General features: G+C 40.1%; 6 protein-coding genes and 3 long non-coding RNA genes across 19 annotated transcripts; 6 read left to right on the top strand and 3 right to left on the bottom strand.

Moving 5' to 3' along the window:
• The first annotated feature begins 89,026 nt into the window (after positions 1 to 89,026).
• Positions 89,027 to 316,774, top strand: PTK2 (protein tyrosine kinase 2). Of its 10 annotated transcripts, none has more exons than XM_052787688.1 (36): positions 89,027 to 89,124; positions 104,786 to 104,844; positions 131,876 to 131,902; positions 181,807 to 182,033; positions 195,569 to 195,735; positions 205,061 to 205,148; positions 221,602 to 221,681; positions 223,207 to 223,269; positions 227,304 to 227,358; positions 231,706 to 231,846; positions 232,573 to 232,650; positions 233,659 to 233,766; positions 235,015 to 235,132; positions 243,122 to 243,152; positions 245,696 to 245,748; positions 254,721 to 254,804; positions 256,015 to 256,032; positions 259,942 to 259,998; positions 261,451 to 261,471; positions 262,509 to 262,606; positions 266,193 to 266,277; positions 272,763 to 272,863; positions 274,155 to 274,270; positions 275,839 to 275,939; positions 277,212 to 277,301; positions 278,647 to 278,851; positions 285,398 to 285,509; positions 288,423 to 288,509; positions 289,736 to 289,873; positions 291,445 to 291,576; positions 300,697 to 300,759; positions 308,863 to 308,902; positions 309,657 to 309,763; positions 313,816 to 313,971; positions 314,439 to 314,519; positions 315,529 to 316,774. In XM_052787688.1, the coding sequence occupies exons 4-36, from the start codon at positions 181,839 to 181,841 to the stop codon at positions 315,739 to 315,741; spliced, it is 3,282 nt and encodes a 1,093-aa protein (XP_052643648.1). In that variant the 5' UTR covers positions 89,027 to 89,124; positions 104,786 to 104,844; positions 131,876 to 131,902; positions 181,807 to 181,838; the 3' UTR covers positions 315,742 to 316,774. The 10 variants fall into 10 exon arrangements, 9 of the variants coding, with proteins under 9 accessions (XP_052643648.1, XP_052643649.1, XP_052643641.1 ...); XM_052787689.1 differs by lacking the exon at positions 89,027 to 89,124 and adding an exon at positions 90,020 to 90,037; XM_052787681.1 differs by lacking the exons at positions 89,027 to 89,124; positions 104,786 to 104,844; positions 131,876 to 131,902 and adding an exon at positions 152,231 to 152,435.
• Positions 316,775 to 318,153: 1,379 nt separating this feature from the next.
• On the bottom strand, positions 318,154 to 320,284 carry RPLP1 (ribosomal protein lateral stalk subunit P1). The gene is made up of 4 exons (XM_052787696.1): positions 320,031 to 320,284; positions 319,836 to 319,910; positions 319,357 to 319,474; positions 318,154 to 318,274 (listed from the first exon to the last, which is right to left on the bottom strand). The coding sequence occupies exons 1-4, from the start codon at positions 320,100 to 320,102 to the stop codon at positions 318,195 to 318,197; spliced, it is 345 nt and encodes a 114-aa protein (XP_052643656.1). The 5' UTR covers positions 320,103 to 320,284; the 3' UTR covers positions 318,154 to 318,194.
• Positions 320,285 to 320,758: 474 nt separating this feature from the next.
• On the top strand, positions 320,759 to 331,495 carry LOC128142065 (uncharacterized). The gene is made up of 3 exons (XR_008235254.1): positions 320,759 to 321,423; positions 329,993 to 330,092; positions 330,799 to 331,495. It is a non-coding gene; the product is annotated as an uncharacterized LOC128142065 (long non-coding RNA).
• Positions 331,496 to 332,543: 1,048 nt separating this feature from the next.
• On the top strand, positions 332,544 to 401,336 carry AGO2 (argonaute RISC catalytic component 2). The gene is made up of 19 exons (XM_052787697.1): positions 332,544 to 332,651; positions 353,604 to 353,799; positions 357,162 to 357,282; positions 363,259 to 363,440; positions 364,788 to 364,924; positions 365,060 to 365,194; positions 367,829 to 367,916; positions 368,988 to 369,135; positions 369,332 to 369,451; positions 369,809 to 369,931; positions 371,693 to 371,826; positions 374,713 to 374,897; positions 376,592 to 376,751; positions 379,066 to 379,156; positions 380,329 to 380,523; positions 381,635 to 381,769; positions 383,184 to 383,285; positions 384,115 to 384,314; positions 401,216 to 401,336. Exons 1-19 carry the CDS (start codon positions 332,621 to 332,623, stop codon positions 401,334 to 401,336), a joined length of 2,604 nt encoding a protein of 867 aa, XP_052643657.1. The 5' UTR covers positions 332,544 to 332,620.
• A 4,722-nt stretch (positions 401,337 to 406,058) lies between these two features.
• Positions 406,059 to 409,254, bottom strand: CHRAC1 (chromatin accessibility complex subunit 1). Its single transcript, XM_052788371.1, has 3 exons — positions 409,041 to 409,254; positions 408,097 to 408,223; positions 406,059 to 407,129 (listed from the first exon to the last, which is right to left on the bottom strand). The coding sequence occupies exons 1-3, from the start codon at positions 409,173 to 409,175 to the stop codon at positions 406,984 to 406,986; spliced, it is 408 nt and encodes a 135-aa protein (XP_052644331.1). The 5' UTR covers positions 409,176 to 409,254; the 3' UTR covers positions 406,059 to 406,983.
• Positions 409,255 to 409,351: 97 nt separating this feature from the next.
• Positions 409,352 to 410,107, top strand: LOC128142360 (uncharacterized). Its single transcript, XR_008235364.1, has 2 exons — positions 409,352 to 409,776; positions 409,884 to 410,107. It is a non-coding gene; the product is annotated as an uncharacterized LOC128142360 (long non-coding RNA).
• An 11,836-nt stretch (positions 410,108 to 421,943) lies between these two features.
• On the top strand, positions 421,944 to 943,020 carry TRAPPC9 (trafficking protein particle complex subunit 9). 2 transcript variants are annotated; one of them, XM_052787670.1, is made up of 22 exons: positions 421,944 to 422,562; positions 434,322 to 434,467; positions 437,037 to 437,165; positions 441,737 to 441,763; positions 443,190 to 443,311; positions 445,317 to 445,442; positions 451,471 to 451,687; positions 454,279 to 454,422; positions 471,617 to 471,743; positions 477,868 to 478,013; positions 484,114 to 484,199; positions 493,635 to 493,761; positions 495,379 to 495,511; positions 502,479 to 502,642; positions 512,198 to 512,350; positions 526,436 to 526,560; positions 605,656 to 605,798; positions 618,666 to 618,776; positions 672,688 to 672,841; positions 683,997 to 684,087; positions 932,168 to 932,391; positions 939,797 to 943,020. In XM_052787670.1, the coding sequence occupies exons 1-22, from the start codon at positions 421,979 to 421,981 to the stop codon at positions 939,974 to 939,976; spliced, it is 3,459 nt and encodes a 1,152-aa protein (XP_052643630.1). In that variant the 5' UTR covers positions 421,944 to 421,978; the 3' UTR covers positions 939,977 to 943,020. The 2 variants fall into 2 exon arrangements, with proteins under 2 accessions (XP_052643630.1, XP_052643631.1); XM_052787671.1 differs by lacking the exon at positions 441,737 to 441,763.
• A 53,025-nt stretch (positions 943,021 to 996,045) lies between these two features.
• LOC128142443 (uncharacterized) lies at positions 996,046 to 1,001,747 on the bottom strand. The gene is made up of 3 exons (XR_008235401.1): positions 999,536 to 1,001,747; positions 998,660 to 998,804; positions 996,046 to 996,892 (listed from the first exon to the last, which is right to left on the bottom strand). It is a non-coding gene; the product is annotated as an uncharacterized LOC128142443 (long non-coding RNA).
• A 2,751-nt stretch (positions 1,001,748 to 1,004,498) lies between these two features.
• On the top strand, positions 1,004,499 to 1,093,751 carry KCNK9 (potassium two pore domain channel subfamily K member 9). The gene is made up of 2 exons (XM_052788528.1): positions 1,004,499 to 1,005,096; positions 1,092,460 to 1,093,751. The coding sequence occupies exons 1-2, from the start codon at positions 1,004,508 to 1,004,510 to the stop codon at positions 1,093,299 to 1,093,301; spliced, it is 1,431 nt and encodes a 476-aa protein (XP_052644488.1). The 5' UTR covers positions 1,004,499 to 1,004,507; the 3' UTR covers positions 1,093,302 to 1,093,751.
• Positions 1,093,752 to 1,094,152: the final 401 nt, after the last annotated feature.

The following is a 1,094,152-nucleotide window of genomic DNA, read 5'->3' as shown; positions in this document are numbered from 1 at the left end:
AGCGTGGCCAGCAGGTTGAGGGAGGTGATTCTCCCCCTCTACTCCACTCTCATGAGACCCCGCCTGGAGTACTGCATCCAGCTTTGGGAATCCCAGCACAAGAAAGACATGGACCTGCTAGAGCAGGTCCAGACAAGGGCCACAGAAATGGTCAGAGGGCTGGAACACCTCTGCTGTGGAGAAAGGCTGAGAGAGTTGGGGTTGTTCAGCCTGGAGAAGAGAAGGCTTTGGGGAGACCTTATTGTGGCCTTTCAATATAGAAAGGGGGCTTATAAGAAAGACAGGAGAGTCTTTTTAGCAGGGCCTGTAGTGACAGGAAAAGGGGCAACAGTTTTAAATGGAAAGAGGGTAGGTTTAGATTAGACATAAGGAGGAGGTTTTTTACGATGAGGGTGGTGAGACGCTGGAACAGATTTTCCAGAGAAGTTGTGGATGCCCCATCCCTGGAAGTGTTCAAGGACAGGCTGGTTAGATCTTTGAGCAACATGATCTGATGAAAGATGTGTCTGCCCAGGGCAGGGAGGTTCGGCTAGATGACCTTTAAAGGTCCCTTCCAACCCAAACTATTCTGTGATTCTATTTAGTGAAATGAATCCTGGCCCGTGTCATAGTAAAGCCATTCAATTTATCTTCATCATAGCATCTTCTCTCACATGCATGTCTTCTTTTATCTTTGGTACCCATAATATAGGACTGAGTCCTCCATCCTTATGTGTTCCCTCCCAATGGATACGATAAAACCACCTGATAACAACAGCTCCGCGGTAAAGCTGGGAAAGGAATTTGCTCTCCAGAAGCTCTAGGACTGTAAGCTGTAAAGTGCCTAAGTGACTTAAGGAGTTTCAAATTATTATTATTATTATTATTATTATTAGGCATGTTCTTTTAGTGCTGATTTTTATTCATGCTTGTGCATCTTTTCAAATAGTGCTGAGAACTATACATAGGCTAATTCAGGACTTTTTGTACATGAACTCTGGCAGAGTTTCACCATGATGTGTATAAGGACTACGAATTCAGTTCAACATCCTCTCTTTGTCTTATGATTAAGGTTGTTGCACAGCAGTATCTTAGGTGAAAACTGAAAGTTGGACCACTGCTTCCTTCCATTACCTGGCTCACAGGAATATACATGTCTGTGTCTATGTTAAGCAAGGTTGCATAGATTAGAAGTCTTTATTCTGTCTGGTAAGAACTGTGTGCTTTAGCCAAAGAGAAGACAGGAAGTACAGCGTGAAGTATGCTGCTCTAATATGTATCAGTCAACTCTTTGCAATCTAGAAGTCCATGAAAAATGTCGCATCTCAGGATTTTAAACCCTTTGTCTCCAAAATCAGTTCTTATTAACAAGATCATTTACAGGGGAAGGATTTGTTTTGAACAAAACTCAGGGAGGTCAGCTTGATGTATTCTCTCCAACTGCAGCATTTCTCATTTTATATTCTGTCCTCCAGAATAATGAAGCAGGAGAATCCCATGAATCTGCAGAAAAAGATCTATATTGGCAGATACAATATTTCTTTCATTGCAGGACAATACGCTCTCTAAATTTACACTGATATTAGCAACCAAGCAACCACTTGGTAACTGACTATGGAAATTGAATCATTATTTTCAAACTAGACCCCTGCACAGCCTTAAAATTCCTCTCTCTCGGACATTTATTCCCATTCTTAATAATGCTACAAAAACCTACTATGAGAATTGTTTATTGTCCCAGGTATTGTCCAACTGAGTGCAGTGACTTTGACCCCGATATTATTCTGTAAAAGGTCACCAAGTTCAGCGTAAATGTATCAGAGGGAAAGGAGGACAGTTCAGGGATCTCTGCGTCTATTAATAGTTCCATTTGCATCTTCTTTCTTTTTTACTTGGCTTGTCTGGTTTGTGCTGCCACCATTTATGGTATAACAGAATACAAATTTTCTGCAACATTAACTGTCATTTAGCATGCATCTCTTTAATAATACATAGATATGTTTCACTGACATTATGGAAAAACGCTAGCACGAGACCAGTTTTTACAACATATCACCAGATGGGATTTGTATTTTCCACAGCTTGTACCTGCCTGTGTGCTGGAGAAGTCAGCCACTGTCTGCTATTTCTTCAGTTCTCAAGCTATGGAAAGTTACCCCCAGTTCAAACTTTTGTAGGGAAACACACCCCTTAAAGCTCACATCCTTGTTGTTTGTCCACATATGCTGAAGGGCTTTGTCGTGTTTCTCTGCCACCTCTGAATAAGGTAGTTGCAAGTACTAAAACCAGGTAGCCGTGGAGTCTGCCATTTCACCCCGGGAATGCTCTTAAAGTACCTGAGCTAGTACCTCTACCCTGCACTACAGTGTGCAGTATAGGCATATCCTAGAACTGTCAATAGCAGTCTTTTTAACCTGCAAAAATATCAGATTGATAGACTGTATGCAGAATACTCTTTGGTTTATATTATGGCTGTAATTAATTACCTTAATGTCTGCCATCTTTTAAACATAAAGATAGATCAAGCCACACTGTGAATGCGGGTAGGATATGGGAGGGAGAGAAGAGTGCCATAACCAACCACACAGGTGCAGCTATGTTGTGTGACTTGGTGTTTGTGCCCCACCAGGGAGGGATAGAGTGCTAATGGGGAGAATAAAGTCTCTTTAGCCCCACTGTCATCCCATAACCTAATAAAAGCTTCTGCGAAGGACTGTAGGACAACCATATGCAAGACTGGGATAAGGACATTGATAAACTGCAACAAATTCAGTGGAGAGCTGCCAAGATGGTCAGGGCTGAAGCACTTGCCCTGTGAGAAGAGTCTGAGGCAACAAGGCTGGAAAAGAGATGGCTTCAGGGGAACCAATAGCAGCCCCGGTACCTACAGGGAGATCATCAAGAAGACAGAGCCAGGCTCTTTACCAAGGTGCACAGCCAGAGCTGGAGAAACAACAGTCATAAACCGAAACGGGAAGGACTGACTGCATCTGAGGAAAATAGTTTTTATTCTGAGAGTAGCTAAGCACTGGAGCAAAGGCCTAGAAATGTGCCATCTCTGTCTTCAGAGGTTTCAGGAAGAGACTGAATAAAGCTGTGAGCAAACTGGTCTGACCTGACAGCTGACCCAGCTTTGGGCAGGAGGTTGGACTAGCGATCTCCTGAGGTCCCTTCTGACCTGGATGATTCTGTCATTCTCAGGGACTCTGTGTACAAATACAGCAAGAGGGTTAAAAAGTTTTATATGAAGGAAACAAAATGTTAGAATTCCAGTCAACCAAGTAGGGAAGATCCTCAGCCAGTTGTACCATCAATGACCTTTCAAATTAACACAAATAATTTTTTTGTGATGGGATAACTGAGGCCCAAGGAAATAGCTTTGGATGTCAATACAACGCTTATTCCTCATCGTCTCTATATTTCTGATAAGGAGGCTGGCTGTAGTTTTATTTTTCTGAGAAAAAAAAGTATCTGTTGAACGTCATGGGGGGCGGTGGGGAGAGCTGAGCTTTGTCAAAGCCCCTGCGTCTAGAGAAGTGTAGCAACACTAAGCTGTCAGGTCTTGGCAAAGAACCAGACTGATGTGAGTGCTCTGACTATTAGAAACACTTTGCATTGTAGATATTGTGGGATATTCCTGAGACTACAGAAGAGCTTATTCCTGAACCTAATCACTCTAGGGTCAGTTTAGCAGTGTTTTATTTATGTGGGATGTATAACGTGTCCCTCAAATCTGACTTGCTTAACATGACATTTATCATACTTCCAGTTCTTTACCATCTGGCACAATCTCAGGCAGCCAAAGAGATTTTGCAGCTGCTTTTATAGTAGCATTAAGACTTCATAACATTCGTCCTTTTACTGCAGTGCTGTAAAAGAAGTCCAGATTCAGAATTACTGGAGTAGTGGAACAAGAGAGAGGAGAGGTCAATTAGTGCACAAAGATAGACAGGCAGATACAGAAAATAAAATTTCAGGTAGAACAGCTTTTGTGTAATAGATTCTTGTATACATCAATGTAAGAAACCCTAATATACGTAAGCACAGATATCACAATTCATAACTATGAACTGCTTTTTTGTTTTTTTTTAATAAAGTAAACTTGGGTTTGTCCCTGGAATCTGAAGAATCTCTTGGGATGCTCCACTGTGTTCAGAAAAGATTTATCCTCAGTTCATAGCTTGACAAAAGCACAATATAGTAAACTTCACTGGTAATTAATGTTAGCTTAGTGAAACACATATTAAAAGCCAAACACTTTCCCTGTTGAACTTTTTGTAGCTGCCCCTACCTCACTCTCTTTATGAAAAAACAGCATAAGTAAAATGAACTTTCTTTATATAAAAACCAATTTTCTCTAAGCTTGGGAACTGTTTAAATATGATAAGTTGTTCATTTTTAAATATTCACATTACAAGGTTGTTGAAGAAGATTAATCCAGGTTTGGATCCAACCAGAATACCAAACAGTTGTATTTTCCATATAAAATAACTAGATTCCAAGTGACCCTTAGTTTACCCTCAGATATAAAATGCATCAGGAAGATCAGTGATAAGGCAGCATACAGCAAGTATCCTTTATAGCAGTCTAATGTAAACACACAAAGAAGAGAATCCATGAGCATTAGCCAGTATGGTTATGTATAACGTGAGACCATTGTAATTTGACAGCATTTCATGCTGATGCTCCTCGTTCTCTAGTAGGCAGGGCAACATTGTGGAGCAAGACCTCATGAAAACCATTTCTAAGCACAGAAAGGACAGAAGGTGCCTAGAAGTGGTGAGCATGGGTTTACCAAGGGCAATCATGCCTTACCTACCTGTGTGCCTTTCCTTGATGACTAACTCTGTGGAGGAGAGGGGAGAAATGGATGTCATTTACCTTCTCACAAGACATGACACAGTCTCCCATCCTTGTAGCCAAGCTGGGAAGATACAGAGCACATAGGTGGAGCACAAGGTGGTTGAAAACTGGCTGGACCATCCTTTTCAAAGGTTTGGGGTGAACAGTTTGAAATCTAACAGCTGGCATTCCTCAATGTTTGATACTGGGGCTAATAGTACTTAGCATCTTCATCATTAATGTGGACCATGGGGTGAAAGGCGTCCTCAGCAAGTTCTGTGAATGCCACTATGGGGGAAGGCTGAAGGGCAGAGCTGCTATAATAGAAGGCTAAGGAGAGATCTAATTGCCATCTACCTGAAGAGAGGTTATAAAGAAGAGCAACACAAACTCTTCTCAGAGACACACAGTGGGAGGACAAGAGGCAACAGTTGAAAGTTGCAGCAAGGGATATTCTGTTTGAATATAAGGAAAAAGGTTTTCACCATGAGAGTGATTAAGCACTTGAGCAGGTTCCCCAGGGAGGCAGTGTAATCTTCTTTAGAGGTTTTCGAAATGGCTGGATGAGGAGCAGGGCAACCAGATCTAACTTTGAAGTTAGAGCAAAGAGCAAAGAGCAAAGAGTTGGACTAGAGACCTCCAAAGGTCCCTTCTAAACAACATTTGTCTTTGGTTCTATAATTGATTAAGCCCATGTTGTTTTATTTGCATTGAAGGGTCCTTAGAGATTTAAAAGTGCAACAGACAGAGAACAAAGTTCAACCATTTGCATAGCTAAACATATCATACACTTTTAGGTGTACTTCTGTATCACTATAGAAGGAGTATATTTAAATATTGCCTGACACATCAAATATAGCAAGTAGACACATGTTGCTGTATCACATATGACTGAAACTGGACAGAACATAACTTCTTGTAAATAACTCCTGTTTACTGCTTCAAAATCCCTGATTTGCATGAGGGCATCATGGGGCAACTTCTACTGTGAGAGCGGGCTTGCTGTGCTACCAGAAAGTGCTGGTTTTGGCTGGGGTAGAATTAATTTTCTTCACAGTAGTTAATATAGGGCTATGTTTTGGATTTGTGCTGGAAACAGTGTTGATAATACAGGGATGCTTTAGTTATTGCTGAGCAGTGCTTACACAGAGTCAAGGCCTTTTCTGTTCCTCACACCACCCCACCAGCAAGTAGGCTGGGGATGCATAAGGAGCTGGGAGGGAACACAGCTGGGACAGCTGACCCCAACTGACCAAAGGGATATTCCAGACCATATGACATCGCGCTCAGTAATAAAACTAGGGGGAAGGTTGGTGGTGGGTCCACTGCTTGGGGAGTGGTGGTAAGCAATTGTTTTCATTTGCATCACTTGTCTTTCTTGGGTTTTATTTCTCTCTCTTTGTTATTTTCCTTTTCATTACTATTATTATTATTTTTATATTTTATTTCAATTATTAAACTGTTCTTATCTCATCCCACGAGTTTTCTCACTTTTACCCTTCCAATTCTCTTTCCCCCATCCCACCAGCGGGGAGTGAGCGAGCGGCTGTGTGGTGCTTAGTTGCCGGTTGGTGTTAAACCACAACACAAGGCCACGGTGGATTCTGCATAGCTGACTATATAAAGAAAAATTGCAGTAGTACAAACACCACCCAATAGTCTGTGCTTGTTTTCCATGTTGCACTTCTTCTAATATTTAAAAAAAGAATTGCCAAATTTGGAGTTGGAAAACTTAATTGGCAGTGTATCCCCACTGTCTTGTTGTCTATGGTTCTTGTTTATTCCTCCATAGTAGCTATTTCAGTTTTCTGTTGGGTATCTATCTGGTTTGATGAAGAGCAGAGAGAATATATCTCATCTACAAAGGTGAATTATTGATCGAAGGTATCTTAAGAAATCATTTTTAGAGCAATTCAGGCTTTCTTTTCTGGCACAGCTGAATCTAATGCTATCTTTCCTTATTTCAGTCTATCTTTCTTTGGTGTTTGGAGAATTTTTCAGAGTTGATTTACCTCAAATCTTCAAATCTTCTAGTAGGAGAAAACCACCAAAATATAACATTTCAACTTGGTGAAGTAACATAACCTGACATAAATGGAAATAACTGAAAATTATAAAAGTAGGTTCATATTCCACAAACATTAACCTTATGTCCAATTTTCAAGTGTCAGAAGGAGCAAACCATTTATGACAAGTGTGGCCTTCCTAGCGTAAGATGATCCTTCTGAAGGGTGGCTATTAGTTTTCTGTGTTTGTGCACACACAACACCAGGAACCCAGTTTGGTCAGCTGCCAAGTACTATTACAATACGTTACAGGAGTGCTTGTGGTGATTGTGAAAAAAGAGAGCTTTTTATTTTATCAAGAGTTGTTGTGAATGCAAAGGCAATTATTAAATTCTAGAGTGGAAAAAGAGTTTGACATGTGATTTGGGAAAGCTTCCTCTTAAGAGCAGCAGTGACTCAGAAAACAGTGCTCATAGCTTCTGTAATATTGTCACCAAAGCTGTTCACCTACTGAGGGTAAATTATGTAATATAAAAATATATAGAATTTTCAGAGCTTGTATTAAGTACATTTGTATGAAAAACTAAAAATAAATATAGCCCAAGCTAGAGTTGGAAACAAAGTTATTAGTACTTCCACAGAGGACAGTATTTATTTTTAAGTCCTGGCTAAAAGAGACAGACTTCTTTTGAGTTCTCATGCTATGCAGACCGAAGGCTTAAACAACAATGTTTTCTTTCTAGTTCTGTTCTCATCCACATTTTATGTATTGGCAAGTTCACTTGCTGCATCTTTTCTAAAATTAAGCCTTCAGCCCTCAGTTTGTTCTTCAGGATCAAGCCCACAACTCATTATTGCATAGTAACCTTAGATTGTAAATGCCTCCGGGTAGGAGGCATTTCTCTCAGTGTAGTACCTTTATCCTACAGAGCAGGGCACTGATCCAAGGCATGCGAATAACAGCATGACAACAATAACTAATTGATTTCTGGTATTTCTTTGTTAAAGTTCTGCCATTGTTTTAAAGGAAAACTGGTTTACGTCTTTCAGCAGATTGCATTTTGGCCCCTTCACCAAACATGGCAGGAAGTGACATTAATATAAATTGTGAAATATATCATTCTGCACTGTCCCGTATTGCACCAAAAAAGAGGTAATTTTTAAAGCATGCTAGGAATGTGTAGTTTGGCACAACCATGTGAGGCATTCCTTTTCAGGCCTTTCTTCAGGCAGTGCAAGTTGCTTATAGGTCAAAAAGTTGATCGTACACTGATAGAATCCATGTGTCTGTAATGACCAGCGTACATGCTTCCAGTTAAAGCTGGTTCAACAAAATTTGTTGTGTCTTTCCTGTCTTTCCTTGGCTATACTTACAAGAAAGCAGCATTGTTTAATTAAGAAAGCACATTAGTGGAGTTTATAAATGAATCTATGAACAGATTTACCTGCCAAGTCTATTCTTTAATTCATATTTCCCCGGGTTTTCTACCAAATTTAACAAGATTTTTCACGGAAGCTTTCGTACAGCAATTTGCTGCCAATATATTGCAGCACCAGTAGAGACCTGACTGACTTAAACAAGATACGATCACCTCCTCATAATGCCATGCATGATTACCCCTGCAAATCATGTAATTATGATAAAGATTTCAAAGGAAAGAAGGTAATTTATTTACGTACTGTCCAGAAACATTCAGTCTCTTGATGTGGAGCAAAACCTGAATCTCAATATGGACGATTTTAGAGTTACTGCAACGAGACTGATCTGAGTTAACCAGAAAGGAATCAAAGAGGCTATTAATAAAGCAGTGCTGAGAAAAGTGGCACTGTGCTGCAGTATATATTTACAGTATATACGGTTATAAAAGCTGCATTTATTTCAAAATTAACATCTGTAGAAAGCAGCAAATTTTGTTTGGGAGAAAGCAACCCTCAAATTGAGTTTCTGAGTGATCTGGACCTTCCAAATCTTGTGAAATAACAAGAGCCAAGCCTTCTGTTTTTCAGCTCAGCCAAAAAGCAAACCTTAAATGTAAACAGCACAAAAGGTTTAGCACTAAGCAGAATCTGTAATTCAGCACTAAGCCAGCTATTGAATCCCCCATACAATATTTTTGTACTCTTATTTATTTTTCCTAACACCTAGATACCACATGGGGGCTTGAAACACTATTGATGCTTGGTGCCCTGCAGAACCATGGCATAGTCTTTTCTCCGAAGAGCTTACAGAACCAACAGCCAAGCAACATGGGCTTGTTTTGTCTTTATTCTCTGAGTACAGATGGTGTTCAGCTCTGCTAAGTTAAAATAAATATCAGAACTTAAATATAACAGCTACATCCTCCAGACAAGTGATTGCATAAATATGCAGATTTTGCAGCCTTGCTTTCGTATTAATTCTAACCGCATCTCACTTACATCATCAGGCAATGTTTTCTCCTTATTGTCTTTCACTACCAGTCTCATTTCAGACAGCAAAGCCAGCTCCAGACACATGCCAACTCTATGATAACAAAACATCCACGGCTACCTCTGTAGTCTATGACAGAGCTCTGAAAAGCTGTGCTTACCCCTCCAGCTGCCAGCAAGGAAGAGGGAAAAGGAGTGTGAGATGGATTCAGAGGTTGCCAGCGCATAAGCAACAGCTACTGACTTCTACTTTCCCATTCTGTTCAAGGCAGAAAGCGGAAGCCCAGCTCTTCACAGCTTTCCCATGAGTTTTCTAGCCCAGGTCTTCTCTTTCACCTATTCATCCTGTTTCCCATGGCAGAAAGCACTTAGTCTCAGACAGACATCTGTCCTTACTCCTTACGATGACAGTATTCAGATTGCCTGTAATGACAGTAACCTTGAACTATCTGTATCTGAAAACCAGGGAGGTTTATAGGTATCCTCAGGTTTCAGTGCTTAACATTTGTTAATGTTGCTTTCACCCTGCAGCTATAGTGCCACTCAAAAGCATCATGGAAATACCCAATGAATCATTTTTTCCTTTTGTTATGTTACAGGACATTTTCTGATTTGCAGCAGGGGAGCATGCAAGGTTTCTATGAAAGAAAAGGGTCAGGAAGGAGGCTGAGGTCATCGTTTTTTTCAGTTACATGTAGTTTTCTCTACAGACTGCATGACCCTTACCTTTGGCAATGGAGCTCAAAATGGTTCCTACAGAAGTCAGTAGTACTTGTGCTCCAGTGGTACCTAAAGCCATCAGGATCCAGACTTTGCTAAATGCAGTATAAACTTGTAGTCTTTGCCCTAGGGAACATTCACTCTCTGTCTTTCCTCACCCTTATTGCATATTCTGCCCCAAGGCAGAATGGAAGCAGTTAATGGTAGCTCTAACAATGACTGCTGTTATGTGAACACTTTCCACTGCAAACTGTGTGGATGCCAATACTGATTTCTCTTCAAACACAGTACTAATTTCATGGCATTCAGCTGTCCTCAGTAATGGCTAAGTCTGAATCGCAAATTAGGCTCTAGTCTCCACTCTTGCAGTCATCTGCTCATCCAGTTTTTCTTCCTTTTAATTGACAAGGAGAGGTGGTGAAATTCCCATTCCTGGGCAACCTAATTTAATTTCCATGTTAGCCCTGCTTTGAGCAGGGGATTAGGTTATAGACCACCAGACATCCCTTCCAACTTGAATTTGTCTTTGATTCTACATTTTATAAAAGCAGGTGTATTGGCTGTCCATGTCCAGGTGTTGACAGCAGGCGGGCTGCAGGGGTGGTCTCTGTGAGAACAGGCCGGGGGATGCTCCTGCATCAGACAGAGCCAGCTTCAGTCAGCTCCAAAATGGACCCACCACACAACACAGCTGAGACAATCAGCTACACCGGTGGCACCTCTGGGAAAACATAGTTAAGAAAGCACAAAAAAGCTGTGCAGCAGCTGAGAGGAGTGAGAAAAATGTGAGAGAAGCAACACTGTAGACACCACAGACAGTGAAGAAGGAGGGGGAGGAGGTGGTCCAGGTGCCAGAGCAGAGATTGCCCAGCAGCCCATGGAGAAGACCATGGTGATCCAGGTTGTCCCCCTGTAGCTGATGGAGGACACCACTGGAGCAGGTGGATGTGCCCTGAAGGAAGCTGTGGCCCGTGGAGAGTCCACACCAGAGCAGGCTCCAGGCAGGAGCTGTGGCCTGTGGAGAGGAGCCCATTCAGGAGCAGATTTTCTGGCAGGACCTGTGGCCCGTGGGGGACCCATGCTGGAACAGTCTGTTCCTGAAGGACTATACCCTGTGAAAAGGACCCACGCAGGAGCAGTTCTTGAAGAACTACAGCCTGCGGGAAGGACCCACCCTGGAGAAGTTCATGAAGGACTGTATCTTGTGGGAGGGACCCCACGCTGGAGCAGGGGAAGAGCACGAGGAGGCGGGAGCAGCAGAGATAAAGTGTTACGGACTGACCGCAACCCTGATTCCCCATCCCCCTGCACTGAACGGCGAGGGGAGAGGTAGAAGAGTTGGGAAGGAAGGAGTGAAGTTGAGCCTGGGAAATAGGGGAGAGTGGGAGAAAGGTGGTTTTAGTTTTAGCTGTTTCTCATCATCCTGCTCTATTTTTAATTGGCAATAAATTAAATTAGTTTTCCCCAAGTCGAGTCTGGTTTGCCCATGATGGTAATTGGTTAGCGATCTCCCTGTCTTTATCTTTTTCATCTTATTCTTCCCCCCCCATCCTGTTGAGGAGGGGTAGTGAGAGAGCAGCTGGGTGGTGGTCTCACAGCCAGCCAAGGTCAAACCCACTGCAGCAGGTATTGAACTTTGGAAGCAATTGCAGCCATGCCCTGATCACTTTAAGCACATGAACAACACTACAGAATTCATAGTGGGATTTATTCAAGTGCTTAAAAGCATCAGGATATGCCCTTTAATAATTGTACTAGATCTCCACCACTACCTGTGAGGGACTGAAAGAGTTAATGTCTCAAACATTGCACTGGGGCAAGTTCTGTTTAAAGACAAACTGCTTAACAACAAATCCTGCCCAGCAATGAACCACAGGTGAAAAGCCCATCAGCTCAGACTTCAGCAACAGGGCCGGGAGGGTGTGCTGGAAGGTGCACAGCTCCCTGTTCTGATACAAAGATCAAACAACGGCAATGTCTGCAGGGAAAGAGAAGTTACTCCCCAAACGACCCCCAAGCCCACCAACCCATTTCCCAAAGGCTCACAAACCGCTCATGACACCTAATTAGCCTAATGAGTTTGAATGCCCACCCGAAGGAGGGGCAAGGATGATAAAAGGACACGAACTGAAGCCCCAGGGGTGCAAGCCCACTGGAACTGGACCCCTTGGCTGACTGGACCAACACTGGACCCAGGACTGGTGAAATCTTTCTCTCTTACTTTTTCTCTCTCAGTCTTCTCTCTTTCCTTTTCCACAATCCCTACACCTCATCCCTTTAAGACATAAAACTGTTGACCAAGTCTGGGACTAGGAGTGGATCCAGCCGCCCCTGGGCCCTTCTCTGAGAAGGAGTCTAGAAAGCAAGGGGGTCTGCTCTGAACCTCGTGACCCAACGGGAGGGATCTCCTTATTCCCTGAATTGATGTAATGGTTACCCTGGGTTACACGGTTTACAGAAGTAGTCTCATGCCAATTCCTGTTGTGAGAAACCCCCGCCACCTACTATCATGCCTCCCCAGTTCAGTTTCCTTCTGTCATGAGTAAAATCTTTAAATGATCATTTGGTGTCATTTCACCTTAATTTAGCCCAAGGGAATTCCGAATTAAACATGACTCCCTGGTCTGTCCAGCCTGGGTCATGACACTACCAAATCCCTTGAGCCTGTGCACAGCAGAGTTCAAAAAGTGTTGCACTCTGCCACTCACAGTATAAAATGCTGACACATAAAAATACACGTGTCTCATATGCTACAACTGTAAACCTATACCTCTTTATGAAACCATTGAAATGATGCTAACAGATTTCAATGTCAGTATTTTTTGTATACAATGTTGAGGAAAATATGAGTGAAAGAAAATCTTGCAGCAAGGCTTTTCTATTTACAGTTAGACAGGCTACTTAAATCATTTAATATCACTCCAACCATGTAATAGTTTCCTAATTTAATTAGGAAACAATAAAACTTTCAATTATCAATTTAAGTTCTTTGCTTTCATAGCTGATCTTTTGGGTAAAGAAATACAAGCATGATACATAAATGTAACACAGACTATTTCTTAACAGGGTTAAGAAAAACAAGAAGACCCAGTAGTAAGGCAATACTAAGTGATGGCAAACCAGAGTTACTTCAAACTGAAGGACTGATTGGCTTCACACAAAAAGGTGAGGAGGAGTCATTGTTATCTCCCTTCCTCCACTGCAGCTATTTTCTTTGTAATTTTTAATCCTCTGCTCTCACTGGTGTCTACTTTTTTCCAGAAGGAGAAAAAAAAATACTTCTGGTAGCACCGAGGGTGGAAGGAATAAGGAAAGTACCAGCTTGGGAAAAGGCTGCACACATTTACTAGTGAGTACTCTGTAGCGTTTATCCTGCATGTGTTGATAAAACCTGCTTTGAATGTTTCAAAACTAGGCATTTGCAGATCAAACAAAAGCAAAGCTCCAAAAACTTAGCAGCTGCAGAAGAGTTACAGGCCCAGATGACAGCTAAGGAATTAGCAATGCCAAATGAAGTGTGTCACATTAGAATCGCAACATCAAATCTAGCCACCACTGCTTGCAACGTATACCAGCACTAGCTGCACATAAAGAATAGGAAAAATCAGGAGGTGAGGTGGTAAAAAAAACTTGGATGGAAAAATGACTTTTCCTGGGGAAGAGAGGGGAAATGCTATATTATTATTGATGTATTTAATATGAAAGATATGACAGCTGTTTGTGACACAGCATAGACATGCAAGGTCCTACTGGAAGGAACCTGTCTTTGTAAGTGTGTGCAAACATCCTGGATGCAGACCATGAAACTGTAAACAGAGGCGGAAAGGTGTGCTTTTGACTAGTAGTGGTGTTGGCAAACATGACATGAGAAAATAATTGTAGCTCTGTAACCAGAAGTTCCCTGTCTCCCAAGACTACCCACAAGTAACCAACTCTGCAAAAGCTGGTGACAGTTAAGGTCGTTCCACAAGCATTTGAGTTTCTGAGCTTCACTGCCATTAATTTTATATGTTAGCAGACCAGAGCAAGTCTTTTCCCTCCAGCCTGTCGTGCCTCAGGCTTGTAGATACTGCTTATACACAGCAGTATATAAAGATAATCAGTTGGTTTTGAAAGTGTACCTCTTGTGCATAACAACTGTCGAGCAACTTAGACCAGGATTCAAACTGAGAGTGGGATGAAGACACCACTGAGAACAGAAGCATCTTAGAGTGGATTTCAGCTTAGGTACTTCAGTTAGTACCTAAAGACCCATGTGATAAACCTCAGCTTAATTGTTCTAACAAGAGTACAGAGACACAAGAATAACTAATAAATAAATATAGGAAGTTGCAAATTTCTCAAGAAGCATTTGCACATCTGCATCTTTCCAGTTACAACTGAGGAGGAAAAAATCCCACGCTTGATGTCATCTGTGCATTCAGTGCTTAAACTCTTATTGGAATGGTTTAAAAGATGCTAGATTATATAGGGTTTTTTCACCTGTTTTTGACTGCTAACAACAAGTTATTAAGACTAGCAAATGACTCTGCCTGAAAGATTAGTACAAAGTTTATAGTTCAGATGAACAAAAAATAACAAGCTGGATTTATTTCCCTTCCCTGCCAGCCCATTTGAGTTGAATAGTACTGGCAGCATTTTCCATATGATGCATAGTAATGCTGTTATTTGGTTCCTCTAGTTTATAAACAAAATACTTGCATCCACACCTCTCTTCACCATGACTCACTTCTGTAAGTTCACATGGGAAAAATCAGTGCACTGGTTTCTTCTCTATCAGGCAGTGTTAGCTGCCATCATGCCTTGACACTGAGGATCTGAGCTCTCTGCTGCTTTGTTTCACCTTCTGTGCAGGAAAAGCAGGTACAATAGCTCTGCAGGATTTATTTTTAACCAGCTTATTTACCTTGCTCCATCTGTTCAAAGCAAACATTTTGAACAGGACAGGTAAGAGGCTGGGCTAGATGTATGGAGGCAGTTACCTCTGTTCTATTCTGTGCAACTCCTGATCTTCAAATGTAATAAACAAGGACTTCTTTCAAGCTCTGTGCAAGCATTAACTCATAAACATACCATGAAAGAACAGGTAAGAAGCAACCATTTCACAAATAAGATAACTCAAAATATGTCAGTTCTTGCGGGGGAGGGAGGGGAAGTGTATTCGTAACTTGGGCTGGACAATTTGAGCTAAAACTGCTATGAGCATGGCAACTGAGGTTTTTAACCTGGGTCAGTGGTAAAAGAATACTTAAAAGGGAAACTTGAGGATAAAACCAATCCTCTTCCCGCTATTAAAACCCCGGCTGACTTATCTTTATCTTAGCAGAAATGAAGAGCATAGTTTCTTCTTTCATTTTTTCTTTGGAATGTAAGCACATCCTAAATGGAGGCAAGGAATTTCAGAAGTAGCTACTGATTTTGCCTATGTTTTTATATGCTAAGTTTGAAGTAGCTTAAGAGAAATTTTCAAAAATGCTGTCTCTCTGACTGTAGTTGTTTTCAATATAAACTGGAAGTGTATGGCCATCACGGCTTCTTGGCAGCCAAAGAGATCTCTGAGGAAGCTTGGGGGGAAAATTACTTACCCTTTTTCTGAAAAACAGAAGTCAGGTAAAACGCTGGTGAACTGTGGACTTCCCTTCCCTAGTACTGCTCATAACAGAGGAGAAAAAGCTATAATTATTTGTTCCTTGCCAGCATGTGTACAGACTGAAATCAAAAGTCCTGTCTTCTCCAAAGGGCCTACTTGGAGTAAACTGTTTCCTACAACTGAGATCGGGGTTTCCCACCACAAAGTACTCCTTTTATCTTCCTTTTTATGTGCAGTATCTTCCAGCTGAGAAAACCCCAGCTCCTTTTGTCCACCGCCACTTAACTCTTAGTAGGCCTATTTCCAGATTTGCTGGAAAAACTTTCTATTTGATTTTCACTGAGACTCAACAATCCTGCTTTAGGTTTCACAGAGACTGAAAAAATTTGGACTTGATAAAATACCCCAACACATGTGTCCACAGCCACAGAGTGAGCTCATGTCTGAGATATAGCCTGAAACTAGAGCTTAGGACTTGTTACATTAGTTCCCTAGGACATCTACACAGATCATCTAACCCACCACCTCTCTTTAAGAACAAGGAAATATTTCCCATGTCATAAACTTCCTTTTTGGTATAGGGCGATCAGACTTAACAATTGTCTGAAAGAGGAAGAACACTGTTCTTCTACGGGGCTCCAGCTCTGAAGGTCATGAGGAGAAGGCAGGAGTTATTTCAATTGGTAATGACAGAAAATATTCATTCCAATACATTCAGCATGTCAAGTGGCATTTTAAAAATCCTTTGAGGGCAAGATGGACACAGCTGCAGGCGACTGCTTTTGTCTCGTCAGGAATAGGGCACAGAGGGGTCACATTTGCTCAGGCCTGAATCATCTTGCACAAATTGCACTAGAAAGATCTTTCTGAAGGCTTCTTGAAAAAGATGAGATTTTACAACCTCAAATTCAACTCTTATAACTAGGACACAGAAAATCTCCTAAGTTTAAAAAATAATAATAAAAAAATCTTTGCAGTAATTCAAAAGGATACAAAACCAAAGGATCTGCATTTCAGGAAATAGATTTTAGCTGCTGTTGAATGTCACGAATAACTGTAACCTCATACAAAATCTTTGTCACAGTGGTCCTCCCAGTTGTCTTTACTGCAGAGAGCAGACCAAGATTATTCAGCCTCTGTGGGCTGTGTGAGGAGATGACTCGGAGGAGCTTTGTGAGATTAAAGTTGGAGTCCTTTAAAAGTTATTTCTGTTTCAAATAATAGTTAGAAAATCAAATTTTATGTGGCATTGAGACATGCTTAAGAGAAATGTTGGTTTTAGATACGACGCTTCCTTCATTATAGTTACGTCACTTGTGCTGAGATAGGCTAACTGCTTTGACAGTAATGGGCTGGCTCTAAGTCTTGCTGTGTATTTTAGTTCTTTTATGGCAACACACAGGTAAGTAGCTCTCTCGCCCTCAGTGAAATATCTTTTACTTCCTGAAATCAACACACACACTAGTACTGAAGTCAGAGCAGCCACAACCAGTATTTTAGCCACTGCAAATGAAAATAAAACCCAATCTGATACGGCAGAGTCTGCAATTGCTAAAAAATCCCTTTGGCAATTTTCATGTTAATGACCTCCTCTGCTCATATCAGAAGGTTATGGCCTAGCGGCTTCCAATTTCTTCACTCATTGCCTGTTTAAAATCATGCTGCCTTTCTTTAAAATGATTCTAAGACTTTTCCCTGGAATGATTAATTTAACAATACTCTACTCTTCAATGGTATTTAAACACACTTAGACATGCTCATGAATTAACCTTCATAACCTCCATTATGAATTCATGGGTATCATACTTACTACACAAATTAGTTACTGTTAGATGTTCAAACAATCAATTTCATGCTTTCTCTCATGCTTTGGGCTTGCAAAAATATTTACAGAGCTTTCTCATTAGCTTTTCTCAAATCCGTCATTAGAATTTTTTTGCCACAATACAGAAGCCTTGGCAAAAGCTTATACCCTGTGCTGGCTGCCTATCACACTGATCAGTATTGCTTTACTGTTGCCTCAAATTCCCCTCCGTGACTGTATCCATCTGTTGTTTCTTGTCTTACACCTCAAATGCAATTTGTGGCAGGATTACCTTTTCATTTCAGATTTTTATTGCTTCAGTCACAATGGGATTGTCTTCTGTGACTGAAATTCCGACATGCAACATGCACAGTAGTGAAAAAATGGGGAGACAGGTAAGAAAAGGCTAAATGACATCCCTAAATTATCCTGTGGTGGCTGAGTCAGGGTGCTATCCATCTTTCTGTGTTTGCATCTTTTTTCTCACGGTTTTCATCCTTCTCATTACAGAGGAAGTCCAAGCATTCTAGCAAGGATGAAAAATCAAATTTAAAAAAAAGGAAGGAAGATTACAATGTGTGATTCTAGGGACAGGGAAGAGTTACTCATCCAATTTTCCAAGAGCTTCAAAACACTAGCGAACTCTCGTAAAACATGTCATGGGTGCTTTTAACCACTAGGAGCCGTATTCAGACCATCTCCCGCCTGGCAAATTTTAGCATTTAGGTCAAGGGAACAGTCAAGATCTTCTGTCATCCAGGGCTGCCAGATGCTGCAATAACCTACACCTCATCCATCCTTGTGTTTGGGATTGCCAAGCTCCCAAGATGCCTGGGAATGCTCGACATGTCCCAGCCTGAGCTGGGAAACATAAGCTCCATAACACAAACTCATAAAGAGGTACCTATCTCCAGTCTAGATTTCGTCACTGTCCCAGTGCAATCCCATCACACTCAGCACAGACAGCCAGTATTGACAGAGCTAGAGGGAGGGGAAGTGGTTCTACTGAATCTTACACAAAAACTTTCAGCAAAATTTGCAAAGAGAGGGTTGTAGGTCTTTCTGATTCTGGAGGGGTTTGTAGCTCTATTTCCTACTTCTCAGGAAGTCACTTCAGCTAAAGGGCCCATTCTCATTAACGACCCATCCACTTTTCACAAAGCTCTGGACTCCACAAAGGTCTGGAAAGGGGGCAAACATGGCTTGGCTAGGATTGTTAATTGCTATGGGTTAATACACTTTTTTGCCGTCAGTTTGCCTGAAAACCTGATGACATTGGGCGTTTGGTTGTTTTAAATATTAATTCTTGCAAAGCTTGAAATGTCTCTTTTGGGGATTTTGCACTCCCGTGATAAGCACCATTTTAAAGCTCAGATATGACAAATGCCTTTAGAAAAGTGTGCTTGTCAGCTGCAGAAAGACTGAAATCTCTCTATCCACTGCCTGTTTTACCAAACAGGCTTCAAAATATGGGGAGCTTAATGCAAAAAATCCAGATCTTTGCCACTTTTCTCAATCAAATTCTGTCCAGTCTAACCAGTTCGCGCACACACATTTGTAGGACAAATTCACAAGCTTATACAGAATTCAAAAGCTCAGAAAATTATTTAGAAAGCAAACCTTTTGTTCACTTTTTCATTATGCAAGGAAGTAAATAATAAACAAATCTGCATTTAAAAATGCATATGCAATTTTTTAGATATTATGTCCATGATTTATTATAGAAAATTCCACAGCCTCACTTCATTGGCCACCTCCCTGGAGGCTGAAACACATAATCTTGTATTTCCCAGCCTACTACAGATGTGAGAGGGGAGGATTAACTGGTTGATGCCTTAAGGGGTACTTAACTTCTGTGTGATGCAACAGGATTTCAGTGCTGTGTGGTTGTCGTATGAAGAACAAGCACTTAGTAAACACCTAAATAATCTACAGATGAAATTTGGTCCCATGAGGTTTACAGTTCAACAGGTATAAGCCAAACACCGCATGTTACAATTGCACGTATGAGAAGAAGCAGCACAGAAGGCATTTTTAATGAAGTGTGTAGCATCAGAGTGACCAGTGTGTTACAGTTTGGACATAGGTTTGAATCTTGCTTGGCAAAAAAGTTGAAAGTCAGCCGGCTCAGCTGCCAGCTGTATCCATTTATACCTGATTGTTCAGGCTAAAGACTCATAGTTGGCTGTATATGCTGCTAGCTACGTCTCTCTCTTGTGTGCTAGTGGCTACTGAAATCGTCATGCCTTAACCCTGCTGCCTTTGGCATACCACAAGCCTTCATGTATTTTACTGAGGTGTAACAGCTACATAAAACAAGCTGGTTCTACATGACTTAACAGTTCTCTGCTCTTCATCTGCAAAGACTACAGAGCTAGAGCTTGAAAACTGTTGTGTTGGGCAATCAAACCATGAGAACTGAATAGGTGGACCAGGCCACAGTGCGTGGCAGCAATGCGATGGATGCACACTAGCCAAACAACTCTGTGTCTGCTGCATGATCCTCATGCTTCTTCAGGGCTGGACCTCCTTTCCTAGCCTGTCATGGAACCCTAAACAAACCATTCTACCTGCCTGCCACACATTTCTCCTAGGTAAAATGAGAATGAGAAGGCTTCCATGGGGATCACTTCCTAATATATGCAAAGTGCTTAGAGAACCTCTGATTAAAGGGGTAAATTTGGATTTTTTTATTAAGTAGTACATGAATTATTTCAAAGATCAGACTGCATCTGTAGCGTGTGATGTTGACACGCTGACAGCCTTTTCTAAAAGGAAGCAGTGTCATGGCTGTGGGCAAGGTTTTTTTAAACTAGCTACAGAGAGATGTCTTTCTAGCAACCTGCAAAGCTTGCACAAGTAATTTTTTGAGCACCAGCACCAGTAAATCCTGTTTTCCTGGAGACTTCTGCCCTGATTGACTGACTTCCATACCTAAAGAGGCAAAATCACCAAGTGAAGCTTTTCTCACAATAGCACCACCTAGAAGGTGTCCCTCCCACCTGGATTCTCTAATGATGCGTGAGTTTCTAGCCTTTACTTCAGTAAGTATGCTTACAGGTGCTTTATTTTCTACACATCTGCCTATTTTTACAAAGGTGGCATGAACTTCTGTTCAACATTTTGCCTTTCTGTCATATTTGACTGAGAACAGATTTAAACATTATTAGCAAGAGAAGGAAGGATGGGGGAAATCCATCAGGTGCCATGGTTCTGCAAGTCTCCCTAGGAAACCAAACAGAAAATAAGCAATTAAACTCCAGCCAGCATCAGAGAAAGATGGGAAGACACAGCCCTCATCAGACAGAATGAAGATGCTCTGACAGTAAAAAACAACTGTTTCACTCTCTGTGAAGGTCTCTTTCCAGGCAGCACCAAACATACAAACAACCTTTTCCTCTGGAATCCAGTGCTGACTGGATTTTTTGCTCAGCTTGCGTATGTTGTTGCTGTACTCGGGAAGCACCTAGGTCTTTATCTGATCTCCATGACAAAAAGCAAGAATAGATAGGTAAATTTGCAAAACCTGCTCTTTATTACCCTGTTTAGGGAAAATAAATTCTTTCTAGGGGGCACAGAGAAAAGGGCTGACAGCTTTCTGGAGACAGCAAGAAACCTCCTCTACATTCCCAGTAGAAAAACATTCATTGTCGTAATGCTAATTATGTCACACATCTGTACCTTTTTGTGCTTTTCAAGGAGTTAATAGTTGCTGCCACAGATCCAGCTCTTGTGGAACTAGCCTCCCTACTCTGCAGGGTCAACGTTTGCAAAGAAATGCACAATCATTTGTTTATGCTCAGCTGCACGGACAATACAGACACAGTTACATGCAAACACCACCTCGCCTTGTAGGCAGCAAGTCACATGCCTAACATTAAGCGTAAGTCATGTGCAAACTGGCAATCTCTGGCCCTTGTCCAAATCCCTGCTTACCCTCCCATATACAAATATACAACATTAGATGGCACTGAATACCTAAATCAAAACTCTCCTTAGTTTTATTGAGGTAACAGACTGCAGCTCCTTTTGGTCTTTGCCAGCACTCAGGTGGGAACAGCCATCTTGGTCCCAAATTACATGCAGAAGGCAGCACACTTAAGCATCTTACTATATTACTACAGCATCTTAAATGACTTCTAACAACAGTTCAGAGACCTACCCAGGCTTGGCAGAGCCTGGCCCCCATGGCCTAGTAGTCGTGGGTAGCAGGTGGCCTGAATTGCTCTCATGAACTCAGTATGCCATGTTATTCCATCTGTCACAGGCACCATAAGGTATGTCCACCCTATATATTAAGCCTGCCATGCAGGGTAAGCTGCCCAGCTGAGGCTGATGTCTGCTTGAGCTCCTCCAGCCTTCTCATTTCTCTGTCTCCTGAATCATTGAGCAGAGCTGAGCTCAGGGATCAGCTCAACCAGAGGAAGTAGCAGCTGAACAGCAATCAGGAGCAGCTCAGTGCCATCCCAGCAAGTTCTGACCCTGGGGTCTCCTAAAACCTTCGACCCTTGGCTAAAGGGCAGTGTGGCCTGGGGATAGAGGTTTTACAGTGTGATCAGCAGGCCCAGGTTTAATACATGATGTGAACACAGCCATAGTAAGCAGGTGGGTGAAGTCTTTAAAGTTATATAGTACAATAAAATTATAATTAAATATATGTAATTACATATATTTAGACCCATTTTAGGATATAGCCCCCCACCCCCAAAAGGTAGGTGTGATTCAGTGTGTTTTCCAAACTGTACATACAATTACCAGCACTCTGGGATTCAGGGAGGGGAAGGCCACTGTATGCCTCACTGATAAAACTGCTTGCTGAGTCGGGCTTTGAAATGTTTTGTGCTTCATAGTCAAAGTGCTGTTTGTGCACAGCCTAAATAGTGCGAGGGGCCAGCACACCAAACAGCACTCCACCCAGGAAGAATTGCCTCCATGCTCCCATGGGAGCAGAGATTGCTTGTACCCATCACTCAGCAGAGCATGAGGCTATGTGAGTACCATCCCCTCACTTGACAGGCTTTGAGATGTGGTTTCAGTGGATACTCACTAATTTAAATATTCTGGATAGAGAGAGGTTGTAGCACTTCAGATATGCTTTTTAACTTCAAAAAAGGCACACCTGACAGCACAAATTAGTCACAGCTAAGGAAAACCTAAGAAAATGCATTAAAATTAGAGCAAAGATTTGGCTCCCAGGGGAGACTAGTGTTTTCATTAGCTGCAAAATACAGATAAGGTTTTGTGACTGTTTCCTATTTACATTTTGAGAGCCAAAGTTGCTGGATATTCCCTTCAGCCAGGAGCTCTTGAGTGCTTCACACCCCAGTTGTTCTCCATGATTCTGCACTAATCACTTCTCTTTTGGAAAACTCAATTCAAGCCCATGTCTACCTCTAATGTAGGGAAGTTTCAAGAATCTGAGGTATGTTCTTTTTGCATCAGTCTATTTTTGTTTCGCTACAAACGTTTTCCTGCTGTGTGGGTCTGCAGTAAAGTCCTTGCCATGAAACTCTTTACCTTGTGAGGTACAATAGAAAAGGGAACCCGAAGGGAAACGTCCCTTTTGCAGGTTGTGAGGAGCCGTTGAGAGCCAAGGCACAGCCAAGACAAAATGCAGATGAGGTCGAAAGGATGCACACAAGTGCCAGACGTGTCCACCTCTCACTGCTCGTGCTGCAGCTGGATCAGGATATTTTGCCAGGAAGGAAGTCACCTCCTCACCCCCGGTGAGATTTCCCCTAGTATGCAGATGGCTCAGGTGTGATGCGAAAGTCCCACCGCTTCCTAAGCAATTCCTCATCCCCCTCCTGTACCATCAGCAGCTGCTACCTCGCTGCTGAGGCTGCTCTCAGATTTTACAGGGAGATAGTCACAGCAAAGTGTGCTGGGCAACTGTATCAGCCTTGCCCAGGCAGCAGCATCTGTGGGATGAGCAAGGATCTGGCTACACTAAGAAGATTGTAGGACCTTTGGTTTAAGTTCCAGCTCTAGTACTCTGCCAAGGAAGGATTTCACCAAGTTATGTTCAGGACCAGTAATTAGACTCTGTTTCCAGACGTTTTCCAGAGAGGGACTCTGAAGGAGGAAAGGAAGTGGTGGATTTTTTATTTTTTTTATTTATAAAAGGTAGAAGTTTGTTTTCTGAGAGCTGGACTGCATTTAAACAGCCTGGCAAAACCTTGCATCAGTTTTAAAGACATGCTTTACTACAAAGTGATTTCTGCTACAAAAAAAAACCCACTGGGGAAGTAGACTGGTTCTTATAAAAATATTTCAGATAATCATTCTAGCAGAGGAAGTGAGAGAAAAGGCAAGCTCAGAGTTTCATATTGTCTTTCCCATGGAGAATAATCCATTCCTGTCTATCACATGCAGTGCAGGTGGATGGGAAAGGAGGAGGTGAGCTTCTGCTGGACCAGGACATGGGAGTTCAGACTCAGAAGGAAGATGGTACATTCTTTGGTGTTATGGTATACAGAGGCAATACTTCACCAGCAGTAATGTCCCAACAGCACGAAATACCGCAAGATTTTCATAGTAAAGACAGAGCTGATTAGCCATGAAGAAACAATTAGTTTAAAGGACAGATAAATGAAAGTTTGGTCATTTACCTGAAGCCTCATATCAACACATTAGGAGGAGAGCAAGGGACGGATCCGAGAGTGGAGGAAACGGACAGTGCCAAAACCAGTTCTATGAAGATAAATCACTACAGAGGAAGAGCATGAATATTAATTTATGCGTGTGTGCTCTTTAGGAGGTTGAGATAAATCCCATTTGGGGTGCATCTACCTGAGTCTTGTGCAGTGCTGGGGAATTTGCTTCTGAAATTCAGGGCTGAAATCAGAAACTCTGTGGTCATACATACAAGAACCTACAGCTATATATATACGTAAAGTTTTACACTTTGGGGAGGTGGCAAGCATTGTCTGTAATAGCTTTTAAGTTCCTTAAACTTAATAGTGAAGTAGACTGAAAATATGAGGTGAGGGAAATGGGCTGGACAAGGATGAATGACTCTGGACCAAAGGGTCTGAGTAAGATGACTGAAAGTAAGGATTTCAGCTAGAGATCCTGAGAAGACACTGGAACAGGACAAGACCTGGGAGATTTCCTTCCTCCAGATATGACTGTCAGATATGACTAAGCATGGTTATCCTTTCCACTGCAGCTGAGACGGCAGTCTCCTACCTGAGCTGTTGCTGTAAGCACGGTGGCTCGTTCCTATTTTGCAAATGTGTTTCTTTCCATCCACCATGAACAATTCCCTGCCGGCAGCACCCTGCATCACCTCTCACATGGCTTTTGGCCAGGCCCTGGAAGATGCAGCACTTGATGCTTCTGGTTGTGAACTGATGCACGATGTGCAGAAGCACCCTGTATGGACTATGCCGAGCTACCCTCCAGATCACCTGCCCCCGCCTGCCATCCTTCTCCAGGCAGCACCAGACCTCTTGCCTTTTTTGTGGTGGCCTTTTGACACGCGGCCTCTGCCTGCTTCCCACACTGAGGCAGAGGGGGATTTTTTCCTTTCCTTGGGTCCCTTCCTCCCTCTGCATGGGCGTCGCTGCCCGTTCGCTGCAGCAGTACTGGATACCAGCACCATGAGTAAAAGCTGGGAGACTACCAGCAGAGGAAATGCTTTGAAAATGAGATCTCCTACTTCTGTGCAGAGGAACAGGCTATTTTAGGACCAGATTGTGTTGGAGATATGGGCTGGGACAGGATTACCACAGCTGCTAAAGGAAATGCTGTTGTATCCAAGGCTTCCCAATAAGCAAGGCCATAGACATTGCACAGAGAAACCCTCCAGGCTCATCGGTTCCTCTCTTCCCTCTTTGGCATGGCCTCCGGACTCAGAAACAGTAGGCAGGAGTTTCCCCAACCACTGAGACCACCACTGGTATACAGCAACGTAAGGCAGCAACCCTGACATTTGCACCTTCTTAGAAGAATAACGATTTCCACACAGGCTCCTAATTAGAACAGAAAGAAAGGGTTGTCCTGCTGTCAGTCTGAGGGCAGGACAAAGGAGCGTGGTAACAGTCAAAATTCCAGCAGTCCTGGGCATGTTTAGCAACACTGCTAAGAAAAATTAAGTCCTGAGCAGCTCCCAAGGAAATCACACCCCCTTGTCTGCCTGAGATTCACTGATTCACCCTCCAGCTGAAGCTCCCCAGCCATTTAAATTATGTCAGATAATTAAATATATTATGAAAGCAGCTACAGTGCGTGTAAAAGCTCTTTTGGGCTTCACCAGGGATGCTTCAGCTGAAACCTTCTGTTCTTAAATTTTCTTGTAAGCAGTCTGTTGGGACTGGCAGGCCACATACATTTGTCATCACCTTTATCTTCAGTACATAGGTCCCATCTGACGAGGCAGCAGCCTCTAACATGCAGCCTCTAACATGCAGTGCCCAAAAGCATCCCAGTAGCCTTACTCGGTGTATACTCCTCCAAGCTACATCTCTGTGCTACAAGCAGGAGAAGCTGCAAGCCATGCTGCAGAGCCCTGCAGACCTTTGTCCATCATCATGCTGAACGGTTGCTCTGAGAATTACCTGCAGATTTATTACCCTTCAACATAACTTGAGAAGAACGTTGCTGTCTCTATTCTTACAGAGATTTACAGCTCATTCTACCTAGAAATTGGGCTTTTTTCTTTTTTAATTGAGTGATCTGTCTTTTGCGGAAATATTTTATCTTGTGCTATATGTTTCAAGGTCTTTGACTGTGTCACTTCCACTTTATTTAGCTACCCTGTCATACCAGCCTTGGGTACTCCCTGTTCCACTATCCATGGCAACGTTCAAGGCTCGTACAGTTATTTTTCCTTTTATGCATCTCCATGATTCTTCCCAAACTGACTCTCAAGACTGGAATGTGGCCCTAAATTAGGACTTATCTACATGGGAGACTTTTCTAGAGATTTGGGGATAACTCATCTCTGTGGAAAGACTTGCTGCAGCATACATGTGCACAGCTGGGAGTTATACCACTGAGCTGTCGTAGTTCACTGTGCCTTTGTGCCGCACAAACTCAGAAAGCACTAACTCAGAAAAAGTCCTTGGCTATTACTGGAGAAGGGTCAGTTAAGAACTGTGTTCACTGTGTGGCTGCATCCAAAAAGCAAACATATATGAGGCTACATAAAGGATGGGATGAAGGGTTATATAATTCAGTTACACAATGTATGTGATTGCTGTCTGGGGAAGACAGTCTTCAGTGCTTGTTACTCTTCTTTCAAAAATAAATAACAGGACTGGGGAGTTTAGGGACAAGCAGGGTTCTTACAGTGATGAATGAAAAAACTAAAGAAGGATTGGAGCTATTTATCTGGGAAGGATAAGATGTGATAAATAATGAACAGTCTAGGGCATGTGGATTAAGAATGCCTGTTTTCCCTTTCATATAATAAAACGGCAAAGTGTCATCTGAAGACATGAGAAATAGCAAATTACAATTTTACAGCAGAAGCACTTGCTCGACATAATTACACACCATGGAGCTCTGGAATTTACTTAAAACTCAAAACGTAAGAAATCTTGATGTGGTAACAGGAACATATACAGTTGCAACACTGAAAGCTAAAAAAACCAGAAGGGAGATAAGTGCTTTGGTATCTATTATATATAGGGGATTGATATTACACCATCAGGAAAAAAGGGATATCAGGACTTGTTTCCACCCTCTACTGATGTCCCCATTACTAAACCCTCTCAGAAACAAGCTATCCCACCAAATGGCCATGCATCCAACAGTATAGTGATGTCTGTGTTCCTAAGGAACAATAACAGCACTGAAGGCAAAGGAGCTGCCTCTTATTTCCAGAAATGTGTAACGTCTGCCTTTTGTGCCCTTGCTGATACTTAGCATGGCTGTGCACACTAGAGCCATTGTTCAGAAACAACTTTCGAAGATGCCAGTTCAGCCAGTGAAAAATATTATGTCTGAAAGAGCTCAGATTTGGTGAACTTTCATCAGATCTGAATTCCAGCTCTGGTTGCCCTGGAAACACTGGGATGCTGAAGACACCTCATCTCAGGGCAGCTTTGTCTGAGGGGTTTGCTCGATGCCAGGAGCCTCAGCCACTGCAGCACTTGTTGAGACACCGACAAGAGCATCAATTTCACTCAGCAACTGTAGGGTGGGTCAAATTGCTCCTTCCTGGAATTAATATTGGTTCACATCCAGCCCAGACCTTTTGAGATGAGTTTTCTTAGTTCAAATGCACATCTGTGCCATATGGCAGCTGCTCCTGGCTTTGAGTTACTCGCTTCCTCATGCGGGTGCAGACATGATATCTTTTATTTGCCCTGACAAAGCGGCAGAGGGAGCTCAGACAGTTCAAACATATCCTAGAAGAAAGTGAACAGTGAATAGATTTCTGGCCACTGTATCACGGTTTGCTTCCAAACACACAGCTGTTCTGCAGTTGCATTGCGAGATGGAGCCAGACCGACTATTCTTCTCGGCTCTGTTACCAGTTTTCCACTGATCTTCTCGGCTGCCTGCCCTCTGTGCAACATGAAGCTGAGAAACTGCAGCATTTATAGATTTCATTAGGAGTTACGTGTGCTCAGTGCCTCTTGGATCAGGACCCTATTTTATTCTGCTCTAAAGGATGATATTTTGTGGCCAAGTTTCCCCCTCAATCCCAAGGTTTTACAAAACTCTAATAAAAAAGTTATGCAGCCAGGATCTAAATCCCTAGACTATGGGGCATTCTAGGAGTTGATCATAGAATCACTTAGGTTGGAAAAGACCCTTAAGAACATTGAGTCCAACAATAAACCTAACACCGCCAAGTCCACTACTAAATCATGTCCCTAAGCACCACAAGTATGCATCTTTTAAATACCTCCAGGGATGGTCACTCAACCACTTCCCTGGGCAGCCTGTTCCAATGCTTGACAACCCTTTTGGTGAAGAAATTTTTCTTAATATCCAATCTAAGCCTCCCCTGGTGCAACTTGAGTCCATTTCCTCTCATCCTATCACTTGTTACTTGGGAGGAGAGACTGACACCCACCTCACTACAACCTCCTTTCAGGTAGTTGTAGAGAGCAATAAGGTCTCCCCTCAGTCTCCTTTTCTCCAGACTAAACCACCCTCAGCCACTCTTCACAGGACTTGTTCTCTAGACCCTTCACCAGCTTCATTGCTCTTCTTTGGATGCACTCCAGCACCTTAATGTCTTTCTTGTAGAAAGCATTAAGTACCTCAGCCTTTTCTTCAGCCTTTGTCACTGTGTTTCCCCCTGCATCCAGTAAAGGATGGAGATTCTCCTTAGCCCTCCTTTTGTTGTGAATGTATTTATAGAAACACTTTTTATTGTCTTTTACTGCAATAGCCAGATTAAGTTCTAGTTGGGCTTTGGCCTTTCTAATTTTTTTCCTGCATAGCCTCACAACATCTTTGTAGTCCTCCTGAGTTGCCTGCCCCTTCTTCCATAGGTCATAAACTCTTTTTTTTTTTTTCCCCTGAGTTCCAGCCAAAGCTCTCTGTCCAGCCACGCCAGTCTTCTTCCCCACCATCTTTTCTTTTGGCACATAGGGACAGCCTGCTCCTGCACCTTTAAGATTGTCGTCTTGAAGAATGTCCAGCCTTCTGGACTCCTTTGCCCTTCAGGACTGCCTCCCAAGGGACTCTGTCTACCAGGCCCCTAAACAGGCCAAAGTCTGCCGTCCAGAAGTCCAAGGTAGCAGCTCTGCTAACCCCTCTCCTTACTTCTCCAATTGAAAACTCTCTCATTTCATGATTGCTGTTCCCAAGATGGCCTCCAACCATCACATCACCCACAAGTCCTTCTCTGTTCACAAACAACAGGTCCAGGAAGGTGCCTTCCCTAGTCGGCTCACTCACCAGCTGTGTCAGGAAGTCATCTTCCACACACTCCGGGAACCTCCTAGACTGTTTCCTCTCTGCTGAGGAGACATGTCTATTTGCAGCAGACATCTGGTAGGTTGAAGTCCCCCATGAGAACAAGGGCTAGTGATCGTAAGACTTCTCCCAGCTGCTTGTATAATATTTCATCTGCCTTTTCATCCTGGTTGGGTGGTCTATAGCAGACTCCAACCACGATATCTGCCTTGTTGGCCTTTCCACTGATTCTTACCCAAGAATCAAGCTCTAGTCAAGCTCTAGACAGTCAAAACACTCCCTAACATACAGGGTTACCTCACCACCTCTTCTTTCTTGCCTATCTATCCCTTCTGAGGAGCTTATAGCCATCCATTGCAGCACTCCAGTTGTGTGAGTCCTCCCACCATGTTTCTGTGATTGCAGCTACATCATAGTTTTCCATCTGCACAATGGCTTCCAACTCCTCCTGTTTATTGCCCATGCTGCGTGCATTGGTGTAGATGCACTTCAGTTGCACTATTGACCCTGCCACCTTTGTTGGGGTAGAAGCCCTAATTGCTATGGGACTCTTTTGGGGTGCTTTCATGGTTTCTAACACACCAACAAGCCTTACGTCTTTGCTGTTGCCTGGATCTCTATCCCCTGCCTCCACTGAGATAGCTAAGGTGCTGCACGCATTAGTACAGAGATATTTCAAATGTGCTCCAGTGTACTCAGCACATTGTGGAGCAGACTGAAGGACCTCACTAGCATACCATCCCTCAAACACTGGCGTGTCGCCCCCAGGCTTATCTCTAGTGAGCCTGGTTTTATCCCTTTCCTCTTCAGATCGAGTTTAAAGCTCTTTCAACGAGCCCTGCTAACTTCTGTGCAAAGGTCCTTTCCCCCTTTGCGACAGGCTTCCCCCGTCTGTCGCCAGCAGTCCTGGTGTTGTGTAGGCCAATCCATGATAAAAAAACCCCAAAATTCTTCCAGTGACACCAGTCATGGAGACAGGTATTGATCTGTTGGGTCTTCCTGTTTCTTCCCTCATCATTCCCCAAAACTGGAAGAACAGAAGAAAACACTACTTGTGCTCCTGATCCCTTAACCAGTGGTCCCAAGGCCCTGAAGACTCTCTTGATTGCCCTTGGATGTCTTATTGCAACTTCATCACTGCCTACATGAAAAAGCAATAATGGATAATAATCCAAAGGCCATACCAGGGCAGGACGTTTTCTCATCACATCTTTAACCCAGTCCCCAGGGAGGCAGCAGACTTCCCTAAGAAGTGGGTCTGGTTGGCATGTTGGGTCTTCTCTTTCCCTCAGAAGAGAGTCTCCTATGACAATAACCCATCCTTTTTTCTTTATGGAAGCAGTTTTGACACAGGGCATAGGCCGACTTAACCTTGGCGACACCTCCAACCTAGAGGAACCATCGTCCTTGCCATTGTTCGGTTCCACTTGCAGAGCCTCATACTTATTATGCAAGGGCACCTGGAAAGGTGGGGGAGTCATGGAGGAGGCATGCCTGCTGCGGCAGGCAGGAACTTGTTACCATGTTCTGCCGGGTGGGGAGAGGATAGGGAATCCTCCATATCTAGTGTCCTGTCTGCCTGACAGGTCTGTCCCAGGGAAGGCAGGGTGCAGTTCCAGTAGTCTGTCTCCCTCCCCGACTCCCTGACACTCCTCACCCTCCTCACCCCCTCCCCGAGCTCTGTCACTGAGCGGAGGAGTTCCTCTCCCTGGGCACACCTCCCACAGGTGGGCTCACTGCTGCCGTCCTGCACTGGTGTAAGAGCAGGGCACGGCCTGCAGACGGACACCCGGACGGCAGCATGTTCCATCGGAGCTCTGCCTGGGAAGCTGCTGTCAGTGGCGGCGGGTGCAGAGTTTAGAAAGGCCATGGCCTTCTGCCAGGTGGATACCATTGCTCCCTGGTAGAGTTACAGCACCCTGCAGTGCCATGCCCTATTTGCAGCGCTCCCTAGAGGTTTCTTTTATAGGTGTGGATCGTGCCAGCACCAGAGCTGATCACCTCAGTGACTGAGTGCTAGTTTCCGTTACACTGCGTTTAAATCTCCCACCGTTGCTCCTGGCCCTGCCCAAGTCTCAGCCGCTGTGACGTGGGCCGCCGGCTCCTGCCGGGTCTTTCTGCTCCCCTCAGGTTTCCCCGTTTCAGGAAACCCCTCTGTTCCTTGTGGAGTGCCTTTCACTTGAGAATCTCCACAAGCTTCTTCTGCACTGGTTTAATTGATGGCCATGTTCTGTGAGGTACGTGGTATCTATGACTATAGGGAAGTCACTTAGCAGCCCTTTAACTTCCATATTCATAGAATGAGATTAATAAGAACATCCTGTTTCACCGGCAGGAAGATACTATTCAAGATCATGGAATGTTCAACTTAGAAGAAGTTGGAGACCATATAAGTATCTAAGACATCCATAGAGGAAACAGAGGTAGAGGAGAGCACCAGAGCTAGAAGCTTAACTGTCCTCCACACTTGCTGTCAGACCACAGTGGTGGCATACCAACTTGAGGCAACCCAGAATCAAAGTAGATTTTGAGGTTGGCTGTGGGCAAGGTCTCCACAGATATGTTTCTGGTAAATGCATTCAGGCTAAGTAGCCATTAGGACTAAACACAAGCTTGGGTTTAGATTTTTGTTTTCTCAAGCTATCCAACCCAAAATGGGCTTCCCAGTTGTTTCCTTAGTAACCAGTCCATATGTCAGGAACATACTTAAGATTATTATGTATGAGGTAAACAACTCAAGATTAAAACAGGTTCAAACAGTAGCCCATATCTACCTGATTTAGGGAAGAAAGCCACACATTTTTCCTCCATTTCTATTAATTCTTTTACATACATGGAAGGAAGTGTCTGTGGACTAGAAATCATGAAACTATCATCAGCTCTGCTGTGGATTTATTGTCTGGGTAGAGAAAGAAGCAATTACAGTTAAGGGAAAAGTATGAAAAATAACTGCTTCTGAATATTTTTTTCCAATTTTAATCAATGTTAGATATAACAGTGGAAAAGTTAGTGTTTATATTTAATGTCTAAGTTCATAAGTCTGCAAATTTTAAAGTTCTTTTCAGGTAAAAGCATTGATAGGGAGCACATTTCACATTCAGAGTGAATGGCTAAGAAGAGTTTCACTTGCAGACAAATATCCATGCCTGTTCTTTCATGCCCTTGAATATGGAGGGAATGGAAACAGCATCACGTTACTTCTCCAACTAGGTGGAAATAACACAGCCCTAATGTTGAATCAATTCACAGAATAAACCCTGTGAATAGCTGCTGAGGAAATCAATATGAGGAAATAGTGAACTGAACATCTATTCTGCAAATAGTCATGACAAGAAAAAACAGACTGTGACAGTCCTGTTTTTTGGTATCCCTGAAAAGTCTGGGCCTAAAAGCCAGTTGGGTGCCCAGTTCCCACCTAGATTAACAAATTCATTGAGAACCAAGTAGGGAGGTTGTGGAGAAAGAAACAAAGGAAAGAAATTGAAATGAAAGAAGAAGGGTAATGGAGGGAAGCTGGGCAGTTACAGATAAGCAGTAGCATGGATAGGTGGGGGGAGAAGAGTATCAAATGAAGGAACTGTTCAAAAGAGGAAGGAGTAGAAAGAGGAAGTGGGATGGGGTTAAAGGCAGCAGGTAGAGAAAAAGTTCAATGGTTTTCTTTCTGATACAAGATGGGAGTACCAGCAGGGAGCACCCTGTAAGAGAAAAACTGCCAGATGAAGAGGTCGAGACCTCTGAGAAGGTGGAGAAAGATACCAGAAATAGAGCCAGATGTGACCATTGGATTTGACATCCTGTATAGCACAGCCCTTAAATTTCATTCTGCTGCCCTCTCCCTTTTTGACAAATGGCAGATTTCCCTGAAGCGATGCGGTCTTAAAGACTCGAAGAGTGGGCAGATGATCTTGGATAGCTGTGATCTTGTCCGTAATAGAAGAAGGATTCCAGGGACAGCACAACCAAAGGAGAAGGACAGGAGGAAAATGGTTGCAAAGAGTGAGAGTACACAGAGGTTATGGGAGGGGAGGGTCAGAAAAGAGAGAAATGTTAAAGAAGAGGAAGAAAAATGGAGTGTAAATAAAGCTTTAAGGTGGTGAGAGGAGGGGAGGAATGGCGTGGAGAAGGAGAGAAGGAAGAGATGACTGTTCTAATGTGGATGAGGATGACATCAGAAAAACTGTCTGTGCATTGATGCTGACACAGCAACCAGTTTGCCCAGGCTAGAAATAGATAATTGACACCATCCTTTGGGAGCTGCAGTTCATCAAAGCCCTTTAGTATAACCCTAGAAACCACCAGTCTCTCCTTGCCCTTAATTTGTTTTAATGGAACGCTTTTCCTGCCTCTTCCTGTATTTTTTAGCAACTCCTTGCAACCTTTCTTTATCCTCAGCACTTTAAGCAAGTGATAAGCTGCTGGTAACCTTGTTTGCAATTTGCAGTTCATTAGAAGTTCAGTCAGAGGCAAGGGCAGCACTTGTGTGAGGGATAAGTTGTTGAGCAGATGTGTTTGGTCTGAGCCTTGTCTCTGCCAGCCACTTACGGGTGTCCCCTAATCCTGCTCAGTCAGAGCTCACTGGGGTTTCTTGCTCTGCAACTCTGGTGTCAGTGGTGATAACCATCAAAACAGGGAAAAAACCCAAGTATTAGCTGCACAAAAAGCACAAAGTTAAACACAATGTCACTGAGAAAAACAAGGGGCAGGATAAGATGAGGCAGGAACAAGACAAGTAAGCATTGAGGATGTATTTACCGTACCCACAAGTTGCTACCAAATTGCAGGTTGCCAGACTGAGTCCCAACTCCCTTGTTTCACACTCACCAAAATGCCACTGATTGGTGATGATTTTTGGTGCTCCACTTCTCTCTGACCCACAAACTGTTCAATGCCAGGAAGCCTGCAGACCCAGGACTGTTCCCCTCTTCCCTAGAGCATGGACCACACATCCAATCCTGCAACTGGGCTGGGAAAGTAAAATGGAGATGGATGAGCAATAAGGTTAAGAGATTTATATTTGAAAACACAGGGAAGCCCATCTCCACTGGGTACAGTGCCCTAATCCTATATACAGTGCAAGGCGACTCCAGGCAGAAACCTAGCACCCTTCTCAGCCTTTCTGGTTTCCACTCTTGTTCCCCAAGCAGTACCTTTAAGCACTGCAAGGAGGCTCAAAAGGGTGCCAGAAGGAACAGGGGCAGCTCCCACATACTCTGAAAGAGATGCAGGATTTGAGCCTGTCACATGAGAAATGTCTTCCAACACAGAATTTCTAGAAAAGCCGTGGCTTGGCAGTACAACTCCTTATCGGTAACATCTGCTCTCACCTGGCAAAGGAGAAAGTTGACTCCCCAGTCCATATGGTCAGAGTTCTTCTGCATTTTATTTGCTTGTGTCTTTTTCCCCTCTTAGAGTATTTCAAGGATCTCCAAGGTTCTTGCCCAGATCTTAGCCAAGATAATTTCTGATGACGTTTCACAATGTAATTTCTGTTTTACAGTCCAAGACTGGTCCCTTAAGATGGCACTTTCTGAAGTGTTTGTGCTCTTGTTCATCTTTGTGCAGGTCCAGAGTTTTACGCTGACACAGGGGCTTCCTGTCCTTATACATAGAATAGTGCTGGGGACTGCATCTTTTTACACTGAAATGATAAGATCCAAAATAAAGTTAATAATCTGGTGTCCTGGTTTCAGCTGGGATAGAGTTAACTGTCTTCCTAGTAGCTGGTACAGTGCTATGTTTTGAGTTCAGAGCGAAGAATGTTGATAACACTGATGTTTTCAGTTGTTGCTCAGTAGTGTTTAGACTAATGTCAAGGATTTTTCAGCTTCTCATGCCCAGCCAGTGAGAAAGCTGGAGGGGCACAAGAAGTTGGCACAGGACACAGCCAGGGCACCTGACCCAAACTGGCCAACGGTGTATTCCATACCATGGGACGTCCCATCCAGTACAGAAACGGGGAAGTGGGGGGCAGGGATTCGCCGCTCGAGGGACTGGCTGGGTGTCGGTCGGCGGGTGGTGAGCAATTGCACTGCGTATCATTTGTACATTCCAATCCTTTCATTATTGCTGTTGTCATTTTATTAGTGTTATCATTATCATTATTAGTTTCTTCTTTTCTGTTCTATTAAACCGTTCTTATCTCAACCCACGGGTTTTGCTTCTTTTCCCGATTTTCTCCCCCATCCCACTGGGTGGGGGGGAGTGAGTGAGCGGCTGCGTGGTGTTTAGTTGCTGGCTGGGGTTAAACCACGACATCTGGGAAGTGACTCCTTTTTCTCCCACTGCTGCTCAGTATGTTCATGCAACAGATATACCAAACAAACATAAGCATCTCCTGTATTGTCAGCTGTTGGGTGCTTTAAAGTCTTGTATCTCCACAATTTGCTCTTCTTTTTTCTTTAATCTGCTGGACAGAGGTAATGAAGATTTAAGTACTAGATGTAAACCCATCTGTCCTGGCAGAGTGGCTGGAGTTCACAGAGCCGCAGAGCTGAGGATCATTCTAATCAGCTCGGTGGGTGGTTCTCCCTGTGGCCAAATGGATTCCATATGTGAGATTGTCTGTCATGCAGAAGGCATGGTCATTAGCTCCCTTTCTAAGAAGTCCTTCTACTCTCCTAGATGACATACACTGTTGCTTACCCCAGCACATTGACTTGCCATGATGGTGTTAGTATGGAGCAAACTCTTCTTTGGTAACTTTCAAAATTACAATGCCCCTGTTCATTTCTTTGGACTGCAGACAGATGTTGCTATTTTATTAATTTTATTCTTGACGCAATTTTAAGCCTCTGCATGAAGATGATTTCATTGTCCAGATACCTTTGAGAAACATCATCTTGGGTGAGGAGACTAGTCTGGATTGAAGATATGCCACACCTGTGCTTTTAATTTTAGGCTTACACCATTAACCAAAGAGTAACAAGCTGCCACTCTGTATATCTGTGTAACGTGCTTGACAATCAATCTATTGCAGCCAACATCTTCATCCCCCTTTCTCTTTTTATAGGGAAGGCAGGTTCTCATGCCCAGAGTTCCTCAGAGAATCTTATATGACAGTGGGCAAGGTAGCTGCAGAAAGGGAGAATGTAAACTGCTCTCCATGTCCCCTGCGGGTGGGTCAGGTGTAACAAGTTTAAACTGAAACAGAAGAGTTAATTTAGAGATGACAGAAACCTCTTTGACAGAGGAGAGGACAGTGGATAGATGCCTAGGAAGACTGTGAAGCCTCTGGCACTGGCAGTTTGTCCAATCTGTTTCTCATCTCCCAGGAATTAGTTGGGGACTAGTTCATCTGGATTTTTTACCAGCCAGTTTTTCAACTCTGCTTTCTGCTGTTATGTAGCAGCAGATGTTCAGATTCTGAATATTTTCCAAAGCTACCCAATTTTTATTAGGTATAATTAACACCAGAATCATTAATCCATAAGCCTCCTTTAGGTTGGCCACAGTCCTATTCTGTGTTTACAAAACAAAACCTCAATGTGAAGTCACCTCTCTGAAAAGCAAGAAGCAGTCCTAGCTCCCAGTCTCTCCTTGTGAGGAAGAGAAATACTTGTAGAATATAGAAAGCAAGGAATATTACTAGAACACGTAGCTGTTTGCCATAACAGTAGCACAATTTAACACTTACAAACTCTCCGAATTTATTAGTGCTGAATTAATTACCTAGCCATGTACCTAAACTCAAATGTTCAGGAAGGTGATTAATATTACTCAGAACTACCAGTTTATGGATCATTGTCTGTAATCAGGTTGTGGTAGTTCAACGAGATCCACATTTCCTGTGGTTGACAATGGATTATTCACATAGGATATGCGGCATAATTGAGTTAAGGTTATGGAAGCAAACATACCTTCTGGAATTTGCCCAATCTGAGTCACATAGTTTGGTAAAGTTGCACAATTCAGGGGTATTTTCATGCACTTGCACTAAACAAACACTACGGGCATGGGTTGTGAAGAACAACAACAATGTGATAGGAACAGTCTTGGTTCATACTAGGATCTGGCTAAATAAATTAGAAGTACAGTGCAGTGTTTGGGAGATTTCAGTTATAAAGCTATTTCAAGAAACCCATGAGGATTTCACTAAACTGCAGCTGCAATGTGTGCAGGCAAACAGGATGCTGTTCTATCACCAAAGGAATAACAAACAATTCCAAAAGAGGGGGTAATTTAGTTAAATATAGCACTTGAAATAATATACTAAGAATTCATGTCTTTTGTGGTAATTCTACCTTTTTTATGCGTGGATAGTAGCAAAACCCTTAAACTGCTAATGACTGCAAATGGTGTTCCCATAAGAGGAGAAAGGAAAATTTGGAGATAACAGGCCAAAGGACAGTGAGGCGAGCACAGGCTCTAGGAATTAAGATAAAAAAAGAAAAAAGCACCCGAATGTCTGATATCATTGCTTTGTCTGCTCCCTAGGCCAGATCCTTGAGGTCTTAAATGCTCAGCAACGCTGAGAAAAATGTGCAATACTCAAACCACTGTGAAGGTGTTGATGGTCAGTGCATGAGTTTATTCCCTGATTTAGTGCAGCCCGAGGACCAGTCTCTGTTGTCTCTAAGAATTCTTCTCTGACATCAGCCAAAGTAGATGCTTCAGGAAGAGAGTAAGAATTGGACAAAGCAGATTCCCAGTTTGCAATCATTTGCAGTTCGGGGACTTCCTGAAAAGGTGGGCTCGGTATAATAATAACCCTCAATCTCTCTCTCTTCCTTGAAGAGGCTGCTTGAAGGGATGCTTTTGAAGCCACATCAGCTTTTAGTTCCCACAACACACTGTGGCAGGAAGTTCCAAAGTTTAACTACAGGCATGAAGAGTCACTTCCTTCCCTTTGCTTTGAGCTTGTCCTCTCCTACTTAAAATTGCTGCTTCCTTATTTTTTTATTGGAAAATGCAATGAAAAATCAATCTCTTCACCTTCTCCATGATGTTCATGATGTTATAGATTTATCCTGGTCATCTCTTAGATTGAAGAGATGAACCTATTTAGTTCTTCCTTATATCAAGTAGTTCTGTACTCCTATCATCCTTGTTACTCTCATCTGAATCTTTTTTGTTCTATTGTTTCCTTTTTAAGTGAGAGCAGAGCTGCACACAGGCTTCAAGCTAGAAGAGCCATAGATTTATACAGTTGGGTAACAACGCTCTCTGTTTTGTTCTCTGTCCCTTTCCTGGTGATTCCTAACATTTTTTTTGCTTTATTGACTGCTACTAAATGCTTAGCTGACATTTTCATGGAACTGTCTATTATAGACCCAAGTTTTCACTCCTGGCCAGTAATGGCCAGCTCAGGGCCACATGTGAGGGCTGCTTTTCCCCTTGTGCATCATTTCACCGTCCAGTCACTGAGACTCTGCAATTCTTCACAGTCTATTCTCATCTTTAATATCCAGAGCAGTTTTGTGTCATGACTAAACCTTGTCACTTCACTGTTTGTTTACTCCTTTCCAGCTCATGTGTGAGTTTGCTGAGCAAACAGCACATATCTCCAGGGGACACCACTGCTGATCAACCTCTATCACAAGACCTGACCATGAGCGCCCACTCTCTGTTTCCTAGGTTTTTTATTCATTCCTTTTTTATTCATCCAGGGACCTTCCCATTTACTCCTTGACTTTCCTTAAAAGCCTTTAGTGAGAGATGCTGTCTGCAGGTCTCAGGAAATAAAAGCTGGTTATATCAACAGGATATCCTTTATCCAAAGGCTCATTGACACCTTCAGAGAACTCCAGTGGGACCATATGGCAGGACTTCCCTTTATAAAAGCCATGCTGACTTTTCCACAGCACATCACCATTTACCCATGTGCCCACTAATTCAATATTTTTCACTAGTTTCTACAAAGCAGCAGTACAATACCAATCTGCACTTAGCTTCTTGTGCTGCTGGAAGAGATAAGACCTCATGTTAATATGAAAGGCTGGGACAAAGGCACTCCCACTGGATCTATATTTTCCAGACTGCAACTTTCAGGTGCCGGAAGAGCAGGAGTTGGGATATTTTTTCCAGAATTTCCTCTTAGTGTTTATTGTTGTTTGCAGTCAGATATACAAGTGAACGCACGATACTCAGAGAGCAGCATCATTTCCCCATGTCAGGATTCCTCTAGCTACCCGAAAATGTTACAAGCAAAATTCCCTGCTGCAGTCAGTCCTCTCCACATTGTTAGAACTGCAAGATGAGCACTGGTCTCCCTTTGGTTACATCTCCAAGGGGCAGGAAATGCCTCTTTCTCACCGCATCCCCTAAAAACCTGGGGGTGGGAGTCCTGCCAAACGAGGGGAGGAAGCACCAGACAATTCAGTTGCTGCCAGCTGCCAGTTACAGTCAGTCCCCAAGGGAAAGCGGTTATTTAGTGTGTGCTGAAATGATTCTGTGCAGTGAATCAGGAACACGTTTATAGCTCCTAGACAGCCAAACCTCCCCCTCCCTTTTAAGAGGGAAGTTCATGCAGGTGATAATTTGGTTTCATCGAATAAGCCAACGTGAATTATTTCCTGATCATTTCAATGATGGTTTTTGGTTTTGAGGGTGCAGATTCATCAATCAATTTATCTGCACTGATTGCCTGGGAAAGCAGAGGACTGGCTAAATCATCTAACCAGTCTCACATTGCTCTTCTTCTTGGGGTGGTGGGGTTATGACTTCTTCTTTAAATTTTGGAAAATATTGAAAGCAAAATAAATGATGGAAAAAGAGCAGCTGCTAAACAGCTCAAGAAGGGCCTTGTGGTCATTTCCTCAAAAATAAACCACTGAAGGGTAAACAAGCATGCTTCCCTCTCATGAGGAGTACATTTCATCCCTTTCTAGGTTTTAAGAACTTTTGAATGAAGTGAAACACTAGCACTTTTGAGACTTGCATTGACTGCAGAGATCTTTCTGGAGCCCTGAGCTACCCCAAGGAATGTATTGCTTTGACTTTTTTCACAAAACCCATTCCCATATATTGCACTGGGCTCACAGCACAAAGCTGACATCTCCGGGAAGGTTGAAGAGGTGTAAAGGTTTTAGCAGACACCGGTAGGAACCAGCTGTCACAGTGCAGAGTGACTCACATTACAGAGTACTGCTGGCAGGAACACAGATGTGCAGGAAGCAAACCTTCATCAGACTGAGTAATTCAGGTGAGCACAAACGCGACACCTGAAGGCATGTACATGCTGGGTGTGATGCACAAGGTTGTGTAACCGAATGTGTCCTTAAATAGATGACCTCAGGAGTCTATATTATGGCTTCCCAGTACTTTAAATGTGAACCACACTGTCCCCTGTCATGGAGAAGAGCTTCTACCTGCCTGCACCAAGGGAAGCATGGCATGCTTGCCTGCCATGCCTCCTGCCTCTCTCCCAGCAGCCCTGGGATGCTCTCAGATTACCAAATCAAGAAGCCTCTGGTTTTGTTCAGAAGGTTCCTGAGATCACCTGCTGTGAAGGAAGATGGGATCTGTAGGCTGGCAGACCTCAGGATTCACTTTGCTGCTTATCTCATTCCCTTAAGAAGGGCAGAGGTAGTCTAAATGCTGTCTGATTCACCAGGACTTTGGACACCTCATTCCTATTAACTTCAGTAAGGAGTATGCATATCCCGTAGGAAGTTTTGAACACAAGGCTCCGATGAGTTTTGATTCAACCCCTTCCCAATATATCAAGAAGTGACCATGAAGGGAAAATAAAGGACTTCTTAGGAAAATCTTAAACAAAACGCCAAGCCTTATGAATTCAGAAGACCAAGATCCACCTACAACTTTGACTGTAGGTGAATGATGATGAGAATAAAATAAGTAATTTCCATGCATTGTTTGGAATAAATGGAAAAGCCATTAAAATAACACAGACCACAGTCTAAAATACCAGCACAGGCACAGAATAGCTGCCATGAAAATGCCACAATAAATGGTCATGGAATCTGAAATGTGAGTTGTCAGCAAAATTGCACCTTCATTGAAAACAATGATACAAAATCTCCTTTTGCTAATTTATTTGTACTCTGCCTCCAGAGAAACAGGAGCAATGCAAAGTCTTTAGTCTCTTCTAGGCACTCTTCTCAAGCAATCGTCCCAAAGTTAGTATGAAGGTACCAGTTATAAAGTGACACCTAAGAGAAATTGGTGCCTTGCCCATTTATTCTGGAAGAAGATGCCCATGCAGGACAACTTCCTCCAAAATGTCCTAGAAGAACTTTCCAGTAGGTAAAAACTTAGGTAGTTTTGATAAGGAGCTTGATAAATGAACGAACTACCTTGTAAATCATGACTGTCCTACTTAGGAGAATATTAGATTAATTTGGTTTCCAATTTTAGACTTTTCTACTCCTGTGTTACTCAGTTTATGCTGGACCTGTACAAAGCATACATTGTATGCACCAGCATATTGACAGCAAAGGAGAAAGGAGAATTTGAAATATAGCTGCTGTGATGATCTCCTGTGCCCAGCCTGCTCTGTTCTTCTGGATATCTATTGAGATAAATTCCAATATGCAGAACAGTCTCTCCTCTTTGCAGTGCAAAGAGCTGTCCTTGTTCACTCATGCATGGAAATCTACCCTGAAAGCCAGAGGCAGCAAAGGAAGTTCTCCTGTGGAAAACTCACAGTGTTGTCTTAAGATCCCAGCTTCTGTCCAGCTGTAGGGATGGTTGCACATCTATGGGAGCAATGCAGAGATGAAAATAAGTGGCCATATGAAAACAAGCAGCAGTAGCAGGGGATGGATGGAAAATGCTGGAGCTGCCACTTACATCCCTGTATCATCAAGCTGTGATTCATCTCAGTTACACAGGGTTTGCTGTAGGAAAATCTGGAATATACTGAGCTTCACTGACTTTTCTCGCAAACCTTGTACAGCTGTACACAATGAAGAATACCTGAACTGCAGTCACTCGGTCTCTGCTTGCTTCCAGCTCATGTTTGCTACTTTTTGCCTTTTGCTCAGTTCACAGTGAGGAATGTTCATATAAACACAAATTTGACGGAAATGCCTAGGGAGTAGCTGCCTGCTATGGAAACGCATGTGGAGGTCATTTGTGAATATCTGCAAAGGAGAGCTAGTTCTGGAATAACTTCTCCAGCCAGAGAAGATAAATTTGACTTGTGATTCATGTGTCCAGTCAAAACTGACAGCACAGTTCAGTTTAACCCATCTGCCATGAGCTGCTAATAGAAATTGGTAAGCCATGACTTACTGAAAAAAAAAAAGTGAGAAATACAAAATAAATGTGACAATAATAATAACCTGCTCTGTTAGCTTCTGAAGAAGGAAAGAGATTGCATTTGTTGAACAAATTTCAATACATCACTTCTCACACTGGTACTGAAGGGCAGCCGTTACAGGATACACAGCTCTGTAGGGGTCTAGGTAACTGTGATTTTATTATACAGTGGAGCCAACCTACTTTTAACCACTGCCAAGAAGGATGTCCGGCTCCCTGATGCTGTCCCTGACCCTGGCATGCATCCTGCAACTTCATTTCACCGCACCGCTATGTCCGTGACCCACACTGTGCCAGTCCAGGGAGCTAAACCAGCACGGAGCCCTCCAGTTTTATGCCACAGAAGGTTTTTTGCTGGTGTAGTTCCCAGTGCCAGCATGCAGCAGGATCAGCACAACGGATGTAGTGGAAATGTGCAGCCTGGTGAGCCTGACCATCCTTTCCAAAAACAGCTACCCATTAATTAGAATCAAAAATACAATAAAATCTCATTCTCAGCCTCCTAATACCACTATGCCATGCAGAGCACAACAGTGGATGCCAGGGAAGAAGCAAAGGGCTGTAAGGGGAAGAAACATGCAGTCATGAATGACTGTGAGAATTAATTTCTGCCATAAAATATGGCTCATAATATGAAATGTCTGAGAACCATCTCGAAACCTTGTCCTCTAGCAGTTAACTTTAAAAGTATTAGTTATGGCTTAACATCACCTGAAAGTATGCGAATGCCTCACAGCACAGACTGAGAGGCAGGACTGCAGACCTGGGGAACTTGCAATCTAATTAGTGCTTGACAGCACGAGGGCCACCATCGGTAAAAGAGAAATGGAAGGGCACCAAGTGAAGCTCTTGATTGCAACAAGTACCAGCATGTGGCTTAGTCACGGGCACAATGTAGTGGTTTGCTAGACAGGGAGGAGGGAGAGCCTCCAATGTCTGGCAGTGAAGGGACATGGGGAATATCTGGCCGATGCTGTTCTAATGTTTTCCGGAGGTTTTTCCTATTGATTCATTGCTTGGAGATATATGGGGAAAGGGCAGTTTTTAAGGAGGAATCTGAAGGAAAAGGGGCCGCAGTGCTCTCCCCGCTCTCAGCATGGCCTTGCACTGCTGCAGGCGTTGATGCAGAAAGCAAGCGTACCAAATCAGTGTGCAGAAGTAGCGGGTGACAGGGACACATCTGCTGCCTGAAAAACTGACCTGGAGGGACAGGGAGGGATGTGAGCAGCTGGATATGTGAGCATGTATCATATTGATTAGCGAATGGGTTTCTGTAACTATCAGAGTTACACGCAGTGTCAATACAAGTTACTGAGATGCACTTCAATTAAGAGAAAAACTAATAACAAAAAGACCTTCCTGTTCTTTAGAAACACTGGCAGAAGAGGGTTTTTTCTAAATTGCTGCCCACACTGAATTGTATTGTTCACATAAATTACTTTGGCCTGAAACAGAAAGTTCAGGAGCTGCCAACGGCAAAGCCAGCCACGGGTATGAGCTTATGAGAGGCTGCCAGTCCCGCGGAGTTAGGCTGGTCCCATCACGGATGGGAAAGGTCTAAAGAAAAGCTGGGGTCTGGGAAGAAGGTGCGTTGGGTGACCTGCTTCCATCAAACATAGTGCTGTTCCAGGGGCTTTGCGTGGTGATAAAGAACACCTGTGGGGGAGCAATGTGGCCTAATGATATATAAAACAGACATTGTGCATCCTTTAAATGCTGCATCTCTCTCCACAGCCTGCTTGATCAATGGTGTTTTTCTGCTCCAAGCGATACAGCAGGAGACCACTCAATGCAGATCCACTTTTACATTCAAGTCATCCCACAAAATAGGAGGCTTGCTGTCATTTCCAGAGATGACACTGAAATTCCATTAAACCCCCTAACCCATGCTTGAAGAGAAACTATTCAGGTTTCTCCTGTCTACTGTTAGGGATTAGTGTTAGGAATAATCATTGCTTCACACTTGCATGTCTCCACTCATACAGCATTCCCAAGGTGTATCTGTTTTTCATAGTCACCCAGTCTATGTTCATCCATTTTGGCTCTTAAATAAGCTGTTACATACTGACATCCTCTAAACTGAACCCAGAAGTGTTTACTGGACTGAAAAAGGCATCACCAGATGGCTCCAAAATCAGCCTAGAATGATTTCAGTTCTTCAACAGGCACTAAATGTGGCTGAAAAATCAGCAGGCTGTAGAGTGTCTGCATAGTCAAATCACCTCTAAGAGGCTTTGTAATTGTGTTCAGTTCTGCTGTGCTGGAAAATGAGGATAATAAGCTCAATGTATTACACTTAAACTGGGGCTAGACTCCATATATAGTGGTAATAAGAAACACAGGCTGAGGTTTTACAGGCAGCTAGTGGGGCTCAGCACTTTGTTCAGTGGAAAAGGAGATGCCAAGCTACCTTAGTTCACTTGAGAGTCACAGCCATGAACTCCTAAGTTTCCAGAAGTCCCCAGTGACGGGGGATCACCTATTTCAGATGGTGTGAAAGGGCTTAGCTCTGAGAAGTCAAGTCTTACGCTATCTCTAAAAATCAGGCTCACATAGTGATCTTAGGGTGAGAATCTAACAAAGTACACATATGAAATCTGTAGGCATTTTTTGGACATTCAGATCAAAAGTTGTTATTTTATTAGTCACTAGATTTAAGGCTGCGATACTCTTTCTGATACTGAAGCTTTACTAATCATTAAGGTATTTAGTTTTGTCCTGCTTTGCCTCACTTTCATTTCTAGCTTTCATTTTCTGGCTCTGTGCACATGAATTACACTGAGGAGTTTCCTAACAGTTGGCCATACTATCTACCAAAAAGTCTTGAACACATTTCCATGAACATCTCTATGTATCAAGTACTTTTCAACAAAAGCTAGAAAAGACCTGGCCTTCTACTATCTTTTGTCTTTTTTTACTGCACTGGGGATGGTGTGCTGGGTGGATAAGTCAGTAGTAGATAAGTCAGTGAGTAGATAAGTCACTCCACTGGGTTTCACTTTAAAGGAGTACTGTCCCTTTATGCCGTAGGCTGGCAAACAGTTTTTCTAGCTGCTATGCCAGTTTGAGCAATCCCAACATCTCCTCGTGCTGCCCACTTAGTTGTGCCAGTACAACTTTCCGTGGGCTGCCCAATAAATCCTACAGGGATTGATCTGGGATAATAACAACCTGACCAAACATGACTCCCTTTTTTTCTTAAAGCCCTTTTAACCCTTGTTGAGTCTACTTAGCTCAGTGCTACCACTGAAAAATTGCACACCAGACTGCACCGAAAGCAAAAGGGAATAAATTTGAAAGTTGGTTTCAAATTACTTTTGCGAGTCAACCAGCTGCATTGTTGTATGGAAATTCAGTGCAAAGTCTAATGTACTCATTTATCATCAAGCTCAGATCAGAGAATGTGCAGCCCCACAAACTCTCACTCTGTAGTTGTAGCTATGTTCCAGGCACTAAACAATCTATTCTTATGTGTCAGAGCAAAGACTCACAAAGCCTTCAGAAAAATTGGTCCCACCATTGATTCAAAAGGCCAGTGAGGGATGTTGAAGTGTTTCTGCATTCCCTGGGGATGGCAAGGCATTTTGTATGGACAACATGACACCACAAACACCAGCCAGGGGGTTGGATGGAATGAACCAACAGGAAACACAAAGCACATGGCTGTGCCAGAACATCTCCCCTCTGTGCAGCCCACGAGTTGCAAAATGGGCCCCTTCTGTCAGCCTGGCTTTCAAAAGCTTCTGGGACTCAGCACTGTGGGGAGAAGTGCAGTATTCGCTAAACCCATCCTTAGCTGGTTTGTCACCCTAAGTGCCCTCTCTGATCCTCAGTTAGGGACATTCGGAGGAATTTTGAAGAAGATTATTTCAGGTCAGACAATGACACTTAGGATATGATTCATATCACCTTAGTCCACAAAATGCAGGGTTGGGATTCAATTGCCTATCTAGGTACTAGATACCTAGTGCCATATGGGATATTCTGTGTCTCCCAAGACCTCTATACAGGGCTGGCAGATGTGGCACTGAACATACAGGAGACCTGCACATTCTGCAATGGCAGCCAGTATCATTCTTGTCACCTGTGTTAAGGCAACTGAATGTCACCCAAGAAGTCTAGATCTGAACTAATGGTCTGGGTACTTATCATGGTTAGAAGAGGTCTAATCATTGACATTAAGTCTAGGGTGTCATTCACCCAAACAAATGCAGGTGACTTCTTCGGGAGATTAATTACACCCTGTGTTCAACTGACTGGTGCCTCTTACTCTACTGATTACAAAGGTGACCTGAATGAGTTCTCAGGACCCACACTGTAGATCCACATATAGTCAAATGAATCCCATGCCCAGTTTTCAGGATGCGGTAACTGCTTAGCCAGGGTTGGCTGGACTGCAATTGTACCAGAATTATTTCTTTAACCAAAAAGAATTTGTTGGCTCTATCCTTTGGACCTCTCAGGTCACAGGCTATCACCAGCTGCGAAGCCAATAAAAATTGATGTTTCTTGTAATTGTCTTCAAAGCACCTGACAAAGATCACTAAAAAGTGCCTTGTTCTAACATAGTTGATTGAACTGGTTTGCAAGTTACTGGGCCCAGCATAGGATACTTGAGGCCTTTGCTCCTTGGATGTCAGTGGAGAGGGTCATCTTGGTCCTTTGTGACTGTTGGTGGCTGTTACCTGACTGCTGCCAGCCCAGTCCCCCTGAAGAAACTATGATGTGGGCCACAGGAGGTCAGGGTTCCTTCTCACAACCTTGTCTGTGAGCTTCAATGAAGCCTGCAGAGAAAGCCAGCTTGTGGTACAGGAGCAACTTGTGACTCATGTCAGTCAAACTTTGGCAGTGGTGCTTTCTGTGGTTTTCACCTTTTCACATCTCCTTATGTACTCATTTTCTCATCTGTAGCATGTTAAACACTACGGGATCTCCCAATGCTCAGAAACCATCTTTCCATTACAATTACCTGGGGTTGCACTCCAACCACTAGTTCTTAACTGAAAAGTTTCCATCCACTCAGCTTTCTGTTGCCCAACACTTCCTTCAAGCTAGTTGGACATTTCTGTATAAACCAGACTGTAAGTCCCTGCCCAGAACAAGTTGACTATTATTACACAGCTGCATCATTCGTTTGCTTGGCTCATTCAAGACAAATCAAATAACTGGGTACTGCCTCATGCTGCCTGCAACTTAAATTAGAAAGAATAGACCACAAGAACAACTGCAGCGGTAGGAGAAGTGACTATAAATAAGGAAAGGAAAATGTTTCTCTTCTTAGAAACCTTTGTTCCACAGAGGGAAATTGTAAAAGTGGTCATGGTCCAGGATATTTTTGTTGCTGCTTTTTAATTTGAAATTTCATCTCTGGAAGCATTTACAGACATAGAGTGTTGTGCAATGTTTTTGCTGCAGTATGGTGATTGCTAAGATTAGCACAGTAACAGATCTTTTTAGAGTAAATTGCATATAATTAATAGGAAGCAGGAGGAAAAAGGAATAATTGTACTTTAATCTAAATGCAAGTTCAGTTCTCCCAGAAGGTGGAACTGGCACTAAGGCCATGCTAAAGAGGGGCCCTTTCTGTTCCTTTCAGCTGGGTAATGAACAACAATTATGTGCCCATATTGCGAATTCTCATTTCCAATTTGACAAGAGTTTTACCAAAGCGCAGGGATGTTCAGAGCTGGAATTTGTTTCAGGTTCTTCCTCGCAACGTTGGAGATTATTGCTCTGTGCTTCTGGCTTGTCTCCCATCCAATGTCAAAACATATTACAGACATTAAAACAGTGTTTCCTTGTGAAGGAGCTATATAAAACCTATGCAACACAACTTACATTTTGGCCTCTAAGGCAGGACTTCATTGGTAATTGAAACATGGCTTCAGTTCACCATTTCTGAAGTGAGGCCTCAATGTCCTGTGGAAGGAAAGAGCAATTCCTCTCCAGGTGGACAAACAGAGATTAAGCACCAGGACAAAAGCTCCTACACTCCAGACAAGGTTTCTATGTGTTATGAACCCTGTGACACCTCACAAGAGAGGATCCCATCTCTCATTCCAACATGAGTAATTACAGCCTTCTCCCCAAACCCTTCTGGAGCTCATGGTCAGTAGGGGACCTGTGCTGAAGCTGCATGGCGCATTGCACGACGAGCTCCTGTCTTTCATCCCACTGAAGCAACCAAATTTCCCGGTGGGTCATTGTGTGCAGCAATAACAAGGGACAAGTCCACACACTTGCTTCACTCAAAGCATTTCTCAGCTCTTCACTTCCCCAGACAGACATTCCTCTCTGAAGACGTTAGACCATCACAATATTGCCAGATGCACAGCTCAATAAAAGTAATGAAATAAATCATTACATCCAAGGTTTCACTTAGCTGCTGTTATTAATCATTAGCAATAGCTATTGCTAATTAATGTCATTACACATCATGACTATTAATCATAATCTGCTGATGCAAGACATATTGTCTCTCATAGATAAGAAAGAGGAAAAAAGCAAGCAAGCAATAACCAAACTTGAAAATTGTCATGGGCAGCATCTGCAAATTCACATTGCAAACTTTATGCTAAAAGTAAGCCAACGTCTCTGCCTCGGTGGCTGCATCTCAACTGTGTTTAAGCAATGCCACTTGTCACAAAACCACACACTACCAAACTGGGCATACAGCTTTAAAATATAATTTAGTGTATGACATCTTTTGATGATACAAGCTCTTAACCATGTGGGAATGAGATTTCAATTAAACTAGTTGTCTCTCCCGTAGCACTACACTGCTCCCCCTCTCCCCCAAGAACACGCCCATGCTGCTATCTTTACATCAAGGTCTTTCAAAAAGAGTTAAACTGTTCTGTTCAAATACAAGCTGTTAGGCTGTATGCAAAAATCACCAAGAAAATGCCCATGACCTTTGTTAGGTAGAAAGTGTGATTAGTTGACCCTAAAGATCCTTTGGTCCATGAAGTCTACAAAATGCCATGGTGCAGCAAATTATTTGACATCAGAAGTGCTGGGTCATTAGGATTTGTTTGTCACTAGGATTTAAACCCTCATTAATCACTTTTTTTCCTCATAAGGAAGGAAAGGGAGTTTTCCTTCATTTTGTATTTTAATCTCAAGTGGAAATTTAAATGCAGGTGTCTGAAGGTGAAATGCAAGAGTGGAATCAATTCTGTAGCTCACAAAATTGATTTGCCCCAGACCTGAATTTGTAATATATCCCCTTAAGCAGGCAGTCGGGAGCTGCAAGCACTCCAGCACGCCTCCTTTCCCTGCGGCACAGGAGCGAGCTCACATACAGCCTTCGGCTACCTGCCTTCATACTGATGAACGTGGATATTGCCTGCTTAGAAATGAAATCTCTAAGCAGGACATTATTGGCAGCGGTTTAAACAGAAATTCACTGCAATAGCAATTTCACAAAGGCATGGTGCAAAGAACAGGACATATCCGTTGGCTTTGGGTCTGCAGAGTCAGGGGTAATGGGGTGCCAAGGACAGTCATTCAGAGGAGAAGGTGTCAGTCCTCTGAAACAAAAGTATTTCTGCCGCGCATTCAGATGGCCACATCTCCATCTGCTACGGGAGAAAGGGCTGTTGGTCACAGTGGTGAGCTCATTAAAATGAGATCAATAGAGATTTAATCTAATGCTGAGGATTATTCGAAGTGGAATGCTCAATTAAGTGTGGAGAAAAAAATGTAACACATCAAATGAATTGCCAGCTGATTCCCCTGCTTTATTTGGAATTTAGCCCAATATTGAGGAGCGCTGATAAACTAAGACAGAACTGTGAAAAACAGCTGATGCTGGGGAGTAGTGGTCAGCAAACACAAGTTAAATGTGCCACATCATTACTCAAAAATTTTGCAGCAAGCTCTGCAGGTACATAGCATTTGGCTAGGATTATATACCTGCCAATTTCCACTTCTATTCACACCAGTGGCTCTAAGAATATTCAAAAGCTGCTAAGGTGAGGATTTGTGTACATAGGATTTAGCATGGCTCTTGGAAAATTGGAAGAGTTAAGTGCAATGAGTGCTACAAAACTTGCCTTTTCTTTGCAGATCTTCTGTAATCCTGGCCATTTCTCCCTCCCTCCTCCTCCACCCCCAAAATTGAAACTGCTGCTGCCTCCCCAGCTCCCTCACCTCTCCAAGCAGTGGCCACACACAGGGACAAAGAGGATTCTGTTTTGAATGAAACATTTTATTCTGGAGGCATGAAAACGCAGTACCAGGCAGTAAGCCAAGAAGCAAGAAAAGAGAAACATATTCATTAATTAAAACAAGCATTGCTTGCTTTGAACTAATAAAATCATGTTAAAAAAATTGGAGCAATGAGTTCTCGGCCTCTTGAAGAGAACATGCTCCAGCCCAATCAGAGGCAGTGGCACAGCAAGCGCCTGCATTGCTGCAGGAGAGGAGAGGCAGCACAAGATGCATTCCCCAAACTTGCTAATTGGCAGGCACAGGGCCCCATGCCGCTTACAGAGAGAAGAATTAATCTTAACATGAACAGCTATGTGGCCTGTTGGCACAGTATCACAGCATTTTTTTTTTCCAGCAAGTAGCATTTAATCTTTGCCCAGACATTTCAAGGCAGAGCTGTCTTATTTCTCCCATTATGGCAGGACACCTTCCCACGCCATTCCCTAAAGTCAGAATTTTTGGGAGCCCAGCAAGATGAGGTCCAGCCAATCACGACCTCCCTCATGCGTCGTCTTCTCTTCCTCTAAGAGCCTCACTATCCCTAAGGCTTACCATTGCCTCTAAGAAGTTCAGCAATTTGCCATCCTGAATATTTTGCCCGAGCTCCTACACTCTGCCGCTCTTTGACTACAGAGGTTAAAAACATCCCGAGGCTGCACATTATTAATGGTGTATGAAAAAATGCTGCCTCTGAGGCTCTCCACGTTGCTTGTGTCCTGGACTGAGAAAGGCCAAGCACAGAGTTATCTTCTGCTGCCTATTACCACCTACCCATGGCCCTGTTTCTTTGCTATTTATCCCTATTGTTACTGCTATTTATCACTATTATTATTATCTCCATTTATCTGTGGTCCAGGGTACGCAGCAGGAGTCTTCCTCCCACTCCCTCCATGTGGTTCAACACACTAAAGAGGGGGTATGTTTTATACAGTGGTTCAAGATGGGCTATGGAGGGTGGGAAACCATGAGCGAAGGGAGTTAAAAGGCCGAGTGGCACCTATGGCTATGGATTTCTCAAAACAATTGACTTCTTTGGTATGTTTTGTGGCAATAACCCACCAAGTGGGAACAGTGGTTTTGCAGTGCCCACAGCAGCAATCCCTCTGCTGTCTGTTCTTCTGCTTCTGCAAAGTTTTTCCAGGGCTTTTTGCAAAGCTTTTTGAACTCAGAGGGACAAGAACCGCACTGGCACTGGGAGTTTGCATTACCCCATCTGGCCCCAAACTGGGGCAAATGCCTGTAGTATTTATAGCCTCTCCTGTCATTGCCCTCAGGAGCCTCCCAACTGATCCCACAGACACCAAACTGTATTGTTCTGTGCTTATAATGCAGAAGACCACTCTGACGGTCACTCCTCATCCATGCCTCTGTAGCAAACTGGCAGAACAGCACAAAAAAAGCGCTGCTCTAGGATGGATGAAACAGAGAGATTTGATGGAAATTTCCTCCAAAGTCTTCTCATATGTTTACACGGAGGAAAAGCATCCTGCAGAACATACAGTGGGATGTGGGGTACAGGATCCTGGCTTGTCCCAGCACTGCCTATGTCTGTGGGACATCCCTGCTGAGCCTTGAAGGGAGCCAGCATGGACCATGCATCTACCAGAAGAGCCTCCTGGCACCCCAACAGAGGCAAAACATCTCCCTGCCAATGCTTCTGGTGTCAGCACATTGTCAATAGCTTGTAAAGTCTTGGCTAAAAGCTCCAAATAAGAGTGGCATTTGAAATGCAAAAAGCTCCTATATAGTGGAGTCTAAGCTCCTTGACCGCACGACAAACACACTCCAGATGCTAACAGGTGTGATACTTTCTGTGGCATGAATAGACATGCAGAGGGAGTTTGGCAGGAGCTACCACGGGGTGCAAAGCAGAAATGTTTGCGGGACTCGCTATTTTAGAGTGATGGTGAGTACAAAACCCAGAAGTGCTTTAACTTTGTACAAATACAGCAGTTAAATACAAAGCAAAGAGCACTCACTGGAGAAAAGGGTAAATGATGAGGAAAAAAACCTAACGTGATTTATGTATAGCACAGATCTGTATGCTTGGCGTTTTTACAGTCATAAATTCTACAAGACTTTGTATAATGTTCTGGCAATGTTTTGTCTCGGGGTTATTTTGAGGCTATTAGAAGAGCCAGAGTGTGCCCAAATTCAGTGAAATTTGAAGCGGAAGATGTAGAGTTGCTGGTGCAATTCCACCCTGACCACGCCGTCACCTTGCGGCAACCAAAGGGAAACGGCACCAGCCTCCATGCCTGCGTGCAGTCTGTCAAGTGCCAGGATCGATATCTTCATAAAGAAATACCATTGTGACTGAACACTCCTGTCGAGCAGCCGAGCTGCAGCTAATGCTTCCGCTCACTGTGTCCTTGCTATAGCCAGCACCAGGAGAAGCTTTAGAAGATGAAGATAAATGCTCAGGCCAGACGTTTTCAAGGAGAAGAGTAAGAAGCAGAAATCAGTCTGGAATTGGTGCAGAATCTGGCACCTCTGTGCAGCCCTGAGCACCCTGCATTGTCCCTAGTCATGCAATTCTTTAAAAACAAGCAACTTTTTGCAGTCATTTGCTGGCACTCCATGAAAAGCAATGCCCCCTTCAATTCTTTCTTTCTGGACTTTTTATTGAAACCAGGCAGTCAAAAAAATGTAGTTCTATTGGAAACAGGACATGAGGACAGTTTTCGCCTGTGTGGCAATTTTCTCCTTGCAATCTGTTCCCAGCGACAGCCTATTCTTCTCCAGGACTTGAACAATAAAGTTCTCAAACAAAGGCGGGTCACACAGCTGGAGAAAGGATGCTCAAGGTCAGGGCTCCTTCCTTAACCTCCGGTAAGGTCAGTAAGATGGGTTGTGCCCATCTGGCTTTCCTGGGTGAAGCTCATCACAGCCTGTGGGAGCTGCTTTGCCAAGCCCAGGAGGTGAAGGAAATACAAACTCTCTTGCAAAATGGGGTTCACGGTGCTCTTAGACCTTTGGGGTTTGGCCCCTTGTGCTGCAGAAAGGCTGTCTCCACCGAGGTCCATGCCAATCCTGGGCTGAGGGGCTCCCTCCATCATTCTAATCTGACTCCTGTACTTAAAAGGGTAATTTTGTCAGCTGCAGTAATTTTTAAGCCACAATTTTAGACTTCCTGGCTGTGGGGTTTTTTTAACATTTTTTAAGCCCGCTCCATCCATTTAGGAAAACCCACACATACAGTAATACACAAATATAGATTTTGCATGCAGTTCTGTACCACTTAATAACACTTCCTCCCACCCCGGACTCCATGCCCCTCTGTAACATGGAAAACCCATTTGTCTACCTTGCTGGATACTGAGTGGATAAATACATTAAATACTTTGAAGCACATTGGCCTGTTTTTTTCCCAGTCAGGGCATCAACATATCTGCACCACAGGAAAACAGGGTGAACCATGTAAACCTGAACACTGTGGGGAGACTGAAATGACCTAGTGCTCAGTTCATACAAAACACGTGGTTATTCAAAACTCAGGATGGAAAAGACATTGATGACAGAGCCAGGTAAAATTGGCACAATCTAGTGTATTCGTGTAGTTAAACTCCCATTTTCCCTGGCAAGGCAAGACATAAATGGCAGGGACTATCTTTGCTCACTCTGTGTTTATTCCCTCTCTGGCACTCAGTGCCAAAATGCCTTTTTTGTTGGAAATTTTGTCTTGTCTGTCCCAGAGGCAGTGCTTGGCGCTTTCCTGCTGCCTCCTCTAGCTGCTCTGGAGCCTTTCTGCCTCCATTTCACAGGCACAGACATTTTCATAAAATAGTAGCAAGCAAAACTCCCAAACCAGCCACCAAAAGCAGAGACAATTTCTTTCTGCCGTGTAACTTGTACGTGTGAAGTTTCCCTTCTACAAACCTTACCACCCAAGGCTGATTTGCTCTGACCACAGCTTCCCATCCTGTGTGCTTTACCTATGCTTTCAGCAGTGATATGCATTCACAAAGCCAAGAGAGATGCTTTCGCTTGGACATAAGTTTGAATTAATTATAAAGGATCTTTTCTTTTAATTCCAGCACAGGCCTTACTGTACAATTGACATGGTGGGACTCTGACTTGCAGATCTAATTTGCTCTGAGCATTAAATCACAGAATGCTTTGGGTTGGAAGGGACCTTTAAAGATCATCTAGTACAACCCCCCTGCCGTGAGCAGGGACATCTTCCACTAGATCAGGTTGCTCAAAGCCCTGTCCAACCTGACCTTGAACACTTTGAATGTTCAAACACTTCCGAATCAAAGGTATTTCTCTTCCCTGTGAGTGATGTAAACACAGCCTGAAATCTAAGGGATCCAGCTGTTCCTTGTGCTTCTCACATCATCACCAGCAGCAAAACCTCTGCAAATGGCCGGCCTTGCGGCCCAGCTGGCAGCTGAGAGCCTGGCAATATTTGCTTGTAGGGTGAAACACGCTTTTACTCAGTAAAGCCACCAGTCCTGGCATGAAAGCAGACACACCAAGCAAGAAGATGCACTTTTGCATAGCCACTGTTCTGTCTACACCAGCACTTTAAGGCACTAATGGCAGAAACCTGATATAGTAGAAAAGGTGTGAATTTACAAACTTTTACACTTTCAGGACTACCATTTCAGCCCCTGGAATCTTACGTGGTGGGAGTTTGGCAACAGCTGAAGGCATTTCTCTTTGCAAAGAGCATTGCAAGGCATTTCTCTTTGCCCCCACATTTACAGTAGAGCTCCCACTTTCTTTTCCTTACCACATTCTTTTTACACCCCTTTTGCATGTCTCCAGCCCTTGCAAGAAAAACTGCCCTTGCACTTGCACCACGCAGCATCTGGTTGTTGACACCCAAACACTATTAGCAGCTTATCCATGGTGCAGCCTTGCTTGAAGGTTTGTCAAGGACACTTCCAGATCTAAGACCTGTTATTGGTAAAATTGTCCTTTTGAACTCATGTGGCAACACGCATCTTCCCCAATGGCAGTTTATTAATTAATTCGGCTTTTTGTTTTTGATGTTTTGGGTTTGTTGAGATAAAATACACAGTGTTTTCACTTCCCTGTGCATATTCTTTTACAACCAATTTGTACCTTTAAAACCACAACATAAGAGGGTTTGTTTAGGAGTTGAGAGATATTTGGTTACTTCAATGTGTCATTTTGTTAAGATCACATGGTTCGGATATGCATTGGAGCAGAATCTTGTGGATTCATTTGGCATCAGCTTGCTCTGAAATCTAGATGTTGATGATGACCTACAGAGGAGTTTTTGGCTAAAGGAATGGCCCTACATTAGGCATCACCTTAGGTGGGGGTGTCTATGCCATTATTTGTAGAGAAAACCCTGGATGCTTTCAGCTTGCACTCAAAGGGAGTCATGTCAGATAACAGAAGTCCAAAATGGTAGAAAAATTAAGGATTTTAAGACTTTAATATGAGAAGAATTTTTACCCCAGTCTCCATGTGTGCAAGCATGCGGGTATGCTTTATGCTATTGAAGTCTAGTGGAAAATCCCCCAGTGATGGTGTTATCAATTAATACATATAATATGATTGAAATAACCAGGGAGCTGCTAAATCCTGTGTACAGCCCCCCATCAGTTAATATTTAAAATAGGGAAACAATAACTAGACATGATTTAGTGTTTAGGAACTAACTACTAGACAATGGGGCTTTATGTTTATGTCATAAAAAGTAATGGATTGTGGTCTGGTCAATAAACCTTGAAGAACTGCTTGGAACTGCCAAGATTAGGGAAGAAGTAGGTAAAAGGTAATTCCTACAGAGGGAGATCACGACCACCGACTTATTGACCCCCTACTCAAATGATACCTCCTACTCAAAAGAAGACAATGAAGGAAGAAGACAGTCTGTGCACTAATTTATATGAGGGGCGGAGAAGAAAGAACCAATCATTAAGGAAAATAACAATGAATATGTATTAGTTAAGTGTATAAATGTGAGGATTTTTGAGACAAGGGTGTGCTGTCTTGAGGCAGGCACCCATTCATGTGCATCAATGAAATTAATTTGAAAATACCTTGACTCTGTGTGTTATTGGCTTGCACACCAGATAAATGAACCCCGTTTGTGGGACAACAATGGTAGTAATAAAGACTCCTTCATACACCAAAAAATCTCAGTGCACTTACTAAAAAGAACATCTCTGGAGCATCATCCTGCAGTTCAGGCTGGGAGAGATATGGAGATGCCCGCATCTTTGACCTTGGCAAAGAGGCAGGTTGGGCTCTTCACCTGCAGCACTATTTGATATAAATATTCATTCTGTGGCAGCAGAAGCCATCTACAAGCGCAGAAGTGGCTTCATCCCAGCTTGGGACTCCCTTGTCTCCTCTTACACTTGTATACAGCTGGAGACCAAACTGTATGTATCCCGTTACCGGTGAATTGCTACCACAAAACCACGTTTATTTTTCTTCCACTGTGTTTGCAAGTGGGATGTTTTGGTTCCTTTCTAATTCAGAATATTTAACATATTTTCACCCTGATGACAGAAAGGAGTTAGCTATTACTGTTACATCAAAAAGCAAGTCAGCACCTGGTGCTTTTGGCCCACATTAGTACATAGTGGTAACTTGACTGTGTGAAGAGTGGAAGAGAAATACTGAGTCATTGAGCAAAAAAATCATCCTTGCCTGCAAGGATGGCTTCCCCAATGCCTCTTTTTGATTGCCATAGTCCCAAAGCAGGTGGCAGCTGAGAGGGCAAGCACAGGGCTTCATTTCCTTTTACAAAACAATGTAAAATGTAGTCACTTACACTGGTTGGGGGCCGTCTGGTACTGTTAAATTTTTTAATAACCTTCTCGGCTGGAGCCAGCTTCCCCTTTGATGTGGTGCTGGTTTCATTAGTACTTATTCAAGGTGAATACCTGATTAGCTACGGGGAGCTGAAGGGTTTTTTCTTTCCCTTTTTCTTTTGACTTTCGTAATACTACAGACAAAGAGCACCCCTGCCCTTCCCATGTTAGAAATATAACAAGTGGTGTTAGGCCAGAGTAAGTGAGTTTGGGTATGTTTGGCAGTTCAAATGAACTGATTCACGCAGCCGCAGCCGCAGCCACAGCCACAGCCAAGCTTTTTGTGCAAGCTATTTCCATGCTGCACTTTGTGGTGTTTTCAGTCTTCTGGGTCTCCTCTCTCTCTCAAATCCAGGGCAGCTGCAGAATGGCTTGTAACAAATATTTCACTACCCCTCATCACAGTGACTCTTCTGCATGATGACCATGAGGGAGTTGTGAGCATACAAGTTCTTATTGCGCTCTCATTTCTACACCTGTAGAAACAGATCTATGCAGATGGATGAGTTTCAGCAAGGTCAGGGCTCTTTCTTCCAGTTTTCTGCTGAAATAGACCTATTGACTCACTTGGAAATGGTCCTTCTGAAATGCTAGATAGATCCTAAATGTTTTTTTATCCTTTCTTTCCCTGGGAAAGCACTGTAATAAAAGACAGATTATCCAGTATTATATGTGAGATCAAGAAAAGGGCTGCAATTTGGGGGAAAAAAAAGATAAGAAAACTTTGGTTACCTGAGAACTCCTAAGAAATAAATTCATCTGACCACTTGCAAAAACTTCACAGATTTCTCTCTTAAATCAAAGAGATTCATGATTTTGAAGACAGAAGACACAGTAATAAGTACTCAGAAAGCTTCCTAGAGATGCTACAAGCTGTTGACTGAATTTCAGTCCAGTTTAGACGTCACTCCTGCTCCCTTTCCAGAGCCCATCAATGTGTCATTCTTGGATAAGTTCAATTATTGGTGCGAAGGGAAAGAAACTACTTTCTCCTGCTTTGGAATAATAATATAATCATAACAGCAAGCACTTAAAAAGCTGTTCTCCACAGGAGATGCCAACGTGCTGTGTAAGATTGTTTTACAGCCAGGGCAATGGAGACACGGGATGGTAGTGACTTGCCTGTTGCCATTCAGCAGAACTGAGACGAGGATACAGGTCCCCTGAGGGGGATGTAGCGGCATAGCTAAAGTCAGCTTCACATAAAACCTCCAGACTTTTCTGCAATATTTTGCCATTTGACAGTATTTCTGATTTTGAACTTATTTTTCCCATTCTCCTAGTCTTCTCCTCCTATCTTCCTCCCATGTCACTCATTCGACAAGCAGTTGCTTCAACTTATGTCCCCACAGAGAACAAGACATTTACTCCTGCTTCATGCCATATGTTGGGGTAGATCTAAATGTGCTCCGCTTTGTCCTCAGGTGTCTGGGGGACTTTGGCAGAACTGGCCATTTTTTCGCTTCCTGCCAGCATGTTTCTGTGCTCTCTAGGCAGAGCAGGAATGCAAGGACCACACAGCTGCCAGGGCCAGTCAACATGTGGTCCCCATCTATCTAGAAAATGGCAATCAGGAAACAACAGGAACCAAAGCAATGCTCTCTCTGCCCAACATCCTCATTACATCTTTTCTCTTTCCCTAGTAGCATGACAGGACTCCTGGACCCCAAATTCCCATTTACTGGCTCCAACCCAGGTTTTGATAGATCATGAAGCTCAATACAAAAGCAGAGAGCCTTTGAATAATGTTCCTCAAGCGTATCTTGCTGGAACCAGTCTCTCCCAGCACCCTACCGAGTCTGCCGCCTGTGAAAGACAATGCTGCGTCATTCCAGAAAGCTGCACGGAACATTGAATAGACTTTGTATAATAAAATATCACCAGTGTCCTTACCAGCTTCTCACAGATTCAGTTTTTTTAAAGGCAGGAAGAACCAGCAGCTCACTTCCCAAGAGCACACAGCACAGTGTCCATCTCTAGCCCTGTTTTCAGCCCAGGAACCTACTCTTTAATTCACCACACTGTGCAGAACACTGCTGCATGTTAATCCAAAGCTATCAAGAGGTGGAGAGTCCATCACTGGCCTGCTATCATGTTCCCATGTTTAATGAAACTCTTATTTCTCTTTTCAATTTGTCCAGCTTTAACCTCTCAGCACTGGCTGCCGTCATGCCTTTCTGCCCAAGATTAAAGAACCTCCAATTACCTGGTGCTTCCCCCACAAAGTACATAAGCACAGATACCAAGTCATCCCTTGGTCTTCTTTTGGATAAACTAAACAGAGGGAGCTCCTAAATCTGGCCATGAAGCATTATCGGTGGACCTCAGGCTGTCTCTAGCTTCTCCCTCCCACCAACACCAGCTCAGCCCAGTCTTCAACATTTTCCAAATCTGAACATGCAAACTGGATGCAGTGTTTCAGCCACCAAAGGCAAAAGCTCACCTCTGCACTGCCCTCCAGCCTGCCCTGGCAGCGTGGCTGCTGTCCTGTCTAACTTTGCGTCTGTCTGCTTTACGGTAGATTTTGTTTGTCCCAATCAGCTTATTAAGTCATTTATCTCATAGTATTTGACATTCTCCCTTTTTAGCTGGATGGGGTTTTAATCAAAATTGCCCTCTCGCATCACTGTGAAATCAAGGTGGTTGGTCAGCTGCTAAAATCCTCTTATAGAAAGCCCAACTTTCATTCTTTCATATTCTGCTTCAGTACTGGGAAATTATCCCTTTTGAACTACCCAATATATTCATTACTGCGTCGGTCCATCCTCTGCCTCTATTGAAACGGAGTCCCAGCCGTATGTTCCTAAGATACCGTCAGCTTCCAATGCACAGACCAATCTGTCAGAATGAAATCTGAAATACTGTTATCTTGTGTTGGGTGTAATATCTTCTGGGCTAGAAAATGATCACACATCATTTGAGAAACTTCAAAGAGATTTATTTCTGGTTATATGAGACTTCCAGCATACATCTTTATGATTGAAATCTCCCATTACCCAGTATTTCTTTCCATTTATTACAGATAAAAGCTCCAGGAGCAACTCACCTCTTAATGTGAACTCATGGTCTATAATCCCCTTTACAGGCACACCCCTCACTACACCCCCTAACTTAATTAGTTAGAGCTTTAATATCTCTGTATTTAACAGCTAAACAGGTCATGGTCTCCTTCCCACTCAGCCTTTTCTCTTGGGCACACACTACTGTTCATACACAGGTTGTAGTCGGTAGTTTTAATGCTCTAGTCATATAAGGCAGCTGCCTCTCACTCCATCTTGGCAATTATATCAAATTTCTTTAACAAGCATTTGCAATTCCTGTCATTGCCCACATTCCTCAGAAACATGAAGATTGAAGGAGGAAAGTGTTCATACAGCCACCGAATTTCAAGCCCTGATAATGGAAATTAGACAATTTGCTTGGGCACATGATCTGGCTTGATGGATAAAACAAAGCTGCCAGTCACATTTTGGTAGGTACTTTTAGGCAAATAACTGCCCCTGCCTTGCTACGCCAGGCAGCATGATTGAGGAATGCTATTAAGCATTGTCAGTCATCTGGGGAATAATAAATAAAATTCATAGAAGATATAGGATAAAGGTAGAGAGCTGCAGGGGACTCTATAGCATCTGCAGAAGACGTTCAAAGTCAACCTTACAGCATCCTGCTTGGAGGAAGGCCCTTTGCCTTTGTTTGGACCTTAGCAGGAAAGGATGTTTATAGGTTGTGCCTTTTAAAGTACACCATGACTGAGTCAGAGGGTATGTTTACATTTGGTTGTTGGGTGTTTTTAATATCAGCACAAAGCCCAAAGTATAAATTACTATAACGGGAAAATAAGTTAATGTCACTTTTTACTGATGCGACAAATTTTAGTGCTGCAAAGCTAATAGGTAACAGAGCAAGTCTGTCTCTGTTGATATACCTGGTGCAGTGTATCTATCTGCAGTGGTATTTGCTCACAAAGCTGAGCACTGGCAGGTTCATGGGATTTAGAGATGGAAAGACACACATGGTGGTACAAAACAGCACCTTACCAGTGGCAGCTTTTTGGTCCAGGCATACGTAAACAGGCCAGGGAGGAGGTGTAGCAGTAATTACTCCAGGAGTAGGAGGCAACCATTCCTGAAATAATCAAAACTTCCTCAAAGTCTCCGAAAACACCCTTCATACCCACAGCAAGAAGAAAACAGGACCAATTCAAACCAGCACTGCACTGTGTACTGGGATTCCTCTCCCTGGTGGGGAGCAGTTCCCCCTTGGCAGAGCAAAACATCTTAGAGACCCTCAACCAGCCCAGGAAGAGTTAAAAACTCACTGCAATTATTTAGCCCAGACCTAAAGAAAACAAATTCTTTCATATCTAGCCATGAAACTCAGCACAATCAGATGCTGACAGGGACACAGAACACTCTCCAACCATCACAGCGCGGTGTTATTCTAGAGTAGATGGTTCCAGGACATTTTGGACTGTGGAGACTGACTAACTCCCCAAAGCGAATCTCAATGCAAGCAGGAAGAATATCTCCATTTTTTACCAACCAGCTGCTAAAAGCCTGGGCCCAGCTCAAAAGAAATTGGTCTCAACTTAGCGAAAAAGCTTGCACATGTGTAAAACCCAAACAAATGGGCAGCAGAAACAGGTAAGAGGATTGGAGGTGAGATCTTTAAACAAGCTGTCCCAGTGTTTTCATCGGGAGGGGCTCGTGTTCTGTTCATAATTATTTCCTTCTGTTATGTTTATTTTATTCTGTATTTTTATACACCGCTGATACGGTGGAGTCCTGCCAAAATTGGATGTTAAAATGCCAAAAGGAGGAGAGGCTCTGCCGGAGCCTTTCTGAGTCAGTAGGAGCCAGGAAGCAGGGAAGCCACAGGCACTTCTGTTCGTGCACAAGTTCCAGCCCCAAAGTGCTGGCTCTGGAAGCTGGATTTTAGCTAATCATCTGAATTAAACCCATAATGGTCCGTCACGGCTTGTAAGCAGGTGCACTTTTACCAAGGATACTAATTGCCCTGGAAATAACGCTGAGAGCACTGCAGCCCAAAAGCCCAAGAGAGTCCAAATCCCTATGCGAGGCACTAACACTCAGTATTAATTTCACACAGAAGACCTTTTTTTGTTTGTTTTTAACATGAATACTGTCCTTGGCCTGCTATAAGACATGCTACATTCCTGTGGGCATAAATGGAGGTCTGCTGCAGCTTTGACTAGTCTCTTGTCAGACACACAACATCTAATTCACAATGGTATTTCCACTTGTTCCACTCTGGTTGGACATACATACTCCCACCATTACACTACTACTTTTAGCTGGGAGGGTTCATATCTTCTTTGATTGCTTTATCTCTTCTAAAGCAAAGGAAAAAGGGATGGTCTTGGAGATCGGTGTGTGGCTCAGCCCCAAGGTCGAGGCAACATAGCTCGAGGGACCTTTCCATTTCTACAGAATGATATAGTGGGGTTTGCCCACAAGTAGCACCCAGTCTCTCCCTCAGTGCTCCTCTCGTCCCAACCTGCAACGGCCAAATTCAACTCACCTGTAAGTATCTACATCTAGATTTGTTTTATGATTTGCTCTTTTAATCAGTGGAGAGAAGCAGGTTCACAAAGGATGTGGTTCATTTCATCTTAAATTCGGTGTCTGAACCAGCTCAGGTGAACTGCCCCCAGGATGACTCTTTGCCCTTGCCAGTGAAAAGGGGAGTCCAGATGCTTTGATGGGGCTGTTCTCATTGTAGGGCCCCGCTTTTAGATCAGGTCTGAGGAAAAATGTAAAGACCTTCTGCCCTCCAATCATCCTTGCTGAGCTGGGAAAGAAAGAATCTCAGACACAGTGTATAAAACATTTCCCTTCCCACAGCCTTTTCCTCTCTTGTCATTGAGAAGATGACATTTATATCCACATAGCGTTTAGCACAAGGGACCCCCACTCTCATTTCATCCTTGGGCGCCACTGTAGTAAAAATAATAAACAGTTGAATGTGGTGGGGGGGTTTGGGAATGATGCCAGCTAACATTTAAAGGACAGGCCCGGTTATTTCTTGATGAATAACAGCATTTACAGAAGGCCTTTCACCCCGAGGTGCTTCACAAATTATAAACATACATCACCACATCACAGAATGGGCAAACCAGCCAACTTCAAAGTTTCAGCTGGGAAAATCCCACACACAGCCCACTGCAGGGAGCGATTCACCTGCCAGATACCAAAAGGCAAGGCAGTCCTATGCACAAGGGAGGGTTTGCTGCTAGACTCAAGGCATGTCCAAGCTGCAAAGTAGACCATAGGGATCATTTCTCCTCTCCGGAGATTATTTGGATGGTCTTTGAGTGCCTGCATTTAAACAACATTACTCCCTCACTGCCAAAGTTGAAACCATCTACGTTTTATTGTGTTTCAACATGTTTGGAAGGTCCGTGCGATTGTTCACCTTTATTTCCTCTCCAAAAAAGTGTTCTCTCCATTTCCTTCACACATGCTTATGCCAGCCACACCTTCCTCGCAACCAGCAGTTCTGCGACATCACACCAGTGCAAAGACCCAAAGGAGAAACTCAAAAGATGCATGTCTGTATAAAAATGACAGCTAAAGAAACCTTAAAAAAGATGATTCAGGAGTTTTAGCTGAGAGTGTGTCAGGAAAATTCAGCTGCTGGTATTTGCTTTTACACCTTCTGAAAACCTCAAAGAGTGAAAGAGCCTGAAACTGAGCGTGGAGGCGAGGCGCGTGCCCTGATGGTGGGTCTGGAAGGACTTCCAGCCACCTGCCCTGAGTTTGCAGCCACCTTCCCTCTAACAGCAAATGTGGGATTGAAATAGGACCATGAGGTACGCAAGCTGCATCGTGGCCATTTCCCAGCATCACTGACCACCCGGGCATTTTTCCATCCATCTTCAGGAGCCTAGATAGGGATCAGCAAATGGAACCTCATGCTCCAATTCAGTGACACTTTTACAGAGGAATCACAGGATACAAAGTATGTAAAAAGCCAACAGTCCAGACAGAAACTTCAACGTCTAACTGGCATCCTTTAATTTGCATTCACCTGTTTATACTGGGACCTCCTGGTTTCTACAGTGCTCTTTGCCTGTCCCAGTGAAGGTCAAGAAGCTTTGGTGCTGGTGATGAGTGCGGAGGTTTTACAACCAGGATTTTTCACCTGTGATAGGTAGCACAATGCAGGTTCATTCATTCTCAGCGGGAGTAGACTGAATCAGCAGATAGATGGGACAGTAATTGGACACCATTACAATCAGAAGTGAGCAGGGAATAATAAATTGAAGTATTCGGATGTAATTGTCCAAAGGAAAATGCAGATTGTGCAAAAAGAAAAGCTTCTCAACAGTGTAATTTATGAGACTACAAAATAATCACACAAGCGAAATATGGGAAACCCCAAATTAGAGACATCTGAGCATCTAGAAACCATCTGAACACTTTCTTCCTCTCCCTAATTTCCCCAGTGCTCTGATTGCACAGTTAGTTCTGCAAGGCCAGGTTTGTTTTTAGAGTGATTAACGATTAGCAGCAGCAACAATTTTTTTCAATCCCTTCTGCAGATCAAGGGAGGAAAAAAATGCAGCTCAGACAGAATTTCTGCCTCACGCTTCCTGCTCTCGGCAGGGCCGAACTCTCCGAACAGCAAAGGCAGCTACAGGTGGTTGCAGCGAGAGTGTTACCAGGAGAGGAATTGCTCCATCTTATAACTGACCCACCCACTCATCCTTTCAGAGCTGATGTTCCTTTTCTTTTATTTATATTAATGAACTCCACCCCAAATAGTTTGCTGCGTGATAAGAACGCAGATAATCTATTAACCACCTCGGGTGGCTGCCCCTGTTGAAATGAGATTTGCATATCGTCGGGCATGCATTCCTGCAATTCAGAGCCTCCCCTAATTGCATTCTCGTGCATATTAGCATGAATTAAAGCCTGGTTGCAGACATCTTGCCTTCCTATTTTGCTCCTGTAATGGTTTTTGTTCTGGCTGTTGCTGCTGAATAATCCCCTCTTTGGCAATCAAACTGAACCTGAAAGCATTATTGGACTTCACAGCAAACGAGTCCATTTTAGGCAGCAGATAAAGTTTCCAGTGGAACAGCATTGCCCTTGATGTGTTAACCTCCCTCTGCTCCAGTGTTTCCTGTTTTCTCATTGCCCTTTAAGCTTTATATTCAAGTTATTTATAAGCATTAAATTGGAATTTATGTACACTAAGAAATGTTGAAATTATAAATAATCTAATCCTAATAAATGTATAGAAATAAATAGGTACGGAATACTGAAAAGATATCATTAGCGTTTGTCCTTTTAAGTAGACAATGTAGAAGACATTATTATGCATTCTTGTGCCAAGAAGTGAGACCATATCATGCCTAGACATTATCTCATTAACATCCTGTTCATTCCCAAATCTAAATCCAGATTACAATAGTTTAATTTTGTGTGTATATATAATTTGTGGGTTGTCCACCTTTTGGAGAAGTCAAGAGATCCAAGGCTACTGCAAATATGTGAATTTCCATTCCGACGTTCCACGGGTCCCTTCTCTAAGTTCAAAAGGCATCTTTGAAAAGGACAACTCTTTGAGTTGCCCTCTTTGCAGCCAAGGAAATGACTAAATTTATACTGACCATACCACTTAAAGGTAACTAAAGATATGTACCATGACCTAAACCCTATTCCATTAATCTCTAGCAGGGCAAATACACTAGAAGTGTATCATGCAAGATGCTGCTATAGCTGGAAAAAAGAAAGACAGTCTGATCAACCTTGTTCCCTGATAAAAATCACACCAAACACTCTGGGAGAAGGGGATAAACATCCTGCTTCAGTTTCATTCCGCCCGTGTTGCCCTCCAAGTGCTTGAGAAACCAGAGAGGTGCTGCACTTTGTTGATAGCCGAACGGAAGACTGAGGTTACCTTCAACATGCCAGAAATTTTTTTCAACACCTTCATCTTACAAATCCTTTATGGAATTATAAACAAGAGAGTCTTTGGTTACAAAGGGTGGCATTAGTCCTGGGAAAACAGACTCTCCTCCAGGACATCGCTCAGTGGATCGTGTAACCGGCTTCCGAAGAGAGAGCCTGAAACACCAGCACCGTCTGCAGCAGCTTTTCACCTTGCCAAGAGCAAGGCTGCAGGGGAGAGCAGGGGGCAAAGATAATTTATATAGCACCATTCTTGCGTGCCCTCCTTGCTACTGATACCCAAACAAGGCAGTTTAACGCTGTTATGGGTCTTCCTGCACTACGCTGCTGTGTAGTGGGGCAGGTATCTCCCGCTACCACATCTTTTTAATGCAGCACAGGGGAAGTTTGCATTAGATTACAAGCTTAGCTGATGAGGGAATTGATGTTAGGCTTCTGTAAGAAATGTGCCTTGTAACAGTACAGCATGTTGATGAAGTAACTAAAACAATACAAAACCACTGTAAAACACATTAAATGGATTGAGAATTGGCTAACCTCAGGTCTCAAATAAAATTATAACCAGAGAAATTTTCTTTGAGTGGGTGTGTGTTTGGAGAGATCCCATAGGGACTGGTTCTTGGCTCTATGCTATTGTATTTCATCAACTTACAAAAAAAACCCCTTAAAATCATTATCAACAAATTTTTCAGATGAAAAAGGCTGGGAAAATGTTAAAAAGAAGGAATACAGGTCACTGATACAAATGGGTAATTGGTAATCTAAGGGTAAGCAAGGACAACTAAGTTAAGTCACAAGATCGGAGAAAGAAGATATTTGCCTGGTGGGGGCTGCAGCAGTTCTACACTGGAAAGCCATGACCAAAAAAGGGTTGCAAGTCATACTGAGTAATCAACTGTTCATGGACTGACCCAATCTGTATATGTATAAGCAGAGGAAATCCAGGGAGAAGAGGAGGATTATGTTGTCGGAGTATTCCCCCTCTCCCGAAACTGCTGCTGAGGCATTGTGCCCTACTTTTGGGTCCACAAAGCAAGCAGGAGGTTGAAAAGCTGGAGACATTTCAAGAAAGAGACGGAAGAATGTACACAAGTCTGAGAAAGATGACTTGCAGGGAGAGATTTAAGGATCTTAGTCTATTTAGCTAGTCAAAGAAGGCTAAGTGGTGGCTGGATGCTGATCCAAGAACCTCCAGGGAGAAATCCAATATCAGAAGTTGTCTTCAGTCTAGCCAACAGAAATATCCCATGCCACCAGACTTGGTCCGAGTTCCCATACCAGGTGCATGCCTTGGCCATGTCCTGCCACCATAGGTGGGACACACCGACCTTCCTCTCAAAGAGAAATCCAGGTGCCTGGTACAACCAAGAGCTACACCATGCTCCGACAGGTCCTCCTATCTAGTCAAGCCAGAGGCTGGGAGCCTGTTGTGTACCAGATTTTAAGTGTGAATGTGACCAAAGAATTTGGGTCCGGGATCCTCCAGCTCTGTTTTCATTCTGTGGTTTTTGTCTCTGTTCTGATCCTGGTGCCAAAGAAATGTTGCATTGTTTGAGAGATTTGAATCTGGTGGTGTAGCCTGTCTCAGAACAAGCACTTTCAAAGCTCTCATCTAATCTCTCAAGAGAGAAGCTAAACCAAGAGACAAAGATAGCAGGCTCAAGCAAGACAACTGCTGTGTCTTCTCCCCCAAAACGAAGGAAGGATTATGCATTGACCAGTTTGAACAAGAGAAAAATGGAAAGGCTGGAGAGCAGCAATGCTTTGGAATGCTGTACATGAGAAAGACATTAAAAATAACAGTTATTTACTGGGCCCATATCTCAGCAGCGTTTATTTCCACCGTCCTACCTGCCCCTTTTGGAGACCTCTTATCCCATTACGTTAAAGGCCAGTAGCCAAACATGACAGTTAAACAAAGTTCAGAAAAGGGTGGCTAACATCAGACTGACTCCATCTGGCTGCAGATACTGCCTTGAGTGCAGTCCCTCCCGTTTCACGTGTGTGGGTTTTCTTCTTCAGCTCTACTGGGAGACAGCTGGAAGCACAAAGAGGGGAAAAATAACCAGTGAATACGTAACAGGAACAATTTGTTCTTGGATTTAGAGCTGTCTATGAACAATATGTAAGCTGGTGTTTTGAGTGAAATATTTGACTAATGATCCCTACAAGGAGTATGGAATAATTAATGCCTGGAAGTGATATACAGGGATATGGGGAAGTTGAAAGTGGGTGTAACAGACTGGGATCATGGCAGTATTTGAGAAAAGCCCACACCGTTGGAGGTAGCTTTTCATGGGGGAACAAACTGTGAAGAAAGTACATGATGAAGAACAAGATGGATGCTTTAGCACACTTTTAAAGCATCTTTAACACATTATAAGAATGTGTTAAAAACAATGTTCCTGTATTTTGCAAGCAATCACAATGCTAGCTGCATATTTTTAATGGCAGCAAATTATTGACTTGCACAAGCTTTACAAAACACCACTGAAACTCAGGCCATTATACTTAAGAATAATTGCATGAACTACTTAAATATTCAAACACTGGTGAATAAACAAGTATTGTTCTGTATTAAGTTCTCAGCAAATTGTTGCTTCTTCTGGTTGAACCTTGTGTTCACCGTAAAGACTACTTTCTTATGGCACTTCTAAAAGCTTATGTGCAAGTGCAAGTGCAACATATAATTTGAGGTCCTTTTAGTTAATTGCCCACACAGCTGAATTCTACATAACTGCTAAATTCCAAAAAGGCAAAATCGGAGCTGTTTGTTTATTTTCTCTTCAGTGGGAACGAAGCTTTCTACTAATCAGTGACTGCAGCTGAAATGAATTCATCATCACAATAGTAAAACAAGAAGTGCATTCATTTAACAGCACGTTAAACTGTGCATGCATTTTAGCCCCTTTGCAATGTGGTTGCTATGGCATTTGTGGGTGGTGGTGAAGATGACAGGAGATTCTCAACATAAATGCCAAACCACGCTCTAATATATGTCATACTGACCTGCTATTAATTCAGTGGCTGCTCTTTTATCATAAAAAAAGATCAGCTCAACTTTCACTTCAAGAATGGATGTGAAATTCAAAACAGCAGTGGCTGTAAGAGTGTAAATCACATGACAAAAACTTTAAAGGTTGTTTTTTTGTGTTGCTGGGGCTTTCTGAAACCATAGAAGGATTATAAGGAAATGGGAATAAGGTGACAGTCACACTAAAAAGTTGGGTGGTGTTCTAGCAATTTCATCTTGCCATGAAATGTAATGATTATCAGGAGCATATATTAACTTAAATATGAGGTTTTAATTCCCTGGGAGTTTTTTCTAGGCGGATGTGAAACCTGTAGCAGAGCTGGGCATTTCTTTGGTCCCATGCTCTTCTTTTACAAAGAATTTGGAAGTTTGTTTTCCTTAACCTTGAGAAGAAGCAAATAATGAAAAATCTCTTTCATGGTCCTTTTCCTTGGGACTGTGCTTATCATCTTTGTGCCAGGGTCTGGGGCTTCTTTTCAGCTGTGTGGAAGCCATTGTCCACCCACGTGTCCTGCACATGCCTTTCTTTGTGCAGGGACAGATAACTGTTTTGTGTAATTGCCACTATTGTTTCAATTATCTGTGTCTTTAATGAAGACTACGGGCTACTTACAGTTATATTAACTCTAATATGGCTCTAAGACAGTCCTGTGAAATAAAACATAATTATATAGGGAGCAGAAGGTATGGTTTTCTGTTTTCTACTCTAGATTAGCAACCCTATGAGCATCCTGTCTGGACCATACCAGTGGCTGGTAGCTTCTTGCTCATAGGAAGGTGACACCCTTCCTGCAGGAACACATACTGAAACCACTCTGGAGGCTGGGTATCAACGGGCATTTAGAGTATGCTGGCACTGGACTCTTCCCAGGAAAGCAGCCTGCCTTAAACCTGAGCTTTTCTGATGGTTGCGACAGGCTGTCGTACGGTGAGAAAGGTGGTGATTAAGACATTGCCCGCTGCTTGCATTGGCAAGTAAAATACTGCCAGAAATAAGTTCAGCAGAGGATGCGAAACCGGCTTGTAGGTGCCAAGGCTTGTCCTCTTGTCTTTCCCTGCATTGTTTTCTGCCCTGCAGATCCTGACCAAGGTCACAGCCGGCGATATGCCCATTTCCGTCAGCCCCCAACTGTAGAGCGAGCCTGAGCAGTGAATACAAGGGCTATTCACGGAGAGCACTTGGCTCTCTGCACAGAGGCAGCCAGAGTTTCTCTTGTTCTGTATAAGCATTTCAGCTCATCTGGCATTTTTCATTCAGGAGCATTAACCTACAGTCCAATATAATTATGTACTATATGCTCTTAAATTTTTAATTAGTTATATGCACTCGAGAGCAAATGTCTCTTTTTTCCCCTGATATACACATACAACTCCTCTCAGTGTTAATGGGATTTACATGGGTTTATCAAGTGATAATAAAAGCCTAAACGTCAGCTTCTACTAACATTTACTATGTAATTTCCTGCTCTCTCAACACACAGGGAGTATAACTATACACTATTAAGTGCAACGTAACAAGCAGAAAAAACATTTAAGGTTAATGCTCGGCTTTACCCATGTCATTGTTGGAAATCTGTTACATACGCAGTTCTTTTTGAAGTGTTACGACAAATCACACAGAACGAAGCAAATCAAAGGGAAAACTGATTTAAAAGTCATGGATGGGTCTTTTCTCCCCTGCAAAAGGGCACGTCTGTACTTTGAAACATCTGGGTGAGCAGAAGTCTTTGTAGGAGTTTGCGTGTTGGAGGTTGCAGCAGCAGCAGGATGGGAGGGTCTGTGCAGCACCTTGCTCTTGCTCTGAGGGGAATATATAAAGAAGATAACACCAGCTGGGCTGATTTAATCTATTCTTAAGTGCCTCCAGTCTCCCGTTGGGCAGGCATGAAAGAACAAGTCCTTCAATGCTACCTCGGCATTCTTTGGGCCTGGAAACAAGATTTAGTCCCAACGGGTGGGACTCATCTCTCCCAACTTCAGCTCTCTGCAGCGTAGGTGCCTCCCATTCCCTTCTTGTCCCTAAAGTGCCTACGTCTTTCCCCCAAACACTAAGGAATAAAATTAGCACACCTGAAGTTCGGTGACAGCAATGCCACCTGAACTGTGCATGAATGGCCCTGGCTTCTCCATGATTTCTAGCTACAAAGCTGTGGCCTGTTTCTTCCCCTGGATGTACCCTGGTCTTTAACGATGAGAAGAAACTGCTACGAACGGGTGTGCACAAGGCTTGTCTCACCCCTGCTCCATCCAGGCAGCTTTAGGGTAGAAAGGGCTACAGTATAAACTGGATTATTGAGTCACAGCCATTTCTGTAGTTGCTCAAAACAAACCATTTTAAAATCTCTTCATAATGACAGTATTTTTTAGTGCTTTGAGGGCTGAATTTTGCATTAAGAACAAACTTTCTGTGAAGGCTTCTCATGCAACACGGAGAAACACACAGCCTGCATACATTTTATATGCAGTTTCAGTGTAGAGTCTCAATATTGTTCTTCCAGCCATTTCTTACGTGCCACAGCAGAGGTGACTTGTAAAAAGGAAGCTGAATGGGAAGGGAGTATGGAAACACAAGCAATTTTAGTAACCGCTAATACAAACTCTAGCCACATGTTTAACCACCTCCCAGAGAAAATCAGATTAGCATTAGCAATAACACCGTGCAGATCTGTTTTTTGGAAAAATCAAAAAGGAAAACCTCTGTAGAGGGTGACTGCTCCAGGCTGAATTTCTGTTAGACAGATGCTGAAAACTGATCTCCCCTAGCACCCGACAGCCAGAAGGAGCGACATGCATTTATTGTGCCACCGTAATACGGCTTTATGGGATAGCCATGCGATTTGCTGCCTTTTATCTAGTGACGGAAATAAAATAGGAGAGAGGGTTGGTTTTTTTAAACTTTCGTATCGGAAAACTTGCCTGTTCTAAGGGGAATGTCATGCAGGCTCAGCTGCAGGCAAATATGGCCAGAGGCAACCCACACACATACCAACACGTACATAGGGAGCCATACACAATATGCAAACACCCTGAAATCCCAAATAAATATCTTGAAAATCAGTTGTGCTCCCAGGGAAACATGGGGCCTGCCCACACACAGAATTAAGAAGTTAATTAGTGTTTAAATATTTCCTTGCAAGCTTTGGCACTATTACTGCTTCAATGAGTATAAAACTAGCAAGAACAAGTGACTATATGTGGGAGAAGAATGACTGTTTTTCAGTATGCAAAGATGAATGATAAACAAAAATCATGCAAGTAAACTGTGCATGTTTTTTATTACAGCTTTAACATAGCATGACTGGGAACTGAGGGAAATACTTTTTTTAAAAAGCATATTCATTTTGATCTAGCAGTGACCTTTTAATATGTTCAGGTCCCTGCAGGGGAGACGAAGCTACTTGTGCTCTTCTGTAAGAAAGGATGAAGAAAAAAGACACTTCAAGATCACATAAAATCAAGGATCAGCCATGGGGAAATACATTTTCACCCTCTTAAGTATTTCAGCAGACTTGATGATCTAATAATTTTGATACATTCTCCTGTATGACCTCAAGGTGGGATGGGTTTTGTCTTTGAGAAGACTCATCTGTCACCTATAGTTAGAGAAGACTGGGGTATCTCTACTATAGCTGGCAGCGGACAGATGAAATACTGCTTATCCATTCCTGTAGTCCTTTTTATATTTACCCATCTGGGATGGAAGCTATGATTTTGTTTTGCTATCTCTTTTGAGTGCCACCAGCAGATAGCTAATGTAGTGCTGGGGGAATCAAAGATGTCTAAGGCACCTTGCTGAAGCTTTTACTCTCCCTTTACTGTTACTGTACAACTCCAATGGAAATAGATGGATGGTGGAAAAGAGTATGGATTTATACTTTGCTATCCACACCTTGGGCTTTTGGATTTTCCTTTTTTGAGAATAGAATAGAATAGAATAGAATAGAATAGAATAGAATAGAATATTTCAGTTGGAAGGGACCTACAACGATCATCTAGTCCAACTGCCTGACCGCTTAAGGGCTGTCCAAAAGTTAAAGCATATATTAAGGGCATTGTCCAAAGTTTTTTAACTCATTGGTTTTTTAATTTACCTATAGGCCACGTTTGCACGTTGCCTCTAATGGCACAGCAATTTCACTGCAGGTATTGAAGCTATGCATTTCTCTTTTCAGGCCTCTAGGGACTTAGTTATAAGGTAGGTGCTTCTGCTTCCAGAAACATGACTAGCATGTCAAAATGGAAAGATCCTTGAATACTAAACTGTAAAAAAGCATGAGTGGTGGAAGGGTTTTCAGGCTGAAGTACTCCAGGATCAGAATATGCACTTACCAAGCTAAGAGTCTAGCAAATAGTTTTACATAGGAACAAAGCTTTATGGAAAGATGCATCAAGGATGGAGAGGAAAAGCATCACCACTTTAGTGCCTACTAATTGCTGCCTGCATTACAGTTGTGACAGCCTAATATTTTACAGTTTGCTTCTCTTAACAGCTGATAAATGGTTTGGTTTTATGTGCGATTCTTTGTCTAGAGAAGTTCGCTCCTATCAACAAGAATAAGATCAATGTTCCCCGAGCACAGCTGCAGCAAGGCAGCTGGCTGCCATCAGTACGTATTAAACTCACCTCTCAAAGTTCTCTTCTAGCTTTGCCACCGACTCATTTTTCTGACCCTGAGCGGGATGTTTTATCTGTTGAGGTACCACCTGGAGCGCCTGCAGATGGGAATCCTTCTTACCTTGCAGAGACCACTATCAATTTAGCTAAACCTGTACCTATAATGTGCTTTGAGTTCTTCAGATGAAACATCACAGAAGTGCAGGTATTGTTGAAACACACTGATAGAAGCTGTGGATAAAACAGTCTTCTGGAAATGACTCTGATGGTCTCGATTGCCTGTATGCAGTATTTGCCCTCTGCACATTCTGGACTCAAAGGTCTGAATGTGTTTTTTCATTTAGACATAAAGAGGTGGATCAGCAATGAGAATATTCCTTTATTTTATTAGAAACTGGTGCTTCTATTTAACTCTGAGTGAGAGGAAAAGTAAATAAATGGAAGTAAATCTCAAGGGTTTTGCCTCCCTTCTGGCTTCCACAAGTGATATGCATGTTTATGTGCATTTATCTTACAACTTTTCATTATATTTAAGAAAAGTGTATAATGGTTGAGAATCCAACATGTTTTTTTAAGCCAGACAAGCTCCACAGTCCTGTTCCCAACCCAGCCCCTCAAGCATCTTTACTGATACAATATGGGGCTGGAGTAAAAAGCAAGGAATGAGAATACTTTAATTGAGTATTAATGTTGAGGACTCAGCATCTTAAAACCCCGGCCCAAAGGACTCCCTTTCATCAGGGAAACTGCAAGCCTGAGAATACTAAGGATGTTAAATGTATCTGCCACAGCGAATGATCCCTGGCCCCTACGCAAGGAAGTGCAAAGCTATGATATCCTTTGCCCCACCATTGGAAGTGTTCAAGGTCAGGTTGGATGGGGCTTGGAGCAACCTGATGTAGTGAAAGATAGAATCATAGAACAGTTTGGGTTGGAAGGGACCTTTAAAGGTCATCTAGTCCAACCCCCCTGCCATGAGCAGGGACATCTTCAACTAGATCAGGTTGCTCAGAGCCCCATCCAACCTGACCTTGAATGTTTCCAGGGATGAGGCATCTACCACCTCTCTGGGCAACCCGTTCCAGTGTTTCACCACCCTCATCATAAAAAATGTCTTCCTTGTATCTAGTCTAAATCCACCCTCTTTTGGTTTAAAACCATTACCCATTGTCCTGTTGCAACAGGCCCTACTAAAAAGACTGTCCCCATCTTTCCTATAAGCCCCCTTCCTGTATTGAAAGGTGGCAATAAGGTCTTCCTGGAGCCTTCTCTTCTCCAGGCTGAACAACCCCAACTCTCTCAGCCTTTCTCCACAGCAGATGTGTTCCAGCCCTCTGACCACTTCTGCGGCCCTCCTCTGGACCTGCTCTAACAGGTCCATGGGTCTTTCTTGTGCTGGGATTCCCAGAGCTGGACTCAGTACTGCAGGTGGGGTCTCACCAGAGCGGAGTAGAGGGAGAGAATCACCTCCCTTGACCTGCTGGCCATGCTTCTTTTGATGCAGCTCTGGATACAGTTGGCTTTCTGATGTCCCTGCCTATGGGAGGGGGGTTGGACTAGATGATCTTTAAAGGTCCCTTCCCACCCAAACCATTCTACGGTTCTATGACATGCATGGTTTTCAGGGCTAAACCCTCTCTAGAGCAGACTGACGCATCTACTGGGTGCTCTTGGGGCTCTTCCCTGTTGCCATGAGGCCTAACTGAATTTTTTTTGAGGGTGTAAAGGGTGTTGGAGGACTGTATAGGACAAAGGGAGATAAACCTATAGAACTGCTTGTACGATCCCCTGTGAGTGGTCTTTGAAGTGCACAAACCCAAACACTACAGCTAGTTTTTATTTCAGAAAGAAGTATTTGAGTGAATCCCAAAGACAGTTGGGCCTGAACTAATATTTTTGCATTGCGGATGCTCAAGGGAGAGGACCCGACAGTGAATGGTGAACTAAGCTATTTAAGAGGGTGGAGGCATCTTAAAGGGAGAGAGGGGAACTGGCTGCTGCCTGTAGATACAGAACAGGAGAAAAGAAGGGAAGGGAAGAAAAGGAACTGTTTAACCTAAAGTACAACCTGGGGAAAAAGGCAAACACAACATCACAGACAAACGTGGGGTGGAGACTGAAAGAAGGTTTCTCACCCATGACTAGTTTACTACACACCCTTGAGTAGGACTGGGAAATTAACTGTTTTGTGGTTGAATTTGACCAATTCAGGATCAGCCTCATGCCACGAGGCAGTTGGTGATAGCAGGGCACTGCACTGATGACTCACGAGCTTCCTTTCAGTCCAAACCTCACTCTTTGCAGGATGGTACCAATCTATGTGTTGCCATACTTTTCTCAGGACAGGTCCCCACGCCTGAGTATTTCCTTTCATAAAAATAATAATGAATGTTAAATAGTAGCATTTATTTTAAAATAAATAATAAAGATGAATAAAAGCATAAGATAAAGGGCTTGCTCCTCAGTTGGGATGAATAGGGGCAGTTCTGCTCACTTCTGTGGCCACATTATGGCAACGAAGGATTTGGTTCAGATAAAATTAATCACCAAAAAAGGACTTGATCTTCTTTTGGACTACGAGTATCATTAGCTCCTTCCTTAGTCTGCTCTTCCAAAATTCTGCTGAACAAGAGAGGAAAAAGGATGAATCATTGCAAAGCTGCAAATATTTGGCCAGTTTAACAGTAGTAAAGGCCATTCTCCTATAGTAATCTCTTCCTCTGTGAGCTCACTTTGGTTTATTTTAGCTCATGAATGAATGTATCAAGTATGTCTCTTGAAATTCAAGACAAATACTTTAATTTAGAATGAAAAAGCAAAATAATGAAAGATTGTTGATCTATGTGCCTAAAAATAAACATCACCAAGCCTGTATTTAAGGACATCAAATACTTCACAGGTGACTTTCCAGTAATTTTAATACTTGACACTACAGCTGCAGTGTAAGAAAGAGAACAGAAGCATAATGGACTCTAAAACAGTCTTCATTTATTGTGGTCAATTGTCTAGTATTTGTATTATTTTTACTGAGGGGACATTGTTCAGCACAGTAGGTTAAAAATAACACTACTATTGCTATTGAATTTGTTCTTTTTATTTTTTGTTTCCTGTGGAGTACTTCTCAGGCAGAGACTGACTGAAGTGGTCCAAGGACTGGATCTATCCATGCAAAAATGAGGGCTGCAAACTTTCTTGTAATTTCTGCTAGATGTAAATAAAACTGCTCCAACTGTTCACCAGCCCTAGAGAAAGGGTGTTCTCTCCACTGCAGGGAAATTACAGATAAACTTGAAATTCCAGAAGCTCTATTGCCAAACTTCATGTAATAATTTATCTAAATGTAACATTTCTATCTTTTCTACATGCACAGTGACACTGCTTTCAAACAGTTCAGTGGTTAAATCTCTCGGGTACCATATTAAGGCAAGCTTTGTAAGGTAGTAATTCTGTGCACAAAACATTGGAAGTTAGTTTTTTTGTAATAGAGTATATTTAGAAAAAGTTAAATAATTATTTTGAAACTTTTCAACTCAAAAAGAGAAATCCAACTCTAAGACTGAACACATGCATTTGAGATCAAAATAGCAACAACTGTAAAATAAATAACTAATTTTATTAAAAGATAAAGTTTTGTAAAAGAAGAGTACTAATTTATACCATGATCCAGTGGTACTTAAAAGACACTAGCACGTTGTACTGTATTATGGTTAAAAAAGTTAGCTGCAATTTGTCTTCAACAAAACAAAAACTTCAGAATTAATTAAAAAAATTTATAAGGTCAGTCTCAGCTTTATAACATGGCTAAGTAAAGCTGTGCATGGCTTGTGTCGTGGTTTAACCCCAGCCAGCAACTAAGCACCACACAGCCACTTGCTCACTTCCCCCCCACCCAGTGGGATGGGAGAGGGAATTGGGAAAAAAAAAGTAAAACTCATGAGTTGAGATAAAGACAGTTTAATAGGACAGAAAGGAAGAAAACAATAATGATGATAATAAAATGACAATAATAATAATAATAATAATAATAATAATAAAAGAATTGGAATATACAAAACAAGTGATGCACAATGCAATTACTCACCACTCACAAACCGATGCCCAGTTAGTTCCTGTGCAGCGATCCCCCCCGGCCAACTCCCCCCAGTTTATATACTGGGCATGACACAACATGGTCTGGAATACCCCTTTGGCCAGTTTGGGTCAGCTGCCCTGGCTGTGTCCCCTCCCAACTTCTTGTGCCCCTCCAGCCTTCTTGCTGGCTGGGCATGAGAAGCTGAAAAATCCTTGACTTGGTATAAACACTACTGAGCAACAACTGAAAACATCAGTTCTTCTGGTACTAAATCCAAAACATAACAGTATACCAGCTACTAGAAAGGAAATTATCCCAGCTGAAACCAGGACAGCTTGGCAAACTGAAAATGGAACCAGAGGCCAGGTTCTCTGAAGGGATTTGCAGTAAATTGTTTCTCTTTTTCTATTGAAAAATGTTGGAAGTCTTTAAAAATCTATTTAGTGTATAACTAGCCATCTAAACCCATGCTAAATTCAAAACTTCTCTAAAATGTACTGTTGTTTTAATTTAGAGTTAATAACACTACAGTGAAATCCTACTTTCTGCACTAGTTACATATACTCTTTGCATTTACCATATGCATTTTTCCCCTCCTGGTAGCATGCTATAGTCATGTGCACATGCATGTAAGAACATTATTGCAATGCACACATTATATGCGTGCACAAACCATATTATATTATGGCTGTTGGCAGAATTGGTCCTTAACAAAGACAATTGCTTTTCAATGTACTAGAAAGCTTCTAATAATTCTGGAATTCTCACTTCTAAAACATTATAAAGATTAACAGAGCTTGACACTCCTTAACATGTACAGATAACCATATAAAACTAAAGCCTACAAGTGGTCTTTTGCTATAGGAAGGGTAGGAGAAGTATACGTGCCAAGTGGATGCTAATATCTGGAAGAAACGCTGCAAACAGCATTCGGCTCTTTGTTTGCCTGCCTAGGCATTTCAAGTGGTGGCTCTGCAGCTGCTTCCGAGTTTCTGAGCTAGTCACTGGAATACCTTGATATCCTCACGGAGCTTTTTTCCCTTACTAAATCATAACAATGACAAAATATATAAATATTTCCAAAATATCACGTTTCCCAGAATATTTACATATGATTTCAATGTGAACTTAAGGAAAACAATATCCTTTGCAGATACTAAGATTTTCCTTGGCATCTGGTTAGAAGCGATGGACTTTTTATTTCTATTCTTGACATCAACATCTGTGAGTTTCTGTTTTCAGAAAAATTGCAGGGCTCCTCTCCTTACAGCAAAGGGCAACCAATATGTACCTCACAGAAAAGAATCTGCTTTTTAAGCATGAAATCTCTCAAATGTCTTAATGGTCTTTTAATTATATATTTATTACATATTTTGTTACATATTTATCACTTATTTTTATTACATTTTGGTTGCATTAATCTGATTTAAATCATAGTGAAAGACAGCATTGGGGTAACTAACAGGAGCTTGAAAAATCTCTACACTTGTTGCACCTGCTTGGTACATAAACAAAGCAGCTCAGACTGTAACTAGCTTAACATAAACAGATAAAAAAAAAAAGTCTGACGCAGGAGCTGATCTAGCAACATCAAAACAAAACAGTAAGGAAATCTTTGCTTCTCCATTACGCACAACTCCAGCCCTTCACTGAAACTGTAGGAGTTTTTTTTTAAGATACAGATAAGAGGGTTGGGAAAACAACAGCTGTATGAAGAAAGAGAAAAAACCTTGGCTTATACACTTTGTCTTCAATATTCAGGCAGCTTCAACCTCTTTTCTGAACCTCCCGCAATTGTAACTCTCAATATCTTCCCATAGCTGTCAAATCACTATGCCTGTTTTACAGGCTAGAACCGGAAGCATCAAAACAAGAAATAACACTAAACCCCACATGAAGTTCAGAGCAGAAAAAAAGACCTAACTCTGCACTGCTTCTTCTAACTTGTAAATACTTTGCCAGTTAAATATCCTGTATATGTATTATGCTGATACGTAATATTCTTACAAAGTTAATATCGTGATGTGCAAAAAATGTTTCTAAATAAATAACAAGAAATAATCCAGATCTGATTTACAAGCCTCTTTCCCTTCCTGCATACCAATGCAGCCAGATAATTTTCTAGAGAGGCGGACATCCATAAGAAAGAAATTTTGACTCTTTTAGAAAGAGACGTCCATAATGTGGTACACTCCTCTCTTGCTGTTCCCGAAGCAGCCTTTATTCAATGCAGTAATTCTTTTATAAAGCTAAGTAATACCTTTTAAACTGGTTCAATAAAAATTAAAACTATTACAGTTTTTTCTTTTTGGGCGGCAAGTAACATTTTCAAGAACAAATTCGGATTAAAAGCTGTGTTAGAGATGATTCAGCTGCTGTCAATTCACTTTTCTATAACTAATAGTGACTTTGATACAAGAGTGTTAGATTGCCACAAAGAACAAAAATCTTTGTGCAAAATGAAATGCATCTGGCTGCAATCTTTCTGTTATAGCAATTGTTTTCAGAATACAGGAACCAAGAGAAATATTTGTGTTTTTCAGTGCTTGTTACATCAAACTGAAATGTCAGACAACATGAGGATATATAAGAACCCAATTGTTAAGGAATGTGGTCTGTTCTTCAGAGGTTATTGTAAAGTATGAACTCACTCCCACGTGTGCCGCAATCAACTCATTTAGTCCTCCAGAGCAAAACACACTGATTTAAGTCAAACCACAGGTCTTCTCTCTTATCTTTTTTTTTTTTTATGTGTGTGCAATATTATTCCTACAAAGTAAATAAACTCAGGTGTGGTATTGAGGTAGTCAGCTATAAAGACACTTCACAGAACACCTTCAAAAGACACAAAGCTGTTGTGCCTGTACTGAGAAAACCAGTAGGCAGAACTGTGTATGTATGTGTATGTAACATGGAAAAGAAGACAATACAGAAAAATCTCTTTTTCTATACTTCAAATGCATACACACCAATGAATGTCAGCCAGTGTACTGAAGGGATAAAGAACAGGATATTCACAAGTTCAACAATCCTGCAAAGAAAGTATTTTCCAGTGCATCACTGTCTTCTAAACATATCTGCTATAATAATTAGCTCCATATTTTGTCCATTGCAGAGTGTCTCTTCAAAAAACTTTGTGCAACAGCAGTATCCTTTCTCTGCAGAATGAGAATAAATGATCAATTTTTAATCAGGCAACTGAAGAGCAAGGACCTGAACTCAAGAAAATTACAATCCTCTTTTATTCCATTTTTATTCCAGCTTTCGAAGCAGCACAGGATGAACAAATTAGCGGAATGACAGAAGCCTTCTACCTCCTGGCTGACTTAAATTTATGAGGTCACTCATTCAGTGGTTCCCAAGTAATGACTTCATGTAGACAGCAGGGACTCTCTATGCAGCGATCGTAAAATGAATTCATCCAGGTTAGCAGTATCTTGCCTATAACTTAAAGTAACTCTTTTTAACAAGAGGAAAATGTAATGCAAGGGGATTGCCCCTGAAACAGGATACAGGATAGGAAGATTCACCCCACCCCAGAAGTAAGTACTCGTCATGGTTTAAATCCAACCGGTAACAAAGCACCACGAAGCTGCTCGCTCAATCCTCCGCCCCAGCCACGGTGGGATGAGGAGAAAATATAAAGAAAGGCTCGTGGGTGGAGACAAGGACAGGGAGGGATCACTCCCCACTTATGGTCACGGGCAAAAGACAGGCTCAACTTGGGGAAGAAACAAAACCAATTTAATTTACTACCAATCAAATTGAAACAAGGATAATGAGAAGTAAAACCCAGATCTTAAAACACCTTCCCTCCACCCCTCCCTCTTTCCCAGGTCAACTCCACTCCCAGTTCTCTCTACGGGGAATGGGGGTTGGGGTCAGTTCCTCACACCTTGTCTCTGCCGCTCCTTCCTCCTCAGGGGGAGGACTCCTCACTCGTCCCCTGCTCCGCCGTGGGGTCCCTCCCATGGGAGACAGTCCTCCACAAACTTCTCCAACATGGGTCCTTCCCACAGGCTGCAGTTCCTCACAAACTTCCCTGGTGTGGGTCCTTTCCGCGGGCTGATCTTCAATCACAGACTGCTCCAGCATGGGCTTTCCCATGGAGTCATGGCCATCTTGGGGGGCATCTGACTGCTCCGGTGTGGGCTTCTCCACAGCCTGCAAGTGGGCATCTGTTCCACTGCTCACCTCCATCGGCTCGGTATCTGCAGAGGGGTTCCTCTCACATTCCAATCCCCTCACTCACTGCAGGTTCCCCTTCTTAAATATGTTCTCCCAGAGGTGCTACCACCATCGCTGACTGGGTCGGCCTTGGCCAGAGGCAGGTCCAGACTTGGAGCCGGGGAAGCTTCTAGCAGCTTCTCACAGGAGCCACCCCTGCAGCCCCTTCCCCGCTACCAAAACCCCCTGCCACACAAACCCATAACAGTGCTAGAACATGTCTTCTTCACCATGTCCCACAGCGCAACACAGCTATCAAAGCCAATGACACCTGGTCCAATGGAGCAACTAGAGCCCCTATCCCCCACTCTTTCGTTAGAGAGGAGAGAAAGAGTAAATTTCCAGGGCCACAACTTTAGGGAAGATGAGGAGAACCCTATAACCCAGATGAAAGGCATATGGAACAAGTCCAAGTCCTATATCCCACTCCTAAAATCCAAATCAAAGTAGTATCAAAGTCTTCATGATTCTGGGACAGGTTCCAGGATGACTGGTCACATTGTCTCGTCAGAACTCCTTCCACCTAGGATTAAAAATTAGGTTGATAACAAATTTGTAGATACTACAGTTCAATAAACAGAGACTGGAAAATAAAGAAAACATTAGAAGAATCAATATTCACATATGTTCAAAATCATTCACTGAATATGAGGCTGGTCAGCAATGACCATTAATACCCACAGAAAATAGTTTCCTTACTTGATTTATTTGGTTCTGTGTTTGAAGATAAATCTACAGAAAATTTTTCTCTGATGTCTAAAATGCCATTTAAAGTGTCCAAGAGGATTTTAGAAAGGAGATTTTTTTTTTCTTTTGCCATTTGCTCAGATGTTGAAAAAAATGTGGAAGAAAAAAAGACATGTTTTCCCAAATGTGGTCATTGTAACCTTTTAGACAATAGGCATTCAGAACATTAGTTAATCTTATCACAAATGGATAAGGCTCAACACGGTCTTAAAATAAAATAAAGAAGTTAAAATATTCCTTGCCAATCATCCCTGCCCTCCTTGCTAGCTGGACTGATGTCCCATGGGCCCAGTGGAGATCAGGAGGATTAGATCTATACATTCACATCTGACTGCTGTAAGTGTGTTGAAATTTGCATTAAGTACAAGAACTTCTTTGATCAAAACATCGCATACATTTTACACATCAAGGGGCTCTACAGAAAAAGTGTAAGCTTACCAAAGCAGCTGAAGGGATTTTGGGAGCGATTTGACAGAGAACAGAGTGATGACGCTACTGTCACAGTTGCTGCAGAAAGCTGACTTGATCTGATTAATGACAAAGAACCAGAACTGTGTAAGGACAAAATAAAAAAAAAAAAAAAGAGAGATTTTTCAATACCAGTTTGACTAAATGAAAATATAAGGACCGTGGGTTGGCTCACAACTGGAAGAGATGAAAGGCTGCATCTCTACGGGGAAAGCCACCAAGTGCACTCCTGGAAGGTAAGCACTGTGGCTCCAACCCTGCCTGTCCCACAAGCTAGCCCCGCCGATAGTGCATACTCCTGAACACCCTCCTTCTCTCTTGAGCCTTTCTGAGAAAAGCGTGCAACACAGCTCAAGGCATAAAAATGGTAGAAAACTACAGAAGGTAAGTCAAAGAATTCAAGCGTTTCTACATGTCCATAAGAAGTCCATCCCTTTATGCTGCTTGGTCTCAACAGAATGCAGTTTTAAAACATAGGCTTTGGCTCAGCTACAAGTTTGTCTGTGGTTTGGTTGGCAAAAAAAAAAAAAAAAAGTTGATTTCTATCATGGAAGCCAAAATAAAATGAGAAGAAAATAATCTCTGATGGGAAGAACAGCCCTTTAGGATAGATCATGAATTTTACTTCCCATGCCATCACACTATGGCTCCATCTGAGAGTCTCCTGACTCTCTTGTCCTTTTGTATCAACAGGACAGAAAATTAATCTCTCCTCTTTCCTTTTAATTTCCACTTCTTACTTGGAACCAGTCTAACTAAGCCAGTGTGGGACCTTTCCTTTCTTTCTAGAGATCAAAGCTACCAGTCAGGACAGAGATTTTGTTTTATTTTCTAGAAAGATAAATAAACTTCTGTATCCCATTCTCCCACCTAGTCACCATGGGTAAGGGGGTCTGTGTCACCATTAGGGTAGCAATGCTGCAAAAACACATCAGAAAATGAAGCAGCAGTATTGGGAGTGTTCCCTTGCTGCCATGTTTGTTTTTAGCCAGTTATACCCAGAAAAAAATTGCCTTGTTTTTGTTTTGTTTTGGGTTTTTTGTTTCCCACTGGGAAATCTAGGAGGTTATTACCCTGCCTCTAATTAACACATTAACATTTGCTTTGGAGGTCTTAGTTAATAACAGCAACTCATCAAGTGGGTCCCCCAGCTGCTAATTAGTTTTTTTCCACATCAAATCTTCTACCTGAAATTTCCTTCCTGATCCTGTGTAATTTTGCCAATTTCCCTTGGAGTTTTTCTTAAGAATTTGTGTTTTGTTTTGTTTTGTTTTAATAAATAAGAAAAACCTCCACTAGTGATTTTCTGTTCAGCTTCTACTCTAGACACTGCCCAGAAGTGCTAATATAATTGCCTTTTTTTTTTAAATCCAGAGAGAAGCAGAGATGTGCATATTAACATTATTAACATTTTGGTGCTTTTAATAGTTCAAGTCTGTACCTTCTAACCATGAGGCTGCACTACCACTGTGCCCCTAATTGCCGTAACATTCATCCTCCATCTGTGTGGCATTATTCACTGTTAAATGTAGGACCTGATCCCTCAAGGTAACCCGTGCCGCTGACCCTAGTGACTAAATATGACGACTCCCACTTGAGGAAAAACTTGCAGCATCGGGTTTGCAGCAGATTGTAACTCTGATAAGATGGGCATTGTCATTTTATTTCTATCTACTTATAAAATAGGTATTTACTATATACTTTTCCCTCACCAGTGTCAGAGTACTATGTAGACTCCTTATGTATGCAGTTGAAGACTTCATCTGAGGTTGATTTGATGATTTAAAAAAAAAAAATTTCCTCTTACGATGAAGAATGTTACTGTGTATCTTGTGAAATATTAAACATCTTGCTGTTTTCTCCTTTTTCCCAAATCCCCCTGCATTTCATTGTCTTGTCACAGCTTGAAGTAGCCCTGCAGTTCAGAGCTACCTGTGTCTCCTAAGCCTGATTACTCTGGTTGCTTTAATGAATATTTACCATCCTGCAGAAAAACTGAAGATGCCTGTCTGCAGCTGTGCTCCAAAACACCAGAAAGAAACAGTTCTCTTCAGAGCCATTACCTCCGGCTCCATCACTTAATAAAAAAAGACAATACATGCAACACTATAATGAAGTTTCGTACCTTTTTGTTTATACCAACACAACACAGGTTTAATAACCACTGTAAATTGAATGAGATAATGGCATGGACTGGACAAATACTACCATTAGTATTAAACTGAATGTCTTACCTCTCTATTAATCATTTGATAATAAATTATAGGGGATAGCCTTTTTTCCACCCACCAACAACCTCTGCGTACACAGAGCAGGCAAGAAAATTATTTTACTTTTCTGTTCTCAGGAATCAGAAGAAAACAAGAATCTTAGAAGACAAAGGTGCAAGTCACAACTTATAAAAGTTTAGCTATGTAAAGATTTAGGCTAATTACCTAGGCTTTCCCGCAGTCAATTGAGAAAAACCGGGGTAATTAGAGAGCGATTCATTGTATTCTCAATAGGCAGGATGAATGAGCTTCTGGAAGTGCCTTTCTCATAGGCCATTAGTTTGGATGAGACCCTGAAGTTGGAGGGGAAAAGAATGCACCTACAGACAGAGCAAAGATTTGAATCTGGATGCCTTATAGTTCCCACAGAAGCCATGACTATCATCCTACTCGTGTCTCATGAGTTTCTGCTGAAACTATCATTTTTGGATAATCATGCAACTTTTCATTGGACATCAACACAGGTACCCTCTCCTACCTGAGAGGCTGAATCACCAGCTTTTTTGGAACATCCTCTACATTTGACTAAAAATTGCATTCTATAATGTGAGAAAGATTTCCCAGCAAGTGTTTTATCAAAATCAGTATGTTGCTGAAGGCTTCTGTTTTTACAAGCATTTTGCTGATGAAAGAAACAAACAAGAAACCAACATGAAAAATTCTCACCAGGACCTGAAACAGAGACTTTTCAGGAATTGCTACAAACCATCAATTTGGTATATTATTTTGGGCTTGCCTTCATCCCGTTAAAACCAATGGGAAAGCTCCCAAGGACTTCAGACAGCATATTTCTTTTCCATACGAAAAAGTGTAACTATTAAAAGATTGAGCAGAAATACAAGAATCAGATTTACAGTTCTACCATTGCTCTGGCTTTCCTCTGTCTCTTCCATAAATCACCCACATATCTCTTAATAATTTTTCAATCGGTAAAATGGAGAGAATTGGTACATTGATGTTGCCCAGGGAACCTGCAGAGGATAAAGTTATAAAAACACAGGAATAGTAATTATTTATTAAAGTGAGGACATTTTAAAAGATACCTAAATGAAGAATGTTTATTAAACCTGTATATAAAATCAATAGGATATACTACACATGACAGAAAGTAGGTATTGCTGTTATGTTGTATGCATAGGATATAGCCCTGGAGAGGAGCTATTTGCTTTTAGGCCTGTTCATCCAGTGAATAAGGTGTGAATTTGGCAACTCAAATACTATCTCAGCTTTCCAGTGTAAAAAATGGGGATAACTCTCTTCTTCACAAGTTTGCTCAGAGGCTAGAGCACTTTGACATCTTTGGATGAAGGCTGAGATAAAGGAGAAATGGCTAATAATTGGGATCAAATGCTTGGAAGGGTCATTTAGTGCAATTCCCTGCTATTGCTAACAACCATATCATAAAAATTTATGAAGCTCCATTTTCCCTTTCATTTTCTCTTTCCAGTATTTATACCACCTCTTCCCTGTATATTTATCAGAAAAAATACTCCTCATGCATTTCCGTCCATTTTTACTATCCCAGTCCTCAAGAGCATTCAATTTTTCCTGTGTGTTACTGTGAACATCCTCTTTATTGATGTCTCCCAACTTTCTGTCATCAGTAATTTTAATTAGCACATTTCTGCCTTTTCTGGCAAGAGCATCAATAGTGATCCCCAGACCAATAATTATAAAATAACTGAAATCATTCTTCCTTCCTTCCTTCCTTCATTTCTGCATAGTGGTCCAGGTTTAGTAGAAAGGATAGAGTGTATTTGTTATCCTGTCTAGCCTACAGCCTGCTGGTTAAAGGACTCTCTCCTCTAATGGCCAAGCATTTCCATAAAAGATGAATAGGAATACTGTACTGCTGTTTAAAAGTGTTTAAAAGAGTGTTTCTAGGACTTATTTTGATATGGTGCTCAATGCATTTGTATCATGTTCAGAGCTTACCTGATGGATTGGCTCCTGTAGGGGCTTGGGACATTTTAGGTGGGATTGACCTGAAAAAGTGTATTTACAATCTAGCTGCCTACTTGGTTATCATGTCTCCCATGTGTTTCCTTATAGTGCTCAGAAAACTAATAAACATAGATAATAAGTTCAAGGGTGTGACTTGTCTTACCCTAAAGTAAACTACCCATGTTTGATCAGATGAATCACATTCCAAATGCCATTGACTACACTGATTAGTCCTCCATCAACTGCATTGCACCTAAACCAAAGCGAAACGCATCCTACTTTCAGTTTCCAGAGACACTGCCAACTTCCAGAGGTGGAGGTTCGTGAGTTGCTCAAGCTCAGGGTGCCTGGAGCACGCAGAAGAGCAAAAACTGAGTTCAACTGCCACTAGAGGTTAAGTGATAGATTAACAGGGACTTTTAAAATGACTATTTCAGACTTACGTTATTAACTATACTCAGTGACTGACAAGCACACAAGCACTATGGTCATATATAAGTAAACACGCAAGGATTTCCTTGAAAGAGAATATCCCAGTCTTGAAACAAGAGAACAATCGTGCCAACCGGTGCCACCGTGGAAATGAAGCAAGGCCAGAGGTCCCAGAAAAGGCCACAGAGCGAGTTTGTCTGAGGCGTTTTCACGCCTCCAGGCAGCTGGGACGCCCGGTCACAGACGGACAGGGAGACACCGAGGACGCGAGCTGGAGAGCCACTTCTGAAAAGCGGAGCGAAGACAAGGGGTTAAACATCCTCTCTTCCCGATCTACCACCCCCCCCCCCCCCCTTTTCCACCGGCCCTTCAAGATCTGCCTTGCCTCGGGGAAGGAGGGAGGGAGGGAAGAGCCCTTCAGGCCGACGAAAACACGGGACGCTGCCCGCCGCCATCGCCGCGGCCGCCCCTGACAGGATTGCGAGGCGGCGGCGGGCACTAACGGCTCGCGCCACCTGAGGCCCGCACGCCGCGCCTGCGCAGGCGGGACGAGGCGGCTCCCCCCCCCCCCCTCCACTCCCCGGTTTGAGGGGCGGCAGCCTGACCCCCCCTTCCATCCCCCGCAGCCATGTTAGTGTGGGGAGCGAACCAGACGGGGAGGGAGGGAGAGGGCAGCCCCGCATCCCATGGTGCAGCGCGCCGGGAGGGCGGGGGAGCGGCCTGGAGTGGCCGGGGCGGGTAGGCAGGCAGGCAGGCAGCTGCCCGCGCCGCCGCGCAGATCCACCTACAGCGGGGCGGGCGCTCGCGGGACAAGTCCGCTGCCATCTCCTCTCCTCGCCTCAGCTCGCCGCGGCCCCTCCGCCCGCCGGGGACTGGCCGGCCGGAGGCGGCTGCCCCGCAGCGCGGTGAGTGCTGGCGGCGAGGGGCTGTCTGAGGAGAGGAGGAGGGGACGGAAGGGGCTTGGGGGGGGGGACGGACAGGCGGAGTGAGGTGCAGCGGCCCCAACGGCACTAACTTACGTAATGGGGGGGGGGGGGGGAACAGAGGGGGGTGATGGAAAGGTGTGTGTGGGGGCAGCGGCTTCTCCTTCCGTGTGTGGTGTGCCCCCCCCGGCTCGGGGCGCGACGGCGGCCCCGTCTCCTCAGGGGAAGAAGCCGCCCGTTTCTTCTGTATCCCTCGGGAGGGGCTGCCTCGGACACTGAGGAGGGGGCACAGGAGACCCACCGCACCACCCCCCCGCACGGGGCACGCGTGTGTTCACACGTACACGCACCGCACGCCGTGGGTGCCCGCGCCCGGGGGTGGGGGGGAAAGCCTGCCGCGGCTGAGGGCAGCCCGCGGCCGGGGTGCGAGCGAAGGGCTCCGGCCGGCCGAGGGAGAAGGCGGGTACGGGGGCTGGGGGTCCGGGCAAGAGCCGCTTCCCTCCGAGCGTCGTTGCGGGGGACGGGCGGGATGGGAAGGGAATGGGAGAAGAGAAGGCTGCGGGGAGAGGTCATCTGGTGCACCGCCTGCCCCTTCCCCCTCCGCCTTCCCGGGGAGAAGCCGGCCGCCCCCTCCGTCCTGCCTGCCCGCCCGCCCGGGAGGCTCAGGCCGGCGGCCGGCCCCCCTCTGCTCCCTGGGGCCGGGGCGGCCGCGCCGGTCCGGTCCCACCGGATGTGGCGGGAGGCGGTGAGGTGCTGGCGGCTCGGCGAGGCGGAGCGGGACGGTCCGTAAAGTAAACAAAGGGAAAGGGAAGGGAGGAGGAGGAGGAGGAGGTGTCCCCCTCGCTGCCGGAGCCGGGCTGCCTGGCTTTGCCCCTTCCTCTTTCCAGGCGTGCGGGTAAATCGGTGGTTTGCCTCTTAGAGCCTGGGTGGGAGGGCAGGGGAAGTGACTGAGGTTTCTTCTTTCTGTGCGTGTTGGGGTTTTGGGGGGTTTGGTTTTGGGGTTTGGGGGTGGTTTTTTTGTTGTCGCTGTTGGTTCTGTTACTGCGCTCGCTGGAGAGTGGGTTTGTGTGATCGTGTAATCCAGAGGGAAGCAGGGGCAGCTCTTTGGTCACATACACGCTTTAACCCGGGGATAGCCTCCTAAATCTGTAGCGGGGAAGCGGGAGCAAGTGTTCCTCAGGGTGGCTTTTGATCGACCCGGCTGGTGCCACAGAAGTTGGATTAGATAGAGGAGCCTTTGCACTTCTTGAAGAAATTTGATATTCTTTTTTCGGTTGTAACCCCGATTTTGGAGTATGGTGAGAATTGTACTTCTGCAGCTGTAACAGAGTATCTTTCTCCTCAAATCCCTGGGACTAATTTTGAAGCGTATGCTGTATATTGCCAATTTTCACATCCATTCTCTTTTCAAACCTCTTGTACTCGGATGATGCTTTTTTGGAACAAGGGGTAGTCTTTCTCTTTCATTTCCGTGGTGTGGTGGTGGTTGTTTTTTTCTGGCTGAAAGACTGTTCACTATATTGTTTCTATGTTAGTTGACTTGCAGTCAGTCTTACTGAAGTGCTCTGAAAGCAGAGTGTATCCTGTAGGCCCTAGCACTCTTGCAGCGTCAGCCTGCAGCTCAGTTTTTGGCAGTTTGAGTAGGATAATAGCAGTGCTGTAGTAAATGTGTTGAACAAAAAGTTCATTTGAGAGGAGAAACACTTGGGGATTCATATTGAAGTATTTAATATAAATGTTAGCTTAAAAGTGAAGTGGTATTGCAGTGTCCCTTAAAAATTCAGACTCCTTTTGGCCTTTGGTTGTTTAGTATCTTTTTTTTTTCCTGTGTTAATTGGAAAAGTCCCACATTCCTCAAAGCTAATCTGCCTTTATCATCTCTGATTTTATTAAATCTGAGTAAGGTCAAGAGCATAACTGGATCGGGGCCAGAAAATATTAAATGTTACATAGTTATTTGGAACAGCTTGTTATCTTACTGATGTTGTCCATGTCTAAAATTCCACCACTTCCTTTCACCACCTGGCTCCGTTTTTGTTACCTCTGAAATCAGGCTGTTATCCTACCTTGTATCTTTGTTGGAACACCTTTGCCCGAATGGTGTGATTTGCGGATGGGGGCCACAGCCTTTGGATTTCTTAAAGCAAGCTTTATGGCTGAGATTCTGTAAAGAATGCGTATGTGTACCTTTGAGATTGGAGCCTATGCAATAAATTTAACGGACCTAAAATCTGAGGTACTGTTAACAAAAGAAACAAAAAAAACAACCCCAGAAGAGGGAGGAGGCACTAGTTGCTGGGAAACATTTTCTCTCACAGGACTGTAAACTCTACAGGCTATTCAACAAGAGAAAAACTGTTCTGAAATTAGTCTTTTGTGCGATTATGTCTTAAATCCAGTTTTTCTAGAACATGGCTTGGATTGATGTTTGTGTTGGTTGACCTTTTATTTTGCGGGAAGGTTAAAATGTACACACAAAAGGAAGATGGCATAGTACTTATTTGTCAAAAGCTTTAAGCTTTATTTGGCCTCAGCCTTAGGTATTATTAAAAGCACTAAACGTGTAGTTGACATAGCAATCAACTAGCAGTGTATCGGAGTACTTAATCCAGAAATGACTATTCTTAGAATATCACTCTTGTCTTGAATGTGTAATTTGCTGAAATAGCTTTAAAAATTCTTTCAACATCTAGATATCTAGTGATCTAACTGTGCTTCAAAGTATGTTACATATTGTAGAAAGGTTTGGGTTTTTTTTTTTTTTGAATATAATGGTTTACCACATGATGACTAATAGTTGAATGGGGGAATCTTGGTTTTGTAAATTCCACCAAGCTAATAGATATTTGGGGGGATGATAGGAGGAGAGAAAAGCAGGAGTGCTTTTTGGAGATTAAGTAGTAAACCAGGTGGCTTTGGTGGTTTAGGAGATTGTCTTCTATATTTTAATGCATCTATAAATGTGGTGGGTTTTTTTCAGTGAGAGGGTAACTCAAGAAACAAGAAGTTATTTCTTGCCATTTGTATAACAAAATGATCGTTTTTTTCATTCCCCTTGTAAGCATTGCCATGTGTAGCAATACGGTCTTTTGGATGATATAACATTAATAGTAACAATACAGGCTATTCCCATTCCTTTTGTATCTCTCTAAGATTTGTGGAAGAACCTTCTTCAGTCTGACAGAGAACTTTCTGTGTTCTCAAAGCACAGTTTTGAAGTACATTGTGTTGCTGGTGGTTCTTGAATATTTGTATGTGTGTTCACCTACAGGTTTTTGACAGCTACATGCACTGGTGTTTAAACAATAGTCATGTTTTGCAGAATATTGGTAACTGTAAGTAAGTTGTAATTTTGCTGTAAAATCTGTACATTCAAATCTTGTATGTTTTTAGTCTTGCATGATTTTTTTTGTCTTAAATTGAACATTTGTAGCTTTACATTTGATGTAAATTACTGCATATAGTGCCTCTGTATTCTCACGTTCTGGACAAATTTCAATAAATTGGTAGAAGGTATTTAAAAAGGATACTCTTACGCTAGAATTCATACCCAAGATCTTTTTTTCTTGTGTTACAACTACCACTCTGGGATGCTAGCAGTGAAGACATGGGTTTTAGCTGTTTCTTACCAGTAAGCTTTTGAGTCCTCATTTCAGACAGCTGTCAATGAAAACTCAGGTGTGTGACTGATATTTAGTTCCATCAGATGTGGTTTCCAGACTAAATCTGTTTTTCCTTTCATCTTGTGTTTCAAGTACTGTTGCTGAGTAATATGAAAACATGGATATATTGACTTAATTTCTTGAAAAGGTTTTAATTAGAGGTCAGGATTTTTAAAAATGCAACAAACAAATCCTTACTGTATCACTTTGAGCTCTTGTATGGAATGATAGCAGAAATGGTTTAGGAACACTCTAAAACTCTAATTTTGAATGTACTTATTTAGCACCTGAACTACAGTGATTCTTGTCTCCCTGAATGGTAACTTCTACAGGATAGTTATTTTGTACTAGAAGTTGTCTCTCATTCTTTTAAGTGTTTGAAAAAACCCCTAGAACTTAATGCATTTTAATGCAAGATTAGAGTTTGTAAATTGTTAGTAATTTCCAGTGAGTCTCTTCATTTGTATATGACTGCCCCTTAGGAACCTTGGAAGTCCTGTGTGTTGTACCACCGTGTTCAATGAATGTGGTTTATTGTGTCTGTTAGAAAGACATGAAATTGAAAGAATGGGAAATTAAATGGAAAACATGATATCCAGATAGATATCTGGTTTTAAATAGTCTTTTTGGTGTAGGAGAGGAAGAAGTTCTGTGGACATGATCAAGTAGATCTTTCTAAAAGCTCTTGTTTTTCGAGTCCTGCTCTCCATGTTCAGGCAGTGGTTGATGGCTAATCAGATGAACTGTTGAAGGAAGTGGCTATTTAGGGATTGAACAGTTTAAAAACCTGCAGATTTTGTGTCGTAGGCTTAAATTTTTATTTTCCCTTTCCCATTCCTTTGTAACTTTGTGTTCTTTCTACCACATCAGCTTACTAAGGTAGGAGTTTGTTGCTGGCTCAGCATTTAGTGTTCTGACACTGGGATGCAAGTCTTGCAGCTGAGGGGACTTTGAGTGTTAGGTCTTCATGAATAGAAAAAGATTTAAAAAACCCAAACCCAACTGCACCCCCCCCTCCCCCCCCAAATAAATCAAACCAGCAAAAGCACAAAAAACTTCAGATGGCTTGATCTGATTTTCTCTATTTGTATTAATGCAGACACAAGAGAGACAGTTGTGATTCCCCAGGTGTGTTGTGCTGAAAGGTGTATGAAATACTAAAATTTGCAACGGAATGTTTTGAAAGCTACATCAGAAGGATGTGTTGTTGGAGGGTGTTGACACAGGGAATCATGTATATGAAAAAAAAAATAGTTTCAGAGATGGGAGGAGAACCACAGAAACTGAATGCTCTTTGCTCTGACAGTACTTGAAATCTGGAGATGCAGATCACTAGTGGTGTCAGTGATTCGTAGATTAGGAAGAAGTTGGAGAATAGTTTCTGAAATCCAGTTTACAAGGTTTGAATGCAATTTTTGTCAAGTAAAAATCAGAATGGAAGAGGTAAATAACAGAAGCTGAAGGCAACAGGCTTTGTTAGAGAACATCTGATGATTCGCTTGCATCAGTGTTAATTGTGGGTACATCTAAATTTTCTTCAGATCTGCAGCAGTCCACGGCTGAACTGGTAGAACTCTCCTGTATTGGATTTCCTTTGTCCCCTGTGACTTCAAGACTTTTTTTCTGCCTTCTAACTCTCTGCATTAGTCCTCTGCCTGGTTTTTATCGTGTTCAGTGTGGAAAGGGCATACAGAAAAAGTTCAAGCAGTTTCTGTTAGCTTCCTATTGCATTGAAGAATTACTTGAATTACTACTTTTTCTCTCCTCTCTCTTCCCCCTCTCCTCTCTCTTCCCCCTCTCCTCTCTCTTCCCCCTCTCCTCTCTCTTCCCCCTCTCCTCTCTCTTCCCCCTCTCCTCTCTCTTCCCCCTCTCCTCTCTCTTCCCCCTCTCCTCTCTCTTCCCCCTCTCCTCTCTCTTCCCCCTCTCCTCTCTCTTCCCCCTCTCCTCTCTCTTCCCCCTCTCCTCCCTCTTCCCCCTCTCCTCCCTCTTCCCCCTCTCCTCCCTCTTCCCCCTCTCCTCCCTCTTCCCCCTCTCCTCTCTCTTCCCCCTCTCCTCCTTTCTTTTTTCTTTCCTTTCTGGGAAGGGGACCTGACAAGCACTCAAGTTGGTTTCACTTTGCTGCAGGGTTCCAACTTTATCATAGAGTATAATGTAGGTCAGTTTAGAGCTTAATCTTTAAGATTAATCTTGACCCTTTCCCTGCCCATGGCACTGTAATTTAACTGATTTTAAGACCCTGGACTAATTTCCTTCCTTTTGACAAAAAGTGTATAAGCAAAACTTGTGTATCAGTTGTCCTGGAGACAGTAATGGGAGATTGCATATTCTTTGCCACTGCTGTCTTTCTAGGTATGTTGATGAACAACAGATTTAGAAGCATTTAGACAGTGTAGGACTCTAAGGACAAGAGTCCTTAAATGAGGCACTTCTCATTGCCTTTGCAGAGATTGTAGTGGTAGAGCTGAAACTGTTCTTACTGTTCGGGACAGTAAGAAAGAGGTCAGAGGGCTCTACTGACTGCTAACTACTCCTGTTTCCTGCTGCCATGCTTCGGGTTTTTCATTTTTACCCACACATGAAAATGTGCAATTCCTGCTTTTGTTTTATTTTGTTTTGGGGGAGGGGAGAGGGAGCAGACCATCTGAGGCTATAAAGTATCTTTGGAAGGCAAAGATAATTTTTCCTTCAGTCCCATTGAAGTTCCTAGGAAGGATTCGAAGCAGCAGCTGATTTTTTATTTTTTTTTTTTTTTAATATGGGAAGGAGGAGCTGCTACTCTTTCCTGTTTTCTTGCTGCTGGGATAGCAAATAATTTGATTGCAAGGGGGTAGCAGAAGTCTAGTTTAGCAGAAGCTCAGAATGAGCTAAATGATATATTTTGCAGGTCTGAATGCACCTCTTTAACCATGTACCTAGCTGTTTTCCCATGCCTTTCTTAACGCTGCAAGGAGTGTTTGCTGATATAATCTATGGGATGTACAATAGCAAGTAAGGTCTCTTGTCCATCAACATTTGATACTTAATTTCCTAGCATTGCCTTCAAGATTACTGCTACTGAAGGTACTAGTAAGAGACTTACAAATCCCAGTGTCTGAGTTATACCCCGTGGTGGTGGAGATTTATATCAGTCAACACCTGTTTCATCCTTCTGTTGTAGGTTTTATGTTCAGTGTGAATGCTGAGGCAAGTTTGTCCTCAGTAATACTCTGTAGCATTGAGATTCAGAAATTCTGTGATCTTTAAAAGAGAATTTCCTCTTACTGATTTTAGGCACTCTTAAGTTCTTTGTCTATGAAGATCGCGTGAAAGCATAACATCTACTGCCATTTTCTTACTTTCACATAGGTATCTGTTCTTGATTTCCTTTTTTTGGACTAGGTAGTTGCAATCTTTGTCCGTTGAGGGAAAAATTGTCTATGTTCTGGTTTAGAATACTGGAGTTTTTGTTGCCCACTTTTTTCAAGTAAAGGTTGAAAGAAAGGAGAAAAATAAAGTTAGTGTTTAAAAGAGTACAGTTCCTTTTTATTTTTAGTTAGTTAACTGAGCTGTTTACCATTCCCCCCCCCTATTTCTAATACACTTTTCTTCAAGCAGAAATTCCTTTTGCTGGTGGCTGAATGGTCTTGTAGTTCTTTTATGCCTGCTTATACTTCAGGTTTTAGCAGTCTCCTACTTCATCCCCTTTGCTGCTTTACTGATGCTCTTCTGTAGTGGAAGCTGTTTAAAGGTAGAGATACTTCTTCGTAATTGATTTTCCAGTCTAGGCAGCAGCACACAAAAGTAACGTGTAACAGGTACCTTCATAGTTCAGTTGTTTGAACTAACTCTTTGTAAAGAGTTAAACTTCATACTTTAGTTCTGTATTGGTCCTTATCTCCCTTTCTTCACCCTTTCCCCAGCAAGTTCCAGAACTTGATGGAGGTATTCTTGTATTTTTGCCAGTGCCTAGGACCTCTCGTGTCTGATACCACTGCTTTTGTTAACCAGTGGTGGAAAGAGATAGGAAACACTGATGCAACCGCAGAATTGAAAGTCGAGAGGCAAGAATTTTTTCTACCTCTTCTGTGGCTTATTTTTTTCCTTTTGATGGCTGAACTAATTTAACTGCTGGGCTGTTGTTTATTCCCCTTTAAAATAAGGACAGTGCTTTGCTCAGGCTTTGTCCACTGGCACATAAACACATGGCAATTCTGAAGTGCTTTCTGTAGAGGGGTTTGAAGTACCCCTCAAGAAAAGTAGAAACTATGATGTTGGATCAAAGTTATTCATTTAAGGTGCCATTTGACTGCTTGGAATGAACCTTGGTATGGCCATTGCAATTAGTTCATGTTTGTCAGTGTACTTGTTAACCTTTCATGATGCCTGACTCAGAACTGCATTTGCATTTACTAAATAAAATGCACTTGCATTTTATTTTATGAGTAGGGGAAAAAAAGCTGGTTGATAATATGTGTGTAAAAATGCACATCCCAAGTGATGAGCCACAAGTTGGAGGGTTTTAATCTCTTAAGTCCCATTTTTAATTGTATTGAAGACTGTTTAATTTTGTTACATTTTTAAGTAGTTTTCCATTGCCAGCCTTCATCCAGGAGACCTTTACACACTTCTGACGTGTAAGGGTCTCGCTTGCAGTGAAGCTCTTTGCAAATGTTACAAATTACAGTTCCTGTTCTTACTCTTGTGTTAACAGTACCATTATGGGAACACTATTAATTAATGGCTAAAGAAGTAATTTTGAATTTTTATCAGTTCTCACTTTCTATTTCAAGCTTAAGCACTATATTCTAAAGGCTTCTAGATTCCAGTTGGTTTATTAATTATCTTGTCATTTTACTTTAGTTTATATAAATCACAAAGCTGGCTGTTTTCTGTACTTGTTCTGGTGCCTCTCAAATCTACAGCCTCTCTTCCTACTCTGTGTTTAATGCATTTTGGATTTTGTTGTTGAAATGCCTGCTCAAAACATACTTTGCAAGTTCTACAAGAGCTGAGTAAGCTGGGATGTGCAGGTTATGGATTGATTGGTGCTCACTTTGTGTTTAATCTTGTTCTGCAGGTGCAGAAAAAGAAATGCTCTACTGTGGTGTAGCAAGGGGGGAAAAACTTGGAGCAATTTTTTTGCTGAATTCAGTACTGGTAAGATTTAGTTAGAATGCTCTGTTCAGTTTTGGGCACTGTACATTGAGAAAGGGTTTTCCCCTCTTTTGGATGCTTTCAGTAGCAGAAGATACCTGAAGGCTATGACACACAAGAATTGAACAAATTCAGATGTTAACTTTTTATCTCCTTGTAGCCTTAAGTTAGTCACGTGCATTAGGCTAGTACAAGAATGAAGAAGATAAAGGCATACAGGGACTAAAGCAAGAAATAGTTGACTTAAATAGTAGGTCTGAAGACTTGGGTTGGTTACTTGGGGAGGAAGACTTGTCATTCTAAGAATAACAAACCATTGGAATAGATTAGGGAGGGATTCTTGTCACTGACCATCTTTAAGAGCAAGTTAGGCATCTGTCAGAAAGGAAGTGCTGTTTATCCCTACCTCAGGAGTGGCAGATTGACAAGATGACCTCTTGAGTTCTATCCAGCACTGATTTTAGTGATGCTAACAGGTAAAGAATGTGGGGTTATTATTTTCAGGTTTATGCCAATAGTCAAAAGGTAGTTGACAGCAACCCCCGCAACTGATAATTTTCTCTGAGCTCTTGTAAGCAAGTCCTCTCTGTTACCTTTTTAGCTATTGCCTGAGACTGTGGAGCTTTGATGTAAATCTGTTGCAGGCAAAGCATCTTGTATTTTCATTGTGGAATGCTGTTCTCAGTTATGGCTGTAAAGGTCATGGAGAGAAGATCTTTTTCATAAGTGAAACTGTCATGCTTTTCTATAGGTGCAGATGTTACCTAGATATGGCTTGAAAAACAGAATTATAAACTGGTTAGTGATATTAAAACAATTAGCTTAGTTGCCATTTTGTCATGTACTTACAAATTTCATGGAAGAAAACATGCAAGACTTCTAAACTGTGCAAGCACGTTAATAAGGTGGCCTTAGAGGATGACTTTTTTTAATTCCTTTTGGTATTGCCCTTTAATTAATGACTATATCTTATTATGTATTAATAAACTGAGCTTTGCTTTCAGATTAATAGGAACTTCTGGTGAATCTATACTTTATGTCTATCTTTCACTCTTTAATGTGATAGCTTGTATTTTGATGTTGCATCAATAGGCTTCCTCTTAATTGTAACTCAAATTAATCTGTTTTAAAGCAAGTCAAAATGTTTCTCAGCATTTTGTCATGGAAGGAGTAAGTCACTACTGAGATTGGGAAACAGAATTAGGTAATCTTTAGTGAAAATGTGTATGGAGACAAAATGTGGTATGCATGGCTGTCTGTACTCAGTACAGCCTCTGCTGGAAACTAGTATTAATGACGCACCCTGCATTTGAGACATTCCTTATGAAAGTAAAGAATAAATTCATTGATCTGATAGCTTTTTAAACACTATGTTAAAATTTAGAGGCAGAAGCTGCTGGAATTAGCACTTTAGTGCTACATCTGAGTTCAGGGAGCCTTTAAACTGAAAGGTGAAGCTAAGAGTGTACATCTGTGCAATGTGTATAAACTTGTAAGCTGTTTGTTATGGTTTGGGGAAGTAAAAGTAATTTAAAAAAAAAAACCAACCCTATGTGGTATGGAGGCAAGAGGAAGCCTCTTTCTTGTCATTTGTATTAAGTTCTGTTTAATCAGTTATAAAAGCACCTAGTCAGACTAGATACTGAATCTTTATTATCAGGACAATCTAATAATTTCAGATTTATGTGGATTTCTTGTTTAGCGTTGTCTTTGTAAATGATGTGATTTTGGCCGGTGGGAGGTGGGGTGGTGGATCTCCTTCAAGGAGGAGGATAGCATTGTTATTCTGACTCTTATCTCTTCTTGAATGCTTTGTGAATATTAGATTATTACTTGTATTTCTTGGGTTGTGGACGGAAACAAAAATACCATAGTCAGAGCCCCTGTAAAACTTAGACGAAGAATATAGTAAAAAAAAAACCCAAACAGGATCAGAATATAATGCCAAATACACTTCTGTTCCATCTTCTGCCTAGAGCTCGTGTCAGTGTTTCATTTTTGTAAGAACACAAGCTTTAGTACTCTGGATATCATCCCCTTGTGGATGGAAATTTGTTACCTACATGAAATCAATAAACAACCAGGTGGGTTTCTTTAGGAGACTAGGCACCTTTAGAAGAAGATGGTGTGCAGCATAGATGATTAATTCTCAGATGGGGATTTAAATGAAGCGAAAGTTTAGTTGTGTCATGGGTTACAAGCCCCTGCTTATTCAGCCTTAGTAGAAGGGGGAGAGTTTCTTTGTGTGATGGCAGTACTGCTTGTCTTGTGCTGTTTCAGTGCTTTCAAAAGCTAGTTTTATGCCTTGCTCTCTTCTCATCAAAAGAGGAGAGGGAATTCTTAAAGACAGGAGTGTGTATCATTGGCTTCGTTTTACAACTGAATCAGCTTTTTCTTCTCTTAAAGGCAAACAAAACCTTTAAACTGTTTCATAATCTGAGTATTGAACACAGGAGCTTCCCTTCCTGGGAAACAAGTTTTGGAGTTCTATAATGTATTTATGTGGCTTTTTGGAGATAAATGGGGATTGCATTCAAGTTCTTTGTTTAAAAAGCCTTTGTTATTTCTGTTGAAATAGATCTTGAACTACGGTATTCTCAAGTGGAAGTAGCAACATTAGTCATATTATACCAAGCAAGAGATCATAGAGTGGAAGTACGGGAAGGGTGAGGACTGCAGCAAGTTGTGAAAATAAAGCACACTTGTTTTAATACCTTAGTCTTGAAGTTGATAGAAGTGGTAAAATAAGGCAAGACCTTGTGGGTTGCTGAGTCGAGATCAGTTTTAGAAAGGCAAGATTAAAGCAGTGAGTCTTGAGAGAGGATTTGAAGCATAGTCAAAATGAAATGGGGAGGGGGGAACTGGTGCCCATGTGCATATAATGCGAGTACTTAATGCACAGCTGTCACTTGAAATACGATAGTTTTTTGGACTGAGTCTGTGTTACAGCAGTTTTAAGTGTTATGTTGAACTTGTGTTCTATGTTGTTAAACCTTTGTCTTTATAGCAGATTTTGTGTGATGGTGCTTATGAATGGGTGGTGGTAGCAAGTATGGACTCCTTTATTTTTTGGGTGTTTTTAATATGATATGGAATTGAGATCTTGCTGAAGTTTGCCCTTCTTCCCCCAATTAAGTTAAAACAATCTGGTTAAAAGTCCTGTAGAACTACTGGTGGTGGGGCTGACTGTGGCCATATGGGTATGTTTTGTGGTGACATGCTTATGGTCTATGTTTGGGTCCAATGAGTCTGTTCCCAATTCTGCTTTATGGAATACATTCTTCTGGTGTCCAAGCCCCTAAGCAATGTTAAGATCAAGTTAGTGCTTGTATGCCAATTATCCCAAAACACTAAGGGTTTCAAGACTAGTAAATCTTTACAGTATTGTGTCCGTGCAAATAGTGCTTTTGAATCAGTCTAGAATTCAGTAACTGCCTTGACTGTTCTGGGACTTTCCTGAAGGCCATAGGTCATTTGTTAGTAGACTGTGCTTGGGGCTGTGTTGTACTATTCTTCTGCATAGGTTTCTTCTTGGTGCTACTGCTGAAAGTGCTCCAGGCACGTCCATTACCCTCATTGCTTGAGATGTAGAGGAGCTCTGTATATACAGTTGTTTACGCAAGATATAGGAGAGTATCTAAAAACCTATGTGTACAACTAGCAGGAACGATAACATTGCAGATAACTTTGTTATAATTATGTCTCATCTCTGCTAAAGAAAATATTACTTGTGTCCAGAAATTTCTGTTACTGTTCTTGCCCTACACTGACAGAGCTCTTGAAGTCTTTCCTGTTTACCGTGATCTTTAGTGCAGTTTTACTGTGACTTACTGTAGTGCCAAAGGGGCATCATTAGAGACCAGATCTGATGACGTTAAATGCTTTCTAAGGATAAAAATGCTGCATTGCACTGAATTGTTTATTTGCTTTGCTGCTGCGCATCAGAGGTGGAAGAAGGAAGTGAAGCGAGTAACATTGATCTTTAGTGGTCCATCTTTAGCTTTGTAAGGCTTGAGATGATGAATCGCTGTACTGAAATGGAGTTGAAGATCTGGGAGAGGGTTAGGAAGAGAGGAATTTGTGAAGAGTAAATTAAAGGAGTGATAAGAGCAAAGAGGACAGATTTGAAGAACTTGATCAAAGAGCTTTAAAGGTAGCTGAAGACATAAGGTAGCTGAGGAACAAGCTCTATGCCTAGAAGATATTTTAAGATTTTTATTCTTGGTTACTAGTAATTGGCTTATGTCTTCAGTGGTATGCTTGGTGAAGAAGAGGGAATGGAATGATACTGGAAGACAAAACTTAAAATTTCAGACAGTGTATATGGAGGTTTAGATCTACAAGTAAAATGTTCTGTTTTAATTGAAAAACAGGTAGGATTATGTGTGATTTTTTTAAAAGAGGAAAATAAGGTAAGACCATGATAGATAAAACTGAATTAAAAAAAAAAAAAGATAGGAAACAAATAAAACTGGACCAAATGGGTGACTTACAGCCAGTTGGAAAAAAGTCTAGAAAGTAATAGTTTTCCACCACAAAAAATGTTAAACTTAACATTTAAATATTGTCAGTTTACTGAAAACCCTACCCTTGCGGAGAAAGGTAGAGAAATTTCAAAAGCTGTGAAAAATTCCTTTATTTTTTTTTAGCACATATATTTGGTTTTTTTTTTTTACTTTAAAGAAACCATTCTGTAAGAGATATACTTTTTTTTTTAAAAAAGTTGAAATAAAAGCACAATACTTTGTTTAACCCAAACCAAATTTTTATGTTTAATCTCCTTTTGACCACTTTAGAAGCTTTCAGCATTTATCCCTATTAGAACAAGACTAATTGATGTTTTAAGAAGTGTTACAACTGGTCAAACTTGAGTTGAGCATAGGAGAGTTCTTGTCACCGCTTGCTTCCTAAGTAATTGACAAATGAAGTCAATCAGTAAGTAACCTGCAAAAACAAATCTTGGGAAGGTATGCCTGGAAATGGCTGTTAGTGTAAGGGAGATGAAATGATCCTATGTTTGCATCGTCTCTGACTGCATTACTCTCTTAGCAGCTAATGACGAAAACAGGCCCTTTATTTGTGCTCGAGGGTTGCCATCCAACATCAAATCACACTAGCATGCATTTGTACACTGAATTTTACACACATGGGTAGTTCTATTGAAAATCAGTGGGGTAACTTGTGTGGAAAATTTAACATGCTTGTAAGTGTTTGGATTATTGATGCCTAAGCAATTAAAATAATATTTTTCTAGTGTTTCTCTTTGGTGCATATTTGATGTTGCATGTAAGTCCTATGGTATTACACAGACCATTATTTTAACAAAATGCTTTAAGGGTGCTATTGACGTAACTTCCCAGAGTGGGGAAAGGTCATTACGGTTTGCCTTGGAAATTAAAAGTAGCTTTTGCCATATCAGAAAACATCTTTAATTAAAATCAATAACTGCATGGGTTTTTCAATCTGAGAAGCAGTCTCATGAGCAATTTCCCTTTTCCTGAAGGACTTATGATGTCATTCACATTGTCTTAATTGTTGGTATGTTCACGAATTGTCCCAAATCATGACTAACTCCATAAAAATATTCAGAGCAGACATGATTCTGGGGAAAGCTGTTTGCCACTCAGTCTGGTAGAGTTAATGGGACAGCCGGCTGACTTAACAGATTCTGTATTAACTTTAAAACTAGTATTTCAAGGCAGTGCTGGTCCTTTTACATGCCACCATAAAAGCAGTTCAAGTACTCAAGTGATATTTTTCCTCACGGTATGGATGTGTGTTTCAGGTGAGTGTCTGTGGCTCATTTCTGTGGCTTTCATCTACAAATTTAAGTATTTTGGTTTCCTCATTTTTTAGTTTATTATAGCTTAGATGAACACTTAAAAAATTTTACAGTTTCTTCTTTAACTTTTTTGTGTTACTTTATCTCATCAGGTTCTCTTCTCTTGTGGAAATCTTTTGGTGGCCTTTTTGTGTGAGAAACTTAAGTAGCTAAGGTGAATAAAGGTTCAGAAACAGTTCTGAAAAACTGTGCTAAGTGCTTAATGTGTAAGCTTAGGCTTTCTACTGGTACTGCCTTTGTCCCTATAGTATATATTTGTTCGAGAGGCAAAATAGCAAAAACAACTAGCAAAGTAGCAAAACCAGCTTTGTAGATTACTCAACTCTGGGATTCTTTCGGATCGATCATTTCCTTTAAAGAAAAACCCCACAACTCTTTCTGGACAGTGTACTACGTGTATGTGTTGAGCTATATCTGTATGTATTTGTTACTTCAGCTAAAAACTGGCTTGGCTGTCCTATGATGTGCATACCCTGAGGAAATAAATGCTTTTTGCTAGTTCCTCCCCCACACTTTTTTTTTTTTTTTTTCCCCCCAGGAAAGCACTCTTTCTAATTCTAGATCTGGATGCTGCTAACGTTTTGAATCACTCCTGAGGGTTTTCAGTACTCACTGAATTGTTGTTGCTATCAAATATATGTTAGCTGTATTAAAGGTTCACTTCAGAATCCTTCTTTAACCCTCCTCCTTCTTCAAAATACCAAACTCATGCAAGTTGTGAAATTTGTAGTTTACCTTCATGGGACCTACAAGATTTTTGGCAACTTGCTTTATAAGGTATCTCTTTTGAGTTCTGTTTGTTCCCCCCTACTGCCCCGCTCCAAGGACTTCCAGCTAAATAATCTGCACTTGTAAAGTCGGGTATGTACTGCAGCTCATTCCTTTGGAAGGTTGTCTTGTCTTCATAATAAGAGTATAAGTTATTTACTTTAAGTTTGTTGGATATTTGACTACTTTGATGTTAAGTCAAGAAAATATCCTAATAAATTCTAAATGTTCATTTCAGATTTCATGTTTCATCCTGTATTGAGCACCTGCTGCTGAGAGCTGGAAAGTCTACTTAAGGTATGTGGAACAGCTAATGATTTCACTTATACACAGGGTTTTATTCTGGGTAAAAAGGTTCAAGTTGAGATTTTTTTGTGCTGTTTTTTTGTTGTTGTTGTTGTTTCCTTGTAATTATTGTTGAAAATCCTGTTTTTTAAACAATGGGTGTTAAAACAGAATTTCTTGGTTTGTCTTTTTCCCTGAGCCTCCTAGAACTGGCCTTTCTCTGACATCCCATTTATGGCCCTTCCATTCAGCCTGAGAGGTACAGAGGTGGGTAGACCTGTGCAAGTAACTTAGCACGCATGGGAGGAATTTGTAAGGTGTTTTCTGACCTACCAAAACTACTTAGCTGGAAGTTCTCTGACCAGACCAATGTGCTGGCTTTGGAGCGAAATGTTAATGATTCTCTATTCTCACATTCTGCTTTTCTGTGGTACATAAAAATTTGTCTTAAGCAAAATCTTCACTGTAGGGGCACTTGGCCTCATCTTAAGTAGTTTAGCTGTAAGCAGGAGTAGAGAAGTTGGGTAACCACAGTATTCTTTGTATTACAAAAATCTATTTCTGGTCTCCTATTTTTTGGATTCTTTGTGACCCTCCTTCTCCCAGGGTGAATGGTTATATTTGCAAATTTCAGTTTTATTTCTCAGCATACTTGGTATTCCTGACTTCTGCTTTTATTGCTGCTGACATATATGGATGTTTGGAATATTCTTACATTTGAGTGTGGCTAGAATAACTTGTTGGATCCTTTTTTTTTTTTTTTTTTTTTTTTTCTGGTTTGTGTGTTTTTTCTTTCTACAGCCTTCCCTGTGGTTGGTGGTTTGGGAGCCTGTATTACATTATTTCTTTTTTCTATTGCTCAGGCTTTGGCAGGTAACAAAATGCATCTCCTGCTACTTCAAGAGCACTCTTGCATTTAACTTGCTGATGTGGAAACCCTTATTTAAAAACTTTTATATCACCTGTTTTAGATTACGTTGATGTTCTCCTTGCCTGGGCTGTAATGCATTTGAGAACAGAAGAGATGTGTCTGCTAGCATTTCACATGGACTAGGCCCCTAATGGATCTTAAAACTGTTATCTTGCAGTTCAACTTCAGAGCATTGCCTCTCCGGGATCTCTCCATATTTTCACCTTCATGAAACAGCAGATGGTCACTTAGCGTCTCCTGACTATTTAAATTTGCAGGGGTAGATGTCTTTATTCTTAAGTAGCTTTTTTGCTTAACTTCTTTCTTACTTTATGAATGGTCTGGATGTTAGTCAGCCTTTCTTAAACTTCAGTTTTCAAGTTTATGGTGACTAATTGCTTCTCCTTTCTAATTTCTCCCTTCCCTTTTCTGGTATGGGATGATGTTTGTATTATGCAATTAGTTTTCTCCAAGGAATTCCATCTGCTTTCACCACTTCAAGGAATAATTTCAGTGGTTTAAAAAATAGTAGTCTTCAGTTTTGTCACCCAAACTGGAAAAAACCCAAAGTACTTCAGTTTGAACAAAAAGCACCAGTACTGGTATTTTTATCAATTAAGACTAAAATTTGTTGCCTTATGTATCATGTTAATTCTGAATTATGATTCAGATGGAAACCCAGACATTTTAAAAATATTTTTTGAACATGGAAAACTAATAATGTGGGAAATCCAGAAGGGGGGGGTGGGGGCTGGCAAAACAGGTCCTTCCCCCCTGCCACCCTTCAGTTTATCATATAGCAAGGCCTACAAATCAGACCTATGATTTCAGGGTTTTTTAATGCTTTCTTTCTTTTTGTTTGACCTTTTAAAAGGAACAGCTATGACTGTCGTGATGTCATAGGCAAAAAAGCACACTTGTATGTTTTGTGAACTGAAGCCATTTGTTCTTTGGAATACATGGTTTGTAAAAGGCTGAAGTGAGTCATATCCTGGTAAAACCATGACAACTAAGTATTTATTAGTTTCTTAGGTAAATAACTTGCAGTACCTTCCTAGATAAGACTTCACAGAAAACCAGCCCTGTGAATAACAAGGCTGTGAAATATAATCGCAAGTAAGAAGCAGCAGCATAAGATCTTAAATGTAAATTGCAAGTACTTTTGACTTGTCAGGTTTACATTGAAGTATGTGTATTTTGTCTGGCTGGGGATTTGGTAGGAGGAAGAGATTAGTGCTACTTACTCTCTGAAATTGGTATTATATATGCAAATACTGGAATGACAGTTCCAGTTGCAATGACAGAAAAATGTTCTGAATCTCTTGCTTACCCAGCTGCTTTATAAACTGTTACTGTAAGTCTTGTATTCATATTGCAAAAATTTAAGCTCTTATGTGTATCATGATAGTCGTCTTATTATGCAGTCATGTACTTTCTTCCACAGAACCGCTACCTTGTTTGGTACCAAAAATACACTTGCCTGTTCACTGCACTCTTCAAGCCCTTCTCTTACAGGATGCATTTCTTCCTGTGAAGTTTGCCATGGTAGTGCTGGCTTTACCCATTCATCTTATGGTATTATTAGCATCTGTATTGGATGGAGTAATAGAACTTAGGATCAAAGGTTTCAATTTTAGGTCCCTGCTCAGACATGCCATTTTTTTTGCTGTAACACTTAAAATTTGCTCTCAAAACAGATTATCTCACTGATTTGAATAGCACCTGAAAGTACTTGGCAGTTCTGTATTTAACCCCCCAGATATCAAGGTATGTGTCCATGAAAGAGAAAAGCATGGCGATCGTGGAAAACTTGACTGAATGACGCTGCTAACCTTATCCAGAAACCCTGAATGCATAGATGACACTTATTTGCTTCAGCTCATAAAGTATTCTTTGTCTTCTTCCTGATGCTGTTTATTTACTCTGTTTATTAGCAAATGCAGAAGACATATATCAGTAGGGAGGGATTATGAGCAACAGTTCTATTTAGCTTTATAATTCTGACTTATTCCTCAGGCCAGTCTTTATGCACTGAATTGGTGCAGGGGTTTGTAGGTAAAAGTACATGTAATTGTACGGGTATTTATTGCGTATATTTTCAAAGATGTTGGACAGTCATTGACAGTAGGTGGTGCTAGCACTTCCACCTAAGCAGCAGCTTCCAAAAGATGTTCTTCTGATTATACCCCTACTGCAAGTGACATCAGATGCTTTCCAACTTCATGGTTTTATTTCAGTTGAAATTAACTAGTATTTGATGAGCAACCTTGTTGTATCCAGCATAGCATTCACTTAAAAACAGTATGGTGGATCGATAAATTAATGTTCCTTTATCTCTTACAGTAAGAAACGCTTCCCTAACGAAATCTGTAGAGATCTATGACTTCTGTATGTTTTGGATGTTATGCTTGTAATCTTGTTTTAATACATTCAGGGCTTTTCCCTTCTTGATACAAAATCTGTTTCAAAAGATTTCAGTTCGCACTTAAAACTGTAAAGAGTAACCATTCTATTCTCGAGTGTCAAGATAATTAATGTATATTGCTTCTTGCCAATAACACCTATGTGCTTATAGCTCCTCCTGGCTTCTGAAAGTGGAATTTTGCTGGGCTGCTATCTAGTTTATTATTCTGGACTTTGGGGGCATTGGAGAAAGATTGACTTTTCCACCAAGGTTATGTTAAACTTCAACTTCTTCCAAGCAGGCTGGGTTCACAAGGGTGTGCAAGTTCACCAGTGGTTTAGTGCAGAACACGCTCTTCTCTCTGGCTGGGGTCTTACTGTGAAGGGCTCTGTGCTCTACCTGAATTGCCAGCCATCACAAGAGTTATAAAACCAACGAACTTGAATGTAACGAACACAAACCATGCCATGTAGTGCCTAATGCCTTTCTGAACTCTGTCCTGGCCTTTGCTCAGCATAGCTGTTGTTCCTCAGCCTGTCCCCAGAGCAACTGTTGTCTTTTTACATAGAAAGTGGGCTGGGGGAAGTAAATTTCAGTGCTTGTGATATTCTCAATTGTCTCATCCCTCAGAGGAGTTTAATAAAACTTCAGCCTGTCTAGATTATCTCCGAATATGTTACTGAGGTAGAATGAAGTAGTGTTTTAGTCTTCTCTCTGGAGGTGCCAAAGGTCGTCTTTATACCAAAACAAGTTATTTGTTTTGGTTGTGAGCCCTTCTGGTAAATGTGAATAGGGAAATATAAAGCAGAAAACAAAGTTTGACTCTGTAAATAGTATTCCTTTGTAATAAGACTTGGATGGATCTGTAGTAGTACACTCTGATGATGCCAGGAATAGCCATGTAATGCTGCTGCTACCTTCCAGACTGTTTAAATTGCAGATTTGTGAATGGTTGACTTGGTTAAATATCCATGAAGCTTTTGCCCATACATCAGGGCTTTCGCCTGCACATTGCAGCATTGTTTCAGCTTGGAAATGTTGAGACCTTTTCACGGAATGCATTCTTCTTGTCTTGGGGCAACTAATTTTTTTCTTCATCCCAGCCCTGCAAACACATACCTGTTCAAATTTGTGCAACCATGTTGACATGTTCAAATCAGTAAGAGTAGTTCTTGTACCTGAAGTCAAGCATGCCTATACATGTTTTTTAGCTCTTATGGTGGTAGGCTCTTATTTATAGTTGTAATGAAGGTGGATGCAACTCATTTTATTGGTCTAAAAAGCAAAACTAACTCTGTTCCACTATGGCTATTCCATTCCATCCCACTAATGTATTTATCGCTTCTCTAAAAATAGACTTACAGCATTTGGGAATGCAGGGCTATATTTGCAGTGAAGTTTGCTGTAGCTCGTATTTCTATGAGAAAACTTCACTTGCTCACTGGTAATGTGTAATTGTTCTTTGATCCTGTATTTTGCTTAATGGGTTAATCTGTACTGGCTGTTATTTGCTGCAGGAAATGCACAAGACTGTTTTAACGCTGGCCTAGGAAAGTTTCTAAAAGAGCAGGATATTCTGAATCATTCACCAAGACCATTCTCACACAAAATAATCAATGACAATGTGCTTCTTACTGCTAGGTGGTCAACTTTTTAACTTTCCAGTATGTCGAGATTTCAGACACTTAGTGGATCAACTCCACATCAGCCTTGCATCTTAAAGTGTGTTATCTTCCTGCTCTTAAAAAGAAAACTTGAAGATGATTTTCTGGGAGCATCGGAAAGACCAAAATTCAAACCAGACCATAACCATTTCAAGGCTTGTAAAGTTCAATATTTAGCTGTAAACTGAGTTAGGCTTGCCAGGCTTCCTGTTATTCTTTGTGATAGTGTTTGTTATTGGTGTAGCATCTTGAGTTGTAGTTGTAGACCAGGTTGTAATGAGTGTCCTTATAAGAAAAGGAAAATTGGTGGATACAAACGGACTGACAAGTCATAAAATACTGTGGAAAAAATATTGGCCAGCTTGATAGGCAGCAGGACCAGCAAGTAACAACCCAGGGGTTGCCAAGGTTAGTTTGTCTGTGCTGTAGTAAAGGAAGGATCTGGGTTATTTCCTGGCAGACGTTTATGGAGAACTTCCTCTGAAGAGAAGCAGTCTTGAGCGCACTTCCTGAAATGTGTTTTAACTAGCAGTGCCTGAGATGCAGGGAATTTCATTCCCCAGGAAATTCAGGGCTTATAAATATTGTGCTGTGCTCAAAACGGGACCTGATATTCTAGCTTAACCCTTATCAGGATTGTATAAAGTGAAAAGAGTACTTGTCTCCCTTACATTTGGCATCCCTTGTTCACAAGTTCCAACATAATAGTTTTTTATTTCTTTTTCCTCTTCTCTCAGTAGTCTCAATAGTTCTTGCTCACTTTCGGTTAACTAAAACCTCCAGATTTTCTGTGGTTTTGTTGCCTTGTTAGTAATCTCATTTTATATATGCAAGGTTGGTTATTCTTACCTAGTTGTAAAGCTGGTGGAAAACTATGCAATACAGCATTAGAAGCCTCTGATGTGATGCCTTTCCTTCTCATGTATTTATAAGACACATTACCAGTTATATGTGAACAGTCAATATAAATCCTTTCAAATCAGCCTGACTACCCTTTATGTCTAGATGCTTGTAGAAATTTGGTTTGCTTATTCTCTTCTTTGGGACCTTAAGTTGCGTAAGTCTTCCCAATATATCACAATTCTTTAGACGGCAATTTCTTTTGAAACTATTAAGTTCTGGAAATAATGCTGTGTTTTCATGTGCTTGAATTTCATTAAATCCATTTACAGAAGCAGGAGTTGGCAGAGATAGTGATTTGGTTTTGATTGTATTGTGTACTGTCCACATACACTGCTATCTTCGTTACAGAGTAGATTACTATCAGAAGTGATGTGATTTCTTTTGTCTGTTTCTCACTGGTAGCTATGAATCAGTACTTTTTTTTTCTTTTTTCTGTGGCAAGAAGTAAAGCAGGCAACTTGAATTCCCTGGGCAAGTTTGCGGACAAATGCAGCTTGGACAGTGTTTCCTTATTAAGGAGGATGAAGAGGATATGTGAAGGCAATAATGGCCTATAACTGTACCCATAAATGAATGCATTAAGTGAGATACAATGCTCTGTACCAAGAGGCAGCCTTTATCACCTCACAGAAGTTAATAGTAGCTGTTCCAGGTACCACAGAAATACTGCCCTTAAACAACATGTGGAAGATATATTGTAACACAGTCCACGCTCCCAGCTGTATTGTGGAAGGTGTGTCTTTAAATTGCTGACCAAGATGCTCATTAAAAAAAAAAAGTTCAGCTCTTATTTTAGTAAAATAGTATTTAGAATGTGGAAAGGAAAAAGGCACTTAAAAAGTCATAGTTGTCAACAGGACTGCAAGTTTGGCATTCCAGGTTATTTTTGTATCTATTGTAAGCAGGTGGTTGTGTTGTCATTTCCCTCTTTCAGGATCAGTCTACTCGGTTTAACTTTAAGGATAGGATGATAAAAGCTTGGCAGAATCATAATAGGTCCAAAGGAATTGAGGCAGCTGTGATCATGGAGTTCTTCCTTTCAGCCTATTCCTTTAATCTAAATTTCTACAAGAAAAATGTCCAAAAGGAATGGTAGGCTTTTTCTCATAGTATAATACTCAATGTATTTTAACTTTCTCCTGTTTCTGGAAGTCTTGTTGTGTTGTTTTGCTAGTAGTAATATTCCTGGGAGTCTGAAGTATATAGCATCATAGTTATTTTAAGGAGAAGAATACAGGTTGTACTCCTCTGCCTTTAATGTATGCTAACTCTTAACAAATCACCTTATATATAAATTTGACTTGGACTCTTATTAGGGTGAATAATTTACCTTAGAAGCCTTTGCATAATAATTTTTGTTTTTGAAAAACAGACAAGCAAACAGGATGTTAACTTGCATCTCCTTTTTACATGGTGTTAGGGGCTATATATTAATCCTTCTTTGATACCATAAAAAAATTCCTGAGCACAGGATATATTCATATCCAGCCTGAGTCCTTCTGCTTCTAGCTTTATGCTAAATCCTAAACAGATGCGACCCTAAATGAAGGTGGTCATTAAACAATGACCTCTACATCTTTTTGGGGGGAGGCTTTTTTGGGTGGCTTTTTCTTTTTTTATTTGAAGAGGCCCGCTCTCTCCAGGAAATTTTGTGTAGATGTAGGTAGTCAATGAAGAATAGAACATCTGGTGGTGGTGGTAAATTCTGGGCTTCAGTTCAGAGGTTTCCTGTTAATAAGGTTTGAAGAAAAGCCAAGCCAAAGCTACCTGGAAGACTTGCTTTGGGGTGTGTATAAGCATATGTATATGGTGTGAGACTTTAATGAGTTACTCTTCTACTCCTTGAAGGAACAGGATAAGAATTAGACCTCTATACTAAATCTAGAGTTCCAGTGACATAAAAATTACGGAATCTTGGTAGTAATACAAGGAATTAATATTTTTGATGTTGCTTTTGGTAACAAACACTTAGCTTTGGAGACATAACACAAATGCAGCTTTCCCGCTGGAAAGGAGAAAGAATGATGTAAGGAAAACAGTAAGTTACATTGCTTAATATAGTTCTGGTCTCTGTATCCATAGTGATGACAGCAGAACCTGCACAGAACGCTGCTACCATTACTGCAATAACTATATACAAACAGTATGACTAATATGGGTCAGAAGATGCTGTTTTAGCTTTTTTAACTAAAACTTCCACTTGAAGGTATCATCATAAAAAGAAAATTTGTGATGGCTATATTCAGGGGAGCATCACAGATTTAAAAATTGGCTGAAATGCACAAATACAGAGTTAATTATTCTTTTAGCATTTAGTGCTTTTCTAATGCAAGTTGTGCATTTCTGTAATTTAGTGGGCAAAGTGTGGAAATATTAAGGTTGGAGGGAGGGTTGTGATCAGTCAGAAGGCTCATCTGTTTTTAAGTATAAGACTACGTAATCCCTTCTTCCAGTTCCTCACCTGGTTTGTATTTTTAAAGGAAATATTTTATCCCTAAATTTTCATCTGAACTGTAAAATACTTTTGTCAGGAAAAAATAATTTCTATGTTATTTGGGTGAGTTGGGTTGAGTTTACTTTGAATTTATTACTTTAGCATGAACTTATTTTTCCCCCCTTTCTTCAAAATAATTTTTCAAGAGAAATTAGCAGGAACCTGTGAACATTTGAAAAGCAGTTTGTAGGAAAGGCCCAAAGCTTGACCTCGGGTCTAGAATTTCTGCTCTCATAGAATTTATAGTTAATTATAGAAACTGAACAAAAGACTTATTGCTTTTGGGGATGGTAGAACTATTATTTTTCTCAGTCCTTTTAAGTGGCAGCAATGCTGAATTTCTGCAAATTGGCACATTTTAGTCAATATTGGTTTTAATCTCTTTAAGCATCCATATTTTCTCTATAGCTGGTCTGATGACTAATTGAGGTCATAGGCAGTCTGTTCAGGAAATTCTGGTAACTTTGCATTTTCTTATTTTTACTGCTCTCTTCTAGCGTTAAAATTGCCTAAAATGTATTTTGAAGCAAGGACATGTCTTGATTTGTCCACCACATCTCAAATTTCTGAAGAATGCAGAAATTTGAAGGAGGGAAGCAGTCAGGGATGTGAGCAGCCTAAGGACAAGGAAACCTCTCCAAGCCTACCGTATTCCCTGCGGTAGAAAGAGAAATATGTGGAAAAAAAATTGGGTTTGGATCCTTGGATTGTGCAAATAATGGCACATATGTGCCATTTGTAGCTTAAATGGCGTGGTTGTTCCCAAATTTTTGTTAAAAGCAGGAGATATTAAAAAAAATTACGTTGAAATATTCATAGTATGTAATTGCTGAGGCTGTTGGTAGTGCACATTGGTATTTATTTCATTTTGTGGTTTATAATATATACACTTTGTAGATAACTTCTCTTACATTTTTAACTCCTACACTGCAAATTAAATGTTGATTTGTGCATTGCTGGTTTTTAGGCTTCAAGGCACTTCTGAATTGTGGTTAATTGATCTCCAACTCCATACTTTAACACACAGTGGTCCTGAAAGCAAGGCATCTGAATTACAAATTACTGTATGTTTTACACAGGCAGTTCACATATTTAACCGATTTCGTGAACCTGAGACTAGCTAGTTTTGCTGTGCAAGTTACTCTTTGAAATGCTTGTGAATATGAAGGGAAAATAAGGACCGAACAAAATAAGAAATAAGCTACTCCTAACAAGTTTTCTAATGTGAAAGTAATGTTATTTGCATGTAAAATATTTGGAAATTCCACACTCTTATCATCCATACTGTCCATATCCATGGCATTCAGTTTCCTAAAAACTTTAAAGTCAGACTTCAATTTTCTGGAGCTTTCAGTCACAAACATCAGTATTCAGCCAGTCATCAGGCCTGTAATCCAGTCCATGAATGTTCCCAACATAGGTTTCTGCTAGCTTATTCTCACAGTTTATACGTGTGAATTAAATAAATTTCATCATCTGTTACAGTTTTCTTGAATGAGAGGATTTTGTCCCTAAAAATAAACTTTTGTGGCTGTTGTATGAGGCCATATGAGTTATTTTTAATATTTTATGCTACTTAAAAGCATTTGGATCCATGTTCGTTTGGCTCCTAATCAATGTTACAATTGATTGCCTTTCATTTGAATGATGTACCTATCTTTAACGGGTCTTGGGGTGGAGGTTGACCAGGTCTGTAGTCTTGGTCACAATGTAAAATTTAAAAGCCCACCAGGAACTGTGTTTCATAGAGGACAGCTGTTGAGTTCAGCAATTGAAACAAGCTGCTTACTACCTGGAAGTCTTCTCTCTGATAATGATGAGTTGATAAAAGTTAACACAGTGAGACTGTCTTAACTCTTCAGCAGGTAGAGTGAGAGTTCCTTGTTTGTTCTTTTGTCTTTGAGATGTCATTGAAAAAGGTGGTGTCAGGAGGGAGAGCCATGTTGGCCTTAGGGCATGGGATGTAGTAGGTTGACTCCATCAACCAGCAATTTAAGGTTTGAAGAGAAGCCAAGCTGAAGCTACCTGGAAGACCTGATTTGGGGTGCGTATAAGCATATGTATGTGGTGTGAGACTTTCACCAGTTAATCTTCTACTTCTTGAAGGAATAGGGTAAGAGTTAGAGTTCTAAACTAAATCCAGAGTTCCAGTCACATAAAAATTATGGAATCCGTACATCGTTGGGATAAGCCTTTTTGTGTATGTTCTCTGTAAGAGGTAGTTTGGACCAGATGATCCTCTTCTTCCCTGCACAGAAACTCCCTTGGACAGGATGAAACCATTACAAGTCACCACCCCCTGATATCACACTTCCCCTCTCTCTATGGTCATGTTCTTAATGACAGGATTGCCTGTTGTTACCTTGCTTTCCTAAATAATTAGACTTGTGCTGCATACCATCTCTCTGTTATCCTCTCTCCCACACTTTTTTGGCTGTAAGCTGATTCCTGCCAAACTCAGCACAGAGGCAGAAACTTCAAAACACAACTGAATGGAGCTGCTGACTTCAGGCTGCTGACATCAGCATGCACACATGGTGTCCCCCAAACTGGTACACTTGGAACTTCGAACCATCCAGAGCACTAGGATGCTTCTTCCCATCTGGTAGCAAGGAGGTGGGGTTGGGGCTTGGGGGTTAGCCAGAATGGTTGTCAGGAGGCAGGTAATGGCAGGTTGGATGAGTTTCATGAATGATTTGCTAGTGTACGGGTGCATTGGGATAAAGGGGCCACACTGATGGTTGTTGTGCTTTCTTGTTACTCAAGGGTGTTCTGAACACTGATGGTGTTGAGTATATGGGTGTGTGGTAAATAAAGCTTTATTAATCTATTCAGAAAAGTTTCTTGATTTTTTTTTTTTTTTTTAGATTTCTTAATTTGGTATTTCAAAACAGTGTATTTAAGTATTTTCATATTTTAAGACGGTAGAGTTGTGTTGGAAGTGTGTAAGGCAGTCTTGTGATCTTGGATATCCTGTTAAGCACCATGCTGTGCCCTTCATTTGCATCTTAGTGTTGCTTTTTAAATTTGGAAGCTTTCTGGCGTTGCTTTCGGTTTTCCTTTGCACTGTAAAAAGTGAAATGCTCTTTACAGCTGCTCAGGTAAGAATAAGTCTGAAAATTTATAAAAACATCCACTAAGGGGATGGGATTCGTATGGCTAAATGGGATAGCAGAAAAATTAATCTTTTTCTAGAGTTTCAGTTTTGGAAGAACTCTCAGGACAGGAAAGCCTTCGGAAGTGTACTTGAAGACCAGTACCAGATAGAGGTTTCCAGCTAATTCTCCAGCTATGGAGAATATGTTGTAGTTTTTTTTTGTTTGTTTATTTTTTTAACCTGTAGATTGATCAGGGAGACATGTCATTGTACTATGGAAAAAAAATGTGAGTCCACTCTAAAAAATTATGCATTTGCACAATGTGTGCTTGCAGACCAGAAAGACAATCATATCCCGGGCTGCATCCAAAGAAGCATGGCCAGCAGGTTGAGAGAGGTGATTCTCCTGCTCTACTCCGCTCTGGTGAGATCCCAGCTGGAGTACTGCATCCAGCTCTGGGGTCCCCAGCACAAGAAAGACTCATGGACCTGTTAGAGCTGGTCCAGAGGAGGGCTGCAAAAATGGTCAGAGGGCTGGAACACCTCTGCTGTGAAGAAAGGCTGAGAGAGTTGGGGTGGTTCAGCCTGGAGAAGAGAAGGGAGAGAAGGGGAGACCTTATTGTAGCCTTTTGATATAGAAAGGGGCCTTATGAGCAAGGCAGAGAGACACTTTTTACTGGGGCCTGTAGTGACAGGACAGGGGGCAATGGTTTTAAACTCAAAGAGGGTATATTTAGATTGGATATAAAAAAGAAATTTTTTATGGTGACGGTGGTGAGACTGGAACAAGTTGTCCGGAGAAGTTGTAGATGCCCCATTGCTGGAAGCGTTCAAGGTCAGGCTGGTCAGAGCTTTGAGCAACCTGATCTGGTGGAAGATGTCCCTGCCTGCAGCAGGGGGGTTGGACTTAGAAGATCTTTAAAGGTCCCTTCCCACCCAAACTATTCTCTGATTCACTGATTCCAGCCTTGCTGGGTTACTGGGGAATGCTTTAGGCCACTGACAGACCTAATCCAGCCAGATCTGCTACAGTGACATGAAAAGTTACTGCTCCACTTTCCGGAGGTCAGAGCTGCCCAGTTCACCCCAAATTCCTCTAGAGGATTTCTGTGGATTTTCTCTTAGCTATAGAAATAGAGACACACTCCATATGTTTCCTTCTGGCCTCGTGACTTTTGTCACTGCTCTGTGATTCAGGAATTGGGAGAAAGGAGATAAATGGACTTACTTAAATTGCATTCATGTGGCAGCAGGGTTAACATCCCTGTTGATTTAGGCTGAAAATAATTATTTCGTTCTTTGAGCTTCCTCTAGTTTGCTCTGAGCTTTCAGTATTCTGTTGTTAAGAACTTGTGCATTTCTTCTTATGTGGGGCTGCGGCAGACAAATACAAAGTAGAAATTATTTCAGCTCCAATTCCGTGACATGCTGTTAGCATATGCAGCCCGAAATTCCTTTGTACTGTCACGAATGCTTAGTTTGCAGAATGATGAAATAAATATTAACTGTACCAGAGCTGACACTGGAATAAGTGCACACTACAATTCTTTAATTTGATCTCTTTCTGCATATCAGCAAAGATGTATGTGCTCAGAAGTTCCTGAAATACTGGCATCCTTGTGCAGTAGCTGGATGATTTTGTGCCAGAATTATTTTAATGTTTTTGAGCAAATTTAAGTTCATGTCCACTCTGAACCTGATTAGATCTTGAACAGCTTGCACTGCAAATTAATCTCTTTGTAATAATTATTGGCAATTTGAATAAGGTTTTTTAATTTGGACCTTAAGCCATTTTCTTTCTCATTTATGCTTCAAGCTTGAACTCAAATGATTTTTTTGAGAGTGAGTTTTAGGATACCTTCATAAGCAATTCAGAGAGGGAAGATGGGGGAAAAGAGATCTTGATGAGCTCAGTGTTGTTTCAATATTTTGATTAATTTTTTTATAAGCATTGCATATGTATTCTGCATTTTATGGGGATAGAAGATGTTGTTACAAAGTATTCTAAATAACTTAGTGTGCTAGGAGTACCTGACACTTCATACATGATGAATTGAAAACTAGATCATAGTGTAATTAAAAAATGTTCACTACCTTCATGTTACTGAGGTGGAAAGTGCATGAAACAACTGTCAGTTCAGTTCTAGATAATCGCTGTGACCAAGTTTAATTCTTTGTTCTCACTCTTACGGGATTTGGTGGCATCTGAATTCGTCCAAGTTGGATAAGGAGCAGAGAAAGCTGGATAGCTTTTTTTTGCTGGTCTTTCCTTCTTCCATGCCTAATGAATGATCAGAAAAGGAAAAGCTTTTTAGAGAATAGTCCTGAAATAATTTATGTTTGTTTGAAATAACAAAGGACGTGAGCTGGTGTTGGATTTTCAGGCAGATGGAATGGTGGGGTAATGAATAAACTACAATATCAGTGAAGAATTTAAAAAGCTTAACAATGTTTTTTCTTGGTTTAGGCTTTATTATTGTTGCAGTAATTTCCTACAGATTATGTTGTGGTACAAAAGATTTAAGTTTTACAGTCTCCTAGCACTCATTGCTGAGGCAGAAGCACGCTTTTCTTCTGTATGCTTCTTTGTGGTCTTGAATTCTTATTTTTGTTCACTAAGTCCAACGTACACAGGGCTCTACCAAATACGCTTATATAGTTACGATTTTTGTAGCTCTTTTCTGTTTATTCTTAAAGGACTACATGATTTTCTTTATTTCTGCCAATGCATGTTACAGCTAACTTGGCTTGCTGATAAGGAATCATTATACATCAGCAGGATATGTATTCACCATTAGTACTGCATTTTATATATCAACAAAGCAAGTTCAATTAAGATGTAATTGTCCAAGTGTACACACTATATGATCCCTTTGCATAAATGGAAAAAGCTGTTACTGAAATATGTCACTGTGTACGTTTCAAGTGAAACAGCACTGTTTCTTAACATCACCAGCAGAAATAGTAAATTTCAGACTTTTTTTTTAATAGTAGATGCATTTTGTATTGGAAAAGTATTTTTTTCCTAAGAAGTCATGATAGACTTAAAATTCATTTTAAATAGATGTGTAATACTCTGCAGTACTTAAATACTTATCAATATAAGGTAAGTCAGACTTATTAAGGGACTTGGTGATTTTTAGCTAAGAAAGTAATGAGCATGTCTTGTGAACAGCACTCCGTCAGGATTCCTTTCCCTGCTGCTGCCCTTAAAATTAGCTTGTTAGTTATTTGTGAGGAAAATTGGTTTGACAGCCCTGAAGGCAGAAGTGTTCATTTCACAGTACAAATAGTGCCGTCATGCCACAGCCTTGGCCCTGGGATGACAAGAGCTGCTTCTTGGAGAACCAGCTCCAGTCTCGCCCCAGGACCGTTTGGGTACTTCCAGCTGTGGGGCTGCCAGAGAGGGCTGGCTAGTAGATGTGTCTCCTGTAACGTGTTAACTTCTAGCTTCAAACTGTTGTGTGGACTCCCAAATGTTTTTATACAGCAGCTTTCTGTCGTTGTCTTCTGATATTCTCTGGATAATCTAATCAGTTTAAATTGAACCTTGATAAATTTTGGGTAAGGTTGTAAGCTGCTTGTTATCTCATCTGAGACAGCAGGGACCTGGACCTAGAACTTGTTCTGTTTGGACCCATGTATTTAGCCAACCTGGTTTTGGCGAGGAACCTGCATAGGAGATGTAAAGTGCATATAAATTGAGAGTTGTCTTTGCTGTCCTTGCTCTTTCTCCCTAGTGTCTGTGGAGTTTGTCAGTATTGTATGAAATAATATTTTATGAGATTTGACTTTAAAAATCGCAGTCGTGGTTTGTGTAGGAAGCGCAGCTTGGGTTAGCTGCTGGGGAGGTAATGGCAGTGTTAACTAAAACCCACAGCTCTTAGACACAGTGTTGAGTCTACAGAATATAGAGTTTATAGCATATCTAGTGTTTGTCTGCCACCTAACATGTAATGAATCTTAAATCTTTCTGCAAGTATTTCTGGTGGTCTTAATCTGTTTCATGCCAGAGGCAGAGAGAAATAACACTTTCGATTTTGTCAAATTAAGTTTTTACTGTGCATTAAATTGATTAAATAGAGCAGCAGATTAAGGCAAAAAATACTATTTTAAATTGTAATTCAGGACTGATAGAATCTTAATGATGCCAAGCTGGAGTTTTTCAGTGGGTTTGTGGATATGAGAATCCATTAATCATATACGCTAGACTTCGTGTGCTACTGTATTAGAAACAAACTAAATGATGTGCTCACTTTGCTGATATGAGTAATGGCCGTGTTTGGAAGTCACAGCAAATAGAATATGGAAGTTGCATGTGTGTTGTGTTCTGTCAAGCCAACTGGGTCTCTTGTTTGATCATGTTCTTGCACAGAACAGACATGTTGGGGATTTTCCTTTTACACGAACGACACTGTCTTTTGAGAGTTGCTCTCCGACGGCTACATGACAGAACCAATTAGGAGAAGAAAGCCCGTCTCATGTTGTGTACTGAAATTCTTCTGTCTGCAGTTTTGTTCCCCCACTACCTCCTTTTTTCCTTTGTAATGTAGTTTTCACCAGTCATTTCTTTTGGTTTCTTTGTCCTGGTGTGTGTGTGTGTGTGTGTCTGTCTTTTGCTGTTTTTTCTGCCTGTGGTTCGTCCCTACCTTGCTTGTCATCTTTTTTTGCTGTCTTAATTCGTCCTCTGTCTCCTTATCATCTGGAAAAGTGTATGAAAGGGGACAGAGAAACAGAGGAGAAGCTAAGGAAAAGATTTTTCTCTATTTCTGCTGGTGCATCTGCTGTGTATTGGGGGGGGGGGAGGGAACCAACTTAACACAAGTACTGCTATCATGAAGCATAGCAAGAACAATTAATAATGTCAGTTCAGATGAATGCATAATATAGAGCTCTATAAGGACTCTTTTGCCTTTTCCTGATTTGTTGTCTTTATTTCTGTTGCCCCTAAATTCCTATTTAAGACCCTGAGGTAGGCTCTGTGTCTTTTTTGGCTTAAAAATGATTACGTATGCTTGTGCCACAACAGAAATAATAATGTTTGGTTTTGTCTCTGTGCTAATTCTTGTTGCCCTGTGTCTGTTCTGTTCTTTGAATAAATTATTAGTCAGTCTAGATGGTTCTTGAAACAATATTCCTTTGTGACCTAGGTTTTGGAAAGCTTTTTTGACTTTTTCTTCCAAAAAGAAAAAACCCACCAGAATTACACTTTGCAGCATGTTGTTATTCCAAACAGTACAGTAGTTAGAAGCGTTGTAATCTGTCTTATACACCCTAAGATGTGTAAGACTTGCTGAAACAAGATTACATTAAAGGGGTTATCCTTCTGCCTGTGGTGGTAAATTTACTGGAAGTTTATCTAGGACACTGAGCATGCTGTCCTCAGTTCTCTGAGATCCAAAACTCATGTCTCACCGGAGAACTGATTTCAGACTCTCTGTAGCTCTGGCTGCAAATGCCCCTTATAAGCCATATGCTTGTGGAAATGCCCATTCGTTGTAAAGGGATGTTATGCTTCACTTTGGGAACAAGCTCAAACTGCAGCAAAATTTTTCTCCATCCATAGTATTGCTATTAGACTAAGGAAACACCAATATTCTTGTTAAAAACAGATTTCATCTTGTTTATTTGGGCAGATTCCTGTACAGAACAAAACTTCTGCAGCTGCTGTCAAGCTGGCTTTGAATGCCTTGCAGTAATCCCATTGAGATCAATAAAACATTTTATTTTTTAGGCACTAAGTTAGTTAATCTTTTCATGCATGCAATTGTTAACTAGTAACGGCCCTTTTTTCTTAGGTAAGTACTATGTATGTGCAAAGGTGATAATCTTCTGTTAAACTTTTGACAAACTACTTTGTGTGTGTGTTCTTTACTGAAAAGCTGTCCTTTAAACTTTTTCCCTCTCCCTCCCTTCTGGCTGCATTGATTATCTTCAACCTCCTTTCACTCATCTTGAATGTTCTATAACTTCAAATGAAAAAACTTAGAACTTTTACTTCTAGCTTCTGAAAAACTGCTCTAACAATGGAATCCATGTGTGGGCTATAACCATGGAAACAGCATAATTTTACAGTGGTGGAACATGAAGGGAAATGACTCTCCCAACTTTCTAAGAATTTGTCTTTAAAAAAAAAAACAAACCAAAAACAAACCAACCAAACAAAAAAACCTTACCAAATACTGTTTTAGTATTCCAAAAAGAAACTTCGGGAGGGTTTTTTTTTGTTTTTTGTTTTTTTGGGGGGGGGGGGTGTTACATTGAGTCTGTTACTCTAAATCTTTTTAACTAGTTATCCTTTTAAAAACAAACCAAGCCCGCCATGCCCCCCTAAAAAAACACCCAAGAAAGCAGCTTTCTCTTACATTGTAGTCTGGGATGTGTAGCTCCATTTGAGTAATTTTTCAGTATTTTGCCTTAAATACTTTTTTCCCTAATTCTTTCCTGTTCTTGGTTGTGTTCTTTGTGTTCATTTCTGTACCTGGAAAAACATTTATTTTACGTTCTGAAACATCTACATGCTCTTGCTGAGTTCCTGTCATATGTAGAGTGCAAAACAGCTTTACTGGCATGCAGTGCTTTGTATTTGAGTGCAGGAACTATAAAATCCTGTCACCTTTTGAAAACGTGGGTGACTTGTGGTGGCACACTGCATGTCATGAGTCCATCATGGAAAATGACAAGGGAAATTCAATGACAGCCAGCAATGTCAAGACAATGTTTTTTGAGAAAAAAATTCCACTAAACTTGCCACTTTTAAGAACAAGCACTCTGTAGTACAAATAGGGGATCACTAGACACATATAGAGTGCATGTCTACAGCTTTCCCTAAGCTTGCCTGAGGGCCTGAATTGTTAGGTTCATAAAATGTCACAGTATTTCCATCAGGATCACATGATCTTGGGTCATAGTGCTGCAGATATTCCTGATAGATCTGAACCAGATGTCCCTCCTTAAACACCTTAAGCTGTTTTAAAGCTTCCTGGGCTTGTTCAGAGTTAAACAGTTTTCTTTTTGCAGTAAGCCATTAAAGGATAAGAACATTCCTACAATGTCGCTGACATATTCTTAAAACAGCCCTTCTGATTGAGTAGGTATTCTTACAGGTTACGTCTAAAGCTTGTGGCTGCCCTGCGTCTTCACAGAGCTGTGACGGGGAGTTTAAGAACACAAGAATCATAGAATCATTTAGGTTGGAAAAGACCCTTAAGATCATCGAGTCCAACTGTAAACCAAACACTGCCAAGTCCACTACTAAAACCCTGTCCCTAAGCACCACATCTACACGTCTTTTAAATACCTCCAGGGATGGTCACTCAACCACTTCCCTGGGCAGCCTGTTCCAATGCTTGACAACCCTTTTGGTGAAGAAATTTTTCTTAATATCCAATCTAAACCTCCCCTGGCACAACTTGAGTCCATTTCCTCTTGTCCTATCCTTGTTACTTGGGAGAAGAGACTGACACCCACCTTGCTACAACCTCCTTTCAGGTAGTTGTAGAGAGCAATAAGGTCTCCCCTCAGCCTCCTTCTCTCTGGGCTAAACCACCCCAGTTCCCTCAGCCGCTCCTCACAGGACTTGTTGTCTAGACCCTTCACCAACTTCGTTGCCCTTCTTTGGACATGCTCCAGCATCTCAATGTCTTTCTTGTAGTGAGGGGTCCAAAACTGAACACAGTATTAAAGGTGCTGAGTACAGGGGGATGATCACTTCCCTAGTCCTGCTGGCCACACTATTTCTGATAAAGAGATGCTGCTGGATGAGACCAGTGACCCTCCAGCCCAGCAGTGTGGCTCTGTGGCAGCAGAAGGCGTTGTTCACATAAGAGTTTGCACGCCTGGCCCTGTATTTCCTTGGCATCCCCATTGTGTCAGGGATGCCAGCTGGTACCTCCCTTACTAGTCCTTGTCATCTTTCCTTGTCAACCTCCTGTGAAGCAAAGTATCTTTGAGCTTGCTGATGGTACCTGCCTCCACACCCTTCCCTAGCAGGAACCTCAGGAAGCTCACTGCTAGCTGTGAAGAGAGGCACTGTTACTGGTTTGAAGCTAATTCCCGGCAGTTTCTTAAAATGTCTCCTACTACTCATACTGGCAAGATTTGATGAACAGTTGTGCTGCATTGATTTGCTTTTCCTTTTTCTCCGCCCCCCCCCCCCCCCCCCATCCCGCCTTTGCAAGCTGTGGTTGTATTCACTGTGAGCCTCATGTCCTCCCAGGTTTTGCAGTCTGGCCTCACATGGCAGCTGCTCCATCCCTTGATCACTTCAGCTGCCCTGCTCTAGACATTCTCTAACTCCCCTTTGTATTCCTTCTGGTGCAGAGACCAGAACTGAACACAAGATGTGGATGCTTTATTGTTTTATACAGTAATATGCTTAAGTATCACATTTTCAGTACACTTCCTAATGACACACAATGTTTTACTGCCTTTTTTTGGTCAGCTACTACACTTGGAGCTGATGATTTCAGAGAAAACAGTGACTCAGCCTTCCTCCTGCAGTTGGAACTGGAGAAAGTGCAAGTGTTAAGTGGTTAAGGAGGTATTGCTCAGAATATTTTCCCCCTAGATGCATTATACCACATCTACATGTTGAAGTGTATCTGCTGTATTTTAGCAATTTACTGCATTTTGTGAGATCCTTCTGGATTCTTTTTTCCAATTGGCATGGCTTTTGCCTACCTGTAAGAGTTTATCACCTGCAGACTTGAAGATTTCACCTACCCATTTTGTGATGCTGAGTAAAACCAACTCTTGGGGACCCTGCTCTAGTCTATTCTCTATCCATACGTCTCCTCTCCATAGGCAAAAGGTGTATATAGTACTTGTGTTGATATTGAGAATAAACTTGTATCTGAGTTGCTCAGATACTGCATGTTCTGTAACTTGGTGTGTAATGAGATTGATCCCACCTGCCCTGAGTAATGATTGAGTAATTTCTCTTGTTCTTCTTAACCTCCTTGAATGTAGCTTCCACCAGAACTCTTTTGTTTAATATCTTACTGTTGAGTATGCCTGGTCTAAAATTTGGCTACTGGTGGCTGGGTAGATAACTTTGTGGACATGCTCAATGGTGTGGTGTAAATGAATTTGAAGCTTCCAGGTGCATGCTCTTCTAGTTCAGGGCAGAGCTCAGCTGAGATGAGGGAAAATGCATGTGGATTACTCTCAGCATCTTAATCAGAATTTGGATTTTTTCAATTTCAAACCCTAGTATTTAAGAACCATAAGCAGAGTGATTTACAAGGAACTTCTCTCAGTGGGAGAGGGGAAATTGTGATTGGAAAGTGTTGAAAGATTTTTTTTTTTTTTGTAGATCCTGTAAACTAAGGAGACTAAATATTGCTGTTGTTTTTAAATCACAGTGGGTGGGAAGCAGAAGGCAGGTATAAGCAGAAGATTGGGGGCAGTGAGAAGAATGCAACAGTTAATTAGCTACTGATTTGTCAATTTGTTGTCAGTTATGGAAGCAGATGTAAACTGAACATGTTCCTGAGGTACAGGACAAGTTAGCTGACACTGACACTTGTACTGCTGTAATAACATTATGCTCATGTGTGTTTAAAGCTATTTGAGGTATGTCACATATGGTGGTGATCATACTGTAAATGTGCCTAGTACCTATTTTGTCAACCAAACTTTATCTGAAAAAAACCTTTGTGTTGGAACTTCAGTTGGTCCTCTAACTTCTCATTGCGTTAGTTTTGTGTTGCTTTTGTGTTTCAGATGCAGCTGGTTGCATTAAAACTAGTAACTGGTTAAACAAAACTTCTCAAAAATATGACATAGGCTGTGCATGTTTCCCAAGGAGGGTCTCATAGTGGTTCATTCTTGGCTGCTTGCTAGTTAACCTTTTCAATAGACATAAATGAAAGCATTAAATCGTTACTGCTGATATTCGCAGTTGAAGCACAGATTTGAACAAAGGTAATAAAGGACTACAGTGTAACATGGATCTCCTGTGAAGTAGAGTTGTAAACAAAAGATGTGTGGTTTTTGTACACTGTATTTCTGATCTGGCCAAAGCACAAAAAAATGCTGGCAAGTTTTGTGAATGGAGGTGTCTGTCCTATAACTGTCCCACTTCATGTCTTCGTGTGGTAACAGATAAAAATTTGCAGTTAATGCTGGATATTCAGCTGCTGCTGTGCCTAAGGCAAATGCAGTAAATATGTCAATAGGTGAAAAAACTCCATCTAAGTAAGCAAATAGTATTTTTAGTGCTGTTATGATTGACATATGAATACTGTGTCAGGTATTGGTGTTTGCAAATTGGGGAAGCTACTAAAAGCAAGAACAGTTTGAGCATTTAAAGAGTTGTAAGGATGATCAAAGGTTTAGAAAAATGGGCCTTTATAGTGATCCACTTGTACCTCCCATTTTACATAGCTAATATAAGATTTTGAGTTGCTCTTTAAAATTGCCCTGAAGTAGCCTTAATGGGAAATGATATAATAAAGGGCTGTTAACATTCAGCTCTGCAGATTGCTAAAATAGAAGTAGGTTAGATTTAGGTTAGAATTAAAGGATGCACTTTTAATGATGAAGGAAAAAAATACATATATGAAACAATCTAATTGGTGGTTTATGCAGTCTTTTAATCATGTTATAAAACTTTTTAACAGCTTTTCCTTAGTGGGTGTGTTGTCAGAATGAACTCATCATATGTCCAAGGTCTTCTCTTGATAGATGGGTGATCATGGATAAATCCTTCAGTTTCTCAACAAATGTAATTTTACAAAGCAGTTTTTTTGAAAGGTGACTTGTGTTTTCTACTTAGTTATTTGCTCTTTAAAAAAAGAAAAATATTTTTACATAGATTATGAGATCTCAGCATCATTAAAGATTAGAGGAACATCCAGCTGCCTTTTTAGCCTGCCAGAGAATAATAGGAAGGGAGACTTCCAGGCTGTTGAATCCAGTCTGCAAGACAACATTCTTCAGCATCAGTCACACAGGCTAAAAGCTGAATATGTGCATGTATTCCTAAATGGTTTTCGTATCGGTAGATAAATGGGAAAATAGCATCTTATGTTGTGTCTGTGATGATATTCCTCGTTCAGTTGGAAGGATCATTGTCAAATGATACGTGCTACTCAGCTTCCTGGAGACTGTGGTCTGTGGTTCTTTGTGTGCTGCAAGCCTTTACTCTTCATTGGAATGAGAGATTTGTTCATGAACTGAGTGTCTAAATTCATTTCAAGGGAATACTGTTAGGCTAGAGTCAGTCAGTTACTGCTACAGGAGACCAGGATTAAATTTCTTGTGGTCTGCTGCTTACCACAGCTCTGGAAAGGGATCAGTGCTGCAGATGGGGTGAGAGTCTAAGCCTCTGTAGTTGTCCATGAGGCCATATTCTCATTTTACCTTGAGGTAGGAACATGAAGCTCACAAAATATTCCTGCTTTTAATGATTAGATGTTACTCTTGGAAAGAAGATTTAAAGTTGCGGCTCCATTTCCAAGAAAACATTTGAGGAGACTGCAATGCAAAATGCATAGTTTCATAAAAACAAATACAGTGTTAGAACTATCTGGTACTCAAGGCATCCATAAATCATAGGAAAAGCTATTTGTGACAGGGTCCACAAAGCCTGTTTGAGGACTATACTGCCCGAAATTATCTCAATGGGTAGAGAAGTAATAGTAGTATTCTTTCTTTAAAATATAGTCTTTTTTTTGTTCCTCAGTGAATTCGTATAGATAATTGGTTTACTTGGTAAGTTTTCTTTGGCTGAGGAACCTTCTTATTTTGTAGCACCTCTAATGTCATTATAGCTCCTTTCCTGTTCTGTTATTGTCATCTGTGTATGGTATTACAGACACCTTGGTTGGAAAGGACCTCTTGAGGCTATCTGCTCCATCCTCCCAATATCTATTTGGGGTAAAAACAGTTTTCCTTGAGAACTGGTAACCTTTACAAGGTATGTAAGAGTTTGTAAAGAATATGGTCCGAAAATTATTTTTCTTTCTGCCTAGTCAAACTGACAGTTTGCTCCCTATCTAGCAGTATGGTAAGACATGTAATAAATGCAGAACATGTCTGATCCCTTGAAAGTATCAGTAGGACCAGAAGCGCAAGAAATCTTATTAATTCTTAATTTCACTTTGAAGAACTACTTTGGAGCAGATAGGAAATGTAAGGTTGGTTCATGTTGTACAGCTGTAAATGTGGTTTGTGTGACAGTGTTCACATGCATTCAGGAAATGAGCTGTGGGAGAAAAGTCAGTCCAGACCTCCATTGCGTGAGGGAATCCTCACCAACAGGACAGCTCCCCCAAATGCTTTCAAGTCTCTCCTTATAGTCACAAACCAGATTAGGACCCTAAGTTTTGTTTTTTCCCTTCAAATCTCAGCATTGAATGACTTTTTCCTGTATAGAGATCTGAATGCTATAATGCCCTTCAAAAAGGGAAAGGTTTTGCACAGCAAAGGCGGCAAGTTTGTAAACGTGATCTGAAATGAGTACCTGCCTAAATGCATAGTCTTAATTTACTTCTCAGTGGATTAAGCTTTTAAAATGTTGCCAGAATCCACTAATCTTTTTTCAGTGTTAGATCTTCAATGAAAAACCATATTTGGAGAATAAAGCTAGGAAGTTTCAAGCCAGAAAAGATGAGAGTGAGCTGGGGGGACAGCGTAAACCCAAGGGTAAGAAATACCAGAGTTCCTGATGTGACTCTGCAGCTAACAGAAACACATGAAGGTAATGAACGTTTCACTTACTGTTGTGCTGTCTGGGCACACACACACATACACACAAAAGTGGAATTGTTACTTTTTATCTTTGGAATCATGACAGTGTTTGCTTCGTTTATGCTATAAAGAGTTGATATTTCTGTAGTGGCTGGTGTTTGCCAGAATTAAGATGCATTAGCCTATAGAGGACCTTCTGTTTAAGGGAAATCTTTGAAAAATATGATACAAATAACTTGCGAAGTGCATTTATCAGTCTACTCAAAATTGCATATGACCTTCAGGCTTCAATTTCTTTTGTCCTGCTTGTTTTTAAATCTAGTGTGTGTCAGTTAATCGTAGAAAATGGTCTCTCTTACACTAAATTGTATTAGAAGAATGTGTACTTGCAGGAAGTTGTTCAGTATACTTGTCCCAGAGGTGTAGTATCTCGTCAGTTAATGCACTTATGGAACTAATTTGCAGTGGAACATGGAAGTAAGAAATCATTACAGTGTTTGACTTAAATACAGTAATGGTGCTGTTCGTGTAGGTACCCCATTTGGGTAGGTCCCAGTGCAGTAATGGGATCTATGTGACTGTTGGTGCATGTGTGGGGAGAGATCACAGCGGAAACAGCGGCCCAGGTGTTAGGGACAAACACTAGAATATGATCAAGTCTTTTGTAAGATAAAAAATATGTATGTGTCTTAGCTGCAGAGCTTTCCCTGGAGGTGTTTGAAATTGCATGGCTAAGTTCCTGGAATGTAAATTAATGTTTTTTGCCTATCTCTGTGTACATGATAATGTATTTTTCTGGTGGTTATGTTTACCGTTATTTTCTTGAAATCTATTGTGTAGGCACACTTAACCAAATAGTCTGCTTCAAGAATAATAAATGCTGTGATAACATATTTCCAATACATCAAGAATTAGAAGAAAATTTTAACACTGCTCCTAATTTTTTGTAGTAACTTAAAATTTTCAATGTTCTTTAATTTTAATTATAAAAGGAATTTAGAAGTTAGTTTCTATCACTGTAGGAAAATTAAAATCAAATATGGTATTTTCTACTCTGCAATTTTAGTTGTTTTGGTCAGGTGGGTGGCTACAGTTGTTCGTATTGTGTATTCTAGTGACAAGCAGGAATTTTTTTGCGACATAAAAAAGTGCACGGAAACTATCAAACATATAAACAGACAAAAAGATGTAACCTTTCTCTTTATTTAACTTTCCAAATAATTGTCACTGCAACATATTTTCCTGCTGGAAGAAGGCTCCATATGCGCTGATCTGGATTCTGTGCAGGAGCTGTTGCAGGAGGCGACTTGAGGTTTTTCCTTCCTGCAGTTTATGCATCTTCTTCCCGTCTCGGTTTCTCCTATGTCAAGGCATTTCTTATTACATAAGATGGTTTTGTTCATAAGCAGACAGCATGATGAGCATCTTTTAAATGTACCCTATTATCTTTTTAAACTTTATATATTCTACCAGAATAAAGCATGCAATATTTTCTCTATTTTTTGTGGTGTCCTATTGCTATTTTCATTTTCTGTTTTAACTGTGTTTCAGCTTTGTGTGTTGCCATTTCCTTGTCACCTCAGAGTACTACAGTTCATTTTTGAAAATTTTAGTAGGCTGCCTTTGAATTTCAGGTGTAATTCTCTCTGGTATTCAAATTTTATCATGTTTTGCAGCCACAAACATGGATTGTAAATGAAAGCAAGCATGATGTTAAGAATCTGTTGGTGGGAGCGGGGCTAATAAGTTTATGAAGCCTTGTTATTTCTTCTAATACGTAGCAAAGCAGTGACCATCTGCCCTGATAATCTCTGAATCTGTTCCAGTTGCTACTTCTGTGGGTAAAGTTCAATTTGCATGTGGATTTTTGTACCCAGTACAACAATTTTATTACTCAACATTGCTGTCTCCTTGTAACCAAACAACTGTGCAGACGTTTTTCTTAGGTTCAGTTCAGTTTCTTACTCATTTGTTTTACTAGTTCCCCTTTCTCATCACCCCATACTCGTATTTATTTCAGCTTTTGTTAACCCCTTGATGTGTGTCCCTAGTCCTCGTCCTTACAGGCTTTGAGTAAGTCTTGCTTTCTAGTTCTTTGTGGGTTCTAGTTTCTCTTCTGAACTCTGATCAGCACCTCAAGTCCCAGTTACGATCACGTGTACTGAGATGACAAGTAGATGTATGAAAAGCAGGCAGAAGGAATATAATGAATTATAGTTTATATAATTACCTATTTAGGAAAATCTAATGTATATGCATTTATACCTTAAAGAAACATAGGTATAATTTTTAATATCTATTTAGACTGAGACAGTGGTTCTTGTAAGTTGATTGCAGCTCAAGACAGCCTTGGCATTCAATATAAAAATCTTCAGCAACCATGGCTCATGTGCCTCGGTGACAAAAATCAGTCTCCTTTATTTCTTCTGTTTCATACTTGCCCATTTGTAAGCTTGGCTACCTTTTCTCTAAAGGTTTAAGAATAAAGAAAACATACAATAATGTCCTCTTCATATGCAAAGACTCACCCTGACACTTTCAGCTCTGAAATTATGTAGGTGATAATGTTGAAATCCGTATGTAACACTTTAATTTGTACTTAGTGACCTGTATTCTGCTGTAGTAATTACACTCATTGCCTAGCAGTATAATCTTTGTCCTTCAGTTAGGTGGGCAAAACATAATCTTGTTAATGAACAGGGTGAGACAAGGAAAATGCATTTGATTTGCATGTGGCATGCCTAGCAGCTAGTAAATTGTTTCAGATAATGTGCTTTATTAAATAAGTACAGACTTGCAGAAAAAATGATTAGGCCAATGCAATTTTAGAGCTATTTTTCCTTCTGTTTCTAAATGTATTTCTTCATCATTACAGATATTTCAAGACTTCCCTTGCCAGCAGGTAAGTTCTCTTCTTTCACTTGTGTCTTGATGTGACAGCAGGCAGCTTTTTCAGGGCTTGCTTGCAATATAGTCATGCTTTTATATAATCGGAATATTGGTTCTTATTGGCACTGTCATGGTACTTAGTCATGTGGGGATCTGAGGTCAAAACAAAACCTGTTGAGGTACAGATTTTTTTTACATTTAAATAGTGTATTTTGACAAGGGGAGGAGGTAACTGAGATATATTTATATGCAGTTGTTAAATATGCATGGGATATAATTAATGCTTAAAATGACTCAGCACAGTGTGTGATGCAGCTGTCAGAAGAACAGATTAGGAGCAGACGCAAATAGTATTAATGGTGAATCAGAGGGACAATGTGCAAGGAAATGTGGATGGGTGGTTTATGGGGGAAGGAGTCTCCCCAGGTGGTAGCGGGGAAGGTGACATACATTTTCACTTGGCTGGGGCCACAGGTGGCTTGTGCTGGAGCTGGAAATATCCCTCTGCTCTGTTGGACGTTGTGTCTTCTATCAGTGGTGTTTAAAAATGAAAAAAAAATTAAAAAAAAAACAAACCCCCAAAAACCACAAAAAAACAACCCAACCAAAAAACCCACAGAAAAATGACAACAAAACAACAAAACCCAACCCCATTGACCTGATTTTTAAAAATAGCAGGTTTTGTTTTTTGATACATTTGATCTTTAACCACGTATTAAGCTTTATAAATTCACTTGTGCTGTGGGCTCAAGTTGTGATGTAGAGCTCAGAATGAAGATATCTTCTGTTCTGTAGTGTTTTGTGCGTCCATTCACCATTTGTAATGTGAATTCTGGAATCATAACTGTAGTATGTGTAGTATATTCCTGGCTGAGCAAGGGATTGTATGTTCATTATCAGGCCTGCTGCCTTTTGCCCTTACTCTGCGTTGGTGATTTTGCTTATGTATCCATTTTTTTATTTCTTCTTACTGAGATGTACTTCATATCTGTCCACAAAATACCTTTTTACAAGTGTATATCTAAAGTATATCGGTACTTAGTCAATACGAATCTGCTCTGGAGGTAGTTGCTCTTTCCTGTTTGAATCAAATGGCAATTTCAGTTAAAAGCTTGATAGCTGATGTGCTCTCATCTTTCCACACTAACTTTAGAGTGGCTGTTCTGGAAAAAATCATGTTTGCTTGAAGCGAACTCTAAATGTCGAAGAAGTTCTCTTTTAAGGAAAACAACTTTAAAATGATTTTGAGTGCTGAGAGCGTTTGTCAGGAAGGCAAGTACTTGTGGAGAATATTGGAAAAATAAATGCCTGGTGGTTGGGTCAGGCTGATGGGAAGATAAGGGTGGCTGTGGTTTTTTTTTCTGCGGCTTCTAAAACAATGATGTGTGATGAAACTTCTTCTGAGTTTCCATTTGGGACTTGAAGAGTTTGGTACTGTGAATCTGAGTCACAATGAGACTATTATTTTCAATTTGGGCATGTGTGTGGGAGTGTCCTAATTGTACTTTTTAGCTGTGTCATTGAAGTACTGATAGAAGGCAAAAATTTGCCCAGGGTTTTGAAAAGGTAACCTTTTTCCATGGTATGGCAAGAGGCCTTTATAGAGGGTAGAAAAGCTGTATACCACGGCTTGCCTATAGCAGGGATTTGACAGTATTCACTGATAAGCAAACTAAGGAAACCTGTTTTAAAAAATGCTTAAAATATTATCAAAAGAGAAGGATGTGTCAAATGGAGTCCCACAGAGGTCTGACTTGCCCTGTGGTATTACGCTATTTCCATTAATGACCATGATGACAGACTTTATGTGCCTATTTAATCTGCCAGTAGCACCAATACAAAAAGAATTACAAGCACATTGGATGAGGGGATTAAGATTTAAAAGAAATTTGACAAATTGGAGAAATAGCCAGGATAAAAGATATAATACATTTGAATAAAGATGAAGTTCTACATTCAAATGGGAAGTTTTAATCATCAGAACTCGATTTTGCAATAAATAACGGTATTTTCTTATTTCAAGTTTTGAAGAACTTTTATCTTTTTTCTGGGTGCCACTTTTAGCAATGGAGAACAGATGTCACTAAAAATGCTCTCGCTTTTGCCACCTGGTTTTAGTACTCTTAAATTTGCATCATAATGTGGGGGCTCTTGCGATGTTTGAAGATTTTGCAGTAGGGAGGAGACTACTTGGAATGGTCTTTATTGTAGTGTCTTGTTTGAGGTTATATTACATGTAAATTTGTTAGTCAGTGGTATACCACAGTCATCCAGAACATTGCCTTTTCGCTTTGATTTCATAGCAAAATCTTCATGTAAAGAAGGATTGTTTGCGTGCTGTTGAAAGCATTAGTTGATTAGGTTGTTAGTTAAATCATTACTCAGGACAGTTATCCTATATTAACCTGTATCACTGCTTTGAAGTCTATGGGTAACTTGGTTTTTTACTACCTTGTAATTAAGGCCATGGATATGAGCATAGAGAGTTTTTGGAATGTGAACCAGTAGGGGCTTGGTGGGCAACCTGCTAAAATACTGTAATTTGAAAGCCAGATAGAGAGCACAGTACGCCTGTCTATATATGAAGTTATCTTTGAACATGAGTGTGTTCACAGTATGCCCGGAGGAATGAAAGACTGGTTTCCTTTGGTAAATACAGTTAAACTTTATCTGTTGGCACTGTTGGGATTAAAAACAATGCTTCCTGCATTTTGTCACCCTCTGAATTTAAAACAGGTATAGCATCTGTGTGATGTAGGTGACTCTTCTTTAGACTTGGTCCTTCGTTCTTGATCCTGTAGTGCAAATAAGTATTCGTTACCAGAATCAAGAAATAGTAAGGAAGCAAAAAGCTATACCAAAGAACTATACCAGTGTTATGGGTTTGTGTGGTGTGGTTTTTTTGGTAGTGGGGGAGGATGCCGCAGGGGTGGCTCCTGTGAGAAGCTGCTAGAAGCTTCCCCGGCTCCAAGTCGGACCCACCTCTGGCCCAGGCTGAGCCCATCAGTGATGGTGGTAGCGCCTGTGGGAGAACGGATTTAAGAAGGGGAACCTGCAGTGAGTGAGGGGATTGGAATGTGAGAGGAACTCTTCTGCGGATACCGAGGTCAGTGAGGAAGGCAGGGAGGAGGGGATGCCCCTGCAGCCTGTGGGGATACGGCAGGCTGTCCCCCCCCCAGCCCATGGAGGGGAGCGGGGGAGCAGATGCCCACCTGCAGCCCGGGGAGAGAGGAGTCCACGCCGGAGCAGGGGGATGGATGCCCCCCAAGATGGCCGCCGCTTCCTGGGGAAGCCCGCCCTGGAGCAGGCTGTGACTGAAGATCAGCCCATGGAAAGGACCCATGCCAGGGAAGTTTGTGAGGAACTGCAGCCTGCAGGAAGGACTCATGTTGGAGAAGTTCATGGAGGACTGTCTCCCATGGGAGGGACCCCAGGGTGGAGCAGGAAGGTGTGAGGTGTGATGAACTGACCCCAACCCCCATTCCCTGTCCCCCTGCGCCACTGGGGGGAGGAGGTGGAGAGAACTGGGAGTGGAGTTGAGCTGGGAAGGAGGGAGGGGTGGGGGGAAGGTGTTCTAAGATCTGGGATTTACTTCTCATTATCCTTGTTTTGATTTGGTTGGTAGTAATTTACACTGATTTTGTTTTTTCCCCAAGTTGAGCCTGTCTTTTGCCCGTGACCATAAGTGGTGAGTGATCCTTCCCAGTCTTTGTCTTGACCCACGAGCCTGCCTTTTATATTTTCTCCTCATCCCACTGTGGCCAGGGCAGAGGAGTGAGCGAGTAGCTTCGTGGTGCTTTGTTACTGGCTGGGCTGAAACCACGGACAACCAGATAGGTAGAGAATAAAGACAAATATAAGAAATGAGCATATACTGGGGTTTTGGTTAAAAATGGAACTAAACGTTCTCCCAAAATGGAATCTTAGGTGCAGATGTTTGTTCTTGATGACTCTCTCCTTCAGAGAACATCTGGCGAGTCAAGTAAAATCTTCCTGTCTCCTAGCATAAGGTATCGAAAAATTAATAGGAAATGAGTATCCTTTGTGCAGCTTAATTCCAGATATGCAGTATATTTGACGTCTGTCTGGTTTTGTGTACATTTTTTTGATGTATATCATACAATTTAGGTAAGCACCATCCACATAAAGTCATTGTTACATTGAAATACTAAATGGTTTTTGAACTAGTTTTAGTTTCAATTGCTCAGTTAGGACCAAAAAAAAAGTTGTTACACAATTTCAGCTCAACCTAAAGCAGTTGTTCTTCCTGAATTAAAAACATGTCCTCATTCAGTCTTCCGTTAGTGTGTATGGCCTTGCTTCTTACATAAGGCCTGCTAGTGATCCATTTAATAAAACCAGATTCATCTCCTGGCACCTTCCACAGAAGCACACAACCTGCCTCAAAACAACCTGCTGCTTCTTTTTTCTCTTACCTACCACATATGAGGTGAGGTGTTCAATGCTGTGCTGTGTAATTAGATCTTCTATATCCTAAATCTACACTTGCCTGTGTGATGAACCTAAATATAGCAACTTGAAATGCAACATAGCTTTTCAGACTAGAATTAAAAAAACCAAAAACACAACAAACAAAAAACCCCAACAAAAAACCAACGAGGGCATGGGTACTTCTATGATGTTAAAAGATGGAAAATTAAAAATCAGTTGAGAGATTGCCAGATGAAGTTGCAGTAGCAGGAACTGACAGAATTGAGGATGTGCAGAATTCTTAAAATAAATATTCACATGTATTAAAGGAGGTAATAACTTATGCAGTGATTATTCATGCAGCTGAGAACAAACTCAATAACATGAGCAGAGAACTGTTGTTAATGTCCCTGCTTAATGGGGAAAAAAATGTAACTGTGTAGTCAAAAGTAAAAAAGTACAAAATAGTGGCTTTTTGATTTGTCACTTCAGTTTTAAATAAGAACTAAATACAAGCTGCAGTAAGACTGTAAATGGTTCCTCTCTTGTCAGAATGCGTAACATGGTGCTTAAGGGATTACACAAGGAAACCTGCACTGTCTCTTTCACTAGAAGTAGGATTTTCAGTAATCCCTTTCAAAATGAGGAATTTTTTTCTTCTAGAAATCTTTCAAATTTTATTAAGAATTATGATTTTATCCAACAGTAAACTTAATTTTCATATATTTGTAATGGTTTTGGTTGTAATTTTTTTATTTGCACTTAAATTATGAGGTACTCCTACAAATGAAAGAGTATAGAACTAAAAACATCTCAATTTATGAAATGTTAGTGCTATCAAGTTAGAATAGCTGTCTGCACGCCCCTTGTGGTTCAGAAGATGTGAGAAAGCTTTTCTTCTTTTGAACACAAATGTGCCTTATAGTTTTAATTCTTTTCGCTGACAGGGAGGTAAGTGCTATTTTTAGATTTCCAAATACCATATCACAAAAATTCCATTACTACTGGATGAGATTATTGCTGACAAAACTGAAATGTAACTTTGAGGAAGTTTCCCTTGCTATTTGTGTGTTAAATCTTCCTATTTTAAATTTTTGTTGAGTAGTTTTAATAATCTAATCACCTGTACCTCATAAAATGCATTTTCCCATTGTTATATACCTCTGATACTTAGAAAAGCGATATATTTATCCTTTGTAAGCTATCACTGTTAGGTATCTGTCTTTTTGCATTGAACTCTTTGGAGAGGTGGGGAGATGACAACTACAATCTTGACTTTATTTATTTGCAAGCTTTTCTAGTGAAACTCCATGCTTAGTTTGGCTGTGCTTTTGACACTGCCATCTACCCTGCACTCCCATCCGTATTTTATAGCTAATGTCCTCACAGGTCAATAGCAACAGCATAGTTTGGTAAGAAAAAGGTAACATTTTTATCAGTGAGCTATGTAGTAGTGTTGAGATGATGAGACATATTAAACACCTCACTAAAATTTAGGTAACTTAGAATTTCTTCTTTTTCCTTTAGAAATTGGTGTTCTTACTAATCTTTTATTTGTTGTAGCTTATTTGCAGTGGATGGCTTTCAGCTGGACTTTAAGCGGCTGATCACAACCCTTTGAGCCTGACAGTCCAGACGGTGTCCAGGTCATCTCACTGTCCATTTATTTAGTCCATACTTTATCAATTTGTCTGTTAGGATGCTGTCATGGGAGACAGTTTTGAAAGCCTTGCTGAAGAGAAACGACATCCCGTTGTCCACCATGCTAGTACTTTCATCATAGAAGTCTATTAGGATGATCAGGCGTGATTTCCCCTTCATACATCCATGATGTCTTCTGATCACCTTCTCGTCCTCATATGTTTAGAAATGGCTTCCAGGGTTATTTGCTCCATCACCTTGTCAGGAATGGAGGTAAGGCTAACCAGCCTGTAGTTATCTAGACGTGCCCTTCTTGAGGACAGGAGTTCCATTTGCCTTCTTCGAGCTGTCAGGAACCTCCCTCATTTGCTATGACAGTCTATCAAATGGTTTATAGTTAAGAAACTTGCCCTGGCTGCAGACCATTGTTTTTCTGGGAGTATGTATAGGTATAAAGGAAAAAGGAGGAGATGGGGTAGAAAGAAAGAAGTTTCAATAGGTAGTATTGAGAGTAGGATTAAAAAAAAAAATCAGGATGTAAATCAGGAGTATTGGGAATGATGTGGCACCCCTAATAACTGCTTTAGTCTGTTTTGATGATCAAAGAAGGTGAAATTGGATATATTACTTAATGGGACTATGACATGATTGCATGAGGAAGTAGGGAGTAAGAGTTGATGACGTGAAAGGTCCTTCGAGTTCTGTGCCCAATGTTCCTGTAAATGTTAACAAGCTGGGTTAATAGTCTGAGAGTTTAAAACAAACAAACAAACAAAAAAATGCAGCAGTTCAGCACATTGCTCTATCATTTCCTGTCTGTAGTTCTGGCTCCCAAGGTTTTGGGGACGTACATACTGCCGTGAGGATTGTTCTTGCTTACTCCTATACAGTTATCTCAAAGTGGAAGAATTCTAGTAGTCAAGGGTGCATCATATACAAATTGTATCACTTGAATATATAGCATGTAAGATTTTTTTCTCCTTTGTTCTAATTCATTGCTATTTTAGGACAAATTGGAAATTTTTTTCTGCTTTGTTAGAAATTAATTTTACAAATAATGTCTTTAGAATAGAAATTTTGCAGTTTGGAGGGATAATGATATTCTTCCTAGGGAAAATTGAATTGAACAACTTCTTTTTGTGAGTGACAGAAAAACATGTGGGTGAGAACCAGTGCTGCTCCACTCTGGATGACTTGAAATATCCTAATTCCAGTTATGCAGTCCAGCTTTGAATTAAGTCATCTGCACATTTTCTCCCTTCTTTTAGATGGTGTGCTTAATTTTACTCCTAGTTTGGAAAGTTTGTTTTAGAAATAACTAAGATTGTATGTATTCTTTCACTGAGGATCATGGACAAGAAACTTGAGCTTCAATGTCATATGGGCACCTGTTGACACTCCTCAGCCAGGTTTTCCAGGAAGAGGTTTGTTAGTCTTCCATTTGAGAGGTGGGTAATTTATATCTTGCATAGTTAGGGGTGCAGGGAAGGGGGATTGTCCAACGCTTTATTTTAAACATATGAAGAGTTGGCATTCTTCTTATAAAAAAAAAAAAAAAAGAAGAAGAAAAAAAGAAAAAAGGCAAGCTTTTGACAAAGCTTTTGGACAAAATAGAAAAGAAAACAACCCTGGAAATTCTTTGGGTATTTTTTTGGGGGGGGGGGAACTACCTAGGACAGAAGCTATTGAATTTTATGGATTTTTATCAGTAGTAATATCAGAGGAGTTGCAGCAGGATTTAGAACTCTGTACTACATGCTGTCAAAAAATAAATAACTTGTGGTAATGTTTTGCTTAGAACAGGATGCTTATTTGCTACGAGAAGATGTTTACCTGGTTTGGAGTTGAAGGAATACAGACTGAAAATGGTTATTTGTGGGTTCTGTGCCATTAAATATTCTCTTTCATTCTGTTGAAACAAAATGGGTGTCTACAAACAGCTCAAATTCAGTTGAGGCAGTCCATAAGTGATGTGAAGAAAGTTCATTGCACAGCATACACCCACATGTATGTTCTTGCTGGCAAACTGGCTGGCAATGGTGGTGCAGAAAAAGCTGAAGGGACCATTGATAAGGGTTATTCAAGCGATGTACTTGATCTAGATCTAAAGTAGAATTTTGTCTGGACTCCACCAAGGTTACAGAAATGTGATGTTTCTCATGTTTCTTCAAGAGAAACTAATTCTTGGCCTTGGAGAGTAGCTGTGTAGTGAATGCTGTTGCACTTCTCACAAGTGGAGGTTGCCACTGGCTTGCAGTAGAGAGGTGGAACTGGTGCACTCATTTCAATGGGTACTTTTGTAAAGACATGACTGAGTGTCCCTGTTCTAGCTCAATATAGCAAACCCTGCTGGAATGAGACATCCTGACAGCAGCAGAGTATGTATAAACTGTTGTCTGTTTTGTACTTAGTGTGTGCAAACAGTGAACTAACTTCCAGTGCTGTAGTCGAGCATTAGCTTGCCTTTACAAGCATCAGCTTGCTTTTACATTGCAAGACTGGCTGTACTTGCTTTAAGAAGTGTGCCCCTGCTTAGTTACCATGGGACATTGTATGGTTCCAAATTTTAGAAGAACTTTTAAAGGGTATTTGGTAAGAGGTTAGGAACTTACAGGATTTATTTTTTTGTAGTGTGGGGGTTTTTTTGAGTTTATAAAAGTTTTTGTATAGGCAAGGGAGGGGCGGTATCTGCTAAGAGGATGGGAGAATTCATCTAATTTCTCTTACAGGAGAGAAAAAAAAAAAATCCAGGAGCAGAGCCAGCCTTTCAAATGGAGGATAGTGAGCTGTAATTGGGGCATCAGGATATTAAGGAGAGATTCTGTTGCTTCTTTACAACACACATAGTCACTGAAAGTATCTTGTTCTGGTGCAGTATTACTTAAGAAAAACATGAAATTTTGAAAACTGAAGAAATGAATAACTATGGTACATAAACATGTGGTTTTTCCTCTGTTCTGTGAGCAATATCCTGCTTATGCCCATGATGCGTTCACTCTGGTTTTTTAAGACTACTCCACAGAAAGTACGGCTTCAGTGAATTTCTGTAACCCCTTCAACTCTTGCAGTTCTTTCAACTTAGATGTATAATACACTTAACAGTTTTCTGTATGAGTTTGTTAAACCCACACATCACATTGGTCTCCTATCCAGTTATATTCGCATCACATATTGTAGTGTCCTAATGCAGAACCAACCTAAATGACTGAGCAATGACTGAGCCTTGATAGGTTTTTTTTTTTAAGATGTTATGTATTTTTTTTAGTTTTTAGTTTTGGGGGTTTTATTTTTTTGTTTCTTCCTGCTGATAAAACACGAAGTTATTGGAAAGGAAAATTTTCCCCATCCCTCCATCTTGTCAGTAAGTTAATTCTAGTGGAATTGGGCACAATTAGCAGTAGGTTTTGATGAGACCTGAAGCTTTCTTGGGTGAGTGCATTGGAGATGGTTGCTGTAGTGTCAGAGTATGTTAGTACCTAAGGTTTTCATGGCAGCAACGATGAAGTAAAGGAAGGGTGGGGATGACAGTGCTACTGAAAGAAAGATTCTGAAAATCGAGCTGGATCTTGTGTAGTTGGTTTATATAAAATGTTAGTTGTTTGAGTGTGTTTTTTGTTCTGCGAGACCTGGGTTGGGAGTGGCTTGGGATCTTCTCCCAAAATACACATAAGCTTGTTTGAAGTAGAACATCATGGGCTACAGTGAACCAAGAGGAACAACATTGCATGGCTGAGCGTTTATCAACTACTTTGTTATAAGTTACGCCTAAAATGACCATAAATAATTATATGAGCTTCATTTAGTTTATTTTGACATCCTTGACAGCTCTTAATGTATAGGTCCACTGCTCTGCTTGTGTACTTAGCTAAAAACTTATTTGTGCAAGGTTTTTTTTGCTCAGCAGCAGACTGGAAAAAGGAAGTAGTAAGAAAAATGGTAGATATTGTACCTATGACTTCTTCCCCCCACCCTCCTTCCCTTTCTTATTTTCAGAAGGTGAAGAACATATTTAAGAATATATCCAAACAGCTTATGATAGCTGTGATGTTTCCTGCAGGCCTTTTCCCCTGGGATCAATAATTTGAATATGAAAAACTGCAGAAGTTACTTTGTCAGGCATAAAGCTGATGTTCTTCAGGTTTTCATATGGAAGGGTCAAACTTAAAGAAAAAAAAACAAAACAAAAAAGTCCGTTCTCATAGCAAGCACATTTTTCCTCAGGACTTTATTCTGACAAGGGGTCAGAATAACAGAAGTGGAGTGTTAAATGCCTGTGCTTCCATTAGTGGGCTGGAATTACTCTTGAGATGGATGTGAAACTTCTTAAGAAATTCTAAGTAATTGTTTAACTGTGGCACAAAGATGTTTTCCAGATTATATTTTTATTCACTAATTATCCCTTTAAAAAAATGTTTAAAGTTTCTAGTCAGTCTCCATTCAGATTACATGCTGGAATGGTTTCACATGGTTTGATTTTTTTTTTTTTTTAGTTTTTTTTTTTTTCACAGCAATATGTGATAACTCTTTCTGTGAAAGGCTTAATGTAGAGAAATATTGGAACTGTATTTCCAGGATTAATAGCCTTTATGTTGTGATTCAGATTTACTTGCTTTTTAACTAAATCTGTAAAGGCTGGCTGGACCAGGTTGTAAGCACACATGGTTGTGATTGTTTTTCTGCTTGTCCTGCAGACACTTTACAAACAGCTCCAGCAAAATGGTTCTATGTCGTAGTAGAGCAAACTTCCATGTACTTGAAGAGCAGCTGAACTGCTAGTGAAAACAGAATGCAACTAAGGCTTTTAGTCCAAGTAACACATTATTGATTAGCATTGAAATTGCTACCGACTGTTCCTGGTCGACTATGCATCCTCCAAGAGGAGGAGTAAAAGGTGTTACTGAAACTTGAGGCCTTACGATAAGAGAAAGGTGGGGGAGCCAAATGATACAGTGAGATGTTAGAGGTAGTCATGATCATGGAGGTTCTGGAAACACCAGTAACTGAATTATTCAGATTTTGATATAGAATTTCTTTAAGAAGGGTTTTAAGTAGAAATTTGAAGGACAGTGATCAGGCTTTGTTTCATGACTGGCATCCTTCAAAATTTGAGGGTTAAAAGGAAGCCTGTCCTACCCCAAGGTAGAATTGACTAGGTTTAAGTCATTCCTTGGAGATATTTAACCTATTCAGAAGGAGCTGTGAAACTGCCATCTTCAATTTAAAAATTCTTACTATGCTTTCATTTCAGGGTACTTGAACTTCTCTACTACCGCTTTAAGTTTACTACACTTTGTTTTCCATGTCTTGGTGACAGGACAAGGTTTATAGTCTTCCTCTGTTTATGCATTCACTGATTTTTGTCCCAGTCTCTTGTTCTCTTAAAAACTTTAGTACTGTGTCTTGGTTGAAATACATCAGTTGAGATTGTGGAGACCAATACCACAGGTTTTTTGGAAGTGGTGCTTGACAGCTCAGTACTACACAAGAGATGAGCTTGGCGCTGTCAGATGCTGTTATGTGCTGACAGTGTTGTTGCTGTGGTGTTTGGTAATGTAGGTCATTCAGGCTGCCATCAGAAAGGTGGTTTTTTTGATGTTTTGTCTACTATTTGAAGACATAGGATACTTTTTTAATATCCCTTCCCCTAAATCTGAAGAAGGGCTGTGCCCCAAAAGTTAGCTCTTTTCCAGCTGTATCAGTTGGTCTTGCAGATCTTTGCCTGGTTTAATTTTTATAACAGAGTTCTTGAATGTGTTTTCAGCTTCACCAAAACATTTCCTTCTGTGCTGAAGTTGTCCTCAAGTCAATGGTTAATGTTTTGTACGCTTAAAGTTCAGTTGAATTTGGAGCTACAGAGTTGGTTGTATTGGTCTGCTTATAAATTTATGTATTATAAAAGGATGAAGGCCAGGAATATTTGCTGTCTTTGAAATACTGAGTGCTGTTTCATCTAGTGTCACAGCTGGTTAGCTAAACTAACTTGAGCTTTTGGTGGTGAGCTCCTGGAAGCCTTTTCAAAACTAAGCAACATATTCTTGTGTTTTCTGAGCACTTTCATACCACTCTGCAGGCATTTTTGCAGGTAAACATGACTTGTTCAACAGAACTGTGCTGACTACAAGCTGTCTTGTGTAATTGGAGCAACAAATGAGGCTATTTAAGGTGGTGGATTTTGCATCGAATAACAGGTTTTGTGTTAGCTGAAGATGACCTTTGATTTCCCATAACAGAGCATAAAATGACTGCCTGAGAAAATGCTCCTTGAAAGTTTATTGCTGTTCTCATGAAGCAGAGATATAGGTGAAAGCTCTTGTAAAGTGAATGTCCCTTCTTGGTATAAAATTGGGAGAGGGATTGATTAAAGTGAATAGGAATTAATTTTTCTGTGGTTTAGAGGCTCAGCTACACCTGGGCTCTACTAGAGGTTCTCCTAAACAAAACATCAAACTCTATTTTTGGAATTTCTCATGCAACAGTTTTGAATCCAAATTATGCTAATTGGAGAGGGAAAGGGGGATTTGTGTCTAACAGCATTTTCTTGGTATTTAAATACACTAGTCTTTGCTTGATAAGTCAGACACAGAATTTGCTTGGTTAATAGAGCAGACTTAACGCTTGTATTATAAAACTTTAAAAAGTTGTTATGGAAAAATTAAAAATTAATTTTCTGTTTTCTTAGACTTGAAGGGTGTCAACACTGGCTTGTTGATTTGTTCTGTAACACTGGAACTTTAAAGTTAGATAGCTATTTGTCTTAGCCTGTAAGTGTTTATTTATACATAGGGGATTTATGCTATGCTCATCCTTCACTAAGAAATACAATGTTAACTGTTCCACCAGTGTGTTTTTACATATAAATGGAATAATGTTGCATTATTGTGAGCTCATGGATTATTTTTTATTCAGTTTGTAATTGCATTTAATGGTTTGGAAGTCTGCGGAATTGCTAACGTTATATTGTGTTTTATGTAACACTGGGAGTCTTTGAAAATTATGTACTTCTGAGGTGCAGTGAGACATAAATCAGGTACAACTCTTAGTTGTAAACATCTTTTTAGCACAAAGTTTTTTGGTAAGCTGTTGTTCTAACTTTGTATTAAGCATATGGAGGAGAAGCAGGACAAGGGAGACATGTTCAGACTATACCATTTCTGGTAAATTAATTGGACCCTCTGTGGCTGCACAGCTTTCTTACTTTCTTTTGTGTAACCAGTTATTAGATAGATGAGAGAGAGAGAAAGCAGCCCAGATATGAACAGACACTGAAGAGACTTGCTGACTCATAAGCAACTTCATTTTCCTATATCCCTCTTAGAAGATGTGAGTAATTATTTCTAGGTTACCCTTGATTTAATGAAGAGGGGTTTTAAGAAGCATCTGTAAGGTCAATTGATGCACTCATGGATCCCTTCTACAGAACAAAAGTAATCCTTGCAGAATGTGTTTCCTTTAAACTGCATCAAAGGGGTGGGGTCCTCCCTCTTCAGATACCTTCTACTATGTTCACCTCATAAATAGAAGGTTTTCCCCATAGAGAGAGGAAGCTTTATAAGGTCAAGAAAGGTTCTGGTGACCATTCTGGATAGCTTTGTCTCATTCCTTCTCCTGTCACCCCTCCTCTTTCTCCCTATCTGAGAAGATTGAAGAGAAGCAGTGCAAACTGGTAAGTACAGTGAGGCTGTCACAAAGCAAAATTATCAGACTTTACTTTGCAGTAAAACAAGGAGCAGGATGTGTAGGGTTCACTTTTTCTCCTCTTAGTTTTCCAGGTCTCCATGAAGCAGACTTTTGCTTTAAGCACGGGAATTGTGAAGGAACTTCTCAAAGATGTCTTGAGGATAGCAACAGTTTTGTTGTTTGGGTTTTTTTGTAAATAGCCTAGGACATGAAGAGGCAGAAGATTGGAATCAGTGCCCTAAGGAGGGAGTAATTTTAAACCATTCTCAGCTTTCATGGCACTGACTTTATACTTCTCTACAGTAAGCCTTCAAGAAGTAAATGGAAGGAAGTGGGAGAATATGAGCAGGTTAGTCCACCCACAGGAAAATCTGCTACAACTTTCATGCCTGAAAATTAATACAACCCATATGGGTTTAAAAAATGGCTAGTCTTTATTTATGAAATAATAAAAATAAAGTTAACTTAGTGGTCCTTCTAACATCTGTTGTCTTAACAGCATGGGCTAGGAGGCTGCATGCTGTCTGCTCTGCTGCTCAACATCAGAGGATCCTTTGGGAAGGGGAAGTATGGGAAACTTCATTAACACTACGTTCCTCCTGCCCTCTCCCAACATCCTGCTGTTTCCCTTTGCCACCTTACTACTATCAATAGGTTGAGACTTGAAAATAAAAGCAGCGAATTCTGTCAACTGCCATTTTAAAATCTAGTTCAGAGGCTAGTAAGGCTAATTAGCTGACTGTGGCCCAGAAGGTGATAGTGTTGCTTTAAAATTGCATTTTTCAGGAATACCCTAGATGTATTCTACTGTAAAGCTCACCAAATGGAGGAAGATAACAATAAATTCAGTATTAGATTGAATTTATGCCAGAAGAATGTCCTAAGCAGAGATCCAAAGCAGTTTATGCTTAAACTCTAGAATGAGTTTATGTTGGGATATTGGTATCTTCTCCTGGTCAGCAGAAGCACTGTAGTGTGAATCTTGCAGTGTATTTTCTTCTCTTCCTGGCTATTGACTGCCCCCGGTTGAAGTTAGGAAGTGTGAGCTTCAGTCTGTCATACTCGTTCAAATCCCAAGCATTCTCTGAGCAAGAAATCTTGAAGCAGGTAGCACTAGAAGTTCAGAATGAAGACTAAAATCGCAAATCTAAATTTTTCATTTGATTGATGGGAACCTCACAAAGAGCACTTAGCATTACAGGCAATGGATGTTACTAGTAGTTTGCTTTGGGGTGTTTTTTTGTTGTTGTTGTTCTGGTTTTTTTTTTTTTATTGATTCTCTAAGGTTTGTTTTGTAAGTCCTCCTTACCTTTTTCCTTCAGGAGAAAAATGGCCTAATCTAATCTGGAGCATGGAATTGAATTTGTCCAATTGCAGAGTAAAATGAATTCAGGCAGTCAGTATGGCTTCTCAGTTGTGCTGAATTATTTCTGTTGGAGGACTGGGCTTGAATTTTGACACTCAAAGTAAAATGTCATTTGTCTTTCAGTTTTATCTGTCAGAATGCTCATAGTTAAATAAGAAAGAACATCTCTGCTGGTGGCAGTATAATGATGACTGAGTTTCTAAGTCTTAAGAGATCCTTTGAGTTCATGAAACCTGTCATCCTCGTTCTCTGTTGTGCCCTTTGGCAAAGGGTGTTCAGGAGAAGACTGTATGCTAGAGAAGATGTGGGTGGAGGGGCAAGGGGTTGCTAGTGGGCAAGGATGATGATTCAGAGACCAGGTAATCCAAGGTAAATTTCCAAGACAGCCTTAGCAAACTTGAACTTAGTGTAAGGTAGACTTCAAGAGCTGTAATTCCAGATCTGATATAATGGCGATGCACCATTTTTTCAATAGTTCCTGTGAACAAAGGAGAAGATGTTTGTTTGACTCTGGCTAAAGGGAAACTTAGGGCAGATAATATTTTCCACTCTTATAATATTACGCACACACACAAAATAATTATAGTAATTAAAAAAACCCCATAAGGAACAAGCTTGAGACAGTGAAGATTAATGAAGATTATGGTGCACTTTTAATGTTTGGAGAGCATGTTTGCAGAATTTTGGATACAAACATGGAAAAGCAAATTAATTAGGATGCAGAAGATTGTCACGTGAGCAATAAACATGTTTTAATTTTTAGAATGGTCATCAGGCACTCTTAGATTTACAGGCTGTTCTGCAATTGTCTCAGTAAAAGCATTTGTGGCTTTACAGAAAAAATCCTCCAGTTTTCCTGAGGGCAAACTTGGTTTGGGAGCTCTCATTTTTTATTAGCAAAATGAATGCGATGAAGAAATGTTGTTCTTCCATCTCTTATATCAATATGCAGATCATCTTAAAATAAATGCATTTGTTCTTCAGCTTCTAGTAACTACTAGAGGAATAAACAGTAGCCCATGAAGTGGCTAAGGCTATGAATGATCAAGTCCAAAATAATAATGATGATGATGATGTGATTGCTATGCTCTAGTCTGTAGCTGTTCATTTTTGTCTTAACGAGCAAATGGGCTGCTCTCTTCTCTCTCTTGGAAGGAGATCTCTGTTGCTGGTATGTTCATCTGGTAGCTGAGATGTCGCAGAAAAGGAACTGAAAAACATCTTTATTCTGCTGTCAAATGCTGCTTTGATACAGATCTGTCTGCTTTCTTCACAAAGTTTTTGAATACTGAGTTTAGTTTGGTTTCTCAGGGCAAAATCATGCAAAGTGTTCTGTTTGGCTCTGCCCTGTTAGCTTTTCCAACAGTACTTGAACTTGCCAGCCAGTTTGATCAAAATTTGATGAATAGAGATATTAACTGATGTGAAAATAATTGGTTGAATAGCAGAGAGATCCTAATGATGCCATTCGCTGAGGGAGAAACTGTAGTTAGCTCTCTGCTGATTAGATATCCCAGACACCCCACAGGAGCTCAGCCTCTAGACAGAACCCTAGAGAAAGCCAAGCTTTGCCAGTTCATCTGATAGGCATTTTAGATCTTTATTTTTGTTTGGGTAAGCTTGAGTGGAAAAAATTATACAATCTTTTATGTGCCTCCCAGTCGTACAAAACTGTTTAACACTTTATTCCACAAGGCTTTGTGATTTTTGCAGTCGACTTCACTAGGAGACAGGATCAGCCCTGCAGGCAAAATTAAAACAAAACTAAATGCCTTGATACAATTCAAAAGCTTCTGACTTTTTTCCCCCTTGCTTTCAAAAAGCTGATGCTGATATTTAGTAGTCTTTAAAACCAAGCTGAAATTGAGCAACCAAAGTCATAGTCACAGTAGAAAAGTCTTGACTTGAATTTCCTTGGAGGCAAAATGCCATTTCTTAGCTGAGGACCTTGGCCTGTCTGTTACTGTTGGGGTAGTCTGAGTTTTTTCTGTTTAGAATGTATATTTTAGGGAAATGGCCAGTACTTATACGTGTTCTTAGTATAAACGGATGCATTTTTTGAAAATTTTTTTTTATAATTTTCTTTTATAGCTGTTAGCATCATTGCTTACACAGTGAGTACTATGCAGATACTATCAGTGTATGTCAGCATAAGAATCTTGCACAAGAGCAAATGTTCCTGTTGCACAGTCCTAATTTCTGACAGATGTTCCTTACCTCAGTAAATGTTATAATCTGATTGGCATTACTTAAAACAGATTATTTTACATAAATGGTACTCAGATACCTACTTGATGAGCAGATTTATAAAATGTTGCAAATACTGGTATTGAGTATGCTAGAGACATTTAACTTTTCCAGTTTTGGGTATTTTGTTTTTTTGGTTTGGTTTTGTTTGTGTTTTTTTTGTTTTTTGTTTTTTTTTTCTGCTGTTGGGTTTGGTTGGTTTTTTTTTCTTCTTTTAACTTTGTGCCTTGTCTTCTGCTCTATCCCTGCTTCCCCTTCCTTCCCGCAACTGAAAGTTTGGGGTTTCTGACTTTCTCCAGAACACAAATGTTATGCTTTTGGCTTTTTTGTGCAGAAAAACTGATCATGTTATTTGAAAGAAGAGAATGAGCATTTGCCTACTGGTTACTTCTTACAATAACAAATAGAAATTAAGTGATTTAAAAAAAATCTTAGCATCAAGGAAGCACTTGGCTTATTTTGAAAAATATATACTCAGAGTGTAAAATACTGGATAACTTCTAAAATTGAATAAAAAAAAATTCTCATGCGATGTAGTACTTTGGTTTTTGCCTTCATTTTGTAGCCTAATATTACAACAAGAAAGTATGTCCTTGAGGAGAGTGATTATAATACTTGTATCATCAATAAAGATAGCTGTAATGAGCAGACAGTATCTCTTGACACTTGGATAGATAATCTATTTTAGTCTCATCAGTTAAAAGTATAAAGAAAAATGCAGGTCCACTCATTCAGTTTATTAAAATTCTCCTTGGTAATGCACTTACCAGTTGATATTTAAAGGGTTTTGTTTTCATGAATAAAACTTAATTTAGGCCCTACCATTTTTTTTTTTTTAGCTAGTTTTCTGCAAAACACTTTATTTTTATGGAAGAAACACAGGCTCTTTATATTTTACACCTCAAAGCACAGACCAGACCAATTTGGAGAAAACTAAAGAAGTATCTGGAGCTTTCTGTTTTGTAACGAAACGAGGCTGACTGGCTCAAGGTCCTCAAGGAAGCCCGTGGCAGAGCTGGATGTGTAAAAGCATCTTTCCTGTGCTGTGAGCTGCAGCTTGAACCAGAAAGGCACCTATCTTGTGTCTGTGGTAGACACACAAATACAGTAATTTGTGTTTGAAATATTACTAGAACATGTTTTGCTTTATTATTGAAGGTAAATAGAATCGACCTTGTTGCTGGAAGTATTTGGCTGTCTGTGTAGCACTTAGGGGCTTTGAAAACTTTATGGTGGGGGGGAGGAAGGCATCCAGGCATGTCTTCAGTTCCCTTTGGCTTTCTTCAGTCCCAGAAAGAGCTTTGTGCCTGAGCAGTGATGCAGAACATCTGATGGGCCTGGTTGTGGCCTAATCTCTCTCTCTTTTTTTTTTTCTTTTTTCTTTTTTTTTTTGTGTGTGAATATTTTTCTCCTTTAAATAGAGAAGAAAGCAATACTTGAAAAAAAGCAGCAACTGTATTTATCAAGAGTTTTGACACACAGCACTGTAGTTCTGCATAGCCAGTGTATTGAGAAATGAAGATGGCAGTATTATAGGTAAAGAATGGTAATTAAACATATGCTGTAGATGAGTGTGTGCTGTAACAAGCAGGCAGAGAGGTTAAGTTGAAGGCTGCTAGCTTTAGATTAATTCCCTCTTGGTTATAGTCTTGGATAAGCCTTACGCCTTCCCTACTGCTGAGGGCTGGGAGTGAGAAAAGATTACCATGAAATATATAAAGAGCTTTAATGATCAGTGTGAGTCTTGTTCCTGTTAATTTTTTTTTAAATACATATTTTAGCTGAATCAGTTCTTTAGAATTTTTGTGAAATCCATTTTACTCCTAGCAAAAGATACTTTATTTCCATATACATATGCTGCCTGAATGTATGTTTATAAACGTATGCTTTTGCAATGTTTATACTCACATTTTTAAAAGAAAAAAATAGTTGTAAGCAGTTTTGATGTTATGTGCTGCAATGTTAAGAAGAAACAAATGCCAGGCAGCATGTGGTGTGTACGTTTGTCGTGACCTTTGCCTTCTGATTACAAGTGTGTAAAAAAGCCCTGGGTTTAGAGGAGGGCTAGACGTGGTACTGAGTAATTACTGGCACGGGCTGTGATATTTGCCCATTATTCAAGGCAAAGGAACGCTACCAGGGTTCTTCCATCAATAATCCTGTAGTTGTGAAGTCGAGCAGGTGGTGCTGTAGGTCTAACCCCAATTCCTGCTGAAGTTTATGGAAGTTCTCGTGCGCTTTTAGGGTGTCGGCTTCTTTTTTTCGGTACGGCCGTATCCAAGCCTAGATACAAAATCCACAGAGGCGATGCCCGGCTCCGAGCGCTTGGTGGGAAGGTGCGATTCGGCGGAGCAGCCGCGGGCGCTGGGCCCCGGCCGGGCATTGTGCGGGGCTTCATTGTGCCGAGCTGGGGCGGGCGCCGGGCGGCCGGGGCCGGCGGAGAGATGCCCAGGGCGTGAGTTTGAAACAACAGCGACGGAAAATGGTCGGGGGAAGCACATCGCCAGGCACGACCCGGGTCAGGCTTGATTTGCGGCTTAGTCGCTTTCAGGAGCGGCTGTCAGTTCGGTAAACAGGAGGCTGCCGGGTGAATTGAACAGAAGGGGGAGATTAGCATATTAATGCGGCGCTTGCTAATCGCCTCCCCTCCTTCCTCCCCGCCTCCCTCCTGAATGAAGGCAGGAGTACGGGCATCCACGCTCACTCCGCTGCCTGCTTTCGCTCTCCTCGGCGGCTCACCCCCGGGAAAGGATGGTCCGGGCTTTCAATCGCCGAGGCGTGAGAAGATGAAGCCGCGGCGCGGCCTGCCCCCCCCCCCCGCCGCCGCCGGAGCGCGCTGCCCGGGGCGCGCTGCGGGGCCGCGCTCCCGCCGCCCCCGCCGCCAGGTGAAGCCAGCCCAGCACGCCCGGGGAAGGTTAGCGGTTCTCCTCCTTGCTTCTGGATCGAGTACGTTCAAGCGGCTCGCAGCCTCCCCCCCCCCCCCCGCCCACCCCAGCCCGCCGCGGGACCGCATACTGCTGGAGCGCTGAATTGGGACATTGTATGCCGAAGCCTGGCTTGAATCTCTATACGGTCGTGTGTATGTGGTTGCTGGAAGTGGCAGGCCAGCAGGCCCCGAAGCGAGCAGGTGCTATCTATATGGAGAAAAGCGGCTGTAGCCCATTCCCGATATGCTGGGCTAAAGGTACACGTACCTTTTTTTTATATTTATTTTTTCCTCCCCTGTTAATTTAATGTTTTACCACCTGTGGGTCTATAGGTTTTTTCCTATCAAAGGAAAAAGCAAAGCTGGCAAATAAAATGTTTTTATTCTGGTCATGCGCTTGTAATGTGAAGCAGTCCGCAGGATTTTCTTTCACCTGACAGCTGTAATGCTTTTTTTTTCTCCTTTGCTTTTCAGAATTATTTGAAATGAAAGAGCGCTTGAGCTGTTTGGTTTTTACTTCCACTGATGTGAGGATCTGACGGCTTTGTTTTTTATCTTTGTATGTTTGAAAGCACTGGGAGTGTAATTCTGCTTTCACTTACCTTTTGGAAGAAGTAAAGTGCCTGATCGTAGGTAGCGTTTACAGTGGAAGACTAACATCTTTCTACTTGATGTCTTAGAAGTTGCCACCTCTGTTCTTCACTCTCCCAAAAGAGACAATAACTAGCCACAAAGCATGCATTTATTACAATGAGAGGGTTTGACTTGAGATTGAGGCTTAACAATAATTAGATGGACATGTGAAACTCACTCACATGATTACCTTAACTTGCATCCCAAGACATTAATATTTAGCTTATTATAATCTAGAAGGTGTTTGTATGTTGGTGTTGTGGGTGAGAGTGTGTATATGAAGATACAGAATTCCGAGCTTAATCCCTGTACTGTTAGTAGCCAAAGAATCAAATCTTCCTTAGATGGAAAACAACTGCAAAAGGTTGAGTGTTGCTGATTGTAAGCATAACTTTCCTCGTGTTCACTTTCATTTCAATATACTTTCTTTTTTGGAAGAGAAACTGGCAGTGAAGTATTGCATCACCGTAATCTTGGATCACAGACAGAGGCAGTTACTTCAGAAGTTCAGGGGAAAGGTATCTGAACTAAGGATTTGGTAGGCGTAGCTGATGATTAGTTGTCTTGGAAAAAATAACAGTAAATTTATTTAGAATTTTTATTGTCTCGTTATTTGGAGGACATATGAAGGAACATTTAACACTGTCTTTGTCTTGCATGCTTTCTGCACCGTGCTGAACTGCTCAGGCTAAACCAACATTTGCCACACACTGACATATTACAGTAGCACATATAGTAGAAATAACTTAAAAAGAAGAAATTGCAGAACTTGAACGCCACATCCTGGTAACATCTCATGAAGTACAGAATCGGTCAGCTCGCTGGGGAATAACAGTTAATAAAACAGTGAGTAACAGTAGCTGGAAACAAAGCTAAAACAAAGCTGTGCTTTGCTTTTAGTAAAACTTGTTTACCATGAAGGGAGTAATAGCGATGGCTACTGCTGTGTGTCATAAATTGTATAACGGAAGTGTTAGATGAAATTGGGATTTATCTCCTTGGACTACTGTGAGGGTCAGAATGAAGGTGCTTCCCAGAGAGTAACTTTCAAAAGTAGGGAAGAAAAATCTTTTCAAAGAAAAAGCAAGTTGTTACCATCTGTTGTTAAGGCTGGTTAGCATGGGGGATATCAGTTTTCTCCCTTCTGCTCTAGCACCAGAGGATGACTACAGCAGGGCTAGCTGGTTCTTGCAGAAGATGGCTGCATTGGGCCATGATAAAAGGTATCGATTCCCCCCAACCCACTCCAGCAACTAAAATGAATGAAAAATGATCCCTCCCCCTTCCCCTGGTTGCCTGTGAAGTGTTCTCAGAACATAACTTCAGGGAAGATTGGTTATCCAGCTTCCTCTGCCCCGAAATGGAGAACAGCCATGTAATCTCTTTTTATTCCTGTTGGGGGGAGAAGGGGGACACCAGGAATTGCATAAGAGGACAAAGGCACCAGCATCTTCGAGGCTGCCAATTGTGATTTCTAGAAAAAGCTACATCTCAGCCTCCAAGAAAAAAAAAAAAAAAGGACAGATGAAAAATAGCTTGTGCTATATTTGTCATTGAATGGTGGCCATTCCTTAGTTGATGAATACTCTGTATACTGTTCACCAGCTTAACCTTAGGGAAATGAAACGGATCTGGCCTACTTTGATAAGGGCTGTGAGATATCTACAGTCAAAGAAAGGTAATATATTAATGAGAGAAACATTTAGTTTGGATAGCTCTATTCTGGCTCTTTGGCTTTTCTGTTAGAGCTGCAGGTTACCTGCAGCAAAAATTGATAAAACTTTTAGAAGTATTTTATAATGTCTTAAAATGTGATCTTGATGTATATGTTTTATTATCCATAATTTCTTTCTAAATGGTCTGTTCTCTTTTTGATTGTGACAGATTGAGCTTTTAGTGTATTAGGTGTGATCTCAGCAAAGGTTTGTTCTTTGAAAATGCTTTGAAATATTTGAGTCTGTGTTCATATGGAGTGTGCTTCTACCTTTTTTTTTTTTAGCGTTCTTAAATCTAAAATCTTCACTCTTCTTAGTGATACTGCATGATGACCTAATTGCAGCCAATTCTGTGTGCTCTGCCTGTAGGACTGCATCAGAGAATAAGATGCTTGCTTTCTTTATAAAGTATTTGTGTAATCTGTGTTGCCAGGTTTTGCCTCCTCTTTAAGATAAAGTCCAATCTTAGTAGTGTTACTGAATTCGATAATTTAGTCTGGATCTGCATACTCCAGATTTGAGAGTATTTTGATTGGCAAACGAAGACAAAGTGTGTATTTTGTTTACTGGCATTTTTCTTCTCGGCAAGCAAGTCTGTGTTACTTTAGTAGTGATAGGAGCAAGACATTTTTGGCTGCCCCCCCCCCCCCCCCCCTAAGTAATGTGAAACTTAAAATCTCTGGTCTTGTGGAATAAACAGCCTCAAGCGTGGTTACAGTTTTGGGGGATGCTGAAGTGGGTGTCTTGGTCCCTGAGAAGGCAGTACTTGTGTTCCAGCTAAGTACTGAAAATTTGTGCCAGTATCATACAGGGATGTTTTCTTTTTGACTGTAACAGTAGACTGGAAAGTAGTCATGGATCATTAAAAACTTCTCACTAACATTTCTAATCTTTGGTAAGATTATTAATGGTGTAATGTATTGTACTATGGTTTAGATACCTTTGCTAGTGACCTTTTTTCCTGACTTTTATGTGGCATGCCATTTTAAGCTTACAAAATAACTCCGTGAAAGAAGTGTAAATATAACAGTTAAGGGTAGTTGGATAGCTCTGCTTATAGCTGTAAATTACCCACCCCAAGAAGGAGGAAGCTTCATGAATATCTTCCATGAGAAGAGCTCTGTTTAATAATTTATGAACAATAAATTGACGTGACGTTGTTAAGTGTATGTCATGTGAGTAGTTACTGAAGGGTGATCATGATTCTTGAATTCAGCCGTTCAGACTAACATGAAAAGGTCTATACTGTCTTAAGATAAGCAAGCCCAATTCAGTCAAAAACCTTGTCTTGATTTAAAAAAAAAAATTAAAAAATTTAAGCTAGCTATGTTGTGAAATGTATTTCATCAACTGGGAAAGAGTTTCACCCTATTTACTGCAATCTATTAATCTTGCAATCTTTTTTAAAGTGATAAGCAATTCCAAAATTTTTTTTGTTGTTGGGTTTTTTTTTCTGATGAACCCTGCTGTTTCAGGAGGTGTGTTCAGATGGAACCTGCTGGTGATCTGTTGAGTATAAGCAGGATAATTGGATATACAACAGAAAAGTTCAATGCTGTTTCTCCTTCATCTCATTCTCATAAGTCTACTGTTTTGCTAAAAGAAGAATACTCCAGTGATAATTTTCAGTCCAACAGATCCTTAGATTTTTAGGTGATAGGTAGTCACTAAAAGGGATGTGGTGGTAGAAACAGAGTAGGGAAAGTTGTTGATACCATGAAGGTAGGCAGGTAAATAGTCCCTAAACCAAGATTTCTTACTTTTTTGACACAGACACTGTATATATAATATAGAAATATAATAGCTATTGTGTATTAGGAAAGAAAAAACCCCTGTCTGTTAGTATGAGTGTTCTGCTGCATTTTCGTAGTGAGTTTCCATTGAGGTGACTGGAGGGAAGCACCCACTCTTGCACTTTTTGTGCATCTATAGGTGTAGTTCAGGAATGCTGTGAAGTGCTTTTCCCTTGGCTTCTGAGGGCATAACAACTGGGAAAAGAATCTAGTCTGTCATTTGACAGTCTGCTCTTGATTTACTACATTGGCTACATCAACTGACGTGACATATCAGCCATTGCCTTCCAAACCATAAATTTGCCTAAACTTTTGTTAAACTTTAACTTAGCGGCTTCTTAAGGTGTGAGATTTGCAAACTGTTAAAGCATCTGTTATTTCAATTCACGTGTGCCTGTGTTTCTGTTGGAAATCTTTGTAGAAAAAAGAAAAATAGCATTAGTCTCATCAAACCACTAATTTTCAAAGGCAGGTTGAAAACAATTCCCGAAATTGCCTGCGTATATTTAAAAGTGGAAAATCCTATGGAAAAGCAGGGGGCTTTCTTCCCTTCAGTGTTACAGTACAGCATGCAGTAGTGTTGGTATTTGTCAAAATGTATAGGAAGTATGCAGCTATGAGAGTACTGATGCATTTCCATTAGGGTGATTTGTTTGTTATTCAAAGACTACTAGAATAGAAGATGGAGCTTGAGATATTTTTACAAAACAGGAAAGTGATTGTTTCAAGCGCTGGGGGAGCATTTGGTGTTCCTTGTGTAATGGAGATGTGTGATCTTATCAATTGTAGCACCTAGTAATGTAATGAACCAGTGAACCAGCCTGGAATTAAATTTTGAGCTGCCTGGGAAAAAAACTAAAACTTATGCAAGGAAAATGAAATGTTTTAAATATCTTTTTGAAGATGCATTAGAAAAAGGCTAAAGAGCAAAGTCTGGAATTCAGCATGTAAGAGAACGGTGCATTGATTGAAATGATACTTTTTTGCTGAAAAGTTAAACGAGTTTCTGGCCTTCGTAGCTTTCTTAGATTATGTTTGAATTTTTTTATCACAAGTTACATTCTATGTGTGTATATATATATGTTTATTTTCTGTATGGCATGCATAAATACATACACACACACTCTCAGGATCATTTTCATTACCCGGTTAGCCTGGAAACAGTTTCAGTATTTAGAAATCAGCATTCTTAGATACTGAAAATGATCTCTTACCTGTTTTTGCGGTTTTTAGCAAATGCAATTCATTGGGTAGCTGATTTTCATGCACAGATTTTATTGGAAGGATTATTGTAACGAAATAAGCTTTTCTGACTGGTGTTACATCTGTAAGAAATACATCAGCTTCTTTCAATCCTTCCACTTGCTGAAGTGTTGCTTAAATGGAATGGTTGCAAATTCATGTCTTGTAAAAATTTCAGTATGTCAACAAAGAGTATGTAGCTTTCATTAATTATTAGTCTGAAAAAAACCTCACTAGTACCCTTGAATTCATGACCTGATACGGATTTGTTCATGGGTAATCTACTAAAAACTGGAGACATCTTAAATTAATATACACCTATCATGTTACAGTAGGCAAGCATGTACAAGCTACTGAGTTCTATAAACTAGCACAGCAAACAAAAGACATAAGGAAATGTCTTTGTAAATGTTATATGAAAACAAACTTAAGTACTGCACATCATAAATGTATTTGATTATAGCAGTTATAAAAATATTGCAGCATTCATGAAGATTTCATCATCTTGCAAAATAAATGAGATCACTGCAATATCTGCTGTTGAATCCATGTTGAGAATTAATGATGCCAGTTTTTTTCTGACAGGTTATAAAGGATAGGGATTGCTGAGATTGTGGAGTTAACTAGTGGTTGCCCAGCACTTACATGATGCTTCATTTAGTGGTATACAGGAAGAGGGTTGGATTTTCCTCTTCTGATGTTGAATGTATCTTAGCAAAGATGTTATGAAAAGTATTTCTGGGTGGAATTCAATCCTGCTGAGTCATCTAATTGAAAATAACCTGTAAAGAAGCTCCTTTTTTTTTGTTCTTTTTTTTTTTTATTTGATAACCAACACTTTTTTCTTTGCCAGAAGTGAGATTGCTTATTACTTTTCCCAAGCACCATCACTACTTTCCAAAATAGTGTTTCCCTTGCCAATTATTTCAGATCCATAAAAGTAAGTACTAGGGGTTTGGTTTGTCTTTTTTATTTAAATTAGACTCACTCTGCAAATTAAGTATTGTCCCTTGCTTTATTGAGAAAATTTCTAGGGAAAAACAGATCTTTCTGTGGCCTAAGTCTCCTCATCTTAAGTACAGGAAAAAAATCAGTGTGACCTTCAATTCTGCCATTACTTGGTACAACTGCTCACAGCAAGTGAAAACACTTCAGTGAAGAGCTGTAGAGGGTGTCATATCAACAGATGAAGAGCATAAACTGAAATGCTAAAGACTGAAAGCTAAACTTTGACTTCAGTTTGACATGCTGTAGAACTAAAAGTCTCGTTTTGTCAGAGGAAGTTGAATAGTCTTAACTTCACCTCTGCATCCAGTGTTTGATGGTTCACCTTGAGTTAGCTGAAGGGGCCCTCAGGGATGTGGCAGTTTCCCTTCAGAACTGGAAGAGGTACAGATACAATAATTTTAAACATGTCCAAAACAATGATGGAAAGCTTTTGCTTCTCAACCTTGTAGAAGATGCAGATCATCTTCACTGTTGGGTTCATGTAGTATGTGACACCCTGGGGTTGTCTGACTAACGAGTGAGGAATGGTAGTGCCTTCCTCCCATTGCATGCTTTTTTTTTAATTCCTGTGAGAATTTGGCCTAAGCCAATTCTACTTAAAATTGTCAGTAAAACCAGACTTTACTGCATGTACATAGTACTACTTCTTGATGAAGCTAGACTACTTTATTGCCAGTATTTGGTCAAGGACTCCCATATTGGTTCAGTTTTCTCCTTTAATAAGCATATGAAGGTTGTTGTAGCAAAAAACTTTTTCATCACAAATAGTTGCAGGGTGAGTAATGGCCTGCAGTCCTGTTCAATCTTTATTTCTAGGGAGGAGGATGGGAAGGAGCTGGATGTATTCCTGAAGCTTCTCAACTGGCTTCTGAAGATAAGGGGAAATAAGATTTAAGCTCTTCTCATAGGCTTTCTGCTATTATGCTTGCAACGCAGCAATGATCTGTTGTCCTTGCTGTTACGGGGAGATACTAGTAGGAATTGTATTCCTGAAATCCTGGTGTGTTCAACTCAAAGGGGCTTTTGTCTAGTCTGTGACATGATGGTTGGTCAAGATAAACTGAAGAATTGCAACAAAGGTACTTTAAGAGTAGAGCAGCCTTTTCAATGTGATCATAACTGCTGATTCCCATACAACCTGCACTGCCAGTTGACTTGAACAGCAGCTTTTTGTCCATTGAGGTGTTTGATTGCAATGGTCTTGAATTATACTGGCAGAATTAAAAGGCTGGCTTAACAGGTCTCTGATTTATGGTTGTATATAGCTGTACCTGTCAAAATGGAAGCATACATGTGCTGTAGATATCCATCCCACCCCTTTACCAGAGGATAAAGGTACTGCTCAGACAGCAGGGAGTTGTATATCTGTTCTTCACCCAACAGTGTTGGCGGTGCAGTGCTAATTGGTATGCCACTTTTATCACGCAAGTGGCAAAGAAATTGATGATTTGCACCCTAACCTGTTCAGCTGTTACGAGCGCTGTGCCTTCTGGCATAGAGGTGGGATGGGCAGATAGCAGGGTTGCCTGTCAGCTCAATGTGTTAATGTTTTATCAACTAACTGTAGGTTTTAGCAGAAGGTAGGCTTTTCTGTATGTGTTGTAAATCCATGCTCTCTAATGTTAAGGTTTTTTTGCTCTAGTTATAATGGGAGGACTTAATGCCAGGGGTTTTCTTATACAGAGGTAGGAGAATGTCATTGCAGTGTTCCTGTTCTGCCCTTGAATGGAGGGATTTGCACCTTCGTACTGTTGCTACTAAGTTCCGTCAGCCACGTTGCTTTTACTTTTCTATTTTTTTATATATATATATATATATATACACACACACGCGCGTGCACGCGCTATTTTATAGAGTATATAATATAAAATAAACTAAGTAAATGGATACAAGGCATAATCAGTGCTCGGATAGGAAAATGTCCATTACTTGTTCTTTCTTCCAAAATAATTTTGGGAGTTGTATAGGTTCTAGTTTGATCTGATACTGAACAAACTTCTTGCTGGTTTTGCGTGCATTTATCTAGTCTTACTGAAATGAGCTGTGACCTGCATTGGCCAGTAGTGTTGGGCACTATGCTTAAAGTACCAAGTTTGCACATCTAAACGTAATTTTAAGTATCTTTTGTCAGTCTGGAGGTGCAGTAAGAATTCATTCGGAATATCGCTCTCATCTGTCACATCTTGCTTCTTATCAGAACTCTGGATGTGATATGTTTGTACAGTTGAAGTACGCTATACCTCAGTGATGAAACCCAAAGTATTACAGTCAGAACAGCAGCACTTGCTATGGCTGTGGCTACCTAATAATTTCTGTGATAAACCCTCCTTCAGGTTGTTTTCTGAGCTGGGAATTTTCAAAGTTCTTGTTGTTCGTGCTGAAATTAAACTCTGGAATCTCTCTGTTCCAAAATGGCTCATTTCCTGAAATTGGAAGGGAAAGTAGTTAATGCTGTTTCTGTGTCCAGTCTATTCTGCAAGGGAGCAGTGACTGTTAGTGGTATGAGTGGGGATCAGCTGGTTATAAGAATAATCTGAATTCAGAAACAAGCACACCCTGTTTGTGTCCACGACCTTATGCACTAGTTAAAACACTTTACACAAAAAGGTCATGTTTGTTATTCCCATTTCATACTGTAGGAAAAGTGGGGCAGTTACGTGGTTTTGCCAGAGGTGTGACTAAACTGCATGGCAGCTTGGGTCTTGTGGGAAGCAGAGGGCCAGACTGTATATTGATCAGTGATGCCACTGTTCCTTCCTCTGAGCAGTGTTATATTGGGCCATTTCTAGCAAAATTTCCTACAAGAGAGGGAAGGTGGGGCAGGGGAGAGTAATGTATATTGAGTGTTTCTGTAAATACAGTGGATCTAATTAGAATGTTTTACTCTTTAATACTACTTTTTGGGTTTAGTGTATCTGATTTTTTTTTTTTCCTCCCAAGAGTTCATCTAACTACATCTCTGTTGTTTCTCTACTCTAGTTAACAACTGTGTTGTTCACTGAGAATATATACTAAGGAGGACTACTATATAAGAGAAATTCTTTTCTAACTTAACATTTTATTTTTATGTTTCCTGGTTAGATGCTAAGTAGAAAATAGTTTTAGTTGCTGAACATTGACTGGAAAGTAGCAGTAGATTTGAGGAAATTGATATTATAGTGCAGAACAATGATGAAAATGGCTGTAAGCATCTGCGCAGTACTTCTTGCAGGGCATTAGTTCAACAGTTTAAAGAAAAGCATAGCAGGTTCCTTAAGGAAGAGTGAGGAGAGAGAAGAAAGTATAGTTAAGCGCTTCTGTAATGCTGTGTTACTAGACACCGGCATCATTTAAGTGATGAATGTCATATACTGGCATAAGCCAGTGATGGTCACAGCCTATACTTCAAGTCATGCATATCCTTAACCTGATGTGTGATACCCAGCTCACTTCTATTTAGAGAAAATACTGAAGTAGAGAATTGCTTTTCTGAAATGTTCATTCATGGTTTAGCAATTGAAGACAAAGCAAAAATAATGAGTATGTGTTGATCACCAGCCCAGTGTGAAGTTTTTTAAAATCTGATGGCTGCTTATTAAGCTAATAGAAATGAATTTGAGGACTTGTTGCATAGAAAGTTCGCGGCAAGTCAAATAAGTGATTTATTTTTTTAAAGCTAATGTTTACCCAGCATAGAAAAGCAATGGCAGATACTTATTTCTCTTCAATTTAGCTTTATCTCCACTTTGGTTTTTTATGTTAAAATCACAGTTCAGCCAAAATAAAATGAAACAGGATGGGCTTAAGAGACTCCAGAACAAGTAAAGTTCATCACAAAAGGGGAAAACCCCTCATATTGGAAGCTGCGTATTTGAAACTGGTTATAAGATGGGATCATACTTGGGTGTATATTTATGAATACAGAAGTTGCTTACCATTCAGAGGTTCCCAAAATACTAACTTAAGGATGTTTACATTCAGTATCTCAAGTTTCTGTACACGTTTGCATAGCCATGATGGCTTGTGCATCTTCAGGAGAATGAGAAATTAAACCAGCTTTGAAACTTGCACTCATATCTCTTCTATCTTTCTTCGGTAAGACTTCTTTAGACTCAATGATCATAAAGGTCTTTTCCAACCTAAATGATTCTATGAGTATGATATTAGGCAATTCAGAGAAGTTTAGTATGAACACGCTGTATTTGGAGACATAAAAGCAAGAGGGCAGACTGGAGGTACAAAACCAAACCTCAACTTAAAATGATTTTACTTGTCTGTTAAGTGTCCTTGCCTGTAGCGTTTGTTTGTGGATCTATAGCTGTTGATATGCTATAATGATTTATTGTAATGCTTTTTTTTAAAAGAATCAGTCACTGATGCCTTAAGCCAGTCAGTATTTTCCTGCTCAGTGATACGAACATAAACAAGAAGTTGAGTAAACTTCATTTCTTTAGAATAACACTACATTTGGAGTGGGAGCCATTCCCTTTCACTAGTGTGCATGGTACCTGGACCAAGGATGTGACAATTACAATGAATTTTAGTTTTGTTTCCTTCTGTGGTATACATGATGCTTCAGCCCTGGAATAATCCTGTGAAGCAGGAGTTACTCTATAGCTTTTTGTAACTTACTACCATAAAATTCTTGGAGGGAATATTTTCCCTTTTTATTAGACTTTCCTTGCTCTTTGTATCCAATTTACACTCAGATTATTAAAATTGCTCTAGTTTTGCTGGAAATAAAAATGCTTTCTTGTTCCTTTCCTCCAATGGGAAAACTATTTCTTGGAGCTGGCAGTAGAGAGGATGTAAGCTTCTGTTCTTGCAAGGACAGTCAACCTACTGTAATGCAATAAAGTTGCTCATAGAATGTGTCCTTTGTGACCGACTGCAGTTTTTTACAGGTTGGTAGGGCCAGGTCTTTTCAGGTGTTGAATGATTCCTCTTTCCTTATCTGTGTGCACAATACATATTCCAGTGCTTATCACCTGAACATAAATATACTTGTATATTCAAAACTGCTGTTCTGCTGGAAATGCATAGGTATGGTCATTGCTTTGCAAAATTAAGGCCATACTGAAGAAGGGTGGATCCTGAATACTTTAGGTTGTTGATTTGTTAATTATGGCGTATGTTTTCTTTGACAGGGATGCTATGGTGTAATTTGGCACTGAATTTTTAGATGGACTGTTATTTCTGGCTTTGATTACTACTTCTTTGTGTTCTTTCCCTTTTCCTCTCACTCCTTTCAGGCCACAGAGATGATGTTTGTTTTATCGCCATGAACTGTTTTGTTTAGCGTGTAAGAGTAGATCGTATAAATGTTATAATAACTTGATTTATAAGTTCAGAGCTTTCTGTCAAAACAACATGTTCTTAGGAATATTCCTAAAGTAATTTCTTATATCTCTCTTCAATCTTAATTTCATTGCATTAAAACAAACAAACAAGGAATTTAAGCCTCTCCTGCAAGATATCCTGGAAGAATTGACAAAACCCTATCCAAAATAATTTCTTTGTAAATAGATTATATTGGTATATTCTTTCTGTTAAATGCCTTATAAAGCAAAATAAAACATCAAAGTAAATCTGTACGTTTAACATGGAATACATGCTGTGCAGCAATGTATTCTCTTTTTTCAAATTAAACCCTGAAAGAACAAATCCAGTTCTAAAATTACATATTACATCTGGAAAATAAGCAATAAAAGATTTGGTCTTTATTCTGTACGTTTATCTGATTTATAAAAACAACTCTAATTTAAGATATTTTTTTTTATATCAAGTATTTTGCAGGTGATGGAAAACAAAACAATGGAAGGCAGATGCACCAGTGAACTAGTTTAAAAAAAAAAGAAAAAAAAGGTTTTTTTAAGTCCTTTCCTTTTAAATACTGGTGAAACGACTGAATTACTGTGTGCAAGGGAAAATGGGTAAGAGATGTTTTTAAAAAGTGACCTAGTACATCATAAATGTGAAATAAAGAGAAACTGAAACCAGTTTTTGTTTAGTTTTGGTATCGGTTGTCTTAATCTCTGAAATCTTTGAGCTGCAAGTTTATTTTGATTAATTAAAAAAATTAAGAATCTTCAGTTGTTTTAGTTTAAAAAAATATATCAATCTCAGGTTGGGAGTGAGGTAAGTCTTCCACAGTTCGAGTTGGGCATAGAAACCTGAACTCCAATGAAGAGATCTTAAATGCAGCTTTCTGACCTTCAGCAAGTACGTGGTAGGGGGTAGTTAAAATAAGTGAGTAAATGGGGGAAGGCTGTGCTGCCACTTTTGCAGAAAAACCTGAAGTTTTTTTTGTTTCTTGCACCAACACCCTTTTCATGTGTATCTCACTTGCTATGAAGTACAGCAGTAAAACAGTGTGTGCAGCAGAAGTTCTTGCTGTGAAAAATACATTTTCACAAGAGTGGGACAGGGACTTTTCAGTTCATTTATTAACTGACATCTTCAGTGAGGAGTTAGTGTTGAATTAATGAATCAGAATTTGCTCTTTCTTCTTAAAACTTCATAAATACATAGTCTGCAGTAAGTCAAAGATGATGGCTTGGGGGTGTTTGTTTAGGGGATTGGTCTTTTCTTTACCTTGAAGGGGTAGTGTAAACCAGTTTCATCAAGTATGCTGCTCTTTGCTCCTCTTTATATTAGGAAAATATTCTATTCACTCTTTGAAGTGGGAAAACTCATTTCCTTCTGGAGTGTGAAAATAATCTGCAGCTTACTTCTTCGAAGCAAATCTTATTAACTCTTAATGTCTCATTTTACATTTGTGTAGAAGGAACATTGGCACTACATCTACCAAAACCCGGCAGCAGAGCAGTGTGGACAGTCCCACAAGGCTACCTGAGGTGTAATGTCCTACCACCGTGTTTTCCAGGTGGAACAAAAGTGTTCTTGAAGCCTGACAAGCTCTGTTTTGGCCCTTTGCTTCTCTGATCACCTCTTTTGGTGTCCATCATTCTTGTGAATAGAGTTGTCTGTGACAGAAGAATATAGCTGCGTTTTAAATGCATTTTTCCTCTTTGAATGCCTGTCATCTATGAAACTCACTTCACTTGCTCAGTGAAATATTCTGCAGCTGATTAAAATGCAATAGAATCATGTTTCAGGCAAATGCTGAACATCTTTAAAAAGCATACTTTGACATTTACAAAATATTGGGAAATAATTAGAGGTTAGGTGTGCTTAAGCTGCCATTGACTGTGCAAGGCATATTTCAAATTAACCTTTTTCCTTTACACTTCATTGTAGTTACTTGTTCTATCCTGTTCAAATGGTCTCTGGCCAAAAAGTTACTTTTAACAGGTAATGTGGTGCTTCTACCACCTCTTTAAATTCTGATCCCTGGCTGAAGATCTGTAGATGGTGCCACGATAGTTAACTATCAAATGCTTTGTTGATTTTGGTGCAGATTACAGGTGCTCATCACTGTCTGCCTTGTATCAGATACAAACAAGCCTTACTTGTTTATCCTGTTCCCCAGGAATTTCATCAACTTCTGCCCCTATACAAATTATTGGAATTAAGAATTTCTTTGGTAAGAATGGATCAAATGATAAAACCTGCTCTAGTACCAGAACTACTGTTTAATCTGTTAGTAAATACTCTGCTCCTAAAAGAAGGAAAATTGTAATTGGAGTAAACGAGGCTTCCCCCCCCCCCCCTTAAGATTGTGCCTCAAGGCCTGCAGCTTATGCACTATCTAATCTGAACCCAAAGTCAGGAGATGCCTCAACTTTTAATAATAAAAGTTTCTAGAGATACGAAGTCCTGATACACTTTTGCAGATGTGTTCAGTATTTCACAAATACACTTCCCATACCTTGTTATTCTTTGTTCACATGCATTTTACAATACCGTCAAAGTGCATGTTGCATAACATAGCATCAGATTGATTTTATATTTTTTTAAGATAGTTGTATATCAGAAGAACACTGGACACTTAGAGCAGTTGTAATTGTCCAGTTTACAAACACTTCAAATGGAGAAGTCACTACAAAATAAATTTCTTGTGTTATTCCAGTATCAGGAGATAAAAGAATAATCTTAAATGAATGGTAAGCAACTAGTGTATGTCTGAGGCCTTACATTTAGTCTATTATAAACAACCTTTTAAGTGTTATAGAAACAAATGTTTTAAGTTCAGCAAAGCCATTACTGTAAAAATGTTATTTTTCATGATTAAGACGTAACATCTGCAGTTGCCATTCTTTTTTTGTTTAGTATGCAGGGTAAGGAGTAGAGATGACATAGGTCTGTAGGTGACCTAAAGAACCGCTCATCCTTTTTATTAAGGAGATGTACATAGGAGCTTCGTAGGTCAGCAAGAGCCTCCGTGGTGAGGTAGGTGAGGCACTGGAAAGGTGAGCATTACTTCAACCAGGAAGCTGTACTCTCATTTTTGAACCTGCTGCTGAACACCATAAAAGTTCGTTACTGCCTTGAGGGTGTTGTTTTTCTCAGCAGCTCCTCCCTATTCTGTCTTCATGTTTGTTCCTTCTTCTGTCCACTCTGCCACTTACTGGATATTTCTCTGTGCCATTTCAATATGTTACTATTAAAGATTCTTTGTCTCTTTTTCAAATGTGTCCATTTAGTTGTCAAACTTACCTGGGTACTAGCTAATAGTTGATAAATGGCTTTAAAGGAAGAGGGAGGAAAAAAAAGTTGAAGTTGAAAATGACACTTGGATTTTTAATATTGGTATTTTAACCAAATTATTTTTGCCTTCTTTAATCATTACAGTGGAAGAGTTCTTCTTCCTTTCCTACCAGTGCTCTGCCCTCCCTCATTCTCCCCTCTTCACTCCCTTCTTGCCCAGATATTGATAATCAGTAAATGCTATTTAATAGTTTAGCATCAGGAGCTCAGAGCTGTTAGATTTGGACCACAAATGATTCATGCAGCTGTACTTTTTCAGCAATTTCATCAAAACACAACACTTGCATTTCTCCACCTTTTGTGAGTGTGGAGGAAGATGGTTTCTATCTCCCACTCATGTTGGTTTGGGGTTTTTTGTGGTGTTGTGTTCCCACCGCCTTCCCCCTACAAGGTGTAGTCCAAGAAGAACAGTGAGCCGACATACCAGCCTGCAGCTGCCAAAAATGGGAAGCCTCCTCCTCCCTACTACTGGCCATGTGCTTTTGCCGTTTACTTTGTGCTGGCTCCAGAGCTTTTTAGAGCTTTTCTGAGCCACTTCACCCCATTTAAATGGATGCACCCCCACCCTGCCACACACACCTCCCAAACCCCAAAGAAACCAAAACCAAACGCCCACCAAAAACAGAAAAAAGAAGCCTGGACTGATTTCTTCTGTCTTAATAAGTAGCTCAAAAACTGTTTAAGAAGCAGCAGGAGGCCGCAGAAGGGAAGAGAGGGCTGCATAGTCAGGAAGAGTGGATGAGGAAATGCTTGGCAGGGAGGAAAGGGGTAGCAAGCCTCCACAGCTTTGGCAGCAGCAAGGACAAATTGGTTATATTAAGTTGGTTCAGCAGCCTGTGGTGACAACTTGCCTTTGAAAAATTAACTCAAACCTCTGTACAAATACATTTTTCAGAAATAATCATGTATCAATTTGGTAGCTTCTTACAGAGGCAGATTTGAGGAACCAGACTTAAATTCCTTTAATGATATTTGAACATTAAACTATACATGAGAACTTGAACTGTGTGCAAGAAAATATCTGACATTTTAAAAAAAAAAATCTCTGAAAATATTGCATGAGTGATGGGCCTTTTTTTTTTTTTAAACATGCTTATATGAGTCCTTATAAGGATCAGAATATACAGTGTAGGCTTTTGATGCATTCATAGATGTGCTTTTTCTAGGATTGTTTAATTTTCTGATTTGTTCTATGCAAGAAAATTGTCAAAATGTTGCCTGACTTCTGTTTGTTTTCTGGCTTGATGTCAGTCTTTTCTAAGCCTGGATATCATCATCTTGAACTGGCAACTATTGACTTGATAAATGTAGTCTATAAAACATAAGGCTTGAGAAAGCTCACAAAGATGGTATATCTATTTTCATCTGAACTTTCTGGAAGCACTAAGGGTCATATTTCAGCTTCAACAGTAGAAGGAGAAGGTTCAGCTTTTATGGAAGTTCATAATGTAAAAAAAAAAAAATTATCACATCAGTGGTCCACTCTCTTTGACAGCATCTCCTATTTGTGACTCTTTCAGGAGACCACGTGAGCATGGCTGTTTGTCTGCAGTCAATCCTCCTTGTGTTTTTTTCAGCATCCACTGCATTGGAGACTTTTAGAGAGTCTTTTAATATCTATTCAGGCACCTGTTGTCCATACCTTTCTGAATTTGCTGCTACCATCTGCCTCCACAGTCTGCTGTCCACTACCTCCTCTTTAGAAAAGATCTTTTGACTGAAACTAATCAGGGGATTAGTTTAGGGTTCAGTTTATCCATCGCCATGGAATTGTAAATATCAATCAAGTTCTCTGCTGGAGTCTCAGCTTTTTTAGGTTCCCCTCACATGGCTGCTGTTCTGCCCCTTCATCATTTTAGTTGCACTTCTCTGGACTTTCTGGACAGTACTCAAGATGTGGTGGAAATTCCGTTGACTTTTCTACTCTGCTGCACCTTGGGGTTCTCTGCTGGGAAGGGATTGTATGATGCTGAAGATACTAGACACTCACCCCTTGCCCTTAGTAAGCACTGACAGAACCTCTTCCAAGTTACAAAGTTCCTAAAGACCCAGTTTCAGGCTAAATTTAACAGTGTAATTAAATACTGTATCCTTTGGTTGGAGTACTTAATATTTTATCCCTTTGTGTCACTTTTCCTCAAGCTAGCTACTGTACCACTTTGCATAGGGGTTTGAGTGACAGTAGGTGCCTCCGACCTGTGAAATAACTGCTGCATGGAAAAAATTGTTTGTAGTGTGGCGGGTGTGTGACCACAAGTGAACAGTACTCTGGTTTTGTGCAGAAATGTATGTATTTTCATACATATTAAAGGACATGTACTCCTTGTTGAAAGAGATTGTTTTTCTATTTTCTCTCTAGCTACTATGAAGTACATATTTTTAGAGAAGCTTAAACATACTAAGAGCAGAGATTGCAAATATCTAAAAACTCTTTACTTCCTGAAGCTCATGAGCAAAGGTGTTTTAATTACCAGGTCCTCTTGTATGAGACTGTATTTTCAGGCCAAGTAAAACTCAGGCTTTAAAAAAATTGCACGTTTAAGTAGCCCCCCCCAACTAATATTTCTGTATGTTTTAACAGGGATTGAAGGAAGATTGGATTGATAGCTCTGTGTGAATTGTTGGCTTGTGGAGGTGTCTTGTTTGTGTAACACCAACTTAATTTAGTACCACCTGCTGTTTCTGCAAATGGTCAGATTGTTGTACACAAATTGCATATTTCATCACTATGGTGTGGTGGGGAATTGATTTATTGTTTCCAGAGAAATAATCTAACAGAATAAAAAGGCCCAATAAAGTAACAGTTTCATCTTTATGAATCATCTTAATACCGTGATCAAATATATTATTAAAAGATGCAGTCAATTCATGTGGAGGTAGTGAAACCTGCTTACTTGATTTCTTCAGGTTTGCCCTAGTTTATTGACCGTGAAGATGTTACACCAATCATCCCTTGTGTCCTTTGATACCCTCACGTGATGAGGGACAGCACACACTGGTGGTTTTGGACCTATGTTTGTCATGTTTGTGCACATTAGCTAGCTGATGGGCTGTCAAACAATGTGTGAAGACTGAATTTTACTATTGATCTTTTTCAAAATGTGCAGCAATTGAATTACCTGATTATTTCTGACCCCATTCCAAGTTGTTCGAAATTAGATAACTGTCAGTAACTAATAAATACCTGGATTTGTTCAGGTGGGAAGAGGTGGACTAGATGAAAGACAAACAATTGCTTTAATGGAACAGGCTAAAGCTTGGTGTGGCAAAGGCTGTGTTGTATTTATTGCCTGTGCATTGCAAAGCATGGTGTAGTTTTGACCCAGGATGCCCCCTGTCATGGGAGGGTGGAGGGGAGGGGAAAACAGTGCCACACATACCGTGATTGAGAATTCTTGAGATGTTCCTGCATGACTTCTTCCACAATTTGAAGTGACAAAAACAATGAAGCTTAATTGTTAACAAAACTTGTCTTGCTGTAGGGGATTGAACCCAGCTCTTCTGGGTTCCAATTAATTTTTCTGTCCTTTGAAGTATTAAGTTTCTCTTTCAGAGAGCTTTGTCGAAGGAAGCCCTGAAGTAAACATATTTCAACTGGTTAATACCTAGTTTAGGAATGGCCTTTTTTTTTCCTTGTTTAAAAACTTAAGGACCTAGCAACTCAGTTGGAAATTGAATGGTCTAATTGCACCTGTTAGAGTCTTCAACTCAGAAGTCTTAACCTTTTTGATGGCTTGTTATCTCATGCAAAGCTAAATCTTTGGCTGATCCAACATATATATTGGAGATGGCTATAGAAAAAAAAGCTGAAATAGTTTTTCTAAAATCAGTTGTTTGGTAAGCAGTTGCCTGTCTTATGTCCCCATTTACTGCACATTCAGGAAACCCCTATTCTGAACCCACTTTATATCCTAATTCAATTAATTAATGACAGCTTTCCCTTAAAATTGTAAATTCTTTATTTCTCAGTACAATGCAAATATTGAACATCAGGACCTGTAGTATATTAAACATGCTTCTTTAATTCATCTAAACTGAAGGAAGGTTTGGTAGGCCTGTGTTAGTAGATTGGAGGTAAGAGACTGAAAAATGCCTTTGGTGGGGGCCAAGGGTGTTTTCTTGGATGGTACCTGTCTTCAGAGCTTTCCAGTGTTGATGGTTCTTTTCAGAGACATAATGGAGCATTCACTGGAAAACCCCAGAAGAATCAGTAGCAGAAACCTCATAGGTATTAAAAAGAACAAAGATAGTGAATGCCCCTCCTAGTAGATGTGCAATGCACAGTACAGAAGTCCCTAGTTTTGTGGGGAGAGTGTGGGGACAGGGACTATGTCCAAGGGAGAATTCCAGCTGCAGTGAGACGGTGAGTGAAAGGGCAGAGGTCCTGGGTTTAGGTTCAGCCCTACACAGCATGTTAGGAGGATCCACATAGGATGAAAACGCTGGTGGAGAGCCCATAAGTCTTATTCTGCCACAAAGCAATATGGAATCATTGGTATTGACTCTAGAAGTCTGGAGCAGGCTCTGATGCACTGTTTTGAGTGGATTAAGTGTTTTAAATTGCCTTTTTAAGGCTATGTCAGGTTTTGGGTTTGGTTTTTTAAAAATAAAAATCTTGAAATGGGCCATACAGTGTGTATCTATCTGCTCCTAGCTTGACTTAACTGGAATACTGAGAGTTAGTAGTCATCATAGTGGAGGCTTGGACTTGTGCCTGTTTCATGATTGTGTCAGTACATCAATCATGGAGGCCACCAACTGATTTCTTACCAGGTATTATGCCTTTGACTTGACTGTTAAATCAGATGCCACATTTGAGAAGGTATTGCTTCTCTTCTTTGACTGAATAAGCTAATTCTGCTTACTATTCTATCTTTGGGTGCAGTAGGTGGAGACTTTAGGAGAAACGAATGCCTAGCTAAAGAATGATGGGGCTGGTTGTCGTGGTTTAACCACAGCCAGCAACTAAGCACCACACAGCCGCTCACTCACCCCACCCCCAGTGGTATGGTGGAGAGAATCAGGAAAAAAAGTAAAACTCTTGTGTTGAGATAAAGACAGCTTAATAGGACAGAAAGGAAGAAAATAATAATGATAATAAAATAATAATAAAAGAATTGGAATATGCAAAACAAGTGACGCACAATGCCGTTGCTCACCAGTCAACGACCAATGCCTGGTTAGTTCCTGAGCAGCGATTCCCCCCTGGCTAACTCCCCGCATTTTATATACAAGACATGACGTCATATTGTCTGGAATACCCCTTTTGGCCGCTTTGGGTCAGCTGCCCTGGCTGTGTCCCTTCCCAACTTGTTGCGCCCCTCCAGCCTTCTTGCTGGCTGGGCATGAGGCGCTGGAAAATCCCTGACTTGGTATAAGCACTGCTTAGCAACAAGTGAAAACATCAGTGTGTTATCAACATTTTTCTGGTACTAAATCTAAAAAAATAACACTGTACCAGCTACTAGAAAGGAAATTAACTCTATCCCGCCCAAAACCAGGACGCTGGTGTTTAGGTCCTCAAACACAGTCTTGAGTTCTTGAGGAGCCAAGAGCTTTGGTTCCTAAGGGGATCCAAGGGAGTTTCACAACTTACTCTGCTCTACAAGATCTTATGTGAGGATGCAAGGAGACAGACACATGGTACGTGCCCAGTTCCAACAACCGTAACTGTGAACATCACTGATTTTTGTGTGTGTGTGGAGATACACAGAAGCATAATCTTAAAAAGCTTGTACTTGTTATGGTCAGCCTACACTGAATTTCCATTCAATCACTTGAATAAGAATCTTCATTTCCAACTATATACCAGAGGCTGTAATTACTGGCTTTGGAAAACACTTGAGCCAGAATAGGTTTAAGTAAAACTTCTTGCAGGTCATTGAATTTTGTAATAGGCCATTGTCGTGCAATGCAACAACATGGCTGTTGTCATGCTCTGTTCCTTTTGAGCACTTAAGTGCTTTTTATCTGATGTGTGCTTCTGGTTAGAACTGTGTTAAGAGGGATTCAAAATTACAAGCCTGTCCAGTTGAATGTTTTGAAATACAGGACTGGGATGGTATCATTCAGTACCGTAAAACTAGGAAAGGCAGGTTTAAAGTAAAATGGTAGTCAAACCCTAATGTGTTGAGCTGTGATAGTGCGTGGCCAGAATACCTTACTACTTCCCTTAGCTGCCTCTAGTTTCAAGCACATCTAGTTTTTAATTTCTGAGAACTATGCTTGCATTATCTCTAATACTAATTAGTTTTTACTATTCTAGAATAGATGGTAAATGCTCACTGCTTCTATTTACATCTAAAGCTGTTTAGAAGAAAAGCTTGTGCTATGTAGAGCCTCCATAGAGCAGTATTTCAGTAAGTAGTATTAGAAAAGATTACTTGAGTTCATATGGCTTGCTTCACTCTTGTTTTGATGTTCATAGAAGGGCTGCTGCCAACTGGTAGTGCAACTTCAAAATAGATAGAATTTTATTTAAAAAATATAGAATTCTTACTTGCTCATTTCTGTGGTGCCTTTTGTAAGAAAACTGCACCACTATAATTCTCTATAACTTGCTAGAGAAATTCAAAAGATCAGCAACAGAAGGTGTAAGGGGAGATTAGTGTTTACTTGGATTTCAGTGGTGCCAAGGGACTACAGTGAAGGTTCAGAGTGCTGTTAAGAAACTAGGCAAGTATCTATCTGGATACCTTGTTCTAATTAAAGCATATACAGAGATTGATTTTCTTGTATTCCCAACACAACTGATGTTTCCTCATTATTAAATTTTTTAATATTAAAAATAGAAATTGGTGCCAACTCCAAAGGGAATTGCTGGTAGCGCAGATTATGTAACGTTACAACAAAATTGGGTTAAGCTGAGTGTTTAAGGTATTTCAGGACTTAATCCTGTGGGATTCTTAATGAGAAGGATGGGTACCATTTTGAATGTTGCAGGATGGACAGAGTACAAGACATCTTGGTAAATTTGAATTGCTGCTTGACAGTACAAATAGTTCAGCTGATTGTCAGTACCCTGAAACTTTATCTGTCTCTTCATCCCAAGGTGCAGTGCTACCCAAGTGACAGGCTACCACTTCTGTAGCACTTTGCAAAAGTGACTTACAAGTCCTTATGACAGCCTGCGTCAATAGCAGCTGTGCATGGAATATGCCCTTGTTTCAATTAGTTTAGGTGATACATATATTTATTTGATTTTTGCTGAGATGTGCTTGCCTTGTATTTAACAGGCCCAAGGTTGTCATATTGCTTTGGTTCATCTGGGTTTCATAGTTCATGCTTTCTCTGAATTCCTCCTTCATGGTCCCCTGAATGTTTCATCTCCTAAAACATTGATATAATTGAAATAAATTTTCCCATGTTGGCAACTTTTATTGCTAAACTTGTTTTGACTTTGTTCTGTATTATCTTTTCATGTTGTTTTTCTAGCGTGTTTCTAAAATACTTAACTCTGCAAAGAAAGAAGAACTATGCGTTCCTGCTTTTAACTGTATTGAGACATAGAGTTAGTAACTAGGCAATATTCTTCAGGGAAAAAAAGTGTTCAGAGGAATTGTCAGTACCAGGCTGTTTTTCCATTTCATATTGATATAGTGTGAAATGGAAATTTCAGTAAATTGAAATATTTAGTGTGTCCATTTGGACTAAAATAGATACTAAGAATTCAGTTTTTAAATTGTTTTAATGTGGCTGACCAGGCTGCTTTATACTTTCATCTGAGGGCCTTGATAAATACTTTTCACTGCAAATAATGTACTTAAAAATACATATATATCTGGAGGAGCAGTGACCAGGAGGGGATCAGAGAAGAGGCAGCAAGAGAAATAAATGCATTCTGGGATGTAGTCATAGCAAATATTACCAAGAAGAGTGAATATAGCTGAAAGGTGTCTAAGGTGGAACAAAGGGTTGCTGCTTTTTTCTTTTGCTTTTGAACATCAGTATTAGCTGGAAGAGGGAGAATACCCTTTCTCCTGTCTTTCTATGTTTGTCCCTAATTTGAAATCACAAACCTAATGGTCTTCTCAAAGTTTCATCCTTAAATCTGCATCCTTAAATGTGTAACGAGGTGTTAACATCAGGTGAATGCAAAAAACCTTGTTGCACACTTAGCATGCTTGCTGCTTCTTTCCTGTGGCATGTATGTGTTCTGGGGGTGCTGCTTTGGCCACTTTGTTTTTTCCACTGTTCCATCTGGTTGCCCTGTTCGTACAACCATGCCATGTGACCATCAACGTGTAGTTGAATACACTATGACTGTTTTCTAAGAAGAAATGTGTCTTTTCAGTGCTTCTAAGAAGGATTTTAGCGAGTCGTGCACTTCATGTCCCAATAGCAAGCATTGGGACCAGATCTTATTTTAATATATCAGGAGATGGCATACCAACGGTCAGCAATGTGGTGTGCTGACTCTTAACACAGACTCCTGAAAATACAAGCTTTGTCATGGGGAACATAGTTAAAATTGAACTTAACATCCTTACTTTCTGTAAGGTTGAGATAGTCAAGTTAATACCTTAAAGGTGAGCTACAGCAGGATTTAATACAAGCTGTGAAAATGGATTGAGCTTGAAATTCATGATATGTTTACTGTCTGACGTGAGATGTATTATGGATAATTTTAAGGAATTTAGAGTGTGAAATAAATTCTTAATTTAGTCTTAATCAGCAAATCACGAAATCGCTGAGGTTGGAAGGGACCTGTGGAGATCGTTTGGTCCAACCCCCCTGCTCAGAGCAGGGTCAACTACAGGAGGTTGTTAAGGGCTGTGTCCAGTTGTGATTTGAGTATCTCCATGGATGGAGACTCTACAGCCTCTCTGGGCAACCTGTTGCAGTGTTCGCCCACCCATGTAGTGCAAAAGCTTTCTCTTACATCTAAATGGGAAGTCCTGTTTGTCACTGTACACCCATTGCCTCGTGTCGTCACTGGGCATCACTGGGAACAGTCTGGCCCTGTCTTTACTGGTATTTATACACACTGGTAAGGTCCCCCTGAGACTTCTCTTCTCCAGGCCAAACCATCCCAGCTCTCTTAGCCTCTCCTTGTATGACAGATGCTCAAATCACTGAATTGTGTTTGTGGTCCTTCATTGGACTGTCTCCATTATGTCCATGTCTCTCCTGCACTGGAGAGCCCAGCACTGGGCACAGCGCTCCCAATGCCCGTCATCAGTGCTGAATCAAGGGAAGGATCACCTCCCTTGACCTGCTGGCAATGCTCTGCCTAACACAGCCCATGAGGCTGGCGGCCTCCTTTGCTGCAAGGCCATGTTGCTGGCTCATGGTTGGTTTGTTGTCCACCAAGATCTCCAGGCCCTTCTCTGCAAAGCTGCTTTCCAGGCAGTCTGGTAAGGCAGTATTGTTTATCGACAGCGCAAGTAACCTAAAGGCTTGTATTTCTTTTAATAACTTTAATATTTTAAAGTATTTTAAGTCTTGTAGAATTATTACACCAGGACCAGAAAAAGAAATGAACTCTGAATTTTTATTGTATCTTTTATAGGTTCTTGTGTTTTTAAAAAGATTTATAGATTCTCACAGATTTTTATAGGTTTGAATTGAGATGGACCAAGTTATTTTGCAGAAATGTGACCTGGAAGGGGCTTTAGCTCATAGATGTTGATGCTTTCAAGCCTGAGATGGGGATCAGAATATGGAGGTTGAGCAACATTATAAAATTTCATGGTATCTGCAAAGGACAAAATGAAGTCACAGTGTGAATAATTACAGCTTGGTTCCTTGTACCATGAACTTGTTAATGCTGTGGTTTTGGCCATCTGCCAATGCTAGTATGAGGGACAGTTTTGTTTATTTTTTTATTTTTGAATGTATTATCAAACTGGTAATGTTGAAGACATTATTGGCATTGAAACGATTTCCCTTATGAGACTACTTTAACTTTTCTATCAGTTTATTAATCAATTTTTAGTTAATTGTTGTAGATATTTTTAATGATTTTTGACTGTCTCATTAGTCGAAATGATTTAGTTTCTAAGTACTCAGATCTGGTAGTGAAATGTGACTTTGAACTTTGATTGTGCTACTGGAAGTCATAATACTGACTTTGTTCCTGATATAGTTAGCAAATGTGCAGAATATGCAGTGCTCTTAAGATGTGTCAGCAGGAGTCACACTGAGCAGCAAATGAATTCTAGAAGGATTCAATTAGTTATCATTTTGTGGTTTTTTAGAAAATAAAACCCACTTTTATTATACTTTCCTAATGTAACTGGTACCTAAATAGTGAAAATAGCAGGTATTCAAAACTGAATTGTATAAAAACAGAAAGGAGCACAAAAAAGGTAAACAGTGCTTTCTTGTAGTTGATTTGAGAAGCTGTGAAGTGCAGTGTTGTTGGTTTTGTTTTGTTGTTTTTTTGTTTTTTCTGAAAAGCTTTATCTTCTAATCTCGTTTAACTGTCTCCCATACACTTTCCTAAACCTCAGGTACTCCACCACGGTAGAGCAAATCATCTGAACGATAACATGCATCATAGTCTGGTAACAACTGCAGCATCTTAGCAGACCCACTAAATATCACCTGGGCAGGATTGGTTTGCTTCACTCCTCCCCTGAAGCTTGGAATAAGTCTTTACAGTACTGAGAAATATAGGTGTTTTTTCTACAAGGCGAGCATTGGGAGAACAGTAGTATTTGCTCTTGGAAGCTCAAAGGGATAGTTGGCACACAACTTCATATACAAACAAGTTTGACAACACTTGATTTTAGACCATTAGTCTGGATGTGCCCCAGCTCTTTATTCACCACAATATCCAATAAAATACAGCAGAATTAAGTCTCCATACACAATGTAGAGTCGTACAATGGTTCAGGTTGGGAGGGACCTTTAAAGGTCATCTGGTCCAAGCCCCCTGCCATGGGCAGGGACATCTTTCACTAGATCAGGTTGCTCTGTCCTACCTTGAATGCTTCCAATGATGGGGCATCCACAGATGCAACCTGTTCCAGTGTCTTACCACCCTCATTGTACAAAACTTCTTACTTGCATCTAATTTAAACCTACCTTCTTTTCATTGACTGTAGCTTGTTTCTGCTCCTTAATAACATACTACTTATCTATTTAATACCAAGAGGACTAAAGCTGCTCTTTTAAACTGAGATCTGTAATGGCAGGATTACAAACCAGTCTGGTTTGAATTTAGAAGAGCCCAAATAAGCATCCTAGTCTTGTAATCTTAGCTTTCCTTGTATCATAAAACAACCAAGCAGATCTTGTAAAATAGTTGTTTAACTATCCTTGCATCAAGAGCAGCTATGTTTTACAAAGTTTTGGCCTGGGGCAGAATTTTACAGTCACATTACAAACTCAAACCCAGGGGCTGGTTTTAATGGAAATGTTAATAGGTCCATAACCAGAGATATGGCATGTGTTTCTAGACCTTGAGCTATCAAATTTATTGCTCTTTTGGTACCTCATAAAGTAAGTATTGGGATTTTTTAAAGAAGTTGTAAGGAACCCAATGATGATCAAATTCTGAAGGAAAAATGCTTTTCTAATTTTGCATAGGAGGTTGTTTTACCTTTAAAAACCTTTGTGCCACAAAGAAAACTGACAATACCCTGTACCCAGTATGGTCAGTCTGATGTTTGATTCCACATTTTCTCCTCAATGTGATGAATATTAAAAAAAAAAAAAAGTAATAGTGATTTGCCTGTCCATTGAAATTATGCTGCCTAAGAGCACTTCTGTATGTAGAAACTGTTGTCTTTCATTGCTTTTCTGTTTGTGCTCCCAAGGGATGTAGATTGTCCATGTTAAGTCTGTGGTCAGACATCTTCTAAATGCTTGTTTTGGTATTTTCCTGTAGCTTTTCTCCGTGTTCTTTTTCTGCCAAATAAAACCTGATGAATGTGTATGTTAAGGGAATGGAATATGGTGAATTAATATTAATTTAATTAAAAGAAAGCAGGCTTTCTTTTAGTTCTCCTTTACTAAAAAAACTACTCATCTTGCTTTGGTTTGTAGCAAATTTTCCTGCTGTTTGTGTACGTAAGCTTGAAATAAAGCTTAGCATTTTTTACTAGTGACTTTGAGGTAGGGTGGGTTGTTCTGAAGGAGGCAGAACATAATGCAGAAGTTAAGTGGCCCACATCTGAGCCTGAAAACTGCCATTTCATTCCTAGCAGTTGCGCTATTGAAGGGCTTAATCTGCAAATTTGTCCTGATGAAACTCCCCACTCTGTGGACATTTGGAATTTCACGATGGCTATTTTAACCTTACAGGAGAGGAGCCCTGCAGTTAGGAGCACATACGGTCCTGTGGTCTTGGAATTTGTCTGCCACAGGGGAGTTTTTTGTACCTTCTTCAGCTTTCAAGTCGAGGTTTATACAAAAACAGCTCACAAGCTCCTTTGATGAGGATAAGTCAAGAGTAGCGTTGCTGAGGGGTTCCCAGCATTTTCAGATCTGTATCTGTTGGTGTAGGCTGGAAAGGAGGAAAGGTTTTAACGTGGGCATAAGGTTGGCTTAATACATTTGTATTGATTGCCAGAAAAGAGTACAATAAAGCAAAGTACAAAAGCTATAATGGTTTCTTGAGTTTTCAGACAGAGGCAACAGGGATACGAAGCTAAGCCAGTGCTTGGCAGGTGGGGGAAGTCCCTCAAGGGTCAGGCACTGGGGGAATGTTTGGGAGAAGTGTCTCTTTGGCTTGCTCTTACCATCTTCCCTGAGGGCAGGACATTAGAGGCCTTTTGTCTGACCCAGTACTGCCAATTTTAAGTTCTTACAGTTCTGTTGGATGAAAGCAGTTCAACCATTTAGTCAAGAGGTAAAGACATACTTTGCAGATGGGCTGTTTGTTTCCTCTTTATCTTGTGGGTCTGAATTAGGTAGACACTTAACATCTTCCTGTTAGACTTCAAGTCTGGTTTTAACCTCTAGCAAATGTTATCTACAGTCTGAAGATTTCAAGCCTTGATGCTGCCGGTGCTAGATTCCTGTTAGCTGAGCTCATGGTGAGGTTTGACAGTATTGGTGAACTGGTGTAATGGCTAGCTGCTGCTGGAGGGGAGACGGTCTCCCCTCCTGCCCCTGACCACCGGCTGCTTCTGCTTCTCTTCCTCTGTGCTTGTTTAACACCTATGGCAACTTCAGGCAGCTGTGGTATAAAACTAAGCCAACCCTGTGTCGTGGTTTAACCCCAGCCAGCAACTAAACCCCACACAGCCCCACACACTCGGTGGGATGGGGGACAGAATCAGAAGAGTAAAAGTGAGAAAACTCGTGGGTTGAGATAAAGACAGTTTAATAGGTAAAGCAAAAGGCAAATCACCTTTTCTTTTTTTTTTTTTTGTGATAGTTTCCTGAACCGGTTGTCAGGGAGGTCAGCAGAGAGCACCATGGCGGGTGGCTGGTTGGTGGCTGAAGCTCTGTTGAGGGGCAGCCAGGCATTACGGGAACTCAGCTGGAAGCGTGGGTCTCTCTTCTGCCTCGCAGTGAAATAAACTAAGGCTCAGGCGTTCAGTAGCAGTACTGAAGCAGTTTCACTCTCTTCCAGCCCCCTTTCGCAGGCCAGCTTTACTACCAGAAAGGCGTTCGGACTACTATGCCAAAAAGATCAAGTTTATTTTATTTTTAACATCTCCAGATTTCCAAAACTGCCTCCCCACTGGCTGCTCGCTGTGAGGAGGAGGAGGTACAGAAAGCTCAGTGCGCTTGTCCAAGGCCTGGTGCAAAGCCCTGCAGTTCTTTGCGCTTTCCAGCCAGCAGACTGGAATGATGCTTGAGACTGTCAGGCGAGGGAGGAGGTATTGTTTGCTCTTTTTCTCTTGTACTGCATTGATTTCTCAGACACCATCTGCTTGTGGCTGACTAATTTGTAGCAGTAGCCAAGAGGCAATTTTTTTCTTTTTTCTTTGAGATGCAGACTCATACAATGGTCCATGCCTTTTGCCACCAGACTTGGAAATCGCTTGGAAACCAGGCTAGTTGATGATAAAACTCAGCCAGTTATTTAGTAGTTGATGAGAGGAGGTACAGTGATCTTAATGGTTCCTCAGTGAATAATGAATTTAGCTCTGGATGATTTTGAGTCGCACTGGTTCCCCCAAATAGTACAAAACAAGTGAAGTGACAATGTATTAGCCTTAAACAGGAGAGCATGGTGTTGGTGTGCGGCTTCTTAGTGGAAAGCCTCCAGTTCCTTATGCTCATCTTTGGAGGGTTGTTGCAAGACCAGACTTGGCAGATTTTAGGGATGGGAACTCCAGTTAAAACTGAAAGGTGCCATTTGGTCTTGAAGTCTTTGGCAGGGGCCTGTGTTAAGTCATTGAGAAACTAAAGGAAGAAGTCTTGCTAAAGATACCACTTTTGTTAATAATTTTGTTGTCCAAATTCAGATTACTTGCTCCAAGGGGCTTGCGGTTTCTCTCGTAGTCTTCTGGGTAGGTTTTTTAATGTTTGTAGATGTATAACTGTTTTAGGAGGGGACTCTGAAAAAGGCAACTACATGTCCTTTAAAAAATGAGTCTTTATGGATTTCCAGTAAATGCTTTGTATGAATCGGTGTAAGATTCAGGTATAACTAAAATGAATTTATTTTTTGTTTCCCTTTCCTAGAATATGACAGATACCTAGCATCTAGCAAAACCATGGCAGCAGCTTACCTTGATCCAAACTTGAATCATACACCAAGTTCAAGTGCAAAGACACACCTCAGTACTGGGATGGAGCGTTCCCCAGGGGCCATGGAACGAGTCTTAAAGGTTTTTCACTACTTTGAAAATAGCAGTGAACCGACAACGTGGGCCAGTATTATCCGGCATGGAGATGCTACTGATGTCCGAGTAAGTCTGTCTTTAGGTTAAGTGTTAACTTCATGCTCAAAAAATGGGAGGTAAAAGTCTGGAAGCAAACAAACAGAGAAGTTTTGTGGTTTATTGTAAAAGATTCTTTACCTGTTGTATATTGTAAGTAACCAGAAAAAGCTTTAAGTGCTACTAACTTTCCTTGAGAACAAAAAAACCTGATGTACGACTGTGTATTATCTTAAAGAAATGACAACTCTTCCCATTTTTGCAGAACAGAAACTTGAAATTTCCAACAGTGGTTATCAGTCTAGCAACTGCTACTGATGTATGTCAGTTGACTTTTACCACTTTATACTCCCCAAAAGCCTGTGTGACACCTCATGGCAGGATGGCAGGGATGAGAGCTGACATGAAGGTGACATTAAATGACACTTTTCATGTTAAAAAAAACCAGACATTTTTTCACATGTTTAAATGTAAGATGTGTGTATTTACACGTTTAAAATGTTTAAATGTAATGTGTACATGACTTTTAAAAAGAACAAAAAGTCTTGTTTGGAAACTCATTCCCCTACGGTGTGGGGAAATTGAGCCTAAAGAGTCCTTTCTCCCCTCAGTAAGTCCCTTTGTTCCCCCCACCCCAGTCACCTGCTGCTTGTATTTGTACAATGTTGTCCTTCAGTTAGTCTACACCAAAAACCCAAAGGTTGGGATTTTTTTAAGAATAACTCTTAAGTATCTGTAGTCTCGGAGGTATGGGGAAATGTTATGTATGCATGAAAAAACAGTGTTTATTCTGAAGCATACGTTCTCTCTAATGCTGAGACCTTTACTTACCATTTACTACACTTACTCTTTCAGTTTTTGAGGTGTTGCGGTATTTACACTGAAATGAAGCTCAATTTAACATGTCAAATGCTTTTAAAACTTCATGGTTTGCTTCTTTTTTTACTTATTCTCCAAGAGCAGAGTCTTGCATGGTGGTAGGTGGTATGTGGGGTTGTTTTCTTCTCTGAGTTTCTTACTGTAGAAGCAGGTTCCCATCTGGTCATTCCTTCCAAAATTTGTATTCTCTGCACAGTACTTCAAATTTCACTACAAAGACACGGTTCCAATCTGCAGAGAGTTGTCAGAGTTAAGGAGACCTGTTGTCTCCTTCTGCCTGATATTAAGTTTCCTTTGTGCAAGAGAAAACCAAGTAAAAAAGACTAAAGAGTTTTGAATGTTTTCTTTTTCTTTCCTACTGTTTATTTTCTGGCATGGCTGCATTTGAAAAGACCTAACAGCATTCCTAAGTGGAATAGATCTTGTGACAGTGATCATAGACCTGTGAAATTCAAGGATTTTCATTGGTGATGATCAGAAAATCTGTCTCTTGTCAATTTAATAAACTCATCTCTGTGTTTAGGGTTAACTTGGTGAGCAGACAGATTAGAGGTACAAGGGGAATCATTATCCTCAGTAGCATACTCTTATTTTACATGGAATAGGGTTTTTTGGGTGCCACTTGAAATGTCTTTGCTCCCTGGCTTCACTATAGTGGTTTGATATATCTAATGTGATTGATTCGTTTCTTAAAGTGTATTACTTGGTACAAGGGAAGAAAAACTGTCTCGGTATGTTGTTAACCTTGCGAGCCTCTACTGTGGACAAAGTCTAGGGTTCTTTATATGGTACTTGAAGTAGAGGTTATCTTTCTGAAGAAGTATGTAGAAACTTGCAAAACAAAAGCAGAGATTACATCTCTGGTTTCTCCAGCTCAGAAATACCTGTGGTTATGGGCTTTAAGGATCCAAAACTTACACTCCCTGTAAGAAATGCAGTGGTGATTTCAATTTGCAGAGTTACATATCCGTGTTTTAAGCAAAAATGTGTCATATTTTTTGTAAAAGCAGGATCAAAAGAACAGGCAAGTAGCAGTTACTTGAGGCATGCCTTAATTTTTAGTTTTAAATGCACATTTAATGGGCAGTTGTTTCTAAAAGTAACGGGATTTTTGTATTGTTTTCCTTTCCTGAAAAAGAAGAATGTGATGGGTTGCTGTTAAACTTTCTTCTTTTAACAAATCTGATTCTTTTTTTATTTTGTTAATCTGGGACAATGACTGTTGAATGTGCAGGTACTCCGTCGTAAAGATCTAGCACTGATATATTACCATGTCCTGACATTTATTTTAGAAACAGTAAACCGTTGTTGGAGTACAAGCTTACATTCCATTGGAATGACTGCTGTTCGACCAAGCCGAATAATTTAAGATTAAAATAGTCTTCAAGGTTTTTATGCCTTAGTTTTATCCCCCCCCCTCATTTTGTGGAGTAGACAGTCTGCAATAGAGCTTCCATTTCTTCTGAATTACAAACTTGAGAAGGAGGCTGGTGCTGGGTTTGGCCTTTGGCTTGTTTCCAAGGAGCTCTGTAAGAATATGCAGAGGTGAATGTCTTTGAGACAGCTCTGCAATTAAAAAAGGAAAAGAAAAAAAGGTTTTTCAGAACTACTCCCCAGTTAGCACAGATTCTGGGATGATAGCAGAGGAACCTTTCCAGTATTCAAAGGAAGTCAGACTTGGTCTGAAATCTCCAGAAGAGCCAATTAAAGGTATTTCTGCTGGTAAAGCAGAGGACTTTGTAGAATGTACTAATACCAAAGGAAAGTAAGGGTGGATTTTTTTTTTCCTAATTTCTAATTTCTAACACCATCTGTTTCTAACAAAGTCAAGTTTGCCTCTGTTAATGGAAAGGATGTGTTTGATAGTCAAAGAAGTGGAGAAAGGCCCTTTTCCCTTTAATAATAATAATAAAAAAATCTTCTATGACTTCCTCAGAGTAGAGTGGAAACAGTGCTTTAGCTGTACATCTTATACACAAATCCTTGACCATGAGGGGAAACCCTTTTCATTAAAAACCTCATATTTTTAAACTCAGATGAACAGAACTTAGCTTTCTGCTCTAAAGGTACTAAAGGTATGATTTCCTTGCTATTTGACTTGAAATATCTTTACCGAGACAACAGCATAGCTGTACATAGGCTTTGCTTTGAGGAGAACTGGCAGTGAACCTCTGCTTGTTCTGGGTGGATTTAGTCCCTCAAAGACAGTGTTTCCTCTGAGGGATGAGTCTGTATTCTGCAATGGATTCAAGGGCAGCTTTTCAATTCTTGGAAATGCTTTTTTGGATTTCAGAGAACTGGCATGCTCTCTTTACCCTTTTTTCTTTGGTATTAGACTGAAGACATGTTTTGTTTCCAAAAGAAAAAAAAAAAGGCTTTTATGAATTTGCAAACAGTAGTCTCCTACTTTGAGTCCGTATATAGATAGCCATACATTTGCCAGAGAAAGAAAGGTTGTTTATGTTCCCTATTTATCTTGGTATGGCTTCATTTGGATGTGTTGTCTACGTGCATATTCACGAAGAGGGATTTCCAGGCTTTGGGGTTGGAGAGGATGCAGGGCATGCTCTGCCCTGTTCACAGCCTCAGGTGTGGCATGCAAGTAGGTGGGTGTTGCTGAAATGGAATTTCTTTGGTCTCAAGTGCACCCTGAAAGTAAACACTGCCACCCCATCTTGATCAGCAGTTGCAAGTAAATCACCTGTTTCCAGAACATGTGGTTGAAACAGAATTGTATCCATATTTAATCAAGAAATGAGTGTACTGCATTTAGCAGATTGGGGGGGTATGGAAGGGTTGGGTCTTTTAGAAAACAGACATTTGGAAACCTTATGTGAGCTCCTTACAGATGGCTTTCGCTGAAGTGCAGTTCTGCTCCATGGTCTGCATTCCCACGCCAGAGGTGCCCAGCTTGCATCCATTACACGTTCTTTTAAACTTCTAGCCCTTAAAGCTTATCCTTGATTCATGAATAGTAGTTGTGAGAAGTAAAGATGGCATTATTTATGTGGAAATAAGAAACAGAAATCTAAAACCAGGTTATTGCCAGACATGCGTCATGCCTTGATTCTCATACAGGTTTGTTTTCTTCCAGTTTTGTAAGACTTAACTGTCTAAAACATAAACTGGATAGAGATAGCATTAAAACTTCTAGCTGTCAGCTTTGTTGTTATTTCTGGAGTTAGAGAGAAGCAAGGTTAGAAGTCTTTGAGAAATAAAGATACAGCATCCAGGGCGCTCTCAACCTGTTCATCATTCAGATGCCCTTTTCTCAGTTTTCTTTGCAGTACCAGCCCAAAACATCAGCTGCTTTGATGTTGACAAAATGAGAAGCCAAAAAGCTGAATAAAAAAAAGAACAACATCCTTAGCTGAGCATAAGGATATATTGAACTTCAAAAATGTTGAAGTCAAGGGGCATGCCTTGGCTGTCTCCCATCCCTACATCACAGAAAAGGACCAGAGCAAATTCATCAGCTTCCCTACCCACCTGCAGAATCTTATTTTTCACAGGTAGAAGCCATGGGCGCAGGGTTGGAAGACTGTGTATTCCAGTCAGTTCCCTAATTTGAACTTTTTAGGAGGAGAAGGGCTGAAGCCCATTCAGCCGAGACATCACTAAAGCAGTTTATTAAGCTGCATTACTGTGTTAGTATTTGTTGCTTGCTTTTTTCTGGTTTGCCTCTCCCATGCAATCCATATCATGTTGCTGTACTTTCACCCAGTAATACAGGAGACCTGAGTATTTGATTGGACATCCAGTTTGCAGTGGAGGAATGGAAAGAGCCTCTGCTGCAAAGGTCTACAATTCAAATGATATCCTAGTTAGACAAGCTTTTCTTCTGGTAGCTGTGCCAGCTTCCTTCTTGCTGTTTGTTTTCTCATGCTGCCACCTTAGTTGTGCTGGCATAGGTGTTGTGACTGTTTGGCAAACTCAGTCCAAGTTAGAATGAATGATTGTCTTAGTGTTGTTTTTAATCCAGATCAGTTCTGCAATCTTGTTAGCTGCATCATCGTGCAGACTGACAAAATTGAGAAGACTGGGGGAAGAAAGGAAATGCCTGTTTGTTGGCACTGCAGTGTTACTGCACCACCAGGGAATAGGGTATTAAGCGTTATTTATGAGCATCCCTCATCATCCGCTGCAGCATTCCTGTTTTCCAAACACTTCCCAAGAAAGATACTGCCTATCTTGAAAAAGGGCAAGAGGCTTCTCAGTCTAACCTCAGTCACTGAGAAGACTAACTTCTAGCCGTGTGTTGTGGTTTAACGCCAGTTGGCAACTAAGCACCATGCAGCCGCTCACTCACCTCCCCCACAGCGGGATGGGGGAGAGAAAATAGAATGAAAGGCTCGTGTGTTGAGATAAGGACAGGGGGAGATCACTCACCAATTACTGTCACAGGCAAACCAGACCAGATTTGGGGAAATTAGTTTAATTTATTACCAATCAAATCAGAGTAGGATAATTAGAAATAAAAACTAAATCTTAAAAAACACCTTCCCCCCCATCCCTCCCTTCATCCTGGGCTTAACTTTACTCCTGATTTCTCTACCTCCTCCCCCCGAGCAGCACAGGGGGACAGGGGTTGCAGTCAGTTCATCACACCTTGTCTCTGCTGCTCCTTCCTCCTCAGGGGCAGGACTCCTCACTCATCCCCTGCTCCGGTGTGGGGTCCCTCCCACAGGAGACAGTCCTCCATGAACTTCTCCAACATGAGTGCTTTCCACAGGCTGCAGTTTTTCACAAACTTCCACGGGGTGCAGTCCTTCAGGAGCACACTGTGCCATTGTGGGTCCCCTGTGGGGTCACAAGTCCTGCCAGCATACCTGCTGCAACGTGGGCTCCTCTCTCCAGGGGTTCAGAGGTCTTGCCAGGACCCTGCTCCAGCACGGGCTCTCCCATGGGGTCACAGCCTCCTTTGGGCACCCACCTGCTCCGGCGTGGGGTCCTCCCCGGGCTGCAGGTGGAGATCTGCTCCACCGTGGTCCTCCCTGGGCTGCAGGGGGACAGCCTGCCTCACCATGGTCTTCCCCACGGACTGCAGGGGAATCTCTGCTCCGGTGCCTGGAGCACCTTCTCCCCCTCCTTCTGCACTGACCTGGGGGTCTGCAGGGCTGTTTCTGTCACATGTTCTCACTCCTCTCTTCTGACTGCAATTGCAGTTTGTTTGGGTTCCCCCACACACTTAAATCTGTTGTCCCAGAGGAGGCACTACCACCGTCGCTGATGGGCTTGGCCTTGGCCAGTGGCAGGTCCATCTTGGAGCCGGCTGGCATTGGCTCTGTTGGACATAGGGGAAGCTTCTAGCAGCTTCTCACAGGAGCCACCCCTCTAAGCCCCCTCCCCCGCTACCAAAAAAAACGTGCCACACAAACCCATAACACCTTGGATGAGACACACATGGAAAATAACATTTTAAGAACAATATAAGTAGCCCTTTGACATTTTTCTGAAAACACCTACATCTACAGGTGGCTTCAAGTCGTAGAATCATAGAATACCTCAAGTTGGAAGGGACCCATAAGCATCATTGAGTCCAACTCCCTGCTCCTTGCAGGTGTGCTGGTTTTGGCTGGGATAGAGTGAATTTTCTTCACAGTAGCTAGTATGGTGCTATTTTTTTTGATTTGGTCAGTTGGGGTCAGCTGTGCTGGCTGTGTCCCCTCTTGTCACGACCCAGGTTGGACAGACCAGGGAGTCATGTTGAATTCAGAATTCCCTTGGGCTAAGTTAAGGTGAAATGACACCAAACTATCAGTTAAAGATTTTATTCATGGTAGAAGTAAACTGAACTGGGGAGGCATGATAGTAGGTGGCGGGGGTTTCTCACAACAGGAATTGGCATGAGACTACTTCTGTAAACCGTGTAACCCAGGGTAACCATATACATCAATTCAGGGAATAAAGAGATCCCTCCCGTTGGGTCACGAGGTTCAGAGCAGACCCCCTTACTTTCTGGACTCCTTTTCAGAGAAGGGCCCAGGGCGGCTGGATCCACTCCTAGTCCCAGACTTGGTCAACGGTTTTATGTCTTAAAGGGATGAGGTGTAGGGATTGTGGAAAAGGAGAGAGAGGGACAGAGAAAAAGAGAAGAGAAAGATTTCACTGGTCCTGGGTCTAGCGTTGGTCTAAAGGTCCAGTTCGGGTGGGTGTGTGCCCGTGGGGCTTCAGTTTGTGTGTCCTTTTATCATCCTTGCCCCTCCTTCGGATGGGCACTTGAGCTCATTAGGCTACTTAAGTGTCACGCAGGGTTTGTGCTTTCAGAACCTTCGGGAAATGGGTCGATGGGCTTGGGGGTCGCTTGGGGAGTAACTTCTCGTTCCCTGCAGGCATGACCATTGTTTGATCTTTGGCTATACATGATGAGCTGCCCTGCTTAGCGTATCAGAACAGCACATCAGAACAGGGAGCTGTGCACCTTCCAGCAAGCCCTCCCCATCCTGTTGCTGATGTCCTGTGCTGATCTGTGCCCATCTGCTGCTTTTCACCTGTGGTTCCTTGCTGTGCAGGGTTCGTTGTTACGCAGATCTTGCCCCACCACAATGTTTGAGACATTAACTCTTTCAGTTTCACCCTCCCAACTTCTTGTGCACCTCCAGCCTACTTGCTGGTGGGGTGGTGTGAGGAGCAGAAAAGGGCTTGACTGTGTAAGCACTGCACAGCAGTAACAAAAACATCCCTGTATTATCAACACTGTTTCTAGCACAAACCCAAAACATAGCCCCATGCCAGCTACTATGAAGAAAACTAACTCTATCCCAGCCAAAACCAGCACAGCAGGACTACCTAAAACTAAACAATGTGACTAAGAGCGTTGTCCAGATGCTCCTTGAACTCTGACAGGCTTGGTGCTGTGACCACTTCCCCGGGGAGCCTGTTCCAGTGACCAACCACCCTCTCAGTGAAGAACCTTCTCCTAATGTCCAACCTGAACTTCCTCTGTCTGACAGCTTAATTCCATTTCCTTGTGTCCTATCACTGGTCACCAGAGAGAGGAAATCAGCACCTGCCCCTCAAGTCAAGAGCACAGCCTGGTTTAGGGTTTAGCCATACAGGACTGGATCCAAGGAAGCTCGTAAGCTTTGCAAGTGCAATTGAGGGTAGGGGATAGTGAGTTCTATATGTTAAGCATCTGGAAAACTAAACTTATTGTCAACATTTAAAATACTGTTATGTTTATTTAGGAAGCTATACCAGTGTGCGGTAGGATCAGAGGAGTGCTGATTCAGCCAAGGAGACTGGAAAGCACAGCTGTACCAGCTCTGTGTTTGTCAGCGCTGTCAGCGTGTGCTTGGAGGTTCCCTGTGGAATGACGTGTGGATGTGGGGAGGCACTTTGACTGATCTGTGTATGGCTTAAGTGTGCAAGATGCTGAGGCACTTAACGTGGATGTGTTGCTTGAGTCAGTGGTGTCTCTGGGCTTGCATGGTGACAAAATCATAGGCATCAGAATAATGTGTTTTCAGGCTATAGTTTCAATATATGTTGCTGGGCTTCAGTGACAGAGTTCTTGTTCAGCTGGATCAGTTCCCCAATCTAGTTTATCATGTGATGTACAAATGTGTTGGCTGGATCAGTGCAGGGGAGAGGAAGTAGCATGATGATGATAAAAAGAGGGATGCGGGCTTTTCTCTTTGAATGTCAGACATAGTGTCATCAGAGGACAATCTGCATTTTGTTGTTGTGAGGGCATGGATTTTTCTTTTATAGAAATTTTAAATTAATTTGCGTCAGAGCTTTGTAGTTTGCTGTTGTCCAACTCTTCATTTAAGGTCCCCATATAAATCTCTCATCGGGATTTATAATACTTGATATATAAATAGCATTTGACATATTTGGAGTGCTTCACAAACATGAACACTGTGTCCCTATGTCAGAGGTGCTACTTAAAGACTTTCTCTAGTGCAAGACACTTTCTCCTTCCTACTAAATAGGGAAATTAGGTTTGTAGTCACACTGGGAGTATATTATTCCAACTTCAATTTATCCATAGTAGCACATCAGCTTTAGTAATTTACAAGCAGGCAATTCATTTTCACTCATTTACAGAAGCACAAGGTGTTATTGATACGTACGGGGAGAGCCTAGGGTATCCTGCACCTTTTGGCCTTTCTCTGGTCTGTCTTGATTTTTTAACAGCCTCCTAAATACACTGTACTGTAAATTCTCTTTTTGGATGTATTCTCCTAATATAGGGAGAATATTAATCTATTTTTCAAATTAGCTGTGTTGAATATCTGTGGATTCTTTAGATAAATGAGTAAAAATGAGTGCTATCTAGTTTTCTAGCTATTGAAAAAGCTTTTTTTTCTTCCCTCTCGGTTAAAGGGAGAGAAAGGTGACCTATTACTTACCTGTTATTGTTAGGAAATTTCTCCAAGGGCTTCCCATTCTCTTTTGCTCAGCCGTACTAGCCTATTTTATGTTCAGGGTGTAAATGTTAGCTCTGGAAACCTAATTAAAGTAAACATGATTACAGTAAACAGCATTCAACTGGCATATGATTGTGTGACTTGCTTACAATTGTAGGGTATTTATGAGAATGACAACAGACACATGAAAACTCTTCATAGAAATTTATATTCATGTAGGTATTCTGTGTAAACCCAAAGTGAAATCTCATTTTGGAGTAGGTTTCTGCTGGAGTCAAGCTTTCCTATGAGTATTTCTAGCTGTGTTAATCCGATGTCATAAATTTGTAATCGAGATTGAAACTTTGGTGTTCCTTACCTCTTTTTTTCCCACTTAAGAATGCATCTGAGGAGCTTCCTGAGCTAAAAGGCTGGTTGTTGTCACGTCTGGAGAGATTTCAGATTTCTTTGGCTATGCTTTCAGTTAAAAGATTGTCATGACATATCTCAGCAGGATGTTTTAGTCGCTGTTGTGCAGTGGTTAAGCTGTTAAATTGTTTGTCTGGAAACTTCTGATTAAGCATTCTGATCACCACCATGAAGAACATCAGGCATGCTTCTGGCACGGCTCCTCACATTGTGACCATGAAAGACAGAGAAGCTGTCAGCTGTCCTGGAGTGATGGCGGTGGCTTTGACACTCCAAGCATCTCCACTTGGCCTGTGGAGGCTGCCCAGAACCCAAGGAGGCTCTGTGTGTTGTTTACTACCCGATTGGAGTTAAATGCACTGACCTGGTTATGGCTGTGGTGCCAGTGCAAGTTTTTGAGATTAATCTTGTACTGTTTGGAAATAGCAGCCAGATAAAACAAACCTTGTCCTGCTGCATGGGAACTTACTATACTGTTTATATGCTGCACTTCCCATGGTGAGAGCTCGTGTTGCTGAATGAACCGCCCTGTTGTGGTGCTGGTTTATGTTGATTGAAGGTGTGGCTCTAAATGTTTTAAAATTCAACTTCTCTGGTTTATTAATAAAAAAGTAAATAAGCAAATAGATGTTTTTACTTGAGAGGCTTCCCCTGCAGACCAGCCATTTTGAGTGTCTTAATCACCACATTTCCTTGTTTCTCCATGTTTTGATTCTGGCTATGGTTTGTTAGCATCTGGAATGAACTCTGTGGCATTCCTGAGCAAAAACAGAGAGAAGCCACTTAACGTGTTTGTTTCACATAAAGCATTGCTTCTTCCTTTCTGGGCATGTGTAAGTTTTAAGAATGTATTTTCAAACACTTGCACTTGAATTCCTTTGTACTACTGCTGCTATCTCCTTAATGTTTACGTTTAGTTGACTTTTTCCCGAGTTGCAGTATGTACTAATTGTTGCTAATTATTTTCTTGGGGTAATACCAACTACCTGGCCAGAAGGGATGGGGTACCCTTCTTACATAATTTAGAAAATACATTTACTTTTTTATTATTATTTATTTTTGGTTCTATTATAGGGTTAGAATTGATTGATGATATAAAAAGGAAAGAGGCTTAAAAATCTCACTTGCTTTTGGTGGGAATTAAGACATCTGACTTCTTCAGTCCTTTCGAAATCCCAACCTGAAAATTAGAGAGGTTCTGAGATGTCTGACTTGATTCTTTCCTGAGTAAATACTAATGGTTTCAGCTGAGCCTTATGCATCAGTGTTCTTGGTGGTTCATGGTCATAGATAATTTTGCCTTAATTTTTTTTCTTTCCAAAGCCATTTCTTATCACAGCTGGCATTACTAACATTTAAGAACATGTACCCCCATTTTCATTATCAACTGACAATGTCAGAGACAGGGGAAGGGGGGGATTTCCAAAAACAAACACTGCATGTTATATACTCTATGCAGGGTGCAGAAAGAGATGAAAATGAATGAATTTCTTCTGTTTGCATGCATATAGAAAAGCTGGCAGTGTTCCCTTTAGAGGAGAGCACGCCTGCCAAAATGTTAGGCTTTACTAACTAAGCAGAGATTGTCCTTTGGGTGAAGAAGAGGGTAAATGTGCCTCTGTCACTTCTGAGAGTACTTGGTGGTTGTTATGTGTTTCCTGGGACACGGGCAAAAGTTCTCTTGCAGTATGTGATACAAAGACCCTGAAATACAGGCAAGAAATAAACTTAACCAAATTTTTATACACTGTGCTCAATACCTTTAATTCAGATTTAAAACCATTCACTGACCTGATAATAGAGCTTTGGAACTTGCTGGGGAAGGTTGCAAAAAGTTAACTGCTTTAAGAAGGAGACAGGATGAGTAACTGGAGTGTTTCATTGAAGGTTGATGGATGGCGGAAACAATGCTTGGCTCAGGAAATCCACTCAGATAAAAACAGTCAGAGGCTGGGAGAGCATTTAGGGGAAGTGTCATATGTGCTTGCCTGGTGTCGCCTCTTCCCCTGGCATCCATCTGTGGCCACTATGGTTCCTCCTTCAGTTGTTTTACTAATGTACTGCAGGGAGGTTACTTTTGTTTGCATCAGACACTTGTCCCAGCAACTTGGGCACCTTCTGGCTGCCAGCTCTCAGCTGTTGCTGGTTAGTCTGTGTGGTGCTGCCAGCTGGTAGGGCAGCTTGAAAACTTTGACTTGCCAGCGTGTTTTGAAGTTTGCCTCCCACATCATACAGTCCTCCACAAGCATCCTGCATGGAAGAAGACAAGGGTGTTGGGAGGCACTACTGGTACTGAAGTGAATGATGCTTCTGAGGATGCTCATACCACTGCTGTTGGAGACAGGGTGCTGGGCTTGATGGAGCCTCTTCTGACTCAGACTCCCATGAACTTACTAAACACGGCTTGTGCTTCCTTCTTGTAGGCTTGAAAAGTATGTATTTTTTTTTTTTTACATTTTACTATGCACTGTGTTGCTTCTGGAAGATTATTTAAAAGTTGCAGTTTGATAAGATGCGTGAGCTGATCTAACAGCTCACTATCACCTCACCAAAAGCATGATTCCACTCCTACATGTGTTGTCTTCCCCCTCTATTCAGACCTAGTGCTTCTTTAATTCCCTCTTTGCAGTTAGTTTTCTGCTTGCTTAATTTGCAGAATCAGGGTCTTAAACAATTTCTTTGGGATATAAAATAATAAATTTTGGGAAACAATGTTATCCTGTAAAAAACCCTTTTGCTTAGCTCACTCCAGTAGCCCACCTCTGGCTCCTGTAGTACTTAACACTGGCTATGTGTTGATGTTTTCTGAAATTCTGAGCAAGAATCAGCAGCTTGTGCATCTGTGTGCATATATATGTGCATGTATATACACACTTGCACATGAGCATTTTCAGTAGGAAATTTTCAGACCATTACAGGGTCAGAAACGAAGGTCTATGAATTCTGAAAGAAGTGTCTGGGAGCAGTGATAGCCTGTGCTCCTGCTGAGCTCTAAACTCTGTACTGGCGGGGATCTGCCGCCTTGCAGAGAGACAAGCCTTACCTTCTACTGGGTTGTGAGGGAGCAGCTCTGATCTCCTGCTGACTTTCTAATCTGGATAAGAGCAGGACAGCCTGGCATGCTGCACCTGAAAGGTTGCTAATCCATGCTCTACTAACACATTTGAATTTCAGTTACAGTGTATTAGACCTTTCTGAGGTTTTTAAGGTCTAACATGGAAGGGAAATGGCAATCTGTTATGATTATTATTTTTTTTTTTTAAAGGTTCCTTTCTTGGGCAAGAGAACCTCAAACTCTGAAATTTACCTCAGGACAAACAAGGAGGACATTTGTTTTGTTTGAGAATCTTCCCAAATAACTGTGTCTTGCTCCATTTTATAAGGGATCTGTGCTGAATCTCAGGAGAAAATGGGGGGGGGGGGGGAGAGTGGAAAGGAAACCAAGGGGCTGTGTTGTGACTATCAAATCCTGGCTGTTGGGGCATTAAATAGGATGAAAGTCTAAGGTGATTTTCCAGTTGTAGATGGAGAGTGACTTTTAAAGGCTGCTGGTGGTCTTTTTTGAGCAAATACATCTTGCTTTCATCAACAAATCTGCTTTTTATATTTTTGCTTTTATGTTATTCTGCTTTACGTAGAGGAAATAGTGGCTTAATTCTGATAAGAAGCATGGAAACGTATTTACTGATGTTTTGTGAAGCCATGCTGGTGAAACTTCAGAAATTGTAAATGATTGTCTGAAATAGTAGCTTATAGTTGAACATCTTCAGTATTCTTAATAAAGGTGATACCTGATTTATTGCTTAGTATTTTGTATAGGGTATTACATGGTAATATTTTAAATATTAAAAAATATATATTGCATTTTACGGCTTGTAAGGAGTGTATGTTTCTCTGTTTTAGGGCATAATTCAGAAGATTGTGGACAGTCACAAAGTGAAAAATGTGGCCTGCTATGGGTTACGACTCAGCCATCTGCAGTCTGAGGAGGTTCACTGGCTACACCTGGACATGGGGGTGTCCAATGTGAGAGAGAAATTTGAACTAGCCCACCCTCCAGAAGAATGGAAGTAAGAGTATAAATCTGTTCAGTGTCAAAATCGAGTCATATAAGTCTCTTTGCCTTGTCTTAAAAAACTACTCTATAATTTGCTTTACTAAGGAAGATCTGCTTGTGGTGGAATAGAGGTGGTGGAATGAAGGGGGGGAAAAAACCCGAACCACCAAAGTCTTCGGAAAGAGCTGTAAGCGGTGTTTTGTTTGCGGGTTTCTTTTGTTGTAAGGGGTTTCCTGCAGACTGAAGAGAACAGATAAGTGTAAGCTGGGATTTCAAGAAGGCATAAAATAGGAACAGAAATCTCCTAGTCCTTTGTCCTGAAAATCTGCAAAACATGATACATCTAGTGAACCAGCCCCATCTCAGGTTTTGTCAGCCTTAAAAGTTTTAGGACAGGAATGCTATTCCTATTTGTGTTATAAGCACACTGCTGCAATTTTAAAAGGATAAGTCTTATTATTTAAATAAAAACAAAAATATATTGTTAAGTACTCGTATTTATAGAGAGACTGAGTAAGAGAAATGTGATTTGAAAACAGTGAAATGCAGTGAATAGAGCAGTTTATCCCTCTGCTGTTATAAAATTTTTCAGTTGTAAAACTATTTATTTGGTAATGAATTGAGGCCCAGAGCGATGAGTGACATCTGCCTTTCTTCTAACTGGGATCTTCTCCAGTTATTCCAGGAGCAATGAACAACAGAAAGGTAACTGCAGAATTTTGGATTTTTTTCATAGCCTAGGTACATTTGCTGTGATATTTTCATGATACAAGTTAGCTGGATAAAAGAAGTGGTATGACCTGTGTTCTGTTGAAGGCTGAGTTTTCTTCAGCTTTTTAGCAGAGTAAGCTGATGGTGCATGCTCAGGAGAGGTTGTGGGCTGGAGAGGAAGGAGGGAAAGGTTGTCCACTTTGTTGGCAGAAAGACAAGAGGAAACTAAAATTTATTTGCAGAAAGACACAATAGTCTGCTAGAGAGGATGGGGAGCTCAGAGTTTTAAAATACCGTTAAACCGAGTATAGCACTAAACTCATGTGGGAACACCAAAAAGTAGATTACTATAATTACTAGTTCACTGCAGGAGTTTTGTGCATGTTTTTTCTGTGGTTTATATTCATAATGACAATTTGTGCAGAGATTGCTAGTTATTTTAAAGGCTACACATATCTTCTGCAAAATTATTGTAAATAGTCTATACTTAATTTCTTTCAAATGGAGTTGTTATATACTAGCAGATGTCACAGTTGGCAATCTTCAGTTTATAAATTCTCTTTTCGGGCCCGATTTTAACAAATGCAACAAATTCAAACAAATTAGGAATGTTTAAAATTTGGGTTTCAGGAAAGTTGCACATGCCCTTCTGTGCATGTTACATTTTATTGTTTCTGGGACATGCATCACTGTTTTCCCTTCCATACCTCACAAGAAATTTTTCACTGATAATACTGTGAAATCACAGCTTAGGAAGTAGGGGATTCCTGAATCCTTTCCATGATAGTAGTGCTGTGTATAAGATGTGAATAATTTATGCTGTGGAAATTTGTTACATAGTGTACAAGTGTCAGTTCCATTTTTATTAGGCAGTGCAACTTGCATTGTACACAATGCAGAGCAAAGTTAATTAGTTTCAAAAGCAAAAATTAGATGTTGTTTTGAAGTTTGTGGAAAGGAATTTTATAAAATACTCATGAAAGAGCTATGGCAAGATGTAAATTATTCAATACCTTTCCAGAGTGTCATTTAAAGTTTTATCGAATGCATGCAGCCTGACATACCTTTTAAACCCATGGAGATTTGCTGTGCATAATCAAAATGCTGCTGTCATATTTGTAATACCATAACACAGAGTGTTTAAGATCATATGACAGTACTTGTAAAAATATTTAGATTAGTAAAGGGAGAGGTGTCTTGGAATGTTCTTAAATTAAAAGCTTCCTATAGTGTTAATAAACCAGTAACTGCCTCTTCTGTGGTTTTTTTGTGGTTTTTTTTTTTAATCATCTAAATTAAAAGGGCTGTATATTCACACTGTTCAGAAATTAGATCTCAGACGTTCTCATGGACTAATCCAGATACTAGAAGTTACACTGATTGTCAGTAGGTTGTACACAAAAATTACCAGGATAAAATCTGTCTCCCGTATACTCAGCTTTTGTTTGATGCTGTGCTGTTTATAATCCTGCAGAGGATGGGCTAATGAAGGGGAGTAATAGGGATACAGCTCTGCTTCAGATGATATAGCTGTAGTTAGAGCTTAGAAAGAGTAAATAATAGCGGACTTTAGGGCAAGGTCACCCAAAATTCTGTCACTTCAAATTTTCTTCCCTCTTCCTATGGCAGACAGTTCAGTTGCAGGAGCACACACAATTTAGCTTTGCCAAACTGCCAGTGGATAACCTCAATTATGTCACAAAAGATGAACAGGAAATCATTGCTTACTGGAAGTCTTTTTTTCCCCATCCTCACGTTTGCTTTTATATAGTACTCTAACCTTCTTCTTGCTGTAAAAAGGTTTGTATTTTGCATGAGACAGCAAATGTTTGAACTATCTTGTGATGGGTTGGTTTGTTTTAAATAAAAATCAGTAAAGACCTAATACTTTGTTTTTTCCTACAAAGAAGAAAGATTGGCACTAAAGGTCAGATAGAAGCCTTTTGTTGACTGTGCCTGCATCTTCACTGTACGTTTACTTGAAGAATGTTAGTGCTAGTTAACTGTATCAAATTAAATATCCTTTTTCCATTTTATTTTATTCTCGGGCAATGAAGATAATTCCGTCCAGCATCAGAAAATTCCGAATGTGTCTAAATCATGGTGCCAAAAATGATCAGTTATAATTATTGGAACTGCTTGCTTATTTATTTGTAGTAGTTTGTTCAGGAAATAAGTATTCTGGAGCATGCTGTGTTTTATGTCACATCAGGTAATACTGTCTTACTTCTTTGAGTTATGCAAGGTTTAGCACTACAGAAGCATTGTATAATTTCAGTGTACTTACATGCAGTTGCTTCAGAAAAACTGTAGTCTTCCAACTGCAGTCTGAGAGTTTTGTTCATTACTGAATTCCAGTAACACTGTTGCTGTTAGGTTTCTTTTACAGTAGCATAAATTGTTAATTGTTCCTTAAGCATTTGCTTGTATGAAGGCCTGTATACCTGTGCATGTGAGATGATCCTAGATGGCAAGTGAAATACAAACAAACAAACAAACAGGGCTTTTTAATGGGAAGGCAATAATACTGGAGTGGATTTGTTTGCTTCAGGTTTCCTCTTAGTGTTTCCACTAGCAAGGCATGTGTTAAACTCAGTTTTTAATGAACAAATTCCTCTTCATTTGTCATTATTTTAATGACCGGATGTTTCTAAGGGCATGAGGGAGAAAGGTGAAAGAGCCTTCCTCCCTTAACCTTCATTTTTATCTCTGTGTGGGACTCTTAAATCATAGATAGCATCAACCCTCACTATTTCTTATAATGTTGTGCCTTTAACAGTCACAGCAGCTATCCTCTCTGTCTCTAAAAATGGTATGTGCCAAAGCAGTGTTCCGTTTGCTGGTCTTTTTTGCCCCACAAGGGAAATACGAAGAGGTTCAAGTGACAAATTGTATGTCATGGAACACACTGTGTTCCCCACAGGGTAGACACCTTCTGGTTCTCTAGTTAAGGTTTGTAGGTAAAGTAGGTCCTTGTAACCAGGTGACATTCATGCTTTGGTTCTAACAGGTAGCAGATGCCCCAAAGGAAGCCCCTATGCTTAGCAGTCCTGTACTATAAGTTTCGATAGCTGCAATACAAATGCTTTGGTGCTGACACAAAGGGCAGACCACCTGCAGAATGACTTAATGAGTTGACTAAGTTGATCTAACAGCTCTGTACCTCTCCTCTCCACAGTCTGTCTTACCTCCTCTCTTGCTTCCAGTTATCCAGTCCTTTTCCTTTTCTCCTATGAGCCTTAATGCTTGTCTAATCCTTCAGCGAGCTGATTCAGTTCATTAAACTCACTCAAGTCTCCTCCTTTGTCTGCCCTTTTTGTTCCCATCTTCTCCTTTCCGGTTACTTTTCCGCTGATGTGAACTGAATTGGAACCTGCTGGAAGTAACCTACATGCCTGGGACTGGTGAGATTATTTCCTTCAGTGCCACAAAATATTAAGAGTTGGATCATCCTTTCTTTTTTGGCTCTACCAACTGCCCAGGTAGTGCTTATTACTCAAAGGGAAGCTCCTAGAACTGCTCAGTAGTGTATGCTATGCTGTGGACAGGTCACTTCACCATATAATTTGTTAATTCTACTGATCCCCACCTTTCTGCTGGTCTGAGTGGAGGTCCATAGTATATGTCAGTGTGCTTCTGTACCCCAGTATAGATGCAGAGCAGTAAGTAAAATAGTGGTCTTCCAGTAATAGTTCTATCAAACAAAAGGGAGGTGATAATCAGCTGGGATGCTTGCTCAGAAAGCAGACCTGGTTTGTGGGAAATGGACTTGTCATCCTCATCAGTTGTCTGTGTTTCAAAGACAGTGGATTTAGAGGATATTGAAAATCAAGCCCATCCTTGAGTTGGCCTTTGGAAATCAGCTTCTTCATTCCCATAGGCGTAGTCAGAGATTAGGTTATAAATAGGTAATGAAGGTTGCTGTCAGTGTCTGTCCCAGCCAAGCTGTTTTGCCTTACCTGATTTTCTCATGAGATCCTGTTGCAAAAACCAGTGCTTCTCATAGCTCCTCAGTTAAGAAGACAAGTCCCTGTAAAGGAGAAAAATTGCTTTTCCTATATTTTTTTTTTAGTCCCAGAAAGTAAAGGTGTTCTACATTCTGGTCTAGATCAGGGTGACTTGAGACAATATGTATGCTGCTGAAGAAGTGGAGTGACTACTGGTCAATATTTGTTCTTAGTCCATTGGGAGACCAAATAAAGGATTCTTTTCATTTGCATAGTGTCAAAAGCTGCCCAGCAGAAAAGGACCTGTGGGTGCTGGTTGACAGCCGACTGAATATGAGCCAGCAGTGTGCCCAGGTGGCCGAGAAGGCCAATGGCATCCTGGCCTGTATCAGAAATAGTGTGGCCAGCAGGAGCAGGGAAGTGATCGTCCCCCTGTACTCGGCACTGGTGAGGCCACACCTTGAATACTGTGTTCAGTTTTGGGCCCCTCACTACAGGAAAGACATTGAGGTGCTGGAGCGTGTCCAGAGAAGGGCAACGAAGCTGGTGAAGGGCCTGGAGCACAAGTCTTATGAGGAGCAGCTGAGGGAGCTGGGGCTGTTTAGTCTGGAGAAAAGGAGGCTGAGGGGAGACCTTATCGCTCTCTATATACAGCTATCTGAAGGGGGGTTGTAGTGAGGTGGGTACTGGTCTCTTCTGTCAGGTGGCTGGAGATAGGACAAGAGGAAATGGCCTCAAGTTGCGGCAGAGGAGGTTTAGATTGGATATTAGAAAAAAATTTATTTCTCAGGCATTGGAACAGGCTTCCCAGGGAAGTGGTGGAGTCACCATCCTTGGAAGTGTTCAAAAAACACGTAGATGAGGCACTTCAGGACATGGTTTAGTGGGCATGGTGGTGTTGGGTTGATGGTTGGACTCAATGATCTTAAAGGTCTTTTTCAACCTAAATGATTCTATGATTCTATAATTCAACCCCATCTTCAGTATCTGTTATTAAATAAGATGTCTGAAACACATGCATTGAATCATAACACTTCCTTTCCAGGATTTTGAAGGTCCCCTTGGTCAGGCACTTGATACCCTGTAGTGGGTTAACCTTGGCTGGCTGCCAGACCCCCACCCACCCCTCTCACCCCCTCTGCTCAACAGGACAGGGAGAAAATAGGATGAGAAAATTTGTGTGTCAAGAATGAAGACAGATCACTTACCAAGTGTGGTCACAGGCAAAACAGACTCAAATTCAGGAAAATTAATTTAATTTATTGCCAATTAAAATAGATTTAGGTAGTGAGAAACAAAGACAACCATTAAAACAGCCCCTTCCTCCTCATTCCCCCTTTCCCAATCCCACCTTCACCGCTTCCCTCCCAACTCCTCTCCCCCCCCAAGGGGCGGCGCAGGGGCTGGGGCCAGGGGTTGCGGTCCGTCCCCCCCAGCCCCTCTGGGCCGCTCCTCCCTCCTCACACGTCTCCCTGCTCCAGCGCGGGCCCTTCCCCAGGCTGCAGTCCTTCAGGGACAACCTGCTCCCGCCCGGGCTCTCCACGGCCGCAGCTCCTGCAGGAAATATCCCCCTGCTGCGGCGTGGGGCCCTCCCCGGGCTGCAGGGTGGGTCTCTGCTCCAGCGGGGTCTCTCCGGGGCTGCAGGGGATCCCTGCTGCGGGCCTGCACCACCTCCCGCCCTCCTCCTCCTCCTCCTCCTCCTGCTGCTCCCTCCTCAGCTTCCTCCTCCTCCTCCTCCTCTGCCTGTGCCGCCTTCGGCCCTTTCTGGAACCTGTTTTCCCCCAGCTTGGCTGAGGGGCTCAGCTGTGTCCTGCGGTGGGGCCGTTGGAGCCGGCTGGGACCGGCTGGAACCGGCTGTGTCCGGCACGGGGCAGTCCCGGCCTCTCCTCACAGAGGCTGCCCTGCAGCCCTGCTGCTGGCACCTGGGCACCCAATACAACTCCTTAGGGCAGGTACACTTATTAACTTATTTTTCTTTGCTTTGAAATCACTGAAAATCTGTTGTCCCTTAACTGTCCCCTAGAAGCACTGTGTGCTGGTATTCTGTCTTGTACACAAGCCAAGTATGTAGACATCCATTCGGGTGAAGCCGTAGCTTTGTGCCCAGGAGAAGTGGCCAGTGTTAAGTTTGCAAGATCCTGAATTGTCCTTAGCTGACTTCACTGTCTGATTTATAAATTCTCTTGTGTCATGGTAATACCCTTGAGTTGCATGTCAACCTTTGCTATGTATTTGCCAGTCCCTCATAAAGATTTATCAAAGCGGTAATAAAATAGGTACCAGATTTTATATTAACATCCAGTGATCTGACAAAGTGCAGCTCCAGTGGGAAAGGATGAAACCGTTTTAATTAACTGGGAGGTACTGCAATATGGATAACCAGTTCGCCAGTCACCTTCAAGTATCTGGTCAGTCAACTTTTCTTTGTTCAGAGGTTGGGTCTTCACTTTTGAATACTGTTTTTCCTGCTTGCTGTTTCATGCAGTGAGGCTTGGAAGGTGTTGTGGAAACCTTCTGCCAGGGAGAGGAATTTGAATAGAAACAGATAAAGGACAAGGAGAGAATAGCAGGAGAAAATGAACTGGGGAAACGATGAGAAATTGATAAGGACAGTTTTCAGAGACTAGTGTTGGTTTTAATCTCAAAATGTAGAAAGACAACTAAAATGCAGCAGGTTATAGAGCTAAAAAAAATGCAAACAAGTAATTTTTTACATAGATTTGTTTTATTTCATATCGGTCTCTGCAGTGGTGTTCAGCAGTAGATTTGAGGGATATGGCAGAAGCTGGGTGGTAGGGGAGGCTCTACTTTCCTGCTTCTGGACAGTGTGCTCACACTGCTTTCTCTTCCTAGCACTTAAAATGCCTGCAAGTACAATTTGGCTAATATCTAAAATTTTAGTGAATAACTAGATATCTGCTATGTATCATGAAATGTAAAAGCTGATCAGCTATAGAAGATGATTCTGTGTGCCTTCTCAATTAGAGTAATTTTTGAGAGTTTGTCTTAACTGTGACTTTGAATCTTTTTGTTTATACCTGTCTGTGTCGTCGTATCAGAGAATGGTTTGAGTTGGGAAGGACCTTTAAGTATCATGTAGTCCAAACCCCCTGCCACAGGCAGGGACATCTTTCGCTAGACCAGGTTGCTCAAAGCCCCATCCAACCTGACCTTGAACACTTCCAGGGATGGGGCATCCACAACTTCTCTGGGCAACCTGTTCCATTGTTTCACCACCCTCATCGTAACAAATTTTTTCCTTACCTCCAATCTAAATCTACCCTCTTTCAGGTGTTCTCCACCTCTCTTGTATGTCCTGCAGTGTGAAGACTGTTTTTTAGTGTAACAACATGTTTTCTGTGCACAAGATGACTGAGCGTGCATTTTCCTTTATGAAATAAACTTGCCATACTATGAAAAAACGTCTAAGTATTCATAGTTCATATACAGTGTGTGTGCATGTGGTTACAGTTTCTAAATGTTTGCCTTATTTTAATGATTTCTAACGGGACAATGTATTTTCAATGATTTCAAAGCAAAGAATACTGCAACTTCTGTTTGCAGTGGAATCCTAAGCAGCAGTAACTCTTAGTAACTTTTTACCAAATACCCATATAAATCTTGATTACAGACAGCCAAATCACTTGCTGAAAAGAAGTTTTTGTTCTGCTGAAACCAACAGATTGAAACAGTGCAATATTTGCTCTTTCCATCATGAGTAGATTGTTAAATATACTTATTTTGGAGAAGGGCTGTAAAGAGTTTTATACTTAGGTTAAGCTGTATTGGCATACCCAAAGGGATGAGGACATTTATTATCAGAATTTTGTTGCAGGAATGTGTTAGAGGAGGAAGCATGCAGTGTATGTCAAACATTGTGGGCTGTTACTGCAGAGCAAGCAGGGATACTAAATTTAGGGATTGTAATAAGTTTAGGGTTTGAGAAAGGATACAAATTCGGCATAGGTCGTGGACCAAGGCTAATTCTGAATCTCCCTTACTCTGTGGTGTACTATTAACTCAAAAAAATGACTGTCACATTGAAAACTGGTTCATTTGGCTTTTGCATGCATCTTGATGATGAATAAGGAAGTAGGAAGCCTTTTTACAGAGAAATCCCTTCAAAACCGTTGGAACATTCAGATTTGAATATTACAGCACTTGATCAGAGAAGGAACGGAGTCATGTTCCTTGAGTAAGCCCTTGTTTTGTGTGTAGGATGTTGCTCCCTGGTGAGTAACATTGGTTGCTGCTCTTACTTGGAGCAGTGGGATCTAAGTACCGTGCTTTGTGATAACCAAAGATAAAAGCTGTTGCCAGGGGGTCACATCAGTGGTTGTGGCAGCTCATCTGCTGTTGTCGGCTAATTGGGGCCTCCCTTCCCATGGATCTGGCCCTGATAGCTTATCTGCTCGAAGTCTTGATGCTTCAGTCCTCACTGAAGCTTTAAGAAGGCAGCAGGGTTTTGTTTGCTTTGTAAACATCTTTATGAAATCTTAGGTACTACATTCCAGTTTAGTTCTGTGAGTAGTCAAAAGAGGAGGTTTTCCTGTAGTTTTCTGAATTTGTTTTGATTTTATCCTTATTTTTAAGAAAGTTTGAAGACGTCTTTTATTTGTGAGGAAATCTCAATTATTATTTTTGTCTCACCACTATAATTCTCTTTTGCTTGCTTTTCAGATACGAATTGAGAATTAGATATTTGCCAAAAGGATTTCTAAACCAGTTCACTGAGGACAAACCAACTCTAAATTTTTTCTATCAGCAGGTATGTTCAGTTCTGCCACTTTCTCTTTTGCTGAATTTTTGCTGCTTTAGCTGAATTTGGAAAATTCTGGATTTGTTTATGTGGATAACATATTACTGCAGAAACAGAAATTGGTGAAATTTAAGGTTGCATATATAAAGCAGAAAGGGCGTGAAGTCCATGGCATCTTTCTCCTTGAGAAGTGGTGAGGAATATTTTCCAAAGACAGGGTAATTCTGCAGTTGTCTTCTTAACTCTGATAAAATTTACTGTTGTTCATCTGGCTTCTTATAGTTATTTCACACTTTATTAAATTGCTGAATTTCTTTATTTTTGGAAGCGCAAATAAGTGGGCAATTTCACTACAACCATGGAATGTTTTTTCCACTCATATTGTTACGTTATTTTCTTGATTTGAGTATCTCTTACTGATTAGTAAAACTGCATAGTAGTGAAAGTTTCTATAAATTAAGCACCTAAGTCTTCATTTTGTTGACTTAAATAATTTTAATCTGCTTTTAGACTGGCAAGCTCAAAGTAAAACTTCATGGGGCTATCTTTTAGACGAGTCTGGACTAGAATGGTTGTAGTGTCCCCTAACTTTAAGAATCCATGCATCTGTGAAAATTCAAACCTTAAGTTACTTATTTGCTACATGTTAGGTGGCTCTTTTCCCGTGCCTGTATGGTGCATTGTCTATCTTCATACACTGAAATATTGTTAGTGCTTAACAAACAGTTTGTGTTAGTAATGGTGACAAGTTGGTGAAGGAGATATGTTTTTATATCATAGTTTTAAGCAATAATTTATAGTACTATATGGAGGATTAGTTTTAATCTAGATTATTTAAAGGAGTAATTTTATGGGTTATTGTCATGATAGAGATGGAGTAAGGTGGGAATGAGAGGCAGCAGGGAGGGCTTGTGAAGTCAGCTGAAATGGCAGAGCTCAGGAACTACACCATGAAAGCTCTGGAGTTTTGCTTTGAAACAGGAATTTTGTTTTACCTGATGCATGTTGTTGTGCCGAAGGAACAACAATATGAAGTGCTGATAATGTTACTTGAACCCCAAAGGCTTCTACCAAGGAAAACTATTCCCATGAACTACTGTTCTTTTTGTTGTGTCTCTGCCGCATTCAAAAATATCCTGATCTTAGGTTACTTGCTTGGGGCATACCATAATTCTTGATCCATGTCCCCTAAAATTAGGATATAACTGGAGCTGGTCCAAAGTGTGGCACTCTTGTGCCCTTGTGAACAGACATGTTTGCAGATGAGGAACCAGGAAACAGTAATTCTGATAAAAATTTCATCTTAAGTTTCTAAAAAGAGGAAAACATAATCCTCTCCTCTGTCCAATACTTATCTGAAAGTAGAGTATAGAATCAACATGCTCATACTCATTTCTTAAATGTTTTCTGTACTTTATTGTACACACACACACATTCTGCCTTAGGTAAATGACTTCTAATTTTTTTTAATGCGTGATGAAATTTTTGTATTGATACATGACGGAGTTGACTTCCGAGAAGACAACTCTAGTGCAGTGCTTACCTGGACTTAGCATTCTAGTTTAACTGATCTGTGTGATATGCTTGTTTCAGCCGAAAAATGTCTGGATTTTGGTGACTCTTTAGTACTGCCAGGAGTTCTTGTAGAAGTAATAAAATCATGTTCATTTTTACTCTAGCAGCAAATGACTTTCTTCATACTGGTTTTAAACACAGGAGTTTTGTCTTTCCCGTGATGCAAAAGTAGGTAGTGAGGTCCAAAGTAATTTCCTGAACTCCATCATTTACCTATTCAACAGCTGGGAAGCCTGCAGCATCCTCTCATTTGTGTCTAAGAGAACTATTTCTTTCAAGCGAGGACTTTAAGATGCCAGAGGAATATTTTTTTACCATTTTCCGAGAAACACATTTTTACTAAATTTGGGGAAATCATTAGAAACAGATACAAATGGCTCAGAATAGCAAGAAGGTTTATGAAGGTCGTCAGGAACTGATACGCAAAAACGACAGCTGTGTGTATCTGACAGTGCCCTGAATCCTAGTTCTATTATAAAATGAAAATCAGAGGTTCTTGTCTCCTTGCTCTGCACACCGTATAATTTTTTTTCTTTTCCTATTTCTTTTCCACCTTATCATGAGGTATTTCTAAATCCAGTTCTTCAAAAGTCACTGTTCTTTTTTCTGGGGTGCTGCAAGGTATTTGGGTCTCCATTGTCATGGAAATCAGGTGCACAACTTTCCACAGCTGTCATTCTCTGTCCATGATTCTGTTTTGCTCCATAAGTCTCACTTGCCCTCTTGAATAAATTAGGACAATTACTTTTATCTGGTAGAGTGTTAAGGCGACACCACTGACTTATGAAAAGAAGGCAGGAAAAGAATTTGAGCAGTAACACTGCATCATGAAACAGGGGAATGTGGAAAAACAAGGAAAGACGATTTTTCGCATTCTGTTCCTTTCTCACTGTCATTACTGCAACATTTTAACATCCTCTTTTGCTAACCACAGCTCTCAATCAGACACATCATGCTGTATTTAGGCAAGAACAACAGAATGTACATAAATCATACATGCATACATATCTTGAGCTTTCTGCACAGAAATAACGTATGTTAGAGATGATGAACATAGGACCTAGTTATGGAATTTTACAAACAGAATAACACTTCTGTAATCACATTGGCTTTTGTAGCTGTAAAAGTCAAATACATTGCTGCCTCGTGTTATAAATGAGAAAAAAAGATTTGGGGGACCAGATGCTGCCCGTGACTAAATCTTTCTTTTCAAGATCAGGCTGAGAACCTGTTACTAACTTGATAACATCCAAACACGTTGCCTGACTTAACTAGAAATGTACAACATCAAATAAGAAGTTCATGGAGAAGCAAAAGAAATATGGTGACCTCTGTGACCCATGAATTGTCCATGGGTTTTAGAAAACGTGATTTTTTTTTCTTGAATTTGAGTTGCAGAGCAGCAGTACTGTTGAAAAAGAAGCTGAAAGTTTGATCACTGAATCCTCAAGTGATCTTCATCTTCCAGAAGAGCACAGAACATTTGTAAAGATAACAAAACGTTACTTTAATCGCTGTCAACAGACACGGTTTATTCATACAGTTTAACCCAAACCACAATTATCAGGCTGTTAAACTGAAAACTGGCACACGGTTGAAACTTCACATGCATGACTACTCCCATTCACTTCAGTGAGTGCATTGCCCTGTATAAATTGGTGCAAGCATTTAAGTCTTCTCAGCTTGGACTTAGTATGTGAATTTTTTTTTTATTTTTATTTTTCCTTAATTTTGACTATTTTAAGGATGCTGTGACCTTTCTTTGTTTTGGGTATTCTTTGTTTTCAAGAGTCTTGAACACATCAAGAACCTATGACCAGAACTGTTTGTAGCTTGACATACAGCCGTTTGTAATCGGTGGCGGTCATTCTGCCATCTGCAGTGGGCGTAAGCTGTTCTAATTGGAAGTATAAAAGCAGGGCACTTAACGAGACTTTTCCTAAGAGTGCCCCTGGCTTGCAATCTGTACAGCAAAGGATTAAAATCAGCGTGTGTGAGGGGGGGAACCATGCAACTTGTTTGTAACATCAGAATTAGTCATACTAATATTAATACCACGCGGTTTGTCGAAGCATCTTGTGTACTTCAGCTTTGAGACTTGAGATGGGGTAGAGGCTGATGCTTAGGCCATTCCTCTTGACTGGAGGAGTCGTGTGTTCAAGATATGTCATTTTACATCCCAGTTGAGAGCTCTGACCAACAGGCTAATGCTAGAATTGTTTGGGGTTTTTTGTTTTTTGGGTTTTTTCTTTTTCTGTTTGGAAGGTGTCAAAGGTAGTGCGTGACAGGTCTTCAGCAGTGTCTTCTCTTTTTTTCAGTAAGTGGAGCATTTAGGTGGTGATACTCCATTGACTGCATTATTCCCTTGGGCCCAACTGCTTACAATTTCAACCAAATTAAGCAAATTGGATCCCACCCAGTGCTGTTTGAATTGTGAGGTTAAAGTATTCAAAAATCAGGAAATGCCAGATTTATGGTTGTCTGCACAGTTGGCAGATGCTTGCTGCATAGGTTTTATGTGCCAGCCTTCAATTGTGTCCCATTGTATTGTATACCCCAAAGTCAACTCTAATCCCGCCCCCAAAACCTTAAACATGAAGTACACAGGATTGCTGAGTAAAAACACACTAAGTTAATTTTTATCAACAAGTAACCTCCTTTTTTTTTTCGTTTTGTTGACTGTTTTGTAAATCTCAAAAGAATAAAGATACCTGTCTTTTGTATGAATTTTTACCTTTTTTCAAGAAAACTTCAGAGGAAACAAGCATAAAAGTACAAAAGGAAAATTAAAAATTGGAGTTTTTCAAGTAATGAAAATTAGACTTCACGTTTTTCCTGTACTTTTTGGGAGCATTTCCAATTGCTTTAAATAAGTGTTGGTGAAATTCATTGCGAGTGTCTTCCTTTCCTTCTGTTCCAGTGACATTGCTGTTGGGAGGTGGAAATAAAGGGGACAGGCTTCTCTCTTTTGCCTTAATAGTTGAGTGAGGAATGAAAGCCATATCTCACATCAAGATAGAATACAGCTTTTAAAAACATTCATATAATGAGAATCAGACGTAAGCTACTTGAATTGCCTTCCTTTTATTGTGGGACAAGAGCCTGCACACATTTATCCTTGAATAACATGTTAGCCTCCAGTAATTGGAGATGGTTTATCCCTTGATGAAAAGGGAGTAAGCATCTGTATTGGGGGGGGGGGGGGGCGACGACGACCCAGCTCTTAGGCATCAGCTGTTTCATTGTTGCTGTCCTTGTGCTTCAAACAGAAGACTTTAAAAGTAACTTTTGGGGTTTTTTTAGACCCCAAAGAACAAGAAAAGGTTGGTTTTATCAGCATAGAATTTTCCTCCGTCCTGCCTTATTTAGCCTGCAGCATAGAGCTGACCTGAAGGTGTACATACATATAATAAAGGAAACCATAGGACTGGACCGTGCTTTGGGTTTGCTTTTTAAAATGAGCCAAAGTTTGTGTAATGCACCAGAGAAGGAATTGGAAGCAGAGAGAGGATGATCTCAAAGTTAGGGCAGATAAATGATGTTCTGCAAAAATTGGGCTGAATTCTGTGCCACAGAGATTCTGTGTCATCAGACAAGTACAATGCAGGTTCATTTTCATAAGAAAACTTTAAAAAAAAAAACAAAGAGGAAACAGTGTACTTGTTTTCTTAAAAAAAAAGAAAAAATTCTCTAAAAGAGGAGGCATAGTTTGTTGTAGACAAATGGCACTTTCTTGCTCTGTCTCTGTAGTGTCTGTAAAGATAATGTTAACACTTAAAATGTATTTCCTTAAATGAAAATTCTCTTTTATATTGTGGCAGATAAATGCATCATGCAAATTAAATTATTTTTGTAACACTGTCCCCCAACATGTAGGAAATTTTAAGTCCAGGCAATTACTGCAGTAACTTAATGATTAAAGTTTTATAAGGCTTAGGTGCATGAGATATAATTTGAAGTGCAGACTGGGAATTAGACTCTTTAACCTAATTAAATAACAACATCTCTTATACCCTAACAAAAAATAGGAGACCTAAAGCAAATGACTTTGACAGGAAAAGCTTTGAAGAAAATCAAGGACACAGGGAGAAAAGCTGGCATTGTTCCTGATAATTGGCAACCTGTTTAAAACAAAAAAAAGATCTTTCAGGAAGAGTTAATGGTTGACACACAATCTGTGCCCTACAGGGAAGTGGTAATAAATGTTAGGATTGCAGCTGCTTAAAAATATACAAATTTTTTTTTTTTTTTAAATAAACTGAACATCACCTGTCTGCTCCTTGCAGCTTGCAAAAGTAATTATAAGTGAGATATCCTTTACAAGGGGTTGGTTTCTTGAAATTGCTGAAATTCACAATACCTCATGAAGTACTCATTTTTTAACTATAAAAGTTGATTTACACTCTCAAAACTATGCTGACATTCTTCTTGTAGATCTTGCTGTTTGTATAGTTGTGTAGCTACTTTGGTATCTTCTAAATGTTCTGTGTCAAATGTCTGCTTTCTGTTAGCAGTGCTGTATGATAGGAATGCAAAACATACTCGTATTCCTAAATACCTCTTAAATAGTCAGCCAAGCTCAGTCCAAAGAAAAATGGGTGCTTTGATTTAAAATTTCCACCTGTCAACCAGAGTGGTGAAAATAGTGCTTGTGGGCTTTCTTGCAGTCATATGCGAATTACTCTTAATTTGATACAATACATGTAAAATGCTCAAGACAGGTTTTCATGTACTGATGCATGGATATGTCTGTGTTAGTAATCTTGAACAAAATGTTATTCAGATTAGTGTATCACTAGTGTATTAGGTTGCATATAACATGCATCAGACAAAAAAAAAAAAACCACGACAAGTTGACTAATGTTGATTCTTGGACTCATTTCTTCTGGAAAAGCAAAATTCTGTGTCAGAGAAGAACTATAAAATTAGGTGTTAGCAAGGCATGCTTAGTAGGTTGAGTACTATATGGCTCCCAAGAGTATAGTCCTACTTTATCAAAGAGCTGAGAGGCAGCAGTGTATATTGCAGTGACATCTGGAGATCAGCCCACTCGGACAGAAGGGATCATTTTTAGCCATTCTGTCCCTAACAATGCCTTGTCAGAAGTTGATTACCTCCCTCACCCTATCTCTAATGCCCTTATTATTAACAGAGGAGCTTCCAAAATTAGTTAGAGATGTCAAAGATCACCTCTAGATAATGTAGAGACTGTGACCTTGGAAGACGAAAAGGAGGAGCAGCTGAGGGCAGATGGCAAATGAATGTTATCCTGATACTGAATCTGTGCTTTTAACTCCACTAGAAGGGGCCAAAGCCTTAATTTTCCCTAATGTAGACTTATCTTCTATAAGTCTAATATTATTAGATGGGTAAATAGGGGTGGAAACGCATATGTGTTTCCCTCCTGTGCATATTTAAAAACTACCATTATGATCATTAATGGCTCCTAAAAATAGTGATGACATTAAAAGTATGTTTTGGGCTTTTGTGCATATGGTACTTCATTCAAAGCAGATGAGGCACAAATCTTTGAGGGTTAATTTTGCGTAAGATTTCTGAAGCTGTAGTAATGTGGCTTGAGACCCTATTCTTTCAAGCTGATTATTCTGATTCTGTAGTGAAGAAAATTCAGTGTCCTACAGGAACCTGCTGTTGGTAAATGAGGGTGGGCTCCGCTGTGAAAAGATGGAGGAGCCATCTCCTTTTGCAGTTTGGTGATTACAGATGTAAGCAATTATATTGGGTGGCTGTTCCACATTCATCTAATGATGTATTTGTCCCAGGCTATGCTACAGCATTTCTGTGGTGTATTTAACGCTACTAGAAAGATTGCAGTGGAAACCACAGAATATTTGAGATAAATATGTCTGATAGGGTACCACAGAAGAGCTGTGTCGTGGATTGTCGTGGACTTAACGTGTGGTACCTGCTGCAGAATGCAGTCTGAACAGGAATATTCTGAACACAGAGCAACTTGTTTGTTTTGAATGTGAAATTGTGGGGAAAAGAAATGTGGTATATACTTCAGTCGTTGTCTTGGTCCCATAAGTAGTTGCTGAAGATCAGCTTTTCCAGTGGATATATTGAGGCGTTCTGGACTTTCATGTTACAGAAGTTGGTAAATTGTAGGAAAAATTTCACTGGACTTTCGTAGGACCAATGTCACCAGAGTGCTGTGTGTTAGTGTAAAATGAAGATCCTTATGAGCAGTTGCTGTGGTGGCTGAGGGTGAGCTATTACATACAAAAACCAAATACCAAAATACCTTCGGGTATTTGAAACTTGAATGTTTAAAAGCAGGTGCTGGAACACACCTGACCTGCTGAAAAGGAGAATGAATAAATAATTATTGCAGATACAAGAAGGTTAAGAGGAAACTGGTATTTGTTAATATAAATGCCACTAGCTAAGCACAAGTACATCATTTCTGAATAAAAAAACACCAACTAAAAATATCTGGATAGAACAAATAGATAAGGAGAAAATGGTGTAATGTGAATCTTTGTTTTCCATGCTTCGTTAAACTATTATAATTACGATTCTTATGCTATTTACTAAATGGAGTACAGAAGACATTTTGTTTCTTTGTTTGCTGATCTAAATATCTTACACAGTTGTGGTTTTTTTTGGTTATGCGCTTAACTCTTTAGGGGGTACTTAATCACTGAAGTGCTTTTTAAATGCAGTTTTCAAAGCAATGCCAATTTGGGGGAAAAAAAAAAGACTAAGTTGTTTAAGTAGGTCATAGACATTGAAAGTAAAGCAAGAGAAATAGCTTGCTCATTTTTAAACTGTCCTCCTGAAAAATTGGAGATTATCCTGTGGGAAATGTCTTGGTAACTTTAAATGAGCTGGGAAAGCCAGTGTAGTGGCTAATAATTATTGGTATTCGCCCTTATTGAAACACCATTTGATAGTACTGTTGCTAAAGAATTTCCACAGTAGTTATGCTTGAAAAGAAAACTCAACAGAAAGTTTGATAATTTTATTTAATAATTTCTAAGGATATAAAAAAATTTAAACCTAAAGTACATTTTTAAGACACAGCAAGTAGTTTTTTTAAAATCCCTAAACTCCTGGAAAGTGTTCAGTATTAAGTTCAGAGTGATTTTATTCTTGTTCTTAATAAAAAAAATTAAATCCAGCGTGGTGTTTTTATGAACTGCACTGGCAAGATAGCTTGTCAGCCTGAGTGAATGTTTTTCTGAAATACTGCAGCTGCATAAAAAAATCATGTGCAGAAAAATGAAGCAGATGGCTTTTGAAAGTAGCAGCTGGTATATAAAATACGAGGCCTGTGATAGATTTCTTCTTAAATCATGTGTGCTAGCATAGCTATTCTCTAGTTTTGCCATCTTCACAAACATGGGCTTTCCTCTGTCTTTTTTTTTTTTTTTTAATGATACTAGCTGGAATTTGCTAGCCATCTATATAGCTGGGAAAGTGCCCATTATTTCCTAGTAAATTTTGAGAAGTTAGACCATCAGTAATTTGCCCATTCAAGTAAAAGAACAAATATTTTAGAAGTCTGACATCAGAAATGAAACTGCTCTTTTGTTTATGTGCCAGTTTTCCTTGCGGAAAAAGCTTATTAGTTCATGGTTCAGTGTTCACCTGCTTTCTTTGTTATGATTTAAGAATATCTTTGAACTTCTAATGCTCAAAAGACTAGAGACATAAGAGAGATTTTTGTTCTGGCTAATCAATGAAAAATAGTGACAAAAATATTTAAAAATATTGGTGAGACTAGAAGGTAAATAAACAAAGTAGATTCTCACTGAATATCAGGACATTAATATGTCAGGAAATATGTTATGGCATAGGATTATATTGGACTTCTAAATTCTTGTTTATTTTAAATACGACTGCCCTTTCAAAGCGTGTACTCATTGAACACAGGTAGTGTATGTTGGGAGGGGGGAGTGACAGTTTTCTTTCACTTTATCAGAACATGTAAAAGACTTCTTTTCCTACCTCAGAGAGGTGCATTTATGCTTGGTGTTAATGTTTTCCACGTATTGCATCCATTCTTTGTAGTAGACTGTTTAAGCTGTCGTGACCAAGAAGTTAACTACAAATGTGAAGCACAGGTCACACTTTAATTCTTACTCGCCAGCCTGTGAGAGAGCAAATGCAAGTACAGTTACTACTTCTAATACTGACATTGTAGTAGTAGTCATCTAGAAGCCTGAAGTAGTTTGCATTTCCATTATACCATGTTTAATGTAACTTGAATAGATTAATCCCCTCCCCCGCCATGTGTACACCTGCTTGACTGTAAATCTGATTTAAACTTGTTAAAACATTTGCAAGGAAGAAATCTGAGGGGAAAGGTGCTTGAAATCAATGCCACAGTTTGCAGTGAGGAATTATTTTTGTCTCTATCCTCCTTTAAACTATTTTCCAATGTGTTTTTCTCTGCAAGTTCAGATAAGCACATTCTGCTAGAATGCAAAATGGGTGAGTGGAAGCAAGTGTGTTGCAAGCAACATAAACCAAACTGATTCACTTAAGACATAGTATTTCGGGGTTTTGATTGTTACCAAATGAAAATTATATAGGCTTTTAGCAGTATAGCACTTGAATTCATAATCCTAGTGTAAATCTGAGTGTTTGCCTTGTTAATCTTTATGCATTTTTATTGCTAAAACATTGTGACAATGAAGTATTTGAGATGACTACAGGCTTCATGTAGTCTCATCATTGCCAGAGCATCTGATCTCTAGTATGTGGTGTAACTGAAGTAGTGCCACACAGGTTTAGCAGGAGTACTTTAAAGGCTTCGCTGGGTTGGTGGAAATCAGCATGAGTTGCTGCTTTGCTGTTTCTTGTTTGGCCGGTTGGTTTTTTGGGGGTGGCTTTTTCAAAACCAGTTTTGTATGACAAGTTTATATAAATTAGTGTTCTCTTACAAACTAGGTAAAATTAAGGTATATTAAATAGCATCCTACAATTTTTTTCTGGTTTAGCCTTTGGAGAGATCCCATTCTGAACAATTAAAATGGGGAGCAGAACAACAGCAGTGGTACTTGATCTGCTTGAAGAGTATATCTATCTTGATGACGTACTCTTCAGCCTTCCTCCAGGCATTGCATACTGTTAACTGAACATCCAAGCCGTAAGTAAAGGTCTGCACATACCACCAAGGAGGGCAGTTCTGCAGGTGTAACATGAGCTCACAGATAACAGTATCTCGCAAACCCACAGATCAGGATTCATCCTCCTTCCTAACATACTTCTTCTGAATTTGTAGTAAACAGAAAAAAATGGTAGAATTCTTTAGATTTGCCAGAGTTTCATTTTTGTGTCTTTGTACGTATATAGGCTTTATGCTTTTAAAGATTGGGCCTTTTTTCTCTGAAACAGACAAAAACTATTCTCATTTCTCTCATTTAACTATATTAACAACAATAATAATAAAAGTAATAATTGAGCAAACACAAGAGACTTCTAGGAAAACTATTCCATTTCCTTGTGGCAGTGTGCTTAATTACCATTAAATTATCTCTTGCGTCTCTTCCATTTAAAATTTGTTCAGGGTTTTTCCTTAGGAGGTTATGCAGCTTGTGCTGAACCTCTTGCAAAATTCTTATCTAATCTTTGCACGAGCATTAGTTCATGCATTGATCTAATGCGATCTCAAACAAAATAGTCAAGAAAAATTAAAGGTGATAAGAGAAGTTCTCATTAGTATTCTGGGAGTAGAAATTGAATCCACTTTTTTTTTGTATTTGGTTTTTTTTGTTTCCTTAGACTTACTGATATTTCAAGAAGAATGTGTATGGACAGGTTTCTGAAAAAAGCAAGATAAAATTAATTCCTTCTATCAATTTCTTACCTTTGCTATCCATAATAGGACACTGCTCAGTCTAATTAGACCACAAGATTATGGCCATAGGCCTTCTGAAGCTTATAATCTCTTTGTATACCTTCCAAAGCTTAAACACAAAAATAAATAGGTGTATATAATGTATATGTAGTGCTTTATGATAATCGAGTGCAAGTATTAATTTTGATGAGAGGATGTCATGGGTGATTTTGTGAACACTGTTATTAGTCACTTGGGGACGCTGATGGAGGCTGTTTTTTCTATGTTTTCACCTTATTTTTTAGGCGCATAAAGGCATTTTTATCTCACTCTTCACGTTGAATACTGCCGTGAATTTGAAAGACTTGAAACTCCATGTTACTGTACCAAGGAACTTCAGAAACAACACCCACCCACATACACACCCACACACCCACCCCCCGCAATAAATCAGCAAGGGAGAATCTCTGTTGGCTGAAACGTGAGGTGGAAGGAACACAATGTAATTTACACCAGCTTTATGAAATATCTCTGTTTGTCCATCTCTTCTGGACTGGGATGTGCAAAAAAAATACCCCCTTTTTTCTGCTTGTCACCCTAACAAAATTATGCACCCAAGTAGGCAACTGTGCTTGCAGCATTATGGTGAAAATGTCTCACTTTTGTCTTGGAAATAAGCTGAGAATTTTCACAATACTTATTTTTTCTTCCAAATTGTTGGAATGGGAAGGGTTTTTTAAATTTTTGTAGTCAAGTTCTGGTGCTTGTAGTTGCAGAGTCAAACTGGGAAGACATGACTAGAATTTGCGAAAGCTCACAAGCCGGAGGGCAAGAGGAATGAAACCCTAAACTTTAAATGTTTGGGTAATGTTGCTTATTTATTTATGGAAGAGTGGTTACTTGAGGCTAGCAGCATTTTAAAATATGTTTGCATGAAACTGAAGATGTTCTTAAGCTGTTTAGTTTAACAAATGAAGTCCTTCAGTACTGGTATCTACGAGGCAATGAGCTATGAAGATAAATGAATACATATTTGATCATGATATACTAGTAGGCTCAAATTAGCATAGTTTCTGCAAGGGGAAGTTTTATATGTCAGGATCGACAACTGAATACCTCAAGGAATGGGTAGATAACAGCTTTGAAATTTCCTGGTGATGCAAAATTGTTGAAATGGTTCAAAAAATTGAATGCATAGTTAAAAAAAAGTTTAAATATAAGTGAACTAGCCAATGGATATTTGATTTGGGCAGACGTAAGGTGGGCTAGCTAATGGATTTTTGTGAACAGCTATGTTAGCTTTTTAGGTGAAGTAACTTGCTGTATACATGAAGGTGAATTCTCAGAAAAAGGGTAGGAGAATAAAATGAAAGCTTGTATTTAAAGTATGATTAAAGTTCATTAAACCTCACTATGGATAATATAAACAAGAAATAAGCTGATGATAATTTCTTTTAACTTGATACATTTATGGAATATGGGAATCCATATAAGAACTGAACTCACGTAGAATTTGCATCTTCAATTTGTTTATTTGTCAAATATCCCCATGTAGACCTGCAGACAAGGAGGACTGTTCTGTTGTTTGCCACCTATGTGTACTCTAGGGGTCATTTACAGTAATAACATGGGAACCTGAAAAATATTTTCCTGATTTAAGTGCTCTGAGCTTGGGTCTGACAGTTTTAATGCAGCACAGGTTTCATATACTTACTGATGAACAGAAGTTCTTGTTCATTTTTCTGTTGAAGTTACTACGTTGTGCCATTTGTGAAGGTATCTAGACGGTAGTTCTGATTTAAAGTCAAACAAAATCTTGGTTATAGAAGACTTTCTCTTGGAGAAATACTATACCATTACTGACAGGTGCAGTTCTGCAGTAGAATGAAGAGTAATTGTAAATGGACAGTAGTTGAGATAAGATACTACTCAAAATTTCTGCATTTTTTGTCTTGTTTCCAGAAGTGCCCTTTCCAGGGAGACTTCTTCCCATTTTGGCACTTGATACTGAGCAGTACAGGCTGGTCAGAAATGCCCGATTTTCTGGATTGCCAAATTTCTTGAAAATGCCTCCAGGTGTTGTAATGACTTTGAGTGCAAGGGAGATTGAGCTTCTGCAGAGAGTTCAGTGAAGGGCCATGAAAATGATGAAGGCCCTGGAGCATCTCTCCTCTGAGGAAAGGCTGAGAGAGCTGGGACTGTTCAGCCTGGAGAGGAGGGATGGTGCAAAGAGGATGGAGCCAGGGTCTTTTCAGTGGTGCCCAGTGCCAGGACCAGAGAAAATGGGCACAAACTGAAACACAGGAGGTTCCCTCTGAACATCAGGAAACTTTTTTTTTTTTTACTGTGAGGGTGACTGAACATTGGCATAGGTTGCCCAGGGAGGTTGTAGAGTCTCCATCCTTGGAGATATTCAAAAGCTGTCTGAACACGGTCCTGGGCAACTGGCTCTAGGTGGCCCTGCTTGAGCAGTGGGGTTGGACCAGAGGACCTCCAGAGGTTCCTTCCCTATGCGATTGGGGTGATTCAGATGGGAGAACTCTTCAGTCACTTTGTATCATCAGGCAGTCTTTAAACCTGATGCTGAAGAACAGGACCTTAAATTCCCCCTGCAGAAAATATTTCTGCAATGCCTTCTTTGCCGAGTCTTTCAGATGAATGGAATGTGTCTGCCGTATCTTATAAATAAATAGATAACATGATCATTTAATTTCATTTAGGTTGGAGAAGACCTTTAAGATCATCGAGTCCAACCGTTAACCTAACACTGCCAAGTCCACCACTAAACCATGTCCCTAAGCACCACGTTTACATGTCTCTTAAATACCTCCAGGGATGGTCACTCAACCACTTCCCTGGGCAGCCTGTTCCAATGCTTAATAACCCTTTCAGTGAAGAAATTTTTCCTAATATCCAATCGAAACCTCCCCTGGCACAACTTAAGGCCATTTCCTCTCGTCCTGACAGTTCTCTCTAATTTATACAGGGTTGCTTGTAAAGGATTTCATAAATTAGAAGACGTTTCATCCATTAGAGCAATGACTGTTTACTTGGCTAATGCATAGGACTCTTTGCACTTAGGGACCTTCATGGTTCTGAACAAAAATACAGAATCAAAACATCTTGACTTCCTGGAAGATGCATCTTTCTCTCAGTTTATATCACTTACAACCATTGTAATTACCTGATATATAGAGTCTGTGGTTTTGGGGGGGGGCTTTTTTTAACCTTTAATGAGACAAATCTTTGTAAATGTTGCCAAACTCAAATAGAATGCTGTTTCACATGAGAAGGTGTTTGTTTTTTTCAATTGTAAGCATAATGAAGAAAAAGACAATTCTTAATTCTACATATTTTGTGTATTACTGCCACGGGAATACAGAATGACTATTTCCATGTGTGTATACAAATAGCAAACTGTATGATGCTGAAGGACAATTTTTTATTCTCCTGTCTTCATTAGTATTTGTAGGCATTGACTTGAGAAGGGTTAAAAGCTTATTGTTTTGTCATGTGGAGTACCTGTATGAGTTCAAATGCAAGAAGCTTTCTCCTGATGTTGCAGCTATTGCAATAATTCATATTCTCACTCTTGCGCGTATTTCTTCTTTCACATCTTTCAATAACAAAAATTTTTCATGCCCTTCATAACTAGGAAGGTCTTATGTATTTGTTGCTTTGTAGTCTAGGGCTGGATCCAGCTGTCACATTGGTGGTGAGAGAATGCATGCTCATGTGTTACTGGGAGGGTGCTGACTGGAGAGGACCTCCAGCTGTTGAATCTGTTGCTGTACTTATCTTTTGAATTATGAATTTTATAGCAGTAGCAGTTTGAAATAGTTTTTCTTACAACTTGTCATCACTCAAAAAAAGCATTTTGTAAAGTGTATTGCTTTCATAATGTATAATCTTCTCTTTCGTCTGCAAGTCAGTTGTGGATTTTTGTGATACTTCAGGACTTTCTGCAACTTTAGGATCTTAGACTTTAGGATCTCTATAGCAAGTTTATGATTTCATAAGACAGAGGATAACATGAGGCATTAAAGAAAAGTTGTACTTCTGTAGAGATACGTTACTGGTAAAAAACGCTTGTTGCACAGAAGACAGGATCAGAGTTAAATTCTTCAGCACTTGTTCTGTTCTCTCTTACTGTCTTTTTTTTTTTTTTTTTCCTTGGTTAGTAACTGAATAAATTACTTACTCCAATGTGATGAAAGTATTGCCTAAAAAGTAGGCTTTCTGCCTACATTGATATTAGTAAATAAAACAAGTCCAGGACACGTGATGAAGCTTTGACCCACCATAGTCCCATCTTGTTGAATATTTAGCGTGCTCTGTGGTACAGCTTTTGCACATGCCGCTTTACCACTCTTCTAGACTGTGCCCAAGCACAGCTGGGGGACGATGCATGCCAGCAGTGGTCCAAATATGCTGGTTTGTCCCAACCATCCTTCTCGGGAGGGATGACCATTTGGCCATAGCATTTGGCCTTGTCCAGGTCAGAGCACACTCCTTGGCCTGTTTTATTTCCTACTGTAGATGGTAACCATCTAGTTTCACTCTTGTTTCTTCTTCTTGCTAGTTCAAACATTATTTTAAGTCAGTATGTAGTATGGTTTTCACATGCTACTCTTCTTACTGCTATTTTTATTTTCACAGTAATGCACGGACATTTGTCTGTTTTATATGCATGATTAGACGCACCTACAAAATTAAAAACTGTTGACCAAGATGGTTCAGGAATGCAGCATATATTCACGTATCTTGAATGCAGGTGCAACCATCTGCTCGGCCTCCTGTGAAGATTTTTATTATATTCAATAAAACATAGGTAATACTGGTGTAGATAAGGAATTTTTAAATTAAGTTTGTTGCAGTCGAAATGGTTTTCTTACAAAACTGCAGCTCATTTGTGGAGAATATGAACATAACTTCTTTTTTTCTTCATGCACTCTGAATAGTCATTCCAAAAAAGTAAACTTAAGACGTATTTATTCTAAAGTTGTTTGGGCAGTATTTTAGTCTGTATTGGCACTGAACTGATCTTTCTGTGATGCGTACCTACTTCTTTTGCTGTAGGTGAAAAATGACTATATGTTAGAAATAGCAGATCAAGTGGACCAGGAAATTGCTTTGAAACTAGGTTGCCTTGAAATCCGGTAAGCTGATAATTTCATTTATTATTCAACATGTTTATGACAGAATGTATACATTAATTTTGAAACTGCTTATAGTTCATCGATTCCTGACCAGTATAGTTGAATGAAACATCATAAGACTTTTTTGCTGCAAAGTAGTTTGAAGAAAAACTGAATAGACTGTATTGCAACCAATTTCTAGTGATTTTAAAATTAACATTAATTTTAGAATTTTAATTAATTACATCTTGATACTGCCTTTTGGGTGAATTCTTCGTCTGAATAATTCAAAGGCCTGTAGAGTACAGTGAAGTACACTTAAAAAATGCATCTGTGGTGTTATTTAGCAAATAGCCTTGTCATTGTGCATATATAAATCCTACAGCTAAAGAATGTAATTAAAGATAAATGCTGCTACCTTTCTTCCCTGCATTTACTTAATTTTTAATGTGCTGTTTTCAAATGATTAAATCTTAAGGATTCTTTTGGGTAGTTTTGGTGTTCTTGTCAACTGTATAGACAGCTGGAAAATAAAGATAAATTTATTAGATTAAGAGATCCTTGAGAGAGTTCCCAGCACAGCTTTTGAAATGCATGTTTTGGTTTTTGCTAATTCATGGAGAATTTCCAGCCTGAAACATTTGCTTTAGTTACGCTGTTGTCTCACACAGGGAGATTAGGGGAGAAGTAAAATAGATAAGAAATTAATGGCAAATGTAAACTTGTTAGCAGAGAATAAGAATGTCCTTTTGAACACTTATTTTCCAAAATAAAATTTAGGCTTACGAAATTTCCTAGGTATCGTAGGAGAACCTGACGTCTTCACTGTAAGTTTTGCTGGTAGCCCCAGAGGAAGCAAAAATTCTTTGTGTAACTGCAAACTCCTTATTGCACTTAGAAAATCATTGGTGCTTTATTTGAAAACATGTAATGAGTGTAATAATCCATGATTATTTTATCATCCAAATCCTGCTTTCCATGGTTCTCATGCTGTGGCTCTTCAAAGCATTTTCATGAGCTATTTCTAGTAGATGACTACTAAGACTGTCTTATCATAAGCATTACTGGTCCACTTTCTCAGTGAAAACAATGATCCCAGCCCTCTCCCAACAATAGCTACTCATTCTCGATTTATTAATTTTTTTTTTTATATGAACATGTCTGGATTGAAACTGTTAGTTTTCATCATTCCGTGCTTCCTTTGGTTCTCCCTGTTAAATGCAGAGACGTAAGTGCTGTTAGAAAGGAGGGAGATAGTGTTAGAGGTAGAAAGTTGCTGCTGAAGGGCAGGTTAGATCACTTCTTTTGGTAGCAGTGTACTTAAGCTGGTTTACAGTGGTTCTGAAAATGCAGTACTGCTATAGTCCTGTGTAATGTTCCATACATTAAATTATTTTGTAAAATAAAAATCTGATCTGTTGAGATAAAAACATTCTGCCAATGTTTTATAATGGTAAGTCTCTGAAAGATTTGACTACGTTGATGTTGTAGTTTTAGGCTGGATCATCCAATAATTGTCGCTTTCAAATATTTTTCCTGACTTCAGGAGATCCTACGGAGAGATGAGAGGCAATGCATTAGAAAAGAAGTCCAACTATGAAGTGTTAGAGTAAGTATTGTGTTCTAGCTGGAGGTGTGAACTGTTTCCTAATCAGGAACATTAAATTCAGTTCAATAACAGAACATTTCTGTTGTAATTTTTTTTATTCCATGAAGTTTGTTGAGATCTTTGAGTGCTTTAATATAAGAAAAGGATGATGAAACCTATTGAGGTATAGAAGTAGGAAGAGCACCTTTAACTCTGGTCCAGGGAAACAGGGTTGGAGTTGTTTAAACTTGGATCAGGAGGCTTTTGATGACGTCTTTCAATTTTGCTAATGTTTATGGGTTCATCAAGTCCAGTTCTAAGGTGATTTTGTTTCTAAATGTTTTTCTGTGCATAGTTGCATTCTTCAGTTGTGACTTAACTGTGGTAAAGTTTGAGTTACTTGAAAATGTTTGTGGTACTGTTTTTATTTCTGTTTGCTCAGTACATGGATTTCCTGAATTGCGACCTTGCAGTTAGGAAGTTTGTTAGTTATCTGTGTATCACAAATTTTAAGATGACCAAGAAACGGCCTTATACTGACAGTATTTTGGTTACTTAATCATGTTGTATAGTAGATGGCTTTAGTCCAGACAATCCAAAGTCCTTTAGAAGCTTCAGGGATTGAAAACCGGTTTTATTTGTATTAATTTAGTGGAACAAGCTTCATACATACATATACCAATGATCTGCTCTTCACTACTAATTATCCATGTGAAAAGATGCTCTACAGTTTAACATAAAATTGGGATAAAAGGTTGGTGTAGCTGTGAAGTCTCTGGTTTTTACTTTATTTTTAATAAAATGTGTGCTAACTTTTAGAGTGTGAAATTAGAGAATTTGGAGGTGGAAGGTAAGATTTTTCACCACAATGAATAAGTTCGCAAGGATTTTTGAGGAAATGGTATGCTTTTAATAGGTAAAGATAACTTTAATGAATTGCCTGCTTATTTCTGTAGTTCCTGCTATTTATATAGTGCTCCTCTATCTGTGCAGAATTTTTAAAGCTTTGTTTTTGTTTGAATGAGGGGGGGTTTTGAAGGACTTTAGTTTTTTGTTGGTAACCACTAGTAGAAATATCCTGGTTGAGGAAATGTGCAACAAAACGAGACTGGACTAGTACAGATGAATGGGATGAGCAGATAGACAAGGCTAAAAGGTGATACAAAAAAGTTTTGAAAGTACTGTTACAGTGGTTGCAGTTTACATATGTTCCAGTAAGAACTTGAGAAAGGTATTTTTAAGTCAGTTATTTGGCAGCTCATAAGCTACAAACATTAGTAATTAGGTTAACAACTTCGGAAACAATGAGGCAAGTGAAACAAGGGTCATAACAGATGACACAAAGTATTAATTAATAATTGTAACAGATGAGAGTTCCTGGAGGACTCAGCATGGGGCTGCTTCCAGTTTAACAGTGACTTGTTTCTTTCAGTGGGTGTGTTTTCCAAACAGTAACTGTTTTGGTAGGAAATAACATAATTGCTGCTGTGAAAGACAAAAGTGAAGCAAAACCCTGATATGCAAAATCTAGCAGCTTAATGCCATGCAAAATTGGAAATGTAGAATTGTGCACTTCAAGATTATTTTTAAGTTTTTGGGGGTTTTTTAGGCAAAATGTGTTTTGTATGGGATTTAGCTGGGGGAGATGAAGGATAAAAGCACCTTAAAGTGGCTATAGAGAATTATAAGCTAGTAAGAGTCTGCAAAAAGTGCCAGCCATCTCCAAAATGTACTCATTCGATCTTACCATCTTAATAGCATATAAAGGTTTATCTACATAAGTAAAATTTATTTCTCAAGTGAGGCTTTTTGTTTGTTTGGAGGGTTTTTTGCTAGTTTTAGTACATCATGAGGCACTTAACCAGCTGAGTGCAATTTTTAAATGACACTTTTTTGCATTTGGTGTGATTGCTTCTTGCCTGTCTTTGTCAGATGTCTACTTGATGTATATTCATCTTTGATCAAATTTTCATACAAGACCAAATCTGGATGGGAAATGGTAGATAGAATCAAACTGTTAAGTAGCCTTTAATAGTTGGGCCTTCATGTAGTGAAAGAAGAATTTTTTCATAATAAGTGTGAAGCCTGTTAGCATAGAACAGGGATAATTACAAGTACAAAAATGGGAGCTATATGAAGGAACAGCTGCAGCCACAATTTTGTAAAAAGCATGTTAAAGTCTATTATGTTAATCTAACATTACTTTTTTGTTGTAACTTCAATTGAGATGAAAAATAGAAATAAAGATACATGTTGCCTAAAGCTGCTTATCATTATATGACAAGCAGTATCATCTATCTGTAGTTGGTATTTTATTAATCCCATTGAAGTTTATACATTAAAAAAAAAAATTACATTTAAGCCCACAAGTAGGATGGAGTAGATGAGGTTAAATACAAAGCTGTAGTAGAACTGTATGAACCAGGATCTCGCTGCTAATTATCTCTTACTGGCAATCAGAAAACAGATGTCTTGAGTTCTTAATCTGGAGGACTGAGTTGGTGTGTATCCCGAGTTAGCCATTTTACTCCCCCGCAGTGCAGCTGAGGAGGGAAGGGAAGGAGTTTGTAGCATTGTGCATTTAAAACTGTTTGTATGTTCCAATTTCCAATGCTTATTCCCTTATTTATAGGTATCTATAGTTTGTCGTTGACTATGGCATTAAATCTGTATGCTGCTTACGTTAAAGTCTATTCCAGTAAATCTCCCATCTCAGTTAAACACAAAATATGCTTTATTACCAAATTTTATTGAGTTGTGTTTTGTTGTACTCTGCATAAGAATTTTTTCTGAATTTGTTACATACAGATCTGTACAAAAGGCTACTCTACAACTCTTTTTAATAATGAATCGAATCAGGTTGTCGCAGCCGTGTGCTGCAGTACTGTTGAGATGAGTAATACTGGAATGATGTAGGGTGCTTCATTTTTGAAAACACCACTTCACTCTCAAATGCTTAATGTTAAACTAATATATTCCTTGTCAAAATATCTTTGCATGTTATTTAGATGGTAATAGTGTGTTAGATTTATTTAACTGTGTGGGATGATAAACCGTATATAATTTGCATTTGAGAAGAAATGCATAAAAGGAATTAACACTTATGGAAGTTTTATAATCTTTCAGCTTACTGTCATTGCACAGATGCCAGTGTTCGCTGCTGTGCATGAATGTTCTGGTCCTTTTAGTTGAGGATGTTTTTAGTATGTTTTGTGAAATTGTATACTACTTGTCTTTAGGGAGCTTTAAAAATACCCTGTTTTATTATTTTGAGTAAGCTTTTTATATTGACTTTAATGTTGGCTTTCTTCTTGGGCTGTTAGGTAGCAGTAAATACACACTGTATAACTCAGGCTCACTAATGGCTTTTCTTTTCTTTGCCAAATGTAAGAATTCCAGATGTATTTCTGTTTATGTTCAAAGCATGCAGTCATGGAAAGCTTGCTTTCATACTCATTTCAGAACATAAGCGTGTTTGTTTAAAAGAGATTCTAACCTCTTAAATTTAAAGGAAAAAATTCAGTAACACCTTTGAGAGGCAAGGATATAAGTCCTTTTCCTATTTACGTTTTTCTTTTAGTTTTTCCTTTTTCTCGTGCAAATTTTCTGCTAATACTGTACGCCTAGTTCACAGTCATGCAAGATCTGTTACACCTGGTTGTACAATGATTTTCTTCTGCACTAACATACCTCTGGCAACTTCTCAGGCATCTTTCTTAGCTAATATTTAGTTGTAGTGATACATACACACATCAGATGTAAGCTAGGCACATCTGAGCCACAAAAATATTTAATCCTATGGCTCTGGGTTTCAAACCAGGGCTGCAACCCTATTTATAAGTGTGAAAGTGAGCTCGATGTATATCAGTTTGCAAAATCTGAGTTCATGGACAAAATTAGGATCCTGATTACTTGCAATAAAAAGATGGGAATTTTAACATTAGATGCTCAAAATGAGGAAAAAGTGAGTCAAAATTTAAAAAGAAATTAATTATAGTGCTGCAAAATACTGCACAATGGTTTTTATATTAATGCTCTGTGTGTTTTTGTTTCAGGAAAGATGTTGGTTTAAGACGTTTTTTCCCGAAGAGTTTACTAGATTCAGTGAAGGTAATTATAGTTCCAGTCAATTGTATACTACTTAAAAAAATAGTGTCAGAAATCTGAAAATTGCATTATCTTTTTCACCATATAGTCATAAGGGAATTGCTGTGCAGTTGTGCTGTCTTGGTGAAAAAATATCAAAGCTGTCTGTCAGATTGGTAAGATATAAATCGATGTAGTACAGGTGTGCAGCTGGCAGAACTAAGATAGTAGTGGTTTACGTGGCCGTGCTGAGCTACTGTGAGAGAGGTACACCTCTGCCCCTCAAACCTTGTGGATAGAAGTTCATAAGAAGCCCTCAGATCCTCTAGTATCAAATAACAACTTCCCCCCCACCAAAAAAAAAAAAAAAAAAAAAAGAGAAATGAGACTTCTGGAGAAAGAGGAAGGGGACATGTAAGAAAGCAGCATATTTTTAGTGGCAATTCAATAAATCATATTCTGCCTTTCTTGCTCAAGACTGTATCCGACTCATTCAAGGAAGATTTCCAGTATTTTCCACTTATGATAATCCTAGTTAAGAGTATAAATGTTAGTTGAATCTCTCTTCCATTGAAGTCTGTGTGTTCCCAGAGTAAAAAATGCAAATTTTTCTTGACATGTTTTGAAAAGGGGGATTAAGAATGGTCACCAAGTATTTTTACAGCCATAGCAGTCTGGATATGAATATCTTGGTAAAATATATCTTACCATTCATACGTGAAAGTACAGATCACAAATTGGTATTTTAGAGCTGGTTTTGGTAAGCAGTGATAGAATTCAACTTCAGATTTAGAAACTTTCTACATTGTGATTTAAATGGATAAACAGAAAATGTCTGTCATGAAGGGGTTTTGTTTCAAAAGACTTTTGAAAATCAGAAGCTAATGAAGTCAAGTGGATTTAAGTAATCCCTCTGCATTTTAATTTAAGCAATTAATCTGAAACTGTATTCTCTGCTAATGAGAGAAATTGTGGTGAAAGGCTCCAGACGTCAAAGAATGAGTAACTGTCTCAAAAATGGTATTACGGAGCCAGAAAACTGACCAACAAAGAGAACTGCTCTTTAGAAATCATGAAACGGAGAGAATAGCAGAAAGAAGTAGCAAGAATTGCCAGAAGGTGAAGCTGAGTAGAACCTTGCAAAGACATGAAAAAAAGGTTGGACATATGAAGAGGAAAAACAAGGGAAGGAAGAATGGGTCTGCTTTTTAATTAAAGTTAAATCCCTATTAAAAATAATGTAGGATTCATTCCAATGATTAAATGACTCTCCCACTTTGTGAAGACTGATGATTTTGACCTTGCAGGCAAAGGAGGGCTCCTGATGGCCATGAAATAAAAAATTAATTATTTCTCTCTATTAGTGAGGTAAAGTGTAGAGTGTAGGGCAGTGGTAATCAAATTTGTTGACGTTACGCATTTAGGAGATGCCAGCTATACAGAGGCTATCATTCTGTGTATAGGAAGACCAGAAGGCTGGAAAAATGAAAATCAACATATTTAACAGTGCCAAGTATTAGGTGATATACAGGGGTTTAAAAACAGAAAGTTCAGCTTTATTTAGGGAGCTCGTTAAATAAATAAAAAAGAAGTCAGGAGTTTAAAGACATTTATATATTGGTGGATTACAGTGTCTGTAAGAGATAGTGTTGTAAAAGAAAGCAAGTGCTGTCCTAGGAGGTGTCTCGGGAGGTGTCTCCAGGAGGAAACATTAAAGTCATTGGACAATGCACTATGTCTCATACACACTGCAAATACTTGTGTTTATCCATGTTCAAGAAAGAGTAATCAGCCTAATTGAAGTACAGAGGAACAGTTACTGAGTCAACAGGCCTGCCAGTTTCATTACTTCACCAGAGAGGAATAAGAAATCTTCCTGTGTTTGGCTTAGTAAATGGTGCCTTGATGATGATGTGACTGCTAAGCCATGCTGTCTGTATGTAGCTATATCAAGTATGCAAACACCACAGGGGAAAAAAATCTACTTATACTAAGCCAACAATTGGGGCGGGGGGGGGGGGGGTGATGCGGGGAGATGGATGTAAGCCAGATTGTGTTTAGTTTGCAAATCAGGAGTCTTCACCGTCACTCTAGAGCATGCTTTGAGCAAAAGCAGAGAAAAAAAAATTGTTCTTAGGAAATATTTTAAGAGCAAATTTTCAGTGCATTTCCCTTGAAGTTGTCATTTGCAGGTATTTCTCATAAAAGGCTCTCTTCCCTTATGGAAGAGGTAGGGTTTTTTAACTGACTTTCTGTTTACCCCTTACTAATGATCTCAAAGTTAAAGTGAAGAGTAAGTCTTCTTGGTGGACTTAATGAGCCAAATAACATATGCCATTATGCATGGGAGTCAACATGATGCTGAAAAAGGCCAGGACAACAAACTATGGGCAGAATAAAGTATCTTTCAACAACTGAGTGGCTGAAATCATTGGGACAACTTGAGCTAGCAGCTTTTTTTCTTTTTGTAGTGTCTTCCTCCTGGTATTTGCCAGGCCTTCATTTAAGGCTAAGGTCTTCAGTTCCCTTAACGTTGCTTTTCTCAGTAAAAAGGAAGATAATGCCTGAGGCAGCTCTGGGTGCAGTAGGGAGGTCTCCTGACTGCCAGATGCTTTCTTTATCCTACGCAAGTATCCGCAGCCTGTTAGAGTAGTGATCCACCTGATAGTTGGTAGAAGGTTCTGCTAAAGTGACGCAGTAATTTGCAGTTACAAGAAAATGGCACGTTTCCTTGTTAACTTCATAACAAAAAGTTTATGTGTCAAGCTGAGGGTTTTTTTCAACCCATATATATGTGTCGTTGCAAAACTGATCATCATTTTGTATGTGAATATGCAACACCCTTGGATCACTGCTATTAGAGTAACTCTTTCGTGAACACTCCTTTTAAAAAATTCTGGCTATTTAGAGTTCTGAATGTTCTTTAAAGGCTTACGAAAAATGAATGCCTGATCCGACTGGAAGTGTTAACAAAAGGAAGTTTATATCTGTGTAGTGCCTGGGAGCTGTTAACAGGCAAGGTGAAAGAATGAAGAGGTTTAATGCTGTTACAATAGGACATTTAGATATGTTTTGGTAGAGGAACAATGGTAATTCCTGTCTTAACCTTGACATACTGCAAAAATAAGCATGGTTTGACCTTCTATCATTGTTGTTAGTTGGAAGATGTATTGGAAGTGGGTATTACTAAGGTTTTTTAAACCACATTCAGTCACTTTAGACATGGGTCAAGCTTTGACAAAGGGAAAAAAAATAGATGTTTATGGGTTTGACATTTTGGCATTATGTGATGGAAACGGTGGGTCACCTGGCGCTACACTACTTACAGAGCATACCTGTACTCTTAGGTCTTTTCCAACCTAAATGATTCTGTGATTCTTATGATTAGGACAGATGAGGAGAAGGCACTGCACTTCTGTCTAGATGAATTCTAGTGTTTAGAAACAGATGTTTTTGTTCAGGATTCTTGACTGCTTGTTCAGTTTTGGGGCATGTTAAAGAGATTGCTTCTCAGATTCTGTTTTATTTTCATATGAGTGGCAGCCTTCCCAGGGATTATACATTATATACAGACAGATAACTTCACTTTTCATAAGTCTTATTTTAGTTATCCTTTTTCTTTTTTTAAATGCAGTTGTTTGAAAGCCCGCTTGTATCCTCTACGTGCTTTCTTTTTCAGGATATGCAATTAGGTGTCTTGCTCTGTCCAACTGTCCCAGATGTTGGGATGATGATTTGTCCTGCTCTAAGTGGTTATTTCTACTCTGAAAACAGTTAATAAAATGATATGCAATAGAGTTAAAATAGTTTAATTTAAATGTTTGGTTACTTTTTACATTAATTTTTAATTTTAAATTTTAATTTTATATTTTTATATGGAAGTTATTTTGCATATTATCAGACTTTAAGAATCCACTATACTATGGATAGTCTAAGATAATGTGCGCAGAGATTAAGATGCAGCTACAGCTGGGTTGTTACAAGATAAGAGAATGGTGATTTAAGTTTAAAACCTAGTATGAAGGTGTAGGTTGCTGTGTTTTTGTATTGGTACACAGTTAAGAAGTTGGGAGATATGAAGAATCTAGAAGAAATAGTTCCTGTAAAGGTTAACATGTTGTCTTCTATTATAATTTATTTAATACATTATTAGTTAGATATTCCTTTTATAATATATAGCAGAAATAATTTTGTTCCCAAGCAGAAGTTAGAAGGCAGAACCATTACTTACGTTTTGAAGCTTCTTTTTTTTCTTGAGAATTGTCTGCATCTTATTGATGAAGAAACTGTTAGTAAGTGACTGAAACTCTTAAAATGCACCGTCAATGATTAGATTTAAAATAATTGATCTTTAAACATTTTAATACACAGGCCAAAACACTACGAAAATTAATCCAACAAACATTTCGACAATTTGCCAACCTCAATAGAGAAGAAAGTATTTTGAAATTCTTTGAGATCCTCTCTCCAGTGTACAGATTTGACAAGGAATGCTTCAAGTGTGCTCTCGGTGTAAGTAGAGGAATGTGGCAGTTGCCAGAATGCATGCTGTAGTTATGAGTCTGGTTTTGCTCAGTTCTGCACCTAATTGCTTGCTTAGTTCCTGTTTTGATGTAGAGATGATTGGATTTCATTAACAACAAAATATATTTATTGATTTGATTTAGAACTTTCTGAGTTGACTGTTACAAAAACACCGTTCATTAGTAGGGTAAGAATTGTACATTATTAAATATTTCTATTGGTGCTTCGTTTGAAAATCATGCAATTTTTAAGTTGATTTTGTGAGGAAATGAGACTTCTCAGCTGCTTCTGGTTGTAAATTTTCCTCTAATGCCTTTTAATCTCTACCAGTTTCAAAAAAATGTTGAGAAAGGGCCTTAAGTCTGCAAGCTTTGTGAAAATAGACACTCAAGTACAAATGAGAACATGAACAGCAGTGTCCATGAGAAAAGAGGAAGTACAGGAAATACATAGTTCTCATGTAGACCTATGATAAAACACGTGGAAACGCATTTTTGAGTAGCAGAGATCCCCAGGAAACCAGTCCTGAGGAGTTTTGCTACTTACAGAATTACTTGATTTTAATATATTTTGAATTGTTTGAAGAGTTTAAAAGCGTCTAGAGATTAATTACTAAAACCTGTAATTATAACATTGGAGGATAGCGTTCCATACATAGCAAGGTCCTGTCTTACTGTTGAAATTCTGTCCTGTCTTTCTCCTTCAATTCTGAAGTCAAGCTGGATTATCTCAGTGGAACTGGCAATTGGCCCAGAAGAAGGAATCAGTTACCTTACAGACAAGGGTGCAAATGTAAGTCTACTTCTGTTTTCTCAGTTACTGTCTTAACAACCATGACCTGTTGTGAACTGAACTTCACACAGAGGGGAATTGCAAGTCTAATCTTTGAGTTAAACACAGAAGAACTGGGAAATTCAGCATACACAGCTGTTACTCAGATACTAACTCATGATTTGGGATCAGAGAAGATGCAGTTGGGTTAAGTGGAGAGACATTGTCAACTTCAGCACTGAATTTGTTGGCTTTTGTACCCAATGAAGTGCTCTCTTGCAGAATTTGAAGAATAAGTGGTGACTTTAACAATGAAACATGAAAATTATTCTAAATCATTCTCCTCTTTCTTAGGAATGTGTAAATGAAGAGCTTGTTTAATCAGTTAGTGTTTAGCATTTGTGCAGTCATTGCTGGTTTATTTGCTTTACTTCATACCCTTAATAGCCTTTTCCTTGCCTGATATTGACTGTATCGCAGTATTTCCTGTACACCTCCGTGGTGCAAGGAAGTTACGTTCAGACAGGTTGTTCTAGCAAAATGTTTGGGACCTTTACAGTCATGAATTAAGTTGAGCCTACGTCCAGCTTCTATTGAAATTAATTCAAAGGTAGTGAAAAGGTTTGGAGATCAGGAACGCATAGCCAGCTAAGAACATACCTTTTACAGCAGTCTGGAGGTACGTTAAGTATGCTGTGAGTGCAGGTTCCATGTGGTTAACCTGTTGAGTTTTCTGTCTTGACCTCCAAGACTTGTTTCCACTGTGTAGTTTAGCCTGTGCCTGCAGTTACTCAACACTGACCTCTGTAGGCAAACTTGGTGCTTGGTTTCATTTTGCAAATACCGTGGATATTTGTATATGTTGTTAGCCAAAGCCTAACGAAACTGTAGGAGGAAGCGGGAACAGATTTCTGCAGGTATAATTTAGAGATCAAAGTCTACATGTGCTTTTGTGACATCAGGAATAAAGGCAAAGTATTTTGCTGTAATTTTGAAATTTTCCCCACTTTTTCTATTGCCTTTCTGCAGCCAACTCATCTAGCAGACTTTAATCAAGTGCAGACTATTCAGTATTCAAACAGTGAAGACAAGGACAGAAAAGGGATGCTGCAACTCAAGATAGCAGGTGCACCTGAGGTATGATATTGACAGTTGTGATAAACTTACTAGCTTTGGTTTTCCTACACTTAATGAAGATATTCTGTATATTATACTTTTGTTCTTGTCTGTAACTTCATTCTGGATTTTTCTACTGTCAGTGTAATTATGATATACTAAACGTATACTTCACTTTTGTACCTGCATGTTTAAGCTGGGCACTGCCTGTCTGTGTATGTGTACAAAGACTTCAGTTACTGTTAAACTCTGTTGCTCCTCCTATACTTAAAGCCAGTGCATTATATTTCAACATTTTGCATTCCGGGCATTCTGCAGTTGTTTGATTTTTCTTGTTCTTTAAGGGTAAAGGGAAGGGAAGTGTGAGCAGTCGTCATTATGCTAGTCAGATATTTTTGTTTTTAAAATAGATTTAGAGCTCAGTACATGTTCTAGGTTTTGCATCTGGTGCTTGTAGACTTTGATATTTGTAAAAGAAGCTTAATTGAAAAATACGAGCCCTCAAGTGCAACTTAATAGTAGCCTGTGTATGTGTATGATGCTATGTCCTAAAGAGGAAACTGAGCAATTTCACTTTTGTGAAAAGGGGAAATATGAAAGAAGGAAAATTTGTTCCCTCATATTACATGGAGGCAAAGCTGGAAGGGAAGTAAAATTTTTTTGCTTGGTCTTTTCCAATGCACTGGAAAACAGTCACTGTGGTAGGGAAGGATTGAGGGCAAGTTGGCAACTCTGTGCAGAGGATGATGAATGTTGGTGGTATTAAGATTAATAGCCTGTCTGTATGTCTCATCTCTTTTTCCACTGTCCATCTTTCTTTTTTTATTTTTATCTTTTTTGAAATTGGGAAGGTTACTTTTTAGGGCAAAGAATAAATTGCCGCAAAAGGGTGGAAAAAAGACACCACCTGTACAAGCTTTAAGGAATAAGCAGCTTCTTCAGGATTGTCATAATTACAGCCATAAAAGTCATAGCAGTTGTAAGGAACAGTGGTTGACTGAAAGTTTAGCTAGCAAGCCACTTAATAAGCCCAGATTAATATTACATTTGGGTGGAGGGTATTATCAGCAGTGCTTTCGAACCTTGTGTTTTAAATTTTCTACATAAAAAGTAAACCAAGAATCTGGTTGTTCTTTGTTCACCCACATTTTTCTGTTTACTGTTTGCAAGTGTGTGTAAAGTTCTGATGCAATGAGACAGCTGTTCTACTCAGTGTTTGCAACTACAATAATACCTCTTTGTTGGTGCTTTGTGTTTTTCCTTCTTTAGCCTCTGACAGTGACAGCACCATCCTTAACCATTGCAGAGAATATGGCTGACTTGATAGACGGATATTGCCGACTGGTGAATGGAGCTACGCAATCTTTTATTATCAGGCCACAGAAAGGTAAGGAGGTGTTTCATTCTGGTAGTTGCTATGCTCATATCTACTGATAGCTTATTTTGGACTTGAATAGAAGACACAAGGTAGCAGCAAAACCCTCATTTGGAGGCTCTTGTCTTCCGGGGGGAACCATAGGTATTTTTGTTATGAGAAACACTGATAGTAAATGTCACTCCATCAAAAATTACTCAATGGCTGATAATTTAGACTGGTTTTCAGTAATCACTGCTTTACACTATTCTAAACTTAACTAGCAGAAGTAAATTGTAATTGCAGGCACTCCTAACAGGGACGTGTTATCTTGAAATGTGATTCCCTGATACACAAGTGGAAGTTCAGAGAGGCTGGTTAGTATGCATGTGGATAAGGTTCTGACTGGTGATAATTTTTAAAAATTTCTGCCTTCCTCCTAGATACTCAAAACATCTCTGTTTGGAAAAAAAAAAAAACTTTGAGAGAAGTCTCATGAGCTTTTCTCATAAAATAGACTAAAGCAGAGATGCATTTTGTACTGTTGATCGGTTGTTTCTGTAGCAACCCACAAGCTGGAAGCAGCGAGACAAGGGTGGAGGTACACCTAGCTTTAAAGAGAGAATTTTAATCAAATTTCATTCCGTTTTTTTCTAATTTCAGACACCTTTAATTATTGAAAAACATCCAAGCAAAGCTGCTTCAGAATGGAAATTTCTGTCCTCCTGTACTAATCTTTACTCATGGAAATTAATCCAACTTTTTTGGTTTCTAAAACAATGAATAAATTATTTCCTTCTTCTCTATTTCTAATACAAGAAAGTACCCAAACTATCCCAGAAGCTCTCCAATCTGAAGCTGAGTCCCTTTTTAGCCACATTTTTGCTTTTTTGTGCCACTGGTTTTCCCTGGTCTGTAGTTGTTCAAACGGGGTAACGTTATTAACATAGTTCAGGTCTTTCCCAGGTCCATATATAGCATCCTGCCTGCGCATGGCAGAAAAAAACCCCAAACTGAAACTTGGTCATTCAGTAATGGAGAAATGTGATTGTAGGGTGTTAGATGTTTTGATAGCACTTAGTAATTGTTCAAATTTTTCTTAAACTTGCATGTTTGTTTGTTATTTCTGACCCGTAGCATGTGACTGACCTTTAGCTCCAACATTAGCAGCTTTGTTAGAATTTGTGTTAGTCATGCAACCTTATCTCCATACAAAGGAAAATCTTCCCTCAACACAAACTCTGCTCTTACAGCCAACCTGGTGCACAACTCAGTGATGATGAACCATTGGCACCAAAATTTGACACCAAAAGGATAAGCTAGTATCAGTGATAATGCTAGTTTATTCTAAAAATAAAATAGGCATCACAAACCAAGGTTTTCATTTCACTAGACTAGTCTATATCTGTGGGTGATTGTCTTTTGTGCCTCTTCTTTTCTGAAAAATCATGGTTTGGGGTTTGTTAACAATCCTTGTTATTCACTCGTAAAACTTTCCTTTTAATATGCAGTGGATTGGGTGTTTTTCAGCCTGAACTATAGTAGACAAAGCTGAGCTTCTAAAACTTTCTGGTATCTTAACACAGTACCTTTCCCCACCTCTCAGTCATACTAAGTTAATGGATAGCTCCGACTCTGTCCTCTACTTTTTCTTTAGAGACATACATATAGAGTATGTCCAATTCTTGCCACTTCTGCACTGGTAGTATTTCAGAAATTTGGTCCATTCAGTCTACCTTGCCAGTGCTATTATCGGCTTGTTCCTCTGCTACTAGAATGGCTTTTCTTTTCTTACCTATACATAAATAAATGCTCTTAACTCCACAAAATACTACTGCCTCATGATTTCCAATTCTGTCACTCACAACAGCAACTGCAGCCAGTCAAGGCCTTCATCAAGTCTTAGTTCTGTTCGTCCAGTGTGCAAGCTTCTAGTGCTGTGCATTGTGGCACTGATTGTGCTCCAGTCATGTATGTTTTCATTTCTCAGCTAAACCCTGCTCTGCTGTCCTCTGCTGTTCTTGCCCAAGCAAGGGAGCAGCTCCCAGTCAAAATCTCTACAGGTTTTACCATGTCCTCTTCGATACTTACTTGTTTCATGATGCATACAAGCAGCTGCCATCTAAGATTAGCAGGGCACGTGGGTACTAACTTACTGCTGTAGGTGGCAATAAAAATTAACCCACTCTATTTGTAGTTTTTCTTTCTAATTCTTGTCTTCCTCTAACCTGACTTGCTTATCATTCAGCTGTTGCATCTTCTAGACTCACTAAGCTCTGTGAAGGGTGAGATTTCTGATTTTTCTGTGTTGCACAAGTATGCCTTGCCCTGTGGTTTGCTGGTAGGCATGAACGCAAAATAAATCAATGCATTTAATGGAGTGTGTTTATTGTGTGATATTCTTATCGGTGTATTTTAACATGGAGCAAATGAGCAGTGATTGAGTTAAAAGAACGCTACACAGCACTTTGGGAACACTCCTCTTTATGCAAACATGAAGAGAATCCCTCCAGTTAAAATAAATTGTACAGTTCTTTTGTCTGAGGTTTCTTTTTTTGAAGTTCATAGCAGTACTCAACATATAAATTAAACATTTCATAGGAGAGCTGTCCCCACCATGATCTGCATTCCCAGATCCCTCCCACAGTGAGCTTTGATTATATAAGGCACATCAGAAACAAATCATGTAGCAACTCTCGATCCAACAGATGTGTTTTCTCCCCTCTTTGAGCTTTCCCATCGCCTCTTTGTTGTAAATTTACATGTTTATTGCAACTCTCCTCATAAATTAGCCTTCTTGATTACTAAAAGAACCTGTGTCTTTATGATATTATCTCTCTCGCTATCCATTAATGATCCAGTTTCTCTTAATTTGGTGAGAGCACTTGGTAATGTTTAAGACCTGGATAGTACTTGGCATATTTCCATTCAGTTTGTTTTGTTTTTCATAAATATTTTGGTATACAGGTCCCTTTAGACCAATGTGGAAACTTTAAACTTGATATTTGTGTTTCCATTATCACACTTAACTCTTACAGGCAAAGACCAGAAATGAAGCAATGGATAAAAACTTAAATTGGTATTAAGTGGCTATTTACTGACTGGACTATGCACTAAGTAGCTTCCCTGTGATCTTAAGTCTATTGGCTGAATTTTGTATCTATTAATCACTTTAAACAAGCTTTATAGGTAATGCAGAATTGTCAAAACTCTTATAAAAGGCTAAAAAGACTTAGGAAAAAAACACCTGAGCAACTGAAATAGTTATCTGATTGTCATTCCTTTATACCAGAACTCACCTTTACATTGAAACATTCCCTTTAAATCTGAAAGTATTACAGCTAAATGAAAACTCAGAATTTTGAGTTTCAAAATACCAAGATTAAATAATCCATTAATTTCTCCAAATAATCGTTTTCTGTTTTCACACAAATTAACCATGAGCACTGTTTTCATTTTAATGGAATGGCAGCACGTATTCTAATTCTTACGATCATGTTATCACTTTGACTAATTTGACCCCTCACTGATTTTGCTTTCACAATAATTTCAATCAGGTGAGGACAGTTTACATTGTGGTAAATCAAAATACTTGAGAGTTCTTTTCACATCTCCTGGAGCCAGGTGTTACGGGACTGGTGGAAGGTACTGAGCGTACGTGCCAAGGTTTTGGTAGCAGCGGGGCTGCAGGGGTGGCCACTGCAGGAACAGACCAGGGGTTGCCCTGTGCCTGGTCACAGCTATCTCCACACCATTCCACCCCTTGCCTCTGTGACACACACACTTGGTAATTCTCATTAAAATACACATTCATCACACGTCTTTAGGACTTTCACTTATATCAACAAAAATTCCCAACATCAAAATCTAAAGTATCATCATCACAAAAGAAAAAAAGAACAGCATATACACAATAAAACTCTCCTTGTCCCATCACTGCTTTTATGACAATACATTGCCAACACCAGCATCCAAGCTCCCCACAATTATTGCACTCCCTGTCTGACTTTTGGTGGCTACCTCTTTCAATTACTGTTGCTGCCTTGAACTCCTGAAACCCCATGTTAGGCACCAAAAAGGTGGGTTAGCCCTGGCCAGCAGCCAACCTCAGCTGCTTGCTCACTCCCCCTCCTCAGCAGGACAGGGGGAGAAAATAGGATGAGAAAATTCATGGGTTGAGGTAAAGGCAGGGAGATCACTTAACAGTTGCCAACGTAGGCAAACCAGACTCGACTGGAGGAAAATTACTTTATTACCAATTGAAATAGATTTGGGTAGTGAGAAAGAAAGACAAAATTTGAGCAACACCTTCACCCTACTTCCCTCCCCTCCCCCCTGTTTTTCCCATTCCCACCTTCACCCCTTCCCTCCCGACTCGTGTCCCCCCGAGGGTCGGCGCAGGGGCTGGGGCCGGGGGTTGCGGTCCGTCCCCCCCAGCCCCTCTGGGCCGCTCCTCCCTCCTCACACGTCTCCCTGCTCCAGCGCGGGCCCTTCCCCGGGCTGCAGTCCTTCAGGGACAACCTGCTCCCGCCCGGGCTCTCCACGGCCGCAGCTCCGAGCTGGCTGGGACCGGCTGGAACCGGCTGTGTCCGGCACGGGGCAGCCCCGGCCTCTCCTCACAGAGGCTGCCCTGCAGCTCCTGCTGCCGGCGCCTGGGCACGGACACCCCAGTACAATCATGCATATCCCATTTTTTTAACTGAATATAGAATTGGGCAAGATGTTGTGGGTTTCAACTTGTGAAAAACAACATATGCTTTTACTGTGATGCTGTTAGTAACGAATTTTGACTTCAGACCTAAAAGGGTACTAATGAGTGTTTCGTTATTTTATTTGGGATATAAGCTGTAAACGGATGAGCACCAACTTGGGAAACCCTGCCTGAAGTGAGCAGTTTGTATCCAGAGAGCATGTAGGCGTCTATAAGATCAGTTTTGATATGCCATTTCGACTAGTTCCACGCGGATGGATTTTTCTTGAATATTCTCCAGTGAAAGGGGGGGCATCTTTAATACTATTTAATAGTAGGTTTTTATTTCTGGCTGGCCTTTTTTTTTTTTAGCACATACTTACTTTTCCAGTTTCCCCTGTACATATCTGGCCCTCCCCTTGACGCATATCTCCAGCAGCCGAAAGGGGGATGTTGTCCGTGTAGCCGGTCAATGCATACATCAGATTGTGGCTTAAGATCGGTGCCATGTGCTCCTTCCATCTCCCCAGGGCTGAGCATGCGTTGTCCACATCTCCCACCCTCATCATCCCAGAGGACAAGGGCCCAGTTCTGTTCAGTGCATGACAGTGCGTTGCTCTGCTACTACCGAGAGCAAAATCAGTCATGCCTCATAGAATTTGGTGAAGGACAGTGAAGAGGAAGATGATCAGATCTAACTGGGTTTTAGTTGCACCCATGCATGCTTTCTGGTTTTCCAACCAATCTGGAAACAAACATTCATTTAACTTGGGTTAGAGTCTGCTTTTCTCTGTCCATCGCCATCATTTCCTCTGACAGTTTTCCAGCCATCTCAATTCCTTTCATCTTTGTCACACTCATTAACTATATCATACTACTATTCCTCAACTAACTACATAATTCCACTTCTATTCATGTTCTCCTTATCTCACAAAATGTGAAGAGTAGGTTTACTATTAAGATAGAATCAGGATTTTGTTGTGAAAGAGATTTTTTTTTTATGATCCTTGCTTTATATTTTGCACCAATAGGAAGCTGTTCAGTAAGTGGAGACTTGTAGGGAACAGAATAGGATTCTTCTCGTTAAGAAAATTTAATACTGCACTGGAAAGTTAGATTCTATCTTTATCTCTCTTAGATCCTTTTCGATAGGTGGTAATTGACTTCAGCGTACACTAGCAGTTGCCAACTATCGTATTTCTCACTTTCTTAAGAGGTTGGGGTCTACATTTGCAAGAGACAGAAACAGTCTGATATGCAGCTGAGGTCAGTACTTGGAACATATGAAGCATTGTGGCCCTGCAAGTGTTATGAAATCATTCACTGATGTTTCTGAAGGCCCCAAATATGATACTGATGTGCTTCACACGCAGAAGAACCCGAAGGAAATGGAAGTTCCATCTTTAGAATACAGTTTGAATAGTATGCAGTTAACACATGATGGAGCTACATATTAAAGAGCAGGGAAAATTATTTTGAATAGCTGCTTATTAATTGTGCATCCGTTATCTTGCTTTAAAAATATGGAATGGGGAAGTTGACAGTGCAATTTAATAAAGTTATTTTAATACAGAGGTTTGTATATTTGTATCACTTTTTAAATCTTGAAAAACAACAGACTGCAAGTATGTTTCACCAGTAACATGTGTGATTGATTGATCAGCAACATCTAAACCATTAAATCCATTGCCAAATGTAGGAGCAGTGTTGGAATAACTAGCAGTAGCAGCATAACTTGATGTAAACTAGAACACAGGATGCTTTCACAAATAATGACTGACAGCTGATGTAGATATCGGATGGAATTTAAGGTTCTTTTAAGTGTTCTTCACAACCCTAGGGAGGCCTGCATAGTAGCAGGCAAGACTCTTCTGCCAGTTTCTCCAAGCCTGATGTCTTTTGTCCAGTTTCATCCAGTGTGAACCCTCTACTGCCCATTACAGTCTCTCTTTTTTGGTTACCTACCCCCCAGTCTTTTATTGCTAGGCTGTCACCTTTGTGCCTTTGATCTCATACTTGTCACTCCACACTGCCTCTAAGGATCTTTGCCTTTTATTTCCTTCCCCAAAAGGTATCATTTACCCTAACATACCACAATACCTGTATCTCCCACCTCATGCTTCTTGTATAATCTTGCTGTTCTTCCTCTGCCCTCCAGTTTCAGGGCTCTAGTCACTTTGCCAAGCTGCTGCAGGTCATCTTCCAAATCACAGCTTCTTGTTTCCCTTCTTTCCTGCATCTTCCTTTTCAACACCTGCGATCAGACAGATCAAAACAGACATAGGTTGGTGAACCAAATGATCTTCTACCTTTAGACAGCAAAAATACTGTAACAAAATACTGTAGTTTGCCATGGTCAGCATGGCTTCTGGGTATCGGGCATGTCTCTACTCAGTCCCATAGTACACAAAGGTGAGATTGTACTTTACTTCTGTAATGTCTGGAAATATCAGAAATTTTAATGCAGCATAAAAGCAAACTAGAATTTACATGATTTTGTGTAAACAGTATATGTCACCATTTTCTAAAAGTGTGGCTGTTCTGTTTTCTCTCAGGTCACTTTATCAGTGCTACAGTGATTTAGAGAGTGAAGCCCGTTTTAATTGCCCACCTTGTCTCCTTCCCTGCATATTTCAATCTACTGTAAATCGTTGATGTTTTACTAAAGGATTAGTCACTTCCCCATCATCCTTACCCACATGGATACCAAGTGTCTCATCAAATACAATAGGGAAAAAAACCTTGAATATGTACATCCAAGCTTTTATACACAATACCATTATCAAAGAAAGACTGGCAAGGATTTGAAAATAGTTTACAAAAAGCTAACTTCATCTCTGGCCGCTAAGCTTTACTATTGTATAATGTCAACCAAATGTGAAATCAATATGATAAGTTACGCAGTTGAAAGATTTATTTTAGTTGTGTTACGTGGAAGTCCCAAGTTGTCTTCAGTTGTTTTATTCATATGTTAGCACTTAGCGCATCTTGGAGATAAAACAAAAGCATTTCTTACTAGAGAGATGAGATACTGTCATACCTTCTGCAAGTGATTTATCGGAGTTATTTGTTAAGAATAAAAAAGAACTTCCATATTCTGTATACGTTGTTCTGTCAGACAAGAGTTTGCCAAAAGGTCTGTATCACTGGTTAGAAGGACTTGTGTTGATATGCTGCTCTTAATATATGTATAGAACAGTCTTTTGAATCAACATAAGTTTCCCTGAGAGATTGTGATGATTATTGTTTCAGGCATTTATATATTGCATATTGAGAGAGGTTATTTGGAAACTTGAAAAAATTTTAATCCTGTCTTCTTCTTGTTTACACAGAAGGCGAAAGAGCTTTACCATCTATACCAAAGTAAGTTTTATGCTTTATTTTTTTTAAAAAAAAGTTTTGAAAAAGAGTAATGCTTAAGTGATGCTTTAGGACTTTTTATATGTGCTTAATTTTTATTGTTGCTTTTGGGTTCTAGGACAAATAGCAGGCCGTGATTTGGGGCCATGGGGCATAAATGACTGACAGCAGTATTAAACTATAAAGTTACCAGAAATAAAATCTGAGCAAAAAAGTGCATAATGCATTGATCATATTTGACAGTAACAGAAGAAGGATGTTTTGGAAAAGAATTGACTGGGATTCAGGCTATTTATTTTGAGTCCATGAGTAAATTTAATTATAAGAGTGATGCTAAACAGTTTTTGAATTCTGATTTCAATCTGTGAGTCAGTCTATGCTCTTGTTTTTCCTATTTGCCCCCTTTTCTGCTTATGTGAAATACAGAAAATATTTTTTTTGTCTCCTTTCATAAATCTGTCATGTCACCTTTTGTTAATAATATTTCTGTAATAGGGTCAGTCTGAGTTGGGATCTTTAGATTCAATGCAATAAAGAATAACATTTACATAACAAATACCTTTTAATCTATTTTTTTAAATATAGTAATGTAGAAAAATTCTTCTCCGATAGTAATTGTGGATTTGTAGAAAATGCTAATCTATTTCAGGCAAATGGATTTGCCTTTTTTCCTCTGGCTAGTTTTATGGTGATACTGTATCCAAGGTATGCTGAGACATGCTGTCTTATAATTCTTATAAAGGATGCTAAGTTACCTCTCTGCAAGTTTCTCCTTCCCAAACTTTAAGATAAATAAGAAAAGATGTCTGATTTAGCTCTGAACAAAGAATACTTCTTATGTTGTTGGAGTTGGTAGTCCATAACGCAGTGGTAGGCAAGCCTATTAATTCTTCCTGATGATTCTCTACACTCCTGCTGTCAGTGGCTAGGTCTCCATCCTATCTGGCAAGTTGTGATGGTCATCTCCCCTTTGCATGTGGAGTTTCTTATTGTGGCCTCCTCAACTTCAGTCCTTTAACCAAGCCACTTTTTTTTTTTCCTTTTTTACAATCTGACTGCTTTCTTTATAGCCATAGTCAGACCCAGTTTAAAGCCACATCTCATCAGATTGTTTTCCTTGAACCTTGTTGGGCAGTGTCACCAGTATCCAGTAGCAGGAGATAACTGTTGAAAGACCAAATGAAATTTAGCAGTTTATAGTGTCTTATCTCTTCCTTTTTTCTTTGGGACACAGGCACTGTGCCTACTTTGACCCAGCCACCTCATTCTGTTTCTTCCTTGATTCCTGGAAGGAGTCTAGCAGCAGCAGCAGCAGCATAATAATAAGTAATAGTAGTAGTAGTAGTAGTCGTATTATTACTACTACTACGACGACGACGACTACTACTACTACTGTTACTACTTTTTTAACTGTTCAGTGGAGTATGGAACACAATGTGTTCCTGAACCTGCAAGAAACTAGCCACTTAGATACTAGTGGTTGCTCCTCCTTCTCAGGTCCTGCTGCAGTCCTCACTAGCCAGGTAGCTTTCTCATGGTGCAGAGAGAGAGGAGTTAAAATGCAGGGAGGAAAAGGACATGAAAGTTGAGGCTGGAAGCAGTAAAATTGGTAAACTTCGTGTGCACTCGTATGGAAGAGGAAAATTTGTTTTTACTTAAATAGATACAAGTGAGAAACACAAAATAATTTTCTAATTACATAAATTTTATCCTTTTTTTATTTGTAAGGATTTCTGGGATAAAATAAGGTTTGAAGGAAAAGCTTCTTCCCATTTTTGGGACAGTTTACCAAAACTGAATTTGTACACTTGAGTCTGTTTAGACAAGGGCACCATATATGCTCTTAGGCTGGCAGCAGAGGAATGGGCTTTTGTTGAATATATAAAACTCTACTAGGCAACACCCATCTTGCATCTGGAAAGGTGTGCCTTTGCCAGATGAAATTCCAGATTTCTGAAAGAACGAAGTGCAGTGCTCTTGCTGTCCTACCATTAAAATCATGTTTATATATGTACATGAAAAAAAATTTAGAAGAATTCATTAGAATTTCTGTTACTAATTAATATTTATAGCTAATTACATTTAAATTTAATTGCTTTTCTTAATTTACTTGATGTGTAAATCAAATTAAAGTTGTTGTACAGGGGAAGTCATCTTACAAACAAAAACTCAATTCATACTTTATTTCCAGTAAATAATATAGACAGTAGCAGCACCATCAAATTACGTACATTGGCAAAGTTCAGACATGCACAGATTGTTCTTAAAAGTTTGTAAAAGTTAGGTTTTCTTTTTTTTGTTGAAATTTGCTGTCGTTGTGAATCTATACGCTAATTAAAACTGTAATGCAATCTCTCTGCTCTTACTCCCCTAGATGGGATTGAAATGGTAGATTCCTTTCTGACTTTTCTCCCCCTCAAAATCTGTCACTGTGGGAAATGGATTGGCCCTGCTAATTACAGTAGGTGCCCTGTTAGGGTGAATTCCCAGTGTATGTGACCGTGAAGAATGTACAGCATTCAGCGATTCCAACCTCTGTTTTACAGGCTGGCCAACAATGAGAAGCAAGGAGTAAGGTCACACGCAGTCTCTGTGTCAGGTAAGGCTCATAAAAAAAATTGCAAGTTTATTTATAAAGCTAGCAGATGTTTAGGTGGATTTTTCACTCGCAGTTAGCTCACTTCTTGCTGCATGGCTGTTGACTTTACCAAAACCATAGCTGTGCTGCCTTTGTAGTGCAGTTTCTAAAGAGAAACTTTTTGCAGCTATCCTACGTAGTGTCGCTTGTGAGAGCAGCCATAGCTGTGCAGTGATGCAGGGCCAGAATACTTCAAAGCAAAGCTCCTTGTCAATATTTTCACTTAGCTTTTTAATGAAGTAGAATATCGTGGGCTAGAACTTAAATTACCTGAGTATGTGTTAATTATGAAGGAGCAACTTTGAAAAGTGAAAATAGGCAATTAAATATTAATCATCGCTTTTCAGAAAGAAGAAACTTAATAGCTGTTTTTTTGTAGCTGCTGTTTAGATCAAAGCACTTAATTTTTGCTATTGAAAATCACAAGTTAATTGAAGGATGAGCATGTGAGATAATACACGTTGTTTCTATAGCTTATAGGCTTCTGAGATTTCTGTTAGTTACTGTGGGTTTTTTTAAGTTTCTTTACTTGAGAGAACATTTTTCTTTTACAGAATCTCAGAACAAATCCTTTTGAGGGATTGATTCAGTGTCTTAGTAGAAAATAAATTTCTAAATCTTTATACATAATACTTATTAAGGAGATTTCTCAATGCAAAAGTGTATTAATATTATGGTATGTTCCTACAGATTTCTAGTATTTGGCCACGAACTTCAGGAACCAATACTGTGACCCAGTGGAGTGTACACCCCTGACTTACAGGGAGGCTACAGCCCCACTTTAACATTTATGTGAGCGCTTAGTAGCACATATTCAAAAAACCGACATACTTCATACAAGAAGGAGGGAAGAAATGTAGATGTTTGATTCATTTCCTACTTCTCAGATTCCTTTCCCCACCCTTAACCTTTTTTTAAAGATGTTTGATATTCACCCTTTGGCATAGGAAGCCTAAGTAAAGAGACCTTGCACAAGAAAATAGATGAGAGGATCTGGAATTAAAATGTCTATCAAGCTGCAGAGGTGTAATAGAGCTTCATCAGTTACTGTTACCTCTCAGAGTCAAATAGCAGCTCTTCTTCCTTCAGTACCTATCAAGCAAGCGTGGTAGATAAGGTAGATGAAGCATGGTCAGTATTCTTGCCTGTGTGGCTCATTTTAGCTGTTAGAAAAAGTTGAAAGTTCTTAAGTGATTAATGCTGTGCTTTTTAATCACTCACGTAAAAAAAGCTAATCCTCAGGACAAAAAAGTCGTATTCCCCTGCCACCTCAAATTTTCACCCTTTCAATTTTTCTAAGAATGCTGATATACTTTTACTATTAAAAGCAGTAATAAACGCTTGCTTCATGATCCTTTATTGCTGTCACTTTGACTTTGCAAATTTAGGTGTCTTTTGCTTGATGCATTATATCTGAAGTACTCTTGTGTCTCAGAGCACAACTCACTTCTCTACTTTTTTGAAGTAGTGTTTTGATATTAATGTAGGGAAGTTAGTTGTAATACCACATAACTCTGGCATTTAGGGAGTCACATAAAGGTGAATGATGGGCAAATGAGAGCTTTGCTGTAGCACCACAGAAGAGACAGAAGTAGCAATGCTGGAGATGAGCTGGTTGTTCAAGTCAATGTCACGGAAGCTGTAAGGTGCAAAGCTGGCTTTTGATGCCATAAGCAAAAGAATAACATTAAACCAGAAGATGTCCTTCCCTTTCTTTCTAATACCAAAATCAAAACCAATTAGGTATTTTTCTTGTATTGTAGTAAGGTTTTATATCTTCTCACAATGAAATCATTGTGCTTAATGCTTGTTTTTTATACCGTCTTACAAACCACTGGAAACAGTGACATAATACTGGAGTGATTCAAGCCATTGCATTTATTATTCAGTCTCAAGGGTTTGTTGTTCTTTTAATATAATAAGGGTACATAGAACACAGATATACTTTTTTTGTTGTAGGGGTTTTTTGCCCCAAGATTATTTGAAACGCATTGAGTGTGGCATGGATGTCAGTATATTAAATTTAAACCACGGACAGATTGTTGAGATGAAGTTGCATGGTAAGGGTTATTCTTCGGGAGGTGCTTTCTGTAAGAATCTGAGTCCCCAAAGGAATCAGCTTCTTATAAATGAACTAATACTTCATGTAGATGTGAAGAAGTGTCACTTCTGTTGTCACATGTAACTGATCCATCAGTATGGAACAACACAGGCAACAGATGTACATAATGTTCAGTTAACCCAAGAGTTACAGGTCAGCAGAGTCTGACAGCTGACAGCATCCAGTGGAAAGCCAGCTGTGGGTGATGCTATCTTGGTTTGCAGAATAAGAGCTTTTCTCTGGTGACATTTAAATGACTTAGAGCTAAGGCTTCAAACAAGACAAGCTTTTATAACTTACTGACAGCTGTAACGTCCTTCACGCCTTTGATGGTTTAAATCATAAATTAACTCTGCCGTTTGTTTTCAGTGAGATTGCTCCCATTTGTTTAGACCTATCCCGATGCTAAAGCTAAATAGCAAAAATCTGAGATAGACGTTTGGCAGGAAAATTAAGCAGTCAGACATATTTATAGTATTAACGCCCTTAGTTCTAAAGGAAGGCTTCACAGTGAATTCCCCACCACAATTTGGGGAAACCAGCAATAGCCAAAAACCAGCATGGAACACAGTTTGGTGGTCTAAAAGTTGAGGTGTTTGTCTGAAGTTTTGTAGGTTTAAAAATGAGCCTGTTAATGAAAGACGCCTTGTCTTTCCTTCTGCAATATTTCTGGTCTAGTGAAGTGAAAACTTGTTCTTTCCAAGTATTTCAATATTCCAAAGCATACAAAGATAGAAGGTTTTTAAATACTTTTTTTTTCCTCTCTAAATAAAGGCCTTTTCAAACTAGTGAAGGGTGAAGTTGGTTTCAGGAATCCAAAGCAGCAGATTGCTGGACCTGGGAGCCAAGATGTGTTCTCTTGCGGGTGTGTGCCACCGAACCAGGTTTCACCACACACCTCTTACTGCATGCTTCTGTTCCTGTTTCTTCTGGTATTATTTGTCTGCCTGCCTTCTCCAAATTATACGTTCCTTGCAGTGGGCACTGTCTTCCACTGTGTGCAAGTAAGATGCCTGTGAGATTTCCCCCATTTTTTAAAGCATAGTAATAATTCTATCCCTCAAATGTTACATTTGCGTGTGTGTATTTTTATAAATAACAAGCCCAGTTAAATGAGTTGGATTTTAGATTTCTTTGGTATACATTTGATGTTTTCGTTTAAGTTGCAGTGATTCACCAGAATCAATGAGTGTTTTAGCTAATAGGTAGATAGTTCCAACTTTTGTCTCCTTCTCCCTCTACTTCTGTGTTTACATTAAAAAAGAATTCTATGTATTTAGCCAAGAGTGTACACTCAGGAAACAGTAAGGCTAAACTATTTGCTCTGTGCAAATAGTATATCAAATTTGTAAGAAGCAGCATACCAGTTTACTGTAATTTTATTAACTAGATTTCCTGCTGTTTTGCTTGGAGTCACCATGTTAAAATGCTCTACTCTAGTCTACAGGAACTTGTTTTGGCCAGCAGTTTGTTTTGAAATAGCAAGCATTAGCCTTGGTAAGGTGATGCATATGTTTCCTGATACACATGTTTCCAAAAATAATAATTTACCTAGTCAATTATATAGTATAAAAAGTTCTTTATAAAATGAAATCAATAAAGCTGTAGTTTGCTTGCTCCCTTTTTGCATAAATTCTTTCTGACACAGAGTTCTTTGGCTTCTTCTGCCCCATCCTCGCTTATATAAATATGACTAGGAAGAATAAATATGCTTTTGCATCCCTTGACTAAGTCCTTTGCACTAGAGAATTCTGTGGACGTAAATTTTTTTAATCATAGCTCAAACGTTACTTTACATGCAGTGCTACAGAATATGACATTTCAGACCCACTTGTTTCAGCGAGTATTGAACAAGCAGAGTATTGAACAAGTCTTGGCAATGTTAGGTTCTTGGCAGTGTTAGGTTTACAGTTGGACTTGAAGATCTTTAAGGGTCTTTTCCAACCTAAATGATTTTATGATTCTAAGCAGTTACTCTTGGCATTTGGATATTCAGGTACTGCTGAATAAAATAACGTGTTTGTGGGGAGGGAGCTCTAACTGGAAAGATGACAGTAAGGAAGAAGATGAGCCATACTGCCGGAGCCAGTACAAGGCATGTGCCTGAAGGGGTTTTTTAGGGCCTGCCACAGGGTTGGTCTTGGTTCCAAGTGGGTGCTGGTTTTGCAGCTTTAGTGTGTGCTTACTTGGTGAAGGAAATTGAAAGGTATTTAAAAATATAATCGCTGTTTCAGATGTTAAGGCAGGCTGTTCAAGCCATCTAAGTAACAGACCCCATGACACACACCTTTAATAGGGAAATAGGTACCTTAAAGAGAAATTTGTTTGTCATCTTGTTCCCTAGCTGGCATGGCTGTTGTTACTAACACAAGTGGCATTTTAAAGTAAAAAGGGGTGTAGCTCTAAGTGCATGGTAATACAATGGCGTAAGTTTCTAATAATGCTGTTGTGCCATTGTCTCTCTATAGAGGGGAAAAATTGTTTGCTTATTGTGACTCTGTAAGAAATTATAACTGCACCCCATGGTTTAGAGATATCCAGTAACGTGCCCTGCGAAGGAGAAATCGGGTCTCTTGGAGAGAGCTTCCTTACAGGAACTGAAGGATTTTAGCATCCTGAAAGAGGGGCTTCTCAGCAAGTTTCCAGGTTCTGCCTTAGAATCACTGATTTAGAGTATGATATCATTACACTTAAATTGCATGCTGTGGTTAACTCCTGATCATGGTGGTGAAGTGGCGTGAGAGTTCTCTAAGGTGCTACTTATGAGCAGATCCTGTTTGAACTAGTTGCCACTTCAGTCATACCACTGAGCTGAAATTTCAATTTGAATGAAAAAAATTTCTCTTTTGAAGGAGATAAGCATGATTTAAGTGAGATTTTAGCATGCAGAAAAATATTATATGGTATAGTTAATCCATGAGAGAGAATTCCAGTAGGTTACCTAGAACAACTGAAATATAGCAGGAGCCAAATGTCAAAACACAACAAACAGGAGAGAAAAAAAAAAATATACTCACCTGATTTCAGTATTACAACACTTTAAAATGTTCTTAATGAAGGAGGTGTCAGCATATGAAAGGGCCTGCATGTACAGGTGAGATGCGGGCTGATCACAAGCAAAGCTGTGAGCAAGAGTAGAAAGACAAATACAATTTTATTGAATCACTTCTGCTTGCAAAGCACAGTGCATGCTCTGTTTCTGTGCTCAAAATGAAGGTCTGCCCTGCACTCAACTCTGAAAGAGTTTCTTGTGTAAGACTTGCATTTCCTAGTTCAATTTGAATTAGTAGGGGAAAAAGGTGTTCTTTGCTAGAGGTTATAAAGTTGTTTGGTGTTTTTTTCATGTTCATTTTATCAAGTCACTCAAAAAAGACAATGCTGAAAAGTGCAAGTAGATTTTTAAGATGAAAAATTGTATCTTGAGTGCTTATGACTGTGTCTGCTAGCTCAGTTATGTCGTACTCTACAGCTCACTTCTGAAAATAAAGACTAAAAGTCTTAGCATAAATTACATAGTTATACATTCAAATTACTAAGTAATTAGAGGAATATAAAGGCTCTGTACAGCTGTAGCTCTGCCATGTGGTCACAGGAGTGGGAGACATTCAAGCCTAAGGTTTACTGTGGATTAATTTTAAAAACCTTGAGCAGGTCATTAGTCTCCAAGTTCACGAAGGGAGTTACTTGCTTCTTAACTCACCCAGCTATTCCACTGATTAATAAGATAATATAGTTAAAAATACCCTTAATGCTAATAAATTACAATATTTCAGATTCCCATCACAGTTGAATAGACCAGTGTTCTTATCTTTTTGTATTTTAGACTGACTAAAATGCTTCTTTTCATGCATAAGACCAGAATGAACTGTGGAGACAGTCTAAACAGATTTCCTCTGTATCAGTGCCTAGGAAGTTACTGCATTGATTTCATCAGTCTGTGTCGTTGGTTAAAGAGTTCTTCCCCTCCTACGCTCCTCCTTTGTGATCCATTCGATTCGAGCAGACACTTTTGCTTTGCTAGTAATGACACTGTCATATGAGTAAAGAAATGTTCTATGAAGTATTAGGTTTGGGAGGTTGTTGTTTATGTATAAACATACTTGATGTGACAACGGCATAGTTCTAATTTGATTTCAAAACCTTGAAAACAATAGATTTATTCCTTCTACAGATTTTTTTCAGGACTTTTCCTCAAACTGGTTCGGGAATGTATGACTAAAATAGAATGGGACATTATCAGTTTCAGCCTTCCAGTGTTGGTTATCTGCTCATACAGTCCTAACGAGGAGCTCCAGTAGTAACTGCCCTCTATCCTGGTCAATTCCTTTCTAACATTGTTGCATAGCAAGTGATTTGTTCTTTTTATACACAGTAATTTTAATGAATATTTAGTATTGAGAAGAGGAACTAAATAAAAAAAGAAGTCCAGTGAAGTCTTCAGCAGCATTTCTGAGCTTTATGGGCGTTTAGGTAGATGGCAGTGGTGTCCTGGCTGGAAGCTGGTGTGGAATGGTGGAAATCTCTAAGTAGAATTCATTTCAAGAAGGTACTCTCTAAGCTCCTGAAAAAGTGGTGGAACGTCTGTTTTTTTTAAACTTAGAATCAACTTTTTACCTAAATAAACTTTCTTGTGTAGCTAGACTTGACGATGTGGTAAGTTTAAGACAAAGTAGTCTTCCATTTAGTCTGGCAGAATAGTTGAAAAAACTTCATACAATAAATCGTAAAGGCAAATTTTGAAATGCAGAAGACAAGTTGGACTGCATATCTCAGGGCATCATGACATGTACCTCATGAATTAAAACCACCTTTGTCATTTCGATGTGCCCTTTGTATGAAATAGGTTAGTCAGGTTTCAGTCAGCTTCTGCTACCCATGTATTAATGTGAGAGTAAACAGTATTTCAGCATTTCAAGCTTAAATTAGCTTTGTAGCCTGAGCAGACAGGTCAAGAGTTGAAACATCTCTTCCCTTTTAGATAGCTTGCATTGCTTCCAGTGACTCTATACCTGTTCTTCTGTTTCAGTACGGAGTATTGGATTCCTTTATTCTCATTTCAATACCTTTTCAGTAGTCTCTTAAAATGGCTCTAGTATTTTTTTCTTTTGTTTCATACTATGTCTAAAGCTTTTTATGAATGTTACCTCAGGTTTTTGTTAGAATGATAGTGCTGAAAATTGTGCCGTGTGATGTTAGGAAGATAAATCCCTAGGATTGCAGTAATGTGGTATACATGGAAATACTGATACACTAATTTACTCAATAATTTTGCCCTCTCCTTGCACCTGTTCTAGTTTTTAGCATTGAATCTGATTAATGTTCTGTCATTTTCAATGACATGTACTTTTTTACAATTGATGAATGATTCCTGTTTGTTTAATCACCCCAGCAGTTTTTACAATGGTACTTTTTTGCTGTTTAGGATACAATGATAAATATCACCCACTTGTTTCAACTCTGGATTAAAATTGCCGTCTTAGCAAAGAATGGGTTGTACGTAGTAGTGTGTTACCCATTAGATTTGCATGTGTGAATTTCAACATGCAGCCTCCAGATTGGACAGTGATTGAACACACTTAATACACCTTGAAAAAAATTCTGCACATTATCCCTCAAAATCTGGCCGCTAAAAACTGCACAACTGTGTATAAGGTGGTGCTTTTGTGTAAGTATAGCTGCTTTGATGGTTCTTAGGTTTCCAGAATCTATGGCAAATGTGAAGTTATTTTTATTAAAAGGTAATTCTCCTTTTCCACCCTTCCCCTCTCCTCCCACCACTGACTAGTATGCTGTGCCAGTGTGCTGCTTCTGTGGTACTGGGCTTCTCTTTTAACACCTGGATCTCCAGCCTGTATAACTCAAGGTGGTTGGACCTCACTCCAGTTTTGACTGTGAAGGACTACCAGCAACAAGACGGAGGTTTTTAGTTGATTGGCTTTTTAAACCACGTCTCACATTTCCTGAGATAGAGGAGAGAGGGAAAAGAGGAACGCAGAGAGGAGCGAACAAATAACAAGAGAAATAAAAGGAGCAGCTATCCTCAGGTTCTTAGTGTCGTCTTGTGTCCTTCTTTCTCACCCTGTGAAATCAGTTGTGGCTTCTTTGTATTTTCTCCTGCTCAAAAATCTCTCTCCTCCTGATAACTGCTAATTAAATGCAGTAAGGTAACTAGGAGAGGGGACGGTGAGGACAGTACCATGGGGTGTTCGCCCAGAGATCCTTGGAGAGCTAGAACGTCAGTTGGCAAGACAGGTCTGCACTGGGCATAAAACTCTAGTGGCAGATTTCAGATCATAAAATATTATGTCAGTGTTGTATTTCAGTGGGACAGAGAAACTGTGTTTTTCCTTGTTCTATGTTACCCTGCTATGTGAAATACTTGTTTTGTGTTAAGTTCTTTTAAGGGTCCAGAAAATCAATACGTCCATGTTTTAAGTCTGCTGACTGCCACTTAAATCAGAATTTAGCTATAGCACAGTCTAGTAGAACTTAGATGGGGAGCTTGCAAAAGCAAGTTACGCTTCTGGGATAAACAGTGTTCTTTGTGTTGTCAATGGATGGTATCTATAGTTGGTAAAAGCTGACTTTAATAGGTTCTAGTCTCACTTTTAAAAATTAAAATAACTTTGCTGTAGAAAGGAATTTGAAGGAAAATACCAAATATGCTTTAGAGTTTCAACAACATTCATATATCCATTTGTGATACAGAATTGTAATGTAAACCTTTACTTTTATGTTCATTCATTGTAGATGTTCTCTCCAGTCTCTTCTCTTTTATTTTCAAATAATTTGTTTCTGTTTTTCTCTTTCCTTTTCTTGCCTCTTTGTAAAGGAGTCAATCACTGTCAGCATAAAGTAAAGAAAGCTAGACGCTTTCTGCCTTTCGTCTTCTGTTCCCATGAGTCGCCGCCTAAGGGTACTGCACTGCTCTTTGTATAGGCTGCCTTATTAACCCAAAAGCTGAATATACTAACTCAGTTACTGTCTTTAAACTACTTTAGCCTCAGGTAAACAGAGTTCCAAGAATAATTTAATGATATTTCTGCTACACCTTTCCTCCTATTGAATTGGATTTTCATGCAGTGTCATAAACTTGCTGGTCCCCATTTTTATGGGGGACTTAGTTTTAAGCATCATGTTCTACAATGACAAACATATTAATAATTTCATTTGTACAGCTGTGCAGCCCCTGTATACCCATGGGGTTTTTGGTTAATATATTTTTACTTCATTCTTGGACCCCTGATACAGCATGCTTATGAATGAAATAGAATAGCAACAATAAGCATCAGCTAAGATCACTTTCATTTAAGTATTGACTACAGTGATGCTTTTGGCTGCATACTGGTTCAGCATTTGGTCTGGACCAGTTTGGCTTTGTTAGGGGTAAGAAGAATTGGAGTAATAGGTGCATTACTTTTACAACGTTAATGCCTATTTTCCTTTTATCTATAAATAATGTCTAAAGTGCATCAGCTTGTGCTGTGGGTATTGGTGTGGAATAGGGCCGCTACCATAAACGCGGAATATGGTGCTCGTTTGAACAGCTTCCCAGTAGAGTTGCTCCATTTGCCACTCGTTTAAATCTCAGCTTTATGTAACTGCAGTATGCTCTGTATAATTAATAGTTAGATGGTTCCATTTCTTACTCATGTGTTAGTGATAGCACAGGAGTGCATTTCCTTTGAAAGGGTGAACACCATCTCTAGTTATCCAAAGTCATAAGTGTATGTGTAAACTCAAATTGAACTGACTCATCTGGCTGTAGGAGATCTGTTTTGTAGTGAAGTATTGACTTAAACCAGAAATTGGCATTTCTTAACAATGCATTAAAATAGTTCCACTCCCAAATTTATTTTTTGTGTAAATTCATGTTTGAAGGTCATTAACTCTGTTTCATCATACAAGCTTCTTAGAACGTATCTTTGTCCCTTGGGTTTTAGGTGAGAAGTCTTAAATTCTGCTACTTTTCTAGTTTCTCTTGAGTCAGGTATAGAATATAACTGCAGTCTGAATACTTTTGGATTACTCATGAATTTAATAGTATATTTTCCCCTCCCCCTTCTCTGTCCCTTCTCTCTCCCCCTCTGTTTTTCTCTCTCCTTGCATGCCACCTGGATCTGCAGATGAAATTAGTGGGGACGGTAATATGTTTTTTAGTCTGTGTGTTACTAACGTGCAACATTTGTATCCATATACCACTTAATGCACATTTCAGTAATAAATTTTATACAGATTTTAGTATGAAAAAGCAGTCTGCTTTGGACATTAGCCGATAAATATTGTACTTTACAGGCTGTGCAACTAACACTTTCTGCTAAACTGGAATTGGGAAAGGAAAAACTATTTCAAACATGCAGGGATGTGGTATTGCATGCGTTTGCAATGAGAGTTCTGGCATGATGCAAAGGTTTATAGGTTTGCGAGAGTGTCCATTCAGTTTGATTGAAACGGTTGTATCACAAAATTTTTTTGCTCAGTGGTAAGATCAATGGATGTAACGTGAGAAATGAGTCTACTAAGTGATGCTCTAAAGGCATGGTAGCATCAAAGTGCTCTGTAGTCCGCTGTGGCTCCTTGCATAAAAAGAAGCTATACAAGATAGATTAATGTAGGTTGAATACATGAAATATTAATCAGGTTTCGGCTACTCAAACTGCTAATTTTAAAGACAGATTTTAATGTTTTCTTCAAAACCTCGAAACTTATTCTAAAATATTTAACTTCTCCAGACTTTATTTCTTTTTTTCTAAAAAATACTGACTTGCTAGCCTCTGAAAACAAGTTGGGTTTTGGTTTTGGTTTTTTTAAGAGATTTTTAGCTATTTTTCAAAAGGATTCCATCTTATGTTGGAAAAAAATCAAACTGCTACTACTGATAGTGGTTGTATCTTTATTCTTGTAAGTAGGAGGTACTAAAAGGGCATAAATCAGTATGTAAAGGAAGGCAGTAAGAAGAAGTAGAGATAATGTCTTGTGGCCTTCCTCAGCAAAATGTAAAGGGGTATATAACTTCTCATCTCCTTTCTCTCCTTCAGCTACAAATCAAAGATAATACTGCCCCAGTTTTCTTTCTTTTCTTAAACATTAAAAGCTCAAAGGATATTTTTTCTGTCATAAATTCAGAAATTGTATTTCAGATACTAACCCTACATAGCTTTTTATTGGTGCTTATCTTTTATAAATTACAGGCTCCGCTAAATGGGTAAAAATCATGAAAAGGGAAATTTCAAACAGGTGGTTAAGATCATGGATTAGCTATTATGGATTTAATATCCTAAGATGTTTTTTTCTACTGTTTAATAAATGCATTTAGATTTAGTAAAGCTCAAATTGGCTCATTCATCTGTACCACCAACAGTGTATCTTTGTCCAAAAGTAACCTATCATTTTTCCATCTTAGAAGAATTTGGGGTTGACCAACAGGTGAAAAGGTTCAGTGCTGGTTTTAAAATGTGCAAGAGAGCAGCAGTGATGAGCCCTATTTTTAAATCTTAGTTTTTCTAGACTTACCAAGGGCCTCGAAGATAGAACATCGCCTGGAATCACTTCTTTGTTGCAAGTGCTTAGTTCTTGAGACTGCTATAGCACATCCTTCTTGGTAAAGCAGCCTGGAGAGCCTTGCCCAGCTGAGTTTTGCTTTAGGCCCCGTGTGGGTTCTGGAATATCTCTTAGCAGACATAGTCATAGTCTTAGCAGACTTGGTAGTAGTCTCATACTGTATGACTCTAATCATGGGCTAAAGACTGCATGTGAGAGAGGTCAGTTATCTTTGTTGCAGAACACTTTGAGCGCATCACTTTAATGCCTTGATTGAATTTTCCTCTAATTCCCAGAAACAATGCCAGACATGTATAGGAATTATTTTTTAATTCTTAGTATCTATTCCTTTCCAGAGTGTTAAATGTGTAACAAAAAATATTTGTTTAGTTAATTGCATACATTTAATTTATTTGGATTGACTACTGAAGACCCTTTTAGTTTCAGGATGGTTTTAGGCAATGTATCAAAACAATTTAAAGTGCTCTGCGGTGTTCTGATAATGCTTTTATTATGAACTAACTTCATTAATTTAAAATAGAGAGGTGAACAAGCCAAGCCATTTATCACATTTTGCAAGGACCGTTCCATAATCTAGTGTGACAAATGTTTTGGTTTTTTAAAGACCAGTGTGGCACCAGTTCTAGTTTCCAAGCTTTTTAAATTCTTCTCAAATATATTTATAATACCTTTCATTTGGTCCATTTTTTTTACATAGATTAAGAACTTTCTGGTATCCACCAGTACTGGCTTGTAACAATAGTTGATATATATCACACTTAACAAAAGTTAAAAACATCTTACCACAATGTTACAAGGAAACAGAGTGATTTATCCCCATCACATTGGTGTCACAGTAATGATTTCTTTCAAATGGATGCTTATTTTTTAGATCAAACTTGGGCTTATTTTCTACAAAAACATCAGCTCATAATGTAGGGAGGAAAAAAAATACCAAGAAAGAGATTAGTGCCTCTGGAGTATGCTGCCTGTTTAGAATTGTGTACTGTCTTTATAATTTATTGAATTTTCATTAGGTGACTCTGTTTTGCTGTGTCCTAAATAGAAATTGCCTAGAAAAAATTTAAACGGTATAGAATTTCCTGATTCTGTTTTTACAAGTCATGGTATATTCCTACAGGAGTTTGAAAGAAAAATAGCTTTAATTTTATTTAAGTAGTACGAAGTTTGGATTATTTACTCACTGAAGTGTGTTGAACTTCAAAGGTTATAGACAGCCTGTAGTTTCCTAATTGTTGAATATTCAGTAAGCCTCTTGTTTATGTATGTGTATAATATTTATGAGCCTTGCTCTGGTTTCAGAGTTGGCTTAAGTTGGTTGAACTGAGGGCTGCTGCCAAAAGGGGTCATCCCATCCTTCTTTCCAGTCTCACTGTGGCTTTGTCCCATTCGCTGTTCAGAAATCATACCTCGAGAAATGATGCCAGGGAGTTGTAGGAACAGACATATGCTCCAGGGCAGATGGGGAAAAAAGAGGGAGTAAGTCATGCCTTTCAGAGGTGGCCCAATATGTGATCACCTGAAACCAACGCATGAAAACTGCATACTGGACTTGAAATTCCTCAATTTTGAGAACCTCTTTATGCATTCAAAGTTGGTGAGGAGAATTTAACAGCCTTGAAGTGAAAAATTATCTCACTGTTGTAGACTGCTTTTCTAACCCTTGGAGAAATTTGTCTGACCATCAGGAAATGACCTAGACATGCTAGAAGTTCCTCAGAGCAAGAGAAGGACCTTCTGATATGACTTGACACCATTTAAACCATTTTGAGAACAGATAATGTAAAAGTCATGAGTTTTAAACAGAGGAAGAAATACACTGTCATTTTTCTGAAAATTTTGAGAACTGGTTGTTTTCACACACTGTCCATGAGATGTTGATTCTTGTCTGCAAAACTGGCAGTGAATTTCCACTAAACAAGGAAAATTGAGACTAACACAAGAAAAATGGGTTTAAAGCGAGAGTGTGACTTAAAAGATCTTTATGCTCTAGAAGAGTCTATGGAAAATAACTCACCTTGCCACACTGACAGTAGGTAAATGCTGCCCTGGAACATCTTTACTGTCTGTTCTGCCTGTTTGACATAAAAACCTAGCAAACTATTATTCACACTTTATTGAAGGTAAAGCAATTTGATCTGTTAATAATGTTTTCTCCTTACTGCAGTGGAATTTGCTGTTAAAAAGGTTTTCTTTTTAAGTCAACAGTTTAGATGGGTTTCAATTACAGAACTTAAACTTTTTCGAATATAAATGAATCTTCCTTTTATTCCTTCTTGAATGCATCTATGTGACGTAGTATAATTGGCACTGAGGTCATTATCATACCATAAATTATGCATGAGCAAGTTTTATTCATGCTATTGTAAATGCGTCCCAGCAATGTTGAAGTTGGGGGTTGTGACATATCAGCCTTGATAAATTGGAGATACTGTTCTGGAGAATTGTTTTCATCTGCTTTTCCCGAAACTCTTGAATTCCTCCCTTTACAGAGACAGATGACTATGCAGAGATTATAGATGAAGAAGATACTTATACAATGCCATCAAGTAAGTATGGTAGTTAACTTGGGAACTTCTCTATCCAAAAGCTTCTTTGGTTTAGCAGGGACTGAATCTTATGTTTCAGCCTTAAGTAATATGTGTGCAAAGAAAATATTCTTTACGATGTTTTGAAAACTCATAGATGCAGTGTTTTTCAAGTTCAGGTTTTGAAGCAGATAAACCAAATTCTGTTTTGTTGCTGTCAGTGACTTCATAGTGAAATTCCTGCTATGTCTCAAGATGTAGATTTTTTTTGATTGTGATGCTGAACACAGCGCTTTGAGAAAGAATGGATAAGATTTCTGTGATAAGAGCAAACAATTTGGAAAGCTTCCGTGTATTGCTGTCTAACTGTATCTCACCCTTGCTCTATGACAGACTTGCTGCTTTTGAATTCCGTGATAGAGGAAAGTCATCTGTACCACATGCAATTTTGTTAAAGATGAAAGACTTCAGGAACAAAAATAAAAATTCAAAGTTCTTCTGAGTCTTCATCTTTGAAGTAAAAAAAAAAAAAAGATGCATTAGTCACCACAAGGATTTTGTCTTATGGCATATTTGAATCATAATACAATCTTAAACTGTCAAGGCTAACTAATTTAACGTGAAAGTCTAGTATTCTGATTTTAAAAGCTATGTCTCTGAAATTACAGTTGCGTTTTGGCAACCAAGGATTTCTGTAGAAGTAGACAATCTGTTGATAAGCAGACCTGCAAAACCATCAGGTTTGGTTAGTGTAAGAGGGGAGGATGGTGCTAAACTGGTACCATGTTCTGCTGAAGAACCATGAATCTCTGTAAGGATTTCTAGAGTTTACTGTGTGGCAGGAATGTTTTGTGATCACTTCAATGTTTACAACATAGTTTCCACTACTGTGGAAAATATTTGAAAAGCAAGAATATATGTTTTGAAAAACATATATATTTGAATATAAATATTTGAAAAGCAAGAATATATGTTTTCCAGAAATAAACAATGTGTTTTGAATGTCTTGCAGTAAGTCACTACATGATTCTACTAAAATAGTTGCAGGATCAAAAAGTACTGTGATAAATTATATCCTTTATTTTTTGTTAACATATTAACTTTGTGTGATTTTTTTTTTTTTTCCTAATCTTTTCATTTAAATTCATGGAAGTAATTACTTGTGGGCCCAGCCCTGGATGATGCTGAATGCTTAAGTATGCCTTCAATTCAAAGCCCATGAGATGGCCTGTTGAAGTGAAATTCATTAAGTGCTTTGGTGGATTGAAGTGGACTCAAGTGTTCAGCTCTCAAAGGACTGAGTCAGTAAAGATCACAAGAACAGACCTGTGACTTCTGCTAATGTAAACTTAAAATTGCATCAGTGTATTTCTTCATTTTTTTAAAAAAATGTTAAAAAATGTTTGTCCTTGTCTTGATTTTAAGAAGCTATATCTAAGTAAGCATTTGATTTTTCTCTTAATTGCACTGCAGAAAGCTATGGAATAGATGAAGGTAACAGGAGACCCTTTACCCATCCCTGTATGCTTGCAATTTGGAATGATGTGGAATTTTTAAGTTTACTATTCACTTTCATTTAATAAACATTATTTATTTATAGTTAAACCAGTTAGCTTTGGGATTTTAAAGAGGAAAATGCAGTACTTAAAGAAATGAAAAAGGCATTTATCACTTTGTTATCCAGCTCTAGATCACGTTATTTCTGTAGTGTTAATGAAATCAAGTCCTAAGCTGGTTGGTTGTATTTTTTTTTTCTCTGAACAAAAGTAGAGGTGAAAACATATACTGCACATGCTTTTCTGCTATTCCTGAAATACTTTTCCATGTCTGCTAGAAAGTAAATTGCAAATGAAGTAATTCAGTTGCAATTGATTAAATGTTTTGCTGAAGTACTGAGCCATTTTTATCAGTAATATTCTCAGTCTGTTAAACCACAAAGTTAACAAAATTGCATAAGTCCACAAAACATATCAATTTTACTTCAATTACACACTGATAGAGGTGTAGTGCATTCAAAAATTTGCTCTTTCATTTTATCTTTATTTGCCATGCTCTTGTTTCTGTATTTTCTCTTGCAGTTACCTCTTTAAAAATTCTCTGGGCTCATTTGATGGTTCCAAGATCTAAAATACCACATAGTGGAGTTCTCTTAAACATCTAAAGGGATGTGTGCTAAGGCTGTATTTAATATCATCGGTATTGCCCAAGGCTATTTGTGTTCTTTGTCTTTTACTAGCTATAATTAAGAAGGATTCAATTATGTCTATTGCGCTGAAATAAATAATGCATAGTAGTTAATTTAGCAAATCAGATTTCACAATTCCTTCTTTATTGCTTTGGTTCAAACATCTGTTTAAGAGGTTTCCACTGTGTGTATACAGCATTTGTGTAGGTTGGTGTGCAGCAAATGTTAATCTTAGTTACTCATATGTGAGGTATTCGAGTGACTTACTTTGAGTTTTGTATCTTGTGGATTATTTCTTTGCCCTTCATCAGAAATTTAATATTTTAAGTGCATTATATTCTTATAGCCAGAGATTATGAAATTCAGAGGGAGAGAATTGAACTGGGGCGCTGCATTGGTGAAGGACAGTTTGGAGATGTACACCAAGGAGTTTACATGAGTCCGGTAAGCCTCACTTCTGAAATAAAAATAAACAAACAATAAACCCTTTCTAGTTAAAAAATAAAATAAAAAATAAATTTATTCCTAAGGTGCCTTGGTCTGGGTCTTCCAGAACAAATAAAAATTGACTTTTTGATTTATTTTTCAGAATAATCAGCATGTAGAGAATATTTCCTGTGTTTCAGATAAGTACAAAACTAGCTCAAGAGTAGTTTCTCTGCTCCTATATCGCTATTTTTTATAGATCGGGAAAGGAATCAAAAGAGCCAAGTAAATTATTCAGGACTGTATCAAAGCCACTGGCTGAATTGGAATTAGAAGTCATTGCTTTTAACCCCAACCATACACTCTCTTCTTCATTTTGAGCGTGTCTAAGCATGGTAAGCACACATCCCTTTGGCCATACTCCCCTGTTGAGCATTCAGTGCTTTAGAACCTTTTCCAAAGTCTAAAACCATATTTATGAGTGTTCAGCCTGACTTGGGTTTAGGTTTGGTATTCAGTGCACAAGCTGCCACCTGGGTCAGGATAAGCTGATCTAACTTCTCTGCTGAAATACAGAGAAGAAATTCTAGTCTGTTATGCTGGAAGGGCAGTAGCCTACAATAGAGGGACAATAATGTTAAACAAATGTGTCTGTTTCTCCAGTGACCATCTCACTATATCTTTCACAAAGAAGCTTTTATGTTAATAAAGTTACTACTTTTTCCTGAAAGAAAAGATACAAAATACTTGGACAGTGATCCAGCAAAACCCCAATGCACAAGAGTCACCTCAGTGAAACCAGTGAGGTTGGCAGGACTTGTGTAATTTAGGCTATGCTTATGTGTTTTTCTAGACTGCAGCCACAAAGATTATGATAACAATTTAAATGGACAAAAAATTAAGTTGGTGGAAAAAGGCAAGAGAAAGGTGGAAAATTATTTCATTTCAACCAACCTCAAGTGTAAAATGAAGATTTATTTCTCATTTGAAGAAACTGTCTGGATATTCAATAGATAATGTAATAATTCATGTGGACAAAAATCTAATTCTAACTTTCAGAAACAGTATTTCCCAGAAACAGCTGGTTAGCATCCTGGGCTCAGTGGGTTAAATAAATAAATCTTTAATGCAATATTTAAGTAAAGAAATAAGGATAAATGTTATCTATGTCAGACAAGTTTGAAGTCCGTTCTGATATCTTCATTTAGAAAGGCAGATCAGATATACTTTGCATTAAGGGAGATTCTTATTTTTCATTTAATCATGTCCAAGTTAACAGGAGTACTTGAGGAGTAATGTTTCACTGAACTTGGGGCACAGTGGATGAATCTAGTGCTCTGTAAAACCAGTTAAAGACCCCTTTTGTTAGGGACTACTGTTTTGAAAATGCTGTTTCTCTCCGTTCTTTTTCTTCAGTTGGAAAACAGATTTTATTCAGTCATCCTGTGTCTAGTATGAGTTTTTTAAATGGCAACCTGCTGATTACTTTTATTAATAAAATTTTAACTACATTTAAGACACTTGAATATGTGAAGGGAAAACAGCAAGGTATTATCATTAAATTTTAATGTACTAGTCACAGAGTGTAACTTACACTTTTGGAAGAAATCTTACAATAGATAAAAGGTTAGTTACAATAACATGATAATGTTTCCATCCTTACATATATTTAGCTCGCATGCAAAAATATAGGGGAGATTTCTGGCGTCTTGTTCCGCTAACTCAAATTTGAATCTGAAAAATCTCATTTATCCCTGGTCATTGCACTTGGAAAGTTCTTATTCTAGGGACTGTGCAGCATCCACCTCTTCTCAAATGCTGCTTACTACTAGGTATTCCTGAAATACCACAACCAGTCTGTATTTATAGGATACTGAATGGAAAATGTATGTATACATAGAGGATTCTATTGCTCAGAGGTAAGCAATTCAAGTAAGACTGTCTTTAAAGGCTGATTTACTGTGGGTTTAATCCAAGAGTGTCATTTAAAATAGTGTTTGCTGCTCAGTACACAAACTGTTGCCCATCTGATACATCCTCACTGTTTTATCTCCTTATAAGAAAACAAAAGATCAGCAAACCCCTGATATCAGGCCTTTTCCTATATTCATGTTGCAAACTGTCTGGAGTCTTTGCTGGTTGCAGACACTGAAACTCTTTCTTTTGATGCTGAAGTTGGTTATGAGAGGTTTCAAAAACTTGATCTGTAACACCAGGAGAGGGCTTGGTCTGGCAGGCCTCCAGAGGTCTCATGCAGTGTTGATTATTGGATCCTGATTTCAGAAGGGAATAAAATCGTCTTAATTTACCCCCAGTTTTTCAGTCAGTTTATGGTCATGCTTATGTATGAGAAAAGGTTTTAATCAATATTTTCCTGCAAAGTCAACTTGAAGAGCTATGTTGTGAGTAACTTAGAAAATAGACATTTAAGCACAATATAAATATTACTCTAATTCTGATAATGTTTGTCTGTAAAAATAGATTTAAAATAGAGCAAGCATGAGCAGATATACAACATAACTGTGAATCTTCAGCTCTCACGGGCCTTAAAAACTAGGTGAGGACATGCATCAACCCTGTAGCCTTTTGGGGAACAGGTTCTTTTGTAATATTCTTATTAAACAATGAACAATTCCCAATTTCCCAGTTGGAAGAAAGGCATACTAGTCCTTGAGCCCGCCTATATCTAATGTAGAAGCTTAATTTTAAAACATTTCATCTGCTTTCAACCCATTAAGAACTTGTATGAGTGATATCTTCTAAGGTGTAAAAATACTATTTTCTAAGTTAAGTCATGGTGTTTTGAATACTAGTGAAGCTCGAATACCTAAAGCTTCTTTTCAGGAGAAAAAAGCTTGCAGCTTCTCTGGGCTGTCTGTAACTTATGGAAAGGGTATTTGAAAAACACACCAAAGCAAGAGAAGATGAAAGATGCTGCCTGAGCGAAGAGGCCTCCTTTGGGCTGTCTCAGTGCTTCTCATTTTTCAGTATTCAGAGGATAAGCAATCAGATGTTAAAATCTGTTTCTGATTTTGGATGCGTGTTCTGTTTAACTCGGTTTTAAGCCCTTGATGTAACTGATTGTGAAGCCAATATGTAAAATCTTTGTTTCACTTTCCTTTGTAGTTTGAGTTCAAAATTATAGCCAGTCTTTGCTCTGCAAGAGCTACAAAAAGCCCTTTATGTGGCTTTCCAGGTTGCTTGCTAGCATAAGCCAAGTGTGTTTTTTAGGTGTATATGTACTTGTTTCCTCTGCAATTGTGAAATCTTCTCAAGAGTTTACCATCCTCAATAACGCAAAAAGTTTACAGTAGTATTCAGTTAAACTTAGTATCTTTTGTCATAATTTTGTACGATTTAACGTAGTTTAAAACAGATGAAATATTTCCTAGGTGTATTACATGTAAATGTTGTACACTAGGTGTCTTGATTATAATTAATATTTTAACACTGAAGCTTTCAAAATGTAATTTTTTAACTAAAGATATTTTAGTTAATAGTAATTTTCTTTAAAGCAGTTTTGCTAGAATTTTAAAGGACTTAACTTTTGGTGGACTGTATTTGGTGAGCTGTATTTCAGTTATTTCTCAATAATGTCTTTCAGGAAAATCCAGCTATGGCTGTTGCAATCAAAACATGTAAAAACTGCACCTCAGACAGTGTTAGAGAAAAATTCTTACAAGAAGCCTGTGAGTATTAAAGTATTTCTTTTGGGGTAGCTTCTGTAACTGGTCCTTGCAAAGACTGCAGCCATCTGTGCCAGATACTTGTGATACTAATGTAAGTCTTTTATTTATATAACATGACCTTTTCCTCTCCTGCAGTATGTGCCAGGAAGACTGCTTTACATCTTTGCATTGCCCATGTGTATGATTATATGTGGGTTCTTTGGTTTTCTAAATTGAACAGTGATGTTTGACTCCTGTAAGGCTTCAGAACCAGTTTTGGAATATTAGGGATCTGATCGTCTATTTTCTTCTTTCTCCTTAATGAATTGAAAAAAAAAAATAGCACTTTTTCCAGTGTATTACTTTAGAAGGTCAGGTGGTTGTCTTTGTTAACAAAGTTGCTAAAAATGTTATGCCTAAGCGAGATATGTTTTGACAATTCAGAATTAAAAATTATGATAGGATAAACCAATTTTCTAAATAATTGCCCACAAATTTTGTATTCCCCAAATGGGACATTTCATACATGGAGGAAGGCTTTTTGTTGAGATGAATACTAACAGAAAACTTCTACAAGAATGTTGTAGTTACTGATTTCTCTACAGTTTGGTTTTGTAAGCAAATTAAGATATGAGACTTAGGCCTTAATTTTTGCCTATTATCCTCTGCTATTGTACATCTATAAATCTCGTAAAGGTATTGTATTATATCAATAAATTATTTGGTTATGGCCAGATGTTACAGTATACTTCTATTCACTATTCCTTTGTTGAAGGATTTTTTTCTAATTGTTCAGAAAAATCTTTGTTCATAGCTAATGGCTTCTTATTTTTGGATGTCAGATTTTTCTTAAATTACTATAATTTTTTCCATTACATTTCTAGTTGTTGCAAAAGTAAATACCATTGCTTATAGTAATAACTTAGCAGTCAAAGGTAGGCTGCTGTCTCTTAACAATGTAGAAGATAATTGCTCATTGAATGCTCCTTATTATGCTTTGAGCTTGACAGATTAGGAAATGCCAACATAGTAGACTGATAATAGTGCTTTTCAATTTTGATTTAATAGTTTTGCTATTTCTTCTTTCCTTTTTTTATTCTAATTCCCATCTGTTACCTTCCTTTTGTTTGCGTTCAGATTGCAAACTCTCAGAAGATACTGCCTCCTAGTTTTTAAGACCACTCTTCAAAAGGCCCAAATCCAATATCTGGAGAGGCAGAGTTGGTTATTTCAGTGAATTAAGAAATTTATTTCCTAATATTTTAATAGTAGGAACATTAAAATATTCTTGGGTTTTAGTTTTTTGCTTGTGGTGGAGTTTTCAATGCTGAAAAGATGTAGTGTTGATTCTTGCGAGGAGGAGCACTTCAGAATAAAAAGTAGATGAAAGAAAATGTTACGAGCAGCACCTGTCTCTTCATTCCTGTCTGCTTTTGCGTAGCAGTTTATTACTGTTAATGCATTTGTGTATGCTAAAATACAAACCACCTGGTTTGGGGAGATTTTTAATGATCTTCCACTGGCTTTTTGGTAAATTGCTCTTTTCTGCAAGTAGTTCATTCCTCTTACCTCTAGAAGCTGGACGGCAAAATAATGTAATAACTCTGTTACCTTTCTGAATTTGGGAGTTTGTCAGCTAACATTGATTGAACTAATCTCTGAGAAGTACTTTCCAGCAGTAGTTTATGTTTACAACTGGTCAGACCATATGATATAAAACTATTTGTGTTAATTGCCTTTCCATTCCTTTGGTAATTAAAACTGTACTCCTGCTTCATTTTTGCATCAATGAAGCTACATTTCCATGTTCTAAACATTGTAAATTGCATTGAGTTATATTAGCACAAGAGACCCCTAAAGATAATAATTGTGGTTTGTTTGGAATATACATTTTATTTACCAAGATTTTAATACTTAAAAGGGGGCTTATAAGAAAGACAGAGAGAGACTTTTTATCAAAGCCTGTAGTGACAGGACAAGGGACAATGGTTTTAAATGGAAAGAGGATAGATCTATAGAATCATATAATCATTTAGGTTGGAAAAGACCCCTAAGATCATCAAGTCCAACCATAGAATCATAGAATCATTTAGGTTGGAAAAGACCTGCAAGATCATCGAGTCCAACCATCATCCATGCCCACTAAACCGTGTTATGGAGTACCCCGTCTACGCACTTTTTCAATACCCCCAGGGATGGTGACTCAACCACTTCCCTGGGCAGCCTATTCCAATGTCTCACAACCCCCTCAGTAAAGAAATTTTTCCTAATATCTAACCTAAACCTCCCCTGCCACAACTTGAGGCCATTTCCTCTCGTCCTATCTCCAGCCACCTGACAGAAGAGACCAGCACCCACCTCACTACAGCCCCCCTTCAGGTAGTTATAGAGAGCAATAAGGTCTCCCCTCAGCCTCCTTTTTTCCAGACTAAACAGCCCCAGCTCCTTCAGCTGCTCCTCATAAGACTTGTGCTCCAGGCCCTTCACCAGCTTCGTTGCCCTTCTCTGGACACGCTCCAGCACCTCAATGTCTTTCCTGTACTGAGGGGCCCAAAACTGAACACAGGACTCGAGGTGCAGCCTCACCAGTGCCGAGTACAGGGGAACAATCACCTCCCTGCTCCTGCTGGCCACACTATTTCTGATACAAGCCAGGATGCCGTTGGGCTTCTCAGCCACCTGGGCACACTGCTGGCTCATATTCAGCTGGCTGTCGTCCAGCACCCCCAGGTCTTTCTCTGCCGGGCAGCTTTCCAGCCACTCTTCCCCAAGCCTGTAGCGTTGCATGGGGTTGTTGTGACCGAAGTGCAGGACCCGGCACTTGGCCTTGTTGAACCTCATACAATTGGCCTCAGCCCATCGATCCAGCCTGTCCAGATCTCTCTGTAGAGCCTCCCTACCCTCAAGCAGATTGACCCTGCCTCCCAACTTGGTGTCATCCGCAAACTTACTGAGGGTGCACTCAATCCCCTCATCCAAATCATTGATAAAGATATTAAACAGAACAGGGCCCAACACCGAGCCCTGGGGAACACCACTTGTGACCCACCACCAACTGGATTTCACCCCATTCACCACTACCCTCTGGGCTTGGCCATGCAGCCAGTTTTTCACCCAGTGAAGAGTACACTTGTCCAAGCCACGAGACGCCAGCTTCTCAAGGAGTATGCCATGAGAGACAGCGTCAGAGACCTTGCTGAAGTCAAGGTAGATAACATCCACAGCCTTTCCCTCCTCCACTAGGCAGGTCACCTGGTCATAGAAGGAGATCAGGTTGGTCAAGCAGGACCTGCCTTTTGTAAATCCATGGTGACTGGGCCTGATCCCCTGCTTGTCTTGGACTTGCCATGTGAGTTCTCTCAAGACAAACCGTTCCATAATCTTCCCCCGTACTGAGGTCAGGCTGACAGGTCTGTAGTTCCCTGGATCCTCCCTCCAACCCTTCTTGTAAATGGGAGTCACATTGGCAAGCCTCCAGTCCTCTGGGACCTCCCCCATTGACCAGAATCGCCGATAGATGATGGAGAGTGGCTTGGCAAGGACCTCAGCCAGTTCCCTAAGTACTCTCGGATGGATCCCATCTGGTCCCATAGACTGGTGAGTGTCCAGATGGCGTAGTAGGTCACTAACTATTTCCTCCTGGATTATGGGGGGTATATTCTGCTCTTCATCCTCACCTTTCAGCTCAGGGGCAGACTACCATAAACCTCACTGCCAAGTCCACCACTAAACCATGTCCCTAAGCGCCACATCTACACAACTTTTAAATACCTCCAGGGATGGTCACTCAGCCACTTCCCTGGGAAGCCTGTTCCAGTGCTTGATAACCCTTTCAGTGAAGAAATTTTTCCTAATATCCAATGTGAACCTCTCCTGGCGAAACTTGAGTCCATTTCCTCTCATCCTATCACTTGTTACTTGGGAGAAGAGACTGACACCCACCTTGCTGCAACCTCCTTTCAGGTAGTTGTAGAAAGCGATAAGGTCTCCCCTCAGCCTCCTTTTCTCCAGACTAAACCACCCCAGTTCCTCAGCCACTCCTCATAAGACTTGTTCTCTAGACCCTTCACCAGTACTATTTAACATCTTTGTCAACGACATGAACAATGGGAGTGAGTGCACCCTCAGCAAGTTTGCAGATTAAACAGAGCTGAGTGGTATGGTTGATACTCTAGAGGGAAGGGATGCCATCCAGAGGGACCTGAGGAGTGGGCCCATGCAAACCTCATGAAGTTCAGCAAGGCCAAGTGCAAGGTCCTGCGCATGGGTTGGGGCAATTCCAAATGTGGGTACAGGCTGGGCAATGAGTGGATTGAGAGCAGCCCTGCGGAGAAGGACATGGTGGTATTGGTGGATTAAAAACTGAGTATGAGCCAGCAATGTGTACTAGCAGCACAGAAAGCCAATCTCATCCTGGTCTGCATCCAAAGCAGCATGGCCAGCAGGTTGAGGGAGGTGATTCTCCCCCTCTACTTCGCTCTGGTGAGACCCCACCTGGAGTACAGCGTCCAGTTGTGGGGACCCCAGCATAAGAAAGACATAGACCTGCTCGAGCAGGTCCAGAGGAGGGCCACAAAGATGGTCAGGGGGCTGGAGCACCTCCTGTATGAGGACAGGCTGAGAGAGTTGGGGTTGTTTAGCCTAGAGAAGAAAAGGCTCTGGGGAGATCTTATTGCAGCCTTTCAATACTTAAAGGGGGCTTATGAGAAAGAAGGAGAGATTCGTTATTGGGGAGTGTACTGATAGGACAAGGGGTAAAGGTTTTAAATTGAAAGAGGATAGATTTAGATTAGATGTTGTCGTGGTTTCAGCCCAACCGGTAACAAAGCACCATGCAGCCACTTGCCCACTCCCCCCTGCCCCCGGCCACAGTGGGATGAGGAAAAAATACAAAGAAAGGAAAATATGAAGAAAGGCTCGTGAGTCGAGACAATGACTGGGAGGGATCACTCCCCACTTATGGTCACGGGCAAAAGACAGGCTCAAGTTGGGGAAGAAACAAAATCAATTTAATTTACTACAAATCAAATCAAAACAAGGATCTTGGGAAGTAAAACCAAACCTTAGAACACCTTCCCCCCACCCCTCCCTCCTTCCCGCCTCACCCCACTCTTGGTTCTCTCTACGGGGAATGGGGGTTGGGGTCAGCTCACCACACGTTGTCTCTGCCGCTCCTTCCTCCTCAGGGGGAGGACTCCTCACTCGTCCCCTGCTCCACCGTGGGGTCCCTCCCACGGGAGACAGTCCTTCACAAACTGCTCCAACATGAGTCCTTCCCGCGGGCTGCAGTTCCTCACAAACTTCCCTGGTGTGGGTCCTTTCCATGGGCTGATCTTCAATCACAGCCTGCTCCAGCACAGGCTTCCCCAGGGAGCGGTGGCCATCTTGGGGGGCATCCATCCCCCTGCTCCGGCGTGGGCTCCTCTCTCCCCGGGCTGCAGGTGGGCATCTGCTCCCCCGCTCCCCTCCATGGGCTGGGGGGGGACAGCCTGCCGTCTCCCCACGGGCTGCAGGGGCATCCCCTCCTCCCTTCCTTCCTCACTGACCTCGGAATCTGCAGAGGGGTTCCTCTCACATCCCAATCCCCTCACTCACTGCAGGTTCCCCTTCTTAAATCCGTTCTCCCAGAGGCGCTACCGTCACTGATGGGCTCAGGCTCAGCCTCGGCCAGCGGCGGGTCTGACTTGGAGCCGGGGAAGCTTCTAGCAGCTTCTCACAGGAGCCACCCCTGCGGCATCCTCCCCCGCTACCAAAAAAACCACACCACACAAACCCATAACAGATGTATAGGAAAAAATTCTTCACTGTGAGGGTAATGAGACACTGGAACAGTTTGTCCAGAGAATTTGTGGATGCCCCATCCTTGGAGGTGTTCAAGGCCAGGTTGGATGGGGCTTTGAGCGACCTGGTCTAGTGGAAGGTGTCCCTGCCCATGGCAGGAGGGTTGGAGCTAGGTGATCTTTAAGGTCCCTTCCAACCCAAAGCATTCTATGATTCTATGATTTGTATGTCTTATTGCATAAAATATACTGTGACTGTACTGCTGAGACTGAAAAGTTAATTAAGTCCATGGAAAATAAAATGAGATGTGAACGTAATGATTAAGTGAGATTTTTGTCTGTGTCATAAGCTGACACACATTTTTTCCAGGCATTGAATGATACATACTGTTTTGTCCTTCCTCCTGTTCTAATAGAAAGGCACAGGTTAATGGGTCATACACTGGATTGATAGGTCATTATGTTAACTTAAGTTACGCTCAACCAGGGCAGAAGAGCCAGGGAACCCGACTTGACTTGTACCTTCCACAGTTTACTAAAGCAAGCAGTGTTTCATGCTGCCCGCAGAACATTAAATGACCAGATATTATTGCTTCCAAGCAGTTGTTTCAAGTCCTGCAGAACTGTGATTATATTTTCTGGTCATAGACTAATTGCTTCTTAACTGACTTTTTATTTTAAGAAAAGGTTTTATGTGACACACCAACTTGTTTCTTTTCCTTTTAGTAACAATGCGTCAGTTTGATCATCCTCACATTGTGAAGCTCATTGGAGTTATTACAGAAAACCCAGTTTGGATAATCATGGAGCTCTGTACACTTGGAGAGGTATGAAAAATCCTCATGTGACTCTGGTCTTCTCTCTTTAAGCTCACAGATACCTTTACAAAATACTGAAAAAATCACTTCTCAGTACTAAAGCAAAGGCACTCTCCTCAGACGTGATACCGTACTTGTTTGTAGAATTACGGGCTCAGAAACAGGAGTGGCAGAATTTGATCTAACTTCTCCACTGAGGGAACTGCATCAGCTCATACCAAAGTGATTTAATCATAGTTTTCAGAGAATTCAATTGCTGTTCCAGAGTGAGAGCATGACCTGTGTCAAGATGATGATAATGTGGTATCGTTTAAACAGCATTTGCAAACATACCTTCTAGAAGTGAAATCATGTGGTACATCTCTCATTATTCTTGAGTAACATTGCGTTTTCCCTTGGAACACTGAATTTCTTGTGGGTTTTTTTCTGTACAGTCTCTGCAGCAGAGACTCTAGATAAGATGACTTTCCATATTATTATGTCTTTTGGATGAATGGTTTAAACAAAACTAGATCTCAGTTTTTATAATAGATCTGTTTTCTTTGAGCCATGTGTTTCTGAAAATATGAACTCAAGTGATGTTTCGCACTGCATTGTAAGATAGTCATTGTAATTATCAAACTGCAATACATTGTCCAAGAAAAAAAAAAGGCAGAAAAACCTGTAGTGTAGAAGTCACTTTCTGTCAAAAAATTACAGATTTCCTTTCTAGTGCCCTAATCACTTTTCAAAGCCTTGTTTTAATTTATAAGGAGGCTCTAGTGCCACCTTCTGTTCGGTCCTAACTGCCTTATACTGCGAATATAGCTTATAAAAATTCTGCATTGATATTTGCTACCATGAGCTAAATCCAGTTGTTTTAGCAAATGTAGGTTAAAATTAATGCTTCCAAAACAATACTGTTATAATTGGTGTTTGGATTGGCTACATACCGTTTTGTTCTGAAATTATTTAGGCCAAAAACGTGCACAGTTCTCAAGGGAAGAATGCATAAAAAGTCCAGGAGTGCTTTACTCTGGAACAGCGCAGCATATGCTCTCAATCTTCAAAAGGAACCTGAAAGCAATGAACAAAATTTTTTTTTGTTGTTTGGCTAACCGTTTTCGTGTAGAAAAAATTGCTTGAATTTAACCCAGATTTCTTCATGGGAAGTGATTTTCTTTTCTCCTCTCATCCAGTCTTAAGGGAAGGCGTGCCCATTGATACTTGTGTAAACTTCATAATTTGAGATATGCTTTGTTCAAATTTGTTATTTTTTTGTCCTGACTTCCTTCCGTTTTTTCCTTCTTTGTGCAAAAAGTTGAGATCGTTTTTGCAAGTAAGAAAATACAGCTTGGATCTGGCCTCTCTGATACTCTACGCTTACCAGCTTAGCACAGCACTTGCCTACTTAGAGAGCAAAAGATTTGTACATAGGTAAGATTTTATACATATATATCTATAAATATGTATGTGTATATTTTTATATGTAACTACTTAAAATTTTAGTGGAATACAAGGTGTCATAGATTACCAGATTTTTGACTGGCAGTATTCTGGCTACACTTGCTCAAGTGAAGACGAACGCTTACAACACATAGTTAGATTCCTTGAAGACTTCCTTATGTGTTTCTTTTTCTTGACTTATGATGAATGTGTAGCAGCAATACTTTGAAACTCCTAAAATCCATTTGCTTGTTTTATGTCAGTCTCCGTATTAGTAAGTCAGTTTTTCAGATGCTGCCACCAAAATCACACCCTTTTCAAGAGTGACACCTGCTGGCTCACTCCTAGATTGACTTGGAGATAGTGCTGGATTTTATTCAGAATAGATTTCAGCTGAGTTATTCTTTTGTGGTTACAATATTTTTTAAAGCTGCGAGTCACCTGTAATCTTCTAAATAAAGAAAAGCAAAACAAGGGGCAGCCACCTTCTTAAGTAAAGAACAAAGAAAACAAAATATTTACAAAATACCAGTACTTGCTTAACCAGAAAGTGAACCTAAATTCCCTTCTAGGTGTGTTTTGAATTTTGTTCCCTTGAATTTGAACATGGGCTTTCTAGGGGGAAGAGACTGGCTTTAGCCTCTAATTGTATGCAATTAGAAGTTCACAGCACTCCAATTATCATGTACCATTTGTTTTTGAACTTGAGTATTTTATTTGTGTGTAAATACTTAATGTTTAAATTCTATGTTGTATATATTGTAGATACAAACACATCTATATGTAAGTATTAGGTATGTATATATATGTAGATATGTATATAAAAAAATTGTAAATAACAGGCCCTTATGATTGTTACAGATACTTGAATTTGGCCAAGTAGCTGTTTATTTTAACTCTAGCAATAAAATTTCAAAATATAACTTACTCATACCAAACTGAAATGGAAGAAAGTAGCACCACTCAGTTTGCTGTACTTATTTCACTGCTCAAAGCTAAATCTGTCAATACTTAGTCAAGCCTGCTGAAATCCAGAATCAACAGACACATAAAGCGGGTTGTCTCACCTGGGAAACTGCAAGAGAAGAATGCCCAAGTCTTTTTATAATCCCTGTGGCATCACTAAAAACTGAGCTCCTTATTATGAAGCCTCTTACAGAACAGAGATCTTAAAATAATTCCTTACCTTTGCAGGGTCAGGAGGCAGTTTTTCTTCTTTCCATCAGTTCTAATTGCCAGAAATTGTTAGCCTGTGATATTTAAATAGATGAAGATAAAACTTTTTCCTCTGCTGTTGACACTGATGGTTATACTTTGAGACAACAGTTATTACTTGTAAGAATCAAATGTACTGCAGCATTTCTGCAAGCTTCTGAGAATCAGAAGACAAATACGTAGTTGTCTTTTTCTGTACTTGCACAGCCAAACCATGACTAGAAAAATAATTTAGTCGTCTCAAAGGCATTTGATACTTCGGGGTTTTAATAATTTTTTTCAAATTATATTTCACCACTTGAAGTTTTTAAATGACTAGAAATAATATCTACTCTGTTTGGCAGGGATATTGCTGCTAGAAATGTGCTGGTATCTGCCACTGACTGTGTGAAATTAGGTGACTTTGGTTTATCTCGATACATGGAAGACAGTACTTACTATAAAGGTAGGTTGACACTCTGGATCCTTCTTGCAGGCCAGTTAGAACACAATTGCTTCTCACAATACTGAGTTTGTTGTCAAAAGGAATTAACCAGATATTCTTGATCTAGCTGTTGTATTTGTATAAAAAGGCAAACTATTCAACAATTTAATAGATGGCAGTAAATTCCTACACGTGTGCTTCAGAAGAAGAATCACAAGGTCTGTTTTAAGTTGCAAAAAGGAAATTCATGTGTAGGTAAAATTCTGCTCTTTAGGACAAACTTGTAGTACTTTCTTCATGATTTTTAGAAGATTATCCACATTTGAGGCCTGTTTGAGATAATATTTGTATTCATGGCATAATATAGGTAACCCACAATGAGTTCAAGGTTACCTACAGATAAATCTTGAGTTTGTGCTGTCACTGATGCTGCATACTTCAGATGCCACTGGACTAGGGAGATTGAGTACAAAAAAGTCTTTGAAGCCTACTTTTTCCCCCATTTTGGATGGAATACTGATCTTAAGTGGCTCTAGCAGCTGTGAGATGTCCTGCAGTACCTGATAGATGGGAAATAGAACAGGAGAATAGAGATTGCATGTAGGGTACCAAATAGTAGCATTTCAAATTTGGTGTATATTATGAAACCATGTATTCATAAATCTAATCTTCAATATATTTCTAGTTTCAGTCATATATTTTAAAATATCCTTTATCCGTCCCCTTCACTCCTTTATGTTTCCTCACTTCATTTGTCTGGTATCACTGTGAGCTACATATCGTCATTTTAATTGCTGAGAAGAGAGGGGGAATACTTTTGACATGATAATTTCTTGTGCTTTTGGGGTTTGTTGTTGGGGGCTTTATTGGGAGGCTTGGGGCATTATTTGCTTCTTGTTCGTTCTTTTTTCCGTTTTATGTAAGGCCAAACAACCTACCCTTTTTTTATGAATCATTTAAAAACACCTACTCCCTTGGTGAGATTTGTGACAGTTTCAGATTTGGTGCCAGTACTTCCTTAACTGCAATAGTTGCATCTTGAAATAAGAATTAACTTAAAACTTGAAGAAGCTCAATCAGTCTGAATATTTAGGCAAAGTGCTGCTCTTCTCTCTAGATAGAGGGCGACCGTAGAACTGGTGATACAGTGCAGAAATCTCTTATACAAAATTTGATAGTTGAAGTGCTTCACCAGAGATGGGTTTTGCCTATAAATTATTTCACTGAGAACAAAATCTATGTTTGAGCTCAGTAGTAGGAATAAAAGCCTGCCTTGTTTTGCCTTCCCTGTAGCTTCCAAAGGGAAATTACCTATCAAATGGATGGCTCCAGAGTCAATCAACTTCCGACGGTTTACCTCAGCTAGCGATGTGTGGATGTTTGGTAAGTGAATACCAAATGGTGGGGTTTCTTAAGCGTCCTGTTGGAGAAGTTCAATGTTTCATTTGAACTACTGTAAATGAATAATTTCCAGCTATTCGGCACTATTTCTACTGTACTTTCTGAAAATCGGGTTTCTTCCACATTTTCCATCTCTGTATTTTCCTTTCCTTTTTCTACTCAGCCTAAAGTTTCATGTGCGTTTTTGCCTCTAGTAAGAAACTGACAGAAATGAAGGTACAAGGAAATTAGGTCATAGTCATAACGGAGATGATTTTTTTACTGTTGTTTTTCCCTCTGATTTCTTTTTGTTATACCATTGTTATTTGCTGTTCCTGTTTTATATTTTCACTTTTTCTTTTGTGGTGATATGCCTCCTCCTTTGCTTAATGCATAGATGAGCCTACATGATGTCCTGTTTCCAGATCTTTAATGCTAGATTGCCGCTTAATTTGTCTTTCATAGCTCCTGGTAACTTAGAAAATATGACCAGAAGCTGAGTAAAAATAAAGGTAAATGGGAATATCCTGAAGCCTTGATCTTTTTTCCTAAATATGCAAATTTTTATATGAATCTGATCACCTGTGATCAAACTGGTCCAGACTCATGGTCTGGACAGACAGAAAAAAGATAGGCTATGTAAAGGAACAAAGATGATGAGACTTGAAATAAGAGCAGGACAGTCAACTAAGAGTTCACCCTCTTTACAAAATAATATTTGAATGTTTTCAAGTGAAGGATATGTGAATTTTAGCAGGTTTATAATGGTTTGAAGAAAACTCTAGTACAGTCAGAGTTAGAAAAATGAAGTCTGTAGAACATTCTGGCCAATCCTAAACTGACAGACCATTTTTCCCTTTGTGCTTTTAACATAGTTTCAACAGAAACTGTTTTATTACATAGCTTCAGCACAAAAAATTTGGATCAATGCCAGTGTTAAAACACCGTCAAAGTGAAAATACACTCTACATGTTGAAACAAGCCAGTTGAAACTAGTCAAAGGGAAAAGCAAACCCAGCTCATTCTACATCATGAAAAAAGTAGATTTGAATATGAGCAACCATTCTGATTTATAATAGGCAAAAGGTAGTTAAATGTGAAGCCAGGCTGCTGTGAGCCAGCTGTGGGTCATGCTTCCTCATAAATAGTTAAGGTTGATACTGCGTGTGTAACCCTACTGCACATCACTCCTCTCTGCTGCCAGCCGGTAAGTCAAAACTGATTCCCTAGCTATAGGTTTCAGAAGAAACTGCATTGTTTGGCTCTACAAAATTGGGGTTTGTTTCTTTTTTAAGAAGTTTTGTCATTTGCTCACACTGGGGAAAATTTTTTTGTGTGTGTTTCTCAGGTGTGTGTATGTGGGAGATCCTAATGCATGGGGTAAAGCCCTTCCAGGGAGTGAAGAACAATGATGTGATTGGGCGAATTGAGAACGGTGAGCGGCTCCCAATGCCTCCAAACTGCCCTCCTACCCTCTACAGCCTTATGACCAAGTGCTGGGCATACGACCCTAGTAGACGACCCAGGTTTACTGAACTTAAAGCACAACTCAGGTAGGGTTATACTTTTGAAAGGTCATTTCCTTGTTCAGAAATATTTATTTTTGCTGTATCTTCTGTTACAGTATTTTCTTTCTGTGGAAAATGCAAGACATAGTATATTAAGTTTATCTTCAGAAGGCCAGGTTGTTGCTACCCTTTTGGAAATCTGGACCTTATCTGTTGGCGAAAATTAGACTAGGCAATAAATTCAAATAACTGGAAGTATGAATCACCTTCTTTCTCTCCCAAGAAAAACTCCAGATTTTACTAGCAATTTGTTTATAATTTTAGCTATGTATGCTGCAGCCCTTGGGGAGAGGGGTGGAAAGAATTTGTAGTGATTACCTAGTCAAACATGCAGTGGATAGTTCTGGGGCAGAAATGTATCCTTTCTTAAATAAATGAACCGTCAGGTGAGTGCTGTTGAAAGTTATTTTCATAACATACGTAGCACACTAGTTGTGCTGTGACAGATGTGTCTGCACAATTGCGGAGCCTGCAATAAATGCAACATCATTAACTAGAAATTCTTTTGTCCTTTGTAAACCAGAATATAGACTACCTTATGTTTTTCTTGGAATAAATGTGAGCACACACTTTTGAGACCGGTCTAAATTCACACCCTAGTTTATTCTGCAATAATTTATTCCAGTGTCCATATCTCCCATATCACCAGCCACAAAATGGGAGTGATATTTAAACTTTGAAACATCACTGAGGTACTGTGCAGGCACATTTGATATTTGTGACCACCTTTGGCATTTTATGAGTGCTCAGTATCTATTTTGCCTAAGTCAATATAAGCTTCAAAGTATACGTAGGTATTGTAATCCACTCTTGGATTTGCTGTAATTCATTGCCAAATTCTTCAGTTTTATCTTACATCTTTCAAAGTTGTGCTTTGTGGCCTGTTTTATTTTCGTAATACCATTTTGTGCTGTCGCTGGATGTTCATGGTACAAGGTAATTCATAGGTGGTTAAAATAAGGGACAATTTTAATATAATTATGATGCTGTTTCAGAGTTGCTATATGGATAACTTAGCTACCTTTAAGTTTTTCCTATTTCTTAAAATTTCATACGTTTCCACCATCTGTTACTTTGGGAGCTCCTGTGTAGACTAATAATGTACATAGCTAGATGAAGATGTAGCCCTTCTCACAAATAAACTAACATCCTATTGACTGTGTGGGGTTAACCACAAAGGAAGGAATGGTAGGGCTGGGTAAGGAAAAGATGCAACACAGTTGTCTGATTTGGGTAATAGGTGGAAATTGGCAATTAACTTTTTCTTTTTTTTTTGGCTCTGGAAGAATAGGGTTCTTTCTCATTTACAGTAAGATTGTACTGATAACTTACAGCTGACCAGCACGGAGGAGAATGAAGCCCTAAAAAAATGTGGCTAGGTAGATGGCTATGGTGTGTAAACCCAGGCAGAGAGCGATCTCACCAGCAAGGGTAGAGGATGAGTAAATCCAGAGTAAAAGTAATTGTGTTGAGGGTTGACGTAAATGTAGGCTGTACTCAGAGAGTGACGGCAGCAGCATTTAAAACAGGATGAGTCTGGAGGGGGAAGGGGGAAGAAAGTGAAAGACGTTGGAACGGTATCGCCAGATAAACAGGATAGACCAGTGTCCAAGAGCCTGGCTGTCCTCAGAAATGCACAGCCAAAGGGCGAGAACCAACACTCACAACATGCAGGAAGGCAAATTCTCATTAGTTAAGAATCAAAACATTTCCCAGTGTGCATGGGTAAGCTCTGAAATAGGTCACCCAGAAAGACTCTGGAATTTCAGTGCTGGGAGACTTTCAAACCTTGCCTTGAAAAGGCTCTGAGCAACCTGACCTCGCCATGCATGACCCCAGCTTTACAGGAGATTGGACTCAAGACCTCCAGGAATCCCTTCCAACCTAAACGATTCTCTGGTTCCAGATGAAAAATGCACTGAGGGGGGTGGTTTTTTGCTCCTCTAGTCATGCTAAGAGATTCGAAGCATTGTTTAGAGGACAAGCTGTCTCCTGGGGCCACAGCAACCCTAAACCCCAGTTTTTACTCTCACTAAAGCAAAGAGTTTTCTGCCACTCCAAACAGGTGACCTTTATCTCCTGGAAGTTAGGCAGCACGGTTGTCCTTAGGGCTTCTTTGCGCTGCTCACAGAGTCAGCCTCTTGTTGGAAAGGTTGCCAATTCCCTTATGATGAGGCAATCTCAGGCAGCTAGGAAAGATTGTGTTTCAAAACTCAAATTCCCATGAACTTGTGAAAACAAGCCATTTCCCTGGTGGCCTTTTCTGTGTGGTGTTGCTGCTGCTCGTTCTGGATCCTATCCAGGGTAGTCTTTTCAAGCTGAGAGCAGACTAGTTGTTTGCTTGAAGCCAATGATACAGCACCGCAACGTTCCTCTCTGTTTTGATGAGAAAAAGTGGCTTTGGGAAAAAACTTCTTTTCTGCATCTGAAATAGCACTGATGGGAGCATAAGCATTTCATGTGTTCTCTGTTTATTTGATGCGTTTCCCATTTCCTAGTAAAATCTGCTTTGCACAAACTTTATTTGCAGCTGCTTGTGCAATGCAAAGATGCTGATTACTGTAGAATTTATGTAGCGTTATTAGGGTAGTAATAAGGCTTGATATTTTATAGCATTTGATGTGTCCAGAGTGGATAGGGATGCATTAGTCTTCTCAGCAAACGCAAAAACAAATGGGTGGATTGTGCCTTTCCAAATTTAATTCCTCCTCGCATCCTAGGTCCCTTTTTCAATTTTGGGGGGTGGTAAAAGTGAGAATAAGTCAGGAAAGTGAGGTGCTACCCTGCTACTCCTGCAATTCTGTCACAGATTGGGCCAGAATTAGATTCTGTGGATCGGGAAGCGTGTGTTGCCTTGATGATTTTGTGTAGAAGAGATTTTTAGTCTTGCACTATGTGGTAAATAGTATGAGGCCCTTCGCAAAGAGTTTAATGTACCCAAATCACGCAATATCACTTTTACAGCATTTCTCCTCAGAATGACTCTTTGTACACTCACTATAACCATAGACTATCTCATACATACGTGTATTATTAAATTTAATTTATTCTTTGCTATGTTTAATATGCTGCAGGTGTGTATTGCTAAGGTATCACCAGTATACTCAAAGGCTTTCTTATAAGTCAGCTCCCAGGCTTGTGCTTGCAAGTTGTTCCCTTTGGTTGGTAATTCTGTTAAAACTTGGGGGTTTTTGCATTGGAGATTAAGTTGGATTTTAATTTTGAGCTTTCAAATTAATGTAATTGCATGACATTTTTACTGCATCGTTGAATGAATTTTGTTTAAAGTACCTTTCTCCTAAAAAGAGCAAAATAAGCAGCAGTAATATCGTTGCTGTGTAAGAGTGTCAGTCTGGCCCTCTGTTGGTCACTGGTGAAGATGCACAGGTTTTAACAGAGTGGATGACCCCACTAGCATCCTAGCGCTGCGGGTCACATTAAATACAGCTCTAAAAAGAATGAAGAAAAAACTAATTTTTTGATTCATGCTTTTAAAGTCTGTTTTTTATGAAAACAGTGAGATAATTAACTGATGAGAACTGGACTTGAGCTTTCTTGTGACTGCATTTGATGTAGGTCCTGAAATGTTGCTTATAAATAAAAGAAACAAAACTGGTAAGAGTGAGGGCAGTTTGAGTCCTCTCCTTTTGTAGCATCTTGCAAAAAAAATATTTTAAGACATACTTGAAATACATGATGGAGGCTGCAAAATGCTTCATTAGCCTTTTGCTCTTTGACAGTGACCATTAAGAATAATATATAATCCATATGAAAGTGATTTTAAATTAGGGCAGTATGCAAAAATATGTTCATTTGCATTTCTGGTGGCCGGAGACCACAGAGAGAAAAAAAAGCTGCTGCTTGTTCAGGGTCAGCACTTACTGTAGGTTCCCGCATCACCTTAGCAGCAAACACTGGTATTGCTGTGCCTTTTGAAACATAAGGATACATTTTAGTATTTCAGATATTCCTACACTGAAGCTCCCAGTAAATGTTTCCTTTTCAATGTCACAGGCCAATTTCAGTAAAAAGATTATTTGTAAATTAAGTAAGTTTATCAATTATGCAAACTTCTAATAGTTGAGATTTTTCATCAGACTAAACCTAGCCAAGAAGACGAGTTAAGTTTGTCTGTACTACCTCAAGATTTGCTAGGGAAATCATATGAATAGAAGTACTTCTCTGCTTCCTCCTCTTTGCTGCTAAAAATATGTGCAGTTTGGGAAAATATGCCTAGATCTGACTTTCCTGACCTTCTGTAAATTCTAATAAACTGTTCAGAGTACTTGAGCAGCTGCGCTGAGAAAAGGTCAAAAATATCTCTTGGCATGCTTTTACTCTGTCTATGGATTGGTCTTCCCTTTGTAAAAACAAAGACGTTTCTGTGAGTCATTTATATTCTTTGTGTTCTTTCAAGTAATGCTTTTCTGAGGCATTTCTATTTTATATTCTTGTCAGCAGTACTCAAGGGCATCCCAGTACAAATTCTGCGGCCGATCAGCCTTTGACCAGGCTACTTACTGGGTTGCTGGGGAAAGGACCTCCTGATGACACAGGCAAAGAGAGCAGGGTGGGATGAATTAGAGTTGTAAGGCAAAAAGCTGAGCCTATGTTATGGAAAACAAGTAAGTTCAGTAGAAATTTGTCATTTCCAGTGATATGATTGAAGTTAATGGTATTGTATTGAATACCGTGACACCACAGAGATGGCTTTGATAGCAAGGCAGATAGGTATTGGTGTTTCATTCCTTTTTATGGAAAAACAGGACTGTGCTGTGACAAATTACACTCATGGCCCCAAATTGTCAATAAGCCATCTCTAAATTTAGTTAGCTGCTTTTAGCCGACTTCTGTTCCATTCTTTAGCTCAGATTAGAGCAACTACTGTATCAACAACTTTGTTAAAAATCTATATTCTATTCATGCAATATCTGGGTGGATTTTTTTGTAGTGTTTTGTTGCAGGTTTTTTAAATCTTGAGGTATTTCTTGAAAGATCATACTTGTGGTTCATGGCTATGGATGCATGTTGGCTGATTACTTGAGCTACATAAAAATGCATGCTGAATATCTGAAGTGTGACCTAGCTTTAAAGCAGTGTTTTTTGGCTAGTTCTTCATGGGTTCAGGTAGGAAATACTGCGTTTTCCTTATTCTGAAGGAAGAGAAAGGTAAAAGAGAAAGATTTTCTCTTTTTAGTTCCCTCTGTTGCACTCTAGCTATGTTTCCGTGGTAGTTATATCAGGATGGCTTTTGCAAATAACGTGTCTGATTTTGGTTTTGTTCCACATTCTTGTGCTACTTCAGCAGTGATGGATTGAAATTGCAGCAATACTTACAAACTTGGTTTAGCTGCAGTGAGATGAGATGACTTCTCTGCTTTTTAAAAGTGGCATAGATTTTTTTTTTTGGCTGAGTAAGGAAAAGCAAAGTTCTTGTCTCCAACCAAGCAGGAATTTATTCTTGAAATAAGCAGTAAAGTTCCAAGATTAGAATAGATTGCTGTAGTTGACCTCATCCCCCTGCATGAGTAATTCGGGGTGGTTATTTAGCAGACTGAGCAGGAGATTATAAACTCAGAACCTAGCTTTGTTTCTGGAATCTCTTGAGTGATAAAGAAGCTGGAACAGCTCCTTTGCAGGATTATCTTTACACTGGGGATAGCAATATGTAAATAATCTGCCCTACTCACATCTCCAGACTATCCATGTAGCGTACAGCTCCAGCGATTTTGCAGCTCCCTATTTCAAAGCTTCATTCTGAGTATTTTTCAAATGGCAAATATCCAACATTAATAATCCACATAGCAGAACTGGGAGGAGGCTGCTGTGGGGGCAGCAGTATTACGTTGAACTTCAAACGGTCTTTTTAATAGTCAGAACAGTGGTAAGTATCGAACTAGTTTTACTACTGTCTTGTACTTTGTTGAAAATGTAGCCTTTTGACCTGAATGTTTAGAAGCTGAGTGAATACTGTCAGATATTTCTGTTGTGCTAAATTAGTTTGCTGAATGTGTTCCTGGTTAGGCTAAAATGTCAGAGCTGAAGACATAGTAAAATGTTTTTTGACTGCTTTGTTAAAAAAAAAAAATCCCAGTGATCTGAAGCTCTGTTGAGTTTCAGTAAAGAACATTTTCAGTTTGTTTTGAACCTTTGCAGCAGTTCAGTAGAATATTTTCTTTGGAAAAAGAAATTTTCATGCAAGTAAGTGCTTGAGTCTGAGGATTTCTCTGTGTAATTACACATCAAAAGAACTGTTAACAAGCAAAAAAAATTTGTGCAAGATCAACCACAGCTTTCTAAAATCACAGTGCTTCTTCTGTTGTTAAAAGCATGCTGATAATCCTACAGAAGTATTTCTTCCTGATACTGGTTTTCAGAAATCTAACCAATATAAGTAAAAGAAGTTTGTGGTTCTGTGCTCAATCGCTTTGTCGAATAGTGTTCATAAGTCTGAAAAATGTGAGAGCTCTGGGGAGAGGTTTGTTAGACACTGAACTGGAGTTTTACTTAAATATAATACTTTTTTCTTAGTACGATACTGGAGGAAGAGAAGCTGCAGCAAGAAGAACGAATGAGAATGGAATCTAGGCGACAAGTCACAGTGTCCTGGGACTCAGGAGGATCAGATGAAGCTCCTCCCAAGGTAGCTAAGACTGCAAATTATGTGTGTTTAAAAAACAAACAGAAAAAACCCTTTTTATTCCATTTATTTCCTAAAAGCCTCCTTTGACGGGTTTGTTCAAACAATGCCATTCTGGCCAATTTTGTCATCATCTGCTAATACTTGCCTGAAATGACCTGACTCTACTTGACCTATTACTAGAACCGATCCATGCTATAATAGCACACTAACGATTTTCTGTTTCTTATTGTTTAACTTGTAAAAGACTACTGTAGTTGCCACAAAATTGTTTCCCGGCTGTTTCTTTTTTTCTTCTTTCTTGTAGCAGTCCTACGAAATGTTAGCTAGTGAATTCTCAGACCACTGTGAAGTTTATTTATAACAGATCAGTGAGAGGATAGAAATCAACTAACTGCATTTTCCTTATTCTGGACAGAAAATTAGGGGTTTGCTTTCAAGAACCTTATTTGTTTTAGCTTACACTTAATTTTGTTTTATTACATGTCTGTCCTGTTTGGATGTCACTGATGTGTTCTGCAGCTGTGGTAGTCTAACCTCACCAGTTGCTGAGCACTCTTCTCTCAGTAACTTGGCTGCTTCTCATCGGAGTTATTTTGTACTTTGAAGGACTGAGCCTGTATTTTGAAGAATTTAATTTTGTGCAGGCACCACTGTAATGCAGAATATTACCCATGTCCTGATCAGTTTGTGATGAACTCTTGTATCTGTATACGCAAACCCTGGTACAGATAATGATTTCAGTAGTACTTGTGTGGCACCTTTCTGCTGCACATGTCCCCCAACAGTCATAGGAAGGCAACTTATTTTTATTTTGTTTTGTTTCCCCATTCCCAGGTTGTTGCCTGATAGATTTCCAAGCTTGGTTCTGCGTTTTGATAGTTTTATGGCAACCAAGAAATACGGGCAGTGGAATTGTTGCTTTCATTTCAGAGTTAAAAACAGCAAACTATCCATCAACCTGTTTAGTCATCTGAGATTAACTAGCAGGATTTGGTGTGTATATAAACAGACGATGTTCTGCGTTACGGAAGCAGATAAACTGCATAAATTGGAACAATGTGCTACTTAATTATTACAACTTTGTTTGAAGAATTTGTTTAGTCTTGAAGCTTTGGGGCTAATCCAAATAGAATAAGTACCTTTTACTAATGTAATATATGAGCTACACTGCATTAGAAATGATCATCATTAGAGCTTTGGGTCTGATGTATAAACTGAAACACTTGACAAAAGATGTGTTAAGATTGAAATTAATTCTACCACTGCATATCTTTTTTGAGGAAGTCAATACGTCCTCACTGTATATGCAATACAGGTGTTGGTTAGGTTTTTTTGTACAGTATTTTTGAGTAAAATATGGGTGTGCATACTAATGACATTTGAACAAGTTGAATTTCATAGATAGGAGATTTTAACTATCTCTTAAGTTATTATCTCATTTTCTAATGGTGTCAACTGATTTTTTTTTTTCTTCCAATAATTAATTCATTATAAAAATTTCAGGTCTTTATAGGTCTTAACTTCCATTTTATTTATAACCTTAAACTCCTACACATTCTCAAATAATTCACGGATATCACAATTTGTACTATGAAATTACTTGTATCTTACCGTGGTTTCCATTAGAAACCTAAGACAGAAGATACCCTAGTACAGAATGATAATGACATTTTTCATAAAGTGGTGATAAAATTCTGCAATCTCAAAGTAATGTGATGGTCGCCTTTAACTGCGAGAAGGACTGAAGGAGCCCATTGCAGAATGATGAGGTCTGGGGGCTTTTTTTCCCCTCTTTCGTTGATTTTTCTCCTGCTGAAACACCCAGCAGCACTGTTCCTCATCAAAAAAAAACCAAAAAACCAAAAACAACAAAAAAACCCCAAATATACCTTTGGAGGTTAATACCAAACAAAACAACAGAACACTTCTGCTTGGAAGATAAAAGTGTATTGTTCTGAGCAACATTTTCCAACATTACTTCTCTCAGTAGTGTGAAATTTCTATACCTATCCTGGCAAAAGGATGATCTGTTCAATGTGTGCAGAAAACCAGGCTCCTTTTTGTGCAGTTTTTTTAATAGTGCTGTCCAAATTTCTGGTGACTTTTCTCATGTATTCCTGTGATTATACATCTTGTTTGTTTATGTGTAAAGTATTGCCCTTTTCCTGAAGGGGTAAAGACAGGCAATCAAATAAAGACTCTTGATAGCTGGTCTTTAGCTGTCCTTTCTAATCAGAGCTAGTTGTGTCTTGTTTTTCCTTGGCTGGGAATGGGTTGCAAAACAAAGCATGGATAATGAAGCGACCATGGAATTCAGAATAAGATCAAAAGCACCTTCCATGTTGAGGCAATTAGTTACACAGAAGTTAATTATCAGAACTAACTTTAGTCCTCAGAATGACACATGGAAATACTTACGCTAAACAAACCAGTTTGATTTGTGTTCTGACTGAGGCGAAGGAATTTACTTTTGGGAACAGTCACAGAAACAACAAATTAATAGCAAAACTTTATGTACTGCAGATCGTGAACTTAGGAACAATGCTATATTTGCACCTGGAAACTTGATTTAAGAATTATGTTCCTAGGTGATGTCCTCTCTGGAGTTAAACAGCACAGAGCAGGTCATTTAGTGCAAGCAATTAAATATACACAAAGAATTCACAGAGCAAGCATTATTTCTTGACATACCTAGCAAACAATTCAGCTGCATCCACTTCCAAGCAAAAATGGAGGAAAACTTAATTTTAGTTGTTTAAAAAAATGTTAATCAGTTTAGAATATTTATTTCAGGGGGTTTTTTGAGCTTGCTTTTGTGATACACTACCTGTAAATGTTTGTCTCGCCAAGAAGTAATTTTCTCGTTTTAGTTTTCTGTTTCTAAAGACTCTAAAAATTCCTTTACATTTACAGCCCAGTAGGCCTGGTTACCCCAGTCCGAGATCCAGTGAAGGGTTTTATCCAAGTCCACAGCATATGGTACAGCCAAATCATTACCAGGTATTACATTTAACACTGTGCATGTATTTTTTCAAATGTGGGGTTTATAACTCAGTCGCAGCTAGTGGGATTGATTCATGTCACATGGTTTATTTTCATTCAGTTCTGTTAAATGTTTTTTGTTTTACTACATCAGAACAAACTCCAAACTAGCCTGGTAGGTTTACTCCGGATGACAAATATTTTCATATCTGATATGGTGCTCAAATTCCTAAAACTGCAGTGAAACACATCAGACATTTTCATATTTATTGAAAGAATGTGGTGTTCACGTGAACGTGTGTCCTAAGCCACGAAATTACTTGCCTTATAAAATGGCATTAGCTGGTGGACTTTCCTTAGGCTTATTGATACTCTGTTCCCTGATGTTTCTCTGAAACATTTATATTTTCTATTGGCTGATAGCTGCCTTTAGATCTACCACATCATATACTCACAGGTTTTGCTTTTCTTCCTAACACTGCTGAAGAAATGTAAAACAAAAGTTTGTCATGAAAGTGCTTAAGCATTCTTGGGCTTGTTCAAAGCTACAGCCATACACAGCAGTCTTGGTCAAGACTTTTTTTTCTCCATGGAGAGGGGGAGGTTTTCATTATTCTAATGAGTGCTTCAGGCTCATTAAAACTGCTTTTGATTTTCCTATGTAGAAGTTCTCAGGCCATGCAGCTAAGCACACTAATTCCATGCTGTCACTCAAGACTTAAGTTTGTAACATACACTGGGGGGTACATTTTTATATGGCTCTGTAGGGTGATGTTTGCAGGCTCCTAGTAACTTGAATATGAGCTCTGCATGTGTAACTCTTACAAATGTATCAATGGATTTATTTTTGTTTGTGAGAGGACTTTGATCTTCTTGACTGCAGAGGTTAAAACACTTTCTAATGCTGCTGGTTTGATAGGTATCCTCAAATAGTTATTGTCAAAAGTTACAGTAATATTTCTATATATTTATATATAGATATTCTCAAATAGTTATTGTTCTGATAGGCATCCTCAAAGACTTAAAAAAGAGGGTTTGTGTCATATTTTGGCTTGGCTTCTTTCTTCTGATGTTGCTTCCCCTCCTACCTCTCAGTGACTGCTTGAATTGAGTCATTTCTGCGCTCTCATATTTACTCCCTTGGTGTGTGTAGGGGAAGCTATTAATTATGTGGCAGCATAGGTCTTACTAATATAACTTTTTTTTCTTTTTTCTCCACCACCACCCCCCACCCCACCCCCAAGGTGTCTGGCTACCCTGGTTCTCATGGGATACCAGCCATGGCAGGCAGCATTTATCCTGGGCAAGCTTCTCTCTTGGATCAAGCAGATTCCTGGAACCATCGGCCTCAGGAAATATCAGTGTGGCAACCAAACATGGAGGTATCGTGAACTGACACATCTGTTGTTGAGCTCTGTACAGGAAATAGATTTTTTTATTATTTAGGTACATTTGGAGATTATTGTAGGAAAATTGTTTCTTTGGTATTTTTTTAATTGCCTTACTGCAGTGGGATAGGAGTCATGACTGAATTCTTTTTGAAACAAATTGTCCTATGTGAGGTTGGGCATACAGTGTACTCTTACACAAATTCTTGATGAAGTTATTACTACTTCGTATCTTAACTAAGTGAGTGATAGCAAATATTTTGCGTTTGTTAAAAGAAGGCTTTACTGAAACTTATTGCTGTTAATAGAGATGGGAACATTCATGTAAAAATATTTAATATCATTACAGTTTAAAAATACCTCTTGTGGGAGATATCCAGCATAGCTAAAGTATCTGAAGCTTCTCTGTAACTTAGCTGGAACAGAAAATAAAATGGTCTGCAAAACTGTTCTTGAGTTGTATTCCTGTTAGGTGCTTTTCAGCCTGTTGTGATTGCACAGAGCTGCTGCAAGGAACATCAAGTTAATTCTCCCTTTAACCTTCCATCATTTTTTTTCAGTTCTCCTCCAGTATTTTATACTTTTTTCATTCCATTTTATCCTCCCACAAAGATTCACTTTGTGCAGCTTCTGTCTTAAATGCATTCCCTCTCTAATCAATGCTCTATTCTCTATGCCTCTCACAAACATTTAAGTGATAACTGAGGCTTGCCCCTTAAATACAGACGAGCAGATAGGTGTCCAAGTCTTCAATTTGCCTCTGCTTACTCTTGGTTGATTTGGCCATATATAGTTGAGGGTTGTAGCCCCAGGTAGTTCAACATCCCTGTAGATTATAGACTCTAGAAACAACTTAGTCTAACTATGTCATGCTTGAATAAAGTATTGGTGGAAGCACAGGAATGCTTTGCACGTGTTTGTAATAATAAGTCACAGCCAAAGTTTTCACAAAAACTTGGGAAGTTGGTTGCCTAAAACCAATGTCAGTGAAGGTTGTTACCAAACTCCCCTCAGCTTTTTTAAAAATACTAATTTATACACTACTTGCTAATGATTTCCAGACAGCGTTGGGATATGGTATATGGAGTATTGTAAGCTTAAGACATGCGTAAAAACTTGTTAAAAACTCCATTAAAAATGTTTTTGTGATATGCTTTGCAAGTGTCAGCTAAAACTGAAAAGCGTACTTATTTCGGGTAAAAATGTATCTTGCAGCTTTTAACAACTGGCTAGTTACATTATTGCTCAAGACCTAGAAAATGAAATTGATAAATCTGTTTTTGTTGTCCAACTTAAATGAAGTGCAATATATGAAGTTACAATGTTGCTGAAAAACAAAACAGAATTTTTCAAATCTTTTTGGTTCCAGTGATTAGGAGCAAGGCAGATAAAATGTTTGTAGTTGGAAAGAGTTTCTTCTGATGGTCTGCTTCAGTTTATAAGGAGTTGAAGGAACTCTGCTTGACTGCTGTTATGCATTTGGGCTTTTAAAAAATCTATTCTTGCAGCTGTTTATAAAAATTTTAAGTTGTTGTGAGACTGAATAAACTTATTCTGTTTTGTAGGATTCAGGCACTTTGGACATAAGAGGAATGAGCCAGGTTCTACCCACACATCTCATGGAGGAGAGATTGATACGACAACAACAAGAGATGGAAGAAGACCAGCGTTGGCTTGAAAAAGAGGAACGGTTCCTGGTAATACTTTGTTTCATAGTGCTTCTTAATTCATTCTAGTTTTTCTTTTTTTATTGCAGCTTGCTAAGACTGGTCACTCCTGTGAAATGAGAGCATTTACTCAACACAGGAGTCACTACCAAAATGTAGGTTTGGGAACAGTTCTTGAATTAAGTGTTCAGCTAGTGAGTCCTGTATTTCAAATGCCTGGAACAGCTGTGGTTTTTAGTGAATCTCATTTTATCCAGTTGAGTATTTATGTGTGGGAATCCAGAGATTGCTGTTTGTTCTTAAGGAGATAGATCTGTGCATACTTTACCCCTAAAAAAGGGATAACATAACCATCAGCCATCTAAGAACCGTGATTGTAGTAAGAGTTGTAAGCAGTCTTGCACTAGAGGAATAATGAGACACAGTGGGAAGAAATAATTTAAGAAAGAGCTCTGTGAGGTGGGGAAGAAGCTGTGAATATCATCGGGAGGAGCAAGAAGAAATGCAGTGGTAATGGGATCTTCTGTTGCTGTTTCTCTGCAGTTCATGTTTTCTTGTTGTCGGTGCCACTGGTGTATGTTTTGTAGTTCAACTCTGGCTTCCCGGTTGTCAAAATTCAAGTTCTGTGTTAAAATTCTCCTACTCGAGACTGATGGCTACAGATGCAGCAGAGGATGGTAGTAGCGTATTACTCTGTACAGGCTCATGCTGGGGAGCCTGTGAGTGCGTGAGCCTTGCTTGACAGGTGGATAATTGACAGTGGTTTGGTATGAGTTGTGACAAACATCAGTCACATATTTGGTCTCAAGCATGTTTCAAGGAATGTTTTGGTTTGGAAGCCTTTTATATTGTACATAGTTACAAAACATGCCTGTATAAATGCAGGTGGCATAGGTTTGTTACAGGAGGTAAGTTTAAATAAATATGCTCTCTATGTAAAGCAGATGATGATAATGCTCTATCGTTTCTGTAAGAGTTCTCTGCACTGTCTAGAGCTGGTCTCCAGGAAAATCTTAATTGTATGGATGAATTAGTTTTATTTGAGACAACGAAGTTGCTGGTCATGACTGTCCTACAGAACTTGAAACAGTCTTTTAGGGATCTTGAAGCCAGGACATTGAGTTCCTTGAAAATAAGAATTTATGCTTTAATCTACAGAAAGCCAGTGAGCGGGAATGGAGAGCAGATCTTGTACGTAGACAATGTTACCAAGACCTTATTTCTTGCCGACTGAATTGCCTTAGTCTCTCAGGGTTTTAGTTATGTGTGGTATTCAGAACTGTTCAGAACAGCTAATGGCTGTGAAGACAACCAAGGTAGGATAAAACTCTACTAGCTCTTGAGAGCTACTCATAGATGCCTCCATGTTCAGTACATGTTCTAGCCAAGATCCAGTTTGTGCCAGAGTTGAGATGTTACTTTTGATTAAAGGATGTTGAAGTTTGCTTTTGGCTGGTTTCCTTGTAAGTGCATTTGGGAATCTGCGGTTTGCCATTGGATGACTGTAAAGAAACCACTGTACCCAGATTGCTTTGTCCAGTTTATTATAAGCTGAAGAGAGGGAGGGGAAAGGAAAATTTCTTCCCTAATTTAGGCATTAGCTTTTCCAGTCTTGAGTGGCACCAGTTGCTTGTGACTTTCACAAGCCCAGGAGGTCAAACTGATCCCATTGTCAGTTAAAACTTTCAAGATGGTCAAGAACTTTTTGTGAAATTAATATGCTTACTGAGAATAAGGCATTGTGATTTCAGGTGGCAGTAGATTGTGTGGGAACTTTCTGCAGAAAAGTTTCTGACCTTTCTGAACTTTCTGGCTTTTTCTGCAGAATAGATGATAATTATTTGTAGTGTTTGTTATTCTGTTTTAATTCAGCCTCTGGACCATTAGGGTGTTTACCATCCCCCAAATTGCTGCTTGAGGAGGGACTTGCTGATTTTTCTTTTGATCTGTAATAGTCTTAGCATATGTTTGGAAAAGAATTACTGTTTTCATTATGTGTTAGTTTTTACTGTGAGGAGACACCATCTCTATTGCTACCCCCTACTCAAAGGAGAACTAGGTGATGAACTTGTGAGCAGCCTTACAGCTCTGCAGCTTTGCCAGAGCTATATTTGGTTGATGTAAACCTTTAGAGGGTTAAAAAGGCAAAAACCAGAGAAAGTTTGAGTGGAAGTAAGCATGAACTTAAATGGCCAAAATGAGGAATTGGAATCCATGAGAGACTTCAGTTTTTTTTCTTACTGCATGAACATTTTGACTATACAGACTTTGGGGTTTATACTTGAATGCCTGTGACCTGATTTCAGACAGGGTATACCACAGGGTATATTTGAACCCGTAGCAGGATGTATGTCAGCGGAATCTTCAGTTTATAGATGGGTGTTTCTTCAAAAAGTAATGTGGTTTTCTAAGTTTAGCCCTGAAGAAATCAAGATGGTAGAAAAGTCATTGTGGGGAGTCACTCTTAGAGGCCTTGCAGATCTCCTGAAGGACATCCACAATTAATACATAAGAGTCCAAACACAGGTCCAGTGTAGAAATAATCCGTATATTACACACAGACTCCTTGGCCCATGTCCTCTAGTGAGTGACTAGTGACATTTCTTCTCTTGGGAGAAGGGCCTTGCCTAATTTCACTCCAGGTGATTTAGGGAGGAGAAGCAACTTACTTTCTCAAAATTGGTGTCATGTGTCTCATTTGCTTTGAGACACCTTTCTGCACTAACCTTTAGATTTTGATAAAATGGTTTGCTACAGGCAGGTTTCAGAAAATTTTTCCTTTTGAGCACAGAGAACAATAGAGAGAGTAGAGCCAGATTTTAATTTTTAACTTACGTAACCATACAGTGTAGTGTTCTCAGTTTAAACTGGCTACTTTCAAAAGCTGCTCTATTTACACATTCTTCAGACTCTTACAATATATCTCACTTCTGCTGTTGAGAATTGGACTCACAGGGGAGAAACTGCAAATCATTTACTGTAAGACACTGCAAGGAGAAGAAAAATCCTCGGTGGGGTTTCTGTTAGTACCATTTTTGTTTCCCCAGAGTAACACCAACTTGGTCATGACTTGAAATTTATCGCTGCTTCTACAGGGAAAAAATACAACTCAAAGCATGTTAGTACAAGTATAAACAGCACTGATGCTGTGCGTGCTAGAAGAGACGCCCCAGATGAAGAATTAAATTGCAATGGCATTGAAATGGAAATTTACGAGTCTTCGGAGAAGTTGTTATCTGTGTAAGCAGTTTGCCTGAAACTGGTCCTTTGAGAACATGTGACTAGTCAATACTTGAAAGGAGGTAGGAATTTTGTTTGCAAGCTGCAGCCTTAACAGAATCCAGAATTCAGAAATTCTGCTGTAAAAAGAGAAAACAATCAGATCTGTCTTCATGGGAAGCTTCTGAATGAAAACAATTCTCTTGTGTGAAAACTGAAGAGTAGAGAAGTGTTTAATTTTAAATTGTACCAAATATATCCATTGGGAGGTGAGAAGAGAACTGCAGGGGCAGGGGGTGGTTTTGGGGGACTTTTTTTCCAGGACCGACACTCCTTCCCACCCAGAGAGAGGATGTTGCACACTAGTCTGGTGGCATTAATGGACACTGATTAAACTTGTGGGCTTTCATGCTCTCTTGATAAAAGTGCTTTGGATATCAGCGTCTCCAGGAAGGAGGACAGAAATGTCTGAATTATTTTTGAGGAAGCTGAAGTGAAGACAAAGCATTACTGCACTTTAAGCTTGATACAGGTAACTATAGAAGACAGTCTGTGTCCAGGGCATATGCAGGTGGAGGGGTGAGATGGCTGCAGTACAAACACATTATGTCAAACAAGCGGATGTCTGTTGGGCCTTCTATGTAAGGAGTCTTACTGTTAGGTTTTTTTAGGTGCTGCAGTCCTGAGGACTGAATTTTTCCCTGATCGTTTATATCCTGTGATGTTTAGACCTCAGCAGACAAGCAGAATCACAAGAAATTAATGACGTTCTCATTCTGCACTTTCTCCTGTGTTGTTTTTTGATGATATGGGTATTTCCACCCTCCAAAAAATTGATCAAGGTTAATCAAGATTTTACTTGTACACAGTACATAGCATATAGAAGCTGAACGAACAGCCTCCATCCTCAAAAGCAGTGCTCCACAATTGCGAATGGCCTCTCTGCTGCTGGCACTTGCAGCTCACTGTAACTAAAAGATTTGGCCTATTACCCTGCAGTCTAGCATGCATGCTGCGATACTTGCACTTATGTCCAACGCGCTGGCTTTCCTTTACAGTATTTGTGCACACAGAAAATCAGCTCATAAGGATCAAATTACTCCATTAGGGCCACAGTATGTGTATGTTTAATCTTCCAGCCCTGACTTCTCGTCTGTAGAATTAATTTAAAGGCAAATCAGTTAATTCATTGAGTTAAAATAATTTTTAAAGGCCCCTGAGGATGCTTTTATTTGTGGGTTTTGACAGAAGTTTAGAACTGCCAAAAACTATCCTGATATTTAATTTTTTTTTAATTGCTTCTAGGAGAGATTATACCTTCTGTATTTTAATACGCAGTTTGACCCAAAAGGAGAATCACCTGTAACCACAGATAGGGAACCAGTGATGGTGATGATGCCATGAGAGAGCCTGCTGAACTGGTAGCTAGTTAGTTTGCTTCGCAGGAGTTGTGGGAAAGCAACTGTGTCATTCTGTGTCTTTTCAAGGTGACTTTTAAGTTCAGCAGTGTAGTGAAGTTAGTGATTTTAATGCTGTAACTTTTGGCACTGTCGCTAACTATCTCTGAATGTTTCGCAGAATGCTTTTCTTTTGGGCCTGTTTAATTACCTGCTTCCTCATTTATATTTAGTTTCCAGTTTGAACCTTTCTTTTGTGGCTGTATTGATGGTATGTGGCATTGTTTTTTATGATACAAAATAAAGATATCTATGTGCATGCCTTTTAGTAACTCCTCAGAAGACAGAGCAGTGTTGTGCTAAGAAATTTATAGTCCTTTCCTGTGATAGGTTGAGGAGAAATAACTCGCATAGTTTCCTTATCGTGTTTGGTTTTGTTTTTTTTCTGAAATTCCCACATAGTTGTGGTTTTGTCCTATTTTGACACTGAGAACTGCAATTCAAATATAATTGATGTGAACTGTTGCTAAAATAAGATTTTAATTTTTAGCCTGAGAAAATCCCACCAAGACATTACTATTTGGTATGTCCTGAGAATGCCAAGACTTACATGTTCTTTTATTAGTGAGTGACCAGAAATACTGGAAATAAAGTAGATTATGTTCCAGTTTGCCAACATATGCATCCTGTCTGAAAAGTCCTCATGACGTTTCCAAAGATTTCAGATAGTAGACTATTTATTTGAAAAAAATCCATTTACTTTCCAAGGGTCTTGATTTTCTGCAAGATAAATATTTGATAAAATATAGTTCCTCCCTGAAATACATATCTGTAATGAATATAATGGTAAGTGGAAAAGAGTTTGCTTAAACTTGCATTTTAGTTTAGTACGGTTGGTGCTTTCACAAAAAAAAATTCAGAGCGCTACAGTTTGTGTGCTTGAGAAGTCCCATCATACTATGAGTATGAAACACATTTGAAGATGATTTGTCATCACAGTCGGTCACTGTTTAGCTTCAAGCCTTAAAAAATCTACTCACAAGTGACAACTTTTTCAGGTAAAGCTGAAATCCTAAGTCTCCAATTTCCCAAGACTTCATTTTCTGAAACAGTCTTATGCCACACAAAAGCATTAAGCAGGGCCTTTGTAGATATACATCTTACTAGCTATGTTCAACTTGGGAGCTTCACAACCAAGTGGATGTCTTGAGGGTTTTCCCCCCTCCAACTCCTCTCCCTGTTGTATATACACCCTCAATACAGTTGTGCTCCAACAAGTGCCAGAAATGTTCTCCATAAACACGCACACGCCTAGCACCTTGGCACCCACCACTCAGTTTCCAGCCCCTTCAGCTGCCTCTCAGAAAGGATCGTTTCCTGTCCAGCCAAGAAGCTCTGTATATCTAGTGGTATGCCCAGTATCAGCATGGGAGAATCATTCAAGGAGCCTCTGTGGTTTTCAAGAGGGCTGCGATGGAGGGATAGGGCCATAGAAAGGACTGGAAAGATAGAAGCCTGTGCTTTGGGGCTGTAAGATGGTGTGTAAAGAAACAGAACAAGTCAGTTTCGGTGTGAGGCTTATTTTTGACCTAGAGAATGTTGCATTAAACACATCTAAAGGATCTCAGTTTTAAAAATTCAGCAATGCATTGCTATGTAATGCCAGCATGAGGGGCTAAAATTAGAGCTCTTACCACTGTAGAAGCATAAGAACTGCTGCTAAATAATATTTAAAAATACAATGGGCGTTTGATCTTAGATATCACCTTTACTGTAAAATAGTTTCTCTTTTGAAATTTCCACAGGTACACAAATGAATAAATCAGAATATCATTTACTAAAATGGGAGTTAGAACTTATTAGAACACAGTCAAGTCACTAGAAATATAACTGGGCCTCTTCTTAGTCATTGGACACAAAAGTGTGTTGAATATTTCTCTGTTGTTCCTTGTGTTCCTAACTATCCAAGTTTTGATGTAGCAGAAGGAGGAAAATGTTTGGAGAAGTTGAAAGGGCTTGCATTTATGTACCACTAAATATTGTCAGTCCTTACTGGTAAGATATAAAGATGCAGATCACAGAGATGCAGGTGGGTTGTGTAGCTCTACAGGGTGCTTGTGGACCCTCTGGTTTGCCATTACCTTTTGGCATATTGTATCTTTGTTTTCAGATCACATTCTTGGAGATGCCTGGGCAACACCACGGCCTTCCATGGTTTTGCTTGCATGGGCTAGTCAACAGGACTCCGTATTTCTGTTGGCAATGGGTGAAGCAAGTGCTTGTCAAGTTAATAATGCTCATTTTAGTAATATTTTATGTGTATTTACAACCTTTCTGTGAAACGATTCTTAGACTGTAGCTAGGTGGTTGTATACTGATCATGTGCATGATATCCTGAAGTCCACTCGTATGGTGCACATTTGCTGCTGGTGGTGACATGGGTAATTGAATTGTTGCTGTGATGAGAGGTTGTAGAACTGGGCATTTAGAGAGTTTAGATGCTGAAAGGGAGGACCTTGTTAGCAAGACAAGGAGGGGAGGAGGTGGATATTATGTCTGTTAATTTAACTTTTTTCTTATAATACTAGAAAAAAATCTGTTATTTGGACTAGTGTGTATTTTTGTGCTTCTGAATCTTTTAAAATGCTCAATATTTCTTTATCTTTGGAATCTAATTTAGGGTGCCTTTCTGGAGTAATAAGTTGTTAAAAGTGCAAAGAGCATTAAAGACCCCTGTGATAAAATAGTCTTTGACTATTTCCAAAATCTTTGGGCACTTCCCTGGCTAGAAACAAACATGAAACGAAGGCAAAGTGTGAACATCAGTGTAATAGAAATGTAGTTAGTTGTGTGCTTAGATAAACAAGGATAGCTATTTGCTTTAGCTTAAAAATATAATGAGAATAATGACTTACTTTAGTTCTAATGAAGTATCTAACATACCCATATCCAATGAGACTTTAATCAGAAAAAATTGCTTCATCATATTAAAGGAAGTAAACTGGAGATTCGTCAGTGGTAGGTTTCATCATAAAATTTGTCACAAATTCCTGGAGAAACATTGCGAAATTGCTTGCTTGTGTCTGCTTCAGTTCTTCATGCTTAAGATGGGGTTAAATATTTCCCTGTCTAGTATGATTTGTGTATTTTTAATCTGCAAGTTCTTTCAGGCAGTGACTGTCTCTGGCTGTGCCTCACTCAGTCTGCGGCAGACTGAATGAAAATCCAAAGTATAAGCCCTTCTGACAGACTACCAGCACAACTGGAGTATTTTTAATGATGGAAGATCAGTATCAGTGTATCTTTGCAAGTTCTGTGTGCCCTGCTGGCTTTTTAGGGTCGTTTAACAGGATATGGGAGTTGGAATTATTCTTCAGTGCTTTTAGAAGAAGGAGGAAAGGTATTTGGAGTATCTTTAAACAAGAAACAGATATATTTGCCACCCAAAACTGACCCTGAAAGAACATGGGGTGAGTTTAGTTACAGTCAGTATTCACATGCCTACATTTCTCTAAATAAAAAATGTTCATTCTCATGCTGCATGTGTCCGTTTTATGTATATATACATACAGACATAAAAAGGAAGTTGTATTTACACTGATGTAGATATGCGTTTTATCCATTTTCATTAACTCCTCATGCAGTCTTCTAGGAGAGTGAATTGAAGAGTCAGAGAAATCCTCTTTGTTTTTATGTGCTGGAATTGGTGCACTAGAAAAGCACTCTCATTTTGCTGAACCTGTTTCTTCAGATCAGCCTTAACCTTTGTTTCACATCCACTCTTCCTTTGTCTTTCCATGTAATTAATGTTGTCCTCGAAGAACAAATACAACACACCTGGATTTACTGGGGAGATGAGAAAAATGACCGGTTGCTATGTGAAAATAATTGGTGTGGTCTTATTTTTACTGTTTAAAACAACTGAGTGCTGGGTTCCTGTATCTCACTTAAAACATATAAAATAGAAATTCGTTTGTTGCTTGTATCAGGAGAATAGTGCATCTGGATGTCTTTATTAGCTTTCTGTATCCAAACGCAGTGTTTAAAGAGCTCCAGTAATTGGCCCCATTTGCAGGCTTGGCGAGGGAGCCAAGTACATATAAGCTGTCCTCAGGCAGGAAGTGGGAATTAATGTGCAGCGTTTCTCATCCCGTGGTTGAAATTTTGCTGTTGGGAAGCAAACAATTTTTTTTTAAAACAACAAATTTTGCTGCCTTTGAGAAAATTAAAATGCAGGTTTTCCAATGTTGTGTTAGGGAAATGGTACTATCAATATTTATAACAAGCATTTTTACACATGCGCTGAGAATGGGTGGTTAAGAAGCAGTCGAGAAGGCTGCCAGGAGTTTCAGTAGCTGCAGTTGCAGCAGCGCGTAGTTGCAGCAGCGGGGGTGTATAGACTGGAGTGAAATGATATCTGTATTTGTCAGTGTAAATTTTTAACAGTACTTTCCTGACTTTAAAATGATTTTAAGCCTAGGTCTTGTGAATCGGTAAGCAGAGTGCAGGATGAAATTTCTAATTTTTGTTTCAGAAACCTGATGTGCGGCTTTCCAGAAGCAGCATCGACCGAGAGGATGGAGGTCTCCAGGGCCCAGTAAGTATGTGTGGGATCTTTTCATCTCCCAACTCTTTCTCCAGTTTCCTGGTAGAACATGCTGTTCGCTGTCTTGATTATGGTAGAGGATTTAAAGTTTTTGCTAAATGTTTCCACTATTATTACATGGTTCTACAACTTTCCAAGAGGCTCAGCTTCTGTGGGAACAGCAGCTGTGGCAAACTTGTTCATGCAGCAGTTTGGGGGATTTGGTGTTTGTTGGTTTTTTTCCCCTTGAAGCTGCTGTTGAAACAAATACTAAAAAGTTTCCACAAATATGTTGCAATAATTTTTAAATGTTCATGTGCTGTATAATTGGGACTTTTGTTTAAGAATGTGGATACTTTTCTGAAAGTTAGGTCAACAGGAAGCAGGATTAAAATAACTTTTGCAGTTGTTTAAATATCTGAAGGGTTTTCTTACAAGGAATGTAAATGTTACTGTTGTATTACCCAGAAATCTGTTTGAGGTAAATGATCCGCTATGAAACAAAAAAAATAAACCCCATACCATTCATTTATTGCCAGACAACAGCTGCAGCTGTGGTATTCTTTCTTACTGGCTTAACTCCTGTCTATTTAACTAAAAATATTGCTCCAATTGTTTAATTGCCGTCAGAATCTCTGAATCATACTGATCGAAGGTGGGGGCAGCGTTAGGCTAGGGACTATTAATGATAGAAACCTGATGCTTCATCTGCTGTTTGTCCCCAGGGATCCCCTTTAAAGTGTTTAAAGTTAATATTTTAAATTCACTTTCCTAGTTCTTCTGGGATGCGATTGTAAACACCTAGTTTGGTTTCAGTATTTCTTCACTGCCTAAGAATTTAGGGACTCTTCCTGCATTTGCAGCCAAAGTACAATCATGAATGAGTATATGAATGACACACTGCAGCATGGTCTCTAGAGACATTCCTGTCTGGAAGCCACTAAATTTTTTTCCATGAAATTGAAGAAGACTGTTAGTTATTGATAGGTCTTCGCTATTGTTGCATCTTTATAAAAGAGAAGTAAAGTATTGCTGCATTTTGTGCTACTCATGAAGATGGGTTGAGATAACCGGGAGATTTTGAAGTGATGTCAGAGGTTTGATTCAGGTGGCTATCAGTGGCAATGGGTTTTAAAGTACAGCTTCTTGCAGCCAGCTAGTTTCTCTGACTGCTGCTTGATTTCAACATGACTGCCTGGGGTTAGAATAAAAAATACAACACCCAGATCCCAAACTGCTTGTAGGGGAAGTCCTGTCTTCCTAGACAAGGTAGTACAATTTCACACCCCATTTGAAAGACTGTGAAGAAAACACTTAGTGATCATTGACAAAATGAGTTTTAAAAGAGACTCTAATTTGTGATAACTACATTTCTAGTTCCAGAATTTGATTTTGCATTTTTATAGTTCTTAATACATTCAGAACATAACTCTGACTGATTTCATTTGCAGTGGGAAATGTCTAATGCTTCTGTGAGTCGATATCAATCTCTCATTGAGAGGATGAGAAATAGGCAGTGGTCATTTCTAGGAGAACTAGGATGAAGTAGTTGTCCAGCATTACACAGACATTTCTGTGACAGTGGTGAGGACAGAATCCAGTTCACTGCAGTCATTTACGTCTTCCCCACAAAGTGACTTTTTATTTGATTAGGTGTTGTGGCACTTGGAAAGCTGTAGAGCAGAAAGCACAGCAGCTCTGACCATCTGCACTGTTTGGGGACACTGGGAGGGAGGAGAAGTAATACATGATCCTGTTCTTTGATAGGATGGTACAAACAGTTACCACATGCATTTTAGTAGTTCCTAACTGACAAGCATGTGGCTGTATAACTTTGTGCACATTCTTTTGGCATACACTTTTAAAATGCAATTTTCAGGAAGTAAAAATGCAAGAATTGTTTTAGTGGAATTTTACTCTCCTTCCTCTCTTCCCCCTTTCTTTTCCCCCAGGGTTATCAGATTTGAAATATTTAGGTCAACAACACAAATCAAAGTTAATGACATGACTGATGGTGCTGGCCGAAAGCAGATGTTTTTTCTAACTATAGATGGCAGATGTATGACAGTGGTGTGAGATGATCAGCCAGTATGTTTCGGAGGTTCATGGTGGCAGCGGAAGAGTTTCAGGACTTTGGATCTTTGGTTTCTTCTCCTGGTTCCTGAAAGTGAAATTAGATTTTTTTTTTCAAGTCTGTAGTTACAGACTTGGAGTAGGCAGGGTGCTGCTTTATTTCTAGCCATCACGTTTCTGCTCTAAAGCATTAAGTTGATAGAATATCATCTACGAAACTTAAAGGAACTTCAGATTTCTCCCTATGCAATACATTTTTATGCAACCTTACTTTCTGAAAGTTACGCTTATTGCCACAGTTTTCCATAGAAAACTGATAGAAATTAGCTTGAAGTAGAGAGTTAGTGTGGGAATTTTCAGTTCATGCAGTTAAAATTTGGCAAAGTTTTGAGCAGCTGAAAGCAAGCCTGAAGTGCTAGGCAACCTTAGGCATAGCAGCCGTTACCAGATCTGCCTGTAATTTTAAAACCATAACATGAATTTCTAAAAATGCTAGGTTGAAGCTTTGAATAAATGCTGAACTACAATTGTGAGTATCCCTCCAGTTTGTTAATGGAAAGATGAGTGAGTTGTCAAGGCATGAGCTTCTCAGTTCAGTTCGAAGGATCTCCTGCAGACTTTCTGCGTGCTGTTGGGCAAGATGCTTGGTATCATCAGTGGTCTAGCACTGAAATGAGGTGGCGGTGGAGTTAGAAGCTAAGGAATAGTAAGTGTACTGCTATTGTCCCTGTTACCGGGGTGTGTTTCTGAAAATAGAGAATGCAAGACGTTCAAAAACAGTTGCTTAAAATGAAATGAATTAACATTCTTAGGTGGTGGTTATGATAACATTATCCAGAGCTGAAGGTGAATTGAAGCAAATACTGTGTTTTCGTACCATTAAAAGTGAATCCTAAGCAGTCTGAATGTCATCTTTAGAGTGTTGAAAAAGCAGCTTCCTTAGGTCTGATGCAAAGAAGTATTCTGACTTTATAGAAAATGGTCTTTATTTTATAAATAAATGCCTCTCTGAGATGTTTCAGTACTAGACCTATTAAATTCTGACTGCCTTCAGTGTTTTACTTTGCAATGGAAACTCCTTTGAACAGATACGTTTGCATAAAATGTGACACTGTTGGGATTGTAATGTTTTTTATGACATGACAACTGCAAGTTTTGTATAAAGTATTGATTTGGTTGTGACCAAACAGATTTTCATCTTCCATGGAATCATAGAGTATCTCAAGTTGGAACGGACCTATAAGATCGAGTCCAATTCCATGCTCCTCACAGGGCTACCTAAAACTAAACCATATGACTAAGAGCGTCATCCAGATGCTTCTTGAACTCTGACAGGCTTGGTGCTGTGACCACTTCCCTGGGGAGCCTGTTCCAGTGACCAACCACCCTCTCAGTGAAGAACCTTTTCCTAATGTCCAGTCTGAACTTCCCCTGATGCAGCTTCATTCCATTTCCTCATGTTTTATCATTGGTCACCAGAGAGAGGAGATCGGCACCTCCCCTTCCGCTGCTCCCCTTGAAAAAGTTGTAGACTGTAATGAGGTCACCCCTCAGCCTTCTCTTCTCCAAGCTGAACAAACCCAGTGACCTCAGCCACTCCTCCTAAGTCTTGCCCTCGAGGCCTTTCACCATCTTGGTCACCCTCCTCTGGACACACTCTAATAGTCTGATGTCCTTCTTATATTGAGGCGCCCAGAACTGCACACAGTACTCGAGGTGGGGCCACACCAGTGCCATGTAGAGTGGGACAGTCACCTCCCTGGTCCAGCTAGCTATGCTGTGCTTGATGCATCCCAGGACATGGTTGGCCCTTTTGGCTGCCAGGGCACACTGTTGACTCACATTCAACTTGCCATCAGTCCAAACCCCCAGATCTCTTTCTGCAGGGCTGCTCTCCAGCCTCTTGTCCTCCCATTTGTATGCATAAGCAGGATTACGCTGTCCTAGGTGGAGAATCCAGCACTTGCTCTTGTTAAATTTCATATGGTTGGTCAGTGCCCAGCTCTCTAGTCCATCCAGATCTCTCTGTAAGGCCTCTCTACCCTTGAGGGAGTCCACAGCTCCTCCTAGTTCAGTATCATTGGCAAACTTACTTAATGTACATTTGATTCCTGTGTCTGGATCATTTATAAAAACATTGAAGAGCACTGGCCCTAATATTGAGCCCTGCGGAAACCTACTGGTCACTGGCTGCCAGTCTGATGTAACCCCATTTACTAAAACTCTTTGAGCCTGATCCATTGGCCAATTGCTCACCCAATGTATTATGGACTTGTCTGTGTGCTGGACATTTTGTCCAGAAGGATACTGTGAGAGACAGTATCAAAAGCTTTGCTAAAACCCCAAACCAACCACATCTACTGGCTTCCCTTGGTAAACTAGATGGGTGACCTTGTCATAAAAGGAAATTAAGTTGGTTAAGCAGGACTCTCCCCTCGTGAACCTGTGCTGCCTATGACCAATGGCTGCATTGTCTCTCAAGTGTTTTTCAATAACTCCCAGAATAACCTTTTTCATAGTTTTACCAGGCAGTGAAGTGAGTCTGACAGGCCTGTAGTTACCAGGGTCTTCTTACTCTTCTTGAAAATTGGTACATCAGCCAGCTCTTCCAGTACCCTGAGATGAGTCCCATTGGGCCCCATAAACTTACGTGCATCCAGCTGGAGCAGCAAGTCTTGAACGGTTCAGAGTCGGCTGGGAGTTTATCATCCGCCCCCGCCAGTCATGGTCTTCCAACACAGGGCTCTGGGGGTCCCAGGGCCCATCATCGGTGTTGAAGACAGAGGTGAAGAAGGCATTAAACATCTCCGCTTTGTCTGTGTCCCTATTTGTGAGGTGACCAACCTCATCAAGCAACGGACCAGTATTATCTCTGATTCTCCTTTTGCTGTTAACGTATTTAAAAAAGCCCTTTTTGCTTTCCTTCAGAGTGCTGGCCAGCTTAAACTCTAATCAAGCTTTGGCTGCATGAATTTTCTCCCTGCAGTAGCAAACAGCATCTCTGTAGTCCTCCTGTGTTGCCTGTTTGTGCTTCCAATGTCCATACGCTTTCCTTTTCCATGTAAGTTCTAGCAGAAGATCCCTGCTCAGCCAAGCCGGCCTTCTGCCCTGCTTGCTTGGCTTTTGACACTCTGGAATTGCCTGCTCCTGTGCTCTTAAAAGATGGCTTTTAAAAAGTGGCCAACATTCATGGACCCCAGTACCTTCAAAAGCACATTCCCAGGGGACCTTACTAACTGGCTTCTTCAGCAGCCCGAAGTCTGCTCGCTCCATATCCAGGGTTGAAGTTTTGCTTCTATCTCCAACGATTTGAAACTCAACTACTTGTGGTCACTGTGACCAAGACAGCCACCAATCACTATTTCACCCACGAGTACCTCTCTGTTCACAAACAACAAATCTAGGAGGGCACCTTTCCTAGTTGGCTCCCTTAGTACCTGCACCAAGAAGTAATGTGCTGCAGAAATTTCATGGACCTCTTTGTGTCCACTGTTTGATATTCCCAGCTGACGTCTGGGAAGTTAAAATCACCCATAAGGACAAGGGCAGCTGATCTAGAGATATCCCTTGTAGAATAATTCATTGGTGTCGTCATCCTGGCTGGCTGGGAGGTCTCACACCTGGCTGAGTAGACTTCCACAACAACATCTGCTTTATTTGCTTTCCCCTTCATCCTTACCCAGAGGCTGTCAACCCTGTCATCGCCAACTGTAAGCACCACACAATGCAGCCCCTCACTTGCATACAGTGGCATCTGGCCTCCCCTGCCTATCCCTCCTGAAGAGCCTATAACCATCCATCGTGGCGCACCAGCCACAGGACTCATCCCACCAGGTTTCACTTATGCCAGTGATGTTGCAGCTCTGGGACTGGGCCAAAGCTTCTAGCTCCTTGTTCATTCCTCATGCTGCGCGCATTAGTATAAAGACATTTCAAATGTGCTCCAGTGTACTCAGCACATTGTGGAGCAGACTGAAGGACCTCACTAGCACACCATCCCTCAAACACTGGCGTGCCGCCCCCAGGCTTATCTCTAGTGAGCCTGGTTTTATCCCTTTCCCCTTCAGATCGAGTTTAAAGCTCTTTCAACGAGCCCTGCTAACTTCTGTGCAAAGATCCTTTCCCCCTTTGAGACAGGCTTTCCCCGTCTGTCGCCAGCAGGCCTGGTGTTGTGTAGACCAATCCATGATAAAAAAACCCCAAAATTCTTCCAGTGACACCAGTCATGAAGCCAGGTATAGATCTGCTGAGTCTTTTTGTTTCTTCCATCATCATTGCCTGCAACACTGCTTGTGCTCCTCATCCCTTAACCAGTGGTCCCAAGGCCCTGAAGACTCTCTTGATTACCCTTGGACTTCTTATTGCAGCTTCATCACTGCCTACATAAAAAGGCAATAATGGATAACAATCTGAGGGCCATACCAGGGTAGGACGTTTTCTCATCACATCTTTAACCCAGGCCCCAGCTAAGCAGCAGATTTCCCTAAGAAGTGGGTCTGGTTGGCATTTTGGGCCTTCTCTTTCCCTCAGAAGAGAGTCTCCTATGACAATGACCCATCCTTTTTTCTTCATGGAAGCAGTTTTGACACAGGGCATAGGCCGACTTAACCTTGGCGACACCTCCAACCTAGATGAACCATCATCCTTGTCATTGTTCGGTTCCACTTGTGGAGCCTCGTACCTATTGTGCAAGGGCACCTGGGAAGGTGAGGAAGTCATGGAGGAGATGTGCCTGCTGTGCCGGGCAGGACCTTGTCGCCATTGCCCCCTATCCCTTCAGTCACCACCTTCTGCCGCCTGGGGAGAGGATAGGGAATCCTCCGTACCTTGTGTCCTGTGTGCCCGACAGGTCTGTCCCAGGGAAGGCAGGGTGCAGTTCCAGTAGTCCGTCTCCCTCCCCGACTCCCTGACACTCCTCACCCTCCTCGCCCCCTCCCCGAGCTCTGTCACTGAGCGGAGGAGTTCCTCTCCCTGGGCACACCTCCCGCAGGTGTGCTCACTACTGCCGTCCTGCACTGGTGTAAGAGCAGGGCACGGCCTGCAGACGGACACCCGGACGGCAGCATCTTCCATCGGAGCTCTGCCTGGGAAGCTGCTGTCAGTGGCGGCGGGTGCAGAGTTTAGAGAGGCCATGGCCTTCTGCCGGGTGGATACCATTGCTCCCTGGTCAAACCAGCAGAGTTACGGCACCCTGCCACGCCATGCCCTGTTTGCCCAGCCCAGTCGCAGCGCTCCCTAGGGGCTTCTTTTATAGGTGTGGATGGTGCCGGCACCAGAGCTGCTCGCCTCGGTGACTGAGTGCTAGTGGCGGTTGCACCACATTTAAATCTTCCGCCATTGCTCCTGGCCCTGCAGGTCTCAGCTGCTGTCAGACAAGCTGTGGGCTCCTGGTGGGTCTCTCCGCTCCCTCGGGCTTCCCCCGGTTCAGGAGACCCCTCTGTGCACCTTCCTAGAGCACTCTGCTGCCAATCATGCCGGCACTGGAGCTGCTCACCTCGGCGACTGAGGTTGGCGTGAAGGATGTATAACCATAATTACCAAGGAAAGTCACTTCAATCTGTTATTAAATACTTCCAGATGAATAAGCAAATTGACCTTGACTAAGAGCTTTGCAACAAAAGCAAAAAGTAAAGCAGCTTAGAAATCTGTTAACACTATGGAAACCATTCAGCAGTGCAGAAATACTTTAGTCTCCTAATTGTTGCACTGCCATTTCTTTACCACCATGACTTCTACAGTTTGATCTCTGAATACAGGCTAAAAATAATTGTGAATATACCACCACATTTGATTTATAATGAAGGATAAGCTGTAACGTAGAGGCCAGGGCTGTTGTGAGCAATACAAAATAAACGAAAATTATTTTCTTATTCTATAAATAATATACCTGTAGTTAGGAGCTTAGCTGGTGATGGTGAATAGGGATGTATCTTTAACTGTTGGGAAATGTGCTGAGAACTGGCTAATCTCAGTGTTTCGGATTGTGGTGATGAAATTTGTGAGCACTGTAATAATAGTCTAAATGTATATTTTATTTTATAGGCTGGTAACCAGCACATATATCAGCCTGTGGGTAAACCAGGTAAGCAATAAATTCATATATTGTCATCTTGAATCTTTGATTACAAGTCTTCTAGCAGCAGTAGTGAATAAAGATTTATGCTAGTATTTTCATACAAGGGGTGGATGCAATTCCAGGTAACTACACATAGATGTTTCAGTGCACTATGTGTTTAAATTCCCTGTGCAGTCCCCATAGGTGTAGTCAGCAAAGCCAAGAAAGTGTTTCATCAACAGGCAGGAAGTGTCTAGAGGAAGCTGAGTCACTGTGTAGGACTTCACCATGCGTGTGGAGTTCAGACATGTAAAACAAAAGTAGACACCTAAATTTAGGTTTCTCAATCTCAAAGTGAATCACATCCAGGATTTCTGCCGTGAAGAAGTCTGATTTTCCCAGACATACGCAGTATGTGTGGCACTCAGCTGTGGTACGAGGGGGTGATTACCTCTCAGGTCTGGGGTAGGTGTACTGAGATGAGTAGCAGTTGCCCCACAAAGTGATTTTCAAAGCATCTTACTAAAACAGCCATGTTCTCATAATCGCAGGAAAACTTGATGAATTCCACAACCTCTTCTGTCTGCATTTCTTCAGTAGAAATAGAGATTAAAGTGTAGCTGCTACAAACAATGGATTTACTGTTAAGACACATAAGGATGTACATCTCCTCTGCTAGTACAGTAAAGCATGTGTAGCCTTTGTAGTGTTGACAGACCAAAATTATGCAGGTGCATCTGTTAAGTTGGTCTTCTAAAATGCAAATTGTTTTGTTAACCAGATCACGCAGCTCCGCCAAAGAAACCTCCCCGCCCTGGAGCCCCCAGCCATTTGGGCAGCCTTGCAAGCCTGAACAGCCCTGTGGACAGCTACAACGAAGGCGTGAAGGTACGTTGCTCAGTATCACATGAAATACGCTTCAGAAGATTAAACATTACCACTCTCAGATAGTTTGCTGTTCTGAAGTAGAGACCATGGGAAGTTTAGTCACTTTTGCTTTCCAAGTAAATGTTGTCATGGGGCAAACATGCACTGGCAGCTCTCCAGGGAAGTGGGGAGTTTGCTGATAGGCTCATATCCTCCATTACTGTGATTCAGCATGGTCCTCGTGTAGAACCTTTCCCAGGTGAGCTTATTTCTAGTTTGAAGAGCATATGAGATCTCCCGTATGAACTCAGCCCCCCTGCTCAGCAGTTTTGTTAAGCAGGAAGGAGCACACCCAGGGCTCCCAGTTAACTCGGGTAGTACCAAAGTCTTCTGTCCTCAGTCACAAAGAAGCGAGACATGTCTGAACTGTGGTGCTCCAAAAAGCTCTTGCTGCAGCACCAAGGCTCCTAAAATCCTACTAGCTCTGGGGAACAAGGGAAGAGGAGAAATGGGCTGTCTGACCTGTGACTGAGACGCCTTCTAAAGTGTTGTTTCATCTCCAGTAAATAGGCAATGAAGCCAAAACCTAAACTTTACAGTTTTCTAGCAGAGAGATGTTGCAGGGTGCTGTGAAACACAGCATCCTGACCCCTACTGCAGTTGGTGCCAATGGAACTGATCTTTAGTATGTCAGTCACTTTTAAAATCGTGCCTCTAGCTGTTGTTCCCTGCCTTTGGGACTCCGTTACCTTTCTAATCTTCAGGAAACAGAAACCTGAGTGACCTCAGGGCCTCCCAAGGGGATCCAGCGGAGCTATTTCTGATGCTAGTGGTTTCCAGCAGCTAGATAGAATAGTGGTTGGGAATTCTCTTTCAGTAATACTCTTAACAGAAATGCAGCTGATCTATACACATCGCCATTTTATTATTTCACTACCTTTGCAGCTAGACCAATATGCCTCCACAAAGACTAGTTGGTCTGATGGCAGTATTACTGACCAGAGCATTAAAGCAGGATCACTCTTGCTGCTGCTCCCATTCTGTCAGTTGATGCCATCAGTAGCACCCAGGGAGGTGATGTATTTCTGCTCCAGCTATTTCCCAAGAGGAGAAGGATGGGGTCTGCATTAGAGCACAGGCTTCTGCAAATACACCAGGGCCATCCCTGCTGTAATACAACAGCTAATGCTAATAGTACAGCTCCTCATGGAAGGAGAACCTCTGGCTAATGTAAGCCCTGCCAAGCCTGTAGTAAAGAATGGGAATCCATGTTGTGGTAGACACAGCTATTGTGATAAGTGACGCTTGTTTTAGGTGGTTTAAGAAAATACAGAAAAAATGCAGTTCATCTGACCATGAAAGTCAAAACTTGCCATCAAAGCAATATGTTCAGCACAAATCGATCTCAGCTGCTGCCTGCCTGTCTCAGTCTTGTTCTGAGATTATTGGAATATTTAAGAATCAGCGTAAATAGACAGCAGTGGCGAATTTGAGCAGGATTACTTATTAGAAACTGATGCCAGTGCTTTTCAAGCTGCCAAGCCTCAGAAAATTTCAAAAAGCAGTAACAGATGTGTTACTAAACTTGGCTTCTCTAAAATTTCCTTTCTAAATGCTGATACTGGAACATGAAAAATGTTTTCTGAAATACATCCTTTTGACAACAAACAAACCTGAGCAGCCAAAGTCATCAGTAATAACAAGTGAATAAGATTCGTGTACTAAATAGCTTCTTCAGTAGAAAAGAAGGGCTGATTTTGTTTTTTCTGTCAAGAGTTTCTTGAAATTGGATTGTTTTATGCCCCTTAAAGAAAACAGCCCATTATCTTTTGATAGCATATAGCTTTGTTAATGTCTGCAGTCTTAAACTGAAGATGCTTCTAGGGTTCATTTCAGACTCCCTTTTCTGTACACCCATTTCAGTCTCCCTTTTCTGCAGAATACAAATGAAGAGGATTTGAACTGCTTGCCCTCAGGAACCTTTAGGGCATGCACCAGGAAATACATTGGTTTCTGTTACCTGCTGAGGCAAAGTCAGCCAGTCCACACAAAGAAACTCCTGACTTCATAGTCTGCAGAGCAGTAGTGTTGATATTGGGTATAAACAAACAGAAAATTGAGCGTTAAGAAACGCAGATGTCCGTATTCTTGAAATGTTAGGGCCTGGCTGTAGGAGTTACATGGGTTGGGTATAATCCATGCAGAACGGGTTCTTGGTAGTTCTTAACACCACAACTGACGAGTCATTGCGAACAGAAGCTGCACAGTTAGATGACCATGTATTTCCTATCATGACTTTTCTAAAGAAAAAAAAAGTTTCGGAAAGATGAATACAACATTTTCTTAAATCTATTGATTGTTTGTGTAAAGGGACCAGGGTTGCACAGGACGTGGTGTTTCCCACCGTTGCAGAGGCCCTCTACTCCATTCACCACTTTGCTGCTTGCCAGACTGGCTTGCTCCTGTTAAGCTTTGCATGACCTCTTCCCCATGTGTTTAGTAAAAAGTGAGCATGGGTGCATGGCAAATACTTCCACTTCCTATGCGAGTGCACAGCAGGTCGTCAGCACATGGTGCTTCCGTAACAAATGGACCAAGAGCTAACATGAATGACTGCCGCCGATACTGTTGAGGATGCATTTTTGTTGCAGGCTTTTTAACTGGTCTCTTATTGCTACACATGTTTTGGGTTTGGTTTGGTTTTTTTCCTGCTGAGTTTTATTAATATTGTTTTTCTTTTTTCCCTTCTTTTGGTAAATTTCTTTAACCTTCCCCCACATTCTGCTCAACCATAGCCATGGAGGGTAAGCAGTGCGTGAGCGTGTGTGTACGTGCCCTATTCCAAAATGTCTTTGCATGTGACTTTGCCAGATGACTGTTTAACTTCTCGATTGCTGAAACCAATTAGAATCACAGCCTTTCCCTGGTGATTGAGGCAATTACAATGTTCTTTTTCCTAAGGTTTTCTGATCAATACGCTAGAATGAATCTCTGTAATAGTTGTCAGTACCCACTTAGTGAAATGCAACAAAATGGAATCACTGTGCACTAAATCCTGCACTCCTTCCTTAGACAAGGTTTCATCGGGGTAGTATCTCAGGTGATACCTCAGGTGAAACATCTCTGTAGCTAGGACCAGTTGTAAGAACTAGTAGTAACCCAGTGTGGTGGGCTGAAATGCCGTGAGCCATCTCAGATCAGCAGGGTGGATGGCCGCTGTGTGACCAGTAGGAAGTAAGCAATTTTTTAACCTTCTGCTCCCACCGAGTGTTGCTTGGGCATCCCATAGCAGTGAAGAGCTGCAGGGAACTGGGATGCTTGTAGTCTTACAGTTCAGGAGCAGAGATACTGAGGACCTTACATAGGAAATTTTCAAAGTTTGTTTCCCTTCTGACCCAGGATTATTTCGGTCTGTCTTGGTTTTAACTCCAGACATATCTGACTTGATGGAAGTTTTGCATGAGTAACGACTACAGGATTTTTAACCCATTGGGTTTTTTCTGATCTGTTGGAAACAAACTGTATGAAAACATCTGGTGTTTCCCACCTGTACTGGTGACACCATTTTTGCTAATCTGCTGTGAATTTTCACTAACAAAAAAGTAATATGTATTGCAATATTCTCTCTTTACTGTATCAGTATGTTAACTATGTACTCTGACATTGTTTTGGAGCACAAAACAACTTTCTGGAATGATGGATCTGATAACCTGTTGCCTTAGCAGTAGAACTTGTCCATCAGTAGTGAACCACTTAGATGTATCAAGCATTCTATACTCCTCGTTCCTCAAATTATTTTCTTCTCGGTTGCGGGAGATATACTGGAAGCTCTTCAGGGAAATCCTGGTAAAAATTGCCCAGTGTCATTTCACAGATCAGGTTCAGTCAGAAGAACTAAAGGAAACTTCCTTCAGATCCAGGAGTGAGCGTGCTCAGCCAGGACAGGGGACCCAGCAGGACGGGGCGGGGGCTGTTGCGAATATCAGACCTTCCCAGCGGTCTGCAGAGGTTGGGAAGTTGCTGAGCCCCATCTACTGGGGACAGGAGGTTAAACAACCCCTCTCTGCTTCCAGATTCAGCCACAGGAGATCAGCCCTCCTCCTACGGCCAACCTGGACCGCTCCAACGACAAAGTCTACGAGAATGTAACTGGGCTGGTGAAAGCGGTCATAGAAATGTCCAGTAAAATACAGCCAGCTCCGCCGGAGGAGTATGTACCCATGGTAAAGGTACGGAGGCAATGCTGAAAATGAGTGTTTTATTTCTCTCCTGAATGAGGTCTTCAAGTGGTGTAGGAGAAATTTGCTGGGAAGTTGGAAGTAGGAAAGCTTTTTGCATTTGCGGGGCGGGTAACTTGTGGTCAGAGGGGTGGAGCTTTGGATACTGTTAACAGGATTGTGGGCAACAGTGCTTTTATTCCCCAGCTTGCCGGTGCTTACCCAGGGGCAGTGAGTTCTGCACCATCTTCTCGACATTTCACTTTTTTAAGAAAAACTTTAACAACCCTGTGGTATCTTGTTTTGATGGTGAAACACAGAATTGCAGGTGGGACTTTAAAAGTCTCTCAGCCATATTCTAACTCCCTTCTTATCCAGCAGAGGAATTAAGTGTATCTGTTGCTTCCTGCACTCCTACAATTCTCTCATCCATTCATTCCAAGTTTTTAAAGTTTATTTCCTTAAATTTTTTTTCTTAGGAGGTTGGTTTGGCGCTAAGAACCTTACTAGCAACAGTAGATGAGACCCTCCCAGTGCTTCCTGCAAGCACCCACAGAGAGGTACGTAGCGCTCCACTCACCTGATGCTCAGTCGTTACAAGTTAGCCTCAGCCAGAACAGCTATCTGGACGTGTTTGGGCTCTCTCTTCTTTGCACATGCGTACATTTTGGTTCTCTAAGCAGTCTGAACTCTAGGGTTATAATTCTACATGAAATAAATTTTACTAGAATTGCTGCGTTGACATAGGCTTGTATTGACTTCAGTGAAGATGCTTAAACTGGATATAATTGAAGAGCGTGCAACACTCACCCCTAGGAAGTCAACATAAAACCCATTAGCAGGGCTTACATGAAACCAGTATTCTGATGCAAGGAGACCACCTGGGAGTTAATTCTTAGTGCAAGTGTAATCCTTCATTAAACTACAGCTTGCACACAAAGTCATTAAACAGGTAATTGAGCATAGCTTGGTGGAGCTGGAAGGTTTTGATGAGAAGATGTCCTGTAGTAACCTAGTTCTGGATGAGAAGTGACGGAGGTCTTTCAGTGAAGTTCACGAGTCAGGAGTAAAACCGTTTTCCTCCAAAACCTTGAATGAGTGTGATAATGAGAAAGCCACAGAATGGTTCTTTAAGTGCCATCTTAGAGAATCATCCTGACTTAGCTGTGTGGTTCTGTTAAGTAACCTGTACCTGGCTTCTTGACTTGTTTTATTTTTTCAAGCTACTTCAGTAACAGTAATAAAAAGCGTGGTGATAATAGGGACCTGGAAGCCCATAGCAAGGTGTTAAGTGAAAGACGTGGGTTAAAATCCACTGTTAGCAATTTGGGTCTTGGTGCCGTTTAACAGTGGGCGGCTCAGCAGCTGACAAGGCTGCTCTTGATCTCCACACAGCAGAAAATTCCATCTGCTCCATGTGGTGCCCACAGAAATGGCCCCAGCTTCAATCAGAAATCTCAAGCAGGAGCTACTGAGGGAGGGTGGATAGTGCTGTTGCTCTGTAGTACCGCTGCTTTGAGTGCAATGCTTTTAAGAACTTGCACAGTTGACTGAATCTTCTTGTTCCAGATTGAGATGGCACAGAAGCTGCTGAACTCAGACTTGGCCGAGCTCATTAACAAGATGAAACTGGCACAGCAGTATGTCATGACCAGCCTGCAGCAGGAGTACAAAAAGCAGATGCTGACAGCCGCTCACGCTCTGGCTGTGGATGCCAAAAACTTGCTGGATGTTATTGATCAAGCCAGACTGAAAATGATCAGTCAGTCCAGACCGCACTAAGTACTGAGGGAAGAATTCTGCTTGCGAAAGGATGTTACTTCACCTTCCACCAGCAGTGAGGATTAACCCAGTGTAGTCCTGGCTTTCCAGCGCCTCTTGCTTCAGCAGACCTGACTGACCGCTGTTGGTTCTCTCTCATTACAAAAGTTTAACAAAGTTTTTATCATAAAGCCAAGCTGGTCTGGGATTCAAAAAGTGGCATTATCACAAGATGAAGTTTGTACAAAAGCCCTCGGGAAATCACAGCTATGGAGCGCAATTCAGTTTTATACCATCGCATGGGACACGCTTAGCCTAGAGCTGCCACAGGGTTACGGTCTCAGAGCCAAAACTGTTTGAGCAGCACATTGGAGAAAGATATTGTGAAGTAAAGAATTCGGGGAAACCTCAGGGCTGAGAATTCTTGCCCACAGTATATGAACTATCCAGACTGGAATTTTTTTATTAGAACACTTACGTCGCAATATGCTAATCACAATTTACAGAGAAAGAATAAAAAGCTATATTTTCAAGACTTCAGTCATTTCAAGACAAACTAAAGCCCTCTTCATCTTCCTGCCTTTTACTTTTATGTGAATGTGTGAAGCATTTGTTTGGAACTAGCTGTAGAACACAACTGAAAACTCTCATCTTTTTCACCAGAATAATGTGCCAGTTCTTTTGTAGCAATGTTGTTTTCCTTGGAAGCAAAAATGCTGCTTTGTACCAGAGCAATTCAGAGCTGCATTTAGAGGAGTTCTGTAACCATTCATGTCCCCCATTTTTATATAATTTATAAAGACAGATTAAAGCCATGTTAAATATTTTAAACCCACTGTAGTTAACTAACCCATCCTTTTGTCTATCTTGCCTGGGAGGAGTTACAGTAGAGCAGTGTAATTAGATTTTCCTTGGTTTTCCAGTTATGCCATCTGTTCTGTTAAAATAAAAACCACACTCCCTTTTTGCTGTTGAGGGATATAAATTATTCTCAGGAAGAATATAATGAACTGTACAGTTACTTTGACCTATTAAAAAGGTGTTACCAGTGAAATTCTGGCTCTATTATTTTGTGTGCGTGTGCTGCAGAAGAAACCACTGTGAGCTTTCTCTGCTTGGTATTTTTCCCCCACCCCAATCCACAAGCTTTTAAGAATTCACTTTTGCAGGACATAAGGAGCAACAGTAAGCATCCAAGAAGGAAGTCCAAGATTTAAAGTCTTCCAGAAAAGTTTGTCCTCCAGCTGTGGAGCACAGGGAACCAAGTCAGTGTTATGGACACATTTGTGTAAATGACCTGTAATTACTTGGTGTCACTTCTTACACTCCCTTAGACTTTTAAAATCAATTTTCCTAGGGAAAGGTTTCTTTAAAAAGGGATGAGGGGCATGTAGCAGTTCAGTGGTTTGCAGGAACTATTTTGGAAGCTCAGTAGAGAGTTTGCAGCAGCAGGGGGTTGTGTGGACTAAGTTCTTCCCTGGGTGCCTGCATCTTTCAAAAAACAAACAAGCTCCAATTTTGTGGGAAGATGGGACAGTGCAGAGTGCATCAATTTTTGGCCTAGATGTGGGACAACCCTCCTACACAACTTTGGAGTCCTTCTTACACACTTGGAACATTTTGCTAACACATTATTTTAATACTTCAGAACACACATTTGTAGGGACAGCCCTTACCTTGTTCAGTTGCTCTGGAAAAGTCCTGTTCAAAAGTTATTGTAGAAATACATACTTTTAAGTTACTCCTTTCATATGCAAAGTGACACAATCTTCCACACCTAGCCCTTTAAAGCAGTTTTCAGAAATGCTTTTTTTCTGGAAAGGCAAAAAGATTACACATGTTGTACAACCTAGGCTTGGTGCCTAGCACTGCAAGACTCAATCTGCTTTTACATTACAGCTGTTCATGAATAAATAGTATCCTAGCTTTAGCCTCTAACAAGGGCCTTTACCTAAGAATTGCAGCATTTTCCCCACTCTTCTGCTCAACAACTGTCCTCCACTGTGAAACACACAATCCCTGCTGTACCACAGCCTTGAGCTGCCCCTGGGCTTGTTAAATTACCCATTACTAGAAACTGCCCAAGATGGAAGCTGCTCTGTGGCCAAAGCATTAACTAGACACGCTGCAGCTTCACCAAGAGGCTGCAGCACCAACCAAGTGGTAGTGCTTTCGCCAACCATGACCACATGCTGTACCTGCCCAGCCATTACCACATCCCATGCTCACTGGGATTACATTTCCACCTTTGTCCATACATTATAAATGCAGCTCAGAGCTGTAACTGTCACTGCGCTATGCCTATGTTAAGTATGAAGAACCAACAAGGAAGGCTGGAAAACCGTAGATTAACACGTGATGACAGCAGTTTTGGTACCTACAGGTCATCCTTCACCCACTCCCCTTCACATGCATCCACATAAGAGACAAGAGTACAATTAAATGTTCTTTATTACAGACAGGTACAAAACTAATTAGTCAAAAAGACCAAAGCCCATGTCATCATCAGATTCCTCCGACTCTTCTTTCTTTTCCTCTTCTTTCTTCTCCTCAGCTAGAAAAGGAGAAAGGAATCAGGATGTTTCCATTTTATCAGCTCATGAGAGTCACATGCCACAAAAGACTTCACATACAATGACTAACATCAAGAAGCAAGACCCAAGCAATCCTAACAAGCTAAGCTAACAACCCAAGGAGACTAGTGTTTCTACTCCTAGGAAACTGGTTTTGTGCCTTCAAAATTAATTCCAATCAAATCTAAAAAGATTTACACAGCAGGTGCTCTCCTTAGCCATCAGGAGGAGATCCTGATGATATACAGAACCAGCCTTAATTCATAGAATCATAGAATCATTTAGGTTGGAAAAGACCTTCAAGATCATCGAGTCCAACCATCATCCATGCCCACTAAACCATGTTATGGAGTACCCCATCTACGTGCTTTTTGAATACCTCCAGGGATGGTGACTCAGCCACTTCCCTGGGCAGCCTATTCCAATGTGTGAGAACCCTCTCAGTAAAAAAATTTTTCCTAGTATCTAGCCTAAATCTCCCTTGCTGCAACTTGAGGCCATTTCCTCTCATCCTATCTCCAGCCACCTGACAGAAGAGACCAGCACCCACCTCACTACAACCTCTTTCAGGGAGTTGTAGAGAGCAATAAGGTCTCCCCTCAGCCTCCTTTTCTCCTGGCTAAACAACCCAGTTCCCTCAGCCACTCCTCATAAGGCTTGTGCTCCAGGCCCCTCAACAACTCGGTTGCCCTTCTCTGGACACGCTCCAGCACCTCAATGTCTTCCCTGTAGTGAGGGGCCCAAAACTGAACACAGTATTCGAGGTGCGGCCTCACCAGTGCTGAGTACAGGGGAACAATCACCTCCCTGCTCCTGCTGGCCACACTATTTCTGATACAGAAATTCTGAGGTAACACTAATCCTGTACAGACTCCATTCCAGTCTTTCTAAAGGGGACGGTCTGTGTTGCTCTAGAACACCCACGTATACGCTATGAAGCACAAACCACATTAGAATTGCAAGGGGAAGCACCAAGCTGACTCTCAAGCTGACCACAGGTAACTTTTTAACCCAAGTATTTGTTCCAGCTGAAGATGACAACATCAGACAGAAGCCCACTTACCAGGGGCAGCACCACCTGCAGGCGCAGCACCACCAGTAGGAGCAGCTGCAGCCGGAGCACCACCACCACCAGCTCCTACATTACAGATCAGGCTTCCAATGTCGATATTAGCTAGAGCCTAGGGAGAACAAGCAACAGTAAAGTGTCGTTAACACAGGGCACGTGGGGCAGCTTTGCTTCAGTCCTGCGCACCTGCTAGGTCATGCCATGAGTGCAGTGATGAAACCGCATGATGACAAGCCACCAGCATCAGCGTAACTCGGTGCTTTTTGCAGTCGCTAAGGATAGCGTTTCAAACCTAAACGCGTACGGATCTACTGCCCAAGCCGGCACCGCCAGGGAGCCCTCGTTTGGCTGTGACCCGCACCCGGCAGCCCCAGACGCTTCCCGCCGCCCCCGCCTTCTCCCCTCACTCCCCCCGCGATGCCCCAAGGACCCCCACTCCGGCCAGCCCGGCCCGGCGCTCCCCTCTCGCCCACCTTCGCGAAGAGACCCGGCCAGAACGGCTCCACGTTCACTCCGGCGGCCTTGATGAGGGCGTTGATCTTGTCCTCCTGCAACGACAGCGGCGCTCAGCAGCCAGCCCGGCCCCGCTCCCTCCCGCCCTGCGCCGCCGCCGGCCATGCCGCGGCTCGCCGCCATCTTGTGCCGGCGGGGCCGGGGCCCGTACTCACCGTGACGGTGACCTCGTCGTCGTGCAGGATGAGGGCGGAGTAGATGCAGGCGAGCTCGGAGACGGAGGCCATGGCGGGGGGAAGGGGCGCGGTGCCAGTCGCCGGGGTGGGACGGCCTTAGCTTCAGCTGAAGGACACAGCACCTTGGGCCGCCAGGGAGGAAAAGGTGCGTGTGCCTCCGAGGGAGCTTTATAATGGCGCCCCGAGCCAATCGCAGACCCGGCGAACCGAGACGCGCCGGAGTCGTCAGCGCCGCTGTCCAACCCGTGACGGGCAGGGCAGCCCTGACCAATGCCGTCGGGGTAGCGCTCCGCCAATGGCAGCGTACCGGGGGATGACGGGAGCGTCGGCGGGGCTCGGATGGGCGTAGCAGCGCCACAGTGGCCCCGGCCCGGCCCGCGCAGCCTCGTACGGCCGCCGGGGGGCGCTGAGGATCCCCGCCCGCCTGCTGCCGCCGCCGCCGCTGCTGCCTGCCCCTGCGGCCCCCGCGGCGGGTCCTGCCCGTGTCCCGACGCTGCGCGGCGCCGCCCGGCTCACTGGAAAGGCGCTTCCTTTGCCGGGCGGGCAGGCACGCTGCCGGCTTCTCCGCGGCTGTAGGCGCTCCGGAGTTCTCCGCGTTAAAGATGTTGTCTCCTCGTCGGGGTCTTGTGTCCCCTCTCTTCTTGTCAGAAAAAAACCAGTTTCACGAGGCGTCGTTATTATACGCAAGAGATGGAGTATGGACTGTGAACTACCAAAAAAAAAGAAAATATAACACGTAATACTTATCAGAGCTGACACGGCTGACGTAACGACTGACCAAGAGGTTAACGCGGTGGACGGGAGTGGCTGGGACCTGCTTGTTCTGTGTGTCCAGCAGGGTCCCCAGACCTTCGATGGAGATGATACAGACTAATAACATTTACATCAGAACACAGAATTGCCAATTTTGGTTAATGTTCTCAAAAAGTCAATATGTACCATGTTCTTGACTTAGTCACTGCTGTTGTTTAGGGTGTCATTGCGTGGCTAAATGTACAATTTTCTGTAATGCGTATATGTAAAAAAATTTAAAACCCAAAGGGTGTAGAATGAGCCCTTTGTGAAAACTTCACACTTCCCAGCTTCTGCATAACTTTGTAACCTTATGAGCCTTAACAGATTCCAGCATTTCACTCTGAAAGAATAATTAGATTATGAAAAATAAATTTTCTCTGATTTTTATGTGTTTTTGACAGATGCACATCACTCGAGAGTCACGCAGCGTACAGTTTATGTGCCATAGCGCTTGCTCAGTCCTGGGACACAGGATGGATTTAGACCTTTGAGAAGGTGCCTATACGATGGGCTGAATCAATTGTGCTCTATCTGTTGCTCTTTCAGCAAAGGAAGCCCCCTTCAAACTGTGGTCCAGGTAACGGAAAGCAATGGAGATGTTTCAGCTGAGTCAAATGCAGCTGAATCAGTCAGGACTGTGTATTTTTATTTTAAATGGTGAACTGGCAAGATGGGCATGTCTGTCATTCCTTCAGAAAGATGGGAGATGGGTTTGAAAATATTTTTTTCAAAAGGAGCATGAGAAAATAGTTATTTTGAGCAAGACATGGGTACTCAACTGAATCAAAATATCTCCCCCACCAAAACAGAGCTTTATTTTCTATTTATATGCAATCAACCGACTTCCAGACAAGAGTGAACTTACTTAAAATAAACAGCATTTTTCAGAATGTTGTTGATATGAGCGGCCCCAGAGCCGGCCCAGTCCACAGCAGAGTGGCAGATCTTGCCATACAGGGGGGTTTCCTGAGGCAGGGAAATGCCAGGGCACCACAGAGACCCACCAGGAGACACTAACAAGGCCTGGGTGTTGCCAGAGCAACTGTGGCCACCCCACACACCTATAAAAAGCAGCCTAGGGCACACTAGTGCGGCAGTTGGTGCAGGAAGGCCATTATTACCCTACCAGCTCAATACTGGTACTGATCAGTTCAATTGGTGGTCATCACCCTCCCAGAAGGAGCTTAGCAATGGTATCCACCCGGCAGAAAGCCACGTCCTCTGCACTCGCCAGAACAGCTGTGGCAACTCAGACAGAGCTCCCAGGAAAACATGCAGCCATCCAGGCCTCAGGCTGCAGGGAGTGCCAGGGCCTTTCACTGGTAATGGACAGCAGTAGCAAGAACAGCTGTGTGAGGTGTGCCCAAGTGGATGATCTGCTCAGCTTGGTGGCAGAACTACGAGAGGAAGCAGAAAGGTTAAGGAGCATCAGGGAGTCCAAGAAAGAGATAGACTGGTGCAACCATGCTCTGCCCTCCCTGAGACAGGAACAGCCACCAGAAAAAAACCCACAAGATCAAGCGATGCTGTATCCTCCCCCCACCAGGCTGAAGGCAGTAGCTTAAAAGAAAGGAGTGAATGGAGGCAAGTCTACTCTCAGGTTGGCAGGTGAATGCCCTCCTTGCCTACCTTGCCTTCCTGGGGGCAACAAGTATGAGGCTGTGGATGTGGAAGGCCAGTCAATGGATGATGTGGATGATGGTCCATCTGCACCAGACATGTTGCCAAGGTCAGAAAGGCCTACCCCCTGTATCATGACCACCTCCATGAGGAAGAAAAGACAGGTTATAGTTGTAGGTGACTCCCTTCTGAGGGGAACAGAGGGTCTGATATGCCAGACAGACCCTCCTCTTGAGGATCTTTCAAAAATAAGCTTGAGCAAAAGAATTCAAGGATTTGCAAAAAGCCTGAAAGCTTAGAATCCTAAAATGACAATTTTCCATTACCAGCAAAGTGTATCCAACAGCGTACTACTGTAATGCTCCTTCATAAAAATCTGAGGATTTATTAGACTATTACAAGTAAAAACTGAGGTAGGCAAGAGAGACTTGACTTCTTGCATCCATCCTTTCCTCATGATCAGAAACAACTCAAAGTTTCACTAAATGAAGATTTGACATTACTTACTGCTGGAGATGAAAAATGCAGTGTTGCAGCACTTAACTTGTGGATGCTTAACCCTTTTAGTGAGGTCACCAGCTCTGAATTTAAGCATTTACTTAAACTTCCTATACAAGGCACAGGGCAAATGTCTGCATTTTTAGTACCTAACTCAAAGTAGCAAATACACGCATCCTTCCGTTAGGATATAATACCCTGGAACCTCTGTCATTGTTAGGTGCTTGAGGATGGGATTTCACAAATTACTTGCATAAACCTGCCTCGTCTGTCCCTCACTCCAGTGTTGCCATGGCCTCCCATGCAACAGCACTCAGAGCTGTGCCAATAGGTCCATGAGATGATCTGACTGAAAACTAGCAACATGGAAAGAAAAGATTCCTTTTCAATCAAATGAACTTGCCAGTGGTGGTGGCCTGGGAAATGAGCAACAGACGTGTGCAAACAAACAACAGAATTATGGGTTTAGTAGAGACCAGTCATAATTTGCTTATGAAGGAAGTTCATATATAGTATATAACTATGTCCAAATATCAGGAAGCAGAAACTGGAGTTTGTTCAAGGGCATCAGGATCTCAGAGTAACTCCTACTACAGCACTTCTGGAAATGTACAGCTTGTCAACAGGCTAAAAAAACTGCAGGAGACCCAAGCTATTCAAATAAGAAAGATTCCCTCCTAAGTGGATCCCACACCAGATTACATTTATATATGTGAGAAAGGAACTGAAGATTAGACCAGCCCATGTAAGGAGCTGCTCAGATAGCTATTACTTTGGGTCTAAAGGTACTGCCAGCTAAGAAACCCAATAATGTTAGATTCAGCATCCGAAACATCTGCTCCACTGAAAACTTCCTGCTTTAAACAGAAAGTAACATATTTTGCAGGATTTAAATAGTAGCTATATATCAGTGATCTCTTTAGACAGTAGAGGAAATCTAGCTTCACTGAACTTGCAGGTTCTCTGTACTCCAGAGATTCTTGTTGCAATGATCAGCATGTTTTGTGCTGTTGTACTGAAATTGAATACATTTGGGGACACCGTGCAAGCATTCCTATTGCTTGTGGATACGAAGAAAGGTGAATGATGGGGGCCAGCTTTTTCTATTCTGCTTTAGTGGTGAAAGTAGGAATGGAAATTTGTGTGGGCCCTAACAGAGAGAGGAGGAACACTGGTAATGGTTCTGACATAATAGTCCTTAAGCTAAAAATGATTAAAAATGCTGAAGCATTGTTAAAAAATAAAATACGAAAACCTAGAATTTAAATGTGACATTCACAAAAGCTTAGGCTTTGATTGGTAAAGTTAATTAAATGAGATTTGCCTAGATCCTTGCTTCAGGGCTGTCTTGCTACATCTATTGAGTAACACTGATAAGGTTGCTTTGTAGAGACTCAGAATAAAGTTATGATGAAAACAAATCACTACGTAGTAAGTAAGCTAAAAACCAGTTTTTCTGCTTCCCAAAGCTTTTTGAAGCCTAGCTATCCAGTCAGGATTGCTGGTTAATAAATCTTAATTCTGAGGCAGACCCAGGGGTAAGGTCTAAAAATTTGCAGCAGAACAGTCTCCATTCTAGATGAATCTATAGCAAATAGATGGGGGCTTAAAAAAACCCAACCAACCAAACAAAAAACATACATGCTTCTGTGTATTCTATGATTCCAGGGTGATGAGTTACTGGGACTTGGTCCAGAAAACCAATGTTCTGGTTTAGGATGGTAATAAAACTGCATTGCTAGCAAGCTGTAACAGGATAGCTCAGGAGTATCTTCATGATAAACAAAGAACTTGGGTATGAAATGTCCCTGAGGTGGATATTTTACACTTAGGGAATGGTAAGAAGCAGTGGCAGAGATATGGCTGGACATGCTTGTGCATTACTTACCAGCCAAGAAAGGAAAACGTCAGCAAGGTGTGGATGAACTGAGGTGATTCTTCCTTTCTTAAAAACAGCCTTTTCCCGGCTCTCAAGGCTGCACTTTTTCTGTGACCAATAACTGACCATAAGTGAGTTATTGATGGCTTGGGGGCCTTTGCCTTCTGCCTGCACTCATAGTTTCAGGGCCTTTGCTGTTATCCCACACTTAAACATCACAGCATAAGACACCTGGCATGAAGGTCCAGTTCACACAGTAAGCTCTTATGCAAGTTGGTAACAAATCTGACAAACCAGGACTGGGGCCTTCTGGAGTTAGTATAAGGCCTATGGCCTGTTAATAGCAGGACAATAGTATTTTCACCAGACATTAGATACAGAATTGCTTATACAAGTGTATGTTTGGGTTCAAAACAAGTTAGCATTAAAGTCTGCTTAGTGATTGTTCTGTGGTTCTAGAAAACTGCATTATATTGTGATACTAGGAAAGCAAGAACAAGTAGGATGATAGGCAAAATGGCAGAGTCTTTATCTGTGACGTGAAGACAACATTTCAAAACAGGAAACAATGCATGAGTTAAAAACTTAGCCAGGTATAAGACCAGCAGGTAGGGAAGTAATTTGCACACCCAAAAAGGAGATAAGATATGACTGCTTGATGGAAAAGGAAAAAAAAAAAAGCAAGATGCCCTTAGCCTCTATATCAGCTTTGTATTGACTGGAATTACTTGCATCTTCTGTGTAGACACCATAGTCTAGACACCATCGTCTCCTAAAAGCAATCACTCTATGACAGTGAGAGGATTTAAAAGTAGATAAGCCATTTTAGGTTGTCTTTCTTACTACAGTCCACCTTAATCTCTGTACAGTTCCCTTTCTCTAGTAGTTCATTATTTTTTTCTTGTTTAAACTTTTCAAATAGTCTAAATTGTTCATTGGCCCTGAGGGGATCCTCATTTGGCTACACAAGCCTATATCTCATGCCTTTAGCAATTAGCCACACTAATGAACTTCAGGTTGTTGATCATCATCAACAGGGTAGGAAGGCTTTACAGAGGATGGATGGATGGGCCAAGGCCAACTGTATGAAATTCAACAAGGCCAAGTGCTGGGTCCTGCACTTGGGTCACAACAACCCCATGCAGCGCTACAGGCTTGGGGAAGAGTGGCTGGAAAGCTGCCTGGCGGAAAAGGACCTGGGGGTGTTGGTCAACAGCCAGCTGAATATGAGCCAGCAGTGTGCCCAGGTGGCCAAGAAGACCACTAGCATCCTGTCTTGCATCAGAAATATTGTGGCCAGCAAGACTAGGGAAGTGATTGTTCCCCTGTACTTGGCACTGGTGAGGCTGCACCTCGAATACTGTGTTCAGTTTTGGGCCCCTCACTACAAGAAAGACATTGAGGGTGCTGGAGCGTGTCCAGAGAAGGGCAACAAAGCTGGTGAAGGGCCTGGAGAACAAGTCCTGTGAGGAGCAGCTCAGGGAACCGGGTTGTTTAGTCTAGAGAAAAGGAGGCTGAGGGGAGACCTTATTGCTCTCTACAACTACCTGAAAGGAGGTTGTAGTGAGGCGGCTCTCAGTTTCTTTTCCCAAGTAACAAGCGATAGGACAAGAGGAAATGGACTCAAGTTGTGCCAGGGAACGTTTAGATTGGATATTAGGAAACATTCCTTCACTGAAAGGATTGTCAAGCGCTGGAACAGGCTGCCCAGGGAAGTGGTTGAGTGACCATCCCTGGAGGTATTTAGAAGACGTGTAGATATGGCGCTTAGGAACATGGTTTAGTGGTGGACTTGGCAGTGAGGTTTATGGTTGGACTCGATGATCTTAGGGGTCTTTTCCAACCTAAATGATTCTATGATTCATGCCAACACCTTCACCCAAAGGCAACAGGTTAAAGTCTTCCTGACTCCCAAGGGAGGGAAGGTGTTGGTAGATAATCACGTTGGCCTGATTTCATTTGAGTCACTGTTTATGTGCTGTTATCCAGAACAGTCATCCCCTCCTCCAACTCTTTTCCACTGTTATTTGCAGTTGTGCCTACTGTGCCATACTGAGTCTGGTGGGGGTTTTTTTTGGAATTTGACAAAACAGCTGTAGACCATTAAATTGTTTTTTCCAAGTTTGTTTATGAACAGTCTCAGGCACAGTATTTTCTTCCCTTATCTTCTTTTGGGAAACTAGTTTTCTCCCCAGCTGTTTTTTTGTTGGGTTTTTTTGTGGGTTTTTTTCCTGATAACTAGGTTATTACAACAAAGAACAAAACTCTCTTACTACTTAAAACTGTAATAATCAGCATACCTAACATATCCCCAATAGGTGGTGCTGCATCTTTTTCATAGTGTTTAATTGTTGTATTGTTGGCTGTGATCACCAAAAAAGTTAAGTCTTTCTTGAGTGAACTGAAGTTAGTTAGTACTCTAATAATAATAATAATAACTACTTTGGATTTTTTTTATAAATAAGTATTGCAATTCAATTGGCAAAAGAAATCAAGTGTAGATTTGTAGCTTAGTAATTAGGACAGTCATCTGGTTATAGAAAGACAAAAAGCAGGTTTTGGTCCCTCTACCACGGATTAATTGTGATTAAATCAGTAATTGTAAAATAATAAATAGACCCTGGGGAGGGGATCAGAACCCTCAAAGTCTTTGTAACCATGTGAACACATTATATCAGAGGGTCATGGTCTTCTCCACTTTTGTTCTGATCTCACTCATTTTACATTCTTACACAAAGCAGAACACAGAATATGTGAGAAGTCTAATGCACACACTCCAGGATAACATCTTTCTCCAAGGCTTTCGATACGGTTTCCCACAGCCTCCTCCTAGAGAAACCGATGCCTTACGGTCTAGACAAGTGGTCTGTGTGTTGGGTGGGGAACTGGCTGACAGGCTGCACCCAGACGGTGGTGGTAAATAATAGCTCCTTTTCAAACTGGCAACCTGTCACAAGTGATGTCCCCCAGGGATCAATATTGGGCCCAATGCTATTTAATATCTCCATAAGTGATCTGGATGATGGGATCAAGCATACCCTGATGAAGTTTGCAGATGATACCAAACTGAGTGGGGAAGTGGACACTTTGGAAGGGAGAGCCACCCTGCAGGAAGACCTGGATAGTCTGGAAGAGTGGGCTAACAAGAACCTTAGGAAGTTCAACAAAGACAGATGTAAGGTCTTGCACCTGGGAAAACATAATCCAGGAGTACAGCACAGGCTGGGATCTACCTGGCTGGGGAGCAGCTCTGTGGAAAGGGACCTGGGGGTCCTGGTGGACAACAAGCTCAATGGGAGTGAACAGTGTGCTGCTGCAGCAAAGCAAGCCAACAAGATGCTAGGTTGAATCAACAAGGGCATCACCAGCAGAGATACAGAAGTCATTATTCCACTCTAGTCAGCACTTGTCAGGCCACACCTGGAACACTGTGTTCAGTTTTGGTCCCCACTATACAAAAAAGATGTGGACAGGCTGGAGAGTGTCCCGAGAAGGACCACAAAGATGATCAAAGGACTGTGAAGCCTGCCGTATGAGGAAAGACTGAGAGAACTGGGTTCGTTCAGCCTTGAGAAAAGAAGGCTTAGGGGAAACCTTATCACCATGTTCCAGTATTTAAAGGGTGCCTACAAAGAAGATGGAGACTCCCTTTTTACAAGGAGTCACATGCAAAAGAGAGGGGTAATGGATACAAGTTACTCCTGGGGAAATTCCAACTGGACACAAGAGGAAAATTTTTCACAATGAGAACAATCAGCCATTGGAATAATCTCCCCAGGGAAGTGGTGGATTCCCCAACATTGGACACTTCTAAGATTTGGCTGGACAGGGTACTGGGCCATCTTGTCTAGACCATGCTTTTCCCAAGAAAGGTTGGACCAGCTGATCCTTGAGGTCCCTTGGAACCTGGTATTCTATGATCTTAAAAGTTAGGCCAGTTGAGAGCTGGAAAATGTAAGCTTAAATCCCATCAGAGTCAAGAATAAAATTTACATCTTTCTGCTCTGAGTTAAATTTTTTTCCACTGTATCATTATCAATGACTAAAAGGGATTTATAAACTATGGGCTTTTAAAATTAACTTAGTTTAAAGAGGGAAGGGTTGTTACTTAGTGAGATCAATGTATGTTTTCTCATCAAAAGAAAAGCCATATTGTTTGTCAGTAGCCTATTTGTATATAAAATATTTTGCCCAGATTGCTCCTGCTGATATAAATGATTTTTAAAAGCTGTTCCTGAATACCATCTTTTCTTCCAAAATTATTAGAAAATGCTAATTTTTTTTTAACTAATAATTCCTTATTTGAGACATATCAGTTCTGGGGAATGTCAGCTTGAAATCCAGCAGTTATGATAGGTATTGTGTCCAACAGTCAGTCCTTCTTTTCTTTAAAGAAACCTGATTTTAAGTGTTTAAGCAGTTCCTATACTACTACATAGTCATTAATATAGCATATAAAGAGCATGTATAAAAGAATGCTTTTATAGAGCTTTCAAACCACTCTTTAAAACCAAACCTTTTCAAAAACTGAGGTCTTTTTTGGGTGAAATTGCCTGGTAAGACATAATTAGGTTTCCCTGTGCTCCAAAACATCAATTGTCAGTGACAGAAAGCATTAGAAATAAAGCAAGTGACATGGCCCAAAGTGTGTGTCCTGTTACTTCAAGAAGCAGTAGAAGAGAGCTGTAACTCTCCTCAGTAACACAGAAATACTGCTGGAAGTGTGCAGTAGCATGAAAATAACCTGCAGGACTTCTACATGAGAAAACAGTGCTTAAATAAAACTATTTAACTATAATTTAACTGATTGTGCAAGTCTGCAGTCATGTATACACAGCGATAAGCCCTTTTGCTTATGAAGTGCTAAATCCACAAAAATCAGCTTTAAATCAATACGAGTATATTGCACTCTAGGATGTTCCAGGTATTAATTGCTGTTTTGGGGATCTCTGTTTTCCAGGGAATTTCTGAAATCAATTGCAGAGTATCCTGTGGAGCCTGAAAGAAGTGTGGGATATGTGTTTATTGTTTTGTGAAACTTCCCCTTATATTTCACCTATCTTCTGTTGCTTGTTAGCTTGTTATTTTCAAACGGCTAGCAGAGTACCATAATCCACTTTTTTTTTTTTCTCTTTTGCAATTGTGTGAGGTATCCAATGAAGTTCCATGTGGGTACATCCCTTCACCATGTAACCTTCACTGACCATTGCTTTCAGGACAGGATTTCACAAGAAGAATGGTGTAGAAAGGTGAGACAGAATTATCTGCGTTTATGTGTCCAACAGTCAGTCAATTTGTTTTTTATCCATCTATAGGACAGAGATGGCCATTTTCCTGGGAGTCTGTATTGAGCTCATTCCTCATGTCTCTGAACATGATCTGATGGAGGTTAGCTTCAGTGCTGCTACTCAGGGTGACCAAATTAGTCAAGTGGACTTTTCTAGAAACCTATCAGTGTATTTCTATGCTCTCTTGTACTTAAATGCAGAAGGTCTAAGGCATGATAGTATGTGTAATGTTAGAGGGACTTATCTTCCTAATCAGTTTGAAGAGAATGATTTAAATATAGTATCAAAAAAATTAGATGTCAATGCAGGAACTGCATGGTTTCCTCCTGTCATGTCAGCATTTAGTACTATCTAATATAGCAGAAAGGCCAAATTTCCCTCAGATAACTCTCTTCTGGCTCTTAGTTTTGGGGATTTCTCCCCCCCCCCCCCCCCCCCCCGTTTTCAGCCTCTAGTAAGGTTATATAGCATAAACCAGAAATTATTGGTGGTTGTGCAAAAATGTTACCCAACTCCTCACAGAGAGGAAAATAGCAACCCCTTTGCCAGCTCCCTTGTTTATCTTTATAATTTTGCTAGAGCTACTTGGCTTTACTCTAGAACTGAAGTTGACCCATGATTTTGTCCTTTATTTGTTTATAGTTACTGGTAAATCTTTACTTTCCAGCAACTTGAGGAGCTTGGAATGCAGACAAATCCAAAATCACTCCAGTGGAAACTCTAGCGGTGACAACGGCTTCAGGAATGGTACACTTGAAGTGAAAGCTGAGCTGTTAGTAGCAACCCTTGAATATCTATCTACAAGTATGACCCAAAGGGAAGAGTAAACAAATAGTTGATGTAACTTTGGAACAGTGAGATGCTTCTGTATCACTTCAAATATGAACTGATGAAGGAGGATATTAATTGGTTTGATGAACCCTACAAGCTGTATGTTCGCCTCGTCCTTTGGCAGATAATATTTACCAAAGAAATTCAGTTGACTTTGAAGGGGCTTGGCTGTTCTGGGATGAGAACCGCATTATTTTTTTTAAAGGCTTCCACAACAAAATGGAGCAGGTGAATGAAAGTATGGATCATAGCTGCTATACTGTAATTCTGTAGGTAACACTTTCTAGTGGAGGCGAGCATCATTAACACACTCTTTGCCTCCTTAGCAGGTTTAAGATTTTTTTTTTACTTTCGCCTCCTGAAGGGAAGAGGTACCAATGATGTAATTACAAAAGGATGATAGTTTCTGCAGGAATCATCACTGATGATATCTCCTGGGTCTCAGTGCATCATACTGACCAATACCACGCCTCTTTGATATTATTGCTAGTTGGTATTCCCCCATACTGAACTTCACATACATACGGCCAGAGATTATCTGGTTGTGCAAGATGGTAAGGTACCACACCGCAGCTGGGTTTCATAGATACAACAAAAAGTGGATGTGGTATGGAGGTGTGAGATCCATGAGGTGGCTGATCTGAGGTTTTCACAGCAGTGTTGTCTTTGTCTCACAGGGCATTGGGGAAGAGTAAAAGTGAAACAATCAAATCCAATTTTCAAGTAAACAGGGTGTTCAAAATCAAGCAGTACATGTAATATTGATGCCATTCCAGCATCCCTTTTAAATATGCATAGCTAGGCAAACTGCCTTTAAGGAGAGGTAGTGGAGAGCGAGCTGGAGGCACACAGTTATTTTCCAAGGTTTCACTGAAAGACACAAGTCATCTCCACCAGCCCTGGCTGCAGCATACACTTTGTTTGACTGTGGATGTTGCACCTGCCTACGGCAAACCCTTGGTAAAGAGGAGCCATGGTTCATACCGGTGGGTGACTCCAGGGCCTAGAAAGGCTCCTGCTACAAATGGTTCGTGTCTGGTTAGCCACATCGGTAGGCTCTGAGAAGAGCAAAGCACAACGTGCGTGGGTACTGACGGCAGGGCTGGGGAAGAGCTGTTTCATCCAGTTGATGAAATTCGTGCGGGGGTGGAGAGGGAGGCGGCAGAAAGGCGCTCAGCTCCAATTGGCGGACCGGAGGCGGTGGGCGCGCGGCTCGGCCCGGGCCCACCGCGCGGCGGGGCTGCGGGGAGCGGGGCCCCTCAGGCGGGCCGGCCGGCCGCCCCGCTTCCCGCCCGCCGCGGGGGCGGCGGGCAGGAGGGCGGAGGAGCCGGCAGCGGGGCGGAGCGCCCCTTCCCCGTGACCCCGCGGCTCCTCCCTTCTCCCCACCCACCTCCCCGCTCCTCAGTGCCGCCGAGTAACCTCGTTTCCCGGCGTCGGCCCGGCCCTCCTCCCTCTTTTCTTTTTTTTTTTTTTTTCTTTCCCCTTTTCTTTTCCTCCCCCCTCCCCTCCCCTTCCTCCTCCTCCCCCTTTCCCCGACAGCGTAGCCGGGGCTCGGGCTCGCTCCCTTCCCCCCCCCCCCCCCACTTTCCCTCCCCTCGAGCTGCCGCCGCGGTAGGGACCTGGAGAGAGGCGCCGCCTCCGCCGCCGCACACGGAGACATGTACCCGGGAGCCACCTCCGCCGGACCCGGTGAGGCTTCGGCCGGTTTTGTTTCCCCTCCTCCGGGCCTCCCCCGAGCCGCCAGAACGACTTTCTCTTTCTCTCTCGGGGCGGCGGGGTTTGAGCTCGGCGGCCGTGCGTGTGTGAGGGGTGCGTGTGTGTGTGAGGGGGGGTGACCGTTGGCGCACGAGGCGGTCTGTCAGCGCGGGAGGCGGCACGAGCCCCCCCCCCCCCCCCCTTTCCCCTTCCCCTTCCCCTTCCCCTTCCCTCCGCGGGGCGCGAGGCGCCAACGGCCGGCGGGGTGGGGGGGGGGGCGGGGGGGAACCCTGCGCGAGCGCGCGCCCCCCCCCCCCCCCCGCCGCCCCGACTCGGGCCTGGCTGAGGCCGCGGCCGGCCGCGCTCGCGTGGGAAGGAGGGGTCAGGCCGCTGCCGCCACCTCGGGGAGGGCGGCGAGCGAGCCTGCGTGTCCGGAGGCCCCTTTTAGGGGAGGGTCGCCTTCCCCTGTCCTCCTCTCCCCTCCCTCTGCTGCGGCGGGAGGCTGGCCCCGACCTGGGGAGGGGGGCGGGGGGGGAGGCGAACCCCGAGGCGGCGGGGAAGGAGGGGAGGGCGAGGCGAGGAGGCTGCTCCCCTCTCACGGGCGAGAGGTCCTCTCTCGGGGGCTCTGGTAGCCGCTACGGTGGCTGCTGGGGCGGTGGGAGACGACAGAGATCTTCCCCCCCTCCGCCCCCTCCTCGCCGCCGGCCAGTCCCCGGGGTGTCCCCTCGGGCTGTGCGCTACGTGCTGCCTTCCCCAGGCCAGCGCTTGGCTGTTCCTGCCAACTCAGCCTCCTGCTGGCAGTGCGGTATGGACTGGGGTCTCCATTTCCTTCCCTCCCAGATCCTCGTTAGAGGCTGCATCCTCCTGGGCTAGCCTGGGATACCCGTCTCGCCGTGCGCAGAAGTTCAGGCCGCTTGTGGCCGTGTTTTGCTAACAGCGTGTTTGTCAACGACTGCGCTTCGCTAGCGTGTGTTGTTTAGATGTAGGTAAACCGTATCCAGATGTCGGGTAGGGGCTGGAAGAGGTTATCGGCTTCAGTAGATGTCTTCAGGCTTTGTCGTGTAATGAAATCTGGGAGCAAAGGAAAGATGAACGTGGAAAAAAGTTACCGATTCGCTCAGGGTCATTTAATATTATTCAGGGGAAAGATAGGTTAATACTTTGGGAGTTTGTGCAGTTAATATGGGACAGTGTTTTTTCTTTTTAGTGTCAGGCTGTTTCTGTGGTGAGAATTCTTATGCGCAAACTATGATATTTGGGTGACTGGTACCTAGTTTTCTTCTGGAAAAGTTTCCAAATAAGTGGAACTTTATTTTATATTACTGTTCTCAACAGTTTTGCATAAATTCTTTTCCCATAGAGGGGTAATCTGGCAAAGAATACTGTAGTAAAATACGGGACCCGTAGCTGAGATGTCTTTTACTGCTTCTCTTACAAATGCTTCTACTGTAAGAGCATTCATATCTTAGGATCCACTGTTAGGTGCTGGCTTCTTTTTTTTCTCTGATTTGGTTCTCTTGAAGGGACAAGAATCAAGAAAGACAATCAGGATGATTGTTTTCCTCTTAGAGTACAGCTCCTCTGTTTTTACTTTCTTGCTTTTCTTTCTGCAGTGCACAAAGGCTTTTACTAGACGCACCAGGAAGATAGGTCTCTGCAGCTGTGTGTATCCAGACTGATGTTCAAGATTTTGCTTTCATGTGTAACACCATTTGCACATTTCAGTACCAATAACTCCGTATAACTATTGATGTAATCATTTGGTAGCTTCTAGTGTCAGGTTCTTTTGCTCAGGTACAGGTATACTTTCAGTTTACAGGTAATCATGGTGCTCAGATTGTGCTGTTGTATCTAAGGCTGTTACGTTCACCTCCTATTGACACATCTTTTTTGAAGCTATATATAAGGAGCTAAATCATTGAGAATATTGCCAGGGTATATGCTGAGAGTAGTTTTACCTGTGGGAGTCTCTTTATCTTCCTTTATTTGCTCTCTGTCTGATCCTGCTGCTCTCCCTTTCACTCAAAATTATATTACTTCCACGGCACTGGCATTGGTGGCTGCTGTTTACCCTCAGGGACCCATGTTCAGTGTTTAAGGGTTTTTTCCCCTTACCAGAACAGCCCTCTCTTCACCTTAGGCTCTTGATAGAACAAACACCATACTTTTACTGAGTCCTAGGTTGCTACATGTTACTGGTGTGTGTCTCAGGCTCCTGATATTCTGCTCCCTCCAGCCAAGTTCATCTTCTGTCTTGTTTACTTCCTAGTTTATCTCTGTGGCTCAGCCCTTTCCCCCCTGCGCAGAGCTGGGGAGTGACGGTGTCTGTTCTGAGGTACAAATGTCCTCGTTTGGCTGGGATAGAGTTAATTTCCTTTCTAGTAGCTGGTGCAGTGTTATGTTTTGGATTTAGTACCAGAATAATGTTGATAACACACTGATGTTTTCAGTTGTTGCTAAGTAGAGCTTAGATTAAGTCAAGGATTTTTCAGCTTCTCATGCCCAGTCAGCAAGAAGGCTGGAGGGGCACAAGAAGTTGGGAGGGGACACAGCCGGGACAGCTGACCCAAACTGGCCAAAGGAATATTCCATACTATATGACATCATGGCCGCTATATAAAATCATGGGGAGTTGGCTGTGGGTGGTGGATCACTGCTCAGGAGCTAACTGGGCATCGGTTGGCGAGTGGTGAGCAATTACATTGTGCATCACTTGTTTTGTATATTCCAACTCATTTATAATTATTACTGTCATATTATTATCATTATTACTTTCTTCCTTTCTGTCCTATTAAACTGTCTTTATCTCAACCCACAAGTTTTACTTTTTGATTCTCTCCCCCATCCCACTGAGTGGGGGGGAGTAAGCAAACAGTTGCATGGTGCTTAGTTGCCAGCTGGGGTTAAACCACGACAGTGAGCTGCAAGTTGTTCTCCACATCGTGAGGCTCTCTGTTTCCTTCCTGTGAAATCATCCTCAGAGAGCCTTAGCAGCACAGTGGCTTCTAGCAGTCCAAACAGCTTCCTGCTCCACACCTAATCATAAGGCAGGGCATTTGAGTAGAGTTTTTTTTCAAGAGAGTGGGACTGTACTGTGAACCAGTCTGGAAACAGGGACTGTCAGCAGGATCCTTAGTTGTCTTGTGTGAGGGTATGTGTAGCCTGCGAGCTGCCAGTGAAAGTCCCCTTACATACATCAGTCTGATACCTATAAAATGAATGTACGCTGAAATCCTGTTCAGAGGAGTGAGCAAGAAGTGTGGTTTACAGCCATTCACCAAGCTGCAGCTGCCGTGAATGCACAAGAGCTCCAGCCTCTACATGTCTGTCAGCACATCCTTGACACCGCTTAAATGCTCCATTCATATCTCCTGTAACTTAGATCTTGCCGCCGTTTGCTTCTCTGAACGTTGCGGATGCATACAACCTACTTTGCTCTTACAGCTCCCATCGCCAGACTGGACGCCACAGCCAACCCCGTTCTGAGGGTGCCTGTGGTGCTGGCCTCCTGCCAATGTAATCGCTCAATTTGCCACAGGGTTTGCTATTTTAATCTTAATTCTTTTTCTGGAAACAGTATAAAGCAAGTTAGGAGGCCGTATCTGACTAATTTCAAAAAATTGCTGCTGAACGTGGAAACTTTGTTCAAACATGCTGTTGCATCAGGGGTAAGATTTTTTTTTTTTTTTAATACAAGAGGGGAATGTCATGAAATCACTGTTTTCATGGTTAGGAAACCTATGATCCCTGTTCCTTTTTCCCAAATAGTGTTTGAGTTCTTGACTTGGTGTCGAATTTGCTGAAACATTGCACCCATACGCTTTCTTTGCCTTCAAGAATCCGAAAAGTAAAAAATCTGAAAATATGAGAGGGTTTTTTTGTTTTGTTTTGTTTTTTTTTAAGAAAAAGAAGTTTAATACTGCTACATTTTGCTATGTCTTTTTCTAGAAGGACAGAGAAATGTCAAAGTGGCATAATAAAAATACTGTTGTTCAGTTTAAAGAATTGATTAAAAGTTGCATAAACTTCTGTAACTTACTCTGCTTGGTATTCATATATTTATAAATTCTAAACTTTGCATGCTATAGATTTCTTCTTATTCTTTGAAAGGATATTTGGTTTTTGCCTGCTACTCAAGGTCTTAATTCATTGTTGAAGCAGCAGTTGTCTGAAAAAGAGTGTCTTTGTGAAGGGGGATATGGCTTTGCATGTAAAATATAACCTTTTTTTTTCCTAGCACAAGAAACAACTTTGAGCCCTCTGTCAAACTAGTGAAACTGAGGTTATTTTCTTACTTTTTGTTTAGTTGTAAGTTACCTCTTTAAAATTGTTAACAGACTCTTGAAAGTTCTAAGTCTTTCTTGGTTTTCAGTGTGGGTACTTGTTTTTAACTCCCATATATTTTTTTGAAGATATACAGCGGTTGGATGTTGATTCTCTTTAGGACTCTTTAGTGCTAAAATGGGGTGCAGGGAAGGGTGTGCTTGTGCCTTACTTGGGGTGGTAGAAATGGCAACATCTTCATCTCGTGGAATTTAACTCCACCAGCATCCTCTTAGCTTGCGCCCCAGTAGCAGAAAGAATTCCCGTGTACCTCTTGTCAAGGGTCTGCCCTTCTCTTCTTAGAAGGGCTTTTTATATTCTTTTGGAGATGGATCTGGACCTGTTATTACTGTGCTAACTCTGCTGGTATCACAGTTGCCCAGTTTCTTTGGCTTAATTTTAGACAGTAAATTATGTTGACATTCATTGTAAGCTGCCATATATACAAGAGGAAATGAGAACTTAATGTATGGCTTCAGCTCTCCCCCCTTTTGCATGAGAATTTTTCCTTAAATTTAAATTGCATTTGACAACGTTACAACCTACAAAACGCAGCGTAACTTTTTCAAGCGTATTGTTGTCATGGCCAGTATATTTTCCTAAGGAAGAAAAAGATTGCATATTATTATGTTGCTTCAGCTAGCTATGTAGTCTTAAGGTGGCTTAAAAAGGAGGTAGTCATTTGATGAAAAGATGATTGATGTTGTCATACATGTGAACCAAACTTTCTCCTTTCCTCTGTGAACTGAAGTATGCTATTTGTTATATGAAAAGTGAAACACTTTTTTCAGCAGTGATTCTCCTACTGACTCTGCAGTTACGTAGGATTTTGTACACTTATTTTTCCTTTGTCTTGAAATTTTTCACTTTTGCAGAATCGTGTACTCATGCATACTTTGTGGTGTGTTGTAATGTATATAGAAAGTACAGAGGAGCAGCGAAACCTTCCTGACTTCCAGGAAAGTCCCGCTTTCACAATTTGTATACTGTCTCCAGTCTTCCTCTATTTCACAGGAGGGCGGGAAAGGGATTTAAATGCTTTAACTCTGTAAGAGAAGATAGGTCTTAGACTGTCATATGATGGTCTATTCTTCTACTCACTTTGAAGAGTATAGGAGGAAAAGATTTTTCCATTTTGTAAAACAGCCCTTCTAAATGCTTGTGGCCTTCCAGAAATTGCGGGGTCAAGCCGATGAACGTGGTAAACTTCTAACTGCTAAATTGACTTTGCTAACATACACAGTTCTCGCTGATTAGGAACTTTACGTGCCTAATGAAAGTTCCTGTTGGCTAAGCATGTGCTGGCAATAGCTCTACAAAACTTGTAAGACTTGTCAAAATGTTGTTGTGTATTGCCTCCCTTATTTCAAGTTTTAGGGGAATACTGGGTCATATTTTTAGTGACAGAGTTTCTAATACTCAGACTACCAGAAAATATTACTAAATTTGAAAATTAAGAAGTCAACCTCCAGTATCTTATTTTTGGTAAGTTATGAACTAGAAAAAAATAGCTGGTGGAAAATATTACGTAGGTTTAACCGTAGTGACTGTGGGTAGGGATCTGTTCCATGCATTGTCCAATTATTTTGCTTTAGTATCATGCATCCTTTCTGATGTACACACAAAGCAGCCCACTAGAATGTAAAACATCTCTTATCCTCTCAACTAGGGAAGTGCAGCATTTTCCAACTCAGTGCAAGGGTTTTTTTGTTTTCTTTTCCCATTTATTGTAACGCCCAAGGTTGAACTTAAACATTTCCTTATCCATTTTATGCTATCAAAATTGGGAAAAGTAAAAGACAGGCCTGAATAGCATCATCCCCAGTTAGACTGGACTTGCTTAGTGTATCTCGTGTTTTACACCAGAGTTGTAATTTGTTAGTACACAGTTATCTTTGGTAGACATTTCTAAGAAGTGGTGCTTTGAAGAGGCTTTTTAGTACTGTCCAGGAAGTGGGTTTTTTAATGCTCAGACTGAGGTGATGCCCCTATTTTTGTGCACTGATGACTGTTTTAATAGGTGGTGTCTTTGTGTGTTTAGTGAGCACCATAGGTTAGTGCAATTCATTTTAACTTCTCTATTTTAATTTGTTTTGCTTTTACTATTCCCTTTTCAGACTAAACTTGGTGCTTTTAAATAAAATCTAGTATGAGTGTTATTTCATCTTGATTTAGGTGGGAAAGTACTGTTGATAATGACATAATCAAGTCAGTCCAAAGCTGGCTTTGATGTTTTTCTCTCTTGCTCCCATCAATGTTGTCTTTTGAATTCAGTTCTCATTGAGCTGTCCACAGTGCTGCCAAATTTTGTTTGTGAAACTGTTTTTTTTTTTTTTAAACACAGATGTGGCATGAGTAGTTCATTCTCTCCTGTTGTAATTTGTTTGTCCTATTTTTTGACAGTGCTGCTCAGTTGTGTTTTGTCTTTGTTGCAGGTTTTAGTCTCCATTCAACATTCATTAAATGGGCAACTGAAAAAAACCCTCTTCATTGCTGAAAGTAGATTTAAAAGCTGTCCATGTGTCAACCTGTGGTTTTACATTCATCTTAAACTAGCCTAATCTAGCCCTGCTGCAGAAAGAAATGGTCATGCAGGCATTACTGTGGGAGGCTGCCTTGTGCACTGTTGGGCAGAGCAATCCCAACTAAAACCAAGTCCATTTCATTCCTTGTCTTCATGCCCCCTCCTAGTTAGTTTTAGCTGCTTTGCTTCTCTGCAGGAACACTCACAATAACACAAGTTTTGGGATCATAGGCCAGGCTGAACAGCTGTGTGAAGGCAGGACTTCTCTTCCAGTGCTAGTTCTGTCTTACACCAGTTTAGGTTGTATGTGAGCTTATTACGGCCTGAAGTGAAGTTAAGGCATGAGTGCCAGCGCTAATATATGCCACAATAGCTCTGCAGTTGTGAAAGTCTCAATCTTTGAAAGAAGCGTTAAAATATTTAACTCTTCAGAGATAACAGAATAACTACATACATCCACGCTGTTCTGGACCCCATGTCTGTCTTAACAGTTCTTCTGGCAACAGCCTGATCGCATTCCCTTGTACAAGTTGCTTTATAATTGGAATGTGGAGAATATGCTTAATGTTAACTCTTCACCTGTGTGAAAAATTCAATCACATTACATATAATTCCGTAAAGTATATATAAGTCTGAAGACCATGTGTTTTAACAGTATCTGAATTTTATGTCTTGGTATGTTACTTCCAACCTGTGTTGGGGTGTGAGTGAAACAAGGGGGCTGTGCAGCAAAAATTAACTCTTCAGTCTTTTGAGGAATAAACTAATCTCAGCATGTCTCCTTGGGGAGCTTTAAAAATATATTTTGAAACTATGTTAGTTTTACAGTGCAGATTTGCTCATGGAGAATCAAGTTGATGATTTTGTATGTAGTCTAGGAAAAAAAAAATTGTAACTCTTTTCTGGCCAGACAAGGAGCTGACTTGGCAGGCAGTATTAGATACTGTGGGTGGCTCTGTTCGAGCTGCTAATGTCACAGATTGGAGCTTTAGAACTTTCTGTCTTAGTGGTGGTTTTTTTGTGTTCTTAGTTCAGTCATGAAATTTATGTTAGAGCTTATTAATGTGAGAAAATAATGAAATTTAAATTTTAATTTCGTAGTAGGAAGTGTACGTGGATGTGCTAATTTAGATTTATTTTAAATAAGCCAATTTTAGAAGAATTCCCAAGAGGGGAGGTTTCACTGGCTTAGCTAGATCAATCTAAAAATTGTTTGAAGTTAAACTTGTCATGTAGATGAATAAGGCTTTAAAACATAATTATTACTGGGGCCTCGTTATATACTTTCTGAAACTTGTTTAGCAAGTGTTTACTATTAAAGGACAGGCATCTATTCATATGAAGGGTAAATTCCTATCTAAATGTTGCTGTGTTCTTGGCTTCACTTATCCTTTGATAATGAACTTATTTCATTGTCCTTTCATACAGCTTGTGGTTTGCAGTGAATGCTCCCTTTCTACTGTTTTTTTTTTATCAATCCCTCTGTTGGTTGTGCGCTTTTGCCCCATCATACTCCTCCATTGTTTCTGAAATCTTCACTTGCTCCCATGTGGAGGACAAGTCTGAGGACTTTGGGAGAGCAGGGTTTTCTTGTTTGTGCTTTTGTCTTTTTTTTAACTACTAGTGAAAGGTAAGGTTTCTCAAACAATAGTACTTGTCAACTTCAGCTCTTCTGACTTGAGTATTTCTGTGAGAAGGCTAATGAGAGATACAGGTTTAAAAAGAAAACCCAAAAAACCACTAACCCTCCAAACCACAGACAAAATAAAATAGAGAAGAAACCCAAGTTCAGGTAGAAATGACAATACAGAAGAACGAATGCATTGGTGAACCAGTATGTTTCTTTTTGGGAAGAGCCTCAGTGTTTAATGAAGGAATGCTTAGGAATAATTTGTATGGATTCAGAATATTTGTGTAAGGGTGCGTTGTTTAAAAAGTGAGAGCTTCATTCAGAAACAGGAAATTTCCCACCAGGGCAAGGAAGTGAAGCTTTATTGTTTGGGTCTTGTTATGTGATTAGAATACAGTAGTGGTCTCTTTTTTTTTTTTTTTTTTTTCCCCTAATTGTTTCTGACTTGCAAATCCCCTTTAATGTAGAATTTCAGTGGAGGTATAGGCCTCTCTGTAGGAAACTTGTATGTGCCTGTTTTTTAAACTTACCTTTCACAGAATCCTTAAAATAATGCACAGACCAAAAATGGAAATTTACAGGACTAGGTGCCACATGGAGTAAGGTTTTGATAGTAACACTACTAAATTCATTATTTCCAGAGAAAAAAATCTGTGGGTAGTTGGATCTCCCTATAAGAAAATGCCATTATTTGTGGTCTCCTCTCATGTTGTTCCTGTCATGACTGGCGTGGCACAGTGCCACAGCTGAGTTTTGGTTTGTATCAACTTATATGAGAACTTAAGTTGCTTACAAGAAGCAGGCGGAGGAAAAAAACCTGAGATGTAATAGGAAGAAAAAAAAATAATTCTCATAGGGGAGTTCTGCTGAAAGCCTACACTCTTGTCATATCTCAGTTATTCCATTATTACGAACCTGCATTTTACCCCTCTTTTCAGCGGTGCTGAAAACCACAGCCCTATCTCTTGAAACCGCATTAGATATTATTGGATCTCTTGCATGTTGAAGATGCTTCTACAGCTGCTTTCACTATCTAAAATGATAAAATACAGCATAACCTCAGCTCTTAACTGTGAATTTTTCTATTTTGAAACTAAGCCATGAGAGCATTCATGTTTTTGCAGATTAATCCAGTGTGGGTATGGGGAAAGATTTCTTTTTTTGAGGAAAGAATGACTGCTTCGGAGTTATAGCTCAACAGTTGAGTTTCGTAAATTAAAAAATATCTTAAGCATGAAGACAATTTAAAATTTTTATTTTTAGGTTTTACACAAAAATATTGCTAGCCAAAGTTTGTGGGGGCATGTGCTTGCAAAGCTCAAAATACAGCCATCCTAGCTTATTTCTTTAATAAGCTGAGGACAAATCATTTCTGTGTTACATTAAATTGTATACAATGTGAATACCACAGGGAACGTGGATTTGGGGCCTCTGTGGCACCAGTTTCCAGCTGGTGAGGCACAGCACACTAGAAAGACATGCCAGGGGCAACAGAGTAAAGCCCAAGCCATTAGAGGTTGTTAAGCTTAGTGGAGCTTGAATGCATGTGGGCACTAATGTCTCTAATAATATAGAAGGCCGGAGGAGAGGCTTGGGATGTAATGGCAGGGGATCTGGAAGGAGGAGGAAGGGAAGGGAAAGGTGTTGGTAGAAAGGTTGGGTGAGCACCATTAAGCTGAGAACTATGACTCTGGTTCAGGTGACTAAATCTATCCAGTGTCTGCTTGTGAGCTATAATAGAGAGACCAGTTCTTACTATTTCTAAGGGGGAAAAAAAAAATCTGTGAAATACTGAGATCTCGAGGTATAGAAGTAATAGTGTCGTAGTGAGGTGTACAGTACTAATGGTGTTGTTTGATGGCAGTTTGTGTGTGCAGAAGGTGTTGAAGTATTTAATGCGGGGGGGTTGGGGCTAACTACCCCTAGCTGAGCTCAGTTCTGCACCTGGCACAAGCTGGAATGACTCTGTGTGCTCTCCTCGGGACTGAATGCAAGTGCTTGTTTGTCTGATATTCATACCAAGCAGTTTGATGGAAACTTCAGTCTGTGCATTGAAGTAAATATTATTGGAAGAGTCAGTACTAATGTATAAAGAAGTCATGCTTTACTAGTCTTGTAGTGACTTAAAAAAACAAAACAAAACAAAAAAAAACAAAAAAGGAAAAAAAGAAAAAAGATTAAAAAGTAAAGACAGTGGAGGGTGGGTTATGCTGTTTCCTACATACCTATGCAGTTCCAAGTGTCAACTAATACAGAGGGAGGGGGAGCCATGTTTCTTTCCTAACCTGAATGCAACATTTCAGCAAACAAGAGATAAAGGGAAGGGTAATGCGGGATGACTATAATACAGAATTTCTGGTCTTACCTTCTGTAGGGGAGAAGCAGCATGAAGGAAGGACTAGGTGCTAGTGGGTGGTTTTTTTTCTCTTAGAAGGTGAGTATATTCACTACATAGGCCTTTTGGAGTGGCAAAGAACAGAGATTGTATTGAATGGAGGCATTGTTCTTTGCAAATGCAGAAAATACTATTATATTCTTCTTTTCTAATTGTTAGAAAAGGCATCGGGAATTAGTTCAACATCGTTTTCTAAGGTATGGAAAAGTGAATGAATCACTATGGTCAAGTGTGTTAAATAACACTAAGAATGTTCTCCATTTCCCCCTTCATTGAGTAGAGGTTTGCCTAAAGATGGAGTTATTTTGTAGATTGAATTCACATTTAACTTCAAACTGGCTTGCTGACTTGTGGGTAAGCCGTAAGCATCCCCTCCATTGTTTGGATGTGGCTCACTATTTGCATGACTTAACTCAACATGCAGTTTGTAATTAAAAGCATTTCTCTGCATCCCTTAAGAAGGATTTCAGTAGTACTTTGTACAGTTTTGAATACAGGGATCGGTTAAGCCACCTGGCTTTTTAACAGTAAGGATAGATGTTTTTACGCTCTGTATGCTCCTTGTGTGCCCTGACAGTGCTCTTCTGCCACTTGCCCTACCTGCAGGTGGCCAGTAGAGTGGTGAGAACCAGCTTGTTAGTATTGGAAAATTTGGAGGATAAATTTGAAGGTCTAGGCTGCAAGAAGCACGTGGGAGGAAAAAGAAGGGACTAACACTTGGTGTCTTTTGCTAGTTGACATTGTCAAGAAGAAGCTTGTGGGTTAGAAAGAACCATTCTTAGCTTCTTGCCTGCTGCTTTCTGCTAGAGCATTGATCTTTTTCTCTTTGGTTCTCTGGCATTTTGTTCTTGTAGTATTTCACATATTCTTATTTGAAATGCGGTCATAACTTACAAAGCAAGCTGGATTGATGTCTTGTTTCTCCCTTTCATCTCTGACTGCAACACCCGCTCACACCATTGGTGTCTGGGAATGATTCTGGTCTCTGTGATCATATCGCTTCTGGCACTACGAAGAGATCACATCTCTATCTTACAGAGGTCAAAAAGTAACCAGGATAACCAAGGGAGCTATAGATCTGTAACTGATTATTTATTCCAGACAAAATAATCATAGAATGATTTGGGTTGGAAGGGACCTTTAAAGATCATCTAGTTCAACCCGCCTGCCATGGGCAGGGACACCTTTTGCTAGATAAAAGGGTTGACTTGAGAGTTAACATTGCTTGAATTCTTTTGCAGAAAGTGACAATTATTCAATAAAAATCACGTCTGGATTAGGTCTACTGAATGTAATGAGATTACAGGGTTGAAGGTAATGCTGTTTATCTAAGACTTTGACTCCGTGTTGAAGTATTTAATTTCCTACTACAACACGAAGAAATTAGAAGCAATCTGGCAGAGTTGGATCCCTAAACTTCTCAATAGTCATATGTGGGACTTAAAATATGACCAAATATGAGGACAGCTCCTTCATTTTTGCTCATCAGTATTGAAGCAGCCGTAGCTCTGATAGCTCACCTCAGCTTACGCAATGTGCTGTGGCTAAAAAGTGTGGTAGCTGCTCACTGAGAGACCAGAAGAACCTTTAGAGAGGGGCTCCCTCAAAAATTATGTGAAAGGCATCATATATGAATCCTTGACAGGATCCAGGCACAGTTTATATATGGTCAGAGTGATAAAAAATAACAGAAATTTAACACATGCGGAAAAAATGGGGAATGCAAGAAGATAGTTGAGCTCAGTGTCTTAAAGGGTTGGCTTATGAGTGTAAATGGAGACGTGTGGTGGCCTGGGATGAGCACGTGCTTGAGAGAAGTACGGGAACAGACTGAATGTGATGGGGACCAGGGACACCCCATCCCCAAGTGATCTAACTGTGGATAGCATTTTAGGGGCCATTCCAGGAAAATAACAGTTTACCAGCTGTGGGGTGATACATGGCTAGGAAACTCATGGCGAATGCAAGAGAAAGATGAGCAGGTGTGTGTTCAGAGGGGGAAGGTACTCTGGAGCATGAAGATGGTAAAAATCCAGCATTCAGACATAGGAGGGGTAAGTGAGGAATAGGTGAGCTTGAGCTTTAAGAAAGGGAAATGGAGATCTGCAGATCCAGTGATCCCAATGGATGGATACAAGTGACAGCCTAAACCCATGTGCCGAAGCATGCGTAGGTGTATACAGCTAGAGTTGCAACCTGTTTCAAAGTAGAAATGTGGCTCTGGACAAATAAAGAGTCGTAAAGCATCGTTAACAGTGTTACCTGTTCACTTTGCTATCAAGTAAAAGGACAAGCAACTTCAGAAGTTGATTGTGATGTGTCCTGTGACCGCTTTGCATGCTGTACAACTTACTGGAATACTGGGAATTCAAGAAGTGGTTAAAGGAGTTGTCCTAAGTAGTCTTACATATACTTTATTTGCATAAAAAAGGTAAGAAGAATTGTTTTTCCCTTTTGCTCTTTATCTATTTCCATTCCTTTTAGTTGCTTATCACGTTATTTACTGGGCTCTACCAAGTACTGGTTTTCTAGAGGATGCATTATTAGCAGAAAAACTCATTAAATCTGGCAATCACACCTTAGTAAAGAACCTTCCATAGTTGATACCTAAGAGGATGCTGTAAGATACTAGATTTAACTGAAGTTCTGATTACATAATCTCTTCTGCTTTCCTCCAGTGTTTTCCTTATGGTTTGTTGAGTTCTTGGGGATAATACATAAGTCTGTTACCTTTATTTGTTGTGCATAATCTAATCCAACAATGCTATAGCTTGACTGAAGAACTTTTTGTTTCCATACTCTAACACACGTTTAATGAGCAGCAGAGACAGACATAACAGGTTCCATGTAGATTCCTTTACCCCCAAAATATCAAGGGACTATGAGCTGCAGCTTTGAGTTTTCCTTATCTCCTAGAAAACACTGCCAGCCTTTCTCCTATCTTTCTCTAACAGTTCTTAACAGAAAGCCAGTGTGAAAGTTAAACCTCTCTATAAAACCCAGACTGTAAGAAAACTTGAAGACTGCCCAAAGTTTTTTTTTCAGTTGGGTCCTAAAAAGAAAAGGCTGAACTCCCTGTATTTCTTTTCTTGCTCTGACCATATATATATGTAAATAAAATACATAAAAACTCCGTGCAGATCCTGTTAAGAATTCATAATGGATGTTTTCCACGTTCTTTCTGAATTCCCTCTGTTACTGATATTTGAATAACTATTTGTGGAAATCTTGTTTCCCCCACCATGGGGTGTCCCTTCTCCAAGTCTCCCACTCTCCCACTTCAAACTGCACTCCCAAAAGGGGACATTACGCATTTGCAAGCCCAGTGACAGGCCACCACCAAGGTGGCTAGGGGAAGGAGCACATGACACCAGGAGAGGCTGAGAGAAGAATCAGGTTTGTTCAGCCTTAAGAAGAGAAGGCTAAAGGGTGATCTGGCTGTCTACAGCTACCTAAGGGGAAGCTATGGAGAAGACGGAGCCAGGCTTGTGGCAGGTGCACCAGAACAGGGCAGGAGGCAATGGACAGAAGCTGGAACACAGGAAACTCCAGTTGAGTGTAAGGCAAGTTTATTTTACCACAGGGGTGATCAAACACTGGAACACGTTGTAAGAGATGTGGAAACTCGGTCCTTGAAGATATTAAAAACTTGACTGGACAAGTCAACCTGGTCCCTTCCAACCTGTATTATTCTATGTTCATGATACTTGAGCACCTCTACAGCAGCTGCTGGAGAGCCCTTTCAAGCAGATGTGTCTGTTCCTTTGCCAGTCTTGGTTCTTTTTAACCTGATGATGATGAACACATTTGTCATTTTTTTGTTTCCTGCAGTTCTGGAGGCAAAATAGCTGATCACTAGTTGAGGACAAGTTATTAAACCCCTTTTTTGCCAAGGAGTGATGTCTCCTCTTTGTGTCTGTGTGATGGAATCAGTAACTGACCTGGAGGCAGCAATGGATATGCACAATGGTTGTATAGTCTGTGCTGCCTGCAAGGCTGTGGTTGGCAAGCAAGGTAGATTAAATCAAGTGCTGCAGGAGAATTGAGTTTCATATTGAATTAAAATTCTGTATACTAGCATGAAATTTGGCCTTCTTTTATTAAATACTTGGGTATCAAGTAATCAGTGTATCTAGAATACTTTGAAAAATGCATCTGTTATTGCACAGCAATATCTGAAAACACCCGTAGTCATGATCCAGAAGAGCTGCTCTGTTGTCTGATACTAGAAACCTTTACTGAAAGTGAAGCTTCCAAATAATGCTTCCTGCCTTCACCTTAGTTTCATTTAGAGACTGTATTTTTAGAAAAATTGTTTTAGGGAGACTTCCTATTGACAAACACAGATTGCATTAGCCCAATGCTAAAACATGCTTTGAGTTGTGAAAACACCACCTGATTATTAAGTATGCGTTAGGACTTGCCACACAAGGAAACTTATTGATATAATTACACTAGTATAATTATGCTCAGGCGATTTCCTGTGTCGACAAGCCCTTAGATGCAACTAGTTTGGCCCCTTATTTAGTAACTCATTAGGCCTCTGACTGCACATTAAAATTGCATAATTCTTTGCTAAAAAAACTTCAGCGTGCAAGTTTAGTGCTGACTGGCAGTGCTTCCAGGGTGCTAAGCAGACCAGCAGTTAAGCTTTAAAAAATGATGAAGAATGAAGGACAAAAGAAATGAACGCTCTAAGTCTGGAAAATGGTTATAAATTAAATGGTCCTGAAAAATTGTCATGACATAATTGTGTGGATTTTGGAGTAGATGAGCTGAGCCATGCTCATTCAAGAGTGTGGCTCATTCACACCTTTTATATACTAGGAGAGTCTTGGCCAGCTGACTCCTTGAGTCACTCTCTTATCTCTAGTTTTGATCCACAGTAACATGCTGGAGTAGGAGCATGCCTTGCGTTTGCAATAGTTTTCAATTTGCAAAATTCAGTATTTGTATTAAAGCAGCATTTCTGTGATTGTGCAGAGTTCCTCTACCACTACCTTTTCCCTGCCACTGTCTTTTGACAGAGTAATTGTGCTTGATTATTAATTTTATTTCAGCAAACTGCCACAAGACGGTTATTTTTCTACTATCTGTCTTTTTCCAGATTCCTTTTTTTTGGTAGAAATTACAGTTCTTATGATTGATAACTGTGAACATTTAGTTTATGTAAATTGGATGAATTATAATAGGAAGTCTGTTTTTTTCATGATAAAAATAAGCCTAAAGACAGTATAGTGGCACCTCATTATTCAATACCTAGCTTACCTTAATTCACACCTTTAAAATGGGGCTCTTGATGGTCTCAATCATCATATCAAGGCTGAAACATTCTCATTATTCATATTACCATCTAGCAAATGAGTGAGGAGCTTCTGATATTTATCACGCAGGTGCTCCGTCTTATTAGTCTTTCATCTTTCTTCTAATTCATTCTTCCCCTGACAGCGCTTTAAAAGTAAAATCCAGGTATGCATGTAGATTTTCCAACACTTTGAAATACTGTCTCTCCGAAATCATCATCTGTGTTCATGAAGGAGTCTCTGAAAACCAGGAATGGAGCAAATAACGTGTGTTGGGGTATTAATTTTGGCAGGTTTCCTTGGGCAGGGTGTCACCTCGAGCTCCAGTGTCCAGCAATATCCTCTGTAACACACCTCATCACGCTGCAAAACCTTCTTACTAGGAACCTTTGTGCTAAGAAGTGTTCTTGTATTGGTACGGCTTTTGTCACATTTAGAAGTGAGTGAGTGATGGGAATTAGTCAGGAGTGCTTCAACAAGGAGTTGGGGCAGCTGAATCACTTTGAATGTAGCAATTATCTTTTACGATTGAGGCTCATGGTTTTTTCTTTGATAGAAAAGAGTAGTAAGCCTCTATCCTTTCTTATCTTCACCAAATTCAGTATTTTGTGACTCTACACAGCTGGTTGCTGCAATAGATTTCATGCAAGATAGTTTGATTTTGCATTCTTAATTTGAGGCAGTAGTCCAAAAAGTGAATTCAGATCAATGGTTGTAATATTTAGTTTTTTCCCTTGAAGTTCAGTTCACATCCCTCAGTTCTATAGTTAATGCGTATGTATCTGTTTTATGCAGCAAAAATATAGGTTGACTGCTTATCGGGTCAGTGCTGCTGTTTAATAAACAGTACTTATCTCCTTGAAGCAACACCCTGCCCTAAATAGGTTTGCCTAGGGAGTTGAGCCAGAAATAGCTTCCTTTTTTTAAATTTTTTTTTTTCTTGGATCGTAAAAGAATAATTGAAAAGTATGTTTAAAATGAAAATACAGGGTGGTAGTAGTCCTGCTTTCTGCACAGCTTGGTTATTTTTTTTTCCTCCATCAGACATGCAGGTTGTAAAACTGTGATCACATCTTTCCCCAGGAGTCTGTACTTCTCTCAGCATTTCATGTTATTCTCAAAACTGAATATATGCCCTCACTTTTATTTACTGTTTGTCACTAAAACTCTAGTGGAGGAAGGTAATGATGTTGTTGAGCAACGTGTGGTTGTGTTGATCCCTGAACACTTACAGATATGGATTTGTTATGCTCCTGTGAGAAGTAGTAAATGATTCCATTTTAATACAGCGGGAGAAGGATTGTTACTTAATTACAAAATTACTTAATTTTGCAGCATAAATAGCTTGTAGAGGGGTTCCACCCTCCATGATGCTAGTCTTTGTACTTCCAAATCTTGTAAGATTATTATTATTATTATTTTTATTTCTGAAAACTTGTCGTGATGTACCAAATCTGGCACAGAAGAAAGAAGGGCAGGGGAATTAGGATGTGGCAGTAGATACAGAAATGTTAGAAGGCATAAAAATAGACAGCAAAGAGAAGGGAAATACTTAATATTGATGAGATAATAGTTGACCAGGTAATAGTAGTACGGCAATACATAATGCAGCTAGAATGCAGAGTGTGGATAACAAGAAACGGAAATGTTAAAATACAAATGCCAGGAGCCTGGGCAGAAAATTAAAATATTTTCAAATGGGTGGTGCTCTGGGGATCATGCAAGGACAAAAAAAAAATCATAAAATAATGGCTAGGACATGGTTTTCGAATGGGAATGTTCTGTTACAGAAAGATTGAAATAAAAATATATACAGTGATGAGCTGTAAAGCATTAAGCAACAGAATGGCTGAAATCATAGGTGGGAGCCAGATTTCTTCGGGAAAACGATGGTAAACAATATTCTGGTGGAGCAGAGGTAGATGCTTGGTGCACATCCTCCTGATCTGATTTAGAGGTGGATAATAGAAACCTTTGTCATATTGCAAGTGTAAATATTTGTGGGAGTATTTTTATGTTACTTTCCAGTTGTAGTGGTAATGCTATAAATAACTTTGTTAGTTTTCATATCCACAGTAGAGGGTTCTTTCCACTTAATGACACAGAAACTTTGAATTTGTCATACCAAGTGAGATGATATGGCGACTGCGGGGGCCACCCGAGTGAGTTAATCATGTTCAGAAAAAATATTTGAAGTAAGCAGAGGTCCCATAAGTGTAGGGGAAAAGATGACAAATCCATGCCTTAGAAGTCAAGAAGTGCAGAAATTAAAAAAAAAAAAAAAAATTGCTAAAGGTTGAGCGGAATTAGAGTCAGCTAAGTATTTCAACTTGCCTTCAGGGATTTAAATAGGAAAGGTCAGATGCAGAGGCAGATGGGTTGCTTGTGGTGAGGACTGGGTTATAGATAAGAGTCTAGAGCTATTGTGTGAAAACTAAGAAGATACTTTGCTTCATTTCTCAGTACAGGTGTTGACACTGCAAGGGCAAGATGGATAAATAACAATAATATTCAAATGAGAATTGCTATATTTCCATTGAAAGCAAAACTGAAGGAGTTGGTGTACTTAAATTAAGGAGACAGAATAATCTTTTATTACAAAACCCTGAAGTTTTAGGTCATGGAAATGCAAGTCTTCAGCAACAAGCGTCTTTAACATATTGATCAAGTTAGTGTTGGAGAATCACAGACTTTAATGGCAATGTTTACAAAAGGGAGGAAAAAAAAGGCAAATTGAAGTTCTGTAACATGACATCAAGAGGGTGTATGCCTCAGAATATGTTTGCAAGAGAAGATCTGAAACAAGCTTCCCAAACATAAAACAAATGAGAAAACCCAAGATTTTAAAAAATAAATAAATAAAATAAAATAACTAACATAACCCCCTATCATGTTCTCAATGTCAAACCAAACTATCTGGATTCTGATGAAATATCTGGTTTGTGGAGAAATGGGTGCTGGAAGTCAGGCTAGTAGAATGGTAAAATTAAGGAGATACTGATGAGTTGGAAACTGCCCATGGGGAGTGTTGAAGGGTAAAGCGGGGAAACGATGCTACTAAGGTTGTCAATGGTCTTGTTTATTATTTCACTAATGGATATTTGCATGCATGTTAGGAAAAAGTACGTGAAACTTCGTCGTAGAGCGTAGGAGGCATTGTCAGAAAAAGGAGGTCCTGAGCATCATACAGAAGGCAGCAGGGTAATGGATATGGGTTAAAAAAATAGATACATTAAAGATGACGTAGCTTGGAATTAATAGTGAACTGAGAGATGATCAGTCATAAACAACTGAGGCACGCACGTACTGACTGGTCACTGGGTGGCTGAGAGCTGCTGTATAAGGCAGTGGTACAACAGGCAAATGCAGTTTAGGGCTCATTAACCCAATGTTTCCAATTGAGAGATGAAAGCATCAGTGTGGTTCTGCTGGACCCTGATGGGCCCTCGTGTGGAATAACACTTGGTCTTGTTCAGGAAAGGTGAGGTGAAAATGCATTAGCTTGAAAAATGACTGCAAGGATGAGAATGAAGCCTGGTTTATGAGAAGAGACTAACAGACGTAGTATAGCCTAAAATTAAGAATTAAATGAGAACTTGGTTTAAATCTAAAAATGCAATAAGGAGGACTACTTAATCTGAAGGTCAGTGAGTATAACCTGACGATGAATAAATAAAAATGGAAGGATGTTTTTGAGCATTAGAGCATCACAGTTCTGGAACAGCTTTCCAGTAGGGAAAGTGAGGGTGGAAAAGTGGTGACTGATCTGCTAGTGAAGGGATGTGTATTGTTTCTGGTGCTAGCAGAGGACTGAATTTGATAATCCCAGGAAACCACACCTGGATTCTTACATAAGTAATGAGAAGCCTCCTGGGTTATTTCACATGTGAAGATTTTGCTGCAAGTTGTTATTCTCTAGACCACGGAAAACCTGAGTACTGATGCTGCAGGAGTTTTGAATACTCAAGTTGGTACCTTATGCACTTCTCTGAATTTTTAATGGAGTTTCCTAGGTTGAAACAACCGCAGGCAGCTATTATGCTTCTGCTTCGTGTTGTCTGATCTACGGGTGGCATTTGAGCTCAAGATTACAGTACAGCAGCAGTAGACTATTTGCTCTGTTTCCTTTCTGTTTAAAGGAAGCAGTAGGGTATAGTTTAATTCTAATACATAGTGTTTCTCCAGAGAGCTGCAACATGTAGGAACAGCTCCTGTGCTGTATTTCCCTCTTTGGCAAGCTGTGCGGTATGGTCATTAGAGCAAAATGTATATAGCCGAAATGCCTGCATTGTATTCGCTTTAGATGCATGCAGCTCATACAAATGTGATCTCAAAGGTGGTTTAAGTGGTAGAAACTCCATTTTATAGGTGTTTGCTCAAATAAATGTGGTTAGGTGATTCGCTTCGGTGTCTGTTTTGAAATTGAGGTTCTTCCCTGCAGCAAAGATCTGGTTCTCACTTTCCCAGCAGTGCCTGCTTGGCTGCTCAAATTCCAACCCAGCTGACTTGTAGTATAGGAAAATGCAACTGATTTGAAGACTTTGTTCAGTAATCAGGGCTAGGAAATACAGCAAATGGTAAACCAGCATGGGAAGAAGACAATCAAAATTCATGGGCTCCTGATAGGGTGGGGTTTTTTTCAGTTTTTGGATTGTTTAAAAAAAGTTACAGGTTTAAATGTGCTGTGCTTTATTGGTCAAATAGCCTGTAAATTTGTTTAACTGTCAATTTGTTACAGCTGATGGCTAATTTGTGCTTTCTCTTTTTTCAGTGCTTGCACCTCCTCCGCCATTGCCACCACCAATACAGGGATATGCCTTTAAACCTCCTCCTCGACCAGATTTTGGCACTTCTGGGAGAACAATCAAACTGCAGGCCAACTTCTTTGAAATGGACATTCCTAAAATAGATATCTACCATTACGAATTGGATATAAAGCCAGAAAAATGCCCCAGAAGAGTTAACAGGTAATACTGTGCTTTGCTTTTCCTCAATTTATTTACAGTCTTGTTTTCCTTTGAAAATGCTGGAGCTGTGTGCCTGTCTTCATTGAGGGTTGGAGGATGTGTCTGTCTTTAGTCATTGTTTGTACTGATAGCTTCCAACTTTGCATATCCATCAAAAGGCATTTTTTTCCTCCAAGCCTTTCTGTACCAATCCAGGATTTCAGTGCTAATCATCCCTTATTTTGATTGAACTTGTCAGCATCTTAAGATGCTGATGATCAAAGCCACTGGTGACAGATAGATAAACTGTATTGACTCTAGTGGAGCTAGGTCAGTATAAGCCAACTTGATAAATATGATTCTTAGTATTGCTTGGTTAAATATTGGAGTGCAATTGGCTGACAAGCCCTTCAGCAGAGAGTTGGTGTTACCAGCTTGTTTTCCCACCTTCCCCTACTGACAAGGGGAGGCAAAACCCATTTGTTTGTGCTGCTGTGAGAGGATTGTGGAGGGACTAAATTAGGTAAGAAATTATCCTTCATCAGTCGATGCTATATAAGGGAAAGATATGCTCCTGAAAGAGATTGCAAGGTGAAAACATGGATCGGTTGGCCAAGGAGACAAGCAATTAGGTCTTGCATTTTGCATATGTGCCCTATTAGTCACAGTGTGGCAACCTCATTGACTTGAAAAAGAGTGGTGTTGCCAGAAGTGAAACTTGAGAACAAGACTTGGCACTAACTGGAAACCACAAGTGTCATCTTCATAACTACCTACATCTTGACTGTAGAGGATTGGAATGGCATGTTTATATATTCAAGAGTAAAACCTTTCCTTGTTAAAAAAGGTCACATGGGTGGAATATGTAGTCATGAGCACGAACAAAGTGTGGAGTCAAAAAGCCACCTGAAAGCCAAAGTTTTCTTAATGTGAATTAATAAACTGGAGTGCATTATCCATTGTTATACTAAAGAGTTGGTAATGATAGCATTTTCATAACGCAGTATCTCTATGCTTTGCTCTCCCATTTTTTTCCTGTGGTAATCTATTATAAATTTAACTTTTAAGCTAGTCGAGAATTGAATTTAATTTTCACTTAATGAAGTGTGTGTTCTATTTCTTTTGAGTGCTTATTCCTGCATGTGTTACCCTGTAGATATACATGCAGTCACCCGCACCTGGGTTTTTGTGAGCTGTGACCTTTCAGTCCTACATGTATACCTATATTTTTGTGTGTGCTTATATATAAGTATATAGGATTATGCAGAATGCACGTGTAGTCCAATTCTAAATGATAGCTTTTTCAGCTGGCTTACACGTTTCTAGTATTTTGGTCATATAATTCAGATGTATATTTACAGTAAATAGTTTTTATCATTACTTTATATGTTGTAACCTCTAGAAAGGATAGAGGGAGATTTTATTTTCATTTACGCTACTCCCTCATCTGTCCCAGCTGTGTTCTTCGGTTTTGTTCTAGGACTTACTACAGCTTGGACTGTGACCCTGCAGACCCACTGCAGGGATGCGTACAGTGTACATGCAAGTTCCACACTGACGAGACATGAGCTGGAGCAGGACTGGAAAACACAGAGCTGAGACAATGTGCTGCTGTGCCAAATCAGTACAGTCTGGCTACAATTCTTCACATGTTGCAGAAAGGCCAGATCTATTTGGATAGTTAAATAGGCAGTGTGGGCAATGTGAGTTTGGCTCTGCACTGTAGATGCCCTCGGTTTAATTCACAAGGACAGCTAGGACTTGTACAAGGTTCAAGATGAACTTTGCTTGCAGTCGCTGGCCCTGAGTTCTAGATGTGCTTGCATGATCTCGGTAGAACAGTAGTCCCAAAGGGCTGAAATTAGTGAATTGGTAGATAACTCTTTTTTTTAACCTCACATGGAGAAAATAACTTACTTTTCATTAAGATATCTCCACCCACAGCTGAGAAATACCATTGCTAAATGTGGTTTGAAGCTTGAAAACCTTAAGTGGAAGTGTTCATTTTTATATAAAGTAGCTCACAATCGGAAGAACTTGCTCAGTAAAAGAATGGGTTTTCCATTGTTCAATCTTTAACTCAAAGTTGAAAAATACCTCCTTCCTCCCACCCTCCAAATTATGTGCTTGTTCAGTCAGACATTGCAGACCTGAGGCAGAAATTACTGGGTCAAGTTTTATTCATACTTCTCAGGAGGTCAGGCAAGTTTCTTTCAATGGGCGCATCTTGTCTTAAAGCCTTGTCACACAGCAAAGAAACTCAATTAAACCAGTCTTCATTCTTTTCTTGAATGAATTCAGAGTTTCATCTCAGCTTTTTGCATCACTATAATATCTAACCGTATGTTGGGTTAATTGCCTTTCCAAGTCAAGGTGTATGAAATAGTCAGCTGCAGCCTCTCCGAGCTGCTAGTTGACAATGATGCTGAAGAAAGAGTATGCTGTGGTTTCCTTTCTGTGTCAGTTTAACTTCTTAATGCCCTTTAGCCCCAAGGGGTATGTTAAGGATCTTGTAGGCAGTGTATTGCAAACTGCTGATGGATTTTGGATTTTACAGCCTTGTGATACAGATAGCCTGAAGGATGTCTCTTTGGGACATTTGGACCAAAGACCTTTGGCATCAAAGGGTGTTATTATTCCAACAGACTTCTCATCAGCTGGTGAACTGCTTTGCATGACCAGTGTGTAAACACTGTGGTTTGACAAGAGCTTTGTGAGTGGTTACCTCAGTCATACAAACGTGCAACCTAATTCCAGCTATGCTTAATTAAATGAATATGTATTTTTAATATGTACAGGTTCCAGTGAATGTGTATACCCAGGTTTGTTGGATGGATCCCACTTTTGTTGCATACATGAAAACATTACATTTAAAAGTACTCTTTTTCAGTGCGATGCAAAAAGTTTGCATATCACTGTCATCACAGAACTATTGTCCTTACACTAAGGCTGTAGGCTTGGATAATGATTTTTTTTTTTTTTCTTTTTATTTTTGAAAGCTTCTCAGGTTGCTGAGCTTTTGGCCCAAGGTCATCTGCAGAAAGGGCTGTAGGACAGGAGAGCAGTAGCCCCCAGGGAATACCAAGCACCTCTCATGCTCTCTCAAGCTCAAAATGAGCTTTCGCTTTACTACTTTCAGTAGATCACAGAAAAGAGGAAGGAAAGTTTCAATCTGAAAAAGCTAAAAATAGCTGCTTTAAGAAAACAGTTTAGTCTGTGAAAAGGTTGTTTTAATTCAGATCAGTCAAATCTTGCCTTTAATACCCAACAGTGGACAAACCTTTCATTTGCCTAGTGCCTCTATTCATAGATATTAGCATTAGTGTTCATCTGCTACTTTAAAAGTAAAAAGTTGAATTAACGTAATCTTTTTGTACTTTCAGAGAAATAGTGGAGCATATGGTTCAGCACTTTAAAACCCAGATTTTTGGGGATCGCAAACCGGTGTTTGATGGAAGAAAAAACCTTTATACAGCTATGCCACTTCCCATTGGGAGAGATAAAGTAAGTTTTAAATAGAGATGTTTCTAATTGGAGATTTTAATGTAATATTTGCAGAGCCTTTTTGATAACTGATAGAAAGTGATTTTATATTTCTGGAATAGATTTCTCCTTCTGTTGCCACTTTGCTCAGCGTGTGGTTTGCCAGGACAGAAGTGTGAGCTTGTTGCCCTCAAAATGCTTGCTCCCCTTTCCGTATCCCTCTTTTCCTCCCTCTCTTTCTCCCCACTTGCATGGTTTCTGCTGGTTTGGTGAGCTGGATCAACTGCCCAAGACAGTGGACAAGCTCCGTACTGGCACTAGGGAGAAAGTGAAAGCACAGTTGAGTTTGGGAGAGGGGAGTGGAAGCACCCCTCTGGGCAGCAGCAAGCTGTTGTGTCAGCTCGTTAATCTCATCAAAGCCCACTGTAAGCTGATTCTTGCTATCCACTAGCTGAAAGAAACTCCTCCATCCCTCCATTGCCTGTATGGAACCTCTTCCCTAATCCTTTACAACATGAGAGCCAAATTAATTTAAAATGCACAGGTTAAGACCTGCTAGCTTAGCCCTGGGGCGATTGAAGAGGACTCGCATGTTCTGTTTGCCAGCTCTGTATGTGGGGCGGTGACCTCTTTGGTCACTCTGGTTGTAGCTGCAAAGAGTACCCACATCTGTGCTCATTGACTGGTGAAGTAGAAGGGACTGTGCGGGAACATGCTAACACACAAACCCTATAAAATAATTTAGCCTACACATCTGTGGTCTAATATCAGATTGAATTTTCTGTGGCTTTTTTTATTTAGTTGGAACACTTGAGGATACAGTCATTCTTACTACTTGTTTGTACTACGGTAGTTCCCAGAGGCCATTTTAACCTTTTGCTGTGGGTGCAGGTGAAGAATGTTGTATCCCATAGAAGTTGACTACAACCTAAGTGCACAAAAGTAAAATGTAAGGGGGAAAGGGAAATACAGAGAAATGTGGAAACTTGGTTGTTATAAAACTGGGAAGAGAGCTCAGGTCTTCTGAAATTCAGTAGCAGTGTGCTATAAAATAGTTCATGCTGTCCTTTGCTGTCTCATATTGTATGCTTGTGCAGTGCTTGGCATAGTTAATAGTTCTAACTGAATCAAGCTCTTGATTTCATATGTGTAATTTTTATTTCCCCCAAATGTATTTAAGTGAATGTCATGCAGTAAAGGTCAGTCTCTACTCAGTCTTAATTATTTTTCATTAACTGATAAGGTAACATCTGGGAAAACTATAAAAGAATCATTAAAAGTATTAGAGATTTGATTATTTTTTTAATTGCTTTCACATACAGTATTCCAGTTCCTACAGATTTGACAAATAAGATTGCAAAGTATTTGCCAAAGGTGGAATAATACTTGATGAGTGGCTCCTAGGGGTTTAAACAAGTTCTCTGAATGCATGCAGAATTACCTTATAACTGTAAAACTTTCCAACTTGTGGATGACTGACAATAATATTTTATGACAAGTATGAAGTTCTACATTTAGTAAGTAAAGGTAAATGAAAAATGGTTTATCTTTGGAGGATAAACAAACTGGGATCACATTAATCCTTGGATCTAATGAGACTTTGTGAGATGCAAGTTGTCCCTAGTCTCATTGGGAACTGGATGAGATGACCTCCTCCTCCTGTTCCTTCTGTGTCTGAATGCCTGCTGACCAAATAGGACTTGATTCTTCATGCTTTGGATTTTAAAGCCCACATATACTAAATCATACATGGTAAAAATGAAGTCTAGTGACAGTGTGTCAGCAGGAAATGCTTTTGATGCCCCAATTCCTTTGTGTCCATGTAAATGAATGTTGTAGTGTACAGCTGGGAAAAGGCTGACTTTAACGATGTTAACCATTTTGGGTGGGACAGAATTATCTAGCCAGAGTGACGATCATTTGCAAAAGGTGGTCACGGAGGAAACTGTTTTTAGCAGAGGTTAGCACAAGATGGTTCAGATAGTTTCATCTGTGGCTCACATTTAAGCTCGCTTTTAATAAACACATATTTTTTCCCTATTTCCCATGGGATATAGGACTTTGTTGGTTGTTCTGCCGTACATATATCAATGTTATTACCCTGGAGGAAAGAGCTAATAGAGATAAATCTTCAGCTGGTTTAAATCAGATGTGGGGAAATTTAACTTAATGAGGGAAATTTTTACATGGTGCTAAATTAGTTTAAGCGTGGTTTAAACCAGTTTAAAGCTTGTAGGTATTAGGACTTTCCTCCAGCATAATTAGATTAGGTTTCTTTGGGGTTTTCTTTGGCTGTTCTGTACATAACAAATGTAGCAAGTTTACTGCACATCTGATTACATTTAGGATCATATTGAAAAGATTCATGAACATACAGTGATTAATAGATGATCCTTAATCTAAGTGGAAGAAGACCTTGATTTACTGGCAGTGTGCATCAGTAGTGGAAGAACTGATGCTAAACAGAAGGCTGAAACCAAATTGCCAACATTTCCCCCCCCGCCTCCTGTTGCTCTTTAACTTAATTAATGCACTCTGTCCTCATCTCTTGGTGGTGGTGGTTGTTCTGGGGTTTGGGGTTTTTTTTGTGTCCTTGCTGACAACCTTGCTTCTTTTATAACTTCTTCTATTATATAAATACTTTTCTGCTTGGCCTTCATGGTTATCACACCTGTTTTCATTCCTTCCTTATTGTACCTTGTTTTCACTCTTTCCTTGCTTCATTTCTTTAGGCCTTTTGGAACAAACATGCAATATGTAAATATTAACAGAATATTTCTTAGTTTTTACTTGTACACATTGAGCAGAAAGAAATGTATAGGACACTGTCAAGGTATGAAGATTAATAGTCTCCTCTTTCCTCGAAGGTTCTAAGAGAAAGCCCAGGTCACCTCTGACTGTGGCTTTGTACTCAACTGCTGCATTACTGTGTTATTTCCCTAAAATGTCCTTGTACGATTAAGAGCTAGAATTAAATTTTAACTGAACTTGAAAGTTTTCTTACCTAGCAAGATTCAGGAACAACTGATATATCTTAACATACATCTTAAGCAGTCTTTCATTAGAAAAACAGTAATTAAGAGTGAACCAAGCTGCAGTTTGATACAAAAATCCTACTGCTGTTTTCTTTTTTCAGAAGGAAAGTGTTAATCCTGCCTATGGCCACAACCTTACTCCTCTTGACTTTGTCTATCTGAAGTACTGCTAATGACTCTGTACATGATAGAAGCAGACCTCTTTCTTACATCCATAGCTTGAGATTTCCAAACAAGTCCATGGGAGATAGGCACCCGGGTATTTGATTGGAAACTGTGCATCTATTTTCCTCTGAATCCCTGGGAAGGAAAAGCTCTTAGATTAATAGAGAAAAGGTATATTGTATTCTCAAAACATGACAAAATCATCACGTAGCATTGCATATATTTTATAGAGGAGAAGGAGTACTAAGAATTCCACAGAAACACATGGTCAAGCTTAATTTTTATTATTTTTAAACAGTGATATGCTGACTTGAGTTGATCAGACTACATAAGCTACAAGAGCTATTCTTTTTAAGAATGGTTTTCAAATTTTTCCACAGGCTTAATGATTTTTAACATCCCTACAGTAACTTCCCTTTCACTTAATTCCTTAAGCTACAAAATTATCTCCACTGTGTTGCAATTTAGCAATGCGTCTAGCAGGTAGTAGGTTAGTGGCTGAGATAGTAAATTTTTTCTTTGGGTATAGATTACACCTGGTAAAACTGTAGTAAATCAAACATTAAATTTGGCTTTAGAATTTATTCCTAATAGTAAAGTACATGGTAAAATTCCTATTTAAAACTACTTTGTCTTGAAACTTTCCATATTTTGCTTACTCTCTCAAACATGAGCGTGTTCATTTGCCCTTAAAAATATAGAGTGGGATAAATAAAATATTACTGAGCGATTAAATTCTGATTAGCAGTGCCTAAGAGTATATGGGATCTTGTGGATGTGCGTTAAGGACACATTTTTTGGTCCTAATGTATCTTTTTTTTTTTTTTTTAAACATAAACTCTTCAGAGCGTGTAGTTCAGGTGAGATATTAAAGGAAGAAAACCTGGAAAGTTAGATTTAAACCTTACTTATTTGAGCAGTGACTCTTAATTCAACTGTTTTGAAGTGGAGTTAGACCCAGCAGCAAAAACTGTTTGGGCCAAATTCAGCAGTATGAATTCACCATTGTAGCTATGCTAAACTTAATTGGTATTTGCAGTCTAGCAACTGGAATAGAAATTCTTCAATCCTGGGTCTTTTATTTCCACCAGGGACACAGATACTGCAACACAGGTAGTCCTATTACTTATCTTTTTCCATTCCATCATGGTGAAGGAGTTTTGTGAACTGAAACCAGGAGGGGGGAAAAATAAAATGATTTTTTTTTTTTTTTTTAAATTAAGGGTACCAAAGTTGTTAATAATCAGATCAGTTGCTTATTAACAGTATCAGGAATAATAGAAATTATGAAACTTGATTTGGAAGAGGAGAGAAGTTTAAAGGAAAATGCTACTCAGGTGCAACAGACATCTTCCATCTGCTGTAAATGAGATGCAAGTTGAAGACTTTTTGATGGTGTAGTGAGAAAAAAGCCTTCATAGAAGGCTTTCAAGCTGTGTCAGCTGAAAACCTGTACCTTTATTTGCACAGCTTTTCAGTAGAGTTAATCTTACAGGCCAGATTCAGACCAGTGACCCCACAATTACCAGACTCCAGTTCCTGTTGCCCTCCCACAGCCATACAGCTCCTTCCTTTCCTCGAGTCTACTGGTGAATGATGTTTGTACTAGAGGAGAGATGTGGCTGTAATACTAATTTTGACTGCCTACTATAAATTGTCATTTTTGGGGGGTACAGTAAGGCTTATTGTTTGTGTTTTATCTTTCCTTCCTATTTTTTGACTGAAGAAGCTAACTATGGCAAAAGACCAGATGATTGCATACATTAGCTCAGTTACCCATGTATTATTTTTGCTGGCCCACTAATTACAGTTTGTCTTTCAAGTGGATGTCTTTTATATTTAAATTGTAAGCTCCCTAGGACAGGAGAATGCAATGCTTTTGTTTATATCCAGCACAAAGGATACTCTGATCTTGTTGTTTCTTGTAGTCACTCCCAGAACTGCTAATCATTTCAGACAAGCCTTAATTTTAGTTGGTTTATGAACTTCAGTGCTCAGGCTTGCTTTGTTTTAGTAAAGAGGAGAGATCAGCATCACATGTAATTAGAAGTAATTGGCTAAAGTAATTTACCATAATGTAGTTCACCAGAGTTTCTTAGAGAAAAAAAATTCAAAGTAGGGCATAACGTGTCAAAGGAGTGCCCCTGTTTCCTGCCTGATAGCATCACTAGTACTTGGGGGTCATAATTTATTCTTTCTTTGGTATAAAATCAGAGGGTTTTGGGCTGGTGGGTTTTGTGGGTTTTTTTGTTTTGCGGGGTGGAGGTGTGTGTGTGGTTGGTTTTTTCCTTTTTGAAAGCTCCTTGTGAATTTTATTTTCTTTCATTTGAACTATGTCTACAGTAATAGTATACAAAGCACTCCGGTGCTCTAGAGAGTGAATACCAGAAATTCATGAATCTTGGCAGGTAGTGACAGACCTTGTTTTATTTTAGGCATGCAGGAGCTGACATGAGCGGTGATGCATTAGTATGTGTTGGGTATCCAAAATCAGGTTATCGGATCTTCACTGAGACCTCCCAGTTCTATGCAAGCACTTTCAAATTATAATGTTGCCTCCAAGAGGGAGATAGATTCCAGTTGGGAAGCACACCAGCTTTCTGAAATACACCTTTGGAAAGATCTAGCTGTAAAAAGAGGCTGTACCTAATATATGTTGTTTCTTCATCATTGCTTTTTGTCTCCTCCCATGCTTTATAGCACTGTTCAGAGGAATCCATCGTCCCTTCCAAGCCCCTTCCATTTTCCCCTTTAAATGGAAAGAATCATCTTGGTTTGTTGTTTGGCATTGTTGCAGGTGGAGCTGGAGGTCACGCTGCCAGGAGAAGGAAAGGACAGAATATTTAAGGTGGCTATAAAGTGGATGTCCTGTGTGAGTTTGCAGGCTTTACATGATGCTCTTTCTGGTCGGCTGCCAAGTGTCCCGTTTGAAACCATCCAGGCACTGGATGTAGTGATGAGGCACTTGCCTTCCATGAGGTGAGGGGAAGACCTTGACGTTGTTTAGGAGGTTGCATTGTTATCTGAATCGCTTCAGTGGCTTTTTGGGTAGGATGTGCTTTCATAGCTCAACCAAAATAATAGTTAGCTGGCAGATGGCATACTCAGGCAAGAGGCAACATGGTGCTTTTCTGCTCATCCGGTGGAATTATTAGCCTCCAGCCTGGACACAAGTCCCTTTCCCCACTGGTCTTCAGACTCGCTCCATGTTTGTGTGCTCTCAGGTCAGGGATGCCTTGCCATCTCACTCGTACCCCGTTTCTCTGTAGGCCTCAGAGAAGGAAGCCCTCCCTGAATGGAAAGTAGTTGGAGGTTGGTAGATGTGTAAGGGTGGTTTTAAAACTTGTTACCCTGTTCCTATGTGACCTTGGGCAGATGTTTGTTGCCAATTTTGTACAAAGGTTACTGTGCTAGGGGGATATTGATGTCACCCAGTATAGCTATTTTTATAGAAAAGAAAAACTTGAAAATTATTTGGGTTTTTTTCCAAGCAAGTGGGATCTACAGCATTTGCAGTCAAACCCAAGAGATACTGGGTTTAATTCTGCTGCCATGAAACAAGTCTCTTAAGACCATTGTTCAAATTAGATTTAATTGGAAAGTAAAGAACAAAGCCTAGTAGGGCTGAACTTTCCTATTTTGAAGGGCTAAACAGAGAAAATAAGTTAAATTTATGTAAACATCTTTAAATGGCCATATATTACATTGACTTTATCCTCACATTAAGGATTAAAAAAAAAAAAACAACAATCACTTTAGTCAGGTTTTGCAACATAGAAAACAGCCCAGACTAGTTAGTACACATCTTTGTTCAGAGAAATACATTGGCGCTGGTTTTGATTAGTTTGATATTAAGTGTGCAGTACTGAATTACCAAGATGAAAGAGGCATCAAAAATATGTCAGTTGTTTACCCATGCAAAGTTTCCATGGATTTCAGAGGCAGCTATGCACAAGTAAAGGGAGAGATTATTACATTGTTGTTTTAATAGCAGAGTTTTTAAATTATTTTCTTACTGAAGCATAGCTGAATTTTTAATAGAGTACAAAAAAAAGTTATTGATGCTTTTTGTTTGAATTAGTAGGTATAGTAAGGAGTATACTGAAAATAAATTTAAACAAACATGAGTAGTAGCCAATTTCTTACTGTAACTAGCTGGATTTTGAGATGTGTAACCTGAGTCCTGACAGGAATCTCAGATTATTGGTAATTTGAAACACTGACATTTCTGTGCTTTTGTGAATAGGAATTTGCATTAGTTATGTCTTTACTGCAATTTTTTTTTTGCTTTAGTTTTATGATCTGAATTAATTTTCTTTCTTGCAGATATACTCCTGTGGGGCGATCTTTTTTTACAGCATCAGAAGGGTGCTCAAATCCATTGGGGGGTGGCAGAGAAGTTTGGTTTGGCTTCCATCAATCAGTCAGACCTTCATTATGGAAAATGATGTTAAATATCGATGGTAGGTCCTATAAAAATCTTTTCTTGTTCCTTCTTTCTCTTTCAATGGAAAGGCAAAAATATAGTTCCATTTGTTGGATTTCTTAGAAATTTCCTCAGTATTGTTGTATTACAACATTAACGTTTTTGTCCACAGTATCTGCAACAGCATTTTACAAAGCACAGCCAGTTATCGAGTTTGTATGTGAAGTTTTGGACTTCAAAAGTATTGAAGAACAACAAAAACCTCTGACAGATTCCCAAAGGGTAAAGTTTACCAAAGAAATAAAAGGTAATAATTGAATTACATAAAACTGCTTTATTCTGTCTGATGATATGTTACCACTACATGTTCAAAATGTTTTCTATAGCAGTTGCCTTATTGGGAGACAGCTATCACAACAAACAGTGCACATACCTTTTCTTTTTTTTTTTTTTTTTTTTTTAAATCAAAACTAAGAGGCAAGAATCATTTTATTACTTACATGTATTTCAAGACTTTCAGAATTCTACTGATCAATGTTATGTTTCAGTCTGCTGGTCCTTTTTTCTTACTACGGTTAATCTCTGTAGCTTGACAGAGTCACTTTGTGAATATAAGCAAAGTTGGGTCACTTTAGGGAAGCACGTGGCTTTAGATTTGATGTGTCACTAGTACAGAGAGTTAAGTGAGTTTATTTATTCAACCAGCCACATTTAGGGCTCAGGTATACACATAAGTAAATTATCACATATTCAGGAATCTGTGGTAACTATATGTGTGTGTGCATTTTGCCTGTGGCAAATAGAGGGTAGTTTAATTAGCTTTGCCCTTAATGAAAGGGCTTTAGTGAAACAATGAAGATGATATGTTTTACTCTTAAGTGATGGGCTGAACTAAAACTTCCTAGCAGATGGATGATGATTTGTTTTAGTGAGATTAGTTACTGGCTTGTGATTTGTACAAGCTTCTCCTCATTTAAGAATAGGTTCTCTTGACATACCTTTTTTTTTTTTTTTTTTTTTGTGCCTCACCACCACTTGATTGTGTCATGTCAAAGTTACTGGTGTGTGTTGGCATCTGGGAACATTTCAGTGTAGAAGTACTACTGAGATCTTCTCTTTTTAGCATGTAGAGCAGCATCCCTTACTATGTCAGTCTCCTTAAAACCAATTTATCTTCCCAAATGAATAGTGCTTTATTGTATTTAGCAGTTATATATACTGTAGTGCTTTACTCTTCTTAAAGTACCTCCATCTCTAAATATGAGTTAACAGTTAGAAATAGAAAAATTTCATATTTTTTACTTTTGAAACGACCTGGTAGTGCCAGTCCTGGTTCCATGACGAAGATACTCTAGTTCCTAATTTGATGATCTCAAATTGTTTACAAAGACTGGGATTTAAGTTTTTTTTAAAATTACCTGATCTTGCATTTTTCCAATTGCTAATGTCAAGATTTTCATATTCCGGATTTTACCAATAATTTAGCAATGTGTTTTTGCATGCTTAGGTATATTCCATACATTTACTGTCCTGGAAGTAAACTACAATTATTCTAATACGTAATGACTGAATCAAAGAGCAGGAGGGAGGAATATTACTGGTTTTGTTCACTGAAGGTTTCTTCTGGAAAATCGAGGTCTTTCCTTCATGATATGCTAGATAGAAAGCAAGCAAATTAAAAAAGAAAAACAAACTCCATAAATCTATCACGCAGCTTCCTTATTTCCACAAAATGTCCACAAAATCACCTTTGCCCAACTAGAATTCTGTTAGGAAGAAAAGTATAAATAAATCCTGAGTTTGTACTGGTTGTAAATGTTTTGGAAAAAATAATGGGGCACTGAATTGCTGGCTGCTATTGTCATTTTTTTTCTGTGAGGATTTTCATTCTTCAGATAGAAGAAGTCATCTTAAATTTGCAGCAAAGCTAGTTGTAAATTGAGGTATTGAGGTAACAGTTTATCTTTTAATAAAAATACTGTGATACAGATTTCAGAGGTATCAATGAAAACTTGATATTTATTGAAGGTTTTATAATAGATGGCACTTTGAGCCGTAATAAATGATGTGGAGAGAGTAGTATGTTTGGCAAGTTATTAGTGCCTTTGACAGATAGGGGAAATACACACTCTTATTCAGCAGCAGCCTGAGTTTATATACACGTGCAGGTACATAAGGAATTTTTCTCTACAGCCCCGTCTTTCCTATTCCGAGTCCACATACATCTGTTTCTGCTTGAGCATGAAAGTAATATAAATGAAAATGCTGCATTCAAGCTTGTATTTGTGGGTAATGGTAAATTAGAAACACTTCTTCACAGGTAGCTGTTGTGCTGGTTTGGGGTGGATAATTTGTTCTTCTAGAAGTTACTGGCTTTCAGGTGGGCTTGGCTTTTGTGCCGGTGGGGTTTGCAACAGATGTTTGTCTTCAGGAAGAATAAAGCCCTATGGCCTCATTCCCATGGGCTCCTAGAGGCTGTATGGGTATTTTCCCCCTCTGCTGCCCCAGTTCATTAGTTGAGGGTTGCTTTCAATAGTTGGAGGTCTCACAGACACCGTATGTTTAGACATAAAGTATAAACAAGCTTTTTGTTTCGAGGAGGTTGTGTGCCCTTTTTCTCCTTCCGCCATCCTGGACTTCCTTAGAGGTACAGAATTGGAATTCACTCAATGCGTTCAACTTCATCTGCAAACTCTTGGGGCTTTTGGGTTTCATCTTGTCTCTAAAATTCTTTGTGGAACTTTGGCTGAAGCTCAGGGTTTTTGAATTTTAAGACTATAAATTGTTTTTTTGAGTTCTGTCTGGTATAACCTGTGGTGCTTGGAGAACGTGCTACATAGTGACTACTTTTACTGCATAGTTTAAGGGGCCTTGTGTAGCATTTTAGGGGGCTGACATGTCGATTTGGAAGAATCGGTGATACGTGTTTTCCAATTTTTAGGTCTAAAGGTGGAGATAACACACTGTGGACAAATGAAAAGGAAGTACAGAGTGTGCAATGTCACCAGACGACCAGCAAGTCACCAAACGTAAAGTATTTTGCTTCTTTTTAAGCTTATGTTTAATCTCAGGCTGGAAAAGTATCTTGCCTGCCTTACTGACATAGGAAAAGTTGTCCTGAAAAATGATACTTTCTTTGGTCAACACTTTTAAAATACATCTCAAAGTGTTTTCCCAATTTTGCTGTTCTTTTTGTTCTATTTTTATTCTATAATGAATGTCATGATATTTGAACAAATCACTTTGTTTTAACTCTGTGGGGTTTGGTTAGTTTGTTTGTTTGTTTTTTCATTTACGGATTTCTTCAACATTGGAAGAAAAGGGAGCCCTTTTGGTAGGGTAGTGTTTCCCAGAACTGTTGAGTAGAAAAGTAGTGCCAACTGGGATCAGATTTCTAATCTTATTACCAATCTATTTCTCCTCTGGAAAAAATGTTTATTTTTAATCACTAACCAGAGATTTGCAGATAGCTTGAATATGGAGGTATTCATTCCCATTTTTAAGAAAGTAATATAAGGAACAAAACTGATACCAGCTTTTATACAAGATGATAACTGATCAGTATCTAAATCTGGTATTTAATTGTTTGGGCTTTGTTTCATGCTCTTTCAGTGATGTATTATATTAATGAAAAGACAATATTTGTGCCACCTTGATGTAAGTATATGCAAATGTGTGTGAATATATGGAGATATGCTTGTAATGTACAGACAGAAATGCATTTCTGAAGCAATAATTGGTTTTGCAACTCTTAGAGTAGGCTTACTATTTTCTGTGCGTGGCATATCATAAAATGTAGTACTGCAAGTCTCTCAAATAAGCAGAAAACATTAGTCTTTGTCTCGAAGGCACCCACTCTTAGGAAACTTAAGTTACAGCTTCAGGTATTACCAATGTTAGAGAAATAGCCTTCTGTGGTACTGTTAGAAGACACATGGTAGTGCCAATGGTAGAGTCTTAATTATAGAAGTACATTTACATCATTTCAGCAAGCTAGCTTAAATCATGAGTGAGCTTAACTTGTGCCGAGTGTATTGAGCAAGTGTGGGAAAGTATTCTACATAAAGTAATGGCTTATTTTCATATTTGATTTCCAATAGATTCCCACTTCAGCAGGAGAATGGACAAACAGTTGAATGCACTGTAGCTCAGTATTTTAAGGACAGGCACAAATTAGTTTTACGCTATCCTCACCTTCCATGTTTACAAGTTGGACAGGAGCAGAAACACACATACCTTCCTCTGGAGGCAAGTAAACTTTTAGCTAATACTGTGTTCTGGGAACGGGGTTAGAGGTGAAAAGGCTCAAATGTTGACAAACTGTTTTTTGAGTAGCCAACTTTAGTAACTGAGTAGTGCAGCAACGGGGGGCGGGGGGGGACCACCCAAACCAAAAACCAGTTGCATTGTGTTTTTTAACTTCCTTTGTGCGGGGATATTTTAGGTGTGTAACATAGTGGCAGGACAAAGATGCATAAAGAAACTCACTGACAATCAAACTTCCACTATGATTCGAGCAACTGCCAGATCAGCACCTGACCGTCAAGAAGAGATTAGCAAATTGGTGAGTGTTCTGTTGAAGATGAGTGAAGCATAGTAATGGACTTAATTTTTCTCTTGCCATTAGCAGATACTGAATAGTTTGTGCACTACACACAGGTTACAAGCATGTTTCTATAAGCCTTTCTCCATTAATCAGAGAAATACATTCTCACAAAAGGTTTTCAAGTGGGTTTTTTGGTGCTTTATTTCAAATTTTGAGGCAATTCCATTTAAGTGGAATTAACAGAGGCTCTGGATGTGTGGCATCACCCATATATAAGGGGTATGTGCCCAAATATGGTTTATCCCAGAAAGTTTTAGATCTCATAAAAAGAACTTCTTTTTTCTGCAAGAAATACCTAATTCCTTTTAATTTCAGATGCGGAGTGCCAGTTTTAATACCGACCCTTATGTTCGTGAATTTGGAATAATGGTCAAAGATGAAATGACAGATGTGACCGGCAGAGTTCTACAGCCTCCTTCAATCCTCTATGGAGGCAGGGTATGTTGAACAGATACTGTACAATCTGTGATAGCTTCCATTACCAGCTGTGATAACTTCTGTAATATGGTTGTTTTAAATTAATGATGTTGGATGTAGTGGGATAAAGTCATCACAGGTGTAATGTTTAGAACTTACATGTAAGTTTTGAAAGTCCTTAAATGTACTGGCCATTTTGCATGTCCCTCAATTGTTTCTTTATTTCCAAAAGTAAAGCTAGGTTAAAAGTGCATTTATGTAAACTTCAGAGAAAAATTTGTGTATTTTTCCTTTGCACACTGTTTTATTGTGTATTGCAAGAGGAAACCTGCCAATAGTGGTTTAAATCAATGTGTGTGGAGAAGAACAGAGACAACTTCAATTATTACTGTTCATATTTTCCTCCCTTAACTCTCAAATCTTCCTGAACTTCTGGTTGGTTTTGAGTGTCCTGGGTGGAGCAGCTGTGTTTAGGACAGCTATCTTAAGGTATTATCTTTGTCAACATGTTTTTCTCTAGAGCCATGTCTTCCTGTTGGAGTATTTACTCACAGGTTTTTTCTTTACAATGGCTTTTCAGATGGTCTTTCTGACATAATCTTCCTACTGTCTTTTAAAAAAAGCTTGAGAAAAGGATTTTTCTATCAGTTATATAATGTGTCTTATTTTTATGCAAGATGAAAGCTTTGGTAGCTGGGATAACTTAATTTGTGGAGGCTTCTGATGATATTTCTGTCCCTATGCACAAATCGGGTTGCTACCTCCGTAAACCCGCAATGGGAAAGGTTCTTGCATCTTTTACCTAAAGCTCTTCAGACAAAATTGGGCAGATTAGCTCAAACCTTCCTTCACTGACAGGTTAAGATAACCCAGCTGTCTTTGCCTGATCCTGATTTGGGAGAGTGCTCTCATGGACTGTTCTGGCAGCAGGGGAACAGGGGGAACAAGAGCTTAATGGCAGGTGAATGATGGAAAGTCGGAGTGGGGGAGGTACTGCCTTCAGCAGACACAACTCTGCAAAATAAATTGCCAAATTTGTGTGTGTGTCCTGAAAAATTCCTATAAATCTTAGCTGTTGCTGCTAAATGAGAAGGCAGACATCGTGGTAACTTGTCTAAAACATCTACGGGATACTAATACTTATTAAGGTAATTAACATCACCAGAATTACTTTAGTCATCTTATTATATCCCTTGTCCTCTAAATAACCCATCACAGTAACGTCTGCTTGATGGGAGGAAAAAAAAGTGTTGCGCAGGTCAAAGTTGAATAGCTGATCATCTTTTGTCAGCTTGTTCACATTTTTTCCAGAGTTGTGTGAGTGACATCGAACCACTATTTGCCTCTACTTAGTGATGTGTAAAATACTGATAATACTTAAGTTGCTTTTGGAAAGTTCACTGAGTGGTTGTAAAGTCACTGTAGAAATGTACGTTCTTGTTAACATTACATACCAAGCATGAATCTGACTTACTACCCATATGTAATTTCTCTCTGCTGCTGATTTATACAACCAAAGGAAACTATCAACAATAAAAAAGAATAATATGAGCTTTATTTTTTATGAGCTTTATTTTTCACCTGGCTAGCAAGCTGTCTTGCTACAGTGATAGAATGATGTTTATAAGATAGGATAGATGTTTGAACAGTGGAGAGAAAGACCTGAGAATATAAATAGCCTGCTAGTTGGAGGGAAGTGGAAGCATAACTGATTTTTGTTAGCATGAATCAATTTTTGCATTAGTGTTTTGGTTTTGTGGTTTTTTTTCCTTCCACTTCCAGAATAAAGCAATTGCTACACCAGTTCAGGGAGTCTGGGACATGAGGAATAAACAGTTTCACACTGGAATTGAAATAAAGGTTTGGGCAATCGCGTGCTTTGCTCCCCAGCGCCAATGCACTGAAGTTCATCTGAAGTAAGTGTGTTTCATAAAATGGTGATTTTATTATTTATTATGTATGGAAATAACATAATTTCATTTATTTATTTATTTAGAATGTATATTTCGTTGTTTAACATATGGCAGTACATCTTTAACAATGCTTTTGAAGTTCTGTCTCTGTGTTTTGAATGATGCCAATATGATTTCAACACTACCATCGTGAAATCCTCCAAATCAGGCTTACCAAAAGCGTTTTATGCTATATGGCAGGTTTCTGACCAGTGAGGCCTTAGGACAGAGTTTAAGATGACTGAAATGAGGTAATTGATGGGTGTTTATCACTGTTTGTCAAGAGTGAAAGCTAACATGTATGTCATCTTAGGTTCTTTTCCTCGTTACACAATAGATTTATTTGTGCAGAACTTATTGAAAAGGAAAATTTAAAAAAGCAATCCAACTTTTGTCTAAAACTTTCTACCCTCTGGAGTTACCATCATGTGCAAGTTGCTGTATTTGCAAGATAAATAGGGCTAGTTGTTTTGTTGACTTTGAGCATTTGAATGAAACTTTCAAATTTGGATGGAACATGATTGTTGAAAAGACTATTGTTGAAAGTGATATCTATCATTCTCAGATCAGGGAAAGTGTGCATGCTTGTGTAGATGGATTGTCTTAATTCCTTTTTTTGCACGCATTTGCTTTCCCTTCATGCATGGGCAAGTGCAGCTCTTACAGCTGCCCTAGCAGGTCACTCAGCTGCCCTTTGTAAGGTGAATGCAAGACAGAAATTTTTCATAGTAATGGTATTGCCATAACAGTGTTCCTTTAGATAATTTGCCAAATAGCTCGGGAATTTTTCCCTAACAAGTTGTGAGTGAACAGTGGGAGTCTTGTCTTTTGCTTTTCTTCCCATTGTGTAAGGCTAGGGGCTTGTTCTTTCCAGGTACATGGCAGGAACTACGCTGCCAGAGAATTTTCCCTTCCACACTGTTGCTTCTAGTGGAAATGCTGCATAGGAGAAGTTAGTCAGTTTTGAGAGAGAGGCAGAAGTCTTCAACATAATGAGCCAAAATAATATTGTTTGATGGCTTAGAGTTTCTCCTTACTGTGAAAGGAGATTCCTTCATACTAGGAATATGGCTGCATCCAGTTGAATCTTGTTGCCTCTTGTTACATCTTGTTGAGCAAGTTGGAACTTGGCTACTGTAGATCAGTCAGAGTAAACACCTTCAAAATCCCTAAAAGTCTTCAAAATCATCCTGCTTTACCTCTCCAGAACAGGGAGAGAAACTTTCCTCTTAGACACCACACTTAGAGATGGACTTCTAAAGGCTCAAAACCTCTGCAGTTTTAGACTTGCATGTTCTGCCACTGACTCTTTCTACTTACAGTGGTGAGTGCCTGTTTTGCCAGGGAAAATGCTTAATGTGCCTATATTCTGCAAGAAGCCACAAGCTGCAGGTCTGAAGCTCACAGACTGTTATGATTCATAAAAGTTAACAATAGGTTTGGAAGAAACTAAATCTTCACACCCTCTCAGTGGGTAAGACTCTATTATCTGGCACCCTTTGAAGACAAGCAACTTTTTAGACACCTATGGGGGCATCCACTCCAAAATAACAAAAGGGGCTTTGTCAGCATTTATGTCAGTTAGGCATTGCTACCTGGAATCATGTTTACTGTGCTGGTCATGAAACCAAGTGCCAAAGAAGAAAGAAGGACACCTCTGGGTGCATCTGCACTAGTCTTTTAGTTTGGATCAGGAGTGCATATTTGAAGTGATGCTCCTTGATGGTCACCGATTGCCATACCATGTTCTGCATCAAGGAGCAGTCTGTACAATGTGGATTTTTTTTTTTTCCCCCTAAAACTGGACTAGAGGATGTGCTTCGGCCAATAATGGACATTCAGCCCACCCCACCAGACTACAGCCACTCTTGACAAAAAAATCCCAGAAACACATGTAGTGTGGATGTTGGTCCCTTCCGCACCAAGTACTCTGCTCTACAGGTGTTGTGGTTTAACCCCAGCTGGCAATTAAGCACCATGGAGCTGCTTGCTCACTCCCCAACCCCCCCCAGTGGGATGGGGAGATAATCGGGGGGGGGGAAGTAAAACTCGTGGGTTAAGATAAAGACAGTTTAATAGGACAGAAAAGGAAGGGAATTACTACTACTAGAATATACAAAACAAGGGATGTACAATACAGTTGTTCACCACCTGCTGACTGATGCCCAGTTGATCCCTGAGCTGCAGTACCCCCAGCCAACTTCCCCCAGTTTATATACTGGGCATGACATAATATGGTATGGAGTAGCCCTCTGGGTCGTTAGTATCAGCTGTCCCTGCCCTGTCTCCTAGTTTCTTTTGCACTCCCAGCCTCCACTGGCAGGGCAGTATAGAAAGCTGAAAAGTCCTTGATTTAGTATAAACACTGCTTAGCAACACCTAAAACATCAGTGTGTTATCAACATTATTCTCATCCTAAATCCAAAACACAGCACTATACCAGCTCCTAAGAAGAAAATTAACTGTATTCCAACTGAAACCAGGACAATAAGTCTGCACTGTGACACCACATGGAAGTATGGTAGAGCGGGCTATCCAAAATATCATCATTGCAGTGTTTTTGCAAAAAGTAGCTTATACTGTATCTTGTAGAAATATCAAATAAGGTGGAATTTGCTTTGGAAATGAAGTTTTTAGTAATGGTGTTATTTATACAGTGTATTTCCTCATCTTCCCATCTTCCTTCAGTGACTACATAGGCGCAGTCAATTCAAGATGCATTTGGGGTAAATTCCTAGGTTTTTGGACAGTGCAACTCTGCAAGTTTAACAGGATTGTTACGTTAAAAATTAGAACGAAAATCAAGGTGGATTTTGCTACGTGAGAATCTAATCTATTTGCATCCTTTAGGTCCTTTACAGAACAACTGAGGAAAATTTCCAGAGATGCAGGAATGCCAATCCAGGGGCAGCCGTGCTTCTGTAAATATGCGCAGGGAGCTGACAGTGTGGAGCCCATGTTCAGACATCTCAAGAACACTTACACTGGGCTGCAGCTTGTTGTAGTAATTTTGCCAGGAAAAACGCCAGTCTATGGTCAGTAAGTGCAAATCATGAGCATGTGTGTTTCAGTCACAATTTCATGTGTTTTTTGTGAAGTATCTGAATGAGAGAAGTTTGATTCTGGTTTAACTATATAAGTTCCATTTAGGAAATGGGCTATAAATTATTTTATTCTTCTTCTTGTGCTGCGTGATGTTTTATATTCTTTTTATTATTTTTGTCTATGCTTTTAATTTGCTTTTCCACATTCTTCCTGTTGGTTGCATTTGAGATGCAGTTTGTGAGTGAGAAAGCTAAATCAGGGCTTTTGTGAAATTGATGAAATTGATATGCAGTGGATTAAAATGTTCTTACTGTAATTTATGTGCTAAAAACTCCAAGTGATTGAAGAAGTAATGACCTCAAGAACCATGTAACCATGCATTTTGGTTCTAACTAGCTCTTCCTATAGGCAAGACTGTTCATTTTCCTATCCTGCCTTCCTCCTCTTTTCACTTACCTTGCCTAATTGCAGCACCAGCCACTGTTTTTCTCCCATAGCTTCGTGGACTCTCTTCTCTAGTGGCTCAGATCTACCAAGCAGCTGCAGATTTGTTTTATCCCATCCCTCACTCTCACCAATTTAATACAGCAGAAAATAATTTCCTAACTTTCTCTTCCCCAAATTATCTCCTATAAGATAAAAAGAGAGATTAAAAAAGGAATCTTAACAAAATAGTACCTTTTTTCCCCCCTTGAATTCAGCCTTGCAAAGGAAGTGGCTCGTCTCTAATTTGTTCAGTAGAAATTCAGTGCAAAATGACATTTTCACTTTCCTGCTTGGCATTAAAAGGGGACTCTTTACTTAACCACTGAGAGGATGTGGTACCACTCTCATCTGCTTTCCTTGTCATTATCTTTAATTATAGTTCTTTCTACCCCCTCTAATCATCTCTCTTTATTTTCTCCCTGCGCTCTTCCATACTCTTGTCTTGTCTTTTCTCCTCTTCTCACTCTGCTCCTCAAAAAGCCCCTTTCCCTCTCCTGTTACCAAAGGGGGGGTTTCATCTTCTCTGACCCTGTCTTGGAGCCTAAATTTCTTCTCTTCCTGAGTGTAAGAGTATGGGTCTCTTCAAGCCTTTAAGTCTCAATTTCGTTGGTAACAATAGGATTTGTTTTAACCTTTTGAATAGTACAGGTCTTAACGAGTTTGTTTTGGAGTTTTTATGGGCCATCCTTTGCTAAACTGGCCGCTTTTTATGCAAGTGATTAACTTGCAGTGATGGACTGATAAACTGGTTGGCTGAATATTACTCAACACATTACTATTAAGTTTGTGTTACTAGTCCAGTGTTTAATAATGAAACAAAAGCTCATCACCCTAATATTATCCACATTACCTACTTTATTAGCCAAAAGTTTTTCCATGCTGATGATAAAACACTAATTCTAAAATTACAATTAGTGTAATTTTTAAAAAAAAAATCTTTGTTAAAATAAGGCAACAGTGCCTTTAGTTACATTTAGGACCCAGTTACTGCGCAGTTGGTAGGTGGAACAGTACAGAACTGGGAGGAGGTTAATTGGAGGCTGGAGTTGGGCTTGGGCTTTAGGTTTTTTCTTGTTTCTTTAAGCTTAATGACCACTCTGCTAAAACTCTTAAGTGTAGTTAATTGTCACTGAATTAATGTCGCCTACATTGTTTGATTTGCAATATGCAAATATTTTGTTTTTTCTTTGTTTTGCAGCGGAAGTGAAGCGTGTTGGTGACACTGTGCTGGGAATGGCTACACAGTGTGTTCAGATGAAAAATGTGCAAAGAACAACACCGCAAACTCTGTCTAACCTTTGCTTAAAAATAAATGTCAAATTAGGAGGCGTAAATAATATTTTACTGCCACAGGGAAGGTAAGCCATCTTTCAGAGAGGAAGAGGGTATTGTATTGTAAAGAGAATGTGTGTCATATTAAGATAACTCGGTGCTTTTATTTGTAGTCATAGCATGGTAGTATAAGCGACTCTTCAGATGAACTATCTTTTGGCTTCTAATAGATAGTCCTGCAAGTTAAGTTACAAAGACTGGAGAGGAATACTTGTTCCAGTTGAAATTTATGATAAAAATACTGTTATTGCAATCTGACCATTGAAGTATACAACTTTCATTTGAATGAAAAGTTTAAAATACTTTATTTGCTTGAGAATTTTCAGAAACAAGTAGAGACCATCTTGAATAGTAGTGCCTTTTCCTTTCTCATTTGTGGTCAAGATTCTTCATTTTGTTGAGGGTATGTCTTAACTTACACAGGCATTTAAAAAACCAAAAGCTGGGAGCAGAAAACTCTTAATTGGTTTCCAGATCCAGTTTACCTTGCAATTTCTTATTAGTATTACATTGATAAGTCTTAGTTATACTGTGACTGTATTCTGTCAAGTTACTTTGATACTGTTGAGTTCTGTATCTGACATGTCACTGAAGTCCTGCATATAGGTAAATGGGAGTGAAATAAGTATCTTGTTATTTGTAAAAAAGGAGAGACCCTGCTGTAAAAGACTAAATTTGGTTTGCATATCATCTTAAAACAAATGTTCTTAAATTGAAACTTTTCATGAATTTTATTGACAAATCAGTGACAAGAAATTCTAATCGAAGAACAAACAAAATACAGCTTGTTTTGTCTACCTGTGCAGGCTAGAGAAGGCTAGCATAAAGATATATAAAGTTACTTTAATCAAAATGAACAACTAGGTTTCTAAGTCACTAAAAAGATGGTGTATTTACAATCATTGCTTTTCAAGTTGCGGAGAGAGCTCAGGGAATAACCTGCTACATCGTTCTTGGGAGCCTGTTTCAAAGATGTCAACATTCTGTTTTGCACAGATAAGGAAATTTTCACTTTTGTATTTAGGCTAGTCAGAAGGCAGGTGCTGAAAAATAATCCAGCAAGTACTTAGGGAGGGAAAAAAAGAACACGTTATCAGAAGGGATATATATTTTGTCTATCTTGTTAAATTCTGTTTATTGAACTAAATATACCCAGCCTGGGTAATGTGCTTGTTGGAGACTCCTATTAAAGCAACTAAAAAATCATTGTATTAGAGCATGCATTTCAAAAAGGCACAGCGTTTTTTTGTTGTTGTTTTTTTGGTTTTGTTTTTTTTTTTTCAAAAAGGAGTTTAAGATACTGCTGTGGAAACAAAACAAACACACACACCATATAAGTAGTTATATGCTGGATTCATAAACATAAAGTCTCTGTTAAGTGGCATGTGTTGACAACAATGTGGCCAGAAAGTTGAATTCTGCTCATTATACCAATAAACTATGCATCCATGAAAATGGAGTTAAGGGGTGGAAAAATATGGCACAACGACACACACCTAGGTGTTCTGGAAAAGTGCAGGTTTGGGGTATTTAAAACAGAACTCTTTAATTATTTTTTTCTGTTGGTTGAGGGGATGGGAATAGAACAGCTTTTTATTTGTATGATTGCATTGTAAGTTACATTGTTATAATTATCTTCAAATTCCTTTTCAGAGAAGGTCTGAAAACAGCTGAATCTGTCTACGTAACCATTCCCCCCCACACCCACATAAACACCAAAAAATTCTGATGGCCTAAGATTTCCTATTTAAAATTGTTTTATTGAGTAATAGAGTTGAAGCTTAAAACTTCCAATGTAGTGTTCTGGTGTTCCACTCTTGATGCAGTGGATCAATATCTTAACTTAAAGGTTTGTTTAAAACTTTGAAGCATAGTTTAAAAAAAAAAAAACCAAACCTATGATAGCCACAATTTTTGTATTTCCTTACCAACGCTAGTTTTTTGTTCAGAAATGAAATTGTAGCATCTGTATATGAGCACGGTCGTTTAATTTTCTCAGGTGCCATTTGTTGCTAAGGAATCAACTGTTATTCTTTTCTATGGTTTAATTAATAAAGGCTGCAATTCTCCAAGTTAAAAAAAAAAAAAGCTTGGTTTTTTTTACTCACTTTTAATGAAAAGCAACAATTACTTATGCTTTAAAAATATGCCTAAGTATTTAGTATGAGAACCCTAATCAGAACTTCTAATTACTGTCACAGTACGAGTGACCAACTCTGATCAAGTGCAAATTGTTGACTAATTTACTGCAAGAGCATAGAGTGCTATTTACTTGAGTTATAATGCACTTTATTAAGCGTAAGCCTTGCTGCTTTTACAAACTTGCTTTCTCTTTATCAGACCACCAGTATTTCAACAGCCTGTCATATTCCTTGGTGCAGATGTAACTCATCCGCCAGCTGGAGATGGAAAAAAACCTTCCATTGCTGCAGTAAGTAAATTGTATAATGATCTTTAACCCCTGCTCTCTCCTGCTGCTCAACTCTAATGCATTTTATTACTTTCAATTCTTTTGTGGTCCATTTCTCCTGATTGCCTAATTATAATATTATTATAATAATTTTTGTGCAGGAATCTAATGAAACTTTGGAGAGCTTGCTCTGATGCTAATTACTTAAATGTGTGTATTAGCTTGTAAAATGTCGAAGCTGCTAATAATACACAGAGGAGCTCTTCTATTAGCTGATATTTGTCAGCAACCTGTAATGAGCTGGTGCATGTTTAAATCTGCTTTTTCAGCAGTTAAAAATGGTAAGAATCTATCCGTTACTGATAGGGAACTAAGCTAGCTCAGTTGTGGTTTTGGGGGATTCAAGCTTCCTGACAACATAAAATGCAGTAATCTCTTGGAAATGCACTCCTTAAATACAGGGAATGGCCTTTGACTTGCGTTATGTCAAACACCTCTAATGGCTGCTCTGGCTTATTTAATAATGAAGATCTTTGGTGACAGTATGTTCAGTATCTTAGCCTGTGGTGCTAAATAAACAAATACCTGTTTTAAAGTGTTACACACGTGTGTCCAGGGAAGACCAGGTGGAGATGTGCTTAGTTGTGATATTTGACATATGGAATTCTGATTTTTCTGTTTGTTTGTCTGATTATTTTTTTAAGTCCTATGCCACTTTTACAATATATGAATTTTGATGTTTCATAAACAGAAAAATCCCTTCCCTTGGCGAGCAGTGTCTCTTTGGTGTGGATATTTCTGTGGTGCCTCACCATTTCAATTTTATGGATTCATCCACAGTGTGCCAGAGAGGGACTTGGTCTTCAAGAGTTCAAATTCCTATGCTCCAGTCCTAACTAAATCTATGGTTTTATGGTATTACTGCTCCAAATTGTATTTGGTTTTTAACTGTATGTAGGTACAAATAGGAAATTAGTCTTTTAAAATAAGTTTTCTCTTTAAGCAGGGTATGTTGCCACAAGTAGACTAAACTCAAAGGTCTTCCAAGCACTTTATGATTTTGACTACATCTTTGCTAGGTCAACCCTTTAGTTTACACAATACTGTTAAAAAGATAGTGCAGTTATCTCGATGAAATACCTTTATTAAAGTGCTTTTAAGGTTGGTTTGATACTAAGCATTTTTTTCAACAGGTTGTAGGAAGTATGGATGCTCATCCTAATCGATACTGTGCCACTGTTCGAGTCCAGCAGCACCGCCAAGAAATCATCCAAGATTTGGCTGCCATGGTCAGGGAGTTGCTTATTCAGTTCTACAAATCAACTAGATTTAAACCAACTCGTATAATCTTCTACAGAGACGGTGTTTCTGAGGGGCAGTTTCAACAGGTTATATTTTTCTTTTTGAGATTTTAATTATGTAGTTTTCTGGTAGTAATGTAGTTTTATGTAGTCGGAATTATGAAAAGAAGTATACCCTCAACAAATTTGTTAGATTAGAACCAAGCAGAGCAGGAAAAGTGTTTTCATATTTAATACTTTTCCCCTTTAAAATATTCCCTTTGCAAAATTATAAAGTATAGTTTTAACACCTGAGTATGTTCAACATCTGTGACCAATTCAAGATAAATTAGTCAAACTGTATCCCATAGAACTTGGACAATAAAGAAAAACTAAGTGTAAGCTAATTTTCCTGCTTTTTTTAACCAGGATTAATAAATGCTGTTTTTTCACACTGTCACTTTGAATTCATTCCAGATAAAATTCAATAAATACTTTCTTGTATTTATTTTGTTTGCTTACAAGTACTATATTTTATGAAATATTTTTCTATATATTTTAAAGATACTTACATATACTTTCCAGTATTATTATATGTAAGTTAAGACACAGAATTTAGTCAACTTCTCAGAATCCAAGGGGAAGGGAGTAAAGGTCACTTAGTAAACTTGAATTAATAAAATAATCTTTGTATGAACTTTTGATATTTTTTCCCATTTATCACTGTTTTTCACTGAATTTTTAATTTATAATTAACCCACATCCTAAATCATTGCTTTTTGGTTTATTGCACTTCCCTCTCTCTGTTTTTATTGATGCCTGTAGTCCTGCATGAGACTTCACAAAGCTGGGAAAGAGCATGCAGTTGAGCAATTCTGGATTTTATCCCTTGTACTAGTTTGAAAAATAATTAGGCTGTTGTATATTCAACAGCCTAATTAAATGTTCATTTGTATTTGACAGTTAAAAAGACTTTGACATACAGCTTATTAGTCCAAGCCTCATGCTTGGAGCTGAACAAATATGGAACCAGCTCTTGCCTGGCTCGGGAAACTGGTGATCTAATTTGTTCTCATTAAGTGAAGAAATTAAGGTTTGATCGTGCATGCTTTGACATCTCGTTATTCTTGACAATGCAAGAAGGAACGTGATAGCTATCTTACAGGTTACTCTTATTTATCTTTCATACTTATCATACATCTTTATGTTTATGATTCAGGTTCTCCATCATGAATTGCTGGCTATCAGAGAAGCATGCATTAAACTAGAAAAGGATTACCAGCCTGGAATTACATTTATAGTTGTGCAGAAAAGGCATCACACCAGACTCTTCTGTACAGATAAAAATGAACGGGTATGTTCTAGTTGTGACTAGCAAGTATCTAGCAGGCAGCCAAGTTACCTGTTACTTACTGCTTATTTAAGCAGTAAGTCGTCTTTGAAGAACTACATAACATAGTGGGTGAGATCTTTCTGCCTGGAAAGGAAAACCTTCATTTTCTGTCCCATATAATAAACTGGCAAGAAGCTTTTATGAAACGTCAGCAGGATGTGCCTTTCAACGAGTCTGTCCATCCTTTTTTAAGTTCATCAAAGTTTTCAGGTTTCTTCTCAGTTTTTTTTACTGTCTCAAGATCCTCAAGGGTTGAGATTGATGTGAGTAGTGTAGGGTTTATAATGTAGATGTCTACATCTGGAACAGTTACCTCAGGCACTCTTCGTTGTAAATGGAGATCTGTTTAGTATTCCGAACACACTTTAAGACACCTTTCATCTGATCCTAGTGCTAGGAAGTTCACTAGTTTGGTTGCCATTGACTACAGAGTGACTCTTGGGTTACCAGCTGAGATGTAGATGTCTGCACAGTAGACACTGAAATTGTTAGGTAAGGTGAACCCTACACTTCAAGAATACTTTATTTTCTGTTAACACCACCTTTAAGTTATCTTAGGTGTCTAGTGTCTTAGGTGGAGTTCGGTTTGGGCATATCAGATGTCACAACACATTATTTATAGTACTGAACATCTCGAGTTGTTTATGAGTGTTTCATAGTTGTTATTGTATGTATGTGAAGTACATGTAGAAATATTTGATCCACGTTTCTGGGTGGAGAGGAGACTCCCCAAATCTAGGATGGAGTCATTGCTGTAAATGAAGAGTTCCTAACCTCTGTTCACAGACAGGGTTTTTCATGTTCTTTTTCCTTCTGTCAGGCTTCTCTGTATGAGCATTTGAAGCCCACTAGGTTTCAAGGTAATAATTAATGACTTCTAATGCTGACAGGAAGGTGGTTTTCATATTGATAACATGGTATGATTACAGTTGCTAAATTGCTTTAAAGTAAAGAGTATTTTTAAGTTCTGCTTTGACGTAAAGTGTTCTTGAGGGAAGAGGAGGCCTGTCTTACAACTATGGATTGTCCTCTTTCACGTGTAAGCAAGAAAAGTTATAGAGGAATAACCTGCCCTGGAATGGGAAGGTGAAAAGAATTTGACAAATCAGTTGCAGGAAATTCTTTTTACATTAATCAGAAAAGCTAATCTTTGTAGGTAACTTCTAAGAAAATTTTGTAGCTTGTCTTTTTTTCCTCCATTGTAAAGATGCTCCAGATTTTCAGTTTTAACAAAATTTCAGTTTTGCTCATTCTTTCTTGACTTACTGCTTCTTACAGATATTTTTTTTTCTTGTGTTTTTTTCCTTTCTATACAGCTGAAAAGAAAAAAAACTTTGTGTGTGCCTTACTATATATGCATTTTCTGTTCACACAGGTTGGAAAAAGTGGAAACATTCCAGCTGGTACCACAGTGGACACAAAAATCACCCATCCATCAGAGTTTGACTTTTACCTGTGTAGTCATGCTGGTATTCAGGTACAGCATTTTGTGTGGGATGGTAACTTTCAAAGATAACACTGGCTGTTGGTATGTCCCCGCATTCTTTGCCCAGGAGACAAATGGTACAAGTTCCATCTATGTATTTTGGCTTTTCATCTGTGCCATCCACAGTGCTCTTCTGTTGTTAAAGTCTAAAAGAAATAATGAAACTAAGCGGTTACGAAGCACACCCTGGGCGTTCAGTTTATTGTGCTTCTCTCCTGTCTATGTACTGCTTTGGATGGTAGCAAGGTAGTTGGACTATTTTACATAGCTGCCTCTTGCATTAAATTCTCTTGAAACGTGCATCCAGTTCCTAGGAAACAACAAATAAATTTAGGTAGCACTATTGTAGTTCCACATTTCCTTGTGATTTCTTCTTCCCAGTCAGAAACAGAAGCTATTAAACAACAACAGTACTGAAAGTCAAAATTTAATATTCTCAAAAAAAGCATATTCAACAGGGGCACAAGTTAGATTTGCTGTTAGCTATTAATGTTTTGCCTAAAGCTACTTTATATGATGGCTTTTGGTCAGATCTAAGTTTCACAAGATGAAAGTGCTTTTCAATAAGATCATTTAATTTCAGTAAGTGGGATGAAATTCTAGAAAATGCAATCCTATCCAAAAATGCAAAGGGATTAGTTATATGGGGAGCAAGGAGGGAGGTTGTTTGCCTTTTTAAAGGAAAAATTTGCTGAAGTATGTAGAATTGCTCACATGTGATTTCTGAGGAAGCATCCGGTTATACTACAGTTCACCTGCAGAGGTGGAAATTCAAAGACATATTTTTGAAATGCTGACGTCCTGTGTGATCTGCCTTCAGGGAACAAGCAGACCTTCTCATTACCATGTCCTCTGGGATGACAATCGTTTCTCTTCAGATGAACTGCAGATTCTTACCTACCAGCTGTGTCATACATATGTACGCTGTACTCGTTCTGTTTCCATCCCAGCACCAGCATATTACGCGCACCTGGTTGCCTTCAGAGCCAGGTATCATCTGGTGGATAAAGAACACGATAGGTGAGTTGCATAGTTTTGAGTTGTTACAGAATTTGAAAGAAAGCAAGAAGGAAGTAGGCTTGTTAATTCTGAGGTCAGTAGTACCCTCAGTTAGCAGTTTGAGGGTAAATTTGGTCTTACCACTGAATTATATTGTGGAAAAAACCAGAAAATGTTCCTGTATGCTTCTGTCCTTTTTTTTTCTGTTTCAGAACTTCAGTGGTGTTTTAAGGATAATTAACTTTTGACTGTTCTGTTCAGAAGAAATGAATGATATGAAAACATTATATGCAAGGAGAGGCAGATTAAATAGGGTTTCTCTTCCTCCCCAACTTCTTTTTTTTTTTTCTTTTTTTTCTTCCCCCCTGCCCCCCCAACCTCCCTTCTCTTTCAGTGCTGAAGGAAGCCACACTTCCGGTCAGAGTAATGGCAGAGATCATCAAGCACTTGCTAAAGCAGTTCAAGTTCATCAGGACACATTGCGCACTATGTACTTTGCTTGACATGTTTTAATGTTTAGCAACTCAGTACAATACAGAGTTGGATTCACATGAGACCAGCTGCACTTAGACCAACAGTTGCCCAAGCTACAGTGACAGCCAGCAATGAGTGATGCATCTTGATTTTTTTCTTTCCCATTTGCAAGAAAGCCTTCCGTCCAGAATTTCAGACTTGATTATGAACTGCATTCTTGTACCAACCCCCACTATTGTTGGAAATGTGGTTTGCCAAAAATCTCTAAGCTGCTTGGTATAAAACAGACCCATATTTTATAATTAAATCAAGAGCTGTGATCTCAGGGCTTAGGGAAAAAAAAAATCCACGACAACCCAACCCACAAAACTCCTCATTCAGTTTGCTATTCGTTGAATTGCTTTTAATAAATTGGAAAGATCTACTAATACTAAAGTTTGATGGGCTAAAATGCTGTGAATTAGCTTTTAATACAAAGGAAAGCAAAGCATTTTTTGACTGTTTATGAAGCCTTGATTATTCTAGATGCATTTACAAAATTCTTATTTTCAAAAGAATGACAAAATTCTGGTTTTCAACTGTCTTACAAAGATTATTCTCTGTGTGTCTAAGGGCAAATGTATTTTCTGAAGCTTGTTCTTGAATGTTTTTTATTGTGCTGCATTTGAAAATGTTTTTCATAGACTAAAGAATTTTAAGAGAATGAACTTGTACCTAAGCTTTTAATAGGTCCAGTTAGATTGGCAAAAGAAAATGTGCCATTTAAAAATTGTAAAGAATTTTTTTTAAATCATACTGACAGCTAACTTTAGAATTTGTCATACAGGACTGTGACACTTACTTTCCAAAGTCTCTAAAGAATACGGGTCTGTGGTGATAAATACAGTACAATCCTTTTTCACTGTTTGAGTTAATGTAAGTTTTATATATGTTTCACAGTATTAATGTGATAGACTAGATGCTATTATTTATTTTTATTTACTAAGGAGTGCTCATTATACTTCTGTTAACATATCAAGAATGCTTTGGATTTAGAAATTAAAACCTTATTGTGGGGACATTACTATTCAAATGCAAAAATATGCAACTGACTTTGTGACAGTTCAGAGATACATACAGTGTATATTGTATAGCTTGCAGTTTGTAGAAAGGCTTTTTAAGCGTGCACACAACATAGCAGGTTTTACCTGTGCAGTTCAGAGACGCACACAAGACCAACATTCTACGTTAGTTCAAGCACAAAACAATTGTATTTTATTTATATGTTGAATATTGGTGAAGCAGGAGCTCTAATAGAGGAGAGTGGCTCGCTGTTTGTAATTTAGACAAAAGTCAGAGAATCTATGCAGTAAAGATAAATCTTAGGAAACTGAAGTTTACTTATGAAGGGAGGTGAAACTCTCTTCATTATGCATATGGTCCATAGTAAATGTGAGAGTTTTGCCATTCTCTTAGGAGAAGCATTAATTAAGACTGATAATTATTAGACAAACGCTTCTGTTAGTTTGCACACTGGGTTCATAAATAACCATAATACATATGTAAACCATTGCACTAATTATGATGCCACAAGCAGGTTTAGAAGAAAATGGAAAAAGCCCAGGAAATTTGTTTATGCTGACTTGGTTTTGTTTATTTTTTCATAGGATAACTGAAATAACATGCTAAGAGGCAGGTTTTAAGAATTTCATTCTCTTCCACTGATTTTTTGCTTTGTCTTTTCCCTTTTCTCTTAGCAGATGCTCAGTCACTGTTTTGAATATATTTACCTCTAGCCACAGAGATGGGCGAGTAGCTTTAACCAATACAGAGGTCTGTGCCATATAGAGGATAGACGATAACCGGTTGCTGTTGAATAAGCTAGAAAGTGCCCAACCTTTGCTGCATCAAGAGTTTTAGGTACATAACTTTGTGCAAGTTCAGATCTTCACCTTGTAGCAGTGTGTTGGTTGTCAGTGTTGTTTAGGTGAAATAACAATGTAAAACCTATTAATACATTAATTGTATTTGTATTATTCTAGTTCGGTGATTAGGCTGCTGGGTCAGATTTTCCTTCTTGGTCACAGTTACGTAAATCCAGATTTTAGATTATGCTGGTATAACAGAAAGCAAATTCCAGGTTGCATTGTCTGCCTTTCTGTGTTCCAGCCAGGTTGTATATACATTCCCTAAAGTACCACTAAACTGCAAAACCTTTCCATGATGGGTATGTTGCACTTCTCTGTGTGTTTGCTTGAGAGGTTTCATATTTCAGTGAAGATTTTAATTTGGCAGAGTATTCCATAAGAAATATTTTTTTATGTGAATTATTCTTAACAAATGGGAAAAAGATCACCCATTTTCAGATGCCATTTAGTTTATTTGCCATTCGTTATGCAGAGACTTCTTGGATGTGAAATTCATCCTCCTGTTTCCTCTCTGTGCAGATCTGGAATAAATTACTTACACAGGTGGTCATACAGGGCGAGGAGGGCGGAATCTGTCTTGACCTCAAATCTTCCTTTTGAAGCAGACTGTGGGACTTCACTGCATCCTGTTTAGGATGTATTCTTTGGGTTGCAATAGTCGTTGCAGCTCCTTTTTGTGAGAAGAGGAGTATTAGGCAGACCCTTCATCTGAGCGTAGCTGTTGTATGTGTATCCTGTTGGAATGAACAGAAATTTTGTGTAGCTTTCCTTCCCTGAGTATGAAGAACTTGGGATGGTTATATGCATTTCAGGCTAGGGATATTTTTACCTTTTACAGGTCTTTTTAAGCCTCTAATACTGCTAATTCTTTATGGCTTGATTTCTCCCTCCTTTCCCCTCCCCTCCCACCCCTGCAAGTGGTGAATTAGTGAATAATTTAAAGCATTTTTCTAAAAAATATTAAGTATATACTTTGAAATGTACAGCATGCTATAAGTCCAGCAGCTATCTTTCTGGGAATATTTTTAATATAAACTATGTATTCAAAAATGTCCTGTCAAAAAAACCCACCATGAACACCTAAAACCCTAGTCTTTTTTTTTTTTTTTTTTTTTTTCCCCCCCCTTACCTCCCATGTGTTTTGTAAGAACAGCGATATCTCAGGTAAACACAAAGCTCAAGATGTCTCTCTCTCACACGCATTCCTGCTGTTGAAGTCACAGTTGAGGTAGACAGTTATAACCACTAAGTCACTATGCAGCTCAGGTCAGCAATAACCAAATGTGCATTACCCTCTGGCAGTTGGTTTTTTCTTTTTTGAGCTTGTGCAAAGGAGTTGCGTGACTCTCATTGCAGAATAGCACTGGGCAGGACTTCATCCCTTCCTCTCACTCTCCGTTATGTTTCTGGCAATGACCTTTTGCTTGAATTTAGCTATTGGTGCAGGCGGTCCTGGTGCTTAGCAGTCTGAAAACTGATAGTAATTGCACCCCAGTGACAAAAATATCTTATTCCCATTGCGGGCATGAGCAGTGTGATGGACAAACTGACCACTGCCAGTACTGCAGTATTTCTTTTGTTTTAAAGGAGTGTGCTTGAGAGATGAACAGATATTAATGAGGTGCCTGCTATGGTTTAGTTTTCCGTGAGGTGGTTGGTTTTTTTTTTTATGGAAATAGTAACACTATTGAAACAAAAATATTCAAAGATTGAAACTGGTTGTAGAATCTGTCCTCGGAGAGGCTCAAACTTGGCTGGACAGGTCCCCACATAGTCTCGGCTTGCTGGACCTGCTTTGGGCAGGGTGCTGGACCGGACATCTCCAGAAAGCATGTGGTTCTGTGGCAACCCCCCAAAAACCAGCAGCAGCAAGTGCGAAATGCTCCTGTTGGGAGGTGAAAAATAGTATCAACAAACACAAAATACTTAAAAGTCATCTTTTTTTTTTTTTTTTTAAATGTACAAAATATAATGCAATAATTAGGTTTGCTTGGTTTTGGAAATTTCTGCTCCAGTGGCTGAATAGAATAACGTGTCCACTCCACCTCTTCTAGCACCCAGGAAACAGCTGAGTTGATCCTCAGGAGGAAACATCCTATTGTGAAATGTTGGAAGTAGGTGGATTTGTCTCTGCCTTATATGAGTTTGGCATTCAAGATAGACCTATGCAATCTTAACACTTTTAGTTTATATATATGCACTGATGTATGGAGTGAGATCACTTGTTTTTATTAGAACTCCTTATTTTGGCTTAGTTTGGGTTAGAATATTTCATCAACCCTTCTTGGCTTGCTGAATTACAATCTATGATCTTCCATGTTACAGAAGCTTTGGCATATTAATTTCCTTGTTTCTAGATCTGTCAGGTTTTGGGTGAGTTTGTTGTTTACCCCAGTTGTTAGGGAAAGGTGTTGTGTCTTAATTTGCTGGAGTCAGTGTGGAAAACTTACAGGAAACTTATGCTTAAAACAAGAAATCCGTAATAAATACTTTTGATCTTCATCCAGGCGCCCAGGCAATGTTTCCTGATTGTAAAAGCAAAAAGGTTGTGAAGGTTTAGTTTTAATTCTGACTCTTATCAATAACTCCTGCAGCCTTTTTCCATTTTTAACATAAGTCGTGTTCAGATGTTAGTAGATAATTTTTATAACTAAGACAAGAGAGAGTATTTCCACAAGGATTTTAAATTTAAACTTTTGAAGGGTAGGTGGGGGGGGGTAGGTTTTTGTGTGCCCAGGTTACTTTCTGAAGAGACTGAAGTTTCTAATTGAGTTAAGATGCTTCTGAAGCTTTTATCTAAAGTCATAGGTGTATGTGCACAAAGGCTTTCTATTAAATAGAAGATTGTGATCTGGAGGGCTTTGCGCGTTGCTGCCAGTGCTGTTTTCTTTGCCACAGCAGTAGATTCCTCAAATACAGTGGTCGTGTGCGTCTCTCACCTGTAGAAACCCCAATCTTTCTCATGCCAATTAATCTCTAACATTTGAGAGCAAGGATAGGAGGAAGGTCTGCATTAACACCCCCCCCAGCCAAATTTAGTGGATTGTTCTAAGTTTTTTAGTGTATGTGCAGGTTGTTTCTGTTTGAGGAAGAATGTTGATATTTTGAAGTGAGAACAGCTTGGTTCTCCAGGTCATGCTTATTCAAGACTATGAGTACTAGAAATGCAGGACTGGGACCTTTGGAGATTTAGATGGACGTACTTGTCTCTTGACGTAATCCAGTAAGCATCTCTGGTGGCATAAATAACCCATAAGGGACTTTTTTTTTTTTTTTTAAGAGATCTTTTACACATTAAATAAAGGAATGTAAAAAAATTTCTCAGTATTTTTCACACTCAATACCAGTGTAATAAAATCACATTTTTTCCTATTTTTTTAATACTCTTCTCTTACAGTAGCATCTCTTTGTGTATTTGTCCTGTCAGTATGGCTTTCTCAATTTCTAATGCAGGACAGTAGATTTTTTGTTTGTTGGGTTTTTTGTTTGGTTTTTTTTTTACTTTTATACTATGTTTGGTAACATGCTTATTGATGCATACATGCAGTCTTTTCTAAGGAAAACTTCAAGTACAAGGTAATTGCACTGATTATTTTTTTTAAGCCCCCTTTTTACTGTAAGACTTCTTTTTTGCATCTGCTGTAGCTGTTTGAAAATACTGTAAATAGTGCTATGTATAGCAAATACTGAAATGCTGTGGATACCATTCCTTGTTGTTCTTATATTTTTAGGAATACTGCCATACTTTACAGTATTGAGATATGAGCTTTGATTTTAAATGTTGTTACACTTTCTATTTGCATTATGGTATGAATCCAAGGGCACAGTTGCTTTATTACAGTAGAAATAGTTAGGGTTCGTCTGTATTTATAAAGTATTTCTTCCTTCTCTTCTCTATGCACATTTCTCCCACACCGTAAGGATACAAAGACAGTTTTTAAGCTACCAGTGTGCTTGTTGTCTGTGCAACATTCAGATGCCAATCTTTGATATCACTGTCAGATCACTAATAGCATTAATGTAATATCTGGACTATCAACTGTAGCTGTCATGCGTTTTCCTTGCTTCTTCCAGCATCTGATTCTTGTGTCATATGAAGAACCACCGGTCTGTGTGGCAGAATTAGTGGAATAATAGGGCTTTGGGATCCAAGGTACAATGTCTTGCTCTCTGTTCTTCCACGGGTGTGGGATCGTCAAATGAAGTAGTTGTTTTAATGCTCTGAACTAAGAGTGTTGCCCCTCTGATTGCCCACATGAGAAAGCCATCGATCTCCTATCCATCAGTAATTGCCTTTTGCTTCTGTAACCCTTGGGGACAGGAGAGACCCAAACTCCAGCCCTGTCGTCTAGCGTTAGGATGTGAAACAGCAAGTTTTGCCTCCTGTTTCTGAGGGTTAACGACTGGAAAGATGCATTCCTCTGAGATGGTTTTAATCCGGAGTTACGGGGGACGGGGTTTGCGTGTGCTTGGTGTGGCACATAGTCCTGTTTTATCTCATTTAGTGTGTTCCAGTTGCTTTTTCTGTGTTGTTTCTTTGCCTGAAGTGATAATATGAATGTAATGGCTTGGCCAAATCACTACAAAAGGTGGTTTTGTAATACACTTTTGTTAGCAAGCAGATGCAGTTAAAGGCTACCTCCTGTATTCCTCCACAGATGAATTAATTTTTAAAGTGAACCTACTACTAAGCAGCCAAAATGCTCCCAAACAAACTGTATTTTTACTGTTTTTTTTCTTGCTGGAGAACTAGCAGTGCCATGCTGTGATCTTGGACAGCTGCTCGTCGCTCCTTCTGTCTTCCTAAAGTGTAGATGTGGCTTGTGTTGATGCAAGGTATTAAGGAGGTGTCAGAAATGGCTAGGCAAATCGCACACCTGGCACGTTCGTTTTTGTGCAGGGTTACTCGATAGCAGCGACTCCCTCTATAACTTGTCCCTTCTCTTGCTGAGTTTGTATACTGTTGTTTCCAAATGAAAAATGTTTTTGTACTTTAGCTATTGGCCGAAAAATGTCATGCTTTCGCTGAAAATGACATGAAGGTGCTTGAAATATATTTTGAATCTGAGGCAAAAATTATGTATTGTAATTTTTTTAACATATTTTTTAGATAAGTTGACATGAGACTGTAACAGTGAAAATACTATATTCCCTGCTCAGATCATCATAAACTTTAAAATGGGGAGAAAACACCAAAAACCAACCCCAAACTTGAGTATGTTCACATTTTGAGTATTTAGTGTCAGTTATGTACAAAGTCTTGGCCATAACTCAACCTTGAAATAAGTGCACGCAGACTAAAGGTGCTTTAAATGACCTGAAATGAAACTGTAGAAAACTGTGTTAATACATCATATTTTGTTTACAGTGAATGCAAACAAGCTTCCTCATTTTATAATTAACCACTCTGCTGACAGAAATACTACCTGTTTAAGCACAACACGCTGGTGTGGTTTCATAGCAGTGTTACAGACTTTTTTTATTTTTTATTTAAAAGTAACTGGGCTTTATGCTACGGACGTTGGCATCTCAGAAGCAAGTTTGCTGGGGTTATATGCTACGTGTAATTTCATTACCTTAATCTTTGGGTGTAGACACTACTGTAGCTTATTGATGGCAGGGAGGATTGCTGAAGTTCTGACTTTCTGGAAGCCAATTCTTGTTGAGCAGTGGTGAGTGACTGAGTAAATAAGCTCACTAATAACTGAATGGGGTAAAATCCTGAAAATTTTGTTCAGTTCTCAGTTATAATTTAACAAAGCTCCCTCCAAAAGCATGACATATAGGGTTTTGTTCTAGGCTAAATGGCTGCTTTTTGGGAAACATTTCACTACATCTTGTATTATAGATCCATAGACACTATTGCCGTTGCTGTGGCCTGGAAGGGGCTTCACTGTGCAGGCATGCTGAATGCACTTCTCTGTGAGCATATTGTTGTAAAATGACAAGAATAACATTGTGTGCTTTCTAGACGAGGTCTGCAAACCCAAAGGAGCATCGGGAAGTTTAAGTGAGGAAAAAGCCCTGTGTTAGGTGCTTGTCATGCCTACATGGAAGAGAAATGCCATCAGCGCTGTGCCAGCTACCCCATCCCTTGTGGAAATGAGATAAGGAGACAAGGGGAAACATTTTCTTGCAAAACTGCTAATTAAGCACTTGTTAACGTGACAGTTAAATAATACTCTCTTGGTTTTCCTTCTGGCTTCCCTGCGAGGGGCCCCTGAGTGCAGCCAGAGCTGTGGCACAGCCCCCTGCAGATCCCCCACCCCGCACGTGTCCGTCAGCCCCTTCCCCAAAAGGGGAATATTGGTAGGCAGTTCCTTCAAGTTGACTTCTGGTTTCAGCCCTCCGTATCAGAGGGCTTTGGACTTGGTTTGGGGCAAGGACAGGGGTGTTCGCTGCATTTGGAGGTGTGAGAGGTTGGCGAGAGCTAGTCTTGGGAATTTTGCCTGTGGCAGCGCTAAGAAAGTGGACCCACAGCACAAGGTGAAGGCTGGCTGCTCCCTTCCTCCCATCTAAATATCCTCAAAAGATTAATTGCTTTAAATTTGTCCATGGATTGCCTCAGCATTTGCATCTTAAAACTACCTGTGGCTACTCTTCAACCAACCAACCGATGTATGTTGTTTTGAAGAGCCTAGTATTTGCATTATAATTCTGTATTAAAGCACATGTTCATTTTTACATGTTATGAATACATAGATTTTTCTCTTCCTCCCCACTTCGGATGTGCTGTTGCACTGGCCTGCTTTAGTTTTACTGTTTGTTGTCCGCCCCCCCCCCTCCCCCCCCTCCAGTCTCTAAGCACAACTAAAATACCTGCTGGAATAACTACTATAATCATAAGCAGGGATTACAGATATTTACTAACCTGGGCAAGCCTAGGAATTGTCCCTGAAATATAAAGTTAAACTTTTCTGGCCATTTTATGGTTTTTTGAGCATGCTTGGCAAGCATGAATTGTGAAAAGGTCAGCAAGGAAGCTTGGGAGTTTCTAATCCCCTGGCTCTTTGTATTTGCTTTGTTAGGTTAGATTTCCTGTCAGAAAAAAAAATACATTTAATGTGGACTTTATTCTGTATTTATCAGCTTTTCCTGTTTTTTAAATCCATGCATAGAGGAAGCTTCATTCATGCCAGTATATGTAAAATTGCACATCTTTCTTTGCCGTGTACTTGACTCAAAGGAGATCTGGTCTGTGCTCTATGGGCACCCCGGAATCTCAGCCATTCAGTGGACACTTGATCATGTGTTGTGGGTAGGATCGTGCCCATCGTGTATCAACATAACATACCATACAAAGAAGTTTGTTTCCAGATTTCACCAAAGTTAATTCTGCATCAGCTGTGAGGTGCTGTGAGGTGCTCCCACTGTTTCTGTGCTATTAAAAACAAACAAACAAACAAAAAAAACCAACAAACCACAAAACCCCAAACAATATCGACTGTAATTTTGTTGTTCCTGATATGTTTTCTCATGGAACTTAACATGACTGAGCCCTTAAATTGCTCATCTCATTTACAAGTGACAACTTTGTAATTTTATTTTAGAGTAAATAACATGTCTCTAATTGCCTGACCAACTTGAATCTGTAACTGATCTTCAGTTGTCTGTCAGTGTTTTGTCTATCAACGTTGAATCCCCAGAATGTCTCCCACCAAGAGATTGCTGCATTTTTTCAATTCTTTATTACTTGGTTTTGGGCAGTAGAAATAATTTGAGTACATGAGGGGGAAGGGTTAGATATTATGTGCTTTTCCTTAACGAAGTATTACCAGTAGACCGTTTGGGAAAGTAAGGCATTTGTTCAGGGGAGAAAGAAAAGGAGGAAAAAACCCCAAAATTAAAGCAAAACAAAAAAACCATTAAGGAGTAAATTTCAGAAGTATGTATCTGGGAAAATAAAATTTTAAATGAGGTGCAATGGGGAAGTGTATCTGGCAAAGTTATGTGCTATCCTGAAGAGTGTTACCGCTTGTTTTCTGTAGTTTGTTGATAAAGCTTAGTAGATTTTATGTGTATGTGTGTGTGTATGTATATCCATATATGTGTATGTGTATACACACAGATATGTTAGTGAAAGGACAGTGGGACTGTTTATAAAAGATAGAAAGGCAGTGTTTTGCTGGAAATAGTAAGCACAATTTCACTGGCTTCCACAGTACTTCATTAGTTTGTACAATCACAAAAATCTCAAAATTTAGGGCAGTTCATAAAGATCCAGTTCTAGATTTCTGTGCAGCAAAGTGGTTAACTTGATCTTGGGAGGGTGAGATGGAAAACAGAATGTATTGATTAAATCCATATTTTTTTTTTTCCTTAATTTTGGTACATTGCAGATTTAACTGACATCTGTTAAGGTTTTAATCTTTTGTTTAATAGTTTTCAAATTTTTTTTATTTTTATAAAATAACTGAAAAAGAACCAAAAACCAATTCAGAAATTTCATATTGTAAATGTTCCCTTGAATTAAAATGTTTTTATGACGATTTAAAGTTTGCTATTTTTTTGAAAGAAAAAAAGAAAAAAAGATGTTAAGGGCCTCATTTCAAGTGGTACTAAATGTATGTTGACTAGTTTGTATGTGTGTTGCATCCGTATTAAAATGTCTTGTGCTTGCAATATATAAATGATGTAGTGCTGTTTGGGTAAGAGTAGCACTTGTAATACAAAAAGCAGACACAGAAATACCCTCAATTGATTTTTTTTTTTTTTTTTAAATGCATCAATACCATTTTAGAATTTACTACATAAATTGTGTCGCTTTATGTTACTCAAACGATGAGGTTTCATGTAGGTGTGTGTAGTTTAAATACATTGTATGTATCTTGCTAAAGTAGTTTGCATGATGCTGTGTGGCGATGCCACTTTAAATTAAGCCTTAACAAAATGATAAATTTGTCAGAATTTTTCTCAAGAGTATGCAAAAATACTGTTTAATGAGAGTAGGATGTTCCTATAAAGCTAAACTAGTAGAAAAGGAAGTCTCTCACCTGAGAAATAAAGGGAAACTTGTAGATCTGTAATACTGTGACTGAGCTCTTTAGGCACTGGCTGTCAACTGTTGCTCTACAGAAACTGGGCTCTCGGGCATTTCTCTGGCAGTCTACCAAAAACAGGCTTTCTCAAATATCAACTTTTTGGTTTTTTTTAACATACTCTCCTCCCTCCCCCTGCTAGGATATCTCTGCCTGAAGGAGGATTGCAATTTAACACTTATATTTACATTGAAAAAGAGCTGTTCTTGAGTTCTGTGCTTGCTTCAGATAGTGCCATCGTTTCCACTTCTTATGACTGACATATAATCCTTAAAACATTTTAAATAGAGGCAAATAAAGTGTTGGGGACCCAGCTTTCTTTTTTTCGATTTGGATCTACCTCATTTAAACAGTTGGGTGCTATTTACTCAAATTGTCGATGAGATTGGCAAAAGCGACCAAACTGTGTGTGATGACTGACCTCTTCGGAGGCGGCATTCTGCAAACCAAAACCTCTGGGTTTATTGTTCAGAGACAACAATATTGTATTTGAGTTTTATTCTTTGTGCCTTTGTGTTTTTTCCCAGTGCATAACAATCAAAAGTCATATTCTTAATTAAAAACAGCAAATGAACTTTAACCACAAAGTGTAAAAAAAAAAAAAAAAGTCACAAAACATAGTTTTAGCAAATTTTAAAATATTTTTCAGTGTATCAAGTCATAAAATGTACAGAATCACAGCAGACCTAGGCAAAGAGAAATGCCCAATAAAGAATTTTTTGAAATATATAATCCCAACCCTAGATATATACATCTCTATATCTATCTATATATGCATATATACACACACATACAGTACACAATTTTGTGTGTGTGTGTGCATGTGTATATATAAAATGAAGGGATACATGTGTAAGGGTAAGGGAATAAAATGTCAGTGACTTTTCCACAGTTTTGTATGTGACAGTTTACAACTATGTGTAAGGTTTTTCTACTATGTGAACCTTTTTTACTTAAAGATAATTCCTTTTTGGAAAATTTTAAGTTGTGATATGCTATCATTTTTTGAAGGTTAAAAAAAAAAAAATTTGACTTTTTACCAGTACCTATTACAGAGGGGGAATCTTTTCTGTAAAATGGTATTTAGTTTAAATGTTAAAGAAAAATCTATATATGGAATTGTAAAAGTGCTGACATTCCATCATGGCAGGACTTCAAAGCTGTTTCCTAAGGCTTTCTGCTGCAGAGAGACTCGAACAAAAGGAAAATGCCTCTGTTAAGTGTTTTTTATAAAACTGCTCCATCAGGTCTATACTTAAGCTATATTTTCTAAAGCCTAATCATCCTTTAATATGCTGCATATAAATTATCAGCATGGTTGCACTTTCTCAATAATAATGTATGCCCTGCAATTGGCTCATGATAAGGACTTTAGTTTTTTAACAAAACAAATAGTACTTTGGGCAGAAGGTAATATTTATATAGGTACCTCAAGAAAAAAAAAAAGAGCCTGAATATGCTGCATTTTGTTCCTTTAACATTTTTCATGTAGCATGTGTTTGCTTTTATTATTATTTTTTTTTAGTAGATTACTAGCTACCTGTTTTGCTTTGGGGGACCCTGGTAGCATTGTAGACCGTTGTTTTCTATTGATCTCGTAGAATGTAGTATCCTTCCTTGATTTCACGCAGTAGTTCGGGATGGGATTTGCCCTGCATTGTGTACACAAGGGGGAGGGGGATCACGAGGAAATATGCTTTACATAGACTTCAGGAAAAGGATACTATATTTCTAAAACAGACAATACATGTTCCTAATTCTTAATTTTTTTAATTTTTTTTTTTTCGCTCGTACTGCTTTCTTGACTCTTTTCTCAAATATGAGTGTGGAGAGGGGCAGCTTATTAATGGAGGAAAACCAAACTGGCCCTGTTGCTTGATGTTTTTGGGGGTGATGGAGAAGCGGCAGGACATGGGCTTGGTCACGCTGTGCGCCAAATTGCCCGAATGCCGGCTTTGGTAAGAGTTGCGCCCTGTGTCAGAGCAGGATCCATCCTGCTTTCTGGCCGCTCGCTCGTGTGGGTGCATCATCTACTTCTTTGTTTCCGAGTCAGTAAAAATCTAAACATGTGCAGAGATGGGGAATTTCTTTGTTGAGAACTGTTGAAGGAAGCTTCAAAGGCTGTGAAATTGAGCATTTATTGTCATGTTTTTAAGCTTAGGTGGGTCCTTTTCCAAGTTTGTTTTACAGCTTGCAAGGTAAATAGTTTGCACTACTTTTGCAATAAACTCATGAAAAACCTAACAGTTTCTGTTTTGGTTTCTTACTGTATATATACAACTAATACTAAAGATTTAGCGTAGTGTTTTTCACCTCAAAACATACGACTTGTAACAAGCTCAGAATGCTGTAATTCCTGACAAAATAATGATGTGAATGATATTTTATAAAGTTATTTTGTATGGTGTCAATTTTGTTTTGCCTCATAGTATGTCAATAAAATAAAATTCTTCATCTTTACAAGTTTCTGTTTGATGTCTTTTTGTTTAATTTGGCCATTTTCTGCAGTTACTTGTGCACTGTGAGAGCACACAACGGGACGTATTCATGGCCTAAATAATTTTCCGTAGTGAGTAGAGAAGAGCAGTGGGAGGACATCTCTTGAGTGGGGAGCTGCTGAATGCCACTAAATAGAGAAATCCCAGGAGATGGGATGGGTAAAAAGTCCCTGTGTACTATGCAAATAGCAGTTATTTTTCAGCATTGGTGCTGTGTTTTTCTCTCTGCCAGAGGTCAGAATGTGATCTAAAATTATTGATCGCTTCAGTCTGTAGCTCAGAACCAGTTGTTAAAAGCCCCAGTGGCAGATGGGAGATTGTACTGGAGCAGAGATCCTTATGCTATACCAAATTCTGCTCTATCAAATCGTAATCCAGATTTCAATGTGCTGGTCTGGAGGCTTATTTTGTGGTAAGAGAGAAGACCTCTGTGGCCTGAGAGCCCAAAAGTTCTCCTAGTCCCATCACCCTCTCTTGTATTATACTGCTTAGGTGCATTTCAGATGTTTCTGTGGGCGCTCACCTGCTCCGTGCCCAGATTTCCAGAGGCAATATGTGTTGCTTTTAACTGAGTGTCTTACAAGTTATAATCCTGAAATTATTTATGGCAGGTCAGCATTTTGGAAACTGCTTGCCTGAAATCCTACCTTTCGTTGCTTTCTGAGTGAATATCTACAGCAATCAATTTTTAAATAGAAAAGTAAGCATTTAGTGTTTAATACAAAGCATCAAGTGAAGGGTGGTGTCAAAAAGAATTGCAAGTATGCTGAGGAGCTCCTGTTGGGAGCCTAACCCTGCAAACACAGATTAGTTTTACTCAGTAATATGAAATAAAGTCATAGCTGTCTCTTCCATTTCAGGCACAGCTTTATTTTTTCCCTTGTTTTTGAAATACTACTTTGAATCGGACATGGTTTTGCTCTGTGTCAAGCTCTTGGGGAAAACAAATACCACTTAACTGGTTTTGGTGGCAACAAGCTTTGGCAGATGCAAGGCCTTGGAGATGGCTGTGGCAAATTTTTGCAGCTCTGAAGTCCTCAAGGACCCTGGCTGAATGAACCCAGAAGGGTGTTCAAGTTCTTGTGGCCTCACTAATTGACAGAATATGTTCATCATCCCACAGGAAACTTCAAAGAGGGATGAAATTGGTAATTTATACTTAGTAAGCACAGTTCTTTTGTCATTTTTGCAAACTTAGGAAGCTTCAACTGCTTTGAGCAGTCTTGGCTGGGAGAGAAGGATTCTCACAAGCTAGTATTGTAGGGGAAAAAAAAAAGTATATAATAATAGATTTGTCCTGGGAAGTGTACCCTGGCCTGTGTTCCACTGTCTAAAATCCCTGAACGCCTTAAACGGGCTGAGATACCCCTAGTAGTACCACCAGCTTTCTGCCTTGCAGCTGGCTTCCCTGCAGCACAGGAACATTTCAGCAATTCAACTGCAAACTTTGAAAACTAAAAAAAGAAAAAGCAATGTGTGTTGTAAGCACAGCTGGCTGCTTTCTACTACAACCCACTATTTAGGATGCCTGTAATTTTGTTGAGATTTAACTGTTCATAGTGAAGTTTCCCATACTAAATACAGATAGATAGGGACTTGATCACAGCTTTCCAGTACCTGAAGGAAGGTTGTTCTTGGATGTGGGAAGAGGCTGTGTGAGCCCAGGCCATGGTGGTTGAAGTACTCACAGTTTTGATGCACGGTCCGTGAGCAGTAGGCTCCTTGCCTGAAAGGTTGGCAGGAGGAATAAAGAGTCCTTCAAAGTCAGCAGGGGCAGTTGTGGCAAAGCAGAAGGAGCACAGAGGCCCAAGCTGTGCATCATCTTGAGACCTTCAACAGCAATGGAGAGCTTGGTGCTGGTGGGGAAGAAAACCCTGAGCTGTAAAGGGAGAAGTCTGAAACAATCGCTTTTTCTTGCTTTCCTAGTCGTTTCAGCTATAGAGTTCAGTGGATGCTAGGCAAATTACCCAGTTGTAGGGTAAGACACAGGCTGTGTGCTGTGCTTTGTTTTGTTTGAAGACTCCTCAGTCACTTTTGGACCAGCCTGAGGAAGTTCACATTAAATGATGTGGTTTGCAGCTGGAGCTTTGTAATAGCTTGTGTATGTGGCTTTTGTTTTACTGAAAGGGATAAAGGTGTGCTGCAAGCGGACTGGGATATGTCACTTGAAATCTTATGCTAGTGTCCCACTGTATTGGTTAGTCTATTTGCATGTCTGATCTCACTTGAAATGTATGTCTCTCGTGTGTAGCCCAGTCTTAACGTGCTGGTTTGGCATTTCTGGTTGGGGGGGGCTGACCTTGGGGCCAGACGTGCCCCCAGCTGCTCACTCCCTCTCCTCACCAGGACAGAGGGAGAAAATAGGATGAGAAGGCTCACGGGCTGAGGCCACCCTCCTGCGGCCTGGGGGTCCCTCTGCTGCTGCTCCCTCCTCGGCTTCTTCCTCCTCCTCCTCTGCCTGTGCCGTCTTCGGCCCTTTCTGGAACCTGTTTTCCCCCAGCTTGGCTGAGGGGCTCAGCTGTGTCCTGTGGTGGGGCCGTTGGAGCTGGCTGGGACCGGCTGGAACCGGCTGTGTCCGGCACGGGGCAGCCCCGGCCTCCCCTCACAGAGGCAACACCTGGGCATGGACACCCCATACACAGGTGTCTCTCGATTTCTGTATCAGTTTTGCTGTAGACAGACTCTAAGTGTGACAGGAGGGGGAAGCTGAGAGGAAATAAAGCACCGTGAGGGGTGTGTAGAGAGAGATCAGGGCAGGCACTGCAAGACCGGGGTAATCAGGGTACAGCAAGGAGAAACATTCGTAGGAGTGATTCATCCTTCTGTTTTTCCTTGTGGGTGTCCTTCCTTAAAGAGCGTGGCTCCTCCACCTAACCACCTCCAGCTGGATTTTTCCTTCTTGTGCTTTCCTTCCTAATAGCATCCTCTGTCTGATGTTCAAAGACACCAGTTGTGTAGAACCAGGACCTCATAACTCATCGTCTCTGCTTCCTCCTTCTCCCCAGGTGTACACCACATCATTTTGCAGCCTGGCTACAGGGAGAAAGCGACTGCCAGGGCCAACGTGAGGACATGGTTCATATCAGGTCTCTTCCCAAGCAGTCTGGTTCAGCTCAGGCTGCGTAGCCACTGCTTGGGCTGCAGGTCCAAGACAGAAAGGACACTGGAGTGCTGCAATGGATGGCTACAAGCTCTTCAGAAGGGACAGACAAGGTAGAAGAGGTGGTGGGGTGGCTCTCTATGTTAGGGAATGTTTTGACTGTTCAGAGCTACACGATTCTGATGACAAGGTGGAGTGCTTATGGGTGAGGATGAGAGGGAAAGCCAATAAGACAGATATTTTGCTGGGAGTCTGTTATAGACCGCCTGACCAGGTTGAAGAGACGGATGAATCATTCTACAAGCGGCTGGCAGTAGTCTCAGAATCGTGTGCCCTTGTCCTTGTGGGGGACTTTAACTTTCCAGACATCTGCTGGAAATACAACACAGCAGTGAGTAAACAATCTAGGAGGTTCCTGGAGTGTGTGGAAGATAACTTCTTGACACAGCTGGTGGGTGAGCCAACCAGGGGAGGAGCCTTGCTAGACCTGTTGTTTACGAACAGGGAAGGACTGGTGGGAGGTGTGATGGTTGGAGGCCGTCTTGGGCTTAGTGACCATGAAATGATAGAATTTTCAATTCTTGGTGAGGCAAAGAAGGTGGTCAGCAAAACCACCACTATGGACTTCCGGAGGGCTAACTTTGGCCTCTTCAAGGCACTGGTTGAGAGAGTCCCTTGGGAGATGGTCCTGAAGGGCAAAGGGGTCCAGGAGGGATGGACATTCTTTAAAAAGGAAATCTTAATGGCTCAGGACCAGGCTATTCCCATGTGCCGCAAGTCAAACCGCCGAGGAAAACGACCGGCCTGGCTGAATGGGGAGCTTTTGCTAGGACTTAAGAAAAAAAGGAGAGTTTATCATCTCTGGAGGAAAGGGCAGGCAACTTGGGAGGAGTACAGGGATCTTGTTAGATTATACAGAGAGAAAATTAGAAAGGCGAAAGCTCAGCTAGAACTAAATCTGGCCACTAGTGTAAGGGACAACAAAAAATGTTTTTACAAATATGTTAACAGTAAAAAGAATCCCAAGGAGAATATCTATCCTTTAATGGATACAGAAGGGAACGTAGCAACCGGTGATGAGGAAAAGGCCGAGGTACTTAATGCCTTCTTTGCCTCAGTCTTTAATAGTGAGTCCAGTCATCCTCAGGGTACTCCACCTCATGAGCTGGAAGGTAAGGATGAAGAGCATAACATACCCCCCTTAATCCAGGAGGAATTAGTTAGGGACCTGTTACGCCATCTGGACACTCACAAATCTATGGGACCTGATGGGATCCATCCAAGAGTACTGAGGGAACTGGCTGAGGTCCTTGCCAAGCCACTCTCTATCATCTATCAGCGTTCCTGGTCAACAGGGGAGGTCCCAGAGGACTGGAGGCTTGCCAATGTGACTCCCATTTATAAGAAGGGTCGGAGGGAGGATCCGGGGAACTACAGGCCTGTCAGCCTGACCTTGGTACCGGGAAAGATTATGGAACGGTTTGTCTTGAGAGCACTCACACGGCAGCTCCAGGATAAGAGGGGGATCAGGCCCAGTCAGCATGGGTTTATGAAAGGCAGGTCCTGCTTGACCAACCTGATCTCCTTCTATGACCGGGTGACCCGCCTAGTGGATGAGGGAAAGGCTGTCGATGTTATTTTCCTAGACTTCAGCAAGGCCTTTGATACTGTCTCTCATGGCATACTCCTGGAGAAGCTGGTGTCTTGTGGCCTGGATAAGTGCACTATTCACTGGGTGAAAAACTGGCTGGATGGCCGAGCCCAGAGGGTCGTGGTGAATGGGGTGAAATCCAGTTGGCGGCGGGTCACGAGTGGTGTTCCCCAGGGCTCGGTGTTGGGCCCTGTTCTGTTTAATATCTTTATTGATGATTTGGATGAGGGGATTGAGTGCACCCTCAGCAAGTTTGCAGACGACACCAAGTTGGGAGGCAGGGTCGATCTGCTTGAGGGTAGGGAGGCTCTACAGAGAGATCTGGACAGGCTGGATCGATGGGCTGAGGCCAATTGTATGAAGTTCAACAAGGCCAAGTGCCGGGTCCTGCACTTCAGTCACAACAACCCCATGCAGCGCTACAGGCTTGGGGAAGAGTGGCTGGAAAGCTGCCCGGCAGAGAAAGACCTGGGGGTGCTGGTTGACAGCCGGCTGAATATGAGCCAGCAGTGTGCCCAGGTGGCCAAGAAGGCCAACAGCATCCTGGCCTGTATCAGAAATAGTGTGGCCGGCAGGAACAGGGAGGTGGTTGTTCCCCTGTACTCGGCACTGGTGAGGCCGCACCTCGAGTCCTGTGTTCAGTTTTGGGCCCCTCAGTACAGGAAAGACATTGAGCTGCTTGAGCGTGTCCAGAGAAGGGCAACCAAGTTGGTGAGGGGCCTGGAGCACAAGTCTTATGAGGAGCGGCTGAGGGATCTGGGGTTGTTCAGTCTAGAAAAGAGGAGGCTGAGGGGAGACCTTATCGCTCTCTACAACTACCTGAAAGGGGGTTGTAGTGAGGAGGGTGTTGGTCTCTTCTGTCAGGTGTCTGGAGATAGGACGAGAGGAAATGGCCTCAAGTTGAGGCAAGGGAGATTTAGGTTAGATATTAGGAAAAATTTTTTTACTGAGAGGGTTGTCAAACATTGGAATGGGCTGCCCAGGGAAGCGGTTGAGTCACCATCCCTGGAGGTATTCAAAAAGCGAGTGGATAGGGTACTCCAGGGCATGGTTTAGGGGGCGTGGTTAATGGTTGGACTTGATGATCTTGAAGGTCTTTTCCAACCAAAATGATTCTATGATTCTATGACACGTTCCCCTCTGCTGTGAATGAGGCTGGGTTGCAGGACAATGAAGCATGGCAGTCTGCTGGCATGGGCTACTTCTGACCAGGGACACCTCTGCCAGTTGTGAACATAGCCCAGGTACGTGGATATGGCCAAGCACTGCACTGGCCGTTTACCACAGCAGCAGAATTTCCTCCTTCAGTTGACCGTCACAGGACTGGCCGTGATCTATCATGTTCCAGTAAAAACATTTTGTCTTCAGTCCCAGGATAGCAGTCCTCCCAGTTGTGTCAGTACAGGCACACATGTAGTGGATCGTGGTGTCAGTTTTTGTCCTGGACACATTGGCTGATCGCCCTGAGACACTCTCTTCCTCCCCAGGGTGATGAGGTACTAGTGCATAGAGCACTGACTGAAGAATGTGTTGGGGATTTTTTTTTTTTCTTCTTTTTTTGGGAGTGTCTAAAAGCAAAGTTTCTGTGTTACCTACCAAATGTCAGTAGTAACAACCGTTGACCAGCTAAGTGGCAGCTGAACCAAAAAGTGCCAAAATCCAGGAATGATCAGCGCCTGCAGATTATGGATGGTGGCAGATAGATAGTTACTTGGGGCTGGTGGCTATTTTGGCGTCTTTCACCAAGTCACCAATATTGTCCCTTGTAACCTACGCCTGGCACCAGGACTGGCTTAAAAAAAAAACCCCTTTTCGGAGGGATTCTGCATAACGGGCAATTGGATCAGCTGCAAAGACAGAATTGGTGGTGGAAAACACCAGGTTTAAAACTAAGCAGAACTGTAATTTCTATAAACGTGTGCACCCTAAAACTTACCAGCCCTGATGTCTTTACTTCAAAATACATGTGCCCAACATAAAGACTTCTATGCTGGGGCTGTCTGAGGCAATTGCATTCTTTGGTTGTAACCCACCTGACATAACTGTGGGCCAGGTGTTGTTTGGCCTTAGCCATAGTACCAGTGAGTTAAACGGTGGAGATGCCAGCTCTGGGATCAGGCTGTTCCTCTGTGACTCTCCAATGCAACTCGTGTGATGGCCAGTGGTTTATGGCCCCTCACCCATCATTTGATTTATCTTGTTGCCCTCTACCCTGTTTACACTACAGAATTACCATGTGCTAGAGTTACAAGTAGCATTTTTTTCCCCCCAAAAGCTGGCAAGTACTAGACCCACCAACTATTGAGCAATGCCACACAATTTACATACCCTACTGCAGGCAACCCCTTCCCCCCAGACAGCATTCCGTCCTCAGTTTCCCACAGATCTCCATGCACTTTTAATTATAATATTTAAAAAAGGCAAAACAACCCTTTCAACAATAGTATAGTTCTGCAAACCCACTTGGGAATTCCTTTAGGGATAAAGCATCACTTAGCACTCACTGCTACCTGCCTAACCCCCATTTTTGCTTTCTTAGAACAAACCTGGAGTGTGCCAGGTTATAGAGTTGCCAGAGCTTTCTGCCTTGTGTTTTAAGAGCAGTTCAGTGTATTATTTGTGCCTTCAACCCAAGAAAAGCCGTTTGTATTAACCTGACAGGGAGGATAGAGTTTCCTGGTAATGCTTTACCATGCCATCCAAATTAGGGTATTGCTTGAGACATCTCCCTTCCTGACTGATTCAGGGCAGGTTGCTGCCCAGCTTTTTGGAGTGGGAGGTTTTGTTCCTTAGTAATGCTCCCATGCTCACTAGGGGCATTCTTCACACCCAGGGAGAGATCTTAGTCACTTCTCTCTCACTCTGACCGCAACGCTGTGCAAGCACTAACTGTGTATCAGCAGAGACTGCTGGTTAACACAGCTAAGACTCCCAGAGCAAACTAGATCTAGTTAATATTGCTGATTGAGACTATTCAAAGCATCGCTTAGCCTTTTGTCCCCCTTCCCTCCTGGCAAGATGAACAGTAAGCATGCCAGGCTTGTATGCCAACCACATACGTGACTGAAGCTGGAAAGAACTATAGGAAGTCTCTGCATCAGTTGTCACTTTTCATATAAAACATTTATTTTAAAAAGTTGCATATAAAGTTCTACACAGGACGGTTACCATTTCTATAGTAAAATAAAAAAACCACCCAAAACAAAACCAAATGAAAAATCCAGCCCTGTCACTCAAACAGTAAAAGGGTTGTTCATTCTCAACAATCCACATCTAAGAGACTTCAATATGCATTTTGGTAGAACACCATGGACAAACTGCAAAAGTAGAGTTCATTAGAGAAAAAGGTTCTAGATGTACATATTTACATTGTTATCTAACACATGTACTTTTTACCACCACAGCCGCAGAACCACATTAGCTCTTGGAATGGATCTCATCCTCTACCCTGTTTCTGTGCCAACACGGCTATTTAGGCTGCATTACAGAAATCGCTGTTTTTACAGAAGACTTTTTTAATGGGCTTGGTCCACTGCTAATGCCCTGGCACTGTTCCAGAAAACCGAGGGAGGGTTTGATCAGTTATTGGCTCCCCAAGGGGCAGAAGGCTGAGGATAGTAGACACTGTGTAAAACACCTCCCCTCACCTCATCTTCCACTCTGAGGAGAAACACAAACTTGGGAAGGACTCCCTTCTAGTCAGAGGGTGAAAGAGCTTTTCGACTGAAAGCTGCCCATAAGAAATTTTAAGTTTGTATCATGATTGTCTGATGAAGTCATTTTAAATCATCTGAGCAAGTTCTGCTGTCAGATTTACATTAGCTCTTCCTACCCCACCATGTTTCTGAGGGAAGAATTCCATTCTTCAACAAGTATAAAGTTCAATTTCTAAACTTCTTAAACAAAGCAAAAGCAGATGGCTCAGTATATAAATATATCCAGCATCTGGATTCTCAGTCACAAAAATAACATCCTTTATACAACAGAAAATGGATTAGCTATGAAGCAATTCTCCATTGGCCTTAAGATCCAACATCTTCATCAACAGCTTTGACTTCATCCTCTTCCTCCTCATCCTCTTCATCATCTTCCCCCACTTCTCCATCTCGCTTCTCTTTTTCAAGCATCTTTAGGTATTTGCTAGCTAAGATCTTCTTTGGCAAGATATCTGGAAGGTAAAATTGTTTCTTTTGTAGTCAGTTTGAATACTTATATTGCCTCATCGATACTGTTGCATCCATATCACTAATGAAATTAAGTCAAAAAGAGGCTTTGTTAAAAACATTATTAAGTGAATAACCAGGTAAGTTAGTCTGACCTATACAGCTGTAAGAATAAGAGGGAATTACCCACTTATGGTACAAATAACTGAAGATAAGGAATGCATTTTACAACTGATTACTGACAACTGTCTTTACTATTTGCTCATGTACGTTATTTATTTGATGTAAAATAGAGTGCTCAACTACTCAACTGCCTTGGACAGATTCAAAAAGCCAGCTATTCCATTTATGTCCTGTAGAAACGTTTTTTCTGCATTAAGGTAAGGTACTTGTTCAGGGCAATAATGATGGACCTGAGACAAAGCAGAACTACGTGGTTTGTCCACAGGGAACCCAGAGAAAGACTGGGCTAGGGGTATCTTATTCTCAACCTATATCCTTGAGCTAAGTATTACAACAAAAATCCAAGTATCAGTAAAAAATGTATGTGCACACACACGTGTGTGTCCATACATATATATAAAAGGAGAGAGGAACCTTATGATGAATCACTTTGAGAAACAAGACTTAAAAGATTTAAATGTGTAAGTTTGGGGCCATATAACTTCTCACATAAAGATGTGCAGTGATCTTGTTTTATAGGCTGAAAGCTTTCAGATGGAGTTGCTGGAATTTTAAGAAATACTGAAGGCAATATGCTGATAACTAATTAGCCTTGTATAATTTTGAAGTACCAGAAAAATCCCCATTCACAAAGAAATGTTTTCAGTGATGTAGTTTATGAGTTCCAGCTGTATGTCATACAGGAGATTAATGACCAGTAGGAGAACTGTGTCCTCAGAAAACAATTCAATAACAGCAAGATTTCATTTTCCAAATTACGTACTGGATTTACCATCATGCTACAGATACCTGCAAGGAACTGAAAGGTCTCACACTCTTCTGCAGTATGAGACAAGTCACTGTAAGTTAAAGCGTTCTTCTCCTTGCCTCTCCCATGTTTGTAGGAGTATGTAGCCAAATACTGAACAAAAAGCTCCTAAAAAGTTAAAACAAAAGCAAACAGTCAAACTATGAATTCACATATATAGTTGGCAGAGCTTTCTTTAATCCCTATTTAAAGGTACAAGCATCATATTTAACTATACGTATACTGGGCACTCTGTGCAGAGACTCACTAATTTCAGAAAAGCTCAAAGTCAGGATATGGTTGCATCTCCTTGGAGCACGGACTGCAGGCTTGGGTTCTGGCACATAACTTAATTTGTGCTGCTCTTCAACACTCTCCACAGCCCAGCAAATGACAGCTGGGATCAGAAAGCAGCAGGGTATCATTTTCACCCGGGCTAATTTATACTAATTGGCAGCGGTGGAAAGAAAAACCTCCCGCATCGCTCACAGGCTCGGGGAGCTCAGCTGGACGGGACGACACCCAACCCCCCCCTTTTGCACAGCGGGAGCCTGAAGCGCGACGCTTCATGGCCGCCGGCTGACAGACACAGGTAGGAGGGGAAGAGAGGTGGGCTCGGGGTCGCTCGTCCGGCGACGAGGTCGGCACTGACACAGCGCGGCTGCGGCCGGGGTGCCCCGGCAGCGGTGAGGGGAGCGACGCGGGAGCCCAGCTCGGAGGCAGCGGTACCTCAGGGGAGGCAGCGGTACCTCAGGGGAGGCAGCGGTACCTCAGGGGAGGCAGCGGTACCTCAGGGGAGGCAGCGGTACCTCAGGGGAGGCAGCGGTACCTCAGGGGAGGCAGCGGTACCTCAGGGGAGGCAGCGGTACCTCAGGGGAGGCACAGGCCCAGCACGGCGGGGAAGGAGCGGGGTCGGCCGAGAGGGAGGGGAAGAGGGAGCCGGTACCGTGGCTTTGGCGGTGAGGAACAGCGCGTCCTGGTTGATGCTGGAGACCTCCGGCGAGCTCTTCATGATCACGCGGATACGCGACAGGGGCAGCGACACCAGCCGGTTCTCGCCGCCGCTCAACCTCGCCGCCATCTTTCCCCCCTCGACCGGCTCCAGCCCTTCACCCCCAACCCGGTCAGAAATGGGCGGCCGGCACGGCGCGCTGGGAGCTGTAGTCTCCGGCCGCCGGGGGGGGAACCCGGCGCTCTGCCGGCGGGACTACAACCCCCATGAAGCAGCGCGCTCCCCGCCTCCCCGGCGGGAGAACTACAAGTTCCACGGTGCACTTCGCGTCCATCCCCCATCTGCTCCCTCGTTCTACCTCGCGGCGGGGACGGGACGCACCGTGATTCCCGGGATGTCCCTCGGGGTGGCCGAGTCTCCCCTCCGGCCCCGCGGGTGAGGGCGCCGGGCGCGTTTCTCACAGGCCAGTGCCGGCCCCAGCGCAGGCGGGAGGGGCCGCGGGGCTTCCCTCGCTCAGCCCCTCGACGTGGGCCTTGGCCCCAGGCTGGCACCTGCGTTCGGGGAACTTGTTTTTAATGGCAAATAGGTTCATCCTATATATATTCCAATTATAGGCCAGTGGCTACAGAATTGTTAACTCAAACTGTAATTACGGGCTGCTAAATACCTCTTTTGCTGCTGTAGTACAGTAAAAGGGAATGCCGTCTGGTAATCCTGACACTTGTCAGAGGTATGTTGAGGTGTGGAGGGCACATGTAAACTATTAAGTGATTATGGGGCTGTGTCTTTATTATTACGTTCCCTATGGAATATTTACCCTGTGCATCTACTGTGCAGGTAGCCTGTAACATGTTGATGGATGATGTGTCAGCCTCGGCCTGCGGAAGGCAGTGGGGGTTTTGCTGCTGACAGCGTTGGCTCCAGAAGTTTGTCTGTGCCTGTTCATGTCAGAGCTACCATGCTCCCACTGAGAGTGAGTTAGCGCTTCCAGAAATGATGACACATAGTTGGCATTTCATTAATGGCATGAATAAAAAGTCTCCAGTATGCTTCACAAACAATATGCCTGATCATTTGTATTGGTAAGAAGTCTGCTAAGGCCACTAATTTGATTGCTACTTAGCATGAGGGGGAAGAACAGGAGCTTTTCCACAGTACATGATAATAGTTCACGTAGAATTTAGGGCAGAAAGGGATGTACCCATAAAGAATCATATTGGATGGAAAATACAGGGAGTTTGTTAACTGAATATTACTAGCTTATATAGAATTTGCCCAGTACATAAGGACAAGGCTTTCCTACAGATAATACTGATTTATTAATAAAAGATAGCACCTTAAGCAGTTCTAAGCACCTTAGTGCAAGGATAGTACAGTGATGTGTTCATTGGCATCAGTTCCAACATTACTGTATTAGGAGACATGTTTTACAGTTAGCTATTACAGATAATCTACATCTCTTAAACTGCGTAATTCCCTTGAGGTTATAACTTCTGTGAGGCCATTCTGTGTAAGTTATATCTGAAGTGAAGCGTAATGTCCTGTGATGCTATAGGGATATCTAGCAGGCGCAGTTTCTTCCTTGATCCTTACCGTCTTGTGACATCTTGTGGAAACAGTTGACATTACTATGACAGTGAATTTCTTATAAATACTACTGGGGTCTTTCATGATGTCAACATATGCATAAACCCCCATCAAACTACCAAGATTTCTGAGGGTATTGAGCTATTTGAATACAGATTTCACATCCATATAGCTCCCATAGGATTTAGGGACCTGCCTGTAGTCGTTTTACTCAGCTGTGGACAATGCAGTTTAAGGTGGTCTGGGCAAACCAGGACTTGCTCTTTCTTCTCCTCTAGGTCCTACCTCCTTATCAGACATTTCGTCTTTTCCTGTGCATTGCTCCCTGAAAGGCCACATGTGCGACAACTCTTTTTTCTTCAGTACCATGCTGGTCAGATGACAGCTTTCAACTGATGAGAATAGGAGCAGCAGCACAGCAAACTTAAGGCATCTCTCCATGCTGCTAACACAGCTTTAGTTTGCGGGAGACAGAATTGCGATGTAGCTGTATAGCATAAGGTGGGTGTACACACACTCTGAGAGTACCATGATATTGCAATTATACTGATATTTAATAATTTAACTTTTTTTAGTATATTTTTAAATTGCAAAATTAACGTCATACCAGTAATGGAATCAAACCTGTTCCTAATTAAAACAAACAAACAAACCCATAGAGCAGTTCATACTAGAATTTTTTCTCTTGAATCAGAACTGAATTGGTATTGTTATTAAGAATTCTTTGTTAAACCTGACTGAGAACCCAGGTAAAATAAATCTCTCCTCTGGTAAATTCAGAACAACAGTTTGCCTAAAACCTAATATGTCCCATTCAGTATAGGGACTGTTTGTACTAATTACAAACTGCAGAGCAGCATCACATCTCAGTGTCTCCTTTTCTACTCTCACTTGCCCCACCAGTCTGTGCTAGAGGCGTCCTTTTTTGCTCTACTTTGCAGACCTGAGTAAGAAACTGCTCAGTGCAGGTATTTTTGAGCTCTCTAACTAAATTAGGTCTAGTAAAGGAGTGACCAGAGATGCTATTCTTGTCCCATAGTGAAGATTTGTTTCTTGTTACTGACACCTGTGAGCTTCCCTGCAGCAGTCTCATTTTTTTACTTCATTGTGTAAATATGCGTGTCTGGGTGGCATATGCACATGCACAAATTTCCCAGGAAAAAAAGGAAAGATTAGATTCTTTCCCTTGACCTCTGTCTCTCACTTCCCCGCTGCAATTTGTACTCTCAGTGCAGTGCCATGGTTTCCCTAAGCTTCTCAACCTCTGTTTCATATTTAAGGAACTCGAGAGAAACTGAGGCGCTCTGCTAGCAGTATAGGTACTGTGCAAGCTCTGGCAGGAGAATAGGAGGATGGTGTTAAAGCCTTCTCCTAGCTGCAGTCTCACCCTATAGCACCACCCTTTTAATTGGTTATATGTGAGGCAGGGTGCATAAATTCCAGATTACTGGTACAAACTCTTAGTGCTCTGAACCTGAACTACACTGGAAAAAATTTATTCATGGGCTGAATCTGAAGCAGAACTTAACTGAAGTAAGGTACTAATTTGACTCCCTAATTTACTGATTTTACTTCTACTGTCCTGTACTGAGTGGAAATACAGCAACGGCAGAAGTAAAACTTGCTGCTCCAATAAATAGTCTGCTCAAATGAGAACTTACTCACACATACTAGTGAGAAACCTGAAAGCAGAAAAGAATGTGGGATCATTGAAAAGTACTTCTCTGTATCAGATCTTCATTGTATGAAATTGGTAGAAAAATAATGATAAACCTGATATAATCAGAATTCACCATGGAAGAGAATCTGGAGAAAGTATCTGCTGAATTCCCAAAAGCTACTGAGAGAAGTTAGAGTACTACTGGAAAAAGAGCAAGTATAGTAAACGGGGTTACATCAGGCTGGCAGCCAGTCACCAGTGGGGTTCCCCAGGGCATGATTTTAGGGCCAGTGCTCTTTAATGTTTTTATAAATGATCCAGACACAGGAATCAAATGTACATTAGGTAAGTTTGCCAATGATACTGAACTAGGAGGAGCTGTGGACTCCCTCAAGGGTAGAGAGGCCTTACAGAGAGATCTGGATGGACTAGAGAGCTGGGCACTGACCAACCATATGAAATTTAACAAGAGCAAGTGCCAGATTCTCCACCTGGGACAGGGTAGTCCTGCTTATGCATACAAATGGGAGGACAAGAGGCTGGAGAGCAGCCCTGCAGAAAGAGATCTGGGGGTTTGGATTGATGGCAAGTTGAATGTGAGTCAACAGTGTGCCCTGGCAGCCAAAAGGGCCAACCATGTCCTGGGATGCATCAAGCACAGCATAGCTAGCTGGACCAGGGAGGTGACTGTCCCACTCTACACGGCACTGGTGTGGCCCCACCTCGAGTACTGTGTGCAGTTCTGGGCGCCTCAATATAAGAAGGACATCAAACTATTAGAGTGTGTCCAGAGGAGGGCAACCAAGATGGTGAAAGGCCTCGAGGGCAAGACTTAGGAGGAGTGGCTGAGGTCACTGGGTTTGTTCAGCTTGGAGAAGAGAAGGCTGAGGGATGACCTCATTGCAGTCTACAACTTCCTCAAGACGGGCAGCAGAAGGGGAGGTGCTGATCTCCTCTCTCTGGTGACCAGCCATAGGACACGAGGAAATAGAATGAAGCTGCGTCAGGGGAAGTTCAGATTGGACATTAGGAAAAGATTCTTCACTGAGAGGGTGGCTGGTCACTGGAACAGGCTCCCCAGGGAAGTGGTCACAGCACCAGGCCTGTCAGAGTTCAAGGAGCATCTGGATGATGCTCTTAGTCATATGGTTTAGTTTTAGGTAGTCCTGTGAGGAGCAGGGAGTTGGACTCGGTGATCCTTGTGGGTCCCTTCCAACTTGACATGTTCTGTGATTCTATGATTCTATAATAGAAAGAGCATGAGGAATTCTAGCTGCACTGAAAATCTTCCATTTATTCTAGAGGGAATATGAGGGCTGTAAATGGCTTGGCAAAGCCAAAAAGCCCCCTGAAGCATACATTTTCTTTACACAAAAGCAGAGCGTAGCTAAAAAGATTGGCCATTATGTTGCTGAGTGACATTTTAAAACTAATTCATACACATTTAAGAAGTTAATAGAATAATTAGAGATTTAATTATTTATGATTTGTAATCAGAAAAAATAATGAAATCTACCATTAGTGTGTAAAGAACAGTGGATAAGTGCTGGACTAGGAAAAAATCTGCCTGTGTCAGCAAACAAGGGAAGGAGCTGAAGTCAGTCTGGCAAAGCAGAAACACAATATGTGCATAAGTAGTTGGCACAGACAATAATAAATGTAAGGTTATATTAAAAGAAAGAGGTGTCTAGCACAAGATGCATACTATAACAAAAGAAATTAACTTCTAAATTTTTAAAATTTCAAGTACAGCAATACAAAACCAGCATTATAAACTAAAACCAGACAAGTTCATGATGAAGCAGAAGCATTTTCTTGCACAAGCAAAAAACGCTATTCTGAGGGTATTTGATGAAGTGTTATTTGGTAGGGATAAGAAGGTTGCATCATATTCACAATAATGAGATAAATCTGAGCAGTTGGTAAATTACATGTTAATGAACAAATGCAAACAGAAAATGACTGAACTGACAATGGTCACTTTAAGATACGTAAACATTTGGAGGTCTCAGGGGAGGCTCTCAGTGTAGAAGTTCCTCCATTGGACTAGCTGGAGCAATGAAGATTTTAAAAATAAAAAATAAATTACTGGAAGCCAAGCTTTTAGGCAGACAATACAATGTCTAATCTTCCATTTCCACTTTTGAGAGATACATATTTAGACAACTTCTCTTCAGAGTTGCTCTACCCCTTGGAATTATTCAGAACATTACATGCCCTCATCCTGAAGGATCTCAGGAGACTGAGTAGCATAATGGCAATGAGAAAGCTCTAGATCACAGCATTTACAGAGCCATAATCTAAATTATCTTCTAGAGATGATAAAATAATAGATACTCCAATGTACATTTAGTAATAACTATCTTAATTAATGCAAGTCACAGATTGTCATCACCTTTTTGTCTTGTAGGGCAGAAGTGAAACAATAAACTGCTGAGATGAACTATGTCAAAAAGTGCTTCTCAAACCCTCTCCAACCAATACTATAGGGTAGATTCATGAATAATGCTGAGCAGTGGCTGTCTTTACATGACAGCAAATCTTTAAGGTGTTTGGTATCACCAATACCACAACCAAATACAATGGCAGCATTTGCCATCCAGTTAGTACTCACATCAATACTGTAGAAATAAGATGTAGCAATTGCTTCTCTGTGAGAAATGCTCCTAGTTAAATTCCTGGTAAAATTCTGTGAGAGAAAACTGGTTATTTTCTTTATTTAAAACTGTCACACTCTGTCCCCTCCATCCTAAATTTGGCCAAGTTTCATCCCCGTGTGACGAAAGACGAGCCGGCAGGGAAGAAGACTGGCCTGGCTGGAGAGAGCGTTTTGGCTGGCACTCAGGAAAAAAAGGAGAGTTTATAACCTTTGGGAGAAGGGGTAGGCAACTCAGGAGGACTACAAGGATGTCATGAAGTTATGCAGGAAGAAAAAAGTGACAAAGGATGAGGAAAAGGCTGAGGTACTTAATGCCTCTTTGCCTCAGTCTTTAATAGTAAGACCAGTTGTTCTCAGGGTACCCAGACCCCTGAGCTGGAAGACAGGGATGGGGAGCAGAATGAAGCCCCCATAATCCAAGGGGAAGTAGTTAGTGACCTGCTACTCCACTTAGACTCACACAAGTCTATGGGGCTGGATGGGATCCACCCAAGGGTACTGAGAGAGCTGGCGCAAGTGCTCACCAAGCCACTTTCAATCCTTTATCAGCAGTCCTTGCTAACTGGGAGGTCCCAGTTGACTGGAAGTTAGCAAATGTGATGCCCATCTACAAGAAAAGCTGGAAGGAGGATCTGGGGAACTACAGACCTGTCAGTCTGACCTTGGTGCCGGGGAAGGTTATGGAGCAGATCATCTTGAGTGCCATCACATGGCATGTACAGGAAAACCAGGTGATCAGGCCCATTCAGCATGGGTTTATGAAAGGCAGGTCCTGCTTGACTAACCTGATCTCGTTCTATGACCAGGTGACCCGCTTAGTGGATGAGGGAAAGGCTGTGGATGTTGTCTGTTTGGACTTCAGTAAAGCCTTTGACACTGTTTCCCACAGCATTCTCCCAGAGAAACTGGCTGCTCATGGCTTGGACAGGCGTACTCTTTGCTGGGTAAAAAACTATCTGGATGGCCGGGCCCAGAGTTGTGGTGAATGGAGTTAAATCCAGTTGGCGGCTGCTCACAAGTGGTGTTCCCCAGGGCTCAGTATTGGGGCCAGTTCTGTTTAATATCTTTATCAATGATCTGGATGAGGGGATTGAGTGCACCCTTGGTAAGTTTGCAGATGACACCAAGTTGGGCAGGAGTGTTGATCTGCTTGAGGGTAGGAAGGCTCTGCAGAGGGATCTGGACAAGCTGGATTGATGGGCCGAGGCCAACTGTATGAAGTTCAACAAGGCCAAGTGCTGGGTCCTGCACTTGGGTCACAACAACCCCATGCAACGCTACAGGCTTGGGGAAGAGTGGCTGGAAAGCTGCCTGGTGGAAAAAAGGACCTGGGGGAGTTGGTTGACAGCCGGCTGAATATGAGCCAGCAGTGTGCCCAGGTGGCCAAGAAGGCCAACGGCATCCTGGCTTGTATCAGAAATAGTGTGGCCAGCAGGACTAGGGAAGAGATTGTTCCCCTGTACTCGGCACCGGTGAGGCTGCACCTCGAATACCGTGTTCAGTTTTGGGCCCCTCACTACAAGAAAGACATTGAGTTGCTGGAGTGTGTCCAAAGAAGGGCAACGAAGCTGCTGAAGGGTCTAGAGCAGAAGTCTTATGAGGAGCAGCTGAGGGAACTGGGGTTGTTTAGAGAAAATGAGGCTGAGGGGAGACCTTTATCGCTCTCAACAACTGCTTGAAAGGAGGTTGTGGTGAGGTGGGTGGTCGTCTCTTCTCCCAAGTAGTAAGTGATAGGACAAGAGGAAATGGCCTCAAGTTGTACCAGGGAAGGTTTAGATTGGATATTAGGAAAAATTTCTTCACCGAAAGGGTTGTCAAGCACTGGAACAGGCTTCCCGGGGAAGTGGTTGAGTGACCATCCCTGGAGGTATTTAAAAGACGTGTAGATGTGATGCTTAGGGTCATGGTGGTGGACTTGGCAGTGTTAGGTTTACGGTGGGACTCAATCTTAAAGGTCTTTTCCAACCTAAATGATTCTATGATTCTATCTAAATGCAATTGCTCATCCGAAATCTTCAAAACCTGTGAATTCTATTTAAGTTATTTTGTTGGAGTGCCATGACTTTAAGTCATTCCATGCCCACTTTTACTCCAACAAGTGTCTGTACTGGAAAAATAGAGACAGGGGCTGAGAATGCTCCCATGCCAGAGGATTTGCAAACTGAGGCTGAGAGCAGTTTTCATTTCTCTTGCTTTGGCTGAAGAGGAAAGGTGGCAGGGGAGGGCTTGCAAGAACAGATCATACAAATTTCCTTTCTCTTGACATTTGGACAACAAAAAGACGGCTTGATTGATGATCTGCCTTGATAAATGTATAAAATACTTGGGCCAACCAGCTTCACGGGGAGTGGAGTGGTGGCACATAGATTTCTTCTATGGGGAGAAATAGTAGCATGTCAGAAGAGTTGGTGGCAACCAGGACCATACATCTGCTCTCCTGCATTACTGTGGAATATGAAAAAACTACTGGAATGAGGAAAAGGTTGTCAGAGGCAACTACTCCTAATTTTTTGTAAGCAGGGTTTTTTATATATATATATATATATATATAAAAAAGCATATATTTGTGTGTATATATAGATATATATGAAGTAAAGTTATAGAAGAAATGTCTGGTTGCTGAATGTTGATTTCCAACTCTCCCCATAGCTGGCAGATCAGCAGTGTGCAAAGAATTAAGTTAGCAGTGCGTCTCTTGTGTTTTCACATGCATCTATAAAGCTAATAAATGTGCATTTTAAAGAGAAACACCTAGCTCTCAGGTGTCTCCCTTTAAAATGGTCTCTCCATTTTTTTGCTGAAGTTTCTGACCTGTCATTGAGAAATATTTGCTTACCATGTTATTAAATAATTAGTCCCCTAAAATGGGTTAAGGCCATTCATTTGCCTACATTTACATTTAATATTTGTGTGTTGGAAGTAGGCTTGTGATCCAAGTGGCCCTTCCCATGCTCTGTAATCTTTCCCCAGCAAAACACTTGTAAGAAGGTCTCCCTAATAGTGACCTTTGAGGGAGCCACATTGCCAATAATGTAAGTAAATGACAGTTGCTATCTAAAGCTGGTAATTAAATGTATTTTTTAACATCCCAAAAATGTTTGTATAACCACTTCTAAAATATATGGTTTACAAAATTTAAAGATGTACACTTTCTAAACTTGGAGGCAATGGAACTCTTTTTTCCCAGTTTTTGGGGGGAAGGATTACATTTGCACCACTTACATGAGCTGTCTGTTGATAAATGAGATGGCAATGTTCTTTGGACCGCCTGCATGAAGAATTTCCCGCTGTCAACAGCAAATGCTTTATCAGACTGTCTCATGAATAGAAGTCTCATAATTTAATATCACAGTTCAATTGATGATCAAGTTTTCAGATTACAGAAAATCCCCAAGGGTCCAGTCCTATGTAGTAGGATCTTAAATGGGAAGAGAGGCAAATATGGAGAGGCTTGGCACCACTCAAGAGACTGCTGTTTGGAAAACAATGCTGGAAGGATGTTATTTGGGGCCCTGAGCTGACAAGTTGCAGCTACGTCCTGTCAACTCTTGCCCAAGTGAAAACCAGAGGATGCTCTGAGAATCTGTCCTGGAGAGCTGCTGTAAGGAGATGTGCCAATGCTTTGTTTTCTTCACCAAAACTAAGAACCGGTTTCCTAAGCTTGTAGTTAGTGGAATAAAATGTTGTTTATTTTTCATTTAAATACTGCCCCATTTCAAGAGTGATTTCAAACGTATTTGGCAAATACTGAGATACGAGATCTCATTCTCACTGAGAACTGCTGCTGTAACTACGATGTCAGAATCATAGAATGTTTTGGGTTGGAAGGGATGTTTAAGATCATCTAGTCCAACACCCCTGCAATGGGCAGGGACACCTTCCACTAGATCAGGTTGCTCAAAGCCCCATCCAACCTGGCCTTGAACACTTCCAGGGATGTGGCATCCACAACTTCTCTGGGTAACCTGTTCCAGTGTCTCACTACCCTCACTTCTTCCTTACGTCTGATCTAAATCTACCCTCTTTCAGTTTAAAACTGTTGCCCCTTGTCCTGTTGTTGTGGTTTAACCCCAGCTGGTAACTAAGCACCACGTAGCTGCTCACTCACTCCCCCCATCCAGTGGGATGGGGGAGAGAATCAGGAAAAAAAATGTAAAACTTGTGGGTTGAGATAAGAACAGTTTAATAAAACAGAAAGGAAGAAACTAATAATGATAATAACAATAATAAAATGACAATAATAATAATAAAAGAATTGGAATACAAAACAAGCGATGCACAAGGCAATTACCACTTGCCAACTGATGCGCAGTTAGTTCCCGAGCAGCGATCCCCCCCAGGCCAAGTCCCCCCAGTTTATATACGAGGCATGACATCACATGGTCTGGAATACCCCTTTGGCCAGTTTGGGTCAGCTGTCCCAGCTGTGTCTCCTCCCAACTTCTTGTGCCCCTCCAGCCTTCTTGCTGGCTGGGCATGAGAAACTGAAAAATCCTTGACTTAGTCTAAACATTAGTTAGCAATAACTGAAAACATCAGTGTGTTATCAATATTCTTCTCATACTGAACCCAAAACATAACACTATACCAGCTACTAGAAAGAAAATTAACTCTATTCCAGCTGAAACCAGGACACCTGTCACTACAGGCCTTGGTAAAAAGTCTCTCTCCATTCTTCTTGTAAGCCCCCTTTAAATATGGCTGCAATGAGGTCTCCCTGGAGCCACCTTCTCCAGGCTGAACAACTCCAACTCTCTCAGCCCTCTTACCATTTTCATGGCCCTCCTCTGGACCAGCTCTAACAGGTCCATGTGTTTCTTATGCTGGGGACCCTAGAGCTGGACACAGTATTCCAGGTGGGGTCTCACCAGAACAGAGTAGAGGAGGCAGAATCACCTCCCTCGACGTGCTGGCCATGCTTCTTTTGATGCAGCCCAGGATACAATTGGCTTTCACATCTGCAGGCACGCATTGCCAGCTCGTGTTGAGCTTCTCATCAGCTAACATCCCCAAGTCCTTCTCCTCAGGGCTGCTCTCAATCCACTCATTGCCCAGCCTGTATTTGTGCTTGGGATTGTCCTGACCCATATGCAGGACCTTGCACTTGGCCTCGTTGAACTTCATGAGGTTCCCACATCCTCCACTAGAAGACCACCCTAACTCTCACACAAGGCTTACACTTCCCAGCCCCTTCAGGATTTTTGCCCTTTAGGCTACAAAACACCAAAGACCGATTTCACCCGCCGGTTGATGCTCATTCCTTTTAATGAATTCCTCTTCGAGGAACGTCTCACGTTTGCAGACACAAGCGCAGTCCCTGAGGTAAACGCCGGCAGAAGCGCGGCGGACGAGCGAGCGCCCCGCCCCGCCCCGCCCCGCCCCTCTCACCCCCACGACGAGCCCGCCACCGCCCTTTGCGCATGCACCGCCCTCCCCGGCCCAGGCGGGGCTGCGAGCGCCCGTTGCCGTCAGTTCCGCTGCGCCCCGCCCCTACCCGCCCCGCGCGTCCGGCCGCAGGAGGAGGCGGGGGCGGTTCGCGTCCCGGCTGTGAGTGCCCCTCACCACCCCCTCCCCGCCGCGTTACCTCACCAGCCCGTGCCGGCCCTGAGGCGGTCGCCCCCTCCCCAACCCTTCCCCAGAGACTCTGCTGCTCCCCACAGCGGCTCCCCTGGGCTCCCCTTCTCCTCACACTGCCCCTCAGCCCCCTGCCAGGGCATGGTGTGTACCTCCTCCGGGCTCGTCTCTTGTTTTAACGTTTATTTCTTTTTTCCCTTCCTAAACTTCGCCGCGCCCAACGTTGGGATTTGCCCGGGGAGAGGGAAACGGAGCGGCCGCGAGGGGCGAAGCCCTCCCATCTTCCCTTCCTGCCCGCCCGCTGCGGCGGGACGCGGCCTCCCGCTGAGTCGGAAGCGGCGGGACGGGCAGCGGGGGCAGAGCGCTGCCCTGCTGCTGCCTGCGCTTCTGGCTGAGGGCTGGGCGGCAGGGTGGGGGAGAGGGGAGTGAATTTACCGGGTCTTCGCACTGTCAGTAGTCAGGAGGAGCCCCTCCTCCTCAAACAGCTGCTTTTCCCCCACCTGTGCTCCCGGAATCAAAACTCTTTTTCTTCGTTCTGTTTGGTAAAACCGATAGTGTCAGTCTAAAGCTGTGCTGCGGGGCTTTTTTGGGGGTTGGGTTTTTTGTTTGTTTGGTTTGGTTTGGTTGTATGTAAGTTTCAGAGGGTGCTTTGGAGCTGAAATCTACCGAGGGATCTGTGTGGTCCGGGAGGTCTCAGAGATGTGAGGGTTTAGCTAAGCTATGCGTGTCTTCATTTAAGGCACAGCTGCAGTACCGTAATCAATTTTAGATAGCTCAGGGGAGAAGGAGTTCTAAATATTTAAATATAAAAGCAGAAAACATTGCCTGGTCCTTCTGATGAACCTGCATGTGTTTTCAGGAAGTAATGACTTCACTTTTTCTCAAAAATAAGTGTTCTGGACCCGATTTTCCTCTGCCTGGCCATGTGCGAGCACTGATAGCTCTGTAAAGTTTGGTCATTCCGATCTGGTGTCGGTTTACATCCCACCTCACACAATTTTCCGTATTTCCCCAAGGCGTGTTGTGGAGACAGACTGGAGAGCCAGAACCTCAAAGGACGTCTCTTCTGAGGTGGTGCTTCGGCAAGCGTTTACTTTGTGGCTGTGGTAGAGAGAGACTCTCTGCTGCCCCACGTGTTAGGTTGGCTTGTGTAGCTGCACAGTGAATGGGAAACTGATTCGCTTGGAAAAACCTAATTTATAGATTTTTTTTTGGTGGCCATACTGATACGTGACTAAGAACGCTCCTTGTGCACAGTGTAACTTTGTCAGTAGGCTGCATGATTGAAGATTTAGTAAAATGATGAAAGAAGGTATTAGTATTGTAGCACGTATATACAGGATGCAGAAGTGTTTAGCATCAAAGTCCTGGTTTGATTCAGCAACCATATGTACTTCTGAATGTTAAAAAATAATGTACGTTTTTCTTTTACTAACCTGCAGTTGATGCAAAATGAGTGTTCCTGACTACATGCAGTGTGCTGAGGACCATCAGACTCTCCTGGTTGTGGTTCAGCCGATTGGCATTGTACCCGAAGAGAGCTTTTTCAGGATCTACAAGCGAATTTCAGCAGTGAGTCAAGTTAACGTGCGTGACTCTCAGCGTGTGTTGTATATCCGTTACAGGCACCATTATCCCCCAGAGAACAATGAATGGGGGGATTTTCAGACACACCGGAAAGTTGTGGGGCTGATAACTATTACAGACTGTTCTTCTGCAAAGGACTGGCCTCAGACTTTTGAAAAATTCCATCTTCAAAAAGAAATGTATGGTTCTACTCTCTATGATTCCCGGTTGTTTGTCTTTGGGCTTCAAGGAGAGATTGCAGAGCAGCCCCGCACAGATGTGGCGTTTTATCCCAGTTATGATGAATGTGAAACTGTGGAGAAGAGAATAGAAGATTTTATTGAATCCCTTTTCATAGTGTTGGAGTCTAAGCGGCTTGACAGAGCCACTGATAAGTCTGGAGACAAGATCCCACTCCTCTGTGTTCCTTTTGAGAAGAAGGATTTTGTAGGTCTGGACACCGATAGTAGGTAAGCAGCTATTTTTGTCAGCTTGCAGGTCTTGAAAAAACATGTGGCAATTGCTAGCCTTTAGAATAAGCCTATTAGAAAGGACAAAGTGTACTTTGTTACACAAAGGTCGTGCCCCTATCTTATTGTGTATGTCTGCTGTAATTTAAGAGAATTTAATTTGCAGTCTGACCATATTTGATGTTTTGAGTTTATATTTATTTAATTTATGAGGCTAATCAAATAGTAGGAAGAAGTCACAGGAAAGGTTTGACAGATTCTGCTATAAAGAGACTTTTTGCTGGAAAGCTTCAAATGTTTTATAGATATATAGTATTGATAAAGAAATTCAATTAATATTAATGAAAATAATTTTATGGTATGTTGAGCAGTATTTGACTAATCCTATTTACTGTGGTTTTTTTCCCTAAGCCTTTGTCTACTTTTTCATCCTGTGAAACAGTGACCATTTATTTTGGTGACTATGTCCAGCATCTTTCTCTGTCTTTCGTTTTTATTTAATTATTTGATATTTTTGACCCATCTTGTTTTGCTACCATTCTTCTCACAACTGTTCTCTTTGGTTTTGTGTATGTTATAGGTTTTGATTCCCCACCCCCACCCCCCATCTTTCCTTCGTAATCATTTGCACGCTCAGCTTTCAGATTTGAGTGTTACATAGTTCTTGTATTGGGGATTAGTAATTCTGGCTTGCTAGCTACAGGCAGGTGCAAAATCTGTTTGATTCTGCTGTTTGCAGTCAAATCCAAAGGATGGAAGCAACCATCTTACTTTTCTCTTGGAAAAAACAGAGGTGTGGAAGCCCCATCAAAATACGTAGTATGCATGGGAATAGTATCTTTCATGTCGGTCTTGTTCTACTAGGGATGCCAGCCATGGTTATTGTGTGTAAAAGCTCAGAGGTATCCAGGCAGGGTTGTCCAGAGCTGTCCAGGCAGGTTTGTGAAGCCTTCTGATCATGTTAATCAGCTCTGCCTGCATAATTAATCTTAGCCTTAGAATCTCTATATAAGAATGTGACGTACTGGAAGTAAGTATTCTAAGTTCCTAATTAGTTTGAAGCCCTCCATTAAATTATCTCTGGTTGCCTGGAGGACCAACAGTACCTTTCTCCACTGCTCCTCGTCCTCTTTGCTGGTGACCAGTTGAACTTGTTCTGACTTGCTTACCTAATGTTCTTCCCTACTCGAGCTACTCTTTCAGTGTTCTGGTTAGTCCCTGCACTATTCAATTTTCATTAGTGGTATAATTTTGTTACTGTTTTTTGTACTCTGCATGGGCGGTAAAGTTTTGTAGACTAAACGAGCCCTTTTAGAATCTTGGCTTTAATTACTCAGTTTGGATGAAGTTTGGTTGAACGTGATCACTGAGATTTCCTGTTCCAATTAGCTAAGAAAACTACGAGTTTTGACCAAGAATCTCAAAATCAGAATTAATTAGGCTGTTCAATTGTGTCTTCTAAATAGCATGCTTCCAAATTGTACTTTGGAAGTCAGTTCCTTGCATAAATTACTTCTTTATGAGCAGTGGCTGTGTTGTAGCTAGTGGCTAAGTATTTCTGGTGAAGTTCTGAAGTGGTGGGGAGCTTAAATAACAGGCAGTATGTTTGTCCACACATATCCAAGAAGGTATTTTATGCTGTTGCACTAAAGAGTTGAAATGGATTTAGTGTGATGCTTGAATTCTTTGCAAAATGGAAGGTGTATGACCCTGGTTCTGTAAACATACGGGTTTATACAGGGTTAATCACTGGTTCAGGTATGCACACAACCTTGCTGGGTGGTTGGAATACCGAATAGTTTTTCAGTAAGTCTAGATCAATGGATATACTTTAAATGTTTGCTGCACTTAACTGCTCAAAGGAAAGGTGTTAAATATTCTCATCTTTCCTCTTTCAGTTCAGTATTAAGAAAGTGTTTCAGCTTTATTTTCCTGTGGAGTTAGTACTTCTGATTGTTTTAAAACTTAGGATTTATATATGAATAGGATAAGCAAGCTGAATTCATATATTCAGTTTAGTATTTTGCATGGATGAATAAGAAAATACTCTAAATACCTGGACTTTTTTTTTTTTTATATTTTTGAGTTTTGTAACAGAAAGGAGAAATTTATGTAATCTCAAGTAAACATCAGAAAAGGAGTTATCCTTGATTGAGTTAGAAATACATTTGTGTAGTGTACCTGAGCTTCTCCGCACAGGGACCTTTCTAGGCACCTGTCATGCAGCATGATGCATCTCTGTTTCTGTGTTCTACTTAGCAGAAATTCAGGACCATGAAATGTGGTTGAACTAAGATCAGTTTATTAAACTAACGTACACTTTCAGGCCTAAGTCTTTAGATGTGAAATGGTAGTATATTGCATTTTACTACTTGGGTTGCAGTAAAAGGTTTTTATTGTAGCGTGTTCTCTTTTGCAGTGACAGATTCCCTAATTAAGGGGAAGGCATTGCATTAAGTTGTAATGGGGAGATACAAGGCTAGAAAGGACCTTCTTCAATGGAGTCCAGTTTCTGTTTTTGCAAGATGCAATGTTGTATATTTCTGTTCAGGGAGAGGTTGTAAAGGTTGTCTGAATGCATGGAGTGCATAGGAGAACATCTGGTAGCATAACTATTGCTACTTTGTTGGTTTTGAGTCTGTCAGCATAATGAGTTTAAAGAATGAAATAAAAAAAAATGATGTTATTGAGATACTGAGGCAAATGAAACAGCCTTTTCTAGAACAGGTGAAAGTTTCTAAAGAGTTAAAGGCAAAGAATGTTCCCTTAGTCGTTTATATACCCTCCATCCCTTTTGTTAAAATTTTTTGTGTATAATGTATCCTGACCTCCCAGTCAGCGTGCAACTAACTGGTTAAAAAGCACGAATATTCTATATTAAATACATGGAAGAGAAGGCACACCCTCTGTGCTTATAACAGAGAGTATATGTCTTTGCTGCTGTAGTTGCAGATGTCTGCTTAGGCTAAATAAGCATAGCTTTTTCTGTAACTTCTAAAATTGAAGTTAAATTTCAGTCTGTAGTAAAGGTCTTATTAGATGCAGAGCGCAGCTGTAACCTTGAGCTGATGAACTGGGTTGATATATTGAGTGAAAATATGTTAAGAAGTTACATGGGACATAGTAATCAAGTTCACGTGATTTGAAGACTAATTACAACTACTGAACTTTTTTTGTATCTTAAAAGAGACTTTCCTCCAAGCAGTTTATTGTAAAATATTAAGGTTAATACTTATGTTATGATCAGGACTAGATACATAGAACTGATCTCTCTCACCCAGTTGGTAAGGCTAGCATTAATTTGGTTGCGTAATAATTGCAACATGAGTGGCTTCTTTTAAGATGCAGAGTTCATAAATTAGGAAGATGGATTATTATGCTGCATTTCAAATAAGATTATCCTCAGAAAAAGTGGAGCTGATCTTTGTCTTTAGCAAGTTGCTTTTATAATGAGCAGAAGAGAGAACATTCCCAGAACTCGTACTGAGATGACAATATACACAAAACCACTATGTTATTTCTGTAGAAGAATTTTTTTTGGCTGGTAGAAAACTTTATGTATGAAAAATAGTGGGATTAAGTCCTAAGAAGTTTTGAAGAAAGACTGTCCTGTTAAATAGGAGTTGTCGGACTGGGAGTCTGACCTTGGTTTAATTCTTCGAGCACTCAGCCAGTAGGTGATCTTGGCAAATCTGTTAATTTTTCTTTGTTTCTTCATCTATAAATTAGGTAAAATTTTTATGTGGTCACAGGGCTGCTGAAGATAATTGAAAAAGTTTCTAAAATCAGTTGCACTTGATAGTTATTTGTAGGGGCAGGGAGACTGAAAAGAATGGAAACGCATGTTCTCATGATGATACAAAGGTTCTACAAACTTGACACTAGGAAACGTACTTGCCAGAAATACCAGAAATCCCATTTGTTTAATTTTTCTATTTTATTTCTGTTTTCAGCTAAAAAAATAAACATACCCATGTATGATTATAAATCTACTTGGATAAGTTCATTTTAATGTTGTTCACATCAGTTTGTGTCTTAGGTTCTTTCTTTTTTAATACTGGTAAGGCATCCATTTAATACTATTGAGTGATGAGAAAGTAGGGCTCTATTTATAGTGTCTTTCTCTACACAGTATCGTAGATGGGATTTATTCACTGATTTGTCAAAGTTTATGGTATCTCAGTATGTGTATGTGGCTGTTAATTTTCTTTCTGTTCTCTGTCTTTCTAATTTTTTTTTTGTTCCTTTCTTTTTTTTTTTTCCTTCTTCTCTCATACTGCCCTGTGAGTTTGTTGTTGGGTCTAAAAAGGTAGGCTGTGATTGCGTATATTTAAAAATAGTTAGCTTTCTTCCATGTACTGCCTTTCCACTCCGCCTTCATTGCATATTTTAGTGTTGCTTTTTATATTTATTTTTCAGTACACACAAAAATAATTGCTGCCTGGAGCCTTACTACTGTGGTTGACCCCTTTTGGCGCATTTGGCAATTATATTTGGTAGCAATGCTGAATTTTTTTGTAGAACACACATAATTTGCTTAGGCGGCTGCTGGCCTCTGGAATTTGCTTTATTTTTTAAACTCCAAAGCCATGAAGCTGTTGCTGCCTGTGTTTGGTTTCCAAATTCAAAAGTTCTGGCAGTCGATCAAATGCCGTAGCTGTGTCTTTTAAGTCTGGATAATGTTATGATTGGTGATATCTATAGTTCTGCATGCTAATTGAAATTAGCGGAATTTGGTGGAAATTTTTGTTGAAGCATTTTGCATGAACACTTTTGCAAATTCATTTTGCATGTTTCTCGTTTTTCAATTTAGCCACTTCGAAATTTTAAGGATCCAGAAATTCCTTCAAATCTCTTGCTGGATGGTCTGTAGTGAAAATAAATTCTGTCTTGAAATATACTATTGTTGCTCTGAATTTTCCATAAAATTATCCTGGGATCCTAGAAAAGAGTTGGGGATGAAAGGGTAAAGCGTGTATCTCATATAGCAAATGAGGTAGGAATGGGGTCAAGTAGTGCTTTTTGGTTCCTGGAACAGGTTTATTGTCCTCCAGTTTGAAGTAGTAGTAGTGGTCACTGATGGTAATGATTGTGGTTATTATTCTGAAGAGAATATAAAAAGTGTGTTAGGTACCAAATTAACACAACTAACTTTAGAGAATAAGATTTTAAACTAGTTTTATAGTCAACTGTATGTGTACGTGTGTTGAGGAGAGGACCTTCTGAAGAGGAGTTTGGATGACTGATGCTATGGAGTATTCCACGTGTGGTCCTTCATTATGTGGCAGTGCCTTCCTTCAGGATATTTCTGAGTGCATCACACTCCAGAAGGGGTTTGTGGTATGTCTTTGGGTGAGACTTGGGTGTGTCTTTGAAACTTAATGTCTTAAATGATCTTCTAGAGGAACAATAGAAACAGCTTTTAGCAGTAGGATACTACAAGGAGCTGACCTAGAAAAAGGTTGTCATCTTATCCTAGAAAAAGTAGCCGTTAACTTACATGGACTTCGTGTCATCAATAGGATTAAGCGGTAGAGAGCCAAAATAATTAAACAGTGTTTTAATAAAAAATAAATTAGAAGCTATCTATAAGCTTCTCACTTTCAGCTTTGTCATGAAGCAAAACTAGCTAGATATTAAAATGAATAATAATAATTTTATGCTGATATATATATGCATGTATGATTTTTTTCCATTACATTTGCACCCCAGTATGCACTGAAGAAACCATCAGTCACTTAGACATGTTTTTATCGACCTGATATTGTAGATACTAGATTTTTTTCCAAACAGGCTTCCAAAATATGAAGTAAATTAAATTTTGCTGTCTGTGGAGAATGGGTTTCATTTCAATGAAATCTTTGCCTTTTATCTTTTTGGACATACTTGTAGTAATTGGGGGGGAAGCCTCAATTCATCGTACTTAATTGCGAGCACTAAATTAAGACACGGTTTATGTATTTGTACAGTGCAAACTTACTCTATAATTAGGGAGAAAACATCTTCCAGGAGGATGGTGAAGGCTTGCAGGGACTGTAGGAGATAGCTCCTGTCTTGGCACCACATTTAAGAGCCTAAATGTGGGTGGAATGAATTCAGTCTTTGAATAATTAATAGTAAATTTCTTCATCACCAGGAATAAATTATCTGTTTGTTTATAAATAAGCAGAGTTTCTAAAAGAGAAGCATTTTGTATGAACAATGTTTATTGATGTCTAAGTGAATAAATGCATTCAAACTTTGCATATATTGACATTTGCATAAATCAGCAGCAAAATTAGGTATTGGTTAGGAAGAGCTGTTGGTGAGGCAGTATGATTGAAACGATTCTGGTATTAGGTTCTGGTTTAGGAGTCTGGCACCATCTCTCTTCCTTTTGTTATATGACCATTTATGAACTTAATCATATGCAATCTGGAAAATCTGGAAAAGCCCTTAAAAACTACAGTTTTGAGAGAATAAGAAATGTAATTTGTCCATAAACAGAGTTTACTTGAAAGAGTAGAGAGAGGAAATTTGAAATGTTAGCATCTTTGAAAGGAATTATAGCTGTGTAAGGAAACAACAATTCTCCAATTCCACTATTTATTCTGTGTTAAAAAAAAAAAATTAAAAGCAATATAACACTTATAATCTTAATTTCATTCTGGAATGCATAGATTAATAAAACCTGACTTGTAAACAATTTATACTCTCCTACACAATACTGATTCAAGATTACAAAGTAACTTTTTGATTAAGGTATTTCTCTATAAGCCAAAGCTTAGACTGAAATTTTGGTAAGATTTGGTGCCCTTCCATAGTTCATGCAGAGCAGCTTTAATTTTCACTTTGAATTTTCTTGCATTTTTTTTCTTAAAAAGATCTGTAAAGTACATGCTTGTTGAAAAATAAAAGATAAAAAAATACTGCGATACATCTGAAAGATAAAGATCAAGAGTTGTCTTGTATTTAGCTTCCTTTAATGTCATCATCTTCACATCAATTGTGGATACAATGTATCCAGAAAAGTAGATCAGAAAAGTGGGAGCATTTATATAGGAGTTACTTGTAACTTTTTAGATGGACAGGAGCAATAGGAGACATGTTTCTTGTCTCCTTTTATAATTTCCAGTTTTTCTTGCAAACAATGACACTGGTTCTGATTGCTTTTCTATTTAATTTTTATAAGGACATTGTATATGCTTCCATGTATCTTAACCTTTTTAAATTTCTCTCCTCCATCCATATAAATCAGTTACTTTTTCTTCATCTTCTTGATGAACTATTCTTTTTTCGAACCAACTACAAGGAATAAGACATTATTTCGCTATTTGGTGGCTGAACGCAGTGGTTATCTTTTGAACTTGATGCTTCTCTTTGGTGTAAAAAACCCAACCCAACCCAAGAACCTCAAAAGCAAACAAACCAGTAACATGTAATCGTTTTCATTATTATCATTTCTCCTAGCATTTCTGCTTTAAAATCTAAAGGAAATAAATTAATATGCTTATTCCTACTCTTATACTTCGTATGTTCTGTTCCCCTTTTACTTTTTTTTTCCACATTACAGACTTCATGAAGACAGTCTGTTTAGATGTGTTATGAGAGATCATTTCAGTCATACTTTAATTCATCTCTAGCGTCCTCTGGGAAGTTCTTTGCTGGAAACCCCCACACTACCTCAAACCCTATTTCTTTCCATAATTGTGGCATTTCCTCTTGTATTCAAATCTTTCTCTAGGGTATAAGAGTTCAGCATCTGGAGAATGGATGTTACCCTGGTAGTGTTTGGTTTTTTTTGTTTTCTTTTTTTTTTTTTACGTTGTTAGGTTCAAATATGCTAGGTAATTTTTTAAAAGATATTCTGTTGGTCTTAGTTTAATTGAAAAAGTATCACTACAGCTACTAAAAGCTAAAAATGTAGAACTATGACAGTCAATCTGAGATGGTTCTTTGTATTTTTGGAAACCTGTCTTAACCAGTTTCTTTGGAGATAAATCATGTGTACAATAAAGAATGACAGATTACTTTTAGTTTAAACCATCCAGAGAAAAAAGATTTTTTTTTTCTTCCTTGGTGTGAAGTTAGGACAATGAAATTGTAAGCCTGTCTGTATATTTATGTACTTAAAAGACATTGTTAGAACAAAAGGATATACTATTGGACTACTGTAGATAAATGAATAAAATATCTAAGTTGATGTTTAATTTTTCTCTAAGAAAACAATTTTATAAGGTAGGCCAAGGGCATTCTTACTAGGGAATACTTTTGCAGGAGGGAGAACAGGAGGACTGCTGATGGACTCAGGAGAGCAGCATTGTTCTGAACTGTGTCTTAAATCATGAGGTGCTTCGAAAGTCTAGGTGTCTTAGTTCACATCTGTTACATTTCTTTAGCTGCAACTTACTAAAAACCTAAATAGTAAGGTTAGTGCCTCTATCGCGGGGATTTGTTCCCAAGTTGCCTTTTCAGTTGTACCAAAGTGTCTGTTTAGTATTTTCAGTAGGACTGCATTGGCCTTGGCTATTAATTTTGTTTGGGAAAGGAAGGAACTTCACCATTTATTTTAATACGTAAAAAAAGCAGTAGCAAGAGAAACCCTGTCCGTTCTTGCCTGAAGTGATAGTGGTCTTTCACTAATCATCCCTTTAAAAGAAAAACGTACCTGTTTCAGGACCATGACATTTCCAAAAAGATAGTATTTCTTCACAAACATAAGCAACTCTTTACAAACTATGAGGAGCCAACGCTGGCAGGAGCAGCGGTTGCTGCGTGCTGAGAGGACTGCGAGGCTTGCGCGGCCCCCGCCGCCTGTCTGAGGGGATTTCTGGGCCGCCGACACCTCTCGGCTGTGTGTGGGGAGGGATCCAGCGACAGGTCTCCCCAGAGGAGAGCGGCGGGCGAGAGCTGGGCGGTGCCGGCTGTCCCCGCGGCCAGGAGAAAGCGCGGGAAGCCGCCTGTCGCCGGTCCTCCGGGTGCGCCGGCCACCGGGAGCGGTACCAGCCGTTTGGGCGGGGAGGGCTCCGGACTCTGCTAGTGATCGGGCTGCTGCTTGCTCTGCTTATCCTCAGGCTTGGGCTGCTGCCACGACATGTCACCCCAGCTAGCTGGTGGCTGTGCAAGCCTACCCAGCGGCTGGAGGGCTCCAGGGAAGTAGAAGGGCTGATTAGGCAGTGCTTTGAGGTTGTCAGCAGCATGGTGGTAGAAACCAGGCAAGGGCTGTGCTCTGCAGCAGGCAGGAATGGGCTGCCATGCCAGTGGAGGCAGCCACCCAGGCAGAGCTTGCTGTCAGGGCAGCTGCTGTCCAGGTGGAGGGCTGCAAAGACTGTGCCCCTGCCTCCTGGGTGCAGGAGGTGGAAGCTCCACCTGTGGAAGGTGTGCTCTGGTGGGCTCACTCAGGCAGTGGGTGGAGGAGCTGCAGGAGGAGGTAACAGCTGGGCTAAACAAGAGTAGTATTTGAGGCTTTGCAAGAAGACATGCTGGGGCCCCATGGCACTGACCTCCAGAGGCTACTGGACAAAGAGCTTCACCAGCGAACTGACAGCACCTTGGAGCCGCAGGCGCCATGGTCTCTTATGACCCGTAGGAACAGGATATCACTTCAGTCTCCTTCTTTTAAGTACCAGCCAGCAACAGATATGAAGCCTCGGCAGAGGACAAAAACCCATGAGCAAAATTCACAGGGAGAAGCCGCACCAGCAGCACATAGTAAAAGCTGCAAAAGGACACAGCGAGTGCTAGTAGTGTGCGACTGTTGAGAGGCACTGAGGCACCTGTCTGCCAGCATGGTATACAGTCAAGGGAGGTTTGCTGCTTGCCAGGAGCCAAGATCTGGGATGTCAGAGGGAGATGACTGCCCCAGCTGGTTAAAAGCACAGACTACTGTCCCCTACTTCTTTTCCATGTGGACACCGATGACATGGTACAGCAGAACCTGGGCAAGGTCAAGCAGGACTTCAGAGCCTTGGGGGTGCAAGTAAAGGGACAGTTGCCCAAGTGATTTTCTTCTCTGTCTTGCCAGTCAGAGGTGGGGGTACAGGCAGAAGTCGATGCATCATGCAGATCAATACATGGCTTCCTGGCTGGTGGTGTCACTAGGGCTTTGGTTTCTATGATCATGGGCAGTCCTTCAACAAATACAGCCTGTTGGGGAGAGATAGGATCCACCTACCTAGAAGAGGCAGGACTAGGCTAGCAGATTGGCTGACTTCACGAATCGTGCTTTAAACTAACAAACTTGGGGTGTTAGTGTCCAAAGCTGTGACACCTGCATGTTCATAGGCAACAGGGTAGGTATGTGCACCTACAAGAGTAGTAAGGAATCCTCCCCAACCCTCTCCAAAGGCAAGAATCCTAAGTTCAGGCACCTCGAGTGCATGTCTACCAATGCAAGTAGTCTGAGCAACAAAAAGGAGGAGCTGGAGCTCCATGCCCATTCTGAGAGTTATGATGTCATAGCAACCACAGAAATATGGTGGGAATACTCACATAACTGGAAGATGACACTGGATGGCTACAAGCTCTTTCAGAAAGATAGGAAGGGAAGAAGAGGTCATAGAGTTGCACTTCATGTGAAAGAGAAATTTGAATGTATGGAGCTGAGCTATGGAGACCATGAAAGTTCTATTGAATGCCTTTGGATCAAGATTAGAGGGATCATGACCAAGGGACATCTTATGGCAGATATCTGTTACCAGCCTCCCAATCAGGATGATAAGGCTGATGAAACCTTACTTCAGTTGCTTAAGGAGGTCTCGGGCCAACAGAACCTGCTCCTCACGGGTGACTTCAATGACATGGACTTTTGTTGGGAAAGCAACACAGTGGTGCACAAGTTCTCTGTCAGTTTTCTGGAATGCATTGAGGACTGCTTCCTGCTATAGATGCTGGACCTGTGACTAGGAATGGTGCAGTGCTAGATTTACTGCTCTCAAACCAAGAAGACTTGTTTGACAACGTAACTACCAATGGTAGCCTTGGATACAGCGACAACAACATTGGGGAGTTTAAGATCCTGGTGAGCACACTGAAGACCAGTAACAGGACAAAGACCCTGGATTTTAGAATAGCCAACTTCAATATGTTTAGAGCCCAGATGGGAGGGATTCGATGGGAAGTATCCATGGACAGCAAAGGAGCTTGTGAGTGCTGGGAGTTATTCAAGAACAGCCTCCTGGAAGCACAAGAACAGTCCATTCCCTACCAAGGGAAAGGAAGAAGGCAGAACAAGAGACCATCCTAGCTTAACAATGAGCTTTTGGGTGTACTTAAAAGCAAAAAAGAAGCATACCAGCTATGGAAAGGCAACCAGATACCCACTGAGGATTACAAGAACCTTGCTTTGGAGGTTTTCAAGATGTGACTGGACAGGCTGCTAGATAATCTCATCTAGGCTCCCTTTCCTATGAAAGGTTGGACCGGATGATCTTTCAAGGTCCCTTCCAACCTGTCTGATTCTATGATTCTGTTTTATTTCATTTGTGACAAGGCTATTGAAGTGCTCTGAAGTGCAGTCTTTTAACTTTGTAACTCTATCTGCATAAATGCTGTGTAGCCAACATATGTGATGCATTGGGGTTTTTTTCAGTATCTCCTCAAAATGTTGGTTCTTTTGCGTATTATGGTGGTTAGAGTTCATACTGGATGTTTGCTCAGAGAAACAGAGTAAATTAACGTTGATCTGCTATTAAGGAGAAAAGAAAATTGACCTTAGGTGTTTATTACCTCAAGTAAGTGTTTCCTGGAAATAACTGTAAATTTTACCTTTTATTTTGCAGACACTATAAGAAGCGTTGTCAAGGCCGGATGCGGAAACATGTTGGTGACCTGTGTTTACAAGCTGGGATGTTACAAGATTCCTTGGTGCATTATCACATGGCGGTGGAACTTCTGCGGTCTGTGAATGACTTTCTGTGGCTTGGAGGTAGGATTAATTGATGATAGTGAATAAAATAATTAGTTCCTAAACCCAAGTAAATCAAACTATCTTCAATAACTCTTCTGTATTATGAAAATGATTTTGGTGACCAAAATCTGAATATCAGGTGTGACTAAAAATTAAGTCAAAATAAAAATTAGATAATAAGACATGAGAAAGAAATGTGTTTAAGAAAACCTGCAACATAAAATGTATTATTGTAGTAAAGCATGTACTTAGAAAAAAAACTTGTGTGTGGCTTTTTAATACTTCTCTGGAAGATGTTTATTTTTTCAGTGGATTGTACGGCTGCTTTAAAAAATCCTGCTTGCAGATATCTACTATGGACTGTTAGCAGAAGGTTTTTGTCTTTACATCTGCCAAAGCCACAAGTGTTTAACTTCCATGAGCATAACTTACTTCCTTTCACATTAGTTCCTAGGCTTCACTTTTTCCCTGACTTTTTCTTCCTCCTTTCCTTTTCTTTTTTGCTGTTCTGCTTTTTTCTATTTACTGGACATACAAGTCATCTTTGAGCACAATTTCTGCTTCTCAGTTTCATACTCTTTTAGGAAAATTGCTGTCTCCAGTTCTTAGCTTTTAGCTTTCTCATTCTACTTGGAAATCCATTTAGCTTCCTAATAGCTCTGTACGTTACATATTATGAAAACCATAATACCTTCTGACTTTCTACTTCTTTCCTTCTACTCTTTCAGAAGGTTAAATGGCTCAGGATTCTTCAAGCTGGAAAGGAGAACTTTTCTACTTCTGCAGGGCATGTAAATAATTTAAGGCCTATCTGTTGGCCTACCAAATTATATGTGTAGACTCAGAATGATTTGGATTGGAAGTGACCTCTGGAGGTCCCCACATCTGATCTCCTGCTCATACCACATCCAGTTAAATCAGGTTTCTCAGGGACCTGTCCAGTTGAATTTTAGGTATATTTAAGGACGGAAGTTCTACAAACTCTGAGCAATCTGTTCTAATGTTTTGCTGCCTGTAGTTTGAAAAAAAACCCCAACAACAAAACATAAATTGTTCCTACATTACAGCAGAATTTCCTGTGTCAACTTGCGTTGACCCTCATCCAATCACTGCACCTCTGAGAAGCATCTGACTCCATCTCTTCTGTGTCTTCCCACTGGGTGTTTACAGACAGCAATAAGATCTCTTAGCCTCTTGTTCTTAAGGCTTAACAAACACAGTTCTCTCTGCTCCTGACATGTCATGGCCTCCAGCCCCCTGACCATTTTGATGGCCGTCCACTGGACTCATTTCAGGATGTCAATGTCTTTCTAGTACTGGGGAGCCCAAAGCTGGACACAGTGCTCCAGATGTGGTCTCTCAGATGCAGAACAGAGGGGAGTAAGTGCATCCCTTGGCTTGCTGGCTACACTGTGGCTGTTACAGCCCAGTATGCAGTTGGCCACCATTGTTGCAAGGGCCTACTACCAACTGCTGTTAACTTGTCCACTATGACTGCCAGGTCCTTTTCTGCAAAGCTGCTTCCCAGCTGGTCAGCTTCCAGGCTGCACTGCTGCATAGGCTAATCCCATCTGAGATACATGAGCCTTTCTTGAACTCTCCTGTTGGCCCATACCTCCAGCCTGTCAAGTTCTCTCTGCCTTGAAGGCCTGCCCTACTGTTCCCCCTAATTTGGTATCACCCAGGAATTTTCTGGGAGTGCTCTATGCAATCATCCAGGCTGTTAATGAAGACATTAGAGTATTGTTCCCAGTATTCATCCCTCAGGGACACCACTAGTAACTGGCAACCATTTGGACTTCATACTGCCGATCATAATCCTTTGAGCCTGGCCATCCAGCCCATTTTCCACCTACTTTATAGGCCAGCTGTCCAAATCTTATCAATTTGGCTATAAGAATGATATGGGAGACCATGTCCAAAGGTTGTGTGAAAGTCAAAATATCCAATATCCGCTGCTGTTCCATTGTCCACTGAGCTAATCATCTCATCCTAGGAGGCAGTGAGGTTGCCAAGGACTGATTTATCCTCAATAGATCAATGTTTGCTGTTCCCAGTCACCTTCTTGTCCTTCACGTGCTTGGAAATGGCTTCCAGAAGGATTTCTTTATAGCCTTGCCAGGGAGTTGAGGTTGATCTGCCTGTAGACCCCTGGTACTTCCTTCTTGTGATGTTTTGCTTTGTCCAGTCATTAGAAACCTCCCCCAACTGACGTGACCCATTGGAGGTGGTAAGAGAGTGGCCTCACATTGGCCAGCTCTCTTAGCATTCATGGTTGCATCTTATCTGGTTTTGTGGATTTGGGTCCAATTGGATTAAGTGCTTTGTATGTCTTGTCTTTCTCTACTGTGGCTACTGCGTACTCCTACAGACTGCTAGTAGGCTTGGGGACCTGGAAGGTCTGAGGGTAAACCTTACCAGTGAAAACAGAGATACAAAGGACATTGAGTATCTCAGGCTTTTCCATGACCTTTGTCACTAGGTCTCCAATCTGAGCCATACTTAATGTTGTCTAAATACACTTTACTATGTGATACTTCATTTCTGGCAAGTATCTCTACTAATTTGTTGGGTTTTTTCTTTACAGCTGCTCTTGAGGGGTTATGCTCAGCATCAGTCATCTATCATTATCCAGGTGGTACTGGAGGTAAAGTTGGATCTCGCAGGGCACAAGGAGGTTCTCTTTCTGCTGAGGCAGGCAACAGGCACAGACCTGGTAAGGATGCAATTTCATTTTTACTCTGTTTGCCACCACTGAACATCTGAAAATTTCCTCCCTACTTCCTGTGTAAAGTTACACCGATGACAGGATAAACTGGAGGAGGGGGTGGGAGGGGACACCTGTATTTCTTTTTAAGATTTTTACATTAATAACTCTTCTACTGTTTTCGTGTTAATGTCAACGTGCCTGCTTTGCATAGAGTTGCAAAGCTTTTGGTCTCTTCATCTGATTGTTAATAGTGTCTGTGTTAGTTTGAATTTTGCTGGAGGAGATACAGATGTATCTCATGAAGTACATATGATGTGGCAGAGGTGCACATATTAAGAATAAGTTAGGTACTTTTATTCAGAGGTGTTTTGCTATTAAAATTCAACATATAATAAGTAAATTTGGTTAACTAAATACCAATAAACCAACATAATTTTTAAGATTTAGTATACTTTTTCTGAACTCTCAGATTGCGTAACTAATATAAGGATTGTATTAACATTGATATGATAGACATTCTTTGACAAATGGTCTGCTTAAAATATTTTAGAAACTATTAGGAGAGTAACAGAGAGAAAAAAATAGAAAATATCATTAAGTCTGCAGTTCACCTGTATCTGGAATATTGTATGACATTTCAGTTTTCCCTCTCAAAAGGGTGTTCATGTTCCTTATGTCCCATTTTTCTACTGGAAGGAGGTTGCAGATTGGCAACAAAGATGACCTTGGTATGGTCTCTTTACAAAGAATAACTGAATAGCCTAGGACTCATCAGTTTTGCAAAAGAGATGGCTGAGGAGAAATATGAGAGAGCGCTTTAATATGGTGGACGTTGTGGAAGAGGATGGATAGGGATCAGAGGTTCACTGTTTCTTCTGATAGAAGAACTGGAAGATATCAAATAGAGCTAGCAGATGGAAAAGTAAATTAAAGGAATTATTCTTTATCCAATGTATAGGTATGGCCTGGAACTCCTTGTCATTAGTAGTTACCAGATCTGGTAGTGTGATAGAGGCAAGGCTGCTGCAACTCCATGCCCCCAGGTCCAGCCAGCCATGAGGCTGAGTGTGCATTTCCAATAGATGTAGAAGCGCACACATATGCACTGAGTGTACACACAGCCACACAGACCAACACAGACAGAAAACACAGCACTCATATAAACACAGACAGCACTAGCAGCCTGATCCCGCTCCCCTCTCTGGCTGATCAGGATGAAAGCCTGTTAGTAGTATGGATCCATCCAGTAGCTGGCCATTGGATTGCAACAGTTACTGGCACCTGGATCTAGAAGCCTCCAAGACCTAGAGCCCCATTCCAGTTGTTGGTACTTAGACTTACACACACACACACGCACTCCCCTTATCCCTCTGTTTTTTCATGCTTGTTCCCTAAACTGCCTTGATCCTTCATTTTCCTTGTCTTTGGTTTGTCCCCTACACATCCCATGAGAAATCTTGTGCAATCCCAAGATGTTCTTTTCCTGTATCCTATAATAAGCCCTATATCCCTGTAAGTGGTAACCCCACAGTCTGTAAGGTGATCCAGAGAGCTGCTCATGTTAACTGATCTTGATGGGTTTCACCCCTGGACAGCTCTGTTGGCTCTGATTAGGTTATTGGGCTTCAGCTGATTGTCACTGTTCCTCTGTGCTCCTTTGTGTTTGTGGAGATGAGCCTTTAATCGCATAACCTAATACTTGCCACACGGTGTTAAGGCTCCTAAAAGTTTCTATGGCTTGCAGGAGAGGCTGGCTAGGGTGGTGAAAGAAAAATGTGTTGATTATTATAAGCTAGATGGGCCTTTCGTCTAACCCAGCACAGCTGTTTCTATGTATATACTCAGGTTCCTATGCAGAACTGAAACAAACAGAAGCTGGGTTTAAGTGGTGGTGTTAAGTGCTCTTGTGTGCAATGTGATCAAAATGAATTCCTTCATCTAAAAACAACCACCCATCTTTATTCATCTATAAGTCACAATCTAGTAAACACTTGCTTTGTATTATCTTTATTACAAACTGTGTATGTTGACACCAGATAATTGTGATAGTAAAATTACCTTATTTCGGGAGAGAATACTGATTTTTCATATAATATCTAGCCATTAAAATCTGTGCATTTGGTCCCATGACCTATAAGTACATTTTATGTTGGCTGTTACAGTATAATTTCACACAGTTATTGACCTTTGTCCACTTTTCAATGAATATTTAACAGTAGATGTTGCAATCTTTTTGTTTGTAATGAGTACTCCTTGTTACTAAAGAAGGTGACAAATAAATCACATCTATCAGAATAATTGAATATATATTTTGGGTATATTATTGCTGCTTCTCTGTATTTGTTGTCTTGTCATTCAAAGTCCTGTTTGCAAACTTGTTAGTGTGGTTGTATTTTAAAAATGTTTTAGTTTCATGTGACAGGATTTTTCAAAGGACTTTTGTGTGAAGAAAAAATGATTACAGGTTTTTTGTCATCCCTTGCAGATGAAAAAGTTACTTCATGGTCCATTAGATACTGTTCCCTAACTTCAGTTATGACCTTGTAATGTTTTGAGATCTGAACTGCTGAACTCTGCCTAGCCAAACAGCTATTATTGTGATGTCTTTTTCCTACAAGGTTTTCTGGAAGTTTCTTTTCAGTACCTTTTTTTGACTCTGCAGTGCCTTTCATATAAATCTTTTCAAACTGCACGTTTGTCTATAATCTACTTTGTTATAATTAATTTTGTGAGGACAGTATTTAATCTGGGGAACAAATTCCAGCGCATCTTTCTGTAGGATAAGGCCAGAAACAAAAGGGGTTTCCAAATTCTGGACAAATCAAGAAATGCCATACTTGGAACTGACATTCAATTCGTGCCTACTTTTGAGACATATAGATGTGAGTTACCTTTATTGCTTCCTGATGTGCCTGGAATTGCACCTCTTCTTGTGCCTGTACTTCAGCCTTAACAGGACAGGGTTTCTTGGTACTGCCTTTGTGCCCAGACCTGGTCAAGAGAAACATCTTTCTCTTGAATCTCCTGTGACTTCCACCATTTGGCATTTTTAGGCTATAGCACAGGACCTGGCCGCTCAAAAAATGTTGTGGTGTCTGCTTTATATAGAAACATCTTTGGAAAGGGAAGTATTAATATCGTCACTCTTTGTATAATACAGAGCACAAGCTTAAGAGGGCAGTGTTCAAGGGGGGGTTTTTGGTGGGGTTTTTTTTTTCCCTACTAAGCAGCATTGCAATATATTTCATACCTACCTGTAACCATCGGAATATTGTCTGTTTTTTTGTTGGTGTACCCTTCAGCTTCTTTTGAAACCCTTTTGATAGGAATAGTTCATTCAGAAGAGAATTAGTCGATAACATAGTGTTTAAAGTACTTGTCGGGTGGAAGGAGACATGGAATCTTGCCTGCTCTAAAGACGGGTTTCTTCCTTGGTCATTGCCGTGAGCCCTTGGACTGCAGCATCTTGCTGATTGTGAAAAGGGAACTTTGATGTTTTAAGGAAGTCTGACTTACATTCCTAAAACCTTTTGTTTGTAGGGGGAGAGCTTTAGGCTGTGTCCCCTTGAACAGCTGGATTCATCTCTGCAGCCTTCAGCGTAAAGGAAGATTTTGAGTTGCTTAGTTCCTGTTGGCCAGGAACCTGGCCATGATCTGCTGGCTATGTGATTCGTATGTTGAATAAGCTGAGTTTATATTGCTTTATGTTTAGCTTACTAGCTGTTTTGGGTTTCTCTATTGTGTTTTATTTGTTTGAAGTGCTAAGCTCTTAATTTTGTCACCTGACCTTCCTCTTCCCCAAGAAGAATTAGGACACCTGAATGAAGTGTTGGAGTATCTTTTTGATCTAGCTCTAAATCTCTACTTTACTAGTCTGGGGTCTGAGCAAATCAACTGAAGGGAGGTCCTGTCTCGCTCATAAAGCAATTGTTTTTGACTGCTTAACCCTTGATCTTAATAATTTTATTGCCATGTTTAATCAAAATTTAGGGCAACAAGGTGTTAGATATCTGATAATCCAACTTTGCAATACTTTTGGCAACTATTTTGTGTGAGTAGTCTGGCTTGTTGGGTTGGCATGACTCAATTATTCAGAAAATTTGATGGAGTGAAATTAATGACAATTGAAAGGGATAAAATTACTTGAAAAGGTTATCCTAGAGTATTGTGTAGATCAAATGAACTCCCACAAGGAGATTTAAGTATTGTAGGACCTGATCTTAAAGTATAGTAAGTGGATTGTGACAGAAACTTGCCAACTAAAACAAGAATAAAGAAAAAGGAGAAAAAGGATATGGCTTTAAATTATACACTGAAAATTCTTCAATTCTTCTCAATGTGTCTTGGAATTCATTGCAAGTTTACGGGATTTTTACATTTACTTTTTTAACAAAATGAGATCTAACATATGGTGACTACTTGAATTATAATTGGTAGTCCTTCAAAATAGCAATGATGATCCTAATAAATCTTATAATTTTGTTCAAGCCTGATGTTAGTTATAAAACATTATAAGAGCTTATTTTGTTGGCTATATTTAAGGCTGAAAAAAAAATCATTTTTGTTCCTCCTTTTAGGGGCACAAGAAGTTCTCATTGATCCAGGTACATTATTTTCATGCATGTTTCCAAAGTCTTTTCTTTTATTACTTGCATATGTTCTGCATTTGTACAGATAGTTACTGCCACTTGCCAAAACTAGTGCTGATTCCTGATGCTTCAGGTTTTGGCTATAAATCTTCAGGAAGCAAAGAGACTGAAGGGTAACTGGCACAAAATAAATGATTTAGTTCTATGATTGTTTCCCTGTAAATTCTAATCAAGATTGTTTCTTCTTATGAGTAGTGAGGATTTTTAATTTTTTGTTTTAAACTGACAAACCTGAATGGTCACATGTAGTCTTGTAGTGTCAAGTGACTCTTTCAGTCATCACTTACAAAGATTTTGCACCTAACTTCCATAAAAACCCTAAGGTGTTAATCTACAGATGTGCTTGGTATGATTCTTTAAGATTGATAAACATATAGAAAAGCTGCTTTAGCATTTGAGCATGTAAAATAACATATTTCTGAGTATGTAGAGTAGAAAGTATCTTTCACAGTAGTTTTTAACTGTCTATTGAGAGTTAGGTCCAGCTCTGAAACACGAAGATTTCTTTGCCATCTTGGTAGAGAAAACCTATTGGAGGAATAAATTACAGTATAACCCTACAGATTAAGTAACAAGTAAAAAGGTATAGAGCCTTGCCAAACCTTTGATGTATGTTTTCAATTTTATTATGTTAACTCTGCAATAAAATTAAATTCTAGAAATAAAATTTTCATATTCTTTGTAATACCCCAGATTTCCTTGGCTTCTGTTTCAGATTCTTATCCCTTATGTATGTAAAGACTCTTTCTGTCTCTCGCCTTCTTTCTTATCTAAGAAAAGCAATTTCTTACTGTTTTGTCTGAGCCTCAGGTAATTTTTTTTTTTTAATGTGGAAGGCTCAGATTTGCTGGCCTTTGTTACAGTGTAACACTTGGTTTTCTGTGATTAGACATAGGGAAGAGAAGTATTTGTTTTAAATAATTGGAGAAGGTAACTGTTTTAATAATTAGTTTATAAAAAAATGCATATTTTTTTTCCTTAGGTGTGCTTTACAAATACAATTTTTAGGTAGAATAATTCAAAGATTAAAATTGCATATTCAGACATGGCCATAATCTAATTTTAGCAACCTAATATTTTATTCATAGTCTAAATATTCAGACAAGTGTAAAAGATTATGAATATATTTGTTTTTTAGTAAATGCAAGATTATTTCCTGTTTGCTGGTTTATGATGGAATCAATTTTTCACTTGTACTCTTTAAAATAGCATAGTAAAACAGAACTATTATTTTCTAGGTAGGGCATGATTTCTTTCTAGCTAGGGCAAGTATTCTTTGTGTATGCTTTGCTCAAACCTACAGCATATCCTAGTTTTCTTCTTAGATATTTAGCATTTGCTAAAAGTCCTTCTGCTCATTTCTTACCCTGTTCTGTTCTAGGTGCGCTGACTTCAAATGGTATAAATGCAGATACCAGTGCTGAGATAGGACGTGCCAAGAACTGCCTTAGTCCTGAAGACATCATAGATAAATATAAAGAAGCCATTTCTTACTACGGCAAGGTAATCCTACTTATTTTTAAGAAACTTCACTGAAATTCTTGTGAATAATGAACTACTGTGGTTTTGGTTTCAGAGGATCTTCTAAAGCATGTGCAATAAAATTGTACGATAATGGAAGAAATAGGAATAATTTATACTACTGAACTAAGCGCTTGGTTTAGGGTCTGGAAATTTAGTATTTAAAGCATGTGGAGAGGTACAGGGTCATGGAGGAAATGTGAAGGACAAACATTCTTAAAAGAGGGTTTAGAAAAATTAAACAGTTTTCAGCTCTACTGGAGCATGTTTTTAGATTTTTTTGTGCAAATGCTCAGAGCATAAGATAGTAAGGTAGCTTGATGTTTGTATTCATAATATGAAGAGAAAAAAATTATTTCATACTGGGGCAATAGCGGCTCAGTATCCACATCAACATTAAAGGTAAGTTTAATCGAATTGCAGTGTAGTTATTTATGCTTTAATCACTTTTTAATTTCGGGTATCTCTCTTGTTTGCTATTGAAAGTATCTTTAGACTAAGCTATGTAAATATGATGTGGCATTTCCATGTCTGTGTTGAAGGGAGACTCTCCAAATGAAACAAGATAAATTGAGTGCATGAGTTAATTTATGATCAGGAGCAATGAAAGGTGGGAGTTTTAGGGATAGTTTCAGATAAATTTGAATCCATAAATATAACAATAAATCTCAAGTATGCATTCAGCTTTTTATGTTACCTTAAGGGTAAGTTGCTCATCTAGAAAGAGTATGATTTCTTTAGAAGTATAAGATTACTGGACTTTGTTGGACTTAGGGGCAGGATATTTATATTTTGATAATAACATACATTATGTTGTCAGGAAGTAATAACTATGCTTCACTGCAGCTTCACTTGGAAATAACGAAGAGCTTTGTCTTAGGACTGATCTATAACTGTTCAAGACAAGCATAGTTAGCTTTTGTCTGTACCTACAGGTAGAGTAACTCCCAGCTCTAATGCTGAGGAAGCAGCACTTCCTGCATACTTTTTATGTTATCACTGTGCTTAAGAAACTTTTGTAGCATCTTCAGAAATGGATTTAATCTCCAATGATTTGCTTTTGTTGATATAAATGCACAAGAGAGGAATATGTAACTGCTTTGGTGGAGTAACTTGCATTTTGTTCTGAGCTTTATTTCTCCCATTAGATTTCAAACATGATAAATACCTGAACAGAGTTTAACTTCAGCAGGAGATAGGCCAACTCAAATATCCAATAACAGTGTTGTTTGAGGAAATAACTACCTCAGATTGTTTGTTTAGAAAATTGCCTGTGTTTGTTGTCTGAGCTCAAACAGATCAATACACATCTACATTGTCTCCTGCCTTTCTTAAGCAAGCTAAATAACTGAAACAGTCATTTACAGAAAATGTTTTGTAAATAGATACTAGAAAACTCAGAATGGTTTGTAATTCGTCATCAGTGATAGTTCTAACTAAAGAGAAAATCGATGTATTAAAACTAAAGTTCTGTTGCTACAGCTTCCTGTGCTATATAGCATATTTTGTAATAAGTAGAAAAGGCAAAATTAATTCTTCATTTATCATGATAGAACAGTTTTAAGTGTTGATGAATTACTGTAAAACAGACCTTTTTGCTTACGTACCTGTTACACTGTGAAGGTAGAATTTATTTCTTTGCTGCAGACACACTACCCACACCCATCGTATGTATGAGGTTATCCAAAATGATACTAATATTCCCACCTTTTCTCCTCATCTGAACTCTCAGACTGAAGCTGTGCCGTGTCTCAAAATGAGAAAACTGAGTGAAGAGGCTGAAAACCATTGTTTTGCATAATAACATTTTTAGATAACACCTTAATTTTCGCTTGGGCATATGTTGATAATTTCAGTATAGTCACTAGCATTAAGGAATTGCTGGGTTTGGAAGATGTGACAGCTGATTTATGTGTTGAGCAAAAATACTTATAAAATCTAACAGGTGCAATACTTCAATATTACTTTAATTTTCTCCCTCTTCAAGTACAAGAATGCTGGTGTGATTGAACTGGAAGCCTGTGTGAAGGCAGTGAGAGTCCTGGCAATACAGAAAAGGAGCATGGAAGCCTCTGAGTTTCTTCAGAATGCAGTTTATATCAACCTTCGCCAGGTCAGTGCGGAAAGTCCAGTTATTTTTCTCTTCTCATTTGAGAGACTATACTGAAGTGTGAAAGTACTTAGATTCAGGAGACTCCAGTTTATTTTCTGTATCACTACTTTCCTTCTCACTAGGACTTAACTTCTGAGGATTTTCACATCCATGAGTCTGGTTTAAAAGGTATTCAGAGCTCATCTAAAAACACGAGGACTTAGTCTGAGATTAAAGACTCTATTGGTTATTCTCCCTTGTGAAGGAAGAAAATCACGTTGTTGTTCTGTTGTGACGATGTACAAGGGAAAAATAGCTGCTTGGGACAGATCTGCAATGGATTTTTTTTTTTTTTTCCTTGATTGTATCTTGTTCAATGAAACTGTGAGCAAATCAGGCCTGTTGCAAAGTGAGCTTAAGAGTCTGACTAGTGTTGTTAATCAATTGAATTTTTGTTTTGTAGTGTGAAGTTTTGGTTAGGCCAAATCAGAAAGGAATTCAGAGGAGAAAATCAGTATTTGGAACTGTGAGAAAAATGCTCAGTACCAGCACAGAACAAGACTAACACTTTATCAGTGTCTCAGGCTTGGTGTCACTGGTTACAGTGAGACTGCTGTGGTTGAAAGAATTCACAAAAAGCTGTTAGGTTTCTTACCATTTTTCCTTTTTGCTCATTACCATTTTTCCTTTTTGCTCATTACGTCTTGGTAAGACTAGCAGTTTAAGTCCACACCATTGAGTTTATGAAGCCCAGTTGGGGATAGCAAATTTATGAGGGAGGTAGAATACTTTCATTTGCAGAGAATCCTTTCTGTGGAGTAAATTTTCTAACCCAACTGAATGAGAAATTAATTAATTGATAAGCTATCATAACAATCATAAATTTTGTTGCAGAGTACCTTAACTGCCATAATCCTTGCAGTGCTAAGGGCCTTGTCTTTAATTTTGTAGTCCGTCTTACGCTGGCAGCTCCGTAGCCTCTCATGTAAGCTGCTGTGGCAGTATTTTTCCCTCGTTGTTCTTGCGCTGTTATTCTTGTGGCCTGCAAACTCCAATAGTGTTGTTATGTTGTTTTTCTTATGGAAGCAATTACTGTCATTGTGAGAATCACCTGTTCTCTTCCCTGACACCACCAATGTTGCAACTTTCACTTTACATTAGAGGAAAAAAATAAGACTTAGTGAATGGCAAAGTATGAAGTAATTTAAATAGCTGATAAGTATTACCGAATAATACCCAAGTACAAAGCTTGGCAGCTAGTCAGCATGCAACATGTGCCGTGATCAAAGCTTCCCCCAGCCAGCTCTAATAATGTCCCAAATAGAAACACCTAAGGGTTTGAGTGGGTCCTGATGAAATGCATCTAGTGAAAAAGCATGGTGAGAAGGCATCATCATTTTTGTCACCTGCTGTGTTGGAGAGAACCAGAGAAGGGTGTTCTGGAGGCCCCACTGCTTTTCTTCTGGTCTTTTTCTCTCTGCTTTGTTTTTCCCCTAAAGAACCTTTGAACTTGATGTATGCCATCAGCTATTGACCCCACAAATAAATCTTTGTGCATGTAAAGCATGCCTCAGTATGCATTGTCATGCTATATAAAATATACTTATAAAGCCAGATCTCCCACTGTCTGAAAAACCTTGAGATAAAAATCAGTTATATTACATATTTTTGTTGTAGCTCAGTCAGAATTTAGGGAGTTAATGCAGATATCATCTAGCAACACTCAGCAAAGTGTTTGACAGTTTCCCACAGCCTTCTGCTGAACGAACTGGCAAGATACAGACTGGATGGGTGGCCAGCAAGATGGGTAGGAAATTGGCTAACAGGCCGCACTCAGAGGGTGGTGATCCAAGGTTTTTACTCTGGCTGGCAGCCTGTCGCAAGTGGGGTCCCTCAGGGATCAATACTGGGCCTCACGCTGTTCAACATCTTCAAAAACGATCTGAATGATGGGATTGATGATGACACCAAACTGGGTGGTGAGGTGGACATATCGGAAGGGAGAACCATTTTACAGAAAGACCTGGACAGGCTGGAAGAGTGGGCTAGCAAGAACTGTATGAGGTTTAACAAGGACGAGTGCAAAGGCCTGCACCTGGGACAACATAACCAAAGAGCCCAGTACAGGCAAGGATCTTTATATGGCTGGGGAGCAACTTTGTTGAAAGGGACCTGGGGGTCCTGGTAGACAACCAGCTGAACAGGAGTCAGCAATGCACTGCTGCAGCAGCAAAGGCAAATTGGATCCTGGGCTGCATCCGCAGGGGCATTGCTAGCTGAGATAAGAGATGTGACCATCCCACTCTACTCAGCCCTTGTCAGGCAGCACCTGGAGTATTGTGTCCAGTTCTGGTCCCCACAGTTCAAGAAAGACACAGACAGACTGGAGAGGATCCAAAGGAGTTCAGCAAAGATGATCAAAGTGCTGGAGAACCTGCCTGATGAGGAAGGAAAGGCTGAAGGAGTTAGGTCTCTTCTCCCTGGAGAATTGAAGGCTCAGGGGGGATCTCATCACAGTATTCCACTATTTAAAGGGCAGCTACAAAGAGGATGGAGGCTCTTTCCTCACAAGGAGCCACATGAAGAAGACAAAGGGCAATGGGTACAAGTTGCACTGGGAGAGGCTTCATCGCAATATAAGAAAAAAATTTTTTACAATGAGAGCAATCATTCACTGGAATAACCTCCCTAGGGACATGGTGGAGTCTGCATTGCTGGAGGTTTTCAAGATGATACTGGACAGGGTGCTAGATAATCTCACCTAGACTCCCTTTTTCACAAAAGGGTCCCTTCCAGCCTTGGCTGTTCTACGATGAGTCTGTATCACTGAGTGTAAGTCTACCATTTGCACAACATGAGAGATCCAACTAGATGATGATGGTACTCAGTAGATGTGTTCTAGAAAAAAAGAAATGTTAAATTGGATGTTAAGGAGCATGATCATTTTTCTTCTCAAGTGATATTGGTGTTAATTGATTTTTAAAATTAAAAAAAAAAATCATATTAATAGTTTGGGTTGGGTCTTTTCTACTGAATTTTCTGCTGTACCTTGTATACCTAATGATCACTTGTTCATTTCTTGATGTCAGCTATATCTGCTATTATGATTATGCCACTGTAGAAGTTCAGTATGTGGTTGCTTTAAAAAACCCAACAAACCAACACCTTGACTGTATTGATTATTTGGGCATTGAGGCCCACTGCTGAGCTGTGAACCATTCTTCACCTTTATTGATTTCAATCAAGGATGACATTCATCTAGCTTGTAACTGCACGTCTACTATTTTGTCATTTGCTTGGGTGGACAGCGTTATTATGAGAAATAGCAGTAAGATAATCTTTCCAGTGTTGGGGAATGTATTTTCCATAAAGAGGAGTATGGCTGGGAATTATATTTACAGCTTTTCAAGATTTACTGTATATAGCATGGAAGCAGATAATAGTTATAATTTAGACTAAATCAAAGGAGGAGTCATCCTGTGATAGGTTAAGAAAACAAACTGTAGGACTGTTTTTGTCTTGCAGGTAGAGAGAACATCAGCACAACCAATATTTGACAGCAGAAAAAACACCTAACAGGATAAAGCGTATGCCTCTGATAAACAGGAAAACTAGTTTCTTTCCATATATTTGGTCTCCTACCCAGGGTAGTAACATTACGTAATTGGCGTTTTCTGATTATAGGAGAGCTGCGGGGTAATAAGACTTATCTTTGCATCCAGTTATGAGGGATAAATTGTAACATCTAATTACAAAGAAAGTGAGATTACAGAATTTTAATATAGTAAGGAATAATTAAAAAACAAATAAAAAGCTACCCTCTTGAAACAAGCCTGTGAAAAAACTGGCTCAGTTGCTTGGATAGTGAACTACAGCCTTTACAGGTGCAATTGCTAACTTGGTTTGTTATAACAGTTAAATGAAAATTAACCAAATGGAAAAGATGCTGTGCTTCAGGGGTTGGCTCTTTTGCAGCCACTTTAAGCTTTTATAAATTTGTAAAGTCAGGAAAGATGTTTGTGAATGCTACAGTAACAGCCTGCAGAATGCCTGCTGCAGTCTTCCCAGAATTAATTACTTGGACTATCTGTGTGGTTTGTTTTTTGTTCTTCTTCTTCTTCTTCTCTCTCTTTTTTTTTTAAATCCCTAGGTGGTAACACATAACTATTTGTGCTGAGGGAAAATGCAATTTTGCTGTCTTTGTGGAGATGAAAAAACAGTTTCCTGCAACTGCAGAAAATATTTGAGTAACTTTGTGGACAATCATTAAGCAACAAGTTAGGTAGCAGTGTTAAAAACTTACTCAGATATGATAAAAATAAAACTTTCTGAGAATCTGTTGCCTCTTTGATAGTTGTTCCAATTATTAGTGAGTGTTGCTGTCTATGTAAATAGCATGACCTTGTCTTTTCTCATCTTAAAAACTTAAGTTTCCATAGGTGTGTGAACATCGACAGTATTATGTATTTGAGGAATAGCTTTTGATAGTGTTTTTTTTAAGTTTTTCTAACTTTAGTACACGATCATGCAGTCATGCCGTTTTCAACTCTGCTGCCATATTTTTTTATTGTGCTAACATTTTTAAAATGACATAAATGGAAAAAAGAGTTAAAAAAAAAAGGTGGAGCAGCTTCTTTTCTGTTAGAGTAGGTAATCTTAATCTGACACCTCATGTTCTTTCTGAATGATAGCTTTTGGGGATTCCGATAAACTGGTTTAAAATTGTTCTGTATTTTCTTTTTGTCCCTCTATCTGTCTGTGTCTCTTTATATCCTGAAGTACTAAGATTCGAACTATCAGATAAGGTCATGGTGCCTTCTGAAAACTCTAGGCTTCTTTGAGGTCTCTTATATCTCTATGTCCAAAATTAGAAATGACTACTGAAAACAGACTAATTTTTTGTTATCATATTAGTATTTAAGTGACTAAAAGATGTTTTGAAGCTTAATTTATAAGAGCTAATTATTTCTGTAAAAGTTAACTGGTGTGGCTAGCATCTTTTGACTTCCCAAGGCTTTAAGTATCTGAAGTTAAATGCAGAGAATCCACTGATTGATACTTTCAGTTTTGAAGAATGAGTTGCAGAAATGCTGTTTCTGTCCTTTAGTGTTATTTTTGTATGAAGTTTGTCACTTTAAACGCCTTTGCAAAACGTGTTAACAGCTTTAATTTAAAATATATTGCTTTTGATTGTGCATGCCAGATATTGTGCACTAGGTGTCAGCATTGGTCCACTTTCAGAACTCAACAGTGCTTGTTACTGGGATGTAGCCTTGAACTAGTTGGTAGCTTCCAGAGTTTCTGCGGCAGCTTCTTCTTGACTGTCTGATTTCAAAGCGATTGTCATTCAAAGCAGAGGGGAAAGAATGGTTACTTGAGACTTGTGCCAATATATTGATAAACTAAAGCACATGTTGGTAGTCACTCATCAAGTTTGTTTCAACTTTAAGCCTAATGGGGCTTAATTTTTCACTAAATCCTTCCTCACTAGTTGGCAGTCTGCATATGTATAGTATCATAGAATGAAAATTTTGTGGTTTACAAGATCAGAGACATATAAAAGTAGAGACAGTAGTTTCTTTGCTTTCATAGTCTGAGATTTCAAGACTAATAATTGGATTTAATCTTAAAGGGATGAAAATGCTTAAGTTGGTAAATCAATACATTTTGGAAGTGGTATGTTTTTGCATTCTTATTATGCACATAAAAACATCTTGTTAAATAATTTCCATAAAATGTGGAGCTGTTTAGCTGTTGTTGACTGTTTTGACTGTTTACTTGTTAGTACTACTGACAAATAAAGTTGCTAAAGAACTCTATCTTTTCTGCTTTTGTTAGCTGTTGAACTTGAAGCAAGCTTAAGTTTTCTTGGCAGTAGAAGCTGTCGTGACTGGCTAGTTGCAAAATCACTGGCCTTCTGTAGTGTTGGAGATAGGTCTACTACACTTGTTTTTCTCTTGTGTGTTTTTTTTTTTTTTTTTAAACTCGGATGTAGGCTTTAAAATTTTGATTAAAAACTATCCTTTTCTCTTTTCGCTTTAAATTTCAGCTTTCAGAAGAAGAAAAAATCCAGCGTTACAGCATTCTTTCTGAGCTGTATGAACGTATTGGTTTTCACCGAAAGTCTGCTTTTTTCAAGCGTATAGCAGCAATGCAGTGTGCTGCACCTAGCATCCCAGAACCTGGGTGGAGGGCCTGCTACAAATTGCTTTTGGAAACTCTCCCTGGCTATAGCTTATCATTGGATCCTAAAGATTTCAGCAAAGGTAAGTGTCTCTGGGAAATTATGGATTAGCATAGTAGGTCACTCAACTGGCTTTCTATAATTTCCTTGAGAGATTTCAAATTAAACCAAAATAATTTGCCTATCTGAAACTAATTGTGGCAAATAGAGCAGTTCTTTAACACTATACCTTCACTGTTTCTTAGTGTTGCTTTCAATAATTTCAAATTTCTATGAGCCACTGCTGATTGTGGTGGTGTATTCCTCTGTTTGCAGCAAATAATTACGTTCTATTTATGAGAGCTTCATTTCTACTCTTTTTCAAAAATGTCTTTGTTTTTGATTATACACTTCTCAGTACAAAAAAGGTCATATTTTATTTCGAGTATTTTTTCAATTCAAGTGCTTTCAATTTGCGTATCAGAAAATGTATTTCTTTTGGTATTTGTTGCTGTTTGATCTTACAATGAAAGAATGAAAGATTCTTTTACATGTTTTTGTATATAGACACACATACATCCATATAATGTAATTATATTTGTATCTGTAGCATCAAATATGTCACATTTTTCCATAAATTGGATTAGAATGATGTTATCTGTAAGACTAGCATTTGGTTAAGACATTTCAACAGTTTTTAGATGCTATATATCGTTTGAATTACTATTTTATTGCATCTATTAAAAAACAAAGGAAAAATAGTCCATAAGAACACATGCCAATTCTTGTAGCTGTTAAATACTGTGTTCACTTTCTGCAACTTATGTGCTGCTTGCTGCCCTTCTTTAGGTAAGCTATTTTTCAACAATTTTATCAATGTTATCTAAAGCTGTATATAAAGTAATAATTTTAAAAGTTGTCTTGATTTTAGTATACTATGCTGCATTTTTCCTCTAAAGGAAGAGACAGCTAATATTCTTTTTGAGTAAACCTTTCCATGTTGCCCAAAAACTTGCATTCTTTTGTATACTAGCATTTTTGGGGACCATTCACTAAATGTTGTAGCTGCAGGAGAGGAGCAGCAAGCAATGGGCCGAGCATGTATTGTTGGAAAGGAGGTGGAGTTCACCAGTATGAAAAGTCTGAACTGGTTTAGATATGAATGAACAGCAGCTGGAATATTCTTTTCTGTTTTGTGAGAGTATGTTGACTATTGTTAGCATTCCAGTTTGTTGTTGTCTTGTAAGTTCAATTGTAAGTGTAGTTGTTTCTGTATATGCTAGGTCACTTAGCCATTGAAATAATGGAGCTATCTCATCAGTTCAGTCAAGGGAGAATATGGAAAAACTCATCTGTCTAGCCACTAGGTGATATTTTCTAAGATCTCTTAGCTCCATTGACTAAAGAGGCATGTAGATGACCCACTGTACATGTGGATAGTTAGTTTTGTTTTTTTTTTTTTTTAAACTGGTGTGATTTTAGCAGTCACTGAAAGAAATGGTGTGTGGGAGGAGGTAGAAAATGCCAAGTGGACTAGACAGAAAGGTACAAAGAGTCTAGGAAGAGGGAATGTGCTGGAAAAAATATGCTGTGGCCTATGATGGAAAAGGAGAGGACTGGGATGGGACTGTGTTGGGAGAAGAGATTGTAGAAGTTCTGCAAGAAGTGACGATTAAAAAAACCCCCCAAATGACGTGATTGGTGTTTATCTTTCATTTTTACCTTACCTTTATGTTGCACTGAAGTGCTTTGTCAGATTTTACTCCTAAAATAGCTGTTTCAGAGACATATGGGAAGATCACTGTAAACCGTAAGAGCTACTTGATAAGAACAACCTTTCACACATGAAAAATAATGAGACTCTTGTGTGCAAAATATAAACTCTCAAGGTTTGGTTGCAGTAAATATTTCAAGAAAAGTTTGCTGAATGCTGAAGGGTAATATTAGAAGGAAGGCTGTTTAGAAGCTTATGAAGTACTGCACATTTTGGAATATCTGTTATTTAAAAAGTATTGCTCTTTCTTACTACTAAAAGCAGGTTAAGTTTCATGAAAAGTACTGCATATTATGCTTTTGAAAGAAAAGTTACATTGTGATGATCTATTTATTGTTACCATAGATATGTTGCAAATACGAAATAATTTATAGTCTGAAACTTAGTTTTTAAAGACTGAAAATCAGGAAATGTGCTTCATGTCCTGTAGTTTTATTGCTTTTTACTGACTTTTAATGGTCAGGAAAGCATTCAGAGAAAATATCTTTTGCTTGATCTTTAAAGAGAGCTAAGAAGTACTTGATTTGGATAAAAATGAAATGTCTGTATGAAATCTCATGTGCATTTCTTGTTCAGAGAATTTAAAAAACATAAAACTTTAAAGGTTTTCTGTATCATTTTGTTTTTACTTCATGGGAAGTGTAAACTTCTTTTTCTGAATTCTGATGATAAATTTATTAGTTGATAGACAAGCATATAAAACAAAAATTGCTTTCACATTTAAATATTCATGCAAACTCAAAGATCCTAATTTTTCTTTTGTTTTGAGTACAACATTTGGATTTTGTAATTATTAGTTCCATTGGGTGATTTTTATAAGTGTCATTAAATTACTGCTTAGTATATAAAGAAAACCAAAACCAATTGGTTTGTGATGACTTCCAGCTTTAAAAAGTATTGAATGACTGCTTACTTTATAGGAACTCATAGAGGATGGGCTGCAGTACAGATGCGTTTGCTTCATGAACTTGTATATGCTTCCAGAAGAATGGGCAATCCTGCTCTGTGTGTCAGGCATCTGTCTTTCCTTCTCCAGACCATGCTGGATTTTCTTTCTGATCAAGGTATGATTTTTAAAAGAAAGAGATATTTGCACTTTCTTGCAGTCAAATAATGTGACTGTTTTGAAATATACTTAATTTGAGAAGTACTGGAGAGCACAGAAGTTAGGGAATTCTGTGAATGCTATGAGGTAGCTTGTTGATGGTAATCAATCACGTATAGAGCGTTATTAACTTTAAATATTAGTGTTCTGACCTTGATGGGTAGTATCTAATATAAAACTTCCTTTAGTGTTTTCCATCTGAAAATTGACTGCCTCAAGCCTAATGCTGTATTTCCTCTGTAAATATTAAGAATATGATTAGAGGGCTTAATTTGCATGTGGATTAAAAAAAGAAGCATTATTTAAAAATACTAGCAGCTTTTGTAAGTGCTATTAATGAAGAGATTGAGAGGAGCTGAGGTTGAAAAGTAAATTCAGAAAAGAAGACTCTACGGTAGTTCAGACTGAATCTACCATGAGTTTTCTGATGAAATATGTTTTCTGATGAAATATGTTTTCTGATGAAACATTTGTAGTGTGGATACAGAATTCATCTAAGGGAGCAGGCACGATTCTTGTCTCTGTATTTGAGACGATGAACTTGTAGAAGCTGAACATGATGGAATTGAATTAAACAGTGTTTAACTAGGACAGTAGGCTTAAGTTTCTGTAAGTTTCTGTGGTTTCTTTAAAAAAAAAAATTTTAATTCCACAATAAATTTAAGTGGGATTTATAAAATTTGTCAGTGGATGACAAGGGAATGAATGTATCTGTGGATGATTTTCAGAAATGGTAATGATGTGTGTGAGGACCCTTTTGCGGGGGAGGGCCACACAGCATTTATAAAATCACCTGGAAAAGGAAAAAGTGACAACTGTTATGTTTGTGTTATGTTTGTATTATGTTTGTTAGGAAAAATATTTCAAACAGGTTTGTTTATCACCCAGGTTAATGAGATTGAACTAGTGATGAAAGGTTTTAAAAAATGTTTTTGATTCACAGTAAGCTAGGTAGACAGTGCATTTTTTTTTAAGTTAGTCCCTTGTTTACGATAAAGAGGATGGGAGTAAAATGGTGTAGGTTTTTTTTTCTTTTCTCCTTTAGTTACGGCCAAACGTGTCTCCTTGGTGACTTTGCTGGTGAGCTTTAGGTCTTTGCCTGCCAGTGAATTCCCTCAGTTTAGTGGATCAAATCAGTAGTGGATGAAGGAGAGGAACTGAAAGGAACTAATAAACTGGAATAAATTATCTTTCTGTCTGTAGACCTTTTTTGCTCTCAAAAGGTCCTTGGATCTTCCAGGACTTTTAATGAAGCTTCTTTGATTTATGTATGAAAAGATTGGCTGAAGACAAGGTTTTAAACTCTTCTACTGTGCATGTCCACATTTGATGAGAAGCAACTTCTGTGCTTCTTGTCTTCAGACATTGTATGTCTGAGTAGAGCTTCCAGTTTCATAAGACCTATGATCACTGATATTTACTGTCTTTGAAAAATCAAACTAAATGTTCTCCAATGTGTTTGAAAAGTAGCTGAATGTTTTTCTCCTCCTCTCCTGAAGCCATCCGAAATAGAACTTGCTGTTGTGTTTGAAGTCTTTTATTGATAGCATGTTGCTCAGACACGGTTAGTGGTGTTCCAAACTAGCTAGAGTGTGGATGACAGTGCCAGAAATGTATTTCTGGCTTGTAATTTTTTGGTAAGTTTTCTGAGATTGATATCATGTGATGTTGTGCAAGGGTCCATTTAGCATAGGAAAAAATAAACTAACAAAACCCCTTCAACCTTGGATTGTAGTAAAGGACAAAGGCAAGATGATTTGAATGCGTAGGATTATGCTACTTACTATTTTAAGTCTGTGAACTGATTCCCTTAGATTATGAACTTTTAAAAAGTGTTGTAATTAGTAACTCTGATAATCACATGACTGAAACTTCCAGGTTTTCTTAACCAATTAAAGGTTTAATTAGTAATACAGTAATTTTCAGTTTATCTGAAGTAATACAGCAGCATTGGAGTTCAAGAATGTTAAGTTTTTCTTATTTTTCTGTGTTGCATAGAAAGTTTTTCCATGAATGTGTTTTTTTCTTAAATCAAATAAACTTCATATTTTTAAAGCTTGTAATTGATAATATATGTTAAATCCTACACTTGCATTTGAAATTCAGGTAGTTTGCAGAGCATCTTTAAAACCAGAATAAATAGAAGTGAAAACTCTTAAGCTGAAAGAAAGTTACCAGCTAAACATTTGGCACTGGAACTTGATCTCCTAACCCTTTTTGTCTCAGGATTAGCTGCTTCTAAGCACAGAAAAGGAATATTCTCTCGTTCTAGTTTGTTAATCTAATTCTGTTCATTTACTAGTTCAGTTGAAGTTGAGATACTCGGACTTCAGAACACAGAAAAAATTGATCACTTCAAGTAGAAGTTCAGAAGATGAGATGTAGTAGTTATAATGAAAGATCTATTAATTAGAAGCTCTTGCTTTTATTTGTGGTACCCAAATGCATAGTCAAAACTAGTTGGTGTTTACAACAAAATTTTCTTATATTTTAATTGAATGACACTTGATAATTATTTTAAAATACAGCTTTTGTATATGTTTACTTGAATTACAATTTCCAACCATGCAGCCTGGCAAATCTGAATAAAAAGTGTCATCAAGTAAATGGGAGATGTCAGTCACTATTTTAACAACATGGAAGCGAAGAGTCTGATTTAAAATTAAGCTATTTAGTTACATAAATATGTAAAATGCCGTCTTCTGCTTAGCAAAAAGAGGTACTAAATTCTGCATAAAAGCTCTCTAATCTCAAGCCATTATGTTTTAATGTTAACAAGCCCTTGAGAATCACTCTTTCTTTAAATAAGAATTAAAATGTGCAATTGCAAAGTTGCTTGGAATTAAATCTATCTCTTTTGCATAATGCTTTTTGAAATATAACACTGGGTGTACAGCTCACACTGAATTTGATTTGGGTAAGGTCAGATACTTGGAAAAAACCCCAATATTCTATTGTGGATCTTTATTGATAATACCCATAGTATTTAAAAGGACTGTGATTTGTAATGTGTGCAAGTGATTCTGAGTTAGCTCACCTATTAGGGCCTGTCTAAACATAGAGTTACTTGGAAACAGCTATTATCAAAATGTGACTGTTCAAACAGAAACCACTTACAGAGAGCATGTCTGTCACCCCTGCAAGTTCACATTCTTTCAGACATTCAGTAGGTTTCTAACTTTCATGCCTGCTGTTTTGCTTTTGGTGGCAAGGATCTCAGTGCACTGAGGTGACCTTTTCTCACCATTCATGGTATGAGATGAAACTAGGAATGCTTCATTCCTTTTTTTTTTTTTTTTTGTGGATGAGTTCAGTTCATTAAAGATCTTTGAAGTTTGTCTATTTTATTATTTGGGAAATAACATGCCCTTTTCAGTGCTTTTCAGTATACCTCTGCCATTAAGATCTTCCTGTCCTGTGATTGTTGTTGTGCTTTAGTTCTTTTCAGCCTTCTAGTGAGATGATAGGCTTCACATCTGAGATCTCCACTGCTCTGTCTGTTGTGTACTTAATTAATAACACTACTGATTCTATGATGATTCTGCCTTGCATTAAACATGCAGCAGTCATTTTTCATCTGTTGACTAGTGTTCTGGATGTCTTTATTCTTGAGGTGAGTAACAGTAGGTGATGGAGAGAACAATATCTAGAGGTACTTCCTGAAACGTCCTAGGGTGCCTTCCTGTCATTGGTTGATTCTTATATCGTTGGATACCACTGTTAGTTCCAGCTGCATCCTCTGTTACTAGACTTTAGGGCAGAGGGTGGTTCCCAAGGCAGTTTGGCAGGGGTTTTAGATTGTGGAGGCTAAAGTGAAGGTGCACATTGGCCTTCTGACACCAGTTCTACCCGTTGGTCCTGGATAGTCAGCAGGCAAAGGTAACAAGACAAATGACAATGTTCCATATTTTTTCTTTTCTCCATCATGGTTATTGATTTTGGATACAGCCTACATGATTGAGCTCTCTTGGGACCCTTCAGGTGCATCTCTATCCAACTGGATTGTCAGCGCAGGTACTATTACAGCATTAGCATGGCCTTTGGTGTCTCAAAACGTCTGTTCTGCTGCTCTTATCATTCCTTAGATAAACAGGAATATTCTCTTCAGAAACAGAACCACATTCAGTAACAATCTGAAGAATGACCATGTGGCCTCTCATGTATGTATATGTTTACCTTTCAACACCAGAAAGACAGAATAGTGGATATCATGTAATTCAGTCTTTCTGTGATGACCTTTGCCTTTAGTCTTTTCAGCAGCAGCACTGACCAAAAATAAATAGGCTAAGTTCCACAGCCATGACCACAAAATGTCTGGGAGCTTGGCAAATAAAATGCTTGTTGTTCCGGTTTTGCAGATCTGGTTATCAGGGCTTCTTTGCTCGCTGAGTATACGATTTTGAATAATTTTAGCTTGGTTATCTTTCTACTGATGTCATGAAGAAATTTGTTTTAGCCCTAGCAAACTAAAAATTATATCCTGGGCTTCATTACAAATATCCCTTTGATAGAGGCATGCCCTCCCCAGAGTGGATACTCATCACCTGGCCACAGTCATTGATTCTGCTGAAAGACATGAAATCTTTAGTGAAAGACTTGTTATGACACTTTTCAACAAGAGGACAGATGAGGTCTTGCATGTGATGAAGGACTTTAAGGGGTTTCCCTGCTGTAGCTGGGTATTTTATCTTCAGAAGCAAACCTTATCAACAGAGTTCATCAGTCTCCTTTAGGAGGGATTTCTGTGTGTGGATTTTGATTTTCACTATGCCTACTTTATATAGCTCCATATAGGCATTGCACAGGAAATACCATGGAGTGCCTGAGATCATTACTTGGTCAGGAGTTGTTTTTATGGTTTATCTCAGATAGCAACTGCATGCCATGGCTACACTTGGTCAGTGGGATGATAAAAACATAGCTCTACCTAAGAAAAAGGTTTTTGTTCCTTTCAGAGGTCCTGAGCTGAATTTTCAGAAATATCCTTAGTTGTCTAAATTTCATTCATGTGATTCTGAACTCCATGGTGGCAGGATTCTATCCCTACTGCAGTACTGGCTATTACTTGGCACTTCAAAATCATATGACACGTTGATCCATGCCATGCAAACCTTAGAGGTTTCTAAGTTTGGCTCCAGGCTGTTTTCTCATGAAAACAATCTCTCACCTTCCAGAAGATGCTTATTCTCAGCCAGTGCTGAGATCATCCTCCCTTGATGAAGAATTCCTGCCAAAATTTATGCTGAATGCTATTTCAGTTCCCCTCATCCTCTAGATCAGTTGTGATGGACTTGTCAGTGTTGGCTGGGCAGACAATTTTGATGCCTTGACAGCTTAGAGTTGTTGGTAGTTGGAGGACCAGGGACTGCATGCCAAAAATTTGAGATTGCTTTTGGAACCTTTTCATCCTCCTTTCAAGACTGCTGTGCTCAGGTGATGGCTGACATATCAACTGCCGGGGTGAGGTCTGTGCGTTTTGCAAAGACGGGATGAGCTTGATCTAAGAAAAAAAAAATCCCCAAACCTTGTTTATCTTTAGAAATTATGGTTAAGCCTGGACTGATAGTAATTTGATGATGTCAGACATAGTGTCTGACAACTCTTGAAATATGCCTTTCTATCTCACAGCTTGAAAGAGGAAACTATGCAGTATTTTACAGACATTTTTATTTATAGAACAGATTGCATATGCATTCACTTGGTGCTATTTAAATTTCAAATTGCTATGTAGAAATATAGGAAATAAGAAAGAATATTAAACTGGGCTCATAAAAATTGACAGCTAGACCAAAAGCAAATGTGTAAATGCCCTTAAGTGTAACCCTTCTGCCAAGTCTAGACTGGCAGCAGTAAAGACCAAACTCAATTTCTGAGGATCTTTACTTAAAACAATGTCTTGAATTTCCACCCAAACACCTGGGAAAATGAAATCAAGCTGCATGGGCACTTGGTGAGTTATACTTCCCCAAACAGATTTGACTAAATAGCATTTCACTGGAGAAAGGAATAAGAATAACCTATAAACCTATAAATAATTGCTGCTACTCTAGAGCATGGAATAATTTAAAACCACCTCTTGTTTTGATGGACTGCTGGAGCAACTTGTTACCATATGTTCACCTAGCCATATCCCGTTCTCTTGTTTATGTCTTGCTATGACTTAATCATTTTTTCCCTGTTTAGACTGCTGTAACAAGAGTTCTTGAGAGCTTCAGCTCTTTTTTTTTAGTTTGAAATGGTTGGTCGCCATTGCTCCCGTTTGCCGTTCCTTCTGCCTATTACCATAGCGTTCTTCCTCTTTTTTTTCCTCCTGTTGTTCATATTTAGGTCACAGGAAACACGATTATAACTATTAGAAATAAAATGTAAGATAAACAAATATGAAGGCCTGATTTTAAAATAAACAAACCACCTTGACAGTAGTATTAAACTTTGAAAGGAGGAGATACATAAAAGTAAAGAAGCTAATGGGAAGAAATTAAAAGGAGTGGTATGTTTGTTTGCTGGTAGCATAGAGACTGCTTAAAGATGTCATAGTAGATTCTCTGTAAGTGTATTCTCCTTCTCCATTAAAACACACATAAAAAAAAGAAAAAAGCAAGGGTGGTTAAACAGCAAAATAAATGCAACTGGGGAGAAAAAAAAGTTTACTGTATAAAAGTGGATGTGGTGTCCAAACGTAGAAAGTAGAAGGGAATGTCAATCCTGATAAATTAAATGGGGGGGGGGGGGGGCGGCGACGACGACGACATAAGCCCAGAAAAGATTTTGAGGCGTAACTTGCTGAACTCATGAAAGCTAATAACTTCTTCAAACATATTAGAAGCAGGAAGCCTGCCAGAACTGAAACTTAATTGAGGTATAAAAAGAGACACTCAGGGAAGATTGAGCTGTATCAGAAAATTTTGATCAAGGCTTTCTTTTTAGGAAGGAAGATTCCAAGGCTTGATCCTTGAGAATAAATCTGTGGAATTGTTTCAAAGTGTAATTAGAAATGGTTTATGGTGGGGAGTGATCTGAACTGTAAAATGAGTAGTAATAAATTTCAGGTACCAGATAAGGTTCAAAGATGCTAAAAGAATTTTAAAATTAAATAGTTGAACTACTAACAGTAGCAATTAATGCATTTCTTAAATTGTCTTCATTCTCATTTTAAAATTACAAATGGCAAATGCATCTCTGCATTTTTTAAGAGTTCAGAGAGTGATGGAACTTCTCACTGAGATGGGTTTATCTCCAGTGTAGATGTCTGCATCCTAGTCACCCTAATGATCCTGGCCATCCCAGTGATTCTTTTGACAAGATTCATCTCTCCCTTTACACATATATGGCTATCTCAGTACTGACTAGGTGTCTGCACCTGACCCCAGTCATCGACTCTTCTCTTGAAGTAAGGTAGACCGAATTCCATCCTATGAACCCATCTGGAGTTCAGTAAATCTGTACTGGGTAAATTATAAGAAACTATATTAAATAATAGTAGGTGTATGGATAATGGTGATCTACTGGGAAGGAGTTGGAACATCTTTGAAGCATGACTTCTTTCCAAGGAGTGATAGAGCATTTAAATGAGTGTGATTTAGTTAATACAATGTTCCTGAATTAAAAAAACCCCAAACCTTTTTGGTACGTTGGTTAATTAATTAATGATTAGAAGAGATAGAAAGAAACAGTAAGTGAATGAGATTATGGTGTTGAGGAAGGAGATTATTAGTCATGTGGCTTTTGTTTTTCCAAACAGTTGTAAGCTATTAGGAAACTGGCAAAAATGGCAATATCACAATTTGTTGCTGAGCCAGGGTTATGTAAAAGAGTTTCTAGAGTAGACTTGATTGTGATATTGTTTCTTGAGAGTGGAAAGTAAGAGATCCTGTGTTGGAAACCTTCTCTTAGAAGGTCTGCTTATGCTGACTGTCACAAGTAATGCCCTGAAGTGTGTGTAATGTAGGCACCAGCTGCTTTGCTCTACAGCTTCTCTCCTTTTATGCTGCAATACTTGATAATATAGACGTAGCCTGTCAGCACTTCACAATGTTTTGTAGTCATAAGGAACGTTATTCCTGAATGCTGTGTTTAAATTAAGACAGCATTTTCCCTAGGGTCCTCTATAGGGTGTAAATTAATTTTTGGAAAGGTAGAAGTTATTGATTTCAAGGGCTGAAAAGAATGAAGCTTTAATCAGACTAAACAGAGAATATAATGCAAATTAAAACCTGATGTAAAATTATGAGTTTAAGTGAGGTTTACTTAACTGGCACTAATGAACTGGTTTTAATGCACTGCATTGTATTTTAGTTGACAAAGTACCTGCAAGTTGTTTTTGCCTAACCAGTAAATCTTTCAAAAGGGAGCTAGTTTGGTTGGTCTTATAATATTAAAATTAACTGATTTCAGGATGGAGACTGAAATCTTCAATATAATTACCAGGGAATATTTATAGAAGCATGGTAGGTTCTTAGCCATTAATTGGGAATCTTTTTACAGCTTCAGCATAGTGCCACATCTTATCTGTGTACATATATATATAAAAAAGTATATTTGTGTGTATATATGTATAAAACAAATGTAATTGAACAGACTTGTCACCTCATGTGTTCGATGTATAGCAGTGGCACAACACAGTATAAGAATGAATATATTAAGAAAAGCTTGAATGTAAATGCTTTCTGACATATTGTAATAAAAGACTTAGGAGGTTGTACATGAATGTGGGAGGAAGCTTCTTAGAAGCCACTTAGCTCTTCTTATTCATCATGGTACCATGAATTTTGCTGCTTTTCATCTAGTTCTGTGTTTTCTTCAGTTGTGTACTATAAAACTTCAGCGCTGTTATGTGCTCTTGTTCCTGGAAGTTGTTTATCTGCAACCCTTTTCCGTGCTTTTTTACCCCCCCCCCCTTTTTTTTTTAAATTCAAAATAGTAGCAGTAGGGTAAAACTCTTCTGAGCTTGTTTTATTCTTCTAAAATCTCTCTCTGGAACTGGTGTTTTCTAGAGACAAGTGGCTTATTAAATAACTTCACTTGAACTGCTTTATTAAGATGGTGTAATTTATTTTCCTGAAATACATGTCTTTTAGACTATGTAGAAAGTGAAGGTTGCTAAGAGGAAAACCACAATACCTACGCATGTTTACCTGTTTCAAATAATAATCTGCTTATCCTTGTGTTTCTTGAATAACTCTAGTTTAGATCCTAATTCAGTGAATTTTTCTTTTTTTTTGAAGTGGAATAAATAAATGGGACTAAGTAAACTAGCAACAGTGATAAAAGATTTAAATTCATTTGTGTAGCACAAAATATGAAGACCAACTTTATTTTAAGTCATATGTTATATGAAAGAAAAAATAGTGTACTGTGAATAAAATGAAGACTGATCCAAATTGTCTAGCATTATAAACAAACCTGAAAGTCTTTCACACATGATTTACCTTTGTTTAGACTTGGATGTTGATGAGGTACAGAGAAAAACTCCAGTCAACACCATATCCAAATTCTTAGGTAAAACAGAAGATTGGTTATTACAGTAAAACAGTACATTTCTTTATGACAGAAGTTTCCTATTAATTTGTTTTAAGTCATTCATGAACAAAATGAAGTTTCTGAGCTTTAGCTCAAAATTCCTATCTTCATGCAGTTACCTCTGATTTTTGAAGAAGCCTGATGTGATTAATTGAGGGAAGAGATACAAGTGTTCAAATGAAGACAAGTTGCAATTTTTGTGTTCCAGAAAAAAAAAGATTAGTTTGGGGAAGACATACTTTAATTGGCAATGTAAAGACATGAAGAATTTGTGCTGTATTTTTAAGAGCTAATATTTTTGTACTGAAGGAAGCTATGTTACTAACATTTGAATGAATTTTATGACACTTAACAGACTCAATACTGCTCTCTTTAGCCTAAACCCAAATGAAGGCACTGGAAACAAGGCTGCTACTGAAAGTAGCTCTTTATATGTAAAAACAAATATCCATGTTTAAAAAAGGTCATCCATGTACTTTGGTGAACTCCCCACATGATGTCCATTGAGCATGATTGGATGTGCTAAGAAAAGAAGAGTAAGGTCTAGGAGTGATACTGAAGAAACGTGTTTTTTCAAAAGGATGGGAAAACTCAACTATGTGTTAGTAGAGAGAGCTGACTCTTCATTTTAAGTTTTCAGCCAATTGTCTAGGTTTTTAAACAATTAAACTGTCCTTTTCTCAAGCAAGAGTCTCTTCTCTGTGTGTCACTAGTGGAGGCATTGAAACATTCAATCATGATAATCCCCTCAGGCCAAATTCCTGTGACTTTGCATAACAGTATATTGGGAAAAATGTCCTACAGAAATGAGTGTGTTGTTCTTACCATCTTCTGTCTCTGTGCTTCTTCCACCCAAAATACAAAATGAGATGTGTTTAACAGTTATCCCATTGTATCTGTAAATTTTTACAAAGCCTAATTTGCTCAGAAGGAGCTTTGCAGCAGTCCTTAATTTTTTTTATCATGGAAGTTATCTATGCTTAATTTGCTCCACTTTATGTTGAGGTAGGTCTTCTGGTATTTTGTAACATGAAAAAATTATTAATATTGTTCAGTGTTTTACATACTGATTTTGTATGTACAAAATATATTTTTGTAGTATTCAAAGTATACAGACATCTGAAGTTTTCAGATATGGTGGAGAACTAGATACCAAAATTTTAATGGCATGTTTCTGAACTCTGACTTCAGCTATGACAATTTTTCATGAGATTTTATCTAAAAATATTTTTGTGCTAGCTGTGAATTTCAAACTGGCTGTGACTTGATGTGTACACATTTTATATAATTACTAAAAATCTTGTCATAGAAGACTGTGGTGTGTTTAGTCAATCTCTTCTCATTCTGTCTCTGTGGTGGTTATCTTAAAAGCAGAAAACATTACTCTGACACACACATAACTCTTCTTTTTGTCTATGTTGGAAAGATTATCTCCCCCCCCCCCCAAGTTAGTAGTAAAGCTGATAATTTCTTTTTCAAAGATGAGCTGTTACCCAACAAATAACTGAATCCTTTTGCTCTCATTCTCATCTTTGTATGGATGGAGCCACTTTCTTGGATATTTTTCATGATGATCTGTTCATGAAAGTGCGTCTAGGTCTGTGGGTAGCATAGATTAATTATTTTCTTGTTGTTCCTGCTCTTTTCCATGTCAAACTGTGAATTTTATTAGTTTTAGTCTCCATTGTATTCAGAGATTTATTTTCCTTGATTTCTCAAAGAAAGAGGACTCATGTGGTCTGCCAGTGCCTCTCTGGTTTTCCCCATAAGAATAGCTTTTGAGTCTATGACAAAACATGGTGTGGAGAGCAGATCAGAGATGTTAATTTATTAATTTTGTTCCAGTCTCATGACAGTTGTTTATACATAGAAAAGGTAGACCCTAACAGTGCCCTGAGGAGGCAAAAGACCTAAAAGAGGGAAAAAAGACCATTAATTCTCACTCGCTTTGGTTATTTTGTCATCCAGTTGGCCAGTCAGATTGCACGTGCTTCCTGTCTAACTGATGACCTAATGAATATAGGTAGGAGTCTGAAATGTAGCTGTTCAGGGCAGTATGAAAACTTAGGTAAAAGTGCTGAGATTTATTGCAGTAGAGAATATTGGAGTGAAAACCCAGCATTCCTTCTGTTGCTTTCAAAGCAACTTGCTCAAGTATCAGATCTCTGAGCAGTTTGAAGTCGTGTTTACTTGCTCCATGTATTTTTCAGAAAAATATTAGAGATGCTGTTTACTAAAACTGTAGAAAATGCTGTCATCTAATACCTATCAGACTTAATGTAACGGAAAAACAGGTGATGCTTGCCTGCAAATTAGAGGAGATCTGCTCAGTTCTGCTGAATTAAACAACTGAAATACTGAATTAGTGGATTGATCATGCAAGTCTTGCTAAGGCACTTCACTTAGAACATTAGCTTGCTTGTGGTACTGAAGAGTGATGTACTGAGTATACAAATAGGTTGCTTACTGTCCATCTGCATCTATGTGAAACTAGAGATGAGGGACTACCTGAAAGGTCATGAAGACCTTTGCATACATGCTATAATCTAGTGATTAACTTCAAGGTAAAAAGTTTGTAGTGGTTACTGTCTATGAATACTCAATTTCTACTTCAGCTTTTGTGAGGGTCTTAATGTATTTTGTGCCCTTTTTGAAATTCTTTTTTAGTTTAAAGAACACACTGTGTCTTGATGGCAGGGTGATGCTGAAGATCTCCCTGGCAGCAGACACTGACTTATTTTCTTTCCTAATTGTAAGAGGGCTCGCCAAGCAATTTTTTTTTTTTTTTTTTTTTGTGAAGGAAATGTCTGTGTTTCTGGGTGCAGAAACTACTGTTTCTCTTGCTTTTTCTGCTGTCAGACTGACTTTTCTGTCTTGTTACATGTTACTAGTAACTTACCAAAGAGATGTTTGACTCTTTGTTCCTGAGAGAGTTGGGTAGGCCAGTTGTCTGCCACTTCTCAGGGGCTGACTGCTGCAGGAGGTCTCCTCGGACTTCTCCTTTGTGAACATTATTTGCTGTTTTCAAGGGGGAAGGAAAAGCTCAGCCAGCACAAAGAACCCTGGATACTAGGTTTTTTGTTAAAATGTTGATTCTGGGCTTATCACCAAGGGAAAATTGAAGTCAGAAGGCTTTTAGCTATTTGTTTCCCAACTTCCTTTTTCAATATTTTAGCAAGTTGCATAAGGAAATAGAAAGCTGTTTGTCTTCCAGTGTAGTTGGCAGGTCAGACATAGAATGTTCCCTTTCTTCATTCTACCTTGCTGTAGGTTGTTCTGCAGGGGACACAATGACTTCATCAAAACCAGATCAACCAGTTGTTTGCCAGAGAACAAATATTGTATTTTTAATATTTGACTTAGTTTTTAATAGGTAGTGACTGAGACTGTTGCATCCCAAAGTTGGAGCGACTCGGGTTTGTGGATTTCCTTTGTCAGAATTCAGGTGAAACGACACCAGGGGAGTTCAAACAACAATCAACATTTATTCAACCAAGCTAACCTTGCCCAAGTATAAGTGAACTTATCAATATGAACCTTGCATCATGTCATTAAGCCGTTGTTTGACAAGAGAAGGGAGGTGTAGAAAAAGGAGCGGAAAAAGGAACATGAAACTGTGTCAGGAGGAGAGCCCTCCCGTTGAGTCATGAGGTTCAGAGCGGACCCCCTTGCTTTCTGGACTCCTTCTAAAAAGGAGCCCGGGGTGGCTAGATCCACTCCTAGTCTCATACTTGATCAATGGTTTATGTTTAAAAAGATGAGGCGTAGGGATTGGGGAAAAGAGAGGAAAAAAGAGAGAGAAAGAAAGAAAGAAAAGAAAAGGGTTTCACCAGTCCTGGGTCCAGCATTGGTCCAGCCAGTCTAGAGATCCAGTTCTGGAGGGCATGTGCCGAGAACTCATCCTCCCTTCTTTTATAGTCGGTGGTCTCAACGCGCAGTTCACGTTCCCAGGGTTCTCTGGAGTCAGTCGGTGAGCTTGGGGGTTCATTGGGGAGTTGCCTCTCTCTCCCTGCTGGCATGACCACTTCAGATAGAAGTGCAGTCCCGTCCTCTGTGGGGCCCCCTCCTCCAGGCGTATATGCTGTGCTCCTTCTCATGGTTGCTGAGGATAAGGAATTGCTGCTTTTGAGAAGCGCGGTCCCACCCTCCATGGGGCCCTCTCCTCCGGCCACATTGTCCTGTTCACACAACTCCAGCGCTTTTACAGAGGCCATCTTCTCTACCAAAGTTCTTTAACGAATGTTTGAGACATTGACTATAATTTGTCAGACTGTCACAGAGACCGAGTACAGATATTTTAAATTTCTTCAAGTATTGAAGAGCTAAATCGTACAGTTATAGCAATTGTGCTCTTCTAATTTTCTCTGTTATCTGCCAAGGCATGAAATGCTGTTTGTGTGATACTGTTAAATCACAGTTACTGAAGTGCTTTAAAAATATTAGTCTATAACTGACCTTCTTTCCTGTCCAGGTCTGATTTTTCAATGGCTCCATTATTGTGAAATACTGCGTCACATTATAGTGAAACTAGCAGAAAGACTTTTCTTTTTCACATTTAGAGCTTTCAGTCACAAATGGTTTCTAACTGTGCAACTGAAGCTTTCAGATTTTTGTGTTCTCATATTAGAAGAAGTTTTGAAGCACCTTTGGGACAAAACCAACATTCGTGGTGTTGACATGAAGTAATTAAGCAAAAAATTAGCAAGAATATTGGTGGACTTGCAAAATTTTCAGTGGTCAGAAGCAGCTAAAAAAACGTAATGAAAAGAATTTGGTATGAAATGGGGAAATTGTACTGAGGTTATACTAAACAAACTGAGAAGTATGTGCTCGAGTGGCAATACTGACTATGGCTTTGTTCAGCTTTATTGGTTGCAGCCGTTCTATGATCCTGATCTTTCAATGAGTCTGGAGAGAAACTGTAGGAAAAAAAAAAATCATGACTGTAGTTATTCCAGGTGAGGAAATAGTCCATCATTTCTCACTCAATAAATGAGTCTCTGTAATACCTACATGAGTATCCAGTAGTGTTTCTAGCTGCAGTGCAGGCTTTTAAAGCGGTTGAGGTGAATTCACAGGTCAAAGGATCAAGTGATGAATGCCTTCCTGCTGATGTATACAAGCATGAAGGCACTAGGTGGGTAAAGACCTCCAAGAGTAGCTGTTTTCTATCTCTTCTTTGCAAAGAGAAAGATAAGTACCGGTGATAACTGTTTCAGTCACAGTCAGTCTTCTAAACTATGGGTTGGGAGACTTAGTAGTTGAATAGATCTTCCCAGGAAGTTTGTGCAGTTTGTGATTGTGTCAAAATATGATGACAGCCAGGCAGATGCTAGGAGAATTCAGAGCTGTTTGAAAGTAGCAGTCTGTAGCAGGTTTTTGGCAACTATAAAGCTTTGCAAATTTGACTAAGTAGAGAAATTTGTATCATTCATTCATACCACAGAGGTCAGGTAGCAGAGGTGCTCAGTTGACAGAGAAAGGCTCCAACATTTGCTTTCAGAAGTGGCTGTCAGGCAAGATCATGCAGCTCTTGCTCTTTTGCATCATGAGTGCATCTTAATATGTCCTATTGATGTGGATTCCTTTAGCATCTCAGCTGAGATGTGGTGCCAAGTAAAAAGTAATAGAACTGCTGGCTTGGCAGCAGCATGTTTTAAACTGCATTTCATACAATATCAGCATAGAAAAATGTCTTGTTTTAGCCTTGTCTTTCCAGAAAGCATGCTGAGCTTCCACTGTGAAATAAAAATGCAACTCAAATCTATAAACAAATTCTTTTTGCAAGTGGCAGCATGCTTTCTTTGAATACAGTAATTGACTGTTTCACACTAGGAAATGAAAGCCAATTCTTCAGAATGACAGACCTCCAGTTTCAAGCAGAATTAAGTGCATACGGTAGTGTTGTCTTCATCATTCTTGGTAGCTGTGATGCTTTCCACCTCGGCGGATTCTACTTGTACTATGTGCCCTTGCTCAAATAACATGGCAAATAACAACCTGAATGCTGTAGCCTGAAATTTTTGTGAAAATACTGTCTTGAACCACTACAACTCCTGGCTGTGCTGTGCTGATCTGAGTGTGTGTGTATGTCTAATAATGTATTTTTGGGAACATTTCCTACACAAAATTAAAATGTAGTGAATGGTTCAAGAGACAGTTCAATGAAACACAGACACAACCAAGGCAATTTTTCAGTTATGTGGCATTAATTTCAGTGTGAAGGCGATTACAGTTAATGTTTATTTGCTTTGAAAGAGTATGTACTCATGGCCTTGGAAGCTTACAAACTAAGCTGGATTGATGTGGGCAGCACAAACATCATGTTTGTGCCTTTCAAGGCCCAAGGTGGCGTTTCGGCCAGTGGCGTCATTTACAGGATATGTTTCTCTCACATTTTTCTCACTGCTCCCTCTCACAGCTGCTATGCAGCATTTTGTACCCTTTCTTAAATATGTTATTACAGAGATGCTACCAGCATTGCTGATGGGCCCAGCTTTGGGCAGTGGCAGGTCCATTTTGGGAGCTGGCTGGAACCGGCTCTCTCCAACGTGGAGCTACTCCTGGTCTCTTCTCCCAAAGGCCACCCCTACAGCACCCCTTGCTACCAAAACCTTGCCCCATCAACTCAATACACTTGTCTAAGCAGGTTTTTTGGAAAGCAGTATTTGCTATTATTCTTTCCTTTTCTCTTTTGAGTATTTTGATTTCTGAAGTATTTTCTAGAAACAGTTTAGTTATTGACTAGTTATTTTTATTGGTAGCACATATAAGGAGGAATGTTTACTGTGCTTTAAAACAATATAGGTCTAAGACTTTTCACCTATCTCATTCTCCCCTCTAAACACACACTCTCAGGCTTATTTCTGTTTGCAGACTCCCATTTCATCACAGAAATGTAGTTTTGTGTTCAGGCTGTATATTTCCAAATAGACTTCTTTTTTTTTCTGGAGACACAATTGTATACATTGTTATAAACAATTTTTTGATAAAATACATAAGCATTTATTTCCATTATTGAAGGTAACCCAAATAACATATGTTTGTTTGAATGTTCTTGTATTTTTAAGCAATTTAAGCAAACAGAAAAATTTTCTTACCAGTTGTTATGATTTAGTAGCATACTATAGTACCATTATTTTAAGAATAAGGTAGTTTTAACACAAGGTAACATCAAAAGTAATTTGTTTCTTTCTTTGGCTTTGGTATTGTTTCAGCTAATATTTCAGAGCAGGGCTTGTTCACGTAACAATGCTATTTATTAGTAACCTTAACATGCTTAGAGGCCAATTGTGTTGGATATGTAGATTTACTAGATAAATTGTAGATATTTGTATTTTGATAATGGAAAAATTAACAAAAAGTAGGTATAGAGTGACACTTCAAAACTTCTGAAAAGTCCAGAAAACTGTCTTGCGTAAGGTCACGTAATTATATTTGATCCATTCATTAAGGTTTCTGGAGCATAACTCTAAGCATTGTATGCAAAAATTAGTTGGCATTCCATTAGAGTTATTTTGTATAAATACAAAAAAACCAAGTAAAACTTTAGGCTATAACTTCATCATAAACTTTTGTTACATGTAAGTTTGAAATAGTTTTTTCATTTTATTTTAAACAAATTTATTTTCTAGAAAAGAAAGATGTAACACAGAGCTTGGAAAGCTACACAGCAAAATGCCCTGGTACAATGGAATTCATCACTCTTCCAGACGGTTTGAAGTTACCTCCTGTTCCATTCACCAAATTGCCTATTGTGAGGTAAGACTCCAAAATACAATCTTTAACTTTTCCACAGTACCTGTCAAAATTTAAAGGATACTGGAAGGATGTAGTCTTCTCAGTTTACGTAAGTTGTTCACAGTAACATGGAAAAATGTCGAAATGTCAAATTGTTTTGAAAAGTTCTTAGGCAAAAATAGAGCCTTTGAGCAGAAAATACCTTCTGTGGCCTTTAGTTTCAGAAGGAGAGAGGCTTTTTTTTTTTTTTAAACTGTCACTCAAGAGTTTCTGATACAATTGAAGAAAACTATTTTGTCATTGCAGCTGAGATTTAAGTTCAATGCCTGATCATACTGAAGGTCCAGGAGTTGGGTGCTGTTTCCATCTGTGGAGCATGGAACTCAGCTGGAACTGATGACTTTTGTAGCTTGTTCCTTTCCAGATGATGCGTTTTCAGGCTGGCACCTTCACTGGCCTATTCTAAATCTATGTTCCTTTTTGTGCCTGTGTGCCAAAGCATATCATGCAGTCAGTCCAATGAATAATACCTTGTTTAGATTAAAGCCTAGCATGAAGCATTAGAGAGAGTCAGAGAGAGAATACAGCCATTGGGCATCAATAATAAAAGAAAAAGCTAAAAGAAAATCTTTGTCAAGAAGCGGCTTTTTGAAGGAAAGAAAATTGCTATTCAGAAAAAATATGGCAGAAGTTATTGAAGAGTTCTCGTAGAGATTTGAGTTCTCAGTGGGACGTCATAAAACATTTCATGAAGCAAGAGTTCTGGTATCACAAAGAGATAATAAAGTGTATAACCAAAGAGTGAAAATTATATTTATTTTCATATTACTTTTAGTCTCTAAAATGAAAATGAATGTTTTACTTTATGACCATTTTTCATGATACAACTAGTTTTACTATGTTCTCTCTAACTTCTTCAATTTTTTTTTTCACATTTACTGAAGAGACCTTGTCTAACTATTTGTAGTGCATTTAACATGATAGGTCTGTTCACACTAACAGTTTGTTGTGTGGGAGGTGCTTGCTTAAGGTGCAGTTTTGACTGGAGCATATGGTTGTGTGCGGTCAGATGGAATTGTATGCGGAATCAGAATGGTCACACCGTTTCCAGGGGTGTCCTGGCAACAGTGGTTTTTTTTTTCTCCTGGTTGGACCAAGTAGAAAGCTGTGCACTGACTAGCCACCTGGGTCACTGCACTTTTAATGTGTACTCATGGGGAAAAATGCACCTTCCCTGAGGTCTTCCAGCACTGTCCCCTCAGTGGATTCAGTTGGCACTGACAAATCATCTAGGATGATTCTGCAGATACCTGCTCTGTGTTGCCTGTTCAGTGGTGCAGTGTGTACTTTGGAGTTGTGGCTGGTATCAAATTGCTGGAAAACATGTAATGTGGACATATGATCCCAAAACCTTAACTGTTAGAATGAAAGCTACATATTACAGTAGGAAAGTTATTTGAGTAATTTATTATCAGCTGACCTTGGGGTTGATTTAGTTTCACAAAAAATCTATGTATAGAGCTAAACTAGTCATATTTGACTATCCTAGCTCGTATTTGCAGTCAAGACACGTAGATAGTAACTTCCAGGTTTTTCTAACCTAATTTACATATCACTTTAGGATGAGTTGAATTACTGGAGTATGTGGACTGTATTGACTCATTTTCCATTTACCTTAAAGATGCCCAATGACAAGTTCAGGTAACTGTCTGTGTGTTGATGAGTTCCCTGGTCAGTACATTCTGAAGGCAGGTTCCCAGCTAAATACATGAAGGAGGCCTGTATTTCTTCTCCTGAAAGTTTTTAGACAACAAACTTAGTGCAAATTTTAACCTAGCCTTTTTTTTTAGAAATAAAAATTAAATAGTATTAAAAAAATTGAAGTTAATTAAGCAAACTTGTATAGTCCTTTCTAGTACTTGAGTTAATGTGATTGTAAAGAGAAGTTAGAGCAAAAGCTTCCATGAAAACGTTTTTAAGGCAAAATATTTTCTTTTGGGAGCAAGAGTGCTGTCAGCCATTTAGTGCCTCTTGCAGATCTCTGTTCTAGGAATAATCTTAAGTCTTACACAGTATAAAACCAAAACTACCTTCCTTAATCTGACTGTGTATGGTATCTGTCTGCCTTGGCTGTCAAATAGGTGCAGAAATGCAATGCTAAAGTTCCCTTGAGTCTAACCCTTACCTTGTGCTAAAAAAGCAGCCGTGTGTTTAGCTGTGAAGTGTTAAATCCTGAATTAATCTCAGGTTTTTGCTTTTTGCTTAACTTTTAAACCATGGAGGAGGTGGATTGTACTGAATGTATTCCATAACGCTTTTTTGTTCTTCTCCATGCTGAATATTGAAGAAAATTCAAGTCTGAAGATATGGGAAATGCCAACTGAATCCTTTTTTTATAGGAGTCATGCATATAAAGACCAGTCAAAACTTTGGCAACAGATTACCAAGACTTCAATGGGAAAGGCTCTGCCTCACTTAAAATGTTTTGTATGCTGAGAGAAGGGGACAAGCACGTTATATTTACTTGTTATTCCCAGGGCTAGCTTTAAGAAATTGCTCACCATCCGGGGGCTTCATTTACACTATCAGCTTGTGCTGACCTGGCTGCGCTTGGAGTGTTGAAAATATCAACATTATTTAACAGCTAAGAATTGCCATTTGTGCTCCTCTCCCCCTTCCCCCTTCTTGTCTTTTGAAAGTTCTATAAAAGCCATAGTGATAAAAATCCGTAATCCAACAAAATGCTAGATGCATCTAAATGTAAAGCCTCCAGTTACATCTGCACAGCAGACCTAGTGTATTGTAGAGCTGTCCAGCTAGTTGGAAAATACTCATGATGCAGGACTGCAGAGCTCTTTGAGCTAAATAATGTTAATTTTTGAGACATAAATGATAAATGTGTGGAAATGTGGTTTTGATCAATGTTGAATAACCTAAGCTTATTACTCAATCCATGCTAGAGCCCTCTAGAAACATACTCATTTACTGATGATGACGACTTCTATTTACTGTTGGCATTTCATGGTCTACTAGTTCTTAATCCATTTAATGTGAAGTGCTTATTTTGGATGCAGATTTCTTAATCAAAATACTGTCAAACATTGAAATGCCACAGTGAAATTGGAACATAGTTGCACTGTTAACTTCCCCCCCCATACCTATAAAGCAATAGAAGAGATTTGGCTTGGCAAAATCTTCATATTCTGTTACTCATGTTAACTAGCAGTCCTTTAAGTATGCTATTCTTTGTAGTCTTTCTTTGTGTGTATCGTCTTTTAATAGATGCTTGGTCTATTATTGACGTGCTTTAAATATTATAATATTTTTATGTATTTTCTTTTAGCCTTTGGAATTTGGGGATTTTTTTTTTTTGACATTTCAAATACTGTAGTCCAATCTCGAAACCTCCTTGATGAATCTTTATTTCTTTTGATGAAGTTTCAGAAATTAAAAGCATGTTGGATTGGAAAGTATTCCATTATAGCATACTGTAAAATCATATCTAGTATTTTTGGTAATACAAAATAGAATAATTTATTGTCTTTCTATTCTAATAGATGTGCTACTCCAATTTTCATAATTTACCTGTGTTAAAACTAATTTTCTTACTAATATAATTAACAGAAGAAAGAATTTTCTTCCTTTTCACCACTGATGTCTTTTGGTTGTCCTTATATACTTTTCTTACTACTTTAAATTTACTCAGTGCCATTTTTTTCCTTCCCTCTGTTTACTTAGTAGAGTGGGGTTTTTAAAATTTTCTTCATTTCCCCTCTAAGCAAGGTTGTTTTTAATTAACACAACTTTTTCCAAACACAAGATTTGATCTTCTGGGTAGCTAGTGAAATTATTTTGTAATTCATAATTGTCACTCATTTGAATTCAGTTGGGCTGGGCCAGGGGCTAGAAAATGTATGTTACTGAAGCTTTTCACACAAAGGAATTAATGTTCTATGTATGACCTGTGAGGGTATAGCTTTCTAATATGTGGTTGAAGAACATTACTTCCACTGTCATGCATTAAGATTAAAAAGGTTATCCACCAGTATTTATATAATAATGATGGATAAGCTAAAGCACTTCTTTCTATATATAAAATAAAATTCCTTTTTATTAGCACTTTATCAAATTTAATGTTTCCTCAAATAAGTATCATTTACATGTTTTGCTTTAAGTTGCATTCTAATTCGTAACAAAATTCTATCAGAATAGGTTTCAAAATATGAAATATCCAGCAATCTGTCATACTTTCTCTTTATTCCTCAGGCTTGTTGTCTGTTACTTTGCATATGATTGCAACAAATTGCTGACACTAAGCATCACCAACAGATAATATATAGATGTGATTTATTTCTTGTTCCAAAATACTTTTAGTGTTATCTAGTAACTTCTTATCAGGTGTCTTGTATCGGGGATAACATGTAAGAGTAACACTACACAGACAGCTTCATTATTTTTCAGCAGTAGCACATTATTTTCAATGATCTGGGTAATTTTTAAATTGTTTTCTTGTATGTATGTGGTTTTTATTAGCGGGTTATTGGTACAACTGTTCTTTAATGTGCTGAGGACTTAACATTATTTTCATGTTCTCAGTAATAGTTTATTGTTTTGAAATTAAGTATAATTCTGTAGCTTTGGCAAGTGAATTACTTCAGTTATATCCTGTAAATGATGCAAAACTCTGAACATGTAAAAGAATACCTATCTGCTTTTCAAAGTGAAGACACTTAAGTTTACAGCTGAGGAAGGCAGGTTTCTTTCTTAGTGCTCAAGTGTTCTTGTCATACTATTTGAAGAACTTCATAAAACACGACAACTTAATCATGTACTGTAACATTTATAACCTCTCTGGTTTATTATGGCATTATCAAAGAATTCCACTGAGATAAGTTTTACTGTGGGAGTTGGGTAGGAAAGCGGGGAAGAAGGGAGTTAATCTTTAAACAAGTTGGGGTTTTCTAGCATTCTTGTGCTTGGCCTCTTAATTGGTTTTAGAAGTCTCCTAGGATTTTAGCTAGACTCTGTTGTTTGTCTTGGTACATGCCTACTATATCTTTTAAGTATCTTTTAAATGTTTACTGCTGGAAAATTTTGTAAGCATTTTATTTCATTCTCTCTTGTCTACCTCGGTGTGGTGGGATGCCTCTAGCAATTGGCAAAAACTGTAGTTTTATTCTGTAGGATTTTTTTTTTTACTTGAAAACCAAATTTTAAAAAAGTTGGAGATTTAATCCACAAGTGATTATAAAGGGGAGATTCTCATCTCTTGGTGATGTTCTTAATTAAAAGCACAAATACCTCAAGCTTAATAGACTGTAGCAAAATAGCTATGATGCTGAATGATGCCTTTATTCACCTTTTGTTTTTCCTTTCCTCGTTCCTTCCTGACTCTAAGTAACTAGGATTCTTACAGGCTTTTATAATGCTGCTACTTCTACTGAATATCCACTAATTTATTGCTTGTTTTTATGCCCAATATTTAGTCTTTTAATTTCTCATCAGCTTTGGAAGGCCAGTGATTTCCCTGCATGGTATTGTAGGGATTTGGGTCTAACAGGGATATAGTCCACTAAATCATTTGTTATCTGTCTATTTGTAATTGCTTTCTGGTCATTCAACAAACCCACTCAAATTTCTGGGACATTTCCTTCCTTCTAGAAGCAACTCTGTGCATTTTAACTGTTTTAAAGTCTGTTTTATTCACCTTGGAGAAGTTCTTTACATTGTCCAATGAAATTTCTTCTGGCTTTTAGGTTGGGTTTAAGGTAAATACTTGGTTGTTTTCTGCACTGGACTTGTGGTCTATCTGTTGTTATCTGCACTTAACTTGGAAATTAATAGCTGGATTTCAGATCACCGATCCGGCTAGTTTGGGTTTTGTTGGTTTCTACAGAAGATGTTTTTCCTTTGGTATTTGTTTTCTGAGAGCTTTCTGAAACTTTGTCTTTAGTTTCCTTGAGTTGGTATTACTTTCTTTTGTACTGTAAGTATTTACTTCATGTTTTCCATCTCAGGTGTTTTAATCAGTACCTACTGAGACTGTCATTTAGTATTTATCAGTTCATTTTTAACACAACCATCTATTATAAAATAAAATAGAAGAGAATAAATAAAATATTTTAAAATTGTTTTTACTCAACAGATCTGTTAAGCTTTTGAACCTCCCGACCAGTCTTCGACCTCACAAAATGAAAAGTCTACTTGGTCAGAATGTGTCAACCAAAAGCCCCTTCATATATTCTCCAATTATTGCGCACAGTCGTGGGGAAGAACGAAATAAGAAAATAGGTAAGAATATTTTGCAGTATTTTCCATTGTTTTATTAATTAGAAAATCTTTCTTGGTCAAGGAAAGCAAACCTGAACATTACTTTCTTGTGTTTGAAATAATCAGTTTTTTAGCCTAAAGTTCTGAAGGAGCAAAGCTTTGTTCTCTGTGGGACAGTTTCAAAGTCTTATAGATGATAAAACTGATTTTCAGAGGATATAAATTAGTTTTATTTCCTTCTCAAACAAAAGAGAAATCAGGTAAAACTTAGATCTGACACATTCTGTTTGGCAGCAGCCAGCTTAGCCAGTTACCATGTGTGGTGCCCTGAGCTAGATGCACTGTTGGGGTTTCCCCTTTTCTGATAAGGGTATCATCATGAACATGAAGAAATTAGGATGAATGAGCTGCAGTTTCTTGCACAAAAGATGCAAATCCATAGGAAACTGGAGTGTGGTAGTTCAACACCCATAGAATCCTGATGTTAGACCATTGGGTTTTAAAATTGGTTTTCAGTTTATCTCTTTCAGATGCATCTAGTTGATATCCTATTATGATTTAACGTAAACTCAGAATGATTAACTGTCTGATTAGTCAGTTCTTCTTAAAGACAGTTCAGCAAAAAAATCAAAAAAGCCTTATAAACAATGTTTGGAATACTAGTTATCTTTTGCTAGAGGATTATGTCATTCATTACAAAGCTCTTCAGTGCCGTAATTGTGCCATTGGAAATAGATTACAAGGCTTGTTTAAAATCCTGGATTAAGTTACAAATATTGGTAGTCCTTTTTGTTGCTTTTGTGCATATCATGTGCATGATAATTTTTAACATAAGCATTAGTGTCAGCACAAAAAGGACTTGTGTGACAATGGACAGAACTGATTGTAAAAACTTCAATACAGAAATTTGCAGAATGTTGTTTTTCTTAACTTGCCTCCTTATGTCACTGATTTTAGTACAGAGTAACTACCAAAAAAAAAGAAAAAGTAGAAAAACAATACTTGGAAATGTCACCAAGGTTTGTTAGATTTTCTGTATCATGCTTTGAATTGTAAAATACTGAACATCTAGCAGGTCATCGTAGGTAGTGGCTCCAACTACTTTTCAAATAGGTAGCTCAGAAACAAGTTAGGGCAGAAACTTGAGAAGGACAAGCAGGTGTGCTCCTCAGCACCTGAACTTCTGTCCCCTGCTCCCTGTCCCTTTCAAGCATGAATGCATATGAAAGGTGGGGAATGCTTTCCATTTCCTATATTCTCAGTTTCTCTTGTTAGTGGTAGTGTATTTGTATTGTAGTGTATTGCACTGCTCCCTGGGACACCTCCTTTTTTGTCTCTCTCCTTTTTTACCCTTCTAACAGTCCTCTTTCATCTACTTTTAAAATTAATTTTCTCCAGCAGTGTAGCAACTACTTGGCTTGTTCATCTGGATTGTGCCTGCTCTGCAGAGCCAGTACTCGGAGAATCTCTCTGTACGGTTTCTTCATTCTAACATGTGGGGCTATGGGCTTTTTCCACACAGTCTTCTAGGTTAGATGTTGGACTTAACCTGCCTGTGCTGTGAACCCCTGATTATGATTAAGATGATATCTCTCACCTTGAGAAGAACATGCCCATTTTCTAATTTGTTTTATGATGATGTGTATTTTCAATAAATAGTTGAAACATGAGGAATTGGGTAATATGCAGAGGTATGGATTATTATCTGGCAGTTTGGATGGACATGGCTTACTGCTACTTTGCTACAGTACTCCTTTGATTTCAAAAGATAAAGAAATCTAAAAAAAGAATAAGAAGAATTAAGTAAAGGATAAGAAATTATAAAAATGTAGATGTGTGGGAACATCTTAAAGTGCTCTCCCGTTACAGAAATATTTCTCTGGAAAATAGCTTATATTATTTCTCTTAATAATCACAATTAAATTTTTAACATTTAATCTCTTAGGTGTAACTTGTCATGTTTTTTTCATTTAAATAAAACCTTATTGCTAATCCTGTCAAACAGTTGTATTATGCAGTATTCTTGTTCCTTGATGGATACAAAAGGCAGCTGCATTTTTTGAAACAGTTTAAGTTAGGATTTGTTTATGTGCTGTGTGTACTGTAGGAGTTTTATATTACACAGGGCAGTTTCTCCTTTTAGGTTTTTATTTAGCCAAAGGAGATGTCTGAACTGCTTGTGATCCCGTAAAGCATTTGCCTTTTGAAGTATATACACAGGGGAGACCTTATCGCTCTCTACAACTACCTGAAAGGGGGTTGTAGTGAGGTGGGTGTTGGTCTCTTCTGTCAGGTGTCTGGAGATAGGACAAGAGGAAATGGCCTCAAGTTGAGGCAGGGGAGATTTAGGTTAGGTATTAGGAAAAAGTTTTTTACTGAGAGGGTTGTCAAACATTGGAATGGGCTGCCCAGGGAAGTGGTTGATTCACCATCCCTGGAGGTATTCAAAAAGCGAGTGGACAGGGTACTCCAGGGCATGGTTTAGGGGGCATGGTTAATGGTTGGACTCGATGATCTTGAAGGTCTTTTCCAACCGAAATGATTCTATGATTCTATGATTCTATAATGTTTCACTCAAAGTTTCAGAAACAAAAGAATATACAAAATAAGAGACTTCCTTTGAAAGGAGATGAGAAATTTAATAAACTTTGAAACTAAAAAGAATATTTTAATGACATGCATTTAATTTAAAACAACAGCAATATCAAATGAACTGTGTTTTTCTTAAATGGAAATATGTAAGCCATGTTTTGGTTAAATTATTGTTACAGCAAAGGAAATCAAGTACTACTGACAAACCAAAAAGAAACAAAACCCTTTAGAAAGTCTTGAGGAAATGTTTTCAGTTTTCAGCTTGATAAGCTTTTCTGACTGGAAACAATAAAACTTAGGATTCTTGCCTTTGGAGAGGGTTGGGGAGCATTCCTTACTACTCTTGTAGGTGCACATACCTACCCTGTTGCCTATGAACATGCAGGTGTCACAGCTTTGGACACTAACACCCCAAGTTTGTTAGTTTAAAGCACGATTCGTGAAGTCAGCCAATCTGCTAGCCTAGTCCCGCCTCTTCTAGGTAGGTGGATCCTATCTCTCCCCAACAGGCTGTATTCGTTGAAGGACTGCCCATGATCATAGAAACCAAAGCCCTAGTGACACCACCAGCCAGGAAGCCATGTATTGATCTGCATGATGCATCGACTTCTGCCTGTACCCCCACCTCTGACTGGCAAGACAGAGAAGAAAATCACTTGGGCAACTGTCCCTTTACTTGCACCCCCAAGGCTCTGAAGTCCTGCTTGACCTTGCCCAGGTTCTGCTGTACCATGTCATCGGTGTCCACATGGAAAAGAAGTAGGGGACAGTAGTCTGTGCTTTTAACCAGCTGGGGCAGTCATCTCCCTCTGACATCCCAGATCTTGGCTCCTGGCAAGCAGCAAACCTCCCTTGACTGTATACCATGCTGGCAGACAGGTGCCTCAGTGCCTCTCAACAGTCGCACACTACTAGCACTCGCTGTGTCCTTTTGCAGCTTTTACTATGTGCTGCTGGTGCGGCTTCTCCCTGTGAATTTTGCTCATGGGTTTTTGTCCTCTGCCGAGGCTTCATATCTGTTGCTGGCTGGTACTTAAAAGAAGGAGACTGAAGTGATATCCTGTTCCTACGGGTCATAAGAGACCATGGCGCCTGCGGCTCCAAGGTGCTGTCAGTTCGCTGGTGAAGCTCTTTGTCCAGTAGCCTCTGGAGGTCCGCAGCCCTTTCCGCGCGAGCCGCTGGCACCGCTCCCCTCAGTCGCCGTTTACCGCGCACCCTGCAGCCTGCGCGCGCTGCTCCCCTCAGGCGCCGCTCCCCGTGCGCATGCCCTGTTTGCGGCGCTGCCCAGGGGCCGGCGATCTGCGGCTTCCCGCGCTTCGACGTGGGCGCGCGGACAGCCGGCACCGCCCAGGTCTCGCCCGCCGCTGTGTGGTGAGACCTGTGGCCTTGCCGGCCGCTGCCTCCCCACGCGCAGCCAAAGGGTCTGGTGGGCTGAGAAACCCCCTCAGACACCCGGCGGGGGCCTCGAAAGCCTGGCACTCCTCTCAGCACGCCGCAGCTGCCGCCTCTTGTGCTGCCTTTTGCTTGTGCTGCCACCGTCGGCTTCACGCGGTTTCAGAACTATTCTAAGGAGGTAGATCAGGGAGTTTTCTACACTGAGGGAGGGATCATATCTGTAAAACGTAAAGGATTCTAAGCTCATTTCTTATTTTTGGAAGGAAAGAGATTAAAGCATCAGACAAATGTATAGTTTGAGTTCAGAGTAATACTTAGATGAAATCAAGAGTTTCCAACACGTTTTTCTGGTCACTGACTTTTCAGAATCGCTTTTTACGTGGTTGCATTGAAATAATTTTCAGAAAGAACATTCCAGTCCTGTTGTAGTTCTTACAATGTGGAAATTTATTTAGAAAGACTGAAGTGTCTACTTTGGCTACTACAAGTGCCTGTGTTGATACAGTTAACCGTAATGGGGCTTCAGTGCTTACATAACTTTGAAGCTCTGTACAATACCTCTTCAGAGGAGTAACTGATTCTTTCGGGGACTGCAGAATGTGTAAGTCATTATGGACACTTAGAAGCAATTAAATAAAAGGAAATTTACAGAACATCTCATACAGTTGTTCTTTTGAACGTTTTGTTTTAATCAACAGTTTTACTTTTCAGGTTTCATAGTAATATAACCTGTTAGTATCTCTGAATGTATGTTTTTAATTTCCACTAGCATTAATTGGAGTTAAACATTTGCATTAAGTGCATCTCCCTTGAGCTCTCTAATACTGCTTGCAAAATGTAATCAGATGGTAAACCATTGTGAATGTACAATTAGAGTACAGATGGTTTCAGCTGTGAATGACAGTCTTAATAATCCTGTTTTTTTACCGGATGCTTTCTAATATCCTCGTAAAAAAGTGTTGGTAATGTATGTTGAAATTATTGAGTAAACTAGCAAAAGTTAATCTATGTATATTATAGGTTAGCTTATATTCATGATTTCTTAACAAATACAGTTAAACCACCTTTTGTTTATTTGGACTGCAGGTCCTCAGCTTGTATGGAGAATCTTGTCACATTCAGTTTTAAGTCTGAAGATCAGGTGCATGTGGTTAACTGTGAGAAATTTGGAAGTTAGACAGGATCTTGTGGGCTGAAAAGATTATGAAGTGCTGATGTAAAATAATCTTTCAGCATTGAACAGTTCCTCAGAACTTGTGTCTTTGCTGCTGACCTCCCTTCCATAAACTTCTTGCCTCCTTAAATTAAAAAAAAAAAAAAAAACAACCAAAATTTTAAACTTGGCAGGGTGAATTGTCATTAAAGTTGAACCTCTGTCTCTTGTAGTGAGATGTAAGCCAGAAGTACATCTTATTGCCTGACCTATTTTTGTTCGTTGTCTTTCTTAAGTGCAAGTTACTTAATAATTTTGGTATTGCTTAAGTCTCCATTTTGTGAACCTCAAAAAAATTTTATCTATAGAACCTAGTGTCATCTTCCCCTCCCACAGCATCTCCCAAATTAATTACTGTTTCCCGAAGAAAATTAGGAGGAGGAAACTGAGGTGGTATCTTGCTGGTGAGCAGTTGTTTCCTTCTTAATTTAGAGTGATCTTTTACTTACTCCGTATCATCAGCTGTGTCTATATGAAGACTTGTTTCCATTATTTTTAATTTCCTTGTTCCTGTTGTTTTCATTCCTTATCTGGTTGCTGCTTATCTGAGGCTTAAATATCCAAGGCTATGTGTATTCTGTACCTAGCTCCAAGTATGTAAGCCTTTAAGTGTTTAAGGATGTGTTTAAGTACTGTTTTGAATTGATGCCTGAGTTAATTTTGCCAATGTAATGTTGGGTCTTTGGAGCACTATTACTGTATTAATGAATGCTTCCGGTCTTTTAACCCATTGTTTTGGCTGGGATTTATAGCTTGTGTCCCATAATGCACTTGAATAGGACTTGGGCTGTGAAGATTATACAGAGATGTTAGTTTAGACCATAAAGATAATACAGCAGTCTGACAGCTCAGCTGATGCTACTTTTTTATAACACTATGATTAGGTAATTCCTGCATTAATTCTATAATCATTTCATGTAGACTTCCAGTGGGTCCAGGGAGATGTATGTGAAGTTCAGTTGATGGTGTACAACCCTATGCCTTTTGAGCTCCGAGTAGAAAACATGGTATGTATCTTTCTAAATCTCCCCTTTCTATTATTTTTCTGAAAAAATTCTTATTTGAACTTTCAAATGTGGTTTTCTATAAAACCAGTAGTTTTAAAAATTGTTTAACCCAGTATAACCTCAGTTTAACAGTGCAATACTGTCAATTTTCTCATATTTGTTGGTAATGAGGTATTGAAATTAAATTCTCTGCCACTCAGAGCGTTTAAATGCTTTACTGTTAGTGACCTGTGAATCAATTTTGTACCTTTCTGCATTGACTAGAACTCGTGCTACACAATTTACATATACTGGTTTTCAAGTAATAATTATATCCCGAAACCTACTAATTAGTGTATACTTGCTACTGTAATTTAAAAATCTGCATTCTTCCTAGCTTTTCAAATTCCCATTTTGACCATGTTTTTAAAAATCTGAGGAATTAAAATAGTTCTGAGAAGCTTTATTTTTTAATAGAAGCTTCAGCCTGTGGATCTGCTGTTCCCAATGATATATGTTATTTGAAAACACCGTAAAGTAAAATTATCAGGAGGGAGGAAAAAAAGGCTAAAATACCAGAGAAGCATGTAAGGTTAGAAGGATCAAGCCCAAGCCCTCTACTACTTCAGTCAACTGCTTGTAGTGTATCCTGAAACAAAGTAAATTGGTTTTTTTTTTTCCCCTCTTCATGCCAACAGGATTTTTTTTTAATTGTTATCCACTTAAAGGTTAAAAGACTGCTAACTACCAAACCAACTTAATCTCCACTCAGTCCTAATCCAGTGTTGTCTTTTATGTTAAATATTTTTACCTTCAATATTGCTTTAAAAAATAAATCCTATCTCTTAGAGCCCATTGTTCTTTAGACTAAGTAAGGCTTATATATATTGCGTATATTTATTTGCTCAGGATTTCTGTTTGTTTTTTTATTGATAGGTCTATTGCAGTGGCTAGTCAAACAATTTGACCTAATTTTCTGGTAATATGTTGCATACAATAAAGCGTTTTTCCATGGGAGATGAACATGCCCAAAGATTGTGCTTATAGCATAATAAAATTAATTCTTGGGAGCCAACACGTTCGTTTCTTCAGCAGTATTTTCTCTAACCCTCACAGAAGTATTCCACATTGTTAGGAATGAAAAGAAAAAGTAATTGTAAAGCTGCGCATCAGAAAGGACTCTATATAGGAATTTATTTAAGAACATTTTGTTTTATAGTCTAATTTATATTGTGTAACTAATGATGTAATTATATATTTAAAAAACTGAGTTTGGGTAATTTCTTAATTTCTTAATGAGGAAATTTCTTATGAGTGCTTACATATACTTAAGGACTCAGAATACAATTATTTGCATAGATGTGCACTCCATCCACTCCCTGAGCAAATTAATTGTAGTAGCATGAATACTTCTTTTTACTGTTAGTGTTCTATCTTTGAATTAATACTGAATTTTAGTTTCATTGGTAAGCATAAGAGGAAGCAAGCATGCAAACTAGATGCAAATAATGGAACTGATTAATGTAATTCTTTAGTCAATGCTCCATAAATAGAGTGCTTTGAGAAATTCTGCTGTGCGCTACTGTCGTCTCATTGGTAGAAATTAGTTGATTTTGCTTAATTTGTGTATGGTATCAAGACTGTAGCCAGCAAGTTGAGGAAAGTAATTATTCTCCTCGATTTGGCATTTGAGAGACATTGCCTTTAGAACCAAGGCCAGTTTTGAGCTCCCTGTACAATAGCAATATTGACATACTGGTATCAGTCCAGCAGTATTACCAAGATGATTGGCAAGCTGGAGCATAGGACGGATGAGGACAGGTTCAAAGAGCTGCATCTGTTCAGTTTGTAGAAGAGAAGAATACTGGGGTAATTCCTATTCTTTCCTTGATTCCAAAATGATGCAGTGAAAATGGAGTCATATTCTTCCCAGAGGTGCCCAGTGTAAGGGTGAGAGTCAGTGAACACGTTGCAGTGATGGAAAACTTTCCTAATAAAAAATTCCCTTTTTCCAGTCATGAGGGTTATCATACACTGGAACTGGTTGCCCAGAGAGAACGTGGGATCTCCATGCTTATTAATCTTCAAAACTTGAGTGTATAGGACAGTGAAAAACCTAAACGACCATCAAAGTTGGCCCTGTTTTGAGCAGTGGGCTGGGCAAGAGGACGTCTAGCATTTCCTTCCAGCCTAAATTGTTCTGATTTTCCAGTCTCATCTGTGAGCTTTCTAGAATGTGGGAATAGCTATTACTTTATCACAAGAATAAGCTCTTCTGTTTTTATTTTAATAATTCAAAGCATTGTTTAATATTTTAAAATGTTTTGGTTTATTATTAACGTACTCATGCCTGCAGTTCCCATGCCCCCTTGTCTGATTTCTCATCATGTATCACATTCTCTCATATTACTTAGTCTCATAGCATCATTTTCATAGCAAGTGTATTCTTTTCTGTCATTTAGTGGCAGTTTCAGCTTGTTTGTCCCACATCTTTTTTCCTTCTGTCTGACTCGGCACCTTACCTTTGCAGTATGAGTACTCGTTCAAGCTTGTTTCCAATGACTGCCAGTTCTTCTTTGAGTTCTCCATTGCTTGATTTCCTTTGTTTTTTACCCTTTTCATGGTTCACCATTCATCAACATGTAACTGTCCTGAAATCAATAGTCTTATTCCTTTTTTCTAATTTTCCCCTTTCCCTCGTCTTACAATTTATGATTTGTTGTTCTGTTAGCTTAGTTGTTTCATGTTAAATGAATGCTGGAAGCATCGATCCAAACTTTTATCACGATACTTTTCCTAATGTGTCTTCCTGTTTGTTATGGCTGAAAGTTGTGATGGTAAATAACTTAGTATTGAGCACAAGTTGTTAAGGAGAACGATTCCCCATTGAACGGCTTGTCTAGCTTTTTTCATTATTTGAAGTATTAATGCTAAGTACATGTAGTTTAATTGAGGTATGCTTAAGTAAAAGAAATTGAATTTTTAGACTTGACATGAGACTGTGGACGCAAGACTTTGATCACTGTTACTCGGATGATAAGTCCTGTACTGTCTGAAAGCTGATTTTTTTGTTGTTTTATTTTACTGTTCTCAAAGCTCTTTGCCCATCTTTGTTGTTCTTGCTGTTTATTCTGTTATGCATATTCGTGATTTGAGACTCTATTTAGATACCTATTCTTCATGTGTGTCCCATTTCTGTATTACTTTTCTGTCTTTTTCTATTTCATGTTTTTGTTTTGTTCATATAGTTAGAAGGCTGACCCATTGAAAGGTGCAGTAGTGCTTGTAGAAAGACAAATGGAAATGTTTAATCATGGAATATGGAAGTGATTAGGTCCAACAACTGTGTATTTTAGTCAATAAAGTAAAGCAGGAGAGATCATAGGGTGATCAGAGGAAGTGCTTTAATAAAACTTAGCAGGTACCTTAAATCAAGAGTGTGAGAGAGAGAGACAAAAATGAGCCTGACTAGTTTTGACTGCAATGGATTATGCAGAATATTTTTGCTATCCTGGTGGAGCCCAAATTAACAGGAGATGTTTTGTTCAGATGTAAATAAGTGTATATACCGCTTTTTTCTCCCAGGAATATTGATTTCTCTATAGACTTGTTCAGGTATGTGAATGATGGCCTCTATCTCTTTTGCAGTTACTAAGCCTTTTTCTCTGTCCAGGAAAAAATGACCTTCAGATTTCAGGCCTTCAAAAAAATAAAAAAAAATTTGGGAAATCTCTGATGGATTTATTTTGTATCTTGGGACAAAGGTTTCAAGCAGTAAATCATGGTACAGTCTAGTGAGACCTACTATTAAAATAAAATGCATGTGAAGATGCACTGCAAAGGGTGTTAAGTCCTTTAAGATTTTAACTACTTTTTCCTCTTTGTTTCTCAAGTTTCATATTAAAGGAAAAAAAAAAACCAACTGAGAAATTTTGAAGCAGTGTTATTTATTGAGTGAAAGCATTTTTTCTGCACTTACTCTAGAAAATATAGCCATGGTTCTAAGAAGGCTACAATATATACAAAGCAGTGTAAACCGTGTTTAATAAATTAATATTGAGAAACTAAAAAATACTACCCCAAAACATGGGGATAATGTAATTTATAGTATTAAGTCATTATTCAAGAAGAAAGTCTTTGTTCTGTAGTTCTTATGTTTGGAGCGTGTATTTATTTGAAGACAATTTAAGTGTGGTATTTTGATTAACAATGCTGTAGGAATGGCTGTTACATTTTGTTTGTAAACTTCAAAACTACACTATTAGCCTAGAGCTCTATGTTGATGTTTAAAAATACCATCTCAAATTTTGATAAATCTTTATGTATAATCAGTCCCATGACTTAGCTTATGATCAAATTGTTTCCATTAACTGCTCTTGTGAGCAGTTCACATCTTTGTACTGTTTCTGCCATCTTGAGAGAATATTTACTTACTGATACACTACATTTAATTGAAGCTATATTGGGCAAAAATGTACACAAAGAAGGTGTGGGGGCAGAAGGATAAAAATGGTCATGTTTGGTGTTTTCTAGGTCTGCCTAAAATAACCTTATTAGAAATCGTAGGGAAAATTTCCTTTTAAATAAATATTTGACAATTTTTGTGTAAAGTATTCGACAACATTGTATAAAGTATGTTCAGTGTGAAAACTAACTTGGAAGGCAATGTTACTTTAAAAAAAGAATGATTACATTTCAGGATTGGTAAGTAAAGCCTAAAAAAAGCAGTTACATACTCATGTTATTTTAACAGCATCCCCAAATGCTACCATTTACATACCAGTTGTTTTGTTTCTCTGAAACTACATTGAGGTTTGAAGTGATTGAAAGACATGCTGTGATAATAGCATGCATATATTCACTCTAAGACAATTTAAATTGTTTTATAAGAATGCAAGGAAATAAAAGTGGGGTTTTTTGTGGGGGGGTGTGTCTGTGTGTGTGTCTGTGTGTCTGTGTGATTTGTATATTCCCTGGAGGAGACCTTGTATGTGTGTAAACTTTTCCTATAAGATCAGAAAGAGCAATGATTACTAAAGGATTACTAAATATTATTACTTGAAATAAGGTACGAGACTCCAGGGAAAAAAAATCTAACACTTACTTCCCTTTTTTTTTTTGTGCATCTGATACATTCAGGTAAAGGATATGACAGTACTTCAGCCTTGATTTGATTGTCACTATTAATCTAAAAAATTTTTAGGCGCCAGAGGGCAATGTTGGGCAAATATTGCTGAATTCTGCTATCCAGCAAATAGTGATATGGCAAATGTCTTTCAGACATTCTAGATAATGTCATTGTCTTTTAAAACTTACTTATGTGGGTTAAGTTTTAAAGGTAAGTATCTTGATTTGTTTATGTCTGAAACTCTGAAGCCTAGTTGAGGTTTATATTGTTTTTTTTCCATTTTGATGAGTTTTTATGCTTTCTTAGTGTCTTTACTTTTAAAAACTTGAAGTTTTACTGAATAGCAAAACTCTCTTAATGAGAGAAATGAATGCTGTATTCTCCTTCGTGTGGTAATACACTTGAGACTCTTTAATTTCTAGTCCAGGCATAGTATGTGCTTAGTGCAGGTGTTTTGGCATTTGCGTTGCATTTGTTCTCTAGAAAAGCTCTTCGTTTTCATGGTTTTTGTTGTTAAAGAATAGACTGAGAATGCATTCTTAATGCATTATAAGAAAAATACATTGTGCTGAGGACTTATTTTGCTTTAGCAGTTATCTGTGATCAACTTGCTGTGTTTGTGATTAGCATGATCCAAGTGTGTCATTTTGATATAATTTCAGTGGTTAGGGAATAATGTACACTGTACATAACAATTTTTTTAAAATTTTGCTTTACTGTTATTAAATCATTTTAATACTAGCAATTTCTCATAATAGTAACTCTTCCTTCTTGTCCATACGCATGTGCATATTTTGGGTGATTGTACTCCATATACATTCACATGCCTTTTTGTCTATTACTGTCTCCATCTTGATTTTTGTCTGGATTTTGTTTGATGTTCATACTCAGTTTAAATCCTTTGGCGAGGAAGATGCTTTCTCTGACAGCTGGATTGTGATCAATGCTTTTCCTAAGCCTTGACCATTAGCCTTGAAAAATACTACCATTGATTTATTTAATTTTTCTCAGTTGATTTCCCTATATTTTTTTCCCTCCATGGTTGTGATCTTTAGTTTCCTCAGCATTGCTTGGCTCTGATCCATTCCAAGCCTCAATTCCCTGCAACGAGGGAGCTCATAGGTGCCATAGATCAAAACTAGCTGGGTGGTGAGGTTTTGACTGGCAACTTTGAGGTCATACAGCAGCCTGTATATGTGCGCACATGGCTACTTTAGGTGCGCTTCTTGAGGCTATGCTGGTTTATAGTCCCCCTTGAGGTTCTTTTTTCCTTTACAGGACCCTAAAAGGCTTTCAGGGAAATGTCTTCCCATGCACCCCCTCAATCCAGCTTGATAGTGGAGGATGTCTAATTGCTGGGATGGGGGACTAATTCATATTAAGTAAAAGCGTAAGACTGGTTATACTGCAAGAAGTGAAATGAATGTATAAATGTATGTCCTGACATCCAGCTTGATTAAAAATGTGAAGTAGAGGAGTAAGAACACGGGAGAAAGCTTTATTTACTCATTGCTTCCATCTCTCCCTTGCCCCAAGGAAAACTGGGATAATTAGGACCATGTCTTAATGAGCAGCCTTCCATATTTAAGAAAAGTGACCTGACTATGGTGGTGTCATTTCATAGTCTTTTGTATATGTTTATAGACATTTGGTATACTGGCTAATTTGGGGAGTTAGCTAGGAATGGAAAGGTAGTGGTGTGTATTAATTGTTGAAATTTAAGTTCAGTGTCGTCATTAGGAGAAAGTTTGAACTGGAAAGGCTTTCCAGTTTAACCACTGCATTAAGTTACCTAATCCCCTCTTAGAGACTACCACTGAGGGAAATTCCAAAACTCCCTGGATAAACATGCTGGGAGTGGTTAATGTGGAGTTGGCTTTGCTTCAGGGTAGGGAGATGGGTTAGGTAATATTTAGGGGTCCCTGTCATTTCTGTTTATTTACATTTGCTATAGCTGATACTAAAGAAGACATTGGAGGTTGGTTTTTTTTGTTTGTTTGTTTGTTTTTTTGTAATTTATTTTTTATGACTTTAGTTGAGGTGAATCCAGAATAATTCAAATATACTTGAGTATTTGGCCAAGTGATAGTTCAGTCCTTTCAGGACTGAAATAATCTTAAAGCCTTCTGTACCTGTTGTAAAAGTGAGTTTTGGAGTGTGTATGGCATCACCTTTTGTTTATGTTCTAAGATTTAGTTCAGCCAAAGCACAAGCAGAATGATTGTGATGAAGACTGAGGCTAGTTCGGTATTAAAGTGTGAATATTCACCCCATTTCTGTGGGGTGAATCCCACTGGAAGGATTCACGTTCAGTCACATCCGATCAATTATCATGCAGTCAGTTGTCACATGCAATCTGATGCACTGGGTGGTGAGTGTATAGGAAGACAGAATTAGTTTTTACTTACTTTTTTGTGGATTATTTCTGACAGCTGAAGTCTCCATGTGAAACTGGGGGAAAACTAGAATTCAGTAGAAATGAGGATTTAACACAGTGTTTTCTTATAACTCAAGTGAAATGATGAAATTGAATTTTGTGCAATATTAAGGACAGAGTTCTCTAACGTACCTTTCCACAAAGCAAGAGTAGCTTTGATTGAATTAGGTGTTGTTTCAACAGTGTCAAGTCTACAAAGAAGTAATTGCTAGAATGAAGGATTTTATAGCTTTTGGGTATATTATAATCTTGATGACTTCAGATCTTCAGTAGAAGAGAAATCAAGAACGTGACAAACTTGTTCAGCTTGCTTTCTTAAGCTTCTGGTGTGTTTACGACTTTGCTGTTAAAAATCTTAGGTACAAAGCATTTATTTAGTTGTTATGTAGCATGTATGTAAAAGATAGTTAGTTGATAATTTTCCAGAAGGCACAATGCCTTTTGAGGAGGGAAGACATTCTGATAATGGCTTTTAATTTAGTTCAGTTTTTGACTGCTAGTGGGTTGATTTTGGTTAATATCTAGGAATTGCTTGAAGAAGACTTGCTGGTGGTTAGTCCCAATGCAAATCAGGCCATTAAAGACTTAATGTACAAGACAGGTCAAGTTTCAGTCATTAGCTGGGTTATTCCGGTGGTGCCATTTACGTTTCTTTAAGTACTTGTTATACGAGTATCAATTTTCCTAATTTCTAATTGAGACTTGGAAACATAAGAGGGCTAGTCTGCCTTTTGCAGCTGACGCGAGCATTAGAGGTGCACCATTCAAAGCCCAATTGAATTACAAACTAGGCAGTCATAGATGTTTTCAAAGGGAAGCAATGCTGGTATTCTGCCACTGTGCAGATAATGTTGCTGCTTCTTGAACTCCTTGTTCAGTCTTCAGTCGATTTGTGGTTTTCTGTGGCTCCAACTATGAGTTTTTTCATCTGTCTTTACCTCTTTCATAGAGTTTTGAGTTCCTGTGAAGCGTCCTCATGGAGTTGAGGTTTAATCCAGTTGTACTTACTGCATTAATTGATGGAGATATTTGGATGGCATCTTTATTAAAAAATAAAAATAAAAATCTGTGTATAGAAAAGCAGCTGGTAACTTAGACTTAATGTGCTTTACAACATTAAATTTCTTACTTGCAACAGTACATTCTGTGTTCAAGCATCCTAAATTCATTAACTGAGCTACCCCCCCCCCCCCCATTTAAAAGTTTGTTAAATAATTTTTTTTTCTGCTTCATTTCTTATTTTGTCCTATGTTTTAAATTTAGGATGCTAAAAGATTTCTCTGGCACTAAGGGAGTAAATCATACAGTCTAACTGCAGGCATCTAGGCTTGATAGAGGATCAATTTAGCAAAATGAATGCCTTATTCCAACTCATTGAAATGTTTAGGTTGGATAGTAAAGCTAGACTTGCTCCATTATCTGTAAATACTAAATTTTTTTTCTCCCCATTGATAAATATTTTCTGGCCAGGAACTTTAATTAAAGCTAAGCAAGAGCTGCTATTGATGTTTGATTTCCACTGTCCAAAATATAAGCAAATGTATAACTAAGGTCAGAGATACAATTAAATGTAGGTACAAAGCAACACCATGCAGATTGTATCACTCATTCTTTTTACTGTGCTTGGGTATAAATTTTTATTAGTTTTTCATACATTGTTCCCATCTCAGATCCTGAAACACGTTTCACTGTTGAATACAAATCTTGCCATAATTCTAGATGCATGCTTCACTCACTGGAACTTAAAACCCAAAATAACTGCTATGAGCAAACTGGAATAAATTGTAAAAGTTTGGGTGATGTAATGCAAGGGATTAAAATACAAGTATATATCATAAAAATGTATGTGTATATCATAAATGGATTTATCTATGTAATATGACTTTTTCAGGGTCTCTTGACAACAGGAGTAGAATTCGAATCTCTTCCTGCAGCTCTTTCTCTACCTGCAGAATCTGGTCTATATCCGGTAACTCTTGTTGGTGTTCCTCAAACTACTGGACAGATCACTGTCAATGGTAAGGGATGTCTTTAGTCATTCTCTTCCTAGCAAAGCAAACACGTGTTTTACATCTCTGTGGATTACCTCAGTTTGTATGCCATGTATATATTTGCCACTCTGAATTCTCCTCAGTAAGTAACAGAAAAAACAAAAAAAGAGATCTGTTTTCTATACTAGACTTCATTAAAAAAATAGCCTGATAAATCACTTGGTTGCAACAGCAGTAATGAACACATATTTACAGTATCTTATGTACAAGAGGAAAAGGATGATGAACTCGAACTCCCCTTTATTAACACTTTCATTTGGAAAGCTTCTGAGGAGAATTACTTGAACTTTTTCATGAGAATGCAGAAGATAATCTTGCAGTTCGTTTTTCTTAATTAATTGTGTTCATGTAAGATTACAGAAATTTTTGCAGATTGCTTCTGTAGAAACAATTTAGCCAACGCGTGTAGTCTGTTGCAGTCGAGATACCATTTCATTAATAAGCCTAAATTGAATTGTGTTTGTAGTAAGTAAAGAGAATTAAAGAGCTTTTGTAGAAGACAAGCAGATCAGTCTCCTAGAAAAGGAGGTATATGTGAAGATGATAGATTCAACACATAGGACTGAATCATCTTACCAACACACAATTTTAGGTATGTGTTCCTGGAATACAGAGTTACAGGCAAAGAACCATTTTAATAAACCTAAACACCAAAAGAAGATGGCTTTGAACTTCAAGAAACTCTGTTCTCACTGAATTTTTCTTAAGTGCTTTTCTGTCTGCTCCTAAAATGATTCTTCATTTGATTTTTTTTTTTTCACAGAAACTATTTCAGTAAATACAGAATAGCATCAAAGCATTCAGAACATTTGTGCTGTAGTTGTCTGCTTTTAGTTTCACATACTAAAAATGTATTGCAAGTAGAGGAGTTGATTTCTGCACTTGGCAGCTGTTTGTGTGTCAATGTATCAAATTTTTCTTCAGATACAGCTTACATATATCGCCTGGTAAGGAACTGGTGTAGAGGTACTTTCCTACTAAACTGAACTTCCAGCGGATAAGCTGTGGTATTTTATGGCAGGTGTCTGTGTGTGTATGCATATATACTTTTTTTTTCCTAATTAATATCCTTTAGGATTCTTTCTTCCTTACCTTCTGAATACCTTCTGAAGAGTTGAGACTCTTCCCTGTAATCATTTTTTGGAGGAAATAGGGAACTGTTAACGTATGTTGAAGGGTAATAAGTTTTATGGGCACCAGCGGATTAGGTGATGCAGTATAAAGTAGTGGTCTCTATACAATGACTTGTGATGTTGATCTTGTAAAGGATTCTGCAGAACTTAACCACAACGTGTGGTAGAAATCATGGACTCTTTTTAAAATTTTTTATTTATTTTACATGTCACAGATACAAAGGCGTACATGTGTGTTGTTTGTATGTTGTCATGTAGTTATAAATGTTGTTATTTAGGGGGGTTGAAAATGTTTTACCTATTTGGTGTCCTGAGAAGATTCTCCTGTAGAGAAGATGGTGGCTTGGGTAGCATAAATATTGGCAAGATCTGACTAGTAAGCTTAGTAATTTTACACCTTTCAGAAAACAGAAAAATTCACAACATACTGGTGTTTTCTTCTAAAAATCAGGTTACCATACTTCAGTTTTTGGAGTCTTCAGTGATTGCCTTCTGGACAATCTTCCAGGAGTGAAGACCAACGGCTGTACTGTTGAAGTCATTCCAGCTTTGCCAAGGCTGCAGATCAGTACCTCCCTTCCAAGGTGACAAACTGAATTAAATGATGATTTTATTTGGTCATATTTAAGTGTTAGTCACATGCTGAATAAAAACTCCTTCATCTGAGTATATAATCAGTGCTTTAGTAAAGTAAGACATAAACTATATCTGTACTATTTAGAATATAAATCTAAGTTTTTTGGTTACTGCATGAAACCTTGGAATTTCATAGAAAATATTTTGCTATTTAATTAACTGAGGGAGTGTAATGGTTATTCATTATTTATGTCATACTTTTAAAGGACTGAATCCTTTAAAGGCTAATTGTTCATAAAATCTTGAAGTAAAGAGGTAATCCATGAAGTAGTGTAGGTTGGAAAAGGTGACTCTGGAGGTCATCTGGTCCAGAGTCTTGCTCAAAGCAGGGCCAGCTTTGACAAGTGATATGACTTAAATGTTAGATCAGGGTGCTCAGGGCATGATCTAGTTAAGTTTTAATTATCTCCATGGGCGGTGTTTCCATCACCTCTGTGGGAAATCAGTTCTAATGTCTGACTACACTCACAAGAGGAAAAATAATCCCCTCTTCTTTTTTTCAAACTGAACAACCCCAGCTCTTTGAACCTGTCCTCATACGTCATGTCCTCTAGCCTCCTAATCATTTTGATAACCCTCTTCTGGACTTGCTCCAATATATCAGTATTTCCATTGTTCAAGAGGGGCCCAGACTTGATACCATACTACAGAAACAGTATGTTTAAGAGTACAGGAAGAATCAACTAAAATAACTTCCTTATACACTCACCAAAAAGGACACAGTAGTAGTGTGGGTTTTTTGTGGGCGTTTTGGGTTTTTTCGAGCTTTTTTTGTGAAGAGTGTGGCTGACTAATTCCATTCTTTTAGAAAGAGCTGATAAGACAGTGATTCAATTCAATTTTTGGAACTTTTCAAGTTTCAGAGCATTCACCTACTAAGTGGCATGTTGATCACTATATTTCAGAGACTTGCCATCCATCTACCGTTTTGCAAATATTTGTAAAAGTACGGAGTTTCAGTTTTCCTTTTTTTTTTTTTTTTTAACTATTACTTTTAGCTATGGATCAGGAAACAGCCTTTTGTTACTTACTGCCTTGATAGCTCAAGTACCACAGGGATTGTTTTAGTGATTGGAAGATCTCAGCTCCATTTATGATCCTTAGTAGGATGATCATCAGTATTGTATGACACAAAGAGATATATATATGTGTGTATATATGTAATTTTTTTTTTTTTTGGTTGCGTTCTTCAGTATGGCTTACTTAGTAAAGCAAAGGAACCAGTTTGGTTCTGATTTTTCCATATGGAATTCCACTTTTCTAATGTGGAATGGGCTGTGTTGATGGCATTGTGTTACAAAGATATATAAGTAATATTCTGACGAGGACAGCAAAGTAAAAAACCACTGCAATTGAGTTATGTGTTGGTAAATTCCCTATAAATATTCTGCTAGATATGGAGTCTGTATGGTTTAGCTGTAATCAACATTAATAGTAGCTAGCCAAAGCTATGAAAAAATTAAAGAACATGATGGGCTTGAAAGACTTCGAAAGAATTGCAAATATTCTTAAATGAGCATAATATCTGCACTTTTTGGATATATGTTCAGCTGATAATGTGGAACATTAACAAGATTTTCTTTGTATATTGGTGTGTTTTTACTTTTTCATTGGTGTTAAATTTACTCTTAGTTTCTTCAGATGCTTTAGTTTCAGTACTCAGTCTTAGTTCCTGTAACACCCTGGGAATTCAGATGCACTTCTGGCTACTTTGCAGTATGCCAGAGAGGTCCCTGCTTCCCATCACTTACTCCTTCTCCCAGCCTCTATGATGCCAGCAAATTGCCTCATGTGACTCCTGTCAACAATGGTTTATCCTTTGGGTTCTCTGGAGGATGATGTACTTTCAAAAGACATGGTGAAGAACTGAAGTGAAGAACTTAAATAAAGAACACTCTTAATTCACAGACAGCAGGATAAGATCGGAATCCAATTTATCTCCTTGCATCTTGCTGACTTGCTTTACATTTACATTTCCGCTGACAACCATCAACACGTTAGCTTTTATAGCTCCTTCTACTGGAGTCGAGATGACGTTTCTTAATTTTTCACCAAATTTATTTTTGAGAAAATCTTATACCGTATTTATTGCCTTCTTTGTAGGTGAAACTGTAGGACAAGGTTTGTTTGAAAAGTCATAGCACTTTATCATTTCTTTAAAAGTTGATTGCTGTAATAGTAATTTGGGGGTGATAGTCATATTGCCAAGAATAATTCTAGGCCTTTCTGGCATACCATAGTGTCTTTTTAGAACTGTAAAAAATTTTTTATTGATCTATGTTATGGAAGGTCAATTTAATAAGCTCAATTTAGCAGAAGCTGTAATAGAATCATAGAATCATTTAGATTGGAAAAGACCCTTAAGATCATCGAGTCCAACCATTGACATAACACTGCCAAGTCCACCACTAAACCATGTCCTAAGCACCATGTCTACACACCTTTTAAATACCTCCAGAGATGGTCACTCAACCACTTCCCTGGGAAGCCTGTTCCAGTGCTTGACAACTCTTTCAGTAAAGAAATTTTTCCTAATATCAATCTAAACCTTCCCTGGTGCAACTTGAGGCCATTTCTTCTCATCCTATCACTTGTTACCTGGAAAAAGTGACTGACCCCCACCTCGCTAGAGCCCCTTTCAGGTAGTTGCAGAGAGTGATAAGGTCTCCCCTCAGCCTCCTTTTCTCCAGACTAAACAACCCCAGTTCCCTCAGCCGCTCCTCATAAGACTTGCTCTCTAGACCCTTCACCAGCTTTGTTGCCCTTCTTTGGACATGCTCCAGCACCCTCAATGTCTTTCTTGTAGTGAGGGGCCCAAAACTGAACACAGTATTCGAGGTGCAGCCTCACCAGTGCCAAATACAGGGCAATCACTTCCCTAGTCCTGCTGGCCACGCTATTTCTGATACAGGCCAGGATGCCGTTGGCCTTCTCAGCCACCTGGGCACACTGCTGGCTCACATTCAGCCGGCTGTCAACCAACACCCCCAGGTCCTTTTTTCCACCGGGCAGCTTTCCAGCCACTCTTCCCCAAGCCTGTAGCGTTGCATGGGGTTGTTGTGACCCAAGTGCAGGACCCAGCACTTGGCCTTGTTGAATCTCATACAGTTGGCCTCAGCCCATCAATCCAGCCTGTCCAGATCCCTCTGTAGAGCCTTCCTACCCTCAAGCAGATCAACACTCCTGCCCAACTTGGTGTCATCTGCAAACTTACGGAGGGTGCACTCATGAAGCTTGCTGTGGGTTGAGAATGACTTTGTTAGTATATATTTTCATCATTATATGTATTTATGTATATATTTGTGCATAAATGTATATGTATCATGTATATAAAAATATTACACTACTGAGTAAAACAATCCTAGTAGAAAAGCCTATAAAGTAAGAAAATTGAGGGAAGAAAATGACAAATTTGTAAATAAAACTGGGGAAGACTTCATATGGAAAAATATCAGTCATTTCCACAAGAACCAGAAATTTTTGAAGCTGCATGCCAGTGCACCAGGCATTATAGGTGGCTTTCTTGATGAGTACTTTCTAATATGCTAAAATAATTGTGCAATACTGTAATGCTCAAAATCATGTTTATGGGTAAAGAGGGAACACACTTTATGTATAAAGCCAAGAATTTACTGTCTGTATCTTAATGATTCCTGTATTAGACTGTTATTAGTCCAGATGCAATTATTACAGAAGAAAGAAAAAGAGAGAGAAAAATACTCTATACAGAAGAAGAATCACTATTAATAATACACTTAAAATTGCTATACACACACTGCCTATTTTCTACCTGTTTTCCTGGTGGTGTGCTTGCCCTCCCACTGCTCCTCTGGGTCCTAAGGTTGGCCTTTTCAGTCTGGTGGTACAGCGAGTTGTCAGCATATAGAGACCTTCACTGAGAGGAATATGATGTTGATGGTGGTTTTTTTTTTTTTTTTCCACGTTAGAAAACACTTGAAGCCATTTTTGTCTGCTAACACATTTTTATGCCTTGTTCTTTCTTCACTCAAGCTCCACGTTGCATCCAAATTTAATATATGTGGTGCCTTTTGTATATTAGATTCTTTTTTTCTTTGTTACCCCTGAAAGTTCTTTTTGCCCAGCTTCATGTCTGCATTTCTTTGACTGTTAGTGAATTGTTTGTAGCTGTGAGGCCTCCAGTGCTAAGCATATGCCTCATCTGTTACCATCCCACGCTAGTACTACTCTTTGCTGCATCCTGTGTCTCCGCTTTGCAATGCCTCTGCTATCATACCAGACCTGTGTTTCTGTACACAGTGTCACTGTGTTAGTCATAAATATCTCATTCTACCTAGAACAACCACTTTCCATTACTATCTATGTAAATGCTGCTGCAGTAAGTCAAACCAGATTTGCAGGCAGGTCAGAACAAGTTCAGAGCAGGCACAGAATCATATAGTTTGGGTTGGAAGGGACCTTTAAAGGTCATCTATTCCAACCCCCGTGCCATGGGCAGGAATATCTTTTACTAGATCAGATTGCTAAAAGCCACATCCAACCTGACCTCCAATGATGGGGCATCCACAGCTGCTCTTGGCAACTGGTTCCAGTGTCTCACAACCCTCATCGTAAAAAATTTATTCCTATGTCCAACCTAAACCTATGCTCTTTCAGTTTAAAACTGTTGCCCCTTGTCCTGTCACTACAGTCTCTCCTTCTTTCTTATAAGCCCCCTTTAGATACTGAAAGGCCACGATAAGGTCTCCCTGGAGCCTTCTCTTTTCTAGGCTGAAGAACCCCAGCTCTCTCAGCCTCTCTCCATAGCAGAGGTGTTCAGCCCTCTGAGCACTTTCATGGCCTCCTCTGTATCTGCTCTAACAGATCCATGTTTTTCTTGTGCTGGGGACCCCCAGAACTGGATGTAGTACTCCAGGTGGGGTCTCACGAGAGCAGAGTAGAGGGAGAGAATCACCTCCCTTGACCTGCTGGCCACGATTTTTTTGATGCAGACCAAGATATAATTGGGTTTCATGGTTGAACGCACACATTGCCAGCTCCTACCTAATTTTCCTTCTACCAATATCCCCATGGCAAGCCTCAGTCCTGAGGTCTTGCAAGTTCAGAACAAAGCTGTTGGCTATACAGTACTTAAGAATTGAGATGGTTTTTAATTTAAGAAGCTGCATTACAGGGAAGGATGTGTAAGCTGATTAGCTTGGGCTTGGGTTTCAGATGTACATTGATACAGTCATTGAAAGTACCATTTGTTTGAGTTGTTAGTATGCAATTCCTTGATACTTTTATCTAAGTATGGGGGGAGACCAGAAATTCCTTCTTTCCTGTCACTCCAAATGCCCAAACTTCAGAGTGCTGCAATGATAATGATACATGACAGTAAATTTTAAATTATTAAAAAATACGTGTTTTAAGTACTTGTTGTAATAGGTGCATTCTGAAAGACTAAAATCTGCTCTTGTTTGTGGAGGCTGCTTATCTTGTGCTAAGGAAGGATAGGATAGAAAGGAAGGATAGCAGAAATACCTGCCAAAAGAAGTTACTGAACCTGGGTTTACCAACGGATTTATCGGTCATTAGTCTCAGTAGCTTTTGCCCTTGTATCCTTGATCCCTTCTGACCACTTTGCATTAGCATGAAAAATACAGTCAGAAGTTGAACCTCTGCCCATCTGTCTTGTTCTGCAATTCTCATTTCTCATTCATGTTCTAAAGGGTTCATTTATATTCACTATTTCACCTTTCACACAGTGAATTTCCTACAGGATCCACTCCTATGAGTTTTATGCCCTCTGCTGTCCACTAGAACTGCATTCTCCCAAGACACACACACACACACATATATATATATATATATATATATAAAAAAAATACTGCTCAATTCTGCTTTATCAATGATGTGTTGTCGTAGCACTGTGCATATCTGCTATTTCAGTAATTGACTGGTTTGACACATTTGTTACTTCAAAATGAAATGCTTGATACTAATTTAAATAAATTCTCATGTTTCTGATGCTTTAGATATCCCATGCATTTTCTGTAGCATGTATAACGTAGAATAATTTTTGTTTCATCTCTAAGTTATTTTTACAATATATTGCTCTACTAAGTATATCTTACCTCATATTTCAGATACTGTTTATGATCCCTTAAGAAAACAGTTTCTGGGTGAACAGCTGCATAAAACAGTTAGTGCTGCTTATCTGTCATTAAAGGTGTTTCTCTCTTCATTCCACATATATCATATGTTGGTGGAGTTTAGGAATGCCTAGCAATGTAAGATGATGTATCCTTTCTTGTGAGTACAAAGGTTTCATCTCTTCTGAGGTTTCTTCCACCAGTTGACTTTATTTTCACTTTTGTAATTTTTACAGGCTGAGCAGGGCGCAGTATGGACTTCAGGATCTTGCAGAGGACTCTCACCCTGGTTTCTCCTATGTAGTACTCAACTTCTTATTCGCCTCAATTTTATTTTTCTTTTTACATTCAGCTCTTGATACTCATTGTTACTCAGCCCTAGTGTTCAAACGTGATAGATCAGATATCACTTTTTTCAAGTTCGCTCATTCTAATGACCTGCTCTTGCTTTTTTTCCTCTTTTCCCTTTCTTACATTTTTTTCAGAAATTTTTAATAAGCTTTCACAGTTAAGAATACATATTTTATATTGTTTGAAATCGGACTTGTCTTATGCATAAAATATTAACGTTTGTCCTCAATGGTTATAAAAAATGATGCTGGCTAAAATGAGAATTGAAAATGATATCAATTATCCTCAAGACTGCAGAGCAGTAGTTTCTGAGTCTTAAGAATAGAACAGTTAATAGAAGAATAAAGAATAGTTAACAGAATACATTGGACAGGCTTGTCCAATGTAACTTGGACAGGCTTTTAACATTTTCATCATAATATTTTGTTTGTCTGTGTGTCACATTTTGTAGGTCTGCTCATACACTTCAGCCTTCTTCAGGGGATGAAATCTCCACTAATGTGTCTGTCCAGCTTTACAATGGAGAGACCCAACAACTTATCATCAAGTTAGAAAACATTGGAACAGAACCGCTGGAGAAACTAGAGGTCACAGCGAAAACAGTCAACACTAAGGGTGTGTATGCTGATTTATATTTAGAAATAATAATGATCACTTTTTCTCTGATAAAAGGGGACTAGTTGTGTTATCCTAAACTGACCTAAAAGAAGTATAAGTATCATAATACCTGTTACGGAACTGGAATCATTGTTTGGTTTTATTGTAGGAATAGAGATATGAAAGAGAATGTGAGAAAATGTAGGAAAAAAAATGAAGAAATTGTAGAACCATCTGTGTGTGAAAGGGTCACCTGCTTTTTGGAAATCTAGATTTCATTTTAATGTTACTTGGAAAAAAAAATCCTGAGGCAATTACTAGTAAAAAGCAAGAATCTTGGGTCTAAATTATTTTCTCCTTATGTCTAAATACACTGATTAGTTAATTAAATAAATTGCCATTAGCTGTAATGCAGTCCTACTTGAGGGAGTGGAAATAAATAAGCCTACTTCTATCTCACTTAGTGAGCAATAAGAAATAAAAAGGATAAAAGACTTTAAAAAACAAGGCAATAAATAAAATAAGCTATTATGAGTTAAAGAAGAATTGAAGGCATGGAAGAAATACAGTACACCTCCTGCTTCCACTTATTTCTCTTAAAATAGTCTGTACGTATTAGTATTAAGAATTAGTCTGACAGGTGAATCTTGCCTTTGTTTTGTGATGTGTTTATTGTTTTTGGTTTGTCCTCTGAGGCATCATTATGAAAAAGATATTAACAGAAGAACTGCAGGTGACAAGCAAGATAATCTTTACTTACAATAGAAATACTTTATTTTATTGCAGGTTTTATTCTGTCAGTGCCAGAGTATTAAAATGCAGTGTGATACCTGGTGATTTTTGTTCATTTCTGTATTCGAGCTCTTGATTTTTTTAACAGAGTATCCTCTTCTCTGCAACCTGAGAGAATAGAAGTTGCCAGTCTTCTAAGAATAGATTTTTTTTGTCTGAGACTTGTTACCAAGAATAATTTTAGAAGCTGAAAATTATGATGACTTACTGTTCTTATTTCAGTAATCCCAACGTGCTCCTACTGTGCTAGGTGCTGCATGTATGTAATGGAAAGACCAAATACAGCATGCATATTCAATGGTGAAGTCTATGTAATGAAATGTATTAAATGGTGGAATATATGGGCCTCTGAATCAGATGTTAATCAGACTCTTAGTACCTAACATTATGCAGTTAATTGGTTCAGAATTTTGAAAAAAGAGACTCTTGTCAACTTTAAAACCATCATCTCTCAGTTACAACTTTTGTTAAAAACAATGGGGGAAAAAGGAAAAAAGTTGTTATACTCAGCTATAAGGTCAGTAAAACTTTAATTTTACTTCATCCTTCATTTTCTTTCTCTATAGAAAATGTTTACAATGAAGCCTCTTTGTGTATTTGACAGTCTCTTAGATGTTATTAAGCATGATAATAACGGTCTTTATCAGAAAAAGGATAATTTCTGATGAGTAAGTTATAAGTATGCATACTCAAAAAAATGCAACACTTAAATCGCCATTTTGGAAAAATAGAAATGAGAGCAAGTTTTGAGAGGCACCAAATGATATTTGTTCTGAGAGTGTGAGAACCATGCCATCAGAATCATAGAATCGTAGAATTCTACGTGGGCAGGGACCTCTGGAAATCATCTTAAACAACCTTCTTTTGAAAGCAAAACTTTAGATTAGGTTATCCAGGGTCCTGTCAGTTTCTTGCATGGTCTCACAGAAGTGAAATGCACCCCTGTATGTGGAACTGTATGCTTGAGATGAACCACGTTATTGGAGGAAAATACATAAGTAAATAACTATGACTTTTGACGCGACTGTGTGCTGTGGGTACAGTGTAAAGCGCTGAAAAATGCTATCCATGGCAAAAGAACTCATGGTCCACATCAAGCATGTAATAATTATGTTATTTCAGATGTGATTACATGTAGGTCTTGCAAAGGATGGACCTTTGCCTTTTTTAATGGACTCTCTTCCACTTTAGTTATTATCGTAAATTGATACAAATGCATAAGGATTGAGTCACGGTACAGTGCAACACATGACATGGGACTCTGGTGATCAACAGGGAACTAAAGATTTGCAATGTCAGCAGCTCAGTTTGGTCAGTGAATACTACTTGCGTGGAAATAATGTGGATATGACATTAAATCATCTCTAATAGCAACACAGACTCTTAACTTGATATTATATATCAAGTTTAGAGCATATGCAGAAGCTCGTGAACTATTTGTAGCGCATTAGGAAGTTGTCTCTTGGATATTCTTTACTACACCTCAGCTGGAATGTGCGTGTGATTTAAACTGCTCAAGGTCGCCTTGAAAGCTGTTAGGCATCTTCATCTGCCATGACCACAGCTTGCCTGTCAGCTTGGGAGCCCATGAGAAGTTGTCCATTTCAGCCAAATACAAAGAGCTTTCAATCATCGTTCATTTCACCTGATTTGCTTTGGTTCTTTTAGTCTTGGCAGTTGCTCGTAAATCTTTTGCAGCTGCTGCATGCCTGCCTGTCTGACTTCCAATTCCTTACCTTCTGTTTCTGGGGCCACAACTTTTAGCACAAAGATGAATGCTGTGAATAGCAAACATTCTCTTTTTTTTGTTGTTGAAATTACTGGATGGGATTAGCTGTTGCAGTGCAGTGACCTGACTTCCCTCCTTCGTCATGTTAGCTATAGCCAGTTGCTTTTCTTGAGGAAGCCCACTTCTCTGGCATTGTTTTCAATGGTGTCTTGTTAATGAGAACCTCTGAAGATCAGTCTTGCAAACTTGCCTTCCCTTACTTCCTCTCTTCTATTTCTTTCAGGTGCAGCTCTTTAGATTTTCCACTCTGGCCCTCAGATAAATGAGCAGAAATTGCAGCTCACCCTGTGCAGTTCATAAAGGACATCACAGGGTCTTCGAGTCCTTTAGCAGGCATGCATTATGGAACAGATCCTGCGGCAAATCAGCAAAAGGGACTTGTCATGCTGCCACAATAAACATGTCTGTCATGTCTTTTAATGTCTGATTGTACCACTCTGTGTACCAGGCTGTGGTGTCTGTAGGTTGGACATCATATGTATACTGTCAAGGTTAACTCTGTGTCACCTCATATCGTCCCTCACCAGGTCAGATGGTCTAATACTTATTTTAGAGTGATGATGTGCAAAGGGGGATGCATTTTCATCCTTTCTCTCCAGTCAGCTCTTGTCAGAGACATCTTATGTCTCGGTTAGGGGGTGCACTCTAAAAGCTTTGATAACCCAACTATTTGATCCACTCAGGGGCAAATGTAACACTGATGTTTTCAAACTTGAAGCACTGGGAAGAGTGTGCCAGGTGTTCTTACCAGCCTCACATGTTATTAGGCTCTAGTAGTGAGCACCAGCTGCACACACTGAATGAACTTGGATAATAAAGCAAAACCTTAACTGATCTTTCATAGAAGTGGTTGACCTCTAGAGTTTAAACATAGAGAAATAAATTCACCTGTCTAGCTGTATTCTTCCCATGGTCTTTGGACACATCTGCTTACTGTCTCAGCTGTTTAGCTGTGCCAGACCACAGATGAAAAATCTGCTCTGAGGTCCAGGTAACCATTTTAAGAACTGTGAATATCCTGGAATAGACCTATTTACCTTTTTTTGCCAAACAAAACTGTAAAGTCTTTCAAATTGGACTCAGGTTATGTTCCATAGAGAGTTATGAATACAGGCACGGTTTTCTCCAGTTAGTCCAAATGTCCTTGTGAAGGTAGGACAACAAGGAGTGTTGGTAATCCAGCCCCAGCCTAACTGCCATGGTTTTACTATCCACGTTTCTCAGCTCAAGTCTCTTCCTCTATGCTCACACTGGCTGACCAAGATCATGATTTTGTACGACTCTTACCAACTCTTTTTTCCGCTTATAGTATAAATGTCAAATGGTTCATGATTTTAGAGCATTTTTTTTTCCTCCTTTTAGGGATAGTTGCTAATTGCCTAGAGGAAGCTCTGCTACATACATTTACATTGTAAAGACCATACCAAGTCCTGCAAGTTCACTTCTATCTACTAGGTCTGAATTAAAAATATTCTGGATTGTCTCCTCAATTTGAAAGAGGCTGTTTGTCCCCAGTCTCAAAGGAAAAGTAATAATAATACCGGTACACTGTCTATGAGCTGATGAACTATTAGTGCTTTTAACCCTGTAATTCTAGTGTGCACACCCCACAGTTCCTCCTTTTAAAAAAAGGTGGTGGATAATCTGCAGTGCTAAATACACAACTTTCATTTTTACTAGAGTTTTGTGCACTTGGAGAAATTAAGATCTATGAATGCCAATGCCTATGCATTTAGAACTGATAGTGATTTTGAGGTCCTATGTATTCTGCTAGGAATATATACTTCAGCTGGTGAGGCATCAAGAATCAAACATGCAGATTACCATAGAAATCTGAAGAGCCTTGTTACCTTGAAGCCCATCAGATTTCTGTCTTCAGGTGTCTGATCATACTTGCATTTAGTGTACCTTTGTGCATGTTGAATTCAGAGATGTGGAGTACTTGGGTCGCATCCTTCTGTGCTACTTGGAAACTGCTCTTGCATTTATATTTCCTTTCAACTGCTCAGCTTGAGAAGCAGCAGTTGTTTTGGTTATATTCTACCCAGACTTCACCTTTCAGCTGTAGTCTGTTACCTTTTTACTTTGTTTCTTTTTGTCCTTGTCTTTAAACTCTTTCTACCAGTTTTCCAAGAGTTTTAATTAAATTCTAGTGTTGCTAACATCTCACTGGACCTCCAGGCTGAACTGCATCTTTTTATCCCGTTTTTGGTTTGTTTTTTTTTTTTTCATATCTGTGTGTGTCAGGAATCTACAACTGTGCTCAGAACACTATTCCACGTATATACAGTTTCTCTGATGCTTTAAGTTCAGTTTGCAGTTTCGAGGCTATCTGCAGATCATAATGCTATGGTTAACAGAGGATTCAGTCCCATCCTGTCCTATTCTCCCACAGAAAGACAAAGACATAAGAATTTAAGAAATGTCCTCCTAGGGCTGATGGTCCATCTAGCTCAGTAGTCACAGGACATTAGGGGATGCTGCTTAGGGACAGCATGCAAGTCTCACCACTGTTGTGGTCTTTTTGTTGTGCTTGCCCAGCATCTATAGTTGCTGTACATACATACTCCTTTTTAAGCAGCCCTTTGTGGACTTCCCCATGAATTCGCGTATCCTGTTCTGAAGCTGCTGGTACTGCTTGCCTCTGCAGCCTCCTGTAGCAACAGATTCCAGAATTTCACTACCAGATGGGTAGAGAAGTGCTGTATCTGTTTTAATCTGATAGTTTTATCAAGTGTTCCCAGTTCTTATGCCAGGGAATTTAGTGAGCAACAGTTCTACATTAGCTTTATCTGCCATCTTTGTAATTTTTGTAATCTGCAGTCATCTTCCCCTGCTCAGCCATTCAAACTGAAGGGTCTCAGCTCACATGGCAGCTGCTCCACCTCTTCATCATTTTAGTTACCCTTCTCTGGACTGTCTGTAGCTTTAGTATGTCGTCCTTGCAGTACGGAGATCAAGTCTGCAAACAACATTTAGGATGTAAGCACACCAAGGTTTTATATAGTGGCAAAATGCCCCCCCTTTGACTTGCCTTCAATATGCTTCCTAATGATGACCTGTTTTCTTGTTTTGGTTTGGGGTTTTTTTTTTTTGTTTCTTTGTTTTTTCTTTTTTTTCCTGTTGCTGCTCACTAAGCTGATGATTCCATGGTGATTCCATGAGTCAATGGTGACTCTACGGTTTCTTTGTTGAGTTGTAATTGCCACTTCCAAGTTCAACATACCAGGCATAGCTCGTATTTTTTTTTTTTTCCTCCTAGTTGCATTATTTTACCTTTATGTATATTGAAGTCCATTTTTTTGCCTACTCACTTGATTTCATGAGGTCCTTTTGGGTTTCTTGCCTTTGACATTACTACTTCCCGAAATGATTTTGAAATCTAGTCAAGATAAACTCTCTGGAAATGAATGTGATAAAGTGGTGGATGTAATTTGCAGAACAATTTAATGCTGATAACTTTAAACATTGTTATTGAAAGAAATGTCTTTGTCTACACTGTAGTTCTATAAAGCGTTTTATGAAGAGAAAAAAAGAAATTAAAAACTTGGTAGCCCATAAATCTACATGTTTGCAATCTATGCAATTGCGATATTAATGTTCAAATATAGCAAATACTAAATACACAGTGCTAGTCTAACTTGAATTTGTTCCTATTTAAGTAATTCTTAAATTTATCATTTTATGGTTTTGTTTGTTCACTGGTTATCTTAAGAGCAAACAATTTTGAGAAAAATGGTAGCAGTCCTAATAGGTGTTGTTCTATACAATAGCATGAATTTATGATGGTGGGAAGGTACAAACAGATTATGGTTTCTAATAATTGTTTTAAGAGCCGTGTAAAGTTAAATACCCAAACAAAGAGTTAAATTATTTCAGTAAAGAATGTTATAGATGTGCTTACATTAAAATAAGCCATAGAAAAAAGCAAGATTTACCTGGGAACTTAAGATTGAAAAGAATTGAGGACTTCAGGTTCTTGTGATCTCAAAAGACTTGCTTTTCCATCGAGTTTCTCTGCAAAATGCCAGTGTAGTTTTTTGTTTTTTTTTTTTGCAAACCTTAAAATCTGTTACAAGTTAGGGTAGCCCAAAGATAGATTGTGGGTAAGCTGTTATATGATACTTGTTAGATTTTAATGATTTAGTATCCAGTAAAAGGATAAAACAAGTTACTAATTTAAACTCTTGACTAACAGTCGCTTGTAACTTCAGTTGTTTGCTAAACACAAATTTTGGGCTCTGGAAACAACTGAATGCAAGGCATGCCCCAAATAAGGCTCTTTCACACCGAACTGAAAAGTTTGAAGACCCATGCCATAGTATAAGTCACTGTAATAATGATTACTGAACAAGGTGAAGAAAACATTATTAAACTATAAACAAATGTCAGATAAATATAAACTAGATTTTTCTCTACAGCTTAACTTCTAGGTCAAGCATTTAGACCTTGTCTTGTAATTACAGGTGTCAGAGAGTATCTACAAGGGTTACTCTCACTTGGAAAGTCTTTTCATTCATAATATCTTAAAATAAATCTCATATTTAGTGAAAATACGTTTTGGAAACAATTTGTTCATTAAACTGAAGATAACTCAAGTGCTTGGGATATGTCATACTTTCTTTACGCTGAAGAAAAACATCCCTTTAGCATATTATGTTTTTACTTATCGGGAAAACGGTATAGAGATTGATGTACTTGTTAAGCTACTTCTTTTCTTGAAAATAGAAGAAAATCAGAACAGTGATATGGTTACAGCTAAATCATTAGATGAGGTGGAGGTGACTTTAAGGAAACAATTATTAGGAGGATTTTTTATTTCTACCTCATCTTTATTCTTATAAAGAAGCCCATAATATTGATTTGATGCGAAAAGACACAAGATAACAATTGATGGTCTGTGAGAAAAATATATCTGAGGCAAAGCAGTTATTGTTTAGGTAGAAGTTAATGGAAAAATATTAACTTTTTTTTCCTTCCCTAGATGCAGTTTTTTCTGTGCAAATCAACAAAGTTTGGACTGGAATTCTAACTACTTTTTTTGAAAGATCCTTAATTCTAGATTGTAGTTGTTGAGGCAGTCTTCCCACCCTGTTTTCTCACACATGGGTCTTAGATGATGGTTTTGGAAAGGCTCTGAAATGCCAATACACTAACTTGCTCTTAAATACAGTAGCCTGGTACAAAGTAGAGATGAACTGTGTGACTTTCAGTGGTCCCCGTGTTATGCAAAGCAGTGCTGAGATGGTATTTAAATGATCCTTTAGAAGGATTCTTCAGTGTACTTTGGAGATAGTATGCATTGCTACATTAAATTAATATATTTTTAGGATTCTCCCAGTCAAACCATCATGTTTGTTTTGTGTATTAATAGACTTTTCTGCAGTGTTTAGCACTGTATGGTCTTGCAAATATTAATGAATTTATGAATGTGGGGGGTTGACTCTGGCCAGAACCAAAGCCCCCAGCCAGTTGCTAGCTCACTCCCCCCATCTTCTCCCCCAGCGGGGTGGGGAAGAGAATTGGAAGGGCAAAAGTGCGAAAACTTGTAAGTAGAGGTAAAGGCTGTTTAATAAGCAAAGGAAAGAGGAAGCAAAAAAACAAACCAAAATTACATTTTATGGCATGGGATATCCCTTTGGTCAGTCTGGCTCAGCTGTCCTGGTTGTATTGCCTTCTAGCTTCTTGCCCACTGCTGGCCTACTTGCTGACAGGGCGAACTGGGAAAAGAGAAACCCTTGATGCTCTGCAAGTACTGCACAGCAATAGCCAAAAAGCTGGTGTGTTGCCAACACTGTTTTAGTCACAAGTCCAAACCACAGCACTGTATAGGTGTCTATAAAGAAAATTAACTCCATCCTGTACAATGGATTAGAAGTGTAACACTGGGAGATTGATTCCACCCCCTGGATCATTCATGAAGTGTGTAAAAGAAATCAGACATTAGCAGATATTTCTTGTGTTTATTTAGTAACTGAAATAAGATTAATTCAGGAAGAAGTCACTGTTATTGTACCATTCTAGTATGTAACAACCTTTTCTGTCATTCTAAAAAAAATTATTTACTCTTGCATAAAGTTCATAGAATATCACTTTTTAGATGGCTTCTGCTGAAGGTACTTAAATGTCCATGACTTTTGGTTTTGGCATACTTCAGAGCTTGAAATAACAGATAACTAACTCACTGTTCTTCCTGAAGTGGACTTAACCCTCTGCTCTTATTCATTCCAAGATGGATCTTTCAATGTTACTGGAGTAATAAGGAGACTGAATAACTGGATAAAGTATCTCAATGTATTGATGAACAGTAAATATTGGGTTTTTTTCTCATATTACCTTCTGGCACTTCAGGCTTAGGGCAGAGGAGCTAATAATTACAGATGCCGTATCTCGTATGGACCAATGATAAATAATTTTTTAAATACCTTTTAACATGAACTAATCCTGTCTGGCAGCATCCTTAATATTTGGGTCTTGTGTACTTTACGCTTCTCAGTTTTCAGAAAGGACTTTATTTTATAAAAAAAAGAAAGCCAGTGGTCTTCCTAGCCTTCTCTGTTGTGTTTCAGAATTGCAGCTGATTTATTTTAGTGTAATATTTTGATGAAATGTTTTGTGCATTCATATGCCATTTCCCGAGTTGGAGTCTGTATGATTCCAAACTATATGAACTTTTAGGTCCCCTTCAAGCTGTGTTCTCAAGTATTCAAATGTATATTTAATGCTGTCTGTTGTGCCGTATTTTTCTTCTGGTAGTGTTCTTAACTTAGTATCATATTTTGAGCTTTGTGATCTACATGCTTCCAGGTCAATGTCAGTAACCTCTCTAATGTCTTTCTAGCATTACATTCATTTTTAATGCCTTAATTCTGAATATTTTAGAATATAAACAGAAAATGACAGATCAGTTAATACTCTGTGCAACAGTTATAAATTTAAACTTCCTTAACACAGTGGTTATGCTTATGAATTTTTTCCTTATTTTAATATAGAGAAGCTGTATGGGGACTTCTTGAGTTGGAAGCTAGAAGATACCCTCTCCCAGTTTCCTTTAAAACCTGGAAAGATTGCAACATTTACTGTAAACATTAAAGTGAAGCTGGACTTCTCATGCCAAGAAAATCTTCTGCAAGATCTCAGTGATGGTGAGTTTTTAATTTCTCCTTGTTTAGGAGGGTTGTATGTGCTTCTGAGAAACACCCCGTTGTTATGCCATTCGTTTTAAAATATGGTGTGTGATGTGGCTGTGTATTTTCATATTTGTGTCTTCTAATGTAGAGACAACTGTTCAGTGAGCTGTATGGATTGGAGACTGAATTTTTGTGATGACTGTGGGCATGATAGTCTGACCAAACTTCCCCATCATGAGATCTTGTCTTGCTATCTTTTTAAATCCTTCTTGACACAGAGTTTTTTTGATGTGTCTCTTTGTATCCTTATCTTATGAAGATAAAGAAAAATAGTTTGCAAACATCAGTGGCTTTAAAGAGAAATAACGTTAAGTTGATCATTTAGTTACCCAGATTGTAGGATTCTTAATCGTGACTGACTGCAGTTTTGCCAGAAGTGATATAATGCAATGTTAGGGCATAATCCCCCTAATATTTGTACTGTAGAGAAAGTTTCATGTGCTTAAACTCATAGTTTCTTTTGAATAAAAAAACCCCAATGTTTGCTTGTATTAGAATTATCTGGAATTACAAGTACCAGATACTTGTAATAAGGATTTCCTTTTTATAACAAACACACAGTCTCACTGGAGTAATTGCTATACTCTGTATTTTTTCAATTGCCTGTTGTATTTACACTGATTGAATTAACTTGACAAAACAAGATATTCCCATATTTAAAAAAAAAAAAAAAAAAGGATCATTATTATTTGGACTGTTTCCCAGGATCCAGTTGCAGGTATGCTTTATCAGTATAATTAATCTTTAAAAAAAAAATTTTCAGTATAGAAAAAATGCAACAGGATTATATGTACAGCTTATTCAAGTTGAATAGAACTGAGTTCTGTGAATTATCTTGCAAATGCATTTAGACAGAAATTATAGTAATTGTTAGTAAAGATTAAAAGGCTTCTTTGTTTTTTAAACCTCCCTGGTGCAAAATACATATATTATAAAAGTATTTTAGGATTTAACTGCACAAAACCCATAGTGTTGCTACACTAATGTTTACTTTAGAACTTTTTGAAAAAGCTGATAGTGGAGGAAGACCACACCCTGATATTACCGTGAAAACACAGCTGCCAAGGAATTGAGGCTTTGAGAAATGCCCTTGATAGGAAATGTAATTCCGAACAGCACAAATTTGTGCTACAAATTCACGGAACTGGGGGGGTGGGGGAGCAGATCCAATGCTACCTGTAGAATGATTTTACTGTTTCAGGAGCAGATGATACTGCATTACTTACAGATCCCTGAACTCTTGGTCCTTGTGTACCCTGTAGGTGACCTGTCTTTTCCATGGAAGTTCCATGGCTTATTGCTTGCTTATTTTATAAAAGCTTTTATTAGATCATAATTCAATTATTCAATCTATTGTATTATACAGAAAGACTATAGGCCAGTTGATTCAAAATTTAAATTGAACTTTGGAAACAGCTTTTATTTGTTGACAGGTTAACATTAATAGGGAAGAAATCAGTGGCATGGAAATGAGAAGGAACTTGATCAATGTAATCAATATAAATTGAAAAATAATTATGAAAGTCAGTATTTTAAAAGCTTGAAGCCTGAGCCTGATGGAAAACTACCAGACAAGAGTCTTAACAAGCAGCAGCAATGAACTATGTAAACATTGTCTTGTGAGACAGAGATGTTAAGCACACGGTAATCTTTTAACGGAATTTATCTTCGGGAATGGAATGCAAGGTCACTATGAGATAAAGAGGCAAAGGATGCCTCAAGACTGCACAGGTGTCCCTGAAACCCATCCAAGGATTATGATGCGCATGCGGAGATGGGTGGTTACTTATGTTAATGAGTTCTCAGAAAAGTCATGAATATGCTAATTATTTTATGAATACGTATGCATAACTTGCATATAAATTGTGTAACTGACTTGATGCCGCATGCATATTAGGAGGAGCAATCCCCTGTGTGCCCAGCGCTGCAATAAATAATACCTACTTAATAGTCATCCTGACTATTGAGTCCTGATTTCAGCTTTTCACGGCATTAAGCTAGACATTACTGTCTTTAGTGCTGGTTCCGTTGATTTTGTTTTTGTAACTTCCAAATTTGCCCTGTCTCAAAAAAGCTTCAAAGGGATTCTGAAGCCGTAGTTGCCCAGCAGTTTTTCAGATAAAATAAGATACAAACAAAATACTCTATAGAAGAAGAAGATAACAAACTTAATTCTCGGTATTGATATTGAACAGTTGTGCGATAGTGGATTTTGGCTTCTTTTTTTTTACCTGTATCTAACTTATCTGTGACCACATGTGAACAAAATCTTGGAACGACCTTGTTATATCTGCCTACAGCTTCTTTGAAAGGTTGTGTAACTGAAGCCTGGAAGCAATTCAACCTTTTCTTGTTCAGTGATGATAAAGGAGTAGGATCCATTAGTGTTTCTTTAGAACTTCAGTATCTTTGGGTGCTATGTACTGTGTGTACCTTGAAAATATTATTAGAGATGCTAAGTACCTTGACATTTTTACTTCCTACTGTAATTTTTCTATATTGCTTTTAACTTTACAAATATTGTACTTTCTAAAGAAGCAGGTAAGATCCTGATGTGAAGAACAGTAAAGAGCTAGAAAAATCAATGGCAACTATGGCATGACTTTTAATCATATGGTAGCTATGGTACCTTTTTCTTTTGAAGACCAGATTTACAAGGATGATCAAAATACTTTTGCCTTTTAAAAGTAATGCCCTTAGCGGGGCATCTGTTACTTTGATCTGTTTTCATTTGCTGCTGAAATTGTTTCCTTTTACTCTGTTTGTAATCAGGACATAGTACAGAAAGGATAAATTACTGATGTTTCTGATGATACACTTATCCAATTGGAAAGTAAACTAAGTTATCAATCAAAATTGCTGATCTAATTCTTGTGTTGATGGTATACTGTCTTGTAAAGAAAAATGTTAGATGTTCTTCTAGATTAAAGGAAGCAAAAACACATCAGTGGCTGTACAGGATCAGCTCAATGACCGTCTAGTCCAATATCCTGGCTGTGATAGTGGCTAAGAGCAGATGCCTGAGGCAGAATATAGGGAGAATCATGAACACACATGCTACTTTCCTTTAGGCTTTTGGGCTCCCAACTGTTGTTAGCTTAGGAACTTCCAGAGCCTGATATGTTTTCTCTGGTTTTAGGCATTGTTAGTCATCCTCAGTGGGTTTCTCATTCATAAAATTCTTCACTCTTTCCATCAGGACTGTACAACATGCTGTGGCAAGAAGAATTGCAGGTAAATTACTTTTAGCAGCTTTGCACCTACTGGTGTCCTTCTGATATTACTTGGTTCTTGTATTGCAAGAAACAGGTAACAGTGCATCTTCTAAACATCGTACATACGGTCATGATTTTATACATTTCCTCTTGTTATTGTCACAGTGGTCTCTTTCACAGACAGAATATGCTTAATGGGCTTAGTTGTCCCTCTTATGGAGACAGTTCCGTACATTGATCAGCCTTTTCCCTTTTGACCGCTTGCAGCTCTATATGTTTGAGGTAGGCTGTATGCGCTATTTGAAAGGTGATCTATGTATTTCTGTAGTGATCTAACAATTGTATTTTGGTTTATATTACTTTCCTTCTAATGATGCAGTAATGCAAATTTGTCATTTGCTTTTTTGACTGTTGCTGAAAATTGGGTTTGTAGATTCATGAATCTGTGAACCATAGCTCCAGGATCTTGCTCCTGAACAGTAATGGTATGCTGAGATCCTCTTATTTCACATAGAAGTTTAGGGTTGTTTTTTCCCATTTATTTATGCTGAATTTCATTTGACATTTCATTGCTCAGTCATTAATTTTTGTAAGGTCCTAGTTGTGATGTCAGGAACATGCCATTCTGTCTGTATTGTATAGGATTCCATGCTGGGAATTGGGTTTATGCAAATACAGCCTAATAACATTGCAGAAGAATGCACATCCCATCAAAGCATGTCATTTAAGGTTCTTGTCACAATCTAGATTGCCTTGGTTTATTATCTTTGGAATTAATTACTTTGCAAACACTTTGAACAGCTGGACAGGTGTTCTAGAGACACTTCATTAATTAGGATTAAGATGACCAGGCTTATGTCTTGAAGGCAGTTGACCAAGATTCAGGGGTTCCCTGTAGGAGATCTGTTTGCTGCAAATGCTAGTGAAGTTTTGGGTCTCCTGTACCTCAGCTGGGTGGTTCAGGGTTCCTTCTGCGTATGTTCTTGGTTCTCTGGTCAGGAAAGTCAGTGTGTGTATTTAAGTTGATTCTAAGGTTGTTACACTAGGTAAGACAGGAGGAAGCACATTGTCTGCTTGGTACAGCCAGGCTTAAGGAGCTTAAGCAGTAAGGTCTCTGTCACCTGTTAAGGTGACGTAAAGCAGTCAATGGGATGCACACATTATGAGCATGATGAATTCTCCTTCTCAGTCATTATACTTTTAATTTCTGAAATCCAGTATTTCCCTGATGCTAAATGGGAAAAGAACAATAGCTGCTCTTTCTGGATTGCATTATACATGGTAATTTGTTAGTGGGAAGCAGTCTTTCAAAAAAGGTTCTCTTACATGGGGATAATGTTTTGCAAAGTTAATGAATTAATCTACAATGAGTACTTCATTATGTTCATTCATTCTGTGTATAGAGAACCTAAAGACAGGTGCAAGAATATTTAAATTCATAAACTCATCAAAGGAACTAATTAATTACGTGCGAAGAGAGAAGCAAACCTATGCCTTAAGTTTTTCCTTCCCTTCTCTGGGGGAGAAAAGGTTGCAGAGAAATAATAACATGTTTCTAAAAGCAGTCATCTTGAATATTTTTTAATATTGGTATGAAAGACCATTGCATGTTTCATACTCGCTTGGTTGCTTTTCTGCTTAAATGGCTAGATTTTATCTACCTAAAAATGTTCTTACACTTACATAGCATATAGACAAAATATTTCTTTGTTAGAAAGATACCTGGTTTTGAATTTAAATGTAGTCTTGACAGGTCTTCTGAAAAACTAAGTAGCCTAGAGGACTCTATTAGGATAATTGTATTACTGATGATGATGATGGAAGTCCTCTGAGATATTTCAGTATGATTATTTACATGTTACTATGCTTGGTTGCCTTTATTACATTTAATCATTCAGAATATTTTTTTGAAGGGGCTTCATTTCTACGAAGTTTTTTGTCTCTGCAGTTTGAAGATGTCAGTTTTCACTTTGGTTGCACTGTTAATCTGAGTAAATGAGTTTGTGGGGGTTGTTTTGGTTGGTTTTGTTTTTTTTTTCCCTTAACTTCAAATGCTTCTGTGTCCTCCATAAATTTAGCACCATGTTACTTCAGAAATATTCTTAATTTTTTGAGAACTTTTCTTACAGAGTTGTTCTTAAATTCCAGCTTTAGTGCTCACAGAAGATAAGGTGCCTTTTTCTCTTCCAACTGCCTTTTAATCTAGATAAATAATCTTGTCTTACAATTTGATTGATACAGGTTTTTTTTTTAACAGTTTATAAGTGCCATAGGACCTCGGCCTATATCAGTTGTACCAGCTGGTATACAAACATGTAATAAGAGGTATTTCAGGCCCCAAATCTTTAAAATGTAAATAGGTAAGACAGACATGAGGTAAATAGCAACAAATCTATTACTGGCACATACAGGCTAATTGACCTGCCATCCTGTTCCACTATTTCCTTGCTGAGGCACTTTATTTTAGCATCTAATGTACTATGTATAAATAATCTCTAGTCTTTGATTATGAATTTTTTCACACTTCATTTGCTCCCTTTCATTGTATTCACCCTTATTCTAAATTTAACTTCCAATTCTAGTTTAGTTAGTTCACCAACCTCAGGAAGGAATCCTTACTTATACTGCATTTGCTATTGTTAATTATTGTTACCATCCTCTTCCAGTGTAGTGGAGTCTCAGAGAAGTGCTTAGTGTGCTATGTGTTGTCTCTGCCCTGCTCTTGGGAGCCAGAGAGTTGATGCATTCCTAGTAGCTTTCCCTGGAGTACTGCTACCTGTGGTCTTTTGTATAATAGTCTTAAGCATGTTTTTGAGAGAGCGAAGGAACTGCATCTTAATGCCCACCTGTAGCGTGAACGGTGAAGTGGATTATATTGCCTGAAATTCTATCTACTCTTGTGTTATTCCCCTCTTTGTTGCTGCAGGCAGCAAGTTTCCAGAATTCTGCCTGCTTTCAGCAGAATACAAGATCATTCTTTTTTTCTAGGAAAAAAAAAAGGCATATTCTGGTTTGGCAAGCATACTCTTTCCTGTCTTGAGTTGTTTTTTTCTCTTTTTTCTGCATTCTGAAAGTACTTTAAAACTGTTACAGTATTCTTAGGAGAGGTTGCCTACCAAGAGGCTTTTTGTTTTGAAATTTCTATCAGGCAATGGATTGATAAAATAAACAAATGGGTTGAGGGGGCATTTAGTTTTCATATTTTATGCTCAAGTTGTGTACTTTCCAAAAACTCTGACATATCTCTTGGGTTATTAATTCGTACTGTTACTCATGTAGAGAAAGAAGTTATAGTGTTTTTATATTTTTTTAATATGTGGTGGTTAACCTTGACTAAGGGCCAAACACCCTCTCCCCCCTCCCCAGCTGCTTGCTTGCTCCCCATCTTAAATAGGACAGGGGGAGAAAATAGGTTGAGAAAGCTCATGGGCTAAGGTAAAGACAGGGAGATCACTTATCAGTTACTGTCACGGGAAAAACAGACTAGACTTGGGGAAATTAATTGCATTTACCTCCAATCAAAGTAGATTTGGCTAGTGAAAAACAAAACCAAAATTAAAACACCTCCCCCCCCGTTTTTCCCATTTCTAGCTTCACCCCTTCCCTCCCGACTCGTGTCCCCCTGAGGGGCGGCGCAGGGGCTGGGGCCGGGGGTTGCGGTCCGTCCCCCCCAGCCCCTCTCGGCCGCTCCTCCCTCCTCACACGTCTCCCTGCTCCAGCGCGGGCCCTTCCCCGGGCTGCAGTCCTTCAGGGACAACCTGCTCCCGCCCGGGCTCTCCACGGCCGCAGCTCCTGCAGGAAATATCCCCCTGCTGCGGCGTGGGGCCCTCCCCGGGCTGCAGGGTGGGTCTCTGCTCCAGCGGGGTCTCTCCGGGGCTGCAGGGGATCCCTGCTGCGGGCCTGCACCACCTCCCGCCCTCCTCCTCCTCCTCCTCCTCCTGGGGGTCCCTCTGCTGCTGCTGCCTCCTCGGCTTCCTCCTCCTCCTCCTCTGCCTGTGCCGCCTTCGGCCCTTTCTGGAACCTGTTTTCCCCCAGCTTGGCTGAGGGGCTCAGCTGTGTCCTGCGGTGGGGCCGTTGGAGCCGGCTGGAACCAGCTGGGACCGGCTGGAACCGGCTGTGTCCGGCATGGGGCAGCCCCAGCCTCTCCTCACAGAGGCTACCCTGCAGCCCCGCCGACAGTGCCTGGGCATGGGCACCAAATATATAATACTAGGTACGTTTCATGTGTCTTTAGAAAACAGTAATAAGCAGGTTTGTACTGCTATTGGATTATAAGTATTTCTTCTGCAGAGAAGAAGCAGTTCAACCTAAAATCTTATGCTGTTTTGCATTTCATGTGACATCATATTGCCAGTTACCTGTAGACTGCCTTGGAATACAAACAAACTTCTGTAGTGTCCTGGCTTCAGTGGTAAGGTTACTTAAGGGTTTCCTTGCCACAGGGTTTGAGACCACTGTAGTTGTGATGCACCTGTTGAAAAGTATATATTTTTGTCACCTGGATCAGGTCAGTGATTGTTGTACAGCACAGTGTTACAAGGGAGCTGTGGATTAGAATGGCACAGAAGCTGTCCCGTGCCAGCTCTTTCTTCAGTGCTTAGTCATTGGGTTGTAAATCTACAGGTTTAACCCCCTTAGTAAACTTTCCCTCATTCAAATACAAAATTGTGTGGGATTTTTCTGTGCAGTGTGCTGTGAAAGTGGCTAATGAAATTAAATTGACAATTTACTTAACATTTGAGAGGAGAGAGGAAATGCCGGTAAGAGATTTTCCTCTGTTGTGACAGCAGTGACTGCGATGTTGGAAAGGCAAGCTGTGTTTTTGCAGTTACCATGGAAAAAGTGTTGGTCATATGCTGTTACCATGGAAATAATCAATGTGGATTCTAGAAATTAGGAAGATTTCTGGACAGAGTAGAAAGACAATTGTTCTTTTTATAGTGAAAGGCTGCTGAAGCTGTTTGACAGTATGGATTGATGAAAGAAAACTGTGGAGGATTTAGCATCTTCATATCTCTAAACTTCATGAGAGAAAATAAAACATATGAACTCTCAAAAAATATAAATATCAAGTAATTTAAAACTTCTGGTGAACTGCTTCATTGTCTAAATTTTTCAATTACCTATTTTCTTCTGCCATCATTAAGTTCTGTAGCCTACCAGAGCTTTTAACAGAATGTGTTTCCCCATTGTATTGCAGAGGACCTGGACAATGTCTAACCAACTTTGCTGCCTGGTCAAAGAACAGGAAAAGCTAAATAATAAAAAAAAAATTGCTTGCAGCAGAACATTAATTTTTTTTGTCCTCTCGCAGAGAAGTTCCCTTCTACAGTCAAAGTTGCGAAGGTGTGAGTCCTTTGAAGTATAGCACGGTGCCTGGCACTGGGGTCTGTGTTATATGCCAAGTTTGAGAGCCACAGACTTGAAACAGAAAGTTTGACCACTACAGTGGTTACCTTAGACTTTCCTCTTAGCCTGAAGCAGAATTGGTGTTTCCTTTGCTATACCTCCTTTTGCAGGTACAATTTAGAGATTAAAAAATTCCCTCTTCCCCAAAGAAAATGTTTAAACTAACCTTTGTCTCCCCCCCCCGCCCCTGCCCTAAGAAAACGAAAATAGAATTGGTTTTTAAAAGAAAATTAAGCAAGGCATTAGTTGTATGTCCATGATGTTGTTTTAAGTATTATCTATTCGTTTCTCAAAGAAAGGAAAACCTGTGCCTTATATAAGATGGCAAATCTGACTAATGCTGTGCAATTTTTAATGCTTCGTTCTTTTCAGTTTTTCTTTGCAATTTTATGCACCAGTCAGTGTCAACTTTTCTTCTAAACATAGAACTGGTAAAAATAATTCATCAGTTTGAAAATAGTATTTTTCCTGAGGTAAGACATTTTATTTTCATTAAAAAAGAGTGGATTTCAAAGCCTGTGATCGAATGTATTTATGATGAGTTTTGTTGGCAAGCTGTCTTTAACTTTTTAGTGTATTATTGCCTCAAAGCTTAGGCTGATAAGTATGTTTGCTTCAATATCAGTTGGCTTTTAAGAGATGGTAAGTGTTGGTCTAGGAGTGGTTTAATACCTTGTTATTTCTTGTGCAAGTTAGAACTAAAATACCTATTAGCACATACAAAATTATATCGTGCTCTCATCTCCCTTTTCCCTGGCGTTCATGGGCTAGCTTAATGCATGATTTAATGTAGTTACATTGTAAGAGAAAAGGCTTTCTTAATTTTAGTTGAATACTAATAAAAACTACTAAGTTTAGCTGTTGTGTTTTCCAGTTTTCCAAGATAGTCATATAATAACTCATGATTGTCTTCCCATTTGTAGCTACCCTATTCAGTCTTACCCCTTCTGATTTTTTTATCAGTTAGATGCTGCTGATTGATTTTTCTGCAGTGAACCCACATGGAACAAATACGTTTTAATATTTAATATTAATAAACACTCTTAATTTGAACGTTCATAGATATTAAAAGAAGAATTCTAACAATGAGGAAAACCAGGCTAATGCTGCATACCTTTCAAAGCAGTACAACGTGCCTTCGTGCTCTGATTGCTCTCAGGGTTGTTGGGGTTTTTTTGATATTGGGTTTTTTTTATTTGGTTGGTTTGGGGATTTGGTCGGTGTGGGTTGGTTTGTGGGTTTTTTTGGTGTTTTTGTTTTAATGTATAAGTCATTAACTAGCTAACCTGGAAAAGAACAACAATGAAGGTGAAAAAAGAAGGTGAATTGAGGTTTAGCGTAGGTGATCTTTAAAGGTCCCTTCCAACCCAAACCATTCTATGAAAATGCATGGATTATCATACAAGCTAATAATCAAAATACAAACCTTTGGGAGGTGTAACTGGAACTACTGTTGCCTGAATTTGAGACGTCATGATGCCATCTAAAAGATGGAACAGGTATTACATGATGTATTTCTCTTTGATAAGCCCATGTGAGTCACTTTAATGTCTGTCCCTTAAGAGTAACTTATTAAAAAATTTGCTACTGAACAGTCCAAAGCAGTGTTTGCATATGGATAAACATTTATGCACAGTAAGTTTTCACTAATTTTTAGTAAAGCTACATTGCACAGGGAGGGTGTTCTCATCTGCCTCTCCTGCTCTCCCCCAGTAATATGCAACAGGATATTCAATGCTTTGACAGTATGCTTGAGCAAAGATATAACATTGGAAAATACAGTGTTAGTCTTTCACTATTAAATTCTTTCAGACTGTCCATTGAGGCATGCTTGATCTGTGCTGTCTATCTGAAGGTGGCTGGAAACTGTAATCTGACCGGCAAAGAGTAATTCCATCAGATAGTTGGCCACCCTGATTAATTTAGATAGATTGCAAGTTGTGTGGTTCTGAAGATTCATTAGGGGCTGTGTTGTATTTGGATCTTAGATCTAATGAAACTCTAAATGCTTGGTCTTAAATGTGTAGTATATAATGTCTGATCACACACAGCTTTTTTTCTATGCTTGTACTGCCCGGTTATCTCGCTATAATTCCTTATTTAGAATTGCTGGATTTAGTGACTAAAGGCTGTATCTACATTTAGATGATGCAGTAGGAATAGATTGGTAGGTAGAAGCACTCAGTGCTAAAGGTCTTGCATTACATTGTGGTGCAATTCAAGTATTCTACCTGATGCCAGACTTATTCTGGCCCTCTGGATAAAATATCCCCTCCACATGTGTGATACAAATTTGTCTGAAGGGCTGCTTGTTGGGATTGGAGTACAGTACTTGTACTCTGGGACCGAAGTCTTTAGTTTTGGTTTGTTTACTCCAAAAAGAATCTAGCTTGCATGCACTGAAATTGCTCTGCAAACCCAAGTAAGTGGGGATGATGATGATGATATTTGCTTCAAAATCGTGCACCAAAACATAAGGTGTGGCAAGGTCCATCCTAACTGTTGCACAAAGACTTATATCTAATGAACATTAAACATAAATGTGACAACTTGTGCTGTGAGTTGAAGGGGAAAAAAGGTAATTTTTCATGCACTCCACACAAAAATGGATAGATATTTGATTTAGCTACTAGTTCTTTTGCTTCTGTGTGAAGGTCACCAGAACCACCAAAATAATTTTCCTTTCCTTTAAATTTCCCTCCTTAAAATTCCTTTCCTTTAAAGCACTGAGATTTGTTTCTGCAAGTTGATCATTCCTTCCACTTCAGTGGTAGCATCTGATACCATCTTTCGAAGAGTAGTACCTTGGCCCTTGGGGAGCCAGTAATACACTGTGGCAACTGCAAGAATGGCATCTTAGACATCTTCACTTGGCTTTCGGCAATCCTCTGCAGAATTCAGTGGAAGCCTTGAGAATGTCATGTTTTAACGCTGGCTGGCAACTATGCACCACACAGCTGCTCACTCACACCCCCCTTCCACCTTCCAGTGGGATGGGGGAAGAATTGCAAGGGTAAAAGTGAGAAGGAAACTCATGGGTTGAGATAAAACCAGTTTAATAATTAAAAAAAGAAATCATAATTTAAAAAAAAAGTAAGGAAAAGAAAAAAAAATAGAGGAAAATAAACCCCAAGAAAGACAAGTGATGCAAATGAAAACAATTGCTTACCACCAACCGACTGATCCCAGCCTGTCCCCGAGCGGTGACCCCCCTGCCAACCTCCCCCCAACGTTTATTGCTGAGCATGACATCACATGGTCTGGAATATCCCTTTGGTCAGTTGGGGTCAGCTGTCCCGGCTGTGTCCCTGTGGCGGAGGCTCGTACAATGAAATTAAACGGGTGTTAAACTCAATGAAATTTATTCTTCAATCAAAATCGTTTAGAACTCTGACAACATTAGTAAACCACAGGTTCAGTGATATAAAGGGAAGTTGATACTGCACAACTGACTTAAGAATTCTTAAGCTTTAGAAATGATGACCCAAAATGTGCATATCACTAACCTAAAAGATGAGCGCTCTTAACCTGCAGGAGTTACCTTGGGTGGCGTCCCGACCCAAGGGCAGAGTCTCTGACTGCAGACCCGCTGCTCTGAGGAAGGCTGGCCTGGTCCCCTCCCAACTTCTTGTGCACCCCCAGCCTACTCGCTGGGTGAGAAGTAGAAAAGACCTTGATTCTGCGTAAGCACTGCTCAGCAGTAACTAAAACATCAGTGTGTTATCAAGACTATTCTCAGCACAAATCCAAAACAGGCCCATAGAAGCTACTATGAAGAAATTTAACTCTATCCCAGCCAAAACCATTACAAATATACAGCATCAAGTTAGGCTTTGCCCACGTGAAGTACATCAGTGTACGTGAATACGTATTTTGCTGTAATCTGTAAAGGTTATTGACCTTTTAGGAGGCGGATGATGTTGATGACAGTTGGCGATGGAAATATTCATTTCCTGAGAAATAGTAATCTTTGTTTTCACTTTTTTTTGAGCATTTGAGATAATTGTAAATTAAAACTTTTAAGGTTTGTTTTTTTTTTGACTAGTAAGCCTCCTGAACCAGCATCTTCAAATCTGATGTTTATCATAGTGTGTCTTTAAGGCTGAACTGAGGTGCATTTTAAAACTCATTAGTTAGGAAGGAAATTGGAAGTAAAGAAATATGGGGATATGCCCTTTGTTTTCTCATTTGGATACCTGTGAAGTTGGATTTTAATGAAGCAAAACCATTTCGTGCTCCATCTTGTTCTTCTGGTTTCTTCTTTTGAGGATTGTATCCTCAACAGGTCCAGATTCGAGGTCATCCATGGAATTAGAATGTGATATTAGCAAATATAATTTGATAGGAGCAATTTCCAAAAAGGAATAATGTTTGGTTTTTGTGTAGTAATTTTGTGTTTCCCATATGTTTAGATATATGTGTCTGCTGCCATATATGAGCTTTTGCTTGTATTTAATTGGTGTTTGTGGATTGCAGTTGCTCTGCACAGCGTAAAGGAATTAAATCCTGCTCTTCTTTGACTTTGGATGTAAATCTAAGTAATAACAAATTATGACTCTAGTTTTAATGTATGTTAAAGCTTCATTATTTTAATTTTCTTGTTCCTCTGACTTTTTTTGATTCAACAGTAATTTTCACATGGTTTAACGGTTTGTGCTTACAATGTACCTTTGGTAGGTTGAGAAACCCAAATAGGCTGCAGTGCATTTATCTGCCTTCAAGTTATACAAGCTTGTCAGCAATAAAAGATACTACTAAGTAGTCATATTGTCTTTTATTGCTATACTGTATGCCAGTACACAGACTGCTAGTAAATACCAAACTGAGGACATTCCTCTAAGGATATCCATTTCTGTTAAGCTTTTTGTTGACTATTACAATGTAAACCTTCGTTTCCATTATGCCCTTTTTATACATGAGAAATATTGTATATATTTTTACATCAGTAGGTGGTACAAAACATGACTTCTCTATTTTCTATTCTTTTCCACAGTATATACTTGAAAAAGGAATCCTCAGGCCTCATACTGAAAGTTAGTTTAAAGATATTAAGCAGTTGATAGGGTCACTATCATGGAAAAGCAGAACCTTTTATCTTTGTTCTTTTCTAATATTGTAAATATTAAAAGTAGTTTTGAATTATTAACTCTGACATCTCTGGTGTGATATTCCAAATGCAGTTACCTTCCTTTCCTGTGACCTTCACTGAGTTTTAGGTGTATTCCCATTTGGGTTTTTTTGGCTTCTGGAGAAAAATATAGAAAAATAATCTTTACCTTTTGTTTTGCCTATTTGTATAAAATGTTAGTATTTCTTTTTGTGTGTTTTCTCTCCCTCTGATAATACAGATACATATTCATTGGAATAAAACATAACATTAGACAAGCAAAAGTAATTTTATTTATTCTGTTTCCAGATGGAATCAGTGTTAGTGGACTTCCGCTCTCCAGTCCTTTTCGGCAGGTTGTCAAGCCAAGAGTAGAGACTAAACCTATTAATCCACAAGAAAGCAGCAAAGTTGGTGACTTCAGTCACGTGAAGGTAAGTCAGTGACATCAAAATAAGTAAAAGATGTCGTTTTCATTGTACTGTGTTATGGTTTGTTGTGTGATTAAAAAGTAAAGGTTTCTTTTTCTCATAAATATTTCCTTTCTTTTTTTTAAGAACAGCTTGATGATCTGTGTTTGGATTGTTATATTAGAACAAACAAACAAAAAGGTGAAATAAGATCAGGCTAACAGTAGAAATTGTAAAGAGTTCATTACCAGTATGGTATATTCAAGGAACTGTCAGTTCTTCACCTCATGTTGCTTTCTTAAGCTATATACTCTGCAGGAAGGTGCTTCTCTATGAATTTTTTGTTTTCTTATATTAACATGTATGGAATGATTTCTACCTTCTAAACATTTTGGGATCAAAGTCTTATCTTCACACATCCAATAGTAAGCCTTTTAGAGGTGTTCATATAAGTAATAAAACAGAATAGTTAAAAGAGCCAAAAGAAAAGTAAAGAAAAGTAGCAGGATGAAAGACCAGTTGTGTAGGTAGAAGCTGCACTGAGAGAGTCTTCCCAGGAGTAAGCTACTGTTTGTTTTTCTGTTGAAGATCTTACCTGTTGAAGATGTAAACTTCTTGTTTTGAGCAGTGAAATAAGAACATCTTCATACTGGCCAGATTTGTAGAGCATATAATTTAAGATGAAGATAACAAAGATTGTAAAAAATGTACTGTAGCCCTTCATTGGTCTCTTCCATAGCTTTGGTGAATGTTTTGCGTGCCTTGTAGTATTTGATACATTTCCTACATGGATCTGTGTTCTGCATTAGTTCATTCAGTCAGAATTTAGATTGAGTGTTGTACAATGCAATATTTGGCTTAGCATGTCTTTGAGAAGGAAAAATAGGCTTTGCTTTTCACAGTAACTTGCTTTGCATGTGAATTTGCTTTCTTCCCAGTGAGATTATTTACAATCCTATTTGATCAATAAACAGGTGAAGCTATTAATTTTTAAGTATGTTTGGACCATTAGCACTGCTAATTCATCATCATTTGATTCTGCGGTACAAAAAGGATGATGACAGCATATGAAAGATGATAAAAAATTAGTAAAGCTTTTCTTTGTATTTTATGACACAGCAAGGTGTTTCCCAATTGCTCATAAATATAAATCAGCATGATTGAGGAAACAATTTGATTTTTAAGTGAGTAAAATGTCCAGCATTAATTTTTAAGTTTAGAACTTTGTGTAGAATGTCTGACCTATAGACACTTCTGACTTATGGAAGCAAGAGGACTGTTATTTTGAAATCAGACTAAAAATCTAGAAATGCAGAATTTCTTTGCACCAAATACATGAAAAAACCTTTTGGTGCACTTTTTGCTTGTCAGCCAGTTGTCCTGGCAACCAAGAAGTTGCAGGTTCACAATGATCTATGTGATGGTATTACAAGGACGTTGGAGAGCTGTAAAGCAAGAACTTGGTTTTTAACAGTGTATAGTGAAACAGTCTGGTGAGAATGCACAAGCTTGATTCTCTTATTAGGTTTATGGAATAAATTTTGATTTAATTAATTGGTATTTTGTGATGGAAAGACCTTGCAGATGATCAAAACTATGATCAATAGAGAATACACATTCCGATAGCATCAAGGGGTTCCTTGTTCAGTAAATTTGTCTGTGTATTGAGCCTGATTTGTATCACTGCTGTACAGCTCCCGTAGCATGCCCAAAATTAACAATTTACTGTGTTAACGCCTATTCTAAAACAGGCTTTATCACTAACCTTGCACTTATGGTATTGTTTAGATGAGATGATTTATAGAGGGGGAAAAATAAAAATCAGGGTGTTAAAGTAGCCAACAGGATAAAGCTCTGGAGGAAGTCTACAAAATTATATTTCTAATTACTTACATTATTATCATTCTGATAATGTATTTGCAGACAACATCCATCATAGGAAAAATATGTCTTATATTTTTCCAATATTTATAAGACTAGTCTATTGTAGATGAGGAGAGAGAAAACCACAGTAAGGTATCACCATCTGTAGAGTGATTTACTGCCATGGCTCATTCCAGTTTAACAAATGACCATTTCTATAACTTCCATTTCTTTTTACCATGTTAATATACTCATAAATAATAATCTTATCCCAGTTTGTCCTGATTAAACTACTATAAACCAATAATTTGATTTACCTGGATTAAAAATGCTTATGAAGTTCAGATGTGTTTAGAATATCTTAGAAGTATTTTTCAATTCACCAGACTATCCACATAATTAAGTCTCTATGTACGTGGACATAGATAGTTGGTACTGGGCAAATGACCAGAAGAAATTACCTATCATAACTGAAGAGATTGCATTTGTCTATTTAGATGACTATATTACATCTGATTGATAGTCATTCTGTGATAAGGTATTGTATCTAGCTTTTTCCCCTGCTGTCTACTTCTTCTGTTTAAAACTGTTTATTTCTGTTTGTGACTTCTCTCTACATTGACAGTGCTCTTTAGTAGGTAGAAACGTGAGAACCACCCGTAGCTTAAAATAAGAGCTAGACAAATTCCAAATAAATTATCAGGCAGTTATTGTAAATAATTGAGTCAATTAAGCATTTAAAGATACAATTAGAATGTGTTCTGGTCCGGTTTTCTTGGCTGGGTTCTGAGGAATTTGCTGTATTTTTGGTTTTGACTTGCTTGGGTTTAGCCTGGGCATCTTTCAGAGTACATGAATATATATGTTTGTAGTCAAATGCAAATGCTTTTGCTCAGTAAGAACATCACTGTCTAAAGTGTAGCAAGCTGGGATATATACCGGAGAGATGATCCAAGGGTCTCTTTGAACCCGAGTCTCAAAATATTTGATACTTATGAATCTTTCTGAGTTCCCTAGAACCTCCTTAAAAGATACTTCAGTTTCTCTCTGTTGCTGCAGAATAATTCAGCACTTGTGGGCTATTGCCTGTGTCCTGCACAGTGCCATTTGGGATGATTGCTTGATTATGTTTTAAGGTTTATCTTGTAATAGTCAAGCCAATTAAAATGGTTTGACAAAGACTAATGTAAGAAGCAAGTAGGAGTTTTTAATTTAAGAAACAAGATTGATCTTAAACAATTTGTATGTGTGGTGAAAATGCTCTTCTGTCGTTTATTCATGATTTAGCAATACGTGTCTGTTGTGAATATTGAGGAGTAGTAGTTATTTTTCAATCCTGCATGCTGTGCCTAAGCTAGTCTTCAAATAAAGCTCAATTTTTGCAAATGAAAATTAATGTAAATCAATGCTTCTCTTGTTGCTGATTCTGAAATGTCCTTGTTCAGATATTTGTAAGTCTTAATGCTTAAACCTTCCCTCCCTACTTGTTTGCCTTACAATTTTTGTGCTTCGGTCTTGGATATTGCCAGTATTGCGGTTGAACTTCTCTCTCTGCAATCTACGTTTTCAATTTTGCTACAGGCTGTCTTCTAATAAACTAGTCACCGGCTTCTGAAAATGACTGTTATAATGATCTCATAAATTCAGTATAAAAATTGCTTTATGACCTCATCATAAAGCTTGTTTATACCCTCAAGCTGAATGGAATATCACGGTGTAATATTATGTTCAGATGTACTCTTTTCTACTGTTCACTACTGAGTAGTTGTGGTAAGCATTGTCTAAAAGTCTTGGTCATTCTAGGGTGCATCTGTATGGCAGAGTGAGTTAGCCCCTGCTTCGCTCTGCATTGCTGTGGTTATACTGGTATGTGAAATAGTCTATTTTAAGGCTGAATCTGTTACTTTTTGAGTAAGACTGCAGTGTGTTTAGATATTCAACTATTGTATGTCTTAATGAAAAAGCTGCAGAGAGAAATTTGAACAAATATCATAATCTCTCAGCAAACAACGTGTTATTTTTAACCTAGGGAATTCTGTACTGGTTTTCATGCTTGGAAGCTGAGATTATTTGGCTTAGTCTGGTTCTTCTTAGTGATGGAAGAAACACATTCTTACTCCATGCCACATATTATGGACTTGAGGCTTAGAGATCAGTCTGATCCGAACAAATCTGGTTCGTAAAGTCACAGTGATTACCATCACGTAATCGTAATTCATTGGTAGTTCCTTTTTGTCAGAAGGTGAAAAGGAGAATTATTCATCAAGATATCTCGGTTCAACATAATGTCCATGGTTTCTTTGGAATAAATCTTCTGGGATTAAGAAATGCTACATGACACTAACTGGACAAAAGACTAAATCAAGAGTTGAAACGTAGAAGTCTCTTCACTGGGTGAAGAAAACTTTGAAAGCATATTGTGAGTTTTTTAAAATCTTGGTTTAAGTTGTTAAACATAGACATTAATTACTGGCCATTGTTTGGCAGACTGAGGGCTGGTTTATAATTTGTAAGGACCTTGGCTGACTTTTTTTTTTTTTGGAACTTTTATGTTCAGGAGAACTTGCCTCTGCATACTGCACAAGCTGTAATTCCAGAGATTCAGCTGCAGAAACTTGAGAGTTTTCAGTAATCTCATGGAACTACTCTGTTCCTGCACTATCAGTAAATGGTATGAAGTGTTAAAATACAATATGTAGTGCTAATCTAATTTAATACACCATCTTTACTGTATCTTTTCTGATTTGGTCAGCAGTGTATTAAAATGAGATACAGGCCTTAATTTGATTTTTTTCCATGCAGTTCTCAGGCTCTGCTCTTCTAGTATGAAAGTATGCTGTTAACTGAGATAAACTTTATATTGTTGATGCTTTAAGCTCAAACTCCTTTTACCCATAAGCTTTAAATCTATTCTGTGTTTAAGCCCTTAAACAGAACAAATTGGAGATGTGTGTATATATATATATTTTTTTTTTTTTAACTTTTAAATAATTCTGGATCTTGCTTAAGTTAGTGGACATGATGAATCTATGGGCACAATTGAAATTTAGATTCCTTCTTTTTCTTTGGCTAAATGTAAATTTATGAATGAGATCTTAGGTGTTGACGTGGAAGTCACGGACACTGCACACAATCAATATGATCAAGCAGATGCCACTTTATTGCCCAAATAGCTCGGTTTATATACTCATTCTGGTTCCTGTTCACGCATAAGCTGATTAAAGATTGGTTAGCATGTGTTGTCCACGCGCTTAGTTACACCTAATGATTGGTTATATCAACACTGTACACGCGCATAAACATAAGATATAATTGGTTATACTAACTAAAACATGCGAAACTTGTCTCAGTCTAATTGGTCAAGATAAACTGCCAAATTGAGGTTTTTTGTGCCAAGTTCCCTTTATCGTGGAATGCACACCTGTGTTCTAATTGGTATCTTTCTTTTTTTGTCTTCTTGTTTATTCTGTTCAAGGCCTTCTAAAGGCGTCTGGAATGCTCTTGCAACCGTTAGCTAAATATGTGTCCACAACACTTAGGCACAAACATATAACCCAAGTTAGATGTTCTACTTGCACACTGTCCTATTCTGGAATTCAATACTATGCTTGTAAATTCTGTGGCCCTGAGTTCTCCTTCAGTATGAAACACGTCAAGTATTATGAAGAAAAAAAACCAGACAGACACAAGTCTGTGTCTCTGTTTCCCTAATAACTTTCAAGCCTGTAAAAGAGAAGATAAAAAATCCCAAAGCTCTTTCACTTACCAAGTTGATTTTTATCAAAATAATACATACCTTTTTTTTAATAATTAATTGACATTTGTGAGGTAAGTACCAGAAAGCCAGTCACATTTTGTGAAGTCTGCTCAGTTGGAACCATAAGGCAAATCAGCTTTTTCCAGATCAGCAAGGTGTTTTTTGTTGCCTTCCTAGCCGAGAATTGTAGTGTCCCTTGAGATAAAGTGAATAATAAAACTAGAGCTGTTCTGCAAAAACAGGAGTGAGCTGGATTCTTGGTAGCTGGTACCTGCCTGGCAAAATTTGATGTGATCTGGATTTGGATGAAAGCCTGCAGTTTTTGAGCAGTCTGGGTCTAAACGCTCTTAACTTTCCTTCCCTGTGCAGTTTGGCATTGCTTATATTCCTTTAAGTGCTTTTGGGTTCTATAAATAGTTAGTTGAGTATTCAGCACTATTTCTGCTCACCAGCCCTCTTCCTCTTCTGTGAATTGTTCCATCAAGAAATGAACACTCTCTTGTGCCCTAGAGAGGATTGTACTTCAGAACACAAAGAAAATATTTTACTAAAGCTATTCTCCAGAGCCATGGGAAAAATAAGTTTGCTACTCCCTCTGGATTTGAATAAATTCAATTCATTCATCTCATCTGGTATTTTACATTCAGTATTATCACAGTAGTAGCTGCAATTTCAATTGAACATGTTTTACAACTTGAGGTACTTCCTATTTTTGCCATTTTATTTGACATGAAAGAAGCGTTAAAATTTTCTTATAGTATTGATAGAAAAATTTTGGATAGATTCACTATCTGCCTGTCAAATGCACCATTTTCTCCAGACTTTTTTCATTGTCGCTCAGTAAACAAGAGATGATAGTCTACTTACACCCAAATAAATCCCTCATCAAGGGTAGTTGAAGCAGGTGCAATCTACTATATAAACCACACTTCATCTATTTTTCTCTCTTGTCCAAATATGAATAAAGAAAAATTAAAGTTGACATCAACACAATAAACAAAGCTTACGTGAACAGTAACAGACTGCAGTCATGAGAGCTTCTTTCCCCAAGGAGTCATCCATGGCCACTGTTGGCCTTTTTACTCAACTACAGTAAAATCCTATTGCTATAGTTAGGATGTGTCAGGATCTCTTGAGACAAACAATTTCTGGTAGTTTTTTATCAGCTTGCCGGACTACATTTGAGTCATTAATATAGTCAGTGAGTATCAACAGCAGACGTCACCCATATATATCTGTTACCTGTGTTCACAGTGTTCCAATGCTGTCACATTGGAAATATTTCAGACAAAATGAGTCTGAGCAGCTGTTGTAACTTGGAAGGTAACAGTAGATGAACCCATTTGGGGATGGGAATACCCCAAAATCACTGTGAAGTCTGGAAATTACTTTGGATTGTTGATCATGGTAATGCCTAAGAAGTGCTCTCTACAAATAAAACAGCAGTAGGTGGTTACTTCCATAATGACATTATGATGAGAAAGCAGAAAATCTTAATACTGAAGTGGGTTTATGTAGGAGGGCATTGGCGTATAGAAAGTGAAGGAAGAAATGACGGGGAGGGTTACCGGGTTAAGGTAATGGAGAAAAAGAAAAGATGGGCTTATGTGAAGACTTGCTGAGGTGGAAACTTGAAGTGGGGAGGGCGGTGGAACAAATGTTTAGAATAGGGTGGTGGAAGTCCAGTCAGCCCTGTAAGAAATTTTAAGAATAATTAGAAATTGAGATGTTTGTCTGAATGCTTTGCTTGCATTGGATGATACGTTTCCTCACAACAGCTCTTCCAGAGGACAGAGATCAGCTGTAGCCTAGAGCTCTCAGAATGTAAACTGCTATGTGCCACATGGTCAAGTGTCACAAATTCAAAATACCTCTGGACATATACGTACTTCAATTTTGCTCTTGTGACTCCTTGCATGTTTAGTTTTCCTCTCTTAGTGAGAACAGATGAGGTAGGTCAGACACGGGGTTTAGACCAAAGACCACTCTTTATTTCAGGTGCCTTATTTACTTGTTTCTCAGTCTGTGTACATTTCTACTGCTCGTCTTGTGGATCCTCTGGCAATCAAGAGATGCTGCAGTAGTCCTCATGATTGCTTCTGCCTAATGGAGAATGTTTCAGCACCAAGAGTTAAGAGTGTGGTTGATCAGCCCTCTGAAGACTTGCTCTACTTATTAGACAGTTCACAAGAATGAACTGCCTTATGTCGGTACTCAGCCTCCCTGCTCGCACTTTGGATTTGGTCTGAATGTCCAATTTAAAGTGTTTTTTCATCTCCTCTGCAGGTGGATTTTGATTCATTGTACGTGCTCCTAAAATGAGAGTCTATCATCCAGGTCTGAATCAGAAGCCCTGTGGTATATTGGCTATCATGCTATGCTTCAGCTAATAAACCCTTTCTTTGAACAGTGCTTATTTTATTCATAGCACTATCCTTCTTTGACTACATGTCTTCCAGTTTTTAACTGACTCATGTTCAGTCATATCAGGTTCTGGACAGAGTGAGCTCAAGTATGTTTGTGAAACAAGCTGTAGGTAAGATTTAAAAGATTTCTTTTATTCCTAAGTGTAGAAAATCTTACTCTGCAACACAAGAATTCTTCCAGAATGACTTACCTGAAAATGTGGAAGAGACTTGCATTCTGTTCTAAGTAGAGACTCTTTCAAGCATTTGATATTTAGATTTCAATTATAATGGAAATTCTGCATATTGTGGATATTATAAACTCTATGGCCAAATGTATTTCCACACTTCATCCTTACAAAGATTTGTGCAGTATTTTCACCCATTTGATTTATGGGTATTGATTAACAGAATTTTGCTGTGCTCACTTTTACTAGACTCATGATGATAATTTCTAGTGTTTTAACTTAACCAGAAGTGTGGAATTGGCTGGGAGGAAGGCAGCTGCTCTCATGGGAGAACATGGTGGCAGAAGCTGGAATGCACCAGAAAATAGAACTGGGGAGACCAAGTGAGAGGGCAGCTCTAATCAGCTGGAAGGTTCTCCAGTGCCTACATAAATTCATCCAGTGAAGTTGTTCATATGCTTTTGAAAGCATAATCAAGATTTTATCTCAGCCTATGTGAGTGTCAAAATAAATGCAGAGTGTCATACAGGTGCTGTCTTACTACAGTTAACTGTAATCTACCTTAAGGATGTTATTGTTCCTGACACTTATGACAAGGTAATGCCAGTTAATGAACAGTATTGGAGAGAATTTTATTCAAATCTTTAGATTTATGCATAGAAGAAAACGTTACACAATATAAGATTAGAGTTTCAATGTAATGTATATCTTGCATCAAACTGAGAAAAGCTGGAAGTGTATTAGTAATTTTATGGATTTGGGTTATTATTTTCGTAAAGCGAAATTCTGAATACAAGGAATAGATGGAATCATGCTTTTAATTTCATTCTGAAACTACAGTTATTTTGTCTGTTTCAAAATCCTGTTGCTACTTAGTATGACACAAAGTTGTCCTCAATTGAGTATCTGTACATTCTGTTCAGTAGCTTTGCATTTGGGAGTTGTTCATGTAAGTTCGGATGCATGGCTGCATATTCATTTTTAGCTAGATATTCAAATCTTAATCCTTTTAAATGTGCTGTAATATAATCAATATTCTAAGAACTTGCTTGAACAATTTTTGTCCTGCCATAATTGAACTTGTGCAATTCCATAGGTGCCTTAGCAATGCTAAGGGCCTTCCATCTGCAATTCTCCAGCTTGCCTTTCATGTACTGCTTAATTCACTCTTTTCTTCCTCCATTTCCTCTCTTTTCAGCTTGTAGGTTTTAATTTATAACTCCATACTAAGCTCTCTTCACCCTTATCATCATAGCTGTTATAAGTGTTTGTAACTTTAGAGCCTAGTAGATAATATAGTAGGTAAATCACGTACCAAATAAATACTACTCATGTCTTGTTTGCTTTTGCTGTATCTCTTTGCTTCTTGTTTTGCCCCTGAAAATAAGTGAGACTACTTTGTTACAGTTCTGGAAGACTGTTACCTGGAGCAATAATTTTTCTAACTTCTGAATGATTTAGTCAGAAATGTGAGTTTACATGCAGCATCGTGAACGTACATTCTATTTCCTTTGACTTAGATCCTAATAATGATGTTGTATTGCTGTTATAAATTTTCCCCTGAAACAATAACAAATGGCCTGCCTCAAAAAAATCATTCTGATGTGATACACTTAACCAAATGAACTTGTAAACAGTCATTTAGGATAAAAATGATGTGTTCTTTGGAAGAGTAGTTTGTGAGAGAGGAGGCATGCTCTCCAAATTATGGTAACTGGAAGAGTTACTCCATAAATGTAATACCACTTTTGATGCTGTGCAGGAATTGCATCCCGATCATCTTCCTTCACATTCAAAAATGCCTGTTTAGGCTTTAATTTCATTACTAGCTAGTGGTAGCAAACAATGTCTCCATCCCAGCTATATTCATTAATGTAGCTGCTGCTATTAGCAGTTTTTATTTACCCTTCTTGTCTAGAGCCAAATACCAATAGCCCCTTTGAACATATGGAAGAAGATGTGGTTAAGAAAGGGTAATTTAGGTTCTTTTTCCTCTCTTTGGACCTTTTTGTTCTGATCACTAAAATTTAGTTCTTACATTATGAAATGGTCAAGTTCAAACTGTAATGATCTAGAAATTTGCTGCTGCAGTTGATTTCAACCTCATGTTACTTTTTTGCTTAAATGTTGCTCATCCTGCATATGATAATCTCTTCTTACCCAATGTTTGATGGAACTTTTTTGAAATTTCATAAATTTTATCAATTCAATCTTTTTCTGTGGCCTTTTAACCAGAGGGACCCAGTGCATTGACAAGTAATGAAGAATAGCTTTTCTGAAGGCTGAGATAGATGCCATGTACTGTGTGCAAGACTTTCTTAGCAGCATATCCTTGATTAGTTTAAAATTGCTCAGTTTTTATTCTGTTCTTTTTAAAATATATAGATCAGTTCTTTTTCTCTCAATTTGAGAATAAATAAATCTGCAAGCAAGTTCAGTTTCTTAATTTTTCAAATAACTTTCTTCTTAAAATATTCTTGATTTCTCCATCACAGGCACAGATCATAGTTATGCTTGGAGGTTTGTTCTGGTTTTTGGGCAACTAGCCAAAGGAGTTAAAGAGCATCTTGATAAAAAAGTAGAATCTTTAGACTGCAGATCTTCTGTTTAGCTAGAAGTCGCATTCTTAATAGCAACCTTACCCAGGAGTATGAGAAAGAGAATGAAGTTTAGTAATTTATCACTGTGGGGACTTTAAAAGAGTAGGTTAAGTGTGGTAGTTTTCTGCAGAAGAAATTGGAAACACAGATTGTGATAGCTGTAATTGATGCCAAGCCATTTTTGAAAGGGCACATCAGAATCTACTTTACCAACTTCGTTTCACCTAGGGAAACAACTGGATAATCATCACAGCAAGCTCCACATTTACTGTTTATGGGGTAAAACAGTTTTTAAATGTCATAGTTTGCAATATTTTAGTAAGATGGTTTGGACTAATATTCTCATTGAGGGATTGCTTAAGAGAACTCCGATTTTATTTATTTATTTGTTTAAGGCTTTCTACTGATCAGTGTCAAAGGCTGACTCTTTGTTAGGGTCAGTAGGACAAGTCTGACTTTAAAAGTCTTAAATTTCCAGGAAAAGAAATTATCTAAAATTGTCAAAAGTAGGGGAGAGGAAAATCCTAGTACAAGAGGGAAAAAAGTGAGACTAAATGCAGTTTTTAATATTGTGTTACATGAAATAGATCCAAGTTATAACTCATATTTTGTTGGCCATTTTATGAAACTAGTTTCTATGCACTGTCATTAAACTGCTGTTCTTGCTGTGTATTGCAGTGACTGATGATGTGAGAGAGGAAAAAGAGTTGATGAAAAAAAATCTTGTAGGAAGAGTGGAAAATGCAGGAATTTGGAGAGGCTGATCAAAGAGAGTGTATTTTCTTAGATTTTTCTCTATGACTGGTTTAGACCTGATTTTCCATAGGTGTAAACTTAGAGTAAATTAAATTTCTAATGTTACTGTGTTTAAATGGAATAAAAATCTTGTTCTCTGGTGGTAGAAGATATAGAGAAAAGTACTATGACTATTACTGTGAAAAAATTAATCCTTCACATTGGTGCATGTTGTTTGTGCCTAGAATATTTTCTATGCCCTTTGACTTAGAGATCTGTAGTTCGATGATGTATTAGTATAAATATTACTGTTAAGTGACTTGGTTGTGCATAACTGTCTGTAGCCATTAAGTACAGTGAACATAATATATCATTCTCTGCAATTATATTTGTAAAAGTGGAGAACTCATAATGACTAGCTAATTTTAAACCTGGGACTCTTAAAACATATTATTGATTTAGCTGAAATAGGTTTGAGCAAGAAGAAAAGACAAATGACAAGAAGCAATTAAAATGCATGGTTTTTACTATGGTGATTCTTAGCAGGAAGGCAGCTTCTAGATTACTTCATGGCAGTTGCGAGTTTATATAAATTTTATGAAATTTGCTTTCAGTTATGTTATATCTTCGTATAAAATGACTAGCAAACTGAGCAGTACATTTCAAGTACTGTACAAGTAACTTTATTAGGATTAAGTTATTCCATATAACTCCACTCATTTTTTGTTAGACACTATGCAAATGCAAGTAGTAGACAATTTTATTACTCTTGCTGCCATTTGATGTAGTGGCTGACAGTCCAGAACAATCAATAAATGACTTGCCCAAGATTGCACAAGATGTACAGTTCGGAATATTTTTGATATAACCACCAAATGTTCCTTACTGTGACTAGGGTGAGAAACAGGTGATACAATCCCGTTTCTTAAGAATACAACAAAAAAAAAAAAGTTTAAAATCCCACATTCTTCACTGCTGGAGAAATTCAACATGAGGTTTTCTCTGCTCAGCATCTTGATACTTTTTCCAAATGCCATTTGTAGATTTTGCCCATTGCCCAGTGCTTGTTTCCTATGGATAATTATCATAGAATCATGGAATGGTTTGGGTTCAAAGGGACCTTAAAGATCATCTAGTTCCAACCCCCCTGCCATGGGCAGGGACACCTTCCACTGGACCAGGTTGCTCAAAGCCCCATCCAACCTGGCCTTCAACACTTCCAAAGATGGGGCATCCGCAGCTTCTCTGGGCAACCTGTTCCAGTGCCTCACCACCTTCATGGTGAAGAACTTCTTCCTTACATCTAATCTAAATCTACCCTCTTCCTGTGTAAAGCCATTACCCCTTGTCCTATCACTACATGCCCTTGTAAAAAGTCCCTCTCCAGCTTTCTTGTAGGCCCCCTTTAGGTACTAGAAGGCTGCTAGAAGGTTGCCCCAGAGCCTTCTCTTCTCCAGGCTGAACAACCACAACTCTCTCAGCCTGTTTTCATAGGAGAGGTTCTGCAGCCTTCTGACCGTTTCTGTGGCCCTCCTCTGTACTCACTCCAGCAGGTCCATGTTCTTCTTACATTAGGGGCCCCAGAACGCAGTACTCCAGGTGGGGTCTCATGAGAGCAGAGTAGAGGGGGAGAATCACCTCCCTTGACCTCCTGGTCACTCTTCTTTTGATGCAGCCGAGGATACGGTTGGCTTTCTGGGCTGCAAGCACACATTGCCGGGTCATGTTGAGCTTCTCATCAGCCAACACCCCCAAGTCCTCCTCTGCAGGGCTACTCTCAATCCACTCATTGCCCAGCCTGTATTTGTGCTTGGGATTGTCCTGACCCATATGCAGGACCTTGCCCTTGGCCTTGTTGAACTTCATGAGGTTTGCACAGGCCCACCTCTCAAGCCTGTCTAGGTCCCTCTGGATGGCACCCGTCCCTTCAGCATGTCGACGTCACCACACTGCTTGGTGTCACTGGCAAACTTGCTGAGGCTGCACTCAAAGATGTTAAACAGCATTGGTCCCAATACCGACCCCTGAGGAATGTCACTCGTCACTGGTCTCCATTTGGACATCGAACTACCGTTGACCACAAATCTTTGAGTGTGACCATCCAGCCAATTCCTTATCCACCAAGTGGTCCATCTGTCAAATCCATGTCTCTCCAATTTAGAGACAAGGATGTCGTGTGGGACAATGTTAGATGCTTTGTAAAATCCAGGTAGATGACGTCCATTGCTCTTCCTTTGTCCATCAATGCTGTAACCCCATCGTAGAAGGCCACCAGATTTGTCAGGCACTGTTTGCCCGTGTTGAAGCCATGTTTGCTGTCACCAATCACCTCATTTTCCATGTGCCTTAGCATAGTTTCCAGGAGAATCTGCTCCATGATCTTGCCATGCACAAAGGTGAGACTGACTAGGCTGTTGTTCCCTGGGTCTTTCTTTTTTCCCTTTTTAAAAATGGGGGTTATGTTTCCCCTTTTCCAGTCAGTGGGAACTTCCCCGGACTGCCATGACTTCTCAAATATGATGGATAGTGGCTTAGCCACTTCATCCGCCAGATCCTTCAGGACCTGTGGATGCATCTCATCGGGTGCCATGGACTTGTGCATCTTCAGGTTCCTTAGATGCTCTTCATTATCTGTGTCTATTTTAATTCTTCCATGTTAATTTCTGTTGTGCCTTAATGTATTTTTCTACCTCATGCTTGGTCATTGCAGTGCTGTGGTCAATCCAAACCCTCTCCCTGAGTTTATCTGATTGCTTGGTAGCCACCTATAGACTGTATTGTTAGCTCCTGCTCCAGTCTAGAATAGGGGGGGAATAGTTACAAATGGAGAGCAAATGAGTTGAGATAGAAAAAGATGGAATGTTTTCCAGATGGGGCATATTTATTCTTGTAGCCTTGGTGGAAAACTTCCTACAGATGATCCATCTAATCTCATCCTGATAAATTTACCTCAGAGATTCCAGCATCAAGCCAAGAATACTGAGCTGAAACATGCATTTTTGGAAGTCATCCAGTTTTATGAAAATATTTCTGTAGCGGAAAACTTTTTACATCCTTATAGCAGTTACTTTAATGGTGGCATACACGTGCCATTCAAGAGTGCATTTTACCATTAGCCTTGATTTGTCCACCTTCAGTTTCCAGCACTGGGTTTTGAAGCAAGTAAAGGGCCTCTTGTGCTAGGTATCTTTTCTCTAGTTATTGTAAATGAGATCATGTGAGACCAATTATTTTTAGAGTTTTATTGTGAACTTTTGTATATGACAGATGTCAAATTCAGAAGGAAGGACAATACTACATTTCCAGCACTATTATACAGCTCAGTGATGATTTCCTCAAAAGTGCTGGTTTTGCTATACAGGCTGTATCTCTGTAAAGTTTTACAAATTATAATTTTTTAATGTTGCAGTTGTGGAACTAACCTTTTGGGTTTCCTTTGTGGTGGTACTGTCATGCAACTATGATGCATAACTTCACCCAGATAATTTTTCTGCTACAAAAGGAGTAAAATACTTTGATTGAATTGTAACTGTTCTTTGTAATTAGTATCCAAGTGTGTTATGATCTCCTAGTCTAGATGGAGTGGAATTGAAATGTTAGGTGATCATTAGATTTTTAACTGAAAAATTAATAACAGTAATAATAACGGTATTATCATGTTCTATGCCACTTAATTCAGTGAGTATTACTCAGAGTGCTTGTTGTTAAGAGAAGTCAGTGGAGGAAAAGAAAAATCTGTCCCCAAATTTGAGCAGTCATAACCCTGCATTTAACTGAACAATAACTTTGACTCTGATTTCTGTGGAGGGAAAAACCAAAAACGCACAAACCAAAAAATCCAATCCTCAGATGTTAGTGTAGTGGTAGCCCTGCTTACCTGACCTCTTTTGTGAAAGTCACTTGCTTTGAAAAGTCCCTGTTGTAAAAGGTAACCGCTGTGGATATGTGAGTCACAGATAACAGTGGAAGCAGTATAACCAGTCAGGACCATTTCTAATGGTTACCTAGTAGCATTTTTTCAGTGCATGTTTTGTCAAGGCACTTGGCATTTGAATTTAAAAGTAGGACAATGAGCATGTGGACATTCTCTCTTTATATACTATATACAGGGGACCTTGTTTCTCCCTGAAAATTAGAGGTGATGACATAACTATGTGCAAAACAAGACATGGCATCTCTCTGCACTGTGCAGTGCCAGGGTAAGTCCTGTTGGGTGACATGTACATCACACTAGGCTCTTCTAGTTGTGTGTGTTGAATCTGCCCTGGAACAGTAAGGCATAAGATAGGGTATTTATATTCCAGGAACAAAATTCTAGGAGATACTGGCTGAAAGAGAAAGGGAGGAGGAATCCGGACATCAACTTAATAATTTTGCTTTGTGAGAAAAACACCTTCTGCATTCTGGACAGAATTTACAGATGCTTCTCTAATCTCTGTAATTCTGATATCCAGCTCACTCCAGGGAGGAATGTATGGGAAATGATACCAGAAGGACAACTTGACAGCAGTAACCTGAAATAGCTGTGTTTGTCCTTCGGAACAGCAAAGAGCTGTCATAATTGCTACTGTCCAGTGACAGAAGAAATGGCCCACATCAGTTCTGATACCTGGAGCATACAGAAGAGTAAGGGCCATGTCAGTGATGTAGAAGCATCTTCTTCCACTTCTATATCTACATGTTTCTGCTTGTAATTTCAGACATGCATACCCCTGCCTTATCCTTTCACTTAGTATTTTACTCTTTTGCAACACTAGCCTGTGTTTACCTGTTTCTAGAATTGTGTTTGCTGGGTAGGTTAATATTTTTGTAATAAGCTGTTTGAAGCTTTTCTGCTCTTTGTTTGGTTTTTTTTTTTTGTCTCTTCTCATCTCTCATAGTATTTTCTACTCACTGAAGTGCTTTACCATGTACAAAACCCTGGCTTTCTTTTTCAGGAATCTTGCCATCTGTTGAGTACCTTCTACTAGCCTAATGTGTGAAAGTTAGTAAGACTCAGCTCATGTTCTCTTTTCCTCATTTGTTCAGCTTACAGGCTTGCCATCTTACTCAGAAAGAAAATCAAACTGTATGAACATTAGGCTTTTTAAGGATAGGTAGAAGAATATCAAATGGGAATAGACCTCAGTCTATAATTGAGACAATAGTGCATTTTCATTCTGCATCTGAATTTTTACCTTCCTTTCCTGGTTCAACAAAAACTCCCTATTTCAAAATACTCGTGGTGTGTATGTTCTAGACTACAACATAATGAGTCCATACAGTTTAGGGTTCACAATTCAGTTTTTCTCATGTATTTGAATATATTCAAATGTGAATTAGTTGAGAATCACCAAAATAATGGGTGTACTTAAATTTGCTGTTAAAACTTTTCGACCTCCTTATTAAACAAACAAACAAACAAAACCCAACTGAATATTTTCTTTATTGAAAGTTTTTTTTCCCCTCAAGCTGGTTTAACACTGGTATAAAGTATCCGATCTGGTGAATGTGATGTGTTCTTACCAGGCTCATGCCCCTGCAAAAAAGGACCAAAAAGTAAAAACTTACTGCAATGTTCTCAGTGAATGAAGATTTAATTGCCTTCAAAAGAGTTAGAAAGTCTTTCTGCATATGTTAGGAAAGAGAGGAGACTGCTCAGTTGCTATTCAGTATGCTTTCCATGCAGGCAATCTGAAATTTATAAAAGTGGAGCTTGATTTTGGAAACCAAAACCTTCAGGTCAGAGGATTAGGAAAACAATGGAAAATGCCCTTTGTAAACTTGCTCTCTGAGACAAGAAAAGATTTTTTTGAAGAAGGTGAAAAGAAGAATTCAGAGTGCTGCAAAATGAGGAACTGTTAGTCCTTTGTGCTCAAATGGTTAAAGTCTCCAATATAGTGAAACACTTCATTAAAATTTTGTCAGCCACACTGAAGTGTTAGCCTTGGACTAACCTAAACAAATGTGATGGATTGGCACGCGAGTATCTTGCAGTGCTACATCTCAACACAATTTCACAGTTTCTCTAATGTCTTTTCTTTTATCCCTGCTGTATTCCTCCTTTGAAGGAAGGTACGTATTATTTTGATCATTTAGTTCCTGCGTTTTGAAAATTTACTCCTTCACATTTGCGTGGCTACCTGTTTGGAGTTACGGTGGTCCTTTTATTTTTCTGACCATTAAATAAGCCTTGAATTTTAGCTCATCATATAGTGTAAACTGAAATTTCTCATACTTCTCTGCCTGTTTGACTAGCTTGCTCGTTCACATTTTATTGCTGTTTTATGAATTAGGAAAACCTTGCCCCCCTCTACTCTGCTCTGGTGATAACCCACCTGGAGTACTGTGTCCAGTTCTGGAGTCCTCAGCACAGGAAAGACATGGACCTGTTGGAGTGGGTCCAGACGAGGCCACAAAAATGATCAGAGGGCTGGAACACCTCCACTATGAAGAAAGGCTGAGAGAGTTTGGATTGTTTGGCCTGGAGAAGGGAAGGCTTCGGGAAGACCTTATTGTGGCCTTTCAATACTTAAAAGGGAAGATGGGGACAAACTTTTTAGTAGGGCCTGTTGCAAAAGTACAAAGGCTAATGGTTTTAGACTAAAAGAGCGTAGATTTAGACTAGATACAAGGAAGACATTTTTTACAATGAGGGTGGTGAAACACTGGCAGAGGTTGCCCAGAGAGGTGGTAGATGCCCCATCCCTGGAAACATTCAAGGTCAGGTTGGATGGGGCTCTGAGCAACCTGATCTAGTTGAAGATGTCCCTGCTCATTGCACGGGGGTTGGACTAGATGACCTTAAAGGTCCCTTCCAACCCAAACTATTCTATGATTCTATGATAATAGTAGCAGATTTTAAAAAGAGATTTGCATATTTCCCTCTGTGTAACTAGAAATGCATTTCCTTGCAGTTTTATCTGCGGGTATTGTTCAGGGCTCTGTTTGATTCAAAAGTGATTAAATGGGAAATAGACACTACAGTTTTAGAGTTACTCTGCAGGTTTCTCTGCAGCATTTGTACTTGGAGAGTAGGTTCAGATCTGGAGTGGCTGGCTATAGTTGTGGAGAATATGAAATGTGGATTTTCAATGTAGGGCATGAGAAGCCCTGGGTTTCTGGGAGCTGAGATTTATCTGGGGAATTCTGAACTGAAAGGAATATGGATTGAGTGAAATCTACTACTAAATGAATTTTAAGGTGAAGAGATGAGGGATATCTGTATGTCTTTAAGGAATACTATTGTTCTGTCTTGTATTCTGTATATCTATAATAATCATCTTTTTTTCAGTAAGAGAAACAGGGACCAAAATTTAGAAGACAGGAAGAATAAGAAAGGGTTTTCAGGTTATTGTCATATTAAATTGGGTTATACCTTAAGTTTTGCTCCATATTTGACTCCAGTGCATACGTGGTTGATAATTTCAGTAATGCTTTATATATGATGAGGCAAGGATGCACCTTTCTCATTGAACTAACAGTGTTAGGATGATGCTTCTTATGTATTCATTGTATTCAGTTCAGGTACTGTTTTGCTGTGTGCTTATCCTTGCTTTAGCCAGGTTAACTCAGTAGCAAACAATTGTGTGAAACAAAAGTGCGAATAACTATGGCTGCTAAGAAAATAAACCGGAAAAACACTGAAATTTGAATATTACTTGCCTTTTATAGCCTGTGACAATGTCCAAGTTCTTAAAATAATTGTGATTACTACTATTTTTTTCTTTTTTCTCTCTCTTTCAGGAATTCCCCTAATTGCCTGCCACTAACACTTATTCAGGTCTTTCTATCAGTTTATAATCATATAATCTATGGCAAATGGCTATCCTGCACCTTTAATAAATATTGAGGGCACAAAGTGAAAAGTAATGTATGATCTCATGGAAAGAATTAAGATTTTTCTGCAGCTAGAAGTTTTAATCTTTAATATAAACAAAATTATTTAACTGCAAATAAACAGAAGTGAATTGTCAACATTTCTGCCCTCACGCCCCAGACTGAATAGGTTTTTTTGCTTGCTTCTGGGTAGGTTTTCACTTTTCCTTTACTTTTACGCTTAGGAACTTAGAAGAAGAGGTTATGGCTCTGAAACTTACATAGTTCTGTATCACTGTTGTGATAACAATGTCATGGTAAAAATGTCAACAGTGTCAATACACCCATAGATAACTGTGTCTATTTATGCCACTGGCCTTTTGAAAGCAATCTTGTTAGAATTGATGTGTATGTCAGTGCTCATTCTTGAAAATGTAGTGATGCACCTGTTCTGAAATTAATTCAAGAGGACATTTCAGTGTTGTGGCAGTCTTGGCAAGTGTTAAATGCATTAATCCTTATGTCCTACTAAAACTTGCATGCTATTTGGATAAAATTCAGCTTAAATTATCACAGCATCCCAGCAACTTCTGGTGGTGGGGTTTTTTTTTCCTTTTTTTTTGGCTGGAATCTGAGCCTTCTTTTAAAGAAATCTGATTGAATGTCAAGCCTCTTAATGTGTCACCAAAATGAAATTTCCCCACGTTTACCCATAAAGATAATAGTTTAATTTTTAATAGATTTCTATTTTCCATTAATGCATGGTTTAAGATAAAGCTAAGTTCAAGTTACAAAAATAATTAATGATAGCTAGAGAAGGCATGTGTAATTTAACTCATCTGTTGGGCTTCAATGTAGCCATGACTGAGAGTTTATGCTATTTAAAAAAAAAAATATTAAAGGATACCTAAATTCACTATGCTTTGAAACCTGGAGTTTACCTCTCCTACCACCAACTTGTGATAGATTTAAAGAGGCAACTCTAAAAAAAATGACTGCCGGGAATTGAAAAGATTTGTTATCTGCATGGAATTACACCTTATGTTTTTATTTAAGTTAAGAAATTTACATACAATCTAAGCAGGAATTCCTAATGTGAATTTAATATCGCAGGGAAGGAATTTATATATGATCTAAACACGTACCCCTAATATTAATATCACAAGGTGGATTGAATTGTGAATGACGAACTTCTGTCATAAATACACACAAATATTTAATCTGGACAGTTTACTCATATTCCGTTGAAAGTAGTTTATTTTACATATATCACATACAGGAGTACTTAATTTAAATAAAATGGCATGTGTGTGTGCATGTGTATGGGAGGTTTGAAACGTGAAATGGTGGGGAAAACTCCAGAAATAATAGAAAAGAGTGATCTTCTTTAGCAGACACATTTATGCTTCTATTGGAAGTAATTGATCTATCAGTTGTTAAATAATTGCAATGAAAAGGACTGAAATAATCAGTTTTAATGCCTTTACGAGTGTCTACAGTTCCTGGGACTTCAATAGGACATACCAAAAAAAGCTGAAGAAAATAATGCACCAAAACAATTTGGGAATGCTCAGAGTATATAATATGGAAAAGTGTTCAGAAAGATTATTTTTCTTAGACCCCATTACAGAAGAGAAGTAGTTAGTACCCAGGGTACACCTGTAAGGCTAAGTAGTCTACACTTACACTTTCCCTTAGTGATTCAAATGTTTGCAAGATTGATCATATAAAAATGCAACAACACAGTTTGCAGGAAAAAAAACCAAAGAAAGCAAGGCTTTATGAGCATACAGTAGATACATTTGAGTAAGTACAATGTTTAGGTGTGGAGCAGAGATATTTGAACCTGCTAATTTTTTTGAGAGGTATTAATGAAGGCTACCTGGTTAGTAAGCTGAGATTGTTGCTTGATGTAACAAGCATGTTCTCTTGCTATGTCCTTTCCTTTTTGTCATATAATTATGTGGTATATTCCCTGGAAAATTGTACTACTTTCGTTAAATATGTGTATCAGTGCTTTTAGTGTTCTAATTTATGGCTGAGCTTCTGAGCCACATAAGCTACAAGTAACTTGGAAACTGCAAGGTAAAATTTATTAATTCAGCATTATGAAAAACAATTTTAAACTGATTAATGCCAGTTAAGATTGTATACAAGTAGGTAGATTTAAACAAAGAGAAATATAACTTGCTTTTATAAATGAAAATGAAGATATTTCAATCTTACTTGATTTATATTTAGGAGAAAAATACTGTGACTGTTCTACTACTTTCAGCTGTCATTTTTGTCAGTTCTTAATTTACTTCTTTCTAAACAAGTTTACAAATTTATTCATTTAAAATTAAAAGTTGGCGGCTGCTGTTTCTGTTTAACACATGCTTGAAAATGTGCTACTTTTGAAGATTCTTATTTAGGTGAAAGCTTAAGTTAAGGATTTGAATGTATTTACTTTCAGAAATCTATTTCGGTTGTCTGCCTAACTAGGTGTTCCAGTGTTCCTATTTTGTAGTTTTAATTTGAAGGTGGAATAAAAAAAACAACCACTGTTATTTGTTTGGTATGGATTTGAGGACTAGTTTGTTTTTATTGAGTAATAGATTACATGAAGTTATATGTGTATAGTTATATATAGTTGTAGAAAGATTCTTCTCACTTTCTACTAAGTCCTGAGAAGCTATGTGAGTCCTTACACTGTAAGAATTCTGGGAACTGAATTTTTACCCTGTGGTTTTGTGTTGAATATTCTAATTATGAAAGCTTACATGATAGGTAGTGGTTGGGATGTGGCAGTTTGAATGAAGCTTTCTGGTAAATTTCTCTTGTTGAGAGGGAATTTCATGTTAGAACAGGTTACTAGTGCATTGGCATGTGTAGTAAGGGCAATTGCTTTGAGTGGTGCAGCTTGAATCAAGCGGGAGAGAGATTTTGAATAAATTTTCCCTTACTGTAAAAGTGTACTTCATCAGGGTTGACTTGGCCAGTATCTTCTGTTAACTGTGCTTTCTCTACATAAATATTTGTGGGGACAGTAGAAGTCTTACTGGCTTAACACAGTCATTTTGGATCAAAAGTCTCATTTTCAAGACCTTACTCAGCCTGATTCAGGACAGTATACTCTCTTAGGAGGCCACTCTTCCATTTTAGTGTGGGCTGCTCCATGCCATTTTTCATCGAAGAACTTCAAGGTCAAAGTGCTGAAGAGGAGAAAATTGAAAGACATTTTTCAGAATCAGTGTGTTGTAGTTGTGTTATCATCTTTCTGCATTACTCTTGAGTGATCTGTAGCATTCCTGTGGCATTTTTCACCAGTACATGAAAAAGTCTCGAGAATGTATGATGCTAGTTATATTCTACATCATAATAATAGCTATCAGAGTGGAAAACATAAGTAAAAATATGAAATCATTTGAATTTCAGGTTCTAATTCATTAAGGAAAATCAGTAGTTGCATTACTGAATCATATTCACTGGCTAGGAGCTGCAAAGCACAAACGAGAACGGTACCTGCCTAAAGTACAACTGTAGGTCTAAGACAAGGCAGAAGAACATAGACGGCTCAGGGAGTACAAGGAAACATACCAAGGGCATCTATTTATTTATCTAGCTATTTATTTATATGGCATCATTCACAGAATGAGACTCACAGAATGGTTGAGGTTCAAAGGCACCTCTGGATGTCATTTGGTCCAACTCCTTCCTCAAGCAGGGCTACCTAGAGCTGATTGCCCAGGACCATGTCCAGACAGCTTTTGAATATCTCCAAGGATGGAAACTCCACAACCTCTCTGGGCAACTTGTGCCAGTACTCGGTCACCCTCACGGTAAAAAAGTGTTTCCTGATATTCAGATGGAACCTCCTGTGTTTCAGTCTGTGCCCATTGCCTCTGGCCCTTGCATTGGGCATCACTGAAAAGAGCCTGGCTCTGTCCTCTTTGTACCCTTCCTTCGGGAGTTTATATACGTTGATAAGATCCCCCCACATATATTGTGAGGATATAAAAACTAACAATGGTATGGCAACAGGGAAGAGTGGATGAAGTACAGGAATAAAAATCTGATATCTGTGGCTACAGGTTTGTTGAGAAAATTGTCACATATGCACAAACAGAGTCACAAAATGTATAGTCCACAGGTGTCAAATTGTCAAGAGGTGCTATCCTTTATTGTGCTCAAAATCTTGTTTTATGGGCAAAGAGGAAATACACTTAATATATCTAAGACAATAATTTATTAGTAGTACAATTGAAATCTTAACCTTTTAATCATTATTAGTCCAGATCTAATTGTTACAGAAAGTATACTAATACAGTTTGAATTGTTATACACTGACTTTTTAGCACTAGGAAACGGGGCAGAAACTATGCTTACCCTCCCACTGTTCCTCCGGGTGTAAGGTTGGTCTCTTCTGAGTGCTGGTGAATTGTCAGCTACTGGTGTCCTTCACTGGGAAGAATATGACATAGATGGTTTCTTCCTAAGGATACACTTGGGGTCCTTTCTGTATGTTTGCTAATGTGTTTTTACACCTTGCTTTTTTCTTCATTGGTCTGCAGCTCCATGTTAATGTCCAAATTCACTATATATGGTGCTTTTTACATCTGTTGGATATTATTGTTCTCTTTGTTACCCCTGAAGTGTTTTTGTCCAGCTATGTGTCCGCATTTCTTTATCTGACTGTTGGTGAGTCTGGGGTTTCTGGTGTCAAGCGTGTGTATCCTGTCTCTTATCATGCCATGCCTATACTTCTCTGTGCTGCAACCACCTCTCAAAGCATCTGTCATCATGCAAGGCCTGTATTTCTTTACACTACATCATTATCTTATTCATAAATATCTCATTCTACATGGAGTAATTGCTTCTTACAACTATCTGTATAAAACTATGTTTGTACCAACAAAAGTAAAACAAATTAGGCATAGTATCTTGAATAATTGGACAAATTGTTGTGGCAGCTAAACTTCATAAAATAAAGTTGCAACCACGTCAGGAAAGGTTCAGAGCAAGCTGAACAAACCTCAGACCTGAGGCCTTGCAAGCTCAATACAATACAACAGAAATACAATTTCTGGCCTGTTACTAGCTAGGGCAATATGGTGATACAGGACTACTCAGCATAGATGAGACAAAGTTTGTTTTAGATGTTTAGTACACAAGGGAGGTGGACATGAGTTCCAGTCACCTGTCTAATGAACGTTCATTCAAGTGAATAGAAAATGATTCTATGCCACTCTAGAATATTAATTTAAGAGAATAGTGAGTTGAATTACTATTCCTTCAGAAAGATTGGTTCTTTTTTCCCTCTCAATTTATCAAATAGTTGTGTATGCTCGTTGTCAGGAATAGGTTCTATTACCCTTGAAAAACAAAACTGGTATCTTTGGGTGTGAACTGCTTTCTAGAAAACAGTGAATAAAGGCAAATTTTTTAATAATTTGATTTAGGGAAGAAAACTTAATCAGAAATTGTTGACCTGCATAGTTTGTTCACAATAATTCTACTTACTGAGTGTGGAATCACAGCAGTTTCTTCCAGTGAAACTATTAGAAGCAGTGGATTTTGGTTTTTTGGCAACAGCCTTTCCCATTTTGTACAGAGAATAGCATGCCTGCTGAAATTTCTTACCTAAAATGGAATGTAACAATGTCTTCCACAGGAAAATAAGAAATAGTTGTTCTCTTTGAGCATCTCAGCTGTTTTTCTTATGGGATACTTGAAGCATTTTGTTACTACTTTGAAGGAGAATGGTAGCATCTGAAGTAATAATGTTTTACATATGTGATTCCTTGTGGATATATTTAATAGTAGAAGAAATATTGGACTGGAAATTGAGGTAGTATTAATGATCATGAGCACCAATGATAATAATTTTCTAACTCATCAGGTACGCACAGTTTGTTTCACATGAAGTTCAGATGTGAGTACTCCTACTGAGAAACTTGAAGAAATGTAGTATTACATGCTATCTTTTTATTCAAGAAGGAAGAAGCGAGAGAAGTCTACTTGTAATTTTTGTTCAATAGCTATCTTTTTTTAATCTAACAGTTTCTGGCTGAATTGTTTGTACTGTCTTAACTTCCAATCAGGTATTATTCTTACAGTGTGTCTGTAGTAAGGAAAAATGTTACCAAGTACGGTACGGTATTTCCCTTGATGGTCCTTTTTTATAGATATGCAATATATTACAGTCTTGTCACTTTGTTGTGGGAAGGGGTGAAGGGTGAATAATGATGGGAATATTTGTTGTGAGTTTGGGGAAGAGGAAAAAATAAAGGTCAACACCAATATGAGAAATTTTTCTCCCATATTACTGTCTTCATCAAAGTGTCAGAACTTGGCTCATCACTTATATAAATCGTTAAAAGAGATGAAATATATAATGAGCCTGGGAAGTCTATTTGAATTTTTCATATATGAACACAGTAAACTGATCAATAAATTTTATACTTGATATTCGGATTTATCTTCACTAAGTTTATTTATCTGCCACCACTTTTAAAATGAAAGCTATGGTAATTTTAGCAACAGAACTTGAAAAGCAAAGTTCAGCAACATTTGTCCTTGCATAGCTGGCTTTTAGTGGCCAAATTCTGGGGAACAGGAAACAAAAAGCATACCCTTCCATTCATCTCATTCTTGAGATCATGCTGTTCATTTCCATCAATAGAAACTTTATTATTTTATAGCAATATTCATATGATTTGGTGGTTAAAGTCCACTATGTTTCTAGTGCACCTTTAAGTTTGCAAGAAGAACATGCAAATTGGAAATTTTGAACCATTCCAGTTCACAGAGAATTGTTTCTGTCCTCGCCTTCAGGTAAAACTTAAGACAAGAGGAGTAGGTTAATGGAGGGTAATGGATGACATGAGGTGGTTGGATGAGCCTAAAACATACCATCTATTTAAAATGTATGAGTATAAATAGTCACCAGATGGCACTGTGACAGAAATTTAAACAAGACAACCATAAATATAGTCATCTAGATCTTGGAATAAATGTTAGTTTTCTCTGAAGTTGTTATATCAAACAGTGGGGTTTGGGTTGGGATTTTTTTTTGGTGTTGAACTTCAACTGTACCTTTCCTTAGCTTCAGTAGCTAGTGCTTAGGAACTGCTGGTTTATCCAAGCAAAAACATTTATGTAAATTGAGCCATCCAACTGATCCTTGCTAACGATTAATTTTAGATTATCTGATTAAATTGTAATAAATTCAGACAACTTTTGATATTCTGCTTTTGCTTCTAAGGGAATACATGCAACAAATTATTTGAGGAAAACAGTCATTCTGATCAGAGTCAAATGCTATGTGACCAAAGATTTATACTGGAGCAGAGTCATAAAGTAATAGTCATAGTATCGTGTTTAAATTTGTGACAGAAATTTACTGGAACTGTTATCGAACCTTTTACCGCCCTTGGAATAAAAGCAATTTTGTAGTAGATATTGAAGTTAAGTGGAACAAAAAATACTTTCTTTTGCACAGAGCTTTCATCTAATTTTTGTTTTATTTGTAAGAATCAGTTATCTAAATGACATTTTAAAAGAATGCTATCAGTCAAGCTATTGCTCATTCTAAAGGCTTATCTTGTCATGAATTTTTCTGTTTGAAAAAATATCTAACCAGATCTGACATGACTTTCCTTTAGTCCTTAGCATCATACTTTGACTGGTTGAGTAAAAATCTTAGTGGCAGTAATATCACTTGGCAGATAGGCAAAAATCCTAGAGAGATAGGGTATAGTACTGCCAGTATTTACATAAATTTTCAGAAGTTTAGAGTTGTAATGTATGCTCTATGTTCTAATTCCTGTGTGATAAATCTAGAAAAAGATTGGAAGTGTTGGAACTTTAGAGGAACTGATGTGTCCTTGATAATGGACAAATCTGGGTAGAAGTGTTAATTCTTTTTGCCTTGCAGCCTAAGTTAACTGCCATGATCAAGTTGATCCATATGCTTTATGAAAAGAGCAATTCTAATTATCCTGAGAGCTTAATTTCCTTGCCTGAATATTAAAGTCTCATGCTATGGTATAGTTTACTTTTTCTGTATTTAAGTTTTATATGCCAGATTACATTCTCTTACCAAAAATAAGGCTTTAAGAAGGATACAACTGATAGAAGTTGTTCTATTTAAATTGTAGTTCATCCTTAAATAATCTTCAAGAAAGATGGAAAGTGTAATATAAGCCTGCTCTAAAACCTGTATTTCATTTTGGCTGGGAGATAGTTTTTCTGTCCTAGGGTCTTGTTTTCACTTGCATTTGCAGGTATACATCAAAGGTCTTGCCTTTACTGCGGAAGAACACAAATTCAGTGCACTTTAAACTTTGTTTAATTTCTCATTTTAAATGTAGGTAATACCTTTTAAAACCATATTACTCAAACTTAATACACACATATACACTTCTAAAATTAAATTAAATACTTACCTTACATGATATGACTCCAGGCAACAGTGCAGGCTAGGTGCTGATTGGCTAGGAAATAGCTTTGCAGGAAAGGACTGGGTGGACAACAGGTGGAACAGGAATCAGCGATGTGTGTGCCTTTTCAGTGAAGGCTGATCTATACTGGGACGTACCAGAAAAAGTGTAGTCAACAGGCTGAGGGAAGCGATTCTTCCCCTCTGTACAGCACTTGTGAGACCACGTCTGGAGTACTGTGCCCAGTTTTGGGTTCCTCAGTGTAAGACAGACATGGACATGCTGGAGTGAGTCCAGTGGAGGACCACCATGCTGGATAGGGCATTGGAGTCCATGGCATATGTGGAGAGTTAGGAGAGAGTTGGGTTTCTGCAGTCTTAAGTAGAGATGGCTAAGGGAGTTACATGATGGGAGAGCGTAGAGAGGAGGGATCCGGGCTCATCTTGGCAGTGCACAGTAAAAAAATAATCACAGAATCACAGAATGGCTGAGATTGGAAGGCACATCTGGAGGTCATCTTGTCCAACCCCCTGGCTCAATCAGGGCCACCTAAAGTCAGTTGCCCAGGATCGAGTCTAGATGACTTTTGAATATCTTTAAGGAGGGAGACTCTACAGCCTCTCTGGGAAACCTGTGCCTGTGCTCAGTCACCCTCACAGTAAAAAAGTGTTCCCTGATGTTCAGAGGGAACCTCCTCTGTTTCAGTCTGTGCCCATTGCCTCTTGTCCTGTGTGTTCGGTCTGTGCCCATTACCACTGTCCTGTCACTGGGCACCACCCGGACAATAAGCAGTAGGCACAAGCTGGAATATAAGAAATTGCAGTCAAATATTAGGAAGATTCTTGTTCACAGAGAGGGCACTGAAACACAAAATGGTTGCTCAGAGGTGCTGCAGAATCCCCATCTTCAGAGATGTGTTCAGAATTTGACTCGATGAACCCCTAAACAACCTACTGTAACTTAGCCCTACTTTGAGTAGAGTTGCACCAGATAACCTCCAGAGATTTCTTCTCAGCTAAAATATTCTATGATATATAACATTATTTACTGTGCAAGCACATGTTTCTTTGTAAAGACCTTCATCATTTGTATGATTTTTTTTGAACGGCCACATTTTCCAGTGTACGGTTACTTATTAGGAAATTAGCAGTCTGTATTTTTATTTGATAAAGAAATGTAAACATTTCCCTGAACAATAAAGGAAGCTTGTTTGTTTTTCATCAGCTGACCTAACTGGCCACAATGGTATTACTGCAATGTTATCAACTGTGATCACAAAGATTCTGACTTAAGATGATGAAAATACTAAAAGTAGTGAGCAAAAGGGGTTTTTTTTTTTGAGAATGTATGTCTGAATTCATGACTACTGAATTTAGAAATCTGTTTTCAGACAGTTTTCCTTTATTCATATTGAATGGTAGCTCATACAGTTGTTAGTAACAACTGTGTAACCGTCATTTCCTTGTTTCAGTTATATGGATGTATATTAGAATGAAGCTTAGCTCCAGCAGCTCAGACAGAAGATTTGTGTGCTGCTGATTGCCATGTGTTCTTTTTTTTTCCCTTGTAAAATGATTTTTGATTCTGCCCTTGCTTCATGTACTTTGAATTCTAGGCATTACTTCATGTTTTATAGCAGCCTTTTCAAGATTTTTACTGTTGTGCTTTTATTTGTAGTGTTATAGGGAGGAGGGAGGTCAAAAAATGTCATACTGTCTGTCTCCTGTGTGCCACAGATGTTCATTTTCAGCTTCATGCAGAAAAAAATTGAAATTCGCTATGTGTATGTGACAGTGTTTCTGAGGACAAGTGTTCAAATGCAATATTGTCAAGCTATTTTTAGCCAACTGCTGTCCCTACAGTGCTGTTTAAAGATTCAGCTCAGGCTGCTAATAGATATATTTATAACCATTCTGTCAACTGCCACAGCATGAGTGCTGTTACAGATGATAATTCTATTCTTGGAAGCAGTGCCATGGTTACCATTCCCTTAGCTGCTCAAATAGAAGCTATACATCTGTACACACTTAGTAACATTTTAATATGCTAACACGTTTTTACACTGCAAGAAAGAAGAAAGCTAGACATGATATTAAAAGAAATAATACATGCAGAAAAGCACATGAAAGAATTAAAATCAGTGTATTTACTTGTTTAAGAAAATACAATAATTTATTTAGTGTTACATATTCTGAAGTCTGGGTGTGAAAAAAACTGTATGAAGGTTTTTAACTGCATTTTACTGGCATTTCTTTTTAACATAAGCAGTTTGACTATTGTTTTTTGTTTCATGTTGGATTGCTAATGTATAGACACTTAAGTAAAGTATGAGTAGACATGCTTTTGGTACTATACAAAGTTATTATGCTGATGAGGTTTTTGTTATGCCTTCTAAGAAATTCAGAATTTTACTAAATTAGAGATTCATCCACTTAAAGGAGAAATTTGATATGAAAAGTTTCACATGGCTTTACATTTGCGTGTTGTGCTCCAAGCATGGGTTCATGAGATGCTCTTTCCTTTGGAAACGTGCAGCAGTGGCTTTAGATGACTGCCTGGCATCACAGCAAGCACCTGGGTCTCTTTTGAGGCTGGGTATCATGAAGAAGCCTTGGATACTCCTTCCTTTGGGCCTAGGACACAAGTGACCCAAGGTCCTGCAGCTTTCTTAGTCTCTGACTTTTGGGTAAATATTTGCTAAGCAATAATTCAGAGTCTGGGACTCAACTGTTTTATTTGCTGTGTCTAAGTACTGAGGAGGCTTTAAGTAAGTGTGACTGGAGTGAGGACATTAGGTCCCATGTTTGAATAAACTATGTTTCTAGTGACTACACTGTAATGTGCCTGCAGCATTGCAGCATGCCTAATAAAGAGACTAGAAAAGAGGGTGTAGACCTGCATGGTAGGGGAGCTGTCAGGGCTTTGGAGTTTTTTTATTTTTGTTTTGGTTTTGCTATTACATTTGCAGGGATTTGGACCATAGGGCCATGAGTAGCAGTAAAAGGCTCTGAATAATGGTGATACAGGTTTTGGGATGATGTGCTATCATCTACCGTGCTGGGAAAGAGATGACCTAGTCTAGTTTTACTCTGTTGCTTCTATGGAGTTGGGGAAAGGGCTTCTGTGAATCATGGACAGCAGCGGTTAATTTTTCTTTGCCTTTAAATTCATTAGGTACAGATCAAAAAAACCCAAACCCTATCTTGACTTTTATACAACTACTGTAATCATAAAAAGATCAAGATGGTTTTTTAGTACATCATCATTGTCGTTGAATGTATCAGTTTTCTACTAGACGTTGATGTGAATTAGAGATCATGCCTGCCTTAAAAATTGAAAATAAAGAACTTCGGTTTTGTAGGAAGATTTGTGGAAAGATTAATATTTTGAAGAAGACAGCATCAGTACTACTGACGACTTCAGCTGGTTTTGCACTTGTGTTCAGATCGAGAAAGGAGGAGCAGGAAAAATGTCATACCAGTGATTAACAGTGATTCTAAATTCTGTGAAAAGAAAAAGTAATTGATTGGCAGGAGAAAAGTTTTTACATGATATATACCTTAAAGCATATTACATCTGTGAGATTTGCTACTCTTAATCGTGTAAGCTATCAAAGCTATATTATGCATTACGGTGAAGGTGACTCTGATTAAAGCTGCCCGTGTTCCAGAAGTGCTTGGAATAAAAGTATAAGAGAATATGCTGCAAAGTGAAGGGTCTATAGGGTTGGAAATTCTGAATGGCTGAGTTTTTTTAAATGAGATAGGAATATTGTCACATTAGATTCATTTAGTAGGACAGCAGGAGAACATGTATGAATGGTCAAAAAAGGCTTTATTGGACAATGAAGAACTTCACTGCATTGGTTGTTGTCTTGTCATGCCCAAAATTCTAGATATATATGCCTACATAAATTACTGGAGATTATATATACCTCTGTGTGTGTGTGTATATGTATGCATTTGTACATGTATGCACCTAGTAACAAGTGGGAGAACTTGGTGTTTGGTCCTGGGCACATGTAGAAAAAGAAAGAAAAAATGCCTGAGGATGAAGTTATGGTGAAAATCACAAATTTTTGAAGGTGATGCCGGAAAGCATGAAAAAAATGTGTTGGTAAAGGGGAGAACTCTGAAGGATAGAATTACCTAATTGTTGAATAACAATCCATAAATGGCATCCAGATGTGATTTTTGGAAAGATGCGATTTCTTTTGAAGGATATGGTGTTTTTCATATTGAAGGGACAAAAGCAGATTTGATATTGGCAACTCAGGAAGGTTCCTGATGACTGGAAAAAAGTTAATGTTGTGCACATCTAAAGGAAAGATAAGGAGGCAGATTCAGGGTTGCATAGGCTGCTCGGCCTCATTTCAGTTTCTGAAAAGATTATGGAGCCTTTTTCAAACACGTGAAAGACAAGAATGTAATTGAGCACAGTCAGTGTGGACTTACCAACCTCAGCTCAAGCTTGACCAACCTGATTGCCTTCTTGGATGAAATGGCTGGTTCTTTGGTGATACTGAGGCTGATATCATCCATTATCAACAATCCAGATGGTGAAACAGTATGCATCCTCAGCATATTGGTGGATGATACTGAGTGTTTCGTAGACATTGTAAGTGGTAGAGATTGAGTCCTGAAGTACCTTGGGAAACTTGAGGTAGGGGCCAATAGGAATTTCAGAAGTTCACCAAGGAGAAATGCAAAGTTCTTCTGATGAAATGATCCTTGTAGTTGCAGTGGATACCAAGTTTAATATGAGCCAAGAGTGTGTCTTTGCTGGGAGCAAGGGACAGCTGTTTTTGATTCTACATATTATGGAGTATTACGGAGTCCTTTGTGGATGTAAAACAAGTTTGATCATTGTTAAGTTCTCAAACACATTTCATCTACTTCCTCCTAACATGCAGAAATCACACTGGTTTTATTACTTAATAATACTGTATTAATAACAGAAGATGTCAAGCATGAGTGCTGTATTCAGTTTCATTGGCCATAAGAGATGGTTGCCAGATCTCCACGTTATCTTAGTGTTTGGCAGAACCATGCTTTAATTATTCCCTTTTTATTTTCTCCCAGACAACTGAGTTGTTTGAAGCAGTTGTTTCCTCTCTTCCAGAAGTTTTCCCATGGAATTTTTTAGATTCCTGCCAACCTTGCCTTTTATGTGAGACTGCAAAGGAGGTTGTGACAGATTGGTTTGCAGTTTCGTCAATATGCTGCTAATATTCATTTTTACATCTCCCTTTCATGAAACACAGATGGTCAGGTTTTTTAGATGATCAGTGTGTGACTGAAATTGGGTTTTGGCTGAGAGCTTGTTGGCTGAAACTCATCCTAACTGAAGCAGATGACACTGGTTGACTAAAGGGAAAAAATTAGAAGGTAGGAATTTGTTTCTTCAAGAAGGTGTAGCTGCATTTAGTTGTTAAGACATATGATGCTTGGCTTAGATTATTGCTTTTACTTTTGGGGTATGAAGAAAGAAGAGGCATTCAATCATATTTCCCAACGTTCATTTAAAATGCAATTTTCTGCTTTTATTTTACTGATGAGATGCTGGCTTTAGCAGATGATGTCAAATGTCATTTTTGTGGCTTTGTCTTCAGATGTATTGAATTCCAGTTACCAAGAGTGTATTTGTGATATATGTACCTTTCTCTGTTTAGTGTTCTGCATAGAACACGTTATATATAGCCTTTTGGAAAGAGCATTACCTTTCAGAATAGTTTTTATTTCTGTTTGGAGTCCTAAACCCAACTTTGTTTGCATCTATGTATCTCAGTTTCCTGTTCTCTTGACTGAGAACAGACAGAATTCTTAAGATATGGTTTGTAGATTGAGTTGCTGCCATTCATCTTCTGCTTGACATATTAGTTTCTTTTCATTTAAGAAATAATAATTTCCATAGCTCAGTTATCAACAAGTGTGTGTGGAAGACAACACTGCTCATATCCACATCGTACTAAGATGTTCTGGTAGACGTAGTTTTTTGTCGTACTTAAACAGTTAAATGCCTGCAAGTCTCTCAAGCAAATACCTGGGAGAACCCCTGTATTTGAATTAAAATTTAAAAGAGAGATGAAGTTATATAAAAATCTCTGTAAGCTCTAAATATTGTTTAGTCTTTGAAAACATTACTAACTTCATAAAGGGGTATCCAATTCCATTTAATGGACCTGTGCAGCAAGAATTCCACCCATGTGTGCATAGAAATCGTACATTTGTATGCAACTCTCACTTAAAATTGTTTTATAGTACTTAGACAAAGTAGAAATTTAATCTGCAAAATATTCCTTGGCAGGCGTTGTCTAGTTTCTTTTTTGTGATCTGTTTAAAAACTGGTATACAACATGCAAAATTATGAAGAGAAGTCTAACTTAAGAAAACTCTTTTTAGTTCAAAATGATGGTTTCCTGTTCTTGTTTATTTAGAGAGATGTCCTATACATCAAAAAATGCAACACTGAGAAATGTTCACTGTAGTTCAGCATTGAATGGAAATTGGAGAGTGCTGTGGGGAGCTGAAAGGGAGCAACACAGCTGAGCAGATAGGTTGCAGAGAAGTGACACAGACAGCCATCAAGTGCAAAGGAGTTGTAGTTTGCCTGCTCAGCCGTAGATGGGAAAGCTTCTATTTCATGCTTCCATCAAGTATGAAAGAAATAACAGTTGAAGTCCTGTGAATGAAAGAAAGATGTATACTGTGAAGGGGTGAAGTGACCTCAACTATTCTTTCTCTGGGTTTTTTTTTGGCTGTAGTAGTAAGGGCTTGTGGTACTGTGTAGTTTTACATAACTTTAACAGCAGTCGAATTTTTTTATTGTGACTATAACTTGTGTTGGTATCTGGTAGCAAATATGTAACATGAATTTGGAAAACTTCCCCTTGTGAAAAATATAGTTCTGGTAGTCGGATTTGCTGCTTTTTTTCCCCTTTCTTTTATTTTTTTGTTTGTTTTGGGGTTTTTTATTTCCTTTAAACAAAATATCAATGGTTAGAGAAGACCATTGTTTTTGTCTTTCCCTTTCAGAAAGTGTCTGTAAAGAAATTTTTAAATTTTTTTATCATTATTCCATAATCTGAAGAATCATAGACGAGTATTTGTATTTATCATGGCCCTTCCTTTAAATCTTGACCATAACTGTCTTCCCAAGGGATCAAATCCTGTAATTCCTGAATGCTGTGGAACAAGTTAAAACACCTAATACCCAGTCTTTGGAAAAGAGTAAGGAGGAACATGATTCTCACCCTGCAGATATGGGCCATGCTCTTGGATGTTCTGCCTAGTATCATAAAGGCCTTTCTCTTTGTCCTGGTCTGGTAAAGAAGATTGATGGATTATTAGGTCAGATTTCTTTGAGGTCACAAGTTAACTTAATGGCTTTCTCAAATGTTTTTTCTGTACATCCTCTGATAGTGACATTTAAATTTTGACATCCATATCCTCTCTTCTAGAAACCTTGAATTCCCTGCTACATTTATTTTCTAGCAGAACTTGGCACTGTTATATTGCAAGAGAAATCCTGCAAATGATTGGTTATCCCACTGTCCCATTCCTCATAGTTTCAAGGATCCATCATTAGCAAGTTCTTTTTTGTCTGAAAATTTGTGGCCAGCTCAGCATCTATCTGCTCTATCGATATTTAAGAGAAGATAATTGCTACTAGACTCCTTGTAAGGACTCATCGTGTTTTTTAGACTGTCAGTTTTAGGATCATTAGTGGTAGCACTGCTGATGAAAGCTGAATGCTCCATTATGAGAAAAAGGAGTAAGCTTCTTCAGAAAGCTCTGAGTCATAAGTATAAAGAACTAATTTTTATAGCCTTAACGTAAGGACATCCATCTTTTTTCTTGATAAAAGAGCAGCCAAGAATACTCTATCTATTCAAAAGTGCTGTGTAAGCAGATCAGTGCAAAAAGTATTTGTTCTACCAAGGTAAAAGTAATTTATTTGACATACAGCAACAGTACTTTTTTTAAGCAGACAGAAGTTTCTACAAGGTTAGAGAAAGTAGGCCTGTCTGACATCTGTGACAAAAAATTATCCCTTTCATACTCCAGAAATCTCCTGGATTTCCTGTGTCCCGCCATGTTACCTTCCTTGTGGATGCTGAAAGGTTTTTGTTCTCCATTAGAAGAAGGACTGCAATTAGGAGATGTCTTTGATTTGTTTAAATAAGGCTTTGTCCACTTCTTGGTCAGGCAGTCTGTATTAAAACGTCCACCGTAATATTCTCTTGCTGGTCTTCCCCTTGATCCTGGCTGGTCATTCTTTCTGTAGCAGAGCTCCATGTATTTGAGCCTTCGTATTCAAGTTTTTTCTCTCCATCTTGTCTATTCTGCATTTCTTTCTCAGAGTGCCTGTTTTCATTTATTGCAACACTCTGGTTGTGTGAGTTATCCCACTAAGTCTCTGGAATCCCAAATACATTGCAAGTCTATTTATTGCTAGGCACAGACTTGTAATTCCTTCTGCTTGTTTCCCAAGATGTGTACATTTGTCTACAGACACTTGTTATTGGCCCCTGGTTGCACTGCTTTCTCAAGGGCAGTGCAAAAGCCTCTTTTGGTACCCCATTCCATGCTTGTTTTTCGCCTACCATCCTGTCATCCACTTCTCTTCAGGCTTTGGTTTCCATCCTGCAGTGAACCTAGCTTAGAAGCATTCCTCACTGGGGAAGAGAGTTTGTTCGCAAAGATGTGCTTGCCCTGCTTCATCAGGTAGATCCTGTGTCTGTGAAGTTCTTGTTCCTCTAAGATGTCCTATGGCCATAGAAGCCAAAGTCCAGCTGCCAAAACCAGACGTGCTGCCAGATGGTGATCTGCTGGATACATCCACTTCTGCCAGTGTGTCTGTCCTCCTGAGTGGCAGGATCCAGGGGAAGCGAAGTCCTGCAGTTGCCAGTGATCTACCCATACAGGTATGGGGAATGAATTGTGAAGTAAATGAGACTAATCTTGGTTATCCTGAGATCCTCTCATCAAACCCTGTTCTAATGAATGTTTCAAAAGCAGCACTAGGAAAATGGGATGACAAAGTTGTCTCTAAGTCTCCCTTTGTAGCATCATTTGTGCTCACAGGAGCGAGAAGTGGAGGGTTGTTGCGTTAAAGGGTAAAGAAGTTTGGCAGAAAATAAACCCCCTTGCATTCCAGCTTGTCCTCAGATATCAGAGGGGCTGGGGAGGGCTAGGCTTAGATTCTGAGTGGAGTCCAATTCAGCACTGTAAGTCTGGTCGCGTTCAATATATTGAACTGCCATGATTACAGATGCACTAATAGTGCACTGTACTTTCAATTTAGTCACGTTCAGTGAACTATCATGGCCAGACTTATGGAGTTTGGTTGCATTCGATGAACTATCATGGCTAGATTTTAATAAATAGTACCGTTTATTAAAGCAAGAGTAGAGGTTCTTTCGGATTGCCAGTGATAAATTCACTGTCTGCAAAGCATGTGTAAATAATAATACGGTCGACTACAAGCACACTAAATTATGGAAAAACCCTATAGAGATTTCTAAGTTTCCTGGGGAAGCACTCTTTATAACCGAGGGTTCGAATCTTACCCAATAGGCGTCCCTATGGGGGGGAAGAGAGGTTCAGCCCATTGACTGATCCCAGAAGTCAGCGATGTCCTCCCAAGTTGTCTATGATGGTGTCTTCCCTAGCATTCCTCCTCTCTTAAGCCCTTTTATATTTTCTTATTTTTAGGTGGAGCTTAAGTGACTCTAGTCATATAAACCTTTATTATGATTGGTGTAAAATCTCCTTGCTTTACTTTTAAAGGTATATGCTAGAGAAATTTCAGAGCGCGTGCTCAGTGAGGGGTGGTTGCACCTTGGAGGCAGGTAGCTTTTGGGGTGGAGGTGTGTTTTGTTATTATAATGAATTATAATGAGCAAAGTTCACCCAGAAGACTTGATTTAGTGTGTCACTACTCCAGAACTGGGCACTTCCGATATAAATCAGAAGTAAGACAATAGCATTGTCAGAACCCCCATTATTTCATCTCCTTGCTCCAGTGGATTCAATGCAGGGACCTACCGTTCTTGTTCCTCTCCCTGCAGTGATATCACAGAGCCTGGCCACAGTGTCTCCACTCCACTCCACCCTCCGTGTTGTTTCTCCTAGAGTCAGCATACCAAGCTCCTCTGGTGTTGCTAACATCTAAGGTTGCAGGCTATGTTGCTTAGGGAATTATTATGGAACAGATTTCATGTATATCCAACGCATTCCACCCTGGAGGTTCACCAGTAAGTCACCACCAGAAATCATTCCACAGGGTAGTACATGAGCCTTAGCAATCTTTTTGGCATCCCCATTCAGGATGCTAAGCAAACAGCAAAACAGTATATTTCCAGGCAGATGGGTGCCTCTGTCCTTCAGAACTAAAAGTTTTACTACTATATGCACAGCTGAAATTCACTAAAACTGTTTTGTTACAGACATTTGCCAGGATATCTAAAGCAGTCCTGCAGAAGGATGTGGGATTTACCATTTTAGGAGTTGTCAAGCAAGCCCTTAAGTAATTTTCTCTATGCTTAAGTTGTGTATTAATTAGATGCAGTAACAGATTACTAGATATGTAAACAGTGGCTGTGGAATAAGTTTATATGGAACAATAGGAGAAGCTGTGGGGGCTCCACATAGCAATCGAAGATTTCCAGTTTAAAGATTATAATCTAGTTAGTGTGGAAAATAATTTGTAGCAAGCATGATACACAATAACTTCTCAATTGCCTTTTCTTGCCACTTGGTTGTCTAGATTGACAAAGGATGTATATACACATATGTATACATGCACATATATATACACACACATCTATAGAAACTTCAGTCTTGTTTGTGGGACTTGGTTTATGTAATCAGTAAGAATATTAGGAAAATCCCATTTAAATGCTATTTACTAGTTAATTTTTTTCAAAGAAAACTTACACATGCTATTGCTATAACAGAAAAGGCTAAACCTGAAAAAAAGTAATAATCCATTTGCTCCATTAATGAAGGCAAAACCATGAGAAATTGTGTGTACTGTGCATTATTTGCAGGCTGATATCTTCCTTGGCTCTGTTTTCATGCTAAGTTTTGGGGATTGGTAAAATTACTTGGTTCTTAAATCATATGTAAAGTTAAGCTGAAGCTGACAATATATTGTTTCGAGAGGTCATGTACTGCATTCTCCTGGGAAACATGGCCTTGAATTTCTAAAGATTAACTTTTCAAAAAAGCAAACGTTCAAACCTCGGCACGTAGATTCAACTTCTACTTGTATTTATAATTCCATATAACAGTCTTTCTGGTTGTTACCTACTAGTTTTGTGATGTGATTCTTCCCTTGTTGCAGGATTACAAAAAAGAAATTCTTTACTTGCCATTGTGTTTGTTTATTTATTAATGGTTTGACTTTCCTATGTCAAGCATCCTTTAAAAGAAAGTTGCTGAAAGTAGGGCTCTGAATAAGGTATAAGAACACCTGTACTTAGGAAAGCTCCATCTAGCCTGGTATTGTATCCCTAATATGAGCCACTAGTAATGTAAGTTATTCAAGGAAATAATATGAAAAGATGGCATAAAAGAAAAGATTGTTTTCTGCTCCATTTTTTTCAGGTTTCAACATTTAGTTGGTTGCTGGCTTCATTAAGCAGAGGGTGTAGCTGATCAATCTTATTTAAAACCTACCACTTAGGCATCTTTTACAAGAATTTTTCAAATCCCTTTCTAAGTTTATGGCCTCCAAAGTATACTGCTGAAATTGTTTGGGTTTTTTTTTTTTTATGTAGAATTTGTTGTCTGCCAAATAATCATATCAATTAGCCTCTTTTTTTCCCCCGCCAAATGGTAGCATAATCATTCCATAATAATTTTCTGCACAGTGTTTATTATTTGATAGACTGTATTCATATTGCCTTTCAGTAGTCTCTATCTACCTGAAGAGTCTCATTCTATTGAATCTCTCATTTTGGAACTTGCTAACTACTTAGCAGGTGTTCTCACAGAGCTACTCACAATGATCAAGCTGTAATACATAACCAGTGATTATGTTTAAATACTTAGTATATTATTATATCGACATATTATTAGTAAAACTTACCACTTACCTGGAACCCTATTTTCTGATCACATGACTGTATTGCACAGCATCCGATGAGACAGGACCATCTTGACCCCGATGGTAGTACTTCCCTACACTGTTTTAAAAGTGTCTTTGTATCTGTGTGGTGTTTACTGTCTATTGACATTTTTCTGTGAGGAAAACCTTTTCTCTTATCCTATGTACCTTAGTTCCTTTAGTGCTTTTTAGGAAGCTTTTAGAAAATTTGACATACTCATCCTTATTCATGTTGACATTGACTTCCTTGGAAAATAGGTTTGGCAGATGTCGTTTCTGACCTTAAAAGTCATTTGAGCACTTCTGATGTATCACTTCAATCCATTTGTCCACTAATTTTATTTTCTGTTATGGTTCCTCCCCATTTGCCCGGTATAGAAGTCATTTACAGACCTGTAATTTCCTTTATCATTTGCTGAGAATCTCCTTCCTTTAAAAAGAAAGAAAAGGCACATTATACATCCTGTTTTGCAGATAGTTTATAGAAGTAGTTAACCAGTTTGGTATGTGAGTTCATGTAGGTCTCTAATGTGAATACCACTGTGGCAATTTAGAATCAGAGAATCATAGAATGGTTTGGGTTGGAAGGAACCTTTAAAGATCATCTAGTCCAACCCACCTGTCATGGGCAGGGACATCTTTCACTAGATCAGATTGCTCAAAGGTCTGTCCAGCCTGACCTTGAACACTGCCAATGATGGAGCATCCACAGCTTTTCTGGGCAACTGGTTCCAGTGTCTCACCACCCTCATTGTAAAGAATTTCTTCCTTATGTCCAATCTAAACTGCGTTAGATTGGGTTAGATTGAGTTATTAGGGCTCCTTGAAAGAGCTTAAAATTAGACTTGAAGGGGGAAAGGGATAAAACTAGGTTTGCTAGAGATGAGCTTGGGGGCATCATGCCGATGTTTGAGGGACGGTGTGCGAGTGAGGTCCTTTGGTCTGCCATCTCGGTGGAGGTAGGGGATGGAGATGCATGCGGCAGCAAAGATGCAAGGGTTGTTGATGTGTTAGAAACCACGGAAGCAGCTGAGAATGGTCACGTAGGAATTAGGGCTTCTCCCCTCAAAAAGGTGGCAGTATCAACTCAACTGAAGTGCATCTGCACCAATGCATGCAGCATGGGCAAGAAACGGGAGGAGCTGGAAGCCATTGTACAGCAGGAAAACTATGATATAGTTGCCATCATGGAAACATGGTGCGATGGCTTGCACAACTGGAGTGCTGCAATGGATGGCTATAAACTCTTTGGAAGGGTTAGGCAAGGAAGGAGAGGTGGTGGGGTAGCCCTGTATGTTAGGGAGTGTTTTGATTGCCTAGAGCTTAATGATGGTGACGACAGGGTTGAGTGTTTATGGGTAAGAATCAGGGGGAAGGCCAACAAGGCAGATACCATGGTGGGGAGTCTGTTATAGGCCACCCAACCAGGATGAAGAGGCAGATGAAATATTCTATAAGCAGCTGGGAGATGTCTTATGATCACTAGCTCTTGTTCTCATGGGGGGCTGTCATGGTTTAACCCCAGCCAGCAACTAAGCACCACACAGCCGCTCTGTCACTCCCCCTCCTCAACTGGACGGGGGAGAGAAAATGTAACAGAGGGCTCGCGGGTTGCGATAAGGACAGGGAGAGATCACTCAACCAATTACTGTCACGGGCAAAATTAACTTAATTTATTGCCAATCAAACCAAAGTGGGGTAATGAGAAATAAAACCAAGTCTTAAAACACCTTCCTCCCACCCCTCCCTTCTTCCTGGGCACAGCTTCACTCTGAAATTCTCTACCTACACCCCACCAGCGGTGCAGGGGGATGGGGAATGGTGGTTATGGTCAGTTCATCACACATTGTCTCTGCCACTCCTTCCTCTTCAAGGACAGGACTCCTCACACTCATCCCCTGCTCCAACGTGGTGTCCCTCCCACAGGAGACAGTACTCCACGAACTTCTCCAGCATGGGTCCTTCCCATGAACTGCTCCAGCAAGGGTCCCTTCCACAGAGTGCAGTCCTTCAGGAGCTCACTGCTCCAGCGTGGGTCCCCGATGGGGTCCCAAGTCCTGCCAGAAAACCTGCTCCAGCGTGGGCTCCTCTCTCCACAGATCTGCAGGTCCTGCCAGGAGCCTGCTCCAGCGTGGGCTTCCCACAGGGTCACAGCCTCCTTCGGGCACCCACCTGCTCTGGCGTGGGGTCCTCCATGGGCTGCAGGTGGATATCTGCTCCACCGTGGACCTCCCTGGGCTGCAGGGGGACAGCCTGCCTCACCATGGTCTTCCCCACGGGCTGCAGGGGAATCTCTGCTCCGGCGCCTGGAGCACCTCCTCCCCCTCCTTCTTCACTGACCTGGGGGTCTGCAGGGTTGTTTCTCTTCCATGTTCTCACTCCTCTCTCTGGCTGCAGTTTCTGTGCCCCAGCAACCTTTTTTTCCCTTCTGAAATATGTTATCCTAGAGGTGCTACCACTGTTGCTGATGGACTTGACCTTGGCCAGCAGCAGGTCTGCCTTGGAGCCGGCTGGCATTGGCTCTCTCATATGTAGGTGAAGCTTCTAGCAGCTTCTCACAGAAGCCCCCCCTGTAGCCGCCCCCGCTACCAAAACGTTGCCATGCAAACCCAATACAGGGACTTCAACTTAACAGATGTCTTCTGGAAATACAATACAGGAGAGAGGAAGCAGTAGAGGAGGTTGCCGGAGTGTGTGGAAGATGACTTCCTGACACAGCTGGTGAGTGAGCCGACTAGGGAAGGCACCTCACTGGACCTGTTTGTAAACAGAGCAGGGCTTCTGGGTGATGTGATGGTTGGAGGCTGTCTTGGGCATAGCGATCACGAAACGATAGTTTTCGATTCTTCAAGTAAGGAGGGCGGTTAGCAGAACTGCTACCTTGGACTTTCGGAGGGCAAACTTTGGCCTATTTAGGGGCCTGGTAGACAGAGTCATTTCAGAGACAGTCCTGAAGGGCAAAGGAGTCCTGGAAGGCTGGACATTCTTCAAGAAGACAATCTTAAAGGCACAGGAGCAGGCCGTCCCTGTGTGCTGAAAGATGAGCTGGCGGGGAGGAAGACTGGCCTGGCTGGACAAAGAGCTTTGGCTGGAACTTGGGGGAAAAAAGGAGAGTTTATGACCTTTGGAAGAAGGGACAGGCAACTCAGGAGGACTACAAGGATGTTGTGAGGTTATGCAGGGAGAAAATTAGCAGGGCCAAAGCCCAACTAGAACTTAAGCTGGCTACTGCTGTAAAAGGCAATAAAAACTGTTTCTATAAATACGTTAGCAAGAAAAGGAGGGCTAAGGAGAATCTCCATCCTTTATTGGATGCAGGGGGAAACAAAGTGACAAAGGATGAGGAAAAGGCTGAGGCACTTAATGCCTTCTTTGCCTCAGTCTTTAATAGTAAGACCAGTTGTTCTCTGGGTACCCAGACCCCTGAGCTGGAAGACAGGGACGGGGGGCAGAATGAAGCCCCCATAATCCAAGGGGAAGTGGTTAGTGACCTGCTACTCCACTTAGACTCACACAAGTCTATGGGGCTGGATGGGATCCACCCAAGGGTACTGAGGGAGCTGTCAGAAGTGCTCACCAAGCCACTTTCAATCCTTTATCAGCAGTCCTTGCTAACTGGGGAGGTCCCATTTGACCGGAAGTTAGCAAATGTGATGCCCAGCTACAAGAAGGGCCAGAAGGAGGATCTGGGGAACTACAGACCTGTCAGTCTGACCTTGGTGCCGGGGAAGGTTATGGAGCAGATCATCTTGAGTGCCATCACATGGCATGTACAGGAAAACCAGGTGATCAGGCCCATTCAGCATGGGTTTATGAAAGGCAGGTCCTGCTTGATTAACGTGATCTCCTTCTGTGACAAGGTGATCTGCTTAGTGGATGAGGGAAGGGCTGTGGATGTTGTCTACCTGGACTTTAGTAAAGCCTTTGACACTGTTTCCCACAGCATTCTCCCAGAGAAACTGGCTGCTCATGGCTTGGACAGGCGTACTCTTTGCTGGTGTCGTGGTTTAACCCCAGCCAGCAACTAAGCACCACGCAGCTGCTCACTCACTTCCCCCAGCCCACCCAGTGGGATGGGGGAGAAGATCAGGAAAAGAAGTAAAACTCGTGGGTTGAGATAAGAATGGTTTAATAGAACAGAAAAGAATAAACTAATAATGATAATGATAAGACTAAAATGACATTAGTAATAATAAAAGGATTGGAATATACAAATGATGCACAATGCAATTGCTCACCACTTGCCGATCGACGCCCAGTTAGTCCCTGAGCGGCGATCCCCCCCACCCCCACTCCTGCAGTTTAGACACTAGATGTGACGTCACATGGTATTGAATATTCCTTTGGCCACTTTGGGTCAGCTGCCCTGGCTGTGTCCCCTCCCAACTTCTTGTGCCCCTCCAGCCTTCTTGTTGGCTGGGCATGAGAAGCTAAAAAATCCTTGACTTTAGACTAAACATTACGTAGCAACAACTGAAGATGTCGCTGTTATCAACATTCTTCTCATACCTAACTCAAAACCATAGCACTATACCACCTACTAGGAAGACAATTAACTCTATCCCAGCTGAAACCAGTACAGCTGGGTAAAGAACTGGCTGGGTGACTGGGCCCAATGAGTTGGGGTGAATGGAGTTAAATCCAGTTGGTGGCAGGTCAAAAGTGGTGTTCCCCAGGGCTCAGTATTGGGGCCAGTGCTGTTTAATTTCTTTATCAGTGATCTGGATGAGGGGATCAAGCACGCTCTCAGTAAGTTTGCAGATGACACCAAGTTGGGCAGGAGTGTTTATCTGCTTGAGGGTAGGAAGGCTCTGCAGAGGGATCTGGACAAGCTGGATCGACGGGCCGAGGCCAACTGTATGAAGTTCAACAAGGCCAAGTGCTGGGTCCTGCACTTGGGTCACAACAACCCCATGCAATCCTGTAGGGTTGGGGAAGAGTGGCTGGAAAGCTGCCCGGTGGAAAAAAGGACCTGGGGGAGTTGGTTGACAGCCGGCTGAATATGAGCCAGCAGTGTGCCCAGGTGGCTGAGAAGGCCAATGGCATCCTGGCCTGTATCAGAAATAGTGCGGCCAGCAGGACTAGGGAAGTGATTGCCCTGTATTTGGCACCGGTGAGGCTGCACCTCGAATACTGTGTTCTAGTTTTGGGCCCCTCACTACAAGAAAGACATTGAGGTTGGTGGAGCACGTCCAAAGAAGGGCAAGGAAGCTGGTGAAGGGTCTAGACAACAAGTCTTATGAGGAGCGGCTGAGGGAACTGGGGTTGTGTAGCCTGGAGAAAATGAGGCTGAGGAAATACCTTATCACTCTCTGCAACTACCTGAAAGGAGGTTGTAGTGAGGTGGGCATTGGTCTCTTCTCCCAAGTAACAAGTGATAGGACAAGAGGAAATGGCCTCAAGTTGCGCCAGGGAAGGTTTAGATTGGACCTGAGGAAAAATATCTTGAACAAAAGGGTTATCAAGCATTGGAACAGGCTGCTGAGGGAAGTGGTAGAGCCACCATCCCTGGAGGTATTTAAAAGACGTGTAGATGTGGCACTTAGGGACACGGTTTTGTGGTGGACTTGGCAGTGTTAGGTTAACGGTTGGACGCAATGATCTTAAAGGTCTTTTCCAACCTAAATGATTCTGTGATTCTATAAATCTACCCTTTTTCCATTTAGAAGCATTGTCCCTTGTCCTGTCACTACAGACCTTGATAAAAAGTCTGTCCCCATCTTTTTTATAAGCCCCCTTTAAGTATTGAAAGGCCACAATAAGGTCTCCCCAGAGCCTTCCCTTCTCCAGGCTGAACAACCCCCACTCTCTCAGCCTGTCATCATAAGAGAGGTTTCCAGCCCTCGGATTATTTTTGTGGCCCCTATTTGGTACTCTTTTTCTCATTACTTCTAAAATCTACTGGCCTTCCAGTGTGAAGGTAATTCTAAAGACTCATCTTATATAAAGGACGTTATATGTAGTCCAATACATATAAAAAGAATAAAATATTGCCCATCCACTGAGTGGTGTATCAGGCACTGAGAGGTATGCCAGAGAATTTTGATACATTTATGTTGGCAATCTTTCTTCCGATTTACCTCTGTGAATATGAATGACTAAAAAAATGCTATTGAGTAATGTTTAAAATGGTATGTGTTAGAAATGTTAAAACCTTTTTTGATTTGAAACCTGCTGAAAAACTGAGTTAAAAATTGGGAACATTATTGTGTTCCGCTGAGGTAGTGAAAAAAGTAAAAAAAAGCATATCCTTAAAACTTAAAAAAACTTTACCAAAATAGCCCTACAGATTTTTTGTGCTCAGAATTATCTGTAAAGAAGGTTATTTTCTGACCTAATTACAATTTTGCTTGACTGTTCTTACATTCATGTGTATTGCTCTACCTTTTAACAGTATTTGTTTGCATACATTATTAGTAACAGTTACAATAGTAGCACTTTTTTTCAAGAAAGTCTTGAGGGAGAAATGCCACGCTTGTCAGTGAATGATAAATGTATTGAATAAAGGTTAATTACTTTGTGATTCACAAAATAGCTGAAAGCACAGATGAATGCACCATGGAGACTTACTTTAAAGCAGGATCAGAGCTGACCTTATATGTTGGAAGAAATAGTGAAAATGCAGTTTTCTAGGCTAAGAATTAGTAAGGTAATAGGGCTGTGGTAATGTGCTGTATTTGAAAAGCTTTGGTATCGTTTGCGTAAAGAGTAATATCTTTTGTCTCATATTTGGGAACTTTTTGTATAGGAATGATTAGACAAATATCCATTACATCTCTGTATGTATTTATTAACAGCATTATTATACTGTATCATCTTGAAAATTCTGTAATTATTTTTCCACTGTATAGGTTTTAGTAATAAAATAACAGGTAAGAAAAGACAGTGTCCCAGCTCTAGATAAGCATTTATATCTTCAGACTACTCAGTGATAATTTATTATCCGTTAAAGATTAAAATAATACTATTTTTTTATATTTGATGAGAAAAATGTGCATGCTAATTATGGTGGTTGTATTAGTCATTCACTGACTGGAAGTTGTAGAATTGGTAGTTAACGTTATCAGTAACATTAGATTTTTCTGTTTAAATTTTGGATTCATGAGATGCTTCCGGGTACTTGATGTTTCCTTGATCTTATGAATGTTCAGCATAGTAATATGTTCAAAGGTTAGAACTTGAAAACTGCAGATTTCCTCACAAACAGTAGGTTACTGATGTGGAGACAGCATTACTACAAAATGTTTCTCATTATACTCAGTCTTCTTTCTTCTCATTAAGAGGCAAGGTTATCTGTTCTGTAGCTGCTGAACACATTGATGTTCTTTCTGCGGCTGATATCTGAAAGTTAGTAAAACCTAAATTATTTTAAAATTCCTAGTTAACAAAAAGTGAATGTGCTGTTCTTTTATGTGTATGCCATTAAAATAAAATAGCTTCAGTTCATAATACTGCTTTATGATAAGGTTTTTTTTATCAGAACCTTTTAATAAAACTTCCTATTCTGCCTGAAGAGAATGCAGATTTCTAGGAGAAAGTAGGATTTCAGTTAGCTTGTACTCAGTTTCATTACTGACTTACTTAAACAAATATTCCAGCTGCAGTTAATAAATTTTCCTGTCCATGTTTGTACTAGAGATGCTAAACAAATCACAGAAAATAGAGCTGGGAGGGACTTTAAGAGAATATCTAGTCTCTGTCTTGCTGCCTCAAAGGTCAGGTTACAGAGGAGCAATGCTTAGGCCATTCTGGAAGAAGATCTTGTGATGGAAATTCCACAATCCGTATTTAATCATGTCTAGCCTTTGCAATTGCAGGAAGCTGTGGAAAGCTTTTCCTGTTTTTCTGTGCTAGCTCTTCCTTTTCATGGTTTTCCTGTGCCCAGTGGAAACTTCCTGTCCTCTGTGCATCAGACTTTTAATTACTCAAAAACTGGTATTTGATCTTTTCTATTGGATCTCTTTGAGTCTTACAAGTTGGGAAAAAGTACTCTAAATAGGAAATAGCTAGAGTTTTAATTCAGAACTAAATCCCTAGTTCGTATGTTGACTTTGGGAGAGACGTCTAACACTGTAATTTCAGGGAAAATCTGATTCAAGTTGAAGATCTGATATGTCTGGTTGAGCATATCTAGATTAATTTCCTGGAGTGGAGAGTGTTTCAGTTATAGTCACCAAGCTGTTTCAGATGGAAGACAAAACTGACTGTTTAAAAACAATGCTATAACTAAAACCTGTAGTCCATACAAGAAGCAGACTCAGACTACTTCCATGGATTAAAAAACCTTAAACCAGCTTCTGGCATTCTGTAGATGTATGGTTGACTTGGCAAATTTTTAGTGTCAGAATGACTTTGATTATAAGTTGAATAATATCATATAATTGTGTGCTTTTTAGCCATCAACTGTCAGGTGTAATGAACTAGTTTGTGAAACTTATGACAAACTGATTTTAGCAACAGTAGAATTCTTAAAATTTCTGTTATTATGATATTTCTTTTAAAAATGCTTTTAAGAAGTAGTCAGAGTAAGAAGAAAGGTCAATGAGCACTATTAGCATACAGTTTGAGAAAGTACGGACAAACTCCTTGTTTGTCTGTGATACAGAGTTTAGAGCACCTTTACTTTCTTTTTTGGATGCCATATAGTTGTAATTTATTTGAAGGCTTTATTCAAAAAGGCATGTATTCTTTTTCTTTAGGCTTTTATAGATTGAAGTACTTTATGGCAGGAGGGTCACAAAGCAATAAAAGAATTGAGAAAATAAATGCATGTTATAGTGATTGGAGCTTAAGAAAAAAAAATCAATTTTCTTTTCCCCTTATATTTTTTAAATTGCTTCACCAAACTGCGAGAGGTAGGAAACATGTGGAATACTGTGCATAAAAAAAACCCCATAGACTTTTTTAATTACCTGGCAGAGTAGTACGTAATGCTGACATATGCAGTACTTGACATGAAATGCACTGTATATGTTTGAACTAAGACGACCAATAACTGTATTGATTACAGAAACTCAGTTTAACATAGAGTCCTTTAAATAAATAGTTTGGCCTTTAATATATAGATTAATTATTCATAAATTCCATTTCACTCTGTTTTTTTTTAAACTTCCATGGTCAGTTTCAATTGCATTAATCAATTACAATTTGTAAAGCTTCACAGCTAAACAGAGTTATGAAATTAGGCAATACATTCTCCCACTTTTCTTTCCCTTTCTTTCTTTTCCTTTTGTTTCTTTCTGAAGATCCTAGATATTGTTTAAATGAAATGTTGAATGCATTGATTATTACATACAGCAGTTCCTTGCAGAGGTGAAGATGGCTAACATGAATATATTGGTTGCCTATACATATATTTTCAACCAGCGATACTTGGAGCAAGGCCGACTTAGCGGTGCGTATTGAAAGTGTGTGAAGATGCAGGGTTTATTTTATTCATACATGGTATATATGCTTATGAAATTTATTTTTACTACTTGTGAAAGATTTAATACACACTGAGCACTAGTTCTATTATTTTTGATAAAAATTGGCATATTGATGGAGACATTTTAATTCAAAGAAGACTGAATTTTTTAAAACTTGAAGTAGCAGAGTGATATACATGGAGCTGGTTATTCAGTTGCCTGAGCAGTTATCTTATTAAGCTGTCACCTTGGATAGAATATATTAAATGATTTACTACAAATGAAAACGTTTTTTCATAATCACTATTAAAGTTATAAATATTTTAGAAGACATTATAACCCATAAACTCTGAACCAAAAAGTGCCTTTGTAAGTCAGTGATTTTTAAGTTGCAAAGGTTTTTTTATCAACAATGGATATTTTTTTTATTGAGGATGGAATATTGAATAAAACATTCTTAAGCTTGAAATCTCTTGATGCATTTGATAACATATGAAGGAAAGTCTTGCTTTTTGTGTTGGCTTTGCTTTTTTGATGTTTTCTTGTGGGGAGGAAAGATTTAATATAATACATCTTTTAGTGATGTCACACTTCTCCAGGTGTAGCCAATGAGTTTAGTGTTTCTGCAGAGTTTTGAGGCTAAGGTATATATTTTACTGTAGGTGTTAATCCTTTTACATGTTGTTAAATATTTTTAACTTAGTCTGGGATTACATGAAGACACATGGTGTCCTGTAAATTGTTTAGTGTTGTTTGAAATTACTGTCCAAAACTTCAGTGGTCATCTGATTTACTTGTCAGTTCCTGATGTTCTTGTACATAATTACACCAGATAACCTAGAAAAACAGATAACTTCTTCCTGTGTAGCTACATGTTTGCATTATGTGCACAGTAATATTAATGTAGCCTTCATTAGATTTTCAGGTGTAAAATGGTGATAGCTTGTTGGTTTCGAAGAACATAGTTAGGATTAGTGGACTCAGCTACAGTATTGTGCTCACAATCGACATTACTGATTAGATTTTTTTTTTTCCTGGTTGCTGAAATAATCAGGTACATAGTTATTACCATAAAGAAGCAAAAAGTGTTTAAATTACTTGCACATATAACAAATGGAAGCTCTCTTGAGATTCTAGCTATACTACAGAAAAATTAAAATTTTGATTAGGCAGGCTTTGAATAGAAAATATCTAAATGCGCATTCATAATGTAGACTTTTGTGCACCATTAAGTGCTCAAGGCTGGAGCCTTTTTTAGACTAGGTGGCGTATATAGACAATGCATACCCCATGTTCTTTCTGCTTAGGTGTGTGGTATATGTGTGATAGTGTTTTTCTGTCTTGGACTTTGTACCTCTTGAATTTTGTTGACTTGGGATGGAGCATTCAGTTAATCCTCTGCAAAAAGCTGTTTGCTTTGGCCATCTGAATATGATTTTTCACAGGAACTTTCTTTGAGTTCTTTTATTTATTTATTATTCTTTTTCTTTTGTTTTAGCTCAGTGGCTTACGCTGCTGTCCTATTCTGTAAAGTGGTAGTTGCCTCTGGGCCATAACTTTGAAGAAACTTCCTTTCTGTGGGTGTTCTTAAGGCATTTTCCTTTATTTTTCTTTCAATTTTGGTGTCCCTCTGACAGCTTGTGTTAGTGGTTTTTTTGAGAGAGGACTAATTGGGAGTTATACTGACATTAAATTATATTGCAGTCACTACAGTTGTTGGAAACAATGTTTATTGGCTATGAGCTTGCTTAACAAAAGCATAAAAAAAACAGTTTCCAGATCCTGTTTTTTTTCTCAATATTGTATTATGTCTCTTAATATTTTAAGATGCACATTGATTTTGTCATATATAATAATACCATATCTCTCCAGAGAACGGGAGACAGGTGTAATGCTTCAAAACTAATATTCTGGCGAATTCATTGAGCCTTCTTTCTTTTCTGCTCAGTTGTTTTGGGTTTTGGAGCTGCACATTAACATGCTGCTTCCAGTGCAAGATTGCACGGTACTGCTTGGGTTTGGCCTGTACAATACTGCTTTAGGCTGTGATTTCTGCAGTGTAACATACCATGTCACAATTCAGCAAACTTACATAGGTTTGGGACTCAGTTTACTCCAAGATTTTAAGTTTTTGTGATGTGAATGGTCAAGCAAACACCAGGTCTAAAGTACAGGAGTGGCTGTGGAAGAGCTAACTGAACTGTTCCTTTGAACACAAGTACTTTTTAAATAGCATGACAGCATGAGAACATTAATTTGATTAACTATGTAATTAGATATTTTTTCAGTAGCCTGCTTAGTGAGTAACCATTATTAACTGATTATTACATTAATAATATTCTAGGTATTGTTTTCATTGCCTGAATTTTAAATTCCCTAGCCATTTTGGAATCGGTCAGAAAAACCTTGTGAAAGTGCATATGGGCAGAAGAGAATGGGATTCTTGAATTCTCTTGTGCCTTTATCTAAGCTCACTGACAAGCACAAAGCTGTTTTACAAAGACCAAAGTTCTGTGAGTCTGAGTATCTAATTTTGAAGTCATAGTTTTGGTATCAAGGTGAGCACCTCAAACACAATCATTTTGCTTTCTTATAAATATGTCAGAATGGAAGAACTCCGTTGAGGACTTGGAAGAAAGCACTATGAAATTCATCTTTCCTAAGTGGTGCATAGGTACGTTTTATGAGTCTCAGATGGATGAATTGCATTCACAACAAATAAAGCATTAACATGCCTTTTTAAAATGACTATAATAAAAATGTAAAATGCTTATACAAGGAGATATCATATTGCAGAGCAATCAGTTTCACTGTCATGCTGCAAATGTTTAATATAACTTGTTAGAAGTGTTAAGAGGGAGCTAAAAAATATATTAAAAAATTGTTTATAGTCTTTCTCTTTAGCTCCTTCTTTTACAAGTCAGTTTTGTATGCCAGGATTAAAATGTGTTGTTTGTTTATTTATTTACATATTATTGAAGTGTTTGACAGGATAAGGTGTTACTTGTGGAAAATATAGGTAAGTTGACTAAGGGAAAAGGTAAATCTCACGTTTGATGAAGAGCAAGCTTACCAGCAAAGGTTAAAAAGTAGAGCAATTTTAGTGAAGTCCTTCTAAAGATGGCTTTTATGTATGTGATACCAAATGGAAGTGGTAGAGTCTAAGTCTGAGGTTCATCAAGAATAGAACATCAGTCACAAAACAGAGTGATAATCTCTTCCCTCCTAAAGGAAACCAACCTTTTGGATTATTACATTAGGTTTTAATTTATTCCAGAAGATAAACGTGATACACTCCTAGTATTTCAAAGTGTACAATATATCTATAAATATACTCTGGGATAAGTATATACGCTTCTCAGAGAGGGCTTTAGAAGCTTTTTCAGCAAAATGATTATGGTTTGAATAATGGGTGTAGTTGGATGTCAAGTACTATAGCACTGTTTCAGTGGTTACATGTATTTTTAAGATGAGTGATAGGTTATTTTAGTAGGATATTTTATATCATCAATGGCAATGCAAGATGTGTCTTGAAAGTGATCTTAAGTAAACAAATTTACTAAGAAAATATTTTCTTATTTTCCTGGTGTGCTTTCTATACTTCTTTTTCAAATATATCAAATGGCTGATATCTTAAGAATTATACTGTAAGTGCTAAACTTTCCTGTTATATTTCAAAGAGAGAATTTTGTTATTTTCTTTTTGTTCTTGACTTTTTGTTTCCTTATTCCAAAATCCTTGTTTTTCTCCATTTTTTAAACAATGAAAACATCCTTATTCTACTCCAGTGTCTTGATGCACGCAGTTGATTTGAACTTACCCAGTTCCTTATATGAAGAATATCAGTGATATGAAAAATACCACTTTCTACTTTGTCCTTTCTCAAGCTTTTCTAATGTGTGAAATTTTACCTTTGATATTGTAGCCTCAACTCTTCTAAGAAATAAAACAAATCTGTTGTAGTTTTTTTTATTTTGCCTGATAAGTTCTAAGCAGACGTGTTGCTTTGAGTTCACCCATTTTCAAGGCTGTTTTAGGTAATTTTTTCATTCTTGCACCTAGTGAGTCATTAAAGCATATTTTGTATTATTTTTTTTTTACTACTTGTCTTTTTTACTTGTTTCCCTCTGATGTAGTATTTGTCCTGTGCTTGTGGTATTCCTTGTAAGCAATATGGAAGAATTATCCTTATTCAACTCCTTGTGTCTGAAAACAGAGATTATGTAAGAGGGCTTGCTTTGGCCAAAGTGCAGAGAGCAACTATACTTAACAGGAGGACAGCTTTTGTTAGTAAATAAAGGCTATAAAAGGAGCCACTGTCTAAACTAAAACTCAGGTTTCATGGATTAATGAATGCAGTCCAAAGCCTGTGCATGTGACTGTTACAAAAGATCCCATATATTTTCAGCATAATTTTCAAAAATTTTGCCTTAGCTCTCCACTGCATTTTATATCTTATACAAAATTGCTTTGCTGACATTTAGAATTGTCTACCAATCTATTGCTGTTTATCTCAGTGACTTTTAGTTCCTTATATTCTGGTCTGAGAGCTAAGGTGTAGTGTAATTTGTTTTGGTGACTCTTAGACATTTGAAATTACCAGAGTAGTTAGTTGGAATATAATTATCCAAATGAAATTTGGCTAAATCATGAAGGTTAACACTTCTCTGCTTGTGAAAACTATCACGTTTTAAGAATGGGGGCCAGAGTTCCAGTTTTATGTCTCATCAGAAGTATAATGCTTTCAGCAATTTAATTAAATACTATATTAGGATATAATGTCAGTGCCTCGACCTATAGAAAGAGTGCTACCTTCTGAAAGGTGAAGGATTTCCTTTCTTTAGACTGTATTATAGACTTTTAAACTATATACTCATTTTTTCCACAACTCAAATGCAATTCTAAAATCTTTCTGTAACTTGGCCCCCTTTACATTTTGTTTTCTGCTTCCCGCAGACTTCTACTACGTGCAATGTACAAAGTCTCCATTCTTAAAAATATAGAATGTGACTAGTTCCTTTAATTTTTGGAACTGGTAAGGGTGAGTACAATGTAAGTGGCACATGTATCATGGTTCACCACCTATATTTAACTCAGATCTGATGATGTTTCTGCAAGCTGCTTGCTTTTAGACCAAGTCAGCAGTTCTCCATGATGATACATGGGTTGGGACAGAAGAACAAGTCATCTGAAAAGGACAGAAAATACAGAATTCAATGGCAAGATGTTCGGAAAGACAATTTGAAGTAAATATTGAAAGCAATATTATTCTTAATTTTAACTTGTCAGTTTGACATCTGTGAAGTGCTGAATCCTTAACTTTTTTGGTTACACAGATATAATGGCTGAAATGAGCAATAGTGTCGAAGACCCAGAAAGATTTAGTACTTTACAGTCTTTACAAGTACAGGAATATATTGTTTTAACAAAAAGTTAAGATTCTGCATGCTGTGTTTTATTTATTAGCCTTTTTGTGTTCCTATTATGATCCTCAATCAGAACTTCTGTGCTTGTTTTTCTGGTTATTTCCAGTATATACTATATTATTAGCAAGTACACTAGACTCTTTGAAGAATTGTTTAAAATTATGACATTGAATGAAATTAATTCATAAAAATGAACAGATTAGGGGAGAAGGGAGTTTGTGTTGCAGTGCTATTTTCTGTCTGGATGCAGTTTTTTGTAAGGCCACTGTAAGAGAAAAGCAAATTATCTGTTTGGGATCTAGTAAGAAGAAAAATTTAAATGAAAATTACATTTTTATCCACAATTCCAGTGTGGTGGGATGACCTCGGCTGGCTGCCAGACGCCTCCCCAGCTGCTCCCCCTGCAACCAGATGGGGAGAGAAGGAGATGTAGAAGCTCGTGGGTGGGGATAAGGGCAGTAAGTGGGAGAGGCAATGGGCAAAACTCAGACTGGACATTGCCAGAGAGTGGAATAATTGTGGGGAATCTTTTGTTCTTGTAAAGTATGAAGAGAACAAGGGTTGGTGTTTTATTGTGTGTGTAAATTGTCCAATTATGTCAGTGTTGTGACAGTAACAGCAAACAGTGTTTGCTCTGCAACAGCAAAGATGTTGCTTTGATTTTGGTCCGGCACGGGCCCTTCCCCGGGCTGCAGTCCTTCAGGGACAACCTGCTCCCGCCCGGGCTCTCCACGGCCGCAGCTCCTGCAGGAAATATCCCCCTGCTGCGGCGTGGGGCCCTCCCCGGGCTGCAGGGTGGGTCTCTGCTCCAGCGGGGTCTCTCCGGGGCTGCAGGGGATCCCTGCTGCGGGCCTGCACCACCTCCCGCCCTCCTCCTCGTCCTCGTCCTCCTCCTCCTCTTCTTCCTCCTGGGGGTCCCTCTGCTGCTGCTCCCTCCTTGGCTTCCTCCTCCTCCTCTGCCTGTGCCACCTTTGGCCCTTTCTGAAACCTGTTTTCCCCCAGGTGCCCCCAGCTTGGCTGAGAGAATTGAATAGCATAGCATAGCATAGATTAGAATAGAATAGAATATTTCAGTTGTAAGGGACCTACAACGATCATCTAGTCCAACTGCCTGACCACTTCAGGGCTGACCAAAAGTTAAAGCATGTTATTAAGGGCATTGTCCAAATGCCTCTCAAACACTGACAGGCTTGGGGCATCAACCACTCCTCTAGAAAACCTGTTCCAATGTTTGACCACCCTCTCAGTAAAGAAATGCTTCCTAATGTCCAGTCTAACCCCCCCTCGGCACAGCTTTGACCCATTCCCATGCGTCCTATCAGTGGACACCAGGGAGAAGAGATCAGCACCTCCCTCTCCACTTCCCCTCCTCAGGAAGCTGTAGAGAGCAATGAGGTCACCCCTCAGCCTCCTCTTCTCCAAACTAGAGAAGCCCTAAGTCCTTAGCCGCTCCTCATAGGACATTCCTTCCAGCCCTTTCACCAGCACTGTTGCCCTCCTCTGGACGCATTCAAAGACTTTAACATCCTTCTTAAATTGTGGGGCCCAGAACTGCACACAGTATTCAACATGAGGCCGCACCAATGCTGAATACAGCGGGATAATCACCTCCCTTGACCAGCTGGTTATGCTGTGGTTCATGCACCCAAGGATGTGGTTTGCCCTCTCAGCTGCCAGGGCACACTGCTGACTCAATATGAGTCCTGCTGTCGACCAGCATGCCCAGATCCTTTTCTGCAGGGCTGCTCTCGAGCCACTCCTCTCCCAATTTATATTTGTGCCCAGCGTTACTCCGTCCTAGATGCCGAATCCAGCATTTGGACTTGTTAAATTTAATCCCATTAATCATAGCCTAATGCTCCAATCTATCTAGATCCCTCTGCAAGGCCTCCTGTCCCTCAGGAGAGTCAACGGCACCTCCCAGTTTGGTATCGTCAGCAAACTAGGCAATGGTGCATTCAACTCCTGCATCCAGATTGTTGATAAATATATTGAACAGCACTGGCCCTAGAATTGAACACTGAGGAACACTGCTGGTGACTGATCACCAGCCAGATGTAGCCGCATTCAGTACAACCCTTTGAGCCCTGCTGTTTAGCCAATTCTTCACGCAGCACATCATGAACCTGCTCATCCCACAGTTGGACAACTTGTCCAGAAGGATGCTGTGAGGGGCAGTATCAAAAAGGACTCAGCTGTGTCCTGCTGGAACCAGCTGTGTCTGACACGGGGCAGCCCCAGCCTCTCTTCAGAGAGGCCGCCCTGCAGCCCCGCTGCCAACACCTGGGCACAGACACCCCATTCATCCAGTAAACAGAAAAAATAACGTAAAAAAACTCCAGTCAAGAAATAACTTCCACCCCAAACTTAGATGCTCTTTTCTCTCCGTTGTTGCCTCTTTTCTTGTCAGATGTTTATGATAAAAATCCTTAGACTCTCAGGTTGAGCATACAGTAATGGTGAAAAAACAGATCCTTTGTGAGGTGATGTGGTAAAAAACATCTGAGAGCTCTACTGAATATGTGTGTAATTAAACCATGAAAATATTGTTATTCAAAACACTACACCATCCATCATGATCATTCAAAGGAACTGCTAGTTTAATAGCAGAACCAAATTTTACTTTGCGTAGCTGTGAATTTAATGACCAATTTGCTGTTAAAATATTCAGAAAATTTGAAGGGAGAACATTTGCAGGTCATATTTTGAATGTCGGGCTTTTTACAAGAAAGAGGTTTTATCTTTCAAAGGTATGATTTTTAAGTATCAAACAGAAAATCAAACTACAGTTCTTTCTCCTGTTTCTTGTGCTCTCCTCCGTGTGGTGCTGTGTATCTACAGCAGTACAAAGCTGAATTTTTTTGAGTAGTTTTTCTATACGTTAAAACATTTGACACCAACTTCTTAGCCTGATTGAAGTAGAAGAAAACATTCCACATCTATAGATAAATCAGCAACCTGGAACTTGGCATGCATGAATTGTCTGTCACATCTCTTATGTTTTGACTGATATAATAGCACTTAAAAGCACAGGCAGATTAGTGGGTTCCATTAATAATGACTTAAAATATATTAGGTTAATCCTGAATTTATTACTTCTCACATAGTTCCAGCCTTAGAGATGAGTGCAGGACAGGTATTCCAGAAGTGAGGGATAAGGAAGTCTAAAAGACAAGGCTGCAGATATTTGAGCTTTGAAGTCCAGTACCGTACTGTACCAGACCATTTTCTTTAGCACACCTATAAACTGCAGAACATCACTTTACAGATTTTGTTAACATAATTTAAAGTTTCTCAATATTTCTTCTGCATTACAATGGTGGGCAGTTCAGTGAATGCACAGTAGGTTTTTTGATAGTGGTACAGTGCTATGAGTTAGGGAAAATTTTAAGCAAATCAGATTAATACGTCAACCATGTCGCTGAGTAGCACTGAATTTCTTTGTTAATAGCTGCGACAAAGAACACAGAATTCCAAGAATGAAATTTCAGTCTTAAGTAGGAAGATGGTAATGAATCAACACTATGGCCTGGTCTGCAGAATGGTAGTGATTGTAGGATCTTAGTGGAAGTTAGAGAGGCTGTGAATTTTGGATACAGTAGTAAGAGAAGACTCCAACTTGGAGTTTGGAAATTGGACCAGTTTCGCTTGGAAATTGGACCAGCGCTGCATTGGGACATGAGAGACACTAAATTTGCAGACATATCTGTTTTGTGGAGCACTTGATTAGAAAGCCAATGAGAGAAAGTCAATCTCTTGACATTTTCCTGGGGAACATGTATGACCTGGCTCAAAATGTGAGGCCAAAGTGCCACCTTGTAATAGTGATCTTGGATACAGCAACAACTGTCAGTAAAGTAGTGCACAGCTTCTTAAAGCTACTTAAAGCAAATATTCATAAAAATGAGAAAAGTTGTTGAAAAGAAACAGAGCAGCTGAGAGTTAAATATTGCTAGTTAGCATGGAAACTTTTTGAGGGCACCCTACCAGAAGCACAGAACAAAACTATTTCCATAGGAAGAGCCTTTTACCTATCAAGAATGACTTGAGAAGAGGGCAAAAGAAATTGGCATGTCTAAAGAGTAAGGCAAAAGAACACATTAAAGGAAGATGACATCTTTCAAAAGTGCCCTGAGAACATTTTTGTTAGGATCCAAATTTATGTGGAAAATAATATGGTATGAATGAACAAAACTAATATTACTGTCAACAAGAGCACCTCTGTGAACTAAAGTGTTGTAATGGTTGTCAACTGTAGTTTGTCACCTCCTGCTTTCAGCCATCTCTGTGCTTGAGGATTGATTGATTGATAGATGGCAAATACAATGCCAGTACTTTCTGAGAAATCCAGATCTGGGGCACTGCGTACTACTAAGCCTGATGTCTCTATTGGACACTTTGATAGAAATTGCAATACAGAATTAGTGGACACATGAGTATGTCCGATATACTGGGGACAAGGCTTTTTTATTTTTCTTTTGAAGTCAGTGCTTCACAGTCCATATGCTCCACATACTGGAGCTCTTTGAAGATGTGAAGAAACACTTGAAGGAGGGAGATGGTGAAAGTTTTTCTGGATTCAGAGAAACATTGAACAGGATCAGAGAAGAAGGGTTCAGTGGGGGTTACTAAATACATAGAATCCAGCTTTGTTTCAAGGAATCTCATACTATTTGTGACTGGGAGATTGGGTTGGGAGGTAGTTTGTGTTCTTGCTCTGTTCTCTAGGCATCCTGTTTTGGATACTGTATGTGGCCACTTACGAGTATAAACTCGTAACTTTTCTCTACCAGCTATTCCATCGGTCAAATTTTATCTTAGTTATGATATTGTATTGGGTCTGGCTGAGATGGAGTTAATACTCCCCATAGCAGCCCTCATAGCACTGTGCTCTGCATCAGTAGCTAGAAAGGTGTTGATAACACACCAGTGTTTTGGCTACTGCTGAGCTACAGATATAAGACCCTTTGCTTTTAGATTATATTAGTGAATCTCAGTAAATTTAGGTGAGCAGGTGTCCACCTAGGGAAAGCATTAGACATGTTGCATAGTGGTCTTGTTTAACTGAAAGAAAGAACAGTAAATGAGCATTAAAAACACGCTGTCTTAAATATTTTTGAAGAAGATGCGTCCTAGCAAGTACTGAGAGATAGCCAGGAGCCAGATCTTCTGATGCAAAAGATCTGAAACAAAAAAGCATCTATTTTTTACATTATTGTACTGATCATTAACTTTTTAAGGTGTGGGTTTGTATTAGAACTCTCAGTGCAAACCAGGATTTATTTTTGTTTCATATTTGTATGTTCAGGCATTGAATCTTGCATCAAAAATTTCAAAGAAGCACTTCAAAATGTGAGAGTGCATATAATATGGCATTATAATTTTGAGAGAATCAGTGAGAACATACAGCCACCTCTAGCACATTTGGTTGTTCAAGTTTGTATTATACTCTCCACTGTATAGAAAATGGCTAAAACCCCTAATTATTCTCTCTCCAATTACCAAGCTTAAGTTGTATGTTGTGTTGGCCTTTCTTTATCTTTTTAAACTAGTTTATGAACAAGTAAAAGAATTGAATTTGTATGAAGCAAGAGCAAGGGAGAGCAAGGCTTGAAATGTCTGCGTAATGTGGGCAGAGGGTGAGTAGTGTATAATAACTTGCCACATATTTGCTCTGTAGAACAACATTTTTTTTTTTTGACGTCATTCATAAAGCTGTCATACCCACACCACAATAGAAAGATACTTCCCTCTACAAATTTTACAATATCTTGTGAGCTTGTTTGACAGGGCACATGACAGGCCTATCAAAACTGGGAGTCTCCTGTGACAAAATTCAAGACAAGTGGCAATATTGTAAATGAAAAAGATGGAATTTATATATGTCAAAAGCAACCCCATTTTTATTTAAATTTCTAAGAGTCATCTTACCATTTTTCCTTCTCATTTTTCTATCTATAGGATTTGAAGTATTAAAATGAGAAACACGGTAAAATGCTGTCTAGCTGTACTACGCTTTTCTATAATCTTACTTGAACACTTTCTCATCTTATCCTTGGGTCTCTTCCTTAATCTCATTTAGTTGGAAAGAATTAAACTGGAGCAAAATTAAGAAATAAACTTTAAAAAAATCTTTCTTGTATTTTTCCCTCATAATATCGGAGGTTTATGGTCAGTGAGACAGATGGCTGAAGCCTGACCTGCAGACTGCTGTATGCTGACAAAGGCTTCTGAATTCTTCTACTTCACCAGGTGCTCTAATGAAGCCAACTAAAAAAGAGCAGAGAAGCAAAAGGCAGCAATGGACATGGAGTCCATAAATTCAAGCACAAATGCTACAGTGCAGTACCTGAGGACATGAACGATTTATTTTTATTAATTGAGGATATATTTAGAATGGTTCAGACTGTTGTCCATGGTACTTTCTTAGTGTGAAGTGGTAAGGTGGTAGCACATGTCGATTATAATACTTAAAAATGCATAGTCATTCACCTGTGTTATACAACCAGCGCAGATGTATTCAGGTAGGAGTAGCTGTAGGCTACGTTGCTTTACAAGGGTATGGCTGGGTAGCAGAGAAGGCTAGAAGGTCCCTGCTTGCTACGTCCTGGCTGCTGCGTGCTGGGTTGTTCTGAACCTTCTGGAGAGGAAGAGGTTTTTTCCTTCTGGGGAAGCAGATCAGAAGGCTTGAGAGGGAAAGTATTTTTGCAAGTGAGGGGTGAGAAGGGGGCAAAAGTAATGGCTGAAAGGATGGCAGCTTTGCTGTCAGGAAGCCTAGACCTCAGCAGCCAGGGAGACTCATGGGAATAGCAAGAGTTGGATCATCAGCTCGCTCCGGTGACAGAATGGACTGTATCTACATTAGTAAGTAATGTGGACAAAAATTCAGATTTTTGAAGTGGAACAGTTGCTGCTAAAGATAGGATGTCTATGCTACCAATGCTTTTGAGGAGGGACAGGGGATTTTATTTTGTCTCAAATCTGATATTATAGACTTGAATGCCTAGTAGTGGATGGAGTACACCTTCCAATTTAGTATCCCAGAATCGTTTCTGTTGGAAGGGATGTCTGGAGATGCTCTAGTCCAACACACCTGGTCAAAGCATGGTCATCTAGAGCAGGTTACTCAGGGCCATGTCCAGTCAGATTTTGAGTATCTCCAAGAACGGACACTCCATAAGCTTTTTGGGCAAGCTGTTCTAGCATTTGACTATGCTAACAATAATAAAACTCTTCCTTATGATTAAAGGGAATTTTCTGTATTTTATTTGTACCCATTGCCTCTTGTCCTTCCATTGGAACCCATTGAGAAGAGCCTGGCTCCATCTTCTTTGGACCCTCCCATTGGGTATTTATACACATGGATAAGATTTCACTGAGCCTTCTCCAGGCAGAACACTCCAAGCTCTCTTGGCCTATCCTCATATGATGGATGCTCAAATTCCTTAATCATCTTCATGACCCTGGGCTGGACTTGCTCCAGTATGCCCATATCTGTCCTGTACTGGACACAGCACTCCTGATGGGTCTCAGCAGTGTTGAGTAGAGGGGAAAGATCACCTCCCTTGACCTGCTGGCGATACTTCCTAATTCAGCCCTTCATAATTCACCTTGAAATAATCAAGTTTGCGTGTTCAAGATGACTCCACAATGTGTGCAAAGACTCAATAAATAAGAACAAGTAGGAGATTGACCACAAAATGATCTTCCTGATCCAGACAAACCAAAACCTGAAAATGCACCCATAAAGACCAACAGTGGATTGTGCAGAGTTCACACAAAGTCATGAAGGTGGACTGACAGAATAATAGAATCATAGAATATCTCAAGTTGGAAGGTACCCATAGGGATCATCAAGTCCAACTCCCTGCTCCTCACAGGACTACCTAAAATTAAACCATGTGACTAAGAGCATCATCCAGACGCTCCTTGAACTCTGACAGGCTTGGTGCTGTGACCACTTCCCTGGGGAGCCTGTTCCAGTGACCAACCACCCTCTCAGTGAAGAAGAGAAAATGTGAAAGAATATAGTAGGCAGGGGAAACTTATTTACAAAGCTTTTAAAATTCTTCTCTATCTCATTTGTGCTTGTTCTTAGAAATTTCTAACTTCTAAGTGGTGGAAAGGTAGGCTTTTATTAGGAAAGAGAATTCTAGATATATCTATCTCAAATTTTTGACTGACTTGAGGTCCCATCATAATTTTGTGGTTAACTTTATCCTGTTGTATTTTAAACCTGGATAGTTTCTTTTTAACATTTTGTGCCTATTGCAGTTGCCTTGGCACAATTCTAGTACCAAATATTTGAAATACTACATATAACTCTAATAACTCAATTTTTTCAGAACTTGTTTGGATTTCTTGTCTGCTTTGGAAAAGTTAATTTCCTTTTTTAAATCCATATAACTTCATTTTTCTCTGATACGGGTTGAATGCAGATAGGTTTCCTTAGGCAAACAATTGCAAATCAACCCGAGTAGAGTCCTTAAGAGTAGTTTACACTTTTCCTATATTAAAGCTGTGAGGCTTATATATTTAAACTGAGCTCTTATGTGTCTTTATTTCAATAGGAAAAAAGTTACCGTCATGTTACCTGGTAAAAATAGATCGTAAGTTGCCAAACAGATTGTTTACCATTTGGTGTGATAAAATTAAAATGTTAGAGATGGACAAGAACAAATTGATTCTTTATAATTTTATTATTTTTTTAAAGCAGCTTGTGACACTTATCTTCTAGATGCAAGAATATGTAGTCAACTATTTATACTTCTTTGTTGCTTCCCTTTGAAATCAAGTTTTGACTACTATTTACCTTCTATTAGGGAGAGTATAATACAAATTTATTGGTAAACAGTTAATGACTTTTAAATATTACAGTTCCTAACTCTATTCAGTAAAATCCTATGTGTAATAGAACATGAGTGTGTAAGATTCAGTGTTCTTAATTTCTCCCAGTAAGGAATGAGTTCATGAATCGTAAGGGAGCACTTTTTTTTAGCAAAGATGAAATTGAGCCATCACCTGATTTTAATCATTCATCATTAAAAAAAGGGGGAGAAGTCATAGGAGTACTTTTGAATGGCTGAAAATGTGTATTTTGATACTTTAAATAACCAAATCTAATTTTCATGTAATTACTCCTGTCTTAAAAGAAAAACAGAACAAAAACAAACACCCAAAAAACCCCAACAAACTGAAGAGAAAAAATTTAATTTAGTTTTGAATGAAGCAAAGCACCATCATTCAGGTTGAATCAGTTTGAATAAAAAAATAATATCATGATTCCATCACAATTCTTTTAATTGCCCTTTTTTTTTTGTCTCAAAACATTGTATTGCATATAGATTTTCCAAGAATAGGATATTGGATTTCTTTTGCCTCTTGACTATTGCATAATCGAATGGGAACGTACCAAAAATCGTTCCTGACTTTTAGCCAGTGTTGCTGCAATAACTAAAAAGTATTTGGCCTGTTTGCATGCAGGTCTACCGTACACCAAGCACAGTGTCCTGATCTGCTGTGGGAAGCGAGTATGTAGCACAGAATGGAGGGGGTCAGGGCTCCATTCAGTTCTATGTATGGTGCGCTCCTCAAGTCCTGTGGACTTAAGTTGCTTTCAGACAACTTCTCAAAATAGGCTTTAGTTAGTAGTTATTTTGCATATCCTTCTTTAGGCTAAATAATTAATTGTAGGCTATCAGGTATGTTTTGTACATTTTCAGAAGTACAGGATGGTGTCCCACCTTTTTGTTTAAAATTAATCTCTACGAATTTCATTGTGTCACATGCAGCAGTTTTGTCATTGAAGTGACAAATGGGATGGATAGAAGTTTTGATTTTTGTTATCATGTCATTATATTAATTTGCATTGATACGGTTTTTACATTGTGCATATGTTACCTTGCCTTTTGGTGAAATGATTACTAAAGCATCTACAAAAAAAGCCAGGATTTTATGAAGATTTGCAAAAATGAGTTTACAAGGTATTCTTCATTTTACAGAAGTCACTATGTTTACAGTAATGACATATTTTTAAGACTGTTAAAATTTGAAAACATACTTTTCTTCATTTCAAGACCAAATAGGAGCATGTATTCTAACTGTCATAATTCTGTAAGAATAGGTAGCAAGAGGATGTCAGTGCATTGTCTAACTGGGAACATGACAGGATTGTTGAGTTGCAACTTTCAATACATGTACACTAATAGACTTTTATGGAGAAGAAACTTTGAGATTGTTGCATGTTCTCAGATCATGTCTCATTTTTCTTTTCTCCCGGTGAAAAAAAGTTGTCAAAGTTGGGGGGTTTTTTTTGTTTGTTTGTTTGTTTTCCCAAATCAGTCATTCTTTCTTAAATAAGGTGAAGACAAAATCCACCCATGTGTCAGTTGTAAGGGAAATAATTATTGTTCAATGTATGTTTATATGAAATAGTTTTTCCATATAAGCTGTTAGGAATTGGCACTCTTCCTAGTTATCTGATTTTGGTTGTTTTTTCCCATAGAGCTCTTATTTCTGTAGAACTTAATGGATGGTCAAGTGGAATTCACAGAAACAGGATGGTTTTGGCTTAGGATTTAATTGAATATGAGTAACAGTTGGAAAATTAATGATTATTTATCTGTTTTAAATCTCTGAAGTTATGAGTCACTGTTTGGGAGTTTCCTGCTGCATATTTATGAAGTTCTCTGAGTGAGCTGACTCAGTGTGTTTTTTAAATAAGCATTTGTAATCCTTTTAAATGTGTGCTAACCACTTAGATTGGAAATCAAGTTAGCATCCCTAATAAAATCAAAATAGTTATTTAAAGATCAGGCACCAGTACCTTATATCTATCTATACTATTTCATAGAATCACAGAATATCTCAAGTTGGAAGGGACCCGTAAGGATCGTCGAGTTCAACTCCCTGCTCCTTGCAGGACTACCAAAAACTAAACCATATGACTAAGAGCGTCATCCAGATGCTTCTTGAATATGTATATATTTTTATTTGTATATAAAATGTGTATAGATGTATTTTGCAAAAATCTTTTAAATTTAAGAATTTGTTTAAGTTCACCACTGGGGTTCCCTAGAGAGTAATGTGAGAAAGAATTTTTTGCTGAAATTTTATTTGTGTAAGCAGTTGTTGGAAGATGGTGGGATATGTTTAATGTTCTTGAGTGTCCCAGAGAAAAAAGGAGGGAATCAGAGACTGACTATTTCCTGTTCACACAGAGAGAAGATCTTCTGTTCCTTCTGTTAGAAAGTGGAGAGTTCTCCTGGTTTATTAGCATCTGATGGTTTTAGATGGTTTTACGACTTAGATTCTGGAATTAGATTTGTCATGTTTCCTTCAGGAAAAAATCTCTGAATCTGCTGATTAATTCTCTTGTTAATGGTGAGTTACTGGACCTAATGATAACGACCTCCAGTTGACTTTTGAGAATGTATTTTGTTGGAGGGGGAAAAAACAAAAGTAACAACATACATCTAGGCTTTTTTTTAATGTTATTTTTTATAAGATATTCTGTTACTTTTAAAGCATAATTGATCTATGTGAAGAATACAGATGTGTTAGTAGTGGCAGCTTGAAAACAATGATGGTCCAAGTATTGTCTGAATTGCGAGATCACGCTCAGAAATCAATGATAAATGCATACTGCAGACTGGTCTGACATACGCTGTTCAAATTGTCAGTGACTAGCCCTTTATAAATCTATATTTCTGAGAAAACATTTTGTGATGCCCTTCATCTCCTTTAAGACCTTTACCTTTGTAAAATTTGTCTGTTTTCATTGTAACATCACAGAATTTAAAGTGTCTTCTCAGCCTTCAGTAATCTTTGGTGCAGGTGGGACTTGGAGTGGGCAATGGTGCTGGAGCTTACTGGCATGGACCATGTTTATCTGGCTGAATTATGGCAAAATGGGATCAGTGAAGAGAGGAAATGAATTTTAGTGTCATCTCTACTTCTGATTCATATCTGCAATTATCATCTTGTGTTTACTGAAGAGCTAAGTCGAAATTCTCAATATTGAGGAAAAACATTTGAGGAAGTCACATACACTGAGTTTATTAAGAGAACTGTATGTTTTAATAACGTGAGTGAATGCTTGGTTGCTTGGCGTATTAGCTTTCGGATAGCATGCCCAGTAAAAGAAAGAAGATACATTAGAATGGAAAGTGTTGCCACAACTCTAGGACCTGATTTCTAGCAAAACTATAGAACAAATTTAATTTCTGAAGCATTAATCCCTGAAAACCAATTTCACTCTTTTTTTATTCTGTTAGTTTTTATCATCATATTAAGGAGTAAGAATGTGCAATATTCATTCCATATAAAACTCATTAAATCAGTGATAAATTTAGCTCAATAAGTTTACTGATTTTGAAAATGATTGTGCTACTAAAGCCTCTATTTCCAACCCAAGTAGCAGCTGAAAAATCTGAAGTACTCAGTCTTCCATATTTATATGTTAATGGATATGCTGAATAAACAGATCTATTGATTAAGTTGTTCAAGCATTCCTGTTTTAAAACCTCTTTCTTCTCTTGCTCCTACTTTTGAAAAATCACTTAATTGGGCTTATCCCTCCTGATCACAGGAATTCCTGAAAAAAAATGAGAATTGTTTAACACAAGAATACCAAAGAGCTCTCATGTAAAACTCTGATCACTCAGTTTCATGGATCTTTTTTGTGTTAGAGATGATTTTTTTCTGATTTGCTGGGTGCATTATTTCTTTTTAAGGTACTTGAGCTATTGCAGAGGAGGATTTGTTTTGTCTTTTGAGGTTGTGGGTATAATTTTTGTTTAGAGTACAATACAGCCATATTATGAATAAAAAGTATAAGAACAGTGAATGGAGTTGGGTTCTTCAGGAGACTGTTTTGAACAGTGAATGGATTTGAGATCTTCAGGAAACAATTTGTACTTTTTGTGTGCCCTTTGTATGGGATAGATTTGTATGTTGTAAAATACAAACTCTAAATTTTGCTTACTTGGGTTATGGTGATGGTCTTGGACCTGTGTCAGACCATACACCCATAGGGGAATGCGTGTGACTCTTCCTTTTTTGTCTGGGATATAATCTTCATATTCTCTGATGTTTAAAAAGTTTGTGAACTTTGAAAAGTTAAGGTTTTTATTGCCATTGGGGAAGCAGAGTAACTAATACAATTACTTTATTCTTATTATTGGTAAAGATAGTAAAAACAGAAGTGTAACAGCAGAGTTAATAATAAGGTATGTATGTTGGGATACTGTTGAAATGTTTTTTTATGAAGGGCAGTCATGGTAAGCAAATCTGTCAGAATTCTTTGAAGCATATGCTGAGCTCGTGAACAAAGGGAAAATCATTGATACTGCTTACTTGATTCCTAAAACACTTCCAAAAAGACTCTCACAAAAGACTTTTTGAGAGAAACAAATATTCTGTGAGATAAAAGTGGAGGTTCCATCATTAGTCAAGAGCTGGGTAAAGGTAGGATAAATGGCCCATTTTCTCACTGAAGGGTGGTCTCCAGAATAATTGGTAGGGATCTGTATTGTTCCTGTGCCATTCAGCATGCTCATAAAGGATCTGGATATTAGGGTGATTAGGATTGCATCAAAGTTCATCAAGGGTAGCGTATATGAAAACCAAGTTTTAAGGATTATCTTGTGATAGAGGTGGGTTGTTAAAATTTGAGATGAAGGTCAGCATTGATCCACACGTGCATTGTAAAGTAACGCACATGAAGAAAACGCAACTTTAAGTCCATATACATGGTGATGAGCTCTGAATTAACCGTTGCCATTAAGGATAGAGATCTTAGAGGTATGAGACATTCTATGAAGGTGTTAGTTTAATTTGTAGTAGCAATGCAAAAGGCAAACAGAATATTAGAAATAACAGAAAATAAAGGAATAGAGGGCAAAACAGGAAGTTTCTTCTGTGTTTACCCCACTTTGTGTGCAGTCTTATCCCATTTTCTCACAAAGGACATGGTAGAAGGGTACAGTGGAGGGATGGGCCAGCATTGAGGAAGTGTGAAACAGTGTAGAAGTGTTTGGCATGAAAAAAATAAAACTGAATAACTTCATTGTGTTCCCCAGAGATTTCAGGTTGTTGCATATGAGCCTATTCAGGCGTGGTGGTGTTGCTTTGATTACCTTCCTGGGTGGGAGGGTTGGAGAAGAAAACTTGCACTCACACTTGCAAACGTTAACAGTGTCATGCAGCTTTCTAAAATTCTCATTTGCTTCACTCAAAATATATACTGAAAGATAATACTTGATTGCTGAGTCTGCAGTAGCAAGATGTGGTGGATAGCAATTAAAAAAAGCAGTGTGCTTGCTCTCTCGAAAGTGAGAGATGACCTGCTTGTGGATGAGTAGCAACATTGATCAGATGTGTCATTCTTAACTGGGGAGCACTTGTTTTTGTTTTTTTCCTGATGTTCTTTCTGGGGTTGTAACTATTTTGATACGATGTTGTTTTTTCATTTATAGTTTCATAACATGTAGGGTGTTTATGCTGGACACATGTTCTTTGCACCGTTATGCCCAACAGTTGGTTTTATCCACCTCTCTTAGGTGTGTTCTTTTAGTGAGAAGATACCGGACAGCATCTTGTGCCTTTGCTCTTGGGGACCCTGATACAAGGTGTAATGAGCAGGTTTCAGTGAGGAAATACAGTGATGCTTCTTTACAGCAACCAACATGTTACACAGCCATTGCTGGGTGAACCAGTCTGAGTTGTTGGTCTCCACACACAGAAATTTCCCCTTTGAAGGGCGTGTGTGTGTGTGATTTGTTCATCAACATCTATCCCTGCATTTACTCTCCTTTTGTACCTTCCTACTTCAGGATCAGGGCGGGATTTCAGAATCAGAGAAGTTATTGAGGAATGTGTGTAATGAGTTGCCCCTCCATTCCTTCGAGTCCTCCAAGAACAGAAAGCAGGGCTGCCTGATTTCTTAGCGCACGTTTTTCTAGGAGGTTCTGCAGTTTAGGCAGGTTCTGTCAGTAGACAGAAAACTCTTGATGGGAATGGTCCACATAAAAGTTACTTGTATTTAAATTATTTTTAATCTCTCATCTGTATCTCAGCCAACGAGATTCTGTGATAGCTGTGGTCAGCAGTGCTTGTATCTAAGTTGACAGAGGTATAACCTTTGAGGCAGTTAAGAACATGCATCAGCCACTTGGGCATTCGGCTGCAATAGTACTGCCCTGGAGGCCTGGATGCAATTTGCCTTTAATTAAAGAAAGCAGAATTCTGTGATTGTTATTACAAGAAGGATTATGTATTATATTTCCTGAATATTTCCAGAGGGGAATTGAACTCTAGGAGGGAATACTGTCCAGAGGAATAATGCCATATACTCCTCTTTCTCCTATCTTTTGGAAGTAACAACTTGTGTTCTAGCTAAAAAATGCACACAAAATAACTTCCAAATGTGTGACTGCAATAGCCAATTAGAAAGTGCACAGTTTAATGCGAGATCAATGCTCTTCAGTAAAAGATTGCTGTATATTGTATTTTATCTGTCAATCTGTATATGTTTGTTAGAATGACCTTTGATTCACCCTGTTCATTAATGCGGAATGACTATAGCATGCCTGCCTTTAAACTTAATATTATTCTGCTCACATCTCCATTCTCATTATAAACATGGCTATTTTTAGCTAGCACAGATTCAGAATATGCCTTGTAAGCTTAAGGGGGATTTATGGAGCTCCTGTGTGTATTCACTAGAGATTCCTTGTTGAAGCTTACTGATTTAGGATTGGGGAGGGGTAAAATGTACTATTTAATTCCCGGCATATGCCTGCAGGAGCTATATTTAGCTACAGCTACTTGTCACTGCCATTGTGCTATTTTTACAAAGGGATGCAGCAGTTTCGTTGTTCAGGAGCTTAACTAGACATAAATGTAGATGGATGAGCTACATAAACATTGGTGTGCTGAAAAATTGCTACTGAAAGTCAGTGTGTATGCTGTAGGTGTACTTGAGTAAAACTGCACTAGAGCATGAACACAACAGGCACTTTGTTCAATAGACTGGTTGTGTAAATTCACCTGATTAACACATGTGCTAAAAATTATATTTAATTTTGCTTTAGACTGATAAAGTAGTTTAACAGGAATAACAACGTGGGTTTTGTATTTGTACATAAAAAGGTCTGACTTAATGCAGTGGCACAATTTATTTCATTGCTTAATCAGTTATTAAGAATTTTATCATAGCTTTTGTAGTTGCCATGTATATTTTTAATGGAATACAGAAGAGAAAAATTAGTATGGAGAATGCTTGCTGCAGTTTGGTTCTAGAGGATGATTACATATGCACCACAAGATGATTACATATGCATATCCTTTTTATAATGCATGTATCAGGGCTCTTGCTATCATTTACTGTACTATTTGGTGCTTTAATGAACAATATCTACTGGGAGAGTCTCCTTTTCCTATTTGTGTAAAATTAGGAATTCTACCTTGATCAATTAAGTATTCCAGTAGATTTAGATTTGCTTCATGATTTGCATTCAAAGAAATGTATAGGTACTTACTGTCCTTTCTTGGCTGCTTAATTTCTTCTCAAAAACACAGGATTTATTTTTTAGCAAAAAAAAAAAAAAGAAAAAAGAGAGTTGTTGTGTCATTTATAAAAATACAGAAAACCTGAAATATATTTTGTGTATCAGAAAATCAGACAGGCTAGCCATAAGTGAAAAGACTAATATTCTCCAGTGAGAGAGCAATGAATAGATCTCTTTCTGCAAAATTGCATGGTATCACTGCGCACTCATTCCATTGATTATTTTCATGTAAAAATTCAATTTATGATATAATTTACTTTTTATGAACCATGATACGGTGTTTTCTACGGGTAGAAAATTTCATATATGGTTGTTCATGTATTCCACTTCTGATCTTCATTTCTTATTGTGGACTTTCTTGGGCAGCCTAAGATTTGTGCCAGATACTAAAGACATCAGGGAGGACTAATTTATTTTCAGTTTTGGAATAATGGTCAGCTTGAAATAAACCGTGTGAGGTAAAGGCTTGGTGCTCTCCTTATCACAAATGATATACTCCACTTCTCCTCCCAAATGTCCTTTCAATACCAGTATTTCAAGTAAAGGAAGGTCTAAGTGTTTGAGGGAATGGTGTGGTTTCTTGCATGGAAGAAGCTTTGAAGATATCAGCATCCAAGTCCCCGTGGTCTGAGTTTTGCAGTAAGAGACTGGTCCAGAGGGTCAATGGTAAGAAGCGTCTGTATCTCAGAAACCATGAAGTATGTCGTGAGAGCATTCAGATTTCAGTAATGCTGCTCTTTGCTTAGCTCTCCTCAATGGGGAGTAATAAAAACACAACACTACTGACATTTAGTTGGAGTTTTTTTTCTATTAGACTGGAGATTTTTGTCTGCCCAAGGAGAATTATAGAATCTCTAGCTAGTCAGCAGTTTCTCTGCTTTTCCTCTTTAGTGGTGTGTGGGGGTGTGTTTTTTTCTTTTATCCTCCTGAGAACAAGTGGGCAGGAGGATATTCAGCTTATGTACATAAGGGCACCTGTTGCTTCTCCCAATGCTGCTGTTAAACCTCGTTTTTTTTATACAGACTTTATCCTTTAAGCCTGGTTTTTATACAGACTTTATCCTTTGTCAGGTTGCCCTGTGGGATCATGGACTGTAGACTCGATGGGAGAAAGAAGCAAAAATCACAACTATTTGTCTTTTGTTAGACTATTGTAAACTGAAACTCAAGAAAGTGCTAACTAAATTAATTTTGAAAGTCGAATACATAGGCAGAGATATGTGCATTTCTCAATGCCAGGACTGAATTTTTTCATGAGATCAACTCTAAACATAGACACAGTTTTTGCATTCACAACTTGGTCCAAGGACTGGAAGCTTGACCTATTTGAGTCCCATCTTCCTTTCAGCTACGTAGGCATCTTCATTTCCCTCCCAATGCTCACATTCTGGTCTTCCCTGAAAAAAGATTCAACTGTGTTCAGTGTACTGCATTTCTCTATGAACCATGTTGCTGGAGCAGCATATCCCACGTGCTTGGATTTGAAAGCTTGCAGTCTCCAAGAGTGGACCTTTCTGGGTTTGGTCCAGTAGTGCTTCGGCCAGGTAATTTTGATAGTAAAGATAGGAAATTGAGGTGTGGAGCCACATACAGAAAGAAGGATAAAAAATTTAGTCTGACTAGGGCAAAAAATCCCTACTCCACTCCGTGGTAACTGTGTGCTGTGCAGATGGGGGTGAACCATGCAGCTTCTCAGCGTGAATGAAGGTGAGCGAATAGGACTGGCCTGAGGCAGCAAGGAGCAGAAGAGAGTTTGAATGCCCCGTTTGGAACCGTGGTCTGCAGCCTGAAGCATCACGGAGGCCCTGCGGGGCTGTGCGAATACAATGGCCCTGAGGAGAACTCAGCCTCATGTCCCAGAAGCAGTGAGGAATGGGGGAGCAGGTGGAGATGCCACCAGCTCTGCATCTCTGCACCCACGGGGCTGAGGCAGTGGGACGCCGTCTGTGTCAGCAGCGCTGGCACTCTGAGCACACTTTCAGCTGGCCATCTCTTTGCTGTTGTTACTAGCATATTTATTGTCAGGGTTACCTGGTGCTGTTGAAGAGTGTGGTTATTTTGAGAAACTTTCTCTTTGTTACTGCCAGATAATTGAATTAGTTGCAGTTAGGCAGCTGAAATTCCTGATCCGTGTATTATTTACACAATCCTCAAAGCTCTTAAAAGAATTTAAGCATGGCACCCAATAGGAGAAATTGAGAAATTAATCTTGTAGAGAGAGATTCTCTGTTTTGTAAGGTGGAACTGATGAACTAGTACATTTTTATTTCTCTTCATTACTGATGAATATCACTGATTGCCCATCAGAGTTGAATATGGGAGTGGAATGGTCAGAGAAGGAGAGGAAAGAAGGAGGGAGGCAGACAATTTAACAAAATGGGGGTTTATAGTCTGTTTAAGGAAAAAAAACCAACCCACTCAAACCAACCAGAAAACAAAAGGCATCCAATGAGAAAAGGGGCTAAAAGTCAGAAAGAATGGTTAAACGCTCATTAATGCATAGAGCATGTCCTGCTAATGCTAATTTGCATGAGAAGCAGCTCAGGAGCATGATGGGATTTGGGAAGAAAACATATTTACTGTTGGGCAAGTAAATTTTTTTTTTTTTAAGGAAGGTATACTGGAAGATTAGACACCTAGAATAAGTTATTTTTCAAATTTCAAGCTCTAATCCCATGAGAAATTATATTTATTAGTAAGAATTGTTTTCTATAAGCAGTTCAGAAACTAAAATGGAAAGATTATAGTCTGAATTTATATATTTTTAGTCTGGTCTTCATGCTGCCTTTTTTTTTTTTTTTTTTTTTTTAATGTTATATCTTAATGGGGAGCCTGCAATGGTAAGTTCTGGTATTTCTTCACAGTTATTGCAGTTAGTATCTGCAGAGTCTCAGGAGCAAGCTGCCTATATCTAAGTACTGGCATTTCATCTTGTATGAAATGTTGAGATCTACTTAGTGTCATTTTTACTATACTAAGGAGATTTAGAAAAGACCTGAAAATGCAGCATATGTGAGTCTTTCTTACAAAGTACAATTTGTTAATTTAATTATGGAAAACAATGCTAATGGATGTTTCAAAAATTAATGTTCCAGTTTGAAAAAAATTTGATGACAAAATCTTGCTTTGCTATCTGAAACACAAAATGCAGTATTTATGGTGATGCAATACTGTAAGAAGAAATACTATAAAACAGAATCTTCTGGTTCTTCCAGTAGCAAGATACACACAGGGATAAAATCAGACTTATTGCTAGTATAATTGCTTAGGAGTAAAGAAACAAAGAATAAAGAAACAAATCTACTAAGCAAGATAGATGATGTAAGAATTAAACCCAACTTTGTAAATTTTACAAAACCAAAAATTTAGATGCATAAAAGTGTTTTTCAGCAGTGAGGAGGAAAATATATGAACATTTTATTGATTGTTTACTTATTAACAATATATCACTATAAATTTGAGTTTCCCAACTAGTAATTCACCTACTGTGTATATTGTTCTTATTGTTCGTAGTTTCTTTGTTGATTATATCTAATGTTGCTGTTCAGTAATTATTCCCCTTTTTAAAAGAAAATGACTCTTAATGTTTTTCATATTCTGAAGGATTTTTTTCTTAAAACAAGTCTGATTATGAGAGTTGCTAATATTAAATTAAGCTAATATTTTGTGTTCTTCTATGGAATGTTTATTTTCCTTTACATACAGCATATAATGATTATGTCTCTGCAGGTGGATTCTTATATCCTTGAGTTACAGTTACCTTAACATACTCTAAGCCCATTTTTTGAGCCAAAATAGTGCTCTTTGCTACATATAACTTTGAACACTTTTTTGGGGTAAAGCTTCTTGACTCTGGTAGTCAGTCAACCCTCTTACCAGAGAACAAGCATACAGAAAGGATTGAGCACCATATTTAACATCCAAGCACAAGAAATCCCCTTAATCACTGCTCTTTCCCCCTTCACTTATATGTTTCTTGTGTCATTAGCTGTTTTGGGGAGACCTGTTCTCAATCAATAATGTTCTAGGTTCTGCGTAAGTAGCAATATTTTGTAGAATTATATGGAAATTCTCTTTAGAGTTTACTCTGTACTTCTGGCTAGGAAGTACTATAGTAGTACTTCGGTAGAAATAATTGATCTGAGTTGTAGATTATAATTGTTTGAATTGGCAATTAAAAATCAGTATATGAAAGGTGTTACTGTTCAGAGTCACTACTGAGGGATTGGCAGAGGAGTACTAACTATTGTCACTTAGGAAACTTCAATGCCACATGTTTTGCTTTTCATTAGTGGCATAGTGTTATTCAAATAGCAGTCCTTTTCTAATTTTGCTTTTAATTCTGAATATGGGAAGCATTTCCATGAGCAGACTGGAGAGAATGATTTTTAAAAAAACAAACAACTGGTACCTGCTCTATGCAGAAAATATGTTTGAGGAAAAAATGCATGAGAGAAACCAAAATGGTAATTTTTTGATAGTTTATCTGTAAAATATTTCTTGTCAATATAGTAGGTGGTATTAATGTCTGGTACCATTGCTTAAGAGTCTTGTCATCTGGAACTTACATGCAGAAACACTTTTGTTTCCTTTTCTTCATCAATAGAAGGAAGTACCAATGAAGTAGTAAAAAATTTATCAAGTCATCATATAGGTTAAACAATTTACCCATATTTTTACCATTGAGTTTCCAGAATGCAGCTCAGCTTAAAAACAAGAATCCACCCCCCCCAGTCCATAGATATTCTGAATTCCAGATGTGTTCAGTTAACAATAGGCTTCTTTTTCTGGCTGCCTGCCCTGAGAGGTCAGTGTACTCCGTCCTTCCTTCCTTTTCTTTTTTATGGATCATCCGCAGGCAAAATTATGTTCATAGTGACACCCTGCCATTTCCTTTTGGTCTGCAGTGAAGCAGTTTGGAGAAATCTAATAAATTCTGTTGGTATTTATAAAAATGAATAGAATCTGCAGCTCAGTCTGTTATTTGTGTAGGTTTGACAAGGCCACTGGAGTAAGTATACAACGTTATTTAAATCAGGGGCTGTACCATTTGGACCATTCTTCTTTGCAGGTGCTGTGGGAGAGAATGGTAAATTGTTTTAAATTGGAGGTTTGTAAGTTTATGAAAGTGTAAGATTTTTTTTTTCTGTCCTAGAGATAGAAAATCAATCTTTCATATTGTATGTGGAGTCCTTTCCAAGGTACGTGTGCGGAGAGGGGTTTAAAGAGGATTGAATTTGGGGTTTTTTTACATTCTGTTCATATTACATGAATCCTAAGCAATAAAACTTTCTCTGATCACCTGAAGGCTCCTGTAGAAATCGGTTCCTTCAGTCATGTTCCTCCCTACGCATACATCTACAGTCCTGATGTAAAGTCTGCCTGCTGTTTTATCTTTGTGTGTAAGTGTACGTTCCTAGAAACCCTGCAAATTATCATGGCCAGAGAAAAACTATAGGTTTGGGTGTTCTGTGGTTCTCCGAGATATTAAAAATCTCTGTGTCCTCAGTATTAAATGTCCCCAGTTAGATCTTACATTTTGGGTGAGAAGAGGTGTTCTCCTGTTGTCTACATTAATAGAAGACCATTAGGTTTTCTTTTCCCTGTTCTCTAGCATGGGGTGTGGGGGACATGCAGCGTCATCAGTAAGTTTTCTTCGACAAATTCCTCACTACGACAGGGACCAAGATTATGATGATGCCCTTAAACTGTCCTGCTCATCAATGTCACATAATGGTTGTATTTTTTAGCCTTTTTTCTGGAGGTTTTTCATTTGGTATAGGATGTTACAAAGTGTTTTGCATCTGGAATGATAATGCTCTGTGACCTTTCAAACTAACATTTATTACGTGTTTACCTGTAATTATATGGTACTGGGCTTAATAAATCAGCTTTGTGCCATGGTCCTGTGTCGAATGAACTATGGATCCATACCACAGGAGCTTTCCCAAGCAGGATACTGTCAGTATTGCAGAAATAATACAGAACATATATAGCTAGAGTTTTCACAGATATCCTAATTGAAATTGAAGTCCATTCTCACATTATGATGTAAATAGTGTCAGATCCCTGTACTTACAGAGTCTGGCTCTGATTTTTATTAAATGGTCCAGCTGGTTAATTAGAATGAAGTATGTTTTGAATGGGTTTGCGCTTTTTTATTTTTGTATTTAATATTGATTAGCTCTCCTGACATAACATAAACTTGAGTTCGTTAACTACAAATTAGGAATTGACATAAGCAGAGTAGACGGGTATGTCCAGCGTACCCAGTGAAGGTTTTAATCTGTATTACGAGGTGACTCTTATGAATTTCAATGAAACTAAATTAGGAATTGGAGTTAACCCACTTAAAAGCAAGCTGGAAATAGGCAAAACATGTAAGCATGTACATGCAGGAAAACATTGAACTCTTGATTTTGGTGTTCTTTAAATCACTGGATTGTGGTTATTTTAAGAAATTGATTGTATCCATGTTTCTGTTCCTTCAGCCAAACTTAGAAACAGAATGGCATCAAACATAAATGTTTTTTTGTAAGTTAGAAAATCCTTAGATTGTTCCTTAGAGCTAGAAATTAGGAGGTTTCATAAATTGTTTTGTAAGTCTTCAATTGAGAGGGAGAGTACTTTTCAATGTGAGGATTGATGACATCTGATAAGTATAATTGGTTTCCTGGATAAGTTGTTGATTTGAGGTTTGGTTTTTTTCGGTTTTGGAGGGGGTTTGTTTTGTTTTTTTTTTTTTTTTTAATAAAGAATGAGCTAAAAGCCAATCAAAGAGGAGATAGGTGCTGTTTCTAAATCTTTTTAAGAAACAGCTGTCCTTCTAGACATAACATGGTAATGCCCCTGTCAGGGTAGAGGTCTGTCACTACCTCTGTCCTTGCTCTGAGATGTGGCAATAGCAGCTGCTTGGGGACCAGAATAAGAGCTGAGAAAAAAAAAAATCCAGTGACACGTCTCAGATTCTTGCCTTGCTTCCAGCAAACTGTATTTCAGGAATGTAATGAAAGAAGAGGTGGTATGTAGTGTCTTTGAATGAATCAAAGGTTTGTTCTGAGCTTGAACACTGATGATAGCATGGGGACTGGGATGCTTGGAAGCTTCCCACATGCTGTTCATTAAGGAAAAAGACATGAAGCCCAAAATTTCATCACAGAAGTAAAGGCTTACTACTACTGGGAGTATTGAGTGTGTAAGACTAATGCTAGGGAATCACCCTCATTTTTAATATTTGCTAGCCAATCTTGTTCTATAAAATGAACATCAAAGAAATACAAGGTTCATGCACTAGATCTAGTTAACAGTGTTGTTTTAAGCTGTTAGTTAATAGAGAGAAGCATATGCTTACCGTGACTTGTTGAGATACCAGATGCTTTTAGTTTTGTATAATCTTTATCTGTTCACACTCAAAAACTTTAAAGGTTTTCCATTTGATTATGAAGGTAATGAAGTGGTGAATATTTTTTCAAGACTATGAAAGTATATCATTTAATAAACCCTAAACTTTTCTAAGCAAAAATAAGCTCTTTATTTTTTCTGTGTTAAGTGTGGTATGGAGAGGAATTATGTAGAGAAGTCCAGCTGACTTTGTTCTGTACTCTTTAGTTTTTGAAAGGATTAGGAAAAAACCCCAACTCTTTACCTAAGATGCAGTTATTTGTTAGATTGCCTTTTTTTCTTGACATAATAGAATGGATGTGTTAGGAAAGCAAATTCTTGAGGGCATAGAAACTTTGTTGGTAAATCACTTCTGTGGTCTATTTTAATTGAACTTGTGAAATGCACAGTAATGAAACATAGCTAATAAGTAATTTACTTTTATTTCTCTAGACACTGGAAGCCATTTTGAATTTTAAGTACTCTGGTGGACCAGGACATGTTGAAGGATATTACCGGAACCTTTCACTAGGCCTTCATGTAGAAGTAGAGCCGTCTGTTTTCTTTACACGTGTTAGTACCCTTCCAGCAACAAGGTAAACCTTGTTTTGACTCTTGTATATTTGACTCATTGTCTCTATTATGTTGGCTATAACTGAAAGACCATGCTGGAAACTTTCGATATGATCAGCAACGTGTATGTAAACAATTATGTGAACAAATTTTCAAAATTCCTCATTTAGGAGTTTAACCTCCTTTAACTGCAGACTATGATTAAAGCAATCTATGTGCACTGGACAATTTCTGAGGTTCAAATGTTTTTTCATGATGGTTTATTTTACCAGAGACAGGATATCTCCTGTTTATTTTAAAATTTGATGACTCCTTTCTAAATCTCTTGGCTGTTGTGGTGTGTTGTGCACTACATTGTTTTGTGTTTGTCTAACAGAATCTTACCCAAAATGCATGTGTAAATGATTGTCTTTGGATGTGAGGAATAAACTGTAATCATTCTCTCCTTTGGTGCTTGCTTTCTCCTGTAAGCCACAGAGTAGTTTCACATATTGTAGTGAGTTTTAAAATCATGGCAACACGTGATGGTGGTCAAATGCCATAATCACAAAAATCTGATTGCCTAAAATTCATCAGCCACTGAGTGCAATCAGTTTTAACAATTTTTTTTTCTAAAATTGTCTTTATTTGCTGCTAAATACACAGTTCCTATTCTGCATGTTTTTATTAATTTTGCCTTGCTTTACATACCGCTTAAGCAAAGCCCCTTTTGCAAAAATGAATTCTGTAAGTTAATGATTTTACCGATCCTTAATCAACAATTTTTTGTTAATGTAAGTTCACCTATGCTAATAGTGAAATACTCTACAATCTTTAAATATTTGGGATGTATTTGAACTCTGGGAGTTCCAGAGGTGGCCTTTGAATAGCTGTCATTCAAAAGATGAATAAACAAGCTTGGGTTTGTTGGGAAGAAAGAAGACTGAGAATGGACTCTGTTTCAGTGTGTAAATACTTCTGAGGTATAAATATCAAGGAGAAGGAAATACTCTTTTAGATGAAGGATGAAGTTAGTGCAAGAAAAAATTGTTACAAATTGAACATGAATATGCTTTTATTAAAAATCCCCTTGCAATAATCAGCTACCAACTATCAAGTAGCAGGATTATTGAAAAGAAAGCCAGTGTTCATAGTGTGAGCAAGCATTTTGTTTGGTTTAAATTCTGAAATTATTTCATTGCAGTTATGTAATACTGCTACTAATAATAGTTGAGAGTGAACTTAATTGATCCAAGAGATTCCTACTGGTCCTAGGACCTTTTTCATGACAGACTTCAGAAATAAAACCCAAAGATAGGCAAGAAGAGAATATATGTCTAGGAGATACTGGGATTGTATTTCACTTTCAAAGAAATGATGAGTCACCAGTATCATACTATTGCAAAAATGTCAAAGGATGGATGGACAGCAACATAGTGTGCAAAACATGAAGTGTTTCTTTTGTTCCTATGAACAAAAGAAGTAAAGCCTCAAGAGAAGTTTGGGGCTTGAACTTGGAGAAACATGAAGAAAAGTAGGCAAGTTAGAGAAAGCCTAGAGCAAGAAGAGTGATAAAATGTGACTTATGCTTTAACATAAGCTTAAAGAAACTCTTAGTCTTGCTGAAGCAAAAGGCTGGCAGGGGACTTGAGTTTTTCATTACATAAATGGCACTGCCAAGACGATAGGTATCTGTTTTTCACAGCAGGTAATACAGTAAATAATGACCTTCGCATATAGCAAGGGAATTTTAGGCTAGGCAAAGATAACACAACACTGAAATAGATTTTGTAAAAACTGTTTAAAAATGAGACAAACAAGACTTTTTTTAAATGAGTAGATTGCCTCCAGCTCTTTTAAAAGAGACCTAAAACTGTATGACTTTATTGGTAAGCAAGTTTGTCAAGCATTTTGCTGCTTGAAAGTGTAGCATAATAGGCATAATTTTATTCTTTTAGGAACTGCTCTAGTAAAGTAAATCTAATGCTACTTGCAAAGTCAGAACATAGTATCCGGAACAGCTGTTTGCAAAATTCCAGGAACCTTATTAATGATGTTCAGAGTTTCGTCCCTGCAATGGCACATTCTTAGGCCTTTGTAAGGTTTTCAAGGTTTAATAAGTGATCTCTCTTGATCAACCTGGAAGTACCACAGCATCTACTTTAAATAGTTTTCAAGAAGATTCATGATACAGGTTAAAATACTTGGTTTGCATTTATTATTTGCATGCATAGTCCTCCTCATTCAGTGTCAGAAATGTCCTTTGTACTCTGCCTATGTATACTTTTAAATGGGCAGCATGACTGCTCTTTGGTTCACTGCAATTCCTTTCTTATAGTCACAGAGTAGCTTGGGTGTGAAGCTGCGAACCTTCCATAAAAGCTTCAAATATAACATGATACTTTTATTTGAAAGTCTCTTGTTGGTAAGCTGGCTCTTTGTGCTAGGTTTCCCCAGCTGTGGTTTGTGTAAGACAAGGTTATCCTACCCCTGCCTTGTCAATCTATTCTCAGGAATTTACTCTGTGTGGAAAGTATTTAATCCTGAAATCTTTAAAAATAGATTGAGGTGCTAATTCAAAGGTAGAGTTTCTGCATTGTTCAGCTGTGTACGGTTTCACAAGTCTTATAGCAGCAGGTGCTATATATAGTGGCTCCAATATAACCAAGTGCTTCAGCTCATATTGTATGCATTTGCTTCATTCTCTGCCTGTTCATCATACCGATCAGCATTTAAGTCAGTGGAAAGTTTATTTTAAGTGATTTGCTGATTGAAGGTGTAGTTAAAGATGTGACTGCTTTTAATTAGGGTGCCTAGAAGTTTTGCTGGGTTGGGGGAAAATACTGTAATATTTAATTTTTTTTCAGAAATGTTTTATTGCAAGACTTGTCAAAAGGCTGTTCAAATCTTTTTTTTGTTACATTAGGTATATATTGTCTGTTAAGTCATGAATGCATTTTGGTTTTAAGTGCTTATTATCCCTTGTTGTTTGTTCCATACTATTAGCTTTAGTGATCAGTAACACCATTCCTTTACTCTTGTGCTTCCCTGTGTTGATTCTCCATCAGAAGTCATGTGTCATTCGATATTATGTTTTAGAATGAAAAATAGCAAAAACCTGTCATCTTCCAACCTGTTAAGGATAACTATTTATCATTAAATGAAACAAAGTTTATTTTTTGACTGTTGATAATCTCTGCCAATATCTGAGACTCAATGACAGTAAATAATGTCAAATTTTGTATTTCTACTTGCTCTGTTAAATTCTTGAATCTGATTTCCTTTTGATTTACAGCTGAGATTTCATTGCTTAAATTCTATCTGAGGCACTGAGCTATTTTTGTTTAGTCATTATGAGAAACTGTATTTTATAATTTACCTTCTCAGCTGTCAATTCAAAATGAAAGTTATCATTACTTTCATTTTCTGGATTAAATTTTTCCCCTTTCTTTTATGTTTTTGTCAGTTTTATTTCACATTTTACCTCAACAAAATTAAGAAACAATAGCTACTAGCTGCTGGGCTTAAAAAGTCAAAGCAAAGTAAAAAAATTTGAACATTGATTCTTCCCCTAGGCCTTTACTGAAAAAACCAGCAAAAATGTTAATGAAATCACTTTTTTCCCCCCACTTGTAAAATAAAGATTGTGGTTTATGTAAAAGTCTTCCAAACTTAATTGGTGTTTCTTTTATTTAGCTGCTTGAGCAGATATGCAGGGGAAATATCACTGAAACAAGTGGGGATTTTATTTTTTTCTTTTTTCCCTAAATATCTAGCCAAAATTATGTCTTCCACTCATGCACAGGTTTCTGCTTTATAGGGAGAAGTTTCATTAACTGCATCTTCAGTATATCTTAAGATGCATTTAATCCTGACAAGAGGTCCTTTTAACCTTTATCTGTGCTGGTCTGTAGAGGCATCTGTGGTTAGCTTGATGCAGCCCTTAACATGCTGCAGTGCCCAATCTGTTGCCTAATTCTGATTCAGATATCAGCTCTCCTGTTGGAAGAGGTGATATTCTGTCAGTAAATGGCCATAATCTGCTCCAAGGTTTTTCACTGGGTATATCAACCTATGCTGTCTCAGCTGCCTGCATCCAAAAAGACTGGCAGAACAACCTTGTGCTAGGAAATTGTTTGCCTCTGATCATGTTACCTGTAATCCTTGATTCTGCTTGTTTGTGCTTGCCTGGAGATGACTGTCCCATGATGCATAATCATAAACGCAGGTGTTTAAAGCAGCCCAGATATAGGTTATAAGAGATAATGAGTTAATGTTGAAAGTTTTCCCAGTCTGTCCTACAGGTCACTGACCTGCAGATCACTGAAGTCTTAAAGGGCTTCAGGGATCTACTTGCTTGACTGTTTATTTACCACAAAATGCAGATAAATCTATACAGTAAAACTGTATTCATTGCCTTCTGTAACCAGACATATCATGTTAATTGATTCCTTATCAGGTCTTAGCCCCAAAACTACTGGTGTGATTTCAGGCCTCAAAACAGTTCAGTTACTAGCAGATTATAGACTGCCGGCAGGAGATCTGATGCTAACGGTTCAGTGTAAGGGAAGCGTTCTGTTTACAGCTTCATGTGATACGCTTCTTTATTTTGACATACTGTTAGCTCCAAGAAAGTCTGCCATTGAAGCCTGTGCTAGCTAGATTGTCTTGAACCATCTCCTTTATACATGTTGACTCTCTCAAAGGCATTATCTGCCAATTTTGGCGGGCACTGAATGTCCTTCTTTATTGCCTTTATCAAAGAGCAGAGAGCATGAAAAAATGCCAGAAAACATGCTGCTTCACTCCACACATTTGGTAAGAATTCAAGTAAGGTGTGCTTTGCATGCTGTAAGGTGCCTGTTAGTCTCCTTGTGTCCCTTGCCATTATGCCGTCAATACAAAAGTGTCTTAAAAAAAGAGCCATCTACAAAGGTCAGAAAATCTTGGTCTTGCTTATTACAAAGGTGGTTAGACAGTCTGAATTTGTAGATGAAGTCCATCCACAGTGCAACAGGGATACCGCCTTCACTTTTGGGCCAGGTGTGTAAGAATATTCTTACCTGTAAATTCTACATATAAATTCAAGATGATGAACAAGGTGAATTTTTTAATTTTTTTGAGGCAGCAGACTTTTCTTCCTATCTTAAAACTACTGTACAGCTGACGAGACATCAGCTGCAGATCCCTTTTGGCAAGTGCAGAGGCTTAGACTCTGTTCTTGTAATTGAGTCAGAGAAAAAAAAAAAGGAACTGCAGCAGGTCTGACACTGTTAAATTCAAAGTGTCAGTTCATCTAACTGTAGGTTCAAGTTAATTTTCCTTTGTACCATTAATGTATATCATTTAATGAAATGTTTTGTTTTTGTAAAGAAGGCATCAGTTCATAATAAAGCCTGCAGTGTGCTCCCCAGACTAAGATCATTCATTGTTTTGTATTTAAAGTTAGGATCCAGTTTTTCCAACTTGGTTTCACTGAAGTGTTTGGAGACTGAAAAAGAATAATCTTGACTATGTTGAGGGTTCTCAGGAGGTCCTCAGTTTGGTGGGTAAAACTTTGAGTCTTAATGAAATCGGACATAATTTTCAGAATTTCCATTCCACTTTCCAGGGTTGCCCACATTTTTGCTACAACACGTTGCAACACAGCCTCTTCAGCAGTCAGGTTCGTGTTAGAAATCCCAATCATTATATATTTACAAATCATACAAGGGAAAGAGTAAACAACATGTTTCTTCACCATGTTCTAACAAACATTTTCATTACATGATAAAAAAGTTCTGTAATGTTTTCTGAAATACTTCTGCGTTTTACATAGCCGAATTTTTAAATTAAGTGTTCACATTTGCTACTTTCAGAATGAGAATCAACTACCTACTGACAGGCAGCTGTTTCTAGTCTTCTGTTTCTCATTATTTCAGTGTTCAAATGTCATAGAGCTTTGAAGCGTGGAGAAAAACTCTTTTGGTTGGGTGCTTAAAGAGCATTCTTTTTAGTTTGGAGGAAGGCTAAGATATGACCTGTTGAAAATGAATGGTTGTTTCCACACAGAGAAAATAATTAGTATTAAATTCACTGTTTTTTAAATGAAAAACGGTAATAAAACCCAGTCAAAATGGAAACCAGGCAAATTCAACTACAAATAAAGGTCTCATTTTGATCAATTAGACTGATGAACCATTAGAAAAATCTGTCAAGCAGTGGATTTAATAACCATTTTTTAATGTTCTCAGGACTGGATGTCTTTCTAGAATGTATTCTTTATTTATACACACACCATTGAGCTCAATATAGATTCTACTGAGTGGGAACCCATGACACGTGGGAGGTTACATCCAATAGTTAACTCATCTTGCTAACCTTAAACTCTGCTAATGGTATAATGTTGCAGTGGTTTCACAGAAGAGCAGCAAAAAGTAGCTTACAGATTGAGAGGATTGATTTTTGAGATCAAAATGTTAAATATGTATGGTTTGGCACATGAAGATGTGAGAACATAAATCTGCAAATATTTATAGATGTGCTGGGAATATTTAGCATAATTGAAAAGGTTTACAACTGGGAGAAGTCAGATGAGGACAGTTCTTGGAGTATATGAGAAGACCTTTTAACAGTAAAATGGATAATCTGACTTAATCATCTGAAGTTAGTCTTGGAAGCTTAATTTTTAGAGAATTTAATAAAAATTAAATTGAATTAAAGAAACCTGTCCTGGTTTCAGCTGGGATAGAGTTAATTGTCTTCCTAGTAGCTGGTATGGTGCTATGGTTTTGAGTTTGGTATGAGAAGAATGTTGATAACACACTGATGTTTTCAGCTGTTGCTAAGCAGTGCTTATACTAAGTCAAGGATTCTTCAGTTTCTCATGGCCAGCCAGCAAGAAGGCTGGAGGGGCACAAGAAGTTGGGAGTGGACACAGCCGGGACAGCTGACCCAAAGTGGCCAACGGGGCATTCCATACCATGTGACGTCACATCTAGTATCTAAACTGGGGGGAGTGGGGGCGGGGGGATTGCCGCTCGGGGACTAACTGGGTGTTGATTGGCGGGTGGTGAGCAATTGTATTGTGCATCACTTGCATATTCCAAGCCTTTTATTATTACTATTGCCAATTTATTAGTGTTACCATTATGATTATTAGTTTGTACTTTTCTGTTTTATTAAACTGTTCTTATCTCAACCCATGAGTTTCACTGTTTTTTCCGATTCCCTCCCCCATCCCACTGGGTGTGGGGGGGAAGTGAGTGAGTGGCTGTGTGGTGCTTAGTTGCTGGCTGGGGTTAAGCCACGACAAAACCCCACTGAAAACACAATAGCACCGACAAAGATGCTCTAGATCATTGTTTTGCTATGTTGCTCTTTGTGTTTGTCAGTGAATTTTGGAGAATAGGGTTGTCATCTGGCATGCCGTTGCCTGTCATCATTGCCAATGCTTCTCCTCACTTTCTGATGTCTCATTTTGAGTAGTGATACCTGTTTAAAGAAAACGGAAGAGAAGCAAACAAAAGTGTGGATGTGAAAACACTCCATCATTTCAGTCGATGAGGAAGCTGAGCTGAGTCAGGATGTAGATAACTTGCCAAATCCCCCTGAATGTTTCTTGTTTAAACTGACTTTAAAACTAAGCTAGAAACAGAACTGAGGTAAGATTATTCACTGAAGTGAGCCATCATTGGAGCATGGCAGCTGCGTCTCGTTTTTAATACTGTGTTAAATGTTACTGAAGAATATCCTCTGCTGTCATTTCAGGATTGGAACAGGAATCACAACACCGCTTAAAGAAATTTCTAGATTGCGGTGTAATTGTCTCTTGCCTTAAGTTCCCATAGCCCCAGTTTTGTGACTATTTTTGGAATCAGAACTGTCACTGTAAGATTTTTTAAATACAGCATGATTCATCATGTCACTAACTTTCACTTGTGTTATATCCTGAATTCTGCAATAGAGGATAACAGAAATTGATTTATACAATAAAGCTTTAAGACACTGTTGAATTAACTCAATTTTCAAGAAAAGATTAAGAATTCTTATTTTTTAGTGTTTGTAAATGAGTATTGAATTAATTTTGCATGTTATTTTAAGACCTTCACATTATAAATCACCCAACTGAAAATAACTTACTTTGTAATTCTAGTTTTTGCATGTACAACCTTCTGATCCATAGATTTTTGTGTTACTTGCAAAAGAAAATCTTCAACATGAGATTTATGGTAGATAGTTCTAAAGGAAACACCATGGACAAATAAGGAATATAGTTGAAATGGAAAATGTTTGCACGTTGTGGTTTTTAGTATTCTTCCACTTAGGCTCTGAAACTGTTTGTTTGACCCAGGCTTATTTCCTTTCCATTAGCGTCGAAATGACAGATGGAAAGAAGAGTAAAACCCTTTCAAGGACTTTTCTTCTTTATCCTGGAGTCTATATACAGACCAGTACAGCTTTAATTCATCTTCATTTGATTTGGACTTTTAACATAATGCAATAATTTGTGTATCGTTCCATTCAGAAAAGACAGATGTGGTGTTTGTGGTGTCTGCTGTATTTTTCTGGATAATTTTATATTTTATTTCCTAGGGAAATGAAATTTATATGTTCACTTTAACTGTTTCCCCCTCTCCCCTTGCTAAATTTTGACTGATTTCAGCCAGCTTCAGGGAAAAGTTCAATATATTCCTGCAGATTGGTAACCAGACAGAGAAGAGGTATCCTAACTTATGTCCCAGTGAGGAAAGGCAGAAGCAGGGACTCAGCAGTTACCTGCTCTGTTCTCTGTACCAATTGGCATGGTTGTGCTTAAGGCCAGCAAAAAACATGGCACTGCCCACTGTGGTTGATAGACAGGTGAGAAAGCTTTGGGTAGTTTGGGGGGTGTATGATGAGGAGATAGGAATGTGGATATATGGGAATAGAGATTTTTGCGGTGCAATGGTATATTTCTGTCCTGTATCTTCCAGAATAATCCATGAAGAGCAGATTATTCAGGTTTTGCAGAAATGGGAAACTCTGTACTGATTCATATTGTTTTCTTAAATGCTTGTAAGTCCATAAGTATATGGATTAAAACTAAATGACGGTTTAATTTTGTGTGTGTTTATGTGTGACGATACCATGCAATCTCAATAGATGTTCTGGAGGGCAAAAAAACCCACAAAACCAAAACACCCAAACACAAACTGACTTATTTTAGGTGTGTTTGACCCAAACTGTAAAAAGGAGCTAGTAAAAGCAAAATGACCCAAAACCTCAAAAAAGACTGGGAAGCCACTGATGACCCTGCACGTTGTGTGAAATGTTGAAGATGGAGTTCTCCGCTTACTCTGGAATGAATGGTAACTAGCATCTACTTAAATAGACTTAGAGGACTCGAAATCTACTCAAAGTGGTTTTTTCGCCAGTAACTCTGTACCTCCCTCCCCAACCCACTAAATATTTACTGTAAACTATTATATGGTGATGGATAGTTTGGAAAAGGAAGAAATTGTGTAAATGTGGGATAGTCTTTCCCAGTTCCAGGAATCAGTGGCTTGTGACTGATATTTCTCAGCCAAAAATTTCAGTAGGCCATTATGGTATATACTTTAATCATCTTTAGATCCATTTATTATTTTGAATGTTTTAAGTTTTTTATAAGCTAAAACACTTTATTTTTTTTTTTAATTAATTTACATAGTATGGAGGCTGGGGTTAATGGTCTAAGATTTACTCAATTGCCTTAAAATGCCTAAAGCAACGTGATGTTTGAAATTGTCTAGTAAAGAGCTTACCTTAAGCAACAGATTGCTGACTGGACTTATATGTAATAGTTCAGCAAAATCATATTGGAGTTCCTTTATCACGCTTGCATGAATGTGATTTGCCTCTCAAATCTCATTTACTGACACTCTGAAATAGGTTCTTTAATTCTTTCTTGCAAAGGATGGCCCTCTGTAAGTTCACCTGTAGTGAAAATTAATACAAATAGTTAATTTGGCTTGCTTGCTAATTATTTCTTTTCGCGGAACTTCCACTTTCAGCCAGATCGTATCTCAGCATCATCAGTTCGACACAGTCCTACTGATAGTAGCATCTGTAAAAAAAAAAAAAAAAAAAAAAAAAAAAATCATGCTACTTTTCAGATCTTTAGCAAATTGCTCTTTAACAACTTGAGGGTTTCTTTTTTCCTTTTTAACTTTATTATGTTGTTACCTCTAATTTTGCCAAGCTTATGCTTTGTCTTGGTTTCCTTACTTGGATACAGCTTCCAGTATTTGAAGCTTACTGGTTTAATGCAAATATTTTCATAACCTTTAATTGTGTTTGGTTTTCATTGCTCTAATAGTGTCTTTGACGCTGTCCTGTATTTACTCTGAACGTCTAATGCTATCTTTTTCTACAGTCTTAATGTTGCCTTCAATCTTTTTATACCTGTATCTTATTCTTAGAAGATTTCAAAGTACTGTAATAATTCTGTAACTTTGATTTTTATTTTTTTTTTAATTAAAGATTTCCCTGGAGAATTAACTTAAAATTGACAAGGAAATAATTATTTCCCCTACATGTCTATTTTGTGTAGTGTTTGACGAGGATGAAATAAACGTCATGATGATGAATAATTTTCACTGCATAGCCCAAGAGTTCATATTTGAGAATTTTTAGTATTAGTGATGGTGTTTAGTCCTGAAGGGCTTGCTGCTTATATAGGTCCTTTATATTTATGGCATGAATTGTTTTATTTACAAAACTTTGATTCTGCTGCCAAAAGATATTGCAGAAGCCTTGAATGTTATTTCAGACAATTGTTTGGTTTTGCTATGGGATAAATAAAAAATTCCTTCCATGCTGAATTTTGTAAACATAGTCTACACTAGAATTCTCTCTTGCAGATTGTAACTTTGTATCTACTGGAGAGGCAGAAGTTTGCTGTGTCTTCACAGGTCTTGTCCCACACTCCCAACGATGAGATGGAAGCCAGGCTTTTTTTAAAATTCTCTCTTTTTCATTCCTTACTGGTAACAGGATAGCTACCAACTTGAATACTGCCTTTCCAGTCATTTCTTTCTTGTGAGCTGTTAAGGAAGGGAGTTTCTAATAAGAGCTATGACTCCTTATTTGTTCTAAATTCTTGAGTTTTGACATGTTTGCTTCAGGCACTCAGCTACCTTCATGCATTCTTCTCTATATTCAGTATTCATTGGGGTTTTACCCAAAGAGAGTGAAAACCCTTAAAATATATATTAAAAAAGCCTCCACCCCCACTTTTGCTTTTTACTTTTGCTAAGAGACATGCTACTGTCCCCAAGCAGTGCTTGCTTGTCATTTAGTGCCTAGCTGCATGTGACATTGCTATCACTTTTGTGACCTGAACCTTAACCTCCTGTGCTTGTCCTACAGTGTTCCCATCTCAAAGGTTTGGAAGGTAGCAACAGGGTGCCTCCTGTATATGTTCCAAAAATGATATCTCTTGATTTTCTGAAGAGAGTTGTATTATGAACTAGACAACCTGTTTCCAAAGTGGAAGAGCAGTTCTTGAACTCTTGCAACTCTTGAGTTTAATTGCCTTTGGAATGGCTGGCATTTGAGTTTAATTGTAAATTATTATGGAATAGGATAATATACTTGGTTGCCTGAAACACACAACTGTATCTTAGTTTGAATATGCATATTGTTCTAAGGATGGCTCTGACAACTCTCACCTTACCAACATATTCCTCTTTCTTCCCTTTTGGGGAGCTTCTGATTTCAAGTGAACTCTCTCAAATTAATGCTGCTGGTGGGTTCTACTTCTGACACCGAATACAAGTTACTTTTCCCTACTTATTGATTATGCTAGCAATTATATGGGATGAAATTATCTGTAATCTTTGTACAATGGCTATACTACTTTTTACGGTAATTCACAATGTCACCTAATTTCGTTATATGTGCATTTAAACTTTGAAGTCATTGATAGCTAAAGCTAAATTGTAGTGATGCTTAAGGCTGGGATATTTCTCTGGTTTTAAGTAGCTTCTTAGGAAGTTTTGAATTTCAGAGTAGACTGATGAAACATTATTGCAGCTGTATGGTTGTATTTGGCATTTTAGTGTCTGGTTCTGATATTTCTCTGTATGCTGCTATTTGTGCTTAGTTTCACAAGGAAGAAAAGTTAATAAGAATAAAAATTTACAATAAAGTTTCTTCTTTGTAGCTTTGTCAGTATTATTTCCTAAGGTTACCAGAAATGCGGTTGGTATATTTACACTGAATGCTTCTAGGGAAATTTGGATTTGAAGGATAGTAGCTAACAAATATAAGGTTTTCTGTGAGAGGTCCCTGTGTTTGCCTTTCTTACAGAAGGGACAGAGTTGTCTGTCTCAGAGTAGTTGGTATAATGGAAAAGTACTCTAGTTGCCAGCTTGCATTGGTCTGTAGACAAACCAGCTGTCGTAGTAAATAGAATTGCTTCCTGACAGTGGGCAAGGATTTAAATTTTTGCTTGTAAATTTGTTTCTTAAAAAGATAATGTCAAGGTAATTTGAAATAATAAACTGTTTCATGTGAATGCCCAAAGAACTGAAAAAAATCTGTGGCTTTTTCCATAGAAGTGAATCCGAAAGATGCAGAGTGAGAATATATACAGATGATCATATGCTATGGGGCTTAATATTGTGCAGGTTGTAATTGTCATGGAACTTCATCTCTTTAGGATATACGCTTCTGTCTAGTTTTAGTAAAAAAAAAAAAAAAAGAAATCTCATTATTAAAAAAAGTTATTTTTAGTAAATGAGTAAGATACTCCTATAATTGGAGTAGGGTATAAAACAGATGTATGTGAATGTATGTATATTTATGCAAATATATTTATGTATAAATATTAATTCTGCTAGATGTATAATAATTCTGCAGTGTGTTATTGAAATTGTGCTATTCTTTTCTCCCCCTCATCTGAATAGCACCCGGCAATGCCATCTACTTCTTGATGTCTTCAATTCAACAGAACATGAGTTGACCATCAGTGCTAGGAATAATGAAGATTTAATTCTGCATGCTGGGGAATGTCAGCGGTAAGTGCTTTCAGTATTAAAAGGGCCCTGTTTTCAACCTTATTATTTATTTATACACAATTCATGATATTTGGGACCTATTTTTCTTTTTAAACATTGTACACGTCAAAGAATATAAGAGTTTTACTTTCTTTAAGGTGTGTCACAGTTCTAGCAATATCTCAAGTGAATTTATTTTGGCTATGAATCTGGCAGTACTGAAAATAACAAAATACAAACTAGTTGGTTCTGAGGTGTACAGCTCATTTAACTTGTTTTTGTAGAATGTTTTAATATAATTTTCATGTGCTCTGAATGTAGTTCTGATGTTAAAACCTGATCTCACTAGTCCTTTCCCAGTTTTAAATCGTCTTTTCTTTATGTGGTTTCCCAGCCATTTCATCAGTTTTTGTAGAAAGAAAACTGCAGGAAAGAAAAATAGAATTGAAGAAAAAGCAATCACAGTCTCTGAGGAAAAAATATTTTAGATTAAGTAGGCTGTTCTTTGTATTGGTTCTTACAACCCTACTATGGTGATGTAAAAATCATTTTGTAGCTAACTATAACCATTATTTGCCATAATATATCTACCTAGGATTCCTACTGCTGGCTATACCCTAGGTTGCTTGGTTTATCTCCTTTAGAGGATCATTACATCTAGATGACACCATTTGCATCTTAAAAAGATGAAACTATGAAAAAGGAAATGTTTCTTTTTGGTCATGGGCTATCTGCACAGTTGTCTTCTTTGGGACAGTTGTGCTGCAGTCTTAAATCTTGCAATTGATAAACATTTAAAGAGAGATACTTTCATGTCTTCAAATCTAAGTCTGAATATTAAGTTCAAAGTAAAACCACATCAATTGCAAGGCATGCAATTGTCAAAAAGAAGTATGGAATAGGTAACAATAGCAGCAAATTTGGAATGCTTTTTGCCTTAGTGACTCAGAAAGCACAACCACAAGAAAATACATCGACGCAAAGACTGAATTTTCTCAATTTTACTTTATCAAGGAATGGTCAAACATATCAGTAACATACAGTGCTTGTTCCTTTTATTTAGAAAGAATTGGCTTTTTTTCTTTTTTTAAAAGCAGTCTAAATACTCACCAAAATATTCATGTTCTTATCCATATTGTTTTGTAATTTTGTTTTTATGCCTCTTGCTATTTTCCATCATTTTTGTAGCTGGTAAACTCCTCGAAATTTTTCACTCCTGATTTTTGGGATAATACGTGACAGATAGAAATAATGCTACAAATAAGGTTATAAAATTACTTTGCATCTCCTCGATTGAATTACTTTTATTTTCCTATGGATTTAATAATTTAAGTTTAAATATCCTTAAATCGTTATATTGTAATGAATATAAACACTTTCAATAAGTATTTTGAAACAGTCATTTATCAAGGCAGATTGTGTATTTGTTGCAAGTATTTAAACCTCTTAAGGAGAGTGATTTTTATTCTTACTGCAGAATATTTTATTGTTTTACCCTTGGTTAGAAATTGCACTGAGTTTTCTATCAGTTCTAAGCTAATTTGTTATCTATTTCTTGAATGATAAGTGCTTTTAATTGTAACAATGTGTATATAGCTCGCATGTTGCTTAGATTTTTAATTTTTATTCTGATGGATCTACTACAGGAACTTAGGTGGAACATACACTGGGCCTTAAAATTAGCTTCCCCTTCCTAGCAAAGGGCTTTTGTTAATCTTACCAAGAAAAAAAAAGAAGAAAAGAAAAATGAAAAAAAAAATCAGAAATCTTCCCCTTTTTTGAGCAATGGTTCTAGATCTTTCTTTTTTAACATAGGACAGTTATTCTTAGGAGTTTGCATTTGAACCAAATACACAATTTGAGTCCAAATACACAATGCTTTTCAACAAGGCCTACTCTTAGATTCTCCTTTTATCATTTTTAATTTGGACATCAATTTTTGTTAATATCTGATTAATATTTAAAGAGAGGCTCTTCAGTCAAGTTCAGGGGTTTTTTTGCCCTTCCCTGTACCTTCCTGATTGCGTCCTCATTCTGAATGTTTTCCTCTTTCGACTTCTATTTAAATTATTAAATTTTTGCCAGCTTTGGTCACTCTCGCTTCCTTTTGTAATTTACTCTCCTTCCATTCATCACCATCATTTCAAAATCTCCTGTCCTGACAAAGTGTAGATAGCAGGAAATTGTTTTCTTCATTTCTGTTCTTACTGCTGGAGACTATAAGTGTTTTCATATTCTCTGCCTACAGACCCACAAAGAAGGATAATGCTGCATCCTGCTTACACTTCCCTCTGCTTCCCACTTTGTATGTCTAGAAAGTAAAATAACTTGGAAGTCTCTGATGTGTTGCTTCTCTTTTCTGTATTGTGGAGCCATCGCTGTAGAATATAAGTTTTGCCCTCCTATGCCTGGTGAGAGGGAATTTGCAGGGGATTCTTCTGTTGCTTTTATGTAAAATGAAGAATGGCAATGGAAGGCTCTGGATGCTACACTTATTAAAGCACTCTCCATAACAGAATTGATTTATAACGAAGGTATACAATTGGCCAGGGTGCTGGAAATGGGGAAGGTGGAGGAGATGGAAGCAGAAATGCCAAAAAAAGTCTGGGATCATCAGCAGATCAGTACTGGCACTGCCAAATCTTGCTGAATCCATGCAGGGCAGTCCATGGTATCCATCTTATAGCATCCATATTATTTGGTGCATTCCAGCCCCCTCCTGTTCTTCAGCTTATTTGTGTTTAGGTAAAATGGATCAAATGCGTAGAATACTACACACCCTTTCTACTTTAGGGTCTGAAGTGAAGTTTGCTTCGGTTAACTTAGGGAAATAATAGCTGTTCCAATAATACTGCATGCAGTATGAAAAAATGGTATTATACTATTAAGGAAAAGTGATGTCCTTTAGGCCATTAAAATCCTATCTGAAAAACATATGCCTTTTTGTACAGTAAGATTATTTTGCTGACTAGCAAAGATTATCATTTTAGCTTTCAGAAAACCTCAAGCTTACACTTTACTGTAATTTTTAAGCCATTGATTGGGAATATTTTGTGTGTGCATTGTAACTGTTCTTGGATATGTATATAAGCAGTGTTTCTGAGAAGCAACACTTCCCTCTATTTTAGGATAGACGAACACACGCTTTGCTCCCTATCGTTTTATAGTAAGAAATCATAATTTGGGCTCGATGATTATTTTCCTCACTCATTTTTCTGTTTTTTATCATTTTATGTTCTGCAGAAACACAAATGGAAAGGATCAGCCTTTCATTTTTTCCCCTGTATCCCAAGATGGTACTTGGTGATATTCATACTCCCCTTTTTGGTTTCCATATGACTTGAAATGGTCCTTTGTGACCCATTGTGGGACAATTAGTGATATGTTTTATTTTGAGGTCTTCTGCTCTCAGAAGATTGCAGTGGGGAGGAAAGAGAACTAAGAGTCATTTGGAGGAGAGAAGGAGAAGAAAGGAAATTTGCCCTCCCTCTCCTGTGAAGTGGTATGTTGAAGAAAAGAGAGGAGCAAGGGTTTTGGAGGGTCCTTGGTTGAACTCCTGAAAATAAATTTAGGGTTCATTACAAAGCTAGATTCAAAAATCAAATGATTTTTTTTCTGCTTTACATCTGCAAGAGTTTTTTTAAGCTTTAATATACACAGGGAAATACATTGGATAGCTGGTGTCCCGACAAAAAGTTGTTAGACAAGTTACTTTGCTGAAGTTCTGGCTGCAGTGAGTGATGCTGAGATGTTGGCAATGTCTTCACTTTAAAAAAAATATGTTGATAGAGCACACTGTAGTGTCAGCATGTTTTGTTGATCTATGTGGTTGAACATACTGCACGGGATGATGAGGGAAAAAGGTTCTCTGATAGATGCTATTGGAAAGTTCAGCTTTCAGGTATTTTTCTAGACTACCAGAGCCTCCTGTGTGCAAAGCTGTTTCTTGAAGTAGTCAACTGCACACTGTTGAAGGGGCTTTGCTATGAACGGAGAAATGTTTTGGATGTAATCAGCAGTAAAACAACTTGTTTATCACGGTAATGTGGCATTCAACAGGTTGTTCTGAAATGGAAGAATATAGCAGACAGCTCTTGGAGGGGAATTGTATTATGTATGTTAACAAAAAAGTGTTGCCACTAGCAGTGATTTTAATTTATTGAAAAACTTAGGTATGGTAATTATTGTGTTTCTTACTTGATTATCAAACCATTAAAATTAAATTTCATGACAACCCTCATTTATGCGTAAATCACTTCATAATTTATGGTAATAGATTTTATCTCATTATGTGCCCCAGGATATCTCATTTTGTACAACATACCCTGCATTGCCTTTACATTTCTATTCTGTGCATGGTGTGTCTGGCATTCGGGAATGACAAACATCATCGTCAGTGGAAGATTTATCACGGTGATGGTCTGAGTAGATCAATCCTCTCATCTATCCTTGTGGTAGAATACAACTGAGTTGTTAATGCCTTCCATGTATATGAGACTCCACAGTTGGTGGCTGTAGATGTAACACTTTTAGGCATTAGAGTTTTCAGACTGTTTTGGTCTTGGTGTGAGGACTATAGGGATTAAAGCTCGGGACTGACCAGGAATAGGACTAGAGTGAGGACTTAAGAAATGAAGAGCAAACAGGACCTGGGTAGGAACAGGCTGGAAAAAAGGGTCAGATGGTGTCAGTCATGGAGGAGCTGTGAAGGATTTCTTAATGAGTCAGGCATCTTCCCCACCAGAGAAGATCTCTTGTCACTAGATGCTGGAATGAAATCTAAAATTTTTTGAGAGCTCTATTTCCTTGAGAATACTAAGTAGCCCTGAAGCTTCTGGATAGGTGTATCACTGGTACACGCAATCGTAAATGAGGAAATACTTTTATTGGTAATTCAAATCACAGAGACTTTCGTGCAAAATTTACAAGTTCTGACAAGTACTGGTGACCCATGGGAGTGCTGATGTGAAATAATATGATGGAATTTTGGCCCCCCCTTTTTTTAATAGGCTAAAGAAATACTACAATAGTAATGTCAACACTGATAAGTTAAGAACTGCCAAGCCTTTTGCTGGGTCAGCAGTTCCTGCCTTTTAGCAGGTTTATAGGGTTGAATGAATGAGTTTACTTATACATAGCCAGTATAGTAAGTTTTGCTGTTTTTTTTTAAAGTCAGCAGAAGTACGGGTATTTTTCTCAGTTTTGATAAGTGAACTTTTGTGTGTATTGACTTCACCTATTTTTAAATACTTTTTTTGTCAAATTCTAATGAGTCAAGAATAATTAAAGAAAAAATTCTTATTTTCATTTTTATACCTCTCACCACATAGTGTGGTGTTTCTTTCATCCATGAAAAGTAAAGAATTTTTTAAAAGTCCTTTGTGTGCATACTATTAATGAGGGCCATTGACTACTGCTTAACTGTTTTATTTAAATGCGTTGATTAATTGAGCTGTGAAGCCTGTGATGTGGTATATTGCAATTTCTGCAGTATTAGTTAACAATGCACATACTTACTGAAAACATTTTGAAGTAAGTGCTCTTCCAAAGGGTGTGAGAATTAAAAATTCTGCCCCTTTTTGAACTATAAGCAACCTTAATAAATTTTTTGTCCATGCTTAAGTAAATCATGATTGCTATTTCTCATAGCTGCCAAGTCAGTGTTTAATTTGTGCGTTTGTTTATGACAGGGCATGTTGTCTGTATGAGAGATTAATGATTTTTTCCTTACATTGCTGTTACAGTTTATGTTTTAAAGACAAAGCTGCTATGACTAAGGCTTTGCATGCTGTCATCAGAGAAAATAACATTTCACAGCAATTTCCCTGGGTCTTCGTGTTAAATCCATGGCAAGCTGGAAGTTTCTGAGATACCTTCAAGTCAAATTAAAAAATATCAAAGGTTCTATTAACTAAAACAAGAAAATCACCTCCTGTTTTCAGGGTAATCATATTTTGTCTTTTATTTGACATTTGTTAAAGACACATTTAATTTTTTTAAGGCTTGCCTTTTTTACTACTAGCCAAATCAATCTTTAAATATACTACATAATTTTGAGTGAATAATTAGTTATTTTCAACAAAGAAATTGGAAAGGAAATGTTTGTTTGGATAGGGAAGGGTGATATATCTAGCACTGCTCAGATCCATAGTATGATCCAGTTCTAATGTTCATAGTTATTTCAAAGCACTTTGCAAAATTGGAGAAGTTAGAGGAAGACTCTGCAAAAATTATAGTCTGGCAAAATAATAAACAGAATAATAAAAAAAATACGGAGTGATAGACGGAATAATAAAGAGAAATTTCAGGTTTGGACCGCTTTAGATTTAGAGCACTCAAGGAATTCCATTGCTGAATAGGACATGCTTCCCATGAAAAGTTAGTCCAGATGCTCTTTGGAGGTCCCTTGCAACTTTGGCTCTTCTGTGATTCTGATTCTTTGGTAAGGTGCAAAGGCATGTTGGGTGATTGCAGGGTGGTTGCGAGTCCTCAGTGCGACTGTACTGCAAAAAACCAAATGTAATCTGAGAACAGGACAGGCAAATAGAAATAGGGAATAATAAGTGAGAGTTACGACATTCAGTTCTGGTCACATGTATACAAGAAATAGGAGATCAAATGGTAGAAGATGCAGAAAATGGATGAAAATAATGTAGACATTGCCTTTGGTTTGATAAGCACAGTAAAATTTAAAAGGGATTATTAATGTATTCTATGAAGTCAGGGGCAGAGAAGGGCTCTCTTTTAAAGGTTAAGGGAGGTGAGGACACCAAGAAAAATTGAGCTTTGAGCTGTCTATGAATACGGCTAGAAATAAAGAGATTCCAAGGCCTCAGGCATCATCAGATTGTTCAGCAGCCTCCCTCACAGAGAAGTGGAGGCAAAGAACATGGCTGCTTCTAAGGTGTCCTCAGCGGAATTGCTAAAGACCTGCCTGGAATTGCCATACTTTCCAACACGAAGACCTTTTCCAGTGTTCTGTCGCTGTAATTGATGATGGGAAAACAAATGCCCTTGTAGGTTTTACAGCAACAAATATGTGAATAGATGCCTGCTCCTCCCTCCATTCCCTCCCCAGTGCAATATCATCCCTTTGTTCTGAAAATATACTTATGGTATATTTCTATAGGCAATGTACAAGAGAATCTCTTTCCTATGATTTGCATTTGAATTTAGGATTTCTGTCAAAGCCACACACACTTGGAACACAGATAAACCTTCCTTCTGTAATTGCTGGTATGGAGACTTTCACTTTGAGGAGGCTTTCTCAGATTGGTCTATATTAGCTGTTTCTCCCTTCCCCTCACCCAGCTTCATTTGAAAGACTCAGTGTATTGATTATATCAATTGGAGGATGCTACACTGGGTAGGCAACTATTTTGGTGTTACATGACTTCTTGTAAGATTCTTCTTCTCTTCACACTTCTTCAAAAGTAGATCTAAGTGAATTGACTGTTTTCCTAAATCGGGGATGACTAACTCGCTGGATCTAGCCTGCATGGCAATTTTTCTGACCTCTTTGAACATTGGCTTGACTTCAGGAGACCCAATTTGCACTATTTCTAATATTATATGTATGCAGCTAGAGAATCAGGAGGTTTGTGAGTGCAGGCCAAGTTTATCTCTGACAGGATTTATTAAGTTTAATAGGGTACAGCATAAACATGGCTAGATAGGTTGGCCGTTATACAAAATATCACACAGATATAGTACGAGTTTGCTGTCCTAGTTTTAGATGATCTATAAGTCACTCAAAATCCAAAAGAATCATCTTCATTTTCCCCTTAAACCATAAGTAGATCACAGGTTCTAGGAAGTGCAGGGTTTAAAAGCTATCTCTTGAAAAATGCCAGAATAATTTATTTCAGAATTCAGATTTAGAAATTATTTTAAAAAAAGAGCTTTTTTTTTTTCATAGAAGAAATCGGACTTTTTCCTTCCTTCATTTCGTCAATACTTGGAAAAATTATTTATTTATTGAAATCTTTGGGTGCTAGGCACATTTGTGGAAGCATTTGACAAAGTGCAGGCGTATTAAAAAATTGGCTGAAGTGCTAATACTTTTCTATTGGGTTTTCATTTTTGTGCAAGATATGTGGAAGAAAAAGTAAGAATGTAAGAAAATTCATAGATATTTCTTTTGTTGGATAACAGTGGAGCAACAAGCTAAACAGGAAAAAAACCTGCTTCCTGAAGGAAGTCATAGTTGAAATGGCTTGTGCTTGCCCTTAATTCACACATATTCAAGCCAATAGATTCATACTGTGGTTTTAGAAAATCATGTTTCAACATTGATGGATCATGGAAAAAAGTGGAGAATGAAAGTGAACATTGTCAACCTTTCACTGGGCATTAGTCTCCTCATTTGAAATTAAATAAAAAAATACCAATATTCACAGGAAGAAATGATTCCATGGAAATCTGGGGCTTGTCCATTCTTTTTCTAGTGGGTTTTCTGAACATGGAAGGAAAAAGTTAAGTAGTATTAGTCAACATTGTTTTTTCTACCAATATTTGTCAGTATTTCTGTGAGATGGAAACTTAATCAAAATTTCTGTTTTGTCCTGAACCTATTCAGTTGTCAGTGCACCTGATATAGGCAGTTCTGTCTCTCTTCTTTTAGAAAAGTCCAAGTTAGAAACCTAGGAATACTAAGTGAAATGATGATAGACAATCATAAGGTAAAAAGAGGGGCCACAGAGAACTAGGGAAGTGCATTTCTGCAGCTCTACTAATATAGTTGGCCCAAACTTCTGTAAGACGTGCCTTGCAATGTAAATTCAAGGTAGGCTGCAAACATTGTTATTGCAGAGGTTATTTCATAATTCTTATGTAGTTGAATGCGGCACCGCCTAACGCATGATAGGTGAAGGGAGCTCTGTTGTGCTATGCTGTGTGCCTGAATGGGAGCAGGGTTGCAGAAAAGAAGTATCACTTGCATGCTGCTGTGCTGCAAATGTGGGGCTTTGTGGCCAGCTTCCAGGTTAGTGCTGCTTTGAGTGAGGGGTCTGAAGTGGATGACCTCCAGAGGTCCCTTCCAACCTAAAACATTCTTTAATTTGAAAATCTGCCTACACATTGATAAACTTGCTCATTCTTCCCAAAGCAAACAGTGCTATGGGCACGTGCCCATATGAATTGGTTCTTCTATTGCTTACTTTTGTCTTCTAAGACTTCCTGTCAACCCAACATTTGTCCTATTCTGTCATTCTTTTTTTTTTTTCCCCCCCCAGAGGTTTAATTCCTTTCCTTAGCCTTTCTTGCTTTATTTTTCTGCTGTTACAGGTGACATAGTGCCAGTTTATGGTAAGGCTCTTGGCCTCCAGACTCGTATATTACTTTTAAGTAGTGTGTTATTAGGGGTAGTGTGTATTTGCACAATCCTCCTTCATAGGTCCGATTAGATGCATTAGTTTTTCTGTTCATTCACACCTAAAACCTGGTGCCTTATATGTTCATGTAACAGATGAAAAATTGCCATGGAATTTATTTTCCTGATAAATTGCTTTAATATAGTATTTGGAGATGTGGAAATAGGGAGTGAAGGGTATCTGCATGTGTAGAACCTTTAGAGGTTGTAGGTTCAAATGGTGAAGATAACTGAATAGTTTTAGTCCATTTCCTAATTAACCATCATTTTTATTTTCAAGGAAAAAGCTACCTAACACATTTCAGGACATTTTTGTTCATGCTGCCAGTAAAAGAGTGAGCATTTGGGTATAGGTACAGCTCCAGGTCACACCTGGTTTGATCGATATCTGTAGATAAATAGATTAATTTAGCCTATAGCACTATCTGTATTTAGGAGCACTTGCTGTGTTTTGCGGCTGTGGTGACATGGTGACTGCATTAATGGGATGAAAGAAGATTGTCTTGAGTGGCTGCCAGTTATGTCTGCTTTAATGGCCAAAGGATTTATTAAAGTTACACTCTGATGTTGCACTGATTTGGCTTTCTGCCTGCTCTCTGATGTTCTGTAAAAGATCATAATGGTACAGTGTAGATTTCCTGAAGTTGGAAATGAAAATACCCAATTCCTATTAATTTATTTTAGATGATCAAAAGTATAATTAAAATAGCTGGTTTATGAGTCTTTCCTTCAAAGAGAACAGTTATTTTAAATTAGTGCTTCAGCAGCTTGAATATATTCTTCAGTCCTTACATCCATTTGCTTCTTCCTTCATTAACTGGAACAAAAGGTGATCTGAACAGTGATCTCACAACAGTGATCTGAAAAGATCACTGAAAGATGTTACATAAATGCTATAGTATATAAAGCCGGCTTTTTATGACATTTTCATTTTGCAGTTACAAAGGTGTCTCCAGAAGTTGGTTTGAAGTGGAGTCTTTATTTTCTGGTTTTTGTCCTGATGCTACTATAACTGGGATAATAGGCAAAAAGTTGAAGCCTTCTTTGGAATAATGCAAGGATTTATAGGTTCTAAATTAAAAAAACCTCAACAATATTCTGGTAAATTTGAATGCAATGTACGATTTGCCCTACAGAAGTGTATAACCTTGGCAGGGAATGGGGTGATGTTAAGTCCATAATCTTTCCTCTTCAGCCACTTTGTCTCTCCACTCCAGCCCACTCTTTTGATGGCTGGATCTTCCCAAGGGAGAGCTTTACCTGCATTAGCTTGGTATGCTCTTAGTCCACAATGCAGCATTTCAAGTGCATTTGCTCAGTTTTCAAAAATGCATACTGCTTCTAATTTGTTTTCTTACAGTTGACAGCTGTAATAAAAATCAAGAGAATTCTTGCTCTAGCTTTGGATTTTTAAAGAATAATAGACAGTTCTCAAACAAGATCATTGGAGTTGTTTAATTTTCTGGCCCTCAGAAGGACTGTTACTTGAGGGAGAAGAACTCTAAATCTGAATCCTGTAGTACTTTGATTTCTGTCTAGTGTGGTAGGTGTGTTAAAAACCTCCATATATACACTTTTTAAATTACTCCTTGTCTTATATAGTGCTTTCGGGCTATGAAAGATCGCAACATTACGGAAACATTCCAGATTTAATATGTTGAATCATGAACGAGTACCCTCAGGAAAGAGGGTGACTTGTAATAAAGAAGGTTAATTACAGGTTTATTTCAGGGTTTTTGTGTACATCTGCATTGGATAAATGTGCTGAACTGGGAAAGAGTAAACACAGTTTTATGCGGGGAAGATGTAGCTCATAAATCCATTGAAGTTCTGTTAAGAAGCTAACAAGTTTCTGTGTAAGGAGAATCTAATTAATATAATTACTGACATATGACAGTTCCCCACCAAAGGCAGATAGAGAATCCAAGCTGCTGTGGGATAAGAAGGGAAAGTTATTCATTGGTTAAAAGAAAGGTGACAGAGGAATGAATAATCACTTGTAGAGATCAAGTCATCATTGGAGCCCCTCTGGGATCTGGGCTGGGCCCTGAGCTGCTCAGCCTCTTTGGAAACTGGGTGGGAAGAGGAGTGAGCAGTGAACTGGGAAGGTCCCCGATAGTAAACTCTGGGCTGTAAAGGGGGAAGCTGACTGCGAGGAATTACAGAAGGACAAGGTGATAAATTGGCAGGTGAACTTCAGTCTTAATAAATCCAAAGTGATGAACAGGGTGGAGAAGAATCCAAACTTTAAACAGTGAATGATAAGCTCAGAGCTATCTTTTACCTCTTAGGAATTGGATGCAGTTTTTAATACATACATCTACGAAAAGACTGCCCAGGGTTCAACAGTAGTTAAATACAAAACAACCGTCTTTTTGAGCAGATGTATTGTATCAGTGCAGGGTAGGATGTTTTCACTTCTTTGGTATGATCTCACCAAATCAGAAGGTGATACTTGAAAACTATTTAAGGTGTAAGGAAGTGCTAGGAAGAAAATATTTCAAATGGGAACCTAATATGAGAGAGGAATGTAGATGCTGTTACACTTGAGGGGAGAAAAAAGAAAATAAAAGCAAGCACACATTGTAAATGGAAGAATGAATTATAAAACTATTTCAAGTTTAATAGCCCGAGATGATTGGTAGTATCTTCCCCCCCCCGCCTTTCAATTATGGGATTAAAGTTTTGCTATCTGGTATAACTATTGGTAAGGTGGTTAAATGGAAACTGGTTTATCGATTCTTATCTTCACAAACTAAATTATTTACTTCTTGGTGAAGGTTTTGCTACTGTCTGCAGATCTCTTCCTGACTCCTGAAGGTTTCTGGAGTATTCCCACACATGCAGTTGATGCAGGATTTGCACTGCTGAAGTGCAGCTTTAAGGAGAGGAGCTGGTAAGGGGTTGGAGCCTATTTATACTAGATTATTTGGGAATGGAATAGAGATTTTGCTCAGCGATGAAGGGTGCTCTTTCAGATTCTTCAAATACTCTTAAGATGTTTCTCTGTTCCCCAGTTGCTTTTTTTCCTCTTCCTTTCAGAGTCTTCTTCCCCATGAATTGTGCTGATGCCAGTCAGCTAGCTGTAGGTCTGTCCTTTAACTGAAACGGGAAAGCAGTGGACAAGCAGGAACAGGAACCTTTGCTTTAATATTTTTAAAATCAGCTGAAAGCATTATAAATTACATGACAAAATTAAAAACTATAATCTGGATAAATTCAGATACGTATTGAAACTAGATATAGTCTTTATAACAGAATAGAGTGGTTTGTGTGGCTATATGCCTTTAATACAACTAAAATAATTTTTCCTCTTTGCTTTGTAAGTCTCCAGAAACTAATCTTGTTTTGGAAAGAGTCATTGCTTGCATGAGGAAATCTTTCCTTCTAAATTACTCCTGCTATAACAGTTTACTAGGTCATCTGTATTTTTCCTGAAGTGTTTATTTGTTGTCTTTTTTTTCAGTTCAAACTGAAATATATGTCAACTCCACAGAACACATGGCAGAATATTAATTCTGTTAATAGTTACTGTGAAACGCACGTGCTAAAATCCCAGCCATGGATGTATCTCAGCTAAAGCCTTTCCCTTTGACAAATGAGGGCCTAACATGTAAATTATACATACTGATCACCAAAGTTTCCTTCCAGGGTTACTTCATCAGGGAATCTTTGTTCTCAGCCCTGTCTTTTATATCAAAATGCTGTTAATGAGTTGTGCATCTCCTGATGGGTTGGCAGAGCTTTCACAGCTTCAAGGAGATCTAACACCTGCTCATACCAGTGCAAAAGCTTGGCTGCTAAGTTGCCAAGACCACATTTAACCTATTTAAATCACAAGCTACCATTGATCTGGTTTTTGCAGTGTGTTCTCTTGAGTGCTTTGGTTTTAGGAGATGTATTATTTAAAGAAAGATTTTAGTATCTAATTTGCAGTGCCTAAAAGGAGAGAAGCTGCCTCTTTGGGATTGATAAAGGTAACAAAATATTTTAGTAATAATTTATTGATAATAATTTCTGAGCTTGTAAAGAAGATCCTTCTAGTAGGATACTTCTACTACATGAAGATTCAGTTTGGTATGAACAAAACCAGACTCAATCAAGAAAAAACTACAATGGTATAAAGAGAAAGTTTTAGTGAACCATATCTGCATTAACAGTGAGGGTAGGAGCAGTGAGTGACACTGTATATAAACCAGGCATGTTCCTGTGGTTCCAGCATAGTTGAATTACCACTTTCAGCTGGCCCAGGTTTTGAGAACGGTAGTAGTATTGAAAAAAACTTTCCATGTGTAGTTTGAAATTGTAGAAGCATAGAATGGTTTGGGTTGGAAGGGACCTTTAAAGGTCATCTAGTTCAACTCCTGTGCCATGGGCAGGGACATCTTGCACTAGATCAGGTTGCTCAAAGTCCCATCCAACCTGACCTTGAACACTGCCCATGACATGGCACCCACAACTTCTCTGGGCAACCTGTTCCAGTGTCTCACCACCCTTATTATAATAAATGTCTTCCTCATGTCCAATCTCAATCTACCCTCTTTCAGTTTAAAACCATTGCTTCTTGTCCTGTCACTACAGGCCTTGGTAAAAAGTCTCTCTCAGTCTTTCTTATAAGCTCCCTTTACATATTGGAAAGCCTCAATAACGTCTCCCCGGAGCCTTCTCTTCTCCAGACTGAACAACCCCAGCTCTCTCAGCCTTTCTTCATAGGAGAGGTGTTCCAGCCCTCTGACCATTTTTGCGGTCCTCGTCTGGACTAGCTCTAACAGATCCATGGGTTGGTCTTGTGCTGGGGAGCCCAGAGCTGGACGCAGTACTCCAGGTGCGGTACCAAGGAGTTGCAACAACACGCGTTTTATTATTTTTTCACAGTCCTGAAAAATATGTTATGTAGGGTCCTGATGGGAATGAAATTGGCTTCTTTTTGTAAACACTAGAAATGGAAGTGAAATGGACTTTGTGTAGAAAAAGGAGAAACCTCATTTTTTAAAGCTATTCACACTGAATAGTTGTTTGTGTGTATTTGGAAAAAGTACCAGACATGTATCTGAGAAAATTTCCAGCTGGTAGAATATATTTTGTAATGATAACAGCTGCACATTGTACTGGCAAATAAGAGAATTTATACAATTTTTTTTACAAATATTTGTCTTAGTTTCAGAACATCTTGTTTCACAATACAGTAAAACTATTATTTAACCTAAGTCCTGTGGCTGTATCTTTTTGGGTACCTAGGTGAAACGCTTCACCTTTTGCTGCTTGGAGTTTTTATATCAGCTAAATTTATTATAATTTATATTAGCTAAATTTATAATTTTGTGTGAGCTAAATTTATTTTGCAAAGAGTAGACAAACCATGGTCAAAGTCTGTAAATCTAACCTGTTCAATTTGAATAAAGCTTACATTGAGGTCTTAACAGTTCAGTGACTGAAGAAGTGGAAAGAGAATATAAAATTAGAAAAATACACATATTAAAGCTTCTTGTGTAGCAGTTTACTTTCCTGCTGCTCTTTGAAAAAAGGGGGCAGGGAAGAAAACAGTGTCTTTAAATAGCCTGTCAGGCTGCTGCTGCATCTACTTCCTTGTGTGACAGATACTGCATTTCTCATTAATAGTACCTTGCAAGTGCCTGTGGTTGCCACAGTAACTATCTCTGAGCTTTATACCTTAAATTTATCCTGACAAAGGTTATTGTGGCAATTCTTACTAATTGGCTTTTTTTGCTGCTGCTATTTTTAACTTATGCCCTCCTCCTCTATTTAAGTTACAGATCCTAAATGGAATGAATTGGCAGAATGGCTGTGGGTGAGAAAATGCTTTACAGGGCAGGACTAATTGGCAACTAAACTCTACATTTTGTTTTTTAGTACTTGGTCAGAAAAATCTAAATCATAACTTTAATTGGTAACTAAAATGTTATCTGTTTTGTCCTTCAAATATTTTGATATGAAATAATATGGATGCTCTTGAAACATGGTTTTGGTTCATGCAGGCTGCTACTATTGTTTACTACCAAATATTAGTCATGTTGTTTATTACCAGGTACTACTACCAGCAGAGATACAAGGAAATAAGCCATATCCTGAAGTACCTGAAAAGCTAATTTAAAGTAAGTCTCTAATAAACAGAAGATTGCACAATAAGAAGAGTTAGCCTTGTGCTATATTAGCACCTGGGACAGGAGCTATATTAGTACGAATGCAGTTACATGGCATTTGCTGGTACAGCAGGTTGAATTAAAAAGTTATACATCGGCTGATATCATCGTTTCATTTCCTGTAGGTGTTTTAGAGGATTACTGCTACAACATTTCCAGTGGCTAAGAACTCTCAAATTTAATTGCTTGATTGACTTCAGTTACATTTTTCAGGCTCAGGACTGAGACAGCAAAGCAGTGAGTGACTTGATGAGTAGTCCCAGAGTATTCATTTCATGGGTACAGAGCAGCAGAGAAGTTGCAGTTACAATGGGGGGCTGTCAAGCAGTGTAACTTTTGATAGTGTGGAAGGAATAGTTCAGTTCTGCTGAACAGGAAGAAATGTGATTGCAGCTATGATAAGGTACAAAATGTAGCCATAAAGAAGGCAACATGATAGCAAACCAAACCATGCCATTAGAGGAAGGGAAGGGGCAGAGGATTCTCAACTTTTCAGTAAGGTGAAGGATACAGATGCACATTCAACCCACTGTTTTACACTCAGCCAATTTCTGCATGGCAGAGTTCACCCAAAGCTGCAGCCAGCAGTCATTTGACCTTCTTCTTTCTTTTGAGATATATGAGAAAAACTCTTAAAACTTCACAACTTTTAAATATCGAACTTTCTCAATTTAGTATCTTCAGTTCAGTCTTGATGTAGATCAGCACGTAAGTTTAGGTCACAGCAAACTTAAAGGTGTAAGAATTGTTTATTCACAGTTGACTTCTTCTGAAATGTTAACGCTGATGTATTCAATTGCTTTGAAGCCCAAGAATACATCCACTAGAACTTCTTAGAACAATTTAATTTTCTTTCCATGCTTTGTCAGAAGGAATTTATAAGGACTGTAAATTCATGTCTGGGAATGGAAATTTGCTACAAAGCTGGGAAAATCCCTGTGGAAATTTGAAAAAAAAAAAGGGTAGGGAGGGGGATTTGGGAATGATATACCTCCTCAAGGGCCATGCAGGGGTATACTTCATTCAGCACTGTTTTTTCTGGTGTATAACTTTGACCAGAAGCCTCTTTTTCAATATAAAAACAAAATGGACAGCTCTGGAAGATTGTCATTGGCTTTCAGCATTTTTAATTTTCCTCCTTCAGATTGAAGGATAAGATGGAGGACAACTTTATGCTAAGTAGGTGGACAGGATTTATATCTTGTTTACAGTAAGTCTGCCTTTCATATAGTTTAAAATGAACATAACAGAGTTTTGTGGGATATGAAATAGGTATTTTGTCACTGTGAAGCCAGTTCAATGTGCTTCTGTACAAACCTCATTCTCGTTCCTTATGTATTTGATGCTGCAATGCCTAACATACTGTTAAGCTTTCTAGATTTTCTTATATTCTTCACTTGGTGTGTCTGAACAGGAGCAGAATTCAGAACTGACATTTGCTCATTTTTTTGAAACTTCAGTCATTTAATGTAACAGGTAGTGAACTGCAATAACAAAGTCCGTCTCACATGGTTTTTCATCCATATGCTTAAGTATGCTATAAAAGAGGTGTATGTTGTGATTTGGGGCCTGAGAGACAAGTGGTGAGTGATTTTCTGGCTGTCACTCAGCAGGAAAGTGCCAAGAGCAGAAGCAAAACGTGCCTTTCTGGGTTTGCTGTAGCCGTTGCCGTTGAGTGCTGAATCCACTGCCCTGGCAGCAGCTGAACATGTACCGTGTACCTGAATGTAGATATACACACTGTGATACCAAGAGCAGCTTGAAGATTTCCACAAGTTTTTACTTTAAATATATCAGCAATAGTGGTCTGAAATGTAAATGATGATTTACAGTCACATAGAAGATTACAATATTGGTAAAGACAAATTGTTTCTTCCTGTGATCAGTCCTGGAAATGCCAGAGCCCTGTTGGAAATCTAAAATTAAATATGGATTGAAGAAAACAGCATTTACATGCTGTTACAATTTTTCAAGCTTTTAAGGCATTTAAACTTAAATTTTATATAGCAAATGATACTCATTTGCAGCATAAAAGAATTTCTAGCTGAACACATACTGAAGAGTTTTTCTTCTTGTGTTGACTTTTCTATTGTCTTGACCATTAACTATAATTTTTGTTCCTCTCAGCAATTTTATATCTTCTTTTTGTTTATAAATCCATTGACGATGGGATGTCTTTTTGGGTGTGTGTTCTCCCCAACACAAAATGATTCAGATCAGCACTTAGGTTTTATACTTGCTGCTGCAGGAATTGCAAAAGATTAAAGAATAATACAAAGTTATGGAAAAAGAAAAAATTATTAATTTAAGTTGCAGCAGCGAATGCATTCTCAGATCTTTCACTTAGGCATACAGAAGGTATCTAATATGTCATTGATACTGATTTTATTATTGTTGGGGGAACTATAAAAATTATTTTTGATACTGTGACAGAATATAATATATTGTACTGAATTATGAACTCTGCATTTTATTCTTCATAAAATACTGTTTCATCCATAGACCACTACAATCAGTGCCTTGTGCAATACCCCAGAAAAGAGGGAAATTACAGAAACAAAAACTATCTCTAACAATAAGATTGAATCCTGACTGATCCAAACAGGTAGCATAGTTTTGGAAATACTGCATGTTCTTGACCAAGTAGGTGTTGGAGTATCTTGATCAATGTACATAACAAAGCAGTCTTGGAGTTTGACTGCAGGGGGAGAGAATTTTAGGAAGAGCTATTTGTGATAACTTGGCAGAAGGCTGGCCTAGAGTGGAAACCACAGGAAAGACTACCTTTACTAAAACACTGACCAAATCTTTGACAAGCAGAAGGTGCTGAAGAAAAATCTAAAGTAACAGTGAGTTTCAATGGAAGTTAGTCACATACCTGATTTTAAAAGAATTTCAGTTAGTGTACAATGAGTGTTTACTGTGATTCTCAGAATCTGCTTTGCAGTCTGTATTAAATCCTAGATCTAGGTAATTCCATTTAACTAAGCAGACTTAGTTACTGAATGGAGTAGTCGTGCAGATAACACATTTCTGTGTCTTCTTGCCATATGAATCCAATTTATGAATGACTCACCTTAAGAGGTTTGTGAAAGCTCATGAGGGTAATAGTCTAATAAAATCTGCAACAAAAATTAATTTGTTTAAAGTGACACTAAATTTTATCTTCATGCATTACAATATAAATCATAAGCTCCTGACAGCTTGAGCCATTCAAAGTTTTTTCTTTGTATTATTAATGACAACAGATACGTTTAAATACTCAGAAAATTTATTTGAGACCATTTTTGTTCAGATGTGAATACTCCATCAAAAATATTAATGAAATATGTTTTCACAGTATCATTCACAGAATCGTTTAGCTTGGAATGGACCTCTTGAGGTCAGGTAGTCCAACCCCCTTACTCAAGCAGCATCACCTAGCACAGGTGCCCAGGATCATGTCTAGTTGGCTTTTGAATGTCTCCGTGGATGAAGCTTCTACAACCTCTTTGGATAACCTGTTTCAGTGCTTGACCATTCTCACATAAAAAAAAAAGTGTTTTCTCACGTTCAGATCAAATTTCATGTGTTTTAATGTGTCCAGTGCCTCTCGGCCTGTCACTGGGCACTACTGAGAAGAGTCTGGCTCCCACATCTTTGTTTCGTATCACATGATGAGATCTCTCCTGAGCCTTCCTTTCTCCAGGCTGAATGGGTCCCAGCTCTCTCAGCCTTTCCTCATATGAAAGATGCTCCAGTCCCTTAATCATCTCACTGGCCCCATGCTGGACTCAGTCCCCTAAGTCCATATTTTGTACTGGGTAGCCCAGCACTGGACCCAGCACTCCAGATGTGTCTCAGCAATTCTGAGTAGATGGGAAGGATCACCTCCCTTAACCTGTGGGCCACACTCTGCCTAATTCAGTCCAGGATGCTGTTGGCCTTTTTTGCAATACGGGCACATCACTGCTTTTTGGTCAGCTTGTTGTCCCCTAGGAAACCAAGGTGCTTCTCTGCTTTCCAGCTGTTTGGTCCCCACAGTATACTGGTGCCTGGGGTATTCCTTCCCTGGTGCAGGCCTTTGTATTTGCTCTTGCTCAGCTTCATGAGATTCCACTCAGTCCATTTCTCCAAGCTGTTGAGGTCCATCTGAATGGCAGCATGACCCTCAGATGTATCCAGTTTTGGATGATCTGTGAACTTGCTAAGGATGCACTCTGCCCCATCAACTAAGTCATTAATGAAGATGTTAAACAGCATGGGACCCTGTATTGACCCCTGAGATACGCTGCTAGTGGTTGACTTCCAAATGAACCTTGTGCCGCTTATCACAACCCGGTTGGCTCAGTAGTTCAGCTATTTTTTATCATAGTTTGTCAGCTTGTCTATGATGATGTTATGGGAAACAGTGTCAAAGGCTTTAGTAAATTTGAGGTAGAAACAACGTCCTCTGCTCTCCCCTTGTCAACGTAGCTAGTCACCTCATTGTATAGGGCAGTGAAGTTGTTAAAGCATGGTTTCGCCTTCATAAATCCATGCAAACTACTCGCAGTCATCTTCTTGTCCTTCATGTGTTTGGAAATGGTTTCCTTGATAGATTTTTTCCATCACCTTCCCAGGGACTGAGGTGAGGCTGACTGGCCTTTAGTCAAAAATATAACTAGGTCTTTCTAATATACTCTGTCCCATGCGTTTTTGTCTTTATACAAACATTATTGCTATATGATACTAAGATGTACTGTAGATATCTCAAGATTCTTAAATGCATCTTTGATCTACAAAAGTTGGTTTGAGGGCTATTACTACTGAGTGCCAGACCTGGTAAAAGTACCAGACCACCAGAGAGAGAGCTCCCTGGATGGACAGTAGAGTACGGCCTCTCCAAGGGACCGAAGTGGTGGGAAGACCATTCATGATTCTGGGTACCTCCCAGATATTTTACAAACAGACAGACGCTGATGCCTAAGACTTAGCTCTGATTAAATCTGATTATTTTACCAAAAAATGGCTTAAATCCTGCAAAAGGTAATTAACTTTATGTGCTGTGATGCCATGCCTACAATTTAAACACTATGATTTTGTTTTCATTATCAGAATCTGGAATCTTGTCATTATGGTGAGGATTAGTGCTCTGCCTGACCTTTCCAAGCTCCCTTTTTGAGTCTGTTTTTCTAACAAAACAAGTTTGATGCAATTGCTTTTTCTGTGCTGTTGCTACTAAGTTTTGAATTCACCAGTAAATTGAAGACTAGAGGTCTCAAAGATAGATTTAATTCCTAAAAGTTTTGTCAACATCATTGATGAGTAGAGGGGAAAGAGAAAAATCACTGCCCCTATTCTGAGAAAGACAAGCAGAATGTAGTGAATGTATATTTGATTTGACACCTGGAGCTTTTTGGTTGTTTGGCAGGGAACATGAAGAAATCAAGTGTGAGGTTAGCAGATGAAGAAAAGTCAAAAACCACAAATCCTTATGAAACAGACTTTATTATTCTTTCTGCTTATGAAATAACTTATTTGACTAAAAGTAGTGTTCTCTAAAATTTCTCAGAGGGAAGGATTTTGACCAAATACTTCCTGTGCTTCTGTTTTGTTAAAAAAGATTCTGAGTTTTTATCTCCACCTTAGATAACTTGTTATACTGTCTTTAAGGAATATAGTAACTTGACAAAGAACAGAATCCTAGTATTAAGTGTACTCTTTCTGTTAAGGACCGAGTTTTCTAAGGCATGATTCTTTTAAGCTGCTATCTGCTTTCTGCTCCCATGTCTTTGAAGTGCAGTTTTAGAAGTCCAAGCATTTATCTCCACTTCTGATGGGACTTGATCCCGAATGATGAAAGGAGTAGGAAGGTTCCCCACAGAGCAGCTGAGTGAGTTGTGTAGGATGCCGAAAGTCCTCCCTTAACTGACAATGATCCAGGAAATATGGTGCCTGATAAAGATTGGTCCTTCTGGGGTCCAGCCTAATGACTTTTTGCCAGTTATTTTTCAAATCTCTCTCTTTTAAAAAACATCTTTTAAAAGGATTTGTTTTGTTTGATGAATTTTTTTTATTTTATTTTTTTGCCATTCAAAGATAACAAATAGTTCCAGTATTATATTCAGTTTCTCTGAGCTGTTCTTTATCACTTTTAAAGATGGCTTTGTTGGCATTGATGATTGGACATGAAGTCTACCTATTTTTTTTTGCCTAGATCCCAAAAAGCAGGAGATTCTTTCCCTTGCTTTCATGGTGTCATTTTCCCTATCTCTTTCACAGGTTTTCTTTACACTAGCAGACACCTTGCTATTTTCAAGTATCTAATGGGAAATTTTCATCATGATCAGATCTCAAAATCTGTATTGGCATCTCCATTTTTATTGGTATGCTTTCTGCAATTTCCTTTGATCCATTCTGTTCAGGTCTGACCTGTGTCAGAGATTGGTGCCTCACTCTTTTGTAGATTATATAAGTACACATATATAGAGAGGTATATATATATTCACAGTTGTATTTTTCACACTGGAGGCTTTTGAATTTTTTCATCTTGTGTATCCCTTAACTTTCCTAGCCTTTATTTGAGGAATGTTGGAAGTATGTTGAAAAATCAGAAGTTACTTGTTCAGTTCAGACTTTTCTTTTAGTGGTATATGGTAATTAGAAACTAATTAGAGGTTCATAACTAAAAGGTTAACTTATTAAGTGTGAATACATTTGTAATTTTCAAATGACGACTGTGCTTCTGGTTGAAGTCTGATTTCTGAGATCAAAGTTTATTAGGCTTTTAACTCTTTTTGAATTCTAAGAAATATCTTTCTGCCTCAGTACTGTTAAAATAAAATTTGAGTTTGGTTTAAATTGTTTTGTACCCTCCTCTCAGTTAAAATATTTCGCTTCATTTTATTGAAGAAAAATTACAAATACCTTGTGTCCCTCTGTGAATGAAAACTGAATAGATGCTGATCAAGAGTAAAATTAGTCAATCTAAAAGAAGGTAACAGGTTTTAAAAATTACTTTATTTACTAGAAGATACTTGTGTTGCATACAAATTACAGATAAAACTTACAGGTGGGATACTACACGAAGCACAAGCATTAGAGGTATATTTTCCTTTAGTGATGGTGAGGTAATACTTACATGTATAGCATTACAGAGTACCAGTGATTATTTCTACATACCTATTTCTGAAGCAGAGGAATCTGTGCAGCTAATTTGCTTTATTGCAATCCTACATACAGTCTAAAAATGACTCCATCTCTGTTCTCAGTCATGGGCAACTGCAACAGGTTGTTTCACAGTTCTATGCAGTTAATATATATGTGATCAATATATAATGGTTGGTTAGCTGCTTTTCCAACAGGAGGCATCCCTGCTTTTCTTCAACCTCTGTCGAGATACAGTATCCTGGTAACTAATGTTTTCCAGATGTGGCTTCCTGACAACTTCAGCACGTTACAGTCATGCATGGCAGATGTACTTGTTTAAGGGTCTCTGAGCAGGTGAATCACAGAATCAGTCACACGTTTGTTTTCATGGAGCACGAGTTCTATAAGTTTCTATATAGCACAAGGGTGTGTAATGGTTTAGCAACTGTTTATTATTAATACCTGAAAAGTTACAGCAATGTTACTAGCATGTTATCAAATCTGCTTACTTAAAGTCATTGATTTACTTAAACTCATTCAATTTGTGTCAGGATACAGCAGTAGAGGTGGGACCCTGATGCTTTGTCTGAGCTCTACAACAGAACACAGATTCTGGTTATATGCCATGTGTACTAAATATGTAAAATACATATGATTTGGGGGAACAAGAAGCGATTTTTAATATTTTAATTTTTTTTTTTAAGTTTAAAAAATAGTGAGTATTGCTTGATTTGGAACTTTTGATTATTTTAAGACCATTCAGATGGCAAAGTAGAAACTGCATGACAGATATGGAATCATATAAAGGAATTTCAGATATAGGACATTATAGTAGAAATTTATTTTTATTTTTAATACTTTATGCTTATTTGAGTGTGGAGTACTGTGGAAATGTTTAAGCTGAAATGGTAGAAATTGTACGAATTATTCCAGGGACATGGGATTCTATTGCTCACACTAGAAAATTTAACCCAACAGGGTATTCTCTGTTGTACTTCAGTTAAAATGATTGCATATATAATGAAAAGTAAAACTGAAGAAGATAGAATGTAATTTTTTGTCATCTCTTAGGTGTGGAAGATCCCCCAGTGCCAGTGTGCTTGGGCACCTTTAGGAATTTAATGCATGTTAGGGTCTCAGTTCATGTTTGGAAGAGGTTCTGCAGTCCTGATCTCCGTACCGTCTTTTGGTGAAAGATTGAGCCTTGGTACCTCCACTGCATGTCTCACAAAAATGACTGTGTGAGGTCCAATTAAATACTGATTTAGCCACAATCCTGTATGTAGCTAAAGCCAGCAGGAAATTATTTCAGTAGAACTTGGTGCACGAGGTGCATATGCCGAATCTGAGAAAAAGTTGTAATTTTCGATTAACATATTTTACTCTGATGAGCTAATTGAACAGTTTGACTGAAGCATGTCTGGTTTTGATTTAGGCTCCCAAAAGTTCAGTCAGTACCTGGCAAGCCTACCAAGTGATCAGCAATGCCTTGCAGACTACCTGTGGGCTGTGTGTTGCGTGTCATAGTTTAGTTCCGTATCTACTATCAACAGTACTAATGCCATGAAAAAGTATATAATTACAATTCTGTAGTTGGAAATACATTGCATTAAAAACTAACAAATAGAATATGCTTTTCTGAATCTATTGAAGAACAAACATGCTGAGAGCTAATCACTTGGAAATTCACTATTTTTCAAGCCTGGTTCAGATCGTACAAATGAAATTTATTCACATATAAGTGTACTGTCTAATACGTTTACACAGAGTTAATGATCTTGCACAGAAATAATGATCATCTACAGGGTTTTAAAATAATTTAAAATAAATAATACATACTATGACAGCATTCTGTTGCTGATCTAAGATTTTTTTTTAAATCATCATTTACTGTTACACACATATTTCATTGCACTTTTTTTATGTTTTTCCTTATTTCAGTTCAGAAATAAGTCTGACAAATTTCCAAACCCAATCTTGTTCTCTTAGTGTTTAAAGCAAAACTAATTATTGTCAACGGTCTTGAATAATGTGCAGAACATGCTGATAAAGAAATAAATTATATAACCTAGGAGAAACAATACTTCACATTTCAGAAACAGTTTTAGAAAAGAGTAACAGCATGCACAAGATAAAAAAGCAGTAATATGCTCAGCCAAAGTTCTCTGACAAGCAACACTGGAGCCTCTGCTGTCATTAAACTGCTTTTATACCATCCAGGTAAGCAACAAGATGGTACAGGTACAGAACTCCTTTGGCCAGCAAGTGAATAATGTTCTATTTTAAGAAATCCTAAGTAGACAATGTGATCTTCAGGATATTGTGTCTGGGTAATGGATTAAAGTTGGATTAAACCCAATTTTTCAGAAAGGAAAAAGTTGTAATTAAGCAAGTGCCTGATCAAAAAAATTTGTTCAGGACTGACCTGACCTGAAGCTTAGAAAATCAGAGAACCTAAATGGTCTACAAGCTTAGGAATAAGGTGTGTCCATGGCCAGAAGTGAGGCTGAAGGCAGAAGACCAGGAGGTTCATGCCAAAAACTGTAGTGGTGTGACAAGAGCAAGGACAGAGCTTTGGCTAGATTGGGTGATTGGATCAGAAGTGGAAACTGAAATTGGAGCCCAAAAAGCCAGACATGAAAGCACATAAAAATGCAAAGCTGCTACAAATTAGACATTTTCTAGTAGGAATTAAGTGTTGTTCTCTCGATTGCAATGTAAATAAAGAGCAGCAAGGGTCACCTGTGTTAGACAGCACAAGTATTATAAGTGATAATGATGCAGACATTCAGATTTGATCTTGATGAGATGTTTGTAATCCTTGTTAAGAATGTGAAATGGAAGAAGCGGGGATTAGGTTGGAGAGCATCAAAAACTGATCTAAGGAAATGAATTTGAAATAGTAAGTTTGGATAACACATTCAGTCATTTCAGATTTAGGCACAGAGATAGTGATAGGAGGTATAGAAGATAAAGAGCTGGGATCTCTTAGAGTGGAAAGAAACTTGCATTATAAGGAAACAATCTAAAGAAGTGAGAAAATAGAAACCTACCTTCCCATGCATCAGGAAGGTTAGTGTTGCTGAAATAGCAAAAAACATCAGAGGAGAGAAGGGTTCAGGAAAGAAGAGTTAATCTTAGTTTGTGCTAAAAAGCACAAGACCCTTGTTTCACAGTGCTTGTTAGTAAGGAAGAGAACCAAGAGGAGAATTATGCTTATAACCTCTCCGGTTCTCAACAGTAAAATTATCCTCTCTCAGCTGCAGACTCACCTCTAATATACACTAGAAGACTGGGCTTTTGTCTATGTGGTTTGTGTTTATCTGCCGCCTTAGACTCTTATGTTCCTCAGGGTAAGTCTGAGTCATCTTTGAGACCTTGGTCTGCTAAAGCAATAAAACATCTTTCTTGTCTATAAAATAAAGGTTCAATTTTGCATGGTGTGCCAGAACAGCGATTATATTTGACAGTTTCAATATTTTGATTTTACACTGTGCCCCATTTTGAATTGCATCTGTCAAGGTAAAGGAAAGGTTTGCTCCTACAGAGAGTATTGTCTGTAAGACATGATAGTCTTTATTATGCTGCTCAGCAAATTTGTATATTTGTCTTCAGAGAGCAAAGAATCCGTTTCATTTTGGGTATGATTAAAAAAAGAAAGATTCAATAAGGAATTAAATGGTCGTAAGTCAGATAAAGCCTGATAATGATGGAGAGTTGTATCATAGTTTTGTACCGTTTTTTGGTAGCTAGTGAAATGAAAGTGCAAAAATCAGAAGTAAAAGTTACAGAAAGTAAATAGAAGTACCCAAATTAGCGGAATTACAATGATTTAATGTTCGAGGTGCATGGCCTGCCATTAGTTCTGTCTTTTCTGCTTGCACTCATCAGTAGTAATTAATGTAAAATAACTTGTTTTGAACATACTGGCATAACCTCAGAAAACTGTTTTAGTTGTTTTGGTAATTTGCTCCTTATTTCTATTACTTTGGCCTTTTACATAGGAGAACACTTAGTATCACATGATGACACTTCTAGATAAAAGTAATAATGAGACTGGTCAAGGACTTGGTAGCCGTGGTAAAGACAGGTGTCATGGTTTAACCCCGGCCAGCAACTAAGCACCACGCAGCCGCTGACTCACCCCCCACCCAGTGGGATGGAGGAGAGGATCGGGAAAAAAAAAAAAGTAAAACTCGTGGGTTGAGATAAGAACAGTTTAATAGAACAGAAAAGAAGAAACTAGTAATGATAATAATAACAATAATAAAATGACAATAATAAAAATAATAAAAATAATAAAAACAACAACAACAACAACAACAATAATAATAATAATAATAATAATAATAATAGGATTGGAATATACAAGTGATGCACAATGCAATTGCTCACCATCTGCCGACTGATGCCCAGTTAGTCCCCGAGTGGCGATCCCCCCTAGGCCTACTCCCCCCAGTTTATATACTAGGCATGACGTCACATGGTATGGAATACCCCTTTGGCCAGTTGGGGGCAGCCAGCTGCCCTGGCTGTGTCCCCTCCCAACTTCTTGTGCCCCTCCAGCCTTCTTGCTGGCTGGGCATGAGAAGCTGAAAAATCCTTGACTTAATCTAAGCACTACTTAGCAACAACTGAAAACATCAGTGTGTTATCAACATTCTTCTCATACTGAACCCAAAACATAGCACTATACCAGCTACTAGGAAGACAACTCTATCCCAGCCAAAAACAGGACACTAATTAATTACTATGACATTATTTATACTCTTCAAGCCTTCTCAAACCAATATAGACTCTTTCAAGTTTCTTGTTGTGAAGTCTTTTACGTATCCTCCTGGTTTGTCAGGAGTGTTGATGAAGGCAGCCAGTGTTTCAGCCTGTTAATCCAACAGGAGCTGCTGCTGTTGAAGGAGCAGTAGGGCTCCTTTGATATGCTTGGATGTAGAAGGAGATGAACAAGAAGAATTGGTTAACGAACACACACATTTCAAGCTCTGATTTAGTTATAACCATTTAATATCATCCTGAAATTCACTTTATTTACATAATAAAAGAATTACAGATAGTTACTGCTATAACATGGAGCATTTTGAGGAGTAAAGCTTGAGACCTTGAATTCACCAAGAATCCTCTATGAAACCATAGTAGAGGGAAAGTACAGATTTGATGAGCTTTTAGTAGTCTGTGTTACTGAAGTGATTGTTGTCAATGGTTTTTTTTTGATACTAGAGTCAGATATGTGCTTAGGTCTCAAAAAGAGAATGTGAGAATAAGAAGCTTTACAATTCTGGTGGAGGAGAGCTGTCTGTAAATGAAGAGTGAATGAATACCACATGCTGAACATACTATTTCAAGTTCATGTAAGCGTTTTATAAGCACTGCAGGTTGATCTGTTGCATTATAATCAGCAATTTGAGAGAATAATCAAAGAGTATTTTCTTTTTTTCTGAATCCAGCAGAAAGTCATCCCTGCACCTCAATTTAGGAAGGCCTATGTTGCATTCCAAGTCTTAGTGATTCGGGATGCTGCCAGAAGATAAACAATACTGAGCTTAGATGTACTAACTTCTATGACCTTCTCAAATAAAAAGAGAATAAAACTTTTACTGTTACAGCAAATTCTTCATCTATCTGAAGTTTAATGATGCATGTTTCATCTGAGCTATCTTGGCGTATTATGGTTAGTTTTACTTACGACTCTCTGAACCAGCACCCTCCTCCTTGCGTGGTAGACCTTAGCACTTCAGGTGATTCCCATTAGAACCCAGTTTCCTGTTTATAGTACTCAGTAAATAATGTGCTTTATTGATACAGAACGTTGTTGAGTAAATTGGCAACCTTAAACACTAGTAATTAAAAGCCATAGTAAAATGCAATTCCACAATCATTGTGATGATTGGGCTTTACTGTTAAAACTCTCATTAGATTAAGTTCAGAGCTCACTTTGAAAGCCGCTTGGTGATTCAGAACAGCATACCTGTACGAGTTTACTTGTCTTCATGTTATCTATTTGTTCCTGGGTGCTAAAGTGCTAAATTCTGCAGACTGTGTTCATCAGATGTACCTACTGGGTTGTACTCAGGTGTTGACCTGGCATATGCATTACGTCTGCCTTGTATCAATCTGGGTGCATTAAGTAGCCATGTATAAAAATCAGCATTATAAAATTCATTAGGGGTTCCCTTTTGCATCTTGCTCCTCTTCTCTCTCTCACTTATTCCCCAGTTTAACCTCTATTTTCCTCTTACCCCTTCACCTTAAGCCACTCACCATCTCAAATGAACAGATTTCTGAAGCAAAAAATTTTCCTTTTTTTTCCCCTCTCCCTTCAGGTAATATTTTGTGTAGGTGTTGGGAATAATTGAAGGTTGGAGATTTCCTTGCAGAGAATTCATTTTTGTGAAATTAATTGAAACAACAGTATGAAATGAATGTACAAGAAAACTTTCAGTTTTTGTGAGGGCAGAGATAATGAGCAGGAAATGATCCCACAGATTCTTGTGTACATTTCTCTTCCACTGTGTTAACATGTTTTCTGAGCTAACTATGCCTTATGCAAGCAATCTTTCAAGCACTTGAATGTAAAAAAACCCAAACAACCCAACTCTGCATAACTTCACCTGATAAATGGAAATGCTTTCGTTTTGCAGATGACATAAATATTTATTCCTGTAGAGCAATCTTCTAAATGTTTTGTGCTGTGTTTTTCAGCCCCTTTAACGTTTGGGAATATTTTATTTATTATCAGTTGAAGATTTTTTCCCATTGCTTTCTAATTATTTATTAGTAAACATAACCTGGAATGTGGAACTATTAGAGGATAGACATTCTGGAATAACCTTTAGACTGGCTTTTTGCCCTTCCAGTCTCCCTAAATAGTTTGAAGACAGAATTGATAATTTTATGAGTAAGATTACAGAATCACATACACAATCACAGGCTGCACGGAGACTGCAGAGCCTCTTTGAGTGACCCGTTCCAGCATTTGACCACCCTCACAGTAAAAAAGGTTTCTACTACATCTAGATGGAATTTATGTCTAGATGGAATTTCCTGTATTTTGATTTGTGCCCATTGCCCCTCATCCTGTCACTGGGCACCACTGAGAAGAGCCTGGATCCATCTTCTGTTCTTCCTGCCCCCATCAAGTATTTATTCACATGGATAAGATCCTCCTGAGCCTTCTCTTCTCTGGGCTGAACAGTCCCAGCTCTCTCAGCCTCTCCTCATATGACAAATACTCTCATACCTTAATCATCTTCATGACCCTGGGCTGGACTTGCTCCAGCATGTCCATGTCTCACTTGTATTGGGGAGCTCAGCACTGGACACCTGATGTGTCTCACCAGTGCGGAGCAGGGAACAAGGATCACCTCTCTTGATCTGCTGGCAATGCTGTGCTGAATGCAGCCCAGGCTTCCGTGGCCGCCTTCGCTACAAGGACACATTGCTGGCACATATGCAACTTGTCCACCAGGACCCCCAGGGCCTTTTCAGCCAGTCAGCCTCAGCCTCTACTGGTGCCTGGGGTTATTCCTCTCCTGGGGCAGGACTTTGCATTACATGATATATTGCTTATTGCAGCTGGAAGCTGGAGCCTGTGACCCTGGAGAATCTTTCAAGCTATAGGTTTTAATTAGACTAAAAAGAAGAATAATGATCATACCTGCTCTATTAATTTTTTTTCTCTAAGAGTTTAAATTCAACCTGTAGCTTAAGTATTTTCTCCATTGATGTAGGATGCAGTGGAGCCACAGAAGCATGCATTTTTACATCTTAGGAAATAGTAGTGCAAGAGGTCTTCGTTCCAAAATGCTGCTGTACTTACTTTAAAAGGGGAATACAAAACACTGCACCTTTTTGCCATGTAGTTTCCTTTTATTTGTTGCCTTAGCTTTATTTTCAAAGAAAAATCAGTCAGTTGTTGATTTGGTTTACCAGCTCAGACATCATTCCTTTCTTTTCACCTCTTCATCTTTTTCAGTGGTAGTCCTTAATCTGCAGTATATACCTTAGTAATCTGATCTACTAGGGTAAGTTATAGTTACCATGTTCTTAAGAAATTTTCATTAGAATACGACTGAGTATCTCCTTATCACAAATGTAATGGTAGACCATTTCAAAACTATTTTCAGAAGTTCTCAATATTTGAGTTAGAGTTTCCAATTTAGAAGAACATCTTGACTTGCAGGAAGCACTAGGTGATTCTGACTATGTTTTCCCTATAAATAATTAATCTGTAGTTGGGTAGTACTCTAAAGCTTGTCTGTGGGATGCTGCAACTTAGATTTTCTTCTCAGAGACAGTATTGTGGTTTAATTTTTCTTTCTGTCCTGACTTCTGGTAGTGCTGCATTAACCTCATCTGATGTTTGATGAGTCTTCTACCAATGAAGAAAGAAAATGAAAATTTGGCATCTTGTGGAAAGTATTGTTTTCTGAGTTTCAGTTAACAGTAAATCAATTCATCTTTCCTGTTGTTGTCCCCAATTAGATAAGTATTCTACAGAGCAGAGCCATTTATGTTGAATACATCAAGAAAAAAGATTTATTTGAAAACATATTTGCTCTTTTCAATGTTTTCTTAAGATTTCCACCCACATAAATATATGGTTTTTCTTATTTCTAATACATGGTCGGTCATTTTACTTGAAACTATCATAATCAGTAAAAAAAAAAGTACAGATTTTGATCAGGCATTATTAAGCAGGTTCTGCAGACACTTTCTATCCTGAAATGTGCTAGAAGAATTTTGTTAACAAACAGCAAATACCTGATTTATTTTTACATGCATCGATGTTTGACTGTATTGTCCTTCTTCAAGGATGTAACAGCCAAATTCACCTCGTTTAATTTTATATATAATTCTTAAGGCATTTCATAATTTCTGACAGGAAGTTACTCATTCATCCAGTTGAAGGAGATCTTAGAAAGAAAAATCTGTTTTAGTGTTTTTGACTTGTTTAAGGTCATATTACCCAAACTTAAAAAATCTCATCAGTAACATTGGAACTGAAAATCAAATATAATTACTGAGGAAAGTAGTATTTCTGTACATAGCTTTAGCTGAAAACATGAAAGAACCTCAGGACATGACAGTGGTAAATCTATTTTTAAAAGAGAGTATTGCTATTTAATGAAATGCTGAGCCCAGGGAATGCAGTCAAGGATAATCAGAGGCACTTATCACCTTTGACAGGCTGCAGTATTTCATATGGCTTTGTTTCAGCCCATGACTTCTTACTTCGGTAATCAAATACTTTCTGTGCCCATTTCTAGGGAAAACATTAAAGTTTTAAAACAGCATAGTAAGAAAAAAAGTATAGCTGGAGGGGATGGGAGAATGCTTGAAACATCAGATTTGAAATATTTAGACTCCTTAAATCAGAGGTTCAGATCCCAGGAGGATTGACTTAGTCCTTCATCTTTTGCAAGCTAGATAAACTCAACTCGATGTAGAACCATTGAAGTCTCTAAATTGTTGTATCAGTGAATCACTTTACTGGTGTTCAGAACACACTTACTGATGGTCTTGTTAGATTGTTTTTCAAGGTCTACAAAGAGGAGCTCTCTATCTTGTGATACGATATTCTACCAAGTGTAGACCTGCCACCGCCAAAAAACCAAAAAAAACCAAACCCAAAAAACCTCAGGGAAGTCTGAGTCCCCATCATTATCACTATTTGCACTATATTTTTCAACTCTGAGAAGCATGATGTATGTTAAAGTAACGGTTGTGCTGAGATACGGCTGATTTAGTTTCCACCAGGAGTTGGAGAAGAATGCATTAGAGTATCGACAAGAACAACGTTTCTGCTGTAGTGTGATCAACATTGTACATGTTCTCTGCATTCATAGTAACGAGGCACGCTAGACTACACTGAATTGTTGAAAATTACTGGTTTCTGCCTTAGTGCATCTCAAATACATTTATCTTTATTCTCCCGATGTACATAATTAGTAAAGTGCAGAAAGGACATGCACCAGAGTTCAGTTTCGGTTAATAAGTTCAAATAAGTATGCTCAGAACACTAGTGAAGTGGTTCACTGATGAGAACTGCATATTCGAGTTTGTGCCTACATCTCGAGCCATTTTAGCTTGAGTATAACTTGGTGTAAATTGACACTGAAAAAATGTATAGAAATAGCTATCAACCAGTGGCAACAACTTCACATTTGTCAATAGTATTTTCCTTATTGGAAGCTCTGTAGAGCTTCAGTTTTTTGCATCTACTGCTTCTGACCTTGTGGGTAGGCAGCTTAAAGTTATTTTTAGACCATTTGTGAGCATATTTATGTGATGCTGACTTTTTTAAATTTGAAAAGCCAAGTAGCTTTTTACAGCATTGTTAAAGAGGCAGTGGTCTTGGCTCAGTAGTTAAAGTTGAATTCTGTTTTGCACTTAAAAACTGAGATTTATCCTTTTAAGCACTGTGCTGGCTTAATGATTCAGTACAACTGTATGTTTGCTGGAAAGTGGCTTCTGGCTGCCTTGCTCTGGCTGTGTGGATTTCTCCCTTAAAAAGTACAGGTATAGTTTGTACTGTGTATCATCTTTATGCTATCTTTTCCTGTTTTAGTGGGTATTCATTTCTGACATTTTAGATATTTTTTAAAAACAGTGCAATTTCAGGATAAACCCAAAACCCCAGTTATACATAAAATAGCCTAAAGATTGAATATACCAATCAGCAATTTAAACCAGACCAAAAAAAAAAAAGATACCGTAATTATCCCCACATTAATCACTACATTTTCAATAAATCCACAATTAAGACTGAGCCAGAGAAAGGCTGATGTGTAAGGTACTGGAACAGGGGCAGTTTCACCATGGAGTGACTTGCATTTTGTCTTTCGAATTTTTTTTCCCTGATGGAATTGAGAGAAGCTTGTCTTGGAATCTCATAAAATAGCTTGCTGCTTCTGCACACATTATTTGATCAAAGTCTAGGATCTTCAGGTATTTTTCTATTAATGAAAACTGGCTGTAGAAATAATGCTTTATAGCAACTATGTCTGTTCTCTTTGTATAGTTTGCTTTTGACCCCTTTTTTGGTTGTTTTTAAAATAAATACAGATTTTTTGTCTTTGAGTGATTGCCCCATGTACACTTTCTAACAAGGATGTGTGCATTTCCAGCTGCTTGCCACCAAATACTTTAACTTCTCCTGTACTGAATGAACAGTAAAAAACATAGGTACCTCTTGAAGGAGACTTCATCTGCCTGTGTCATTCTTAGCATGACATTGCAGCTGTGTTTTTCTAGTTTCCTTAGTGTCCCTTTTAGAATATTGCCTTTCTTGTGTTCTGAATGCTTAGACAAAAATATTTGTAGGTGATTTGCAGTTTTAGATGTCAACTTTGAAGCTGTTGGGCTTTGAGGGTCTCACTCATTTCAATCTGTTTCTACCTCTCAATCTAAATTTTTGATGTTTGATCCCAAAGTACATAGATTTTCTTTTCTTGATTTCCTCTTTTCAAATGAAAAAGACAAAAAGTTTCAGAATTCTTAGTTTTGAGGAAGGTCATTGGTTAGTGCTCTGTCATGACTGGCAGAATTACCTTCTCTATTGCCTTATGGCCCTGTAGGTATTTACAGTGTGGGGTGGAGCAGACCTCACTCAAGCAGCCTTTATCAGCCTCAACCGAAGGAAAAAAATTAGTCTTCATCTGCTCTGGTGGTGCTTATGGCTGTGAGCGTTTCTGCCGTCGATGCCTTACTGCAGCCCTCTGACAGGTCAGTGTTCTTCAGTGAGCCCCACGTTGCACAGTTCTGGGGAAATCTCAGTCTTTCCCTGGAGCTTCCACAGCATTAAAACTTCCAGGACTTCCCAAGAACATCTTGGAAGCTTTTTCTTGTGTCATGACCCAGGCTGGACAGACCAGGGAGTTGTGTTTAATTTGGAATTCCCTCAGGCTAAATTAAGGTGAAAGGACACCAAATGATCAGTTAAAGATTTTATTCATGACAGAAGGAAACTGAACTGGGGAGGTGTGATAGTAGGTGGTGTGGTTTCTCACAAGAGGAATTGGCATGAGACTACTTCTGTAAACCATGTAACCCAGGGTAACCATATACATCAATTCAGGGAATAAGGCGATCCCTCCTGTTGGATCACAAGGTTCAGAGCAGACCCCCTTGCTTTCTGGACTCCTTCTCAGAGAAGGGCCCAGGGGTGGCTGGATCCACTCCTAGTCCCAGACTCGGTCAACGGTTTTATGTCTTAAAGGGATGAGGTGTAGGGATTGTGGAAAAGGAAAAGGAAAGAGAGAAGAAGACTGAGAGAGAAAAAGGAAGAGAGAAAGATTTCACCAGTCCTGGGTCCAGTGTTGGTCCAGTCAGCCGAGGGGTCCAGTTCCAGTGGGCTTGCACCCCTGGGGCTTCAGTTCGTGTCCTTTTATCATCCTTGCCCATCCTTTGGGAGGGTGCTCAAACTCGTTAGGCTAATGAGCAGTTTGTGGGCCTTTGGGCTTGGGGGTCGTGTGGGGAGTAACTTCCCCTTCCCTGCAGACGTGGCCGTTGTTTGATCTTGTATCAGAACAGGGAGCTGTGCACCTTCCAGCACGCCCTCCCGGCCCTGTTGCTGATGTCTGAGCTGATGGGCTTTTCACCTGTGGTTCCTTGCTGTGCAGGGTTTGTTGTTACGCAGAGTTCGTCTTTAAGCAGAACTTGCCCCACCACAATGTTTGAGACATTAACTCTTTCACTCTCTCACATCTTGGTAATGCAATTATCTTAATAGAAGTATATTGTCTATCTGCATCCTTGAGATACCTGGAATTATTCTGATCCATAACATGTTATTTACAGCATACCTGTTGTTACAGTTGATGTACTGAATTAAGGCAAACCTGTGTCATTACTGTGTCACAGGTTGATGTGATGGGCGTGTCCTGCAGCTTAGATAGTATTTTCTCAGAATCTGTAAGAGGCAAAGTACTCTGCCAACAAGAAACCCTGTTGTGGAAGAGCCGGAGAACAGGGAGATGCAGTTCCTTGTGCTTAATGAGTGCCTCTGAGGCTTGAACTAACTTTACAAAAGCTGTCATTTGTTCTTTGACCCCCTAATCGGGCTCCAGCAACGATCTTTAGCTTTACAAGGGGATTGTCAGTCTCCCTTATCTGCTTTGGCTGCATTTGTTGATACACAGCGGTAATGGTCATCCTCATGGCATCCCAGATCTTCAAGGGACCATCCTCTTTGTCTCCTCCTTTGAGTTTAACGGGTGTTTAAACACCTGGGTAGACAGCAGTACAGGGTTTTTATCTTGAAGTGAACCCTACTGTTAGATCCTTTGCCAGTAAGAATAACTACTTTGCCCACCAGCTTTTCTCCATCCTTTTCAGGAACTTGCCTCATGAAAGCCTGCTTGGAAACAGTACTAAATGTCTTCCCCACTAGGTTTCCTCTCATTTGAGAAGAATGGAGCTTTACAGCAGCTGTTTTCTGGTTACAAAGAGGAAAAAGAGGACAGAGACTTATTCTGAATTTCAGAAAATAGGGAACAGTTTTTATGGTTCAAGTTAAATATGGTAACTGCAGCTGACATAATTCTATCACTTCATGAGGAGAACTGGTTTGTTTCTATCTATCTTCTGGGGTGGTGTGCTTTTCATATTTTGCATGTTCTTGTGTAAATAGAATCAGTTTTTCATAGGTCAAGACCACTGTCAATACAAGGATGTGCAGTTTGGGTTCTCTATAATTCTAAAGCAGTCTCTGCACCAGTAGATATGTACACTTCAAGTTAAGTGGAGTTACTTTTTATCATTAATTCAAACAGGTACAAAGATTCCTAGAGATGATTGTGCAGCTGTTTCACTTACTCGAGTTATTTTGAGCCATGCTTTTTGTTTGATGATGAGACATGGCCAGCATCTGCAAAGAGGAGCCTTTCATCTTCAGCCCTTACCCTGTTACGGTTTTTCCCTGGTTACAACACAAAATCTCTGATGCATGTAAGTGCATTGGAGCTCTGCGCTCCTTTTATATCGGCAACGATCACGTTGCAGGTCCTGGTGGGTACTAACAGGGCTGTATGATATGGAGTCAGGAAGCTAATGTAGAATGAAGTACAAAGCATTTTGATTTGTCTGAGTCATTTCTGGCTTCCAAATAAAAGAGCTAACATCCAAGATCATCTGCTTTACCTAATTTTCAGCACTGAACATGTCTGGAATTCCATTTGTGTTGGATACCAACCAGAGATTTGACTCTGCTGTGGGTACTGTACTGGCCCAGATCAGATGTGTTTCTAATTCACTGATTTGTGCTCCTGATTCACTGGTTGTAACTAATGATGGATGCTTTCCCTCAGTTCCAGCTCTTGTTGAAAATACCTTAGGAAGAATGCATTGAAGCTGCTGTAGTAATAATATACATATTGTCAGGAGTAAGTTTCCAACAGCTGCTTGGTCTTTTGAGTTATAAAATTGCCCCAAAGTTCAGATCAAAAGTCTGTGGTCTGGAGAGCATCTCTGCACTTAACTGAGTGGCTCAGAGTGTCGCGGTTGGATTGGTGCCCTTCACTCGTAAGAGAGAAGTAGCAATATGTTTCTTGATATAAAACAGCAATTTAACAAAGTTTGATAATAAATGCGACAGTGGTTTAACATGATTTGATGGCAATGTACACTTGATTATTTACTGCATAGAGGACAGGGTCAGACAAAACTGCCAGGGAGACCCTCCCATTGAGTCACGTTGTTCAGAAAGGACCCCCCTTGCGTTCTAAACTCCTTCTCAGAGGGGAGTTTAGGTGCGGCTGGATCCAGACTTAGTCCCAGACTTGGTCAGTGGTTTATGTCTAAAAGATTATATGTGCGCAATGAATCCTTTCTATCACTTAGTTAGGATTTCAAGATTTAGCATGCTATTAATCACTTAACAAGAATCTGTTGCGGCAAGGACTTTCTCAACCTCGAGAGGTAACCTTGAGAGATGTCCCTACTCAAGGGGAGATCCTGGCATGCAGCCCACTGCCATGCAGGAGAGCTCAATGAGCCCTGGGCTGTCCACTATTTATGGAGTAAGATAATTGACTCATAGTCATATTTACATACCGACTATAGATGTTAGTTTCTTCTGAATTTGGCTTGAGTCAGACATTGACCAGTACTGTGGTTAGGTGGGTGCATTGTTCAAATTAACGCTTGGCTTTTGTGTAGTTATCTGTCTCCCCCAAATCCACTTTGAGCTGGATGCAGCCATCACGACCAGACGCATCCATTACGACCGCCACCACTTGAACAGGATTACGGGAAATACAGGCCAGGCTGGGGCCGGGGAGCATACCGCCACATAGAGCAACAGCGAGTTTACCCCAGCTAGACACATTTTTGTTGACAGCAGGAAAAGATGCAATTTGTCTCTTCTCAACAGTGGTGGAGAGGCCAGAGACTAATTCAACACAGAGCTTGATGGAATTGATTGCAAACTCTTTAAGACTTGCAGTTTAAAAAGTCAGTTGACTTTTTCCTTTTATCAGTGTCATTTTTTATTTTTTAATTTAGTTTGGACAATGAGAGAAGTTGAAGGGGGTGAGGGAAGTACACTATCCATTTTTGGGTAATTTTTCAACAGCATGTGGATGGGTCACACTTGAGTGAGGTGTTAAGTGAGGTGATAAGGCTTAGGCTAAAAAAGTAGCTTACGTCATATATATGAGTGTGTAACCAATACGTAAACACTCAAGCGGACCAGGACATCTTAAAAGAACTTCCAGTTTTTGGTGAATAACCTTCTTTTTCTGTATTTATAAATGTTAAAAACTGTTTAGCCACTGGAGTGGAAGAGCATGATAAAGGGTTTCATTATAGTCTGGACCATGTATTATCTACAGAAATGTTAACGGAATTCTAATTACTTGGCCAAATTCTGACCTTCCTTTGTACTTCCTCCTCTTCTGGGCATAGCAGAGACTTTGGAAAAGTTTGTTATTGATAGTCATGAATGGGAAAAAGATTATAAACATTAATAACCTGAGTGTGGGGATTAGAAGACTGGAAGGGAGGAATTAAATGATAAACAAAAGAAATTTGATTTGGACTCACTGACCCAATAAACCATAGGATAGTTTTTTAGCATGTAAGTGCACATTAAACAAAGGGTTGTTATCCCTCAAGTTAACTTAGTTTAAGCAATGAGGATTTACGGGCAGGGCTAAAGTTTTGTGTAAAGATTTGTCTATATTTTTGAGAAAACTTTTGTGTTACAAAAAATCATTTTAATTATTAATAGAACTGAGATTGAGAGTAGATGATTTCTTCACCGAAATAAACACAAAATGTTTTTGTACCTTGAGATCAGTAAACCTACATTTCCTAAGCTGTCAGAAAGAGTAATTTATTTTTCTAGAAAGGCTTATGACAATAAAAATTATGAAACAATCAAAATTTTCACCTTTAGAAAACAAACTGTATTATTAAATCTACTGAAATTTGGAAGAAATGGGAGTAAAAGAATGCAGCGACATCTGTAGATTTAGTAAATGTCATCATTATTAATTCCATGCATTTGCAAATCTTTAGGGTGGTTTTTTTTTGCTTATATATTTGATATCCATTATTGTTATAGGTGTTGTCTTTTTAGCTGCTTGATCAGATCTTACTGTTTTGGATCCTGACATGAATGTAACAATTTAGTTGCATTTCCCCCCCTGAATTCAGTTTAGATTTATTCCTAGGCATTACACTCTATATTGTATATTATTCATTATTCACTGGAGGGAAAAGCAAAGTACATATGTAAAAAGAAATGCAATGTGAAAGTTAAGAAGTTCAGAAACATTAATTTAAAGATAGGAGAGCATATGTGTCATGCTTGAAGTCATGAGCTGAGGTCCTGTTTTTTATTTGAATTTAGGTTTGTTAAGTACTAAAGTTAATTTGGAAAGTGAAGTTTGTGTTAAGTCAATGAGATGTTTTTAAAAATATCCATAGGCTTAAATAATAGGCTGTGCTGTGTTCTGTAAATAATGCTCTAAACTGCTTCTTATTAATGTATTTTGTATTACTCATAAGCAGCCTTTACCCCATCTCATCCTACAGTAACACTGCCATGCCCAACAGTGTCAGGCACAATAGATACATCATACTTTACCAGTATTTCCTTTTTTCCCCTCAATGTATTGGTGGAAGTCTTATCTTAAGGTGGGCATTGCTAGCAGCTTATTTCGACTGTCACTTAGTTTCCTTCTGAATTCACAGTGACTTGTGTAGGACAGGACTTAATTAAGAATATTCAGTCACGACATCTTTAATATGAAATAAGAGAATTTCATGAAAGTAAGTTATGGAGTGATTAGTGAGTGATGATAAAATGGTGTCAACAGGCAATAAGTACATATACACAGGTTTTAACTGTGGAATTTAAATCTAGATGAGGAATATTCTTACGTCAGTACTCCTTAGTGTTTGTTTCCCAGACTGTTCTGTGTGGGTTCAAGTCAACTGCTTTCTTGTATTCTCTCTTGTATTTTGATGTTAGGTCTCCTTTTCTGGAAAGAGCTGGCCATCTGTAATTTTGAGGGAGAGCTCCTTGTCTTTTATCTGGCATTATCTGGGAGGCTGTGCAGGCTGGACTCCTGTACAATGACATTTTCAAGCACACAGTGACATTAGAAAGTTGGTTATGGCTGTACTACTTGTCCTGAAAACATGCTCACAAAAACAAGCCCTGTTTTTTGTCTTTCATATTGCCTCTTGCTATTCTCAGTGCTGCTATCAACTAGACAAACTCACTTATTTTTGATCCCTTATGCACAGGAACTGATTTATACAAATCATTAACATTTTAAAAAATCTAGTGTTTTTAAAAGTAAGCTGTTTGTTGGTTTGATAGAAACTGGTTAGGTTTTTTTCCTAAGGCAATTTAAACCACGTGGCTTTTTTGTTTTCTGCATTTCCATACTGTTCAATTGAGAAAGCAAGTCACTTTATTTCCTTTCCAAGTCTTCCATTTTAGTTTGTGTACATGTATGAAATAAACAATAAACTGATATTTCCAATAATGAAATAATGATGATGATTTAACCAGGGTTTCTAAGCGTGCTTGGCAAATATATTCCAATAGGATAGGAACTTTCTCGAGACAGAAGGTCACAGATTTGCTATTGAAATGGTATTGTGTAAAGAAATAGAACATAAAAAGAGATAGATAAGAAGTGAGTTATTGGGAATTACTTGAAGGAAAATACCTATTTGGCTTAGGGTATGCCGCTGTCGTGGTTTAACCCCAGCCAGCAACGAAGCACCATGCAGCCGCTTGCTCACTCCCACCCCCACCCAGTGGGGTGGGGGAGAAAATCAGGAAAAGAAGTAAAACTCATGGGTTTAGATAAGAACGGTTTAATAGAACAGAAAAGTATAAACTAATAATGGTAATAACACTAATAAAATGATGACAGTAATAATAAAACAACTGGAATATACAAATGATGCACAGTGCAATTGCTCACCACCCGCCGATCGATGCCCCGTTAGTCCCTGAGCGGCGATCCCCCCCCCCAGGCCCACTCCCCCCAGTTTATATACTGGGCATGACGTCACATGGTCTGGAATACCCCGTTGGCCACTTTGGGTCAGCTGTCCTGGCTGTGTCTCCTCCCAACTTCTTGTGCCCCTCCAGCCTTCTTGCTGGCTGGGCATGAGAAGCTGAAAAATCCTCGACTTCAGACTAAACATTACTTAGCAACAACTGAAAACATCAGTGTGTTATCAACATTATTCTCATACCAAACTCAAAACCATAGCACTATACCAGCTACTAGGAAGACAATTAACTCTATCCCAGCTGAAACCAGGACAACAGGTTGTCCCAGGTTTGTGAAACTGTTTGCCCCCTTTGTTTGCTGAACAATTGCATAATTAATTTAATTCCAAAAGGCAATTTGTGCTTAGAGCTGTTAATCCATATCTGATATTCTCATTATCAGCTAGATGAACAGTTACTGCTTTAAATCCTATTGTATTGTTCTCAAAATGGGATGAAGATACTTTTTGACTGGTTTAGACAATTTTCAGAAGGGAAGTGTGAAAAAGCACCATGGGGAGAGGTATTGCTTCTCCTCCTCCTATGGCTTCTGTAGCCTTGGAGAGTCACTTGCATCTGCCTTATGGAGTATGTTTTGATCCCTGCCTGTGTTCCAGCTCCCAAAATAGCTGCCAAGGACTGGACCAAAATGCCCATGCAGTGGCACAAGGACAGGACTCTGGGCCCTCATGAGCTGGTGCCTGCAACAAGCAATAGTTTTGCCTCAATGCTGAGAATGGCTAGAGATGAAGAGCCTGAAAGCTCGTAAATGAGAATTGTTTGCACTGCATTTCCCCCCCCCCCCCCCCCGTTGTTCTTTTTGATGATGTTCATGATAACAAGCCAGAATTATCCCTACTTATTGTCACTCATGTTACAGTTGGCAATTAAGGTGGTGATTTGATTTAGTGATTTCCTGTGTACTGCGGTAGTGTATGGATTTCTGTAAGAGAACAGTCCAACTGGAAAAATGTGGGTACCTATTTGGAGGATATTACTGCTTGTTGTGGAAACCAGGACACTGCTAAAAAAAAAAGAAAACTACTCTTTTATGACTTTGTACTCAATTATGCATCATTAGAGTCTTGTGTATTTAGGAAGGAATGCTGCTATTTAGCCCATTTCCTACCACCTGGAAGTAACTTGATTTACGATTAAGAAAACTGCTCTTTTTAGTAATATCAATACTCTTAATGTGCAATTTTACTGACATGTCGTACAATGTGTCATGTGCTGATTAAAGTCAAGTTTTGTCCTTTTTGGGAAATGATTCTAATGTAGTCTAGTCAAAGAATTTCATTTAATTACATGTGTAATACAACTTTCTGCCTTTTACTTAATTGGTCTCGCCTACGTTGTTTCTGCCTATTAGATGATAATTTAGCAATTTCCAATTTGTATATCCCTGAGGGAGGCTCAATGGGAATAAATGGGAGCAAAAAAATCTCTGCAGCTTTATTCCTTGATTTAGTGCTTGATGGTGTTTCTTTTTCAGTTGTATGGAAAAAGAGAAATGGAGAATAGTAAGCAATATAAAAGGAAATCTTTTGTATAAAAAGCTTAGTTTCAGAACAAAGCAGATTGTGTAATCTTTGCTTAGTATATTTACAGTATTATTTCCTTAGTATAGGATTTATAAGCCCAATTTTAATAATATCTGCTTCCAGTTTTAATATTAACCCTATAATCCATTTATACCTGTATAATTGAATAACTCAGAGCAAATTAGCACATTGGAAGCATGGGGGCTTCTCACCTGTGGATGGGAATGTTTATACAACTACTACGCAATTCTGGGCTACAATTTGTCTGGTAGTACTAGCTGATCATTTTGGGATAATCTGACTCTGGGATTTGCTACGTTAAATTGTGCTTTGTAAATGGGAAAGAATTTTTTTTTTTTTTTAACTGTCAAATTGGCCTAACACTGTGTGTGTATGAATGTATGTGCCCCTTTCTGTGTTTCTTTGGGGGTTTTGGCTTCTTTGCAGGAACTGGGAACCAGGTGGGACAGGATGGTTTTAAAAAAAAAAGTTGGTGATCTATATATGAGTGAATTTCAACTCTCTCATAAGCTGCAAGTGAAAATATATTGATTTTTCCCCCACTAAAGGTGGAGAATAAGACTGATTCCTAAACTGGGATTCAGTTTGAATTGTATGCCTAAATCTAGATATGCCTACATATGTTTTTATTATAGTCAGCAAAATCTAGTCCATGAGCTGAAGGTATATGTAATTTTCATAAAAGAGATCTCAAGTCATTATTTTCTATTTTGGTACCTTTGAAATGTACCTTGCAGTTTGCATTTTTTTAGAGGAAAATTGTCTTGCAGAAATTTAGATAACATCGTCTTCTGAGCTTTTATTATCTATAAAGGAATACTACAAAGAAACAGAGATTCACAGAATTTTGATTAAAATTTTTTCTTAGTCCATAAAATTTAGATTTAGATGAATGAAAAGATTTTTTTGAATTTCTAAGTTAAAAAGAAATGCTGAAAAAAACCCCACCTTCAACATTTACATATTTTAAAACCCTAACAAACCTTCTAAATAATATCAAGTTAATTTTTTACTTGTAATAATTGTTTGTTAGTTTATGAAGCACTGAAAAGATTGATCTAAAAATATATATTTTTAAAGCTAGGCCTTTTTAAAGCATTATTTCAAGTAGACTTGAGTGAAATAGTTAGATGAAAAAATTATGCAACTCCTTAGTCCTGATAGGATATTCCTCATTTTAAGAACAATACTTTCTCTTAAAAATCATGAAAATTTTGAAAAAGTTTAGTAGCATATTTAAAATGATACCACCAGTGTGAACTTCTAATTGAAAGGTCATAATCTGGGGGGTTTGTTTTAAATTGTTCCTCAGCTGGGGGCTTTGTGCTTGCCATGATGCTCTGGAAGTCTATCAAAACCAAAGTATTTTTATCTCAAGAAACCATTAGTTCACTGCTCATAACTTCTAGTATTTGTAAACCCCCTTCCCTCCACTTCCTCCAAATGTAGTAAAGAAATCTATTTTCATGTAAGAAATTTGTGTATATGAAAATGGTAAGAAATGTTGTTTTATTAGTGGTACCAAAAATCCTGGTTTTACCTCTGAGTTCCTTTACACTAGTTGCATATTCTGCAAAAGCTTCCCAAGCATGACTTTGCTCACAGGTGAATTTTTTCCTTTCTAAAATTCAAACTACTGTGTTCAAACTATTTCTGAACCATAGGAAAGAAGAGCAAAATGCCCTTTGATCTAGTTTGATTTTAATGTTTTTTTTTAATTTGCTTTAGTTCTTTGAAGATGGTTGTGTCACTGCCCAGACATTAGGCAGGCATGCAAATAGGGCTGCACAATCAATTCTCCATTTGTAATGTGTGGTCTCTACCACCCTAATTAACTGAGGTAGGTTAATATGGCAGGCAACAGCTCCAAAATGTGTATTTTTCCATTTTAATAATGAAATAAATACTGAATTTCTAGCTGTAATGTTCAGATCTGAGGCTGGTGGTCATTCGGCTTCACTGCCCTTTCCCATGGGCACTCAAGCTCATGGCTCGCTGAATAAGAGGGCAACTGGCAGGGCAGTGATTTGGTAAGATACGGTGATTTCCAGTTGGGAAGTTTGGGGCTAAAATAACAAGGTATTTTAGAGCTGTGCTAATTTTCTGATATACTAATAAGGCAAATCAGACAACTAATGCAACACAGCAGTATGTGGGGCAAAGTGTGCAAAGGTAAATCAACATAAACATGATGAGATACAAGTGAAGACAATCCTAGCTCTGCATATTGCTGAAATTAGATCCAGGACTGCTACAGGCTGAGTATAATTAGCAATAGAAGCAACACCTTGGCTTGTTAACCATTATTTCCTGGGCAGAGGGGAAGTACTTTGAGGCTATCACATTAATGTTCATTAAGGATGGAACTGTTGATGAGACTTGGTAAGACCAATGTGGTCTTCAGGCTGCTGCACTGCTCAATGGGAGAGTTTGTTTTCTGAAAATAGCTTGTTTCTGAGCATGCTTCTAAGCACACGTTTAGGTGTTATTGGCAGAGGAAGCATTAAATAAACTTCTCATGCATTCAATGTTTTTGGGAAAAATACCGTTTAGGTGAAAACTTTGTGTATGTGTGAGTGAGATGTACATAATTTTTATTAATAGTGTTGAGCAGTTGGCTGCTATGGAACCTGTATGCCTCCTCAGGTGAAGCTTACTTACTGGGAGCTAAGATTTAGGGAGCATGATTAAAGCTTCTTGTGCCCCCACTCATATTTGTGAATGTTATTCCTGGCACTAGTTACAAAATAAGCTCTGTAGGTCAAAACTCATGGACCACGTTGCTATGGTGGGCGATGTTTGCTGTTGTACCGGTGCTTTGGTTTCTTAAACTGATTATGTCCTGACTGTCTCCTAACTTTGCTTGTTGGCAGGCTAGTTTAAGTATGATGTCACTCACAAAATTTGCTTCTGGGACTTGAGAATCTGTAATAAAATCTGAATAACTCCTTTATATACCAAAAGAATCAATGAAGCTGTGGCAAAATAAACATTTTAAAGTCCGTGGACTGGGCTAACTTGAATACAAGACTATTCAAGGAACCAACCAAGGAGCACTCTGAACAGCTGTTACGTTTTAAGAAATCCTGGAAATGTGAAGGTCACACATGTGATAGAAGTATACAGGTAGATTGAAGTATACATCTAGGAAGGGAAATTGTTTGGGAAAACAGTGACTTGGAAAAGAATTTGGTTATCACAGTAAATCATCTCAAGGTGAATCTGTATCTACTGCAGTGCTCTGGGAAAAGGCCAAATGCTATCTTTGTATATAAAAAAGAAGACAAGCAATTAGATTGTAAATTAATAATTCCCTGTGACTGTAAAGTCTGATTATATCTTGAAGTGACAGTCCATGGTGAAATGTGTACACTTGCACACTGAGTGTTCATGCATCCTATCATTTTACCCAAAGAATGTTTGAATCAGTTCCTTTATGAAAAAGTTGTATGTAAAGCTCTGTATCACTTCATTTCCTCTTGTGTAATCACTGAGATGGACTGCTTCATGTATGACTGATTTCTCAGTTGTATAGGCTGTTCTGATGTTTTGAGCACTGTTTTGTTTTGAGCACTGAGTTTGGTTTTGACTAGGATCTTAGTATCTTCTCTGAAGATAACTTTTCAGGTGTGTGCAATACGTTATGGTCATATTGCTTTAGAAGAGGAGCATTGCCATCAATTGCATGATTTATTGGGGATTTTTAAGCCTTTTCTCTAGAGAGAAAATGAGTTGATGCTCCCGGTTTATCATGTTCAAGAGGCTGTGAGACCCCTGTGAGTGTCTTGGTGTCCTACACAGACTACACAGGTCTTACACAGACTCAACTCCTCTCGTACCATACCACTGTGCCCTGGGACCAGCAACAACCATCAGTGTTGGGACAGTACAGAGACCATGCTGTGAAGTGATCTGGTGGTAATTCCTGATCACAGTGCTCCTTACCAATGTTCCTGGTTTCTTTGGGGTGTTCCAAAAGCGGAGACACTTGGTGGTTTTGTCCCATGTTCCTTAATGCTAGGTGTGTGCAGAGTCAGAAGGAAGATCCTGTGTTCAGTTTTGGGCCCCTCACTACAAGAAAGACATTGAGGTGCTGGAGCGTGTCCAGAGAAGGGCAACGAAGCTGGTGAGGGGCCTGGAGCACAAGTCTTATGAGGGGCAGCTGAGGGAACTGGGGCTGTTTAGTCTGGAGAAAAGGAGGCTGAGGGGAGACCTTATCGCTCTCTACAACTACCTGAAAGGAGGTTGTAGTGAGGTGGGTGCTGGTCTCTTCTGTCAGGTGGCTGGTGATAGGAATAGAGGAAATGGCCTCAAATTGCAGCAGGGGAGGTTTAGATTGGATGTTAGGAAAAAATTCTTTACTGAAAGGGTTGTCAGGCATTGGAACAGGCTGCCGAGGGAAGTGGTTGAGTCACCATCCCTGAAGGTATTCAAAAAGCACGTAGACAAAGCACTTCAGGACATGGTTTAGTGGGCATGGTTGATGGTTGGACTCGATGATCATAAAGGTCTTTTCCAACCTAAATGATTCTATGATTCTATAAGGGTTGCAGCAGGTAAGTACCTGGTTCCTCCACTTGAGGCTACCTGGAAAAGATGCTCTGAACATAACAGAGATGCTTGTCTTATTCCACTCTATTTCTTCTCTTTATATTTTGGGGTGGACGATCTTCTCAATCTTTTCCTGAGAAGATTGAGAGCTGGAATGATAACTAGGCATGACTCTAGAATGAATTTTTTTAGTCTTGTTCGTTATATCTGGCACAAAATTCCATGTTTTTAATTTACATATGTTTTCTTTTGAACTTCCTGCTATATAAAGGCTATACTGAATTGTACAAATGAGCAACTGAATATGAACATATATCTTTTGAAATTTATTTCTCTGATTATTAATATTCCACTGAGAGAGAGGTAGGAGGTACAGCATGGCATTATTTTGGATAATGACAGGATTACAATCCTTTCATAGCTCAGATGTGATAAATAAAGGGAGGATATTCAGCTCCATCTTCAAGTATTATCATGTTTACACTTTTCTAGCTTTCCCGATGGAGTGAATGACTATTGATTATTAGTCTCTTAAGCCCCCTATAGGAATTGGTATATTTATAGAGTAGGCTATTACCATTATTATTATTATTTTAAATTTCTTATTTCATTAAGTAGCTAACAGTTTTGCTGCATGGTGATTGCCATAGAAGTCCAAATTATTTAAATGGGCAAGTGAAAAACGATGCAAGTTGAAGTTAATTGTTATGTCTCTTCATTTCCAGTTTATGGCTTTCAGATTTGGAGTTAGGAATTAAAAAGCTAGATTCTCAGCATGCATAGTATAATCTCATTTAAAGAGAAGATTTATGTAGCTAACTATCTCTTAACACTGTTCCATTTTCAAATATTACGTTATATGCAGTGGAACTGTTCTTTCCTAGTTTAACTTTTTATCATCTGAAATGTTGTGGATCAGATAAGTATAAGCTGTTGAATTTTACAGACTTCAGCACTATAGTTTGACTTTTATCTCCTCTTCAATTATTTTAAATAAATAATTAAGTTCTAAATGCAAATTTTTTAATTTAATTGACCTTTCCAAGACTAATGGAAAAATTTATCTTTTGCTCTGCATAGTTCAGATATTAAAGCAATCCTTTTTCTTTATGAAGTCAGTTTTAGGCCAGGAGGAGAGATCATTACTTATGGGTCGCTTGAGCTACTTATTTTTACAGTTGCATTTTATAGAAGTGAACGAAATATAGATTGCACTTCTAAAACAGTGAATTAATTAGAACACAAGGTATATGTTAATTTGCATTACCTTTCTCATTTTCATCTCGTGATACATATGTATTCATCTAATAAAAGATTTGATTCTTGAGGTCCCTCTTTGCCTATAAATTATTATATACTGGGGTGTCATGACCATTTTTTATATCAGCTGCAGAACTTGTATTTAGGGTGGAATTATGTGTACCGGAAACATGATGTTATAAAAACTTTATTACTGAGATTGCACAATGGCAGAATCAGGTGAGGTTTCTTTTTTTAAAGTAAGCTTGTCTTTATGCATATTTTTTTTCCTCATGAAAGTGAGAACAAGAGTATCATCCTCACTTCTAGCTTTTCCTGAAACTTAGTGTCATTGACTATACAGGGATTATTCATATAAATAAGCATTTTGCATAAGTAGTAGTAATATGGTCTGGCTCTGTGTCCCTACTGTCTACTTAATATAAGAAAGGAGGATGAACAAGAAGCATAGTATTGAATAAAGTCTCCAACTGCCTCCTTTCGGCTTCATTATGGAAACAGCTTGCAAACTCATCTGTGGATGATAGCATTTAAATAGGTAGTTAGCCATGAGGAAGAGGTTTTGGGTTCCTGTTATATCGTTTCTTCCTAAAGATAATTGAATAAGGGCTATCTCTAGATTTTATTCTTCCAGCCTAAGCAGCAGTATTTTATTTACTTAATGAAAGATGAAATCTAGTTATGTTAACCAGATTGCTGCTTTTCTTTTAATACCATGCCTGCTTTTAACCCTGTTTTATTCGGAGAGTGTGACATATTTAATTTTGCTTTATAGATTCATTCTCTTATAAGAGATGAGGACATCAAAAGAGCCGAGATACATCACTGGGGAATAGGGTATGCCTGGGACGTGCCTGCTCTCCTGCCAGGAACAAGGGCAAGAGTTTATAGCACTACAGGCAATACTCCCTTACTGAATTTTTCACCTATGAATTTTATCTGCTGCTTGCCACTTCTGTGAAACTGTCGGTGTTGCTTAATTTTAACTGACACTGCTTTAGTAAAGAGGGATGTGCAAGGCACTGGCTCAGGAGTAGTCGTGATGCCATTTACAGGAAGTTTTTTTTCTTGATACAAAGTCCTTTCTGTTGTGCATTTTGTTGTCAGGACAGAGTACTATTTCCAATAAAGTTGAAACTCATTTTATGAGAAGTGGTGAAATGAACTATCTGATGTCTTTAATAATTCTGGACTGTTACTTTAATAGGACTTTAGATAACTGTCATTGAGACGTCCGCTGCACCGTCAGAAGGTTTTTCATTTTTTTTCCCTGCAAGTCATCCTGACAGGTGACGTGAGATGATACGGTGCAGACATATCATCAGCATTGCCAATGAGCTGACCTTTCCCTCTTCATTCACTTAATTTGTATTTGAATAATTTGCATCCCTGTGACAATGCTTGGTTGTCTGAGTAGCTGTCACAACAGCTTGGGCTCGTTTCATGACAAAACCCAGTAGTTTCAAAACACGACTGTTTCATTATTCATGAAAACTGTTGTTACTTTATCCCTCCTCCCGCACAAGCAAGGTTAGCCAGAGAGAAACAAAACCTGTTTTGCATTTGCAGGATTGGCTATTAAATATTTTTGCATAATGCAGTGTTTTTATACAAATATCTCATGATATATTGAAAAGTCTCCTTATAGGAAATTTGGATAGCTACCCATGAGGCAAAGAAGGTTACAATGAAATTCTAGTCCCTTTTCCTGAAGCAAGTATATGTTTAAACTTCTGTGGTTTAAGATCTTTTATGTTTTCCCTGATATGTAACTACTGTGAAGGGCAAGGTACCGTGTATACAGTTACCCTTGCACAACGTGAGCCATCATTATCCTAGCCGTTTGTAATAAATTGAATGCCTGTTTCAATCTGATTTGCCTTTTTTTACTGCTTTCTATATAGATTCTATAGATTCTTGTATATCACAACAAACAAGAACAAATTTGAGGAGAAAAGAGGTGCAGAGAACTCTTGACAAGAAACATAGGTTGTAAAGTGACTGTAGATTACTACAGTAATTTAAGTGGAGAAAGACTTTTACAGCTAAAATACATTTCGGTTTCATTATTTTGATGCACAGCACAGTGGCAAAGTTGGGCGATGGTCAAGAGGTTGCCTTTCACTGCCTTCTGCTTCTTTGAGGGTAAAGCCCGTGTGTTCTCTACAGATCAGTTAAAAACTCAAAAATCCTTTTTTTGGTTGGTGATTGTCACCCAATGTCCAGCTTATCCATTTTCTCCTTCAGTCAACCGGCTTCAGGAATTGTTCATCCATTTATTAACACCTCACTGGTGAAATGCATCTTTTGAGATGGGAGAAATCTTCATATTAAAAGTGAAGCGAAGAAACTGTGTTTGTGTAGGGGTACATTTTTAAGGATGAGTGACTGATTTAGGTTACGGTATTTATTTTTTGTTTTGATTTTTGTGTAAAGCCTTCCAATTTACTACTCATTCCATAGGCTGAGGAATAAATACTGAAGCAACATTATTGATAAAAAATGCAGAGACAAAACTCGATACGAATATTTTTAGTACAAGAGGAAGCAGAATACTGGTGATAAAAGGCATCTATGTTTAAGAAAAAGAGCTAGGATTTAATTTTGTCACGCTTTACTTTGAGTGTAACTATAGTCTTGAAAAATTTAATTTTATCTCTGTTGCTTTCCTATATTCTGCTTATAGCTGTATTCATAATATTATTTTGTGTGATATTTTTCTCTCCCTAATTCTCTTTTACTCAGACCTCTTCACTTTTTAGCTGGCAAGAATGTTGTTGGGGTGCTGTATCTTCTCATGTGACATGAGGTGTCACTGTGCTGAATACAGCATACACAGTATAAATAAAAACATGGTTAAAAAATTTGAAAAATTAGTAGAGGTTCTGAGTACTAGGAGCCCTATTTACTAAAGTTTTCCATACCTTAGAGCTTAATAAAAGCAATTTCAAACAGACCTGTACAATGAACCATTGTTAAGAGTAATCTCGGCTGTATTCCTGAAGCTGATGTGGATTTATTGTAGGCTGTTGGGGAAAAAGTGCTTACATGCATATTTAATTTCCAGAAAAAAAATTACCATATTGCCAGTAATGATCTATTAACAGAAGAATGCAGTCTGAATGCCCTCAGTTACATATGAAATATTGTTAGGCAGGAATGTTTTTCTAATATATTTCACTTAGAAAAGTGTGGCACAATAATTAGATGAGAGTTGTTTTCCAGGTCTGTTGGGAGACAGACTCTAAATATGTTTGACTGGTCAGAAACTAAGATAGTTTGTTGTCAAAATATGACTACAGGTATCTAACTGTGAGTATTTATATGAAAATTTAAGCAGTACTGTGTATATAATAGAAATCAAGTACTGGGTTTGCATCTGCTCAGGTACCACAGAGTGATGAAGTGATCTCGGAAACAAATGCAAAAATGATTTCTTAATGTTTCAGTTGCGTCTCTGTCTTTCACATGCATTGCCTATGCAAAATCCAGGAAACTCAACCTGCATTTGCAGAATCAAATCATACTTCAATGCCAGTAAGAATTGATGTTGTTAGTCATAGTTTCAGGCGTAACATTTCTTTTTAAATCCATGCTACAGATTGTATCTAGGTGTTTTTCATTACATTCTTTATTTCTGGTTTGATTCCTGCAGTTACTGTGATACACTTTTGTTGCTCATTTTAGCTTTTTTTTATATGCCCAGCACTTGATGATCTTTGCATGCAAATGAAGAACTCTTAATGATCTCTTGCTGTAGGAAAAAATAGCCAAAACAAAAACACCCCTTAGAGAGGAATAGATTAATTCCTCTGCCTTTTTTTAATTTTTAAATGTGAAGATCAGCAAAGATACAGTCTGCAGAAAAGGTAGCTTATAGAAACAATAATTCTGCCACCTTTGTCTCAGTGCTGTATTTGTACTTTTTAATGATGAAGGTAGTCGTGGAACATTAACAGCTTCTCCTGAGATGTCAGGTTTTGCTCAGGGTGAAGCATGATGGGCCTGTTTGAATTCATCTTTGCACAATAAACTTCACAAGTTCTAGATTATTCCTTGTCTTTATAATTGCCGTGTATTTTCTCCCAGTTTCTTTTAGGGTCAAGATTCTCTTAAATTAATGCTAATTATAGAAAATCTCTTCTGGTCTGGGGGGATTTCAAAGCCCTTTTTTCTTGACTTTTGTTACTGCTGTTTTCCTTTTGGCAACATTTATAGAATACGTTTCCCTCTTTATATGTAGAAATAGATAAAGGAATAATAGTAATCTGGTGTTTCTGTGAAATGCCCCTCCTATATCCCTTCTTAGATTGTAGTTGCATTTCATCATGAATGGTTTTCAAAGCTGTTGCTTGGTCTTCTGTTTTCCTTACGTGCAAAGTCATCTCAAGAGCAATATATTTTAGTTCTTCCCTAATTATTTTTCTATTTCAGACGATTCAGGAAATTAAAGCTGTTTTGGCAGCACAGTATATTAGATCTGCTATAACCACATTTCATGTGATGTGAGCTGGTCTGAATTCCCTTTCATATTAGATTAGTGATTCTAGTTTAACATATAAGTATTTAGTATGCATTATAGTGTAATATATTTAATTTGCTTTTATGCCTTACTGTACATTTAATAAAGCAATTATTTAACCATTTACTACCAATGAATTATACTATGATATTGAAATAATATTTCCTGTAATTCATGAAGATAGATTAAGCAAGATGGAAGATCTTCTTAAAGACAAAGACAAGGACCACATTTAGGCCCTAGTACTGTGGTTATTTTGTCTTTCCTTCCTGAGGTTTGTAAGGAAATTTTTAAAGGAAAATTTAGAAAGTTGGCTTTTAAAACCAAGGCAGTGCACATGGCTTTCTAAGTGTGTTACTGTTCACGTCAGAAGACACTTTTGTATATAATATTTTGCTTCACTTGTGTATAGGTTGGGATTAATAAACTACTTTAAATAGTATGTTCATCAGCATTTGGCCCAGTCTTGTTGCCTTTTTTCAGCAAGTCTTAAGCACACCAGGAGCTTTTACAAACCAAGAATGAAGGTAGATGAACCTCTGCAGAACCACAGTAAGGTCAACTGGTTGCAACTCCAAAACAGATGTCTTGTGTACCACTCACAAAGGCATTAAGATGTTGATTGATGATTTGTAAAAAATCTTAACATCTTCAGTAGGCTTAGACTTTTGTTTTCAGTAGCATAAATCATATGGCTTACATATCATTAGTATACAGAGTAGATGCCACTGAGACAAATATACTAATATTGTAGTGCTTGGTTTCACAGTGGTCTGCATTTTCTGCAGAAGTAATATCTTTAAAGTTGTTATAGTAAAAATCCTGGGTTTTTTTCTCTTTCTTTTCCCTTTGCTACAGTATGGCTATCCAAGTTGACAAGTTCAATTTTGAGAGCTTCCCAGAATCCCCTACCGATGGGACACAGTTTGCGAATGCAAAGCAGCTGGAAGAAGAAAGGCAACAAGCAAAAGGTCTGGAGATTAACAGCAAGCTGGATATTTGCTGGAAAATTATATCCTTTCATAAATACTTGCTTTAAAAATATATAAATAGATACCCTGTGACACATTTTATTTTATAATTCAACTCACTTTATAGCAGTGTTACTGAAAAGAAAAGTAATTAGAACTATGAAGCTTATCATAATTATAGACTGTTTAAGGTTAATTGTGCTGTATATTATTTAGATGATGCTTGGGTCTTACTATTATGGCTTTTTCTGAGTCATTGAGCCTGCCACAAACCCTGTGTGTTTTTCCCAACTTTTAGGGAACTGAGGAAGTATAGTTAGGATTGATGATTAGTAGTTTTATAGGGTCGAATTTTTCTGTTCTCCCCCACACCGAGTAACTGAATCATGAAGAAATACATGAAGCTGGATTTAGAGTGTTTTCATATATTTAATTAAATTTGAGAACATATTAGAATAATTTATTTCCAAGTCCTCTATACAGATTTAGTAATATATCTAATCTTGGGTAGCCTTTTCAAGGCTTAGAAAGGACTTGTGTGATGACTTAGTCATTCTAAACATAAAATTCCCATAATCATTCTAAATGCAGTGAAGTACTGCCTTATGATTATTAAAAGAAATTACATTCAATTTAGAATTAAAATAAACCAATGGTGTCATTGTAAATTTCATGATTTCCATAAAAAAATCTTGTGCTTGGCTTGTCAAAAATACACTTTTTCCTGATTTTCATCAGGGAAACGTTCTGTGCAGCCAACAGCCCCCCAAGCCGTCTGTTGGTACTCAGCATCTTGCAGGAGATTTATATTTTTCGCTCAGATCATCCTCAAATTTGCGTGATAGTGGGTGGCAGGAAATGAGGGAACGGTGGCAATCAAATTGTGGTTTATCTTTTTGTGCTTTTATTTGTACTTTTATCTAGTGATCTGAAATGATTTTTCATTACTAATTATTAAATTAGCTGCACAGGATTTCTCAAAGGCAAGACTTGAGACATAAGTGAGATTCCTAGTGCCTGGTTCCATCCAGGCTCCCTAAGCAACATTTCAGAAAGAGTTCCGTTTATGCAAAAATGTCAATATTTAACCAGAACTCACTTAGAAAATTTCTGTGTTATGGAAAGATATTTATATTCTTTCATAGCATAGTTGAATTCTTACACTGGAATTGAATGCGTAGTTGTAATAATTTTGTCAGGGTGTAAAAATACATCCTCATTCATTTCTGTTGCTGAGCAACACTGTTTACACCCACTCTGCATTCTGTATTTAAACCCAACTTTGATACCAAAACTATTGTGGCTGACATGTCAGTCAGTACCTTAGAAAACCAATAGAACAATGCATGAATTCTGTGTGTTAAATGCAGTGCAAGCATTAGTTTCTGTGTTTTTAAGATTTGTTATGCATGTTCTCTGTGTTCCTAGAACTACAGCCATTTTAATGAAAGGCAACAGATTGCACATGTGCTTAAAAATTCTTCAAGAAACGTGTACATTGTTTTCCAGATTTCATCCCAAGTAGAGTCAGTCTTTCTCATCCTTTTATTTCTTACAGCAACATTTAGATGTGCACCAGTAAAAAAAAATTTCTCCTCTCACTTCTGCTTAGTTTGAGAAACTTCATTTCTGAGACGTCTGTCTTCCCACCAGAGTACTGTGACACTGACCAGCAGAGTTTATTTCAGACATACTGATGGGCAGACACATGGAGAAATGGATGGATGTCTTAACTGCATAGGACTTGTTTTCCTTCAGAAGCCAACCTAAATGCAGCCAAGAGATAAAAAGTATTTGCAAAAATACAAAAGGATATAGTTGCTTCTGTTTCTTACTAGGGAAGGCATTTTTGCAAAAGTCTTTTGAATGGTAAGACCAGGTGATCTCTTTGGTATCTGCCATCTTTGAATGACTTTGAACTCTCTAGCTAACCTTTATCTGCTAAGTATATGCCTGAGAAGAGGAATGTATGTTTTAAGGAACACCGTTCAGATAATTTTGTTATAAGTAATCTTATGTTGTTTACAAGGGAAGGGCTATATTATTTAGCTTGCAATTCCTTAAATTCTTACTGTGTTGGTTGATACCATATGAAACCATCACATAAACAAAGGCTTCAAATTTTAAGTGTGTGGATTACATTGACTGCAGTGAAAAGCTAGTTATATGCAACTCATGTGAGGGCCAAAAATAGTTCACAAAGAATGAGGATTTCAGGCTGTATCTGTATGTCTTCAGGAGCACCAAATGTATTTTCCAGTATGGAAAGTCCCTTTTCCATGGCTTTATCCATTGAAATATTCAGGGTTTCAAGTGATGAGATTTTCAGTGCTTCATTTGTGAAAGCACTGTAAAACTTGATCGATTTTCATGTAATTTTGGAGGGCTGAAGGCAGAAGGTAAAGACAACACAGCGTATTATTCAATTCAACCTTTGTACATTTTTGATAGAATGAAAATTATTAGGAAAATAGACCTTTTTATGAGAAAGCTTACTGCCATGCCATTTCAATTAAGAAAAATTCTGAAGTAATGTAATTTAGTGTATCTTTGAGATTATAGTTGTATTGAGATAATTTAAATTAAGAACATGCTGTCTTGTTTTTTAGCATCTGTTAGATGGCATCTGGTATCAGCTTAACAACTGGGGTTTGTTTTAACACAGGATTTGAACAGACGGAGCACATGTAATATTAACGTGGCTAATGTTTTCAAATTATACTTCTCTTCATATTTTCTAAATATTTTAAAAAGAAATTTGTATTTTCTTCAGGGACCTTCTGTGTATTTTGACTCGTGGATCAAGGCATCTGTCCTAAGTGTACTTTGAAGTTTCTAGAGTGCTATGTCTCTTGCTGAGTGCTCTAAGATGTTCATCTTTTTACTTTGTGCCTGAATTCTTCAACATCTTGAGTTAGGAGATGTCATGTTCCCCATGTGGAAGATGAAGGGCAGGTTAAACTTCTCTCTGTGGTCTTTACGCACTCTGTGTTAGACCCACCGTAGATTATTAGTCTTCAGAGTATTCCATTGATTTGTGCCATCTACATTTTGACTTCAGAAATTCAAATATGTTCAGAATTATTTCAGAGAATTTGGTCACATGTGGGTGATCCTCATTTTTAGAAGAATAAACAAAGATTTATCAATGTTAAGATGGCGGAAGAGATTTTTTCACAGGAAGCACAGAAAGGTTCAGCTAGGGGTAGCATCGAGAAGTTACTTATGCTTCAGTTTGTTGTAGCTCTTGCTGCTGCTTAATGAACAGTCTTTCCCTGTCCTCTAGCTCTGGGTGCCTCTTGTCACCCTCCTGATGAACTGAGGTAAGAACATCTTTGCCAGCAGACTTGCTGGTTTAGTGAGTCTAGCTTTAGACTTGGTACCTTGCAGGATGGACCCCAAAGCCTGTAGAGCAGTGCAAGAAGGGGGAAGCATGGGCAGGAGGAAGTGATGGGTTAGGATCACCGAATCTACCCTGAGGTGTGATCAAGAGCCCATGTCAGATGCTTGCACCTGAACTTGCAAAAGCATGCGGAGGAGGAATTAGAGGTCAGTGTGCAGTTGCAGAGCTCTGGTGTCACTGGGATTTCAGAGACATAGTGGGCAGTTTGCGTGAACAGGGTGCACTGACAGGTGGGGATGGGTTTTTTAGGAAGGTTGGGCAGAGATGATGAAGTGCACAGGGAATTGTTAGGAAATGAGTGGTGGCCAATTGGAAGCTTTTGGGTCAAGAACAGTCGTCCAACAGGGTGATGCAGCGTGCATTTGTTACAGACCATTCAATCAAGAAGCGAAGCTGGATGGACTCTTCCTTTAACAACTGAAAGAGCTCTTCCAAATGCGGATTAGGAGATTTCTGGAGTAGTTTCAGGACACTTTTTGTGTACAGGTGCTTGGATGGCTTGATTTGGCATGTGCTGTGTGGGATCTGCTACTTGAAAATAATGAAGATCCAGTTAGAGGGGTGAGGTTTAATGGCAACCTTGGCTACAGTCATCCTGAGATGATGGAGTTTAATATCCCAAGGCAAGTGAGGAAGGCAAGTAGCAGGATAATGACTCTGGACTTTAGGAGAGGAGACTTTGGGGAACTGCTAGGCAGGATTGCACAGGAGGCTGCCCTCACAAGCAGGGCGGTCCAGGAGAGCTAATGGACCTCCAGGGGCAACCTTCTCAAAGCCCAAGAGTTGCAGCAGTCGACAAGGTACATCTGACTCTTCAAGCAAGGCATATCACGAGGTGACTGTAGCAAGTTGCAGCCAATTCCGGTTAGGTACTAGGAAAAATTGTTTTCTCAAGGAGGGTGCTCAGGTAGTGGAACAGGTTTTCCAAAAGTGCTGTAAAATTGATGTCTTTAAAGATACTAAAAAATTCTGGACAAGGCCTCATGCAATTTCAATATTTTCCATGCTTTAAGTACAGGCTTGGACAATGACTCCAGAATTGCCTTTCAATATAAATTGTTCTGTGATTTGTTCAGCCATGCAGTGGGCTGGGTGAGGAAATGACTGCTAAAAACTAAACTCATGATGATCAGAGGGCTGGAGCACTTCTCCTGTGAAGACAGGCTGAGAGAGTTGGGGTTGTTCGGCCTGGAGAAGAGAAGGCTCCAGGACAACCTTCTAGCAGCCTTCCAGTACCTAAAGGGGGCCTACAAGAAAGCTGGAGAGGGACTTTTTACAAGGGCATGTAGTGACTATCACTATAGCTTTAAATGGCTTTAACTGAAAGAGGGTAGGTTTAGACTAGATGTAAGGAAGAAGTTCTTCACTGTGAGGGTGGTGAGGCACTGGAACAGGTGGTGAGGTTCCTCAGAGAAGTTGTGGATGTCCCCTCCCTGGAAGTGTTCAAGGCCAGGTTGGATGGGGCTTTGAGAAACCTGGTCTAGTGGAAGGTGTCCCTGCCCATGGCAGGGGGGTTGGAACTAGATGATCTTTCAAGTCCCTTCCATCCCAAACCATTTTATGATTCTGTGATTATAAACTCCTTTTCCTCTCCCTGTCTCCTGCTCTCCCCAGGTTTGATTGCAGCCAGAGAAATTTTCTAATGTACTGTGAAAGAATTACTATTCCAATGAAATAAGAACTGTAACATTTTTAGTCATTTTCTTGAAAATACTGCAAACCTGGGTCTAACAGCCTTTAAAAAATGAGGCTTCCAGTGCCACCTTAAATACCATGTTCCTTTTTTAACTTTTCTAATAGTTAGACATTTTTTTCTTAGTTCAGCATTAATTTCTGTGATTGATATGAAGCCTGCCCTATTTGCAATGTTTTCTTACATTTTTGAAATTGTATTCTGTGTGTTCCTTCCTCATTTTTTTCTTTTCTATATTTAAACCTAATTGCAAACTTTTTTTCAAAGCACATTTTCTTTCAGTCATATTGCTGGTATTATTCTGTGGTATAGCTATATTTTTCTCGATATGTGGGATCCAAAGCTGGAAGCAATATTACAGGTAAGGTTTCTCATAGAATAAAAGCTATACCTTCCAAGCTTCAGATATGATGCTTGCTCTGATAACTATTCTGGACCTCTTTTGCAGGTGTCCCATGTCTGAATGACTTTTTTGCATGTGGTCCAGCATAACTGACTGAATAATTATTCCTAACTTCCGTTTATAGATTTGTTGATTCCTACCAGGGTGATACTTGGAAGTTTTCTTCATTGAATTTCATCTAAAGTGATCTTCATATTTTCCACTCATTTATTAGTTTTGTGAACACTGACATCTTTTCCAAATACATACATTTTATGAATGTTTTTGTATTTCATCATCTAAGTAGCCAGTCCAAATTTTGAAATTATTATGTATTGGACAGAACCTTGAGTCATCTCATCTGATATGTTGTCTGGGCCTGACAGCATACCAGTAACTGTTACTGAAATTTACTTTTCTGTTTGTCTATTCAGCTTTTCATGACTTCATCTTGACCATAATTATGAATCTTCAGTTATGAGAATATTGCATGTTGTGGAACTTTTGTACATCAGTAAAGGTTTCCTTTACTTTAGTTGGATGGAGCTTTACATTTCCATGCAACTTCTTAGCATCAACAATTGTTTGCAGAAGTAACTTACTATTGAAGAACCTCAATAACTGCATGTAATTACTTTTAATAATAAAGTGCCACAATAATAATCAAGCAGAAAGCTTAAAATATGACTAAGGCTACTGCTACAAGTAAACTGTGATCATTAATAATTTAAATTTGTTTTTTATTAGTATAATTTTTATTGATGAACATTTGCTAATTTGTGTATGATTGTGTGCACGCTTCCACCCATATTTATGTGCAAAGGAACTGAGAAATATGTTACTGAAAATCTTTTTAGAAGGATGCCAGATATGGAATGCTGCATAGCAGAGAGAAAAAACATGAGTAACTTTAGGATATAAACCATTTTTTAAAATCTATTGTCTTTTTTAGCAGTAGATTTTAGATAACATGCCGTGTTACAGTTGTGGGTACCCAGCTACACATTAGACAATCAAGATAGTATAAAAGACCAAAGTTTTCCTTGGGGAAATAACTAGTTCATTTGACTGTCATTCAGGTTTTGGTATGAAACAGTTTATATCATATACAATCTGTTGCTAAAGAAACGTGAAATAAAGGTGTCGACTGTGAAAAATTAGGTTTTGGGTTTTATATTTTTTTAAACAGCATCTGGTGGTTGTGTGTTCATTGGCTCTGAGGCCCCCATTGAAACTCATTTGATTGTGCAAATGAAAATGTCTTGAACTGCCAAATGTGAACAGTTGCCCTGGAAAATGGAAGTCAGCTGCTTCAGTCCTGGCTGATGCATGTGTTGTTAAGAACAAAGATTTGGCTGTTGGAAATGAGGCCTGGGTCAACAAAGGCATTTAACAATCTGACTCCTATGGAAGCACAGGTTTGTAATCACAGTGAGATTTCAGCAAAATGTTGAGAGGTTTGGTTAAGTAGATAGATTCTACAGGGTCAAACTTAACTTTGGCAGTCTGTACTTCCATTTATCTGGGCAATTTTTTTCAATGAATTTTAAATTCAGGATCTTACACTTTTGTCTTTTATCTGAAAGGGTACATTGGCAACTCCTCTCCCAGCTGCTTTGCTTTCATTGACTTCTAAAGGCTTGTCTTTGAAAATAGGCAAACTCTTGAGTTAAACTTTTCTCTCTTTTTTTGCTCTGACATTTTATTACTGCATATTTTGGTTGCTTTTCGTCTACAAGGTGATGAGTTTGCTACAATGTTCAGTTTGTATTTGCACTATAATGAGTAATTTTATATAATTGCCTGATAGATAGTCAGGAGACAAAGATCAATGATGCAAAAGTCCATGCTATTAGGAATGGTTAGACCATACCAACTATACTGTTTCTCTGTGAACTTCAGTGACTTTTGTCTTTGAGTCTGGCAGCAGAGCTTAAGCTGGACTAGATGCTTAGTGAACATTGTGGGCAAGATTTTGGGTACTCGTTAAAAAACTATGTATTTGGGGGATTTTTTGGCAAGGTAAAGCATTTTTTTCTGAATCGGTATGTACAAGTTGGGTCTTTACGTGATGTCTAAGTCTATTTTGCTGTACCTATGGGGCAGCCTGAATACTGCACTAAATGCCACTGGCACTGCCAGATCTTCCTGTGGAGTAATCTGAAGACAGCAAGGTTGCATTGATTATAGAATAATTCAGGTTGTAAGGAACCTCTTCAGGACTGTTATAACACCTTGTCCTGCCACTTGTGTCCATTGCCCCTCTTTGTATTAATGTGCCTCTCCAAGAAAAGTCTGGCTCTATCTTCTCTATACCCTCCCACTATAATAGACAGCAATAACATTTCTCCTTAGGCTTCCTTCTCTTCTTAAGACCAAACAAACCCTGTTCTCTCAACTTCTTTTAATATGTTATGTGCTCCAGCTCTCTAATCATCTTGGTAACCCTCCAGGGAATTTTATCCCGTATTTCAGCATCTTGAACTAGGGAAGCAAAACTGGACACAGGATTTAAGAAGTATAGGTATGTCACTTTTTTATGAGTTGAGGTATAGGTATGCATACTTTTTGCACCCAATCTAAGAAGCAGTTGGTTTCAGAATCTGTAGCTGTGTTGAATTTGAAATTTCAAAATGTATTTTCCTTGTGAATCATAGAATCATAGAATGGTTTAGGTTGGAGAAGACCTTTAAGATCATCAAGTCCAACTCTTAACCTAGCACTGCCGAGTCCACCACTAAACCATGGCCCTAAGCACCACATCTACACATCTTTTAAATACGTCCAGAGATGGTGACTCAACGGCTTCCCTAGGAAGCCTGTTCCAGTGCTTGACAACCCTTTCGGTGAAGTAATTTTTCCTAATATCCAATCTAAACCTCCCCTGCCACAACTTGAGGCCATTTCCTCTTGTTGTTGCTTGTTACTTCGGAGAAGAGACCGACCCCCACCTTGCTACAACCTCCTTTCAGGTAGTTGTAGAGAGCGATAAGGTCTCCCCTCAGCCTCCTTTTCTCCAGACTAAACAACCCCAGTTCCCTCAGCCGCTCCTCTTAAGACTTGTTCTCTAGACCCTTCATGAACTTGGTTGCCCTTCTCTGGACACGCTCCAGCACCTCAATGTCTTTCCTGTAGTGAGGGGCCCAAAACTGAACACAGGACTCGAGGTGCAGCCTCACCAGTGTTGAGTACAGGGGAACAATCACTTCCCTGCTCCTGCTGGCCACACTATTTCTGATACAGGCCAGGATGCTGTTGGCCTTCTTGGCCACCTGGGCACACTGCTGGCTCATATTCAGCTGACTGTTGACCAGCACCCCCAGGTCCTTTTCCACGGGGCAGCTTTCCAGCCACTCTTCCCCAAGCCTGTAGCGTTGCATGGGGTTGTTGTGACACAAGCGCAGGACTTGGCCTTGTTGAACCTCATACAATTGGCCTCAGCCCATTGATCCAGCCTATCCAGATCCCTCTGTAGATCCGTGTGAATACATGTATCTGCTTTGATAATATTTACCAATGATAAAGTAAGGAGAATCACCTATTTTATAGTCATTTTGTAATAGTATCTGAGACATTAAGCTTTCCACGGAGCTGTAAGCAGTAAAAATTTGTAATATTCCAGGCACCACTGTGAGCCAGTTGTAAGTAAATTACAGTTAAGTTAGTTTAACATTACAGTTAATGGCAGCCACTCTGTTCTAAAAATTCTTTTAAATACTGCCTCTTTATTAGTGTTTTCTCTCACTTATATTCCTTACATTAAAGATGTGATAACAGAATTATTTATCTGCTGTTTCTATGAAGTAATCCAAATTATGTATTCTCTATCCTATAGTTTGGTTTATGGAAATTATTCTGTTGTGCTGGTGTCCTGGGTCTTATTTTTCAGCAGAAATGCTTTTTGGAGGTGATATTCTGCTGCCTTTAATTTTCCAAATAGGTGCTTTCTTTAATGGTGTTTACAGCTTTCAGACTCTTTGGGGTTTATATATTCTTCATTTGTAATCCTTTTAGGAGAAAAAAAAGCTATTTAAGACATTTTTCAGGACATAATGAAAAAAATTAAAAAAAAAATTGCGAGAATGCTATACAATGTATTGATTTTCCTCTTGTGTCATCTCATTGAGCTTTTGAGTCTCAATCACTAATTGTTAGATCTCATTTTGATCTGAGGTTTCAAGACTTTTAAATCTCATGGAGAGCTTGTAAAATTATGTCCTGTGGTAGAAATTAGTTATCTGCAGTGCTTGTTAATTTTCTTTTAAATGACACAGATGAGAACATACTTTATCAGTCAGATGATGTGCCTCTCTTTCCAGAGTTTTGCAGAAAAAGGACTGATCAAATTTAGGAGCTGTTTATAAAAGCTCAGATATTCTTCTTCTAAAAAAAATCTATTTTCAAGGAACATGGTTCCAGTACTTTTGGAGTTGCTGGTTGAAACCGTGATCAGTCTTGCTTGGAGCTTAGCCTTAATTATTGTGCAACACCACTTCACCTATGGTTGTTTCATTTGAAGATTATGAAGTTGGAAAAGGAGTGTTTTCAAGTCTCAGAGAGGATCCTGCCTCTCTCTTGAATTTGTTTCTGCGTGGTGCTCCTATTCTTGGAAAGCATGAGCCGAGCTGTAAAGACGATAGAAGTTTTGCCAGAGGAGTTCCAGTGTAAGTACACAGAAGCTCACATGCTGTATGTGCATCTGTGAAGGAGCCGTGCTTGCTCCACCTCCACTTCTTCCTCTCAACCTAGCCGAGATAGGGGCTTCTTGTACAAAATTGCACCAAAGCCACTGAATGCAGCTTTGGCCAAATGCAAGATGGTGCTGACATTTGCATGTGCTTCCAAGCCCTTTGTATTCAGTGCCTTTCTGAAGTCAGGAAATTAGAAAAAAGAAGTCCAGTGGTCCTCCTGTTACAAATACATGCTATCTTGATTGATGCATCAAGTGAAATTATTATTAATTTGTTTAAACAGATAATACTATCTTTGTGTTACATTGGATATTGCCTATGCTTTTATTTTAGCACTTGTATAACCTGTTTTGAAGCCCTTTAAAAGTAGAGATTCTGCTTTTCCGAACAGTTTATTTCAGTGCTTCACTGTTCTTAGAGTAAGAACAATTTCCTAATTTTTTCTCGTTTCAGTCTGAGCTTGTTAGTGAACTCATACAGGAGTGAGTAGAAAGGGAAGCTTGCAGGTTATGTGCCTGTGCGATTCTGGTATGATTATTGCCCTCGATAACGACACTGTCACTGCATTGTCTAACATCCCTGTACCTTCACAGAACTGGCACTGAGCCGGTATTCAAAGCTATCTTAGCCCACTTTTGTTCTGTTTTGTATTGCCCTATTAAATTTTATCCTTTTTGTTTTCAGATTGCTCTTAATTTGTCATTTTGAATTCTGATACTGCACCACATAGTTCTGCATTTTTACAGCTTCCAGACTTTTTCCCCCTTGTGTTTTACAATGGTTCAGGTACATTTTACCTTTGCATCTTCATATTTAACACTCCTCAGTGGAATTAAATTTTTATATTCTGATGATATCAACTGCTCAAATTATTATTGTTAGCCAATTCACGGGTTAATAAACCAAATATATAACAATAACCTTTAATGAATCTCTAGCTTGCAGTTTTGATTTGCAATAATAAAAGTTGTACGTATTACATGCTTTTCTTCTCTCTGAAACAAAATTTTCCTTAATTCCAATTTACCCTTCCTTGAAGCGTGAAGGGGAGGCAAGTGTGGAAGGCGTTCTTAATCAACTGGTCCTGGAGCATCTACAGTTGGCTCCTCTCCAGTGGGGTGAGTAATGTCAAAATCTATTGATGATCTTTTTAGAGGATGTCCTGGCTTGTAATTTTTAGCAGCAGGAGAATGGTAATGTTTTCATTTACTGACAATCTGTGATACAGGAGAATTTGCTAGGAATTTTATTTTCATTTAGATATTTTACTTAGCTGACGATAAATGTAAAATTAATCTATTTTATATTAAGTATCACTGTTCAGTGATAGTAAATATGAAACCTGAGTATGCACTTTTCCCTGTAATTTGGAGTCCTAGCTGTGTTGTATGAGAGGTGGCTGCTACTTAAATTTTCCCTTTGCCTGAGAATGTGTGTTTTTAAAGTAATTTCTCTAAAATATTTTCATATGGAATTGTAATACACTTTGTGGTATATTCCTTATCGTGATCTAGATGTTTGCATTACTAACTTTTTAGGTACAGAAAATGTTGTTACTCTGTGTAGTGGGGAAGAACAATTCTTTTAATTTTGCATTTAGAATGATGTTCCAACAATGAAATATTGAATTGATTTAATTTTGAAGAGTCGTAGTAATGTGACTTCTGTCTGAGGTTCTTAATAAGGCTTGTTCAGAGGCTTTGGAACATGGGATGTTCTATCCCCAACACCTGTATGCCAGTTACAAGTTTTAGAAAAAGTCCCCAGTTCATCAGAAAATAGTTTTGAAAGCTTTTGCTTTTAAAGCAAATTTAACTTTATACTCCTTATTTTAATTAATTCGATGACCTAGAGAGGACCAATTTTAAGGAACAATTATCCATCACTATTGTCTGTGTTAAATACTAAAACTAAAATGACCCCAAACTCTAGTATTTGTGTTCTCTTTTAAATGCTTGGATTTTTTTCAAGCTTGTGGACCATCCTCAACTCATATGTTAAAACTTGTAAGCACTTTGTTTGTAGATGAGAAGATTAAAACTGGTAATGGTATAAAGTTGTTTGTTGTAAACATGTTGAACTTTAACCATAATAATCTGTCTCTGAAATCTTGCTTATCTGGCCTCTGTTCTCCAGAGGATTCAAGGATTTGGTAGCACTTACTTGTACAACTGGCTTCGGCTATGATTGCCCTGGTCCTCATCAGTAAAACAAGTGGTTTGTGTCAGATGCGTGTTGTGAGCTCAGACAGGTCACTTGAGAGTCATCTTAGTTCTGCGGAGTGGCATTGACCTTCAACAGGTTTGTAACCTGGGCTCTGTATTTGAAAATTTTCCCTTGGCACTTTTGCATGGGAGATTGCCTTAAGGATGAAAACCATAGGTTTTTTCTTTTCCTATTTCCTTGGTTTTCTTTTAATTTTCTTTTTATGCCAAATTCCACTATTTTGTTAGCAAAAGAGGCTTTTAGAGTCATAGGATTGTATCTGGTATTTCTGCCTAAATGGTGATATTCATAGGTACTTTGATGCACTAGTTGAAAAACATGAACATAGCACTGGTTTACAGTACAATCTGGATTGCCTGTGGAGTTGGTAATTTCTCAGGCTGTTGCTTAATTCAGTTAAAGAATCCTGGTTACTTTAGTTTTCAGAATGTATCAAGACCAGCCAGACCTCTGTGATGTTCTCTGCCTCATAACTGCAAAAGCTCTTGAAACACAATCTCTTGACTGGTTGTTAATTTTCTGCATTAAATAAAGCAGGGAAAGGGAGATCCTATGGGATATCAAATACTTGGTTTGCCGCAACTTATATATATTTCCTTTTGGAAAGTTCTGGTGGCAGAAAATACTGGTTTTGCAGAAGTCTACTTTATTTTTTGTCTAATATTTTCTCAATCTGAAATTACTATAGAATATATTATCTATTTTGTGTAACACAAAAAATATGTCCACGTAGAAGCTGTAGCTTACTGCCGAGATTATTGAAAAGGACATTTTGATTAAATGCCTGATTTCACTTGAAAACAAAAGCAAAAAATGAAAATTAAGAACAACGGAGACATTTTAGTTTCTTTTAATTAACCATAACTTCAAATATTCAGCAGTTAAATCTTTGCTTGTTGGTTTCACAGTGTTGTAGCCAGGTAGCCCTACCTGCAGTCATCATGAGGAAAGCTACTGCAGTCCCTTCAGAAGGTATACCATGGCAATATAGGCTAATTTTGGTCTTATTAATGTGTGGGATGGCGGAGGAATTAAATGATTGGTTTTTTTCAGTTTGGTAGGTGGGATAATAAGGAGTTGTTGGAATGTCTGGACAATCAAGAGTGTGTGTGTATGCGTACGCATGTTTTTAGACAATGTGACATACTGTCTTTCGCGGTTTAAATTGTCTTTCGGTGCCAGGATGTATTTCCTATTCAACTCTTATAGGCATGGAAAAGTGTTGTGTTTGAAATCACCTAAGATGTAATGCAAGTTCTGTCTTCCCTGTGTTTTTTTTCTCTTGATATTCTGAAGTGATTGACCTTAACTCTCTTGCAAGAATCAGCTCTTTTAGTGGTAGTGATCTGTAACGAGTACCAATAATGAGATAAACGTATGCAAGCTATGTTAAAAGTTCTTTGACTGTTAACATCTCTACTACAAGAGAACTATAATCTCAATATATATAATTAATAAGGCAATAGTCTACAGATTTTCTTTTCTCGTCCTGCCTCATCCAATATTTTGATGTCATTGATAAGAAGGTACTTTAAAAATATTGTAATATTGTAGTGTCAGCCAGATGTTTTTTTCCTCTTAGTCATCACACCGTTTGTAGTCACAGCCTTGCTTTGCTTTGAGTTTTGCTTTTCTGTATGTTGAGTAACTTGCGTTTTAATGTGAGCCCTTTACTACTAGCCATCATTGTAACATAATCTTTGCATATATTGGCTAAAATTTTTGCCTTAGTGTTATGCAGTAACATTGATTCTATCATTATTCAAGCCTTTTGCTATATTGATGGTTACATTGAAGGGTTTACTTTATTATAAGTGCTCACAGTGAAACATGAATGAATATTTAACATGGTTTTGATTAAAAAAATGACTGGCTCTTGTTCAAATTTATAAAAGCTGGACTTCAAAATTCCTTTTAAATTTGGCATGTTTAATTCATATTAGAGTTAATATTAAATTTCTAAAATTATAAAAGCATATTGAAATAATTTTTCATGTAAATTTGACAATCCTGTCTTTTTTCCATTAAATGCAAGGCAAAGAGTAGAATTAAATGTTAGTGGCATTGAAGTTTTGGTCTGAGGGTAAGAAGTCAGCTCTGAAGGTTGTCAGAGGAAAAAAAGTGGCTCATAGTGAACACTGTTGGTTGTGATTTCATACAATTAAATGACTGGGGAAGGGAAAAGTATTTAAAATGAGGAATCATAAAAAAGAAAATATGTCAAAGGCTAGAGTGAGAGTTCTTAATATGTTGTTAAAATTGATTTTAAGATTTAGGACATCTCTGTAAAATGAAGTTGTCTATTAGGCAGCTTAGTAAATCACATGTAATTGAAAAACATAATCTTGCTCAACACCACCAAGTTCAATGTTCTTTAAAATTTATGACATATTTTCTTTTTACTGCTGGGCAACAAACCAAATGTAGCAATAGATGTGGTTTTAAGGTGAATATATTAATATCATCAAATCAAGGAAACATAGCCTGCAAAGTTTAATGAGGAGAACCAAGACTCTTCAAACGCACATGTCGTGCAAGTTCCGTGGTTAGATTTGAAAATGATCAGATGGAGGCATTTGTAGTTGCTGGCTGTGCGATATTTTCTCAATCTTTATTTGATTTATGTTGCTAAGTTTTGCAAGCAAGCAAAATTCTGAGACCGAACACTTATCAGTTTGATGGTACTTTTCTGCATTTCATAGGAAAATTATCATAGGTACAAACGCTATGCACAGAATGTTGTTATTGAACTTGAAATAGACTGAGTTTGAAATAGGCTGTTGATTGAACCTGGAATAGGCTGGACTCAGGATATTCCTACGTTCAGATGAGAAGTACCTCTTAAGCAAGAGGTGCCCAACACTTTACATGCTGTACACAAATTTCACAACAGAAACTTATTTTAAATTCTCCTACATAAAGCAAAATAAACTGAACTTCCTTCAGGGCCTGCAGCCACAAGGTACAGATATCTTTTCCTCGTGATCCTCATAAGTGTAAGAATGAAGATTTATTAGAGAAATTTGATTTAGGAATTTAGAACTGTAGACACCTAAAAGTGCTAAATGTTTTAATATATGGGGCAAATACTTTTCTTTCTCTATAGAAACTAACTGAATAACTGAAAATCAGTGATTATACATGAACTCTAAAGGTGGTATTTTCAGTAATATTCTAAGAAACATATATTTGTCAAGCTTCACTGTGGGAAAAGTCCAGAAATAGCTTTTTGCTTTCATTCATTCTTTTATTTCATTCACTCATTTCATTCATTCTTCACTTCTTCCTTCATCATAAACATGAATTTCAAGACAGTTTATAATGTTTAAATTAATCATGGATACCTTTTTGCAATGCAGTGCATTTCATTTTCTAGTATGTGATTAAAGGGAAAACTAACAACACTGCTGCTGAATTCTGTCCAGATCATAACTAAGAAAAGTGATGGTTAGTAACCAAAGTCTTAATTATTTACTTACAGGTAGAGGATGTTACACATTTTGTTGTGGGTTCACAATAAATTGTGTGTCTGCCTGCATCATGTAGGCATATTGTACTTAGAAAAAAATCAAAACCTCAGAATTGAAGGGTGGTTTTAAGTTGTCCCTCACAGGTAGTTGGAATCAATAGGAGAGGTAGATTTAAAAGTATTTTGAAGTGTTCTATGAGCATGTGGTTCCTGACAGCTTTTTTGGAAGTTCTCTCTGGTTAAGTTTCACAAAACATCTTATGGAAGCATTACTTTTAAAATAAATTATCTTTATAATTCATTGTATGTTTTAGAGAGCACCAAATCAGAATCAATTTTCACAGCTTATATATTTCATGGATCTTAAAATTATTTACTGAAACTACTCACCCATTTTATTTCGCATTTTCCAGTCTGACCTTAGACCATAATTAAATCTTTCTTTCCACAATTTATGTGATTAACTCTTAGGGATTGTAGCAGTGCCAAATCACTGCATCCTGAATACAGAGGAAGAGATTTTAAAGTATCTCTTAGTGAATAGATGAGGAAATGAGACACCTCTAAGCCTGTGTTTTGGATGCAGCCTTGACACCCTGACAGCTTGTTGTCCCCAATGACCTAGTTAAAAAGAGCCAGATCTCTGCAGACATGATCATTGTTAACAGTTTTGCTTTAGTCAGGGCAGTCCTACAATATTGCTCTTCCCCCATATTTGAAATTCCAAGGCTGTCTTGGATGTTTGTTCAAAGACTAGTTTTAATGGGGAGCTGTGAGGAAATAGTTTTACCTTCTCTTTTAGTAAACAAACCCCTCATAGGCCCTCCACAGGAGCATGTAGATTATATAGATACAAGCTTGGAAATATAGAGAGATCAGCAGGGTATATGAAGGTCTGCCCTTCAGAAAAATTATGAATGTTATTCTGTTCATTCAGCAAACTAAAATATTATTTAATTATTTCTATTTTAGAATTACAGTAGTCTGGCCATTATCATCATTAAAAAGATGAAACCAAGAGTGTTAGCCAGAAAATCTCAAGAGTAAGCTGTCTGTAAGGTAGAGAATCACAGTCTGATTCACAGGAAGACCAAAATCGAGAAACAATCTGGTGGTAAATGGATTTTACTAGGTAACCAACCTTTCTCATCCATTTAGAAAAATCTTCAGGTTTTTAATTTTTATTTTTAAGATGCAAGAGAGGTGGGAACACTTTCATATCGTAACAGCTTGTGTGCAGGCTGTTTTGGAGGATATTTTGGCAATGTCAAACAAGCAACATGCTTTAGTTACTGGGAAGTGTTAAGGGACTGGGGTAGTACATTGAAAAAATGGACTAACTTGATAAAACTAGGGCATCTGGCACAGGAATAATGTTCTCGCATGTCAAAACATGCTATTGTGTGATATGTTTTGAATCAGCTGTTGTTTCTGATTCTTGCCAAAGCCTTGGTTACTCTAAACTGAAAGGAAAAACTTGAAGAGAAAGGGTTTCAGACATAACCAGACCATTAGTGATTTCAAAGAAAAGATGCTAAGAATAAAGAGAGCACCCTCAAGTGAAAATAAATTAACAAAACCTCTTATGTGAAGACAGGTAGCTTGAGACAGGTTGGGTGGAGTGCCACTTAGTATCAGATTTCTGAAAGAAGTGGCAGCTGAAGCTGCAGGTCCAGCATTTCTAACAAAGCAGTGAGAAGAGGTGGAAGAGAAAATGGAGTAATAAATACCAATGGAGTTGTCTAAGTATTGGTCTAGGACCAGTTTCACTAATGTGAGTCACTAGTGATTTTTGCTTAAAAAAAGAAGAAAAAAAGGAAAGCAGGTATGAGGAGGAGGAATAAACTGATGCAATATGCTGATGGCTCAAAGATAAACAAGACCATCTCTCCAAGAAGAGATCATGCTACTACACAGAATCATAGAATGGTTTGGGTTGGAAGGGACCTTCAAAGATCATCTAGTCCAAACCCCTGCCATAGGCAGGGACATCTAGGACACTACATTAGGTTGCTCAAAGCCCCATCCAACCTGACCTTGAACATTTCCAGCAATAGGGCACCCACAGCTTTTCGGGGCAACCTGTTCCAGTGTCTCACCACCCTCATTGTGAAGAACTTCTTCCTTACATCCAATCTAAGCCTACCATTTTTCAGTTTAAAACCCTTGCCCCTTGTTCTGTCACTACAGGTCTTTGTCAAAAGTCCCTTTCTGTATCTCTTATAATCTTTCGATAATCTCAAAACCCAAAGTACCATAAATGAAATGAATGAAAAGTAGTCCAGAAAAGAAGGTTATCTGTTCTGAGACTAGTAACACAGAAATCTGCTAGAAGCTCCACTGTCTGAAGTGATTGGAAAGGATTTGATTAAGTGTTACTCTGAGCTACTAGTGTAATTCAGCTATGAAGAAAGGTGTATGTGACATTTGTCCAAGTCTCTAATGAAACTTCCCTTGGGAAACTTCTTATGGAAGAGTTCAAATCAAACCAGAATAGGAAAAAGTAGTTTCGGAGGTGATCAAGGAATGAAGACTTATTGTTGGGTTTATGCTACAGAGATACTATACTGAATAAAATGAGATCAATTCTCAAAAGTTGAGTAAATGGCAGGTGAGTTGTGTGTTCACTACTTAGACATCTAGTACAGTCTTGCTTGCTTTGAGTTGCAGTATCTCTGAGACACATTTCTTTAATTCAGCAAAATCAAGAGTTGACTGATCTCCAGGAATCTATCAGAGGACTGGGTCTCAAGGAGGGGAAGAAAATTGCTGAAGTAGGGCAACTTTTGGCATAAAAGCATACTGAATAGAAACTGTCTGTTAATAAATGCAGTCTAGATTTTTTAAAGACCATTAAGGTTTTCAACACAGTGTTACAGCAGAAATACTGGCGGAGAGGAAAATACCAAATAATGGTGTTTAATCAGATACGAAAAGGAGGAAAAGAAACAGGACATTGTGGTAGCAGGAAAATTGACTAATTCAAGCTTGATTCAGGCAGATGTGCCCAATACATTTTGTTATGTTGAGTGAGTGAGTGACTTTGTTTTCAATATTTCATTTACAAAACCATTGTATTTTTAAAGCGAAAAACAAAAAGGCTGTGCATAGTTTACTTCTTTATAGGAATATTGCTTAAGACATTTCAGTTAAGCCATAACAGGTGATTGAGGAACACCATAATGATGATAAATTGTTACACAGTTACGCAACGTACTTAATTTTCTAGGTATTGTTAGAAGGAAATTGAATAATAGATTAATTGAACATCCCAATTAAAAAATGAAAAGCTATCGAAATAATTATGGAAATGGGTTACACTTTCAAAAAGAGCGGTGGAGATAATTGTAAAGAAGAAGATTGAAAAGACAAAAAAGCTGTCTTGTAAAGCAGTTGGTGAAAAGTATCATTGAATCTGCAGAGAAATAGATTTCTATTACTTTGATGGACACAGAAGATACCATTTGAATAAAAATTTTAAAAATATGATTCAGCTTGTGGACAATTAAAAAAAGAAAAAAGGAAAAAAGATCAGAAGATGTATGTATTAACAAGAGAGGCAAGAAAGATGCTTTGATCAGGCAGGATTTTAATTGCCCAGCAATTAAATGAATTGTACAGTTATGTGTGTAGAGAACAAGAAATGGAAAATATGCTAATTGTAATGGAGGAATATTCTGAATAGCCTATGTCGGACAGGTTCAATGTGTAATTGGTTTCGGGCAGTAAGCAAGAAGGGAGGCCTTATTCCAGAATGCATATGCTGAATCTTCCCTTATCTAGCTTCTGATATTTTTCAGTGTTTGTTTTATTTCACTTGAAAAAATAATGCATATGCTTGGAACTGAATGCCATGAATTTTGTAAATGAAAGCAGTCTTTTCACTGATGACATTGTACTTTGGATCAGACTCTTTTTTACTAATAAAGTGTGTCATTTGACCGGACCATTACATCTTCTCAGTAGAAGTGCAAATGTACTCTGTTGTAGTTTAAAGAAGTTTGTACTTAAACAAGTTAAATGGAAAGTTTTCCTTTTATTTTTGTATTTTACTAAAAGCAAAATTTTCCAAGTATTTGCACATATTTCCGCCTCACCCCCATGTGTTTTGACTCATCAGTTAAGGCCAGCATGACCTATCATCAGTAGAAGTTCTCTGGCAAACAGATATTTTGAGGAGAGGGAAGTTGGTTTAATTTTCAGTGTTCATTCTGAACTAGTCCTTTATTTCATCGAGGAAGCAGAAGTGAATTAACGACTGTAAAGAACATAAATCCACCTCAATAAGCCTTGTAATACTGAAATTAATAGCTTCCAACTGTCAAAACCTCGACAGTACAAGCGTAGACCAGAACAGAAGGTTTTGTATGAAGAAACATAAGCTTTGACTGAAATACTCTTTTTCATGTTCTCTCCCTTTCTCCTTTTTACTCTCTCTCTCTCAAAATTGGCAGCTAATTGTCTATTTTTTAGCATAAGAGACTTTTTTCTCCATTTTGTGATTTTTCGTAGCCTATTTCTTCTCCCCATTCTCTCTTCAGTAAAAAAATGTCAGAACTTAATTTTACTTCTGTTTTTATTTTGTATCCCAGACCTTTGTATTAAGCAATTGTAAAATATTTTTTTAAAAGAAAGGTTGTACAGTTTTAGGCCAGAAAGAAGTTAATTTCATTTGATTGATTTGAGTCATTAATTGATTTGATTTTACAAAGGAAGCCAGTCAAACAGAAAACCTTTCCTGAGCTGTGATTCTGTGTGCTTATTGATACTGTATACTCAGTAGTGAACTTAGAGTTTTTATTTTAGTATCTGTTTCCTTATTAGGCAGAAATTCAGGGTCACTTTAATAACATTTCTGATTACCTATGGATACATTAGAAAAAGTTACAGGAGGAGAAGGCCTATTTTTTTTGCATCTTAAGATATAAAAGAGGAGCTGAGCAAATGTGTTCTGTAGGATGGCTTTGTACAAAAGGGCTTTCATCAAAAGATACCCGAGTTGTTTTGTTACTCATTATATTTTGTATAGTATCATATAAAGTTGTGGCTCAATAATATTAGACATATACAGAGCTGTTACAGAACTTTATATCAAGGCCAGACACAAGAGATGAAATAAGGAAGGATCTTAATTAAAAATGTTAGTAGTATATGGAAAGGGTAAAATGTCTCTGCAGTGTCTGGAATTACACAGAGAGAAATAATTGGTTGCCTCATGTGAAAACTTCAGGAAGGAAAAAAAGGCGGCAGCAGCAATCGTCAATAATTAAAAGAAGTGTTAAGGGATAATTACATTTCTGTGCTTTGACAGACAGGCAACTGTCAGTTGTCTGAGTGAATGATGGGGTTGGAGTGTTCAAGCTAAAGGAAAAACCCAGGTACTAAAAGTGTTGGAGACCATAAATCAGAAACTTCAGAACAGAAGTGGGTGCCACCAGGTCGGAATGGTTCTGGTTGGAAATCTTCCAACAGCACTCCCAGCTGTGGGAGCATTTAGTAAATTTGTTTTAGCGGGACATGAAGTCTCAGAGTTGGTTTTATGCTGCGCACAAGCTCCAGACTCCAGCTGGAGCACTGCTGAGTGGGGGGATCAGCAGCTCAGATCTGGCAGGGCTTCTTGGCTTGGGCTTTGCCTTACTCATAGCTCAGACTGGTAGACTGGGTAAACATGATTTTGCACCTATACATTAGGCCACTTGGATTCAGAGCCCTTGTTTGAAATGAGGTATATTTGTAGCACCTTCATTCTGCCCAGAAATTTAGGACCATGTATAAACCCCCCACAATGGGAGCTGACCCCACAGGGATGGGTGCCCCCACTGTCCTGCCTAGTGGGCTTCATGGCATTTAACTCCCAATAACTGCCTCACCTCTTGCTTTACTGTCACAGTTTTTCCCATATATGCTTCACTGCCAGAAAGAAAATATGCAGGTTTCTCTCACTAATGAGATAGCCAAACAGTGGTAGTGAAACAAAAGAAAATGAAAAATGAGTGAGAAACGTAATCTTAAGTTTTGAGATTTGGATGAAAATAAGATCAGTGAACAGCTGTCAGTTGGCGTGAACATCCTGAACTTTGCTTGTTAAAGAGACAAAATGACCTCTTCTGGTTTCCTAGCGACTATAATTTTGTATAACTTGCAGGAGCAACCAGTGAGTTACTCAACATCTGTTCCTAATGAAGGTATTAATCAGCAATGTGCTCACTATTCACTATTTATGAACTATTTTTTGTTAAACAGTTAGGCTGTATTTGAAGGAAATTAATTCTGCTTATGGGTACTTAATAGATAGTGATTTGTATTGTCCGCATATTGTTTTAAATTAATCTCATAACATGAAATATACATCTTTATGTTATTTAATTCAGAAGTAGATTGCAGAAGGTGTCTCAATATAATTTTGTTTGGAGAGCCTTTTGTAAACTTACTGAGCTCCCTCTGAGAACCTTGCTGCGAATAGGAATTTCAAGATTAAATTTATTTGTGACTCATTTCCAGCCCTTTTGTTCTCATGTCAATATTGTTCTTTAGTTTAAATAGCTTTTCTCAGTCTCTGATGTTTGCCTTTTTTACTCTTGCTCCTTCTTTTGTACATTTCAAGACAGCAGTCACGACTACCTCTCCTAGTATTCTTGATAGCATAGGGGTTTTTTTTATTGCCCACCCCACAGTTATCTCAGTAGCCTTTGTCTGTGGCTGTTGTAAAGTGTGTTTTTTGTTTTCTTAGATCTGCATGACAAGTCTAGATCTTCAGTAGCATTATTCCTGACACGGATCCTTAATGATCTCTGCCTTAATAAAGTAAATCTGTGCTTTCATTTTCAAGACTATCTGTTGCCCTTTATTAATAATCACCAAAATTATAGTGAATATTAGTATTTCACACTACATGATGTAGGCTATTGAAATCAACATTGCCTTTCTCACAAACCTAAGTTTGAAACAGGCAATGACGGAGTAAATCCAGCTTATTGAATTTTCTGGCTCATATCAAAGTTTATGTATTAAGACCAATGTGAATTTCGTTGGTATCTGGCTACAGCAAAGTGTTTAGCAAGTTGCTACTGTCTGTCTATCTCTGGCAGGATCTTGAATGTTTAAGGTGGATAATAATGAGACAGCTCTGAGTAAATACAAAATAATTAAACCACCAAAACTTTCAGAATTTAATTTGATTAAATTTCAAGTTTCAGGTACTCAACACCATGACCAATAGTGTAGTAAAGTAGTATCAGGCCTTATTTCTGTCAGAGATTAATGTCATATTGTGAAGAAGCATCTATAATATTTCAAATGGAGTACATTTTGTCCGTTGATATGAAATTCCTGTGTTGTTAGTTTTTTTCATCACTTAAAGTCTTAGCAAATGCTAAGGAAGATGCTTCATATGACTTTGGGAGTCATTTCTCCGAACAGCTGGAATGTTGTCGTATTCACCAGGTCCGTGACATTCCCCTGGCTGTGCTGATGATGTTGCTATAGAAGATGCTTTCTGAGGAAAAGGCTCCTTCCTGCTGTCATTTGCCCTGATGCTGAGAAAACTGTCCATTTGTGGCTGTAAGCCCTGCACTTGGGTAGCTGTCTAGTAAGAATTGGATTGATGCCTGCAGCTCCATCACTAAATGGTCAGATATATAACAGCTTTTTTTCCCATTATCTAAGCTTGCATTCTGAATGACAAACTGGCATTTGTCTATCCAGGTGACTTGTATTGCCCTTACGAATGTAGAATCAAAGATGTGTTTCTTGTAGTATCCTTTGGTGTACTAGCTGGAAATGCAACAATTGGTAAGAAACCCAGATATACAGATGAATTTCAAATTTAGTTCAGTTTTCATCACACAGTAATTACGGTTTTCACCGCATGCACGTGCAAAATCTTGGAAGTCAAAATGTATGGGGTGTCCATGCCCAGGTGTTGCCTCTGTGAGGAGAGGCCGGGGCTGCCCCGTCCCAGACACAGCCGGTTCCAGCCGGTTCCAGCCGGTCCCAGCCGGTCCCAGCCGGCTCCAACGGCCCCACTGCAGGACACAGCTGAGCCCCTCAGCCAAGCTGGGGGAAAACAGGTTCCAGAAAGGGCCGAAGGCGGCACAGGCAGAGGAGGAGGAGGAGGAGGAAGCCGAGGAGGGAGCAGCAGGAGGAGGAGAAGGAGGGCGGGAGGTGGTGCAGGCCCGCAGCAGGGATCCCCTGCAGCCCCGGAGAGACCCCGCTGGAGCAGAGACCCACCCTGCAGCCCGGGGAGGGCCCCACGCCGCAGCAGGGGGATATTTCCTGCAGGAGCTGCGGCCGTGGAGAGCCCGGGCGGGAGCAGGTTGTCCCTGAAGGACTGCAGCCCGGGGAAGGGCCCGCGCTGGAGCAGGGAGACGTGTGAGGAGGGAGGAGCGGCCCAGAGGGGCTGGGGGGGACGGACCGCAACCCCCGTCCCCAGCCCCTGCGCCGCCCCTCGGGGGGACACGAGTCAGGAGGGAAGGGGTGAAGCTGGGCCTACACTTACTACACAAAGGTAAAAAATATGCAAGAATGACACAAGGCAAGGAATGAAAATGAGACAATACAGGATTGCTTGCTTATGAGAAATTGTTTTGGTTTTCTAGCTGTCACAGTACATGGCTTTGGTACAGGAGGTCTGTTCAGAAACCTGTGCATAATTCAGTCAAGTAAAAATGAGCAGAGGCAAACCGGGACTGTGACATGTAGCGATACATGCCTGATAGGGGAGGCAGCTTGTAATAAAGGTTGGCGATGATAATCTGGAAGCCGTTCTTTAAAAGGCACAGTGGCAGACAATGAAATTCTGTTATTTTGAGAGTGAAAAAATCCAACTACTTGTTCATCATGCAGAGCTAAACTTCACAGGTTTCCTGCTGTTCTTGTTATAAATTGTTTCTTAGGCAATGTATTGTGTGAGATTAAGAACAACTCTGACATACAGTATAGCATCGTTCTTAATCCTTCTTGTTCTCTTTTAAAGTATCTTTTGTATTGCATTGGCACTGGCAACTTGGTAATAATCCAGTAGTGTTACCTAATTTATGTAAAATATCACAGATGGCGTTTACCTCTCTCTATCTTTCATCTGGAGTTTCAGTCTGTGGAGCTGTTCGTTTGCCATACAGCATGCCATAATAGTCAGCAAACCTTTAGTCAAATTAAGTTGGATAGTTCGGTGGTATGAAGTTGGCAGAAAATTGTTACATGTCTAAATTTAAAGATGAAGGGACCAAAGCATTACAGAAAACCGGAGATTTCATTTAGCCCAGGAACTGCATTTTATTCAGGTCTCATTGTCTGTAGATACTAAAATGTTGCTCCAGTGGATTTTTGAAGCATGTTTTCTGTGCTTTCAGTTATCTCACATTATAGATTACTCTTCTAATTAGAAATTCACTGTATTCTATATGGGATAGTGGATGTTCCTCAGTTGCACAGATTCCAAATGTGACCCTTGATTGTTCTGTTATTTTCATTTTTCATGAAAGTTCACACTAACAACATGCATATTCCCAGTACGCCAGTCTTTTGGATATCATTGGGTAGTTCTGTTGGATAGTACTATTTATACCCAAACTTGCAGCAATAAAGTCTTTGAACTAGTTTTGGGAAGAAGCTTTAAACTGAAATACTGTAGTGGTGACTCCTATGCTTTTCCTGATGTGCTAAAATCTGGAGAGGAGACTGTATGAAGGGCTTTTCTGAGCTCTGAGATAACACTGAAGAAACAGGAGATGTAAGTGCTGGTTCATATCTTTTCAGTGCTGAAGTGGAATCGCCCTGACCATTTCACTAGAAATTAAATTTAAGTACACGGTATCTGGCAATTAATAGCAAATTAAAACTATCTTTATATGCAGTGAGAGATGCATATCTTTGTATGCAGTCTTTAATTGTCATTACTTCATATTCTGATGGTAAAGTTAATTTATTAAAGTTTGCAAACACTGAAATAAACACAAGTAAATATTTTGCTCAGTAAAATTTTACTCATATGTAATAATGTCTAGGTGAAAAGTCATTTGGAATTCTCTCTATTTTGAAACAGGGATTAAAATGAATTGGAGTCATCTTGCTATTCATTAAGTAGCTCACTCCTGCTCCATCATAAATAATAAATGATATGATGGGAAGACTCATCACTTGTTAGTGAAATTTGAATATCAGCAAGTAAGTTAATAGACACAAATAAAAAGCAAGGTAATGTCAGCATAAAATGTCTTTGAAACTTTCTAAAGCTGTATGGTGAAGATCAGGATTGGATACCTTCTACTGCCTAAGAAAGTGGAAGTTACCGAGATCTACCTGTAGAGCTGTTTCCCGATTTTTCCATTCCCATACCCCATTCAAACTAGCTATAATTGGCAAGAATATAGACTATTTAGTTTCTTGGGCTTACCTGTGAAACTGAATGATTTTCAAATATTCAGATAAGCTCATTCTATAAGATCCTTAAGATGTCAGAAATAGCTGCATATTTCTTCCTTTCAACTCCTGTTAGCCGAGAAACCTCATTATGGAAGGTCAAGGCATTATAAATAGATACACATTGATTGCCACCACCACCCCCCAAAAAACCAAACCCCAGCCCCCCCCCCTAAAAACCCACCTGAGATCTCTAGCCTATTTCTGGGGTCAAATATCTTAGAACTTTTATGGGAAATCCTGGGAAGTTAAAAGGATGGTGCTCTGAGTAGAAATGCATCTTTCATTCTCTCTCCCTATCCTCTCCTTTTCAGTCTCCTGTGTGTGGAGGTCTCTTACTGAAGCCAAATCATGTTTGTGATTTTGAAGACGTGTGGATTAAAATATTGTAGGCTCTGTTGGATGCCTGAAAGCACCGACGACACTAGGAAATTTATACTTTACCCTGCTAATTGTTGGAAAATATGAGCCCTTGATTGGTATGCAATTAGAAGTGTAACATTCTGTTAAACATATCACATAGCATATGGCATGTTAGTAGCAAATCCTCTAATTTAAAATGAAAAAAGTATGTAGTTCTGCATATTAGCAATTTTTGCAGGGAATCAAAATTTGCCATTTGTCTAAATGTCAGAGGGGAAAAAGCCATCCTTAGTTATTTTGGTAATGTAAACTTGGTTTATGTTTGATAAAATTTCTGTTCTCTAACAATAAACAAATATAAAAGAGGAAACCCCATAATATAGTTAAATGTGCCATTAGTTCCAACTAATCAAAACTATGCTTTTTATTAAAAAAAATTTTTTTAATTAACTTACCACATCTGCTTTAGTTCAAACAAGTTAAAAATGGTGAAGCAAAAACATAATTGGGGAACCACAGAAAAAAAAGTCAAAGGACCATAAGTGGAATCCATTGATGGGCAGTCAAGTGGTGCACTGTTTTGTCAATTAAAAACATAGAATGGATCCATCGACAGATGATCCCTTAACAACCTCAGTGGTTTGAAAGCTTGATATACCCTCTGGTGTTTCAGTACATATTCTCTGATCACTTTTTTTTATGGTGGTGTGTTTGGGAGTATTTTTGAATAACATTTTCACATATATACCAAGGTGCTGCAAGAAATATCCATCTATTAGAGGCTGAAGTCTTGCTTGTATGGGCCCAGGGCTGACTAGTACTTAGAATATGTACTAGCCCATTTATAAGGCTAATTGTAAGCACTGCTAATTGTAGGCATAGTTCATTGAAAGATGGATTGGTAGTCCAGGCTAAGATGGGAGCAAGTAAACTGCATCTGAGAATGAAATAGTTTCCTTTCACAGTGGATGTGCAGGGTTACTGTGTATCTTCAAATACAATTAGTCTTGGAGGGGATTGCATTTCATTGATTGACTGCACATACACGACAATTTTTATCAGGGAAGTTTAAAAATCTTTGAATGCTTCAGACGTGGTTTTGTTAACAGGGTACTCGGCAAGCTTGTTATTTCTGGTATTTGTAGATGGTCAATTTATCTCATGTTTGGCAGGTAATATTTATCTTCAAAGTTTCTGACTTCCTAGTCAGTCTTTCACTGTTGCTATGTTAAGATAACTCATCACTTAAAAAATGTGCCTTACTTATTTCTGCTTTAGCTTACATCTTGTCTCCAGTCTTTTTCCTGTGGCACAGTATTTGTGAGACATCAGTCTAATGGTATATTTGCCAATGTATCTCAAAGTAACCTCCTAATGGTGGCTTTATGAAGTGTTTATCCTGAAATGGTGAGTAGATTCCCATTCTGCTTGTCTCCCCGTCGTCCCTGCCTTTGTCACCTTCCTAGTTCAGTCACTGAGAGTGACTCTTACTGCAATATAGCTGAGCGTTGCAGAGCTGCAGCCTAGCCTTGTGAGAATTTGCGTCCCTATCTTAAACTGGGCAGGACAGAAAATTTTTCTGCAGTAGCAGATAACTGATCATTTATTATGCTCAAGTACTGACATCAGTTTTGTTGTGACTTTGTACTTCATTTTGACATTGCATTATACAGTCAATTTGGCATTGAACTGGAGAAAATGAGAATACTAGGAAGCCAGTTCCTCAAACTATTAATTTTATATCAAAGACAACTCTCCAAAACATTGCATGGGGAGGAGGGAGTTCTTTTTCCTTTTGCTTTACTCACTAAATTACACAGTTTGGAAATCCTAAATCTAGTAAATTTAAAATCAGTTCGTGCTACAAAGCCTGAGGTTTGGTATCGTTTGTTCCTGTTGTGTGTTGTAGTCACTAATCCTTTTAATGAAGAGCTTTTAGCATTGAAGAGATTCTATTTATAGTAAAGCCATTAGAGCATAAAGCTGCTCATTGCTATTCTGCAGCATGTAGCTGTAATGTTTGTCAGTGGAGAAAAGATATTTTTAGCTGCAGCATTGAAAACCGAGGCTGAAAGGTCAAGAATCCTCGTGGGGATATGTTCTGCTACATCAGTGCTATCATACAGCTGCTGTTTACTCTCTTATCGTTCTTCAGTAATAAGAAGATTTCTTTATTGTGACACTAAAGGTATAAAGCATCAAAAGGATTTTGTGCATGAAATGAATACTCGGGGAAGGATGATGTATCCAATCACATGAAATGTTCTACTTCTCCTTAAGTGAATGATTTTATTTTCCCAAAGACATTCTCAATACGTATTCATCAAAAGATTCATTCTAGGAAGGTTTTTTATTAAAGGGGATAAGACCTAATGCAAGCAAAAGGCAATCTGCTGAAATAGCGAAGAATTTTAAGTACACACTATTCTGCCTGACATCTACACCATTCATTTTCTTCGCAATGTACTGCATGAACGGAAGACATAATATCAATGTGTAGTTTGCCAAAGAAAAAAGAGCCTGGAGATCTCTACTGGTAATTTGAGGAACAGAATTGTGGGTGGTGGTGATTATATCTGCTACAGGACAGCTTGTAGCACACTGGATAGGTACTCAGCAAGCACAAAAAGATCGTGTGGTCCTATTGAAACAGGATATGATGGATGATATGAAAAAGGGAGAAGGGAGAAAGGAGGGGAAAAAAGGGATAATTATAGGAATACAAGGCTGCATATATTAGCTGAGTGTACAATGTGGAGGCTTCAGAGGGTTTTCTAATATCTTTATATAAAAATCAGGGGGAAAAGAGATTAATTGCCACATTGAGAAAATTAGGGCTGGATGATCAAAGGAAAGGCAGAAGAAGAAATGGCCTGTTGGCAGATGGCTTATAAAAATGGAAAGATTTTTCAGAGGGTATGAGTCTGGAGTTTTGTGCTGCTTGGGGAGACACAGGCACTGTCATCATATTTTAATAATAATAAGCTGCTATGTAACCCTTTTTATTCACCAAACGTTATGTAGCATAGGAAAAGTATGAGTAAAATAATACACTGATAGGTACACTTTCTTCTCAGGGTATAATGAAATTAATTGTACATCTCTAAGAATTTCTTCGAGGTCTTGCTGCTGGAGGTTGTTCTCATCTTCTGACACATGGAGTCCATTATCACGTACCTTTTAAAACAGCTTCCTTCATATCAGGAAATTATTTTAATTCTACTCTTTCTGTGTATCCAAACTAGTTTTTAACACTATCTTTTCCAAGCTTTCTCTATAGGCAGTATTTGACTTAGTCCATGTGGTTATAACTGTTAGGTTGTTCTGTCTGCTAGAATCATGCCAGGCAGCAGCGCAGAGTGAGCTCACGTTAATAGACAGCTCCTGTCCTCAGGATCTCATACAGAAATATACCAAAAATTGAAGGATTGTCAAAAAAGAATTGGAGAAACTGAAGAGATCTCAATTCTACAGTTATTTTGTTTGTAATTGGATGAGATTTAGGTAAATGGGCATTGGCTGAAGAGAATGACAGAGAAAGGGAGGGTATGGCTTTATGAAAAGACAAGACATTAATGGCTTGTTCCTATCAAAACCGACAGAAGTTGCTTAGTCCCACTATGTCTCATCTCTCATCTCTCGCTCTTACAAGAAAGAAACTCGTGTGTTTCTGGCTCTGTCACTTCGTGGCACAGTGACTCAGTTCACCTCACTAAAACAGCAGAACCCCCCCCCTCCCGAACAAACAGAAAAAACCAAATAATAGTTTATCTTTTGCGGGGGCGGGGGGGTGGGTTAGGTAGTTGAATCAGTATGCCTTGTAACAAGGGCGGTGAGTGCTGGGGCAAAGGAGCAGCTGGCTCATGTGAGGAGCCAGGGGTAGGCAGAAGAGGACAGGAGGGAGCCCAGCTGCTTCTCCTCCCTGCTGAGGTGATGAGCTCTTAATTTAGCTTACCATTTCATGAAACACAGCAACAAGTCTGAGGAAGGCCGTGAGGAACAGGAACGATAGGTGGAGAGAGGCTCAGTTACACAGGAGGAAACCTGCGTGACCAGCCAGTCTTCATGTGGAAGAGAACGTCCTAAGAAGGGGCTGTCAGAAGCTGTCCTGGTGCCATTCAAAAGGCTTAGCCCATCCCTGTTCTAACTCTTTAAACCTACGTTGGTATCTGCTCTTCATAGATTCAGGGCCTATGGTGCCAGTTTTTTTTTTTTCTTTTTATTGATTTGTTATCTTCAAATATGCATGACTGACTTATAAAAAGAAGGATAGTACCTGGGGCTTAAGGCTGACTTGGGAGGTTGTTGCTCGTATATAGTGAGATATGCACATAGTATATGGAATGAAGGAATTTATTCTGAGTTCTTGACTTCATGATGTGTGTATATATACACACTTTCTTAATGAAAGAGAAGCCTTACAAACACCAGTGATGGATTTAACATATTGGGAGAACTGGAAATTCCTGGGATTTTGGTGGTGGCACAAAGATTTCTTTCAAAAGAAAGAATTCAGGATGGTTTTTGTTTCTTTCTATAACTGCTAGACTACAGAAGGAATCAGCAGAGAATATGATAAAAAATTACGTAATCTCATAATCCATGATCTTAACTGCAAATTAGTAAGTTATTTGTTTATAGCTTTCATGGCCTGTAGAAGTAGTCATGGTGTTTGTGAGGGAAAAAACCCCTAAGTTCTAGGTCACAGACTGATAAAAGAGTTATTAAATCAATTGTTGATATGTTGTGTGAAAATGCATATGATTTTGCTGTTCTAGCTACTAAAGTATTGTGGAAATCCTGATGTATACTCTAGTTTTCCTCAACTTCCCTAGTTAATCTTGATGCTTTTTATACTCGCTAGTCCTGTGAAATCCCATGCTGATTTGCTCTCTGTGTTGCATTCTCTCTTGCTTTCTTAGACTATTTAATTCTTATTTGGGTTTAGACCAGCTTTAATTACTTTAATGGTGGTGTCTTTGTTGCAATTTTGCAATCACTATGACATCTTTTGTTTTTTAGTTGCTTTTTTTACAGTTAGCTGTTCACATACTACCTAATTTGCTTTATTAGCCAAGCATTCTTGGGATAAATGAAGGGTTTTTTCTTTTTTTGCCATTGGTGGCTTTGGTTAGTAAAAACAAAGGCAGCTCTTTTGGAGTCTAATGCGCTAATGTTCCAGCTTGGTCATGCATTGACATGAAGTTGACGACTGGTAAATTTTGGTATCTATTGACATTCAACTTTGTTGTAAATTTGTAAAATTCAATGCAAGTGACTTACTAAAACACTTTGTTTTCATTAAATTCTCCCCTGGATCTCTTCCGTATGCAGAGATAGGTTAAAAATAATTGCAAAGTAGACATGCTGGCCTTTATTGACAGAGATTCAACGAACATGCAGCAATTGACAGTTGCCTTTTACTGGTTTCATATTTTCACTTTAAATACATAGTTTCCATGAGAGAGTGGAAATGTCAAAGCTGTATCTGTAGTGAAGACAAAAATACTTGCCTGTAATTACTGTTCTCTGAAAATGTTTCTTGTGAGAGAGGTTTTATCTCTTCTCCTTTCTGCTGTATCTGAGACTTTTATATTCTTTTCTTGATTTGTTTGTTAACCAAGGGGAATTTTTATCTTACTGTCGTGTTTTGAGATTTATTGTGTGATTGCATCTAATTTGAAAGTTGGAAAATTTTATGAATTATGGAAATGTGACCTAGTTGTGACCTCATATACCTATGCTGCATTTTGTAGCTATGCCCCAAGCACATTTGATGGCCCTGCAAGTCCTTTTATTTGCAATCTGTCATCACAAAATGTATTTGGCTCCTGGTTACCATATAAAAGGATTAACGATTCCTGACACAGCTGAAGTTTCAGTTTAGGAATCTTGGTTTAAGTCTCCTCACAACAACTGAAATATAAGGATTGTTATTAGAGAAAGATTGACTCGCACTGAGAGATGTGTGGAGACCTGTGCAAACCTGTATGCACATCAAAGAATCTCATCATTTCAACTGCACTTTTCTGGCTAGTACAGAGCAGTATCTGGAGAGTTCAGTTTATCTACTTGAGCTAATCTGTGACTTCAGTTTATTGTATGTACAGAGCCTATGCTGTAGATCCAGTTCAAATTAAAACAAAGTACTAGGTCTTAATGTTTCACTCTGAAGCAGCAGTTGTTTGATAGTAGCAATGTTGAGAACACTTTTGCAAATAAAGCTTCAGGCGGTGGCTAACGTTTTAATTGTCCTGTCCTTTAAATTTTCTCATTTTGGGAGTCTTGTCGATGCTAATGCTGTCTCCATAATACAAAGCTAGGATGACTTGTGATTGCAGTCCTATTTGTTAAATGGATGTATTTTATGTGTTACTAGTGACTTGCTGCTAGTGGATGGTAAGTGTAACTGCTGACTTGTTTTATTGTCTGTTTAAAGCTCTCATGAATCTCTGGAAGAGTCTTAAGACACATTTTTGCTGTGGTTTCCTGCTTGTGGTTGGGTACCATTCAAGATTTGTAAGGAATTAAGAGCTATAGTAGCCTTGTCTGACTGCATCTCTTTCTATATAGCATTTCAGCATTTAGGATCCAGTGCAATTTATGTTAACAAAATCTAAATTGGGATACTTAAGGGTAAAACATTTCTGGAAATAAACTTTGTTGTTCTTGTTGTCAATTAAATGGCTAGGTCTCAGTGCAAAACCTTCCTCTTTGTTCAAGATTCTGACTTGTGTGCTGTTGACATGCTGGAAATGTAGATAAGATGTGATAAAAGGTACTGCTTCTATTGCCTGCCCACATATATAATTTGTTTGCTGCATAAATACACCTACAGGCTTGTTCTGTACAGAGGTCTAAATAACTACGTAGAAACATATATTTGTTTTGTTAATTCACAGTTTTTCTGTGTTATGTTCAACATAAACATAGATAAATAAGCTGAGACCTCATCAGGGAAAAAACATGTTTCTGCCAAATTGCATTACAGTAGGCCAAAAAAATTCCTTCCAAAACATTCCTCGACACTTCTGAAGGGAATACCTCAAAGAGTACATGCTACTTCTAAAATAATCAATCTGTTCCTAGGGAGTAAAAGTTGAAGATGAAAGAATAATTTTGCCTTTTCACCCAATAACTCTGAGTCTAGGAACTCTACAATGAATAATCCAAACTGATTTTTAAAAACATGGAAGGAGGGTGTAGGTATGATGTGGGGGAGCCAAAGCCTGAGAAGATGTCTAATTTGGACATCATGCATTGCATCTAAGAACAAAGTGAAGTACAAGCTAGAAACACAACTACGTAAGCAGATAGCCTCTTTGATAGCTCAAGTTTCTAACTAGTTCCCAGAAGAAAATGCTGCAAAATTCTCCTGCAAAACTGCTAGAGCTCCTCTTCCGTACTGTGCATATCTGAAGAGACATTGTCATTATCAGTCTCTGCAACTGCATCACCAACCAAGGCTCCGGTGGCATTTTGATAAAATAAATGAGCAATTCTGTTTAACCGCAGAAGCAAATCCTATCTTCACCATTTTATCTGGTTCCTTCCCTGAACTCCTTCTCCCATGTCAGCTTTCCCACTCAGGTTGTGCTAATATGCTCTCCAGTATCTCCTTCATTTTTGTTGGCTTGTGTTGTCCTCCTGAGCTGACACAGCTCAAGTCTTGCTGTTCCCATTGTCTCTCAGGGTTCGTGGGATGACGTGGAAGATCTCATCCCTTCTGGCTCCAGATTAGAAGTCCTGAAACAGTCAAATGGGTGTCTTTCTCTGAGGGCAGGATGAACTTCTGACTTTTCTCTTCTGGCCAACATTATGTTTATAAGGCTGGAAGCTGATTTGGGAAGCTGCTCTTTTTTTTTGTTTGTTTGTTTTTGTTTTTAAAAAAAACCCCAAACTTTGGAGAGCTTGATACTGGAGAATGGTATATCTCTAGGTAAAAAGTTTGCTGTAACTTTTAAATTGTCCAACTGCACTGGTATGAGAAGACAGTTGTTTTCACTCTGTTGCTTACCTCTTGTGAATTTATGATGCTATTTTTCTGAGAACACTGGAATGCTTCTTATCATCAGTGAGCAAATCATATCCCTGTGAGAAGCATAATGTGCATATTACATATAGACAGACTGAGAAAAGATCATTACTTTGCCTCAGGCTACAAAATAAGACAGTAATATAGTGGGAAGCTCAGTCTCGCAGCCTCCCGGTTTAACCAGTGAATGACTCATTTACGATACTGGCTTAAAATGCACTAGGAATGAATGATGGTGAATAAAGCTTAGAAAATGATTGGTCAGAACAGTGTCTCCTATTCAGGGTTTAATAACGTGTGACTTTCACACCAGTTTTGAAATTAAACTAAAACTATGGGACTATATTTTGCTTCTGGCAATATCCCTGATTAATAAGCAAAGCAAATGTTTTTCTACACTGAATTACTTCCAGTATCTTTATTTACACATCAGTGTGTCAGAGTAGTCCTTTCACTTGTAATTTGGCTGTTTAGCAAATCTTTTTTTGTTACTCCCTTTAGCTGCTACTGGCTTGGCAATGAGGTGGCATTAGACTTATGTCCTTCTGCACATGAAGACTTCCAGATATCCTCCTCAGTATCTCAGCAATATTTCTGTCCAAAGACCTTCCTCATCCTGGAATTGCAAGAAACCACCTCTAGGAAGAGGTTTTATTTTTAATTGCAGGTAGAGCATCCAGAAATTTGTGCTCAGTTTATTCCAAGCCCAGTTCAGTATCAAGGCTCAGAGGAACTTCAGATGGGATGTCAAATTCCTAGTGTCCTCCTGATCCTGCAGCCCACTGCTTTCCTTTTCCTTCCTCAAGTGTAGTTTGAGGAGGACTTTTAATTGACCTAAGATGAGGGCTGCTACAAGGGAGTATTTGCGCATTCCCCTCTTCCCGGTTGCGTACTGGGTTTTGGCTCTAGTGTTTGTATAGCTGCCGGGTGAGTCAAATTAAGGAGTTGATCTCTCTGAAAACAGTTTTCTCCCCTCACTGCCAAGTCTTCCTCCAGATTATTTCCTCAATTACTTTGTGCACTTTTACTACCTAATTTGTTCCAGCTTTGCCTCTTGCCAGACTTCCCTGCACTGATTTAACACACCAGTCCGACAGAAGACAAACCCAGTGAGAAATGCAGATAGTTTTCTGTAGCGTTAGTGAATTGAATGGCTGGTGGGAAGATTGCCTTGATTGCTTTGAGAATTGCAGACTCAGATCGTCCGTTCCCCAAAAGAGAGAGGAAATAGTTTGCTAAGGAAGTAGAATCTTCTTCATCCCTATCCCAACCCTTCTTTATGTGATCTTCATTAAAAATTGTGCGTTACGACCAATGCCCTTCTTTCTGGGCTTCAGCGTACCAACCTTAAGACCTTCCACTGCTGGGGCACTTTATAATCCAAGGCTGGTTCTCTGCATATGAAACCCAGAATATCCTTTGATGCATATACCTATTCAGCTAGATATTTAAAAATATAAAACTCTTAAGAATTGACTGATCAATTCTAACCAGAATTTGCAAATTATCTGAAGTTTCATTTTTCTCCAGAGTTGTATGACTAAATGCAAGAAGGGAAAACAGAGTAATCATCAGTGAAAATAAACAAATAATGACTTAATAATCATAAATCTAACTGAGAAAGCAGTATTAATTATTCATAAATGGTGATTTATCTTAAAACTTACTGTTAGACTGGCAGCTGAACTAAAGGCAGATGTTTCTGCTTTGTCCCAGAGGGCTGGAAGTACAGAACTGGAGTCAAATTTGATACCCACATAATGATCCGAGAGGGTGTGGAGGTCTGTATAGTTGTTATTTGTGTATGAAGTTTGTTTTGAATGACAGATGGAAACACTTTTTTCAGTATTTACACTGTTTCTAGTTTCTTCTGTATGTTGTATAGAGACTGCACTGAAACATCTTTCATTTAGCACTCTTGCTGCATATTTTCGAACAAATATTTACTGGAATAAAGATAAATGAAAAATGCCATGTATTAAAATTTGAATAGATATTTTTAAATTATGAAATCACTTCTAGTAGTTACATTTCACTTTTGAAGTGCTTTGCAAACACACTTAAATACCACAAACCCATAGTTTCAGAATACAAATTTAGATTAAAGGTGGAGGCACTAAAGCAAGGTGGAGTGAGAAGGAAGAAATAAATTTATGACAAAAACTTGAAGTTCCAGGTCTCAGAACGTCTGGTTTTGTCTTCCACCTTTATTGTAAATCTATTGTGTTATTTTGGATAAGTTGGTTTGGTTTTGGTTTGGTTTTGTTGAAAGGAGTATTGTGAGTGAGCTATGAAAGTTTTAAAAAAGTTGAAAAGCACTAAACAGTACAGTATGGAATCAATACAATGTAGCTGGACTGGACCTCTGCCATCATATGGTCCAGACCCCAGTCAGAGCCAGGGCCAATCTTAATATTAAAAAGAAATGCCAGGTCAGGCCAGGTGGGAGGGATATTGTCATTGTTTTGCAACTTCCCAAGGTCAACCCATGGGTTAGAGGCAGGTTGGACTGCATGTTTCAACCCCAACTCTGTCTTCTAGTTAACTTGCTTATAAATATCTGCAAAGGCCTCTTACGTGCACTGTAATTTTTCTTCAGTAATTACATGATTTGTATTTAGAATTTAAGGTGAGATGAATGACATAGGGTTATGATGATGAGAGGGAAAACAAGTTGTGAAAGTTAAATAGCTTTACTAGAATGGAAGCCCTGAATCTGTTGCCTTGGTTAAGATGTTAACAAAGTGCAAGATTAACACAGAAAACCTTCTTGGTAGATAACTCTTTTCTCCTCGTGTCATCTTTTCTTCTAAAAGAATACGTATTTAAAATTTTGACTGGTGGTTTAGCTTCTCAGCATTTCATTTCATCTGGTTAAAGTATATGGCATCATCTTTGTTTGAAATGTGGTAACATGATCTTTCCTCCTAAAAAACCAAACCAAACCCAAATTCAAATCAGCATATATTTGTATTCAGAATGTATTTGTATTCAGTGCTTATCCTACCGATCAGCGCATTTATGTGAAAATAATCCAGATCTACTTGAGCACAGTGGGAAAAGTTGTGGTATTTAGTTACATGTTTGTATTTTTCTTGTCCCTGCATTTTGGGATGTATACTATTAGAAATAGAGTTTATTAATATATATAAATAAATTGTGCAATGCAACAGAAGGGAGCCAGCAGTGGTCTGCCTAGCTCTGCTCCCTCTCATTGTAAAATTTTCTGGTCTTCTTGTACTGATGGTGTAGAGAATTGCAACAGGCATTTAAGGATGTGCAGGCAACTACAGAAAAGTGATGCAGTTTGCCTGCCTCCAACACTGTGCATGCATGCCCTTTGCACATCCAGGTTTGAAGTATATTTTGTATTTCTTTGGTGGGGCTCATGTCTGGCTTTATTGGACACAGAGACCAATATGTCTTAGCTGTTTCTCTTGTGGAAATGCTAAAACCAGAACAGTTTGCCTTAAAGATGTTGCAAGAAAGCTGCTCTCCATTCAGTTCTTTTGTTCAGGCAAGAATCTGATCCCGTGGGGTTAAAATATCTAGAATTATTTGTCATTATTAAATAAATTTCTATATGCTATTATGCTATGCTCAAGCTTTCCAATACTAACTCCTAGGATTCCTAATTGTTATCTGAGCTATGACAAAATGTAATAGCTTCTTATGTATTTTAATTCACATTTTTCCTGAGTACCCTGAGAATGTTTTCTATCAGCATCTCCATCTTGGAGATTTTAATGATTTTTCTCTAACATATTTTTTAGAGAGTCAGTTCTTTTCTGGAAGCTAGTTGCCAAGCTAACTTCATTATGCTATTATTTTTTAGTGGGTTTTTTTCCCATAAAGAACACCAGAACTTTGTGGTATTGAAAACCCACACATTTTCTTTGGGAAGATGGTTATATTTTATCTGTAGGACATCAGTCTGGAAAGACTGAGAGAACTGCTTTAAAAGAACTTCTTCCAGCTGCTTTTCTGTACTGATGCCTAAAATAAAATTGGTAATAATTACCAATGCCTCTTCGCATGGCTTAATAATAGAACCTATGCTAGAACATCCTATCAACTGAAGATTTCTTATATCATTTCAAGAGAGAAAATGCACATGAAATTTTAACAGCCTCAGGTGTTGTCAAAACAGGCGATTTTTAAAATTTTAATTTTCTATTGAAGACAGTAGTTCATTTGCTTCAGTATTATCAGTATGTGGATCACTGACTTAAAACACACTGCTGACTATTATTCTGAAACAACGTACACTCAACCTCTTAGATGTTAGCTAGACTCAAGTGCATGAAGTTGTAGGAAGAGGGCTTTTGGCTCCCAAGTATGTACATTCTTTTATATTTTTCTGCAAAAATAATTTGGGAATTATTTATGCCCACCTTGTCCAGGAGCATACTTCTTTTGTGTATGTCAAGTAAAAACAAAGCATGAGACTAATGGATATTTGATCTCCTTGGAAAACTAGGATTTTACCGCATAGTGAATTCTGGGTGAACAATTATTACTGCTATTAGTATTACCTGTGGTTGTCACATTGGGGCACAGATTTCTGTTCCTGCCAGCTAAATCGAAGTGACCAAGGGAAAGAGAATTAAACTGGGTATTTGCAAGATTTAATGGTTTTTGTTCCTTTACCCAAATCATCTTGGTATTCATTCGAGGAGGTTCATATTTTTTGTCTCAGCTTTCACATTTTTCTATAAAATGTGTTTGTTGCTGTTCCTATTTCTAGACAGTTTTATGTGTTTATGTTTAGAGTGTTTCTATTGCATATGTGTTTATGCATGTGTACAAAAAAATTACTGAGCTTGTATGCAGGTCAGTTTAGTTCACATGATGAGTGTGTGACTGTGCAAAAAAAATAAAATTTGGAGGAGAAAAAAAGCTTATGGACAAGATTATGGAATCCAGAATACAGAAACTTGCTAATTTAGTCTTTGAAGACAGAAGTGATATTTTCACCCTGCATCCACTTGATGAATATTCCATAAATAGACTTTATTCATATCCCTCTAGGAGAGACGTGGCTGCAATTTATGGAAACCTCATCATACTTCATGAAAAAGCTGAATGCTGCAGCTTTAACTAAAGCACACTGGTTCATAAATGTTGCAATGCTATGAGCAGTATAAAAGTATACTTTTTTTTTTCCCTTTCTGGCAGGCGATATGATTTTATTGCTTGCAGATGATTCCTACAGAGTTCAAAGAGAAAAAACATGTTCTCAATGAATTTTTGAAAGAATTTGATGCCGGCTAGTAAAAAGATTTTCAAAATAATCTGACAACCTGATTGACAAGGTGTGGTTTCAGTGGACCATTGTACTTGTGTTGCTTCTGCTCTGCCCTGTATACAGTGTCGCATTGCAATCAAGTCCTCCATTCTTGATTTGCCTGTCAAGAATGAAATTCAGAGAGAAACTTATGCTGGGGCCCAGCTCTGGATAGGTGCAAACCTTAGAGCTTTCATACATTAACAGTGGTAAAAATATTGATCAATAGGAAAGAACTTTGCTGTGCAGTGATTTTTTTTTTTTTTTTCTGAAGATGAAAGCTGTTAGTCACAACAGATCATATTCTTTCCTTACACCGACAAGTGCATACATGCTCAGTAGAAGTACTACCATGGTGAAACTGGTGCTTTTAGTGTCCCTGCAGTGTCCTTGGCAAAGTGCTTGATGGATTAGCAAGAGAGTGGTTCCATTACACAGATTAGAGGCAGCTCATTCTTAATAATAACAATTGATTATGGTGCACTGTTATTTACCATTCCATGCATACAAAATTAAAGTTTTAATATAGTTATATTAGAGCCATATATTAAAAGAAAAGAAGGATTCACTGTAGTTTTAACTTGCTGGGTTTGAGTTTGCAAGGCACCCCCAGCTCTCTGGTGGGGCCCAGAACCTGAGGTTCTCAGTACCTTCTGAGGCTTGGGTGGACACCAAGGATTCTGAGTCATCTTTAAGGAGGAACCAACTCTCTTAGCTCAGATCTTGTGTGTGTAAGTGTAAATGCCCCAACATAAAGTAGATGTGGGGGTACAGATGGAATACAGAGATAGCCTAATAATGCGTTAAATGGGATATAGCCTACAACGGGTTTCCCTCATTCCTACGACCTGACTCCCTCCCACCTCTCTTCCTTCCAAAGCTGAAAATAGCATATATACTTACTGCAGAGAAAACAGTATTTTGGCTTTTCACTAAATGGAACAATCTAGAGTATCAGGAAGATATAAGAAAGCCCTAAAGAAATATTGAAATGAATGAAAATTTCAAAAGAAGGACTTTTTTTTTTTTTTTTTTTGTGGAAGTAATTAAGTAGCATGAATATTTTGGTTACTGTGCAATAAGCAAATCCTTAAGGGATGAAAATATGCTCTAACTAGCTGCTTTGCAAATGTATAAAATTCATAATGTGTTTGATTAAAACTTCTGTATTGCTTACTTAAGCTTTGCACTGAATTCTACAAACATTTCATAAAGACTAGTTCATAAATCCTATAAGGTACACTTACCATCTCTGTCAAAATCTGATGTATGCACTGTTGAGAATTAAAAAAAATAATGTTCAAAACTCAATAGGAAGTTAGAAATATCGCAAAGAAAGAAAAAGGTCCTTGTATTTTTGAGATCTTGGGCAGTGCCAGGACTCGATATTTTTGCTTAGAATTGCCTTGTACATGTGGTATTTAAAATATTCTTAAGCATGCTAGAGATATGTGACAAAGGATGAATGGGAAAGCAATGCAGAAAATAGGCCAGAAATATGGAAGTTGAGCTCTAAACTGGCAACAGCTTGTTGAAGGGATTTCTACTTGATTTATTTTAATATTTTTAAAATAGAATAGTTAGGATAATTTTACTTTCCTTTCCTGAAAACCTTTAATAGGCTCACCATGAAATAAAGATTTTCTTCCCTAATTGTGAATCTGTGGGTGAACAAACTAATGTGACCCTCTCAGTACAAACACTTACAAATAAAGTCAGCAAATTAGCTTATAAATGCTTCTGCTGAATACATGAATTGCATAATAATAAGAGGTTATAATCAAGTCTTAAATAAAGTGAGTTTATCTAAATAATGCATGTCTGCAAATGCTGTTAATATGATGTTTTTCAATAACCTGTTTCTTGAATGATCGTCTCTAGATCACCTGAAGTACCCTTCTTACCTCTTTCTTGGCTGAATTTTATTATATACCCTCGTGATTTTCCAACTCAGAAATAGAAAACGGCCATAATGACATTACTGCTGTGGGTTTTGTTGCTGAAATTTTCTCAAAGCCCTTGAGCAAAGTGAAACTGAACCAAAATTGGTGGCATTCATCAGCCACAGCGAACAAACAGGATCACCCTTCACGTCAGAAAGAATTTTAATGTTTCATTACAATCCATAATTAAGTACCCACTTTTTCCTCATTTCCCTCTCCCCAATCTATTTACTTGGCCATTCATAATACTGACATTTATGCTGACCTGTGTTCCTTAAAAATTTCGTAGGTCTTTAATTCCATTTTCCAGATTACCCTGAGGTGAAAATTTTTGCTGTTCTCTTCAATGACAAAGGCTTTTAGAAACACCATTTTGTCTTAGTATGGCCTTAATCTCAAAATTCAATTCCAAAAGCTTCAACAAGGAGAAATACTGAACAGGAAAAAGGGAAAGTTGCATGAAAAACAATGTATGATGTTTCAGTTGGATGGAAAGAAACATCAATTGGATGTTTTCATGTGTTATGATATCTGAAATCTCATGTGATGCAGAAAAAAATCACGAATCGTAATTCTGCTTTAAGAAGAGGGTAAATCATAGAAGGAAAGAAGGTTAATTTATATATGTTTAGGATCCCTAACAATGTGGCAAATAAAATAAAAATCAGTCTGCTTGCATTCCAGATTAAATTTAAAAAGTAAACAGTAAAAGATATGAACTTGAAGCAAATCAAACCTGTAGATGTTTCTGAAAATCTTTGTAGTTAATTCTGATCATTTAGCAATTTCATTCTATACTTTTATTATAATAAAATCACCATGTTTGATAAAATAAATTGTGATAGAAATACAACAGTGAGTTTTGGATTCCCAAATGTTTGGTATGCTTGGTATGACCTGAAAGCTGCTCCAAAGTGGCAAAAAAGGGAAAGAAAGAAAAAAGGCTGTTTTCTTTCCCTAGTCAAAATGAATCACAGCTCTCCTTGTGCACTGCCCAGTGCAGCAGTTAGAGTAGCTGCTACTGGTTTTCACCTCGGTGATTCAGAGCAAATTAAGTTTGGAAGCCCCAGATTTTGCCTTCTTAATATAATTTAACGCATAGTACTCCTTTTGAGCCAAAGTATGATCAACAGCAAATCCATGAGAACTTGTGAATTCAAAAGAGATATGATGCAGATTTATAAGAGATTTCTTTCAGCCCAAGAGGAACACAGTAGTTGCTTATTTCAACAGAAATGTAAAAATCTGCAGAAGCTGATAATGCTTGCCCAGCCATTTGATCACTAGGCAGGGGAATATTCAAGACCTTTTAGACTTACAGGGAGGTTTTTTAACTATACTTATCAACCTAAATAAAATCTTGCCATAAGAACAATTACCAGTTTCAAATTACAAATTTTATTTTAAGATATTCCGAGTGAGGCTTTAGCTACAAACTTTGCTTTCAGTTTTATTCTGTGATGCACAGAAGCTTAAAAAGAAGTTTGTGCCTGTTAAAGACATACCTGCTTTCTTGACTGTAACCTTTCAAGTTGATTTTAATTTAGTGTAATGCCTGCAGAATAGCCTGCATAGCACATCTCATCTGGTCAGGAACTTAGTGATGCACTTCAGTACATGGGATCAGCATACAGCAGATAGGAAAAGCAATCTGGGAAGTTAGATCATCTGGAAAACAAGCAGTGATCTGATTTTAGCTCAGAAATGTCAAGTTATTCTTAATTTTAGATGCCGTGGCATTTGCCTGCTGATGAGATTATGGAAAACTTGTTTTCATGTGTCGGCACTTTTTCCCTTACGGGCCACTTTCAGTTGTGCATTGCAGTTTCATGAGTTAAAACCTGTTAGTAAGAGAAGAATGTGGAAATTTATTAGGAGTATCTCCACATTTTGGAACAGTATTGAAGATGATATGTTTTGGAATGATTAATTTTTTTTGCTGTTAATTGCAAAAATCCATTTGAATTTAACCGACTTTTTATTCCGGTTTGGCAATGCATCTGTACGTGACGGCTAGCACAAGTGTTTCTGAAAACACAAATCAAATGGATTAACAAGCATTCAATCCCAGGGAGATTTTTTTTTTTCTGAAGACCTTTTTTTCCCAGAAGTAATAGCTATCAGTATTTTAACAACTGTTTTCTTTACATGAAACATTACGCATGTTGTTGTTCATAGAGAATTTAAAAAAAATAATTTTGCAATGCCTTTTTTACAACAATGAAACACATGGTGTTGCACATAAGAATAGAAAGTAAAAGTATTCATTAGAGTATGAAATTGGGTGCTTGCAGCCCAGAAAGCCAATCATCTCCAGGGCTGCATCAAAAGATGTGTGACCAGCAGGTCGAGGAAGGTGATTCTCCCGCTCTGTTCCGCTCTGGTGAGATCCCACCTGGAGCACTGCGTCCAGCTCTGGGGTCCCCAGCACAAGAAAGACCCATGGACCTGTAAGAGCTGGTGTAGAGGAGGGCTGCAAAAATGGTAAGAGGGTGGAACACCTCTGCTGTGAAGAAAGGCTGAGAGAGTTGGGGTTGTTCAGCCTGGAGAAGACAAGGCTCCGGAGAGACCTTCTAGCAGCCTTCCAGTACCTGAAGAGGTCTAAAAGAAAGTTGGAGAGGGACTTTTTACAAGGACATGTAGTGACAGGACAAGGGGTAATGGCTTTAAACTGAAAGAGGGTAGGTTTACTTTGGACATAAGGAAGAAATTTTTTACAATGAGGGTGGCGAGACGGTGGAACAGGTTGCCCAGAGAAGTTGTGGGTGCCGCGTCATGGGTAGTGTTCAAGGTCAGGTTGGATGGGGCTTTGAGCAACCTGATCTAGTGGAATATGTTCCTGCCCATGGCAGGGGGGTTGGACTAGATGATCTTTGAAGGTCCCTTCTAACCCAAACCATTCTATGATTCTAAATTGGAAAAGGAATTTGAGTAGTCCATCACCCGCTAGCAAAAATAATTTAAAATAAGAGGTTTACTCTTTTCTTGATATGTTCTCTCCAGATTTTTTTTTAAGGCAAAGCTTCTCTAAGCATGTAGTTTGATGACTTACTGCAGTTATAGTTATGACGTAGTATTTTGATTATTTTGTAAACAATTTTATTTTTCACTACTTTTGGTTATACATTCCAATTTAGTATTATTGAACCTTGTTTTAGAAGAGGAGATAAACTGCATTTTTCCCGGCTCACTATGTACTTTAATTTTCCGCTAATTCTGGCTGAATGAGTGGGCAACGGTATTTGTTGCAGTTCATTGTGTGGGTACAGGAAAGTAAGAAATGTAAAACTAAACTCAGCAAAGTAATTCTCAAGGAAAACCTTTTTTTAAACAATTATTAAAAACAAAGTGTAAAGTGATACATACACTGAGTCAAGCTTCACTTGGCTTTTTTTTTTTTACATCCCACCCCCTCCAATTTTTTTTCCTTTCTGTAGTTGCTGTCCTACCTAAGAAAGCAAACCAAATAAAGCCATTTTCCCTCTAAATAATTCCTCAGGGTAGACCCAGTTTAGGCGTATTTTACTAGACTTCAGTTGTTTACCCACTCTGGGTGTCAACCATCCATGGTAGAGATTAGTGCAAGTCATACTATGCAAAGTGTATTAAAGGCATACATGTTTAATTACAAAATGCTTCATAATGGACTGTTTTACCTGATAATTTAAGTTTTAATTCTCTAAATACTTGGGTATTGAGTAATTTTACACCTAGAAGTAATCATGTTGAACTCCATGGGTTGTTCACATTATTCCCATATGTACCTTCCAGGTTTGGGGCATTGCTGTGTTTTAGTCTGTGCACAGACTGGGGAGCCTGAAGCTCTGCTTACCTTAGCTCTGCTACCACCTTACTTTGAATAAGTTGCCAAATTCTTGTATTTTTGTTTCTGCCTCCATAAATTTCCAAGTTTTTTTTCCATAGACCATGCATAGCTCTGTTGACTTCTGACTGCCTATTAAGAAATAAAACTGACTCGTCTCTGCTCTGGGAGAAATGCAGTGGAGGTCTTTTCAACAAAGGTGAATGCACTTTGACAGAGAGGTCTTAATGATGCAGAAATTTTCATGGTAAGAATTATTTAATAATTCTGTAGCATCAGGCTAATATTATCACAGAGTCTTTAGGTTGCACAGTGTCTCCTAAATAAACTAAGGGTATCCAGACCTCAAGTCCTTTGGGGCTTCTGCTGATATTTGTAAGGGAAAATTCTGACACTGTGTATCAAAACCTTCCCAAATTCTGCTCCAAGAAATCAGGAGCACAGCAATAAAGTCCTTATCTGCCAGCTCCTCATTCTATGCCTTATCCTGCAAGACCAGCCCTTCTCTCATTTTATTGGAAAAATTGCTTTTGCCCTTGTATTTCTTGCAGGAAAATTGACCTTTAGGAAGTTTCTCACTGCTTCCCCAATTTATAAATTATTATTTGAGTGTGTAGTTCTTTCTACCCTGTATAAATGGGAGACAGATCTGTAGAGACAGATCCTGAAGGAGACCTGTAATAAAATCAGAATTAAAATCAGATGAAGTCTCACACTTGAGCTAATTCTTCTTTCTTAGGGATGCTCATTCAGACATCTTATCCGATGCACACTGAGCTGCACTATGACTTGCGTTGTCTTAGGCTGTTTTGTTGGCTTTATGCAGTCTGTAACTGCAGCAAAACTATCACAAAAGGTATTATTTTAAGCTGTTTATTTTACTGTTTCTGTCTGTACCAAATTCTTTCATGACATACTAGGAGAGCTTATCTTCTATGCACTATTGCTTTCTGTGTCCACAGTAGAAATAATATCTACATCTACCTTTTTGCCTATTCTTCCTCTCATAGGATGCGAGTTGACAGAATTGAAGTTGAAAGTGGAAACATCAAGAATCAGTTCTTCCTGAAATGTGTTAGAAACCACACACAACTGACTCCTCGAGTATAGGGGTTATATGGGGGAGAAGGGCATGAAGTGGTACTGCTGTACCGTACTTCATACCGCCCATGGGAGTGAAACAGCAGGTAACTCTGTCCAAACCTTAGCTTTTAACTCACCCTCGCCTCCTTTGGCATATTTTCTGCTTTAACTTTTGCCATCAAACTTATCAAATCTGATGAATTTATCAAATGAAGTTCAATCTAGTGGTTTAGTGCAAGGCTTAAATCTAGGCACCTGCCTAACTTTAGGAAATTGGGGAAAACAAAATCATATTTATTACAAAAATTGTTCACTGGTGATAGGTTACTTTTTCTTCAATTTAACATTCCATTTTTTCCTGAGATTTTTAAGTTAAGCAAAAGGCAGCTGTTTCACAATCAGAACATGCTGATGTTAAACCAGCAGCCTACCAGATCTTGCTCTCAAATAAAATTGTTTGGCAACATCTTATTTTCATTCAGAACGTTAATGAGTGACCGCATGACCTCTGCTTCTTCCTTAGGTCACCTACATCTGCAGCCAAGTCCAATGTTCAGACACTAATGTGATAGTCACATAAAACTCTGCAATGCCCTGTGCTCATGATGCTTGTGAACGAAGTGTGGGAGAGAAAATAAGTGTATTGGTTGCAGATTTTAACATAAATTAAGGAAATGGGAAGGACTCATAGAGTGTTCGTAACGTATTTCTGAATGAAAAAAAGTGTATTGCAATAGAATGAATATTGTACTATATTCGTACCACAAACTTGTATGTGCAGTTCTCAGATAGAAACTGGCATTGCCCAAATTTAAGATTTCATAATGTAGTTTGCAAATTCAGTACCAGGAGGGCTGTTAGCAAAGATGCCAATTCTACAGTGAATTAACCAGTACTAGAGAGGTGGTTGAGGATAGCTGGTTTTGTTATGGGTTCAGGAGATCTTAAAGCAGTCCTGTTGCGCAGCTCTAATGTGAAGTTATTTGTTCAGTATTGGTTAAAGAGATTCAGCTGGGCAGCAACATGGAGTCCTTTAAGAGGCAGAGAAAGATTACTCCTCTCTGAACGAGAAAGGGGTTCAAGTTGGAGACTTTCCTCTTGCACAGGGGGACAGGCAGAGGGGCACCTCGTTGAATAGAAACTGCTGGAAAAGGGAGGAGAAATTCAGCCAGGGCCTGTAGCTCAGATGGGAATGGACTGAGTCTGTTGCCACTCAGAAAGGTGAAACAAAAGAGAGACATTCAGAAAGAAGAGCAATTGGAGAAGGCAGCAAGAGTTGTTTAAACCTCTGTTTTCATTCTTTCTCATCTAGCTGTTCTGAGCGATCTCTGTTTAAAGTAAATTTCTAGTTCATATTGTAGGAAAATGTAGTATCGGTGGTAATTCCACCAGAAGTTCTGAGGGTTGTGTCCTGTCTCGCTTCATGTCTGCAGTTGCAATTGTATTCGTCCTTGCTTTCTCTGCTAGCTCTTACAACAAATTGGGCTTTTATTACTATGACATATTCTTGCAAGTTTACAATTTACTATAGTAATATTTCATCCAAGACAAGGAATTTAGACTGAAGAGGCTTTCAGGAAAAAAGATTCTTCTGTTATACCCTTGTGAGTCAGTGTTCAGTCCATTCCCATGTACAAAGCAACCCTTACTTTAGAAAAGAATTCAAGTGAGATCTATCCTAGTTTAAGTATCATGGTAAGTTTTTCTACAAAAGCATCCATCAATTACTTTTGAGTTACTTTTAAATCTTTTTCAAAGATGTCTTTGGTAGTGGCTGGAGTTGTCATTTTTTTTTGGTCAAAACCTTTGGTGCTGAATTTTTTAGGTAGTCGTTAGGTGTTGCTGCTTGCAATGATGTGCAGTGCAACACGTGAAGGACCGCAGAGGTGATTTTATTTTGGTGTCAAGTAAGCATCCTATTCTGGTTCATTATTAGTCATTCTGTACCCAGAAAAAGGTCTTAAAATACTGGAAATCTTTATAAAACTGGCAGTATTTTAAACAGCATACTTGTCGTCTGTGTGGCTGCTTGGCAGTGTGGACAAATAGGATGGTTATCTCAGCAGGGTTCCCCTTCAGAATTGAAGGTTAACAGCCAATGTGTACAGCTGTGGCATGAACATGTGCTTTGAAATTCGGTCTTGCCAGTGGTATCTTTAATGGGTTCATATTCAACCAATTGTTTCCCATCAGAGCTTTTCTCAGCTGTGAGATTGATCTCTTGAGTGGTAATTATTTCTATACACCTGCGTTTTATTCATATACCTTGCTCAGGAAGCTTGGAACAAAGTCTGGCCTTTCTCTGACAGGCAATGTAAAAAATAGGGACATTCTTCAAACATCAAAAAAAGTGTATTTTTCTTCTTTCCAGGTTTAAAATTGCATGACTCTCAGAGAGTGCCACTCCCAGGTTGATTCTAATGTCATTACCAGTTAGGGAGATGATAATACAACACATGTACAAAGTTCTCTGGCAGTGTCTGCAAAAACAGTTTGAAGATTTTTTTAAAACTCAGAAATTTCCCAAATATTGATGAACTCAACTTTAGATTACTGGACTGTACTGGCTGGCTTCCCTATTCCTGAATTTATATACTAGGATTTTGACATCAGCGACAGGTCCTCTGCTTTCAATTATGTTCTGACACTTTTTTAAATACAGGAGAACAGATTTACCCACACTGCTACATAAGCCTCACATCTGACAGTGGGATATGTAGAGAATTGGGATGTTTCTTAATGAACACACTAAGCTGTGCAGCTGCAGCACTGCAAATAGAGAGGGACAGCAAAAGAAAAAGAAAAAAGGAAGAGGAGAATAAAAAAAAAAAATCTATACTGAGACCTCTGCGCATCTGAATTCCAAGAAATCCTCACTATTAAGGGAAATTTTAGCTTTCAGAATTAGACTAGAAAATGCGTGGTTTGTTAACAAGACGTGTGTGCCATTTTGTTTTAGAAACTTAAAATGATGCTACCTGGAGTAAGCATCAGTAGAAGTAAAAACAATGGTCCTATGAAGTCAAGGGATGGAGTATGAGTGCGGGAGCTGGTTCAGTCTCTTTCTGTTTAATGTGTGCTGGTTTTAAGAGGCATCAAGTAAAGTGCTTGTCCTGGTTCCCAAAACAAATAACAAAATATTCCTGCTTATAAAATATAAATCAATTATAAATATATTTTTGTACTCATCCCTGTGACTGTTCCATTATATTATGTGTTCATCTATTTTTTATTATTTTTACCTTAAATTTGTCAGTGTTTGCACTCCTAGGAAATGTATGCTCTTGCAAGGGGAAAAAGGAAAAAAAAAAAGGAAAAAAGTTTTCAAATATTGATGGCAATAGAAATGGATGAGATATACATTAATAATGGAAATAGTTTTTATTCATTGGTTTCAGACCACCAATGTATTTTACCGAGGATTTTGGTAGCAAAGGGAATGGATAGTTTTGAAGTTGATCTATGTTGCCAGGGGCTCTGATATAAGTAGAGAGATCTGGAGACACAAAGCAGGTGGTTCTTGTAGCTTAGGAAAGACTGAATTAATTTATACATGTCAGGTCCTTCAGTTCAGGGCCTTGTGACTAGATAAGGTGGAAGAGGGTGGCTGTGAGTGCCCCTGGCTTTGAACTAAATGTCAAATACAACCACAGTTGTAAATATTGTAATTGTAGAATAAAAAAATCATATCCATTTATTGGTATGGGATGTCAAAGGGAAAGCGGTGAATCTGCATATGCGTTGGCAAGTTTGCATAGCACAGAAAAAGGGATTATTGCAGAATACAGTATGTTCTTTGCATCCTAAGTTGTCAGAAAGGGACAAGATAAAGAAATCATATTTTCATTATGAAGCAGTCCAGTTCTTAACACTTCTGATAAAACCTGAATATCCAGTAAAGGCTCAGAGGTGTTTTATTGCAGTGCTCCAGCCATGCAGACCTGTTGCAAATTGTATGATTTTGTGCGAAGGGTGAGATGGCTTAGAGAAAACAATATTTACTTTCTTATTTAAAGATAATTTTCATAAGATCCGGAAGAAGAGGGTATAATTTCAACTTGTTTTCTGAAGTATGAATTTGTAACAATATTTTTAATTGTGACGAATTTCAAATGACAGTCTTTTACAGTCTAACAATGCTGGTGGATGCTTCCTCTGGTGATACAATTTTTCTGGGGAAACACGTAGTTCTGCAAATTTTTCAGGTCATTTGGTAATCTCAGCTCCTGAATAAGGGTGTGCTTCTCTGCTCTACAGGTTTGGAAGTCATTAGTTATCCTAGGTCAACTGGCTTGTGTAGACAAAGCAAAGGTTAAAGATGACATTCTATTATGTTTAAATATGGTGGTCTATTATGTGTATTGTATGAAGTCTAATAGTTCGTAACATACCCACGTAGCGTCAGTTGGAATAATCCCTTAGCAATTTGCAGGATGCTGAACCAGTGACTTGAAGCTGTCATTTATTGGTAGGATGAGAGAACACTTAGTCTGTGGTTTTTATTTTGCAAGTGTTCATTAGCATCATGAATTCCCCTTGGTAAAAAAAAAGGCAAAGCAGAAAATGTTGAACTGAGAATATGTCATAAGGTGGAAGAACAGTTTGGGACTAGAAATGTGAAGTGTAATGGGATGCTGTAGATGGGTAGTTTGTGTTTAGTGCACATGAAAATATTATTATTAACCTGCTGTAGGATGCTGAGGGGAGAAATCTCCTGTCTGCAAATGGTATCTTGTACATTGGCAGAAAGGTCACCATCAATCACTGGGGAAGGGAAATTATCAATAGAAAGTTCTGTAAGGTTTCTTTCCTAGATTCAAGCAGAGTATTGGCAAATGCGACCTCACTCTGAAGCTCTGCTTTCAGAAAAATTTGCCTGTTTATTGTAGACTGCCGTTGTAATGAGCAATTGTAGCATTTTCTTCAAGACTGCTTTAAAAAATGTTCAAATTGCATTCATTTAGTAAAATAACTTAGCTAAGTGAATTTATTTTGAACTACTTATCATAGTTCATAGCAATATGGGTCTAAACAGGATTTTGTGATGATGAAATGACAAATGAAATGCAAATGATGTCTTAAAAAAAAAGCGTGAGAGAGATATAATTGCAGTAAAATACATTGATAATAAATACTTTAAAAAGAACCCCCAAATGAATATACAAGATGTATCATTGATAACTAACAGAAGGTATCTAGTTAGTGCTAATTTCAGCACAGGAGGAGAGAACTGGCAGAAACCCAGCAGAGGAAAAGTTTCAAGTCCCACATCTTGTGTCTAGTTTTTCTGTTGGTTATAAAGTGGAAGCTTCAACATAGATTTAGAAAATTATTTTTTATGATGTTGATATGTTGATTTTTTAAAAGTGACATAGGAAGCATTTTTTTCCTTTTACTTTTTCAAAATATTAATTTTCTTTTTCAGCTGAGCCCCGAGTGAAAGAGTAAAATCGAACACAAAAGCTGCCATGGCCTGTAAGCTGAACTTTCAGACAGTGTTTCAGATCTGAACCAGCTCTGGTATCTCCCATTTCAGTTCCAGACACTTTAGAAAACATAACCAAAAGCCTATAACAGCTTTTATTTGCATTCATGTAATGTTATCTTTGCTTTACCTTACAGTATGCCAGAGTGCTCTGCACAAGTGATGCTGAGATGTATCCTCTGGCCCATGTCAGAACATCATGTGGGAGCAAAATTGTGGTGTGCACGTTTTGGGGAAGAAATGCAGCTGTGTAGTGGGGCGAAGCTGTATCTGTAGTAACGCTGCTGGTCTGGGCAGTTAAGAGGTCCAGGACTTTTGGGCACTGTGAAGAGCAAACCTCTTGTACCATTAGGTATAGCTATTTTGAGCCATATTAAAAGTTGTATTTAAAGTATGGAACTGAAAGTATTTTTTTATTAAAATCCACTTAACATGCCAAAAATACAGTATATATTTTATTGAAATTCTGTAGACACAGATGTAAGCCAACTTTGGCTAGTTTTCTCCTCTCAAGTTCATGACTTGCTATTACTCATCCAGATCGACTATTCTGGTATGGATCTGAGAGATACTTCACTCTTTCCCCTTAATCAGGCATGAAGGAAAGGGGAGGAGAATAGAAAAGACATGGGGATGCATTTTTCCCTGCATATAGCCTCCTGCAACCTTGCTAAATCTCCCTGAATGTTATTGCTCTCCTGTCTACTGTAGACTTCAACCCCACGTTTTCATTATGTACATTTTTGTCACTCATTCACAATCACCACAGCCATGACAAGAAAGGAAACACGGTCTGCTATTGAGTTTGATGAGCTTAAATTGAGAAAAAGAAAGAAAAGAGACGAAAGATTGAGCTGAGAGATATTTTAATCTTTTTATATTAACGTGGTTACCTTTTATTTTTTTGAATCATGTCAACCAGATTTGACCAAGGATGGGAGATGACATTTCGGAGATGCAGGGAGATTGATTTAGATGGAGGGGCCTAGTTGAAAAGTAAAGCAAATCTTGTTCTTTCTAACAGCATAAAGAGTGTAGGATTTAGTAGCTAGAAGATGGCTGTTTTCTTCTTGCCTTTAGCTTAGTGTGAGAATTAGTGGAGTTCTGCTTTTTAGCATTCATTTTTCAAGAAGCTGTTTAGAACATTATACTTTTAAGACCTCTACTCATTTTGTCAAATTTGGTGGGAATAATTAACACTATTAAAAAAAAATTACTAGAAAGGGACAAATTAATTTGGAGACCGTGTGATTGAATAAACCTTGTTTTGTTATGAAACCTGATACACATGAGCAAATGTGAGCCAGGGATTTTTGCCTTTTTTCTCTGCAAGCTTTGTCATCAAACTCAAACTTAGCTGGATTGTCTCCATATTTTCCCCCAGCCAATCAATTAGCAGAAACTATTTTTTTATAAATATCACACTGTTATAAAATTACTTTGTGTCAGTTGTTTTTCCCCTGGTACTAATTTTTATAGCACAGGGAGAAGTACTAAAGTGTCTAATTTTTTGGATCTGAACAAGATTTGTTACAGTAGGATAATAACCGTATGCTTTTAAACAGATGGGATATCATTTATTTTCTTTGGGCCTGCTTTCTTTCATCACAAAACATTTAATGAAAAATATGACTGTTTATCAGTAAAGTCTTTCTTCCCACCCATCCTGATGAGATATTGCCATCACGTATGAGAATCAAATCACTATCACTGGTCATCCTAAGCAAGTATTGAGTGATTAAATTCTTTATATTTCTTGATAATCCAAGGAAGGATTGTTGTTAGGGTTTTAATGGTCTTGCAGTATGTCAAACTGTTGTTACTTCTATTTTGCTGCAATTTTTGCTTCGGGTAAAGGAAAGAATTGGGAGCAGAAGGAAAGATGTCTAAAGATGGGCTGTTATGGTCAGCCTTTGAAATTTTTTATTAAAAGCGTCAAGTTTCCCTGATGAAGTTTTAACCTCTGAAATTCCAGCTAGTGTATTTGGCATTTTCTTATGACTACAGTGAAATGTACTGATCTTCCTGGCATTTTACTCAAATTTTTTGTAAATTTTTACTGTTGCAAGGAGGTGTTAAGAAGACTATGCTATAGAAGACTATTATGCTCTTGACCACTCTGGAATAAGTATGGATAAAACTCAACTGGGGACCAATAGTCACTGCTTTTCATAGACTTCCTCTGACCTGCCCGTGCAGTGGGAACTGTGGTGCTGATCATCCTTCCAGCAAAAACTCATGCCTTGAAGATAGACTTTGTTAGCACGCTGCTCAGTATTCACTAACAAAAAGCTAAAGTTTCCTTTCCTTTTGGGTTTGCAAGCTCTGCTGAGTGAGCCGTGTTATAGGAGATCTTTGCTTGTGATGTGAAACTCTAAGAATTCTTGTTTGGTTAGTTCTTAAAAGTGTGAATTGTAATTTTACAAAAGCAGGACAAAATGTTTTCCTTCTCACTTTCATCTGAATTTCTGTCTCAGGAAGGAGTCTGCAGTTTCTAAAATCTGTGCACTTTCTAAAATCCCTACATTTTCATAAAGCTCTGCTCATAGAGATGATGTGTATACAGGCAGGAAGAAGGAAGTTCTTAAATAATTCTGCAATAACATTCTCCATTTCTCCTTAATGTTCCCATACTAATTTTTCTCTATGGTGAATGTAGAGCTGCACTCACCTAGGGAATCCCAGTTTTTGAACCTGGCTATAGCTACCTGTTTGCTATACTCCTGCTTCTCATTCTTTTTGATTTTCTGTTTCAAACCAACTAGCTAAAAGACATTTGGTACTTTTTACTAAGAATCTGGTTAAGATATGGCATTAAAAGGAAATAGTATTTCAAGAATACTTAGCAGCTGTCTGGGTGCATATTTGCTTTCAGATAAGGTAGCTGTATTTTGCTATTGTTTGTTTAGAAAATATAAATCTGTATCTTTTTATATAGTACTTTGTTTAGGTATGGTGTATCGTGTTCTTTATGACAGCTGTATCAACTTGAGTTTTTATGAGGGTATGTATTTGGAAAAGTAGGCTGTTAATTGTACACTCAGCTGGTTTGATCTACAGTCATTGGCAGACAAGAAACATTGACTCACAAAAATATCAGTGTTCCTACAAAGCCATTTATTACTGTCTTTTTAAAATAGTCTTATATGGCAGAGCCATAATGCACTGCACAAAAGGAGACATAAACCTGAAGTCCACCAAGAATGAGCACTGCACTCACACTTTAAAGTGGTCAACAGCCTATTTCCCATGATTGGGTTGTAAAGAATATAGTGTGTGCCATTTGTCTGCTCTTTCAAACAGCTAAATTTTCCAGGTGGAATTGTTGTTTGGCACTTCTAGTGAATTTTGTATGTGTGCTGCTCATCCAACTGGTAGTAATACAGGTTCTGATATATTGGTCTGTCCACCTCATCATTTGGAACTATTATACAGAGTAAACCCATTGTTATTGTTTTGAATTAAAAAAGAATAATCAAAGGCCTGAATACCCGCAAACAAGGGGATAGAGATCAGTGAGCAGGAGGTAGTCAGAAAGAAATGTCTAATTTTTCAGGATGAAGTGGCAAGCCTTATGGAGAGAGAGAATTAGTAGATGATGTATCTGGGGAGGCTTAGTAAGGGTTTTGACATTCCTTCTCATGACACTTTAAGCTGAAGAAACATGGTTTAGATTACTCTGCTGTATAGCAAATGCAGAACTCGTTGGAAAACTACCTATAGAAAACATGAGTGGTCCATTGTGAGACTGGAGGGATATGTTGAATGGAGCTCAGCAAAGATTGTTTCTGATGATTAGTATTTTTATTACCAACCCAGGTGGTGGACTAGAAGGCATTCTTACAAAATTTGTAGATGCAAGGATGCTGGGAAAGATTGCAAGTGTGTCAGAATACAGAATTAAAATTCAAAATTACTTGAAGAGCTGTACTGAAAAATACAATTCTTGTAGGAACAGGGGAAAACTACTAAGTTTAGGTGGGAGCACTTTGTTGATTCTCTGGTGTGCCTTTCCAGTAGGGTACAGACTAATTATAGGGAATTCAGAGTATAGTCAGGTTATGATTAGACATCCACACAGCATGATCTGAGTGAGGCAACAATGAGAGAATTGGGGTTATTCAACTTGACAGAAGACCAGGAGGTATGTAGCAGCCCTCTAATATGTTACCTCTTGTACTCATTTTGGCTGGGGTAATGTTTATTTTCTTCATTGCAGCTTGTATGGTGCTATGGTTTGGATTTGTGATAAAAACAGTGTTGATAACACAGGGATGTTTCACCGCTGAGCAGTGCTTACACAGAGTCAAGGTGTTTTCTGCTTCTCACCCCACCCCACCAGCGAGTAGGCTGGGGGTGCGCAAGCAGTTGGGAGTGGACACAGCCGGGACAGCTGACCCAAACTGACCCAAGGGATATTCCAGACCATATGACATCATGCTCAGCATATAAAGCTGGGGAAAGAAGGAGGAAGGGGGGACATTGGGAGAGATGGCATTTGTCTTCCCAAGTAACCATTACACAATGGAGCCCTGCTTTCCTGGGGATGGCTGAACATCTGCCTGCCAGTGGGAAGTAATGAATAAATTCCTTATTTTGCTTTGGTTGTGCACAGCTTTTGCTTTACTTATTAAGCTGTCTTTATCACAACCTACAAGTTTTCTCACTTTCACCCTTCCGATTGTCCCCCCATCCCACTGAGGGGGGAGTGAGCAAGCGACTCTGTGGTGCTTAGCAGCCTACTGGGGTTAACCACCACCACCTCTGCTGTAAAAAAGAAGGACTAAAATAAGAGATTATTAGTGCTTCTGGTTAAAACAAATGTTGAAATAAGGTTGCAGGGAAAGAGATTTATACAGGGTACTTGAAAAAAAAAAATAGTAAGTTGTCGCAAAGTTATGGAAGAGATTGTCTTGGGAGGCTGTGGTGGCTTTACCATGGAAGCGTCTGAGATCCAACCAGAGAGAAATGTCTCATGAATTAACAAGATCCTCTTGTGGGGAAAGGAGATGGAGCAGATGTCTTCTTCAGGATCAGGATCTTCTAATTTTCATGACAGTCTCACAAGGTTGTCATACGTGGTATACCAGAAATTTATGTGATCATCCATCCTCACCATTTTAATTGGTGGGTGTGTGTTCAGGCATATAAACTTGTCAAGCTGTATCCTCCATTGTTGATGACTGAATAAATTAGATCTTTTATTTTTACATTTATGAGACTATAAAGGCTTCCCTCGCCTATCAAAACAGAAACTTACACATTTACTAATGGGTTGTAGGAAGCAAATGAAGCTTGAATTCAGTTCTTTTCATTTTGACAACTGTTATTGATATGAAGTGTAATGAAAACAGCCTGTCTGTTGTTAGGCTTTCAGTTATTTGGTATGCTGTTTCCAGCCTTTAATTTACAAGGATGAAATAATTGACCTTGTATCCTTACAGGGCTGACTGGGAATTACTGACTGCAGTTATGTTTTATTTAACCAGTAGCGCTGTGCCATTGAGAATAAATGGACGTGTGTCTTTAATAAACATAGAGGATGGTCAGGTTAAATGTGCTCTTAAAGATTTTTGGTGCTTGATAGCCTTCTGATTGCACAAACACAGACTGAAAAAACCTTGTGAACGATGAGCAGTGATAAATTCGAAGGAAATGAAACAGAAAATATACATTAATATCACTACTGCTGAGTTTAGGTTCTCATGGCAAATATAGAATATTTTGCTTTACTGTCCTACAGCTGAGCCCCACGGTACTTCTGAAATAACATGCTTTTTGGTGTAATAATTAGAATTCTTTTAGTGTGATTATTGTTTCCTTCAGTTGGATCTGATTACCACAAAAGTTAAAGCAATTTAATTCCTGTTGTTTACGTAACAGATGTGAATATCCTTTGAAGAGAGTCTGAGGATAACTGCTAAACATAAGTAAGCCTTGCAGAGCTCCCCAGGACATAGCCATATAGGGTCAGATTTCTGTCAATTTAACAAAATTGTGTTGCATGTCAGTTGTATTGCAGCTGAGTTTTGGTGAGAAGATTACATGAGCTCTGTGATTGACACAGTGAAGGATATGACCTGTAGAATTTGAGACATCATAAAAACCACTTCTTGCTGACAATAACTTGACACCTCCTCCTCCTCTATACACATTTTTGAGCTATGCCCCATCCTACTACTCTGATGCACGTATCTTGTTTGGGTATGTCTAATCCAAATTCCTATGTAATTATTTTTAATTATTAATTTAGAAAGTTATGTAAAGAGTGGGTTTTCTTGGATAAGAAAGGTTATTGGCAGCAGTCAGCAAAGAGTTTTGCTAAATTTGCTATGAAGAAAGCCTAGCATAGTCATTTGGCAAGGAATAATCTGAAACAAATTAAAAGCCTGAAGATTTTGACTTGAAGCACCAAATTGCCTGTCATTCCATTACACCAGCATTATCATACATCTTTCTTTTGCTTTGACTTGTTATAAACTATCCACGCTGCTGACTGGCAATTTAATACCAGCCTTTCACATTTGCTCTACAGCAACCTCACTTGCTCCAAGTGCCTTTCATCATGCCCTCTCTGGTTTTTTTTGCCTCTTGCTCCTCACTACTCATCCTTGAACATCCCACCACTCCTGAACTTGCTGGTGTATACTGTATTTCCTTCTTTCTGTGCTTTTTCTGCCATACCTATTTAAATGTTAAGGTACATAAAACAGGAGTAAGAGATCAGTTCATCGCATACTATTGTGGGTGACTTGCTGCAATATTTGAGGGATGTGTCACTCTTGGTGGCTTCTCTCCCTTGCTCCCTGGGACAGTTACCTGTGCCAGATTATTTTCCCCAGAGGAGTTTACTTTCCTGTTTAAAGAAGCAAAGCCATATTGGCTAACGTGTTGGTAGTTGTCTGCTGAAGCTTCATTTCCCATCTTCTTGCCATGCATCTGCTCTTCCTCTTGCTTAAAGTCTGCCTGGTCTCTGAAGTCCTTACATAGTTTTGCAAACAGATTTATTGTTGAAAGTATATTATTGGTACGGTGCCTTACGCAGAGCCTCTGGGTGGCACCACAACATGAATAATGATAATTATAATGAGTCGAGTCAGCCATTAAATCACTTCACCTTCAAATCTTGGCTATGTGTGGAAGCCTTTTTTATTTCTAGAGCTGACTTCTTCCAAATCTAAAATTCATTACTCTGTGCATTTTTCATTTCCACAGACATGCTGGTGCTCAGAGGAAATTGGGCCACAAAAAGAAACCGAAAAAGCTTTAATTAAAAAGCAAATAGCATTTTTCAGCAGGGAAAAGAGGTGGTGAGATCTCCCCCAGGCTTTTCTTACTATAAAAAGATCCTTCTATTTTTGTTTCACTTGCCTTTTAAAATCCACCACCTACCTTATTTATTCATCCCCACTTGGAGTTTACTGATCCAGTTGTAAGAGAGGTGTTCAAAATTAGCAGCTGTGCTGTGGCAGCCTTAAGGGGTATATGACTTCCTTCCGTAAAAGCAAAATTGCAGGCTCTGCACATTACTTGTACAGCTACTGAGCCAGGGGGGATGAAGCTCTAATAGTGTCAGTACCTTTTATTTTCAATATTTAATTGCCAAGTGTGTAAAGACAGATTTCTTTTGGCCATAAGTAGAGCAGGTAAGACATGGGGGGTTTTACTTTTTATTTTTCAGAACAGACTAGGCTAATTGGAGAAGGCAAAGTGAAATGCTGTTGTTATAATCTCATTTCAGTTTTCACAGTTTCATTTAGGATGGTATGGGTTAGTGATTCCACTACTGATATTCTGGGGAGAATTAAGAAATTTAGTATACTTATCTTTTAAAATATTATTTGCTTCTTTCAATAAATAATGTACTTATCACATTTCCAAACTTTGCAGAGTTGGCTGAGTTGTTGTAGAACTGCTCTGGAAGCTTTTTTATGCAGTTTACTCTTTTGTATTCAAAATCAAAGCGATGAAAGCCCTTTACAATGTATTAGCTATTTGGTGACCAATTTGAAATCAACTGTGATCTTTCTTTGTACTTCACAAGAGCATATCTTGTTCTGTTATATTTAGCTGTAATTGGCATCTTTATTGGCAGTCTTAAGAAAATGAAATGGTGAGGTGGGCCCTGGGAGCTGATTAGACCCTCTTAATTACCGAATGTTTGTACTCCTGGGAGACACTCGACTGTAGCTGTGGCGAAGGGGAACTTGACCCTGCTGCTCCTTTTTTAATTATCTTTGCAAAAATGCAGCAACTAACACTCTGCTGAGCTTTCAGTCCACCATCCTTCATATGAATAAAAATGAGAATTATTTTCTTGAAACCATTTTAATTTCTTTTTGAATGTTTGACAGTGTATTTCTGAGTGCTTCTTCAGGTGTTGAATGTTTCCGTGGACTGGAACTCGTCATCCATCCCATGGTGGGGTTTGATCTTCTCAGAGATGAAAGCCTGGTTTTACTTTAGTTGGTAAGAATTTGATTTTGAGTGACAACAAGGATTTTACCTTTGATGTCACATGTTAAGATGGCCTAGCCATAAGCTCATGTAGTTAATGATGTTGCCTGCATTTAGGGAATAAGATGTCTTTAGTATTTTTTCTTAATTGACATTTAAAATTATTATGGTGTTATACTGTTATACAGTACTATACAGAAAATATGTGTAAAACTTGCTTATTCTTATAATGTTGTAGTTGCTCTGAATTATACTGACAATATCACATTTTTCTCTGAAATCATGGTTTATGAAATTCAGAAGCGACATACAAATATCGACTCTAAAATGACTACAAGCTATAGCCTGATTGTTCTGAAAACTATAGTGCTTTTCAAATGATGTTTGGGATTTTGAGGATTTTTCATTAATAGGCACACTTTTGTTGCTGTGGAAAGCTCTGCTCTCTGTGTGAATGTTTAAAATGTATCTGTGTACAGTCTCTCTTGAGATAAGATTTGACTTCTGAAACGTGCCTCTTTAGGGCTGTTTTTAAATGGAGAATTTGCACTTCCACATTTTTCAAGTGGCATGGTCATTACTTATGAACACTCCTTTTTTGAATAGCATAAACTCCAATCAATCAATGAATCAATCAATCTTTTCTTCTACATCAGGGCTTTTCTTCACCCTCCTAAGTAAGGACTGACTTTGTCCTTATGCTAAGTCAGAATATGCAGTGTGATAAAACCACAGCTGGATGTGATTCGACAGCCTTTTTTTTTTCTTTTCTTTGTTTTTTAGCTCATTACTTATGATAATCACATATAAGAGGCCTTCTCCTTTTTTTGTTAGGATGTAGATGTTAGGTAGTAATCCTTCAGAGCAGTCTCTACATAGCTGGCTGTTTTGCATTTGAGAGAGTATAAAACCATGAGAGTTTGAAACTACATTTAACCTTCCGCCATCAAATGTATGCATAAAACTTTAAGGCTTGTGGTTTAAAATCTTTTAGTAATATAAAAACTTTTGAAGTCATCAATTTTATTATAGACATTTAGGTGCTTTTTAAGTCTTTCGAGAGACTTTACCTTCCTCTTGTCTAGTATAGCTCAGTGCCTCTTCTCTAGTCCTTTAATACATAATTATTAGCGCTTGCGGTGAAGTTTGCGTCTTAATTGATATTCTCTTATTAAAGACTGCTGATAAAATGAACTCTGAAGTTGTATGATGAACGGTGTTGAAACAAGTAACTGTTCAAGTTGGAAACTATACTCAGAATTGTTGTAGTAGTGGATAACATATACTTCAAAAAGGTCTTTTTCTTATACACGTTATAAATCGGTTGACCTTGTTCTTACCATATAAATAAACTGGTACTGGATGTGTTGAATGATGGTGTGGTTTTTATGAATAGAAATAAGTTTGCTATGTTACTAGAGGGAAATACTTCAAATTTCACTCTTAAAACACTTACTGGAATTCTTTTGTAGTGAACTTGGACTTCCAAAGATGATGTCAGCTTGAGTCATCAGATGAGAGGCTTTAGGTGTGCCTCTGAAGTTCCTGCTTTTCATTTTACTGCCTTATAATGTATCTCCTTGGCTTTAAAATTTTTTTTTTCCTCTTGTAGTTTGAAACACACTATTCTACATATACTTTGATTTTTTCATAGTCTGTTTGTTTCTAGCTTTTTAGGCAGTGTCCATCACCTTTGTTACATCAAGCTTTGCGTCTTTTTTCCCTGCCTAGCAATCTGCCCTTGTCTTTATTTCTCCTCTAGCCAGGCCAATGCCTGCTTTCCTTATGACATTCAGATGCCCTCAGAAGATATATTTCCATTACAATGCTGACGAAACCGTAGACAAATTATAATGGTGCATTTTAAAGGCATGCATTTATTCTAAAGGCATTTATTAAAAAGGGGGGCATAACCACACTGTCAGTTTTATTTATACATGTACCATTCTTTCTAATTCTTTTCTGGTTTTAAATTCCTGAATTTGCACATTGATTACAAAAAAGAAAAGTAAAAAAATGGGAATTTGAGCAGTCTCCAAGTAACTGTCTTTTAATTGTCATCTTTCTGAAGTAGTTACCTACAAATTACCTACAAATTGTTGAAGCATCTAAGCTCAACTGCAACAGTAGAAACAAACACCAAAATCTTTAGAAGAGTGTTTGCAGACCTATTAGGCATTAGCAGTACTCTAAGATTTGAAAAATGATACTTTAAAATCAGCCTCTGTAATTAAAATATTATTAAAGGAAGAGAGGGGAAAAGATGAAGTGTCAACAGAAGTTAATGATGTGTAGGGTATTCATGTTCTCAAGTGTGTATCACAGGTTTAAAATTTTCTTGGAAGTTGTCAAAATGGAAGTACAAAGCACCGGAATTTTATACCAATACTTAAAAAAAGTATTTTTGACTTGTTTGGAGCAGTGATGGTCTCTCACAGGCATCAGCTGTTAGACTTAGAGACTAATAACAGCATTTCTTCCCAGTGATGAATGACCACTTAGATTTTCCTTTCAGTTAAAATTACTTTGGTGTAAAATGCTGTAGATTTTAAATTGGGAGAGGAGACAATTTATCCAGCTCTTGCTATTTGTTATATTTCTCCTTTAATATTGCATGGAAAAATGATCCCCTTTACACAGAAACAGACTGTAAGCATTAGACAATTTGGTATCATAAACTTCATTTCTGCCCTTAAATATTCTTTGGGAAAGAAGAAGTGACCATCTGAAGTACTCCAGGAGCAGGAAGAGATACCTGTGATATCTGAAGTTCAGTGAATTGAATAAGAAAGTAAAAGGATCGCACAACAGTTGAGTACTTAAACTAGGAGGAACTGTGAGGTAACTACTTAGTAAATAAAAAGTCAGATTCTCCTTTGCAGGCAAAAGGAGGGAGGAGAAGGATGGGGGTTTGTGTAATGTGTCTTTTCAATTTTCCAGTTAAATTGTTTTCCCCTTGGGACACTCTAGTTCATCTTCTGAGCAGTTGGGCCCTTCAGCAGGCATTTGTTCACCTGCTCAGGTAACCTATGGGAGCAGCCATGCAAGCGGAGGACGCAGATTTATCTGCCCCACCAGTTGTATTCTAATGGCCCCCAGTTGCCTTCTAATCCCAGCCAGTGGCTGGTGGCTCAGAAGGGAGTGTGCAGAGTAGGGACAATACAAGGTGATCCTTCCCTTCCCATATATACATGTCCGGGATTTATATTCCCAGCTTCTGGGAAAAAGCAGGTTCAGGACTTTCTCATCTGCAGCTACAATGAACTTAATAGCTGCTAATGCTGTTATGCTATACAAATTAGCCGAATCTCTTTTTAAGCTTCTATACTCTTGGTCCCTATAGTATCCTGTGGTGGTGAAGTCCCACAGTTCAGCTGCGCTGTCTGAAATGTATTTTCTAGGGTTTGCTTTACCTTCGTCACTCAAAAACTTCATTCATGCCCGAGTTGTGTCACACAGAACTGTGAAAGAATTGCTCCCTCATCATCTTTATTTTATTATTTGCGATTGTATACATCTGTATCGGATCCTATTTTAACAGCTGTAGAATCAAAATACTAGTTTTTTCTCATGTTAAAAGTGCCATATTTCATCTTTTTTTTGTCATCCTGTTTTTTTCTTGTTCTGCTCTCTTTGAGATTGCTTTGCCTCCAGTGCCTGAGATACAGGCACACCATGGATTTCTGTACAGTAGCACACTAGCGTTTTCTCTCTTACTTTTAATCCCATTCTTTATTAATGTCTTAGGTGCTGTTTTCTTTTGTGTTGTCTGCTGAGCAGTCGTATTTCTTATAGTTCTCGTAGAGCTGTCTACCACATTTTATCACCCCATCACTTAAGTGGTTTATTGTGGTGGGTTGACCCTGGCTGGACGCCAGGTGCCCACCAAAGCTGCTCTGTCACTCCCCTCCTCAGCTGGACAAGGGAGAGAAAATATAATGAAAGGCATGTGGGTTGAGATAAGGACAGGGAGAGATCATTCGCCAATTACCATCACAGGCAAAACAGACTCGACTTCAGAAAAAAAATAATTTAATTTATTACCAATCAAATCACATTAGGATAACGAGAAATAAAAACTGAATCTTAAAAACACCTTACCCCCACCCCTCCCTTTTTCCCGGGCTTAGCTTTACTCCCAATTTTCTCTACCTCCTCCCCCTCACTGGCACCGGGGGTCAGGGAATGGGGGTTGGGGTCAGTTCATCACACATTGTCTCTGCTGCTCCTTCCACGGGCTGCAGTCCTTCAGGCACAGACTGCTCCAGCGCGGGTCCTCCATGGGGCCACAGGTCTTGCCAGGAGCCTGCTCCAGCGTGGGCTTCCCATGGGGTCACAGCCTCCTTTGGGCATCCCCCTGCTCCAGCATGGGGTCCTCCCCGGGCTGCAGGTGGAGATCTGCTCCACCGTGGACCTCCCTGGGCTGCAGGGGGACAGCCTGCCTCACCGTGGTCTTCCCCACGGGCTGCAGGGGAATCTCTGCTCCGGCGCCTGGAGCACCTCCTCCCCCTCCTTCTTCACTGACCTGGGGGTCTGCAGGGCTGTTTCTCCTACATGTTCTCACTCCTCTCTCCAGCTGCTGCCCTGCAGCATTTTTTTTCCCCATCTTAAATACGTTCTCCCAGAGGTGCTACCACCGTCGCTGATGGGCTCAGCCTTGGCCAGTGGCGGGTCCATCTTGGAGCTGGCTGGCATTGGCTTTGTTGGACATGGGGGAAGCTTCTAGCAGCTTCTCACAGAAGGGACCCCTGTAGCCTCCCCGCTACCAAAGCCTTGCCGTGCAAACCCAATACAGACTTCAGACCTTTGCATTTCAGCTGCCATTTTATCACCCCATCACTTAGGTGGTTTATGCAATGCTACAATTTTTCACAGTAAGCATTTGATTTTGATTATTCTGAACAATTTTCTGTTGTCAGCAAAATTCATCCCTATGCTAGTCAGTAATTTTCCAGATCTTGTGTTAATCTTTTCAACTGCATGGGTCCCCTGTGTGTTTCCATGCTGTGGAAACCTGGTTAAGTAAGTGAGCTATATTCTTAGCAAACTTACAGATTTTTTCCTGCAATATCTAACCATCTTTCTCTTCTAGAAGCTTTTCAGTGATCTCTATGTAAAGAATTTGGTGGTCTTCTCTTGGTCTTCTGCACATTGTTCTCAGCACCATCATGTTACAACCAAGAAAGAGCAGGGACTTGAGTAAGTGTTGAAGCAACCTCCCTTCATCTGCTCTGTGGTTTTGTCTTGGTTAGGACAGAGGCTCATTGCATCCACAGGTTGTGGGAGGTTCACATGGCCATGGCCTGTACAGCCCCTCTTTTGTGGATTAAATGGAGATTTAAGGATGACTCTCCATCAGCCTTGAGGTATTGCTCATAAATGCAAAATGCCATTTTTTTTAGGAAAGTTTATGAAGCTGTGCAATGATTTTTTTGCTGCAGTCATTACTGTGTTATGTATCTTTAGACAGAAAAATAGCAAGCAAATAGCTATTGATCATCTGATATTCCCCATATTTAGATGTACATAAGTGCAATTTCCCTTTGTTGGTTTGCTCTATGGCCCTAGTCTGGCCATCAGAATGAAGTAATGTTGACATATTTCAGTTTTATGATCCTTTTTTTCAAAGCCCAAACTTTGCCTGATCAATGCTGCTGAGTTTAATATCCTTTGCTGTTATTTCCTTAAGTAGTATGATAGTTGTCATGGTTTAACCCCAGCTGGCAACTAAGCACCACGCAGCCGCTCGCTCCCCTCTCCCAGTGGGATGGGGAGGAGAATCTGGGGAAAAAAGTAAAACTCATGGGTTGAGATAAGAACAGTTTAATAACTAAAATAAATATTACATATATAAATAATAACAATAATAATACAAATATAACAACAACAACAACAACAATAATAATCATGAAAAAGAATATAACAAAAAGAGAGAAATGAGACCCAGGAAAAGACAAGTGATGCACAATGCAGTTGCTCACCACCCTCTGACCGGTGCCCGAGCAGCGATCCACCCCGCCTGGCCAAATCCCCCAGTTTTTATATTAGGCATGACATTCTATGGTATGGAATATCCCTTTGGCTAGTTTGGGTCAGCTGTCCTGGCCATGCTCCCTCCCAGCTTCTTGTGCACCTGCTTGCTGGTAGAGCATGGGAAACTGAAAAATCCTTAACTTAGGATAAGCGCTACTTAGCAACAACTAAAACATCAGTGTGTTATCAACATAATTCTCACACTAAATCCAAAACACACTGTACCAGTTACTAGGAAGAAAATTAACTTTGTCCCAGCTGAAACTAGGACAATAGTGTATGCTACTGTGGCAGAATAAAACTCTAGAAAACATAGTGTATAAAAAATTTATATTGAAATATTTTTTAGTAGTATTCCTGCAATGGATTTTAATGGCCATCGTGTGAGCTGTTTACCAGATGCATTGACATATTTAATTGCTGATTTTTTTTTTTTTTAAGAGAAAGCCAAATTCCATCAATCTGAGGAAAGTTCCTACAGAAATGACGGCAGGCAGGGTGCCCTGTCTTCAACACTGCTGCTTTGCAAGTGTGACTGCTGTGTGATTCTAGTACTTAAGCTTCCCACATACATTTTAAAGTGAACACCTCTTAGTATTTCTACAAAAATTAAAAAACAGTTGTGAAGAACATTCCTCCATTACCAGGCAGAGCTGACTATGAATCTGTAGCTGACCATGCTGTTCAGAGCCAGAGGTGTTTGTAGTACGGTAGGTTTATTTGCATTTATTTCTGTCAAGCTTTGATATGTAATGACAGGGAAGGAAGGTCCAGTTTCCACACAAGCTATCCAATGAATTAGCACTCAGGCTTGCTACAGAGCTGGAGTCGGGCTTTGCTGGTCCTGCCTTTGCTGCTGCTGCTGTTACCGTTCCTAGCCACAGTACAAATGCATTGAATACAAGTTGTTACGGTATTCCTGCAAGTAGATCAGGTGTAGGGTAGTGGTTACTCAGCATGTTCTTTGCAAGCGAAGATATGGTATTATATGGCAGATACTTAAGCATGTATAGTTAAATTCAAGGAATCTCACTGAATATGAGAGTAACTGTATGCACTGGCTTTTCTTTCCTTGTCTACTTTTTGTGCTAGGAAGATTTAAGTGGAACCCCTGGAGGCTCTGCTTATTAGTGTTAGGGGTTGAATTTATGTCTTCTTGGAAGTAGCTAAAAGCAAAAATAACAAAAACTGAATGCGTGAAATACTGTTTATGCAAAAAATTGTTTTGTATGACTGCTCATTAAAGAAATGTCCACATTAATTTTGAAGACTGGTACATTTCTTAGAATTTTGGCAGAGAGAAACTCCAGTGTGGAAATATATATTTTGAGGTTTATTAAGTGAATATAACATACCTAAAGCTACAGAGGTTTTCTGTAATGCGAAATGGCATGTAATATTTAATGGCTGTATATTGAAATAGTTCTGGAAGTCTAGTATGAACCACATGCCGTTGTGACACACTTCTGGCAAATCGCAGCTGCTGTTCGTGTTTGGGTTGAGGATGTATTGCTGTTAGCTTCTGTGTACTTGTGACTTTCACTAACACTTAATTTTGGTTTGCTAATACAGTTGGCTACGCTTCCCAGTGCTGTAGGTTAGGATCTTAACAGATTGAATAAGCTTGGCAGGGTTTTTGGACTGATGAGCCGTGAAGATCTTGCAGAAGATAGTCTTGAATCAGGGTAGGGTTTATTCCTCAATTGTTTCTTCCTTTTGTATTGATGCTAGTTCAGTCCTTTCTCTGAAGGAGCTTTTGAAAGAAGGGTGTGTGCTGGATTTGAGGGGAGAAAGCTTCAGCAGTAATTCTGAACTCCACTAAGAAAAATTTAAACGGGTAAACAAAATCATGAAAACTCCTTTTAAAGATTAAATAGGAAGAGAGTGCAAACATGGTATTTTTTTACACATACATTAAAATCAAGACGTAAGTGTCTTATTAGAGAGGTGCAGAGACAAATTAGAGATGACACCTTTCTGACGTGGTAAGTTGTTACTTTGTAATGAATGATTGAAAGATTTGTAGCTTTTAGAACTATTCATTACTCTATAGACTAAGACTTGTGAACTACTTGTTATGCTGCAGGTCCAGCAGATGTGTTGCTGTGGATGTGATTCCTGTTACAGATGCAGTTGGCACTTTCCTTCCCAGTCCTATTAGCAGCTATTTTCCAGTAGTTTCACTCTACTGTTTACTCAGTTACTGTTAGCTGAGTTGGCAGCTCTTGTTTCCCAGGACCCTGTGCAGTATTATGTGGCTGCAGAATTTATTCTAGAATGACTTTCAAATGCTTTCAAGTCCTCTTTTTTTCTCACCAGTCTTGTTGCAGAGCTACGGTTAACAAACCTCATTGCAGATATGCACTGGAAGTAGTCTTGTACTGAGTACAGCAGCAATGGGGCAAGGGGGAATGGCTCGTACTGGGTATACCTATTATCACAAATTGAAATCACAGCTTGGAGTGATTTCCATACTTCTGGGGGAGGTTACCCATTTCTGGGTACTGCAGAATCATTCCTGCAGTGAACGGTATTGCACGAAAACATGCACTTTTCTAGAAAGTAGCTTCCTAAAAACCCTTTGTCTTGCTCCAGATTGCATGCAATGTGAAAGAGGAAGGAGGGTAAGACAGGAATGCAGGGGATGTTACTGTAGTTTCTTTACCTTCATTCAAATCACAGAACCTGAATATTGAGTTATGCAGTAACATACCGCAAGCATTTCCAATACAGTCTACGTACTTCCATGCAAAGGAGGTCCGTAGCACTTTCTCAATGCAAAGTGTTGGGTTCTTGGGATAGGAGATGCTAGCTAATCAAAGGGGAGGTGATGCAAGATTCCCTTCTCTAAAATCTGGCTGAAAACATCACTGTCATGACGTAGTTCGGTTGCATTGCTGTAATGTACAGATCAGTGTTTAAAAAATAATTTAAAATAATTAAAGCCAGCATTTTCAGATTTATGGTTAGCTTAGTGCCTGGATAAACCAGTATTTGAGTAGCTAAATGAATAAACAAACAGTTTTCAATGAAGGTAAATCCTAGTGGCTTCCATTGACTCAATAATGGTTGTGGCTAAATTCAGCTGCATGTAGCAGAGCTCCATGCCATTACAGATGACTTGGACTCCTTAATTCATTAAATTCCAAACCTTGGAGAAGATTCAGCACTTAATAATGTATTTGCAGGGCTGGATGAAATTAGTTTTCACTTGATGTTATTTTTTTTTCCCTAATAAATTAAGAAATTAGTAACTACGATGTATCCAAAGACCCTCAGGAGAAAGTATCCTGAGGAATAGAGCTATATAGCATGGGATGTGCTTATTTAATTTCTGGCTTATAGTTTATTCAGTAGTGGTTTTCTCAGAACTTTCTGGGACTTCACAGCCAGACTTTAGGTAAGAGAAGAAGATAGATTTTTGAATTAGGAGAACTACGTAAAGAGTGGAGGGAGGGATTTTTCATGAATTTTATCAGGATGAATATGCATTTAGACATAGATATTAGAGCCAGTGCTTGCAGAAACCTGCTAAATTTGCCAAGAAGCATTACCAATTAACGTAGTTAATTAACAAGAAGCTATGTTAAAATTAGTTTGGGATTGGAGGAGGGGAGAGTGAATTGTAATTAGAAAAAGAAGTCACAGCTGCTATTTAGAGAACTGGTAGGGAAGTTTGCAGGTCTCACTGTTGGAACAAGCACTGCATTGCGGCTATGCCTCGTTCATTCATTCCATTCTCAGTTTTCTAGGAAAGAGCTACTTTGGTATTATGTATCACGATTTCCAAGCAATATTGATTACCCTAATCAAATTTAGCTTTCTGCAGGGTAACATAATAATAATAAAAGGTCTAATTTTTTGGAACTTCTCAGAAAGGTGAGACTCTGAGTGTTTCTTGAGCATCTAATGTTCAAGAAATTATGCTGATTTTCTCCAGTTAAGGATTTGGATCCTGCTGAGTAGAATTTGCTCAAAGAAAAATGCCAACTTTCCCAGCTTGTATTACCCTGCACACTGTTACTAAGCAAAGAGGAAAAATCAAGGCATTTATCTTTGCAAATTGAAATTAGTTTCACACTAGAAATATATGAAAGTTACCCACGAAGTAGTGAATGTCTCACACATACAATTTTATTTTCCCAATGAAAATAAACTACCATTTATTTAATAGATTCCTGAACAGGCCTGATGTTAGCCCAGGGAATTTTCAGGTTCTTCTTAAATATATTTCTTTATTTCAAAAATAAAATTGGGCAGATGGATTAGAATGTGTGAAGCAAGCTTGAATCTTAAGTTCACCATGGTACGATGAGGCACATTACCAATAGTCTACATTACAAAGGTTTTAATAGGATAGCTACTCCTGTGTTGGTATAGAGGAGATGATACAGTTTATCCTGTCAAAAATTGTCCTTTCTTGACTAGTGTGATTAAACTTTCCATGAAAGGTACCAAACTTATAGGGGAAAGCACCCTCTTATCAATGTATTCTGCACATAGGGGAAAGGATTTCCCGCTGTGCCCTACGGTCAGAGTTATAATACGATCCATTTGGCTTCAAGAGAGAGCAAATGCCAACCTTGCTGTTGAGGCAGAAACTTGATTAGTAGAAGTGCGTGAGACCTGGACAACCGATACTCTGGTTTCTCCAGCCAAGGCTGTTTTGACCTTCTCAAGGTGAGATAGTCTGACTTCAGGTGGTCAGGGCTTTCTAGTTTCCTTTCTCACGTGCCATTTGTCATTACAGTTCGGGCAAATCTTGTGCTCCTTTTCTGTTACCTTGTGGATGTGTACTCTGATCCCCATTGGCCTCACTGTACCTATTTGAACTGTGTTGAGTATGTGCAATACAACTCAAAAAAAATTCATTACACAATGCCCAGTTTTAAATTCAGACAGACAAAACCAACATCTGTAATACTTTCTTATATAACAGCTTTTCTGGAGTTCTTTCTAACACCAGCAGTTCACCAGATAAAGCATGTGTTTGTGCCAGTAGAGACCAAGGGTTGAGTATACACTGGGTTAGCCATGCTACTAATAGGTATTTTTTAAAGATGTGCTGGCACAAGTTTTCCAGTATAGTTTAGGTCACACATTTTGGTATTATTTAAATAGATGGGACCCAGCCACCAAAGAAATGGGACCTTCTGTTTGTGCCCAGTCAGTTTATAAATAACATCAGTGAGGAACTCTATTGTAGATCTGCAGAGACAGTATCTGTGAAGAGCTCTGGTTACTGTATTTATATCTTATGTACATGGATGAGGAGTTGTCTAATGTCTCTGTGGCTCTTGTAAAGTGCATACATAGGTAGTTAAACTAGCTTGATGTCTTCTAAACACCCTAAATCTTTACTTATTGCTCTGGTTGTATTCAGGAAGGGTTAGAAGAGATAATATTTTTACTCTTTCTTTAAAAGATTTGATTTTTAGTTTAATGTAACATTTATTTGACTTTTTAATGCAGTCAATACATCCTGAAAAGGTCTGTATGTACAAGCAGTTCTATTTAAGGATTATTAGAAATGACATTAATAGCAAATCTAGTAGCTTCTGCTTCCCATTCTCCATTAGAAATCATGATCCTTTGTTTTTTGCTGACATAATTACCTCCATATGAGCCAGTTCTAACAAGACAGAATTAAAAGTTCACGTTATAAATGAGCAGCAGGAACAGATGGACTGAGAAAATAGTCAGGTTTCATGCAAATATCAATAAAGGTGATTAGTAAAGCAATGAAAGCATTTGGCTCATATGTTCCTTTGTATTAATAAAGACAGCCTAACTGGAAAAGTCTTGAGGCCAGTTGGAGCACCAGAGGGTTAGATGTTCTGCTTCTATATGTTACCAAGTCAAGTTTTGGTTTGCGAGAAGACGACACTGCCATGAGTTGGGTCACACTGCCAGGCCCAATATTAAAATTCATCATTTTCACAGATTCGTTTAGCTTAAGGGCTGAAAGCATTACATTTCATCCAGTGAAACAGATACTGACCTGAGGAGCTTAAATTTGGTTAAAACACTGCTGTGACTAGGTAAAGTGGGATTAGGGCCCCTTTTGCCTGAGTTTCAGTTTTCTGGTTTATGAACCTCCACTTGGAGATTCCCCTGGCTGTGAGCCTTCCCACCATACCTCTCTCCTAACTCTTTCTGGAGGTATCAGTCTCCTGCAATGCTTTCAGTTTGTTGTTTTGTGGTGATGCTGGTGTACTCCCATATTTCTCTGTACCATATGGATCTATGCCCTTTGGTAGATCTGTTTGTCCTACATTTTCTCTCACTTCTGCAACTGCCAGAGACAGAGAAGAGAGCAGCAGAGTCTCTGGCAACATAGAAGATAGGAAACAGCTGGATTGTATATATCAGATGTATAGCACATGTCTACATATTCCTATCCAGGATTTTTTGGAGAGAAATGTCATTGTACATTATGTAGCGTTTGCTTATTGACTCACATGTGCTCTGGACTCATTGGAATATCAACACACACATTTGGACGTTACTTGTGTGTGTTCGACGGGTGCTTCGGAATTGCTGGCCATGTAGGTGATGTGCACACACACTGTGGGTTGAATTTCTGGACAGCCAAATTGAGTCAGTAGCTCTGAATTGCCTCTTGAGTATCTGGAAATTATCAGAAGTCCTCAGAATTTGTCTGAACATCATTTCCTAACAGAGATATCTGGGGGAACCTAGTCAGCCCTTATCTAAATCAGAAGGTTAAGATTGCCTTCCCCTTTTTCTCACATGCTCAGAACTGCTAAGAGTCACACCAATGTAGACATGTATTTTTTGTGGGGGATACCAAGTGTATGTGTAGAAAGCTATATTTACTCTGAAAACAAAAATTATTTCCCAGTCAGATAAAGCATACTGTATGGAAAAGCATCCAATGATTTTTTCTTATTTCTTATTTACTAATGAATGCACACTTGGAAGAAAATAATTCTTCACTTAAAATTCAGCTAGCTAACTTCTTTCAGTTGTAAATATAAGAAATGCTTATTGCTCCAAGTAAGTCCTTAGGCAGAGTGAAGTGATACAGTAAGATCTTTGATGGCTATAGGCTTTTCCATTGTATGTTTTAGGTTTACTTTCCTGGAAGAAAATCTTTCATTACTGTCCCTGCCTCTTGTATATATTTCTAGCTCTCAATGTGGGGTCTTGTGATTAATTCAGAGAGGCCTTTGAAAAATAATATTACGGAGTATTTGCATATAATAGATCTCTTGTTATCTTCAAATCACTTTGAAATACTGTACATTTAATTATTTTTTCTTCCACTTCATAACATTTTTTCTCCTCAGTGTTAAAAATGGATATAAAACCTTGGCTGTATCCTTGCTTTCCTTAGTTTTGCTGTAACCATTAAGACTTCTAGCCAGAGCCCACTCTTGTATTTTTGCAGTCTGCACTGGGAGGACAGGAGAGCTTTCTCAGCTAGAACCAAAGCTTCATGCATTTCATTTAGCTTTTGATGGATTTAGTTGCTGCTCAGTGTTGGTACTGTATTGAAGTTGTATTTTTATTGTTGTAAGCTCCTATGTGCTGTGGTGGTTGGCAATCTAGAAATGTGTTAAATAATATTGATTTCTTTTTTTTCCCAGCTTGGCAAGCATTTTATTTTACTCTGTCTCTAATACTATTTTAAGTATCATTTACTGGTTTTATTTTTTTTCTTATTTACGACTTGGCATCTTGTAGGGCAAGGGGCCATCACAGTGCCTGGAGGAAGTCCTGAGAGAGGATGCTCACAAGAATATACTTTCTAATTCTGATGCTAAGTGCCTTGAGATAACAAGATGAGTTTGCATATTATATTCTTATGACACCATTAAATAGAAGGTTTGCATATTTATCTCAGAAAAATAGCAATTGTTTTGATTTTCACAACAGTATATGTAACCTATCAGGTAGTCACCCCAAATGGATGTTTTGACGAATCACTTCCAGAAAACATCCTGCCTGGACCTTTAAGGGCCAACAAGACGATACAAGAAGACCTGTCCATTTCTGATATCTTTCACAATAAATACACGCATTTAGGTGTTTTTCACTTCATGATAAAATGTGGGTCCATCTATTAAAAGTGACGTTTTCTGAATTGTCTTTGTGTGGCATATGAAGGTACTGAGGAAAGGAAGGCTGTTCTTCACTAGGGGGAAATAAAGTTTTTCTTTGAAGGGCAGGTCCCACCTAATGCTACAGAAGTTGTTAATGCATCTTAGAGCCTTCCACAACGTTCTTGTGGTTTTATCCTGAGTTGGAAACCTGTGCTGAGCAGTAAACCATGCCGAGGAGAATAAGGTACAGAAAACAGCTGGCTGATAAAGCTGTGGTTTCTAACAGTGGTTTTCATTGCAGCTATGAAGGGAGCACAATGGCCTTTTCAGCTATGGTAATTGTCTGTTTCTGTTGAGACTTTTCTTGAAATAATAGTGGGAGGTTAGTTTTTAAATCAAATGAGGTTAATATGGTGGTTTATTGTCACCGTTTGTTTCACTTTTGCTCTGTACAGATTCACAAAGCTCTGAGTTGTTTCTGACAATGAAATGTTTCTTTAATAAATAGTGCTTCTATCCCAAATTTCACACAACTCTTGAAGCATTTCATTTTGGAGGAATGCTTCAGACCTCAGGTCAGGTTGTTACGGCATCTTCTCTGAAGCTCTGTGTGTGTACACAAGGGGAAGAGGTTAACTATTTTTCCTGAAAAGATTTCTTTATTTAAAAATTCTGAACAAAAATTTTTAGGAGAAATTCCATAATTATGGAAAAATACTAGCAGTTCTTTTTTCCATTAGAAAAGTCTGTATCTTGCTGTATGGAAAGGGGTAAAAAGAGAAGCAATTCATCTGCTTCCAATGAATTTCCTTTCTGTGTAGGAAAGTAGGAAGAGATAGAAAATGGAAGTTTGGAGAGTGTTTGGAAACCCCTCCATGGGGGCATAAGCAGTCATATTTTTCACTTGATTTTCCCTCCGTGGAGGCTGAAACCTGACCTTGGATCCAGTTCTCGGTAATTTGAAGTTTTAGTTAGGTGAAGACATGAATTTCCAAGGGAATGGTACAATACAAATCTTCCCTGTGGAAAAAAGTAAAAACCAGCCCTTATTTATGAAGTCAAGAATTTATTGCTGGTATGACTGAAATCTTAACAGTTTATTTAAAGAATATTAGTCTCAATAATAATAACTTAGTTTGAATCGTTCTACACATACTCTCTAGATATGTATAAATAGAATCTTTCTTTGCTGTTACGCTCATCCTTCTCTTGCCGTTCTGGGTCCTAAGGTTGATGGTACCCATATTCCTGAAGAAGCAGCCAGGGTTTGCAGCAAGTTATTAGCATCCGCCAGTTCTTCAGGCCACTTGAGGCTGGTTTTGTGTTTTCAGATACGCTTTTTCTCCTTGCTATTTCTTAACTGGTGTGCAACTCCATGGTATAACTGTATTTGCTATATGTGGTATATATTACATATATTAGCTACATATGTTGGATATGTTTTTTGATGTCTTTGGTACTCCTAAAACTATTCCCACTCCCAGATCTGCATTTCTTTGAATTACCGTTGATGAGTTGTTTATGGCTCTGGGTCTCCAGTGTCTGCCTGCGGCCGTTTTTCTCCCACGCCTGTTGTCCTCCACACCATATCCCGTGTCCCAGCTTTCAAAGGCCTCCGCTGTCATACCAGGCTTGTATTCTTCCGTGCTATATCATTATCATAAAAACTGGTCCATAAATACTCATAAATACTTCATTTTACCCCAAATAATTGCATGTTAGTGCTATTATATAAAAATTAGAGTTATGAAATACAAAGATAAGTAAAACAAGTAAGGCCTAGCCACCTGCTCATTAGGAAGTTTGCTGATAAACTAAAGAAGCTAAAACGAAGCTTCATGGAGCCCAAGACAAGTGGAAACAGACTTTCCTGGGCTGCAGTGCTATGATGGACAATGATCTTGGTAGACCCTGAAGAGTGAAAAGTATTTACATTGCATATGGAAATTTGGACCATCTCTAGAAAAGAGTTTTCCCAGGCCATATTGGCTGGGAATTAACATTGATGATTTTGGATATCATCAGTGGCAGCAGCAGTTCTCACCTTTTTTCAGTGTGCAGACCAATTTGAGACATCCTGCTATGGGTGTTTGTACTCGCTGCTTCCAAATCCCGTTTCTATAATAAAGACCATGTGGAAAAGTGAAGCTAGAAAGGACTAATGCCATTTGACCTCTGAATGGCACTATCTATGACTGACTGTAGGTATAGGCACTAGACTCAATTGTTTAGAGGAGTAAAGCCAAAGGCACCGAAAACCCCAACCATGACTCCACTCCATCCTTTACCAGGCCAGCTGATGTCACTTAGGAATAGCCCATGGGATGTGGAACAGCAGCCGTACTGTGAACGAGGAGACTTAGGGGCTTTCCAAAACCAGCAGTTTGTGTCACAGACCTTCATCTGTCTTTCCTGTCCTGCAAGCAGATAAACCTTGTCCTGTCATCCTTAGAGCGGCCATACTCTGAGGCATACACTTTTAGGAAGCCTTGAACCAGTGCTGCCTGAATCTATTCGCAGCTTTAATCTGTTTCAACTACTGAGGTTGACTTTTTTTTTTTTTTTCATTGAAACACATACAGTTTTCCTGCATTTCTATACATAGACACACTGTCAGATCTCCAGACTGCCTTTTGGATTTGAAAATGAAGGACACCTTTGTGCTTCCCTCCTCTAGGATAGCCGGTGGCACCATGAACATTAAACATGGGCGAGTTCGAGCTGATTTTAACTGTACCTACCGCATCCAATCCTCACCTCCTTGTCTTTTAAAATTTGCATTACTTCATAACACAGAAATAGTCTGTGTGGTTTTTTTTGCAAAGGCTAGCATTAGTTGATGTGTTAAAAATTCATCTCAATCATCTGAGTAATAAAACAGGCATTTCAAATCAAATGTCTTTTATGGATAGACACTATACTATATCTTATGGAGCCCTAATATTATCTGCAGTTGACTACGAGGGCACTGCTTGGGCAAGTTTGTAGCATCACAGGTGTGTAACTTACCTTCTAGTTACATTGATGCCATAATGTACATCTCACTCTCTTTTACTAATGTAAATGGAGCCTTTTTCTTAGATCCGTTATGCAGCTCATATACAATTTTAATGAAGGCATGTTGGGGGAGTTAAACTTTGGAGATAATGTTCATGCAGAGTATTATTTTTGTCTAATGCTACAATTGTATGCATGACAATTTACAGAGGAAGATGTGAATCCTAATGCCTTTGTAATCTAATCTGGGTACAATGCAGGGTACAGCAGTGGGGCAGTAAGCAAAAGGAGATGGGAAAGCGGATGGCGAGGTTGTGGTAGTAAAATACTGCGGCAAAGGTGTATTTTTGGTGTCTGTTTCAATTTCACTGACCTGTGTTTCTAAACCAGACCTGCCCCTTGGAACTGTCAATAACTCCCAATGTCTGGATGAATCTTTATTTTAGGATCTATTTGATAACCTAATTCTCCTCGCTCATTTGATTTCTGACCTGACTTTCATTCTTGATTCAAATGGTTTTCTTAATAGCTTAGCTAACTACAGTTGCCAGTAATTGATCTTTATTAAATGGTTTTTTTTAACGTATCTCAGCATTTTTGCCACCCATCTGCCTTTATACTGCCCATTTGTATAGATTCTTTGCATAAATATTTTGTGGCTCATTTGATTCTCTGCATAATTAATTAATTGCTTCTCACTTAGTTTTCTGCATAACTAATCTACTGTCACATAATTAACAAACTCTTTAATTCCTTATTAATTATTTACTGTTCTTTTGAATATATGAATTAATTGACTGTTTAAATCTGCTGCTGTGCTGATTTGACATCTAGTTAATTGTTTTGATTAATCAATTAATTAGCTGCTTAATCTCTGTTTAAAAGTATAACCCCATGATTGCCTTGCAAATGTTCTAGCAGCCTTCGTCGTTCTCTTCTCATTCAGTGCTATCATCTCATCTGCATCTGGATGCTCAACTTACTGTCCAGGCACACATGGACAGTTTGGGCTTATGTGTATCCCTCTGGTGAAGCCATCTCTCTAACCCCAGTGATGGTCCTTGTATTTCTGATCGTCCTCCAAATGTGGTTTTTTTCCTATGTGACACACTGCTCATACACTTGAACCTCAAGGGAGATTCAACTCTGCTTAGTTATGCCAAAATGAAAAGGGGAGAATCAGGAAGAAAGATATTAAAATACTGAGGAACGAAAATCCATGAGGTAAATGTGATACAAGAACAGACTTTGAGAATTATGCATTTTGATGGCACACAGGGTGAGGATGTTTCAGATGCAGTGTAACTCCTGAAGACGTTTGTGGTAAATTGATGTAGCTAATAAAGTTCCCGAAACTTTATATTTATGTATAGCTCTTCCACTAGACTTACTTGTAGAGGCTGTTTTTCTCTGGTTCTTCACTACAGAAGAATTTTAGTAGAAAAAACCTTTTTCTTCACACTTTGCTTTATTTATGTGCTAATACTGGACTTAAGATTTCACAACTGGTTGCTGTAGAAACTGCTGTTCTCTTGGGGGACAAGGCCTTTGAAAGAGGTATTGCTTTAAAAAGTAGTTTGGTGTTATATATCACGAATAAGCCAGCAGAAAACATACCTGATATTATGAAAACTCCTTCAAAAGGAAATGTTTTTTTTAAAGTTTTCCACAAGGTGTCAGCTGCTCTTTGAAGGTATTAAATTGTGGCTTCTTACACAAGTGGAAGTGTCAGAAGTGAAATGGCTTTATCAAGCATGCAATGTGAAACACAGGGGGTACATTTATGTCTTTAAAAGAAGGTGCTAAGTTGACTATTACATTTAATAGCAAGAGAATAACCAGGTCAGAATCCAAATAGGTTGGACGTGCTTGTATGTTTCATGGGTGCTGTCCTAATTTATTGTCTGATGTTGATCAATCTACAGACTTCATAGTGAGAGTGGCTGCCAGAAATACAGTGCTTTTGGAGCATATGAAAATATATAAAAACTGTGTTATCAATGAAAATTTTCAAATACATAGTATGATAGGTTACACAGTTATAATATGTATGTAAAAAGTTACAGTATGCATGATGTGTATGTTATATAATAAATCTTAAAAGGACTGTTTAGCATGATCACGTGACTGCTGAACCATATTAGACAGTAATAGGTTGGAGCTGGTAGAGCAGTTCCCTGGATCCTGGAAGCGATATTGTACTGGCTGCCCAGCTGCTCCTCCTGCCTGCCATCAACTATGGCAGCTTGATCTCCGTTCACTGGGATGGGACTGTAAACACCAACTGCATGTGGACATACCTACATGCAGATGACTAAATTTAGATGTCTTAATCTTGAGCTGAATCCTACCCCCAGGTGGTTTTTGATTAAGCACTTTGCTGAGAAGGCACCAGCTGGTCCATGAAAAGTCACCTTTAGCAGTCGTCTCCATGCCCAAATGTATGTGACTGGATCCTCTGGTGGAAAACATTGGAGAATATGCAGAAGTTGTTAATATTTCAAGGGAGTGGATGCAGGAGTCTGCTAATCTTTTTTATTTCCAATTTCTGTGAAACTGATTATCATGAAAACTTGCCATGAAAAGATGCTAGGCAATATGCCCAACCTGCTAGCTTGCCTTTTTGCTGTAAGTGTAGAGGTGAAGAATTTAAAGTAGTTTGCTTTTCTTTGTTTACCTTAGGCAAATCAACTAGAGGCTTTTTCAGGGCTGTTTTACAATATATTGAGTCTAATTCATAAAGAATCTGAAACAATTGGATTCCTTGAACGTGTAGTGAATAATAATGAAAAACAAAAGTTGAGGTGGTTGCTATTCCTCTGATGTTGCTATAATTAGTCTGTGATACAGTGAGTGTGCTGCAAAGTATGGGTCATCTCTTAGTCCTATATGTGTCTCTGAAGAATGACACTTTACTCTTAATGTTCCCAGGCAGTGCCTGATAAAAAAAAGCTATTAATAACTATGATCAGCATTAAGCATATGTATTAAATTTCAGGGAGAGTATTCATATGATTAAAATTAAGCATTAAAATTAGATCTAAGTCAGTGGACTCAAGCCCTGACAATATTCACATTGGAGATTTGCCATTGCAAAAAATTATTTTGAAAAGAGGTACAATCGGAATGAAAAATGAGCTTTTAAAAAAATATTAAAAAATCGCAAGAGATGTGCCATAACGTGATGTAGGAAAAATATGTAAGGAAGTGATATAGGTGGGAGAAATTAAAATTTTTATTATCAAGAAATATATATATACTTATTGTCAGTATTTCTTAATAGTGAGAAAAAATATGCCAACAACTCAATGGTCTATAAGAATTATTAGAGAAGGTGAAATAGCTGAGCCTGCAGGAATATAGTTCCCATTCAGCTCTGTCTCATTGGATTTTTATGTCAGTATAAATCCACTGATTCAGTGAAATTCAGCCCACACCTTGATTTCTTTGTCTAACTGAAGCTGTGCAAGCAGAAGCCCATACATTTCAGAGTTCCTGTTTTATTTACTGCTGATAGAGCATTATTCCAGTGTGGTACAGAGGATAACACGGTTATTCCTCATAATATTTGATTTTTTTTTTTAACACTAAAACTTCTTCCCTGGCTTCCTGTGTTTTTAGCAGCTCACTCTCAAATTTAAGTTAGCTTTCATAATAGTGTTTTCAAACTGAATTTCAGTATTTCGTTTCTTTAGTCTTCTTTCTTAAATGTAGAAGAATCGCATACAAAAATGTGATTACCCACTTGTTTAAAAATCTGTCACAATCATGACACTTTGCTATTCGTTTCATCAGCAGAGTTGGGAGACAACATTTCAAATAAAAACATCTAAACCACTGGCTTCACATGTACACAAACATGTTGAATACTAAATGACTCTTTTTTCTGGTGTTTACCTTTCTATCTTATTGCTAGAAGCAAAAGGTTATGAAAATAGGTAAAATGTAGAAGATACATCTATCTTTTGGCAGGATTAGGCATATTACTTTGTGTGTGATTGAGTAGTTGTGGTTGACAAAAAGGATTGAGGCAGAATACCAGAAACCATTGATTTGTCATGGGTTTGTGTTGTACTTCAGCTTCAGTAGTCTGGTTTTTAATGATTATATGTACTTGCAAACATTTGGAAGCTGCAAGAGAGGACGCAGTGTTTATACTGGAAGTACATCAGCCTCAAACTTAGGTTGGCATTGTTTTAGCAAAACTTTGGAAAAATAACTGTGAGTGCTAAATAGGGAAAATTGGCTTCCCTTGCTGCTTTCTCTTGAATTTAGAATTTATTTAGAGTTTTGATTTATTTGAAAATAAGATTTTGGGAGAAGCTTAATGTTCAACAACCTAATACTTTAATTACCCAGTATTAAATTTTGCTTAATTTTAAAACAACACATAGAACTTTTTGACATATCAACAAAAAGTTACCAGCAGCTTTCTTCTGAAATCTAAAAATTCACAGAAAAAAGCAGGTGCTGAGACATTTAATAATGCTCAGTCATTTTACAAAACTCCTTTGAAAGACAATGGAGTGTTTTAATGGATAAATTAGAAATAATTTAGCTGTTATTATTTAATTTATGTAAGAGCTGAACATCAAACTGTTTTTATGTCTGTGTATGTGCCTCAATACTTTCAGAAAAAATAACAAAAGTCTGTCTTTGAATTTGACTTAAAGTAGCCCAGTGATGTCTTACAGCTTTCCAGAACTTAGGGAGTTGCCTGTACAGGCAACACAACAGCATCACCTTTGCCCTGCTGCAGTTGAACGTTCAAATCAGGTAAAACTAAAAGAAATGGCCTCTATTGAAACATTAAGCTTGGTCTTAGAGGGTTTCTTTTGCCCAGCTCTTGTGTAGAGCATTAATTACCAAAGCAAACACTTGCCTTTTCATTGCAGTTACAGCTTAGCTACTCCCCAGAGTTCATTTGTGCGGTAGAGGAGGTAGCTGGGTTTCAAACCTGTGGAATATAACAAAAATACTGGAGCTACCTCTTAATCGTAATGTTTTGGTAGACTTGTGGTTTGAGTAGTCTAAAGGACAGCATGCTCATCTATATAATACAGGAAGCCAGAGTAGACTTCTGTCGTGGTTTAACCCCAGCCAGCAACTAAGCACCACACAGCCGCTCACTCACTCCCTCCCCCCCCACCCAGTGGGATGGGGGAGAAAATCGGGAAAAGAAGTAAAACTCGTGGGTTGAGATAAGAACGGTTTAATAGAACAGAAAAGAAGAAACTAATAATGATAATGATAACACTAATAAAATGACAGCAGTAATAATAAAAGGGTTGGAATGTACAAATGATGCGCAGTGCAATTGCTCACCACCCGCTGACCGACACCCAGCTAGTCCCCGAGCGGTGATTCCCCGCCCCCCCTCCCCAGTTCCTATACTAGATGGGACGTCTCATGGTATGGAATACACCGTTGGCCACTTTGGGTCAGCTGCCCTGGCTGTGTCCTGTGCCAACTTCTTGTGCCCCTCCAGCTTTCTCGCTGGCTGGGCTTGACAAGCTGAAAAATCCTTGACTTTAGTCTAAACACTGCTTAGCAACAACTGAAAATATCAGTGTTATCAACATTCTTCTCATACTGAACTCAAAACATAGCACCATACCAGCTACTAGGAAGACAGTTAACTCTATCCCAGCTGAAACCAGGACAACTTCTTACAGGTTACTTCTATATGAGATGTAGTATTGTATTTGATTAAAAAGGTTCCAGAGTTATTCTTGGTCCTGACTTGAGCTTCAAGAATTGGAGAAATTTGTTTCCCTGTAATTCTTCTTTCCCACTGTCAACTGGGAGCCACAGAAACCAGAATGAAATTGGTCCTTGAAGGCAGCATCAACTCTAACTCCAAGCTTCCTAGTTTTCATAGGCTTATTTATAACTGAGAGGCTCCAGAGGGACACGCAGGAGTGCTAGATAACTGTAGCTATGCATAAGTAGTGTTTCTGAGAACTTTGCTTGCATTGCTTAAAATGATGAAATAAACTACATCGCAAAACTTAACACTACAATGAGCAGCAGTTGACTTCTGCTCCTTCTGCTCTTTGGCAGCAACTGCCTCCGCTACAGGGAGTGCTGGCAGCACAGCGGGGTCTGTCTCTCCCTGTGTTATATCTCATCGATTCATCCCTGTCTTCTGTCCTCATGGCTCTTTCCTATAAATAATAGATTTTGCCAAGAAACATGCCTGTCAAGGAATTAGGGCAAAGGTGTGGGAAATGACGTAGGACAGAAGGGCCGAGTGAAGATGCTTTTAACAGGGAAGGAAAAAAAGATCATTTAGAAAAGAGGAAGAACACAGGGATTTAAGAGTTGTTTTCACAACTTGACCGTGTGTTGTGTATTACCTTTCAGAAATAGATTTGCTTCTTAAATAGTTCTACTATTCAAAGCATGCTGCTAAAGCTTAAATTCCGCTTGATGGTAACATCTGGCCCTCTGATTATTGTCCTATTAATGACAAATCAGAATTTGAGCCCTGAGTGCATGGATGCAGCTAAGTTTTGGCAGCAACAGCTTGTTGCCCTGTCTGAGGCAGTCTCCTCGCTTCGGCAGAGTCCTGGGCTGCCAGATGTTGTCTTCAATCTGAATCGTTGACTTAGTCCTTAACAAATCCTTGAGAGTAACGCCATGTCCCAAAGTCAGTGAGTGCCAGCTTGTTTGTGAGGCACACATTAAGTGACTAAAATGAATTTGGGAGGATCAGAAACATAATCTTTTCCTCCTCATGTATTAAAATAAATTTGGACTAATTAATTCTGATCTTTTAGATGGAAACATTATTCTGGGAGCACCTTGCTTGAATTAATCCAAATGTAGACTTTTAATCTGGCCTCATTTATGTGTGGCAAGCAGATACCAAGATTATCTGGGTAAACACATAGATAAAAGAGAATTTAGGCTATTGAATCTTTGACATGAGAAGTGTTCATTGTTAAATATAGTGCTGATGCCTCTGCCTGAAGGACAGCTTCTTTGTAGACAATAGTGAGAAAGTAGAGATCTAGTTCAAAAAACCCTGGAGAGCAAAGATGCAGAAAGGTCTAAATGCAGCACATGAGGCAATGCTGTCTCTTACTATAGCAGGAAAATGAAAATTCAAGCCACAGAAATACAGGGAGGATGGCGAACATATTATTGGGGAAATTATCATGCTGTCAAAACCAGCCAATTGGTAGTACCACAGACAGGACTTCCTTTGGATTGCTTTCTTGCATATAAACCATTAGGAACAAGTAGTTTCCATTACTTTCAACACAAATATCCTTTCTGAAAGACACCTTATTTAGGATTTTCCTTAAACTCGCATATTGTGCATTATGGAGCCACCAAATCGTGCTGAATTTTCATGTTTGCATCTTGGTGAGCTGCAGCTCAAGAAAACTCAGCTGCTGTTTGGCTTTCAATTCCCCTCATGATCTGAAAGTCAGTTCCTGCTCTTTTGGGATTAGAAATAATCATTGCTAAATAGAGTCTGCAACGATGAATTTATTTAATGACTTTCTGGATGATGATGGAATCAAAATGGGATTTGTTTGACTTCCCATACCTCTATTTATTCTTTATTCAAGAAAAATCAAGACATGTATTTGGTTGAATTAGTGAAATATGAAGATACAAATCAGAGTGCTCAAGGTACCTTTTATAGTTTGAACACGAAGTATTACTTTTGAATTTTGTCACATGATTATTAAAATCCTCATTACAGTACTCCTGAGAGAATACCATCTTATTAGGAAATAGCTGGCTTTTCCATCTTCAAATAATTTGAAAAATATGCAGAGGTTAACAACATGTCTGCTGCATATAGAAAGGGATGCAGCTTTTACTTTTATGCAGATAAATAATATTTGGCAGAAATATCAGCCAGAAAGTTTTTGGTTTTGACATTGTCCATTAGGATGACTAAACTGATTTTTTTTTTTTTCCCCCAAGATTTTAGGTTTTCTCATACTACTTCTTCCACCCTTGAGCCACTCCTTCAATCATGATGATATTAAATGGAAGAGGCACAGCAAAGCTGCTGCTGTTCCAGTTCACTGATAAATATTCAGTCTGCCTTTTGTAGCTGCTATGTATGATACGAATAAACTAAAGTACAAGGGTTTAATGCTGTAGAGAGCTGTTCCTTTGCTTTGATTCATTTTACTAGCAATTTCCAATTGTTTTTTACTCTCCTTCCAATAGATGTCCTCATACTGGTCCCCAAAATATCTCCTAAGGTTCAGTTACCCAGTAGATATTTTCTGCATAGGCAAGTTGACATCAGTAACAGGAACCACTGGTTGCTTTCCTGCTTTTTTTGGTATTGCATTTTAGTAACACCCAGTCTGGCAGTGTGTAATGGCAAGTGGCTCAGTACCTTTGGCTTTTCTACAGCATCGTGTTTTATAATTGTGTTCCAGCAGAGCTGCAGAACATGAATGCCTTTATTTTGAGCTGTTAATTAACAGTGGAAGCAGGATGTGTAGTAAACTGTATGGATTTAACATCTAATTTGAAAGTGGTGAGGTTATGTTTCAGGTTCTGCAGAAGATTGGAGAAGGAGCAACAGAAAGTTTTTATTTTTACCACATGCTGAGTTTACAGGAAAGCATCTAAGGATAAATGAGAGAACAGGAAAACAAAGAACTCCTAAGCCTGGTCATGCCGGTATTTAGCAATCCGAGAGATTTTCCAAAGGCTCTGGATTTTAAAAGTTCCTTCAAATAATGGCATCTTGCAAAAGTAACATTAGTTTAATTCCTTGCATGTATGCACCAGCAAAATGGCTTTTTGAATCAGTGAGCGGAGCTTACCGACTCTGTGGAAACATTAGGGATAGGTGCTTGAGTCTGGTTTGTTTTTTTCATTTTAAATTACTTGTAAAGTTAATTCTTCAGGTATTCTAAGAGTTTGTTCAGTTCTTCTGAGCTAAAGAATGGCTAGTTAGTTTAAACTGAGCTAAACCTATTAAACTGTGTTAATATATGTGTGTGGGTGTGTATATTTGTACAGCCAATAAAATGCAGCTTCATTCAGTATTGCTTTTCCTTTCTCTTCTTGTTGATTTGAAGCTTTGCAATCCTTTGTGTTTCAAAAGCAGAGAGCAAATAGAATCTCACATTTCTTCTAAAAAAAGAAAGAAGGAGAGAGAGGTTGGAAGCTCTTCTGCTTGCAGAGACTGGCTATGTAGTTTGTGTAAACCTATTCCTCAGCTGAAAACAGAGTTTTTCCTAAAAGTCAGAGAGTTGTTATTCACATTTCCCTCAGCACAACCAGGACCAGGTTTAAAGAAAGTTGCAAAAGTTGTCGGGATTTTTTTTTTTTTTTTTTTAATTGGAGGGGGAGGCTTCATCTCATTTGGAGGTGCTGGAGTGCCCAGCTCACCCCGAGAAGGTACAAGCTCCTGGCAGGCGACTGCTGAAGCGATGCCAGCTCCCCTCTGAGCCCTGAGCCCCAGCTCTCCCTGCAGACCCCGTGAGTCCAGCACACAAGGCAGCCTGGTCCAGCAGCCTGTTAGAAGGATTTCATCCAGCTGTTTTGCTGACCCCCTTGATTGTCCTTCAGTTGTCTTTGTCAATCTACGTAGTATTTTAAGATGACTGTTGTAATTAAGGCTACTATTATTTTTTAGCTGATACTTTGCGTTGGTGGGAAGAACCTGACCTTAACCTTTGCACATTCTTATTTTCCTCATTTTCTACGTGTGCTTTTGCGCCAGATATACCAGAAAACATGTCTGTCCTACATCCATTTAACATCACTAGGTACGGTAACACACAGCAAGCCATAAGGGAAAGGATAGTGATAAAAATCCCTTCACCGCTGTGTGCCAGGGCTAATTCACAAATTCCTACTGCATTGTGCAGGCAAATAATGAGGAGGTGCTACATACCAGCCTTTTCTACAATGGCTTCTACTGTTGATTTCAAACTTTATCAAATAGTAACATTTTTTTTTAAGTAATCAGTTTCAAATCTTGATGGTTTGAAAGAAAATGTAAGTTTCAGCATGTTCTTGTTTTTCCTTCAGCACTTCGCCTACTTGCAGTGTAGTAAATTGGACCCTGTGTTTGTATTTAAGATCTCTTGATTTTCCTGGAGTTTCATAGAGCTAAATAAAAGAACAGTTTTAATAAGTTGAATACCGTATTGTTACATTATGAGTAGTGCTTTATGCAGGTTTTTTTCCAGATAGGTATGAAAACAAGGTTCTGGGCTTAGAGTGCTCAAGACAAGTTACAGTGAAAGAACCCCAAAAGAACAGACTTCAGAGCTGCTCTTTCATTAGGTGATGCAGTATTATTTTATCTCTCTCTGCTTGTTTTTTGCTGGTAGCCATTTTAAATCTTACATCCTTTGCAAATTGAAATGGTCTTGTTTACACCAGGACATAAAGAGTTTGCACAGCATGTGGGTGTCAAGTATCTGTTGGGTGAGAAGCCAAAAAGCACTTTGCTTACAATGAAATGTTGCATTATCGAACTGTGTCTTCTCACCGCTGGAAAAAAAAGTATCTCTGGTTGGTCAGTCAGAGTTTTTTTTAATGGTACAAAAGGCCACACTCGGGCAGCACTTCTGCTTTGGAAATAGAAGAGGAGCTCTTGTCTGTGTGCTCTTGCTGATGCTGTGCTTCGATCCTGCTATGGGAGACAGAGGTGAATCAGCCCATGGTGCAACCCCACTGTGGCCAGCCTGGGCACTGGTAACAAGATTAAAGCTAGCTTTGGGGGGGGTGTATATATATGCACATGTCTATATATTGCACTCCTGTCACTTCTCGGGTGGTGGGGTTGACCTTACATGTGAAACGAGGCAGTGGCAGCCCAGTGTTAACCATGCGGTTTCACAAGAGCTCAAGTAAGTGGCTTGTTCTGCTGGCTGGAGGAGCAGGTGTTTTTCCATGGGAATCAAGCTCCCTGCGGGAGCTCTTTGCTCGTACAATTCCTATAAATATATTCTGAAGAGGACAGTTTAATGACCTGAATGTGCATCTTGTATCGTACCTAGCAAAAATGAGATCTGAAGATTTAAAATCCTGTATTTTTGATATTTCGCTCTTGAATAGCATTTCTGTCTTCAAAATAGTCCTGAGAATCTGCATAGCTGATGCTTACAATATCTGGGATGCAGCTGCTCTGTAGAGTACCGCTGGGAAAATATTAACCCAAAACTGAAAAAAATATATAGAGTTGGCACCAACTTTAGGACTCAAGAACTGTCCCTTTATTCCTCTATTCTCCATAAAGAAGAGAGGGAAAAAACATTTACTTTCATGTGATAGGCTGGATATTTTTGGTGCATGTGAACCATGTTCCTTCCAGAGCTGTGTGATTACCAGAACAGTAATGAAAGATGGAAGTTTTGTTTAACTCTCAGCAGGTGGATGTACGGTGCCCCCAAAAAAGTAAATCACCTTGAAATCACAGAGTCAGGCAAGCACAGTCAGCACACTGCTGTCACGGGCTGTACTCTCAGAAGTGGGAAACAAGATGATAGCTCTCCTTGGTTCAAAGCTGAGGCTCAAACTCCAAATGTTTCGAGGACTTTGTGTGAATTCGTGAATCTATTATGTGCAAGGTAGTTAAGAATGCTTGACACTTCATAAAGGCACACTGCTATGCCTTAAATATTCAGCCCCTAAGCTAGAAAGCAGTAATAACAGAAAGGCCACAAAACTCAGGTTTTTGTCCAAAAAATTAAAGTGGACAACCTGAGGAAAGAGGGTGGAACAGGATGAGTTTATAATGTGGGTTGCTAATGTTTGCTTGATCCTAATGCAAACTGCCAGTTTGAATTTGGAAGACTTACTACAACATTTTAGAGACCTGTTTCATCCAGTCTGGAGAGACAGGAACACCTGATGCTGTTGTCGAGGGTGGTCCGAGCATGATTTTAGTGAGAAGGATTCTCCTCCAAATTTTGGGATCACACAGGAATTCCCCATAAGTCACTGTCTAAAGTTGCAGAGCAATAGAAGACCAAATAAGACTCTTCAACAGAGGCGAGCAAATTTTTTCTTCTTGTACTCCTCTTAAAACAGTGCACTCTTTTCATGTCAATATCTTTCAGAACCTGAAGAAATTTTTTTTGTTCTTTTTGTGTGCGTAGAGTGTGAATCAAGGGTTCTCTTTGTAGCTGTTGTGTGGTGCACCTACCTCAGCTATCAGCTGCAGTCTGGAGTGCAGAAGAGTGGTGTTTGTACTGTGCTCGCTGCTAATGATAAAAAAAAAAAATCAAAGAAGTACCAAATAATCCAACAAGGAAAAAAAAATTATAATTCAGTTCTGTATCTATTCCATAAAGATTGTTCTAAGCTATATGGAAGGTCTGGCACAATGAGCTTTAATATCTCTGCCATGTATTAAATATTGAATATATAAGTTAGATCTGAGAGTATTAAATTTCACTATAAACTATTTCTAATGGTTGTATCCCTTTATGCCAAACCACATTTTGTGGATCACAGTGGGATGAAGTGGCTACCATCGTTGCTCTTTTGATTTGCACAGCAGGAGTAGCTTTTATGGGCTCACAGCTCACTACCATTTATGTATCAAAAGTTTTCTGGCTGATTTTGGTCCTTGTGATAGCAGGGAAATAATTCTGCATCTTACCTAGAACTAATAATCAAAATCACTAGTTCTTGTTTTCTTGATTTAACTTTCTTAACTGTGTCTCTTTGCTGTTCAAAGCTTTACCCATTTCCAGGAAAATATGTGGGTCCTCCCAGGGGAGGCAATGCAAGACAAACTCCTCCCACTGATGGTGCAGGGTGGTTTCTGCAAATCATGCTCCGGAGAGCCTGTTCCTCTCCCTTGACATACAGGGAGACTCAACTCCTAGCGTGGATCCTCAGATGCATAAACTTTGACATATAATGATTTTACTTGCGGATGCATTTTATCTAACAAACTCAAACTGAAGTGGATTTTATTCAGCCATTAAAACTTAAAAGAGCAAAAAGTCTCAAAGCCAAACAACCAGCCTTCTGACATAAGTTAACTGTGCTTGTTTTACAGCAAGCAGCAAGTTCCTGGGTGTTGAAATTTGCTTGCCTAAGGTCAAAGTGAATTGACAACAGATCCCAAACCAGGACCTAGAAACATGGTTTCAAGGCTCTAATTACAAGCTGGAAAGGGAGGAGTTGTCTTAAGCTATTTTATTGCATTGCATCTTTGACCTGAACGTGGTCAAGAAAAATCAATATTTTCTATAGACTTCTGGAGTTGGCTTTGTGGGTGGATGAGGATAGTCTGATTTATTTAATGAAGCTGGTGACATGAAGTAAATGCTGTCATGGAGTTTGTCACCACATATTGGAGGGAAAGCAATGATTTCTTATGAAGCTGCTATTTGCACATTTCTTGATCTTTTGGTAGAGCTGTAGTTCCCGGTCCTTTTGTGATGCCAGAATATTTTATCAGTGACGCATCATGTGTTTCATCCTCAATCCATTTATATTCCCTTTAGGCACTGGCAGAGCATGGCAAAGCAGTCTCAGTTTTCTGGCAGAAGGTGGCATTTTCTTTCTGAGTTGGAGCATTCATGCTCTATCATTGCCATGCTAAAAATGTCTAATAATTAAGAACTGATCTAAGCTTGGTTATAAAGAGCCAGTGGGTTCTGACTGCAGGCTTTAAGGTTGTTACTTTATGTGCTGTGTCTTTCTAACATAAAAATGGGAGAGTCTCAATCTACTGTTCAGTGAAGCAAACACTTCTCAGACACTCGGAGGATCCCAGTAAGTCACAAAAGGCTAAATAAGAGAATCTATATTGTTGTTCTTGACAGCAATAAAAGACAACTTATGATGTGTTTTGGCTCATTAATTTAAACACCAATGGAATTAAGAAAGCCTCTTACAGTGTAACCAGAATGATGACTGCCAGTTGCAAGCTACAGGGCTTTTTAGATCTGCTTACTGTGTGCTTCAAAGTTGCTTACAGAAAGATTGACTCGATGGTGTATTTTAATATTGTTAAACTGCTGCATGTACAATATAATGAGTCCCTAACCTTATTTGATCGAAGTGAATCAAGCAAACTTGTTAAAGTCCTTAAAGTCTCATAATTTACAAAGTTTAAAAATTATTTTAAAAATAGAGTCTAATTGAGGTACATATTGCCATTTCTGTTTCTTCATGCTCCACAAAGTCAATTAATTCTCTCGGCAAACCAGAATGTGTGACAAGGAGGAATTGAGCACAGCCCAAGGGTACTCAGATCTTTGAAGGTTTATTTTTGGATGGGACACAGGCAAGAAACTTTTGAGCCTGTGAAATTTCAGAAGTGTCTAGGTAGTTGCAAAGGCACTGAATGCCATCAGTGTCTGAAATCAGGGAGATATGTGAGAGGGGGACACTGCCTCAAAATGGGAATCTGAGAGGTTGGGTGGGCATCATACTTCATGCTGGTGGAGGTTATTTGGTGTTGTAAGTTGACCACCCTTGCAGATGTTAGTGTTTGTAAGATCATATATTCTAGCAAAATCAGTTTTTTATCTTGAGTAGGCAAGCACAGGGTTTTTATGTGTGACATCTCTTTTAAGGGGACTTGGAGAGATGCAAAACTTCTTTTCTTAGAGGGTTTCCAGCTGCCACTGCACCAGTAGAGGGAAAAGGAGGTTGGTCTAGGGAAATCCTTATCCAGATGGTTAGAGGAGTTGTGTGGCCCAGATCAGAGTGGTGCAAAAGGTTGTAATATCAGCAAGAACTTGCTGCTTTAGAGACAAGTTTTTTAGTTTATTTTTAATATTCATAACTTCCAGATAGCTTAAGTCAGTCCTCCTAACTCAGAGCAGAAGACAAATAAAATATTTCAGCAGTGGCTCATTAATGGCATGTGGCACCATCTTAATCCTTTTCCTCCTCTGAGAATTCATTTTTAAAAAACAGAAGTCCCATAAAACATTAGGCTTGCACTCAGTTAATTAGCTGAATTCAACAATGGTATTCCAATAAATATTTGCTTTCAGTTCCTCTGTGTCTGTTACTTGTAGATGTTTGGATCTAAAACAGGAAAGTTGTCTATTTACAGCTCACAGAATAATTGCTTTCCTACCTGGCAAAAAGATGTTGGTCTTTGTAAGTAGAATAAAACAAGCAGTTGCTTCTTTACCTTCTGGCGCTCTTTAATCAGTTTACCCTCCTGTTTTCCAGCCAGGGTTCTCTTAGTACTACCAGTCTGATACTCTGAAGATAGATTTTTTTTTTTTTTTTTTTTTTTTTTGCTAGTGTATCTGTAAAGTGCCTTGAGCACAAAGTCATTATCTGAGAGCTACAAACTAGAATTGATCTGGTTTAGACTTAGCATAATTTCCATGTCTGGGTTGACCCGAATGTTATTGTCCAACAGGTTTCTGAAAATGTCAAGAGCCAGAGGGGAGGTCCCAGTGAAATTGAAGTTCTTCCTTCCCTCGGAGTAACTGAATTTTTAAGTCCCCAAGCCCTGTAAATAAAAGAGAAAAATTGGTAATGAGAAAGGGAATTAATAGGATAGTCTTTCACACAATTTATATAGCTTTCAAAAACTGTTGCATTATTGTGTTTAAAAGTGCTGGTCTACAGCACTTTCACACTAGGAAGGTAAGATTAAAAACTTGAAGGGGCAGCTCTGGGAATTAGAAGCAAGAAAAGCTGATGGATTTGAAATTAAATAAAAGCTGCTATTGGGGAAAATTTATTTTGAAGCTAAAATAGTGTGGCTGCCAATAAAGTATTTGGAGGACTCAGATGTTTACCTTGATATAGACGTCACATTTCAGTTTAGTAGACAAGTACTTTTTTTCAGCTACTGTAGTCATTATGGAAATCAGCTGAATGAATCTCTGCCGTGTAATACATTATAGACTAAATTGGAATCTGAGGAGAAGTTACCGTTATGCAGATGTGATATCCTGTTCAGATGCATGTGCAAAGTCATGTCATTGCAACCCTCTGGAATATACCAGAAGTTAGAATGGTCTTCTAATTAGAAGGGAGAAAAATGAACAGGCACTGATGCATCTGCAGAGCATCTGTCCTTATTAAAGATTTCTTTTTCAGGGAAGCTATTTATTTTAAACTTGTAGCATTTATAATCAAGTACATCTTTGCGGTGAACCTTATTTTAGGGAAACAAGGGCATAGGTTCTAGTATCAGAGGTGATGTGTTCACTCTTTGTGCCTTTATTTATAATGTATTTCTGTATGTCTATAAACTACTCTCTCCCTCTTTCAAATGTGTATATGTTCTCATTCTTGCTGTGAAAATGGCTGAATTTGTACACATATTCATAGAACTATTGTCTTATTCATAGTTTTACTGTGCAGTTTATGCATTCAGGTTGAGATTAAGTTGATTGCTTCTGAAGTAAGGTACTACTGGAGCATTCCAAGTTCCTACTGCTTTCCAGTTTTTAGCAGAAAGTATTCTCTTTGAGTACAGTTCTTGCAAAAAACCCCAACTTTGGTACTTCATTTTGGTGATTTCCTGCATGAAAACTCATGTGAAAGGGGTCAGTGTTGCTGAAGTAAGGACGGGGATGCTAATTATTGTTTTAATTGAATACGTGGTCTTTTCATTGGAAGCTTTCTATTTTGCCTGCAATTTGCTGTAGGGAGTTTTTACTAAGAATTTCCATCTCCCGATATTGTTGAGTTGTCTGCGTTACTTTTTTCTTCCCTTACAAGAGCTTTAGAAGTTTTCTAGGCAAACAAATTGATTGTTACACTGCAGTATAGGAGGATTTTGTGTTGCATTTGTTTGAAAATGTTACCGCTCCTGGAGCTTCGTTGTTAAACTAAAAAACTTCTGTAGTCCCTGCTCTGTTTTCTGCTCCATTTGCACCTTTTTTTTTTTTTCCTGACTGCATGGAAATAATCTACAGCAGTGTTAAAAGGAAGTTAATGAACATAACATAAGAGTGCTGCAGGAATTAACAGAACTGTGAGTAGGAAATGCATATTCTTAGAAGTTTCGTGTCAGCAGAAGCCAGGATCACAGGATGAATTTTTTTTTCTTTTTTTATTTGTTCTCAGGCTATTTATCTACAGTATTTAGTATAAAAGGAAACAGAATAAAGTTTCTACCAGTATTTCCAGGAAAAAAAAAAAGTTTTATTTTTGCCTATTTAGAAACAAAGTGAAGCAAAAGCATCTAAAGCAGATTGGAGCTAAAGATTTTTAAGAGTTAACCTATTTTTTCTGGTATGTAACTGCTATGCTGTTTACTAGTAGTTAGCCTATTAAGACCATATAGAACACTTTAATATTAGAAAGAAGTGTCTGTCTGTATGTTATACAGCTAACAGTCCCATAGATGCTGTGGATGATGTAAAACACATGCTTTGCAAAACACTGCATACCTGAACATGACTTCCACCTACCAACAATGTTCCTCCAGGGAACTCAGCTGCATTTTTAACGAGCAGCTGCAATACACACAGAAATATGGCACACCACAAAACAGAAGGTCCCATTGACCATAGCTGGTGATTGCATACAGCCCTACGTTGGAATATGTATTGAAATCACTAAATAATTGCAGCGTATGCTGGAAGAGGGGAAACTACCCTCTCTTCCACCTTTCAAACACCTCCCCGGCACTGGCAGATGCATTACCAAATGGAAACTTCATGTCAGTGCCAAAAATAAAGAACAGAATACAGCTTGCTAATACATCTTAACAACTATCATTAGTGCTATCTGCAGAATCATGAAATGAGTCTTTTGAGCGTGTATCCCTTACTATGTGTTTCCACCAGTGAGCATAATGCCTTGCAGAAGCTGGGGGAAGAGGGAAGATGAGACTCGCACAGCAGGACTTCATCACAAACCGTTGGTCAGGCAGGAGCACTCATTCATTAGTGGGAGAATAATTGTCACAAACCATTTCCTTACTCCTGATTTCCAAGAGGGTTCCACAGAATACCTCCAGAAGGCGAACCTGAGTGTGAAAATTCCTGGCAGGTGATGGAAATAAAGGTTTCTCTGAGATACTAGTTTTATGGGCCATTTCAGTCCTCAGTAGAGAGCTGCTTCATCCACTTGCCTCTCTCTCTCCTTTGCAGGGACTGACTTAACCTCTCACCACTAGCCCTGTTGCTATACCCCTATGCTTTGCTGGGGCTAGCTATCCTCTTCTTTCAGCTAGTCTAATTGAATATTATACTTAGATTCATTGAGACCAATTGCGTCTAGTGTGTGGCCAGCTTGCAGTTGTCTGTTGCTCTGTGAGGACCACAGAAGAGGAGGGAAGGAAGTAAGTTTGTCTTGTAGAAAGATATTAGCTGGTCTTATAAAAAGATTGTGTCACCTTACAAATTGCATTCTAGTTTCAGATCTGGTAGAAGATTAAACATGTGGAGCTCTGCTGCTAATACCAGTGCAGGACTGCTGTAGATTTTGGAGCAAGTCTTTGGTGTGTTGTCTTGGTTTATAGTGCACTTTCTTGGGGAGGGGAGGATGGTGTTATCTGCTCTATATAGCCAATTTACTTGGCTGGTCAGGAAGATTGTTACTCAGAACTAGTTTCAGCATGTTCCCCCTTCCTCATCTGCCAGGTGCTGCTTAGGGAGGCTTGAAGGGAACCAAGGGAGCTCCTGCAGGGTTTCAGGGTGGGGAGACTCTAACCGGGAGGGAGAGCAATCGGAAAGGGCATGTGGGAGAGCGAGAACAGAGGTTTTTGTCAAGTGAGAGTGAAATGAGACTTGAATCTGAAAGAAAACAGCAAGAAAATTCATATTCCCAACCTATAGCTACCTTCAGTATAGGTTTCTACACCTGAGGTTGTGCAAGCTCTCACTATGGCCACTGGGCATCTGTTTACTGAGGTGGAGGGTGCTGCTCATCGAAGCATCTCCTGTAGTGGGAACCATATCCTAAGTCTCTACTGACTAGAAAGGCAGAGTTTTAACTTCTAACTTAAAACAACCTCGAAATATGACTGTGATGCTTTAACTTGTTTTACATGATGTACCTGCTCCAGGTGGTCAAATGGACAGATGTAGCTTCTCTTTAAGTCTGTGGAAACCATAAACTGAAGTGCAGCTTTTTTCATTTCAAGACTCTTTAGGCATTTTGTTCATTTGTTTTTACTTTGACAAGGTAAGAGGGACCAGCCTAGTGACCCAGGGAGCCAAGTAAGGACCAGAAGAGGTTTGATACCCTTCCAGAACTTCTGCCCTTATGAAACAGGTTCTTTCTTGTCTCTGTCTGGGTTTATTATCTTTGTTAATAGGAAAATAACATAGAGCTAGTGTAAGAGTTGTACCTCTGTCTTTGCTAAGCTTTGGTGTCATTCCCATAAGCTGTGATGCTGGAGGACTGTTCTGGTCCTGTATCTTTGGCAGCTAAGGAGAAGCACTATAGGTGCACAGTACCAGTCATAGAATCATAGAATCATTTAGGTTGGAAAACACCCTTAAGATCATTGAGTCCAACCGTAAAATTGCCATATTGCTCATTTATACTTCTGCACAAGCTGGTGTTTTTGAAAAGGCAGTGTTTGCATGAATAGATAAATCCATTTAAAATATGGGTTTTTTCAGGCAAGTTTTTAATCGTTTTTGTGTATCACCTAATCTTAAATAAAGCAATTTGTAAATGGCAACATGCCCTGGAACCTCCGTTTCTACAGACTGTTTAATGTTCTTTGACAGTCATGTACATTTTATTGCTAGTTTGGTGGTTTTTTTTTTTTTTTAAGTTTGAACATTGATCTTATAGTATTGCTTGCTTTTTGCCTGAATGATTTTCAAGTTTGGAAGGCAGCCCCAAACCAACTTTAAATTTCAGAAAGATGACAATAGTGTGTTAATCACAAGGACTCCACTGGTGGCATTGGGGTTTTTAGGTTTATTAATAGACTCATGTAAATCAATGTTACCAATATTACAATGTTAAATTATGATTGGTAAAAATATTTTGTACAGTGAAGTTGCCCAACAATTTAAAAAAAAAAACAACCCAAACTCCAAGAAAAGCTGCAACCCCCATGCAGTTCTTTTCCTGAATTCATGTAGAAATTATGACTGATACAGTGCCAAACAATATTTTGGGATGTGCTGGATGCTCAAAACTTCAAAATATCAGGCAGTTTATCTGGATGCTTAAACATAACATCAAAGCCTTTTTATTTTTCCTTTGAATTTTATTGAAAAACTTGGGATTTTCTTGCACATTAGAGTCAGGAACCCAAAACAAGTCAGTTAAAAGCTCTGTAAATGTCCAGAGGGGTGGGACTTTCTCTTCAGAATTAATCCAAGAACGTCTTCCTCTGTTCCACAATCACCATTTTATACCAATGACTGAAAGAAGTAAGCAGGCTTTGCTTTAACTCCCCTGTGGACACAGGGAAACTCCCAAGAGAAAAAGATGGTTTCTTTTCTGCACAGACATCTGTCTGTCCTCTACACATTGCATCCAACCCTTGAAATTCAGCATGTCACCATGGCTTATGCCCTGGCTCTTCTTATATAGGCAGAACTTTGTAAATATGAAGGGAAAGGCAGAATTCCTTTTACAGTTTATGTAGTCAGTTTGAAGTGTTTGAAGTGCTTCAGAACCTGTTCCAGTAAACGTCCTTATAAAATGTACGAATTTTGGCATTAATTGCTTTGTCAATAGCCTGAGAAGATGGTAAAGAGGGGTACTTATCTGATGGCATTTACCCCTGTGGGGCTAAGAGGACAAATTGAATATTTTCTATGGAAAAAAGTAAAAAAAAAAAAAAAGCTTCTGAAGTGCTTGTTGTGCCTCTTTGGATCTGCAAGAGAGGCATGGAACAAGACCTGGAAGTGAGCAAAGTCTGATTTTAGATAGAATAAGAAGATATGTAGAGTGAAGCAAGAATGGTACAGGTAGGTACAATGTTATGTTCTTGCCAAGCCAGGCTGCTCATCTGAGTGGTTTATTTGCACTGTGGAGAAGCTAACCTCAGAAAACCTACCTCTGTGATAACTTTTAATGGAATCAAGGTGGTTATGCAATATAGAAAACAAAAAATCTAAATGTGTTGTCATAGTTAAAAATAGGGATTAATGGTCTGATACGTTTCATGCTGCTGTGGCATGCGTAGCTCTGAATTACTGTGATGAGATAAGGGGAGTGTTTATTGTCTAAACACAGGTGAAGTGTTTTCATCTCAGCACATTACTCTCAAAGCAGTGCTGTCATCTGTTTGTAAAATGCTATGTGCATCATGGCATTTCTCCAAACAGGAGTCAGGGCTTTCGAAAGGATAACATTAATAACTTGGAGGCTTCTTCAGCAAAGGGATCACGAAAGAATTGGTAAGAGAAGGAGAAAGTCCATCTCATGGGAAATCCCACTTTGCTGTAGTTGGGACAGAAGGCTCAATCATGGTTTAAATATTTAACACTTCCCAGAATAAGGTGGAAAACTATATGTCATCTTGATGCTATGTGACACACATAGACACTGCACAAGGTAAATAGTACATGCAGTACTTGCACTCTTATCTTGCGGTGCTGCTGTATTCTTAGTGTTCAGTTTTATAGTGTAACAACAGAAAACATATTTGGATTCAGAGTAAGTCAAGCCACACTTTATAAAAAAATGTTTTTCTGAGTAGCAAATCTAGGCATTCTGGGTAGCAAATCTAAGCATTTGCGCTACAGGAAAAAAATTATATGCCTTAGGCTGTCAGGCAAGCTCTGCCCTTCAACCCTCCTGCAATGAATACATCCTGTATCTGAAGCCACAGGCATCAGTCTGAGTCCCCAGAAATTATTCTCGTGTCCTGAAATTTTGAGTCCTTGTTCTCTGAAGGAACTGGCAGTCAAGATCAGAAGATGATTCCTGTGCCTAGATTGGACCCTGAACTAGTTTTCAGTCTTACATGTTTTGTGCTGTTTGGTAGCAGAAATAATTAGTATATATAACAAGTGCTGCTATCACCGCTTGTTTTTCTAGCAGTATACCTGGTACAGAGTATTTCCTCTCTCTAAATAGACTATCCTCTCATTCCCACTTTCCTTCTATTTGAGATTTTCTACTCTTCACCCTGATGCCATCCCCTGTTTCCTCTGTGGATCTTCTTCCAATTGAAATTCAGATGTTGCACCCCTGGAGTCTGCATTTCTTCTTCTTCCCTTGCTACGTTGTGAGGAGATTGCCAAGATGAGAGGTGGTGAATTGAGATGGGAGACTTTCATTTGAACCTCAGGTGTGCTGATATATGGGCACTTGTAGCAATGCTCAGTCTTCTCCCTCCATGGGTAAGAGCCTGGACTATATACTATCTCCATGCTTTGGCTTTTTTTCTGTATTATTTGTATGAAGTTGTTTTGGTAGTTTGGGTTTTACTTCTCTTGCTTACAAGAAGAGCAGAGTTCAAAGTCCCTTGGGTGTATCAGCGGTGTTTCAAATAGGCAGAAAATAAGCAAGCGTGGGAGCTCTGGAGACCGCAGTAGCACTGCTGCCCAGCAAACACTGCAAAACAAGCGCTGGTAAGAAGAAATTGAGGTTTTGTTCAAGTACAGCAGCAGGGAGCGCAGCAGAATGGAAGCGGGTAACCCGGCCTTTAGTGATCATTTCCTATGCATGTCAAAAGTTTCCAAATTAATGAACTTTGAGCAAACTATGGTAGAGTTGGACACATTACCAAATCTTCATAAAAATCAAATGCAGGTCTAGCATTTGCAAAGACAAACCACCAGCTTGGAAAGCCAACAGGGGGATATTTCACTGCAGAAATGTTATTGTCCCATGAAATTACTAGGTTCCTTGAATTATCTGAAGCACTGTGATACGCTTAAAAACCCCCGAACTAAACGCTGAAGTGAACTCCCAGATTAGCACAGCACGATCTGTATGGAGTAACCTTTGCTACGTGGTCTAGTAATAATAGCAAAACATAAGCAAAGCTTTTGGGAAGAAGAGAATTAGCGAATTCATACTAGAAAAGCTGTTACGGACCAGCACCTTCTTGGTGATGAGAACAGCTTTGCCCAGAGAGGCGGACGAGTGGCTTGGCTTGTCCTTTGGACAGAGACGGTCTCCAAAAATGAGCTTGCATGCATGATGTGTCCCTTGCTATGTTGGAAAATGCTTGATTTGGATGTGGTAGGTTTTTAATAGATAATTCTATGAAAATAGCCTGGGTTTCTTTTTTTGTTTGGTTTTTTTTTCGTAAATGAAACTGAAGCTTTAATTAGCTTTAGAAGAAAACAAAGGCCACAGCATATGTATTCTGAAAACGCACAAGGGAAATAAAATGCCTGTCCTGGAGAGAAATAAGAGAACCATTTTCCCTTAGTTAATACAGTAAAAATTCAAAAAAGTCTATGGATGGATGTTTTTTTAATCTAGGCTTGATAACCTTACATTTGAAGGACTGGATGACCTGTGCATCCAGCTAATGGTAATGATAATCCCCCAAGTCAATACAGAAATACCTTGCTTATTTACTGGAAATGTCTTAATTGGGACATTCAAGGAATAAACCAAAATTAACCATTTCGTCTCCAAATATATTTTGAGAGGAACGTGTATTTTCTGACTAAGATGATTTATGGGAGAACGGATTTCATTTGATGTCAAGTCTTTAGGCAGTTAGCTGAGAGCAAAATCCAATTTTTGCACATCTGTGCTATGAATTCAGTTGCTATTCGCTGCATTATTTGTATTTTTAGACTGATTCCTGTGGAATGAGGCTTTCTGTGCTTGCGCTTATCTCTGTCACCCCCTACTACATTTTTAACCTATTGGGCAACCTAAACCAAACTTAAAAGAGTGGAGGAGTACTCAAATGCAATTTAAAGATCTACCAGTTTTACAAAAAAATGAAGAGAGACCCCCAATGTTAGCAAACTTGGGAAGAGGCTCGAGAATTTGCCTGTTTTGTGTCGTGCTTGGCAGCAGCCAATTTATAGGTCCAAATTAACCCCTGCGCTTAAGCGCTTTTGCTTAATGAAGATGACCTTATGATGGAGAGGAGCACAGAAGCAGAGCACACATGTCCCTAGGGAACCAAGCTTCAGCAGTTCTGCTGTTTGCTCTGGTGTTTTTTTGGCATTGCTTTGGCAAGTTATTTTGTGTCTCAAAGCAAGCTCTGAATAAACTGGTGTGGGAAATAGTGGCCGTCTGGTGTGGACACCTGAAGTGCATCAAGGACTACCGCACCCTGCCCATAAGCAGAGTGAGCAAGCCTGTAGCTATGCTACACTTTCTACTCCAACTTTCATTTTAAAACCAGTTCACTGTGCCATTGTTGTTTTAATAGGTGATATTTTTGCTTATATTGTTCAACATAAAGACCAGTTATTGTTGTGGGTAAGTGCTGCGCAAAATTATCCCCTAAGCTTGACCAGCAGTATCAGATGGTGAAGTACCCCTCTGAAGTGTGTCTTTAAGTACCTTCTATACACTACTTAAAAATTGAGTAAACCCCATATTCTACAGCCTACTTCAAAAAGAATTGGGTAAACCCCCACAACATTGTAGTTTCAATGATACGTGAATGAATGCCAAGAGCTGTCTTACTTGGTACTATCCTTCAGTGCAGGCTGAATTAGTTGGCTTTGCTTTCTGATGCTCCTTTGTGCTAGAAAAAGATGCGCCCTCAAGTTCATTGGGGAAAGGGGGCTTCATCCTTTACAAACCAGTATGAGATGATTGACCATGCTTCAGAGAGCACAGCGTCAGAAAGATAGTTTATTAGGAGGAAGATGAGATGAACAAATGGCTTGTTGTGGTGGACATCGAGTACAGAATAACAAAAGACATCTGCAGTTCATAGCCAAAACAGTTAAATTTTATTCTTTGCTAAATGTTGCCCTTAAAAAAAACAAACTACAAAAACCTCATCAATTGTTTTGAATTTTGGTAACTGAATTCAAGCTTCTACTGAGATGGCAATAAGCTGTACTGGGCTGGTGATGTACATTAATTTCTTGGCTGGTGTAATGAGGCATATAGTTGTCATGCAGGGTCACTCTGGGCATAGGAAATTGTGCCAGTCGGAAGTGATAACTTGCATTCTGTCCTGCCCAGGTGGAATTGCAAAGATTTGGCTGCACCCGCCCAGGCTGTAGCCAAGAGCTCATCATGCATGCAGAAACTTGAAAGATCAGATGGTGCCTTATGTGAATGGCAGGGGAGCAGAGATTAGTCAGGAACAGATATAGTTCGTATATCAGCATATTTTATGTTTCCATTCTTTATTCTTGACTTCATAGTTCAAATCCAGTGATAACTATTGTGCTATCTTCTGCTTATTCTTTAGCTTATTTGACTACATATTAAACTTCATTGGTATTGCAGTCCTTTCACTGCTGTGCTCTTGACACAAGCTGAGGATGCATCATTTAGCATGATCCTGTGTTGTGCTTTGTTCAATGAAATGACGACAGTAGGATGATGTATGTTGTGCTAAATATATCCTCAGGGTTTAAAAATGGCATTTGGTTGGAGATATGGGACAGTGCTGTACAGCATCAAAAGTCATGGTTAAAAAGATTGTGTTTCTTCATAAAAATTGTACTTTCTTGGCAGTTCTCAAGGTGTGTTATAGACCCAGTTATTTTTGCTACTGTTGTGATATTCACAACATGTTTCTTTGGGGTCCGACCTGCATCGTCATATGTGGTAAAAAGATGTTCCAACCCGTATGTCTAATACTGGAGGACATTAATATAATCAACCAGAGATCTTTTTAAACTAGAACTAGTTTTAACAGCAAATTAGAGTATTTTCTTAATACCACATTAAGAAGTTGGTCAGCTGTTAATTGAAGGACCATAAATCCAAGCCCTGATTTTTAGAGATATTTTATTTTTCTTGCCTGATTGGCCATATGACTTTGAGCTGTCATTGAAGGGCTTCTTTGCTGGAATCAGTGATTTAGTTAGACACAGTGCAATATGCTTTAGGTTAGTAGAATTTTTCCATAACGTACTTTAACATAAAAATGTAAAGTATTGTTCTTCTCACTTTTTATAGTGGAATGAGAAGAATAACTGTTATTTCAAAGACATCCTGCATTATGGGTGGCTAATCACACATAGCTATTTTGAATTTAAAAATAAATTGATAAGAAGAAAACCTGTAAAGCCATCTGCCTGTAGAATCCAGACTTACACTTTTGAGAAGATGCTGCATGCTTCTTCTCATGGCCTGCACACAACTGGTACCTTGCTATTCAGCTGTTCAGCTGCTGTTGAATCAAATTCATGTGGTTTTTTGATACAATTTTAGTATGTGATTGTAAGTGATTTGCTTATTGACTGGTGTAGCAGAACACTAAATGCAGTCCGGAGGTGCAGGGTCATTCCTCACACACTTGCGTACAGCTCAGCCACACTGGGATATGACAGATTGTCAGCATGTACAAAGTTATTTGAAAATACTGTTTTGGCCTTTATTTGAGCTACCGGACGTGATGAAAAGGGATGGGAAAGAAAAGATTTTTTTCTTGGGCAACCCATAATCCTTCATCCCTTATTGGCTAAGGAAAAAGCATATTATCCCTGGGAAAATAACATGGCATACTTGAATTGCACGGGCATTGAACTGAAGACAAGCCCTTGCATGCTCCTAGCTGGGGAGGACAAACACATGATGAAAATAAGGAAAGGAGGAGAAAAATGGCTGTCTCTCAAAAAGAGTTCTGCTTTCCCAGCCTGGTTTCACTTGCAGTAGCAGGAATCAGTTACTACAGAGCTTCAGGAAGATACTCTGGTTGGTTGGTTTAGTGTACCTGATACGATGGGTTCACCTTAAGAAGAAACAATTGCAGGAATGGGCAGGAAGTAGAAATGAGCTGTTCTGGGATTGGCAGCTCTCATTACTGTGGTTGAAGCTGCATTTGAGAGCTCCAAATTTCAGCAGAGAAAAGGCATCTGGTGACTACTAGGTGACTGAGATCTAGTGCGGCTAATACTGATTTATTTTCACCCAAAGACATGTCCTTGAAAAAGATACCTGTGCCCAGCTGATTGCCCCAAATAACAGGCTGAAGTTTCTCATCTGTTACTCTCTCCTTCCCCTTCCACTGTTGTGGCACTCACTTTCTAAATACTTGTTTAAAGGTTTTGTCCCTTTTAAATATCTGCCTCTTGAAGCAAAATGAGAGGTTTTGCTATCGTATATGATAGATTTTTAATTCCTGTGCAGAGAACAGGTCAAAATTTTATTTTAGTTGTTTTGTCTTTTATTCACATAGAAAGGGAAGAGTGCAAACACATTCAGGTTCATCCATTTCTAACAACATATTGAAACTGTGGTCCGGTGATGAATTGAGAAATCATTTAGTCAAACTTTTATCTGATGGATTTTCCTATTATTTGTTATGCTTAGGGGCTGGGGGAAGAGGAAGCAGGAAGGCTTTAGCATATGGACTAAACTTAATTTGTGTGTGCTTAAAAATGGGAAAAAAGTTCTCTGTCAGCCTTTTTGTGGGAAGTTAGAGAAGCCCCTGGCATGTTAAGCAAGCTGTTGAGATTACGGAGCAATGAATAATACATGTGTACCAGTGGAGAGATCTCACTGCTGATTATTTAAGTGGATATTTTTGTGGCCGAACTACTTGTGAAATATGCAGTGAATTTATTATTAGCAGAAGCGTTAAAGAGAAGATTGGACAAAGTTGTTGAATGATTTGGAGTGATTTGTTAAAGGAAGTGGTTAACCACACTAGTTGCATTATTTTTGGAAGACTGGCCATATGCATTTGCAAGCAAAATTGTTATCATGACCCACAACGTGGAGATTCTTCAACCTGCCTGGCTCTGAGGAACTCATCTGGAAGGTAATACAGTGCATCACAGCCGTTTTCACTGTCTTCCACTATTCTCTTGAGTTAATTGATACTTTTTTGATCCCCAAACAGATGCAACAGAAGTGTGGGGTTCCTGATACAGAGTTTTCATGCTGGGGATGGTGGGAGAGGCAGACTTCCACATTTTGGGAGTATCCAAGCAATTCGATGAAGCGAGGTAGAACCAGTTCTTCACACTGTGACTGTTTCTTTAGGAAGGCTGACACTTGCATTTCACTCAGAGACAAATCAGGATTGTGGCTTTCAGGGAAATAAAACCGCTTCCCTGCTGTTTAAAAGGATTTTGCTCTCAGTGAGGGGCAAGATGTAAGGATGCACCTGTCACCTCCACATTTCCTCCCAGCTGAGCTTGATATCTCCTCTGAATCTTGCCTGGGTCTGTGGAGTCCATGTGACAGCAACTCATCTGCCCAGGTGTCCTTCACACTTCCCAATTCAGGTGACTTCAGCTAGACTGAAATTAGATGATGACAGGGAATATTGTGACATCTATTTCTCTTTGTGGATCCAGCTATAGTTGCCTTGTAGTACTACATCAAACAACAGGACTGCCCCATGTTGTTTTTTCACTTATTTGGACTTATTTTAAAATTAAATGTGCACACTTAAATAATAAGTTGAAATCAGTTATTTTAATATGCTGTGGGTATGGTTTTATTGTATTTTACTTGCTGTATCCCTTTCTGACTCATGTAACTCTTACAGAAAAGACAGAAATTGTATTTAAGATTCCTTATTTAAGAATTTGACATTACTGTATATTAATGGCAGAAGCTGTGGGTACAGTAGCTGGGCAATCTGAATTCCTCTCTTCATGAACATGAGCAGTACAGGGCACACTTCTTCCATGCAGCAGTGCTAGTGTCCCCCAAATCCAGCTCAAGGGGAGTAACATTAGCCTGTTTCACACATGCCTTTTGTTTTTGGCCTTTGTTTTTTGTGTGAAGTTACCATTGTGTGTTATTTCACCCAGGGGCTGTTAAAGAGCTTTCATTCCTCATTCCCAAGGGTTGTGACTACATCGCAACAAGGTACCAAAGATCTTGACCTTTCTTAGATACATTTACTCAGATATAGAAATATATCATAGAATCAGAGAATGGTTTGGGTTCAAAGGGGCCTTAAAGATCACCTAGATCCAACCCCCCTGCCATGGGCAGGGACACCTTCCACTAGACCAGGTTGCTCAAAGCCCCATCCAACCTGACCTTGAACACTGCCAGGGATGGGGCATCCACAGCCTCTCTGGGCAACCTGTTCCAGTGCCTCACCACCCCCACAGTAAAGAACTTCTTCCTTACATCTAGTCTGAATCTGCCCTCTTTCAGTGTAAAGCCATTACCCCTTGTCCTATCACTACAGGCCCTTGTAAAAAGTCCCCTCTGGCTTTCCTGTAGGCCCCCTTTAGGTACTGGAAGGCTGCTAGAAGGTTGTCCCGGAGCCTTCTCTTCTTCAGGCTGAACAACCCCAACTCTCTCAGCCTGTCTTCATAGGAGAGGTGTTCCATCCCTCTGATCATCTTGTGGCCCTCCTCTGGACTCACTCCAACAGGTCCATGTCCTTCTTATGTTGGGGGCCCCAGAGCTGAATGCAGGACCCCAGATGGGGTCTCATGAGAGCAGAGTAGAGGGGGAGAATCACCTCCCTCAACCTGCTGGCCATGCTTCTTTTGATGCAGCCCAGGATACAGTTGGCTTTGTGGGCTGCAAGCGCACATTGCTGCGTCATGTTGAGCTTCTCGTCAGCTAACACCCCTGTCCTGGTTCCAGCTGGGACAGAGGTAATTGTCTTCCTAGTAGCTGGTATAGTGCTATGGTTTTAAGCTAGGTATGAGAAGAATGTTGATAACACACTGATGTTTTCAGTTGTTGCTAAGTAATGTTTATACCAAGTCAAGGATTCTTCAGCTTCTCATGCCCAGCCAGCAAGAAGGCTTGAGGGGCACAAGAAGTTGGGAGGGCACACAGCCAGGGCAGCTGACCCAAAGTGGCCAATGGGGTATTCCATACCATGTGACATCATGTCTAGTATCTAAACTGGGGGGAGTGGGGGTGGAGGGACCACCGCTCGGGGACTAACTGGGCATCGATCGGTGCATCGTGAGCAATTGCATTGCGCATTACTTGTATATTCCAATCCTTTTATTATTACTGTTGTCATTTTATTAGTGTTATCATTATCATTATTAGTTTCTCCTTTTCTGTTCTGTTAAACCGTTCTTATCTCAACCCATGAGTTTTACTTTTTTCCTGATTCTCTCCCCCATCCCACTGGGTGGGGGGGAAGTGAGTGAGCAGCTGCGTGGTGCTTTATTGCTGGCTGGGGTTAAACCACGACAACCCCCAAGTCCTTCTTCTCAGGGCTGCTCTCAATCCATTCTCCACCCAGCCATTCTTATTTGTGCTTGGGAGTGCCCCGACCCATGTGCAGGACCTTGCAGGACCTTGCCCTTGGCCTTGTTGAACTTCACGAGGTTCACTTGGGCCCACCTCTCAAGCCTGTCGAGGTCCCTCTGGGTGGCATCCCTTCCTTCCAGCGTTTCGACCGCACCGCACAGCTTGGTGTTGTTGGCAGACTTGCTGAGGGTGCACTCAATCCCACTGTCCATGTTGCTGACAAAGATGTTAAACAGCATCGGTCCCAATACCGACCCCTGAGGAATGCCACTCATCACTGGTCTTCACTTGGACATTGAGATGTTCGCTGCAACTCTTTGTGACCATCCAGCCAATTCCTTATCCACCGAGTGGTCCATCTGTCAAATCCATGTCTCTCAAATTTAGAGAGAAGGATGTCATGTGGGACAGTGTCAAATGCTTTGCAGAAGTCCAGGTACGTATCTCAGGTATATTTATTCCATGTTGGCTCATTGCAATGAGCTGAATTCAGTGTATCGCCCAGGCACTGGACACAGGATGCAAAACACATTGGAGAATACAGGTTGTTGGAGAGATTCATGGTAGAGTCCTTCAGCTGCTCATAAATGCTCATAATTGACCCCTTTGACAGTCTTTGTACCCTTCTGATATCATATGAACTGAAATCACTAACGTGAACTTCCTCACTCATGTATTTGACCGTATCGAACACTTGACACATGCATTCTAGTTCATTACCCAATCAGATAACAAGAGCTTTGGCTTTGCTTTCAAAGGTCTGTGCAGGTCTCACTTCTCAAGTCAAGCTCTACATTCTCTGTTTTGCTGTCATCCCGTCTCATTTTTTCAGCTTTTCATCTAATCACCTTTCTTCCTCTTATGGGGTCTCTAACATATATCATAGCACTGTTTGGCTCACATTTAAGTTCATGTAGGTTCCTCATCAGGACTATTTTGCTTAAACTGAGAGTAAAAGAGTTCTTTCCCTTTCCTAAAACTCTGTCCACCAGAGTGTGACTCCATGCAAATCCTATACCAAACCTTATTTGCTGGCACCTCACTTGAATTTGTGTGCCTTGTCCTTTGGTTTTTGTGGTTTTGTTTTGCTTTTGGTTCCATAGAGCTTCAGAGGTTTGAAGCTCATTTATAGATTTGCTTCATCCTCAGAGTGTTTGTATCAGACATTGTCTTGTTCCAGTAGCAGAAGACTTAATTTGGTAGGTTGTTTTCGGTTAAATGGTAATCTTATTGCTAGGAATAAAGTCTAAAATACACTGCATGTGAATTTTCTCCCAGTCTTTACAATAATGACCCCAAATCCTTTCTAAAATTGCATCCTGAAAATATGACAGTGACCAGGAGCTGGAAACACAATTCTTGACAAAGTTACAGTACTTTGGCGCTCATTGTCTCTGTTCATCATTGCATATTATTCAAAGCAGAATAAATGCCACATTGGTTTGCCATAGTTCCTACCGTTGTCTTTGTTTTCCACTTCTTCCTCTTGCATACATGAAAAGCAATGCACAAATAAACACAGTTTATAAATAGAATAAAGTGGAGATAATTAGTGGGACTAGGGGAAGAGTTTTCAGCATGCTTGTGACTTGGTTCATTGGTGACTACTAGATTTTAGCTCAAGATAAATAATTTTAACAAGCATCTTTGCAATCTCTGCCCATCACTGCCTGTCCCAGGAAATACATTAATACTTCAGAGCTTTCATGTTCTCTTCTGTGTCTTGCTTTTGGAGGAATTACTGGAATTTACCCTGTAATTTCATTGAGCAGATATATTGCTTTTCTGTCTTATTTAGGTTACATGAAAGAATTGAGGAAGGAAAAAGCTGTGCAACCTTGTTGGGAACAGAGACTGTTAAAGGCACAAATGTTCTTAGAATTATGTCATAATAATTCTTTATTTAAAAGAACATGTCAATTATAATGGAACCATGACACTATTAGATATTGATTTTTGTTTTGTGTGCTTGCACGTTATCAAGAATAACAAGTTTGTGGTTTGTTTTTATTTTTTTTCTTCTGGAGTATGCTAACAGCAGGGTCATAAGTAGAAAATCATTTTCAGAAATATACTGTAGAGAGATGGAGACATCACAATTAACTCAATCTGTAACAGAAGTTTACATGTGGCTGACCAAAAGGATGAATTTAAACCAAGCCTTCAGATAAGATTTAGGAATGAACATAGGAAAAAAAGTATTTTTGGGAACAGTAACAACAGAGCCAAAGGACCTGTCTGGTTAATCTCCTCTGCAGTTTTACCAATTGCATTGTCTTCCTGACCTTCCATATTACATGTTTCTCTGTTTAGAGCAGCTTTTTGTGTAAGGCTGGAAGAAGTAATTTGTGTGGATATTGGATTTTTTATGTTGGTTTTGGATATTTGTGAAAATGTTTGTATGTTCATATAATTTAAGCTTCCGTAGAGTTGTAGACATTTTGGTAGACCCATGGTGGTCATCTAGTCCCATCTCCCATTCAGAGAGAGGCTGTTGCCAACAGTAGATCAGGTCAGATGTCACTTGTCTAGCAGGGTGTTAAAGGTCTCGTCAGAAGTTCCTATACCTTGATCTCCATCCTTCCAAATACCAATCTCTGACCTTTATAAAGAGTTGTTGGATTATCTGTTCTCCAACTGCTAACCACTGATGGCTGAGTTTAATGACAGCCTGTATGAGGCCAGGTACGTCATTTGAATTTCAGCATTTCAGCTCTTGGAAGGTCATACATACAGTATGTACCAGGCACGAAGTAATAAACATCAAATGTCTCTACTGCCAGGATTGGAGCACTAGCAAGGAATTGATACAGCAGAGAGAGAACCAGATCATTTGAAGAAACAAGTCAGGTCCTAAGCTACAAAAAAACCTGTGAAAATAAATCCAAAGCTCATCCTTGCAAAAGACTCCTTGGCTCTCACCTCATTAGAAAGTCTGATACATTGGGTACTGCCATGCATTAACCAATGGCTAGTATGTTGACATGAAGCAAATTTAACTTTTTTTTCACACAAAACTCTACTTTCTGTTGACCTGATTTTGCTGTCTAGCCCAGTTTTTTCACTGTGTAACCATCCAGACTGCATCTTCCAAGAATAATTTCTTCATCCCTACAATAAGAGCTGGATGACCGCAGTCGGTTGCTGGTTTTAGAGTCTGCCATAACAGAATAAGGGTTATATAGAATCATAGAATATCTCAAGTTGGAAGGGACCCATAAGGATCATCAAGTCCAACTCCCTGCTCCTCAGGACTACCTAAAACTAAACCACAGCATTGTCCAGACACTCCTTGAACGCTGACAGGCTTGGTGCCGTGACCACTTCCACGTACAACTCCAGTCATCAGCTGTAACAGTAAGGGTGGGGAAGAAAGTCATCTGGCCGTGACCCCCTGAGAGCAGAGTGTGATAGCTCCAAGAGGAGGTGCAGCAAAGTTGTATATGGACTGTATTGAGGATTGGTTATTGAAGCAGTTATTTTCAAGAAGCAGTATTTTCAAAGACTCCTGTGGTTATCTGACAGGTGGGTTATACTGACAAGAAAGCAGCTGGTTTTTGTCAGGGTGACATGCTCCAGAATGACTGGAAAATGTTATTTTGTCTTAGGTGAACTTCTCTTGACTGTTGGTAGGTCCCACTTATTTGCACTTACCCTGAAAGGGAGGAAAACTTGTCACTTTTAGCTGTAGCAAGTTGTCAGCATCCTGTTGACTTGGAAGAAGTAGACTTTGAAAGCTGAATCCTGTCCACTGTTCAGTGCTGCCTGCTCCCCACCCCCCCAGTTAACCGGGGGCTGACTGGGATGCTTGTAGGTCATAGCTGCGGTCCTTTGAAAGCTAGCCACAGGTTGTGGTTAGAGAAATCAATTTTCCTCTAGCAATAGGTAACAAAGTGATACACCTCTTGCAAAAGCCCCCTGTGATCTGTAATCATTCTGCTTGTCTGTGCTCCTAGTTTTGCTGTGCTGGAAGTAGGATGCAGCACTTGAGATTTTAATTTTGTGCTATCAGGAGAGTGCAGGCTGAACTGACTTGACCAAAATGAAAAATTATGTTGAAGTTGCAACCACTGGACAGATACCGAGAAGAAGCAATTGTTAACATTTCCAGATTATTTTATATTTAGAATCTGAATAAGCTAAATCCAGGATGAAGGATTACAGAAAACCTTTCAGATGGAACATTGCAACAGTCGTTTCTGAAGGGATAAAGAAACTGTATTTATGATAAGGTTTGCATGAGGAACCCTTGAATGCTTATGCCATTGCAAATGAAAACTCAGTTTATATGGAAAAGGGGTAATGTAAAAACCACTCCCTTATTTCATAAACCTTAGAGAGCAAAACATTTTCATAGCCACTTGTAGCCATAATGTGTTCAAAGCAGTACATGTGCTGTTTGTAAATTGTCTTGAAGCTGGAGAAGATTAATCTGTGCAGCTCCTGACCGTGCCCGACGCATTAGACAGACGTCAGAGTTTTCCACTGATTTAGTTTCTCCTTGTCTGTACTTTTGATGTTTTCATTTCCTTTAAGGTAAACTTTAAGTCTGTATTTCCTGACTCTCTAATATTTGGAGTTTATTTCGTTTATCACTACAGATTTTTAAAGTTAGTGAAGTTACCAAAATGTGCCTTCAGGCTTCACTTCATCTTAGCTTTTATTTGCAAGTGGGTAGCATATTACGGTGCATCCTTGTGGTACTATAAAGTTCAGCTTTTAGCAAACACTGTAAGCTTTTATTTGTAAACATCTCACTGAAACAACAACACTAAGAGTGAAAAATTTGAGTACCACTTGAACTTTCACTGGAATATTATGAAAAATGGACGAGACTGGAGAAAATAATAGGTATCGACAATTACCTCTTTGTCAGATTTTGCCCAGAAAATCTCCTTGCTTTGCATGCTTTTCAAGGGAAGAATAAAAATTTCTTTTCTTGTCCCTAGTCCGTATCATTTAATCATTGCTTGTTGTGTACCGGCTCGTAGAGTATCAGTTATAGTTCAATAGCTTTTGTCTAGAGCTCATTATCTGTAATTGAATGTATGCACCAAGCTGAATATGTTTATTTGTAACTTGATAATTAAGCTGCTGCAGACACTTATTCTGGGAGAAGGGAGGAGAGGAGACAGACAGCCTGTTATCCCACAAACACAACACTGCGCTGGGCTGAAATGGGAAAACCAGGATGTGTTTGAAGGTGATCAAAGTTCACCTCCCAGCATTTACAACCACTGTTTAAATCTCACTGGGGTTACATTTGTTTGTTTATTAATTTTCTTGTCTCCAAACTATGTGGGCGCTGAAGAAAAGGGGCTTAATCGTTCTTTTCATAGATTGTGTTGGCCCAGATGTCTTAAGGTTGTTTAAGACTGATGCTGCCCAGTTTTTACCACTGTAACTTCTAATTTTCGTCCACCCTGCAGGTTAAGAAGTGGTGATTTCACTTGTTCTTAGGCAAAATAGGTAGGATGTACGGGAGCACCCTTCTGTTGTTACTGCTGATACCGAAGAATGCGAAGCTTCTTTTAAAAAAAAAACCAAAAAAATACTAAGAACAAGTTTGATGGGAGTATATTACATTTTGGTATTTCTTGGTGATGACAATGAGAGCCTACTGACGTCTGGTAGCCATGGTTGCTAACATTTCAGGAAGCACAAAAGCAGGGATGAACGTAAAAGTCTTTCTTTATCAGTTCCTAATTCCTTTCCTATGAGGTTTTGAATAAATCAGACATATAGTGCCACCTGAATTTTTACTAAATATATCTTAGTTTGCTAATGCTTTCTCAGAGCAGACCTGAGATGACATTGTAGAACATAACTGCTTTGTTTTTGCTCTAGTTACCTTTATGCATTTTTTAAAGTAGAGCATGTTCGGTTGAATTTTTATTCTGTCAAGTGTGAGAGCTGGTACTACATTATGTCCCATTAATCATGTTTTAAAAATAAGTCCAGTTCCTGAGAGGAAAATCACTACATTCACTGATTGACTCTCTAGGTAACAAAATAGGAAAAAAAGAAAATTGCCTCAGGAAGCGCTGCCGTGCTGCAAGGTCCTGATCACTGGCTGTATTCTTGCAAGGTACTGAAGGGCATGTTTAATGTCTGTGCCTAAGTTGTCCTTCTGAGGCCAGTGGGACCAGGGTTTTTATGAACCTGAAAGAAAAAAGATGATGTAACTCTTCAGAGGAGTGTGGTGCATGAGAGATGGGTCTTTCTGTTGCTGAATTTGAAGCCATCCTTATACTCAGGTATGCAGTGTATGCGAAAGAATAATCCAAGGAATAAATTTCTATCACTTGGTTAAAGATCTTGATAAACTCCTAGTTGAGGTTGGTTGAATGTATCAGGTTTGCTTTACCAAGTAGTCAGCATTAGCAGTGTCCTTGTAAATAGCAGAACACAGCAGAAGATGCGTATTTTAAGACTGGAACGTGATCACTGAAATCTCACGGCCAGGTTTGCCAGGCTGTCCCGGAGTTGTTGGGTTTGGAGTCTGCAGCCATTTTTGCAAGCTAAAATGGGCCCTGATACAGGAGGTGCTGAAATCAGCCGAGTGGCACCTGTGTGCAGAACATCTCAAAAAGGGATAGTTTGGTTTCAGGCTGAACTCCTACCAGTATTTCTCATTAGCCAGGTAAGAACTAGTTTATGATCTGTACTGTCATTGTCCCTGGGTTTATTTCACAGGAGTAGAAAAAGGCAACAAGTCATGAAGAAACGGATGTTGTGAAAGTGAGCAATGGCTGTAGAGCACATGACAGAAACTGGTAGGATTTTTTTCCTTGAATTTATGGTGTGTGCATGTATAAATATGCACATACACAAAGATACACCACATTTTTTACCCTAAGGCAGGGTTTATTACCTACTTTTGGTTTATGTCCTGCTTGGTTTGGGGAAGTTTGAGGTGTTGGGTACACTCACAGTTGTGTGAGCTTTTATATACACCTTTGTCGTCGCCTGGGTACTGCAGCTATCTGTGATGATGGCTTTGGTCCTCCGAGTTTTAATGACAGGACTGCTTTCTGCCTGTTTGCTTTAATAACTGTTGTTTGAGGATGTTATCTTTGTGTCTTGATGTAGGATCACAGCTCAGGGAGCATTGTTTTGAATCTTGCCAGCTTGTCTAGGTATTTATTTTAGGTTTTGAGAAAAAAAGTACCCAAAAGCCATTCTGAATTAGCGCATCTTTACGGACATGAATGCAAAGAGCAATTGTATGAGGCTGCAGACACTGTTATTAGAGACCCCCAAAATAGTCATTTATAATCCCTTAGAACTAGTGTTATATTCTGGAATAAAGTGGAATATAAGGGAGAAATAAATAGCTGCCTCTAAATTTGCTTTCTTCCCTCAAAGCTCTGTAAGTTGAGTCTCTGCCTGGCGTTGTGTTTGAAAGACCATTAAAATAATCCATTTGATATGATACTGTGAAAGCTTTTTTAATTCTGAAAGGTTGCCTTAGTGCAGAAAAATGAGCTTAATATATAAAATGATTAAAACTTCTGAATTTGTAGAATCTTTGAGTATGGCAATATTTTTTCCTGGAGTGACCATTGCATCATACTGCTATAAATTATTCAAGTACCTAGGAAGATGTTTTCTCCACGGGGATTTACCACTCTCACTGCGTTCTGTGATGTAGTTGCTTCCTTTCCATAGAAAAATTTCAGTTAGAAAGAGGAGGATCTCTGGAGGTCATCTCATCCACCCTCTGCGTGTACAAGTTCAGTGTTCTTCATATATATTCATAGATAATGAAAGTATTGTGCCAGTTTAAAAAATATGGATAAGAAATCTGTTTTCTTACACCTGGATTTCCTCAATTTTGTTTTTGCTCATCTTTTGTAGAACTTCTCAATGAGAGATTTTTCAGCAGTGTCTCTGTATCTTGTGGCTTTCTTCTATGGTTCTGATGTTCCCCATGTGTTAAAATAGTTGTGAAGGTTACTTCTCTGTTCATTTCAGTGTAACCTGAAAGTCTGTGGGTTTTCTGTTTAGTGTTCTTTTGTGCTTGGAAGTGGGCAACAGTTAGGATTCATTTGTGGGTGGGAGGATCTTCGGAGTTAGCCCGTGGTGGATTTATTTTGCCTGTTTGAATGCAGTGAAAATAATTCCCTGAGGGATTGCTGAATGCTCAGAAAAAGAGAAAAAAGTAATTAAACTCTTTGAATATTTTCTCTCTTTTCACAAGGATACTGTCTTAGAGACAAAGATAAAATGACATTATTCTTAAAAGCGTCCCACTCAAATATGGCAGCATCTAAGCTGAGAGTCAACAGTGGAAATGCTTGTGAAGATCTATATTGTCCTTCTGTATATACATGTATACATATCTGTTTATGTATACTTGAAGTTGTATAATTCACATGTCCACTTTCCCAATCTGATTTCTTATCCTATGCCTTACATTTATTATTTATCGCATACCTTTATTTGAGTGCCCTACATGCACTGTAAATTATATATGGTGATCTCTGATGTTGTGGTAGCAAATCAGTGGAGCAACCATGTTTAACATCATCTATTATCTTAGATTATAAAAATCCAAGAGTATTCCTGAGCAGTGTTGTCTGTTTACCGTGTTTTCTTTTATTATTAGCTTGGTAAGGCATCGCAGCAAAGGGATGGTGAGGCTGCCTTTAGGGTAAATTTTACGATTAGGGAGCCTTGCTGTGTGCTCCTTTCCATTTGGGAAGGAAGCAGAGCATGCCACAGCTGTGGCCTTTCAACCTGGGACCTCTCTGACAAATGCCCATGGTACTCAAAGAAATCAAGTGAGGTGGTTTCTAAATTAGATGCTTTGAGTCCATGAGGCAGCAAAATCAAGTTATATTATCAGACAAAATGCTTGACCAGTTTGTTTTGTAGGCATTTCATAGCCAAATATTTGTACAGAACCTGGGGTGGTGGGGGGTGGTGGTGTTAATTTATTTTTTTTTTCCTTCTGCCCAAACACATGCAGTAGTTTTGTATTCTTACTAACAGGGCAAATATCTGGTGTTGAAAATTTACCCACTCCCTATAATGCTATAAGCAACTGAAATAGGGTTTCTTGCCATGTCTCCCTTTTGCTTAAGTCCCAGGTAGATATTAAGTCTTCGCAAACATAAACTCTGGTAGCAGTTGAGCCAGTTTTTAGTTTTCATAATTACACTGAATAATAATGAGAGTTGGACCTACGTGATGATGCCTGGATGGGCATTTTTGGCTTGAATACTTGACCTACGATTTCCACAGTGACTGCTGGTAATAAGTCATGCCCCCCTGCCACCACCACCCCCCCGAAAAAACTAAGCCACCACCACCAAACTTAGGCCCTGTTTGAGCCATTTTGGTCATAATTTATGCAAAGGACATTTCGTGTCTCTTGCTGTGGGTTGTGGGGAGTGAGCAGAACGAGGTGCTCCATTTCGATCTGAGTGTTTGGATGTTGCAGGCTGGGATGCAGCTGAACAGTGTTTTCAAATGGGAGAGACGAGCAATTTCCAAATCTTCTAAGCAAAGTTGGGGTTCCTCCTGGACTTCTGACAAACTGCTAATGCATTCCCTGTCTGGCTAAGTTTGGATGGCTTTGGTCAGTTTGTACATATCAGAGTTTACAGTACATTTTCCAGTCCTTTTGGAGCAACTGTCTGGATTTCTCTTTTTGCTTGAAATGCAAATATTAAGATGTATTTGTTGCCAACTGACAGAAAGCAAGAAAAATTATTTTAGGAGAAAGAAATCAAGCAGGCAAGCATAGCCATTAATTATTTAAATGATAGTGTTTCATGGCAATTTTGTCTTGAAATAACCTTCTGGTTTTGCAAATTGTGCAGCACTGTTTTTCAGTAGCCAAAACTCTTTGTCACACACTCAAACCCCTTTGTGATACATGCATTGCTATCTCAGTAATGGAAAGGTGGGAGCAGATAATTGGCAAATGGTATTGACCAGCAGTACATTCCAGTGAGGGTAATGAATCAGTATTTTGCTTTGGTAAATGTGCGTTGGTATCCAAGCAATTTGGCAACCCTTTAGATTTGACTTGAGAAAATAAATAGAAGAGAATTTTTTGTGTGTCCCCAGCCTTAGTATCCCAGAGTCCTCTTTTCCATCCTGCCCTTCCACCCAGAAATGTGGAATCAAGAGGTTATTCCCCACCAGTGCAAAGAATTTTGTTTGTTGGTGCCAGCTCTTTCATGAGGATGACAGTATAAGCTGGACATTCTTGGTGAGGATCAGTCCCTGAGCTGAAGTCATGGGATGTGCCAATTTTTGAGGCTGCCAAGGTGTTCCAGGACATAAGTTAGAAAGTGGCCGTGTTGTACATTCAGTGTTTTTTCTTTGCCGTCTGCCTCAAAGAAGTACTTTTAAGTAGATTCAAATCAGGGAAAAGATTGTGGTAGTTGTTTCCAAATGCCCCATTTTGTGCAGAATCAGTTGCTTTAAAGATACGGTCTTTTACAACCTTTCTATTAGAGACATTTGGCTTCTTTCCCCCTCCTTTTTATTACCCCACCAATATTTCATGGGTATCCTTAACATAAAACCAGAAGATTATTTAAAGTTAGGTCTCATTTTTCAGTAGGAGACCATCAAAGAGCTGGTGGTATACACAAAATGTGTTGGTTCTCCGCAAGCTACTTGTATTAGAACGATGTTAGTATCCGAAAATCGTTACAACATACGTACATGCAGCCATCTAAATACTGCTTTTGCTTTGGTTTTGAGGCAAAATGTCTGACTTTCAAAGCCACTTTTAGATAACAAAATAATTGCCTTAGGACTCCAGTCATCTTCTCTTTGCAGATGAAGTTCTTCTGCTATACCCAGAGGAAACTTTTATTTTGTTCATCTCTCAGCTGTTTTGTGATCTGTGTGATTTTTTGCCACGGTCTTTTGGCTTACAGCAAGTGTGTTATTAGTGAACTCTCTCCGACAGTTATCTCTGTATCTGTTATGATACGGATGAGCCCTACAAAAGCTCTCATAAAAGCTCTCATAAACACTTACCATGTGAGAGGAAAGTGCTTCAGGTGAGGGCTTGTTTAGAAGGTGTGTTGTATTTCTCATACACTAGTTTTCAGACTCTCAGTTCAAGAGTGGTTTACTGGAATTAATTTCATTTTATATCTGACATTACCAAAAATTGTCGCCGGTTTTTATTTCTTTAAGTAGGCTCTTATTTTGATAATTTAAGTTTGGAGGGGAGGAAAAAGCTGTGATACACCTGTGTTAGAGCCCTCAGTTATCTATGATGACTGTAAGGCTGGTGTCCTTAGCACAGTCCTTCCTCATCACTGTTCCCTATAAAATCAGCCTCATTTTAATGGATTATCATAGACATTTAGTAGAATTTGCTTTGACTCAGCTGTTGAGGAGAAGGAGTTGAAGCTGTTGCTCTCTTGGCCCTTCCTGGCCTCTGGGCGCGGGAGCTGCCTTCTCTTGGTGTCCAGTGCTGGAGCAGCGCTGGAGTATTTACCCAAGGAAAGTGATGATGAATAGTGTTTGTACTGCACATTCAGGTCTTGAGCAAAGCAATGCTTTATATTGGCTTCAAGAAATATTATAATAGTAAAATTTAGCTACCACATTTGTTATATTTCATAATAGTGCTATGCAGAAGTATAAATAAAGAAGTAAGCACACTGAAGAAAGGGAAGGAGATGGCCTTTAGGCAGAGCACTGTTTGTACCCAGCACCTAAAATCACGGCTGTGTCATTAGTGGGGCCCCTAAGTATGGTCACCATTCAAAAAAATTAAATAATCTTTGTCAGTCAGTATCTCAGTCTTATTAAATCAATGTTTCATGACTCTACACAACAAAAACCTATTGCTGGCTGCGGACAAGTGAGCTGCCTTTTAGACCTAAAAAGGGAAATTAAATTCATGAATTAGTGATGATAACAAATTTCATGTCATTTTTTTTTGTCCTGATGCTGAGATTGCGTTATTAGCATCTTACACAGATGCATCAGAAAACACCTGGTGTTACAGCTTAACGAAGTGAGTATTTAATGTTCCACAACAACATGTGACTAAGGCAGGCAATGAAAAAAAATTAGTCCATTATTGGCAAAGATTATACAGACAAAATAGATTTCCTTCATGCAGCGGGAAGGAAAAACGCCAGCAAGGATGATGAAGACTTTCTTAATAAGATTTCTGTTTTCAAATATTCTGCTTCAGACCTCTTAATGAAATGAATGCATTAGATGCACAGAGCTAAGATCACTGTTGAATGAGATTATACTCTTGTCCATTTAATAATAATGCAGTTGTAGGTTTTTTTCCCTACCTTCTCTTGTAACTTTAAATATTTAGTGCTGAGCAAATTTTGCTTGGATTTAAATGGGTTTATTTATTATTATTTTTTTCTAAATACGCTTTCAGTTTATTTAATCTGAATGGTACATTATATCACAAAAGGCTAAACAATTTTTTCTAGTCATCTTGTGACTTCAGTGTGTCTATTTACTGCAGAGGCTACACGGACAGGAGCCTTTTTAGGACAGCATTTGAAAATTGAATTTAAAGAGAGCATTTTGGTTTAATTTGCTGGGTCAATTTGTTTAAATAGGCAATAATCTTGTATTTGTCCCCGTGAGACCTTGGACAGAGAGTACATTTGGGCATTATTTTTGATGCTGTAGAATATAGCACTTGTGCTAATAACTGCTGGTAAACAGATACATTTATGTATTTTTACTCAGAATGACTGATTTTTGGCTTATGTATTATTTGTGATTGACTGCAGGTTGCCTATTCAATTTCTTTCTGGCTGGGCTATGGAAAGAGGAATAACTCTTTCTCTTTACTTCCTTACTCCCCTCTGTTCTCAGCCGCCTCCCCAAGAGATCAGCTCCAGTCTCGGCACCGCGTGACAGTTAGCAGTTGTGACAGGCTAGCCTATTTTTGGAAGTCTGTCCCCACTCTTTCCCTGCTGGGGAAAAAAAAAAAAAAAGCAAGTTATCCTGAAAAATTAATCCATCTGGAAAAAGAGGAGAAAGCTTCACGAGGCACTTGCCACTCAGTGCTTGGGCTGCAGTTTTGCTAATTATTTGTTCAGCTTGTGTCACGGGATGGGAGAGGTTTGCACTTCACCTGGCATTGATCACCTGCCCTTAAGCTCTGCAAGAGCCCTTCTGTTCTGGATGGAAAAAGAAGCAGACTAAAATACAGCATGGAGCTGCATGGATGTTGTCCAGTCATGTCTTATATTTCACACATTTCTGAGCTGCTTCTGCAAAACCAGAAATACTACTGCTTGTCTCCAGGGAACAGAAACAGAAGTTCAGAATTTGGCAGTTAGGGTGGAAAGATTTTATTTTTTTTTCTCATTTATTTTGCCCCTTCTTTAGACTCTGCAGGCTCTACAAGTAGTAAAATATATGTGTTAAATTGTACTCACAATGGGGTAACATCCATAATGCCGCTCCATGTGAAGAAGCAACTGCTATGTGCTTAGTGATTACATCTCTTATTTTGATAACGGTCTCCTTATAATCAAACTGCTACATCTCTGTGCATTGCAAAGCCAGCCCAAATAAGGCAGATGTAGTCTTGGAACTTTCTCAGCATTATCAATTAGAAAATATAAAGCAAATGCTAATGTCTGGTAGGAAAAGTGTGGCAACAGAATTACATTGTCATAGTTTATATTGTATCAAGAAAGCAAGAATTTCAAGTATGTGAAAGTATGACCAAAATGGCTTGTAAATTCTCGGTCCGTGTTGTTGGTGTCCCTAAAGCTCAGGAGCACGCTGGACAGCTGATGTTAGTTCTGATCTCCCGAAGCACTATTATTTTGTTTTCTCATAGGTGGTTATTATTAGAACTTTAAAAATAGACTCTGCTGTCTGTCTAATCTATTCATTTAATCTTGTTCTAGATGCTTCACTTTATTTCCTTATATACGATGTGAATACCTCTGTGCCTACACTTTATATTCCTGTCATCACTAGAATATCAGAACACCTTTCCCTGGAAAGTCGGTGCTGAGTCATCTTCAGAAGGTGCTCGTCCTCCCCACATCAGCTTGGTATACAAGAAGTTAAATATTCAAAATATCATTGATGTAAGCACCCCAGAAGGAGTGGGGAACACTTGGCCATTCAGGGCTGATCCTATATTTTCAAGGAGGTCTGTAGAAGCTGTGTTGTTTCAGGCTCCTGAACCACAAGGCACAGATTTATAATGTTAGTTGGCTAATGAGGCAGATGCCATAAAAATCTCCAAAATAAAGTACCTTTGGAGGCAAGACTGTGATACACAATCACAATGCTCTGTTTACATAGGTAACATTTCCTGAATGTGGCTTTTCCTTTGTCCCATTTAAAAGATCATGATAACACTATATGGCTGTTTCTATCCCCTGTACCAACAGAAGCTCAAAATGTACGTAGGCTTGTCTGGTGGAATGGGTTGAATTGAAAGTGAGACAGTACATTAATTTACAGCTATAGTAAAGCATGTATTGATTCCTCCACCTCTACCACTTTTTCTTCTCCTTTCTACCTCCCAAATAAATAAATGTATCTGTTACACATTTTAATCCTTCAGGGTTAAAACCCTTTTGAGGAATATAGCTCACCTGATGATATTCTCACCTAAGGGCTTTTTTTAAAATTATTGTGTTACATTAAATTCACACTTCTCATCTCTCTCATCTGTGCCTTCATTACCAGAAGGAGTTGCCCATGAGTGTACAGGTACACACACCACTTTTATACTGTTTCATATCAACCAGCATAACGCATGTGCACACTGCATAAATTCAGGCTGACGTGGCCAGCAAATCAGCCCCACGTGTTTGCACGTCTTTGGTGTGCACCCTACGTGATCTGAGGATAAACTACACGTGTGTAATTCTGTATATTTTGGTGACATTTTATCAGACCAGTTAGATGATCTTACAGAGCAGAATAGTTTCATTGTGGAAGACAAAGAAATGGGAGAGGAGAAAGATTTTAGGATAATTTTTGGTATGTATGTATGTATGTGTGCGTGTGTGTATGTATATATTATCTGTCATTTCTCAAGGTAGATCAGTCAGGGGCAGCTTCCTTTGGGTGTTGCATTCCTTCTGCATGGTTTTGTGCATGAAGGGAAAATGTTTCCTTAATTCTACCCCTCATCTCATTTACAGAAGAGTAAGCATAATTAGGCCTGTAAATTGATGATTACTCTTTCATATCCATCACCACTAGGATGCAGCATTTTTAAAATATTTATTTAAAGTACATGTGAACTAGCAAAGTAATGAATGGGCTGTGCTTCTGGACTTTGTCTTTTCATATGCTAAGTAGTAATAGTTAATCAGCATTGGTATGTGGTACAACATCAGATAATCAGACCAAAAACATCCATCTGCTTCTCTTGAAGTGAATCATCGTTCTAGCATCCTTGCTTAGTATCTTCTGTAGGAGAAAAATGAAACAAAATTCTTTTAGCCTAAAAAGTGTTTGCTTGCTTATTCTAAATACATATCTAAGAGGAGGGGGAAAAGAAGTGAAGCGATACAGGTATGTATTTTTATAAGGCTGGCTGATCCGTAACATTTTCTCTACGTCCTTTGTATCAGTCCACCAGAAACAAATGTGTTTCTCTGCACATGGGCTTGCCTGGGCATGTGGGGAAGTGTCTATCCCTTGAAGTTTTACACTGTTCTGAATTTGTATCATCTTGAGCGACAAACTCCAGTCATCTAATCTTTCTAGTTTGTATACTTTCCTTTTTTTGGAAATATGAATTAATTTAATTGTATGTATTTCAGTTATTAGTTTTCTGTGCACAGTGATCAGCAAATCTTTCCTTCCTTTTTGGCTGTATATGTAGGTTTTATCTTTTTATCTACTTTTCTCCAAACGTAGTCATACTGGTCTGAATTTCATAAATCAGTTTTGTGTCTATAAAATAGCATGACAAATTTCAAGTCAGTCTATATTTGGAAACACAGAGCAAGTTCTGGGAAGTTGCTCTGAACTAGTTACATGATTAAACTATTGTCCTCCACTTGCAAGAGGTGAGGGGTTTTGCCTTCACCGTTCTGCAGTTGCTTTGAGAATAAATGCTGCTTGTACTGTGTTTTTTCTGTGGTCAGTATTCTTTTTTATTTTTTTAAATACTTATATAAGACAGATTATTAAAATAGTTCTGGTTCTGTATTACTAAATGCCCAATTAAACCTATCAACTGCAAGAAGTTACAACAATTAATACTTTACATGTAGGCATGTTGATGGTCTGATAGCTGAAACAAAAAAGTAACCCATTTTTGAGCCTTTCTTGAGGATGCTAGATTTTGTTCTGCATGAATTTGTGCTCTGAGGTTGCCGTTTGCCAGGTTGTAGCACAAGTGGTGTGAAAGGGGCACTTTGCCCAGCAGCTCCTGCTGTGCCTCATCCAATTCATATGCCTAACAGGGTTGATTGACAGCCTGGATGGAGTGTCCCAAGGACTCTCCTGGGTTGTTCCTGCTGTAGAAGTGATCAGCCTGTACATAAGACATCTATTAATAGCCAATAGAAACTTTCCCACATAAACGATTATGCAGAAGAGTCTTTTGTATGTCGTTAAGATACTGAAGAGATATTTTGTATCTAGTCAAGGTATATCAATAGCAATAAATTATGCATGTGCTGGGGTGGTCACAGAAGACCACGGTCAACTGGATTAAATAACTGAGCAAAAGTAATTTGAAGAGTCTCCTGAGTAGCTTGCACAATCTCCTAGAGGAAGTTTTGGAAATGCTGGAGAAAAAGGAGCCAAAGTATTTATGTAAGGATGTAAGTTTTGAGTTGATAATTTTGAGATCTGGGCAAACAGATGTGCAATGTGCCCCTGCACTCAAGTGAGGATGTGTGACTATCACTTGGAGCAAGCGAGAAAGTCTACTCAAAGCGTCTGGTTTCCTCCTCTCCCTCCCACCTCCCTTGGTCCAGCAGTGTCTCCTGTTGGGGTTCCTTCACTGTGTCTTGCCACAGCTAGTGCAAGTCTGTCCTCTCTCACTTCTGCTACTTGGAGCCTGAATCAGGGAGTTTGTTTGAAAATGCAGAGGAAATCTTGCTTTTGCCAGCCTAAAGTTAGTTCTCTCTTTGGCCAAAGCTTGTTATTTCTATGCCCAGGCATGTTCATCTGGTTTTACTGTTAAACACTTACCACTCCTTTTGTTCTCTTTTTGTTTATTGTAGTCTCATTTAGATATAAGGCAATGCTTGTTTGTTTGTTTTTTTTTCAAATTCTACTATTTCAGTGGCTTTCCAAGGGCTAGTTATGCATATGACTGTAATTCTGCAAATCATGTGTGTCACTGAAATTCCAAAGCATGCAGATTAAAGTGCTTCCATATGGCCACCTCGGCTTTAGTGCTTTGTTAATCGGTAGAGGAAAGGGTCTAGCTGGATTTTTTTTTTTCCATATGAACATCCATCTGTTGTATGATTGTCCTCATATCCATGACTTTGGCATCGTCATGCTTTGCTCTGGCACTTAGCTGATTGTAAAAAATGCTTCTTTATAGATTTGGTCGTTATACTTGTTTCCCTTTGATTACCAGCTTGCAAGCTGATCAGTGTCAAGAAGCTTCCATAACATTTATTATAATGCAGAGTAAATCAATATCTGTGTAACGGAACAAGAATATATTCATTAAGATTGTGAATTATGGTGGTGTCTCTGATGGATGATGTTTAGTGTTTCTGGATTCTAGCCTTTCAGAAGGCTGGGATGATGCTGACTGACAAAAATATAAAAAATGTAAAAGCTGCTTCATGTAATTTTTCTTTACCTAGCCTCCCAGGTAGAGAGACCTGTTTGCTCTTCATGTCACTTTTTAACAGGGTAAACCAGGGTGCTTTATACTAACATATCTAAAGTACACTGTGTAAGCAGTTTACTTTTTTTTTTTAATCTTAGACCTGGGGGGAATACTCCATTTCCACCCCCTATTGATTAAAAAGCTTCCATGTTTACATTTCTGCAAAACTCATCAAAACACAAGTGAAAGCACTAATTTCTAACAGCCATATATCACAATGTTAATGTGCTTTGTTCTCCTGCCCTACAGACTAATGGTAATGAAAACCAATATGATATTGATACTCTTACGTACTAGTGTGGAGAGAGCTGACTGCTATTTAAGTTAGCTAGAGTTACCTTATCAGATATAATAATAAGAAGAAAATACCTGATTTCACCCAGTTACATAGAAAGGACCTTTATGCCACTCTTCAAAGCTTGCTCTTGGCTCTGCTTTTCACTTAGTTATATCTGCTCACTTGGAAGTGTTTCTTCTGCTTCTTATTACTCGGGACCCTGGAAGCCAGTTCACCAAAGACAGCCAGCTAATTAATGCCTGTGCATCACCGTCATGAGGTTTTTATAACCTTACTGAAAGGACTGTGCTGGGATTGTTGACAAACATGCTCTTTTGTTCCCTTCGATGGAGTTACTCGTATTGTGTCCATCATGACATCTCATGTTATAAACACTAGTGGTGGTCTTGCCATTTTCCTAAGAAAAAATTGGTGTAAGGGAATAGAGGAACTATTTAAGTGAATATTTCATTGACATGATATATTTTTATTAGCAAAGGCAAAGCTGTAGAAGTTCACCTATATTTGGAATGTGAGGACATGGCTAGCAACATCTAACATTTTCTTCAGCCTTGGATCAGTCCTCTGACTCTTGGGCAATTTTCTCCTGGCACTGTTTTATCTGAGGAATGGATTTCTTACCAAAATTGGTGGTATTTGGTGATATTTTGGGTGTCTTGAGTGCAAGTCTCTTGGAGGCATTAAGAACTGTAGGGCTGTGTGATGTAGCTGGTGTAGAATTGCATTTGTGAGATCTTTAGTACTGGTGATGCTATGTGAGAAGATGATAACATAGGTTGACTTTCAGATCCCTTTTAGATCCCAGGTTGATCATGAAGCACTAGCTTTTAGGGGAAAGCAGAATTAATGTGTTAAGTATGGCATTATGGATTCTTAGCATGGAAAGCCATAATGCTGTTTTTCTAGGAATATTTTTCAGAGCAGGGTCTGTTTCTCATCTCTGGTGTCCTTCATATCATGTACTTTTATTAGATATTCAAATAACACAGGGAAGGATATCCCTACCCTGCTAATTTAGTCTCTGATCTTTCAGATGCTTTCTTATATCCTTATGTTTATTCATGTGAGTCGTACATTTGACTAGTCTGGTTGCAGAATAAGAGGTGCATAAATAGTGCATTTTGAGTTTATTACACAAAGTTAAGGAAGATAAGGGAAAGTATGTATATGTCATTGCAAGCTCATTTTTTTCATGGTGTACTGTGCAGAACACACCACCATGTTCTACAATGAAATTTATCCTTGTGCTGCTGGTGGTACAGAGGAGTGAATAAAATACATTTGTTATAACATAATAAATCATATGAATATCAAATAAAATAGCATAAGGATCTTGTTATAGATACTGTGGCTGCAATGTAACCCAGGGCAATATGTGAATAAGTAACATTTATTATTAAGTGTAATTTTTGTGCTGCTTTGAAAGTGACAAACATTTGACATGTTCAGTTAATAGGTTTAATTAAAATTCAAGATTAATTATGAAGATGAGTAACACTCCTTCATTACCTTGTAGGAACAAAAGATACTTACATTTTGAGAAAGAAAAGATGATTAACCCAGTAACACGTATCAGAAGAATTGCAAATACTCCCTTACAGGAGCAGAGATCATAAATATTAAATTCTGCCTCCCCCAGCAAAGAGGGAATGTGATGCAAAGCAAATTGGGTTTGCAGAACTGCTGGGTTTCAAAAAAGTGGTTTTAAAATAACCATAAGTGTGCTTGTCAAAGAGGTGAACCGTTGCTTCAGACAGATCAGAGATGATTAGGACAGGGGAAGGTGTTGGAGTCTTGCTCTTAATTTCAACATGTTATTGAAGTATAACTCAGATGTAAAACATTGAATGTTGGATTGGTTCCCTGGGTTTAGGTTTTGAATATTCATTCCATGGTCATGTAGAAAACTTGAAAGAGGGTATTAGACAACTATCCTAATTTCTTCCACTGTTTCCAAGAAAGTGGCAACACCAGCTGATGCATTGTAATACATTATATTTGTAGGTCAATTTAGCAGCTTTTTCTATTAAATCTTGTCAGGCTCTGTGATTTATATGATATTTGTTCAGCATGCCTGTAACAGATATGACTGGGTAATGTGAAATATGAAATGTGTTAACCTCTGAGTTGAGCTAATGATAAAGTTGAATTAGGCTAATAACAGTTTAAAACAGCCATATGTTTCCTTTCAACTTTGTAGACTTTCAGTCTTAGATATGTTTTAGCCTCGTATAAAAATACAAAACGTTATTTCTTTGTAAGTACAGCATGTTGTTCTGAAGGGTCATCTCCAGGTCTTTGACTTACAAGTAAGAGAAAAAGGATTTTTTTTTTTTAACATGTTCTGAAATTCCAATTTTTGAAAGATGTCTCCTTCTTGTATTTCCTGTGTCAGTCATTGGTATTTAGCTTAGATTTTTAATCAATTGCCAGATCTCACAAATGGTTTAAAATGACTAGGATAGTTGTTTCATCTCTGCAGCAATTTTTGTTAGGTCCCTTGAATTAGCTTAAAGTAAGCTAAGAGCACTGCAACTCTCACACCATTTTATGGATTTGATGTGAAAACAAGGAATTGCTGTATCTGTCATACAAAGAAACTCTTGAAACTCATCTGATGAGAGAAGACTGCATTTTGACCAGGATTCAACTCCTTCAACTCCTTACTATCAAACTTGACAAGCAGGTTCAGCTTTCCAAAGCTGCCCTCACTTCAGTGACATCTTGGGTGGTTGGTATGTCCTGTCTTCTAGTGTGTGCTGCAGTCAAACTATTTTAAATGTAAAGTGCCTTTTTCAAAAATGGAATACTATTTTTTGCTCATAAATGACAGAATTCAATTTTTAGAAGTGACATTTGTGTCAGTGTCATGCCTCGAAGGTCACAGCTTGTTTAATGATGTCTCCTCAATTGCTATTCCTTTTGTCCCAGTTTTCCCACTTGTGTATCCCACCAGTTTGCATACAAATTCCTAAGGAAACCCAAATTAGGGGGTTCATTTAGACCTTGCTTCATCCATGACAGTAAAGGTTTATTTCTTGCAATGTGGAATTACTAGTGGAGCTACTGGACTGGGAGAAGACAAGATGCAGGTATCTGAAATGGGCTCTTTTATTCTACAGGTTGAGAAATTCTCGTTTCAATTAGGAAGTCCCTGCTGGTGACTCCCTGAAGTGCTGTATGAGTATCCAGGTGTAGAAGTCAAGCTTTCTGTGTCACTCCAAGTAAACAGTAATGGCTAGAAAATGTAGAAAACTTTGAAAATCCCTCCCCCTTGTTCTCTTTCCAATAATGAATTTATATACAAAATTAGCCTTCTTTTCATTGTCTTGATTGACAGCCAATTTATGTTTTTATCCCCAGTAGCTTTGCAGGCAAATTTTTATATGTAAGTCTAGATACACTTGCTATGTTCAGCGTGTTTACCAGCACCCAGAGTCTAAAGCGCATGGTCATGAAGATTGGCTGTGATATCTGGTATAGAGGCCGTAGAACATAATTAAGTTCCCACAGAAAAAAAATTGCCTCTGTTAGCTGACTCATCTAACGCCTAGAGGTAACCCTTAAAATCATACATATTTGTGCCGTGTAAATGGTGCTTGTTAAAATCTTTCTGTCAAGGGGATGTGGGTTTTTTATGTGGACAAGATTACTGCTTGGGCGCATTAGCAGAGAGCTGTGCTTTGCCATAGGCAGTGCAATAAACTTCCAGATCTCGACTGTCACAGCAGAGGTACTGAACTAGGGTAAATTTAGATTGCTTTTCAACACGTGGCTGTGAGATCAGATTGGAAGAGCCCAGGAAAATCTTTTGAGTGAAGTGTATCAGTCACCCCACACATCCAAATGTATTTGCATCTCACATAAAAATGTCCTGTAATGTTAAGCAGTGACTACATGTTTCTTGGGTAAGCAGTTGCCTGGTGGCATGTGGTAGATTTGAATAAAATAAAGATTATCTGCAGCACAAATAAAACCAAAATGGAAATCCCTTTGTTGGACACAGTTTTGCTGGAAGTTGTTCAGATATCTTGTGTGTCATTGTTCCCACTTCTTTCTGATGTACATAATTTACGTCAGTGGCTAATGGTCCCTCGGTGTCCTGTATCTGGCCATCTCGAATGGTTTCCCAGCTTTTTGCCAGCAATTATTTGGAAATTTGCTCAGTGATAGTGACTCTGCATTGGGATCCTTCAGCCAAAATGGAAAATCTGATGGGTTTACTCTCCTATTTTATGCCCCCCAAACTTTCCGTTGTTTTCTTGAAAAACATAGGTCCTAGCCTTGCATCATGGCAAGACACCAGTTTAAGAAAATGTAGACTGCCAACCTCTACAGGATCACCTCGTTAACTTCATTGAGACCTTCCCAATCCAGATGGTGCAAACGTTCTTACAGAAGATTCAACACTTGCTGGAACCTTGGTAGAAGCTGCCTCTTCAGTGTCTTTCAATATGAGGCCAGTCTTGTGGCTCATGGCATCATTATTGCTGTTCTTCTGTTTTACTTAAGGATCTGAGGAAGAGCTTTAGATGCCTGTGTTAGCTAGTTACGGTAGTTGGTCTAACCAAAGTGATTACCTCTTCTAGAAAACTTGCCCACATCAAAGAAATTATTTACTCTTAAGGTTAAGAAGCCCAGCTGTTGTTGGAAGGTGTCACCTGATGCTGGAGGTTCAGTGGGAGAAAAAAATAAAAAGGAAATGTATGGAGTTCTTCATCTGCAGATATGTTGAATGTAATTTACTGCATTTTGGGGAGAAATAGAAAACTTGCATGTTTTCCAGTGTAGACAATTATAGGCTGAATAGGGGAGATTGCAAGGTCATATGGTTAGAGACAAACGTTTGTGTGGCATGAAAAATGATAGCTTTTATGCATTGTTTTACTGTTGATATTTTTTGTGGTAGGTAACAAACACATTTAAACCCTGAGCACGTTTGGATCTTTTTCGAAGTGCCTTAAAACACAGTGCTAGGCTTCATTTGAGTCTTTGCAACACATAGTCCAGAAAGTTGGTGACCCTGACAGATGGCGTTGAGGTATGCTTTTAGCTCTGAGGATTTATTAGAACGTAGCACAAAGAAAGTTTACAGTGAGGGAAGGAGCTCATCCCTTTTACATTTGAAAAGTTTGCAGTCTAGCAGCAAAGAAAAATAACTATTGGTCTGTGTGTTTCAGTCCCTCAAAGGGGTGTCTATAGAGATCTCTTCCATATTTATTTTTCATTTTTGCTTGGAAGACACTGGAAAAGAAAAGTTTTTATCCAATTTGGGTTACTGTCTGTTTTTTGTATACTTCCCCAGGAAGATTTGGCCCACAAAGAGTCAGATCATACCTTCCTTAAAACTGTTAGTTAGTAGAGAGATATGAGAAGATCACAACTTCTCATATTTAGGCAGGGATGTGAAGGCACGTTGAAAAGAAAGTGGGTTTTCACTTATTTTCTAGTCAGAGTGATCTGAATTTTTCAGAACTGAGATGCCCTTCTGCCACTTTTGTTCTCTGTCTGGTGCCTACCTATAAATAACAAGCCATTTTCTACATTTTCCTGCTGAACTTCTCAGTAGCATTCCCCTATGTCTGAACTGGTGGGATGTCACATCTCAAAAAATTTCACCCTTAGCCTCCTGTATTCCCATCCAGGAGGTCTAAGGCCTTTATACAAATCAGAAAAAGGTGCCCCTAAGTTACGCTGAAAAAGAAATGTTTTCATAGAGCATTTAAATATTTCTCTTCTCTTCAGCTTTTTGGGGTCTAGAAAGAATAAGCATACCAAGAGGTCCCACCCTGACCCAGGATCCTTTTTCTGACAGTGGCCAGTAGTATGAGTCTTTTTTAGGGTATAAAATGTCAAGTTTAAAATAACATTTTCCCAAATATGTGCCCCTCTAGTTTTGGAAAACCGCATCCTAGGCACTTTTTGAGCCAGAGGTTGTATCCACAACTTTGTGTTTATTAGGTCATGCTGAACTTTCTTTGATGGATTTATCTAATTAGTCTTTGAAACCACTAGTATTTTTCAATGCCTATATCACAGTGAGTAATTTTTTATGCATGTTTTATAGCAGCTTAAAGGACCTCCTACAATTACCTACAGGGGTTTTTTTGTCTACTGTAAATCCTTTTCTAAGTACATAAATCCACTTAGTACAGCTTTTATTGTATCTGTTGAAATTTTGGTGGTAAACACCTCTGCATCAACGTTTTTATCAACAGGTTTATATAACAAGCCATTATTCCAGTTTCTAAGTCCAACTGTCCTTTCTTAGTTGTGGGAGAATTAAATATTTTTACTTTGCCAAATTTTATAAAAGAAATCTACTAATAAAGATTTAAAGATCTTTTAAAGCATGTAAAGTTCAGATATGAACTCATAAATAATTGCATTATCCAGCCTCATCCTCTCATCTTGTTTTTCTTACTGAAGCTGATGTCAATCCATAGGATGGTTGGTTGTCTTCTGTGTAAAGGAGATGTATCTGTTCCACATAATCTTTATAAAACATATCCAAAACCTTCTACTGTTTATTCTGAACTAGTTATCGGATATTTCTTGCTATTCCTAATGAATTGACGGGCCGCATTGTCCCTTTTTTCCCTTAAGCTTAGTATCCTATTATTTTCTCTACGTTGTCTTCTGTTGTTAGAGAGACATGGTTTCTCTCACACTTCTCTATTTTCTTTAAAAAGTTTTAGATCTGCTTGTGCTTTAATTCCAGGGCTAATGAGGTTTTTGTCAGATAGCATTCAGTCCTTGGTTTTTAGGATTGGAAGCTTTATCAATTAAGGGTGCTTTTGATCACAGCCATGCTGGTATCCAGTTCTGGTTTTTATGTGTTTCTTCTTTATCTTTTTCTCCTAGTTCTGAAAAACCTGTTCATAATTTTTAAGGGGCACCAAATAAAGGTGTGCTGAAGCTCTAAGAATATAACTTGTTTTTTATTTCCACCCTCTTCACCCTAAATTGGTGGGTGATCTTGTATCTACAGTATTCAGTGTATTTCTTACCAGCCAGAAGGGAATAATGGGCTTGCTTTAATATTTAATAGGATCTCTCCTCTGGAAGCCTTATAACTGTATGTTATTCCTTCATGCTTTTCTTATCCTCCATGTTCTCTGTAGGGCACTTTTTTTTTTTTTACAATGATTTTTATTTTACTGGTCTTGTCTTAGTTGTAGCTTTTAAAATGTATTTATCTCTAGCTTAGAGACTGTACTTCCAATTCCTCCTGTCTCCTTCATTCAGTTTTGGAGGTACGATTTCTCATCTCAGCTCGTTGGGGACCTCTCTTCTTGCAGAGGCTGTTTTATGTCTCTTCTTTTCTCTTCTCCATATTCTGTTTCCCACTTGAGCAACCATATTTTATTTGCCAGATACCATGTAGTATCCAGAGCTGTGATCCTCCCTGGGAATTTCTTTTGAGAAATAGCACTTGTAATTGCTCCCTTCCATAGAGTATCCATTTCATTACCAGAGGAGTAAAGGTAGGGAGTGAATAGGGAGTGGTATTTTTGGAAGATTTTGACATCTCCCCCTTCCAACTCCGGCATCAAGCAGTGACACTGTAGGCTCCTGGCGTCTTACTGTTTCTTTTCCTTTTTATAATTTTTGCAAGTTTAGCAGAATGGTGAAATCAGAAATTAAAAAACTGTTTGGATGCTACTAACAGACGGTTGTAAAAGATGAATACCAGAGTGTGTGTCTTATGGATTTTAAAGTACTTGAACTTGCTTTTAAATTGCCAAGCCATGTTGCCAATGTTCCTTAATATCATAATGTGTATCCTTATAAACCCCAAAGGAAATAGTAAAAGTTATCCAGGTAATGATTTCTGCAAAGGAGAAAAACAGGAAGAGTTTTTAGAAACCAAATTTTTTTCTTGTTATAAAGCACTGGTTTTAAGATTATAACATGTTAAATTTTCCACTTTTTTATGTAAAGCAATTTGTCTGGAAATTCTTGAGCTTTTCTTAGAATGAAAAGCCCTTTAATGGAAAACCTAGCAGTAAGAGATACTCTGCAGTTTCATCTGTGGAAGATTGAGGGAGGATAACAGAGAAGTAATAAGAACAAAAGTAAGGAGAAAATAAAGGCTGCGGGTTTGGTGGCTTAAAGAAGGAGCAAAAGGCCACAATAAAAAATGAAATCCAAGATACAAGGCAAGGATCAAGAGCTGACAACATGCATGTGCTGTTGTTAGATGTGACGGGTTAGGTGGGAGGGGAGGACTCCATGCAGTAAAAGCTTATGTATCTTGGGAGGAAGGGAAGGATGTTTCCAGACTATCAGACTAGGAAGATAATTTTAGCAGCTGTGATTTGAACAGGCTGGAAAGGAAGGAAGCATGTGGGAATTGGATGCCGGGTAGGAAGGAGTCGCAGTAATTGAGGCAGGAGATGATCAGGGCAAGGATGAATGATTTAGCTGGGTTGGTAGGAAGAGTGTTTGATATTCAGTAAATTGCAAAGCAGGGAAGTGATGTGACCTGCTGAGCATCCAGATGCCATGCTGAGGGCAAAGCAAACAGCAGAGCGGATGGTGGTATTGCAAGGCTGCTTGAGCACAAGGTTGGGAGTGGCATTCCCAGATGTGGAAAGAGGAGATGTGGGAGGGAAAAGAATTCACCCGTGGCTAGTGTTTGATGTGCCCTCCTGGCTGTGAGTTCTGGCGGCTGCATTGGGAGACCATGCAGCAATGTTCGTATTGAATTTGCATGTTAGCTGCAAAGCAGTCGCTGCTAGCTCCTGAATGAGTGCGCTTGTAGGCAAGGGAAGAAACGTGGAGGTGAGAGCTTATGCATGCAGACATTTTGCGGGTGGGAGAGTGAAATGAGAGAGACGTTGAACAAGTGCTCAGAGAGGAGGTTAAAGTTTACCGAAACGTACAATTACACTATCACCCCATACTGCAGCAAAGAAAGAAGCTTTTTAGTGACATCTAATACTATTTGCTCCAGCAGGTTTTGATTTTTTAACAAAGTAACCGTATGCTGTGTTTTCAGCTGGAGGGAAGTGACATATGGTGTTGTTTAATAAATGAATTTATTTTAGAGCATCATGTAACTTAATTGCCCTGGAAGTACTGTACATACTGCTTAGCTGCCTCTGAGAATGAAGAACAGTGCTCGTTTCTTGCCTACAACTGTGCTATTGTGCAGGTAGATAGCTGTGAACATCAACAATTCAAATAAATGATGTTAAATGATGGAAGTGATTCTGGAATCGCTTATACCTGGGGAGGTGAGAGATTTTTCCTGGCTTTCTGCTTTTCTTGTCAGCTGGTTGTGACCATTTGCCAGTCACGATGAGACCAAGTTAAGGCACCTGATTGTCACTGGCTGCAAATGCAGTAAATATATGCCCGAGCACTTTCTATTCTTGACTCCTCTTTGTCCATTAATACTTCTATTTGTGAAAGTAGATGGGGAAAAAAATTGGTGTTTACTCCACTTGTCCTTCCTGTATCTACAAATTTTTCAGACTGAGTTTTTGGTTAGGCTCCTTTTGCCCTGGCATCCTCCTTTTAACTGGGCTGGCAAATGGGAGCATATAGGAAGGCATTTTTAGAGCTGTCTTGGGCAGCACTTGTGGTGGCAGAAATGCTCTCCCAGCATGGCTCATGCCCCCTGCTTTAGCTGTCATTAAAAGATCCTGTGCAATGCGGTGAAGTTTCTGCTTTATTCCCAGAAGGAGTAAAATGTCTGAGAGCATTGGGACTCTTCCTAGTGTGAGTCCTTGGTGATATTTTTTTGGTCCTGGAAAAAGAAACTTTTGTTCTAATTGGATTGTGTTAGTGCGTTATTTATGAATATATTTTTTAAAATCTTCATTCTGTCTCTTCATAAGATTGAATGTGAGCCAGAAACAGCGGGATTGATATTCTGCCTTGCTTAGATATAAATTTTTTATCATATTAGCAGTTTTGTTGTCATATTGGTTTTCACTTTCATTAGTACAAGGCGTTCAGATGTTTATTTTCCTTTTGAGTTATCTGAAATAAATTATAAGTTAATAAATGCAAATAGCTGCATAAAAACAACATTAGGACTGAGGGGGAAGAAAAATAAGAAATAATTAATATAGATGTAAAGATTCTAGTCTCTCTCCTTCTCCTGCTGCCACAGGGTCCCAAAATAGGCATTCCCATTGCAGACTCTGCTTCGTTTTTTGCCATGCAGGAAATTTCCCTGTGGAAATGACCGCAATACGGTCCTTCCTCACACTGCTCTGAACGAAGTAGGGATGTTATTGCAGTTTGTCAAACAACCCTCTTGGATTTGTGCTTTATTTATTACAGTAAGTATAGTATATTATTTGTTGTATTGTATTATCTATTATTAATGCTATTAACTGTGGCACATAACTTCATTTGTAGACTTCTACAGTGTGCTCAGGTCCATAGGTCCTTAAAAAGGTAAATCAGCTTTTTTAGGGACTATAGTGGGGCAAGTTATGTTGCTTCTACAGTTTTAACTTTGGGTCTTTAAAGCCTCCATTAGTTCTCCTAGTAGCCCTGGCTGCTAGTTTTTCTCATGTAGAGGGAAATTCCTAACAATATTGGAAACTACTAAATAATTATTTCTGGGTAACAGTTTGGCTCCATAATGTATTTTTCCGGTTCTGAATTATATCTGCAATTGCACTTATTTTGGAGGAATACGGTCCTTTTGCTGAGCTCTCTCAGGAAGCTTTTTTTACCAGCAGATGTTTCAGGAAGGAAAGCCAGAAAATCAAAGGCATCAGTCTCTATGTCCATTATGAGCCCATTACCCCTGTGTTCCAATGGGTTATTTTAGCTTTTTGCCTGATAAATACACAAATAAGAGAACTAGAGTAGCTGGCTCCTGCTGAGGAATCACCCCTTCCATCCTGGCCTTCCATTTCCTTCAAGAGAAAATGAGAAGGACAATATGAAAATAGTATCTATATCTGTAAAGATTTCACCAGCAGTTCTTTTAGGTATGGCTGGTGGTCAGTAACACACCATACACATTGTCAGTCTTGGAGAGTGGAGTAACTAGGAACTGCTTGCAATGACACTATGGAGGAGGCTATACTGTTTTGAGGAGGAAAAGAGTTTAACCATGTGTATGTGAGACTTGCCATGGCTCTTACCTGCCTGGTCAATTTTATCTGTTTATACAAATTTATTGTAGAGCTCCTTTAGGAAGTTGAATCTCCAGCATCTTCCAGGAGAGATTCATATGTGACCTCTTGGAAAGGGAAGACTATAAACTTCATCTCCAGACTCACTGGCAGGGAGATTTGTGGCCAAACACAAACGAGTGGAGTTTCAGTAGGAGAAATGAATGAAATTATATGTCCTGGGAAGTACAAGAGGTCAGAGAAGAAGGTGGTATTCATGTTACCTGTTGGATGTAAAGTCTATGACTCGGGGACAAACTCTGAAGGAAACATCGATAAATCTGAACTAGCTATCCTGCTCAATTTATTTTAAGCCAAACTGATGGGTTGGTGGTTGGCCTCTTTGCATCACGAACAGCAGCAAAGTCCCTTCTCTTCACCTGATATATAGGAACCTGAAATCTCATATTATCTTTGCAGAAATGATAAATGTTTCTGCCTGATACTTTCCCACTGATCTGCATGGTGACATAAAAGCCGCGAAAGAAGAAAGACTGCATGTATAATTTCTTACTTCCTGACCTGACTAGAGCTTGCATGGCAGGTTAACATCACATTGTACTGTTTGATGATGCTACGTTATGACAGGCTACTATTTCCCTGTCCCTTTCTACCCAACGACAACAACAAAATCCTAAAAACCCCTTCAGAACCAATCCACCATTTGGCATCAAAGAGGCCCAAAGGAGGGTTATTGGATGAGAGGCATATCACTGCTATAGGCTTTAGAAATAAACAAACAAATCAACAAATTTATTCCATTCAAAACAGGGTTTGTGATTTGAGTAGTTAAGAAGAAAGTAAATAATAGCCCTGCATTCATTTGAGAGACTTCTCATTTGTTTGCATAAGCATCCAAGAAAAATTATTATTTTTTTTAATTATCTCAGGTAATATTCCATGAAAGGAAGATGTATTCAAACAGAAACAATAAGGACAAGATTCATATTACTTGATGTAGATTTCTGTATCTCATCCTGTTGTATTAGGCTGCCTTTGTACTGAAAGGATAGTAAGAAGCACTTGCAAGGTTTGACTTTCTTGGCCTATATAGTTGTCTGGGTCAGGACCGAAGAATGCCTGTGTCTCCCCATTGACCTTGAAGGGAGCATAGGAAGATGTAACGCTGGTGAAAACGGCTACATTTGCTCAGCTGAATTCTGCCTTAATTATTTCCTGTATTGAGGAGCTAAGTTTTTTTTCTAGCTCTAGTACGAGTTACAAGATACAACTTTGGAACAGCTCCAGCCATACAGCATGCTTTAGTATGACATAATGATAAAATCTTTATAGTTATTAAGAAGTCAGGCAAGGTTTGCACTAACTACCAATCCAAATGTTGCTTTACATCCTGCTAACAGTCATTGGCATGTATGCCATACCAGAGCAATACTAGTATATAAATATTTAAATGTTAAAGGAAATATGGAAGCACTGTATAAGCTATAAATGAGATAAGATTGGTAATACCAAAAGGCAGTATTGTTTGAAGAAATCTATTTAAATAGTTGCTTTGTAAATTAAACTGATTTTGGGAATGTTTGTTGTCACAGATAAAATTTCACAATGGAATTTGCTTCTAGGAAACCCGGAACACTGTGTCATATTCCCCAATGCATCCAAGGGCAGGATTTAAGGGACACACAGACTACTAAAGACTGAAATGTGAACAAGCCCTTGGTTCACAATTTTGTGAGTAGGAAGAGCAGAACACACATTGCTTTCATGAAATTACCGTTAAGACTCCAGCATGTTGCTTTTAAAGGATATTTGAAGGATGCAGGTTAGTTTTATTGTATCAGACCCAAACCAGATGGGTTGTTGTCGTGGTTTAACCCCAGCCAGCAACTAAACACCACGCAGCCGCTCACTCACTCCCCCCCCACCCAGTGGGATGGGGGAGAAAATCGGGAAAAGAAGCAAAACCCGTGGGTTGAGATAAGAACGGTTTAATAGAACAGAAAAGAAGAAGCTAATAATGATAATGATAACACTAATAAAATGACAACAGCAATAATGAAAGGATTGGAATGTACAAATGATGCGCAGTGCAATTGCTCACCACCCGCCGACCGACACCCAGCCAGTCCCCGAGCGGCGAATCCCTGCCCCCACTTCCCCGTTCCTATACTAGATGGGACGTCTCATGGTATGGAATACCCCGTTGGCCAGTTTGGGTCAGGTGCCCTGGCTGTGTCCTGTGCCAACTTCTTGTGCCCCTCCAGCTTTCTCGCTGGCTGGGCATGAGAAGCTGAAAAATCCTTGACATTAGTCTAAACACTACTGAGCAACAACTGAAGACATCAGTGTTATCAACATTCTTCACATACTGAACTCAAAACATAGCACTGTACCAGCTACTAGGAAGACAGTTAACTCTATCCCAGCTGAAACCAGGACAGTTGTTTAAAACACAAAATTGAGAGGAGGAAACGATTTTGAGTGTGTCTTGAAATCTGACAGCACAACTACTGTAGTTTGCCCAGGGAATATTAAAACACTAATTTATTTGCTGAAAATGTGAAAGTAAATGAAACCGGCTGCTAAACTGTTGATGTTTGTTTGCTTTTCTTTGTCCCCTTGAGGTTTGATCTTTGGAGGTGTCGGTGTTATTGCAGGTTTGAAGTTGAGTAACTTTCTTTGTTATAGTTTATTTTGAACTGTGTCCCAGTAATTAGATGCTACTCAGAGAAAGAGAGATAATTTCCAAAACAAATGAGGTCTCCTGAGTTGAAGCCTCTGTTGACAGCTCTGTAGGGCTCTTTATAGAGCATTGCTAAAGGTAGCTGTAATTATGATATTGAATTTCTATAAATTCAGTAACAATTCTGCTTTTGGTTCCTCTGTAATACTTACTTTCGATTGTTACAACTTTGCTTTTCTGCATTGTGTGCCTTGCATTTTTATGTCATGCAGAGGAATGTAATTAAGAGCAAAAGGAAAAGGAAAATGCTTCCTATTGGGCAGCCTCTTCGGTTGAGGCTTGCTGCGTGGTAGGTCTTCTCGCAAGAGGGGTGGTGGTTGTCCCATCACTGCAAGGCCTTTGTGGCTATTTAGGAAAAAAATATAGGAGAATATGGACCAACCCTTTTCTGTTTCATATGCTTGAACTCCTCAGCCTACTTCCTACCCCAAAATGAAATATTCAGGTAAAACTGTCTTGGCCTCATAACTTCCTTCTCTTGCTTCCAGTTGATTGCTTAGCCTGGAATTCTTTCACCTTGCTCACTAGGCAGAATATCTTGCATAACACATTTGGCCACACTAGACAATTCAGGTAAAATATCATATGGAAGTATGGATCCAGGAAATTATTAAAAAAAAAACAAACAACACAAAATTAACAACCCTCACCCCCTCTATTCTGTGCATTTAGCACTGATCAAGTGGTAGAGCATATGTGAAAATAGAGTATGCCCACAGAGAGAAGTATTACAATTAAACTAAAGTTGTGAAAGAAAGCATACCTGAGGTAAGGAATTCCTTGGATTTCAAAGTAATTTCTGTTTTTGAACAGCTTTTGTGAAATTTGAGGTGAGTTCATTACCAGCTTCTAAATGGACTGCATGTCTGCAATATTCAGGTCGCCCTTCTGTGAGATTCTCCGTGTTCTTGTGGCTGTAGGAAGGATTCTTGCACATGTTGAGTGAGGAGTTGTGTGATTTAGTAGAGAGTTTTTCTCCTTAATTCTTAAGATTTTTCTTTTCCGCAGGAGTTAGCATGTGTCTGAGTTTTACTGGGCTTAAAATTGCTCTCCATTAAAGGTTCATTTGGTCAACAGCCCCTGCAATGTATACCAACTGTAAAGTATTCACTGTGTCTAACGAACGGCCTCCTTCCAGCAACCTAAAATAGCACTACTTTTTCTGTCCATGTCAATGAATCCTGGTGAGGATTTTGAAAAGCCAGCCACTAGGCATAGATATAAATCTTTCCTATTTGACAGTGAAAAACCCATTGGTATCTTCAAGCTAGACTGTATTTCCATGTGTCTTTATCTAATATATAGAAATAGTATTAGTTATAATATTAGGAAATTCATTTTTTTTTACTTTAAAAGAGAGAAGAAAATAAGGAGAAACCTAAAACATAGTATCTGGTTTTTGAAAGAGTAGAGTTAGTAAGTACTAATGTGGGAAAGTAAATTAGAAAATATGATCCATGAAAAATGGCAAAATTGCTTATTTATTTTCCCAAACTCCTGGTAAGTTAATTATTATTTATTATTTCTGCTCGCATAGAACCTATAAATCCTGCTAGTCCTGCTGACTAACTGGTGCACTGCAAGCAACGGTCCAAAACAGGAGACAGTGTCCAGAAATAACCATCTGTGTAAAAGATGAAAGAAAATAACTGAATGAGTTGGGGAGAGTTCAAAAAAACAAGGAGATACTGTGGTTCACTGCGATAGGCAGTGATGTCTAACATCTCTAACAGCATTACCCTTGTGAAACCTTTGTGGGCATCACACCAAGGAAATGCTTTAAGGAGGGAGTAAAGCAACATAAGTCTTCCAAGAGCCAATGGGCACCATGAGCAAGAGCTCAAAAAAAAGCTTGATTTAAAATCAAACAGATGGGCCATGGATGTTCTCACACACCTGCTAGAGGTGAGCACAGCCATCCGGTGCAGAACAAGAGAGGAAAAGACACGGGAGGACAGACTGTGGGAGAGGCTGAGAGCAACAAAATGTGGCAGGCATTACATTTCTATGCTTCTTATGTGACAGTATGAAGTCAGAATTCATTAAAGCCTTTTTATAGGTACAGTAGCAACACCATATGGAAAATTTCTGTCTGCCCATGGCCACATGATAGTCTCTGAAGAATACCATGTGCATTCAGTATACAGTCTGTGACACTGAAACTCTAGATGTGTGTGGAAGGGATATACGCACAGAATTAAGTTTATCTAGTAGCCAACTAATATCTAGTAAATCCTCTTCTACTTACTACTCAGAGAAGTGCACAAGCAATTCTTTCCTGAGGAGGGGTGTGGTGGGTTGACCTTGGCCAGCTGCCAGAGGCCCCCCCAGCCTCTCTCTGTTACTCCCCTACCTCAACAGGAAGGGGGAGGGAAAATAAGAGGGAAAGCTTATGGGTCAAAATAAAGATAGTGAGATCACTCAGCAGTTACCATTACAGGCAGGGGAGACTCAAACTGAGGGAAATTAATTTAATTGCTTGACAGCTAAAGTCGATCCAGGGAAACAAAGACAGCAATTAAAGAAACACCTTCCCTCTCAACTTTGCCCCATTCCCACCTTCACCCCTTCCCTCCCGACTCGTGTCCCCCCGAGGGTCGGCGCAGGGGCTGGGGCTGGGGGTTGCGGTCCGTCCCCCCCAGCCCCTCTCGGCCGCTCCTCCCTCCTCACACGTCTCCCTGCTCCAGCGCGGGCCCTTCCCCGGGCTGCAGTCCTTCAGGGACAACCTGCTCCCGCCCGGGCTCTCCACGGCCGCAGCTCCTGCAGGAAATATCCCCCTGCTGCGGCGTGGGGCCCTCCCCGGGCTGCAGGGTGGGTCTCTGCTCCAGCGGGGTCTCTCCGGGGCTGCAGGGGATCCCTGCTGCGGGCCTGCACCACCTCCCGCCCTCCTCCTCCTCATCGCTGCTCCCTCCTCGGCTTCCTCCTCCTCCTCCTCCTCTGCCTGTGCCGCCTTCGGCCCTTTCTGGAACCTGTTTTCCCCCAGCTTGGCTGAGGGGCTCAGCTGTGTCCTGCGGTGGGGCCGTTGGAGCCGGCTGGGACCGGCTGGAACCGGCTGTGTCCGGCACGGGGCAGCCCCGGCCTCTCCTCACACAGGCCCTGCCTGAAGAGCCCCCCTGCCAGCACCTGGGCATGGACACCCCGTACAAGGGGACAGGTAAAAAGTCTCAATTGTATCCAGAGTTTTCATAATGGGACATTGCTGATATGTTGCTAAATAAAGATGACACAAATTACAGGATTTTCTACCTGCATGTTTACCTGTGGGAACTTGGAGAATTTCACACCAGGACATTGTCAGAATCCCCTCATATGTATTTTATCTATGGAGGTATGAATATGAGAGATTCTAATTACCCTAATTTGAGGAGAGGCTACTTGGCAGCATACCTCTAAGCTACAGAGTGGGTTTTCTTTCTAATTGTCCTCAATATTTATTTTTGGTATGTGATAGCAAGCTCCTTCAGTAAAGTTTATTGAGAACAAGCAGGCCACATTGCTGCTGACTTATTAACAGATCTCTGCAACTTCAAAAAATACATATATTTCATGTGCTGCTTCTTAACACGGTGTGTGAAGCCTGACCTGTGGGAACTAACCTCTTCCCCATCCCCATCCCAAAACATCCCCTTTCCAAATTCCAGGGAGGCAAGAAGGAGGCTTCTATATTGTCATTACACTGGCCGTGTTAGGTGTGGTAGATCCCATTGGTGTATTAACGTCTTCAGTCTGAACAGAACTTAACAGCACAGAGGAGCAGCCTTGGGTGAAAACTCTGGTCTGAATTTCCTATCTCTAAATAGACAAAAAAAAAATCTGCCTAAAGATCTATAAACTTAGGAACACAAGTCAATTAAAAAACATCAGTGGTGGTTTTGTTGCTGCCATTGGTGATAAATATCAAAATACTCAAATTGTACCAAACCAGGGAGTGTTTGCAGTTCGTCATCACGTGAAGCGTGTTTCAAAGTGTAAGATAAAATAAGAACGCTGATGCAAGTCTCGGTGCAGATTGCAGATCTGGGGCTGAAACCATTTCCATTTTCAGTTCAGCTAATTGGTTTCCAATTGCCTCTTTCATTTCACTGCACCGAAATGCTCATTTTCAAATCTGGAAGCAACTGCATTGCTAACTCTATAAAACAGAAATATTTTTGCTTGGCTTGTTGATTATCTGAAGCATTTTTCTGGTATGAGTGAACTTAGAGCTACTTATGACACTGATAATGAGAGTTACTTGATTTACATTACTCCTACAAAACGTAAACTGAAAAGGTTCCAGTTGGTTCCTACTCTACTGTTGTATTCATGTCATGAAATAAGTTCATCACTCGAAACTACCATTAAGACAGGACAAATACCCTGATGTTCAGAAATGTTTTAGATTTAAAACAAATTCACATCAAAGAAAGATTCAGGTTTTATAGGTCGTCTATACCCATATGGCATGGCACACATGTATGCTAGATGCATGTGTTTGATGTGTATCTTTTAATCAGCTATCCCTTGCCAGGCCAGAATAAGAATAATTTATAGATTAGTTATGGTAGACTCTGTACATTTTTGTTTCTTTTGTAAATGCTCGCATTCTGAGGAACAGTTGTTGATTTGGACTAGAGGATTACCCTGCTGTCTATGTTTTCAGTTTGCCAGGCTGAGGTTGTGTATGCCCATCCGTCGTGACATGCTCCATGCCTGTTTGCACCATTGCGCTGTGTATGAACTTCAACAGTTCATACTTCTTGAACCAGCGAGTTACTGACTCCATTTTCAGTAACATCAGGGAAGATAAAATACATCAATTAAGCTTGATATATTTAATGTAGAAGCAAAGTTGAGCACTAATAACATCCAAGGTGGTATTAATCACAAAAATAAGAACAGCACTAATACAGTTGCACTATTACAGTTTATGAGTTGAAGATTGTTAATGTTTACCTGAAGAAACTTTTACATTTTTGTTTGCCTGATTTGTGATGCTCTCCTCTTTCATTTTAATATTCCAGTTTTCTCTTTTACTTGCCTACTTGGAAAATGTCTGAGAAACCCATTTAAGTTTATTTGAGCACTTAGAAGAATTAATGCTGGTTTATGCTTCTCAAAGATAATTACATTTTACAATTAGCTAAATTTTGTTTTAGTTCTTCTGTCTAATTGTTTAGATGGCAGCAATACTAAAATTGCTGTGGTCTTTCATATCCCCTGTTCTCTGAACTGGCCCATGTTCCTTACAAAGAAACCTTTGGGAAAACATTAACCAGCAAAATTTCATTGTTCAAAGGTAGCACACATCATGTACAGTGCATTAAATTCAGTCATTTTTCAGTTATCTTATGTAACAGCAATATGGAAATCTTGATAAAATATGAATATGGTAATCCAAAAATATATATATATTATATATACATTTTCAGTTGTAAGTTATTTTTATGTTTCCTTTTTTGTAAACTAAAACTTTTATAACAAAGATTTTAAAATGTTATGTTAAAGCTATATAGGTTCCCAATATATGAACAGACTTTCATTTACTTATATCTTTAGACCATCATGGTTACACCAATCCTGTTGTTACAAAGAAAAATAGCTATAGTTTTGAAAAATTGAATGAGATTCAGAAATGCTCAGATGACTAGAAAAATATGTTAAGAGGATGGGGAGGGAGTTCAGTGCATTTAGTTTTAAGAAGACAAGGTTATGAGATGTTGGTTACAATCTGTGCATATCTTTTTGAGGAACAGAAAACTGGTGATGGCAAGAAAAACTGGTGATGGCAAAGAAAGATCCGGCAGCTGGAGACTGAAGCTAGATATATTCAGAGTTGAATTGGTTAGCTTTTCTGAACGGGGAGAATAACTCACTAATCACAGGAGCATTCACATGAAGGGTGTTGGATTTACCATCGCTCAGCACCTGATGTTTTTCTGAAAGTTGTTCCCGTGTGAACACAGATAAATTGGGGGAATCTGGTGGCGTGTGTTGCATAGGTCACACTGCAAGTTCTGAGAAAATCTGTTTTCTCTCTGAGTTACAGCTAACGTGGGTGGACGTGTTAGAGATGGTGCAACCTGTAGAACTGACAGTGTGATCTGTGGATGAGAATATTTGGTTGATCTGGTGTCAGGTCTCCTCAGGGGTGTGATTGCTCTCTGAACTTAAATGTTTTGCTAATACTCCTAATGCCCTAATTCCTTTATGTGTAATAGGCAGACTGACAGGAATTGTCACTGCCTACATCATGAGAAGAAGATGAAGTTCAGTTAGAGGGGTGAAGTGTGTGTTCCTGTTCTCCTTTTTATTACTAAGTAATATTCTTGGTATGAAATGATTGTAGCCAACACACATGGGTAATCATTTTTCAAAGTGACAAGCTTTTCTGCTCCACTCTCAGGAACATGATTCATCCCATTGCATGACTTAGATTGAAAATAAGCATGCTACAGTTCATATTGTTTTTCAATGCAAGTTTAATGCCATAGGCTGAGTTTTCCAGAGGAGGTTAAAAAAGCCAATGCTTATTGATGGTAAAAATTGTGCCTATTGTATGTCAAGACATTTTGTAAATACGGATTTGATTTATTCATTCTGTTTTATTTTCTTTCTAAATTGAGATTTCCTTCTATACAAGTCTGCAGTGATCAAAGAGAAGGATATAGGATTCCTTTAAATTTTTTTCATTCACACCTCATTGGAGTTAGTACAATATTGGAAGATTATAAGAATTCAGACTCTCGGCTGGTTATTGATTCCATGCTACCAGTGAACCTGCTTTCCTTAAAATTTTGTTGTTACTCTGCATTCAATGTGTGTTAGTTGCTGAAAACAATCCAGAGATTAGGATGAATAAAGTTGGAATGTTAAATATTTAAAAGAAAATGGTGGGAATTTATGTCACGATTTTCTTTTATTACAAGTGGACAACCAATCAGAAGCAGAAATGTCCCTTGTGGATGTAAAAAGCTTGAGGATTCTTCTTGGTAGACATTGGTGTACATGATAGTTTTTAATGTAAATAAAAGTGACTTGATGGCCTTGAGAAACAGTACTTCTGATTCATATATGGAATTGCTATATTGCAAACAGAAACCTCTAACAGTGACACATGTTTAAGTATATCCATATCTGCGAGTGTCTGTGAATGTAGTTTAAAATGTTTTGGTATATGGATTTAATACTGCTGTTTAAAATTATATTAAATGTGAAAATCATTACTGACCAATGAATCATAATAAAATACAGATTTACTAATCTTTACTAAACAGTGTTACATGAAATACTGTGTTTTCCATACATCGTGTCATCCGTTCTAAGAATATCTCAGGTACCACTATGTTACAAACTCCAATATTGGCTTCTATTAAATGTACACTTCTAAAAAAATTATAGCAGTATTTCTGCCTTCAAATCCCACACCTGGGCTAACCGTGATCAGCTTGCTACCATGGAGTGTTAAACAAGAAATCCCAACTACACTCCAGAGATAAAAGGTTGGCAAGTGGTGACTGGCTTCCAGACTTACCGGAGAAGGGAAAATAATCTCTTTTTAGAGGTACAGAGAAAAGAAAGAAAAGATCTATCTGTTTTTTAACAGCTGCTTCTCCTTTTCAATCCCTAATTAATTTCAGCAGTTCTTACCCTCTTGCAAATCTCTTTTTTATATGTAACATGTATATTTGCCATATGGTCCAGGTAGAATGGTGAACCCAACAGTAGGAGCAAATAATCATGTATATTGGAAGATATGCTGAAGTTGAAATTGATCTTTCTGGAGGAAAAATACTATAACTGTTTTTGTATTCTTAGATCTGTGCTTCTAAGTGCTAAGTCATACTGATCAGCATGGGTTTATTGCATTATTTCAACAGTGGAGATAATTAAATGAATGATGACTAAAAGAGGACATTTATATGACATTCAATTATTTAACGATGTAAACTGTCAAAGTGTTTTATTCCAAGACTAAAAGCTGAATGTAGAAGCCAATCCAGTGAAGTCTTTGGAATTGAATTTTTCATTAGCTTTAATGACTTTTTTCAATGGTTATTGTATGGGTCATCTGCAAAATGCAGTAATTAAAGCGCTGGTGGTAATTATAACTTACGGAAAAAAACTGAAACTGAGTTTGGGTATAATGTCTGGCTTTATGCCACAAGACTACACCAAAGGCAGGTATGCATGCTTTTTTTCAGTTACCATGCTTTTCTTTCTGTGGCGGAAGCCATTGGGACATAATTGGTCAGAAACTATGAGTACCTTCCACCACATTATATTTAAGGTTCTGTTGGGGTTTTTTTCTAGTCGAATTTTAAAATAAGCTCACAGTTGCTAATATCAGAAGTGTGTTTCTGTGTCAGATAACCCCCTTTCTCAGCCCTTGGACATTTTTTACATGCACTTCATGCACACAGTCCCAAACATTTTGACCTTTAATATATGTGTGAAAAAGAGCAGATGCCCATTTTTCCCTAGAGCCTTCATCCTCCCTCCCTCTTCAGTCTTGCTTTTAAAGGGTATAAATATCAGAATATGGTGTAAAGCTCCTTACCTCAAGGACATTGGTGTATGTCCTTTGATTCAACAGTCTTCAGTGATTCAGGTTAATTGATGATCCTCAACATAGGTTTTAATTTTGACCCCAATGGTTTATTGTGTTTACAGTCCTTAGTATTGGGGGACATTCCTGTGGATAGGGTGCTAGACTAAGAGTCAAGAGACCTTGTTTTCCAAGTTTTTCTCTGCCCTACAGAATGAACACAACTTTCTATGCCTGTAAAAGAGGGGGACATCTTCCCCTTTGAGGTACTTTGAGTCTGGCAATGGAAAAAAAGAAAAATAATTTTAAAAGGCCCTTTTATTATTATTGTACTTCAGACTTTACTGGGAAGCAATGCACCTAACATAGTCTCTTAATATACTCTTAGGTTGGCTTTGGTCTCTGCCATATTTTGAATTGGAACAGTCACTTAATGGTACGTTCCTTGGTTTATGTCTGTAGACATAAAGGTCTACAGGGGAGATGATCCTGCACTGCTGTACTTCACATGTATCTTGATGACCTAAAATTACCAAACAATTTTAAGTAGGGATGGTCATAATTAGTGTGTGTTAAATGCCCTTCAACAGTGTCAGGGTGCACATCAAGTGATTAAAACTGAGGAGAGTGTTGCTCCTACTAGCATAACTCTTACTGTTGTGGGGCAAAATGTCTATTTCAGCATCAAGTACAGTGGCAGAAAGAAGAAGGGAAGAGAGACTGTTTCTGGTATTATGCACTGCTGGCCTGTTTAAGTTCTGCAGCAGAGGCCCAGAAATGAACTATAAATTGAGGTGATAAGGTAACCAGATTATCCTGTGTGAAGATGCTTTGAGACCCATGAATATGCAGTGTTCCCTTTCAAGGGTTAACCCTGAAGTGAGAAGGTGTATAATGTGCTCATTGGATAGAATAGAGAAAGCTAAATGCAGTTGGGATTTTTTTTTTTTTTCTCTTTCTAACATCTTGAAAAACAGATGAGATCCGTGTTGTTTGTTTCATTAGTGTCCAGAAGTTATAAATGTCTTAGCTTTGGGGGGGGTCCTCAGGAAATACAGTTATTGTTTTGTTTTTTCCTGGGTTTTGAATCATCTGTTAAAGTCACAGGTCCTTGTTTACAAATCAAGATCCCATATGTGAAGCAGAATTGTAATTTCTTGGATATCACTCTTATTTTTGCTCACATTTTTGCAAAGCACTCTAGTTTCAGGGAAAGGTATTGTTAATACTTCAGGTTTTGAATTTTTTAGTACTATGTGGCTTCGAGAATAAGTGCAAACTCTTTCCTGGGAAAGCCTGTTTTGAGTTTACAGTAAAAGGGGATTTAAAGTTTGCAGATGTTCCAGTTTTGGAAGCAGGCCAGACTAGAGCTACAAACTTGATTTTATACCCTATAAGGGTAAAGAGATTGGAGAGTTTTTACCAAAAATACTTTGCTAACAGATTGGGCTTCTCTTCAGAGAAAGCTGCCAATTAAAAAACTCCCCTCAATACTTATTTATGTATTTTGGTTCTAAACGGCAGAAGTCATGGGCCCAAGTCATGTTCCTGTTGAAATTAAGGGGATCTGCCCTTCATCTGCCTGTATGTCACTAAGCACCCAGGAGCTCAGCTCTGAAGATCTGACTCAGAGTCTACCTCAGGCAAGAACTAATGAAGATCTTGCTTGAGGAATGACTGACTATTTCATATAGGAATCCTTACGATATAATGCAATTTGTAGTGAATGAAGGGAATTTGATTCCTCATAAAGTGCTGACACGCAATTCCCACTGGTGCATCCAGGGAGAATTTATTCCTTCTTGTCTGATCGTCTAAAAGTAATGTCTGCAGACCCTTAAAAATCCTGCTTTGTGCCACTGGCAAGCTGAGGGGGTGATTCCCAGCTTCTTTCTGCTGGTTGGGAAGGAATGGTTTGGTGCAGAGAAACTTTCATTAAAACACTTGATGTGAACCTGAGTGGCATTCAGAAAGCTGAGAAACTTTTGGAAAATGGGTAAAGATATGGAAAATCGCTGTTGGCCTTATGTTTCAGAGATGTTTTGTGAAGAAGCTTTCAAAAGGCTTAGTACCATTTTCCAGCCCTCTGTAAGAAAATTCGAGTTTTCTTAGATGCCAGGTTTCTTGGGACCGAGGCAGAAGAATTGAAAGGGTGTGTTACTCATTTTTTGTCTGTCCCCCTTCCACAGTACCAGAAGGTGAAGCTCTTTCCTTTCCTTCTGAAGTAGCTGGTGCAGAGGTAGTGTTGGACTAGATGAGTCTTGTGTGCAATTCAGCATAGTGATTTCCACAAACATAAACTACCATGAAATTACATTACTGATCTATATGAGTAGCTTCTGCCAAAACATCCTATCCTTATGATGCTTTAAAAAAGCACAATGCCCTTAACATGTATTGTTTAAACTTAGGGCTATTGGCTACTCCTTGTCACAGCAGGTAGGAGGAAGAAGCAAGCACCATTCCTTCCACTCTAAGACACTAGAATGTAGTGGATCTGGGTCATAGCTGTCAGCAACTGAAGGTTAATGGCCTTGGTAAGGAATCCAAGAAAGGATGAAAATACATATCACAATATCAATATTGCTTACCAAACTTGTCCAATGTTTTGAGCCTTCTAGATTCCTCCAGTGACTAATGTACATGCCATTTTGATGGTTATAGAGAGCTTTGACAATAGCAGTCTCTATTCATGTACTGAAAACGTAGATTCATTTTGACAGAGGATGTAAAGACAAGTGAAATTTCAGGTTTCTGAGTCATATTGGTGGGGAGATTGTTACATTTTCCCATCTTGACAGAAGAGATTTTAAAGAACCAGCTGAAAGCTCCAGTTGAGGTGTTTTTGTCTGGATAATGATAGGTTCAAATCTACCTTGCAGCCTAGAACACCTTCTAATTTTTTTTAACTGAATTGCTATCAGGAGGAAAAAAGAGTATAAGTAGCCTTGTGGCTTGTTTCCCCAGCGGAGGCTGCCTTGAGCAACCTGCCTTTGTCTAAGTTGTGAACTTAGTCCACCTCTGAAAGAGCAGCAAGCAGTTCCCAAAACAGAGCTTGAGCAAACAAGGGCAAGAAGTCTATATCAAGGTGGTTACCCAACTCCTCTCCATTGAGTAACTAGCATATGTACTCAAAAGGATGGATAACAAGACTGTTTTGTGAGAATCTGCTGAACGTTATTTGGGGTAGAAAAAAATCTACCCTGAATTCCTTCTGTTACTGTGCCCATAATTGAAAGATTTTTTTGGCCACTAAATTCTCAGATAAAGAAGTTTGACGTCTAATTGGAACCTCAGTTCCTTGGGATGGTTTTCTCCTATGTAAGTACAAACTGTCAAAAGTCAGCGTTGGAAGTTTTTGACAACTGAAAACTCTGTTTTCACTTGATATTTGGAACTGCCTTTGAGCAAAGGTAACATTGTGTTCCCTTTTAAATGTATAGATTTAGATATGTAGGTTCTTAATTTACAAGGTAAATTCGCTCTGCGGTTATGATTGCGTTAAATCTATCTGCTAAATTATTGTACTTGCTTTCAGACTGTTCTTTAGAGAGATTATTTTGGTTTTCTGAGAGAATGGTGATCAAATTTATGACTGTGTTCTCTATAGAAACATCAATTATTCCAATAAAGGCCAAATAAAAAGAGCTATTTACTTGTTTTCTCAGACAAAGACTTGCTGGGACTTTCAAGTAGCTCAGATGTCTGTATCACAGCAAGCCTCCGTAACACAATGAATTCTCATGCTGCCTTCACATGTGTTGCCACCATATTCAGTAGAGAGGTCCATGAAAAGGCACTTGTTGATGCCCTAGAGACTAGCTTGGTATCATGCTTTTTGTAGACTGTTTCCCCAAATAATGCAGTTCAGTGCAATGAAACTTAAAATAGGAGTCAACAGTTTTGAAAATGGTTTTGGTATTTCACTGAGTGTCACTTTAGCAGGAGTGTGTCTTTGGTCTGCTGGACTAAAATTTGTTGCTGTTGGATGTGAAAACCCAGGAAGCTCCCTGCTGTTTATTTTGCAACAACAAAGGTAGTTGTTCTCTTTCTGTTGGAGTTTATAGTATCCTTGTACAGAATAGAGAGGCATGAAGCGAAGTGTTTTTAAAGGCTGGAGAAATCTCCATTTCTGCTAATACGAGGCAGTTCTGTTCTGTATGAAAAGAGGGAACAGAGGCCTTGTCCTATGCATGTGCCAAGTGGCTACTTAAGGCTCAAGCGTAAGACAAGATCACCTCACTGATTCACTCAGGCTCTGCTAAGTTACCACTTTTGATCTGTTTATTGCATAGCTGATTGATTGCTTGGCATCAAAGTTACACAAGTGAAATTTCTCAGATGTCCTTTTTTAAAACTGTGAAGAGAATGGTAACATGGGAATTGTTTGTTTATATTTGGTTTTTTTGAAGAAACTTCATTTTCATTAAGTCTGTCTCGCTTATACTCTGACCATGATTTCCCTTAGCCTAAAACAAGGGAAATGATCTCCCCAATTCAATATTTTCCTTGGATTAAAATTGCATAACTCATGCTGAGATTAGTAACATGTTTTATGGTTTTTTTCTTTATATGTACCACTCAAAGGGCTCCATAAGGAGGCAGGTGGCATTAACACCATTTTGTAGATAAGAAATTTAAACAGAGAGAAGGAAATGCCTTTCCTAAGATTTCAGTCAATTGACCAGTCTGGTGCCCTCTGTGACAATGTAATGCTGTTTGTCTGTAAATAACTCAGCTGAATGCTGGTGAATCAGATTATTTCATGCTTCAGCTCTGTCTTTGGTGATTCAGCTGTATGCTAACTTAGTCTTGCTTTGCAGACAGTGTGGGCTGTGACATGCCAGTGGTGCTAATGCTGGCAAAAGTAAAACTTAGGTACTTAATTTTGAGCTCTTTCTTTTTACCCATGATTGTAACAGAAAACCACATCTTTCTAGAAAAATCACACTGAAATGTAGTAGACAGGAGAGATGAGCTGCTAAAATGTCCTGAAGTTCAGCTTCAATGCCTGGTCATTGACGATGAAGAAATAAGGCAACCAAATCTTGATAGGAAAAGCTGTCATTCTGAGAAACAGCCAAAGAAATGACACCTGAGGGACATGGATGTCCAGCAGTACCTCTGACAGCACTGTGGTTTTCTGTAGCCACCTTGCTACTGGTTTCCTCTTAGCAGTGCAGGCTGAGGTATCATAGTTGTATCAATAACTTTAGATCTGATCTGGAGCCTGCTGTTGGATGATGCTTATGGTACTTGGTTTCCAGTCATGCCTTGCTTAATGCTGGTAAAACATCTTCATCCGCAGTATCTTTCAAAACACTTAAGAAGAAACAAAACTTGAGTTTCTCTAGCTTCCTTATTTTCTGGAAGTAAGAGGTGGAAAGTTGGAGCAAACAGTACAACAACAGTACATAAGAGGTGGCCTGACTCTCTTTCAACTTTTGATGAGTTTCTGTTTGCAAGCAGCTCCATGAAGAACTGCCAACCATACAAGATTGTTTGCAAAAGAGGACCTTAGTAACATTTTACAAGTTTTCAAAGGCAACAACTATGATAAGTTGTTGTCTCCTAAATTCCATAGCCAAGTTTGATTAAAAAAATCTCCCATTATTTGACCTCATTTACTCACATGAAAAAGAACTGTTCGTAGTAAACTTGTTGTAACCATGATAGACTGGTAGTCTAAGGATATAAACGAGGTAAAGTTTGTAAGAAGACCTCATCTCTTCTATTACTTCTCTCTACAAACCCTACGTTCTCATTAATATGCATTCCTGTTCCCTCTACTCTAGAAAACATAATCATGCACCAAAATGACTGTTCCCTTTAGGCTTTGTCACCTCAGGCTTTACAGCGTTATTTCGTTTTGGTTCTCATTTAAGAAATTACTCAAGTACTGTTCCTAAAAGAGGATTGGAATGTTAATTAGGTCCATTAGGTCTATGCTGAGGCCATCAAATTAATTTTTCTTCTGTCCTATGTAGATATGAATCTCAGCTTCCTGAATTGAAAAGGCTATTACATTATATGCAACCCATTGTGTCCTGGAACTTCTCTGTAATGCATTTATAGTACTTATCTGCCCCATAGAAATACTTCTGCTCATTCAGGATAAGTTTAAAACACCTACTTGGCAGAAGAAGGCAGTCTACTCTGTCTCTTTTTACTTCTGATTTGTGGCAAAGTTCTAACTGAAGTTAAACTGAAATGAGAAATATGTTCTTATTTAAACCATAGGACTCTTACAGGGGCTTCAGAATTCCTGGACATTTAAAACAAAATGAATAAGAAATTCTGCATCTTTAGTTCTAATAACTATGCTTATTTTATGTAGAATCCAGCATACAAACTGCATCTAAAATACTTTGTAAAGTTGAATGGTAACAGTCAGGAGGAGAATTTATGTCATTGGTTTGTTTGAAGGAGGCAGTACTTTGTATCATTGGTGTCAGAAGTCCATTCTGATCCTACCAGAGAGATGGGTATGACATTAAAGCTACTAGAAGATATTGTGACAGGTTTGCATCCAAGGCCAAAACAGATAATAATCATGAACAACTGCTTAAGGAAAGCATTATTCATGCTAGCCAAAAAATGGACAGAAAAATGCAACCTGTTGTGTAAATGAATGAAATTACCAGTTTTGACCATTATTGCAACTTTCCTTGTAAAAGAAATCTGAAACATGGGGCTGTTGTGCATTTTATGAGGTAGGGAGGATTAGAATTTGTCTCAGGACTCCTTTGGTTCACTTCTCCACAGTGCCTTTGACTCTGAGTAGCCTTGGGCGTTCACATCATTTGTGTGCACCAGCTCATGCTTCACATCTCTGTCTGCTTCACATACAACTCAGAAGTATCTCAAATACCCAACTAGGAAACCTAATTTGTTTGTAAAAGTAATGTCAGTTGGGAAGGACAGATTTAAAGTCTTCCTAAAAATTATCTGTCCCTGTCTCTGATTTGAGATTTACAAAGGGGAGATAAGCAGTAATTGCTTGATGACACTGGGGGTTCTTATAGTTTAATTAATGAATGACTGTAGATGCACTGAGAACCTCTGATAAAATATACTCAAGACATAGACAGTATACTTGTTTTAATGTCTTATTGCAAGGACCCTTTCTTCAAATGAATATCCCTGGGATAATATAATTGTCATGATAGTCAATTAAGAGTCCATGTGGTTCCTCTGTAATTCTTTTTTCTTTTCTAACTGTCACCTTAGGAAGAAATTATTCCAGTTAAATTTTTCACAGCCAAGCTGTAAACTGTAAGTTCAGCTTAAAGGAAGCTCATAAAGGAATGCAGTAAGAAGATGCAGTTTTATGTGTGATGTCAGGAAATACAGTATAATTAGGATTTTTCTGTCAGAGGGAGGAAAAAGAAAAGTGCTGGTCTGGAGCACAAAAAAAAAGAGAAAAGTTTCCAGTTCTGATATTTCAAATGAGAAAGAGATTAAAAAAAATCTGAGATGGAAGCACTTTACTGAGCTCCATACTAAGGAGACAAGTTATCCAGTGGTAGGAGGTGTAAATAGGAGCTTCTCACTGGTGTCTCACCGGGCCTTGAACAAGCCATTGAACTGTGCCTTGATTTCTTCATCAGCAAAATTAAACTAGGGATTGACATTTTGGTTCAGAATATTGTGATGAATACAGGTGAGTAAATTTGAATAATTTTTCAAACATGTTTGCCAGTAAGCTGAATTTAACCATCCAGATAATTGCAGCTGATATTAGTAGTACATTAAATCAATTTTATTTCATATGTTTTCCTTTAAGCGATCCAAACTAAAACAATGTATACTTTGATTTAATGTCTTTGAAGTTCTCCTTGGGGACATATTGGGGTTTTGAGCCTGCTATATGCCCTACTATTCTGCAAAAGAAATCACAGCTCTTTTCCCCAGAAAGTTTACAAGGTAAACACCATGGTAAATTCAGTGATGTGTACATATTTTGATTTCATATGTGTCTTTTCCCCACAACCTTTGATGTTAATTCTGAAAACAAATTTGTACAGTTTCTTTTGGGGGATTCAGGGCTATGAGGCTTGGTTTTCCCAACAGCAGATGGATTTTCATTTCTTTGTTCCATTTAATTCGTTGTTCTTATTAACCTGATCCCTGAAGGTATGCAGCAGTCAAGAATGCACCATTCCTTATTGCTTTCCTTTCCCGGTGGTAAAGTAGCCAAATACATCTTCACTAAAAGTTGTTTTTATATAATAAGAATCAAGGAAAAGTTAAACATTACTGCAGAGAGACTTACTTGACATAGCTAGGAGTGTCTGCTAGGTGAGTGACCAGAGATGGATAGATGTCTTAAACTTTGGAAATGTTATGACGTTAGAAGTCTAAGATGAAATACCGCTGTGTCATGAGCTCAGTCAGCATTCAGGAGATGAATGCATCTGTCATTGGCGTTGTGATTAAAAAGCATAAAGTGGCATAAATCCAATAAATTATTCCAGAAGTTTGTGAGGTTTTTTGCATCTTTTAAATATGAAAACTTACGGTTTCCTTGTGACAGGGATTAAGAAATATCTCAGCGAACTACAGAGTAATAGATTCTCTTCTTAAAAATTATGATCCATATCATAATGAATATATGGCAAAAAACCCCATGGCAATAAAGGAAGACAGTCAAATCCATGGCAAAAAAACCCGTGAAAACATGCCCAATAATATATCCAAACCAGTACCTGAATTATCGAAACTAGAGCATAAAACCTGAGCTGGCTCTAATGTAAGTAAATTGGGTGTTTGAGGTAATAGCAAGAACTTAGGTAAATGAATGCTCCAAGGTAAGGATGTGCTGCTCTGCCACATCTATCTGTGTCCACACTGCCTTCAGTGGTTTGTATTTCGACTTTTTTGCTGACGATGCTTGAAAAGACTACAGTCTACCCAGCAGAAATCTGGTTTTCCTAGACTGTATGAGTGCAGTGTAGATTTTAGCATCATATTTTCTATGTGTTAGTTCTGATTGGAAGAAAAAAAATGCTTTCTGATCCCTGTATCTTCTGAGATAAACTAACAGTGTGTGGATTCCTGCTATATATATTAATGTAACAGGAACACACAAAAGCCTTTGGAACTGGCAGTGGGATGAAGCATTGTCCCAACTCTGTAGAAGGATATCCAGAGTGGAAATGAGAACAAGTACAGCATGAGTTAGCTATTTGAAGGTTTTGATCTCCAGGCAAATTGCTGTTTCGCAAATAGCAAATTTTCAGTAGAGACTGGACAATGAAAATTAAGGCATTTGAGCCTTTTAAAACAATGTCTTTGTTAAAACGGAGGGTGAAGAGATGCCAGTTAGGAATTGCACACTGTCTGAGCAATGCTGCTAGAGGACTGTGCGTGCATGTGTCTTACAAGGTCTGGTGATGGAAACACAGGTGGGGAGATTATGAGGAACATTTCTGTGTCTTCAGATTTTTAAGGAAATATACACTGTGGTAATAGTAGTATTTGCCACTTATGTAGTTTCACATATCCGATGCATGGTTAAACCATTAAGGGATCCTCATGACATGTCTGTGAATGAAGAATAATTGCTGATAAATCGACACTCTATGGCTTAAAAATGCATGCTTTCATCTTTGGGAAATTGCCTGTCTCTCTGTTACTGAGTCAATGGCAGACCATGGTTTTAACTTAGGTGTTTTTCATACCCAGAATCTACTTATTTGAGCTGTGTATGTTGAGGAGCCATAAAAACCTAGTTGGCTTCAAGGAAAAAAAAGAAAAAAATATAAATAAATTAATAAATAAACAAACCCCAAGGCACCAACCCAATATGTTCATTGCTACAAATATAAATGCATTTAGCAATAATCCTTTCTTTTTTCCTATCTTGTTTTCATTGTCCTGGATACTCTCAGAACTTCTTTCTGTGTTGAATTCATGGCTTCAAGTGCTGTGTCTGCTGCAGCGTGTTAAAGATGTGAGAAGGAATCAGGGTGAAAGCTTACTAGGACCATCTCCAGTGCAAGTGTAATATCTTTCATTCTGAAATCTAGAAAAAATCCCAGAAATACCAGATTGTAGCAGAATGATTTGGGTTTTTATTTTTTACTGTTCCTTTGGCAAATGAGGGAAGTTACCATCATCCCCCCGTGATTTTTCTACAGCACTTTTCTTTTTCAGTTGCAAAGGAGAGTATGTATTTGTCATTTGGGGGAATGTGTTGTCTAATGCCTTGAAGACCTTGCGTGATTTGATTATTTTAAAGTTAGTGTCACTGCTCCAAAGTCAACTCCCTGGGCATTCCCCCTTGCCCTGTCCTCCAGGATGGCTCCACGTAGCTCTTAGGTCTCGAACCTCGTGATGTCTAAGCCACTGGTCACAGACAACACCTCCAGCATTGCTGGCAGGCACAGGAAATTAAAAAGCTGAAATAGAGGCCACCAAGGAGTATGACACCTACTGTTGCTCGCAGCTTTCAGCATTACTGCCTGTGGCCAGTGAAGGGTGGTTACCTGGCTCATGCCCAAAGATCCTGAATTTTCCCTGTAAAACCTTTGAGGAATCACACCTTCAGCATGTGTGGTTTTGTCCTCTCACAGGTAATGACAATGTTTTCAGGGCTCAGCTTTAATAAAACAAAATGCTACACAATTGGAACAAATCCTGTCTGGAAAATATATTAAAAAAAATTTCAGCTGAACCAGTTCAGATCACTCCTGTACTTCCTCTGCTAGTCAGGAGGAGCATTTGTTTAATACTTTTCTTGAATGATTTTCTTGAATTCCCCCCACAGATGCTTTTTTGGGGGGAGGGCACTGAGTCCTTCAGAGAGCAGGCAGCTTCTTATGGATTTAGTTAGAAATTCTGTTGCTAGGAAGCCTGTAAAGAAAAACGTGGTATGTATAATATGAATACATACTGTAGTCCTCAAATAGCCCTTGTATCCATCTGTCACATGTCAACATTTGTTTATGGAAATGTCCTTTCCCAAATGGCAGTCTGCTTCATTCAAAACTTCACAAGTTTGCTGTAAAAGTGTCATCTTCAGCTATGCAGATGGGTCCAAATAACTCTAGTGCAAATAATAAGCTTTGACCTCAAATGAAGCACTTTTATTGTTGAGTTGCTGCATTTCTCCTTTAGCTTTCACTGCCTTTGTTCAGCTATATGTGTAATTTATTCTTTATTTAAATTTTTTTCTGTTACAGATTTCATAATTGCAATTTAAGCATTACACTGGGACAGGGCAAAGATTAATTTGATTTTAATTCATTTTTTAATTGCAGTTTTCTCCAAAGCTTGAGTTACATTTCTCTGTGTATTTAGAGTTGCTACGTTGGTCTAACATAAATATTAACCCACTTAAAGCTACATATTACTTTTAATCTTAGGAGAATCCTCTCTTTAGTTTAGGAAGACATTTCATCTCTGTTCACCGTGAAATTGCCACAAATGAGCAAGAATAGAGTTGTCCTGTTAATTCCATGTGCATGGTGTTGAATCATTATTCTTTAAGGCATTTGTGAATTATTCTTTGAATAGGGAATCTAGTTTTCAAAGAAATTTATGGATTTAATGTTATCTCATCTCAGAGATGGGTTTGAATTTCCATGTTCTGTATCTGGACTAATGTTTGTCTGGGCAAGGGCTATCTACTGCCACTTGGGGTCACAGGAAAAGGTTTAAACATTTGCGCTAGAAACAAAAATAGACTGGAGGATCTGGAATCACAGTTGTCACCAAGTTGTCCCACTGTCCAGATGCACTTTGCAACTCAGAATCCATTTTGGATTTAAGTTTACAGTGGGATCTCCATCTTTGTCGCCAGGTACTGCGTGTAGAATAAAAAGATCTTTTGCTCAGTGGATTAATCTTGTTATTGGCACATTGATGGGTTGATAATATGTGCCCATGTTGGTGCTCCTTCTCAAAAAGCTTCAAGGATTAATGTTTCTACCCATTTGGTTCTTATGGGAAAGATGTCCCCATTGTACATTGCTTGCTTTCCTGGAAAGCTAGCTGGGCCAGGACAGATAACAATGCCAGTAGCAAAAAAAATTATACAAGCCTTAACAGAGCAGAACTTACTTGACTTCTAAATTTGTCTGAAGAATTAAAACAGCAAAATTATAGTCTGTTATGATAAAAGCCTCTTTAATTTGTACAATGTCAGAGTTCTGTCACTGTAAATGTCTCTGTTTTGGGAAATGGTGTTATTTACCTCTCACACAAATCAGAGGACCACCAGAAATGTGGACCTACTCATTCTCCTGTTAGGAATTATGCTGCTCTTAATAAGAATAAAAATTCAAGTTAATAACTCTTTGTTCCAAGAACAGGCACAGGTAGTGTTTAATGTTACCTCCTGAGGTTTGTTGTCTCACTCAAATGAGATCACCTCTAAGGAGCAGACTACATCAGTCAGCCCTTAGTCATGTAACAAGGCACTAACTGCTGTGTCACATCATGATCCTGATATGCCTTCCCGGGGTTCGCTTTGTTTACAGTAGCAATATTTCAGGAAGATATGTGAGAATTTCAGGTGCCTGTTGACGTGGAGCGAGAGCAGATATACTCCAAAGGCCAAAGGGTGCAGCGATGGCCGGTGGCTCCACTGGGGACAGGGAGCCATGGTGACGGTGAGGCACGCAGGAGTGCTGAGCCAGGACGCGGGGCAGCAAGTCAGGATTGGCTCCAGAGACGCTGCTCCATGTCCCACACAGCCCAGTAAATCCATAGCCATGCGACAGCTCCAGGGTCAAGCCAGGAAGCCCAGGCATCAGGTCCGGATCTGCGTGGGGGAAGCAGGAGACCAGATGCAGATGTAGCTGCTGCATAGCTGCAGCTTGAAATTGGCTCCAACATTTTTATTGATTTCACCCCTTTCACTACCTTCCTTTTCTGCCAAGAGCAGCATCTCGCAGCATCCCAGCAATGCCATGCCCCTGCCTGCATGGATGTATTTGCCAAGCATGTAGTGTACAGTGGAGAATCAAAGATCATAGCGGTAAACAGAAAGACTTACAGGAACTGTCCAAAGACAGACTTACAGGAACTTCAGACAGGTCATTTTAATGAATTCACCACATTATTTAGCCATTCTGAAGAATCTTAGAAATGCATCTATTCCCCAGCAATTTAAGAGCCATTTATTAAGGTGTCACTCAAGTGGATTATTATTGCTTGTAAAGTGTCACCTAAGCACTGGCCCTGCATATGATGTTTCCTGCTTGGTGACAGTGATGAAGCTTTCTGATGTTGTTAGGAATTTGAATATGTACTAAGCTTTTATGTAAGTACCGGTGTAATTCCCGTAAGTTTCCTGGATTTTATGTGCTGTTTTCGGTACTGGCAGCGTAAGTTGTTTTATGGGTAGTTTGTGCTGCCACTATGACATTATAGCATTTGGAAAGATTCTGGTGAATCTCTGTCCAGTACTATATCCTTCTTTTATAGAAAAGCTTTTCTTGGTGGAGATGAAGAAATAATGAAGGAATCTAAAATTTCCATATTAGTTAAAATATGAATATATTTATTTATTGAGCAGGTAATCAGTCAGAAGAGGTATGAAGGTATCATCTCAATGTACTTGCCTTTTTCTAGATAAGGTCGCCTTCCACCACATGGTAATATATAACATTGCAGAGCTGCCTCTCCAGCAAGTTTTACTGCAACCTTGCCAATGTTTTAATAAGGCCACTGGGAATTACGTGTTTTTACACATTTGGTACTGTTTTACAGTTATGCTTTGAAAAAGAGAAGTGAAATAGGTAAGGATTAAGCCTATTAGTAAAACTGTAAGTCAGAAACTTGTACAGCAAGTGCTGGTAACGTGCCCAACTATTGCTGTTGTAGATACCAGTGCTTAGCTTATTTTAAATTTGCTCATGTTCACAGTATTTAGGCGTCAGCAATGAGTTGTTGTTTCATGTTCCTCATTAACAATAAAACCAGAGCTTTCCCTAAAGTTTCTGTGAATGAGCTCAGGGGTCTGTTTTTCTGGTAGTTGAGCAAAGAGATCCAAAAAAGGAAGATGAATTTAAAGGATTTTGGGAAGTGCAGTTTGCGTCTGCTCCTTTGACTCCTTGTGCTTGCACTGTGAGTGCTGAAGTGATTTTTCAGATTTCTTTTTCTGGTGTTTTTTTTCCATGCTACTGGTTATGGATTTTGTCTCATTGAGGCGTTGAGGGCTTGATACACGAAAGGATCTCTTCTCCAAAATCCGTATAATCCATATTATTTGCTATACGCCTTGAACCTTCTGTGTGGTCATGTGTACTCATTCTGGAAAGATGACAGAAAGATTTCTAGTAAGAATCAGGTGATAAATCAAGACTGTACTCTAACTAAGGTAATTGCAATTCTAAATTTGCTCAAGTGTTTAACTTTTCATACTACTTTATTCTAAACTTAGAGGCAATCTGAATGTTGGTTTTTCAGCAACCAGGACAAGTGGAAATACTTATTATGTAGGTGGCTGGCTACCGGGTTTTATCGCATCTCTAAAATAGAAACAATATTCCTTTTCATTTGTGTGGAGACTTTCGCCTGAGGATGTTAATGCAGCTTTATAACATTCTTGGGAAGGAGAAGAACATTATTAAATCTAGTCTGCCAGCAGAGTAGATTTAGTCACACTCCAGCAGAAAGAGTGTACCCCAGTGGGGAGCAGAACCATATTTTCCCCATCTCTCGAGTTTAGAGCTTATATTGGACAGTCATGGTGGCAGATACATATTTATTTGTAGATAAATAAGTCTTTTGCAGCGTTTGTTCTGTCTCATCAATGTGGTCCATCAAATCATAGCGAACTGCTTGCAGATCATCGGGATCAAGCTGGGACTAATGTACATGAGCCTATGCCGTCCTAACAACAATTCTTCACGTTTTATGCAGTGATGAAATCTGACTTAAATCAGGGGATGTCTTTTGTATGGTATGAATAAAAATAAAACAGTGTAGCACCTCTAAGACTTCCCTTTGAAACTCTGAGAAACCGATAAGAGTTGTCTCGTTCAGGAATCAAAGCTCATGGCAATCCATTTACCAAAGGAATACACAGGCTCTGTTATGAAGTTTTAAAAGCCACAATATGGGTTTATCTTTGTTAATCATGAAATAGAGATTAGCATCCTCAATGGACGTTAGCTGGCTGATGCTGTGGGTAGTTCCCTTTCAGAAATGTATTTCTTTTTCTTGCTTTGAAATACCTTTTCCTTCCCCTTCTTGTTTTTCCTCATATTTTTTTCCTATTTGGCACATAAAGACTGATGGACGTTTGTTGATTAGACACCGAGATGATACTGCTTCTTTGGTACATTGGTCCTGGCAGGCCTATGAAACACTCCTTTCCCCAGTGGTCTTGTCATCTGTCTTCCTTTGGAGGTATCCTGGTCAATTTTGATAGAAGGCAGCATCTTAGCTTTGTTCCCATAAATCTCCCCTGTGGTCTAGTAACTATCATTGTAACTATGGTCAGGTGAAGCATATAATGACTACAAGCTATTTAAGGCATTACCTGAAGACATTAAGGAAAGAGCATGTGGAAATTTACTCTGTCAATAACTGCCTGAACTTTTTCAGGACTGACAATACATGGAAAATGAAGTGACTATATGTAAAACAAGGCTGCAGAGAGAGGGAATGGAGAGCCTGGTGGGAAAAGTGGTGTTGGAGGCAAGGCAGGGTCAGCAATGCTGTGAAGTAAGTCCTGTGCTTCAAAGTGCTTGACTGTGTGCTTGCTCCATAAGGGCAGCTAAAAAAGCCTCCTTCATCTTTTTCACTTTCTTTCTGGAGAATTCACACAAACTGTACCTGCCTTAGAAATGCCTCGTTGTTTGCAGGCAGGATTTATAAATAGATGTGTTTATGTGGCAGTTGATTAAAAAAAAAAAAATCCAAATAACAAACTTACTGTGTGATGAATTCTACATGCTTGCCTAAGGAATCAATACCCTCTTTGATTTTCACAGTATGGATTCAATTTATATGTGCTGAGAGAAGCAGGAATGCACTTTTGTAAAGGAAACAAAATGATTCTTTCAGTTGTTTATGTAGAATATTTTATTTGCAGATGAAGAATATCATGTGCAAGTGTAATGGATCTGTCAGTTGCAGATGATTTCTATGTATATAAAAAGAGATCAAAGATATAACCTTCCTAAAATAGACTTCTTTATGTAATCATTATAAAGTACTACCACAGGCAAGATAAATAGAGGCTCATCATGGTGATAATATACTTAGAAAGTGGAGTTCAAGCCTAATAAGGAAAGTATTTTGCTATTATTGCTGTTCATATATTTTAATTATTTATAGGCATACTATCAAGAACAAGACAGGGGCTTTATAGATAAAAACATTAGAAAGCTGATATCTTTTTCCTTTTTCTTTCTTGAAGGTTTTGACCAATACAATTTTGTGCAAATGTTTTATGTGGACTGTCTGATGTCAGTTCAAAGTGGGAAGGAAATGAGAATAATATAACAGAGGTTTGAGTATTTGATTCAAGTGAAAGGAACCAACAACTAAGTTAATTTACAGCATGAAGCATCATTTCAGTTGCTTTTGCTAGGGAAATAAGGTATGAGCTTTCAGGTTGTGTTTTATGAGCGGCTTTATAAAAATGTTGTATACTTTCAGCAGAAATGGAGAAATCAGAGTTAGGATCCTGGAAGCATTTTTGCAGAAACCTTAACTTGGATGCGTACAAGCAGAGATTTAGTGCTGTTTATAAATGTTTCTAGGGCTAGGGCCTAAAAAGAGAAAATAACTAGTAGAGCTTTTAGTTCACCCTGTTACCAATATAGAAATGTTCAGCAGAAGATCCAGTAGCTAGAGGCACTTCTGCTGGTTCCTGCCCCCGCCTTCCTCGAACGAAGCAGTTGTTCAGTGCAGTCTTTTTATGTGGTTTGTTTTTTTCTTTTTTTCAGTCATCATTTAATTATTATTTGGCCAAGCTGCGCTTACTGCAGTATCTTTCATACTAATTTAGGCACTCCAGCTTTTGAATGATTAATGTTGACTGTGCTCAGAAATCTTGTTGAACCTTTCCAGCCCAGAGATCTGTTGAAGTGTATGAACTGGTTTTGATGTGAAGTCCACTGTGCCGAACAGGAATAACTAACATGTATCTGGACTGGGCTAAAATATGTATTCTGTAAGCAACCGGATGACCTTGCTGTCTTGGGCAGTTGTAAGGCTGTGTCTGAGTTATTGTCTGTTGTTTCTCTGGGGGCTCTGGTGTTGCTGCTTTCAAGGTTTTTCTCTCTAATATCTTTTTGATATTATTCCCCCTCACATGTAATGCTTGCTGTAACTCTAATTCTGATCACTCTATATTCATACCTGTATTTTAAGCTTTTCCATCTTGATAGTATTGGCAATACTCACTTTGATGACATATATGAAACCATTTCATTTTAGCTAGATCCAGGTCCAGCATTTGCCTCACAGCTCTAGCTTTTATTAAACAACCCACTGCCATCTACCATTATCACTTCTTATCTGTCCTTTGACCAATTTTTGTTTATAAATAAAAAACTGAATTAATTTTTCATTTCAAGTTTAGTAACTCACAGTGGGGAGTGCTTTGCCACAGTTCAGGCAGGCAGTTAAATGCACCATGTCCTCTTCATTCACTAATTTGTGTAGGTTGATCAAAAATTGCTTTCTGCATGAAATTAAGTATCCTAGGAGAGAGGGTGTTTTGAAAGCTGTGTGGCAAGAAATGTTCATATAGTAATTAATATTCAGTGCAGAAGAGAAGTTGGCTGTTAATTTTCACAAGTGTTTTACGATGGCAGTAGTACTTTAATACAGAAAGCACTTCATAGCTAGAGAAAATAGATAACTCTATTATCTGTAAACAACAATAGAAACTATACATCAAGTTGTTTATGTAGCCGTCCCATTTTTAAGATTTAGTGAGGCTTACTTTTAATTTTAGTTTCTACCAAGCCTTCCTGATTTATCACTTCAATGTCTCTCAGTTTATTGTAGTGCTGAACTGAGTGCAGTCTCCCCTCCATAAATAAACACACCCCGTTATTGTATTGTCTGTTAGTACAAAACTCAAAAGTAATATTTAGGCAATAAACTTGCATAAAATTTGGTTGTTGTCTCCTCTAGTTTGTTCTGTCTTCTCATTAGCAGAGCTGCTTGACAGTAGGTGGAAAATAAAATGGGAACATAAAATCTGTCTTACCAGCTCAGGTGGTCCTTGCCACCCACTGTCCCTCCTCCAGGGCCAGGCTCTCCCAGGTCTTTTGAGCAAAGATGAACGCACCAGAGAGCAGGCATTTCTGGAAATACTTGCCAAGAGACAAAATAGCTTCATAACCCTCACACAGTCTCACCTGTTCCCCTGAAGATGAAAATGTGCATCTCTGCCATGTCTTCTTTATTAATTTCAATAGAAGTCTATTCCTTTGGTAGAGAAAGGAAATTTATAAAGTCTTACTGAACCATTGGCTTTACTCATACCTTGGAGAAATGAGTTTAAAATATTTATATGAAGTTGTCTTTTGATTTATTGCATCTAAATCAGCTAATTGGTATCAACATGGGGTGTTTTCATGTGTGTAAAATTTGCATTTGGAATTTTAAAATTTCTTTTGAAACCAGACACAGTTATCAAATGGCTGGAGGAAAAGCAGAGGCCACTGTACACTGCTCTCTCTGCTTGGACTTGTTTTAATTACTCTAACATTGTCCAGCAAATAATTCAGGTCTTAAGTTTTAGGTGGGGGATACAGTCCTAATATCAGAGCATATTTAATGGCAAGTGAGAGCTTGAGGGGAAGGAAAAATCCACTAAAAACCCCGTAAAATAATAAAAGAGAAACCAGGTACCAATGACGATTTGTGCTGCCCTCCCACACACACGCATACTTTCTGCCCTGAGTCAGGACCTTTCCATCAGTTCATGGAATTTAAGTTACGGTTCTGCTCTTTAACCTCTGGAGAACAGATGAGGTCAAACTTTGAGGAATCGACCTATGTTCCCTGGCGGGAACCTGTTGGTAGCACAGCATCACAGAGATGAGTTGTGAGTGTGATGGGTTATGCTGTTGCATCATTGTTAGACCAGTTTTTCTCAGAATTGAGGAAGGAGCCTGGCAGTGTAAATGAAAGTGGGTTTATTGCACAGAGAAGTGAATTTGTGGTTGGAAATATTTGGGAACCACTGCTACAAACTGTCATGACTATGCATCTTTGTCTCCAGTTAGATACTCACAAGGGCCAAAATTAAAAGACAAACCAGCTCTTCTAACAACTTTATACCTTCTGGATGCTGTGTTGGCTGATCACTCTGTGATGGCAAAATTGGTCTGTCCTCAACATTGATCCTAGTCTTCTATCCCATCTTCCTTTCTAAATTCACTGGAGGAATACTGTGATATATTGCCACTTAGTGGGTTGATGTTTCAGTCATTAGACCTGGAAATGAGCAAAGCGTTGTGTTGACAGCAGTGAAGGATGGGCATCTCCGTAGGTCTCCTGAGAAGACTGGGGAGGGGGTGTGTTGTCTGCACAGACTCCTGCAAATTTGTCTCAAGCTCCTTGGGGAGGTACCTTACGCGTGAGTCAGACTGGATCATCCCAACAAAAATGCTCTCATGAGTGGCCAGAAGAGGACATTATTCCATTCATGTTTTGACTTATTATGGTGCTTTCCCAAGTCTATTGAACCTCTGTTGGGGGAAGGAGAAAGGTGGAAAGAGCCAGACGTACCAAACACTAAGTTTGGGGAGGTCTCACATGAAAAACTGAGTTTTCATGAAGAAAAATTCTATTTGAATCTAACTGAAGATGATGGTTTTTAAAATTCTTGTGTATTGAGATGCAGAAAAAAAAGATAAAAATTGTTGATCTGATTTGCATGTTCCTCAGGAGAACAATAAAAAGAAAGTTTGGCCTCTAAAATGTTATGGAGGTGAAAGCAAGACTTGTCTGTCTTAAAGAAATACTCGGTGGCACATGGATTAAATATGGATTTCCTTTCCTACATGAGTGCCCTAGCCCTTCTGCTGGTCATATACCTGCATATACAAAGTGTTCTGTATAATGTGCTACTGTAAGGAGTGCCTGGTGGAGATGTATTTCAGGTCATCCACTAGCCAAGTGGTTAACAGTCTCACAAGAAGTGGGAGACTAATGGAAATCCCAGCTTTGTGTGGCTAGAGAATGGATATTAATGTAAGTAATTAAATTTGGAGTTCTACCAGTTTTTGAGAACTGAACTTTTGAGACTCTGAAACAAAACTTGGCCTATTCCAGCCCCTCTGTGGAAAGCTGACTTCTTTCTTAGGGTTTATATTTAATGTACTCTTGAGATCTAGCAATGGGATTTCTACCACTTCCTCAGCTGGTGGTTTGGAGGCTGATCTATTATTTCCAAGATATGTTTGCCAGGATCTGAAACAGTGCTCAGGACTTTCCTGTTCTTCCACATCCGTAATTTGTTATAGCTAGAAATTTCAAAGGTAATCACAGAGGTTCTGAAAAAGCAAAAGGAAAAAGTATTTTTAAAGCAGCTGGGCTGCAACCTTTCTCTGAAAGGGGAGAGTGAGGAAACATCAACATTTTATTTGAAATAATGGAGTGTCCCTGTTAATGATGGATAAAATATCCATATTTGCACTCCATTAATGATTGTTCCTTTTAGTATTCGTAAAACATGGAAATATTTAGATTTCTCTTGTAATTTGTGTAAACTTTGGGCTGAACAGCATTCAGCCTCATAGCTACAGAGATGAACTGAGCAATAAACTATGGATACAAAGCTGTGCTGTAAAGCACTTTATAACCTACCAGCACAATGTACTATTTTGCAAAACAATTTATAGCACTATTCAAGCCTGGCCAGAGAAAGCACATTACCACCTTGCAGGTGAGAAGCATGTTTTAAGACATGACAATCAGGACAGTTTTGAATCCTGTATAATGAGGGCCCTCTAAATGTACCAGAAAGATGCTCAACGTACCCTTAAGAAGGAGGTGTAGTCTTGTCTGTAGTCTAGGGAGGTGATGATGAAATTTCATCTGTACTTCCTCATGTTATTTATATCCAAAGAAATTGCATTCTATGCCTGATATAATCTCTGTATTATCTCTGGTACATATAGTCTCCCTCAGGCTTCTCATGAAAATGAGGCATTTATGATTTCCCTGGAAAATTAGATTTTACCTAAATACATCCACACTGGTTACAAAAAGCACTGCGAAAATCTTAACATTTAGGGTTGCATGAATGTTTCCATCCTAATTCCTTGACTGCAGCATTAAACCTTTCTGAATTTTCCCTCTGAGGAGAATTTTCCCATCCTGATTTCTTCCTGAAGACTAATACATGGTTTTTCAACTTTGAGTAAAAGTTGTTCATCTGCTTTTGAACAGAATGGTAGACAGAAATATTAATTTTCTTATTGTTAAATAAGCACAAGCAAATAGATCTTACAGCTCAGGTTATATCCTTGATTATATAGTGCACCATCACCCACAGCTTGAATACCTTTAGAGTCTTCAAGGGATAATTCAGCCCTTGAAGGGTTAAGCAGAAATTGTTTGTGGTTTTACAATAGTTTCTTCTTGTTTTAGCTTTTGCAGTTCCTCTAAAGAAAGTTTGCTGATGGCTGAAGAGAAAGCATATAGTTTTTTTAACTATCTATTACTTAAAATGTGATTGCATTTGAAAGAAAAAGGCTTTTGGGTAGAACTTTAACAGTTTAGTGACCGCTTTGTATCAAACAATGTATCAAACCATGAGTCCCATAGCCCACAACATGATCTGGAAGACAGTAGTTTGTAGAAAACAACCCAACCTGTTATTTCCGTATTCAGCTTGCTTCACCTGTATTAAAGTACCACCATAGGGGACCACTGAGAGGGGCTTGGTCTAGGAATTTGTTTTGTTAAATGTCATAACAATAAATGCCACAATATTGTTGTGGAAAAGAACTGGGGCAGGTACTTAGCTCAGTGCAGCAGCTGGTATTTCTAGTAGGAAACCATTTGGGTTTGATCACTGGCAGGGTGCTCAAAATTGACAAAATGCTTGGAAGTTACAGGATTCGTCTCAATTTGTATTGCTTCGCTCTGTAGAAAAGGGGCCAGCAAGGAGATTTCTGTCTCCGCAGAAGGAGGAAGAAGCATATTTGGCTAACTGAGATGACTGGTGATCGCTACTAAAAAGAAGCATCCACGCCAATGTGCCATTCTTCATGTTTGTTAAAATGCAAGTGAACAAATTATTACTTCACTTCTAAATGACCAGCAGTACATGAAGTCATAAAGAGGGGATGCATTTTGAGTTTTGGCAGATATGGATGGAGAAGGAAATTGTTTGCCCAATTTATATTATCTGCCGTTGTTCAACCTTTCCGTTTCTTCCTATTTAGGTCTTGTGAAGAAGGGCAACCTTTAAAAATTAATAAGTGCAGTAATGATAAATACAACAGTGGAAGGGAAGGGAGGAGAGATTAGTTTAAAGGAAGGCTTGGCAATCATACAGGAACATCCTTAAGCAAAAATTTAGAATTTCTATGTAAATCGGACCACCGCGTTTAAAAACACTTGAAAGAGAGTGTAGAACCCAAGCAACTGAAAGTTAATTTTAATTTTTAATGATAACATTCCTGAAATTTACTGAGTGGACTTAAGCAAAGCCTTTGCTTTTCAAAAGCAGTATCTACTTCATCCTCGGTACATAGTTGAAAACTTCTCTGTGCCTACTAAGAGAGAGCTACAGTGATGCTTGTTGCTGGCAGACTTCTACCCATCTCATTCAATATCATCAGAGTATGTTTGAGGTTCTTGAATAAGTTCTAACAATAAAAGAAAATCAGCACTTCCAACTTCATACGTTAAATTCTTTAAAGAATTAGAGGGAAAAAAAGAGCATTAGAGATGTATGTTGGTAAAGCAGAGGTATGGTATACCGGATACTGCAAAATTCAGTAGGTTTGCATGCATAGCTTGAACTACGTCTAGCTAAGGTATCACAAGTAAGTGTTTTCTAGCACCCTGTGTATTTAAAGTAGAGCCTGGTTGCAAATTCTTACATGAAAATATCATCAGGCTAATTGGATAGAGGGAAAAAAATACTGGACAAGGTGAGTCAAAACGGAGGTAAATGAACGTTTTGCACAAAATCACTGCACACTGTATAAAAGAGGTGGGATGATGTGGAATAAAGGGGCTTAGACCAAAGAACACAGTTCCCATTTTGGACACCTCGGAAGGGAGAAGAGTGCTGGGTGCAATGGGTTTCAAGGGCAGAGTTGGGTAGTGGTTATGACAGTGAGACGATCACAGACAACAAATGTCGACACCCTGCAGAGGTGGGGAAAGAGCTCCCCGATGCTCTCATACCTCTGTGCTTTGGTGTGCCCAGAAAATGGGGAGTTTTCTTAGAAGTCCATCAGTAACTCTTGATAAGAGCAAACCAGGCACAAAGGAGCCTCTAAAGTGCATGGCTGAGTGGGATAAAAATGCCTTTAGTCAATGCTTGCTTTTCTGTATTGTCAAGTCTATAGCAGGCATGGAAAGACAAATCCAGCCTCAGATTTCTGAGCAAGTCTGAGGTAAAAGTAACATGCTGTAGTTGATATGGCTGTCTAACACTGAGAAGGCTTTGGTATATGCTTTATTTGCAATAGGTGGGCTTTCACCCAGCAGAAAGTGGCTTATTGTTCTCTCTCCAGTTCCTTCATGTAAATAGATGTTAAATAACAAAAACCTTTTCCCCCTCTCCAAATTATGGGAAAATTAATGCTGTTGATAGCAGTTTGATGAGAAGTTCATATGTAGGGTTGTTTCCAAGCCCCAGGGATGGCGAGGGTTCGTCAGGCAGTGGTCTGGGTGCAGCCTTCAGCTCCTCTTGCTCAACTCTCTAATGGGGCAAGTCCAGTGGAAATCAGATTCTTGATCCCAGATGAAAACATACCATGTTAAACTCCCTGTACTACAAATTGGGATTAGAATGGTTTCTTTAATCCTATCAGCTAAGAACTATTAATTCCTTTCTCCTCTTGAATGGTGTTTTGGAGAGAACTTCTACAGACCCCATGTTTTAAATAAAGCCTGGGACATCATAATTTGGGGTTTCTATCATACATTTTTTGTAAGTGATACACTGAGGAGCTGCTTGCAGCATCCTCGGGGGATCCAAGGGTTGCGAACACCTCTGGGTTATCTTTTCCATTGGCTTGAGGAATCCCCATGCACGTAGGTGCCTACCTACTCCTTCACGAGGCATTCATGGGGTTGAAAATAATTCCCTAATGAGAAGCAAGCTCAAACCTATTACTGGCAATCCATCATTTCATACTGTGGAAATGACTAAGCTGGGGTGTGCTGATAGTTTGCATGCTCCTCTGTTGTGTTTCTTATACCAAACGAAATGTGCTTTTTGACATCGGTTAACTTTTCTTGGTTAGTTTTGTCTACTCGGAACACTTTAGTGACCACCATACAGAGGTAATGAACCAGGAGTGTTAGAGACCAAAAAATTGACACTGCTTCAGAAGCAGTACAGTATATTCTTCCCCTGCAACACTATGTCATTGGTGTGCCTGGGCAGAGATTTACAGTGTAGGCCCTTGTCACTGTGGAAGTAGGTGAAGGCCACTATGTTACACCGCGAAGCAGGCTAGAAGGCTGCAGATTTTACTCTTTAGATTAGTGGTTTTAGTTATTGCAGAGCAAAGAAAAAAATGCCTGAAGCCTGTAATTGAAGCCTCTGCACTTCTGAAGTACACCAGCTTGCATTACTTTTGAAACTTATCCCATTATTGTTAATGGAACCTGTTCATAAAATCTGTTTCCCCAAATGCTTACCAGAAAGAAAGCATCGCACAACAAAATTTATAATTATAGAGAGATGTCTCTTTTCTTTTTTGTACTTCTTAGTTTATTTGTGCTTTCTCTATTATATAGAAACATATGGAAGAGAATAAATAGAAAAAAACATATGACAGGGGGAAGGCAGAGAAATTAGGAGACACAGCCAAAAGAGAAAAAAATGTGTTTCCACGTATGTCATTTCCATCACTACAATATATCAAGTTAGCTTATAATCTGTCTCCTTGTTTATAAGAGTATGACAGTCTTGGCCAGAAGATGACAGACTGAAGCACGGACACTTGAACTGAAAGCACGAATCTGTGCCTGGCACTGGTGAGCTCCCTGCCCCAGCCGACATGGTCCAGCTGCCTTTTTGGGTCATGTCCCAAATGGCGTGCAAAACACGTACTGAGTGGAGCAGTCTGTGGTGAAAGGTTGTTGTTTTAACAATATATGAAAGGTTTTATGCTGTTTCCAGTGACAGGATATTCCAGATATTGCAGGCTTTTGATTTGACCGTCAGCCCAACTTTGCTTTTTGAAGACTTTGCAGAGATTGAAAATGAAGGCTGGAGACTGAAAGAAATGTGAAGAGAAGGAAGATAAAAGTATTTTTGTAGCCAAGAACTGAAGCACCTGCCCAGTACTGAGTTTTCCTGGCAAGCCAGGCCTGGTCAGTACAAGGCTCTGCGAAATTAAAATACCTCCTTGTGACTGACATGGATTTACAGCTCTCCATCAGTTCTGTTTTAGCTCATAAATATCCTTTAAATACCCTTATTAAGATACATACCTTGCATAAAATTGTGCAAATAATAAAATACTGCAAATATTTAGATAAATTAGAGCTTCTTCATTTAATTACTGTATGTGGCTGAAGGACAGTGGGAGCAGAGAGAATTTAAATAGGTTGAACTGAAATGCAGAAGCAAGTGGAAAGTTTTCAAATCTCCCTTGTCAAATACAGAAACTCTTGTAATATTGATCCCTTGCTTTGTATTAGTTTAAGTGGTAGAAATGCCCCTTATGAAAATTTATGAAAGTACTTTGGAAATATCTCTTCAGTTTTCAAGACTTAGCTGTAGGATTATTGTTACCATTGATTATAATTTAAAGTGACTCATCTGCTTTCCTGTATGTTAAGGCATGAGGTCTCTTCATTTTGTATACAGATCCACTTCTCAGCTTGCGGTTGATGAAATACGTACCCTTTGCCTTAAGAATAAAGAGGCAGTACGAAACATTGAGCATTAGCTGCAAAAATAGCTTCCGCACTGTTGTGTTTAGGACTTGCTTTGTAGAAAATTGTTTCTTTTCACTGCAATTTTGCTGTTACAAAGAGGAAAGATATTGGCACATTGAGTCGTAGCAGGGCAGTCCCTTAGAAATTTCTCTTTTTGATCAGAGCAAATGCATAACTAATTGCACCTTGTCTTGTCACCCAGTGGATTGAGGCACTTCAGGTTGCAGTGGCGTCTGTCCTTTTGAGTAATGGTGTGGCCTGATAGAGACCCTTTCACTTCTAATAAGTGAGTGAATCTCCTCTGTTAGCAACCTGTAAAATGGTAGTGATAATTGTTACCTAGCCAGGAGTGTTGTGAAGTCTAATTAGTGAATGTTTTAGTGTTCACGGGGAAGAAAAAAGATGTACAAACACTGCTTTGATTTTTCTCTTTTAAGACTGTATCTGTTAAATCTGCTATTGTAGAATTGTTCTCAATGCTTTCACGTATGAGATCAGTAATCTGAGGGCTTTGCCATCCTGAAATACTGTGGGTCTTGACCAGCCTTAGGTACAAAGGCTTTTTTTTCTCACAAATATAAGGAAAATAATGCTTCAGAGCCCTTCTCTTCCTTTCAATAAGATGTTCTAAAGGGAAACTATTTTAAATAGGAATGCAAAGCAAATCATAGCACTTCAATAACAGCCTCATCTTGCCACTGTTTAAGGGTGTAAGTAACTTTGCACTTGTGAGTTTTCCTGTAAGTTTGCAAGGTCTACTTGAGTAGAAGTGTTTCCAAGACAGACAATGTTACCTGCCTTTCTGACAAGCTTAGATGATTCTGTCTCTGATCTATCTTTGTTCTTTTTGGTCTCTCTTTTTTTTTTTTTTTTTTTTTTAAGTTTCTCTCTTTGTCAGTATTTCAGCACTTCCTAGGTAAATTAGACTTACCACAGCAAGCCTCCCAGTAGACTTCATGGAGTCTTCTTCCAAGTGGCTTTCTCCTTATAAATATGCTCATTAAAGTGCTGTTACATAACGTATGGGTAAGTTTCACAAAAAACTCCAAATCCTACAAGTTGTCCTCCTGATAGTAAAACATCTCTCAGCTTGGTGTTCTTGGGGAAGCCAATCTGCTGGTCAGAAGTGCTGTAGCCCTGTCTCTGCTGTGTTTCATACTAAGCCCTGTTAAAAATATCCTCCCTAAGGAGGACTCTTTCCTGATTGTCATACACTAGGAACAAGAAATAAAATTATAGCCGATGAAATTATAGCCCTGATAATAGGAATAGTTGACATAGAAGAATCAGTGGAAATGCATTGTAATTGCCTTCCAGTCTGAGACTGTGGTACGGAGCCATGTAGAGGGCTAGCCAATGTTTTTGGCTTGGTTTACCATGTAATCATAGCAGACTATGAAGTGTGTTGTCACTTACTGCAGCAGCATGACTGGGATTTCAGAAATACGGTTCTAGTTTCTGTTGTGAGCCATTAACTGTAAGAAAAGGTAAATGAGACAGGTGACCTCCTTGCCTTCTCCTCTCTGTCCATCCTCTTCCCCCACTGCAGTTCCCTGTGGGACTTGGTTCAATTGCTGTAGCCTAATATCCAGCACGTGATAATGAGGTGTGACGTTGGGGCACTATCTGAGAAAAGCCTGGTTAAACTAAAGTTATCCTGGTGTTTCTTTTAATTAAGTGCAGGTTTCAGTAAGCAGAGGATAAGATTGCAGCTCTGTGCTGTGTTCTCACACATTGCCCCTTTCCATCTTGTGTGTATAAAATAATAGATGGGCTGATTTTTACTTGCCGCTGATTTAATAATCTAGTAGTGTAATGACAGAAGACCTTCCTGCTGTATCTTTACATTTAGGAACAGTTGTACTTTGGGATTTCATTCCCAGAAACCACAGACTGTTGTCCACTCTTTTGTCTGCCTACACATTTATGGTTAAGAGCATCTCCCCTGTACCTTCTCTTACTGAAATGAAAAACTTGCAAGGACATCTTGAAGTTTAGTGAGGTGATTATGGTTCCAATTTAATTGTTAGACAGGACATAATATAGTTATTGTTTAATTATATAATTAACTTCCATTAATTTCATAAACCATTAAGGAAAAAGAAGCGTGGTTAAATATTTGACCATAATTGTGACAGACTAATCCTTGCCTAGAGCAAGGGCTTCTCTTAGCTGTTCTGTCATTCTAAGATTATGCAAGCTCCTCCTTATTTTTAATTTTACACTTGATTAATTCTACTTTGTTTATGAATTTGTTATTTGCGGCTGACTCCCCAGGATGCTAATTGCTACTGCAAACTACAGATACTGCTGAGCTAATGTATTCTGAAAATATCAGGAAAAGAAAGGATGTCATGAATGTACAGTTCAAAAATGAGCCACTGATTTGTAATTTTGAGTTCTTTCCAAAATAAAAAAAAAAAATAGATCCCTTATTCTTTGCTTCTTTTGGAGAAAATGCCCATCTCCACTTTATTTATATCTGTGAAAGATGAGAGTGGATCTGGTAAAAAGAGAGGGTTTTTTTTCTGTATTTGGTCTTGTATTTGATATGTTTTATTCCATAGTCATTAAGAAGACAGCATGACCTCGCGTATTCCAGTTGAAATGTCAAGGTTATTTAGACTATAATATTTAGGCAATGGGTCCTGGATAAAGTCTTAATCTAAGTGAAAGGAAGACAAAATTTGATGGCATCAAACTTACAAATTCTTTGCGTTGTCATTTCATTGCTGCCTTTTTCCTAGTGAAGAGAAAGTAAGATGATCAGTGGAGTGTAGATCAGCTGTAAGAAATACCAATCAAGGTATCAGTCCTTTCATAGGGAGAGTTGTCCTATTGGGTATATGATGATCTGGATGAGGATCAGAAAAATTTTTTTTTGCTACGTTGATCTTCCAGACCAAGTTTGACAGCCAAAGGAGAAGTCTCCCATGCAGAGGTGGCTTTCGGTGGAGGTCTCTGGATGGACATCCAGATGTTGTGAAACTTTTGAATGGCGTGAGGCAAATCAGTTTAATCAGTTGGACTTTAATTTCTTGTCTTCACAAATGTAGGCATATTGATGTTTATCCACTGTTATAAAATGTCCCAGGGAGCTCTCTTTCCCTGCCAAATGTCAGAGATATTTTCTAAGTCACACTGGTTTTCCCGATTTCTCTTAGGTTTTAAGGCAGCAGCTCCTTTTCCTTGTTCAGGATGGATTTTATCTGCCTTCTCCACCTTTCCCCAAAATACGACTTGTCCTTTGTCCCACCCTCGACCAGAGCCTTAGCGTCATCCTCTGGGCAATACTGAGATTTTATTTCCTTCTTTCTTGTGGCTGGACAGTGGATTACTATGTGGCAGTGAGAGGCACTTCGTAGTAGCCTTTTCCCTTCTTCAGCCTTCATTAAATACCTTAGTTAGCATGTCTCTGGCTTCAGGCTGCCTTTTCTTATTTGAACCCTACTGAAGAAACACTGGTAATACTTTATATGTCAGATTATCTCAAATATTTAGACACATTTGTCTTCAACGTTTGACTATTTTCTTACATGAACATTGATTAAAGGAAAAAAAAGGGTGCTTAGACCAAGTGCAATATCAACCTCCCCAACAAGCCCTCTGATACAGGGTGAGTTTTGCTCTGGCTCATCACAGGATTCCTCTTACACTTTGAGAGTGTTTTGAGATCAACAAGCAAACAGTTGCAGTTAAAAGCATGGTGTTACTTCTCAATGGGGAACACATAAATTAGTTGTAAAATAGATGGAGATCCTTATAGGAGTTGCTTAGATGGCCGTGACTTTCCCCAGTGGGGTTTATAGAGTTTAACAGTCAGGGTAGCAAAATATTCGCCTGCGGGAGCAGATAGCCCGGTCATGGTAGCGTCTGCCAACTGCACGAATTTCATTTACAGCCCTGAAGAACTGTGCTGTGCTGTGCCGTGCCACGTTTTATCAGTAAATTACTATAGTGAAGGTGCTAATAGCTCATTATACTGCAAACAGGTGGTGCAGATTCTTGCTGTTGTATCTGGAGAGCCTGCGGAAATGTGATGGTTCAGTTAGAAAAGCATCGCTGGCCACTTGGTTTTCTGCAGTTTCTGCTGATATCTAAGCAGAATACTATTTGCGATGTTTGTCCAGGAGCTAGGTCTGTGCGCTGTGTTTTCATGCTGCGTTTGGGCTGAGACTTTGAATTTTCATTGGGAAACATTAACACGCTGTAATATCCTGAGGATGAAGCAATTACCTTAATAGAAGCTTCTGTCTTATTGTGTGGTCTAAAGCGTGTTACTTGCCATCCCTTTCTCAGTGTTGCCTTCTGTAAAATGAAATATTTACCATCAGACTCCTGCAGAGTCTTCAAAATAGTGAAAAAGTATTGTATTGCATATTAATGTAGCATAGCATAATGATAGTAGTATTCAGAGATTAGAGGCTGACTTAGTTTGTGCAGAAGAAAAAAAAAATAGTTATTCCATTATCTTTATTTAATCTTGCAAATGGACAGTCTGTGTTGCCCAACATTCATCTCCCTGCCTCTGGGTTTTTTGTTTAACTTGGGTCTAAATGAACTGATTTCTAGGCCCTTGCTAGCTGATCCTTCATTTTTATGATAACTGGGTTCTTGTGGCCTCTGTTCTCCTCTCCTTTGACACCACGTAGTACTTTGAACTTCAGTTCTAATAACTGAATGCGGAGTTTGCAGGTACTGAAATCAAAGCAAACGTTAAATCAAGATGCGCCCAGTAACTATTTAACTTGATTAGCATTTTGACTGCATACAGAACCTGAAAAGTGCTTGATAGATGCAACATAAGGCTTTGCAGTGGCAGCAAAAGATATTACTTGTTTAATGTCAGCACTAAATAATGTAATTTTGATACTGTTGTCAAATGTCAATTTTCATTGCTATTTTCAGTGCAGCTTGATTACTGGAAAATTAATACATCAGAGTTTCAGAAATTCTTACAGCTTTTCCATGAGAAAGTAATCTTTAGAGACGGTATTCTGAAGAAGGAAGGCTGCTTCACCCCAGACACCAAATTTTAAAATTAATTCTTAGGTTTTATTCATTAAGATCAACAGGGAGGGAATAGATCTCAGACTTTCAGATTTTAGGTTATAATTTTGAAAGTCTTGTGATCTGAGACTGTTCCTTAGGAAAGAAAAGCAGCTCTCTGCTTTGCAGCATTAATGAAGTATCAGACTTCTCACATGAATAATATTCTGGGTTAATTAAAAAGTATTTAACCAAATATTTAAAGCAGAGCAAATGTGGGAAAAATAACATCCTGATTTAATTAGAAAGCAGTTAAGAAAGAATTAAATCACTGCAAATCTGAGGAGTGAATGAAGTATTAGAAAGTATGGACTCCTGCCATAGAAACATCAGAGCTTTGTTAGCGGCTGTCACTGATGACTGTTTTCCCCCTGTGGCCAATAAACATCCTTGTCTTCTGTCCCCACCACCAAAAGCCTCTGCCTTTGTATGGTCACATCAAGCGCCTACAATAGATTTTGTTTGAAATTAAACCCAAACACTGTCTCCTCCGGTGGCAGTCTTGCTTAAATGTGTTTGTGTCAGCTGTTTGTGTACATACATTACAAATATTTCTTCAGCATATTTTATCCTGACATAATTTGATGGCTTTCTTTCAAAGTACAAGTGAATATTAGTCTACTAAATTGCATTACTACTTGGGAACTCCCTTTGGTAGTTTTTCTTAGTCATTAAAAATACCACAGCAGTCTAATGCTGCATTTTACTTAAGCACAGCTAAGAAGCCTTTATTCTGTGAAGTGGGGCATAGGATCCTCATCTATAATGTGACCACATCATTTTCCTCAGATGGAAGGAAAATTTCAGTTTCTTATATCCAAGACACTTTCAAGGTGAGGCCATGATTTGTGTAGCTATAAATCTCAGCAATGAGGTTCTTGGTCAGCTTTTCTTTGATGCATTGTTAAAACGTGTTGGTGATGAGACACCCAAAAGCCAGTTTGCTGCTGGAGTCAATGTGTGGCTCTATCATTTCTGAAAATGACACTGAAAGAACGTTAAGTCAGGAAAGTTAAGACTGAATTGCAAAGTCAAATCTTCAAGGAGTTAGGAAATGTAAAAATAAGGCTTCATCTGTGACTTTGAATCTTGATTTCATTCAAGCTTTTCATAGGCCCCAGATTTAATGATCTGACTCAAAATATGGATGTGGGATCTACCATGGCTTCATGCTAATTCCTATTATTTTACATGTTCAAACTCCAAGCAGGATATACAGAGGCCATCTGTAAGAGAGCTCAGCGAAACCATTGCTTTGCACGCTGCAATTTTTCCCAAGTCTCTAATAAGCTGTACATATCATGACTTTCTGTTTGAGGCTTCCTTACTTTTCTTTCATTTTCTCAGATGTAAAATTTATGTTGAAAACCACATTGCTGTGAAGCTGACAAGGGCTCCTGGGCTTCCTTACCTGAGACTAATTGAGCGTGTGTATGTATGGGGAAGCACATAAGGGAGGTTTGGACATGGCTGACAGTCATCCTGCTTTCTTTCCACTCCTCTGACGTTGCCAAGACCTTGCGACAAGTGTCCTTTTCCCTTCTGGAATGGACACGCTACAGATACGGTCCTTTAGAGAGGCTTAGGTGTTAAATCTTTTTACTGCCTTGTGTATACACGCAAGATTGTTCTATTTATTTGTTCTGTGAAGGCACTTTATGCCTCTGCTAATTGTTTTTATCCCTCCCAAAGTTATCTTGCCAAAACCAGCATACTTCCCTTCTGCCTGAGCTTGTGAAAAAGAGAGGAGGAGGAAAGCAAGCAAAATCAAGATTCCTGCTGACTTGCATGGCAACAGCGATCTCCTTCCAGTTGGAATTAATCGTGTAGCTGTGTGAATCAATTTATCTACAGCGTGCTGTCAACTTATGATTAAGAAAGTGGAAATGAGTGCTAGATAATTGCTAGGAGCAAATGACTGAAAGGGTTAACTGCAGGTTTGAAAGTCATAGAAATAAAATTATGGAAGAAATGTCATCTTGATATGATGCAGTTCTGCCTTGGGATGCACTAATGGGCCAATTGACGACACTACAGAGTTACTTGCAATCAGCGCTAGGATATTTTTCTCCAACTTTGAATAAAGAATTTTGTGGCTTTAAGTGAATTTCAGGAGAATATGTTGATTTACATCTCTGATCAGTTTAGGGTTAGATGTTAGGCTACACATTTGAAGCAAAAAGTACAAAACCAAGAAGCACTGGGGCCAAAAAGGGATCCAGGTTGTTAACAACCATTGCATCTGTACGAGGCAGCATTTTTCTGTATGACCTTTTCAAGTTGCAAAAGTAGATAGGGAAATCAGTAGTTCAGTGAGATTAGGCAAATGGGTGGAATTGGGCAGTGAACCAAAACCATTTCTTGTCGTTCGTGGGGTACATCTGCTCTTATGCAGACAACATGGTTTGGTGGTGTTTCTCTTGGCACTTAGCCGCCAGGGTGAGAGGTGCCTTAGCAGTGCTATAGGAAAAAACACGTGTATTTTGTATGAACAAGTCATGGCATTTTGTTGTTTTATTTTTGTGTTGCTCAGCTCATGTACAAACATGGCACTTTTTTTCTTTCTTCCTCCAAGTTTTCCTCTACTTTGTGATTGATCTTAGAGGAAAATAACTCCTCACTTTATACCTTAAATAGTTACGGTCTCCATCTATGTCTACAAGGAAGATAAACATAATAAAGAATGCAACGTAGGCACTATAAAGACATAGATGACAGCTGAAGGAAGACTAGTAATTTTGGAGATTCATGTGGGAAAATGTTCTCGAGCTGCTGTTACCAGGACATTACCATTATTGATTCAATGATATATTTTTTAGGGTGTACCAGAAGGTTTCCCACTTATCCCAAGATAGTACATTAAAACTTGTTCCATAACTGTTATTATTATTATTGCTGGAAAAAATTCTTTGAAATCCTGTGGTTTTGGAATACAGACTGGATGGATCTCCACAAAATCTCTTTTGTGGGGATGCTAACTATTCCAGACTATTCAGGTGATTCAGACCTTTTGTTAATAATGAAAGAACCTGTTGCCTTAAACAATGAGAATGACACAGCAGAGGAAAATCAGCCTCTTAAAGCATATAGAAAGAAATCGGAAAAAAACTCTAATGTTTTCTACAACATGAAGTTATGTAGTTTATAGATTCTTTGTCCAACAGCTTATCATGCCTCCTTTAAAATATAATAATAATTGTAATCAAGTATCTGTGACATTAATGGTATAGAGAAATTGTTCATGTGTGTCGGTAATTCACCAGAACTGGCAGAAAACCTATTAAGTTGTATCAATCACAATAAGTATAATATCATCAAAGACTGGGTAATGAGAAATAAGAGGAACTTGAAGAAAAATTGGAGACAACAAAAACTTGTTGCTACTTCTCAACTGAGAATATATTATTTTTGCTTAAAAAGGGTGGTATTACCAAAAGGAAACTACATATTGGCCTTTTTTTTCCTATTTTGTATGTAGATAAGGAAGGATGTTTTATGTTCAAATACTAGAAATATAGCATTGTTCCATAACCTGACACTACAGGAGCTTGTTTAGCAAGTGCCGACGATGTAGCCTCGTAAATGGGGACACAGAGGTGCCTTCTGACTTTATCAGTGGCTTGTACTGATGTCTTCAAGAGAAAACCCCACTGAGACTGGTGCAGACATCCTGCATTTGAACTAGCATCTTTTGCAGTCAATTAAAAATCCTGTACTGTAAATGCAGTGTAAAATGTTATATGTCTCTGCTAGAAGGTATTGCCTGCATGTAGGATATTGGACAGAGCTTAGGCTGTGATACTTGCTTAAAAAATCTGTGAACCCTTCGGATTCAAGCAGCCTAAGAATTTGGTTAAGGCTTCTTTGCTAGCTTATCGTTGAAAGTCCATGTGTTTTTCCCCATTTTGTTCATGTGTGATGCTATAGAGAGCTTTAGAAAACAGCACTCCTAACCAAAAGCAAAGCATAACATTGAAAAGAATAAAAATAACTGTTAAGATATTGAGGCTATCAGACAAACAACCTGGCAGTGAATGTTTGCTGATATATAGGAAATAGCCAAAAGACCTCTAAAATATTGCTAAGATAAATTCAATGTTTTTTTTTTTTTTTTGTACTACAAGAAGTTAAAAGTACAACAGACATACGATTAAAAAGTGATGGACACGAAGCTCTCTAATACCTTCATGGCTGGCTTGTAGCATATGAGATTAAATTTCAGTGGTGAAGAGCAGATAGGAAAATATTTAACTGTCCTTCCATTTTGATATCTGGTTGCTGAGGCTATCCTTCAACAACTGAAAAAAAGCAGATTGGTTATGATATGTTGAAGCTTTAGAAAACTTAATCTAAGTGTACGATCTTTTTTTCTGTTTCATCCGAGTGAGTCACAGTAGTTGAGAGTATGCTTGGTTTGCTTTAAGTATGAAATACTTAGCTTTCATTACACTTAGGTGGTAAATTGATTTATAGTTTAGAGAACAATGTGAATTTTGGTACCAAAATTGTATGAAATCAAGTTATTTTTACCCTTTTTTTACAGGTAGGTTCATGTTTCTGCTATGCTAACTAAATCCAACTAGTTTGGAAGTTCAGTTCCTGACTCATTTCAGCTAATTTTTCTTTTGACAACTGTCTGTCTTCAGGAATTAAAGAACAGGCTTTGGCTGTATTCAAGAAGTTTATCTGTGTTCAGGACAGCGCATGAGAATGTGCTGAAATTGAAGTGCCCTTAAATTTTTATTATTCCATAGTGGTTTAAATAAACCTGTAAGTTTAGCTTGTGTTTAAGTATTGTTTTCAATACAAGTCCTTTCCTGAATTTTTAATTTTAAGATTTGACTTTTTAGAATGTGGTTATGTCTGAGCACCCCCAATTTTTTGGCTGACAGTGCTCTCCTAAATTAGGAAGGAACTTTTATCTCTGCTGTGCAGCTGAGAAGCAAGGGGAGAGAATTGATGGCATGCCTCAAGGTGTGCAAGAGTACTGTGGCAGAGCAGGGAATGAAGGCTGGGTCTCCCAAGTCCTTGACTACAGCAATGTCACTAAATCTTGAAAGTGTGAACTGCCTTCTTGATTCATTTCTTTTCGTGCAGCTGCTCAGTCCCACTTGGAAGAAGGAGTGAGAACTGATTTTAGGTACGAACGTTTACTCCTCGACTGATTAAGGGCAGACAGCAAGTGCACGGCGAGTATGAACAATTGCAGCCAGCACTTCCAACTACTTCTTGTCTCAACGCTGGAAAAAACTGAGCTATGGCTGACTAGTACTGCTTTTTCTTAAGCTTTATAATCCCCATTGAACTCAATGTCTGAGTTCCCTGGGCTAGCATTTGTTAGCCCAACTCTGGGCTAAACTATCCTTTTTCTCCAATTATAGGCCTTGGCATCAATGGTTCTTATAAATCTTCTTTTTCAACATTTTTTTTCCCTGTGGATAAGATTGGGATATTGAATGACTACCTTTCTGTAAGCTAATCTAATAACGCAATGATTTTCAGACTCTTAGGTACAAAACGAGAGAAAAGCCTCTTTAGACTTCCTGCTTAATAAGATTTACAGTGTTTTCTATTAACCACAGACATAGTTTCATTCCTTGCTCGGAGTATGTTCGCTTCACAGTCAGGCTTCCTAAATTAATGCCTGATTCTTTTTCCAGCAGTTTTTCATCTCTTTTAATTGGCACCAGTCGCAGGCCACTCTTGTCACATTTTACCATGTCCACTTCAGTGCCAGCTGGCCATTGCTCCCTGAGCTCATCTGTTAACCTCCATTAATCCCCACCTTTCTCTCCGTCAGCCCTTTCCATTACATCCTACCAGTTCTGCTTTGTGTTGGCAGTACAAGACTTTCAGAGCTCATCCTAGGCTTTTTCATGTACATGGATACTGGGGAAAGAAATGGCTTATTTTGTTCAGTTTACCTTGTTTAGGTGAAAACACCTTAGAAAAGGTAAGCAAGGTTCAGCAGTCTCTTGTTTCAGATAAACCTCTGATTTTTTTGCAACTTTTAGGTATCAAATATTGAAATTATAGCTTTAAAGGCAACATCAAATTCTGTAATAATCAACTTCTGTGTCCTGTGAGATTTATCTACAGGAAAAATGTCAGGTGTGTGATCTTAATTTTCAATTATATAATAAAAATGACAGAACTTGCTGTTACGTGTTTTTAGTATGTAACTTTTCATATGTAAAAATGTATTTTTTTAAACTAGATCCTAATTATATCAATAATAACCAACACACACCTACTCCGCTTTTCTTTATGTAGGTGGTTGTTAGTGCTCTCTAGCAGAAAGCCTGTGGTCTGGTTACTTCTATTTTACGTATTTCCTACTTTTTAAAATGAATGCTTTAGACTTTACTGCAGTTTATCTTACCTTACACTGACTCGACTTCAACAGAGTTAACCATAATCTTCATTTACGTAGGAGGTAAATTGTGCACATTTAGCTAATTCTCTAGGTGTCTGGGCTTGAAATGGAGTGTAATGGATCTTAGTCACTGCTATGTTTTCATGCAAACTGTTAAAACAACACTTTATTTGCAGAATTTCCTAAAGCAACGGAAAATAAAGAAGTTTATGAGCATGCTTTTGGCTATAGAAATGCAAATTTAAAATGTGCTGATTTCACAGTGAATGGCCCTGGGAGAAAGGAAGGAACTTTAGTAGGGTCCGGGAAACTCCAAACTATCAATGGTCAACAAACATTTCCAGCCGTGACTCCTTACTAAGTATTTTCGTAAGATTTTCTTAATGCAGCCTTTTTTCTTTGTATTTTTATTTTCCATTTGAAGCTGACTTAGGTCAAACATTGTCCCTGCAACTGCAGTTAGGAAGCGGCAGTGTAGCTAAATAGGGGAGATAAACCAGAGCACTTTGTCACTCTCTTGTTTTAATACCAAACATTAAACAAACCCGTAAGTAGTGCAAAATGTTTAGACAGAAGGATGTAAACACAAACTGATGATGAGCCAGCTGGGAGCTGATGGGTCAGGTTCAGAGGGCAGACCGACGCAGGCAATGCTGTGCTGGGTGTCCCCATACAGACCGCCTGTGCAGGGAGAAGTAGATGAGACCTTCTTCAGATGACTGGGAGAAGCCTCACATGGACAGGCACTGGTCCTCATGGGGGACCTTTACCACCCCAAAAACTGCCAGAGGGACAACAGAGCAGGGCCCAAACAATTCAGGAGGCTTCTGGAGTGCATTGGTGACAGCTTCCAGACACAGCTGATGGAGGAGCTGGCGGGTGGACACAATTTGCCCGGACCTGACACTTTAAACATGGAAGAACTGGTCAGGGATGTGAAAGTCAGGGGCAGCCTTGGCTGCAGTGACCATGGGATGGTGGAGTTCAGGATCCTGAGGAGATGAGAAAAAACAGTAGGTTCACAACCCAGGATTTCCGGACAACAGTTTTTGACACTGTTTCCCATAACATTCTCATAGACAAACTGATGAAGTATGGACTAGAGAACTGGGCAGTGAGGTGGACTGGGACGTAGGCTCTGACAACCTGCAGTTCACATAACAGAGCTTTAGAAAGCCTAATGGTCCTCTCTTTCCCTGCGTCTGTTCTTGGTTACCAGTCACTGTCAAGGTAGACATTTGGAGAAGGACTTGTATGTTATCCAGTTCACCCCGTCCACTGCTGAGCTGTTCACAGAAATCCTTCAAAGTTGCATGGGGAACTATAACTTCACGCAATATGATTATATTTGGAATAGGAAAACAAAGGAAACAGCTGTTAGTGAAATCTCTTGGTCCGAGGACCAGCCTGCTGGGAGACCCACTGGGGATAGTTATTTAAAATGACATAAAATGATATAGGAAACACAGCACAGTAATGGAATAAGAGGTTGTAATTTAAGTTTCGCTTAGCAGGGGCAGCAGCAATGCCTTCAGGCCCATGCTTTGCTTGCAAGAGCCGCAAACTGTTCTCGACTTCTGTCTCTTGCGTGATACAAAGATTAATATACTGCTTTTTACTTCTGAGGGACGGCATCTCTGTGTGGTAGCACAAGTTCAGACGTACCCATCCCTGCTTCCACGTCACTTCTGTCTTCAGACTGCTCTCCCTGGCTTTCTTTAACTCCCATTTGTTTTTCGATGCTGCCTTCTTTCTTAGTTGGTAATGAATATTTTTATATTCTTGTATTTGTTTTGAAGAAGTCTAGATGAGGTGTTTGCCATTCCATTCTCACAGTGTCTTATATTAGTGAACATCCATCGTTCCCTGTTTACCAGCTTTTGTCTCTGCTGTACAGGCATTGTTGAATTGAAATAGCTTTCTGGGGAAACTAGTCTGCCAAATGAGTAAATATGTGAGAGAGTGAGCAGTGAATCAGTTTTATGAAAAGCTCTGAGCCTGAGAAGATGGAAAAACTAATTCTTGCAGATCTCTGACTGGATGTCTCCTCCCTTTTACATTCAATACAAGCCAATATATATTTGATGTCCCTTTATAAAGCGTTATATATAAGGAAAATCCTTGGGAAATTATCTCCTTTTCTGTAGACAACTCTTTGTTAATGGCTATTTTGACCCAATAAAATTAGATCCCTGCCAGAGAGTTCCTGCTTTTCCAAAACAACTCAGATGTCATCTATTTTATATCTGATATCCAGAAAAGCTGTAATTTCTGCTCTTGTTTTAGGCTTAATGCTTTGTCTTTGTCTTCTCTGTCTTCCATGGACATCTTTATGAGCATGTGTTACCCCAGACTCCTATCCTCCCCCACTGTTTATCTTCAGAAAGTGGCTGAGGAGTAGGAACGTACTGAAAATCACGAGGGATTGCATCTCTATCTCAGGTGAGGGACTAGTTCCCCATATTCCCTTACTTACCCAAGCTGCCCAAGCTAAAGCCGCTCTCGTCATTCACTGCTTGGGTCACTTCAGGGATTGCTTTAGTTGGAGTTATTTGCATTCACCCTTCACATCTCATCCTCCCACCCACGCTTTTGAGCTTCACCCTTCCCATCTCCTTGGTGCTCCTTTTTGTCAGACTCTTTCCTCAGTTTTGACAAGAGATTTCTCTCTCATCCCGTAGTAAGCCCCAGCTCGCTGCTGTCTTTCCCTTCTCTCCCACTAACCACTGCAAACGGATATCTTTAAGTCCATGTGATTTATAAACATCTTCAGTGAAAAGATACCATTCAATCTGATTTCCCCCATGTTCTGGGAGCTTATCTGTCATTCCTTACTAATACGTTGTGCTCCACACACAGATTTGATTGTAGAAAGGCATTGGTCTTCATGTGAAGAGGTCAGGATAGGAGTAATCCCCCTGTTCCCTGCCTAATTTGAACTTCTCCTGCTCCAGCTTCCAGCCGTTACTTTCAGTAACGTGTTTCTCCACTAAATTAAAGAGTCCTTTATTGCTCTTCATTTTCTCTCCATAGAGCTACTTACACAGTAATCAAGTAATTTTTTCAATCTTTTTGACAAGCTAAACAGATTAGGCTTTTTAAGGCTGTCACCGAAAAATATTTTCTCCAACCTTCAGTTATTTTTTTTATCTTTTCTGCCTCCCTATTGTTCTGCATTCTGTCTCAAAAAGGGGCACCAGAACAGCATTCTGGTTATAGGGTTAATCTTACCAATGGCAAATACAAAAGTAAATTCTTTCTTTCTGCTTGTTGCCTGTTTATGCATTTTGCAATTTTTTTAATGCAACGTGGCATTAGAAGCAGAAGTTAATTATTTCCTGTGACTCTTCACATGCAGGGACATAGAAATGGCCTTTCAGGGTTAGACTAAAGATGCATCTGGTCCCGGATCCTGCCTCTGACAGCACCCAGTGGTAGATACTGGGAAATGGTATAAGAATAAAGTGAGCACAGCAATTCATAGCGATTGTCATAGCAGTTTATGGCTCACCCAAGAAGCAGCAGTGCTGTGTTTAATAGATCTCAATGACTCTCTCTTCCGATCATTGTGTCCACCCAGGTTTTTCTGAACCCAAGGAAATCTTTTACGTTGATAACTTAGCTTGGCAAGAGACTCTAAAGCTTAACCGTGGATTGTGTGGCGAGGCATATCCTTTCTTTGTTTTCAGTGTGCCATCTGCTACTTTTGTTTGACTTCCTCTGCTGCTTCTGATAGGAGAGACTGTGAACAGTCATTCCCTGCTCACCTACTGCATGTCACTCATGATTTTATGGATCTGTATCATAACCTCCCACATCAGTTTAAAAACTACTGATTTTCATGGCAGGTCTTCCACTCTCTAAGAATAACCTTTGCTACTTGAAGAAATACAGATGTATTCATTTGTATGGGTTTGTATCACAAGAATGCTTTTTTGAATGAACCCAGCGCTCTGAGTGGTCTGTGTTGTCCTTATCAGTTCCCCTGTCCTCGTTATTTATTATTATATCTGTGCTTGCTAAGAAATAAAAGGGCTGTAATATTATTTCTGTGCAGTATGTTCTTCATGAGCCTCTTTTGAAAACTGACATGTGATGTTTTTTATACTTCTCCCAGACAGGTTGACAGTAACCATGGCTCAGTAACAGTAATGTCACCTAATTAAGTCCAGCTTGCAATCTTAGATACTTCAACAGGATTAGCCAAATAACATCAATCTACTTATGATCTTTTCAAGATGAGTTTTCTTACAGGTCTTTTAATGTAAAGGATTGCTATATGTAATACTTACAAAAAACTCTATTAATTCTCCTCTCTTAGGGAGTCAGATTAGGAAGTCTTCAATGTAACTCCAAGACTTCAGGTGAACTTAATCCACTGATATGCTGTTGCTGTAGTTTTTTATTTTGCATACTTAAAATACATTCTTATCCATGTAAAATATCAAGGGTTCACTTTTACACGGTAAGAGCAGCTCTGCAAATACTGACTTGTGTGGAGAGGATCAGTTACAAACTTCTTGTTGGAAAAAATTGAAAGCAAATCTTGTCTCTTCTTGCCTGCATCATGCACTGGCACAAAGACAACCTCCCGAGTGAGTAGCCTGTTCCATATGCTTGGTCTTCTAAGCCAACAGCATTGCATAAAAGGGTTTGGGTGGTGGTGTGTTTTTTAACATGATGCTGGTGATAAATTGAAAGAAACCAACCTGCAAAGTATTTCAAAAGAGTCTTATAGTGAAAATCAGGTTATTTCAGTTCTGTATTCTACTACAACAAAAAAATCTGATTAAACTGGGAACATTAGGAAATAATGAGTAATTGCTTGGCACTGGTCCATTAAAAGCATTCAGAGTGTAATACTGAATGCACCTTCCCAAGGAATTACATAAGGAAATTAGAGAAAAGATTTGGAGAGAAGCATGTTTTTTGCAGTCTTGAAGAGGTGACATCCTAACCTGGTAATGACAACAATTTCTGTGGCGGGAAAAAAAAGACAAAAGAATGAATGTTAAAAATAGTTCAGGTATCTTCTCAGTTACTCATAAAAGTTAGGCAGAACTAACTTTTTTCCCCCGCTGCTTCTAATGGAATTTATTCTTCAAATTGGGATGTTATTTATGTGTCTGAGGATTTTGTATTTCGAAATAGTGCAGTTAGGGACCATGTAAGAACTGTATCTCTTCTGAATCACATAGCCCATTCAGAAGGCAGCTGGTTACCTCTGTGCTTCCTGGGACACCTTCAGGATTTGCTTTATCCAGAAGCAATGAAGATGCACTTAAACAGACTTTTGACTCCAATACATGTGAGTAGGAGAACAGGAACATTACCAAAGAGTAATGCCGGCTCTGTGATGTGTTTGCCTCTTGTTACAACCCTGATACAAATAGGACTAGGTGCCTTTAATGAGAACCTGTGCAAAACCTGGAAGAAACATATGTAGAAACTTGGAACAATCCCTGCAATATGCTGAAAAATGTGTCTAGAGCCTGACCATAGCTCGCTGCCAGAGTGAAGAGAGATGAGTCTTTCAGACACTTGTAGCTGATATTTGGGGGAGACAAAGGTTTACCAGTATTAGCAAGGGTGGTAAAATGCAAGCTTGACTTGTAGAGCTGTTGTGAGTGAAACCACAAAGTTCAGTATTTCAACAAACCACTCTCAGATCTGTCATTACTTACAAACCTCACAGGATCTGCAGAGCTGTATATCTAAAGATTTTGTGTACTTCATAAAGCATCATTTAACCATGAGCTACATCAGCAGTATCTTATGAATCTGCCCTGCCTTTTGTCTTTTTTTTTTTTTTTTTTTTAATGACTTCTTATAAGGAAGATTGGTAATCCAGATGGGTGATGGGACTCGATACCACTACTATCCCAAGTAGTGTCTTCAGGATTTTGAGAAGGAGATTTATCTTCTCTGCACATCAAAATAGGACTTTTTAAAAAGAAAATTGAATTGTTGGAATAACCAATTGGTTTGTTGATCCAAAAGCATAAGCCAATTTGAGAGTGAGAACAGACTTGTGTGTTACTCCACATTAAAAATAGATGCTGTGAGAATTAAATTCATAGTTAACCACTCACAGTATAAAATGTTTCCTCCATAGGACCACACAGAAACTGTTTTAAAGTTTCCTTGGTGCAACTAAATGCATATCAGAGTAGTAACAGAGACTCAGACTTGCTCTTCCACTTTTCTCTTAGGTCCTTAAATTCTGTTTTACCAGGGGGAGGGGAAAAGCAACATACTTGTTGTATAAGCTGTCTGTCTAAATTTCTATAAATTAGGGCTAAAAGTAAATAATGAATTATTCTTTCTCCAACTTTTCCCTCTCCTGTCACATACATATACATTCATACTCAGAAATAGCATGCTCTTTATGCAAAGGCTCTCCTCTTTTGAAATAAAACCAATTTTTTTTTTAACATTTCATAAGCAGTGGATAATTTGATTACCTCATGCTCCTAAATTCAGCTGTTAATTATTTATTTGGAAGTGTTGGGTGGGCTACCACAATTAGCCTTGACATATTAAATAAATAGTTTTTTACAGTAATTGGTGGTTGATGCCATGCTGCTTAGAATAGGTTTCAGTATTTCATTCCCGTCTTGGAGCTAGCTGTAATTTTTAATTTTGTAAAACACTTTAGGACACCGTAAGAAAAAATAATCACATTACAAGTGAGAAGTGTTGAGTAAATTTCTTATACAAAAATGCACCCATTATAAATTTAGCCCTTAATTGGTAGCATTACAAAGTGCTGAGATGGAAAACAAACAGGAGGAAACCTAATAATCCGTAACGTCAGGAGTCTGCACCTGCAGCTCAGTTGTGGTCTGCTTGCCAGTTTGCGTACAGGCTGTTGAAGAGGTAGAAGCTTTCAGTAGTAAGGCAAAATAATCTTCAGATACGCTGTGCCTGTGGTGGTAGGGTGTCCAGCTGAGGAAACAAGAGGTAGGCAATGACCTTTCAGTTCTTATTTACTTTTATGGTCTCAGCCAAAGGGCTTTCATGTGCTGTCGCTTCCAAGGCAGCAGGGCAAGTCACCGGTTCTCCAGGTTTTCTTTCTGCCAGGCTGCACTCTCTCCATGGGCAAGCTGGTCTCTGCATTTTATCCAGTCTGTTGTTTGCTTTCAGCTCTAGGCAGGCAACTTGGGCTTCTCAAATCACAGTCAACTGGATGGAGAAAAAGCCCCAGATCTGGCTGCATGGTGATACAGTTGGGCTGTGCAGGTATGTAGATCTGCGTCTATAATATCTTCTGTCTGACTAGAAGATGTCCAGGCTTAAAGGACTCTTTCTCCTCTCACTCCAGGCCTCCTGACAGATCAAGGGAGCAGCAGTATTTGGGTTTGCATAGCAAGTCTACCCATCCAGGAGCACATTTGGCATTCCTTATGCAGCCTCTCTCCTTCCATCACCATCCAGGGAGTCTGTACCTTGAAAGATGTACAAGGATGATAAAAAGGGCACTTTGAGAGCTTTAGTGTATCTCAGGCTTTCATACCTGCAGCAGATTAAGATGTTATTGATGTATCTTAGTTGACATGTTTCTCAGGGAGCTTCAGCACTCTTGTTCTTCCCATTTTCCCTGGGTTACATCAACTTCAGAGGCTCCTTCCTTTCAGTATAGGCATGAGTTCATAATATGGTAGTTGTCTGTTGTGGTGGGCCCTTCCAGCAGCAGGTTCTTCCTAGTTCTTTCATTCCACATTTGGGCCCAAGTTTCAGACTCGGTCCTGGCTTACTCACCAGTTTGAAGAGCAGTTTTGTCTTCTGAAGTTCTCCAATATCTCCATCTCCAGGGGACTACTGGTTGTTCTCTGTAGACATTACTTGGGCAATTGGCTACAAGCTTCTATAATGAAAAATGCTGAGACTATAGTTCAAAGTCCCAGAACAATCAGTTTTATACTGAAACTCTGTAAGTTGTAGAGAGCTGATGACACTTCTGCTCTTTTCTCCTTATAGGAAGATGTATTTCAAAGGAAGCTTTGAGAGCAATGGTACACTCTGTGCCACAGTGCTGGAGGTTTGATGGGTGCACATTTTCAAATGATGGACTTTGTGCAAGGTGATCTGTGTCTCAGCATGCTCAGAGACCAGTTCTTCATTACCATCCCTCTGTAGTTGGCATTAGGGCAGCATTTTTAGCCCTGTCTTCCTTTCCTTACTAATCAGAATTTTGTTTCATTTTGCAAATATGTAGTAATTTCTCTGTACAGCTAAAGCCATTGACCTTGGTGTCTTTAAATCTAGTATAACAATATTCTGAGAGGCTGAGAAGAGAGTCAGACTTTTTTCCCTGATATCACTATATTTTCTCTGCAATGCCTTGTATTAAAATTCTCTCATCATTAGGATCTTCTTCAAGAAACAGTAGCCACAAGCATATTTTATAAAAAGCAGCTAGATTTTAGAGTGGTGGTTTGTGGATGGGTGGGAGGAACTGTATGTGAGACTGTCTAATATATAATAGGGGAACTATATAAATTCTCCTTGGAGGAGAAATTAACTTCTTGGATTTCCAGAAGGTCTATGGTTTTCTTTTTTCATTGTCCTGTAAGAGGTAAGAAGTTTTGAAGGAGGAGATACAGTAACATGTGTGATGTGGGGAACCATGACAGACTTTGCTGCTTATTCTACACTTCTGCAGGGATAGTGTCCAACCTAGAAGGATTCCTCTTACTGTAAATCCCTGCTGCACCAATGATTTGTGATGGTATTTCTGTAAGCCATTGTAGTCAGTGGAGGGAACAGGAAGAATCCTGCTTTTTTTCCCCTTAGAAGTTCCCAGTCAGTTATTGTGGCCTCTTACATTGAGTTGTTTCTCTTCCTCTGCTCTCTTCACATATTAAACTGCCCTTTTCAAGGGGATGAACTTTTTATGAGATAAACTTGTGAACTGACTCTGATGGACTGTTGTTGTCTAAAACTGGAGGAGATAATGCTTTTTAGCCTTTATCTGTTCCTTTAGGCATCTATATAAATTCAGACAGTGGTGTTTGACGTCATGATTGGTTGAATTTTAACAGAAGTTTGAACTGAATCTTAATATAACTTTTATAGTGGCAAGTAAAGGCAATTATATACATACGTCAGGAAACTGAAGTCTTCTATCCATTCAGCCAGGGGATGAACTAACTTCTGCCCAGCGCGCTCTGAATATGTTTCCTTCCTAAATGGAATCAGTTATGTAAATACTTGTTTCTTCTTTTGAATACTCTCCTATCTCTATCCTAGCATTTTTAAAATACATAGTGGAAGAGTAGTATCTACCTAACAAACATCTACCACTTGTAGATGATTTTGGTAACCCAGTGCCTCATTTCATAAAGTTGGTTTTGTATACTCAAAAGTCCTATGCTAGCAGTAATTATGGGCTATAGCGCAATGCTTACTATAAGTCTTAATCATGATGCCCCATTTGAACACATTTTTTCTGGTGTACTATTATTGTAGAGCTCCCAGCCTTATGGTAGTAAACACAGCATGCATGTGTAACAGAGAAGATGTAGTGAACCTATCATCTAAACACCAAAAAAAGAGACGCCAGTTGTTGACAATGATGAGAAGAGGGGTGATGACAAAGATGAGCATAAGCTGCTCTTACTTCTGTGTGCTTGTGGCCTGGCACGGGCATTTGGGTGAGACATCTCTGAGACTACTGCTGTGAATGGGGACAGCTGTCACAGTAAATTTTGCAAGACTGTTCAGTTTCAATGCAAGGAGGAACTGAAACATGAATTAATTTCATGAAAAACTGATATAATCCGTCTCCAGTGTCTCATATCTATTATCTTTCCACTTTTCTGTAACCACTTGAGAATGGATTTTCCAGTGGGCTAATTAAAATCCTCTTGTGACATCCCATTCGCTCAACAAACCTCTGTCTCCCTGCATGATGATTTGATACTGTCACTGGGAGGATAAGTTTGGATTGTATAGACTATGTGGCATAAACATAGGCTGCTTTGATGTTGGTCAGGTTTTGCTAGAATGTGACGGTATTGGTTGGCTTTAAGAGTATGCCTGAGAGGAAAGTAATGGAAAACTGATAGCAGCAGAATTTAATAAAGTCAGAAGAAAGAGAATGCCGTGCCTGTGACTACCCAAAGAGAAAGACATGAACTAAAATGCAGCATATTAATGAGCACTGAAGCAATCTTCCTCATTCATCTCTGAACTGGTCTCTGCAAACTCTTGTGCATTCTGGCTTTCTGCACATAACTCCATTAAATTCATTGAGGTTTGGGGTATCCCCAGGTAGAAAGAATGACATATTATTTTTCTTCATAAAATTATAATTATTTTTTTTAATAGTGGGTACCATTTGGGGGTAAGGAAGGCAAAATTTTTACAGTAAATCATAGGAGCTTATTTTGCATGTACAGTTAGTTCCTCCACTGTGTTGCATTTCCCTTAATATGCTAAAAGTTAAGCTGGAGGTCACAAATAATAAGAACAAGTAAGAATTTTTCTTTCTTCAGGAATGCCCTAATCATCAGGTCTCCTGTTTGTGGTAGAGGATTGGTCCTTTGGGGAGAGGAGAGGTCATTAATATGGTGGTGAGATCTTTTTAAAAACTCTGGTTTCACTTTTCAGGCTCATGACCTGGTGAGGTGTATTTGTGTGGCAGTCATATGTGTTTGATGGGAAGAATTACCAGAGTAAAACTGACACTTTGAAAAATTGGGTAGGTGCTGCTTGTGTTTCCAACATCTGTATGATGAACAGAAATGATGTACAACTGGACCCCCAAAAATCTCTTGAAATTGCTCAGTAGCATAGCCAATTTTTTTTCAGAATAGTATTACACATACTGAAATACATTGTATGTGAAGAAAGCCTGATTTCCTGTAGGAGTAAGTTGTTTTTTGCAGACTTAATCTCATGGATCACTTTTATGGTTTTCCATTTCTGTCCTTTCTCTGTAGTCTAAACAATAAGTCTTGTTATCCACAGGTGGTTTGTGTTGCTTCCTCGGATCCCCATTCTGGGGATTGGTTTTTACAAGGTTTTATACTGCACTAAAAATGAAGATAAAATAAACTGTCCAGATGGGGCTTTAAAGATATGGACTGTGGAGATGTACAATCTACACACGCTGTGAATGGTTTCTGATAGTCCCGCAGCGTTATAAGGGAAGTGCACATTCTTTGTGCTTCTTTTCTACCTTGGAAGCCAAGTACAACAGAAAACTTTTTTATCATCGTCATTGTTGCTTTCATTTTAAACAAATCCAGGACTATGAGAAGGGTGCAGGTAAAGGAAGCCTGACACCACAGGTTTAGACATAGATGGGACCTCACAATCCAGACAGCCAAGAAATCACTACGATCCCTGTCTTGGTTTCATCTTCACATCTGCTGAGGTGATACTGAAGGGGTGTATGTGAGAATTGTTTCTACGATGGTTCACACAGAACTGCATGGAAACATCTCAGCATTTTCATTCTGGGTCCTAGAGGTGCTTGATAGTGATTTCAGGTTGGTCATTTAAAGATCAAAGTCGGCATATTGTCATTACTAAACCTCCAAATGCCCAAATCTGCCCTGACAATCTCTGTATCTACATTTAAGCTTTAAATGGAGGCTTAAAATGTCACCTTTTAAAATGCTTCCTGACTAATAAAAATTTAAAATCTTATTATTGTCATAAAGTTGTATTCTAAGTTTCTCAGTAATCAGTTAGTTTGCAAAAAGAGAGGGAGCCATGATGCACTCCAACAGGACCCTGGTTTAGGTTTTCAGGGACCAGGACTCTGGAGCAGAGCACCCATGTCCATCAGCCAGGACACAATCAAGATGCACATCCAAAAGCTAGGCCTGTAGGTCATATAATTCACATCGTGGGTGCAGGGTGACATTGCCATCAAAATATTACAGCAGCAAAATCTAGTAGAACAGCACTTCTGTCACAGAGAAACCTGAGCCTTATGTTTTGCTAGAAACCTAAACTGTGTAACTCTTCAAAAACCATTTAGTTTACATTAGATCATTTCTTACTGCAAGCAAATGTCTCTTTGTACTAGCAGTATATTCTCCTAAGTGCTAAAATTCTTGCTTTTGCTTGCCAGTACATCAGTGGCTTAAGTACAGTATGTGTTTGAAACAAGGATAATAGCAAAAAATGTAGATTTTATTAACTGTGTGTCATGTCGTACATTGAAAACCTTAAAATCTGTAGCCTAAGTTCAAACTATTGAAAGTTGTGTATAAAATCACATAGGTGCAGAGACCTGTAACTTAAAAGCTGAAGATGGTTTTATTTTCAAAAGGATATATAGGTTCAGTGACAATGTTAACATAAAGATGTTAAGATATGTAGGATGGGCATGTCACTCAAGTGAATAATGTATCATGGATTTTAATGTCTTTCAATAAACTATTCGCAGCTTCATTCACAAATACTTGAGCAGTAACTAATAAATAAAGTAATATTAATTGAATAAGTTAATAAGCAACTTTTTTGGTGATTACCACTACATTTATGCTCAAATATTTGACAAGCTGTCATAGGCAGTTCCTGTCGGAAGCTGCATTCACCCAGCTCTTACTCCAGCACTGATTTAGAGGAGAGTGAAATAATCTTTACAAGTTTATTTTACAGTCTGGTCAAAAGGTTGAGAGCTAAAGCTTAAACTGATAATGTTCAAGTGAATGAAGGCATTAGGTGGAATATAAAGCTTTACTTGATAGACATATCTAACAAAGGGGAAAGAAATGTCATTTGAAGCCAAAAGGCTTGCCAACAAAATTTCTAGTGAGTCAAGGCTCTTCACTTGAATGTTCACCAAGTGTGTAGGAGCATGAGGAAGAGGAAGATGAGCTTTTTCTATCAGTATTGCCTCACCTCAGCCATCTCTTTTGCAATTTCAAGAGGAATATGGGTTTGTAAAGACTCAGCATACTGGCTGGGAATTGCCTGGTGTACCGCATTGCTTTTAGGCTGACGCGCGTCTTGGAGCAGAGGAGCCACATTGCCAGATAAGCTGTGCTGGAGAGGAGCTGCAGAGGTCTCGGGGTTCATAACTCTGGTTTGCTTCATGAGCCTGGTGCTCCCATACTACAGAACAACACAAGTGGAGAAATTGGAGAAATTTACTGTCCTGCTGTTTCTAAGTATCCGTTTTATGAGTGCACAAGGTGGTAAATTCTTCCCTTTTCCTTTCCTGCTTCTCTTCCCTTGCTGTCCCAGTGATTTGTGGGAATTAATTATTTTTTAAGTTGTCTTTTCAAAAAAGTAATTTTTAACTTGACAGTCTTCCTGTCAAGCACACTTGAGCAGAAGGGACCACACAAGGCACTTGCTGCTACTGAACAGATCAGAAAAGATGCGAGCGCAGAGTTAGAAATCCTGTGTGTTAAAGACCTTGGGGGTTTGCATTCTTTTTTTTCCCAATGATTTATTTTTTAAATAAACTTTCTAACTAAAACAGTGTTCCAATATCAAAGCCTGATTTTTTTCCCCTTAAAATGCCTTTAAAATAATAAGCAGTGTTCTGCTTGCCTGTTAATCTTAGCCAGGGTCTTCTTCAAAAGATACGATACACGAGAAATGCAGTCTAAGAGTTAATTACATTTAATTACATTAATTAATTAACTATGTAATAGTTAATTACAGTTAATTTGGTGTCTTTTGCAGCAAATGCAGCACAAAATTTTTAGACAAAAGGGACTTACAAGTTTGCTGTGTCCCACGGAAGGGGAGGAACCGAGGGAACCATTGTTAGATGAGGAAAAGCATATCCAAATTCTCACTGCAGGAAAAATGAGGGTAAGAAAGAAAATGTCTTCTATATGTTTTTGAAAAAGTTGTTTTTCTGTTCATTATAGGTGGATGGGATCAGCATATTATTTCATGGTGATACTAAAAGATGTTCCCAACCGATCGTCTAATTTAATGCTTGATTGGGGAGCCTCTCCTACTGCATTCTGGAATCCCTAATTAAATGTCAGGCTGCGTTCAAAGACTTTAAGGGATTGGCCACTATTGGTGTATTTTAAAATAGTGGTATTGTATTAATAATGATATTCTCTTTGACAACATATGCAGCAGTCAATGAAACCCTCACTTGTTTAGTTTTCTTTTGCTGTATAGGAACCAGTTGCCCGCCACACTGCTAGAAAGCACTCTATAAATATCTTTGGCCTCTGGAAATAAGAGACCCTTTTTTGCAGTTTATATATCCTCGAAGTATTTACTGAAGCAGAAGTGCCTCCATTTTGGAGTGTTTTGCTCGTTGCACATTTCCCTTCCCATTTAACAAGATATTAAAAAGATATCCTTCGGGGCAGGCAGTGAAATGTAACAGTGGAAAGGTCACCCAAAGAGCAAGAAGATGGCCTTTGAAGAGCTAATTCTGCAGGAAATATAGAAGAGAAAAATTTGCTTTCTAAAATTTCATTTCAGGAATAAGAGGTTTTCTTCTCCCCCCCCCCCCCCCCTTTTTTTTTTAACCCAGCATTGCCAGTTTTTCCCCTGCATGGCTAGTAACTGCTCTGTTTTTAAGATTTTAGGATACTTTTCTTAATATTCTGGGTATGTTGTAGGGGCCCAGAGTGCTACGGATTAAAGTTGTGCCTACTGCATCTAATTTTGGATTGTGCTTCAAAGGCCTATTTTAGCTTGTGGAAAAATTAATAGGCCTCTGTTTTCTTATAATGTCATTACTTTTTATAGCTTTGATATAAACTTTCCTGTCTGATCATGTTAGAAATAGGATGAGTCCTTCTAACGCTGAAACAAAGGAGTGTCAACAAGGACTGCATGTGTAACTGGGGTCGGCTACAGTTTTGACTGATGGTGGCTGGTTTGCCTTCACAAATCCTTTCTCTTTAGTAACGAATACTTGTTCCATGGTGTTGTTAATCCTTCAATTTAAATGAAGGTCATCACACTTCTTTGTGTATGAGTACAGGAAAGAAAATAGCGCACAGGGGAAGGAATCGCATCCATGCTTTTGCCCTTTTTTTAATTGTTTCAGTTCACCCAAGCAATTTCAAGACATTATTGGTGCTACAGCATCAGTTGTTGAGAACTGCCTGTCTAATTTTAGTCTCAAAGTTTTAGCGGAGGTCATTGAAAATGTTCATGTTATCTTTCCTCCTAAATTTCCAGCTCACTTTGATATTACTGTTAGGGAGATGAGTTATCGGAAATGTCTTTCCACAGATGAAAGAACAAAAGAATTTCTCTGGTTTGAATGAAAGCTTTGCGTCCCTGGACACCTTAATTAAAAAAAAAAAAGGGTGAGGAGGCGGAGAGGAATGCAATAGCCCAACTAATTAATCACTTAACAAAATAAGTGAATAACAGAACTAAAGCTGTTTTGATGGTCCAAGCAGATTAGTCAATAGAACAATGGCACTTCTCTGACTCACCAGTTAAAATTAGTAAAGGAGTTATGATAGCTTGCATACATGCAATAAAAACCTCAGAAACTTTTCATTTCATTTTTATACTTTGATTTTTCTTTCCATTTTCTGCTACCTATATAGAAATAGCATTCCTTGGGGTGCCATTCAGGTGCTCTGTTATTATGAAGAAGTTGTGTTTGTTTCCTTATTGCTGTTTTCAGACTGGCTCTTTAGGAGCTTTTTACTAGGGATCCCTGTGTGGAAGACCTGTATATATGGTGCTTTATAGCATCATATATTCTGTAAAAATTCCAGTTGCTAAATTTGGATCACAAATTAAAGACATTTAGGTACACCTCTTTGCTAAGGACGTATCTTTCATAAAAATGAAAGTATTGCAAAGAAATGGCCAACTCTGAATTCAGCTGCTTCTTACTTCATTTCAAGTTTTGAGGATGGATGCTGCAAGGTACTGAAACTGTTGGTTTGTTGTTTTGGTTTTTTTGTTTTTTTTTTTAATTTTCCCTTCTGAATGTGTATTTCATAGATCACCTTAATGCCTCAGGAACTTCTTAAAAGCCCAAAATAAAATAAGTGCTGTTCTTCTGGTGTGTGAATGACTCTGTGATGAAAAAAAGGAAAAGTAATTTTACTTTTGCCACCCAAATTACTATCTCAATTAGTCTCAGGAGAAGGGGAACAAAGACTTGAAGAGCTACCTTTCCTTTGTTACTCTACTTTCCTGATCACCAGAGTGCAGTCCTTCCCCATACTTTATCAGTGACTATTTCCACAATGATTTTGCTTTTCTCTTGAATATTTTTAAGTAATTAATCTAACTCCATATAGTCTAAATTTAGGAAAACTTTATAGTTTTGCTATGTGTAAATTCTCTGTTAAGCCTTTTTTGAGGTCATTAAGACACCAGTATTATTGAGGCAAAATACTGAAAATAAGATATTATCACAAAAACATTTTTCCTTTTCATGGTCTATTGCTGTTAGAGTAAATCTTTCTCTTTGTCAAAAGGTTGTTGACTTAGCAAAGCATGCAGATGCTTAATTACTTACATGTAAAAGTACAATATAGGAGGTCTCACCTGTAGCACTGTTAGAGCCATTGTTCCCCAGAGTAGCCTGTAGTGAAATTGTTATCTGGACTAACTAAATAAAACTAGCATACTGCTTCGTATTTGTGATCAGGTTTGTGCCTATGTGCTGTTCTTCATAAAGCCTTCTGTCACTAACTGTGAGTTCTGGAATTCGTCACCATTACCTAGATGTGGTGGGTTGACCCTGGCTGGACACTAGGTGCCCACCAAAGCTGCTCTGTCACTCCCCTCCTCAGCTGGACAAGGGAGAGAAAATACAACGAGAGGCTCATGGGTCGAGATAAGGACAGGGCGAGATCACTCGCCAATTACCGTCATGGGCAAAACAGACTTGACTTGGGGAAAAATTAGTTTAATTTATTACAAATCAAACCAGAGTAGAATAATGTGAAATAAATCTTAAAACACCTTCCCCCCACCCCTCCCTTCTTCCTGGGCTTAACTTTACTCCTGAATTCCCTACCTCCTCCCCGCCAACGGTGCAGGGGGATGGGGAATGGGGGTTCTAGTCAGTTCATCACACATTGTTTCTGCTGCTCCTTCCTCCTCAGGAGAAGGACTCCTCACTCTTCCCCTGCTCCAGTGTGGGGTCCCTCCCACGGGAGACAGTCCTCCATAAACTTCTCCAACGTGGGTCCTTCCCACGGGCCGCAGTTCTTCATGAACTGCTCCAGGGTGGGTCCCTTCCACAGGCTGCAGTCCTTCAGGAGCAGACTGCTCCAGCGTGGGTCCCCCGTGGGGTCACAAGTCCTGCCAGAAAACCTGCTCCAGCATGGGCTTCTCTTTGCATGGGTCCACAGGTCCTGCCAGGAGCCTGCTCCAGCGTGGGCTTCCCCATGGGGTCACGGCCTCCTTCAGGCACCCACCTGCTCCGGCGTGGGGTCCTCCCTGGGCTGCAGGTGGAGATCTGCTCCACCGTGGACCTCCCTGGGCTGCAGGGGGACAGCCTGCCTCACCATAGTCTTCCCCACGGGCTGCAGGGGAATCTCTGCTCTGGCGCCTGGACCACCTCCTCCCCTTCCTTCTGCACTGACCTGGGGGTCTGCAGGGTTGTTTCTCTCACATGTTCTCACTCGTCTCTCTCGCTGCATTTTTTTTCCCTTCTTAAATCTGTTCTCCCAGGGGCGCTACCACTGTGGCTGATGGACTTGGCCTTGGCCAGTGGCAGATTCATCTTGGAGCCGGCTGGCATTGGCTCTGTTGGACATGGGGGAAGCTTCTAGCAGCTTCTCACAGAAGCCACCCCTCTAGCCTCCCTGCTACCAAAACCTTGCCATGCAAACCCAATACACTAGAAAACACCTTGTTCTTCGATCTCTGTTTTTTCAACTTGAAAAGTAGGAGTGATTTTCTAAAATCTTTTGGCTACTAAAGCGATATTTCTGCACAGAAGCTTACAGTGTGCAGCAGGATGCATAGCAGGGGTGCTAGTTTTCAAAATGATCTAAGCATGACACAGTGAAATAGAGGCACAGTTGCTGTTATGAAGAACAGTAGGTCTATAATTCTCTATGTGCTTGCTCTTGTCCTCTGTAATTTATTTCTCAGTTCCCGCAGGGGGAAAACTGGGGACAGAGTCTCAACAAATCAGCTGCTTTTGGTCATACCGAGGTCCCCTGGCTTCATTGAAGCTGAAGATGCTCTTTCTCTAAAAAAAAAGGAAAAACAGGGAGGCCACCTCATGTCTTCTCTAATGAGCAGTAGGTTTTGTGTTTCCTCCCATCCCTCCTTTTCTGGAGTGCTTAAAGATGTGGATAAGTTGTGCCAAGTATAAGTTGTACCCCTCTCTCTCTGTCCTCTCCTTTGCCTGCCTTTTCCTGTAACAGCCATCACAAAAAAAAAGAAGTGCATGAGTACAGACCTAGATATTGAGCATCATACGAAATTTTTGGTTAGAAGGGACTTCTGGAAGTCATGTAGTCCCACCCCCTGCTCAAAGAAAGCCTGACCTCAAAGTTAGGTCAGATTGCTCAAAGCTGCCTGCAGCAAATTTTGCAATCCTGCAAGGGTGGCAATTCCACACTTTCTCCTAGTATGGGTATTTTTTTTTCCACGTCTCTGATCCAGATTTCCTTCACTAGAACTTGTAACCATTGCCTCTTATTCTTCAGCTGCGCACCTCTGAGAAAATCTGGCCCTGTCTTCTCTGTAAGCTCCCTTTATGTAGGGATATTGATGGTGAGAAGCCCCCTGAGCCTCCTCTCCCAGTTTGTTTAGTCTTTCCACACACTCTGTGTGCTCCAGCCCCCAACCATATGAATTCATTCCAGTTTGTCAACATCTCTCTTGTACTGGGGGAGTCCCAAAACTAGACATCATATCCCAGGTGAGGCAGCTGAGTAGAGGGGAATAATCACTTCCAATTGACTTGCAGGCTGTGCTCTGAGGAAAGCAATCCAGTGTGCATTTAGCTGTCATTGATGTCTAGGCACCTGTACTGATGTTATTCCTTCCCAAATAACAGGATGTTGTGCAGTTTCTGGCAGCTCATTCTTCCAGCTTCTGGATGTCCCTCTGAATGGCAAAATCCTCCAGCATCTTGACAGCTCTCCCTCCCCAATTTGGGGTCATCTGCAAACTTGCTAAGGGTGCATTGCATCCTGTCAGCCAGGTGAAGATGGGAACCAGTATCAGCTCCAGTATTGACCCCTGAGAAACATCCCTTGTAGCCACTTATGAAAAGTTCAAGCTCAGTAGCAGCACTCTATGGTCAGATAGTTCCTTTTTACCCACAGAAAAGGAAAATGGCTATAGCAAGCAGGGGCTATTTTTCCCTTGAAATGAGAAAGTGCAATTCCGAATGTCAGGGGTATTTTTTGAATGAGAATGTTCTTTGCTGGTTTTTATGGCAACATAGTAGACTAGAATTGTTACATTAAAAAAGCAGAAAAGGATCATGCTTGTAACTTTTTGTATGCAATGTGATACTCAGTTTTGTCCTAATAGGCTTACTATTGCCCCTCATCTATTTCAGTTCAGCTGCAAAAAGTCAAGTACTGCTGCAGTTATTCTAGACAAAATGCCCTTTTGAAAACCAGCTTAAAACTTCACGTAACCACTGGTATGGAACTGCCAATACTGGTCCTGGTCTGCATAATATTGATGTATCCTTATGCCTGTGGAAGATGAGCGCGCTGAACCTCAGATGAGTTTGATTACCAAAAGGTTATGCGCGCTTAGTTGAAGGATTTGTGGAAAAAGAAGGGGGTTGTCTTTAGCACGCGCTTGCAGTCTGGAGACTGCCCTGTCCTTATCACAGCCTCGGTCCCCTGTGATTCTTTTCACTTAGATCAGTTTAATAAACTGACAGATACAAATTTTCATTGCCGTCAGCGTGGCGCAGCCAATACGAGAACGAAAGATCAAGCTGCGTGCCTTCTCCGCTTCTTGTATCAGCAGCGCGATTGCCAGCTCGGTTGTGTCTCTGGGCTCCTCGGCGTGGGGATGAGGATGGACTGCTAGTGGGGAAAGGTCACCGGCTGATCTTTCGGTGTACCAGGCTGCGGTTACAGGCTGAACAAACATCTTGTTTTGATTTGTAAACTGAGCAAGCTGAGAATGAGACCCATTGGGGGAATAGCTCTGAGACCACGTAATGCCATGGCCGTGCATGGCTTTGATACACAGAGTCAATGCTTCTCCCCTTCCTTTATAAACATTTTTCAAATAGACCAAGATGACTTTTTCTCCTTCCTAAAGACACCTCCCTAGACAGCTGACTTTTGCTGTGCGGTGAGGATTACAGGTAGAGGAAATCCTCCTCCCCTTGCTCATCCCCACAAACAATATTGTCTTCTCCTGGGGAAGTGTGTGTGCCACATCTGTCCCCCTCCCCACCCAGGACCCAGTTCAAGGACTGACTTGGCCGCCTGTATTTTTGTGGATGCTGCTGAGCAGTTGTGCTCCAGCATCCAAGCCCAACATTTGGCTTTTTAATTTTTACTGTTTTAGTGCAACTGAAGGTGCTAAATAATTGTGCTCTGCTTCTGAGGAGTGCAGGAACATCATGTTAGCTTTAGCCTGGACTGGTTAATCATTGATGGAGAGGCAATAGCTCCTGGCCTCTCTCCTCCTTCCCTCCCCTTGCTTTCAATTCTCTCTCTTCCCCACATGAAACTCAATTAATATGCTACGTTATTTCAGGACAAAACCTGATCTTAAAATATGCAAAACAAAGTTTTGAATTTTATGTCTTCAGTCACCTTGGCAGGGGGTATTTTTAGCCCGATTTCCACATGAATATTATATCATAAAAGGACTGATTAAAATGAGGTAACATGACAGGACTGGCTCGTAGTGAATGGATATGTTATTTGTCCTGTTGAAAGGACATTACTGTAACCTTGCCTGCAATCCTGCAGAGTGGTTCCCAGTAAGTTATGTGCCATCTAACCTTGCCTGAAATTTATTCCTAACAATTGACATGTAGATTATCAATGCAGCAGAAGTCTTTTATATTCTCTTTGGAGCAGGGGGTGGCAAGTGAGCAACCTTTCAAACAAAAATCCAAAGTGCTCATTGATAAAACTGGAGATACGTGATTTAGAATTTTTTAAATTCTGGATTTCAGCAGAGGAGTAAAAGAAAAGCGTTGAAAGAATTTGGCAGTCAAAAAAAAAGTGAGCTTTTTGTTCTCATTTCAAAGGGTTTTGCCTTCACTTGAGTACAGTATTTCATTTCTAAAGCAGATACCTGCTATAGTGTGAACCTGTTATTTAGAAAAAATGACAGTGTTATCTTTTGTATTGAAGATTTACAATTAACTGGTGAAAAAGTTTCCTGGGTTAACAGGAACATCACTTCAGTAGAACATTTTTCAGCAATAGATCTTGAAGTACTAAACAGACGACATGAGGGTTATCCTTCGTACTTGATGGGTGGTGAAACCAAAGCATGGAGTGAGGCACCAGTTTGCCCAGCATACCAGTGGCACAGCTCTAAACCAAGTGCAGGTTTTCAGAGTTCTGCTGTGGCACTGTGTGCTCAATAGTATTGCTGGCATTGTGTGCTGAGGCACAGGGAGGTCTGCAATTGGTCTTTCATTTTTAAGAAACATCAAGGAAATACTAAAAATACAAGCTGCATGTGAAATCTCTTTGCAGAACTTGGTGCCAGAGTCCTTCATCAGAATAGCTTTCTCCTTTAAGGCATCCTGATTCTCTTCCCTCCCTTTTCACAGATCTGATGATTGAAAGATCTGAAAGAGAATTGCTGTGGTCATCCTGTCCCTAAATATCACAGATGCTACTACTTCAGTTCTTAATTTCTGCACTACACCCAGTAAATCCTGGTTGATGGACTGCAAGATTTTCAAAAGGATACCAGATTTTGCTTTGAATTTTCCACGTCCTTTAAAAATCAACCACCCCTATGATTCATCTTTTATTTCCCATTCTAATTTCTCTAGGTTTAACCTCTACCACTGGATGTCATTCTGCCTTTGCTAGAGTGGAGCACCTTTCCAATATCAAATAAATGAAAGTAGACTCTAATATCAGTTCCCTGAGCAGATACGGTGACCCAGGTGTTGTTTCATTTTTTTCTATTCTGCCTTTCAGTTTGTGCCCAACAGAAGCAAGGCTAGTTGAGAAAAGGATACAAACCTTTTCTTTAATCAGTGGTAAAAGGCTTTGAGAAAGTCCTCAATGTAGTAAATTTTTCCTCAAAACTGTGACTTGTTTCTCTGCTGATTGAGAATTAAAAAAAGGCCAAAAGATATTTGCGGTCCTAATGACAAACAGATACACATATATGTTGTGCACTTATGTTATCAGCCACTGTTATGTTAATGATTGATGTAGCTAAGGCTGTGGCTTGTTTCTTTAGCTTGGGTATAAATTAGGATTGCTGTAGGTAGAGCTAGAGATGCATGGAAGAGGGACTTCTCTCTGTCAGTACAGGCAAGAAGCTGTTTTTTAGCTTTATTTCCTAAGGAAATTAGTGTCTGCAGTGCTTTCCATCTATATGCCCATCCCCAGTCATTTTTCAAGACATTGGTTGATTTCAACAGTATTTGAAATAGGACAGAATTCTCAAAAAATAATTACGTTCCTACAAGTTGTCACAGCTGAAGATCTCAACAGGCCAGGGATGGTTTCTTGTACCCTTGAGGGGTCACAAGAGACTGGGTGGGAGCTGGGGTGATTGCAGGAGTGATGGTACAGGACATGGGACAGTGAGCACAGCTTTTGCAGGAAATTGGGCATTTTTTCCTTCTCCTGCCTGCAGGAAAACGTATTCTTTGTGTACGCGTGGGAGGGCATCACACAAGGGAATGGCTGCTGCTGCACATCGCATCGGGGCCTTTTTGGGGGGAGTGAGAAGGATGGATTTCCTGACAATGCGCTGTGGTTTTAAAGATGTAGCGGCGGACCTGTTAGCTGAGGGGGGACAGATTTAAGCCCTTCAGGCTATGTGGCAATGGGACACAATTCAGTGCAAATTTTGTTTCTCTGTTTCTGTCCTTTCATTCTTTTTCTGTGAAGGAAAATGTGTTTGCGGGAAAGGATTCATCTAACTCAGGATTTGTAGCCGGTGAATCCAGATCATCCTTGGGCTAATTAAGGCTGAGGGTCCTGGCTGGGCAATAACGTGCCGTATCTTTTGGCACAATTATTTTTGCTCATTTGGTTCAACACACAGGGAAGGGAAGTGGGTGCCAAAGATATGGTTAGGACAAGCTGTTTGTATCTGGTCTTAAATAGGAAACAGTTTCTCCATCCTTGATTTCTTTCTCACTTTATTTGAGCTATATTAAGTGAATGTTATGCGCAAGCTATTTTCAGAAAGTGGTAATTATATTAAATTTTCTTCTTCCGGTATTGTTTCATTTTCTAATGTATTCAAATGCTGGTAAGATATTGTCCAGACAAGATGATGATAAAATCTGATCATCTGTTACTGTTTAGTAATGAAAGCAAAAATGGAAGATTGTGTAGCAACTTTAAAAAGGGTACTTTGACAGTTTTTATTTTATTGGAGTTGTTCTAGTCTATTATTTAACAAACCATCTCTTTATTGCTTAAAGAAGTGATTGCAATATTTCACAAGGAGCTCATTTTTCTTCAATTTCTATTCAGTTGTGCAGTGTTCTTCTGATAGCTTTGTGCTCTGCTTCTCATGCTAATTCCTTTTGCAGCAGCTGCTGGAGAATCTTAATGAAATTTGGCGTTTCAGCCCCCTTCGCTGCCTGCCATATACAGTGCAGCAGCACAACCTGGTCGAGCATACATGTTACCACTTCAGCACAGGCTGGTGGTAAATCTGGCCACTTGGCTCCTGAGCCTGCAAACCTTTCCTCTAATATCCTTTATTTATATGCATACCCCTTTTTAAGTCACTGTGTATAAAGCAAATACTAGAATGTCTTTTCAGGACCAGATTGGTATTGCTCCAGCAATGGCCATAGCTAAATGTTTGTAGCAGAGGGAAAACACGTATAAGGCAATTACCATTTAATGGTGGTAGAACATTGTTGCAGTTTTTTGACCAAAGACAACCATCAGTTTACTCTCTGGTGCTATAAACTAATCTGACATTTCAAATCTAGTGAGTGATACGGTGAAAACGATATTAATTCACATGAAAATCAGCCTTGATTTGAAACTCTTGGCAGGGAGTTCTGCAGGTTAATTGAATTAGAGTCTGTGTGTGCGGCTTTATCCTATCAATTGTTATCTTTTAGTTTTATTGATAGATCTTTTGCTTACATAGTCAGTAGAAAATGAACATGAGACCCCACCAGCTTTCCCATTCTTTTTTCTGCTGTTCAATCACCAGTGTTTTTTCATTTCTCCTCTATAAGGTATTTGATGAAACAGTTTTCTACGTTCCCACGAACACAACCAGGCAAATTTCTTTGAGGCTACAAAGGTTTGTTAGGTCTAGCTCCAAGCTTGCTACTGTTTATCTGGGTGAAAATAAAATATTCTTATTTTCTTTACACTTATGGATATATATATTTGTGTATATAAAAGAATATAGATGAATATGTATGTTCTGTAGAGATAAGATATTTTGGAATTTTACAGTTGCTAATTTAAGGTGTTGCAAATAACATATTTGCTACACAAGCTCTCAAAGGAACTTTTGTAGAGGTTAGAAATGGAAGGCAAAGGGGTATACTCTCTCAGTATATCCTGTCATTGTCTCTGCGGGGCAGCTCTTAGAAGAGGATTCTCCTCTATATATCCCCTAGTCTGTACTGAAAATCAGCCCTGAACAGAAGTTGGCAGTCACTGGTTGAACATGAAGAAAGCTGAGAGGTGGTGTTTCTTCAACTGCCTCCCTCATTCTGATCATTTTTTCACTTACCTGGTGAGGCAGGGGGGGTTGAGCCCCGAGGGGGGCTCTCGCTTCTGCTGCCAAATGCCTGGCACATGCTATGCGTGACCCACTTTGGGGACAGTGGCAAGTGGGGGGTTGACTGGGGCGGTACCCCTGTCAAAGCGTAACACAGGTGTCCTAAGGCGAGCTCAGGGAGGTCAGAAACCTCCTGCAGAGCAGAAGGGAAAAAGCTTGCTTGATCTTGATTTTCAGTACGAATACAGACCATGAAAGCGGGGCCTCATGACCCTTCTGGCTTTTTGGGTTTCAAGCAGGAGGTGTCAGAAAAGTTACCACAGGGATAATTGGCTTTTAGCGGCCAAGCGTTCATAGTGACTTTGCTTTTCGATTCTTCGATGTTGGCTCTTCCTATCATTGCGAAGCAGAACTCACCAAGCGTGGGATTGTTCTCCCACTAATAGGGAACATGAGCTGGGATTAGACCGCCGTGAGACAGGTTAGTTTTACCCTACTGATGATGTGTTGTTGCAATAGTAATCCTGCTTAGTACGAGAGGAACCACAGGTTCAGACCCCTGGTGCGTGCTCTTGGCTGAGGAGCCACTGGCACAAGGCTACCATCTGCAGTCTTGTGACTGAACGCCTCTCAGTCAGAATCCCACCTAGATGTAATGATACTGCAGCCCTGACAGCACCTCGGTGGTCTCACGATAGCCGGCTGCCCGCCCTGCATGGGGCAGGGTGGGCAGATGCAGTGCTGCCTCTCCCCCGTTGCGTACTGCATAATTATGGGGCGCTCAGTGCTAAATCATTCATAGGTAACCTGGTTCTGGGACAGAGTTTCATACATAGCAGAGCAGCTCCCTCACTGTGATCTATTGAGAATCAGCCGTTGACACAAGCTTTCGTAATTAATTTTTTTACAGGTTACCCAGAGAGGTGGTAGATGCCCCATCCCTGGAAACATTCAAGGTCAGGTTGGACGGGGCTTTGAGCAACCTGATCTAGTTGAAGATGTCTCTGCTCATTGTAGGGGCGTTGAACTAGATGACCTTTAAAGGTCCTTTCCAACCTAAACTATTCTATGATTCTATGATTCTCAGCCTGGCTTGAAGACTTTGCTACCAAAGAGCCATTTTACACTCAATGCCTCATTTCACTTACCTGAAAGACCCCCCTATTGCAGGGGACATTTAATTGCCTGCCTGCTTTCGGCTCTGCTGTTGCTGTATGCTTCTCTTATCTGTCAGTTCTGAGGCTCTGGCTTTTTGCAAACCAAAAAAAAGAATTTTCTGTTATGTACTGTGGTCTGGGGGATCCATAGGTTGGTGTATATCACCAGACAATATTTGTTCTTGCAGCCACCAGTCTTCAGGTACTGCTTTTCACTATAGCTCTGTATTCCCCGTTAGTATTACTACTATTATTTTTAATATTTGTGCTGATGCTGTACTTGTCAGGTGGACTCTGCAAGTACCTTACTGTACTTTACAATTTCCATGTAATCACGACACATTTTGGAGCCAAATTTTACTCTTGCATACACAAGAATCATATTCACAGGCCTTCCTTGAGCAAAGTGCAAGTCCTCTGCTTTATTTCAGGTAGACAGAAATGTGTTTAAGGTAGAGGGTGTTGTCAGGTTTATCCCAGCCCGTTCCCTCCCCTCAGCTCTGTACTCATAGTATGTCCATTTTGCACTCGCAGATTGAGAGAAGTTGAAAATTGTGATATAGAGATGAGGTTTTCCTGCCCTGGCCTGGAGGTGGGCCTGGGAGGGGAGAGTCATGCTCCAGGTCCTCATCAGCTTTTCCAAACCTGCTGCTCAAGGAACGTGGGGGATGTCTACAGGCAGAGTCTCAGTGGTGTGTGAAGTATTGTAATGTTGCTACAATGCTCAGGAGCAATTCTTGTGGATGGTGAAAGGCACTTTTAATAAAAAAACAACCATTTACTGCATGCTTTTTTGAGGAGCTGTGTTGCCACTGGGATAATCACTCTAATAGAACTGGAAAGGTGTTGTGCTACAGTTGTTTTCATATTTATATGGTGCTCTCTTTGGCTATTATTTTACTTTTACTGGGTCCACTATTGTATTTCCCAATCGGAGCTAAACACTCCCGAGCCCTGGGGATTTTTGCAATTATTGCCACTGACAGAGCAAACAGGAGCGAGGAAGCTAAGCCGTTGCTATAGAGGCTGTATATAACACAATACCCGTGGAGCACTGGGCATAATAACCGTAACATGAAAAATGAGCTATTGATTCTCTGCCCACTTCTAGGGAATGAAAAATTTCCTCCCGATCTGTAAGCAAGTGTGTTGACAGCACTGTCCTCCTGAGTGCTTGTCCGCAAAGGTCTGACTCTGTCCTCTGGTCACCATTTAGTTTAGACTAATGAAAATGCATGTGTATTTGAGGAAAAAGCTTGTCATAGGCTTATTTAGCATCCCTACAGCGTCACCCGTGCAACGATTTCACGGCACTTAGGCATGCAAGATGCTGTTTTGACTTTAGTGGGTACCGGTCCGGCCTTACGTCTCAGGGAGGAGTGAGGGTTGAATCACAGAAAGCGTCAAGAGGCAATTCTGGCATCCTTACTCATTCAGAGCATTGTTTCAACCTCTGCATAGCCGTACTGTGCATAAACATCCTACCTGATGTGAGCAAAGATCTCACGGTTTAAGTGATTTTAACCTAATCACACAGGAAATGTTCAGTAAAGATTAGCCCCCAATCCTATGTCATAAGTAGAGACAATACAAGAAGTCATCACTCCCATCCTCATGAGCTAAAATTCAGCTGTTTCCTTTGATGTGATCAGCTATTTAGTCATGCTTGAAATTTTCCTTTTGCTTCTCATTGTTGGGATTTTCAGCACTACCCAGTGCGGGTTTGCTCCGACCTCTTCTGTGTGCGGTGGCCTGGGGGGTGAAGGCCCGTGGACACCTCTGCTACGAGAACTGACATCAGTTTTCCTTTCCTTGACATCCCTCTCATTGGTTTTAGGTACCAGTTACAGGGCAAATAGCCCACACAAGGCAGTATTAGTTCTTTATGGACAGCTGAAAGAGAAGCGCTGTGTGGATATCAGCAAAACTTGGCCACTTGGTTCATCGGCATCGGTGCCAGCATTTTCTTTGGTTTGCTCCATGCAGATTTTGGACCTTGTGTTTCATTTGGAATTTTGCTCGGGACTGAACCCAAGCTCGAGAGGTGACACTGCCAAGTTTTCTCTGGTTTTGTGTCAAGAGCAACTTTGGACTGAAGCTGGAACTGAACCAGGCACGTGATCTAACTCCTATACTGTCTCATACATTGAGAAAAGCCAGTCTTGTTTAGCCAAAATGGAGTCAGACAGAGGGTGTTACATATTCCTGATGTAAGATTAAAGTAACATACATGGACGTTTTTACTCTCCCTTTTACTTGCAGTCTTACAAAAGAACATTTGTGGAACAAACCTTCAATGTGAAGGTTATGAATGTTCTTTTTTCCCCCCTCTCTGTTTCTGAAGTAGCGCGTTGAAGGATGACTCTGCCCTTTTCGAGTGCATGGTTGAAGGAAAAGGATGCGAGAGTGGTGAGTGAAGCTCAGTGGTTGAATGCCAGGTGCCCGGAGCTGCCGCATCCCCGTAGCCTTGGGGACGGGACCCCAAAAGCAGCATCTGACCCCCTCTTTGAAAACTTTGAAGTATTCTGCTGGGCACTGTGCTGAAGGCTGTCACCTGAGGGTAATGTATAAGAAGCCAAATAAATTGTTTGATGTGTCAGCATTTCTGTTAATACAAATAATTAATAAGAAGATTAATTTTTGGACCAAATTCCTTCTTCTGCTAGGGACAGAGATCATCTCACTAAAGGTATCTTGCTCTTTATTTAGGTATTTCTGCACTATTTGTCACATACCAAAACTGGCATTGTGAAAGAGGATGGGGATGGCATTTTTAAACCTGTTTTCAACAAAATCCATAGCATGAGACTCTCAAATGTGAGCAGTGGCTCTGTGTAACCCCACAAACAGTCAGGAGGAACAGGCAAATGACTGCTTTGTATCTGCAAACACCTTTTGTGCCCCGCAGTTACCTCCCTGAGATCATTATCCCTTCGTTGACTTGTGTCGAAGCGTCTGTGTGCCATTGTGCAGAACATTTCTGCCTTGACACTGGGTCTCCAAAACCAGAAAGCCCCTTCCATGGTCTTCTGCTGAGCTTTGCCTCCAGCACAGAGGGGAGACCTTGGGCATGGGCCATTAGGTTTTATGTTCCTGGCTGTAGCTGCTGTTATTTCTGCTCATGCAAAATATCTGTGCTGTTGACAGGAATTAATTTGCCCAAATTGGGAAGACCAGAGAGATATTTTAGGGTATATTTTTGGTTTGGATGGAGATCCAACTGCCACCTATTCATAACTAACAAGTTTTATTTTTAGGATCTGGATGCAGAGTGATAAACAGGCAGGGAAAACAAAAGCAACCTCAAACTCTGTTTTCAAATGTATAGAGATATCACTCTATTTTGTGGAGTTTCTGTTATCTCTTGTCATATCGGTGCATGTTTCTGAGCTCTGTGCTGAATCAATCTATTTGCTTTCCCTCTTGGGCTGCCTTTCAAGCAACACCTGACCGATGCTGATCAGCCGAGAGAGATGTGATATGTGACTTACCCACTCGACTTACAGCAAATCAGGCTCCACACAGTCTATTTTTAGAAGTCCGGTTTCTGTGTTAGGCTCCTGGAATTCTGTGTTTGCTTCATCTGGAGTACGACAAAAATCTTTTGATTAATTTTAGAGGCAAAGCTCCTTGGAATAAAATTTGGTTTAATAATGGAAGTGCATTAAAAATTTATATGAGAAATGGGAATTTATGCCTCTCTGGGAACTTAGATTTAAATACAATCTACCTGAAACAGACATTCAAGGTGTAATAAACACAAGATTCATGTTGAACGTTTGAGCCCTGTTGAGGTCTCCAATCCCATCCTGTTTAGAAACCTTTCTGCGTAGGAGCTGGTTACCATACTTCCGACTCACAGCCTTTTTCTGTTTTCTAGCATAAGTAAACACACTCCCTCCAGCTTTTTTCTTGGTAAGGTGAAAGCCTCTTACCTTTCTTGTTACCATCTTCTGACCATTTTTCCCGCTGACCTGTTCTGAGTCTCGAAGTGTGGGCCAAACCCAAACCTGGTGTTCGTGTCGAAATGCCAGCAATGCTGCCTGCAACAGAGCGATGCCCTCCCGGACTTTCCTGCGTACGTTAGTACAGCTCAGAGGGACGTGGTGTTTTGTTATACAAGCCACTTGTGCCTGGTTAGCCAATCTGCTAGCAGAGAGCCTTCCATGAGCTGCTGGTCCCTAAGCCAGGTTTTTGGGTGGGTTTTTTTTAGCCACTAGATATTTACATTTACATTCTCTTGCTGAAGATTAGTATTCTGTCCTCATCGTCAGTGAATTGCATTTTACTGATCTTTGGGCTGAGTTATCAAAATCCCATTGAATTTTAATTCCTGTGCTCCAAATCATCGGTAGCACCTTCCAGTTTGAATCGGTTTTCCTTTATTTTTTAGATTTATTTCCGCCCCCCACACCCAAACTTAAATTGTCAATGAAAATATTGGCTGGACTTCAGGACTTACCACCATGGGTTTCACCTCTTTGAAATATTCTGAAATATTTTTGGCAAAGAAACCAGATTTTCAACAATCTCTCTTTGAATACAGATTTTCTATTATCTTTAAATCATGTGCATTATATATACAGATTCAGGCCACAAATGGAAAGGTAGATAGTGAAGTGGCATGGAAAAGGCTGTCATTGCTGTTCTTCTATCCCAGGTGGAAGCAGGAAACTCTCTGATTATCAATAATTATTTTCTGGTTCAGCCCTATTTTGTAGACCTGCCTCAGCCAGCCTTTGAGCTCAGAGCTAGGATTTAAAAGCAGGTAACCCACAAAGATTTTATATCTGTGACAATACAAAACAGGGCACCTGGACATGGTAGATGTTTTTAAAGTTCGGTTTAAGAAAATGAAAAAAGAGGTGATGTAATTTAATTCTGGGGTCTAAGCACGGGGCTGAGAATCCAGAGCCTTAAAGCTTTACACGTGGCTCAGTGACTCGGCATTGCAAAAGGGAAATTGTGTTCTGGATCACACTGTCTTTTTTAAAAAAAGATGTGTGTGGGAAAAGTGCACTAATTTACCACTGTGAAGGCATAACATTTTTTAAATTTACTTGTGCCCACACAAGTTGAAATGGAAACTATTATTTTAATGTTAAGCATTACCTTTTTTTTGTTACACTGCAAGATCTGGGTCCTGCACTCTTTTCCAACGAGTGCTGGACTTAAATCAGATTTTGGTCTTACATATCAATCTTATTTTTTCTTCCGTCTTTTATTCCAGTTTGCGTCTTGCCTTTTACAACTCTTCTAAAATCTATTTAGGTTTTGTGTTCTGCTTAATATATTCTCCCAATATTTAATTTGTTGGAGGTTAAGAGCATTCTGACTGAAATTTCTATCAGCTCAGAAATAGTATCAAAGGAGAAAATTATAGACAGGGGAAATCTAGGGTATTTTTAAATCTAAAAGGCTAATTTAGACTAAATGCAAAACGGGTGTGAACAACTGCCCTAGTATTTTCACAATAGCCAAACAGATGCCATCTGAAAAAAAAAAAAAAAAGCCCTAATATCCTCATTTCTTTTTATGCTAAAACATTGGCAGGTATTGATATAGGAGGCAAACTAACTCATTTGAACTAAGTTGGACAGTTCACACTGAACAAAAGGCATTCAGATGCAGTTGCATAAAACATGCTACAGAGACCCCTGGATCCTGGAAAGCAATGTGTGAAATTGCCTCAGAACCACAAGTTTGTCAAATTATTGTTTTTCTGTAAATATCACCCACTTTTGAGTTTATTTTTACTGAGATTTTCTGTCTGACTCTCCTCTCACTTCCAGAGTGCAGACTGGAGTAATTGCATCTAAAATTTGAGAGCACAGGACTGGGAGTGAGGAGCATGGTACTGTCTACTCTGACCAGCCTCTCAACAACTCATGTCAGATAAAGAAAAAGAAAGCCACAGCAGAAAGTTTTGAATATTTGTCCAGAGCTAAATTTGGGGTTTGCCACGGTGGCAATGATTTGGCATTGCCATGGCAGTGAGAAATTTAGTCTTGGTTAAGGTTGTTGTCTTGAAAACCCTGGAGATTTAAATGCTCTATAGATGTGATTGTCATCACAGCAAAGAGACTCCACTGAAAGGTTTTCTATGGCAGTGAGAGAGTGAGAAACCTTTGGGTACCAAGAGTGCCTTTTTTCTGATGTATTTTTAGCATTGATCTTTATCTGTTAAAAACAGGAGTGAACTGTTGGGTAGGATATATCAATTTGTTTTTATTTTCACAAGGTATTATTTTTCTATACCTTATGAATATGCCCTGTGTGTAGCTAAAGCTTCCTGCCTAGCTCAGTTAAAATCCTCTCCAAGGATCAGTCTTTCTTCTACCCTTGACTATGCTGTAGTCACTTGTCAGCTTGTTTGTTTTTTTTCCATAACACATCCACCTCGAAACACTCGTCCCGTTGCTAAGAGCACAATCTATTATCAAATTTGGTCTCTAGATAGGCAGACACAGTGAATGACTGGCCTGATCCAGCTCTGTTAATTCATAAACTGCACTGATGTAAAGAAGTTGCACAAATATATTATTAGTGCAAGTAACATCAGAGTCAAGCCTATAGAAAAGCCATCCCTACCACAGTAATTGGAAGATTCAGTCAGTGGATGGAATTAATAGATTCCATCAATAGATTTGAGGTCATGTCCTGAAACTCTTAATATCAGGAAAATTCACTATCGGTGAACTTCTTGAAAGTTCAGTCACTTTCTAATCTTAGGGTTTGATCCAAGCCCATTTCATGAAGAAAATTGTTTTAAATTTAATTGGTTAGTGCAAGTCACACTAAGGGTGATGAGGATTAATTGTCTTTGACTATGAGCTTTTTTGATGTGCCAAATGCCTTTGCAAGAAGCATCACATAAGGAAAAAAAAAAAAGCACTAGGAAATCAAAAGAGGAAGGAAAAAAGAGCCCACTATGTGGTCTTTGAGATTCCCTTTTGTAGCATGATTTATTGGTCTCTCAGTTTTGTTTCGGGCCCCAGCTTGGAGGACAGTAGCTTACAGTGCGACCACGTAGGCTGGCTTGACAGAGATGCATGTCGGATCTGTAATGTAGAGAAAGCTGGAAGGAAAGGTGGCTGAGAGTTCAGGGAAATAAGGCAGCCTTTTTTCTTTCTTTCTTTCTTTTTTGCTCTCTTGCTTTTTTTCTTTCTTTTTTTAAAGGAGTTTGTGTGTAACATCATGCATTTGCTAAACTATTAATTTTCCCTAGGCCATTGAAAGTTTATATCTGCTTGTCCTCATTATATTTTTGCATTACTTACTACTTACACAGAAGTCTAAGTTCATGTCATTGATTTCTCGTAATGACCAATGAGCCATAAATCAGCAGCAAGATAAAAACTTCCAGTAGTATTGCCGTGCATTGATATTTATCTTTACAGTGGATGTGAAACAAGATGAATTACAGAAAGCCCACCTACACTTGCAACACCCACATGTTTCTCAACTGTTTTTATGCCCATGCTATCTGAAAACAGATTTGGCATTAGAAATATGCCTTCAAAATATTGATAACAATAAAAAGGCATCCCAATGAATTACTGTAAAGTTGTGACTGTAGGAGTTTGTGCATAATTATCTCTCTTGTATACTATAGGTGATATTTATCTCCCTTAATTTGAATTGCCTGAAAGTCCGGGCTCTGTCCACTGTCAGTGGAGTGAGATGAGTAGTCCCAGGGCAATTCTTCCCATCCTACAAGAACTGCCCAAGATACGTAGAGACACCTTTGGAAGCATATTTATCTCCATGAACTTACAGAGGATCTTGCTTGTACATGGCTGCAGTTTGAGGAGATGAATCCTATTGATGGGAATGATTACATTAGTACCATACCATGCCTTATATGTAACAGACATTGTAATAGTACTTATTTTATGGGGCAGGTCTGAGGAAGAATTATATTGTACCTGACTAAAGAACTCTCCTATGTGGAAATGCACATATAGATTCATTAAAAATTAAGGCCAGGTCATCAACTCTTTTTGTCACAGGCCGCTAAGTGTCACTCAACTACACTGTTACCAGCCTGAAGACATTAGGGACATATGTTTCAGTCTTCCAGAAATTCAAATGTGGGCTTCAGGCCGAAAAAGAAGCGAGAAAAATCCTAGTGCCCATGGCCCATGTTGAATTATTGTGTAGGTAGAGCTCCCTCAGGAGACCCTATCCGCCCATCTTCCAGAGAACATTGAGAAATCCCAAAGGATGGGAGGCTCAGTAAGTGCTCCAGCATCATTGTATACTAAAAATAGCAACAGCTGTCCCACACGATGCTCTCCTGGCCCTCTTCTTCCTGATTTTCGTTAAAATGCAGAATTTGTTGTTGCCTTCCAAGCTGCTCGGTGTGACGCCCCTTCGAGGAGAGGCTGCGGTTGCTCTGCACGGCTCGCTCTTCCTTCTTGATATTCCCATCATGGCTTGGTATGGGATGAATAATTTGGGGAGGCAATTCAACTGGAATTGTTTGAAGCAACGGATGATTATGATTTTCCACAGCGAATGTAAGTCTTGGCATTGTCAGACAATAACTCATCCTGGGTTCTTCTGATAAATTGGCTCGATCATGGCTGATGAGCGCTGTATGGCCACAGTGGCTGTGGCAGCGAATCTTTCAGAATCACTGCAAATGTGTTCATCTCTGAATAAAGCAATAGAGGCTTTTTTTTCAGTGAAACCTTTGTGACTGATGCCACAGACTGGTTTGGCATGACTAAAAATTCACTCTGTCCATTTTCATTCAATATCTCCTATTCAGCCTCACAATGTCCCTTTAATGAAACCATTTAGGAAAATGATTCTATTTTGCGGTAATACTGGCAGGCCAGGGAGGTTAATGCTTGTTAAGCAAACTGGCTCATGCACTGACCAAATCACTGCTGCAATACTCTCTTTGAGAAGGCATTTACCACTAAGTGTTTGTTAGCACAGAGAGAACACAAGCTGTTTCTAAACCTTTGCAAATCTAATAGAGAAGTCTTCTCCTGGAATATCTTTTTAGGAGCTGAACTCAGGAGCTATTAAAAGGCCAGGGTATTGTTAGCAGAGAGAATAAAATAAAATACATGCTGAAAAGAGAACATAAGATTAAAGATAATAGTTCTGCTGTAGGGGCCCCTTTAGGCGATCAGGAGAAAGAGAATAAGGTTTGTAATATTCTTCTCTTTCTCTCATAGCCTAGAGAAGTCTTCATGTGCAAAATATTTTTAATCTCATTTTCTATTTCGAGACTATGTTTCACAAAGTCATTTTTATACATCCCAATATAAACACTGCAGCAGATTTAAGAGGGATTTTGTGTCTGTCAAAATTAAGTGCATCAGTCTGTGCGAGGCTGGGAAATGTTAGGAGGCAATCATAGCGAAAAACAAACATACAAAAAAGGCAAACATCAAGTTTGGAATAGTTTTGTGTTTCAGATAAGTGACTTTATTCCCAAGGCTGACTAATGACGGAGGAGAGAGAGGTTATTCAGTGGTTATCGCAGATGATGGATGATTGGGGCTTTTGGGTTCTTTTTCTTTGCTGACTCATCTTCTGGCCTTTAATGAGTCAAACTCTGTGTCATTGTAGTCTGTAAAAATGGGTGTAATAATGATGTGTGTCCCAGAGGAATTCTGAGTCTTAATTGACGTTGGTAAAATATTCTGGTATTTTTGTTTGAAGACACTAAAATGAAAATTTTATTGTGGTTTAACCCCAGCTGGCAACCAAGCACCACCCAGCCACTCGCTCACTCCCCCCTGGTGGGATGCGGGAGAGAATCAGAAGAGTAAAAATGAGAAAACTCATGGGTTGAGATAAAGACAGTTTAATAGGTAAAGCAAAAGCCACGCGTGCACGCAAAGCAAAACGAGGAATTCATTCACTACTTCCCATCGGCAGGCGGTACCTTGGGAAGACAAACACCATCATTCCGAACGTCGCCCCTTCCTTCTCCTTCTTTCCCCAGCTTTATATGCTGAGCATGACGTCATATGGTCTGGAATACCCTTTGGGTCAGTGGGGGTCAGCTGTCCCGGCTGTGTCCCCTCCCGAATTCTTGTGCCCCCCCCAGCCTCCTTGCTGGTGGAGTGGGCTGAGAAGCAGAAAAGACCTTGATGCTGTATAAGCACGGCTCAGCAATAACAAAAACATCTCTGTATTATCAACCCTGTTTTCAGCACAAATCCCAAACATAGCCCCATACTAGCTACTATGAAGAAAATTAACTCTGTCCCAGCCAAAACCAGCACAGCATTGATAACAGAAGCACCGACTCTTTCCGTGTGAACATTTCTGCATGGAACCACACTCTTGTGGGCCTAAATCTTCTGGATTTTCTTTGCTTTCCCTTAGTTTTTATGCTTCGCGGATCACGCAAAAAGCTGAATGTTCCCACTGGTGCATTCAGCAATGCCACTCTAATCTGACATTTGTATCTTCCCATGTTTCTCTTTCTTTCTCCAGCATGAACGCTTTTATATTGAAATTTAAAGTTTATCCAAATTTAGCTTTCTCCTTGACAGTTGCCGTAGCTCTGCTTTTGTATATGTTGCCAGGTCTTTGGGAGCATAAACGTGTTAAATCCCTCTCCCATGAAAGTCTGGGATAAAATTCCATTGATTTTCAGTAGGGCAGGATCAGATTCAATATTAAGAAAACTCCATTTCCTGCTAATAATCTGTTTTGGTGTCCAGACAATTTGCAGAGTTACCTTTAAAACAGATGTCTAAATCTGATCATCTGCTTGTTTTGTTCTCTCTAAATAACCTGCAAAAAATTACATTTATAAGGTTCAGTCCTGCAGATTCTTATCAGCATTGTTGCTGCTCATTCAAAGGTGACCCTTTTTATAAGTAAGGATAACTTCTTAGAACAGAGGCTGGCAGTATCAAGTGCTAAAATTCTCACAGCCGTTTGTATTTCAGACCAAATCTCACGTCAGTCAGCTGACTACGTTTGCTCTGACCGCAGCGAAGCCTGGTAAATAGAAAGCAGATGGATTAATAATGAACTCAACTAAACCAGGAAAGTTTGAAGAGATGCTAAAAGAAAAAAAGGTCTTAGGCAAGTAGAGACCATGGCTTGAATGAGAGAGCGTATTTGTCATGTTGGAGGGCACTTGGATTACATGGTCAGTAACACTTAATGCAACACCAGCCCTGTTCTAAGCAGTAGTTTGTAAATTGTATTAAATAGAATATGAACAGGATCTACAAATGATTTCCAAGCAGGGATTACCTAATGCAAATTAAGGGAAGTACTAATAAGGAGGATAGAAATTGTGAAGCAGAGACATGGTTATGGTACAAGTTCCAGGAAAGAGACACTGAAGTACTGAGCATTTCTTCCAGCATCTTTGATGAGATTTTGAGAGGTTCAGAGCTGGGCAAACACAAATCATAGGAGAAAAATTGGCAGAGATGTGGGGCCATATTCAGACTGTTTTTCTACAGAAGCCTATCTTTAGCATCTGAATTTGAGAAAGTGATCAGTGATTCAGGCCACCTACAATCCAGCGCTGCCAGACCCGGCTGTCTGCACTGTCAGTGGAGAAAAGCAGTCATGATACCTAAATTAGCTACTGGGAGCAGATTATTCTGAATACAGCCCTGATTTTAGGAGTGGAACTAAGTTCTTGCACTGTTTAACTAAAGAAGGCTGTTGAAACAGCTGGGGACCCAAAGGGATGAAAGTGTGCATATTGCTTGCCTCTGATTTCCTAATTTAATAACTATGGAGGAACACAAAAATCTGGTTTACTTTAAGGTAAAATTTAGGGAAAAAAAATATAAGGAGAAAATAAAAATAATGGTGGTTTCTCCAGTGCCCCTACATATTTTGGGCAAGGATTTAGTCATGCATAATGGGAAAATTCTAGGTATTCAGTGACGAACCTTAAAACAGAAGAAGTGCAATGAACAGGGCAGCACTGCAGCCTGTAGCAAAAAAGGTCACGTAATTGCAGGTAGGATTGTGTTTAGCTGATACGGTGATTCCTGTGAACATATTTATCAGGAGCCACGTATTCACTGTTGCTCTTTATCTTTTTAATATGGTTGCTTGCTATCGAGGTGCTTTTGCGTTGTTTTGCATTTTTGTAGTTGTATTTTGGTTTTAACTCATTGTCATGCTATAAAATTTTAGCGCTAATAATAATTACAGATGGATTTTAGTTGTCCCATGTGGGTCCATTATGTTCACTCTTCCTTGTTCTTTTTTTTCCTCCCTGCTTTATCTGGTACATAGTGCTTAGAGTTGTGTACAGTAATGCCAAATGAATTTCATGGGTGAATAAAAAAACTTGTGCAAAGAAGAGTAGGAGACAAAGAACAGAGAAAAGGGGGAACATGAGGATGCTTCAACCCAGAAGTGTAGGAAAAGCTAAGAAAATTGTAGAAGAAAGCCTGTATTACACAATTCTCTTGCATATCTCTGCCAAAGATTATTTTAGCCTCTTGATAAAAAAAAAAAAAATTTGGAAGTCAGTGGGTGGCTTTTCTAATGGCTCAGTGGGTTTTGGCTGACTAATACTCTGAGTCTTATAGAATATGAGCAAAGTACTGTTGTTATCTGTCAGGGAGGACCTGATTGCTCTGCCCAAGAATTAAGCAGTGTTTAGATTGGAATTCACTTGGCCCGGTGTTGGGTGGCTACATCTGAGCTAGTCCCTGAGCTTATGCCAAACTCAGGGGAAACATCATCAGGTTTTTTTTTTCCTTGAGTGGGGCCCCTGAGGTCAAGAAAATGAATGCTGTCAGTCTCTCAATCTCACATTGCTTCAGATAGGCACAAAAGATCTGCCTGTTTTTTAATGGTGTAACATAACGAGACTTCTGATTCTCCCCACTGTAAATGGAAGGATTAAGGTGGATCAGAAACCTCCGGACATGTTCAGCTGTGGGTGAGGGATTTGTGACAATAGAGATCTGCTTCTGGAATGAGCCTGCGGGCAGATGGTGTGTATCCAAGCCTTGACCATCATTAAGAAATAGTGCTGAACTTCTTTCAAAGGAAGAAATTATATGAATGGCATTCACAGTGCTGCTGCTTTCACTTTCCTGGCAGAAAAAAGACAACCTTGTCAAATAGCGAAACAAAGAAAGATCAAACAGTCCATCTCATTTTGGGTTGTTATCAAGACAGAGGTTGCTGTCAAGAAACCCTTAGGACTTTTGGTATTGATTTTACATGGAAGGTTTGGGGAGGTTTCGGTGAAAGGTGGGGGTAAATAAAACACATTTTATGGTAGGTGGAGTCAGACCTCAAAAGACTCACTGGAGTCCTGTATGTCTTCTTTTCCTTACCAGCTGGGCCAGCATCCCTGCCTGGGAGTGTAAAATGGACAGCTAATCTCTTCCAAGCAAGCCAAAATTATCTTTTCTCAGTCCAGTGGATGTATGGCTGGTATTTCAGACATCAGTTCATGCACTGTGTGGGTGCACATTATGTTTATCATTAAGTGTGGAAAAGAACAATTAAATATGTGAAGTATTAAGTAAGACTTCCAGATTCTCTCCTCAACAACTTCCCAACAAGGGCAGCTAGATGTTTCCCACTGAACTCACTGGCTGACAATGCTGGTATTTGTGAGGCACAGGAACATCTTTCACTGAGCAGTTTTATATGCTAACTTTGATTTCTGTTTAGCATCTTGGAGAGCCTGACATTGTAATGTGCTTTCTCAACTCAGTCAATACATTAGGAAAAATACCACTCAGAGGTCATAACATGCTGTTGCATCTGCTCTGTCCTGGCTTATATCCTCAGCTGGATTTGCAAATCGGGTCATGGGCAGAAATGTTACATGGGAGCCACAACACAGGAATAACAATACCAGGTCGGAGCAGTTGTCTGCCTCGTCTGGGATTATGTCTGACGGAGTTGGCACCATGTGCCTCAGGAAAAGGAGTGTGCTGGAGAGTATAACCATACATGTGTTGGGAAGATGAATGGTGGTTTTGTGCCTTCATATCTCTGTGTTAAGGACATACTGAGAAGGACAAGAATTCCCACGTGCACTGGCCTGTGGTGGTCTGCCCCGTGGCATAACTTTGTGGGAGCAAAACAAAAAATAAGTGTGTGATCATTCCTCTCTGGAAAGAAAGAGAGCGAGTGTGTTTGCATCTCTGTCTTTCTGTCTCTCTTTTCTCCCTCTATCCCCCCCAACGTCTTTTGAATTTGTTTGCCATTTTTTTATACAATTTGATAAAAGGGTAGAGAGCTCAGTGACAATGAAATTCCTGCAAATCTGTGAAATCTGGGGGAGAGGAGAGAGACTTTAAATGAGGGAAAGGCACTAACGAGTGTACTGCAGTCTGGGCAGAAACCTTTGCAGGCACCACCAAGCCCATATCACAGAAGGTAGAAATGTCCCTTGGAAGGGGCTGCTGGAGGTCTCCAGTCCAGCCTCCTGCTCAAAGCACCAAACTACATCAGGTCAGCTTTGCCTGGGCTGAGTCTCAAATACCTCTAAGGCTGGAGATTTGACAGCTCCCCCGGATGACCATTTCCAGCACTGCACTATTCTGCAAGTGAAGAATCTTTTCCTGACATCCAGTCTGAACCTCCAACTTGGGGCCATTCGCCCATGATTGAGAAGTATTTGTCACCATCATCTTTACAACCCCCCTTGGTGTAGTGGTAGGCTGAGATTAGATTGCCCCTTAGCCTCCTCTTCACAAAACATGCTGATGTTGAGTCAATCAACCACAAGAAAAAGAAGTTGTAGGCAAACAGTACCCTCGGAATTACTTTTTCTTTTATAAATGGGAAGACAGAGGGATGAGAATTAGATATTTCTGCACTTCCTGCAAAAATGTGTAAATACAGCATTGCAATGCATTGATCTCTATTTTTTCCTATAGTCCTTGAAGGATAACAACTATTGCTACAAGAACTACAAGTGCTTTCTTTCCAAACAAATGATAAAGTATCTTACCTTATGTCAGCATTAAACAACAGAAATCAGTCGTCTGTCTGCCACCATTATGCATTCCATGAAAAGTTCAGATACTCTCCTCTCTAGTGCAGTTTCAAATCAGTACCTCATTTGCAGAGTTTATGTAATGCCTCGTTGATCTACCACAGTGCTCCCTTAATGTTTGTGAGTTTGCATTTCAGAGCTGGGTTTTAAATTATTTCAAAATTGCAAACTTATTATTGTTTTGCTGTTTCTCCCATTCCCTTAAGAAAATCATTAAAATATTTCCATTTTATTTTTCCATAAAGATTTGTAACAGCTTTGGTTACACAGGAAAATCAAGGCATCAAGAAATCTGGATGATGTAAAAGAAATGTAGAGATTTGCAGTATTTCCCATTAAATGTCATTTTACATTGTTTGGGCCAGCGATGGGCTAGGATTTAGCAACTCCATCTCATTGCAGCCTAAGAAGTTCCACTTGGTAGCTTGTGTATTGTTTATCTGTAAAGTTGTACTATTCTCTGTACTTCCACAAAAAAAGGATGCTTTGAACACAAGCCACTGTGGTTCGCGGCATTCATCAGGATTGTAGTAAACTCATGAGGTGAGCACAGCTAAAAGAGGCAGCCAACAGACGAGGAGTTTCTGTGCTTTCCTTTGAGATCTCCTGGGAACCTCTAGGGCTGTTGGAGGACTCCTGGGAACTCTTCAAGGATTTTCAGGGTGTTGGCTGCAGTTGGGAAAGGATAGCTACAGGAATCCTGTCTTCCAGTAGGCTCTAGCAGCTTTGAATGAGCTCTGCCAGCTATTCCTGATCACAAGGTGCTTTGAGCTTCTTTTTTTCCAGCTGACTCCTAGTTAGGGAAGATCAAGCACCTTTTCAGCAGGTGCTATGCAGAAGCCTATATAGCAGCTTGCCGTAAAGCACAGCTCCCAAATGCAGCAACTGGTGCAGAAGTGGTCCAGAAAGAGATTGACTGGTTCTTCTCCAAGACCCTGAAGATACAAAATCCTGAACCCCCAACTGTACTGAAGGATGTGCCGGCAGTCTGTGCTTATCAGGTTGAGAAATGAAGACTTCCATGATGACAAAGGCAGAAGCTTGTGACTTCTGGCCTCAGGAGGAAGGCTCCTGCTCCATCTGCAACTACAGAATAGCTTCAGTTCTCTGGGTGCAGATGAGGGGCTGGGAGCTCTGTCCAGTGAAGCGTCTGAGCCAGCTGAGCCTGAGAAGAAAAGCTGATAGTAGTGGGTGACTCCCTCCTGGGGGGGATGGAGTCTCCATCTGTCAGCCTGACATGCTGTTTAGGGATGTTTTCTGCTTACCAGTGGCTCAGATCTGGGGTGTTGTAGAGACTGCTTAGGCCTGTCCAGCCCTTGGGCTATTACCCACTTCCATGTGAGCACCAATGATACAGTCAAGGAAACCCGGAGCATATCAAGTATGGCTACGTGGTTTCACAGGTCATGGTTGAGGACATGTGGCCCCGATGGTTTTCTCCTTTAGGGGGGAGGGCTAGAGAAGCAGTGGACAGACCCTGTAGGTCAGCAACTACTTGCACAGCTGGTGTCAACAACAACGATCTGGCTTTTATGACTATGGGATCTTCTTTTGGGATCAAAGGTGGCTACAAAGAGACAGGATCTGCCTGACCAAGTGGGGCAAAAACATCATAGGAATGACAGGGGAGGGCAGTGAGGATCCGCAGCAGGTTTTGCACTTTACATGAGAGTGGAGGGGGAATTCATGGAGCTCTGTCTTGGGACTGATGATGAGCCAGCTGGGAGCTGCTGGGTCACGCTCAGAGAGCAGACCAATGCAGGTGATGCTGTGGTGGATGTTTGCCATTAGACCGCCAGATCAGGAAGAAGGACATGAGGCCTTCTTCAGATACCGGGAAGAAGCCATCCCAGAGAAGATGAGGCTCAGGGGATTGTATCCATGTGTATAAATATCTGATGGGAGGATGTAGAGACAGAGCCAGACTTCTCAGTGGTATCCAGTGAAAGGACAAGAGGCGATGGGCGCAAGTTGAAATTCAGGAAATGCCATTTAAACATAAGAAAGCTTTTTTACAATGAGGGTGTCTGAAAACTGGCACTGGCTGCCCAGAGAGGTTGCGGACTCTCCATCCTTCCTTCAAACCTGGCTGGACATGGCCCTGGGCAACCTGCTGTAGCTGCCCCTGCTTTGAGCAGAGGTTGGACTAGCTGATCCTCAGAGGTCCCTACCAGCCTCAATGATTCTGCAGGTCTGTGAGAAACCACATTCCTTCTTTTCCTTTACATCAGTGAAGCAGCACACAGCAGTGAGGAACGAGGTACCTGATTTCTGGGGATGTGCTTGGAGTTTACATGAAGAGACAACAAGTGCAAATGGTTTGCAGCACAGCTTTCCCAGAGCATATTTGCTTAGAGCAATGTAAATTTTCATGAGTGAAATAATCTGCCTTGAATTGCTTAATTATTGGCAATAAAAGAAACCACAAGGCTGACCTGCAAATTACAGGGATAAAAAACTAAGTGCAGGTTTAGACTTCACTGAAGCTTTGTTGAAACTCTGTAGGTATTCCAAGTGTATGTTTAAGAATGTCAAATGAATAAATAGCAGCTACTTGAGCTATCTATTCTTTTTAACTGCAATTAGTGGTACACTGCAATCTGCTTTCTGAAAGAATTGGAAATCTTCCAAAGACAGAATAGGCCACAGGATTTTGGTACAGTTGGTAGAGATGAAGTGATGTGATGTCCTTTCAGGGTGAAGGAAGAAAAGCCAAAAGAGAATGACCAGGCAGATGCTGGATAGTAAATGTCTGGATTTCAGCTCAAGCCGGACAAAGAAGAAGATTTCACAGGCTCATAGTCAGAGAATAGCTGGTGTTACTGTTAAAACAGTACTTTGAAGAGATTTTGAACATCTCTTCTGAAAAGAACAGTATAAAATTAATAACAAATTTGTGTATTTCAACAGCAAATGATATTCAATATAAGTCAGTTGCTAAGTGCTCAATTCCAGTAATTCATACGTTGTATGCGATTAAACATAGTTTAGGACAGGTAGGTTTAGCACCTACAGGAATGGTTTAGAGACCATTCAAGGAATGTAGGAAAAGAAGCTGGTTAAATCAGAAATGGTAACACAGGGAAAGTCAGTGTCACATGGTAAACTTAGTTAACTGAAGAAAGGCATGTTTTGGACTGAAGACGGCCCTGGAAATAAAGTTTCTTTGGATCCAGAAATTCATCCAACTTACCTGCAGTCAGTCAGAAGCATGTTGGGTAGTAGATTAGATGGCCAAAGATTTGACCAGAGCAGCTGTAATAAAAAAAGTGGTTGCCAAGTGCTTCAGAGCTACCTTACAGATAAATAGGATCAGTTCTTTTCTGCTGTGCCAAAGGAGAAGGTCCATTCCCATGTTCTGCCTCTGCGGCTCAGGATCACTAGCAACGAAGTGATGTGCAATTGTGTATTGCAGTTTTGGCGGGTGCCGTTAGCATCTGCCAGTTTGCAGCAATATTATAGCTATTCACTGAACAGCATGCCTGCTCTGTTCCCTCTTCTTGCACATAGTGCAAATTGGTTATGTGTAAGTGGTGACTCATCCCTACAGCATCTCTCCTACCTCTTGTTTCTCCAGTTGCAAGATCTAGCCAATGTTGATGCAAAGACCAGCAAGGTCTCCTTTTTTGGTTGCTTATTTTTCATTCTTCCACTACTCCGTCACTGACAGAGACTTACCGCTTTCTTTTTCCCTCTAGTCTCTGTACGTGCCTCTTCGGCCTTCATTTGCAAGATAATTTCAGGGTCTCCACTCTTGCACGCTCTCTCTTCCTTCTCCTGACCTTGATGTCAAGATTTCATCTCCTCCTCTTTTTCTTCTTGTCAGTCTAATTTCATGAAGTCTGCTTTGCACAGGGCTGTATTTCCTTCTCTCCACTCCGTTGATTCCTAGAAAATCCATTATTATTTATTATTGTGTTGCTTTGAAAGTTAGCTATAAAAATAGATACACTGCAGAACTACAGCTATTTACAGAGATGTAGCAAATAATATCCTAAACCTATGCCAAACAGCTCTACTACAATTCACCCTTCCCTGTTTAAGGGGAGAGAAGAATCGTCTATGTAGGTAATACCAGTATGGGAAAAAGAAAGCAACTTCAAAGGAGTGATGAGTCTGTTAGTTCCTCAGCTGAAAGGGAATAAACTATGAATGAAATGAAAACAAACCTCAAAAGATGACATTCTTCTGCAGAAAACTGAATAAAATTGTTTTGCCCAGCTGCAAGTAAAGTTGTTCTTTTGCTTTTGTGAAGTTTGGAAACAATTATTTCTTACGTGTGTGGGAAACGAATTTGTTGCTAGAGACTGCATCTCAGTGGACAGGGCTGACGAGTTTGGGGGTCCCATTCCCACCTATATATGTGGCATATAGTGTAATTGTAAACAAATTGTTTCACCTCTCTGTGCCTGTTTCTTATTATTAAGTAGGGCTAATGATACTTCCTTCCTTTGTAAAGCTTTTTCGGTCTGACCAAGGAACCAAGCTATGAAAGGTATGTATCCTTGCTGTTATTACAAAGCTACTATCTGGAAGGCTTCTTTTAAAATTTAGGAGAGGACACATCCACGTATATCCAAAGTCAGCATGAAGCAATATGGCTGTAATATTAAGACCTAAGAATCCAAATAAATTAGAGTTGGTGCCCAGTGCATATTTTTATGCTTTATGTTGCTTGCTGGTTTTTCATATGTGTAAGAGGATATTTCTTCTATTACCCACCATCCTCTTTTCACTGCGTAGAGCTTTTTAAATTGCCAAGAATAGAAATGAGTACATAAATGGATTTATTTCTAAACCACCTTCCCCTTCTTACAGAATTTAAAATGAGGAGGTTATTTCTGCTGTGCTATAAAACACATGTAGTTGCGGTGGCTTTGAGAGGCTTCGGCACCATAAGCTTTGCAGTTAGTTTAAGGGATATGGTTCTGTTACTAGGACACTATAGCATCTACAAAAAAATAATGAAAAATAGTCCTTTTATTTCTCCAAGGCATTGTATTTGTATTACAGTACAGAGTGATGTGATTTGATTACTTCAAAGACAATCTAACTTTGAGCTCCTTGTGTTTATAACCATTTGGTCATCACACATTGGTTTCTCTGAAGGTCTTGGGTAACAATGTTGCCATCAGAGCTTTTATCTGCGGGTTAAGTATTTTAGGGAATTCATTCAGAGCAGCTCTGCTGCAGAGACAGCATTGACAATCTGTTTTCCTTTTCTGCCTTGCTGTTTGCTTTCTGAGATAGGTGTATTTTGAGAGAAACTCTGTGTGTGTCTAAACAAAGAGCTTGGTCACTGTAAATGTATGTGGGAAGAATGAGTTGCACAAACAAAGACGACTTCACAATGCAACCTCTTTTTTTTAGAAGATCCTTGGGGAGATATATGGATGCGTAGAAGTAATACGCTTCTCAGTACATTGACTTTCTGGAGGGGTTGGAGGTCAGCCTGACTAAACCTGGGATCTCTTGAAAAAGATGGCTAAGGAAGAATATTTCTGATGTGTTTGCTGAAAGGGCCTGCGTGACTCTCAGCATTGAAATCAGTGTGTTACTCTTAGCTTAAGCTGTCAGTTGGTATTCAGTGCAGATTTGCTAAGCATTGTCTTCTGAATAATGGTTGAAGATCTCAGTCCTGGTTATCCACCCGACGTCTGCACCTTCTTTATTTGCCATTTTAGCAGAGAGAATAAGACTTCAGTGTACACAAATACACCCTTCTGAGAGTTAAAATGAGCTTCAAATCCAAATTCATGTCATGCCACTAGGGCTAATAGTGGTCACATTCCTCCCTGTGATGTTAGGGGATTCAAAGCCAAAACTCATTTATAATTTGAAAAGCTACAAATCCTTCTGCCTTGGAATATGTTTTCATCTTTAGATTGTATCTGTCAAAACAGAGAAGTCCTATACACGATTGTCCAATGTGTGAGTTGTGGATCCAGGACAGAGGACTGCAATCCCACATCCGGATGTTTCCTTGCCAGGACATGCAGTAATGTTTTCTTTTTTTATCCTTCATGTCTACGTATTAAGTAATGAAATAATTACGAAAAAGATAAACAGATTCTTTCAAATGGTACCTGTAAAGAAGTGAGGCTTAATGCTCTCCAAATAGCTTTCTCTCGTCAAAAGTTAAAATAAAAGTTAAAATTCATAACTGAAACCACGTGATAGACCATTATTATTAGTCAAATAGTTTCTGAAAGAGAATGAAGGTTAGGAGATATGTAGTCTGGTCATGCTAATTAATTGCTTTCAGTTGTGCCATAAATCTGTCTGAAAGCAAAGAAGTTGTAGAGCTGCCTCTTATGTTGGTTCACAGCTATTAGACATGAGATATAATAGCTGGAAAGTGTACACATGTCCTTTGTAAAACTTGGAAGTGTTAGTGTCAGTTGTTCTTCTTGCCTTGGGTTGGACAGATCTTGTGAGCTCATTGCTTGAGTTATTCTGGCAAATATTATTTTTGCAGTTTAAGAAAGGACACAATAGTCAAGAGACCATCAAAACTTGCATGTTGAAGTTTCAGAGTTAGGGAAAGCTGGATTGAAAAATGTATCCCTTATCTTGTTTATGGAAGTAACAGCATTGAATGTAATGCTGCTAGACGGTGAGTTAGGAACAACACTGCTCCTTCTGGCTTTTGATTATTAGTAAAAAGTGTATCTGCTAGGAGAGAAGGGTTTGGACGTGCATGCACTGGTCTGACCAAAGGTCTGAAACAAGAAATCTCACTAACAAAGTTATTGAAAGCCTCTCTTGGCTCTCATCCCCCACAAATTAAGTGACGTGAGAAGACCTCCATAGTGTTCCATAACCATACCATTCCTGAGTGTTTAACTCACTTAATTTGAACTTTCTCATGTGGCTTTGGGTGTAGCTGGGGGACTCCTGAGGAACCGGGCTGTTCTGACCTACAGCACTTGCAGTGGTAATAGGCTGCACATGGAACTTAGGAGGGGAACCTTCCATATCTGGAAATGGGACTACTCAGTAAAGAGAACATGAAAGATATCTGGATAAAAAGTCTTGACTACGAATACAAAATACATTATTTTACAAAGCTTATAATTTACAGGAATTTGGGTTGAGCAGGAAAAATATAATTCTTAACATGCAGGCAACTGTACCCCCCTAGCCAAATTTCAGACCCTAGCTATAATGCCTGAAAATGCTAGAGCTGCTCAGGAAGAAAATCTGTGCAAATTCTAAGCTCAGCTCAGAAACTTTTGAGTTATACTAGACACTATCCTAAAAAAAATCTGCTGTAATTGTGCCTGAACTAATTCATCTCAATGGTGAAAGATAGAACTGGCATCTTCGGTCAATATTTATCCAGGAATATTGAAAAGAAAAATCTCTGCTGTCACTCAGACCACTGCATTATCAGAAGAAATCCGTGGCAGCATTCAAAAAGCAAAAATTAACCAAAATACAATTCTCCTTTTGGAGAAAAGCAATTTAACATTTAATAAAAAAAGTAACTTCATTTGAGGGGTGAATCTGCAGCCTATCAAGCCTACCATATCATTTTAAAATTTATAACTCTCATGATTAGAAAATGTCAAGATAATCAAAATACAGGGGAAATTACAGCTGCTACAGTAAATGAATGCTCTGAAAGTACTCAGATTGTGCGATGCTATAACATCCACATAACAATCCTGACTTTTAAAACACTTTTGTCACACACAGTTTTTTGCTTATACATTGCTTGAAGATAGTGAAGATTTGGGTATGATTTCATAGTTGATCTTAAGAGCAAGTTATTAAATCCCTTACATTTGATACACTGCTCTGATAATGAACCTGCGTTGCAGAGAAAGTGTCAAAAAGTTTAATTCCTTTTGTGCTCAAACCCTCCATATAAATCTGCGTGGGTAATAAAATTATAATCACATATTCATACCTCCTTGCAAAATAAATGTAATGATACTTTGTATTCCCTCGGCACCAGCTCTCTGAAGTTCTTCAGGCACTTTATAAACATTAATTAAGACTCGCACCTCTGTGTTGCGTAAGTGCCATACTGATCGCCTTCATTGTTTTGTAAAGTGTCTGCCATATTTTGATTACTCCAGAGCCGCTTGTTAATATTATAGACATCAGTAAACTGAGGCAGGGCAGTTAAGTCGCATGATTAAATTCTTGCAGCAAATCAGTGATTGAGATTGGGGCTGCAATTAAGAGAGTTTCGCTTTCCAGTTCCCTGTTGTAACCGCCAGACTAACTCCTATGGGGACTTCAGAGTATTTTCAATGATTCAAATTGGTTTCTGTGTTGAAAGAAATTTAATTCATAATATTAATAGGTGTAGGATTGTTAATGCATTGTCATCTGGTATCTCTTGGGGGCAAACATGTAACAGTAGTGCAGCCACGAACCGTATCGTGGCACCCATTAAAGGCTCTTTTCCTATAATAAACGGTGATAGGCAGCTGTCTGCAAGCATAAGCTGTGCTTTATTATGGTGAGTCTATGGCTCATTTATGACTAAATGGACTCTTTTCCTGTTGGTCCTTAGCTTGCAATGTGCTACTCATTCCTCGTTTTCCAGTTGAGAAAATTGTACCTTCTCCTGGAATCGGTGTTTCTCTCCTCTCTTGCCAAAGGCTGTTTTATTAACTCCTGTCCGACTTCTGTTTCCTGTCATTTTCTGCTGCTTTTCCATCTGAAAGAAGACAGTGGTCATGTCATAATTATTTTCTTTAGTAATTGCCACAAAGATGCTGAGTGTTTCCTAATTAGATCAGGCAGTGTTCACGGTGAAACCTCAGAGATACTGTCCGAGGACACAAGTTTCCTTCAGATCTCGGTAATTGAGTTGTACAGACCGTGCTTGTGCAACCCGAGTTTCTCCCTGCAGCTCTTGAAGCACACCAGGGGGTTGGGAATTGTGGTGTTTAAAGAGAAAGAGAAAAAAAGCTTAATTGGGGAAGTAAAGTAATGGGAATTTTTTTCCCCCTCTTCTTTAAATATGCCATGGTGTAGAAATCTGCTCGGTTCTCTCTCATCACGGTCTCATTTTGTAAATAGCAAACTGGAGCTAAAATACTTTTGTATAGGTGAGGATCAGCTAAATAATTGAAGACTTAGATGGGTTTTGGGGGCAGATGGATAAAACTTATCTAGGGATTGAAAACCCATTTGCAAATTTACCATTATTTTGATGTGAAATAACTTCACAAAATGTTCTAAATAGTGCCTTATTTTGCTGCTACAGGGCTGTAAAATTATAGATCATTGCACTGTAGATGAGATGTTAATTCAGGGGAATTTGTGAGCAATATAGAATTGCTGGATACATTCGGTGTGCTGCTTGCTTTCATTTTTATTAGTCAAAATGAACAACAGGGTGGTCAGCATTTGAGAGCACTAACAGTGAGGATGTTCCACCGACAGGATTAATCTTCATGGCAAATGTCAGAAGTGATGGGAGAAATGGGAAAACTGCCCTTTATCTAACATTGTGCTGGTGGGAGAATATTCTCTTTGCCCTACTATTTGTGTTAAAAGCACCTCCCTTCCACCTTTTTGTTTAATGGATAGGAACGGATGTTTATCTGGAAATAGGCACGGGACGCTTATCCAGAAACAAACCCTCAGGGCACCTGGGGGGGATGTGATCTGGTCCTCCGTTTGGCCACTGCTGCGTGTTTCCTATGCCATTTCGGCACACTGGCTGCTGGAGCCGGATTAAATAGTTCTCTGCACCGTGCAAGCATCATTACAAAGCGGATTAGGAGGGAGGGTGAAGCTTGCTTTATCCAGCTCAAAGTTGAGGTAGACCAAAGATCTTCTACCACTCTTCAACTCCATGTTTCTCTTGAAAATTGTGCTTTTAATTGTAGATTCTTGAAAAGAATCGCAGCTGATAAGCTTCTTGGATTCATGTCTTCCATGTAAAAACCACAGCAACACTGTGCCTAGACATTTCTGGGGAAGAAGGGCACCTTTTTGCAGCACGATGTTTCCTTGAGCTCTCCCCATTATGTCATGGTCAGACCCGTGCAGCTTGGCTTGTGAGTCTTATTGAGTTTTCAACTCTACAGGGCTAAAAATGAATTTAATCCTTAAAAGAAAGGGTTAAAAATTTAAAGTATCACTTAAAATGGGACCGTGAAGTGTGTGGTGGTATTTATGTATTCACAGGTAAAATGCTGGAGAAAAAGAAGCCCCAGGTTAGTCAGGAAAAGAAGATAATTTAGTTTTATGTTAATAGCTGTGTTTAATAATAATAATTATACCAGATTATACTTTTCTGCTATGATGATAAAAAAACAAAGGCTGGCCTTCTAAGTCTGGAGTGATAGTTAGATACCTTGTTCATACTAGTTATTAAACCCTTCATTTGATGAGCTACTTGGTGTTAAGTGCCTTCAGGTAACATCTAAAAATGACTCTGAAGCTTGAGCCACAGACAGGCCGAACACAACTAGTTATTTTGCTAAGGGGGAGAACAAAAAGGCAACCATCCCCTGGAAAACAGGCAAAAAGATAGGAGAAAGGCATGAACCATCTGCTTCTCTTCTATCAGTCCTTGTAGTCTAACATTTAATGATACAAAATGCTACTGAAGGACACCGAAGCAAAGTAACCTTTTCTTTATCTAGCAGGTGATGGAAAACATTGCTGTCATTTCCAGGGCTTAGTGGATTCATTCTGTTCACCAAAATTTCAGCCCTCTGATGCTATGTATTCAATATAATAATGGAGGAAAGCTGTTGCACGCTGCACAAAGAAGAGACACGTATCAGCAGCACAGTTCTGCTTTGGTCTGTTGGCAATGTGACTCAGTCATCTTTCTCTCTTAAGAAAGATTAGGAACAAATTCAAGAAACATGCTTCTTCTCACAGACAGAAACCACTGTGATATACAGGATGGCAGAGCTTCTGCGTATTAGCAGGGCTTTTTTTTTTTTTTCCTTTCTCCAAATAGAATTCACATAAACAATTAAAAAAATACAAAACGTGGTTCAACCTGACTGTCCAGCAGAAGAGAAGATAAATATTTGCAAGATTCTAAAATATATTGTCATAAAACAGACTCGTGGCTGGATTCTTCCCAGTGTTTTTTGGTCTCTTTGCCACTCCCAACTGTTTTTACCAATTAGAGTCTCCCCAGAGTCTGCAAGATCATACACATATTTGAGACTTTTAAGTTCTCACCTTGATATGAAAATAACAATCACTTAACTCGTAGTGACAAAAAAAAAAATTTAGGATGTTTTCCTGCAGTGTGTGGCAACAGTGAATGCAGCTTCTTAAACACAGCCCATGACTCAGGATGCTGTTTGCAAAATCAGAATCAAGAGAGTTGGAATTGCGATCAAGATTATGCCAGTCAAACCTGTTTTAAAAATAATTGGCCCTGCATTAAAATTCAGGAAATCTGAATTGATCCCTTTGACTTTCTGAAGATCGGTGAGCATTTGAACTCGTGTTCGGGGCATATGCTTCCAGCTACAGTCTGTCAGGCATATCTTGAAAAAAAGAACTTTTATTTTTTTAAAAAGATATTCTGGACACTGTAGACTTTTATCATCATGAATAAAGGGATTTTTCTTTATTCAGAATCTATCAGATCTCTTTCATTACAGTCTCCAAGTAAAAGGTGTCGTAATTGTTGCTGTAGACACTAGTTTTTCTTTAAAAAGCAGAGTGTTGTTATTCAAGTGCTTGCTGTTCATGGTGTCTTAAAACCAAAACACCAAAGCAATGACCATCTTAAACCAGGTGCTGAAGAAACACAAAGCAAAACATAATGATATTTTCTCTAGATCGTTGATACTGTATTGTAGTTTGGATGTGGGATGTCTCCTAATCTTTCAGGACAGGTGAAGTCATTGCATCACACCTTTGGAATATTTAGAAATGAAACTGAAATGTCTTTTTATGTGCTGCTTACACAAAAAGGAAGACAGAAGGTCCGACTCAGCACTAGAAGCCTACCGTGCCTCCAGTTTTCCAGGAACAAGGCAAAGGGGAAGACCTGAACTCAGCCTTGCTTTCTCTGTGCCTTGTGAGCAGAATGAGGGCATCCTTACTGAAATCTTTTACATATGCCAGTAAATGTCTCTTGTGTAACAGGCCTGAAGAGGCTGGTAATAAAATAAAGCAAGGTAATTTAGCAAAGAGAGGAGTCACTTTGGTTTTCCCCTAGTGGTTAGCAATGACTGTGGTTTTTCCTGCTTTGTTTAAGTTGCTAAGGAACCTTATTTGCTCTTGAATCTATTTTTAATTGACCCAACAATGAAGAGTTTTGTTACAAGAAAATGCTTTCTTGCATCTAGATTTGTGAATCAAGATCATTCAAAGAAATGGAGTTCATTCTAGACGGAGATGTCTGATATTTTCAAAGCAACTCTTGAGGTTTTAAGACAAATGTTTAAAAGTAAATACAGACTGTAACAGACTGAAGCCTGTTAGATATTTTGGAGATTAACTGTGGTTTGTTGGTTTTAAAAGTTTAGGAACAACTTTACTGTTCTTCCGTGAGGGTCCTCTGCTGAAAAAATGAAATTACTTGTATCTTGAGCTAATTCAGGTGTAAACACAAAGAAAACTGAAAAAAAACCCCTAACTGAAGTGGGGCTGCTGGTGATCACAGTCATGCTATAAGGTTTGACTTTTGGAATATGTATTTAAGTTTATGTTCCCTTTAAAATAACTTTCACAAGACTTACAGATTTGAGATTTTTGATGTATTGCTGTTTCGTTTAGACCATCTGCCTTCTGATATCCTGAAATGGTATTTCTTGTAACACAGTTCCTATCAGAGTTGTGGTATTATTAAAAATCAAATTTCATCTTTTTTTTTTTTTTTTTTGCCAGGCAAAGCTGCTTGGCATCAACACTGTTCGTAAACAAACACAATCAAATATTCTTCCAGTACTGCATTCCCATGTGTGTTTGTTGGAACTGCAGCTCAAATGAGGTTGGATGCAGCAGTTCTACCTGACTGCAGACAGGCACAGCAATATTTCCCTTTGCACTCAGTTTGAAGAAGGCACAGGCTTGACAGGTAACTTTAGTTAAGTCCTGTCCAAGATCTTCACATTGGCGATAAGTTTGCTGTAAGACGAAGCGCGTTATTTTCTTAAAAAAAAAAGAAATTCACTCGATTTTTGAAAAATAAATTAATGCATCTTCAGGTGCTGCTGTATTAACATTTTGAGACATATTGTATAAAGGCCAATTAATTCTAAATTAAAGAAGATATGCAAGATTCTTCTTGGCCTTTTGGCTTAGATCACATTCAATATCAGATTAATTTAAGACATTCTGTATTCAGGGATGCATTCAGTAATCTAATAGGCCTTCTCCAATTTTAACTGCTCTAATTGTATTTATTTTTAAATTATCTGGCATTCATTGGTTTTTCTGACAATTTTAATTTATTCTAGTATATTTTCTAATGTCTTCCTGTGCCAGAGGGTAGTGGAGGCTGGAAATATTAGAAGGATACCAGCACAATGTGGGAGTGGAATTATTTTGAAGCTAGAATATAGGCTATAAGAGTAATGGGATAAAATGAAGATGGGAACATTTAGACTGAGACTTAGGGACCCTTGACAGTAAGATTTATTGAACTGTGGAGGTATTTCCTACAGAATATGGTGAAAGTCTCATCGTTTTGAAGTTGCAACTAGACTGGATAAATTAGAAGAATTACTATACACGGAGCAATCATAGACTTACTTACAATTGGAGATTACCTTTCTTTTCAATCTAAATTTTGACTATTTCTCCTCCTTTGCTTTATCCAGTTCCTTCAGTGGGACTGGAAAGAATTTATGGAGAAGAAAGTATGCTGTATTTGTATATAGGATTGCCTGAGAAAGCTGTACTGGAAAATACATCTGTAGCTTTTTCCAGTGGAGCCAAGAAGCCACCAGAGCTCTGATTTTTCTCCATCTCTGCCTGCTGGGGAGAGGAGTGCTGTGACTGTTCTCTACCTTGCTACCCAAAGAACTAGTAAGACTAGTTGTTTTCATTGTTAATAAAATTTTTGAGACAAAAAAAGGCAGAATGCAGAATAAGAGATCTCTTCCTTGAATGGCTGTGATGGCATCAATAATATGATAAAAGTGAACTTTGATAGTTAATTTCAGAAATGTGTCTTTCTGAAGTGCTGAGTTGGATTTTCAGTGGGAACTTGTATTATGATGATGAAAGTGTAATGCGGTACAACCTGGATGTGGTGGGATCTGAGCACCCGTGACTGTCAGCACTACGTGTGCATACGGCAGAGATCTCTGCTGCCCCAGTGAAGTTGAGGCAGCTGCAACAAGTGAGCAAAACACTCGATCTGCAAGCCTGGGGAGAGAAGGTCTGGGAAAACTCTGCTATGAAAGTGTATGCAGTGGCCAGAAAGCGGAATAGTGGTAATTTCTTCTGGTCACCTCCCAAGCCATTGTCTTCTGGTAGTGTCCCCAAAAGTGGTGTGCTGGAAGTGCTGTGGGAAGTAAGGTCGCATTGCTACCTAGTGGTCTCATGGGGAGAGACCATCACCTGTATAACTGGCATTTTAGGAGAAGGCTGGAGAGGAAAGAACATTTGAGACCAACCTTGGTGGCAGGGCAGAGTGTGAGGAAGAACAAGGCCGTGGTCATGGATGGAGATGGGGACACATTCTCTAAGGACCATCAGAAGTAGAAACTGTGACTTTTTTTGCAGTGGACAATAGGCAGTTGGGGACAGAATCCAAAGAAAGTGTTATATGACAAGAATGATGGCCCAGGAAATAAAGCAAGGCTATTTTGCCACTTTGGTTAAGCTCTTTTGAGTCTTTTTCTTTGAGCCCATTAACCGTCCAATGTGTAGTGATCACTGAGTTTTGGTATGTTAGATATGCGATACCAGCTTTAAGTAGGGAACCATTTCTGAGGCATGTGTTTGGGTGCTGCCAATTTAACAGACCTGTGACAGTGATGTAGTGAAGAAAAAGGAGAGAAATATAAGAGAAACCAATCAGACAAGTGAACAAATTTTTAGTCTCTGGAGAAGAAAGGAATTTTTGTCACCCCCTAACTTGAGTGATCTTTTTGAATAATAACCATTTCAGAAGTATTAGGACTCATTTCATGTAATCACTGTTATCTTCATTGCTACAGGTGTCTTTCTGCAAGGCAGCACGGTAACTTGAAAAGCAACTATCATAATACTGGCTCTGCTTATTAGTATAAACAACCTGCAGACAAACTTGAGCTATTTCATTAATTAACAGCTGTATTGTTCTCCCTTGGAAATCTCAACAGAAAGGCCATTCATGTGACTGCCCAGCAGAAACTGCTCAGCTGTCAGAGCCAAAGATGGTTTGCCAGGGCTCTCAATACAGTCTGTGTCATATTTTTATTCTACCCAGGGCTCAGTGAGTGGGCATTGAGGGAAATGGTGTTTGCTGGATTTGATGGCAATTCACACTATGGCCAAGCAATAAAGAGCTGTGCTTGCAAATGATCCAAGAGAACATTACAGTCCCCAGTCCCAGACAATGCATAATCTTATACAGGATTCAAGTATTTAGGACTGTTTTGATAGGATGATAAGTCTAGGTAAGGTAAATTGTTGCTTAGTGTCACTAACATGCAAATCAGATCACAGAACAGATTTGTGTAAATATTTCAGTGGACTGCAAGAAAATGAACCTCATGCTGATCTCAGATGGATTTTCCAAAGTGATTTTGCCATGATTTCTTTCAAATATTTAGATTTTTTTGGGGGGGGGGGGGCGTTGTGATTCCATGGATTCACAATGCATGAGAAAATACGTGCGTGAAATACTCCTGCATTTGCAGAAGGTTGGTTGAGCAAACGTAGCCTTTTTTCCATCTCAGTGTGAAGCAGAAATATTCCAGATATAACTAGACCTCATACTTTTAGGTGTAGAAAAGCTGTTACTGGCACAGGATGGAGTCCTTCTGAACAAGCATAATTTAGAAGAAAATTCTATACTTAGTGAGCTGTAGACAGGGATGGACAAGGGATATATGAAAATGCCCAAGATTTGAAATGCTACAGCAACTCTCAGATAGATGGGTCAATGGGCAAAGGAAGCTGACATGGAAAAAAGTGGGTGATGTAGCTGTATGTATAGATAGCTACTAGCAAATAATAGTTAATAATTAGCTATCTTAACTATGAACTTGATACCTGGAGTGAGTGATTACATGTATTTCTCTATAAACCTAGTGGATATATACATGGATAATTGTACATATCATGAGTTCAGCAAGGTCCTAATACCAAATTTAAAGAAACGCAGGAGGCCCAAAGACCAAAGCCATAAGGGGTATACAGTCACGTATATTAATTGCAGTATCTTATGTGCCATAAAGCTGGAAGACCCTTCCTTTCTAGACCATCAAACTGTAGGCAGGACAGACATTATCCCTATGAATTTTTGACCAGGTTAATGACTGTTTACTCACAGAAGATGTAACTACAGCTTATATTTTGTTAACCAAACTACAGCTTACATTTTATGAACGTGAGGCATGTTCCAGGGTTGGAAAGAGGTTGACTGCTCTGTTAAATTTTTTCCTCATTCCCACTTCTCTGAACTTTTTAAATCATGTTTTCTCATTAGCAGAATATACTTGATTAACTCACTTAATGAGGCGCTTTGGGATGGTAAAGACAGCAGTCCATTCTGCTGAATTACTTTGAGATGTTAAAAAATAAATAAAACTTATAAGTGCCAATAGACCTCTTGTTGGTCTTTACTGGTAGTTGTTCGCTGATGTGAGAGAATATTCAATTCCAGCTAGTGTACCCCCTCAAGAAGTTGATTTTCAGATTGTTGTTAATAACAAGTGTTGGCACACTGTGGCAGATACTGGTTTCGTTTCTTAGACAAATACTTAAATTAAGTAAGAGTAGGTCAAGCTTGCCTGATTTTCAAGTAATTAACAATTTTATTAGGTTTTTATCCTACTTTTTAGAGAAAAGATAGTAATATTCATTTACATTAGATCTCAAAGAAAAGCATCAGAGGAAATGGACCTTTGCTCTTACAAAGCATTTTTTACTTGAGGCTGCCATGCTCTGGAATGTAAAACTGGAGCCTAGCTACAAATAAAATTGGGAGAAAAGAGGATAGATGCTACAGTTGGGGGTTGTATGATTCAGCTCATTAAAGACAACTGGAATTAATCTTTCCTGTCAAAGACAATTCTCCACTATTTTTCTATAATTTGTCAGTGTTTTGTTTTGTGGGTTTGTTGCTTCTGTACTTGTGTAAGAAACCTAAGAGTAGTGTTACCTTACTGCATTTTATGGTAACAAAGATCTTGGCTCAGCGTTTTTAAGATGGGGAGCGAGTTCCCTTTATACTGAAAGGTCGCGTGTTTGAAGTTCAGTGTGCTCAACATCTGCATACCACTTCAACAGCTGGCAAACTCCTTGTGGAGCATCTGCTTTCTCTTACATTTACTTTTCATTGTGGCAAATTGAATGTGGCATCTGAAAGGGCTCTTTGCATACATGGAGATTTCACTGGTCATCATGTGACAAAGTGATTATTTGAGGACAGAGATTTTGCCTGTTTTCATTGAGTGCCTGGTACATTGTAGTTGCTGTCAGAGGCAAATGCAAGAGACATTAAGAGATGGTCAGGAACAATGTGGAGAGAGAGGAAAACAGTGAAGAAAAGATAGCAAAGTTCTACATCTGTAGATGTTTGCTACTGATCTTCTAAAATGCTCAAACTTTATAGATTTTGAATGCTCTTCATAGTTTTGAATGAGATGCTTCACTTTAACAGATTGTTCTACTCCAATAGATGTTTAAGATTGTTACTATTTTTAGAACGCTTTCAAAGTCAAATCTCTCATGAAGGTGAGTAATTTTTCACCTCTGATGTTTATTTTGTTTGTTTTGAACAGGGATACTCTATTGATCAATTTGGTATCTAAATCTCACCAAGTCTCATCGTGCTTCTACAATATTAGCATGTAACTGTGTGCTTTTATCACTAGATATAAGTCAGTGATACCTTTATGGAAGAAGTAATAACTTGGATTTGGCCAATGATCTTCCCAAATGCATTGGGTTTGCATGGCAAGGTTTTGGCAGCGGGGGGGCTACAAGGGTGTCTTCTGTGAGAAGCTGCTAGAAGCTTCCCCTATGTCCGACAGAGCCAATGCCAGCCGGCTCCAAGATGGACCCGCCACTGGCCAAGGCCAAGCCCAAGCCCATCAGCAACGGTGGTAGTGCCTCTGGGAGAACAGATTTAAGTGGGGGGGGGGGGGGAAGTCCAAACAAACTGCACAATTGCAGTCAGAAGAGAGGAGTGAGAATATGTGAGAGAAACAACCCTGCAGACAGCAAAGTTGGTGAAGAAGGAGGGGGAGGAGGTGCTCCAGGCAGCAGAGCAGAGATTCCCCTGCAGTCCATGGGGGAGACCACGGTGAGGCAGGCTGTCCCCCTGCAGCCCAGGGAGGTCCACGGTGGAGCAGATCTCCACCTGCAGCCCGGGGAGGACCCCACACTGGAGCAGGGGGATGCCCGGAGGAGGCTGTGACCCTGTGGGAAGCCCGCGCTGGAGCAGGCTCCTGGCAGAACCTGCGGATCCGTGGAGAGAGGAGCCCACACTGGAGCAGGTTTTCTGGCAGGACTTGGGACCCCACGGGGGACCCACACTGGAGCAGTCTGTGCCTGAAGGACTGCAGCCCATGGAAGGGACCCACCCTGGAGCAGTTCGTGAAGAACTGCAGCCCATGGGAAGGACCCACGTTGGAGAAGTTTATGGAGGACTGTCTCCTGTGGGAGGGACCCCACACTGGAACAGGGGAAGAGTGTGAGGAGTCTTCCCCCTGAAGAGGATGGAGCGGCAGAGACAAGGTGTGATGAACTGTCCCCAAACCCCATTCCCCATCCCCCTGTGCCACTGTGGGGGGTAGGTAGAGAATTCAGGAGTGAAGCTGTGCCGGGGAAGAAGGGAGGTGTGGGGGAAGGTGTTTTAAGATTTGGTTTTATTTCTCATTACCCTACTCTGGTTTGATTGGTAATAAATTAAATTAATTTTACCGAAGTTGAGTCTGTTTTGCCCGTGACAGTAATTGGTTGAGTGATCTCTCCCTGCCCTTATCTTGACCCATGAGTCTTTTGTTGTATTTTCTCTCCCCTGTCCAGTTGAGGCGGGGAGTGATAGAGCGGCTTTGGTGGGCACCTGGCATCCAGCCAGGGTCAACCCCCCACACCAAATTACGATCTTATGTGCTCTGTCATTTCTCAAGAAAGGATTTTAAGATTCTTATTGAGTGGGCTCAAGCAAGAAATGTCTTCAGAGAAAAGGCCTATGAATGGTATGCTAATGGGTGATCATGTAACTATGGACAGGAGGCTGAAGCCACGTGCACTGATGCTGTATTCCAGTGATAACATCTGAGACTATGGGTCAGGACTTTTTATTGACTCATACTAACATCTATGAAGATTGGATGCAACTTTTCCCTTCCTTGAAAGCATATCTTTTTGAATCACCTATGCCAGGTCAGGGTGGATGTCCTCTGCTTCTCCCCAAGCACGCAGTGCAAGTGGCTACCTCCTCCCTACCCCATTCTCATTTGTTCTCAGATCATCTGGGAATACCATCTTTATTTGAAGCATGAAGGCAGGAACTCTCTGGATGCGCACAGACACATACCAGCAGGCTCTCGCGTTATGGTCTGCTGAGCCTGGTGCCAGTACTGAGTCCTTTCTTGGAGCACATGGGCTCAAGTTGCAAGTGCTCAATCAGGCAACCTCAAGGGAACTAAGATTCCTGAGTGAAGTTTCGTCAGGTCTATGAATGTGAAGATCTTCTAGGAAGTGACTGCAAGTTATTTTCTTTTTACTCCCATCCTGACATTTGACATCCATTCTGAAACTTTAAGCCAGGAACCACATAGTTTGTATTCTCTGAGTGAGCTCAATTGTATACCCTGGTTTACAAGGGGGACTATAATATCTGTTCAGGACCTTTATGAAAAATAAATAGTTCAATTCTGTTGTCGCTTGTTACTGCTTCCTCGTAGCTGTTTATCCAGTTGTCATGTTCTCCTGTGGTCTTGCCACTAAGCATGCTAATGCCATTAATGGAAATGGATGAAAGAGAACTTCATTTGTTTTAGAGAGTTTTCCAGGAGAGGGCAGCCATAGTTAATTCTGGGTCAGTTCATGTAATACAATGTGAATGTAGATTACTGGCAGCATTTGGCTGTGATGCTCTATTGCCCTGCATGGTTTGTGTGCTTAGTTCTTTTAATTTGTTCTTTTGTTTGGATTGCAAGTGTGTAAAAGATAGACTTTTTCACAAATCAATGCTGGAAAAGACAAACCACATAATAGAGTGGTTAACTCCCAATGCCCTGTACTTGCTGAAATCACAAATGCTCCTGAGAACAGTTTCCATTATATGTCACTGTTTGCTTTATATACTTCCCAACCAACTCATAAGCTTTTCTTACTTCAAAAATATTTATGGAAAAGCATAGCCCAAACTCTTGCTAGAGACCTGAAAATTTCAGGAACAAAATTCCCTTGCACTGAAAATTTTTACTTCTTTAGGAGTTTAGAAAGGATCAGGACAAAATGATCCTCTCTCCTGTTTTACGTAATGGGGATACATATAAAACGTCTCTGGGTTTGGATGTAAGGATGATAAGTTGGCACTAAGGGGCATATCCCTTATCCACAGTTTGGAGGCTATACTCATCCAAACAGTAGTAATGATGTAGATGGCATCAGGTGACGTTTTTAAATACTGCCCTCCCAGGGCTATTGCTTTGGCAGAACTGCTTCTGGGACTGGGGTGGCAACCAGGACCCTTTGACATGCGCCCTCAGTCTTTGCATTAAGAATGCAAGGAAAGTTGCCTTTTCATATAAAATGGGTAGCTTCATTTCTTGGATCAGTTCAAAACGGCAAAAGCTATTTTTCTCCTTTCCTCCTTTTTATTTTAAGTTTTAAAAAAACCCAACTTTATTTTCCTGCACCACCAAATAAAAACTCCATGAAATACCTTTTGCCAGGTCCCTAGGTAACATAAACCCAGGGATTTTTATAAAGCTAAAAATCTGGTCCCTGCAGGTACAGAGGTGATGGAGTTTGGGAGGATTTTTTGTTCGTGTTTTGTAGGAGGAAACAAGGTGCAGTCAGTATCGCTTCACATGTAAATCCACAGACTGATACACGACTTCAGAGGTACAACTGAGGAAGCCATAAAGTCTTTCTGTACATTGAATTTTGAAGACTTTTAGCTTCAATTTTGTCAACTTTGTCAACTTCCTATGCTTTACAACCGCTCTTCGTTTCTTAGGCATTCCACTGATGCATGTCGAACACACATGTAATCTTGAAATACATAAACCATTGAAAGATTGTACCAGTGAGAGCTTTTCAGAAGATGCAGTGTTGCTTTGCCTGCCATGGAGGGTGAGGAGTTAATAATTTCTCTTCTCTGCTTATGCGTCTGTGGGTCTCTAGAAGGTAGAGCAGACACAAAACTGTTTCTGTAGATGAGCTGATAGCTCTGCCCAGTCTGCACACAGAGCCTCGTGAAAATAATTCTTAGAAAAGAGACCTAATCAGCCGCCACACTACCCTGATTTGCACATAATTGTATCTGTCTTTTAAAAGCCGAAGATAAAAGGACAGAATTTGACACCTGCTCATTGCTCATTTTTCCAGCGGCTCGGCAGGCTGGAGCATGGTTGCAGGGTTTGAGTGAGGAAAGGTTTTGCCACCCGAATGGCCAATTAAAAGGAGAGGGGTTTGCAGGAATGCTTTGTAGCACTTGACAGCTGAAGCCCAAGGCATGGCTCGCAGCCTTGGGTATGAAGAGGATTTATTTTTTTACTCTCTCTAGCTGAACTTAGTGTTTCTTTTCTTCTCTCCCCCACAGTATTTAATTTGTAGATTTATTTAAACACAAAGTTTTCATCCTCTCTGCATTTCACTGTGCTGATATCTGAGGTATCCATTCCTTCAAAACACAGTGATGGGGAAGAAACAGTTTCTAGGCTCTTACTTTAACTCCTTTATCAAAGAATTCTCCTTTAAATACCATTATTTTTATTTCGATTTACTTTTCCTTATGGTTGGGTTTCCTTTTATCCTCTCTCTCCCTTCCTGCATGTCCTGTAAATCCTCAGGTTTTACCTTCAGTTTAGTGTAAGACTTATTCCCATAAGGAGTTGGTACCTCGATGAGCCAGCATAGGGATTTTGAAAGCTTACAATTAAGGTGTTTTTCTCTATCTTATGGAAGTCACCTTCCCCTCTCAATTCTATTGGGTAGCTTATGCATTCATTTCTGCCCAGTGAAAACTCCTGACTGCTGTTCACAGGGCAGGTTAACTCCTTCCTAAAATACCTGTGTCCCCATTTGGAAAACTGATACAGTGCTCACTTCCTTGCCTCACCAGATAGCCTTGAGATTTGAGATATACAGATACAGATATTTTTAATTTATTTAAGGTTATTTCTTTTATTGTTTCTAGTTCTCTAGCAGTGCTGGCTGGACATCCCAGGAAAACAGATCTGCATAGTTCTAGGTGCCATACAAATTGTTCTGCTAAGCTCTTAGGAACGTGAGTATTGTTATCCCTAAGAGCTTATAGTCTAGTATTATATATATGCATATGTATGTGTATATATGTATGTATTCTATATATATGCTATAGAAATATATATGTTATATGAAAAAAAAAAGGTTAGCAGGGAAGAGGAATAGGGAAAATAGTATAACGGATTAATAGGAGAGAAGTAGTTTTGCACGCAAGTTGTAATCCATAGGTAGCAGGGAGCACAACTTGCCACCTCTGTAGCAATCAGCAGGTTTCTGTGAGTATTACTGCGTGACCTCAGCAACATGTTTCAGCTTGCATGGGAAAACTTGGGTCAGTATGTGGAGATTTAGCCTGGGCTGAGCTCTGCTGCTATAGCTAGAAAGTAGACAAGATGGCAATGATGTCAATGTAAGGTGCCATGTGTACTAGACCTACAGGATGATCTTTGAAGCAAGGTCTTCAGTAGAATAGAAAGGAACTAGTTTGGAGGTGTCAAAAGCAGAGATGAAGAGATTTTAATTGTTAAGGCTTATAATCCAATTAGATCTTAGACAAGGGTTTGGCAATGTACGCACAGCAAAAAGGTCAAATTTGGAGAGGCTTTGTAGAAAGTGGCATCAGGATTTAATCACAGACTTGGAGGTGTGAGTCATGAGAGGAGATCAAGTCAAAGAGAAAGCCAAGATTGGCAGGAAAGAGTCTGATTTTATTTCTGAAATTAAGACAGTTATGGAAAGGAAAGGACTTCATGAAAAATTCAGGAGCTAGGTTTTGAGCTTGTTCAGTTTTAGCAAGTAGTAAATTATTAACAGAAAGATCTCAGAGAAAGGCCAAAAGTTGTTTGGGTTGATGACTCTAGGCTTAAAGATTTCTTGTTTTCAGTAAGTTTGATTGTTTTTTGTGTGTTTATATCCTATCTAACAAGGAGGAATATGGATTTGTGTCACAGAGGATGACTGAAAACTTCCATCTGCATGTATCTATTAGTGCAGTTCTTTTGTGGATTCAAATTGGATTTTGAGACAGGTCATGATGTAGAAAAAAGATGCAATCAGAATAGCGAACTCATAGCATCATAGTAGGGCTTGATATTTTCCAAGTCACATCTACCTGGGTTACTGTCTCACGTCTTAACACAAAAGTGGCAGAATAGACTAACCTTGCATAGGGAAAATAATAAAAATTTAACTCAATCCACTGGTAAGTAAACCAACTTAGAGTCATTAGACTGAAATATGCTGTGACTGAAATTCAAAGAAACTTCATTAAGAACATGTCCATTTTAATGTGCACCTCTGCTTTTGAGCAACTCTGGTCTGTAGACATTAGCCACATGTAGTCTAGTAACCACACGTCACACCTTCCCTGTACATAAAGTGCTGCGATACAGTGTTTGTACCTGGCGTTGTTTAATATCTCTCATTTAGCTCAGCTCATTGCGTTTCAATCATGGTTGGGCTACAGGAGGCCCATGAGGCTCAGTGTCCTAGTGCTCATATTTACACAGTTACTGAAATGTGGTAAATCATCTACCTGCCTGTTAATAGGGGGTTATATATTATCTTGTACCAGGCTTTGACTGCTCTACAAGGACACAAAAATTCTTACAGCTTGGACATCTCACGCAATATTTCACAGTTATTTTTTAAGACAAGCATGGAAAATGGGTAACGTACCCATCATTTTTCTTTAAATAATCAGTATCACTTTTTTTCTTAAAGCATCCTGCCCCTGTGTCTCTATACATACAGGCATGGACATACCGGCTCTCTCATCTCTCTTCTCATTTGCGTTTGAGTTCCTTCTGCTTCAGACAGTACATCGCATATTTCATCATACAGGCCTCAAATATGATAATTATACTACACACAGGATTAGATTAACTAGCAATTTAAAAAATAGCTACCTTTTAGGTATGATCCCTTATCTATGTGAGAGTCCAGAGCACCACTGTGTGCCTGTTGAATGGATAATGTGGAAAATACTGTTTCCACTTGAAACAGTAGAAAATCCAGAAAAATAGTTTCCACTTCCATATTGCCAGTGAGAGTTTAGGTAAGTCGAGTGTGTGGTGAAATCCATATATTGACTTTGCATGCCCAAAATTGAGTACAGGAGCCTAGTTTTGTGTCTCTGCTGTTAAGGATGCATTAATTCTTTTGTGACCATGTGCTAGCTCACTACTACCTCCATAGGGAATGTGCCACAATCTCCATCCTTATCACTGATTTCTAGAGCGGGTAAGACTCCCTGGAGGTCTGCAATCTACGTAGTGTCTAGACTAAAACTGCTTTGAGATCTGACAGACTCCCAAACCAGCACATAAGGGATACAGGCTCCTTTTTTACTGTTAACTTTTCAGTCACAAGTCAGAAACTCCCACAAAGTTTGCATGAGACCTTTAAAAATCTCCTCTGCAGAGGTTTGTCTCACATCCATCATTGCAGAATGGCAGAAAGAAGGAGAAAATTTTAAGTCTCATTATGCAACCAGTGAGGAATAAGGTGATTTTCTTTCAGTAAGCTGTAGGTTAAGCCATGTTAGTCATGACCTGCAGCAGTTTTGCACAAAGCTGCCAGTATACAAAAATAGTGTTATATGATATATCCTAGTGTGGATCAGTTTTGTTTAAATGTAATATAGGGCTGTTTTTTTCCCTTTTATTTTTTTTTTCCCCCACAAGGCAGGGTAGGAATGCTCTGAAAGTACTTCTGCCACAGACAATCTATAGAAATAAAGTTTTCAATAACCTAAAATAACATGCAAATCCTGGGATTGTGAAATTTCAAAACACAGTCATACATTATATGCCAGCCTGACCTTCTGGCTGTGTAGCAGATAATAAAAAGAAGTCTTTTGCAAACCTGCTTGTGATGAATAGATAAAAAGGGGTTGGCCCACATTCAGAAATGAGACTATTTAAGCAAGCTGTGGCTATGTCATGGAATATTTTAAAATAAGTCAAAAGGAGCTCAGGCTCACTGGAAAACACAGAGCTTTGAGACTTAAAATTTTAGGTGTCTGCCTTTGAGCATTTAGATTAGGACTGGACACAAGCAGTATGAACTCTGAAGTGATTTTCACTTTGATAGCAAATTGGACAAATCACCAAATGACAGGTTATCTTGGCTGCCAGAGGAGAAATGAGACAAGCAGGTGCCATCCATGTGCCAGCAATTTCACAGGGAAGGAGAAATGTCTATCATAAAAGGCATGTGCAAAATAAAATAACTCTCACCAAAACCAGAGAGGTTAAACTGAACAGCTAATTTCTTAAATAAACCTGTGATTAATGTGCATTCAGGTTTGCTGTTTTAAGATCCCAAGTAGAAGTTGGAGGCAGTCAAACCCCAGAGCCCTAGTCAAGTTCATGCTTTCCTTTTCAGCTAGTATGATCCTGGTATTTAGAGTTAATTGAAGAAGGTTGTATGACATCTAAATGTTTACAGCTGAGATGAAGTAGCACTGAAATTGAATGCTGATCACGTGTCTGCCAGGGATAGATTTAGAGATTAAAATTGGACATAAACATTATACTGATTTGGAGGAAGAAAGCTTACTCAGTGCAAATGAACAAGGTTGAAAAATCCTTTTGCAAGTGAGTTCTACGGGGATGCTGCAGCATCCTCAGTCCATTGTCATCAAAGAGTTAAGAACAGACACAAACTCAAAACAATTTGGCAAGAATAATACTCAAACCAGTCGGGATCTGTCATCAGCATACTGGCCACTGCAAAAGAGTGATTAAATAGGAAGACACACACAATCATCAAAGACTAATTGCTTATTGTTGCTAGAACTATATTTTAAATGTGTTTTTCTTTTTAATTGCTTTTGGAGCGAATAAAGTGTCCTTAATTCAATTGTAAAATGTTTGGGAATGGGAAGTCTGCCAGGAATCGGGCAGCTCAGAGGTCTTGTGAAAGCAGTTGCCTCTTTCACTAGCCTATATTCATGTTCAGTCATCCCATCCTCTGCCAACTTTCCTGTTTTCAGGTTCGTGCCCCTATGTTAGCTGAAGGTCTCTGGGTTGTTGGTACTTGCAGGAAGCCGCACTGGTTTGTTCATATCTTTTCCTGTATTTTTTATTCATCCCTGTCCAAAGGCCTTGACCCAAAGAGGAGCTGAACTCTTCAGGTCCATAGGGGTTTTGGATCAGCAGGCTCTGAGTAGAAGGGCAGTTTCTAGGACAGGACCAGCAGTGGTTGACAAGGTGAGATATTCGTGTAATTTGAACCTGTTACAATACAAACATCTGTATACCTCTGTGCTCTGTTACTATTGACTGCAATGAAATTATGCAGGGGATGGATTTGGCTCAGTATTGTGTCAGTATAACAATGAATGAACATGAGGATGTTATTCCAAGTTAAGATGCTCAGGTTTGGTGTGAGGAGCAGATCCAAACCACGTACAGAAGGTTTTGTGCAAATAGCTGTGAGGCTCTTGTGTTGTTAAACCATTCAGCATTTTCATGATGAGAGTGACAGGGAACACAGTCTTTATATTCATAGAAATATCTTTTGTATGGATGTATTCAGCTCTGAAAATACTGCAGGACCTTGTAATGGACAAACAAATGTAACCAATGCTGTATCTCTATGTGTAAATAATTTGCATGAACGGTTTAGAAAATGAAAGGGAACTGATCTACATGAGGGAGAACAAATGGGAAGAGGGGATACAGAAAAAATGTTTATGTTCACATATTGGAGGAGACACATAGAAAAATTGAAGGAGCCTGTTTTCTCAACAGAACGCCATGTGTTACCTGCCAGCTTCTCTAAGCAGCCAACTGAACCCCAAATAACAGGTTGCTAAAACTGTTGCTGACCTGACATGCAGCATGAGAGGAGGGACAGAGAACTTGCTTGTTTGGAGACAGCAGGATCAGCTTGCTCTGTACATAGAGTTTGCCTGTAGCACAGGTTTTTTTCCTCCATTCTGATCTTCCTTCCATCTGCATAATATGTAAAATCAGACATGGCTAGAATTGTTCAACTTATTTCTAAATTAATAATTTGTAAAAAAAAGAATTCTCTTTGCATTGTTAAGTTCCTTGCAAAATTCTGAAAAAACATTCTTGCAGAAGAGGGCAGGAAAAAAGAAAAAAGTTGTTCCACACAGCATGGCTGGCCCTTTCTTTGCTCTTTTAGGTCAATTAGAAGTAGAGCTGGCCTGGGCAGACATTTTAATCAGCACTTTAGATTTTGTGAACACAGAAAAAACTGAATCATTCTGTGAGACTTTCACTGCAGCGACTCTGGCCTGGGCTCTTGGTCTTTGGCTTTCCTCCATCGAAGTACCTGATGGACATTATCTAGAGATGTCAGCGTTGCTGCTCGTCTCCCTTCCTCAGACCATGGCTCTCCCGGTTCACAGACCGAGACGAGTAAAACTAGTATTTTGGAACAGTTCTAACAGCATAAAAAATGTTTGATTGACTAAAATTCCCTTAACTATCACATTACAGCCAAGCAAGGCTTGCTTTTCTGGGCTTGAAGATCTCTTCTACCTTTTACGTGAGACATATTTGCTCATTTGGGCATCTCTTGCCTTGAGTTTTGTTGACCTACTCACTTGTGCAAAGCCATGCCTCTGTGAGGTGTTTGCTCAAAGTCTTGAGCCAGGTTCTCAGCTGTATTGAATGACAGGGGCCAGTGCCTCTGCATCAGTTGGGAATTCAACATCCAGTTTAAAAGCAAATATCCAATGGAAATTTCTCCGTCCTCCACTGTAAAGATGAGCACAAATACCCTGCCTTCTTCTGCAGCCTGTTTTTTAAAATGAACCCAAACTTGACCGTGGAGAGTAAACATTGCTGAAATATGCGTTTCCACTGAGATTAAACATGTATTTGTATGCGCCTTTCCAAAATTAAACTTTCACAATGGTAAATAGGGAGTTGGGTGCAGAAATGCAATTAGCCATGACTTGGGACTCTTGATGTACAGGTGGGCCAATAAATTGTGAGTGCTTACATGGAAACTTGACAAAGTAGCAAGAACAACTTACTGTGTGTTAATATGAGCAGAGTAAATAACACAAAATGTTAATAATGTTTGGTATTCATTTCCAAGCTGCTCCTTGGGGTGATGTAGACAGAAGTGCTCCTGGCAGGTGATGGTAAATGATGTTTTTCTTGTGGAATAGTGGTTGTCTTCCTGTTAGTAACATTCATTCCCTTTGAGAGGTTTGAGATCCTGAAAGAAAGACACTATAAAAATTCTGATGTATTATCTTCATATAGTGGTCTCCTAGACTGACTGTGGTGTCAATAAGCATCACCTATCAGCTGGACCATGAAGTAGTTTTTCCAACTAAAAGATTAATTCACAGAGATCCTGAAAGTCTTGGCTAAAGCCATCAGTGAAAAAGCAAGGCTTTCCAATCACCCTTCTCAGTGGCTTGTATTATCCCCATCCTCTGCTTTTTCCAAAATGTGTTGGACAACATTTTCTCCCTTGATACAATAATCACTTAGAGAAGGTCCTAGAGATAAGATAGAGTGGTCCTGTGCCTGTTCATGGGTGCATGGCAGAGACTGTGTCATTCCTTTTTTTTGTGGCTATCAAGCATTGCAGGGTAATGTTGGTACCCAAGGATGCCAACATAGTGGACACGTGTAGGTAAATGAGCAGGAAAGGACCGAGGGGGCGGGGGGGGAAAGCAGCATTCTGTTGGCTTATTAAAGTACTTTGAAAAGGATTTAACTTTTAATTAGGAGAATGCTAGGTCTTTGTGGGTTTTTTGCCCTGACAGCCAGTTTACGCTTCCACCTTTTTAATGTAATTTCTATATGCTGTTTGCATTAAACTTGGTCCTTCCAATTTTCCGAAATACTGTTTCTCTTGTATCTGAATCTTTGGAGGATGGAGATAGGGCCACCACTGTCTTCTGTCCTAGTGAATGTATCTTCTGATTCAGAGCTCCTGTATACTGAAGCCAATAATGATTCACTCTCACAGCAGTGGTGTGAGCAGTCTCAGCTTTTATATGCCATCTGTGTGAGTGAGCTGAATCTGCAGAAATGGGACCCTGTACACATGGCTTTTCCTCTGTTCATGGATGAAAATATTAAAGCAAATCCGTATGGTCCTTGAGATGTTTTCTGTGTCAGGAAGTGAGTAAAACTGCCTGTCAAACCAAGCTGTTCTCTCTGATGAAAGGGGACTGTTTTTAAACACTCCTTTCCATAGTATTTTGCATGCCAGCCATGTGTGCTTTCTCATCTGACATCTCATTGAGATCCTTGGCTTCAGTACTTCAGGAGGGAAGGGTGTGCTGGGAGGGAAGGAAATAATCTCTCAATATGTACAAAAGCACGTGTGTACACACACGCTCTTAAATCAATCCTACATGAATTGAATTTTTTTAGGAATACGAAGGAAAATTAATCTGGTTGAGCCAGACTTAATTGCCTCCCTTTTGTTTGGATTTTGTATTTTCACATGAAGATATTAGGAACCAATGCTCTGAACTATTATTAGATACAAAGGTGGAGACAGAGGGCAAAGGGTTCATTTACAATTCCTACAGCAGAGCATTGAATTTTAAAGCTAAAAGGGAAGTTGATGAGCAGCTTGAAAATAAAGATTCATCCACTTAGCTTACTGAGTATTTCTGAAGGTTCATGCTGGTCTGGGGAGCTAACCATTCATGCAACTGTAAGACCTGCTGGCAGGAGGAACCACAAAAAAAGATTTTTAAAATTTTTTCTTTAGATGAAAACACTTACCTTTCAGGGAGAAGCTTGAAAACATAAACTGATATAAAGTAATGAATTGATATAAATGCATTTCTTTTGAAGGAAGCAGCTGGACTTCCATTCTGTGACAGGAGGCTGGGAAGCATAAAGATTATCCACACACACATATTTTTGTGTTTTGAAAAATGCAAGTCAGTTAATCGCAGATAATGGGATACCATTATAACCACTACTTCACCTCCATGATCTTAGGGCAATCCTGCAAGAAGCATTTTGATCATGTTGGGCAGGAGAGCCCATAACATTGGAGTGTGCTATTGCAAAAGAAATCCAATGCCGAACAGGTTTTCTAGCCCTTTCCTAAAATGCAATGGTGATTATAGTTTCCTTTCACAGAATTGCAGAATGGTTGAGGTTGGCAGGGACCTCTGGAGGTCCTCTGGTCCAACCCCACCGCTCAAGCAGGGCCACCTAGAGCCAGTTGCCCAGGACCGTGTTCAGACAGCTTTTGAGTATCTCCAAGGATGGAGACTCCACAACCTCCCTGGGCAACCTGTGCTCGGTCACCCTCACAGTAAAAAAGTGTTCCCTGATGTTCAGAGGGAACCTCCTGTGTTTCAGTTTGTGCCCATTGCTTCTGGTCCTGGCACTGGGCACCACTGGAAAGAGCCTGGCTCTGTCCTCTTTGCAACCTCACTTCAGGTATTTACATATATTGACGAGATCCTCCTTGAGCCTTCTGGACACAGTACTCCAGGTGTGGCTCACCAGTGCCCTCGTTGTCAAAAACTTGGCATCTCCTTTGGAAAGGAAAGTTTTTGCACGGGGGCTGTCCCTTTCCGAACTTGTTTCTTCTTTGGCACTAGCTTTTTTTTTTTTTTTTTTCCAGGTGGTGCGCTGAGGCTTGTTCAGTTTGCCAGGCTAAAGGGCATCACAAGAACATGCATCATTTTGTAGTTTTTTTGTCTAAGGCAACAAAACAAAAATAAGAAAAAAAAAATCACCATGGTGTAAAATGTTTTTTTCTGTGAAAGCTCCTGAAGCATAAAAACAGTGTCTTTTCTTGAAGAGGGGGTATTACTAATGTAAATCTGATGCTGTTGGCAGAGGAATAATACGCTGTATGTCATACGGCAAGCAACTGAGAAGGAGCTGGAGTGATCGAAATGCCTCATGGGCGTATGAGATTGTGGGGATAGGTATTCACACGGAGGATGCTTTCTTACATGTGCCCAGGGCTTTCTCTTATCTCTGAACATGAACCCACAGTGAAATAGAACTGTTCCTGTATTAATAGTGCATTAGAGATAACCCTCATCTGAAAAATACAGTAATACTGCACAACTGGGAACCCTTTCAGACTGGGGAATTGGACTAGCAATTTCATAGTGTGTTGGTAATGAAACATTTTGGTTCTGTATAAGCAAATGGGCAAGGTTAGTGGACACATTACTCCGGCTGTCATTGTCCCAGCAGTAACCAATTTAGAGGCTTTATATTTTCTGCTATCCCAGTAAGGGAAAGAAAAGTAGAAAGTTAAAAATAGAAATCCCAGAATGAATTAAAGCGCAAAGAGTGAACAAGCTCATAGTACTGCTGTATAATTTTAAAATCCCTTTTTTCCTTATAATCTGGACTTTAATATATGTATTACATTGCAAATTCTGGCAGTGTCTGTCCTGCTCCAAAAGGTCACCTCCATACAGGAGGATTTATTCTGGCTGTAACATGTGAACATGGGCATCCAGCCCTGGATCTGTCTAGCTACCATTTGTATTGATGATTCCTGTTTGTGTTTCCCTTCACCTGATGCTGTTGATTTGCAGGAGAAGCATGAGAAGTTGTCCGTGGCTTTGGCCTTCAAGGGAGGAGGTTAAAAAAACCCCTTCTGGCGCCTGTGTATAGGTCATAATTGTTTTTTTCATAGCTCTTTCAACAGCTGTGAACAGATACCAGACCTTCATGAACTGTTTATTGCAAGTGGTTTCCCTGCAACACTACCTTACACAACACTGCAACATTGGGTTTTCTTTCCTAAGGCTAACTGTCATGTACTCTTGGTTTCATTGAGGTTACTTTTTCTTCTTAAGTTTCCTATCAAGATTAATAGAGTTTCTAAAGCAGGAGTCCAACATAATGTGGAATTGTTTTCTTGATTTGCAGACATCCTCGTTGACGGCAAGCTTTGTGACTGTGATATCGTGGTGAACTGCAAAGTGGGAGACCCCATCCCGTTGGAGGTGAAGCTGACCAACTGGAGCAAACACAGCGTGGGGCCTTTCGCTATCACCATGACGCCCTACCAGGATTACCAAAATGGGGTGCACAACTATGAGCTGCAAGATGCTATCACCTTTGTGGGATCCAACACCTTCTACATCGATTCAGTAAGTCTTTCTATCAGACGTATCATGATTGCGGATGATGTGCGTTTGTAGAAAAGGGCTTCATTATTCGATTGTGCATTTTAAGGCAGATTAATTTTTGGAAAGCACCATGATTATGGCAGCTATTGCTAAAGGTGCTGCTAGGTTTGGGGATACAGAATCACCTCTCTGAAATGGTTTAAGACTGTGATTTCCTATCATGTAAACGACTGGTAAACTATCAGAGACAGTAACTTTTGGTCACTCCAGTTCTGACTAAATGTGAATGGGTAACCTAGATAAAATGTTTAATACCATATTGCCAGTTCCTTGAGCCATCCAGTGCAGCCTGCAGTAATAGATTTTAAGTAACTTTTTAGTCCATAAGAAGTATTCCCCAGGCTGAGCAAAGGAACTCAGCAAATCAGTTTTAGTCAGGTCCTGAGGAAATGCAACAGACTGCAAAAAGAAAATGCTAAACATTAATGACCAATCTGATGAGCTGGTTCATTTCCTTGTCGCTTAGCATAATCTTATAAATCCATAAAGAAAAATAGAAAACATGCTTAAAATGAGACAAAAAAGTCCCTTTTTAGAACAAATGAGATTTTGATTTTTCTCTCAATTTCTTCTTTAGAAAATGCGAAACTAGGAGCTTTTTGTTTCTAAGACAAGACACTGAAAATACAGATAAAACTACTCTCTCCCACATCCTTCCCCCCAAAACCGCAACAACAGAAAACCAGGAATGAAAAACATACAGACAGTACTGCAGAGTGGAATAAGCAGTATTTCTGGTAACTTATAAAATAAACATGAAGAAGAGAGTGAGTGTTTGGGACAGTGCTTAGGACCTTTGCTTAGGTCAGCTCTTTGGATCGCTAATAAAATGTACCTGTCAAAACTGAATATATAAGTGAACCTTAGTAAGAAAGAAATTAAAGGTTAACCACAGGGATAGTCACCAGGCATATTTTTCAATTACGCATCATGGGGAGAAAATATTTCAAAAAGCTAATGAGCATGGAATACACCATCAACTTGAATTTTAATGGGGGCTAACTATATCCTTAGCTGAATTATTTAAATATGTCAACAGAAATAATCAAGAGATGGATTTCTTTGACTCTCTATCTGACAACGTGGATTTTTTAATCAGAGTGGCAGTCTTTGGATGCCCAGCTGCCGAAGGGCCTGACCCTCCAGGCTAATGAGGGAAAAGGGAGATGTCAGCATGATGTATTCTTACCTTCTGATTGAGTCTCCTACGGGGCACAAAGTCAGGAGGTCATATCTCTTGTGCTCGCCCAGGCAGCCTTCTCATACCTTACGGTCCCTGCTTTTGCCCCATTTTCAGTATTGTGACATTTCTCCTGTAAACACAGTCCCCGATAAGTTAAAAATAGAGTTGTTTTCTGCTATTTGTCCTCCTTTTCATCCAAAAAGGTGAAATGAAGACAATGTTGACTCTTAGACAAGAAGTGTTATATATCATGGTATGTAGTATTGATACTTGTCCTACACAGGCTCCTAGAGAAAATGCTTAGTCATATTTCTTTGAGGCATAGAGCCCTGATCATGGAAGAAAATTCTTCAAACAGTGTATCTAATGCTGTCAGAGGCCCTTTCATCCCCCATAATAACTAATTCAGTAATGGAAAAAAGATTTCAGAAAGCCGCACCTGTTTTGGGGACAAGAAGAAAGTCCTGGTTTGTGCATTTGATGCTTCAGGGAAGAACGAACATACTCAGAATTGTGTTCATGCTCTGAGTTTGGCAGAAATTCAGACAGATGCTGGTTAAGAAACCAAAGCAGCTCATGGCTGGGTGAGATGAAAGAGTTTCAGAGTTTCTCTTTGTCATAAATGAAAGCTGAGACACTGGACCAGATTCCCTGCTGGTGTAACTCAGTGCTGCTCTGTCGAAGCTATTAAACATGTGCCCATTGTGTTTATAAACTGAGGTCATGGGCACACGATTACTTTGCTTGTTTAACAGAGGTAGCTTGAGATGCTACCTTTTCCCAGCTGCTTGTTTCTGCCCCTCTGTGGGAAGATGCTCCCCTCTTCCCCAGCAGACCCAGTGGGAGAGATGGTGTGAGCATTTGTTTTCGTGCAAAGTTGGCCAGTTTAGCAAAAACTACATTCGTCAGCAGTTTAAGCTAATTGGGCTGACTTTACACTGACACTGGCAAGGAGGTGGTGAGATGATTTATTGCGCTGCTGAGCTGGGTGGGAGGAAGGATGGAGAGCTAGCATACGGTTTGGCTTATCAGTAGTGTATGGTCAAGAGCAAGTGGGAGCATCAGTTATTACAGCAAGAGAAGATACTTCTCACGCCCTGAAAATGTGGTCTGTTGTCATGCCAATGCAGAAACTACATTATTGGTGCTCAACTGAATGAGATTTCTCTGGGGAAAAAACCAAACAAAACCCAAACCCCCTCTGCTTTCCTAAATGTTAGTTTCATATTAAGCCTGATGCTCAGCAAATGACAGTTATTTTTGTTTCCAGACTAAAAAGTTTCAAATCAGTTTGTGCTGCTATCTGGAAGACAGGGGTTATATACAGGAATTTTCAGCATGCACATGCTGCTTCGCAGTATGCATATAAATTGTTTAAAGGGTAAAAGTCATACGATTTTGTATTTCTCTTTCTTGTGGCTTGAAGTCCAGGTTAGATGATTTATCATGGAAGTAACGTAATGAGTGCTTATTCACCTTTTTGTGCTCTTACTTCAATTCAATGCAGCAGTCTGCGTTTGTGTCACAAAGTCTCTGCTGGGATATACTACTTCAAAAAGCAAATTCTTTTACTGAAAATTTTAAAGGCTATTGAGATATTTCCAGGCATTTTAAATTAAGTAAAATCTTTGTTTTTAAGCACACCTTCTAATTTGGTTAACCTTACCTTTCTATGTCTGTATTTAACAGAAAAAGTTACTTCACCAGTTATCATATAGATAGTAGACATTTTTGTTCAGTGCAGGGTTTTGAAACATGAGGTAACATGGTGGACCCCCAGCCATTAAAATACATTGCACTGATTTATTTTTTATCTCACTTCACAACCTGAAGTTTAGCTTTAGACATATTATCAAAACATCTTCGTTCTTACCAATGGGCTTTTTTTGACTAAGTAGTTCATCAGACAGAGTTGCTTCTTGCCAAATCAAAACCCCCAAAATTATCTTCTATGGAGATTCCTGTAACTACCAGCAATTCATCTTTCCTTGTTGTTCCTGCTTTTGCCATTACTATTCTCAAGCAGGTTTTTTTTCCTGCATGTGTTATCACACTCTAGCTCAAGTGATTGGTAGTGGGAGATGAGGAGAAATTCATCAGTAGATGGTCATTTTGAATCAGCTCAGAAGCTGCGATGAACGTTTGTTCACTTCTGGCAGGTCCTCTGTGGCCCATCTGGAACAAATTAGTTTTCTTGGCACTGTTTTACTCGCACTGTAAACTCTTTGGGGCAGCGAACAGAGCTGGCACTAGCCCTAATCTCCAACTGAGCTCCCTAAGTACTACAGCAGTATAAATAAGTAGTAATTAGTTCTAAGCAATCGCAGTCCCACATGGTAGCCTGAATCAGGGAAGGATTAGGATGGAGCTAAAAACTTAATTTTTCTTCTATCTCAGTGGAGCAGAGGAGTAATGTGGGCATTTTTTTCTTGATTCTTCAGTCATTTTTTTCTGGGGTAGAAGCTTCCCGTCTTTGGTTTCCACAATTTGGTGGAATTTTAGTAAAATCTGTTTCAACTCTGACTCAATTATTCAACAGCATCCCAGACTGGCACACGTATAAAGCACATATCTAGGCGGTGACGCTACCAGCCCTGTGTGCTGCTAGATCGAATGACAATACAAATTTGGTCTGGATCAGGCACGAGTATGTGATCTTCGTGTTTCTCATAGGTTGGCTGGATCATGCATTGCAATCAGTGGGATGGTGTGTACTGTCAGATGCAGCAGGAAACGTCTGAGTTGTGTACACATCTGAACAAGTCACTCTGAGTTCCCTTCACAGTCAGTGGAAAGCAAGTCATCAAGGTTGATGGAGTTGTGGGGATATTTTACCTCATTCTACATTTCATCAGTGAATCCTTGTGTTGAACAGCTGGCTCAGATGTGGACATCCACTTTACAGACATTTGGGTGTATTCAGTTCCAGACTGAGACATCTGAATGAGTAGGTGTTACCACGGATGCTGGCCAGCCAAGCTCCCAGTTAGTCAATGGAGATGTAGTCTGCAGCCAGTAGAACCTGGCTTACACTAACATAGACACTAGGGCTAAGATTCAGTTGCCTAAAAGTAGGTGTCTACCATCATTTAGGTGCTGTGGGTATCCCACCTGGCCTCCGCCTACTGCCAGAAATCCTGTAAATCATCCTGTAAATCTTGCCAGCCCTCTGCAGACGTCTCAGTGCCTTAGGTCATCCCAAATGTCATGAGGTGCCTGTGTTTAGGCAAGTGCAGCCTGACTCTATAGACTGGCTAGGTAGACCATTCTGTGCTTGCTCCACTGGCTGCATTGACGAGATGTCTTCTTACTGTAGTAGGAGCTTGGATGCCTGGTGTGCAGAGAGACACCTAAATGTAGGTGGTTTAACCTCAAAATTAGTCCCCTGCCTGGTATACCAGTTGGGTTGGATCTGGCCCTCTACTGACCTGACTGCTGCTGATTGTGGTCTTCTGGGAATGTGTGTAGGCAGCCCCACTAGAGAGGCAGCCTTACTTTCCAAAGTTAGTTACTATTTTGGAAGAACTTCTGCAGAGCCACTTGTATCTCAACAGTGCAAAGGTTTCAAGCTACTTTTGCTTCCCTGTTTCTTCCCCACACCACAAGTGTTGATTACTGTAGTGGTTCTACAGGTGGCCATACAGATGTGGATAGTCCCCAAACCACGAACGTTGTTGTCCGGTCTGTGCATACTGCACACAGGGAGATGGGCTGCAGGCAGAACAGGACACATACCACTACCTGCCTCGCTGGCTCTTCTCGCTTATGATGAAAAAACTCATGACTGGTGCAGAGACTTGTGCTGTAAAGGCAGGAGGAACGAGCAATCATGTAGGCAGAGCTTCAAATGAGTGAAAAGACTGTGTTGATGCCGATGTGCCTGAAGCCACCTTCCTGTTTGTCAAGGGCTCTGATCCATGCTGTTACAGATATTTCTTCCCGGTGCAGCTAGACTAGGAAAAATGGACCGGGAGCTTGAAAAAGGTATGAGTCCTGAGGAGGCTTCATTTGCTGTTTGCCTCTACCCATTGCTGGCATTGGTGCCTGCCTCTGTCCTCCTCTGGATGCAAGTCCGCATCAGTTCCAGTGAGGCAGAAATAAGGCAGACAGCCCCAGGAGGAGGGGAAGGAAGCAAGAGGGGAGACTGCTTGATGTTGTTCTGCATGTCCAGACGCAATGCCCCAGAGGGCAAGAACTTGTACCCAGCAAGGAGGGGAGATGCCAAGGACAGGGGTCAGGAGAACAGCTGTGGCTGCTCTGATCACTCACGTGGATGATACGATGCTGCTACAAGTTTGCTGTAGGTCAGCAGAAGTGCTCAACACCAAAGCCAAAGGGAGCCTGGGCTCTGCCAGCTCTGATGATGTTGCTCCTTGTGAACAGCCAGGCCCCTGTGCAGGAGCAGCAGTTTAGGGAGGTTCAGTAAAGAAGCGTGACACCCTAGGCTACTATACAGGGTGCATGTCTGCTGGCTGAAGGACCCAGCAATGAAGGTCCAAAAAAACCTAGAATAGGAGAAAAAGGAAACAGCTTATTCCCCTCACATCTGAAAGCTACAGAGGACCTTCCTCACTGGAGGTGATGGCAGGCAATTTTCAGCTCTCTGGCATATTCTTGAGGTGCCCCACAGCCCTGGAAACTTTTTCTAGTGGTTTGTCTCCTCCCTCTCCCCCACCATGGTCTGGTCACCTGTTCTGGTCTTCCTATGCAATGGCAAGATGCCCGTCAGCAAAGGGTGTCCATAGACACTTTCCCAGTTAATACCCCATTGTTGATGTCCCAGTTTACCATATAACCAAATTTTTATAGCTGGCAAGAATCCTGATAACCTGTCTCAGAGCCTCATCCCTTTACTGTTCCAGGTGGTAATGTCCCATGGGTTCCTAGGGATGTCCCTTGCAAAGGTTTTCTCCCCCTGAATCCAATCAAGTCCAGCACATCTGGACAGCTCAGTGCTTCTGGATCCAACGCCAGAGTTTCTGTTGTTGTTTGGCTTGGTTGTCAACTTGGGTGACCAGTGGTGTGTCATGCTGTCATTTGGAGTCAACACTGGACTCTGTAACATGATGGACACTGAGGTGTTTGGAGGTGACCAAAGAAAGGCCCATTACCAATGAGTATTCAAGTAAAAAAGACAATACATGGGCACAGACCTACCTGTGAAAGTAGGGATGGTGCCATGAGTATATCTTGAGTTGATGGTTTCAGGGTCCAGAGAGCAGAAAGAAACTGGTGAGATGGTCTTGGCTGAGGGAAGACCAGTACTGAGGAGCATCAGGTGCCCTTTATTGGGTCATTTCTGCTGGGATGAAGTCGCCTTTTCACAATTTTTTGAATAAATTCCATCCAATGGAATGGCTTTGTGCTGATTCCATGTTTTGCATCTGCAGCAACTTCAACCCAATTCTAGGCACCCTGAAACTGTATTTAACATCTTGTGGAAGCTGATGTTAATTCAAACATCATTACATGAACAGTCATGGCATTGTTAAAGTTAGAAATTACTTCAGTGTCTTGCTGAAATGATGGACAGAGATATATTATTTGTTGTAAAGATATGGACTGTAAATGGTTTTGTGATGAAGGGAGAAATATAAATGTAGAAACAGTGTGAACTGTATTTAATTTGGACAAGTTAAATCAGGGTGGCTACTTTTTGTGGGATATTTCTTGCTAAACTTAATTATTTCAATGATAGTGAATATTAAAGATTCTTGATTAGAATTTGCAGTCAGATTGTGTCTGAATAATAAGTGGGGATGAATTTAGTTATTGCTAAGTTGTTACATGGTGTTTAACCATGTGTTTAACATGAGTTCAGAGACATGATTCAGACCTTTAATATAGACGTTGATAAATGCAGTCTAAGGATAGATTTTGGGTCATCTCTGCCTTAAACCAGCTCTGTTCTGGAATCAGTGACTCCTGAAGATCTGTGTTCTGGTTTGAGCTATGCCACAGCTTTGCTGTATGAGAGAATAATACAGGATTTAATTTCCAATGCTCCAGTTTTACCATTGTTAGTATAGGGACAAGATCTTTACTCCTTTTTGTGTGAAGGCAATACTGAGATGTGAATCTAGAGTGCTTTGAAATCATTTGAAGGACCTACTGAATTGCAAAGTGCAACTGTTTTATTTTGTTGATGGTTTAATTATACTGATTTTCACTTCTCTTTTCCAGGTGAAGCCGACCAAAGACTCTGTGTACTTTGGAGCACTTCTCTTTCTCTACACAGGTGATTTCTACCTGAATATCAAATTCCATGAAGACAACTGCAGCAGGGAGCTGCCTCTCTCCTGGTTCTGCCTTCCTAGTGTCCACATCCGTGCTATGGAGCCTACGGTCCAAACTAAGCTGTAAATGTACTGTGTGCTGTTTGATTAACCACAGTGCACAGAAATGCTTGGCACATCCTCTGCTTGACCCCAGTTTGTTTCTGTCCAACCCCAGGCCACAGTCCCTACTTTGGAGGAACAGCTGAACACTTTCTGAGTTGGCTGATAGTCATTTGGGCAGCTGCTTTAGCTAATTTCAGAGAGAGAGAGAGAGAGAGAGAGAGAGAGATTATAACTATGCTAGAGTTTTCCTGTTTCCAAAAAGCCTTTGAAACTGCTAATATATGCATTATACTTTCATATACGCTGTTGATATCAGTGGGTTTGAAAAGGTCATGAGGGCTGAATTTAAGAGGGCTGAATTTAACCAGGTGTTTGAAGGTCTCAATTCCAAGCTGAATAACCGTGTTTTAGCATTTTTCAACAAGAGTTTTATATCTGTATGAAATTCCTCCTGGCTTACGCTGGACCCATGGCATGGACCCTTGAGGTGTAGTTCTCTCTTAGTTTTGTTCACAGGCTTGTTCTTGTTCACTTGTTTGCTGAGTATTTGGTGTCTTTTGTAGTAAATAGCAGTAGTGATGCTTTTTCCTGTGTTACTGAAAGTAAGAATAGCAAATGTGCCTCCAGTTATTCTCTTCCTCCCCTGAGCCCAGTGCCATTTGCTCCTGGTAAAGTCACTGCCTTCAGTTTTGTAGATCTATGAACAAGAAATGAAAGAAGGCAATGAAGAGCTAAAGAGTTTTGTCCTTGAGAAAGGAAATAAGCCAACTTTTGGGTTGCCTAGGGCTTGCCTCTGAATTTGGGCTTCACAGTTCTGTTTTATACAATCACAATCGCTTGAAACATTTGCAGACACTTAAAGAGCCACGAAAATTAATCAGCTAGTCATTAATACCACTTTGCACGACTTCTTGCAAACTCTTCTGATCAGATTTTTCATGCTAATAGACTGGGCTTCATTATGTAGTTGGTTTTTTCCTTCTTTTTTTTAGAATGATGAAGTTTAATTATTAGGCAATTAAGGCCATGGAATTCCTGACTGTAAAAGTAGTTGATGAATGTACTAAAAATTTAGCCTGTTGTCTTTCGGAATAATGTTTTTGTAAAGAGACCCACATTTACCCCATGTAAAGCAGGGAGATGTCTTAGCTGTATGATGAATATATTATTTCACAGACCATATGTTTCAAACCTGTCTCAATCTTTTCTTAAATTTACAGCCTGCAGCTCTTAAATTTGGTGGTAGTATACTTTCGGGGGTGGATACACCAAGATGTGGCAGGGGTGCTCTAGTTAGCTCCAGTTAGCTCCATACGTGCTAAATCTAGATACACAACCTCTTTGCAGATTTTTATTTTGTTTAGGCTTCATCCAAATTTGGGCACACCACTTCATGCCTGACCTGGTCCGTCCAGCTCATTCTGGCTCTCTGCACCATGCCCAGTTGTACTTTTAGGTGTGACTGGTGTTTTCCGTAGGAATGACAGTCCTCAAAACTCAGTTCATTGCATGTTTGCAAATGACTGTAACATATGCATCCTAAATATATTTCTAATTTGAGGAAACTATAGCTATAGCATGATAGCTATATTTCCAGTGTATGCAGGGTATTATCTCTAAAAAATTGTATTGTGGCAATGTTACCAGTGTTTGCTCTTGAGCTGTGGCTCTGTATACAGCTTTGAATGTCAGAGTGGAAGTCTTCAGTCTTAAACTGATGGAGATCTGAAGCCGACTGAAGATTTACTTGCAATGGTGTACTGCTCTGTCACCTGCCAGCACGCAATGTCCAGTAAGAAAACTGTTCCTTAGACTTGCACGGTGGTTCTGGGCAGACACACCCAAGGGAAGAGGGTCCACACAGCTGAGTTGGGAATGTTTTTTGCGTTAGTCAAGCTCGGATGACCAGTTTGTGCCATGAGGCTGAATCCTCTGTCACTACATAGGCATATACACAGAAGAATAAGATCCCAAGAGAGCAGGAATTAAACCAGTTAATCTTCTCCATAAAAGCTTGCTTTTGACATGTGTCTCTGTACTATGTTACACAACACTGTTGCAGTGAAATCCAAATTGGGTTTTATTCAGTATTCCCAGCAGGTAATCTGCAGATGCTAGGAATACAGCTAAGGCTTTGTAAGGACCACATTGCATTTGAAACAAAAATATTGTGAAGCAGATGCTGTTGCAGTCAGGATGCTTCAGCTTACCCAGCTAAGGGATCATTTCCTAGCTTATTTTTGAGAGCATTCTCTGAGAACAGAGGATATTGTTCTGTGAAGACTGTACTGGGATGGAGCACTCCAGTGCCCTTTACTTATAAAGGATCCTGATCCACAGCCTGCTGAAGCTGTTGGAATGGGAACAGGTTTTATTATAACAAAAGCAAGCTGCATATTTCCAATATGCCATTATAAATCTGCCATATGTGCTCATAAATATAAGTTCTTATGTGTGAGCTGACCCTTAATGGTCTATTTGTTCATTATATAGTAGACCGCTCTGTCCCTTGTCAACTTTGAGGCTTAGTTGCTTTTGGCATTTATGATATCTTTCCTAATTTTCTCATACTTCTACTTGTCTTGGTGAGGGAGATGAAACACAAGAAATTCTTCCTTCTGGGGATCATTTGTGACTTGTCCAGAAGAAGAATATTTGTCAGCATAATGTAGAGAAGAGTGAGGGGAAGGTACTTGAAATGAGAATACTGCATTGGTTTTGGTTTTCTTTTTAATGGAAGTTTTCACTGGGATTGCTGTCAAGATTGGTCCTTGCAGTGCTTGAAAAAAGGATGATACTTTTCTGATCTGCTCTCCTTTTCTGGAACTGAAAACTTGTTTTTATTTCTCCAAACCACCCAGCTATTATTTTGAACATGATGAGCCAAACTGTGCATTGTTACACAGATGTAAATCTGATATGATCCCACTTGGTTGAATGAAATCATTCCTAATTTAAATCACCATTGCTGAGAGCAGACATTGGTCTGATATGTGTATGCATTGGAGAGGCATAAGTTGTGTAAATTTAACTGTCTGAATAAATACTTATCTTGTGTTATTTACACCTCTGCCTGTCTCTTCTGTCTGTAATTCTTGATAGTGTTCTTGTGTGTTTTTACTGGTAATAATAACATATCTCTTGATGCTGCATTCTGTCTCTGAAAGAATGTGTTTGACCCTGGAACTGAAATTTCAGCTTCACTCAAACTTTCTCTTCCTAGATAAACTCAGAGCAAGTAAAAGAAGATGTATGCTTCATAGTGTGGCTCCTATGTCAGTGTCCATTAACTGTCAGCTGAGGGGAGAGAGATGCACTCACGTGAAAGGTTACTTATGCCTCAATATCCTAATACTGACAATGAGGGTGGTGACACACTGGAACAGGTTGTCCAGAGAGGTGGTAGATGCCCCATCCCTGGAAACATTCAAGGTCAGGTTGGACGGGGCTCTGAGCAACCTAATCTAGTTGAAGATGTCCCTGCTCATTGCACGGGGGGTTGGACTAGATGAACTTTAATGGTCCCTTCCAACCCAAACCGTTCTAAGATTATACGGTTCTGTGATCCTTTCCATCCTCTACAGAAACAGCTCAAAGGCTGGAAGGAGGACCACTTATGGAGGTGGTATGTCTGGGAAGACTGATTGGAACCACTTGTTTTGCGTGCACCTTCTCATGTCCAACCCTGTTTGAGCTCCTTCTGTCAAATAGTCCTGAGGCTGTGTTTGGATTCCCAATCTACAAGCTCTTAAGCTTTCCTTAGTGAAAGCCAGTTGCACTGTCCCTTCCTTGGATCCTCTGGCTCCCTTCCTGGGTGTGGGCACTTTCTCTCTCACTGAAATGGGACCATGCATCCACCCTACTTGCACTACGCACACTAGAACAGTGCTATCTGCCAGCTCTGTGGGATGTTAAGCATACCGTCCAGAGCTCTGGGCTTGCAACTGAGCTGTTGGGGCACAGGTGGGATTTGAAGGCTTGCCTACAGGTACGTGCTTTGCAGAGGTTTGTAAACACTAATGCTCTTTTCTTAATACAGAAGACACATAGATGTGGACAATTTTCATGTTCAGTGTTCAATGATACATGTTTACTTCTGCAGATTAGACCGTTCTGGGGCTTAGGTCAGGGTCCTTGGGTTGTCCAGCATCTTTCTATTTTAGCTCTTGGTTTCTCATCTCTCTTTTTCACCTCATCCTTCTCACCAACTCTACCACTCACTGCTCTTCTGTTTTTCTTTGGTTGGTTCCAACAGAAAGGATCAACATGTCCCTTTCTTTTTCTGTCTCCTTCCTCTGCATCTCTATCAGAGCCCTCCTAACATTTTGGTCATCTACCGGGGAAAAAAATTGCTTCAAACCCTATTTCAGTTGTTAAACTGGAGATTGGTTCTCATATCCTCTCTTAAAAGCATCTTGAGATATTTCAGTTGAATGGGACCTTGTCTATTTTGTTACCATCTGGTGTTGCTTGTTGGAGTGATACTTAGGCTACTACATTCATGATGCATCAATTCCATAACACCAGTGGGACTTGTGCTGTATGTAGGTGACATGTCATTTAACATGTATTGATTACTTATTTTCTGTGTGTTCCTGATTTAGCAAGATATCTAAGCATGTGCCTAATGTTAAGCACATTAATAGACCCAGTGATTGAAGCTAATTCAGTCACACATCTGCCTGAGGAACTTGCTAAACCTGTGTCCAGATGCACAATCTGCACCTGAACCTGAAAGGTGGAGATTGAGGCCCCTGTCTCATTACGTTGCATTGGCCATCTTATTCTTGGATCACCACTGGCTCCCAGGACCCCTGGTACCAGGAGAAGTAATCAAAATCGGGCACTGTCATTTTAATACCTGAGGGATAGATACATAAAATGAGTCTGAGAGTGCAGAAGATTCTTCCAGGCCAGTATGTGCTCAGTGTATATCAACCACAGTAATGAACTTTGGAGGCATAACTCATACAAATAGACTTGCTTGGGAAATCACGTTATACCCAAAGGCTGTGCCCAGTAGCTGCGTACTAGGTGAGACAGTGCTCATCCACCTCCTGCTTGCAGTTGTTCTTCCAAGTGTTCCTCTTCTAAGGGCTGGTACCAGCACAGGCTGCGCTGATGTCCTCGTCCTCTCAGCCTCCCCATCTCCGCATCCATAGGGAATCTCCCCAGGAACTGTTCAGAAATTACTTGGCATAAGGGAAGGCATATGTTAATGAGGAAGCACAGGACCACTTTTGTGACGAGGGAGCACTGGATCCTCTGAAGAGAAGAATTCGTTATGGCCCAATGTACTCTGATACCATGACTGAAGAAGGGCGATTTCAGCCCCTTTTCAGCATGTATTCAGTTTGAACAAAACAGTGTAGACACTGCCAGAAAGAAATCAGGCCAACTATTGAAGCAGTTTGACAATGAGCATCTTGTTAATGGCTATGAGGATGTCATCACTAATTTGTGTCAGAAACAGGGGCCTTTGGTATCCAGAGTCTGCCCATGTTCTTACAGAACAGTCCCGATCGATGGCTCAAGTGATGCCATGGTCCAGTTTAGGCATCTGCCTACCACCTCCCTTCCCGACAGCTCAGATCCAGAGCACAGATGCCATTCCGTCCCCATCCTTTTGCCTGATTGACCCCTTCGTGTGGCCTCCCAGGCTGAACCTGTGCAATGGGTTTGGCTTGAAAAGGGGAAAGAAAAGGCAGGGGAGTGTTTTCCTTTAGTGTGTGTAGACACGTGTGAGAGGGTTATTGATGTGCAGCTCAATCACTGCACAGACTGTTGAAGCCTGCGAGGTTGCAGCATCCCTCACAGACACATTTGCAGCGCTCTTCGGGGCAGCACAGGGGTAAATAAGCAGTGGGAGGGAGGGAGGGTAGAAATGCAGAGAGAAATGGTACAGGGCTACAGCCAGAGACACCTCCGCGAGGTGCCCAAAGTTAACAGATGAATCAAGGCCAAATGGGTTATGTAACTGCCATGACACTAAAAACAGGTTACGCTGTATATTAAGATTTCATTTATAAATTGTTTATAAAGCATTCATAAATGTTAGATATGGTAAGCACGTTATGCACATGAATACTTTGTGTTCCAACATTATCGATGGCTGTATATACGGCAGCTGCAGGTATATAGATGGTTAAGTCACAGTTTGAGAGACCAACAGTTCAATAGCAATATACAATAAATGATTCATCAATCTCTTAAACATCTATTAAGCATTTATGTGTTCTTTATAAATGGAACCTTAATATGAAGTGTGACCTTAAGAAGTGTGAAACAGGGAACTTTTCCCCTTTCATTTTTTTTTCTTTCTAAAAAAAAATTAAAATACCTCTCAAATCACCAGTTTAATAATGATGGTGCTTTCCCTCACCTCTGGCTTGAGAGAGGCCACAGGCTCCTGAGAATTAAAAATGGTTCATGGAACAAGTGTGGCATTTGGATGTGCTCCCCTCTGCCTGCAAATATGTTTTGTGTCAGTTGAGGGTATGGGCTCCAGGGATGCAGAAGGATGTCACCTTGCCAGCCTGCAGATCCCTGGAGGAAGCACAAGAGCAAAGGTAACATGAGTATAAAGTAAGTAAACAGCAGAGCGGAAGAGCCGTGAAATGAGACTTGAACAGGATAATTTAATTCATTAAAATAAACCCTAGAGCCAGCTGTGGCATTTGCTTACATGGAAGATGCCACCAGAGAAGATGCCACCATTGCAGACCCCCAGCACAAGGCAGACCAGGTAAGAGGTTTCGCCCTCCCTACCATGGCATCTGCAATGTAAACAAATACCTGGAGGAAGGTGTAAAGGTGTAAAGCCTGCCCATCCCATCCCAGCTCTCGCTCCCTTGGACTGCTGAGCCCCTTGAGACTCTCTTTATTAGTGGAAGACATACAAGATGCTCCTGTCTTTCCACACTTGGCTGAAGTCCTGGCCAGGACTGTGTCTTTACAAATCTCTTGAGGAGGGCATTGCAGGGACCTGGCCCAGGTCTGTAGTATTTGAATTGTATCTAGATATTAGCCATTTCCATGTGGTGGCAGAACAAAGCTTTTGGATAATGAGCATTTAAATTTAGCACAAAAGTAAGACAAAATATATGCAAATGCTTTGGGATATTATTTTCAATACAAATATTGGGTAAATATACCAGATTTTCCCTTTTGTAGAGCTCTCCAAATGTTGCTGCTGTTGGTTTCAATATAAAATCATGTCCTCTAAAGCTTGTGGTCAGTCCATATTGGGGGCTTGGGGTCACACAAGCTCTGTTGGGACAAACGACACGAGGTATCAGTGATGTTATTAACACAAGCCTCTTTATTTAAAACCACTAGATATGAACAGGAGGCACATGATGGCCTGTTGTGATTTACAGGGCAGTCATCTGTGCTCCCCAGGAAATCCACTGGGAGAAAGGGGCTCTGTAAGGAAACACCTACCCTGCATCAGTAAAGTCATGTTTCTGACCTGAAATGCCTTTTTTTTTGCCAGTGGCTATAAAGAGAGGCCAAGGTGACTAGTCGAGATGGAGACACCCACTTAGCAGACCACTGCATTCGGGTGAGATAAATCCCCCTGCCCTGTCCCGTCAAACACGGTTGCAGTTAACTAATGTGTTTTAAAGTTTAAAAGGACTCGGGGAGACACCTCTGCATGCAAACAGCATGAGCACAGGAGCCTCATTTCTTTGGAGGTGGGCTAGACCAAACCCCTTTACCTCCCCATCCAGGGTGCAGATCCGTGGGAGCCAGGCTTGTACGCGGGCTCTTCAGCGCTGCTGTGCTACAAATACCAGGACTGTGGCTCATTCCCAGTATTTTTCCTTTTCGCTATGCACACCATCGGCCAGGTGTGCAGTGACCTTCCAGGCGAGCAGGGCATCACGCGACATGTCAGTGAGGAGCCACATGATGGGGAAATACAGGTCTCCTGGGGATTGCCGATATAAAATGTCCAGGGGAAGGGGGAAACCTGTTGCAGCTTTATCTTGGCTTTGTGCAGACCCACTCTGATGAGACCCTCGGCTGAGAGGCATTTTGCGCTGTTACCGAATGACCACGGTCATATTTTCCCTCTCTCTTTTCCCCGTGCCCGTTGCTGCGCTGTAGATAAGGCAGCAGTATTTTGGCAGCTGGGAGGTGATGCTCTATCTGTTTGCACATATAGGACGCTAATGGAAATGTGCCACCCATCACTGGGGTTTAGCTTGCCTCTCTGCTCATTGCGCTGGGGACATCAGCTGGTTCTTTTGGTGGCAATGCAAAGAGCAACAGTGCTGGGCACAGATCACAGACCAGGCAGACATCTGCAATCAAAACTGAACAGCACCCCCCACCCCCCCCCCCCCGCATCAGCCTTGCTTACTGCTGTTGCTGCTCAAGGCTCTGTTGTAAGGCTTGGCTCCAAACCTCTTTTTTCCCCTGCCTCCTTAGATTTTCCATTTCAGGGAATTTTTTCTGACATCAGATTTATTTATTTTGTAAGACCTTGCTCTTGTTTGTGCCACTTTTCTGCAGCTAGACCCTACCATTTTGTCCTTTTGACCTAACCCTCGATTTCTGGATTTGGAGCGGTCAGAGACAGAGTCCTGAGGTGTGTGCTGCAACTGAAGTTCTCCTCTGTTTTCAAGTGCATCCTTCAGCTGCTCAAGGCTTTTCCACCCCCTGGCCTGCTCTGCTGCCTGCCTTATTTCAAGGTTAGGCACTAGGAGGAGAATAAGACCCCTGCTTGGCTGAGCTCTCCCGTCAGACCTGACACATCTGACGAGTTAGCCTACGATACTGTTGTCTTCTCTTCCCTTATTTATCAGTCCTCCCACCGGCTCCCAGCTAACACACAGGCAAGACTCTGGCTTCTGGTGACCTCGGTGCATTGGAGAGGAGGGAAGAGGAAAGGAGATTTAGTATCACCTTACTATCATCTCCTGCAAAATCCATGCTTTGTTGCTTAGTGACAACATCTTTATATGGAGTCCCAGTGCTACATGTAAAATATTGAATGTGAAGCGCTGCCATGCAGCGAGACGTTAAGCTTCGCTAAATGCCACATCTCCCTGCTCAGCGCTGGGCATGTGGCTCCCAGCTCCCCTTCCAAACACTAAAGGGCACATCAGGTCCTAGCACTGCAGACTGGCACAGGCCCTCCCCAGCTCCACGGCAGCGTGGTGCTTTGCCAAAGCAGTGGTGGTGATGGTCTCGGTCTCTCTGCCCTGTTTGGGACATTCTGAATATTGCTGGTGTCCAGATGGGTGGCATCTGGGGGCAGATTCAGAGTGCCTAGGAGGACAATGTTCCTCAGACCACCCTGCAGAGCCCACGAGTGCAAGGCAACTGCCTCACAAATGTGTAGACATGGCCTCGCTTAGCTCAACCCAAAGTTTGTTTTCACTCCACACTCTTTCCCAGGAGGAAACACTTCAGCAGCTTTTCAGCACTTCCACCTGAAGATACAAAGATGACTCCTAACTGTTTTCAAGCCTCTGTCTTGGTGATACTATAATTCACATTAAGAGAGGACGTCCTGGAGCTACATACGGTTCAATCCTGCGGTGACAGCCGCAGTGTGTACCAACCCCAATGCCTCGAGCAAGGGACAACGTTGCCCAGCCACGTGTCCTTCCCTCACCTTGTGCACCTTGTGCTTGTGGATCCAACAAAACCAATATAGAATAGAATGGAATGGAATGGAATGGAATGGAATGGAATGGAATGGAATAGAATTAGAACAGAATAGAATATTTCAGTTGGAAGGGACCTCAACAATCATCTAGTTCAACTGCCTGACCACTTCAGGGCTGACCAAAAGTTAAAGCATTTTATTAAAGGGCATTATCCAAATGCCCCTTAAAGACTGACAGGCTTGGGGCATCGACCACCTCTCTAGGAAGCCTGTTTCAGTGTTTGACCACCCTCTCTGTAAAGAAATATCCCTCCTCACCCTGAAACCAAGCAATGCAAATTGGCAACAATCAATGAATGGGGGTCAGGCTGCCCCCTCCATAGCAAATGGTAGCAGTAAGAAGTGGGGAGGGTTTTCTGTACCTCCTCAGTATGTCCTCTTCAGTAGGAACAATTAGCAGCCGCTTATTTGTCACTATGACAAAGCAAAGTTGTGAGACGCATGTCTGGCCTCTGGCTTGTTGACCCACCTTGTTACCGGTAACTGGACATGTGAGATAAATAAGCCAAAACCAAAACAGTGGCAAAACCCACCAGCTCTATCAGAGAGAAGAATTCAGGGATGAATGCCTGGTTCAATTGAAATGAAGTGGCTGCTGTATGAAAAATGCATATTTCATGGACTACCTGTGACTGACAATGCACCAAATATATTTTGGATGATCTGCCTTGCTAGTAAACTCTATCTAAGCAACTCTGGGGACTGAAGTGGTTGCAGCAGCCTTGGCTACACCAACACAAAATTCCATTTTTGTCTTGTTTGATACCGTTTCGTGCAAGGCGGCACACTCTAAGCCAAAAGCTGCATTGCTATTCTTATAACAAAAGAAAGATCTCCTCTCATTTTAGGTGAAGTCTCCATTTGCATTAAGAATGCCCGGGGGATGTGGATACACGAATATGCTTTATCCGAGGGAAATGTTGAGCAGGGTTCCTGGTAAGCCCCAGCTCATCCGTCTTGGAAAAAAAAATAAAAAAGCCAAGTCAGGGCTGTAGCAACACAGTTGGCCTTTTTTTTAATCTGCCATGCTGGGCAGCAAACCCGCACCTGCGATGGTGCACAGGAGGGCTGTAACAGCGAGAACATGCCTCTGGAATGGATTTAGAGATAATAAGAAATCATCTTAATGCGACTGTTGAATGTACAAGGGATCCAGTAATAGTTATCACAGGTACACTTTCATTAACTCCCTTTAATTTAAAAGCTCAGTGTTTGCAGCAATCTTTTACGGGCAAGAAAAAGTCAAATCAAATTAAAAAAAATCCCACTGAAGTGCAGTGCTGCTGCTTCCCCCAGGAGCTGTACAGCACAGCCTGAAAGCCGTCTGCAGTGATCCCTCCAGCCAGGTCCCGCAGCCCTTTGATGGGCCAGGCGGGCACTGCCAGTCCTGCGGTACCACTAAAACACCCAGTGTCATCCATTACCCCCTTATCTCTTTACAGCAGGGACCCACGCTCACTCCGTACAAACAGGGCTTGGGTGGGACCTTTCCAGTGGGTGAAACACAAGTGACAACACCTACCACGTCACCAGAGCTGCAGCCTTTCCCCATGCGCCGGGTGAGATAGTGAGCACAGTCCGGGCTTGCAGCAATAACGTTCCTCCGCCCAGGGATAACCCATGTTCATACCTATTGGGGGGAAAAAAAAAAAGAAAAAAGAAAAAAGACGGTTTAATACCCAACCTAGTATAGTTCTGCGACAAAAATCTAAATTATATAATCAGGATGCAACGTAACTCTCCTGAAAGTTAATAAACTATTTGACCTACCCAATACATTATCTGCACAAATCAATAAACATGCCATGGAAATTAGGGATTTCAAACAAAACCCCATAGCTTATGAAACTTGTGATTGCTGAGTGGGGGGGAGACAGACCATTGCTTCAACACCACATTGCCCCTCCTTTTCTTCTCCATTCCCCACCCTCCACCCTGCAGAGGTTACACTAAATGCTGGCGGGAAACAAGGAGAAAACCCGACCCAGCTATGTGTTGGTTGACTTTTAACATCTTGCTGATCTCTGCTCCTAGTTTTTCAGTGAGCAATTCAGCTTTATGAAAGCCTTCATACATATTCAGGCATTCAGAGGACAAATGCCAGGAAGGCTGTAGGAAAATTCAGTGCAGTGATGGAGTGTTCCCACAGCTGCAGTAGGAAATGCCTTTATTTGCAGAAGCAGGATGAGGGGTGGGAACACAGAAAGGAAAAATAGTTCGGTTCAGGAAAGGTTTATTAAAGGAAAATAACCCAATGGTTAGATGCTATCTATCTGTGTTGTGAATCATAGACATTTCCAGCTCAGCTTCAATGGAGGACCGATAGTAGTGCCCTGCTCCATAGGGAATGTGGTCTAACAGCGTGGCAACCTTTGGGGACAGTTAGAGGGTTTAGGGCTAAATGTGCCATAGCTGCTTTGCTTAATGTGTCCCCTCACCTTGCAGTTGAGACTTCTGTCACAGGTGAATTATTAAGAGAAGTCATCATTATGGGGTTAAACAAAAGGGTTTTATTAATGAGCAAACGATGATCAAATGGTAATTAATTGATGATTGAATGAAAATAAAATGGTAATCAAATGGTGATTAAGCAATAATTGAATGTTAGTTAACCAGTGATTTAACACGGATTTGACAATGATTTAACAATTATTTAGATGATGATTTAAATGATAATTTAGACAGTGATTAGACAATGATTCAGACAGTCATTTAAACAATGGTCAAACACTGTACTACTTACTACACTTCTAATAATTAAGCTATAGCTGGATATATATATATAAAAATGTAGCTAGCATATGATATACTTTTAGGCCCAATGTAAAATATCGCTTACGTCATTCTAGATATCAGATGCGGCATAAGGGGTCTTTCCTCCTCTTGAGGAGTAACCTCAAGAGGCGTCCCTACTCAAGGGGGAGATCACCACCATGCAGCCTGCTGCTGTACAGGAGAGCTCAATGGGCTCGGAGGAGCTACGAATTTTTATAGCGTGAAGTGATTGACTTGTAGTCAACCCCCCCGCCCTTTGGTGTATGTGCAGGTGTGCAGCTGTAGCAGTTTTAGTTTTGTCTAGTCCCAGCTTGGGCTGATACTGTTAGCTCCTGATAAGTCTAGGCCTAGACTCCTTAGTTCCTGAGAAGATGCAGCCTAGCGCAGTTCTCGTGGTTTGCACACCAGGGCTGATTTCAGTCAGGCCGGCTTGTCAGTGATGCCTGAACTAAAGTACTGTTCACTCAGAGTGGGGGCATCTCTCACAACTTGCTGTGCCCTTTTTGCCCTGAGCATGAGTGGCCATCAGATGGCAAGACTTACGCTAACGCTAACAAGAGGGGGATGAATGGGCAGAATATATCAAAATAACTTGAAATGAGGAGCCAGAGAGAGAGGTGGGGAAGGAGATGCAAATAAAACAGCACCTGCATGGCATGTGGAGAGATGTGGGCCATTGTGGAGTGTGGGGAGCTTGCCTTAAGCTGCTCAAAATAGACCTAGCAGGCAGTCTAAGCCCAAAGCCACAGGTGATGGGCTTGCTTACACCAGCTTTTCTCTGGAAGCTGAATCCTGTGCAAAACAAAGCTGATTTGTGGGGCTGGAGGGAGAGGAAGCCCAGGCTGTAACAAGGGCTGTGGCATGCACCGAGGAATGGGTTATACCTGCCTTCCCCAAGGTGGTGTGTGAGGGCTGCTCTGACTCTGCTCCCCAAACTGACACTGCAAGGAGCTTCTGTGCCTCCCTGTGCCAGCGCTAGGACTCTGGCAGGACCAGGACTTTGATGTTGGGGCAGGAGATGCTCTGGACTTGTGGGATGGATGTCCCAGTCCAACAGGAAAGTGTCTGGGTTAGGCCCTCTCTGGTTAGGGCATCACTGAGCTGGGGAACTTCTGGGCTATGGTTTTAGGTGGCAACACGGAAAGTCTGTTTGGTGTCTTATGTCTGTCTGTTTGATTTTTTTTTTCATTGACCTACAGGATGCAATTCAAAATAACCTGCAAGAAGCTTTGGGTACACTGTAGGCTATTCAGATAAGGATAGGGTCTTGTTTCCTTTCATCCTAGTCGTCCTTCCCCATGCTACTCGCACAGGCTGTAAGGACACACTTGGAGCAGGCACACAGCAAGCTGGTGTCTTTCTCCATCCCATCACAGGAGTTTGTAGATGCCTCCAGCTGGGCCCTCCTGGAAAAAGCAAAATGTCCAGGGCTGGGACTTTTTAATGGGGTAAAATAGGTATGCAAAGCTACTTGTGGTTATCACAGGGGAAGGAATTATGTATATATGAGTGTCTTCTGGGTGCTTTCTCTGTGGTGTATCCTGGGCATCTCCTTGCCCTTGGTTGGCCTTCACATCATCACTAGCTTGAGCAGAAGCTCACATGGGCTGTGGCATGGGAAATGTGGGATGAGGGGCTTCTCTGGACAAAGGAGAGCTGAGACCTCTTCTTCCTGAAGAAGATGATACACCCATTGTCGTGTATCAGTTTGCAGTCAATATCCCAATAAGGGCAAGGGTTCAACATCAATGAGGTTGATTGATTGATAGACAAAGCAATTATTTTATGCCAAAAACAGTGTCTGGAGAAAGGACTTGGCAAGGAAAGCTGGGTCACAAAGTGAACCTCTCCGTGATGCAAGAAATACCAATCAACCCAGTTAATCTGGACTTTACTTCACATGCTGGAGCCCTCTCAGGGCTACTCCAGGCATGGTAGCCCTGAAGGACACTGCTACCTTCTCTCCAGCCCTTGTGTTGTTTTCTTACTTCTCCTTTCTGGCTCATTCACAATCTAGTTTAGCTCCACTTACCCTCTGGAGTGACAATGTCCCCTTTGCAGTTGGGTACCAGGACCCTCTGGGCCCACAGGAGCAAAAAGGAGGACCCTGTATGGAGAAATGGCAAACAACAAGCTGCAATAGGGACACCAGGAGGGCCTGACCCCAGCACCTGAAGAATGGGGTTGTCATCCATCTGAGAGCCTCTGGTCTGCAGGTTAAGCAGAACAGGAGTCTCAATGGAAAAAACAGCTCTCAGAAGGCTCCTGTCTTTGTGAAACCCATCCCACCATGGGCTGTGACCCCCACAAAGCATCTCAGTATGGGGAATGGCTGCTCATCCGAACCCTTTTCTCGTAACTGCTAATGCTTTGCCCCAGGCTCAGCAGGAGTCTCAGAGCCATCAGGTTTGGTCTCTGCAAAGTGTCATTAAATCCATCTTCTCTTGCAAGGGGTTCTATAGGGCACAGCCACGCCAAGGCTCTGAGTTTCATTCACCTACACCCAACTTCTCACCATCCCTCCCCTAGCCCCGGGTGCGCATGGCAGCCCTCCCGGCTGAGGGCTGTCCCTTGGTACATTTGGCAGCTTTGGCTGCATTTCTGCAGGCAATGAGAAACAATGGCCGGTGAAAAGGCCTTGCAGGACTGCAGCTCTCTAAATACCAATTTTTGCAGCAAAACCGCCAGCGCTACCAGAAACTCCTTCAGGCTTCTGGTCCATTGAAGGATCAGGAGCAATGCAAGTGCCACTGAGTCCCTCCGTGAAAGCTGGAGGAAGCCTGTCCCCATGCAAGGGGCAGCTGGCACATAGCTTTTGTCTGAGCAAGCTGCAAAGGATTTCTTAGCCTCCCAGTGTCTTGTCCATACACTGCAGAGAGGCTGGCATTCATGTCTCAGCAGGGTGAGTCACACCTGTACTCCACTTTCGAACACAAGGCACTACATACAAATGCTCTCAGGCATTTTTGGCAACTAGCTCCATCCTGGTACCCCCTCTGCATCTCCCCTTAGCTACAGCATCTTGTGTAACTGAGAAATATGGCATATTTATCCCATACCTCAGGCCGTCTCTATGCTCTTTCACTGTACCTTGGAAACCAAACTTCTATTCTTGTCAACAAATCACTTTCAGATGAACGGGGGAGTGTGTGGTAGCTTGGATTTCTTTTTTTTTTTTTTTTTTTTAAAGACATTTTTTGCAATCTAAGAAAAGACTTGAGGATCTATTTTTAAAAATTATATCCCCCCTCCACCCACTGCGCTGCAACAACTGAACACTTTGGCTTGATGAGAATATTAGTAAAGCAGTCACAATCTGTAGGGTGCACTTCTTAAAACTACATTGCATAATAGGACAAGCAGTAAGCATAACACAAAAAAATGCAATGGGGGCTGGGATTTTCTGTAGTATGTGAACTAAAAAGAAGTCATGTCTTCAGCCAGGATTGATTGCCAACTAGTTTGCAATAATCCACCTCTTGACCTTTCCTGCTTTTGTCTCCCTAGATTTAAATCCATCAATCTTAGAGTTATGCTAGAGTATGGTCAATAAAATGGCTTGTGGGAAATGTAACTGCTAAAACAATCTCTTTCTCCTCCTTGATATATTTTGGTATTTAAGGAAACCAATAAGTACAGTAATGGCAATGATACGCCTGTAAGATGATTTGAAAAGTGCACTTTTATCATTAGAGTCTGGGGAATTGCATTAGCTCTAATAAAATCCTATAGGACTTCAGTGAGGATAATAACTTTAAAATGTTGTTATTAGTAGCATTGTCAATTCTATTCTGAGATCTGCAGTGTTAACAAATTAGACATGAGAAAAAAATTCCATTTGATTCGGTTGAAGGCAACTGCGGTCAAGGAAAAACATAGCACTTTCTAGATTTTATTGAAAGTCCTTGGGAATCGGCCACCCACCTGGGGTGTATTGAGTGATTAATGCTGGTCATGTGTTATTTATCCCTTCAAATGTAATCACAAGCTGATTATTTTGTTCAACACATTTTTGGTGATTTGATTAAGAAGCTGCATGGACTTAACAGATTCACAGGAAAACACATGTAAGAGGAGTTGAAAGACAAAGGTTGCCGCTAGGTAAGGATGTTCTTGGGACCTTGGTATAACCAAATATATCTAATTAAGATTCAGCTTTTGCAGCGCTTTAGGCTCCTGTGTGTTTGCATCTATCTTAAAAGTGGGCTAAGTTGGTGAGGGTAGATGAGGGAATATGGCCTTATTCTGCAGGCCTTTCTGCAGCTAAAAGAAATAACATTGCACTTCAGGTCTACAGAACATGCAGGGGAGAAGGGGGAGAAAAAGGTGAAGAACTGATATGAAGTTTAAAATTTGTAAAAGAAAGGTGTTCGTTCTGAGCTGAGCTCCCCTCTTTGAACAATCACTCTTTGGGCCTGCCTTGGGATCCAGAAAACAAAAACCTTAGCATAATAATAAAATAATAATGTTTCTGTGGCTCTTTGCATTAGCATATAATGAAGCACATTGAAAGACAGGTATGTGTGACTATCCCTGCTGCTGAGATGGGGGTACAAGAGCACAGAAAAATCTTTCTCTTTTGATTAGCAAGCAACCACAGCACCACCAAGTCCTAGGATGGATGTTCTCTAGCCCACAGCTTGTTTCTGATTTCCTGAGCTAATCTGTGCTGGCCTACAAGAGGGTCGAAGCTATCTGTTTGTTTGGGACAAGGTGAAAAAAGAAAGATGTTTTCTTCTTCAACAATTTTCTGCCTTTCTTCTTTCTTGGGTGATTTTTGTTTGGTTGGATTTGTGAGTTTTAGGGGTTTTTTTAAGGGCTGAGATGTGGCAATGACAACTGTGATGCCCCCTCTGGCAGGTGTTAGATATCAAATCCTAGAAAGAGTCTTGTGAGAACCAGGAGCTGGGTCTGAATCAGCCACAAAAAAGCCATGAGGTGTATGTCTGAAAATCTGCTAGTCTTCTGCTGGCAATTGCAGGAAGCAGAAGAGGAGACTGTGCCTGCATATGAATGTAAAACAGTTGATATGAGAATGGAAGCTTATCCTAATTAACTGAGTGAAAGCAAATTCAATTTGTCTGGCAACATGTGCATGTTGGATTCGGTTTGCTTAATAATGGTTTGAGTTTAACCCTGTTAAGAAGAGAACTGGGATCCAAGACATGGTGCCTGGAAGTTGATGGGACACTTCACCCACGAGATGTCTGTCCCTGTCTAAGGAAGAAACACAGAATAAAAGATGAGGCAAAGAGTTCCCAACTTTTCTCTGCTGTGTGGCAACTAGTTTTAAAATTAGAGAGACTGACTCTGTCGAGCTTAAAAGATGGTTAATGTTCAGAGGTTCACAGACAGTAAATGGTGTTTGGCTCTTTTTGGCTTTGCGTGGGCTGAAATGACATTCAAACACATTGTGTTCAGCCTGCTAGCTAGAGGACAGGAGAGAGGGTTTGACAGACCTTGAAAGTAGCTGGTGTTTTAGCCTGGGAGCTTAACACGAAGTGAACTTATTCATACGAAAATCAACCTTTGTTGAGTTCTGTCATTCACAGTCTCTCTGAAAGCTATTTCATTTGGAGGCAGTTGGATTGTTGGTTGACGAGAAGCAAAACGTGACCCAGCAATATGCGCTTGCAGCCCAGAAAGCCAACTGTATCCTGGGCTGCATCCAAAGAAGCGTGGCCAGCAGGTCAAGGGAGGTGATTCAGCCGCTCTACTCTGCTCTCTTGAGACCCCACCTGGAGTACTGCGTTCAGCTCTGGGGCCCCCAACATAAGAAGGACATGGACCTGTTGGAGCGAGTCCAGAGGAGGGCCACAAAAATGATCAGAGGGATGGAACACTTCTCCTATGAAGACAGGCTGAGAGAGTTGGGGTTGTTCAGCCTGGAGAAGAGAAGGCTCTGGGGAGACCTTCTAGCAGCCTTCCAGTACCTAAAGGGGGCCTACAAGAAAGCTGAAGAGGGACTTTTTACAATGGCATGTAGTGATAGGACAAGGGGTAATGGCTTTAAACTGAAAGAGGGTAGATTTAGACTAGATGTAAGGAAGAAATTCTTTACTGTGAGGGTGGTGAGGCACTGGAACAGGTTGCCCAGAGAGGCTGTGGATGCCCCCTCCCTGGAAGTGTTCAAGGCCAGGTTGGATGGGGCTTTGAGCAACCTGGTCTAGTGGAAGGTGTCCCTGCCCATGGCAGGGGGGTTGGAACTAGGTGATCTTTAAGGCCCCTTCCAACACAAACCATTCTATGATTCTGTGATCATGGCATCATACAAAAAACCCAAAATGCTAAAATAACTGCCAGATTCAGTTATTTCATTGTTTTCTAAACTGTATTTCTCCTGGAAGTGGTTCCTCTTTGCTTCCTAAGCATTGGCTGAGATTTTCTTGCTGAACAAGTGTCTCCATCTGTGCTTTCCCTGCTTAATCCCTTCCCCATTACTGCTCCCTTGCCCTCTTCTGGGGTCCCATTCCTACCTTCCACTGCTTGCCACCTTTTGGATGCTTCTCCCCACTACGGCAGACACACAACATCAGCTAAGGACCTTTGCAATGCAATGCCTCTCTCCAAGTAGCTTTCTTTATGTGTCCCATACTCCTTGCCTCCAGGCCCTCCCAAAGACACTGCTCTGCCAGACCTCTCCTGCTTTTCCTGGCCATCCCACCAGCGTGCGTTTTGTCCTTCTCTATTTCCTATTTTTCACTAGAGCCATACAGAAATTCATCCTCTTCTCATATTATGTCCAATCAGTGACTCCCCTGGATCCTATGGATAGCATTAACATTTCTAGGTGGACATTTTGTAGGCATTCCACTCTCAGAGTGCTCCTCCTGGTTCATAGCTGCTTCTTGAATAAAAGAATATCTCATGCTGCACTGTTGGCTGAGATGGATGATGCAGGAATTTTTTCTTCTCTCTGCCAGGTCTCAAGCAGCACTGTTCTTCACACAACTTAAACCCACAACACAGATGCCACGTTTGAGTTTGGCCATCCCTCCCCCTCAGATCCCTGCCCTCACCAAATTGACCGAGTGTTGTGGTTTAACCCCAGCCAGCAACAAAGCACCACGCAGCCACTCTATCACTCCCCTCCTCAGCTGGACAGGGGAGACAAAATATAACAAAAGACTCGTGGGTCGAGATAAGGACAGGGAGACATCACTCAACCAATTACTGTCACGGGCAAACCAGACTCGACCTGGGGAAAATTAACTTAATTTATTGCCAATCAAACCAGAGTAGGGTAATAAGAAATAAAACCAAATCTTAAAATACGTTCCCCCCACCCCTTGCTTCTTCCCGGGCACAGCTTCACTCCCAAATTCTTTACCTCATCCTGGCCAGCAGCGCAGGGCGATGGCGAATGGGGATCGAGGTCAGTTCATCACACCTTGTCTCTGCCGCTCCATTCTCTTCAGGGGGAGGACTCCTCACACTCTTCCCCTGCTCCAGCGTGGAGACCCTCCCACGGGAGACAGTCCTTCATGAACTGCTCCAGCCTGGGTCCCTTCCACAGGCTGCAGTCCTTCAGGCACAGACTGCTCCAGTGGGAGTCCCCTGCGGGGTCACAAGTCCTGCCAGCAAACCTGCTCCAGCGTGGGCTTCTCTCTCCATGGATCCGCAGGTCCTGCCAGGAGCCTGCTATAGCGCGGGCTTCCCATGGGGTCACAGCCTCCTTTGGGCATCCCCCTGCTCCGGTGTGGGGTCCTCTGCAGGCTGCATGTGGATATCTGCTCCACCGTGGATCTCCCTGGGCTGCAGGGGGACAGCCTGCCTCACCATGGTCTTCCCCACAGGCTGCAGGGGAATCTCTGCTCCGGTGCCTGTAGCACCTCCTCCCCCTCCTTCTGCACTGACCTGGGGGTCTGTAGGGTTGTTTCTTACATATTCTCACTCCTCTCTTCAGCTACATTTGAGCAGGTTTTTCTCCCCTTCTTAAATCTGTTATCCCAGAGGCGCTGCCACTATCATTGATGGGCTCAGCCTTGGCCAGCGGCAAGTCCGTCTTGGAGCCGGCTGGCATTGGCTCTATCAGACGTAGGGGAAGCTTCTAGCAGCCTTTCACAGAAGCCACCCCTGTCGCCACCCCACTACCAAAACCTTGCCACGCAAACCCAGTACACCAAGCTACCACACTGATGCACTGCCTGCAGTAACAGCTTTGTCTGACAGTTTTCTTTACTGCCTGTCTGAAGCTTTTAACGTGTGTGAGAGAGAGTCCAGCTCTTTCCATTTGTGGTGGGAGGTGCCCACAACAGTTTTGGATGGCATTAAAATAATAGATGCCAGACATTATTTTTCCCTGAAGCACAAAGTAAGGGAAATGTTGCAAGAAAAACTTCTTCTCAGGAGATGGCCAGCACAACTTCTAGAGGAGAAATGAGATAAATACCCCAAAACACAGTTGCACTTGGTGTAATGTGGCATGGGTCCACTTAAGTCAAAGGAAGCGCTCAGATTCAAACCAGCTGAGTCTCTGGCCCCTGAGAGACTTCATATGAGCTTCAGCTGAGACTGGTTTTGCACTAAACAAGCCAGCAGTTCATAGCCAGGGTGTCTGATTTTTTTTTTTTTTTTTTTTCACAGAGCAGAATAACATTGGGAAAAAAGCTGCTAACAGTGGCACAGAAAACTCTTGCAGCAGGGAAGGAGCCCAGCACAGGTTCAGCTACAGCAGGGGATTTTAGGCAATTATTGCATCTTGTGTGAGATCCAAGAGACTTCAGGAGCATCGCGTGGCCTAGTGTAGGACCTGGGGAAGGTACTGCGGGGAACAGGACGTGCCGACACTTCGGCTCAGTGGAAACATGACAGAAGTAGGATTTCAGCTGCTTGGCTCTTTGAGATTACTCCGTGTCACAGGGTTCTGACGAGATGTGTGAAGTTAGTTGCTGTCAGGGATCCAGAATTGTGCTGGGATCAGTTGAAAAAATCCAAAGCCGTAACTGAGAACCAGAGACAGTATTGCTAGTACTGACTCCTAAATTTTAACACAGGAGGGTGAGAGATAAGAAACCAGAGAGTCTCATTTAGTGCTTCTTAAGAGAAAGGCATGTTCAACAAATTTGCTTTCTTTTCATTATTCTTTTTTCCTAAAGCCAGAGAAACTGTTTCAAAACTATTTCCCGCAGAATTGCAGGAGCCTGAGAAATGGAGTTGAACAGAGGAGATGGCTGTAATTTCCAGCAAACCCAAGTAAAGAATTGTTATCGACAAGGCTTCTGCCAGACCATTAAAAAACCCAGCAGCCATTTTTTCACCCCTGATATTGTGCGAGATAATGGAGTCGTCGGTAGTACGGACAACTCCTGCCTCCTTACTCTGACACTGTGCTCAATAGGTTCAAACAAGTAGCTGCTGGAGATGGGACCAGAGGGTCTGCAGGGACTGACTGATGCGGGGGTCTCAGGCTGGGGACCGGTGCTAGCAGATCTTTTTGGGCAGCCAGAGACCAAAACCACAGCAGGGGTGGGGGTGGAGGGTGTTGCAGTTAAGGGATAAAAATGCCCCCGGCTCTCTCACTGCCGAAGTGACAGAGCTGCTGCTTTCTTCCTTTAAGAAACCAGTTTCTAAACTATGAATAGTCTCGTTCCCTCTAAATAATGGTTTAAACTCTTCATAGCTCTTCTAGTTACTTTAGCGAGCTGAATTCTGTGAAATTTCATATGATGGCTTAAATTCTTTTTAAAACCCAATTTGTTAAGAAAACCAAGGCCTTTGTTAATGTTCTAGAGGGAAACTCCAGTAGGAGACTTTGGCAGAGGATGCGCCTTTGTAAGGACAAGGTTTCTGAGTGATGACCGGGGGGGAAATGAATCACCTGTGGTCTGTGACCCCACCCCATCTCTGACCACAGAGATTTGATACTGCACCAACTGAAATTATGGAAAACTCCCATTGCTTTCAGTACTGTTAGATTAAATCCCTAAGGAGAATGGTTTGGAGGCAGAAGTGTGGCCCACGTGGTCCTCTCCCTTTGATGTCTCATTAGGATTCCTTCAAAAAGAGTCTGACATGGGCATTTCACTTTTAAGCCACAATCTTGGAGACAGTTCAGATCAATGGTGACTGGATTGGTTGCCCTCTCCTATGTGATCAGAGGGTTTTGAGACAGGGACAGATAGTCTCAGGGCATCTCACTCCTTAGACATCCACATCCTCCTAACCAGAGCCTTTGTTCTAGGCTCAGGGGTGCAATGAAGATATGGCTGGACCTGCATGCTAAATTATCCTCTCATCCTGCAGGTGATCCAATTAAGCCAAATTTGAAGAGAACCAGAGAAGTTCATGCTCTGCCTTGCTGTGCATGAAGTCAGCAAGTTAATAATGGACATTGATCTCTAGGGCTGTCAGTCTGTCTAGGGCTAGGTAGAAGAGATTTCAGATTTTTTTTTTTCATCACATCATTAGGTTTCATACTGCAAGCAATAAACTCTGTAGCCTGCAGCTGTGAAAACACTAATTTGAAAGCTATTATTTTTTATATTTTTGAGAACTTGCTGCTGTATTTTATATATGTATTTATATATATTTCCCCCCCCCCCAAACCCCAGTAGTTTTTTCAGTTTACTTTTCCCCTTTTCTGATTCTCTGGACTTTCCTATAAATTAGGCTATCTCTTTTCACCCCTTCCCTCTGTTCCCCCTTCTCTTTTTTTTCATCTCCCTCCCTTTAGTTGCTAGAGCAACAAAACCTTCAGAGCAGACGGGATTTACCCAGTACAGACTCTAAACATACAGCAACACCAAAGTTTTGCCCATTACTTACGAATATAATAAGAGCCCTTCTCATACCTACCCCTCCTTTTTGGGTGTGTTAATCTAGTATTTTCTTCCCCCTTTCTAGGACTGTAATTTCCCAGAGCTGTTGGCTTCATTCCTACACCTTCAGCCTTGTAAGATCAAAAGAAGAGCCCTTGGCTAGGACTGAATGACGCTATCCAGAAAAGGAATTGTCACCCTTCAGTGGCATGTTCAAGAGTTTCTCCTCTTTCTTTTGTGCCTTCACCCTGTGTTTACTCCCCAGAGATATCTCTGCATTATTGGTCCCTGCAGCTCCAGAGTCCTGTGATAGTTTGTAAAGGCAATCTTTTCAGGGTAGTTCTCCATCTAATGTATTAGAGGGACATCAGTGCAGAAGCTGGCCCTGGGAATAGATGTTTTGAAGGCAACAACAATGTTAAATCTTGACAGCCTGTGTCTCTTGTATTTATGAAAGAAGATACAATACCTGCCCTTCTGCTGTTGTGGGATGGTTATGGTTAAACATGCTGGCATATAGAGCTGGATGATGAAAAGTCACATTTCTGTCTGACTTAAATACAGGCTTGGAAAATAATAACAGGAGTTAAAGTGTGACTAAGCACTTCCAAGGGCTGTCATGCTTGACACTGAAGGCAGCTGGTCATGCCCTTAAAGTCCTTTTTAATAAGATTACTGTGTTGCTCATTATTCGGAGGTCTAGAAAAAGCAATAAATTGTTATGTTCTTATAAAGGTAACTAGCTGCTCGGGTATATCCTTAGTCCTCCTGCACCAGGGCTCCTGAAGGGCCCTCTCGGTGATGGCCAGGCTGGACCTATGAAGTTTAATTTAGGATACCAACTTCCTTCTCAGAGTTGCATGTTTTGTAATAAGCCTTTAGTTTACCAAAGTCCTTAGGTTTGTGTCTAAATACTTCCAAAGTCAGTAGCACATGCTTTATGTGTGTGACAAAAGACACACCAGTGCTATAGGCACTGCAGAACAGCACCTGGGGAGCTTCCAACACCGATCTTGTACAGCTTTATCTGGTCACCCCTGCCCAAGCCAGGGCACGGTCGATAGGAAGGGGTGCTTGATCTGCCACCTTGAATGAACAAAAAGAAATCTCTCCCCATCTAAGTCTACGCTGGGCTGGAGACTGAGCCATACAGGAAACCTAACTTTAATTTCCTTTCCAATCCCCATGTTCAAATCTCCATGACTGTGATTCATTACTGAGAAATTACTCTGTTCTACCTTCGCATGTTGTAACTAGATTAATATAGCCGTTTCGCATGTATTGGTGATGATGGCCAGTGGTTAGCACACCTGGGATTGAATTAGCAGCCTTTAGAGCTAAGAGCATGAGTCATACATACAGGCTGAGCTCAGGAGTCAACCTTTGTAGCTGGGGCTAAGAAACACATCTCTTTGCGGATGAAGGAGATGTGAGGCCTCTGTGCCAAGCTGGGTGGTGATCTTGGCCTCACCCCAGTTCTGCCTCGCAGAGGGGAGTTACTGGCTCTGCATCTCCTCCACCAACACTGGCACATTCATGGCACTGGGAGCCCAAGTGTGTGGGGATGCTGGGGTTGGGGATACCGACTCCTCCCATCCTCTATCAAGCTTTCTGGAAATTTGATATTGGATGCATGAAAAGGTTTGAAGGTGTATCTTTCATTGCAGATAGTCGTTCAGAAGGGTTAGCCTTCACCTGGATACCTCAATTCATCTTCCAGTGCAAGTGCTGCCAGTACCACCAGGGAAAACATGGGGACCATATCTGTATGAAAACACGTGCATTGCAGCAGGTTGAATCAAAACTGAATTTCATTTGGAAGAGAAAAGGAGCTGCACAACACAGCTTGTCTTGACTATCTGAGTAGATCAACTTAAGCACAACAGCAGCAATTAAGAGAGGGTTACTTTGTTTGCCCTGGACAAAGCCACCCTACAGAGATGCTGTATTAAACAGCATTTGCTCTTGGAAAACTTTGCCAAGTTTTCTACTTGTATTATCTCTATCAATAATTTGGATCCAGAGTGTGTCCATGGATTTAGGAAGAAGCGTATGTACTGGGGAAGGCTGGGGTGATGCTGACATTTGGCAGTATGCTCTAATTGCTCTGTTAGGAGGGACTTAGCACCTGTACCTTGGTCCACATATAGACAGGATTTAATGCACAGAGACCTGGTCACTGGTCCCCAGCTGGCCGTGGTCAGTGATGCTGGAAACCCTCTGCAGGAGCCACAGGACCGGCAACAAATATTTAACTAGTTTCAGTCTTTGAGGGAAAATGTGCATACTACTAAAACTAAAAATAAAATCACAGCAGATGGTACCTTGACAGCTGCTGGCGTGGACTGGCCAGGCCACAGAGGCTAAACTCCCCTCCTCTGCCACCCAGAAGCACCCTCCTAAACTGGGGCTGATGGGAATTTAAGTGCTGTTTGTGTTCATGTTTTCTCTGTTCTGTGGCACACGTCCAATGTTATTCGCAAACCGCAAGCAGCAGAAATCACTGTGAATTTTGAAATGAATTATCTCCTTTTTTTGATGGATTAGGCTGCTTTTGGATACAATGAATTCAGGTTCAGTTTCAGCTTGGAGAATGTGAGCTCAAGCTATCTCTGGCTTCTTTGAATCCGTGGAAATAAGAATAAAACATGACCCTTCACGTCCTCAATGGCTCAAATTGAATTGAAGTAGATGATTATTTAAGGTTCAGAACAGGTTAGCTATCTCCTCTGTTGTACTGACAAGTCTGTCTCTCTCTCCAGTGCTTTCTTACTTTTCCTTCCTCTGCACTGTGGCCAAGCCCTACAAAAAAGACATGCCAAAACCAAAAACTTGGATTATATAGGTTCTTACACAAAACAGACTGGGAGTACTAGAAATCCAGTAACAAAATATATTCTCAGAGGCCAAGTGATCTGGATAGTCAACAAAGCTTAGGAATTACTTAGTGACTGTTTGATGTATGCTGTCACTATTGGCTTTGTTTGTTTATTTTTTTTAAAGGTGAAGTGTTTGGGGCAGCCTGGACTGGACTTATTTTTGCTAATAAGCAGATAAAATTCTTTTCAATAGAGACATCATGAAAAAAATCACTGCTGTGGTGCAGCCCTATCCATCTGTGATGGATACAGTCTACAGAACTGAATCCACAGTTGAATGTTAACATTCCAACTCAATTTATTAGCTTTCTAACCATTTTTGCTATCACTGGGAGCCCCTGGTATTTGGGATCAATCCGTAACAACTTCTAAAATCTGCTCTTTGCATAGTTTTTTTCTACTGGCTCTTTCTAACTCCTGTGTGCAGAACTGGTGTTGAAAAGGTTTTAGTGCCAGTCTCAGCCATCACAGACACAGCCCTTTTTTGCAGTAAAAGGCTGGAGCACTTTCTACTGTTGTATTTAACTAGAAGTCACTCTCCCTGTTTTTTTGTGGCAGAAAATCAATGCCATAATAGCTATTCCTTTTTGGCAAGAGACTGATAGCATTGGCCAGAACCCAGAATAATGCAATGGAGATACAGAGTTCTGCCAATGTACCTTAAATCTTCTGACCTTCAGCATCTCAGGATTTCCAGCCCTGAGAAGAGAGCTTTCGGGAGAAGAGATTGATAATTCTGCCTGGCCGCGAGACGGTGTCCAAGAAAGAGCTCCGGTGGGAAACTGAAAACCTCCTCTGTGTTGCTGCCTCTTTGACAGTAAGGTAAATAATGGCTGGTGCCACTGAAGCCAAGGGAACCGACTACGGAAACTAGGGCTAAAGACAGTAAAATCAGTCCTCTCAGGCACGTTCTGGCTCCAGGACTGCACTGTGTTGAGTTTGCTCACAAATGTCTATTGGATGAAAACACACATGTGCTCAGTGTGATTTTTTTTTTGCCCTGCAGATCAGCCTGTGTTTTGGAGAGTGACCTCCTTGTGGATGCTGATATGCTGTTCCCCTGTGGGCCACCCACTTTGGAACAGGCTAGCAGAGGTCTCCCTGATGCTCCAAGGCAGACGGACTGTCTGACCCTTGCAGATTGTCATAAGACCGCAGTTGCAGTTCAGCATCTCTTGGTTTCTGGGAATGCAACTTGTGCTGATTTTACCCTGACTAACCTGCTGTGTTGTTGATGTATCAAGACAAATTCACCCCATTCTTCAGACATTAACATTTTACTTCTTGCTGAATGGGAGGGTTTGGTTCACTAGTCAAAGCACGGCTCTGGGAGCCAAAAGTGCTGACATCTCCGTCTGCCTTGAGCAATGACTTACCACATGACCTTGTCCCAGATGCTCTTCCTTTATTTTCCCATCTGTAAAAATGGGTTTACGAATCCTCAGCAATCCACCTTTCCAGGACTGTTTACTAACATGCAGAGAGGTAATTTTTCCAGTTTACTGCCCACTTGACTTGCTTCATGAACTAGAGTGAGCTGTTGGATGTAATGATGCAAAAGAAACATTGCCCCAAGCTGAGCCCCATAATATAATTCCACCATGAAATATGACTTCTGAAGAGATATCGAATACAAGGATGCTTATGCATTGCTATATCTTTTCACTCCTTTCAGCTTAAAGCTTGCAGTCCTGTTGTCTACAACACGGCTGCTGCTCTAATCCTTCATGTATTACTTTCACTTAATCGAGAAAATTCCTTCAAGGGGACATTGTGTTGTGCATCTGTATCATTTTTTCTTTACAGTGAATGAAACCATCCTGCCCACATGCAAACAGACTTCTGAGGAGTGAAAGGGTGCTGTTATTTCATAGGTCGTAGATCAAGTGCATCCATTATAATTGTTGAACCTGATCTTCTACATAGCCAGACTATTGAATTTTACCAAGAGATTTCTGCATTGGTGTATATTTTATATATATATTTTTTTTTTTTTCTCCTGAAAATAAAAGCAGCAGCAGACAGCATCTCTTTAGACACAAGTGTTAGGAAAAAAGGAGAAGCAAGAGTTAAGCTAAACTGGAAAGTGACAGTGTACCAGATGCATTGACACTAATGTGGCTCTTTAGAGTTCACGCCTAAAGGCTTTGTGTGCGATGATAAATATATTTGTTTTGGTTGCTGGAGGTGCCCTTAAATTATTAAAAGACAAAACAGAAAAAGGGCTTTTCATTTTCTAGCCCCATTAACTTGTTTCACTGGCCATGAGAGACTCAAAAAAGGGTGCAGAATTGAAAAATCAAGGATCAGACAGCCCTAAATTTAGTTATAATTTTCAACCTTTTGTTGTGTTTCATGTTCCTATCTGTCTAGGTCCAGTTAGCAGTGCCAGTTAATCATAAACCCAACAACCTCTGGATGCTGCAAACCCTTTTTATAATAAAAGAGGGAAAATAGGGCATTTTCAATATTTCTTTCTATTGATTTTGTGTATGTGTGCGCAAGAGAGAGGGAGAGAGAGGGAAAGAGGAAAAAAGCAATTGTGATAAAATAATACAGTAGCAGTATAATTTTAGCTAAAAGAAAAATGTTAAAGGGGAAAAATACTTCTGGCTCTGTGACATTGTTTGACAAAGTCAAAGACATATTTTGGGCTAAACTTTTTAAAGTGGAGATTCACCTCCATCATGTGTTACCTTTTATCTATTTAGGCTGCATTTTGCTTGCTGTTGCCCATTCATTTAACCCTTTGCTCCCGCCATAGCTTTCCAGATCACAGAGCTTTTTTAAAAAGGCAAGACCTCACCCAGATCTTGTGAAGCTCCATAATAACTTTTTTTTTTTTTTCCCCAAATTGAAAATAAACCATTTGGTTGCGTGCTGCAGATCCTTTTGGCATTCCTCCATGGTACACTGCACTCATGGCTCAAGTCAACCTGCTAGTGGCCAATGTAATGGTGTGTATCTGTCAGCTCTGTATGTCCTTCTACACCTCTGTCCACTTGCTCTCAGGTACAGACTGAATGTTGATAAATAGATACCAAGATTTGGGTCCCTCAGTTCTGAAAATATTAGCCTTAAAAAAAAAAAAAAAGTTTTATTCACTAATTACTCTGGAAAACATCACTAGGTACAGCATTATGAGACAGGTAACAACTTCCCGGGCTCAGTTGGTAATCCAGACTGTCTCGAGGTCCTTGACCGTTTCTGACAGCAACCTCCTGACTGATGCCAGTAAAACAATATCCCATACAAAGACATGCACTCCTGGAGGAAAACCAAGTAAATCAGACATGTCTGCTTTCATGAGTTCTGTGCAATGAAGAGGGATGAATCTGTGCGACTAAATGCCACACAGAGTAGCACAGAGGGCTCAGGATCCCTGCAGTCCTACATATTTTGATACCAGTAAGTCCTGTAGCAAATAGATGTGTATGGGACACTAGGTAGGACTGCTTATCTTGGGGCACAGGAGAGCCTACCGGCATTTTCAAAATCAAGGTTAGTGAGATGGTGTATTGGGGCTAAACTGAAGACATGGAGGTGATGAGATTCATGGTTAATGAAGCATTGATTCAAAGGAATGGAGGTGACCTCTTCTTTCTTTCTGGCAGGGAAAATTTGCTATGGTCTTCACCCACATCTTTGGATACCTTTTCTATATGTCCCCCCAACGGCCTCCCTACACATGCATCAAAGGCCTATGGGTCCTACTAGACGAGATCAGTCCTACGGACGAGATCGGTCCTACTGACACCAGCTGATGTGTACATAATGTATACAGGCACAGCCTCCGGTCAGACTAGGACTAAGAATTCAGAAAGTCTTGAATGACAAAATATCAAGGAACAGTTAAGCCTTGGAGGAAGTTTAGGCAGGCACTGAAAAAGCAAATGCCACAGCAGTCAGCAGTAGTCAGACGCCTGGGGCTGGAGAACAGCACCTGCCTACCCATCCTGAAATGAAAAGCTGTTTCAGAACTAAATAAAACTAAAGACAGCAGTTCCCTAGGTGGGTTCAATTGCAAATAAAGTCTCCCACAAACTTTCAAGAAGCTGGCTTTACCACAGTAAAAACTATTTATTTATTTTTTAAACTATGTTCTTTCAGGCTAAGAAAGGTCCTTAACTATGATGACCTATGATGATCTTTATCCCATTAAACACATAATAAAACAGTATTACATCTCCCTTGTTAGTGGCTTGCTCAGTACACAGCGTTTTAAAATATCAAGTCCCATTCATTTCATAGGTACCTTCACCACATGTAGTGGAACAACTTTTTAAAGGTACTGCAAAGGAAAACCTGGGCAATCAAATATAGATATACTTGAATGCAATTACAGCACCAAACGATTGTGTACCAGTGAATCTTGGTTTAATCTAAGCTATGCAATCACCTTCTGTACCCTTTTCAGTATCTTATTATTAACCTCTTGTCTATGGAAAAACCACTCTCAAAATGAAGGAGCAAATGAAAGTAGTTTTAATGTTAGGCTTTAAATCTTAGCTGGGTCTTTATTCAAGAAAAAGCACAGGCAGAGCTGACAGTGCAGCCTATAAAGCTACCTAACACTGTCACTTCTATATGACCCCTCTTTTCAAAAGTTTTGCCAGACTTTCATACAATCATGGAATAACTTTAACTGCTTTGGCTGAAATATTCTGTCTTCCTATTTCTGAGCTACTTCTTTCTGGGTTTTTTTGTTTGGTTGGATGTTTTTTTGTTTTTTTTTAATATTAGTTTTTCCCCCCAAACCTATGCCTTAATTTCAGCAAAAAATATTTTGGCTTTAAGATGTAACAAGGAAATGGAAAAACTGCTTCTTTTGCCCAGGTCCTAAGATTTGTTGGGAAGTCAAGCATCCAGATGTTCCACAGCAGACATGACATCCCCCTTGTGCCAGGGATATGCCTTCTGCTACTCCTATTAAAATTCATCCCCATTAATTTTAGTTATGAGCTGCTGAAATATCTGTTTGCACATACTCAGAAGGGCTATACTGGAGTCTGCACGCTACATTGTACTAAAATGCCACCCACCCTGAATGTGCTCTACTCCCTCACTATACCTCCTTGTTGGCAGGACTGGGTGTACAACTATCTAAAATACATATGGTTAAATGTGTTAACCTACAATGCAGCCATCTCCATCTGAGAAAGTGACACTTCCTTTATAGATAGGGCAGAGCTGATCTGTATGGTCAATGAAGTTCAATATATGATACATTTCACCATATCTTTGGTCAGATCTATCCCGAACCCCGAGCTCTCCATGGGAACACCACTAGCTCTCCATGGGAGGTTAAAAGCTTAGGTGCAGACATCTACATTGTGGACAGGTAAACTTACTTCTGATGAATTTTGCCTGAAGTAACTGATTAGTCCAGTACTGTAGGGATTGAGCAGTAATGTATCCTGGGAATCTGTCATAATGAAATATTTAGAGGGAGAAATTACTTGCCTGAACATTTGTTTAGCACCATTTCTGGGTGGAATTTTTGACGCTATTTCTTCCCAAATTAACTCAAGCTACTAGGGATTTCAGGCCCATTCCAACTTCTCTAATGGAATGAGAAAAAGAAGAAAGAAACTGCAAACCTATGCGAGTATCAAGCTAGCCAGATGCAGTGAGGCGCCAGTGGAAATTTTTATTGTGGATAAGGATTAAGAGAAAAAGAAACAATGCTATTTAAACTGAGATTTTGAAACAAAGACTCGTATTTCTGTGACAGAAGAAATCTCTCTCAAACAAATACAGGTAGTTTTAAAAAAGGGGAAGGACTTTAAATATCTGGAGAATAATTATGGAAATTAGTTCTAGGAGGAAATATAAGACCTGGACTCACATAAATTCAAGTGGGATTGTCTACTGTTAAAATACATGTCTAACGGGTGGCAGAATACAACCAGCAAATTCAAGTATCAGTTTATATTGTGACTCTGGACTTCCTAGACTCAAATTCTGCTGATGCTCTGGTCTAACAGGCTTGTTAAATTGCTTGGATATGCCTTTAACAGCGGGAAAGCCTGCAGGTAGTCACTCTTTGCATATGCACTACTGAGCTTCCCTCCCCCATTTGCTTTCATGATGGCCATTACCTAGTGCTCAAGAAGCTAAAATGGCACTCCAGAAGAAATTGGTGAAGATCCAACAGTGTCTCAAGACTCTACATTCTCCTTTCTCCCAAGCTTGCTCAATTAATTTTAATTCCTTCCCCAGCTTCTGACCCCTGTATGAGTTCCAAAAAGAGCCAAGCATGGGGATCATCCTCTCTTCTCCAACAGACAGGAAAAGCAAGAACTGCAGAGATGCCAGAAGAAATTTCTTTCACTGCAAAAGCCGGACTGAGAAATGCTTGCAGAGAAATGCCGTTCCTTTAGAGGTGGACATACATCTCTCCCTCAGCACAAGAAATAGCTGTTCTTGGACATTTCTCTCCAAGAGCCAATGAAAGAGGAAAGGACAGTCAATCCACAGAGATACTTCCTAAAATCAGCTACAGATGACAGTAAAAAATGGGAAGTTCTGTAATTTTGTGAGAGACTGAGGATGCAGATACACAAGCAGCAAATTCCCTGGTCTCCTGATATATGCCTTGCGCTCTCCTGCTCTATGCCTTGTGCTTTCCTGGTCTCTCAGTTGTCATCTGTTTGCATTTTAATGCTGTAGGAGCTGGACTCACAATGAGCAGCATCTGAAATGTGGTGAGAGCCTCGGAGAAGCGATCTCTGGCAACAGACAGTGGGAAGCCTGACCAAATTGGTAACCTCTGTTGCAGCCTCTGTGAACTGCTCATCCAGAAACTTCTCAGCTGTTTGTTAGCTACTGCACTTGAGAACATGACAATCCCTGGTGTTGCTGAAGAGTCTGTTTACTGCTACAACCCTTAATGGGATACAGCATGTCTCTGCTGCGTGTTCTACCAGCCCTAACTGCAAAAGGGAGGAGGGGAAGAAAGGGGTAGGGCTTTGCTCCTGCTTCCTTTTTCCATTAGGAGCGTTAGGAGGGAAGAAGTCTTCAGTTGTGAATGGATGCTGTATGTGGATCCTGGGGGCTGCCAGTCCCTTCAGTATCTCCACACATTGCCCTAAAAAAACACGTGGAAAGGCTTGATGATTCAGTAGCACTGGCCAGCTCTAGGCATGGCATTTCCAGCAGCCTCAACAGATTCATTAGTAACTTTATAATGATCATCATTCTACTATTGCTACTGTTAATGATGTAAACAATCATCATGGCTTTGATGGGTTTGTGCAGGGTATCAAGGAAGGAATGGAAACTGTCTGCTGATGCATTTTATTTGGAGGTGCCCTCCACCGGTGGCATCGTATACTTGGAAACTTGAGGAGGAATCAAGACTGAAATGGATTGCTGCAGACGATGAAAGATCTCACTTATTGGTCACCACAAGTGAAGGATGTATCTCCGACATCTACTCTTCTCTACTGCAGTTGTTGCCTGCTCTCAGGCTTCACAGGTATAGGTGAAGATTATTTATTTGTTATCTGTAAACCTGCAAAAAATGTGCTGAGGAGTTTCAGGGAAAGAAAATTAATAGTTATGACATGGCTTCTACACTGGAAGACCTTGCAACCTGATTTAATTATGATGCTCAGCGTGAGCAGAGCAAAGAATAGGAGGAGGGTCGAAGTGGCCAGAATTTGTGGTGAGTTAGTCTGGTGTTTGTGTCTGTGTGTGTTGCTCGTTCTTCTCCATTCATGAAACAGGCATCCAAAACTAATGAGTTCGGCTAAGAAAGACAGGCTATACTCTTCCTGTCTTTTGAAATGGGAAGGCTGTGCTGTCCACTCCTAGAACAGGATAGTGCATTTGAAAGTAAATATAACTCTTTTTGTCTGTTCACAAGGAACAGAAATTACCTTAAATTGTATCCTGTTCTCTGGCTGCCAAGAGAGGACTTGCTCCCCTACCTGCCATTTGATCTTTCCCATAGCTCTTGCTACTGTTTTCCTCACTTTCAGGCTCCCTCATGCATCCAAACTTTTCTTCATTCCTTCAGTGTCCTTGGATTTCCCTACAACTCCTTTATCCTTTTTTATTTATCCCCCCCCCCCCCCCCCCCCCCCAGCAACATGCTTCCCTAATTCCTCTCACAAGACTTTCACAAAGTTCACAAGACCCTTCACAGTCCTCACGTCACTATGTCCTTGCTGGTCTTTTCTGACAGGGATTTTACATGTCAATATGAAAACCAGCAGGAGGTGGCAAGTACCTTATAGGTGTAAGCAGGTGTGTTTTCATGGGAAATGTAATAAGCAATCAGCTCCAAATTGCTAGGATAGCAATAAAATAATGAGCAACCTGTCCTGAATACCTGACATCCTACACAGTATAAGAGTGGAGGGGTTTACATCAATGTATCTGTAGACTGATCTCATGGATTACCATCTGGGGCTCCCAGTGCCTTAGGTGCATTCCCGGAGAACATCTTTTGGTTCAGTTTAATCGAAAATTAAATAAATTTCATGTGCAATTCCATTTTGTGAAGGAAATTGCAGCAAGTATGACTGAGAAATTAACTTCCAAATCAAATCCTGATCTCAACTAAAACTCTAGTGTAGACAAATCCAGTATGTCCATCTTGACTACTCTAGTAGAAAGGTGATAGTCTCCACTTAGCTCTGGGACATACTAAAAATTCTACTATAAAAGGCACTGGAAAATATATTATATGTCAGCCCTGAAAGTTCCAGGGAGCTGGAACTTGCTGGAGTATGTCTTTCAAGACTGTAAATCAGGTTCTCTTGAAAAGACATTAGAAAGGGATCTCTTCTGTTTTCAAATTCAGGTGCCTTGTGGCCTGATGGATTTTCTTTCCATCCAGAAAACAGTGTTTCCTGCTTAGATGAGCTTCTGGTCATTGATCAGGTTTTTATGAGACTTGATACCGGTCTTCAGGTCAAGCAGAAGCTCCAGCCTCCTCATGAACTATAACCTGGAGCCAGATAGGCTTCCAGTGATGAGTTGCTCATCCCACTTGCTTGCTTTCTAGGGCAGAAGCAGCCAAAGAGAGCTACCGAGGAAACATGCTGAGCTCTCAGCTTCCCTGTAGCTACCTACCATTACTTTGATGGGAAGACATGATCTAGTGGCCCTCCTCTGTCTCTCATCTTGGTGAGCCCTGGCTTGGAGTGAACTTCTATTTATGCCTTGTCAACAACCTAGGGACCAGGATCCAGAATTGAACTGGGAGCTAAGTTATCTTCTGATGTAGCTTTACTGACTGACTCATCTACCCACTGACCTACATGTGAAAGGGAATTTTTGGAGCAGGAAATTAGGAATGAACATGTTAGAGGATCTTCTGTATTGAATATCTATAGGCAGGGGAGGAGGGACAAACTAAGAAGCAAAGATGCTGTAATGGAAGATGTTTTACTTTTTATTTGATTAGCTTTCCTAGTGGCTTATTGCTGTTTGTCCAAAGTTCGTGCTAGTCTTTTATACCCTTAAAGACCAGTGCAGTGACTCTGCACTGATCTGGTGTTGGTGGGTGGCTAAATATAGTCCAACTAAGGTAGCCCAAACCAGTGATATCATTTCATTTTTTGGAAAAACTTCTGAACATTTCCTTCTGGCACTTGGTGCAGTCCAAATCATCCCTCAGAAGCTTTACACAGAGATGTTACCCTGAGAATGAGGAAGAGCTTGACCTGACCAGCATGGCTTTACCCCAGAGGATACCATACCAGTGAGGAGAAGGGGGTCCTTTCCAGCTAGGTGGGAAATCATAGCTCTGAAGAAAGTCACCACATCTCCTCTGTTCCCTGCCAATCGAGTCAGCAGAAAGGATCTGCATAATTACTAAGTCTCACAGCCATCAATGTACTCATAAGGTTATTTTCCAACCTAGGGAGTCCAGTTAGGCGGAAAATATTCCTTTGATTTATGGCCCTGAGATAGTCAGCTCATAAATTAACATTTGTGTTGGCAGCTTCAATGTGTGCCTTTTACATCTGAAGGCTGCAGGTAGCAGAGAGTGACAGGAAGGCATCAGACTAAGATGTGTAAAACATAGAGAAACTGTGTTTATTTTCCATGTCTCAAGTGAGAGGCATTTCACTATGAGTGTTATACCATGGCTCTTTAAATGCTTTATTATTTATAGACATGACTTGGATAGTATTGAAAGCAAGATTTCTAGGTGACAGCGATTGGTGAGGAGAAGTAAATAATGAAGAACAACACAGTTAGATACAAAAGGTCTTAGATAATTTAAATAATTGGGCAAAAAGATGACAAATTTGGTTTGGTGCAGATAAATGTAGAATAATGAGTCTTGAAGCAAAGAATATAAAGAGAGAATATGTTAACTAGGAGAATGCCGCAGCATACTGACTAGCAAAGAGATCTGGGGAGCTAATGGAGAGAAATCTCTTTCATGCTCAGGATATAACTGTTCCTGAATGGGTGGAGTCACAGAGGAATAAGAAAGGGGTCAAGAACTGAATTTTTCATAGACATAAAACTCTCTTAGGTTATCTTGTCCATCCCCCTGCATCAGCTGAGAGACAATTCTTTCTGCAAAGAACCTTATTATGTTGAATTATGAGGACTGTCAAGGTGATTTATAAGAGAGATTTAGTTAGAGTGTGAACATTTTTGCTAGCCAACACAAAAAGCTGAACGTTTTGGATGAGATTCTGACCTCACTGACACAGATGTAAATAAAGTCACCTGTGCAATTTTGAGCAGAATCTCTCATGCTATACGGAAGTATATATGCACTTACTTATTCTCCGAACTGGAATTTTACCCCAGATTTTGCAATACTGGGATTTTAGCTACAGCTGCAGCTGAGACAATGCAGAATCTGGTGAAGATGGGTTTTCTGCCAGGGAAATTCCTAGGACCTGTGAAGCCTGAGCTGACTTAAGACTGGTGATTGGAATCCTACTCCCTCTCTTGCATGACTGCTGCATGGTGACCAGTTCAGATGTTGATCTAGATAAAAGGTTATCTGCTTTTCAACAAACCCACTGACTTCAGAAGATACTATTGGAGAGTGAAAAGAGTAGGAGTTGTCTCCTGTAGTTAAGAATATAAACATGAAAAGCAAGAACCAAAGCCCAAAATTGCAAGCTTAAACCCCTGTGTTCAACTCTGGCTAGAAACATACACATCTACTATCAGGGAGTATTTGACACCAATGTTTTCCAGGTTCTTGAAGTTTTGCTCTGTTCTTGTTCTCTGCTGCTTGAATCTGCACCGAAGTCTACCCGGGATCCAGAAAAAAGTCTTAATTCCTTGCCTTATCTGGGAAGCAGAAGACTAGGTTATGATCTTCCTCCAAGGGCTGGTCATACACTTCACATTTAACAGGCACAAAAGCAGTGAGAGGAACCCTGACCTCCCCTTTCCCCATGAAGTCAGAGCAGACCATAGCCCTCTTGTGATTTTGCCCAATGGGTCAATGAAGGTTGTGCTCCTTTCTTCTTTTGACACAAGGGGTGGAGACCTGTCCTTCTGAAGCTTGGAGTTACAGACATGGGCAAGATATTTCTTGCTTTGAGGGAACAGAGGTCCCAGAATCTCTGTAAATAACACAGAAATGACACCTGCGAGTGGTACAGCATTGCTCTAAAATGCAAAGAAACCCCTGCTCCTGTCTTTCAGAGGAAGGACCTATGTTGCTTCTTCAGGGAGGGTTGGGGATCTTCAAGACTTTCAGTTCTGAGAAGATGGAAGAACCCTCCCACTATGCTATGCTGGGTGAAGGAAGGATGAAAAAAGGATGCAGAGGAACCCAATCTCCCTGTGCAGTGCTACAGGGAATCAGCACTGTCTGCTGGGTATTGGATCTTAAATGCCTAGGATCCTGCATACCAGGCAGGTATAATGGTGCCTGCATCTTTCCACAGAAAAAACCTGAGATCCACAAGCGAGCTTAGTGCAAAACTAACAGGGTAATCTAATCAGAGCACTGTCATTTTGTTAATTCAGCCTTGGAAGAAACTTAGCTCTAGGTAAGCAATAGCTGCAATATCCTTTTTTTCATGTCAATGAGGTGTATATTCTACTGCATCATTCACCTCTGTCAGTTCTTATTTCCAAATCTTGCTGGGGGACCGGAAAATGCTTACACTGTTAAACAGGCAATTTAAGAAACTAACACTCAATTGGAATTTGAGACATTAATTAAAAGTTTGATTTCCTAATCTTTAGTTCCTTTTTTGTTTTCTGTTTGCATTAGGCTGGGCAGTACTTCTGAGGGGGTAAAGCTGAGTTTGGGTGAGGTAGAAATAAGTAATGCAGGGTGGGATGGGATAGAAGCAGGACTGCTGTGCTGATGGAAGCAAGCTATGCACATTGCACTACGGTGGGCACCAAACAGCTCCCTTTGTATAAACACATCCATTTTGATAGGGATTTTCCAAGAGCTGTACCTAAGATGTGGAAAGTGGAGGCAAACCCTTGATCCACCATAAGCTTTCCATACCACCATTGCAAAGGTACTTCTGGTTTCACTGTAAAACATATACACACACAAACATACATCATGTATAATACAGAGCCCTTCACCATCTCCCAGGGGCATGATACCAATAAATCTATTAAAACTCCCTATTTCTGATAGCTTGGCCTTGGGAGCCTTTAAAATGCTTGGGAGATTTTTTTTGACACTTAATTACTTTTTCTAAGAGATGTGCTTTTTCTGTAAAGTGTGTTGTTTGTGGGGAGACACTAGATTCAGCTGAAACCCACTTGCAGCTTTGATGTTTTGTGGAAAAAGAATTTTTCTTTGTGATGAGTTACTGAGTTTCTGGAGCAGTACCAAAATAATTCTATTTTATTTATTATTCTTATTTTCTTTCCAAGCTGGGGTTACTGTCTGTGTCTAATAAAGCTGATAACAAGCCTTTATGGCAATTTGTTTCCTTCTGAGGTCTTGTTCGCAAGGCTGTTGAAGAATGTGACATCACATTGGCTTTTCAACATATAAATGAAATGTTTTTGCTGCTCTTTGATCTGCTATAGGTTCCAAATACCTTTACTTGGTAATCAAATGGATGTCAGTGTTCAGTTACGTGATCATCAGCTATTCATTTAAACTTTTTGACACACCAAAATGTCAAATGCTTCAAGATGCCTTCCTTTTTTGAATACAAGGCTACAGAACTTTCTCTTAAATTCTAATGTGTCTGAAATCTAGGATTCTGTTGTTTTAAATGCTATATATGGCTTTAAAATAAAATGATACCTTGCGTGGTACTAATGAACAGCTCCTAAAGCCTACTAGCTGTATAGACTAAGATAATTACAGTTCCCTCTGATGGGAAATCTCTGACTGTAGCCAAGCATGGAGAGAAGAGGATGTTGAAGAAGCTTTCTGGTAGGCAGCTAGTATCCCAGCTTGAAAATTTATCTTCTTGTGAAGCATAAAGAGCAACTCCTGACATGGGGTATGAACAGACTATGACCCTTGGGTTTCTGTGGGCATGGGAGATGATAACCTGATCTGATGAACAAAACGGACCAATTCTGCATGAGGTTGCTGTTAACTATCTATCATTTCCTCCACCAATGAACCGCTTCTGCAGTGCTGCAGATGGCATTCCTCTTTTTTAGAGGAGAGGTCCCAACACATACGCAATCTCCAGTACATAATGATATTCATATAGTCACATCCGAGATCATATCCTACCAGCACAGACCCTGAATTAATGTCACTTCTTTGAGAAAGAAATTCCACATTTGAAAGACAATAAGATTCTTCCTAAAAAAAGGATGTGTCTGAGATGTCTTGGTGCAAAGATATATTGTGCTAGAGGGAGCAGGAGCAAAAGAGAATTGAACACACAGGGATGCACAAGATAGTAATTTCTATAGGATTGATGTGTGTCATGTGACACATTTTACTGCAAACAAAACCTGTATCTCTAGTAACTAACTACTAGGGACAGTTCTGTAGAGGAAAAATGGTGTTCTTTTACTTTGTTTTTTTCAGTCAAGAGTAGGTGTCTTTCCAAAAGATATTGCTTAATTCAAGGAAGAAGGAACTCAATGCAGCAGTTGGTGGCTGGAAATCATGATAGCTGGTTACAGTAGTCCCCTCTCAACTTGAAACTCCTGCGTGAAGTCCTGGCTTCCCTAGAACAGGAGAGGATGGGATTTTACCACATCAAGTGATGCCTTGTACATCAAGAAGATATATGCACATATCTGTATTTTACGTTAAATCAAAATTTTAAACATAGTTAATTTTTTTTTGTATCACTCAGTACAGGAAGAACTCCAGAATCAGCTGCAAGAGGGAAGTACAACTGGAGTTTTGATGGAAAGGTGTCCAGTAGCATCACAAATAGGTAAAGATAGAAGTTGCTGAAATGCTGGAGTTGAGTCAGAAAGGCCAGAGGATACTATCTACAAGCCTTGCTTCTGAACCTTGATAAAAGGATCAGAGCAGGACATGAAGTAGTACTGTCATAGAGGAGGAGCAATGTGGGCTGATTTTTGGAAAAAATGGGCCGAGATCAGCATTTAGTGTCAAAGGAAGCCTTCTAAGTCTGGGACTGTAGTAGGACATATTATCATGCATTGGCATATTTACAGTGATGGAAATTACTATCTAGGCTTGAAGGAAAGTATATAAAATGTGTTATAAATGTAGCATGTGTATGTGTATATATATATATATAAATTTGGTTTGCATTGACTATGTGGTGTCTTAAACACCTGAACATGAAATGTATGTACACAGGGCATTTGGACCATTGGCACCTGTTTTGTATGAGAGTGCAGGGTGCTGTGATCCAGTGAAAAGGGAACTGGACATAAGCTAAATTCAGCAAAGGGGACCTGAATTTTCCTGCAAGCTTTGTTGAGATAACTTGACCTATGGAACCATCTTGGTCAAAATCAGTGTAAATCTGTGTGCATCATCTTTGCAATCAATAAAATGGGGACAGTGAAGCATGTTCTGTGAATATAATGAAATCTACAGTGACCAAAACCTTGATGTCAGAGTTAGGAGGCTCAGTATGGATTTGTGGTACATGGCCTTATGGATGAGTAAAGGACACACTCCTCACACAAAAAGAGGTTTATGTCCAGCAGGACATTGCTATTGGTGAAGCCTCTGATTAAGCAGCAGTACTTGAGAGATAACAAATTTTCAGTGATTACCATGGGAACCACAAACGATTTCATAAGGGTGGAGAAATTATAAAAAGTTCTAATTGAGAGAGGATGAGGCTTAAAACAGTTTCTATGGAAACCAGAGGTGGCATCCAAAAAAAGTGTGTGTACTAATCTGATAGTCTGATTGGCAGGTAACTGGTGCAGTGCTGGAGTGGGGAAGCCTTGGGATGTAAGATGAAGTGTCCATCACACAAATATATAAAACACATAGTCTTTTGAAGAGGAGCTGGAGCCTCAAACTCTTTCCCTCCCAGCTCATCACTCAATTGGTGATTCATTTTCATTCTTGTCTCTATGCTGAGTGAATCTGGGTTGGGGTTTTTTCTTCTTTTTTTTTTTTTTTTTCTTAATTGCAATGTGGAACAACTTCAACAGAGGTGATGGATGGAGCCGCTCCCTCACCTTACCCAAAGGGTAGAAGTCAGGAGGGTGCCTTTATGGACAGCAGGAGATAGGGTGCTTTTAAGGATAGCAGATGTGGGCTCCAGTGTCCTCCTTTTCAGACAGAAAAGAGAAATGAACACAGACTTCCAGCCTTCAGTAAGCACTCTGAACAGTTGGATGAGATACTTGCCTGTGTTTTCCAGGACTTCAGTTTCTTCTGACTGACTGGCTAATATCCAGCTAAGCCCAGTTCACAGAATTCAGATTTTCTGAAGTACTTTTACTAGTCAGATCACAGTGGAAATCCCAAGGACACAATGTCCTGTATGACCTGTGAAGGAACCTACAGGCATACAATAAAAAAGCTAACCTCGTATTTGTATCTACCAGAACCTTTTGCTTTTAGGGCAAGTGGAAAACTGTTGTCAAGAGTTTTGGGGAAGACATAGGATGAGCAATCAAATCTTTGCTCTCTTTCATGGGGCTACAGCCCAAGTACGTTACGATATCCTTCAGCTTGATGCCTGAAGAAGGAAAATAACATAACACTGTTGTCAGTAAATTAGATAAATAACAGGCCTTTGGCCAGCTGCAAGTTGCTGAAGTCCTCAGCAAAATCTTTGCCAGCTCAGTGGTTTGGCAGACACATACTTTCCTCCACTATTCTCTGAGCTCACCAAATTCATCTCTCCATTCAGCAGATGTAGACAGAAAAGCTTAGCATTTTGAAATATTTTATGGATCTGAGGTGTTTTGAAAGACCTAGAAGGCTGGTCTGCAATCTCTGTGACACTGTGGTTCATGACCCTCCCCATTGCTATCCATAATCATGATCTAAATGAAGTATTGCAAAAGTATTAGGAGAAAAAGCATCCCTTAGTAAATGTGCATTTGGAGAATTTACTTTGCCCATTTTCTGATCATAGAATTACCAGTGCCAGCACAGTCTAGGCTGGAGCCACCTGCAGAACGGTCACACTTCCCACGGTCAGTGGCCAAACTTTTAGGCAAATTTTTATCCAGGATGGCTGCTATATCATAACCTCTGTATGCTCCAGCATAAATTGGATTTGAAGAACAGTACAAAAAGTTCTCAAGGAGATCAGGAAGATTTCTTGCTCCACTGTCGTGGTTTAAGCCCAGCCAGCAACAAAGCACCATGAAGCTGCTCACTCATTCCTCCCTGCCCTGGCCCCAGTGGGTTGAGGAGGAGAAAATATAAAGAAAAGCCTGTGGGTCAAGACAGGGACAGGGAGGGATCACTCACCACTTATGTGCATGGGCAAAACCCAGACTCAACTTGGGGAAAAAACAAAATCAGCTTAATTTACTACCAATCAAATCAAACCAAGGATAATGAGAAGTAAACCCCAGATCTTAAAACACCTTCCCCCCACCCCGCCCTCCTTCCCAGCTCAACTCCACTCCCAGGTCTCTCTCCCTCCTCCCCCTGGCAGCACAGGGGGACGGGGAATGGGGGTTGGGGTCAGCTCACCACACGTTGTCTCTGCCACTCCTTCCTCCTCAGGGGGAGGACTCCTCACTTGTCCCCTGCTCCACCGTGGGGTCCCTCCCACAGGAGACAGTCCTCCACAAACTTTTCCAACATAAGCCGTTTCCGCAGGCTGCAGTTCCTCCCAAACTTCCCTAGCATGGGTCCTTTCTGTGGGCTGCAGTCCTTCAGTCACAGCCTGCTCCAGGGCGGGCTTCCCCAGGGAGCGGCGGCCATCTTGGGGGGTATCCATCCCCCTGCTCCGGCGTGGGCTCCTCTCTCCCCGGGCTGCAGGTGGGCATCTGCTCCCCCGCTCCCCTCCATGGGCTGGGGGGGGACAGCCTGCCGTCTCCCCACGGGCTGCGGGGGCATCCCCTCCTCCCTGCCTTCCTCACTGACCTCGGTATCCACAGAGGGGTTCCTCTCACATTCCAATCCCCTCACTCACTGCAGGTTCCCCTTCTTAAATCTGTTCTCCCACAGGTGTTACCACTGTCACTGATGGGCTCGGCCTGGGCCAGAGGCGGGTCCGACTTGGAGCCAGGGAAGCTTCTAGCAGCTTCTCACAGGAACCACCCCTGCAGCCCCCTCCCCTGCTACCAAAAACCCCGCCACAGAAACCTGAAACATCCACTTTTGGTCTGGCCATTTTAGATTAATCTTCACTCTGTGTCTTATATATAGCACTAAGGTTAGGTGAGTCTGATACATAGCACACCTTTGCAAAACATTTGAAATGTCTGTCTGGATAATAAGCTTAAGCTGTAACCTTTCATGGATTCTATCTTTATAGTATGATAAAAAGATTGTTTTCCATAAATTGAAGGACTCAGAAAAGCTATGAGGAAGGTGGTGGCATCCATTTAAAGAAGACTTTCAGAATAATGCCACATTAATTGTTGTCATGCAGCTGAAGGGGCTCTCAGGTGGTCACCCTGCCTTGTGGTTCAGTGAATCCATTGCTGCTTATATCACATGTTCTTTTTAACAGCATTTCACAAAAACGGGGCAGTGAACTAAACAGAGCAGCTGAAGAAAATGACAGGAGATGTAGCTCAGTGCAAGAACACTCAGGGCTCCATCCTGCTCACTCAGCCTGGGTAGCCTTATTGGTTTTTTCTCTCAAAAACTGTGCATTTTTAAATTTTCAGGTATGTTTTTATTCGCATTGCCACCAGTGGGCAAGGAGACAATCAGAGGAACAAACCTGACCCAGTCATACTTCTGGTTAGGTGCTTTCACATCTACTGTTTTTCTGATTCATTCACGGATGGTGCTGGTCTTTGCCCTCTCTATTATGAACCATGCAAAATTTTCTCGGCAACCGAATCATTAATCCATATTTCATTTCATTTCATTCCAGATCTTGCAATTGCACTTCTCAGAAGTGCATGTCTGTGTGGGGGAAGGTGTGTAATAACCTTATTTATATACATGCTCAATAGAAAGCAATAGTGAAAGTTTCTGGTTTACACAGGTGAACATTTCTGTGTGGGTTTTGCAGGTGGTGCTTTGTCCTTTCCAGTACAGCATGCCAGTAGTTTTATGCCCCTCTGGAGGCTCTCACATCTTTTCTATGCAAACAAAATGTTCCACTAGCTACAGAGCTATCAGAATTCTGTAGCTGCAAAAAAGGCAGCAATCCTCTACCATACTGGACAGAAGATAGCATCTACCACCTTATGTGGGATCAACATGCAAGAATAACCACTGGATTAAGAGCATGTGAACTAAATGAAAGAACTTTTGTGGAGCTTAGACAGGAGATGCTTAGCCTGTGGAGATTAAGAGATGTCTGAGCATGTGCAGAGCAGTTGTTTATTATCACTTAGGAGCAAAGTTTTGAGGGTAGAATAATACTTTGCATGAAAATGTAACTGTGCTGCTCTGTAGGGGTCAAAAATACAAATCAGGTGTTGGAAAAAGTAGCCGACAGCATAAGAGAGAACTTCATCATACCTGTGTAACTCCACACTGCTCACATCCTAATGACTGTATGGAGTTGTGTCCCGTCTATCTCAAAAAGGTACAGTAGAACTGAAAGGCATGGAAAGGGTGACACAGCAAGGGATAACTGTGTAATGGATGATTAAAAGACTAAGATTCTTCTCCCTCAAAAGGGAACAGCAGAGGAGGAATTTAAAGAGGCCTTTTGAAACCTGAGTGGTATGGAGAAAATGAAAAAGGAGAGTTTTCTTCATGTCCTCTTTCAGTCCAACGACTAGGGGATAATAGTGAAACTAGCAGGCTGCAGATTGCAGGTCGAGAGCAAACAAGAGGATACAGTCCCTTGTGTAATGTATAATTAGGCGGTGAAATTCCTTCCCATGGGATGCTGTAGATGCTAGAAGTTTACATGGGTTCAGGAAGTGATTAGGCAAATTCATAGAAGAAAATATCTGCTCAGGACTATTAAATACATAGACACAATGTCTGGGTCAGGAATTCCTAGATGACAGTTTACAGAAGCTGGGCAAATATCAGCACATGCTGGCTCAGTTCTTTCTCTTTCTTAGGAATCCATTTCTGGCCAATGTCAGGGATGGTATGTTGAGCTGAAGGAAATTTGGGTGCCACTTGGAAAAGCTGCTGCCTCTTGAAAAGAAGTGGGCTTGTGCAGGGATCTAGCTGTGAGAAAGAGAAGCTGAACATGGAATGTGGAGCAGAGGAAACTAACGTAGGACAATGATGATCCACTGATGAGAAATGCAGTTCAGGAGTACCAGGTAGGGGCTCAGAGCGCTGTTTACTTCTGTTTGAGTTCAAAATCATAACCCCAACTGCACTGAGAGCCCTTCAGAATTCTTTGCAACATTGTGAATACACAGTCCAATAGATTAATATTTTGCCGCAATTTTTGGAGCTCAGCTAAAGGCATATTCAAAGACCCGGATATTCAGACGGTGGGTAGTCCCATCCCTGTTCAATAATGTCATGAAGCCCAGGAATAACCAGGATCTTGTGAGGAAATTCAATTGAAAGGGGGTCATAACCAGATGTTTGTCTGATCCATATATTCAATGAAGAAACTTTCTTGAGTTTCTTTTTTTGTTAGTTTGAAGCTCTCTTTTAGATCACAGTGCATCCTGTGCATCCCAGAGTACAACTTCATGCTTTTTTGGCATCATTAACAAGTTTTGGGGGAGGGTGGAGTAAGAGCATTTGTAAGATTTAAAGTTCTCATGTAATCATGGCTTATATAGAACACATGCATTTAAAATATAAACCCACACTTGTTTATAGTTTTGGTCTGAACTTAGTTGTTATTTAGGCCTTAATGGCCTAATGACATCACTCTAGATATTTGTGCAGATTTAAGCTAAATTAACAGAATTTAGCTTTTTATTTAAAAAAAAAAAGGGAACATGTGTGTCCACCATAGAAGTGATGATAAATCAAACTTTAAATTAGAAAATGCCAGTTCTATTTGCAGACATGCCAAGAGTTACATGAGAGTGAAGTCAATGTGCATATTCCTGAAGATTGCTTACAGTGATTTGCTTGTAGAATTTGCAAATATAATGATTTGCTCATTTGTTGATTGACAGTTAATACAGTACCCTGGCTAATACATTAGCCTTCCTTCCTCCAACCTGTGAGGTAAGGTAACATTAATGGAGGATAGGGAACAGGCAGAGTTGGGAGAGTAATTTGCCATCAATAATTTCTCTGATAAATGTTAGCTTTCTTTTTTTTTTTTTCTTCTGTTCACAAACTGTCCATGAATAGGCTATGATTAGAATTATGTGCTGAACAATTTCTGCCACTGTGTCACCATCTATCATGAACTTTTTTCTATGAATGTATGATTGACAAAGGTCAAGCAGCTTTGACTACACACATATGTTACATGGATTGTTTCTTTTCCATCATTGCATGGCAGGAAATCTCAGAGTAAAGCTTTCTGGAAAAACAGCTGTAAAAACAAATTCTGAGTCTGCCTGCTGATTGATTCAGTTATATTTTGCTGTTCTTTTAAGCTTTTCGAAGTGCATTACACATTCCCTTCCAAAAGATGTCATTCACAAAGAACCTGGTAGCTCTTCAGTTCAAAAGCTGAAGAAACTCATGAGCTCAAGTATAGAAGCCGTCAGACCCATCTTTCATGCCATTTAAAATGAACACTATTGTTCTTTGCCTAAGCACTCCAGACAATAACATTTTCTTGCAAATATATTTTAGAATCAGGGTTTACTATAGATTGGAAAGGACCTCTGGAGGTCTCTAGTTCAACCTCCCGCTCAAAGCAAGGCTAATTTCAAAGTTGGATCAGTTTGCTTGAGGTTCCCCCCAGCTGAGTTTAATATATCTAAGGATGGAGATACCACAGCCTCTCTGGGTAACCTGTTCCAGTGCTTAGGTATCTGCATTGTGAAAAATGTTTCCTTGCAAACAGCTGAAACTTCCCTCACTGCAGCCTGTGTCCGTTGCTTCTTGTCTTTTCACTGTGCACCCCTGAGAAGAATCTGGCTCCATCGTTTCTATAAGCACCCACTAGGAGTTACTAAAGTCTTCAGCTTTAATAAGGGCAAATATGAAACGCTGGAAGCAATACTTGTCTGTATAAGGTTATGTGCAAAGCTGAGTTACTTATAAAGTTAATAATTGGTATATTATGCTAGCTTCTAATGGGAAAATTCATCAGCACAGATGTCATTGAGATAGGACACATGAAAACATAAAAGTAAAGAAAGTAAACAGAGACATATTTAATGAATAGGATAGTTTCTATGTCTGTAATGGCTCTCATTACAGCAAAGTTCTCCTTCTCCCCTCCAAAATACCCAGCCCTCACCCCAGCTGCCACTTTTGTGTGTGCATTCAGTGCTCACATAACCTGTCTCAAGTATGCATGACTTTCTGCAATTTGCCAATGCATTAAAAGATTCCCATATAGAACATCACAGGAAAGGAAGAAAAACCCACCGTGTCCCATTGAAACTGCAGTGCATTTATTCTGTGGGAAGTAAATCTGCTCCATAGGCCATACCATATGCAATGTAATAGCAAGATAAATTCAGTGGTTTACACTAGTCACTGTAATGATTGTAATTGCCAGGAAGGATTTTTCAGATGAGATTAGCATAGACATTGGGGATATAGAGTTACAGTATTATGGCCTTTAATGGTACCAGTGGTGCACAGCACCTGACTATTACACACTGCCTACTTGTTGATGCTGGAGCCCTGAGGGACAAAGTTTACTAATGCAGGTTTAAGGCATGTGGGTGGTGGTTTTCCACCCCCTGAAGGCAGTATGAACACCAAGTTTAGCTGTCCAAAGGACTTCTCAGCAATCTGTCCCAGCTCCCCTTTCCCACACTGGGAACAGCAAGACCCCAGTATGGTCATTAACATTCAGATTTGTCTGTATAAAATTAGCTTTACTCTTTATAGGGCATACTTAGGAAAGGAGACCAAATCCCTCAGAAGGCATGCTTGGTTTGGTTATTGTTATCAGTACTGAGTTGTTCATTTCTGACAAGGCAAAGAATATACCAGTATCAAGTGGTTCATTTTCGCAAAGGCAAAGAATAAAACAACTGTTAAATACCAAAGCCCTTATTCTCCTGTGTGTGCTAACCTAGCCCTTCAAGGAAATTTTCGGCACATGTGTGTCACTAGCCAGACCCATTCTCATTACAGTACAGCTGTTTTAGTGCCTTTCCATAACCCTCATGGATCTCTCCGAGGCACCGAGTCAATACAGTAATTGTAAATGAACTGCTCTATCCAGCGCTCATATTAGGGGTCTTGTGATAGGTCTCATGGGTGAAAAGGATGTCATAGGCAGCGCAGTGCTGCTTGCTGGCTATTCGTGGATGGTGGGATGTCTATTGACAACCTTGAATCTGTTTTAACCACCACCATGAGCAGACAGACTAAGGGCCACCACTAGGACCAAGAGGGTATAAAGGTAGATTAAAGCAATCTCGATTCATACCAAATGGCTGTTGTGCTGAATTCAGACATCTGGAACAGAAGCTAAGACAATTTGTGTAATATTGTTGAGTGGAGGCACCAGAATACTTGGTCCTGGATACTTAAACTACAGCAACTGGTGTAAAACATTCTTTTCCAGCTCAATGGTGTCAAATGATTTCAGTTAGGTTCAAACCTAACTGGTATCTATTCCAGCTGATGCTGGCTTATGTTAAGCGTTGGGCACCTTCATTGCACTGTATGCTGATGTTAAATTATACTAAAAGAGGGGTTCTGTTAGCAGTCTGGCCATTGACTTTAATGGAATAGCTAATTTGATCATTTTAATTGTGAGTTGAGGCAAAGCAAGAGCATAAATGTTAAAATATCATTTTATGCCAGTAGAGAGAAAAGTTGACATTTACCTAAACCAAGGCCTAGATTGCTGAGAATGAAGGAGAGAGATAATGAGCAAGTGCAAAGGAAAATAGGAATGAAAAGGTGAGACAATCTGAAAGCTGACAAGACACTAGAAGGACATGACCTGGAGCCAGAGATGGCTGGAAAAGCCTTCAGGCGGGGACAAGATGAGAGGTTTTATGAAAAGGTTTTATGTGCTTCTTTAGTTAGGGAGGAAGAGTCTCAGTGCTGGAAAATGGAGCCTCTATTTCCTGCAGTTCTGAAACAAAGCATTGGATATCACACACACAACAATATCTCTGGATTCTCTTCTGAATGGAATTATTTCTGCATTTGTAAAGCTAAATTTGATCAAATTCCCACAGGAAGAGAAGCAGGCACACAGACTGTCTTTTTTTTTTAATAAATAAAGCCATAGTTTCATTGTGAGAGGCTAACAACTACAACAGGCTAACAACAATGTTAACAGAAAACAGGTTTCTAAGAGAGAAAGAAAAATGGGATTACGCAATCCCTTCAATACCAGAAGCAGAGCAGAATTACCAACGTACTGCAACTGCAAACCCTTCCGGCACCAAAGCACCTCCTCCTACACAGGTTGAGTTCTTCTTTTGCTTTAGCCATTGATTAGGTGAGTGGACTTCACATGAATCATCTAAATTCCCTAAGTGAACTCATGGTGCTGCTGAAATCAATGAGAATTTTACCATTGGTGTCTCTGGGGGACTAAGTGCTGGTATGCAATTTTGAAAAGGGGGTGTAAGAATATTTACTGACTTTGCAGGGATGTTAGTCACTCACTATTTGGTGTTCATTTAGCACTTGGATGGACATGGTGCTATGGGAACGCTGGCTACGTTTGAAGGTTGATCAACTCCTGCTTTACATAGCTTATGCTAGAGCCAGATTTTCCAAGCTTTTTTTTTTAAATCATTTTTGTCTTTATCAAGAAGAAAATCTGTGACGTGAATAATTGCAGTGGGCTGTGTCAATACCTTTGCCCAAAAGCTGAGAGGTCAAATCACCTTAAGAGCTGGAGCCTGATACTGTCATTCCCTTGCCAGACTTTACATGGGTCTGGGAAAGTTGCTGTTAATCAGTAACCTCACCAGGAGATCCGATATGATATCTGATGGAAATACAGAGCTGGAGGAAAGTATCTTCATAAGTAATTTCTCAGGTGAACACATTTCCTCACAAAGGAAATTCCCTGTTTCTTGTAAATTTAGTAGCAATACTGTAAAAAGAGAATCCTCGCCTCACATTAAAAATTTCTGTTCTTACCAATCCAGTAGAAAGAAATTCCCTGAGATCTTACAGTCTAGAAGACTGCTTTGATCATATATTAAAGATATATAATATCTGATAATTTTAGTGGTTTATCATCTGTGTAATTGGATGCATTGAATGAATTGGGCCAAATTCTCACCAGGTGTAAACTGACGTCGTTGGCAGCTTTGAAGCTGTGCATTTTCTCCAGTTTCTGTCAGCTAAAGATTTCAGTATGGCACTGAGATTATTGTGCAGTGGTTTGAAATCTCGTTTGTGTGCGCCTGGCCAGGGAGCAGTCTCAGGGAAATCTGGTCCCCATAGGTACTCGACAGAGGTACATGGGGAGGCAGATTTGACTCCTATTTATAGCCTTTGTGTCCACATTGCTTTTGATTGAGGTTTCTGATCTGCAGTTTTCCTGCGTGCTCCCAGTCAATGCTGCAATTTCTCTAAGATGCAGTTCTCTGTCTGTAAGATGAGGATAGTAATTCAGCACTGAATTTCTCCTCACTCAAGTGATGCAAGGAGAAATCCATTAATGTGAGGCATTTAGGTAATAGAGTAATGGTGGCTACGAGCATCACAAATACCTGGGTCTAGTCCTGCAGAGGGATGCATTCTTATATTTATATGGAGATAAGAGCCATGTTTTTCTATCTGCTACCAAATCATTTGATGTTCTGTGTTGAAGAAGTACAAGACAGAGAAATAAATATCCTAATTGCAGTTCCAGAGAAGAATCATGTGGAAATAAAGAACGGAAAATCGGAAAGTGCTGTTTTAACTTCTGTTGTCATTTGCTCTGCTAAGATATGGGAAGGTTTTGAAAAATAAAAGTGCTGTTCTGTGGCTCCTGCTCTCCCTCTGTAATCATTCCCTCTCCTTTGCTGTAAAGCATCGTGACAGTGTGGCAGTTAATAGTGATATTACATAGAATTAAATTCTCCCTCCCTCCTCAGGTCCCTCAGACTCTGCTCCAGGTCAGGTCTGGAGCTCCTGTCCCATTCCTTAACCACACAAGTTGTGCTAGGATGGATTTAATGACATATTCATAATAGATACTTTGGACTAAATCCTAAACGTCTTTTCATTCTTTCTTAGACTCTGCTCATGCAAACTCCCAGTGAAACCAGCCATTTCCACCAAACCCAGACTTTTGATTTACCAGACCTCAAGACACACAAAGAATCAAGCATCTGCCCTACGTGATATTTGGTTATGGCATCAGGTTATAGGTTCTTCTTCCCATATGTGAAGAAACTGAGGGCCAGAGCAGTGCAGAGAGTTGCACCATGCTGTACAGTCACCCTGTGCAGAGCCAGGAACACAGACCTATGGTGGCATCCCACGAAGAGCATCCAGAACTTTTGGCTTGTGTCATGGCAGAAGTGATTTTTAGTGACAGCTTGCATGAGCTGGTGGCATTGGGGGTCAGCAGGCAAACTGAACCCAGGAAAGTGAAAGGCATGGAAATAGGTATGGAGTCAGGAGAGGAAGAACAAAATAAACAGAGCATGAGGGCCAGAGTAACTGCAAGGTGGGAGTAGAATTTGGACGATGGCGGAGGATGTGATAACAGATGAGGCTGCTATAAGAAGCCTCAACTATTAGTAGTGTATCAGTCTTCTGTTTTACTTAGCAGTGTGCTGGAAAGTGTGATGAATTCAGTCTTGTGTAGCTTGTGGAAAGGCAGCTCTACGTACATTTGAAATGCAGGAGATGCCACGATCTGGAGTGGATCTCAGCCCCTGTTTTATCTTGCACACCTGACATATTTACTGTTGAAGGAAGCCTGCAGCAGGAAATGGAGTGCGGTTTATTTCACAATGTTTATATGAAAAACATTCAATCATATGCCCTGCTGTTCATACAGTTGCTAAGAGGATGAGATTGATAGTAAGTGGTCTTATGAAGCTATCAAGCAGCTTCATATTCAGGGCTCAGATTCCTGCCTTTTCAATCTGCCCAAAACAGGCCTTTTCAGGACTTTCTAATCTGCCCAATGGGACTTTTCAATCTGCCAGAAATTATTATCCTTGCCAAAACATGATCTTCAGGGAAAATCACAAAGTCCCAACCCCCTCCTTCCCCATCTCCTTTGCCTGACTCAGCAGGCCAGAAATACCATTTGCCATTTTCTCATAGACTTTTGACCTGTAACTCTTGCCTGCTATTTAATGTAGCTTTAGAGCAGGTTCAGTGAGGAAGAGCTCAGCAGTGCCCCGAGCACACACGCTGGAGAGCCAAGGCCAGCTCCAGCCACGCTACTTGGCCAACGCTAACCACAAGCTTTTTGCTAGCCAAGCGACATTGCCCGGGGGTGTGAGGAGGTGTGAACCGTGACTGTCTAGCTATGCTGGCACCAAGTCCTAAAAGCAGTGCGGTTATATGGCTAAAGCTGTGTGCTGCAAGCAGACAGCTTGTTTTGCTGATGGGGAAAAGCTACTAAGCTTGTGCAAAGCTCTGCTTTGCAGGCAGGCGTCTGCGGATACTTGCAAAGATGCTTTGCCACTATAGTTTAGCAGTGGGGAAATGCATCTAGAGTAGACATAAAATTAATCCTGGGGAAAGTCTATTTAAACAGCAATTTTCCCTCCTGAACAGTGTATGCTGAGCAGTCTTTTCAGAATGGTGGGAAGGGTTGTTTGGGAGGTGCGTTAGGGTTAATGCCCCTCAGCTATCAGCACACACAAGGATTCTCCAGCTGCACTTAGGGAGACAGGGATCAAAAAACTGAGGAGCTGGTGGAGCTCTGGCTTTTTTTTCCCTCACACCGTCAGCTTGACGCACAAGCACAAGCAAAAGTCTCTGCAGTGTTACGTCCATGCAAGAAAAAAGCCTTAGCAAGAGATGAGCTCAGAAATCTTCAAGGCACGATACCTGTTGGAAACACAATTCGGGTCTGAGAGCCCACTTTATTCTGCCAGTACAGTGGTAACTTCACTGAACATAATGTGCCTTTCCCAAGAATCCCCTGGATTTTGAACACTGCATGACAGACTATCTGCCCCCCTGGGGAAACTAAAATGCGGGTGCTATCTGTTCCCTCCTCTGCGTTGTTGCCTTCAAGAAAAAATGCCAAGACGATTCAGCCAGAGTCTCCAGACAGCTGGAAAAGTTGCAGACACAGCTGAAGTGGACATTGATAAACATTTTCTGCAATTCTGACTGCAATTTTTTTCTGCCTAGTGCCAAATGGCTGATTGCACCAACCATCTCCCTCCTAACACCACATCCTCAGCTCCTAATTCCTCTGTCCACTTCCTTGCTCAGTCCCCCACACCTTCTTTCCAGTCTGCTTTTTCCCCCCATCTAGGTTAGATCAGCTGCATCACAACCATCACTGTCATACTGTTCGCTCTCTTTGTGCATTCTGCCCCTACCACTGATCTTTTCTGTCTTGCACATGTATATTGTGAGCCATCAGTGGCAGCCATCCCTAGTCTTGGCTGGTCCTTCAAGATGGCCCTGCTGAACCTGGTGAGCAGTCGGGCATCTCTAAACCTACTAGTAAGCATAGTTTTTCAACTCCTACCTCAGCAACTTAAATGGAGCATGGATTATTAAGCAAAGCTATGGGTCTCGGACTGATGTGACACCATGCAGGTATAAAGGCAGTAGCACCGTGAGAATCCTAACTCACCGTTTTTGGTAGCCAAGAGAGACAAAACCACAGAAAGTCTCACTGTTTAGGTATTATTACAACCTTATTCAGTCAGCCAGACTGGCCTGTACTAAGCAACCACAAGGAAGAAATGCTGTCCCAAAGTACTGCTGTATGACAGTTAGGATATAGCAACCTGCATTTGGTTCATACTCTGCCACTAATTCATTTGTTGAGCTTGTAACCATATAACAATGCTGTGCTTCAGAGCAACCACCTGCAAACTGAGTGTAGTACTTACTGAATCACAGGCATGTTGTGAGGCTTCATCAATCAACTGTGGTTTTAAAGGACTCTCAACTCCTGGCCCAAAAGTGTAAATCATCATAATTTATGTCCTTGTTAGAAATTTTTTATACAAGTCTTTGTCCTATTCTTTTCTCATAACAAATGTACACCAGGTCAATTCTCAGTGGGTTACTCCTGACTTAAATGTGTGTAACAAAGCTGAGAATCAAATCCCTCATCTTCAACCAGAGGAAGGCTGTTAATACTATAGCCATTTACACACCCTCGAAAATGGAAGCTATTTAAAAGCTTTATTTGACTTCAACAGCAGGAAAATGTGCACCTCACTTTCCTCAGCATCAATCCTTTTCAAAGCATATTGTGTGTTTACAAGCTGTCTTGAGCACTGAAATTGATTTTAGAGCTGGGCAGTTATTAAAGGTTCATTTTCCCTCCCTCCTCCAGTTTCAAAATAAGTGATAATATGAAGTGGTGGTAAATTCTCTCCATGAGATGGTACTGCCTTTGCCCTGACTCTGAGTTTCTCAGGAAAGGTTTTCACTAGAGTATATATCCTGCTTGATCTCTACAAGTAAAACTATAATCTTCCTTTCAAAGAAAGAGTTTAGCCTTGTGTGTATGTACAGGTTGGAATTTATTTTGGAAAATAGCTGTAAGAGGCTCTGGCACAGCTAAATGTAATTGAATTAGCTGGGGTTTAAGATATTGCTATGCTCTTACTTCCATTTCAACACAGTCAGATACAGTAATAACAATATTTAGCATCAATTTCTTAATTACTAGTTAGTCCAGTCACTGCCTGATTTTGGTGAGATAAAGCTGACACTTCCAGCACGTCTGTGGAGAAGAAGGGATGATGCTGTTCTTCCACTTGCTCTACAACAGATTGGCTTGCTTGGTCCTAGTCTGTTCTAGGTACATTCCAAAGGTGCACCCACAATTGGAGTATTCAGACCTTGGACCACTGAGACAGGTTTGCAAGAGATGCCAGTGGAAGCAGTGGGGACACCCCACAGGATGTCCATCTTCATTTGTGGAAGGTCTAGACTAAGGCTGCAGCTGGATACCCCACCTGCCACATGCTTTCTCTATGGCTTTGGTAAATCTCTCTGTTCCCTACCTGAAAAATGGTTTATGCAGGAGGAAAATGTTGGCTGGAAACAGTTTTTCCATTACTGGGAGGTGGTCAGGTCATACGTGATGGGAAGAGAGGCCAGAAAAAATGTTAGAACAAAATGCACTCTGAAAACTATGGAGGTATCTGAAGGGTGAGTGTATTCATGTGTCCTCAAACAGGAAAAAAACAGAAGGAGGTGTGGAAGAGCCCACTCAATCTCTTTCAAATAAAAAGGATGTGTATACATCAACCATCTATTCAAAGGAGATAAAAGCTAGGTTCTGCTGCTCATGCAGTCAACACAGAGAAGTAAGGTAAACCAGCACATTTTATTCAGCCTTATTTTAAATATTCCAAGCAATATGGAGTCTTTTCTTCTGGACAAGACAATTCTACAGCAAATACTCATGATAGCTCCTATTTTCCCTTTACAGTGGCATTCCATTAGTAACAGTTGTAGCTTACTGCACTAGCCAGGAAGCCCCCTAAGCAATTGATTTCCTTCTTCAGTGGTGATTTTAACAAAATGCACACTTCCACAAATTCATTCAGAATTTGTTGCATCAAAACACAGTACCCATTGCTACAGGTAGACGTCTCTCGCAGCGCTCTGGATCTTTGTGGCTCCGTTACCTTTGGTGATGATGGAGAAGGCTGTACCAGTACAGGGATTTTCCTTTCTACTTTGCCAGGTTCTCAAAGACTTATTCTTATTCAGGGTTATTCAGTTTTGGTACACAAGGTAGTCATCTAAAGTACACATCAAATATTACATTGAGGCATCTGCTGCAGTAAATGCAAAAGCGACAGTCACACTGTGAGCATTTGGTAATCTACAAATAGATCTGGAAGTCACATTGGCTCTGGAAACTTAGGCGGAGTCAATTCAGTAACAAATGCATCAATAATCAACACCTTTGCTGTATTAATTTCTGCAAGGCAGCTTGTTCCTCTACAGTGTGCCTACAAGATGTGCATACATTACCATCAGTGACTGATGCTGTCCCCTTAGCTGCTCATGTTTAATGAAAGCTTTGTGCCTATATATAAATTTGTGTTTGAGTGAAACATCTTCCAAATCCTTCACAGCAGTCCTGGAAGAGACCTTTGGCTTGTATATTGAGAAGTGAACTCACCCTTTCTGCCATGCACAAGCTCTGCAGAATAAAAATTATACATGAATATAAAAATAGAACAGAAGAGACTATTTAGGTTGGACCAGATGCTCACATTCCTGCCACCTAGGTGGATTTAATATTAGTGAGTGTGGGAAAAATACAAAGCGTAGGTCTGATCCTGTTCTTTTTTCTCCCACGTGTGAACTTGCTTCACACAAGCACCCTCTCCCTAAGTCAATGAGACTTTTTGTGCAGGTTTTCTGTCACTGCTGATTACTTTCAAGAGGACTGTCATGTTGCAGACACAGGGGGGATGGAGGCAAGAATTAAAGCATCTGTCCCCTGTTCTACCTTCTTCTGCATAAACACTGCTTGAGGAAGGGAACACTATTGAATCATTTGATACCTGCCTCAGCGTATCCAACAGAGGTTGCACTCCTTTGAACATCAATGGGAAAAAGGTACAAAGAATAAAACGACAGCTGCACAGGGAAGGTTCCCTCCTCCATCATTTGTGCGAGCTACTGCTTTAAGGACACGGGTGTATTCACCTTGTAACCTGAGCTCGGCTTCTTCTCGCACTCAGCCAAGTAAGTCCATGGTCCATAAACACTTCTGTGACTGTGCAAATGCACACAGCTGGTGGAAGCAAAGGACGTGAAGAAAGCTTGTGAAGCTAAAGGGAAATTGGGCTCCTCACAATCCAGTCTCTAATACTTGTCATGATAATCCTCGCATTCTTGATAATAGCCTGATCCAAAGGCCACCAGAGCTGATACATACGGCTATGATAGGCTCTGAGTCAGGCATTGCATTTTTAAACTGAGACACTTCCCAGTTCTTAAAATTGCAACATTTACCTTGGTGCTGCAGCTGCATTGTGAAGGACTGTCTTCATTCATGGTCAGATCATTTAATGAATGAGTTTTGTAGACTTGCAGGGATGAATTTTTATGGGGGATCTCTGGTGAGATAGTCTTAATCACTGAAATTGCAGTGTTTTTCTTATGCATTGCCAGTCTCGCTGGGTGTTGGAATTGCTACAGATCTGAAGCACTCCTCTCATGTGAACAGCATGGCAACAACTACTCCTTGTGTGGGACCACCTTCCATGAATAATTGCCTGTTGTCACTCAAAAGAATATCCACAGCAAATTTCAGCACCCATCAGGTGCTGATACGTATCTTTTGCTTCCTTAGGGCATGCAGCCCCGTTGAGGACAATGCCTCGTATGGATCTTTTACTGTAGTAATCCAAAGAAACCCCCCAAAGGGCTGGAGACACTTTATAGGGCAAAGTGAGCCAGGGCTACACCTCTGCCTTGCTCACCTGTACACAAGGAGCCTCTTACTCTTTATTGCCGTGGCAGACAGATGGGGAAGCCACACAGAGCTGTCACGTTAGGCCCCTGCATGGGGTACAGTGGTCAAAAATGGGGCTACCTTCTTGAACTTCAAAGTCTCTGCCGAACCATGAGTGGCATAGAGAAATTGCACAGTTTGCTCTCTCTTCCAGCACAGGGGCTGGGGACCATTGGAGGAAGCCTGGTGTGAACAAATTAAAGGGAGTGCTCTTCCTGCTCTAAGGAACAGATCCATTGAACTCCTCCTTAGCGGAGGATGAGAATTTTTGCTGAGGATGCAAAAATTTTCCTGGATTCAGGAAGAGAGAGGACAAGTGCTTGGGAGAAAGATCCATCATGGGTCACTTAATAGAGCAACTAAGTGAGGCTCAGAAAATCCCCTGAATTAAAATAGTCTGAGGTTGGGAGAGTATTTAAGGACCTGAAAAAGAATCACACATACTTGTTCTGTTTGCATTTCTCCCTCATGTCTGCTACAGCCTCTGCAGAAGAGAAACTTCTGGGCTAAATGAACCTTGGCCCTGAACCAGAACTGCCATTCTGACCATCTTCGTGCCACTGTTTCAAGAAAATGGTTTCTTGATAACCTGTGTAGAAAAATAAATAGGTTAGCTCTTTTTCTTTCTAGTTTTGATCATGTTTTTCGGTTATTTTTTCTGGTTTGGGGGCTTTTTTTCCTTATCTGGTTTGTTGGGACTCCTGTGGTTCAGCTGGAAGATGGCTCATGGATTGGCAGCTCTCAGCCCCTTCTTGAAGAGAGAGACATTAGAGCTCTCTCAAGAAGCACCTCTCGACAGGTCAACAGAAGCGAATGGAGAGGTCCACAAAAGCAACTCGGGAGCCAGTTGCCTTGCAGCTAGCTCTTGCTTTCGTTGCAGAGTGAACTCAAGGTAAAACAGGAGAGCTGCTATAACACAACAGCACCCACACACTCTTACCTTGAATGTGGGAGACTTCTAACTCTCATTGGCTTTTTGTGGAGAGAGTAGGTGAAATGTTGGGTTAGCACAGCTGCCAGCAGCCAGGGCAACCACTACACAGCTCAGGGCTGTTTTCCAGCCTGCTTGCTCTCCCTCAAGTTAGACTAAACTGAGAGGAGCTAAGAAATCTGTTGACACTTCGAGTTAACCTTCCTTTTGGTGACTAAACAAGGTTTGCTGCTTCAGTAGCTCTATCAACAATCAATAGGTCTATCAACAACAGAATAAAAGACTTTTTTTTTTTTTTTACCTTATGGAGAAAACTTTCGGCCAGGAAAGATCTTTTTAGCCACCTCTATCTATATTAAAGAGAGAAAAGCTCTTCACTCATCCCTTACCCCTCTAATCCTTTCCATGCCAGCTTTACAAAGATATATTTTCTAGATTCTTCATCTTTATGGTTTCCTTTTCTTTCAGTCATGCTGTACACCCTGGGTCCCAATCCTGCACTGAGGCAGACAACGAACTTTCTGTTCCTGGGTGTATGTGTCTTTGCCTCTCACTTGGGTGATGCCAGCTCAGCCTGGTGCTCCAGAAGAGCCCAAGAGCTGAGCCATAGATCATCCTGTCCAACGTCAATCCTTCTCCCTGAAGTTTGCTTGACTGCTCTGCTGTAGATGGAAAGATTGAAGGACACGTCTTTTTGGACATTATTTGCTCTGTGGTTCAAATATGGACTTCTGTTGGTGAGTCTGGATGAGCAAAGACTGGTTCTCAGAGGTGGATACTTTCTTGGCAACAAGGTCAGCATAAAAGAAGAAAAACCCAAATTCTTGTAGATATAAATTGATGTTTAAAAAATGACTGTGATTTTTTCTCTAAGCAATGTTGAAACCTTTGCAAGTACACAGAACTACAAATACTTCCAGTTCCACAACGCCAGCAAAATGCTAATACTCAGATTATTTCTCCAGAAAGCACTACATCAATCCGCAGCTTGACACTGCAGCCTGATCAGAGGAAGGCTGCAAGCTCATGGCCGTGCCTATACCCTCCATGACTGTCACGCTACTCTGTGCCCTGAAGTCCCACGGAGACCTCATCCCTTCCCAGCTGCCCACAGGCTCCACTTTGATCCCACGCTAACCACCACTTTCCAGCTAAAGGTTAATTACTCCAGGGGACATTTCCATCCAAGCTGTTGCCTGCAGGTTGCAATCCCTGCCCGAGTGCTATTTTTAGACCAGCTCCTTCGTTGCTATTGATCCCAGTCACCCTCCGTTAATTAGATACACACAACACACACAGCATTTGCAACTCATTTATCAATTCCGTTCAGCACCTCCCTCCCCTGAGATGTAATTTGGAGCCCTCCTTGAATCATGCTATTGATCTTTCCCAGCAACTTTGCTATAGGATTCTCTGTGTTGCAAGCTATTTATAGATTCTTCTTCTCCTGCTCTCCCTTGGGGAATCAGAAATGGGCAATGGTAATCAGACTTCTATTTTTAAGGAGTTGATCGAAACCAGATATTTCCTCTTTTCTCCTTCTTTCCCCTCCTTCCCCCTGTTGCTGTTCTGTACAGGCTTCCTTCAGCAGGCAAGACCTTCCTGCTCCACGTGGTGCTGTAAGGACTCTGGTAATGCTGAGGTGATGTGATGCAGAATTTGCCCTGGGTGAAATCTTGTTTGCTGAATTAATGAATTCCTCCTCCTCCCTGCATCCAAGAGTTTCACAAAGGGCTTTGTGACCTGTTTTGTCTGCTCAGCTTGAGGTACACCTTTCAGAGGGCTTCAGCCTCGGAGACTGCCTTCTCAGCCTGCAGATTTGATCCATTTGCAAGGCGCTGGGTTCCCATTGCCCCCTTGTATCTCAGGAAGCGCATCCAAAGGCCTTAGAAAATTCATAGTCAGGAGTGAAATAGATGGAGTTGCTTCTAGCGATGGAGGATGACAGTAACAAGCCCTGGGGTCCTAGGATTTGAGAAAGACCTAAAACGAGGGAACGTCACCTGAGGCTCAGAAAAGTCAGAAGCAGCTCAGCCTTCATTGAGTAATGTTGAAAATCCCAGCTCTAATGCAGGAGGAGGCCTACAGTTACCAGGGGCAAGGTGACACCAGAAGGGACAGTGTTGTCTCAGGGCGTACATGAAAGCAGCCCCAGGCTTCTGTGGTAACACCTGCTGCTGAAAATCTGATGGTGAAGTGGGAGAGAGGTGTGCCAGGAGGAGCTGGGCGGGATGTGGGGAGCGGCCCTGGTCCGAAGCCTTGGCTTCACAGTGGGCCCGGAGCACCAGCAGTGGGGATTGCAGCCCCCCCAGCAGGGTGGTGGCTCAGGAGTCACGGGGCTGAGCCGCGTGGAGCAGGGCTGGCTCCTCTGAGCCACTGGGAACATGGCAGCGTGTGTGCGTCGTCTGTGAGGATCCGCGTGTGTGCCTGTGCTTGGGGAGGTTGTGCTGTCGTTGGTGAAGGGGCTGCGTGCGGACGGCTGTGGTGTGGTTGCGGAGTACGTGTGCGGCTATTTGTTGCGCGGCCTGCTCTGGCGTGTGTGATGCTGTGGTGTGTTTGGCCGCGGACTGGGGGGACTGTGGTGAGCTGTGTGGAGGTCAGAGTGTGTGTGGGGCTGTGTGTGTATGGAGCGGGGAAGTCACGATGTGAAGCTGTGGTGTGCGTGGCTGCGTGTGTGTGTGGAGGGAGGGCTGTTTTGTGTGGAGCTGTGGTGTGTGGCGCTGTGGTGTGTGGGGCTGTGGTGAGCTGGGTGGTGTGTGGAGGTCAGTGTGCGTGTGGAGCTGCATTGTGTGTGGAGGGGGGGTCATGATGTGACGCTGTGGTGTGCGTGGCTGTGTGTGTGTGTGTAAGGAGGGCTGTGGTGTGCGTGGCTGTGGTGTGTGGGGCTGTGGTGAGCTGTGTGGAGGTCAGAGTGTGTGTGGGGCTGCGTGTGTGTGGAGGGGGGAGGTCATGATGTGACGCTGTGGTGTGCGTGGCTGCGTGTGTGGAGGGGGGGTTGTGTGTGGGGCTGTGGTGAGCTGGGTGGTGTGTGGAGGTCAGTGTGCATGTGGAGCTGCATTGTGTGTGGAAGGGGGAAGTCATGATGTGGAGCTGTGGTGTGCGTGGCTGTGTGTGTGTGTGTAAGGAGGGCTGTGGTGTGCGTGGCTGTGGTGTGTGGGGCTGTGGTGAGCTCTGTGGAGGTCAGAGTGCGTGTGGGGCTGCGTGTGTGTGGAGGGGGGAAGTCATGATGTGAAGCTGTGGTGTGCGTGGCTGCGTGTGTGGAGGGGGGGTTGTGTGTGGGACTGTGGTGAGCTGGGTGGAGGTCAGTGTGCGTGTGGGGCTGCGTGTGTGTGGAGGGGGGAGGTCATGATGTGAAGCTGTGGTGTGCGTGGCTGCGTGTGTGGAGGGGGGGTTGTGTGTGGGGCTCTGGTGAGCTGGGTGGTGTGTGGAGGTCAGTGTGCGTGTGGAGCTGCATTGTGTGGAGGGGGGAGGTCATGATGCGAAGCTGTGGTGTGCGTGGCTGCGTGTGTGTGTGGAAGGAGGGCTGTGGTGTGCGGAGCTGCGGTGTGTGGGGCTGCGTCCGTGTGGAGTGGTGAGGGCACGATGTGAAGCTGTGGTACGTGTAGCTGTGTGTGCGCGTGGGGCCCGCGGTGTGTGAAGCTGAGTGCGTGTATGGCCGTGCGTGCGCGGAGCTGGGGGAGGGGGGCGGTGGTCTGTGGAGCTGTGCTGCGTGAGGTAGACCTCAGCGTGGGGCCGCGGTCCCCCGGGGCGGGCGCAGCGCTACCTGAGGCGCAGCCCGCCCCGGCCCTGTGCGCCGTCCCGCCCGCTGCCGCCTCCAGCACGGGGCGCGGCGGGGGGGGGGGGGTGGAAGGGGCAGCCCACCTGCCCCGGCCGTTACCCGCCGCTCGGCCCGAGGGCGGGAACGCCCGGCGCCCGCCCCGCTCCGGGCTGGCCCTGAGGGAACGCCAAGAGCCCGCCCCGCCCCGCCGCCGCCACTAGAACCGCCCGGCCCCGCTCGGCGGCCGGGGCGTGGCCAAGCCCGGGGGAGGCGGGAAAGAGCCGCGCCGGGGGAAGCTCCGCGGCTTCTCCCTGACAGGGCGGCGGCGACGGGGTTAACCCGCTCCCCGCGGCGGGCCGGGCCGAGCTCCCGCCTCCCGTGCCGGCGCCGGAGCAGACACACATTCACACTCACACACACTCACACGCGCGCAGGCGATGGCTGAGGGGCGCGGGCTCGATTTTCCCCGAGATGATGTCAAGAGCTTGGGAGAAGGAGGAGGACGGTTGCTCTTTTTCTTAACGGCTTTGTTCTAAAATCATCCTAAATAAAGCAGCCCCAGCCCCGTGCGCCGGGGGAGCAGCCGTGAAAGTAGCTTTTTTTTTTTTTTCCTTTTTTCCCTTTTTTTTTTTTTTTCTCTCTCCAATTTTTCTCCTCATCTCTGGCTTTGTGTCCGCCTGGGGCCGAGTCCCCCCTCCCCGCGCTCCCGGGCCGCTCTCTTCCCCGGGGAAGCCGCCGGCTTTTTTCCGCTCCTCCCCGGCAGCCCGAGGCCGCAGGCAGCTCCCGCCGCCGTCCCGCCCCGCCGCTGCCCCGGGCAGGTGCTCGGCGGCTGCCGGTTCGCCCGGCGGACGCCTCCTCGCTGCCCTCCCGCCTCCCCCGCCCGCCCGCCGGCCGGGGCGGCTCCGCGCCGCTCCTCCCCGCTCGGCGCGGCTCCTGCGGGGCGCTGGCTCCCCGCCGCCAGGGCCACGCCGGCGGCCCGGCGCCCCCGCCTCCCGCCGGAGCGGCGGCGCGGCCCGCCGCGCCCGGGGATGCTGCCCCCAACTCCCCGCCCGCCGCCTGACACCGCCGCCGCCGCCCTCGCCCTCGCCGCGCCGGACGCCGCTCCGCTGCCCGCGCCGCGGCCACCTGCAGCAGCCCGGCTCCCCGCCGCCCTCCTCGCACCGCGGCGGAAGGAATAAAGCGCCCAGCCCGTCCCGACCCGCCCGGCCGGCGCTCCCCGAGGCAGCCGGGGCCGGGGCGGGCCGGGCCCCCGCGGGCCGCCCCCGACGGCCGGAGCCCGGACGCCCTCCCCTGCCGCCCCCCACCCCCGCAGCCCTCCCCGCGGATGGGCGCGCTGCCGCCGCCCGGCCCCCCCCGGCCCCGCCGCGCCGCCTGAAGAAACTTGGGACGGCGGCGGCCTCCGCCTCCCCGCCGCGCCCCGCCCGGGCTGCGGGGGAGCCTTCCCCGCGCCGCCGCCCCAAGTTCGCGGGGGGACCCGTCCGCCGCAGGACTCCGGCCCGGGGCCGCCGGCCCCTCGGCGGGGCGCCGCCGCCCAGCGCCCCCTTCCCGCGGCGGGGACCCCCTGCCCCTGGCCTCGGTGCTGGGGAGGAGCTGGGGTGCCCTGGATGGCCCTGCGCACTGGGACGGCTTGGTTTGGGCAGGTCCTGCGCAGAGTTTCCCGGCTCCAGGGCACCTGGTCTCGGCGCTCCAGCAGCCTCCTGTGCCTCTCCTCCTCCCAGGAGCCCGAGCAGGCGGGCGGAGAGCGGCCGCCGCCGCAGCGCAAGCTGCCCCGGAGCGGCGGCGGCAGCGGCGGCGGCGGGCGCCGCCAGCCCCCCCGGCAGCTGCCCCCCTGCTGCGGCTGCTGCGGCCTGTCGGATCCCCGGGCGGCCAGGGGGGGACATGGTCCCCTCACTCGCCCCTTGCTGGCGGCCATGAAGAGGCAGAACGTGCGGACCCTGTCCCTCATCATCTGCACGTTCACCTACCTGCTGGTCGGGGCCGCCGTCTTTGATGCCCTGGAGTCCGACAACGAGATGCGGGAGGAGGAGAAACTCAAAGCCGAGGAGATCCGGCTCAAAGGAAAGTACAACATCACCAGCGAGGACTACCGGCAGCTGGAGTTGGTGATCATGCAGTCCGAGCCGCACCGGGCCGGCGTCCAGTGGAAATTTGCCGGCTCCTTCTACTTTGCCATCACGGTCATCACGACCATCGGTGAGTGTCTCGCCTCGGGGAGGCCCTCCGGGCCCAGGGCCGGGGCCGGGGCAAAAGCCCCCCTGGTTGGGAGAAAGGGAGCGGGGCAGGGGGGGCGTGGCATGCAAAGGGTTAAGTGCTGCATGAGTTTTTTTGGCTTTCCTCCCGTCTTATGTAATTCATTGCTCTTCACGGGCACTTGTTGGACTTGGTGTGTCCCACACCTCTTCCCCTGGAGATGGAGCCTGTGTCCCCTGGGTGGGACTGGAGAGGAGTGGGGCTGGCCTGGTGGGGGGATTGGTGCTGGCCAGGTGGCTACCATCGAGCTGTGGCTTGGGTGGCAAGGAGGAGAAGAGAAGAGGCGGGGAGACACTCTCCTGGGGTTCCCCTCAGGAAGAAGGAGGCTCCGTTGCCGTGCTCCTCCTTGCACCTTAGCTTAAGAGACACGGGGAAAACTTAGGCAAAAGGCAGTTGGATGAGGATGAAAACGATGAGGGCACGGGAACTGGGTCAGCTGGGAAAGTCCTTGATGTAGCCAAGCGTAGTCCTGCTTTCGCAAACTTTGTTTTGGCGTTGGCAAGGGCTGTCGTGGGGGTTCCCACAGCTGCGGTCCCATCACGGGGCCTCTCCTGGGCATTCCCGACGCGTTCCTGAAGTTTTTATTGCGGCTGGAGTGTCTGATGTGCCAACAGGTCACAGCCTGCGTCTCCTCTTTGTGGGCACACGGTCTGACAGGCAAAACGATGCCCACTGTCACAGCCGCACTGCCCAGCTTCTCGACCGTGCCATTTCCCAGGATGGTCAAGGGACAGTTAGTGGACACAGCCACAGGCTGTCATTTTGTAATTCTCTGCTTCCCGCAGCTAAAGCCAAGCGTTTCACATAAAGTTTGCTTCCCTGCCATAAAAATAAATACCACGGTAACTAGAGGCTGCAGAGTGCACGCAGAACTGTGCTACAACTCTGGCTTTTGCTTGGTGAGCAGGTTTGTTCTTCCTGGTTTTGTTTTCATTAAGGTGCATTTGCTGAGGCAGTTGGTAACGTTCTTCTCCCAGCACTTCTAGATGTTCCCCCCAACATCTGGGGGGATCTGAAAAGACCCCTCTAGCTCAGTGGCTGTTTGATAGTGCATTATATTGAACAGGACACGAAAGACTAGCTCTCTTACTAACACAGAAGGACTCGATCTTTTTACCATTTAGGGCTTGTTACAAGAAATTTGCACATTGCCACCTGAAGATGCTGACAGTTTTCAGCAGAACGTGCTGTCCGCTGCCCTTTGAGCAGTGTCTACTTATGTTTGTGTTTGACTATATTATACCTGGGGCAGTAAAAAATTTCCTTTGAAAGACCATCTGACAGCATAAAGCCTATTTGCCCTTACAAAGATAAGATTTTTAAGGGATAATTTCCTCTTCTGTTATTAGATATATTTATATAAAATGTATATATTAATAGGCTATAGAATATAAAGTAGAATGTAACTTTGGCTGATGATGTAGATTTCCTGCTGTTCATTGTGATCTCAGACCTCTCCTTCCTCCTTTGGTCACTGATCCTCTCTTCCTCGGTCTGTCTCTTGTCGTTTATGTGTACAAAGTGAATACCGGACTGTCATGCCCCTCTGGATTACAACAAGGCTTCCACACACACGCCTGTGTACTCACGGTGCCCTATACTCCTGCCTCAAGAGGTGGCTGCAATACTTTCTGCATTCTTAAGCTCAGTCGTGACGGGTAGAAAGGGCTGTTTTTACAGTAGTTTGCTGTTTCGATTGTATTTTACCTGGAAACAAGTACAACTTGCTTGGGAAGCTTCATCATTTTCTCCTACAAAGATCTGGGATTTGTTTAGGAAGCTGGGAGCGCCTCAGCGTGCAGAGGATAGCATGCATTTCTGTAGGCAGGGGCACTTTGGGATGTCAGAATTGTTTAAATTTAAAATGTGTATAGCAACGGGGAACCACTGGGAGGAAGAGTGATAATAAAGAATGGTGCAGAAAGACAGACATTCTTTAATGGTTGTTCATTTGGGAAACTCTGCTCCAGGAGGATATGTGATCCGTCTTTCAAAAGTTTATTAATAGTTACTATCCGCATCTTGCCAAACGCACTTCTATTTTGCGTATCATCTCTTCAGTACTAAAGTAGCTTTGAGATGTTATCTGATCTACTGGTAGTCTGTAAAAGTGAGCATGGAAGGTTTTTCTTTAATTTCTTATTTATCCTATAATAATTTGGTTCACAGAGGGAAAAAATGACTTTCTATGTTTAACTTCTCAGGAAAATAAGAGAAGATTTCTTCTCTGTGTTTCTTGCACAGGGCAGTGATCTTAAATGTTCATATTAATCTTTTGTGGTGGTTCTTACTTTTTATCTGACTGTGTTCGCTCTCACATACAGTTCCTTCTCCTGCTGAAACCTTCCAGCCAGACTTCAAGAAGCACATGCAGTGGTCTATGCGTTAGTGAACGTGCTGTAGTCAGTAGGTGCTCCTGCAAAAGTGCGTCTAACTAACCATCGCAGGCTGATTTTTAAAGCGGGGTGAATAAAAACCTCCGTTGCCTAATCTAGAGTCGTACATCTCTCTCCACAAAACTTCTCTTCAGAGGAGCACGATAGGAATCAGCGGACCGCAAAGCCTAGCAATATGCATACGATAGCAGACTCATTTATGTCCAACTTAATTGTTCTCCTCGATATCGCCGCGCTGGCAACATGTCTGAAGCGATTACCTCTTCGCTGCGTTGATTTAAACTACCGTGGCTCTAACTGCATCAAAGGCGTTTATCTCTGGCCACGGACCACGAGCCGGCGGCCATCGGTAGCCTGGCAGAGACCGCCTCTTCGCCGCCGGAGCCGGGGAGCGCGGCGCTGCCCGGGCGGCCCGGGGCGGGGCGGGCGGGGCGGGCGGTGGTGCTGAAGGGACAGCTCCCGCCGGCCGCGCCGGTCGCCGCCTCCCCGCCGCCAGCGCCGGCCTCCCCGCGGCGGTCGGGCAACCTCCGCGGCTTGTTGCTTCCTGTGCAAACACCTCGTTAGAGACCTGTTTGGAAGGGAGGGTGCGAAACTGAAAGCCTCCCGTGCGAGGCGAAGCGCTGAGATTTGGTCAGCTCTCACGTTTCCTCCGCTCTCTGGCTTTTGGCTGTTACTAGAGGGTGGCAGGGGGTCGCTGCTCACTTGTCAAGCTGAGTACTGAACAAAGAAGCCAGGGCTGATCAAGTAAATGGAAACAGTTTTCTTCACCTGCCACGCAGCATTTTTTCCTACTCCCCAGGTGCAATGTTGGGTTTTTTTCTTTTTTTTTTTTTTAAAAAAACCTGACCCAACCAGAAAAAATTGACAACCTCAGGTGCTACAACATTCAATGAGTCTGCTCTTAAAATCCATTAGCGGAAGAAAAATACTCAGCTTTCACGAAGTTTTGGTCATGTTTGAATTCTGTGAAAGTTTTTAGGTGATCAAAAAGAAGTAATAAGCTGTTTTTGGCTCTCACCAGTTGCTGAGTTATTTCGGGATTGTTCTCACTCCACAGTTAGCTAGTATCATTTCCTATCCATTTCCAGTTACACAGCCATTTCCAGTTACACAGCCAAAATGATGTTAGAGAGTGATTTAATCAAGTTCTCCATCCAGCTACTTGTCTTTTATGAGATACACTGTAGAATACGCCACAGAGTTCATCAAGAGGCTGGATACAATGAATGAAAACACCAACTTTTGAAAATAAAAGGTAATTCCTAGGATTCCTACTAAGTTTCAGTGCCCTTTCCTACAGGTTTATAAGAGTGAGTAAACTGCTTCTATATAAGCAGGTGTCAACACTGTCAAAATGTGTTATTGGTATTCATATCGCTCCATCATTTAGGCCTTAAAGGGTGATAGTCATACTTGATTTAACACCACCAAGCTCTAGTAAACACTGAATATTTCTGGAGGCTTGTGCAGAATGTAAAGAACTGAAAGCTGTTTATGTCACCCTAAAATGAACTGAAACAACAAACAGATTGAGGATTTTTATTTATTTATTTTTTCCTGAGAAGTGACTGTAAGGGGAGAAAAATTAAGACACTGTGTACTGTCAATTGCTAGGCTCTTTTTCTAGTTTTAGGCCTTTGTTTTCAATTTCAAACCTACTACAAGCAGTGACTGAACTATCCTGGTGAACACAGACAAAATGTTTTTTAAGAATGTGGTCCAATACCTGTAATGGTGAACGGAATATCCACCTGTTGACAGCTGTTTGGCTACTGAGTAGCTAAACACTCAGGAACTGTCTATGTCCAGATGAGGAGATTGCATATTTTTGGCAGACGGTGGCCTGACAGGGAATTTGAACCTGCATTAATGAGCTAAGCAAACACGTGCTTAAATCCATTTCAAGACAGTAGTTAAGTCTCCGTATCCTTTCTCTGCATCATTTTACCCTTCTGTAAAATGGGTATAAAAATACCAAGCTGGTAGTGTTGTGATGTCTCTAATTTGAGTTAGAAAAAGACATAAGTGTTTTCACCTGTGAATTATTTTGTCAGTATTGCTCCTCCTTTAAGACCAGCGTCTGTTGTTTTGAGTCTGCTCTTGGGTTTTGATGGATTGTAATGTTTAAAGGCAGTCCATTGAAAAGCTTTGAGTAGGGAATCATGACAGATGGACAATTTGCAATGGAAAGAAAGAAAAGAAAGGAAGAAAACAAGACATGAAAAGGGAAAGATAGAGAATAAAGATACCAATGCTTTGGTCAATTAACTGCTGCATTCATGACTTTCCAGGGTCATGAAGGTCATATCTCATATACAAAACCAAACCAGCACAGAGTAGATGAAAGCCACTCTATTATTAATAAACTCACATGAAAGTAGAGAGCAAGATTGCTTGTAGATGCACTGAAGTAATGAATCTATTCATTCACACGGTCTGAAGCTTCAGCAGAGAATACTGGATGATCAGGATTTGAATATCTGTTGGTGGTATCTCCCAGGCAAGGAGGAGGTCAGCTTCAGCAAGCTGCGTGAAGATGAACTGTGCGTAGGGTTTTGCTCCCCTGCATAACTAAAATATTCTGCAAGATCTTCTCACACTATATTCTTTGTCTCATGGAGATTTAAAAAAAAAAATATCCAAAATAGTGTTCTGCTAACACAGAGAGGACTTTGTGGCTACTTTGCTCACATGTTCATAGAAACAGTTCTTGAGTTCTTGAAAACTGGTTTTGCAATGATACCTCACATTCCTGCCAGAGGCACATTAGCAAAAGTTTTTTAAAAATCACTGATAAGCAAGGCAAAAACACAGCTCAGACTGATGCTGAACTGCTACTTCCCACTGTATGGCTTACTGGCAGTGCAAATGCAATATCCAGTAAAAGTCTGAAAACAGTTTGGGGGAAGCATCGAGAAACCTCTAGCTACTCAGCTGGGTGATGGTGTCAGCAGATTTCCTTAGCGTAACCAGGCTTGAGAAATTACTGTCCTGTAGTTTCTTAGGATTTGGTGCTCTTTCATTTCCTCCTAACTATTCATAACTTCTTTCTTTAACTGAGGCAAGTGAGATTTAGATTAGGCACGAGGAAACTCTTTCCACCTGTCAGGGTGGTTGCGTGCTGGAAGAGATTGCATAAGGAGACTGTGGAATCTCCATCGCTGGAGCATTTTAAAAAGAGTTTAGACAAAAATCTGTCAGGAGTGGTTGAATTACAGCTGCTTTTGCCTTTGGGGAGGAAGATGGACTGGCTGACCTCTTTAAGCCTTTATCAGCCGTATGTTCTATGATTTTCTGAATCTTCCTTTTTCCATGTCTTGAGCTCTAATAGTTCCTGGGCTATGTTGTTCTTCTTGAGATAGAAACCCGAAGATCTTTGAAATTCCATTTTCTCCACTATATGGTCTTTGCTTACTGATTATTTTTCTATGCAGTAAAACCATTTATGTACCTTTGCAAGTGTCAGCATAGAAATATCTGTGTTTACCCACTGACGAGGCTACAAGTTAGAGGTGTTGGTGAGTCTTATGGGAAAGAAGTTAGCTGAAGAAGAAAATTATCTTGCTGATACAAGGATGGCAAGCAGAAATTTACAGGGTGGAATTGGGAGGGAGAAGAGGTGTTCTAGACTAAGAATAAGGGAAGAAGTTTAGCTGATAGCTATGGGCTTATGCCTGCTTCAACTAAAAAGAATAAAAACCCTTTTGCTTTCTCTGGGAACAGCATCAGAACTCTGAGGCCTGCTCTAAAGAAAAAATGATTAATGGAGAGCTTGCCTTTTGGACACCATGGATTTTGGGACAGACGCTGCTGGTCTGGCACAAAGCAAGGACCAGAATGCTGTTGTCTTCCCTTGAAGGCAATCTGAGCTGAGGTGCTTAGTTCCTTCAATGCCAGAGCATATTCCTTCATAAATGCTGAAAGCCATGCTTATGGCTTTGAGCTGTAGTTACACAGCACTTTATATTCAGAATGCTGTACTGACATTAGGTGATTCATCTTCACAACACCTCTGTGTAAAAATTATCCTCAATTTAGAGACAAGAAGATAAAATGAGTTTCTGAAGATTCAGGTTGGGAACTATTTCTAATTGCCAAACAGCTCACTTCTCTGTCTTTCAGACCACATGGCATTAGTTTATAGCCAGATTAAACAGTGAAGATGAACCAAAGGCAAAGATCTATAATGAATTCAAAGTGATTTTAGAAAACTCCTGCAGCTTAGGTCTTCTGACATGCAATAATAGCAGAACCTAGACCTTTATTACATGAAGGAGCATACACAGTTCTTAGTAATTATCTCTGTTATTACTATGCATCTTCTGTCAAAGGCCTTTTAGGTTTTTAGGTACCCAGTTTCTATGGATTTTACTGAAGATCCTTGACTGGATCCAGATAAAGGCCGCATGAAGTATCCCCTTCCCCTGTAACAGATGTTAGCAAGGACGCTTGCTGGTGATGCAGAACTAATCAGTAAGAGTCCTTGCTGCTTCTAAGTTGAACTAAGAAGTTACTGTGGACTTGCAACAGATGTTTGTTGTGTGTAGCAGGCCTGTTCATCTCTTTTTGGCTCGTGGATATTTTTGAGTGAAGCCATGGACTAATTGCGAAATTTCACATACGTAGATTGCTGCAATGCAAATTAATTTGAATTTGTTACCTTCTGTGGATTATAGTCTATGGAATCTACTGACTTCAAGTTAAAATGTATGGATAAAGTCCTTCCCCCGGGTTACCTATACCCTACCAGGTGTCTGTGACTTGATTAGCTACAACTAATATTGATATTGTTGGTGGTGTAGCTATGGTAGTTTCTTTGATTAAAGTGAGAGGGTCTATGCATGTGGTGGGTTGACCCTGGCTGGATGCCAGGTGCCCACCAAAGCCGCTCTATCACTCCCCTCCTCAGCTGGACAGGGGAGAGGAAATATAATGAAAGGCTTCTGGGTCGAGATAAGGACAGGGATTACCATCACAGGCAAAACAGATTTGACTTGGGAAAAAGTAATTTACTTTATTACCAATCAAAATCAGAGTATGATAATAAGAAATAAAACCAAATCTTAAAAACACCTTCCCCCCACCCCTCCCTTCTTCCCAGGCACAGCTTCACTCCCGAATTCTCTACATACCCCCCACAGCGGTGCAGGGGGACAGGGAATGGCGGTTACGGTCAGTTCATCACACGTTGTCTCTACTGCTCCATCCTTTTCAGGGGCAGGACTCCTCACACTCTTCCCCTGCTCCAGCGTGGAGTCCCTCCCACGGGAGACAGTTCTCCACGAACTTCTCCAATGTGAGTCCTTTCCACGGGCTGCAGTTCTTCATGAACTGCTCCAGGGTGGGTCCCTTCCACAGGCTGCAGTCCTTCAGGAGCAGACTGCTCCAGTGCGGGTCCCCCATGGGGTCCCAAGTCCTGCCAGAAATCCTGCTCCAACATGGGCTCCTCTCTGCATGGGTCAGCAGGTCCTGCCAGGAGCCTGCTCCAGCGCGGGCTTCCCATGGGGTCACAGCCTCCTCTGGGCATCCCCCTGCTCCAACATGGGGTCCTCTCTCCCCGGGCTGCAGGTGGAGATCTGCTCCACCGTGGACCTCCCTGGGCTGCAGGGGGACAGCCTGCCTCACCGTGGTCTTCCCCACGGGCTGCAGGGGAATCTCTGCTCCGGCGCCTGGACCACCTCCTCCCCCTCCTTCACTGACCTGGGGGTCTGCAGGGCTGTTTCTGTCACATGTTCTCACTCCCCTCTCCCGCTGCATTTTTTTTTCCCCTTCTTAAATCTGTTCTCCCAGGGGCACTACCACTGTGGCTGATGGACTTGGCCTTGGCCAGTGGCGGGTCCATCTTGGAGCTGGCTGGCATTGGCTCTGTCGGACATAGGGGAAGCTTCCAGCAGCTTCTCACAGAAGCCACCCCTGTAGCCGCCCCACTACCAAAACCTTGTCATGCAAATCCAGTACAATGGATTAGGAGATATCAGGAAAAAAAACCCCAGAAATTAAGGCCTGATCCAAAGTCTGATGAAAATAATGGAGAGAACATTTTGAGTCATAGTAGTTTTGAATCAGGGCATTATTTGACATGAATTGTACAATGCAAGGAGCTGTATTCTGTAGAAAACCAACTCCTGGAAAATACCTGTAATAGCAGTTTTCAGATAATTTTTTTTAATAATGAAGGAAACAGAGTTTATGGAGTCAAAGTGTATGTTGACTTTGGCATTTATACTGATTTTGATTTTTTTAATTGAAAGTGAAAGGCTAAACCACATGCCCACTGCATACCTTAAACTTCAAGCAAAGAGAAATCTTGATGAAGAATGTTGATGCTTTTTATTCTATTTATTTGTTTTGGTGGTATTTTTTTTAATTTGTTTTGCTTTCTTTCATTGCTGCCAGACAGTTAACAACCTCCACTGATCCACTGAGATGCCTTTTTTTTTTTTAAATTGTAATGTACGCTTACTTTTCTGTTTCGGGGGAAGAACCTCCTAAGTTTTGTAGTAGTTTTTTTCTTTTTAAGGAGTTAAGTGACCATTTTTTTTTAATGTCTGGCCAATTGCCACAAGAGGCTTATGCAGTCATCAGTTGGTTAAAGGGTTCAGTATCAGCTTTAACTGCTTTCATTATGGAGATGATTAGGGCATGTCAGTGAAAGATATATCTCTATTAAGGGCTCATGTATTTGTTACTTATTAGGATGATTAGGAGGGAATAGGCTATATTGTCCTTTCAATTCCCTGCACCAGTAAGAAAGAAGAGCTTCAGAGAAAAGCAGGCAAGTAGTGGGGTTAAAAGGTATCTAATGGGAAGTTGATTGTCTCCTTGCTCTCCTGTCACAGAAGAGGATCGCTCCCTTTGCTAGCTGCGTGAGTCTTCTCAGACAGGAAAATTTCACAGAGAGCTTTAGGGCAGAGATTGATGAATGAAACCTGCAGCAGCTCTCTCTAATTGTATAGCGCAGGAGATTAGCTGCGAGGAAGTGTTCGAAGACTCCCAATTTAGGGATATTCTTGGCATATTGAAGGGAAGGTAGAAATAAAAGAGATCTATTCCCAAGGCAATTGGCACTGTCAGCAATTTCTGATGCACGCTACCATTAACTCATTACAGAGGTGTTTTGGGTGCAGATGGAATGTTTTATTTCTTCCACTCTCTTTTCTTTTGATGTCCTCTAGAGAGGATGTCCTCCTTCTATGTGTTTAAACCATCATAGGCTATTGCTATGGGAACTGTATCAGAAATTAACTATTGTAACAAACCTGTGACCACCTGGAGTTTTGAGTTGTCACTTTGCTGCATTTCACATCCATCTGGAACTTTTCAGGACCAGACACAGTAGGAAAAGGTGTCGAATACTCTTGTTTCAAATGTCTAGGCCTCCATTACTTGAACTAATGAACAGTTGCTGTTAGCTGCTAATAGTTTGGACTGTATGGTGAAACAGGTCTGACTTCGCTCAGTGAAAGTAGTGTTATTGGCAGTAATAATTTTTAAAAATCTGCAGTTTGGTACTTAGGTTACCTTGTCTCTAGAAACTAGGGGACCTGCAATAAAATGAACTTCAGCAGCAGGAAGGATGTGGAGATACTGCATCTGAAATGTTTTAAAACTGTTCATGAAATAAAGATGATTGAACTCGCCATTACAATCTTGCATCAGAGAAACACCTCATACTTGCAGAGGTGACTTGAAGTCTCAGTGCTTCCCCACAGTTTTTCTGGCCTTTGGGAACTTCTTGGGCTTCCAGAGGTAGACCAGGAGTTTTAGAAGACTTCCTTACAGGATAAAGCATATAGTATTTTCTGCTGAGGACTAGAAGCAGTAGAAGGATGCCCCTTCAGCATTATTCAGGATCGTTACATATACTAGGCTGTCAAAAAACCTGGATTGCCCTAGACTGCCAAAGAGGAAAAAAGCATATTTTGGGATGTGGAAGTCCGGGGACCAACATTTGGGGAGTGAGAGTCTCTCCCAACATTTGAAGGGATCTACCCACCATCACTCTGACACATCCTCCATCAAAGTCCCTGATCTACTATTTGTTTGCTCCTGGACACCAAATATGAGTTATCATTGCAGGTTTTTTTTTTTTTCAATATTACTTAGGTGTGTTAGAAATGAGATAAAGCTAGTTCTAGGCAACTGATAGTTAAAACAGCAACACTGGATCTGTGCCATTGGAAGCACCTGGAAATCCCAGTGATTTGACTTGAATTCTTCAGTTGACCTTTCAACTGATATATTAATAATTCAGTGATCTTCTCAAACTTTCTCCTTCAGAGTTTCTCCCCTCCTTTTCTATTTCATGTAGGAATGAACATCCCAAGAAGAGGAGGGAGATGGTAGCTGTTCAGTCTGTACTGATGCCCTATCGGCTTTTGCATTCTTTTCTGGTATTTTTGTCTGACAAACAAATACATGATCATCCAGTCTTTTGGCAGCAAAAGCTTAAGCTCATGATTTGCTCTTAAAACAGATCCTGCCCAGTAGTAAAAGGCCTGTTATTTAAAGGGCAGTTTTCAAAACAATTAGGACTTTAGTAGCAATGTGTTTGCCCTAATGAGCTCACTCTGCCAGTCAGAGGAAACAGCATAAGCTGATACCTACTAATGTAGGCCAGCAGAGGCAAATTAGCAGTGTTACAAGTCGGTTCATGAATGTACTGCACATCCAAGAGGTTTATTTTAATGCTTGAGAAGTGCTAGGTATGATTCAGAATGGCTTCATTTTTGTTTTCTTCCCAAATAGCCACCCCCAATTATATTTTCATTTAGAAACCCTCATACTGCTCCTATGCTTGTGATAGCTTAATCTGTATGGGTTGCCTTCAGCTCTGGTTTGACTTGGACTGGCACCAGCAATAATTTTTCATAAAGTCTCAGTCTTACTTCATTGCTGTTGTTGTATGATGTTTGAAGTCAGTGTCCTTATGATGTAGGTAGGTCAGCTGCTGGCATTTTGGTATGACATAGATTTCTTTTTTAAAGGTTTCAGGAGGTTTTTCTTTTCTCAGGATAGGCCACAGTAAAGGCTGGTGGTACTGAAGCGGTAGATGCATGGGTTGCAAGCTTGGCTCTGAGTATCTAATGATAGGTATCACAATAGAAGTTGCTGGCTCTTGAGCGTCTGTGGTTCTGATTCGGATGACTAGCTGAAACTTGACTGCAGGTTGGGTCATGAGCAGTTAAAAAATATTTCCATGATCTCTTTGAAAAGAATCCAGCCTGGGGAGCTTTTCAAATCTGACCAAAGCTATGGTCTGTTCCTGAAGAACTTGAGTGTGGTACGGTGAATAAGAAAAGCTGTTAAACAACAGCAAGGAAGCGTTAGAGTGGCCACAAAGAAAAAAATCTTTCTAGCAATGATACTAGTGAGACACTGAAATACATGGCCTGGGGAGGGTGTGGGCTCTTCTTTGCTGGGTCTTGAAGAACAGGATAGACAAGCATCTGTCAAGAATGACCTATGCATACTGTCCTGCCTCGCGGCAAGGTATGGACTGGCCTTCTCCTGCCTTATTTTTAATGGTTCTGTACACACACAGGCTGTTTGAAGTTTGTCTTGGATCTTGCTTGGTATCTATGTGAGTTTATCTTGTCCTTTTTTGCTGAAGGTTCTTGCTTCCCTGAGGGCTTATCAGTGCATCCTACAATTTTGTCTCCAGCTGAATATCTGGATAAGAATCAAACCTCTTCTCTGAGCAGCAACTGTTCACTGTCAGCAGTGTCACCAGTTTTTTATGGCTGCTGTTTGAACAGCTCTACCAGTGGCTGTTGCAGGGAAAAACAAACATGCTGCCTATCTTTAAAAAAGGGACAGGAGAGAACATGGGGAGTTAATGCTCAGTCAACCTTAATTTGATACTCAGAGAGATATTTGACCAAGCTGTTAAACAATCAGCGTGAAAGTACCTAGGGGATAACAAGGGACAAGCTGGAACAAACACAAATTTTTCTTGAGTAACTCACATTGGACTTCTCTGGGTTGTTTTTTTTTCAATAGAAAGCTGATAGTGGGGGAGCAGTAGATGGTGACGTTTATTAAGTATGTGGCATTATAATAGCATTGAGTTCTCATAATTACAGTAGAAAAACATAAACTGGATTGAATTGCCACAGGTGGGTGCAAGGTCTGGATGCACACGCACTGTGGACTAGAGGTTGCACTGTGGCTGAACTTACCATGTCTGAAAAGCACGTAGACTGTGCAGGGGGTTGTAAGTGGGGCAGAAAATACAAACCCAGTTGCCCCCTGCTAAATCTGCCACCATATAATTTCACAGCAGGACAAAAAAAAAAGCAAAAATATTTGTCATTAGTTTTCTGTCAAATTGGATGGACATAACATGTACAGTCTTACAAGGGTCTGTCTTGTGGTTGGTACTATTCAATTTTCTTATTAATGGCTTGGCTGATAGAACAGAGAGTACACATATGAATTGTGAGAGAGGTGGCTAGCGCTTTGGAGGGGGGGAGCATAACACAAAATGATTTTGATAAATGGTCTGAAATCAATGTGATGAAATTCAGTAAAGACAAGTGCAAAGTACTACACTGCAGAAGGAGACATCAAATGTACACATAGAAAAATGATATGAACTGACAATGCAAGTACTGCAACATCATGCTGATAAAGTGGATTGCAGTCTAAATATGAGTCTATGGTGTGAATTGTTCAAAACAGGCAAGAGTTGGATATAAGTTACAGAAGGTAGTTAATTCTGTTTTGTTGGTATTGGTAAGGCTTCAGCTTGAAAACTGGGTCCAGTTTTGGGCACACCATGTTTTGAGAAGGAAGAGAAAAATCAAAATGCTAAGAGAAAACCTGACCTGTATTCAGTGTGAAGTGGACAGAGATGGTTTAGTCTGGAAAAGAAATATATGAAGGGAGGAATAATAAAAGTCTTCAAATATGTGAAAGGTTGTTGTAAAGAGGACAGTGGTAAGTTTTTTCTACACGTATACCCAAGGTTTACTCTTCAGCATGGCAGATGTATGTTCATTGTCAGCTGTGAAAACAGCTGTAACGTGATCTGTAAGGAACCTCCAAAGTGCCAGTAGTAAGATATTTATCTGAACAAGTTAAACAGTTGTCCAACATGCATGGGCTTGGTATACTTCAGCCTGCCTCATGGACTAGGTTACCTGTTGAGGTCCCTCCAAGCTGTGTGTTCCTAGGAGTGGATGGCTGATAGCTGCTATACAGGAGCTGCCTGTTGAGTTGAGTAACCCCTAAGTGATGGACTGAGGATCTAAGCATCCTGAAACGGGTCAAATAATAGTTTACTGAGGTTTCTCCCAGCCCTCAGCTTCTGGGATTATACACTCTATGGATGTTTCTGAGTACAGCGCTAAATGTACAGCAACATTTGCTATCTGGCAGTGGACTTCATTATGGTCAAGGCTGAACTTGCCTTTAAGAAAGAGAGCTGTTCTGCTAGAACAGGCATCAATATGCATCTTGCAACCCCCGCTCATTTTGCATTTTGGGTTACAAATTCTGTCATGCTGAAACAAAGAGGTTTCTCCTCTTTCCCTAAATCCCATGCATACAAACCAGCAATTTCCATAACACAGACAATCATCCAATCTGTTATCTTGGCAGACACCAATGCCTTTCTACTTTGGAGGAAGGAAATCTATCCCATAATACACCTGTGCAATATATGGCGATGGTGATTTCGTTGCTAACCCCCGCAGCAATCAGTTTATGCCCTCAAGCATGGGATTTGATTATCCTTGTCATTATCTTAGCTACAAATGTTATTAGCAGCCATAAAATTGTCCATTAAAGTGAGAGGAATTACTTGCCTGCACCAAGGGGAGAACAGATAATTTACTACACAGATTTTAAGCCCAAATGGACTTTTTTCCAGAAGAGCCCTCTAAGCCTTTGTATAGCCTCCATTTTTGTATTCCAAAACCTGCTTCCCCTTCCATAGACTTCAAGTCTGGGTTTTTTACCATGAGAGTGAGATAGGTACATGACGTTCTTGAAATAAACTGAGAGATTATGACCATATATTTCTACCTGTTCCATAGCTTGGATGAATTCTTCCCTAATTCTGGAAGTGCAGATGCCCAAACTTTGGTTGGGTTCCATAATTTCTAGACTTCAGTGTTGGTCTGGGCTTCATATACACACAAACAATTCTGGATGCCTTGGGCTCACTTGGCACCCATGGACTGACTGTACATCACTGCTTGAGTGTAGGATCAGTTGATCTGCTCCTGGCAGGGTCATTTTTATAGGTTTTCTTGATACTGCAATACTAGATTTTTATGAGAGGAAGACATGATGTATCACAGAGGCCAAGAAAAGATCCTGTGTCTGAGTGGGTGAGATCCAGGGTAGTGTCTGAAAAATTTCTTTGTCTTCACTGGGACTGGCTGATTCATTCCCTTCCCACCACCCTGTTAACTCCTGTTCATATATCAGTTCACCGTAAAGCTGCTTTTTTATTCTCATGTGGTATTGTGTTCCCACCCCCTTCCATCAACAGGGAGTGGGAGAGACCACCTACGTCTTTCCCAACAGACAAAAATGGTGGATCCTGAGAGACTGGGACAGATTCTGATCACAGTTGCTCTCTGTAAGTCCTGTGGAACTTCGTTGTTTCGGTGTATTTGTTGGCTTTAAACTGAGATGCATGTGTGCAGAATCTGGTCTGGAGAGCTTGTATTTTGAAGGAAGCATCCCCTCCTACTCACCCAACAAATTCACACACACACGGTGTAGCATCAGTATTAGCTCCTGTAGCAAATGGAAAACATGGCAGTAGCCTGAAAGGAACAGAAAATGTTCTCAAACAGGGCTTAAAAAAGTAAATAAACATCATATAACCAACAAAATCAATACAGTTCCATATTAGCCATTACAGATATCTGTCTTTGTCTCCATCATACCGTGCACATTTCAGTGCTGTGGAAAATGTATAACCCAGAGAACCTCATTTCAGAACTTGGAGATGTTATATTAAATGCAGGGTTTGGGACAGAAGGCCTGACAGATTCATGTAAAATAACAGAAGAGGTTTTCCTCTTCCACCCCCCGAAAGACCATTAACTAAACCAAAGAAATGTAAATAGATATCCAAAATGGATATATATTCATGGGTGTTACAATGTTATTAGAAACAACTCCTCAAAAGCTCTTTTTTCTTGAGTCATCTCCACTGACTTAAAAAATGACTGCAAGAACAAACGTTAGGTTCAGGACGTCCAAGAGGGGACAGCCTTTCAGCTTTCTGCATTGTAAAAGCTTTATATTCCTCAGCTGCTCTTCTCCTTGGAGGGAATCCTAGACGGAGGAATGTCCTTACGCTTTCCAGACTAAACCTCATGGCCTTCTTCCTTTACTCTTCACGTCTTCCAACACAATCAGTAATATTCAAGCTATTCTTGTGGGCTTCTCTATTGAGTTTGTTCAAGTCAAGCTGCTCTTGGCTGCTGAAGGCATTACCTCTTCTCCTCTGCCTTTGAGAACTTGATGTCCCTATTGATCCAGGAAGCAAGATGCAGGACTGCAGACTAAGCAGGTAGTTGGTGATCTTCCCAACCAGAAGACTGTGTCATCACCTGTCTCGGTGGAAGTTGTGTTAGATTTAAAAGCAAGAAATGCTCCTGTGACCCAGGGCTGTTCTTTGGTTGCTTCCCTAATACACATGGTATTGAGGAAACATCCTGTGTCTTTTGAATGGTGACTTTTGCTTCCATTCACAGTGCAGAGCATTTTGCCAAAGAGAGGCTGGCAAGTTTTCCTGCACACCACATTGGTAAGAGACTTTGAAGAAGAGGAAGAATCTGGAAACATCTATTAGGACAAATGGACCATTGCTTGGAATTCTTCATTCAGGTGATTTCCTGAAACAGAAGTGTCTGGTTTTGGTGGTCTTCAGTCTTCTAGTGTTTTAATTCTGTGTATCAGAAAAGGTGTGCATGCTCACTGAGTCTGCTGGAGAGCCACAGGAGCTGTGCTTCACTGTGTTTGCTTTCCTATTAGAAAGATAGTACTACCTGAAATGTAGATTGATAGGTAGACAGATAGATAATTTATTTTCTTTTGTATGTAACCTTTTAATGTGACATGCTCCAACCCTTTTACAAGTGTCCGTAGGCCCTCTGGGACTTCCATAGCCTTTCATCTTGAAGGGGAGACAGAAGGCTTTGTCTCTCCTCTGGCTTCTTCACTTCCCAGCTGCAGTCCTTGATGTCAATCTTGCTGCTCAGAGTGCCTGCAGCGTGTGTGAGACCTGGGGGCCCGGGTTTCTTGTCCCTTTAATGGCATTCTGTGAGCTTGTGTTCAGAGAGAGACACAAAGATCAAAGGCTGTGCAAGTGCACTGCACTTGATTTTGCTTACACCAATATGAATCGATTGACTTCACTGAGTTATGAGGGATTTACAGCTAGGGGAGAACAGATTCTGACCTAATGGCTCCAAAAGAGGCTTTTCTTGGATGAGCAATGTAATTAGAGCACTGGAACAGACAGCTTTCATGACTCATCTGTGGATCTGCAGTCTTTTCTTTGCTTCTAGTAGGGTGTTCACTAATGTCACCACACTTTCATTTCACCCGTGGGCTGATCTAATGAAGGACCAACCTTTGCTTGAACAGCAGTCTCTATTCAGCTGCAAACATCCTCCAATCTCCATGTCACTGTGCAAACTTTATTTACTGCAGAGCACCCTAGGAAGGGACCAGAAAGCTCAGGGCGAGACACTGGGGTAGTGGAAAATTTCCACTTTCTTCCTTTGTTGGAGTAAAGCAGAGGATTAAAAGAAATTGAAGAAGTGAGGCAGGGGCCAGGGAGAATGGATTGATGACTGGGTCCACTTACTAATCCCAAATACGTGTCTTAGCAAGGGGCAGAATGGTGGAGCACATGTGCCAACATCAACCTGCTCTATATATCCAGCTGGAAAGCAGTACATGCATTTTGAAATCAGTAAAGCTCCTTTTCAGAGCTGGTTGAAGGTCTGGGGATGAAATATTTTTTTTTTTTTGTTAGAAGATACCACTTCACTGAGACTGCAAGGCATTAATTTGGGAAACTTTGTTGAGAACGTTCCCTACGTTTGGAGGTAGTAATTGTCAGTGTTAACAGAGTCTAAGCATGTGTCTGGAACCTCATGAGTTCAACTCATGAGTGCGAATCTCATGAAGTTCAACAAGGCCAAGTGCCAGGTCCTGCATGTGGGTCAGGACAATCCCAAGCACAAATACAGGCTGGGCAATCAGAGGACTGAGAACAGCCCTGAGGAGAATGACTTGGGGGTGCTGGTTGACGAGAAGCTCAGTGTGACCCGGCAATATGCATTTGCAGCCCAGAAAGCCAACTGTATCCTGGGCTGCATCCAAAGAAGCATGGCCAGCAGGTTGAGGGAGGTGATTCTCCCCCTCTACTCTGCTCTTGTGAGGCCCCACCTGGAGTATTGCGTCCAGCTTTGGGGCCCCCAACATAAGAAGGACATGGACCTGTTGGAGTGAGTCCAGAGGAGGGCCACAAGATGATCAGAGGGATGGAATACCTCTCCTATGAGGACAGGCTGAGAGAGTTGGGGTTGTTCAGCCTGGAGAAGAGAAGGCTCCGGGGCAACCTTCTAGCAGCCTTCCAGTACCTAAAGGGGGCCTACAAGAAAGCTGGAGAGGGACTTTTTACAAGGGCATGTAGTGATAGGACAAGGAGTAATGGCTTTAAACTGAAAGAGGGTAGATTTAGACTAGATGTAAGGAAGAAATTCTTTACTGTGAGGGTGGTGAGGCACTGGAACAGGTTGCCCAGAGAGGCTGTGGATGCCCCATCCTTGGAAGTGTTCAAGGTCAGGTTGGATGGGGCTTTGAGCAACCTGGTCTAGTGGAAGGTGTCCCTGCCCATGGCAGGGGGGTTGGATCTAGATGATCTTTAAGGTCCCTTCCAACCCAAACCATTCTATGATTCTATGACTGGAATGAGTGGAGGTGAGCATAGTGACAAGGCTTGAGCTTGTCTCCTCCAGGTGTCTGGAGGCTCTGCTGGGCACAAGGGCCTGATGGAGAGGTGGCAGCACTCAGGAGGTGGAGGTGGTGCAGCTTTTGCTGCCGGTTCTCCTTTGGTCCCAGTGCAACAGGAATTGGAGTCAGGGGTCAGCTGTTGCAGTTTGGCTGGTGGCCATGACCATGACAACAGTAGCAGGGTTGTGTCAGGGCTGAGTAGGCAGAAGCCTCTACCCTGCTGCATACGTAGTCCCACCTCTTTCTCACCCATCTCTCTTTTCAGCTGAGCTTGAGCTGTGAGACCTCTTCAACACCAGGGCTGTTGCAGTGGCAGGCAGCAGCAGCCTTGCTTTGGTCCATCAAAGTAACAAGGAGAGAGTAGTTTCAGGAAAGGATAGGGAGGCAGTGATGCCAGGGACTAGAGTTTAGCATAGGATGGGAGAGGTGAAGCAGAGACACCATATCTGGCATCATTGAGGGTTCCTCCAAAGAGATTGGGGGCCATTGATATGGGGAACCCAGAGGAGGTGCCTGCCTTACATGCAAGCCTACACTTTGTGCCTGCGTGCTATCTTCTGAAGCCTTCAAGATGCTGGTGTGCATCTGCTCCAAAATCACAACCTAATGCTGCTATACCTCTGCTAGATTTAGCCTTCCTAAGTGGGTTGCTGCTGGTGCGGTACTCAGTACAGATTGTAAGACCCACCTGGGAAGAAGGTGAATTTCTGTGTAGTGAATTGTGTGCCTCACCACTTGGCAGTGACAATAGCACAGCTATATCTGCAATTGGATTTGATGTTGGTTTTCTTCTGATTTGCCACTCACTGAAACTTAGAGCCAGTCATGATGATTAGTCCTGTCCTTGGATTCAAGCCCTGCTGCACTGGGCTCTGTACCAGCATGAAATTCAGGGTAATTTCAAAAAAGTGTCTAGAAGACCACAGAACTAAAGCTCCATTTTCAAAAGTAGCTTTTGCACTTAGGAGGCTAGTTTCCAAGCCAAGTAAGCTCATACCTGCCAAATATGGGTTTAGAAAACAGGTTGGTTGAGGTGTGAAGTCATTGAAGAACAAGTGAAAAATATGCCTTTCAGGACAGTTTAAAAAAAAGGGGTACAGGTGCCTGGTAACTCCGAGTCCTCTGGTAATCTACCCCTTCAGCTACCTGTCACACAAACTTCCCTTGGAAGATTTTCCTCTCCTGTTACTCCCGAGGGAGTAAGTCACCATGTGAAGTATTAATGAAAGCTGCAGTAGGTGGTGGTCTGCTTGTACATAGAAGTTAAAACTGCTCTTTCTGCATGCTGACTCATGAGCTACTAACTCTTGTTGATATTCACAGGAGCTTGATGAATACCTGTAAAACATGGGAGTAAGTCACTGCCTTAGAGAAATTTCTGTTGCTTTGAAACAAGACACAAGTGAGTGCAACAAGTAAGAGAACGGAAGGAGAAGAAATAGTGAAAATAATGTTCTGTTCTGCTAATTGCTCTCAGTTGTCACCGTCACTGACTAGCTGAAGAATTTATCCCAAGAAAGATGCTGGCCTTGTGGGTAGTTCAGGGACATCTTTTGTGTCCAAGATGCTGTGAGGAACAATGCCTGGAGACATTTTTTGAAGAAGCCAAAAAATGCTAGTCACAGCTGGCACAAATGGCATTGCAGATGGGGAAGTGGGTGATGAGAAATGGGAGCTGGGAAAGATGGAGCAGGGCTGTGTGGTCATGAAAAGCTTGAAGATGGGGGAAAAAGAGAAGTCAATAGAGAGGGAAGGGTGAAGTTCTTGAGGTATTGTCCTGCTCAGAAGTGTTGACCTTGCTTTCCTTTGATGTTTTTTTCAAGATAGGTGAGGATATCCCACCTGAGTGAGGTAGCCTGCAGGTATAGAACATCACAGCTTACACGAGTGCTGTTTAGAACAGTTAGGACTTGATTGACCTTCCCTGGGATGCTAGCGGTAATTGGACTTGGCTGAGGGCTTTGTTTATGCCTTGCATGGTCATGGGGATCTGGATGCGGGATGCACTGTCCTTTCCGAAAGAATCTGAAGCTATGTATTTTGTTTTTTAAGCCTCCAGAGATAAGCACTGCCATACGTTCCCAGGTTATTTGAACTGCACAGCTATCTGTAATATGGTCCAATACAGCATAAGAGGTTCACACAGCTCACAAAGCTGTAGCGTAGGCAGGGTTAAAACATTCCAGCATGGAATTGCCTGAACCTACAGGTTTTGTGTGTTCTCTGCACTAGGTTTAGCATCCTAGCATCAGCCTCATTAATAGCACAGCTCTTTTTAATGGTCACCAACAGTTTTCAGCAAACTTTGGGGTTAAAACTCTGGTGGGAGAGTTGTAAAACTCTTCCCACTGTTCTGACCTGTGGAGGTATTTGGCTGTGGAAACAGTTGTACCTCGGCAGGGTTAGACAATGCCTGAGTAGAAATGCTAGACCTACGGCATTGAAGCCAGGTTGTCGATCAATAATCTGCAATCCTAATTTTCCAAGCCCAGATACTTCTTAATGACTTCAGCTGGATTTGTGGACACCTTCCAGCTTTGGGTGTCTTGAAACAGACCTCTAAGGAGGGAAGCCTCTATCGCAAATGTGTGGCAGATACATTGATGCTTCTGTTTTCAGTCTGGGGGCAGGGCCACATAAGCCTTCCTGGAGCTGTTCTCTAGGTTAAACCATGCTCTGGGAGTACTAAATATTGTCATTATTACTTGTGTGACTGAAGAGAGCAAAATTACCTCGGGGAAGAAGGAGCCGGCCAAATCCACTCTCCTGGCCGCATCGCCCCGAAGAAGAATGTTGATTGTGAGCAGCACAACTCCAAGCTGCCGCGATGCTCAGCTGCCGTCATTGTAATGCTGAGACAGACGTGCTGCTTCCCCTCCGGATTGTGTATTTTGAGCACGTTTCAGTAGTGCTCTGAGTTAACATTTTTTTTCTCTTCCTTTACAGTGCCAGTCATTGCCTTTTCTTCATTTTAGTGATTAATTGCTCTAAATACTCCTGCTCCTGGACTGCGGGAGTACAATTTCTGAGCTGTATTTCATTTGAACTTGCTATGCAAGTACAAGTGAACTTGGGGGAGTGCACACACCCACGTATTGCTAGGTAGAGATGGTTGCCAAAAGGACACCAAGTAAAAGAACAGTTAGTTCTTAAACAAGGGTATAATCTAATAAGCCAAAAAAGAGAAAATTACATACTGGAATCTTCAGTGCCTTCCCCCTCCCCCCAGTTTCAAAATTTACAGCTAGTACAACCCCTGACTAGAGCAGTGATTTAAATATATATAGGCATCTGTGCTTCTAAGAAAAGGAAGTGTGTCTGTTTGGGGAGCTGTGTGGAATGAGTTGGTGGATCTCAGTCCAACTTCTGGCAGCCAGGTTTTCACATCACTCAAAGCCACCCCCTCACCCAGCCCCCCTCCAGGGCTCGTGCCAAGCTCTTCATCTCTTCCTCGTATGATCCCACCTGCCTTAGCACCTTCTGCAGAGATGAAGTGTTTCTTATTTTCGATTGTGATCCTTCTGGGCTGGTGCTGAGACATGCTGCTGCCCTGTCAGCCCTGCACGTGGAGGGTAGGGTTGGCTGTCGTCTTGCTCTCTCCCCCAGTGCGGCTGATCCTTTGCACATAGCTCCCCGCGATCCCCATGTGTCAGACACTTTTACCCATCCCCATGACTGGTTTTGTCTGGCACGTGGCATCATCTTTTCAGCATGCTGAAAAGAGGCCAACTAGAAGGCACGGCGCTGTCTTGTGTTAGGACCATGGCACGTCCCCCTGCCATAGGGTGGACATGGTGACATGCATCTCTCCTGGGTCCGGTGTGCCAAATGTATCAGGAGCATGGATGTCATCTGGGGTGTGGTAGGACAGCACTTCTTCACCTTTTCTACACCTTGGCTCTGTTTTGTTGCAGGCAAAAAGATTCAGGACTTGCAACAAATTTAGCAGCTCAGAAATAGAAGATTATTTCGTGCTGCCCGGAGGTTACAATTTCCTTCTCAGCTCCTAGGTGGAAAATCCATGGCTAGCTGCTGCCCTCCTTCATCTGTTCTTAGGATGTCCATTGCCAGGATGCTCAATCTGGTCTTGTTTATGTGCTGCCTTCCAAACCTCACTGTGCAAGTTATTTCTTACAAAGCTGTTGCTGTGTCTGGGTGTATTTAGCTGTTTAATGATTCTGTTGTGCCCCTTGAAAAGCACAACAGCCCTTTCTGATGAAAGCGGCAGTCTGCAGGCTGAGTGCTTTTACCTTGACTCAAAAACTTAAAAGGAAATGTTAATTGCTTTAGTGGTGTTATTGTTGAAAAAGGCACACCGGGTAGACTAGCTCTGAAAGATGAGTCCTGGTGCTGATAAGGGAGAGAGCAATCTATGCGAGTCTGTGAAAAGTCAGTAGTGCCAGGGCAAATTCAAAAGTGGAATGGAAATATCTCGGTGATTTGCTTCCTTATTGCTTTTGGCTGGAGATGGCAGAACTGACTGGCATCTCAGCGCTGTGTTAACTTCTGCACTGCTTTGTCACAGGCTCTGGGCTTCTTTGGTGTGCTGTCTGTGCTGCTTTTCTCTGTTATGGCAAGTAGCCAGCTGCAATGGAAATGTGAAGGGGAGAGGGAAAAGAGACTCTTTAGGGAATGCATTAGTTACAGGAGTCATGAAGGGCATTGGCAAGGTGCGTGCTTGCCCTTCTGCTAGACTCGGAGATGCTGTGGATGGAACAGCATAATCCAATATTCATTCAAGCCTGGGGGATTGAATAAGTCATGAAAAGGTGACACAGCTCCTTGGAAGCCTGGGTTCAGAATCGGGGCATATGACCCTAGAAACATGAGGATGTCCCAGCGAGTTCCCTTTCCCAGCTCCCGTCTGCCATAAAGCCAAATCAACATGGCCTTGTAGTTGCTGCTGGTTTGAGATGTAGATGATGTGTCTTCATGTCTCAGGCTAGCTCTCTTTGGTGATCAAGTGACCTAACCTATAATCTGATGCTTCTGCTGTTTTGGGTTTTTTTCCTTGAATTTTTGAGCTCTCTTCCAGTTACAAGAGTTGCAGTTTTGCATGTGTGCAGAACCACCCCTCTCTTAATCATCTCAACACCTAACACATATTTAGGCATTCCCGGGATCATAAATAGAGGTTGCTTGAAGCAAGAGGAGGTAGGGAATGAGCACTTTCTATCTGTGCTGTTAAAAATCAGCTATTCTATAGAAAAGGATCCAGCAAGAGAGAGTAGAAGGGAGGGAGCAAGTGGTGCTGTAGCATGGTGATCAGATGAGGAGGAATTCTTTGACTCTGTTTTTTGTTCCCTGCACTGATTCTGGATTTTTTATTTGAATAAAATACTTTAACAGTCGTGACAACCACATCTCCCAAGCCCCTGAGACAAAGTTTTGAATTTTACTCTGTGAACTTGACACATAAAGCATACACATTGCTATAGAGCCCAAGGACCTTACTGCTTCTACCCTTAATTTGACTGTGACTCAGTTTCCTACAAGTGAAACAGGTATAACAGTGCCTCCTTCTTCCCCTACATGTGCAGTCTACACTGAGAAAGAATCCTTTGCTTGTCTTTTACTACATTTGTGTGGTACATAATACATAGATGCTTGGCTGGGGTTTTAAAAGCCCAACTCAAATCCAGTGAACTAATATGTTATTTCAATTTCTGTCTGCACCTGTTATTGTTCTCCAAATTTCTGGATTATTTTTTTTTCTTTTACGAATTCATGCTCATTCTCCCCAAAGAGGTTTTAATGGGCAGAGACAATTAAGGTAGACAGCCTGTAAAAATCCAGACACTTAAGAAAGAGCAGCAGCCTAAATTACCCTCTCAAGTTATCGCTGTACTGTGTTGCTGCTTACGCTACAAAGTGCTTTGAGCTGTGAGGAAGCAGCTGGTTTGTAGTAGTGGAGCTGATTGGTATCAGGTAGAATCAGAAATACCCCCTTGCTTGCTATGTGGTAACGGTGGTCTTCTGCATGAGAGCATGGTGGAAGGTCTCCTATATCAGAGAAATGCCTGCTGTCTTATGTGGCCACAAACTGGCTATAAATGGCATTTATTTAACAGAATCTCCAACTCATCCTACAGAATACTCAAAAAGATAGCTTATAATCAGTTAATATTAGTGCTGGCTGGTGGGTCAGGAATAAAACAGCATAAAAAGCATCCTACTAGACAAATGGGAAGGGAAAGAATCTGTAGTTTGTAGAGTAAGAAATAAATTGGCCTGAGCCAATCTTGGGAAAAAAGTAACCTTATGCTCTGCAGACTTCTAGGCTGCCAAATCATCCCCTCCTTGTTTTTTCTTGCTCTAGCATTCACTGATAGGCTTTGCATTACTCTTTTTTTTTTTTTTTTCCTTTACTGTATCTCAAGCTATCCCCCGCTCCTTTACTCTCTTTTTGATCCTTAGCCCATGTTATGTCTAGTTCATGGAATATCTACCCAGGGTCTGATGCTGAAGGGTTATACAGCAGGCAGCTGTTATGTATCAGAACTGTTGCTGGTAGGTGAACAGTGGTGGCTATTAAAAAGTGCCAATTAATGCTTGTTTGAGCTATTCAGTAGCCTCCAAAACTGGGCGCTAGCCTGAGACATTCATAACATTCCCAGAAAGACTTAGGCTTCAGGTTTCACAGGCAACTGAGAGTATTTAATCCTAGCACAGGATAATGTTTTGCTCGCCCTGTGACTTTTTATTCAAAAGTAATGAAGACCGTGGCAGTGTGGTAATAGTGCTGTGGCAGAATGTGGCTGCTTGGGTTTACCACCACAGTTGTGACGGTGTTTGTGTGGGTTTCCCCTGGTTTTCAAATCAGTCTCTTTTTCTGGGGTGGTCCTTCTTTTTGTCCTTGTCATTGCTCCTAAGAGAGCAAGCATTCAAGAGGTGGATGGACTAGTCTGGTAGACTTGGGTGAGATTCATGTTACTGCTCTGCTAGTGGCTCAGTAAGATGCAGAGAGAAGAGTAAGTCCAAGGAAGAGGGAAGGAAATAGTGTTATTGGAAGCTTGATAGTGGGATGCCAGGATTCAAGTCCTTCGTGAATGAAGCTGCGTCACTCACTCTAATGATGGTGCTTTTCAGCCTGAAATTTCATCCTGCTCCTAAGAAATGCTGTATGCCAAAAGTGGTGTATTCACAAGCAGGGGGGCAAGGGCTGAATTGACACTTTTAATAAAAAATACAGGAAAATTACTGAATATTCAGTATCCGTCCTCACTGCTGCAAAGGAATCCAGCTGGGTGTCCTGTGTGTGTCCCAGGAGAAACAGCAACCCTCTCTCCAGCGCTGAAGTTGAGCACAATCCCAGTGCAATCAGTTCTGTTCCTAAAGTGAGTGGGGGGTCCTTAATATGTCCCTGCAAATGCAATGGGAACTTCAGAAGTGCATCCTGAGATCTGCATCCCTTGGTAAAATCTAAGCAGGCAGAGAGGAAGAGAGAAGAGTGAACGTCTTGTTCGGCTCAAGTGATAGGGACAGGTCTGTCCTCACAAATTCGCTTCAGATATGTGTTGTAGGCAGGAGACTGATTGCTCCCCACACTCTGGAAGAGTTGTTACTGCTGGGCAGCCCCAGAGGGTAATCTAAATATCTGTCACATTATTACGGCTGCTCGAGGAAATTAGCTTTTTTGGCCATTTGTAAGCCAGGCAACAGTGAAAGCAGCCTAAGAAAACTGTACGGTATTTTAAAAGCTGTGGATGCAGTCATAGGGATCCTGGACAGTGGGGAAGGCAGCTGGCAGGTGGGACCTGATGGGCAGATAAGGGTTCCCCCAGAACATACCCATGGCTGTTGAAGTAGGAACTTCGTTACGGAAGACTTCAGGGAGCGCAGTATTGTGCTTCAGCCAATTCGAAGTCATCTAATACATTTTCCAATATCCTGTGAGCAGGAATAAGGTAACTGTAGTGCTTTTTCTTTTATCCCTGACATTCATCACAAAGACGAAAGCAATGATGTTGTGACTCAGCCAACCTGAACGAGCCTGACAGTTCGTCTTTCTGATGGGTTGAGACTGGGTTATGATGCGGAGTCATTTACTCTTAGTTGGTTTTCAAGCAGTAAGGACTTCAGAAACGTCCCTGGTGAGGTAGGGATGAGGGCACTTAGCAAAAGCCAGTTCTTATCTAACTGACAAAAAACCCCTGGTAGAAATGTAACATCGACACAAAGAAGATGGAGTTGGAAAAATGCCTCATTCCAAAGTGTGTTTATCCATGGTAAAGTGCTTCTATAAAAGGCATCTTGGGACTCCATGTTTATTCCCCCTCAGTGACTTCTAGACTGGGTTTGCTTGATTTTCAAGTCAACTGTGGGTTTTTTTTCCTACTGCCAACTGTATAAACTCAGCTGGGTTCTGGAAATCAAACAGTGCTTTCTCCCTCACAACTCTTGCCTCCAGTAATATCCTGCAGTCAGCACACGGGAAACAGCTTTATTGGCGATACATGAGCCAGTTTAGATACCAGTTCATTCCCCACCACAGTGACCCTGTCATGCTAAGAATAGTAAAAACCAGTCCCTCTAAACAAAATCAGAAGATCTAATTTGGGGACATGCCACCTTGAGAAGGAAGGGGCTGCTTTTTACTTCAACATGGTGGTAACTGTGGACTTCTACCTTTATTTTCCTGGTTCCCACACTTATATTTAAAGTTTACTGTGGTGAAAAGCTGATGCATCTGTGCCTGTTATGTGGTGGAGAAGAAGAAAAGCCCATGTATGTACATATTTTCCCTCTTTTCGGAGGATCATGTGGATTCCCGACTTGTATGTTACAGAATCTGTAGGTTGGGATGTGCTGTGTCCTGAAAGTAGTAGCTCAGAGAGTGATTCCCAGAGGGGAGCATGCAAAGGTGGCATTAGATTTCCATTTGTATCTCTGGGATTTTGGGTGGATGTCTGGGCCAGTTTTGGGTCTTCAACAGTGTTATGAGGAGGGGAAGAAGGAGAATGATTTCTGTGAGTTGTTTCTGATGCAGTTCTAAATCCATTTTGTGCTTCTGAGAGCTCTTGCTCCTGATTTCACTCCCAATTTTGGTTCAAGTGAGCTTCTTACATAGAACCACAGAATAGCTTAGGTTGGAGGGGACCTCTGTTAGTCATCAGTCCAAGGGTCTCCTCAAAGCAGACCCAGTCCTGAGTTAGGGAGCCTTGTCCAGTTGCGTTTTGATATCTCCAAGGCAGATTTTTAACCAGCCGCACAGCTTCTCTGCCCCTGTTCGGCGTTTGTTGTAAAGATTTTTATCCTAAAACTGAACTTGAGTTTCTCTCTCTGCAATTTGTGACCATTGCCTCTCATTTTGCGATGCACCTCTGGGTATACAGCTCTCTCTTCTCTTGACCCGTCGCTTATGCTTTTACTAATGCAACCCGGTGTGGTTGGCCCTTGTTGCTGCAAGGGCATACTGCTGACTCCTCTTCAGCTTGTCCACCAGGACCCCCAGATCTTTTTCTGCAAAGCTGCTCCTTAACCAGCCATGATGGTGTTCAGGCCCCTCATGACTATTTCCAGCACTTGCACTTCCAGAGGATCATAGGGGCAACAGCAAGGGACCAGGTATCCATCTAGATGAATATTAGAAAAAAGGAACGGAAAACCTTCAGCGAGGGATCTCTCACCAAGGAGCAGAGCAGAGCTGCTTCCTTTTGTAGCTAGAGTGATGTTTTTTTCCTCCCTTAGTGTAGAGCTGCTAAAAAATTGCACAGTATCAGTTGTAACAGCAGCGTTACAATTTGCAAACATGCTATGTTAAGCAGTTAGTGTGAGGCTGCACGCTGGAGCCTGCAGGTTCCTCCACTGATTTCGGCTGAATCCTTGCAGATGTCAGACAGTTCTGAGAGACTATGTCCGTAGTAAATAAAATCTTTGCTTTTTCTGGGAAAGATCACTTTCCTTGACAGACTGTTCCACTGATGCATAGGCCCAGCATTTACAGTGAGGTCCTAATTTTTAGCCTGCATTTTGTGTTTCATAAATTCCTTCAGTTCTTGCTAGTTTTACTGGCTCAAGTAAAGTGTTGTTCTTGCTAGTTTTACTGGCTCAAGTAAAGTGTTCGCATCCTTCCAGTATTTACAGACTGTTATAAAGTCCTCGCCATAGGTTATATTTAGTCAAACTATATATTTATTTGACTGTTTTAATCTCCCCTTGTTGGTCAGTTCTTTCCAACATTGAAATAATTTCTCGTGCGTTTCTTTGGATTTCTTTAACTTGTACAATTAGTTATCCTCACTTTCTGGGCCAGGGAGTACTGTGGAGAAGGAATCACAGGTGAGCTTTTCACCTCTCGTTTTTTCACGAGAACATTCACGTCAGTTATATTTCATCAGTGATTTTAGTTTTTAATTTTGCCTTCCCTGATGAAAGTGTGAATGCAAGAGTGGTGCAACTACGTCAGCAAGTACCGCATTGAACTGGGGACTTCTGGAACCGAAAGCCACATCTATAACTGAGGCTGCAATGGAGGAGCAACATGCTGACCAGCTGCCTTCGTATTTCCCTCTGCTCTTGAGAAACATGGCTTTTCCCAAGCTCAGCTCAACTAACATCAAGGACCATCACAGCTAAAAGCCCAAAGTCAGACCGGCAAGGGGGATGGGGACAGGAGTGTCACAGGTTCACCTCCCCTATGGAGTGAGGGGATGCTTAATGTATATTCCCCATAGGCTTTTCTGAGCAAGAGGTGTTCAAGAAGCTGTGTTTCGCTGAGGCATATGAACAGACTGCTCTAGTCCTCAGTGATAATACTGATGGAAATAGCTGGGACGGGTGCCAAGTGACCAAGGTAGAAGATTTTGAGATTAATTAATTCAGAAGCCATTCAAAATGCCTGAGGCTCTGAGAGATCACACAGGAGCTGGTGGATAACCAACTTCGGCATCGCTGCTGGTACTCACAGCAGTGCCTGGGATGCCTTGGCCGGGGATCGAGCCTTTATGTGTGTAATCCCATACACAGGTACGACTAATAGCACCCCAAAGAGACTGTTGTTGAGAGCAACGTTGCAGGGCCTGATACGGGTTTACTCAGCCCTTGTCTTTCTGTTTATTTTCAAGCTAGCTGACAAAACGCTGTGAAACAGATACCTGCGTTTCCAAACTGAATTTCCAGGGGAAGAGGACGCATGTTTCTCAAATGAGAGACAAAGGGGAGAGAAGGCTGCTTTCCCCTCCTCTCCTCATTTCACAGCAGAGACAGGGAGATGGAGACAGCCCCGGGGGGGGCGAACTGCGGTTCCCGAGCTCCCCCCAGAGGCACGCAGGCGCCCGGCTCCCCGCCAGCCTCGGCAGGGTTTCAAAGACTCTTTTTCTTATTTTTCCACCTCTTTTCCTTTTATTTCTTTCCCCATGAAAGCCGTAGATAATTAAAGCATTTCTGATCTTCAGTGCAAATGTGCCCCCCTCCCTCTGTTTCCTTTCCCTAGGTGGATTTTGTTTGTAGAATAAGGTGTCCACCACCATCCGCAATGCAAAAAAACCTGCAACCCCAGGTACTCTCCGATCAATCAGTCGTTAAGCCTGTTGTGGACTCTGGGATAACACACAAAAAAAAAAAAATCCCAGAAAAGGAAAGAAAACTCTCCAAATATAATTTTAAACAATTTTAACTTCTTTATTTTTGGTGTTAGCTTTTTAGGAGAGGCTTTAGGTTAAAAGAGATTTGCAGGTGGCTGAGAGTGTACAAATACTTCTCATTTAGGCTGTCTGTTTTAGTACAAGCCGTTATTGGAGAGAGGGTATAGAAAGCAGAAGGCACACTTGTGCATAGTCCTTTGAAGGATGTGGTTGTACTTGGGTTTCGCCTTGTGTGGCATTTGGACATTCTCATATTGGATGTTCTATTGATTCTGGATTCCTGGCCAAACCAAACTCCCACTTTTTGGGAGTGCAGTCTTATGTCTCTAGGTAACGCTTGTTTCTGGCTGAGTTGTTAGGACTACTGCAAGTTTGAGGGATGTGCTTGATTAAGCTTGTGTTTTTCTTTTGATTTTGCTGGGGAATTTTGGATCAATTCCTCCTACCATCCCACTCCTCTTCCTTTCCTCCCCAGAAGGGTGGGTTACTGTGATAAAGAAAAATGAGCTGCAGAGAATAGCAACATCAGTTAGACTGCAGTGTGGGGACTCTTTGGTCAACCTTGTGAGTGGGTGCTGTGGAGGAGAGGGATGATACAGGCATTAAATTGGTGTTTTGTAGGGGTTCTTCCAGTTACATGGGTTTCATGCAAGTGACTATAGGAGGATATGCTAATGCTTTGTCAGTACTCATCCCCAAGCCTGTGTTACGGTGTTTGGTTAACATTATGGTGACATTTGGATGGTCTCATTAGCCTCTCCTAGATGAAGGAGGAGAAGACAGCAATCTTTTCATTGTCAGCAAGGCCTTGGCCAAGTCCTGGTGAGTCAGTGAACTAAAAGGAAAGTGCAGTTGGAGAGCTATGGGGATGCCAATTTATTTGTAGAGAGTTCCCATTTCAGGATGGTGGCTTTTCGACTATCCTTTCTCAGCTTCTATTTGTTTTGCTTGACACTCCATAGACACAGTCTTTCCCCCTTCTAAATTTATTATGTATTCAGCTGGGGCATGCACAGACTGATAGATTCTCTATTGGATTTCTTTTTGGCACCTGGGCTAGATTTTTACAATAGGCTATGTACTTAGCAAGGATTATTTTCTGGTATTTCCCTCTTCATTTTATGCACTCTGACTGTATCTGTCCTGCTTGAGCACAGGCTTGAAATCACTCACCCAATGTGATTCAAGTCACTTAACTGCTTATAATGGGTAGGGAGTAGCATTTGAGGTGGTTTCTTCTTGTCCGGTAAGGAGTTTCTTCACTTGATAGCAAACTGTTTTATTCCAGATTTGAGGCAGAGTGGAAACCAATGGGAGACCATTTGGGATGTCTGAGCTCAAGCCCTGAGTAACCCTGTCAGTGAAAATGTTCTCAGGATACTTGCGTGTTTCACGTGGCAAGAGGATCTTTTGTGGTGGAGACTGCTCCATGCTGTGCATGTCACCCAAAGTAAATCTCTTAAGGTGCTGTCAGGAGGTTATCCATCAGCATGAGGAAAGAGTATGTACATTTTTATGTATTATGCTTTTCTAATCAATGGGATTTATGTAGGAATTTTTTGTCCATTTATGGCTTGAGTGCTAAAGACTGGGGCAAGTTCTTCAGCAACTACATTTGGTGTCAGTTCAGCTCTCCTGAAGAGTTGTGCCCTGGGGTCACTGCAGCTACTGGACAGCATAATAATACCTAACGGTGGGCATCAGAGAGGATTTGGCACCTGTTACAATAAAACATCTGCCAGAGCAGACCTGACCTGAAATTGGCTGGTCCGACATTTCTTACCACCAAACATGCCTCCTTCTCTGTAACCATGAAGTTCAGTGGGGATGGAATTGGAGTGTCTTTCTCTTTCTTCTTTAAAGTATAATTTCAAAATTTTTGGTAAATGATAAAAAATTAACAAGCTTTCAGGCAGTGATGTGTAAACAAGAAATAAGTAACTGATGGCTAAGTCCTCCAAATGCCGTGAGTAGTAGTGCTGTGTTAGATTAAAAGGACAATGATACTGTGTAAAATCTTTTCAGTATGTGTAGATCTCATTCATAATAAAATATTACATTCAAAATGTGCTGTTTCTTAGCCAGTATCTAGTTAAATTTGACCTGTTTAGTGACTATGAAACACCTAGAAAATAAAAACCCCTGTACCTCATTGAATGTGTCAATAAGTAAATATGAATCATATTATGTTCTAGTTAATAGATATTTGATAAAACAGGATAAGCAAGTGCTGCTTTTGTACTTTTCATGTCAAAGACTATAAAAAAGCATAAAACATTGTGGAAAATACACGTTTTGGATAGATGCACTGCTTCTAACTCAAGGAGGTTTTAGTACCAGGAGTCATGACAAAATGTACACCAAAGTACTTCTTTTAAGTATATAATAAAAAACATGTTCAAGATGATCAAGGAATTCCACAGGAATGATGCAGAATTAGCTCTCTGTTGATATTTTGTTAAGGTAATGAATTTTATTTTACTTTCCAGACTATAACGTTTCAATAAAAGAACGTGAAATTGAAGAACAACAGTAACATTCACATTCTGATGGAATTGACTCAAATAATCAATTCCCTTGTCTGAATCATTCAACTTTTCATCAACAGATTCATTTCTCTTCTTTTTTCCCTTGATTTGACTATTCAGAAGTGCCACTACTTTATCATAATCATAAGAGAACATTTTTACTATCTTCAGCAAAACAGGGTTTGGTGGGAAAAGGAAATGAAATAGTGAATCCTAGCGAAGACAAAGGGTTTTTGTTTGGGTTTTTTTTTTCTAGTGAAGGTGCTACTAACATCTTAGGTGAAAATTATGAGATTTTCATGGTTTAACCCCGGCCAGCAACTAAGCACCATGCAGCTGCTCACTCACTCCCCCCACCCAGTGGGATGGGGGAGAGAGTTGGAAAAGAAAGTAAAACTCATGGGTTGGGATAAGAACAGTTTAATAGAACAAAAAGGAAGAAACTAATAATAATAATAACAATAATAAAATGACAATAATAATAATAATCATAAAGGCTTGGAATATACAAGTGATGCACATGCAATTGCTCACCACCCACCAACCGATGCCCAGTTAGTTCCTGAGTGGCGATTCCCCCCCAGCCCCACTCCCCCCAGTTTATATACTGGGCATGACGTCACACGGTATGGAATACCCCTTTGGCCAGTTTGGGTCAGCTGCCCTGGCTGTGTCCCCTCCCAACTTCTTGTGCCCCTCCAGCCTTCTTGCTGGCTGGGCATGAGAAGCTGAAAAATCCTTGACTTTAGACTAAACACTACTCAGCAACAACTGAAAACATCAGTGTGTTATCAACATTCTTCTCATACTGAACCCAAAACATAGCACTATACCAGCTACTAGGAAGACAATTAACTCTATCCCAGCCGAAACCAGGACAGAGATGTTTAAAATTGAAGCAATACTTGCTGTTTGCTCTTTCAATTAGGAGTATCAGTCAGTCATGACCTAACTTCTACTCCAAGCCCTCAGTATGAACCAGTCACACACATGGGATCAATAGTCCTAGAAGTACCTGCACGGACATAGAATCATAGAATAGAATCACAGAATATCTCAAGTTGAAAAAGACCCATAAGGACCATTGAGTCCAACTCCCTGCTTTTTGCAGGACTACCTAAAACTAAACCATACGACTAAGAGCATCATCCAGACGCTTCTTGAACTCTGACAGGCTTGGTGCCATGGCCGCTTCCCCGGGGAGCCTGTTCCAGTGACCAACCACCCTCTCAGTGAAGAATCTTTTCCTAATGTCCAACCTGAACTTCCCCTGATGCAGCTTCATTCCATTTCCTTGTGTCCTATCGCTGGTCACCAGAGAGGGGAGATCAGCACGTCCCCTTCCGCTTCCCCGCTTGAGGAAGATATAGTCTGCAATGAGGTCACCCCTCAGCCTTCTCCTCTCCAAGCTGAACAAACCCAGTGACCTCAGCCACTCCTCCTAAGTCTTGTCCTTGAGACCTTTCACCATCTTGGTTGCCCTCCTCTGGACACACTCTAATAGTCTGATGTCCTTCTTATATTGAGGCGCCCAGAACTGCACACAGTACTCGAGGTGGGGCCACACCAGTGCCGTGTAGAGTGGGACAGTCACCTCCCTGGACTGGCAGGCTATGCTGTGCTTGATGCACCCCAGGACACAGTTGGCCCTTCTGGCTGCCAGGGCACACCGTTGACTCATACTCAACTTGCCATCAACCCAAACCCCCGGATCTCTTTCCACGGGGCTGCTCTCCAGCCTCTCTTCCCCCAATTAGTATGTATAATAATCACTGCTTCTAAGACAAATGTATGATTAATTCATTTTTACCTTATAGTCTTTATTTATTGGCACTATCTGCCTAGCTCAGGAAGCCTCCCAGGCCTTATGGCTGCATCCCATGGAGGCCTTTCTCATGACTGTAGGACTAGCGAAGGGGCCTGAGGGCAGCTAGAGCTGCTCTATGCTCCAGGAAATCTGCCCCTGCCTATAACAAGAGCCTCCTGTACCTGCAGCAAAATTAAACTAGTGCTCAAAAACTGGAAGGAGAAGGTTTCTCCTGGAAGCCACGTGAGAAGTCAGAACTGCCAGAGTAGCCACACTGGTGTTGTCCTGGCTTTATCTTTGTCTCTAGGAACATTTAGAGGGACAGCCAAACCTCCCTGAAAGGTCAGTCCCTGACCTGACAATCCAGTTCAGTGGGTATATTTGGGGCGCAGATCCTCTTAGTTTTGCCCCTTCTCTCCTTTGTTTTGTTGGGTCATTCTGGGCAACTGGCTTAAATTTGCTGCCTCAGTTTCCTCCTCTAGCGGCAACGGTACCCACTGCCTGCCTTTCTGAATCCTTGCTGAGGATTATTTAGTTAATGTTGGTACAGTTCTGTGGGAGTGAAGAAATACCTCCAAAAGTGCTAACTGTTAACTCAAGTGATGAAGTGCTTTTGTGCACAATAATGCATTTTTTTTTTGCTGGATGAATTGGCTAGTGGCAAATTAGCTAATGTTCAGAACAATTCACTCCAAGGTCCTGCTTAGCTGGGTTTATCAGCCATTGAATTATTAGCCCAGCTTATTGTTACGTATTACACAGTGAATCCATCGAATATGCATCAGCAAAGCCTATATTAGCAAGACAGGATGGGTGTAATGCTGTAAGTTGCAGCCAAGCCCAATTACCCCGCGGGAACGCCTCTCCTGTTTGGTGGCTGCCAACTATTTCGGTTGCATATTAATGCCTTTACTCCATTTAAGTGGCTTTGCCATCCTGTCCCCGGCTCCTGTTTCTCCGGCGGTGCTGCACGGCTGTAAGCAGTGACAGGCATGTTCAGAGGTTGTTTCAGCTTAAAGGTGGGGTTGTCCTTTGAAGACAGGGCTGAGGTTGGGGGTTGACCATGCTTAGCAGTACCAGTTGCTGCCCCAACCACCTCTGTCATTTGCATGGGATTGGAGTAGCACGCTTGCTCTGTAGCCATCTCCCCCCAAACTTTCCTTCCTACCCCCATCTTCCCCCAGCTTTTAGTTTGGCATTCACTCTGAAGAGCTCCAGCTTGTCTTCTGAGCAGAGAAACCTGCACAGTTGGGCTTGTCCATACCAGCTTTTTCAAGCCAATGTGAGATGACCCATATGATGGCCCTTCCTCCATCTCAGCCCTCCAGCTGCTGGTAGAAAAGAGGAATTAGGCCCATGTCTGATCCTCCCTGGTAATCTGAGGCCAGACATGGTCTTTTCTTTCAAGAACAGTTGCTGAAAAGATTTTAAGGATGTTGTCACAGCTACACTCATGGGCAAATGGAGCAGTTTGGCTGCTTCAGGCTGTGAAGATTTAATTGAGCTCTGAGGGAAGGCTCGAAGCTGAATTCAATCTTTTTCTGTTGGAGAGCAAGGTCTGCCATAAAGAAATTCTCCTGATGATTGCCTTCCCTGTGTGCTGGCTGTACCGACCCAGGACCAGCTCTGACCCAGTCCAGGGCAGAGTTTGTGCTGAGAAAGGGGCTGTTTGCCCTGCTGGAGTTACTTCCCACAAGCAAATAAACTAATTTATTCTCTGTTCAGCATGTGAAAAAGACATTCAGAGCAACTGAACTGCCATTTTTAATTGCTGTTACTCTGTAGCTAGAGATCGTGAAGTATGATCGTGGAGTCGAAATGTCATAGCAAGATTGTTCCTTATAATCGTGTAAGAAGAAACAGCGTATGTGGGAGAGATAGGCCAAGAGAGAACAGTTAATCTGCTTTCCTTAGTAATATAAGGATGACATGTGTATTAATTTTGGAGCAGACTGTGGAGATTTGTTGTAGGACCTCCTGGGTTTTACTGCTGAATAAATAAATACTCAACCTCTAGCATGTTTTGAGTCTCAGGTCAATTTTTCAGCCTCCTTACTCCCAAAGATACCTGGTTGGTCCATCCTTGTAAGGATTACATTTGGAGATCCTAAGGGACTAATCTTATGCTGATTGCCTGGAATCAGTTCCCCCGGATTTCTGCACAGTAAACACCTCTTAAAATGGCTTTTAAAAAATGCTTTCAGCCCTGTGTTGCTATTGGTAGGTTTGGCAAAGACATCCTCAGCAGCCAGGAGTCCACTGTTGGAACATGGGTGTGTGGGATCCTCTAGAGATGGACAAAGGCTTTACTCCTGAGCCTCAGAGACCCCGTGACATCTTTAGGGATATGTCAAAAAGTGCTTCCATGGAAGGGGATCTTTATGCAGAGTATCATCAGCTGACACCATTGGCAAGTTTGCAGGCGACGCCAAGCTCAGTGGCGTGGTTGACACGGCTGAGGGTTGGGATGCCATCCAGAGGGACCTGGACAAGCTCAAGAAGTGAGCCCATGTGAACCTCATGAGGTTCAACAAAGCCAAGTGCAGGGTCCTTCACCGGGGTTGGGGTAACCCCCGGTATCAATACAGGCTGGGGGATGAAGGGACTGAGAGCAGCCCTGCAGAGGACTTGGGGGTACTGGTGGATGAAAAGCTGGACATAACCCGGCAATGTGCACTCGCAGCCCAGAAAGCCAACTGTATCCTGGGCTGCATCAAAAGAAGCGTGGCCAGCAGGTTGAGGGAGGTGATTCTCCCCCTCTACTCTGCTCTTGTGAGACCCCACCTGGAGTATTGCGTCCAACTTTGGGGCCCCCAACATAAGAAGGACATGGACCTGTTGGAGTGAGTCCAGAGGAGGGCCATAAGACGATCAGAGGGATGGAATACCTCTCCTATGAGGACAGGCTGAGAGAGTTGGGGTTGTTCAGCCTGGAGAAGAGAAGGCTCTGGGGAGACTTTTTTTTGGATAGGGCTTTGAGCAATCTGATCTAGTTGAAGATGTCCCTGCTTATTGCAGGGGGGTTGGACTAGATGATCTTTAAAGGTTCCTTCCAACCCAAACTATTCTATGATTCTATGACTTTGGTTTGCCTGTGCTTTGTAAACAGGAGAATTTGGGTTGTCCTGCAAAATCGTATGTTTTTGGTTAGGATCTGTTTTGGGGGTTTTTTGAATGAGGAAAAAAATACTGAAAAACTCCTTGTCGTGGTTTAACCCCAGCCAGCAACTAAACACCACACAGCCGCTCACTCACTCCCCCCCACCCAGTGGGATGGGGGAGAAAATCGGGAAAAGAAGCAAAACCCGTGGGTTGAGATAAGAACGGTTTAATAGAACAGAAAAGAAGAAACTAATAATGATAATGATAACACTAATAAAATGACAACAGCAATAATGAAAGGATTGGAATGTACAAATGATGCGCAGTGCAATTGCTCACCACCCGCCGACCGACACCCCGCCAGTCCCCCGAGCGGCGAATCCCCACCCCCACCTCCCAGTTCCTATACTAGATGGCACGTCCCATGGTATGGAATACACCGTTGGCCAGTTTGGGTCAGGTCCCCTGGCTGTGTCCTGTGCCAACTTCTTGTGCCCCTCCAGCTTTCTCGCTGGCTGGGCATGAGAAGCTGAAAAATCCTTGACATTAGTCTAAAGACTACTGAGCAACAACTGAAAACATCAGTGTTATCAACATTCTTCACATACTGAACTCAAAACATAGCACTGTACCAGCTACTAGGAAGACAATTAACTCTATCCCAGCTGAAACCAGGACACTCCTTTAAAAAAATCTCTCCCTTTTGGGCTCTTTGGCAATATCAGAGGGTCAGATGTCTGAGTAAGGGTCAGAACTGCAGGATACTGGTGTGATTGAAAGTTGGGAATTTGTAAGGCACTGCTTTTTGTTACTTACTATAGAGCAATGCTTGCTGAGAAGATATTTTTGCAATCACACAATCTTTCCATGGATTTAACAGGAATTCAGACAGGTCTCCTGATATCAGATCAGTTCATTAACATATTCCCAAAATTCAAGTCTCCTAAAGGCTTTATCTTTCTTTTTTTTTCAGAGATCCTCCCTTCTTGTAACATGTCTGAAAACATTTTCATTCAGATGTAACTGACCTGAGACCAACACTAAGGTGCCAGAAGTATTTAAACTAGAAAAGAGTTATTACAGAATTCAACCTTGAACTACCTGGGGTTACAGGAAAGCACAGAACTAGGCATGAATTACGGGGAAATAGATTTGAGGTGAGTGATAGGTAATATTCTTGGAGGCTTTATGATTCCAGGAAAGAGGGAAATGTGAAATGGAAGGTGAGCCAAAATTAGAGACCCTTCAGAGACACTAATAAATCTGAGGGGTGCTGATTAGTGCAAGGTTTGTGAAGAGCTTCCCATCTTTTGTGCAACTGAGGGAGAACTCTTTCTAAATCAGTGCATGCTAACTTGGTTCTCAGCTTGTACCATCATTTACACAGGCAGAAAAGGTGACATAAATCATAGAGGTGATCGGTTTTGGTAGTGTTTTACCAACCTTCTGGACAGATAAAAATGAAAGCAAGCATCATGGGGGCTATACCAAATTTTGCCCTGTGACTGTGGGACTTCATTGCACAGTTCTGGGTCTTAATTCTTTTGCATTTGTGTGACATGACAAAATGAAAGGAGTCTAAACCAGACATAGCCTCATCCATACCAAAACTTGAGGCAAATGTAGTGCAAAAATGAACAGGCTGGTGGCTGTGACTGAAGCTTGTGGATGCCTCACCCCTTCTTACGCTAAAATGGCACTGGGAAGGGATTGCCCCTCCTGTAGGAGATCCAGGGTCCCATTGCGCTGTAATTCTTCCTGGTGATTTAGGCACTGCATCAGATAACACTGCATGTAGCTCATTGCTGGAGCTAAGGCTCTCTGTGACCTTGGTGAGGTTAATCCTCATGTGTGCTAGCGTGAAAACAGAATCCAGTCCATATGTTCAGCCTTGCATGTGGCTCCGGGAAGTGCCATGGATGGGTTCAATATTAGAGTCATATCTCTGTCTCCTTGGGTAGATGGAAGCTTGCCAGGACTAGAGGGGAAAATGTTAGCTGATACTCATGAAAGCAAGGACATTCATGATTTTTCCTTTTCCCACCTACGTTAGACACCTGGAGAACCTGAGGACTTTTCTGTTTTATTTTGTTTAATGAGCAAAGGGATGGAAAGATTGATTTTGATTTAAATGTTGGATGACAGAATTATAGCCTTGCCAATGCCTTGGGTGCCCTTTTATTTAAAAGAAGCATCTGCGCAAGAATTGGTACCCACAACAAAGCCAAGGTCTCAGACAGCAAAATTAAAGTGACTCTAACCAACTGGTAATTGCAAAGCACAAGTATGCTTGAATCTGCCTCAGAAACTTCAACCTCTCGTCAAGCTGCAGGATAGGGGCAACAGATTTTCCTAATCCTCTGACTCACATACCAAATCGTTCTGCAAAGCCTGTGAGCCATGTGATGTATCGTTGTCCCTGGGAGATGAAGGGATGGGAAGATTCAGGAATAGTTTACAGTGGGAAATAATGGTGGTTTCTCAAGGGTCGGTTACTCATTTGGCTCTGCTGGGTAGTCTGATGGAGCTGGTCTCAAGAGTCCTGGGTTGTCTTAGGGGTCCTGTGTCCAGTTCTGAGCTCCCCAGTACAAGAGAGACATGGACATATTGGAGAGAGTCCAGCGAAAGACCACAAGGGTGATTAAGGGACTGGAGCATTTCTCCTATGAGGAAAGGCTGAGAGAGCTGGGACTGTTTAGCCAGGAGAAGAGGAGGCTCAAGGGGGATCTTATTAATGTGTATAAATACCTGAAGGGAGGGTGTGCTGGTTTTGGCTGAGATGATAGAGTTAATTTTCTTCAGAGTAGCTGGTATGGGGCTCTGTTTTGGATTTGTCCCGAAAACAACGTTGATAACACAGGGATGTTTTCGTTACTGCTGAGCAGAGCTTACACAGTGTCAAGGGCTTTTCTGCTACTCACACTGTCCCACCAGCAAGTAGGCTGGGGAGTGCACCAGAAGCTGGGAGGGGACACAGCTGGGACAGCTGACCCCAACTGACCAAAGGGATATTCCATGTCATATGATGTCATACTCTGCAAGGAGGACAGAGCCACACTCTTTACAGTGGTGTCCTGTGACCGGCCAGAGGAAGGTCCACTTGAACATCAGGAAACACTTTTTTACTGTGAGTGTGACCAAGCACTGGCATAGGCTGCCCAGGGAGGTTGTGGGGTCTCCATCCTTGGAGATGTTCAAAAGCCATCTGGACACGGTCATGGGCAACTGGCTCTAGGTGGCCCTGCAAGGGGGTGGGGTAAGATGACTTCCAGAGGTTCCTTCCCACTTCAACCATTCTGTGATTCTGTGATTCTTTGTAAAACTAAGGGTTCGCTTTACTGAAAGCTGTGGCTCACCTGGCCTTCTTCCTGAAATGTGGGTGGCTCTTGAACTATTCAGCCTGCATGCTACGCAAAAGCCAAAGCCTGGCGTGGCCTTTCTGGGGTTAGAAGTAGACTTCACCAAAACCCAGATTTTAGCTATTCCAAATGGGAAGGAGAGCACATTTCACACCTGGCAGCCCTTGCAAGAATAGACCTCGCCCGCTGTAGAGAAGGAAATACATCTGTCTAACCGCAGCTGTATGACCATACCAATATCTTTGTTCGAGAATTTCTAGTAGAGGGTATCTCAGTTTCTAGAGCTCCACTTGGAAACATGAAGCTAGCCCAGATTACAGGACAAGGATGTGCGGGCTGGTGTTGAGGCACGGGCTCTGTGAAGTGACGTTTCACCGTGCTTTGCTCCTGTAAATGGGTTTTGACAGAGGGAGGTCCCTGTGGTGGGAGAACCAGCAGCACCACAGGTCTGGGTAGTGGCAGTGTCCTCATCCGAGGGGTGAAGCTGCAAACTCTCAACCTCCGTCCCAAGTGGGCTTGCTGGGAGCTTTGCAGCATACCCGAAACAGCAGCGCAACGTGTCTGACTCACCTTATGCGCTGCTGAAATGCCGCGCAACGTTGCAGGTGACCCAGCAGGGGTTAAATAATATCTGCAAGCCCACTGATGTCTCCTGGAGAGGTCTGAACTACTGGCACCATGTAGCGCAGCGGAATAATGGGAAATGAGTTTTGATGGGAGGGAGGGTAACAATGAAGACAAAAGTCCCTTCTAGATCAAGAGGTTAATACAGGCCAGGCCAGTGAAGCGTTTCTGATAGAGGTGCATCTAGGCCATGAAAAATTCACAAGCTAACATCTTGAGCCCCTGTCAGACTGCAAAATGTTGACCTTAATCCCCCGAGCCTGTCATTCGATTGCCAGCCAAGAGATGCCAAGCCTTTGCAGAAGTGCAAGATTGGGCGCTGCTGGTCAGTCTGCTTTCCCTGCAGCGTTCTTCCAGGATCTGCTGATCTCTGTGTCCCACTTGGTGTCATCCTGAATATGGCTGGATGTCTGATCCGTTTGCTCTGAAACCGCAGAGCTGAGGCCTCACTGGAGGGTTGGCAGGAAGGTGGGGGCTAACTGGTCTCTGTGCTGGACCTGCTGAACTTCACGCTTCACTGGAAGCATGAATAACACATCTAATCCTGAAAGGTCCTAAATATCTCCCATTCCACATGAGGCAGGGATCTTTTTGGCATAGCAGTGGCATTGTAACTGCTTAACATTTCTTTCTCTTCGTTGATGCTTTTTCTTCTTCATAAAATTACTGAGCATGCTTCTCTTCACCTGAAGGAAGGGAAGACTCACCAGCTCTGCTCCGTTAGATGAATACGTTGTTCTGAGGATACAGATTTAATACCTTGAGCCCTGTCTAAGCCCTGGGTGACATGGCCGATGGAAAACAAGGAATCTCCCAACATCTCAGTCCCAATGAGGAGAGACTGGTTGGAAGACCAGGCTAAAAATTAACTCAGCTATGTCTTCCTCCCAGTTCTGATCCTGACTTGCCGTGACAGTTGTGTAAGCACTCTCCTCCCCCTCCAAAGCGGCTCACCGTCTCGCCGGTGTCAGAAGGTCTGATTGCCTGGTGTTTATAAAATGTTGGAAATCCTCCAGTGAAAGGCTGAGTGCTATTTTACTCCTTTAACAACCCACCATCTTGCGTGAGCTGTAACCCCAGTGACAACGGTATGTCACTCGTATTTTAAGCCTAATCTGATTTAAACTTGCTTATACAAAAGCAGAGAGAGAGAGATGAGGAGAGTTGACCCCATACATACCTACCTAAATTTCCAGTTTAAAGACAGTGTAAGTAAAGAGTAAAATCTGAGCAGGGTCTTCAGAGCTCAGCGCCTAGGGAGCCTTTTTTTTCCCCCAGAGAACAAATGTAGCTTTAATGGGAGTCCCTTGTCCCACATCTCTGGGTCCACCTCTTCATGTGCTCTTGGACACACAGGTTATTTCTACCTCTCTGAGGTGCAGCCCTCTCCACTGCGCGCTGTCTCACCCGTATACCATTGAGGCATGACAGAAAAAAACAAATCCAGCTGATGCTTTGGGGTCCGTCAGCTGGCAACTTATACTTGTCAGCACTGAAAATGTGGTGGTCTCCAGATGGTGTGCAAGGCACTAGCACTGGAGATTTTGGCCATGCTGCTTCGCAGAGGGGTAAATGGGTGCAAAGGATACAACCCAAGCCAGCTGGGGTCTTCTTAAGGGTCTGCAGCCCTGGTAGTGGTCAGGCAGCTGTCTGTCTTGTGAAAGATGGAGTATCTACTTGCAGGGTAAATCAAACAGATAGATGTGAGATAGCCAGCTGAAAAGTCTCCTAACACATGCTGATTGAGTATCGGCTAATAAAAGCACAGATTGCGTGGCTTACATTGAACTATGTGACCGCAGACCTCAAAGATTTTACTGCTGGAAGTCAGGGGAAAACTTGGGTACATAACATGGTAATAAATCAGAGCCTTAAAGGTTTTTGGATTTAGTGGGGCAGTGAACAGCTTGGAAACAAGACCAAATATTTCCCCAGCTTCCATATCTCTTTCTCTCCCCCTCTCCCTTCAGCTTTTGTGCTTTGCCATAAGGAAGTACCGAGGGAGGCTGCACAATATGACTTTTCCTAAGATGAAGTCCCCAACTGTTGTTTTTTTTTCCATTCTGCAGACACAAAATTTATGATGACAATAAATCAATGATGGTAATATACTCCCCAATTTGTCGGTGAATTCATATATAAAAAAGAATGTGAAATACAGCATTCCTACTGCTGACTTGTAGTTTTGTAGCAAGGCAGCCAGAAACTATAGCTCTGCTTTCCATAGAGGAGGTGACCCCTCCTACTGGCTTCATTCATGCAGACGTGATCAGGCTTCTCATAAAGCTTTGTGGGCTTCCAAGTGATGCATCATTTTCAAATTCATTTCCTGCTTGGGTTAATAAACAGTTGATTCATCTCCTTCTTCCTAGTTACAGGCTAGTTGCAATGACTCTAAATACTAGACCATCAAGGTGAAAGGGAGGCGATCATGGGCAATAAACAGACTGCAGAGGAGTTCAATTACTTGTTTGCATCAATCTTCACTCCAAAGCTGTGTTCATATTGAATCGGAAAGGGTTTGGGCGGCAGGGTGAGAAGAGATGTGTGGGAGGGAATCCCTTTCCTCTTCTGAGTTTTAATTTCTGAGTACCATTGAACTATTCCCACAAGCAGAGCTCTCTGAGCCATAGTATTTCTGACATAATGTCTCCCCTGTGAGTGTATCACATCAAAGCAACTAAAAGACTATCCTGACACTGGGGTTGCAGGTAATCCAGGATCCCATTTTAGAGATTTTTTTTCCTTTGCTCATGCTTTGCCAATAGAGTAATTAGAGGGGGGAGGGCAACAAAGAGACTGAGGGGGAGCCAAAATCAACATGGCATTGGAACAAATGGGCATTGTAAGGCTGCAACGCAGTAAGGAGCACAGCATGGGCACATCTCTGTTACACCCTGCTGAAGTTGGCTCGGTGCAAGTTTTGTTCCTAGGGACCAAGTCCCAGAAGGGCAGTGGGGAAAATTTACATGTCTTGAAAGAGCTAAGCAATTCAGTATTACATGGGAGATGCATAGCCATGCTGTTTAGCATCAAACCCAGCTGGAGAAACAGAATTATAACACAATTAAAATAAAGTTTTTGGGTTTTGTGACTGGGGTCTTGACTTCACTATGCTTTGCTTAGTTCACTTCATGCTGTTTGCAAGTATACTGAGAGCCCCAAAGGATTTGGGAAAGCATCTTCCAGTCTCCAAAGTCCAGTGAGGATAAATCAATTTATCATTGATCAATGATTTTCCAGTGTAGTGTGTGGCTTCTCTAATAAAGCAGTTACAAAAGACCGTGGACATGGGGAACCAACTAGGAACCAACCATTAAAAGTGAAGAGTCAAAGAAAATTGTTTGCAAATAACTTAAAGTCTATTTGCCAAGTGCTTATAAACAATCAATACATTTAAAGAAAATCAGGATGGTTCCCAAACATTCTGCTAACCAAAATGGGGCTTTATTCATAATAAATACTGTTTATGATGAATAATTGGACTAGGGAGGACTGGAGAGAGGCCAATGTATCCATCTATTTAATAGGAACTATGGGTGATCCAAAGAATTATATACTTCTCAGTCTTACTTCAGTTGCTGAAGGAATAACAGAAATTAATTTAAAAACAGGCGATAAAACACCAGGGTAAGTATAAACTGAAAGTAGCAAAACTCCACGGATTTTAAGGGTAAAATCCTGCATGCTTTCATTCACATTTTCTAGAGTCGAGGTAAGAAATTGTTCCTTTCACTGGCATTTCTGTATCTACTAAGATCATGAACAAACAGAGATGGGGACTTTCACTTGGTGTAGACAAAGCTTAGCACATTGCCACCTAATCTTTGCTGATGTCTTTGAACACTGCAGCACTTGAATACAAATAATAAGTTATGTCTTTAATGTTAATAACCCCTCAATTTCTTTGGAAAGATTAAGAGCAGGGCAGATAAAGGAGGACTGGTAAATACAGTTAATTTAGATTTTCAAGATGTTTTTGAAAAAGCGCCTTACAAGAAGCTATTAATGGGATTTGGTGACTATAGAGTGAGAAGGAGGGCAGAGGCATAGCTTCAGCAGTGAAGAGGAGGGACAGAAAGAGGAGGGCTAAGAGTTCAATTCTCAGCATGGGAAGAGGTTAATAACAAGGTCCGCCCAGAATCATGTTCGTGAAGACTAGAGGGGAATAAAAGCAACTCCATAAAGGCCTAATAAACCTCAAAAATTGCCAACGTGAATTTCAATGTAGCCAAGCACAAGGCAATGCTGTTCAAGAGGACTGATTTAAATGCTTCGTACATGCTCATGATTTCTGCATTTGTTTTAACCCTTCAGACCTCGAGACATCATTGCCAACAGCTGAAAGAAGGGATTCAGGCAGTACGCAGTGGAGGCTTGCAGCGGTGAAAAGACCGCTCAGCTGAGTTAAGGAATGGGTGGAGGAAGCTGTATCTAATAATAATGATGTGGCTAATAATAATCTGATGAATTAATGCTTCATTTGTACCACCTGCTGTATTGAGTCCTGATAGCCCTTTTGTTGAGAAGAGGAATGGTAGTGCAAATAGGAAAAAAATGAGAGTGATCAGCAGCATGTGGTTCCTCTGTACGGTGAGAAGAGAAAGTGATGGGGTTAATCTGTAGGGAAAGAAGATGAGTAAGTTAGAACGGATGTATTTTACAGGGTTAATACTCATAGGGAAGAGCTCATCTACCACTCTCTGGTTTTGCTTTTTGTCTTTTAATCCTTCTCATGAAGTGATGGGTACAGAGAAGTACAAAGAAAGCTAAAGTCAGTTTGTTTCGGAGAGGAGAAGTGTTCAGAGACTGCATGACAACTGTTTTCAGTTTGTGGACCTTGGTGGGGAAAGAATTTTATGGAGGTAGCTGTATATTTTTGTAATATGTGCTTATATGCATATTTCTAGTTAAGGATCTAGTACTTTAAGGATCTAGTACTTCAGTACTCTAAAGGAAAGAAAATGTCCTGGGCCGTGAATATTCAAGGTGCATACTGATGTTGAACTGGGAATGAAAAGGGATGTCACACCATGGAAATACCACCCTGTTCACAAGCGCTGCTATACACAAAATCCCTTGCACGCAGCAGCAATTGCGATGTGGGTTACCTCCTTCCAAACTGCACGTGGTTCAGATTTGATGGCAGTTTGGGGCTCTAGGTAAGCTATCTAGAAGTTGCCTGTGCCCAGTGTGTGGTGCCCTGGACCAATCTGAAATGACTTGGGCAGGGGTGGGAGGCTTTGCCTGTGTATGACTGCAGCTGGGAGAGACCCAGCAGTTTTGGTTCAGTCTCAGACTCAGTTTTTGAGCTCATTTGAACCCCAGCAATGAAACACGGGCAGGTCTGTTCACCCCAGCTCTCAGGCAGCAAAGCTCCAGATTGATTTTCCTGAAGAGGTGCAAAGTGAAATCCCTCCAAAGCTGAATTGTGCCTTGAGAAATTTCCTGTGACCTGACACTCCCGTGTGTGCTGACACAGGCTGGGACACTGCTGCTGTGCACACGTGTGCTGGCGTAGGAGGGACACCAAGCTCCAGGCAGCTGCAAGATGCTTGTTGATGGGTAGGACTCCTGTTGTGAATGAGATGTCCGTCCCCCACGCCATCGGTGGGGATGGGCTGCTGGAGGACTGAATATGGGCTGTCTATTCTTTTTCCTGAAGCCACTTGATGTGCATGTTAAGATGTGACCACCCAAGGCACTGATACATCTGTTTTGCCCATAATGGTGCTTGCTGCCCCAGCCTTATGCTAACTGGAGTCCTCCAGCTGGTGCTGAGAAGTCATCTGCTGTCCTCTTGCCTCACCTCCTTTCTCTGCAGCACTGTTGCTATTGCTGTTAACAGCAAAGGTAGCAAAAAGGACAAGGAAGGTCTAGCTGGATGTTAAATAAGCACTTAAGACACTGATCAAATGTGACACAGGGAGCATGTCTCCCCTTTGCTTGAGAAGGCAGGGAAGTGCTCCATCCTTCAATTATCACCAGAGAGCTGAGACACAGAAAATATCCTGGCCACACCATGAAGAAATTCAATGCCAGCAACTGACTCTGGCTTTCCTGGATCCCAGCCCTGGGTGGAAAGCAGAAGCTTGACCCTTCAACAAGGCTGTCGTCTCCGCTCCTGCCTGTTTGTCACCATGCCTTATTGCATCATGTTTAGCATTAGCATCCACATGTGCTATGGACAGGTCAGGTCTTTCTGGGGTGCTCTGTGGGGAATGAGCCTCACTTCAGTGCTATTATGCAAATTCATAACAACAATGATCCAGAAATAGTAATCCTTAATCATGCGTAATTTCTAAAATGAATCAAACACATTATTTTCTTTCCAGTGAATAATTCTCTTAGTGCTGAGCATTGGTAATGATAAGGACTTTGTAATGTCACTACAATATGTTTTTAAAAGGCATCGGTCTCTCCTTTTAATGAATCCCCTTTGGAAATGTTCTGTTTAATTTGAAAATCTTAGAAAAAAAGAAGGGTCTGGTCGAAAGCAGTCACTGCTGTTCAGCCTTAATCACATCAAGATGGTTTTCATCTGCAGATTTAATGCATGTGTGTGGATGTGTGGCTCAGAGCCTTCCTTAGGCATGCGCTGACTTGATAAGCCTTAATGGCCATGTCAGTGATCCATGGATGATAGGTTACCGGGAGATGGGGCATTTTGAAACTGCACCTTTCAATCCATGCTGCAGTGCCTTTGGGGGGTTTCTGAGGAAGCCACAGGAACCAGCCAAGAAGCAGTGATTTTGTACCCATCACGGAGCATCCTAGCAACACCTTGGGCAGTGACTTTCATCATGCCCCTGGCCTTTGAGGAGCTCTGAAGGACAACTCTAAACTGCAGGAAGCTGAGCAAAATCAGAAAGCCAGGCCCTATTGCCCTGCACTGATACTTCTTTGCTAATTGGGGATAAAGCTGCTGTGGGCCTGCTGAATAAGCCTGGAAGTAAATGCATGAGCATAGACTGTCCTGGAGGCAGTGTGTGGAGTAGGTGGAGGGATGCCAGGAGGCACCTGGCTAGAGATGTCTGCCTTGAAGTGCTTGGACTTTAAGAGGGGACATAACTGAGCCAGGCAGGAGAGATTCAGGCAGTCACACACATGCAACATGTGCACATGCTGTCGGTGTCAGGAATGTAATGCTTTCAACTAATATTGACCTTTCCTTACTGCCCTTCTACTCTTTTGTCCTGCCAGTCTAGGTGAAAAAAAGCAGATTGTTTCCTTAGAGCTGCGACAAGGAAAGACCAAGGGAGGAAAGTTTAATGCGTATCATCACGGCTCGAAATGCAGAATGGCTAACAAGGAAAAACACAGATGCTTGTGGCTCTGCAGATGATATGATAACTGCATATTCAAAATGCCTGCGTGCACCAACATGCCAGCTGTCCCACTGCATGGGGAAGCACGATTTCATGCAGTTCCCCACTGATGTGCCCACGGGACAAGTTTGTGAGCACTGTGGTTGCGAACACTCAGTCCCATCTTCAGGAAGACAGAATTACCTTCAGGAGTTCCTGGCACTTTCATTCATACTTCTATAGGATGCCCTAACCACCTGGCACAGTAGTTATTTTACAAACTTATTTTTGGTAAGTCAGAAGTAAGAAGGGATGGAATTAACAGCAGAAAACCTTTATCCCTTTCAGGAATGCGTTTCATCAGGAATTGAGAGCTTGTCCCGACGTGCAGTGCCCGAGTGCCAGAAGTCCATTGCCAAGGGTGCAAAGCTTCCTGCTCCTGCAGCGTGGTTGCACTAAATACCTAGCACAAGCAGCTGATCTTGGTTTTTGCCTCAGTTTTCAAGGTTGTCCCACAGACAGCAGTGAGATCTCTACATGAGGGATGCAGCATTAGATTTGAACTCTTGCTCTATGTCACTATATAGTTCACTCTTGCATGAAGACTATGTAGGTAGGGGGGATATGGCCTCATGTTACAGACCCAGAAATGTAAATCTGAGCTTCCCTTTATGCCCCTACTGAAGGTTAAGCATGTTTCACAGTGGTGTGAAGAAAAAGCCCCTCATTTGAAGAGCTGATGATTCAGATGGAGAGCATTCAAAATCAAGGGGAGCGAGGGCAGTGAACATCCAAACCAAGAGCTGAATAGGGACACTTACTGCCTTTCTAGCCTGTCCAGTGATGGTTGGATGTTGGTGTCAGTGCTTGGGTCACTGGAGCTGGTATTCTTTGATAAATAAGCGATAGGAAAGTGGTAGCTAGCTTAAAAAATTCATATCACTGTGTTTAAAGGTGAGGAAAAGGTTATGGTGAGCTTATGGTGAAGTCTCTTGGTGTGATTGACTTGGTTTTTTTAACATATTTGTTTACTTATCCTTCTAAAAGCGTGGGTGCTGGACAGATGAACTGTGGTGTATATGGATGAAGGCAGGCAGGCAGGAACATGTGGTTGGGGGCATGGGAATCTTTTAAACTGGATTTTCCTCTGGAGATGTCATCATATGAAACTCCCCTCCTCAGCAGCAGTGTACCAGGATGATCATCCTCCTTGCCTATATCCTTTAGGACAACCCAGCTGATTTTGCAGTAGTTTGTTGCAGTTAAAGAGCAGCTGCTCCTTGGCTTTCCATTTGCTGCTCCGTACTGCACAGAGTGTGTAGATCATGGGACAGACCATTCCTGGGCAGTGCCCTGTTCTTCTCTCAGTTTTCTTGCAGCTCTGTTCCCCTTGCCTGGGATTGCAGTCCCTGGGCTTCATGTGGCTTCTCCACCTGGGTATGCTCTCTTCCTGCTCTCACCCTGCCTATGATGAAGAGGACCTTTATCTATGCAGAGTTCGTGGGGTAAGTTGACCGAAAATTATCCTCTACCTGATTTGGATGTCATGCAGGACCCAAAGTGGCCCTGTAGAATGCAAGAGAGAATTACACTCTTTGTGGGAGTCATGGGTAAAGTAATGCATGGGGGCTTAGAATTGCAGAAGGCAAATGTCTACTGACAAATTCTTCCTATCCCGTCCTCTAACATGCATTCCGTACACGCTCTCTCACAGAGAAACTGTTCTGCAAACATTATAGAGAGCTGTAATGTATTAAAATGAAGTTTAGATTAGCATCCTCCCACCTGCAAATCCAGGTGCTTTACTTATCATGAGTTGAGCTCTCCAGAGCTTGGAGACAGCCATAAAGCTTCTGTGAACATCCTTAAATAGCTGTTCTGCATGTATAAATGCTGCTCCTTTGAAATCAACTACCTAATTTCCAGAGCAAGTGATATGTATTGCTGTACGTAGCTGTCTCCTTCCCTGGGTATGAATTGCCCTATTCTTCTGCTGAAGAGCATGGGCCAGGGCCCAGAGTGGCAGTTTTTGTATTACATACTTCTGTCTGGTCAAATTTTCCTTCTCCATTTAGTGGAAGGTACAAGTGGGCAAGAAGGAGGAAACACTGTGTTGGAGAAAAAAAAAAAGAAGGAAACGGTGTGTGGAAGATTTAAAATAAAATAATCAGTGGTAGCCATTTGGAGGTGTCCAGATAAGATGGTGGAGGGGTAACATCACATGTATCACTGTTCTTGTAATCATCAGTGTTATCCTAACAACTCTCCAGCTTATCACAGTGGTATCATTTCCCCAGGTGTGGAGTATATCAATTATTTTTAAGGGCACCCTGAAATCTAAGCAGTGTCTTCAGCTGGTGTGGGGTGGCATAACTACATGACCTCAGCAAAGCTCTGAGGATTTATTCCAGCTGAAGTTTTGGTTTATTGTCCAATTGCCATAAAAAACCCCACACGTCGGCTCGAGGTGACGAGTACAGAGTGCTGCATCCAAGGGAAGTTTTAGGGGAAGCAGATATAACACAAAACTTGCTCGCCACAGCTAGCATCCTGCCCAGATGCTGGGATTAAGCTGGTGAATGCTTATTAACAGCACGGCTGGCCCTGGTTGTAGCTTTCCCTTTAATCCACATGGTGCGGTTCCTCCCAAGCAGCCTCCTGAACCTTAGAGTCAATACTGCTTCTGAGGAAGAAAAGCTGCCGATGAAGGGGCTGGTTGCCTGGTGTCCCCTTCTTCTGGCTTATGTGTTGGGAGGCTAATTGAAGAAAGTTCCCACCTTAGGGGGAAAAAAATTGGAAAAGACAAATGGGGAAAGGATGATTGGATTTTGCTGTCTGCCTGAGGAGGTGAATAGTTGGAGTGCGGAGTTTATTGTGAATCGGAGGCCTAACCCAGTGGCCTTTGAAATCGATAGAAAGCCTCCAACTGGCTTCAGTGTCTCTTTGTTCTAAGCAAGGGGAAGATCATGGAAATAGGAAAGCAAAATGATAACAGGCTTTAGAACCGCAGAATGCACACTTATCCTGGGCTCTGCAGAGATGCAGTTACCTGTCTAGGCTCACAGAGAGACAAAATAGTGATGTTTGCCTTAAGGGAGATGATTTTTAAAACAAACAAACAAAAAAAGAAGTAATGCATTCAGGGGAATTAGATGGGGGTGTCTGCAAAGGATGAGGATTAAAGTCTTGCTTCTGCCTGTTGCATTCCTGCCCAAACCTGAGTTTAGAAGCAACGTAAAATAGTGCAAGGAGCAGAGGAGCCAGTTCCAGTTCTACAAGGAGATGGTGGGTATCGTTAGCTGAAAGATAAAGGAGACTAAATAAAAAGCAACCAATAACTTCCTACTGTAGAGTCAAAGAACTGAAAAGATCTGTTAGAGAGTATACAGGAGGGAGCAAACCCAAGTTGGCAATAAATTGAGGACAGACAGCTTGTCTTGGGAGTCTTCAATCTACCTGGCTGTCTGTGCACGTATCAGCCATCTTGATGGGCATCCTATATGGGACGTCCTTTAACTACAGTAGAAAATCAGAATAGTCCATGAGATATACTGAACAATGCCTGGTTACTATGGCGATGGGCACTCCAAAAAGCGTTCATATGGATTCCTTGACAATTTGTAATTCAGTGGGGAGAGAGCGTGGTCTGAGAGGAGGTCGTTGCCAGATGGATAGCCTCCAGAGGGATACCCCTACAGGGACTAATGGGTCTTCACTGGAGACCTTTAATTCATATGTTGATTTTATATTCTTTAAGAGAAATAAAATGAGCTCTGAACACCCCACCTCTGCAGCTAGGGTCTTTGGTGGCACATGGCTAGACGTTGTCTCAGAAACTTACAGACACCTGAGTAAATACTCTGGATTTTACATTTAGTGAGGCCCATCAGGTATTTAAAAATGTATCTGCTTTTAAACAGGTAAATCCATTATGTAGGTGATATTAATATCCTTGAAGAGCCAATGAACTGGGCTGAGACTCATGGAATCACAGAGTCATGAAGGTTTGAAGGGACCTCTGGAGATCATCTAGTCCCCACCTCACGCAGGGGCAGCTAGAGCAGGGTTGCTGAGGGCCACATCCAGCTGGGGGTTGAATATCTCCAAGCAAGGAGACTCCACAACCTCTCTGAGCAACCTGTTCCGGTGTTGATCACTCTCACAGTAAATAAGTTCCTTAATTTTAAATGACATTTCCTGTATGCCACTTTGTGCCCATTGTCCTGTCAGTGGGCACCACTGAGAAGAGTCTGGCTCCAGTCTCTTTACATTCTCCTATCAGATATTTATACACATGGATAAGATCCCCTTGAGCCTTCTCTTCTCCAAGCTGAACAGTCCCAGCTCTCTCAGCCTCTTCTTGTGTGACAAATACTCCCATCCCTTAATCATCTTCATGGCCCTTTGCTGGACTCGCTCCAGTAGGTCCATGTCTCTCTTGTATTGGGGAACCCAGCACTGGATGCCTAGGCTACAAGCACCGTCCTTTGGAGAGCATCCACATTATCCATCAGAAAATGATCAAGGGAGGCAGGATCTGGACCCGTGTGTCCCAGCTCCTCACTCTGACAGCAAGGCCACGTTTTCTAGCCATGCTTGGAGTGGTTCCCTTCTCTGGCTTCTCTTCCTCGTTGTAATGAAAACCCGGTTGGATTGATTATCAGAAGTGGAGAAGTTGATGAGTCACTGTCTTGTAAAGCAGCGCAATTTTGTGTGGAGCGCTGCGCTGATCTGCCTACCCATCTCAGGCAAAGATTTATTTATGGTGCTCTCCGAAGTGATACTGTAATATCCTTTTCTAGCCCACATTCCCTGTGGTGCCTGCTCACTACGAGATTTCTTTTTTTTTTTTTCCCCCAATGTGTTAAATAAGATTATAGAGTATTGAGGTTGAAGGGAGCAGGATATTGTTAGGATTTTTATCATCAAATTACTACTTTAAGCAAACTGGAAGTTTCTGATCAATCATGTAGAGCACAGTGTACTGGTCCTGGCCTTGACGTCCTCTCTCCTCTCAAAGCCCCAGCAAGATTCAGTGAGGATCCAGAGGTTACCTGAGGTAAAGGTGGAAAACATATCGGTGTGAACAGCTTCTCCTGGTGCTGGCTCCTTCACTCAGGGAGAGTTCAGAGGCAATAGATTTGTCTCAGTGAAACATTTCTCCTGCTTAGTAAGTCGTGCTTCACTAATGTACTCATCTACCAGGAGGCTATTTTCAGTTTATCCCCATTCCAAAAATAAGAGCACATCCCCCCACTCCTCCCCAGCCTCCTTGCTCTGCCCTGGGAGGGCCTCGAGGGGCTGGTGGAGGCATCTGATGCCTGCAGGGAAATGTGGGTGCTTTGCCATCTTCTTCTTCTTTAATGCAGCATAAGAAAAGTGATCTGCTGAAGGTGTCTGTGGCAGGCAGAGCTGGCTGGCCACTAGTTTCTCTTTGTCTGTTGCAAGTGTGAAGGTGATCAAGTCACATTTAATTGTGATATAAAATTAGGATGTGTTTAGAGGCAAATTCAGTGTGTTTCCTGGCAGGGGACCTGTGTTGCCCTCAGCACTCCTGATTTTAGATTGCTAAGTGCAAGTGATAAAGTGGTACATTCTCTGCTTCAGAAGGCGGCCAGCATCTCCCTTTCTACAGTGGGCTAGTGGGTGCATGGTGGTGATGTTCCTTTCATCTCCTGAAATACTAAATTTGCCCTATTTTGACTCATGCTACCCTTCAGTCAGTACACAGAGGTTACTCAGTATAATACCCAAAAAGTTAACCCAGAGGCACAGCAGTGAAATGGTTAACAAGAAGGGCAGGGGAGCACAGAGAGATGGAGATGAAATGGAGATGAAACGGGATTATCCAGGACAAGTTGTTTCGGTTTGCTGCAAGGGATGAGTCACTGGTGATGGTGGCTAATGTAGATTGCAAGAGATGTGCATCTTTTTTTCTGAGTGAGATTTTCAACGGAAAATATGGTTTAAATGTGGACTAATGTCAAACGATACAACGGGGACAATAAAGTGCATATGTTAAACTGAGCAGCTCTGCAGCCAGCCAACTGGTGAAAGTATTGATGGGTTATTTATTGCAGATTATATGACAGGGGAAGAAATCTGGCTCATCAGGGGCTAGGGAAATTAAATGTTATTCTCCTGTCACCGTACGTGCTGAAATCAGTCTGTTACCTCCTGTTACCTCTTTTGATGTGCATGCAAGGCAGCCTGTTGCTCGGTGGATGAGGCCAGCTTTTTAGAGTTGTAGCTGACTAATTTTGAGGGCAGCAATAACATTTCTCGTTACGAATTTCAGAGCACAAAATGTTTTCTGCATAGATCAAGAAAGATGACATCCCTGCCAGGCAAACTATTGATTACCCATTATGGAAGTGTTTTTACATAAAGAGAGCTTCTTTGAACCATCAAATAATTGTACTACTAGAAGCATGATACTGAAGCAGACCTGCCTTTTTTTCCTTTTTGTGCAGAATTTTGACTTCCATAGGCTTCAAGAGAGATCACCCATTTTACACCCCTACAGGGCTTGACGCTTGTTCCGTGTCATGTAATTCTGTGCTATTATGTCAATACCATGTCTCTCCTTCCCTGTGGACATGTAACAACATTTATCAAAGTCCAAAAACATGTGTTGGGAATGTGTTAGCCAGGGCAAATTTAGTCCTGTGCTTAGCATCCAGTCAACGATACTGCTCTCCAAACCCTTCTTAGATCTTTAATCCTGGTTGTGGTAAGGGTTCTTGTTACAGAGGCACACACAATCAAATCCAAGAGGTGTTAAAAATCAGATTTATTCTTCAATAAAAAGTTAGTTAGAACGCCGATAACATTAGTGAACCACAGGCTCAATGATGTAAGGGGAAGTAGTACTACATGGCTGACTTAAGAATTCTTAAGGCTTAGAAATGATGACTCAAAATGCGCATATCACTCACCTAAAAGATGAGGGCTCTCAACCTTGAGGAGTTACCTAGGGCGGCATCCTGACCCAAGGGGAGAGTCCCTGACTGCAGACCCGCTGCTCCGAGGAGAACTGACTCAAAATGTCCTCTGGCAAGGCCCCATTTATACCCTTGTCAAATCTGATCTGTGGTCATTTTAACCCCCCTTGGCCAAAAGGTCAACACTTCCATGTTCCTGATGCATGTCGGATTGGTCAGTTCGACTTTCAACGCGCGGCCTCTAGGGTTTGGGGTTTTTTTCCTCTCCTCCCTGTCCAGAGAAGTTCTGTTTTCTGTCAGGGTGGGTGTACTCACCATACAGTTCTGCACACACAGTCGGTGCCCTTGGTGACTGGATTAGTTGGCCCAACTTTTCTTAAAGCAGGAAAAGATATTTCCTGCTTTGAAAACAGTAGTCATTTCTTTCCTCATCTGCCAACATCTGTTGGTGTGTGCCAGTCACAGCTTATGTGACTTAATCCAAAGCATACCATGCTCTAACACCTACCAAAACCCAGGCCTAAAGAGACTTGGCTCATACCCGTGGCTTTTGGGGACCATTGCTATACAAATGATTAATAGTTATAGCATACATGCCATGGCCCTCCATGGCTGTTAATACCAACATTTGGCAGATTTTGGCAAGAGTGCTGAGCGTTGAGGGTTGCCTTATGGCCATCCTTGATGTGTTATGTGGTGCAGATAAGTACTAACAAGTACCTAAACAGGTAGAGCTGGAGAGATGAGACTGCTGCTTTTCCAGTGGAGGGATAGACTAGAAATCCAAATCTACCCTGTGGTAACATACAGCAAAGTTTTTTGGGGACTTTATGTGCAAACTGATTGCTTTTTACTGGAGAGACATTTCTTCTACTATAAAGAACCTGGTGGCTAGTACCTGGCAAGGGGGTTCATTGCATTTGGCTTATAAAAATATTATATATATATCAGCAAAGATTAAGGACCTGAGTCTGTTCCTACTGAGACGGCTGTGAGGTTACCAAGCAAAGAGCACTCAGCATTATGAAGCGATTTGGTAAATTTGAGTGAAATCAGGAGTTGTTGTTGAGAGCAGCCTAAAAAACACCACAGATGAGGCAATCTGAATGCAAGCTGAATAGATGGGACATATTGCTTTACGCAAGAGACAGTCATATGGAGTCAGGACATGGGCAAAAAGCAAGGCTAACCAGCTTAGTAGACAATTAGGCTGTGGCTGAGCGGAAGGAGATAGTCGTGTGATTTAAATGCCAGCAGAGCTGTCGGATCGGGGTTCTGCTCTTAACTCTGTCGCAGGCTTACGGGCTCCTTCGTTTGCTATTGATGCTCTCCCCTGCACAACCTTGTTTCTGCTTCAGAGCTGCTGAAGTACAGGCGTGGCCATATGGGGAGAAAAATGTTTTGCTAAAGACTTTGAGCTCATTGCAAAAACAGTCAGATCCTGGTTGACAGAGGGATGCTGGCAGCAAGGCTGGTTCCTACAGTATCTATAGCTGTATATGCATATATATGTATTTATATAGCTATGTATGTATGTGTAGCTGTAACGCAGTCATTCTTGCCTCTGCCTATCACAGACTTGGAAGTGCTTTTTAGGAGGTGGTAGGGAAGGTAGGAGCGTAGCTGTACTCTCGCCTTCTCCACCCTGATCTCTCCTGATGTCTCTGGCTGGCCACAGAGAGAAGATGAAGGGAGCTGCACCATTGTCCCCAGCAGGCTAAAGCAAAAGCTGAGACTGTCTGCTTTATAGCAAAAAGTATTTTAAAACAAGGAGTTGGTGGTCTCTTGGGTAGAGGAAGCTGCTTACTGTGATTATCTAGAGGAATGGTGGCACTTTTGAAATACCCTTGGTATGTGGCAGACCCGTATTGGGAACACAGATCAATCACCCACTCAAAAGGCAGTATTTGCCAGCAGGTTTTATGCCAAAGTGTCTGAGTCAGTGTTCTACACGTGGGGAGTTTCTGGGTTTCCTGACGCAGCCCCAGTGGCTGGTAAAGCCCAGCGGTGCAGGAGCCAGCACTGGTCTTTGGAAGTGGCCAGTCTTCCTGCCAGTGCTCACCAGCGCCTTGGAGGGGCTGAAACCTTTCACACAACAGCCTCAGGAAGCTCCAAGTCATTCATGCATGCCTCATGCCCATGGAAAGTTCTCTAGGAGCACAGAGTTTGCTGTGGAAAGGGGAAGGGAAAGGGAGGGACAGATGGGAAAGAAAGTGGCAGGTGGGAGAAGAGAAATAGGACAAGTGCAAGACAGACTTGGAGACAGTGGTGGCCAAACCTGCTAGCCAGAATGTGCCAGGAGGAAGCAGAGATCATGACCAGCCATCAAAACATCTCTGGGATTCCTTGCCAGTCATTTCTCCCTGGAAAGACAAAGAAAACAGGAGACTCACTGACTTCATGTCATCCCAGGGGCCTCCAGGACAGTGTCATCAGCCATAGCATGCCACAGGCTGACCTTCTCTACCCTGAGTCAGACTTTGTCCTCTCTTGCTTTGGAACCCCTCTCTTGGATGGGCCAGAGAAGATCAGACTGCCAGGAGCCAGAGTGTGAAGGACTCAACAGGCTGTGATGGCCATGTCCTGCATGGCCAGGAGCAAAAATGAATGTGACATGGCTCTCCAGCCAAAACACAAGAAAATGTGAGGAGCACTGTCCTTAATTTGTCAGTCAGGCAGAGCTCTGGTGATGTGAGGAATGGGAGGTAACACCCAGTGGCACAACCACCGTTAGGGAGGAGGATGGTGCATGCATATGCTCAGCCCTGCTCTGCATCAGTGGGGCAGTTATTTTCTACCGGTCCCCCCTCCCACAGACGTACCAGAAATATCTGCTGAATAAACTGTTTGACTACAAAAGCCAGTGAAATAGTAATTTTGGCAAAGAACAAGTTTTCTTGAAATCAATTTTACCTAAAATTCAACCTCCAGCTGGGTAAGGTCCTGCAGATTCCAGTATAGTGTTTGTATTGCCTGATGGATTTCTTGTGTTGGGGATAGCTCTTTCATTTTAATTATGGCCACTTTCAACAAATACAGCAAGGAACACCGTTTAAAACCAAGTCAGGCAGCTCTTCCCCATGCACCTTTCAAATATGGGCAATGAGGCCATTGATCTTGCCACCTTGTTACATCCAGAGATCATAAAATGAGACTCGTGCTTAAGTGGATTAGGTAGTTTTGCTCAGTGGCTTCACATGGAGAGCAGAGACCGTGAGCCAAGATTTCTGGTTCCCTGCATTGCCTGTTGGCAATGGCTGGGCTCTTCGGCAGCGTGTGACGTGGCCACCTGTTTCATTATCTGGTAGAAAGCTGGGGCTTCCTTTGAATGCACCTTCCTAGGGGCCTGTCCTGGATCCCTCCCACAGAGCTGGATTTCTTCCCTGTTTATTTCTTTCCTCTTTTCTTTACATGCTTCAGTCTTTAAATCTGCAGAATGCAGCTGGAAAGATGCTACGCAGATGAGCTTAGAGATTGCAGCTTGTGTGTGAATCCCCCTGGACTCTTGGCTTAACCTCCAGATACTCTGTGGGTGCTAGGAGCTGAGTAGATGGCTTTGTGCCACGATACAAAATGTGCAACACTTCCTCAAAGCAAAAAGAAGAGACTGAAGGTGTTGTACCCTGTTAAGAAAGGGTAGTCCCCAACTCATAGCTTCAGTAAGGGCAGATATTCAGACCTTGTTATGCTCTACCAAAAAAAAAAAAATGTGGATTACCAGGAAATGCACAAAAAGCAGTGGGAAGGCAATGCAAAATATTAGTGGAGGGTTAACTCTGGAGAGCTTGTCCAAGGGATGAGTAAAAGGGCTTGCTACCTAGCTACAAAAATTTAATGGATATAAAAACTGAAGAAAGAGGGAAAATTATTTGGCTTTGTCAAAGGGCATAGCACTTAGCAGTAATGAGGGAAATTATGGAAGGTTAAAATCCAGGTTGAGTACAGTACAAATTTGCAGTCAGATGTGTTAGTTTAGAGAACAACCTCCCATGGAGATGTGTGGCACTGAGTTGGCATTTTGTAACTAGGTAAGTGCACAGAAGGGATAAGGGCAAGTGGGCATCTGGATAAAGGAGCAATGTGTGAGCAGGTCTGTTGAGATATGAATGCATGTGAAGCTGTGTTGTGAGGACTCATGGCTATTTTGCCCATAAATAATATGAAGAGAAGAGCTGGGAGAATCTAGTGGGATGGCTTCCCACGCAGCTATCCCAAGGAAGACTCACAAAAAAAATCACAAATCAGCAGGGTTTATTGGAACGTTTTTATGTCCAGTGCTTGCTGTTCAGAGATCCCACAACCTTTTTCACTTACTGATGGACAAGCACCACTATTCCCAATTTATGGAGGCAGTAAAGAGAAGACTTGGAAGGCCAAGACTCTATGTAGTCACTTAGTTGGTTAGCAGCTGACCTGAAAAAAAATTATTTCTTATCATTTAGGCTTTTCTCTGAAGCATACCATCTCTGAAGCTCATACCTTTTTTTTCCCCCCGCTTTCCAATCGATACTGGAACCTGCTGTACCAAAGTGCTGCTGGGAAGCTGTCTCTTGGAGGGGGGGGAATCTCCACCTGAATCACAAGAAACATTGTACCTGTCAGATTTACATCACAACTTTTGAGATTTTCTAAAATGCTTTTTAAAAATATTTGGGTTCTCCAGACCCAAAAGGAGAAATGTCTGAGGTCTTTTCAGCGATCATGCTGGCAACTTCATCCAGGAAACAGCAGCATTCTTGGCTTCTTACAGTGCCTGTTGTTATACCCAGTATGAAGGAGCTGCTATATTCTAAATTTACAGGAAACCACAAAGTTCATGTGTTCATTCATTTATTTTTCATCCATACACTGAGCAGGAGGCAGCCAACAGCTGTTGCACCAGGATCCAGAGAGGGAGGGAACGACAGCAAATCAGGGATTACAAATAAGTCCCTTGTTCGGTTGGAAGTGTAGCAGAATTTCCAGGTGAACAAGTCAGAGACAGAGACATCTGTAATTGTTAAGGAGCCGGGCCCTAGCTAAGAAGTTAGTCCAGTGAAGAATCAGTCTGGAGCTCCAAAGAAATGTCCAGAGAACCACAACCCTTTTAAGTCTGCAAATCTTGGAGCAGTTGGGAATTTGTCCTGAGACAGAGAAGTCCAGTGGTGACAAGAGATGGTACATTTTCTTTTCTTTCCCTGCTCATTTGATTTTCCTGTTTATTCCTAGCATCACATACAAGACATGGTCGTTTTCCCAATCTCTTTAAAGCCCTAGGATCCAGTTCCACTCATTCTTCATTCTGTATTTATTTAATATGTGCAAGCAGAAGTTGGTTGATGAAACATGCTACTGAACTGAATGAGGCCATCACAAGAGGAAGTGGGTTTATTTTTCTCCTTAATGGCAATTCAGATAAGTACGCAATGACTCCTGGAGGATTTTGCATTGAGATCATGGACTTACAGGCAGCTCTCCTTCCGTAGTCCTCCTCAAAGCCTCAGCCTTGGTCCTAGTGTGTCACATTCATATGCTTTGACCTCTTGGTACCGATGATGTTATGCAGTGAGATGCTTTTGGGACTTGGAACAAAGCAGCCGGCGTGGGCTTGATGTTCAAACATCCCATGTTGATTACCAGACCCGCAGATGTCAGTAAAAAAAGTACTACTCAAGCACCACACCTCTAAACCTAAACAAAACCATGGAGCCGTGCCCTTCCTCTCAATCTGTGTGTGGTGTTGATTGATGACAACGAAGGAGGCAGTATCTCTTACCTAAGGCCCATGTCTGAACGCAGTGGTCTCCAGATTGGTACCTGGAGAGACAGTGCCTCCAGGTCCATGAGCATACAAAGGTGCTAGTGTGACGTTGGTGCAAAGACAGGCTTTGACATAAATACAGATACCTGCTGCGCTGTGATGGTTGGTGGTTGGCGTCATGGCTAACAGACCAGGAGTTTAACCAGCTACACAATATTAGGTTAAAGAAAAGCTGTGTAGTGGTAAGACTTCCAGGACTGGCCATTGAAGAGGATATATAACACACAGTGGTATGTTCCCAGATCTGCATATGACCGTATCTGACACCCTTTACTGCTTAACTTAACTTACAGACTTTGTAGGAGCAAGTATCTTAGGCATGCAAACAGCAAGATCTCCTTCCCGAGATGGGATTTTTTTTCTAAATTGGTTAATGCCAATTGCCTGTGCTTCCTGATAAGCTAAGTAACTGCAGTTGGGATCATCTTCATGGAAATTTCCATATACCCCTTGCAGAGAAGCCAATAACCAGCTGTCAGGCAATGAACCTCAGCCTAAACACCCAACCAGGACAGCTGCTAAATGGGTATGGAAGGAGTGATGACTCCACATCCGATTCCTGCCTCTGTGTGACGACAGGATTGCAGGGTTGCATGACTGCTTGCACAGTGGGCTTGGGCTGCTGCGAAGTGGCTGTCCCAGCTATGCAAGAAGCTCCCAGGTGGAGATATGGGAACTGCTGCTGTCGGACTGCCCATAAATTCAGCCCAATTAGGGATGGAGACGATGTCTTCTTTGTTTGGAATGAAATGCTGTGATCATCAGTGCTGGGTTGTTGTAGCTCTTCCTTGGTGGCCAGCAGTCTTCAAAGGTGGTCTTGCCTCCTCCAGCCCCTACAGACCTCCCACGATTGATAGCAGGGTGAGCTTTGCTTTCGTCACTTACCAGCTCCACAACAATAAAATGTTTGTTGCAGTTTTGTTCCTTCTTTCCTTGAAACGTAGGCTAGTGTCTCCTGTTATGCTACTCAAGGAACAGTAGAGATGGTGTATTTGGAATATTTAGAGCAGAAGTTTACAGTTAGCTAATCTGCAGCTTGAGAGAAGTAATATACATCGTTCAGGAGTATAGAGAGTTGTTTTGTTATTATTTTATTAAAAGTGCATTTTTTGGTAAAGGGGATCCTTAGCCAATAATCAAATAAGAGAAGCTGCAGATCACTAGGAAAACAATAAAGGATCAGACTAATGACTCTTAGGGCCTCATTTGCTCTCCAGTTAATTAAACAGACAACACAGATGCTGCTGCTGTTAATAATATCATTCAATTACTGTGCTGCTAAGTATTATGGTCCCTAGGAAACCATTACCCAGTGCTGATTGAGAAGGGGAGCTGTGAAGGGCTACTTAGGGGACAATAAACCATGTCTCTGTTGAAAAGGGGGCTGAAAGCAGTGTTTACTGGAGACGCTAGGTGCTCTAGTACAAGTAGGTGCAAAGTTGTTTGAGGTGATGGAGGAGCTGAAGGGCTAATCTGAACAGGTACGCTCCTACCCCACGTGTGCTAACAAAGCTCAGCAGCTGGTCGGAGGTCAGTGGGAGGCATTTTTATGAAGAAGGGGCTGAGGAGGAAGGCTCTTTCCTTGTGGAAAGAAGAGAGTGTGTGCATACAGCAGTTGGGAGGTGGATGGTGAATAAAAGGGAATTGGAAATGGAAATGAATGTATCTCAACACCGCAGAGTATACTAAGCATCTTTTAGAGAGGGACAGGGGATATCATAAAAGCCTCATTGAGCAGTGCAGGTAGTAGATTCACTTGTCGAATGTTTCCACTCTCCTAGTTTGAGGGCGAGTGTAAAATCCAGGGCTGGCAGTGGAAGACCTCATCTCAGCCCTTGCAACTTTATCAAACTAGGCTTTCTCGTCCCAGGCATTGCAGCGACATGGACTATCAAGCTGAAGGAGCACAGCACAGCACGGTCCCAGGTGGCTCCCGTTCATGGCACAAACCTGCTTCCCCCGGCATCCCGGGAATGCAATGCACAAGGGTGTCAGAGGGCAGAGGATAGGTGTTGAAAGGAAACCTGGGCCTTCCCCAGAGTCCTGATGTCTCCTCGCACCATTTCCTCTGTCCCAGTCCGTTCGGTATCCCTCACATCCCCCACAAGGGCCAGAGGGTGCTAATTTTTTTTTCTTTTTTCTTTTTTCTTTTTTTCTCCTTTTCTCTGTGTTTGCTTGTGCAAAATGAGCTTTTGTAGTACTTATCTATACTGGGGTAGCAGCTGGAGACCCTGACCAGGGATATCGGGGGCCTTGTATGCTGTGATGCTCAAGCTGGCAGGTAACAACAGTCTGGGGTTAATAGTCTGTGTGCTTGGTACTTTCAGCTGTTCTCTGGTCCCCAGGAAATGCCTTGGGTCGTGGTCATAATAGCTTAAGTAATACGAAGAAATGTGTTGGAAAATGCTTGGCAGTAGCTCTGTGTAAGAAAACCTCTCCTGCATGGCTGCACTGACATTTTGAGCACAATGCCAAGGAATTTGCTCTGTATGAATCAGGCTACTTCTTCACGGGTTCTCAGGATAAGCAAGTGAATATGAGGGTTTGGGGTGCTAATACTCCATCCATAAGGAGGTGTCGTAGTGTCGGGAGCTGCACTGCCATGTGGTGACACCAAGCTGCCTTATAACTGGTTTTACTAGTTGCAGAGGGATCCTTTACTGGCATCTCCTGGAGCGCTGTGCCAAGATCAGAGTTTCAGTTTGCATGTTAAAGGCTAAAAAGATGTATGTTTGTGCGTGGATTTGCCTGTAATACAAAATGGTTCAACCCCAAACCAGTAAGACAGGAACTGTATTCAATTCTGAAAGATGCTCTGGGGAAAGTGGTCCATTTTTTTAAAAGCTCAATTTAAAAACAAACCAAAACTCTATGGTTTTTTTTACCCAAACTTGCATTTATTCATTCAGGTTCTCCTTTGTCACTATCTTAATATACTATGCCAAAATAATTTCAGATGGCTTTAATGCCACAGACACCTGTGCCCCTACTGAATTATTGTCTGAGCACCTCAAATCCAGAATGCAGAGAATGTTCTGGCCCTTGGGACTTGTAGCATGACCTGGCAATTAGCATCTCTTTGCTCTTCGGCCACGAGCAAGGTATGGACTTGGGAACACTCTGGGATCTGAGACCTGGGCATGCACCAGCATCTCACCAGCCCTTGGGCTGGAATCAGGCCATGAAAGACCAAGGCCAACCCAGATCTGGTGGTGTTGCCAGGGGGTGGACCTGCTACTTTATCCTCAGACTGGGATGATCCAGATATTTTCAGCAGCTCCAGCTCACCGGGGCTATGTAGCAGCTCTTTCTGGAGAGTGGGGAAGTGTCTTGGTGGCGAAGACACTGCGCTTTCCTTGGCCCAAGGCAGCGGCCAAGGACAGTGCGGTATAAGACTGAATCTCTCAGGATGTGTCCTAGCACTGTGGCAAACTCAAGCAGAGAAAAGTTTGAATAGGAGGGTATAGTGAAGCAGTAGCAAAGGAAATTTGGACTCAGTTCTGTGTTTGAGACACGGTAAATTGGGACTAACGTCAATCAGGGGAATTAAATGCAAGAACAGCCCAGCCCCTTACGATCGCCACTGCTGAGAAAGGAGATTTATTGTGAATTAAATCATTCTCCAAGGTGCTTCGGTGTAAGCAAAGCATCTCCTTGTTTCTGTACAGTTTGTCTCTGCCGGCACTGACCTGTCCAAAGGCAGCTCCGGATCTCCTTTGCATCAGCAGAATGGGGATCAGCCTTGCAAGGCAGAGTCACGCCGCTACGCTCGCTCGGTCACTTGGGGTGTGTGAGAGGCAGGGGGGGCTGGGGTGGCACAGGTGAGCGGGGCCAGGTCTGTGCTCCAAGTCTGGGGAGATGGAAACCTTTCCAGGGCACTGTTTTCCTTGTGTTTCAGCTCTTTCCCAGGCCCCTGGAAAGGTGCTGGCAGCCTGTGCCCTCGAAGACCCTTGCCTGCTATATTGTCAGGGGTGCTTGCTGACCGTGCAAACCTTCCCAATGTTCCCGGTTTAGTTTTTGGTGACGCTTCCTTTATTGCGGATGTGTTCGTGACTTGCTAGCTGGCAGCAAAGCTGGCGAAAGGGCTGGAAGGCATGTCCTGTGAGGAGCGGCTAAGGACTTTGGGCTTGTCTAGTTTGGAGAAGAGGAGGCTGAGGGGTGACCTCATTGCTCTCTACAGCTTCCTGAGGAGGGGACGTGGAGAGGGAGGTGCCGATCTCTTCTCCCTGGTATCCAGTGATAGGACACATGGGAATGGGTCAAAGATGTACCAGGGGAGGTTTAGACTGGACATTAGGAAGCATTTCTTTACTGAGAGTGTGGTCAAACACTGGAACAGGCTTCCTAGAGGGGTGGTCGATGCCCCAAACCTGTCAGTGTTTAAGAGGCAATGCCCTTAATACCATGCTTTAACTTGGTCAGTCCTAATTTGGTCAGTTGGACTAGATGATCATTGTAGGTCCCTTCCAACAGCAATATTCTGTTCTGTTCTATTCTCTTCTGTTCATTGGCATCCCACTTCTGTCCCAGGAATGGAAATATTAAGACCAACCCCACCGTGAGGAGCTCCACATGTGCTTGCAGGGATGGGACCTCTCTCCAGCAAGGCTTTGGTGCCTCTGCCAGTCGCCCGGCCACCATCCCGTGTCTGCAGCCTGCTGAGATCTGTGGATCTCTGCCCCTGCCTCAGCTGCTCCTTCCTCTGATGTTTCTTTGCTTACCCATTATTGTACTAAAAGCTTGTCTTTCTCATAAGCTGCCACAGACATCTCTTTAACCACGGTGATAAAACACAGCCATTAACTCTTTTTGGGCCGATCTTCTCCCATCCCACACAACGTGTTGACATTTTTTATTTAATTCTTCAGCATTCCTCATTTTCACGAGGGATTCCCTCTGGGGTGTACTAATTTATCTCACCAGATTGCAGCAAGAAACACACCTGCAATTTTTTCCCCCACTTTATTTATTTAATTAATTAATCAATTCTCATATAGGGATATTTAGTTTCTGCATTCGAGGATGTGACGAGTTGTTCAGGACTTGTTACTAGTTCTCTATCCCAGTGGCTGCTCTCTATCTGGACTTTGCCTGAGCATTAAGTAACCTCCTTTCTGCTGAAAACCAAAGCAATGTGTTCTTCTAATATATGGCTCATTCTCATCCTACCCTTGTTCCCGAGCTGCCTTCTTTCCTTACACATCCAGAGAACCCTCTTCTATTTGTTTTAATGTTCACCAGGCCGTTCTCATCTTACCCTCACATATAGAAATTTAGCAGACATGGTTTTGTTGATTTGTCCTTTTCCCATTCCTTTTAAATATTCCTGTCAATTCTTCCCTTGCAATAAATATTATTGTAATATTGCAATAAGTTGCAAGATCTATTGCAATAAGTATTGTAATCTAATCCTGATATTCTTTGTGCATTTGTCATGGAGAAATTTTAAGCTGCTTTTTTATCATCCCTGTGTTCTTCATACCAAGTGATTCACTTACTAATCCCTTTAATTTTTCACCATTGTGCTTTGCATATTAAGGACTTGGATACCTGCTTTTGCTTATCCTTCTTTTTAATTTAAACAGTACTGTGAACACTTGATCAAACACTTTCCATAGTGTCCTCACTGTTCATCTAAACCAAGTATAAATTAGAATTGCTTTTTGCTGGCTCTGGTGCTATTTCAGGGGGGAAAAATCTATTGCCTATCACATCCAGGAAGGATGGAGCTCAAGTATCACTAGTAACAGTAATTCTCCACTTGCCATCTAGAAAATTACAAAATGACACATTTCCCAGTATTATTTATCTTTCTAATAATTTCCCAGAGATCTCTTGTCATGTCTGGATCCGATGGCAGAGATCTGTAACAGCTTCCCAGAAAATGAATTGTATTCAGATGGATCCTGTTATAACCATGGCCTCATTTTTTAAATCCTTATGAGCTACCGTGTTATTCGCCTGCACTGCAGTTTTGCTGTTACAGCTTTTATTTCTCTCTCAGATCATATCCCCCAGTACCATGTACTGATTCTATCTTGTTCCTGTTATCACAGAAATACACTGTTTCACATCTGGCACCAGGAGTTCTTGTTCTTCCAAGCATTCACGTTGCATATCTGCCATTTTCCTTGGGCAAGTTTTCCTCATATTTTTATTTCCTTCTCACTTTGTCTTGTTCTCTTTCCTTTCTCTTTCTTCATATTCTCCTTTCTATTTTTCACCTCTTCTCTGTGCTCCTTTAATCTCTTTTTCATACCCTTTCCCATCTCATTTTGCTTTCTTTCCTCCTTTCTCTTTCCTCTCTCTTGCTGTGAAATAGCTCCCATGTCCTTATAAATCCATTTGCGCTTGTCTCCCTGCTTTAGGTTAGCCTGCAAAAGAGTCGCAGGGAACCATGCTCTAAAGACATTTAAGATGTGCTTAGTCTATAAAATATGGAGCGTGCTCGAATACAGTTAATCTGTCTTTGCTAATGTCCTAGTACGTCAGCAAGAGTTAAACAGTCAAGGTCAGTGCAGTTCGGGGCTTGTGTGCACACTGGATTACTCAAAGCCCTGCACATAATGACACTTGTTATCTCTGCCGGCTGCATTCAACTGTTTTGCTTGTGTTCCCAAATCCTGCTACTTTATACACCGAACTGCCCACTCCAGGCTGCAAGCGGAGGAGGGAGAGGATGGGTCCAGTCTGGAAAATGGGAGAGAGGGTGTAAGAGCTGAGAAAGGCTGGAAGGTATTGAGGGTGGAGAGAGGAAAGTTAAGAGGGTTTGGGGGAACTGTGGTGGTCAGGGTGGGGTAAGAAGGACCATTTAGGTACCCAAATGACGCTGGAGATGGTATACTGGCCAAGATGAGCTCCAAATCTGTGCTGTATTGTGTTTCTGCATGTGAGGAGAGGGAAGGAAAGGGGACACAAAGCGAAGGGGAGCAAATGTTTGAAGAGAAAGGCATAGAAAGGGACTAAGAGTTGTAAAAAGTACAGAGTGGGCTGGAGGTAGAAGTGGGGCAGCCCTGATCCCCCATGCATGTTTCTCTCATAGTTCTCCCCACACCCTGAGTCCCACTTGGGCTCTGGGGAATGCTGGCACCACCTTGGCATTGCCTGCCTGCTTCACCCGACGAACGCTGCCCGTCCGAGGCTTCAGCGTTCGCTCCCTGGATCAGCATCAGCAGCACTGGCAACAGCAGCAAAGTAACGGGGTCAGCTGCTGGCAAGCTGCTATGGTTAAAAAACAAAACAACAACAAAAAATTATATACATAAGAAAAGGAAAATGAAGCAGTGATGGGTTGGGCAATTAAGCTAAAAGCATTTGAGAGTGTAATCCAGCGCTCTCTATCAATAATTGAGGAGTCCAAGATCAGTCTAATTGATTGAACACCTTCCACAGTAGTCAGCCACTAATAAGACAAATGAAATGTCTTTTTTATTGTCAAATCTCCATCTCACATTTGTGCAGGCAAAATCCTGCAGGGCTTTTCATTTGAGGGGCTGGGGTATTTTTTCTGTTGATGGAGATAAATTGAGGGCCAGCATCTGTTTTTAAACAGCAGTAAATTAAGCGGGTCTGCTCCTTTGGCTGTGCATGGGTGAAGGAACAGAGCTGTGCTGAACAGGATTCACACTAAAACTTGTGTGGGTCATCAAAAGTTGAAGCCAGTTCCCAGGGAACCTGTTATCACTGTGTAATGATTTGAGTGCCTAAGACACTTGGCCTTGACAGACTCCAAAGAACTACAGAACTTCCCCTAAAGCCAGTGTTTCTTACCTCCCTTCCTCTAAAGAAGAACCACATTAGGATCCTTGGTTTCCTAATAGCGGAATTGATGCTTACCTTTTGACATTGCATAGGTGTTTAAAGGGGGCTGGACAAACGTTTAACTTTTCCAATTTACATGAGCAAACCATGTTGCAGGTTGTGGGGGAAAAAAAAAAAGTTGGGTTGAAACTGTTCTGTTTTTTATAGCTTTCTTCCAAAATCATGCCAAATGCAGTGATTTGGGGGCCCTCTGTGATGACAAAGTAGGGCATCCTCAGCAAATTTGCTTGCTTTTGTTTCCTTTGGACTGTATCCCTGAGGGGGGGGAGTTTGCCCCAGCAGGATGGAGCTAGTGGACACCAGCTCTGGAGCATTGCCCATCGCTAACCAAAAGCTGATTTGGAGAAGAAGTGAGGCTTGAGTTGCTACTGATGCATATACAAGTGTCTAACTGCATGGTGACAATCTATGTGTGAGCAAGGCTTCTTTAAGCCCAGATACTCACCAGTTATGCTAACACATCCTCGTGTACACACAGAGGCTCTGGGACTGGATTTTTAGCCAACATAAATCAAAGTAGCTCCTCTGGGGCATTCTGCTGACTTTTACGAGCCGAAGATCCAGCCCTGGGGTGAGGGAGCAGCTCTGATTATGATGTGTGCATGTGTGTTTAATTAGGAAAGACTGCAAGCTATGTGCCTGCTCCGGAGTCCCCACCGAGTTAACCTTTTTGCTGGTGTGGCACAAGTTACCTTATGAGCAAACCCAAAGTCTGGAGATCTGGTAGCGACTTTCCTCATTTGCTATTATTAAATGCACTTCCCTGCGGCTTGGCTGGGGTAGGAGGGAAGGTGCCCAAGAGCAGTTTCGTTTTGCCTGTATTCCCTCTGAAACATTATATAATGTGTTTGAACGCTTGATCTAACCAAGGAGTAGTTGTTTTACTTCCTAATCTAATAACTTCATGATGTCTGTCTCCTCTTAGCTTCGCTCTAGCTTGACTGTGCAAATGCCATTTAATTGTGTTCTTGTGAAAACTAAAGGCCAGTAGCTTTGCCAAGGATGGCTAATTTTATAATGCACCATGCCACAATTAATCTTGACTGCAAAGATAAGGCTGATGGTTTATGGTTGGCAATTATGGTCATAGAACAACTGTTGTATAGGGTGGTTATAGGCTATGAAGTTCTCTTAACTATTGTGCATTGCCTAAGGAGGCAGGTGTTTGCCATAGTCAAGACAGAGGAGAATGAAAAAAGGGTAGATGGGAATGAAAGTGGTCAGGAGAGATGTTTGAAATAGGAGAAAAAAATAAGGGGACAACAGCAAATGAAAACAAATGGGGGAAAGGCACAAGAACGGCATGGGAGTGACACGTAGGTGGAGCAGGGGAGGAAGAGGAATGGATATGGCCAACAAGAAGGGAGAGGGTATGGAAAAGAAGTAGAAAGAAACTGGTAGGAGAAATAGACCAGTGGGTACAGAAGTCTATCTGAGATTCAGTGTAGTCAAAGAAGAATTTTTTTTTCTTTTGAAGGATATTTTCAGCTTCTCTGTCTTCAGGCCATGTACCACCTATCTGCCTAGTAAGAAAAGCAACTTGGTTGCCCGGTAGGTGTGCTGATGCTTATTGGAGTCTTCTCCCTGGGACAGGTTCTTTCAGGCTGAGAGCCGGTCCTCTGCGGATATAGACAACGTAGCCAGGTTTATAATTCTGCTGCTGTTACACACCCAGGAAGTCAGGAGGTCTTCAGGACTCAGAAACAGCTTCAGCCTCAGTGTGAGCACTTGAAGCTGGTGACAACAGCTCTGTGAAACCAGTTATGGTTTTGCAAAGCAAATGACACCCAGCAGCAAATGAGGTAGCAAGTCTGGAAGTGGAGTTGTTGCTTCCAAGACTTAAAAGCAACCAAACAAGCAAATAAAAAAATAGCTATTGATCTATATTGAGTTTATGTAGCAAAGTTTTGGTAGCCAGGGGCTACAGGGGTGGCTTCTGTGAGAAGCTGCTAGAAGTTTCCCCTGTGTCTGATGGAGCCAACGCCAGCCGGCTCCGAGACAGACTTGCTGCTGGCCAAGGTCAAGCCCATCAGCAACAGTGGTAGCGCCTCTGGGATAACAGATTTAAGAAGGGAAAAAAAACTGTAGCAGGAGAGAGGAGTGAGAACATGTGAGAGAAACAGCCCTGGAGACCCCCAGGTCAGTGCAGAAGGAGGGGGCGGAGGTGGTCCAGGCGCCGGAGCAGAGATTCCCCTGCAGCCCGTGGGGAAGACCATGGTGAGGCAGGCTATCCTCCTGCAGCCCAGGGAGGTCCACGGGGGAGCAGATATCCACACTGCAGCCCATGGAGAGGAGCCCACGCTGGAGCAGTTTTTCTGGCAGGACTTGTGGCCCCATGGGGGACCCACGCTGGAGCAGTGTGCTCCTGAAGGACTGTACCCCATGATAAGGACCCATGCTGAAGCAGTTCGTGAAGAATTGCAGCCTGTGGGAAGGACCCATGCTGGAGCAGTTCATGAAGGACTGTATCCCTTGGGAGTGACCCCACGCTGGAGCAGTGGAAGAGCGTGAGGAGGAAGGAGTGGCAGAGATGAAGTGTTATGGACTGACCAGAACCCCCATTCCCGATCCCCCTACATGAATGGGGAGGGAAGGAGGAGATAGAAGAGTTGGGGATGAAAGAGTGAAGTTGAGCCTGGGAAGAAGGGAGGGGTTGGGGGAACCGTTTTTTAGTTTTGCTTTTGTTTCTCACTATCCTACTCTGTTATTAACTGGCAATAAATTAAATTAATCTTCCCCAAGTTGAGTCTGTTTTGCCTGTGATGGTAACTGGTAAGTGATCTCCCTGTCCTTATCTTGAGCCACAAGTTTTTTCATCATGTTTTCTCCCCCTGTCTAGCTGAGGAGCAGGGAGTAGAGTGTGGCTTGGTGGGCACCTGGCAGCCAGCCAAAGTCAACCCACCACATGATGATATATATGGATTCCCTGAAATGTGCAGTTGAGGAAACTTGACTTCCACAAAACTGTGCTAAGATCCTTACTAAGAGTCCAAACTTGAGCGTGTGTCTGCAACTCCAGTCCCAGACTAAAGACTGTGAGATAATACCACACTGGAAGTACAGGACATACATGGGAGGGGTAGTGCAATGGAGGGTGGTTATGTCTCATAGACAAAAACTCTAGTGGACCCTCAGCAATGCTGCTCCTTATCTATATAAGCTTCAAAGCTTGCAAGTGAAGCTGAAACTGAGACTTAAATCCCTACAGGAATGGTTCTGGAGGATGTTAGCCAGGGTTTTGTCCAAAACAGTTTTAAATAATCCTCCTAGTGGGTTTTCTCCCTTGTTGAACAGATTAATAATTTTCCTCATTATATGGCCTTTTTTCAGGGGGTGCCAAACTCTTGGTCTGACCTGTATTCTTCATGACTAGGCCCTCTCCCTCCTTGGTATCCATGTCTGGAAAGTGCAGATGGCAGTTCCCAGTGTCAGAGGAGAATTGTGAATAGTCAGGGACCATCTCGTGTTACTCTGTGCCATTTATATAGCCCCTGCCACTGCAGGGTCTTGGACCACAATGGAGGTTCTCAGGTATAAAAACTGTGCAAATGATGATTATGACTGCTCAGACATGTCACATGAAGTATTTTGTCGGTCTGATTTTTTGAGCTACCTTGTATGTAGGAGTTCAGGGATGAAATAAAATGAAAAACACTTGGTTATGATATTAAAATAATATAGTAGGACACTGTCTTCCACCCAGCAAAAGAGAAACGGTGAGGGGTAGAGGTTTGAAGAAATTTTGGTAAGTGGCTTCCCATTTCTTCCCACTCAGTTTGACTATTCCTGTTGGCTGGGAATAGAAAACTGAAGTGATGGATTGCTCTGATTATGCCTAGTCAGGTGCATTAAATGGTGTCTCACTCTGCTGCCTCCTGCAATCTTCCTGCTCAGTGTGCTTATCAGGGCTGACGTGGAAAAGGTAGATGTCTGTAAACAATAAAGAAATAAAAGGGGAGGTGAAAGATCTCAGATTGGTCTCAGCAAAAGGATTTGTTGGGAACTGGAAATGTGTTGAGGAGATTATGCCATGCCACTTTTAGAATAACTAATTGGGATATGCCTGTCAGCTTCAAGACTCAGTAGCGCACATGAACCCCATCCTGCTTTTCATGGGTCATTTGTTGCAGAGATGCTTGCAGTGTATGGAAAGTTTCTTTTTAGCATCCATCTGTTCAATACTAACATGGAGCTTCGCTCAAACTCTTGTCTCTAGTTAAACCATGAACTCTTGTGTACTTGAGTTATAGTGCTGTGACTTCATAGTCACCAAGAAAGATTACTCTGTTTTCATCAGTGTGAGACAAAATAAGATCCCATGGATTTTTAGTACTGCGAACCAAAGACAGGTAGGTTTGAGATGCAGTGCTTTATTTCAAGTTTTGTGTCAGTGCTGTCTACAAGAACTGTCTAAAATTGTATGAAATACTATTCAAAGTCTGTAAATGGAGCATTGAATTTCTGTGTTTCTGTATCTAAATTTGCATTGTTGGTGTACAAGAAAATGGAATTCAAGCTGGAAAGGTGCAAAATGCTGTGAAACTGTCTAATGCAACACACTAGCAGTGGCTGGTTTATTCATCCTAGGAAAAAAAAACCCCAGGCTGGTGAGATATGGCTGATCGTTATTAATCTATGGGAGTAGGGAAGACAAACAGGGAGGATTGTTGTTTGAGCTAAGGACTTTACTTTTACAAGAACAGACCATGAACAAGTTTGGATTGAAAATAGGAAGACTTTTAGCTGTAAGAGCAGTGAGTTTAGGGACAGCCTTACAGCTTCATTAGTGGAGACGGAAGCCCTAACTGAGGTGGAGCTCCATCTTTTTAGGAAGTAGATTTTCATTGCATGTGAAAGCAAGTTCTGAGTTTAATATCTCTTAGGCTCAAGTTCCCAAACCACCTGACTTCCTTGGACAGTTTCTGCTGGCTGGTACAGCATCCCATGAGAAATGCCTCTGGTTTCATCTTGGTGGAGAAAGGTACTGGCAGTCTCTATGCTCCTGGTGTGTGCTTGCTTCTTTGAGATAAAAGTTGCTATGAGAAAAAAACGATGAGGTGGCTTCATATGAAAGTGCCAACCCAATGAGTTAGACCCAACTAGCTCCAGCGGTGTAATTACCCTGATACCACAACTCCATCAAATCTTCCCATGAAGAACCCTGAACAATGTTGCAAAACTTTGACCTTCGCTTTTAGCTCAGCTCTTCTGTCTTCAAAGTGCAAGGATAAATGTACTTCAAAGTTAGTACAGGACAGTAGGGTTGGGCAATATATTTCCATTAACTTTCTTGGTTTCAACTTCCAAAAATGCTTTCTCAATCAGAATTGAGCTTCGTCCTTCACAGAAGTGTTTTGGTTGAATTATTTCAGTCTTTCAAAGACAATTGACAGAACACACTTAAAATTTGTAAAGGAAAATTGAAAAATATCTCTTTGCTTGTATTTTCAAACATAAGTCTGTTTTGGGAATAAGAGCAACAGAAAATCCAAAGCATTTGAACACAATGTTTTTCTCTTTTTCTTTTAATCTTTTTTTTTTAAATGAAATACATGTACCCCTTTGATGAGTTCTATCTATAAATCCAATTGAATCACTGCTCGGTCTATATGTGATGTAATGGGGGAAATTATGATGGACTCCACTTGCTTTGGCTGTTGGATCACTGAAGCCAGGTTTCAGCTAATAAAGCTGCTGGAAAATTAGAGTGTCTGCAGGGAAAAGAGCCTTGGCCAAAACTGCAGCCAGCCAGAGTCAGAAGACGTGTTTGGGAGTGCTTTTTTCAGAGAAGGGTACAATAAATGCTGTAACTGATGTAAAGAAGTCTATAATTGCAAAGATCTAGAAGCATGAAAACTTGTGTCCATCTGGTTAATTCCTTATCATGGTCATGAAGGGACAGAGAATGAAAAGCAAAGGAGAGGGAAGAGCAACTGATGGTTCCCCCTCACTAGACTGTTCACCTGCTGAGACTACCCTGTAAGAAGTGCTTTTGTTTCTGTATAATTTTGTCTAGATCAGAGCTTGTACCACTTTATTGGTATTAGTAGAAGTCGTGTCTCCTAATTGGTTTGCTGGCATGTTTTTCTAGCTCAACCGAAGTTGAGCACAGTGGGAGTCACTAACCATTCCTTTAGCTGCTCTTTTGGATGGGGGAAGCCCTGGTTTCTCAAACACCAGAAAGGAGAATCTGCTCAAAATACCATGTGCCTATTAGTATTTTCTAAAAGTTTGAAAACTATCCTTTTTTTTTCTTCCTCATGGGAACAATCTGCAGTAGATACAGCATGAAATAAAACACAGCTGAACTGCTTCCCTGAATGTCACCCCACGTCTCTCACTGGATGTGCTGTGTTTTACCAGACCAGCTCTGACAGCATTTGATGTCACACTGATTTGCAAACAGAGCTCTCTGGACTGCAGTGGATAATGACATCACAGGTTCAGAGGACGTGATTACTACGTCAGGAATGATTTGTGCCTGAAGTTTCAAGCCACCCTGCTGCTTGCCAGCCTTCGGTAACGTTTGTTTAACAGGATTTTTGTTGAGATCCAGCTTCTCAAGCCCTGGCAGTGTCAGACTGAGAGCTGTCTCAGGCATTCAGCAGGTCTGAGAGGAGAATCCCGTTAACCCTGTGAACACTCAGAATTGATGTGTTTTTAGTTTGAAAAGAACTAACCCTTTGAACAAAGAGAAATCAGAGATTTCTCAAACCCCTTTTCTGTCATCACAGCACAGTAAAGGAAGAAGCAGCCCATTCATTTTTGGCCTCTTGTTAAGATGTGAGCCCCTACGCTTCTTCCTAAGGTTTATTTCCCTGATCCCTCAGAGTGCTGCTTGGATCATCCTGCCAAACCTGCAGGTGGTGAGTCCTTCATCTTCCCCCCTCATGGAGAGGTCTCAGATCATTGCCAATAAACTGAGAGCAACCAAAATCACAGTTACAGACAATGATTAAAATCGCCCAAGAAGGCCATTTATAGAGGGGATTGAGGAAAAATAATACTGCAATAACGTATGTGCAGTAGAAGGAGCCTTTGGGGTGTAAAGAAATGACAGCATCAGGTAAAGTTTGCAATGCAATGAGATCGTTATGTTACACCGTTGTCCAGTCAGACCTACATACCCAAAGGGGACATTTGGCTGTCCGGGGAACTGATAACCCTGCTACCATGGTCCTGCATCTATGAGGACTGTGCACAACTCTAACAAAGATCCTGAAAGTTTCTGAAGAGCAAGAGGGATCTCAAATAAGTGCAATAAAAATGACCCCATAAGGAGCTGCTTCTGAAGAGACATTTAAAATCTCAGTCTAGGTGTATTGTCTTTTGATGGCTGCAGGACTCTGCCCCAAAGAGCTCTGCTTATAGCTAATGTTGACTAAAGGATGAAGCTGTGACTATCTTCAAGAAGTGTAAAGGAGTGAGTAATGAAGGAGAGAAATGGGGTTTGTGGGATTGAGGACTATAAAAGAGCACTGTGATAAAAGACAGCATAGAAAAATACAGGCTGTGTATCAAAAAACCCTTCCTAATAGCTGGATCTGCTAGACAGGGGAATAATTTCCTGAGGGAGAGAGCAGAAACCCTGTTATTTCAATCATTTAAACAAAACTGGACAAAGCCCTGGAGAATACATTGTAGGGAACAATCATATGCCAGCCCCCAGGAATGGATAACATGACCTGATAAGTCTTTTCCTAGTGGTTGCTATGATTCTCTTCAGATTGAGAACTTGTTCTGGGCATGATTTGTCTTGGGTGATCTAAGCCTCAGGTCAATCCTCTGACTGTTTCAGAGAACAAAATGGAGAGGAGGAAGTGGAGGAAAGGCATGCAGGGGCAGTCAGAAATAGAGAGCATGGGAAAATGTTGACTCAGAAGTGCTACAGGGCTTTGTGCAGTCACATATCTAAGTGCCTGCAGAGATATAAAACACACTCCAGTCCGGATGCAAAGGTTTTATGCTGAGCTGGTTGTGTGCAGGCTCCAGAAAACCCGATCATTTGGTGCTTACCAGAAAGCTCCCAAGATGTATGAACTCAAAGAGTCACGGTCATCCTACCTCTTCTTGGACTTAGGAAGTTTGTTTTTCTTGCTGTTACAAGAATCCAGCTTGTTGGCCGAGCTGTCTTGCTGCGTCCCTGTGATGCACACACGCTCTCCTGATGGTGTGCCTGGCTGCTGATTTGTACGCTGTTGATTTCTTCAGAAAGGTGGCCAGGCTCTGCTGCAGTCCAGGCAACTGTCAACTACCGCCCAGCTAGAAATCCAGAACAGAGCTGTTGTTGGTTTTGGGAGGAGTTGGGAAATGGTATACCAGGAACATGACCCAAATCACTGCTGTTTTCAATGCTAGTCTCCTCACAGAGCTGGAGAGGAACCTCTTCCCTCTTCCCAGCCTCTTTTCTGAAGCAGAGGAGGTCACAGAGATGAGTAGAGATAATGTTGTCATGTCTGGACAAAATTAACCAGCAAATGTTGGCATCCTTGATTTCTTGGGGGGTGGTGCACCAGGTGGCAATTACCTCGGATGGTCTGTCATTCAAAAGAATTGCCAGTGATTGCAGACATCTCTTATCTAAGCAGTAAAAGTAGAGGCTGTCTAAGTTCAACAAGAGGAGGTTTGAGATAATCAGGTCTTCTGTGTCATAGAGATGAGCAGGAAGATTGTCAGTGGTTTCATGTGGCCATTTGAAAATTTCCACTTTGCCTCATTTACTTTTTTAGTAAATCCATTTATAGGGTAAATTTTACACAGAAAAAATGGAAAAGGTTCATGTGCAAAAGAAAAAAAAGAACAACAGATGCAAACAAATGCAGAACTCTCAAATATTTTGGGTTTTTAAAGCAATATTTTTCAAGTTTTGTCTTTTGCTAGAAACAAGTCGTTTCTTGAGCAGCAGCAGCAGTAGTCAAGCCTCGTTTCCTGTGAACTTCAAAACATCCCCCAGTTCTCTTGAACTGTGATCTGCATCCTCATCCTCATAGGCAGATAGATATTCCATCACAGGTGGTCTTATAAGGTGACAGAGACAGTCTCTTCCTGGAGTTCTCTCCCATGCCCCTATGTCTCACCCCACCTTGCAGGACCTCCAGCTCCTGTTTCTTTCCTGTAACTGGCCAGAGAAAGCTGATCACATTGCAGCTGAGTCTGCACTATGTGTGTGTTGATTTTTTGGCCCTTTTATGTGTATTCACAGATTGCCAGATGGCAGGCCCAGCAGAACAGATTATTATCAAGTTCACATTACAGCTTCTTCTAAGTGGTGGAAATTGGTGAGCAGCTTCAAAGCTATTGGGGAGGAAAGACAGATGGGCAGAGAGATAGATATAGGTGGCTCATCCTTATCAAGAAATGAGAATAAACCCAGTACTATTTAGAGAAAGAAGAGTTTCTTATGGCTTGGTTTAAACTTGTAAACTTGCTCCTTCATGCAGTAACACAGTGGGTATCTGAAAGTGCCAAATGTTGTGACTAAATCTGTTCTTCCCCGTTAGGTAGAAGCAATATCTGTCAAAACAGGGGAGCTGTGACCCATTGGGGTGTAAGTTCAGGAGGAATACAAGATCTTTTCCAGGGGAAGCAGAGAAGCCCCCAGGTCTCTCCAGCTGTGGGGAAGGTGGAAACTGCCTGGGTACACACCTCTGACGGGTACGCAACTGAATGAGCAGCACTTCCATCTAGTCTGCCCCAATGAACTGAACTGATTTGTCCCTCACTGCCCCAGGTAGGCATCCAACAGCACAGAGGAAAGATCATCCTGTGTATTGCTGGTGGTGGAGTCCAGGCAGGGAAGGAGGAGGAAAGCCCAGTCTAAGCAGTCTGAGAACCTCTGAAACACAGTTCTTCAACATGTCCCGTGGAGGTGACCTTACTGAGAGCCTTACTGGGATTGGATCCTCTAAGAGTCCAAAAGAAGTCTCCTCAGGAGGGTCAACTTCTTATGGGGAATGCCTGACTGTATTGCATGTGATCCTCAGATGAAACTGGCCAAACCTGAAGTCCTAAGTCCTACCCTGAATCAGAAATGAGGATGGTAGTTCATGACTGTGTTTCACAAAACTAAACTGCTGCCTTTGAACCACTATCATTTAAGGTAGTGTGAGAGAAACATATTGTCTTCCCAAGCTGGACCCACAGGAGGACTACCCTGAAGGCCATCACAGGTGATGGCCTCAGTTCTTGCTCCATCATAGCTGTAAGAATTCAGAGCTGTGTGCTTAAGCAGTTGCCCAAGCACGCTTGATGTAATAGTTTTCCTATGGTTCTATCTTTCAATGGGACATGGTTTAACAACATCTGGTTAACGCTCAGGGGAGGGAATTGATGCCAACAGGCAGTTTGGGCAAGGCAAAGCATTCGCCATGCTGGTATTTACTGCAACTTGGTGTGGCTGGAAGAGAAGGTATGGGGAAAAAATTACTATCAGTAATGCTCCAGAGCAGGAGGTTCAGGTTTCATAAAGCAGGAGGTATTGTGTGATGGCTGCAGACCAAACCAATGAAGGGAGTGAGGAAATGTGGTGGAGGGATGAATGGCACAGAAGCTGGCATTGTGCTGACTCAGCAGTAATTTTCTTTCTTTTTTTCAGTCTTATAAGTTGTTTTGGATAAGACCTGCAGCTCTGCTGCTGGGCTGTCATATACTGAGTTGCTGACAGGCAGTAGATTCAATGTGCCTGGTGAGCTTACAGAAATCGCTGAGCCAGGGGTAATTTCTGAGGCTGAAGCAGTTGTCTGTGTTCTGACTCAAGATATGTATGGGTCAGGGCTGGCTTCCCACCTGCAAGAAGGCTGGCTTTGGCTGTGCCCTCACCTGCCAGTCAGCGGATCACAGAGAGAAGCCATTTCTTCTCCTCCGCATTTCCTTGTCGCACACCACCTGTGCATATGTGTGTGCCTGCCTGTCTGGCCTGTTTTTGTAGCTGTTTTCCCTGAATATCTTGAAAGTTTGGTTCCAAGGTCAACAAGAAAAGACATCTGTGCTTGTGGTGGGGAGAATAAAGTGAGGGAAGCCTACTGTGTCCCTGCTGCCCAGAACAGGAGGTCTTCTGCAGGTCTTGATGCAATGCAAAGTGAAGAGTGTAATTTCCAAGGTAGCATGGCCTTACCTCTGCAGGCAGGACGTGGAAGCAATCATACCAGACCAGGGAAGAGCCAGGGTGAGGGGCTATGCCAACTATGTCGAGGAATTTTGGATTTGAGGTTGAACCTGGGTGTTGGCACATCATTCCTTCTCTCACACGATGTCCATGTCTTCACAACACAGCGTGGTATCAGCCCATATTGCTGGGTGTTCCTGTAGGGAGCCATGTGCCAGACTTTGAGACTGTCTTTTGAGCATGGAAGGGGACATCCGTCTTTGAGGATGGAAGGGAAAGCTGTGCAGAATAAGAGAGTTTATACAGGTGATGTGCTGCAGTGAAATCAACTGACAAGGGAATGAAAGAAAAAGGGGGTCCTGGAGGTGTTTGGGGAGAAAGGCAGCAGGATTCGGGGAGAGTCCAGATGTGGGAGAGAGAAGAGGGAGCAGTCAGTGGTGCTCATGTGCCAGGAGGCTGGTGTAGTTACACAGCAGCTTTCATCCAGGTACAGCAGCATCTGTGATATGCTCTTGATTTCCTTACAGGAGAATGCCTTTGTCCTGGTAAATGAGTTACTACCAGTTAGTTAGATGAAGTATCTCCCTGATCCCTGCTGAAACCTCTTTTCATCTGCACTGCGAAGGCCGTGTTGTTTCTTCTCCCCACTGAAAGCACGAGCAGCAAATCCAGCGGAGAGCCAGCCTGTTCTTTGTGGCAGTTTCTCTGACGTAGATAAACCTCTGAAGTGAAGTGTGTGACATCAGAAAGATGTTTTAATCTGAATTATGTTTGCCCATCTGAGTAACAGGTGCCGTTATCCTCTTTTCATTATCTCACGGCCAGGGCTGATGCCAGCATGAGTAAGAAAGGTTTGAGTCACGGGGATGGAGTAGTTAATTTCTTTCTGGAGGCTGTTGTCAGAGGCGACCGGGCCCAAATGTCCATCACGGAAATGAATGATGTGTAGATGAATGAGGGGAGAAACCTACTCCTGAGAGAAATAAAGCATCCCTCATGAATAACGCAGAATGTTGCTTCGAGATTCAAGACATCTAAAACCTGTTGTATATTGAATGTGAATGTGAATGAGGCTTAGCTGCTCTGCAGCTACACACTGGCCTGAACGTGAACTATAAATAACTTACCACTGCCACAATTCATTTTTATTTTTTAACACTGACCATGTATTTGGCTTGGTACCAGTGCACATCTAGAGACAAACCTCTCCCAATCTCTGACAGAGCCCAGTGTAGAAAAACACTCTGTGCTTTGCACCACACAGTCTCCATCTAGGCTTCTAAGTAGAGCAGGACCTGTGTTTTTCAAGACACAGAGGCCAGCAGAGATGGCATGGAGAATGCTGGTAACAGCTAAACACATGTACTGCCCCAGAATGGTGCTTAGCTGCAGTGGTCCCTGGCCAGCGTTAACCTCCATGTGTGGACCAGGCATGGACATTGCCTGGGACAGTGCTGGTTGGTGTAGGGTAAAGCCATGTCAGGAGCTGGGCTAATGATTTAACACTGTGGACAATCATGGGTTGGTGGTAGAATCCATCCCATGTCCCAGTTTAATATTAGAGTTGATATCACCTTGCAGTCTTGGAGGTGGTCACTATGTAGATGCAACACACTGAAAGTATTCAGGATTTTTTCCCATGAAGTTTTATTTTTGTTACAGATTTACTTATTCTGGGCAGTCTGCATTGTTGAAATAGCATGAAATTCTTTATTGAGACCCTTTTTGCCCCAGAAGCAAAGTGTTATTCAAGAGACTTCATGGGCTGTCTATGCCCTGCAGCTGAGCATGGTGCAAAGATTACTGATGTAGATCTAAGCAAGCTGGTCTGTCCACATGAGGCTATACAGTGCCAGAGATACTTGCTTAGGGCCTGCATGCAGACATGGCATTTTTGTTGATAAAATGTCTATAAAATCATGAGTGACACAAAGAAAGGGAGTAGGGAATGATTGTTCCTGGTCTCTTCCATAGAGAAGGTGGGGACATCAGATGATAGTAATCTGAGAGAAGTTCATAATAAAGAAGCGATGGTGATTTTTTTAAAGAACACATGGTTGATCTATGGACCTTCTTGCCACAGGATGTTGCAGGTGCTAAAAGTTTATACACATTCAAGGGACAATGCCCAAGCTTATGGAAGAGAAATCCATTGTGTGTTACTAAAACCAGTGAAACCATATCTGGCTTAGGAAAACCCTGAGCTCCACATGATGAAGCTGGGTACGTGAATACTTGGGGGAATTGTCATGTATCATTATACCATTCCTGTACTATTCCCCAGCCATCTGCTTGTGGTCACTGTTGGATTCAGGGTAGCTGTGCATGGTGTTCCACTGCACACTATGTTTGTGGCCTGGTACCCCAGCATAATATCCCTTTAGAAGCAAGAGAAAGGTATTTGGGTTGTCCTCCTGAATGGACCTCACAGAGATTGTAATGAGGAGTTTCCCTCTGTGTCTCATCTGAAAAGCACTATGGAAAAATAAGCTTTGAAGGAGACCGAGTGGGTTTTTCCCAGACTTTCATAGCTACACTCTGACAAACAAGAAAATAGTATTCTCTTTTTTTCTAGAATTACATATATATGCACATGGTTTTTGAGAGTTTTTCCACCGGATAATGGACAAGGCCTGGAAAAATCAAAAGCAGGGAAGACCTCAACAGAGTACGCATTTGGTGTCAGCCCTTATGGTCTGACCCTTTGCCTCCCTTGCCTACACCTTCCTGCAGTTCTGCTTGATGTCTGTAGCCCAGCCCTTCCATAACTGGGAGGAGACAGCTTTTGCAGTGCATTGGTGCTCTGCAGTCCAGAATTGGAGTAATACTCTGAGACATGACATTTCTTCATGCCAAACTATTCTTCTTGGTGCCAACCCAGATGAGCTCTGTCTTGAAAGCCTAAGCAGCTGGGAGGTATTATAAAAGAGAGAGAGAGAGTACTAATGACATCACTTCCAATCAAGGTGAAAGTTATTTAGACTGTCCTTGATCATTCAAATTGTATCTCATTAAATATAAGACAAACCTGCCTGCTGTGGTCATATTGCTGTATTGTGGGACCTCAGCAAACTGGTTGGTGTACTGGAGTAGTACAGGTGGTATTTACCTAGGTGTGGTCTAATGTAAAGCTCTATCTATACCTTTCTCATTGTTATCTCAGCCCCATGGCTTGTTAGGGGCTGCATTTGCTATACCTAATTTTAAGGTCTTCTGTTTGATTGTTCTTCTTCACCACAGAAGAGTGAGAAATATCAATGTCGTGCTTAACCTTTCTATTTCTCTTTAAGCCTTGTGTTTCCTATGGTTCACATGGAGTCATCACTTTATACACTGGTAAAGGGCAGCGGCATTCACGTAGAGGAAGTTAGGCTGAATTTTGGTAGCTGAAATCTGCTACCAAGGCAGTTGCTTCAGCTTCTGTCTTTACTTGACACAAGTAAAACTCAACTACTTGGAGGCTGACCTGGAGGGCACTGTGGAGGGCTGTTCCCTGATGTTAATGATCCTCTGTGCCCCTCTTCCTCTGGCAATTACCGACATTCTCATTTTTCCCGGAGGCAGTCTCTGATGTTAAGAAGACAGTGGCTTGTTTTAAATTTGAGATTTACTGAATTTCAGAGGACATGCACTGCTGGAATTTGCTTTCCATGCACTGTTCTGTGTATTGCTGGATAGATTCTGTAATGCTAAAGTAATGGAGAGTTAAGTCTTTCTTTGGTGTATTTTGAAACCCCTCATTTCAGAGTGTTGAAGGCAATGATTAAGGTGCCTATTCCTTAAAGCCATGTTGTACTGGAGAAATATATGACTCTAATCCCCTATACATGAATCTATTTGTAAAGTCTTATTCCAGCTTCATGAATAAAGTCCTTTCTTTACCCTAGCTTCATGGTGAAAATACAGTAAAAGACATTTATCTGATATTGTGGAAAGCGAGTATGACATGGGGCAGGATAGAAATCAGAATTTCTGAATACTCTGTCTACCTGTGTGAATTGGAGAGAAATTATAGCCTGCTGGTGCCTGTGCTTTCCTATCTGTAAAACAGGGATATGGATATATTCCTATCTTATGGGAGAGCTGTGAGTCCTGAGTTAATTACAAAGTCTGTGACAAATCTTAGAAATTCAATTGTGAGATAGTGTGTAAGCATATAATATTAATGTTTTATAATCTCCCTAAACTGTCTCTGTGGATAACTTCAGTGAGAGGGATATAGTGATATCAAAAGAAATCTTTCTTCACCCCAACCATTTTCTTTAGAACCCAAAGCGAAAGCTGTTTCCACCAACTGCCATCTCTGCAACCATCTGGAAAATCACATTTTCTGAAGCTTTCCTTCTCTTTATCAGCTGTAACTAAAGCTATAAAATGGTAAGATGTCCCTAGTTTAATTAACACCCCTGTAGTTCAAAAGCTGATCTTAGTAATGTGAGGCAATTATAGCCTTTATTGAGGGACAGTCAGGTGGAACAAATCCAGCATCAATCTATTGAAGACGCTTCCCTTTCCAGGTAATTTGGAAACTGCTTTTTATGATGAACAGACTACCTGGCCCAGTACGACAGGTGAATCGCTTTGTTTTGTAACCTGAAAAGAACTTCCTATTTTGAGTTACGTGCTTCTTTTGTAAACTGATTTTTACATCCTATCCATCTGCCAACAACTAGCAACTGAGCTAAGGAAATATCTGTTGCTTTCTGGAGGGTATTCTTGCTGGTTTTCTCATTTTATTTTCCTTGTCCACTGTTGCTTTTCATTTTGAAGGTTGCCCGGTGTTCATATTTTTGTTCTAGCAAAACTGCGGACTCCGTGGTGCGCCCACACCCTGAGGGCTATGCAGATTTCTGGTTTCTGCACCTCAAAAATTATGTGGTAGAGCTAGAGAAGGTCCAGAGAAGGACACTGAAATGATCAAGAGAATGTGATTTCTGCTATATGAGCTAAAAAGGCTGTGGCTCCAGTTCAGAAAGGAGAAAACTGAGAGCAGAGATAGAGCTGAGTTTAGCTGAAGTCATGAAGGTGGTAGATAAGGTAGATGTAGGTCTTTAATACTAGAGCTAAGGGGCACTAGCTGAAACAAGATTTGCTTGAAATTATTAAGTACCTTTTTACACAGCAGGTAGTGAACTTCTGGAACCTGTTGTCACAGGAAATTGAGGAGGTGGGCAGTGTCAACAGTTTCAGAAAAAGGATCAGACAAATTCAGAGCAGCAGGTTCATGACCTGAGTCTAAAGGTGATGGGCAGGGCTGAGGCAGTACGAGGGCAATGGTCTGGAGAGAATGGCCATGCACTTCTGGTCTGCTTCAGTAGTATCTTAGGTGCTGTCTGGCCTCCAGCTTCTGATCTGTAAGAGTGTGGGTCTGCTGTACGCCCTGTGTTTCATCTGCCAGCCCTCTATGGTTATCCTGGTATCTCAGGGTCTCAAATGGTGCTAGATGCCTCTTTCTGGAAAGCTGATATAAACCCTCAGTGTCTACAATGCAGGCACCTACATTGGAGCTAGTCACTGAAGGTAGAGCTCTACTCATAATTAAGATGCCGGCGTTTGGCTGTTTGCATGTAGTTGTCTGCCTGTGTAGTAGGGTGTCTAAATTCTTCTGCAGTCAACAGACATCTAGTCCGTCTAATGGGGAGCTAATGAATACAGTCAATGGAACAGTCGGGACTATCATTTCATCTTGCCATAAGGTAGACTTGGGATGGTCAGTTAAATAACTCACTACTGCCTGTTTTCACTAAATCTTTGTTGACTATAATGGGAGCTTGGACACCTAGCACACAGGTAGATACCAAACTTTAGGTATATTAATCTTGAACTGAGTTCTCTCCCAAGATTTCTATTATAATGACTGTAGTGAAATAGGTTTCTCCTGAGAATAACTCATTGACCTGTTTTAGACATCTAGGTGTAGATGAGAGGAACTGCACTTGTGAAGTGCATATTTCTATTCATTGACTTTAAGGGGCATCTAGATAGCGGTACCCACATGGTCAATGCACGCCATGGCCAGATGAGTCCCCAGCCATCCCATTTTGGAGATTTTGGTACTGTCACTTAGAATCTCAGCTGTAAGAAATGTACATTTTTAAAGCAGTGTGATGTGAAAAAGTGAAATTATACTTTCAAAACAGCCCCCCACACTCTTACGGTTTGATTTAGAATAAAGGCTTAGCCTTTACTGTCTGTAAACTATGCTGTGAAACATGCTACATCCTCTGTCCTGGATTAGTTTAACATCCTGATGAAACTGCCTTTGCCAGACTAGCTGTAAAAGCTGTAAAACTATAAAACAAGCTGGTAAGTTGTTTATTCTTCAATAATTAAAGATAGAACAGGCATTAAATCCTCAAAGTCCTATGGTGTTCCAGCAGTGAGTAGCTTTCATAGGGTGTTCAGTAGAAAGATTTGTTCAGTATGGAAGAGTTTTAAAAGAAATTTCTTTGGTTGGTGGGTTGGTGAATGTTGTTAACTCCATGCTGCCAGCAGACACAGAATTTGGATGCCATCAGTGTACTCTGGTTTTGGGGCAGGGCAACACAAACTCCTCTCAAAAATACTGTGGAAAAGTCCACCTATTTCCAAAGTTTCCACTATTGCATGTGGTACAGGATGGACGTGACATTTCTTTAGAGGATGAATGCGATATGATCTTGTTTAGGAGTCTGCACAGGTATTTGAGGTAGGATGGATTGCCCATTCTTTCATCTCTCCCACTTCTCTGTGTACAACTTTGTTGTTCTGTGTCTTATTTGCTTCGGATACAGGATGTGGGCGAGGAGATAGGAAGATTGTGACTGTAGCGTTCCTGTAACTTTGGATCTGGCTGCGGCATCAGAGTCTCTGCGATTCATGTGGCTTGCATGAAGGGGAAGCTGTCTGTCTTTTCATCCCTTACTGACTGTCCTGTCTTTTCATTCCCCCTCCCAGGTTATGGACACGCTGCCCCAGGGACAGATGCGGGGAAGGCCTTTTGCATGTTCTATGCGGTCCTGGGGATCCCACTGACACTCGTCATGTTCCAGAGCTTGGGCGAGCGCATGAACACCTTTGTCAAGTACCTCTTGAAACGCATCAAAAAGTGCTGTGGGATGAGGAGCACTGAGGTCTCCATGGAAAACATGGTCACTGTGGGTTTCTTCTCCTGCATGGGAACACTCTGCATTGGAGCAGCAGCCTTTTCCCAGTACGAGGAATGGAGCTTTTTCCATGCTTACTATTACTGCTTTATAACATTGACTACGATAGGGTTTGGAGACTATGTGGCCCTGCAGACCAAAGGGGCCCTTCAAAAGAAGCCTCTCTACGTGGCTTTTAGCTTTATGTACATTCTAGTGGGGTTGACAGTCATTGGGGCATTTCTAAATCTGGTTGTTCTCAGGTTCTTAACCATGAACAGCGAGGACGAGAGGCGGGATGCCGAGGAACGGGCATCCCTCGCCGGGAACCGCAACAGCATGATTATCCACATCCAAGAGGACTCCCAGCGTGGTCGGCCGCGGTACAAGGCCGAAGTAACAGACCTTCAGTCAGTTTGTTCCTGCATGTGTTACAGGTCCCATGAGTACACCAGCCGGGTGGTGTCCCACCAAAATTCGTTCAGCTCTAAGCTGAACCCCCAGTACTTTCACTCCATCTCTTACAAGATCGAGGAGATCTCGCCAAGCACATTAAAAAACAGCCTTTTCCCATCTCCTGTCAGCTCCATCTCACCTGGGTTGCACAGCTTTACAGATAACCACAGGCTGATGAAAAGGCGAAAGTCCATTTAAAGGGATTTGTCTTCTTTTGCTTTCCTTGTTTTCCCCAGTTCTTCTCCGTTGTTTTGGTTTTTTTGTTCCTTGAGTGAGACGGAGCGAGGCCAAAGGGAGTAGAGAAAGCCAGTCCTCCTCTGAGACTCAGCTCTTGAGCATGAAGCATGGATTATTACTGTTCCAGCAAAGTATGCCTTACATTACCCCCTCGGTGGATGTCAGAGGATTCAAGGTGACGTGAAGTGGGTACCAAATCCAAAGTTGCACACACAGCTGGGAGCCTTCATGTGCCACTGGCACTCCTGACCTAATAAACTATTTTCCTCACGAGCAGGTTGCAGCGTGCGTGCGTGCTTGTGTGTGTGTTGGGTGTGTGTGCGTGTGTGCGCGCGTGCAATTCCACAACTAGTGCCATGTGACAAAAATTAAAGCATCAGGTATCATTTTTTTTCCCTTGAAGCAATTGTGTTCCAGCCTGCTTTTAACTTTTAGATTGCTTCCAAAAGGAACGGGGAGGGTGGGAGGGGAGCCAATTTGGTTGGGTTTTTTTTTTTGCCAAGACACGCATGCGCCATAAGCAGTCAATATACCAGGTGTATCATGATAAATTTTTTAATGCTAGATTTTAGATTGTATTAACATTAAAAAAAGGCAGGAAAAGATGGATCATTTTAGCTTGCCAGTTCAAAATTAAAAAAAAAAAATAAAATAAAGCATGCACTTTGTAAAACTGGTATGCATAATAAAAACACAAGAAAAACTAGCAATGGAATTAATAATCAAAAGCAAATAATCCTATTGATTTAACTATATTTACTTTTATCATTTTCAACTGTTCCAACAATTTGCAAGTAGAATTTTTAAGAGAA

Source organism: Harpia harpyja, chromosome 5, assembly GCF_026419915.1.
Source record: "Harpia harpyja isolate bHarHar1 chromosome 5, bHarHar1 primary haplotype, whole genome shotgun sequence".
Classification (NCBI taxonomy): Eukaryota; Metazoa; Chordata; class Aves; order Accipitriformes; family Accipitridae; genus Harpia; species Harpia harpyja.
Note: the sequence above shows the minus strand (reverse complement) of the source record. Positions and strands in the feature narration are given on the sequence as shown.

What these genes read in the sequence shown, in the direction of transcription:
- PTK2 (XM_052787681.1), top strand. Translation starts at nt 152,294, where the DNA reads ATGCCGAAGCCTGGCTTGAATCTCTATACGGTCGTGTGTATGTGGTTG. An exon ending in CCCGATATGCTGGGCTAAAG is followed by an intron (nt 152,436 to 181,806) that starts GTACACGTACCT and finishes TCCCTTTCCTAG; the next exon opens with AATATGACAGATACCTAGCA. An exon ending in AGACAGTACTTACTATAAAG is followed by an intron (nt 275,940 to 277,211) that starts GTAGGTTGACAC and finishes CCTTCCCTGTAG; the next exon opens with CTTCCAAAGGGAAATTACCT.
- RPLP1 (XM_052787696.1), bottom strand. Translation starts at nt 320,102, where the DNA reads ATGGCCTCCGTCTCCGAGCTCGCCTGCATCTACTCCGCCCTCATCCTG. An exon ending in GGCCGGGTCTCTTCGCGAAG is followed by an intron (nt 319,475 to 319,835) that starts GTGGGCGAGAGG and finishes TGTTCTCCCTAG; the next exon opens with GCTCTAGCTAATATCGACAT. An exon ending in TGCAGGTGGTGCTGCCCCTG is followed by an intron (nt 318,275 to 319,356) that starts GTAAGTGGGCTT and finishes CTCCTTTTCTAG; the next exon opens with CTGAGGAGAAGAAAGAAGAG.
- AGO2 (XM_052787697.1), top strand. Translation starts at nt 332,621, where the DNA reads ATGTACCCGGGAGCCACCTCCGCCGGACCCG. An exon ending in AATGATGTTAAATATCGATG is followed by an intron (nt 364,925 to 365,059) that starts GTAGGTCCTATA and finishes TTTTGTCCACAG; the next exon opens with TATCTGCAACAGCATTTTAC. An exon ending in AAAAACCTTCCATTGCTGCA is followed by an intron (nt 379,157 to 380,328) that starts GTAAGTAAATTG and finishes TTTTTTCAACAG; the next exon opens with GTTGTAGGAAGTATGGATGC.
- CHRAC1 (XM_052788371.1), bottom strand. Translation starts at nt 409,175, where the DNA reads ATGGCGGCGAGGTTGAGCGGCGGCGAGAACCGGCTGGTGTCGCTGCCC. An exon ending in TCCTCACCGCCAAAGCCACG is followed by an intron (nt 408,224 to 409,040) that starts GTACCGGCTCCC and finishes TTAACTTTTTAG; the next exon opens with GAGCTTTTTGTTCAGTATTT. An exon ending in GACCTTTCAGTTCCTTGCAG is followed by an intron (nt 407,130 to 408,096) that starts GTATCTGTAGCA and finishes TTTACCTTCCAG; the next exon opens with ATATCTTGCCAAAGAAGATC.
- TRAPPC9 (XM_052787670.1), top strand. Translation starts at nt 421,979, where the DNA reads ATGAGTGTTCCTGACTACATGCAGTGTGCTGAGGACCATCAGACTCTC. An exon ending in AGTACCCTTCCAGCAACAAG is followed by an intron (nt 605,799 to 618,665) that starts GTAAACCTTGTT and finishes TCATCTGAATAG; the next exon opens with CACCCGGCAATGCCATCTAC. An exon ending in GTTGGCTCCTCTCCAGTGGG is followed by an intron (nt 684,088 to 932,167) that starts GTGAGTAATGTC and finishes CTTGATTTGCAG; the next exon opens with ACATCCTCGTTGACGGCAAG.
- KCNK9 (XM_052788528.1), top strand. Translation starts at nt 1,004,508, where the DNA reads ATGGCCCTGCGCACTGGGACGGCTTGGTTTGGGCAGGTCCTGCGCAGA. An exon ending in CACGGTCATCACGACCATCG is followed by an intron (nt 1,005,097 to 1,092,459) that starts GTGAGTGTCTCG and finishes TCCCCCTCCCAG; the next exon opens with GTTATGGACACGCTGCCCCA.